General features: G+C 43.6%; 1 protein-coding gene across 1 annotated transcript; it reads right to left on the bottom strand.

Annotated features, from left to right (window-relative positions):
- Positions 1 to 105,164: 105,164 nt before the first annotated feature.
- Positions 105,165 to 765,327, bottom strand: LOC126412906 (uncharacterized). The gene is made up of 20 exons (XM_050082795.1): positions 765,052 to 765,327; positions 618,490 to 618,892; positions 600,229 to 600,447; positions 430,051 to 430,154; positions 303,285 to 303,476; positions 285,855 to 286,024; positions 277,140 to 277,161; positions 259,435 to 259,566; positions 248,080 to 248,247; positions 235,555 to 235,692; positions 228,006 to 228,109; positions 227,630 to 227,756; positions 211,142 to 211,420; positions 157,419 to 157,484; positions 152,254 to 152,439; positions 134,540 to 134,606; positions 128,632 to 128,856; positions 105,687 to 106,669; positions 105,480 to 105,626; positions 105,165 to 105,410 (listed from the first exon to the last, which is right to left on the bottom strand). The coding sequence occupies exons 1-20, from the start codon at positions 765,325 to 765,327 to the stop codon at positions 105,165 to 105,167; spliced, it is 4,254 nt and encodes a 1,417-aa protein (XP_049938752.1).
- Positions 765,328 to 1,074,778: the final 309,451 nt, after the last annotated feature.

The following is a 1,074,778-nucleotide window of genomic DNA, read 5'->3' as shown; positions in this document are numbered from 1 at the left end:
CATTCGCTGAGTGTTACACGCCCCTTGACCTGCATGGTATGCTGCAGTCTCCACTGTTTTTACAGTTTTGGTATACATTCATTGTTTTGGATCAGGACAGAAAATTGATGAGCTGAACATTCCACATTGTGAGTTGTCATAAGAGGCGGCCATCTACTCAATTCATCAATGTAGGCATTTTGAGAAGATTCTGAAAATAACTTGCTTGGCAGGAAGGTGCCATGTGCTCATTCCTGAACTGAAATCTACAGCTTGCTCCTGACTTCCAGTCTATATACTAGAAATATCTGATTAATTTTGGCCATCACTATATTCTGTCAATTCCAAAACTCCAACAGAGACCTGCACATGCAGGTTTTTGATTTACCCTCCCCCTCATACAATATAAGACCTACCAGCTTTTATCATAGTGAGAAACTTACTTTTTTCTGAAATCTAATGCAACTGACTTGTTAATTATTTATGGATAATGTATACACTGTTTTTTTCTTTTTCTTAGAAACAGATGCTTATTTTGCCAAATTGTATGGCCTAAATCCATTCAACATAAAGCGCATTACATACAAAACCTTTTCAAATATACTATCTTACCATTTACTTCTTTGTCCAAATTTTTATCAGAAACTATTGAGCTAATTTTACTGTCTGGTAGACGATTGCTATCTCTGCTAGCGATTCATTTACAGAATGTATGTGCAACACAACAGGGACCATAACAACATTTCAGTCACCCTTGTTCTGACCAAAGGTTACCATTTGTTCAATTGTTGGTTATGGAACACAAGCAAAGTATATTTGCTTCACACACTGTCTGCTATATGGAATATAATGGAGAAAATGCAGCTCCTAATAGACTACCTGCTACTTTTTTCACGGCTATAATGCATACCAATACTATCCAAGTATTATTTCTTTGTGTCTGAGACTTTGACTTGTAAATTGGCAGAAGTCACCAAATTTCAACAAAATATTATATGCTCTATCAAGCACCAACCATTGCTATTATACAATACTTTAGTACTGTTGCAACCATAATACCAAACTTTGTGTTCCAAAATTTGTATTTTTAAGAACTACTGTTTATACTGTAGACACAGACACAAAGACATAGGCAGAGAGGGGGAGAGAGAGAGAGAGAGAGAGAGAGAGAGAGAGAGAGAGAGAGAGTGGATACAGAAGGAGAAGTTGACAGTGGTAACAGCCAAATTCTATGCATTTTTATTCTGACCCCCTCATTTATACTTCATTTGTAAAGTTTTTATTTCTACTCACAGATTGTATTCAGATTTGTTTTTATCAGTTACGCCCTTTTACCAACTTCAACATACTATTTATTTTCCAACATTATGAGTTTGCACTGTTGCAATGTACTGTCAGCATTTCCCCACATTTTTCCAAGCAAAATGAGAGTCATGTTTTCCTCTAATGTTGCAATTTATTCCCTTTGAGAATGGACACTTTCAATAGTTTCAGTAAATGTTTTGAGCACTTTTCAATGTTTTTTAAGCTGCTTCAATATAAAACTATGAAGAAGATAACTACGTTATTCCACAGGGATAGCAGTCAAATGTAACTATTTTTTCATCAACACAGTATTCTTTCTGCAGAAATTTTTTCTAGAATGAGACTTTTTAGATGGCACTAACTACTTCTCTTTTTTTAAAAACATGTTCTTTGCATACAAAATGCATTATTAGGAGTAGGATTGTGCTTGGTTTTCTCCACATTTTTCTTGTCATGGAATGTATGATCATGTACATAACCTTGTACAGATTCTTTTTTGGTCACCAGTCTACTGACTGGTTTGATGCGGCCCGCCACGAATTCCTTTCCTGTGCTAACCTCTTCATCTCAGAGTAGCACTTGCAACCTACGTCCTCAATTATTTGCTTGACGTATTCCAATCTCTGTCTTCCTCTACAGTTTTTGCCCTCTACAGCTCCCTGTAGTACCATGGAAGTCATTCCCTCATGTCTTAGCAGATGTCCTATCATCCTGTCCCTTCTCCTTATCAGTGTTTTCCACATATTCCTTTCCTCTCCGATTCTGCGTGGAACCTCCTCATTCCTTACCTTATCAGTCCACCTAATTTTCAACATTCGTGTATAGCACCACATCTCAAATGCTTCGATTCTCTTCTGTTCCGGTTTTCCCACAGTCCATGTTTCACTACCATACAATGCTGTACTCCAGACGTACATCCTCAGAAATTTCTTCCTCAAATTAAGGCCGGTATTTGATATTAGTAGACTTCTCTTGGCCAGAAATGCCTTTTTTGCCATACCCAGTCTGCTTTTGATGTCCTCCTTGCTCCGTCCGTCATTGGTTATTTTACTGCCTAGGTAGCAGAATTCCTTAACTTCATTGACTTCGTGACCATCAATCCTGATGTTAAGTTTCTCGCTGTTCTCATTTCTACTGCTTCTCATTACCTTCGTCTTTCTCCGATTTACTCTCAAACCATACTGTGTACTCATCAGACTGTTCATTCCGTTCATCAGATCATTTAATTCTTCTTCACTTTCACTCAGGATAGCAATGTCATCAGCGAATCGTATCATTGATATCCTTTCACCTTGTATTTTAATTCCACTCCTGAACCTTTCTTTTATTTCCATCATTGCTTCCTCGATGTACAGATTGAAGAGTAGGGGCGAAAGGCTACAGCCTTGTCTTACACCCTTCTTAATACGAGCACTTCGTTCTTGATCGTCCACTCTTATTATTCCCTCTTGGTTGTTGTACATATTGTATATGACCCGTCTCTCCCTATAGCTTACCCCTACTTTTTTCAGAATCTCGAACAGCTTGCACCATTTTAGATTGTCGAACGCTTTTTCCAGGTCGACAAATCCTATGAAAGTGTCTTGATTTTTCTTTAGCCTTGCTTCCATTATTAGCCGCAACGTCAGAATTGCCTCTCTCGTCCCTTTACTTTTCGTAAAGCCAAACTGATCGTCACCTAGCACATTCTCAATTTTCTTTTCCATTCTTCTGTATATTATTCTTGTAAGCAGCTTCGATGCATGAGCTGTTAAGCTGATTGTGCGATAATTCTCGCACTTGTCAGCTCTTGCCGTCTTCGGAATTGTGTGGATGATGCTTTTCCAAAAGCCAGACTCATACATTCTACACACCAACGTGAATAGTCATTTTGTTGCCACTTCCCCCAATGATTTTAGAAATTCTGATGGAATGTTATCTATCCCTTCTGCCTTTTTTGACCGTAAGTCCTCCAAAGCTCTTTTAAATTCCGATTCTAATTCTGGATCCCCTATCTCTTCTAAATCGACTCCTGTTTCTTCTTCTATCACATCAGACAAATCTTCACCCTCATAGAGGCTTTCAATGTATTCTTTCCACCTATCTGCTCTCTCCTCTGCATTTAACAGTGGAATTCCCATTGCACTCGTAATGTTACCGCCGTTGCTTTTAATGTCACCAAAGGCTGTTTTGACTTTCCTGTATGCTGAGTCTGTCCTTCCGACAATCATATCTTTTTCGATGTCTTCACATTTTTCCTGCAGCCATTTCGTCTTAGCTTCCCTGCACTTCCTATTTATTTCATTCCTATTTCTGTATTCCTGATTTTCCAGGAACATGTTTATACTTCCTCCTTTCATCAATCAACTGAAGTATTTCTTCTGTTACCCATGGTTTCTTTGCAGCTACCTTCTTTGTACCTACGTTTTCCTTCGCAACTTCTGTGATGGCCCTTTTTAGAGATGTCCATTCCTCTTCAACTGTACTGCCTACTGCGCTATTCCTTATTGCTGTATCTATAGCATTAGAGAACTTCAAACTTATCTCGTCATTCCTTAGTACTTCCGTATCCCACTTCTGTGCGTATTGATTCTTCCTGACTAATGTCTTGAACTTCAGCCTACTCTTCATCACTACTATATTGTGATCTGAGTCTATATCTGCTCCCGGGTACGCCTTACAATCCAGTATCTGATTTCGGAATCTCTGTCTGACCATGATGTAATCTAATTGAAATCTTCCCGTATCTCCTGGCCTTTTCCAAGTGTACCTCCCCCACTTGTGATTCTTGAACAGGGTATTCGCTATTACTAGCTGAAACTTGTTACAGAACTCAATTAGTCTTTCTCCTCTTTCATTCCTTGTCCCAAGCCCATATTCTCCTGTAACCTTTTCTTCTACTCCTTCCCCTACAACTGCATTCCAGTCGCCCATGACTATTAGATTTTCGTCCCCCTTTACATACTGCATTACCCTTTCAATATCCTCATACAGTTTCTCTATCTGTTCATCTTCAGCTTGCGACGTCGGCATGTATACCTGAACTATCGTTGTCTGTGTTGGTCTGCTGTCGATTCTGATTAGAACAACCCGGTCACTGAACTGTTCACAGTAACACACCCTCTGCCCTACTGTCCTATTCATAACAAATCCTACACCTGTTATACCAATTTCTGCTGCTGTTGATATTACCCGATACTCATCTGACCAGAAATCCTTGTCTTCCTTCCACTTCACTTCACTGACCCCTACTATATCTAGATTGAGCCTTTGCATTTCCCTTTTCAGATTTTCTAGTTTCCCTACCACGTTCAAGCTTTTTACATTCCACGCCCCGACTCGTAGAACGTTATCCTTTCATAGATTATTCAATCTTTTTCACATGGTAACCTCCCCCTTGGCAGTCTCCTCCCGGAGATCCGAATGGGGGACTATTCCGGAATCTTTTGCCAATGGAGAGATCATCATGACACTTCTTCAATTACAGGCCACATGTCCTGTGGATACACGTTACGTGTCTTTAATGCAGTGGTTTCCATTGCCTTCTGCATCCTCATGTCATTGATCATTGCTGATTCTTCCGCCTTTAGGGGCAATTTCCCACCCCTAGGACAAGAGAGTGCCCTGAACCTCTATCCACTCCTCCGTCCTCTTTGACAAGGCCATTGGCAGAATGAGGCTGACTTCTTATGCCGGAAGTCTTCGGCCACCAATGCTGATTATTTATCAAAATTTAGGCAGTGGCGGGGATCGAACCTGGGACTGAAGACGTTTTGATTATGAATCAAAGACGCTACCCCCAGACCACGGGTTGCTTATTTAATCCATATTGTTGACCCCCTATGGAAAGGAAATGGGAATGATTAGAAATTTGTGAGAAAATTTTTTAACTTGTTCGACTGTTGTGAACTGATGTGTTGGTATCCTGTGATATGTTGACAATATAAATACATTATCATTAATTTGTGAAATTTTTAAAAAATGGGTGAAATTTTTGAAAAATGGGTGTACAATATGTAATGTAGTTTGTGTTTGATTAGAATACAGTGCTGTAAAAGAGTGACTATGCAAAGCTTAGATAAGGTATACATAAGATAAGGCTACTGCCTTAGAAATTGTTTGATGACTAAGAACATCTGGGACATAAAGATTGAAAGGTAATGTGAGGATAATAAAGAACTCCCCTGAAATCTACAAAATCTTAAAACATTTGTGACAAAACCTCTGCCCAGGCTATTTGCCTGACTGCAGGGAGAGTCCACTCTCTTTCTGGCACAGCTCTAGGAGGGAAGGGTCACCCATCACTCAGGCCACCTTTTACTCCCGAGAAAGACTCTGGTATTTGATAGCAGGGTGAATGGACAGGGGGGTCGTCCTAGAGGAAATGGAATGAGGAAAGGTCCTCAATCCTATCCAGGATTGAACCTAGTACTCTACCCATTAGATCGCAACAGCCACATACAAAATCTTATGCCAACTAAAATATTCGAAGTACTTACAGCAAATTTAAGAAATTAACAATATGAAAAAATAAACGTAAAAAATACAAAAATCATGGCATACCCTCTTGTTAAATAATTAGTGCAGAATTTCACATTCAACTTCGGATCACCACAAATCTGAAAGAGCTATCACAAACACACACACACACACACACACACACACACACACACACACACACCATAAAATATTAAAAAATCAATGTAATATCTCATTAGAAACACGTGAAAATAATAAATGAAACAATCGTTTCAGATTCACTCAGTTGAAAAGTAAGTGTCTACTGGAATGAGAATGAAAAGGGGGTAAAAAATTTTCTGGTAGATTTAACACATAAAAAAATTTAGATGATATATAATTGTATCTACATAAAAAATCTTACATGTGTTATTTTAATTTATGAAACACTTTAAACCTGAAGTTTAAGGAAATGAGAGAGTCTATTTTCTCTTCGTCAGCACTAACTTTTGATTTGGCACTATGTAAGTCTTATAGATTTTAAAACTGTATCATTTGTTGACACCTAATTTTTGTAAATAAATATGGTAATTATACCGTAATTTATTGGAAAATTTCTGAAAGGTGGATTATGCTTAACAATGACAATAAAAGCATCCTAGATGAAAAATACTGATAGTTAAGTAGTAAGATATAGTAATGTGCCAGTATATGTTTGGACAAAGTATTACCTGTTAGCTGAATCCTTTTGGGTCCCATCACAATTATCATAGTCTAATAGAATATAGAAATAAACGTAATCATGTAATATAATAGCGTTTCCCAAACAATATTCAACACTTTGCCCTTCTGTACATTAGAAATGTGTACCTATCAGTTTCTCTGAAAGTGCATAATACTTTTAAGTACTTGCACAGGTAAACAGAAATTAAAATTGTACACCTTCGCATTCAAAACAGTTTCCAGAGGCTTAGATGCTTCTTGACCTGAACAGCAGTTCCAAAACCCAAATGTCAAGTGCTTATATTGCTAAACACATCCATGGCTTAGAAACAAACTGTTAACACATTAATCTTCATCCTAAACACAGTACTGATATTATTTTCTGTGATGCGTCCTTTGTTGTTTAACTGTAGTATCAATATGACAGTACTAGATTTTAGTTTTTAAAACAAGGCACCATTTAACTAAATTCATATTCTTCCTTACAGTTTTGTCTTGTTGTTGATGGTGTATTCTAATTATCTGTTTATTATTTTATACTGAATGTTAAAGAGCTGAATACATTTAGTGGTTTTATGTGCTATCCCTATATGGTGTTGCTATACTGTTATTTGAGGAAATTCTGACTCTGCACCTGTATTCAAATAATGCAAATATGAGGGAAATTACTTTCTATTCTTTCATTCATAGCATGGAGCTTTTAGGCCATAGTTTCACTGTGCATATGTACCTCAAAACTCTGAGCAACTGGAAGAGAAATCTGAAATAGGTTTATGCATCCTTAAAAACAAATAATTAGGGATGTATACATGGAATTATGTTACTTTTATTTAATATCTTGTTTTACTTATTTTATCACTGGTTACAATGGCCTTTTAGGTAGAAATTCATACTTAGAGCACATACGATTTTCTGGCAATTTATGTTCTGAGAGGTTGTGCTGTGCTGTGTCTCTCTCTCTCTCTCTCTCTCTCTCTCTCTCTCTCTCGCTCTCTCTCTCTCTCTTTCTCTGCAATTATTTTACCAGTATATTCTTTCTTTTAGTTTGATGCAGTTATCTGTACTTGTTGATATGTAATAACTGCATACACATTTTTATAATGCCTACATGTGACAAACCTGGACTAGATGCTGTTTGCACGTTTTCTTGAAAAGTTTATGTTAAAAAAGTTAAGGTTTTGTGAAACATAAGCTGTATGAAAGTGTATGTGAGGTGCCACTGCACATTGTTTATCTAATCAAATTACTCTCTTTTTCTTCTTTCTCTTTCCACAAATTGGCTAAAGTATTCATTTAAACAATCACTGCCAGTGATCGTGTAATACCAAATCCATAAAGATATTTTTTTACTTTTCATTTGGCAGTACTTAACTTTGCCTTTTTTACTCAGGAAGAGGAACTGTTGAAGACCATGATTAACATAGTGAACTATTTCTTCACTCTACTAATTTCAAAAATAACATATTATGAAATATGCAACTATTCACTTGTTTCTGATAATAGAGTTCCTTTCCATTCCAGAGGCCTCAGATATTTAGAATCTCTATAATCCTCCCTAGTAACATTATATGTATAAAATGTCTTCTAATGTGTTAATCGCATAAATTGTATTTATTTACAAGAGCATCACTAATTAAGTGATGCTTTTATGCATCATTACATTCTCATTCCACAGAGATATGGCTGCTTCTTTTTTGGTCTCCACAGTGTCTTCATCTGGGAGAGATATGTCACTTAGAAGAAAGTGAGTTGGTTTCCAAATTATAGACAGTTGATATTTCAGGCATATTCTTGTGCCTGAGAATAATGTTAGGTGCATTTTGTTGTTAATAAAGCTCATGAACTTTGCCTTACTTATTTAGATTCATTATTATTTGTACATACATATTAAGGTAATGTGCACAATTCCATCTTCTGGCACAATTTTGTCTAGATCGCATATGGTTGCTTGACTCATGATAAAATTTTTTGAAGCATGAACAAACCAATGCAGGTTTCACAGACTGGAAATTTTGTTGACCTGTATCCCTCACATCTGAAAGTTTTCTTACAGTATAGGCACTTACTGACAGTGTGGGACTTTTGAGTAACATGACAGTCTTCAGAAGTCTGGAAGTGCCTCCCTAGGTAAGATGAACCCAAGTATCCATACACATGATATCTCTTTGTATGGCTTACGCAAATGAGTTCCCTTGTACTCTAATCAATTTCACACAATTTCAAATGTCACAGTAACACTTTCAATGGGCTTTAGTGTTACTTATCTTGTTTTGTGAACAAAAAGAGGCCACATATTTTCTCCCATTACCATGTCATCATCCCTCTCCCTTGTCCCCTTCCAGTATCCACACGCACACACACCCTCACACCACCCATTTCACCTGCCATGCGACTCTCTCTCTCTCTCTCTCTCTCTCTCTCCCCCCCTCCCTCTCTCTCTCTTCCCCCCTCCCTCTCTCTCTCTTCCCCCTCTCTCTCTCTTCCCCCTCTCTCTCTCCCATTAGCTTAGGGAACAGTGCACCAATATTAGAGCAAATAAGATGACAGTGTACCTGTGTATCTGATACTTGTATTACAAATGCTGCAGTGTTTCTGTGTATAGTCAATGTACAATTTTAATGTTTGTCTCAAATTTTATTCTAATTATTTCTCAGGACAAGGTCAAAAATCATGAAATATTACTTTTTTTCTGTTCTACGAGGAACAGTCAAATGAAAGCAGAACACCCACCGCAACAGCACCATGCAAAGGTTCCAATCAAAAGTAATCACCATACGTGTTAAGACATTTATCTCACTGGGATACGAGATGATCATTTCCTGTTTTGTAGAGCATAGTTAGCCACTGACAGATCCTCAGCCACACCCAGTCTTGCACTTCCTCATCTGACTGAAACCAACGCTCATGCATTTCTTTCTTCAGATTGCCATGGATATGAAAATCACACAGTGAAAAATCCAGGCTGCATGGAGAATGTTGTAGTGTTTCCCAACCAAATTAGCCAGTTGGCAGTATGGGGGCAGTTATTATAATGCAACAGGATGATTCCATCCGATAGCTTGAGGGACTGATGACCCTGTGGTTTTTACTCCCCAAACCAACCAACCATCTTACAGCATTCCTCAGCATTTCATCTTTATGGCATGTCACAGTTTCTGCAAAGTATCTTCACACCACTGCTCACTGATTGCAGTTCCACGCTCAAGGAACTCGACAAGCAGAGGGCACCAATAGTTGAAGAAGAAAGTCATTATGATTTTACCAGAAGTTGGGTGAACAGCTTTGGATTTCTTCGGCAGGGGAGATGTGGGGTATTTCCACTGTTGTCTTTGCCATCTGCCATTGTGCTGTTGGAATGCTGTTGGAGGGGAGCATCCTGTTGTATTATGATGCACACTGCCAGTAAGACGAAGGCTACACATCAGAAATTTGTTCGGGAAACAATGCAACATCCTCTGTACAGGCTGGCTCTTTCACTGTGTGATTTTCACATCTTTGGCAACCTGAAGAAAATCATGTGTGGAAGTCAGTTTCAGTCAGATGAGGAATTGTAAGAGGGGGTGCGGTAGTGGATCTGTCAGGAGCCAACCACATTCTACAAAACAGGAACTGATCATCTCGTCTCCCAATGGGATAAATGTCTGAAATCATGTGGTACTTTTGCATGGAACCGTTCCATGCTCCCATTGTGGCAGATGTTCGTTTTTCATTTCAGCGCCTCTTACATTTGAAACACACCACATAGGCTACAACTTTACCATTTTTTTCTGCCACACAAACTCAGTTGCATCCAATGCAACTGGACATGAATTAATAACAATTTATACTTGTCTGTTGTACCAACACATAGTTCTGACACCTTGTAAGTGTAATAAAAACTTGGTGCCTGAGTCACTGGCGATGTTACAAATTTGCTACCAGGAGAATGACAATAATAAAACAGTAACTCGTGTAATAAAAAGCTGTGTTGACTCCCTTCATTTGTAAACTACTGTAAGGAACTGAAACAACTGTACAAATATTTTCTTGCAAGCTAGAAATACTCTTTAGCTGTCTTAATAGTTAGAGTATCATTCTATTTTATGAACTTCCTTAAGTGTGTCAGTAGTGCCAAAGTATCATGGAAAGGCAGGGTAACACATAAGCATTTACTATTGTGACAATAATATTAAGAATTTATTCCTGCTAATGTGCAGCTGTTTGGAAGTCTTTCAATATTACGTTAAATGTTGTTACTTTCAACAGTATTATGATAATCAATGTAAAAGTACAAATAATAATAAAAATACAATTGCTGCAACTTTGTTTCATTATTTTAGTAGTAGCAAGAGTAGCAGTAGTAGAAGTAATAGTGTTTTACTCATCCGTAGAACACTTTACCACGGATATTGAAGATGTCTTGTGCTACAATTCAAAAACAACAAAAATAATTTGATTCATGTATACAGGCATTTTGGCCCTACATACTTCATTTGGAAAAGATGGGACAGATAATCAAGAAGAGTTTCATATCTGTTATATGCCTTGAGCCTAGAAATAACAAGTGATAAATGTATCAGTTTTTCTCATTGAATTTCACCTTGAAGAAGAATATACACACCTACAATACGGAATTCCAAATAAGATATCACACTGTATCATAGTAACTTTAAATTCCTTTTTCATACAATTCTCTATAATACTGCTGCATTGTGGGTCATTGTACTAATCATATCTTTTTCTAATTTTATTTTTCCATCTCATCCATCCTGCACACCAGTTGCCCCCCCCCCCCCCCTCCAAGCCACTAGTTACCCATCTCCAACCCCCCTCCTCCCACTTCCCACCTCCTTCTCCCCATACCCACCCCACAACCACTCACTCCATTCTGCCTGCCAAACTGAAATCCTAGTATCCTGTGTCCAGCTACCTCACAGGTGGTGTGTGTGTGTGTGTGTGTGTGTGTGTGTGTGTGTGTGTGTGTGTGTGTGTGTCTGCCTCCTTCACAGCATATAAGAACCATAATTTGCCAAGATCATTTCTCATAGTGCAGAATTATTTATTATATGGGCACTGTGATAAATGGGAAAATGAGTATCTGAAATATATCTTAATATAGTTTTTAAAGAAAAAGTGAAGAGGAATGGACATCTCTGAAAGGGCAGTCAAAGAAGCTGAACAGAGGAGTATTTGTACAAGGAATGTAACTGGGAAGAAAAATTGGGTAACAAAAGAGATACCATACTTCAGTTGATCAATGACAGAAAGAAAAGTACATAAATATTCAAGAAAGAACAGGAATACAACCATATAAGTCACTTAGGAATGAAATGTAGGGAAGTCAAGCCAAAATAGCAGCAGAAAAAAATGCAATGGAATCCAAAAAGAAACGATTTTTGGAAGGACTGGTTCAGCAAATAGAAACGCCATAATAACATTTGTGGAAATTAAAAGGAAGGATATGAACATGAAGAGTGCAAGAGCAATTCCTCTGTAAAACAAGGGTAGAGAGTGGACAGACGAAAAGAGTACCTTGCATAACTCTGCAAGGATTGTCTGATAGCTTTGAAAGACTTGTGTTCAAATAAGGCAGGAGGCATGGATAACATTCCTTCAGAATTTCTAAAATCACTGGAGGAAGTGACAACCAAATGAGTACCTATATTACTGTTAATCTGTAGAATCTATGAGTCTGCAGACAAACCAACAAATCTAACCCAAACGTTCCTTAAGGTAGGTAGGTTACATGAGTGTGATAACTATTGAACAATCAGTGTAACACCTCCTGCCTTCAAGTTACTAGCAAGGATAATATACAAAGAAATGAAAAGAAAACAGAGGATCTATAATAATGTACAGAAAGTTCTGGTTGAGAATAATGAACTATTTAGGAATAAAGGAGACTAGTCACCAAAAGGCAGAAGCATTGCATCATCAGCAGATACACAAACAAAAGGAACAGAGTTTTGCTTTGCTAGCTTTCAGAATGAAATTCCTTTCTCAGCTGTAGGAGAAATGTACTCTCTCTCTCTCTCTCTCTCTCTCTCTCTCTCTCTCTCTCTCCCCCCCCCCTCCCCCCCCCCTCCCCCCCCATCTCTCTCTGTCTCTCTCTCTCTCTCTCTCTCTCTCTCCCCCACCCCACCCCCTCTCTTACACACACACACACACACACACACACACACACACACACACACACACACACACACACACTATTGTATGCGGGGGGGGGGGGGGGGGGTGAGTTACCTTAGAATTAGGCTAGGGAGGTTATGGGTGTGAAGGATGTGCTGTAAGGATAGCTCCCTTCTGCACATCTCAGAAAAACTGGTGGTGCAGTGGGGAAGATCCAGATTGCACAAGTTGTGAAGCAGCCATTGAAATCTCACTTGTTGTGATCTGCTGCTTGCTGTGCCAGTGTATGGGCCACCTTGTTTTTGGAACCAGTTTGGTGGTGGCCGTTCATTTTGGTTGACTGCTTCTTTGACACCAACCCCTCCAATCAAAGCCAGTCCAATCTTATCATCGAACTCTGCCTGTTCCAATTTGTACCACCATCCAGCCGTGACCCTCCAACACTCCTACCTAACTGTCCCCTGGTTACCTTCCAAGAATTTCTAACTTTCAAACTGATATCACCATTCTTCCCTTGGTCTCTCCCTAAGAAGAACAACCACCTTTCAGCAGAAGAAATGACTGCCCTATACAACCTAAAAATAGATCCTAAAATGATCATCCTCATGGCAGACAAATGTTCCACCACTGTTGTGATGAACTGGAGTGAATATCTGGCAGAGGGCCTTCACTATCTGTCTGACATTTCCACCTACAAGCTCTGCTGGACTGACCCCATCCTAGAAGTCCAACATAACTTCCAACCCCTGCTGAAATCCTTAGGCCTTTCCCGGAACCTCTCCCCTGAATCCATCTCCCTGCTCACCCCAACAATAGCCTGCACACCCACCTTCTACAACGCTTCCCAAAATCTGTGAACCTAATCCCATTGTTGCTGGTTACAGTGCCCCCACTGAAAGAATCTCGGTTCTTGTTGACCAAAATGTGCTACCAATTGTCCAAAACATGACCTCCCCCATTAAAGATACCAACCACTTCCTGCACTGGCTCTCAGCCATCCCCACACCATTACCTCCCAGGTCTTTACTCATTACTGCAGTTGCAACCTCTTTATACACCAACATCCCCATCACCCAGCCTTGTCACAAGTGAACACTACTTCTCCCAATACCCTGCAGATTCCAAACCCACAATTTCATTCCTAGTGCACGTAAGTGACTACATTCTTACCCTAACTACTTCACCTTTGAAGGGAATGTATACAAACAAATTTATGGCACAGCCATGGGTACCTGCATGGCACCCTCCTATATCAACCTCTTCATGGTCCACCTAAAGGAAACATTGCTAGCTTCCCAAAATCCCAAACTCCTGGTCTGGTACAGGTTTATTGACGACATCTTTATAATCTGAAACCAAGACCAGGACACATTATCCTCATTCCTCCACAATCTCTTTATCTGCAATTCACTTCACCTAGTCTCGCTCTACCCTTCATGCCACCTTCTTAGATGTCGATCTCCTCCTCTCAGATGGCTCCATCCACACCTCAGTCCACATCATATCCACCAATCATCAACAGTACCCACACTCTGACAGCTACCACCCCTTCCACACCAAAAAATCACTCCAATATGGCCTGGTCGCCCGTGGCAGAGGCATCTGCAATAATGAGGACTCCCTCGCCCAGTATGCTGAAGGCCTAAAAAAGGCCTTCACAGACAGGTAATACCCCCCTCCCTCCTCCTTCTCCGACCTAATACACAAACGGATTTCCCACGCCATATCCTCACACACATCTGATGCTCACATCCATCCCAAGAAACAACCACAAAGAAGCACCCCCCTTGTTACCCAATACCACCCAGGACTGGAACGACTGAACCACGTCCTTCAGCAGGGCTTTGGTTATCTATCGTCATGCCCTGAAATGAGGGTCATCCTACCCATTATACTTCCAACCCCTCCCAAAGTGGTCTTCCACTGGCCACCCAACCTCTACAACATCATAGTCCACCCCTATGCCACTCTCATCCCCAATCACTTGCCACAGGGATCATACCCTTGTTGAAGACCCAGACACAAGACCGGTCCTATCCATGTCCCATGCCCAGTACCTCCTACTCCTGTCCCATTACAGGCTTATCCTACCCCATCAAAGACTGGGCCACCTGTGAAAGCAGCCATGTTATATACCAGCTGTGCTGCAACCACTGCACAGCGTTTTACATTGGTGTGACCACCAACCAGGTGTCAATCAGAATGAATGGCCACCACCAAACTGTTGCCAAAAACAAGGTGGTCCACCCAGTGGCACAACATGCAGTGAAGCACAACATGCGAGATTGCAATGACTGCTTCACAACCTGTGCCGTATGGATCGTCCCCACCACCACCAGCTTTCCTGAGCTGCCCAGATGGGAGCTATCCTTACAGTACATCCTTCACTCCAGTAACCTTCCTGGTCTAAAGCTCTGTGTGTGTGGGGGGGGGGGGGGGGGGGGGGGGGCGTGCGCATGCACATGTTTCTCCTGCAGCTTGAGAAAGGAATTTCACTCCAACAGCTAGCAAAGAAAAGCTCTGAATCTTTTGTTTGTGTATCTGTTGATGACACAGCACTTCTACCTTTCAGTGAGTCATCTTTATTCCTAAATGAAACAGGATCTGTTAGCTGATGACCAGTTTGGTTTTAGGGAAGGTAAAGACATCAGAGAAACATTTTCCATAATGCACTCAATAATGTAAGCACAACTGCAGAAATGTTAGCACACCTTCCTATGACCTGTTGATCCAGAAAACCATTCAACAATGTAAAATTAAGCAATATGTTCAAAATTCACCAGAAAATGGGTATAAGTCATAGGGAAAGGCAGATGATACATGATATGTACAATAGCAAGAGGTAAAAATAAGAATGGGAGACCACGAACAATGTGTTCAGATTAAAACTGGTGTAAGACAAAAATGCAGTCTTTCACTCCTTCTGTTCAGTCATACACTGAAGAAGAAATGATGAAATCAAAAGCAAGATTCAGGAGTGAGATAAAAATTCATGATGAAGGGATATCAATGATAAGATTTGCTGATGCCATTCCTAGATTCTCTGAAAATGAGGAAGCATTGTTAAAGGACTTGTTCAGTTGAATCAACATCCTAATGAGCACACACTATGGTCTGAGAGTAAACCAAAGAAAAATAAAAGTAAAGAAGATAAAAGATAAAATAGGATAAGTGATCAAGGTAACATAACAGCTGGGGGTGACAAAGTGATGGAATTCTTCTGCTTTGGAATCAAAATTGCATACAATAGATGAAACAAGGATGCTATAAGAAGCATTCCTTGCACAAATAGGTCCATTAGTAGGAAGACATTTCTGACAATATGTTTGAAGCACAGCATTGTATGAAGTGAATCATGTATTGTGAGAAAGCTTATAATGAGCCAATCAAAATCCAGGCAGTCACCCATCATCGTGACAGAAGCAGTGTGTTTCAACTTGGGCAGAAAGTAGTCAGAAACGTGGAATAATATTGCCCATGAGGAATATCACACACTCTAAGACCCAGCCCAAGAACAGCCAGCATTGAATTAGCCTACCACTACATGTCTGTAAAACAATTAATATGATCTATACAGACCATGGTATCTGTGCAGAAGGCGTCCACAGACGGGGAACGGCTTCATCTGCTCAATGGGGCTGTGGCACTGAACAGCACCCAAACAAAAACAACATAAGAAGCTGTAGCAGATGAGCTTACTCTGGAAATCTGGAATATTTCTTTGAAGTGACAGAGGCAGCCCTGAATGGACTTAAAAATTTAGATACTAATTTGTAGATTTAGTTGTTTAATTCTATTTATTTTGTAAAATTATGCAATTCATGAATGTTTGACACAATACAGCTTGTATTGCCATATATGGTACTAAATAAAATAAATGTGGAAAAACCAGAAACAAACGGGATTGAAACATTTGAGGTGTGGTGCTACAGAAGGACGTAGAAAATTAGGTGGAGTGATGAGATAAGAAAAGATCAGGTTCTCTACTGGATCCACAAGGAGAGGTCAATAAGGAAAACATTGACAAGACGATGGGGCAGAATGGCAGGACATGCGTTAAAAAATGAAGGAATAATGTCCATGGTGGGAGCTGTAGAGGGTAAAAACTGTAGAGGAAGACGAGATTGGGATATAGCTAACAAACAGTTGAGTGCAAGTGCCAGCTTGGAGATGATGAGGCTGGCACCAGTCATAAGGCAGATGCCAAAAAAACAAAACAAAATTAACTGGCGGAATTTAAAATGCTGTTAATCTGTTCGTTAAGGGGTATAATCATATGTTAAAAGTTTAACACGATATAACAAGTATTACAGTCAGTGTTAGTGATGAGGCAGCGTAATTGACGGCGCGCAGAATTCGAAAATGAGAGGGCTTCGTGACTTCCAACAAACTTTACACATAGTTTCAAACGTTTACGAAACTTTTTCTCTCTGATACTTCCTTAAAATGATGAAAGGAGAAAAATTATCGCTTACTACATTTTCGCTGTTCATGGATCAGGCATTGCGCTTTAATTTATTACTCCTTTATTATCAACTTTCTTTTCAACTCACTTCGCGCATCTACAACACACGCTATATCTTTCGAGGTAGACCCTACTGCAAGATTATATCGTTGTACGAAAAAAGTTCGGGAGATATGCCGTATAAACATTCAGATGCGTGAAATACTACGTTTTGCTTAAAATGAAGCGTAACTTACCCAGTTTATGTTTATCCAGCGCTTCATTATGAGAGCACTTAGCGGCTTCCAACGAACTTCGAGCATACTGTAATTTCAAACCTTTCCTAAACACTTTCTCGCTTTCACACTCAAAGGCATATTTAACACATTAACTCATTTGTAATATAATCAGACATAGGAATTCGATTCGGGGCTGGTAATTAATTAAAATGATAACTTTATAAGTTAAGGGTACCGTACACCATGATTGTTAGGCTACTTTTCAGAATCGCCTCATTGTTGAATTACTGCCGAAATTAGTTAAATTCACAATTTATGTGCTGCTTTTTACAATTTAGTAGTTACAAATGTTTAATTTTGGATCATTTTGGGGCTACAGAAATATCAACGTATCTATACTTACAAGATAACGCGTTTTATTATGAGAAAATACGTCGTAACATCATTTTCATCAAAGGTAAGAATAGCATTTAATTTTATGAAAATATCTGTAAATTTGTGCATTGCTAATCTTGAGATGCTTCAGTGCGGTATTTCACAGTTATGTAACTGGAAAGATATTTTAATTTACCTCGTTTGTGTAGAGGCTCTGAACAAATCATAACCACCATCTGTGGGTTATAAACTTACGCACGAGTCGTAAAATCATCGTAAATGAACACTTAAGATTAAACCAGTTGCCTTTACAAATCGTATAAATTTAGTCTTACGTAAATAATTCTAATTCTTTTCATAAATAAAGTTATGTTTCGTAAATAATTTTTCTCTTTTTTTTTTTCTTTTATAGCATAAGGAAGCATCATTACTGTTACAGAAAGTAGGCCTACTTAAAACATATTTTTAAACGACCGGTACCCACGTAATGCAAATGACGCCCATTTTAATTTTAAAACCGTTTTGCAAAAACCCTGATTTAGAAATTTTTGGGTATTGTTTTCATGTGCTCAAAGGTTTTTACCGATTGATGTCACGTTGCAAAAGTGAACTGCAGAATCATGAGGAACAACAATCAGTGGAGGGGAATGTCAAAGTTATTTTCATGTGCGATGATGATTCATTTATTTATTCATCCTTGGATAACTCTAGAGCGATACTGGATAAGTCAGTATAAATTAACAATTTCAGTTATAGTGCAAATTTCAATTTGAACACACATTATGTCAGTATACATTTATGATTCCAGCTACATAAAATAACAATTTGAGCACATATATTATTATTTTATTTATTTATTTTATTATTATACAATAGTCTTACACATACATTAAAATAATTAATGAAAGAATGTGCAAAACAAAGTTTTTTTATATCAATTTAATTTTCTACACATAGGCAATCAGTTTCAGTTTCTGCTGCAATGAATGAAACATAAGAAAAAATTTCATGTTTCTTTTTCATTTAACAGTTTATGTAGCACAGTTCTCAAGTTATCGCTTTAGTACTGTAAAATCTTTCAATTACTTTTGATCTGGAAAAAACAAGCTGTCTGTAAGTACCCTCTTAGTTTTGTTTTGAAAACTGGTAGTGCTTTTATATTTTTTTAAACTGCTTGTAAATCTGTTGTATAATAAACACCCTACTTTAGTAGGCTGTTGATTGGACAGTTTTAGTCAGCTACTCTTGTGCTGTAAATGTGTAGTTCTCTGCTTAGCATTGGTGTACTATTTTATTCAAGATACATGATAGTTTCGAATATACAGGATGGAGAAAAATTGTGTCACGAAATTGTAACCGTGGATAGTTGATGCCAGTAGGAACCAAATTACTAATGTTGTGTAGGTCAACAATGCACAATTTTTAAACTACAGAAACTTAGCGCCATATGCTCCGATTGGCCGCAGGATTGCTCTGTTGCTGGATGCTCTGGACAATGCATGACCACGAATGCTTTGCCTGCTGGAGATTGCAATGTATCCAAGGCGGCCTGCAGGCTCGGTGGTAGCTTGCCAGCCTTCACTCTGGGGGGCCTGGGGCGAATCCGCCAGGGTCCTGACACAGCCATTGTAGTTCCATGATAAGACATACCGGGAACAAACCCATCAACAGCTGTTAGTTCGTGTATAGAAAGTCTTTTACAAATTGTGTTGGCCCTGAAATGGGACTTTTTTGTAGCTAGGACATTGCTTACTTAAAGCAGCTACTTGAACTGGCGGCCCTCTGACGTGACACAAGCTTGGTAATATTGAACCGTGTCTTGTTGAACTCTTTCAAAGATTCCTGACATTTCCCTGATGTGATTGGCAACATGTTGAATGCAATCCATCAATTCCTCTTCATTCCTGCGTGGTTTGTGTCTGGGTGGGTGAACTAGAACCTTGAAGAATCCCCACAGGAAAAATACCCAGTGGTGTGAGGTTGGTGATCGCAGGGACCATATTGTACGGGCACCTTTGCCAATTACCCGGCCATCAAAGAGTTCGTTTAAATATCCACCCACAGCATGACTGTGATGTGTGGGCGATCCATCATGCTGCGACCACATGCATAGCTGTGTGTCCAGGGGAACATCATCCAGAAGGTTGCGTAGAGTTTCTTGCAAAAAGTGAAGGTAATTTGCACCAGTAAGTCGAGGGGGTAGACGGACCAGCCCAATCAGATAGTCACCCACAATGCCAGCCCAAATATTTAACGAAAGTTGTTCCTGGTGTCTGTGGACAAACGTCACATGAGGATTTCCCTTTGCTCAGTAATGAATGTTTCAAGTGTTGTTAAGGCCATCCCGGGTGCACTCGTCAGTAAACAACACAATGGTGGGGAAGTCAAGATCACGTGCAACACATCGCAGAAACCACTGGCAAAACCTTAGCCTGTGTTCGTAGTCCGCCACAAGATTTAGGTCTTGGAGAGGGTGGAAACTAAATGGATGCTGGCCGTCATCCCTCAAAATCTCCCAGACTAACCGATGAGTGACCCCCATGTTGTCTCCAATCGCTCGAGTACTCGTCGTAGGTGCTTCTTCGAAAAGCGCGAGGAGAGTCTCTTCAAATGCAACACCCTGTCTTGTTTGAAGTCTTCCACCATGATATCCCACTAACGAGCCTGTTTCGCCAAGTCACCGGTGAATTGTTGAAAACGTTTGCGGGTGTGGGTGGCGTCTTGCTCGGTACCATTCCTCCTACAACTGTTGAGCTTCACATGCATAACTGTCAGCTAGTCCACAAACAAAAACCATATCTCGTTGTTCTTCAAATGAATACTGTGCTGCTATGCTTACTGTATGACTAAATTGCAGATGATGTGTGTGCTCCGAAGCAAAGCTTACATGTGAATGCCTCTGATGTGAGTTGGAGACAAACAGCATGACTTATTTGACACGAGTGCGTATCACATTGGGGCAGTGACAGGGCGAGGGACACTTGTATGTGTGAACCGACAACCATAGCACTGCCTGTCAACCAATGAATGGCAACAGGGCAATCCCACGGCTAATCGGTGTAGTATGACATACACAGCCAAAGGCTTTTGAAGAGTAAGATATATGGCACAGACTTTCTTTTGTTCTTCCAAAGCTTTGATCATAGGTGTCATTAAACTTGCTACAACAGTTTTTGTAGAAACCATGCTGTGCTTTGCTTTTCTATGAAATAATAACTCTTTTTAATAGCTGTTTCTACAACTTTTGATACAGTGGATGTGATTGTTATAGCCCTGTAGTTTCCAGGATCCCTACTTTACTCTTGTGCCTACTTGGCACTACTTTACTCTTTTTCAGACACACCCTTCTCCATTGCCAAGTTTGGAGTCCCTTCTCCATTACCAAATTTACGGTAACAGGAATGTCGGAGGCTTAACTGTATATTGTGAGCAGTGTTTGATTACTTTTGCAGATATACCATTTACACTCTCTCGGTCTTTGCTTTTCAGCATTTTGTCTGTAATTTCTCTTTCATGTGTTGTAAATATAGGAATAGACATTCTGTTATTTCTGGTGGCTCTACACTCTTTTTAGTCATTGCTTCATTTTGTTTCATTAGTTTCTGCAGTATATTTACATAATACTGGTTTAAAGTGGAACATATTTCACATGGGTCAGTCAGTTCTTTCCCTTGTTCTATACATACTATGTTCCAATTTCTGTCTTATTTGTACTCATGTGTGACCAGACTGTCATAGAAATATTTGATGAAGTGTGTATTTAATGTTTATAATAGCTCAGTTTTGGTTGCCTTATCTTCTTGCCATATTCTCTCTTCGTTTGTCTGTACATTTCACAGTCTGTTTCACTCTTATATTTCCTGTATATCTCATATGAATACCTTAAATCTTCTTCTAGCATTCTTGATATCTCTGGTGATCCATTTCTTCCTATGTGTAACATTTATCTTTCTGTTGACCTTTGGACAAGCTATGTTTATGTGGGAACTTAAAATTGAAATGAAATTTTTCCTTTCTTCCATATCACTACTATAAACAGCCTTCCAGTAATCTGATCTGAGTAACATTTCTAATGTGTCGAGATTTTCAGCATTTTTCAACCTGCGCTCTGCAACTATGTTTGCAGTTTCAATTTTCTTATTCTGTAGCCAAGATAGACATGAAGCTCATGCCTACTACAGTAGTACAAGTTTATATGCCAATTAGCTCTGCAGATGACGAAGAAATTGAGAAATGTATGATGAAATAAAAGAAATTATTCAGATAGTTAAGGGAGATGAAAATTTAATAGTCATGGGTGACTGGAATTCGGTAGTAGGAAAATGGAGAGAAGGAAACGTAGTAGGTGAATATGTAATGGGGCTAAGGAATGAAAGAGGAAGCCGCTTGGTAGAATTTTGCGCAGAGCACAACTTAATCATAGCTAACACTTGGTTCAAGAATCATAAAAGAAGGTTGTATACATGGAAGAAGCCTGGAGATACTGACAGGTTTCAGATAGATTATATAATGGTAAGACAGAGGTTTAGGAACCAGGTTTTAAATTGTAAGACATTTCAAGGGGCAGATGTGGACTCTTGACCACAATCTGTTAGTTATGAACAGTAGATTAAAACTGAAGAAACTGCAAAAAGGCATGAATTTAAGGAGATGGGACCTGGATAAACTGAAAGAACCAGAGGTTGTACAGAGTTTCAGGGAGAGCATAAGGGAACAATTGACAGGAATGGGGGAAAGAAATACAGTAGAAGAAGAATGGGTAGCTCTGAGGGATGAAGTAGTGAAGGCAGCAGACGATCAAGTAGGTAAAAAGACAAGGGCTAATAGAAATCCTTGGGTAACAAAAGAAAAATTGAATTTAATTGATGAAAGGAGGAAATATGAAAATGCAGTAAATGAAGCAGGCAAAAAGGAATACAAACGTCTCAAAAATGAGATCGACAGGAAGTGCAAAATGGCTAAGCAGGGATGGCTAGAGGACAAATGTAAGGATGTAGTGGCTTATCTCACTAGGGGTAACATAGATACTGCCTACAGGAAAATTAAAGAGACCTTTGGAGAAAAGAGAACCAATTGTATGAATATCAAGAGCTCAGATGGAAACTCAGTTCTAAGCAAAGAAGGGAAGGCAGGAAGGTGGAAGGAGTATATAGAGGGTCTATACAAGGGCGATGTACTTGAGGACAATATTATGGAAATGGAAGAGGATGTAAATGAAGATGAAATGGGAGATACGATACTACGTGAAGAGTTTGACAGAGCACTGAAAGACCTGAGTCAAAATAAGGCCCCGGGAGTAGACAACATTCCATTAGAACTTCTGACGGCTTTGGGAGAGCCAGTCCTGACAAAACTCTACAATCTGGTGAGCAAGATGTATGAGACAGGCGAAATACCCGCAGACTTCAAGAAGAATATAATAATTCAAATCCCAAAGAAAGCTGGTGCTGACAGATGTGAAAATTACCGAACTATCAGTTTAATAAGCCACGGCTGCAAAATACTAACATGAATTCCTTACAGACGAATGGAAACACTGGTAGAAGCCGACCTCGGGGAAGATCATTTTGGATTCTGTAGAAATGTTGAGAGACGCGAGGCAATACTGACGCTATGACTTATCTTAGAAGCTAGATTAAGGAAAGGCAAACCTACATTTCTAGCATTTGTAGACTTAGAGAAAGCTTTTGACAATGTTGACTGGAATACCCTCTTTCATATTCTGAAGGTGGCAGGGGTATTTACAATTTGTACAGAAACCAGATGGCAGTTATAAGAGTCGAGGGGCATGAAAGGGAAGCAGTGGTTGGGAAGGGAGTGAGACAGGGTTGTAGTCTTTCCCTGATGTTATTCAATCTGTATATTGAGCAAGCAGTGAAGGAAACAAAAGAAACATTCATAGTAGGTATTAAAATCCATGGAGAAGAAATAAAAACTTTGAGGTTTGCCGATGACATTGTAATATTGTCAGAGACAGCAAAGAACTTAGAAGAGCAGTTGAACGGAATGGATAATGTCTTGAAAGGAGGATATAAGATGAACATCAACAAAAGCTAAACGAGGATAATGGAATGTAGTCGAATTAAGTCGGGTGATGCTGAGGGAATTAGATTAAGAAATGAGACACTTAAAGTAGTAAAGGAGTTTTGCTATTTGGGAAGCAAAATAACTGATGATGGTGGAAGTAGAGAGGATATAAAATGTAGACTGGCAATGGCAAGGAAAGCATTTCTGAAGAACAGAAATTTGTTAAAATCGAGTATAAATTTAAGTGCCAGGAAATCGTTTCTGAAGGTATTTGTATGGAGTGTAGCCATGTATGGAAGTGAAACATGGACGATAAATAGTTTGGACAAGAAGAGAATAGAAGCTTTTGAAATGTGGTACTACAGAAGATTAGATGGGTAGATCACGCAACTAACAATGAGGTATTGAATAGGATTGTGTTGAAGAGAAGTTTGTGGCACAACTTGACTAGAAGAAGGGATTGGATGGTAGGACATGTTCTGAGGCATCAAGGGATCACCAATTTGGTATTGAAGGGCAGTGTGGAGGGTAAAAATCGTAGAGAGAGACCAAGAGATGAATACACTAAGCAGATTCAGAAGGATTTAGATTGCAGTAGGTACTGGGAGATGAAGAAGCTTGCACAGGATAGAGTAGCATGGAGAGGTGCATGAAACCAGTCTCAGGACTGAAGACCACAACAACAACAACAACAACAACAACAGCTCAGTTAACTAACCATGGCAATCTTACATCTGTTACACTAAGCTTGGTAACCACAGGAATGGCAAAGGCTGCCAAAAGATTTCTGAAATTATAATAGAATCAGAACGTGAAGAGGAAATAGGCACTGAACCACCACCACCAACAACAAACACCTCTGCAGACACGGCAATGTCCACCCCAACCTCTGTGCCAAATCGAACTTCAACAAAACCAACAACACCAACAGCAGTAGCAATTGAAACTTCACCACTAGCTGAAACTTTACCAGAAACAAGGTCCCCCACATCAACATCACCTACAAGAATAAAAGTCACACCTACAACAGCAGTAACAACATCATCATCAACTACAACCACCCCAGCAACAGGAGGAAGTTCAACAATTCTAGTGAGAAGTTGTGTGAGGTGACCATGTCATCTGCAAGATTCTTTATTCCCAAAAGGCCTCAAGACCAAATTAGGATAAATAGTGCAATTATCAACACCACCTCCAGTAGGAAAAATAGAAATCACATCAGCATCAACCTCACAAGAGTAATGACCGAAGAGACAGAGCACTGCCCTTTTTCACCATCAGGATGTTTTCGTATGATAATGGAGAAAACCAACTCACATTTAAAGAAAAGAAGGAAGTTTTCCCAAATAATTTAAATTCAGGAATAAAGGTAAGTGGTCAACCAAGTACAATTGGAACAATCTTAAAATCTCATGAGGTCACTTTTCTTCATCAGAATGTACAGTAATTTAGCAAGATTTCCAGCTCTCTTACCTTATTCCTATCAAGTAAACTAAGATACATTAATATAATTTGCTTAACTGAACACTGGCTGAAAGAAAATAAATTAAAGATAGTGAAAATAATGGATTGTGTATTAGCAACACAAACATGTAGCAATCAGTTTACACATGGAGGGAACTGGATATACATAAAGAAAGATGTCAAATTCAATAACTTAGACAATGTTGAATCCTTAAACATTGAGAAAGATTTTGAAATATCAGGCATAGAAATTCCAGTATTCAAGTTTATTGTAATATGTTTGTATAGATCTCCAAATAGCCACTTAAAACGTTCAACACTTATATTGATACTTTGCTAAATGAAATAGTAACAAACAGGAAAACAGTTCTTGTGTGTGGAGACCCAAGTGTACACTTTAATAAGCCAAGCAACTCAAAATCTGAGTTGATGAACATATTAACAGCCAATAATATGGAGATTACAATCCACTCCCCAACATGTGAAATTAATCATTGTAGTACTACTATAGACCAAGTAATATTTAGCTCCAAAACAAAATATAAATCAGTAGTAATTAAAGCTGGACTGGCAGACCACCATGCACAGGCTATAAGCTTTTGTGCAAACATTAATTCATCTTATAATTCTATGAGGTAGACTGCACTCATGGGCAGAACTTTCAGTAATGCTGCAGTACAAACATTCCAGAATTATATCCAACAAGAATAATGTGAACTAATGTGTAGTACAGCAAATATTCATGAATATATTTAAATATTATTTTGATCTTGCTTTTCCATTGAAGGCCAAAACAACCCAAAGCATTAAATGCAACAAGTGATTACTAATGGTATAAGGAAATCTTGTGGTGGAAAACGGTACCTACACAATATTGCAAAACAACTCTGGACTTAGATTTATATTTTTTTGAAGTAACTATCAATCTTAAATAAAATAATAAAGGAAGCAAAGAAATGAGACAATGGCAAATAGATAGAAAATGCTTCAAACAGAACTGAAGAGATCTGGCAAGTTGTAGAGAAAGAAACCCACTCTGACAAAAATAGAGTTAATAATATTGTATTAAAGGCCAGCTTGGGAAACATTAATAACCCAGAGAAAAGAGCGAATATGTTGAACAACTATGTTATAAATGTAACAGTGAAACTACTACTACAGACCTCCAATAGAAAATAGCATACAGAAACAGGGAAAAAAGTCTCAAGCAAATCAATGTTCCTGTAGCCAATAAATGTAGAAGTAGTACAGCTTACAATAAAAAGTATCAAAACAAAACACTGCAGGACTAGATGATATACCTGCTTTTATTATAAAGAAGTGTGATGACCTGATTACTGAGCCCCTAACTTACCTATGTAACCTATCATTCGCTACAGGAACTTTTCCTTCACATTTGAGAGTAGCAAAAGTAGAGCCATTGTACAAGAAAGGAAACAAAGATGATTCTTTCCAATTACAGACCATTGGCACTTGTCTGTTTTCTCAAAAAAATTAGGAAGGCTCTTCAATAAGAGACTAACAGACTTCTTAGAGGATAATGGCATTCTGTCAGAATCTCAACATGGATTTAGAGCTAACCATTCAACTGAATCAGCAGCTCACACCTTTCTACTTGAGGCACTGTTAATATTAGACAACAGAAAACTTACTGTGAGCATATTTTTAGATTTGTCAAAGGCATTTGACGCTGTAAATAATGATAAATTGCTATTAATCATGATAAACCTTGGCATCAGAGGAACATCTTATAGGAATGTGATGGGTTACTAAGCTGATATTGAACACTTCATTTGCAGGTTGACGTTTATGTCAAACAGCCCACACCTCCCACAGCATGGAGAACTTGTCATTAGTCTTTGGGGGGGGGGGGGGGCAGTAGCATCTGCATCATATCCAAGGTATTCAAGGATGTCCTGAGGTCCAGAGCTGAATGATTGTTACCTCTATGTCACCCGGCGATGAAGTCGGTGGTGGAACACGAACTGGTAGGTCCATCACGAAATCTTGCAGATGGTGTGGTCAGGTGAGGTGACGGCCAGCTCAAGAGAAAGCTGGTGAGCCAAAGTGTGGAGAAGAACCAAAGTGTGGAGAGATGATCTGAACCTCGCCAAGTGGAGAAATGAAGGCACGTAGGAGGGAGGGTCGCAATTTTGAGGGAGGGCAAAACACTGTAGTACCTTGACTTAGAGGCGCTTGTCTCATAACGGAGGGTTCGAGTTCATCAGAAAGACGAGGATGTGGCTATTATCTGCTACAAGTGAGACGTCTTCCATGTGGTGTGGTGGAACTGAGGCATGAAACACGATCATAGCAGGGTTGACCTCAACATGGGTGGTGTGGATTAGAAAACCAGTGAACAGAGTGTCACTTGAACTGTCTGGAAAACTAGCAAAAGGGGAGTCACTAGGGCTGGACACTAGTGAAGGACCATGGACCTGAGTGCCTTGTGCTGCAACATTCAAGGAGTTTGAAATGTGCTGGGGACCTAGGTCTATAGCCATGCCGGGAGAGCCTGATGCCTGAGAATCAGAATCCACAAATGCAGGTTTGACCCGATGCGTGGAAACTCTGTGGGGTATCCTTGATAAGGATGTTGCATGTTGAATCCCCACATTGCAGAACCTTGAAGGGGCCCTGGTAAGGGGGGCTGTAACGGTTGGCATACGGTGTCATCCCCATAACATGCTGTGGGAACAGTCTCGAAGGAGACTGGTAGGGTGTGGCAAACCTGTGGATAGGGGCGTATGTGCTTGAAATGTGCATGAAAATGGCTAATGAAGTCTGAGAGGACAGGGAAAGCCTTCTGAGCCATGGGCTGGACTAGTTCACTTGGCAGGATGAGGTCCTCCCCAAAAACCACCTCTGAAATGGTGCCCTAGATGTCTGGTGTGTTCATTGATCTCAACCCTAAAAGTACCCAAGAGCTTCCAACCAAAGGCAGTTATGGCATCTGAGAACAGTCTTTAAAGTGCGGTGCCACCGTTCCACCAAACAGTTTCTCTGTGGGTGGAATGAGGTGGTCTAGGTTTTATGGATACTGCACATGAGACACAGCAAAGCAAACAGGGATGACTCGAATTGCCAGATGTGATCGGTTGTGATTCTGACTGGGCAACCAAACCTAGCTATCCAAGAGGAGATGAAGCCTTTGGCAACCGTCTCAGCTATAATGTTCTGCAAAGGTATGGCTTCTTCCATCCAGACAGGCGATCAATATAAGACAGGATGTATTCTGATGGTGGAAGGTGGCCGATGAGATTGATATGGACATCTCTAAAATGTCCTGGAGGAATGCGAAATTTACCCAGTGGGGGGACCGTATGGCAGCCAACTTTATTGCGCTGGCAAGGGATACAATTGCGAGCTCAGGTCTGGCAGTCTCTTTTGATATCTTTCCACATAAAGTGATTGGTAATGAGCCGGGTAGAGGCACAGATGTCCGTGTGTGCAAGGTTGTGTAAGGAATCAAAAACTTGATGGCGCAAGTGACCTGGTAACACCAGGCGTAAGGCCCCAGTTGAAGAACCGCACCAGACCTGGTTGGCAACGCCAGGGATGCCTTGGTGAACAAGAGCGAGGTGGTCAGGTCCATAAGGAGTGCTTAGGTGCCCTCATCTGTTGGGTGAAGAGTAGTTAGATTAGACAAATCGATAATGTTGGGCACTGCATTGGTGCATTAGAAAAAATTGGCAGCAATATTATCTGCACCCTTGATGAAGTGGAAGTCTGTCATAAACTGAGACACCATGTCGAAATGGCAGAAACGACGAGGGAGTGGGTCCTCTGAAGGGATTCAGAAGGCGTCCACAAGTGGTTTGTGGTCCGTCAGGATATAGAACATGCGTCCTTCAACGTCAGTGCGGAAATGTTTATCAACCTCGTAGATGGCCAGGAGCTCCCTGTTGAAGATGAAGCATTTCTCCCGTGTGGCAGATTGTTTTTTAGAGAAGAAGTGTAGGGGTGAGATGTCACCAGAGCGTTTTTGAAGGACAGCTTCCACTGCTATGTCACTAGTGTCCAAGGTAATGAATAGTTCTGCTGAGGGGTCCAGGTAGGCGAGTTTCACAGCACAGGCCAGGGAAACCTTTAGCACCTCAAAGGCTTCGAGCATGTTGTTGGTCCAACAGATGGGTCGGAATCCTGAGGTTTGCTTTCCTGACAGTGCATCTGTGAGAGGTGTTTGTACTGCAGCTGATGAGGACAAGTGATGGTGATAGTAGTTGGTGGTGCCAAGGAATCGGTGCAGTCCTTTGTAAGATGAAGGGGTTTGACATAGACGAGATGGCCTGCACAGGAGCTTTTGGAGGTTGTATATCATTGACAGATACTCTGTAGCCAAGAAAGGTTACAGACATCTGTCATAATTGTAACTTATCTTTGATGACTTCTACAACATTTGACTCTAAGGTCTTCAGTACCATGGATAAGTGATGCTCGTACTCCTCGGCTGTCTTACTGAAAACGAGTATGTCATCCAGGTACGTGAAACAAAACTCAAACTTTCGTTGGATGGAGTCAATAAATCATTGCCACGTCTGGGCAGCATTTTTAAGGCTGAACGGCATGTAATAGTACTGGAACAAACTTAGTGGTGTGATGATTGCAGTCTTGGGTACATCCTCTGGTGCAATGGGAATCTGGAGGTAGGCCTGTTTACAGTCAATTACACTGAAGATGGAAGTGCCTGATAACAGCTGAGTGAAGCTGTAGATGTTCAGCACTGGGTATTTGTTTATTATGTTCCTCATTTTTAAATGCCTGTAGTCCCCACACATGCGAAATGAGCCATCATGTTTGGTAGTGAGGTGAATAGGTGACAACCAATTACTGTCTGACAGCTGTAGTATACCTGCAAATCATTAATTTGCTGTCATGCCACACATAAATTAATAGGGTTGAAGCAACTGACTTTATGTAAGATAGAAGGTCTATCAGTAGTTATTATCTTATACACTGTCCCATCCATGATGGAGAATACTGAATGCTGCATGCAAGGGGGTTCCTGGTTAACGCCAGCCGCTGGTGGCCAAGCGGTTCTGGCGCTACAGTCTGGAACCGCGCGACCACTACGGTCGCAGGTTAGAATCCTGCCTCAGGCATGGATGTGTGTGTTGTCCTTAGGTTAGTTAAGTTTAAGTAGTTCTAAGTTCTAGGGGACTTATGACCTCAGCAGTTGAGTCCCATAGTGCTCAGAGCCATTTGAACCATTTCTTTTTTTCCTGGTTAACAAACATGTCCGTGATGTGGGGAGTATGCCCATGGATCGAAATATGACCATTGAAGTGAGTAAGGAATGGCAGTGTGAAAGTGACAAGTTGGGCTCGCATGCATGATGTGCACGAATGCTGGGAGACCAGCAGCGAGTGCAGAGAGTGACGAGCAAGAACACGTGGCAGATGTCGACTGTCACTATAGCGTAAGGAAGCCAGCACGGGTGCATGCAGCACTGGGTGAGCACGAGAAACAGAGGTGTCGGCTGAGTCATGTGGCTGGCGTAAGAGAGAAGGGGATTGTTTATCAATACATGGAGTATCAGTCTGCTTGGAGGAGGTGGGTGTGTCACATGTGTGATGGCAGGGTTGGCATTCTGATACACTGACCAGTACACGACATAGTGAGGGACAGGCATGGTGTGGGTGGTATGCCTGCTGCAGAAACCGGTTTGTCACACACAAAATGTGTGGCTAGGCCAGAGAAGTGGCTGGGCTGGAGCTGACAGAAGAAACTTGTCCTGTTTCTGGTGTCATGACTTGCAGGTTCTGCAGCTGAATGCGGGCAGAGGTGAGTTTACCGGAGCTGAGCGAATGTGGCGTTGGAGCTCGTTGTTGTCCTGATGGAATTTCATCACAAACTTGCACTCCGACAGTAAAATGTTCACACTCCTCAGAATGTCACCCACAAGGGCAGTATACTCACACATCAAACAATTTGGCGTGAGAACACTTGAGCGGGAAAGCGAAACGCGAGCGCACTGTATGTATGTGTTCGTAGGGTGGTACAGCACCATGCCCTGAACAAGATTCAGAGAAAGTTTGTGGTGTGACAAGAAATCCATACACAACATCGGCTCATCTATGTCAGCTATGTAAAAAGTCCAGGGCAAACACAAGGATTGTGATAGGTGAACTTTAACTTTGACTGTGCCCGAAATTTGTAGGGTAGAAGTGTTGATTGCTCGGTGGAGCAAAGTCGATGGAGAAGACGCATTCGGAGCCATTGATGTAGGGATTATAGATATGTCTGCACCTGTGTTGATCAAAAAAATTGAGTTTCGAAGAAATGTCTGTTATGTACAATCAGCCATTGGGGAGAATGTACAGAGTGCAGTGTAGGTGGATGCCTATCTGTTCCCCTGCAGGGTTCAGCATCTAATGTGACCTGTGGACGGCGTTTGGGTGCTGGCAAGTCGATCTACACTTCTGTGCTGCGTTGCTGACGACCTTGTGAAACCAGCAGTATGGGTGAACTGGATGTGGTGGAGATGGAGACTTAGCAAGAGGGGGTGGCTTGTCATCGTTGCTTGCTTCGGGTAGGTATACTGGCACATACAGGATGTACGTGATCCGTGAATGTTTGGAGAGTGGGAAGTGAGAGCGGAGGCCGCCAGGTGTCGTGGAGGACGAAGCGGTGGAGTGGGCCCTGCCCCTACCAACAAATGGGTGAATTTCTGGTGCAAGTGTACCAACCTGTGGCAGAGAACGCAGAGGCTGGTGCTGTTGCAAGAGAGAGTACAACTGATCAACGATCCATTAGCAGGATCCTATCAACTCGAAGGAATGTGGTAGTAGGTGTATCTGGAGATTGGTCAGTAGCTTAGCAGACCACACTGCCCAGAGCATTACATCTGGCATAGTTTGCTCGTTGACCAGCAACTGTAGGCGGCGCAAGAGTTGCGAAGGTGTCCGGTCCTCAAGGTGGTGTTCATATAAAAGTTTTAGGACGAATTCCTTGGGGGAACAGGCAAGGCACTTGATAATCATCTTCTTGGCGAAGTCATACTTTGGAGCCGGTGGCAGAGAGAGGGGCAGGTCACAGATCAGGTCCGAGTGGTTGTGAAGGTGTGTCATGAGACACAGGAACCTGGAGTTGTCAAGGGAAACATGGTGTATCTCGAAAATATGCTCTACCAAAGCGAACCATGACACCTACTGTGGTAGGCGTCCATACCTGTTGTATCACGGCAGGCACGGTCAGTACCATGGAAGGAACGGATGGAAGGGCAGCAGGAGCCGGGATCCTCAAAACTGATATGCTGGCCGGGGGCATCACATTGAAACCTCCAACTCTGGAGAAAAAGCGGAAGGCCGTCGCCACGGGCACAGCTGGTGCTGTGGAAATAGCAGGCAGGTTTATGGCAGGAACAGGAACCCTCTGTGTGTGCAAGGGTGGTAGAGAGGGGGCGAATTGTGAATGGGTACAACATGAATTATAAGTCCATGACATACAGTGGCAGTGAACTTTGTTGTGCAGTGATGTACAGTGCCGGATGTAGGTCGCGGTATGTGTCCATATGTTGCATGACACTAGCAGCAGCTGCTGGCTGGTAAACTGAACTCGCACTGTTGTGGTCAGCTGCCTGTGAAGAAGTCCTGGGGAACACCCGTGGTGCACTATTAGTGTTGATATGTCCTTGGCCAGTATTCACAGGAGTCATAAGAGGTGCGTAGGATGGCTAATTGGAACATGTTACATGTTGTGGTAATGGCGGCGTCGCACATACCACCACAGTAATGGCCATGGGAGCACACTGTGAATGAATGTATGTTCAGCTGCAGAGGCAACCTAACCTGTGCATTTGGATTACAATCACAAGAAACACTGTTCTGAATATCATCTGAGTTGAACTGCACATGGTGATGAACACAATCTGGCGATACAAAACCTGAGTCCATTGTTCTGGCCAGAGGTGTAGCAAACAGACATTGTGGCGAGATGAACATCTCATGTAATGTGGGTGTAGTCCATGGATTGTAGTCAGCAGCAGAAAATCCAGTCACAGGAAACATGATGAATACATCCGGAGAGTTGTTACACATGTATATACAAGAAGTCACATAAACAGACTGTATCATCTCAAACTTTTTATCCAAAGAACTCACGAGCGGAGAGTGAGTCCTCGTTTGCGGGTCGATTTTTATATTGATGCCACAAGCTAACAACTGGCTCAGCTCTTATCCTAAGAACAAGGAAAAGTATGTGGAAATAGATCAGGAAAGGGATAGTGTCATTAGGAAATATAATTCCAAGCTTCTGACTGTGCCACAAGGACCAGTAATGGGTCCTGTTCTGTTCTTACTCTATGTGAGTGACCTAAACATAAACAATGACAGCAGTAAAATATTTCAATTTGCTGATGATACAAGTGTTATAAATACAGGAAACTCAGAAGAAACCCTTATAAAAACATACAAGAAGCCACTGACATGCTAACATGTTACTTTGATAACAATGACTTAATGATAAACACTGGAAAAACTGTAGCTATGGATATACACACAGCATAAACAAAAAAATCTGATATCACCCAATCTAGAGTTGTATGCACAGAAAATTACCTAAACAGCCTGTACCAAATTTCTTGGACTTCATCTACAAGATAACTGAAATGGAAATAGCATATTGAGGAAATGAACAAAACATTCAGTGCTACTTGTTTTGTGTTCCAGACATTAAAAAAATTGTACCAGCTACAACACACTACAGAGTGTATATTTTGCAGTTGTGTAGTCTTACCTCCAATCCACATCAAATACTGAGGAACCGATTCCATAGACCGAACGTGAGGAGAGGGGCTAGTGTAATTGTTTAATACAAACCATACATAAATGCACGGAAGTATGTTTTTTAACACAAATCTACGTTTTTTAACACAAATCTACGTTTTTTTAAATGAAACCACGTTAGTTTTGTTAGCACATCTGAACATATAATTGAATACATAATCAGTGCCGTTTGTTGCATTGTAAAATGTTAATTACATCCGGAGATATTGTAACCTAAAGTTGACGCTTGACAGGATGTTCGACGGGTGTTTCATAGGTTGTGGAGGACGCATAAATTGGCCTGCCCATTCTCCTGATCTTACACCTCTGGACTACTTCCTGTGGGGTACGTTAAAGGAGAATGTGTACCGTGATGTGCCTACAACCCCAGAGGATATGAAACAACGTATTGTGGCAGCCTGCGGCAACATTACACCAGATGTACTGTGGCGTGTACGACATTCATTATGCCAGGCATTGCAATTGTGTGCAGCAAATGATGACCACCACATTGAACATCTATTGGCCTGACATGTCGGGACACACTCTATTCCACTCCGTTATTGAAAACGGAAACCACGTGTGTACGTGTACCTCACCCCTCATGGTAATGTACATGTGCGTCAGTGAAAAAGACCAATAAAAAGGTGTTAGCATGTGGACGTAATATGCTGTTCTAGTCTCTTCTGTACCTAAGGTCCATCACCGTTCCCTTTGGATCCCTACGTAATTCGGTGCTCTCCGATACACACGATCGAACAGCGGAGGAGTGGTACTCGAGCGTCAACTTTAGGTTACAATATCTCCTGATGTAATTAACATTTTACAGTGCAACAAATGGCACTGATTACGTATTTGTTTATGTGTTCATATGTGCTAACAAAACTAACAGGGTTCCATTTAAAAAAAACATAGGTTTGTGTTTAAAAACATACTTCTGTGCATTTTTTTATGGTTTGTATTAACCAATTACACTAGCCCTTCTCCTCACATTCGGTCTGTGGAATCGATTCGTCAGTATTTGATGTGGTTTACGAAATATATCCAGCGGTAATGTTAGGTGACTCACCCTGTATAGTGTAACAACATTTATTTAAGTATTCATCATTATTTGATTTATTAATGTGTGTTATTTTATGTACAAAGGTATAATTATATATAAAATTGTTAATATTAGCATAAAAATGCAAATATCTCTTGCACATTGTACAGCTGTAGATGAAATGGATCAACAAATCAAAATGACTGTGTTAATTATGTGTACTTTCAGTTTATTTAAAGATACATTTCTGAAAACATGATCTAATATTGTATCTGATGATTCAGAGCTCCTTGTTGGGCTATTTACTTGCAGCTTCATATTATAAGTATTTACAAAATCATGAAGACATTTTGTACAGCTGCTTTGTTTCAATGTGTTTATATTTAGGTCACCAGCTACTAAATTTAAGTATGGGAATTCCTTAATAGCTTTGTGGAATAGCACTGCAAGTTCTGTTAGGATATCTTTTATCCTAGAGCTTTGGAGAGTGATATATACCTAACACTTCTGAAAATTTGTTTGCATTGCTGCTGCTTCAAAACCCATTTGTCACATTTTTTCATTGGCCATGGAACACATTTATTTATGTTGCTATCCTCATACAATGCTATTCCGCACCTTTTATGTTTCATTCTGCCAAACTATGATACCACTATAACCCTGTAAGTTATACATTTTTATTTCAAACAGTGGAAAATCCAGGACGGAGTGTAACAATATTATGAGAAGGAAAGTTGTCACTCACCATATAGTGGAGATGCTGAGTCGCAAATAGGCACAACAAAGATTTTCACACTTAAAATGTTTGGCCAATGGCCTCTGTCAACAATAGACACACATACGCACACATGGACTCATGCAAACACAACTCACACACACAATTGCAGTCTCAGGCAATTGAAACCACACTGCAAGCAGTGGCACCAGTGCATGATGGGAGTGGTGACTGGGTGGGGGAAAGTAGCAGGTGACTGGGTGGGGGAAAGTAGTGGGGGGGGAAGGGGGAGTGATAGTATGGTGGGGATGGCGAATGATGAAGTGCTGCAGGTTGGGTGGCAGGCAGGGGAGAGGTAGGAAGGGGACGAGGAAGTAACAGAAAAGGAGAGAAATAGAAATACATAAAAAAATACATAAATAAATAAAAAAAGACTGGGTGTGGTGGTGGAATGATGGCTGTATGGTGCTGCAATGGGAGCAGGGAATCACCGGATGGGTGAGGACAGCGACTAGTGAAGGTTGAGACCAGGAGGGTTATGGGAACGTAGGATGTATTGCAGGGAAAGTCCTTCTCATAATAAATTTTTATTTCATTTACTGTCAGTCTGTGCTGTCATTATTAAGATATTTGGTACCTCTGTAGCAAGTAACACTTCTATCTCCTACTGAATGTTCTGATGAAATATTCTGAACTCAAAATTAGTTTCAGTTTCTCTTCTGTGTTCTGTTCTGTTTTCATTTTTACTTGTTGGCATCAGAATTCCTGCTCTATCAGTAACACATCTTATTTTCAACCCTTTAAACTTAAATGTTCTTGGTGCTTATTTGTCACAGGAAAGTCTATTTGACAGGAGTATTTGTCATAGTCTGGAATAAAAAAAAAAACCATTATCACAATATTTTGGGCCATGAAGAGAATAACGTAGAGTATAGTAATGATAATGCTATATTATATGACAATTGGGAAGAATCAGAAGGATAATTACAGTATACTGATAATTTTTACTTTATGGGCCGTCTGAATACAACTGAATGAAACACAATTTTTGTGCCATACACATTTTGCCTTTATTTTCTGCAAGGCATCTTCAGTGGCACATTGCATGGATGATTTTCTACGCAACCTCCGTAACACTTACATGTTGTTCAGACCTACTGGTAACAAATCTAGCAGTCCACCTCTGAATTGCTTCAATGTCCTCCATCAATCTGACCTGGTATAAATCCAAAAATTCAAGCAGTATTCAAGAATAGGTCACACCAGTGTCCTACATGCGTTCTCCTTTACAGATGAACCATACTTTACTAAAATTCTCCCAATAAACCAAAGTCAACCATTTGCCTTCCCTACCAAAGTCCTCACACGCTCTTTCCATTTCATATAGCTTTGCAACATTATGCCTAGATATTTAAATGACGTGACTGTGTCAAGCAGGACACTACTAATGCTGTATCTGAACATTACAGGTTTGGTTTTTCTACTCATCTGCCTTAACTTACATTTTACCATATTTAGAGCTAGCTGCTATTCAACAAACCAACTAGTAATTTTGCCTAAGTCATCTTGAATCTTCCTACTGTCACACATCTTTGATACCTTACCATACACCCAATTTGCTGTCTGTGACATTTACCATTGACAAATACCAACTTTGGGTGGGAGGGGGGAGGAATGCAGCAAGCCATGTGACAATGACTACAGGTAGGTGAGTTAAATGATGCTGGTAAAAATTCAGGCTACAGGTCCAAGCCAGCTGGCCACAAACATTGTGTAGCCATGCGGACAGGTGATAGAGGTAACACAACAGAGAGAGTATGATTTACCAGCATGTGGGGAAAGAATGGTGTGCACATACTTGTCTATCCACTGGTCCTGCCTGAGGTGGCCCTAAGCTGTGCCATGGCAAGGAGTAAGATGAGGAAGAGAAACAGCATGGTCACATCACTGTGACTGCAGTTTTCATAGTAGGGGGTACGGGGTGGAGGGAGTAAGGGCCACCAGATGCTGCTCACAGAATTGGTTGGACAGTGCAGGGAAAGAGAAACAGTGTGCATGTCAGGATGTGGCTGAGGTGGAAGTGGGGTCTAAAAAAGAACAACTCCAGTCGACAAACTGCCTCCCGTTTATTGAGAAAACATTTACTGATTGACCTAGCCAGGGTACATTATGTGAGTTTAGCAGCCCTAAGGTGCAAACAGATTGAGCCGGGGCTTGAAGAGTTTACGGAGGCAACCAGCCAATGTGTCTGATCTCATCGGGGGCCTGTCAGTAAAAGAAGGCGATCCACACGCCTCGTCCATGCAGCTCAGCACGGTGGGTGCTCACACGTGATCTCCTGGACCTTTCTGATTCGCTGCTGTAGGAGCTTTGCCTAGGCAAGTGATGCTTCCCTAAGTGTCACCCCGTCAGCAGAAAGGTTGTTTGTTCGTCGAGTACGTGAACAAGCCGTGGGATAGCGGCACATACTGGAAAAATCTGATGTGACGCCAACTCAGGGCCTGTGCACGGCTTTGTGGAGATCCATAGCTTACGCATTTAAAAAAAATTTCCCTTTTCTTTTATTGAAAATAAAGGACTCTTGTACTCAATCTGTCAGCACCTGTACATCTCCTTCCCCTTCCACAGGACCGAGGTTTTATGTTGAAAATTAGTTGTTGCTCGTTGATAAAAGAAAACAATTATCATACAGGAAGATTGTTCTGAGTTTGGTGACCAAAATTATAAAACATTTAGAGACATTGATCTTATCACACATACTTCAATACAATAATTTCCCATCATCATTACTGTATCAGAATGCAAATCTTAGCACAAAAAGTTAAAAGTATGTCAAAAGTTTCATAACATTGGAATGAAGTATTACAGATTCTGTTAATCATATATACTTGCAACGCTAAACTCGGTGTAGCAGAAGTGTAGATGCTGGCCGAACTGAATCAGCACTGATCTTTTGAAGGTTACAAGGGCCTCTAGAAATGTGTATTGTTTGTGTTGTTTGGCAAATGTTAAACTCGTTGCTACATAGTAAAATCAGTTTCAGAATATAAACTAAAATATGAAGGTAGTAATTGTAACAAATTAGTTAATTTCACAAAATAAAGGTATTCAATTGACAAACATAGTTAGCATAAACAGAATATGAAGATAGTAAATAATTAGATAAAACATTGAAATTCTGACTGAGAGGTAGTTTCTATGGTCAATAGCTTCAAAATAATAATTAAAGACTTATTGAAACACTAACAACATAAAAAAATTGCTTCACATACAGATAATAGAAAATTAAAACATGTTCATAATGTAACATAAAGGCATTTGCTTCTGTGTAGGGACACTGATTGCAGTTGGTTAAACACAATAGAGTTAAAGTTCTAACTGTTAATGGTATATCTTCCACATATAATATAGACAATCATTGAAAAATGAACAGAGTGAGAATCTTTGGGTCAGATGCGGCGCTGTGATGGGGTGGCCCATGTGCCACTGACAGAGAGCGAGGCAGCACATGGCGCCACACAGCGTTGGATACACTGTCGTTCCCTTGTAACACCGGAAATGCATATCCTCCTATTTCCACCTATTGTACTATAAATTTTTTTCCTTATTTTGTTATCTGAATATATGACATTTCTGTGTCTTTATATATTGTAATTGTTTTACTATTTGTATATATATATATTTATGCATTTATGTCGATGTATAATTGGTTTGTTTTGTAAATATTATTTGTATTTTTATGCTGGGTCTGGCGTAGGAAAAACTATGCTATCAAACGATTACATTGATAGGTCGTGTGGAAAACCAAAGTGTTTAGGGTCTCTGGTAGTGTTAACTCTGCAGCGTGGAGTGGGGGCAGAGCAGAGTCTGGCTGGAGGAGTGAGGTTGAGCAGGTGTGTTGTGTGACGCTCCTGCGAGTTGCCACGCTTTCGGGGTTTGGCAGCATGTAATTGGGCTCGACTTGCTATGATAGTTTCTGACACGGTGTCGCGGACGAGAAGCGTTAGCTGGCACACATCAAGAGCCTGTTTTGGCTGGAGACCGTGTCGAGAAGAAGGCGCGCCAACATCTAGCTTCTGCAACAGCAACGGCCGGCAATGAGTGACTGTCGCCACCTGCTCGATCGACGACTTCAAACTTTCAATCAGCCAACAAGGAAGACTGGTAGCACGTAAAGTTTTAGAACTGTATGGCAGACCTCAGCTTTTCAAATTGTTAAATTTTTCTCACTAAATTACAGCAACGTAGCATGAACCTTTGTTGCTCATTGTCCCAATTGCATTACCAAGCAGGGTCCCTTCTTTTTCTGGAATGAACCCGAGTGTCGTTGAAATTCAAACGCCAGCATTAAAGTAATATTATTCGATTTCACTGCTTTAATTTCAAAGTTCAGTTAAGGTATTCATAGCTGGCTACAATATTTAGATTACACAAGCACAAATTAAGAGTGCGAGTTTTGTTACCGTATTTTAGCTTACCTGTGACTGCAGCTCAGCTTGGTATGTACTAAATTTTACTATTGTTAATTGTTCAGAATCACTTAATTCAAGTTCAAAGTTAAATCTCTTATTTCTAAATTGCATAGATTCAAGTAGCTTTTGAAATGATTGTTGAGGTAACCCAAAACTAGCCGTATTTTACTGAATTTCGATGTACTTCAAAAACACAACTCACTATTAATTTCAGTCACTAAATTAACTTTCAGTTTTCTGGTTTTCTTGATTCTTTTGCTAAATTATGTCAGAGTGTAGCGAAATTTATTACTTCTGACAAACTTTCAGTTTTCGCACCACACCTGTCAACCTTCAGTGGCCATGCTTCTAGTGCTAATTATATGTGTAATAACCTTTCTTTTTCAGTTACTATAGTAATTGTCCATAGGACTGGCGACCGTAATTTCCCCCAAATCTCAAATATCTAATTACTGCTAGTTAATTGTTAATGTAACGGCCACACATTTACTTTCTTTATTAACTTTACCCCTTTCCAAAATTAATTACCACCAGTTTCATTTGCATTTTTCCTTTCATTTAGATGTAACCCTTTCCTCCCTCTTTACTGACAGATTAACTTCGGTGACGATTGCTTTTCCCAAATTTCCATTAGGTGCATGCGGTTTAATTTTTCACTGTCATTTAGGCCGATAAGTGAGGGGGAGGTTACACCCTCAGGTGGGCACGGCGGGAAGGAGGCACATGGTGGCAGCTGCTTATTGTGTAGGCAGGTGCTGAAACACTCCCCCAGGGATTGTATCAGTAAAGTTTGCAGGGGTGGGATTCAGTAGCAAATAAACTAAGGTTTCCTACATTCAGTGGTCATCTCTAGTATCTTTACCCAAAATATTAGACCTCAAAAGATAATTACACTACTCTCTGATAACAATGCTAGAACAGTAGCTATCTTTCCCAATAGTTTACATGATTAGATACATTGATACATGATAACAATGATAGTAAATGAACATTAGACAATACAAACTATATTTCAGTTAGAGGGTGTATTTCACTATGGTAGACCATGCCTGACATTACTCTTGTCAAAATTCACCCTCGGGCTGTGCCTCAGGGACAGTTGGTTGTGTTGACCTAATGCGTTTCAATATTCTTTCTTATACAGGCACCAGAGAACGGCTCCTGCGACAATCAGGGTTGGAACAGTCAGGGCACTAGGCAGAGTAAACGTATACAATTGTTTCTGTGTCTGCCAGGTAGCTATGTGAGCAACAGCTTGATCCAGGGCGATTTGGCCCTTTTCGTGAGCTAGTAATTCATCAATTGACTGAAGTAATAGAGCATCGGACTTGTTGGGTAGCCTGGGTACACCATCGGGTGATGGTAGTACCACGGGTACCTCAAGTAAATAAAGTAAAAGGGGTCCGAGGCTCACATTTTTCACTTGTGTTAGGTGTGCTGACAGTTTAGCAATTGTAGATGTATGAGGCACAAAATATAATAAACTATCCCCTACTGGTTTAAACCAAGGCTCACACAAGATTGATAACATACAAGGGGGGGGGGGGGGGGGTTCTTTCCTCTATAAACAAGGCCACCTCACAGTCCTTAGTTCCAGTATGAATGGATAAGTTTGAACATATATAGTAATTAGTGTGAAGGCGCTGATGGAGGTCAGTCAGCTGCATGACGGAATGTCTTTGGTGATCTTTGCTAATAGCTAAGATATCATTAGTTTGCCAAGTCACTTGCTTTCGTAGGGCAACCCAAGTAACTGGTAAGGTGTGTACTCGGTAGCATTCAAACTCGCAGTTGGGGCATGTGATGGGTAGAGAAATACGTGCGCACAGTCCTTGAGAAGTTCGCACAAGATGTACTGTAGCTGCCACATAATAATGGGGTAGCGAAGATTCCCATAGGGGGTAAAGCATTTGCAGTGGTGATGCCAGATGAAACGAAACATTAGCCAGAGTCTACAGGAACATTTCTGCGGGCATTAATGTAAGGTTAAGCTTATACTGTAGTCCTAGTAGAGTAATAGTATGGAAGGTGTTAATATGTAACTGAATGGCATGGGTGTTGTATAGTAAGATCTGTAGCGCTCTTGTTATCTCCAAAGTGTAGGTCACATTAGTTATGGTATGATGTAAAAACTCAAGGTCCTGTTGGATACCATTCCTGAATGTTTCATACCGGTGTACAAGGTCAGTTGCCATGACACGAATTTCCCTAGTAGCAGCTAATAAACTGTCTTCAATATGGTTGAGGCGTAATAGCTGGTGGACCAGTACGTCCCGATTTTGGTTAGTAGTAAAAGTTACTTGGCGAAGGGTTTGGTCCGAGCGGTTAGCATCAGCATTGTCGGGGCTACCAAAGATAGTTTTGAGTATCGAACCTCCGGCATTGAACCAGGCTCTCTTAACCCGAGTTAGGGGCACAATGTTGAAGATGCTTCGTAGTTGTTCTTGAGTGTTTAGCAGTGCTTGTTTTAAATCCCACAGAGTGGAAGTCTGCCCTGATTGTTCAAGTAAAGGTTCACAGGCCAATAGGCGATTGATAAGTTGTTGTAAAGCTAGCTCTTCTTCCTTAATGGAGGTTAGTTGTATATCGGCACATATTACCGCTTGATGGGGGGTATATAGCAAGTTGTTCAAACGTTCAGACATGATGCCTGACGATGACAGATGATTACTAAAGGGTGGGAGACTGACAACTCCAGTAAAAAGAATCAATAAAGCACAGCATCTCATGGTGTAATGTTTGGTCAATATTCTCCTGGTAGTTATTCAACAACTCCAATAGATTATGAGTGACACCGCCGAAGTGTCCAATGAAAGGACAGAGTGTAGTAGTGTCCTGCATTCAGAAGAGAGATAAGGCGTGAGAATATCTCTATATGACTGTATGTAGTAATGATGACAAAATATATCACAGCAGTGCATAATAGTGTTTGGTTAATATTTACCGTGCAACGGAGTTGGAGAGTAGTGTGTTCTGATGAGGCAGATGCAACTTCACTGTTAATACTGAACTGGCCAGTAAGTGAGCAGTCACGGGTCTTTATACAATAGCAAGTAGCCAAAAGAGGGTTTTCAACATGGCTGGCAAGTACCTATAGTAAGCGATCACATGTGGAAGACTGACATGACAATTTCACAATCTGACTGAGTGAATTAGTCAGCAGAATAAGCCCGCGGCTATGTAAGAAGTGTGACTGAAAGGGGATCAGCAGCGCCTAATGTTATTTGTGTGTGTTTTTGTTTTATATGTAGATATTTATGGGTCTCCACCCAGAATATTAGTGCCATATCAATGAGAGTCAATCTGTTGATGTGGAAGGTTTCTTAGCCACTAGATGCAGATAAACAGTTAAGCGTGTTGATGGAAGCACTTAACCATGCGATAAAGTACATGACTGCTTGTTTCCTTTACAGAGAAGGTTACACACAGGTAGAGAATGGTGGTAATTACATTTTGTAAGTGATAACAATTTTCAGAAAATTCCGTAGGCCCTTTATCTATGGAGTTTTTATTTCCGGGGTGACTGTTCAGATCACTGCAGCTACCCTAGACAATACATTGCGCACTATGTTGAAAAGCAGTTTCCTGCGCGAACTGTAACAGGTTTTCCCAGTGAGAAGTATTTAACTAATAATTCTCTCCAAATAAAGTGAGTAGATGCAAAAGCGATAACCAGATAGAGGGTTTAACCACCAGAAATGCAAACAGAACAAGTGCAGCTGAACACTTTTAATACATGTCATGTAGTTCATACACTATGTCTGACAATATGTGGCTATTCTTCGCTATGGGTTGCCAAAGCGAGATGGGACTTCATCATCATAGAAGCACCAGAGGTAATGAGAGGAAAAACCCATGATAGCGACCGTGAAAGAGATTCTGATGTACAAGGTTGCGATTGCCAGATGGGCTGAATAGTAACTAACTTGAAGGACGACTTGCTACTGCTGTTATTGAGTGGTTGAGATTCGTGGATTAAGCAAACCATTGCATATTTACAAGGATAACAAAATGTTTCCCGGCATCAGGTAAAAGTAAGGCAGAGCATGGCAGAAAAGGATGAAATAGCAAGCAAGTGTGGAGAAATGGTTACATGAGAAGCATTGGCAACAACCAAGGACCACACTCGTTATGATATCAAGGCATTAAGCAATTAACAGCATGACTGAAGTGGTTACTACACCCCGATTGCTTCAGGCAAATTGGGAACAGCAACTTAACGAGACAGATACTTTGGCTCTTTACTCCTATGAAAACTTGAGATTCGCTGACGTGACTGTTGAAGAAGAAATGTGCCAACACCTGGCATAATACTCGGGTTCCAAGAAGGCAGCGAAATATTGCAGTATGTAATGACTGTAATACAAGAAAAGGTGGATCAACATTGTAATAATGTATAGCATTTTAAAGCTCAGAGTGACTTACTGCCCATTCTGTGGATAAAGATTCTGAGAGGTGAAGCGTAGCTGAACAGTAAAGTTTACCGGTTACAATACGTACGCGCATGGCTGCGGAAAACCTCACCAGGCCCAGACACCAGAAGGATTGACATATTGATAGGTCTTTCTTGATTTGGTGGGTGGTGGTGCATGGTCGTTCTTAGCCTGCTAACTAGTTGCATGACATCCTTCGTGCTGTACTTTTCTTCTTAGAGGGACAGGCAGCTTCTAGCTGCACGAGATTGTGCAATAACAGGTCTGTGATGCCTTTAGATGTTCTGGGCCGCACGCGCGCTACACTGAAGGAATCAGCGTGTCTTCCTAGGCCGAAAGGTTGGGGTAACCCGCTGAACCTCCTTCGTGCTAGGGATTGGGGCTTGCAATTGTTGCCCATGAATGAGGAATCCCCAGTAAGCGCGAGTCATAAGCTCACGTTGATTACATCCCTGCCCTTTGCACACACTGCCCATCATTACCATGACGTAATGTGATACGCATGTCTGCTGATCAGGCAGCTCGTGCCCACATGCACACGTATGTTGCGCGCTGCACTGCTTCACAGTAGTACACGCGGGGAATAAAACTTCCCTCTTACACGACCGAGTATTGGCGTACTTAGTTTAGTGAGTTAATGCTGAGAGAGAGTTTATGTTGGCACCAAGAACTGTGTGGTGGTTCTTCCAAGTATGTATTGTATCGTTGCTATGACGCAAATTACGCGTCGCACTTGTGTTTAGTGTCACAAAAAGTCGCGAGAAGCAAGGAAAAGTGAAAATGCGAACACGATGATTGTATTTATGTACTTTAAGGGAGGGACAAAGCTCTCCTTAGGAACAACCAAGTAATGCCCATGGTTACGTCTTTAAAAATTTCCAATGCAGGTTTTCGCCTACTGTTGAAGGACACTGATTCTTCGCTTAGCTAGATAGCAGAGACACGATTCTCACTTCACAGCTGATCGTCGGAGAATAGCTTAAACATGGACACTGCAACAAGGGAGGAGCGATACCTCGATGAGAAAAATGGCTCGAAAGATGGATAGGACTGGTATTGTTGGGGTAATTTACAGTACCACTGCATACTCAGCAACAAAAGAAGAAAGACAGGATAGATAAGAGGGCTCGGCAGTAGAGTAAGTAATAAAAGGGAAGGGCTTCAAAAATTAACTGCAATCACAGGCAACTGCAGGTATCCACCGATTCGGCAGCATGTTGTGTTGTCAGTAGCATGAGAAAACCGAGCCAATGAAATAGTTGCCCCTCTTAATCGTTGTCCATTCTGAGTGCGAATCTGTCTCTCACTGAACTAGCCAGTTGTGATTCAGGCCAACTCAGCAGGCGTTCCTTTACCCTTGGCCAATTACTATGTAGTGCTTGGGCCCATTCCTGAGTAGTTTCCATAATTTACTGAGTCCAACCTATCAATCTGACACATCAGTGACTGTCAGATAGTCTTCCATCACTGCGGTGGCAGCGAAACATTCCCACAGACAAACAGGTGTATTAGTTTTTATCGCGGAGCCGCTCCTTGTTATGCAAGGTAACAGAATAACTGGCATGGCTTAGGTGCTATTTGATTCATAAAGTAAAGATAATAGTAAGTAACTATCCCTTAATACAGTGAGGGGAGGGGGAGGGTTGAGACATGGCCCCGTGTTCCCTGCTTATACAAACTGAAGGTATACAACATAAAATGACAAAAAATGTACACATACAACATAATAAACTGACATGAGGCATAATGCAATTAGCAGCACAATAAAATAATACAAAACAATAAAATTAAACACACAGCATAAATTAGCTTATGACCTAGACTAGTGAGCAAGCATTACAAAGCGACTGGAAGGCAGTATAGTCATCTCAGGACTAATAGATGTGCCATCTGCTATGAGTTGGCATTAAGACATTTAATTCTGGATGTATTACCTCACTTGAAAGGAGACTGTCATGATCCATGGCTATGAATACTAAGGACATCCATTACTGGGTGTGTGAAAACATTATTTGTAATGCAAGGTGGTGTGATCGGCGCAAAGTGCGTATATGATGGTAATAGCAAATAGGAGTGAGTGGGACTGTGGTGATGTGAGTCAAATGTAATTCATTGAGGTGTTAAATTGTAATAAAATCGTGGCAGTGAAATGATGAGATTCTCTCACTTGTTTTGTACCACCTATAACCCCTGCCACACTCTCTAATAAATGGTTCTTTCTTTAAATCCACTTACTCTGTTATGGTAAAGTCTGCATATTTTATCTATAGTTATGCTATTCCTTGCTGAATAACAATGGCTGTGAGTATATGTTAGGGTCTCGTCATTTAATTAGTGACACGCAAGAATGGATTGACGAGATCCTCGCTTCCTATCCACTATCTAGCGGGACCACTGCATAAAGGAACAGACTGGAAAATGTTAGTGAATAAAGAATACCCTATTGAGCTTGACTCGAAGTATAGACTTGCATGAGTAATTATGCAGACCAGCTGTCATTAACTCTGCCTCTATTTTGTCAGTAGGTGTGTGGCATGCCCTATCATCTTTCTACCATGTATCTCCCTAATCATGGAGACTTATCTGAGCACGTACTGCAGCACCATGGTGACATCTCGACGATCCATGACTTACCTGTGGCGTCTGCTCGGTGAGCCGCTGTTGCGATCAGTAAGACATAATTTTATAGGTGTGTCGTATGTAAACAGTGAATAATGTTACCAGTATAGATTTCATTACTGAAGATGGTATTTTATACTGAAAGGCTCCAGGTGGTAATAGAGTTGTAATTCCTAAGGAATTGCAGTCCAGAATAATAGCTCAATGTCATGATAGTTTGCAAGCATGCCATAATGGGCGAAGAGCAACAAATGCAAGGATAGCTGCACGGTATCGGTGGAAAAACAGAAAGAAAGATGTTCAAAAGTATATTCAAAATTGTTTACCTTGCACTCAAAGAGCACCCCCTCCTAGGACCAAAATACCTTTACAAAGCCTTCCAGAGGTGATGAGAACATTCCAGAATATTGCCCTGGATATCGTCAGTCCTTTTCCACAAAGCAATCAAAACAATAAATATATCCTGTTCATTATGGACCATTTTTCTCTATACCTTGTTTTGGTACCTCTCGCTGATATGACAGCAGAGACAGTTGATAGAGAATTTGTCAATCACTTAGTTTTGCCTTTTGGCAGCCCTGACACTGTTCTAACAGACCAAGGGGCAAACTTTGTGTCGGCTTTATTCGTTCAAGTGTGCAAGCTTCTAGGAATCAAAAAGTGGAGAACCACCCCCTTTCATCCAAAGGCAAATGGCCGCCTGGAATGGCCGCCTGGAATGTGTCCACAGGACAATTAAGAAAATGTTAAGTTACTATGTAAACAGAACGCATTCAGATTGGAACCGTTATATCAATATAGTCGCTTCAGCCTATAATAGCCGTGTCCATGAGTCAACGGGCTATAGTCCTTATGAGATAGTTTTTGGGAAACCTATGAACTCACATTTTGAATTGGACAAATTGCCCCCAGGTGTGGACATAACTGAAGTCAAGAGGTTAGCTCGCCGTTTCAAGTCAATTTGGAAACAAGTTCAAACCAATACTCCAAAGCCACCAAAAAACAATTACAGCAGAGTAATAAGAAAGCAGTAATGCCCCTTTACAAGCCTGGAGATTTAATCTTGTTGCATAACCCAACAGTAAGACGAGGAAGAACAAAGAAGTTTGCACCTCAATATGAGGGACCGTACCCTATCATTCAGTTAACCTCTCCAGTAAATGCTGAAATCCAGTTGCCAGATTGGTTAAGTGAAAGTACATTTTATCATCTGAAACCCTTTTATGGAAAAGCATCTTCCATTCTGACAGTTTTGCCTAATCCATTGCCATGTATCAACTATGCCAGGACCTACAGTGACTAAAGTAAAGAAAAAGAAGGTAAGACCTTTACCTGTCAGACCTAGATATTCCTTAAGGAACAAGCATCCTTATGCATTGAGGTCAAGAGACTAAGTTTGTATCTTGTTTTGTAGTGTATCAAATGTAGCTGTTAACTCATATTCGTTTGAAGTTTCATGTAATACTTGTTCAGTTGCATGCGTTGCTGCAGCCTTAAGTGTAACTTACTAATATGTAAGTGCAAAGTGTAGAGTAAGTAGCGAGCAAGCAAAGTGCTGAAAGTATGGGTTGGAACGATGGTATAATTATATTCGATGAGGAGATATCTGCTCAAATAGTACGATAAGTTGTCGCAAGAGCTCCTAACCACTTCCTGAATGGAAAAAGTAATTGACAAATAATACGAGACTATCATGATCCTACACTGACACACTCGCTTCCCGTGCCCAGGTTCCCGGGTTCGATTCCCGGCGGGGTCAGGGATTTTCTCTGCCTCATGATGACTGCGTGTTGTGCGCTGTCCTTAGGTTAGTTAGGTTTAAGTAGTTCTAGGGGACTGATGACCATAGATGTTAAGTCCCATAGTGCTCAGAGGCATTTTGAACCTACACTAACACGAGTTTAAAGCTCAATCCTGCGATATTAGATCAGTTATAGCCACTGTTTGTATCTTCCTTTTAATTAAATTCTCCAGAGCTTAAGATAATGGAATGATTACAGCTGTCCAGATTTTCTGCAGTTCCTGAGTATCACATTAGAGGATATCAGACCCAATGCTTGTAATAGCTGGGTCACTCTCATACTAGCTTCATCTGCCTCGTTGTAAATATCACACCACATCTCTCTCTTTGTTTCCCACCCTGAGAGTACAAATCCACGCTTGAACTATGGAGTTTACCCCAGAGTTTAATCTATGTATCAATAAGGCAACAGGATGAGAATAGTGAGGTTTTGGAATCATTTATTATCGAAAGAAATAATTACACAATACATACAAACCTAACATTCAGCCTGGAAGGACACAGCAATTTTAATGATATTTCTTTTCACCCATTGCACTGTCCATCTACACAGCATACCTATGCAAAGTACGTGTGACTATCAGTAACAAAATATACCTACTAGTGCCACTGTAATGAAAGAGAGCTGGTAGCTGCATCGAAGTTTTAGCGCGTCATATGCCTACACTGAAATGCTGGAGAGTATGACAAAGAACATTGAAAGATAAGTGTTCTGTGAAGAGGAGTGATCTGTGTTATAGTACCTGGTTATGGGAACTACACTTGTAGTATTTATGCCATTCATCCTCCATACGACAGTACTGGTAATTTCCGTTTTGAATATCACTGCAATAGCTATTAACCACAAATCATTTTGTCTAATGCTCAAATAAAGTACACCTTTTCATAACGATGTCTGCTGACGTACACAACACAAATTGCTATCTTTTAAGAGGAACTTTTATTGATTGCCTAGCAGAATCTAGTGAAAACTTTTCCCAGGTTACAAATGAAGTGAATATTCAATGTAATTTCTTCAATACCATGTGATGAAAAAGTAACTTTATTTAGTCAAAGCTCACATAGAAAGATCATTGTCTATGCGCTGACGTATACTGGCACTACTACGTAATTGGTAGAGGACAAAATCATTTATAATGTAATGCATCTCAGTTCGTATAGTGCCCAATAATATTTTTCCACTATCTTGTAAAACAGGGACTAAAAGTTTTTGTGTTCCACCGTTAAAGAGACTATTGGTATTTGCAGTTGCAAGTTAAAGGAAGTAGTGCCGCTCTTGGGCATCTTCAGGCGTACTCCTTCGCCATACACATTCAGGAATTGGCGGATATACATAACTTAGTGTAGCCGGCCTGGCTATGTACGGAAGGGAGCTGGGCTCAGAATCGTCCGATAGAGAGCACTACTTTAAGAAGAATAGAATCAGAATCATAGTTAGAGTTGAGGTATAGAGTATCGCAACTTCACTAGTTCGGCATATTCGAACACTAGTGTACTAAAGTCATTCACCCACATAGTGACAAATAACAGGCCACGCCATCGCAGACAAAAACAAAACATAGCTAAGCATACGAAGGAGCCCACAGCTGCCTGATAGAGCATCCTTGCTAGAGGCGCCAGAGCAGCGCATTCCGTTAGATACGCAATATGTCGAATGAATCACTGCACCACATTTTGTCATTTGTTACGTCATCTAATGAACCACACATGTCCTAGTTGATGAATTACACTGCTACACGAAGTATCTTATACCTAACCAAATGCAAATTACATAAAACACACTAGTAAACGAAATTATTCCTACCTTATCTACAGCCTTGCAACTAATTCACACTCTTATGCTGTCTGAAATGCAACCTATGGCGTTCAACAAGCACGTATGAGAATCACAGGATACACAACTGCCATGATACGCCATGAAACGGGTTCTGCACTTCTAGTGTAAATACGTCCCACATATACACATTTGCTGTCTTCTACAATGCAGATAATCATTTTCCTTAGCTAATGAAGAATAGAACACTATTAGCTTACATACAAGTGATTGTTATAGAATTGCCACGATGTTGGAGCTGCTGTTAGGAGTCATAGATGAGCTGAATCAGTGGGTCTACAGGATACATTTGGTGAAGTGCTTGCAGTGGACTAAGAGAGTCAGAACAGACAAGAAACCTTGTACATTGACATAGTGATGCAAACATCGGCCCTGAAACAGGGACATATTAGCCTAGTGATGCAGTGGGTGAAGTCTGAAGCTTGACAAGAATATGAACACAGAAACCAGTGTAGCAGTTGATCTGGTGTCAATGCTCAGCATGGTGGAGGCAAAGGGACATGAAAGTGGGTCCAGAAACTGTGACAGACAAGCTGCCAGTGAAATGGTAGGTGATGACTGTAGCTCAAATGGAAATCAGCTGATGACATGGCCCATTGGAGACAGAATCTCTACAGCCAACAGAGGCTGGGGCAGCATATTATAACCTTGTATGCAGCTGGATCACATGTGGGCTGCGTCATGATGTCATTATTATGCAGCATGGACATTTGAAATGGATGCAGCAGCTGATGTGTGTGTCATAGTACACCAGTGTCAAAGGTTGGGGTGCTTGGTGCAGCAGTTGTAAGCACATCCTTGGGTGCTACGCTGGCTGCCTGGGTGAGGTGGGGGAAGATGAGGCACATGTGGTGGTGCACTGACAGTAAGCAGCATCCACGTGACAGTGACTGGTGCAGACATGGTCATTGTTGGAGGGCTTTCTTGTCCAGTAGCAGGGGAAACATTGTCATGTAGCTTTATAACAAACTCTGCTACTTGACATGTTGCTAACCAAACTTTTCATTCTCTGAATTCAGAAAATTTGCCCAAGAATAGCTAATGAGATATGAAGTTTCTAGGTGATAGGGGTTCAAAAATCCTTCCTTTATGCTGCATGGAAGCTTTTTAATATCTTCCCATCAGTATACATAAATTCATTCTGAACCCCATACAAGGAAAAATCTAAGTCAGTGGCAATCAACCTGGTCCTTACCACCCACTAGTGGGCATTCCAGCTATCATTGTGGGTGGTAGGTATCAAAAGCTCACACACATCTGCATTAGGTTTTTATAAAATATAAAAAAAAAATAATAATAATTTGCTAAGTAATTATTATTTTTTTGCTTTAACTTGCTGCAACTCTGCTTGGTAAATTTTATAATGTAGAGTTACTTCTGTACAGTATAAATCACCATTACTGTGTAACTGGTGGATGGTTAGAAAATTTTACCTCTAATATACAAAAGTGGGTAGCAGGTAAAGAAGGTTGACTACTGCTGGTCTACATGAAAATTACTCTTGGGTTTTTTATGGTGGCTGTGTAGTTAAGTCCTTGATCCTTAAAAGAAAAGCTCACAGACTCATTGGCTCCTTCTTCTAGCTGAAGGGTTGAAGTGGAAGGAAGAGGAGTGAAGGAAAAGGACTGGAGAGGTTTAGAAAAGCCACTCAAAACCATGAGTCAGGAGACTTATCAGATGGGATGAGAGACCCTCAGTTCTGGATGACTTTTCCAAAATCCATCCCCATTCTTACTCCAGTCCTCTTCCTTCAGACCTCTTCCTTCCCCTTCAACTCTTCTCCCAGAAGAATGAGCCAGTTATCTCCAAAAGCTTGCATATGTATATACCATTCTTTTATGTGTGTGCTTTCCTGCTGCTGCTTGGTGAGTAGTTTCTTATCCATCCAATCACATTATATTGTCAAAAACTGATTATTTTCATTGTTAAAAAAGCTGAAGCTGATGCAATACATGTAGTTATCTGCTTTGCACAGCTTTCTTACTACTCACTTCTGGTGAGTAAACACTTTATTTAGGGTATTTTAAGTGTCCTGCTCCATATGATAATTATGTAAACAAGAGGATGTGAAAATATAGAATGTATGCCAACACTCTTCTCTCTGGATCAACCCACTGAGAGATGGTTGAATGGGCATAGCATATTGAACTGACCTTCTTGATTAGTTTATCCATGTGTTGATTCATTTTAACATCTTATCCAGGTGGAGTCCAATGAATTTTACACACTGTCTTTCATTTGGTGTTTGACCATTAACGTCTGCTTCTGGTGCTAACTTGTCATTATAACTTGTTTTAAAATCCATAATATGAATTTGTGTGAGATTATACTGTACATTAACCACCTTTTTGCACAAAGATAACTCAAGAGACTTACAGTTAGAGAAATGATGTTCATCAACACAGTGCTCACTGTAAAGTCTGTATAGAGAGCACAAGATATTGAATAACAGACTTGAAACAGCTAAGAACCTACACATGTACAAAACCAATACTTCTTATCATGACTATGACACAAGAACAAAACATGACTTTCAAGTTGACAGAAAAAACTTGAGTCTGATACAAAGGGGAGTATACTACTCAAGCATAAAGGTGTTTAATGCATGCCCATCTGACATAAAAAATCTTACCAGTTAAATGCCAAAATTTAAGAGTAAATTAAAGGAATATCTCCTGGAAAAAGCATTTTACTCTCTTAATCAATTCTTTAATGTAACATTGTAACTTAGATGTAATACTTTACTTGTAATATTTGCTATTGCCATTTTGTAACTTAATACATCTTACACTAGTATGAGAATTCATGTTCAGGCAATTGGCACTATCAAATTCCTGCTAATGTGTAGTTTGTAATATGGAAAATTGTAATTTATTATTTTATCATTTTATACCTCTATTTTACCGTAGAAAATGCTTAAGCCTGTAACTATTAACATACTTTGTTTTTTATACACCAATTGCAATTTACATTTGTTAGCATATACAAGTAGGCTACTGTGTTAATTTATATTGTGACTCATTCCATATCCATGCAATTCTTTTGTATATTGGATCTATGGAACACGGATAAATAAATAAATAAAACAGCTTCTCAACTGTAGTCCTAGAATTATGTAATGCACTATGTAGCAATACTGATCTGGTTCTCATTGTCTTTCCTCAGTGGCACCATTCTTGATCATTTTCCATTTGAAAGTCTAAATGAGTGTGGGTTGGTGTTTGCTCAAGATTTACACGACACCATCTTTTATACTGCATTACCACACACATTTATTCTTCACTCAATTCAGTTGTTAACAAGACTGCCCAGTTAATCAACTGCAAAAATATTTTAGTGCACAAACCAGAGCAGCACCTACAATATGTAACAGTAACATTAACAGTCCAGTGGTGAAGTTAATTACTTGAATGAGCCACAAAACAAAGTTCATATTTACCCAAAAATGTCAGAGTTTGCACTCAGCTCTGTCCTTTAGTAATTTATTACAGGGGATTAAACTTCATTGCATCATTTAATGCAGTCAATAATGAGCATCACAATTACTAGTTTTGAAGACAATAATATTCCACACTTCTTACAAATCATGACACCATTCAATTAAAATATTCCTTTATTGGAAGTACTGAAATCACTCACAAGTCTTTAAACATTAATATTATTGAATTACTTAGTTGTTGGTGTGTGTATTTTCACATATAAAATATGCATGACTACAAAATGGACTGACATTGAGAGTGTAATCAACAAGCATCTTACTCATAGGGTTTCTAATTGCAAACTGCCAATTTTGTGTGACACCTGACTATTTGTATAAGGGTGTAGGAATAAACTGTTATATTGAGAAGTACATAATACTTTGAAAACTGGCTAGACTGGATTTTACTGATTTTGATGTACTACAGGTACCAATAGAATTTTGGAGTACAGAAAATATTTCTGGCCAGAAATTTAAAAAATACCTGGACATTATTATTCTTACACATTTTGGATACCTCTGTTTACATGTATCAGCACCATACTGCAAATTAGAGTGAATTAATGAATTTATTAATTATTGAGTTAATTGATTAGTGTTGTATGTCATCTGTACAGAAAAATTATAGAAGATTAGTCAAAATTGATGACCAAATAGTAGTTATAATAAAATTTGCAATGGAAACTGATAGTGGCTCTGAACTATGAGCTGGATTATTTCACATGGTAATTAGTTTTAGTTAATTACAAATACATTACTGGAAAGTCAGAATGCTTAGATTATAAATGGTGTGGGTCATTATATGGAATTACATTGATTATATCACAAAGTTTTGCAGATACTGAATTACAGTGCTAACTTTAATCAATTGTAACTTTAAATTATTTTACTCTATTGCCAAACTAATGTTACTCCTGGAATCAGTCTAGCCAAAAGGAATATCCAAATAATAAATTTAACTGAGGCAAGCTTAATTATGCTTTTGAAATATGAATATAAACTCCACATATCATTTACCTTACAGTACTGAAAATATAGCAGAAAATTAGAGAAAGGAAAAAGAAATTAGTCGCTAGAAGGGGTCAAAAACATAACAGATGGGGCATAACCACTATCCTATGTAACATAACCTCCACACTGGGTTATACAAACAGAGATATTGCCAAATGGCTGACTATATAATATGACATATAGATAGTTAGCTACAAATATTTCGACATAAATTACAAATAAAAAATGCAAAATTTTGTTAAACCATGAATTCACAGTATTACATATGCAAATGAAATATATGCTAAATCTGGTCACCATCATAAATTATAAAATGTATACATTTTGTACATTGCTTGTATATTAGTTTATACACTAGATTCTTCAGGCAGGGAATAAAGTTTTACTGTCTTTACGAAAATGTACAACAATATTCTTTTAAAGTTTTGAATCACAAACATCCTTGTGAAAAATGGTTGAATTACAGTGACACACTTCTATTCACAGCCTAATGAGGCCAGGTGGTGAGTTCATTCCCAATGTCTGCAGTAATTTTTGTGCTCGGCAAACATTCACATAAAACTTACATAAGAAACAGACTGTATTTGAAAAAAATAGTGCATTTTGTTCCAAGCTTAGAGTAAAACACCTGAAAGAACATTTTATTCTGCATGTTATCACTTATTATTACTATATTACAATATATCACATTGTAATATAGGACAAACAATAGATCTGAGATAAAAGTCTTATAACAACCATATAGTCTGAGAATGCTTTCAATTGTTTTTTTGCCTTTGGGAGCAGGAAATTCTTCTGAATTCTTTACAATTTCTTCAGTTGTCAGAATGTTGAAAAACAATAAAAACAGTCTCAACTGCATTTCAGATTTTTTTATTTATTAGTGACCGCTTTTGGCTCTTTTCTCAGACTGCTGGAGGTGGCAGACCAAGCAAGATTCATAGAAGTATGGTTATCACTGCAGTGACTTGCATTTCTACAGATCTCACTCCCTCTGCCTCCATCAGCAAAGCAGTGGCAACCATACTTCTATGTATCTCACTCCATCTGTCACTACCAGCAGCCAAAATTTCTGTGAGAAGCCTAAAGATGGTCTGAGGAAAGGGCCAAAACTGATTGCTAACAAATAATAAACTGAAAATGGGCTCAAGACTGTTTTTATTGATTTTTAGCATTTTATACCATTTGCTGTGCTCCAATCAAGAATGCCTTCTAAAATTTTAAATTTTGTCAGAATGTTTCCTAGAAATTTTGCCTCTGTCCAATCATATTGTCATTTTTTTCTGTTTCAAAGTTATACCATCTTTTTACTCTGCTTGAAGTACTTGTTCAAATATTCTACAATGACCCTTCCAGTCATTGATTGCCACTAAAATACCATCCATATACACTGTAATTTTTGAGTTCCGCTTCCTCCCCAGAGCTGAAATCAATGCTGTAATGAAAACTGATACTGATATGTCTAACCCAAAAGAACCAACTTGATATTGATAACTTTTTCTTGCAAACAAACATGCAATATATTTGCATGACTCCTTAGGCAATGATATTTGACAGTATATATGGTTATAAATTTAACAAGATTAAACCCATGTATTACATCTTATATACTTTCTAGTTTATCATATTCCCCCTGCACTGTAGTGTTCAACTTCCTAGCATGTATTACTATCCATACTCCTCCATCCTTCTTACCTATAACAGTTGTTACGAGACTGTTATATTCATTGTTGCTCCATTCAGTAAAAACCCACACTTCCATATGAGCTAACCCTTTTGCCTTCTTTCTAGCTAAAGGTACTGGGTAAGGTCTTCCAACATTGTGGTATTTGGTTTTAAATGCAATTGACATTCAAAATTCTTCTTTCTCCCTGTTCCACCAGAAATTACTTCATCATTGTTAACTAATACATTACAAAACTCAACCCACTGACTTGTGCCAATATCTACAATTTTATCTGATTTCTCATTCAGTACCGCATTCTTTTAAGTATTTGGGTCTAGGGGTGAGAGAGGCCGAGCCTCACTAGAACTTTCATGATATAATTTTATTGTGTGCATGTTTTCAGTATTATGTGAAATATTGAAATGAGATCGACAGGAAGTGCAAAATGGCTAAGCAGGGATGACTAGAGGACAAATGTAAGGATGTAGAGGCTTATCTCACTAGGGGAGAGAACCACTTGTATGAATATCAAGAGCTCAGATGGAAACCCAGTTCTAAGCAAAGAAGGGAAAGCAGAAAGGTGGAAGGAGTATATAGAAGGTCTATACAAGGGTGATGTATTTGAGGACAATATTATGGAAATGGAAGAGGATGTAGATGAAGATGAAATGGGAGATACGATACTGCATGAAGAGTTTGACAGAGTGTGGGGCGGCGGATAGCATTAATGTTGTTAAATGTTCCTATTATTTAGAATGTTATTTATGCTGTCTTTCGCCGTTCTCAACACTGGCTCTCTAACTACAATATTGGCAACCAGAAAGTGATTAGTAAAACGTGAAGCCTGTAATTAGAATTCCTAGTGCCCACTTCATCTGAGAATTCACTTATAGTTACAGCTTATAGCTCTGAGGAATTAGGACATTGTTCGGGATTAATAATCAAAAACGATTTTCTAAAATAGTTGAGTATATTCTGAAAGTCACAGATGAAAAACAAAAGAATCCACACAATGTAACTAACAGAGCAGTTCAGAGTCTAATGCGCTGATGCAACTATAATTGTCCAAATTGAACATTTAAATGAATGCTCGCCATAATTTGATGATTAGGTTCATCAAACGCCACGCTAACTAATGGTAGAATGCTTGTCCCGCGGCGGCACGTGAAAATACGACAATACGCAAACTGAAGATCGATAATTAAAGTCAACCCAGAATTAACACTTCACTCGAAAATGATTTCATGGTTACGCGTATCTCGAGTAACTTAATACGGCATCCGAGGCTGTTTGTAGCAATGATACCGACGCGATGCGACTCCCGACACAGATGGCGTGCTATTCAGCGTCAGGAGAGAACTGGGGCCTTTTCTTCTTCGCGCAGAATTCTTATATATAAAGCCGCGGTGCAGACGGCTAAGGGAACGCCTGATCAAATCGGCTCTCCCGACTAGCCGCTGGGCTAGTAATGCACCACATTAAGTTACCGAACAAATCATAGCTTCTCTTGCTGATGGCCGATGAAGCTCTTAATTTAAATGTGCATTCAGCACGCAGGTAAGTATTGATAGTAAAATTTTGACGTGGCTAAGTTAAATATTTTGGGCGAGAGAATTAATTTAATTACACTGCACGCAGTAGACAAGCTCTGAACTGGCCCTTTGGAGATACGGTATCGCTATAGTTTTATAGGTATTCAAATGAAACTTCTCACATCTTCATAGCTATAGCGGATCTCCAACCTACTTAAATATAAACATCCTAGCCTTATTTATTAGCCTACTTAATCTATCTTGCTTCCTTAAGTTTTAAGACAAAAACCAGAAAATCATGAATTTCCACTAAAATCTTAAATTGTGGGATCCAGAAGACTGTTTTTATTAAATAATTATGAAAAATGAATCTAATTATCAATTTTTAATTCTCTAGCTCTTTTCTGTTGCGCCAATGATTTTTACAGAAAAACGTCAAACTTTCGAAAATGGTTAAAGTTATCGAACTGATATTCAACACATATTAATTTAGTATTACTCCTGACATGCTAGAAACATTTTAGATTATTTACTTGATTTTTAAAGTATTGCGCAACATTTATGACGCCAGAGCTAGTTACAGCAGACTGGCTGGCACACAATGAAAAGACTGCTGTGAATTTACTACGGCGTGAGTAGGCTGCTTCCCTACAAGAGCACTGAAAGACCTGAGTCGAAACAAGGCCCCAGGAGTAGACAACATTCCATTGGAACTATTGACAGCCTTGGGAGAGCCAGTCCTGACAAAACTCTACCATCTGATGAGCAAGATGTATGAGACAGGCGAAATACCCTCAGACTGCAAGAAGAATATAATAATCCCGATTCCAAGGAAAGCAGGTGCTCACAGATGTGAAAATTACCGAACTATCAGTTTAATAAGTCACAGCTGCAAAATACTAACGCGAATGCTTTACAGACGAATGGAAAAACTGGTAGAAGCCGACCTCGGCGAAGATCAGTTTGGATTCCGCAGAAATGTTGGAACACGTGAGGCAATACTGACCCTACGACTTATCTTAGAAAATAGATTAAGGAAAGGCAAACTTACATTCCTAGCATTTGTGAACTTAGAGAAAGCTTTTGACAATGTTGACTGGAATACTCTCTTTCAAATTCTAAAGGTGGCAGGGGTAAAATACAGGAAGCGACAGAGACAGCAAAGGACTTGGAAGAGCAGTTGAACAGAATGGACAGTGTCTTGAAAGGAGGATATAAGATGAACATCAACAAAAGCAAAACGATGATAATGGAATGTAGTCGAATTAAGTCGGGTGTTGCTGAGGGAATTAGATTAGGAAATGAGACACTTAAAGTAGTAAAGGAGTTTTGCTATTTGGGGAGCAAAATAACTGATGATGGTGGAAGTAGAGAGGATATAAAATGTAGACTGGCAATGGCAAGGAAAGCGTTTCTGAAGAAGAAAAATTTGTTAACATCGAGTATAGATTTAAGTGTCAGGAAGTCGTTTCTGAAAGTATTTGTATGGAGTGTAGCCATGTATGGAAGTGAAACATGCACGATAAATAGTTTGGACAAGAAGAGAATAGAAGCTTTTGAAATGTGGTGCTACAGAAGATTAGATGGGTAGATCACATAACTAATGATGAGGTATTGAATAGGATTGGGTAGAAGAGAAGTTTGTGGCACAACTTGACTAGAAGAAGGGATCGGATGGTAGGACATGTTCTGAGGCATCAAGGGAATCACAAATTTAGCATTGGAGGGCAGCATCGTGGGTAAAAATCATAGAGGGAGACCAAGAGATGAATGCACTAAGCAGATTCAGAAGGATGTAGATTGCAGTAAGTACTGGGAGATGAAGAAGCTTGCACAGGATAGAGTAGCATGGAGAGCTGCATCAAACCAGTCTCAGGACTGAAGACAACAACTACATCAACATGAAAAATTGAGACAGACATGATTCAAGTATGATACAAGTGACAGAAATCATGGCTAATCAGTCCCAGTTTCCACTGCTCCATTACAAAAGGAAACAATGTTATCCAGAGCTGCAGTAGCTGGGTCAGATCTTGCTGCTACTCCTCCCTCACCCTTCCCATCAGCACATCGTTCCACAGAAATGTATCTGTTTCTCCTTCCCTGCACTGTTCAACCAATTCTGTGAGCAGCATCAGGTGGCCCTTACTCCTTCCAACCCCACCCCCTGCTATGAAAACTGCAGTCACAGTGATGTGACCATGCTGTTTCTCTTCCTCACCTCACTCCTTGCCGTGACATAGCTTAGGATTGCATCAGGTGGGCTCAGTGGACAGACAAGTTCATGCACACCGTTCTTTCCTCACATTCTGGTAAACCCTAATCTCTCTCTCATGTTACCTCTTTCACCTGTCTGCATGCCTACACAATGTTTGCAGCCAGCTGGCTTGGACCTGTTGCCTGAATTTTCACCAGCACCACTTTACTCATCTACATTTAGTTGCTGTCACATGCTTTACTGCATTCCTGCCCCCGACCAATCACCTCCACCACCCAAAATTGATATTTGTCAATGGGAAATGTCACAAAGACCAAATGGGGCAATCTCTCAATAGTGTTCCATATTTCGGAGCTTTGTGATTTAATCTCAAGTCTCATTACAGTGACTGCAAAACAAATAAAGTAAACTGTTTTCTGAATATGACCTTTAATTTATTAATTACGGAAGGAAGCTGGAAATCAAGCTGTTAGGTACACATCAGTCAAAAAATTTCTTGTTACCTCAACTTGATGGAAAGAAGAACAGAGCATTCTACAATACATGGTTCTGCAAAAAGGCATGGTTAACTGTGAGTGAAGAGAAATAAAAGTTATTCTGTTTCTAATTTGAGTTTTTTGATTGTAAAAGATTTTGGACAGCAGTTGACTGCAAGGATGTAAAACATTTAAGAGACTGAATTAATAAAAATGAGGAAAGTGGACTGTAAATGCTTGTAAATACATGTCTGTCACCATTAACATTACTGGTCAGACAGATCCAGTATATAAAACAGGTGTGGGCAGCCTTTGGTGACCCATGAGCCTGATTTACATACTCATTTAATCTCATGAGCCACTTTGTCACATGACAAAACAGCAGAGCTACTTTGCATGAAGTCAAAACTACAGGGCCCATCATGATAATATTCATGGAATAATCCTCAGATATGTGTGGCACCCCTTTCTTGGGATGCCCTGCCAACCCAACAAATTATGTCTTGAAACTGGCATTTTTGTGAGTATATATACTTCAAGTGCACCCCATATTCAGATGTTTACCCTCATTTACATCAAGAACACTGCTTGTTTACTCATGACATTTTACAGCAGCTGTCTTAAAAAGGTGCAGGTGACTTCAGTAAACAAGAAAGGTAAAAGAACGGACACACAAAATTACAGATCAATATCCCTAACTTTGGTCTGCTGCAGAATCATTGAACATATTCTCAGTCTGAATATAACAAATTTTCTTGAGACTGTTAAGCTTATGTCCATGAATCAGCATGGTTTTAGAAAGCATCTCTCATGCAAAACTTAGCTTGCTTGTTGCTCACTTGATATACTGCAAACTATGGATGAAGGGAAAAGGACAGATTCCATATTTCTAGGTTTCTGGAAAGCATTTGACACAGTGCTCCATTGTAGGCTATTAGTGAAGGTAAGAGTATATTGAATAAGTTCACAGATATCTGAGTGACGGGAAGACTTCTTATGTAATAGAACCCAGTATATTGTCCTCAATGGCAAATGTTCATCAGAGGCAAGGGTATCATCAGGAGTGCCCCAAGGAAGTGTGATATACGTAAATGATTTGGTGGACAGGGTAGGCAGCAGTCTGTGGTTATTTGCTGATGATGCTGTGGTGTACGGTAAGGCGTCAAAGTTGTGTGACTGTAGAAAGATTCAAGATGACTTAGACAAAATTTCTAGTAGGTGTGTTGAATAGCAACTAGCTCTAAATATGGCAAAATGCAAGTTAATGCAGATGAGCAGAAAGAACAAACCTGTAATGTTCGGATACAGCATTAGCAGTGTACTGCTTGATACAGTCACGTCATTTAAATATGTGGGCATAATGTTGCAAAGCGATACAAAATGGAATGAGCATGTGAGGATTGTGGAAGGAAGGCAAATGGTTGACTTCAGTTTATTGGGAGAATTTTAGGAAAGTGTGGTTCATCTGTAAAGGAGACCACAGTAACACACTGGTGTGACCTACTCTTGAATACTGCTTGAATGTTAGGGATCCATACCAGGTTGGATTGAAGAAGGACATCAAAGCGATTCAGAGATGAACTGCTAGATTTGTTACCGGCAGGTTCAAACATGTAGATGTCACAGAGATGCTTAAGGAACTCAAAAGGGGATACCCGGAGGGAAGGTGATGTTCTTTTCGAGAACACTATTGAGAGCAAATGACTAGTAGTGGTACAGGAAACCTTTGAAGCACCATTTAGTGGCTTGCAGAGTATCTGTATAGATGTAGTAAATTTTTGAGTGTCTCCCTTCCCCTCCTCCCACCCCCACCCTCACCCCTTCTGTGGAATCAACCATCCTGAAACCAGCATCTCTACAATTTTCTTATTTTTTTTTTTTTTTTTTTTCAAGCGTTCCCGTAATAGTCTAACAATGTCATTATTTCTCTTCAAGTGTCCATGAAAACCCTTTCCTTTAAGCCATAAAAAGTGAAATGTGCATGTGGCATTACTGGCGGTGAGACCCCATCTGGGATGTTCGGCTGCCTGGTGTAAGTCTTTTTATGTTATGCCACTTCAGCAACTTGTGCATTGATGATGATGATGATGATGATGATGGTGATGATGAAAACAACACAAACACCCTGTTCCAAGAGAAGAAAATCTCCGACACAACTGGGAATCGAACCTGGGGGCCATGGTTAAGAGTCAGCAATGCTAACCACAAGACGACAGGATACTGACCCTTTAAGCCATAAATGTTAACCATTTTTACAGTCTTCCTGTTCTTATATAATTCTTCTTCATTTCTTTTCCTTAAGTAATCCTGTCCAATTGCTCCTGCTGTTCATATAACTGTTTAATCCCACATTGGTAATTACTCTTACCTGTAAACTATCTTTATCTTCTAGTTGGTTTGGTTCATCTCTTTCTTCCTACACCTGCACAGATTTTATACATTGAGAATCTTTTGTGCCCAATTGATCTATTCTCTTCATAGTGCAGGATGGCTGATCTCATTTTCCTTCTCATCATTAGTAAGTTGGACTCTTTGTCTAATGAAACAAATACTAACAAAGAGATAGAGGGGTTGGCCAGTACTTACCTCAGCTCAGTACAACCGATAGATACACAAAAAACAGAACCAAAATTTACGTTCCTAGCTTTCGGAACAAACGTTCCTTCATCAGGGAGGAGAGAGGGGAAAGAAAGGGAAGAAGGGAAAGTAGATTCTGTTACTCACAACCCAGGTTGTGAGTAACTGAATCTACTTTCCCTTCTTCCCTTTCTTTCCCCTCTCTCCTCCCTGATGAAGGAACGTTTGTTCCGAAAGCTAGGAACGTAAATTTTGGTTCTGTTTTTTGTGTATCTATCGGTTGTACTGAGCTGAGGTAAGTACTGGCCAGCCCCTCTATCTCTTTGTTAGTATTTGTTTCACATCTTTATATGAGATTTTCCATTAATCATTTAGATCTTTGTCTAATGACTACATTCTGTCCTTCATTTCCTTCACCAGTGCCAAAATAACCTCCTACTTCATTGTCCTCCTCACCTTCTTCTTCATCATCATCTTATGATTCTTCCCAATTGTCATATAATATCATCATTACTATACTCTACTTTATTCTCTTCATTTTCTTCAATATTATCCAGTACACAGCTTTCAAAGCTCCCTTATGCTACTTTTACCTTTTCTTTTCAATATTTCTTTGAGATCATCACTTGTGTTGATTTTTATTGATCTTCCATTTGGTCATATACCGTGATATAGGACTTTCCATATGTTGATACAAAAAAGCTTAAATAATAGTGTCCATACACAACTCATACATATAATTAAATATATAAACAGGAGCAAAGCATACAGATACAGATAGAAAGCATACAGGTAACCAAATACAAAAACTAAACAAATTCTAAGTTTACATTATATCCAGTATATCTAGTGAAATGTAGCTACACTTAAATTATGGATGTCCTCAAATTCATAAAATTCATGTACTCATCAACAATGCAAAAGCTTTCACTTGTAAGCATTTTCTTAAGTTCAATTTTAAAAACATGCAGCTTTTACATCTTTTTAATTCTTAAGGGAAGGGCACTGAAAAGAATTTTGAGATGATATAATACACTTTTATGATACTGGGCTTCCTTATGTACTTCCCTATGAAAGTCATTCATGTGTCTAGTTTCACAGTCATGGTAATCACAGTCCAGACAAGAGAACTGGAGATGGGATTTCAAAAAGCATATACTTTCATAGATGTACGTAGATGCAAGAGTCATAACTTTCAGTTCTTCTAATATTTACCTACAGGACTCCTTTTCGCAAGCCCTTTTATAATTCTTATTGGTCGTTTTTGAATAGTAAAGGAGTGTTATACTATACTTGAAATGTCTCAAAATAAGACATCATATCACAATAGACAATGCATGAATGCATAATAGGCACTTGTCACTGTTTCTTCATTGCAGGAATTTTGTAGTGTTCTAAATACCTAACAGCATTTACTTAATTTTTTATTGAGGCTTTCTGTATGTTTATCCTACTCAAGATTCTCATCTAGTATTTGAAGTTTGTAGTATTTTCTGGTCACCTAACTTCACCATTGTATTAGAGTTTACTTTAACTAATGTGTGCCTGAATTTTATCCATAACATCTTCTTCAAATTAATGATATGAATTAATAGAGGGAAACATTCCACATGGGAAAAATATACCTAAAAACAAAGATGATGTGACTTACCAAATGAAAGTGCTGGCACGTCAATAGACACACAAACAAACACAAACATACACACAAAATTCAAGCTTTCGCAAAAAACTGTTGCCTCATCAGGAAAGAGGGAAGGAGAGGGAAAGACGAAAGGATGTGGGTTTTAAGGGAGAGGGTAAGGAGTCAGTCCAATCCCGGGAGCGGAAAGGCTGACCTTAGGGGGAAAAAAGGACACACACTCATGTCCATCCGCACATACATAGACACAAGCAGACATTTGTAAAGATACAAATGTCTGCTTGTGTCTGTGTATGTGCGGATGGACATGAGTGTGTGTGCGAGTGTATACCTGTCCTTTTTTCCCCCTAAGGTAAGTCTTTCCGCTCCCGGGATTGGAATGACTCCTTACCCTCTCCCTTAAAACCCACATCCTTTCATCTTTCCCTCTCCTTCCCTCTTTCCTGATGAGGCAACAGTTTGTTGCGAAAGCTTGAATTTTGTGTGTATGTTTGTGTTTGTTTGTGTGTATATCGACGTGCCAGCGCTTTCGTTTGGTAAGTCACATCATCTTTGTTTTTACGTATATAACATCTTCTTCACATTAACAAACAGACTGTTATCTCTAAATCATTTAACTGCTTCTTAAGTCATTATTTCTATTTATTTATTTGTTTACATTAGTCACATTCTGAGATTTAACGAGAAGACCAGTACCATCAGCAAATAGTACAGCATTAGCTTATCTTAAATAAGCATTTATGAATATGAAGAACAACAGGTGTTCCAACAGTGACCCTTGGGGTACTCTGTGAGTGACTTTCTCATATCCAGAAAAGTAGGATATACCTTCATGAACTGTTTCTAATGTCTGGTACCTATCAGATAAGTATGGTTTAAACCACATATGAGCAGTGCCATGGACTCCATTGCAGTATAGTTATTCAAGCAATATTTTATGATCAGTACAGCAAATGCCATAGATAAATAAATAAAAACCCCCACAGTTTACTTTCTTATGATCAGTGGATTTTAGAACAAGTTGTAGGAAATTACATATAGCAGTTCAGTGAATCTATTTTTTACAAAGCTATTTAGTTCCTTGGCAAATATTCCACTTTTGTGCTGAAAAGCAGAAAGTCTTTTGTACCTCATAAGGATCACTGTTTTTATGTAATTGTTTTATTACTGATAGTTTAAGTTCTCTAGGAAAAGTACCAGTGCTGACAGATGCGTTAATTATATCATATTTGCTGTGTTTAACCTATTTATTGCTTACACACATTCATTACGCATCCTTTCATAAGAGGAAATGTTCGCACAGGTACTAAATGTGTTTGCACTACAGTCAGTATTTATTTAATCTAAACTGCATGTCATTAGATCTTATTCCATTTTCATCTTCCATTGTTGGACAATTTCTATGTTTATTACTGCACTGACATTACCATGAAACTTCTATTACTACATCAGTTCCAGTTGCCTTCTTTCACCACTTTTCTTAAAAAAGTTTCCAAATTATGATCCTCAACACTGGCATACTTCTCATGGCAACTTTGTATGTTAACAAATGTTCCTCAGAGCTGTCACATTAATATGCTCTAATTTTTTATATAGATTTTTCACAATATTTTTTCATCTTCCTATTATCCCCAAATCTGTATTGGGGTGCATTTAAAATTCATTATACAGCTCCATCTGTCTAGTTTGTGACTAATATTTTTCTAAAAAAATTCCAAAAGTTTTCCTAAGTTGTTAAATTCTACAACAGCTTTGATCATCCAACTTCACATATTTGCTTTAAGCCTCTGCTCTTCAGCTCTTATTTCATGTAATTCATGACAGGCTACAAGAATGGTCTTCCTTCATGAGTCCATGAAAATTACTGGAGGAAGGGTTCTCTGTGGATCAAATTTAAAGTATCAGTTCATATATTCCCATAACATGCCTCTCTGAATGGAAAAAAAAATATTGCTCATTTGATTACAGTTTTCTGACAGCCCTAGCTCCTCTGAAATTTTGGAATTAGTGGTTTTTAATTTTCTACCTCTTGGACCCTCGCATCAGAAAGATTCAGGCTGATGAAAGTCTCCAATGATTTGTTTCTTCCATAAACATTTGCTTTAGCTTTAGATTTAATTAACACATGTTATTAAATTCTGCACATTTTTGTTAGTATTAATTTACAGTAGCTCATGTTTTTTTTACTGAGTGAGCAGGTGATATGCAGCATTTGTTTTCATCCACTTTAAGTTGTTCATCTACAGCCTGTAGTTCCCAGTCACCTTGTCCACTAATGTTTGTATAATGTCCCCCTTAATTTTTATATTTTCATGTATTGTATCTATGTCCTCATGTAAAATCTATACCATTTTGCTTAAGAAAGATACTAAATTACTGTTTGGCAACTGAATTTCAGATCTCTGTGTTTCTGTCTTGCTGTTTGCTTCAGATCTCAATACTAACATTATTTACATCTGTTCACTGATTTCACTGTTTTGACACATTGCCAATCCTGTTTGTATATTAATTCCACACTTCCGATGCATTACTGAAAACTTTACTTACCCATGATCAAAATAGTTACTCTCTTGTTCATCTTTCTGGAAGCACTCTGACTTCATGATATGTCTTATTACAATTTTCTGTTTCATTAAAAACATCTGGTGAAATTTACAAAAAAAGTGGCATGACCCCACTTGTAATGATGATGTTACATCGCCACCCCCTCCAGTATGAGTGCACACATTGATACTGCTGGGAACATTGTCCTGAGGTCAGCTGGCCCACAACTGTGACTGGTCGTTGATATCCTGGATACTGGTGTTGGGACAGAGTTGATATCTGAGGTGGCCCCACACATTTTATCAGAGACAGCTCTAGGGTTCTTGCTGGCCATGGGAGTAACTCACCATGATACAGAGAGTGGATGAGCATTTTCATGTTGAAAAATGGCACCACAGTAGTGTTGCATAGAGGCGACACACAAAGGTGCAAGATGTCTGTGATGTGCTGTCCTGCTGTCAGACTTCTCTTAATCACTACCAGCCATGACCTGTAGCCATAACCAATGTCCCCACACACATGAAGCCAAGAGTAACACCACTGTGCCTCTCCAAACCATTGGAAGAATGTGACTTCTTCCCAGTGGGGTGAAGCAAGCTGGGATCTCTTTATTTTCTCTCTTGTTTTGCCATCTGCCTCCTTAGATTCATTTTATTTTCATTTTGTGCCTAATTATCATTAACATGCGTGAGTATAATCTGCATTTCTGTAAGAGAGAAAGGCTGGCTGTCAGTCTTAAGGAATAAAGCACCAAGTCTAACTTTGTGCTTAGTTTGAATATAATAGAGGGAAACATTCCATGTGGGAAAAGTATATATAAAAAACAAAGATGCTGTAACTTACCAAATGAGAAAGTGCTGGTATGTTGATCGACACAATAAAAAACACACAAACACACACACAAATATTCATGCTTTTGCAACCCAAGGTTGCTTCATCAGGAAAGAGGGAAGGAGAGGGAAACACGAAAGGATGTGGGTTTTAAGGGAGAGGGTAAGGAGTCATTCCAATCCTGGGAGCAGAAAGACTTACCTTAAGGGGAAAAAAGGACAGATATACACTCGCACACACACACATATCCATCCGCACATATACAGACACAGGCAGACATATGTAAATGCAAAGAGGTTGGGCAGAGATGTCAGTCGAGGCGGAAGTACAGAGGCAAAGATGTTGTTGAATGACAGGTGAGGTACGAGGGGCGGCAACTTGAAATTAGCAGAGGTTGAGGCCTGGTGGGTAACGGGAAGAGAGAATATATTGAAGGGCAAGTTCCCATCTCCGGAGTTCTGATAGGTTGGTGTCAGTGGGAAGTATCCAGATAACCCATATGGTGTAACACTCTGCCAAGATGTCCTTGCCGTGCACCAAGGCATGTTTAGCTACAGGGTGATCCTCATTACCAACAAACACTGTCTGCCTGTGTCCGTTCATGCGAATGGACAGTTTGTTGCTGGTCATTCCCACATAGAAGGCTTCACAATGTAGGCATGTCAGTTGGTAAATCACGTGGGTGCTTTCACACATGGCTCTGCCTTTGATTGTGTACACCTTCCAAGTTACAGGACTGGAGTAGGTGGTGGTGGGAGGGTGCATGGGACAGGTTTTACACCTCTGGCTCCAACCCTTGTAACTGCCACCGGTGTAAAACTGGTTGGGGGATTTCCCCAAACCACCTTCCCTACCCTCTGGCTCCTACCCTTGTAACCGCCCCAATTCCTTAAATAGATGTCTGTAAGATGATTGTGGGTGAGCACACATATTATTCTTGTAGCATGTTTTTGGGCAATGAAGACCTTCTCTCTTAAAGATGAGTTACCCCAGAACATTATTCCATATGACATTATTGAATGAAAGTAACCAAAATATGTCAATTTACTGATTTCTTTCTCTCCAGAATTTGCTATAATTCCAAGTGCAAATGTGGCTGAACTATATTGTTTTAGGAGTTCCAAAATGTGTTTTTTTACAATTTAAATTCTCATCAATATGGACATCTAAGAATTTTGACGTGTCCACTGTATGTATTATTTCATCACCATGTGTGAAACTTTCACTGGTGCAGTACCCCTAGAGGTGCAGAACTGAATGTTGTTGTTGTTGTCTTCAGTCCCGTAGACTGGTTTGATGCAGCTCTCCATGCTACTCTATCCTGTGCAAGCTTCTTCATCTCCCAGTACTTACTGCAACCTACATCCTTCTAAATCTGCTTAGTGTATTCATCTCTTGGTCTCCCTCTACGATTTTAACCAACTACGCTGCCCTCCAATGCTAAATTTGTGATCCCTTGATGCCTCAGAACATGTCCTACCAATCAGTCCCTTCTTCTTGTCAAGTTGTGCCACAAACTCCTCTTCTCCCCAATTCTATTCAATACCTCCTCATTAGTTATGTGATCTCTTCCCATCTAATCTTCAGCATTCTTCTGTAGCACCACATTTCGAAAGCTTCTATTCTCTTCTTGTCCAAACTGTTTATCGTCCATGTTTCACTTCCATATGTGGCTACACTCCATACAAATACTTTCAGAAACGACTTCCTGACACTTAAATCTATACTCGATGTTAACAAATTTCTCTTCTTCAGAAACGCTTTCCTTGCCATTGCCAGTCTACATTTTATATCCTCTCTACTTTGACCATCATCAGTTACTTTGCTTCCCAAATAGCAAAACTCCTTTACTACTTTAAGTGTCTCATTTCCTAATCTAATTCCCTCAGCATGATCCGACTTAATTTTACTACATTCCATTATCCTTATTTTGCTTTTGTTGATGTTCATCTTATATACTCCTTTCAAGACACTGTCCATTCTGTTCAACTGCTCTTCCAAGTCCTTTGCTGTCTCTGACAGAATTACAATGTCATCGGCGAACCTCAAAGTTTTTATTTCTTCTCCATGGATTTTAATACCCACTCTGAACTTTTCTTTTGTTTCCTTTACTGCTGGCTCAATATACAGATTGAATAACATCGGGGACAGGCTACAACCCTGTCTCAATCCCTTCCCAACTGCTGCTTCCCTTTCATGCTCCTCGACTCTTATAACTGCCATCTGGTTTCTGTACAAATTGTAAATAGCCTTTCGTTCCCTGTATTTTACCCCTGCCACTTTCAGAATTTGAAAGAGAGTATTCCAGTCAACATTGTCAAAAGCTTTCTCTAAGTCTACAAATGCTAGAAATGTAGGTTTGCCTTTCCTTAATCTATGTTCTAAGATAAGTCGTAGGGTCAGTACTGCCTCACGTGTTCCAACATTTCTACGGAATCCAATCTGATCTCCACCGAAGTCGGCTTCTACCAGTTTTTACATTCATCTGTAAAGAATACGCGTTAGTATTTTGCAGATGTGGCTTATTAAACTGATAGTTTGGTAATTTTCACATCTGTCAACACCTGCTTTCTTTGGGATTGGAATTATTATATTCTTCTTGAAGTCTGAGGGTATTTCGCCTGTCTCATACATCTTGCTCACCAGATGGTAGAGTTTTATCAGGACTGGCTCTCCCAAGGCCGTCAGTAGTTCCAATGGAATGTTGTCTACTCCCGGGGCCTTGTTTCGACTCAGGTCTTTCAGTGCTCTGTCAAACTCTTCATGCAGTATCGTATCTCCCATTTCATCTTCATCTACATCCTCTTCCATTTCCATAATATTGTCCTCAAGTACATCGCCCTTGTATAGACCCTCTATATACTCCTTCCACCTTTCTGCTTTCCCTTCTTTGCTTAGAACTGGGTGTCCATCTGTGCTCTTGATATTCACACAAGTGGCTCTCTTTTCTCCAAAGGTCTCTTTAATTTTCCTGTAGGCAGTATCTATCTTACCCCTAGTGAGATAAGCCTCTACATTCTTACATTTGTCCTTTAGCCATCCCTGCTTAGCCATTTTGCACTTCCTGTCGATCTCATTTTTGAGACGTTTGTATTCTCTTTTGCCTGCTTCATTTACTGCATTTTTATATTTTCTCCTTTCATCAATTAAATTCAGTATTTCTTCTGTGCAGAACTGAATATGGTGTGTCTTTTCAAAATTCAGGGTGAGACAATTCATGGAAAACCAATCAATGATACTTTTGAGAACTTTGTTCACCATTTCTTCCATTTCTGTATGTATAGTAGGAGTGATTACAATACTGGTGTCATCTGCAAAAAGAACTAATTCTGCTTGTTCTACATTAGACAGTAGATCATTTACATATATGGGAAACAGTAGTGGACCTAAGATTGAGCTTTGGGGAACCCCATAAGTGATTACTCCCCAGCCAGAATTATGTCCCTGGATTCTGTTGGTTGAATTACTGCTAAGTACAGCTTTCTTCTTTCTTTTGGTTAGATATGACATGATCCATTGGTTGGCTATACCATCAATCCCACAAAACTTCAATTTATCTAGGAGTATACCATGATTCACACAATCAAATGCCTTGGGTAGCTCACAGAAAATACCTTCTGGTGCTATTTTGTTATTTAATGCTTGTAATATCTGGTGTGCAAACATGTAAGTGGCATTCTCAGTAGAGCAACCCTTCTGAAATCCAAACTGTGATTTGCTGAGGATATTATTGTTGTCAAGGTGAGATACTACTCTAAAATACATCTTCTCAAAAATTTTGGAAAATGATGTCAGCAGTGAAATAGGTCAGCTGTTACTGATGTCTCTCTTATCACCTTTCTTAAAGAGGGGTTTAATAACAGCATATTTTAGTCTTTCTGGGAAAATGCCTTGAGTTAGTGATGCATTACGTATTTCAGACTATACCAGACTTATTATATGGGAACAAATCTTTAGTACTCTGTTGGAAACACCATCAAACCCAGAAGAGCTTTTATTCTTGAGAGAATGTGTGACCCGTTTAGTTTCAGAAGTAGAAGTTGGTGGTACATTCATATGCTGTAATTTTAAGAGAGTTACTTCTTCAAAATATTGCTCTGATCTTTCTCTTTGTCCCTATGCTTTCTATTATGTTTAAGAAATGATTGTTAAATACATTTGCTACCTGTGACTTGACCATTCAATTCAATTCAGTAGTAATGTCATCCTCTTCTGTGGTTGGTTGTCCTGTCTCTTGCTTAACTATATTCCATATCGCCTTAACTCTGTTGTCAGGCATAGTGATTTCTGACAATATGTGCATGTTTCTTAATTTTTTAATAACCTTTGTTAGTAATTTTGAGTAGTTTTTAAGTGCACAACTACTTCAGGGTCTCTACTTGTTCTTGCCAAAATATACATTTCCATTTTCCTTTCACAAGTTACTTTAATCCCCTTAGTGATCCATGATTTTTTTATATGGCTATTTAACGTCCCTTCTGATTAGCTTATGCAGAAAGCTATTTTCAAATATTGATATAAATTTACTGTGGAATAGATTAAATTTTATATTGGCATTTTGTTCTTTATAAATTTCATCTTGTAAACTACTCTTAAAAACATTTGCCCTGTTGTCATTAATGATTGTAACTCACTTCCAAGAGGTGTATCCACACTGTAAGGCACTATGTCATTTATCCTGACTAACTGTGCATCATGATCAGAGAAAATTACAACTTGCATCAGTCTTGCAGATGATGAATCGAGATGACAACCACAGCAGCAGCAGCAGGAGATGAGTGAATAAAACTAAGGTAATTCAAGCAAAAGACATTTTATATTAAGTGCTATATGATGAGTGGCCTTCATGAACAAGAAAGTGTGATTATGGAGAATAGACAACAGGGAAGTGATGTGACTGATAACAAAGCTGTAGAGGTTAAGTTTTTAAACAAACAGGAAGGCTTCATGGGGACTGATTTGGTAGACAATAGAGGTTGTAAAATGGACATGAATGTAACATTGGAAGATGGGGACGAAAGACCTATTGTAGATGAGATGATAAAAGCATCATCTACATTGTGTGGTGATGTGATTGAAATGGATGAAAACAGTACTGAGGTGGGTGAAATCATTAAGGCTGAGGAGGAAGAATCCAGTAGCGAATGTCAGCAAGGGCAGAAATTTATGACAGACGGAAAATTGGAAGCAATGTTAAGGCAAATTATGAGTAGTATGTGTATGAAAGAAGACATTAGTAATAATAAAACTGACATGATGTCTAGCTTAAAGGATGAACTGAAGAAAGAAATTAAAAAGGAAATTAAGTTAGTCACCTCTAATCATTCAGAATTAAATAAGACAGTTGAGGAAGAAGTGAAAGATTGTGATGAAAAGATAAAGAAAGTAGCACAGAATATGAATGAGAAATTAACATTAATGAGTAGTAAATGTGTAGAAGAGAGAAAGAAGCTTTGTGATGACTATATTAGGAGGGTGGAGGCTTCTGTGAAACAGTGTAAAGATGAAGTCAAAGCAGCCAGGAAATTTTGTGCTGAAAATAGGGTTAAACTTGAGAACCAAATTGATCAGATTAAAAATTATTTAGAAATGGAGGTAGAAACCAAGTGTGCAGTAGTGGCAGAGGAAAAACCGGTACAAGTAAATTGTTGTGCCGATGAAATTGACACCAACATCGGTATGCATTCATCTTTGGACTCTAAGCATATCTTTGGCTGTTCCACCATGTTCGGTTCAGTTCTTTGTGATCCTTGTATGTATGAACGTTAATAAATTAACTATTGCTAAATGGGTGTGATTATTGGTGCAACCTACCCAGTAATCCTCCTCACTGGTGAGCCCGAATTGTAAGGGCTTCCGTTTTCGCCATTTTACTGTGACTGCGACCGCCGCGTCGGTTATTTTCGCGTGTATTACATCGACACAGCATTCAAACAATGACTTCGGCCCAGCGCCTAACGCCGGATTTTGTGATCGATATGCATCATGTTGCAGGCAATGTACACCCACCAGGACTGCAACATGATGCCCCTCACTCAATGGTTCTGCCGATTTCGCCGGACGTTTTCGAGCCAGCAACAATAAGTGAGGTTAGGAGTGTGCATGACTCCGGCTATCAAACACCTTTGTTCCCGCCGCATGTGCCCTCCCACATCGACTGTGCAGTTACCTCTTACGGATCTCCGTGCAGTGTGGGCCCAATACCGATTTCTGCAAATGCTTCGTCGGACAACCTACTACCACCAGGACAATGATTTTCCACGCCGCCATCCATGCAGTACCATGTGGATACCTGCCACATGGCCAGAACTGCTTCGTTCACAGGTTTACCTCCTCAGCATCTGACCACGCTCACACCTGCCTCGGTTCAGCATCAGCACATGCCTTCCTACTTCGATACCTCGGCCTGCAACAGGAACAATAACTTGTTATCTGTGCCTGACCTCCACCTCCGTGCCACTGCTATGCCTCAGTGTTTTGTGCCACGACATTCACCTTATCCGCACACTGTTTTGAGTGGAGTGACTATGAACAGTGAACATTCACACATTCCATCCCACTTTTGACATCATTTCCCACACTGTGCTTCTGGACAGCCTACACCTCCGCAGCCTCCCTGCAACACAGGTGGCCCCAGCTCTGATCATACGTCAAGCTTTCCGTGGACCAACACGCGTACTCAAACTTTGAACTTTTTCTCATCTGTCGCCCCTGCGCCGTCTCCAGTCTAGCTTCCGCTACCATTCTCGGCATATCATCCATGTCGGTCTTCCGCAATGCGTCAATCCAAACACACGCACAATGTGTTGAGCTTTCGCAACCGCAATTGACACATTACGGTGTCTCACCCGCGTCGGCCTTCCGCATCGCGACGGAACGGGTTCAACCACAACGTGTCACCTTCATGCTGCCACCCGCACAGCCGTCGTTGTCACATCCCCTGGAGGCACACTCTCCTGGAATACTACAGCAATAACAGCTCGATTCAGGCAGTGCCCCGACGAACTCAACTCAACCTGTTCTTCCAAACATTCTACAATGCTTACCGATGCTGCCACCGTTTAATCTCATCAGAGCAACAACTTGGTTCAAAATTGTGGACTAAGTGTTTGACCATTACATACTCGACTAGTCAACCAGGATCTGTGCCTCATCACCCACCTGCACGACCAGGAGGACTTGATTGCTGACCTGGTCGACGCCCCGGACTCATCTACCTGGTACACTCTAGCCAGAAAGACAGTACTACGTCAGCTTGCACGCTCAGCTGAGGCAGCAATATGGCAAGTGCTCCATGTCGAGCAACTAGGCAATGACAAACCTTCCCAGCTCTGGAGACGGCTACGTGCCCTGGTCAGCGCTGATATATTCTCTGACACAGCTCTCCTTGCCATCTGGTCAGATAAACTATCTCCTCACATCTGCTATGCTTTGGCTCAAAGGTCTCCTGAACATGTCAAGCAAAGAATGACAATTGCTGACAAGCTACACGAAGCATCACTACTCTCTATTTCGCCAGTCACTGCCTACCTGACAAGTCTCAGGTTCAGGCTCATCGCCCTGCGGCCGGATGCAGCCGGGACCGTACGGTGCTGACCGTTCCGCTCGCTCCGGGAAGCAGTAAACAAGCAACTGGGACGTCACTTGCTCTGTCCACGGTCATGCCCCCTCCTGCAACCGAACCTGCTGTGACCACCAAACCTCGGCCACTGCCACTGGCAACGAACTTTCCACAGAAAATGCAACTGCACTACACGTACTGTTACTTCCACACATGGTTTGGTGAGGTGTCACGGAACTGCAGACCATCCTACTACTTCACAAACGCCAATCACAGGTAGGTCCGGGTGCCGCCTCCTGTGCACATGACAGGCACCCCCCAGTGCTCCATTCTGTCCGGGAACAACCGGATAATTGCGGATGACTTTACATTAAAGACATTTCGTCGGGATACCTTTTCCCAGTGGACACAGGCGCCGATGTTTTGCTGCTGCCTATGTGCTTAGCCTCGTCGAACATCCACCCTCATCATACTTCACTGCAAGCTGTGAATTCAACCAAACTACAATGCTCGGGTTCAACTTCCCATGTCGTCTCACTCGCCGCAAACTACAAAATTCCAGTGGACTTTTTTAGTGTGCGAAATTGACAAACCTATACTAGGCATTGACTTCTTGTGACACCACAAACTTTCACTGGACCTAGTGCGAAACACCGTGTTTCATCATCCGTCTAAGACTCACTTCCCCTGTGCTCTGTCGAGCAACCCCCCCCCCCCCTCCACCCTCCCCTCCCCTCCCGTGACACATCGGTCAGGGCTCATCTCATCCGTACACGCTCGTCTCTGTCAACGATGTTACAAGAAACCTCGCAAAAGTGCCTTGCTGAGCTTGAACACATCGCTCGCCTACGCAAGGAAAATTTCAAGCTCTCCCTCTGACTCCATGAAATGCACTCCAATGCAGCAAAGGAATTACAGACACTACAGCAAGGACAAAGCAAGGTCAGTACGTGCGCCAAATCTACTTGCAATCCCAGCAATCGAGCCTCCGTGTGTTTACCTCCTGCTACCCCTCACAACTATGCTATAAAGACTGCCATAACGTGTACTGCAAGTTCCGCAGGGCCACAGCCTCCTAACACGGCAGCGTTTGACACTCGGCCTGACACAAGTGCACATGCGCGATGAGCGTCACTTGTTCCCGAACTGATGGCTCACACCCCGCCCCTCGCGGACAGCACCTCAAACTATGCAACTTCGGCTCCTGTGCGCTGCCGTGCGACCGCCACTGACAACACAAACAGTGCACTCCCGCCAAGCGTTTCGCCCACGACTGTGCTGCCACAGGCCATGCCCTCAGACAATGGACTCACTAACGGCTCACGAACTCTACTGAGCTCACCCGACCATGGTGCCACAGCTTTGGGCCGGCGGCCATCTTGTCGCGTTGACTCCTGGGACACTTTGCCACCTCGGCTCCCGTCGGATCCACCGAGTGGCTCCGAACACCACGACTACGCCTCGCCTCCCCCACCTGCCACACATTGTAAACAAACCGCCTCCTCTGCCGCCGGCAACATTTCCATCGTCACCAATGGCACAGTTCACAAGCTTTGCCTCACGCCAGGTCCCCCGATCTCCAGTAAACCACGTCAACTTCGTCCCGGGCGCCTCTCCAACCTTAAAAATCAGATTTCTGAACTACTAAGCTCCGGCATCATTGAACCCTCTGCCAGTAGCTGGTTTACGCCCACACATATGACACCCAAGAAAGACGGGTTCTGGCGCATGTGCGGATACTACCGCCGACTAAACGCGTGACAATTATGGACACCTACCCCATACCCAACATTGCCGACTTTACCAGTTCCCTCACAGGTGCAACCACATTCTCTGTCATTGATTGCACATGGGCCTACCATCAGATCCCCATGGCACCTGAAGACATTGATAAGACAGCAATCATCACCCCGATCAGGTTATTTCAGTTTTGATTCATGCCATTCGGTCTGAAAAACGCAACCCAGACCAGGCAACACTTCATCAACGAAGTGCTATTCGACCTAAAATTCTACTTTGCGTATCTTGATGACATTCTTGTGTTCAGCTCCTCTGTTGAGGACAACATTCGACATGTGCAAACTGTTATGAACACTCTCGCGGCAGCAGGCATCGAGACCAACCAGGACAAATTACAGCTACATCAACCCGCTGTCACTTTTCTTGGTTTTTGGGTCTCTGCCGACGGCATTTCACCGCCTCCTGAGAAAGTACAAACAATACTAAACCTATCCAGACCTTCGTCATTCAAAGAGCTCCAGCGCTTTCTGGGGATGGTTGATTATTATCACCGACATCTACCTCGGGCTGCAGAGATTCAGGCTCCACTGGCAGAGGACTTGGCAGGCACCAACACTTCTGGATGTCAGCCTGTTCCATGGACCCGGGCTATGACTGACTCTTTCACTGCCCTCAAAAATCTTCTTGCCACACCTGCACTATTGCGCATCCTCATCCCAATGCACAGCTTTTCATCACCACAGACATGAGCGATACTGCCATCAGCACTGTCCTTAGCCAGATAATCGACGGCCAAACTTCGCCTCTGCAGTTCTTCTCGCGCAAGCTCACCAATGCACAACGGAAATATTCTGCGTTTGACAGGTAGTTGCTTGCAGCCTACGAAGCGATTAAGCATTTTAAGACTGACATTGAGGGACGCCTTTTCTATGTTTTAACGGACCACGAACCCCTGGCTGTGGCCATTACAAACCCTCCAGATGACCCGCCTCCTCGCTGCTTCAGATACATGGACTTCATATCTCAGTTCACCACCGATGTCAGACACGTAAAGGGTGCTGACAATATAGCTGCTGATTTCCTTTCATGAGTCGACGCCGTCCATTCACTGTTAGACCTCTCTGAACTGCCTAACCTCCAACCCACCAACTAGGAAACACAAAACCTGATTTCAGACTCTACTTCTTCACTACACTTCGTCTGCACCACCTACCCTGGCATTTCTGGTGAGATCTGGTGCAACGACAGTACGGGCACGTTACGCCCCCTCATCCCAACCATGCTCTGTCGAGCTGTCTTCAACGCATTTGATAATTTAACCCACCCTGGTGATCGTGCGTCTGCCCACCTCGTAGTGGAGTGCTTTGTGTGGAGAAATGTCAACAGGGACGGCCAGCAATGGGCACGCTCCTGCATCGCGTGCAAATGCTGCAAAGTACACAAGCACACTTCACCCCCCCCCCCCTCCCCCTCAGCGCCTTTACGATCCCTCCCGGGCGTTTCCAGCATATTCATTTTGACATTGTCGGCCCTCTCTCGCCCTCTAATGGCTTTCGTTACGTTCCCTTGTCTATCAACCAAACAACTCACTGGGTCAAGGCTGTCCCCCTCCCCAATATTACGGCAGAAACTATTGCTCGAGCTTTTGTCGAGTCATGGGATCGTGTTTCGGATGTCCAGCTATCATCACGACTGACCAGGGCAGACAATTTGAGTCGGTCCTGTTCAATGGGATTTGTAACATTTGCGGCATCTGGCGCATCCATACCACAGCATAACACCCGCAAAGTAATGGGCTAGTCAAGTGCTGGCACCTCACTTTCAAGGCGGCTCTTCGATGCCACGACTCTCTATGGAGAAGGCCCTTCCCCTTGTGCTACTCGGCATTCGTGTGATCTATAAGGAAGACCTCAAAGGCACAATAGCCGAGTTCGTATACGGCCAAAACATTGTTCTCCCTGCTTAACTTGTGAGCCCTTCCGCTTCTCTCCCTCAGTCTGACTTACCTTCCTTCATGGACTGCATCAGACTCCACTTCATCAACCTCCATACTCCTCCACCCACCAGCCATTCCCGTCCTAAGGTTCACGTCCTGAAATTTCTGGACAATTGCAAGTATGTCATGCTCCGAGATGACACTGTCCGTGCTCCCCTCCAACCTCCATATACTGGCCTGTACTGAGTTCTCCGGCACTCAGCCAACACCTATGACATCCAGATGAAAGATTCAGCTGTTACAGTCTCTCTCAACAGACTTAAGCCTGCTCATGTCGAGCCTTCTTCTACCCCCCCTTCAGGCCACAACCACGCCACTCACCGTCATGGCTCATGACGCTCTGACCACTCCCTCCACATTGGACTTACACACTCGATCGAGTGACTCCCAGCTCCAATCATCAAGCTCTCCTCCAACCTCGCCCTCTACGCTGGTCTCACGCACTCAGTCAAGTGACTTCCAGCTCCAATCGTCGAGCTCTCCTCCGACCTCGTCCTCTACTCCAGTCTCACGCACTCCGTCGAGTGACCGCATGCTCCCCACTTCGAGCTTACCTACAATCACGCCCTTGCTGCCGGCCCCTTCGCCGGTCCCTTCGACCTCTCCGCCATCGCCTGCCTCGCCCTGTCGAGGTTTCTCATGCCCCCCATCTTGAATGTGCCCTCGCTCGAGGTGTTTGTGCCTGTCCCCCTGGATATAATCCATGACATCTCAATAATACTGCACGATTATTCACTGTTTGTCATGTGTCTCTCTTCATCCAGTGCTCATGACACAACCTCGGCCATTCCCTGCCACCTGGTGAAATGTGTTCCCCTCCTGCCCGACGTCGACGTGGACATGCTTTGTGTGTTCACCACGCCCACCAGAGACATCATCGTCGTCACTCCGTTCCACCTGCAAACCGCCAGCCTTCCTGTCGCCGCACGACCAGCATGCCCTGTACGACGCCTGGCACGCTTCAACGACTTCCAGGTTCAGTGGTTGAACCTTCCTTCACGACATCTATCCACACAGCTCCCCGATGACGCTGTCGAGCTGACTGTGGTCCAGCTCCCACGGACCACCCTTGCCGATGCTATAGTCGCCCGCCCCCCCCCCCCCCCCCCCCTCGGCCTCTCGAGAATACTCCATACTGCACCAACATTGATATGCATTCATCTTTGTACTCTAAGCTTCATCTTTGGCTGTTTCGCCATGTTCAGTTCAATTCTTTGTGATCCTTGTATGTATTAAGGTTAATAAATGAACTATTGCTAAATGTGTGTGATTATTGGTGCAACCTACCCAGTAATCCTCCTCAAAATAAAAATGTAGATTCAAAATTGGCTGAAATGGAGAAAAAGGTGGAAAAGCCACAAAATCTAAAGCATAGAGTGTAGTCTCCCAAACAGTCCTTCATTTGTTAGTTGTAAAAAAATTTAATAATTTTGGACCATATGGGATGTGCATCCACTGGATTTCATTGGGGAATTTAATGATTTGCCTGAAACGTGGAATGACCAAGAGAAAATGTCATTTGTGAGAGATTTTTTGAAAGGGAATGCTTATGGATGGGCAGCTCAGGTAGCTGATAGTTGTACTTCATGGTATAGCTTGAAGAAAGCATTTTTAGATGAATATTGGTCCAGAGAGAAGCAGCAGAGAATTTTGAGTGAATTTTGGGGAGGGGAGAGATTTGACCCTAGGAAGGGTACTGTGAAAGATTTCTGTCAGTTCTGGATAAGCAAACTGAAATATTTGTACAGAGAGCTACATAGTGAATCAATAATTAATGGTTTAGAAACTAAATTGCCTCAGAAAGTTAGAGAATTGCTTCTACCTGCAACTAGTGGTAATATTAGTGTTTTTTTTTTAAATTATTTTGATAAGTGGAGAGGGTGAAGCCCTCAGTGGAAGATCATAGGGTGAATTTTGATGATAATAATGAATCTTGGAGAGCGTTTCATGGGAATGAGATGAACAGAACTAATTATAGTAGAAATTCAAGGAATGGTTGGGTGGAGGATACCCAAAATGGGCATGGAAATGGTAGGAGAAATTCAAGGAACAGAAATGGAGAAGATCATAATTCTGGATCAAACAATTTAAACTATATAATGTTCCAGTTTTGGCTCACACTAGAGCAGGCAGTGATGAAGAGCCACACGTATATAAATGTGCTGTAATCACAGTTAAGGGTAGTGTAAATGATAGTAGTAAATTGAGTGTAAATTCTAGTTCTAGTGAGATGTTGAATGATGGTGTGAGTAGCAATGTTTATCCTGTAAAAAGGGAGGAGGAAGTTACTATAATAAAATTAAGTAATGAAACAGAGTGTGTTGCTGTTGCTCAGGATGTCCAAAGTGTCAAAATGGATGATAAGTTTTTAAGAGAACGTAAGGAATTCAGGTGCTTTGCTTTGTGGTCTAACACTGGAAACAAGGATCAACTACGAAACTTCCTGGCAGATTAAAACTGTGTGCCCGACCGAGACTCGAACTCGGGACCTTTGCCTTTCGCGGGCAAGTGCTCTACCAACTGAGCTCCCGCACTTGCCTGCGAAAGGCAAAGGTCCCGAGTTCGAGTCTCGGTCGGGCACACAGTTTTAATCTGCCAGGAAGTTTCATATCAGCGCACACTCCGCTGCAGAGTGAAAATCTCGTTAAGGATCAACTAATTAGCCAAGTATTTGATTAGATTAGATTAGATTTACTTTCATTCCAATTGATCCGTAGTGAGGAGGTCCTCCAGGATGTGGAACATGTCAGAAAAACAACAATACATGACAAATATTTAAACTAAAACAAATAAGCTAATGTACCATTCCACAGGTCCCAAGTGGAATGATCGTCATTTTTTAATGAACACTAAGAGTCATTTTACAAATACTATTGCACTGAATTTAAAATAAAAAAGTTTTATATTTATTTATAAGGTAAGAAACATGTAATACAACTACTGTAATACTTATTTACAATGAACACATTACTGCACTGAAATGGTGCAGAAGTTAGATTATACTTACTTACACACACACACACACACACACACACACACACACACACACACACACACACACACACAAATTTTCAGTGAACACATTACTGCACTGAAATTGTGCAGAAGTTATGTTGTACTTATATACAAATCAGTTGGTTTTCCTCAGAAATTCATCAATGGAGTAGAAGGAGTTGGCCACCAATAAATCCTTTAGGCTTCTCTTAAACTGAATTTCATTGGTTGTTAAGCTTTTTATGGCTGCTGGCAAGTTATTGAAAATGTGTGTTCCTGAATAATGCACACCTTTTTGTACAAGACTAAGTGACTTTAAATCCTTGTGAAGATTATTCTTATTTCTAGTATTGATTCCATGAATTGAGCTGTTGGTTTGAAAAAGTGATATATTTTTAATGACAAATTTCATTAAGGAATAAATATATTGGGAAGCTGTAGTTAGTATCCCTAGTTCCCTAAACAGGCTTCTGCAGGATGTTCTTGAGTTCACACCACATAAAATTCTTACTGCACGTTTTTGTGCCCGGAAAACTTTAGCTTGGCTTGATGAATTACCCCAGAAAATAATCCCATATGACATTATGGAATGAAAGTAAGCATAGTATGCCAGCTTTTTCATTTTTATATCCCCTATGTCTGACAAAATTCGCATTGCAAACAGAGATTTGTTAAGACGCTTCAGCAGTTCTGTGGTGTGCTCCTCCCAGTTGAATTTATTATCAAGCTGTAATCCCAAGAATTTAACACCGTCCACTTCTTCTATCTTCTTGTCATCATATGTTAGACATATACTCTTGGGACACCCCTTACAAGTTCTGAACTGCATGTAGTGTGTTTTTTCAAAGTTTAGTGACAAAGAATTGGCTAGGAACCAGTGATTAATGTCTACAAATATTTTATTGGCTGATCTTTCTAAGACTACACTTGATTTGCTATTTATTGCAATGTTTGTATCATCAGCAAACAAAACAAACTTGGCATCTGGTAATGTTACTGATGAAAGGTCATTGATATACACAAGAAAAAGTAAGGGCCCCAAAATGGAACCTTGTGGGACCCCACATGTAATTAGTTCCCAGTTGGATGATGCCTGATAGCTTGATACATGTCTCTTTCCTAATAACACCCTTTGTTTCCTGCCAGAGATATAAGATTTGAACCATTTTGCAGCATTTCCTGTTACACTATAATATTCTAGTTTACTTAAAAGGATATTGTGATTTACACAGTCAAATGCCTTTGACAGATCACAAAATATACCAGTTGCCTGCAATTTTTTGTCTAATGAATTAAGTACATTTTCACTGTAAGTGTAGATAGCCTTCTCAATATCAGAACCTTTTAGAAATCCAAACTGTGACTTTGACAGTATGTTATTTGAGATAAGATGGTTATAAAGACGACTGTACATTACTTTTTCGAAAATTTTTGAGAATGCTGGCAACAGTGAAATCGGACGGAAATTTGATGCTATTTCTTTATCTCCCTTCTTAAACAGTGGCTTAACTTCAGCATATTTCAGCCATTCGGGAAATATTCCACTGATAAACGACTGGTTACACAGATAGCTTAATACACTCCTGGAAATGGAAAAAAGAACACATTGACACCGGTGTGTCAGACCCACCATACTTGCTCCGGACACTGCGAGAGGGCTGTACAAGCAATGATCACACGCACGGCACAGCGGACACACCAGGAACCGCGGTGTTGGCCGTCGAATGGCGCTAGCTGTGCAGCATTTGTGCACCGCCGCCTTCAGTGTCAGCCAGTTTGCCGTGGCATACGGAGCTCCATCGCAGTCTTTAACACTGGTAGCATGCCGCGACAGCGTGGACGTGAACCGTATGTGCAGTTGACGGACTTTGAGCGAGGGCGTATAGTGGGCATGCGTGAGGCCGGGTGGACGTACCGTCGAATTGCTCAACACGTGGGGCGTGAGGTCTCCACAGTACATCGATGTTGTCGCCAGTGGTCGGCGGAAGGTGCACGTGCCCGTCGACCTGGGACCGGACCGCAGCCACGCACGGATGCACGCCAAGACCGTAGGATCCTACGCAGTGCCGTAGGGGACCGCACCGCCACTTCCCAGCAAATTAGGAACACTGTTGCTCCTGGGGTATCGGCGAGGACCATTCGCAACCGTCTCCATGAAGCTGGGCGACGGTCCCGCACACCGTTAGGCCGTCTTCTGCTCACGCCCCAACATCGTGCAGCCCACCTCCAGTGGTGTCGCGACAGGCATGAATGGAGGGACGAATGGAGACGTGTCGTCTTCAGCGATGAGAGTCGCTTCTGCCTTGGTGCCAATGATGGTCGTATGCGTGTTTGGCGCCGTGCAGGTGAGCGCCACAATCAGGACTGCATACGACCGAGGCACACAGGGCCAACACCCGGCATCATGGTGTGGGGAGCGATCTCCTACACTGGCCGTACACCACTGGTGATCGTCGAGGGGACACTGAATAGTGCACGGTACATCCAAACCGTCATCGAACCCATCGTTCTACCATTCCTAGACCGGCAAGGGAACTTGCTGTTCCAACAGGACAATGCACGTCCGCATGTATCCCGTGCCACCCAACGTGCTCTAGAAGGTGTAAGTCAACTACCCTGGCCAGCAAGATCTCCGGATCTGTCCCCCATTGAGCATGTTTGGGACTGGATGAAGCGTCGTCTCACGCGGTCTGCACGTCCAGCACGAACGCTGGTCCAACTGAGGCGCCAGGTGGAAATGGCATGGCAAGCCGTTCCACAGGACTACATCCAGCATCTCTACGATCGTCTCCATGGGAGAATAGCAGCCTGCATTGCTGCGAAAGGTGGATATACACTGTACTAGTGCCGACATTGTGCATGCTCTGTTGCCTGTGTCTATGCGCCTGTGGTTCTGTCAGTGTGATCATGTGATGTATCTGACCCCAGGAATGTGTCAATAAAGTTTCCCCTTCCTGGGACAATGAATTCACGGCGTTCTTATTTCAATTTCCAGGAGTGTATGTTACTTAGCTCAGAATCACATTCTTTAATTAACTTTGTTGATATTTCATCATACCCACTAGATGTTTTTGATTTTAAAGATTTTATGATGGACATTATTTCTGTTGGGGTAGTGAGGGTCAAATTCATATTATGGAAGTTACTTGAAATGTCTGGTCTAAGGTAATCCATAGCAGCATCTACTGAACCTGACAACCCCATCTTTTCAGTAACAGTTATAAAATGTTTGTTAAAAAGTTCTGCAACACTATACACATCTGTCACCAATGCATCATTTACTCTTAATGCTATTTGTTCCTCTTCATGTCTGGTTCTACCGGTCTCCTCCTTCACTATATCCCATATTGTCTTTATTTTGTTATCTGATATGACTATCTTTTCCTTGTAATATATTTGCTTTGACATCCGTATTACAGTCTTTAATATTTTGCAGTATTTCTTATAATGTGCTATAGCATCAACATTGGAAATGTTTCGGATTGACAGATACAGTTTTCTTTTTGTTTTACAAGATACCCCTATTCCTCGAGTAATCCATGGCTTCTTTGTAGACTTTGCTCTAACCTTGGTAAGTTTTGGGGGAAAGCAGTGTTCAAATAAGGTAAGCACTTTATTAGCAAAAATGTTATATTTTTCATTCATGCCATGAGCACTGTAAACATCAGTCCAGTGAATGTCTCTGAGGAGTGTCCTAAAATAATCAATTTTTGGCTTACTGATTACCCTCTTGAGCTCAGATTTAACAGATTTTATATCCTGTTCAGTATTAACATTTAACAGAAGGAACTGCATGTCGTGGTCTGAGAGGCCATTGACTATTGGTTTTGTAATATAATTTTGTTCATTTGACTTTTCTATAAAGATATTATCAATGGCTGTTTGTGAGCAAGTGGTTATCCTAGTGGGGAACTTTACTGTGGGAATTAAGTTGAATGATAGTGTTACTAACTCAAATAGGTTCTTATTGGGAGAGTCTTTAAGGAAATCTACATTGAAATCACCAGCAACCACTATTTCTTTGTTTTTGGTTGTTAAATGGGCCAGTACAGCTTCAAGGTGGTTTACAAACAGATTAAAGTTACCTGCAGGTGCTCGATATACACTTAATATTATGAAAGATTTTTTGTGAAAATCTAATTCTGTTGCACATGCTTCCATATGCTGTTCTAGGCAAAATTTATGAATGTCTATGTTCTTAAATTTATGACAGTTCCTGATGAATGTGGCAACTCCTCCTTTCTCCATTTCTGATCTACAATAGTGAGATGCTAACCTAAACCCTGTAACACTTAAAAGTTCTATACCAGTGGTCACATGATGTTCAGAGAGGCAGATTATGTCAGCTGGGTTTGAAGACTCTAATTCATCTATGCAGATAGTTAATTCATTAATTTTATTTCTCAGTCCTCGAATATTTTGATGCAATAAAGATAGCTGACATTTCACATTGACTGACTTAAAATTGGATGGAGTTAAAATATCTGCTGACAGTTGAAAATTCTTAACCAATGGCTGTTTATGTTGATGTAATAAGCTGGAATTATGTTTTTTGATTTCTTTCTCAAACTGAAGGTTTGTCTCAGTTCTAACCTCTCTTAAAATTTGTTTTCTTTCTGTCCTCCCTACCCTAAAAAAGGGTCTTTTCTGAATCCTATAACCACTGGTATTTTACCACTCATGACAGTGCCTCCCCCCTTTAACTTTCCTGCTATTTCCCCAGCCAATTTACCCTTCCCCTTCCTGTTGAGGTGAAGGCCATGCCTAGTATAATCCCACCTACTGACAGAATCAACATGAACCACACCAATGTGTGACCCCGCACCCGACATGAGCAGCCGTTCCAGCTCCAAATTAACTCTCTTGACAGAAGAGTTCAAATGAGGTCGGTCATGGCGCCCAAGAACAGATACAAACTCAACACTGGTATGCCTCGATGCTGATGCAATCTTCGCCAGGTCACACTCTATGCTGTACCCAGGATCTCTGTCAATACTGTTACCTGCCCCACCCACTATAACCACGGTGTCTTCCTTAGTGAAATCTTTGCAAAGTGATCCTAAATCCTCTGTCACCTGCTCCAGACCAGCACTAGGTTTAAAAAAATTGGTGACCTGGTATTCTGATCCTAGTTCATCCTGCAAGAGTTGGCCAACACCTCTTCCATGGGAACTACCTAACAACAACACTTTCTTTCTCTTTACTGATTTCCCTACATTCTTACTTTTCAATTTGCTGCTGAAAGTTTGTTGTGCCCTGTCTACACCTGTAACTGCTTGAGGCTCACCAGCTTCTAACCGAAGCAACAGGTCAAATCTATTTTCCACATTCACCATAAAGCTGTCAGACAAAGTTCTAGGCCTGTTCCTCCTGTTGCCTGTTGCCACTTCCCACCTCTCTTTACCCTTCTCCCTCCTTAACCTGTCAAGATCTCCCCTGGCCTTGTCTAACTCAGCCTGAAGGGCAGCAATTTTCCCCTCCTGTTCCAGTATCTTCCTATCTCTACTACAAATCCTACAAAACCACTGATGAGTCTCATTTACTTCCCCTATTCCCACGCCACTACAGTCACCCACATGGAAAAAACTACAGCACCCATCACACCAAAGCCCCGACCTAACAATTCTACGGCAAGTCAAGCACTTTTCACTCATGATAAACGTAATAATTTATTAAGAATAAGTCAGTTAAATTACAGATAAACACGAAAATATGGTTACACAAATTTGGCCTATACGCAACTGTGTGTAAACAAAAACAAAAGTGCAAAGTTTCTGAAACAACAAGTTAAACTTTACGCTACTTTCCGGAAATGCTAGTTAAATAATGAAGAGGTACGCTAAGTTAAATTGCTGGAGAGAGCAAGGAACAACTAAACGAAATTCTATAGATTTGCTGCAGCAGAACGTAAACAGAAAATACGACTGTACGGTCTTTTCGCGTTTTCTGCTATATTACGTAATGAGAAATGAAACCTTTAATGGTACACTTAAACGGCACACTAATACACTTATTTACCACGTAATCAGTACTAATCTATGTGTTTTATAATCTAAAATAACTTATCTTTACGAGAACACCAAACCTCGCGCTAGTCGCTTGGCTGCAGGGCAATGAAAGTGATGGTGGGTTTTATTCTGACAGTAGTTGTAACAATGATAGCTGTGATGAATCCAGTAGTGATGAGGACAAGGTATTTGAATTTATCATTGATAATGATGGCAATGTGTTACATAAAGAAAGAATAAAGGAGGATAATATTAGGCCTAATGAAGAGTTAGAGTTTAATGAGAGTGATAATGAGGAAGAGGACCATGCTGTCTGTCATTTGACTGTGTCTGGTAATTGTTTTGGTAAGCAGGATGATAGTTTTTCCAGGGAAAGTATTAATGAGGATTTGTTGTATGAAGATCACTTGGTAAGTAAAAAGGAAGTGTGGCACCCTGTAATAACAGCAAATGTACAAGGTGTACATGTTAAGTGTTTACTGGACCTTGGAAGTGATTTGAATGACATTTCACAGGCATTTTCTGAACTATTAAGAACACAGAGGGCATAGAGTGATGCTTGTTTCTGGAATAAAAATTATTGGTGCTACTGGTAAGCTATTAAAGAGTGCAAGATGAGATCTACTGTGGAATTGGCAGGACAGCTGTTGGAGTACAATTTCTTGGTGATTCAAAATCTCAGCATTTATGTAATAGTTGGGACTAATTTCTTGTGCAAATAGAAATTAGGGGGTTCAACATTCTGTGTTGGATTCAGCTATGTGGCGATAATGCTTACCCCAACTGTCTGTCTCATTTTTCATATTTCCTTAGGCAGTCAAACTCTTCTTCTATCATGTCTGTAGTATATTAGTGCAACAGAAACATTCTATCTTCGACTTTTATGTGGTTTTGTACAGCAGGATGCTTTAGTTTAGTAATATTTTAGAAAATGTTTCTCCAGTGTTATCTATATGTATTATGCTGTGTTAGTGATAAGTAATGGAATTATAACAGGATGGAAGGAAAGGAAAAAGAAAAAAACTTCAGTGGTATTTGGTAAAAATCTATGAGACACTGTGTTTATTGTGGTTTTATGAAACATGATGAAAGTAAATTGTTATAGTTAAAGAATTTCTGTCAAACAGAGAGGTAAGGTAAACAGAAAATGAAAGGTGTCAGCATATGTGGAGGAGAAGATACAGATTATCTGAAAACTACGAGGGCAGTTCAATAAGTAATGCAACACATTTTTTTTCTCGGCCAATTTTGGTTGAAAAAACCGAAAATTTCTTGTGGAATATTTTCAAACATTCTCGCTTCATCTCGTATAGTTTCATTGACTTCCGACAGGTGGCAGCGCTGTACGGAGATGTTAAAATGGCGTCTGTAATGGATGTGCATTGCAAACAACGGGCAGTGATCGAGTTTCTTTTGGTGGAAAACCAGGGCATCTCAGATATTCATAGGACCTTGCAGAATGTCTACGGTGATCTGGCAGTGGACAAAAGCACGGTGAGTCATTGGGCAAAGCGTGTGTCATCATCGCCGCAAGGTCAAGCAAGACTGTCTGATCTCTCGCATGCGGGCCGGCCGTGCACAGCTGTGACTCCTGCAATGGCGGAGCGTGCGAACACACTCGTTCGAGATGATCGACGGATCACCATCAAACAACTCAGTGCTCAACTTGACATCTCTGTTGGTAGTGCTGTCACAATTGTTCACCAGTTGGGATATTCAAAGGTTTGTTCCCGCTGGGTCCCTCGTTGTCTAACCGAACACCATAAAGAGCAAAGGAGAACCATCTGTGCGGAATTGCTTGCTCGTCATGTGGCTGAGGGTGACAATTTCTTGTCAAAGATTGTTACAGGCGATGAAACATGGGTTCATCACTTCGAACCTGAAACAAAACGGCAATCAATGGAGTGGCGCCACACCCACTCCCCTACCAAGAAAAAGTTTAAAGCCATACCCTCAGCCGGTAAAGTCATGATTACAGTCTTCTGGGACGCTGAAGGGGTTATTCTGTTCGATGTCCTTCCCCATTGTCAAACGATCAACTCTGAAGTGTATTGTGCTACTCTTCAGAAATTGAAGAAATGACTTCAGCGTGTTCGTAGGCACAAAAATCTGAACGAACTTCTCCTTCTTCATGACAACGCATGACCTCACACAAGTCTTCACACCTGAGAGGAGCTCACAAAACTTCAGTGGACTGTTCTTCCTCATGCACCCTACAGCCCCAATCTCGCATCGTCGGATTTCCATATGTTTGGCCCAATGAAGGACGCAATCCGTGGGAGGCACTACGCGGATGATGAAGAAGTTATTGATGCAGTACGACGTTGGCTCCAACATCGACCAGTGGAATGGTACCGTGCAGGCATACAGGCCCTCATTTCAAGGTGGCGTAAGGCCGTAGCATTGAATGGAGATTACGTTGAAAAATAGTGTTGTGTAGCTAAAAGATTGGGGAATAACCTGGTGTATTTCAATGCTGAATAAAACAACCCCTGTTTCAGAAAAAAAATGTGTTGCATTACTTATTGAACTGCCCTCGTATAATTAACATCGGAAGTAATCAGCTCACGTGTGAAATTAGTATAATTTGGTGTAGCAGCAGAGGCAATATATAGTAAAAACCATCCTGAATACTAGGTCTTAATATTAATTGTGGTATAATAGAAGTGTTTGTGTTCAGTGCATACAGTATATGGAGATACACACTATCCCAGTGTCTCTGGCTACAGACTGTGTGATATGAGATGAACCTTGGCAGCAGCAAAGATTTTTTTCACTTGGGCATTGGGCATTTGTGTTGTTCCAAATTATTTAAGTCAGACTTCATCAAAAAGACGTACTAGTTGCTGAAGTGGCATCAAATAGAAAGACTTGCAACAGGATGCCAAACAGCTCCAGTTGCGCCTTGTGACAAGTAATGCTATATGATCATTTCCTTTTTTTCATTTCTTTTATGTCTTCATACATTTTTTTTTTCAATCTCTACATCACCTGTGGAGTTGTAACCCGTATAAACTTGTGCCATTGTAGTGGGTGTTGTCTTTGTGTCTGTCTAGGCTATAATAATGCTCTCACTATGATGTTGATAAAAATGTACCCACGTTTGTATCTTCTTGCTCATTACTAAACCAACATTTGTGTTACTTCTGTTTGACTTTGTGTTGAGAACTGCGGACTTACATGACCAAAACTCCTGTTCTCCATGTCACTGGTCACTGAACTTGACTATTTCCAACCATATTCAACTTCAATTTGTCTATTTCTTTAACTCTTCTTCCCACTTAATAGTGAAAACATTCCACACTCCATTCTGTAGAGTGCCAGCTTCGTTTTTCCTGAGTAGCTCCCATCCAGAAATTTGAATTTGGAACTATTTTATATCCAGAATATTTTTCCCAAAAGGAAGCCATCATTATTTAACCATACGTAGAGCTGCATGTTCCTGGGAAAAATAATGGCTCTTATTTCCCTTTACTTTCAACTGTTCACAGTACCATCAAGGCCATGTTGGCCAATGCTGCATACCAGATCAGTCAGTCATTCTGACTGTTGCCCCCTGCTACTACTGACAAGGCTGTTGTCCTTCTCCAGGAACCATTTGTAGTCTGATCTCCCCATAGATGCCTTCCCAAAGTGGTAGCACCTATGCCACAGAAGCCACATATGTGTGTTCAAATGGCTCTGAGCACTATGGGACTTAACATCTGTGGTCATCAGTCCCCTAGAACTTAGAACTACTTAAACCTAACTAACCTAAGGACATCACACACATCCATGCCCGAGGCAGGATTCGAACCTGCGACAATAGCCGTCACGCGGTTCCAGACTGAAGCGACTAGAGCCGCACGGCCACACCGGCCGGCCATATGTGTGTTTATTATATATTTTGTGTGATTAATATTTCTGCTGCTGTATCTCCGTTTTGACTGTTTCAGACCAGATAAGTACCCATCAAGCTGTTGAAATAAGCCTGGGCAATAAGAAAAATAATTATGCGGCTGAAGATTAATGTACAAAATAGTATGAGTTGAATGGTGTTTGTGTTGTAGACATGATGAGTGGAAGCATTAGAATATAAGGTACTCACTGAGTGTATGTGTATTGTGGCACACATTTGCTTCCATATGGTATTACCTCCAGTCTATAAGCTGGGATTATAAACCTCTTTGAAAAGTGATTCTTGTGCATCTTGTACAAAAGTATCTTTTTGAGATAGAGTATCTGCTGATATCACTATCCAGGTTGGTGAGGAACTGCTGCAAATCAAACAGTTAAGTGAACCTGAATGGTAAATAATCTTAATGTGATAGTGAATAGTAGGTGGGCATGGAATCTCCTGAAAAATCTTATGGTGAGCTAGCAAAATCTGGAAGCTTCACCACAGTAAAATCAGATCATCAACTCAGTCACTCATGAATCATAAGACTAAAGGTTTGAGTACACAGCAACAGCTAGAATGAATGCCAGGATGTGAGAACCATCTCCTCTGAGACCCTTTCTACTTAGGCAAATTGGAATCTGCCATCTCTACTCTGAAAGTGAATAAAGCTTCTGGCATTAATGACCTCAGAGTAGAACAGATGAAGAAACTTGACCTGATCACAATGCAATAACTACCTGAGCTGATGCAAGAGTGTGTAGCTAAGCTTTACATTCCCAGGATCTGGAGGAAAGCTTGAGTGGCTACATTGCTTAAGCCTGGTAAGGGGCTAAATGATGCTAAAAGTTTTCATTCGATATCATTTTTGTGTCACTGTGTCAAGATCTTCGAATATCTTATCCTTAACCAAATAAACAGCACAATTGAAGGAAAGCTCATTCCACAACAAGCTGGTTTTCAATCTGAAAAATAGTGCTGCAGTCAGAAATTGAACCTCACTCAACCACCAGGGTAAGATAACTGGAATTACCTTTGTTGACTTAACAGATGCCTATGACACTATGAACCACTGGAAGCTGCTGAAGAAAATTTATCAGCTCAATGGTGATTTCCATTGTAACTTGCTGGCAGATGAAAACTGTGTGCCCGACCGAGACTTGAACTCAGGACCTTTGCCTTTTGCGGGCAAGTGCTCTATCAACTGAGCTACCAAAGCACGACTCACGGCCGGTACTCACAGCTTTACTTCTGCCAGTACCTCATCTCCTACCTTCCAAACTTTACAGAAGCTCTCCTGCGAACCTTGCAGAACTAGCACTCCTGAAAGAAAGGATATTGCGGAGACATGGCTTAGCCACAGCCTGGAGGATTAGCTCCCTCCTGCCACTATTAAAAGTGATGTCACAGCTGAGAGGGCAAAGTAGCTCAATGATCGCTGTCATCCACTGCACGATCATTGAGATTAAGTTGTAGTCTGTCAATTGAAATCTAGAAAGAGGTTCATTGTTAGGATTGGAGGGAAAAGTCGAGGTGAACCACACCGTGATGTGGAAGAACAAGCTACTGCCAGATATTCCTGCAGTGGAAGAGCTAATCTCAGTTAATGATCTACCCTATCCTGTTTGCAGATCACTTAGTCATCTTAGAATGGGCATTTCCAATACATGCAAGAACGGGGTATCCTCCCACCTGCAGAATGCAGAACGGCATAAGATATAGGTGACTTGCTTCTATACCCTCTAACGGAATAACCACGCACAATACAGAATTTGAGTGAGGCAAATAACAAGGCCATTCAAGTCATTATGTTCTGGAAATGCTGACTGGACATGGAAATGAATGAGGATTATTTGGCAAATGACAGTGCACATTAGAAAGGAAAAAGGTTATGTAAATTAGCAGTGAATATACAACCTAAACATGCACTCTCATAATTTGTTGGATAAATTATATACTTTTTGAAACATTGTTCAAGAACAATTTACTAAAGTTCAGAAAACTTGTTTCTTGTATGCTCTTGAAGTATAAAATTCAGCAATGTTGTGAAAGGATAGCTAAACTTACATAGTAGGGTTCCACCATTTGTTGAAAGGCTACATGGACTTATCCAAATGTCTGCAGTAATAGAGTCACTATTTGCAACAAATTCATGCATCAATTCATCATGTTCTATAGAACCCATCATGAATGAGAAACTTAAGGCTCAATCAACAAGTTAATGTACATATTAGTAAAGTGGAGCAGTTGTTAGAAACAGTGTTGGTAATTATTTATTGTAAAACTGTTATAGACTATCTGTACTTACTCAAGCTAAGTTGAAAGTGACAAAATTAACAGGAAAGCTCTACTTTGAAAAATGGCTTTTGCTTCCTCAAACAATAAATATCCAGATGTTTCCAATTAAGCCTTCCTAAATGATTCTAAATTGCAAATGAAAATGAAAAAATCATCCTTATAGAAATGAGAATTGTTTATTACATTCAACAGCCTAACTAAAAAATGTCCAAAAGTATGATTAAGAGAAATCATACTCTGAACCAGCTTTGATGTCAGTTTTTCCCAAAAACATGTTAGTCTAAATTTAGAATTGATTCTTCAGAGATTGCTATGGTAAGTCTTTACCATATGTGTGCCAATACTTAGTGCTTTGTCTTTAATGACTTGACTGTTGTTAAGACATTTCACTGTAATTAAACGGAAATAAGAATTTTGTTTGTCACTGCTAACACACAATTAAAAAATAAATTAAAATGCTTGTTACTCAGAATTATTTTTTTTGTTTATGTTGTAAGGTATTACTCAGCTATATACACATATGATGTTGTTGTATCATAAACATCTAGGAACAAAAAGTAATTAGAAATGAGGAAAGGAGATCACTCACATTCCATTCATTCATTCATCGTGTTATTTAGATCTCATATTGAAGGAAAACCTACAAAGATGTGATATAAGTCAAGGTACAAATTTTTTTAAAGAAAGACAAGGAAATATTAGAAACTCAATGTCTATGCTTTAGAAACAATGAACTATCACCAAACTCCTTATCATATTCATGCTTATGCTAGCCAAGTTCAGTACTGTTATATGACTGACTTATACACAGCATGTAAAAATATGTAATAGCACAGAAGCGCTACTAGCTTTCAAGCTATCAATCTTTTGTGCTGTAACTATACAGGCTCACTGACACAATGACAGGGACTTTTTTGACTTAGAATTTCTGTGGTTTCCCTAAATTACTTCAGGCAAGGGCTAGGATGATCTTACTACAAGGCCATGGCCAACTAACTGTGTCATCCATGTCATCTTAGACCCATAAGTACATAAATGTCTGTATATGTGAATTGTTTTATTTTTGTTTCTCTTAAATTGTAATACCAATGAAATGTCCAATATTGTAGTAAAAGAGATCTACAGATGAATAAAACTACTACTGCAACTGTTTCCAAGTTTTCTCTGTGAAAACTGATGGGTACATTTGAGTCTGTGCAGTTACAGATGTTGGGGTGTTTACTGACATCTGACATAGAAAAATGTGGTATCTCAAAAGGTAGTAACATCGCTGTGGACTTACATATTATATAGACCACAGGTTGATCACCAACAGGTTAGTGGTTGTCATTCCTAAATTTCACTTATTCTTCCCATTCTGGAACTTGTATAATTGTTACAGCAGCAAAATTCTTCTTTTTATGTCAGCATGTATGTGTATGACTTTTAGAAAAGTTATGCATTATCCAAAGCACAGTTCAGTAATCTTAAGTGCTATCCACTCTCATATTCTTTGTACTGAGGTGTTGGCTACGCACATATGATAATGTATATAGCATGAGGATAAACCACTCATTTTATTAGCATGCCACAATGCAACTTTACATCACCTTTTTTAGAGAAATGGTAAAAAAGTAATGAATATTTGGTTATAAATATCTTCATCACATCATCCATACAAAAAGATGAAAGATTTCCTAAAGAAACCGTACAGAAATGTTTCATTAAAAAGTAATTGCCAACATGCGTTTATAACAATCTTTTTATTCCTGATACACATAAATACTGTAGTACTTAATATTAAAGTTATAATTAACAATGTAGGAAAAAATACATTGCTACTTACCATAAAGATAACATGCTAAGTTGCAGACAGATACTTACACATAAGCTTATGGCGACAGCCTTAATCAAAACAGAGAAACACACACCATTCATTCACACAAGCAAGCACACCTCACGCGGCTGCTGTGTTAACAGTCATGTGTGGCAGGTGTACTTGCTTATATGTATGTCTGGTGTGTTCCTCTTTTTCCAAGGCTGTGGCCAGAAGCTTATGTGTAAGCATCTTATAAATGTGCCGGTCTGCAACTTAGCATATTATCTTTATGGTAGTAGCAATCTATCTTTTCCTACATTCTTGATATTCCTACCTGGAAATTCTACTGTTTGCAGGCCAAATCTAACATAATATCGCACGCGAATTAAGAAAAAATTTTTGGTCTGTAAAATTAACTTGATTGTGTGGAAATGCTTGGAGAAATGTAGGTAGAAAATTAATTAAAAATCTTTGTTCTCTCATAAATTAAAATTCAAGTCAGATTATGCTGTTAGACAAACTGTACCTTGAATAATACACTTCCAAAGCAGCAGCTTCAATGAATCAGTTTCATTCTGTGAAGATATAATCCTCACTGTGAAAAAAATTGTGTAAAAGAAGCTGTTATGCTTATAAACAACAAAATACTGACATGATTCTAAGCTTTTGGGTTGATATGCAAAATATTAAAACCCATCTGCATTTCATATTTGATGACTGTTTAAAGATTTTTTTCCTGCCATTTTTGAATATGAAACTGAAAAAATGCAGAGTTGTCTTGCAGTATAGACACTGTTGTGGGTATGATAATATGTTCTTAATCTTTGTGGAGTGCAAATTTTCACATTTCATATGTGTTTCTGAAATAACACATTACACATTTGAAAATGCCTCATTGTTTGTTCACAATATGTGATCTGATATGTTGGGTAAGTCAGAGAGGACTGGCATAATGAAATAAAAATGTTAGCTCTGTTGAACAAGTTGCAAAGACTTCTGCTCTAAGCAATAAGGTGTTTTGATGAGTCTGAAGTAATGGCCCCACAGGTTCTTGTGAATGTCATAAGTTAGTATCCACTGCTCATGGAATGTATATAATTCATTAAGATACAAAATTATTGCCAAATGTTTTTAACTTTATGGAAATGTAAAGAAATATCCAAAAAGCAAACATCATAAGCCACCTATGGTACAGAACTTAATGGAGTCCTCCAATCAATGAAAAATATTGGTCACTGGCTCTATAAAATCTTTGCTTTCATATGTAATACGCATGTGGAACATCAGAAACACATGTACTATATAATGTAGGACTGGAATTTATTTCCCATGGCAGTAATACATTACAAGACAGTTGACTGTACAAGGTGGGTCATTCAGAAGAAACTGCAGCAAGCTAAAAGGTTTAAGGAATATAAAGTAGTCACATTTACAGAAAAGGAAGAAACTTATTGTCAAATATTTTATTTTTTATTGAACACAACATGTTATATCCACATTTTTAAGTTGTATGTTTTCCTTAGTTTTGTTTTTGTAATGAGTAAAACCCCATTAAGTTTCACTGAATATCATTCTGAAATTCATAATTAGACGTTAAATATCAAAAAGGTCTTGAATATTGAGTCAAGAGAGGCACAAAGTTTATTAGAGAAAATAATAGACTATGACAACAGAAAACAGGAGGCAATAAAACAGTGCATAATGTAGATATTCCTCTTTTTTTTAACAGTTACCATATTTCATATAACTCTTTATACTTTCTTAACATTTTACATACATTAGAAAATTCTGAACACTTCATCTGTATATATGAATTTATAATACGTCTGTAAATAGAACTGGATAACATTTAGTTTCATCCTGTGCCATGTGGAGGGTACATGCAACAGGAGCAACAAGCAGTAACAGCATGGCATGCAAACGCCTTAGGTTCATATATAGGTGGCCAGTTGGCACAAAGCCAGTAGGAACCATTGTTAAGCAAAAAGTGTAGGGAAACATTTTTCATGCTATGATAAATGAAACATTTTGCATGTCACATTTCACTTGCTTTGTAATTTACCCGTCATAAGCATAATATTTATGAAGTATTTGTATGCAATATATCATGGGAAAATCTGTGCTATGCAGGAATTCAAAGATGTCATAAAAGATTGATCTTTCAATGTAAAATAGAGTGAAAGCTTAAACGATACAGTCTGATTCCCCTTTAGTATAACAATAACTGAAGCTTAACAGGGAGGTACATTTTTTTACATTTTCTGGCCACCATATCTGAGATACTGGTACTGAAAGCTCATGAATGTCCAGTCAATGAGATTTAGACATTATACAATTTTAATACAGTTATTTTTATGCTTTACAATTATAAACAATAGTTTGCAAGCCTTAACTTTCCCTAAAATTAGTTACTGGTGGAATATATTTCAGAAAAAATGGTTTACTGCTGTCAGAGCACTGAATGTGAGTTTCAGTGAAATGTGATTAGGTATGTAAAAGCTTATTATGTGTGCTTACATTTCTATCAGTTAAATTGCTTAAAGGAAGGGTTTAATCCATCTTATAACAATTGATCTACATTAAAGGAATGTCATCTTAGTAATAAATTTAAGTTTGCAACAGAAACAGCAGCATATGCAACATTTCCTAGTTGACAGGTATTACACAATATTAACTAATGAATATGAGTAATCAAGTTGTAATTGTAAAGAAAGATAACATTTAACCTGCTCAATTGTTTTATAAGATTCAGCATGCTTTCCTTTCTATAGGCTGATATTGTATAAGTTGTGCCACATTAAGTGCAAGTTAAATAATGGCTTGTGGGGAAGGCAATGTCCGTGTCTAAATTAGAAATAATATTTTTTATAAAAGCTTTTAAGTGCATTGAAATATTGTCAACTCAAACTTAAAAAGGTTAATTTTATATTCAGTACCTCTCTCACTTTTAATTTACATTTTTCAGTATCTCTCATACATTTACTACCCATTTTCTGTTATACTTTCAAAATACATTGCTTTTCTCAGAAAAGCAAATAACATATTAACAACAATTTTTTCTTTTCTCACATTGTATCACTTCTCCATTTCAGCACCATTAGAAGAATCATGGTGCTTTATTCAGGAAATGATATCAATGAGGGCTATAAAAATGAGAAACCTGTTTGGGCATCTGACATTAGATTGCATTTCTATGCAGCACCATTAAACAATAAACATTAACACTGGTAAATGAGGAAATAGTTTCAGTTCATTGGTTTTTTTGGATATCTGCATAACATCACAGTAGATATCAGAAATACTTGAGTTATAATGAAACACTTGTGCTGTCGTCTCTAATACTTAAGTATATAGAACTAAATATAAATTTGACATAGTATTAAGTCCCATCACTGAAGAAGTTTAGTCAAAAATTACATACAAAAATATATCTCACTGTAAATTTTAAATGGCAGAAATGACAGGTTCAAGAAACATTGAACAATGCAAAACACTGCCACAGAAGAAAATACTCTTCAAACTGGTTCATTTACTATATAGTAATGGCAAATCATTTGATAGCATGTTGTAGGTTTATATTTACAATGAAGGTAAATCTAATTAGACAATACTGAGCCTTAGAAAAAGCTCATTTTTTCTGTACATGAATGGAAAATAAAAGTCTACCCTGGTTCGACAAAAGAAATAATTTGAATGTAGTCTACTGGTCATAAAATCTTTGCATATCAGAACGTCTTTTAAACATTATGTAATGTTTTCAAAAGGTTACACTAAGACAAGCTCAACACAAAATTAAAGCCCAGCAGTACCACTGCACAAAGTTGAAAAATATCACTAAGATATAAGTAGTGAAAATAGTGTTGTAAAATATGTAAATACATGAATGAAACATTGGTATACCAATATTTTTAACAGATCTTAATCAACAACTGATATATATGTATATATATGTATATGCTAAGATTACCTTCAAATTGTACTCTCTTCAGCACACTGCCATTGCTTCACAGACTCTTAAGCAAAAGCTTGAAAATGTCAAATTTTTAATTGGAGACAACTTCTGTTCACTTTCAATTGGACACTGTATCTTAGTACAAGTTTGCTATTTTTTTGCAACTATCTTAGTCTGCTCTCTTCCTGTCCTCATGAACAGTTTTTGTTCAGAAATGAAATGGAGGACCAATGGTGCAGTAAGTCTGATCTGCATGACATGGTTTTCAAACTCATTTCATCAACCAGTTTTACTGTTACCTTCCAAATTGAAATGATATAAAACAATATTACAGTTGCTTAAAGACAGACATATTTCATTTTATGTGAAAATGTTATTTTCACTGCTTCATCTATATCTGGGTAGTGTAACAATTAATCATTACTTCATATTATACGACACTCAGATTTTATATTATCGTAAATTATGGGTAGCAGTACTGTAGTCAGCATTGGGTATCAAATAGTGCCAGTTTCAGTGTAATCTGTATCTCATTTGAAGCCTGAATAATGCAAAACTACATTTCATTTCTTGTAACTTGACCTATACATCACTACATACACATCATTTTCCTGCTAATTGGAAAGATAGGAAACCTGTTTGTGGTTTTTATTCCCTGCAATCTAATGGCATTTTGGTATAATTTAATGTGGTATTTCTAGGTCCTGATTTTCATTAACAAGTCCAACATAGATTTGATATGTAACAAAGTGTATGGTACAAAATAAGTCACTCACTGGAAAGTTTACAACACTACAAGTTAGCTGCTGAGTGGCACCAGAATATAGTGTTAATCAGAACTGATACATAGACTAGGTCAAACAATTTAAAATTCAACCTGAGGTGCCCACACTAACATAGAGGTACTCATTAGTGTAGCCTTTTTATTCCTCTTTAATATTGCTTGACATTTAATTTGTGACTTTCATGTTAATATTTGTATTAGTACACTGCAAATTAATTTATCAATAATTTCTCTCTAGAGTCTGTGTTTCATATTGTGTTAATCATATGACCTTGAATATAACTGTATTGGAAGATAATTTCATGACTTAGCGAGTTTTCATTCTAATTATTGGAAATGTTAAACTATGAAGAGTGCTTTACAAATATTCCCAGGAAATATTTCTTGTAAGAAATGGTTTTAGGATGGAAGCCCTTCTTAAACCTGAGTTTCTCCTAAAAATATTTTAAATTATGATCACCTTACTGGCACTACATGTTTTTACTAGTAGCAACAATTTTCTTTTCCAGCTGAATTATGCTGTTTATTTCAGCTTTACCAAACATTTGTCTGTACAGTACTGTGATGTTTGGCTGGTCAAAATGAGCATAAATACTTCACAAAAATGAAAAAAATTTTAAAATAAAAAGAAAATAAGTTTTACATAAGATAATGTTCTCTGTATTACATATTTACAGTTATTTTATTTTTATGATATGAAAAATGAGAAACAAAGTGGCTTTGAAGACTCAAACTTATTCATGTTAGAGAACTAGAAATAACACACCATAACGTATGCCACAACAGCACACCATCAAACATTATTTTGAGTCAGTCACCTCAAAAAGGGTAAACAACACAGTCTGATGGGACAAAACTGTGAATTTATGGTTAACAAGATTTATATAAAATAAACAAACTATAATGTTATGTAATGTGTGAAGGTATTTCTGAAAGAAACCTCTGTAATTTCAGAAACGAGTAAGAATGTTGCTATTATTCACAAATGTAATTACATTCAAGAAACTGTAATGTTTTAATAAGTGTGTAATCATGTAACACTATTCTGTCAAATAGTTACAGATAAGTTAAAGCTGATATGGCTATAAACTCTGTTGAACATAAAGTGTAATATTTTGAACCTCATTACATGTGTTGCTTGCTTCTTAATAGGCAGTCACATAAGACACGCATAGTATATTCACAATTTATAGTGACATTTAACAAGGCATATAATTATTATCTTTAAGGTACAGAGTGTGAATATTTTCAGTGGCAGTGAAAATGGATTTTACACTCTCCTTTTAACATTCATGTTTGTATTAATTCATTTTCCATTAGTAGCTTGTAACAGAGCATTCTTCGCTTGCTTTTTATCAATGAACAATTTTCGACTTCTTTAAGTTATATTCTTCATTGACTTCATGTATCTTAATGGTAGAACACACAGATAAATAACTTTCATACTTGATGTCTTAAAATTTCTTCATTCTACATATTCAAATGGTTTTTCTCTGAGACATTTCTTTTCTGTTTGTCATCAGTTTCCTTTTTTCTCACAATTTAATAAATCACGGCTTTGTCCAGTTTTACTAATTTCAGCTCTTCTAGAATGTTGGCTAACAATACCTATATAATGCATTATCCCTCTTAAAGCTTATCATAATCAGCTGATAGTCGAAACTTATGAAATTAAAGTTATGTAAGCATTCAAATGAAAAAGGAAAAATGACAACAGTGAAGCAGTTTTTGGTGTCTCCTCTGTGTACACACTACAAATTCCTATCTTAATATATATTTCCAGAAAGGTTATTTTATTTTCATCATCTTTTGGTTTTACACTGTCATAGAAGAAGCAAAGAAATACATTAATATCAAAACCTGCTGGAGTGAAACCAGTTAGTATATTCAGTTGCATCTGGAAGGCAGAAAATTAGTAATTTGATCAGAACTATAAACCCATTGGACAGATTAAACAGTATTCCAAATGTGGTCTCAAAATCTGGATTTTTGCTTTTCACTGATGATACAAACGAACTCTATTAATAGGGTATTGTACATGAATGTCATATATCTACCTTATGAATTTGAGTCTGGGATACTCTTCTGATTCATCTGGTAGATCAATGTTAGCAAACATTTTTACAAAGAGCTGAGTTTTAATTTAAAACTTAGAAGCTGTGCCTTTTCTATGAATATGTATCTTTCGAAATTTCAATTTTAAATGATCAATGCTTGAGGCAAATATTTAATGTTATGTTCCGTAATGGAAGTGTGGGAATGTAATTTTAGTGTTCATGTCATATAAATTCAAGAGTGAGATAACTCTTGATGCCTTCAATCTGCCATAGTTATCAGATTCTGAATGCTGCAAAATAGTTGATGAGAGAATTACAGACGAAATTTCCAGACAGATTAAAACTGCATACCTGGGTTGTACACAAACTTGAAAGTTTGCCTTTCACAGGCAATACTCTTTTGAATGAGCAAGCCAGGTGCACTTCATGATCTGCCCTCACAGCTTCACTTCTGTAAACAATTTTCTCCTACTTTATACAACAGTACAAATATTTGAAAAATCGAAAATATTTCATAATAGCCATTACACAGTTAACAGCATTATTTTAGGACGATTAGGAAAGTTACTCCTGTGATGGACGACAGCCTTATATTCGTTTTTAAAATAGGAGTCGATATACATTTCACGTATCTGAGAATGTATGATGATCTCTCTCTTCAAAACAAGTCAGTGTAAATCAGAAGGCAGACACAAACTAAGGTGTGATGTGGGGAAATGTTCAAAAGGCACACGAGCTGCCATATAACCGTATTTACCTGAATGCGAGCATCCCAAATAACACTGTAGAATCTGAGACGAGGAAATTATCGGCTAGCAGTAGTTTCACGTGGTTTTCCAGCAGAAGTGCTGTTACATACAGTGAAGCACGAGACCTGGACAGGCCTACTTAAGTGCCTGTAGGAGATATAAAAAACAGGCTGAAAGTGAGATATGAGTATTGTGCACGTTGTAGATGGAAGGATACGATTCATTTTCAGAAGCAATTGGATTATTGGCTCGTGTTCTAAGAACTGTTAGCTTTCTCCCACGTTTGATCAGGAGGGCTAGTGACTGACGAAAGGCCGATTCAGGTTATACAGCAAGTTTATACCGAGATTATCTGACTGCTGCCAAATGAGATTCAGATCTGTAAGAATAGGCGAGGTCGGTAATATCTCTGACATATGTTCGTAATTGTACACGGTACTCGTTCACAGCTAGCACCTGCGAGAGGCCAAACGACTAGCGAAGGTCGCCGTCGCCCGCTCGAGCCGACGGAACGAGGAAGGCGACTGTGCAGAGCACCGACGTCTCGGCGATATCGATCCGTCTCCCTCCCCTGCAAAACGGACCCACTCAAGTCAGATAGTCCACACCTGGACCTTCTCCGCCACTACACACCAGTTGGCGTGGTCGTAATAGGACGAGATGATGTGCAAGTTTTCGACGTATCGCTCAATGAGCTGGTCCAGCTCGCCCTCGCGGAACACGTGGTAGTAGCGGTGGAAGGTGATGGCGCCCCCGCCGTCCGACGGCAGCGACTCCTGCGACGTCGAGCCGCTCAGCGACGAGGCGCACGACTCCGTCTTCGGGAGGTCTTCCGGGGGCTCGGCGGTTCGGTGGCGGCCGGTTCGTGGGGGCGGCTGCTGTGCGGCCGGCGGCGGAGGGGGCGGCACCGGCGGGGGCGGCAGCGCCTCCTCGGACGAAGACGCCCCCCCGACACGCCCTCTGCCCCCGCTGCCGTCACTGAGCGACGCGGTGCTCGCCGTGGGCAGCCCGTCACTCGCGTCGCTGCTCGACTCGAGAGAGAGGCCGGAGCGCAACTGCGGGGGCGGCGGCGGCGGCGGCGGAGGGGGTGGGTGCTGCGGGGGAGGCGGGGACACTTCCTCCTCCTCGTCCTCCAGCTCGTCCGTCAGGTCGGCGCTCGTCTGTCTCGAGTAGGACTCGAGCGCCACGTCCTCGGAGACGGGCCCGCCGTCACGGCGCCGGGTCTCCGGTTCCGGCGCGGCGCCCTCTCGCCGCCCGTCGGCCTCCGGGGTGCCCGCGAGTGTCGCGGAGCGGTGCCGCCTGCTCGCCTCCCAGCTGAAGTTCTTCAGATCTTCGAGGATCCTCCGGTCGGAGCTCTCGTTGAGGCTGGCGATGAAGGAGTTGCGCTCGTGTAACTCTTCGCTGAGCCGGCTGAGGTCGTGCAGCTCCTCACTGAGCCGCGACAGGTAGGGGTCGTCCCTGTAGGCGGCCGCGCCAGGGGGCAGGAACGCCTCCACCGGGGGCGGCGGTGGGGGCGGAGAGCCCGGACGCGGGGGTAGAGGCGGGGGTGGAGACGCGGGTCGGCTGCGTTCGGCGCGGTACTGGTCGATCTCCTCGAGCAGCTTCTCGCTCAGCTTCTCCGCAAAGTCCGCCAGGTGCTGCCGGCAGCTCTCGTCGCCGCCCTCCGCCGGCCAGCCGGTGGCGGCGGGGGCGGAAGGCGCCTCGCGTCGGGGGCTGACGCGGCGGCTGCCGGTGGCGCTGCTGCCGCCCCCGCTGCCGCCGGCGCCGGCGCCACCCCAGCCGTGGATCAGCGCCAGCGGGTCGTCGAGCTTGCGGCGGCGCGCGCGCGGGCTCGACTGGATGACGGCGTCGACCGCGTCTTCCAGCGAGCTGGCCACGTCCGCCGCAGCCTCCAGCAGGCTCAGCGACGACGGGGAGGCGGCTGCGGCCGCCACGGGGGCCGCCAGCTCGTCCTCTGCGGGGAGCGTAGGCGGCGGGGCTGGCGGTGGCTGGAGCGTGGGCGCCGGCGGGGGCGGCGACGGTGTCCGGGGGTGGGGATGCACGTCGGAGGTGGCTGGCGCACTGTCAGCGCTGCTGCGCACCGCCCCTGCTGCATCGTCTGTCGGCCCAAAGCAGACAATTAACTGTGGCCTAGCGCTGGGTCAATCAAGCTACCGATATCAGACACCTGCTATGACCTGAGACGTAAACATGTGGTGGCATGTATGTTCATAGGCATGGAAAGAAGGAAAGAAATATTCAGAGAGAGAGAACAATATCGATTGTAGTCTAAATCGACAAAAAAGGCAAATGTATTGCTGCATTGTTCTTTGAAAATGTTTGAACGTAAAGACAACACTAAATTGCAGCCTGATACACTATTACCTCAAAATGGTTCAAATGGCGCTGAGCACTATGGAACTTAACATCTGACGTCATCAGTCCCCTAGACTTAGAACTACTTAAACCTAACTAACCAAAGGACATCACACACATCCATTCCCGAGGCAGGATTCGAACCTGCGACCGTAGCGGTCGCGCGGTTCCAGACCGAAGCGCCTAGAACCGCTCGGCCACAAAGGCCGGCCATAATCATCTATTTGAAGAGTTCGCGGCGACATAGCGACTATTTATCGTCTCTCACCGTAAATATGGATACCGCTACCCTGAGCAGCATGCGACAGGAAATGTCTTTGACACTGATTTCATTTCGTTCTGTGTCTCTGACTTGAGTGATACGGTGTCTTGGCTGCTCAGTACTGGTGTATATTATTCCGTGTATGTACCTACTAATAGCTCACTTCATACAAATTAAGCACACTTTGCCACTCATTTCAGTGCTATGACATTGTTGTTGTTGTTGTGGTCTTCAGTCCTGAGACTGGTTTGAAGCAGCTCTCTATACTACTCTATCCTGTGCAAGCTTCTTCATCTCCCAGTACCTACTGCAGCCTACATCCTTCTGAATCTGCTTAGTGTATTCATCTCTTGGTCTCCCTCTACAATTTTTACTCTCCACGCTGCCCTCCAATACTAAATTGGCGATCCCTCGATGTCTCAGAACACGTCCTACCAACCGATCCCTTCTTCTAGTCAAGTTGTGCCACAAGCTTCTCTTCTCCCCAATTCTATTCAATACCTCCTCATTAGTTATGTGATCTAGCCGTCTAATCTTCAGCATTCTTCTGTAGCACCACATTTCGAAAGCTTCTATTCTCTTCTTGTCTAAACTATTTATCGTCTACGTTTCACTTCCATACATGGCTACACTCCATACAAATACTTTCAGAAACGACTTCCTGACACTTAAATCTATACTCGATGGTATTTTTTTTCTTCTTCAGAAACGCTTTCCTTGCCATTGCCAGTCTACATTTTATATCCTCTCTACTTCGACCATCACCAGTTATTTTGCTCCCCAAATAGCAAAACTCCTTTGCTACTTTAAGTGTCTCATTTCCTAATCTAATTCCCTCAGCACCACCCGACTTAATTCGACTACATTCCATTATCCTCGTTTTGCTTTTGTGACCTTACATGATTAAATGAGCCTCCTGTATCAATAACTGAGGGATTTATTCAATATATTTGTTTATTTATGTCTACGAGTCTTATTTACGAGGCGTTCTAATCTCGTGATTCTAATTTAATCTCCGTTAGTTGTTGGTTGGTTGGTTGTTTTGGGGAAGGAGTCCAGACAGCGTGGTCATCGGTCTCATCGGATTAGGGAAGGATGGGGAAGGAAGTCGGCCGTGCCCTTTCAGAGGAACCATCCCGGCATTTGCCTGGAGTGATTTAGGGAAATCACGGAAAACCTAAATCAGGATGGCCGGACGCGGGATTGAACCGTCGTCCTCCCGAATGCGAGTCCAGTGTCTAACCACTGCGCCATCTCGCTCGGTCCGTTAGTTGTTCATCATAATCAAAGTGACGAAGCGGGATGACAAGCTCAATTACGTTTGCAAGTAAGAGAGGAAGGTGGTGGCTACGCAAGTCAGACAGACCCCAGTAAAAGCGGACGCAGCTGGTGGGGATATGTTAGAATCTGACCTTGAATGCGCAGCTTGTGAACAAGCGTCCGAAGGTGCACGTAGAGGCGGTTGGCCAGCGCTAACGCTGTTTGGTACCCCGACCCTCGGTAAGTAATTCGACACGTAAATTTATATGTCGTTTTACATAGGTTCACAATACTTGCGAGAGAACTCGCAGTGCTAAACAAGAGGATTTCACATGAGGTGAGGACACACTGGATTTCGTTTGTGAGAAATTTTCAGTTCCCATCTGAAAGTGACGCTCACTCCCGTATCATACCCAGTTGGATGCCAAAGTCATGTGAAACTTGTTAATAATAACCGAAACATAGACTACACACTCACCCGTAATTAACTTGCTGAGCCTTATGCCACTCGTTGTCTTCGTAATAGTGCCATCTTGACAATGTGAAAATCTCATTTTCCTGTGACGTTTTAACTATTTTCCTGTGACGTTTTAAAAAATTCCAGCGAACGTTGCTTACTGACGTGCTTTGCTACCGGAGTGTAATTTAAGACAAGTGCTATTATGGTACTAAGCACTGGTGTAAGGCGATGGCTGCGATGTAAGTTTGCAAGTGGCCGTTTCCGCGTGAAACTTAACTGTAACTCCTGTGATAAAGCGAGAACAAATGGCTAGTCGAAATAACAATGAAGGAGACATAGTGGAGTGTACAGGCTCGTATGAGCAGTTGCCAGCGGGCTCGTGCGCATGCGCAGAGCTGAATTCGTGTATGAGCAGTGCCTTCCTCCCGCTTCTGGCTACCTGGAGCGTGGCTGTTTGGTGTATGAGCAGTAGCAGCAAGTAGCTAGAAGCTACCCGCAAAAATTTTCCTGGCGCGCCCAAGCTGCCAGATTCGCGCATGCGCAGAGAAAGCTGAGTTAAGGGGGGGGGGGGTCCTTCCCCACGTGACCCGTGGCCGTGTATATGTTTCGTGTCTTCGTTTACAGCTCCCACGTCAAATGAAAACAAAGCAGATTTCTGTTGCCGGGAGCCATCAAGTGAATTAATATACATTCTCATAACCATGAAAGACCAAAATAAGTTAGTAGTTTCAATTTTCTGATTTAATATTATTTCCACGTTATTAGCAATCAACCATTAATGTCTTAATGAAGCTATTTCTGTCTGTTTTATAGAGAAATTTGCTTCAGTTAATTTTTTTTTCCGCTGAGGCTGTTAGTTTATTTGAAACGAAGTATTTAATTCCGCGCTATTAGCTACTTTCAACCTCGTTCAGTTTAAAGTGCAAATTTTCATTTTCTGGGACGAATGACGTTATACCATAATACAGAACCAAACATGAGAATACAGTAATGGACCTCCAAGAAAATTGGTATCACGAGAACCACATGAAAAGCTATCAGGTACTTCAGAGTCCATCTGGACATAGAAATGTGCTATTAGAGCGGAATGAAGCATTTTAGTATGGTTTATGAAATTCCGGGCCGGCCGAAGTGGCCGTGCGGTTAAAGGCGCTGCAGTCTGGAACCGCAAGATCGCTACGGTCGCAGGTTCGAATCCTGCCTCGGGCATGGATGTTTGTGATGTCCTTAGGTTAGTTAGGTTTAACTAGTTCTAAGTTCTAGGGGACTAATGAACTCAGCAGTTGAGTCCCATAGTGCTCAGAGCCATTTGAACCATTTTTTTTTTATGAAATTCCGATGGTGCTGGAGCAGTCTCTGATGTCCTGTTCCTTTTATGACACTGTAAGGTCTCTTAATGCTATATATGTACGAACATACGTAAACATTGACTTGAAGCTAAGTAGGCAAATTTGGTCAGTACTTTTGAAGTAAATACTTTGTATCAAATATAATGACAGCTGTAACAGAATTTTATAGATCTGACTTCCGTGAAAGTGTTTTTCGATCACAAGGCACTTGTCTAGTACTTCCTCTGGGCCTGAAGTTATTTCTTAATTTGCGTTTAAGTCTTAAATTTATAGAATGCCTCTCTACTCTAAATTTTAGACTGGCAGCATACCATGTTTTATCGTTTTAACTCCCCACATGGCTTCATATTTATTCCTGGAGTAGAATATAAACTGTCAGTTGTACAGTTTCTTTGCCTCACAGACAACATGTTAATTTTTTCACATTTTGAAGTAGTCATGAAATTTATTGTCCTTTATTCCGGTGTAAGCTACACAAGAAACTGTCTCTTTTTTTGTTGCAAGTAATTTGTATTCCATCCTAGTAGCTTTTTGCAGTGCTGTGTAGATGTAAACCTGTTGGAAATGCTACATAACACTATTGCAGAGTGCGAATTAAAAAAAAAAAAAAATTCTGTCAAAGTCATGCCTTAGCAAAGTTTTATGGTACTTCGAGCTGTGGAGTCTAATTTTGAAATGGTATTTTGCCAAGAACTGCTTCCTTATTTGCATCCTTTATCTGTGTGGGATATGATAAAACAATTGCTCTAAGTACAACTCAGTATGTCCTCTCAACAACATGCCGCACGGGCGGCACGGCTACGCATGGTCACGTGATGCTCCACCAGAAATACGACGAAAAGCGTATGAGCAGAGCAAGCACCAAGCACGGGCTGCCTACGTCATCGTAGCTGCGCATGCGCAGTACAGCCTGTTGTCTGGCGCTTACTGGTAACTGCTCAAACGAACCTTACTAGAAACCACAACTCAATCCATCTGAATGTTTGTGGAATAATATAAAGCCCCAAGGAGTTGTCTCTGAGTACTGAAAGGACCACTACAGTATCACAGGCGTTCGCAGAAATTTTTCCGAGAGGGGGCAAAATTCAGAACTTTCGTTTCTGATGTAGCTAACTATAGTGCGTTTAAAATTAGTTGTGACTTTTGACAGCTCAGTGTTCAGCGCGTGGTGGGTAGTGTAGTTGCCACAGTGTGCTGGATGCGGAAGCTGTCAAGCTCGCTTGATTGCCTGAACAGCGAGCCTGCCTATGTGCGATCTTCCTCAATCTTCTATCTTTATTCGTGGGCTTCATGATGAACAGCCTATCATTTCGTTAATGGTCATATTTAATGTGATATTTGTATCTTAGGGAAACCACTGTGCGAAACTCTCAAGAGTTCGTAGTGAAAAATGTGGGTAGCCATAAATTTGCGTTTGGTGCGTCTTATATCACATGTAACTACTTATGAAATTTAGAGAACATATTGAAGTATTTTTTTAAACTTGGAAGGATATCGCTATCCGTCTCCAATGTCGAGAAAATTGAATGTATGTAAAGGACTCTGCCACGAACACAGGCGCCAGTGAAAAAGCCAGAATAAAATATTAATAAATTCCTCACCTCTCGGAAACGGCTGTGATACAGAAACAAGTTTTTGTCAAATGATACCTCGCAAAGAGGAGAGTATTTTGCCATATGAATGATATGCAAAACTGTCATATCTAACGCGATTCGCAAGCAACTACAGTTTTGTAGATGAGATAATGTAACATTTGAGGACCATCAATAGCTGGTGAAAAGAGATTTGCTGTGTGTTTTGCAACAATGTAAGTGCAGAAGTTACAAGTTTATTTTAGCGCTGAGCTTTCTCATATCTATTGACCTGTCTTGCCTTCAATTGTTAGTTTAATAACACACAGTTTTAGGATTTGTCACAATTTCAACTGTGTTAGAGTGGTAGTGAGATGGCTATTTGTAAAATCTGCTGTGTTCAGACGTGGGACGAGAAAAGTTACGCATTACTCAAAACTTGTCATAATCCTTGCTGCCGAAATTTTTACAAAGACGCAGACGGTGTTTAGAAAGGATAGATTGCATGCAACCGGTGGTGGTGTGTTTGTCGCTGTTAGTAGTGGTTTGTCCTGTAGTGAGGTAGAAGTGGATAGTTCCTGTGAATTATTATGGGTGGAGGTTACACTCAACAACCGAGCTAGGTTAATAATTGGCTCCTTTTACCGACCTCCCGACTCAGCAGCATTAGTGGCAGAACAACTGAGAGAAAATTTGGAATACATTTCACATAAATTTTCTCAGCATGTTTTAGTCTTAGGTGGAGATTTCAATTTACCAGATATAGACTGGGACACTCAGATGTTTAGGACGGGTGGTAGGGACAGAGCATCGAGTGACATTATACTGAGTGCACTATCCGAAAATTACCTCGAGCAATTAAACAGAGAACCGACTCGTGGAGATAACATCTTGGACCTACTGATAACAAACAGACCCGAACTTTACGACTCTGTAAGTGCAGAACAGGGAATCAGTGATCATAAGGCCGTTGCAGCATCCCTGAATATGGAAGTTAATAGGAATATAAGAAAAGGGAGGAATGTTTATCTGTTTAGCAAGAGTAATATAAGGCAGATTTCAGACTACCTAACAGATCAAAACAAATTTCTGTTCCGACAGTGACAATGTTGAGTGTTCAAGGCAATCGTAAAATGCGTTTTAGACAGGTACGTGCCGAGTAAAACTGTGAGGGACGGGAAAAACCCACCGTGGTTCAACAACAAAGTTAGGGAACTACTGCGAAAGCAAAGAGAGCTTCACTCCAAGTTTAAACGCAGCCAAAACCTCTCAGACAAACAGAATCTAAACGATGTCAAAGTTAGCGTGAGGATGCGTGAAGCGTTCAGTGCATTCGAAAGTAAAATTCTATGTACCGACTTGACAGAAAATCCTAGGAAGTTCTGGTTTTACGTTAAATCAGTAAGTGGCTCGAAGCAGCATATCCAGACACTCCGGGATGATGATGGCATTGAAACAGAGGATGACACGCGTAAAGCTGAAATACTAAACACCTTTGTCCAAAGCTGTTCCACAGAGGAAGACCGCACTGCAGTTCCTTCTCTAAATCCTCGCACAAAAGAAAAAATGGCTGACATCGAAATAAGTGTCCAAGGAATGGGAAAGCAACTGCAATCACTCAACATAGGAAAGTCCACTGGACCTGACGGGATACCAATTCGATTCTACACAGAGTACGCGAAAGAACTTGCCCCCATTGCCGTGTACCGCAAGTCTCTAGAGGAACGGAAGGTTCCAAATGATTGGAAAAGAGCACAAGTAGTCCCAGTCTTCAAGAAGGGTCGTCGCAGATGCGCAAAACTATAGACCTATATCTCTGACGTCGATCTGTTGTAGAATTTTAGAACATGTTTTTTGCTCGAGTATCATGTCGTTTTTGGAACCCCAGAATCTACTCTGTAGGAATCAACATGGATTCCGGAAACAGCGATGGTGTGAGACCCAACTCGCTTTATTTGTTCATACAGGCTCCCAGGTAGATGCTATTTTCCTTGACTTCCGGAAGGCGTTCGATACAGTTCTGCACTGTCGCCAGATAAACAAAGTAAGAGCCTACGGAATATCAGACCAGCAGTGTGGCTGGATTGAAGAGTTTTTAGCAAACAGAACACAACATGTTGTTATCAATGGGGAGACGTCTACAGACGTTAAAGTAACCTCTGGCGTGCCACAGGGGAGTGTTATGGGACCATTGCTTTTCACAATATATATAAATGGCCTAGTAGATAGTGTCGGAAGTTCCATGCGGCTTTTCGCGGATGATGCTGTAGTATACAGAGAAGTTGCAGCATTAGAAAATTGTAGCGAAATGCAGGAAGATCTGCAGCGGATAGGCACTTGGTGCAGGGAGTGGCAACTGACCCTTAACATAGACAAATGTAATGTATTGCGAATACATAGAAAGAAGGATCCTTTATTGTATGATTATATGATAGCGGAACAAACACTGGTAGCAGATACTTCTGTAAAATGTCTGGGAGTATGCGTGCGGAACGATTTGAAGTAGAATGATCATATAAAATTAATTGTTGTTAAGGCGGGTACCAGGTTGAGATTCATTGGGAGAGTCCTTAGAAAATGTAGTCCATCAACAAAGAAGGTGGCTTACAAAACACTCGTTCGACCTATACTTGAGTATTGCTCATCAGTGTGGGATCCGTACCAGATCGGGTTGACGGAGGAGATAGAGAAGATTCAAATAAGAGCGGCGCGTTTCGTCACAGGGTTATTTGGTAAGTGAGATAGCGTTACGGAGATGTTTAGCAAACTCAAGTGGCAGACTCTGCAAGAGAGGCGCTCTGCATCGCGGTATAGCTTACTCGCCAGTTTTCGAGAGGGTGCGTTTCTGGATGAGGTATCGAATATATTGCTTCCCCCTACTTATACCTCCCGAGGAGATCACGAATGTAAAATTAGAGAGATTCGAGCGCGCAGAGAGGCTTTCAGACAGTCGTTCTTCCCGCGAACCATTCGCGACTGGAACAGAAAAGGGAGTAATGACAGTGGCACGTAAAATGCCCTCCGCCACACACCGTTGGGTGGCTTGCGGGGTACAAATGTAGATGTAAATGTAGAATACATGACTCCTCAGCACAGTACTTATCACCTAGGCTCATACAATACTGGCCATTAAAATTGCTACACAAAGAAGATGACTTGTTACAGACGCGAAATTTTACCGACAGGAAGAAGATGCTGTGATGTGCAAATGATTAGCTTTTCAGAGCATTCACACAAGGTTGGCGTCGATGGCGACACCTACAACGAGCTGACATGAGGAAAGTTTCCAACCGATTTCTCATACACAAACAGCAGTTCACCGGCGTTGCCTGGTGAAACGTTGTTGTGATGCCTGGTCCAAGGAGAAGAAATGCGTACCATCACGTTTCCGACTATGATAAAGGTCGGATTGTAGCCTACCGCGATTGCGGTTTATCGTATCGCGACATTGCTGCTCGCGTTGGTCGAGATCCAATAACTGTTAGCAGAATATGGGATCGGTGGGTTCAGGTTCCCAACGGCCTCGTATTACTAGCAGTCGAGATGACAGGCATCTTATCCGCAAGGCCGTAACGGATCGTGCAGCCACGTCTCGATCCCTGAGGCAACAGATGGGGACGTTTGCAAGACAACAACCATCTGCACGAACAGTTCGACGACGTTTGTAGCAGCATGGACCATCAGCTCGCAGACGATGGCTGCGGTTACCCTTGAAGCTGCATCACAGACAGGAGCGCCTGCGATGGTGTACTCAACGATGAACCTGTGTGCACGAATGGCAAAACGACATTTTTTCGGATGAATCCAGGTTCTGTTTACAGCATCATGATGGTCGTACCTGTGTTTGGCGACATCGCGGTGAACGCACGTTGGAAGCGTGTATTCGTCATCGCCATACTGGCGTATCACCCGGCGTGATGGTATGGGGTGCCATTGGTTACACGTCTCGGTCACCTCTTGCTCGCATTGACGGCACTTTGAACAGTGGACGTTACATATCAGATGTGTTACGACCCGTGGCGCCACCCTTCATTCGATCCCAGCTAAACCCTACATTTCAGCAGGATAAAGCACGACAGCATGTTGCAGGCCCTTTACGGGCATTTCTGGATACAGAAAATTTTCTACTGCTGCCCTGGCCAGCACATTCTCCAGATCTCTCACCAATTGAAAACGTCTGGTCAATGGTGGCCGAGCAATTGGCTCGTCACAATGCGCCAGTCACTACTCTTGATGAACTGTGGTATCGTGTTGAAGCTGCATGGGCAACTGTACCTGTACACGCCATCCAAGCTCTGATTGACTCAATGCCAAGGCGTATCAAGGCCGTTATTACGTCCAGAGGTGGTTGTTCTGGGTACTGATTTCTCAGGATCTATGCACCCAAATTGCTTGAAAATGTAATCACATATCAGTTCCAGTATAATATATTTGTCCAATGAATACCGATTTATCATCTGCATTTCTTCTTGGTGTAGCAATTTTAATGGCCAGTAGTGTATATTCTCAATCAGATTTAAATGAACATGATGTAGAGGAAACCTGATTAAACTATTATGCCCTTTAGCATCAGCCAGTTCGTCGACCTGGCAGCGTGGAGTTTTTGACTTGTACGGAAGTTCCATTAACTTTCCCTTACACAACTCACAATCACTTTTATCCAACAATGTCCACCTTTACCCAACGGAACGTTTCTTTGTACCCAAAGCGAAATATTTGTTTTCCTCCATGCATTGTTGAAGCTTTTTCCATTACGTCAGAGTGGTTTGGCGGCGCATTTCCCGCAGCTACTGTCGAATTCGGAGGAATATTATGCAGCACAACATTATCTTCACACCAGGTGAACGTGTTCTTGGACGACCACTTTTATTACGAATCTCGTGTTCAGACGTGATGCACCGTTTTTATTAATGCGACGCCAACACAAAACTCTAGTTCAGGGGTGGGCATCGTGAGCCTCGAGGGCAACGCTGAGCAGCTGTGAGGGCACGGAGTGCGGGTAGCAGAAATGTGCGATGTGGCTGGCCGCTTCAACCGTGGCACTGTGTGAGTGCTTTGCGCGCGCCGATGAGTATGGACAAGCTAATGTACGTAGTTGCACGTGGAACATACATACGTCCGAGGTCGTTTCACTCGGCACAGGTACACTGTTACCGGGAGGCCAATCACCACAACATGCGTGTGTGTGAGGTAAGTGTAAAATGTGCTTAACCGAAGTTTGTGTATCCTATGCCACGCAACGGCTGACCATGTACGAGGGCAGTTCAATAAGTAATGCAACACATTTTTTTTTTCTCGGCCAATTTTGGTTGAAAAAACCGGAAATTTCTTGTGGAATATTTTCAAACATTCCAGCTTCGTCTCGTATAGTTTCATTGACTTCCGACAGGTGGCAGCGCTGTACGAAGCTGTTAAAATGGCGTCTGTAACGGACGTGCGTTGCAAACAACGGGCAGTGATCGAGTTTCTTTTGGCGGAAAACCAGGGCATCTCAGATATTCATAGGCGCTTGCAGAATGTCTACGGTGATCTGGCAGTGGACAAAAGCACGGTGAGTCGTTGGGCAAAGCGTGTGTCATCATCGCCGCAAGGTCAAGCAAGACTGTCTGATCTCCCGCGTGCGGGCCGGCCGTGCACAGCTGTGACTCCTGCAATGGCGGAGCGTGCGAACACACTCGTTCGAGATGATCGACGGATCACCATCAAACAACTCAATGTTCAACTTGACATCTCTGTTGGTAGTGCTGTCACAATTGTTCACCAGTTGGGATATTCAAAGGTTTGTTCCCGCTGGGTCCCTCGTTGTCTAACCGAGCACCATAAAGAGCAAAGGAGAACCATCTGTGCGGAATTGCTTGCTCATCATGTGGCTGAGGGTGACAATTTCTTGTCAAAGATTGTTACAGGCGATGAAACATGGGTTCATCACTTCGAACCTGAAACAAAACGGCAATCAATGGAGTGGCGCCACACCCACTCCCCTACCAAGAAAAAATTTAAAGCCATACCCTCAGGCGGTAAAGTCATGGTTACAGTCTTCTGGGACGCTGAAGGGGTTATTCTGTTCGATGTCCTTCCCCATGGTCAAACGATCAACTCTGAAGTGTATTGTGCTACTCTTCAGAAATTGAAGAAACGACTTCAGCGTGTTCGTAGGCACAAAAACCTGAACGAACTTCTCCTTCTTCATGACAACGCAAGACCTCACACAAGTCTTCGCACCCGAGAGGAGCTCACAAAACTTCAGTGGACTGTTCTTCCTCATGCACTCTACAGCCCCGATCTCGCACCGTCGGATTTCCATATGTTTGGCCCAATGAAGGACGCAATCCGTGGGAGGCACAACGCGGATGATGAAGAAGTTATTGATGCAGTACGACGTTGGCTCCGACATCGACCAGTGGAATGGTACCGTTCAGGCATACAGGCCCTCATTTCAAGGTGGCGTAAGGCCGTAGCATTGAATGGAGATTACGTTGAAAAATGGTGTTGTGTAGCTAAAAGATTGGGGAATAACCTGGTGTATTTCAATGCTGAATAAAACAATCCCTGTTTCAGAAAAAAAATGTGTTGCATTACTTATTGAACTGCCCTCGTACATATGAAACACAGTTTCGCAACATTGTAACACGTTCTACTTTCATGGCCACAAATAGGATACAGATGTGAAGCATTGAAAACCAACACATTTGCATTGTAAATGTTTCGTTATATTTACACAGACGTGTGTAATTCAAAGGAGGGGCAGTATATACGAATAGGACATAGGCATTAATTTACATAATCATGGATGTTTGTACAATGATTTTCAACTAGCATCTCGATATTTGGTGTGAAATTACTGGTCATTATGTGCACTGCACCACTCAGATGAACATCAGTAAGACTACTCCTAAGCTTCGATTTTGTTAGTTTCATTATGGAGGAAACACTGCCGCATAAGTATGTTGTTCCAAAAAGCTATACATATGAGCAGGTATTTTAAAAGATAACAATGGAAACTGTTTACGTGGGAAATATTTGTAGAAGCTCTTCAAGGTTTCTACAGTGCGAACTTCTCCTTCAGCACACTGAATTTCTGAAAGCACATTGTCAACGTTAACTGCAAAAGGTGTCGCAAAAAGGTTGACATCACATTCCAATCGATTTAAGTCCTCAAATCTACCATCAAAAATGTCTTCGAGAGACTGTAGCGCCGTCACAAACCCATCAAAATGTTCTTTGAGCCTCTCCTGTTCCAAAACGTTTTCACTAACAACTAGTGCAATGGTCGGGAAGTGTGCACACGACATTTCTGACAGTTGCTTTGTCCACAAAAGCAGTTTGCTCTTGAATGCCAAAATAGTGTCAAACACTCCGCTAATTACCTTATTTCTACCTTGCAAAGCTACATTCAAGCTATTCAGATGCTTGGTTACGTCAGTTAAAAACGCAAGGTCTAAAATCCACTGTGGGTCGTCCAATTCTTTCGCCGGTTTCCCTTTTGCATCCATGAATAACGCTATATCTTTACACAAATTAAAAAATCCTTCTGAAACAACAGCTTGACTCAACCAGCGTACTTTACAAAAATATGGAACATCGCCGTATTGACGCTCGAGATCTGCCAGTTACGATTTGAATTGTCTGTGTCCCAAACCGTGCGACCTGAGAATGTTAACTGTTTTTATAACCACGTCCATGACGCCAACTGGTTGGGCACATTTTGCTAGCAAATTAACACGGCGAAGAACGCAATGTATTGTTATAACGCCCAATCGTTACAGGACTCCCATCTGTTGCAATCGATGAAAATTTTTCCCAGCATAGCTCGTATTTCTCTATTATACAGGGTGATTCAAAAAGAATACCACAACTTTAGGAATTTAAAACTCTGCAACGACAAAAGGCAGTGCTAAGCACTATCTGTCGGCGAATTAAGGGAGCTATAAAGTTTCATTTAGTTGTACATTTGTTCGCTTGAGGCGCTGTTGACTAGGCGTCAGCGTCAGTTGATGCTAAGATGGCGACCGCTCAACAGAAAGCTTTTTGTGTTATTGAGTACGGCAGAAGTGAATCGACGACAGTTGTTCAGCGTGCATTTCGAACGAAGTATGGTGTTAAACCTCCTGATAGGTGGTGTATTAAACGTTGGTATAAACAGTTTACAGAGAATGGGTGTTTGTGCAAAGGGAAAAGTTCTGGACGGCCGAGAACGAGTGATGAAAATGTAGCACGCATCCAGCAAGCATTTGTTCGCAGCCCAGGAATTGGCTGTTCCCTCAGCTCGAACAAGAAGCACAACAATTCATATTTCAGCAGGATGGAGCGCCACCCATTGGCACTTATCTGTCCGTAACTACCTGAACGTCAACTACCCGAGGCGATGGATCGGCCGCCAGGCAGCACGTGACAGAGCACTTCAACACTGGCCTCCAAGAAGCCCTGATCTTACCCCCTGCGATTTTTTCTTATGGGGGTATGTTAAGGATATGGTGTTTCGGCCACCTCTCCCAGCCACCATTGATGATTTGAAACGAGAAATAACAGCAGCTATCCAAACTGTTACGCCTGATATGCTACAGAGAGTGTGGAACGAGTTGGAGTATCGGGTTGATATTGCTCGAGTGTCTGGAGGGGGCCATATTGAACATCTCTGAACTTGTTTTTGAGTAAAAAAAAACCTTTTTAAATACTCTGTAATGATGTATAACAGAAGGTTATATTATGTTTCTTTCATTAAATACACATTTTTAAAGTTGTGGTATTCTTTTTGAATCACCCTGTATATCCTACGCATGAAAATACGAGTGTTGGAACTTGAATAGTGGCAATTATTTATTCACAACCAATACAAAAGAGTACATGTTTGCACCTATTACTATCCTTCAAAGTAGTCACCGGCGTTGTGTAGAATCCGCTGCCAGCGATGTGGAAGGCGTAGTATACCGTTAGCAGAGCCCGTTCTGTTGATGGTGCGAATGGAGTGGTCTACTGCCTGTCGAGTGTCTGGAACTGTTCTGAAGCGAATGCCACGAAGTCGTTCCTTCATCTTCGGAATCAAATCAAAGTCACAAGGACTTAAGTCCGGGGACTACCTTGGGTGGTTCGGTACTTCCTGGTCCCATCGACTGAACAGAGCAGCCACAGCTTGCGCTGTATGCGTCTGCGCATTATCGTGCAAAATGATGGGTGGGTTGCGCAGAAAGTGTCGCCACTTCTTTCGCAAAGCTGGTCGCAGGTGATGCTCCAAAAACGAACAGTAATACGACTTGTGACTTTGATTTTATTCCGAAGATGAAGGAACCACATTGTGGCATTCGCTTCAGAACTGTTCCAGAGATTCGACAGGCAGCAGACCGCTCCATCCGCACCATCAACAGAACAGGCTGTGCTAACAGTATACTATGTCTTCCACATCGCTGGCAATGCGTTCTACACAACGCTGATGACTACTTTTAAGGACAGAATCAGTTGCAAACATGTAACTCTTTTGTATCGGTTGTGAATAAATAGTTGCCACAAGTTAAGTTCCAACCCTCGCATGTCGTCAGCCGTTGTTGTGTAATACATTGGCACTAAATCGAGCAGTTTCTCAGTCACATTAAACTGAGCATCAGCTCCTCACAAAAAGACTGCAAGTCGAGCAGCATCACATACATCAGCGCTTTCATTCAACGCTGATGGAAAGAAAACCGTATCTTTGATTCTGTTTCTCAACTGAGCTTCCATATTGTGTGCCATTTATTCAATGCGGCCGCAAACTGTTCTCCGTGAAAGAGGAACGGTTTCAAAAACAGGAAGACTTGCTGGCCACAAAATTGTTGTGGCAGCAAAAAAACATTCTTTCACAAATTCTCCATCGCTATTTTAAGAGCTACGTGATAGCTTACTGTCATCGCTGGTTCGTTGTGGATGATGAGGTTTCCGTCCCGTAAATACGAGGCCTGTTCAGAAAGTAAGCTCCGATTGATTGCCAAATTGAAACCACAGTGAACATCAGAAATGTTTTACTTGTAACAATTAGCTACACCTTTCAGCTACTTCTCTACGTAGTCGCCGTTCTGACTTAGACTTTTGTCATAGCGTTGTACCAACTTTTCAATAGCCTCATCATAGAAGGCAGCCGCCAGTGCTTTCCGCCAATTCTCCACGCTGGCCTACACCTCGTTGTCTGTGTCAAAATGTTGTCTTCAAATACATCGGTTCATGTGACCAGAGATGAAACTCAGGGGGAGACAGTTGCGGACTGTATTGTGGGTAATCTCACATTTCCATTTGAAAACGATGCAGGAGCATCTTCATTGCCCCTGCAGAATGCGGCTGAGAATTGTCTTGAAGAAGAAACAGCACGACAGTTATGTAATGTTAGCTGCATAGCTTCAGGCGAAATTTCTCACCAGGCCCTCGTACTTGGCGGCAGACACTATTTTCTAGACATCTTTACGCACTCACTGCGAGCTCAGAAATGAGAAGAGCGACGTGATGCTAACTGGGGTTATACTAGAGACACTACCCAACACATCTGTGCAAAGCTTTATCGGATTTTCATAGTCGTTTCCATTTCGCGACCGATCGGAGCTTACTTTCTGAACGCCCCTCGTATATACAGGAGGAGGTAACAGTGACGGAAAAGGCACATAACATATTGTTAATAACAGTAATAATGTTACTCAATGTCATAATTATCTGTATGTATTGTATGTACGTCCTTCTCCTTTTTCTGCTTCACTTCGATAAGTTTGGCTTTTCTTACTTCATTATTTAAACCGACTATATCCTTCTCATGAAGCAGTTGATAATGTCGCCTCACATTGTGCTTCTTCCGTGAAGACAATGTTACATTGCAAATTGAACGCTGAGGTCCGCTTTGCGTTCCAACAAAAAAGTACTCTTCTTCCCATGGTGGATTAACAAGTACAAGGCTATTACAAATGATTGAAGCGATTTCATAAATTCACTGTAGCTCCATTCATTGACATATGGTCACGACACACTACAGATACGTAGAAAAACTCATAAAGTTTTGTTCGGCTGAAGCCGCACTTCAGGTTTCTGCCGCCAGAGCGCTCGAGAGCGCAGTGAGACAAAATGGCGACAGGAGCCGAGAAAGCGTATATCGTGCTTGAAATGCACTCACATCAGTCAGTCATAACAGTGCAACGACACTTCAGGACGAAGTTCAACAAAGATCCACCAACTGCTAACTCCATTCGGCTATGGTATGCGCAGTTTAAGGCTTCTGGATGCCTCTGTAAGGGGAAATCAACGGGTTGGCCTGCAGTGAGCGAAGAAACGGTTGACCGCGTGCGGGCAAGTTTCACTCGTAGCCCGCGAAAGTCAACGAATAAAGCAAGCAGGGAGCTAAACGTACCACAGGATGGTGCTCCACCGCACTTCCATCATGATGTTCGGCATTTCTTAAACAGGAGATTGGAAAACCGATGGATTGGTCGTGGTGGAGATCATGATCAGCAATTCATGTCATGGCCTCCACGCTCTCCCGACTTATCCCCATGCAATTTCTTTCTGTGGGGTTATGTGAAAGATTCAGTGTTTAAACCTCCTCTACCAAGAAACGTGCCAGAACTGCGAGCTCGCATCAACGATGCTTTCGAACTCATTGATGGGGACATGCTGCGCCGAGTGTGGGAGGAACTTGGTTATCGGCTTGATGTCTGCCGAATCACTAAAGGGGCACATATCGAACATTTGTGAATGCCTAAAAAAACTTTTTGAGTTTTTGTAAGTGTATGCAAAGAATTGTGAAAATATCTCAAATAATAAAGTTATTGTAGAGCTGTGAAATCGCTTCAATCATTTGTAATAACCCTGTATGGTTCAAAGGACTTCTGTTTCAACGATTTTAACTCCTCCTCAGCTATTTTCCACCCACTAGTTCTGATTTATCACGAACACCGAACGCGATGTCTACACAGACAATAAAAACTATGGGAAGTAAACGGACCGAGTGTGTCTGCTCGGTGCAGTGACGTACGTGGCTAGGTGAGCAGTGGTGGTGGTACTACTGGCTGGTGGAGTGGGGGAGAACTGCGGGAATCAGGTGTTTGCCCAGCCCTGCTCTAGTCCAACATCTGATTACTGCAGAACACCTCAGCGCCAGAAAACATCACTTTACAACGAGAGCTAATGTACGTAAGTGCATCTAGTGCGCAGCACGACATGACAGTTTTCATCCACGGCATGGCAACAGGGATACTAAAACAAAGGTGGTAGGGGAAGCCGGCTCCCCATTGGCGCTACCTGGGCAACGGCCTCATGTGCCCTCCGGTGAGCTAAACGTCAAAAGTCGCAACTAATTTTAAACGCACTATAGCTGAGTACCCGAGCTGCCAGGAGATTTATTTATTGCAATCTTCTAGTAGTCCGTCTTCTCCTCCTCCTCTTTGCCCTTCTCTTCCTGCCTGTGTCTCTGTGCATCTCCTGCGCTTTCCTTTCTCTCTCCATCTCCTCACCTGTCTCTCGTATGTCCCTCTCCTTCCCCCCCCCCCCCCCCCCCCCCCCGTGTTTGTGCTCATGTCCTCCTCCTCCCTCCCTGTTTGTCCATCTCTCTCCACGTTATCACGCTCACCCCAATAGGACGCTGGTGGTTCTTTTTTCCACAGTATTTATTTCCAGATTTGTCTACCAGATTTGGTTGAGATCATTCCAGGGCTTTAGTATGAGCTTTTCAGCCGTGCTTTTACAGTGTACACACATGTCAAATGTTTTTAACATATTTAACACATATCTGTACACAAATTTAGGATGTATCTCTAGCGAATTTCGACCTGCAGTTTCGTTTTAACGCAGCTCAATTTTTATGATGTCCTGTCTCCTGAAGTATGTATTGTACAATAATATAGTTGTGCAGGTAGATTCAGTGATATATTTGGATACTGTATGCGAAATATATATAAATATGTCAGAATGGGAAAAAGAACTCAAAAAAGAAAAGTACTGGAAACCAATATCACTGGGAACCAAAAAAGATGACCTACAAATCCCCTACTTAGCCAACGCAGACGATCTTGCAGTAATGGCAGTTTCTAGTGAAATGGCAGTCAAACAGATAGAAACCTTAAAAGAGTGTGCAGGAAAAGTTGGCCTACAAATATCTTTTGAGAAAACGGTGTTTACAACAACAAATCTAGAAATTTCTAAGTTACAAACCAAATATGGAGAAATTAAGAGGGTACCATACTTTAAATATTTAGGAGAGATAGTTTCTGAAAAATACTCACAACAAGAAAGAATATTAAAAGCTCGTAGGGGTCTAGGCTGGTCCAAAACATTTACAATAAAAAATGTCTATTTATAAATACAAAAATTAAACATTATAAGTCGGTAATTAAACCAATAATGCTATATGCCAGCGAAACCTTGACACTTAAAGGGAAAACAGATATGGAAAACCTGAAGAAAGAGGAAAGGAAAATCATTAGGAAAATTCTGGGACCAAGATGGACCAAAGAGGGGTATAGATTACAGAAAAATTCTAAAATTGAAGAATATTCTAACATAGAGATAGACATGAGGAAGAGGCGTCTAAAATTCTATGGACACATAATGAGACTTCCCGATCACAGACTTACAAAAAAAAATAGTAAGATACGTAGCATCCCTTGTTAATGGAGGAGAATGGATCGAAAATGTAAAGAAAGATCTGGAATTAGCCAACATTACTACTGAAGACATGAACAAAAGAAACAATTTCAAACTTAAAGTTGACAAATGGGAAGTCAAACCAGAGACAAAAGCGCCGAGAACTGAACAAAATGGAGCGAAGAAAGAAAAGCTGAATTCTCGCAAAGAATGAAGACCTGGTGGGCAAACAAGAAGAATAAGAAGCCCCAGAAGTGAACCATCTTTACTTAGCGTCTTCCATGTTGGGAGCTTTACGACTAATAATAATAATAATAAATATGTCAGCTCATTTTAGGTTGACATGGCCTAATAGCCATAACATCTTCACTTGATACTGGCCTAAGGCCGAAATTGCAATCGTGAAATAAAGAAAGTGTTACAGTCACTGGCGTAAATATGATGTCTTTTATAAAGTTCTACATGACTGTGGATACCAGGTATAAAAAGTTAATTAAATGCTCCAGGAAACACTGCGTATAGCTATTGCTGATTACGTTAAGAAGACAGTGACGGGATGTGATCCCACAACAGTTCGTGAATTGCTCATAGCCAGCTAGGACAACAGTGCTTCGACGAAGGCAACAAAAGTAGTCGGCTAGGCACACAAGAGCGGCTTTTTTCCACCTTCTTTTGATCTGCGTATCAGCTACGTGCTCATTGTTATGGAAAATAGAGTGACTTACAAACGAATGGAGCCAGTGCCCCGTACTCGAGCAGTGGTTGGGAAGGGAATGAGACAGGGTTGTAGCCTATCCCCGGTGTTATTCAATCTGTATACTGAACAAGCAGTAAAGGAAACAAAAGAGCCGGCCGAGGTGGCCGAGCGGTTCTAGGCGCTACAGCCTGGAACCGCGCGACCGCTACGGTCGCAGGTTCGAATCCTGCCTCGGGCATGGATGTGTGTGATTTCCTTAGGTTAGTTAGGTTTAATTAGTTCTACGTTCTAGGGGACTGATGACCTTAGAAGTTAATTCCCATAGTGCTCAGAGCCATTTGAACTATTTTTTGTAAACACTATAATGTCCGCATTTAAAGGACTGACATGAAAAGAGGTGCTTAATTTCAAGAAATTTTTCGTAGTTTGCAAAAGTGTTATGCTACATCAGAACCAACTTTTACATTGTGAAAATTTAGTGTATGGCACACGAAGAGCCGTCCGTCTGAAACAATGGATTTATCTGTTAGATTTCGATTTGGCAGCACTTGGTCACAGTAGTCAAGTTTAAGTATTTTGTGTATGATAAATTTATTAAAAGTGCATAATTATCTTTCATTCTAATAGAGTATTAAATCTGTGAATATTACCAGTTCCAGTTTACTGTTATGTATTCACATATTTTGACAGTCTCCTGACAAATGATCAGGGAAATGAGTATTACGTTCAAATTGTCTATACTTTTTATGTTATACGGGAATCATCTCATTTTTGGGTCTATGGAACGAAAACTGAATCTAATCTAATCGAAACAAAGAGCGTAGAACTGTATCACGTAGTGTAGATGTACACCAACTGATGAAAAGTATCCGGACATCCCAGTGTAACGCGGGACTGAACACTAGTTGTCACGAAGGGCAGACCCTACAGCACAAGGGGGGAGAATAGTGTTGCCAGGGGAAAAGCAGTAACAACAGAATGCCTCTGTCAGGAAAACTCACTGACTTCGAACGTAGTGTGCTGAGCAATAAATCCATCAGGAACGCTTCAGCCCTTCTAAGGCTTGCCAAGCCGACTGTTAGTGGTATGATTGTGAAACGGAAATGCGAAGGAACACTGGCAACTAAACCATAACCAGTGAGACCTCAAACACTGACGGACAGGGATCGTCGGGCATTGTGGTTGTCAAAAATCGCATGAAATCAGCGGAAGTAGTCTCTCATTAGTTCCAAGAGTGCTGACAGCAGTCCAGACAGCATAATGACCGCACGTAGCGAATGAAAAAGAATTTGATACAATGGTCGAGCAACTCATAGTCGACACATTTCTGTAGTTAGCGTTATGCAAAGCTTGAAGTGGTATAAAGAGAGACGACACTGGACAATGGACGAATAGAAACGGTTTATTTGGAGTGATGAATCACGCTGTACGCTGCAGAAGTCCGTTGGAAGGGTTTGGGTTTCGCAGATGGCCGCTGAACGTTACCTGTCGTTATGTGTAGTGCCAACAGTAAAGTATGGAGGAGGTAGTGGTACAGTATGAGGGTGTATTTTGTCGTTAGGATATGTTCCCCTTTCTGTTCCTCAGGAAACGGTATATATGAAATGATATGAATACATTTTACAGATTGTGTCCTGTGTACAGTAGAGGAACAGACAGAAAATAATGACTGTATCAGTATAACAATGCACACTGTCATAGAACAGTACCTGTGAGGCAGTGGTTTGTGGGCAATAACATTTCTGGAATGGACTGACTTGCCCAGAGTCCCGACCTAAACCCAATGGAACACCTTTGGGATGAGGTTGAACGTCTCCTCCACTCGACCCCGACGACTTACATCAAAACCTTCCTGGTTTCGACTGTTGGGGAAGAATGGGCTGCCATTCCGCCACAGACATTCAGACACCACATTGAATGTGTCCCCAGCAGAGTTCAAGGGGAAGTGTGGACACTTCCAATAATAATGTCCACCAATAGACATCTGGATGCTTTTGGACCAACTTGCCCAGAGTCCCAATCTGAACCCAATGAAGAACCTTTCGGATGAGCTACAATGTCGAATTCGCTCCAGACTCCAACGACCTACATCACTATCTTCCTGGTTTGAGCTGTTGGGGAAGAATGGGTTGCTGTTCCTCCACAGACATCCACAATCCTCACTGAATGTGTCCCCAGCAGAGTTCAAGAAGAAGTGTGGACACTTCCAATAATAATGTTCACCTCTAGGCATCCGGATACTTTTGGACTGACTTGTCCAGAGTCTCAACCTGAACGCAATGGAAAATCTTTGGGATGAGCTACGGCATCGACTACGCTCCAGACCCCAATGTCCATCACTACCTTCCTGGTTTCGGCTGTTGGGGAAGAATGGGTTGCCATTCCTCTACAGACATTCAGACACCTCACTGAACGGGTCCCCAGCAGAGTTCAAGACGAAGTGTGGACACTTCCGATAATAATGTCCACCAGAAGATTTCCGGATACTTTTGACCAGATAGTGCGCATGTAGGCGTGCTCACCTGCCGGCTGGGCGGGTTCCTCGGTGAGGACGCTGATGACGGAGCTCACGGAGTCCGGGGAGGAGACGCCGCTGGAGTCGCTGTCCATGTCGTCCGTCTCTGGGTTGAAGAGCTCCAGCGAGAGTAGGCGAGGCAGCGGGCGCGCCAGCGGCTCCGGCCTGGCCCCAGTGCCCGCCGTCGACGATCGCCGCACCAGCGGGAACATGGGCCGCGACGAGCCCCCGCCTGCCACCAACGTAACACTAGGGACTGCTGCCTCACTGAACGCTTCGTCGCTCCCAGAGGAAGTTGTAAGTTTAAAAGTGCGAACTGCGGTACTACTGAGATTTTATGTCTAAGCGGCCAATAACGATCTTTCTGAAATTACAATGAAATGAACACCCTTAGCTGCTTACAGGCGTTGACATACGTCAACGGGGACAGATGAAAATGTGTGCCCCGACGGGAACTCGAACTCGCGATCTCCTACTTACACGGCAGACACTCTATCCATCCGAGCCACCGAGGATACAGAGGACAGCGCGACTGCAGGGATTTATCTCTGGCACGCCTCCCGCGAAACCCACATTCCCAACGTATTGTCCCGCACTACATTCGTAGTGCCCCCGCCCATTCGGACATGTCCGAAAGAACAGATACCATCTTAGTAAATATATAGTTAAGGCTCACCGGCCACTTTACCATCTTCTTCTTCTGTGCGAATGCACAAACAGTGCCCGAACTCTTACGGGAATCGGCAACGCGCCGCGAGTAATGAGTATAATGGGCGGGGGCACTACGAATGTACTGCGGGACAATACGTTGAGAATGTGGGTTTCGCGGGAGGCGTCCCAGAGATAAATCCCTGCAGTCGCGCTATCCTCTGTGTCCTTGGTGGCTCAGATGCTGTGCTTGGGTAGCTCAGTTGGTAGAGCACTTGCCCGCGAAAAGCAAAGGTACCGAGTTCGAGTCTCGGTCCGGCACACAGTTTTAATCTGCCAGGAGGTTTCATATCAGCACAGCGTGTTCGGTCAGAGGCTAGCTGCCCTCTGTAATAAAAATACTGAGTTAATGGATCAACAACGAACTGAAAAGGGTGTCTTACGACGTCCACCCCGAGCAGATGCATCGAACGAAACCGAACAAAATGAGATTAAACAAAAAAAATAAAATAAAATAAATAAAATAAAATAAAAAAAAATAAAAAAAATAAAAATAAAAAATAAAACGATGGATAGAGCGTCTGCCATGCAAGCAGGAGATCCCGAGTTCGAGTCCCGGTCGGGGCACACACTTTAATCTGTCCCCGTTGACGTATGTCAACGCCTATAAGCAGCTAAGGGTGTTCATTTCATTGTAATTTCATTCTAACGAGCTGCTTGGTCGCCGATGGTATCTGTTCATTCGGACATGTCCGAAAGAACCGATACTATCTTAGTAAATAAAAAAAAAACGATCATTCTGCCAAATATTTAGCTTCATTTTTAGAAGCATTGGTGGGAAAATGTATACACCACATTCATAATTTTGTGGATTTTATTCAGAAACATAGCAACCTCAGGCTAAATAGTATGTATGTTCTGGTTAGTTTTGACGTGATATCATTATGTACCAAGGTACCATTAAAGGATTCTTTGTCTCTTATCGGTCAACATTTTGACAAAAATATCACGGCCTTATTTGAAGATATACTCTTGGCGTCTTATTTCCAGTTTAATGGTGACTTTCATGAGCAGATTGATGGACTTATCTTCTGGAGTTACGTGGACGATACAGGGAAAGCATGAATTACATCGATTTATGGTGCGTCTGAATTATATTCACGCTAGTATTAAATTTACTATGGAAAGAGAAGAAGATGGATTCCTCCCTCTTTCATCGTAAAGTTGATAGCACATTAGGACATGCTGCATGTCGAAACCAACGCATACTCATCTATATTTACTTGTCCATAGCTGCTATCACCTTTCACAAACCGAAGGTGTCCTTAAGAGCTTACACGAAAACCTCCAGATGTCACCCAGATCGGTACCAAACGTTGTGTGAAGATAGAGTATCAATCAAAACCGACTGTGTGCTGTCGTCGAGTAGAACATGTGTAAGTGGTAATTAAAAGTAACGCCAAATGGTTCTGAGCACTATGGGACTTAACATCTATGGTCATCAGTCTCCTAGAACTTAGAACTACTTAAACCTAACTAACCTAAGGACAGCACACTACACCTAGTCATCACGAGGCAGAGAAAATCCCTCACCCCGCCGGGAATCGAACCCGGGAACCCGGGCGTGGGAAGCGAGAACGCTACCGCACGACCACGAGCTGCGGGCGAAAAGTAACGCCAGAACCACGGTGTATAGGAAAAGCGTATCTGCGACCTACGATCTGGAGATTAGAGGTAGGGGAGGTAGTTGCCGGCACGGAAGCTTAGCGTGTTCGGTGGGAGGAATAGCTGCCCTCTGTATTAACAAAACTGAGTGAATGGATCAACGATGAGCTTTAACAAGCGTCATGTCACGTCCGCCCCGAGCAAATATAACGACCAGTAACGAACAAAATGAGCTTTAAAAAAAGGTGTTAGAGCGTCAGCTCGTCAGTCTAAAGGTCCCGTGTTCGAAATTCACTACTGGCAGTTTTTTTAACGGTTTACGCGTGAGACTGTTATATGGGAGAACATTTTTCTGACATGTAAAACGACGTTTCGAAGTTTGTAGCAATGTTCTTTTGGCAGTCTGCTTTCTATTCGTCAACTGAAAGTAGCAAACCTATAGTTTGTCGTGATAATAAGTTATTTATCATTTGCAGTTAACAAAATACACATAGGTTAAATGGTAAACTAAAAAATCATTAATTTCAAACTTATAATTACAAATTAAAACATGAAACAAAAAAGTCAAGCCTAATATTTAGAATAGTAATGAACGTTTAGATATTTTGACTAGGTATGTTGGAAATACTACGACAGCATTTCCTGTACAGCATATTTCCAAAAAAGGCATTTTAGAAACCAGCTTCATTGCACATCGATCGATGTGACGTGAAAGTTTCTTTAATTTGTGTTGTAACAAAAGTTTTCTTTTTTCAAAATTAGTTAATGGTGGCAGGGTATTTTGCAAAGTTTCAAATTATTACAAAAGTTGATTGTACAAATTTCGTGGACGTTAGTTACATTTCAACTTTTCTTTAAAACACATTTTTTAATTTATCATGCTTTAGAACATATTCCTTCTAAACATAATACGCCAAACTACCTTTCGGCGTGTATTTCACTGGACAAAAACTAAAAAAATATATATTCTATTATTTTGACCCCTCTGCATACCCTGCAAGTTTCATAAAGATCGTTTATTTACACCTGGGCCGCAAGTCGCCGAATGGGCGTCAACTAAAAAGACTTGCAATACGTCGGCCGAACCCCGAAGGGGATATCCCGGTTAATAAATGCCATACGATCATTTCATTTCACACCTGGGATGTTCCCGTGTTAGTGGAAATAGTTTGTTGCATCTTGCTACAAGTACTTGCCAAACATCCTAGTTGCTGGAAATTTCTCTCAAACCCGAAGAAGTTTTGTGTGTTCAATGCCAGCACGAAAATATAAGTGTCGGGAACGAGAACGACGGAATAACAGATGGGCCGAAACAAATGTACCATTGTACTCTCTAAATATACGAGCATATAACTGGCCGCCACAGCGAACTAAGCGCTAAATGAATTTACCAATTCCTGTATTTCACCAGACGGGAGAGCAGAATAGCTGTACAGACGTCTTTAAATTTTAGCTAATTTATTTATAATTGCATAATTTCTAATAAATACTTTAAGCTGAAATGGAAGAGCAATTAAAATATCGTCTCTTGGTGACGTAGTTTGCCGCGTTTTTGGATCCTGTTCTCGAACACTTGATTGTACAATAGAAAAGACATGCTCAGGAGTAGTATACGACATTGATAGAAAGTTTGTTATTTGAGCGTAGTCTTTTGACTTTCTCACCCAAACATTTCTCTTCTTCTTGTTACCCTTGTTCTTCGTAAGGAGTTTTCTTCAATCATAATAATAATAACAATAATAATACAGAACGGTATCAACTGCTCTGTTTTTAAGTTCGCGACTGTAAAGTTTCACTTGCCTAGCATACGACGCGACTCTAGTGAATGGAAATGCCGTGTGGCTGAGGCCTCCCGTCGGGTACACTGTTCGCTTGGTGCAGGTCTTTCGAGTTGATGCCACTTCGGCTAATTGCGTGCCGATGGGGATGAAATGATAAGGACAACACAACACCCAGCCCCTGAGTGGAGAAAACCTCCGACCCAGCCGGGAACTGAACCCGGGCCGTTAGGTATGACATTTCGCCGCGCTGACCACTCAGCTACCAGGGGCGGACACGACTCTAGTGAAAACACTTCTGTAGGCACCTGCAGCAAGTTCCTGGAATTAACTTGCCGAAGCGACTTGCAGAAGTAAACTTGCACAAGTGTTTGTTCTAATGTAAACACCTCAGTAAGCGCTTGCCGAAGTTACTTGCTAGTGGACACACACCTTTATATTCCTTCTACTAGAAGTGCATCAGGTTTTCTCCCCCTTTTAGCATTTTTATCGAGTTCTGCTTTAGAATGAAATATGATTTTTTTTTGTGTACAGAGAGTTTTTCGGGGTGTTTCAGTGCGACGTTTCGGAAAGACTATTGTGTCTAGCCATCTTCTGGCAAATTTCAGTAGAAAATGGAAGAGAGAGAGAGAGAGAGAGAGAGAGAGAGAGAGAGAGAGAGAGAGAGAGAGAGCAGTTTTCCCGAAACGTCGCACTTATGCGGCAAGAAAGCCGTGACGACTATATTTCAGACTATTTTTTACTAGCGTAATTTTATGTGGACACGTCGTTTCTGGCGGAAGTAACATCGGACGGTGTAGTGTCCCTTTTGCACTATTCACCATTAGCGAGGTGAAACATAAATAAAAATGACTGTATGTGATCCAAAATGAACTGCAAACATCGATTTATCTGCGAAAGGTAATAACACTAACTGTAAAAATATACAATATAGATCGATAGATGCAGAAAAGACATTATTTTTATTGTATGAAATTATAATGTGTAAGTAATTAAAAGAAGTTATATTATCTTTTTAAGAGTATAAAACACAATGCAATGCTCATTTTTCTGTCTAGTGTGTTTTGTGCTGTTTGTTCTGGTGTTAGCTGGAATAAGGTACGCAAGCTATTGTGCTGCGCTAGCATTTGTTTCCGTCGTTACGTAATTGTAAATATTTCATGGTGTACACGGTGTCCTAGTAAGAATATATTAGTATAAAGTGATCTCCGTGTGTTATTTCAAGAACCTACGCCACATTTATCTTATGAAAAGAATATTTAACGAAAATTATTTAGCATGTTTCCAGATGCTGCGGAGCGAGTAACAGTGATCTCTGACTGTTAACAATTAGGCTCGATTACGCGGTACATTTAAAAATATTTTTTCACAGCAGAATGTCTGATAGCCGGAGCGGAAGAAATTATGTAAAAATATTCAGTGAGATTAATTGAAAGAATCCAGTGAAATAATTTTATTAAAACTTGTCTATTTTCTGTGATAGTAAAAATTTCAGATCAGTGAACTGGAGCTGAGTAATACTACGCTATTGCATTTACAGTAATTTGTAGGGAGCCTGGCGCTCGATAAAACCAGATATAATACGTCATTGGCAACTTACCAAATTCATTATTTTGCTTATTATATCCCTTTTGTATTTTTTTTGAAAGCTAAACGTAAAAACAGACATCACTAAAAATCAGTAACAGATCACGATAAATCAAAGGACAAACAAATTTACTAGGAGAGTGTGTCCTCTAAATAAATAGTTACATTATTATATCCTCTAAAAATAAATAGTTATACATTTTTTTAAGGGATATACTAACGGGATCCCCTTGTTACCTGATGATCGCGACGCCAGAGGCGTGATTCGCGTCCGGAGCATCTCCTGCACCTGCCGCAGGCGCTGCTTCTTGAGTTCCGCCTCCGCTTCGGCGTCAGCTTCGGCTTCCGGCGTGACGGCGGGGGCGGCAGGGGTGGCCGGGCTGGTGGAAGGCGCCGGGGCGGCGGGGGGCTCGGGGGCGACGGGGGCGGTGGCCGTCGAGGTGGCGCCTTCCGGGGGCGGCGGAGGCGGCGGTTCGTCCTCCGGAGGCTCCACGGATACAGAAACGGCGACCGGCGGCTGCGGGGGCGGCTGTGGCTGCGGGGGCGGCAGGCGCGGCGACGGCGGCGGCGTCAGCGGCGGCGCGAGGAACGACGGCGCCGGGGGCGGCGTCGACAGCGGCGGCGGAGACGGCTCCGGGCTGGGCGGCGACGCGGAGGCGGTCCGCAGCTTGGGGGAGGCGGGCTGTGGGGACTTGGGCGGCGACAGCTGCTGCTGCTGTTGCTGCAGGCTCAGCGGGGAAGTGCTGTGGCTCGACTCCTGCGCACACACGCACACATGCTCTCTGTAGGCAATAGGCAGTGTACTGTCTGAGGAGGGGGAGGCAGAATAAGGTAATGGACACTACCGGCAGGACATTATTGAGAAGTGCCAACTCGTTAAATGGCGGGTGGATACTGGCAAAGGGAATGGGAGTTCAACGATAAGGGCCGTAGGATATATCGGTTCTTCCCGTCCGAGACTTACAAGGGGAGCCCACGACGTTTGGAACGCGGATTTACTGTAAACTTCGTAGACTCGTAGTACCGTAGGTCTCTAGAAGAGCGTAGCGTTCCAAAGGATTGGAAAAGGGCACAGGTCATACCCGTTTTCAAGAAGGGACGTCGAACAAATGTGCAGAACTATAGACCTATATCTCTAACGTCGATCAGTTGTAGAATTTTGGAACACGTATTATGTTCGAGTATAATGACTCTTCTGGAGACTAGAAATCTACTCTGTAGGAATCAGCATGGGTTTCGAAAAAGACGGTCGTGTGAAACCCAGCTCGCGCTATTCGTCCACGATACTCAGAGGGCCATAGACACGGGTTCACAGGCAGATGCCGTGTTTCTTGACTTTCGCAAGGCGTTCGATACAGTTCCCCATAGTCGCTTAATGAACAAAGTAAGAGCATATGGACTATCAGACCAATTGTGTGATTGGATTGAAGAGTTCCTAGATAACAGAACGCAGCATGTCATTCTCAATGGAGAGAAGTCTTCCGAAGTAAGAGTGATTTCAGGTGTGCCGCAGGGGAGTGTCATAGGACCGTTGCTATTCACAATATACATAAATGACCTTGTGGATGACATCGGAAGTTCACTGAGGCTTTTTGCAGATGATGCTGTGGTGTATCGAGAGGTTGTAACAATGGAAAATTGTACTGAAATGCAGGAGGATCTGCAGCGAACTGACGCATGGTGCAGGGAATGGCAATTGAATCTCAATGTAGACAAGTGTAATGTGCTGCGAATACATAGAAAGATAGATCGCTTATCATTTAGATACAAAATAGCAGGTCAGCAACTGGAAGCAGTTAATTCCATAAATTATATGGGAGTACGCGTTAGGAGTGATTTAAAATGGAATGATCATATAAAGTTGATCGTCGGTATAGCAGGTGCCAGACTGAGATTCATTGGAAGAATCCTAAGGAAATGCAATCCGAAAACAAAGGAAGTAGGTTACAGTACGCTTGTTCGCCCACTGCTTGAATACTGCTCAGCAGTGTGGAATCCGTACCAGATAGGGATGATAGAAGAGATAGAGAAGATCCAACGGAGAGCAGCGCGCTTCGTTACAGGATCATTTAGTAATCGCGAAAGCGTTACGGAGATGATAGATGAACTCCAGTGGAAGACTCTGCAGGAGAGACGCTCAGTAGCTCGGTACGGGCTTTTGTTAAAGTTTCGAGAACATGCCTTCACCGAAGAGTCAAGCAGTATATTGCTCCCTCCTACATATATCTCGCGAAGAGACCACGTGGATAAAATCAGAGTCATTAGAGCCCACACAGAAGCATACCGACAATCCTTCTTTCCACGAACAATACGAGACTGGAATAGAAGGGAAAACCGATACTCAAGGTACCCTCCGCCACACACCGTCAGGTGGCTAGCAAAGTATGGATGTAAGTGTAGATGTACACAAGAAAATGAGGAAGCAGTAGCGCGTACTTCTCAAGCGTTATTGAGAAAATCGCAAGGTAATTTCGATCGTCGAATAGATATCTGTACGTGGCCATTTTAACCATGAAGCGGCCGCGGCCGAGTGGTGCCGGCACAGTAGCTCAGCGTGTTTGCCGGTGCGGTAGCTCAGCGTGCTCGGTCAGAAGGTTAGCTGCCCTCTGCAATAAAGAAAACTTAGTGAATGGATCAACGAAGAACTTAAACGGACGTCATAGGACGTCCGCCCCGAACAAATAGAACAAACTATAACCAACAAAATGAGATCTGAAAAAAAAGCGTGTCTGTAAGAGCGTTAGTTACCCTGAGCGAACGGGTGAACGACCGAACGTAACAGGTGTCATCGGACGTCCGCCCTGAACAAATTCAGCGAACAATACAGAACAAAATGTTTTTTTTAAAAAAAAAAGTTTTTGGCGTGCAAGCCATCGCTGAATCGAGTTCCGTTCGTCAGTTTTATTTTTTATTTTTAACACAGTCATTTTCTTTACTATTTGTATTACAATTGATATAACGGGAAAAATACGTGTAATCGGATGAACTTTTGTTAACTTTACAATGTTATTTGGCAGTCTACTAATTTTTATTATCACAAATAATGTAATATTCATAACTATCGACTAGTAAACGACCAAACGCATAAAGTGATACTGAAAATGTATGCTTGTCCGTGTCTTCAAAACTGTTCGTATTTAATCGAAAGAGAACGAGAAATTGCTTCTCGGAAGACGCTATTAAAATACACTCGATACTGCATAACCAATTATCAGCGCCGATTTTTAAGGAAATACTGCGTTATGCATGGTTTGCTTCCAAACTATCGTCTGAAAGAGAGGTTTTTGAAAATGTTAACGAAGTTTGTTTTTCCACGGAAATCGTCAAAAGACCTTGCGTATGCGGAAACATAGCATTTATCCAATGCAGCTGGTGCCGTTTAACTTTATGTTTTCCATGTTTTTACGAAAAATATATCCTGCAACTTTTACTCGAAATGTCGAAAACGACGATTAATTGTACGTCTTTCGAGAGCCGTCTGTGCCGGTCAAAACTTGGAGGTAACAAGTCGTTTCGGGCTCCTTCCAGGTATAAGGGATTTCTCAAATCGCGGACAAGCATACATTTTCAGTATAATTTTATGCGTTTGGTCGTTTACTATCGATAGTTATGAATATTACATTATTTATGATAATAAAAATTAGCAGACTGCCAAATAACATTGTAAATTTAATAAAAGTTCATCCGATTACACGTATTTTCGCCATTATATCAATTGTAATATAAATAATAAAGGAAATGACTGTGTTGGAAATAAAAAAAAACTGACGAACGGAACTCGATCCAGCGACTTGAACGCCAAACACTTAAAAAAAAAACATTTTGTTCTATATTGTTCGCTGAATTTGTTCACGGCGGACGTTCGATGCCTCCCGTACACTTCGTTCGTTCATCCGTTCGTTCAGTTTTTTTATTATAAAGGGTAGCTAACGCTCTGACCGAACACGCTTTCTTTTTTCATTTTGTTCAGTATAGTTCGTTGCGTTTGGCCTGTGCGGACGTCACATGGCGTCCGTTCAAGTTGATCGTTGATTCCTTTACTCAGTTTTTTTATTGCAGAGGACAACCTGCCCTCTGACCGAACACGCTTTTTTTTTTTGGTGTAGGAAAAAAAAGAATAATAATATTGATGTAAGTTAAGAGGTGTGAAGCAATATACAGTGGAGTGAGGGAAAAACTAGTGTTTTCTGGTGTAGTGCATAAAAGAAAGGAGGCGCGTGTCCATGCGCCTACTCCACTGTGGGTTACAATGTAGAAAGTAGCGTGGGGGGTCTCAGATGTCAGCAGGGGGGGGGGGGGGGGAGTGTTGTCGGTGTGTGGCACCATCCAACTGAGCGGGGGTGACGTAAAGATCGCATGTAGGTAATTGGCGAAGAAGGCGCGGTAGCGCGGTCGGTGTTCGACTTCACTGTGGGCGGTTTGTAAGTACTGCCAGAAATCAAGGCGAGATTTGTCGCCATCATTATACATGTAGGTGATCGTCCATCCCTTGACCCATACAATCGCATGATTTTTGGTGGCGGGGAAATAAGTATTCTGAGGATGGATAAAAGTCCATGGGTCAATCGAGTCCGGCGGAACGCGGAGGTAACAGGCAACGAACTGTCGGGCAAGTTTCCAGACGTCACTGGTGGCAGCACAAGTCAGTTGATGGACATAGTCATCCACGAGGTGGCAAATGGAACGAAGTGGAGAGTCCTTTAGTCCGATGGCGTGAAGACGATGATTTGTGGCCAATTTTTCATTTGCAACTTGGTACCATGTTGCCCGGACGCTGGAGGAACGAAAAGGCTCGTGGATGTGACGCCAAACCGTGGGCCACCGCGTGGACGGATGTCTCAGTTCGATATTGTTGCTGGATATGGAGCGAAGGAGTGGGGTGTAAAAATCTTTAGGTCGAGGAGAACGCGTGGTCGGTAAGTGTGTGTGAGCATAACTGAAGTCGACGATGAAATCAGAAATGTGCGACAGCTGGTGCGTGATGTGTCCGACTGGTACTGGTGGTCTTATGGTCGCGGGCACAAGAATTTCCAGCAAGCTGCGCGTAAGGGAGGTGCCCCCGTGCCACTGCTTGTGCATGGTGGACATGTACAAAGACGCCGCGCGGAGTCGCACGTTGACAAGGCCGAGGCCCCCCGCTCGCGGGGGAAGGATGAGCGTGTCGTAGCGGACCTTAAAGAGCGTACCGGCCGTAAGGAAGTATCCGAAGGCAGCCTGGAGGCTGCGTCCAATAGTTGATGGCAGCGGGAGGACCTGTGCAATGTGGTCCATTCTGGACGCCACATGTTGATTGAGGTATTGGACACGTTGTAAAGAATCGAGTCGTCGGAGAAGATTTTGTCGCACCGTCGTGCGGATAGTTTGGGGTGCACGCCGAAAATTGATGGCAGCGGAGCGGCGCACGGTGGAGGTGAAAATCATACCAAGGTATCGTAGTTTTTGTACACACGGGAGAGGTGCTAAGTCGTCGTGTGTGAGGCCGCGTCCAATGGGCATCGCCGCGGATTTAGCCACATTCATGTTACTGCCCGCTGCAGTGCCGTACGTTGATATCAAATCAAGTACCGTGTGCGCTCACTCCGTGAGCGGATCAAGAGGAGGAGGTCGTCCGCATATGCACGACATCGAAAACTGTGCTGTCGCAAAGTGAGACCAGAAAGGTGGCTCGTCAGACTCCCGATGAGTGGCAACAGGCTTATGGCATAGAGTAGGGTCGAAAGTGGGCAGCCTTGCCGTACGGAACGCCGGATCGCCACTGGTCCCGCCACACGGCCATTAACCCGAATCAGCGATTCGGCGGTGCCGTACAGGCGCCGGATCACGTCGATAAAGGCTGGTGGAAAACCCATACGGTTCATCACTGAGAACAAAAAAAGATGCCGCACTTTGTCGAATGCGCTGTCAAAATCAATGGCAACCACTGCGGCGCGGAGTCTGCACGCCGCTGCCAGTGCAATTAAATCGCGACATTCTCTTGTGGCCGTTTGTATATTAACTGAGCCGCCCGGAGTTGTCTGTTCCGGGGATAGAATGCTAGGCAGGACCTTGCGGCATCGCGTTGCCAGTAGGCGTGTAAAAATTTTACAGTCTGCGTTAATCAGAGTCAGGGGACGGTAATGTGCTGTCGTCACACCTGGTGTCGGTTTGTGGATGGGTATAATTCCCGTGACGAATGACGGCGGTACGGCGTCCCCCATCGTCAGCAGTTCATGAAACATCGTTGTCCACCGTGACGCCATTAGTGTGAAGAAAGCGCGATAAAATTCTATCGGCAATCCGTCGACACCAGGTGACTTATTCAGAGCACCTTTTTTGATTGCATCGTGGATTTCGTCACGCGTAATGGGCTCCATCAGCTCGTCCGCTTCGTCGCTGGTGAGGGTGCGAGTTACATGTGGTAACACAGACTCCTCTTCGTGGTTGTTGGTAGTCTCCTCCTGGTACATTCTGCGGTAGTGGTCGACAAAGGCACTGACGATTTCGGCCTGGCAAGTGACGTGCTGGCCGCGACAGGTGGTGATCTCGGTGATGAGTTGTTGTCGTCGATGTTTCCTATCGGAGGCGATATGATGCATGGACTGATGTTCTTGTTCCGCCGAATCTTGACATCGGGTTCGCACCATAGCCCCCTGCAGTCTACGGCGTGTCAAAGTTACAATTTGCGCCTTAATCCTGTTGCGTTCCCTCTGGGTGTCGGGGGTGGGCGGTTGGGCGTCCAGGTCGCGGAGAACGGCGTAGAAATAGTCGGTAGTGTGCCGGCGCCACATAGCAACTTCCTTTCCATACTGAATCAAAGTACGTCGAATGGCAGGTTTGGCACATTCCAGCCACCAGGTCAAGGTCGTGCAATATTTAGGTAAGCGACGTACACAGGTGGCCCATGTCTCGGTAACACGTTGAAGACATTCGGGATCATGAAGATGGGAGGTGTTTAGCTTCCACGGTGCACGACTACGCCAGACCACTTGCTTGGGAAAGAGAATGTTGCAGATGTAGGCACAGTGGTCCGAAAAGGCCAGGGGCCAAAGTTCTGCACCTTGGACTGCAGGTGTGAGTTCCCGAGAGACGTAAATTCTATCAAGGCGGCTCGCGGAGTGACTCGTCTGGTAAGTGTGTCCAGGCGCGTCGCCGTGCTGAACTTCCCAAGTGTCGCGGAGCAACAGATCTCGGACGACAAGACGCAGTTCTTGACAGGTGTTGTAGTGGGGCACTTGATCTTTGGGGTGCAAGACACAATTAAAATCACCCGCAAGCAGCGTCCAAGAAACAAAGGAGCGATTTGGTTGGTTCTGAGCACTATGGGACTTAACTACTGAGGGCATCAGTCCCCTAGAACTTAGAACTACTTAAACCTAACTAACCTATGGACATCATACACATCCATGCCCGAGGCAGGATTCGAACCTGCGACCGTAGCGGTCGCGCGGTTCCAGACTGTAGCGCCTAGAACCGCTCGGCCACTTCGGCCGGCAAAGGAGCGATTTCCTCTGAATAGAAGAGTGCCCTGTCGCGTCTACGGGTGGAGCCTGACGGAGCGTAAATGTTGACGATACGCGTCCCCATGACGGTGACGGCCATGCCTCTGGCAGATGGAAGGTATGTGATATCGGCCACTGGAATGCCTTCCCTGGCGTAGATGGCTACGCCGCGTCCCAGGTGGTCACCAGGAGAAGGATAAGTGTTATATCCCGCGACGTCCGGAAGTGTGGCCAAGTGTACTTCCTGTAGTAGTGCGATATCGACGTCCGACGCCCATATCATCTCTCGCAGCAGTTGAAGTTTCACGGGAGAGCTAATGGTGTTAGTGTTGATCGTCGCTATTCGGTAGGTTTGGAGCCGTGCCCCGCCGTGGAGGGGAACTCCACCGGCGGAGGATGAAGAGGGGCGAGGCAACGGAGAGTCGTCCCGTACGCCACCTGACGGCGTTATCAGCGGCGTAACGATGCTTCCGTCTGGGGTAACTGTGTCCCCAGCGTGTGGTCCGGGTCCTCATCGACGTCCTCACTCCACACCATTGAAGGCGTTGTCGTTGTGATGGTCGTACGTTTCACTTCGGTCGTAGGGGCGGCGGACGTCTCGGCGGCAGTCGCATCGGTGGATTCCACTGGTTCAGGAGCACCTGAGCGAGCCAGTAGAGTAGGTATCGACACATCCACAGTCGGCGTCATGTTGTCGTCATTCGTATCGTGTAGGTTCTCCGAGGCCTCGCCGGGTCGGACGGCCTCTGGAGCATCAGGGGGAGGTGATCCGTCCCGTTCCGAGACCGTACGGCGCTTCCTCTTGCGCCTCTTAGGTGAACGTTGTTTGCGGGTTCGTCCCTCCGTGTCGGAAGACGGAAGGGAGTCGCTCGGTCTGAGAGGAAGGCCGTCGCGGGAACGTCAAATGAAGGGGCGTCCATATGGTCGGACGGGTGGGGGTCGGAAGTCGTCGCTGTTGGTAGTGGCGCCGGAGGAGCGTCAGGATTTGAGCGCGACGTGTCGGCCCCGGCGGAATCCGTAGCAGCTGGAAGAGTCACCGGTACATGGTCCGACGGGCGGCGGCCGGTGGGAGGAGAAGAGAGCGCCGATGCGTAGGTGATCGGTAAAATCGTCGTCGGAGCCGGAGGTGTCACGGTAGCGGCTGGCAATTGGGTGATTCGTCGCTGAAGACACTCAGATCTGAGGTGGCCTTCTTTGCCGCACCCGGAACAGGTCTTGGGTTGGCCGTCGTATATGACAACCGCGTGGCACCCGCTAATTTGCAGGTATGATGGCACGTGGCGATGGAGGTCGATGGTGATCTGCCGTACACCTTTAAGAACGGGGTACGTTTGGAATTGCGCCCAGCGTTCGGCAGTGTGGCCATGTACAGTGCCATATGGGCGGAAAGCCACGATAACGTCTTCCGCCGGAAGCTCGAACGGGAGTTCGAAAACTCGTACGGTGCGCATTCCTAAGCCGGCATGGTCGACAGTGACCGCTCCGACATTGCCGTCGGCGTGGCAAAAGCGTAATCCATGGTTGGTGTCACGAAGTATTCTTTCACATACCGCGTCATTTACTGCTTAATATGGACAAATGGATGCCCAAGATGTCGGAAGCTGGGATCTTAGCAACGTCGCGTAGGAAGCGTTCCACTTCCAAGGCCTTTGGTCGTGCGTAGTCGTTGCAGAAGTTGAATCGTAAAGTTGATTTTCGAAAACGGTTGGCCATGGTTCTAGTGCACGTAAGTGACACGTAAGTGACGGCCGCTGAAATGTAAACAACAGCGAGCGCGCGCGCTCCGCAGGCGGAAACAACAACACGTCCGCACTGCACGGCGGCGAAAGCCGGACTGACATGCTGAGCTACCGTGCCGGCATTTTTTGTTCGCTTTAGTTCGTTGCATCTGCTCGGGGCGGACGTCGTAAGACATTCATTTAAGTTCGTTGTTGATCTGTTAACTCAGTTTTTTTTTATTACAGAGGGCACGTTACCCTCTGACCGAACACGCTGAGCTACCGTGCCGGCTAACACGCTGAGCTACCATGCCGGCACCACTCGGTCGCAGCCGCTTCATGGTTAAAATCGTCACGCACAGATATATATTCGACGATCGAAATTATCTTGCGATTTTCTCAATAACGCTTGAGAAGTACGCGCTACTGCTTACTCATTTTGTTGTCCTCGTGGTGTACTACGAGTGTACGAAGTTTGCAGTAAATCCGCTTTCGAAACGTCGTGGCCTCCCCTTGTTAGCCATATCAATCCCAGCCGGCGTATAGTTCACTTTCTGACAGGTCACGGCCCTTACGCTGCGCAGTCACACCGCCTAGGCCGCAGGCATAGTGCTACTGATACATGTGAGGAAATGGATCCGTAGAACATTGAGACTGAATAGCATCGGGGAGAGGCTACGATCCTGTCTCACTCCCTTCCCAACCACTACTTCCCCTTCATGTCCCTCGACTCTTATAACTGCCATCTGCTTTCTGTACAGATGATAAACAGTTTAGACAAAAAGGGAATAGAAGCTTTTCAAATGCGAAGCTACAGAACATTGATAAAGATTAGATTGGTAGGTCACGTAACTAATGAAGAGGTATTAAACAGAATGGGGGAGAAAAAATTATAGCATAACTTGACTAAAAGAAGGGATCGGTTGATGGGACACATTTTGAGACATGAAGAAATAACCAGTTTAGTACTGGAGTGAAGTGGGGAGAGGGTATAAAATTGCAGAGGAAGACCAAAAGACGAGTACAGTAACCAGCTTCAAATAGGTGTGGGTTGCAGTAGTCATTCGGAGATGAAGAGTCTTGCGCGGGGTACGGAGAGCTCATCAAACCAGTTTCGGACTGAAGACTGCAGCAACAACAAGTGTGAGTGGGAGACTGAGATACGTTTTTGAACAGGTTTTGAGGAGAGGAAGTTGATTACCGGATTACGATACCTTCTTTTTCCGTGATCCGATTTTGATGAAATAAAGCCTATGCGCCCGCAGCTCTTGGTCGTGTGGTAGCGTTCTCGCTTCCCGCGCCCGGGTTCCCGGGTTCGATTCCCGTCGGGGTCAGGGATTTTCTCTGGCTCGTGATGGCTGGGTGTTGTGTGATGTCCTTAGGTTAGTTAGGTTTAAGTAGTTCTAAGTTCTAGGGGACTGATGACCATAGATGTGAAGTCCCATAGTGCTCAGAGCCATTTGAACCATTTTTTGAAAGCCTATGCGTTCCCCCGAACAACGATCAAGTTACCTGTGACAAACCGCATGAAAATTCATCTGATAGGTTTGAAGATTAGCGTGTTCAAACAGACAGAAAAGGCGGTTCTAGAGTGTTATTAATGTAGGTTAAATATCATATTAATGGTTACTTCGCGAACTAGATACCTGTTTTCATGAAATAGTTCCGCTAAATCATCACAAATTTTCATTTTTATCTGCATTTAGTGTCTTGTAAAAGTCTTGTCTTTGTCATTTTCAGATTTACCTTAATTCCAGTTTCTTCGCATACAGTAAACCGCGTTTTCAGCTTCACTAGATAAAACCATGTCCTCAGCAAATATTATACACTTGATAATTGTTCCTTACACTGTGATATTACTCGTTTGTTGGAAGCAGCATTTAACTAAATCATCCCAACAAAAATAAGGCAGACTTTTCCATCTTTTTTCTGCGTGTCTTTATGCAGTTATTTGTAACACTCCAACTGAATCTGTTGTACCTTTGTCCCTTCTGAAGCCGAATTGTTCTTCATCCAGTTACGTCTCAATTTTAGATTGCAATCATCTATTCGTTACTCTTATTAGACTTTTTCTGAATGAGATACCAAACTTATTGTCTTATGTTCCGCATATTTCGTGGCATTTTTTTCTTCAGTGTTGGCATCGTCACTAATTCTGTGAATCATATTAATCCCAAATATTTACACGCAATAGGGGAAAGGTCGTCAGCGTTCTGCGACCGTAGCACGAGTTGTGTAGCTGCGGTCCTCACGTGCCCCATGTAAGCTGAAGTCAGGCCGGTGCTCTTGAAGAAACATTTAATCAGCAACACTAGCTACTGCTTGCTGTATCAGATTGTAGAACAAGAGGCAGGGGTTTCATGGTCGTAAAAGGACCGTTACGGTGTGATTGGGGGGCCACTGCCGCGCGAGAAGAAGCGAAGTAGCTGACAAGCTCACGAAGTAGCCAGCACGCAATGGGACGATGAAATACGACCATGTGCCCCACGCAGCCCTCTTACAGTATGTGTGACTGCAAAGTAGAGAGAACTGGAACGGCGGACTGCGTCACTCACACCGCTGTAAGGGACGGCACGCGGTGCAGAGACAGTTCCAGAAGTTCCTTGGCGTGACTCTGGCGTGTATCGGAAGCGGTTTTTCGTGACAATGTTCCGCCAGCGTACCAGTCACGGAGGTTTTAAACTGCACCTGCATCTGCAGCATTTGAGTGAATCACCTCCGTGCGAGTACATGGCGGAAGAGGATGCTAACCACGTCATCATCGGCAGCTGTTTACCATCACAAGGAACAAGTCGTTTGCTGTAGAACACGGACTTTTTACCCACAGGGCAAATAATGATGTAAGTTTTAAAGCTATTTTCTTTTTATGACCCTAGAATCATATAATTTGTGTGTGTGTGTGTGCGTGTGTGTGTGTGTGTGTGTGTGTGAGCGCGCGCGCATGTGTACGCAGATGTGAGTCTTGCACTAATTTTTATTTTTGTAATATGCTATTTCGGTTTTCGTGTACTAACACGAATTATTTACGGAATGGAAAAGATTGGTAGAAAGCGATCTAAGATCTGATCAATTTGGGTTCTTCAGATTCTAATTCTGATCCGAATAGCCATGGTCATCTGCCTCCTATTCAACCACCCCCCCCCCCCCCCCTTCAGGATAGAAGCGTAGCCAATCTGTCTGCGTATAAAGTAAATTCTGGTGCCAATGTTATAGATGTTTACGTAACATGTGACTAACGAGGAACATGGGTTACAATCCCGTATTCACCTACTGTGATGTGCGAGACCACCTGGAAACCACATCCAGGCTGGCCAGCAAGCTGATCTATCGTCGAAGAAGACCCAAACGAGGCATGCATGTTTAGCAAGAGGGCGTGCTGAAAAGTAATGCCTCCGAAATTTTAAAGTAAAAAGTCTTACACATTTTAAATAAAACAAACGTTATTAACATTCTAAATCTTTATTCTTCATGTCTTCACATTTGCAGACCTTTGCCACTAGAGGGCTCCGAATTGTAGTGTGTAACATGCCGGTGTACGTAACTATGTCGTTGCCTGAGAAACAGCGTGCTGTAATCCAGTGCCGAATTCGTAGAGTTCGTCCACACGTGGAGCACCCTCTAATTCACCATGACGGTGTCAGACCACACACGAGCGCTACGGCATCCGCAACGATCCGACACCATGGGTTCAAATGGCTTTAAGAACTACGGGACTTAACATCTGAGGTATCAGTCCCTTAGAACTACTTAAACCTACCATTCTACTGTGACGGTTGAGAGAGATGTGTTCGTTGCCAGGGTGACTATGTTGAGAAATAAATATACACATCAAAAAAAGTTCTGCATCACTTCGGTTCCGAGAGTTCCCGAACCTGTATTGAAAATTGGAATAGAGATCAACATAAATGTCATTTCCGCACTTTTTATTGCTCATGAAAACCACACACTGGATATTGTACCACTGTACAGCGAGACTTTCAGAGATGGTGGTCCAGATTACTATACACACCGGTACCTCTAATGCCCAGTAGTACGTCCTCTTTTACTGAAGCATGACTATATTCGTCGTGGCATACTATCCAAAACTTCATCAAGACACTGTTGGTCCAGATTCCCCCACTCCTCAACTGCGATTCGGCGTAGATTCCTCACAGTGGTTGGTGGGTCACGTCGTCGTCCATAAATAGCCCTTTTCAATTTATCCCAGGCATATTCGATAGGGTTCATGTCTGGAGAACATGCTGGCCACTCCAGTCGAGCGATGTAGTTTTCCTGAAATAAGTCATTCACAAAATGTGCACGATGGGGACGCGAATTGTCGTCCATGAAGACGAATTCCTCGCCAATATGCTGCCGATATGGTTGCACTATCGGTCGGAGAATGGCACTCACGTATCGTACAACCGTTACGGCGCCTTCCATCGCCACCAGCGGCGTACGTCGGCTCCACATAATGGTACCCAAAACGGCAGGGAATCTCCACCTTGTTGCACACGCTGGGCATTGTGTCTAAGGCTATCAGCCAGGCCGTGTTGGCTCCAAACACGTGTCCGACGATTGTCTGGTTGAAGGCATATGCGACACTCATCGCTGAACAGAATGTGATGCCAATCCTGAGCGGTCCATTTGGCATGTTGTTGGGCCCATCTGTACCGCGCTGCATGGTGTCGTGATTGCAAAGGTGGACCTCGCCATGGACGTTGGGAGTGAAGATGCACATCATGGAGCCTATTGCGCACAGTTTGAGTCGTAACACGACATCCTGTGTCTGCACGAAAAGCATTATTCAACATGGTGGCGCTGCTGTCAGGGCTCCAACGAGTCATAATCCGTAGGTAGCTGTCATCCACTGAAGGAGTAGCCCTTGGGAGGCCTGAGCGAGGCATGTCATCGACAGTACCTGTTTCTCTGTATCTCCTCCATGTCCGAACAACATCGCTTTGGTTCACTCCGAGTCGCCTGGACACTTCCCTTGTTGAGAGCCCTTCCTGGCACAAAGTAACAATGCGGACGCGGTCCAACCGCGGTATTGTCCGTCCAGGCATGGTTGAACTACAGACAACACGAGCCGCGTACCTCCTTCCTGGTGGAATGACTGGAACTGATCGGCTGTCGGACCTCGCCCGTCTAATAGGCGCTGCTCATGCATGGTTGTTTACATCTTTGGGCGGGTTTAGTGACATCTCTGAACAGTCAAAAGGGACTTTGTCTGTTATACAATACCCACAGTCAACGTCTATCTTCAGGAATTCTGAGAAAAGGGGTGGTGTAAAACTTTTCTTGATGTGTATATGTAAACAAGAAGAATAAAGGTGTGGAATGCTAATAAAGTTTGTTTTGTTTAAAAAGCTTTGAGAATTTTCACATGAAAAACTCGGAGGTATTAGTTTTCGTATCCCCTCGCAATACACCATATTCAGACTCATTACGGAAGGAGGGATGAATACAGTGCATATGTTGTCATGGTTGTACTCGTGAATTTTAACGTCCCAAAGCTGAGGAAGAAGGGAACAATTTCGTCTTCGATTTATGTCCTGTTTAACATGTGTCATTGTTTTTTATTAGGACCAGTTTTTGAGATTGTAAGTTGGGAGGATTTTGTCCCGTTGTCACTGAAGTTAAAATCTTCTTTGTTGTTAGGCCACGTCGTATTTCTTCAGACGGTCGACGTTTCGACCTCTGTTGTGGGATCTTCTTCACGATCTTGTGATATCGACTCTAGATTGGGCCCAATCTACCGTGGACACCACAAAATCCTGAAGAAGATCCCAGCACAGAGGCCGAAACGTCGATTGTTTGAAGAAATATGACTTGGCCTAAAAACCCAAAATATTTTAATTTCGGTTGTTCAGAGCTTTGCCTATATTAGCGTTATTATTTTCAAAGTTTGAAGTTCTTTGTCAAAAACCGCTTTTGGTACTTCAATAGATTCATAGCATCCCTTTCTTGTATTTTTTAAGATTTTATGTATGTTTCCATATTTTTTTAGTGTAATAAAACTTTTTGTTTTCCACCTAATGAGATTATTATTTTTTATGGTGAGATGGTTTATTTTAATCTCAAACTGGAGTGGTATCATGCTGCTGAGTGATTCAGCTGCTCCTGTCAATGTTTTTTGCCACCCACAGTACATCTGTATCAGGAACGGTACCAAGACAGGCGACAGCCACGTAAGCGATGTTTTTAAGTTCCCTCTCAGAGCTTTGGGCAACTGTTAGCAAAGGGAATGATATCGTAAAAAATACAAGTGGGGATTGGCCATGGGTTACAAGATATTTTTGGACCATGGTATAACTTACTTCTGCCGTACTTACCGAACTATCTTCAATGTTCCTTTATGTAATTAGCGGTGTAATCATACAGGTTTTTGATGTCCTTGTAAGTTTATTCCGTTTATAGTACTTAGTCTTCCTTACTTATGGCACATTTATCAAAGAATCTTCAATCTTTCTTTGTGTAATTAGCAGTGCCGTCATGTAGATTTTGGGTGTCTTTGTAAGTTTATTCTATTTGTAGCACGTCACCTTTCGTAAATGGTACAGAAACGTTTCTTGTAAAGTGTGTGTCACCATCAGAAACTACGAAATTAACAGTAGATATAAAAACAGGAAGTGTGGAAGTAAAAAATTTGAGGTAAATAACAAAATGAAAAGAATAATGTATGTCTTGCCGCATTAATGTGCTCATGCAGTTTTGTAAATAAAATTTTTACAATACATCTATGATGTCTTCGTATATTTTACAAGTTATCCTGAGACCTTTTGACGATGTGCTTCACATCTCCAGAGCGAACTGGCCAACAACACTGTTCTGTCACGTGGGGTTTCATAAAAGGACATTGGTAAGAGAAGCTGAATCGCCCTGTATAACAGATCTCAGTAACCTAGATTTGCAAACTTGTTGATAACTGAATATAATTTATGAATTAGGAGGTAGCTGGTTCTGGCCCACTTGCCCTATTACCACTGCTCACACGTCGGCTATAACCCATGTAGGACACTGTGGCCGATGTGCAGTGACCTATTTCCAACAAAGCGCTGGGCGAGTTCATTCGTTTGTTGGGAAGGGAAGGCCAACATTGCCTGCTTACAGCCAGTGAATGACTCACTGTGATGACAGAATCGAGGCGCACGCCCTGCAATCGTCCTCAAACGATTTTACGGAAACTATTTAGTAAAAAAATCATTTATGATTTCCTTATAACTTCATATGTGACGTTCATGATGATGTGCCCATCATTTCGTTAGTGGTCATATTTATTACGATATTTACATGGAAGTGAGACACTGCGCGAAATTCGAAAAAGTTTGCAATGAAAAATAGAGGTCGCTATGATTTTGCATCTGTTGCATATTACACAATATATTGCAGAGTATGGGCTTTAGCTAACTTGCGTGCAGGTCTATATCTGTCACCAATCTTGAGAAAATTGGTCTGATGTAGCACACTCATTTGTGATCGCGCCACACTGGTAGTAAAGGCAGAATGTTGTGGAACATTTTCTTCATATTTCATGAGCGGATTGAGATACTGAGATACTGGAATGAGCCGGCTGTAGTGGCCGTGTGGTTCTAGGCGCTTCAGTCTGGATCCGCAAGACCGCTACGGTCGCAGGTTCGAATCCTGCCTCGGGCATGGATGTGTGTGATGTCCTTAGGTTAATTAGGTTTAAGTAGTTCTAAGTTCTAGGGGACTGATGACCACAGATGTTAAGTCCCATAGTGCTCAGAGCCATTTGAACCATTTTTTTAGATACTGGAATGAGATTTTGGCTAATGATAGCATGCAAAGAGGAGAATATTTTGCCATATGGTTATTATGCAAAACTTCATTATCTATAGTTTTATTCCAATAACTACAGACTTTTTCGATGAAAGAATGCAATTTGTAAGGTGCATCGACAGATGGTGAAACGAGAAATGCTATGGGTTTTGGAGTTTTGGAACAACATAAGTGAAGACATTACAAAATGGTTCAAATGGCTCTGAGCACTATGGGACTCAACTGCTGAGGTCATTAGTCCCCTAGAACTTAGAACTAGTTAAACCTAACTAACCTAAAGACATCACAAACATCCATGCCCGAGGCAGGATTCGAACCTGCGACCGTAGCGGTCTTGTGGTTCCAGACTGCAGCGCCTTTAACCGCACGGCCACTTCGGCCGGCGAAGACATTACACATTTATTTTTTACAAAGAATGTGCTTTTTTATAAATTGCTGATTACTTTTCTCAATTCCTCAATAAACTGAATAAAACACTTTTTTAGAATTCTTTGCAACTGAGGCTCCACAACATGTTAGTGAGGCGAGACTGTGTAAATTCTGCTGCGTTTTGGCAAAAGAAGCAAAAATTTATGGCAATTAGAGAAATGTATAGGTGTTACCCAAAATTCGCCGCTCATGACGCTTCTCTGAAAGTTACAAGTGGTTAACAAGCCAGGCGAAAATAAATCGCTGATTCTGGGCGAAATTCTTTTTAAATATTAACCAAGCAGAGGTGACAGATCTTTTAGACTGATCAGCATACAGGAGTGAGCATGGAGGGGCTCCAGTTAATATTTACAAGAACTCGAGCGGAGGTTTCGGTTTGGAGTGGCACTTCCCCTCCAGCGCTTGGCATTTCCCCTACAGCGCCTGCCTGTAACCCCCACCACTACCGCTCTCCCCACGCGCGCCCTGCCGTCTGCGCATCTATCGGGCGCGGTATTCTGTGTGCACTGTAACTGGCGCACGTAAGCCGCCGCCCGTGGCTCACCGGCTGCTGCTGCTGGTCAGACTTGGGCACGTAGATGACGGACGCGAAGCTGTCCTCCGAGTCGACGCTGGTGTCGCTCTGCAGGCTGGAGTCTTTGGACGAGTCGGAGCCGTCCTCCCTGGAGTGCCGCCGCTCGCCCGGCCGGCTGGACGGCTCGCAGCAGTTGCTGTTGTTCACGCCGCCCATCTGTGGCACAAGCAGACATTTCTTGTAAATATGCCACACAGAAGTTTCAGGATGTTCGAAAGCTTTTGAGTAAACAGTGTAAAAGGAAGCAGTGTATAATGAAGCAATACACACAATTTGTTATCAGTCGCAATGCTTAGCTACAGGAAACGAGTGTCCATAGAAAACTCAACTTACCATTACGCTCTAGCAGGGCTGAACTACACAAGATGGCACAGTTAAAAGTAGCCCGCCTACCCTTTTGATGCGAATGAAAATTTTGACTTCTTAAATAGAGTAGACAGCTACAGCAATGGACGGCTTTATGTAGTAATCGACTGGTAGCGTTCTTCTGTCACCATTTCAGTTTATTTCATCAGTGAAGATAGACGTTTCTCTTTGCGTTCTGCGAAAGGACTTTCTCGATAGAAGAAAGAATTGAAACTGTGGAAGCATATCTGAAAACAGGTTCGATTAAGGAACTTGCGAAGTTTTTGGGGTCAAGTATCCGGATAGAGGTCTACCAACAAAGACAGTAATACGGAGTCTATGAAAAAATTGGCGCACCTACAGATCTGTGCAAAATGTAAAATCACAAAGGATTTCTTCAGTTTACACGTCAGAAGTTCTTGCAGACACTCGCTGAAGAATTCTTCGGAGCCCAAACAAGTCTAGGCGTAAACTGGCCCAACAGGCGCATGTAACTAGGGAAGTTGCCAGCGGAAATTGAAAAGCCTTAATTTGAAGCCATATCATGTGACTTGTGCAGCAATTACGGGGATGGCAACCAAAACGTGTAGATTACTGCACGCGGCTTTTGAACAACATCAGTGATGGTTTGTTAGACCATTTCCATTACATCATGAGTGATGAAGTATGGTTTCATCTTTCCAGTCATCTCAGTTCACAGAACACGAAGTGCTGGACAAAGAAGAACCATAACATTGTGTGTCACCAACCACTACACAGTGAAAAAATCAGCGTGTAGTGCAGTGTAACAGGAAAGCGCATCACTGACTGATACTTTTTGACACTAACTTCAACATGGTTGCATATATGTGAATTTTTGATACCTTTTGCGCTCAACTCACTGATTATGAGACACAACACTGCTTCTTTCAGCACGGTGGGGCAACATGTCACACGTCTAAGGTATCGCTGGAACAAGTCCATGATGTATTCATTGAGGAACGAACTGTCAGCAAACATTTATGGCCACCACATACGCCGGATTTAATAACATCTGATTTTTTGCTGCGGAGGCACTTGAACAGCAAAGTCTATGAGACAAATCCACGCATAACATAAGAACTGAAAGACAAGGTTACCCGTGAAGTTGCCTCCATCGATATTCGAACATTACGCCGGGTGTATCTGAATATGTTTAGAGGTGCACAATGTAGTAGTACATGTCGCTATAAAGCATAGCAAAACGTCTCACTTTCCTTTTACTAGAGTGATGAAAGATGTGTGTGTGTGAAAAAAATGGCTGTAATTAGTAGTAGCGTAAAGAGCACCTACTGTACCCGCGTTTATTGGAATTTATGTGCAGATATGAGCAAGAGAAGGAGCGGGCACAGCGCAGAAAGCGACGACGGTTGTGTAACTTGAACTGGCCAGTGAGCAGACACTTGCACTTTGCAGTCGTGCTTTGTGGGTGCTGTGGATTCCAAGGAAGAAAGGGACCTGAAGACGGTGGTCGAGCACTTAAGAAAAATGAACTTTGTTATATGGACTCTAGGTCAGGTTATCTGCGAACTTATGGTTTTGGTCACCTATGAACATATTGTCTGAAAACATGTTAATTATCAGTTGTTGTGAGTTGAGAATTTATTGGAATAAAGACGAGTAACGGAAACCGTGTTTGTGATTTCGTTTGAGTTGTTTAAGTGTAGCCCTCGCCCCTTTGCAATCGCAAAACAGGCCAGTGTTCCAATACGTGGCACCGTATAGCAGGACCACAAAATCAAGAGAAGACAAGACAGCGACCGGATAATTCTGAAAAGGAGATAACAGTTATTACAGGGAACGAGTAAAGACTTGGCACGTCGCAATAAATCGATCACTTAAGATCAACACACAACAGTAAAGATACCTCAAGTGGCATCTTAAATGACGGATGCAGACGAGACTAAGTAAAATAAGAGAGTTATAACAAGGAATTAAAATTAAAATTTTACGAAAAACGGGAAGATGTACGTCGTTGTCTAGGGCGACGGAAATAAACAAGCCATTAAGAACTGTATCGTAAGCATATACGCTTCACGGTACAAACAACAGCAACTTTATTCAAATCAGATGGTTCAAATGGCTCTGAGCACTATGGGACTTAACATCTGAGGTCATCAGTCCCCTAGAACATAGAACTACTTAAACCTAACTAACCTAAGGACGACACACACAGCCATGCCCTAGGCAGGATTCGAACCTGCGACCTTAGCGGTCGCGCGGTTCCAGACTGAAGCGCCTAGAACCGCTTGGCCACTCCGGCCGGCAACTTTATTCAAACTAAAGGCATTGTGACGTTAATTACACCCAAACAATTTAGACTGTAGCAATCTTTAACGAAAAGAGTATTAGTTGGGCATAGCAACCAGGTCAACGACGAATATTATTCACATGTTGGAGTACATTGTCGACATATAAATCACGAGAAGATATGCCAACGACAGAGAAGATTTTTGGCGAGCGGGCTCGACGACGACAGGAGCTATGACGGATTCCGACGGCAACACTCCGTTCCTTCGTAGTCGGTGGCAGTGCAGCTGACTACGGCAGCAGCTCCACAGAGATTGTCGGAGACTGCGCTACACACACGACGGCATCGCCAGGGTGCTACAGCAGCTGGTGCAGAAAGCGCCCGGCTGCTTTCCTTCTCCACCCTTCCCTAATCCGAGATTGTGCTCCGTCGCTAATGATCTCGTTGTCGATGGGACGATAACACTAATCTCCTCCTCCTCTAGTTATCAATAAATCCTTGCCATCTAGACTGATTAGTAATTTAATTACGTATTCTAAATGGTTTCTTAGACTTTTCAAATTGTATTATAAACCGTTTATATACACTACTGGCCATTAAAATTGCTACACCACGAAGATGACGTGCTACAGACGCGAAATTTAACCGACAGGAAGAAGATGCTGTGATATGCAAACGATTAGCTTTTCATTGCATTCACACAAGATTGGCGCCGGTGGCGACACCTACAACGTGCTGACATGAGGAAAGTTTCCAGCCGATTTCTCATACACAAACAGCAGTTGACCGGCGTTGCCTGGTGAAATGTTGTTGTGATGCCTTTTGTAACGAGGAGAAATGCGTACCATCACGTTTCCGACTTTGATAAAGGTCGGATTGTAGCCTATCGCGATTGCGGTTTATCGTATCGCGACATTGCTGCTCGCGTTGGTCGAGATCATTGAGTGTTAGCAGAATATGGAATCGGTGGGTTCAGGAGGGTAATACGGAACGCCGTGCTGGATTCCAACGGCCTCGTATCACTAGCAGTCGAGATGACAGGCATCTTATCCGCATGGCTGTAACGGATCGTGCAGCCACGTCTCGATCCCTGAGTCAGCAGATGGGGACGTTTGCAAGACAACAACCAACTGCACGAAGAGTTCGACGACGTTTGCAGCAGCATGGACTATTTGCTCGGAGACCATGGTTGCGGTTACCCTTGCCGCTGCATCATAGACAGGAGCGCCTGCGATGGTGTACTCAACGACGAACCTGGGTGCACGAATGGCAAAACGTCATATTTTCGGATGAATCCAGGTTCTGTTTACAGCATCATGATGGTCGCATCTGTGTTTGGCGACATAGCAGTGAACGCACATTGGAAGCGTTTATTCGTCATCGCCATACTGGGTATCACCCGGCGTGATGGTATGGGGTGCCATTGGTTACACGTCTCGGTCACCTCTTGTTCGCACTGACTGCACTTTGAACAGTGGACGTTACAGTTCCGATGTGTTACGACCCGTGGCTCTACCCTTCATTTGATCCCTGCGAAACCGTACATTTCAGCAGGATAATGCACGACGGCATGTTGTAGGTCCTCTACGGCCCTTTCTGGATACATTAAATGTTCGACTGCTGCCCTGGCCAGCACGTTCTCCAGATTTCTCACCAACTGAAAACGTCTCGTCAATGGTGGCCGAGCAACTGGCTCTTCACAGTACGCCAGTCGCTACTCTTGACGAACTGTGGTATCGTGTTGAATCTGCATGGGCAGCTGTACCTTTACACGCCATCCAAGCTCTGTTTGACTCAATGCCCAGGCGTATCAAGACCGTTATTACGTCCAGAGGTGGTTGTTCTTGGTACTGATTTCTCATGATCTATGCACCCAAATTGCGTGAAAATGTCGTCACATGTCAGTTCTAGTATAATATACTCCTCCAATGAATTTCCGTTTATCATCTGTTCTTGGTGTAGCAATTTTAATGGACAATAGTGTAGATTAAGAAAGTAGAGAGGCTGTAATATTCTCCTGGTGAACAGATGTAAACTCGGTTTCCAGTGGATGACCTCCCGACTGCTACTACAAACAGTGGCCTTTCTGACAGGAAATCACGAATCCAGTAGCGTAGCTGAGATGATAGTCCATATGTTCGTAATCTGATAAGAAACCGCTTGTGAGAACGGTGTCAAAATCTAGAAATATGGAATGAGAATAAAAAGCCAGTTGCGTTTTAGAAGAACGATATTAGCTGAATTAGTTACTGGAAACTACAAGTTTACACGCATCTGTACCAGGCCACCTTATCAAATGTGAAATACTGCTAGATGCCTTCCTATGCAGGTGGACGCCTACCTTCTTCGAGTCCGGGGGCGGCGTGCGAGGCGACAGCGCGTCGAAGGAGGAGCCGGAGGCGGGCGTGGGGGAGGGCGGTGGCTGCTGCTGCCGCTGTGCCGCCCCCGGCGCGCCGCCCGCCCCCGGTGCAGACGCCGCCCCCGGCGCGGCCCCCGCCGCCCCCGCCGCCGCCCCCGCGGCCGCTTCGCCGCCCTTCCAGCCTTGCAGGATCCGCACGAAGCCGTTCTTGAAGGACGACCCGGCCACCTGGAAAAGGCACACCTCAGGCTGGTTAGGCTGCGTCTCAGGACACGATTCTCTTAAAATACAGATGGAGTCATCATTTATGTTAAGGTTGTTGGACACTATAAGGCACAGGATATGTTCCATTCGATCCGACCTATAAAGAAATATTCAGCAAAATGCCTCTGGCTGTGTTAACAGGTTGTTTTATCCATATCTACACAACTGTACGAAGACAAGATGTTGTTTAATATGGTAACCATAAATCTCAAATTATTCTTCACCGATTTACTTCAGATTTTGGTACTATGCTCTAATAGACCGTTGGATGCACATACCGCTATATTTTTTAAAAATATCTATAATAATAAATATATGTATAATGTTAAACAGAGGAGTATTTTTAGCTAAAATCTCGAAAAAATCTATTTAATTCAGACTTTTGCATGATATTCAAATAAACACTCAAATGGCCATATATATATATATATATATATATATATATATATATATATATATATATATATGGGTAAATGTTAGTTGCAACAATCTCAGAAAGTTCTTGACTGTTCTTCAAATTTTTACACAATACTTACAGGCTTCACATCTGTTATTCAGGGTGTTAGAGTATAAGAGCAGATATTGTGATCATTGGTACCTTAGTATGTACTCACTTCAGTGTGTTAGTTGTCTTATCTCTGTTTATAAACAATCTTCCTGAAAACACGTCATATAACTTACTACTTGATATTATCTGCATGGTTGTAACTTCACCACTAAGTGGACTGTGCCTTTCAGTATAGACTAATTGCTCCATGTGCCCATACTTCAACACCTGACCTGCTGCCCAGGGGAAAATAAGCATTAAGGCCAGCTCTTGCTACATGGCGTTGGAGGCACTAACCAATCTAAAAACATACTACTACTAATAGCTACAGTTATTAGTCTGTAAATGAAGCAAACACTGGTGTAATGTTATTCAGTACACTGTCTCAGTCACCAATTAATATAATAAAAATATTTGCACTTATACCCCTAACAAACTGAGTGTACAAAACAGAGTTATGTGTGTATGTCTGAGGTATTCTCTCAAACCCCTGGATCGATTTCAACCAAATTTGACACAGAAACAACAGACTTCACCAGTACCAGCATTGCGAGGTTTATAACTTCCTAACTCCAATAGGAGTAGAGATATGCGAAAAAATGTGTTTTTTCCAGCCCCTGAGCTATGGACTGCTCTGTATGACATGCATGTTGTGTAGGAGCAGTATCAGCCTGCCAGATAAACCTACTTTGTCGGGTAACCTACATGATGAGGGCAAGAAACAGGTTTATGTGCCTCCACATGTAGGCTGCCCTGCATTACAGCTGTATTGTCTTGAAGTTATATTGGCCTGCTTTATCGACCTGATTTGCATGATGGCCAGTATGTGAGCAGCAAATAAATGATTTTCAAGCTCCTAATATGTAGCCTGTCCACTCTGACAGACATGTTGTGCGAATGTACTGGCCTGCTTCATTGAACTCTATTGCAGGAACTACACATGCCAATGAGCATGACTAGGGACAGGTTAAGATGGACAGAGGAGCAGATGGACAGAGCGGAATAAGGAGAAGTAGAGAGAGAGAGACAGAGAGAGAGAGAGAGAGGGGGGGGGAGGAAGGGATGATGTATGAGAGTGGTGGAAAATGTGGAAGGGTAGTGGACTGGTAGAAAAGGAAGAATGTTAGGCAGAAATGGGAAGATAAATGGGGAGGAAGATGTGGTTGGGGGGGGGGGGGGGAGGAGATGTGGTTAGAAAGAGGGGCAGGAGGAGATAAAGAGACTGAGAGAAAGGGAAGGAGGAGATAGGCAAATAGAAGTGGGAGGATGAGTTGGATAGACGTAAGGAGGAAGAGGCAAAGAAGGGAGGAGATATTTGGAGCAATATATGTGTCCACTGTATAAGTAAGAGAAGCCTCAGGAAAAAGGCTAGTGTTTCATATATTTAACAGTTTTGGATTCCCCAGTTTTAAGGTCTTAATATAAGCTTCTTTATTTTCCCTTCTGTAGCATCTAAAGATCGCCACTGTAGGTTGAAACTAATTGTGGTTGTGTAATAAAGAGTGATTCTGTAAAAATAAACAAAACTTTTTAATGAATCAATCAACGATCTTGTTAAACAGAATGTCATGTTTTTCAAAGACGTGGGTATGTTGGAAAGTTTCTGAGAAAATGCGGTGCATCTGTAAAGTAAACCACATACAAGATGATAACGCGACCAATTCTAGAATACTGTTCCAGTGTTTGGATTACTTATCAAATAAACATGACAACGAGGACTGAGCAAAACCTGGATATTTAAAAAACCAACCCAATGGGTATAACTGCATTTTTGTTGGTTTAATTGTATTTTTGTTTTTCGTATTGCTAGTGAAACAGTTCAATTTAAATTAGAATGATTAATTCACTCAAAACACTAACACGTTCTTACAACTAATTTGTCAATGGAAAAATGATGAATTAAACTGGCAAAAATTGATTAATTTTCTTATATTGCCAGCCAGAACCTTGCAGAATTGTCATAATCTTTTGTTTAAGCACATGGCTGTAAAAACTATGTAGATGTAACAATTCATGCTTAGTTCCAACGTTGGATCTGTATTTCAAACGTGAGATTACTTTAGTTATATGTTTTTTGGGATTCTTATTATTTTCCATAGCATGTAAATTGTACTGAACACGTGTGAAAGAAAATTAAAAATTCTTTGCATCCATTGAGAGAATCCTCTCCACCTACAGGCTTGTTAGGCCAAAATTAAGAAATAATTTAGGAGAGAAAAGAGCTAAGAAATTAATGAAGATCTATAAAGTTCAGCATGCTTTCTGAAATGACTATATTGTAATTTACAGTCATTCCGATTCTACATCAAGTTTAAGTTGTTTTTCTGGTAGTGTAACGGTATTTAATAATGTTTCTTATATTACAAGAGAATTTAAAACACAATATTAATAAAATAAATTATTGTGGATTTATTGTTTCTTAATTTTTTTAAATCCTTATTTTTTTGTCAGATTCAATTACAACAATCCTTACGACAGCAGACGTCGAACGAATTCAGAGACATGAAGCTCTAATCGTAATGGGTTGGTATAGCTCGTACGAAACTGGTTGGACGAAAGCTAAAGGATAGAAAAGAAAGCTATACGAAAGTGTAACAGAAATGTTCAGTAAACTTGAATGGAAATTCCTTTAAGAAAAATGCGGAGTTCTCACATAACCCTGCTCGATAAATTCGAAGAACCTTTATTCGAAGATGACTATGAGACCATCAAACTGCTGGCAATTATTTCTAAGGAAGGCATCGTGAGGAAAAGGTAGAGGAGGCATAAGACAGTCATTATCCCACGCTCAGTATGTGAATGGAACAGGGAAAAAAATTCATAATATTGGTACGATGTGCACTTCGCCGTGCGACGTACAGTGGCTTGCGGAGCACTAATGTAGATGTAAATGTAGATGTAGGTATACTGAAGATGACACCTGCAGAAGCCAACGTACGCATGATGCGGTATCTCTGAAACATCCGTCGAAATAAGCAGTGCGAACTTGACACTTACTGGCCCAGGCCCGATCTAACTAGCAGCACTGTCTCTCATGCCCCGCAGCACTGGTAGCAAAAGTCATCGATCTGAGTCACCCGTGACACCGGAACTTCTAGTAGTTTCCAGACTTGTCATTTTTTTTCGTGACACATTTGTGTGCACAACAGATCTACTTCACTACATAGATACACTCCTGGAAATGGAAAAAAGAACACATTGACACCGGTGTGTCAGACCCACCATACTTGCTCCGGACACTGCGAGAGGGCTGTACAAGCAATGATCACACGCACGGCACAGCGGACACACCAGGAACCGCGGTGTTGGCCGTCGAATGGCGCTAGCTGCGCAGCATTTGTGCACCGCCGCCGTCAGTGTTAGCCAGTTTGCCGTGGCATACGGAGCTCCATCGCAGTCTTTAACACTGGTAGCATGCCGCGACAGCGTGGACGTGAACCGTATGTGCAGTTGACGGACTTTGAGCGAGGGCGTATAGTGGGCATGCGGGAGGCCGGGTGGACGTACCGCCGAATTGCTCAACACGTGGGGGTGAGGTCTCCACAGTACATCGATGTTGTCGCCAGTGGTCGGCGGAAGGTGCACGTACCCGTCGACCTGGGACCGGACCGCAGCGACGCACGGATGCACGCCAAGACCGTAGGATCCTACGCAGTGCCGTAGGGGACCGCACCGCCACTTCCCAGCAAATTAGGGACACTGTTGCTCCTGGGGTATCGGCGAGGACCATTCGCAACCGTCTCCATGAAGCTGGGCTACGGTCCCGCACACCGTTAGGCCGTCTTCCGCTCACGCCCCAACATTGTGCAGCCCGCCTCCAGTGGTGTCGCGACAGGCGTGAATGGAGGGACGAATGGAGACGTGTCGTCTTCAGCGATGAGAGTCGCTTCTGCCTTGGTGCCAATGATGGTCGTATGCGTGTTTGGCGCCGTGCAGGTGAGCGCCACAATCAGGACTGCATACGACCGAGGCACACAGGGCCAACACCCGGCATCATGGTGTGGGGAGCGATCTCCTACACTGGCCGTACACCACTGGTGATCGTCGAGGGGACACTGAATAGTGCACGGTACATCCAAACCGTCATCGAACCCATCGTTCTACCATTCCTAGACCGGCAAGGGAACTTGCTGTTCCAACAGGACAATGCACGTCCGCATGTATCCCGTGCCACCCAACGTGCTCTAGAAGGTGTAAGTCAACTACCCTGGCCAGCAAGATCTCCGGATCTGTCCCCCATTGAGCATGTTTGGGACTGGATGAAGCGTCGTCTCACGCGGTCTGCACGTCCAGCACGAACGCTGGTCCAACTGAGGCGCCAGGTGGAAATGGCATGGCAAGCCGTTCCACAGGACTACATCCAGCATCTCTACGATCGTCTCCATGGGAGAATAGCAGCCTGCATTGCTGCGAAAGGTGGATATACACTGTACTAGTGCCGACATTGTGCATGCTCTGTTGCCTGTGTCTATGTGCCTGTGGTTCTGTCAGTGTGATCATGTGATGTATCTGACCCCAGGAATGTGTCAATAAAGTTTCCCCTTCCTGGGACAATGAATTCACGGTGTTCTTATTTCAATTTCCAGGAGTGTATTTCCGTGATTTCCCTATATCGCTCCAGACAAATACCGGGACGATTCCTTTGAAAACGGCAGGGCGATTTCCTTACCCATCCTTTTGTAATCCGAGCTTACGCCGCCTCTCTGATGACCGGGTTGTCGACAGGACATTAAACTCTAATCTGCCATCCTTGCTTCACATACGTCTTATTGGTGGTGTTAACACTGTCCTTGCTAGTTCCCATTTCCTTTGAAATGAAAGAAATGGACTGTCGTGGGTTGTATGCCAGAGACTATCGTTTGCCAATTCCAGTGGTTAAAGGAAGGAAGGAAGATTAGGGCTTACCGCCCCATCGATATCGAGGTCATTAGAGAGGGAGCACAAACTCGGATTGATTCAAGGACAGAGGAAAAAATTGGCCGTGCCCTTTCAAAGGAACCAGCCCGGCATTTGCCTGAAGCGATTTAGGGAAATGACGGAGAACCAAAATCAGAATGGCTTCAACCGCCGTCCTCCCGAATCCGAGTCCAGTGCGCTGACCACTGCGCCACCTCGCTCGGTCCTGGTTTAAGGATTGCACTGCTGCGTCTGTATTTTCAAGGAACACGAAGCGACTTTTGAGCCATACGGCCAGCCGCTGTGGCCGAGGAGTACTAGGCGCTTCAGTCCGGGACCGCGCTGCTGCTACGGTCGCAGGTTCGAATCCTGCCTCGGGCATGTATGTGTGTGATGTCCTTAGGTTAGCTAGGTTTAAGTAGTTCTAAGACTAGGGGACTGATGACCTAAGATGTTGAGTCCCATAGTGCTTAGAGCCATTTGAACCATTTTGAGCCATACTACGCCTGGAGATGATACATAATGGCGAAACACGGAAGTTGGTGAAGTGTTGAAGAGTGTTATGTCGTTCGGAAGTAATTTTTCCGTGGCACTGATGTGCTTATTCTGTAATGATGGGACGTTAATTGCCATTCAAGTAACGGACAGGTGTAACGAAACAACTCCCGATGGAAAACAGTTTTTTGGTTCATATTTGACATTTTAACCTACATTTCAACGTAATTTCGTATTATTAAGGCAAAAATGATCTCTATGGTCAAATTGTGTAAGCAATTAACTTTTACGTAACAGTAGATTCCGCAGTGCCCGTGTTATTCAGAAGTGCGATGCAATGCTACTTCGGACATGCATAGTGCACGGACGAAACGTTAATCGTTTGTGAAGAGCCTGGTAAACATTCCAGCGGAGATTTTCGCGGTTTGTGAATGAAATAAAAACTTCACGGATTTCTTGTCACCTCAATTAACAGTGTGTTCTGACATTTCGGATGGCATACCCGGCAGTTCAACAGATGGGAACGGAAGACTGTGTGCCTTCCGAAACGCAGTGGACACACTGTGGACTGGAGCCGCAAGAAACCTGACATTATTTAATTCCATGCCTTGTAAATGTGTATACAACTCGCCATTTAAATTGCAACACGATGAAGGATACCAATAACGACACTTTTCATATCGTACACTACTGGCCATTAAAATTGCTACACCAAGAAGAAATGCAGATGATAAACGGGTATTAATTGGACAAATGTATTATACTAGAACTGACATGTGACTACATTTTCACGCAGTTTGGGTGCATAGATCCTGAGAAATCAGTAACCAAGAAAAACCACCTGAATGATGAACCAGCTGCGTGATCTACCTTTACGCACACAATATTGTGCCGTCACTCTGACTACTTAATGCGGTTGCGCTGAAATGCTGAACATTTGCGTTCCCATTGTGTGAGTGTATTTCATGCCAGTTTGGCGGCTTTTGTATCCCGACTTCACAGTGATGCAATTTTAATGGCTGCATTGTATTTTGTGAACACACTGCTGATAGTACTCTTCGTTTTTTCACCTCCTTCCATCTTTTACGTTACTGGATTTAGTGACACGACAGATACACTGATAAGCCACAACATTATGACCACTGCGCACCGCGACGTTGAATGATGAACCAGCTGCGTGATCTACCTTTACGCACACAATATTGTGCCGTCACTCTGACTACTTAATGCGGTTGCGCTGAAATGCTGAACATTTGCGTTCCCATTGTGTGAGTGTATTTCATGCCAGTTTGGCGGCTTTTGTATCCCGACTTCACAGTGATGCAATTTTAATGGCTGCATTGTATTTTGTGAACACACTGCTGATAGTACTCTTCGTTTTTTCACCTCCTTCCATCTTTTACGTTACTGGATTTAGTGACACGACAGATACACTGATAAGCCACAACATTATGACCACTGCGCACCGCGACGTTGAATGCCGCCTGGTGGGGCTGCGGACAAGTGCGGGGTGACATAAGTATGTAAGCGGAGCAGACACGGACGGGGGATCACCCTTGCGAAGATATGAGCTGCAACTGGGGAAATCCAATGAGATAAGCGACTTTGACAAAGAGCAAATTACACTCCTGGAAATGGAAAAGAGAACACATTGACACCGGTGTGTCAGACCCACCATACTTGCTCCGGACACTGCGAGAGGGCTGTACAAGCAATGATCACACGCACGGCACAGCGGACACACCAGGAACCGCGGTGTTGGCCGTCGAATGGCGCTAGCTGCGCAGCATTTGTGCACCGCCGCCGTCAGTGTCAGCCAGTTTGCCGTGGCATACGGAGCTCCATCGCAGTCTTTAACACTGGTAGCATGCCGCGACAGCGTGGACGTGAACCTTATGTGCAGTTGACGGACTTTGAGCGAGGGCGTATAGTGGGCATGCGGGAGGCCGGGTGGACGTACCGCCGAATTGCTCAACACGTGGGGCGTGAGGTCTCCACAGTACATCGATGTTGTCGCCAGTGGTCGGCGGAAGGTGCACGGGCCCGTCGACCTGGGACCGGACCGCAGCGACGCACGGATGCACGCCAAGACCGTAGGATCCTACGCAGTGCCGTAGGGGACCGCACCGCCACTTCCCAGCAAATTAGGGACACTGTTGCTCCTGGGGTATCGGCGAGGACCATTCGCAACCGTATCCATGAAGCTGGGCTACGGTCCCGCACACCGTTAGGCCGTCTTCCGCTCACGCCCCAACATCGTGCAGCCCGCCTCCAGTGGTGTCGCGACAGGCGTGAATGGAGGGACGAATGGAGACTTGTCGTCTTCAGTGATGAGAGTCGCTTCTGCCTTGGTGCCAATGATGGTCGTATGCGTGTTTGGCGCCGTGCAGGTGGGGGAGCGATCTCCTACACTGGCCGTACACCACTGGTGATCGTCGAGGGGACACTGAATAGTGCACGGTACATCCAAACCGTCATCGAACCCATCGTTGTACCATTCCTAGACCGGCAAGGGAATTTGCTGTTCCAACAGGACAATGCACGTCCGCATGTATCCCGTGCCACCCAACGTGCTCTAGAAGGTGTAAGTCAACTACCCTGGCCAGCAAGATCTCCGGATCTGTCCCCCATTGAGCATGTTTGGGACTGGATGAAGCGTCGTCTCACGCGGTCTGCACGTCCAGCACGAACGCTGGTCCAACTGAGGCGCCAGGTGGAAATGGCATGGCAAGCCGTTCCACAGGACTACATCCAGCATCTCTACGATCGTCTCCATGGGAGAATAGCAGCCTGCATTGCTGCGAAAGGTGGATATACACTGTACTAGTGCCGACATTGTGCATGCTCTGTTGCCTGTGTCTATGTGCCTGTGGTTCTGTCAGTGTGATCATGTGATGAATCTGACCCCAGGAATGTGTCAATAATGTTTCCCCTTCCTGGGACAATGAATTCACGGTGTTCTTATTTCAATTTCCAGGAGTGTATTATTACGCAGGACCTGTAAACGGTATCTCGAAAGCGGTGAGGCTGGTCGAATGTTCACGTGCTACTGTCGTGATCATCTACGGAATGGGGCAGAAGGACAATGAAATTACCACTACGCGCTAAATGGTTGGATGTCCACTCCTCCTCACAGAACGTTGGGTTCGGAGGCTTGCCTGCTCTGTAAAGTAGTAGTGATCTGTGACATTTCTGCCGAAAGAGCACAACGCTGGTGCACGCACAAATGTTTCGGAGCACACCGTTCATCGTAAATAGTTAAATTTGGAGCTCTGCAGCAGACCACCCCTATGGGTTCACATGTTGACACCGACATCGTCAGTTACGATAGCAGCGGTCACGGGACCATCGGAATTCGACGTCGATCAACGCAAACGTATCGGCTCTTCGGGTGAATCACATTTTTCCTACACTAGGTCGATGGTCGTCTCTGCAAACGCCATCATCGAGGTGAACGCGTGCTCCAAACGTGCAGCGATCCAACGGACGCAGGTTGGTGGGAGCTGTATTATGCTATGGGAACATTGTCCTGCGCTTGCATGAGACCTGTGGTAGTAATCGAAGACACGCTGACAGCTGCTAACCACCTGTATCCCTTCATGCTTGATGTCTTCCTCGACGGCGATGTCATCTTTCAGCAGTATAATTGTCCGTGTCTCGGGGCCAGAACTGTGCTACAGTGGTTTGAGGAACATTGTAGTGAACTCACATTGATACCTCGGCGACCAAATTCTCCTGATTTAAATCCTATGGAACCCATCTGGGTCGTTATCTGGCGCTATCACCGCGTTCGCAAATCAGCGGCCTCTTAATTACCGAAATTACATGAACTGTGCGTAGACATCTAATGCCACATACCTCCACAAATCTACCAACAAACTGTCGGATCCGTGACACGCAGAATCAGTGATGTATTTTGTTCCAAAGACGGACAAACAAGCTATGAAGCACGTGGTCCTAATGTTTTAGCTCACCAGTGTGTATCGAATTGTGTTGTTTCGCAGTAAGACATGTAAAAATGCAACAATTTCGTTAATCCCCTCTGTTACGGAAGGACATATCAAGTTTACAACTACATTTTTGGCGATATACTCCATAAGATAAAAGATGAATTGGAAGACCTGCAAAACGATGGAAGGACCAGGTGTAGCTGCAACAGGCTGTGGGAAAGCATGACGGAAGAAGAAGAAGAAGAAGATTTCTTCCTTAAAGGAGCTGTACACAACTGCTCTTTCCGTTCATAACGACCCAACTGCTATTTTAGGGTATAATAATCGTAAATTATTAGAAATGATTGTACTTTTACATTTAGGTTCTGTAGCCTATTCTGCGGTTACTCTTTTGCCAGGATTATATGGTTTCGAAAGTACTTCCAACCACTTTTCCCATAGAACTTTTGCAGGTGCTAACTTGTCATCTACCCTCCGTGTTCTTCGATCAGACTTGTCATCGAAGCGTAATACACACGAGATGCAATAAAATCGTTTCTGTGATATTACGTCATGAATTTGGCTTTATCCGTTTCTGGATCCCATAGACTTTTTGTTGATTCATAATACCATGTATCTTTATTCTGTGACCTGGAGATAAATCTGCATGCACCAACCAATAATAACAAATCAATATAGGTTTCAAGCCCAAGTTGATCTAATTCTTCACAGCCGTCACTATTATTTGTTTACCCTCGATATTAACCATTTCTATCGCAATAATATGAATATTCTCGTCCATAAGAGCTTGGAAAGATGATTTTATATCACTTGCTCTGGATGTAGCATATGTTGTTGGACCAGCTCTGTTTTATAATGTTTTCACTGGATGTTTCTTCTAGTCTGTAGAATAGGTTCTAAGACCCATATGATATTTTTGTCTTTTGACTGAATCATTTGCACCTTTCCCTGTGAGGTATGTCTTCTGATTCAAATGTAGGATGAATACTCAGTCCTGTGATATTCTTCTTCAGAAATATTCTTCGCATTGTCAATACGTTTATTAATTCTACAAACTGTCAATCTGAAACAAATAATTTCGTCATGACAGCAGTATGAAACAGTTGAAACGTTATTGGAGCGCTAATGTTTTCATAATTTGAACTTAAAAAACCACACGGATTGTTGTGTAATTTCACACATTCCAGCAAGAAGCAAGCAAAGACCTGATTGTTATGAAAAGAACTATTGCGCGTGTATCTCAAGACACGTAGAAATGAAATTCCACTAAAGATTTCGTAGATGTGAATTTTGAAACACCCAGGTAACATAGACCCGATGGACACAATTGTAACAAATGGTTCAAATGGCTCTGACCACTATGCGACTTAACTTCTGAGGTCATCAGTCGCCTAGAACTTAGAACTGATTAAACCTAACTAACCTAAGGACATCACACACATCCATGCCCGAGGCAGGATTCGAACCTGCGACCGTAGCGGTCTCTCGGATCCAGACTGTAGCGCCTAGAACCGCACGGCCACTGCGGCCGGCACAAGTGTAACAAATTAAGCTGTAACAAGAGGGAGAAAACCTATTTTTTTTCGCTTGATTCATAAGCTATGGAGAATGCGTACAAAAACAGTCATTAAGTTTTAATCGCTAGCGTTTAAACTTAAGAACGTTATGGAAGAACAAACTGCTTTCCAGGTCAAATTGAACCGAAAATAGCTTCACAACATATCCATTATTGTTAACAACTTTATTCTCTTGTATACAGTGTTTTCTTTTTATGTCCTTTTTTGTAATAATAAAAAATCAATGTGACTTAAAGGTATATGTAAAACTATTATGTGAGGAAGACATCGCAGTAAAATATCGATAGCCGATTGTCTGACAATAGGCTCTGTGACCAGAGAATGTGCACAGAGCATAGACAGAGACATGGTTATTGTTAGTAGACTTAGCTTGGTGGTACGATACAAGTGACTTAAAAATTTGCTGTTTCCTGTATAATATTCTGCACCCTAGCGACTGAGGAAGCAGTAAAAGTGCAAGAGCGAGCAAAGTATGAGTTTCACGTGTTGGAAATGCTCTATTTTGCAAGTTCGAGCGTGAAGGTCTATTACAGTGTGTGCTTCCATCAAAAGGATGGAAACAAACGTAGAAATATTACAGTCGCCAAACCGATTACACTCACGTCAAAAGAAATGTTATGAATATACTTGAATATTTAGGGGCACATTACGCTGTCGAGTCTTCGCCTAGCTGCAGGTAAGGTTGGAAGACATCGTTCAACCCGCACAGCTAAGTGACTCTAAACTTCCAACTGTTAGATACCCTTCAGGCGGCAAAAAAAATCGCGAAAAGTTTCATTTTTTAAAATTTACTCCTGTTTTTAGCGCTTTATCGAATCAACATTTTGTAATAAATTTCTTTAACAGTAACTGAATTGCATATTCGCGTCCTGGTATTTGGTCCCAGAATCGACGTATTACATAGACTTACATTTCCGTTCCAGTCATTCTGCATGATTTTATTTCAAAATACAAAAATTTCTTGTACCTGCAATGATATATTTTGTTGTCTGAACTTTTACTTTGGTGCGAATGTACAAACATCCCATCTCTCGTGTTATTAGCAGCTACACACGCATGTTGTTTCCCATTTTGGGGGGGTCGCGCTCTTACGTGCGTGTGTGTGTGTGTGTGTGTGTGTGTGTGTGTGTGTGTGTGTATTTTAAAAATATTGTCAGTGGAAATAACGTACCGCTGCGATGCAGTTTATGAAATATGTGCTAGCTATAGTGTCCTCCAGTTAGAAGTTTCAGATCTTCCCAGTCATTTCTTATCGGTGAAATGCTGAAATAATGTGGGTAGTTTGAAAATAACAGGCGGTGGTGGAAACTTGTGTTTAATTTCTGAAACCTGGCGTACTGCAGCTTCCTAAAGTCATGGATGAATTTACTTGCTACGTAAGTTATTTCTGGACGTCATCTGTTAATGTCGCGTTAATATTTCCGGGTTGTTCGTATATTTTTCTCACACTCTGATAGTGACCGAGCTTTCCACAGCAACTGCGTCACAAAGATAAGTTTTTCCGTCTACAGAGAAGTTCAGGTTACTTTATTATGAATCAAAGACGGATATTATGGCTGCTTTGAAATTCAGTGACTTCATTGCATACAGTCTTGCACCTCCTGGATTTTGTAGGGAGGATCAATCGTCACGAAAATTAGGATATCAGCATTTCATTACAATTAACTTGTTTAGACTGGTTTAATTAGATATTTCCAGAAAAGTGTTGTTATCTTCGAGTGACTCAGATAATCGCTAAAGAAGAAAGGAAGGAATTATGATTAGGATTTCAATTCCCGACGACAACGAGGTAATTAGGCATTGAGCGAAAGCTCGGATTGAGGACGGATGGTGAAGGAAATCGACTGCGCACTTTTCAAAAGAATTATTCCAAAATTTATCTTATGCCTTAAAAGGAAGAATGTGCCTGATGGGCGACAGGCATGCATTTTATTTTGTTAGATTTACAATACTGTTTGCACTATTGGCGGGAATGCCTCTGTAGTTTCATAAAATTTCTTTGACAGTGTTGTGGTGTGAGTCATTGTTAATGCTGACAGTTACACGTGAAGTAATAGTTGTTTTCTCAAATATCAGAGTGTCTGTCAAGCAAGTACTGTAGCGCATCTATTAGACAGATACCACCATTTTTGTAATACATTACACTGGTGGAAAAATGGAACATGTTCTATCTACGCCACGAAAAAGAAAACGAATCGACATGCTGACAGGGAATGGTCACAATTTTGAAGACAGACTTACTGGGATGTGGTAGGAAGCACATGGAGAGGAAATTGGCGTAGAAGATTTATTTTCTGACGATTCCGAATGTCATCCTTCATTTTATGCTGAAAAAAGCAACCTCCAGGTTTTCCTCTGATGAACAAGACAGGCGTTAACTTTTCCTTTACCAGTGACCAAGCAAATAACGACATTACAGTTCTTTCTGTTTACATACGGAAAAATGCACTTTTTGGGAATCGAAAGAAGAACTAAAGTTGGATGGGTATCTCGTGATAACATAATCCGGAGAATACCGGGTCTAACAAGGGCAGTTAAAAATCTGGATGATATCCTACAACAGACGGTATTTGGTCTTTGGTGTCTGATGATGAAACGAAATGCTCGTGTGGCACTGATGGCCGGGAGTCCCCACTTGGGGAAGTCCGCCTGCGGAGTTGCAAGTCTTTTCAGTTGACGCCGCACCGGGCGACTTTCATGTCGATGATGACGAAATGTTGAGGGAGACAACACAACACCCAGCTGAGCATAGTGCTTTGCAACGCCTATGTAAGTAAGAGACGGAACCGACCAGATAGACAAAATGAGTGACGGTCAATGTACACTCCTGGAAATTGAAATAAGAACACCGTGAATTCATTGTCCCAGGAAGGGGAAACTTTGTTGACACATTCCTGGGGTCAGATACATCACATGATCACACTGACAGAACCACAGGCACATAGACACAGGCAACAGAGCATGCACAATGTCGGCACTAGTACAGTGTATATCCACCTTTCGCAGCAATGCAGGCTGCTATTCTCCCATGGAGACGATCGTAGAGATGCTGGATGTAGTCCTGTGGAACGGCTTGCCATGCCATTTCCACCTGGCGCCTCAGCTGGACCAGCGTTCGTGCTGGACGCGCAGACCGCGTGAGACGACGCTTCATCCAGTCCCAAACATGCTCAATGGGGGACAGATCCGGAGATCTTGCTGGCCAGGGTAGTTGACTTACACCTTCTAGAGCACGTTGGGTGGCACGGGATACATGCGGACGTGCATTGTCCTGTTGGAACAGCAAGTTCCCTTGCCGGTCTAGGAATGGTAGAACGATGGGTTCGATGACGGTTTGGATGTACCGTGCACTATTCAGTGTCCCCTCGACGATCACCAGTGGTGTACGGCCAGTGTAGGAGATCGCTCCCCACACCATGATGCCGGGTGTTGGCACTGTGTGCCTCGGTCGTATGCAGTCCTGATTGTGGCGCTCACCTGCACGGCGCCAAACACGCATACGACCATCATTGGCACCAAGGCAGAAGCGACTCTCATCACTGAAGACGACACGTCTCCATTCGTCCCTCCATTCACGCCTGTCGCGACACCACTGGAGGCGGGCTGCACGATGTTGGGGCGTGAGCGGAAGACGGCCTAACGGTGTGCGGGACCGTAGCCCAGCTTCATGGAGACGGTTGCGAATGGTCCTCGCCGATACCCCAGGAGCAACAGTGTCCCTAATTTGCTGGGAAGTGGCGGTGCGGTCCCCTACGGCACTGCGTAGGATCCTACGGTCTTGGCGTGCATCCGTGCGTCGCTGCGGTCCGGTCCCAGGTCGACGGGCCCGTGCACCTTCCGCCGACCACTGGCGACAACATCGATGTACTGTGGAGACCTCACGCCCCACGTGTTGAGCAATTCGGCGGTACGTCCACCCGGCCTCCCGCATGCCCACTATACGCCCTCGCTCAAAGTCCGTCAACTGCACATACGGTTCACGTCCACGCTGTCGCGGCATGCTACCTGTGTTAAAGACTGCGATGGAGATCCGTATGCCACGGCAAACTGGCTGACACTGACGGCGGCGGTGCACAAATGCTGCGCAGCTAGCGCCATTCGACGGCCAACACCGCGGTTCCTAGTGTGTCCGCTGTGCCGTGCGTGTGATCATTGCTTGTACAGCCCTCTCGCAGTGTCCGGAGCAAGTATGGTGGGTCTGACACACCGGTGTCAATGTGTTCTTTTTTCCATTTCCAGGAGTGTATGACAGATATGGTCGTAAGTTCCTATGGGAACAAACTACTGAGGTCATGGGTTCTTAGGCTTACACGCTACTTAATCTAACTTAAACTAACGTATGCCAAGGGAAACACACACACACACACACACACACACACACACACACACACACACATGCCCGAGGGAGAACCCGAACCTCCGACAGAGGGAGCCGCGGGAACCATGTAAGGCGCTCAAGGCCGCGCGGCTACAGAGCGCGACAATGACAGATACGCTCTGATTCAGTAGCTAGTTGCAAGTAGTGACGACTGTGGTCGAAAGGCATCAGCGTCTTACGGACTATGAGATTATCAAGTAGTTAAAACATATTTTGGAAACAAATCTGTAGTAATTGTGATTATTACGACTGTCATTAATTATTGCTAATTTCTTTAATTGTTAGTGTGAGTGATGGTGTGGAAGCGAAGTATTAAATAAATGAATATTGCTATGTCTGTTAACTGTGTGTACGTTAGTGTGAGAACTGTGTACTGAGAGAGTGAATCATACTCAGGGAAATCGTAAAGTGCAACTAGCCAGTTTCTGGGATGAGAAAAGACGATACATTTTACGATTTAACGATGGAGTTATTTTGATATTTGTGGGGTTTCTAAATTTGTTTATTTAGTATTATGCTTACAAAAGCTATTAAGTTCTGACTGGTCAGATCTAAAAGACGTGGGATGGCGCGGTATAATACTAATATCGGATTAGTTTTGATGAGGGCAGTACGCTATCGTGAATTTTGTGGGCTGAAGAACTGCTTTGTGAAGTCTAAAAGTGGACTTCGGATCTCAACCGTGATTATGTTGGGATGTGGATAAAAGGAACTCTGAATAGAAGTGAAAATTATACCGAATAATGATTAAAACTTGACCGTGAAGTGTTGCAAAGTGGACGAGAACGTGTGAAAAAGACGAGCACGTGAAATTCCGATTTTAATATGTAAATTGTGGACCCTTTCGAATATCGAAAATCCGGGTGTCGTATTACACAAATGAACATTCGTAGAGGTCAAATTGTGTAATATTTGAGAGAGACTTCTATCACAGATAATCCGTTTTGTAATTCTTTCTCGTATTAGGTTTGGTTCGATAATATAAGCTGACTGTTACGGGTGACCATGAGTGTTGAAACTAAACCTTAACATTAGCATGGTCTTGACAGTGTTTCTGTGTCAAACAGGTGTCAATACATCCAAGTTTTCACTCACAAGCTGCCTTTCAATTAATCGCTCAGTTAACCTGCTACTGAAAAAACATTCGGTGTACCCATTGGATTCGTATAATGCTACTGTTTCTACTGCAGGTATTCCAGTAGAAAACACGCATTGGTTGTGGACCGGACTGCAGAAGAAGAAATTCACCACAAAGTGCGTGGACACTTTCTGTAGGACCAGCAAAATTAACCCGCCATTACACAGCAACCGAGTATAGAAAGACCTCTGACCCGACTGGGATTCGAACCCGGGCAGTCAGAAGGGCTGACCACTTGTTTTCTTGTTGATCTCATTTTGTTCGTTGCATTTCATCAAGGCATACGTCCCATACCACCCGTCCAAATTCATCGTTGATCCATTCATTCAGTTCCTTTTAGCACAGAGGGCAGCTAACCCTCTTTATTCTGTAATTGATCATTTTGTTCGTTATCGTTCGTTGCATTTGCTCGGGGTGGACGCCACAAGACACCCATTCAAGTTCATCGTTTATCCTTTTTCACTCAGTTTTTTTGTTACAGAGGGCATCCAGCCCTCTGACCGAACACGCTGAGCTACTGTGCCGGCTTCCACTCAGCGAAGTGGGCGAACATGCTTGGTGACGAACTGGTAGAACTAACTATGAAACGGACAAACATTTAACCGCAACAGGATTGAAGTACACCAATGAAGCAACTACAGATCTACTGATCTTTGTGAAATAAGAGAGGAAGTGGTGGCTTTGGTCTTACTTGAACAACAAGAGAATTGCATGTAAGGACGTGAACTGTGATAGATCTATATAGCAGGAAAGTTCGAAAAATGTGCGTTCCATGTTTAACGGCTTCATTAACTAAAAATTTTCTTGAATTTGAAGCTAATGCCTGACATATCTTTACACAGTTCATGAATTTTTATAGAATTTCATTACTTGAGTATGTAATGCATATTGGAATTCTTACTTGATAGGGATGTTAGTGAATTATTGTTCAGTTTGCTCAGTGTACTAATGCAATAAGGTACCACGTTGTCAGAAAAGCAAAACATATTTATTTTTTTCTTACTGTGTCTGTCAGACCCATGTTTCCAGTTAAGTAACATAAATTATTCTTCCTATGAAGGGCGAAGCAATTAGGGAAAACCTCGGAAAACCTAAATGTGGGTGACCGGACAGGGATTTTTACTGCTGTCCACCCGAATGATACAGTAATTTCCGAAGTAATGCTAACATCTGTGTACTGTTATTGTTGTTGTGAGGTGTATATTGGGACTTACCATTCACATACCCCAAGAAGACTTTCGGCGTGTGACTAATGGGATTAGCCGAATCGTTAGAAGTCAAATTACATAGACGGGTTCTAATGACTTTCTGATTGCTGCCAACGTTATAGTAGCCATCGCTGTGTTTAGTATGTCATGAAAAGCCGAGCCAGATGTGGCTCGCGTAGTTAAAGGTCCCTGAAATGCCAGAGGCGATTTACCCATGCAGCAGAATTACTGACGAGCCAGAACATTATGACCTCTGACCACCGGGAGAGTGAATGCTGTCTGCTGGCACTACAGGCACGCGACGCGGTGAGGCAAGTATGTAAGCGGAGCAGAGGCGAATGGGGAATCACTCTAGCGATGATAAATGCTGAAAACGGGGAAATTCATTTATATGAGCGACTTTGATGAAGGGCAGGTTGCTGTGGCCAGTCGCCTTGGCAACGAGCATCTCGGGAACAGCGAAACTGGTCGGCTGTTTGCGTCCTATTGTCGTGAGCATCTATGGAAAGTGGTTGAAGGACTGTGGAAACACGAGTAGGCCACAAGTTCTGGTTTTAAACGAGTACTCTACGTCTACTTACTTACAAGGGAACCTCCCCATCGTACCCCCCTCAGATTTAGTTATAAGTTGGCACAGTGGACAGGCCTTGAAAAACTAAACACAGATCAATCGAGAAAACAGGAAGAAGTTGTGTGGAACTGTGAAAAAAAAGCAAAATATACAAACTGAGTAGTCCATGGTCTGGACAGGCAACATCAAGGTTAATGTGAGTTCAGGAGCGCCGTGGTCTCATGGTTAGCGTGAGCAACTGCGGAACGAGGGGTCCTTGGTTCAAGTCTTCCCTCTGGTGAAGAGTTTAATTTTTTATTTTCAGACCATTATTATCTGTCCGTTCGATGCGATCACTTTTTTTGGGAGTGATTATCACATCCACAAGAAAACCTAAATCAGGCAAGGTAGAAGAATCTTTTTACCCATTCGCCAAGTGTACAAGTTAGGTGGGTCGACAACATATTCCTGTCATGTGACGCACATGCCGTCACCAGTGTCGAATAGAATACATCACACGTGTTTTCCTGTGGAGGAATCGGTTGACCTATGAACTTGCGATCAAATGTTTTCGGTTCCCATTGGAGAAGCACGTCCTTTCGTCTACTAATCGCACGGTTTTGCGGTGCGGTCGCAAAACACAGACACTAAACTTATTACAGTGAACAGAGACGTCAATGAACGAACGGACAGATCATAACTTTGCGAAAATAAAAAAAGTGAAATTTTCAGTCGAGGGAATACTTGAACCAAGGACCTCTCATTCCGCAGCTGCTCACGCTAACCATGGGACCATGGCGTTCCTGAACTCGCACTTGCCTTGATGTTGCATATCTTGCACATGGGGTACTCAGTTTGTATATTTTGCTTATTTTTTTCATAGTTCCACACAACTTCTTCCTGTTTTCTCGATTGATCTGTGTTCAGGTTTTCAAGATCTATCCACTGTGCCAACTTATAACTAAATCTGAGGGGGGTGCAATGGGGAGGTTCCCTTGTTAGTGTGTATTTATTGTGAATCTCTCGACCAGCGCAAAGTGCCAAGCGACTGGAAAAAGAACAGGTGACTCCTGTATATAACAAGGGTAAAAGAACGGACGCGCAACACTACGTACCAGTTTGCTGCAGAATTCTAGGGCATATTCTGAGTTCGAATATAATAAATTTCCTAGTGACTGAAAAGCTCATGTCGACGAACCAGCATGACATTAGAATGTGTCACACGTGTGAAACCAGCTTGCTCTTTTCTCACATGATATGCTGCGAACTATGGATGAAGGGAAACAGACAGATTTCGTATTTCTAGATTTCCGAAAAGCATTCGACACGGTTCCCGACTGTAGCCTGTTCAGGAGGGTACGTGCATACGGAATAGTCTCCCAGATATGTGACAGGCTCGAAGACTTCTTATGTAATAGACCCCAGCATGTTGTCCTCGACGGCGAGTGTTCATCGGAGACGCGGGTAACATCAGGAGTACCCCAGGGAAGTGTGACAGAACCGTTGCTATTTTCTGTATACATAAATGATCTGGCAGACAAGGTGGATAGCAATCTGCGGTTGATCTCTGATGATACTGTGTTGTACAGGAAGATGTCGAAGTTGTTTGACTGTAGGTCGATACAAGATGATCAAGACAAAATTTATAGTTTGTGTGATGAACGGCAGCTGGCTCTAAATGTAGAAAAATATAAGTCAATGCGGACGAGTAGGAAAAATATACGTCTAATGTTCGGATACAGCATTAGTAGTATCCTGCTTGACACAGTCACGTCGGTTAAACATCCGGACGTAACGTTGCGAAACGATATGAAATGGAACGAGCACGAGAGGACTGTGGTTGTTGTTGTTGTGGTCTTCAGTCCTGAGACTGGTTTGATGCAGCTCTCCATGCCACTCTATCCTGTGCAAGCTTTTTCATCTCCCAGTACCTACTGCAACCTACATCCTTCTGAATCTGCTAAGTGTATTCATCTCTTGGTCTCCCTCTACGATTTTTACCCTGCACGCTGCCCTCCAATACTAAATTGGTGATCCCTTGATGCCTCAGAACATGTCCTACCAACCGATCCCTTCTTCTGGTCAAGTTGTGCCACAAACTTCTCTTCTCCCCAATCCTATTCAATACTTCCTCATTAGTTATGTGATCTACCCATCTAATCTTCAGCATTCTTCTGTAGCACCACATTTCGAAAGCTTCTATTCTCTTCTTGTCCAAACTATTTATCGTCCATGTTTCACTTCCATACATGGCTACACTCCATACGAATACTTTCAGAAACGACTTCCTGACACTTAAATCAATACTGGATGTTAACAAATTTCTCTTCTTCAGAAACGCTTTCCTTGCCATTGCCAGCCTACATTTTATATCCTCTCTACTTCGACCATCATCAGTTATTTTGCTCCAAAAATAGCAAAACTCCTTTACTACTTTAAGTGCCTCATTTCCTAATCTAATTCCCTCAGCATCACCCGACTTAATTAGACTACATTCCATTATCCTTGTTTTGCTTTTGTTGATGTTCATCTTATATCCTCCTTTCAAGGCACTGTCCATTCCATTCAACTGCTCTTCCAAGTCCTTTGCTGTCTCTGACAGAATTACAATGTCATCGGCGAACCTCAAAGTTTTTATTTCTTCTCCATGAATTTTAATACCTACCCCGTATTTTTCTTTTGTTTCCTTTACTGCTTGCTCAATATACAGATTGAACAACATCGGGGAGAGGCTACAACCCTGTCTTACTCCCTTCTCAACCACTGCTTCCCTTTCATGTCCCTGGACTCTTATAACTGCCATCTGGTTTCTGTACAAATTGTAAATAGCCTTTCGCTCCCTGTATTTTACCCCTGCCACCTTCAGAATTTGAAAGAGAGTATTCCAGTCAACATTGTCAAAAGCTTTCTCTAAGTCTACAAATGCTAGAAACGTGGGTTTGCCTTTCCTTAATCTTTCTTCTAAGATAAGTCGTAAGGACTGTGGTAGGGAAGGAGAATAGTCGACTTCAGTTTATTGGGAAAATTTTAGGAAAGTGTGGTTCACCTGTGAAAGACGGTGTATAGCATGCTAGTGCGACCTTTTCTTGAGTTTTGCTTGAGTGTTTGGGATCCACACGAGGTCGGTTTGCAGGAAGACATCTAAGCAGTTCAAAGGCAAACTGCTAGATTTGTTACCAGTTGGTTCGATCAGCATGCAAGTGTTACTGATATGCTTCGGGAGCTCAGGTGGGAATCCCTGGAGAGAACATATCCATTTCGAACACTTCTGAGAGAGTTTAGAGAACCGGCATTTGAAGCAGACTGCAGAACGATCGTATTGTCGCCAACATAAATTTCGAGTAGGGACCACGAAGATAAAGGAAATTAAGGCTCATGCAGAGGCGCATAGACAGTCGTTTTTCCCTCGCTCTCTCAGCGAGTGGAACAGGAAAGGAAACGACTAATTGTGGTACAGGATACCCTCCGCTACGCATCGTACGGTGGCTTGCAGAGTATGTAGGTAGATGCAGATGTAGATCAGATCTAGACGTCCACACGCAGTATCATAGAACGCCAAGGCTGGAGTCTTGTCCGCTTTGTAAAAAAAAGGCTGCGATGTGTGGCATATCTGTAGCCCTATTTTGTATGGTCCATATCGTTTGATTCCGTAGATTGGCCTTGGTAGTGATGGTATTTTCGGTTAGGTAGCTGAAGTTGGTATTCTGTACGCTGCTGAGGTATGTTAAAGATCGGTCCGCCTGCCTATTATTCGTCTACTGAATCGAGAGGTGGTGAGGTGCCAGTAAGACCGGTTGGTGGGTGTGCTTTGACTGCGGAGATAATGTTATTTAATAAGTATTGAGTGATTTTTAGTTTTGAATTAATCGATTAGGTTTTATTGAAGAATCACAGGATGCATCTGAGTAGAAAGTGAGTTCATAAATGTTATTATGCATGGATTTTAGTCGAAAATAGTGGAAGTGGACATGGTGTGTACGGTACTGTTAAGTGGAAGGCATGTGCGATGGAGGTGGTAAAGACTGTGCGAGGAAATGTTGTAATAAATTGATTATTCCTTGCTAGTGCAGTGTTATCTTGAAGCTGTGAGAAAGGAGGACAGGCGCTCCAAGGCGCGGAAGCAGAGACGATGCTGAGGACAGACGAAACTAGGAGAGATATTGTTACATGAAGTAAACCGTAGCTGTGGTGGGTTGCCACTGAAGAACTTTGTAACCAACAGGCACGTACTAGCGTATAAAGCCAGCTTGATACCAGCCCTGAGAACAGCAACGTCAGTAGGCTCACAAGAGTTAGAGCGAAAATGCCAAAAACTGTTCACCTAGCAGTCCCTACTCCGGGGAGCCCGAGAGGCGGGGCTAAATGACGTATAACAATAATGTTTCAAGCCTTATTTGGAAGAGCAGTTACGTTTAGCTTTCAGCTGAACAATGTTGATACCAAATACGGACTTAGTGCAACTTAGGAGCAGTAGAGGGGACCTAACTAAACCGTCATTGGCGGGCCCCTGCAAGAGACCTGCGGGATTGGCTGGGTGGCTTTAAGTGGGAAAAACAGTGTCCCACGCGACTCTTTAAAACCCCTAAATTCCGCGTTTTAGGGGAGTTCTCAGTCAGACGATCTGGGCGTCGAATCAGCGTCCGTCGGCTCCAGCCTCGGCCAGCTCCGCGTAAGTCTGCTCTCTCACTGGGAGTGTCTCAGTGAACAGTGTCACATTCAGTATGTTTTGTTTTGCAAATTGGTTGTTGCCTTAAGATGCTGCTAGTGCTTGCTACTGTGGTTAGTATCCATTCCTGGGACTTCTGCACTGGTTTCTGTTGTAAGAGTGTTATTCATGGTTTTTCTAAAAAATGGTTCAAATGGCTCTGAGCACTATGGGACTCAACTGCTGAGGTCATTAGTCCCCTAGAACTTAGAACTAGTTAAACCTAACTAACCTAAGGACATCACAAACATCCATGCCCGAGGCAGGATTCGAACCTGCGACCGTAGCGGTCTTGCGGTTCCAGACTGCAGCGCCTTTAACCGCACGGCCACTTCGGCCGGCCCTGGTTTTTCTAACCTTAGACTAGTCTCGCCCTCAGTGTATTAGTCCTGTCTGCAATAAACAACTATTTCAAAACCCTGTTTGGCCAAGAGTCTCGACAACGATTTCCCTACCAAGTCTCACCACCTGCATTTCTAGTAAATGCCTGTACCAGCGTCGGCTCATATAGAAGAAAACAATCAAATGCCATCACTGTGAATTGTCCTTCTGCCTTCTGCTTTGTACCGCTCGGGAGCGCCGACTGACCAGTATCCTCTTTTCTCCCTCTCCCACCTATGTCAGTACACGACAATGTGGCGCCATGCGACTTGGCAACGTAATCTGTGGGCCGTGTCAAACCACTCTGAAACATCTGAAAGCAATTTCGTGGTGAGGTACAGACTGGCCAGGAGGGTGGCCTGTAACTTTGTTGTGGAACTGTGACCACACACGAGAGCCCATCAAAGAGCTACAGCCATCCCTTTGCACATGAATGTACATTTGTTTAGCAAGTCTTGAAATGGCTAAATCAGAAGTTACATCAGTATAGCAAGTCCTGAAATGATTAAATCAGTTGAACAATTCTTATCAGTCATCAAATGCAGTGGTTATTTTTTTCTTCTGGACTTTGACAACTGTTCACTTCTTACAAGGGGAGGCCGCCAATTGTGAAATTCAGATTCGATTCATACTGCGCGTAATAAAAGCTCATGGCCAGAGGTGTAATGTGGCAAAGCACCAAGATGCACTTCTCAGCCGTTGTCGAGAAAATCGACAGTTAAAAGAAACCGTTGCGGTGAAATACTTTCTACGATTACTGATTTTCTACAGCGTCATAGCGCAGCGGTAAGTGCTGGGGTTCGTAATCCGAAGGTCGCCGGATCGAATCTCGCGCCATGCAATATTTTTTTATTATTACTTTTTTGCAATTCAAATATATATATATATATATATATATATATATATATATATATATATATAAACTATTAATGAATTGCTTATGCATGTTGGTGAATGCGGATCGCTCTCCAATTGTACCGCCTCCATTTTTCCGTTTGTTTAACAGGGTGTACCAAAGCTGTCCCGTCCGCACTGATTTTCGACGATGTTATAAGTTGCGCTAGGGACCGCATCTACCTTCTTTCGAAGTTAGCACGCAACTACGGTGTTATGGGGCGGTTCGTTTCGGCCCATTCAACATCTGCCCTTCAAGTGTAACGAGCGAGTAACGGAGTTTATATTTCATATCTGCCACCGCAAGTTTGTGTTCGTGGGGTCTCTATTCTAATTCGAACGTTTGACTTACGCTATACGTATTCGTTTCTACGTCTTCCGTTAACTATACGTGTTTAACATTATGAAGACAATTAATAACATTTGTGAAATACAACTTTGTTTGCGGAAAACATAATGATGTTCGAAGTCGCCAGTTTTTCCACGACAAACGACTTTCAACATATATGCATAATGGTTGCAACTGAATTACAAAAACAAATACTAAAAAAAAAAGTTGCATGGAGCGAGATTCGATCCGGCGACCTTCGGATTACGAACCCCAGCGCTTACCGCTGCACCACCACGCTGTAGAAAATTACTAATCGTAGAGAGTATTTCACCGCAACGGTTTCTTTTAACTGTCGATTTTCTCGACAACGGCTGAGCAGTGCATCTTGGTGCTTTGCCACATTACACCTCTGGCCATGAGCTTTTATTATGCGCAGTTTGAATCGAATCTGAATTTCACAATTGGCGGCCTCCCCTTGTTAGCACAAGGGTCTCAAAAAATGGGCTAAGCACTGAGAGTTCCATATCCATGGGTCAGCCAAGCGTCTCGAGGTGGACTGAGGAACTTGTGAGGACTCTCAGTGCTCCTGCAGTCAAAAACAATAGTGGGAATAGTGTGTGTGAGAGCTGTGTCGGCTGGCAGCTTCGGGTGTGGGGCGCTGAGTGCGCTGCGACGCACTGTGCCACGTGCGCAGTCGGTCGAGCATGCCCACTGCTGTGGTCACTTGTCTTTGATTGGGTGGCGAAAGGAAAGACGGCAACATGGCACGGGCACACCTCGGTTCCTCGGGAGACGCACCGATTCGCTGCCATTCGGCTTGCGGAACTGCACAGGGACTTGGATGTTGTAATCCTACCGCCCATGCGCGCGCCTACCGAACCGACTGAGGTGCAGACACATGTGTTTCGGAACACACCATTCAATCACATTATTCTGTATGTGGCTCTGCAGCAGACGCCGCCTACAAGTTGCCATCTTGACACAACGCCTTTGTCAATTACGATCGCAGTGGGCATGGGATCATAGAGATTAGACCGTGCATCAACCGAAACGTGTCGCCTAGTTAGATGAATCACGTTTCTTATTACGCTAGGCCGATGGTCAGAACTGGATAGGCCGTCATCCAGGGAGCTGTCCGTTTGACAATGTCAGAAACGTGGTGCAATGGTTTGAGAAGCACGATAGACAGTTCACATTGATGTCTCGGTCACCAAAATTGTCTGATCTCAATCTGATGCAACTCACCTGGTACGCTACTGGGCGCCAGTTGTGCGCCCACAGACCTCCGAGCCGTAGTTTACGATATTTGCGTGAGCTGTGCACAGATATCTGGCGCCACACGCTGCCGTAGACCTACTGAGGACTTCACGAATCCGTGCCACGCGGAAACGCTGCTGTGTTGTGATCCAAATGCGGATCAACATGCTATTAAGAGGTGGTTATCATGTTCTGGCTCGTCAGTGTGTAGTATTGTCAGCGGCCTCACAGCCATACAGTCCAATTTATTGGAGGAAAATTAACTGTTAACAGTTCTGAATTAAAAATGATACTAGAATTTCTTGGCAGATTAAAACTGTGTGCCAGACTGAGGCACGAACGTAGGGCCTTCGCCTCTACCAAGTGAGCTACCCAAGCATGACTCACGATCCGTCCTCACAGCTTTACTTCCACCCCTTCACAGAAATCCTCCTGTATAACTTGCTGGGCTAGCACTCCTGTAAAAAACAATATTGCGGAGACTTTACTTAGCTGTGAGCACAGATCGTCTGTCCTGCTCAGGTAGATCAGTTGTCAGTGGTCGGTTCGTAACCATTACACGAGGCAGATGTAGTGGTGATTGTTTGGGGGAAGAGACGAAACTGCGCGGTCATCGGTCTCATCGGATAAGGGAAGGACGGGGAGGGAACTCGGCCGTGCCCTTTCAAAGGAACCATCCCGACATTTGCCTGGAGTGATTTAGGGAAATCACGGAAAACCTAAATCAGGATGGCCGGACGCGGGATTGAACCGCTGTCCTCCCGAATGCGAGTCCAGTGTGCTAACCACTGCGCCACCTCGCGAGGCAGATGTGCTCGGCGCTCTGAGCAGTACTGTGAGGGGATGTTTTTGTTTACACGTCAAGTACTAAGTCGAAGTCATCTTTCAAGTTCTGACCTGCAGTGCGTTATCTTACCGCTGTGTGACTATAAAGATCACCTTTTGAGCGGAACATGCACGACCTCGAGCATCAGTTTACACGTGACGAACTTCACCTCGCACTTCAAGATGTTATAGGTATTCATTTCTTCATCACGAGCAGCATCATGTACATCAAACTGTGTAATGAAGAAATCTGTACTGATGCTGTGTGAAGCTCTACCCAGGAACTGAAATTCAAGCATCCTGAATGGCACGTCAGAGCTGTTTCGGTTGATCATGCAGGGTTTGGCCTCCGCACCCTGCGTGTTTTCGAACTTCCATTTGAAGTACCTCAAGAAGTGGTCATAAACATTAGAGACCTACCATGACTTAAATCACGTGCATCAGGTCAAACTTGAACTGACGAAGCATGTGCCTTCTTATTTGGTGATTGGCGGCGTGTAGGCGATCGTAATGTACGATGGTCGGACCTGAACTTGTGCAGGCTTTTGCCAGGAGGCTCTTGTTCAGTCGGAAACGTCCAGTGGAAACGACGCCCTCAGACGCATCTCACTAGCCGAGAAGCGATGTAAAGTTGCTATGGACGTCGACTCAGGCGTCGTAGCAACTTCTTTCCTTCCGGTTAGGGCGGCGTCGGAAGACGACCGATCCCACTCTGATACGGAAGAACTCGAAAACGACATCTGACGATTGTCCCCTCAGGATGGCCGCGCAGGATGGCGAAACGATCAGAAGACGCATCAGCCTCAGAACACCTGCTTTGCACATGCCTCTTTCCCCACTATCTCAGTAGCTTGTCCTCTGCAACCTGTGCTGCCTTCCTCTCTTCCACCTGCGTCCTCTACATCTACATCTACATCTACATGATTACTCTGCAATTCACATTTAAGTGCTTGGCAGAGGGTTCATCGAACCACAATCATACTACACTCCTGGAAATTGAAATAAGAACATCGTGAATTCATTGTCCCAGGAAGGGGAAACTTTATTGACACATTCCTGGGATCAGATACATCACATGATCACACTGACAGAACCACAGGCACATAGACACAGGCAACAGAGCATGCACAATGTCGGCACTAGTACAGTGTATATCCACCTTTCGCAGCAATGCAGGCTGCTATTCTCCCATGGAGACGATCGTAGAGATGCTGGATGTAGTCCTGTGGAACGGCTTGCCATGCCATTTCCACCTGGCGCCTCAGTTGGACCAGCGTTCGTGCTGGACGTGCAGACCGCGTGAGACGACGCTTCATCCAGTCCCAAACATGCTCAATGGGGGACAGATCCGGAGATCTTGCTGGCCAGGGTAGTTGACTTACACCTTCTAGAGCACGTTGGGTGGCACGGGATACATGCGGACGTGCATTGTCCTGTTGGAACAGCAAGTTCCCTTGCCGGTCTAGGAATGTTAGAACGATGGGTTCGATGACGGTTTGGATGTACCGTGCACTATTCAGTGTCCCCTCGACGATCACCAGTGGTGTACGGCCAGTGTAGGAGATCGCTCCCCACACCATGATGCCGGGTGTTGGCCCTGTGTGCCTCGGTCGTATGCAGTCCTGATTGTGGCGCTCACCTGCACGGCGCCAAACACGCATACGACCATCATTGGCACCAAGGCAGAAGCGACTCTCATCGCTGAAGACGACACGTCTCCATTCGTCCCTCCATTCACGCCTGTCGCGACACCACTGGAGGCGGGCTGCACGATGTTGGGGCGTGAGCGGAAGACGGCCTAACGCTGTGCGGGACCGTAGCCCAGCTTCATGGAGACGGTTGCGAATGGTCCTCGCCGATACCCCAGGAGCAACAGTGTCCCTAATTTGCTGGGAAGTGGCGGTGCGGTCCCCTACAGCACTGCGTAGGATCCTACGGTCTTGGCGTGCATCCGTGCGTCGCTGCGGTCCGGTCCCAGGTCGACGGGCACGTGCACCTTCCGCCGACCACTGGCGACAACATCGATATACTGTGGAGACCTCACGCCCCACGTGTTGAGCAATTCGGCGGTACGTCCACCCGGCCTCCCGCATGCCCACTATACGCCCTCGCTCAAAGTCCGTCAACTGCACATACGGTTCACGTCCACGCTGTCGCGGCATGCTACCAGTGTTAAAGACTGCGATGGAGCTCCGTATGCCACGGCAAACTGGCTGACACTGACGGCGGCGGTGCACAAATGCTGCGCAGCTAGCGCCATTCGACGGCCAAGACCGCGGTTCCTGGTGTGTCCGCTGTGCCGTGCGTGTGATCATTGCTTGTACAGCCCTCTCGCAGTGTCCGGAGCAAGTATGGTGGGTCTGACACACCGGTGTCAATGTGTTCTTTTTTCCATTTCCAGGAGTGTATCTCTCTACCATTCCACTCCTGAACAGCGTGCGGGAAAAACGAACACCTAAACCTTTCTGTTCGAGCTCTGATTTCTCTTATTTTATTTTGATGATCATTCCTACCTATTTAGGTTGGGCTCAAAAAAATATTTTCGCATTCGGAGGAGAAAGTTTGTGACTGAAATTTCGTAAATACATCTCGCCGCGACGAAAAACGTCTTTGCTTTAATGACTTCCATTCCAACTCGCGTATCATATCTGCCACACTCTCTCCCCTATTACGTGATAATACAAAACGAGCTGCCCTTTTTTGCACCCTTTCGATGTCCCGCCGTCAATCCCGCCTTGTAAGGATCCCACAGCGCGCAGCAATGTTCTAACAGAGGCCGAACGAGTGTAGTGTATGCTGTCTCTTTAGCGTACTTGTCCTGCCACTGAAACGCAACGTTTGGCTCGCCTTCCCCACAATATTATCTATGTTGTCTTTCCAACTGAAGTTGTCGTTATTTAGCGTCAACTGCCACCTGCCACACCATACAGTAATCTTTTCTGAATCGCTTTGCAACTGATACTGGTCTTCGGATGACCTTACTAGACAGTAAATTACAGAATCATCTGCGAACAACCTAAGAGAACTGCTCAGATTATCACCCAGGTCATTTATATAGATCAGGAACAGCAGAGGTCCCAGGACGCTTCCCTGGGGAACACCTGATATCACTTCAATTTTACTCGATTATTTGCCGTCTATTACTACGAACTGTGACCCTCCTGACAGGAAATCACGAATCCAATCGCACAACTGAGACGATACGCCATAGGCCCGCAGCTTGGTTAGAAGTCGCTTGTGAGGAACGGCGTCAAAAGCTTTCCGGAAATCTAGAAATACGGAATCAACTTGAGATCCCCTGTCGATAGCGGCCATTACTTCGTGCGAATAAAGAGCTAGCTGCGTTGCACAAGAACGATGTTTTCTGAAACCATGCTGATTACGTATCAATAGATCGTTCCCTTCGTGGTGATTCATAATGTTTGAATACAATATATGCTCCAAAGCTTGACAAATTGTCTCTGGAGAATTCTGGTGATTCTATCCGTGGACATCACACTGTTGCTGCTTCTGTTTCTTGGGCAGGTGACGTAGAGGTAAGCGTCTTCACAATCACACTCGACAGCCAGAGGGTGAGGCATGGAAGGGCTGTTTGGAAGCTGACTGGCCCTACTGGCGTCTCCCGACTGGCGGCAGCTTATCGAGGTGACTTGGGATTCATGTAGCTGCTGACACGGAGCTTACTCATCTAAATTGTTGTGCTGGCTGTCCTATGAAAACGTGCCCTATGCTGGGCCATAATGACATATGGCAGACACTCAGTAGCGTGGAGGAAGGAATCGTTGAACTCCTATTACCAAGTGTTGATGGACTACTCTGCGATATTCTCGCCTGAATGTTGTACAATAGTGCACTGTGCCAAAGCACAGATCATAGCTCTCTTGCACCACTACCTTGAAGGGACGGTTCTACGAGCCCACACTTGTGACCACATGGCACTGAAAACTCTGTTGATGTACCACCTGCTAGCAGCAAATTAATGATGGGGCTGTGCCCTGATTACAACCATCACTGATGATGCAGACAGGCAACATCGACACTAAATGCGGCATTGGACACGCCTTCAACGCCCATTATATTTTGTTGTGCTGTAACCTCCTCCACTCATTGGTTGTGATTGAAGAAATCTGCCGCTCACATTCGGCATGATACCAGAGGAAGCGGCATTGGCATTCGAGGCACCAGTAACAGAAGATGGATTCCTCGATGCCATTCAGGTGGGAGCTGTTAACACGTCATCTGGCCCTGACGGCATACCCCTCGAATTTTTTCGTACACTACCGGCCATTAAAAATGCTACACCACTAAGATGACGTGCTACAGACGCGAAATTTAACCGACGGGAAGAAGATGCTCTGATATGCAAATGATTAGCTTTTCAGAACATTCACACAAGGTTGGCGTCGGTGGCGACACCTACAACGTGCTGACATGAGGAAAGTTTCCAACCGATTTCTCATACACAAACAGCAGTTGACCGGCATTGCCTGGTGAAACGTTGTTGTGATGCCTCGTTTAAGGAGGAGAAATGCGTACCAATAAGTTTCCGACTTTGATAAAGGTCGGATTGTAGCCTATCGCGATTGCGGTTTATCGTATCGCGACATTGCTGCTCGTGTTGGTCGAGATCCAATGACTGTTAACAGAATATGTAATCGGTGGGTTCGGGAGGGTAATACGAAACGCTGTGATGGATACCAACGGCCTCGTATCACTAGCAGTCGAGAAGACAGGCATCTTATCCGCATGGCTGTAACGGATCGTGCAGCCACGTCTCGATCCCTGCGTCAACAGATGGGGACGTTTGCAAGACAACAACCATCTGCACGAACAGTTCGATGGCGTTTGCAGCAGCATGGAGTATCAGCTCGGAGACTATGGCTGCGGTTACCACTGACGCTGCATCACAGACAGGAGCGCCTGCGATGGTGTACTCAACGACGAACCTGGGAGCACGATTGGCAAAACGTCATTTTTTCGGATGAATCCAGGTTCTGTTTACAGCATCATGATGGTTGCATCCGTGTTTGGCACATCGCGGTGAACGCACGTTGGAAGCGTGTATTCGTCATCGCCATACTGGCGTATCACCTGGCGTGATGGTATGGGGTGCTATTGGTTACACGTCTCGGTCACCTCTTGTTCGCATTGACGGCACTTTGTACAGTGGACGTTACATTTCAGATGTGTTTCGACCCGTGGTTCTACCCTTCATTCGATCCCTGCAAAACCCTAAATTTCAGCAGGATATGCATGACCGCATGTTGCAGGTCCTGTACGGGCCTTTCTGGATACAGAAAATGTTCGACTGCTGCCCTAGCCAGCACATTCTCCAGATCTCTCTCCAACTGAGAACGTCTAGTCAGTGGTGGCCGAGCAACTGGCTCGTCACACTACGCCAGTCACTACTCTTGAACTGTGGTATCGTATTGAAGCTGCATGGGCAGCTGTGCCTGTACACGCCGTCCAAGCTCTGTTAGACTCAATGCCGAGGCGTATCAAGGCCGTTATTACGGCCAGAGGTGGTTGTTCTGGGTACTGATTTCTCAGGATCTATGCACCCAAATTGCGTGAAAATGTAATCACATGTCAGTTCTAGTACAATATATTTGTCCAGTGAATACCAGCTTATCATCTGCATTTCTTCTTGGTGTAGCAATTTTAATGGCCAGTAGTGTACTTTCCGACATCGTGTACTACCCACGTGGACTGTTATCTGTGGTAAACTGATGTTCCCCACTGTGAGGGTCGCTGATGGTTTTCTCGAGGGCCTTATTTTGCGTATTCACAAACTCCACGGGTGCCCATGCATCAGAGACTATCGCCCCATGACACTGCTAAATAGTGCAATGTCTAGACACGCATTTGGCAGTGCGATTTAAGAGGACGGTCCGTCACGTTGTGTCCTATGATCAGGCGTTACTAGTTGGAGCATACAACATTCGGACAGTACTCTGCTGCTGTGGGGAACTGATTCCCCTCGCTTGAGCTCAAAATTTATCCATAGCTTTGGCATTCTTAGACTTCAGCCAGACTTTTCATCGGGTTGATTGTTCTTTTCTTATGACTGTCCTCCGTCATATGGAATGCCCACAAACTATTGTCGAGGTGGTCATATGTCTCCTACATGGCGCACATCCCTGTGCTATATAGAGGTAGACTCAACGGATCCCGGTCAGATGTTCAGTGCCGCGACAGTGGTACCCTCTACTGGCGCTGCTGTACGCCTTTGCCCTAGAACCATTGTTATATTGACTGACTGGCATTTCACCTGGTGGATATCAGTTTTGCTGCACCACTTATGCCACTTTGGCCCCCTCCCTTTGAAGTGTCAGAGATACCTGAGAGGCGCTTGTGTTGGTGTCGACCTACTGCAATGTGTGTGGCAGCTCCCTCAGTGTACATAAATCACGAGCTATGTATATCGGTACAAGCCTGCCTCAAGGGAGTGTTGACCTGGTTGATGCGACTGCTAACCTAAGCTGCCCTGGTATGGATTTTAAGGCTCACCTGCGGCGCTCTGCAGTCCTCAACAGCAGACAGCTGCTGCAACAGATCAGGTCTGGACTCGTTGAACACCGTCTCCACCCCCTTCGTGATCCCTTGCAACGTACGTGCTGTGTCATCCCTACATAGCATAGTGGATCCCTCACGTGGCGCCAGCTCTTCTACTCCTTCACACCCTGGCTTGCCACATGTTAACTGCAGTGGGTTCCTTTGTTAACCAGGAGTTAATCCTCAGAACCCGCTATGAGTCCCTCACCCTTCCCCGGGCTCGAGGGGGTGTGGATCTTTTCCATGTTCTGGACAGAGTTCTGGCCCTCTTCGTCAGTTCACGACCTGCTATGTGGTAACATTGCCTGGTGTGCTTTATAAGCTTGCTGCCTGAGCCATATGCCCTGGCCTTGTTGGCGCATTTCTATCACATCAGCCTCTTTTTACTGGAGCACAGATCTCTTTCTGCCTCTTTGCTGCCTGTGTACTGAGATGCATCTGGCCATCGGCCACGCTGTGTTAGAACAGAAGTACCAGCACTAAAGATGGCGCGATATACGGCGGGCGGTGAGTGCTCCTTTCTTGATACGCTACACGCTCCGCCTGATATGTCACTGACAGTGGGAAAGAACAGAATCGTTCTCGTCTCCACGAAGTTCATCTCGCTGACTCCCCACTTTGCGTCACGTGCAGGGTGCGGGACACGTGCGATGATCGCTTTGCTTGTTGCCTGGCAATAGGCGTCTGCCGCGTGGTCCAGCTAATTCTGTCATTCCACATGTGCCCCTGCTGACCGAGTAACAATGCAAATTATGTTGTTCAGGGATGACGTGTACTACCCGCAAGAGAAGACTCACTATGAGCATTGGTTCCATGGCCTTGTAGTTCGATGCTTTTTCTTGTCACTGGAAAGAAGTATTCTCGATTTTTGGACTTAGGTCAATGAACGACATTTCACAATTGTCCATAATCCGAAATACATTCAGTACTTTTCCAACTACCTTTGGAGAGCTTTCTACGATCCGCTGTGCAGCTGTAATATCCCTACAATGAGCAGTGGATCTGATGTACTATTGTTGATTTTTTGATACTACGATGACTAACATTATTCTCCCTTATTTCGAGAAGATGTGCATGGATTTCTCAACGGCTATGGGTGGCTTTCATGGACTTCTCTCCACAGGTTCGGGGAAAAAATATATACACTCCTGGAAATTGAAATAAGAACACCGTGAATTCATTGTCCCAGGAAGGGGAAACTTTATTGACACATTCCTGGGGTCAGATACATCACATGATCACACTGACAGAACCACAGGCACATAGACACAGGCAACAGAGCATGCACAATGTCGGCACTAGTACAGTGTATATCCACCTTTCGCAGCAATGCAGGCTGCTATTCTCCCATGCAGACGATCGTAGAGATGCTGGATGTAGTCCTGTGGAACGGCTTGCCATGCCATTTCCACCTGGCGCCTCACTTGGACCAGCGTTCGTGCTGGACGTGCAGACCGCGTGAGACGACGCTTCATCCAGTCCCAAACATGCTCAATGGGGGACAGATCCGGAGATCTTGCTGGCCAGGGTAGTTGACTTACACCTTCTAGAGCACGTTGGGTGGCACGGGATACATGCGGACGTGCATTGTCCTGTTGGAACAGCAAGTTCCCTTGCCGGTCTAGGAATGGTAGAACGATGGGTTCGATGACGGTTTGGATGTACCGTGCACTATTCAGTGTCCCCTCGACGATCACCAGTGGTGTACGGCCAGTGTAGGAGATCGCTCCCCACACCATGATGCCGGGTGTTGGCCCTGTGTGCCTCGGTCGTATGCAGTCCTGATTGTGGCGCTCACCTGCACGGCGCCAAACACGCATACGACCACCATTGGCACCAAGGCAGAAGCGACTCTCATCGCTGAAGACGACACGTCTCCATTCGTCCCTCCATTCACGCCTGTCGCGACACCACTGGAGGCGGGCTGCACGATGTTGGGGCGTGAGCGGAAGACGGCCTAACGCTGTGCGGGACCGTAGCCCAGCTTCATGGAGACGGTTGCGAATGGTCCTCGCCGATACCCCAGGAGCAACAGTGTCCCTAATTTGCTGGGAAGTGGCGGTGCGGTCCCCTACGGCACTGCGTAGGATCCTACGGTCTTGGGGTGCATCCGTGCGTCGCTGCGGTCCGGTCCCAGGTCGACGGGCACGTGCACCTTCCGCCGACCATTGGCGACAACATCGATGTACTGTGGAGACCTCAGGCCCCACGTGTTGAGCAATTCGGCGGTACGTCCACCCGGTCTCCCGCATGCCCACTATACGCCCTCGCTCAAAGTCCGTCAACTGCACATACGGTTCACGTCCACGCTGTCGTGGCATGCTACCAGTGTTAAAGACTGCGATGGAGCTCCGTATGCCACGGCAAACTGGCTGACACTGACGGCGGCGGTGCACAAATGCTGCGCAGCTAGCGCCATTCGACGGCCAAGACCGCGGTTCCTGGTGTGTCCGCTGTGCCGTGCGTGTGATCATTGCTTGTACAGCCCTCTCGCAGTGTCCGGAGCAAGTATGGTGGGTCTGACACACCGGTGTCAATGTGTTCTTTTTTCCATTTCCAGGAGTGTATAAATAAGAAAATTAAAGAATTCTCTGTTACATACATTTGTTACCATCTCCTTTCTTTTCTTCTTCCTTTCTTAGTTTAGGTAGGACTGTTGGGATAGGTGTGTCAGGGGCTAACACCTGACGTGGTGCAGATATTTTTGTTTTTAGGATGAAACTGGCTGTGAGAAATAGACCAGTTTTTATGGGTCCCTTTATAATCAGGAAAAAAAAAAAAAGCGGCAAAGCGCAGGCCTGGAAACTAAGTTTCATAACAGTGCACACTCCGCTGCAGAGTGAAAATCTCATTCTGGAAATATGCCCCAGGCTGTGGCTAAGCCATGTCTCTGTAATATCCTTTCTTCCAGGAGTGCTAGTTCTGCAAGCTTTGTAGAACAGCTTCTGTGAAATTTGGAACGTAGGAGACGAGGTACTAGCAGAATTGAAGCGGTGAGGACTGGTCATGAGTCGTACTTGAGTAGCTCAGTTGGTAGGGCACTTGTCCGCCAAAGGCAAAGGTCTCGAGTTCGAGTCTAGATCTGGCACGCTGTTTTAATCTACCAGGAAGTTTCACGTAAATCTATATTTGAAGTCAAATCTCTCTTTTTCAGAAACACTTTTCTTGCCATTGCCAGTCTACATTTTATATCCTCTCTACTTCGCCCATCATCAGTTATCTTGCTGGCCAAGTAACAAAACTCATGTACTACTTTCTACATCAACATCAGTACTCGGCAAGCCTTCAGATGGTGTGTGCCGGAGGTTACTTTTGGTGGCACTGATTGATCCCCCCCTCCCTCCTCCCTCCCTGCCCCCTCTCCCCGTCCCCTGTTCCATTCGCGAGGGACGCGTGGAAAGAATGATTGTCGGTAAGCCTTTGTATTAGGGCTTATTTCATTTCGCTGGACGTTGTGGGAGGAATTCACATGTTGTCTGAATCTTCCCGGAAAACCCTCTCCCAAAATTTCAGCAGTAAATCTCTCCGTGATCAAGAATGCCTCTCCTGCAGCGTCTGCCACTGGAGTTGTTGAGACTCTGTGTAACCCTCTCGCGCCGACTAAACGATTCTGTGACGAAACGCAACTGCTCTTCGTTGGATATTCTCTATCTCCTGTATCAGTCATCTGGTAACAGGGTTCTTGTAATTTATCCTGACCCAAAGAATACTCAGGCGTCTTTTAAAAAAAAAATCCAACAGAAACGCAGTAAAACCCAGCTATATTTAATTATGAAAATTTAATTAAAATATAAAATATTGCATAGATAGCCTTAAAGCAATTAAAATGAGCCATCAATTTATTGAAAGCAACTGTTTACTTTCATAAAAACATATCTTATTAATGTTGTGTCTTAACTTTTCTCACAGTACAAGAGACACAGTTAAATAACATTTCACTTCAAGAAAAAACTTTAGGGTGATGTAGATTCGTAATTACTGTAAAGTACAATTTAGTCATTTTTGGAAACATGTAGAAATTTATAGATCTTTTCTCTCCTAAATCATTTATTAATTTTGACGAAAAACGCCCGAAGGTGGAGTATATTCTCTCAATGGATATCTCGCTGGCACTAATAAAGTAGTTGTAAGAATGGATTAGTGTTTTGAATGAATTGATCTAGTTCTCTCAGCAATGCGATATTTAATTCGACTAATTCTATTGCCCCTTAGAATCACGTTCACATAATGTTGTTGTTGTTGTGGTCTTCAGTCCTGAGACTGGTTTGATGCAGCTCTCCATGCTACTCTATCCTGTCCAAGCTTCTTCATCTCCCAGTACCTACTGCAGCCTACATCCTTCTGAATCTGGTTAGTGTATTCACCTCTTGGTCTCCCTCTACGATTTTTACCCCCCCACGCTGCCCTCCAATACTAAATTGGTGATCCCTCGATGTCTCAGAACATGTCCTACCAACCGATCCCTTCTTCTAGTCAAGTTGTGCCACAAGCTCCTCTTCTCCCCAATTCTATTCAGTACCTCCTCATTAGTTATGTGATCTACCCATCTAGCATTCTTCTGTAGCACCACATTTCGAAAGCTTCTATTCTCTTCTTGTCTAAACTATTTATCGTCCACGTTTCACTTCCATACATGGCTACACTCCATACAAATACTTTCAGAAATGACTTCCTGACATTTAAATCTATACTCGACGTTAACAAATTTTTCTTCTTCAGAAACGCTTTCTTTGCCATTGCCAGTCTACATTTTATATCCTCTTTACTTCGACCATCATCAGTTATTTTGCTCCCCAAATAGCAAAACTCCTTTACTACTTTAAGGGTCTCACTTCCTAATCTAATTCCCTCAGCATCACCCGACTTAATTCGGCTACATTCCATTATCCTTGTTTTGCTTTTGTTAATGTTCATCTTATACCCTCCTTTCAAGACACTGTCCATTCCGTTCAGCTGCTCTTCCATGTTCACATAATAGTGCAGTGTTTTTAAAGCACTGTGAATAATACTTCATTAACACGTGTCTGTTTGTAATCGTTTGAAAAATACAGTCGTCTCACTTTTTCTTTTTTAAATCATATTTTAGGTGTTACAAATTGGAACTCCAGTTTTATTTATAGTGTTGTATTGCAGTTTTGTGTGTTATACGATACCAGCTCCACTATATTGTTTACTCTGTTAACAACGCTCCGCTAAAAATGGTTTTTGATGTCCCGTCATTGACTCACACCAAACGGCGGCAACCAGTATACTCCGAAAAACTGGCAGCTATTTGCGTGAAGTAAAGTTAATGGCAAACTACTCCAGTTAGCGTTGTTTTTGCGACCCTGTTCTACGGTTTTTAGGCTAATTTTGATTTCAGCTACAAAATGCTATTAGAATATGTTTACCTACTCTGTTCCAACGCATTCTGTTAAGTTTTTATGCATGCTTTAATGTGTAACGCATTGAGATGCGAGAATGGGATCGTTGTCTCCTACCAATTAGTATAAGTTGTGGTATCCAGTTTTCACTACTAACAAAAAGAACAGCGTAGTTCAGGATTTTCTGACAGTTATCTTGCGACATTTTGCTACATGGACTAGTTCTGTGGATAATATTGCTTAAGTCTCTTAAGTAAAGAGAAGTCTAACCTTTATAATTTTACTAGCCAAACCGGCAGTGCTTCACAGTTACTAGATGTGTATGTGACGGATTTACGTCCTAATGTCCTCCTCCCCCTTTCTTTCCCCATCTCGTCTTCCTCCTTCCTCTCTCTGTCGTCATTGCCTCTCCCCCTCTCTAGTCCATCTCCCCCTCTCCCTCTGTCTATTCATCTACTTCCCCCTCTCTATGCCCACTTCCTCTCTCCCTTTCATTTCATCTTCGTCCTCGCCTCTCTCATCTTTGTTTATTGTTGTTGCAAATGCAGCCTTAACTGGGAGTCCAGGTCGCTTAAAATGAACGGGAAAATCGGCTGGAGTTATTGTTATACAGCAGGGTATGAGAGAGGCCTCTTCAGGTACTACACCTGTGATAACAGTAGCATAAATGACTGTGTTTCACATACCTTTAATCTGAGAACGAATAGAATTACAACGTTTAAGATGCCATAGTTAAATTCCATACTAGTATTCTAATCATAACCCGATACGCTTATCTTATTTCTGTTAACAATGACTTCGGGGAAGAAAACAAAACAATACATTGTTGTTTATAAAATTTTCATTGAAAATTGCATACAAGAAGAAGAATATGATGGTGTTAGGGGGGTAAGTGCAAGTATTTCAGTTGCTGAGTTAGGGCTGTGTACTGAACATTACATCAGTGTTTACTTTATTTGGAGACTAATAATTATAGCGATTGTGAGTAATAAATTTTCAGGTTGGTTAGTAGCTCCAAGTTGGATGGCACAGGCAAGCCGTCAATGTTTACAACGCCCTAGGCAGCAGCTGAGGTGTTGAAGTAATACACGCGTGCACCCGAAACGGATCGTCTACTTTCGGGTGTAGTCCAATTCGTGGGGCAGTTACGACCGTGCAGAAAACACCAAGTACTAAGTTAATTGATGTGTGTGCGGGAAGACTGTTAGAGGCAGAGAAAAAACAACCAACACACTGATGTAGGTGCGTATTAGGGTACAAATTATTACAACTTCTGTACCTGTACCCCTAAAACCATGTTTGTGGGAGAAAAAATTTCTGTAATTGTTTAAATGCCCCGCTATGATAGTCAAAACTGACTGTAAGAAAGAAACGAAGCCCCGCATTTTCACAACACAGCAAGTATATCTGTATGTATACATTGTCAAAGTCCATCTCAGTGTTTATTAGAGTACCATGTAAATATCTGAGGCGAATTGATCAGGAAGTTCTCGAAATTTTTCTAACAAGTTAAAAATATGTAGCCTACTCCCGTCTGAAAATTTATTGGAATATCTTGAAGTAAATTGGTCAAGAAATTTTCAATTATTTTGTTAAGGTTTTCGAAGTCAACCAGTCAAGAACTTTTCCGAGAATTTTTTACATACTGTCTCAAAATTTGATTATAAATTATCGCAGCTCACGTTAAAACGCAAAGTGTCGTTTTATATACACCACTATATAAAGATAAGACGCTGTTGTGTGTGTGTGTGTGTGTGTGTGTGTGTGTGTGTGTGTGTGTGTGTGTGAATATATTTCGGGATTTTTGATGACAGCGTTAAACAGCATCTTGTCTTTGTATAATGTTGTATATAATATGACACACTTTGCTTTTTAAGTGAGGTACGATGATTTATAATAAAATTTTGAGACAGTATGTGCAATTCAGCGCCTGAAACAAATAGTGAATTGTCAGTTCCGCTTGCCGATAATTTTTGGCGATGCTAAGAACGTGAAACAATTGTTACGTTACTCTGCCCACTTACATGTACTATGAAAAATAAGACTATTTTCTTGTCGTTAGGTATTAGGGCATACACCGCGCAGAGGGATCTGCATAATACGTGTCTCCTTAAATGAGAGAGGCACTTAAACTGATACGCTGTATTACACTATTTGAAGATCTTAGTTGCAATTTGTTTCCCTTTAACCCTTGTGTCCACATTGGGTTACCTGGATAACCTTTATGAACTATAACAGCCGATTTTCAGGTGTATTGAAACCAGTACACGCAAGCCTCAGATTATTCCTCATTTGCATCTTCATAAATGTCATAATAAAATCAGAATATAAATACATTCAAAGAAGAGCATTTAAGTGAGAAGGAACATAACTCACTCTCTAATCTATATTCGGGTTACCAAGGTAACCACATATCTCCGTTAGAACAGGTGTGAAGTTCACAAACGAAATACTTTATTTAACGTAATATATTAATAGTTTTATTATTTATTAGACAACCGAGTTATAATACTACAGATATAGTCATAAATATGTGCAGTATATGTCAATTTTTTAGTATAAGTGACGGAGTAACTTACATAATATTATATAGCTACCAAATTTTGCTGCTCGTTATCCTGGAAAGATAAATTTGGAATTATTATTTTTTCACAAAGTCCACTACTGTTGTTATAATGCAGTTTCCATCACATATTGGTTTTTAACATTCCTTGCAACTTTTTCTTGTTTTTCTCTTCCTTTTGTTTGATTGAAATTTTCCCACCATACAGTCACCAACGATTTTCAGCCGTCCAGAAGCGTTTCGTTTTGGCTGGGCCTCCACTTAGTGGTCCTCGTGTCATGCACTCGGTACCCGATTTAACGGAAGATTTTCTCAAGAAATTAGGATTTGATGACCTAGAGATAATGGAATGCATTTTCAAATGTTTTCCCAGCTCCAGTAGAAACAGTCTGCGTCTGAGTCACATTTTTTGTTTTAGGGTTGTTTTGTGTGTAAATAATGTATGCCGCTAAGCATGCAATATCCAGAATGTTGTAAAAAATGCTAGCGGCCATCTCTGTGTCCTCATTTTTACACTGTAATGAGAACACAACTTGTCCATATTATCAACGCCATCTTTTGTGCTGTTATGATAATGTATAACATCTGGATTTTGAAAGAGGCCCAGAAGTGTATGCATCATAATGCATTGTGGATGACATTAGAACTGCTTCGTCTTTTTTTGGAAAATGTGAACTCAGAGAAACATTATATTCATTGAATCCAAGTACAGATGACAGTTCTTGGCGTGAAGAGGAGGGTTGCATTTCTGGTGGTATATAGGGCTTGTTTCCTTTTACAGTGCCAACTATAGACAATTCCCAAGTCATCAAAAGCCTTGTTAGAGGTAAAGTGAAACAATTGTCGGTGACTATATTTCTGCCAGTACCTTTGGAATAGTAACGTAAATCTTTTACTACCATCTCCCCTTGATTAGCTTCGCTTCCGGAAGCAGATTTACCTCTATACATTTGGCCAGTTATTAGATAAGAAATTCGCGAATCACAAACCCACCAAACCTTCAAGCCACATTTGCTGGCTTTGAGGGCATGTATTGAATAAATCTTGTCTTTGCTTTGTATGGAGAAAGCTTATTACCAACAGTGAGTCAATAAGAAGGCACATAGCTTTTAAGAAGATTTGAATGTAGCATTTGAAATATGTCAGATATTGCATCAGCTTTGCCACTTTTCAAACGCTCACCATAGTGTTCACCAGTCAAACCTTACAAATTTGTTAATCTGCTAAGGGATAAGCTTGCACGATACAGTGGGAATGCATTTCTTTTCCACATTTCTTTTGCGTGTTCAGTGTTAGAGAATCTTACTCCAGCTGTAATCAGCATAACAAAATATGCAGCAAAATCTTCAGTTGTCAGTGGCTTCTACACTTTCGCTGCTCCTTTTGAACTCATGTTACAGTTTGTGTATACTTGATTTGCCTTCCTGTTAGTTTGACTTATTGTTATGTCACACATTTCTACTGCAACTATATTCTTGAAGGTGTGTTTTATAGAAAGAAGTTTTGTTGTACGTGTTGACCCACCCCATTCCCGCGAAATGTAATCTTTCAGCAATTTTCTTGTGCCAAAAGTTTCCTTACGCCATTTAGTTCCTCCTTTACCACGTAGAATACTTGCAGAAGACGCAATCGCTTCACTGTTTTCGTCAGATCTGTCCGCCACTACTATCACTTGTCTCTCTTTTAACTTCAGTATCACTACAAGCACCAATAGCACCTTCAATATCTGAAGCAGGAGCATCTTCCTTAGTCGGCACCCATTGGTCTGTAGAATCTTCGTCGCTGAAATCTGTAGTGTCATCCTCTTCTGTACCACCAGCAGGCAATAACTTTCTATCATACTCTTCTTTCGCTACGTAGCTTAATCTGCTGTATTCAGATTTAGAGAGTTCCAGTTTATCTTCCATGAGAATCCAGAGTTGTGGTTCACAGTAGCAAAGTTTATACAATAATAAACAGTTCATAGAATTACGCAAGAGTAACAACAGTTGCTAGCAACAATTAGAATGCCTCGTTGCAACGATTTCGTGTATACCAGTGATCTCCATACTAACATAGAGATCACTGGTGTATACCCACAGTTGAGTGTTGCCAACCGTGACTGTACGACAGCAGATTCACTGGTAACCTCGTTATAGAACAAAGTGTAATTTTTTGAGAGTGGACACAATGATATGACCGTTCCGCTATGAAAGTTTGCTTCATACCTCATATTCATGAACAACAGTCAGATTGCGTTGTTGTTAATTCATAAGTCAAATTTTATACAGAAAGCAATATTTTTGGGCAGTAATACCAGAGTCATAATCTGATATGCATTCATGGTAAATTATAACATGTATAGCAACTTTCAAGATCATCGTCAAATTTTCTAAAATGTGTCACTTCCTCCGGTAACTTTATTGGCCTTTAGATGACGAAATTAGTTTCGTGGAAACGCATGTAACTCAGTATACATAAGTCACCTGAGAGCTCAACAATGTAGGAAAAAGACAGATAGCTGCTTACCGTGAGCAAGACACGGGAAGTGGCAGATACTTACCATAAAGAAGACACGTCAAGTTGCAGACAGCCACAATTAAGGCACATAAAGCTTTCGGCCACAGCATTCATCAGTAAAAGAGACACACACATACATACACACCATTTACGCACACAACAAGCACATCTCACGTACACACGACAGCTAACTCCAGCATATCGGGCCTGATATTTGCATCAATCTACGAGTAGATTAGGTATGTGAGAACACAGACTGCCCTCTGATATTTCACGTTAGGAACCAGCAAGGGCTTGTCCTCCGCAGTTGGTCGGAATGCAGGTCTCGTGCCGAAGCTTTCGTAATTAAAATTCCAGAAGACGCTGATGCTTCCCGGAGGAACAGAATATATCGAGCGGAACTAACTTGAGACTTTAAGAAGGCAAAAAAGAAAGACTCAATAGATCAAGGAGAACCAACGTGTTGTATTACCGTTAACTCGTTTTTCCGATGCGGATGTTTGAGAAAAGAAAAATGTTTCAGACAGTTTCATTATCTGCCACCACCATTATCACTGGCCAGACAGTGCCACCCGCATCTGCAAATCCCTGCCATTAACATGCCAGCGGACACGTTAAATATGTTTCCCTGGCTGTACTTGCAGATTACAATGAAGAAAAATAGCTATAGCATGTTGTTCGCTGCTGAGGATATTTACAGGATAAATAGTGTTCAAAACTAATACATCTACTCCTACGTCTTTCTCTGACTGTTACAATACCCACCACCGTATTCGAAATCGCAACGTACGGTGGTAGCCAGTTCGAATCCTGTATGAGGAAGCAATTTTCTCAGCCAGTATTTGGCCTGCAATGGGAGGTGTAAAGTTCCTGATCACCAGTGTCTATTTCAACGTCCTGGATTAATTTATATACCTCTGCACAGTGTCTCACGTAGTGAGGGCGATGACATTGTTGATCGTAACTCGTCTGTGGAATGGCGGTTCTAAGCCAGTGATCCACTTTCTGCTATTCGAGAGGAGCACCCTCCTCCAACCGTCGTATGTGTATGGTGTCTGCTCTTTCAGATATGTTCTATAGAACAGACGTCACATATCGAGTAAAGTTGGGACAAATCGGGACGGAAGAGGACAGGAGCGAATGAACTGTGCAGTTTATGCAAATTAGGCAAATATCTCGAAGCGCCTTGCGCGGCTTGAGTGAGGTGAGGAAGCTTACTTCGTAGAAGGACGCCTTCCAGCACGACACTGACACCTCCCGCATAGGTCATACGCTATGTGGTGTCTGTTATATCGGACATGTTATTAAGATTTAAGTGAATTTGAACATAGTGTTATAGTCAGCGCACGAGCGATGGAACACAGCATCTCAGAGCTAGCGATGAAGTGGGAATTTTCCCGTACGATCATTTCACGAGTGTACCGTGAATATCAGGAACCCGGTAAAACATCAAATCTCCGACATCGCTGCTGCCGGAAAAAGATCCTCCAACTGGACGAACGACGACTGAAGAGAATCGTTCAACGTGACAGAAGTGCAACCCTTCCACAAACTGTTGCAGATTTCAATGTTGGGCCATCAACAAAGTCAGTGTGCCAACCGTTCAACGAAATATCGTCGATATGGGCTTTCGGAGCAGGAGGTCGACTTCCACTCGTGCACCCTTGAAGACTGCACGATACAAAGCTTTAGGGCGATGACGGCCAATGAACTCCTCAGTGTGGATGTGCAACAGGCTCAAAATCTTACGGGAATCAGCGAAATATCGCGAGGAATGTGGATAGTGGGAAAGGGGCACTACATTTATAGTGTGTGGATAACTTGAGAATTTGGGTCTGACAGGAGGCGTGCTGGGGTAGTCAGTGCAGTTGCGATGACCACCGTGTCCGGATAGCTCAGTGGGGATATCATCAGGAGACCCGAGCTCGAATCTTGGTTCGCCACAAGTTTTCAAGTTTCCCTGTTATTAAATCGGTGCCCACTTGGAGCCAATGTCTGTAATTCCTTTGCGCCAATCGACGTACAACACAAACATAATATCATACTACACTCGTACTTCTATAGTCACCAGATACCTCTGATATGCAACTCTCATTCTCCGCAAATTAAAGATGCCGTGGTGCACAGAGGAAGACGACCCTCCCGAATAGACGGCTGAACTTGCTCTTACGGATCAGCCAGCCAACATTGTCATACGACTCTTTCATTCACACTGTTGTAAAGATCAAGTATTAAAAGAAATTACGCTCGTTGCTAAACGGTCTAAATGATAGCACAGACGACCTCTGGGGGTGCGACTGCAGATTGAAAAATGCTGTGCATTCATCGCCGCCTGCGATCACGTTATCCAAAACGCCTTTGCACGTGGGCTGCTTGGATAAGCAGGCTGTTCAGTGATTGGAGGAGGGAAGCGGTCTGTTAGACCTCCCCAACGGGACATACCGGTGATGGGCTACAACATTATGATCACTGCTCACTTCGAGATACAATGCAAGCGCGTTAGGCGATAAAAGAAATCGCATGAGCGGAGCAACAACGGATGGGTAATCATTCTAGCGACGATGTGAGCCGCAGAAGGGGAAATCCATTGTTACGGCCCAATGCTCCGGAATGGAAAGTGGTTGAAAGACTGTGAAGCCGCGAGTGGGCGGCAATGTGTTGGGTCGGTCACGACATGGAGGTCGCACTCGCCTGCTATGTACGAGGTGCGGCTAGAAAAAAACCGGACTGATGCTGGAAAAAACATTTATTTACAATTATTTACAATTTCATGTTATCTCCTTCAATGTACTCTCCTCCTCGGTCTCTACACCGCTCCATACGAATTTTCCACTGTTCATAGCAATGCTGCAGATCATTTTCGGCAAGTCCATACATTACTTCCGTCGCTTTTTCTTTTACTGCTTCAACAGTCTCAAATCTAGTTCCTTTCAAAGCTGACTTGACTTTAGGGAAAAGAAAAAAGTCACAGAGGGCCAAATCAGGTGAGTAGGGTGGATGATCTAAGATGGGAATGTTGTGTTTTGCCAAAAACGTCTTCACTGACAACGCACTGTGAGCTGGGGCATTGTCTTGGTGAAGGATCCATGACTTTTTTCTCCACAAATCGTTCCGTTTTCTCCGTACTCGCTCACGTAGGGTAGCCAGGACGCTAATGTAGTAATGCTGATTCACTGTTTGTCCCTCTGGTACCCAATCAATGTGCACAATCCCTTTGATGTCAAGAAAACAATCATCATTAACTTGAATTTCGATTTTGACATTCGTGCTTTTCTTTGTCGTGGAGAACCAGGAGTTTTCCAATGCATCGACTGGCGTTTAGTTTCGGGATTGTAAGTAAAAAACCACGATTCATCGCAAGTAATAACATTTTGTAAGAAGGTGGGATCACTTTCAATGTTTTCCAGGATGTCAGAACAAATCATTCTTCGGCGTTCCTTCTGTTCAATTGTGAGACACTTTGGAACCATTTTTGAACACACTTTGTTCATGTTGAAACTTTCATGAAGAATCTGCCTAACACTTTCCTTGTCAACTCCTGTTAACTCAGACACTGCTCTGATTGTTAAACGGCCATCTTGTCGAACAAGTTTACCGATTTTTTCAATGGTCTGCCAGTGCGAGTGTCATCACTGGTGTCTTCGTGGCCATTTTTAAATCGTTTAAACCACTCAAACACTTGTGTTCGCGATAAACAATCATCGCCGTACACTTGTTGTAACATTACAAAAGTTTCACTTGCAGATTTTCCTAGTTTGAAACAAAATTTGATGTTAACACGCTGTTCTTTCTGTACACTCAACATTTTCCGACGCACAGACAAAACGTCATCTACTTAAAACAGACGCCACGGGCAGACTGAGTGCAGGAGGCAGATGAAACTCGAGCAGTAGGCGGAGCGAGAGTCACGTGACAGGCCACGCGACTTTCAGCCTTATTGTATTCGTTTTATTGTTTCACCAGTACTAGTCCGGTTTTTTTCTAGCCACACCTCGTAAAGCAGTATCTGACGACAAAGGACATAGCTGGTGCAGGCGAAGTGTTTTGAAACTTTGTTAAACATAGGGCTCCGCGTCAGACAATCCCTATGTGTTCTCATGTTGGCCAAACGGCATCGTCAGTTAAGATTGTAGTGGGCACTGTATCACCGAGGCAGACCGTCGATAAATGGAAACTTGTTGCCTGGTAGGCTGAATAACGTTTCTTGTTATACCAGGCCGATAGTCGTGTGCAGATACTCTGTGATCCAGGCTCGGAGCACGTATCGCGCCATAGATACATGCCAGTGGAGGACAGAATTATGTTGTTGGGGGCTTTCACCGATATTTTCTGAGTGTGCTGATATAAACCCAGAGATTTCCTATTTAGTCCGGAGACGACTTACATGAATTTAGAAGGAAGAAACGACGCCCTGAATTGTGGAAGAGAAATATGATTAAGCAAAATGTGGTCATCGGTTTGGAGTATATCAACTGGAAAGCAAACATTGTTCCTAAAAAGGAAACAGGCGCAGACTGCACGTAAATTGTCATACAGTGTTCGTTGTTTGAATTCTCTGTAGAATAGAAGAAGCAAGTTGTGTGGAAACATTATACCAATATGTGATTGTTTTGGGCTGTTATGCATTACTACATATTTGAGTACACTGTTCACTCAAAGTGAGTAGAGTGTTCAGTCAAAATGCGTCGTTTCACCCAGTAGCAGTGACTGGTGCAATATGCATTTCTGCTGGTTAAGCCTGTGATAGCCCTTCATTTTCATAGTGCACCAAGAGTACAAGTGCACGTCATTCCTCTGAAACATGAGAAATTACAGGTGGTTTCTTGCACGATTGACGTTATCCCTTTGTAGTTTCGTGAGTATTTTGATAATATTCCAAAGAAATTTGCGGTTAATACCGTGACTGACGGAGAGGAAGGCAATGAAACTGGAACTGAGATTTGTGACAGTGCTCAAGAGTGATAATTTTATGAACATATGTGCCTGTCAGAAGTAAACAGGGTTGTTCAATAAGTAACAAACGAGGAATTAATTTTCTGATGTTGCAAACCAATGCACTAATAATGATATTGTCTTCCAACATATTGTCTACTTTGATATGTATTGTTTAATTATGAATGTTTAAACAAATAATAGGAATGTGTATAACATGTTGAAACGACAAATAATATTTTGCTTGAAAATATAATATTTTGTATTGGATGATACTTATGATAAAATAAGTGTTGTTAAATCCAAAAGGCGATATGTCAGTCGTTTCGTATTACCATTTTCTTTTACTTGCCTGTATTCTATGATTACAGATTTTGGTATAAGATTGTGTTCTTGCTTATGAACATGTTTGAGTAACTACCAGGTTTGGGAACAATACTATTTAAGATTATACAGTTTTTTCAATATGTCTCGAAACTACTGTTGAGTGACATGTTCCTCTTTTGATCTAAACACCTCAATTACTTACAGAAATGTGTACTGCCGGTAGAATTAGAACAACAGGTGTGTGCGCATTTTGGGCACCTACATTACTTTGAGTTTGTAAGACTAGAAATAAAATGTGAAAGTGCGACAAATGGTGTCTCGTTAGTGTTACAACTTACAAAATAAGTAGCTTAAAACATCACTCTGTGGGTAAATGGCAATCTTCAGCATCCTTCTATTGCATCATACTTCAACAGCTTCTTTCCTCTTATCGTCCAGGAAAGACTTCCTAATCCTGACATTTATATATTACCTGAAAATTTCTCTTTTTCAGAAATTCTTTTCTTGCCATTGTCAGTCAATATTTCATGTCCTCTCTACGTCGGCCATAGTCAGCTGTTTTACCACTCAAATAGCAAAACAGACCTACAACTGCTACTGCCTCATTTCCTGTTATAATGTCCTCAGTGTCGCCCGATTAATTCGACTACGCTAGGTTACCAAAGTTTTGATGTTTGTCTTGTAACCTGTTTTGAAGACAATGTCGATTCCGTTCAAGTACTCTTCAAGGTCCTTTGTCGTCTCCGACCGAATTGTAATGTCATGGGGAAACCTCAAAATTTTAATTTCTTCTTCCTAAACTTCCCAAATTTCTCCTTGGTTTTCTTCAAAGCTCACGCAATCTAAGGATGGAATAAAATCTGTGATAGGCTAAAGCTCTTGTCTTACTCCATCCTTAACCACTGCTTCCGTTCTGTGTCCTTCGGCTCTTACAACTGCCAAATGGTTTCTGTACAAGTTCTAGATAATTTTTTGTTTCTTGTATTTCACACCTGTTTCCTTCAGACGACACTGTCAAAATTTTCTCCAAATATAAACATCCTATGAGCGTACGATTGTCTTTCTTGTAACATGCACGCTGTTGTGTCATATCAGTAAAGAGGTCTGTTTAGATGTAGCAGAGTCCCACGGTGCCTTAATATTGAGAAGGGAATCAAATAAATACAAGTTCCCCAGGGAAGCTTCAGTAACTGATAAAAAATGGAAAATTGTAATTTCTGGGACAGCCAAGAAGCTACATGGAACCTTTCACATGTCTGGGAAACAGAAGTTACATTAACATTAATTCACCCAATCCACAAAACTGACTCCAACAACTTTAGAGGAATTTGTCTCGTACCAGTGACTTACACAATTCTTTCAAAATCATCACAAAAAAGACTGGAGAGCCAATTGGATCAGCAATTAGAAGATTACTAAGGAGGGTTTAAAAAAGGTCGAACCTGTGTGGAATAAATTTTAAGGATGAAATTTATAATCAGATATAGATGAAAGGGATCTAAAAGTATTTATATAACATTTGTAAACTTAAAGACAACATCATTTGATTGACAGCATCTAAAAAGAGTTGCAATCATAAAAGACACAGAAATAAACACAAAACGCAAAATTAAATTTTTAGGTGAAACCTCCAGAGGTCTTGAGATCAAAACTGGTGCAAGACAGAATTGATTGTTTGTATTTCGCCAACGATCTTGCCATCTTAGCTTAATGTATAAAAGATGGAACAATGCAGAGAAATCTTCGGCAAGAGAAAGCTTCAAAAACAGACCCATACGTAAAGTTAAGGAGAAAACAGAGTGTATGGCATTTCCGAAGGTCGCTCCGAAACGCACAGAAACTGGATGTGGAGGAATAAAAACGCTAAAAATTTTTTGTAACGAGTTGAAATAATACATCTCAATGCTGAATGCTAACTTAGCAAGGGCAAGGAAAATGAAAGTGGCTTTTCAGTTAGCAAAAAAGTTGTATAGCAAGAAATCCTCATCCATAAATGCAAAAGTCCGGCATTGCAACACTTTTATTAAACCACAATGCCTTCATGCTTCACAATGTCTTTCTTAAAATACAGGCAAACGATCAGATGATAGAAAAAGAAGGAAACTAGAATAGTCAGAATAATTTTTGAAACAAAATATGACAATGGGAAATGGAAATTAAGAAGTAGTAAAAAAGTGTATGAAAGAACCGAACTAATATTAGGCACAGTGAGTTAAAGACGAGTTGTATTGTATGGACACCCAAAATAATAGATGAGAAAAGAATAACAAGAATTTCAACTTTTTTGACAGAAACTCAAAAACATCATTGATGTGGATGAAAGAAGTTAAAGCAGACCTGAAGGAAATGGAAATAATGGACAAAGAAAGAGGAAAGAGAAAGAAGTTCAGACCAAAAGTAAAAAGTTTCAGGGACTTCCAAGCGAAATGCAAGAAAAAGATAGACGCAATATGGATGGCAACAAGAAAGAACAAAGTACGGAAAGAATGAAAACCTACTGGACAGGAAGAAAGGCGGAAAGAAAGACGTTGCTACAAAAACGTGTAATAGGCATTCGTTAGCGTAACATGGCGCTAGGATTATAAACTTCAAATGGTGACAGAGTCACTTGCAATCTGTTACAGTGATCAGAACTCTGCGGTTCGTCATAACTATAAATTGTTTACTAATTTATCTCACAGAACAGGAACTAGCAACATAAACAAGCGAAAGATTATAACGATGTAAAAATGTGGTGTCTTTGCTCAGAGATAATTCATTACTAATTGCATTCTGGACCATAGGTACTTATAACAGTTACAAAGCCGTTTCAGCCTTACAACAACTCGTTAAAAGTATTGCTATTGCAAATACATGGCATTAAAGCCACAAATAAAAATTAAATAAAATAAAAATGGTCAGTCAGAAAACAGAATGTGGAAAGAGCTACAGTGCATCATCTGTTATACCTACGAAGCTCCTAAAGAGACTCACTGGCACTGTATTAGCCTTTTCATTTAGTGTGTTCTGTCCACGTTTTCTGTCATGAACGAAAATTTCTAGTTCTTCGTAAAGACTGACTTTGCGGCCTTTGTTTATTTTGTGAAGTATTATTATATTGTCCTGTATGTTATCACACGAATGTAAGAGTTGCTTTCTCCACCAAAAATAAAGTAGGTAATAGACTGCCGCACAGTACAGAAGCCAGTAAAGATAAATTCTGCAACTAATGTGTATATAAAGTAAAATGCAATCAATGCCTCATATAGTTTTTCGGTCATACCGGACGAAACTTCTGAACAGATTCAAAGAAAACGTTAATGCGTTTAGATATAACACAGCTAATAAATCTGCCTTACCTACACACGTTCAGTACACAACAAATTCCTTTGGTAGAATAGAGGACAATCTAATTATACTTCACAAAGTAAACAAAGGTCAGAAACTCAATCTTTGAGAAGAACCGGAGGTTTCAATTTGCAATAGAAAACATGAACAGAACACACTAAATGCAAAAGCTCAGACAGTGACAACGAGCCTCGCAGATACACTACTTGATGCACCATAATCCTTTCCACTTTCTACTTCATGAGTGACCTTCATAAAAGATAATTCCAGTAACACTGTACAGAAGCAGTAAGAATTAGGTAATGTTGATACTAAGTCAGCTAGTTTTATATTTTCTTTATTTGTGTCTTTAATGTCATGTATTTGCAAAATTAATAATTTTAATAATTTGTAAAGAACGAACCAATTTTATAATCGTTATATTTATCTATGGTCCACAATATAAATTAGTAATGAATGGTATCTGAGGCAAGTCACTATATTTTTGCACCGTTATAATCTCTGGTTTGTTATACTATTGGCTCCTGTTCTGTGAGACAGATTAAGTTAAGAATTAATATTTATGACGCACCGCAGGGTTCTGTGCACTGGAAAAGGTTATAAGTAACGCCGTCACCTTTTAAAATTTATAATATTAGTGCCATATTACGCAAAAAGTGCTTGTTATACGTTTTTGTAGCAAAATGAAACCACTACAAAGAACTGGCTAGATCCAACTAAAGAAAAATTAACGTAATATTTTTGTGTGTAAATTTTCGAAACGTGTCATGGGATGAAATAAAAAGAGTGACTGATGCAGTCTTTTGGTTCTGGTTGAACTTTAAGGTGACTGAAGTAATTTGATGTGGTCCTCTCAGTGGGTTAGAGAAGTAAAGAAAGAAAGAGAGACGGAGTAGAAGGCGGCTGGCGCTCGCGGCGCTCACCTTCTCGATGCCGGTGGTGGAGCTCTTGATCTTGCTGGTGAGCCCGTTCTTGAGCAGCTGGAAGCGCTTGGCGGTGGACGTGGAGAAGAAGGTGTCACGCAGCGAGTCGAGCGTGCGGTGGCGGCGGTAGATGAGCTCCTCGTTGAGCGACGCCTGCTTCTGGATGTTCTGCCGCACGCGCTCCTTCTCGCGCAGCCGCTCCGTCGACATCATCAGCTCCTCATTCATCGAGCTCTGCTTGAACACGTTCCCGCAGCGCCGCACCCCGCCCGCCGACACCTGGGACACAGCAGGGCGCTCTGTGACGCACCACTCCCAGCCGCGCCTGGACGCCAGGGCTGGTTTCCGATGTCCAGTGGATGGGGATTCTGTCCAGCCTGGAGAAGGTGACTCGGTCTTTCCATAGAGCATAGAAGTAAGTAACGGGGCCTTTCCTATGAAAACCACTTGGGTACCTACAGCGCCTAGTGCAGCACCCGTCGCGCCGTGTTTTCTGTGTTTGCTTGTTTACTCACTACATCATTAAACCTTTCTACGTTTACGTTTATACTCCGCAAGCCACCCAGCGGTGTGTGGCGGAGGCACTTTACGTGCCACTGTCATTACCTCCCTTTCCCGTTCCAGTCGCGTATGGTTCGCTCGTCCGCAGCTCGTGGTCTCGCGGACGCGTTCTCGCTTCCCGAGCACGGGGTCCCGGGTTCGATTCCCAGCGGAGTCAGGGATTTTACCTTGCCTCGAGATGACTGGGTGTTTGTGGTGTACTCATCATTTCATCATCATTCCGCAAAGTGGCGAGATTGGGCTGAGCAAAGGTTGGGAATCAGTACGGGCGCTGATAACCAAGCAGTTGAGCGCCCCACAAACCAAACATCATCACCTCGTATGGTTCGCGGGAGGAACGACTGCCGGAAAGCCTCCGTGCGCGCTAGAATCCCTCTAATTTTACATTCGTGATCTCCTCGGAAGGTATAAGTAGGGGGAAGCAATATATGCGATACCTCATCCAGAAACGCACCCTCTCGAAACCTGGACAGCAAGCTACACCGCGATGCAGAGCGCCTCTCTTGCAGAGTCTGCCACTTGAGTTTGCTGAACATCTCCGTAACGCTATCACGCTTACCAAATAACCCTGTGATGAAACGCGCCGCTCTTTGGATCTTCTCTATCTCCTCCGTCAACCCGATCTGGTACCGATCCCACGCTGATGAGCAATAAGTATAGGTCGAACGAGTATTTTGTAAGCCACCTCCTTTGTTGATGGACTACATTTTCTAAGGACTCTCCCAATGAATCTCAACCTTACCAACAATTAATTCCATATTATTATTCCACTTCAAATCGTTCCGTACGCATACTCCCATATATTTTACAGAAGTAACTGCTACCAGTGTTTGTTCCGCTATCATATAATCATACAATAAAGGATCCTTCTTTCTATGTATCTTTCTATGTTTTCTGTCGGGTTTGGCTTAGATTTGCTAGAAATCACGTTAACTACAACTTGTTCATTTTACATGGCCAAAGACAGAACTCCACAATACATGACTGATGCACGTGCCTCGCCATTGTACAGTCACGTTATAATCATAATGCGTTACTACTTCTTCATATTCTTATCGTCTGCTGAAATGCAAATATACGTGACCTAAGAGTAAGCTGTAATGGATAAGTGTTGACAAATAACGTAGTTCAGCTCTGTCGAGAAGAAAAACGGAAAGATTTAGCTTCCTTTTAAAAAATGTAAAAAAATAAGATATTTCTGGTTGAGAGGGAATTCATCGTAGAATAGTGTGCGCTCTTGAGAGAGAAAACGAGGCAGGTGTGAAGAAACCTACAACTGTGATCTGAACTCCAACTTTAGTCAATAGATCGTAAAACAACAGTTTTTTGATCGAACAGTCCACGACAGTTGGTCAGCGCGCCTGACGAAGGTGACATGTCTGATCTCCGAAATATTGTACCCGCTGGACGCTATGAACCGGCAGCACACCCATGGACTGTAAATACACCGGGAGAAACTGAAAATCACAACAGTTTTAATTTCGTACGTTCCTCTTTAGAAGAATGTATTAATAGCAATTGTATTAGACGTTTGTTCCAGTTATTAGACATTTTATTTATATTTTCATTTCCTACGTTTTCCCGTAGAATATATTAAAAGCGAAAGTACTGTTGACTCCTACAATCACAGCTGTATTGTTCGACCGTATAACAAGTTTTATTTTCCTATTGTTCAAAAAATGGCTCTGAGCATTATGGGACTTAACAGTGGAGGTCATCAGTTCCCTAGAACTTAGAACTACTTAAACCTAACTAACCTAAGCACATCAAACACACCCATACCCGAGGCAGGATTCGAACCTGCGACCGTAGCGGCCGCGTGGTTCCAGACTGAAGCGCCTAGAACCGCTCGGGCACTCCGGCCGGCTTTCCTATCGTTTTTCACTCCAGAGTTTTCAAAATATGTGCTGTTTTGTATTTTAAGTATCAACTAGCTATGGACAATAATGAAAAGAAAACAAGTTCATTATCAAGCTACAATATGTTGCTACAAGATGCGGAAAAATAATATTTTCTTGCCGAATAGTTTCCTCAAAGTCGAATGTGAAAGACTGCATAACGGAGAACACGCGCGAATCCCAAAGTAGTAGTTTTTATATTTTTCGCGATAACTAAAAGTTTTATTGAGAAAGTAGCTAAGAGGCGGATGTAGCTTTGCTTCATCTACGTGAAACGATTTTATTGACATGAAATTTCATTCCCTGTGCATTGTGTCGCACCTGTTGCTTGGAGCGACCAGCACTTCAGCGGTTATGGGGTACCCAAAGGGACAGGGAAGCTTGACACACCTCGCGCGACCCAAAGGCACCTTTGTTTACTTGTGTGCTCTGTGGGTATTTCGGTTATCCTTTTAATGGATTGTGGTCGCTGCTTACTCTGCGGGAGGGTTGAGTAGGAGCTGGTGTGGGTGGGGGAGGGGGAGATGGTGACAGGAAGGGCATGAGACAACCCTCGAGCACTTACATTGCCAAATCCATTTAACGTGCCGACCCCGAGAAGATGTGGGATAAAGGCCAGTAAAAAAGCCATGAGCCAGATGGAGTTGGGGTATAATGAGTTGAGAATGTCGTTTAGCATGCGATTTGTCGGACCTCGGAACCTCCACGAAAGTAATTAGATTTCTACAGGATATTTATTACTGGTGCTGTAGTAGTGACAATTTATTCCCGTGTCGCGGATCAAAGGGGAACTGGCCACTCTTATTTAAAGTGGTTTTAATACTGTAGTTGTGCTGAGAATTAAACGAGTGATACGAGAACTATCTTCTGACATGAAAATTTTCTGCTATTGAAGTAGAAAAATATTTACGCTGTAAGAAAAGTTGCTTTTTCCCGCTGCTTAATATTTATCTCTTCCTGTCTCCTAAACTATAACTGTGTAGTTACTTTCACTAGTACATGTCGACAACCTGTGCAGACCTTCTGGTCACTAGAGTCGGTAACAGTGAAGTAATAACTTAAAATTTCACGTATGAGGCAGAATTTTTAGCAAAAACAACATCCGAAATGTAGTAAGCGACAAAAATTTTTCCCTTTACACTTTATACGGGGGTCAAAGCGACAAGAAGTTTCGGACAGGTGCGAATTTATTTTTTCAGTTTGTTGGACGTCGGTGGGTGCTATGTACTGTATGGTTCATTGGCGTGACACGAGTTTGCAGCACGCTGCGAGGAATATTTTACTATTATAGGGATGAACATTTTCCTATTGTAGATGCGGTGCAGTGCGGGGCGACAATGATAGCGGAGGCAGCAAAGGCAAAACATGCAGCGCAGTGATCGATCTAAAAACCTGTTAATTTTGGCCCTCCGACAGTGTACGGGAGTTAGGCAAGTGGAGGAAGACTCTATATTATTGGAAGAGTACTCAGGAAGGGCAAAGCAGGCACACAAATGTTCTTACATCGTGAAGAAGCACGAGCGTATAACATTTTAGTAGCAAAATATTTGCTCGACGATGCGGAGGAATGCCAGTTCCCACTGCGTTACAATGCAGACGTATCAGAAAGTAACGAGCTGACCATGGACAACATGATACCCTTGGTAGGTGTAGGCGGTTACGCCAAAGCTGAGGGATTCACTGTGAGTAGCGGGCCGAACTTTAATCGTCGTTCACAGTATTGGTCACTGTAACAATAACATCCAACTCATTAGAACTGAGGTTAAAGGCTGAGTACAAACATACACTCCTGGAAATTGAAATAAGAACACCGTGAATTCATTGTCCCAGGAAGGGGAAACTTTATTGACACATTCCTGGGGTCAGATACATCACATGATCACACTGACAGAACCACAGGCACATAGACACAGGCAACAGAGCATGCACAATGTCGGCACTAGTACAGTGTATATCCACCTTTCGCAGCAATGCAGGCTGCTATTCTCCCATGGAGACGATCGTAGAGATGCTGGATGTAGTCCTGTGGAACGGCTTGCCATGCCATTTCCACCTGGCGCCTCAGTTGGACCAGCGTTCATGCTGGACGTGCAGACCGCGTGAGACGACGCTTCATCCAGTCCCAAACATGCTCAATGGGGGACAGATCCGGAGATCTTGCTGGCCAGGGTAGTTGACTTACACCTTCTAGAGCACGTTGGGTGGCACGGGATACATGCGGACGTGCATTGTCCTGTTGGAACAGCAAGTTCCCTTGCCGGTCTAGGAATGGTAGAACGATGGGTTCGATGACGATTTGGATGTACCGTGCACTATTCAGTGTCCCCTCGACGATCACCAGTGGTCTACGGCCAGTGTAGGAGATCGCTCCCCACACCATGATGCCGGGTGTTGGCCCTGTGTGCCTCGGTCGTATGCAGTCCTGATTGTGGCGCTCACCTGCACGGCGCCAAACACGCATACGACCATCATTGGCACCAAAGCAGAAGCGACTCTCATCGCTGAAGACGACACGTCTCCATTCGTCCCTCCATTCACGCCTGTCGCGACACCACTGGAGGCGGGCTGCACGATGTTGGGGCGTGAGCGGAAGACGGCCTAACGGTGTGCGGGACCGTAGCCCAGCTTCATGGAGACGGTTGCGAATGGTCCTTGCCGATACCCCAGGAGCAACAGTGTCCCTAATTTGCTGGGAAGTGGCGGTGCGGTCCCCTACAGCACTGCGTAGGATCCTACGGTCTTGGCGTGCATCCGTGCGTCGCTGCGGTCCGGTCCCAGGTCGACGGGCACGTGCACCTTCCGCCGACCACTGGCGACAACATCGATGTACTGTGGAGACCTCACGCCCCACGTGTTGAGCAATTCGGCGGTACGTCCACCCGACCTCCCGCATGCCCACTATACGCCCTCGCTCAAAGTCCGTCAACTGCACATACGGTTGACGTCCACGCTGTCGCGGCATGCTACCAGTGTTAAAGACTGCGATGGAGCTCCGTATGCCACGGCAAACTGGCTGACACTGACGGCGGCGGTGCACAAATGCTGCGCAGCTAGCGCCATTCGACGGCCAACACCGCGGTTCCTGGTGTGTCCGCTGTGCCGTGCGTGTGATCATTGCTTGTACAGCCCTCTCGCAGTGTCCGGAGCAAGTATGGTGGGTCTGACACACCGGTGTCAATGTGTTCTTTTTTCCATTTCCAGGAGTGTATTTGCAAATATGTTACACTGGACGTAGTCAAAGACAATTATTCTTACAGGTTTCATTATCCTTAGAGGTTTCATTCATTTTTCTTCTGTTTTCTGTCCAAATGAACTCCTTTTGCATTTAATTTCTCCACTCGGCGTCAGCCATGTTCCACAAAATATGCTGTTTTGGTACCAACTCGGTAAGCTGCTCATTCTCTGGGACAGAGAGTCGGTCAGCCGATAAGTCTGGTAAATGTTTCAATAAACAATTAGATCGGAATAATTATATTCTCAGACGCTGCTCACGCGCGCGAAAGAAACACTGCAGCTATCACCTAATCGCTGCTGCTCGCAAGGGAAACTCCCCATTGGAGCGCGTCCACCGCCCCCACCCGCAGATTTGATGGTAAGATGGCCCCATGTATAGCCCGTCAAAAACTGAACACAGATCAAGCAGAAAAACAAGAAGAAAATGCAATGAACAGCGAGGAAAGAAGCAAAATAGAACTAGTGACCAGACTAAGCTCAAGATGTGCAACATCCAGTGAATACTAATACGCACGGCACTAATGCGAAGTGCAATATCCGTGTTCAAATCTCCCTCGTGCCCCATATTTTATTTTTCACATAATTATGGTCTGTCCGCCCAGTCACTGCCGTATCTGTTCGCTGTATTCAAATTTATGTCTGTGTCGTGGTGTAACATCCGTTTGCAACAGCGAGGAGTAAGGAAGGGCCCTCCAGACGTTCGTACCTCCTATTTATTCCACATAAGTACCACACGTTACGACTTTTGCGTTCCGTTTTGGAAGTTTTGATTCTTGAATTTGTTGTAACATAGTTCTGGGGTAACGGGCGAGTTGTGGCGCCCTGTAAGTGTTTTAAGTTCAGAGTTGGCGGCCACCGCTCGGGCCTCTCGGCAAGGCGCTGCTCGTTAGCAAGCGCGTGATGCCGCACAGCGGCCGGACCACGTGGTTGGAGACGCTGTGTCGATGAAAGAGACTTGTACGCCGTGAGAGACAGCAGACATTTCACAGTTCGAATAGAAATTAATAGCAGCCAGATGAATCATTATACCTCAAGAAGAATAATGTACGTTACCATTATTTGCACGAGATTCTGATGGTGTAATCAGATTATCAATATCTTTACTACTTTAAAGTTTAGTATCTGGAAAGCTATTAGTGTAAACCTAAATTGGTATAAATTACAGGCACGTAACTTGAATAATACATGAGTTATTGGTGCTCAAAGTTGCCGATTACTATCGATTGCATCAGGCCATAAGTACTCCACAGCTACATGAAAAAACGGTAGCAGCATGCTTTTTATTCATCTATGTCTTTGTTTATATCCGATATATACTATTCATGAAGAAATTGGTTAAATGTTTACACCGGTTTAGAAAGCACAGAGACATTAGGCGACTGGCCTACGTTTTGTTGCTATTCCTTTAATATACACTCCTGGAAATGGAAAAAAGAACACATTGACACCGGTGTGTCAGACCCACCATACTTGCTCCGGACACTGCGAGAGGGCTGTACAAGCAATGATCACACGCACGGCACAGCGGACACACCAGGAACCGCGGTGTTGGCCGTCGAATGGCGCTAGCTGCGCAGCATTTGTGCACCGCCGCCGTCAGTGTCAGCCAGTTTGCCGTGGCATACGGAGCTCCATCGCAGTCTTTAACACTGGTAGCATGCCGCGACAGCGTGGACGTCAACCGTATGTGCAGTTGACGGACTTTGAGCGAGGGCGTATAGTGGGCATGCGGGAGGCCGGGTGGACGTACCGCCGAATTGCTCAACACGTGGGGCGTGAGGTCTCCACAGTACATCGATGTTGTCGCCAGTGGTCGGCGGAAGGTGCACGTGCCCGTCGACCTGGGACCGGACCGCAGCGACGCACGGATGCACGCCAAGACCGTAGGATCCTACGCAGTGCCGTAGGGGACCGCACCGCCACTTCCCAGGAAATTAGGGACACTGTTGCTCCTGGGGTATCGGCGAGGACCATTCGCAATCGTCTCCATGAAGCTGGGCTACGGTCCCGCACACCGTTAGGCCGTCTTCCGCTCACGCCCCAACATCGTGCAGCCCGCCTCCAGTGGTGTCGCAACAGGCGTGAATGGAGGGACGAATGGAGACGTGTCGTCTTCAGCGATGAGAGTCGCTTCTGCCTTGGTGCCAATGATGGTCGTATGCGTGTTTGGCGCCGTGCAGGTGAGCGCCACAATCAGGACTGCATACGACCGAGGCACACAGGGCCAACACCCGGCATCATGGTGTGGGGAGCGATCTCCTACACTGGCCGTACACCACTGGTGATCGTCGATGGGACACTGAATAGTGCACGGTACATCCAAACCGTCATCGAACCCATCGTTCTACCATTCCTAGACCGGCAAGGGAACTTGCTGTTCCAACAGGACAATGCACGTCCGCATGTATCCCGTGCCACCCAACGTGCTCTAGAAGGTGTAAGTCAACTACCCTGGCCAGCAAGATCTCCGGATCTGTCCCCCATTGAGCATGTTTAGGACTGGATGAAGCGTCGTCTCACGCGGTCTGCACGTCCAGCACGAACGCTGGTCCAACTGAGGCGCCAGGTGGAAATGGCATGGCAAGCCGTTCCACAGGATTACATCCAGCATCTCTACGATCGTCTCCATGGGAGAATAGCAGCCTGCATTGCTGCGAAAGGTGGATATACACTGTACTAGTGCCGACATTGTGCATGCTCTGTTGCCTGTGTCTATTGTGCCTGTGGTTCTGTCAGTGTGATCATGTGATGTATCTGACCCCAGGAATGCGTCAATAAAGTTTCCCCTTGCTGTGACAATGAATTCACGGTGTTCTTATTTCAATTTCCAGGAGTGTATGTTTATTTAATTTGTTTATGTGTTTAATAATGTGTGTTAGAGCGTGTTTATGGTGCAGCCGTAGGAATATTTGTTTAATTTCAAGTTATTTAAATGTAAATCCAATATTTCAAATGTGTTTCATTATGTTTGTGAATGTGCATTGGCTTGAAGATATGGCAGGAGCGCTCTAGCCAATCACAGCGCTCGTGAATGGGGAGATTGGATGAAAGTGGGAGGAGAGCATCGTTTCGAGAGAGGACAGGGGAGGACGACACAGGACACGAGGAGTGCTGGACCTGGAGCAGCGATGGTCGGTCGCAGGAACTATGTGGAGAGTGGAGCAGACAGATAGAAATACTGGGTGATCAAAAAGTCAGTATAAATTTGAAAACTTAATAAACCACGGAATAATGTAGATAGAGAGGTACAAATTGACACACATGCTTGGAATGACATGGGGTTTTATTATAACCAAAAAAAAAACAGAGTTCACAAAATGTCCGACAGATGGCGCTGGACAGCAAAACGTCAGTATATAAAGAGCTGTAATGAGAGAGAGAATCAGATGCGCCAGCAGTTGCAGTATGTTGATGTTACCTGAAAAGGCGCTTTTAGTGAAGCTATATTATTGGAATGGGGAATGTGCTAGTTCAGCGTTACGATCCTATCGCCATAGGAAGGGGATTCGAACGGGTAAAGGTCCGTTGACAAATGCAGCTGTGGCGAGAATGATTTCGAAGTTCGAAGCCACGGGTTGTTTAGACGATAGAACCCGTAGTGGCTGACCGAGAACAAGGCGTAATGCTGCTGAGACAGTTCAGGAAGAAATGGAGACTGTAGCGGGTTCGTCTATGCACGGGGAAGTCAGCGCTCGTGCAGTCGCTTGTCGCACCGGCATTCCATACATTACTGTTTGGTTGGCACTGAGGCGTACCCTGCGATGGTATCCGTACAAAATCCATCGGCATAATGAACCTGGCGATTTAGTGAAGGGGAGGGCATTTGCGGTGTGGGCGTTTCAAAAAATGGCGGAAGATGACGATTGGTTGAGTAACGTGTTGTGGACCGACGAAGCTCATTTCACGCTCCGAGGGTCTGTCAACTCCCACAACGGCAGAATTTGGGCTACCGAAAATCCTAGAACTGTCGTGGAAACTCCATTGCACGACGAGAGAGTCACGTTGTGGGTTGGATTTACCACATTTACCGTTATCGGGCCTTTTTTCTTCGAGGAAATGCGTGATTCTGGTTTTGTAACTGCTACCGTGACGGGTGAGAGGTGCACCGATATGTTACAGAATCGCATCATCCCCAGCCTGGCTGATCAACACCTGCTGGAACGTACGATGTTTATGCAGGATGGCGCTCCACCCCATATTGCTAGACGCGTGAAAGATCTCTTGCGCGCGTCGTTTGGTAATGATTGTGTGCTCAGTTGCCACTTTCGTCATGCTTGGCCTCCCAGGTCCCCAGACCTCAGTCCGTGCGATTTTTGGCTTTGGGGTTACCTGAAGTTTCAAGTGTATCGTGATCGACCGACATCTCTAGGGATGCTGAAAGACAACATCCGACGCCAATGCCTCACCATAGCTCCAGACATGCTTTACAGTGCTGTTCACAACATTATTCCTCGACTACAGCTTTTGTTGAGGAATGATGGTGGACATATTGAGCATTTCCTGTAAAGAACATCATCTTTGCTTTTTCTTACTTTGTTATGCTAATTATTGCTATTCCGATCAAATGAAGCGCCATCTGTCGGACATTTTTTGAACTTTTGTATTTTTTTGGTTATAATAAAACCCCATGTCATTCCAAGCATGTGTGTCAATTTGTACCTCTCTATATACATTATTCCGTGATTTTTTCAGTTTTCAAATTTATACTGACTTTTTGATCACCCGGTGATTCGGAGTGCCGACTTGTGAACTTGTGAGATTTCCGTCGCTTCTACAGTGAAGACGTAGTGTGCGTTTAGAAGTGAATATCTCACGAGCTATGTTGTCGTTCATAACTAGTTACGTGCAGTATGAATCTATTGTTTCCCTGTTACTCAACTTATATTTTATTTAATTGCTGGACTATCGACACCAATAAGTGTTTTGTAGAAATATACCGCATTCTCAAAAGAACTTCTGCTATCGTATTCATCATTTAAAGTAGTTAAAATAGTACCTGCAGTTTTAATTTATTTGCAATCTTTCAGTTATAAATTTGTATATTAATTCACAATTGCCGAGTGATAAGAAACTTCGATCATTCGATTCTACATCTACATATACATCTACATTTATACTCCACAAGCCACCAAACGGTGTGTGGCGGACGCGCTTTACGTGCCACTGTCATTACCTCCCTTTTCTGTTCCAGTCGCGTACGGTTCGCGGGAAGAACGACTGCCGGAAAGCCTCCGTGCGCGCTCGAATCTCTCTAATTTTACATTCGTGATCTCCTCGGGAGGTATAAGTAGGGGGAATCAATATATTCGATACCTCATCCAGAAACGCACCCTCTCGAAACCTGGACAGCAAGCTACACCGCGATGCAGAGCACCTCTCTTGCAGAGTCTGCCACTTGAGTTTGCTAAACATCTCCGTAAACGCCGCTCTTCTTTGGATCTTCTCTATCTCCTCCGTCAACCCGATCTGGTACGGATCCCACACTGATGAGCAATACTCAAATATAGGTCGAACGAGCGTTTTGTAAGCCACCTCCTTTGTTGATGGACTACATTTTCTAAGGACTCTCCCAATGAATCTCAACCTGGTACCCGCCTTACCGACAATTAATTTTATATGATCATTCCACTTCAAATCGTTCCGCACGCACTCTCCCAGATATGTTACAGAAGTAACTGCTACCAGTGTTTGTTCCGCTATCATATAATCATACAATAAAGGATCCTTCTTTCTATGTATTCGCAATACATTACATTTGTCTATGTTAAGGGTCAGTCGCCATTCCCTGCACCAAGTGCCTATCCGCTACAGATCTTCCTGCATTTCGCTACAATTTTCTAATGCTACAACTTCTCTGTATACTACAGCATCATCCGCGAAAAGCCGCATTCATGTGTGTATTCATATTGTATACTGTAGACTCAACAGTATTTGGCTTGTAATGTGGCAACTACGTATCCCAGCCCCTAGACAACGAAACCAGCCAAAACTTTTAATATTTCAACTCTGAGTCGGAGGGTACGTAGTTGAGGACCATCACACCTTTTATTTTTATTAGAAATCTCCCATAGTTCACACCTATTTATTTGCTGTTGCTCTGTGAGAGGTCTGTGCGGCATCTCGCCTGCTCTCACTATTCATCACGTTTACCTGCGACGATAAAATATTCGTGTCACATAAATCATGTTCTACAACCAATTTATAATATGATAATTGCCATGACACCAGAAGGAGAGCAGACATGTCAATGACCAAATGGATAATTCATAATTTTGTGAAAAAAGTGGAATGAAGAAGATCTGAACACGGATCTAGCGCTTTACAGTCCAACACCGTGACCAGGCAACCACGGCACAGTAGTCTTCCCAGTATGCTCCACGTTGTACATCTTCAGCTTGGACCGTTCACTGTTTTTAAGCTGCTTCTTTTTTCACAGTTCAGTACACCTTCTTCCTGTTTTCGTGGTTGATCTGTGTTCAGTTTTTTTACGGGCTATTCACTGCGCCATTTTATGGCTAAATCTGGTGGTGGTGGTAAGTTCCTATGAGACCAAACTGCCGAGGTCGTCGGTCCCTAGACTTACACACTACTTAATCCAACTTAAACTAACTTACGATAAGGACAACACGCACACACATGCCCGAGGGAGGATCCGAACCTCCGACGGGGGGCAGCCGCGCGAACCGTGGCAAGGCGCCCATAGACTGCGCAGCTACGCCGCGTGGCATCTCAGTGGTGGGAGGGGGGGGGGGGGGAGAGGAGGGGGTGCTATGGGGAGTTTCCCTTGTCAGTTGGACTTTCCCCACTAGTCCAACCAAGCAATCGCTGCGACGTGCAGGACAGACTCTTCCCGAAGCACGCAAACGTTTCTTGCAGGTGGTGCCCGCAGCGGCCCTGCGTTGCCCGCACCCTCGGAATACGGTCTGGCATGTTTGCATTGTGCGAGTGGGGACTGCGGTCTCACACGCGTTTTACGCAGCACGTTGCGGGAAATTCCCGCAGACAGGAAATCGTAGCTTCTGCATGACGCACCGAATCTCGCAGGATGGGCGAGAGAAGCGTTTCAACATTTCTCTGGAACTCAAGGGAAAGTGACCTCTGAGAGAGTCTCTTAACTCCGTATGAGAGAAACCGTCTCTGTTTACCTCGACGGCGACTGGACTTTAAACTTTGTTCTTCCTTTTTTATTGGAGAGGAAGTGGGGCCATCGTGACGAAACTCTTTGAAATCGTTTTCACGTCAACTTCCTTCTGAACAGAACCGACGGTGTGGCGATGGGCTTAAAGCTGTCACCAGTGGCAGCGAACATGTTTATTTATGTATTTATTTTTAATTTATCGGCTTTCTGAATGTGTCCATACACGCATCTCAACAAAGAAAATGTTGTATTACAGTTTGTTTCGAGAATTCGTAGTATACATTATTTTATGCCGTAGCCTGGTACAACGTAACACAGTATTAACTTAGGATTGGTTCGATATAAAACAAGATTTACAATGCAAGTGTACGAAAACGAGTAAACAAGACGAAAATGGAACACAAGGTACATAGAGAGCCCACATGTTAACGCACGCATTTGAAGAAGTCCTTGACTCAGCAGTCCGAAAACCCTCGAGTTCTTGTGGGTACGTTCAGGATCTGGTTACAGTGAAAACGCTCTTGCTTTTTCCTGTGCGTGGATGGGCTACAGCATTTGTAAGACTTTCTGCAACATCTGACCTAGCTGCACCAAAACATCAGTTTCATAATGGAAATCTAGTGAACTAACAACCACAGTTCCTGGTAAGGAGGAATGCAGGTGGCACACTAGGACACAGCATTTATCGTAAACCAAAGCATACAGATTTATTAGAATGAAATGTTCACTCTGCAGTGGAGCGTGAACTGATATGAAACTTCCTGGATGATTAAAATATGTGCCGCACAGGGACTCGAATGAGGGAACTTTGCCTATCACGGGCGGTGAGGACGGCTCGAAGGTCGCGCTTGGGTAGCTCTGTTGGTAGAGCACTCGTCCGCAAAAGCAAAGGTCGCGAGTTATAGTTTCGGTCCGGCTCATAGTTTTAATCTGCCATGAAGTTTCACACAGATTTATACACTTGCTCGCTTCCAGCTGTCACACCTAATCACAACAACAAGGCGTCGTCAGCACAGCAGTGCACAGATCTCGCGAAATCTCCGACAGTGAGTATTTAGCCGAAGAATTACAGCACCTACAGACGGTTTTTTGGAAAAGTGGTTACTACCAACGTCGGAGCAAGCGGGCCATAAAACCGAAGGAATCTAGGCCAAACTTTTGGAGAAAGAAGAGAAACCTGTTTCTATAGTGTTTATTCCGCATGTCGGTAACACACGTGCGAAAACTGAAGGAAAGCTCTGGAAGCATGACGTAAAATGTGTATTTCGCCCGCCACTCAGGACGAAACACAGATTGGGGTCTCTTAAAGACGAACAAGGATTCAGAAACCATGAATCGGCAGCATTCAGTATCAGTGCTGGAAAATGTGCCTAAGGCAGCCTATTCGGACGATACAGGAAATATGCGCGGACTACAAGCATCACACAGATAAGAAATAAACAAGTCAGCTGTGGCGGACCACTGCCTCTCCAATGGACATGCCACAAATTATAACCGAATCAGGCCGATGAAACAGGCCAACGTAGTCTGGAATTGTATTTTTCTGTGTCCACCAGAAGACGTGGGAGACAGTCATCAACAAAGAGGGTGCCGCACGGAAAGGCCAGCCTCCAGAGAAGTGCGTCTGTGGACATTTAGGTGCGTAATGAGCAGACAAATAAAGACAGTGGTTTCCAACTAAGGAAAATGGGATCCAGCCTTGAGCGTGCTCAAATCATAACGGTAATCTGTGGGAAGATCCAGCCACGGAACGCCAGCCGAACAGTTTAGATCACACCATCTAGATGTGGCTCCTCTGCATGAGCGACGTTTCGAACCCTGCGGTGGCGGCACAGAGACTTAGGACCGCGACTCGTATCCTGGCAGCGCACATCCACCTCCACCACGTCAGCAGAGGCGCCTATGGGTACTGCAGACCCGAGCTCCACAGTGAGATTGAGAACTGTAAAAGAGGGCTCCCAGCACGTGACGAATCAGGCCCCAGTTCAAGCCGACATCGACGCCGCCCCTAAGTGTTTGTCAGGCCTATTCTTGAGTGTCTTGCACTCTTTGGAAACGTCACCAAGAGTCATGTGAGTCGGCTCCTGAGGGTGAAGAATGAAGGTCTAGCGCTCTTTCAAGGGATTTCAGCACCGACAATCGCCTTCAGCTGACAGGCGTCCCTCAGCATCGGAATAGGTTCCTGATAGATGGCGAGCCTTTTGGTAAAAACGACGTTTCGCTTTAGGGCAACGATCCTGTTCTAGAAAAAGTCGTGGCAGAAGGCCAGCCCAACGGTTGCAGATCTGGGACCCCAGGCCCACCATAGGCCAACTACCATATGGCCAGACCTGCTGCAGGAGTGAACAATATGTGTAGGCAGAAACACAAGGAAAAGAAGTCACCCCTAGACCAAAAGTTATGTACGTAAAAGATGACCAGAAAAGCATCGAAGACCACAGGAGTTACAGGAAAATTGGAACTGCACTTTTACTGCGTGAAAACAAAACACGGGAGTTCCTTACAAGGACCGAGAGACTAGCAAGACAAATTAGGCATCAGCACTGCCTAAAGATGCTAACAAGCCGGCTTGCAGAAATAATGCACCATTTGTAGGATGTGACCCATCTGATTGACCGATAACATTTCAGAAGTAAAAGTAAGTCCATGGGAGTTGTGGATTTGAGAGGTTGACTTTCTGATTCATTCCAAAGGTGTTCCATTGGTTCAGGTCAAGACTATGGGCAGGCCAATCAATATCAGGAACGTTAATTTCCGCAAACCATTGCCTCTCAGGTATACTTTATTACAGGCTGAATTGTTGATATAGTGATCATTTCCAAGCTTTTCGGCTGCTGTACACAGAAGAGAATGATATAAAATGTGATTGTGCCCTTCTTTATTTAGTTTTTTAGTAAACCCAGTATGGAAAACACACCAGTCATCAAAAACACCATCTTACCGTAACACCACGTCTGTACTCCACATGAAATGGCAGGTAACATCGTACAGGCATTCACCAAATCCAAACACATCCATTGGATTACGACTAGGTAGAGCATGACACATCATTCAAAATATTACTGTCCAGGAGCGTCAGTGTTTACATCACCTTATGTGTTATTTGGCATAAAATGCAGAAAGATGCGCTTCATATGACGAGCTGCTTGATCATTTTACTGCACTCTTCTTAAGTTCTTCTGCACAGCTATGGTGTTAGATTGACTGCTGGTTGCACTTTGGAACTCACGAGTGATTCTTTCTGCCGATTTTACCAGATTTTTTACAACCACCCTCTGCAATGCTCAAGGATACCTGTCCATCAGTACGCAAAGTCTCCCTGATCTTCATTTAGCTGTTGTTCCTGTGCGTTCCCACCACCAATAGTCGACTTGCACGGCTTTAGAAGGGTTGAAATGTCCCTGATGGATTTGTTAGTTAGGTTGCACAGTGACTGGTCCACATTCGAAGTCACTGACTGACCCATTGTGCTGTTGCTGCTTGCCTACTGACAGCACAATGCTCCCCACCTTGTTCTATATTGGCGGGTCCTCCTCCACATTGCGTAGGTGTGCTAGAATAGTTTTGATTAGATAGTATATACAAATATAGGCAGGTGTCAGTGTATGAGGTGGGCACAGACAGGCGGCAGGTAGCAGGTAGAGGCTGGTGGCCCACCTTGAACTCGGGCAGCGCCTTGACGAGGTCGCGCAGGTCGCTGGGGTCCTCGCCCTCCTCGGCCTCCTCGCGCGCCTCGTCGTCGCACAGCGACTGCTTCTGCTTGACGAGACGCGGCTTGGCCAGGCTGAGGCTGGACGATCCGCCGCCCGACCCGGACCCCGACCCGCCGCAACCCGAACCCGGGTTGGAGCCCGACGAGGCGGCGGTAGTCGTCGCCGCGGACAGCGCGGACGCCGTGCCCGCGGAGGCGGCGCCGGAGGCGGAGGCGGGGGCGGAGCCGGAGGCGGACGTGGAGGCGGCGGCCGACGAGGGCGGACCCAGCGACGAGCAGGAGCCGAGCCGCGGGCTGCCGCTGCTGGCGCACTCGGGCGACGAGGCCCGCCCGCCGCCCGCGGGCAGCGACAGCGACAGCGCGCAGTCGCCCGCCGCCAGGCTGGGCACGCTCGACCGCGACCTGACGATGCCGCGCTGCCCCACCTGCCGAAACGCAACTCTCTGCTTACAGCGTATTGTGAGACGAGCCGAGGTGGAAGGAGCTCCACGTGCTAGAATGCCACTTCCAACGATCCCCACACATGGTCAAACAGCTTGTCAACCTTGACTATGCTTACTATATACACTAGTGGCCATTAAAATTGCTACACCAAGAAGAAATGCTGTTGATAAACGGGTATTCATTGGACAAATATATTATACTAGAACTGACATCTGATTACATTTCCACGCACTTTGAGTGCATAGATCCCGAGAAATCAGTACCCAGAACAACCACCTCTGGCCGTGATAACGGCCTTGATACGCCTGGGCATTGAGTAAAACGCCGCTTGGATGGCGTGTACAGGCACAGCTGCCCATGCAGCTTCAACACGATACCACAGTTCATCAAGAGTAGTGATTGGCGTATTGTGACGAGCCAGTTGTCGGCCACCATTGACCAGACGTTTTCAATTGGTGAGTGATCTGGAGAATGTGCTGGCCAGGGCAGCAGTCGAACATTTTCTGTATCCAGAAAGGCCCGTACTGGACCTGCAACATACGGTCGTGCATTATCCTGCTGAAATGTGGGGCCAGCTGGAGTGGCCTTGCGGTTCTAGGCGCTACAGTCTGGAACCGAGCGACCGCTATGGATGTGTGTGATGTCATTAGGTTAGTTAGGTTTAATTAGTTCTAAGATCTAGGCGACTGATGACCTCAGAAGTTAAGTCGCAGAGTGCTCAGAGCCACTTTTTTTTTTTGAAATGTAGGGTTTCGCAAGGATCGGATGTAGAGCCACGGGTCGTAACACATCTGAAATGTAACGTCCACTGTTCAAAGTGCCGTCAATGCGAACAAGAGGTGACCGAGACGTGTAACCAATGGCAGCCCATACCATCACACCGGGTGGTATGCCAGTATGGCGATAACGAATACACGATTTCAATGTGCGTTTACCGCGATGTCGCCAAACACGGATGCGACCGTCATGATGCTGTAAACAGAACCTGGATTCATCCGAAAAAATGACGTTTTGCCATTCGTGCACCCAGGTTCGTCGTTGAGTACACCATCGCAGGCGCTCTTGTCTGTGATGCAGCGTCAAGAGTAACCGCAGCCACGGTCTCCGAGCTGATAGCCCATGCTGCTGCAAACGTCGTCGAACTCTCCGTGCAGATGGTTGTGTCCTGCAAACGTCCGCATCTGTTGACTCAGGGATCGAGACGTGGCTGCACGATCCGTTACAGCCATGCGGGTAAGATGGCTGTCATCTCGACTGCTAGTGATACGAGGCCTTTGGGATCCAGCACGGCGTTCCGTATTACCTTCCTGAACCCACCGATTCCATATTCTCCTAACAGTCATTGGATCTCGACCAAAGCGAGCAGTAATGTGGCGATACGATAAATCGCAACCGCAATAGGCTACAATCCGGCCTTTATCAAAGTCGGAAACCTGATGTTACGCATTTCTCCTCCTTACATGAGGCATCACAAAAACGTTTCACTAGGTAACGCCGGTCAACTGCTGTTAGTGTATGTGAAATCGGTTGGAAACTTTCCTCGTGGCAGCACGTTCTAGGTGTCGCCACCGGCGCCAACCTTGTGTGAATGCTCTGAAAAGCTTGTCATTTGCATATCATAACATCTTCTTCTTGTCGGTTAAAATTCATGTCTGTAGCACGTCATCTTCGTGGTGTAGCAATTTAACCATGTATGGTGCCGATTGATGCGTTTGTCAAAGAAAGACCGTTTTAGAAGTGTTTGACACATATGTTGATTGATGTAAAATCCGACAAGGTGGCTGTCGTTGTTTGTGATGATGTTGAGCTAGAGTTTTGTTATGATTAGAGATCAAATGGTTCGAATGGCTCTAAGCACTACGGGACTTAACAGCTGAGGTAATCAGTCTCCTAAACTTAGAACTACTTAAACGTAACTAACCTAAGGACATCACACGCATCCATGCCCGAGGCAGTATTCGAACCTGCTACTGTGGCAACCCCGTGGTTCCAGACTGAAGCGCCTAGAACCACTCGACTACCGCGGCAAGCTTATGTTTATAGAGTTTTACTACAATTTGTCACACTGTATCATGAATGTGAAAAACTATAGAAACTACTAGAAAGGATAAATACGAAATTACCTAAATGATAGAGGTGTTGCGTTTTTCCCAGCTACACAGGGTGAGTCACCTAACATTACCACTGGAAACACCTCCCAAACCACAACAAACACTGAGTAACCAATTCAACAGAGCGAAAGTGAGGAGAGGGGCTGGTGGAACTGGTTAATACAAACCACTGAGAAATGCACGGAAGTATGATTTTCAACATATACTTACGTATTTTTATTTGGAGACCTGTTCTTATTTGTAACACAACTGAAAATAGATACAAATACTTAATCAATGCCGTTTGTTACATTGTAAAATGTTAAGTACATATGGAGTAATTTGTAATTAAAAGTTGACGTTTCAAACGTCAGACGTTCAGTCGCGTGTTGTAACAAGCCGGCCGAGCGGTTCTAGGCGCTTCAGTCTGTAACCGCGCGACCGCTACAGTCGCAGGTTCGAATCCTGCCTCGGGCATGTGTGTGTGACGTCCTTAGGTTAGTTAGGTTTAAGTAGTTCTAAGTTCTAGGGCACTGATGACCTCAGATGTTAAGTCCCATAGTGCTCAGAGCCATTTGAACTATTTTCTTGTTGTAACAAACAAGATCTGTATGGGTATGTTTACGAAGACTACGATGTTTACGAGTTTGGCTGTCTCAGTGTCTGCATGTAGTGCTTCCTGAATTAGTCCTTGTACCCACAATAACTATAGTACACTGTGGTACCGGACGTACACAAGTAAGAACTGAAATACGTATAGTAGGAACGTGAGAAGGTAGCAAGTACAACAGTGTGTACAGTGTTGTAACAACGGTGAAAATGGTTTATTCTAACTCTGAAAAGCCAGAATGATACTCATCTATGGCGAGTGTAGACAAAATGCAGCTGCAGCCTACAGATTGTATGCAGAAAGATACCCGGACAGAGATCATCCAACATGCCGCACATTTGAAAACATCTACAAACAATTGTATGCAACAGGTATGGTCGTAACACGCAAACGGGTCCGTAACAAACCCACCACAGGAGAAACAGGTGCAGTTGGTGTGTTAGCTGCTGTTGCCGTGAACCCACACGTGTGTTGACGTGACATCGCTAGAGGCAGTGCATTGAGTCAAAGTAGTGTAATGCGTATACTTCATCGTCACAAATTTCGCCCGTACCATGTGTCGCTGCATCTGCAGTTACATGGATATGATTTTAATAATCGAGTGAATTTCTGTCAATGAGCGTTAACAGAGAATGCGTTGCAATTCTGTTTACTGATGAAGCAGATTTCACAAACCACGGTGCAGCGAATTACGAAACATGTATTAATGGTCCGTGGACAATCCTCGCTGGCTTCGACAGGTAGAGCGACAGCTACCGTGGAACGTAAATGTGTGGTGTGGAGTAATTGGCGACCATCTCATTGGTCCTCATTTCATTGAAGGCGCCAAAACAGCTGAAAAATACATCGAGTTTCTACAAAATGATCTGCCAAAATTGCTAGAAAATGTCCCGCTGGAAATTCGTAGACGTATGTGGTATCAACATGATGTTGCTCCTGCACATTCTGCAATGAACACTAGACTCACCCTTGACAGAATGTTCGACGGCCGTTTCATAGGACGTGGCCGACGATAAACTGGTCAGCCCGTTCTCCTGACCTTTCACCTTTAGACTTCTTTCTGTGGGGTACGTTAAAGAAGAACGTGTACCATGATGTGCCTACAAACCCAGAGGATATGAAGCATCATATTGAGGCAACCTGTGGCAACATTACACCAGATGTTCTGAGTCGTGTAAGACATTCATTACGCGGTAGATTGCAAGTGTGTGCAGCAAATGATGGGCACCATTTTGAACATTTATTGGCCTGAAATGTCAGAGCACTCTCTTTTACATTCTGTAATTGAAAACAAAAAACGAATTTATAAGTTCAACTACATTCTCATGTTGCTGTACATTTTCTTCTAATAAATCAGTGCCGTATAGTATTCTTCAGAGAAAAAGACTATAAAAATGTTAGCATGTGGGCGTAACATGCTGTTCATGTCTCTTCTGTACCTATGTTACATCACTGTTATTTTTGTACCCCTAATTAATTCGGTTCTCTCCGATACAGACGGTTGAACAGCTGAGGAGCTACTCAAGCGTCAACTTTACGTTACAAATTACTCTGGATGTAATTAACATTTTACAATGTAGGAAACGGCATTGATTAAGTTTTTTTTTCAGTTGTGCAAAAAATAACAGGTTTCCATTTAAAACAACGTAAGTATGTGTCGAAAATAATACTTCTGTGCATTTCTCAGTGGTTTGTATTAACCAATTCCACCAGCCCCTCTCCTCACTTTCGGTCTGCGAAATTGGTTATTCAATGCTTGTTGTGGTTAGGGATATGTTTACAGTGGTAATGTTAAGAGACTCACCCTGTATATCAGGCAAGAACAGGTTAAGAAGAAGATCAATCCACATAACATACAAGCGGGAGGGCAATAAAATAAAAAAATCTAATTTCCCCGTTCTTCCATGGACAATATAGGCTTTGTGTTCTCACATTGCGGTATTTTAACGAACTGTCTTTAGAGGACCAGGCAGAGCAGACTGAATTTATACATATTTGTCTTATTTTTCAAAATGAGGTGCGAAATAACTTCTGACAACCTATTCAGAGTTTCACTGTTCATTCGGAGAAAGATGATGTAATCGTCAAGTTCTGAGTGCAACCTTTGCTTTAGTAGTATTTCATTGTAAATCTTTCCCTGGACCAGCTACTTGTTCTTCTTTTTCTTTAAAGACTGTGCCAGAGTCCGTGTCACAAATGCATTATCTGCATTTGTAGCCATTCCCACTAGCTCAAAAGTGAGTTTGACTGATAAATTTGTTGAATAGTCTACGGGCTCTTTTGTCAGATCCGTAGACAGATAAGAAGGAATTTGACAAATAAGCTTTAAATAAGGGGGCCTTGAAATGGATATTTTTTTCTTTTTTCTGTTCTCCATTCTATACGTAGCGGAAGGTGGTGTAAAGTTGCCGCCCTGAGGAAAACTGAATTTTCACCAAACTATGCTTATTGACCTTTCCTGTTACACTCTTTTAATCTGCTTATTATAAAGCGTCATACCAAATATTTGCAAAGAAAAAAAAATGTGTATGAGCTATATGCATAACGGCCATTTTCCCTACCTATGAGAGTAATGCCGTCAGTGCCATTACAAGAGCTTCCAGTATTTCTTGTTCTGATTTCTGGACATATTTTCAAGGCATCTTGTTACCCTAGTGTCTGAAATAATACCAAGGAGCTTCAGAAACCTGTTCTCAACCGGATTTTTGTCTTATGCCGAGTTTAACAGAACAGAAACGGTTTTAAATAGTATAAGTTAATTAGTTTAAAATTGTGACAAAGGAAGAAAATTCCGAATGACAGGTTTGCGTACAAAAGGGTTCTGGAGTCAATATGATCTGTAGTATCAGCATGAAATATGGAGGTAACTAACTCTTAATGGAGTAAACACCTTAGCCTCTTTTTTAGACGAGTAGAGTGGCCACTTTTCCTTATGCAACACCATACCGGCATTAGTACTTCACAGATGATACTATCTGACAGAAAGAAACCACAGGGACCTAAATTTGTAGGCGAAAGACATTGTTTTAACATTGATGTAGTAAAAAAGTACAAATCTAGGTACAGGTGAGGTACCAGGAATATAGTCTGATCACTTCAAGGCAGGCAGCATCACTGTTCAAGGCAAAAAATATCCAAAGGCCACTTTCACCATCTTGGTCAGTATGCCCTACCTTCCCCTAATACCACACAAAGAAGCATCACGAGATAAAATAGTAAACATTATTTTTGTGAAAGGAACCTTAAAGAAAAACGTAGCGCATCCAGATTTCGAGTGCCAAAGATTTCTAACCTCCTATTAGCCTCCTACTTCAACAAGAAGTAATAAACAACGTTGAAAGCTACAAATTCTTAGGTGTGCATATTGATGAAAACTTAATCTGAAAGAAAAGACATGTAGGAGAGTTGATAAAACGTTCTGGTTTGTCTACTTTTGTCAGAAGAATAACTGCCAACTTTGTGGATATAAAAATTAGCAACTTAACATACTTTTCATATTTTCTTCCGGGATAATATTCTTGGATAATTCCTCATCCAGGCGAAAACTACACATGGGACAAAAAAAGTAATTAGAATTATGTGTTGGATTCACATATGTACAACTTTGAGGCATTTCTTTAACTAACTGGGAATATTAACCACGTAATCACCGTACATTTATTGTTATGAAATTTGTTATTAACAAGCCAACTGAGTGTCAGAGTAACAGAGATATTCACTAGACGATACTGGAAGGAAAAATGATTTGCGTTACCTTCTACTGCACGCACTGAGCGTTGCGTGAAAGACGTGATAAACGTTATTTGTTCGGGTGACTCCAGTTACACTCTGCAAAAATAAAATTCCAAATATCTGCCGAAACATAGGAGGAAATACGCCAGACGACTCTTAGAAGGGACACCCAGTATATTAAAAAGCCTGAGCGATATCTACACCCTTGTGTGACCCACTCTTATTGAGTAAACGTTCTGCCACCTCTCCATTTATGTTTAATGTGATTGTTGTGTTTTGTGTAGGCTTCTTAAGGTGTTTATTAAATGCAGTGAGTAACCTTTTCTCTTCATTACGCTCCACAGTTTTTCTCTATTAATTTTATCAAAGGCTTTTTCTAGATCAACATATGCTCAGTGAGTCTCTGGATAAATTTTGTATTTTTCCAATGATCTCTTTGAATTTTTCGTTTTTTAAGGCCATCATGGCCCCCATCACCAGTTCAATGGATAAATCGTCCACAACTATACTTTTTATCGATATTATTATTTAAAGTCCAGGCATCTGTGGGTGCTAAAACTGGAGGTGCCATAAATTATGTTTTGGGAGCCATACAGAAATAGGTCCCTGTTACCAGTGCCATAAAGAAACTCAGGCTTTAGCCGTATGGGCACATAATGAGAATGAACAGCCAATGTCCTGCCAAAAGGTATTTCAACTTCAGCCTCGTAGGAAGGAGACCACGGGGAAGACCAAGAAAACGCTGGATAGCGACTGTAAGATCAGAAGTGGAGAAGAAAGGACACAAATGGGAAGCTGTCCCGGAACAGAAGATGTGTGAAGACAGGAGGTGGCGAGCGCTTGTACACCACACCTGGAAACTGGAGTTGGAAAACGATGATGATGATAGAAAGCAACTGTGACTTTCCTCGGAACAGAGCTCTGCGTCTGTGACTCACTGTGGCGTCGAGAGCCGAGGACGGAGGGAACCGCTTGGTGCCGGTACGGTACTTACGGTGAGGATGTCGCTGAGGCTCTTGGACTTGTAGTTGAGCTGCGGGGGCGGTGGCAGGTGGGCGAGGGCTCCGGACGCCGCGAGGTGGGGGCGGCGCGCGCAGGCCAGCGTCTGCCGCCGCTGGGGCGCCACCTCCGGCTGCAGGCCGTTCCCGCCTCCGCCCCCGCTGCCGCTGCCGCTGCCATCCTCCTCCAGGCGCCGCAACTCGATGGGCAGGTCCTGCCGGCACACCACACCGCACTCAATCCCAGCTCACAGAGCCTCGCAACACGCCGTCACCTACCACAAATTTCCCTTTGGAGGCCGACACTGTTTAACATATGTCAAACTTGCATCTCTGCGACATAAACTACTGGCCATTAAAATTGCTACACCAAGAAGAAATGCTGATGATAAACGGATATTCATTGGACAAATATATTATACTAAAACTGACATGTGACTACATTTTCACACAATTTGGGTGCATAGATCCTGAGAAATCAGTACCCAGAACAACCACCTCTGGCCGTAATAACGGCCTTGATACGCCTGGGCATTGAGTGAAACAGAGTTTGGATGGAGTGTACAGGTACAGCTGCCCATGCAGCTTCAACACGATACCACAGCTCATCAAGAGTAGTGACTGGCGTATTATGACAGCCAGTTGCTCGACCACCACTGACGAGACTTTTTCAATTGGTGAGAGATCTGGAGAATGTGCTGGCCAGGGCAGCAGTCGAACATTTTCTGTATCCAGAAAGGCCCGTACAGGACCTGCAACATGCGGTCGTGGATTATCATGCTAAAATGTAGGGTTTCGCAAGGATCGAATGAAGGGTGGCACCACGGGTCGTAACACATCTGAAATGTAACGTCCACTGTTCAAAGTGCCGTCAATGCGAACAAGAGGTGACCGAGACGTGTAACCAATGAGACCCCATACCATCACGCCGGGTGATACGCTAGTATGGCAATAACGAATACATGCTTCCAACGTGAGTTCACCGCGATGACACCAAACACGGATGCGACCGTCATGATGCTGTAAATAGAACCTGGATTCATCCGAAAAAATGACGTTTTGCCATTCGTGCACCCAGGTTCGTAGTTGAGTACACCATCGCAGGCGCTCCTGTTTGTGATGCTGCGTCAAGGGTAACCGCAGCCACGGTCTCCGAGCTGATAGTCCATGCTGCTGCAATCGTCGTCGAACTGTTCGTTCAGATGGTTGTTGTCTTGCAAGCGTCCCCATCTGTTGAGTCAGAGATCGAGACGTGGCTGCACGATCGGTTACAGCCATGCGGATAAGATGCCTGTCATCTCGACTGCTAGTGATACGAGGCCGTTGGGATCCAGCACGGAGTTCCGTATTACCCTCCAGAACCCACCGATTTCATATTCTCCTAACAGTCATTGGATCTCGACCAACGCGAGCAGCAATATCGCGATACGATGAACCGCAATCGCGAAGGCTACAGTCCGACCTTTGTAAAAGTCGGAAACCTGATGGTACACATTTCTCCTCCTTACACGAGGCATCACAACAACGTTTCACCGCGCAACGCCGGTCAACTGCTGCTTGTGTATGAGAAATCGGTTGGCAACTTTCCTCATGTCAGCACGTTGTAGGTGTCGTCACCGGTGCCAACTTTGTGTGAATGCTCTGAAAAGCTAATCATTTGTATATCAGAGCATCTTCTTCCTGTCGGTTAAATTTCGCGTCTGTAGCACGTCATATTTGTGGTGTAGCAATTTTAATCTCCAGTAGTGTAGATTCCTTTGCTGATGATAATGCAGTACACTGACAACAACTTACCGAACTTTCATAAAAAAACTCCAGCGGGCTCTACTACAGTGTGAAAAACGGCTTAAGACGTTCTGGGTCAAAATAAGTGGCAGAAGTCAAACTACTTTGTATACAAGAAAAAGAAGAGACTTACATACCCCACTCCTATTGTTCAGCGAAGCTATTCCTTGGACGGACTCCGCCAAATACCTGGGAGTTCACACCTCGATAAACGTCTTGCTTTTAAGAAACGTATAACGGACGTTGCGAACAAAGCACACATCGTGTTAGCTGCCTTACATTCTTTGTTCAAATGTGTGTTAATTCCTAAGGGACAAAACTGCTTAGGTCATCGGTCCCTAGACTTCACACACACACACACACACACACACACACACACACACACACATATATATATATATATATATATATATATATATATATATATATATATATATATGGTTATTACAAATGATTGAAGCGATTTCACAGCTCTACAGTAACTTTATTATTGGAGATATTTTCACAATGCTTTGCACGCACATACAAAAACTCAAAAAGTTTTTTTAGGCATTCACAAATGTTCGCTATGTGCCCCTTTAGTGATTCGGCGGACATCAAGCCGATAATCAAGTTCCTCCCACACTCGGCGCAGAATGTCCCCATAAATGAGTTCGAAAGCATCGTTGATGCGAGCTCGCAGTTCTGGCACGTTTCTTGGTAGAGGAGGTTTAAACACTGAATCTTTCACATAACCCCACAGAAAGAAATCGCATGGGGTTAAGTCGGGAGAGCGTGGAGGCCATGACATGAATTGCTGATCATGATCTCCACCACAACCGATCCATCGGTTTTCCAATCTCCTGTTTAAGAAATGCCGAACTGGCATTCTGCTTTAACCTTTTCCGTAAGATTTTCCAAACCGTCGGCTGTGGTAGGTTTAGCTCCCTGCTTGCTTTATTCGTCGACTTCCGCGGGCTACGCGTGAAACTTGCCCGCACGCGTTCAACCGTTTCTTCGCTCACTGCAGGCCGACCCGTTGATTTCCCCTTACAGAGGCATCCAGAAGCTTTAAACTGCGCATACCATCGCCGAATGGAGTTAGCAGTTGGTGGATCTTTGTTGAACTTCGTCCTGAAGTGTCTTTGCACTGTTATGACTGACTGATGTGAGTGCACTTCAAGCACGACATACGCTTTCTCGGCTCCTGTCGCCATTTTGTCTCACTGCGCTCGAGCGTTCTGGCAGCAGAAACCTGAAGTGCGGCTTCAGCCGAACAAAACTTTATGAGTTTTTCTACGTATCTGTAGTGTGTCGTGACCGTATGTCAATGAATGGAGCTACAGTGGATTTATGAAATCGCTTCAATCATTTGTAATAGCCCTATATATATATATATATATATATATATATATATATATATATATATATATATATCACGAAGTAAATACCGTCCGCACTGGTGGACTTGTACTTATACGTTTGTGACTATTATAGCGCCATCTATCACAAAGTGAAAAAAGTGGTCCAACTAAAACATTCATATTCCTTTACGCACTATACGAATATGTAATAAAATGAGGGTGCCTATTTAAAAAAAAAAGCAGTTGATATCCGTTTGACCTATGGCAGCGCCATCTAGCTGGCCAACCATAGAGCCATCTGGTTTCCCCCTTCAAGCTAGACAAATTTCGCTGTTTGTAGGTTTTTCGTTTGACTCTTATTTCGTGAGATATTTGGCCTGGTCACGATCAATGGACCACCCTGTATACATTCTTTAACAGAATAGCAACAGGAAAAACTTTCCCACTTTACAAGTCGGTAATATGACCAGTCACGTCGTACACCTGCCGCGTATGGTGACACGGGTCATCTACGCGTGTCAGCAAACTTCAGGTTCTTCAGAATAAAGTATTACGTATCATATTAACGGCTCCATCATTCATTAGGAACACAAAGATTCACAATCACTTACAAGTAAACGCTATTCCAGAGGAGATCTGACCCATATCTGAAAGCCTTTATGGCAGGCATGCTTCCTCAACCGACACAGTCATTCGTCATTATTCACATATAATCTCAATTGTTTAAAACGATTCAGAAGCCAAGATCACACAAAATATTTTATTATTCGAGACAATCGGTTTCAACAGTTTTAGCCGTCATCTTCAGGTCTTAACGATTTCTTTGTAATAAAGCGTCTTCGTTTTACGCTTACCTCACGGAAAAGATGTCGAGTGGATGAGGTCAGCGTAAAATTAACATGTTTTACTAAAAAAAAAAAAATACCTGAAGATGACAGCTAAAACTGTTGAAACCGGTTGTCTTGAACAATAAAATATTTTTGCGATGTTGGCTTTTGGATCGTGTTTTACGAATAAAACAGATTGCCCTTCAATACTCTCATAATGAGAAAATCCAGAGGTATAATCTCAATGACCTGCACAAACAATAATGTCTTAAACTGGTACTGTTATCGCGTCGGTAAACAACACTAAGACTGACATCCGACGTGCAATATCCTAACTATTGTTGCCATTGTTGTCACGTATTCATTTATTGAATTTTTTTCTCATGTTGAGGAATTAGAAGGAGCGATGTGTATTTCACGTGGTAAAAAGCTTTCAAGAGCCAAGATTCCATAAGTTCGTCGTTATTTTTAACAGATGTAACTGTCATATTTGAAGATCAGATGACGACAGTTACACCTGTTTAAACCAATTGCAAAAATAAAGACGAATTTCTGTGATATTGGCTACTGAATGTTCCTTCCCAATCCGGAAAGAGCGAGCATTAGACCGCACGGATAACCGGGCGTGCCTTGATTACAGTTTACTAATGACCTAGTCCACGTAACACAAAACTTGAATGCGTGTTCTATACTCATTTGTATTTTGTTATGTTGTGGGTTTTTATTGCGTCCATGACAAATGTTTTCCCTCACTATTGTCATGTTCTGCTAGTTATACGAAATGTTGTGTAGTTGGGTGTAAGTAATTTCGGGTCTCAGACTTACAAAATATATCAAAAAAATGGAAAAGAAAAGGAAAAAAAAACGCGACCACCTACCAGGGACTCATGGGGTGGACAAATTTCGCCTCGGGAATCAAATGTGTGTGAAATGTTATGGGAATTAACTGCTAAGGTCATCAGTCCCTACCTCCGGAATCCTTGTTGAAATGTACACTAAGAGAAGCAAGTAGTATTAGCCTCTGAGCAGCTAGGAGACAGGAATATAATCGTATCTAAAAAGTCCTCATTTTAGAAACCCAAAATTCAGAGGAAGTCGCAGTAATCGTAAAAAGACGACAGTGATATAAACTTTCTAAACGATTGTCATGTCTTAATAATAGTTGGGGACTGTGTTGTGAAGCTGATCACCCGTAAAGATGCACAAATTTCGCTTCAAAGCAACCGTAGGATTGTGGACGTAATGAGATCGACTTAGAGCGAAGATATTAACTGAATTGTTCAATTTTAAATGGTTTGGTCTGTGATATACGCGGAAGTAAAGTCAGGCGAGGAATACTGTACGTTTTTTGGTGTTATAATGGTGCCAGTTCCGTGTAACCTGTGACTGTTCGTCGATACTGAATTGTCTCCAGCACCGGACACAAGTATGTTTCACAGATCACAGAATTATGAGAAAGACACCGCACGGCAAGTGACGAAACATAGTGTAACGTTGCAGCGTCAGCAGGAATAGTTGACATGCACGTGAAATACAAGGGGCAGCCACATCGAAACGAGGTATATGAAAAAAAGTACACAAAAAGTTTATTAATTCAAAAGTAATCGCTACAGCTGTTAATACACTTGTCCCACTGTGAGACAAAATGATCGATGCCTTCATGAAAAAATGTTTGTGGTTGCCTACGGAACTACGATTGTACCTGGACGTTCACCTCTTCGTCGAAAGCAAATCCACGGCCACGAATGTTTTTCTTCAGGCCGCCAAAAAAGTATGGAAATCGCATGAGGAGAGATCGCTATAATTAACGCACAGTGGTAAGCGGATACTTTGCTAAAACTGAAACGCGCCATCAACTTCAAACGACCAGCACTGTTGAGGACGGCATCGTTCTCTTGCAGTATGACCGGCCACATGTTGCCAACGTTGTTCCAAGCACGGTGTAGAAGTTTCGCTGGGAAGCCTTTACACATATTCCATACAGCCAGGATCTCTCCCATGCTGTTTCCATATTTTTCGATCCATGAAGAAAGACGTCGTGGCCTACAATTTGTTGCGGACGAAGAGATGCGCGCCTGGGTACAATTATGTTTTCGTAGGCGATCGCAAACATTTTTCCATGAAGGCACTGATCGTCTTGTCTCACAGTGGGATAAATCTATTAAGTTACGGCCAGTACTTTCGAAATAATATACAGTTTGCTTAATTTTTTCCCATTTGCCTCGTTTTCGTTTGACTGGCCCATGTAATACTCTTCCATACGCCAGTCGACGGAGAAGAAGAAAATCAATGTCATCGATGGACAGTGTATTAACATAGTAGAATGTGCTATTAACTTTAGATATGCCATCCAATAAACATGGACAGCATAGTACCGGTAATTGTACAGCTTCTTAACTGAGCTGGACATAAACATGCAATGCTACTAAATTAAGCTTACCTTTATTTACTTCAAATGATAAAAATGACATCCGTCTGCATGAACAGCAGCCTGACCCCCTCCGAACACCTTGTCAAATGTCAAGTCGTCTGCGGTAATTCTTGATGTCACAAGCTGAATACTACACACATCAAAAAACGTTTGCAACACCCCGGTTCCCAGAACTCCTGAAGATAGCCGTTGAATGTGGATATTGTATCACAGACACAGTCCCTTTGACTGTTTAGAGATGTCACTAAACCCACCCAAAGATGTAAACAACCATGCATGAGCAGCGCCTATTAGACGGGCGAGGTCCGACAGCCGATCAGTTCCAGTCATTCCACCAGGAAGGAGGTACACGGCTCGTGTTGTCTGTAGTTCATGCCTAGAGTGTCAGTACCGCGGTTCGATCGCGGCCGAATTGTTACTTTGTGCCATGAAGGGCTCTCATGAAGGGAAGTGTCCACGTGTCTGGGAGTGAACAAAAGCGATACTGTTCGGACATGGAGGAGATATAGAGAGAGAGGAACTGTCGATGACATGCCTCACTTGGGCCGCCCGAGAGCTAGTACTGCAGTGGATGACCGCTATCTACGGATTATGGCTCGGAGGAACCCTGAAGGCAACGCCACCATGTCGAATAATGCTTTTCGTGCAGCCACAGTATGTCGTGTTACGACTCAAACTGTGTGCAATAGACTGCAAGGTGCGCAACTTCACTCCCGACGTCCAAGGCGAGGTCCATCTTTGCAACCACGACACCATTCCGCGCGGTACAGATGGGCCCAACAACATGCCAAATGGACCGCTCAGGATTGGCATCATGTTCTCTTCACCGATGAGCGTCGCATATGTCTTCAACCAGACGATCGCCGGAGACGTGTTTGGAGGCAACCTGGTCAGACTGAACGTCTTAGACACAGGGTCCAGCGAGTGCAACCAGGTGGAGCTTCCCTGATGCTTTGGAGTGGCATTATGTGGGGCGACGTACGCCGCTGGTAGTCATGGAAGGCGCCGTAACGGCTGTACGATACGTGAATGCCATCCTCCAGCCGATAGCGCAACCATATTGGCAGCTTATTCTCGAGGCATCCGTCTTAATGGACGACAATTCGCGTCCCCATCGTGCACATCTGGTGAATGGCTTCCTTCAGGATAACGACGTCGCTCGACTAGACTGGCCAGCATATTCTCCAGGCATGAACCCTATCGAACATGCCTGAGATAGATTGAAAAGGGCTTTTTATAGACGACGTGACCCATCAACCACTCTGGGATCTACGCCGAATCGCTGTTAAGGAGTGGGACAATCGTGACCAACAGTGCCTTGCTGAATTTGTGGATAGTGTGCCACGACGAATTTGTGGATAGTGTGCCACGACGAATACAGGCATGCATCAATGCAAGAGGTCGTGCTTCTGGGTGTTAGAGGTACTGGCGTGCTCAGCAATCTGGACCACCACCTCTTCTCGCTGTATGGTGGTACAACATGCAATTTGGTTTTCATGAACAACAAAAAGGGTGGAAATGATGCTTATTTGATCTCTATTCCAATTTTCTGTACAGGTTCCGGAACACTCGGAGCCGAGGTCATGCAAAACTTTTTTGATGTGTGTATATTATATCTCATTGAGTGTAAGGGTATCGTTTGTGTCCACCATGTCCTTTAAAATCCCCCAATGAAAAAAATAAGTCATAGAAATTTAGATGTTGGGAACAATGAGGGCAATCAATTATCCTATCAAGAAACACACATAAAGCTGTCATAGGAACATAGGAGATACGTGCTGCATCAAACAACTCTAGGTGGCTTTTTTAGTTGTTGGTACTTTCAAAACAGTTAGCGGTATGTTTTTCACTTACTAATCGGAAGTTACAGTTCAGTGGAGGAAGATTCGTCCAGTAATTCTTATTGCACCGCATGTACGCTGCACATCTGTTTTCATATCATACACAGGACCTTAATAGTCCTTGATATAATTAATGAGGATTTTCAGAACTCCAATATAAGTTACCTTACTAGTTCACGTATCTCAATAGACACAGAGATACTATTGTTATAGAATTCAACGCAATCTCTGGAGAATTACATATTTTCTACGGCAGCGTTGCCACGACTGCAACTGTGCACTTCAGCTGACTACACATCCCACTGTACTTCTGTGCTACCCTGATGTTACATGATCTCTTTGCTAACACCATAACTCCACAATATGACCGAAATTATCTTCACCATAGAGTTACTGACAGTGTCTAGGCAGCTTAAGCCGTCATTTGCAGGGCAGCACTGTCTTTGGGCGTAGTAAATGAGAACAAATATATGATAAAACGTTGCACTCACAAAGGCTTAACAGATGCAAATGACGTTCAAAAGGACTCTGTATCGTTGTTGTTACAAAAAAGTGTAAAACGAAGTCCAGTTCAAGTTTTGTTGGAGATTATAATTTCTCGAGACCAAGATAGTTGAGAGAAAAATAAGGTACAATTGTAGGAAGTAAGACAGATGAAATTCTGCCATAATTAATAAAGACTGACAAATAATCGCAAAAGAGAGACGCAGAGTATGGCCAGGAAATATTAAACAAGAACTGAGAGAGAAGAACCTAGTGGACGATAAACTAATGTCACGATCTGCTACCTCATAAGTTCCAAGCAACTATCTTTATCAAAAATCTGACGCATTATCGCTCATACTTGTATGAAATGAGTTCTACGTTCATGTACAGATATTTGTAACTTCCCGTTTTTTGATGGAGACCTAACACAGAAAACTGGGAAACTATACTCACTTAAGACAGGCTTCATTACTCAGTAGGAATTCCGAGGTAAACATCTTTCTATCTTGTTCTTCAGGTTCCTTTGGTTGTCTCCCGTACCCTTTGAATCATAGCTCAGTATCCATATTGGTCCTTGCAAACGGCGGTCTTCAGTTCGGGAACAGTTTCCTTCCTTTTCCACTACAGCGTGGTAGGGGCTTACACTTCACAGCAGTGCTGCTCTGCTGTTGTACTTTTGGTGTGCGCATGTTGCCTTACCTGGATGTCCTCTGTACCATTATTGCCAGCTCCCACGTTGTTAGTGCATCACCTGAAGTTCCTGCCCACCTTTGTTAGCAGCTATCACACTGTCCAGCTGGACTCACAGCAGTGCAAGTGTGTTGCAGAGTTTGCAGCGTCGAGGCATTGCTCACCTGGGTATCCTCCACACCGTCATTGCTGGCTCCTGCGTAGTCAGCTGGTCACACTCCTGACAACAGTGCCCCGGGTTCGATTCCCGGCGGGGTCAGGGATTTTCTCTGCCTCGTGATGGCTGGGTGTTGTGTGATGTCCTTAGGTTAGTTAGGTTTAAGTAGTTCTAAGTTCTAGGGGACTGATGACCTAAGATGTTAAGTCCCATAGTGCTCAGAGCCATTTTTTTGACAACAGTGCACGTGCATTGTAGCGCCCTCAGAATCCTGACGTTGCCTAATCTAAATATCCTCTGGGGCATCATTGCCAACTCCCACAAAGTCAAGCTGGCTATATTCCTCGTTGCAATTGCGGTGTGCTGTAGTGTTTTTAGCGTTCAGATTTTACCTCATCTGTATGTTCTCTAATCATACAATCAAGGCTTTCACGACCGGATGGTACTGTTGTTGATAATTCTTGCGGGTTATAAGGCCGTGGTCCATGGAATACTTCTATTCCTAACGTTTCGTCCAATACTACGAAGGACATCCTCAGAGGTATGGCTGGTCCTGTTGAGTCCTGCCGACTGACGAGTAGAACGTCGGAGAGCGGCCTAAATACAGAGGGAAGGGGGCGTGGTCTAGCTTGCACATAGTAGCAGAGAGAAAACTAGTCAAAGATAAAATGTAACCATCGATAATAGTCCGTCATAGACAAAAATCACTTATCGATTCTGTAACGCCACTGTCCATATCTCGCTTAATTTCAAGGCCTCTTCTTTTCTATTAAAATTATGTTCACGTTTATGAATTTCAACAGCCTCCCTATACAGTCGTGGATAATAGTTCGTGGTAGCACTCAAAACTGTAGTTTCAGAAAACTTAACTACATTGTCACCGGACTGAAGTGCATGTTCCGCAACGGCCGATTTATCTATTTTACCCAGTCGGCAAAGACTTTTATGCTCCTTTACTCTCGTGTTTGAACAATTAGCGTTGAATAAAGCAAATAAGAAACCATGTTGTTGGTATCGTTATGTAGACGACACATTCGTGGTTTGGACACACGGTGAAAAAGCCTTAGGCGAATTTTTTGATTATCTTAATAGCGTTAACCCTAAAATTCAGTTTACCATTGAAGTGGAAAAAGACCAGGCTATTTCGTTTCTCGATGTGTTAGTCATGAGACAGACCTATGGCAGTCTAAAACATGAAGTGTTTCGGAAGAGCACACATACTGATAGATACTTACATAAGAACTCCAATCATCACCCACAACAAAAAAGAGGTGTAATCAAAAGTTTAGTGGACAGGGCAAAACGGATTTGTACGCCGGAACATTTGGATACGGAACTGAATCATCTGAAACAGGCCTTCGAAAAGAATGGGTACTCAAACAAAGAAATTAATAGAGTTTTAAGACTTAATTACAGCAGGCCAAAGGACAAGGATGGTACACAACAATGGAAGAACTCGGTGTCTTTACCTTTCATTAGTAAGGTTACAGATGGAATCGGCAAAATTTTGCTGAAACATAAAGTGAAACCGGTATTCAAACCTACCAGAAAAATGGAAAAAGTACTTCGTTCTGTTACAGATAGAAGGCCACCATTATCATCTAGCGGTGTGTATAAAATGCCGTGTACCTGTGGCAAGGTCTATATTGGTACTACGAAAAGAAGTGTGAATACGAGGGTAAAGGAGCATAAAAGTCTTTGCCGACTGGGTAAAATAGATAAATCGGCCATTGCGGAACATGCACTTCAGTCCGGTCACCATATAGTTAAGTTTTCTGAAACTACAGTTTTAAATGCTACCGCGTACTATTATCCACGACTGTATAGGGAGGCTATTGAAATTTATAAACATGAAGATAATTTTAATAGAAAAGAAGAGGCCTTGAAATTAAGCGAGATATGGACAATGGCGTTACAGAATCGATAAGTGATTTTTATCTATGACGGACTATTATCGATAGTTACATTTCATCTTTTACTAGTTTTCTCTCTGCTAGTATGTGCAAGCTAGACCACGCCCCCTTCCCTCGGTATTTAGGCCGCTCTCCGACGCCCGACTCGTCAGCCGGCAGGACTCAACAGTACCAGCCATACCTCTGAAGATGTCCAACATAGTATTGGACGAAACGTTAGGAATAGAAGTATTCCATGGACCACGGTCAACAACTGTATGTTCTCTACAGTGTCATCGCCAGCCTGCATGCAGTCTGGTTGCTCACACCCCTCACAGCAGTACAAGTGTGCCACTGTGCTCTCAGCTTTCAGACGTTGCTACTTGGATGTCCTCTGCGGCGTCATTGTCAGCCTACACTCTATCTGGCCGGCCACCGTCCTCACAGCAGTAAAGCTTTCAAGGTCCAGACGTTGGCTCACCTGGATGCCCTCCACGGCGTCGTTGTCAGCCTACACTGTATCTGGACGGCCACCGTCCTCACAGCAGTAAAGCTTTCAAAGTCCAGACGTTGGCTCACCTGGATGTCCTCCGCGTCGTCGTCGTCAGCCTACACTCTATCTGGCCGGCCACCGTCCTCACAGCAGTAAAGCTTTCAAGGTCCAGACGTTGGCTCACCTGGATGTCCTCCGCGGCGTTGTTGTCAGCCTACACTGTATCTGGACGGCCACCGTCCTCACAGCAGTAAAGCTTTCAAGGTCCAGACGTTGGCTCACCTGGATGTCCTCCGCGGCGTCGTTGTCAGCCTACACTCTATCTGGCCGGCCACCGTCCTCACAGCAGTAAAGCTTTCAAGGTCCAGACGTTGGCTCACCTGGATGTCCTCCGCGGCGTCGTTGTCAGCCTACACTCTATCTGGCCGGCCACCGTCCTCACAGCAGTAAAGCTTTCAAGGTCCAGACGTTGGCTCACCTGGATGTCCTCCGTGGCGTCGTTGTCAGCCTACACTGTATCTGGATGGCCACCGTCCTCACAGCAGTAAAGCTTTCAAGGTCCAGACGTTGGCTCACCTGGATGTCCTCTGCGGCGTCGTTGTTCGCCCCCGCGCAGTCCGGCTGCCCACACTCCTCACAGCACCGCTGGCCCGTGCCCGCCGGCGACTCTTTGGTGCACGAACTCCACGAGTCCAGGAACCAGGGCCGGCTGCTCGAGCCGCTGCGCTTGCCGCCTGCCAGCTTCTGCAAACACACAAGCACACCACGACTGGCTGGCAGCTCATCTGACGGTGTACACCCACAGTGGCCAAACGCTTAAAGACGGATCTTGCACTGAACTCGACAGAGGGCGTAAGAGTTACATTGTTCACTAATTATAAAACTGTAAAATTGTCGTGCCTCTCTATTTTAACACGCTAATCTCCAAAGCGACCAGACGAATTTTGATGGGGTTTTCGCAAGTAACTGGAGCGTAGCTTGGGGCAATATATAAGGTTGTTGTTGTGGTCTTCAGTCCTGAGACTGGTTTGATGCTGCTCTCCATGCTACTCTATCCTGTGCAAGCTTCATCTCCCAGTACCTACTGCAGCCTACATCCTTCTGAATCTGCTTAGTGTATTCATCTCTTGGTCTCCCTCTACGATTTTTACCCTCCACGCCGCCTTCCAGTACTAAATTGGTGATCCCTTGATGCCTCAGAACACGTCCTACCAACCGATCCCTTCTTCTGGTCTAGTTGTGCCACAAACTCCTCTTCTCCCCAATTCTGTTCAATACCTCCTCATTAGTTGTGTTACCTACCCATCTAATCTTCAGCATTCTTCTGTAGACCCACATTTCGAAAGCTTCTATTCTCTTCTTGCCCAAAGTATTTGTCGTCCATGTTTCACTTCCATACGTGGCTACACCACATACAAATACTTTCAGAAACGACTTCCTGACACTTAAATCTACACTCGACGTTAACAAATTTCTCTTCTTCAGGAACTTCGACCGTCATCAGTTATTTTGCTTCCCAAATAGCAAAACTCCTTTACTACTCTAAGTGTCTCATTTCCTAATCTAATTCCCTCAACATCACCCGACTTAATTTGACTACATTGCATTATCCTCATTTTGCTTTTGTTGATGTTCATCTTATACCCTCCATTCAAGACACTGTCCATTCCGTTCAACTGCTATTCCAAGTCCTTTGCTGTCTCTGACAGAATTACAATGTCATCGGCGAACCTCAAAGTTTTTATTTCTTCTCCATGGATTTTAATACCTACTCCGAACTTTTCTTTTGTTTCGTTTACTGCTTGCTCAATATACAGATTGAATAACATCCGGGAGAGACTACAACCCTGTCTCACTCCCTTCCCAACCACGGCTTCCCTTTCATGTCCCTCGACTCTTATAACTGCCATCTGCTTTCTGTACAAATTGTAAATAGCCTTTCGCTCCCTGTATTTTACCCCTTCTACCTTGAGAATTTGAAAGAGAGTATTCCAGTCAACATTGTCAAAAGCTTTCTCTAAGTCTACAAATGCTAGAAACGTAGGTTTGCCTTTCCTTAACCTTTCTTCTAAGATAAGTCGTAGGGTCAGTATTGCCTCACTTGTTCCAACATATCTACGGAACCCAAACTGATTTTCCCCGCGGTCGGCTTCTACCAGTTTTTCCATTCGTCTGTAAAGAATTCGCGTTAGTATTTTGCAGTATATAAGGTTCGTTAATCAAAATCGGAACACAGAAAAAAAGATATTGTGATTTAAAGTTTTATCTAAAGCCACTATGTGCCTATTTGAACACACTAATCTCTAAAACTGTTAGATGAATTTTCAAGGGGACATCACAAGTAACTCGATCGTACCTTTGGGATCTCGGGAAAAAGATATCGTGGTTTAAAGTTCTACCCAAAACTGCCGTGTCTGCCTGTTTGTACATGCTGGTCTTCGAAACCACTAGGTGAATTTTCATGCGGTTTCCACAGGTAGCTTGAGTGTATTTGGGGCAACCTATAGGATTTATTCCATCAAAATCGTGTCACGAAGAAACGGATGTTCGGGCTCACATGCGGTTGCTCTTCGACGAAATGCCTTGGCTCAAACTCGTGTAAGTGTTGAACTGCATGTGTCGCATTACACCCCCTAAATTAGACACTTGTGACCTTTTGGTTAAATTGTCTGGCTGATGACAAATTTGCGAAACACAAACTTAGTATAACATATAATAACAGTAATAATAGTATCGAGAATTAAATTAACAACCCATAAATGATGTAGGCCACAAAGTTGCGATTTGGTTAGAATAATGTTTATTCAGAAAGCAAACTAGTAGCGACAGTGATCGTATTTAGAGTTACTGTTACACTCGAGTGCATATCCATCTGACACAGTTCGATCTACATCTACATCTACATCTACATCCATACTCCGCAAGCCACCTGACGGTGTGTGGCGGAGGGTACCTTGAGTACCTCTATCGGTTCTCCATTCTATTCCAGTCTCAAATTGTTCACGGAAAGAAGGATTGTTGGTATGCCTGTGTGGGATCTAATATCTCTGGTTTTATCCTCATGGTCTCTTCGCGAGATATACGTAGGAGGAAGCAATATACTGCTTGACTCCTCGGTGAAGGTATGTTCTCGGAACTTCAACAATAGCCCGTACCGAGCTACTGAGCGTCTCTCCTGCTGAGTCTTCCACTGGAGTTCATCTATCATCTCCGTAACGCTTTCGAGATTACTAAATGATCCTGTAACAAATCGCGCTGCTCTCCGTTGGATCTTCTCTCTCTCTTCTATCAACCCTATATGGTACCGATCCCACACTGCTGTGCAGTATTCAAGCAGTGGGCGAACCAGCGTACTGTAACCTACTTCCTTTGTTTTCGGATTGCATTTCCTTAGGATTCTTCCAATGAATCTCAATCTGGCATCTGCTTTACCGACGATCAACTTTATATGATCATTCCATTTTAAATCACTCCTAATGCGTACTCCCAGATAATTTATGGAATTAACTGCTTCCAGTTGCTGACCTGCTATATTGTAGCTAAATGATAAGGGATCTTTCTTTCTTTGTATTCGCAGCACATTACACTTGTCTACATTGAGATTCAATTGCCATTCCCTGCACCAAGCGTCAGTTCGCTGCAGATCCTCCTGCATTTCAGTACAATTTTCCATTGTTACAACCTCTCGATATACCACAGCATCATCCGCAAAAAGCCTCAGTGAACTTCCGATGTCATCCATAAGCTCATTTATGTATATTGTGAATAGCAACGGTCCTACGACACTCCCCTGCGGCACACCTGAAATCACTCTTACTTCGGAAGACTTCTCTCCATTGAGAATGACATGCTGCGTTTTGTTAACTGGGAACTCTTCAATCCAATCCAATCCAATCCGCTACATCCAATCCAATTGGTCTGATAGTGCATATGCTCTTACTTTGTTCATGAAACGACTGTGGGGAACTGTATCGAACGCCTTGCGGAAGTCAAGAAACACGGCATCTACCTGGGAACCCGTGTCTATGGCCTTCTGAGTCTCGTGGACGAATAGCGCGATCTGGGTTTCACACGGTCGTCTTTTTCGAAACCCATGCTGATTCCTACAGAGTATGTTTCTAGTCTCCAGAAAAGTCATTATACTCGAACATAATACGTGTTCCAAAATTCACAATCTCATCGCGAAACACAAGTCCGATAGTCCACACGAAAAGTTAGAGACAAAGTCCCGTGATACCACACAACGCGAAATTTTCTAAGTCGTTTCTCTTCCTAGATACCTAACGATCTACTGTCCGGTTTCGCGTCTCAATCCGAACTGTCCCCTTTGGTGTCCCCAGCCGAACTGTTTCCTTTGGTGTCTCGACCAGAACTGCCCTCAGCCAGTCTCCGACCGCGTTTCGCACGCGCTGAACATCTTCGCTCAACTGACTAGTGCAGTTCCCTTTCCTGAAGCCGTCCATATGATTGATTACAACTTATTCTACATTACTTTCCATGTTAACATATTTAAATAATCAAAGCTTGACCACTTTCACGTCCTAAATAAAGTAACAAAAACATCCATTACATAATGAAAGTTGAATTCTTTTACATAAAACCAATACAGTTTCCTTCTTAACTTTGAATGTCACGGTCAGTAGCCTTGCACCGATGTGCTTTCTGAAAAATAAATAAAGAACAAAAGTAACTATTATGCATTAAACTTTACAGTAACTATTCTATTGCCTAATGATTCAATACGGTGTCATGCTGTCATCGTTTAATGTGTTTTGTGTGGAGGAAATGATGATCTGATGTTTAACTGAAAATACTGATAATTTAAATTTACTATATCTTTTAAACAAATAAAGTTACGGAGTTGATACTTACACCGTTTGTCATTTTAACTATGCGCTTCTATATGAAATGTCGATCGTTAACCCTTATGCGGTCGCGCGGCTTTTCGTAACGTTAATAGTCGCTCGAGGTGTTGCTAACACCCCAAATAAAAGTGGCTGTAATGAAATTGTTGTGCAGCATGTCACTGATATGGTCACTTCACAAATGGCTATTTAGAATATCTCCCGGTACATTATCATTTTATGTAATATTACTTTAGTATTAAATTGGGTTATTTGAAACATATGCAATAATTCCCATTTTTTACAATATTTTGTTTACTTATTTCTGTTATTCATCGCCGGCCGCGGTGGCCGTGCGGTTCTGGCGCTGTAGTCCGGAGCCGCAAGGCTGCTACGGTCGCAGGTTCGAATCCTGCCTCGGGCATGGGTGTGTGTGATGTCCTTAGGTTAGTTAGGTTTAAGTAGTTCTAAGTTCTAGGGGACTTATGACCTAAGATGTTGAGTCCCATAGTGCTCAGAGCCATTCTGTTATTCTTCATACTGTATTACAGGTATAAGACAATATACACATAATTAAACATTTATTCAGTCAACTCATACAAACATTTTATGAAATCAGTCACTATGACTGGCTGCAAGGGATGCGTTATCGTAACACTTTTCACACACACTTCTCATGTGCTTTACACACATAACTTTCAAACATCGAGCACAGTGCGTTACTCCGGACACAAACTGTGCAGCACCTGGGCTTCAGTATTCTTTGTTCAGAAGGTGGTGCATTGTTGCTGTCTTCAATTCCCGCCATTTTAGCGGCTTTCTGTCTAACATGTTTAGGCAGGGAGTGAGTGGCTGCTATGTTGCACACTATGGGATTTAGTAATGACCTTCCGACATGACGTAAAAACATTCTTCGGGATATCCTCTCATTGTTATTATTTGCGTATATGATGAAGGCGTTAAATGTAAGCAATGTCAATCATTCGAAAAAAAAGGGCAAGTGGCAAGCGTCTAGTTATTCTTGAGGCTGAAGAACTAGCGCACATTTCATCTATTGTATCCACACCTGTTTTGGTCTTGTTATACATTGTTATAGTGTTTGGTTTCTTTTCCTCCACAATATTAGTGTCAATGGCACCGGCATGATGCAAAGATGAAAGGAGAATAACGTTTTTGCCGTTCTTTGGCACATATGAAACTGTGGTGATATCCTTTCTGAATCCAGAAAGGCTGCTTCTAAGTTCATGACCTCTCGTGTAAACAAAGTCTGGAGGGAGCTCCCTCTTATTCTTTCTAAGAGTTCCTACGACTGTAAGTTTCTTTTTCAGGATCTCTTCAGGCAGTGGTACGGAACAAAACCAGTTGTCTAGTGTCACATTACGTCCTGTACCTTCGGTAGGCCGTACAAGTCTATTTACCAACTCATTAGGCGAGTTTGACAGTGAAAAGGCACCCTCTGGCTGTTTCCCAACATAGATTTCCATCCCCAAAGTATACCATGCTCTTGCGTCACATAAGGTGAAATTTTCAAACCATATTTCACAGGCTTGCTTGGTATATACAGCCGGAACTGCATTTGCTTCTGAAGGCAACCAGTTGTTCATCCACTGTCATATTCAGACACAGTATAATTACTGACACAGTTTGACATGAATAATTCAAACGCTTCTCTGAACGCAGCTAGGCGATCAAGTTCTCTACGCTGTGGTCTGTCTCGAATATCATCGAATCTCAAACAACGCAACAAGAAACGAAAGCGCTGTAAACTCATTTTTGCAAGAAATATTGCAATCCCAAAACCATTTATGTCTCATAAGTCTTCCATATTTTGGTGTCCTGCCCTGTAAAGCCCAGCCAGTATCAACAGACACAGAAGAGATTTGATTTCTTCCTCATTTGTTGGTTTGGCATCACGGTCTCTTGTGATATTTGATGGCATGTGTTGTATGTAAATATTTGTACACGATGTAATCGTTCTAATTATTATATCATTTATAAATATCGAAAAACAGTCCACAGCAGTTTTCGCAGATTTTGCGATAGCTTTCACACCATGGAGGTGAATAATGTGGTCTACACTTCTAGTTCTTATGTTGCAAGCAGGACAACTTTTCATCCATTTTGTAACATTATCCCCCCCAATAAAAAAATCATGCTTGCTTTCATTATCCGATGCACTTACTAGCGGTTCCAGTTCCAGGTTGTCGTCATCCTCCGTTTTTCGTGTCACTGTGATGAGAGAGAACTTCACAACTGTTTCCTCCTCTTCCTCTTTTCCTCCTTCAAAAGTTTCGTTTAAGACCTCTTCCAGAAGGATCCGCACTCTTTGTTGTTCTGTTTCGTAACGATCCATAGCTTTTTTAAGTGTACAGAGCGACAAAATACACTCCTGGAAATTGAAATAAGAACACCGTGAATTCATCGTCCCAGGAAGGGGAAACTTTATTGACACATTCCTGGGGTCAGATACATCACATGATCACACTGACAGAACCACAGGCACATAGACACAGGCAACAGAGCATGCACAATGTCGGCACTAGTACAGTGTATATCCACCTTTCGCAGCAATGCAGGCTGCTATTCTCTCATGGAGACGATCGTAGAGATGCTGGATGTAGTCCTGTGGAACGGCTTGCCATGCCATTTCCACCTGGCGCCTCAGTTGGACCAGCGTTCGTGCTGGACGTGCAGACCGCGTGAGACGACGCTTCATCCAGTCCCAAACATGCTCAATGGGGGACAGATCCGGAGACCTTGCTGGCCAGGGTAGTTGACTTACACCTTCTAGAGCACGTTGGGTGTCACGGGATACATGCGGACGTGCATTGTCCTGTTGGAACAGCAAGTTCCCTTGCCGGTCTAGGAATGGTAGAACGATGGGTTCGATGACGGTTTAGATGTACCGTGCACTATTCAGTGTCCCCTCGACGATCACCAGTGGTGTACGGCCAGTGTAGGAGATCGCTCCCCACACCATGATGCCGGGTGTTGGCCCTGTGTGCCTCGGTCGTATGCAGTCCTGATTGTGGCGCTCACCTGCACGGCGCCAAACACGCATACGACCATCATTGGCACCAAGGCAGAAGCGACTCTCATCGCTGAAGACGACACGTCTCCATTCGTCCCTCCATTCACGCCTGTCGCGACACCACTGAAGGCGGGCTGCACGATGTTGGGGCGTGAGCGGAAGACGGCCTAACGGTGTGCGGGACCGTAGCCCAGCTTCATGGAGACGGTTGCGAATGGTCCTCGCCGATACCGCAGGAGCAACAGTGTCCCTAATTTGCTGGGAAGTGGCGGTGCGGTCCCCTACGGCACTGCGTAGGATCCTACGGTCTTGGCGTGCATCAGTGCGTCGCTGCGGTCCGGTCCCAGGTCGACGGGCATGTGCACCTTCCGCCGACCACTGGCGACAACATCGATGTACTGTGGAGACCTCACGCCCCACGTGTTGAGCAATTCGGCGGTACGTCCACCCGGCCTCCCGCATGCCCACTATACGCCCTCGCTCAAAGTCCGTCAACTGCACATACGGTTCACGTCCACGCTGTCGCGGCATGCTACCAGTGTTAAAGACTGCGATGGAGCTCCGTATGCCACGGCAAACTGGCTGACACTGACGGCGGCGGTGCACAAATGCTGCGCAGCTAGCGCCATTCGACGGCCAACACCGCGGTTCCTGGTGTGTCTGCTGTGCCGTGCGTGTGATCATTGCTTGTACAGCCCTCTCGCAGTGTCCGGAGCAAGTATGGTGGGTCTGACACACCGGTGTCAATGTGTTCTTTTTTCCATTTCCAGGAGTGTGTTTAAATGAGAGCGCAGTACTCGTTAACTTACAACCTCCATCCGCAATTGTGGACGGCCCCTGTCCGTCAGAATACGAAGTCTGCCCTCTCTTGGATAGCTGTGGTTGTGCCCTAGAGTTTGCACCTGACAGTCACGTCACCAACAATCGACTCGGATAGCTTTAGAAAGGTCGATATGCCCCTGATGGATTTATTACTCGGGTGGCAGCCAATGACTACTCAACGTTCGCAGTCAGAGAGCTCTCCTGAACGACCTATCCTGGTGTTACTGCTTTTTTACTCACAACACGTGCTCGCTTCCTCGTTTTAGAGTAGCTGGTTCGTCTCACGTAAAAGCTAGTGGTCAATTCCGCAACTACGCAGGAGTTCATGGGATGCGTTTGGCCAGATAGGGATCCTCCATTTACGGAAAGTCACGTGCCGATCCATTTCAGTCATGTTATGCACAGCATCGATGTTTCTCGGAACAACTGGCGATACCGGTTGGCCTTCACGCAATTCATCGCTGGAGAAAGCACGATTATGATCCAATTCTGAAAACCATTTGTAAAAAGTCACTTTCAGAAGGTGATTAGTGCTAGCGTAACGTAGTGATTAGAGGGACTGCTGTTTGAGTTAGATCGTTACGAAGATCATGAAAAATCTGCACTCGGAAACCTTCAAGTGGTCTATCGATTTCCACACATCTCTTCTTCTTCAAATGCTCATTGTAAACAAACTGTTCTGCCGATTTCAGACCTCCTACTCCTCCTACTGTTTTAATAAAAACGAATGACAAAGTTTAAACCAACAGCACAGTCTCTTTTCAGAAGCGACGAGTGCTGGTTGTTTATAGAAACTCCAAAACTCCAAAGGCGACCCTTGTATGTTTAACTCCGACATATATTTGTAGATAATTTCTGCCGCATTGGGCTGATTAGAAGCGGCGTTGATGTATTGTACCTCACTGTCTTAACTTATGAGAACATGTCACGTGATAGCACAGCTGTTCGAATATTCCGTACGCTCGTGTTTTGTTTATTAGGTTGCGACGTGGATCTATACCGAACGCCTTCTGGTAGTCAAAGAACACGGCATCTACCTGGGCGCCTGTATCTGTTGCTTTCTGGATCTCGTGGACGAACAGAGCGAGCTGGGCTTCAAGCTATCGTTTTTTGTTTTTGTTTTTGGAATTTATGTTCATTTCTACAGAGAAGATATTTAGGCTCCAGAAATGTCAAAATTTGTGTGCATAAAACATTTTTGAAAATTCTATGGTGTACTGATGTCAAATGCTTGTATATAGCTCTGTAGTTTTGTGAGTTTGTTAGATGATGCTTCTTGAAAACGGTCTTGACCTGCGCTTTTCTTCAATCATTAGGAACGCTTTACTCTTCCAGCGAACTGTGATACACTGCTATTAGAAGAGAAGCAATTTCTTTGGCGTAGTCTGTGTGGAATCGTATTGGCATCCTGTCAGGTTCAGCAACCTTTCCTCTATTGAGCGATTCCAGTTGGCTTTCTTTCCCATGGTTATTTCGTTATTTATCTTTTGATCAACGTTGAATCATATCTTATTGCAGTTTACGCCTATTGAATGGGACTGTGTCGATACCATAGCATTACACTACGTGATGGAAATGGAAATGTCGTGTGGCTAGGGCCTCCTGTCGGGTAGACCTGTCACCTGGTGCAAGTCTTTTTTGAGTCGACGCCACTTCGGCGACTTGCGTGTCGATGGGGATGAGACGATGATGATAGAGACAACAGAACACCCAGTCCCTGAGCGGAGAAAATCTCCGACCCAACTAGAAACCGAACCTGGGCCCCTTGGCATGACAGTCCGTCGCCCTGACCACTTAACTATCGGGGCGCACACACTACAGGATGACATAGTTCTTTCATAGAAGGTGCAGTTGGACGGTTGCTTGTGTACTCGTGTGGTAAGCATTAGCCCTGACATGACAACAAGAATTGAAACTGAACAATATGTCAATTCTGTGATTCAGACATACATATAGTAACACCACAGCAAAAGACGAGGCTGAAATATGCCTGTTTGGGTCTGAAAAAGGAGTGTGGGGAATAGATGGCGTCGATGAATTGACTTTGAGCCGAGTTCACTAGAAGGGTCACTAAAGTTTTAGTCTGTCTCACATACAGCTTCCTGCACATAGCTCTGTATCAGGTGTTATTTGGGCTGGGGATGTTTTCAGAATACTGAGACGTGCTAGGCGTCACAAGGCTGATCAAATGGCTCTCGTGTCGCATCCACCATCGCATCTCTGCTGCACTGTGTCCAAGCTGCAGGAATCGTTGTTGGGGTTTGAGGAGCTGGAGCTACTTGGAAACAGACCAAGTGAAACAGAGCAAGTGATGCAGAACGATTTGATGAGTTGCACCGGAAATGAGCGAGACAGTTTTGAGCAGTGGAGTGGCTCACCTGTAGCAGCTTATCGACCAGACTGTGGTAGGCATCTGGGGGATGGAGACGTTGGAGCAACTTAGGGGAAGCTGGATACCGAAGGGTAGGTAATGCTGTCTTTGGGTCGAGATAATCTGGAGACCATAGATACGTTGGATTGGACTGGATTGGTTCACCTGTAGCGCCTTTTGCACCTTTGACAATGGCCAGGTTGGAGCAACTTAGGATGAGACGGATTCAGTGGAACAGGTGATGCAGTGTTTGGTTTGAGACATGCTGCAGACCACGATGCACTGGTCTGAATTGGAGTGACTCTCCTGTACCACCTGCCGACCAAATTATGGTAGACGTTTTTGTGGATGGACATATTGGGGCAACTTAGGATGGGCAGATATCACAGGACATGTAATGCAGTCTTTGGATAGAGACATGTTGGAGACCGCAGAGACCAAGGGATTGGACTGGAGTGGTTCATCTTTAGCACCAGGCCAACGAAATTGTGGTAGACACCTTTGGGGATCGAAAGGGTAGAGCATCTTAGGATGGACCATATACTACAGTATGGGCCACAGCCTCTGGGCTGAGACATGCTGGAGACCACAGAGCCAACACATTTGGGGATGGAAAAGGTGGAACAACTTACAATGGACCAGATACTAAAGGATGGGCACACACTCTTTGGATTGAGACATGCTGGAGACCACAAAGATGATGGACTGGAGTGGTTCATCTTTTGCTCTATGACAACCAAATTGTGGTAGGCACGTTTGGGAATGGGAAGTTCGGAGGAAAGTAGGTTGGAGCAGATACTCGAGCCTTTGTGTCGAGACAGACTGGAGATTACCGAGGTGTTGGACTGGCTGGAGTGGCTCACCTGTAGCGCCCTGCGGACGAAGCTGTAGCAGGTCTCGTTGGGGCTGGAGAGGCTAGAGGAGCTGGGCGAGGAGCTGGGCGCCGCGGGGTCGATGGAGCGCCCCTTGTGCCGAGTCCTGCCGCGCCGCCGAGGCTGCCCCGACAGCGTGCCGACGCCGCCCCCGCCGCCCCCGCCGCCCCCGCCGCCGCCCACGCCTCCCGTCCGGCTGCAACACAGTCGGTCACCTGCACACAACAGTCACCTGCAAGCCTGCACACCACACTTCCAAGCAGTTGGTAACCTCCGAGAAAGTAAGGTTCCAGAAATGACTTGGAGCTCGTTGAATGACAGCAGCTAACAAGGGCTAGTAGTCACACTGCCTATGGCAAAATACACTACTGGCTATTAAAATTGCTACACCACGAAGATGACGTGCTATTGACGCGAAATTTAACCGACAGGAGGAAGATGCTGTGATATGCAAATGATTAGCTTTTCAGAGCATTCACACAAGTTGGCGTCGGTGGCGGCACCTACAACGTGCTGACATAAGGAAAGTTTCCAACCGATTTCTCATACACAAACAGCAGTTGCCCGGCGTTGCGCGGTGAAACGTTGTTGTGATGCCTCGTGTAAGGAAGAGAAATGGGTACCATCACGTTTCCGACTTTGACAAAGGTCGGATTGTAGCCTATCGCGATTGCGGTTTATCGTATTGCGACATTGCTGCTCGCGTTGGTGGAGATCCCATGACTGATAGCAGAATATGGAATCGGTGGGTTCAGGAGGGTAATACGGAACGCCGTGCTGGATCTCAACGGCCACGTATCACTAGCAGTCGTAATGACAGGCATCTTATCCGCATGGCTGTAACGGATCGTGCAGCCACGTCCCGATCCCTGAGTGAACAGATGGGGACGTTTGCAAGACGACAACCATCTGCACGAACAGTTCGACGACGTTTGCAGCAGCATGGACGATCAGCTCGGAGACCATGGCTGCGGTTACCATTGACGCTGTGTACTCAACGACGAACCTGGGGGCACGAATGGCAAAACGTAATTTTTTCGGATGAATCCAGGTTCTGTTTACAGCATCATGATGATCGCATCCGTGTTTGGCGATATCGCGGTGAACGCACATTGGAAGCGAGTATTCGTCATCGCCATACTAGCGTATCACCCGGCGTGATGGTATGGGGTGCCATAGGTTACACGTCTCGGTCACCTGTTGTTCGCATTGACGGCACTTTGAACAGTGGACGTTACATTTCAGATGTGTTACGACCCGTGACTCTACCATTCATTCGATCCCTGCGAAACCCTACATTTCAGCAGGATAATGCACAACCGCATGTCGCAGGTCCTGTACTGGCCTTTCTGGATAAAGAAAATGTTCGACTGCTGCCCTGGCCAGCATATTCTCCAGATCTCTCACCAACTGAAAACGTCTGGTCAATGGTGGCCGAGCAACTGGCTCGTCACAATACGCGTCACTACTCTTGATGAACTGTGGTATCGTGTTGAAGCTGCATGGGCAGCTGTACCTGTACACGCGATACAAGCTCTGTTTGGCTCAATGCCCAGGCCTATCAAGGCCGTTATTACGGCCAGAGGTGGTTGTTCTGGGTACTGATTTCTCAGGATCTATGCACCCAAATTGCGTGAAAATGTAATCACATGTCAGTTCTAGTATAACGTATTTGTCCAATGAATACCCGTTTGTCATCTGCATTTCTTCTTGGTGTACCTATTTTAATGACCAGTAGTGTATAAACCGACTAGCAATGAAGTTCTTTTTATTGCGTCTCTCAGCCGCGGCTCGCACAAGCAGAATATATGTGCGCATACACTGCCTAAAGAAAAAAGTGAACCACCCACAATACATGATCGGATTCCGATCTATCTTCGAACACATATATACCGGCAGCGGGTATGTAATTGATTACAGTGGCAGTTCTCTGGAACAGGTACCAACTAGGTTCCTTTGAGAGTATGATGATGTAATAGCTCCATACTTAACAGTCATATACAGAGAGGTCACAGTTCCTGGTAATCGACGGAACGTTATCGAGTGAAACAGAAGTGATTTCCGGAGTTCCCCGAGGTAATGTTATAGGCCATCTGTTGCTCCTTATCTTTATAAACGATTAGGAGACAATCTGAGCAGCTGTCTTAGGTAGTTTGTTGATGGCGCTGACATTTACGTCTAGTAGAGTCATCAGAAGATAAAAACCAGTTGCAAAGCAATTTAGATAAGACATTTTTTTGGCGCGAAAATTGGCAATTGACCCTAACGAATGAAAAGTCTGAGGTCATCCCCGTGATTTCTAAAGGGAACTTCTGTTACACGTTAAATCAATCAATTCTAAAGGCCGTAAATTCAACTAAGTATCTGGGAATTGCAATTACGAACAAATTAAACTGGAAAGAACAGATAGAAAATGTGATGGGAAAGGTGAACCAAAGACTGTGTTTTATTGGCAGAACTGTTATAAGACGCAACAGATCTGCGAAAGATGTGTCTACACTACACTTGTGCGTCCTCCTTTGGATACTGCTGCGCGGTATCGATTAATGGAGTGCATCGAGGAAGTTCAAAGAAGGGCAGCACCTTTTATACTGTCGAGAAACAGGGGAGAGTGTCACGGACATGATGTAGGATTTGTTGTGGACATCGATACAATAAAGGCGTTTCTCGTTGCGGAGGTATTTTGTCACGAAATTTCAATCCCCAACTTTCTCCATCAAAAAAGGGGGGAAATATTTTGTTGACGCCGACTTACACAGGGAGAAATGATTGTTACAATAAACACGGAAAGATGAAGGTGTTCTTTTTTTTCGCGCGCTGTTCGCGAATGGAATAATAGAGAATTATTGTGAAGGTGGTTCGACGGACCCCCTTCCTGGCACTTGAGTGTGATTTACAGAGTAGCTATGTAGATGTAGAACATCGGCCACCAGAGCGCATTTGTTTTGCTCATGTTTAGTGCCATTACCGGACCTGCCAGTGAACGGATTCAGACGTTGGGTGATTACTTTGATGGATACAGAAATGCTGTGTACTTGCATGAGACAGTGTTGCCAGCACCTGACAGAATTTGAAAGGAACGTCATTACAGGTCTGCATTTGACGATTTGACCTGCTGGTCTGACTGCGAAATATCCAAATTTGTGGAGCATTAAGATCTGACACTGGCCTAATGTTGGAGTGCATGGGAACGCGGACAGGCATACTCCGCTTCAAGGTTCCGGTCGACCGCCTCTGACCACCACAAAGGAGGATCGCTGCACCACCACAAAGGAGGATCGCTGCATTGTGCACTAAGCACAACATAACTTCTTCACAGCTGCATCTAACATCCGAGAACAAGTAATGGATTACCTGCAACATTCTGTCATTCAGCGCAAGTAGTCGGACACTACTAACAGCCTCTAAGGCGCTGCAGTCGTGGACTGTGCGGCTGATCCCGGCGGAGGTTCGAGTCCTCCCTCGGGCATGGGTGTGTGTGTTTATCCCTAGGATAATTTAGATTAAGTAGTGTGTAAGCTGAGGGATTGATGACCTTAGGAGTTACGTCCCATAAGATTTCACACACACACACACACACACACACTAACAGCCGCCGGGCTAGCGTATTACCACTTCAGTCGTAGACTGCCAGGAACACCACAACGCAAAGAGCTGAGTTTGGAGTTGTGTCGTGACCACTGTTGACGAACGGTGTGGGATTCTGTTAAGGGATGAATCGCGGCTCTGCACTACCCTCGATGAGCATCGTAGGCGAGTATGACGCCGCCCTGGCGAGAGGTCCCATCCTTCTAATGTTTGGAGGTGCCCAGCTGTGTTATTGCTAGAGTCATGATGTGGGGAGCCATCTGCTATGGCTTCAGGACATGGCCGAGAGTGACTGAGGATACTTTGACGGCACAACAGTACGTCACAGACGTTCTGCTTCCTTATATGTTACCCATCATGTGACAGTATGGTGGTGCAATTTTTGAACAGGACAGTGCACGTCCTCATATGACATGTGTCTCTATGTACTATCTGCGTGATGATGTAATCGAGTGCCCCATATGTACCCCAGATCTGTTCTCTATAGAACACGTGCGGCAGCAACTCAGAAGTCAGTTCTGCCCCAGTGCCATTATCCAGGATATCTCGGACCAGTTACTAGAGATATCGACAGCTTGCCCCAGGAGAGGATACAGCGGCTTGATGAAATCCAGGCCAGAGCGGGGTGCGACGTCACACTGGCATACTGCCAAGGTCCTTACAAATATGAAGAGATTTTGTGACAACTGAAATAAGATCATGTAACCTTTCAATCCGCGAAGTTTCAGCTAGTTTCATTCTCTTCTTCCGTATGCCTCTGATTTTGTGTAAAATGGTGTATGTCCACAATGTGGGTGCCTCACCAGGCTAGTATCGCTAGTACGTAATGTACGCATATTGTCTTACGATGACTTACTACAAAGTCGAAACCAGTCGTGATATTCATTGTATACATCGACATCTATACTCCGCAAACCATCGTGAGGTGAATGGCAGAGGGTTTCTTCCTGTTGCAGTCACGTATGGTGTCCGGGAAGAATGATCGTTAGAATGCTTCTGTATGTGTGCAGTAATTATTCTAATCTTATCCTCACGATATATGTGTGAGCGATACGTAGGGGGGGTTGCAGTATATTCCTAGAGTAATCATTTAAGGCCGATTCTTGAAATTTTGTTAGTAGATTTACTCAGGATAGTTTACGTCTACCATCAAGAGTCTTCCAGTTCAGTACCTTCAGTATCTGTGTGACACTCTCCCTTGAATTGAAGAAACCTGTGACCATTCGTGCTGTCGTTCTCCATATACGTTCAGTATCTTATGTCAGGCCTATTTGATGCGGGTCCCGCGCACTTAAGCAATATTGTGGGATGGGTCGGACTAGAGATTTCTAAGCAATCTCTTTTGTAGACTGATTGCACTTCCCCACTGTTCTACCAATAAACTGAAGGCTGCCACCTGCTTTACCCACTACTAAACCTATGTGATCCTTCCATTTCATATCCCTACAAAGTGTCACACCCTGGTATTTGTATGAGATGGCCGATTACAACAGTGACGCATTGATATTATGGTCATAGGGTATTATGTTTTTCCGTTTTGTGAAGTGCACAATTTTATATTTCCGAACATTTAGAAAAAATTACTCAAGTACCTTCCGCCACGGAAGTCGAACACGCGGCAGAACAAATGGACGTGGTCAGCCCCTAGAGGGCTCCGCCTCCGCCACGTGCAGACAGCGGTTAATAGCCGCTCCCCCTGGTTTCGTATATAGGGACCCGCTCTGCCCTAGTCCAGCCAGTCTGGTACTCGCTCTAGATTTCGTTTCTATCTCGGCGGTACTGCGTTCTGGTCGTTCCTCGATGTTGACATTTGCCTGGCTCTGGTTCCGAGTGGATTTCGTTTGGTGTTTGGTGTTGTGGTTTCCACAAGCCTCCGTTGTTTATCTCTTCCTTGTTGTGTCGCTCATAGTCGGTCGTGGTTGTCGTTGGTCTGTCGTCCGACTCGTCCTGTGTTTACCCGGTGGTGCGTGCTCCACCACCGGCGGCTTCCCGCCTGGCGGAACCGATCCGCAGCCCAAGGCGTTCCCGCTACTGGTTGTGATTACTACATTTGGCGACGAGGTAAACGGAACATAGAAGTATGGAAGAGAAATTACTCACTCTCTTAGAGCAGTAGCTCATGCGACAGCAGCAGGAGCAGTTGGAGGTCTTACAGACCTCACTGCAGTTGCTCTCGGACAGGGTCAGTAAGCGGGATTCCCTCCCGCCTCTTTTCCCAGGTGCCCCACTTTCAGACACGTTCCCACGTCTGCCGTCGTTCCCACCGTTCAACGACGCAAAAGAGGATTGGGAAACGTACCTGCATCGTCTGAAGCAACATTTCACGGCCTTTCAGGTGTCGGATGACTCTCTGCAGCGGTCGTTGTTCTTGTCTTGGGCCTCACCGGACACGTTTTTCTTGCTCCGCAAGTGGGCACCGTTGGCCGACCCCGTGGCTCTCTCCTTTCACGAGATCTGAGTGTTGATAACTAACTATTATTCCCAGCGATACCACGTGGTTGCGTCTCGCTTGGAATTCCATCAATACCACAAGCAGACGGGTCAGTCCCACCGTTCCTGGGTGACGGATTTGCAAGGCTTCAGCCGCAAATGCAACTTCACGTGCACCAATCAGCAGTGCAAGGCGTCATGTGCAGATTCGTTAATTCGGGATGTGGTCGTTCAACTGGCGCCCGATCCAGAGGTCCACACTGCGGCGTTAAAGTTGGACAACCCCTCGTTGGAAGACATTCTGCGTACTGACCATTCCTTCGAAATTGCTCAAGCGGCGAACGAACGTCTCATGGCGCGGCCCCAGGTGGCAGCGGTCGAGTCCATTTCCCGCTCCACTCCTTATCGCCGCCGACGGGGCGCAGTCTCCAGAGGGCATCGCCGTCGAGACGTCTCTATGGCATCCGAACCGCCGGTCGCCCCTCGACGTCGGCCACGTGGCCCCCTCCCGTCGTGCCCCCAGTGCTTCTCGGCCTACACTCGAGCTGACTGTCCCCATCTCTGGAAGACCTGTTCGATCTGTGAGAAAGAGGGCCACCTTCGATCTGTCTGTCGTAGCCGCTCGACCCGCCCCCGTCCCGCCCCTGCGGGCCAACAGGAGGCCGTCCACGCTTTACATGCAGTCGCCCCTCAGACCGACACATTGGCTCAAAAGTTATTCCTCACCCTACGCATCTTTAACGAGGACGTCCGTTTCCAGGTCGATATGGGGGCCACAGTTTCTTTGGTCAATCTGACGACGTATGCACGTCTCGGGTCTCCAGAATTGTCCCCACCCTCTCGGAGGTTGTTCGCCTATGGCGACGGTTCCATCCCTCTTCGTGGGCAGTTTTCTGCCATGGCCATCTACAAAAACGTTCGCCGGCCTCTTACCCTATTTGTGGTGGACCACCCGTCGGCTTCGGACATTTTTGGACTAGATGCGTTTACACGGTTTGGTTTTTCCATTCAAGACGAAGTGCAATTCGTTTCAACTACGGTTCCATTTCAGGACCTAGACGATCTGTGCGCGTCCTTTTCCTCCCTGTTTTCGGCAGACCTGGGCTTAGCTTCCGATTTCCAGGCACACATCACTTTACAGCCGAACGCCCGGCCTCGCTTTTGTTGGGCTCGGCCTATTCTGGTAGCTTTGCGTGCGGCCGTCAAGCAGGAACTCGATCGGCTCCAGGCTGCGGGGGTTATCGAGCCAGTACAATCGAGTACCTGGGCAACGCCCTTAGTGGTCATCAAGAAACCCAATGGATCGCTTCGTCTTTGCCGGCCGCGGTGGTCTCGCGGTTCTAGGCGCGCAGTCAGTAACCGTGCGACTGCTACGGTCGCAGGTTCGAATCCTGCCTCGGGCATGGATGTGTGTGATGTCCTCAGGTTAGTTAGGTTTAAGTAGTTCTAAGTTCTAGGGGACTGATGACCACAGCAGTTGAGTCCCATAGTGCTCAGAGCCATTTGAACCATTTTTTGCTTCGTCTTTGTGGGGATTTTTGGGCTACGGTCAACGCTCAGTCTTTGGTCAAAACTTATCCCATTCCTCGACAGGAAGACCTTCTCGCTAAACTGGCAGGTAGCGAGTACTTTTCTAAGATTAATCTGGCAGAAGCCTATCACCAATTGCCGTTGGATGAGGAATCGCAGGCCATCGTCGTCATCAACACGTCTTTCGGTTTCTATAAATACAAGCGTCTTCCGTTTGGCATTTCCTCTGCGCCTGCGATTTTCCAGCGGTATCTCGAGCAACTTACGCAACCAATACCGGCTTGTGTCAATTACCTCGATGATATCTTAGTCACGGGGCGCACGCGCCAGGAACATCTGGGCAACCTCCATACCTTATTACACGCTCTGCAGGTTGTGGGTTTACGTTGTCGACTGGAGAAGTGCAGTTTTTTTCAACCAGAAGTGGTGTACTTAGAACATTGGCTCAGTAAAGATGGCATTCGCCCTTCGGACCGCAATGTCGCAACCATCGATGCCTTTCGCTGTCCACAAAACTTATCCGAACTCCAGGTATTTTGGGGGGAAAGTCCCACGTCGCGCATCCCCTAAATCGCCTGCGTCGCAAAGGGGTGCCTTACACGTGGACTTCTGCCTGCGATCAGGCTTTCACCTGCCTGAAGACGATGCTGAAATCTGCCCCTTGCCTGACGCCTTTCTCTCCGGATCGTCCCTTGGTGGTGGCGGCCGATGCCTCAGCATACGGGATTGGGGCAGTCCTGGCACACAGGAATGAGGATGGGTCGGAACAACCTGTAGCATCTGCATCCAAGACGTTAACCCCTCAGCAAAGGAATTACTCTCAGATCGAAAATGAGGCTCTTGCCACTATTTTTGCAGTTCAGAAATTTCTCATTTACCTGTTTGGGACACAGTTCACCCTCATCACGGATCACAAGCCCTTAGTGTCGCTTTTCGGGCCCCATTCGCACCTCCCAGAACGAACGGCTCAGCGTCTTCAGCGCTGGGCGTTGTTCTTGCGTAATTACACTTACACCATCCGCTATAAGCCCACCAGTCAACACACTAATGCAGATGCCTTGTCACGTCTCCCGGCAGGACCCGATCCGGCGTTCGACCAGCAGGAAGTCCTGTGCTTCCACATCGACTCTGCCCGCCGGGAGACTCTCGGTGAATTTCGCCACGCAAATCGCCGCTTCCACGCGCAGGACCCCATTCTGCGGCAAGTCCTCCGCTATGTGACCCATGGTTGCCCTCCCTACCTTACCGAAGTTTGAAAACTGACTTCAGCCCGTGGCGTCACGTCTCACACAGACGTCCTCCTGTTGTCCACGGACTTGGACGCTCATCGGGTGATCATCCCTCCGGACTTACGCCACCGCGTCCTGCACTTATTACACCGCGGACACTGGGGGATGTCTCGCATGAAGGCGTTGGCTCGACGACATGTGTATTGGCCAGGGATCGATGGAGACATTGAGCACCTGGTCCGTGGTTGCACGGTGTGTGCGCGTCATCCGGCTAGTCCTCCACAATCTTTCGCGCCCTGGCCAACACCCAGCCAACCCTGGGACAGGATCCATCTCGATTTTGCAGGCCGCTTCTTAGGCACCATGTAGCTCCTCATCATTGATGCCTATTCCAAATACCCATATGTGGTTCGCATAGCGTCCACCACCACTGACGCCACCCTCACCGTCACCGCCTTGTCCCAGGTGTTGGCCATTGAAGGCCATCCTCAGATGTTGGTCACAGACAATGGGCCCCAATTCACGGCGTCCTCGTTCCAAACCTTCTGCTCCGCTAATGGTATCAAACACATTCGCTCTCCCCCCTTCCATCCTTCATCCAATGGGGCGGTGGAACGCCTGGTCCGCACTTTCAAACAGCAGCTAATGAAATCAGTGGAGCCGTCGGCCACCACCTCGGCCCTCACCTTGTTTCTAAGCACCTACTGCACTACACCGGCGGCCGGTCATAGTCCTGCAGAACTCCTTCACGGGCGACAACCTCGGACCCTCCTTCATTTGCTGACACCATCCCCTTCTGGGCCCCGCTCTCGCCCCTCCCAGCGCTACACCCCGGGCATGGCCGTGTGGGCCCACTCCTATGGCAGCACACCTGCGTGGACGCCCGCTACGGTGACAGCGGCTCATGGGCGGCGAGTGACAACCGTACAGACACACAGAGGGCTCGAGCGTCGCCACCATAACCAACTCCGCCATCGGGACCCTACCTTGATCCCCCCCCCCCCCCCCCACCGCCTTCCCTGCTTCTTGGTGCGGACACGTCCCTCGAGGTGGAGCCCTTCCCTTCAACCTCCATCTCCTCGCCGGCTCTGCAGACACCCCTTCCGCCTCGCCGGGGTATGGAGACGCCCACTGACCCCCTGCCCTCTGGTGACACCTTGATGGATGCCGCAGACAGTCTGCCGTCCCCTACCCCAGTGGTCCCTCCGGACGTCTCACTACCCGTGCCCTCGTTCCGCCCGCCTCGGCATCGTCTGGGGCATTTCCGCCCCTATGCACCAATTTCGGGGGGGAGGTATCTAGTACCTTCCGCCGCGGAAGTCGAACACGCAGCAGAACAAATGGACGTGGTCAGCCCATAGAGGGCTCCGCCTCCACGGCGGCTATTCCGCGCAGCGCCACCGCTAAGCCACGTGCAGACAGCGGCCAATAGCCGCTCCCTCCGGTTTCGTATATTGGGACCCACTCTGCCCTAGTCCAGCCAGTCTGGTACTCGCTCTGGATTTCGTTTCTATCTCGGCGGTACTGCGTTCTGGTCTTTGCTCATTGTTGACATTTGCCTGGCTCTGGTTCCGAGTGGATTGCGTTTGGTGTTTGGTGTTGTGGTTTCCACAAGCCTCCGTTGTCTACACTCTTCCTTGTTATGTAGCTCATAGTCGGTCGTGGTCGGTTGTTGTCAGTTGTCGTTGGTCTGTCGTCCGACTCGTCCTGTGTTTACCCGGTGGTGCGTGCCTCACCGCCGGCGGCTTCCCCGCCTGGCGGCTCCGATCCGCAGCCCAAGGCGTTCCCGCTGTTGGTTGTGGTTACTACAGTTACCAATCTCTGCAGCACGTTGAAATCGTACCAAGATCTGACTGAATATTTATGCAAATTCTTTCAGATAGTACTTCATTACAAGTAACTGCGTCATCTGCAAAAATCTTGCTTTTACAATGTTTGACTCGGTGCTCTGAAGTTCAATAAAAATGCGGCACTAGCTGACTTTTTTAACATTGAAAATGTTTGTAGGTAGCGTGTCAGGAATTGAAAGTTTCGCTGTGTACATACGTAACAAAAAGCCTAGTATTTTTAAGAACTCGTAAACTGTGATGTCTGGTCTGTAACGTATCTGATTATAGGACACAAAGCCTACCAACACTAATACGTAGGCCGGCCGCTGTGGCCGAGTGGTTCTATGCGCTTCAGTCTGGAACCGCGTGACTGCTACAGTCGCAGGTTCGAATCCTGCCTCGGGCATGGATGTGTGTGATGTCCTTAGGTTAGTTAGGTTTAAGTAGTTCTAAGTTCTAGGGGACTGATGACCTCAGATGTTAAGTCCTATAGTCCTCAGAGCCATTTTTGAACCACGTTTCACTATCATACAATGTTGTGCTCCAAATGTACGTCGTCAGAAATTTCTTCCTCAGATTAAGACGGTTTGCCGTGCGGTCTAAGGCACTGCTTTCCGGGCGCTCCGCTCCGGCACGAATCCGCCCGGCGGATTAGTGTCGAGGTTCGGTGTGCCGGCCAGTCTGCGGATGGATTTAAGACAGTTTTCCATTTGCCTCGCCGAATGCGGGCTGGTTCTCCTTATTCCGCCTCAGTTACACTGTGTCGACAATTGCTGCGCAAACACTTTCCCCACATACGCGTACACCATAATTACTCTACCACGCAAACATTGGGGTTACACTCGTCTGGAGTGAGACATTCCCGCCGGGTCCACTGGGGACCCAACCGCACAATAACCTTAGGTTCCGTCGAGGGTGGCGGTGGGGGAGTGGACTGCTGTAGTCTGTTGTGGGTTTGTGAACCACTGAGTGCTACGGCGGGGACGAAGCCTCTCAGTCGTTTCTAGGTCCCCAGTTCCATACAATGCAATACAAGACCTATGTCTGGTTGTAGTAAACTTCTCTAGCCAGGAATGCCCTTTTTTGTGCCAGTTCTAGTCTGCTTTTTATATTCTCCTTTCTCAGTCCGTCATAGCTTATTCTTCAACCTAGGTAGCAGAATTCCTTAACTTCATCTATTTCGCTATCACCAATCCTGACGTCAAGTTTCTCGCTGTTCTCATTTCTGCTACTTCTAGTTACTTTCGTCTTTCTTCGATGTACTCCCACTCCATAGTCTGTAATCATTAGACTTTTCATTCCATTCAATAGATCCTGTGATTCTTTTTGACTGTCACTGTGAGTAGGAATGCCATCAGCGAATCTTATTATTGGCAGCCTTTGAATTTTAATTCCACTCTTCAACCTTTCTTTTATTTCCGTCATTGCTTCTTCGATGTATAGATTGAACAATAGGGGCTAAAGACTACATTCCTTTCTGACAACTTTTCTAATCAGAACGCTTCGTTCTTAGTTTTCCCCTCTTATTGTTTACTCTTGACTCTTGTACATGTTGTGTATTACTCGTCTTTCCCTATAGTTTACCTCTCTTTTTCTCAGAATTTCGAACATGCTGCACCATTTGACATCGCGAATGCTTTCTCCAGTCAACAAATCCTATGAACATGTGTTGTTTTTTCTGCGGTTTTGCTTCCATTATCAAGCGAAACGTCAGAACTGACTCTCTGGTGCCTTCTCCTTTACTAAAGCAAAACTGGCCGTCATCTAACACATCTTCAGTTTTTTTCCATAATTCTGTATATTATTCTTGTCAGAAACTTGGATGATGACGTTTTGAGCTGATTGCGCGATAATTCTTTTACTTTCGGTTTGACGCCCATTCCTGGTTTTACTCTTCAACCAATTTCGATAGACGCTCACTGCAGTAGCCGTCCAGCTTCGCCTTTTTCGAGACTCTCGTTTCCAGGCACCGAGCCATAACACACTGTCATTTGCCAAAGTCACTTATGTCAATGGATTAACCAGTATGCGCCCCATAACGTTGTTACAGTGATTCCCCATTCGTCTCTGGGCCGCTTTCAAAATTTCATAACAGAGTCAAGTCCCCTCATATCCAGCAGCAGGCTTTGGGTCTCATTATGGGTGTTAGTCATTATCCTCTGGCTCATCAGTCTATGCAAAGGTTTTGAACATGGTGGTCTCTCAGCAACCGTATATAAGTTTCAACGGAGAAATACGACAGCCAACTGGCTGCAAATAATTTTTAATACACTGACTACGTTTTGACACCTGTTAAGGATGTCTTCATCAGAATAAAATTTTAACAACCCTGAAGTTACATTGCGAACAGGAAATAGTCAAAATCACGAGCAGATATGCTTGTAACACCATAGCTCTAATACTCTACTGATTTATTTTGCCTTTTGTTTTATTTAATGTTACTTCGTTGAGCTTCTGTAAATATGTTTGATTGAATCGATAACACGAAACTGTATTCTCCTTTCTTTGTAAAAAAACTTTGGATGTCATGGTTTGATTCTATGCAGTGTAGTATATCTGTCATTTAAATTCTTTGTCTCAAGTGGAGGGAGACAAAACTTACTGTATACATTTGGAATTTGGGTGAATACTTTTTTGTAGAAATACTAATATGTGCAAATGTTCTGTTTTATTTAAAATGTTTGCTGCTATGTAAACTGCTGACCTTCACTTAGGGTTCTTAGTTTGTAAGTAAAAGGTGTAGTGGTTCCCCTCGGGAACGGAACTGTGTAGTGCGCGCAAATTGTGGTTGGCCTAGGTAGAAAGGTGGAACAAGAGTCAGTCGGGGACGAGCTACCAAACTGTGCACTGCCATGTAAAAGTTGTAAATTGTGTTGGTTCCGAGAGAGGCATTTTCTGCCACTTTCCAATGCCTCGGATGGATGGATAAATAGCTGGAACGATTCTGGAATTGCTATCCATCATCGCCACCAAGAAGGGACAGAGTCCAGCAATTCTGCCTGCAAATCCACCTACCAACATGCAGTTGCCACCACACTGCGCAATCACTGTAACGGAATACTATAATAATGTACAGTGAAGGATCAGCCTATTGGATGTTTTAGTGTGTACGAATGTAAGGTAACTTATAAGTGAATTCATGTACCTACCTTGATCTTTTCCCTATCACAACACCTCTCAGGTTCCTCTCCATTTGAACTATGATTACCGAGTGTCCCAGTTTGTGGAAAAAATGAAAGCCTCCCAATGATGGAAACAGTCCAATTTAAAGTAGGAATTTCAAAGTCACCTATTTAATCATTTACTTGAAAGTAGAAGACTGGTAATAAAGACAATTTGCTGTTTCTTTTAAAGATTAAAATTTCTTAAAGCTGAGGCTTATAAAGTTGTGTTTAGTTAATGATCATAGTGCAGCCTGTAGTAAATTTTAAAAGGTGAGTCAGTTTCTTGTAAATTTGTCAACATTGTGTCTCACTGCAGTAAAAGTCGTGAATTTCAGTTGTGGGAAGTTGGATGCTTGCTAAGCACTTGTTTCTTTTGGGTATTGAAAGTACATATTAATAGTGTAATAAGATCCACAGGTTATCCTTACCACTATTTATGAAAACAATAATTTCTTTATTCAAACGACAGTGAGAAGTAACCTGTTAGTGAACTCCATTTAACTTTCATTGTAAATAGAATAGTATTTAGTTGAGAGATATTTAACCTGTGACCAGTTCTTAATTTTGCAGTGAATTACATTTATAATTTTATGTCAGCTAGGAAAATATTTGAACAATAATACTGAACCTATGTCCAATTAATGATTCTGCAGTGAATATTAATAGTAATGTTATAAAGACCATTCAGTTTGAATAAGCCCTGAAAGTAATAGCGTGTTTCGTTATCTGTTATAATTTTGCAAATAGTTTGTGCTGTTCTAGCTGTTAGTTCCAACCTTAACGTTAACATATGCAGGAGTCAGAGTTCATTGCACTCGCGTGTTGTAAAGTATAGATTGTGTTTATCCGTTAAAGTTACTAATAACTATTTTGTTGAACAAGAATGTTAATCATTCTTTGGCCTAATTAGGCTCGCGACCGTTTTCTTTATCCGTTAAACAGTGTAGATAGGCAAAAATATTGTTTTCACTGTTCGAATATTTACGTAATTCTGATTTTCATTTCCGATAAGCCACCCCGTTAGGTACAACACGGTCAACATAACAAAATTCCTTTCAAAGGGTAACACTACTCTGTTGCTTTATACCATAATTGCTTTAACTAGATAGTTTTATTTCACGACCTGCCTCCTACTTTAAGGTTATGGTATAGCAGTAGCATGCAGTAGTGTTATATGCTCAGTTCAAAAATGAAAAATGAAAACTGTTGGTATGTATATCTTGCAATAAACAACAACGCCGCATATAGGTTAATCCATTGACGTAAGCTACTTTGACAGATGGCAGATTGTTATGGGCCGGTGCTTGTAACAGGCGAAGCTGGATGGCTACTGTCGTGAGGTGTCTGTGCAAACAGGTTGCAGACGGTGGACCACGAGTAGGGGACAAACCGACAAGTGCGAGAATTATCGTGCAACCCGGTTAACAGCTCATTCATCCAAGTTGTTCATTACAAGGTATACGTACGAAGCGCTAAACATTTTTAATTTTTGAGTTGAACATGTCTGCTCGTAATTTTGACTACTGCCTGCTCTCAGTGTAGCTTTATTGTTGTTAAAATTTCATCCTGATGAAGACATCCTTAGAGGTGTCGAAACCTAGATCAATGCATTAAAAATTATTTGCAAACGCTAGGCTGTGAAATTTCTCCGTTATACAATGTTTGTTTATAAAACATACAAATGCTCACATGTAGGGAAGAGTTAACCAGTAATTTGTCCCTGTCGATAATACAACGTAAATATTATTGATTGGCGACTCCATGTTGTCTTGTGCACTACGACCAGATAACAGATATACTTGAAAAAAGAGACAGCATTGGTCGTATATTTTTTTTACTATTGCAAAATCGATTTTCTTTCACTGAGTGACCATCTTCAGTGCTATATTGTATAACTTAAATTGGGATGCACTGTTGTCACTAAGCTTACGGCAATCACATAGAGTGAGCTCAGTCTATGTGATTGCCGTAAGCTTAGTGACAACAGTGCATCCCAATTTAAGTTATACAATATAGCACTGAAGATGGTCACTCAGTGACAGAAAATCGATTTTGCAATAGTAATAAAAATATACGACCAATGCTGTCTCTTTTTTCAAGTACAACGTAAATAGTGAGATGCAGCAGCCTGTATGCGAAAGTGCGACGATTTTTCTCATAAGAAATTTCGGAGGCATTAGTTTTCAGCGTGCCATCGTATTTTATGATTTCTCAGTATTGCCAAAATTTACGGGAAACGTAAATACAGAATTAACTGTGTACCACAGAACAAAGAAAATCTTCGTTTAAATAGAAAACGAGAACATAATTCTAGTGAATGTAACATTTTTTTCAGTACAAATTTATAGCAAATTATTATATACTCCTCTTCCCAGAAGGCCTTAGTGTATTGGGTTATAGCTTCCCAGAGAATGAAATCCTGCTTGGTTTATCGAGCGTTTTTGTCTCGGAATACAGTTTTTCTGATCCCTGAAACATTCGTTGCTCCGATATGGCAGAGATAGCATTAATTCACTTCAGCTGCACTTTTAAACCCATTCGAGCGCCTCGTAATTGGTGTTTGCTGTGTGATTTTTTGCATGTTTTTCTTTGCTTCGGTAGAATCGCGTGTGTAAATGACATCTTCCCCCTTTTCAGTCCAATATTGTTTCTCTTTTTCACAGTTTGCGCCAATCAGCGACGAATTCGTAATCCATAAAGGTGAACTCCGTTCAGGCAGCGCCAATACGTTGATATCCTGACTCGGTCAGTAATTTGGTTATGAACACGGCGTCACCTGAAGAATCTAGAGCCGGTCTTTTGAAACTTAAGAGGCGCGTCCTCATATGCACATGCTTTGCAGCAGTGCTGCTCCGTACAATGTTCGTTTTTTTTTTTTTAAATTTGTAATGCATTTCGAGGCAACATATGAATGGCTCAGAGTTGAAGTGTTCAAAGTCCATTTCTTGCAATGTAACCAGCCGTTGTATTATAAAAATATTTTCCTTTTCAGAGTACTTTGACAAAGTCCGCAGTTAAATTTTCATCCACCAAACGGCATTAGACATATTTCCCTCAGAAGTGCAATCAGTTGTTTTCAGAGCCACAGAGGAACAAGTTCACAAAAGCCTTGTATTATAACACTTACAAATTCATGTTATCTCGTTTTGGCTTAAATGGCTGTAAATAGTTGCTTCAGTTTTAGTAGTTTGATGTGATCGAAGTGGACGAAAAGAACTGTCAACTGTATCTTGTATCAGAGGCATTAAGGAGAGAATATACCAAACTCCAAGTGTGTGGTGGACGAAATCGAAACTTCAGAATCGCCCGAACACTATTTCAGGCTCCTGGCCTTAAAACGTGATCTATAGATATGAAGTTCATAGTTGTTGTTGTTGTGCTCTTCAGTCCGGAGACTGGTTTGACGCAACTCCCCATGCTACTCTATCCTGTGCAAGCTTCTTCATCTCCCAGTACTTACTGCAACCTACATCCTTCTGAATCTGCTTACTGTATTCATCTCTTGGCCTCCTTCTACGATTTTTACCCTCCACACTGCCCTCCAATGCTAAATTTGTGATCCCTTGATGCCTCAGAACATGTCCTTCCAACCGGTCCCTTCTTCTTGTCAAGTTGTGCCACAAACCCCTCTTCCCCCCAATTCTATTTAATATCTCCTCATAAGTTATGTGATCTACCCATCTAATCTTCAGCATTCTTCTGTAGCACCACATTTCGAAAGCTGCTATTCTCTTCTTGTCTAAACTATTTATCGTCCATGTTTCACTTCCATACATGGCTACACTCCATACAAATACTTTCAGAAACGGCTTCCTGATACTTAAGTGTATACTCGATGTTAACAAACTTTTCTTCTTCAGAAACGCTTTCCTTGCCACTGGCAGTCTACATTTTATATCCTCTCTACTTCGACCATTTTGCTCCACAAATAGCAAAACTCCTTTACTACTTTAAGTGTCTCATTTCCTAATCTTATTCCCTCAGCATCACCCGACTTAATTCGACTACATTCCATTATCCTCGTTTTGCTTTTGTTGATGTATATCTTATATCCTCCTTTCAAGACACTGTCCATTCCGTTCAACTGCTCTTCCAAGTCATTTGCTGTCTCTGACAGAATTACAATGTCATCGGCGAACCTCAAAGTTTTTATTTCTTCTCCATGGATTTTAATACCTACTCCGAATTTTTCTTTTTTTTCCTTTACTGCTTGCTCAACATACAGATTGAATAACATCGGGGAGAGGCTTCAACTCTGTCTCACACCCTTCCCAACCGCTGCTTCACTTTCATGCCCCTCGACTCTTATAACTGCCATCTGGTTTCTGTACAAATTGTAAATAGCCTTTCGCTCCCTGTATTTTACCCCTTCCACCTTCAGAATTTGAAAGAGAGAATTCCAGTCAACATTGTCAAAAGCTTTCTCTAAGTCTACTAACGCTAGAAACGTAGGTTTGCCTTTCCTTAATCTATTTTTTAAGATAAGTCGCAGGGTCAGTATTGCCTCACGTGGTCCAACATTTCTACGGAATCCAAACTGATCTTCCCCAAGGTCGGCTTCTACCAGTTTTTCCATTCGTCTGTAAAGAATTCGCGTTAGTATTTTGCAGCTGTGAGTTATTAAATTGATAGTTCGGTAATTTTCACATCTGTCAACACCTGCTTTCTTTGGGATTGGAATTATTATTTTTTTCTTGAAGTCTGAGGGTATTTCGCCTGTTCATTGAGTCTCTGCATATTCATTCTTGCCTAACAGTGCTGACGTCGGTGTATTGTAATTAAAAATGTTTAGTAAAAAGAAATGATAGATGTGAATGCCCTAAGAATGTATCAAAATAATAAAATAGTCATAGAGGAATTTGCCCAAATTCTGAACAGTTTTTCTGTTTAGAAATGAACTTATAAGCACCAGAACTTTGGAAAATTCCTCTAGCAGCAGGAAAGTGAACACATTTGTGGTAGTTAATGTGTATGTGGAAGAATGTAGGTGGCTGATATTTGAAAGAAAAGCTTGCTGAATTGTAATCCTTAACTAAAAAGCAGTTACGGTTCGAAACTAAAGATAAAATGGTTCTGGCGCTACAGTCTGGAACCGCGCGACCGCTACGGTCGCAGGTTCGAATCCTGCCTCGGGCATGGATGTGTGTGTTGTCCTTAGGTTAGTTAGGTTTAAGTAGTTCTAAGTTCTAGGGGACTTATGACCTCAGCAGTTGAGTCCCATAGTGCTCAGAGAGCCACAACAAAGAATTTAGCTCGCACTATTACAAAATATAAGAGAACAGATCATTTATAAAAGTTGACGCATAGACTCTAAAACATAATTCCCGGAAATTATTGCCTTTAATAATTAAGTACAATGAGATCTTCAACGAACTACAAACCGCTGAAGATTGTAGAGAACGTGCATCGAGATTTATGTATCAGTCCAGAATATCAGAGAGAGTGCCCAAGAGAAAAATGATATGAAATCACTCTGGCACACCTGCCGCCAATACGCCGAACTTATTTCTTAAACATCGCAGTACAGTTGAAAACATGTTCCAGATATGTAAATTTGCTGATGGTGACATTGTATATGACTAGAATGTTAAGAATTAGTAATGCCGTGCTGCCGGAACAAGTGCAGTAATATTCCAAGCTTTATAAGCACCATTTCTAAGCAAACCGAAGACGTGAAACGTTTGTATTTCAATATAATAAGGAACAAAACTGTGTAATTTGTAATGTGAAACTAATATTAGGAATAAATCTTTTTTCAAATACTATCTAAAAGTTTTGGAGGGAAAGCGACTGAAGTGTTGCCAAGTTTTATTCTTCCAAGCAATAACTTTCATGAGTTAGTGAATATAACCTAGCAGAATTGTCTACTTAAACAGAAAATTTACATCAATCGTGATAACGATTTAGATCTGATGGATAATTAATTTAAGTGATTTACTTATTCAGCCCTTTCTCTCAATATAGTTTTGGTCCGCTTTAATTCTGAGCCCTCCATGTATTTTTCGTTGCGGCTAGATTGACTTTAACTCTCAAGATCATGACTTGTTGCTCACGGCCAGTTTTCTACATAAGTACAGTGCATTTGAACTAAATAATATTTGGAGGAGTCTTGGGAATAAGTTCTCTCGCTCGGATAAAACTGAAGTAGTTTTTCCTGCAGCGCCTCCACTGTGCTAGATCCATAGGACATCTTCAGCTGATAGTAAAAAAAGTACACTTGAAGCAGTATTTCGCTGGTTAACAATGACGTTGTTAAAATATTTAACGTTTATGAATATCTGCTTCTACGTATGCATACTCAGCACGGCACACGCTGTAGATGCTCTCAAATTAGGGAAAGAACCCTCAGATTCAAAGAATTTTCCCACTATCTCGCTTGTGTAAAGTCTTTGAGAGAATGATACTGATTAGGATTTCATCACATGAGGACGAAAAGATCATTTCAGAATAAACTGGCTTTGGACCAGGGAAGATGTGCGCTTAACATTGTACTATACATCGAAAACGGGCATGAGAAAAAACTAGTCACTGCTGCAGTTTTTATAGATCTCAGTACTGAAAATGACACGATGAGTAAAGGCTTATCCAGAAGCTACACGCGCATTCCGTGCTAGGCAATGGCATCGCTTGTATCGAAGAAAATCAGATGTGCTGCTCATTCGGAGACTCTGATAACGGTGACAACGGTTGTTTCTGCTTCATTTACTTCTAAAATCGTCAGTGTCCTTAGATGATGTGAAATATTAGATGTGTTCCAGAATGACGATTCCTGCCAATAGGAAATGACTATTGATGCCTTAGCGATTACGATTCCACTGTCAGAAATTACCTTTATGTGTTCTTGGAAGGACGATGGCGTAGTTTTTGCAAAACCCGGCAGGGTAAATTTAGAGACCTTTATTTGAGAACACTGTGAGATAAAGAAAATGGAAATGATCGTATGGCATCAGTGGCCGGGAGTTCCCAGGCGCGAAGTTCGGCCGCCAGGTGCAAAAGAGAATGGGCATGAAATGATGGTGAGGACAGCACAACATCCAGTCCCTGAGGGGAGAAAATCTCCCACCCCAGCCGGGAATCGAACCCGGGTCCACATGCGTGGCAGTCCAAGACGCTGACCGTTCAGCTAATGGGTAGGACACTGTGAGATAATTATGCCGCTACCAATGCCTGTCTAGCGTAAGGATCATGAGAATAAGAGAAAAGAGATTAGGGCTTATACAGAGGCATACAGTCATTTTCCCCTCACTCGATACGCGAATGGAGAATAAAATTGGTACGATGTACACTCCGCCATGCACTGTCTAGTGGCTAGAGGAGTACGTATTGAGATAAAAAGCAGCATAACTGAAGGTGAGTTTGCAGATTTTCCATCACCACCGGCTCTCTGCAGGTTATGCTGCCAGTTTCCAAGACTAACGTCGATAATAACGAAAGTGTTATCATATGTGCTATCAAACAAAATTTATGACTGGACTGAGGATATCTTGGTAGGGCGGATGTAATATATCTTGGATGGTGGTTCATAGACGAATGACCCGTTTAAAAATGTCTTGATGATGCTGAAGGGATTGAGCTGGTAGGCGCTTGAAGAAAGACGCTAACTATTCCGTGAAAACCTACTTCCTTCTGGACCCAACTTTAAGCGATGACCCTAGGAATGTACTACAATCCCCTGTGCACCGCTCCCATAAGGATCGTGATGACAAGATCAGATTAATTACAGCACGCACAGAGGAGCTCTAAATGGTTCAAATGGCTCTGAGCACTATGCGACTTAACTTCTGAGGTCATCAGTCGCCTAGAACTTAGAACTAATTAAACCTAACTAACCTAAGGACATCACACACATCCATGCCCGAGGCAGGATTCGAACCTGCGACCGTAGCGGTCGCTCGGTTCCAGACTGTAGCGCCTAGAACCGCACGGCCACTCCGGCCGGCTCGCACAGAGGAGCTTGAACAATATCTCTCCATACGTGAATAGAATGGGAAAAAGCCCAAGTAACTGGTAGAATGGCACGTATCTTTTGCCACGCTCTTCGCAGTAGTTTGCAAAGCATAGAATATGTAGATTTAGATATCGAAGTAATTTCAGTTGCGCACCACGGAAGTGTGTTGGGATCCTTGCTGTCTATTTTGTATATTAGTGACTGATAATATTTACGGTAACTTGTGATATTTTTGCTTATTAGCTGTTATCTTTAATGAAGTACTGTCTGAAAAAAGGACTGCGAACATTAAGTATCTTTATAAGATTCGGAAGTGATGAAATGACGGAGAGTTTGCTATGAATGTTCAGAAAAGTAATATTGTACGCTTCACAGAACATAAAAACACGATATCCTTCGGATTTTCTCTTTTCGTTTATTTATCATTAATAATGCACCTGGGGGGAGGCTGAGTTACGTTAGTGGGGTTAATAAGATTACACTGTTTTTAAGCACTGATTTCATTTCCTCTTTTTAACATTCTGTAATCTAACATGCTGCTGACTACATCAATCTGCTTTTATGGGCGAGCTTTGGAAGCGGGGAGTGTTATGAATATGGGGCGGATGACTTTTAGTGGGGCTTGGCGAAACGATCCCCGGAATTCGGAGGGTACGTGAGTTTTTGTGGAGCTATAAGGCAAGAGGGCGGCAGGTAGATCCACCTCGCCTTGTTGGGGAGAAAGTTGCTTCAGTGAGAAGTGTTGCACCGTAAACGCTACTGTGCTGTTTGTTGCATTGGTGAGCTAAAAGCATTCGTTCTGCAGTAGGGAACTCTGACAGAGCGACGCAGGCCCAGGTATCATATTAAGAGAAATAAATCAGCAGAGAAAGATTTCCCGGCTTTCCAAAACACATGGTACAGCATCTCTGACATACTAAAGCTCAGAAGTTGCAGCAGAGTTCTCTACTAGCCTTGCGGGCAATGTTTTTGCGTTTCTCAGGATCTGTAATCTGAGGGTAGCTTAGCTGGTGTTTGAGAGTGTGGCGACTGGTGTGATATCAATCAGGAGAGCCGCGCGGAGTGGCCGCGCGGTTTGAGGCGCCATGTCACGGACTGAGCGGCCCCTCCCGCCGGACGTTCGAGTCCTCCCTCGGGCATGAGTGTATGTGTTGTTCTTAGTTTAAGTTTAGGTAGTGTGTAAGTCTAGGGACCGATGATTTAAGCAGTTTGGTCCCTTAGGAATTCACACACATTTGAACATTTTGAACAATCAGGAGAACGTAACACTTAGCGGGATATTCTTAAGAGAAGAGGGGATGAAATTCAGTTCATTGGCTTGTTGTCATATCATCTTTTCTTCATGGGATATTTTGTTAAAGAAGCAGTTACGCGATTTTCGGGCTGCAGTAACTTTGGAGTGTATTGGTGGTCGGGTTTTATTGGTGGGAGGAAGGGAGCATGCAAATTTTTACGTCGTAGGGCATGGAGCTGAACAGATCGGAGCTATGCAGACGCAGCTGGAGAAGCTGACTGGGTCCAGTATTTGAGTTCTCAGCAGACCGATCGCAGCGTCGAACGCAGGGAGGCTCGTGTTATGGGGTGAGTGTCGCCTTCAGTTCCGTCATATTAGGACAAGGAAGAGTTTGTAGTCACATTAGTGATATGTTTCACTGTCCCATGTGTGTAAGTGCTATGTCAAATCTTTCGAATTCTTTCATTCTTGAGTCAGAAAAGCAGTGACTGTAATTGTCATACAGTCAGGCTGCAACACATTCCACAAGGGTAGATGCTGGATTATGAAGCAACTCTACGCCATCGACTAACTTTGCCACCTGACTGTATTAGTTATGCAGTTGCCGCTGGAAAGTAAGTCGTAGTGACTTAGATAATTGCATAATTGTTTTGAATGCTTTATAATTACAATACTTTTTTAATAATAAACCATAGAATACATTTGAATCTTACGTTTCTTACTACATTTAATTCTTTTCAATGACAAATATTATGTCCATTCATCACCTTGAGATTCACTGCTACTGCCAAAATAATTTATAGCGTTAGTAAATCCGTTGCGTGCGTTAATTTCAGCACTGAGTCTCAAGAACGCACCTGTTTCATGATTAATTCTAATTCCGTTAAGTTTACTTACACACACGGGGTTTTGCAATCATATGAATGAGTCACGATTGGGATCAGTCAGTTCGTACAAATACCCGAGTGTAACAATTTGAGGGATATCAAGCGTTAGGATCACATAGGGTCTGTCATATGTAAAGGAGGTGGCAGACTTCGGTTCATTGGTAGGGTATTGGTAAAATGCCGCGAGTAAGATTATATACAAAAGGCTCAGGCGATTTGTCGAGGAATACTGGGTGCGGCGCTTAAATCCGGACAAATTTCAATTTGACTATCCCGCCATGTCGTAGTTCCGCCGGAGGTAGCGATTGCCGTTCTTGAAAGCCATAAGCATCGACTAAACAGTCAGAACCTCAAAATGGTTGTGCTCCGGACAAGTGCGGAGCACAACCGAAAAGCCACGATCATCGAAATTCCTCGCTCTGGGCGTTCGTCCCCTGACAGATTGTTTACAATATTGTGGCCAAGAATAATACTTCGGAGAAGCCAACCCAGGGAGGAAACCTCATTCGAGGAAACGCGTGTCACGAACTGCGGCAATCATCGTAAAGTCACAGGCGCTGATTTTGGAGGATTCGGGGCAATCGATGAGGAATTTGGCGTCATTGTTGAATGTCAGCAAGCGAAAAATGCGTCGGATGGCAGAGGAAGACCTCATATGTGACATTTAGACCACAACTGGCTGTCGGATAACGTTGACATGTTATGGTGAAAGATGTTCTGGCCCAAGAATACCCCGGATTTGAACCCTCTCGTCTACTATGTTTGGAACGTAGTCGAAAGAGTTACCAATAAGACGAGGCACCCCAATGTCGCATCTCTACGCACCGCTATCGAAGCACCATTCGCAAATATGGACAGCGTTGTTTTAAAGAGTGGGTGCGATCGCTTCAGTACAAAATTGGAGGCGGTCATTGAGGCTGAAGTCGATTACATAGAGTAATATTACTCTTGATAGATACCACTTCTTACATGTAAAAGAATTTTCATTTTCATTTGTATTTTGTTTCAATAAATTTGCTTTTAAAAAAAGTTTCATTTGTCCGGATTTAAGCGCCGCACCATGTATTATTCAAGTATGGGACTAGCAAGGAACATTGAGGGTTAAATAGAAGGCAAAGCTTGTATGGCAACAGGTTTCATACCCCAGTGTCACTGAGATGCTGAAACATCTGCACGGCCAAAAGCATGAAATTAGTTGCCGGCTATCCTGCGAGAACCAGAATTAACTAAGGAATCTGTAAGGATCACTCAAATGAAAACGAGACACATGAAAGAAAGTAACTAAACTGTTTATTATTTCAAACGTAAACGCCGTAACTGTTAATACATTTATCCTTAATATGAGAGAAGATGGTCAGTGCCTTCATGCAAAAATGTTTGCTGTTATCTACGGAACCTTGATAGTACTAAGACGTGTATCTCTTCATCCGAAGCAAATTGACTGTCTTTCTTCAGGGCTCCAAGTGTATGAAATCATTTGGGGGAGATCGAGACTGAATGGAGGAGGCATAAGGGCTACGCAGTGAAACTTATGCAGCCTACTAGAAACAATCTTGACAAGAGGTGAGTCCTCACTTTGCTTACTTTTTTTCCATCTGTCTGTTTTTCATTTGACTGCCCCTTAAAATTCCGCTGTGTAATATCTATCTGGAATACCGCCACTGCCTGGTGTCTTGTTCTCTTTAAGTAAACTTAATACTTCTAAATACTCGGGGTGCTAATATTGATATCTCCCATCTGTGATTCTGTGCGACAGTAAAGCACTGGTATTGTAGTGTACTGTATGTTGACCGGGGACCTAGAAACGACGGAGAGCCTCCGTCCCCGCCACAGCCGCAGTGGTCCACAGCCCCACTTCACCCCTCCGCCGCCTCACACCGAACCCAGGGTTATTGTGCGGTTTGGCCGTCGGTGGACCCCCCAGGCAACGTCTCACACCAGACGAGTGTAACCCCTATGTTTGCGTGGTAGAGTAATGGTGGTGTACGCGTATGTGGAGAACTTGTTTGCACAGCAACCGCCGACATAGTGTAGCTGTGGCGTAATAAGGGGAACCAGCCTGCATTCGCCGAGGCAGATGGAAAACCGCCTAAAAGCCATCCACAGACTGGCCGGTTGACCAGACCACACAAATCCGCCGGGCGGATTCGTGCCGGGGACCAGGCGCTCCTTCCCGCCCGGAAAGCCGTGCGTTAGACCGCACGGCCAACCGGGTGGGCTAAAGCACTGGTACTCTAGTAGCCTCTAGCGTGAACACATTTTTGAATGCCGAACGTGAAATATATGAGTCTATCTGCAGATTTCATTTTGGGCGCCAGACGAACCCACGAGAGACTCAATAGAAGGTTTGGACCCATTCATTAACTTCATGTATGACCATAACTCCCGAGGATTTTCTGATTGATCTTTCAGCAGAATCTAACAGTGAAAACTGTTGTAGGCTGTACGTATTTCCACTCTTTCGGAAGCTCTAACTGCTAATAGGTTTTGTCTATCAGATTCCTTTTTTGCGGCGAGACTTGAGTGGTCTCTGCTCTGAGCAGTAAACGCCTTGAGGAGACTCTGTGCTCACCTGTGCGATCGGCAGGAGTCGCTGTCCGAGGTCTGAGTGTAGGCGTGGTAGGGCGGCGGACCCTCCTCCTCCTCGGACGTCGTCGTCGTCGTCGTCGACGTCAGCTCCAGCGAGGGCGTGCTCAGCTGCTGCGGCCGGTGCCACGGCACCAGCACGTCCTGGGACTCGAACTGCGGACCACGCAACACTTGGTCATCAAATGCCGCACTGCTAATTTACGTATGCAAATGTGCAGAGATACGTGTCAGTGTTTCAACACGACTCTGGAGGTCCTGGAGCAATTCCAACCCGGTGTATTAGATAAGTTACTACTTACTATTTAATATTTATTCATTTATTTGTCTGTTACTTTCTTAAGACCTACTATAAATATTTACATGATAGGTCGTTTTTTGAAATTGTTACTTATTTTAATTGATTACAAAGCTGCGTTTCGCTACAGTAACAACAAAAAACAACAATAACGATAATAATAATAATAATAATAATAATAATAATAATAATAATAATAATGACATCGACATAAAAAACCTACATTATGGACAGGTAGACAATTTAAAAAAATTCTTTATAGAACGCGCAGAAATTAGCAAAATACACAAAGAAATCACGCATATAAATACATCGGCTACACCATTGCAATTTCATAACCACTTCTACAACCCTTTAGATCACACAACATCAACAGATACAAAGAAAGTAAATTGGAAAAAGAAAACACTACATGGCAAGCACCCGTATCATCTAACACAGCCACACATCGATCAAGACGCAATATATACAGTGAGACGGAAGGATTCATGATTGCAATACAGGATCAAACAATAAACACCAGATATTACAGCAAGCATATTATTAAAGATCCCAATACCACAACAGATAAATGCAGACTTCGCAAACAACAAATAGAAACAGTAGATCACATCACAAGCGGATGTACAATAGTAGCAAATACAGAATACACCAGAAGACATGACAATGTAGCAAAAATAATACATCAACTACTTGCCATACAACATAAACTAATAAAACAACACGTTCCCACATACAAGTATGCACCACAAAATGTACTGGAAAATGATGAATACAAATTATACTGCAACAGAACCATTATAACAGATAAAACAACATCACATAACAAACCTGACATCATACTCACCAACAAAAGAAGAAATTAACACGTATAATCGAAATATCCATACCCAATACAGCAAATATACAGAAGAAAACAGGAGAAAAAATTGAAAAATACATGCAACTAGATGAGGAAGTCAACGACATGTGGCATCAGGATAAAGTTGACATTATACTAATTGCACTATCAACTACAGGAGTCATACCACACAATATCCACCAGTACATCAACGCAATACAGCTACATCCAAACGTATATATACAACTACAGAAATCTGTAATTATTGATACATGTTCAATTACCCGAAAGTTCCTAAATGCAATGTAACATATACCGTACAGTTAAAAGGAAGTCACGCTTGATCAAGGTCCGCGTCACTTTCCATTTTTAACCAGACATAACGTCTGAGAAAGGAAATAAATAATAATGATAGTATGGTCAGCGTTTGTTCACCAGGAGGTGCGGCTGTAAACATGCTCCAGGAACTAACAATCCCTAGTTCTACACTATTAGGAAAGCTAGACAATTGATGAAAAGGAAACATGACTCGTACAAGTAATGAAAAAATTACCCTAGGTGGACAAACCACCCACTCCAAAGTGGCAACCAAGCACTCGGATTCTGGGGAGGTTGGACTTATACGAGAGAGCAAGTCGGAGTGCTCTGGTGAACGTCCACGAAAAAGAAACAGGTATATGGGCCCTTTCAATATTCGGACTCTTATTCAAGCAGGAAAATTACACAGTCTCACAACAGAACTCACGAACCAGAAAATTCAAATTCTCGCCTTGCAAGAAACCCGAAATACAGGTTCATAAACGATAGACTACAATAATTACAGAATGGAACAAACAAGAAAACTGGCAAAGGAGGAGCACTATTTGGAATGGTCTTTATTGTTGGCAAAAAAGTGCTGGACTCAATAAAAGATGTGAAATCCGGCAACGATCGACTAATGATCCTAAGAATCAAACACACAAACAAAAACTACGCCTTTATTAATGTACATGCACTAACAAATGGTGATAATAAAGAAGAGCCCGAAGAAACAGAAAGATGGGCAAAATTCCAACAGATGATATGAAAATTCTACTCGGTGACTTCAATACACAATTTGGCAGAGAACACACATACAAAAAGATAATAGGGAACTATTCAGCATACATATTTACCAATAGAAATGACACACGACTCATTGAATTATGCCAACAAAACAACCTAAACATTATGTCAACCTTACTTCGAAAACATCCCAAAAAACAAAAAAACGTGGCGATCACCCATCATTTGGAAGAATTTCAGACTAATGATGTTGCAACATCGTATGGCTACAAAAACGATATTCACGATGTGCAGGTATGCAGAGGTGCAAATATCGTTTCGAATCATTATTTAACCAGAATAAAAATTAAATTCACATCGAAGAGGAAATTCAAAAGAAAAATACCGCTGATCCCCAAATTTGATCCACACAACATCAAAGACTCCAAAATCAATGAAAAATGGGAATAACAACATGAGGAATATTGGGAGAAATTTCAAACTAAAATCATCAAAACAGCAAAAGATCTGATCCCTCTTTATAAAAAAGCAAAACACCCTTTGTAGAATCAAGAATGTGAGAACGCACTAGAAGAAAGAAGGAAGGCATTTCAAAATTACAATTGTCACAAGTCAGAAGAAACACAGAAGAAATTTTTCGAAATGCGCAAACAGACTTCCAAGATTTTAAGAGAAATTGAACGAAAATATGTCAGTGAGCAACTGCAGTGAGTCGAAGAAAATTTCAAAAACTACAATACATACGATTTTTGTAAGAGCTTTGCAAACCAGATCAAAGGGTACTCACCACAAAACCTGTGCTTTCGAAAACAAGATGGTAAATTGGCCCTGACAAATAAAGAAAATTGCTAAGTACTAGCCCCAAATTTTTTACAGCTTTTAAATTGTCCACAATCCAAAGAGAGATTGCCGAAAGAGCAGCCAGAAATGTCACCACCAACACATGAAGAAATTTATGGGCACCTCAAGAAACTTAAAAGCAATAAAGCATTAGAGGGGACGGAATTGTAGCAGAAATCTTGAATTTAGGCCCAAATTCACTCAAAGAAATTACTCAAATAATCCAGAACCTCTGGCAAACCGAAAAATCCCGGATGAGTGGAAGATTGCTCAGATTCATCCACTACATAAAAAAGGTAATAAATCAGATGTAAAAAATTATAGGGGGCTCTCTCCATTACCAGTCACCTAAAATATTCTATCAGCTTGTCTCTTGAATAGAACACAGCAGCATTTAGAACCCAGAGTAGCAGAATATCAAGCAGGATTCAGTATGAACAGGTCGTGTCCTGAGCAAATTTTCAGCCTCAAAACCATACTCAACATGCGAGCTCTCAGACAAAAATTTGTAATATGCACATTTGCAGACGTCAGAAAAGCATAAGATTTAATGAAAAGGCCCTCACTATTCCAAATTTTAGAAGAGAGGGGATTAGCCTACAAAACACGAGAAATCATAAAACAAACATTAATTGGCACGAAATCTAAAGTGAAGTTCATGGGAGAGATCTCAGAACCCTTCGACATTCAAACAGGTGTGAGACAAGGTGATGGATTCTCTCCTATTCTGTTCAACGTAGTTCTAGAAAAAGTTATGGAATAATGGGAGAAAGAACTCAAGAAATGTGGAGTTTGGAAGCCAATCCGACTGGGCGTTGCCAAAAACAACCTCTACATACCATATTTTACATTTGCGGACGACCTGGAGATACTAACAGAGGATGAGCAGACTGCAGTGAAACAGCTGGAAGTAATCAAGGAACGTGCAGAAAAAGTACGTTTACAAATTTAATTTGAGAAAACCGAATTCTTTTGTTCAAAAACAGAAATTGCAAGCTTGAAAACAAAATATAGTAAAATTAACAGGGTCCCATACTTTAAATACCTTGGAGAATTCATCGAACCGGCATGTATTGAAAAAAATCGCACTGCAACATCAACTCCCAAAAATTAAAAAAGGATTAGGGTTAACGCAAAACCTCTTCAACACAAAAATCAATGTCAAGATGGGCAAAAATTCGACACTAACATACTGTCATAAAGCCAGCAATTCTCTACGGAAGTGAAACACTAACCCTTAACAGAAAACAACAACTTGTAGATATCAAAAAAGAAGAGAGAAAGATCATAAGGAAGATTCTAGGAGGAAGACTTACCCAAGACGGTTATAGACTACAATCAAAGCAACAGAAAAGTTCTCAAACATCGAAACTGATATTACGAAAAAGCGAATAACATTCTTTGGCCATCTCAACCGACGAAGAGAATAATAGATTATGTAACCTAACTTAAGAATTCCACACCTTGGCTAGATGAAATTCGAAAGGGCCTAAATAATGCAAACATAAGACCTGCCAACATCCTAGAAAGAGACACTTTCATACACGAAGTAGACAAATGGAAAGTTATATCAGAGCAACCAAAAGAAACACAGTGCAGACCAAAGTGGTCGGATGAGCGTAAACAAGCCTTTTCGGAAACAATGATGGCATGTTGGAAGAACAATAAGAAGCCAAAGAAAAATTGATAGAGTTATTTGCTTAACGTCTTCCATTTCTCGCGAGAATTCGCCAATATAATAATAATAATAATAATAATAATAATTGTAATAATGATTAACAGTAAAAATAGTTATGTGTTAGAAGTAATATTAATACGGAAAATATATCTACATGTACTAGTTAATAAGAGAAAATGAAAATTTAAAAATAATAATGAGTCCGAGATAGACGAGTTTTTTCAGTTTAGAGACATTTTACGCTTTCTTCAAAATAAGGGTGCTATGGGCACAGAGTAACAGTTAGAGAGATAATGGTATAAAAATATGAGATATGAGTGCATATATCCACGAGGGCGTACTGAATTTTTATGTGGAAACGCTCACGGATTTTTAAGTAAAACGAACGTTATTGACATTATACGTCTTTATTGTTCATGTATACATACGTATTTCCCAACATAATCACCCTGGCGACGAACACATTTCTCCCAAAGAGACATCAGTTTGTTGATACCATCACTGTAGAATGTTTCACCTTGTTGACGGAGCCACAAACTCACCTCTATTTGCCTCTCTTCATCACCATCAAAGTGAACTCCTCGAAGGTGTTCTTTAAGTTTTGAAAACAGATGAAAATCTGATGGGTCCACGTCGGGATTTTATGGAGAATGATCGATGACAGTGAAGCAAAGGCGTCGGATTGTTGCAGATGTCACTGAGCTCGTGTGTGGACGGACATTGTCATGCTGAAGGAGTGGGTGCTCTGGACGAACTCTTGGAATTCCGCACTGGATTACATGTTGTTTCTCATGCACCGACGTATTTAAGATACACACTTCCATGTTAAACGCTACAATTCGGAGCCTTCTCGCAGAGCACTGCAAATATGTGGACATGGAGAACAAAAATGTAGAATGTTAATCACGTTTGGTTCAATTAAAAAGCTTTAAGAGTTTTCATATAAAAAATTCTAATTCATTACTTTTCGGCACGTCGTCGTCTACGTGTTTATGCTTCTGCTTTCTATATCTAAAAAACAATAAAAACTGAAACAGTCGTAGAAAAGTATCTGGGCTGTTTACGGCACTGCATTATGCTCGATATGCACCTGCCTCCGACCTCCGACGCGCAGTTTCTCGTCACTGTTTATAACACCAATACTTTATATCACTGATGTTACAACACTAGCACTTCATACAACATAAAAATTAGCATATTATGGTTATTGTATGTTGTTATTTATATACAGGGTGTTACAAAAAGGTACGGCCAAACTTTCAGGAAACATTCCTCACACACAAAGAAAGAAAATATGTTATGTGGACATGTGTCCGGAAACGCTTACTTTCCATGTTAGAGCTCATTTTATTACTTCTCTTCAAATCACATTAATCATGCAATGGAAACACACAGCAACAGAACGTACCAGCGTGACTTCAAACACTTTGTTACAGTAAATGTTCAAAATGTCCTCCGTTATCGAGGATACATGCATCCACCCTCCGTCGCATGGAATCCCTGATGCGCTGATGCAGCCCTGGAGAATGGCGTATTGTATCACAGCCGTCCAAAATACGAGCACGAAGAGTCTCTACATTTGGTATCGGGGTTGCGTAGACAAGAGCTTTCAAATGCCTCCATAAATGAAAGTCAAGAAGGTTGAGGTCAGGAGAGCGTGGAAGCCATGGAATTGGTCCGCCTCTACCAATCCATTGGTCACCGAATCTGTTGTTGAGAAGCGTACGAACACTTGGACTGAAATGTGCAGGAGCTCCATCGTGCATGAACCACATGTTGTGTCGTACTTGTAAAGGCACATGTTCTAGCAGCACAGGTAGAGTATCCCGTATGAAATCATGATAACGTGCTCCATTGAGCGTAGGTGGAAGAACATGGGGCCAAATCAAGACATCACCAACAATGCCTGCCCAGACGTTCACAGAAATCTGTGTTGATGACATGATTGCACAATTGAGTGCGGATTCTCGTGAGCCCACACATGTTGATTGTGAAAATTTACAATTTGATCACGTTGGAATGAAGCCTCATCCGTAAAGAGAACATTTGCACTGAAATGAGGATTGACACATTGTTGGATGAACCATTCGCAGAAGTGTACCCGTGGAGGCCAATCAGCTACTGATAGTGCCTGCACACGCTGTACATGGTACGGAAACAACTGGTTCCCCCGTAGCACTCTCCATACAGTGACGTGGTCAACATTACCTTGTACAGCAGCAACTTCTCTGACGCTGACATTAGGGTTATCGTCAACTGCACGAAGAATTGCCTCGTCCATTGCAGGTGTCCTCGTCGTTCTAGGTCTTCCCCAGTCGCGAGTCATAGGCTGGAATGTTCCGTGCTCCCTAAGACGCCGATCAATTGCTTCGAACGTCTTCCTGTCGGGACACCTTCGTTCTGGATATCTGTCTCGATACAAACGTACCGCGCCACGGCTATTGCCCCGTGCTAATCCATACATCAAATGGGCATCTGCCAACTCCGCATTTGTAAACATTGCACTGACTGCAAAATGAAGTTCGTGATGAACACTAACCTGTTGATGCTACGTTCTGATGTGCTTGATGCTAGTACTGTAGAGCAATGAGTCGCATGTCAACACAAGCACCGAACTCAACATTACCTTCCTTCAATTGGGCCAACTGGCGGTGCATCGAGGAAGTACAGTACATACTGACGGAACTAAAATGAGCTCTAACATGGAAATTAAGCGTTTCCGGAGACATGTCCACATAACATCTTTTCTTTATTTGTGTGTGAGGAATGTTTCCTGAAAGTTTGGCCGTACCTTTTTGTATCACCCTGTATACATATTTCTCTTGTGGATGCTTATTACGAAATACATTTCTTTTTTGTGTCGAATGTAAGAAACAATTCTGTAACTGCGCTGGTTCATGGATAGGGAATCTTATAATCGTAATACGTAGAAAAATTGTACGGAAGTGCCACTCTGACAAGAAGGTGTAAACGGGCCAAAGTTAAAGATGGAACGGCGTGGAGTTTCCGCGCCATTGTAGTCAGTTTATCTGTGGTCAGGCAATTAAGTATCCACAACCCGTAGTGGCAATCGATGCTAAATTATCTGCTAGTTGCTTAACATAGCGCCAGCGCTGCTTCTTTCGCGTGGACTGGCCTGCAGAGATTGTTTGTTTTTATTTAAGATAATTTGTATGTTGTTCACTAACTGCAACGCCTTCTAAGCTTGTCACTCTAATTAAGGCCATATAAGAATGGTCTTTTCCGAGTGTACTTCTGACCAAATGCGATTCTGGTAGCTGGAGTCGAAAGTTTTGTTTATCATGCCTTCTGCGTTCTTGTGGAGATATTTCAATAGCAACTTTCATCCCCTAACAAATATTTCCATATATCTAACCGAGAAGTGAAACACCAATTTTCATAAATCTAGGTTTGAAATTTTTTTGGTGTAACGAAATGTTTTCTTAAAATTTTCATCCCATATTACACTCCCTTAGAGGTTGTATTTCCAGAAACACTGAAAGACGTATTTTTTTTTTGTTTCTAACCGAGAAGTCAAACACCAGTTGTCATAGATGCAGCGGTAAAATAGTTTATTAGTTCTTTAATAATGGTTAATTTTGAAGAAAACTTTCACCCACTATTTCACCCTCTTAGCGGTTAAATTTCCAAAAAAGCTGAAACGCGTATTTTCTATTTTCTGACTAAGAAAACAGATACCAGTTTTCGCAGTTCTAGCTTAAAAATTCGCGTAATAGCGACATACTTTCAAAAAGCCTTTCATCCCTTATTTCACCCCCTTAGGAGTGGAATTTCATACAATCCCGTTTTAAACAATGTCTAAAATATATGATCAACAGCCTCACCAAACTTCAACTTTCTATCCTTAGCGCTTTGAGCTGAGCGATGATGAATCAGTCAGTCAGTGGATCAGGACATTGCCTTTTATATGTAGAGATAAGTCTCGGATGGCAATTATATTTGCATACTGCAATGCAGCAAATTGTGGAATAGTCTAAAATGTTTGAAGCCGCAAAGCAGAATTGTATGAGAATTAGAAGAACCACAGTTACACAATACTGTTCAGCACCCCCGCCACGTAAGGTCATATAATAAAGATTTTCAGCTGTACAGATGCATGAATCAGTCGTTTAGCTGCAGTGGATCAATATATGTGTGAATTTTACTTCACTTGTGTTAGGGAAACGTTCTTAACCTCATTCATGTTCTTCCGTGCTAAGCTTCTGTTCCTGATGCTGAATATTTACGAGTGGCCATAAAATTCGGAGTATTTAATTAAAAAGCACACCATTTGCTAAAGTAATTACAAATTATTCACGGACTTCGCATTTGCTGACGTACGCTGCATTTGAGCCATACGAAAATTTGTCCTAGACCAGGACTCGAGCCGGGCATATTCATATGCCACATTTGGAAAGCACATCTGTATCCGTTGCTGCTGATGTCAAGAAATGCAAATTCAGCGAATGATCTGACTAATGTTTCATACTGCTGATCGTCAAATCAGGTCACTTGCACTAACAGTAATCTCCTTCAGTTTTCCAATAAAGTGCACGGAATTTCTAATGTGATAATCAGTTTTACCAATATGCGGTTCTAGCAACGATGATGATGATGTTTGGTTTGTGGGGCGCTCAACTGCGCGGTTAGCAGCTCCCGTACAAATTCCCAACCTTTGCTCAGTCCAATCTCGCCACTTTCATGAATGATGATGAAATGATGAGGACAACACAAACACCCAGTCATCTCGAGGCAGGTGAAAATTCCTGACCCCGCCGGTTGCAGCAACGAGGCGAGATGTCTAGCCAAATCTTGAGTAGGCCATCCAATAGCGCTCACAATCGGTCTCAATGGGACATTAGGCTTATGTATCCCCGGTAGCCCATATAATCTAGGAGGGTAAGCTTTCGTTTTTTATCCTCTGCATGAATGGGAGACATTTTTATTAATCGGTCCATAGCTCCTAACACTTTCGTTGTAGGATCCTTTAGAAGCTTTTTTGTGAGTGTTAGAATCCAAGAGGTCACTGATCTTCCTATGGTAGTCCTCAGGCTTCATCACGGCGGTAGCATTACCCTTATCAGCAGTAAGTACAATAAAAGTCCTGTCCGTATTGATCTCCCGTAGCGCGTGTTGACTAGGACATACCGATAAATTACAGGGTTATTACAAATGATTCAAGCGATTTCACAGCTCTACAATAACTTTATTATTTGAGATATTTTCGCAATACTTTGCACACACATACAAAAACTCAAAAAGTTTTTTTAGGCATTCACAAATGTTCGATATGTGCCCCTTTAGTGATTCGGCAGACATCAAGCCGATAATCAAGTTCCTCCCACACTCGGCGCAGCATGTCCCCATCAATGAGTTCGAAAGCATCGTTAATACGAGCTCGCAGTTCTGGCACGTTTCTTGGTAGAGGAGGTTTAAACACTGAATCTTTCACATAACCCCACAGAAAGAAATCGCATGGGGTTAAGTCGGGAGAGCGTGGAGGCCATGACATGAATTGCTGATCGTCATCTCCACCACGACCGATCCATCGGTTTTCCAATCTCCTGTTTAAGAAATGCCGAACATCATGATGGAAGTGCGGTGGAGCACCATCCCGTTGAAAGATGAAGTCGGCGCTGTCGGTCTCCAGTTGTGGCATGAGCCAATTTTCCAGCATGTCCAGATACACGTGTCCTGTACCGTTCTTTTCGCAGAAGAAAAATGGGCATAAACTTTAAACCGTGAGATTGCACAAAACACGTTAACTTTTGGTGAATTGCGAATTTGCTGCATGAATGCGTGAGGATTCTCTACCGCCCAGATTCGCACATTGTGTCTGTTCACTTCACCATTACGAAAAAAATGTTGCTTCATCACTGAAAACAAGTTTCGCACTGAACGCATCCTCTTCCATGAGCTGTTGAAACCGCGCCGAAAATTCAAAGCGTTTGACTTTGTTATCGGGTGTCAAGGTTTGTAGCAATTGTAAACGGTAATGCTTCTGCTTTAGCCTTTTCCGTAAGATTTTCCAAATCGTCGGCTGTGGTACGTTTAGCTCCCTGCTTGCTTTATTCGTCGACTTCCGCGGGCTACGCGTGAAACTTGCGACCCGTTGATTTCCCCTTACAGAGGCATCCAGAAGCTTTAAACTGCGCATACCATCGCCGAATGGAGTTGGCAGTTGGTGGATCTTTGTTGAACTTCGTCCTGAAGTGTCGTTGCACTGTTATGACTGACTGATGTGAGTGCATTTCAAGCACGACATACGCTTTCTCGGCTCCTGTCGCCATTTTGTCTCACTGCGCTCTCGAGCGTTCTGGCGGCAGGAACCTGAAGTACGGCTTCAGCCGAACAAAACTTTATGAGTTTTTCTACGTATCTGTAGTGTGTTGTGACCATATGTCAATGAATGGAGCTACAGTGAATTTATGAAATCGCTTCAATCATTTGTAATAGCCCTGTAGATGTAGGGGGACATGTTTTTAAAGACGGTGGTCATGAAATAAAATTTAGCGAGACGAGCGTGCTAGCCACGACATCGCGTTATTATGCACGTGTGCATAGGGAAGCTACAGAGATTCAGAAACACCACAGTAATTTTAATAGAGAAGAGGAAGTTAGACAAGATATGGCGGTTGACTTTGCACCAACGATGTGGCAATCGATTACCTTCAATCGAGAATACTGACGTTAGTCAAAGATAGATTTAGAGTTGGCCCCACGTGACGTATGGTGGTGCCCTCTAAGCGCTCTATATAAACAGGACCTCCACGGCCTGGCAGCGAGTCGTTGGCTCACCTCAGATGATGTTGCCCACAGTTAGCAACGAAACGTCAGGAAGAAGAAGTTTTACTGATCGACCATGGGCTCTCAGCCCAGAAGTTTTAACTGATGAACATGCCGTCCGTGAAAGCTTACACCTTATGATTAGACAGTGTACATGTTTATGACATAAAAATTCCTTATCATTTATTTTTTACTATTATTATATCACATTCATTTGCTTGTATGACCATTCCTTCCATATGCGATAGCCACTGAAAAGATATGCAGATGTTACTACACCTTTCACATTGTCTCAGCCCCAAGCTAGGTGACATGGACTTAGTCTCTAACAACTGGAGTCAGTGCATGTTGAACTGTGAAGGGATCGGATGAGGACGTGTAGATCTGGCACAGAGCCAGGTATCTCCATGTCCTGAGACTTCAGGGATAGTATTCCTGGTAATACCTTTCGGCAAATCTCCACAACCAGCGCTGGTCGGTAGCAAACGGCGCAGGGAAAGCACATTTCACCTGACGCTATTTGATGATAAATATCTGAACATCTATTAATTGACATTGATATGGAGAAGAAGTAAAAACTTTGAGGTTCGCCGACGACATTGTAATTCTGTCAGAGACAGCAAAGGACTTGGAAGAGCAGTTGAACGGAATGGACAGTGTCTTGAAAGGAGGATATAAGATGAACATCAACAAAAGCAAACCGAGGATAATGGAATGTAGTCAAATTAAGTCGGGTGATGCTGAGGGAATTAGATTAGGAAATGAGACACTTAAAGTAGTAAAGGAGTTTTGCTATTTGGGAAGTAAAATAACTGATGATGGTCGAAGTAGAGAAGATATAAAATGTAGACTGGCAATGGCAAGGAAATCGTTTCTGAAGAAGAGAAATTTGTTAACATCGAGTATAGATTTAAGTGTCAGGAAGTCGTTTCTGAAAGTATTTGTATGGAGTGTAGCCATGTATGGAAGTGAAACATGGACGATAACTAGTTTGGACAAGAAGAGAATAGATGCTTTCGAAATGTGGTGCTACAGAAGAATGCTGAAGATAAGGTGGGTAGATCACGTAACTAATGAGGAGGTATTGAATAGGATTGGGGAGAAGAGAAGTTTGCGGCACAACTTGACTAGAAGAAGGGATCGGTTGGTAGGACATGTTTTGAGGCATCAAGGGATCACAAATTTAGCATTGGAGGGCAGTGTGGAGGGTAAAAATCGTAGAGGGAGACCAAGAGATGAATATACTAAGCAGATTCAGAAGGAGGATGTAGGTTGCAGTAGGTACTGGGAGATGAAGAAGCTTGCACAGGATAGAGTAGCATGGAGAGCTGCATCAAACCAGTCTCAGGACTGAAGGCCACAACAACAACAAATGGAGTGTGTCCACTCTTCGCCTTTATGACGGCTTGGACTCTGCTGAGGACACTTTGAACGAGGAATCTGGATGTCTGTGGAGGAAAGGAGCTCATTCTTCCTTAAGAGCAGAAATCAGAGAAGTTAGTAGTCTTGGACGCTGGGGTCGGGGCGAGGTAGACGGTCTTGGGGCCGGGTAGCACTCTGAGCAGGACTCTCCACTTCAGTAATGTTACTGAAAACCGCTGGCTCACAGACGCTATGTTGTGACATAGTACACTGTGTAGACTGTCAGGCTGGTACAAACAGTCATCTTTTGCAAACAGTTCCTCTACTGTAGGCAGTAGACAATACTTTCAAATAACTTCCGGGAATTCAGCCAGGTAACACTTTCAGCGACCGCCGATGCAGATGATGGATCATTGGGACATGCAGTCTACAGGAAACGTACTCACACCGACTTGTACTTACAAGCTAATAGTTGTCACCATTCGGCTCAGCGTGAAGGGGTACTTCGTACCTTGGTACACAGGGCACATGTCGTTTCTGACGCTGAGACTTTGCCAGCTAAGCTGTCCCATCTTGAAGTTACATTTCGTCAAAATGGTTATAGTGATAGACAGATTGAACGTGCGTTGCGCTATCGACCAACTGTACATCGGGTGATTGATGATAATTCTGAGTCAACACCTAAGTCTACTGCCTTTTTACCTTACGTAGGAAACACGTCCAATAAGATCGGTCGTATTTTACGGAAATACGATGTGAAATGTGTTTTCCAACCTCCATATAAAATTCGAGCACTTTTGAGTTCCGTTAAGGATGATCTTGGACTGCGTAAGGCGGGTGTATATCGTATTCCGTGTAGCTGCGGCATGGCATATATTGGTCAAACTATCAGGACCGTGGAGGACAGATGTACTGAGCATAAACGGCACACACGATTACAGCAGCCAAATAGATCTGCTATTGCCGAACATTGCTTGGATACTGGTCACCCCATGTTATATAATAACACCGAGATATTGGCATGCACGTCCAGCTATTGGGACAGTTTTATTAGGGAGGCAGTTGAGATTAAATTAGCGAGCAACCTCGTTAACAGGGATGGAGGTTTCTGTTTAAACTCTGTTTGGAATCCGGCTCTCTCCCTTGTCAAAAAACAGAGGAACAGAGTCAATGCTGCCTCACCTGCGAATTCATAGTCTCACTATCGATAGCTCTGACTTTGGTCATCTTTGGTGGCACTAGTGTTCAGTGTGTGTGTGTTATCTTTCCTGCTTCTCTCCGAGAACCGAGGTATTAAATTTGCATGTACGCCGCCTGTCCGTTGCAGTTCGCCTTGAAAATGGCGGGGTGTTCTCCCGCCGAAATATCGGCGGTCGCTGAAAGTGTTACCTGGCTGAATTCCCGGAAGTTATTTGAAAGTTGTATACGCCAGGAGAAACTCAGGTCTCAGTAGACAATACTGTAAAACGTGTTCATATCCTTCTGCATTTGGTGTTTTATTGAGTCATCCTAACACGAATAGCACCCCTACACCGTACTACCGCCTCCTCTGTAGCCTCGCATCTGAGGCGCCTTGCCACAGTTCGGACGGCTCCCCCCGTCGGAGGTTCGAGTCCTCCCTCGGGCATGGATGTGTGTGTGTTGGTCCTTCGCGTAAGTTAGTTCAAGTAGTGTGTTAGCCAATGGACCGATAACCTCAGCAGTTTGATCCCATGGGAACTTACCACAAATTTCCAAAATTTTTCCTCCTCTGTACTTCACTTTTAGCAATACACACGGTGTCTGGTGAAGTTCTCGACGTATTCTCCAAATCCATCGGACTGCCACAGGACGTAGCGTGATCAATCACCCCAAAGCACTCGTTTCCTTACTAGGAGCTGCTCTACCGTTGTACCCCCGCCTTCTTTACTGCCTATGCACAGTCACTGCTGGCAGCACTTTGGAACTGACGAGTGGTTCCTTAGTGATTTCATACGATTTTTGTATAACCACCCTCTGCTATGCTCGGCTATACCTGACTGTCAGTTCACGAACTCTGGCTGGTCTTTGCGTTTCCACTTGTCAGTTTTACGTGGTCAGGATGGTATCAGGAGCTCAGAAGGGCATCCGGGAAGTTTTTCCTCGACATAAAATGAGAAATGCTAGGATTCAGAGAAAAGTGGGTTTCATTGCCAAGGGCTACCACTAACGGGAACAATATTCGCGGTAACTGGATACGCGCGCGGAGTGAACCGCACATGGTCCGTAAAGTGCATTTCGCCTTCAGTAGGAAGACTGGGGGACACGTCCAGAGGGTAAGGAAGCAGGCAGGCCAGAGAGCGACCGGTGCCTCTCCGACCCTCTTGCGTACCTCACGTGGCGGCAGCCGGTCCTCCTACTGGCAGGTTTGTGTCAGAAAGCTGGTGTCTCTCTCTCTCTCAGCAATACCATGGTCGCGTACCTAGCTCAGCATAATAGCGCGGGAGCCGGCCACAAGTGCTGTGGAGTGGCTTATGTAACTGCTCACGCCACTGCCTGAGGCTAAATCAAAATGGTGGAAGTAGAATATAAAAAAAATTTTACCATTATTACCCTTTAACTTGTACACAGTCGTCAACAGTTGACTTGGGCAGCTGTAGAAGCGTCCCTGATGGCTTTGTCATTCTGGTGACGTTCTACGACCAGTACACGTGAGAAGTGACTGAGCCCTCCTGCTGTTACTGCTCAGCCACTTTCAACACAATATTTCGCACCTCTTTTCATACTGGCGAGTATATGATCAAAAGTATCCGGACACCTCTATGTAATGCGGATTACATAGAGGTGTCCGGATACTTTTGATCATATAGCGTACAGGTATGTCTTAAGGCTCCAATTATATGGGATCTACATAGTCATAGACCACAAGCTGTGTTGCGCCCTTGCAGTGACAAGCACCCTGATTTCTTGTCGCCGTCACACATGTCTTCGGAGTATCATGTAGGCGCCTTGCTGTTGCGTTTGCCTGCAGCAGCTTTTGCGAATGGGTAAATAAAAGATGTGGCCAAGTCACACGTCATACACTACTGGCCATTAAAATTGCCACACTACGAAGATGTATTGAAGACGCGAATTTTAACCGACGGGAAGAAGATGCTGTGATATACAAATGATTAGCTTTTCAGAGCATTCACACAAGGTTGGCGCCGGTGGCGGCACCTACAACGTGCTGACATGAGGAAAGTTTCCAACCGATTTCTCATACACAAACAGCAGTTGACCGGCGTTGCCTGGTGAAACGTTGTTGTGCTGCCTCGTGTAAGGAGGAGAAATGCGTACCATCACGTCTCCGACTTGATACAGTCCGGATTGTAGCCTATCGCAATTGCGGTTTATCGTATCGCGACATTCCTGCCTTCGTTGGTCGAGATCCAATGACTGTTAGCAGAATATGGAATCGGTGGGTTCAGGAGGGTAATACGGAACGCCGTGCTGGATCCCAACGGCCTCGTATCACTAGCAGTCGAGATGACAGGCATCTTATCCGCATGGCTGTAACGGATCACGCAGCCACGTCTCGATCCCTGAGTCAACAAATGGGGACGTTTGCAAGACAACAACCACCTGCGTGAACAGTTCGATGACGTTTGCAGCAGCATGGACTATCATCTCGGAGACCACGGCTGCGGTCCCCCTTGACGCTGCATCACAGACAGGAGCGCCTGCGATGGTGTATTCAACGACGAACCTGGGTGCACGAATGGTTAAACGTCATTTTTTTCGGATGAATCCGTTCTGTTTACAGCATCATGATGGTCGCATCGGTGTTTGGCGACATCGCGGTGAACGCACATTGGAATCGTGTATTCGTCATCGCCATACTGGCGTATCACCCCGCGTGATGGTATGGGGTGCCATTGGTTACACGTCTCGGTCACCTCTTGTTCGCATTGACGGCAGTTTGAAGAGTGGACGTTACATTTCAGATGTAGACCCGTGGCTCTACCCTTCATTCGATCCCTGTGAAACCCTACATTTCAGCTGAATCATGCACGACCGCATGTTGCAGGTCCTGTACGGGCCTTTCTGGATACAGAAAATATTCGTCTGCTGTCCTGGTCAGCACATTCTCCAGATCTCTTACCAATTGAAAACGTCTGGTCAATGGTGGCCGAGCAACTGGCTCGTCACAATACACCAGTCACTACTCTTGATGAACTGTGGTATCGTGTTGAAGCTGCATGGGCAGCTGTACCTGTACACGCAATCCAAGCTGTGTTTGCGTCAATGCCCAGGCGTATCAAGGCCGTTATTACGGCCAGAGCTGGTTGTTCTGGGTACTGATTTCTCAGGATCTATGCACCCAAATTGCGTGAAAATGTAATCACATGTCAGTTCTAGTATAATATATTTGTCCAACGAATACCCGTTTATCATCTGCATTTCTTCTTCGTGGAGCAATTTTAACGGCCAGTAGTGCAGTATTTCGTCCGCGGACATTTCTCGTACAGAACATACGTAGCGCTCAGTGTGATGACGTGTGCTGGTAGAGTGAGGAACGACAGAGGTCAGCGGCAGATAGACAGACAGAGGCGATGGGCCGACAGACCTTGCGGTGGCGCTGCTCCATGGCCCAGACGGAGATGATGAGGCGGCCGCCGATGCGCAGCACGCGCGCCAGCTCTCGCAGCGCCCCCACGCGGCGCTCCGTGGTGGCGAAGTGGTGCACCACGGCCACCGACAGCACCGCGTCGAAGCTCTCGTCCCGGAACGGCAGCGACAGGTTGTCGCACATCAGCACCTGCCACACAAGCGCGGGCCGTCACTGAGGCTGTCGGAACTCGTGAGAGGCACAGGCTGACCATATGGGTCAATAGGGCCCTGCCGGTGACTGTATCTGTCTGGATGTGTTAAGGGGAGTAGGACGTGAAACGGACCGACTTGGAGCAAGGGAGGCACCACAAGACATTTTAATTTACACTGTCTATACTTTTACAAATAAATTCATAAAACTTTGTTAGCATGACCAGGCAGGATTCAGCATTTACACTCATAGCAGAGGAAGTTCGAAAACATAACAAAACATTTTTTTTTACATGTGAAATTTCATCATTTTTTCACTTTGTATTGGCTGCATTTGTTGCTGTAGGTACACTTTTCTTCATAAGTAAGACAGATTCTTCGATGAATTTTGCACAGCATACAAACCATACTTACAGGTGTACGAAACTCTAGAGTTTCCCAAATCTGTTAAAAACTGTGGTGAAAATTGAGATAATTAACTATAAAATTCTAGTTTTCTCTAAACACGAAGTTAAAAACGTAACAGCCCATTCATTTTTCCATAGAGTAAATAAATTCTAGGGTTTTGTACACCTCTAAGTATGGTTTGTAAGCTGTGCAAAATTCATCGAAGAATCTCTCTTACTTATGAAAAAAAGTGTACATATAGCAACAAATGCAGCCAACAGTAAGTGAAAAAATCATGAAATTTCACATTTAAAAAATATTATTTTTTTCGTGTTTTTGAACTTTCACTGCTATGAATGTGAATTCTGAATCTTTCCTGGTCATCCTGACAAAGTTTTATGAATTTATTTGTAAAAGTATAGACAGTGCAAATTAAAATGTCCTGTGGTGCCTCTCCTCCTCGAAGTCGGCCCGTTTGACGTCCTACCCCCCTTAAGAGGTGGAGGGCGAAAGAGAGAAACCATGAGCTGATAAAATTCCTCCCCACTCTCCTTTCCTCAGATTTCTCGAACATCTTTTTATAAACTCTTAAGAGAAAAAAAAAGAAAGACGCACCATGGAGGAATTATCCGAATGGGACAGAAATCGGTAGAAGTGATGTACATGTATTGACAAACAAATGATAGCAATTTTACAAAAATTGGATAATTTTTTATGAGAAAGAGCTTCACAAATTGGGCAAGTCAAGAAAGCGGTAGTCTAATGGCTCTGAGCACTATGGGTCTTAACTTCTGAGGTCATCAGTCCACTAGAACTTAGAACTACTTAAACCTAACTAACCTAAGGACATCACACACATTCATGCCCGAGGCAGGATTCGAACCTGGGACCGTAGTGGTCGCGCATTACTATATTTCGAGTTTATTCAGAATGAGATTTCCACTCTGCAGCGGAGTGTGCGCTGATATCAAACTTCCTGGCAGATTAAAACTGTGTGCCAGACCGAGACTCGAACTCGGGACCTTTGCCTTCCGCGGCAAGTGCTCTACCACCTGAGCTACCCAAGCACGACTCACGACCCCTCCTCACAGCTTTACTTCTGCCAGTACCTCGTCTCCTACCTTCCAAACTTTACAGAAGCTCTCCTGCGAACCTTGCAGAACTAGCACTCCTGAAAGGATTTGCGGAGACATGGGTTAGATTCGCAGGAGAGCTTCTGTAAAGTTTGGAAGATAGGAGACGAGGGGTACTGGCAGAAGTAAAGCTGTGAGGACGGACTGGGAGTCGTGCTTGGGTAGCTCAGACGGTAGAGCACTTGCCCGCGACAGGCAAAGGTCACGAGTTCGAGTCTCGGTCCGGCACACAGTTTTAATTTCGAATTTATTGTTGTTTTCCGGCCTATTATGGTATATAACGGAAATGAAAAGGGTAAGATAGTGAATGAACAGTGTGAGAAACGTGAAAATGTAGTAGGAGACACATTATCAGCACTTGACAGGCTTTGAAAGGGGCCCCATTGAGGGTCTCCGATTGGCCAGCTGGTCGAATCTCGGACTACATAGATTTAGGGGTATTTGGATTCCAAAGTGGCCCCAAGTTGGGCAGCTTGGCAACGCAAGAGCAGGTATACTCGTCACGTAGGTTCCGGTCGACAATGTCTGACCACCACAAGGGAGGATCGCCGTGCTGCACCCTTAGTACATTGTAACCCCTTCACATCTGCGCCCGCCATCCGAGAACAACTAAAGGACTGACTGCAGTATTCTGTGTCATCCCGCACCAATGGGGGATGGGTCGCGCAGTTCCAGACTGTAGCGCCTAGAACCGCTCGGCCACCCCGGCCGGCCGAAGCGGTAGTCTACATCTGGCCCTTATGCAAGCAGTAATTTGGCTTGGTATTGATTGAAAGATTTGTTGGGTGGTCTCCTGAGGGATATTGTGCCTAATTCTATCCATTTAGTGCGTTAGATCGTCAAAATCCGGAGATGGTTTGAGGGCCCTGCACATAATTCTCCAAACTTTCTCAGTAGTGGAGATATGCGGAGACCTTGCTGGACAAGGTAGGGTTTGCAAGCACGAATACAGAAAATAGAAACTCCTTCCGTGAGTGGGCGGGCATTGTCTTCCAGAAATGTAAGTCGAGGGTGGCTTAACATTAAGGGCAACTAACTTGTGGCGGGGTGGGGGGGGGGGGGGGGAGGGGAGGGTGAATTGAATACGGTCAACAAACAGCTGTGCTGTAAGGGTGCCGCGGATGACAACCAAAGAGGTCCTTCTATGAAATGAAATGAAATGGCACCCTAGGCAGCTACTACTGGTTGTCAGGCCGTATTGGGCGACGGTCAGGTTGGTATCCTACCGCTGTCTTAGATGTCTCCAGACATGTCTTCGGCCTGGAATCTCATTTACTGGAGTCGAACTGTGTTCCGTCATGAGTACTGCTTCTACCTGACACCCGGTGACCAATGAAGACGTGTCTAGAGACTCCCCAGACAGTGGTGGGACACCACCCCGACTGTCAGTCGCCATTTGGCGCGATTACCAGGAGAGACGGCCTGCTGGGCCACTTCTTTTCATAGCAAGACCCCTTTGTTTTTCATCCACGGCATACCTACAGCACAGCGGTATGTCGACGATATTCCATGCGGTTCAGCCATCCTGGATTTACATTTCAGCAAGATTACGCCATCCCACACACGGCAAGAGTTTCTAATGCTTGTCTTTGTCGTTGCCAAATCCTACTTTCGCCAGGAGGCTCACCAGATCTCTACCCAACTGAGAACGTCTGGAGAGTTCTTTACACCGTCCTCCAACCATTTCGCGATACTGACGATTTTACTGCTCAGTTCGACAGAATTTGGCACGATATCCCTCAGGTGGAAACCCAACAACTCTATCAATCAACGTCAAGGCGAATAACTGCTTGCATAAGGGACAGAAGACGACCAACACGTTATTAAATTGCTAAATTTGTGGAGCTCTCTCTTGAATAAATCATCCATTTTTTTCTAAAATTGCAATCGTTTGTTTGTCTGTACAAGAAAATCACATCTACCGATTTCCGTCTAATTCCGATAATTTGTTCTTGGTGTGTAGTTTTTTATCTTGCAGTGTATATGGCTGGAAAGTCTTTCGTTGCAAAGTCCTTGCACAAAAACTTCTCGGTAATCTTGGCGCGTCCAATTCAGATAAAATCCCAAGCTTTCCATGACTACTTCCATTTTAGCCGTCAGGGACTACGCCCGCCCGTCCTGTGCCGACGATGTTCCCACTTTCACTCTCAAAGGGCAGAATTTGATTGGCTGTATTACGCCTTAAAAATATTATTCTGGTGTAATTCCCCAGGATGTTCAGTAGATGCGGAAACATCCTTCTAAAACAATAACAGGTGGATAAACTGAAATTTAAAGTCAAGTAGAAGAGAAAGGAGGGGGTGGGGGTTAAACCTGTAAGTCTGTTACCAAAATAGCGGACATTTTGGTAGCCGGCATCTTGAATGCAGATAATAACTATTGAGTCATGAAAGCCATGTTCAAATGGGAGACATCATTGCTTCTCTCGCGTATATCTCTATCTGTTTGATATGTCACATCAATTTTCTCCACTTGAAAAGAACGACTGCATCCAAGATGGAGGATTTCTGCATGCTTGCTATATTGGTAACATAAATTCACATGTTTTTCCTCTCTCGCGTCAAATACTATTTGACTTGAAAATTTCTTTTTACCCATCGGTTTTGGTTTTATAAGAATGTTTCCAACCCTATGGCTGAAAATAAAATATCGGTTGCGAGCAGTTGATTTGCAGCCATTTGGGAGGAGGTCCGTTTGTTCATTACCTTCACGTAAGGATGGTATTACACTATCATATTTCTTTGTCAAAGTTCATATGTCAAATATCTATGTCAAAGAAATTTGACAGCGTAAAAGGGAACTTCGTCAAATGTGGCCTTTCGTCAAAGAAACATGATAAAGTCTAACGCCTCGCTGTAGATTTTATCATAAAAGTCGTTCATATTCTGTTTAATGTCAAATGCAACCGCTTGGAGCGCTGACATTGCTACAACTATTTGACGTCACTCTAGTTTGTTTGTAAACATGGATTCAAACTTTAGTTGGTGTGTTTCTTCCATTCTTTTTAATAACCTTGCCTAGACTGGAGTGGGGGGTGAGCAAGAGGCACAATGCATGCTGCTAATCGTGTGCTGATGGGCAAGTGGAATGTGCTGCAGGTGATTTCATATCCATAACCACAGCTACAACCATCACCCTGTACATTTAGAAACATCGGGCAGAGTTCCAGCAAACCCAGAATAGGGGAGGTGGTGACACTATACAACGAAACAAAAATTCTTAGCTTTCCATTCTACTTTGTCTATTTTTGAACTCTAGTTAACTGCCACAAGTTAAAGAGTACTTGATCTGTTTCGTACTTTTCATTAACTTTGTTGTTGGAACACTGATTCTTTTAATTAAATTATTCAAAAATATAAATAATGGTTATTGCCCATATAATGTACTAAACATTTATTTACCTTTAGATATTCCTCCTTCAGCGCTTTATAAATCGCTTCACACGTTTCTGGAATTATTTTGGTTAATGTGGACTGAGACATTCGATTGCTGTAGTATAAATTAGAATATCTCGCCCCTGCATGAAGAAATCGAGTGTAATGGTGAGTCAGTCGTTTCCACAAATCATTTTTCAAGTGAGTGTTCTGTTTTGTAATATGAATAACCACTTTACTGAGCAAATACTGAAATGCACTCTCATGCATTTGTAAATAATTTATATAAGACTTGACGTCCTCCACTTATAGCTCTCATAACAAGGCTTTTGCTATCTCGACGTAAAACTCAAAATTTTTGCCAAGTATCTTTCCCTTTTTCCGCCGCTTCTCTTCCAAATGCACAAGCACAATGCAATTGTAGAACAAGCAACTGTAGCGCAAAATAACAAGTTGTTGACCACCATCATGAACTTTGAAGAAAAATATGACGACAATCTAATACCCCTTTTTAGCTCCACGTCAAAGATCTTTTTCAAATAAATTTGACGAATATTATATTTCTTTGTCTTTTGAGGACCGCGAAGCAGACGAAGTTGAGGAATCCTGCAATCTTAAAAGCACAATAATACATGATGGACGAAACAAGGATGTCATAAAAGCACATAGGCACAGGGAAACTGGGTATTATCGGTCAAGAGAGGTCTACTAGTTACAAACATTCGCCTAAATCTCAGGAACGAATTTCTGAGAATGTAAGTTTGTAGCATAGCATTGTGTGGCAGCGAGTCAAGGATGTAAGAATAACCTTAAAAGAAGAGAATCGAATAATGTGAGATGTGGCACTACAGAAAGTTGTTGAAAATCAGGGGAACCGACAAAGAATGAGCAATTTCTACGCAGAATCGACGAAGAAAGGAATATGTGGAAAACGCTGATAAGGCGAAGGGACCTATAATAGGACTTAAGACATCAGGGAATAACTTCTATAGTACCAGAGGGAGTCGTAGGAGGTAAAAGCCGCAGAGGTAATCAGAGAGTGGAATACTGAGGACGTAGGGTACATGTGCTACTCTGAGAAGAGAGGTTTGTGCAAGAGAGGAATTCGTGGCGGATCACATCGAATCATCAGAAAACTGATGACTCAAAAAAAAGGAACGTATCATAAAAGAATTTCCGCTAATACATAAAATTTCCTTGAAATTATCCGTCTTTTTCGTGTCAATACTATTATTCAGATTTACTTTACAAGACCTCTTGAAGTGATTTAACCTTTCGTATTTAGTTCTCCTTTTCGAAAATTTCTCCTTCTTTATTAACATTTATTAGAAGTCAGACCGCCTCTTATTCACAATATCACGTAATAGGTTTTGTGAGGGATAATTTCCCGCAAAGCGTGTTATGAGATGACTGATTAACTTACTATTCAACACTATCTTTGGAAATGCATTCTGAAACAAATGAAATATACAGTCCAGATTTCTAATATATGAAATAAATTCAATCTTTTGATTTATATGTAATGCCTGACAAAAAAAAAAAAAAAAAAAAAAAATGGTGCAGCCAGAACACAGTATCGGAACTCCATACACGTACACGAGATCGGTGGGTACGTAACTGTTTAGAGTTTGCAATTCTCTGTGGCAGGTAGATCGGCCATTTGAGTGCGTAGGTGATGTTCGTGTTTAGCGTTGTTACCAAACCTAATATTGTATATACACGGAAGTGGAAAAAGTCTTGTGTAGCTATATGCACTTACACAGTGGGAGGTCGTATCACGTACACAAGATATAAGTACATTATGAGAGCTGTTATTTGTTGTCAGGTGATCCAAGCGAAAAGTTTTCCGACGTGTTTATGACCGCATGACGGAAATTAACCGACATTGAACGCGGAATGGTAGTTGGTGCCAGACGCAAGAGACGTTCCATTTAGGAAATCTTTGTTATGGAATTTAATAAAAGAGACCCCAGTGTTAAGAGAGTGCCGAGATCATCACATTTCAGGCATTATCTCTCATCACGGAGAACGTAGTGGCTGACGGCCTTCACTTAACGACCGAGAGCAGCAGCGTTTGCGTAGAGTTGTCAGTGCTAACAGACAAGCAACATTGCATGAAATAACTGCAGAAATCAACGTGGAACGTACGACGAGCGTATTCCTTAAGACAGTGCAGCGAAATTTGGCGTTAATGGGCTATGGCAACACGCGATAGACGCGAGTGCCTTTGCTAATAGCGGACATCGCCTGCAGCGCCTCTCCTGGGCTGTTGACCGTGTCGGTTGCACCTTTCTCTAGAGTCATCAGTCTTCTGACCGTTTTGATGCGGCCCACCATGTATTCCTCTCCTGTGCCAACCTCTTCATCTCAGAGTAGCATTTGCAACCAATGTCCCCAGTTACTTGGTGGATGTATTCCAATCTATGTCTTGCTCTACAGTTTTTATCCTCTACAAAGGAAGTTAATCCGTAACATCTTACCGTATGTACTATCATGCTGTCCCTTCGTCTTGTTAGTGTTTCCCTTATATTCCTTTCCTCGCCGATTCTACAGAGAACTTGCTCATTGCTTACCTTATCAGTCCACCTAATTTTCTACATTCTTCTGTAACACCTCTCGAATGTTTCGATTCTCTTCTGTTCTGGTTTTCCCAAAGTCCATGTTTCACTACCATATAATGCTGTGCTCCAAATGTACGTTCCCAGAAATTTCGTCCTTAAATTAAGGCTTATGTTTGATACTAGTAGACTTCTCTTGGCCAGAAATGCTAGTGTGCTTTTGATGTCCTCCTTGCTACATCAGTCATGGGCTATTTCGCTGCCTATATAGCAGAATTCTTCGTCTGCCTCGTGATCCCCAATTCTGATGTTAAGTTTGTCGCCGTTTCCATTTGCTTTCGTCATTTTTCGTTTTGCACTAAATTTATACGCTGTACTCATTAGGCTCTTCATTCCATTCAACAGGTCCTGTAATTCTCCTTCACTTCCACTAAAGATAGCTATGTTGTAAGCGAATCTTATCACTGATATCTTTTAACCTTTAACCACACCAGAAGAACCTTCCTTTTATTTCCGCCATTGCTTCTCCGCTGTGTAGACTGAACAGTGGGGCGACAGGCTACGTTCGTGTCTTACATACTTTTTAATCCTAGCACTTTGTTCTTGGTCTTCCAATCTTACTGTTCCCTCTCGATTCTTGTCCAAATTGAATATTACCCGTCTTTCCCTATAGCTTACCCACATTTTTCCTGGAATTGCGACCATCTTGTACCATTTTACATTATCGAACGCTCTTCTCAGGTCGACATAGCCTAGGAACGTGTCTTGATTTTTCTTCAGTCTTGCTTCCATTATCAAATGCACCGTCAGAATTACCTCTCTGGTGCCTTTACTTTTCCTAAAGCCAAACTGATCGTCATCTAATAGATCCTTAATTTCTTTTCAATTCTTCTGTATATTATCCTTGTGAGCAACTTGGATGCATGAGCTGTTAATCCGATTGTGCGATAATTCTCGCACTTGTTGGCTCTTGCAGTCTTGGGAGTTGTGTGAATGAGTTATTCCCGAAAGTCTGACGTTATATTACCGGTGTCATAAGCTCTACACACCATTGTGAATAATCGTTTTGTTGGCACTTACTCCTATGATGCTAGAAATTACTGGATGCTCTGTTTCTCCTGTTTTTTCTTCCCCTCATAGAGGCTTTGAGTGTACTCTTTCCATCTATCCGCTCTCTCCTCTGCATTTAGCAGCGAAATTCGCATGCCACTCTTAATGTTACCACCCTTACTTTTAGTTTCACCGAATTTTTTTTGACTTTACTCTGTGCTGAATCAATCTTTTTCAACAATCACTTCTTTTTTCAATTTCTTCATATTCTTCGTGTGCAGTTGTTTCTTCTTAGCTTTCCCCCGCTTCTTGTTTATTTCATTCGTATGCGACCTGTATTTCTGTATTCCTGAATTTCGCTGAGCGTTTTTGTACTTCCTTCTGTTATCGATCAACTGAAGTATTTCTTCTGTTACCCGTATATTCTTTTCAGTTAACTTCTTTGTACATATGTTTTTCCTTCCAGCTTTTGTGAATACCCTAGAGGAGTCCATTCCTCTTCAACAGAACTGCCTACCAAGGTACTCCATATCGCAGTATCTACAGCCTCTGAGACGTTCAAGCGTATTTCTTCTTTCCTTAGTATATCTGTATCCCACTTATTCGGGCATTGATTCTTCCAGATAGCCTTTTAAACATCAGCCTACTCTTCATAAATACTAAAATGTGATCTGAGTGTACATCTGCTCGTGGGTACGCCTTACAATCCAGTGTCTGATTTCGGAATCTCTGCCTGACCATGATGTGATCTAATTTAAATCGTTCTGTTCCTCCCGGCCTTTTGTAAGTATACCTCCTCCTCTTGTGATTCTTGAAAAGGTCATTGGCTATTACTCGCTGAAATTTATTGCAGAACTCATTTAGTCTTTCTTCTCTCTCATTCCTAGTATCAAGCCTATATTCTCCCGCAACCCTTTCTTCTACTCCTGTCCGTACAACAGCATTCCAGCCCCCCATGATTATCAGATTTTCATCTCTCTTCACGTACTGAATTACCCATTCTGTATCCTCATATACTTTCTCTATCTCTTCATCTTCAGCTTGCGACGTCAGCTTGTATCCCTGGAGCCTAGATGACTGTAAAACTGTAGCCTAGTCTGATGATTCAGTTGGTAAGGGCTGATGGCAGAGATCGAGTGTGGCGCAGGTCCCTCCAAGCCATGGACCCAAGTTGTCAACAAGATACTGTGCGAGCTCTTGGTGGCTACATAATGGTGTAGGCTGTGTTTACATGGAATGGGCTAGGTCCTGTGATCCAACTGAACCAATCATTGACTGGAAATAGTTATGCTCGGTTACTTGGAGACCATCTGCAGCCATTTATGGTCTTCATATTCCCAAAGAAAGATGTCGTGTCACCAGCCCACAATAGTCAGCGACAGGTTCGAAGAACATTCTAGACAATTCGAGTGAATGTTTGGCCACCCAAATCGTCTGACATGAATCCCATTTATTGGAGATAATCGAGAGGTTAGTTCGTGCACAACATCCTGCACTGACAACGCTATCACTGTTATGGATGACAATAGCGTTAGTAGGCGCCAGTATTTCTGCGGAGGACTTGTTACGACTTGTTGAGTCCATGCCACATCGAGTTGCAAGCAGTACGCCGGGCAAAAAGGAGATTCGACACTATATTAGGAGCTATCTTGTGACTTTTTTCGCCTCATTGTATAAGGCGTGAACAGTATCTGAGGACCGCTGTGAAGAATAGGGAGATACCACATACATGTTCCAGAGAGCGTTATCAGCACATGACAGAGTTTGAAAAGCCGGTTCGTTGTGTCATATGGTCGGCTGGTCGAATAGTGCAATATCCGGACATTCGGATATGACAGTGGCCCGATGTTGGACGGTGCGGCAATGTGAGGCAGGCACACTCGTCGTGAAGGCTCCAGTCGACCAAGTCTTATCACAGCAATGGTTGATCGCCGTTTTGTGCACCAAGCACATCTATTCCTGCCACCTGAGAACAATCCATGGACTTCTTGTAACATTCATGGTGATCCCACACTACTGGTCGGAGACTAGTAACAGCCGGACTAGGGAATTGCCGTCCAATGCGCACGTTGCCGTTAACAGCACAACACAAACGACTGAGTTTGGACTGTTGCCGTGAGATGGAGTCATGGGTCGCCGGTGAATTGTACCGAACTGTGTTCAGAAATTAATCTAAACTACAATAGATAACTACCATCGTCGAATGTGACGGCGATCTCGAGATAGATGCCGTCCTTCCAAGGTTTCAGAGAGGCACAGCAGTTTTACTCCTGGCTTCACGTCGTGGGGAGCCATCGGGTATTACTTCAGGTCGCGACTGGTAGTGATTGAGAAACTCTCTTCGCACTCTGGTACGTCCCGAGCATCCTTCACCCTCATGTGTTACGTCGCCTACGACAATATCGTGGTGCCATTTTTGAACAGGGCAGTACTCGACCACTCAAGGCATGTGTCTCAATGATCTGTCTACTTGATGTTGAGGTACTCTCGTAGCCAAGACGATCACGGATCTGTCTCCGATGCAAAATAAGTGTGACTACCTCGAATGTCTGTTGCGTCCCAGTGCTAGTATCCAGAATAATTTACAACAGTTGTGGGCCAGCTTTCCTCAGGAGAGGACACACCGGCGTAATGACACAATGCCCGCCTATTCAACGCGCATATCCAGGCCAGAGCGGGTGTAACGTCGTTCTTATAAACGAGCTCTTACTGGAAAAATTCCTTGTGAATCTGTCTGTATTCTGTTGTCACCGAAATAGCATCACATAACCTTTCATTTCGTTTCCTCCTACGCTCATGGTGCTTCAGGTTTTCTGGCACGCAGTGTATATTAGCTACCATCCGTTTGGTTATTATTTTTACCTTCTGCAGTGACTTTCGTTTTATTTTGTTTTTTGGCCCGTCAATGGCAATGCGACTCCTGTTCAACCAGTATGTTATAAACATGACTTACATGTCAACAGTATCGTAAATCTGTGACGGTTCCAGAATTATATTTTAATTCATTGAACCGCACTGAAATCTCGTTGCAGAGTGTACAGATGGTCATTTGCTCCATAAGACACTTCGTAATTCCGATAGGGATTGGCTGACGCTGTAAGACTGACGTTACAAGTCACCTTGGTAAAGCAAATCGCCTAAACTGAACCTGGGGCGAGTTCTGGGGAGTGTTCAGTGAGTTAGGACAGCTACTAGCGGAACAACAGGAGCGACAGTTTGAAAGGTTCTAATAAATAGTATGATAGCAATACTGATATGCGGAGCAATACATTTTTGTGCCCAGTTATAATAAATGTCATGCTACTTTTTTTCCTTTTTGTTCCGCACAAATTTAAAATAAACTCCAACCTCATACAAATCCTTGGACTTGCAACCTTGGACAAAGAAGCAAGCACGAGGTATAGATATCGACGAGGGTTCTCGATTTGATAAACTACCGATGACGACTCCTCTGTTGTGCCGAATAAAAATACATAGGTAGATCTCAACTTTGACAAATCCTAAATATCGCGGGAAGTCCAATATCAAAACCGCACTGTCTGCTCAACGATCTCCAGTCCTCCAATACTCTCCAGTCTCACCATCTGTCCATATTCCACCCTCCCAGCGAGCGAGATGCCACAGTGGTTAGCACACTTTACTTTCATTCGGGAAGATGACGGTTCAGATCCACGTCCAACCATACAGATTTATATTTTCCCTGGCTTCCCTAAACCGCGCCAAACAAATGCCAGAAGGATGCCTTTGTAACGGCACGGCCGATTTCCTTCCCGATCCTTGGAAAAATCCGAGCTTATGCTCCGTCTCTAATCATCTCGATGTCGACGGGACGTCAAACACTAATCTTCCTTCCTTTCTTCCTCCCATTCTTCTTCATCCTCCTTAACCTGTCCCAAATTTGTTTCAACAGGTCTCCTCCTTCTGACCCAGATTTCTGTCGTGACATCAACCCAACGCACACGATATCGACCTACCCCCATATTCTTTTTTTTGATCAGGACTCCAATAACTCTCCTAGCCTCTGTATCACACTTACGCCTTCCTATTAAAGTTTTCATTAGACATCCTACTTCACACGTTAAAAAATGAAGTTAGCAAACAAACGAAAATGAAATATTATGAAGTAATTGCTGTATGGCAGCGAAAGCTAGGTACCGATTCAAAAGCAACCGAGAAAAACATAATTGACAGAAATGGGGTATGTAAGGAGCGCTAAAGAATAAACAAGGATGGATAGGGTACGAAATGAAAATACTAAGAAGCAATTTAATATACAATCAGTACATAATAAAACATTGATAAGTAGACAGAATAGGATCGACCACTTACGACGGATGGAGAAAAGCGGACTTCCCAAGCTTCATGAAATACATGCCGAGAGGAACATCCAGGACATGCTGGAGACAACTGTAAATCTGGAACGGGTGAGAATGCCTAATCCACAAAGAGAATTAGTAGTAGTAGTAGTAGTAGTTGTAGTAGTAGTAGTAGTAGAAGAAGAAGAAGAAGACTTACCAGCCCAAGATCATCCCCCTAGTCTCAAACATAGCGACCCATTTAACTATATTGCCCTATACACTTCACCATTCTATCCATGTTTCGTTCCTACCCATACATCATTTATTGGAAGCCGACCTTGAGGATCTTGCAGTACGTGTCATTGTCATCATCTTCATCACCACCACACTATCTCTATCTGTGTTTCATAGTAATTCATCAAAGGAAATCATTTTTATTGTTGAAGTGACATGGTTTCCACCATCGACTGTAATCAGTGTTTATTTTCCACCCTTAAACGATTTCGGAAGGCATGATGCTTTCTAGTTGTAGCTCCAAAGAAGTCAGTAGAGACATATAATGTTGACAAAAATACAAGAACAGCCTTTTTACCAGTACACTTAATGAGAAAAACTATTTTGACTGGCATGAAGACAAGCCACCAAGCTGACTAACCACCATCATATTACGACTATTGATACTGGGTACAATTAGTTTTAGACAGTACGTAGACACCTCATTTAATGTTGCCCTTTTTGCCTTGCAGCTACTAAATGTTAAGTGGAAGGTCATTTGCATATGTAAGGATTACAATTGGACCAAAATTGAAGAGGGATTCCCGTCGTGATTTCTCACCAATCACTAAAATTTTATCTCATTCTGTTTGTGAAGTATGATTCAAACCAGTTGTTTGTAAAGCCACCATTCCACAAAAATTAAGTTTTTCAAAGAGTGGAACATGAATTATGCAATCAAGCGCCTTGTAAAGGTCACAGAAATACCAGATGCAGATATTTATTATTGAAGGTTTGTAATCTTTGGTGACTGACTGTATAAATAGCGTTCTTATGCTGATAAACCTTCTGGAATCCAAACTACGATATGATAGATACCATGTGTGTTCTTAAATGTGAGGTTATTGTAGCAGGGCTATGTACTATCTGGCACACTTTGTTTATGTTTGTTGTATCACATGATCCACGTCAATGACCTACCAATGACTCATTAAGCCAAACCCCTCCCCCTCCCTTTCACTTCCCCTCCTCCTCCCCCCCTTCTCCTCCTGCCTGGTTGAATTAGCCTAATTGTGCTACTGGAAAAATTAAGAAAAAGACAAGCTATGCCCTCTACCCCTACACTTCTGCTCCAGCTAATTAGAATGTGTGAAATGACACCAAGTTGCATTATTTCCGTGATCTTTATGTAAAATTTCACACACACAAACACACACACACACACACACACACACACACACACACACACTCTTCATACCGTACCAACTCCTCCCCTAATCTTCAGCAGCTATTAAAATGAAACAGCCAGTCACTATGTAGCTCCATCTTGGCTGTGGTCAAAAACATCCAAACACCCTGAATTATTTGTCCAAAAGTAATGTTTGCAGTATTTTCACATCAAAAATACGTCGTCAAACGAGAAACACATCAAAAACTTCCAAATTGTGTAAAATAACATAAAAAATATTCAGATGTGTGTGAAATCTTATGGGACTTAACTGCTAAGGTCATCAGTCCCTAAGCTCACACACTACTTAAATTATCCTAAGGACAAACACACACACACACACACACACCCATGCCCTAGGGAGGACTCGAACCTCCGCCAGGATCAGCCACACAGTCCAAAAATGACACAAGTTTAGGCTCATATTGTCAACTATATTTCCGTTACTTATTACAAAAAAGGGGTATGGACTAGCCCACCAGTCACATCTATGAATATCTTTGAAACCTATATACAGGGAGACTCAAAATTATGGGACATTTTTGAATGTGTTGACCCAACACTGCGAGGTCGTATAGAATGCTATTCGAACTGTCTTGCCATTTAGCAAACAGTAAACATGGAATAACGGAATGGTGCGTAGAGCGTCTTTGAGATAAAAGCCTATTACAAGAATGGAAATGTGGAGGTTGAGCATCGAGAATTTCGGCGTCAGTTCAACATTGGACGGCATGGTCGTGTTCGCTCGCTGCATGCAGTCAAGACGTGGGTCATCTGTTTTGAAGCAGCGGGTTCTGTGTTGGAGAAGGAATCCGCAGTGGGACCTCAAACCTCTCGTATGGGGGACAATATCGAGACTGAGCGAGCTGCTTTCGTAAGAAGCCCACAGAGCTCTGATCGATATCCCACAGTCTCTACAGCTGCATCATTCGATGGTTCAACGAATACTGAAAGTCATTTGAAAGTTGCATCTGCACTATACTCCATTCACCGAAACAAAAGACGAACTGTAAACACGGCAAGGCGCGGGACCACAGCGCTGCCATCGAGGGGTGTACAAGGCAGGGGCGTCAGAAATTAAGAAATGAAAGTCGCGTTTTTTATAACTTGGCACCTGAACATGATAAAGTGATCTGAGAACTACCTTTCGACAGCTTTTTTACATTACATTAAAATTTATTGTCACTGAAAAAGAGAAATATTTAAACTTTCAGGAAAAGTTATTTTTTCGTGTTACTCTATATTTATCACGCCATATCTCCTAAACTGTGTGTAGCACAGCAAAATAACTTTATAATTGCCTTCAGTACTATATGTTGATGACGTCTGCAAATCTTCTGCCTAATAGAGTCAGTAATAGTGAAGTAATAAATCAAAATCTCACGTCTGATGCAGAACTTTTACAAAATCATCATCCGAAATATAGTATGCTACAAACTTTTCCCTTTTAAATTTTTTTGTGGGGGTGTAAGCGAGAAAAGTTTCAGAAAGGTTTGAATGTAATTTTGTAGTTTGTTCGAATGCGATGGGTGCAACAGTTTGTGCTTTATGAGCGATGCATTGTGCGGTTCGCAGGCGCGGCGCTCCGTCAGTGTGGTCGTCTCAGTTGCAGGTGTGAGCTCGTTAGTGGGTGTTGTACAGCGGCCATTTCAGGATATCTTAAGTTCATCTGTAAAGTCCCTTGAAAGACTAATCGTTGATTATTAGAGTAAGTATATGTGTTTGTAGTCACGCTGAGCATTCACTGTTTATGTGCGCATCCAATAGCATCGCACAGTTTCTTATTTTATATATTCACTTACTTCATTAGCATCACATACGGCTATCCTCATTACACCACCCACGGATTCAGCGAGCGAGGTCGACGTGTCAGTTCTGAGTCCACCAATGAAGCGAGCAAAGAAGAAATCTTTAAGTTCTTCTGAGAAGCACATAGTGCTTAATTGTATAAAACGGAACTGTTACATCCAGAGCAGTCGATGAGTGACATTGTTTCGAAAACAGCTGCAGCTACAGGTGTTGGACGTTCTTCAGTGTATCGTGTGATAAGTGAGTACAAGGCCACACACTCTTTGAAGTCTCCCAAGAAAGGAAAATTACGACAGAAACTTTCTGAAAGTGTTGATGACTTCGATAGAAATGCGATACGAAGGAAAGTACACGGATTTTTTTTTGTAATGAATTGCCAACAATTGACAAAGTGCTGCCAGTTGTGAAGGAAGATGCAGATTTGGGCAATTGTCGGAGAACTACATTTTATAAGTTATTGAGAGAAATGAATTTCAAATATGTCCGGCGTGGGCTAATAGACAGGGATGACATCATTTTATGGAGGCGGCGTTATCTTCGAACCATTAAACGGTTGAGAGATGAAGGCAGACCCATTTACTATTTGGACGAGACGTGGGTGAACGCAGGACATACGCGAAGTTACGTCTGAGTAGATGACACTATAAATTCCTCAAAACAAGCGTTTCTGTCCGGATTATCCACCGGAAGCAAGGGCCCATCAGGTAAAGGGAAACGTCTGATTATCGCACACATTGGCAGCAAAGCAGGGTTCGTTGAAGGATGTTTGTGGACTTTCGAATCCAAGAAAAGTGGAGATTATCATGAGTAGATGTGCGCCGAAACCTTCGAGAAGTGGTTTCAAGATGTTCTTCCTCGGCTTCAGGAAAATGCAGTTATTGTTCTTGATCACGCGCCGTCGGAGAAAAGAAAAAGTTCCCAATGCGAATTCCAATCAGCACGAAATATCAGAGTGGCTAAAATCTAAAAACATCGATTTCGAAAACGGTATGTTGAAGGACGAACTTTTAGATTTAGTTAAAAATCACAGAACAGCGCACAACGAATACGCAACAGATGAAATGGCGAAGAATGCAGGGAAGATTGTTCTCAGAATTCCTCCGTACCACTGTGAATTAAACGCCATCGAGTTAGTGTGGGCCAGAATCAAAGGCTATGTTGCAGCGAAAAAGAAAACATACAAAATGCCGGAAGTTAAAGTACTGCTAGAAGAAGCAGTAAGAACAGTGACCACAGAGGATTGGAACTAGTGCGTCCTCCATGTCGTAGAAAAAGTGGAAATTCAGATGTGGAAATTAGGCTGCACTATAGAGGAGAGATAGGGGCGGTTTGTTATAAACCTCAATGAAAACAGTTCAAGTTCGACAGAGTGAACCTTGTTTCGTCCTTTATCATTATTATTACTGGTATTGTTATTAAAATTAACAATTAATTGTGTTTGAATGAAGCGTTTTATTACCAACCTGAATGAAAATAAATCTGATTCGACAGAATGAACTCAGTTTAACATTATTTTAATATTATTGTTAAATTTATTTCGTACATTGTTGCCCAGGTTTCTCACGGTCCGCTGTGACAGCTCGGCAGCCAGCCGAACGCCGCCAGCTACAAAACGTGTGCCAAGGATTTTCCACACCCCTACGTATCACGTGAACACCGAATGATTTCTCCGGAAACCAGCGTAGTCGCTCACATGACACTGTTTATGTTTCGTTCCAGCTTTCGGTGAATAGACTATAGCTGCAAATCGTTCAGCAACTTCAACCTAACAATCTGCTAATGGATAGACAATATGCTGAATGCGTGTTAGGAAAACTGCACGGCGGCGCCAGTTTTATTAAAAACCTGTGGGTTTTGGATGAAGCTCACTTCCACCTCAGTAGCTTTGTTAGCAGATAGAACTTTCGCTGTTGGTCTGTACAAAATCCAAGTCAGCTACACGAGCGTCCATTGCACAACAGCAAAGATAGTGTATGGTGCACCATGTCATCGAGTGGCATTATAGGCCCCTGCTTTTTGAACATGATTATGGCTGTGCAACCACTGTAACACCTGTTGGGCTTTTTGCCATGGTGGAAAGTTTTGTTGCACATCAGCTGCCCCATTTTCCTGCCAACAGTTGGTTTCAACATGAGGGAGCAATGGCAAATAGGGCACAGATATACAGGGCTATTACAAATGATTGAAGCGATTTCATAAATTCACTGTAGCTCCATTCATTGACATATGGTCACAACACACTACAGATACGTAGAAAAAATCATAAAGTTTTGTTCGGCTGAAGCCGCACTTCAGGTTCCTGCCGCCAGAACGCTCGAGAGCGCAGTGAGACAAAATGGCGACAGGAGCCAAGAAAGCGTATGTCGTGCTTGAAATGCACTCACATCAGTCAGTCATAACAGTGCAACGACACTTCAGGACGAAGTTCAACAAAGATCCACCAACTGCTAACTCCATTCGGCGATGGTATGCGCAGTTTAAAGCTTCTGGATGCCTCTATAAGGGGAAATCAACGGGTCGGCCTGCAGTGAGCGAAGAAACGGTTGAACGCATGCGGGCAAATTTCACGCGTAGCCCGCGGAAGTCGACGAATAAAGCAAGCAGGGAGCTAAACGTACCACAGCCGACGGTTTGGAAAATCTTACGGAAAAGGCTAAAGCACAAGCCTTACCGTTTACAATTGCTACAAGCCCTGACACCCGATGACAAAGTCAAACGCTTTTAATTTTCGGCGCGGTTGCAACAGCTCATGGAAGAGGATGCGTTCAGTGCGAAGCTTGTTTTCAGTGATGAAGCAACATTTTTTCTTAATGGTGAAGTGAACAGACACAATGTGCGAATCTGGGCGGTAGAGAATCCTCACGCATTCGTGCAGCAAATTCGCAATTCACCAAAAGTTAACGTGTTTGGTGCAATCTCACGGTTTAAAGTTAAAGGCCCATTTTTCTTCTGCGAAAAGAATGGTACAGGACACGTGTATCTGGACATGCTGGAAAATTGGCTCAACTGGAGACCGACAGCGCCGACTTCATCTTTCAACAGGATGGTGCTCCACCGCACTTCCATCATGATGTTCGGCATTTCTTAAACAGGAGATTGGAAAACCGATGGATCGGTCGTGGTGGAGATCACGAACAGCAGTTCATGTCATGGCCTCCACGCTCTCCCGACTTAACCCCATGCGATTTCTTTCTGTGGGGTTATGTGAAAGATTCAGTGTTTAAACCTCCTCTACCAAGAAACGTGCCAGAACTGCGAGCTCGCATCAACGATGCTTTCGAACTCATTGATGGGGACATGCTGCGCCGAGTGTGGGAGGAATTTGATTATCGGCTTGATGTCTGCCGAAGCACTAGAGGGGCATATATCGAACATTTGTGAATGCCTAAAGAAACTTTTTGAGTTTTTGTATGTGTGTGCAAAGCATTGTGAAAATATCTCGCCGGCCGAAGTGGCCGTGCGGTTAAAGGCGCTGCAGTCTGGAACCGCAAGACCGCTACGGTCGCAGGTTCGAATCCTGCCTGGGGCATGGATATTTGTGATGTCCTTAGGTTTAACTAGTTCTAAGTTCTAGGGGACTAATGACCTCAGCAGTTGAGTCCCATAGTGCTCAGAGCCATTTGAACCATTTTTTTTGAAAATATCTCAAATAATAAAGTTATTGTAGAGCTGTGAAATCGCTTCAATCATTTGTAATAACCCTGTAGATGAGAGCTGTATGACGATTGTTATGTAACCGTGTCATATTAGGGCATGGTTACTTTGTGTGGCACTCAAGATCACCGGACCTGACACTGTATGATTTTTTTCTTGTGGAGCAGCCTTCAGACTATGGATAACTGTACTCCACATGCTACCATCGAAGAACTTTAAGCAGTAATGGATTTCTGTTGAAGTGATAGGTCGAGCCACCCATAAAGTTAGTATCAGGGTGCAGGAATGTTTACACTGAGGGGGGAGCTCGATCATCAGGTGTGATGGAAATGAAAATCCTTATGACATACTCTGTACTACACGTTAATACAAATTAATCATTTACTGCAGGTATGACGCTCGTCAAATTTCCCAGTAGTCTAAAACATCTGCAAAATTGCACCAACTAGGCAAAAAAGTGCGTTCTTTACGTTGAGTATCACAATGTCAAGTATCATGCTGTAATTTTTCGCAGATTTTCGTTAAAATCGTGCTAAAAACGTCACTGTACACATTCAGATGAAGTGCCTCAATATTGTTTCATACCTTAAAAAAATGTAGACAGTTGACATTCCAAGTTAGACATAAAAGATCGAAACTGATCTGACCAGTATAAAATACTAGGCAAATACAAAGGTGAACGGACATTCTCAATGTAATTATTTAGACATGCTCTTGGTGCAACATCCTAGTCGAAACAAACTGCTGCAATCTGAGCTATGGCTTTCTAAAACTGTAATCAACTATACGAATATCTAATACAAATACCACACACACACACACACACACACACACACACACACACACACACACACACACACAAACACCATTTTAGGAAGGAAAGATATGTCACTTAAACAGGACAACTTCCCCTATGTTTACTCACACACAACACGTCCAAAAACGGTGGTGAAAGAAATGCTACATATTCAAAAACAATGACAGAGTCGATATCTCGAAAAAAATTCTTTAATAATATTATTTAGCATTTACTGAGTAACACATATGTAAAATGTGTATTGTAATGTGCAAGGATAATAACACATCTCTATGAAAATTCGAGCAAAAATAAAATTGTATTATTTCATAGAATATGTAAGATTTTGCTCACTTTGCAATCACAGCGACCCTCCGAATTGAATACTTCATCATTTAATTTTCTGTATTAGTTATTAAAATGTATACAGCTTACTAACACTTCTAATAAAACCTTTAATTAATCAGCTCTGATTAACGATAAAAGTTCAATAACTGTGTACTTGCAAACTTCATACACCCTCGTATTAAATATTTCCACATACAATATTGTCTTAATAATTTATTAAAATACAAGCAGCTCACTTATTGGTACTACTTAAATAAATTATAGGTTAGTAGACGATAGTAGTTCGATCTTTGTATCATGCATTAAATTCACCTAAATACATAGAGACTGATAGCAAAAACACACACGAGCAATACTGCAGATGTAACTTACAGCTTAAACTGCACCACAGATTACAAGTTTTACTCTCACGTCTAGAACTCGCCAATCGTTCGGCATTCCTACCACACTTTGCAAACACAAAGGGCCTTCAAATAAAATAATTTTACACACAGAATTTCTATGTAACTTATTAAAATATACGCAGTTCATTTATTAACAGCATTAAATTCATACAGTTCACTACGGGAGATCTGTCTTACAGGCTAAGGTACACTGAGAGTTAGCAAGGTATATAATTAAATCATGACAAAAAGTAATTCACTATACATCTTGGAATGCGTAGTAATATAATGAGGCCTCCTACCAGCACATGACAAAATGTTCCGCTCTTACACAGTGAAAAACTGTATCCTTCTATGAGATACATTATAATGTTGCTTACTCATTAAAGTAAGCACCGTAGCCTTTCATTCTCTCTGTGATGTATATTATAATTTTGTTACCTCGTTAAAGTAATTATTATAGAGGGATGAAGCTGGTACAGTAGATGAGCCACAGATTACAAGTTTTACTCTCACTTCTAGAACTCGCCAATCGTTCGGCATTCCTACCACACTTTGCAAACACAATGGGCCTTGAAATAAAATATTTTTACACACAGAATTTCTATGTAACTTATTAAAATATACGCAGTTCGTTTATTAATAGCATTAAATTCATACAGTTCACTACGGGAGATCTGTCTTACAGGCTAAGGTACACTGAGAGTTAGCAAGGTGTATAATTAAATCATGACAACAAGTAATTCAATATACATCTTGGAATGCGTAGTAATATAATGAGAAGGCCTCCTACCAGCACATGACAAAATGTTACGCTCTTACACAGTGCAAAACTGTATCCCTCTATGAGATACATTATAATGTTGCTTTTTCATTAAAGTAAGCACCGTGGCCTTTCATTCTCTCTGTGATGTATATTATAATTTTGTTACCTCGTTAAAGTAATTATTATAGAGGGATGAAGCTGGTACAGTAGATGAGCCAGATGTTGAAATATCTGACACCTTGATGCTACTGGGCGAAGAAAATGATGGTAGGTGGAGGGAATTATGGTCAGTGGAAAATTATAGTGAGTAGAGAAAGTGACTGTCAACCGCATCTACATCTACGTTTAGATCTACAGCTCAACGCAGAATTAGGGTCACTGAATAACTATGATCAACGCTGAGTGATGGTCTATGGAGAACAGTCAATTGCATAATTTAATCTGCCTGGAAAAGTTACCTGTGCCAGTGAAGGATTACATGTATCGCTAAAGACATTACTTGTTATATTACAACAAACGTTCAGAACACAGTCTGAAATTCCAGTAAGACCGTAATATATCATTCAATACTACCTCTGTTAGTTTGACCTACAGTAATTACAATGTCGTAGAAGGAAAGATCGTGCTCTAGCCGCTAGCTGCATTTTAAGAAATGTTACAGTATAATACAAAGATGTTCTTCGGTAATAAGACAATTTAACTGTGGTGGCACGATTTTGATTAGTTTTGTTAATACGAGAAGACGCTGCACTTAGCATATCTCGTGACTGAAACCACAGAAGAACGAGTAACAAATCTAAATGGCAGTCAGTAATCTAAATGGCAGTCAGTCAGTGATCACTCAATGATCTTCATGTTAACAAGTGTCGAATCTAAAAATTACAATTAACCACGAGCTATAATGGTGACGTACAATTGTGGTCCCTCTGCACGTGCCAAATACCACCTTTTAATATATACATGGGCAAAAAATGTTACAAAGGTGAGTGTGACGTGTGTAATACATTCCCTGACAAAAAGAGTGAAGCGCCCAGAACGGATGGAGGAAACGAAATGAAAATTTATGGGTTGATAGGATATGTGATATTATTTTAGTGATTACAAATTTGAGTCAGATTTCACAAAGAACTCGGCAGAGTGAGACCCCCTCCACAACTTGATCTACGCCTGTAAATGTAAATGGACCATAGGCATGTTCAGACTGGCTGACTGCTGCCTAAAAGACGTTTACGAGGAGCGTTCTGATCGTGTGACATGTGACCGGCATATTGCGAATCCCTCTAGCCGTTATTGCCAGTAGAAGAATGCTAATGATGCCAGTACTTCGTTATTAAAGGAACTCCTCATTTCGCCAAATACCACTCACTGATTAGCACTGATGCCTGTTCCACCTGGCTAACAGCTGTCTACAAAGCAATATGTGCAGCGATCTATGGTCGTGGGACATGTTATCAGCATATCACCTATCCTTCTAGCCGTACTGGCAGTACAGAACCCTGATGATACTTCTGTTCTTTATTCTAGCAGCTCCTCATTTGGGAAAATATCACTCGGGAATAGGGCCGTAGACATGTTCCACTTGGACAACTGCTGCCTACAAGGCATTATGAGGAGAGACCTCAAACCTTTTAGCTGTTTCTGGATGTTGATGAATCCTGGTGATGCCACTGCTTGTTTAATGAAGCAGCCCTGATGAATTCTACATCTACATCCATACTCCGCACGCCACCTGACGGTGTGTTGCGGAGGTTACTTTCAGTACCTCTATCGGTTCTCTTTTCTATTCCAGTCTCGTATTGTTCGTATTGTCGGTATGCCTGTGTGGGGTCTAATCTCTCTGATTTTATCCTCACGATCTCTTCGCGAGATATACGTAGGAGGGAGAAATATACTGCTTGACTCCTCAGTGAAGGTATGTTCTCGAAACTTCAACAAAAGCCCGTACCGAGCTACTGAGCGTCTCTCTTGCAGAGTATACCACTGGAGTCTATCTATCACCTCAGTAACGCTTTCGCGATTACTAAATGATCCTGTAACGAAGCACGCTGCTCTTCGTTGGATCTTCCCTATTTCTTCTATCAACCCTATCTGGTACGAATCCCACACCGGTAAGCAATATTCAAGCAGTGGGCGAACAAGTGTACTGTAACCTACTTCCTTTGTTTTCGGATTGCATTTCCTTAGGATTCTTCAGCTAGTAATAGCGAATCCCGTGTTCAAGAATCACAAGAGGAGGAGGTATACTTGGAAAAGGCCGGGAGATACGGGAAGATTTGAATTAGATTACATCATGGTCAGACAGAGATTCCGAAATCAGATACTGGATTGTAAGGCGTACCCAGGAGCAGATATAGACTCAGATCACTATATAGTAGTGATGAAGAGTAGGCTGAAGTTCAAGACATTAGTCAGAAAGAATCAATACGCAAAGAAGTGGGATACGGAAGTACTAAGGAATGACGTGATTCGTTTGAAGTTCTCTAACGCTATAGATACAGCAATAAGGACTAGCGCAGTAGGCAGTACAGTTGAAGAGGAATGGACATCTCTAAAAAGGGCCATCACAGAAATTGGGAAGGAAAACATAGGTACAAAGAAGGTAGCTGCCAAGAAACCATGGGTAACAGAAGAAGTACTTCATTTGATTGAGGAAAGGAGGAAGTACAAACATGTTCCGGGAAAATCAGGAATACAGAAATACAAGTCGCTGAGGAATGAAATAAATAGAAAGTGCAGGGAAGCTAAGACGAAATGGCTGCAGGAAAAATGTGAAGACATCGAAAAAGATACGATTGTCGGAAGGACAGACTCAGCATACAGGAAAGTCAAAACAACCTTTGGTGACAGTAAAAGCAACGGTGGTAACATTAAGAGTGCAACGGGAATTCCACTGTTAAATGCAGAGGAGAGAGAGCAGATAGGTGGAAAGAATACATTGAAAGCCTCTATAAGGGTGAAGATTTGTCTGATGTGATAGAAGAAGAAACAGGAGTCGATTTAGTAGAGATAGGGGATCCAGTATTAGAATCGGAATTTAAAAGAGCTTTGGAGGACTTACGGTCAAATAAGACAGAAGGAATAGATAACATTCCATCAGAATTTCTAAAATCATTGGGGTAAGTGGCAACAAAACGACTATTCACGTTGGTGTGTAGAATATATGAGTCTGGCGATATACCATCTGACTTTCGGAAAAGCATCATCCACACAATTCCGAAGACGGCAAGAGCTGACAAGTGCGAGAATTATCGCACAATCAGCTTAACAGCTCATGCATCGAAGCTGCTTACAAGAATAATATACAGAAGAATGGAAAAGAAAATTGAGAATGCGCTAGGTGACGATCAGTTTGGCTTTAGGAAAAGTAAAGGGACGAGAGAGGCAATTCTGACGTTACGGCTAATAATGGAAGCAAGGCTAAAGAAAAATCAAGACACTTTCATAGGATTTGTCGACCTGGAAAAAGCGTTCGACAATATAAAATGGTGCAAGCTGTTCGAGATTCTGAAAAAAGTAGGGGTAAGCTATAGGGAGAGACGGGTCATATACAATATGTACAACAACCAAGAGGGAATAATAAGAGTGGACGATCAAGAACGAAGTGCTCGTATTAAGAGGGGTGTAAGACAAGGCTGTAGCCTTTCGCCCCTACTCTTCAATCTGTACATCGAGGAAGCAATGATGGAAATAAAAGAAAGGTTCAGGAGTGGAATTAAAATACAAGGTGAAAGGATATCAATGATACGATTCGCTGATGACATTGCTATCCTGAGTGAAAGTGAAGAAGAATTAAATGATCTGCTGAACGGAATGAACAGTCTAATGAGTACACAGTATGGTTTGAGAGTAAATCGCAGAAAGACGAAGGTAATGAGAAGCAGTAGAAATGAGAACAGCGAGAAACTTAACATCGGGATTGATGGTCACGAAGTCAATGAAGTTAAGAAATTCTGCTACCTAGGCAGTAAAATAACCAATGACGGACGGAGCAAGGAGGACATCAAAAGCAGACTCGCTAAGGCAAAAAAGGCATTTCTGGCCAAGAGAAGTCTACTAATATCAAATACCGGCCTTAATTTGAGGAAGAAATTTCTGAGGATGTACGTCTGGAGTACAGCATTGTATGGTAGTGAAACATGGACTGTGGGAAAACCGGAACAGAAGAGAATCGAAGCATTTGAGATGTGGTGCTATAGACGAATGTTGAAAATTAGGTGGACTGATAAGGTAAGGAATGAGGAGGTTCTACGCAGAATCGGAGAGGAAAGGAATATGTGGAAAACACTGATAAGGAGAAGGGACAGGATGATAGGACATCTGCTAAGACATGAGGGAATGACTTCCATGGTACTAGAGGGAGCTGTAGAGGGCAAAAACTGTAGAGGAAGACAGAGATTGGAATACGTCAAGCAAATAATTGAGGACGTAGGTTGCAAGTGCTACTCTGAGATGAAGAGGTTAGCACAGGAAAGGAATTCGTGGCGGGCCGCATCAAACCAGTCAGTAGACTGATGCCCAAAAAAAAAAAAAAGGATTCTTCGAATGAATCGAAGTCTGGCATCTGCTTTACCGACGATCAACTTTATATGATCATTCCATTTTAAATCACTCCTAATGCCTACTCCCAGATAATTTATGGATTGAACTGCTTCCAGTTGCTGATCTGCTATATTGTAGCTAAATGATAAAGGATCTTTCTTTCTATGCATTCGCAGCACATTACACTTGTCTACATTGAGATTCAATTTGCCATTCCCTGCACCATGCGTCAATTCGATGTAGATCCTCCTGCATTTCAGTACAATTTCCCATTGTTACAACCTCTCGATATGCCACAGCATCATCCGCAAAAAGCCTCAGTGAACTTCCGATGTTATCCACAAAGTAATTTATGTATATTGTGAATAGCAACGGTCCTACGACACTCCCCTGCGGCACACCTGAAATCACTCTTACTTCGGAAGGCTTCTGTCCATTGAGAATGACATGCTACATTCTGTTATGTAGGAACTGTTCAATACAATCACGCAATTGGTCTGATAGCTCATATGCTCTTACTTTGTTCATTAAACGACTGTGGGGAACTGTGTCGAATGCCTTGCGGAAGTCAAGAAACACGGCATCTACCTGGGAACCCGTGTCTATGGCCCTCTGAGTCTCGCGGACGCATAGCGCGAGCTGGGTTTCACACGATCGTCTTTTTCGAAACCCATACTGGTTCCTAAAGAGTAGATTTCTAGTCTCCAGGAAAGTCATTATACTCGAACATAATACGTGTTGCAAAATTCTACAACTGATCGACGGTATAGATATAGGTCTATAGTTCTGCACATCTGTTCGACGTCCCTTCTTGACCTGTGCCCTTTTCCAATCCTTTGGAACGCTACGCTCTTCTAGAGACCTACGGTACACCGCTGCAAGAAGGGGGCATGTTCCTTCGCGTACTCTGTGTAAAATCGAACTGGTATCCCATCAGGTCCAGCGGCCTTTCCTCTTTTGAGCGATTTTAATGGTTTCTCTATCCCTGTCTAGGCCTGAAGCCTGATCTGACTGACCAACTGTTGCTTATAAGGTATTAGGAGGAATAGTCTATGATCATGGGACATACGATCGGCATATCACCTATGTATCTAGCCCCTATTAGGAGTAAAAGAATGGTGATGATGCCACTGCGTTTTATTCAGGTAGCTCCTCATCCGGCCAAACATTTGTCACATTAGGTCTTAAATATGTTCCAGCGGGACAACTGCTGCATACAAGGCGTTACGAGGGACTTGTGGTATCACCAGACTTTCTAGCCATTATTGGCAATATAAGAATCGTGATGATGCGGCTGCTTCTTTATTCGAGCAGCACCTTATTTGGTCTTGCGAGGTTGACTGGATCTGCGTATTTCAGAAACGTGTAAGAATGAACCGGGAATCGAACACGGATCCTCCCGCACTGAAGATAGCGATTATCCATTCTGGTGCGAAGGTGCCCTGCGCCTTATTCCGATAAAGCACTTGTGTTAGATTTTTGGCCTTTCCTTTGTCCGCGACACCAATTAGGGTGTGTACTTCGGCGGCCCAGGCAGCACGTGGTGAAATGGAGTGTTTACCTGCTGCGGTAGCGGTAGGAAGGGGTGTGTGCCACTGCGGGCGAGGGCAGGCGGGTTGCAGGGTGGCGGCTTTATGGGGCGCGGAACGAGCTGCCGGCCGGCCCGCCCTGTAAATACCGCCGGCTCATTAAAGCCGAGTCAACGCCGGGTTAGCCGCGAGTAACGGACGGCCTGCGCGCCGCTGTTTACGAGCGACGGGTCAGCAGATAAGGGCCTGCCCTCTCTCCCCACCCACTGAACATTGCACTCCACTTTCTCCCAGCTGGCTTTTTCTCCTTGCACAACGTTCTCTTTCATGTTCCGAACCTCAATTGGTAAAAACGGTGTCACTATGTCCCTTTCAAATTCTGAAGTTGGCACGGGTTAAATATAGAGAGCGAAAGGCTATTTACGATTTGTACAGAAACCAGATGGCAGTTATAAGAGTCGAGAGGCATGAAAAGGACGCAGTGGTTGGGTAGGGAGTGAGTCAGGGTTGTAGCCTATCCCCTTCGTCATTCAATCTGTATATTGAGCAAGCAGTAAAGGAAACAAAAGAAAAATTCGGAGTTGGAATTAAAATCCATGGAGAAGAAATACGATGACATTGTAATTCTGTCAGAGACAGCAAAGGACGTGGAAGAGCAACTGAACGGAATGGACAGTGGCTTGAAAGGATGATATAAGATGAACATCAACAAAAGCAAAACAAGGATAATGGAATGTAGTCGAATTAAGTCGGGTGATGCTGCGCGAATTAGATTAGGAAATGAGACACTGAAAGTAGTAAATGAGTTTTGCTATTTGGGGAGCAAAATAACTGATGATCGTCGAAGTAGAGAGGATATAAAATATAGACTGGCAATGGCAAGTAAAGCGTTTCTGAAGAAGAGAAGTTTGTTAACATCAAATATAGATTTAAGTGTCAGGAAGTCGTTTCTGAAAGTATTTGTATGGAGTGTGGCCATGTATGGAAGTGAAACGTGGACGATAAATAGTTCAGACAAGAAGAGAATAGAAGCTTTCGAAATGTGGTGCTACAGAGGAATGCTGTAGATTAGATGGGTAGATCACATAACTAATGAGGAGGTACTGAATAGAATTGGAGAGAAGAGAAATTTCTGGCACAAGTTGACTAGAAGAAGGGATCGGTTGGTAGTGCTCATTCTGAGGCATCAAGGGATCACCAGTTTAGTTTTGGAGGGCAGCGTGGAGGGCAAAATCGTGAGGGGGACTAAGAGATGACTACACTAAACAGATTCAGAAAGATGTTGGTTGCAAAATGGTTCAAATGGCTCTGAGCACTATGGGACTTAACATCTGTGGTCATCAGTCCCCTAGAACTTAGAACTACTTAAACCTAACTAACCTAAGGACATCACACACATCCATGCCCGAGGCAGGATTCGAACATGCGACCGTAGCAGTCGCGCGGTTCCGGACTGCGCGCCTAGAACCGCTAGACCACCGCGGCCGGCTGTTGGTTGCAGTAGGTACTGGGAGATGAATAGGCTTGCACAGGATAGAGTAGCATGGAGAGCTGCATCAAACCAGTCTCAGGACTGAAGACCACAACAACAACATGTTGCCCGTATATCTGTCTGTCTGACTGACTGTTGAGATCCTTTCCTCTCAGGAAGCGGTTGAGGTATCAAGTCGAAATTTAAGTCACATAGTAAGGTCTATGGTGTATTGGCGGTGCGAAAAATACAAGTTTGTAAATCAATGAAACCAAAAAATGTGGCCGTCTGTAAAGATCCCTTTTTCTAAGGAACAAGTAAACGTATCAATTTGAAAGTTACGTCAAATAGCAGTGTCTAAGGTTAGTTGCTGGTTTAAATAATTCAAGATTCTAAGACAATGCAGTCAAAAGATACGGCCCTAAATGTTACAGATTTTGATATCTCAGACTCATTACAGATGAACTGTCTATATACATGTCCGGCCTGGTGGTCTAGCAGTAAGGCGCGTACCGGGAAAACTGAGAGGTCGCGAGATCCAATCTTCGTCGGGTCATGGATTTTTCAGGCTTCTTTTCACCCAGCCTTTGCCTCTCAGCTATGTAAGAAGTCGTCAAAAACATCACGTGCGTCGAATTATGTAGGGCCGCTTTAACCCACTGGATAACTGGGGTAGGTTAGGGACACGCAAGACCCCGAAGTCGCCCAAAAGAAAGACTTGCACGAAGCCATTGAGCCACATGAAGTTATTACTGTTATTACCTACTTCCGGAAGGCGTTGGATACAGTTCCACACTGTCGCCTGATAAAGAGCCTACAGAACATCAGACCAGCTGTGTGGCTGGATTGAAGAGTTTTTAGCAAACAGAACACAGCATGTTGTTATCAATGGAGAGACGTCTACAGACGTTAAAGTAAGTTCCAAGCGCCTTCTCGCGGATGATGCTGTAGTATACAGAGAAGTTGCAGTATTAGAAAATTGCAGCGAATTGCAGGAAGATCTGCAGCGAATAGGCACTTGGTGCAGGGAGTGGCAATTGATCCTTAACACAGATAAATGTAATGTATTGCGAATACATAGTAAGAAGGATACATTATTGTTTGATTATATGATAGCGGAACAAACATTGGTAGCAGTTACTTCTGTAAAATATCTGGGAGTATGCGTATGGAACGATTTGAAGTGGAATGATCATATAAAATTAATTGTTGGTAAGGCGGGTGCCAGGTTGAGATTGATTGGGAGAGTCCTTAGAAAATGTAGTCCATCAACAAAGGAGGTGGCTTACAAAACACTCGTTCGACCTATACTTGAGAATTGGTAATCAGTGTGGGATCCGTACCAGGTCGGGTTGACAGAGGAGATAGAGACGACCCAAAGAAGAGCGGCGCGTTTCGTCACAGGATTATTTGGTAAGCGTGATAGCGTTACGGAGATGTTTAGCAAACTCAAGTGGCAGACTCTGCAAGAGAGGCGCTCTGCATCGCGGTGTAGCGTGCTGTCCAGGTTTCGAGAGGGTGCGTTTCTGGATGAGGTATCGAATATATTGCTTCCCCCTACTTATACCTCCCGAGGAGATCAAGAATGTAAAATTAGAGAGATTCGAGCGCGCACGGAGGCTTTCCGGCAGTCGTTCTTCCCGCGAACCATAAGCGACTGGTACAGGAGAGAGAGGTAATGACAGTGGCACGTAAAGTGCCCTCCGCCACACACCGTTGGGTGGCTTGCGGAGTATTAATGTAGATGTAGATTATCTATACAGAGTCATCCACACGTAAGCTTCGCTTAGAGCACACACACGTCACTTTCGATTTAGTCATACAGTAAGCATGGCGGCAAAGTATTCCTTTGAAGAACAACGAGATATGGTTTTTGTTTATGGACTAACCGACAGTAATGCGCATGAGGCTCGACGGTTGTATGAGGAACGGTACCCAGCAAGACGCCACCCACACCCGCAAACGTTTACAGCATTCACCTGCGACTTGGCGAAACAGGCTCGTTAACGGGATCTCCTGGTGATGCTGGAATACCTCGACAACGACGGGATGCTGCATTTGAAGAGACTGTTCTCGAGCGCTTCGAGGAAAAATCTACGACAAGTACTCGAGCGGTTGGCCACGGCATGGGTGTCACTCATCGGTTTGTCTAGGAGGTTTTGAGGGATGACGGACAGCATCCATTTAGTTTCCATCCTATCCAAGAGCTAAATCCTGTGGCGGACTACAAACACAGGCTAGGGTTTTGGCGGTGGTTTCTGCGGACATGTTGCACGAGATTCCGGCTTTCCCGACGGTTGCACCTTCCATTGGGATGGCCTTTACAACACTCGACACATTCATTACTGGGAAAGGGCAAATATTCACGTCACGTACATCCACGTACGTCCAGGAACGGTTTTTGCTCAACATTTGGGCAGGCATTGTAGGTGACCATCTGATTGGGCCGGTCCGTCTACTTCTCGACTTACCGGGGCAAATTACCTTCAGTTTTTGCAAGAAACTCTACCCGGCCTGCTGGAAGATGTTCCCCTGAACATGCGGCTACGCATGTGTTTGCAGCATGACGGGGCGCCCACACATAACAATCGTGCTGTGCGCGGATACTTAAATGAACTCTTCGACGGCCGGGTAATTGGCGGAGGTGCTCATAACACATGGCCCCCGCGATCACCAGAGCTCACGCCACCGGACTTTTTCCTGTGGGGCTTCTTCAAGGTTCTAGTTCACCCACCCGGACGCAAATCACCTAGAAACTAAGAGGAGTTATTGGATCGCATTCAACATGCCGCCAATCACATCAGGGAAATGCTAGGAATCTTTGAAAGAGTTCGGCGAAACACCTTTGGACGTTACCAAGCTTGTGTCGCGTCAGAGGGTCGCCAGTTAGAGCACCTGCTTTAAGTAAACAATGTCTTAGCTACAAAAAAAGGGCCCTTTTCAGGGCCGACGCCATTTGTAGAAGGCTTTCTGTACGCGAACTAACACTATTGACGGGTTTTTTCCCGGTACGTCCTATCATGAAACTATAGTGGATGTTTCGGGACCCTGGCGGATTCGCCCCCAGGCCCCCAGAGCTTGGGGGCCGCGTTGGATATATTGCGATCTCTGGCAGGCAAAGCATTCGCGGTCATGCACCAAGTTTCCGTATATTAAAAATTGTGCTTTGTCGACCTACACAACATCAGTAATTTTGGTTCCTACTGGCATCAGCTGCCCAGGGTTAAAATTTCGTGACACAATTTTTCTCCACCTTGTATATACATAATTAAGGTTACACGAAACCCCCAGAGAGGGAGTTCCACTCCACTAGTCTAGTTTTTTGTCGTCATAAGTTTTTGGGCTGATTTCGTCCTTCTTCTTTGGTTATGTATAAAAATCACAGTATTATGTATGTCCCACTGCATTAGTTTATTTAGTTAACCGGTTTTCTGCTTAAAAGAGCATCACCAGACTTGAATTGACTTTCACTGTCAAAGAAGGTGCAGTATTCGTGAACAACATTCAAAAGGAGATGTTACTCATCAAGAGTGATGCACAAATACCACGGACGTATAACAAGTCATATTAGATGCCCCAAAACGTTAGCTACTGGAATAAAAAAATGCCAGCTTGTTTCACGTGTGTACTAACTATTCATTTTTTAATCTAAACTTTAAAGGAATCACATTTCAGTCGTAAAGTGGAGCCGTTGAAATATTTTCTTTTATAGAGGGTGGTTCAGCTGACCCTGCATATGGGTTTTATCCAGCCCACAACGCCTTCAGTAACCACGCGCGAGATTTTCACACTATGTCCCCCTCTAAGCACAAATTATTAGTCCTACAGAAAATATTAACAGGACATTTTTGTAGGTAATTTCATATGGTTAAATTTGGCACCGAGATACTTTTTCACTGAAGGATACAGTTTTCAATTTATTAAAGAAAAACGCGTTGGAGGTCAATTTTATACGTTTATCTTGAATAATTCGAAAACTTCGCCCTCTGTCGAAAACGAATCCCAGTACAAAATTTAACTATACTAAATTTCCTACCAAAATATTCTGTTTATTTTCTCTGCAGGGCTAAGAGCTTGCGCGAAGAGAGAGAGAATATGAAGATATTGTGCGTTGTTTATGAAGGCGTTGCGGATTGCATGAAACCCATAGGCACCGGCAGCTGAATGAATTCTGGTTGATTATACTGTATTGTTTTATTTATGGCATTTGACTTTAGATTTCATATCAGTCTAACTCGGAAAGCTCTCTGGGTGAACGCTGTGAGAGGGAAAGATTGGAAACTGACCAAACATGGAAAAATATTTCTCAGTATTTTCGGAAAGAGAACGTGGACCGAACACGTTTTATCTGCCCTTATTAATGAAAATGCTGCTTTGCGAAAGCAGAATTTTCCCGTCACATACTTCTCGCTTTGGTTATTCTAAAGTGTAACTAAGTCAAAGTTATTGACTTAGTTGATCAAATATTTGTTTAAGACCAGAAACACGTCTGAATTTGCCTTTCTGACGCTGTGTTATGTACCATGTTCTGTTTGAAAGATTTTTGCGTGCAGACGACACAAATTAAGAAGCAGTCGTGAAAGGTAGTCTGCTAATGTTTTGGGTTATCTAACAGGGGAGCAACGTAGAGGATCTCCCATTATCATACCTCCACGACAAACACAGACTACATCCATATCTACATCTACATCTGTACTCTGCAAACTACTCTGCAGTGCACGGCAGAGGATATGCACCATTGCACCAGTTTTTAGGGGTTCTTCCCATTCCATTCACTTACGGAGCACAGGAAGAATCATTGTGTGTGCCGCAATGAAGCTAATCTTGTCCTCGCTATTCGTATGGGAACGATACGGTGGAGGTTGCAGTATATTCCTAGAGTCTTTATTTCAAAGTGTTTCTTGAAAATTGTCAGTAAGCTTTCTCAGGATGGTGTACGCCTATTTTCAAGAGTCTGCCAGTTCTGCTTATTGAAAATTTCCGTCGTGCTGCACTTCTCTGTGTAAGTTCAATAACGTAGAGGTTGTGTTTGACAGTACAGTAGCAAAGGAATTCAAGAACTAGAAGTTAATAGTAAACAAGTATAAAGGGAGCAAACCAGAAAATGTATTAACATGAAACTCGAGAAAGCCGTGTCCATATAATAATTTTAATTATATTAAGTATCTAAATGCAGTAAAATTAGTACTTGACAACAGTACTGGGGAATATCTGTACGAGGTATTACAGTCTGGGAAACGAGTCCTTAGCACTGACAGCTCGGTAGCGTCGTTTCGTTGCCAAGCGACCGCAGGAAGGCAGCCGGCGACGGGTTGCGCTTCAGCAGGAAGTGCGAGCCACGTTACTGCCCTGCAGAACTGACGCGTGGCAGTCGGGAAACGTACCAGCGAGTGTCTTACGCGTACTTTTCATCGTTTGTCTAACTAGCAGTCTAGTTCATTGTTTATTTCGTCTTGATGTTTTTAGTGTTCATTCGATTCGGTGTCACTTCAAATAACGAACATTGTGCTACACATCCAGGGCCTCGCATTCGTGTGTCCGCTAACGGCCTACCTTGTGAAAGAAAAGGAAAAAAGGCAAGCCTTTCTTTGCTGATGGCAGGTTCTTAAGTAGACTACAACTGCTTTGAAATTAAGCAATAACATTGATGTGAAGATACGGCAAGAATAGCACGTTATAGAGCGTGATGAGAATGACACGTTGAGGCTGCAGACACCAGGTAAAAAGGGTCCGAGGAAGAGATTTGGATGATTTACTGAAAGACGCTATTCATCGCCATATTCGAGGGTTGCTTAGAAAGTTATGCACCGCATTTTTTTCATTAATTCTGTATTAGATATAATGAGAATTACACACACACGAAAGAATCGTGTTTTATGTACACACCCTGTTTTTCCAGGTAATCTCCATCCCGTTCTATGGCCTTCCTTCAGCGCGAAACAAGGGCGTGTATGCCCTGTATGTTCCAATCCTTGTCCTGGTGCCGGAGCCTATTGTTTCACTATGTAAGTCACCCCATCGTTCTCAAAATGACTACATCCTTACATTTGTCCTCTAGCCATCCCTGCTTAGTCATTTTACAATTCCTGTCGATCACATTTTAGAGACGTTTGTATTTCTTTTTGCCTGCTTCATTTACTGCATTTTTACATTTTCTGCTTTCATCAATTGATTCAATATATTTTCTGTTACTCAAGGATTTCTACTAGCCCTCGTCTTTTTACCTACTTGATCCTCTGCTGCCTTGACTATTTCATCCCTCAAAGCTACCCATTCTTCTTCTACTGTATTTCTTTCCCCCATTCCTGGGATCGTTCCCTAATGCTCTCCCTGAAACTCTCTACAACCTATGGTTCTGTCAGTTTATCCAGGTCCCATCTCCTTAAATTCCCACCTTTTTTGCAGTTTCTTCAGTTTTAATCTACAGTTTTTAATCAATAGATTGTGATCAGAGTCCACATCTGCCCCTGGAAATGTCTTACCTGGTTCCTAAATCTCTGTCTTACCATTGTATAATCTATCTGAAACCTTTCAGTGTCTCCAGGCCTCTTCCATGTATACAACCTTCTTTCATGATTCTTGAACCAAGTGTTAGCTACGATTAAGTTATGCTCTGTGGAGAATTCTACCAGGTGGCTTCCTCTGTCATTCCTTACCCCCATTCCATATTCACCTACTTCTTTTCCTTCTCTTCTGTTTCCTACTATCGAATTCCAGTCACTCATGACTATTAAATTTTGGTATCCCTTCACTGTTTGAATCATTTCTTTTATCTCATCACACATTACATCGATGTCTTCCTCATCTGCGGAGCTAGTTGGCATATAAACTTGTACTACCGTGGTAGGCGTGGGCTTCGTGTGCTGTTCATAGTAGCTTACCCGCACTCCTATTTTTTTTATCCATTGTTAAACCTACTCCCTCATTAGCCCTATTTGATTTTGTATTTATAACCCTGTATTCACCTGACCAGAAGCCTTGTTCCTCCTGCCACCGAACTTCGGTAATTTGGTAGTATAGTCTCCAAAGTTTGGATTTTCTATTTTTTGACCTGATAATTCTATGTACAATTTCGTCCACCCCCCCCCCCCCCTCCGCCACCACCTATATGGCAGGTGCCTATGGCGGTACTGACTAATGAGGCATCTCTGTGTGGAGTGGCACTGGGTGTCGAAAATACTTGCCTCACGTCTGGGCTTCTCGTCTGCTCAGTGCATTACACTGGAAGTACCATCCAGCACACATTGCTAGAAATTTGCGTAGTGCAGGTGTACATGTGGAGTTTACTGACAGACAAGTGGGAGAGTAAGGACAGACTAGACAACGCTTGAGCACTGTCACGAAGCTGAATAAAGGGGTGCCGGAGTTCTGAGCTGTTGCCACAGCTGCTCAACTCGTCGCCTCCCGCCCCCACCCCCACCCTCACTTCACTAACACCTTCTGTCGCAGAGAGGACCACCTAGGGGGCGTCCAAGACGCCGCGGCGTGCCGCTGAGGCCTTATTGATCCCCCATCTGGCGCCATCCTAACACCCCTGGCCACTCCCCTGTCACGCCGCTCGGCGCTCCGCCAACAGAAGACTAGGTGAGGCGACGTGAGGTGAGGTGTGGAGAGCGGCCTCGTGCGCCGTCTGCACACATCGGGCGGCTGCTGCTGCTTTGCCGGAAGCGCGAGGCGCGGAGGCTTCAAAGCATGCCCGGGAAAACTGCCCCCAGACAGCGGCTGGTGGAACCGCCCATCTTGGGCGTAACAGAAACTGCAGGGGTTCCGCAAACGCGTTACTGATTTCAAAACCTCGAAATTTAAGATAGAGAGACGAGTGCAACAAATACAGAACTTTCGAAGTAGCAGGTGGTCAAACCGATTGTGTTCCGAGTGCTGTACCGCAGGCTGTATACATTGTAGGGTGCTGAAACATCGTAAATATTAAACTTCCTGGCAGATTAAAACTGTGTGCCGGACCGAGACTCGAACTCGGGACCTTTGCGAAAGGCAAAGGTCCCGAGTTCGAGTCTCGGCCCGGCACACAGTTTTAATCTGCCAGGAAGTTTCATATCAGCGCACACTCCGCTGCAGAGTGAAAGTATCATTCTGGAAACATCCCCCAGGCTGTGGCTAAGACATGTCTCCGCAATATCCATTCTTTCAGGAGTGCTAGTTCTGCAAGGTTCGCAGGAGAGCTTCTGTAAAGTTTGGAAGGTAGGAGACGAGGTACTGGCAGAAGTAAAGCTGTGAGGACGGGGCATGAGTCGTGCTTGGGTAGCTCAGTTGGTAGAGCGCTTGCCTGCGAAAGGCAAAGGTCCCGAGTTCTAGTCTCGGTCCAGCACACAGTTTTAATGTGCCAGGAAGTTTCATATCAGCGCACACTCCGCTGCAGAGTGAAAGTATCATTCAGGAAGCATCACCCAGGCTGTGGCTAAGCAATGTCTCCGCAATATCCTTTCTTTCAGGAGTGCTAGTTCTGCAAGGTCCGCAGGAGAGCTTCTGTAAAATTTGGAAGGTAGGAGACGAGGTACTGGCAGAAGTAAAGCTGTGAGGACGGGGCGTGAGTCGTGCTTGGGTAGCTCAGTTGGTAGAGCGCTTGCCTGCGAAAGGCAAAGGTCCCGAGTTCTAGTCTCGGTCCGACACACAGTTTTAATCTGCCAAGAAGTTTCACATCAGCGCACACTCTGCTGCAGAGTGAAAGTATCATTCTGGAAGCATCCCCCAGGCTGTGGCTAAGCAATGTCTCCGCAATAGCCTTTGTTTCGGGAGTGCTAGTTCTGCAAGGTTCGCAGGAGAGCTTCTGTAAAGTTTGGAAGGTAGGAGACGAGGTACTGGCAGAAGTAAAGCTGTGAGGACGGGGCGTGAGTCGTGCTTGGGTAGCTCAGTTGGTAGAGCGCTTGCCTCCGAAAGGCAAAGGTCCCGAGTTCTAGTCTCGGTCCGGCACACAGATTTAATCTGCCAGGAAGTTTCATATCAGCGCACACTCCGCTGCAGAGTGAAAGTATCATTCTGGAAGCATCCCCCAGGCTGTGGCTAAGCAATGTCTCCGCAATATCCTTTCTTTCAGGAGTGCTAGTTCTGCAAGGTTCGCAGGAGAGCTTCTGTAAAGTTTGGAAGGTAGGAGACGAGGTACTGGCAGAAGTAAAGCTGTGAGGACGGGGCGTGAGTCGTGCTTGGGTAGCTCAGTTGGTAGAGCGCTTGCCTCCGAAAGGCAAAGGTCCCGAGTTCTAGTCTCGGTCCGGCACACAGATTTAATCTGCCAGGAAGTCTCATATCAGCGCACACTCCGCTACAGAGTGAAAGTATCATTCAGGAAGCATCCCCCAGGCTGTGGCTAAGCAATGTATCCGCAATATCCTTTCTTTCAGCAGTGCTAGTTCTGCAAGGTTCGCAGGAGAGCTTCTGTAAAGTTTGGAAGGTAGGAGACGAGGTACTGGCAGAAGTAAAGCTGTGAGGACGGGGCGTGAGTCGTGCTTGGGTAGCTCAGTTGGTAGAGCGCTTGCCTGCGAAAGACAAAGGTCCCGAGTTGGTACGGCACACAGTTTTAATCCGCCAGGAAGTTTCATACCAGCGCACACTCTGCTGCTGAGTGAATGTATCATTCTGGAAACATCCCCCAGGCTGTGGCTAAGCCATTTCTCCGCAATAGCCTTTGTTTCGGGAGTGCTAGTTCTGCAAGGTTCGCAGGAGAGCTTCTGTAAAGTTTGGAAGGTAGGAGACGAGGTACTGGCAGAAGTAAAGCTGTGAGGACGGGGCGTGAGTCGTGCTTGGGTAGCTCAGTTGGTAGAGCGCTTGCCTCCGAAAGGCAAAGGTCCCGAGTTCTAGTCTCTGTCCGGCACACAGATTTAATCTGCCAGGAAGTTTCATATCAGCGCACACTCCGCTGCAGAGTGAAAGTATCATTCTGGAAGCATCCCCCAGGCTGTGGCTAAGCAATGTCTCCGCAATATCCTTTCTTTCAGGAGTGCTAGTTCTGCAAGGTTCGCAGGAGAGCTTCTGTAAAGTTTGGAAGGTAGGAGACGAGGTACTGGCAGAAGTAAAGCTGTGAGGACGGGGCGTGAGTCGTGGTTGGGTAGCTCAGTTGGTAGAGCGCTTGCCTGCGAAAGGCAAAGGTCCCGAGTTGGTGCGGCACACAGTTTTAATCCGCCAGGAAGTTTCATATCAGCGCACACTCTGCTGCTGAGTGAATGTATCGTTCTGGAAACATCCCCCAGGCTGTGGCTAAGCCATTTCTCCGCAATAGCCTTTGTTTCGGGAGTGCTAGTTCTGCAAGGTTCGCAGGAGAACTTCTGTAAAGTTTGGAAGGTAGGAGACGAGGTACTGGCAGAAGTAAAGCTGTGAGGACGGGGCGTGAGTCGTGCTTGGGTAGCTCAGTTGGTAGAGCGCTTGCCTCCGAAAGGCAAAGATCCCGAGTTCTTGTCTCGGTCCGGCACACAGATTTAATCTGCCAGGAAGTTTCATATCAGCGCACACTCCGCTGCAGAGTGAAAGTATCATTCTGGAAGCATCCCCCAGGCAGTGGCTAAGCAATGTCTCCGCAATATCCTTTCTTTCAGGAGTGCTAGTTCTGCAAGGTTCGCAGGAGAGCTTCTGTAAAGTTTGGAAGGTAGGAGACGAGGTACTGGCAGAAGTAAAGCTGTGAGGACGGGGCGTGAGTCGTGCTTGGGTAGCTCAGTTGGTAGAGCGCTTGCCTGCGAAAGGCAAAGGTCCCGAGTTGGTGCGGCACACAGTTTTAATCCGCCAGGAAGTTTCATATCAGCGCACACTCTGCTGCTGAGTGAATGTATCGTTCTGGAAACATCCCCCAGGCTGTGGCTAAGCCATTTCTCCGCAATAGCCTTTGTTTCGGGAGTGCTAGTTCTGCAAGGTTCGCAGGAGAACTTCTGTAAAGTTTGGAAGGTAGGAGACGAGGTACTGGCAGAAGTAAAGCTGTGAGGACGGAGCTTGAGTCGTGCTTGGGTAGCTCAGTTGGTAGAGCGCTTGCCTCCGAAAGGCAAAGGTCCCGAGTTCTAGTCTCGGTCCAGCACACAGATTTAATCTGCCAGGAAGTTTCTTATCAGCGCACACTCCGCTGCAGAGTGAATGTATCATTCAGGAAGCATCCCCCAGGCTGTGGCTAAGCAATGTATCCGCAATATCCTTTCTTTCAGGAGTGCTAGTTCTGCAAGGTTCGCAGGAGAGCTTCTGTAAAGTTTGGAAGGTAGGAGACGAGGTACTGGCAGAAATAAAGCTGTGAGGGCGGGGCGTGAGTCGTGCTTGGGTAGCTCAGTTGGTAGAGCGCTTGCCTCCGAAAGGCAAAGGTCCCGAGTTCTAGTCTCGGTCCGGCACACAGATTTAATCTGCCAGGAAATTTCATATCAGCGCACACTCCGCTGCAGAGTGAAAGTATCATTCAGGAAGCATCCCCCAGGCTGTGGCTAAGCAATGTATCCGCAATATCCTTTCTTTCAGGAGTGCTAGTTCTGCAAAGTTCGCAGGAGAGCTTCTGTAAAGTTTGGAAGGTAGGAGACGAGGTACTGGCAGAAGTAAATCTGTGAGGACGGGGCGTGAGTCGTGCTTGGGTAGCTCAGTTGGTAGAGCGCTTGCCTGCGAAAGGCAAAGGTCCCGAGTTGGTGCGGCACACAGTTTTAATCCGCCAGGAAGTTTCATATCAGCGCACACTCTGCTGCTGAGTGAATGTATCGTTCTGGAAACATCCCCCAGGCTGTGGCTAAGCCATTTCTCCGCAATAGCCTTTGTTTCGGGAGTGCTAGTTCTGCAAGGTTCGCAGGAGAACTTCTGTAAAGTTTGGAAGGTAGGAGACGAGGTACTGGCAGAAGTAAAGCTGTGAGGACGGAGCTTGAGTCGTGCTTGGGTAGCTCAGTTGGTAGAGCGCTTGCCTCCGAAAGGCAAAGGTCCCGAGTTCTAGTCTCGGTCCGGCACACAGATTTAATCTGCCAGGAAGTTTCTTATCAGCGCACACTCCGCTGCAGAGTGAATGTATCATTCAGGAAGCATCCCCCAGGCTGTGGCTAAGCAATGTATCCGCAATATCCTTTCTTTCAGGAGTGCTAGTTCTGCAAGGTTCGCAGGAGAGCTTCTGTAAAGTTTGGAAGGTAGGAGACGAGGTACTGGCAGAAATAAAGCTGTGAGGGCGGGGCGTGAGTCGTGCTTGGGTAGCTCAGTTGGTAGAGCGCTTGCCTCCGAAAGGCAAAGGTCCCGAGTTCTAGTCTCGGTCCGGCACACAGATTTAATCTGCCAGGAAATTTCATATCAGCGCACACTCCGCTGCAGAGTGAAAGTATCATTCAGGAAGCATCCCCCAGGCTGTGGCTAAGCAATGTATCCGCAATATCCTTTCTTTCAGGAGTGCTAGTTCTGCAAAGTTCGCAGGAGAGCTTCTGTAAAGTTTGGAAGGTAGGAGACGAGGTACTGGCAGAAGTAAAGCTGTGAGGACGGGGCGTGAGTCGTGCTTGGGTAGCTCAGTTGGTAGAGCGCTTGCCTGCGAAACGCAAAGGTCCCGAGTTGGTGCGGCACACAGTTTTAATCCGCCAGGAAGTTTCATATAAGCGCACACTCTTCTGCTGAGTGATTGTATCATTCTGGAAACATCCCCCAGGCTGTGGCTATGCCATTTCTCCGCAATAGCCTTTGTTTCGGGAGTGCTAGTTCTGCAAGGTTCGCAGGAGAGCTTCTGTAAAGTTTGGAAGGTAGGAGATGAGGTACTGGCAGAAGTAAAGCTGTGAGGACGGGGCGTGAGTCGTGCTTGGGTAGCTCAGTTGGTAGAGCGCTTCCCTCCGAAAGGCAAAGGTCCCGAGTTCTAGTCTCTGTCCGGCACACAGATTTAATCTGCCAGGAAGTTTCATATCAGCGCACACTCCGCTGCAGAGTGAAAGTATCATTCTGGAAGCATCCCCCAGGCTGTGGCTAAGCAATGTCTCCGCAATATCCTTTCTTTCAGGAGTGCTAGTCCTGCAAGGTTCGCAGGAGTGCTTCTGTAAAGTTTGGAAGGTAGGAGACGAGGTACTGGCAGAAGTAAAGCTGTGAGGACGGGGCGTGAGTCGTGCTTGGGTAGCTCAGTTGGTAGAGCGCGTGCCTGCGAAAGGCAAAGGTCCCGAGTTGGTGCGGCACACAGTTTTAATCCGCCAGGAAGTTTCATATCAGCGCACACTCTGCTGCTGAGTGAATGTTTCATTCTGGAAACATCCCCCAGGCTGTGGCTAAGCCATTTCTCCGCAATAGCCTTTGTTTCAGGAGTGCTAGTTCTGCAAGGTTCGCAGGAGAACTTCTGTAAAGTTTGGAAGGTAGGAGACGAGGTACTGGCAGAAGTAAAGCTGTGAGGACGGGGCGTGAGTCGTGCTTGGGTAGCTCAGTTGGTAGAGCGCTTGCCTCCGAAAGGCAAAGATCCCGAGTTCTTGTCTCGGTCCGGCACACAGATTTAATCTGCCAGGAAGTTTCATATCAGCGCACACTCCGCTGCAGAGTGAAAGTATCATTCAGGAAGCATCTCCCAGGCTGTGGCTAAGCAATGTCTCCGCAATATCCTTTCTTTCAGGAGTGCTAGTTCTGCAAGGTTCGCAGGAGAGCTTCTGTAAAGTTTGGAAGGTAGGAGACGAGGTACTGGCAGAAGTAAAGCTGTGAGGACGGGGCGTGAGTCGTGCTTGGGTAGCTCAGTTGGTAGAGCGCTTGCCTCCGAAAGGCAAAGGTCCCGAGTTCTAGTCTCGGTCCGGCACACAGATTTAATCTGCCAGGAAGTTTCATATCAGCGCACACTCCGCTGCAGAGTGAAAGTATCATTCTGGAAGCATCCCCCAGGCTGTGGCTAAGCAATGTCTCCGCAATATCCTTTGTTTCAGGAGTGCTAGTTCTGCAAGGTTCGCAGGAGAGCTTCTGTAAAGTTTGGAAGGTAGGAGACGAGGTACTGGCAGAAGTAAAGCTGTGAGGGCGGGGCGTGAGTCGTGCTTGGGTAGCTCAGTTGGTTGAGCGCTTGCCTCCGAAAGGCAAAGGTCCCGAGTTCTAGTCTCGGTCCGGCACACAGATTTAATCTGCCAGGAAGTTTCATATCAGCGCACACTCCGCTGCAGAGTGAAAGTATCATTCAGGAAGCATCCCCCAGGCTGTGGCTAAGCAATGTATCCGCAATATCCTTTGTTTCAGGAGTGCTAGTTCTGCAAGTTTCGCAGGAGAGCTTCTGTAAAGTTTGGAAGGTAGGAGACGAGGTACTGGCAGAAGTAAAGCTGTGAGGACGGGGCGTGAGTCGTGCTTGGGTATCTCAGTTGGTAGAGCGCTTGCCTGCGAAAGGCAAAGGTTCCCGAGTTCTAGTCTCGCTATGGCTTACAGTTCTTATCTGCCAGGAAGTTTCATATCAGCGCACACTACGCTGCAGAGTGAAAATATCATTCTGGATCGTAGATATTGTTGCATGCTAACTTTGTACAATGCACCAAAGGGTTAAAATTTTCTAATTCCCAAGGCGGAGATACCTCACTTGCATTGTGGCGTTGCCAACACGAGGCGTGCGCGAAGAATAACATTTCACCACCGAGAGTGGGTTAGGGGAAAACACAGCATCGGCGCTTCTGGCGAGGCAGACATTGGACCTCAGCAGAAATGCAGTAGGTACAGCAATTAGACACAATTGCGTAACCTTCGTTATGTGACAAAAGAAACGCTACTGCTAATGCAAAAACACGTGTCAAGAGCTTTTACGAACCAGTACTGTACTACATCAAAGCCGTTAAGCAAGCACAGCAGTGCGGGAATTGCTGATACCTTCGTAATAGTGAGACCTATGTGGTGTTGACAAGTGAGGTTGAGTAAACATCAGTCACTACTTTGCTCAATAAATACTCCAGCATTTTAGCTGGTAAGGCAGTCGGTCAGGCATATCGGTGTCACACATAATGTTCTAATTTAAGCCCCTGATTACTGTAAACTGATGACTGGCACAAATGAGTCGTGCGCACTACTGAGCAACGCAGCCGCTACTACAAGAGATGCTGCCTGGTTGTAATTCAACACCACAGTTGCGGATGGGTGCAGATAAGGTTCTTGCCTATAATCCTGGGTCAGGACACCAGCGTCCCCTATACTTAGGCGGATGAGCCAGGAAATACTTGAATTGCAGGCCAGCATCGTCGTACTACGCGGCTACACGACAACCGTCATCTGGTTTCGACGAATGAAGAAAAATGGTGAGTGGGAGGGACAGAGTAGCTTGCAAATCAATGTGCGGAAGTCCAGCACACGCGTCGCATTCACTCACAGCCGCTGCACTGTGGTACGGCCATCGCCGGAGGCACTGCGAACAGCAACCATCACAGCAGCAGCCAGCTACGAACGGCACATGAGACGCCAGCAACCTTCAGTGGACTGAAGGCCGCTTATAATGCGATTCCTCGAAGGGAACCATCGGCCCGATCACAACAACGAGTCAAGGCACTGGTTGTAACTTATGGAAATAAATAAAAAATTCTGAATTTTCTTTCACTGTGCCTACAGATGACAACAGTTCACCACTATTCTTTCAAGGAAAACTCCTGACACAGAACCTTCTCTACTTCCGTCTTCTCAGTTGTCGCCTCTTGTGGTATGATCATTCCTAGTGGAATATACTGCAAAATAATAGTTCCATTTTCTGCCACCAGGTGAAAATATGGCGCTGTTAGCAATCAGAATGTAGTATGGATGCGGAGAAAGGGGTAGAACGATGAAACATGTGATAACTGTAGTTCGACACGTTTATGAGGACAAGGTCACAAGCTACAAATGTGTTCAGAATGGTTCCTCGACACAACAATATGCTGCATTCATAACACGGCATGGTCGGCAGTAGCTAGCAGCATATCCAGTGTAATCAGAGCGATATGTCATTGCATTCTATTCTTCATATCAGGAAGAGTTCGGATACATCCCTGATATTTTACACATCCGCAAAACGTGAAGTCATATGTATTTAGATAGGAAGATGCGGAAGGCCACAGATCTTGAAAGTGCCTGGAGATGATGAGGTAGTTACGGAAGGTTTCTCAGGCCAAATCTCGCCTCTTGCCAGCGACAAGTGGTGTTGCTCCGTCTTGAACGAAATAGTGGTGTAGATACAGTTGCGTTCTTGCAAAGCTGGAATCACGTGTTGCACAAGGAGGGCGTTATAACGAGCAGATGTCACTGTACGCCTAACAGGAGGGTGAGCTGCCGTCTCTTCAGAGTGAAACGACACCACTTAATCGTTCTCCCACGGCTCCGTTTGCGAGTAGAAAAGGAAACGGAATGGCTAGCAGTGATATGAGATCTACTCCACTACGCATAGTGTGAATGCTTTTACAGTGTGTATGTATTTTTTAAAAGTGTGAACTTGTAGTGACACATCGTACGCCAAAGTCAGAGCACTTGATGAACTGATAATACGTCGAGTAACACAAGCAAAGCGAAATCGTTCATTCATAATCCCAGAAAGATACACTTACTCAACCACACCGAGAAAAACAGTAGATATCGGGTTATTTTCGGGAACACGCGAGCGAAACAGAAAAAAAAACTGCTCAGAATCATTTTTTATAATAAAATAATATCTGTCTGCAAACTGTCTAAAATGTGTATTATATACGTTTGGTATATGTAAAGATTGTAAATATATTCTCATTACAACAGTGGCCTACTTTCGAGATGGTTACTTGGCCTGTAGTCGTTCGTCACGTGACAGAAGTTTTAAATAGGCGGGCAGTGCATGTTTCGTGACATTTTGATGTTGGTGCTTGTTCTGTAAGGCTATTTGGCAAGATTTGAGTGGCTGGTGAGCTGCATGAACTTAAGTATTTGTCTTGAGATAGAATTATTTTTGTATGTTGCTGTTCGGGTGTTAGGAAATTTTTCTGTGTAACGGTTATGGACTTGGGAAATACATTCATTTTCAGAAAAAGCATAACACCTTGAACGGCTAGAGACAGGCCGTTTATATTCACAGGACATGTATGGTAGTATGTTCTGAAGAAGTAATTACCATTTGAACCGTGTCGGCCCGTGGGTTCAAGGTCAATATCGATACCGCGTTGCAACACCACCTATTTATAAAATGTGCCTGCACCTATCGTTGTGGCTATAAACCGAAGATAATGGATCAGTGTGACTAGAACAGACGTGCGGGATGCTTCCCAGACGCATGCACGAACCGCACCGTGAAATCTGTCAGTCTGAAAGAAGGCGCATTATTGGCATGAGAGAAAGTGATGCATCCATGCGGGAAGTTGCTGCTCGTTTGGGACGAAGTGTGTCGGCAGTGCAGTGGGTGTGTGGAGAATGGTTCATGGAAGGCTGTACGCGTTGCAGGATAGATCTTCGTCCTCCTCCGCTCTGGCACAACAGTCGAGCACGGTAACACATCGTACACTATCGAGGGTGACAGTCCGTCACCGTTTATTACCGCATGGGCTACGTACACGTCGTCGTCTTTACTTTTGACATTGTGCAGAAATATGATATACGGCAATGGTGTATGGAACTGCGTTACTGGAGACAAGAATGGTAATGGATAGTGTTCTCGAACGAATCCAGGCCCTGTTTGTTCGAAAATGATGGCCTCATTTTGGTTCGCCACAGACAGGAGGGAGCGGCATCATAGTGACTGCAGTCGTGCCAGCTCAAAGCCTTATGGAGTGCTACTGGGAACAACCACAAAGCAAAGTTTGTGCGTGTCCAGGGCACTGTGACCAGTGTCACTTGAATAAACCGATTGTGAGGTTTAATCTTGTTATTATCCTGGGAGATCATTCCCTTCTTATTTTCTTTATTTACTAATCCGTTTATTTACTTCTTTGTTTATAAAATTTTCACTGACTACCAGCTAAATAGGCCATACGAATAATCGATGCTTCCATAAAAGGTTAAGGAAACAGTGTGTAACCGAACTTCTAATTTGCAGACGTGCCATATACAATTTTTGGCCATGTACTCTCTGTCTAGTCGCTTGGTAGCAATACATCTTGACTGACGATTGATTTCAAAATATTTGTCAGTTACCAAAGTACCACAGTGAGGTTACTGTATGATAAATGTTCAAACGTGTGAATTTTTAAGGGACGAAACTGCTGAGGTCATCGGTCCCTGGACTTACTACGTAAAATAACTCAAACTAAGAACTACACACACACTCATTGCCGAGGGAGGACTCGAATCTCCGGTGGGAGGGACCGCGCAATTCGTGAGATGGCGCCTCAAACAGTATGACAGGAGGAAAGGATGGTCAAGAGTGCGATGTAGAAAGTCATTTGGAACTCATTGTCACAGAAGAATTAGGATATGCAAAGGTATTATAGATATTAATGGAGCTTAATAAACATGTTGGGCTGCACAGGATACAAGATGGAGAAGGTAATGACGTTTGGAAATGAGGAGAAGTGTGTGTCGTTTAAGAAAATGGAGGGAGTGTATAATATTTACAGGGCTATGAGTTTTGTTTTCGTTGGGTATCGGTATCGTGTTTTTTTTTCGTGACGCAGCGACAGTTAATTCGTTTTGTCGGTTTCGTGGCGTCTGGTTCAGTTTGATCATTTTAAATTCTGTTTGAAGAATGTACTTGCAAATAAGGCCTGTGCGTATGGTTATGTTACGCCCAAATTAGCCATATAAATTTTTATCACAACTTCAGATTAGAATGTTAGAACAAGTCATTTAATTTTTATTGATGTATGTCTCAATAGATGTAATAATCATACAAAAAATCAGAATTGTAAATGAATTATTTAAAAGTTGAAGTTTTACACAACTTTAGATTTATATCTTGGAAATGTATAACTTTAATTGTTACGTCGTCTTTGGCGCTTATATGTATGTTAGCACAGTTCAGATCTGGTGATAGTCGGGGTAGAAGTGTAGGAGAAAAATTCTGTGTTTTAAAGTATCATTTTGTAATCGAAAGAAAATTAACAATACATTCGTTGAAAACTTCAAAAGCAACTGAAGAATTAAGGTGTAAGAAAACCTAAAGCCACCAGTTCCCCTTTTGCATTCAGAAAGTGTGAAGAGCCCACGATTATAAAGGAAATTGCAAGTGATCTGCCTACAATGAACTTTCGTTGTGTCCAACGAAATAAACGATAAGTAAACACGCGTTGTGCTTAGTGTTATCAAATATTTCTTAATTATTGGAGTAAGATGCTATCAGATTCGAATTTAAAATGTTAGTAGAGAATAATTTAAAGGAGTTTCACCGTTCCACGATCCTCTGCCCCACTTTTCGCATGAAACTCGTTTTCACTCTCGCAGCAGAAGACAAGCTTCAGTTTCCATGCTCTGTCTATGCGCGTTGCGCGCTCCCATGCATATACACTCCTGGAAATGGAAAAAAGAACACATTGACACCGGTGTGTCAGACCCACCATACTCGCTCCGGACACTGCGAGAGGGCTGTACAAGCAATGATCACACGCACGGCACAGCGGACACACCAGGAACCGCGGTGTTGGCCGTCGAATGGCGCTAGCTGCGCAGCATTTGTGCACCGCCGCCGTCAGTGTCAGCCAGTTTGCCGTGGCATACGGAGCTCCATCGCAGTCTTTAACACTGGTAGCATGCCGCGACAGCGTGGACGTGAACCGTATGTGCAGTTGACGGACTTTGAGCGAGGGCGTATAGGGGGCATGCGGGAGGCCGGGTGGACGTACCGCCGAATTGCTCAACACGTGGGGCGTGAGGTCTCCACAGTACATCGATGTTGTCGCCAGTGGTCGGCGGAAGGTGCACGTGCCCGTCGACCTGGGACCGGACCGCAGCGACGCACGGATGCACGCCAAGACCGTAGGATCCTACGCAGTGCCGTAGGGGACCGCACCGCCACTTCCCAGCAAATTAGGGACACTGTTGCTCCTGGGGTATCGGCGAGGACCATTCGCAACCGTCTCCATGAAGCTGGACTACGGTCCCGCACACCGTTAGGCCGTCTTCCGCTCACGCCCTAACATCGTGCAGCCCGCCTCCAGTGGTGTCGCGACAGGCGTGAATGGAGGGACGAATGGAGACGTGTCGTCTTCAGCGATGAGAGTCGCTTCTGCCTTGGTGCCAATGATGGTCGTATGCGTGTTTGGCGCCGTGCAGGTGAGCGCCACAATCAGGACTGCATACGACCGAGGCACACAGGGCCAACACCCGGCATCATGGTGTGGGGAGCGATCTCCTACACTGGCCGTACACCACTGGTGATCGTCGAGGGGACACTGAATAGTGCACGGTACATCCAAACCGTCATCGAACCCATCGTTCTACCATTCCTAGACCGGCAAGGGAACTTGCTGTTCCAACAGGACAATGCACGTCCGCATGTATCCCGTGCCACCCAAAGTGGTCTAGAAGGTGTAAGTCAACTACCCTAGCCAGCAAGATCTCTGGATCTGTCCCCCATTGAGCATGTTTGGGACTGGATGAAGCGTCGTCTCACGCGGTCTGCACGTCCAGCACGAACGCTGGTCCAACTGAGGCGCCAGGTGGAAATGGCATGGCAAGCCGTTCCACAGGACTACATCCAGCATCTCTACGATCGTCTCCATGGGAGAATAGCAGCCTGCATTGCTGCGAAAGGTGGATATACACTGTACTAGTGCCGACATTGTGCATGCTCTGTTGCCTGTGTCTATGTGCCTGTGGTTCTGTCAGTGTGATCATGTGATGTATCTGACCCCAGGAATGTGTCAATAAAGTTTCCCCTTCCTGGGACAATGAATTCACGGTGTTCTTATTTCAATTTCCAGGAGTGTACATACGCTCGAGTTTCATATTTAGGTTCTTTTAGCGTATGTTGTAGATGCATTTCGTTCTTAAAGTATAACAAGGTTCTAAATGTTATTATTTTGGGAAAGTCACAGCCTGGGTGTCCACCACCTTTAACCATGTCCAGCTCTATGAACCTCTCACAAGAAAGCGAACATGCTCTTCGACTGCAGGGATTTATCTCTCCTTTTGTCATCCAGTCTGGGCGATTGGCACCGACAACGCGAAACTCGCTAAAAGTTGCATGAGGTGGCAGTCAACCAGCGCCGGACACCTGTCACAGAGAGCCGAGAATAGAATTATGGCTTTCATGTTTAATGGCGCCGCATGCATGTTTAGCGTAGGACTTCTTCTAGCAGATTACTTTAGTCCGTTCGGGAGTAGGAAGAAGGTAAGGGCGTACTGTCCTCAGTGGTACCGTGCCTTACTAAAGCATTGCGGTGTTCGAACCAACCTTCGAGCCAAGGACAGGTTTGCTTATCTTTTGTGCAAGTAGATCTAGAAATGCTAACTATTACACTTCCAGAAGAAGACTGTGTGGCAGTTGGTACTGTAACATTACAGGAGAGTTAAAGATAGAATTATGGTTAAAATAATTGTAAACTATGTATGCGGGTGAAAATAAACCTTGAATGTTCACGCAGGTTGTAAACTTACACCCTAGTTATAATCCTTAATATCAACCTATACAGATGTGGTGTCATTCCATACCCAAAACTGTTCACTGCTCCAAACTATGCAGACTATTGAATTGTCTTAAGCAATTTCGATGAAGGTACATTTACAACAGGATAAGCTGTCATTACCAGACAGGATACCACGAGCAAAAGTAGCTGGTTTGAGTTGTCTGGAAGAAGAGACCAAACAGCGAGGTCATCGGTCTCATCGGATTATGGAGGGACGGGGAAGGAAGACGGCCGTGCATCCCGGCATTTGCCTGGAGCGATTTAGGTAAATCACGGAAAACCTAAACCAGGATGGCCGGACGCGGGATTGAACCGTCGTCTTCCCGAATGCGAGTGCTAACCACTGCGCAGCCTCGCTCGATCTAGCTATCGTTAGTCTTTGCGCTAGCAGAGCGGAGCAAAGAAGTCCCTATGACAATTATTAGCTTCTGTAATAGTTTAGACCCACTACAAAATGGATATGTAGATAAGTAAAATGTATATAAACAAGTTGCATTCTAGTACCTTACATATAGATACTGTAATCCTACTGGAGGAACGACTACAACAACTCATGATGTTTTTACTGTACAATTTTTCGGAGCCTCGAAAGAACTGCCCAGTGTATAGGTGTGTTTCTAAAGATTTATGAGATGTAATGATGATGAGCAGCATGCTGCAGTGGTTAACCCTTCCGCTGCTATGGACATGTATGTACACTATGTGATCAAAAGTATCCGGACAGCCCCAAAAACACACGTTTTACATATTAGGTCTCTTGTGCTGCCATCTACTGTCAGGTACTCCATATCAGCGACCACAGCAATCACTAGACATCGCGAGAGAACAGAAGGGCCGGCCGGAGTGGCCGAGCGGTTCTAGGCGCTACAGTCTGGAACCGCGCGACCACTACGGTCGCAGGTTCGAATCCTGCCTCGGGCATGGATATATGTGATGTCCTTAGTGTAGTTAGTTTTAAGTAGTTCTAGGGGACTGATGACCTCAGAAGTTAAGTCCCATAGTGCTCAGAGCCATTTCTGAAGAACAGATGGGGTGCTCCGCGGAACTCACGGATTTCGAACGTGGTCGGCTGATTGCGTGTTGCTTGTGTCATACGTCTGTGCGGAAGATTTTCACACTCCTAAACATCCCTAGGTCCACTGTTTGCGGTTGGATAGAGAAGTGGAAACGTGAAGGGACACGTACAGCACAAAAGCGTACAGGCCGACCTCGACTGTTGACTGACAGAGACCGCCGACATTTGAAGAGGGTCGTGAAGAATGTGCTGGCATTCACCAAGAAACCTTCCAGCAACTGATTGGACGTATGCCTGCGAGAGTGGAAGCTGTCATCAAGGTAAGGGTGGGCCAACACCGTATTGAATTCGAGCATTACCGGTGGAGGGCGCCACGAACTTGTAAGTAATTTTCAGCCAGGTGTCCGGATACACATAGTGTACATTCTCCTAAGCCGTTTCACAGGTGTTGCTTGTGTTTTCCTACAGTTCTGTGGATTTCCGTATGCGTCCTGAGCCGCCAACCCCTCACTGCTGTGGATGAGGTATTTCCATATCTCGGTGAATAAAAAAGTTTCGAGTATTCTTGACACAACGTAGGTGTCTCATTGCATGCTATCATTGGACAAAAAAAACCTCTTTTCGTTGTGCTGAATCGTTTACAACATGTGTTATGATTACACCCAATTTTCACCAATTAAGTTATAAATGCAACTTTTACAGTTAAAAATAAAAATAGAACCCACTGACGATAGCACAAAAGTGCTGAAACATGTATGGGTGAAACAAAAAGAAAAAAAGTGTCTTGCATAAGGCGGAACTTCTCATCCCATTTTCTTAGCAAGCACGGAGAAACAACACGAAGTGCACCACAGGATGATTATGTGACGACTGTTATGACCATATGTCGAGTGAAGGTATCACACTTTAAGATGTGCAAAAGTCAAATTTTTCACTAACAGTTTTAAAAGTCGGATGAAAAGTATTTCCGCCCGGTGGGGTAGCCGTACGGTCTGGAGCGCCTTGTCACGGTTCGCGCGGCTCCCCTGTTGGAGGTTCGAGTCCTCCCTCGGGCATGGGTGTGTGTGTGTTGTCGTTAGTTTAAGTTAGTTTAATTAGTGTGTAAGCCTAGGGACCGATGACCTCAGAAGTTTGGTCCCATATAATCTTTCCACAAAAAAGTATCTGACATCGGCTGGAATTCCGCCTCTCAGCAAACGCACCAGTATCTGGTGAGGAGTACAGCCTCAACAAGAAATGCAGAGACCTCATCTGTAGCAGCGAAATGGTTTGACACAGAACACAGTCGGCAGGATGATAGTTCAGATCTACATCTGGATATGATTTAGATTTTCTGTCGATTCACTTAAGGTAAATACCGAGATGGCCCCTTTTGAAATGGGGTAGTCCATTTTCGTCCACATTTGAGCTAACACCTGATCTTGTCGTCCAAATGATGTCAGTCCACATCCTGTCTTTCGGAACTGGACCTACAATGGGGCTTCCAAAATGGTTCAAATGGCTCTGACCACTATGGGACTCAACTGCTGAGGTCATTAGTCCCCTAGAACTTAGAACTAGTTAAACCTAACTAACCTAAGGACATCACAAACATCCATGCCCGAGGCAGGATTCGAACCTGCGACCGTAGCGGTCTTGCGGTTCCAGACTGCAGCGCCTTTAACCGCACGGCCACTTCGGCCGGCAATGGGGCTTCCGCAATGGCATAATCACTGCCTGCTGTAATTCAGTAGACAATGTTTTCATTTATGTACTGCTTCAGAGCAGCGGAATGGCTTTGTCACAGTAGTGTAGTGCGAACGGTGGAGTGCCGAGCTGCTGGGTCCCAGCGACGGAATGGTGGCAGAGAGAAATATTTTGTTATACTTCAGTTGCACATCTCATGATTGTACACGCGTTTGTGCCCTCTGATGCTGACGTCGGGGTGTCAGCAACCCACAGAAGCCCGTGTGCCGTCAGTTGGCCATGGCCCTTACATCGGCGGCGTTCTCTTTACTGTGGTACGACGGTGTTCCGCTGTTGAATCGAGAGCCCAGGCGATTCAGGCCTGGCTCGTGGGCAGTGCGGTGACGAGGGAGAACTAATGCGCGAGGGACACTACCTACTGCCCCCTGGCAAGACCTGGCAGAGGCAGGTGCTGTGGTACCAAGTCCCACAGTGGGGAGTTTGTGCGAGAGCCTCGACCCAGTCTCGAAACTATGGCTGTAACTGGTAGCACTCAGATTTCTAGCACAGCCTTGGCATCATGAAATGCCGCTAAACTACGAATGAATCTGCCTCAAAATTTGCCGGTACTTATATGGCTCCAGGGCGCACTTGTTCCACTGGTACCTGGGCCGTAGTCACGTAGCTCATAACTTGGTTCTGGCCCAGGTACAGGTGAAGTGCCACAGTCCTGGCCACTCTGGCTATTACATCTCGATCTACATCTAGAAAGACACTCCGCAAGCCATCGTAAGGTGCGTGGCGGAGGGTACACTGTACCACTAGTAGTCATTTCCTTACCTGTTCGACTCGAAAATAGACCGAGGGAAAAACGACTATCTTTATGCCTCCGTATGAGCCCTAATTTCTCGTATCTTCTCTTCGTGTCCTTACGCGTATGTTGGCAGCGGTAGAATCGTTTGGAAGTTAGCTTTCAAATGCCAGATATCTACATTTTCTCAATAGCGTTTCTCGAAAAGAACGTCGCCAGGAATTCCCATTGGAGTTCCCAAAGCGTCTTCGAACCTACCGGTAACAAATCTAGCACCCCGCCTCTGAACCAAATCGCGAGCACCAGCGTTCTATATCCTGTCTTCTTTACAGGTCAACCACTCTTTCCTAAAATTCTTCCGATAAACTTAAGTTGACCATTTGCCATCCCTACCACAGTTTTCACATTCTCGTTCACCTCATATTGCTTTGCAACGTTACGCCCAGATATTTAAACGACTTGACAGTGTAAAGCAGGATACAGGTAATACTGTATCCGAACATTACAGGTTTGCTTTTCTACTAATCCGCATAAACTTACATTTTTCCACATTTAGAGCGTTGCCAGTCATCATAACAACTGGAAATTTTGTCTATGTCGCTTTCTGTCTTCCTTCAGCCACTCAACTTCGACACCACGTCATCATCAGCAAACTACCGCTCATCGCTGCCCAATCTGTCCGCCAAATCACGTACGTGTATACAGAAAGCAGCGGTCCAGTGACACTTCCCTGGGGCTGTCTTGACGATACCCTTGTCTCGCCATCGAGGACAACATTTTGGGTTCTATTACCCAAGAAATCTTCGAGCCACCGTGTGAAATGCTTTCCGGAAAAAGAAATATAGAATCTTCATCCATATTTCGCATTATGTCATGTGAGATCTAGGTGCAGATTTCGCCCAGCACGGCTAGCTCTTCTCATGAACCTTTTGCGTACGTGTTGCTGTAACCTGTATATCGCCACACTGCAGTTAATGACCAGCGCTACCTAACACAGCGCTCCATGGTGAATTTGTTACAAATTTCCACTAGCTCCACTTAAAACTAGGTGCTCTTACAAACAATAATTGATTTTGGAAGGAAGGGAGATTAATGTTTAACATTCTGTCGATAGTGCTGTCATTAGAGCTGGAGCACAAGTTTTGATTAGGAAAGGATGGGGAAGGAAATCAACACTGCTCTTTTCAATGAAATCATCCCGGCGTTTGTCTGGAGCGATTTATGGAAATTACGAAAAACATAAATCTGGATTGTCGGACAGGGATTTGAACCATCATCCTCTCGAATGGGAGTCCAGTGTGCTAATCAATGTGCCACCTCTCTAGGTAACTGATTTTGGACAGACCACATTCTTCCTGGACTTGGCTGCAGAGTTATTTACTTCCTTTCTTAGAGACAAGTCAGTATATTGTTGAGAGTACATCTCTGTTTTGTATGGATCCAAACTGGCAGTCAGCAGTTTGAAGACTTATGTAAAGGCCTGACACCACATAGATCGACAAATCAATAGACAAATCGAAACCAGCTGTATTTCGACCACCATCTTGTCCACTGCACTACAGAACTGTTTGTGATCGTGTTTCCAAGTTACTGCTACGTTAGTGACAATTTGTGAACAGTGACCAGGAGAGGCACAGTAATGGAGGCACCCCAGCGCATCACTACGAGATTGCCTCGCCAAAAAAAAAAAAAAGTGGGTGACCGTTACAAAACATTTTCGTGCAAACATCAGTACAGCTTACAAAGTTTCTCTTCTTCCACAGGATGACCCCAGCATGGCCTTATTTTAAAGTTGTTTTTGTAATGCCATTTAGCCTGAAGATGGGTTTACCTCGAAACATGTCGCTAAATAAATAAGTAATACAATAGTTGACAAAGTTTGTGACTGGTAGCGGTAATTTAAAAAACAAAAACCTTTACACATTTCTTGAGACAGTCACGGTCGAAAAATAGTCAAAATGGCTTCAAAAGTTTGAAGACTGGTTTCATGTAGCACGCGTGACTAGCCTATCTAGTGGAAATATTTTCAGTACTTCATGAATACTCCCACCAACATCCATACAAACCTGCTTAACGTACTAATACTCCCTTGATGTTTCAGGATGTGTCCTATCAATCCCTTCGTTTAGCAACGTTGTGCCATAAATTTCTTTTCACTCCAATTCGATTAAATATCTGTTCATTACTTTCTCAATCAGGCCATCCAATCTTCTTCTGTGGCACTACATTTGGAAACCTTCTACTCTCTTCTGTCTCAACTGCTTCTCGTCCACGTTTCACTTTCACATAAGCCTATAGTCCAAACAAATAGTTTTAGAAATTTCTTCGTAACACCGTATACTGACATATTTATTTTATTAAGAAAAACTTTTGTCGATGTCACCAGTCTACATCTATCTTCCCTATTTCTGCCATCGTCAGTTACTTTCCTGCTCAAGTTTCAAAATTCCTTTACTGCTTTTAATATCTTATTTCTTAACCTAATTTCATCTGCTTCACTTGACTTAATTCGACTGCACGGCAAAATTTGTTTCAGTTTTCTTGTTGTTCACTTGCAATTACTTTCTGATGCACTATTATTGCCGTTCAACTTGCCGTTGCAGCTCCTTTTCCGTTTCTCTCAGTACTAAAGAACTCATCGACATACCTTAAAGTCTTCATTCATTCATGCTGAGATTTAATTACTTTTCCAAATTTCTCATTGGTTTCCTTTGATATCAGGGGTGGATAACAATCTAGTTTTTCTGGAAATGTAATCATTTGTTTATCTGTACATGTACACCACATCTACCGATGTCCATTCCATTCGGATTTCCTTGGGGTGTATTATGTAGACGACACGATCTTTCTATGTGCATACTTGACTACCCAAGCTGCGAGTTTAGTGCTGCAACCTTTTGCAACTTGCTTACTTGGACATCTCGACAAGAGACATAAATAGTGTATGTGTGTGGTGTGCGTGTGTGTGTGTGTGTGTGTGTGTGAGAGAGAGAGAGAGAGAGAGAGAGAGAGAGAGAGAGAGAGACCAGCGTTTTAGAACAAGTGCCGAGAACTGAATGCCACCAGCTACTCAGCTACTCGGCTACATACACAGTACCTACTTTAAAAAATTTTAAGCGAAGAATGTATTTTGAAATAAATTTATGATTAAACTTTTAAATTACGAGGAATAACACAGGTATGGGTGCTACACATTGTGGATCATGCTGTGGTTTATTAATACATTCCCGAGAGCGCACTTTCCTACATGAGTTAAGCTATATGTTCCTCCCACCTATGTATATCTCGCGGAAAGATCACGAAGGTAACTACAGAGAGATTCGGGCTCACACGCAGTCTTACGAACAGCCGTTCTTCCTGCATATCATTCGCGACCGGCACAGGGAAGGGGACAAATGAAAGTTCGTTTGTTTTGTTTTAGGGCACAAGAACAACTACCATCATACGCGCAAAAATGACAGTGGTACGCTAACGAAACGTTTGCCGCACACCATTACGTGGATTGCGGAGTATAGATGTAGATCAGGCATGGCTTATGGTTTCCATACTCTGGTAAGCTGACACACGTATCTATCAGTACTAACCTAGACCTTGGACTACGCTACAAACCAATCACTAACCACAAGCAAAATTTCAGTGAGGGTGAGAGGGCAATGTCACACTCAAATCAAAAGTTTACATATTGTATCTTCTTTCCGTTTAGTAATCAGCTACTAAACAACACCAAAACCTAACTCCAGTATAAGATCTATACCTATTTATCGTCAGACATCACATTTATCGACAATTTATCACAACAAATCGTACTAAAGATATATTGTGGAGAGATATTTAATGCTGGGCGCGTTAGCTTCACTGAATGCTTAATGTTTTTCATGTTTTCAACTCTAACCTTGAGATCTTTAATGTTTAGTTCTCAATCTAAAGCGTTGATAAATTTGCCCGACGTAACTGTAACGTTTCTGTAACGTCACAGTTTTTGTACTCTTGATTGTGATTTCTTACGAGTAAATAAATACCGAATTCCGATTGAATCAGGCACTAACGTAGAAACAATCTCGAAATTTCTTGGTTCATATTCCCTGGTGTGCGCAAACCACAGAAGGAACTAACTCCTGAGAGAGAACCCTTATCTATACGTAGTACCTAATATTAAGGAACATACTTCTATTAAATTAATAAAAAAGTCGCAGAATATTTTAGAAAACTCTGATGTGAATAACAAAAATGGAGAAAGTAGGATGCGAACCAACGAAGTTTGACATCGTAAGACTGTGTCAACCTTCACCACACTGCCGGAGACTTGCACACATACTTGTCTAACGTTATGTAATCCCCTAAAGGCATTAATTGCCGGTGTGTCATAACTGACATTTAATTATAACGAACTGTATAAAGAACGACGCGGTTTTCATACATCTTCAATGCCGCAATGTCTTGAAATTGGCATAGTTTCATAGCTCACAAGTTATAGTACGAAAGCGACGAAATACAAGAATTCACGAACCCCGTGTATTCTCAAAAAAAGTCGTACCAATAAAGACACCTCTTGGAGAGATCCCCAGTGAGCTGGTGGTTTGAAACAGTATATATTCGTAAGGCATAAGTTATAATGTAAAGCCCACAAAGTATGAATTTCAACTAGTTAGGTCGAAATACAATATGGCATCTCTCAAGTTATGTTTGTGACGTCGACACGACGCAGAGAAAGGACTGTGCCGTCGTGGGTCCCATAAGAGCTGTCTTCTGTAGGATTCACGTCCCCAGCCCTATGCTACAAACCTGTAAAGCCAACCTTCATTTCAAGGCCCGGAGTTAAAACTAGCTACTACCTGTTCTAAGCACATCAAATGGTAACACCAGTACCACAAAAGTTGACAGTCATTACGATAATTCGTGTGAGAAATATTCGAAATTCGACTTGACAATGTAAATTATGTAATTCATTATTGAAAAATGTATTCATACACATTATAATAATGTATATATATATCTGTGTATTCTGTATGTATGTTCCACATCTTCTCCTAAACCAATGTACCGTTTCCAACCAAAATACGTACTTATACCCGTTACTGTCAGGCAATAATTTAAGTGGGATAAGAACCAACAACCTATACAGAAGATAAGACGTCATATGCAGTAAGATGTGTGAAAAAATGTCACGATATGCTTGAGGTTTAACATACACTACTGGCCATTAAAATTGCTACACCAAGAAGAAATGCAGATGATAAACGGGTATTCAGTGGAGAAATATACTAGAACTGACATGTGATTACATTTTCACGAAATTTGGGTGCATAGATCCTGAGAAATCAGTACCCAGAAGAACCATCTCTGGCCGCAATAACGATCTTGATACGCCAGGGTACTGAGTCAAACAGAGCTTGGATGGCGTGTACAGGTACAGCTGCCCATGCAGCTTCAACACGATACCACAGTTCATCAAGAGTAGTGACTGGCGTATTGTGACGAGCCAGTTGCTCGGCCACCATTGGCCAGACGTTTTCAATTGGTGAGAGATCTGGAGAATGTGCTGGCCAGAGCAGCAGTCGAACATTTTCTCTATCCAGAAAGGCCCGTAGAGGACCTGCAACATGGGGTCGTGCATTATCCTGCTGAAATGTAGGGTTTCGCAGGGATCGAATGTAGGATAGAGCCACGGGTCGTAACATATCTGAAATGTAATGTCCACTGTTCAAAGTGCCGTCAATGCTAACAAGAGGTGACCGAGACGTGTAACCAATGGCACCCCATACCATCTCGCCGGGTGCTACGCCAGTATGGCGATGACGAATACACGCTTCCAATGTGCGTTGGCCACGATGTCGCCAAACACGGATGCGACCATCATATGCTGTAAACAGAAACTGAATTCATCCGAAAAAACGACGATTTGCCATTCGTGTATCCAGGTTCGTCGTGAGTACACTATCGCAGGCGCTCCTGTCTGTGATGCAGCGACAAGAGTAACCGCAGCCATTGTCTCCGATCTGATAGTCCATGCTGCTGCAAACGTCGTCGAACTGTTCGTGCAGATGGTTGTTGTCTTGCAAACGTCCCCATCTGTTGACTCAGGGATCGGGACGTAGCTGCACGATCCGTTACAGCCATGCGGATAAGATGCCTGTCATTTCGACTGCTAGTGATACGTGGCCGTTGGGATCCAGCACGGCTTTCCGTTTTACCCTCCTGAATCCACCGATTCCATATTCTGCTAACATTCATTGGATCTCGATCAACGCGAGCAGCAATGTCGCGATACGATAAACCGCAATCGCGATGGGCTACAATCCGACCTTTATCAAAGCCGGAAAAGTGATGGTACGCATTTCTCCTCCTTACACGAGGCATCACAACAACGTTTCGCCAGGCAACGCCGGTCAACTGCTGTTTGTGTATGAGAAATCGATTGGAAACTTTCCTCATGTCAGCACGTTGTAGGTGTCACCACCGGCGCCAACCTTGTGTGAATGCTCCGTAAAGCTAATCATTTGCATATCACAGCATCTTCTTCCTGTCGGTTAAATTTCGCGTCTGTAGCACGTCATGTTCGTGGTGTAGCAACTTTAATGGCCAGTAGTGTACGTTTTATATATGAAATACAATAAGGCTTCGTCGTCGCCCCGTCGTGAGCAGAATAGTGAACAGAAAACCAGTGGCACAACTTAAAGATGAATCACAGGCGGCTGCACAACCGTCGTTTTTGGCAGTCAGCTCTAGATCGACACTTTTGTTGCTTGCCGCCGTTAAGGAGCCGGCACCAAAGGTAGCACCCAGCGGTGTCTCGCCACTGCGACCTTGCCTGGAGCGAGACACCGGGCACCGCCCGCCCGGAACAGGAAACGACGTCTGCGTGCTGATAACGAGTTGCCACTGTCCTCTCGGTACGACCCGGACCGCACCAGGCTGTCCAAACGAACTTGCAGCTACACTTGTACCGCTCACACCTGCCTCAGTTGCTCCTTCATTTCCTTCCTCGTCACGCTCCGGCCGGAGCTTCTGTTGATAACGGCGGCCACCACGTCCTGCACACCCAGCGGCCGACGTCTCCGATGGCCAGGAGAGCCAACCGCCATTCACGCTACGAGACACCGCCGCTGTACTGCTGCCCAACTAACTGCTGGACTGCGAAACAACACCAGCCGGTCCGTGTTCCTTGAATACGCTTGCATTGTGAGTAGATGACGGCTTCAGGAGCCAGCCGCTTCAGGACATCAACGAGACCGGCCAGCGCGCCCACAAGGGACTGGCACCGTACCTGTAGCACCGTCCTACATCATCTGCCCACAGTCACGGTGCTAGTTCCGAGATGAGCCGCTTAAATCGCTGGTCCAAGTCTTCTTTCCACTGTCACTCCTGGTCGTTCCTTGCCTCGCGGTGGGGTTGCTCTCTGATGCCTAGCTGTTTCAAGCGCAGCAGTCCTGGCACCAACTGACGAGCGAGGCAGGACTTAATCTGTGCCATGAGCGACTGTATCACGAAACACTGCTCAGTTACTATTCCCGTGCCCTCTCCCTCTCTCTCTGTCTCTCTCTCCAAATTTAGATTTTCCGTGAATTCCCTAAATAGCTCCTCCGGAAATGGCATAGCCGAGTTCCCTCCCCATCCTTGGAATAACCCGAGATTGTGCTCCGCTTCTAATGTCCTCGATTTCGACGGACTGTTAACCCTAATCTACCTTCCTTGTCTGTCTTTCCTTCCATCTCTCTGTCGTTCTGCACCTCTGTCCCTTTATTCTCCTCCCTGTGTCTTACTATGTTTCTCTCGCTGTCATTCTTTTCAAGTGCCTCTCTTCTACAAAAATCAGCCATCGACATACGTCTAAAATCAGAAGGGCTCCGATACATTTCTGAGCCGTGCTCTCTCCCAACTATGCGCTTTCGTCAACTTTGCTGTCTATCTGTGTTTGGTTTCCCGCCCTTGTCGCGGTTACGTCGTGGTTCTTCTTCCTTCTACAAGTGGCAGCAGTGATGTGTAACGATATTTGCGCCGTGTACCATCTTTGGTTTGATGCATATAGTTTCCGGCAAGGGGGTCTGGGGGGAGTCGGTCGGTTGTTGCGGACGAGGGAAGTTATCTCCGCGCGGTGCAGTCAAATGGGGCAGCTGGCAGCCCCTGCGCAGTCTGGAGCTGTCCGACCGTTACAATCGTCGTGGTTCACCGACCGAGGACCTCAAAGTTAAGTAGTGGTTTCAACTACCCAAGCCTCGTCTATTCATATTGTGGTGATTCGCTTCGGTGGTTTGCTGTTGGGGAGGTTTTCCGGTCGTCAACACCGACTGGTTCTACTGCTGAGATTTAGCCGCTGTGTGGTGGAATTAACTACTTTGGTCCACTACGATTTGAGGCACCAGTGGAATTTTATGCCTTGTGGCCGTTAGTGTTCTGGTTACCTGCCCTGAGCACTAACGTAAATTCAGGCAGTGTTCTTTTGAGCAAAGTTAACTGTTACCGTGTTTCAAGTTCAAGTGTAACAGCGGAATTTTCTGCCTAGTGGCCGTTAGTGTTCCGGTTACCTGCACTGGCCACTAACGTAATTTCGGGCAGCGTCCTTTCCCCACCTGTTCTCGCTGTCCAACATGGTGTGCAATTTTGACAGCTAATACATACTCCATTGCGGATTATCACGTTTGTAACATTGCCGGTTTGAGTTCTCATGTACTGATTGACGGGAAGCAAGTCGTCGTGTCGGTCGGTCCTTGGCTGTCCCCTGGTTGGGTTCCGACATATCAAGTATAGTTGGGCTCAACACCTGTCTCACCTAAGTGAACGAGAGTAGACCGACCTCCCTGGAGGTTTTCTGAGTGCCACCGGTGTTTAATTATCTGTTGTCAGCTACTTTAAATTTTACGCTTATGGGTATTTGTTTTGTTTTCTTAAAATTTTGCAAAATTAATTTTAAATTTATCTTTCAAGCTTAAACACTGCGGCCTTCTGTCTTTAAAGATTATGGTAACATACTTTAGAATATTGAAGTTTAATTGTGGTCCTCAGCCATTGGTATTGCACCTTGCGTATGTTGCTTCTTTAAATTATTTTATTGCTATCTTAATTGGATTTTTATCGTGTTGAGTTTAAGATTTATTGTTGTTAAACATGCTGGCCTCCTGCCTTTAAAGCTCTATGGTATATATTCTGAAGTTTTAAAATTTAATTGTGGCTCTCAGCCAATTGTTGCTTTTTTTGAGTTTTAAATTATTTTATTGTTATCTTAATTGGATTTTTATCTTGTTAAGATTTCTTGTTGGAGGCCTTCAGCCGTGAAAGGGTTGCATTTGGTAAAGATTCGTCGATGGGCCGCTTTGGCCTTTCCACAATCCTATTACCTGTTCTGCACAGCGGGTTTAGCGGGCGTTTCGACTGCTTCCTTCTGTGTACAGGGTGTTTCCATAAGAGAGTGCAAAAATGTAACAGAACATAGGGCGTGCTACTCTGAACAATATGAGGTAGGGAACCTGGGGTCGTAGAAGCCAGCTTAAGGAGATATGGAAGTCATTTGTCTATCGCTTTGTCTGCCATTACTGTTTTCCAGCTTATGTACAACTAACGTGCGTACAAGTATACACGTACTGTGCTGTTCGTTTACATATACATTATTTACTTACTGCAAGGAAACGAGGAGGACGAGCCTGATACTAGGAAGTATTTCCTAGTCAATTGATTGGAAGGGGAAGTCCTCTTCCATGGCCTGCGATGTCACCTGACCTGAGTCCCCTTGATTATTTCCTATGGGGATATGTAAAGTCGCTTGCGTGTGAGACCCCAGTGGATACGAAGATGGAATTAGCTGCCAGAATTGTAGCTGCCTGTGATGTCATTCGAAACACAACAGGGACATTTGTCAGAGTACGCCAGAATCTTGTTCGCCGATGTCATGCTTGCGTTGAGATTGATGGCCGTCAGTTTCAGAACATTTTGTAATGTAGAGTTCAAATGGTACGTTCATTGTGTCAGTGATCGTATTTGCAGCTAACTGTAACTAACGTAAATAAAAAAATACACAGTACTGTGATGTTATTCCTATTATCTCCTTAAGCTCGCTTCTCCTACCCCAGGTTCCCTACCTCAAATTGTTCAGTGAAGCATCCTATATGTCCTGTTAAATTTTTGACGCTCTTACGGAAAGACCCTGTATACATAAGCAAACGTCTGGTACGTATTTCTCCATAGTTAAATAAGAGACTGTTCATAATCCCGGTTATGGACTAGGACTCAGATGCTAGAAGACAAAACATCCTTCACAGTGTTCGCAATTGGAATACCCTGCGCCTAATATTTAGCTAAAAAGACCATGACTCTGAGCGCATCATTTCTTGAACAGCTAGTTCTACACAGAAAACAGGAAAAGTATACAGGATGAACCACAACTCCATCGACTAAATTTTGGAGGTTGTTCGTGGACATTTTCTGAGTCTTTTCGTACAAGTGATCTCGGATCTCCCGTGGCTCGTTACAGAGCAATGGTTCAAATGGTTCAAATGGCTCTGAGCACTATGGGACTTAACATCTGAGGTCATCAGGCCCCGTAGAACTTAGAACTACTTAAACCTAACTAACCTAAGGACATCACACACATCCATGCCCAAGGCAGGATTCGAACCTGCGACCGCAGCGGTCGCGCGGTTCCAGACTGAAGCGCCTAGAACCGCTCGGCCACACCGGCCGGCACAGAGCAATAATCTAATTATGATTTATTCGGTTGTGTTACCAGAATTATCTTTGTCTGTGAAAATACTTTCACAAGTACTAACACGAAAGGATCCGGTTATTCGTTGGCGACCGTCTACAGACGCAGAACTACTCTGAACTCCGAAGTGGTCGCAGTCGCTGAGGCAACAGGTGAGCGTAGCATCGCGTTCCCGCTTTCCATACCACTGAAGAACCCATACACGAGGTGCTTACCGATCAGCTCCTATTTCCATGGGTGTCCCAGCAGTTATCAGTAAGTATCGTCACGTAGCAGCAGTCACGACCGTCACAGTGATTTATCGATGGGAAAAACGAATGGTTTTAGCAACGGATTGGCCAGTCGATTGTTTTTTTTTGTTTTTTTTTTTGTTTTTTTGTTTTTCAGCCGAATTAAGTGACAGAATGAAGCCAGGACACTGTGGCCACGTCAGCTATATCAATATATTCACTCACTCTCCGGATTTGTGTGGTTTCAGTCGATGAGACACAATCGACTGACACAAGTCTCAGTTGTATGAGTGTTTCCAGTCAGTCTGTGGGTTTGAGTGATTTAATTTACATTATTTTTCAGCTTTTCAGTTACAAATTAACCACGAATAGAGTTGCCAATTTTTTTAGAGACAAATAACGTATGCCATTTCAAGGATACGCGTAGAAGAAGCAAACTTCTAAAAATGAAGTATTTTCAAAACTTATTTATTTACTTAAATGTGAATTTTTCGTACTTCTGGCATTAAGTATAGATTTTTCATTTGTTTTAGAAGCTCACGTTCAAAGACATGAATTATTACTTTATTGTTTAAATTTATTGAAGCTCTGACTCTCTCTTCCAGCTGGTTTGCACCCAGAACCGATGATTCTATTACAGTAAAAACTGAGGTGACGTTAACAGAAAGCGTGTAAGACGCAGTTTTTAAATTATTTGATGACTTAATGACTTTCTTTTTAAGCATGTACTGTCATTTGTAGGGATTATTTTGTTTCTCAACAAATATTTGTAGTCATTCATTAATTTTTTTAATCTTTTTAATTAATACGTTTTCATATGTGTATCATCGTTGCATATTATGACGTAGTGGGAGAGATGGGTGCAACAATATTCAAAAAACCACCATTTTTATCACCAGGACAAAAACATACATTTAAAACGAAAACCTAATTGACAGTGGAAACCTCAATTGCAATTTTGTTACCACCACGTATGATATCCGCAAGGTGTACAGTTATTGAAAACAATATAACATCACTTATATGGTTGGTCAGCATCTTTACAAAACTGTTAAAGAAAGTCGAACAGCAAGAACAGAATTAAAAGAAAATGCCTAGCGTGCACTGTCCATAAGAAGATCAGCATTAACAAAATACTCGCATGTGGTTTGGATTAAGAGCTAGCAGTTCCAGCATATTAGCAGTTCCACTAAATGGACTGGCAGTGGTTAGCACACTGGACTCGCATTCGGGAATACGACGATTCAAACACATGTCGGGCCATCCCGATTTATGTTTTCCATGATTTCCCTAAATCGCTTCAGACAAATGCTGGGATGGTTCCTTTGAGAGCACGGCCGAAATCCTCCCCTAATCCGATAGAATCGATGACCTCGCTGTTTGGTCCCCTCTCCCAAACCAACCAATCAACTTCAAACTGCTCCAACAAGAAGTGTGATAGAGCACTAATTTGAATGAGGGGGCCGAATAAAATACGCAGCCATCCAAACAAAATATGTGATATGTAAAGGGGAAGCCGTGCGGAGTGGCCGCGCGGTCTCAGGCGCCATGTTACGGATTGCGCGGCCCATCCCGCCGGAGGTTCGAGTCCTCCCTCGGGCATGGGTGTGTGTGCTGTTCTTAGCATAAGTTAGTTTAAGTAGTGTGTAAGTCTAGGGACCGATGACCTGAGCAGTTTGGTCCCTTAGGAATTCACACACATTTGAATATTTGTAAAGGGAAATCGTTAAAACGTTGTCAGCAAACAAGAAAGTTGTATTTATGGCGTATCGGCCTATGATTAGACTGTTAGTACAGAATCTGAATTTGCAATAACAATAAAGAAGGCTCAAGATCGGAGAGAGGGGGGGGGGGAAGAGGAGATGGACAGGAGGGGTGGGAAGAATTGAACATAGAACGTGGAAAGGAGGAGACGGACGGACAGAAAGGATGAGGAGGAGATGGAGAAAGAGTGGGATCGGAAGAAGGATGTAGAAAGGTGGAGGAGGTGGTGGAGAGAGATTGGGAGAAGATGATGCACAGAGGAAGGGAAAGGGGAAGGAGGTGATAGATGGCGGGACGAGCAGAGATTGGGGACAGTAGAAGATGGAGAGAGAGGGGATCCTTATGACCAAGGTGAGCCACAGCAACGCCTGACCGGAAACATCCAGTGTGCGATAATAATGAAGAGCAATCGTTTGAAGTAAACACATTCACCTTGTTAACTTGAGTAAACAAATTAATTCAAAGCTCCCAAATCAGTGAACATTGAAATACAACAGCTTTGTAGAGAGCCAAAAATTCAAAACACCCAAACACCACAAGATCAAAGCACGACTCGAAACAGTATACCGGGCGCATAAGCAATGATGGGCCCCACTTGTCACCTAGTCAAGACAAATATTAAACTGCGTCTGTACAGCGCAGGCTGTCGATGAGAGGTTTATTATTGTTCGCCGCTTTTTTTTGTGTGTGCGTGATGGTATTGAAGTCTTACCGCCGTCGGCGTTCTCTGCTTGTAGGATGGCCAGCAGAAGGAAATTTTCTCTTTATTTGAAAGTTTCAGACGGAGTAGGGCACTCAAGGGGGCCCGACCTCTGGACTCGTAAATGTAAAAGGGTTGAACACTGAACTGTACCAACGTTGAACGTAGATAAACGTCTTGAGAACCCAGCGAAGGGCAAATTCTTGTGTTAATGGTCCATCAGTTGTCGTGGGGACATTCTACTCAAGCTACGGACGTGATACGATGGTGCCTACGTGTTCCAGTCGCCGGATAATTTGTCGTAAGGCGTCTATCCGCAGGAAGATGGTAATCGCGTGTCTTTTCGCTAAGGTATTTATCGTGAAGTGTCCTATGAATCCTTCGTGTGCTCGTCCACCAAGGGTGACCTAAAGATCGCGTAAGGCATTTGTTCTGAGAGTCTGAAGTTCTTTAATATTAGAGCTGCAGGTTGTCCTCCACGCGGCACTGCCATATAGGAGGTTGGGCTGTTCCTTCGCCTTGAAGAGTATCCGTTTCGTTGCCGTGTCGAGATCTTCGCTCAGAAAGATTGGCATCAGGGTATGTAACAACTCTAGCGTCGTCTTTTTCTTCTGCTTAACAAATGTTTTGATAATGATGTTCAGTTTGTGGGGCGCTCAATTGCGCGGTCATCAGCGCCGTACGAAGTTCCACATTTTTCACAGTCCAATTTTTTTACACAGTCCAGTCGAGCCACTGTCACGAATGATGATTATGATGATGATGATGAGGATGATGATGATGATGAGGAGGAGGATGATGATGATGATGAAATGATGAGGACAACACAAACACCCAGACCCCGGGCAGAGAAAATCCCCAACCCGGCCGGGAATCGAAACCGGAACCCCGTGATCCAGAGGTAGCAATGCTAGCCGCTAGACCACTAGCTGCGGACAACTTTTTTGAAGACAAGTTCCTTGTCAAGACGAACAGCAAGGTACTTAGTGCGAGTCTTCCAGCATATCTTGTCTTTGTTGATCGTTAAGTCCACGTCCAGTATCGGCCGTTTCTTCGTAAATAAGACTGCTGCAGTTTTGGTTGCGGTAATGGCCACTTTTTTGTGAAGAGCCTATGTTTCAAGTCGATCCAAAATCTTCACGTAACAGTGCTGAATAGGCATATTGGTGAGATGCTTCTCCAGCAGCTTAAGGCGCCAAGCTTTATCATACGCTTTGTCCATGTCTATGAAGACGTCGAGGGTGTTGTTGTGGTCTTCAGTCCTGAGACTGGTTTGATGCAGCTCTCCATGCTACTCTATCCTGTGCAAGCTCCTTCATCTCCCAGTACCTACTGCAACCTACATCCTTCTTCTGAATCTGCTTAGTGTATTCATCTCTTGGTCTCCCTCTACGATTTTTACCCCCCACGCTGCCCTCCAATACTAAATTGGTGATCCCTTGATGCCTCAGAGCATGTCCTATCAACCGATCCCTTCTTCTGGTCAAGTTGTGTCACAAACTTCTCTTCTCCCCAATCCTATTCAATACTTCCTCATTAGTTATGTGTTCTACCCATCTAATCTTCAGCATTCTTCTGTAGCACCACATTTCGAAAGCTTCTATTCTCTTCTTGTCCAAACTATTTATCGTCCACGTTTCACTTCCATACATGGCTACACTCCATACAAATACTTTCAGAAACGACTTCCTGACACTTAAATCTATACTCGATGTTAACAAATTTCTCTTCTTCAGAAACGCTTTCCTTGCCATTGCCAGTCTATATTTTATATCCTCTCTACTTCGACCATCATCATTTATTTTGCTCCACAAATAGCAAAACTCCTTTACTACTTTAAATGTCTCATTTCCTAATCTAATTCCCTCAGCATCACTCGATTTAAATCGACTACATTCCATTATCCTCGTTTTGCTTTTGTTGATGTTCATCTTATATCCTCCTTTCAAGACACTGTCCATTCCGTTCAACTGCTCTTCCAAGTCTCTGGTGTCTCTGACAGAATTACAATGTCATCGGTGAACCTCAAAGTTTTTATTTCTTCTCCATGGATTTTAATACCTACTCCGAATTTTTCTTTTGTTTCCTTTACTGCTTGCTCAATATACAGATTGAATAACATCGGGGAGAGGCTACAACCCAGTCTTACTCCCTTCCCAACCACTGCTTCCCTTTCATGTCCCTCGACTCTCATAACTACCATCTGGTTTCTGTACAAATTGTAAATAGCCTTTCGCTCCCTGTATTTTACCCCTGCCACCTTTAGAATTTGAAAGAGAGTATTCCAGTCAATATTGTCAAAGTCTACAAATGCTAGAAACGTACATTTGCCTTTCCTTAATCTTTCTTCTAAGATAAGTCGTAAGGTCAGTATTGCCTCACGTGATCCAGTATTTCTACGGAATCCAAACTGACCTTCCCCGAGGTCGGCTTCTACTAGTTTTTCCATTCGTCTGTAAAGAATTCGTGCCGAGGGTACAGCTTGATATATTTATACTGGATAAATTCAATGACCCGGATGAGCTGAGTTCTGCGGACAACTTTGCCTGGAAACCAAACCGTTCTGGGTGGGGTATGATGCTGAGGTATTCCAATTGAGTGGTGATCCTGTTAAGTATCCTGTCAGGAAAGGGCGATCCTGAATCGGTCGCCTCTGGATGTCCGTGACTAGTTGCAGCAGTCTGTTCTTTTCTTGGTGAATCTGTTGCGCAAGCCTTGCTGGTGGTCGTGTTCGCCGCTCGGCAGGGAATAAGACCGCCCGATAAGACAACAGTGCCGAAGAGGTCACGGAGCAACCTCTTACCTATTGTGGCCGAGGTCCACACAGCTCTGGCAACGCGTGCTGGCCGTGACAGAGCCGTGGGGCGGCTACTCAGATTGGCTCGCGGATGTGACAGAATTTAACTGTCGCACAGACTGTGGTTCAAATGGCTCTGAGCACTATGGGACTCAACTGCTGAGGTCATTAGTCCCCTAGAACTTAGAACTAGTTAAACCTAACTAACCTAAGGACATCACAAACATCCATGCCCGAGGCAGGATTCGAACCTGCGACCGTAGCGGTCTTGCGGTTCCAGACTGCAGCGCCTTTAACCGCACTGCCACTTCGGCCGGCGCACAGACTGTGTATCACACTCAGTTTAACTTATCACTTTCTATACAATAATGTGATTTCTTCCATTCCCACACTATTTAGAGTTTCAGCATTCTGATCCAGAGACAAAGTTCAGTATTAAGAAAACGCCTGTTCATAAACATGGCCAAATAACTGAACTAATAGCTACTTATTGATACTCAATAAAATGCAAAATTGGAAACGGCAATAACAGTGATGACAGGTGATAGCTCAGTGCAGCCAATAATGATTACTTAACAATGCCTAAACAATCTAGTTCAAAAGGGTTCAAATGGCTCTGAGCACTATGGGACTTAACAGCTGTGGTCATCAGTCCCCTAGAACTTAGAACTACTTAAACCTAACTAACCTAAGGACATCACACACATCCATGCCCGAGGCAGGATTCGAACCTGCGACCGTAGCAGTCGCGCGGTTCCGGACTGCGCGCCTAGAACCGCGAGACCACCGCGGCCGGCTAAACAATCTAGTAACCGTGCTCAGAAATCAGTGTTCCGGACTGCATCGACTATTTTCATTCCGTTGCTTCCACATACTGGTTTCACTTAAAATCATGAGTGAACAATCCCGACATTGCGGTTGATAATGGAAGCAAGAGTAATGAAAAATCGAGACACGGAAATTTCGAAATTTGTGGCAAGGTCTTATGGGACCAAACTGCTGAGGTCATCGGTCCCTAAGCTTACTACTTAATCTAACTTAAACTAACACTCTAAGGACAACACACACACCCATGCCCGAGGGAGGACTCGAACCTCCAACGGAGGGAGCCGCGCGGACCGTGACAAGGCCCCTCAGACCGCGCTGCTACCCCGCGCGGCAAATCGAGATACTTTCATAGGATTTGCCGACCTGGAAAACGCGTACAGTGGAGCAATACGTTCGAAATTTTGAAAAGATAGGGGTAACCTACAGGGAAAGACGGGTAAAATATGTACGAGAGCCAAGAGGGTATCACACGAGTGGAAGACCAAAAATGAAATGCTCAGATTAAAAAGAGTGTAAGGTAGTTCAATCTGTACATCGAAGAAGCAGTGTCGGAAATGAAAGGAAGATTCAAGAGGGGAATTAAAATTCAAGGTGAAAGGATATCAATAATAAGATTCGCTGACGACGTTACTATACTTAGTGAAAGTGAAGAAGAATTACAAGATGTCTTGAATGAAATTAACAGTCTAATGAGTGCAGAATATGGACTGAGAGTAAGTAGAAGAAAGACGAAAGTAATGAGAACCAGCCAATATGAGAACAGCTAGAAACTTAACATCAGAAATGGTGATCACTAAGTAGATGAAGTTAAGGAATTCTGCTACCTAGGAAGCAAAATAACTCATGACGGGCGGAGCAAGGGCAAAAAGGGCATTTAGTAGTAACAAATGTAGACCTTAATTTCAGGAACAACTTTCTGAGAATCTACGTTTGGAGTACAGTATTGCATGGCAGTGAGACATGGATTGCAGGAAGAACAGAAAAGAAGAGAATCGAACTATTTGAGATGTGGTGGTACAGAAAAACGGTGAAAATTAGGTGGACTGATAAGGTACGGAATGAGGAGGTTCTCCGCAGAATCACTGAGGAAAGGAAAATGTGAAAAACACTGACAAGGAGAAGGGTCAGGATGACAGGAAATCTGTTAAGGCATCAGGGGATGACTTCCATGGTACTAGAGGGAGCTGTAGAGGGCAAAAACTGCAGCGGTGGACAGAGATTGGAATGCATTCAGAAAATAATTGAGGACGTACGTTGCAAGTGTTGCTGGTAAGTGTTAGTGAAGGGATATTGTATTTCTGCTCTTCTGTTTCACTTAAAACGGGAATAAAATATCCGGCAGTTTTGCTGCGATGCGCACCATGCTCGACGAGTGACAACTGGCGTGAAATGTATTCGCAGTTGTAAATATGGCAAACCATCAGCTGCATAATCGAATGACGACAGTGAAAATTTGTGCCGCACCGGAACTCGAACCAAGATTTGCCGCGTATGGCGAGCGGTGGCCTTACCATTAGACTATCCGAACGCGACTCACGTCCAGGCCCCAACTTCCACATGTCGTCAACTATTTGCCTGCGTCCTGCACTCGTACACATTTTGACTGAAAGCCTCTTGCCTGGCGTCGGCGGATAAATACGATATTGCGGTTCCTGTGTTTTCCAGAGTTGCGTTGCAATGCATGCGTCTCCGAAGGAACATTGCATCGTATTTCTGAGAAACACAGGCATTGCAATATCGTAAGTTTACAACTGTCTCATGATGAGTATTCATCCACGAAAGTATATTGTCTGAAAGTATATGCACGGAACTGACTGTCAATTCACCGCATTACCGCTAAGAGAGTGGGTTTAACGCTGGACTTTAACGGAGAAACATGCTTCTAACATTCACCAAGAGGGCTGACCGACTTTGATTGACGTCTATGTTCGCCATAGATAACGCCATCTGCCTTTTATTCTAATCTTCTTGGTGCAAATAATATTTTATACTACTAAAATTGCTCCCGTTGGTTGGCCACCACATCCCCTTTTACTCAGAGGGATCACCTGTTAATTTATTACGGAACTTCGATCCATCAACGTTTTGCAACAGCACTAAGCTGTGTGCTAGGAATACGCTGGGCGATCTAATTGAAGTAGCTCAGCTTGACAGCAAACGGAGGGAGTGAAACAGTTTACATTTCAGGAATACTGCTTAATCTCTGACGAATCTCCTCTTTAAATTCAAGAGACTGCAATTTCCAGTGACAATTTCGTTTTAGGTTACGATTAACCAGTCACAGGGGCAGTGGATTTGACATCACCAGGATCCTCCCACGGACAACTTTATGTCACTTGCTCAAGGATAGACTCACCGAAGAATTTATTCATCCTATCTCAAGGAGGTGAAACTAAAAATATTGTTTATAACGAGTTTTGAGGTCAGTCAATATTATAGCGAACTGTGTAATTTGTAGACTTCGTCTTTCGATTTGGGTATTGTACTACCCAATTTGCTTACAGTAGGATGTCACAGAAAAATGGGGTCTTTGAAACACGCAGTAAAAGTAGAAAAACCCAACATTTTTTTTTATTGGCAGCAGTTGAACCACTACAACTTCCCTTTTAAGAGACAGTAACCCAAATTATCGGTTTTTGAAAATTACGTCATGTTCTCCTTTACGTACGCGTTCTTCGAATGTGTTCTTGAGGTTGCTCCTTGAGTGCTGCAACATTTTAGTTGGAATACCACGACTTTCTTCTCGATTTCTTTGTTTCACTTCATTCAGTGTTCTTGGTCAAGTGAGATAGATCAGACTCTTCAGGAAACCCACAAGAAGAACTCACAGACGGACAGATCTGATGATCCTGGGGGCCAGGAAATTTCACCGAATTTTGAGATGGTACGGTAACCGAACAATTGTCGTACAACTGCCACTAATTGCGTTACCCTTTACGATGTCGCACCAGATTTTTGAAACCAGGTTTCTTGAAGTAGTGGAATAATGTTTACTGCAGGCGCAACAAAAGACTGCGATCCGACGTATCACTGTGAGCTGCTCTTCATTTTCGAAAAAGTAAGGTGCGATGACCTCGTGTCATGCAAGTGCATACCATATCGTCACATTGCTGGCATGTCAAGTGCGTCCATGACCTTCATTAGGGTTGGTGCGTGCGCATTAACGGTAGTTCTGCTAGTTTACTGAAACTGTGAGTTGAAAGTGAGCCGCATTTGACATCCACAGCTCGTCCTGAAATCCACTGTCCTCCTTACGTTCGCCACAATTTGCTGACAGAATTCTAGTCGCAACTGGCAGTCGTTTTTCCTCAGTTTTTACACGATCCGCATCTTGTACGGATGAAATTTTAAATCGGAATGGAGAACACTCTCTCGAGACAGTCTGCCCGTCGCTGCTTGCTTATAAACCGAAACGTCGTGGGCTCCGTAAGACTGAAACACGTACAGCTTCGACGCCTGTGGGGTACGAGCAGTTTTCGGTAATCTTGTCGGTTTCTTTTTTAGAGCAGATCCAGTGTCTTCAAAAACTTTAATCTAATTTTTTATTGCGTGTTTCTAGGGAGGCTGACCGTACAGCCCTAAGCTGAAAAACGTCGCAACTTACTCTGCGAACTCTACAAACTATCATTGTTTTTGTAAAAAATGTTAATGACAGAAGACCGCTGTCGACCGTTCCACCGATCCATGATTATTAAATGGCGAGATTGTTTACAGATGAAAATCCCTCTTTCGCAATGCTGCCAATTGTGTGTGGCTGCCACAACCCATTACAAAAGTCCTCTCGTTCTTCTGTGTGTCGATCTCTTTTTTGCGGCGTGCATCTCAGTCAGCCCAAACTAATACTGCTCATGACGTCGTTCGTCGGTCGCCCAGTACCGATGAATAGCGTAGGTTTATTTCCCTTTAGGAATAAAACGAATTTTAAAGCGGAATTTTATATATATAAGAAGACGAAAAATCCCCAAGATTAGCGATCTTTTACAGAAGCTCGAAATTTAGCGCGGACTTCAATGCGAGATGCTTATAACAGTTTCCACAACGCAACTTCGTCCCGCACCTGGCAGAAAATCCAAAGAGATTCCGGTCGCATGTGAAGTATGTTAGCGGCAAGAAACAATCAATGCCTTCTCTGCGCGATAGCGATGAAGATACTATCGAAGATAGTGCTGCCAAAGCACAATTACTAAACACAGCCTTCCGAAAAGCCTTCACAAAAGAAGACGAAGTAAATATTCCAGAATTCGAATCGAGAACGGCTGCCAACGTGAGTAACGTAGAAGTGAATATCATAGGAGTTGTGAAGCAACTTAAATCACTTAATAAAAGCAAGTCTTCCGGTCCAGACTGTATACCAGTTAGGTTCCTTGCGGAGTATGCTGATGCATTAGCACCATACTTAACAATCATATACAACCGTTCGCTCAACGAAAGATCCGTACCCAAAGACTGGAAAGTTGTACAGGTCACACCAATATTCAAGAAAAGTAGTAGGAGTATATTCCAGAATTCGAATCGAGAACAGCTGCGAACACGAGTAACGTAGAAGTAAATATCCTAGGAGTTGTGAAGCAACTTAAATCACTTAATAAAAGCAAGTCTTCCGGTCCAGACTGTATACCAGTTAGGTTCCTTTCGGAGTATGCTGATGCATTAGCACCATACTTAACAGCCGGCCGCGGTGGTCTAGCGGTTCTAGGCGCGCAGTCCGGAACCGCGTGACTGCTACGGTCGCAGGTTCGAATCCTGCCTCGGGCATGGATGTTTGTGACGTCCTTAGGTTAGTTAGGTTTAAGTAGTTCTAAGTTCTAGCGGACTGATGACCACTTATGTTAAGTCCCATAGTGCTCAGAGCCATTTGAACCATTTTGAACCATACTTAACAATCATATACAACCGTTCGCTCGACGAAAGATCCGTATCCAAAGACTGGAAAGTTGCACAGGTCACACCAATATTCAAGAAAAGTAGTAGGAGTAATCCACTAAATTACAGGCCTATATCGTTAACGTCGATATGTAGAAGGATTTTAGAACATATATTGTGTTCGAACATTATGAATTAGCTCGAAGAAAACTGTCTCTTGACGCACAGTCAACATGGGTTTAGAAAACATCGTTCCTGTGAAACACAACTAGCTCTTTACTCACATGAAGTGTTGAGCGCTATTGACAAGGGATTTCAGATCTATTCCGTATTTCTTGATTTCTGGAAGGCTTTTGACACTGTACCACCCAAGCGGATTGCAATGAAATTGCGTGCTTACAGAATATCGTCCAAGTTATGTGAATGGATTTGTTATTTCCTGTCACAGAGGTCACAGTTCGTAGTAACTGACGGAAAGTCATCGAGTAAAACAGAAGTGATTTATGGCGTTCCCCAAGGTAGTGTTATAGTCCCTTTGCTGTTCCTTATCTACATAAACGATTTAGGAGACAATCTGAGCAGCCGTCCTAGGTTGTTTGCAGAGGACTCTGTTGTTTATCGACTAACAAAATCATCAGAAGATCAAAACAAATTGCAAAACTATTTAGAAAATATATCTGAATGGTGCGAAAATTGACAGTCGACCCTGAGTAACGAATAGTGTGAGGTCATCCACATGAGCGGTAAAAGGAATTCGTTAAACTTCGGTTACACGATAAATCAGTCTAATCTAAACGCCGTAAATTCAACTAAATATCAAGGTATTACAATTATGAACAACTTAAATTGGAAGGAACACAATGTTGTGAGGAAGGCTAACCAAAGACTGCGTTTTATTGGGAGGACACTTAGAAAATGTAACAGATCTACTAAGTTCTAGGGAACTGATGACCTCTGATATTAAGTCCCATAGTGCTCGGAGCCATTTGAACCAGATCTTCTCAGGAGACTGTCTGCACTACTTTTGTCCGCCCTCTTTTAGAATACTGTTGCGCGGTGTGGGATCCTTACCAGATTGGACTGACGGAGTACATCGAAAAAGTTCAAAGAAGGGCAGCACGTTTTGTATTATCGCGAAATATGGGAGAGAGTGTCACAGAAATGATACATGATTTGGGCTGGACATCATTAAAAGGAAGGCGTTTTTGTTGCGACGGAATCTTCTAAATGGTTCAAATGGCTCTGAGCACTATGGGACTCAACATCTTAGGTCATAAGTCCCCTAGAACTTAGAACTACTTAAACCTAACTAACCTAAGGACATCACACACACCCATGCCCGAGGCAGGATTCGAACCTGCGACCGTAGCAGTCCCGCGGTTCCGGACTGCAGCGCCAGAACCGCTAGACCACCGCGGCCGGCACGGAATCTTCTCACGAGATTCCAATCAACAACTTTCTCCTTCGAATGTGAAAATATTTTGTTGACACCGATCTAGAAGGAAGAAACGATCACCACGATAAAATAAGGGAAATCAGAGCTCGTACGGAAACATAAAGGTGTTCGTTCTTTCCACGCGCTGTACGTGGTTGGAATGATAGAGAATCGTGAAGGTGGTTCGATGAACCCATTGCCACGACGTGTGTGTGCTCCTAAGCGAAGCTTACGTGTGGATGATTCTGTATATATAATCTACATCTACATTTATACTCCGCAAGCCACCCAACGGTGTGTGGTGGAGGGCACTTTACGTGCCACTGTCATCACCTCCCTTTTCTGTTCCAGTCGCGTATGGTTCGCGGAAAGAACGATTGCCGGAAAGCCTCCGTGCGCGCTCGAATCTCTCTAATTTTACATTCGTGATCTCTTCGGGAGGTATAAGTAGGGGGAAGCAATATATTCGATGCCTAATCCAGAAACGCACCCTATCGAAACCTGGACAGCAAGCTACACCGCGATGCAGAGCGCCTCTCTTGCAGAGTCTGCCACTTGAGTTTGCTAAACATCTCCGTCACGCTATCACGCTTACCAAATAACCCATTGACGAAACGCGCCGCTCTTCTTTGGATCTTCTCTATCTCCTCCGTCAACCCGATCTGATACGGATCCTACACTGATGAGCGATACTCAAGTATAGGTCGAACGAGTGTTTTGTAAGCCACCTCCTCTGTTGATGGACTACATTTTCTAAGGACTCTCCCAATGAATCTCAACCTGTTACCCGCTTACCAACAATTAATTTTATATGATCATTCCACTTCAAATCGTTCCGCACGTATACTCCCAGATATTTTACAGAAGTAACTGCTACCATTGTTTGTTCCGCTATCATATAATCATACAATAAAGGATCCTTCTTTCTGTGTATTCGCACTACATTACATTTGTCTATGTTAAGGGTAAGTTGCCATACCCTGCACCAATTTCCTATCCGCTGCAGATCTTCCTGCATTTCGCTACAATTTTCTAATGCTGCATCATCCGCGAAAAGCCGCATGGAACTTCCGACACTATCTACTAGATCATTTATATATATTGTGAAAAGAAATGATCTCATAACACTCCCCTGTGGCACGCCAGAGGCTACTTTAACGTCTGTAGACGTCTCTCCATTGAGAACAACATGCTGTGTTCTGTTTGCTAAATACTCTTCAATCCAGCCACAAAGCTGGTCTGATATTCCGTAGGCTGTTACTTTCTTTATCAGGTGATAGTGTGGAACTGTATCGAACGCCTTCCGGAAGTCAAGGAAAATAGCATCTACCTGGGAGCCTGTATCTAATATTTTCTGGGTCTCATCAACAAATAAAGCGAGTTGGGTCTCACACGATCGCTGTTTCCGGAATCCATGTTGATTCCTACAGAGTATATCCTGGGTTTCCAGAAACGACATGATACGCGAGCAAAAAACATGTTCTAAAATTCTACAACAGATCGACGTCAGAGATATATGGCTATAGTTTTGCGCATCTGCTCGACGACCCTTCTTAAAGACTGGGACTACCTGTGCTCTTTTCCAATCATTTGTAACCTTCCGTTCCTCTAGAGACTTGCGGTACATGGCTGTTAGAAGGGGGTGATTTGCAGAGTATCCATGTAGATGTAGATGTAGATCTAGATGTCCATTCGATAGAGTGGTGCCAAATTCGTCTCGTGTGGTGTTCGTTTTATCAGTATGAACTAACAGGAAAAGGGAGAGAGAGAGAGAAAGAGAAGAGGGAGAGAGAGAGAGAGAGAGAGAGAGAGAGAGAGAGAGAGAGAGAGAGAGACGGGGCGGTGAATAAGCCAATACTCCAACAGCTACTGGGCAGCGCTGCTGGATGAGTGGAAGTCAGAGTGGGCGAGGGCAGTGCTGTCACTGCTGCAGTTTTGCTGTCCCTGATAATTCATATCGGCAAGGGAGTGAGACAGGGTTGTAGCCTCCCCCGATGTTATTCAATCTGTATATTGAGCAAGCAGTAAAGGAAACAAAAGAAAAATTCGGAGTAGGAATTAAAATCCATGGAGAAGAAATAAAATCTTTGAGGTTCGCCGATGACACTGTAATTCTCTCAGAGACAGCAAAGGACTTGGAAGAGCAGTTGAACGGAATGGACAGTGTCTTGAAAGGAGGATGTAAGATGAACATCAACAAAAGCATAACGAGGATCATGGAATGTAGTCGAATTAAGCCGGGTGATGCTGCGGAAGGTAGATTAGGAAATGAGACACTTAAAGTAGTAAAGGAGTTTTGCTATTTTAGAAGCAAAATAACTGATGATGGTAGAAGTAGAGAGGATATAAAATGTAGACTGGCAATGGCAAGGAAAGCGTTTCTGAAGAAGAAAAATTTGTTAACATCGAGTGTAGATTTAAGTGTGAGGAAGTCGTTTCTGAGAGTATTTGTATGGAGTGTAGCCATGTATGGAAGTGAAACGTGTACGATAAATAGTTTGGACAAGAAGAGAAATGTGGTGCTACAGAATAATGCTGAAGATTAGGTGGGTAGATCACGTAACTAATGAGGAGGTATTGAATAGAATAGGGGAAAATAGGAGTTTGTGGCACAGCTTGACAAGAAGAAGGGACCGGTTGGTAGCGCATATTTTGAGGCATCAATGGATCACAAATTTAGCATTGTAGGGCAGCGTGGAGGCCTAAAAACCGTAGAGGGAGACCAAGAGATGAATACACTAAACAGATTCAGAAGGATGTAGGTTGCAGTAAGTACTGGGAGATGAAGAACCTTGCACAGGATAGAGTAGCATGGAGAGCTGCATCAAACCAGTCTCAGGACTGAAAACCACAACAACAACAAAAACTAATGTCAGAATACCCTAATATGGGGCCGCGTTGTCCAAAAGGCACGTAAATATAATTTTATTCGTACCAAGAGAAAAGCGACATTTTCACTCAAAACTGGGTGTCCTGTGAATGCCGTGATTAGCAGTATTTGTTTGGTCTATCTCGAGCTACGCACTGTAAAAACGAAACAGCATATATATGTCAAAACAGTAAAAAAATGGGTTTGGTGACTCTTATGGAAGACACCCTGTATTTATATATACGAGATATTTCCGGAAAGAAAGTACCATTTTGGAAAAAAACTCATAAAAACATTTTTTCATATCGAAATTTATATTTACAAGAAAGAGCTTTTCTTTAAGTATTTTGCTACATAATTGCCACCATCGTTCAGAAATGTTTCACAGCGGGAAACCAACTTTTCTATGCCCTGTTCATAGAAAGAAGCCAATGCCGAACACCGCTTTTGCGTAGTCATCGGTATCAACGTGCTACCCTCCAAAATCACGCTTCAAGTTCAGGAACAACGGCGGTTGATCGAACTGCTCCCAACCAAATTGCTGACTAAGTTTTCGATTCACACCAAGAGAATACAGTTGTCATGAAGCAACACCCCACGCTTTTTGTTTCGAATTGCGCGGCAAAGCGTTTTCAGTGTTTCACAGTATCGTACCACGTTGAACTCTCTCTCTCTCTCTCTCTCTCTCTCTCTCTCTCTCTCTCTCTCTCTCTCTCTCTATATATATATATATATATATATATATATATATATATATATATATATATATATATATTAAAGTGTGTATGCTGTTTTCATGAATACTTTGAAGGAAATTCCTTCAATATTGCATTAAAATTACAGTTCGTTTTTATCTTTCAAATAGAAGATGGGAATAAAAAATACTCGGGCAGCGCCAGGTTTTCAGCTAGTTGTAGATAACTATATCATCTGCAAAAAGTCTGAGGTCAGTACTGATAAAGTCTAGAAGGTCATTAATATAGAATGTAAGCAGCAAGGGTCCCAACACAGTTCCATGAATTATCTCTACATCTGTCAATGGCTCTGCACCCGAGATAACATACTACGTCCTCCTTACCAAACAAATTTCTATTTTCGGTGGTAAGCGTATCTATGGTAATACATCAAAGGCTTTTAGAAAGTGAAGAAATGTTGCATATCTACCTCATTGTCTTGGTTCACGGCTAAGTGATGTCATGGGACGAAAATATGTGTAGGGTATTGCACGGTTGATGTTTGTGGAATCCGAGCAAGTTCGAATGCAGATCAGACATATTTCGAGCGGTGTGGAAACCGAGGGGAGCGAACGGAAGAGATTTGCGGCGCGAGGTGGAGTGCAGAGGATTGTAAGAAGTGCGGACCGAGAGCTGTGCCGTGGGGAACTTGTTTCGGCGCAGCAGCGGTTGGCGGCCCTGGTCGATGCGTCCCGTGGGAGGCTCGCCAGCTGGCCGCGCTATCTGCAGAGCTACCAACTTGATTCTTCTTCTTCTTCTTCTTCTTCTTCCCCGCGGCGCCTCTCCACCCACAACCGCGCATGAAAAAGTTATCGCGGCTGGGTGCCGGCCGGCTCGCTGTATTCCCGTCTCGGCCCCACGGCGCATCGCCAAGGTCGACGCCAGATGCGGGCCGCCGGCGCCGATGAAATATGGAGACAGACGCGCCGCCGGCACCAGGTGGGCGTCGCGACGCCGGCCGTCTTTTATTAAGCGCCCCCTGCACTCTCACTGTTCTCCTACTGTCGGTGTTTTGGGGAGGAAAGGTACGTTGTTATTACCATTTCGTTTGCTGCTTGTGAAGCGCACAGTATGTAAACGATATCTACAGCGTACCACGGTACTGTATGGGACGTTGAGACGAAAAGTTTAATATAAGGCACTTGGGTCTGTCAAGTCCGGGAAGGGCCTATAATTGGCTTAAGAAACCACCAAGCTCCAGCGCATGCGTGCTGCGCGAGACTCAGGAATATCCTATCGTTCTTTCACGCCTCTGGCTTACGTTATAGCACACGAAAATTAACCCGAAAAACGTCGACGTTGCCCAGTTACCTGGAAAAAGTTTTAATCTACGACAAGCATTTCAGATAAGAGTTCTAAGAGTCTGCGACCGTTTCTGGTATGTGCTAAACTTCTGAGGGCCGAAAAACCACGAAAATTTTCTACTTTTTTTAGCTTCACACTTTTAACTCGATAACGATGCATCATGCACGAATTTCCAAAGTACCGAAATGAAAGAGCGTAAAATACCACGTATAATGAATGATCTGCTTAGAAGTTAAACTGGGTTCAGCAGTTTAGTCACAATAGTTTGTAAATTTTAACGAACTTGGTGCAAAAGTGAGTTATGCTCCTGTAACTCAAAAATGGCTACTCCATATTGAAACTGTTATGAATCAAAAATACAGAGCATCAAATTCTGATTAAAAAGAGTATCTAAATTTTAAAATTAACCACACGTGTGAAAATATACCAATAAAAACGTGAAAGTATTTACAATGTTAAATTCCTCCTAAGCCTTTCCACTAAATTTTTTTTGAAAACTTTTAGGAAATGCAGTTCCTGAGAAAGAACCGAGTAGCGCTCGAAAGAGTGATGAAGTGCACAGCCACGATGAATGGTGATCTAGTTGCTGACAGTCCTGGCACAATTTTCTGTCGAATCTCTTTCCATTGAATTCACTACAACAGCTCGAGTCGTATTTCGCCGTTGAGTTAGCCACGTATCCATTAACTCTTTGCCGGTCGTTGTGGCCGAGCGGTTCTAGGCGCTTCAGTCTGGAACCGCGCGACAACTATGGTCGCAGGTTCCAATCCTGCCTCGGGCATTGATGTGTGTGGTGTCCTTAGGTTAGTTAGGTTTGCGTAGTTCTAAGTCTAGGGGACTGATGACCTCAGAAGTTAAGTCCCATTGTGCTCAGAGCCATTTGAACAATTAACTCTTTCTGATGAAGACGTAACACTGCGCAAGACAAGAAAATTACACCTCTTTAAACTGTCTAATGCAGGCAGTATTAAAATCATAAGCTACGCTGACCTTGTCCTTATCGGAGGGTTCCTGTTTCGTCGACTTCTGTGGAATACCAACAAACTGTTTTCCTCCGTCCTTGAAAAGTACGCGAGGTACTTCGAAAACATTCTGGGTTCTGTTGCTCCGTAGGTTTTGATGGATACCCTGAGGAGGGAGCTGAGAAAAGTATAAAAGCTGGTGAACGTGTTATGTAAATTGAAGGTGGGAAGATGGAGTGACGGGAGGAGGGGAGGGGGGCGGGGGGAAGGAAAGGAAGTGATGATACCAGCTGCATCGGGAATCTATTCGGAAACAGCGGCGATGAATGAAAATGTGTGCCGGACTTTGGCTCGCACTCGGGTTCTCATGTTTATTGGCAGCTGCACTAACCACGGGGTCATCCGTACAGCAGGCCGGAGTGACCAAGCGGTTCTAGGCTCTACAGTCTGGAACCCCGCGACCATGCCTCGGGCATGGATGTGTGTGATGTCCTTAGGTTAGTTAGGTTTAAGTAGTTCTAAGTTATAGGGGACTGATGACCACAGCAGTTGAGTCCCATAGTGCTCAGAGCAATTTGAACAATTTTCAACCGTACACAGTGTTTATCGCAACTGCGCGGACTGTCTCGGCAACCTCGGCCGTACCACACCTCCAGCTAGCGCCACCTATCTGCAGTCCCCGTCCATGTCGTACATGCTTGCTAATTTTAGATTTCCGCTGGAAGTCGACCGTAAGTGTGCATCCGCACTGGATATTGTGGATTCATTTCTCATCGAGGCTAATCGATTGCATGAATGCGTAGTGTCTGTTCTTTCGGATATGTTCAAAAGAACAGACACCACACTCTCCTGCAATCTGCTGAAAGTGCCTGAAGAGCCCACACTGTGTCATCCGCACCTGATTTATTTGATGAGACAATGTCAGGAACTGTACCAAAAGAACGTTTCTTGTTAAATAAACTTAATAAGAAACGTCTTTGTCCCAATGTGCTGAGAGGCATCTCCTCTATAAAAATCAACTTGGATTCCGCAAACAGAGATGCTACAAAACTGAGCTCTCTCTGTTCCTCCATGAGATCCACAGCGCAGTGGGCAGCGGCGCTCAGGTCGATGCCGTGTTCCCTGATTTCAGTGAGGCATTTGACACCGTCCCGCATTGCCGTTTAAGGAGAAAAATACGAGCTTACGGAGTATAGGACCAGACTTACGATTGGATTGAAGACTTTCTTGCAGATAGAACTCAACACATCGCTCTTAACGGAACAAAATCGACAGATACAAAGGTAATACGCGGAGTACCACAGGGAAGTGTGATAGGACCGCTGCTGTTTACAATATACACTCCTGGAAATTGAAATAAGAACACCGTGAATTCATTGTCCCAGGAAGGGGAAACTTTATTGACACATTCCTGGGGTCAGATACATCACATGATCACACTGACAGAACCACAGGCACATAGACACAGGCAACAGAGCATGCACAATGTCGGCACTAGTACAGTGTATATCCACATTTCGCAGCAATGCAGGCTGCTATTCTCCCATGGAGACGATCGTAGAGATGCTGGATGTAGTCCTGTGGAACGGCTTGCCATGCCATTTCCACCTGGCGCCTCAGTTGGACCAGCGTTCGTGCTGGACGGGCAGACCGCGTGAGACGACGCTTCATCCAGTCCCAAACATGCTCAATGGGGGACAGATCCGGAGATCTTGCTGGCCAGGGTAGTTGACTTACACCTTCTAGAGCACGTTGGGTGGCACGGGATACATGCGGACGTGCATCGTCCTGTTGGAACAGCAAGTTCCCTTGCCGGTCTAGGAATGGTAGAATGATGGGTTCGATGACGGTTTGGATGTACCGTGCACTATTCAGTGTCCCCTCGACGATCACCAGTGGTGTTCGGCCAGTGTAGGAGATCGCTCCCCACACCATGATGCCGGGTGTTGGCCCTGTGTGCCTCGGTCGTATGCAGTCCTGATTGTGGCGCTCACCTGCACGGCGCCAAACACGCATACGACCATCATTGGCACCAACGACACGTCTCCATTCGTCCCTCCATTCACGCCTGTCGCGACACCACTGGAGGCGGGCTGCACGATGTTGGGGCGTGAGCGGAAGACGGCCTAACGGTGTGCGGGACCGTAGCCCAGCTTCATGGAGACGGTTGCGAATGGTCCTCGCCGATACCCCAGGAGCAACAGTGTCCCTAATTTGCTGGGAAGTGGCGGTGCGGTCCCCTACGGCACTGCGTAGGATCCTACGGTCTTGGCGTGCATCCGTGCGTCGCTGCGGTCCGGTCCCAGGTCGACGGGCACGTGCACCTTCCGCCGACCACTGGCGACAACATCGATGTACTGTGGAGACCTCACGCCCCACGTGTTGAGCAATTCGGCGGTACGTCCACCCGGCCTCCCGCATGCCCACTATACGCCCTCGCTCAAAGTCCGTCAACTGCACATAGGGTTCACGTCCACGCTGTCGCGGCATGCTACCAGTGTTAAAGACTGCGATGGAGCTCCGTATGCCACAGCAAACTGGCTGACACTGACGGCGGCGGTGCACAAATGCTGCGCAGCTAGCGCCATTCGACGGCCAACACCGCGGTTCCTGGTGTGTCCGCTGTGCCGTGCGTGTGATCATTGCTTGTACAGCCCTCTCGCAGTGTCCGGAGCAAGTATGGTGGGTCTGACACACCGGTGTCAATGTGTTCTTTTTTCCATTTCCAGGAGTGTAGATAAACGATCTAGTAAAAAGCGTGGGGTGATCGTTAAGTCTATTCGCAGATGTTGCAGTTTTCTATACCAAAGCAACCAAAGCAGAAACGCCAGAAGATAGTAAGAATTTGCAGAACGATCTGCAGAGAACTGATGATTGGTGCAGGCTCTGGCAGTTGGTCCTGAACGTAAATAAATGTAACATATTGCGCGTACATAGGAAAAGAAATCCACTACTGTACAGCTACACTATTGATAACAAACAGCTGGAGACAGCGTCTGCCGCAAAATGTCTAGGAGTAACTATCCAGAGCGACCTTAAGTGGAATAGATGGCGAGAAAAGCAGAAACCAGACTCAGATTCATCGTAAGAATCTTAAGGACATATAACTCATCCGTGAAAGAAGTGGCTTGTAAGGCGCTTGTTCGCACGATTATTGAGTATTGTTCATCTATCTGGGATCCGTATCCGGTAGGGCTGATAGAGACAGAGAAGATTCAACGAAGAGCGGCGAGTTTCGTGTCGGGATTGTTTAGCTGGCGAGAGAGCGTAACGGAGATTCTGAACAAACTCCACTGGCAAACGTTACACGGGAGAAGTTGTGCATCATGGACAGATTTACTATTGAAATTTCGGGACAGGACTTTTCGGGAGGAGTCGGACAACATATTACTTCCCCCCCCCCCCCCTCCCCCCACATACACCTTGCATATTGACCACGAGGAGAAAATTCGATAAATTAGACCCAATACAGAGGCTTAAAGACAATCATTCTTCCCACACAGTATTCGCGTATTCGCGTGTGGAACCTGGTTGGAGGGATCAGATAGTGGTAACGAAAGTACCCTCCGCCACACACCATTAGGTGGCTTGCGGAGTATGATGTAGATGTAGTTGTAGATCAGGTCAAGCAGAACAAAGAGGACGTGGACCCCTTGATTATTGGCACAACTGTGTAAAAGTCGAGGCAGAGAGGCAACGCCTTCATTGTCGAGGAAGATACAAGTTTGTTGGTCTTGCTGACTGACCGTATAGCTGTCAGTAATGAGCAGGGAGAACCCGTCATCAATATGCACCTTATGCAACCTGGAAAACGCAACCAAGACATATCCGTTTACAGCACCCCTTAGTTCTTAACTACCGAGCGAGGTGGCGCAGTGGTTAGACACTGGACTCGCATTCGGAAGGACGACGGTTCAATCCCGCGTCCGGCCACCCTGATTTAGGTTTTCCGTGATTTCCATAAATCACTCCAGGCAAATGCAGGGATGGTTCCTCTGAAAGGGCACGGCCGACTTCTTTCCCCATCCTTCCCTAATCCGATGAGACCGATGACCACGCTGTCTGGTCTCCTTCCCCAAACCAACCAACCAACCAGTTCTTAACTCTCAAAATAAATGGTTCAAATGGCTCTGAGCATTATGGCACTCAACTGCTGTGGTCATCAGTCCTCTAGAACTTAGAACTACTTAAACCTAACTAACCTAAGGACATCACACACATCCATGCCCGAGGCAGGATTCGAACCTGCGACCGTAGCTGTCGCGCGGTTCCAGACTGTAGCGCCTAGAACCGCATGGCCACCCCGGCCGGCTCTTAGCTCTCAGAAGAAGCCAAAAATCATTTGTTCTTTCTTCACGCCTTTATTGGCTGTCGCACCACCGCTACATTTTCTCGGGAACGCAAAATCAAATTCACAAACACGCAAATTTATAAGCACATCTCCCCTGTATTCGTTCATTCTTTCGCTACTCCCGATAAGGTCACCGAGGCAGGAGTCAAGTTCATTGCCTGTCTACAAACGGGTGGCAGCTCCGAAGCTTTGAATGGAATTCGTCTGCAGCTATTCCAGAGAGCTTTATCGAAAAATAATATTTGCTTCCCACCGAAGCCGTCGCTCGCCGAGCGCTCCCTCAGGGTCTACCTGCAGGTTCAGATATGGAGGAGCAATACCTTTGATCCACCGTAATGGGGATGGAAGACCACAAAAAACGGCGTGATCCCAGTTGCAATCAGCCAATCGTCATCGGCCCATGGAACTGCACAAAACAGTTTCCTGCAAGTACAAGAAGACGCGCCAAGCAGCTTGTTTCTGCAACAAAGCGCCCCTAGAGAGCTTCGCTATATGCAGCGATTGCAAGGGGCTTTCATGCCTTCACTCTCTAACAGAAGAGACGCAAATCAACGACAAAGTCGACATCGTCGAGGAAGAAGTCGATTTATGTCCAACACCACAAGAAGTCAGAGATCTGGACCATCTTCCCCGAAACGCAGAAAAACATCAAAAAATAAGTTTTATATGAATGTAAAATGGCATTCTACACATCGGAGCGTGGAATGTCAGTTCCCTTAGTCGGGCAGGTAGGTTAGAAAATTTAAAAAAGAAAATTTAAAAAGGGAAATGGATAGGTTAAATTAGATATAGTGGGAATTAGTCAAGTTCGGTAGCAGGAGGAACAAGACTTCTGGTCAGGTGAATACAGGGTTATAAATACAAAATCAAATAGGGGTAATGCAGGAGTAGGTTTAATAATGAATAAAAAAATAGGAGGGCGAGTAAGCTACTACAAACAGCATAGTGAACGTATTATAGTGGCCAAGATAGGCACGAATAGGTACAGTAGTACAAGTTTATATGCCAACTAGCTCTGCAGATGACGAAGAAATTGAAGAAATGTATGATGAGATAAAAGAAATTATTCAGGTAGTGAAAGGAGACGAAAATTTAATTGTCATGGGTGACTGGAATTCGACAGTAGGAAAACGGAGAGAAGGAAGCATAGTAGGTGAATATGGATTGGGGTAAGAAACGAAAGAGGAAGCCGTCTGGTAGAATTTTGCACAGAGCATAACTTAATCATAGCTAACACTTGGTTCAAGAATCATAAAAGAAGGTTGTATACATGGAAGAATCATGGAGATACTAAAAGGTATCAGATAGATTATATAATGGTAAGACAGAGATTTAGGAACCAGGTTTTAAATTGTAGGACATTTGCAGGGGCGGATGTGGACTCTGACCACAATCTATTGGTTATGAACTGTAGATTAAAACTAAATAAATTGCAAAAAGGTGGGAATTTAAGGAGATGGGACCTGGATAAACTGACTAAACCAGAGGTTGTACAGAGTTTCAGGGAGACCATAAGGGAACAATTAACAGGAATGGGGGAAAGAAATACGGTAGACGACGAATGGGTAACTGAGGGATGAAGTAGTGAAGGCAGCAGAGGATCAAGTAGGTAAAAAGACGAGGGCTAGTAGAAATCCTTGGGTAACAGAAGAAATATTGAATTTAGTTGATGAAAGGAGAAAATATAAAAATGCGGTAAATGATGCAGGCAAAAAGGAATACAAACGTCTCAAAAATGAGATCGACAGGAAGTGCAAAATGGCTAAGCAGGGATGGCTAGAGGACAAATGTAAGTATGTAGTGGCTTATCTCCCTAGGCGTAAGATACATACAGCCTACAGGAAAATTAAAGAGACCTTTGGAGAAAAGAGAGCCACTTGTATGCATATCAAGAGCTCAGATGGAAACCCAGTTCTAAGCAAAGAGGGGAAAGCAGAAAGGTGGAAGGAGTATATAGAGGGTCTATACAAGGGCGATGTACTTGAGGAAAATATTATGGAAATGGAAGAGGATGTAGATGAAGATGAAATGGGAGATACGATACTGCGTGAAGAGTTTGACAGAGCACTGAAAGACCTGAGTCGAAACAAGGCCCCAGGGGTAGACAACATTCCATTAGAACTACTGACGGCCTTGGGAGAGCCAGTCCTGACAAAACCCTACCTTCTGGTGAGCAAGATATACGAACAGGCTAAATACCAAGAAGAATATAATAATTCCAATCCCAAAGAAAGCAGGTGTTGACAGATGTGAAAATTACCGAACTATCAGTTTAATAAGCCACATCTGCAAAATACTAACGCGAATTATTTACAGACGAAAAGAAAAACTAGTAGAAGCCGACATCGGGGAAGATTAGTTTGGATTCCGTAGAAATGTTGGAACTCGTGAGGCAATACTGACCTTACGACTTATCTTAGAAGAAAGATTAAGGAAAGGCAAACCTACGTTTCTAGCATTTGTAGACTTGGAGAAAGCTTTCGACAATGTTGACTGGAATACTCTCTTTCAAATTCTGAAAGTGGCGGGGGTAAAATACAGGGAGCGAAAGGCTATTTACAATTTGTACAGAAACCAGGTGGCGGTTATAAGAGTCGAGGGGCATGAAAGGAAAGCGGTGGTTGGGAAGGGAGTGAAACAGGGTTGTAGCCTCTCCCCGATGTTATTCAATCTGTATATTGAGCAAGCAGTAAAGGAAACAAAAGAAAAATTTGGAGTAGGTACTACAATCCATGGAGAAGAAATAAAAACTTTGAGGTTCGCCGATGACATTGTAATTCTGTCAGAGACAGCAAAGGACTTGGAAGAGCAGTTGAACGGAATGGACAGTGTCTTGAAAGGAGGATATAAGATGAACATCAACAAAAGTAAAACGAGGATAATGGAATGTAGTCGAATTAAATCGGGTGATGCTGAGGGAATTAGATTAGGAAATGAGACACTTAAAGTAGTTAAGGAGTTTTGCTATTTTGGAGTAAAATAATTGATGAAGGTCGAAGTAGAGAGGATATAAAATGTAGACTGGCAATGGCAAGGAAAGCGTTTCTGAAGAAGAGAAATTTGTTAACATCGAGTATAGATTTAAGAGTCAGGAAGTCGTTTCTGAAAGTATCTGTATGGAGTGTAGCCATGTATGGAAGTGAAACATGGACAATAAATAGTTTGGACAGGAAGAGAATAGAAGCTTTCGAAATGTGGTGCTACAGAAGAATGTTGAAGATTAGGTGGGTAGATCACGTAACTAATGAGGAGGTATTGAATAGGATTGGGGAGAATAGAAGTTTGTGGCACAACTTGACTAGAAGAAGGGATCGGTTGGTAGGACATGCCCTGAGGCATCAAGGGATCACAAATTTAGCATTGTAGGGCAGCGTGGAGGGTAAAAATCGTAGAGGGAGACCAAGAGATGAATACACTAAGCAGATTCAGAAAAGGATGTAGGTTGTAGTAGGTACTGGGAGATGAAGGAGCTTGCACTGGATAGAGTAGCATGGAGAGCTGCATCAAACCAGTCTCAGGACTGAAGACCACAACAACAACAGCAACATGTATGTAAATACGAACGGTAATTGCTTAAACAATGTCTGTAAAGATATATCTCTTATCATTTTTATATTATACTTTGATTTTCGTTTTTAATGCCGATATTATCACTTTGCACTCGTATGGCGATTAGCTAATGTTAACACAGAGAGCTAACTACATGGGTTGGTAGGTACCTAACTAATCTGCCCTTAAATCTGGATAATTGGCCGAATGTGGATGAGGACAATTCAGGATTCAAAAGTAATTTGACTTCACAAAAAAGTCTTAGCAGGAATTTAGCGCCACGAGTACATCCATCTTTTTAATGGTAACTTTGCATATGAGCGAGCGAATTTTAAAATTTAGCTCTTTTTACGCAGAATTTGATGCTCTCCAACTTTCATAGAAGAAATTTTTCATTTGCAGTAGCAGTTTTTGAGTTACAGTCGTTGGATCATGAGCATACCAATGTTAGTTAAAATTAGATCCGGGTTATGTATATTTAATGGGCAGCAAAAGTCTAATTTGCCTACAGTATCAGCATGAGTAAGTCTACCAGTCCCGTTAAGGTAATGAGAAGAAAGGACTTTTGAACACGTTATGCAAGAACTAATAATGTTTCCAATGTGATCTAAAATTAACCCTTACACGTTCACTAATCTCGTAGTAAAAAGGCGAGAGAAACCAAAGGATTTAATTGTTAATTTTTCCCAGTTTACATTCACAGCTTTGAGGCAGTGTGTACACAAGTATCAATTTTTCAACTTTTAAAGGCACGAGGAAGCTGATGGCGTAAGAGGGCGACAGAAATTTCAAAACTTTGCATGCGTTGTGACGTAAGTGGCTTTCGTTGACGAATTTGAGGTTGTTTCCCGGCTTGATAATCTGCAAGTGCCGCATACAAAGTTCCTTGTTTCGACTTCCCCTGCAACACTGTCGTATGACAGTGAACAGTTATCGTTTACAGCAGTGATTCCCTAGGTCTGTATCGAGCCCCAGGTTTCGTCCCCAACCTGCCAGTAGTGTCCTTGTCAGCAAAAAAGAAAACGGGGGGAGGGGGGTGCATTAGATGTAAACGGGTGTCCACGAAAGTGGATCCCATTTAGGCAGATCACAGCTAAGATTCGGAATTGTTCCACGGAGCTGTAACTTGCTCCTGTGCTACGTCACTGTTAGTCTGCTGAACTGGGAGTGAGTGAAGCGCAGCTCCTTTGCTTGCGACGTTCAGTGACGTTATTATTTTTCTAGCTCCACTCCGCAAAGTACTACCTCTTGCTCTTTTTCGAAGAGTGGAAAGAGTATCTTGCGCTGCTCATTGTCGCCCAGTAACTTCGTCACTGAGAGAGAGAGAGATGTAAAAATTTACAACACAATAGTACACATCACGGCATGACGATCACTTTGCAACGACTACAGACACAACGCTGTATGTTACATCGTAGAGATTGAAAATGGCCGCACGCGAAACAAGAGTAGACTGGTTGTTTATCATATTTAATTAGATTGACTTGCAATTACAATGTGACTAAATTTTTAAAGAAGTCCATCATTTTAGCTTTGCTTGGATGAATTAAATTAGTGAAGCAAAATACTGGACGGCGCTAATTTCGCTAGTTTACCAGTTTGTCACAAAGTGCCGCAATGATAACGTTTCCACCTACCTTCAACATATATATTTCCTTCATACAGATTTTGAAACTAGGTTTGAGGATGTTTTGAGTATGGAAATGCCACAGTGGATTGTCAGTCCGTACAGTGATATTGAAGAAACGGGTGTTGAAAGGTTACAAGCCTCTTGTGGCCTCTCTTCTCTCATTTTTCTCAATTTTTTTCGAATTTGATATCGTTTTATTACTGTGCGACAGTGGGTGTGGGCAGATAAGGGGCAGTCCTGTAAATGAAGCCGGTAATGAAGACTGTATTTTTGTTCGTGATATTTCAACTGGGTTTGGGGGATTTCCTTGCTCCTCTGCTCTTCGTGTGTGGGTGAGCTAGAGCTGGACGAGGGCCACCTGCGTTGAGTGTGGCAGAAAAACGTGAGGTCGGGCCTGGTCGGCTTTTTTGTTTACGTGAAAGGAAGTGGGAAACAGTGTGTGCTGGCTCCTGACCGTGGCTGATCCGCCACACCTCTTGGCCATTGTACTAGGCACGAAGCGACGCCGAGCGAAATTTTCTGGAGCCACCGTTAAATCTTTTATTGGTGTTTGCCGTCTGGGCTTCACTTGGTCGACGTCAGGTAAGTATTGTTTTCAGTGATTCTCGGAATCTGAGATCTGAAGCAACAGAAGCTCGACACACCGGTGCTCATCTTCCGGTGTTCATTTTGGGCTGCGGTTTTCACGGCTGCTTTCGCGCGTCCGGCAAAATGCAGGGAGTTGATTGGCCAACTCAAGAAGAAATAATGTGACGTCAGAGAGCCCTACTGAAAATTTGCCGGCCACAACAACGATTGGTACAAAAATGTTGCTGTCCACCCTCGTGGGGTTTTGCAGAGTGCGTTGCATACAGATGACTGGTGCATTTTCCCACGGCCTCATATGACTGGAAACATTGAGTATGGTGGGGTCGCAAAGCGCTGGTTTTTGGTGTCGGTACTCTGTCCACAAGACGCAGGGAATCTCCCCTGGATCACCACGGAGAACAGGTGTATTGATAGTGTCTCCTCCTGGAGGCAGTCTTGCGCTGACTCAGGAGTAACAGTGTCCTGGTGATCCGGGCTGAGGTTAAGATTCTTTTCGAAATTTCTTCTTCAGAAGTACATAATTGTTACTTATTCTCTATTCTGGACTACAGTGAGAAAGTTTTTGATAACTTTTCCATCTTCATACCTCATGTAAAGTGGCTCAAATGGCTCTTAGTACAATGGGACTTAACTTCTGAGGTCATCAGTCCCCTAGAACTTAGAACTACTTAAACCTAACTAACCTAAAGACATCACACACATCCATGCCCGAGGCAGGATTCGAACCTGCGACCGTAGCGGTCGCTCGGTTCGAGACTGTAGCGCCTAGAACCGCTCGGCCATTTCGGCCGGCATGTAAAGTGGTTTCATTGAGGCTGATAACCTTTAAAAGAAATGGGAGGCATTGAAATTTACTGGCCGAGGAAGCCAAATGCAGAAATTTTGTTAATAAAGTATTAGGCTCATCCCTCCCACTAAAAGAATTTTTGTTTTACGAGACTTGTGTTTTATGTTGTTTAAAGTAATAAATGTATATGTTATCGGCCAAACCACATTTTAGGATGAACCATTCCTGAATCTGCAAGAAGATATCCCTACCGTCAGTTAAACATTTTGAGCTCGCTTCCTATGCAGCCTACATGTTAGGAGAAGAATGAGAATTTTATAGAGTGAGAGGGTTATAAGGGGAGCAACTTACAACTATAAGTGATGGTAGGGAGATATAATACAGGGTGAAAACCAGTTTTATCCAACAGACCAATCTTTTAAACGCAACCAGAAACATAACATGCGCCCACGTCGATGCAAAATACCGATCAATCCAAAGAACAGTGCGAGCGAAGAGCGGTTGAGAGGCGCGAGGGGTGAGCCATATATGATTCGGGGATTCCCTGTTCGTACAAGCAGCGACATGCGTTCCGACAAGGCAAAAATTAGTTCAGACTAGGACGCACCAGTTTATCCTAAAGCATGTAAATCCCAACAATGATAAACCGATTCGACCTAGGCTAAACAGTTTTATCCTATGGGTAACAGGCTGAACGAGTTTGACCTATGCAAAATTAGTTCATAGTAAAATCGTTTTTGGCCGGTAATATGTTTCTTAAAGGTTTTTCACTCTACATGTCTGCAGCTAAAGTTACCAAAGTGATCAGCACTTTATCACCTGTCAAACCCACATTTGAAGTTGAAGAATTTGTAAAAAAAAAAAAAAAAGTAGTAAACGGAAGCCAGGCCTTCTATCCAAAACAGAAAAAAATCTGTACTTGCTCTGTTGGATAAACCTGCTTTTCACCCTGTATTATATCTCCCTACCATCACTTACAGTTGTAAGTTGCTCCCCTTATAACCAGGTCTCGCTCTATAAAATTCTCATTGTTCTCCTAACGTGTAGGCTGCGTAGGAAGCGAGCTCACAATGTTTAGCTGGTGATAGGGACCTCTTCTTGCCGGTTCGTGAATGGTCTGTCATGGCTGCAGGTAAACGCAGCAGTCTTCAAATATTAAACAATCGTTTTATCGGTTTCTTCTCATTTCCGCAAAATATCCGTCTTGAAATTTTTTTGAAGACAACGTGCCCCTAACACACTGACACCCCTACACGTGATAACAAGTCTTACTAGGCAAGAAACGCGCCAGGGCCAGACCACGCCGGCCTGCTAGCAGGCGCAAACAACCTCCCACCCACGTGTCAACAAAGCGCGCCCTCTCTCGCATACTACATAATAAACAATGCTGCCAACTCTGCGAAGCGAAATAAGCCAGAAACAAGCTGAAATAAAACAAAGTGTATTTTTGTGCAGTTTTATTTTTGTAATAATTACACTATGTAACAGACTAGTGTGAATTTAAATTTAATTCTTAATTTGGAATCTGCTGCATATTACAGTAGCACAAACAACTAACTGCGAATCTATGACACAATCTGAATAACACATGCTTGATAATACAGAAGAGGTCGACTCTCTTATGTAGGACTGCATTGTTCCAATTTTTTTCACAGTGGAAAGTGGTAGAACGTAATTTTTACAGCACTTATTGTGGCGTGATGCCCTGTTCACGCTTTAAGAATAACATTTACCATCTCAGAACTCAGTTTATTGCGGAGTTTCATTTTAAATATATTCATTTGATACACACTTTTCCAGGTTCTCCATTAACGAGCATAGAAACCAACGTATTAGACGGGTTTGCTCCAGAAGCGTCTCTGTCCTTATGTACCTCACTCCAGAATGCAATACTGTTGGACGTATTGTTCCACTGCATTAGTGACAATTTATCCCGTTGGAGTTAATGGATTCTATGTGAGTTTTGGAGGACTTAACGGTCAAATAAGGCAGAAGGGATAGATAACATTCCATCAGAATTTCTAAAATCATTGGGGGAAGTGGCAACAAAACGACTATTCACGTTGGTGTGTAGAATGTGTGAGTCTGGCGATATACCATCTGACTTTCGGAAAAGCATCATCCACACAATTCCGAAGACGGCAAGAGCTGACAAGTGCGACAATTATTGCACGATCAGCTTAACAGCTCATGCATCGAAGCTGCCTACAAGAATAATACACAGAAGAATGGAAAAGAAAATTGAGAATGCGCTAGGTGACGATCAGTTTGGCTTTAGGAAAAGTAAAGGGACGAGAGAGGCAATTCTGACGTTACGGCTAATAATGGAAGCAAGGCTAAAGAAAAATCAAGACACTTTCATAGGATTTGTTGACCTGGAAAAAGCGTTCGACAATATAAAATGGTGCAAGCTGTTAGAGATTCTGAAAAAAGTAAGGGTAAGCTATAGGGAGAGACGGGTCATATACAATATGTACAACAACCAAGAGGGAATAATAAGAGTGGACGATCAAGAACGAAGTGCTCGTATTAAGAAGGGTGTAAGACAAGGCTGTAGCCTTTCGCCCCTACTCTTCAATCTGTACATCGAGGAAGCAATGATGGAAATAAAAGAAAGGTTCAGGAGTGGAATTAAAATACAAGGTGAAAGGATATAAATGATGAGATTCGCTGATGACATTGCTATCCTGAGTGAAAGTGAAGAAGAATTAAATGATCTGATGAACGGAATGAACAGTCTAATGAGTACAAAGTATGGTTTGAGAGTAAATCGGAGAAAGACGAAAGTAATGAGAAGTTGTAGAAATGAGAACAGCGAGAAACTTAACATCAGGATTGACGGTCACGAAGTCAATGAAGTTAAGGAATTCTGCTACCTAGGCAGTAAAATAACCAATGCCGGACGGAGCAAGGAGGACATCAAAAGCAGACCCGCTATGGCAAAAAAGGCATTTCTGGCCAAGAGAAGTCTACTAATATCAAATACCGGCCTTAATTTGAGGAAGAAATTTCTGAGGATGTACGTCTGGAGCACAGCATTGTATGGTAGTGAAACACGGACTGTGGGAAAACCGGAACAGAAGAGAATCGAAGCATTTGAGATGTGGTGCTATAGACGAATGTTGAAAATTAGGTGGACTGATAAGGTAAGGAATGAGGAGGTTCTACGCAGAATCTGAGAGGAAAAGAATATGTGGAAAACACTGATAAGGAGAAGGGACAGGATGATAGGACATGTGCTAAGACATGAGGGAATGACTTCCATGGTACTAGAGGGAGCTGTAGAGGGCAAAAACTGTAGAGGAAGACAGAGATTGGAATACGCCAAGCAAATAATTGAGGACGTAGGTTGCAAGTGCTACTCTGAGATGAAGAGGTGACCAAAAAAAAAAAAAAAAAAAAAAAAAAAAAATGTTAGTTGTTGGGACATCACTTTATTCCGACAATTGTATCAAAGGCTGTTTCAATCTGCCAATGTTAAGTTACAGACAGCAATCAAACCTTTCTCAGCACTTGCACATTTCCAGGTAGTCCCTGATGCAACTGTTGTATTGAACTGTTACAAAATTAACACAGCGCTCCTTCATCATTTTCTCGTTTTCTTGGTCGCACTTGCCACCTAGACGTAATTTTTCGAAGTTATAGTCTGAATATAGCTTTGGATTTAAATAATCCATCACATTATCTTTCAAACAATTAATCCTTCTTGTTGGAGTAATTACTTGTCTCCACAATGATTGAACAACAACTGCTAGGTCTCACAAAGGTTTGTGGCATCCAGGATCCAGGGTGGATTTTAAAAAGCAGGTCATTCTTGGAGTGATTCATTACAATTATTGCTATAATAAAATGTCACATAATGCATAGCGCTCTCTCAGGAGTGAGTTGTTATCGTTAGTAATTTACAAATTTAAACATGAAACACGCTTGTTTTATAATTTTCAATATTCCGTTTCAAGGTAACGGAACACTGAAAATTTATCACAACTTTGTCACCATTATCATTAAATGTCACTTAATAACGCATCAGCTATATAAGCCCTCAAGAGAGAACATGATAACCAAGACAGGAAACAAATATTAGGCAACCAAGTGCTAACGTAATAGATAACGTCGTGGTTTCTGGAGCTGAAAGATTCATGCAAATATTTTTTTCGTGGTGGCGTTGTTAACACGTTCTGGGACTTTCTTATGATTGTAATACGACTATGTTCTTTAATATTCGTTATTTACATTCCGTCTTATTTGAGAACAAAGGAAGAAATAAATGTTTAGCGATTTCCGAGCGTGTGGTTAGGCGGTAACCTGAGATGACAGCTTAAATTGCTGTTACTGAAATGAGCGACAATAAAATTCATACTCTTCCTTCTCACAAATATTTGGCTGTTTATTTCGGAATATGTGCCTCCTTTCGAGTTTATGGTCAGGCAGGAACCTAAAAGGACAATATAAATCGCTGAGAGTTAAACGAGGAGCATTGACATTTATTTTCATCCCTGTCACAAATACTTCACTGTTTATTTACGAATGTGTGGCGTTTTCCGAGTGTGTGGCTAGGCTGGGAACTAAGAGTAATTCATTGAGCCGTGGCGGCTCGTATCGATAGTGCCACTCTGGTGGTTTATCTTTCCTGCCACGGTCAGGGCGGTAAGCAGCGCCCTCTGGGGCCTAATCGAGGGTGGGGGGGGGGGGGGGGGCGTGCTCCGGGACGTGGTGGAAGACGGTTGTCGGGTAACGCAGCGAGTGTGGGACCGGACCTATGGAGATATACAAGTTGCCCCTGAACGGAAGGCGCCGTAGCAAGCAGCGGGAAGCGGGCGTCCTGTAATTTGTGTGAAGGAGTAACGATTTTGCATTGAATGTCCCAGTGGTTCCCGAGAGTTGCGGTGGCTGCTTTCGGAGAAGAGAACTGGTAAGAGCTTGTGTCTAAGCTCTTTTCCGTACGATGTTGCTGCCTGCCGTGATAAACGGGTGAAAATCAGGCGCTTGTATTGTCTATACGGGAACTGATGTACATTTGTGATTGAGTCTCACTTGTACTGTGACAATTTAGAGGCTAAAACTGTGGTGGTTTCATTAGGTCTGCTGTGCAACTAAGGGAGTCAGTTATTTGGGGTAACTGAGGGAGCACCATTATGTTGGTCTAAGTGATACATTCTTCACTTTTTGTCTATGACTTTGAGAATCGAAATCGTGGGGGAGTACACGTGTGAGTAATTTGCTATTGTATTGATGGTTATGTTGTAGAGACTGTTCTCTGGTGTGTTAAATCACTCGCTGATTTGTAGCCAGTCTAAGCAGAAGTTAACATTGCTACTTGCTTATGTGCTACTGTCCTTATGATTGGCGTTGTTTTTCTTTTGATTGTAGGTGTGCTCACGTTTAAAAAAAAATTACGGCTGCTATTCATAAGGGTTGTCTAGTAAGGAAATTGGTCTGTTTGCCTATCACACTGGCTTTCTATGCAGTATCTGAAGGAATGTGTATGGTGGTTCAAGATTGTAGGCTGACTAGTATTTGAACTGGTGTTGAGGTTAAGGGCGAGATCAGCATCCCGCAAACCCGCACGCTGCGCGTGGTTAAATGTTCCGCTATTGGGGAGTCGGCTCTCTGTTCATGGATTTTGTAAGGATACGTGATGAGTGCATCGCTGTAGTTTTTTGCGTGCTAAATTGCGGTGTGTCGGTGCCGCCCTAGGGCTAGACTTGTGATGTATGTTATGTTGCAAGGGAATTAACTGTACCTAACTTAAGAGAGCTTTTAGTTTGTTTTAGGTCTGTACATGGAATGATGTTATTTTGTCGATTGCGGCGATAACATCCTGTGTGGGGAGATCCTCTGAGGGACTTGTATTGTACTGTTGCAGTGCAGACCATCTGAAACGTACTGCTTAAAACTTGGGACTGCAGCTCTCTGATGTTATATATATTACTGTTTAATCTTAAATGTCTTGGATGTGATATGGTTGTTGAGGATTATGTAATTTTGATCGCTGGTTCCTTAAAGGAAGCATTTCGTTTTAAAATATGTGCTCGGTAATAGCGTATTTAAATATGATTTTAACTCATCATTCAAATTTTCTAGTCTTACTTTCTTAAAAGGCTTTCAGTTAAATGATTGCTATCTACCTGTTTAAATGTTTGAGTGACTTAAAGGAAAAGAAAATTATTTTGTTATTTGTACTGATTGTTCCTTTTGGGTAATACCTGACTTATGTGTTCAATAAATGTGTCTAGTCAATGGTGATGCACTGTCCTATTGCTAGCCTACCCCTTCCACTCCACAGCCTATTGAGTTGCTTTGTGTAGAAATTGTGTTCAGAACACCCCTCTGACCTGACACCTCTTCCATATTTTGCCTTTTCTCAAATATCTGGCTTTTTATTTCGGAATAGGTAGTGACTTCGGAGCGTGTGGAAGGCAGGAACGTAGGAGAACAGCCTAAATTGCTGCGAACGGTTCGACGAGCAATGAAACTCATATTCTTCTTTGTCACAGTCGACAGCCGATTATGCGGTCGTCAAAATAACGTCGCGGTTGCAGGAAGTGTTGTGAAAAGAGTGTTACCCACTGTCAACGAGACAACGGATCGTCGGCAGCAGAGATCTTGCAGCAGACCCCTTACGTAGGAAGCTGCAGAACGTACATCTCTGCGGCCGGCCGGAGTGGCCGTGCGGTTCTGGGCGCTAAAGTCTGGAGCCGAGCGACCGCAACGTCGCAGGTTCGAATCCTGCCTCGGGCATGGATGTGTGTGATGTCCTTAGGTTAGTTAGGTTTAATTAGTTCTAAGTTCTAGGCGACTGATCACCTTGGAAGTTAAGTCGCATAGTGCTCAGAGCCATTTGAACCGCACATCTCTGCAATCTCACTGACGACTATCAACCGATATTACATCAGAGCATCAGTGGAAACAAACACCTTAAAATATAATTAAAGTGTGTTACACGAGTTCAAGTCGGTTTTGAGTTTATCTTTCAACAGTTCTCTTCCAGTAGCACCTCAAATTCAAATTATATTTGTGCTGTTTAAGGCTATTTCGGAGTCATAACTTTACGTAATTGTCACATAACAAACTGTGTTGACGTAACAGCTATGTTGAGGAGACTATTTCACTATTACTTTGATAATTCTTGGTCAAATTAAGCCCATAACTTAACCAACGATATTTTGAGGACACTGGGGATAAAGACTACAATTTTGCCCTGTTGATACTGTGAACTCACGGTATTAAAGACCGTGATCGTTAAGCACTAGGGGCATTTATAATCTGTTAATAACAACTTGATGTGGAAACTGTTTCCAGCTGCGTCACTTCAAGCCAGTTTATAATTCATTCCTTGGCGCCAACATTAACTTCGTTTTAGTCGGGGATCATTGACTTGTTTGTTGATTGCACTGATTAATAATGAAAGTTTTGCACCAGCTACATCCTGAATACTAATATATCTAAGTTACTAACAGTAATAAGTCAATGCGCACCAAATTTACTAGCTTTGTGTAAGAATTTTTGATAAAACGAAGTTGCACTGTTTACCGAAATGTCGACCTTAATTAGCAGACTGTAACCCAAAGTTATTTATTGTTTCAACAGAACTTCCAAACTTAACACTTCTATTTTATCTGTCTATGTGTGTCACTTATATGTATGAATTTTGTATGTTACTGAAGTGTGCTCGTATGTCGTACCAGCGACCTCAGTCAGTGTTTCCTAGAAATATTTATTTATTTAACCTGATCAGATTAGGGCCATCAGGCCCTCTCTTACATCGGACCAGTGTTCCACACATGCAGCATTTCACACATCAGAGTTACATCATGAACATAGTTTAAATGAGAAAATTAGCTTACTCTAGTGACAATATGAATAAAGACTAGTGACTAAGACCCAATAAAGTAAATGCTGGCATTATTTTTACATCAGGTTCTATACATACAGATTATGGTGAAAGCAATAACAATAACAGTAAAAAAAATCAAATAATAATGACAAACATGAGAAAGATTGGCAATAGTAATGAAGGTTTGTGCAGATGTACATTAATATCTTGGTGTGTAAAGTAGATGTTTACTAGTATAGCGAGTTTTGGGTAAGGGAGATTTAAGGAGGGGGAAAGAGGGAAGTAATGATGTGAAGTGCACTCATGTACAGAGGAAGGCATTACTGTTGCTTAAGTAGATACGTCATTAACTGTTTTTTGAAGCCGGTCATGTTTTTAAGTTCTCTAACATAACGAGGGAGGTTATTCCAGAGTCGGGTTCCCGCTACGGTAAAGGACTTGGAGAAGGTGACTGAGCGATGCAGTGGAACGGAGAGGATTTTATTATAATGGGAACGTGTGTTTATGTCATGTTATTCCGACATGAGCGCTAGGGACGAGGAGAGATATGAGGGACAGTATACATTTATAAGGCAGTAGATGAGACAGAGTGTATGGAAATCTCTGCGTTTGTCTGCACGCAGCCCGGACAATTTTGCATATGCTGGTGAAATGTGATCAAAAAGTCGAGCGTCACAGATATATCGGACGCAGGCATTCGTGAGCAGTTCTAGACGTCGGGAATTTTCCTGAGAGAGGCCTTGTAGGATAATATAAGGAAATAGGTGCTGTCTACTACAAAATATCGGAACATATTAGCCCACGATCAAGACAGTGTGTGCTTAGGGTTGGACAGGTACGCAGCGCTTTAATCGTAACCTTTAAAGGTTATGTGCAGTAAGGAGATTTCAGATATTACAAGTTAAGTGACAAGATGGGGGACGATTTCAGTTGCGTATTTACTTGTAGGACACGGTGGAAATCATTATAGAAAACGTAGCCGACTGACAATCGCTTCAATTTTTCATAAAACAATCTTAAACGAACAGCATTGTTAAATCGGAGTCAGTCAAAGTAAAGAAGAGGAAGAAGTTGGGACCGTGTTAGTGTGTATTATGGTGAGCCTGGGACACACACCAACACAGCTTTAGTTTGCATTGTTGTGCTTTTTAATTCAGTGTAATAGCACATTTGCATTGGATTTTAAAACGTGTATTGAAATCTTAATTGAGTGGAAATAATTTTCGTTTAGTGAACTTAGATTTTACTGCTTTCCTGTAGTCAAGAAAAAGACCAGAAAAAAGCTATATGGTTGTGAAAAAAGTAGCCAGAGTTAACTCTGGAAAGCAACGGTGATCACAACAGTCGCATCACGCTAACACGTGGCAAACCAGACTTATTTTTGATACCAGACAAAAACTGCAACGTAATCTTAAAAGTTACATAACGGTATATATTTTAGAAGACAGGTCGAAATCCCACATACAAGGGTACTTCAAAAACTAAGTGGCACTTGTCGTCCCATGCTAAGGGCATTGCGCAAAACGAGTGGCACATTGTCAAGAGAAGGTGTTATGTTCTGAATTCGCCGGAGACACGGTTTTGCTGCGGTACGGATAACTGGTGAATCACAGGATGGGATTGATATGGAGCGGCAAGTGGCAATGCACTCCAGAGTTGAAGTAAGCAGGGGGTTGGGGGCGACGGGGGACGGGGAGGGGGGCTAAATTGCACACAGATTCAGAGCGAAATTCTGGCAATGTATGGACCAAACTCAATGCCACTTCCAAATGGTTCAAATGGCTCTGAACACTATGGGACTTAACATCTGAGGTCATCAGACCCCTAGAACTTAGAACTACTTAAACCTAACTAACCTAAGGACATCACACACATCCATGCCCGAGGCAGGATTCGAACCTGCGACCGTAGCGGTCCACCATAATTTCAATAGAACAATTTCAAATATTTACCAAAATTTCCAAAAAAATAAAAAATATTAGTATTCGCGATCGCCATTTCGATATCGATATATCGATAATCGCAGAAAAGAATATGGAAATATAAATAAATACATTTTTTGGAACAAATATCCATATATCAATATATCGATATTTTATCAACAACCCTAGTTCACACAGGAGTTCTCGAATGGCTAGGTGACGAAAGGGTGGATTTGCGTGCTCGAGGAATTGAATGATTGGAAGAATTCTAAAGAAATGCAATCCGAAAACAAGGGAAGTAGGTTAGAGTACGCTTGTTCGCCCACTGCTTGAATACTGCTCAGTAGTGTGGGATCCGTACCAGATAGGGTTGATAGACTAGATAGAGAAGATCCAACGGAGAGCAGCGCGCTTCGTTACGGGATCGTTTGGTAATGGCGAAGGCGTTACGGAGATGATAGGTAGACTCCAGTGGTATACTCTGCAGGAGAGACGCTCAGTAGCTCGGTACGGCCTTTTGTTGAAGTTTCGAGAACGTACCTTCACCGAGGAGTCAAGCAGTATATTGCTCCCTCCTACGTATATCTCGCGAAGAGACCATGAGGATAAAATCAGAGATTAGAGCCCACACAGAGGCATACCGACAATCTTTCTTTCCACGAACAATACGAAACTGGAATAGAAGGGAGAACTGATAGAGGTACTCAAGGTACCCTCCGCCACACACCATCAGGTGACTTGCGGAGTATGGATGTAAATGTAGATGTAGAACGTTCGGACTGTTGTTTACAGAGAGTTGGTCGCTCTGTTTGAAAATAGCGTCACGAATCCCTGTCACTTCAAAGTGTAGCGCAGCATTTAGTACGATAAATTTTGGAAATTTGTGGTAAGTTCCTATGGTACGAAATTCAGTAAGAGTTACTTGGCCTGCCATAATAGTGTGTAACTTCCCTTTTGTAATATAATTGCGTAGGCTTCCGCGGCCAGAATCGGTCGACATAAAAGACTTCTGGGTGTGGTACGGCGTCATAATGTGTAAAACTACTGCTGCCAGACCCAGACCCAGAAGGAGGCCGCTGCAGCCGTGGCCGAAACTTTGGTTTTTCTCCAGCAGCAGTACTTTTATTCCTTTCTGTAGTTTCCTCGTACATACGTACATTATCAAGTAAATGGCTTAAAATTTAAATTTTTCAGATGCACATACATTTTAGCAGGATATTCGGAAAGTAAGTACCAATCGGTCAAGAAATGGAAACCACTGTGAAAATCTAATAAAGCTTTAGTCATATGTGTTTGACAGTGTCTCTAGTATGCCTGTCGGTTGCATAATTTCGCTCTTTTCAGTTGTTAGCGCATGGTGAGCACATAAAGATGCGTAGAAAATAGTGTCTCCCGCTAAGTATGAGGTCCTGGTGAAAGATTTCGCCTGATGTTATGCAGCCCACATACAGAACTGTCATACGTTTCCTACTTCGTGACAATGCTCGGTCGGAATCTGCAGGGGCAATGAAAATGCTCCTGCAGAGTTTTCGATGGGAAGTGTTCGATCACCCGCACTACAGCCCGTAATTGGCTCCCTTTGAGTTTCATCTCTGTACACATTAACTTTTGGCTATGAAAACACCATTTTCGCACAGACAAGGCGCTATAGATGAGCGTAAAGAATTGGCGGGAAGCACAGGCGGCTGCCTTTTATGACGAGGGTATTGGAAAGTTGGTACAACGCTACGACAAATGTCTAAGTCAGAGTGGTGACTGTGTAGAGCAGTGGTTGGAAGATGTAGCTAACTGTTGCAGATAAAATATTTCTGATTATCACAGTGGTTTCCATTTCGCGGTCAATCGGAACTTACTTTCTGAATATCCCCAGTGTATCCTTATTGTGGAAAGTGCAGGCGTAAGGGGTGCTAAACGAAATTTGGTATGCAGGACAAAACAAGTCTCCTTTTAGCCGTGTTGTATGTACTGTCCATACCTGTCTCTGTAGTCTCTGACAGGCTGGCGGCTGTTTTGTGCGCCGGCATCTCCACATGGGACAGCGAGGTTGCACGAGGGGCGTTTAATAAATGATGCAAACACTTTTTTCAGGTCGTTTTTATTGTGGAATAATGTTAAGTATTGGAATATTATTATTCCACACCATATTGTTCCACAATATTTTGGCTAAAGCGCCCTCTTTTTTAACATGCAACGGACTTAGGCAACCTTACTGGGAGGCCCTGTATGCCCACATGGTACCACTCAACTGGTCAAAATCGGAGCCATCGTCTTGCTGCATCAATAACTACTCCATCATACAGGTACTGCTACCCGCGTGGTGTATCGTTCGTGGGGCAGACAGGTGGAAATCGGAAGGTACGAGATCTGGGCTTAAGGTTGGATGAGGAAGAGCAGTCCAGTTAAGTTTCGTGAACTCTTCTGGGGTGCTCAGACTTCTGTGAGCCCTTGCATTGTCGTGGAGGTCACACGTCGATCACCTCGAATGCGAACGTCCGCACATTCGATCATTGCAGGAGTCACAGCTGCTTGTGGCCGATCGGCACGCAGAAGATCGGACTAGTTTGCGCGACATTGTTACGATAAATGGAAATGTCGTGTGGCTAGGGCCTCCCGTCAGGTAGACCGTTCGCCTGGTGCAGGTCTTTCGATTTGACGCCACTTCGGCGACCTGCGCGTCGATGGGGATGAAATGATGATGATTAGGACAACACAACACCCAGTCCCTGAGCGGAGAAAATTTCCGAACCAGCCGGGAATCGAACCCGGGCCCTTAGGATTGACAGTCTGTCACGCTGACCACTCAGCTACCAGGGCGGACATTGTTACGATAATGACAGATGCCTCGCCCAACGACTCACAATGTTTCTTTCACCACAAGGTTTCCGTAGACATTCTGCAAGCGACCATGAATAACTGCGATGCTCTGGTTTTCCGCCGAAAGAAACACAGTGACAGGTCTCTACTTGGGACGCACCACCATTACAGACGCCTTTTCGAAGGCTACGTATGGCGCCATCATCTATCAGAATTTCATGACGCTATAGGGGCTGAAGACTACGCATTTTTTCGACCAAATTAGCAGATAAAAACATGTGTTGCATTGCTTATTGAAAGCTCTTCGGTTAAAGGGCCAGCGTGCGCTCCTTAGACAGAGGTATCTTGGTGGAAGTGGCTTGCTGTGCAACGAGGCACTACGGCTTGTGGTGGGCCGCGGTGAGCATTGTGGTTCCGCGTTACGGCTGGGGGATTGGTTCGCCGAGAGGGTTCGCTTGTGGACGTGTAGCGGACGTGCTTACCTCCGGCGTGGTCGCTGCTCCTCAGTAGCAGCCATTGCTAGCTGCTTGTTCTGGAGGGAGTGCGCGGTTGTCAAGCAGAGGCTCCAATTACTCTGCCAGCTCTAATGACTGAATTGCGACCGCTTGGCCTTGCGCTGTTTCTGCAAGGATTTATGTGTTTTATTTGGTGAGCTTCTGGCTTATCATTATCCTGTGCTAGTGAGGGTCTTTAACCCCTGTAGTATACGTTATGTTCCGTCATCCCGGTTCTCTGTAAATTGCACTGTGATTCAAACTCTTCACATTTTGCGTTAGCGTTCCGACTATGTTATGATCAAATTATGTGAAGGAGTTACTTCTTTCTTTCCCATGCTCGGTCTCGTCACGCAAGCAGGTTTGTTTGTGAACAAACTTTTGTTAAATCGTTATTTATGGATTAGTGCCTGAGTAAACTAACAACTCCGTAAATTATGTTCTGATTGCGACCAGTGCAAATGTAGCAATTTACCTTTTTTAAACTGGCGTTTAACTTGTTTAGCCGTAGAGGCGTTACATAATTATCCTGGTACTATTTTGTTGGCTGCCTCAAATGTTGGTCAAATTGATTGCAGTTTTCGAGGCTTCCAGAGATAAAATTAGCCCCCGTACTGATAAACTTAGTTCCATTTAATACATCTATTGCGTATTGCACTAGTATTTAAAGGTTGTGCTGTATTGCAGGCAGGTTCACTGCAGTGTACATTAGTTGAAATCGATGTTCATTTTCTATTTTCCAATAGTTTGGTATTCCTGAACTTAAGTTTTAAGAAAATTTTGTTAGTATTGTTTTATTTTTAATTTAACATTCAAGTTTCATTGGTTCTTAAAATTTTATGTTCTTAATTGTTCTTTCCCCCCATGAACCATGGACCTTGCCGTTGGTGGGAGGGCTTGCGTGCCTCAGCGATACAGATAGCCATACCGTAGGTACAACCACAACGGAGGGGTATCTGTTGAGAGGCCAGACAAACATGTGCCTCCTGAAGAGGGGCAGCAGCCTTTTCAGCAGTTGCAAGGGCAACAGTCTGGATGATTGACTGATCTGGCCTTGTAACAATAACCAAAACGGCCTTGCTGTGCTGGTACTGCGAACGGCTGAAAGCAAGGGGAAACTACGGCCGTAATTTTTCCCGAGGGCATGCAGCTTTACTGTACGATTGAATGATGATGGCGTCCTCTTGGGTAAAATAATCCGGAGGTAAAATAGTCCCCCATTCGGATCTCCGGGCGGGGACTACTCAAGAGGATGTCGTTATCAGGAGAAAGAAAACTGGCGTTCTACGGATCGGAGCGTGGAATGTCAGATTCCTTAATCGGGCAGGTAGGTTAGAAAATTTAAAAAGGGAAATGGATAGGTTAAAGTTAGATATAGTGGGAATTAGTGAAGTTCGGTGGCAGGAGGATCAAGACTTCTGGTCAGGTGACTACAGGGTTATAAACACAAAGTCAAATAGGGGTAATGCAGGAGTAGATTTAATAATGAATGGGAAAATAGGAATGCGGGTAAGCTACTACAAACAGCATAGTGAACGCATTATTGTGGCCAAGATAGATACGAAGCCCACACCTACTACTGTAGTACAAGTTTATATGCCAACTAGCTCTGCAGATGACGAAGAGATTGAAGAAATGTATGATGAAATAAAAGAAATTATTCAGACAGTGAAGGGAGACGAAAATTTAATAGTCATTCGTGACTGGAATTCGAGTGTAGGAAAAGGGAGAGAAGGAAACGTAGTAGGTGAATATGGATTGGGGCTAAGAAATGAAAGAGGAAGCCGTCTGGTAGAATTTTGCACAGAGCACAACTTAATCATAGCTAACACTTGGTTTAAGAATCATGATAGAAGGTTGTATACGTGGAAGAACCCTGGAGACACTAAAAGGTATCAGACTGATTATATAATGGTAAGACAGAGATTTAGGAACCAGGTATAAATTGTAAGACATTTCCAGGGGCAGAAGTGGACTCTGACCACAATCTATTGGTTATGACCTGTAGATTAAAACTGAAGAAACTGCAAAAAGTTGGGAACTTAAGGAGATGGGACCTGGATAAACTGAAAGAACCAGAGGTTGTACAGAGTTTCAGGGAGAGCATAAGGGAACAATTGACAGGAATGGGGGAAAGAAATACAGTAGAAGAAGAATGGGTAGCTTTGAGGGATGAAGTAGTGAAGGCAGCAGAGGATCAAGTGGGTAAAAAGACGAGGGCTAGTAGAAATCCTTGGGTAACAGAAGAAATATTGAATTTAATTGATGAAAGGAGAAAATATAAAAATGCAGTAAATGAAGCAGGCAAAAAGGAATACAAACGTCTCAAAAATGAGATCGACAGGAAGTGCAAAATGGCTAAGCAGGGATGGCTAGAGGACAAATGTAAGGATGTAGAGGCGTATCTCACTAGGGGTAAGATAGATACTGCCTACAGGAAAATTAAAGAAACTTTTGGAGATACGAGAACCACTTGTATGAACATCAAGAGCTCAGATGGAAACCCATTTCTAAGCAAAGAAGGGAAAGCAGAAAGGTGGAAGGCGTATATAGAGGGTCTATACAAGGGCGATGCACTTGAGGACAATATTATGGAAATGGAAGAGGATGTAGATGAAGATGAAATGGGAGATACGATACTGCGTGAAGAGTTTGACAGAGCGCTGAAAGCCCTGAGTCGAAACAAGGCAACCGGAGTAGACAACATTCCATTAGAACTACTGACGGCCTTGGGAGAGCCAGTCCTGACAAAACTCTACCATCTGGTGAGCAAGATGTATGAAACAGGCGAAATACCCTCAGACTTCAAGAAGAATATAATAATTCCAATCCCAAAGAAAGCAGGTGTTGACAGATGTGAAAATTACCGATCAATCAGTTTAATAAGCCACAGCTGCAAAATACTAACACGAATTCTTTACAGACGAATGGAAAAACTAGTAGAAGCCGACCTCGGGGAAGATCAGTTTGGATTTTGTAGAAATGCTGGAACACGTGAGGCAATACTGACCTTACGACTTATCATAGAAGAAAGATTAAGGAAAGGCAAACCTACCTTTCTAGCATTTGTAGACTTGGAGAAAGCTTTTGACAATGTTGACTGGAATACTCTCTTTCAAATTCTAAAGGTGGCAGGGGTAAAATACAGGGAGCAAAAGGCTATTTACAATTTGTACAGAAACCAGATGGCAGTTATAAGAGTCGAGGGACATGAAAGGGAAGCAGTGGTTGGGAAGGGAGTAAGACAGGGTTGTAGCCTCTCCCCAATGTTATTCAATCTGTATATTGAGCAAGCAATAAAGGAAACAAAAGAAAAATTCGGGGTAGGTATTAAAATCCATGGAGAAGAAATAAAAACTTTGAGGTTCGCCGATGACACTGTAATTCTGTCAGAGACAGCAAAGGACTTGGAAGAGCAGTTGAACGGAATGGATGGTGCCTTGAGGGGAGGATATAAGATGAACATCAACAAAAACAAAACGAGAATAATGGAATGTAGTCGAATTAAGTCGGGCGATGCTGAGGGAATTAGATTAGGAAATGAGACACTTAAAGTAGTAAAGGAGTTTTGCTATTTTTGGAGCAAAATAAATGATGATGGTCGAAGTAGAGAGGATATAAAATGTAGACTGGCAATGGCAAGGAAATCGTTTCTGAAGAAGAGAAATTTGTTAAAATCGAGTATAGATTTAAGTGTCAGGAAGTCATTTCTGAAAGTATTTGTATGGAGTGTAGCGATGTATGGAAGTGAAACATGGATGGTAAATAGTTTGGACAAGAAGAGAATAGAAGCTTTCGAAATGTGGTGCTACAGAAGAATGCTGAAGATTAGATGGGTAGATCACATAAGTAACGAGGAAGTATTGAATAGGATTGGGGAGAAGATAAGTTTTTGGCACAACTTGACCAGAAGAAGGGATCGGTTGGTAGGACATGTTCTGAGGCATCAAGGGATCACCAATTTAGTATTGGAGGGCAGCGTGGAGGGTAAAAATCGTAGGGGGAGACCAAGAGATGAATACACTAAGCAGATTCAGAAGGATGGAGGTTGCAGTAGGTACTGGGAGATGAAGAAGCTTGCACAGGATAGAGTAGCATGGAGAGCTGCATCAAACCAGTCTCAGGACTGAGGACCACAACAACAACAATTGTTCTTTGCGGAGGTTCAGTTAAAAGTTACTAAACGGGCTTCCATTTTACTGCATAGTTATTGTAAGTAAATTGACGTTGAAAGTATATTTATATTTAAATTATGTCCATCACCGTACCATTCCACCACTTAGCTCCATACCGTTACAACCTTGAATGACTTCGACAAATGTAAAAGAAATTTCCGGTGTAGCCCAGCGAAGTTATCGTACATGTTGTATGTCAGTCATCTTGTATACAACACTAATAATAACCTCAGTCTTTTCGCTGATGGCAATTGTCTATAACGAAGTAGTAACTGACAAAAGACTCAAATATTTAGTCAGATATTGATCAGACTACAAAGAGGTTCAAAGTGGTTTTCAGAAACGTAAAACTGTAGTAGCCTAAGATTATAATGATTATATTGTTTGCGAGGCAAAAATCGGACCAGTCTACGCATGCTCATACCTCGGTGTAACAACTTGAGGGAATATGAAAGGGAATGATCTCACAGGCTCAGTAGCAGGCGAAACACGACATAGACATCTGTTATTTGGTAGAGCCCAGGAAATCAGGGGTATCAAACGTAGAAGGGCAGAACGAATCGTAACAGGTTTTATTGACCCTTGGAATAGCGTCACTGAGATGCTGAAAAATTTGAACTAACAAACTCTTGAAGTTAGACTGTCATGCGTAAGCCAACTTAAAAAGTCGGCTTACACTTTTAAGAAATAGTATTAAGTGAGGAATCTGGGAATATACTATAACACCATACATATCTCTCTAGTAATTACAGTATGGACAGAGGTGTTTAGATAAGCGTTCTTCACGCGTTCCGTACGCGAATTAGAAGCATCCTGTGCCATGCATTTTACAGTACCTTGCAGACCGTAGATGTAGATGAAGCCCGTAGAATCACTAATTAACTTTAACCTGTTGATCTTCATACACACATAAAACTTCATTCTATCAAATATGACTCTGTCCTTTTTTTGTGTCCAGCACGTTTGATTTTTTTCTCTGCCTCGTGATGACTGGGTGTTGTGTGATGTCCTTAGGTTAGTTAGGTTTAAGTAGTTCTAAGTTCTAGGGGACCGATGATCATAGATGTTAAGTCCCATAGTGCTCAGAGCCATTTGAACCATTTGAACGTTTGATTTTCCGACTCGACCCTGCCAGCTTGTTGGATGTAAACTGATGCGAGTCGATCTTTTGTAGGCATGGATCTTTTGCAAGCAAGTAGCCCCTAACCTTGTCCGTGGGTAAAAAGTCACTTCCTTAAGATGCTTTTGCATGTCGGCTAGCCACCGAATTTTAGTTCTTCAGGTTCCGCTAACGATGTGGAAGACTTTTATGATTAATAGAGTCTTCCATTCGTGTTGTATGCCCGGAAAATTTTAGACCTCTTTTCCGTACAGTGGAAGTAAATATTTTGATCAGGAAATAACATTTTTCTGAACTTTTGCGCATAGATACCGTCTTGGATATAGGGTTCGAATACTCTGTGCAATATCTGTCGTTCCATTTTCTCCACAACATCAGTGATGATGTCTGAATAGTATAGTGTGTATTTGGAAAACTGCTATCCCATATTAGCGTAGTTTGGTTGAAAGTAATTCATTGTTTTAGATATTCCACGTGATTTTGTAGGTTTCACGGAATTCATTTGTTTCAGATTTATTCACTCTATTACATTGCCAGCGTTACCGATAATTTCATAGTTGAAGTGTTTAACTGGAGTGATGTTGCCATATCTCGTCGTGAAGGATTACAGGGTTGTACGTTTGGCGTAAATATACGTTGTTTACTCGTAAGATAACAATAACAGTCCAAAAGGGTAGCGAATCATTACTCAGAAGAAGAAGAAGAAGAAGAAGAAACGGTTCTGTAGAGGTCACACATGCACAGATGCAGCCTTTATCATAAAACAGCTGACAGACAAGTGCCGAGGAGTGTATCTCCAAGCGGGCATTGCATTCAATGATGACAGCGAGGCATTCGACGTGGTAAAAGGAAGTAGAATACTGGAAAGTTGCGGCTTTCCAGAACACCTCCTACAAGATTTTAAAAAAGCCAGTACATTTTCATTTTGTTAGGTTATTCCTATGACGGGAACTTAAGGCCTATGAAATTTCTAACATACAGAAGAATGACCTATTTAACGTCTTAGATTGGGGCACTCAAACAACTTCTCACAGTGGACCAGAGTTTTACACATCCATGTTTTCGCTTTGCACGTTAATCAAATAACGACGATAATGAAAACGTTAAAAGTAATTAACACAAGTGCAATAACATGTTTGCTTGTAAAGTAAAAAAGCTTTTCTCAAACCATTATTTTCAAGGTCGCAGGGTTTCACAAAGCACAATGCATCAAAACAGCCGGCCGGTGTGGCCGAGAGGTTCTAGGCGTTTGTCTGGAACCACGCGACCGCCTCGGGCATGAATTTGTGTGATGTCCTTCGGTTAGTTAGGTTTAAATAGTTCTAAGTTCTGGGTAACTGATGACCTCAGATGTTAAGTCCCATAGTGCTCAGAGCCATTTGAACCATTTTTGCATCAAAACAAAAGCAATAGACAAAACCTGGACAAGGAAAGCAACGCATGACGATATCAAAAGACTTTCATTTAAATAAGTGAGATGATATCACAGAGAAATTGCCAGAGAGTGGAAGATAGCGTTTAGACTCTACTAGAACACTTCAGAATCCAAACACCTATATAATCTACGCTGAATTCATATACTACGGTTTCGCAATAAAACCTCAGTGTTTTGAATGCAACAGATACAATGGCCAGAAAGGAAAAAGGGTAGTAACCTAATCAAAGACTGTCATTAACTAGCGTGTTGCTCTGAAATCCACTTTGTTTTACTGGGTATGATCCTATTAGCAGTGGCGAACACCTTCCTTCCTCCGACCTTGGAAACGACTAGCCCCTCCATTTAAGGAGCACCCATGGCTTAACGTTGACTTCAACTCACGGTGTAGCTTGGAATTTTTTCACAGTAATAAATCATAGCCGGAGATTCCCCATAAGGGACACAAAAAAATCACAGGACCGATGATTACAGAGAGTGTTAATACAGGAACCTCGTACTGAAAAGTATCCAACAAGCTGGTGATTTTTACTTGTTTCGGAGTGCACCTGAACTCTAAAGAGATTTGTTTCCAGAACGAATTTTCAGTCTGCTGCAGAATGTGCGCTGAATTGAAACTTCATGTTGGATTAAACATTTGCTTATCGCGGCCAAGTTTTCCATCGACTCTTCTATTCAAGCACGACTCACAAACCCCTCCCCCGACAGCTTTACTACAGTCTGTACCTCTTCTCCTACCTTCCAAACTTCACAGAAGTGCTCCCATAAACATTGTACGCTACAGGCAAAGGTCCCACGTTAAATTCCCAGTTCCACACACACTTGTAATCTGTTGGGAAGTTGAAAATCAGCCTACACTTCGCTGCACAAGAAAAATTCAGTCTGGAAACCATCCCTCAGGCTCCAGAGTATCCTTCCTTCCAGGAGTGCCAGTTCCGCAGGTCGGGGTGCTAGATTTGTTACCGGCAGATTGGCATCGGGAATTCAAGTGGGGATCAGTGGAGGGAACGCGACGTTCTTTTCGAGGCGAGGAGTACTATCGAAGAAATTTAGAGAACCGACATTGGAGGCTGACTGCAGAACGATTCTACTGCCATCAAAGTACATTTCGCGCAAGGCCCATAAAGATAAGATTAGAGAGGTTAGGTGCAAATGGCTCGGAAAACTATGGGACTTAACATCTGATGTCATCAGTCCCCTAGAACTTAAAACTACTTAAACCTAACCAACCTAAGGACCTCACATACATCCTTGCCCCAGGCAGGATTCGAACCTGCGACCGTAGCGGTCGCGCGCTTCCAGACTGAAGCGCCTAGAACCGCTCGGCCACACCAGCCGGTTAGAGAGGTTAGGGCTCTTACGGAGGCATATACGGGGTGTTTCTGTAAGAGCGTGGAAAAATTTAACAGGACATAGAGGATGCTCCTCTGAACAATTTGAGGCAAGGAACCTGGGGTCAGAGAAGCCAGCTTAGGAGATGAACACTTGATGGTGTGACTCTACTACAGAGTAAGGGTTTTCGTCATTTCACACGAGGTTATTCCTGTTTTACGAAATACCATCACGATCAAAGAGGCCTCCTCAGTAAGCAGGGCGATTTGGAGGAAATATGGTCGATTAATCCATTGTTGGAGCAACCGCTGACGCAATGCGACCCTTGGTGCAAAGCAGGTCACAAGCATTACATGGACTCGTTGTGGGTGATATGTATATAATTGTTATTCGTGGAGTACTTGCCACACGCTAGTATGTGTAGCGCCCCACGACAAGTATTGTTCAGTGCAACACGTTTCAGTACCTCCTGTTTGAAATCGGGTGAGCAAGCGGTCCACATGTTGCTAGGTCCCTCGTTTCTTCTTTCCAATCAACCAGTCTCCCATAATTGTCGATCGAGAGAAACCCCATATACGAGTTGCGAAACTGCACCGGTACTGCTTCATCTTACTGTACTGTACGTCTCTGAATAGCAGTAAGCAATGAATGGGTCTGTCGTTGATTCATATCTCGTTCTGTCATGGGACAATTTCCTTCCACTAAATGAAGAATATACATGTAAATAAATAGCACAGTAATCCTAGACAAATCGGTTGACAAGTTTACTTCCTTGCCTCCTTAAGGTGGCTTCTCCGACCCCAGGTTCCGTACCTCAGATTGTTCAGTGGAGCATTCTCTGTGTCGTGTTATACTTTTGCACGCTCTTATTCGGTTGGGATAGTAAAGGAAACGAGTTGTAGTGGTGTAGGGTATCCCTCGCCATAAACCGCACTGTGGCTTGCGGAGTATGTAGATGTAGTAGATCTATAAGATATGCTGAAGAACTTCTGTGGCGTTTGGAACGTAGGATATAAGGCAATGGCGGAAGTAAAGTTGTGACTGGCGGTTTGAGTCCTCCTTGAATAGGTCAGGCGGTAGAGAGTTTGGTTCCGAAAGGCAAAGATTCGAGGCATTTATCTGCCAGATAGTTTCGTAGAGATTCGTTGTTGGCAACATGCTACAGTCGGAAAGTGACAGCTGCAGTCATTATGTGAACGTAAGACCTGAAAACAATTTGTATCGTTAATCATTGTTTGGATAAGTTTGTGTAATTAGAGACAAACCTCATATTTTCACAACCATGTTGAATATTCTGACCCCAGTGAGCTGCATCTAGTCACTGCAGGAATAATTTCGGTTCATTTAATTGTAACTATTTATAAAATGAATGAAATTTAGAAAACACTATTTTTACAGTAGGGACTAGTGACTAGCGGATGATTCACCTCTCCTAGTTTGCACTTACATAACATTCCAATAGGATGCTCGGAGATGAGTCATGACAATGTATCCATTCTCTGTCCATTGGTTCTTAATCGTTATTTATTGATTTGGTCTTAGGCAGCTAACGGTGACAATATTAGTAATTTGAAAGGGATATGTAACTATAATTATTCATCCCGTTTTGGGGTTCAGTTTATTTCATTATTAGCCTCAGATGTAATTTCACGTTTGATGATCGACTGGCAGTGGTACTGTGGTCCTATGGAATAAAAATTAAAACAAGAATAGATTTGTTGTTAAATTGTAAACAAAGATGTTAGATGGTCTTACTTTGTACTTGTAAATATTTATAAATAAATTATGTCAGCAAATGCTCCGCTAAATTTATTACAGTTACGCCCTCCCCCCCCCCCCCCACCCCTCCTCACCCTGCCCAAAGATGTCTTTTGACCCGCAGTATTTCTTGGATAGGGCAGCTACACCAGTTAAAGCTACCATCTTGGTGAGGCACAGTCAGTTTAAAGGTATATTTCCTTGAGAGAGAATGCTTGTGGTTCGCAGATGTGATGGTTTATGTCACAGTACATCATTCATTTTGAGCATTTCGAGCATCTTATTGCAAGCTATATTAAAGTGAAAGTAGGCAGGGGTGCGACGTCCAAAAACAGAAAAATATTTAGCTGGACATTTTGCCCTAAAAACAAGGCTAACTATTATAAACAGAAAGAGAGTCAGTTTGGTATTTCAGGTCGTTTAATAACAGTCAGTTGCAGTCATTTTTTCTGAGGTCAACCTTAAACGTACTGAAACTAAAATATCAGTAAACAGCGTCATCATTTGGCAGTTATGATAGCAAGTATTTGACCAGTCCTAACCGCCGTCTGCTTCACGTCTGCTGTGCAACGAGCTACCTTAATTTAAGTATTAACTGTATTTTTCTTACTTGTCACTTCTTCTTCCGTGTGTTTTTGCTTTTAGGAAGCTTTATTTGTCGAGTGCTATTAATAGTGATCCATAGATTTCGTGTTTGTTTTGAATACAGTCAGAGAGAGTCCCTTTAGTCAGGCATAGTGCTAGTAGTGTCAGTGTCGTCCTAACCGCCGTCTGCTTCACGTCTGCTGTGTAGCGAGGTACCTTAATTTAAATATTAACTGTATTTTTCTTACTTGTCACTTTTTCTTCCGTGTGTTTTTGCTTTTAGGAAGCTTTATTTGTCGAGTGCTATTAATAGTGTTCCACAGATTTCGTGTTTCTTTTGAATACAGTCAGAGCGAGTCCCTTTAGTCAACCATAGTGCCAGTAGTGCTAGTGTTTGTTTTCAATACAGTCCAGAGACAGGTAGTGCTATTTTCTTTGTTTTCTACAAGAAGTGGCTAGCAATCACAGTTTAGTCAATAGTCAGCCGCCTTTAGTGAATTAGCAATCTAGTTAAAAGTTGATTAACCCTCTACAGTAAATTGATTTCTTAGGATGGATAGGATGTGTGACTGCTGTGTACGGACGCAGGAGGAGCTGGCCACTGTCCGCGAACAGCTGAACGTGTTGATGGCCGCGGTCAGCCGTCTTCAGGCTGCTGCCTCGGAGTGTAGCGGCAGTGGGGAGTCTGGTGCGTCGCAAGGTACACCCCAGGTTTTACATGCTTCACCCACTGTCCCTGCTGTCGAGACATCTTCGCGGGTACCGGGCGCGGTTGGGCCACCCTCTCCCCAAGGGGAGCGGCGGGTTCAGCGGCGTTCGCGGCGCACGAGGCGGAGGGTAAATGAGCAGGCTGGCCGTGTGACATCGCCCGCTCTGCCTGTGAGTGGACATGTGGCTGCTCCTTCAGCAAGTTATTGGGAGCTCCAACGTTAGGCGGGTGATGGAGCCCCTTAGGGAAATAGCGAAAAGGTCGGGGAAGAAGGCCAGTGTTCACTCTGTCTGCTTGTCGGGGGGTCTTATCCGAGATGTGGAGGAGGCCCTACCGGCGGCGATAGAGAGCACTAGGTGCACCCGACTGCAAATTGTTTCTCATGTCGGCACCAATGACTCCTGCCGTCTGGGTTCAGAGGTCATCCTCAGCTCGTACGGGCCGTTGGTGGAATTGGTGAAGGCGGAAAGCCTCGCTCGCGGGGTGGAATCAGAGCTAACTATTTGTAGTATCGTTCCCAGAACCGATCGCGGTCCTCTGGTTTGGAGCCGAGTGGAAGGCTTAAACCAGAGGCTCAGACGATTCTGCGGAGATCTGGGGTGCAAATTTCTCGACCTCCGCTATCGGGTGGAGAAATGTAGGGTCCCCCTGAATAGGTCAGGCGTGCACTACACGCCGGAAGCGGCTACAAGGGTAGCGGAGTACGTGTGGAGTGCACATGGGGTTTTTTTTAGATTAGAGAATTCCCTCCCTAGGCCCGACAAGACGCCTCCTGAGACGCGGCAAGGTAGGAGTAGGCAAAATGTAACAGGGAATAACAATATTAATGTGCTAATAGTAAACTGCAGGAGCGTCTATAGAAAGGTCCCAGAACTGCTCTCATTAATAAACGGTCACAACGCCCATATAGTACTAGGGACAGAAAGTTGGCTGAAACCAGACGTAAACAGTAACGAAATCCTAAACTCAGATTGGAATGTATACCGCAGAGACAGGCTGGACAGTGAAGGGGGAGGCGTGTTTATAGCGATAAGAAGTGCAATAGTATCGAAGGAAATTGACGGAGATCAGAAATGTGAAATCATTTTGGTGAAGGTCACGGTTAAAGCAGGCTCAGACATGGTAATTGGATTTCTTTATAGGCCCCCTGGCTCAGCAGCTGTTGTGGCTGAGCACCTGAAGGATAATTTGGAAAATATTTCGAGTAGATTTCCCCACCATGTTATAGTTCTGGGTGGAGATTTTAATTTGCCGGATATAGACTGGGAGACTCAAACGTTCATAACGGGTGGCAGGGGCAAAGAGTCCAGTGAATTTTTTTTAAGTGCTTTATCTGAAAACTACCTTGAGCAGTTAAACAGAGAACCGACTCGTGGCGATAACATACTAGACCTTCTGGTGACAAACAGATCTGAACTATTTGAAACAGTTAACGCAGAACAGGGAATCAGCGATCATAAAGCGCTTACTGCATCGATGATTTCAGCCGTAAATAGAAATATTAAAAAAGGTAGGAAGATTTTTCTGTTTAGCAAAAGTGACAAAAAGCAGATTACAGAGTACCTGACGGCTCAACACAAAAGTTTTGTCTCAAGTACAGATAGTGTTGAGGATCAGTGGAAAAAGTTCAAAACCATCGTACAATATGCATTAGATGAGTATGTGCCAAGCAAGATCGTAAGAGATGGAAAAGAGCCACCGTGGTACAGCAACCGAGTTAGAAAACTGCTGCGGAAGCAAAGAGAACTTCACAGCAAACATAAACATAGCCAAAGCCTTGCAGACAAACAAAAATTACGCGAAGCGAAATGTAATTTGAAGAGGGCCATGCGAGAGGCGTTCAGTGAATTCGAAAGTAAAGTTCTATGTGCTGACTTGGCAGAAAATACTAAGAAATTCTGGTCTTATGTAAAAGTGGTAGGTGGATCAAAACAAAATGTCCAGACACTCTGTGACCAAAATGGTACTGAAACAGAGGATGACAGACTAAAGGCCGAAATACTAAATGTCTTTTTCCAAAGCTGTTTCACAGAGGAAGACTGCACTGAAGTTCCTTCTCTAGATTGTCGAACAGATGACAAAATGGTAGATATAGAAATAGACGACAGAGGGATAGAGAAACAATTAAAATCACTCAAAAGAGGAAAGGCAGCTGGACCTGATGGGATACCAGTTCTATTTCACACAGAGTACGCGAAGGAACTTGCCCCCCTTCTTGCAGCGGTGTACCGTAGGTACACCGTAGGCGTAGAAGAGCGTAGCGTTCCAAAGGATTGGAAAAGGGCACAGGTCATCCCCGTTTTCAAGAAGGGACGTCGAACAGATGTGCAGAACTGTAGAATTTTGGAACACGTATTATGTTCGAGTATAATGACTTTCCTGGAGACTAGAAATCTACTCTGTAGGAATCAGCATGGGTTTCGAGAAAGACGGTCGTGTGAAACCCAACTCACGCTATTCGTCCACGAGACTCAGAGGGCCATAGACACGGGTTCCCAGGTAGATGCCGTGTTTCTTGACTTCCGAAAGGCGTTCGATACAGTTCCCCACAGTCGTTTAATGAACAAAGTAAGAGCATATGGACTATCAGACCAATTGTGTGATTGGATTAAGGAGTTCCTAGATAACGGAACGCCGCATGTCATTCTCAATGGATAGAAGTCTTCCGAAGTAACAGTGATTTCAGGTGTGCCACAGGGGAGTGTCATGGGACCGTTGCTGTTCACAATATACATAAATGACCTGGTGGATGACATCGGAAGTTCACTGAGGCATTTTGAAGATGATGCTGTGGTGTATCGAGAGGTTGTAACAATGGAAAATGGTACTGAAATGCAGGCGGATCTGCAGCGAATTGACGCATGGTGCAGGGAATGGCAACTGAATCTCAATGTAGACAAGCGTAATGTGCTGCGAATACATAGAAAGATAGATCCCTTATCATTTAGCTACAACATAGCAGGTCAGCAACTGGAAGCAGGTAATTCCATAAATTATCTGAGAGTACGCATTAGGATTGATTTAAAATGGAATGATCATATAAAGTTTATCGTCGGTAAAGCAGATGCCAGACTGAGATTCATTGGAAGAATCCTAAGGAAATGCAATCCGAAAACAAAGGAAGTAGGTTACAGTACGCTTGTTCGCCCACTGCTTGAATACTGTTCAGCGGTGTGGGATCCGTACCAGATAGGGTTGATAGAAGAGATAGAGAAGATCCAACGGAGAGCAGCGCGCTTCGTTACAGGATCATTTAGTAATCGCGAAAGCGCTACAGAGATGATAGATAAACTCCAGTGGAAGACTCTGCAGGAGAGACGCTCAGTAGCTCGGTATGGGCTTTTGTTGAAGTTTCGAGAACATATCTTCACCGAAGAGTCCAGCAGTATATTGCTCCCTCCTACGTATATCTCGCGAAGGGACCATGAGGATAAAATCAGAGAGATTAGAGCCCACACAGAAGCATACAGACAATCCTTCTTTCCACGAACAATACGAGACTGGAATAGAAGGGAGAACCGATAGAGGTACTCAGGGTACCCTCCGCCACACACCACCAGGTGGCTTGCGGAGTATGGATGTAGATGTAGATGTAGATGTAGAAATGGTCAGCCTTCTTCCTCAGGTAATCTTACGTCAAAATAAACTGAAAAGGCTTCATTAAAGAAAATAAACAGTTATCTACTCTTCTGCGATGGGAAAAGAAAAGATATTCAATAAGTTATTTGAATTAGACTTATAAACAAAAAACAATAATCTGTTACTGAGTATTAATATTTTCATTTAAATACACTTTAACAAAAAAGTTATTTTCTTTGGAAATTGTGGTACAGTCCAGAGATCACAGCTCTGCCACACAAGAGACGGCAACTTAGATCGATAACACAGACATTGGCGATGTTTCGCTGCAAGCCGCAACGGTGTATTGGAGTCGCTCCTGAGGACCACGCCACTAACTAAGCTCTTCAGTGCCCTGGCGCTGAGCTCAAAACGTTGCCGAACTTAAAAGAACCTAACCCCAGTGTGAGGCCTCACCTACTGTTGTCAGTATCATCGTCTAGGACCAACGAGCACAATATCGCTGGGTTCGGTGTGGGGCGGCGGTGGGGTGAGTGGACTGCTGTAGACTGTTATGGGGCTGCGTGCCACTGAGGGCTAAGACGGGGACGAAGCCTCTCCGTCGTTTCTAGGTCCCCAATTCAATAAATACATACATACATACACTACTGGCCATTAAAATTGCTATACCAAGAAGAAATGCAGATGATAAACGGGTATTCATTGGACAAATATATTATACTAGAACTGACATGTGATTACATTTTCAAGCAGTTTGGGTGCATGGATCCTGAGAAATCAGTACCCAGAACAACCACCTCTGGCCGTAATAACGGCTTTGATACGCCTGGGCATTGAGTCAAACAGAGCTTGGATGCGTGCACAGGTACAGCTGCCCATTCAGCTGCAACTCGATACCACAGTTCATCAAGAGCAGTGACTGGTGTATTGTGACTAGCCAGTTGCTCAGCCACCATTGACCAGACGTTTTCAGTTGATGAGAGATCTGGAGAGTGTGCTGGCCAAGGCAACATTCGCACATTTTCAGTATCCAGAAAGGCCCGTACAGGACCTGCAACATGCGGTCGTGCATTATTCTGCTGAAATGTAGGGTTTCACAGGGCTCGAATGAAGGGTAGAGCCACGGGTCGTAACACATCTGAAATGTAACGTCCACTGTTCAAAGTGCCGTCAATGCGAAAAAGAGGTGACCGAGACGTGTAACGAATGGCAGCCCCTTCCCATCACGCCGGGTGATACGCCAGTACGCCGATGATGAATACACGCTTCCAATGTGCGTTCACCGCGATGTCGCCAAACACGGATGCGACCATCATGATGCTGTAAACAGAACCTGGATTCATCCGAAAAAATGACGTTTTGCCATTCGTGCACCCAGGTTCGTCGTTGAGTACTCCATCGCAGGCGCTCCTGTCTGTGATGCAGCGTCAAGGGTAATGGCGGCCATGGTCTCCGAGCTGATACTCCATGCTGCTGTAGACGTCGTCGAACTGTTCGTGCAGATGGTTGGTGTCTTGCAAACGTCCCCATCTATTGACTCAGGGATCGGGACGTGGCTGCACGATCCGTTACAACCATGCGGATAAGATGCCTGTCATCTCGACTGCTAGTGATACGAGGCCGTTGAGATCCGGCACGGCGTTCCGTATTACCCTCCTGAGCCCACCGATTCCATATGCTGCTAACAGTCATTGGATGTCGGAAAACGCGAGCAGCAATTTTGCGATACGATAAATCGCAATCGCGATAGGCTACAATCCGACCTTTATCAAAGTCGGGTACGTGATGGTACGCATTTCTCCTCCTTACGCGAGGCATCACAACAACGTTTCACCAGGCAACGCCGGTCAACTGCTGTATGTGCATGAGAAATCGGTTGGAAACTTTCCTCATGTCAACACGTTGTAGGTGTAGCCTGCGGCGCCACCCTTATGTGAATGTTCTGAAAAGCTAATCATTTGCATATCACAACATCTCCTTTCTGTCGTTTAAATTTCGCGTCTGTAGCGCGTCATCTTCGTGGTGTAGCGATTTTAATGGCCAGTAGTGAATATTTTTTCTCCTCCTAGTAACAGGCTCCTATGCCCTGACACAGAAGGAGCTGTATGACAAAAATAAAAATTTGTAGGCGTGTTTCTCATCTGATACATGATCTCTTTCAAATTTCACGCCTTCTGCCGGAGCAGTCAAAGAACCCACATTTGTGTCCGGACGAAAATAGTTTCACCTGGTCACAACATAAATCATTTCGTGGAAATCTTGACAGGATAGTTAATAATTACACTACAACAACAGCATTTTTGTGACTGTGTCAGTTTATAATTTGTTGTGTTCTTTTATCCATTGGGTGTTTATGAAAGAGAACACCCTTTCGATGTAAACACTAGGGGCAAAAGCTTAAGCGATTAGCATAGAACTTGCCTTAGGTGTACTTTCTCTACATCTTCGCTAAAAGCCTGGCTTGTATATATTTAACCGGCCACGACTGTAAAAAAGCCGCACACCTGGCCGTCCTTGACTTTGGTGGTAAAGTCATAGTGGGGCACCTGCGGGTCTGCAGGTATAAGACGGCAAGAGATTCCCACAGGCGCACGTGCACAGGCGCCATGTGTAGCGGTAGGTGGCACGGCAGTGGCGCGTAGTGGAGTGGGGAGTACTTTTAGAGCATGTAAAGAGACGGCAGAATGTGTTAGAAATTTGGTGCGAAAATGGTATGGTTTAGCAACGAGAATTAATCAGAATACGCAGACGAAATCCCAGCATGCTGGGATAGCTTGGGTCACGAATTTCTGTTCATCATTGGAACGAAAAACCAGTCCACGCTGTAAATTTTTACTTTTTATTCATTCGGTTATAAGTTTCGGGCCGAGACCCATTTTCCAATCATCATAACATAATCAAAACTGGCATTTCTGGAGATGTCAAAAATGTAGAATCAACATTTATAGTGCATACATAGTGCATAAATAGGCATAGGCCACAGATGTGGCTCGAGGGAAAAATCTCCTTATACATTTCCTGTATTAAATCGGTTTTTAATTAACTAAAAGTGAAAGATTCATAACACAATTTTCCGGTGGCAGTCGAGACGGAAATAGCCCAAAACGTCACGAAAGATGTCGAAAAGCTAATGATGAAATATAGAGTGCAGGGAAGTTAGTCTCAGTTCGTCTTTGGTCACATAACGATTCCCTAATCATCAACTTTTGGTTATTATTTTATTTCGTGTGGTGCCAGGTTGGTCGGTACTTGCGAAAGAAAACAGGACTTCTGAAATATTACAAGTACACAGTAAATTTTGAGTAATATACGTAGCGTGTGAGACGATAAATATAGGAGAAAGAATGAGACTTTAGTACACGCTTTGTCAGTTCTGTAGAAGAACAAAATTGTATACCTCAAATAAATATTAATTAATGGAACCGCTTTTTTATTATTCACGATGATTGTACCGTAAACTCCCAATTAGTAAATATATCAAAGCCGATATGAAACTTCCTGGCAGATTAAAACTGTGTGCCGGACCGAGACTCGAACTCGGGACCTTTGCCTTTCGCGGGCAAGTGCTCTACCAACTGAGCTCCCCAAGCACGACTCACGCCCGGTACTCACAGCTTTACTTCTGCCAGTACCTCGTCTCCTACCTTCCAAACTTCACAGAAGCTCTCCTGCGAACCTTGCAGAACTAGCAGTCCTGGAAGAAAGGATATTGTGGAAAGCTGGTTTAGCCACAGCCTTGGAGATGTTTCTAGAATGAAATTTTCACTCTACAGTGGAGTGTGCGCTGATATGAAACTTCCTGGCAGATTAAAACTGTGTGCCGGACCGAGACTCGAACTCTGGACCTCTGCCTTTCTCGGGCAAGTGCTCGTGAAAGGCAAAGGTTCCGAGTTCGAGTCTCGGTCCGGCACACAGTTTTAATCTGTCAGGAAGTTTTATATCAGCGCACACTCCGCTGTAGAACGAAAATTTCATTCTATATCAAAGACAGTAAGCACAGCAGCTGTTAGAGACAAGGCGTAACTATACCGCTAATAGCAGACGAAGTTTAGTACCGGTAAATACTTTATCCACACAGCAGCTGTCTGTGCGATGTGTCATCCACATTGATTCTACGATGGCGTCAGCGCAGCCTGCAGGTAATGTGGTAGGGCGGACCGGCAGCGATGACCGGCCACGGAGGTACCTAGCACAGCGACTTTTCGCCACGCTTCCGTTCTGGTAGCTACAGACCGTCGTTTCCGCACCTCGCTACCAAATTTTGAGCGAACCTGGGCAGGAGCGAGCACTCACCTCGTGGTCCTTCTCCCGCGCCACTTCGGCCAGACTGCAGCACCGGTCGACCCCCACCTTGAACACCAGGGGGTTGACCCCCAGGTACTTCCCGTTTCCACAACCTGCAACAGCAAGCGGGAGCGCAGAGTTAGACGGACACATCACACTAACTAGTTATTTGCTGTGTTTGGCACAACATTTGTCATGGAAATTCAAAAAATGTGCAAACGTAACGGCGGCTGAACCGTCTGAACTGCCAGATGACGTTCAGATGGTCTTCACCACAGATAAATGCTGCGCGTACTGTACAGGGTGCGGAACGTAAGACTGACCACCAATAACGAGTAACTCGATGGAGGTGTACTTTCCGCTAAGTTATCGAAGCAGTTTGGCGTATTTACTAGCGTACGCAACTAACTTTTAACCTTTAGTCCTACTTAATTATGACATTATTTGTGTTTTATTTTTAATAAAAACTACATATTTTTTCCTGTGGAACTGCGAAAAACTTCCGACGGAGACTTCAGCGATATAACATGTATGGAACGTAATCAAGATATCAAGATCACAACTGCAAACAACTGTCCCGCTATCAGAACAAGTGGTACCAAAGACACCTGCTCACTGTATTGAATGGCAAAGTTAATAAATATATTTTGAGGATTCCGTGTTCGGGCAAAACACAGTTCCTTGTTTTCCATTATTCGGGCATGCAGAATGCAACACTATCATCAATGAGTTTCTCTACATCTCGCCACGAAACAAAGCCTTGGAGGATATGGAATGAATCAAACGATACACTAACACGCAGAAGCACTCACTGTAGGCTATACCCGTAAAGTACACTGACAGAGAATTATGATGAGTCCTAGTACACTGACACTACATGGTGTCTCTCCTAAGAACCGTCAGTCACATTTCCTCTGGAATTCGATTTTGTTTTAGCAACATGTAGTTAGAGACAGTCCAAACAAATATTGCTCATCGCATCTTTCACACGACGTTCAGTGTCGACAGATAGCGTAGGTTAGTTTCCAGTTACAAAGTATCCTTTCGGCAGAGCGCTTCCTCATTAGTGTCGAACCAGCGTTTGAAGCCGAACACTCAGCCTCAGATATCCAAAGAACAAGCAGGTTTTATTGCTGGAAAAGGATTTCGCGAACAGACCCTCAATATATGATGCATAACTCACAAATTGCAAGAACTCTTTGTTCCGGTTTTTCTCTGATTTCTTGACTGTAGGGAAGCCTTTCACTGGGACAAATTATGGCAGGTGCTCGCAGAGTTCGGTGTCCTACCACTGTTGACAGCACTGCTCAGAAGCTGAATCACCTAGCAGCTGTGAAGACAAATGCTGGCACGTGTGATTTCTTCAGTTCATCAAATGGTGTTCAGACAGGATTCTGTCCTATCCCCCTTTAATATACTTTGTGTGGGATCTACAATTTATAAATCTCTCTCACACCGGCCTGATTTAGCTTCACTGATCAGGATAGTAAAAACATCCTTATGTTAAGGGAATTTTCATTCACAAAGCAGGCTTATCACATTCACACAGTTCAATACTGTTCTATCCTGATTAAATTGAGCTTAACTTAAAGTCCATAAGGCAGTGAAGCCATTTTGAAGTCTCGGTGCGACGAAAATTGTCAGTCGATCTCCTGAAAACATTTGTAATAATTATTAACTTTCGGTGATCACATGGGGAAGACCGGAGATCTGCTGGTAAGACCGTGTTAGCCTATTTACTTGAAGTAACTGGATATCTTGAGCATACAAAACGGCAGGTTCGTCCAGTGTAAATCAGACGTTCCCCACTGATCCCGTGCAACACAGCGTAGTAAGCAGACACTGTCAATAATAATCAGTTAAATAATACGCGAACACACTTACTTTAGTTTAGTTCATGTATTAAATTCCTTCTCATACAGAATCTCATCAAGATGGCGACTAGCTCAACAATACATACATATACATCCTTCTTTCACGACTAATCGGCAAGAAGACCTCCATTCTTTTCCCAAGAGAAAACATAGATAGCAGAGAAGCTATTCCATGGAGTAAATGGACGCTCCAACGAATAATTGGGCTTGAATCTACTTTGCATTGATAATCGGTAAGATGAGAAGAGATATTTCGAGATATGTACTGAGTTATATAATTTATAAAATTTCTGAAAATATCGCGGAGAGACCGCTGCAAGAGACATTACATCGCCCCTCGCAGCGAGCAAAGTTGATATGTATCCACTTTGTGAGCTAACTATTGGCTTAGCTAACTCGTTAGAATTTGTGGAACATACGTTCCTATAAATTTTAAGAAGTTAGTAAGAATTTTTTGATTAAAAGAACTGAAAGAGATTTGGTATCTTCGTTACCTAGATACCTAGTTGTTGCTTTCACGTGTACTGGGGCATACCCGCATCCCACGTACACAACCAGGGAAGATGGACTTATATACTTGTTAATCAGGTCTACCTATTCAGGAACTGGCCTTCACAGGGAAACCCCGGAAAACCTGGAGGCTTAGACCCCAACTAGGTATCACAGATGATAGGAAAGACAGAATAATTTAGAAATTTGAGAGTTATCTAGAATTCATAGGGAAGATAAAATCTGCCTCATAGCCAGAAAAAAAACTTTACACATGCAAATTTTTTTTACAATCTTCTGAAAAATTTTCTTCATCGATGTCTTGCTGAACTGCGGTGAAACTGATCGAACAGTAACATGGGACACGGCACGGAGGACAGGCGTCGCATTGGCGTACCGGACAGGAGACTTAACGGATTTGAGAGACCAGAAGGAACCTCAGCAACAGGTACTCAGGATTGTGGCATGAAACAATCGAAATTCGTCTAAGGAATGGTCAACTATTAAAGATTCCCGGAAGAGAATGGTTAGTTGAATTCCTCTAGATTCATTTTGAACTCAAATGTGGACCTGATCCATCCAATCTTCCATCTGAGGAATGGGAAAAATCCATTCGTCTTATACTTTCCACACTTAGGTGTCTTAATCGATACTGTAGTTGCACAATATCACAACTCCAGATCGGAAAACAATTTCGAAAACATGGATAATTTCATCCATCTTCTTGAGTAAGCCAAAAGGTTCTTATCCTGGTTTTATTTATTTATTTATTTATTTTTCGTTGGCTTTTCCAGGTGGAAGTAGATCTGCATCTTTCCTAATTTGGTTTCAAGTACGAATGTGGATAGCATGTCAGAATGTTAAAAACTTTATTATTTGAGATAATTTCCAAAAAAAAATTATATCTTACTCATAAATGATTAAAATGAAATTTTGCTGAAAGAGAACGTTTAATTAAGTCTTGCTGCATGACCTCTCCAGCTGAAATTAATTTTTCTCTTTTATACTCCAAATGCCGCATTTTCTCATGAACATATATGAATGCAATATAACAATAAACAAATCCAACTGGAAAATGACACATTATTATAAATTCAATGAAGAACTTTCTTATTAACTCTAATTTTATAAACACACACTAAGATGGTTAATTAAATTCTCTTGAATAGAATTTAGCTCGCGCCAAAAAAAAAAAAAAAAAAAAAAAAAAAAAAAACCAGCGACTCTTTATATCTGTGGACAGTAGCAATCGATTCTAATTTCCTAACGCGGTTCATTTGTTCTCCTGTGAACTGTCAGTTTACAAACACTAACTTCACACGCAAGCGCCGTATTCGATCATATAGTTTCAGTAAACTTATTCTCACTGGAGATTAACACTCCCTGAATGTATATTATTTCACACGCATAAGCTTCTTTGGTGATCATCGTGTAGACAGATAATCCGTAAGTCTTCACAGCAGCAATAGCTACAGTTCCACTTACTTTTCTAAATATTCCTATACTATCACAGAAGCAATCGCTTACTGTTCATTAAACTATCACAGATGCTTGGCATGCTGTCATTTAACCTATCACAGTAGCTGAGGCATACTGTCCTTCGCACTTCAATTATTATTATTTTTTTTTTTTTTACACTCAAATACTTCATACAGACTTTTCATTTAATTTGAAACACTTTCCTTAAAAGTACCTCTTTAGGTCTACATGGGGAAATAATCCTTTTATTCTTCCAGAATCCGGATATGCTAATAAATACGCACCAGGATTCGGTATATCAACTATTATATATGGACCTGTATAAATTAGATTCCATTTTCTGATGGTCTTCTTCAACCTTGATGATTTGATGTGTCTTCTTAAAAGAATTTTCTGCCCGATATTGAAAGTCTGAATCCGTTTGATGTTTCTGTCATGGATTTCCTTTCGCTGTCTTCCTTTCTCCGTAATATTAATGAGAGCATTGCGAAATTTTTCTTCCCATGACATTTTGGTGTCCTCGAGTTTAGGCAAGTTATCTACCCAAAAGTTTCTTTCGTTATCTCTGAACATCAGTTCATTCGGGGTAAAGTTTGTAGAACTGTGAGGTAAATTATTAAATCTGCTCAAACTCGGTCAAATAGTTTATCCAGGCAGTTTGTTTATCATGACAGTACGTTCTCATGAATCTGTTTAGTTCTCGAAAAACCCGTTCAATTAAATTCCCTTGTGGATGATAGCAAGATGTAAATATCTGTTTTCTTCCTAGTTGTGATACTAATTTTCTCCATGAATATCCAGTAAATATCTTCGCATTGTCGGAGATTATAGATTTTGGAATCCCTGCATGAGGAATGTAGTCATTTACAAACTTTACTGCGGAAGCTCTTGCAGTTGCTGATTTTATAGGATATAGTTTAACATATTTTGTAAACACATCACAGAATCCAATAATGTACTTAACACCACCTCTGGCTCTAGGAAGTGGCCCACAAATATCACATGATATAAGTGATCTTGGTGCTTCAGGTATTATTGAGTGAAGCGCAATTTTATTTCCTTTGTTGTCCGGCTTAGCCTTTCGACAGGGAATACATTTCTGTATGACTTTGTGCACTTTTCGCCTTATATTTGGGAAGTAACAATAATATCTAATCTTATTAGCACACTTTACAACACCAACATGCCCCCAGGTCAAATGTGTAAACCAAATTAATCGTTCTTCATATTCTTCGGGTATGCAGACACACCACTTTGGGTTCTCAGCCTTCCAAGATTTAAAAAATAAAATATTATTCACAAGTCGGTAGTATTCCAAATTGACCATAGGATTTTGTTGATTGAATTGTCGTATTATAACATTCCATCGTCGATCCTTCTTCTGAAGCTGAGCCATTGTCTTACACAAATGAATATAATATAACTTGTAATTATTTTCTTGAAGAAGAAGCACTGGAAATTCTGCCTTATTATTTACATCCAGTTCAGGTGTTATTCCTTCTGGAGATCTTGACAAAGCGCCAGCTATAATATTTTCTTTTCCGGCTACATGAATAATTTGAAACTGATATTCTTGCAGCGCCAGTGTCCACCTTGACAAGCGAGGATGCAGCAACTTACAAGTTTGTAAAAAGGCAAGTGATTGGTGGTCACAATAAACGGCTATCCTTGAGCCATATACATAATAAGTAAACCTTTTCAAAGACCAAATAACTGCTAAAGCTTCCAATTCCGTAGTGGTATATGCTCTTTCACAGGTGGATAAAACTCTGCTAGCAAATGCAATTGGACAAAAGGTTTTTACACCATCGATGTACCTAATTTGAAATAAACAAGATCCTAATTCCACATCTGATGAATCAGTGGCTAAACAGAATCCGACATTCATATCAGGGTGGTATAATAACGGAGCATTTATCGGTTGATCCTTAATTTCACAAAAAGCCTTTTCACAATCATTAGACCATTGCCATGGTACATCTTTCCTCAGGAGCCGGTTTAGTGCTTCAGAGTTCATTGCTTGAGTTTTAATAAATCGACTGTACAACATTTAAACAGAATATGCTGTAAGAAGTTGATGGTTAGACTAAAGGCATCTCAAGTGGTGGTAGAACATTTAACAACCGGAGAATTTCTGGTGGCGCAGTTCTTTCAGCCACCAGCGAAGATGATCTTTCTGAGCTACTAACAAACCTGAAGGACATTATCGTAGGGATGACACAGTAGTATCAGCAAGTTCAAACCGATAACAACTGATTGAGGAGCACAGGTCCAACTCCAAGGTCGATTAAAGGAAATGGAAGACGCGCGTTCTTTCATCAATCTTGGGCCAACTATCTGCGACGCAGGGAGCTGTGAACGTGAGAGATCACACTGTTAGAGTGGATACGAAGAAGATGACCAAGATCTTGCAGGACCGGGAGAACGAACATCACAAATGTCCGGATTATCAAAAACACTCGTGTTTGTCTCTTCTTTTACGGTTCTGAAAGGTGGATCCAAAAGGCCAGATCCGAGCAGTTTACTGATACATTTGAATTCTGGCCCTGACACGGGCTGATGCACTTAAAATTGATCTAAAAAAGAACTAATGCGTCCATGATTGAGCAACATGAGATCTCCAGGTGCCTTTCTTCTCGTATACACCAAAATATTCTCAAATTCTCTAGCAATATTGTGAGAAGAGATGAAGAAAATGTGTAGAAAAGCGTCATGGTAGCAACGATCGAGGGCAAGAGACCAAGGGGAAAAGTAGCAAACGGATAGATACATCAGATCAGGAAGATCTCCGGTCTACTTCTTTAGCAGGCTATAAGAGAAGCTGGCAGCCGTCTTGGATGGAGACGCTTGATAACCCCTCCCATAATGATCACCAGCGATCGCGACATCTGTTTTTGAACCATGCGACTGGCTCACCCGTTAGGACTGCGGCGGGCGAGCCTGTGGTCGTGGAGCTATAAAGGAAAACGAACTATAAATGAACCGACACGGCACTTTGCCTGAAGATGACGCGTAGGATACTCGTCGAAACGTTGAGACAATACTTCTTCACGACTCGGACGATGATCCGAAAAGGTTTCATCAATGTAATGCGACGAAAAAGCCTATGTTCCCATATATCTTCCAAACCACTGTATCAATCTAGTAGACATGACGTCGCTATCTTCCGGTCTCGGTCACCTACATCTCTGCATCTGACACGTATGAATTTCTTTAGACAGGTTTATAGGAAGAGTTTTTAAGTGTGCCTCGTTTGCCGCATTCCTAATGTACTGACGTCGATATTTTCATGTGTGCTGTAGTATGTATGACGTGAATTGGATTACGTTTTATAAGAGGTTTGTGAGAAAAGTAATGACACTGATTTTTTTATTTATTTTTGTTTTACGCGTGTAGTTCCGTAAGCCCAAATTGAGGAGCAGATTTCCAAGGTCATAAAATTACAACGTAAAAGTGATAACAGATAAAAGTAAAATGCTTATGAACCCAAAAAAAGGCAATCCATAAGCGTATGTAAAAGCAATAAACAATATAGCACAGGAATCAGCTTAATTTTTTAAAGAACTCCTCGACATAATAGGAGTGACCCATGAGGAAACTCTTTAGTTTCGATTTGAAAGCACGTGGATTACTGCTAAGATTTTTGAATTCTTGTCGTAGCTTATTGAAAATAGATGCAGTAGTGAACTGCACACCTTTCTGCACAAAAAAGTGCGATCAAAATGCAGATTGGATATCTGCCTAGTGTTGAGTGAAAGCTGCTAATTCTTGGAAATAAGCTGAAACTGTTATGAAGAAACGTCAGTATAGAATATATATATGTGTATTGAGAGGCCAATGTCAGAATATCCAGATAGTGAACAGGGGTCGACAAGAGGTTCGCAAACTTACCTTACTTATTGCCCGAACAGACCGTTTCTGAGCCAAATATGTCCTTTGAGAATGGGAAGAGTTACCCCAAAATATAATACCATACGTCATAAGCGAAAAAATGGTTCAAATGGCTCTGAGCACTGTGGGACTTAACTTCTGAGGTCATCAGTCCCCTAGAACATAGAACTACTTAAACCTAACTAACCCAAGGACATCACACACATCCATGCCCGAGGCAAGATTCGAACCTGCGACCGTAGCGGTCGCGCGGTTCCAGACTGTAGCGCCTAGAACCGCTAGGCCACTCCGGCCGGCCATAAGCGTAAGAAAATAAGTAAAGTAGACTGATTATCGTGTCAAACGATAACTTGCTTCAGATACCGTTCGAATAGTAAAAATGGCAGCTTTAAGTCTTTGATCAAGATCCTGAACGTGGACTTTCCACGACAGTTTACTATCCATCTGAACACCTAGAAATTTGAACTTCAGTTTCACCAATCATATGCCCATTTTGTGAATTTAAAACGTAGAGTTTTGTTGAATTGTGTTAGAAACCATAAAAACTGAGTTTTAATGCGATTTAGCGTAATTTATTTTCTACAAGCCATGAACTTACGTCATGAAGTACACCATTTGGAACAGTGCCAGTCTTGCACACAACATCCTTTACTACCAAGCTAGTGTCACTAGCAAACAGAATTATTTGAGAATCACTTGTGATACAAGAGAGCATATCATTTACACAAATAAGGAACAGGAGTGGCCCCAGCACTGATCCCTGAGGCAGCCCCAATTTGACCATGCCCCAACCAGACCCCACATCATAGTCATTCTCAACACTGTAGATAACGATCTTTTGCTATCAGTTGTTAAAGGAAGAGGTCAACAAATAGTGAGCTTCTCCCCGTATTCCATAATGGTCCAACTTCTGGAGCAATATTTTGTGAATAACACAATCTAACACCTTAGTTAAATAAAAAAAAAAAGATTTCTAGCGTTCTAAACCTTGTGTTTAAACCACCCAATACCTCACATAGAAAAGAGAATATAGCATTTTCAGTTGTTAAACCATTCTAGAACTGAACAGTACGTTTGATAGCAAATTATGTGAAATAAAATGTTTAATTATCCTTACATACACAGCCTTTTCGATAAATTTAGCAACAACTGATGGCATAGAAATAGGTCTAAAATTGTCCACATTATCCTTTTCTCCCTTTTTATAAAGCGCTTTTACTGCTGAGTACTTTAATCGTTCAGGAAACTGACCATTCTTAAAGGAAAAATTGCAAATATGGCTAAGTACAGGGCTAATATGTGCAGTAAAGTTCTTTATTATTCTGCTAGATCCTCCATCATATCCACGAGAATCCCTAGTCTTCAGTGATTTAATTGTTGACTCAATATCCCCCTTGTCAGTATCACAGAGGAGTATTTCAGAAATCTACCAAGTTTCTACTTTTGTGGAAAAACAACTTTGTCCCCATCAAAGCAGTTCCCTTCTGCAGTTATTTCACCGGCGGAGTCGCTATTCCTATTCTTGGGAGCAGCGCTGAAAATATTCACCTGGTAGGGCCTTTAACGAGTCTGTCATATTCTATTGAATGTTCCCCAGAGTCCAAAATGGTTTTATTTTAAGACATTTTTCAATTTAGGAAAAAGAAAAAGTCACAGGGTCTCATATCAGGTTAATAGGGTGCCGTGGAACAACAGGAATGCCTTTTGACGTAGACAATTCCGTGATGGAAGCGGCCGGGTTTGCATGGGACCTTGTCATCATACATCGAGCTTTTTTCGGCCGAAGAGATGTCTCGGTGTGGCACTCCTAATTTTGCCGCTTTGTCTCAGGGTCGTACTGAAAAATCAAGGATTCATCGCCTGTGATCGCACGACTGAACAATTCGTAATCTTTGGAAATTATCCAAAGAAGATCAACGCACGCCTTTCTTTGATCGTCCTTTTGCTCAATTGTGAAGTTTTCGGGCACCGTTTTGGCACAAACCTTTCGCACGTGCAAAACTTCTGTCAAAATTTGACAGTGTGTAACAGATCAGCCACCGCCCTTATTGTTAAACGTCGGTCTGATATCACAAGAACACGCACAAGTTCTACGTCTTCTTGTGTTTTTTGAAGTTGAAGGTCTCTCTGAGCAATGTTCGTCATCAACGCGTTTTCGGCCTTCCAAGAATGATTTGTGCCAGCGAAAAACTTGTGCTCTTGATGAGGAATGTTCCCCATCGGCATGTATCAACTTTTAAAAGTCACGCTCAAGGATTCCTTAAGTTCAACACAGAACTTGATGGCGTAATTTTGGTCTAAATTGCCCTGTTACGTTTTCGTAACGCACAACAAAAACAAAACTTGACCGATGGCGCTCTCAAAAATCACGTGATGGCCTTAGAGAGCGGAACGTAGGACTGAGCATCTGGGAGGGATGAACACACCGGTCTACACAAGTAGAGCAACACAGCGTTGCCAGATCGCTCGTAGTGTTGTCAGTCTCATTACTTTTCTCACACACCTCGTATGTTGTCCGTGTGAGCAAGAGGAGTCAAAGAACAGCTACAAAATATGTAAAAAGCCTGGAACTTTCTTTTACATTTTCTGTAACTGTTATTGACGTATCGCCATGCGTTAAATAGATATGGCGATTTGTAATGGCTATATTTAATATGAATTGCCATTTATTTTTATATTTCCATGGAACAGGGACGAGAGTAGGCTTTTAGATGGAGAAAAAATCTTATGATGAATGGCGGAGTTAATGGAAGTGTTCTAGATGACGGATTCCACAAATTTCTTATGAAAGGTACTGGAAGTTTACACATCTATTAGGACTTTAGATGGCACTACACAAAGAAAATATCTCAAGGCTTTCGCCAAGCATGTCCACCTCCTCACAATGTTTCAAAACGTTCACGCTGGCGCTGAAAATCGTGTTTCTCGCTATGGGACGGCAATAGTGTTCCTCTTTGAGCTCTATGATGACAAGTGCCACTTTTTCTTACACTGCTTCAGCGGACTGAAGTCTAGATCCTTTTAATGCTTATTTGACCTTAGGGAATAGATAAATGTCACATGGTGCTAGGTCGCACGAATAAGATGGGTGGTCTAATACTGGGATGTTGCACTTCAATAGAGACCTCCTAACAGACAATGAGATATTAGTCAGTGCATTGTCTTAATGCGGAACCCATGACTTGTCCTTCCACAATTCGGGTCTTTTTTCTTTCTCACAAAGTTGAACAAGAACTGCAAGGTACTAATGTTGATTAATAGTTTGACCTTCAGGAACCAACTGAAGATACACATTTCCGTGAATATCGAAGAAAAAAATCATCGTCTCTTTGAATCTTGATTTGCTCAATCGACCATTTTTGACTCTTAGTGAAGTTGGGCGCTTCCAAATCAAGGATTGGCGGTTATTTTCTGGATCATAAGTGAAAAATCAAGATTCGTCACATGTTATCACTCCTTCCAAGAAATCAGTATTATCTTCAGTGATATTATAACTGTCAGTTTAAACATTTCCACGAGCTTGTATTTGTTCGATCGTGAAAATTTTCGCGCACAATTTTCTCATGCTAAACTGGTTTCGTAAAATTTACCTTGCTCATCGTTTCTCAATTCTTACAGTATCAGCGATCGATCAAACACTAAACTGACGGCCAGATCGAATCAGATTAACTGCTTTTTCAACATTTTCATCCGTTTTTGATGTTGAAGGGCGTCCCGGGCGTGAGTCATCTTCAACGTCTTCTCGGCCATATTGAAAACGTTTGAACCACTGAAAAACTCGCGTACATGGTAAACAGTTTCGCCATATACTTCTGTCAGTAAAAGATGGGTTTCGGTAGCAGCTTTTTCAAAGTGTCATGCCAAACTCCAAAAGACAATTCGTTACACTTTTCATTTTTCGGTAATAAAAAAAGGAGCCTTTACACAAACGACGGCCTGGACTGTCATTGGAGTGGAATTATCTTCAGTGATGAATCCAACTGCGAACTGAGCCCCGACGACCAGCGAACACTTGTCTGTAACAGCCCCGAACAGCGGTAGAATGCCAACATATCACCCGCCATACAATCCGACAACCCGGAGTGAAGGTCTGGGGTGTCATTTCTTTTCATAGCAGGACCCCTTCGATTGTCATCCGCGGCGCCCTTACAGCACAGCAAAACGTCGACCATATTCTACGCCCCATTTTGTTGCCCATCATGGCAGGCCATCCTATGCTTACATTTCAGCAAGATAACACCCGCCCGCACACACTGACTGTTTCTACAGCTCCTCTTCGTGATGCCAAAAACTACACTGGCCAGCAAAGGCGCCGGATCTCCCCCAGTTGAGAACATGTGGAGCATTATGGGTATGGTCCTCCAACGAGCTCGGGATTTTGACGAAATAATGCGCCAATTGGACAGAATGTGACACGATATCTGTCAGGAGAACATACAACAATTCTTTCAATCAATTCCAAGCCAAATAACTGCTTGCAATTGGACAGAGGCTCAGTTTGTGAAGATCTTTCTGCTGATTCACTCATCATATTTTCTCAACTTGTCTGTACACGTACATCACATCTACCGATTGCAGTCCCATTCGGATAGGTCCTTCGTGTTGCGTCGTTTTATTGTCTTAGATTGTATTTACATAAGGACTCTAACCATCGTCCTCACCAAAAAAGGATGTGTCATCAATATCCTTGCCGACAGAGCCAATTTTCACGCCAGAATACAGACATGTAGAATTACCTCTTCCGAAGCAAGCCTCCCAGCAAAAATGGCTGCCCAGGAAAAGAAGTAAATAAAGTTCTCCGACTAAACAACTGTAGGAAGAAAGGCGAGGATGAAACACAAGGATGCAAGAACACAGTTTCACTCTTTTCTTAAAAACGTTACTGATCAGTTGGATAAGATTTACGGAAACATGTTAGACTGGGTTTTATACCGACAAAGAAAATATGTCAGACATTCAGATATGTAAAGATTAACCGCCCTCATGAGTCGGTATGCGGGGTATATAGGATACTTTGAACTTGTAGTAACATATACATGGAACCTGAAGGGTGAATACATGCGTAAAGGAGCTCAAAATCTTTGTCGACTAGTAAAAGTACGAAAATCAGCGGCACCAATCAGTTAGGAAACCGTAAAGTTATCTAAAAACAAAGTTTTATTTACAGCGACGAATTATATATGCGTGGCTACAGAACTCACAGAAATATGTAAACATTAGGACAATTTTAACCAAAAATAATAAACCTTGGGCAGCAGCTCTACAGAATCGAGAGATAAGTTTTATTTTTGAAAGACAACAGTTCGATCTTACACTATGATTATTTCTACCAACAACGCCCCCTTTCCACGGTGTTTATGTACCTCTCCTGACAAGACTCAATGGAACCAGGAATACTGATGAGGACCTCCAATACAGCCCTGGATGAAACATTAGGAACAAAAAGGTTTCATGGATCTCGGCCTTATATCACAGAAGATCCTCTAGCATTTAAGACAACAGTTGCAGCAGATCAGGATATTTCAGATTACGATAAAGTTTGAAAACTGTGATTATGTATTCGTGTGCATGTGGACTAATGGTTTCAGGAGAGATGTCACAGCATAATTTTAATCCACCAAGAACAGTAAACTGCCTAAATTGAGCTGAAGTGAAGCAACATGACTTGAACTCTTGAAGTTCTTCTTTTTGTACTTGTGAGATAGCTATTTCATTAAAGTTTCTAATCCTCACAGCCTAGTCAGATCTGTCAGACACGTGAAGCAAATCAGTCGTGGGCAGAGAAATGTGCTCGAGGTAGCGGAGACGCTACGGTGAAGTCTTCTCATTAATCTGTTTCAGCGCAAAACTTAATGGGGCCTTACCTGTGAAGTCAGACCATGTTCTCCCTTCGAGCAGATACCTGCTATTTTTGATAAACACTGAGAAGTACCCTGTCGTAAATCGAGTGGTTATTCTGAGCAAGCGGAAACCTATTTGAAAATAAACTAATGGGCTTCCAACTTCCATTCTGTTTCTACTGTAGGACAGTTTTTGTGGGGAAGTTTGATGCTTCCACAAACAACGTAAGTTCCTACCGCATACTTGCGAATATTTTTTCAGTTTCCATTTTTACACACTCTTCTGTTGATTTAGCGTCTAGTCTCTTCTGTTTGCTTATGTTTTGTCAGTAATATTAATTCCCTTGTGATATTTAAATGTGCTAGGCATTGTGAAGGATACCTTAATTGACGAAGATAGAATTGGGCGGACCGAGAAATGGTCCCAATTTATGCACTATCTCTGGACGAGGTGTCCTTACATCTACTGATACTCTCTCCAAGGGGTTTGCTGTCGGGTGACGTCATAAGTTATTTGAACATTCAATTCGCCGGGAAAAGTTAAGGTCTCATATTGTTCACCTCTACGGGGAGAAAATGTATCGTTGCTTGCGGAGGTTGGATAAACTTCGCAGCAGTAGAGTAAGGTTGGAATGTGCATTATCGTTTTTATTGAAGTGTCGAAATCATAGTGTGGTTCCAACGATGGCTAAGGCTGTGCATCATATTAATTCTCCTGCCGCCAATCGCATCAAGCAAATGCTGGTTTAGCTCTTGTTCGTGAAAGGATCCACTATACACGCCGTCAATTAGATTTTGTTTCTAAGGAATTATTTCGGCTTCATTTAATGATGGCGTCTAATGTTTCTGAATTTTCTTGGGATTGGGTGGACGGTGCCTCTTGGTCGCAGTCTGACTGGGAATTTCAATCTGTAACTGCTCGTCATTCGGCGAAGTTTGAGCGTTTCCTTGGCTCAGTGTCTAATTCTAATTTGAATTCTCACGTTCTGTGATCAATCTCACGGAGAAAACGTTTGACGACGCAGCTTTGTCTGTGATGGGGAAAGTTCTGAATTTGGCACCTACGCCTAAGAGTTTGCCAGTCGTTGATTTTATTAGTTCTATTGAACAGGCTGTTTATAAACTACCTTCCGAGGCTGCGGAAGAGGTTAGGGGGGAAGCTTGTTGTGTGTGGGGCCCGTCCACCCAAGTGTAACATTACAGCAGCTGAGGCGGCTGCTTTACGTTCACTCAGAATGGATCCTGATATTGTTATTTTACCTGCGGACAAGGGAAATGCCACGGGTTTGTTGAACAAGCACGATTACATTCAAAAGGTAAGGTGTCTGCTTTCTGATTCGGCGTATCGCAATATCGGTGCTGACCCTACTGAGAGTGTTGAAAGAAGACTAATAACCTCCTGATGAAAAGTTCTTTGTCACAGGAGACTTTCAAGAGTCTTAATTCTTACTGTGCTGTACCACCTAGATTATATGGCCTCCCTAAGGTCCATAAAGAGGCTGTCCCGTTGACGGCTATTGTTTCTAATATTGGTGCTCCGACATATCGTGTAGCTAATCATCTTGCTAGTTTGTTGAGACCACTAGTAGGTGTGAACACCACATTAAAAACTATGCGGATTTCTTACGTCTATTGCAGGGATTTTGTTTGAATGACTCTGATATTTTAGTCAGTTTTGATGTGGTTTCTCTTTTCACTCTCGTTCCTCTCTCTGATTCGTTGCAGCTAATTGAGGTTAAGTCTGGTGTCGAGTTAACAAATTTGTTTCAACAAGTGCTGACTTCCACTTTTTATTCAATGGTCGGTACTACGAACAGACTGATGGAGCTGCAATGGGAAGCCCGTTGTCACCTATTGTGGCCAATTTGCTTATGGAGGACTTTGAGGAACGTGCATTGGAGTCAGCGACCTTGAAACCTGCGTGTTTATTCAGACATGTAGACGATAGTTTTGTTGTTTGGCCTCATGATAGTGAGAATTTAAACCGGTTTTTGGAACACCTGAATTCAATGCGCCCGAATATTCAGTTCACTATGGAGATGGAAAGGAATGGATGCCTTCCCGTCCTTGATGTTTTGGTCAGAAGGAAGACTGATGGTACGATGGGACATTCTGTTTATAGGAAGCCTGCTCACACTAACTTGTATTTGCGAGCTGATAGTTGTCACCACCCAGCTCAGCGTGAAGGAGTACTTGGTTCACGGGGCCCACGTTATCTCAGACCCTGAAAGTTTGGCGACATATCGAAGTCACCTTTCGTCAGAATGGTGATAGTGAGAGGCAGATCAAACGTGCTTTGCGGTATCAGCTTTCTGTGCAACGGGTGAGTGTCGATAGCAACGAAGTGGCACCTGAGTCTACGGCCTTTTTGCCTTACGCAGGAAGCATTTCCAACAGGATTGGCCGTATTTTGCGGAAATATGATGTGAACTGTGCTTTTCGACCACCTTCTAAGGTTAAGGCCCTGTTGGCGTCCGTATCTTTGATCTTGGTTTACGTATTCCTTGCAGTTGTGGCATGTCATATGTTGGTCAGACAATCAGGACTGTGAAAGACCGGTGTATTGAACATAAGTGTCACACACGCTTACAACAGCCGAGCAAATCCGCTATTGAAGAACATTACCTTGACACCGGTCATCCTATGGAATACAACAACACGGAGATTCTGGCATGCACGTCCAGTTATTGGGATAGTGTTATTAAGGAAGCTGTTGAAATCAAACTATCAAGCAACCTTATAAACAGAGATGGTCGATTTTGTTTAAATGCTGCTTAGAATCCGGCTCTGTCTCTCATCAAAAAACAGAGGGACAGAATTAGTATTACCTCACCTATTGATTAATAGTCACTATCGATATTTATGATGTTGGTTATCTTTGGTTGTGTGTTGACTTTGCGGTTACTTGTACTGCGTGTGGTATTTTCCTTGTTTCTCCTCTGTGAACCGAGGTATTAAATTCCCTTGCACATCGCTTCCTCCTTGCAGTTATACCTTGAGAATGGCAGGGTGTGCTCCTGTCGAAATATCGGCGGTGGTCGACGACGTCACCCGGCAGCAAACCTGTAAGTTATTTTAACAAACGAACATTCAATTTTATATAAATAAAACAGTAAACGTTCGTTTGTTCATTCAAAATAGTAAACCTGCGAAAGTTATTCACCGATTGCTTTCTATGAAACGTTGTTACCAGATATCTCAGTAGTACTCGACTGATTTATTTCAAATTTTTATACGTTACTGTAATAAGCATATGGACACAAATAGGTCAGTGAATCGTTGTTAGGAGACAGGAAAGTTATGTTAATGGCTTGTCCGCTTGTGAGTAGAGTACTACTACAGAATTTGAATTTGCAATAACAACAAACATGGCACAAGGTCAGAGAAAGGGGGAAGAGGTACGGGACAGAGCGGTAGGAGAAATTAGAAAGCAGAAAGGAGGAGATGGACAGAGAGAGGGGGGTGGAGGTGATGGATAGAGAGATGGGGAGTGACGGGGCGGAAGGAGATGGGGAGAGAGGGGGAGAGGAAGATGGACAGACAAAGGGGATGAGTCAATCGACGGAGTAAGGGCACAGGAGCAAATGGAGAGGGGGGGTGGAGAAGATGGACAGAGAGAGGGGGAGGAGGTGATGGAGATGGGGAAGGAGGACAAAATGGACAAAGAAAAGTGGAGGAAAAGATGGACAGAGACGGGGGAGAAGGAGTAGTGTTTCAAAGTCTTTGCATTAAACAATTAGGGATGGTAGACCACATGGGGAACAACTGTTGTTAGAGGCAAAATGATCGCTGGGACTTGTTGGAGAAATTAGGCGCCCCTTAGAATTCGACGGACCTAGGACAACGAGATGTGGAACGACGAGATTTCACCGCACTACCAGGGTCTACTAAAAGGGTGTGCTGCGTACAACCTCCCCCAGTAAATTGAGAGAACGATTTTCAACAAGAAAACCTTAAAATAGAGTGTCCTCAGATTAAGAAAGTTATTTTATAAGTGGTTCATGAACTTTAATTGGCTCGGCCAATCTCCCGTCACATGGAGCAAATACCCAAATTATAGGCTAACACACTTTGCCTACCCACTTCACAGAATGCCAAGGCCGTGCTGCTCTGACCAACATGACCGGTACAGAATGCGCAAAAGGGTGCGTAACGTCGCTGTGAAGAGCGACAAAGAACATTTCGCCTCGAACGAATGTTAGCAGTGATGATGTGTCAGAGCTAGACGTTCGATGCAAAGACAAACACCCTGTAGTTAGTCCTCCTTTAACCACGTGCAGTCCGTTCTCATTTGCTTTCATAAAGCATGCATCCTTTTTTTTTGTCTTGGGAAAGGGAATGTTGTGTGCCAGTTTTGTACCAAGTTGCATTCTAAATTATTGTGCGAACAAGGAACATGCAAGTCAAATAGAACCATCTCAGAATGACGTAACTCTAGTGTTCTACGTAGGAGGTTTAGTGTCGCATTCCTTATTAAAATTGGCAAGTGATTACGTAATACACTTGTGACCAGTGGTGACGGATTCACAATAAGTAGGATAAACAGTGACACTAGCTCATATTTACTCAGTCTGAGTGTTGGAAGGATACCAACTGTTTCAAAAACGGATATCAGATGATTCTGAAAGTTGGTTCATAAGCCTTTAAAACCATAAAGAAGTGTTTAAAGTGCTTTTGGAAATGACAACTGACACTACTCCATTTGATAAGACCTACTTTTGATACAGATTTGAACGAAATCACTACAAAGACATTTTGGGGTATATTTTATCAGGCAATTATAAAGAAGAAGTTACCGTATTGTAAATAACAGCCGGCCGCGGTGGCCGAGCGGTTCTACGCGCTTCAGTCCGGAACCACGCGACTGCAACGGTCGCAGGGTCGAATCCTGCCTCGGGCATGGATGTGTGTGGTGTCCTTAGGTTAGTTAGGTTTAAGTAGTTCTAAGTTCTAGGGGACTGATGACCTAAGATGTTAAGTCCCATAGTTCTCAGAGCCATTTGAACCATTTGTAAATAACATTTTCAAACTAAATGCAGATTTCTGTGGTGGTCCGACTTTTTCTTAGAAGCTCCCTCTAGTGAATAATAGTGTTTTCGTACCATGAGACCTAACATTGTATTTTTGGTATTAGATTAATCCTCTTAATACCAAGCTATTTTCAGCAACGTGAGTTACCAAGGGGGATTACTTTATGCCCACCATAAAAAAATTAAAAAAGTAAATAAAATTCATTAACTATTCTTGAATTACATTAATAACATACTTTTGAAAGATCTGTAGTTGCTTAATCAGGATCCAGAACCTGAATATTTCTTTTAAAAATGTTTTCAAAAATGCGTTTTTTATCTTTCACTTACTTCGTCATTTAAGTTTAATAAGTCTAATTATCTTGGAAAAAGTAATAGTAAAAGTTGTTATAGTACTATTGAAGTAAACTTTACTATAATTAAAAACTATTACAAATACTTGAGGTAATAATACAAATAACTTAACTACATCACATAGTTTTGTGAGAAGAATTATTCACCACATTCTTCGGAGTCTACTTCACACTTGGCCCATACAACAGTGTTTTTGCTGTGTTTACCACATGCGTATCTCTTAAAATTGTTGTAGATTATTGTTGATTTGTTCGCTTTGTTGTGCTTTTCTGCTTTTGAACGGCTATCACTAACACACAAAAGACATCACCTTTACTTCCATGAGCTCCCTTTGCACCAAACTTCTGCTTGATTTTCCTTCAAAGAATACCCTCCATACTTGAAACTACAGGCTTTGGCAGTCCTGCAGTATTTGTAGCCCTTCTTTCAATGTATGTTTTCGTGAGCTGTAATCCCTGTTCCTGAAGAAAAAGTCGTCGCTCTTTAGGCTTTTTCTTATTCCAATCCGGGATGTTCAACAAAATTAGTGTATAACTATTTACAGCTGCTATTTCCACGAGAGTCTAGAAAACAGACAGCGGCCACCTTTTTGTAGCCCTCTTAGTTGAATATTTCACCATTTGATCTGTCATGTCAGCGCCACCTTTAGTCTCATTATAATATAACTTTATAACAGTTTTCTTCTTAGTGTCAGTAGGTGAACCAATTGCGTCATAATGTCGAGATGATAGAAACAGCAGATTTCTGTTGGGTTTTTCACGGGGGATATAAGAAACAATTGTGATTTGAATATTTTCAGTAATAGCATCACTGAAAGCAAATTTACTACAATATAATTCACGCCTTCAGATATCTTTCAATTCTTGAGGTTTATGTTTCCTATTAGCTTGTAAAGTTCCTACGAGTGTGATGATGATGATGTTTGGTTGGTTGGGCGCTCAACTGCGTGGTTATCAGCGCCCGTACAATTATCCAATCTTTGCTCAGTCCAATTTCGCCACTTTCCTGGATGATGATGAAATGATGAGGACAACACAAACACCCAGTCATCTCGAGGCAGGTGAAAATCCCTGACCCCGCCGGGAATCGAACCCGGGACCCCGTGCTCGGGAAGCGAGAACGCTACCGCGAGACCACGAGCGGCGGACTCCTACGAGTGTGTGTGTGTGTTGGGGTTTATGGGCGCTCAACATCGAGGTCATCAGCGCCCAAGTTCCTACGAGAGTTGGCTTGTGATTCCTTCACAGGCCTTCGGTCACCTTCCCAGAAACTTAAATTTTCCGATTAAGCTTAAACGAAAAATGTAAAACAATAATAGAATATGGAACATGACTTCATTAAAGACAATAAATGTATTCTAAAAAATTTTAAAAATTAAATTACCTGAGTAGATTTCAATAATTTCAAAAGTTGGGCATATAGTATTCCCTCTCCCCCACCTTGGTACTGCGAGGGTTAAGGCCTAAGGCAGCATTTTTCACTGAAGCTCGAAAATAAAGACAGAAATCGTCTTGAAGCTAAATTCTAAATCGTAACTTTCAATGCCAACATGTCACAATTAATAAAATGTTCAGGCCTATTATGCTGTAGTCGAATGGACTTCACATTTTAACCAAACGTTTCGTCCCCATCTGCGGAGGACATTTTCAAGGGGGATCGTAGCTTCTTAGAGTATCCAATTAACACCCGGGTTTGATACTGCCTGCTGCAAAATTCCGTTTACGTGTGCTTCCGCGCAGTGGCGTGAAGTCACATGTTTTGAATATCCAAGCGCAAATGACCATTGTCAACTGCCGTCGTCCGCTTTTGCTATCACCCCATGATATTCACTATCTGAGTGATATCAAAATGAATGATGTCTCCTGGGTACAAAGCATGTCCGGCAACAGCTGATCTGTCAACCTTCTCCCTTCTACAATTGCCTTCATGCGCTTCTAGTCGTTTTTTGACCGTTCTTAGTGTAGTACTCATGTATGCTTCCCCACAACTACAGGGAAACCTATAAATTCCTGCTTTTCCAGCGGTTTGTGAACGTCCTTGGCCAAATTTAGGTGATAATGTATCTTCTTGGTGGGTTTGCAGATTACCGCGATGTTCCGTTTATTCAAGATGCGGTCAATAACGTCCTTCATAAAAGACAGGAATACTTGCGATTTCACAGACGCTTGTGGATTGCTACGATTTTTGCGGGCCGGTCTTACCACTCTTTTTTCACCTCGGCAGACGAATAACAATTCCTAAAACAATACATTGGTGACGTGTTTTAATTCCGCGTCAAGCATCTCTGCTTCGCAGAAGTGCCTTAGCTCAGTTCGTCATCGTTATTATGATGCCTCACTTTTGTTGTAGGTAGTGGTTCGAATCCGGGTGTAGTTAACGATCTGTGTGCATGGGTTTTCGGCAAACTGTGTGTTCTAAGCACTCCTTTCTTGAAAACTAGGAATATCAGGAAAATTTAATCTTCCACCTGCCTCCTTCTTCATTACAAACTGACTCTTCGGATTAATCCCATTTAGATGCTTGTGAAAACGACCTAGTTCGTCTGTGCCATGATTCCGCAAAACAAACGTACAATCCAAGCAACGGAACCAATTATTTCGTTTCTTGTTGGCAATTTCCAATGCCTGCTGCTCGAATTTTTCCGTAAATGGAACACTGCGATAACCTACAAACGCTAAGTGGTGTGGAAATGGAAGAAATCACACGACTGGATTAAAAATCATCCTCAAGACAAATTAATTACGGTAATAAATATCTGCATAGATAATTCATATTATGAAAGTATATTAATTAAAAAAATTCAAAGACATTTGGGAATGATAAGAAACATTTCTCGTAAAAAAAATAAATCCAAGAGACATATGATTGTAAAGCAAGTGGTAAAGTCACAAAAAAGTAAAAAAATATATTTTTTTCTTTTTGTTCACGTTATCTCAGCTTTCACATAATAGAATTATCATGGATAGGTGAAAAGCAGAACGAAGCAAAAATTTGTGTTTGTTACCAGACGTACGAAAAATCGTGTTCGATGTAAATAAATACATAAATTTTGAAAATACGTCATTTGAAATATAGATCTTGTTTACCTCTCATTGAAATGGGATACGTTATTTGTTTCTAACAAAATTGTAAACCCTAGTCATGATTCATGTTTTCATACAATCGTCAAGTGGTTCTCAGAAAATGAACCCTTCCTAAATTTCTAAGAAAACACACTATATTCTTTTCTGTACAACAAATAGACCCATACGAACAACTGATGTAAGACATGAGCAGGAGTCAGAAAATAGGGTAGAATGCTGCGTATTTTTGAGTTACATACTGACGAAAACTTGAACTGGATGTTCTGAAACAGTTAACTTCACCTACTTTTGCTCTTCGTATAATTGCTAATCAACCTCCTGGCATATTTCCACAGAATACTGTCTTACGAAATAATTTTCTAGGATAACTCGTCAATTAGAAAGAAATTATTGAAAGCAAGCAGTAAAAATAATATGTGGTGTTCACCTGCGGTCGTCCTGTAGGTACCTACTCAAGGAGCTAGGCATTTTAAGTGGACCGTAACCATACTCGCTAGTAAAATCCATCATAAATAATCTATTACAATTTGAGAAAAACTGCGAGTACAGAAATCCTTCTTCTTAAGTGTAGGTGCACAAGTAGATTATAAAAATAATATGTTCATCAATGTTAATACTAACACTGTACACGTATCCCGTAAACTCAACCGTTTCACAACATTTCGATAAAAGAATCGTTCTAATAATCTGTGGTACATGTTACTAACTAACTAACCGAAATGGATGAAGAAGTATGTGAACCACTTCCCGATCGGGAAGTGTGACAATCCCCAGCACGAATCCGCCTGGCGGATTAGTGTCGAGGTCTGGTGTGTCGGCCAGTCTGTGGATGGTTTTTAAGGCGATTTTCCATCTACCTCGATGAATGCGGGCTGGTTCCCCTTATTCCGCCTCAGTTACTCTAGCTTGGCGATTGCTGCGCAGACACTGTCTCCACGTACGCGTACACCCTAATTACTCCACCACGCAAAGGTCTGGTGTACACTCGTTTGGTATGAGAGGTTCCCCGGAAGGGGGGGAGGGGGAGAGGGGGAGGGGCAGGGGTCTACTGGGGGCCGAACCATGCAATAACCCTGGGTTCCGTGTGGGGCGGGGTGGGGGGTGGTGGGGGGGTGGACTGCTGTGGCCTGTTGTGGGGTTGTGAACCACTAAGAGCTAAGGGCTACGGCGGGACGAAGGCTCTCCGTCGTTTCTAGGTCCACAGCTTGATACACACATATATGTAAACCACTCAAAGCGGGATATAAATATTCATACAGCTGTAGAAATCGACAGGGGCTCGTTTCACGTGGTTGTGTGACAATGTGTCAAACCACTCAAACGCGGAAATTAGGTTAAAAACATTCATATAGCCGACGTGGCTGTTGACACTAATTTAATTTGGTTTTTTCATTTGACTGAAAAAAGAGACTGAGGAATCGGTTGTTAAGTCCAGCCTGTTGTCCCATCACTAGCCTGAGGCGTCGCCCACGTAGGCCTTGGGAGAGAGCTGAGGAGGGCAGGTGGTCCACAGCTCGTGGTCGTGCGGTAGCGTTCTCGCTTCCCACGCCCGGGTTCCCGGGTTCGATTCCCGGCGGGGTCAGGGATTTTCTCTGCCTCTTGATGACTGGTTGTTGTGTGATGTCCTTAGGTTAGTTAGGTGTAAGTAGTTCTAAGTCCCATAGTGCTCAGAGCCATTTGAACCATTTTTTTGAGGGCAGGCGAGCAACTGGACTGATTCGTCGTCCTGAGGATGTCTCAGTCGGCTACGTAGTGACCTCCCTCCCACTGCGTACAATTTGAGCTGCCGCGCCCGGTGCGACAACCTCGGCGAGGCCGGCGTGGCGGCGCAGTGAACCAACGCCGATCGGCCTTGGGACCGGCGCCACCCCGGCGTCAAGCGATGAATGGCGGCCACGGCCGCCGCCGTTGCGCCGGATGCGTCATCGATCGAGGCAGGCGCGGCCAGCCGCCGGAACGCGTTCTCGTGCGCTTGGCCCAGGTGGGCGGGGGTGGGGGTGGGAACGGCGCCGTCTCCAGACTCCGCAGCCTCCTCGCCGCTGCTCTGTTCTACCCCACTGTCTCCAGAGCCCCAGGCGCGGTCTCGAGGCTGACGTCTCTTTGAGGGTCGGATGCTCTGCTAGCGTCGTAGCGAAGTAGTTAGTCACTTACTTACACTACTGGCGATTAAAATTACTACACCAAGAAGAAATGCAGATGATAAACGGGTATTCATTGGACAGATGTATCATACTAGAACTGACATATGATTACATTTTCACGCAGTTTGGGTCCATAGATCCTGAGAAATCAGTACCCAGAACAACCACCTGTGGCCGTAATAACGGCCTTGATACGCCTGGCCATTGAGTCAAACAGAGCTTGGATGGCGTGTAGAGGTGCAGCTGCCCATGCAGATTCGACAAGGTACCGTACTTCATCAAGAGTAGCGACTGGCATATTGAGACGAGCCAGTTGCTCGGCCACCATTGACCAGACTTTTTCAGTTGGTGAGAGATCTGGAGAATGTGCTGGCCATGGCAGCAGTCGAACATTTTGTGTATCCAGAAAGGCCCGTACAGCACCTGCAACATGCGGTCGTGCATTATCCTGCTGAAATGTAGTGTTTCGCAGGGATCGAATGAAGGGTAGAGCCACGGGTCGTAACACAACTGTGTGTAGTAGTGCGTTCACTGCGATGACGCCCAACACGGATGCGACCATCATGATGCTGTACACAGAACCCGGATTCATCCGAAAAAATGACGTTTTGCCATTCGTCCACCCAGGTTCGTGGTTGAGTATACCATTGCAGGTGCTGCTGTCTGTGATGCAGCGTCAAGGGTAACCGCAGCTGTGGTCTCCGAGCTGATAGTTCATGCTGTTGCAAACGTCGTCGAACTGTTCGTGCAGATGGTTGTTGTCTTGCAAACGTCCCCATCTGTTGACTCAGGGATCGAGACGCTGCTGCACGATGCGTTACAGCCATACGGATAAGATGCCTGTCATCTCGACTGCTAGTGATACGAGGCCGTTGGGATCCAGCACGGCGTTCCGTATTACCCTCCTGAACCCACAGATTCCATATTCTGCTAACTGTCATTGGATATCGAACAACGCGAGGAACAATGTCGCGATACAATAAACCGCAGTCGCGATAGGCTACAATTCAACCTTTATCAAAGTCGGAAAAGTGATGGTACGCATTTCTCCTCCTTACACGAGGCATCACAACAACGTTTCACCAGGCAACACCGGTCAACTGGTGTTTGTGTATGAGAAATCGGCTGGAAACTTTCCTCATGTGAGCACGTTGTAGGTGTCGCCACCGGCGCCAACCTAGTGTGAATGCTCTGAAAAGATAATCATTTGGATATCAGAGCATCTTCTTCCTGTCGGTTAAATTTCGCGTCTGTAGCACGTCATCTTCGTGGTGTAGCAATTTCAATGTCGCATACATCATTTCAACTATTATTTTATCAACACGAGGTGGAACGAGTATGTTTACGTAATATATATACACCGAGGCGACAAAATCCACGGGATAGCTATGTGCACATTTACAGATGGCGGTAGTATCGCGTACACAAGGTATGAAAGGGAAATGTGGTGTCACCGCCAGACACAACACTTGCTAGGTGGTAGCCTTTAAATTGGCCGCGGTCCGTTAGTATACGTCGGACCCGCGTGTCGCCACTGTCAGTGATTGCAGACCGATCGCCACCACACGGCAGGTCTAGAGAGACTTACTAGCACTCGCCCCAATTGTACAGCAGACTTTGCTAGCGATGCTACACTGACAAATACGCTCTCATTTGCCGAGACGATAGTTAGCATAGCCTTCAGCTACGTCATTTGCTACGACCTAGCAAGGCGCCATTACCAGTTTATAGTGAGGTTATAACAGACCTCACGCCAATCTGCGTGAGCTTAAAAGCGTGCATTTCGGCCTCCTCTAGCAACACGGTGTTGGCTCTTCTGCCAACACTTCAGGAATGACACTGGGGGAGCTGTCATTCAGGCAAAAAGGTTACCAACGTGATTGTGGTCCCACGATGGGAAGCAACGGACTTTGAACGCGGCCTAATAGTTGGAGCTAGCCGCATGGAACATTACAGTTTGAAAACCGCTATGGATTTCAATATCCCTAGTTCTATAATGTCATGTGTGTGCCGAGAATGCCAGATTTCAGGCATTACCTCTCAGCACGGACATCACAGTGGCCGACGACCTTCACTTAGCGACCGAGAACAGCGGCTAACAGACGAGCAACACTTCGTGAAATAACCACAGACATCGATGTGGGTAGCACGACGAACGTGTCCAATAGGACAGTGCGGGGAACTTTGCCGATAATGGTCTATGGCAGCAGACGACCGACGCGAGTGCGTTTGCTAACAGCGCGACATCGCCTGCAGTATCTCTCCTGGGCTCGTGACCATATTGGTTGTACCCTAGACGACTGTAAAATCGTAGCCTTGTTAGATGAGTTCTGATTACACCTAATGCCGGCCGCTGTGGCCGAGTGGTTCTAGGCGCTACAGTCTGGAACCGCGCGACCGCTACAGTCTGGAACCGCGCGACCGCTACGGCCTCGGGCATGGATGTGTGTGATGTCCTTAGGTTAGTTAGGTTTAAGTAGTTCTTAGTTCTAGGGGACTGATGACCGCAGATGTTAAGTCCCATAGTGCTCAGAGCAATTTGAACCATTTTTGATGATAGGGTTCGAGTGTGTCACATACCCTATGAAGCCCAAGTTGTCAACAACTCACTGTGCAAGCTGGTGGTGACTCCATAATGGTACGTGCTGTGTTTACATGGAATCGACTAGGTCCTCTGGTCCAACTGAACCGATGAATCATTTGCAATTGTTGTGTTCGGCTAGTTGGAGACCATTCGTTCCCAAAGAGCGTTGGATTTTTTGTAGATGACGATACATCTTGTCACCGGGTCACAATTGTTCGTGATTGGTTTGAAGAACATTCTAAACATTCGAGCGAATGATTTGGCCACAGAGATCACCCGGCGTGCATCACATGGAACATTTATGGGACATCACCGAGAGGTCAGTTTGTGCATAAAATTCTGCACTGGCAACAGTTTCGCAATTATGGACAGCTACAGAGGCAGCACGTCCTTGTATGTCAGCAGGGGAGTTCCAACGACTTGTTGAGTCCATGCCACGCCGAGATCAGATAGGATATTATGATGATCACATTAGTGTACATGTATAGTGTTAACATTGAGGAAGACATGTGTTTAGTCCCACTCATGTAACTACACTTATGTATTAATTAATTTCTTCATTTTCTACTAGCTAAAAGTTTTTAAATAGAAATTAGTTAATGGAATATTGAAGGAATTGACGAGGGGAAATGGTTTCAAGTTAGATTTAAAACTCGCTTTGGAAACGGCTTTGCGCACAATGGATACAGCGGTTCCCGTCAGATCACCGAAGTTACACGCTGTCGGGCGTGGCCGGCACTTGGATGGTTGACCATCCGGGCCGTTATGCGCTGTTGCGTTTTTCGGGGTGCACTCTGCCTCGTGATGCCAATTGAAGAGCTAGTCGACCGAATAGTAGCGGCTCCGGTCAAAGAAAACCATCATAACGACTGGGAGAATGGTGTGCTGACCACACGACCCTCCTATCCGCATCCTCACCTCAGGATGACAGGGCGGTCGGATGGTCCCGATGGGCCACTTGTGTACTGAAGACTGCTTTTAAAACTTGCTTTGGTACCAATCAGACATTTTATGTTATTGGGCAAATGAACAAAAAATTTTGTCGCTGCTTATTGAACTCCGCGGCGCGGGGTAGTCGCTCGGCCTTAGGCGTCTTGTCACGGTCCGCGCGGCTCCCTCCGTCGGAGGTTTGAGTCCTCCCTCGGGCATGGGTGTGTGTGTGTGTTGGTCTTAGCGTAAGATAGTTTAAGTCTTTCCACAAATTCCCAAATTCACTGAACTCCTCTCTAACGCACTTGTTTTAACAATCGGTAATGATGGCCATCTTTCCCTCTAGTGTCGTAGGTTCGTAGAGCAGTGTTCTCCTCAAATTGTGATGCATTATTTGTGAAGAATTTCACGAGTCTCGAGCAAATACAGGGTTATTGCAAATGATTGAAGCGATTTCACAGCTCTACAATAACTTTATTATTTGAGATATTTTCACAATGCTTTGCACACACAAAAACTCAAAAAGTTTTTTTAGGCATTCACAAATGTTCGATATGTGCCCCTTTAGTGATTCGGCAGACATCAAGCCGATAATGAAGTTCCTCCCACACTCGGCGCAGCATGTCCCCATCAATGAGTTCGAAAGCATCGTTGATGCGAGCTCTCAGTTCTGGCACGTTTCTTGGTAGAGGAGATTTAAACACTGAATCTTTCACATAACCCCACAGAAAGAAATCGCATGGGGTTAAGTCGGGAGAGCGTGGAGGCCATGACATGAATTGCTGATCATGATCTCCACCACGACCGATGCATCGGTTTTCCAATCTCCTGTTTAAGAAATGCTTCTGCTTTAGCCTTTTCCGTAAGATTTTCCAAACCGTCGGCTGTGGTACGTTTAGCTCCCTGCTTGCTTTATTCGTCGACTTCCGCGGGCTACGCGTGAAACTTGCCCGCACGCGTTCAACCGTTTCTTCTCTCACTGCAGGCCGACCCGTTGATTTCCCCTTACAGAGGCATCCAGAAGCTTTAAACTGCACATACCATTGCCGAATGGAGTTAGCAGTTGGTGGATCTTTGTTGAACTTCGTCCTGAAGTGTCGTTGCACTGTTAAGACTGACTGATGTGAGTGCATTTCAAGCACGACATACGCTTTCTCGGCTCCTGTCGCCATTTTGTCTCACGGCGCTCTCGAGCGCTCTGGCGGCACAAACCTGAAGTGCGGCTTCAGCCGAACAAAAATTTGAGTTTTCTACGTATCTGTAGTGTGTCGTGACCATATGTCAATGAATGGAGCTACAGTGAATTTATGAAATCGCTTCAATCATTTGTAATAGCCCTGTATATGTACCATGACGGAGCGCTTAAATTTCCTTGCTGTTTGAAGAGATCCCTACAATAAGTCCGTGGGTGAACACCACATATTATTCTTATTGACCACTTTTGTGCAATCAGTACTTTCTTTCTAGCCGCGCGGTCTGGGGCGCCTTGTCACGGAGGTTCGAGTCCTCCCTCGGCATGGGTGTATGTATGTTGTCCTTTGCGTAACTTAGTTTAAGTTAGATTAAGTAGTGCTTAAGCTTAGGGACCGATAACCTCAGAAATTTGGTCCCATAAGGCCTTACCACAAATTAAAAAAAAAAAAAACTTTCTTTGTAACTGATTAGTTAACCCAGAATATTATTCTGTAGGACATTGTTGAATGGAAATACGTAAAATTCGTCAGGAGGGTAATTCGTTCGTCTCCAAGGTTAGCAATTATACGAAGAGCAATAGCAGCTGAACTTACATGTTTCAGAAGCTCAGTAACATGCTTTTCAAGGTTTTATTAATATGTATTATCAAAAATTTGGAAGAGTCTACTCTGTTTAACGACTCATGCTCATGTGCTGTTCCTTTGTTACTCGTACTCACTATCATTACGTCTTAAGGACATGTTCTCATCTCTTATTTACTAAATATGACTTACCACTACGATTATTTGTTCAAATGACTCTGAGCACTATGCGACTTAACGTCTCAGGTCATCAGTCACCTAGAACTTAGAACTAATTAAACCTAACTAACCTAAAGACATCACACACATCCATGCCCGAGGCAGGATTCGAACCTGCGACCGTAGCGGTCGCTCGGTTTCAGACTGAAGCGCCTAGAACCGCACGGCCACTCCGGCCGGCTACGATTATTTACTGATGCGTTACAAGATGGTGATTCTACGACTGGAATTGTGAAACACAACTAACCCTTTACACCCACGAAGTGTTAAGTTTATTGACAAGGGATTTCAAATGGATTCCGTATTTATAGATTTCCAAAAGGCTTTTGATACTGTACAACACAAGCGGCTTTTAGTGATATTGCGTGCTTATGGAATATCGTCTCAGTTGTGTGACTGGATTTGTGATTTCCTGACAGAGATGTCGCAGTTCGTTGTAACTGGCGAAATGTCATCGAGTAAAACAGAAGTGATTTCTGGCGTTCCCGAAGGTGGCATTATAGGTCCTTTGCTATTCGTTACCTGTATGAACGATCTGGGACACAACCCGAGCAGCCGCAGATGACGCTGTCGTTTAAGACTAGCAAAGTCATCAGAAGATCAAAAGAAACTGCAAAACGATTTAGAAAAGATTTCTGTATGGTGCGAAAATTGGAAGTTGATCCGAAATAACGAAAAGTGTGAGGTCATCAACATAAGTGCTAAAAGGAATCCGTTAAACTTCGGTTATACGATAAATCAATCAAATCTAAAGGCGTAAATTCAACTAAATACTTAGGAATTACAATTACGAGCAACTTCAATTGGAAAGAACACACAGAAAATATTGTGGGGAAGGCAAACCAAAGGCTGTGTTTTATTGGCAGGACAATTAGAAAATGTAATACATCTACTAAAGAGAATGTCCGTTCTCTTTTAGAATACTGCTGCGCGCTGTATGACCCTTACCTGATAGCACTGACGTAGTACATCAGGAAACTTCAAAGAAGGGCAGCACATTTTGTATTGTCAAGAAATACGGAAGAAAGTGTAGCTGAAATGATACAGCATTGGGCGTGGACATCATTAAAACGAAGGCGTTTTTACTTGCGGCGGAATTTTCTCACAAAATTTCAGTTACCAACTTCCTCACCGGCCGAAGTGGCCTTGCGGTTCTAGGCGCTACAGTCTGGAACCGGGCGACCGCTACGGTTGCAGGTTCGAATCCTGCCTCGGGCATGGATGTGTGTGATGTCCTTAGGTTAGTTAGGTTTAATTAGTTCTAAGTTCTAGGCGACTGATGACCTCAGAAGTTAAGTCGCATAGTGCTCAGAGCCATTTTGAACCAACTTCCTCCTCCGAATGCGAAAATATTTTTTTGACTACATAGGGAGAAATGATCATCATAATAAAATAAGGGAAATCAGAGATCGCTAGGAAAGATATAAGTGTACGAAGTTGGAACAGTAGAGAATTATTGTGAATGTGGTTCGATGAACTCTCTGCCAGACACTTAAATGTGATTTGCAGTGTATACATGTAGATGCAGATGTAGAGATTTTGCTATTTTCGAGCAAAATATCTGATGAAGGTCAAAGCAGAGAGGATAACAACTGAGACTGACATTGCAAGAAAAGCCTTTCTGAAAAAGAGGAGTTCGTAGAGGAATTTGTTAACACATAATATAAACCTAAGTGTAAGATGCCTTTGATGAAGGTTGCTTCTGGAGTGTCGCCTTATAGTAAGTAAAACTCTTTTATAAGTTGTTACAAGAAGAGAACTGTGGTGATATAGAAGAATGCTCAAGTTTAGACGGGTAGATCAAAAAGGAATAGTTAAACTGGTGATGAAGGGAAGTGTGTGGGTAGTGTCGGTGTGGGTGGAGGGTTAGGGAAGCAGAAATTGTAGAAGGAGATCTAAGCATGAATACAATAAGCAGGTTCGAATGGATTTAGGTTCAAATGGTTCAAATGGCTCTGAGCACTATGGGACTCAACTGCTGAGGTCATAAGTCCCCTAGAACTTAGAACTACTTAAACCTAACTAACCTAAGGACAACACACACATCCATGCCCGAGGCAGGATTGGAACCTGCGACCATAGCGGTCGCGCGGTTCCAGACTGTAGCGCCAGAGCCGCTCGGCCACCAGCGGCCGGCAATGGATTTAGGTTGCATTAGTTATTCATAGAAATAAATGGCATGATTAAAACTGGCATGAGGAAATAAAAAACAAGAAAAGAAGAGAAGCAGATTAAGACAGTTATACAGTGTGGTCAGAAACAGCCCAAAAAGCTTGTAAGGGTGTTTCAGGTGAGGTTGTGCTGAGAAATAATTCATGATAGAAAATTTCGACGCTATTTAGCATTGAAATTCGCAAATAACGTTGTCACTCGCGCAGATTCAAGCAGCCAACCAGAGGCGGTACCGCCAAACATGATTTTCGTTCAAACAAACGTAGCTTTTGCTCATCTAGCTTATACTTATCGCTTCTGGATAAAGCACATTTCAACTTGTAATGAGCATTGCAACAAGTGGTAACGATTGAAACCCTAAACGTCTGTGTATTAGCGCATTTTGCGTGCGCGCAACCATCTGATTCGCTAAATTCGATTCTAAAGAACTCGGAAACGGTGCAACGTATCGAATTTTTTCTTAAAATTATTTCTCATCTCTCTACCCTCAAACACTTTTACAAGCTTTTCAGACTGCTTCTGACCACCCTGTATTAAAAAAAAAATGATTTCGTGCTCATGGCTGGACTGTAACAGCCATTTCATTAGAAGAATTACAAAGAACTATAACGGGCATTCAAAAAGAAATGAGCTAGAGCCTGGAATACGCAAACCGGTGACAGGAGAGTAATACCGTGGCGTGTGTAATGAGGTGTGGTTCCGAGCCGGCCTCTGTAGCCGAGCGGTTCTAGGCGCTTCAGTCTGGAACTACGCGGCTGCTACGGTCGCAGGTTCGAATCCTGCCTCGGACATGGACGTGCGTGATGTCCTTAAGTTAGTTAGGTCTACGTAGTTCTAAGTCTATGGAACTGATAACCTCAGATGTTTAGTCCCATAGTGCTTAGAGCCTTCTGAACCATTTTTTTTTGTGGTTCCGACCAGGGCGAGGAAGTTCACAGCGTGTCGCTAGAGGACACGCGTGCACGTCACGTGACTATACTATCTAGCAGCAGCATGCCTCAATCATCAACGATGTAAGTCGCATTGCAAACAGTGACATGGAGGCGTCAAAATAAGAGCAAAGATGTATAGTTCGTTTTCTGACGGCGGAAGGAGGAGGAGGAACGGACATTCATCGACGAATGTCACAAGTGTACGGCGAACACTGCACGTCCCTTGCAAGAGTCAAGGCGTATCGCAAGCGCTTCAGGGAAGGACGGGTGTCGTTAGCTGATGATGCACGGTCTGGAGCACCACACTGCGTTACCTATGACATCCTCAAGGTGGCGGATGCACTCATTACCCAGGACCGCCCAGTGACAGTGAAAGCCATAGCCGCCGTGGTCGGATTGAGCATCGGAACTGTTCACACCATCATGAAGGAACGACTGCACCTACGCAAAGTGTGTGTCCAGTGGTTGCCCCACAGTGTTTAACCACACCAGGAGGCATGTCGAATGGCCCACGGTCTTGCTCATCTGCAGCGCTATGCTCGGGGAGGGAATGCTTTCCTGGCACGAGTGGTGGCTGGATATGAGTCATGGTGTTATCACTTCGAACCAAAATGAAAACGACAGAGTCTCCAGTGGAAGCATCCAGGGTCACCACCACCAAAAAAAGCCAAGGCCATCCACACGAGTACAGGAAAGGTTATGCTGACGTTTCTTTGACCAAGATGGTCTCCTCCTGATTCACTTCTTTCAGCACGGGACAACAGTGAATGCCCAGCGTTACTCGCAAACCTCGACGACCGTTCGCAAAGTGATGAAATCAAAACGACCTCAATCTCACCCGTGAGGTCATTCTGTTCCACGACAATGCAAAGTCTCATACGGCCAACACAAACGCGGCACTCCTGCAGAACTTCAAATGGGAGGTTCTCGGCCACCCTCCATACAGTACGGACCTCTCTCCCTGTGATTACGCCATTTTTTATCCTCCAGTCGACATCGAAGTCATTCGAGACAGAGAAGCATTTTTTTACATTCCTTATATCTACTGAAGCACTGTCATTATGGTCAGTGCCAGTATATTAATTTAAAATTAAGGTAATAATAATAATAATAATAATAATAATAATAATGTTGTTTTATCTTAACGCGCAAAATCTCGGAAGAACTGTATTCATTTACTGAGCGGTACACCTCACTTGTACGGAAAAGACGTATGAAATTCTGAGGTCCTGTAGCACCAAGGGACGACTCTCGACCTTCCACGCTATCAACGGAATCCAACAATACAAATACACTGACTAATAGACACCTTTTTAAAAGGTTCAGAGGGGCAAACGAGTCACCTCGGACGACGACGTCCAGCTATACGTGCGGAACTGACTAACATCGCAGCCCCGGGAATTTTATGAGACAGACATTCACCACCTTGTGTCACAGTGGGACAAGTGTGGCAAAGCCAGAGTCAACACTTCTAACATACAGGTACTGCACTCCCCCCTGCGGGTCCGGGGATTAGAATAGGCCCGAGGTATTCCTGCCTGTCGTAAGAGGCGACTAAAAGGAGTCCCACCCCCTCAAGGGGGTCGTGAGCGCCTGCGTCCGGAGACGGACGGTTCCACGACCTCTATTTGCGGTCATTTTGCTTTTTCCCTTCTCGTTTCTTCCTTCCTTTGGTTGGTTCCTTTCTTTGCTCTTTTCCACCTCACTGTCTTCCTTACTGTTTCCTTGCCTTCTTCTCTTTGCCTTCTTCTCCTTGCCTTCTCATTGCCTTCTTCTCCTTGCCTTCTCTGGTCTCTGCCTCGGCGTTTGAGACAGTCTGTCCTCTCTCTTCTTTTTCCTCTTCTTCCTTCCTCCCTGTGCGCGCCTGAAGGCCGACCCACGCGTTCGCACGCGTAGCCGGTGACGGGGTAACGCGTAATTCCCCGCCCTGGGTAGACATGTAAGGCACGCGCGTACCCCCTGGTAAAGGCCAGGCCCGGGGTGGGGTGATTGCCTGAGCTGATACCTTCTGACCATGCCGATTGGTCCCTCCGTCTGGTTCTCGGGAGGTGTGACCTGAGGTGTAAACATTCACCTAAGGCGGGAGTGCCCTCTGAGAGGGTCCCCACAAGGAAGGAGCGCGCCATCGGAGACGCTGGCAATCATGGGGGATTCCTCCGCAATGGATTTCACTCCATCTGTCTCGACTTCTGCCCAAAAACGGAAACGTGACCAGCCATCAGTGACAAAAGTACTACCGCCTACCCCACAGTTCCTCGTCGTTTCTCGATCTGAGGACGGAAAGGATTTTTCCTCTGTCAACCCTTTCGTTATCCAGAAGGGTGTAGATGCCATAGCCGGATCTGTCAAATCTTGTACCAGGTTGCGTAACGGTACCTTATTACTAGAAACTGAGAGCGCCTTTCAGGCACAAAAACTGCTTCGGGCCACACTCCTGTACACGTTCCCTGTGCGGGTGGAGGCTCACCGCACTTTGAATTCGTCTCGTGGTGTGGTCTATACTAACTCCCTCGACGGACTGACTGACGAGGAGATTCAATCTTTCCTCGCTGAGCAGGGCGTGACGGCTGTCCATAGGGTCATGAAAAAGGTCAACAGTGACCTTGTACCGACCCAGACACTTTTCTTGACCTTCGATAGTGTTAAGCTGCCATCGCGCGTCAAGGCGGGCTATGAGGTTATTTCTGTTCGCCCCTATGTCCGGACACCTACGCGCTGTTACCAGTGTCAGCGTTTCAATCACACTCGACAGTCTTGTTCCAATGTGGCTAAATGTGTCACTTGTGGCAGGGATGCCCATGAGGGTGACTGTCCACCTCCGTCTCCTCGTTGTGTGAACTGTCAGGGTGACCATGCCGCATCCTCCCGCGACTGTCCTGTCTATAAGGAAGAACGCTGTATCCAAGAAATTCGGGTCAAAGAGAAAGTGTCCACCTCGGCTGCTCGCAAGCTATTTGCTAGTAGGAAGCCCACGCTGCTCCCAGCGGGGAAATACAGTACTGTTCTCGCCTCTCCTCGGACTACCAGGGAGGTGGCAACCCAGACATGCGATCTGACCTTCAGCACCACGGTCGTCCGTTCGGCCAGTGCTAAGATCGCCCGGTCGACGTCTCCTCTTCCTCCCGTCACCCCTCAGACACAAGCACCTTCATCAGCTTCTGCCAAGACGAAGACCCAGAAGTCAGATGCACGGGCCTTTAAGAAGGAACCGTCCCGGGCAGACTTCCTACGTACCTCGACCTCCCAGCCTTCGACCGGTACTTCCAACAAACGTACTTCCAAGAAGGCTCCTAGGAAGCACAGTTCTCCTTCTCCGCCACGGCGCATTTCTTCTCCTGCGCCACCCAGCGGTTGCTGCCCCAGGCCGTCATCCGTTTCGCCTGGCCGCACCGCTGGTAGCGGAACATCTGGCCGTTCACCGGCGGAGGAAGCTCCCCCTCCCGGCCATCTTCCCAAGATGGCCGATGAACCTATAGACCCAATGGACGAAGACTGTCCGCCTACTGATAGCGGCGGCAGTGCTCGCTCGAAGCCAGGCCCTCCGCGGCCTTCGAGGTGACCCCTTCTTTTATCTTCCCTTTCTTACGATGGCACTTATTCACTGGAATATTCGCAGCATTCGCTCCAATCGAGAGGACTTGAAGTTGCTGCTCCGCTTGCACCGTCCGCTCGTCGTAGCCCTCCAGGAAACGAAGCTACGCCCATGCGATCAAATTGCCTTGGCACACTACACCTCTGTGCGTTTTGACCTACCCCCTGTGGTACGAATCCCGGCTCATGGAGGGGTTATGTTGCTGGTCCGGGATGATATTTACTATGATCCCATCACGTTGCACACCGGCCTGTAGGCAGTTGCCATCCGCATTACTCTCCCCACTTTTACATTTTCCATTTGTACCGTTTACACTCCATCGTCATCTGCCGTTACCAGGGCAGACATGATGCAACTTATTGCTCAGCTACCTGCACCATTTTTGTTAACTGGAGACTTCAATGCCCACCATCCCCTTTGGGGCTCTCCAGCATCCTGCCCGAGGGGCTCCCTGTTAGCAGACCTTTTCAACCAGCTCAACCTTGTCTGCCTCAATACTGGCGCCCCTACTTTTCTTTCGGACACATCTCACACCTATTCCCATTTAGACCTCTCTATATGTACTCCCCAACTTGCACGCCGGTTTGAGTGGTATGTACTTTCTGATACATATTCGAGCGACCACTTCCCTTGTGTTATCCATCTCCTGCAGCATACCCCCTCTCCATGCTCCTCTAGTTGGACCATCTCCAAGGCAGACTGGGGGCTCTTCTCTTCCAGGGCGACCTTTCAGGATCAAACCTTCACAAGCTGCGATCGTCAGGTCGCACACCTCACGGAAGTCATTCTCGCTGCTGCTGAATATTCCATCCCTCACCCTACTTCTTCTCCACGTCGCGTACCGGTCCCCTGGTGGACTGCAGCATGTAGAGACGCTTTACGTGCTCGTCGACGTGCTTTACGCACCTTTAAACGCCACCCTACAGTGGCGAATTGTATCAATTATAAACGATTACGTGCTCAGTGTCGTCGTGTTATTAAAGAAAGCAAGAAAGCCAGCTGGGCTGCTTTCACAAGCACCTTCAACAGTTTTACTCCTCCTTCTGTTGTCTGGGGTGGCCTGCGCCGGCTATCTGGCACTAAGGTCCACTCACCAGTTTCTGGCTTGACGGTCGCGAATGACGTCCTTGTGGCCCCTGAGGATGTCTCCAATGCCTTCGGCCGCTTTTTCGCCGAGGTTTCGAGCTCCGCTCATTACCACCCTGCCTTCCTCCCCCGCAAACAGGCAGAGGAGGCTAGGCCACCTAACTTCCGCTCCTCGAATCGTGAAAGTTATAATGCCCCATTCACCATGCGGGAACTCGAAAACGCACTTGGCCGATCACGGTCCTCCGCTCCAGGGCCTGATTCTATTCATATTCAGATGCTGAAGAACCTTTCTCCTGCGGGTATTCTTCTTCGTACTTACAATCGCATCTGGATTGAGGGACATGTTCCCGCATGCTGGCGCGAGTCTATTGTTGTCCCGATTCCTAAGCCGGGGAAGGACAAGCACTTGCCTTCCAGTTATCGACCCATCTCGCTTACCAGCTGTGTCTGTAAAGTGATGGAGCGAATGGTTAACTCTCGATTGGTTTGGCTGCTCGAGTCTCGACGCCTACTTACCAATGTACAATGTGGATTTCGTAGGCGCCGCTCAGCTGTTGACCATCTGGTTACCTTGTCGACCTTCATTATGAATAACTTCCTGCGGAAGCGCCCGACCGCGGCTGTGTTCTTTGATTTGGAGAAGGCTTACGACACCTGTTGGAGGGCGGGCATTCTCTGCACCATGCATACATGGGGCCTTCGCGGTCGCCTCCCTCTTTTTATTCGTTCTTTTTTAATGGATCGACGGTTCAGGGTATGTGTGGGTTCTGTCCTGTCAGACACCTTTCGCCAGGAGAATGGGGTGCCACAGGGCTCAGTTTTGAGCGTCGCTCTCTTCGCCATCGCGATCAATCCAATAATGGATTGCCTCCCAGCTGATGTATCAGGCTCCCTCTTCGTGGACGATTTTACCATCTATTGCAGCGCGCAGTGTACACGTGTCCTGGAGCGCTGTCTTCAGCGTTCTCTTGACTGTCTTTACTCCTGGAGTGTAGCCAATGGCTTCCGTTTTTCTGCCGAGAAGACGGTCTGTATTAACTTCTGGCGCTACAAAGAGTTTCTCCCACCGTCCTTACGACTCGGTCCCGTTGCTCTCCCAATCGTGGAGACAACAAAATTTTTAGGTCTTACATTTGACAGGAAACTTAGCTGGTCTCCACATGTGTCATATTTGGCTGCCCGTTGTACCCGTTCTTTAAATGTCCTCCGTGTTCTCAGTGGTATGTCGTGGGGAGCAGATCGAACCGTCCTGCTTCGTCTATATCGGTCGATCGTCCGCTCCAAGCTGGATTATGGGAGCTTCGTATACTCCTCTGCACGGCCATCCATCTTACGCCGCCTCAACTCCATACAACATCGGGGTTTACGACTTGCGATTGGAGCATTTTATACTAGTCCCGTAGAGAGTCTTCACGCTGACGCTGGCGAATTGCCACTCACCTACCGGCGCGATATACTGCTTTGTCGGTATGCCTGCCGGCTACTGTCAATGCCCGACCACCCGTCTTATCGCTCCTTTTTTGACGACTCTCTCGACCGTCAATACGGGTTGTATGTCTCTGCCCTGCTACCCCCTGCAGTTCGCTTTCGTCGCCTCCTTCACCACCTTAATTTTTCACTCCCTGCAACCTTTCGAGTGGGCGAGAGTCACACGCCACCTTGGCTCCAGGCTCAGGTCCGCTTTCACCTTGACCTCAGCTCGCTCCCAAAAGAGGTTACCCCCAGTTCAGTCTACCACTCCCGTTTTGTTGAACTTCGTTCAAAGTTCATCAATAGGACCTTCATTTATACAGATGGCTCAAAGACCAATGACGGGGTCGGGTGTTCCTTTATTGTCGGGGCACGAAGTTTCAAATACCGGCTCCATGGCCATTGTTCGGTCTTCACAGCTGAGCTCTTTGCCCTCTACCAGGCTGTTCTTTACATCTGCCGCCACCGACATTCTGCTTATGTCATCTGCTCCGATTCCCTGAGCGCCATCCAGAGCCTCAGTGATCCGTATCCGGTTCACCCTTTCGTGCACCGGATCCTACGCTCTCTTCAGCAGCTGGTGGACGTCGGTTCTCCGGTTAGCTTTATGTGGGTCCCTGGCCATGTCGGTATCCCTGGGAACGAAGCTGCAGATGCCGCGGCCACGGCTGCGGTCCTCCAACCTCGGACAGCTTCTTGTTGTGTCCCTTCGTCGGATTGTAGCAGGGTAATTTGTCGGCGCATTTTATCGGTGTGGCATGCTGATTGGGCTGCACTTAGAGACAACAAGCTTCGGGCCTTGAAACCTCTTCCCACGGCTTGGACGTCCTCCTCCCGCCCTTCTCGGCGGGAGGAGGTCGTTTTGGCCCGGTTAGGCATCGGACACTGCCGGTTCAGCCATCGCCATCTGCTGACGGCTGCGCCGGCGCCGTTCTGCCCATGTGGGCAATTGCTGACGGTCCGCCACATTTTAATTTCCTGTACAGATTTCAACACACTGCGTCTCGATCTTAACCTGCCATGTACTTTGGAAGCTATTTTAGCCGATGACCCACGAGCAGCTGCTCGTGTCCTTCGTTTTATCAATTTGACACACCTCTCTAAGGACATTTGATTATGCTGTTTTTTAATCCTCTGCCTATCAGTCTGCCTTTTATCGTGTTTTCCCTTTTAGTTGTTGTTTTAAACTTGTGCCTCGCGGTGCATTCTTAACGTAGTACGGGCGCTAATGACCATTGAAGTTGTGCGCCCTAAAACCACAAAAAAAAAAAAAAAATTACAGGTACTGGTTTCTGTAATTATGCCTTCGGCTCATTTATTTTTGAACGGCCCTTACATATTTATACTAAACCAGTCAAAATTACAATTTCGAAATATTTATAGAAATTTATAGAAATTCCGAGAACGATAACAAGTGTGCTCAAAATCAGTGGTAAAAAACAAAATCCTCGACCAGGTAGGCCTTTTTAACTATCTGGACTACAACATTTCTTTTCATTAACAATAAAAATCAAGATTTTTAGGATGTCTGTGGAACAATAAAAACAACAAGAAATAAAAAGACAAATAAAGAAAAGTAATTGAAATTCTGTAATACAAGGAAGACATAAATGGAATAGTGACGTCAGAAATGAAGTTCCTCAGATCAGTTAAAGGGTGTAAACTAGAATAGAGAACAAGAAACGAATAAGACAGATATCCTAAAGAAGGTGTGTATTATTCAGACTCGCTATGGCAAAAATGGCATTTCTGGCCAAGAGAAGTCTACTAATATCAAATACCGGCCTTAATTTGAGGAAGAAATTTCTGAGGATGTACGTCTGGAGTACAGCATTGTATGGTAGTGAAACATGGATTGTGGGAAAACCGGAACAGAAGAGAATCGAAGCATTTGAGATGTGGTGCTATAGACGAATGTTGAGAATTAGGTGGACTGATAAGGTAAGGAATGAGGAGGTTCTACGCAGAATCGGAGAGGAAAGGAATATGTGGAAAACACTGATAAGGAGAAGGGACAGGATGATAGGACATCTGCTATGACATGAGGGAATGACTTCTATGGTACTAGAGCGAGCTGTAGAGGGCAAAAACTGTAGAGGAAGACAGAGATTGGAATACGTCAAGCAAATAATTGAGGACGTAGGTTGCAAGTGCTACTCTGAGATGAAGAGGTTAGCACAGGAAAGGAATTCGTGGCGGGCCGCATCAAACCAGTCAGTAGACTGATGACCAAACACAAAAAAATTATACAGCCAAAAGGTAGGAGACGTAGGTCGATTCAAGAAGCGATGGATCTAAGAAGCTAAAGCTGACACTGGTTCCTCGAACTTAATACATAAATGTAGATAATTATTATAGTAATTCAGAGATGAAGAGACTTGTACAGGACATACTAGCATGGAAAGTTGCATCAATTCAGTCTTGGGACTGAAGATCACAACGATATATATAGGGTGAACATCAATAAAACCGACAAACTGCGGTGACCGTCTCCTGACTGGAAAAGAAAAGGTCCTAAAACATATGTCCGGAAATGCATCGCTGTGATGGTAAATGGCGCTGACGAATGAAAGTTCCCCTGACCACGTGCCTTGTTTTCCTTGTCCGTTGAAGTCTCTGTGATTGACGCAGCGAAGTGTAAGCATCAGAATGATCTGTTATTCATGTCGGGAACAATCCGAGATGGTGTCTGCGTACGGCCAAGCAGATGGAAACGGTCAGAGGCATCACGGCTGTGTCAAAACAAATACCCTCACAGGCACCAGCCACATCAGACAACATGTAACGTCCTTTTTGGGCGCTTGTGTGATCATGGTTCCTTTCACACAGACGAACGTGCAGTGCAGGGAGGCGGGGGAATGTGAGTACACTGGACTTGGAGGACTGGATTCTACAGGATATTGAGAGGAACCCTAGTACAAGCACCACGCAAGTGACCCGCCAACACGGCGTAAGCCAAACGACGATTATGTGTGTCCTGAATGACAGTGCATCCCATCGAGGGATATTGTGACGTGGATGCTGTGCAGCTCTGTACTGTGTTCCAGGACGGTTTGCTGTCGTTGTCCGCACACAGTCCATTTCCTGATACATGTTCATAGTACCTTTCTTCTTGCATTTCACGTCAGGAATCGTTCCTGCTGTTTGTTGGTTTTATTAATGTTCACCCTGTATATATAACTGGTAGAAACCGACCTCGGGGAAGATCAGTTTGGATTCCGTAGAAATGTTGGAACACGTGAGGCAATACTGACCCTACGACTTATCTTAGAAAATAGATTAAGGAAAGGCAAACTTACATTCCTAGCATTTGTGGACTTAGAGAAAGCTTTTGACAATGTTGACTGGAATACTCTCTTTCAAATTCTAAAGGTGGCAGGGATAAAATACAGGGAGCGAAAGGCTATTTACAATTTGTACAGAAACGAGATGGCAGTTACAAGAGTCGAGTGGCATGAAAGGGAAGCAGTGGTGGAGAAGGGAGTGAGACAGGGCTGTAGCCTCTCCCCGATGTTATTCAATCTGTATATTGAGCAAGCAGTAAAGGAAACAAAAGAAAAATTCGGAGTAGGTATTAAAATCCACGGAGAGGAAATAAAAACTTTGAAGTTCGCTGACGACATTGTAATTCTGTCAGAGACAGCAAAGGACTTGGAAGAGCAGTTGAACGGAATGGATACAAGATGAACATCAACAAAAACAAAACGAGGATAATGGAATGTAGTCGAATTAAGTCGGGTGATGCTGAGGGAATTAGATTAGGAAATGAGACACTTAAAGTCGTAAAGGAGTTTTGCTATTTGGGGAGCAAAGTAACTGATGATGGTCGAAGTAGAGAGGATATAAAATGTAGACTGGCAATGGGAAGGAAAGTGTTTCTGAAGAAGAGGAATTTGTTAACATCGAGTATAGATTTAAGTGTCAGGAAGTCATTTCTGAAAGTATTTGTATGGAGTGTAGCCATGTGTGGAAGTGAAACATGGACGATAAATAGTTTGGACAAGAAGAGAATAGAAGCTTTCGAAATGTGGTGCTACAGAAGAATGCTGAAGATTAGATGGGTATATCACGTAACTAATGAGGAGGTATTGAACAGAACAGGGGAGAAGAGGAGCTTGTGGCACAACTTGACAAGAGGAAGGGACCGGTTGCTAGGGCATGATCTGAGGCATCAAGGGATCACAAATTTAGCTTTGGAGGGCAGCGTGGAGGGTAAAAATCGTAGAGGGAGACCAAGAGATGAATACACTAAGCAGATTCAGAAGGATGTAGGTTGCAGTAAGTACTGGGAGATGAAGAAGCATGCACAGGATAGAGTAGCATGGTGAGCTGCATCAAACCAGTCTCAGGACTGAAGACAACAACAACAACTGTATATATACAGAGTGGACGAAAAGTGTGTCATGAAATTTTAATCCTGGGTAGCCGATGCCAGTAGGAACCAAAATTACTGATATTGTGTAGGTCGACAACGCATCATTTTTAAACTTCAGAAACTTGGTGCTACGCGCTCGATTGGCCGTGGTATTGCCCTGTTGCCGTTCGTCGGTTGACGGGAAGAGCTACGGTTATCGGTTCACATATACAAACGTCCCTCGCTCCGTCACTGCTCCAACGTGATACGCACACGTGTCGAATAGGACACGTAACCTTCGCTTTGGAGCACACGCACGTCACCTGCGATTTATTCATACAGTAAGCATGGCCGCACAGTATTCGTTTGAAGAACAGCGAGGTAAGGTTTTTGTTTATGGACTAGCCGACTGTAAAGTACATCAATCTCTACGGTTGTATGAGGAACGGTACCCAGCAAGACGCCACCCACACCCGCAAACTTCGACAATTCACCGGTGACTTAGCGAAACAGGCTCGTTAGTGGGTTATCATGGTGATGCTCGAAGACCTCGAACACGATGGGATGCTGCTTTTGAAGAAATTGCTCTCGAGGGCTTCGAGGAAGCACCTACGACAAGTACTCGAGCGGTTGGACACGACATGGGCGTCACTCATCGGTTAGTCTGGCAGGTTTTGAAGGATGGTGACCGGCATCTATTTAGTATCCACCCTGTCCAAGACACAAATCCTGTGGCGGACTATGAATACGGTGTTCCATTAAGTTTCGGGTGTGCAGCCGCAAGAAATCTCCTTCTTCTAATATTTCGGCTGTATAACGTTCAGCCATCTTCAGAGTGAGCCGCATGACTGCCGCTCCAGTGCTCGCTTCGTCCCTTTATACTGTTGTACCGCGCGACTGCGCATGCGGCCACAGATGCAAATGCGCCAGAGACGTTGGTCGGCGGCAGAGACATGCACAATGCGCGAGTTGTATCTATGACTCTGCAGTTGATCTGTGTTGGGATATCGATATATTACTGCGAGCTGCACTGTGACGTCTATGTGAGTTTTTTACAGCAAGTGCCGGATTCCATGATTTATCAAGATTGAAACCACTATCTCTATTAATAAAATTCGTCGTCAAGCGAATTTCAATCGCCTCCTTCACTATCGAGTCCCAAAAGGATGATGTAGTTGCCAAAATTTCGACGTTGTCATACAACACACTGTGACCATTATCAATACAGTGCTCTGCCACTGCCGACTTATTTGGTTGTAAGCAGAGCACTGTATTGATAATGGTCACAGTATGTTGTATGACAACGTCGAAATTTTGGCAACTACATCATCCTTTTGGAACTCAATAGTGAAGGAGGCGATTGAAATTCGCTTGACGACGAATTTTATTAACAGAGATAGTGGTTTCAATCTTGATAAATCATGGAATCCGGCACTTGCTGTAAAAAACTCACAAAGACGTCGTCACAGTGCAGCTCGCAGTGATATATCGATATGCCAACACAGATCAACTGCAGAGTCATAGATACAACTCGCGCATTATGCACGTCTCTGCCGCCGGCCAACGTCTCTGGCGCATTTGCATCTGTGGCCGCATGCGCAGTCGCGCGGTACAACAGCATAAAGGGACGAAGCGAGCACTGGAGCGGCAGTCATGCGGCTCACTCTGAAGATGGCTGAACGTTATACAGCCGAAATATTAGAAGAAGGAGATTTCTTGCGGCTGCACACCCGAAACTTAATGGAACAGTCTTTGCGCCGCCAAAACCTGTAGATGCATATGAATACGGTGGTTTCTGCGACGTGTTGCACAAGATCCCGACTTCCCCGCCATTGTGTTGTTTACCAACGAGTGCATCTTCAAACGGGATGGCCTTTACAACCATTGAAACGTTCATTACTGGGCAAGGGGAAATCCTCACGTCGCGTACGTCCACCGACACCAGGAACGGTTTTCGCTCAACATTTGGGCAGGTATTGTGGGTGACCTTCTGATTGGGCAAGTCCGTGTACCTCCTCGACTTACCAGAGAAAAAAATCCCTGACTTTTTGCAAGAAACTCTACCCGGCCTGCTGGAAGATGTTTCCCTATACATACGGCTATGCATGTGGTTGCAGCTTCGTGGTGCGCCCACACATAACAGTCGTGCTGCGCAAGGATATTTAAATGAACTATTCGACGGCCGGGTAATTGGCAGATGTGCTCGGAGGACATGGACCCCGCGATCACCAGACCTCACGCCACCGGACTTTTTCCTGTGGGGGTTCTTTAAGGTTTTAGTTCACCCACCCGGACGCGAACCACCTAGAAACGAAGAGGAATTAATGGATCGCATTCAACAAGCCGACAATCACATCAGGGCAGTTCCTGGAACCTTTGAAAGCGTTCGGCAAAACAGCGTTCGACGTTACCAAGCTTGTGTCGCGTCAGAGGGACGCCATTTCGAGCACCTACTTTAAGTAAACAATGCCCTGGCTACAAAATATGTCCTTTTCAGAGCCGAAACAATTTGTACCCTAACTAGCGGCTGTTGACGCGTTTGTTCCTGGTATGTATTATGAAACTACAATGGATATGTCGGGACGCCGGTGGATTCGTCCCCAGGCCCCTCGAGTGGAAGGCTGGCGCATTACCGCCGAGCGTACGGGATGCCTTGGATACATCGCGATCTCCGGCAGCAAAAGCATTCGCGGCTATACGTTATCCAGAGCATCCGGTAACAGGCCAATCACGCGACCAATCGGAGCGCGTGGTGCCAAGTTCAAAATGGCTCTGAGCACTATGGGACTTAACATCTGTGGTCATCAGTCCCCTAGAACTTAGAACTACTTAAACCTAACTAACCTAAGGACATCACACACATCCATGACCGAGGCAGGATTCGAACCTGCGACCGTAGCAGTCGCGCGGCTCCGGACTGAGCGCCTAGAACCGCGAGACCACCGTGGCCGTGGTGCCAAGTTTTTGTAGTTTAAACATGGTGCGTTGTCGACCTACACAACATTAGTAATTTTGGTGTCTACTGGCATCAGCTATCCAGGGTTAAAATTTCGTGACACAATTTTTCTCCACCCTATATATATATATATATATATATATATATATATATATATATATATATATATATATATATATCTGTGTGTGTGTGTGTGTGTGTGTGTGTGTGCGTGTTCACTCTAATTAGGAACATTAGTGCAGATTTGTAGTGATTGGTGCCTTAATATGTACCCAGTCAATCGTGTTAGTCGTTTCGCCTCTGCATTTAACAGTCTGCCTCTTGCCACACGTACAACATGCTATTCCGGATAGCTACACTCCTGGAAATGGAAAAAAGAACACATTGACACCGGTGTGTCAGACCCACCATACTTGCTCCGGACACTGCGAGAGGGCTGTACAAGCAATGATCACACGCACGGCACAGCGGACACACCAGGAACCGCGGTGTTGGCCGTCGAATGGCGCTAGCTGCGCAGCATTTGTGCACCGCCGCCGTCAGTGTCAGCCAGTTTGCCGTGGCATACGGAGCTCCATCGCAGTCTTTAACACTGGTAGCATGCCGCGACAGCGTGGACGTGAACCGTATGTGCAGTTGACGGACTTTGAGCGAGGGCGTATAGTGGGCATGCGGGAGGCCGGGTGGACGTACCGCCGAATTGCTCAACACGTGGGGCGTGAGGTCTCCACAGTACATCGATGTTGTCGCCAGTGGTCGGCGGAAGGTGCACTTGCCCGTCGACCTGGGACCGGACCGCAGCGACGCACGGATGCACGCCAAGACCGTAGGATCCTACGCAGTGCCGTAGGGGACCGCACCGCCACTTCCCAGCAAATTAGGGACACTGTTGCTCCTGGGGTATCGGCGAGGACCATTCGCAACCGTCTACATGAAGCTGGGCTACGGTCCCGCACACCGTTAGGCCGTCTTCCGCTCACGCCCCAACATCGTGCAGCCCGCCTCCAGTGGTGTCGTGACAGGCGTGAATGGAGGGACGAATGGAGACGTGTCGTCTTCAGCCATGAGAGTCGCTTCTGCCTTGGTGCCAATGATGGTCGTATGCGTGTTTGGCGTCGTGCAGGTGAGCGCCACAATCAGGACTGCATACGACCGAGGCACACAGGGCCAACACCCGGCATCATGGTGTGGGGAGCGATCTCCTACACTGGCCGTACACCACTGGTGATCGTCGAGGGGACACTGAATAGTGCACGGTACATCCAAACCGTCATCGAACCCATCGTTCTACCATTCCTAGACCGGCAAGGGAACTTGCTGTTCCAACAGGACAATGCACGTCCGCATGTATCCCGTGCCACCCAACGTGCTCTAGAAGGTGTAAGTCAACTACCCTGGCCAGCAAGATCTCCGGATCTGTCCCCCATTGAGCATGTTTGGGACTGGATGATGCGTCGTCTCACGCGGTCTGCACGTCCAGCACGAACGCTGGTCTAACTGAGGCGCCAGGTGGAAATGGCATGGCAAGCCGTTCCACAGGACTACATCCAGCATCTCTACGATCGTCTCCATGGGAGAACAGCAGTCTGCATTGCTGCGAAAGGTGGATATACACTGTACTAGTGCCGACATTGTGCATGCTCTGTTGCCTGTGTCTATGTGCCTGTGGTTCTGTCAGTGTGATCATGTGATGTATCTGACCCCAGGAATGTGTCAATAAAGTTTCCCCTTCCTGGGACAATGAATTCACGGTGTTCTTATTTCAATTTCCAGGAGTGTATAATTATTAGTCTGTCAATGAAGTAAATACTGATGTAATGTTGTTCAGTGCACTGTTTTCATTCACCAATAAAAATACCTGCACTTATAACCCTAATACCTTATATAGTTTCACCCCAGAGGGGTGCACTGGCTTATTTGTTCTTATCTTCCCAAAACTTGCTCATCATTTAACATTGAGCCTTTTTTCTTTCTTACCTCCAGGGGTTTTTAAGTTCCAAGTTTCTTCCTGTTCGAATCGTGGCAATGAAATGTGTATTGATTTCATTCCTATATCTAATCCGGTAGTGGGTCAATGCCGATTCCGGTGTGGTCACTATGGGCGTCTACCAATCAATGTATTTTGTATTGTCGGATTCCGTTGATGGCGTGGAAGGTCAAGTGAGAGTCGTCCATTGATGCTACAGGACCTCAGAATTTCATACGTCTTTTCCGTACAAGTGAGGTGAACCGCTCAGTAAGTGAATACAGTTCTTCCGAGTATTTGCGCGTCAAGATAAAACAACATTACTATTATTATTATTATTACCTTAATTTTAAATTAATACACTGGCACATTCCATAATGGCAGTGTTTCAGTAGATATAAGGAATGTAAAAATGCTTCTCTGTCTCGAATGACTTCGATGTCGACTGGACGTTACGCCTTCGCCGTCTCTTCTTTTTTAACATTTTGTTTAATACAGACGAATCATCCTGCAGCAATGGCAGCGGAGCTTTATATCGATAACTAGTTGGGGCCATGACGTTCCGCCATTTTGCATCTGTTCCATGCCATGCTTGCGGAGGAGGTGACGAGGTGACAGATTCAGAAGTGTCGAACTTGAACGGCTGATGCTCAAGTAATTGTTGGACGACGAGGAAGGCCGGAACAGTAGTAATGGCCTTTATCTCGTGTTATTACCCGGGACATTGTCTCCAGGCACAATGGGAAGAGATGAGTCTTTAGTTTTCGGTTGTCACCGTGAATAGGAATAGCAGACACAGTCACCGAAAACGCAACGGTTACATATTTTCTTCTCCGAACACTTCTGAGCTGTAACCATTGTTCTAACACCCTTGTTCAACGGTCGAGTAATTGCTGAAATGTGCCTCAGGCTCCCGAACAAAAGTTCTACTTCGTTGTGGCAGCCCTTGCCAACATTATTCGGACCAGTTTTTATTTGAAGCGCTGTATCAGATGACTGATAACAAAGATACAATAATATCGAGTATCCTAACAAATTTGTTGACTTGCTCGAAAGAATTTTTATCAATAAGATCAAGTACTTTTTATTGGACGGAAAATGTTCTAGAACAGATAAACTAACATCCGAAGGAAGCATTATAAGAAGCGAGGAAAAACATTATGAACAAATTAGTAGCGAGCTGGTCTATCTTAGAGAGCGCACTAAACCGGAGATTCTGCGTGGTATTGATTAGACAAGCTACTGGTGCATTTTTCGATTGAGTGGCACCACATACCTACAAAAAGATCACGAAATTTTCTCAAACTACATGCCGGCGGTTTAAAGCGCGGAACTGCCATTCGATATCGTACCAGATGTGTTACATCGGGTCCAGATCAAGCGAATTTGATGGCTAAGACATCAACGTGAGTTTACGATCGTGCTTCTCAAACCAATGCAGTATGATTCTGTTCTAGGACAATTACGCTGCTGAAAGATGCCATCATCTTTATGGCAGATATCAAGCTTGAAGGAATGGACGTGGTACGCAACAATGTTCATAAAGTCCGAAGCTGCCATGGGGCCTACTGCGGTGGCGGTGCGGAGAGTGAACGCCGTTCCAGCGCGGCGCAGGTATATGTGCGCAGAGCGACGCAATTACCTCATCTTCATGTTCTCTGATTGAGTAACCTTCCAGGTTTGAAAGTATGAACCCTATTTCTTAACCCATTCGATTTTTATAACTTCAAAATATGGGCACTGTAATAAGAAAAAGATCCTGTAAAATGTGAAGTGCGAGTAGTAATAAGATTTATTTCGGCGTAAAGCGTTTCAGCAGCAGACATTCATCGTTAATTTGTGTTGTGTTATGGTTGAAGGTGTTATGTAGAAATGGGTTCGATTTCTTAAAATGGTATAATAGCCATTCGTGACAAAGGGAGGAGGGATAGGCCGTTTGTTGTGGTTGCTCTTGTCAAGAAAATTGACGAAACAGTTCGTGAAAATTCTGGATTCATCATCTCTGAACTTTATGAACAATTGCCGCAAACATCTCTTACGGTTTTTTTACGAGGTTGTCACCGATAACTTAGGCTGCCAAAAGTTCTGGGCTCAGTGAGTTTCTAAATTGCTCACAGAGACCCACAAAACCAAATGAATGGGTTGTGCCTTCCTTTCACGCTACGACACGAAAGGAGATTTTTTTGAGAGAATTGCTAATCAATCGGTAGAAACAGTCAGGATCGCAGAATATCTCATCTGTTAACATGACCGGTTTTAGCACTATAATGAGATAATTTGCTATCTTTACTGTTTTTACTAACTGATCATCAAGAACAGATCGCTGATGGCACCTTACCATATTGGTTATAATTGAGAATTATGACTGGTGATGAAACTTGGGTGGTGTACGCAAAAGCCTAAAAGTGGCTTGCTTCGCAGCACTTCGACGATGACGACGACGAATCTCAAAATGCCTTGAAAGAGTGGCTACGCACCTCAGCGGCAGAATTATAAGAACGAATTTGCAAGTTTGTGAAATGCTATGACAAATGCTTTTACGTATTGAAATGGTGACTATGTTCAAAAATACCTTAAAGCTGTAGTTTCAATATGTACACAATAAATTTTTTTCTGTGTAGCCTATGTCTTTTTTTCTATGTCAATTTTTTCTTTACAATAGAACGGAGATTACTTTCTGACCTGTCGTCGTATTGCTAGACTAGGTCCTCTGGATGCCCAGGTGAATGTATCCCATAGCGGAATACTGCCTACATCCGTAGCGTTATGTTTCGAATTGCCCTTTACTTGCAAAACACTGGTGATTTCTCAAACTGGGGAACAATCAAGAAAGGGGTGCCGCAAGGTTCAGTCTTGTGTCCTCTGCTGTTCTTAATATATATTAATGACTTACCATTCTATATTAAGGAAGATGCAAAGCTGGTAATTTTTGCCGATGATACAAGTATAGCTATCACACCCAACAGACAAGAATTAACTGGTGAAATGGTAAATGATGTTTTTCAGAAAATCATTAACTGGTTCTCTGCAAATGGGCTCTCATTAAACTTTGACAAAACACAGTATATACAGTTCCACACAGTAAATGGAATGACACCATTAATAAATATAGACTTCGATCAGAAATCGGTAGCTAAGGTAGAATATTAAGAATTTCTAGGTGTATGCATTGATGAGGGGTTGAAGTGGAAAAAACACACTGAGGATCTTCTGAAACGTTTGAGTTAGCTAGTTATGCTATTAGGGTCATCGAAAATCTTGGCGATATACATCTGAGTAAATTGGCTTACCACGCCTATTTTCATTCTCTGCTTTCGTATGGCATCATATTCTGGGGTAACTCATCATTGAGTAAAAGAGTGTTCATTGCACAAAAGCGTGTAATCAGAATAATTGCTGGAGCTCATCCAAGATCATCCCGCATACACTTATTTAAAGAGCTAGAGATCTTCACTGTAGCCTCACAATATATATATTCACTTATGAAATTTGTTATTAACAATCCGAACGAATTCAAAAGTAATAGCAGTGTACATGGCTACAACACTAGGAGAAAGGATGATCTTCACTACTCAAGGTAAAATCTAACTTTGGCTCAGAAGGGGGTAAATTATGCTGCCACAAAAGTCTTTGGTCACATACCTAATAGCATCAAAAGTCTGACAGATAGCCATATAGCATTTAAAAGGAAATTAAAAGAATTTCTTAATGGCAACTTAGATGAATTTTTGGATATAGTAAGTGAGTAATGCCCCAACACCCACAAAAAATTAAATATTAAGTATCGTGTAATATTTTGTGTAATGTAATATCTTGTATAGACACCTTTTATTAACATGACACGTTCCACATCATTACGAAGTGTCTTATTCATGATCTATGGAACAAGTACTAATCCAATCTAATCTTGGGTGGCAGCTTGTCGTGAGGGGCCCATCTACCAGGTGTAATGGTAACATGACATTTTCGACCGGGCGACCCGTATCCATCGATCCACGGGCCAAACTCGAAAATCCAGTGCTCACTGCAATCCCAACTGATGATGTTGTTGGGCCAATGCTGCAGAGCCACATGTCCAACAACGCCCGCTGACACTTTGTTGCAGAACACCTGTGCCTGCACTAGTATTGTACTCTGTTGTGAAATGTGCTACTGGCTGCCGTCTATCGTGCTATACCGAGCATGCAAACTTCCGAATTCCACGTTCTGAGACATGGGCCTCAAACACCTACGCTCGTTCCCATGCGCCAGGCCATAACAACCCACGATTTGTGAAAGTCACTTACGACAGTGGATTTCTCCGTTTGCGGTCCGTATCGTTGCTAGGACGAGTCCCGATTTGTCTCCGTTCCTCTTATGTACACTGCTTGACAGCTGCTAAGGGACAACTGATACTTGCTAAGTAGCAACTGACAGTCGCTGCCGAACAAATGCTATGGGACACCCGACCTATGATAGTAAAAGTAAATGTAGAAGACGGGAGGTGTTAACCGCAGCGAAGTCTGTGCACGAACGCTCTGTATACATTAAACATTCATGTAGTACAGTATTTGACAAAGGTTGTGGTTGAACCGATTACTGTAACATTCCGTGTGGGACCGCAACTTGTCTGCAAGACATCATTCTAGTGCTTACGATCGTGGACAAGCAGTTGAAAGGTTCGAAACCTGTCAAAGTGTCACTAGTGTTACCAAGTAATGGGTGTGTCCAGAAGCACCATCGCAAGGTCGATAAAGGCCGTTGTAATTGGAAACCCAATGCGAAAGCATGACTGAGGTTGTAGACGGTCTACGACACCGCAAGAGGGTCTATACGTAGCCCTCGTAGACAAAAGAAGCAGACATCTTGTAGCACTGTAAATACAGGTAAAATACCATCTGCAGCAACCAAAAATTTCGCCGTTTAATATCCGTTGATAACTTGTGTACTTCTGATTCTCAATCTGTACGTTTTGTTACAGAAACTATATTTAATACGCAATTGATGAAATAATGCATTTATTTCTGACTATAACTGATTATAACTACATTGTCATTATAATGAAAATATTGCAAATTGCCGGTCAATAGCCAAGGGAACTTTATGACATGTATCGATGTTGTTGTTGTTGTGGTCTTCAGTCCTGAGACTGGTTTGATGCAGCTCTCCATGCTACTCTATCCTGTGCAAGCTTCTTCATCTCCCAGTACCTACTGCAGCCTACATCCTTCTGAATGTGCTTAGTGTATTCATCTCTTGGTCTCCCTCTACGATTTTTACCTTCCAAGCTGCCCTCCAATAATAAATTGGTGATCCCTCGATGTCTCAGAACGTGTCCTACCAACCGATCCCTTCATCTAGTCAAGTTGTGCCACAAGCTCCTCTTCTCCCTAATTCTATTCAATACTTCCTCATTAGTTATGTGATCTACCCATCTAATGTTCAGCATTCTTCTGTAGCACCACATTTCGAAAGCTTCTGTTCTCTTCTTGTCTAAACTACTTATTGTCCACGCTTCACTTCCATACATGGCTACACTCCATACAAATACTTTCAGAAACGACTTCCTGACATTTAAATCTATACTTGGTGTTAACAAATTTCTCTTCCTCAGAAACGCTTTCCTTGCCATTGCCAGTCTACATTTTATATCCTCTCTACTTCGACCATCATCAGTTATTTTCTCCCCAAATAGCAAAACTCCTTTACTACTTTAAGTGTCTCATTTCTTAATCTAATTCCCTCAGCATCACCCGACTTAATTCGACCACATTCCATTATCCTCGTTTTGCTTTTGTTGATGTTCATCTTATACCCTCCTTTCCAGACACTGTGCATTCCGTTCAACTGCTCTTCCAAGTCCTTTGCTGTCTCTGACAAAATTACAATGTCATCGGTGAACCTCAAAGTTTTTATTTCTTCTCCATGGATTTTAATACCTACTCCGAACTTTTGTTTTGTTTCCTTTATTGCTTGCTCAATATACAGATTGAATAGCATCGTTGAGAGGCTACAATTCTGTCTCACTCCTTTCCCAACCACTGCTTCCCTTTCATACCCCTCGACTATTATAACTGCCATCTGGTTTCTGTACAAATTGTAAATAGCCTTCCGCTCCCTGTATTTTACCCCTGCCACCTTCAGAATTTTGAAAGAGAGTATTCCAGTGAACATTGTCAAAAGCAATTGTCGATAGCAACGACGAAATAGTAGTTGCTGTGTCGTTGCTTATCTTAGTGTGTGGGGAGTCTCTGTCATGTAGCGAGTAGAGAGGAAGCAGAGCAGCTTGAGTCATGAAAGAGTGCGGAAGTGTTTGATGGGCGCTCCTGCAGTCGCGGGTTCAGCTATGATCGCGCCAGTATAGGTGCGGCTAATTCGTTACCCCGCGAGTATCGAGAGCACGGCAGGAGGGGACAGGCAGAGGAAGCTGTAGTTCCAACTATCGCCTGTCCCATAATTATCCGTGGCTCTGGAGACGACTCGGGGTTCTCATCCAGCAGCAGCTCCAGCGGCAGCTCAGCACTGTCATCGGCTGCATTCTTCGTCGTCCTCACACTTACAACATTGTAAGACTCTTAAGCGAAAAATTATGAACTTACATAGTAATTACCCTGTGACATTTCTTTCAAAAAGTATGACTAACTTGAATAAAATCCGTAATAGTTACAACCTGTAGGGCAACTGTGTTGTCATTGTCATCAGACACTATTACCACGCAGGGTCGCTTTCCTTTCCATGCAATCACCGAGTGTATAAGAATATGAAAATTGATTAACTATTTACTGCCAGTTTTGTGTGTTTGCTAACGACTAGTTTCAGTATAAATTTTCTGCTTTAGTAACTGTTCATTCTTGTATTGCAGACATTTAAATAATTTGCAATTTCGGCTAGTAACTTTATTCACTGAAATTAACGTAAAATTTCGATGGCAAATCTGATAACTAAAGATACAGCACAAATCAAGAGTGCGCAATTTCATTTACTCAGTGTTTAGCTTAGCGACTGACTTCCGCTATCTTGGTATGTATCTTATTGTTGTTATTTTGAAAGTAAAATCAGTTGCTCATTGCAGTTGCAGTTGCAGAAAATTCACTTTAGTCTTTCACAAATCAAAAGGAAATTGCTTGCCTTTTTTACATAACGAAGTTTAAGTTACATTTATTTAAACAGTAACTCTATTTAACTTTACTTTCAAAATTTAGTATTTCAGAATAAGTAACTGCAAACTCAGTGCTTTATGATTCATTTATTTTCTCGTGAACTGTTGTGCTGTGGAAAAGCGTGACAACCTTCTGTTGCAATGCCAGTGATCATTTGCTTAAATTTCTTTGCCATCAACTTTCTCAAGATTGTGGAGATTCATTGACCTAGCGGGCTGGCCGGTCATTTAATTATCCCTTTTTTAGCTAACCAATGTTTTCTTTGTATTATCAGTAATTTTTGTAGTAAATATTACGTGGTACTCTTTCCCCCACCCTATGTGATTAGTGAGCGATATTCCACCCATTTCTAAATTGTCATCAGCATTTAGCTTAAGCTTAAAATAGATTCTTCCTTCAGAACACTCTCTTGTACACTCTCCTCCAACTAACCAGTGTTATTTTCTTTCGGTAACGATAGTCTTACTCACCATAAAATTTCATTAGGCATGTTATATCGCAATTCAGAAACTTGATTAGGAAGGAGGAGGTTACAACCTCACTTCTAACCGCTGCAGCCCTTACGACAGCTTTCCGTTCCTCTTGTAGCCTTTCTTTCTTTGATAGCTTCACTTTGTTACACATTTTTAGCCACCTGTATTCATTTTTATATCTGCTTCATTTGCTGATTTTTTATATTTAGGCTTTCATTTTTTAATATTTAATACATCGTGGGTTATGCATGGGTATCTAATTTGTGTTTGTGTCTAGTTGTTCCTCTGACTTCTCCACCACCTTATCTCTCGAAGTTACTCCTTCCTACTCTCTCCTTTTGTCATTGCTTAAGGCTAAGTTTGAAACTCCGAGCAATTTTTGGTTGCTTCAGTTTATCCATGTCCTATCTGCTTGATCTCTTACATTTCTACGATTTATTCAATTTTTGTATAGATTTCGTAATTAATAAATTACAGTCAGAAACATCATCTGTCTGTGGAAATGTCATGTAGTTTACAGAATGGTTTATAAATTTTTGTCTTATTATGTATTCTGTCTAGAACTTTCAAATCTCCAGATCTCCTCCACGTATACAATCTACTTTCATGATTCACAAACGAAGTGTTAGCGATGATAAAATTTCGCTCTGTGCAAAATTCCCTCAGCCCATATTCCCCTATTACTTTTCCTTTTCTTCCTTTTTCTGCTAAGCAGTTTCAGTCCGTAATTGCAATTCAGTTTATAATTCCCTAGCTATCTGAATAAGTTAGTTTCAATCTATCAGCTGCGGAGCTCGTAGGCTTTTAGTGGACTTGTAGTAATGTGCAGGGTGTTGACTCCGTGTCTACCTTTGTCACTGTAAAGCTTTCATTAGCCTGTTTGTAGTAGTTTATCCACATTTCAGTTTTCATATTCATTATTAGACCTGGTCCTGCATTACTCCTATTTCATTTTGTATTTATAATTCTGTACTCACCTGAGAAAATATTTTGTTATCCTTCCATCGCAATTCACTAATGCCCCCTATTTGCAAATTCAACTACTGCATTTCTGTCTTTAAATGCATTATTCCTGCTACACCATTAAGGGATCTAATATCCCACGCCCTGGTTGTAAAATACCAGAGTTATTTTTGTGATGACAGCATCCTCATGAGTACTTCCTGCCCAGACATCCGAATGGGTGGGGGGGGGGGGGGGGGTTATGTTATCTCCAGAATATTTTACCCTGAAGGATGCCATCAATATTCAACAATATAGTAGAGCTGCATGTTCTCCAGTAATATAATGGATGTAGATCCTGTGCTTTTAGAATTTCTGCAGTATCAATACATAGTGGTGATGTTGGGTAGTGATACAGGTCCTGATTAGTCAGTTATCCATAAAATGGTTCAGATGGCTCTAAGCACTATGGGACATAAAGTTACCCTTACGGTTGTCTCTGTAACTAGTGAGAAGGCTATCCGTCTTCAGCGAGTATACGTTAGTCTGGCATCCCTAAGGATACCCCTCTGATATGGTTGCAGCTACAGTATCAGTATTGCTGAGGCAGAAACTGCATTCTACCACACTAGGTCACCCTCGAATTTAAGTGAAATGTGGACGGTAAACATTTCAAACAAGAAGAAGATTGAAACATTTCAGATGTGGCGTTAACTAAGAATGCTGAGGTATGAATGGGTAAGTAATGAAGATGTATGTATCAGATTGAGGATAAAATAGCTTTATGGCTAAAGTTGAGTAAAAAAGGAGATACGTTAGTAGGATGCCTCGTTACACAACAAAAATTACGTGATGTGATAATAGAGGGACGTGTGGGGGACTGAAAACTGAAGGGTGAAACCAAGATTTGCATACAATGAGCAGATTCAAATGGATTTGGGTGGCTGCAGTTATGAGGAGATGGAGAAATTTCAGTGGTTAATCATCAGTTGTCTTACCAGACATGGGTCAACAACTGTTTTTAGTATCTAATATATGAACATACGATCCAGCTCATTTACTCAACTAATCGACCATCAACTCTGCTACACACATTTCGTTATCATTCGCATCATCAATCAATAGACGTTCACCACCCACACGTTCACCACCCACATGCTTACGAATAGATAGTCCACGATGTCGGCTCGTTACTGTGTCCTATAATCAGAAGTATAAAACAGTGACTATAGTTTTATTAGCGCATTTAGCCGTCACTTGCTAGCCCATTGTAGTTACGACATTGAAAGGTCGCCGGCCGGGGTGGCCGAGCGGTTCTAGGCGCTACAGTCTGGAACCCCGCGACCGCTACGATCGCAGGTTCAAATCGTGCCTCGGGCATGGACGTGTGTGATGTCCTTAGGTTAGTCAGGTTTAATTAGTTCTAAGTTCTAGGGGACTGATGACCTCAGAAGTTAAGTCCAATAGTGCTCATAGCCATTGAAAGGTCACATTTTACTGCGCGCCACGCTACTGCTGCCGACGCCTGTTTAGCAGGTAAGCTAGACGGAAGGCGGTGTAACTCCCTGTGCTCTCAGGAGCAGTAACTACGGGCAACGTTTGCCCCTTGGCGCGTCACAAGTAGCGTAATTCCACGTGATGAACAATGTAGTAAAGACATTTCATTCATTGTACAGAATGTAATATATCCATTAGTTCACGAATAAATTCTTCTGAAAATTAAAAATTCTTCCATTTACTGCACGTGTCATGGAAGAGCTGAAGTACAGAATTATCGAGGCTATCGCAGCCATCAACAATGGAGGGTGAACCTTCTACAACGCCAGCCACTCAGACTGGTGAAACGTTAAAATAATCATAAAATATTCCGAGACAATAGCCAACAGATAATACAGCAAGAACTTAACTATTTACAATGATAATTTTAAGCACATGTGATGGTTATAGAAGAGTAAAGACTCAGAGTTTGCCGCTTCTGCCCTTCGAGGGACCATGTTTCTTTTTTAGACTGAAGTCGCATAATACACAACATATCCAGTTTGTCACACGTAATTCTGGTTCTGCTGACATTCAACTTTCCTTCAGTGGTGGCGTAATTAGCGAATCATGCTAACACTAGATTTCTGGGAGTGAGGGCATTTGAGGTGCCGTCGGGGAAGGTGCATACTTATTACCTCTTCCAGAAGCTGAATTTAGACTGCTTCTACTACTTTGAGATTTTTTCCCACGGTCAGGATGCGATGGAAACACGAATCAGGGCACATTTTTAGCTCTGATGTGAACCATCAAGACCGCACATCTTGTTAATTCACAAGGTTGATGTGTCTCTATATGTAACAAGTTGGGGATCCTACTCCAGCGCCACAGCAAATGTCGTCAGTTGTGAAATTTGTAGTGGCATTACATTCACAGAACAAAAGATCGTAATCAGGCAAAGAAAAACTTTAGAAGTGGATGTAGAAACTGACTATTTGGAATTCGTGAACATAATTTTATAACCTAATAACGATCACTTTTTATTACTTTGTCTCGCCTCTTGAATCTGTGCTCATCAGATACAGGGGTACAGTCAGGAGTGCACCAGGGAAGCGTGATAGGACCGCTGTTATTTTCTACATACATAAATGAGCTGGTGGACACAGTAAACAGTGGTCTGCGGCCGTCTGCTGATGATGCTGTGGAATATGGGAAGATGTCGTCGTTGAGTAACTGCAGGAGGATACAAAATTTCTAGTTGGTGTGATGATGAATGGCGGCTAACTCTAAATGTAGGACGATGTAAGTTAATGCGGATGTCTAGGAAAAATAAGGCCATAGCTTCGAATACAGTAGGTAGTGCTGTGTGACACAGTCACGTCGGTAAATTATCCAGGTGTAACATTGCAAAGTAGTGTGAAGTGGAGTGAGTATGTAAGGACTATAGTAGCGAAAGCGAATGGTCGAGTTCGGTTTTATGGAAGAATTTTAGGACACCTCATATAGGACGCTAAACTAAACGAAATTCCGTCCGAACAGGACTTGAAAGCCCAACGGCACCGACCGACCGGCCTGTCCTCTCGGCAGACCAGACGGTCACCCATCCAGGTGCTAGCTCAGCCCGACAGCGCTTAACTTCGGTGATCTGATGGGAACCGGTGTTACCACTACGATAAGGCCGTTCTCCTATGTAGGCCACTAGTGCGACCCATTCTTGAATACCGTTCGAGTGTTTGGAATCCGCACCAAATTGGATTACAGTAGGATACCGAAGCAATGCGGAGGCGGACTGCTAGATTTGTTATTGTTACGTTCGAACGACACACAAGTATTACGGAGATGCGTCGGCAGCTCAAATGGGAAACACTGGAGGGAAGGCGACGTTCTTTTCGAGGATCACTAGGGAGAACATTTACAGAACGGCATTGGAAACTGACTGCATAGCGATTCTACTGCCGCCATCGTATGTTTCGCATAACCACAATGAAGATAAGATTACAGATTAGGGCTATTACGAAGGCTCTGCCGGGCGGGATTAGCCGAGCGGTCTAGGGTGCTGCAGTCATGGACTGTGCGGCTGGTCCCGGCGGAGGTTCGAGTCTGTAACGCCGGAAATGCATATCCTCCTGTTTCCATCTACTGTACTATAAATTTTTTTCCTTATTTTGTTACCTAAAGATATGACATTTCAATATATGTATATATATATATATATATATATATATATATATATATGCATTTTGTCGACGTATAATTGGTTTGTTTCGTAAATATTATTTGTATTTTTACGCTGGGTCTGGCCTAGGGAAAACTATGCTATCGAACGATTACATCGATAGGTCGTACGGAGAACCAAAGTGTTTAATATCTTTGGTAGTGTTAACTCTGCCGCATGGAGTGTGGGCAAAGAGTGTCTGGCTGGAGTAGGGCGGTGGAGCGGGTGTGTTGTGTGACGCTTCAGCGAGTTGCCGCGCTTTCGGGGTTTGGCAGCATGTACGAGTAATTGCGCTCGACTTGCTATGATAGTTTCTGACACGGTGTCGCGGACGCGAAGCATTAGCTGGCGCACATCAAGAGCCCGTTTCGTCTGGTGACCATGTCGAGAAGAAGGCGCGCTAACATCCAGCTTTTGCAACAGCGACGGCCGACAATAAGTGACTGTCCCCACCTCCCCGATCGACGACTGCAAACCTTTAATCAACCAACAAGGAAGACTAAAAGCACGTAAAGTTTTAGAACTGCATGGCAGACAGCAGCTTTTCAAACTGTTAAATTTTCCTCACTAAATTACAGCAACGTAGCATGAACCTTTGTAGCTCATTGCCCCAATTGCATTACCAAGCAGGGTCCGTTCCTTTTCCGGAATGAACCCGAGTGTCGTTGAAATTCAAACGCCAGCATTAAAGTAATATCATTCCATTTCACTGCTTTAATTTCAAAGTTCAGTTAAAGTATTCATAGCTGGCTACAATATTTAGATTCCACAAGCACAAATTAAGAGTGCGAGTTTTGTTACCATATTTTAGCTTACCTGTGACTGCAGCTCGGCTTAGTACGTACTAAATTTTACTATTGTTAATTGTTCAGAATCATTTACTTCAAGTTCAAAGTTAAATCTCTTATTTCTCAATTGCGTAGATTCAAGTAGCTTTTGAAATGATTGTTGAGGTAGCCCAAGACTAACCTTATATTATTGAATTTCGTAGTGCTTCAGAAAGAAAGTTCACTATTAATTTCAGTCACTAAATTAACTTTCAATTTTCCGGTTTTATTAATTCTTTTGCTAAATTAAGTCAGAGTGTAGCGAAATTTATTACTTCTGACAAACATTCAGTTTTCACACAACACGTGTCAACCTTCAGATGCCACGCTTTTAGTGCTAACTATTTGTGCATTAATCTTTCATTTTCAGTTATTATAGTAGTTGTTCATGGGACTGGCGACCGTAATTTTCCCCAAATCTCAAATATATAATTAACGCCAATTAATTGTTAACATAACGACCGCACATTTACTTTCTTTATTAACTTTACCCCTTTTCAAAATTAATTTCCACCAATTTCATTTGCATTTTTCCTTTCATTTAGATGTAACCCTTTCCTCCCTCTTTACCGACAGATTAACTTCGGTGACGATTGCTTTTCCCAAATTTCCATTAGGTACACGCGGTTTAATTTTTCACTGTCATTAAGGTCGATAAGTGAGGGGGAGGTTGCAAGTCCACCCTCGGGCATGGGTGTATGTGTTTGTCCATAGGATAATTTAGGTTAAGTAGTGTGTCAGCTAAGGTACTGATGACCTTAGCAGTTAAGTCCCATAAGATTTCACACCTATTTAACATTTTTTAACGAAGGCTCTATTTGCGAGTGGTACAGAAAAAGGAAATGGCTAATAGAAGTACAGGATACCCTTCGCCACTCACCGTACGGTGGCTTGCGAAGTATGTATGTAGATGTAGATGTAGAATCAACTTAGACAAACAAGGCCATGATTATGCCTATATTAGTAGATTGGAGAACGTTTGTGATATAGCTGCAGTTTATCTTGGACTTCCCTCAAAACTCCAATTCTGTCAATACACAGTACTTACTTTCCAAATTTCGCAATTTTTCACAGTCGTGCCTGGACAGTTCAATTGGCAAGAGAATTTCTGACGGCCCTGGCCTGCCACAAAATTTTAAAATATTCGGAGCATCGTCTTCTCCGAAAATTTTAGTGAGTGAAAAATGCAAATTGTATATTACTCAAATAATTTACTCTGCTTGACAAAAAAAGTGAACCACCCAGAAGATGGGAAGAAAACGAAATAAAATTTGAGAGGATATTTGATGTTATTACTGTGATTGCAAAACAGAGTAAAATTTTCAGAAAACTGGGCAGTATGAGGCCACTTAACAGCATGACATTGCATCACCACTGCCCTGGATGGAAGCAGTAATTCGTTTGGTGACCCAATGCCGTTGTATCCTCTCCCTGAGGCAAGGTGGCCCACAACTGCTGTGTGCTTAACATCCCACACACAGGCCACCGGGAAGGAGTTGACGGCGGCCTCTGTGGCCGAACGGTTCTAGGCGTTTCAGTCCGAAGCCAGGCGGCTGCTACGGCCGCAGGTTGGAATCCTGCCTCGGGCATGCATGTGTGTGATGTCCTTAAGTTAGTGAGGTTTAATTACACTACTGGCCATTAAAATTGCTACACCGAGAAGAAATGCAGATGATAAACGGATATTCATTGGACAAATATATTATACTAGAACTGACATGTCATTACATTTTCACGCAATTTGGGTGCATAGATCCTGAGAAATCAGTAACCAGAACAATCACCTATGGCCGTAATAACGGCCTTGATACACTTGGGCATTGAGTCAAACAGAGCTTGGATGGCGTGTACAGTTACAGCTGCCCATGCAGCTTCAACACGATACCACAGTTCATCAAGAGTAGTGACGCGTATTTTGAGGAGCCGGTTGCTCGGCCACCATTGACCAGACGTTTTCAATTGGTGAGACATCTGGAGAATGTGCTGGCCAGGGCAGCAGGCGAAAATTTTCTGTATACAGAAAGACCCGAACAGGACCTGCAACATGCGGTCGTGCATTATCCTGTTGAAATGTAGGGTTTCGCAGGGATCGAATGAAGGATCGTAACACATCTGAAATGTAACGTCCACTGTTCAAAGTGCAAAGAACAAGACGTGACCGAGGCGTGTAACCAATGGTACCCCATACCATCACGCCGGGTGATACGCTAAGTATGGCGATACGGATACACGCTTCCAATGTGCGTTCACCGCGATGTCGCCAAACACGGATGCGACCATCATGATGCTGTAAACAGAACCTGGATTCATTCGAAAAAATTACGTTTTGCCATTCGTGCACCCAGGTTCGTCGCTGAGTACACCATCGCGGGCGCTCCTGTCTGTGATACAGCGTCAAGGGTAACCGCAGGTCTCCGAGCTGATACTCCATTCTGCTACAAACGTCGTCGAACTGTTCGATCAGACGGTTGTTGTCTCCATCTGTCGACTCAGGGATCGAGACGTGGTTGCACGAGCCGTTACAGCAATGCGGCGAGAGGACCCTCCAATTTGTGGTGCTTGCGGCGTCCAGGTCACTGTGCGCCACGTTTTATTGGATTGCGTTTTATTTTCTGATCAGCGGGTCGCGGCTGACTTGCCAGCGGACCTGCCATCTCTTTTAGGCAACACTCGGACGAATGTGGTTAAAGTTTTAAAGTTCTGTGCCCTGTCAAATGTTTTTACAAAGATTTTAGGGAGAGGATTTTAATTTGCTCACTGTGTGACAAGCTCGCCCATATTTTATGTAAGTGGCCAGCCAATAACAATTTCCTGTGCGACATTCTTGTTGCTATGTTTCCCTTTTCCGTAGGTTTTACTTTCTTAGGTAGCATTTTCCTTCTTTTCCTGCTTTGTTTGAGTGTGTGCTTTAGTTTTCTTAGGTCTGTCCACATTCGTTCCTTTTAATATGTGTCAGGGCGCTGATGACCTCGATGTTGAGCGCCCATAAGCCCCAACACACCACCACCACCACCACAGCAATGCGGATAAGATGCCTGTCATCTCGACTGCTAGTGATACGAGGCCGTTGGGATCTTGAAACCACCGACTCCATATTCTGCTGAACAGTCACTGGATCTCGACCAACGCGAGCAGCAATGTCGCGATACGATTAACCGGAATCGCGATAGGCTTCAATCCGACCTTTATCAAAGTCGGAAACGTGATGGTACGTATTTCTCCTCCTTACACGAGGCATCACAATAACGTTTCACCAGGCAACGCCGGTCAACTGCTGTTTGTGTATGAGAAATCGGTTGGAAACTTCCCTCATGTCAGCATGTTGTAGGTGTCGCCACCGGCGCCAACCTTGTGTGAATGCTCTGAAAAGCTACTCCTTTGCATATCACAGCATCTTCTTTCTGTCGGTTAAATTTCGCGAATTCAGCACGTCATCTTCATGGTGTAGCAATTTTAAAGGCCAGTAGTGTAGTTCTAAGTCCAAGGGACCCACAGTGCTTAGAGCCATTTGAACCATGTGAAAGAGTTGACGTCCTGTTCCATTTGGAACAGATATGGGGATCTTGCTGACCATCTCGCAGACAGGTCATCGAGACACGTGCCGTGCGTGAACGAGCATTGTCCTGTTGAAAAATGTTATCTCAGTACTGCCACTTGGATTGTATTCAGACGCAGGATGTCCGTGACGGACCATTGTGCCATCAGGTTCCCTCAGCCACTACCAGCCGCAACCTGTAGCCGTATCCGCTGGTTCTTCCTGCCATCAAGCCAGGAGTAACACTGCCTTGGCTAAAACTTTGGGAGGATGGGACCGCTAACTGGGTCGGCCATGTTTGCCGAGGACGGTCATCATGGATCTGCGATTCATTGCTGAACATAATGCGATGCCATTCATCAAGACTCCACTCTTCCGGGTCATGGCACCATTTTAAACTCAGCCGTTGTGGTGTTGATAGCAGGCTATGCGTGGGACCTTAATTCCCTAGCCGGCTGTTGCTTGTCTACTGAAAATGGTGCACAATGACAGAATGTTGCCGGGAGTCTATTACTTGCTCTCCGACGGCAGGCGGATATGTGAACGGGTTACGACGTGCTTGGTGCACAAGACGGCCATTCTCCTTGTTGTGATCAGACGTTATCGAACAGAATCTTGTTGACCAGTATCCCTGCCCTTAAATTCCAATGCAGTCCAATATCGGTCTACTGTCACACCCAAGTGCCCCAAAAAACTGGATATGTCACGGTTCTACTAGCTGGCCAAATGGAGATCAAGACCGAGGCACCTTTCAAACTCTGTTAAAGCGCTGATAGGACTGTCTCACACAAATACGCGGCATCTCCGTGTCCTCCACAGTGACCACTCAACATCTGACTCTGTTCACGCACATTATGTGCTCTAACATGAAACGTAACATCACGAAACACGAACAACACAAATGCACTGTGGTGATAGTTCTGCCTGTCACAGAGAACTGCTGCTCTAATCATTCGGATATCCTACGATGGTGTGTGCGTGTACCAAGTTACATTCACATCTGACTACGTAATCTTGTTGCATTGCTTTTCTCTCAGGTAGTGTATAATAATAATAATAATAATAATAATAATAATAATAATAATAATAATAATAATATGAGTGTTGATAGTGATGACGATAGTAGTATGTAAGCAGATCCCATGGAGCTACGGAAGTGAAGTGACGCTGTGCTTTTCTACTGCTATTCCAAATATTCCGAAGCAGTTTATCTAAGATCGTGATCTGCTAATTTAACAGTCGAATCGAGTTGCAAGTTTGTGCCTAAATGTTTGTCATATCAGGAAGACATACATTCAGACTTAAAAAAAGTTCTGTTGTCATCTTGGATGATAAGAATGTCCACAGCATTCATGAAGTAACAGAAGAGCAACACTTGGCCACTGACAACGTTGGAATAAACATCATGGTTGAGGTTCTTGTTAGTCTGACTATGTGGGCCAACTTACGTTATGAAAATCACACACAGAACATCTTAACATCTTATAACAACGTCATAACTGAAAAATTGTACTGTCTGCCATCGGGTTCCCCTAAATGGCAGGCAGCACCACATAACAACCACGCTACGAGGGAAACAAACCAACAGCCAAACAGGCGAAGACATCAGGTAAACACGCCGAAGATTCCAGTCGATTAATAGGAATCTTTCCTTGCAGAGATCGCCGCGACATATGCGGCCACGGATTCCTACGCCGGGTCGGTCGAAGACAGACCAGTCTTCGTCTGCTGCTCGTCTGCTCGTCGGAGGTCAGTTAAAAGCCTGCTCTCGCCAACCTACTTCAACACTATAGAGGCAGTAACGCGACTAATCGGAGCACACTACTTCATCAGTCCAAAAGCGTTCGAGACTGAATCATAAACCACGCCCCCCTCCTCCGCACCCATCACTTGTCACTGGACTTTCTTGAGTACGATGCACAGAATGTTTATACAACCGTCTGAAACTGCCAGGAAAGATCTTCTTTGGGATATTGTTCACCTCTCGCTTTATACCCACACTTTCTTCGGTCTTGGCGAAGCATCAGATACCCGTTCTGTACCCTGTCATTTTCTGGTAGGTTCGCACGCTCTAGGTCCCTTCACCTGTGATGATTTTTTCCAGAGAGGAACAGTCCGCGTTTTTCGTTTCAGTCAAGTCGCAGCAGGCGTCCACGCGTCGTCGTTTTCGTCTGGAAGTCAATGCGTGTGGGACGAAACCAACGCTCTCATTTTTATTCGTCCAAAGATTCTGTTGAATGTATTGGGACTTGATGTAGAGATGTCGCTTCATTGCTTTTTGTGACATAACAGCTTTGACAATTACGGAGGCATGTCCACTTCGTCACACTGCCTACTCACAACTGACTCGTCGAATACACATCTGCTGTTACCACTTATTAGTACAAGATGTAGTTACTGCACTAACGTAGCTAATACGCTGGGAATAAAATCAGTATTGGTACTTTTTTGGAAGGACGGTGTATTGGGGAATTGAGAAAGAAGCGAGCCACATGGTACAAAATATAAAACTCTGAAAGGATCATTCCCTGCGGGAGAAAGCATGAGTGACGCGGGAGTACACCAGCGTGACAAGAGAGCGAGGGTATACACGCCCCGACCGGCTACTGCGCTCAGTCGTGAATGAAGTGAAAGCTGAGCAAAAGGGTGTAGTGCGTTTCCTGACAGCAGAAGGATTGCGGGGGATGGAAATTCATTGAAAAATAGCGCAAGTGTTCGAAGATTATTGCATATCCGTTGCAATTCCGACTCTCTATACGACCTTTATGTCAATGGCTGCTACAGTAATTGGTAATGCGGTAAGTCGTTCCGTGTATCGTGGGACAACGACATCTGTCGTCCTCTGAATCGCTTGTGCCACACCTTATCGCCTGCAACCCATAATCAATTTAGCGTAGTGCTCTCCGTACACTTGTGCCATAAATTTCCGTTTCCCGCATTGCTCCCGCTGCCCGAGAACGCACTACATCCCTTTGCTCATCATTTCTTCTGGTTCCAGCGCTGCTGAGTGCAGTGGACGCTTGCACGTCTTCGCTCTGTTGATACGTCGCAGTGCGTCTGTGTTCCTCTAGCGGTGAGTTTTGGGCGTCAGTGCATTTGTAGAGACCACACGTTCTGTAGCCGATGGCATTACGATCCCTTCAGCGATTTTCATTTCACAAACTCCGAAGCGTTTAACTTTTAAATGGTCCTTACTATTCCATGAAGCTGTTGCATAGAATCTGTGTCGTTTCGCCTGTTGAAGACTTACAGCATCATACACTGAGGTGACAAAAGTCAATGCGTACCTCCTAATATCGTGTCGTAGCTCCTTCTGCCCGGCTTAGTGCAGCATCTCGACGTGGCGTGGACTCGTTGGAAGGCCACTGCATAAGTATTGAGCCATTCTGTCTCTATAGCCGTCCATAACTGCGAAAGTGTTGCCGGTGGAGCATTTTGTGCACGACCTGACCTCTCAATTATGTCCGATAAATTTCCGATGGCATTCATGTCGGGCAATCTGCGTGGTGAAACCATTCACTCGAAATGTCCAGAATGTTGTTCAAACTTTTGCGAACAGTTGAGGCTCGGTGACTTGGCTGAGTGTCATCTATTGTACTGTCTGCCATCGGGTTCCCCTAAATGGCAGGCAGCACCGCATAGCAGCCACGCTACGAGGGAAACAAACCAACAGCCAAACAGGCGAAGACATCAGGTAAACACGCTGAAGATTCCAGTCGATTAATAGGAACCTTTCCTTGCAGAGGTCGCCGCGACATATCCGGCCACGGATTCCTACGCCGGGTTTCTATTGGCTCCAGCTCACTATATAGGCCCGGCCGGTCGAAGGCAGACCAGTCTTCGTCCGCTGCTAATAGTAACCGCTATGGCAGAGTTTCCGAAGCCGCTGTACTGCACCACCGATCGAAGTATCAGCCGACCGAGAGGAACCACATCTCCGGCTAGATCGACGGACGTCTACATCTACTGTACAGCCAGCTATTGTATTGTAGAAGAACTTAAGTTCAATAAGCTGTTGGAGAATACAAAATCTATAAAAATTCCATCGCTGAGCGGCTACAAATGGTCTCCAAATAGTCGTACATAACCATTTACACTCATCGAGCGGTTCAGTTGGGCCAGAGGACGCAGTCCATTCAAAGTAAACACAGCCTACTTCACTATGGAGACACCACCAGCTTGTACAGTGCCTTGTCAGCAACTTGGGTCCACAGCTTCATGGGATCTGCGCCTCACTGAAACCCAACCACCAGGCCTTATCAGCTGAAAAGGGTCACAGTTTTCCAGCCGTATAGGGTCAAACCGAATGGTGACAAGCCCAGGAGAAAAGCTGCAGGCGATGTCGTGCCGAGCAAAGGCACTCACGTCGGTCGCTTTACTCTCCTGACACATAGGTTCGTCGTAAATCCCACTTCTGCGGTTATTTCACACAGTGCTGCAGGTCTGTTAGCACTGTCAACTCTACGCAAACGCCGCTGCTCTCGGTCGTTAAGTGAAGGCCTTCGCTCACTTCATTGTCCGTTATCAGAAGTGGCGTCTGAAATTTGACGTTCTCGGCGTGCTATTGACACTGTGGAACTCGAAATACTAAATTCACCAACGATTTCCGGGGTGAAATGTCCCATGTATGTAGCTCCAACTACCATTCTGCATTCAAAATCTGTTAATTCCCATTGTGCGGCCATAATCACGCCCGATAACTTTTCACGTGAATGCCCTGAGTACAAATGACAGTCCGCCATGCACCACCCTTTCACACCTTTTCTACGCGCTGCTACTGCCATCTGTATATTTGCATATGGTTATCCCATGACTTTTGTCATCTCAGTGTAGACACAGGTTGCAAAATGGTTAATCCCTCTGCGAGCGGTGTGCTTTCTATAGCACGAAACAGGCCGCGCGGTGTTCGCCAGTGCTGCGGAGCAGTACGGGCAGAGATCTCCCAGCTGCTGATACGAGAAGCGCGGCCACCGTGGTCCGCCGGGGCGTCGCCCCTGCCGGCGTCCGGGTGACGCTGCTGCGGGCGTGGCACCCATTGAGCGGCGTCGCCATGAATGGGCGCTGCCGCCGCCCTCCACCCCCGCCGCCCCCGCCTGAGCCGCCGCCCCTATTGACCGCCACCGCCGCCTACGTCACACAGTCCCTACAGCCCTCGCCCGCTACGGCCAGCCTCACTGCAGATGCGTCACCCGATGGACCTACTGCATCAGCGTACAGTACGGTACTGTTTCTCTCGTAGTGCACTCGAGCGATTTAGAAGCTGCTCGAGAAGTGTGCTGTATTTCTGCAAACGAGTGCTGTAGGGCTCAGTATTAGATCCATTATTAATCAGACTTCAGGAACAATATAATAATTCCAATCTCAAAGAAAGCAGGCGTTGACAGATGTGAAAATTACCGAACTATCAGTTTAATAAGTCATGGCGGCAAAATACTAACGCGAATTCTTTACAGACGAATGAAAAAAACTGGTAGAAGCCGACCTCGGGGAAGATCAGTTTGGATTCCATAGAAATATTGGAACACGTGAGGCAATACTGTCCTTACGACTTACCTTAGAAGAAAGATTTAGGAAAGGCAAACCTACGTTTCTAGCATTTGTAGACTTAGAGAAAGCTTTTGACAATGTTGACTGGAATATTCTCTTTCAAATTCTAAAGGTGGCAGGGATAAAATACAGGGAGCGAAAAGCTATTTACAGTTTGTACAGAAACCAGATGGCAGTTATATGAGTCGAGGGGCATGAAAAGGAAGCAGTGGTTGGGAAGAGAGTGAGATAGGGTTGTAGCCTCTGCCCGATGTTATTCAATCTGTATATTGAGCAAGCAGTAAAGGAAACAAAAGGAAAATTCGGAGTAGGTATTAAAATCCAGGGAGAAGAAATAAAAACTTTGAGGTTCGCCGATGACGTTGTAATTCTGTCAGAGACAGCAAAGGACTTGCAAGAGCAGTTGAACGGAATGGACAGTGTCCTGAAAGGAGGATATAAGATGAACATCAACAAAAGCAAGCGGGATAATGGAATGTAGTCGAATTAAGTCGGGTGATGCTGTGGGAATTAGATTAGGAAAAGAGACACATAAAGTAGTAAAGGAGTTTTGCAATTTGGGGAGCAAAATAACTGATGGTGGACGAAGTAGAGAGGATATAAAATGTAGACTGGCAATGGCAAGAAAAGCGTTTCTGAAGACGACAAATTTGTTAACATCGTGTATAGATTTAAGAGTCAGGAAGTCGTTTCCAAAAGTATTTGTATGGAGTGTAGCCATGTATGGAAGTGAAACGTGGATGAGAAATAGTTTGGACAAGAAGAGAATAGAAGCTTTCGAAATGTGGTGCTACAGAAGAATGCTGAACATTAGATGGGTAGATCACGTAACTAATGAGGAGGTATTGAACAGAATTGGGGAGAAGAGGAGTTTGTGGCACAACTTCACTAAAAGAAGGGACCGGTTGGTAGGACATGTTGTGAGGCATCAAGGGATCACCAATTTAGTATTGGAGGGCAGCGTGGAGGGTAAAAATCGTAGAGGGAGACCAAGAGATGAATACAATAAACAGATTCATAAAGATGTAGGTTGCAGTAGGTACTGGGAGATGAAGCAGCTTGCATAGGATAGAGTAGCATGGAGAGCTGCATCAAACCAGTCTCAGGACTGAAGACCAGCACAATACACACAACATTAATATTTCATAATGGTGGAGCACAGCGACCAGTCGTCCTTTCCTTTCACGTTTTGTTAAGCACATCTACATTTAGGCTGGCGCCCCTCATCATCAAAGCACTATTTCATAGTATCAGTGCATGTCCTATTACGCCGGTCCCCTGTTGTTCGGGCCTATGTCACAGTTCGTTCAAAGTAAGAGTAGTAGTCGTGAACGAATTGTGACAGAGACCTGAACAGTGGATTGACGTACTATGACATGCATTAGTACTATGGAATAGTGCGTTAATGATGGCTAGGTACTAGCCGAAATCTAGATCTGCGTAATAAAACCTGAAAGGAAAGGACGACTGACTGCAGTGCTCCATCATTTTGAAAGTCAGATCGCAGTCGTTGAGTGCATCCACATTACCAATGGACGGTAGCTTGATAACTATTAATCTTCCCTTACGTCAGTGACATACGGAATAACATATAGAAGAATGGAAAAGAAAGCTGAGGATGTGTTACATAGCGATCAGTTTCTCTTTAGGAAAGGTATAGACATAAGAGAGGCAGTTGTGACGTTGCGGCAGATAATGAAGTAAAGACCGAAAAAAAAATCAAACACTTTCATAGGATTTGTCGACCCGGTAAGACCATTCGACAATTTTGAATGGTGCAAGATGTTCAATGTTTTGAGAAAATAGGGGTAAGCTGTAGGGAAAGACTCGTAATATACAATATGTACAAGAGCCAGTAATAAGAGTGGAAGATCAAGAACGAAGTGTACGGATTAAAAAGTGGGTGAGACAGTTTTTAGTCTTTCCCGTATTGTTCACTCTATCATTGAAGAAGCGTTGGAGGTAATACAAGAAAGGTTCAAGAGTGGAATTAAAATTCAAGGTGATAAAATTCGCCGACGAAATTGCTCTCCTCGGTGAAAGAGAAGAAAAATTACAGGACCGGCTGACTCAGATTCATTGGAAGAATCTTAAGGAAATGTAACTCATTCACGAAAGAAGTGGCTTGTAAGGTGCTTGTTCGCCCGATTCTTGAGTATTGTTCATCTATCTGGGATCCCTATCAGGTAGGACTGATAGAGGAGATAGAGAAGATCCAACAAAGAGCGGCGCGTTTCGTCACGGGATCGTTTAGCTGTCGAGAGAGCGTTACGGAGATTCTAAACAAACTCCACTGGCAGACGTTACAAGAGAGGCTTTGTGCATCACGGAGAGATTTACTATTGAAATTTCTGGACAGCACTTTTCAGGAGGACTCAGACAACATATTACTTTCCCCCTACAAATATCTTGCGTATTGATCACGAGGAGAAAATTCGAGATATTAGATCCAATCCAGAGGCTTACCGACAATCATTCTTTCCACGCACTATTCGCGAGTGGAGGAGAGTTGGAGGGATCAGATAGTGGTACCGAAAGTACCCTCCGCCACACACCATTAGGTGGATTGCAGAGTATGATGTAGATGTAGATGTAACATCTAATGAGTACAGAATATGGGTTTAGAGTAAATCGAGAAAGACAAAATGAGAAGTAGCGTAAATGAGGACACCAAGAAACTTAGCATGAGTTTTCGTGATCACGAACTAAATGAAGTTAAGCAATTCTTCTCCTAGGCAGCAAAATAATCCATGGCGGATGGAGCAAGAAGGACATAAAAACAGACTAGTACTGGCTAAAAGGGCATTCCCGGCAAAAAAGGGACCTACTAGTATGAAACATAGGACTTAATTTGAGGAACAAATTTCTGAGAATGTACGTTTGCACCACAGCATTGTATGATAGTGAAACGTGGACTGTGGAAAAACTGGAAAAGAAGAGAATCTAAACAATGTTCAAACCTGTGTGAAATCTTATGGGACTTAACTGCTAAGGTCATCAGTCCCTAAGCTTACACACTACTTAACCTAAATTATCCTAAGGACAAACACAAACTGTCAGTGCGTGCACCCAGTGTTAGTGAAAATGCTACAAAAATGCTCATCATATCTCTCTGAAAGGAAATGAAGGGTATAGGAAAGACTCCTGTATCAAACTGTCGGTCGTCATGCAACAGGAAAGTAATTATGTATGGCGTCTCGCTTGTATTAATACTTTTTGTCAGTAACATTACTGGGTGTCACGATTTACTTTGTCACTTTGTCTACTGATGACACAAACACTGCAACAAATGGAAAATCAAGTATAGGTTAAGGAAAATGGGTTTATGAAATTTTTATGGACATTAACAAATGATTCTTAGCCAAATTTTGCCACTAAGCTCGGAAAACACACCGTATATCAAGTTCATATCTTGAAAGAAATTTTCGCCAAGTATGTATCTATAATCCTATATCATGACAAGTTGGCGTTTAATGTTGTTACCAAAAGTATCGCAAAACTCTTGATCGATTTACTTCACATTTTTACACGATGCTGCAATAAACGTCCAGAGGGGAAAAGGTGAAACGTTGTTCAAAAGTCTTACACGATAGTCTAATAAACATTCGAAGGGACATAGGCTACATATTGTTTAAATATTTATAAAAAAATGGTTCAAATGGCTCTGAGCACTATGGGACTCAACTGCTGTGGTCATAAGTCCCCTAGAACTTAGAACTACTTAAACCTAACTAACCTAAGGACAGCACACAACACCCAGCCATCACGAGGCAGAGAAAATCCCTGACCCCGCCGGGAAATATTTATAACATGTAAATAAAATCTATACTAGCATATAAAAATCAGCCATTGTTTATGATTGACCGATTTACTTCACATTTTTACACGGTACTTAAGTGAACTTTCAATAGGATATAGGCTACATATGTTTAAGATATACGGTAACTAAACGAATATATAATACATAAAGGCGAAATTTTGTAGGCAAAAATCTCGAAAAATTCGTGACCTATTTACTTCAAATTTATAAATGATATTGTAATAAATAGTTTGACTGAAATACGCTACATATTTTCTAATATACATGCTATATAAACATACATATATATGCTACATAAAGGATAAATGTTGCTAGCGCAAGCCTCGAAAAATTCTTGACCGATTTACTTCAAATTTGCACATGATAATCTAATAAACATACAGGCAGACAAAAGATACACATTTTTCAAACAATATTTTACAGATTTTCTGTTGCAGCTGACTGTCTGAAAGAAAATAATGAGCTGTGAGAATGTGTGGTTTCGTTTTCTTCCTCTCTGTCAGTTTTAACTACGTTAGCAGGCATTTAAACCATTATACACTGAAGAGCCAAAGAAACTGGTACACTTGCCAATATCGTTTAGGGAACCTCCGAGCACGCTGAAGTGCCGCGACACGAAGTGGCATGGACTCGACTAATGTCTGAAGTACTGCTGCAGGTAACTGAAACCATGAATCCTGCACGGCTGACAATAAATCCGTAAGAGTACTAGGGGCTGGAGATCTCCTCTGAACAGCACGTTGCAAGGCATCCCGGATATGCTCAATAACGTTCATGTCTGGGGATTTTTGGGGGCCAGCGGAAGTGTTTAAACTCGGAAGAGTGTTCATGGAGCCACTCTGTAGCAATTCTAGACGTGTGGGGTGTCGTATTGTCCTGCTTGAATTGACCAAGTCCGTCGGAATGCATAATGGACATGAATGGATACAGGTGATCAGACAGGATGCTTACGTACGTGTCATTTGTCAGAGGTGTCTAGACGTATCAGGGGCCCAATATTACTCCAACTTCACACCCCCACACACTTACAGAGCCTCCACCAGCTTTAACAGTCCCCTGTTGACATGCAGGGTCCATGGATTCATGAGGTTGTCCTTATACCTGTAATCGTCGATCCACTCGATACAATTTGAAACGAGACTCGTCCGACCAGGCAACATGTTTCCAGTCATTAACAGTCCAATGCCGGTGTTGACGGTCCCAGGCGAGGCGTAAAGCTTTGTGTCGCGCAGTCATCAACGGTACACAAGTGGGCCCTCGGCTCCGAAACCCCACATCGATGTTGTTTCGTTGAATGGTTCGCACACTGACACTTGTTGATGCGCAGTAACGACATCTGCTGAATTTTGTGGAAGGGTTGCCCTTCTGTCACGTTGAAAGATTCTCTTCAGTCATCGTTGATCTCGTTCTTACAGGATCTTTTTCCGGCCACAGCCATGTCGGGGACTTGATGTTTTACCAGATTCCTCATATTTACAGTAGACTCGTGAAATGGTCGTACCGGAATATCCTCACTTTATCTCTACCTCGGGGATGCTGTGTTTCATCGCTCGAGCGCCGACTATAACACCATGTTCAGACTGACTTAAATCTTGATAACCTGCCATTGTACCAACAGTAACCGTTCCAACAACGGCGCCAGAGACTTACAGCTATATAGGCGTTGCCGACCGCAGCGCCGTGTTCTGCCTGTTTACATACATCTGTATTGGAATAAGCATGTCTATACCAGTTTATTTGGCGCTTCAGGGTAGACATCGTTGCTGATATATAGTTCTTTTAGTCCTTACGGTCGGTTTTAACAGAGAACAGCGAAGTTTTGTTTATGGCTTTTGATGAGAACACTACTACGAAACCTGAATCGCCAGAAACTTTGTATCCCTACCCATTTGCAGATTAAAACTATGCTAAATACTATTGCTGAAGTTTCTATCCTGTCAGATCCAGCTGCAGGACAGGTCTGCCGTACCCCGTCCCTACACCAACGATTGCCCCCGATTTACTCATACTTTTCAAGAATTCGTTCGCAATAGCACTAAACAAGGCTCAAGGTCAGAGCGAGAAGGGGAGAGTAGATGGACAGAGAGGAGGAGGGCAAATTGATATTGAGCGGGCGGAAGGGGGAGATGGACATAGAAGGGAGGGATGAGGTGATGATCAGAGAGAAGAGAAAGAAGGACATGAGGATATACATCCAATACTCGTATGTATTTTAATTACGAAGCATTAACGGGTTCACTAGTCTAACATATAACGCCAAGTAGATAGAACAGGTTGACAGTGTCTATTTCGTGGAGCTACAGTTTGATAGTAAATTCCGTTGGGAGGAGCAACCACATAAATATTGAAGCGCATAAACAAATCTTTATTGGCAGTATGAATATGTCAGGCCTAGGTGATTTGGAAATAAAAGCGTTAGCATATTTCATTTACTTCCATTCCACAATGTCATACGGAATAATGTTTTGTGGTAACTCATCGACGCCGGGTAAAGTTTCCGAGTCCAAAAGCGTGGAATACGAATCATCTGTGGTGTGAACTCAAGAATGTATTGCAGAGGCTTATTAATGGACTCGGGATAGTAACTACTGCTTCCCAGTATACACAGACGGAAAAAAATCGCCTCAGCAAAAAATAATCATTGTAGAATAATCAAATTTTGGGAATACATTTGCCTAGGTAACATATTTTAAGTGATTAACATTGCAATACTGCAGGTTAATGCAAGAGCGAAAAAAGACATTGCAAATATGAAATGTTGGTACACTCATAACCCGTGTAACCGCCAGAGTGTTGAATGCAAACATGCAGATGTGCATTCTGTTGTACAAGTACTGAATGTCAGTTTGTGGTGTTCCACGTCTGTTGCACTTGATCGGTCAATGCGGTTTATTGATGACACTATAATTGTCGCCCGATGATGTCCCATATGCGCTCAACTGCAGACAGATATGGTGATCTAGCAGGCCAAGCCAACATGTCGACACTCTGTACAGCAGGCGAGCGTTATCCTGTTGGAAAACACCCTCTTGAAAGCCGTTCATGAAAGGTGGGTCAACAGATCGAGTCACAGGTACAGATTTGCAGTCAGGGTGGGTGGGTTAACAAAGAGTGTGCTCCTGATATCATACGAAGTCGCACATCAGGCCATTACTCCTGTTGCAGGTCCAATGTGTAGAGCACGCAGACAGGTTTCAGGTTCTCAGCTGGCCTCCTTATAATCAAGACAGGGCTGTCACTGTCGCCTAGGCAGAAACAGCTATGATCTAAAACACAATATATTTCCACCCAGCCCTTCGCTGAGTTCTCGCATGATCGAAGTCGCAAATGGCGGTGGAATGCACGCTACAGGGAGTCTGGCTCGCAGCTGTTCTCGAAGTAACCCGTTTGTAACAGTTCGTTGAGTCACTGCGGTGCCAACTGCTGCTCAAATTGGTGCTGCAGATGCAGTACGATGTCCCAGAGCCATACGCAGTACACAATGATCTTCCCTTTTTGTATTGCCACGTAGCGGTCAGAAGCCCGGTCTTCTTGCGGCCGTACGTTCTAGTGGCCAGCGATGTCATCATGCGTGTACAGTGGCTAAATTCCTGCGAAGTCTTTCTGCAGTATCACAGAAGGAATATCGAACTTCTGGTAGCCCTATTACACGACCTCGTTTAAAATCAGTGAGGTGTGGATAGTGGTGTCTTTGTCGCCTTAATGGCATTCTTGACTATCACAAGTCATCGTCTCCAATCTCATATGTAACTAATGCTCACGACCATTACAGAATGTATTCAAAACAAACCTTAAAAGACATAGTCGCCGTTGACTGTATAAATATTTATTGTTACCATGGCAATTTCGGCCTTATGGCCATTTTAAAATAACACTGCAAAGTTACATTCTATCAGATAGTTTTATATTCTGACAGAATATAACTTTGCAGTGTTACTTGAAAATGGCCATAAGGGGTATGGGGGTATGGAGTGCCATTGGTTACACGTCTCGGTCACCTCTTGTTGGCATTGACGGCACTTTGAACAGCGGACGTTACATTTCAGATGTGTTACGACCCGTGGATCTACCCTTCATTCGATCCATGTGAAACCCTACATTTTAGCAGGATAATGCACGACCGCATGTTGCAGGTCCTGTACGGTCCTTTCTGGATACAGAAAATGTTCGACTGCTGCCCTGGCCAGCACATTCTCCAGATCTCTCACCAATTGAAAACGTCTGGTCAATGGTGGCCGAGCAACTGGCTCGTCACAATACGCCAGTCACTACTCTTGATGAACTGTGGTATCGTGTTGAAGCTGCATGGGCAGTTATACCTGTACACGCCATCCAAACTCTGTTTGACTCAATACCCAGGCGTATGAAGGCCGTTATTACGGCCAGAGGTGGTTGTTCTGGGTACTGATTTCTCAGGATCTATGCACCCAAATTGCGTGAAAATGTAATCACATGTCACTTCTAGTATAATATATTTGTCCAATGAATACCCGTTTATCATCTGCATTTCTTCTTGGTGTAGCGATTTTAATGGCCAGTAGTGTACTTCAGTATGATGTGACTTAATTTGACTACTTTGAATTAAACTTGTTTCCCATTTGTCGATGTTCGCCTTTTAACTTATTTTAAAGACAATACCCAACAGGCCTAATTGTTCTTCCAAGTCCCGTAAGGTCCATGACACTATTCAGAAGACCATTGGATTATGCTCCATGCGAACGCGAATTAAGGGAATTCGATTTTATTCTATAGCAAACTAAATTTGTGGCTGCATTGAGGGTCTGTTGGAAGGGAGGATGCAGCATGTTACCTTGGGTGGAAAGTCATCGACAGATGTAGATGTAACTTCGGGCGTGTCCAAAGAATAGTGTAAGCATACTTCCTGTTTTTTTTGTATAATATTTACTGTAGTAACCAATATCAATGGTAAATTCAGATGTTTTGTGTGTAAGACCGTTTCAAAAATTTGGCTGAAAGCTATTGAGAAATTTAGTCCATCTTTGATAAGATTAAAAATGAATACAAAAGTTTTATACATTCTGTTTCATTACAACGTAGATTTTACACACTACACTCTGCATGCTTACAACGGCATTTTCGCATCTTTCGAAGGTCAATTTATGTATCAGCTAACCTTTGGAGGTTTGGAAGCCACGAGATGTTACACGTTTGAATGTGCATTCACCTCTTTGGTACCATTTTGCGTTGAGTTCAGTTCTATTTAAATTAGCAGATGTTCTGGCTTTGTTTGGTTAGTGCGACTTGCATAATTGTTTCTACAATGATGAATAAATCGTGTGACATTATTTCAGTTATTAATGTTCAATGAGTGGTTAGGCTATTTCGGAGGCATATTCTAAATTTCTGGAAAGTTTAATTAGCACCTATCTCACGCTCAGGCGTGCGGCAAAATTCTTCCACTTGGGGAAATAGGTTCTCACAGGTTGCATATTTTTTATTAAGTGGAAGCAGATTATAGGGACGAATGTTTACTCTCCAGTGTGTCATGCTGCAGACTCAAAGTTATCATCCTCACTTGAATTATGAAAAGAGTCGTTGCCTAGTTTGAAGTTTTGCATTGAGAGCGTATTCTTCTGATTACGCTTTGAGAGATTCAGTTTTGTATGTACTGCTCTGAGAACTCATGGGATTTGTGAATTAACTGAGTTCTTTTGGTAACTATATACAAGGTGCTCTAAAATTCCCCTTATAAAGATCTAGAACCTGTAGAGGGGACCGAGTATACAATATTTTGAACGTACCGTTTTCGTACTATTTGAAAAGTCTTTAGGAGGTGACATGGATGTAGTTGTTGATCATGTAGAACATACCCGCCAGTGGAGGGAGCAACATCCGTTGCACGCGCGATGGCTGGTGTACTCTTTGACGGGTTCTCTTCAACGTGATGGAGTAAGCCCTCTTCCAGTTCGGGTGTTTGGCGTCGCATTGGAGCACCATAGTCACGCCTGCTGACGAAGGAGGTACTCCATCCTCGAAACCACTGCGTAATTAATTCGAAAAGGGTATACGATGGAGTCGGATGTTCTGGAGAACGATCCCGATAAAGGCGACAAACAGCTCTTCCATTACCATGAGCTTCGCCACAAAGAAGGATCCCGTTGGCGTATTCTGCAAACGTGTAGTCAACCATGTTGCTCCAACACCCTCAGACACATGAATGAGGCTCGAGATATGCCAGAGAAGTAGGACAGACGTCAAATGACATCAGCCGATCCGACGTAAGCATCCCACTCCATGACTACCCTGTGGCATACCTACCTGGTAAACATGTTCTCAAGCGGCTGTAGCAAGGAAATGATACGTTTCATGACATGGCTTCCTATTCAAAATATTGTCTGCACAGTCCCATACTACAAGTCCTAGAAGTTTGTAAGTGGACTTTCAGAGCATCCGCATTTCTAGCTACGAGTCTCCTTCTCTTTGCGATATTATGAAGATATAGATCATTATTGCTGGATAAGGAAACGTCATCTACTCATAGCCTACCGGTAGCATTATCTCAAATTACCTCCAACGTTTTATGAAGTTTATCCGTATTAGGAACAACAGTAGTAACGAAAGTACGAGGGAAACCTGCGACTACCATACGTAAACCTCTAACTGCTTTTCCTCATGCTTTGCCTGGTAACATATTGGGAACACACATATATAAAAAGTGTAACATCAGTCACAGGTCAATTCTACATCTTTTCCTGAGAATCTGAATCTACAACAAAATATAAAAGGGTAATTTAAGATTTGAAAGTTGCTCACGGCCAATTTTTTCGTGTCATTCTCTTTTCCACTAGATTCTAAACATTTTATGACTGATCCAATGCTCAGTTTTCAAGATATTTTACTATCTTCAGTAAAATGGGCCATCTAAACATTTTATGACTCACTTTCTTTTATCCAATGCTTAGGGGAGGAGGGGGAGTAAATGAGAAAATTCTTTCGCGTCATTCTCTTTTCCACTATGATTATAAACATTTTATGACTCACTTTATATGACCCAATGTTAAGTTGTCAAGGTATTTTATTATCTTCAGTAAAATGGACCGCACTGTATATCATGTAATAAGAGAAATTCCAATGACGTCATAAACATTTATGCTCAAGAGTGCCCAAGTGGCACCCGCCAGAGTATGAATTCTTTCATGTATAACTATCATCTAGAAAAGGAAAAGAACTTTATACCGAATGTTATGGTGTCACTAATTTTTATATTGTTCACTGCTTGAATATAAGATTTATCACTCAGTGTAAATGACACTGGTCAACACAAACACAAAATTCCCTCCATGACAGCCAGTAATGAATTAAAATTCCAATGCCAGTCGACGGTGAGATCCAAAAGGGCACTGTTCGGCACATGTTTCGTACCAAAATAATTTTCTTCTGGAATCGTCCTGGAATAACGACTTCATAGCCGTCGGTGTCGTGTGCCATGTTAATGCAATCGGGCTCACTTCCTTCGTAATGCGCTTCCCAAAGTTAACAATAGCGCCGAGACTGTCTGAAACGCATGAGAAGAAAGGCTCCGACGGCCGCGGTGGCCGAGCGGTTCTAGTCGCTTCAGTCTAGAACCGTGCGACAGCTACGGTCGCAGGTTCGAATCCTGCCTCGGGCATGGACGTGTGTGAAGTCCTTAGGTTAGTCAGGTTTAATTAGTTCTAAGTTCTAGGAGACTGATGACCTCAGATGTTAAGTCCCATAGTGATCAGAGCCATTTGAGCCAAGAAAGGCTCCCAAGTATAAGACACAACAGGGAGCGATACAACCATGTACCTCGTCTGACCCACGAACAGAAACACTGTCTGCACTTCCTCCAGCATACGACTGCCCAACCGTACTGCTTAAGTGGGCACACGCCACTTGTCCCCTATGAGTATACTTCATACATTTTTGCAGTCTCCCACTGGAATTATGTAAGGTATATGACAATTCACCTACTAAAAATGGGGAATACATTGCCAGGAGGTATGAAAATTCTTCTAAGAAAAGGAGTACACGTGTGTCGATACCAACCTGGCTTCTGGAATTCTGTACCCCTTGACCAGTTTGGTGAACGGTCTTAAACCCACAATGGGAAAGCGAAAGGGGGTCCTGTAGTGATGACGCTGTCTCATCAGCAAATAGCTGGATGGGTATTTTCTAAGCGCACTTGTAACTAAGTATCTATGTCAGTGGACCTATGTTTGAAATACCACGAGGAACAGCAACCACTTCTCGTAAAGAGACGGGAAGCCGTAAACAAATATTAGATACCCCCAACAACAAGGAAGTACAATTCGCTCTTTCACAACATATGCATCCTTTGTTAGTTGAATAAGATACTACAGTCAGAATTGTCATTAGCCAGAAAGTCGATAGAAGAGTAAATGTTCGTGATGCTTTAGCTACTGGTGACAGAACAGCCACTGCTTTCAAGAGCAATTAACTTGCCGGCTTTTACGACACGATTCGTAAAGAAATAACGGCAATGGCTATAATTGAAGAAAAGCATTACAGTTGGAAGAAAAGAAGAAATTTATCATTCGGGAACGGTATATGCTCGCTTATTAGTTATCTCTCAATAAAGGAAGATGTATTTGTCAGACGTCCTTAAATATTAAATCTCGGCAGTTTTGTTGTCATTGAAATTTTTGAAAACATAGTCAGCGATCTTAAAAGTAGTTAAAATTAAAATTTAAAACAGCTTTGATCGCAATCTTGTTAAAATATTTTTTATTGGATGATTGACCGGTTTCGATTCTATGAAAGGGTCATCTTCAGACTCCGGAGTGGTGGATGAACTCCGTCGATCCTCGACCCTCGTGTAACTGCTCCACCGTTCACTGTAAGACACTCTTTGCCCTGCCTTTCTATTCCTAACGAATCCTGTTCCCGTTATGACATTTTCTGCTGCTGTTGATATTACCCTATACTCATCTGACCAGAAATCCTTATCTTCTTTTCATTTCACTTCACTGACAGCTACCATATCTAGATTGAGCCTTTGGATTTCCCTTTTTAGGTTTTCTAGCTTCCCTATTACGTTCAAGTTTCTGATATTCCACGCCCCAATTCGAATAACGTTATCCTTTCGTTGGTTATCCAATCTTTTTCCAATGGTCACCTCTCTCTTGGCAATCCTCTAATGGACATCCCGATGGGGGACTATTCTGGCATCTTTTGCCAATCGAGAGATCATCATGACACTTTTTCAACTACAGGCAACATGTGCTGTGGATAAACGTTATGTGTCTTTACTGCAGTGGTTTCCGTTGCCTTCTGCACCCTCATGCCGTCGACCACTGCTGATTCTTCCGCCTTTAGGGGCAGTTTCGTACCCCAAGCACAAGAGAGTGCCCTGAATCTCTGTACGCTCCTCCGCCATATTTGAAAAAGGCCGTTGGCAGAATGAGGGTGACTTCTTATGTCAGAAGTCTTCGGCTCCCAATGCTGATTATTCACCAAAATTTAAGCGGTGGTGGGATTTGAATCCAGGACTAAGGACGATCTGATTACTAATCAAAGATGCTACCTTTTTTTTTATCATTGTGTTTGGTCGTTGCGGACGTCACATGACGTCCGTTAAAGTTCGTTTGTTGATCCTTCCACTCAGTTTTTGTTTATTACAGAGGCACCCCTAGACCACGGGTAAGACAGGTAAAACGCTTTTCTCATTACGTGAATTAAGTTCAATATCTCTTCTGCTACCCAAGGTTTTCTAAAGGTCCTCGTACCTCTGCTGCCTCCACTATTCTATCTCTCAAAGCTACACGTTCTTCTTCTAATTTATTCCTTTTCCCTGCTCTTGTCTATCGTTCCCTAATGCTCTCCCACCAACTTCTGGTTCTTTCAGTTCATCCAGGTCTCATCTCCTTAAATTTCTATCTTTTGGCAATTTCCTCAGTTTTAATATACAGTTCATTACAAATTAATTGTGGTCAGGGTCCATATCCGCCCCATGAAATGTCTTACAATTTAAAATTTGGTTCCTAAGTCTCTGTCTAACCATTATATAATCAATCTGAAACCTTCCAGTGTCTCTAGGTCTCTTGTATGTATATAATCTCCTTTCATCATTTCTAAAGCAAGTGCTAGCGATGATTAAATTAGACTCTGTGCAAAATTCATCCAAACGGCTTCCTCTTTCGTTCCTTTCCCCCCCAAATACATATGCATCTACTACTTTTTTATTCCCTTTCTCTTTGTACTATCAAAATCCAGTTACTAAATACTTTAAATTTACGTCTCCCTTAACCATTTCGATAATTCTTTTTATCCCACCATCTCTTCACTATCTCTTCATTATCTCTCCATTATCTGATGAGCTAGTTGGCATATAAACTTGTACTACTGTGGTGAGTGTGCACTCAGTGTCTGTCTTGGCTACAATAAATCATTCACTAAGCTGTTCATAGTAACTTATCCACATTCCTGTTTTCTTATTCATTATTAAACCAACTCCTGCATTGCCCTTTGTTACCTGACCAGAAGTCCTGTTCCTCCTGCCACCGAACTCCAATAACTGCCACTGTATCTAACTTCAACTTATCCATTTCCCTTTTTAAATTTTCTTGCCTACGTTCCCGGTTAAGAGATGCAACAGTCCACGCTCCAAACCGTAGAACGCCAGTTTTGTTTCGTCTGATAACGGCGCCCTCCTGAGTAGTCCCCGCCCAGAAATCGATATGGAGGACTATTTTACGTCAGGAATATCTTATCCAAGTAGATGCCATCATCATTTAGACATACGGTAGAGTTGCGTGTGCTCGGGAAAAATTATTGCTGTAGTTTACCCTTTCTTTGAGCCATTCTCAGTACAAGAAAGACCGTTTTGGTTGATGCCCAAGGTCAGATCAGTCAACGATCCAGACTGTTGCCCCAGCAGCACTGGAAAGCTACTGCCCCTCTTCAGGAATCACACGTTTGTCTGGCCTCCCAACAGATACCCCTCCATTGTGGTTCCAGCCATGTTACGACTATCTGTATCGCTGAGGCACGCAAGCTTCCCCATCAACGGCAAGGTCCATGGTAAAGTTTATAATCTTTTTGTTAAAGGGTAATTAATTATTGGTTTGCATTCCTTGGCACAGCATAAAATCCTGAATAAAAGTTCCACAGTGGCACCCATCAAATTTAGCATCCCTGACGAAACCTTTTATCATATTAAAAAGAGAAAAAACTTCATACCAAATGTTACGGTTCGGGTCTGAAACCGTCGGATTATTATTGATATTCCTCTGAGTGGCCTGATGACGGTTCTGTATTGCGTTTTGTTAGTATTAATGAATATCTGAGCTGTGGAATCCGTGTAATATACAGTAGCTACCATTAATTGTTTTTAAGTTGTGTTGATTTTGGGAGTGCCAAAGCAGAATAAGTTGACAGCAGTCAACCATAACAATCTTTGTGTGTTACCTTCTGTAATTTTAAATGTTTCAATTATTTTAGTCGAATAAGTTTGTACACGTTCCGTGTCCAGATTTGACTTCCGTTTAATTTGGCATTTTCTACTATCTAAGTAATGTTTTTGATACTATTGCTTTCTATCTGTTATACTAATTTGTTATTTGTTCGTCGATTCATTTGATATTACCAATCCAAAGCTCCAGTCAGCTGGTTATACCAACGCCTGTGAAGAGGTATACTTCATTTATTGTTTTGAAACAAGAGCGATACTTCAATACAACTAGCTGCAGTTTTTATTATTTTTATTGTTCAATAATCTCAGTGGTATTTGACATAAGATTTATTAATCAATTCAGGTAGGTGAACGTTGTACTTGTTGGTTCAAGGTATTTCTGTCACTTTAAATTGAGTATATCCTCTTTTATACTCTTTTATATGAAATGTGAAAATATGTTTGCAAATAAATTTTACATTTGTAATTTATTAGAAGAATAAGTTGATAAAAACTTCGTGCTAGTTCCTGCCGAAAATTATCCCTGGCAGGTTACCACTTTCCAATCCCCGACCCCACCCTAATCAATATTAATCAGATTTTTTTCTGAACTATTTCTGTCCAAGCCAAGTCATTTTTTCGTTAGTTGTATGTGGTGCAGTGGCAAGCTGCCCCGCAGCCATGTGGCTATTACATGTTGATTCCAATCATGATACGCGAATATTCACATGAATTAGTGGTAACTCACTGAATTAAGTTTGAAATTTCAAATCTGTGGGAATAAGTACTGTCTCTTTACGTGAAATCAGTTTTCGGATGAAGGAAAGTAAGTCAACGGCTGTTGTTACGGACGAGCTCTACTTTCAAAATACGATGGAGTGATCTGGCACTTTACTAAGGTATTGGGTGGAAACTATAGCGATAACTTGTATGCTGATCTTAGAGACTGAATTATTCCTTCATCCTTGGATTCAATGATTCCATATTTGATGGGCAGCCCCGTCTGCACATCTGGAAGGTATAAGGCGAAAGCAAACACGTTGTTCAGTTCTTGGTTATTTTCTAGATTTCCGGAAAGCTTTTGACACCGTTCCTCACAAGCGACTTCTAATAAAGCTGCTGGCCTATGGGGTATCGTCTCAGTTGTGCGACTGGATTCGTGATTTCCTGTCAGGAAGGTCACAGTTCGTAGTAATAGACGGCAAATCATCGAGTAAAACTGAAGTGATATCGAGTGTTCCCCAGGGAAGCGTCCTGGGACCTCTGCTGTTCCTGATCTATATAAACGACCTGGGTGACAATCTGAACAGTTCTCATAGGGTGTTCGCAGATGATGCTGTAATTTACCGTCTAGTGAGGTCATCCGAAGACCAGCATCAGTTGCAAAGCGATTTAGAAAAGATTACTGTATGGTGTGGCAGGTGGCAGTTGACGCTAAATAACGAAAAGTGTGAGGTGATCCACATGAGTTCCAAAAGAAATCCGTTGGAATTCGGTTACTCGATAAATAGTACAATTCTCAAGGCTGTCAATTCATCTAAGTACCTGGGTGTTAAAATTACGAACAACTTCAGTTGGAAAGGCCACATAGATAATATTGTGGGGAAGGCGAGCCAAAGGTTGCGTTTCATTAGCAGAACACTTAGAAGATGCAACAAGTCCACTAAAGAGACAGCTTACACTACACTCGTTCGTTCTCTGTTAGAATATTGCTGCTCGGTGTGGGATCCTTACCAGGTGGGATTGACGGAGGACATCGAAAGGGTGCAAAAACGGGAGCTCGTTTTGTATTATCACGTAATAGGGGAGAGAGTGTGGCAGATATGATACGCGAGTTGGGATGGAAGTCATTAAAGCAAAGACGTTTTTCGTCGCGGCGAGATCTATTTACGAAATTTCAGTCACCAACTTTCTCTTCCGAATGCGAAAATATTTTGTTGAGCCCAACCTACACAGGTAGGAATGACTATCAAAATAAAATAAGAGAAATCAGAGCTCGAACAGAAAGGTTTAGGTGTTCGTTTTTCCCGCGCGCTGTTCGGGATTGGAATGGTAGAGAGATAGTATGATTGTGGTTCGATGAACCCTCTGCCAAGCACTTAAATGTGAATTGCAGAGTAGTCATGTAGATGTAGATATCGATTACCATTTAAAATTTCAACAGAAACTTTGGGAAACAGTTACAATGTCTTTTGAGATGGATCCTTGGATAAAAGTTCCGGACAAATTTGCGTCGTCAAATTCTGATAGAATCCCAAATTTTCGACAACTACCTCGATCGTTGTCGCTGGGGTCGTGACTGATTGTCGTGAAACTGGAAAGATTTCCACTATTACGCCCAAATGATGGCGTCTGATTGGCCGCTTTACGTCACGGTGACATCACTGAAATGGCACGTATTAAGGTGACGCCCTCTACGTCCACAGATTATTTTTGCGCTCTTTATCTAGCATCGCTTGCTGCATCACCACTCGCATCGGGCGGAAAGCTACAAGAAGTCTTCCTCTGTGCTCTTTCCTTATGAAGTTCTCGCATCCATCCATTGCTAAGTATATAACCGGTGTCTCCATCGAAATTATTATCAGAGTGTCTAATTTTCACTGCTTGGGCCAGAATTCTCGTATGTCGAAAGATAATGTGGTGTGTGTAAAATCCAGTTACGTTACGCTTAGATTAGGTAAGCGTGTTTGTGTCTGTGTTTACTCTGTTAAACATACGATAACATATGGCGCCTCCACGTTGTCTGTCGGTGGTACGAAGACTGCTTCTACACTTTCTAGTCACATTAATGTGACCACCCGTCAAAAGCCTGAGTAACGAACTTTTGCAACGCGATGCGTGCAGAGAGAGGGTGAATGAGGTTCTGGAAGGTACTGTAACACCGAAAATGCAGGATGCATAGCACCTGCTACCGATATATAATTTCTTTGCTGAAGTATGTGTAAATATTTGTAATTTAAATGCTTTCTTTTAATAAGTAAGGACATTTCCTTCGCTGTATATGTAAATTTGGGTAGAAATCTGTTGACATTTCATTGTATTTATCTGTCTTACTGTGAAACTTATAAGCTCTGTGAATAAGCCAAAGGAATTGTTATTTGCATCGCCTAGCAACGATAGTAACAAGCTTGTGCGTTGTAAGATCTTTGGGTAGGGAGTTGTGCGGAGCGTGCCGAGAGAGAGAGAGAGAGACGGGTTCTAGCAGTTGCAGTGTGGGGAAGTGTGGTGTTAACGCTCTCGCAGTAGAGAGTACCATTTTCGGCGGCATCATGCACCCGCGGCGGCCAGATGTCTAGTAGCAGAAGTACGGGCAGTGGACGGGCAGAAGAGGCTGTATCAATTACGATTGCCCATTCCTGTAATTAGCCGTGGCTACCGTCTTCAACAACAGCAGCAGTTCCAGCAACACAGTTTCGTCGTCGGCTCCGAGCTTCGTCGTATGCACAGTAATGAAGTAAGACTGTTCATTGGCAGAAAGTATTAACAGCTAACCCAGCAGCACAACTGAATGTAATTTGATTGATAAGATTTATTTAAATAATAATCAGTTAAACTCAGGGCGATTGTGTCCTCATTGCCCCCAGACATTGTTAACAAGCAGGATTTTTGTTCCTTTTTTTCCAAATATAGGAACTGAGTGTCACAAGAAACAAATTGAATACTTACAGCCAGTTTATTAATGAATAATTTCTCTTTTAAGAATTTTAGCCCCAGTCTATTTTCAATTAACTGTTGTACAACAGAGGCTTCAATATATGACTAAAGTAAAGCAATTTCGTTTTTCAAGTTTGAGAATCAGTCACTGGGAAAAATACAAATCTAAATAAATGCACAAATTAAGAGTGCAGAAGTTTTATTTGTTTTACATATAGCTTGGAGCACATGGCTTTTTGGTTTGGTACGTATTCTAGTATTTGATTCTGTTCAGGTCAGTGAAAAAGCCTCAGTTGTTCAGACAATAATATGAAATCCAATTTGCAAAATAAGTAACGGTAAAGTAAAAAGTGTTTGGTTTCTTTTTCTAAATTTCTTTGATGACGTTATGTTGAGGTCACTGATAGTCATGGTTCACATAAAGAAGTTCAATACTAATATACAGTTTAAGTGAATATTTTCAAATCATTACTCGATTGCCTTTTTCAAAATTTAATGCCAAACATAACGTTAGAGTGATTTCTCAGTTTTCTTTATCATTAGCATACTCACTTAAAATTAGTGTCAAAAAAACGTGACAACCTTCAGTTGCCACGTCAGTGTTTAATAATACCGGTACATGTTTTTTCTTTCCCATCATCTTGTACAGGAATTTGGATGTAAATTGCCCTAGTGGGCTGGCAACTGTTAATTATTTCCTTTTCATTCATTAGTGTAACTTTTGGATTCATGACCATGGTACCCCTTTTCTGTCGTATTGTTCTTGAGTGAATGCACAAAATAATTTTCATTTTTTCCAAATTAATTCCTTTTTATTTTTTATTTTTTTTAAGTAGACTGCTCCATTAGAAGGGTCGGTTGTACTCTTTCTTCCTACTTATCCGTATTACTTCTTCGGGAGAAATAGCGTTATCCAATTAGTAAAAATCCATTAGGCATACAAGCGATCCACGCTCATATATCACAAGCAGGATAGGCCGATTAGTAAGGGGGAGGTCACAGTACCTAGCGGAATGTGGAGCCATGCTTACTCCAGTGCCGTGGACAGCTCCGCTATATGTCTCTGCCGAGGATCCATGGCACAAACAGCCCAAAGGAAGTGGTCCCACAGATTCTCGATTAGATATAAAACTGTGGATTTTGGTTGTCTCATCCCGGTCGTCTTCCAGCCACTCACTTACACAATGAATTGTGTGACATATTGCAGTGTCCTGCCATCGTGCTGAGAATGAACATTCTGCATCTAGGAATGGACATCGTCCCCGAGTATAGGTGCGTGCTTGTGTTGATCCTTTGTGCCTTCCAGGATGACAGGATCACCCAGGGACTGCGATGACATAGTTACCGAGACCATAACACTCCCTCTTGCATCCTAGGACGTACAAGACAATGGCCATATGTCCGATGGACCATAAAACGTGATTCATCTGAAAAGTTCACCCATCGCCACTCAGTGGACGTACAGTCGTGGTATCGGCGCGTAATTCAGCTTTCGTCGCCGATGCAGTCAGCATGGGTGCATCAACCAGGCACCTGCTGCGGAGGTCCATATGCAGCACCGTTCACTGAACGGTCATTGAGAAGTCACTGTTGGTAACCCCTGTGTTCATCTGGGCGGCTAAGTGCTCCACAACTGCACGTCTATTCTACACATCTCGGTAGGCGTCGTTCGTCCCTGTCATCTATGGTCCATGATGCCCCACAGCTGCCTCAGCACGAGGTTTGGAGAGCAGCATTTTTCCATGCACAGTATACTTTAATTACGGCGACATGCGAACAGCTTACAAACTTACACGGAGACGGCACGACCGTGGGGTCGGGGATTTGTCCGAAAGGGGACCCCTAACACCTCACATGGCTAAAGTATTAGGACGCACTACTCGGAAAATCCCGAGAAAAATCGATCCAAAGTTTCTTAGGTGCCGTATGAGGATAAAATGTTAGTCCGTTGCCGAGCCGCCGTTTGGCCTACATGGTTAACGCTTGGACCATTACGCCAGAGGTTGGGTTCGATTCCTCCTCCAGCACTTTTTTTAAAAAATTCTGTTGCTTGCTACATTGTAGCGCATTGTTACAGGAGAATCGTGAAATTAATTCCCGGGAAGATTGTATAAAGATTTATTTTATAATTCACCATCAATTATCGTCACCAATATTCCGAGACTTGCTTCAATATTCCCGGTTTGCCTCAAAATTATCAGAAACTCAAAACATTTTCGTAAATGTTAATGGAGTATGTTTTTGTACAGATTTATTGCAAACCCCCTGTGATCGTAAAAAATCCGCTTTTATATGTTGCGCAAGATGTCGCAAAAATTATTGCTTTGTTTGTTTTTACGATAATTACCACTGCAGTTCTTGTTTATAATTATTATATTTATAAAAATTGAATGTTTCCCAATCGACTTTGTTATTCTGATTAAAGACCCAATGTTTCTCCTCGTATACTTAGAATGAAAACTGGAACACCCACCGTCATGAATTGTGTTGTTGGACAAAAAGAAAATAATTTTTATTCAATAAAGTAACTAATTTGTTAAAGATAATGTAAGTTTTGGAAACTTTCTAAATAATTGGTGGAATAACAAAAGAAAATGAAACAGAAGAAGAAAAAAAGTGCTGGAGGAGGAATCGAACCCGAGACCTCTGGCGTAAGAGTCCGAGCCCTAAACATCTAAGACAGAAGGCGGCTAGGCAATGCACTAACATTTTCTACTCATACGGCACCTAAGAAACTTTGGATCGATTTTTCCCAGGATTTTCCAGGTAGTGCATCCTAATATTTTAACAACGTCAGGTGTTAGGGGTCCTCTTTCACCACACAAAATGCCGGACAAATCCGCAACCCCACGGTCGTGCCGTCTCCTTGTTAGACGTTTTGGAAGTGCTACCACTGTTTTCTCGAAAGTCCATGATGATGTAGTTTTCGACGTCAGATAAATCGCTCCATTTATGCATTACGGATAACGACTGCACTGTTTTCCTCATCCCCCCGACACACTTCGTATGTCCCCTGCTAATACTGCCACCTGGCGTCTCTGGGTGGTTATTGCACGTTGAGGTCGACTATACGCGGTCGTCACATTAATGCGAGAGCACATTGTATCTGCACAGCTTGAACGTTCAAGGCTTTACTTTTGCTACTCGTAGGAATAGTTCAGTTTTCTATTACAAACACACGCACACATACACACGCGTACCCACACACCTTACGACGCAAGTTAGTCTTAATACAAGCAGCACGTTTCCTACCTCTCGTGCATCAACCGCAGTGGAGTGGCAGAGACGCTGCCTTCCAGCGCTGCGCTGTCCAGCGCTGCTGCTGCTGCAGCCCCCCCCCCCCCCCCCCCACCCGGCGTACCCCTCCCGCAACCCCTGGCCCATTACTGCAGAACAATGGCGGCAGCGACAACGCAATTAGGCTCCCCCTGCCAGGCGCTGGCTCTTCATTAGCGCTCGCACCTCTAGCCACTCCCTGCTGCATACGCTACTCCTACCGCTGCTGCGTCCCTGCAGAGCACGCAACCCGCGAAGCGCACTCTCCGTCGCTGCATCCTTAATGGGGAGCTGCGCCGGATCTCTCAGACTGAGGCTGCGTTCACGGTGCCAACGGCAACGGTTGCCAGACGCTGTCGCCAGAGGTCGCACGATAAGATCGGCCGACGCCGTGGTCACAATACGTCCCAATTCCTTCGGCAGTTTTTGGCAGGGTCAAGAAGGTTCCATCAGAGAATCTGTTCTACGAAATAGATTAGATTTCAATTCTCCTGAGCGGGATCTACATCTACATGTACAGTCGTGGACAAAACGAGCGAGACCCCTCGCCTTTTCGTTATGGTGATCCGCACAGCTTTAAAGTCTGCTACACAGCATAACAGGCAAGGCTACGAAGTGCTACCAACATACTACGAACAGGCGTGAATTTGACAGACTATCCGACCTTTGTCAGACTGTTTTCAATCATGTGTAAGACTATATTAATCTGATTAGTGTGTTAAACACAACACGTAAATATAAGATATAAATGAAAGAAGAAACGCTATTTAGTATGAACTGTACTTATAAAAATGAATTTCAGCTTCTCGAGATAACGGAACTGTACTAGTGAGACAAAGTACCCTAGATCGTTACGAATTAGCAAATATTATGCGCATTTGGCCGCGAAACGGTTTGTGTCAACTTTCAGACAAGTCATAGTGGATTACCGTTGTTGACCTACCATGAAAGTGTGCAAATTTAGCAATGCGTGAAGTTTCATTACGAAATTCAGTTAAAAATCATTCAGTGCCACATGTAAGTCAATTCAATTATTGACAGAAGCGGAGAATGAGTTTCATATTGACATGCACAGGGCGCCAGTACGGAACAAATGTAGCAATTAAACGTATTGCGCGCGCGAGAATTTCTTAAAATTGCTTTACTGATAGTCTATCTGCCTCCATCGAGATTAGAACGGAAAACAAACCAGACCTCCCTTGCAGCAGCAAACACCTTTCACTACGCTAGCAGACAACCCAGGCAAACAGCCCTCTATTATTATCCCAGAGATGAATAAGCCGGCAATTTTGCAATGAAAATGGCAAAATGATCTGCAGTTTCTGTTGCATAGAGCTTTCTGGACTATAAAACATGAATTTTCTACCTTTATGTCACCGCTTATGTGACAATCATTCGGGATGTTTATCGAAATGACAAAATACTGTTATTAGCGAGTAACGGCAACGGGTTCTACACAACGCTGGTGACTACTTTGAAGGACAGTAACAGGTGCAAACATGTAACTCTTTTGTGTAGGTTGTGAATAAATAGTTGCCACTATTTAAGTTCCAACCCTCGTATAGTCTTACATATGATTGAAAACAGTCTGACAAAGTTTCGATAGTTCGTCAATTTCACGCCTGTGCATAGTATGTTGATAGCACTTCGTCGCGTTGCCTGTTATACTGTGTAGCAGACTATAAAGCTGTGCGGATCAGCATAACGAAAAGGCGAGGGTCTCGCTCGTTTTGTACACGACTGTACATCTACATAGATACTCTGCAAGCCACCCTACGGTGCATGGCGGAGGGTACCCTTACCACTACTTGTCATTTCCTTTCCTGTTCCAATCGCATATATATAGAGAGAAAAAAACTATCCATATGGCTCTGTAAGAGCCCTAATTTCTAGTATCTTATCTTTCTCCTCACGCGCCATGTATGTTGGCGGCAGTAGACTCTTCCGGCAGTCAGCTCCAAATGTCGGTTCTCTAAATTTTCTCAGTAGTGTAAGGAGGGTGTAAGATGAACATCAACAAAAGCAAAACGAGGATAATGGAATGTAGTCGAATTAAATCGGGTGATGCTGAGGGAATTAGATTAGGAAATGAGACACTTAAAGTAGTAAAAAAGTTTTGCTATTTGGGGAGCAAAATAACTGATGATGATCGAAGTAGAGAGGATATAAAATGTAGACCGGGAATGGCAAGGAAAGTGTTTCCTAACAAAAGCAATTTTTTAACATCAAGTATAGATTTAAGTGTCAGGAAGTCGTTTCTGAAAGTATTTGTATGGAGTGTAGCCATGTATGGAAGTGAAACGTGGACGATAAATAGCTTAGACAAGAAGAGAATTGAAGTCTTCGAAATGTGGTGCTACAGAAGTGTGCTGAAGATTAGATAGGTAGATCACATAACTAATGAGGTATTGAATAGAATTTGGGAGTGGAGGAGTTTGTGGCACAACTTGACTAGAAGGAGGGATCGGTTGGTAGGACATGTACTGAGGCATCAAGGGATCACCAATTTAGTATTGGAGGGCAGCGTGGAGGGTAAAAATCGTAGAGGGAGACCAAGAGATGAATAAACTAAGCAGATTCAGAAGGATGTAGGCTGCAGTAGGTACTGGGAGATGAAAAGCTTGCACACGATAGGGTGGCATGGAGAGCTGCATCAAACCAGTCTCAGGACTGAAGACCACAACAACAGTTTTCCTCGGAAATAACGTTCCTCGAAGGATTCCCTCTGTAACATTTATGTGTTTTCGAACTTACCGATAAGTCCGCCTCTCAATTGCTTCCATGTCCTCCTTCAACATGACGTGTTATGGATCCTAAACACTGGAGCAGTACTCAACAATAAGTCACACCTACGTCTTACATGCGTTCCCCTTTACTCTTTCTTATAATTCTCCTAATAAACGGAAGTAGACCACTCGCCTTCCCTGCCACCGTTATCAGATGCTCGTTCCACCTCATATAGCTTTGCAACTTTACGCCCAGATATTTAAACAACCCGTGTCAAGCACGACACAAATAATGCTGTATCCTAAAGTTACGGGTTTGTTTCTCCTACTCATTCGCATTAACTTACATTTTCATCAGGTTACCTTCCATTCAGAAGGCTGTTGCACGCAGCGATTGTTATATTGACGTGTAAATAATAGATTTTAGCTATCAGTCGTCCTTTTGAAATTTTATTGGCAGATCTAGATTTCGGCTAGAAACTAGCCATTCTCAATGCACTATTATTTTTGATCACTGCAGCTAATGCCTGTTGGTCGGGCTTCATCCACGGTTCATTGAATACTCATGTATTGTTATGTGTTAAGCATGACTGGCATTTAACAGGCTGCCAATATGTGAAAAAGAAGAAGATCTTGCTAGTGGTGATGTGAAAAGAAGGGAATAGCACATTGAAGAAATGAAACACATCAGGAACGAGAAGCGTGTTTAGCTTCACAAACTGAGGAAATAAATAAATTGGGAGACAATAGATCAACAACGAGATGGCATTACAGAAAAGGATCGAGTGAGGCAGTCAGCTGGTATACAGAAACTGCACGAAGAAACAAGATCACGAAACAAATGAAACAGAATTAAAATGAATGAAGTTTGTGAAAGACAACGATCGCAGGTACAGCAACAGAACAGATGAGAAATGAAAAACCGAGGAAATGGAGATTACAGTTTGTCAGTTCTGAGAATTACTTAAAAGAGTACAACAAACACCAATATGTTGTCATTGGTAAAATGGATCAAGTGTGTTCGTTCTGTGGCACCAAGGAATTCATCACAGAAACCGTAGGAATGTGTGCATGAGTGGAAAAATTCGATTAGCGCCACTGGACGTGCTCTACCGTATCTTCCTTCATCATCGGCGTTGTCGTTGTTGCCGTGAGGCCCGTAATACCAAGTGGAAAGGTGCGTCGATCTTATAGGATGAGATATGGTAACCTTAAGTCATTGACAACACACAACGGTCACGGTAGCACCTGATTCCAGAATAGCTGCAGTAATTAGGATCTACGAACTACCCCCTCTTGACCAGGTCCCTAAAACTTAACTCGTAACGAGATCCCTTCGAAGCAAATTGTCATAACGATCGTCTATAAAGGCTTCTTACAACGAGAAGAAATGTTGCAGTTGATGGAATAATAACAGATACGACCAAACTGTCTTGTTTCTTCTGTTTTATTTAACGTAACTTTGTTCACAGTTTTATTTCGCATTCACCACTCATTCACACTCTGATGTGGAGTATAAGCGAGTGCCTGAACCTTAACTCCCAAGTTCCATCGAAACCCTTTGATGAACAGTTTTGGTTGCTCGACACCAACAGTCAATGATAATGATACAGTTTTTCTCATTTTCATAAATTGGAGCCCGCTCTCCGCGATATAATTAAAAAAGAAAAAGAAACGGTCTCAATACCGCGTCCCTAGTGAGATGCGTATAGATTTATCCCGGAATTGACCGCCCAGTAGGTGTACTCAATTTCATGACCACACTTCGCTGTCCGCGATTTTGTGTAACTAAATGTCCTTTTGTTACTCGGAATGTATACCGTTGTTATTTAAAATTCGCCCCTATATTTTTTCACTACGCACAATTAGCACTTCTTTACTTGTTTATTTCTAAGAGTAAACGAGAAAATGACGCCGTATCATCGGCTTCGTCGATATAAAGCAAAACACCTCAATATGCCCAATTTTACCTCTTCTTATAGGATCGGCTACCTTACTCATTAATTTACTACATATTATGTCCAATAACACTAAGCAGGTATCGCCGTTGTATTTTAATTATATTCAAAAGCATGTTATTATTATTATGACCGACCAAATGGTAATAAATCGCGCGTCGTGCGTTTTTAACGATAGCTTTACACTCTCCCACCCTTTATTCAAGCAATATTATATATAAGTATACAGACAGGACCGGAAGATCGATCTCTCTACCGTAACCAATAGAGGGAAATACGCTATTCAAGTACCGTTACATCTATCTTGACTCGTATTGTTACAGTGCCCCTACCAGAATTAAAACATGACTGGAAAAACTCTACCAGATATGAGGCCATACCATGTTTGCTTTGAAATGGCATCATTTGGTGCCTCTTCCATGAGCAGTGAAGAACATTAATCCAGTCTTGTGTTTTCGATTAAAGGAGAAGTCTTTCATCGAACAGGATGGTAGCATTGTCAAACGAATCGTTTAAATTTTTGCAAGTGTATTTCATTGGCGACAAGAAACTGTATTTCCGGCGTTTTCTTTAACATTTTCAAATATTGTTTTTGAATGTTTTGCGATGTTGTCGAATGTAGTAGTATGTTCTCGAATGTTTTGGGATGTTCTCGTTATTCAATAAAAAATAAATATGCTTGAGAGAATATTTTATTTCAATTTAGGTTATTGTTGAAGAAAATAAGTGGATTTAAAATTACTTAAAAATATTTTTGAGCATTCGAGTGTATTTTTGGGCTCGAAAAATTGACATTTGTGTGATTTTTTGAATGTTTATTTTTACGATTTTCTCTGATGTTTTCGTGTAGTCTGGAGTGTTTTTAGAAAATAAATGAAAATAAAGACCAAGCGGAACCGATCTTTCTCAGATTGTTCGATGTAAATACGAATTATGTTAATGTTCTGCAAACTGACGGGTTCCATGTCATTACATTATACCACGCAAAGTTACCCGCCTAACACGTAGCCAACTAACTAGCATGGAGAACTGCGACAATTATCTCCAGAATGAAGAGCACATGGAGATTTATCATATTTTTGTGCACATTCCCCACGCAGTAAATAAATACACTGCCTGACAAAAATTACCCAGAATGGGAATAGGAAACGAAATGACACATCACTGTTTCAGAGGACATGTGATGTTACGTCAGTGATTTCAAACTCGAAGCAAACTTACAATGAATCTGTGAGAATAATCCCACTTATGCGTGTGACGTAACATCCGCTTTGGCCTAAATTCGTGCACTGGTCGGTTGGAAATTGTGTAATAATGCCGTTGTATCCTTTTCTGCCGCAAGCTCGCCCACATCTGTTGTAACTGGTCCTTGATATCCGGGATTCTGTCACTGGGTCGGAGATACGTACGAGCTGGCCCAACATTTTTACTATTGGCCATTGATCTGGACATGTTAAGGAGCCACGAGAGTACCACGTCGCATACACAGTTCATAGAGACACGTGCGAGGTGTCGACGAACGTTGTTGTGTTGAAAAATGTCATCACGATACCGGGAGGTGTAAGACGTGAGAACGCAGAACGTGCGAGACGTACCATTGTGGGAAAAGGGGAAAAGAGTTCACTAAATCACAACCAGCCGTGGCCTGAAGGCATTACCGATGGCTCCCCAAATCTTCACGCCAGGAGTAACACCGCTGCGCCTCTTCAGAACATTGGGAATCGGGCCCTCTCCCCATGTTGCCGCCACTCGAGCACGTACGTGATGGTTATCCGGTGTAATTCCAAATCGCAATTGATTGTTGAACACAACGCACCGCCATTTACCAGTGGTCCATGCTTCCCGCTCTCGGCGCCACTCCAAAGACAGCCGTTTCCATTGTGGTATTAACGTATGGGATGGTAATTCCCTAGCGAGCCTGCTGATAGTCACTGATCAATGGTGCGGGATGACACAGAATTTTGTATTTGTGGGGATTCACTGTCTCCAGATGCTTAATCAACGTACAGCCTACTACGGACCATGTTTACGCTACAGAATGTTGCAGGGGGTCCATTACTTGTTCTCGGATGGTGCAGATGTGTGAGGTTACGATGTGTTCGTGCTCAATAAGGTGACACTCGACTGTGGTGGTCATAAGTGGTCAAATCTTAACGACGGGTATGCGTGCCCTCTCGTTTCCATGCAGTCGATCATCGGGATGCTGTATGACGGTACAGCCCCCAAGAAGGCATCTAGTAAGCTTTAGGGTCGGGCGCGGAGTTTGTTACGCTCTGTGTGACAGTTGTCGGCACGCGAGCCCACGTTTGACAGAAAACAGGCGGTGGCAGCAAGCCACGTAGTGGGTGAGCCGGCCGCCCACACCGGCAACAGGTTTGCCGTTCGACCGCTAGATGTCGGCGCACTTTGAGCTCTCCTATTGGAGCGGACACAATGTATGAGAAATTCTGATGGTAGCAGACGAGTGACTCACTCTGACAGCACGTGGCCGATACTTGCGGTGCTCGAAATCCGTTGGGGAGAAAATGGTGGAAAGAGCTGCTGTCAGAGACTTAAGGCATCATGTTAAGGGCTGGAAGATTGGATATGTTGTAATAAAATATCAATCCAGTAAGATACTAGAAAGGCAGTACCACAGAAATAAAGGGAAAATTATGGCGAATCCGAGGATATAAGCGAACCATCTAATCGATAAATAATTTATGAGTTATTCTGTATTAAACAATTTATGAACCGTATGAACTTCAAACGCTACCGATTTTCGCAAACGAAGTGTCAATGCATAGACCTCATAGAGAACTATCAGAGAATTAAACCGAAATGGTGACAAACATTAAAAATGTGTATTCAGTGCTGAAAAATCGGCAAATTTAACTACAAAATTAATTTATATCGTAAAAATAGCGACAGCATTAAAGAATAACAATAGTTAGTAAACTAGAAATACGTTCATAATTAATTGTTTATATTTGTTAACAATAATATCACCAAAAAGAATTATTTTTCACGTTAAAAGTGTAATTTATGCTAATATGGGTACCTGTACTAAAAATATAATTTCAGCTCTGAACACCTGATAAAAATTTCGAAGTGCTTTCATAAATAATACTTGTATATATTAACAGTCTTATATTTTTACAAGGTTAGGGAGCCTCATGTGACCTACGCGAGAGTATAAATACCTGGCCGCCATCTTATCTCAGGCGGGCTTGTTTGGGCAATATTCGTGAGCAGTCTCTGTGAAAGTTGAATGGGTGGTGAGGGGGTCGACTCGTGAAAGTACTGAGATTTTTCTAAGTGGACATAGAAAATTTCCCGATTTGTCGCCACTGAACATTTAGCCCTAATTTCTAGACGTGGACGTAGAACACTTTTTCCTCTGGGGATGATTCCGAACTCTGAAATTTTTACCCGATGTAGAGCGTGGATTCGGACTTGTAACTTTTGCCATTTAGCGTATGACAACTTTAGCTTGAATCTGATACAAGCTGAACTTAGAACTTTTCGAAGCTTTGGAGTAAGTGGGGACCTAAGCCCAACCGGCTAGCCGCGCGGTCTAACGCACTGCTTCCCGGTGGATTAGTGTCGAGGTCTGGTGTGCCTGCCACTCTGTGGATGGTTTTCAAGGTGGTTTTCCATCTGCCCCGCGGAATGTGGACTGGTTTCCCTTATTCCGCCTCAGTTAACTATGTCGGCGATTGCTGCGCAAACACTGTTTGCACATTTGCGTACACCGTAATTACTCTACCATTCAAACATTTGGGGTTACCGGTAGCGGGGGGCTCCACTGGAACTGCACAATAACCCTGGTTCCGGTGTGGGGCGGTGATGGGGTGAGTGGACTGCTGTGGCCTGTGTGGGGTTGTGAACCACTGAGGGCTACGGCAGGGCGAAGCCTCTCCGTCGTTTCTAGGTCCCCAGTTTAATACACAATACACAAGTGAGGACCTAGCTGAGATAGTGTCCGGTAATTTACATTCTCGGATAGGATAAACATTCATGGCAGTTAATTAAATTTGTTGCTGCGGGTCATAGGAAAATAAATTTAACAAATTCGTGAAACTCAAAACTTGTGAGTTTTGAGCTCTACTCCAATCGCTGCCTGTATTCTGTGACATGCGTCACCCTTTATATGGACACCAGCCTGCTGACCAACGGCTTTTTTCGAGGAAGAGTTTCCTGTCACGTACCCGAGCCCTGGAAGGGTCGGCTGCAGAGAATCGTTTGAAAAGGTGGGAAATCGACCTGAGACACCCCCATAAAGATGTAAAAGAAGACCTGGCGCCTGGTGGAGACCTATCATACACAGTCTGGAGAACCCTAAACCGTATGAGGGTAGAAGTGCCAAAGTGCAAGACAAACCTGCAGCAATGGGGTTTCCTAAAAAAGTATGAGAACACTCTCTGTCTGTGTGGTTCTGTCCAGGATCCTCAACACCTGTTTATCTGTCCATATTTAGACCACCCTGCACAATGAATGACTTATGGGGGGCAAACGACAAGGCCATATTGGCTGCTGATTTTTGGAAGTCTGAAGTCCAGTTCCGGACACGGAAAGTAAATAAGTGAGTAATAATAAATTGGGCAAATGCGACGAATGATTAGTTGGTCCCTTGAAGTTAATGCAGCCAGACTTCAGAAAAATCTAGCACTTCACTATTACTCGTAATGGTGTGCTACTAACTAAAACTTTAATAAATAGATAATTTGCACAGTAGTCCTGGGGGCTCAGAAGGTTTCAGTGACCTGTTGTAAATTGACTTTCAAGTGACGTTTGTTCATCTCAGTGCTTCAGTGTTACGTCTACATTTTCAAGTTAACCAGCGCATATAGGAATTAATGTAAAGTGCAGCACAGTTGCAACTGTCACATACGAATGTTCGACAAATCTGGATATTGCATGACTCGAGCAACTGGCCAAATGGAGACCCACACTGGGGTCCTTTTCAAACTCTGAAGGTGCTGATAACGAGTACGTGGCATTTCATTGTCCTCCCCAGTGATCACTGAACATCTGACGCTGTTCACGTCCCATATATGCCCTACCAGAACTGATAACAGCTCTAATCAGAAACAACAGTAATGTACTGTATCAAACATTATGAATCACCTCGAAGGGAACGATCTATTGATACGTAAGCAGCATGGTTTTAGAAAACATCGTTCTTGTACAACGCAGCTAGCTCTTTATTCGCGCGAAGTAATGGCCGCTATCGACAGGGGATCTCACGTTGATTTCGTATTTCTAGATTTCCGGAAAGCGTTTGAGACCGTTCCTCACAAGCGACTTCTAATCAAGCTGCGGGCCTATGGGGTATCGTCTGCGACTGGATTCGTGATTGCCTGTCAGGAAGGTCGCAGTTCGTAGTAATAGACGGCAAATCATCGAGTTAAACTGAAGTGATATCAGGTGTTCCCCAGGGTAGCGTCCTGGGACCTCTGCTGTTCCTGATCTATATAAATGACCTGGGTGACAATCTGAGCAGTTCTCTCAGGTTGTTCGCAGATGATGCTGTAATTTACCGTCTAGTAAGGTCATCCGAAGACCAATATCAGTTGCAAAGCGATTTAGAAAAGATTGCTGTATAGTGTGGCAGGTGGCAGTTGACGCTAAATAACGAAAAGTGTGAGGTGATCCACATGAGTTCCGAAAGAAATCCGTTGGAATTCGATTACTCGATAAATAGTGCAATTCTCAAGGCTGTCAATCCAACTAAGTACCTGGGTGTTAAAATTACGTACAACTTAAGTTGGAAAGACCACATAGATGATATTGTGGGGAAGGCGAGCCAAAGGTTGCGTTTCATTGGCAGGATACTTAGAAAATGCAACAAGTCCACTAAAAAGAAAGCTTACACTACACTCGTTCGTTCCCTGTTAGAATATTGCTGCGCGGTGTGGGATCCTTATCAGGTGGGATTGACGGAGGACATCGAAAGGGTGCAAAAAGGGCAGCTCGTTATGTATTATCACGTAATAGGGGAGAGAGTGTGGCAGATATGATACGCGAGTTGGGATGAAAGTCATTAAAGCAAAGACGTTTTTCGTCGCGGCGAGATCTATTTACGAAATTTCAGTCACCATCTTTCTCTTCCGAATGCGAAAATGTTTTGTTGAGCCTAACCTACATAGGTAGGAATGATCATCAAAATAAAATAAGAGAAATCAGAGCTCGAACAGAAAGGTTTAGGTGTTCGTTTTTCCCGCGCGCTGTTCGGGAGTGGAATAGTAGAGAGATAATATGATTGTGGTGCGATGAACCCTCTGCTAAGCACTTAAATGTGAATTGCAGAGTAGTCATGTAGATGTACACTATTGGCCATTTACCTGTCAACGAGAACTGCAACTCTAATCAATTGCATACTCGCCAACGGCATGTACGTTACTGTATTTTGGTATCAATGCCAGTGCATTTATCAGTAATGACAGTGAAATGGGGATGAAGCAGGCAAGCAAGTTATTACAGGTCGGTGAACACAGGCAACGGTCATCCTTTCTTCTAAACCTGCCTGTCGCTATTGGGCACTCGTAAATCATATCTTCTGAGTACTTCTGTTTTTTTTTTCTGACAGTGTAAATAGCAAAGCCGAGAAAAGACATTGTTATAGTACAGAAGAAACTATATTTAGCGCAATGTTGCAAGATAGCACGATAAAACTGGATCCCCACCAGCGGCGGAGTTGGGACGGAGCTCGGACCGCAGGTGGTGGGGTGGCGGATTTGCGGCCAGATGCCCCCCGAACCCTCCCCCCCCCCCCACTTCCCCCCACGGCTGGAGCAGAATGGGCGCCCACGTGATGGATACGGAAATCGTGGGCTCCACGCTAGATCTACGCTTATGCGGGCACCACGGATTCTGGTCACGTGCACAATGTAATTCCGCACCTCCACCTCTCACCATCCACCGCCCGCCAGCGCGTATGGATCACCAGCTGGGTGGAAGCCACTACCGGGAAGCCACTGCAGTACTGCTGGTAGCAATGTCGTCAACGTCTGCACCATTAGTAGCTGTCGTCGAGGGAGCTGTAAGCGACTTTGCCGCAGGCACAAAATATGGCAGAGAAGGTTTGCATGTGATGTAAACTGACGGAAAAAATCTCAACACCAAGAAGGCGTAGTGTGAGATGAACGAAAGTTAGTATGCGTGTTCCTGCATGTGAAAGATTACGCCTATTCTACTAGCGCCAGTCATATATGAGCGGCACTAGTAGCGGCTTTATGAGGATCTAAATCAGGTTTGCTTTAAACGTGCTTTGTAGCTGTCACGAGCGTTAGTTTAGTTTGACATTGGATGAAGTAATTGATGTTGGTCAAGAATGTCTTTAAGACGATGAAGGCGCCAGGATGAACAGCTCATTAAGTTTGAAAGACGTCATGTATTAGGGCTACGAGAAGCTGGATGTTTCTTCTGCGATATCGCAGAAAGGCTTAGTAGAAATGGAGTCACTGTACATGATTGCTGGCAGAGGTGATTATGATAATGCGAGATCGCAAGAAGACCTGTATCAAGACGGCCATGTTGCACTAACGAGAGTGGAAATCATCGTGTTTGGTGTATGGCTATGGCGCATCGTAATGCATCTGTTGTAGCAGTTGGTACCACAGTGACACAACTAACTGTTACTAATCCGTTACGTCAAGGCAAGCCAGAAGCCGTGTAGCGTGCATTTCACTTACCCCAAGCCATCGCCACCTTCGACTTCAGCGATGTCAAGCGACAGCTCATTGGAAGGCAGGATGGAGGTCTGTTGTGTTTTCTGATGAAAGCTGGTTCTGCCTCGGAGCCAGTGATGACCGTGTGTTGGTTAGAAGGAGGACAGTTGAGGGCATGCAGGCATGCTGCCTGCGGCCTAGACACACTGGACCTACAGCTGGAGTTACGGTCTGGGTGCAATTTCGTGTAGCAGCAGACTCACTCCCGTTCACCCTGTCTACAAATCTGTAAGTCAGTCTGGCGATTTGATTTGTTATGCTGCCATGCACGAACAGCATTCCAGTAGCTGTTTTCCAACAGGATAACGCTCGCCCACATACCACTGTTGTAGCTCAACACCCTTTACAGGATGAAGACAAGCGACCTTGGCCTGGGATTAAACCAAATCTGTCTCCTTCGGGTACATATGGGATATCAACTCCATCGTCATCCACAATCAGCAATAACGAGCGACCAAATGCAACAGGTTAGCAATTACATCTAGAAACACACATCTGGCAGCTGTACCACAAAATGCATGCACGATGCATGCTTGGATTCAACATTCTGGCGGTTAAACTGGTTATTAATATACCAGCATTTCCAATTTACAATGGCTGTTTCTTGCATTTACATTGCTCTGTTGTCTTGCAACAGTATTCACTTAAATATGGTACTTAGATAAGTGTAATCCCGAAATTTGCCTGCTCTACGTTAATTATTTCTTGGTGTTGGGATTTTTTCCGTCAGTGTGTGTTGTAGAGAAACAATAAAGAAATGAATAAAAATTACATGAAGAAGTGGAATTAAAATTCAGGCAAAAGGATGTCAATGATAACATTACCCGATAATATTATTATCATCTGTGACAGGGAAGGGGTATTACACGACCTACTGAAAGTAACGAACAAATTAATGAGCACGTAGTGTGATGGATTCATAGTAAACCAAGGGAAGGAGAATGTACTGAAGCGCATAAGAAATGACATGCCGCCGGCCGGAGTGGCCGTGCGGTTCTAGGCGCTACAATCTGGAGCCGAACGACCGCTCCAGTCGCAGGTTAGAATCCTGCCTCGGGCATGGATGTGTGTGCTGTCCTTAGGTTAGTTGGGTTTAATTAGTTCTAAGTTGTAGGCGACTGATGATCTCAGAAGTTAAGTCGCATAGTGCTCAGAGCCATTTGAAATGACATGCCAAAATTCTGGACTACCCGGTAGCCGAAGTATAGGAGTTCTGTTACACTAAAGGGAATAAGGATTGGATGACGTATTGAACAAGTGAATGTATGATTTCGATCCGCCAACTGACTTTACATAAGACCAAAGCATCTTAAGATTCTTAGTCGGATCATTTGGAAAAAGTTTTATTTTAAATCTGCTGAATGTGCTGTTTGAGATTCGGGCTGTTATAGAGCGTTGGTTCTTTTCTGCTAAATAACACGCGAGCCGGTTGTGGGTGCAGAAGGGAAAAAATAGGAGGGCAACATAATATCCGGTGTTCGCCTCATAGACAAGGGAAACCTCCCGTAAATCTTGGTGTGAACTGGGAATGGAATCTGTTTACATGCCTGGAGCACTGTAGTTACTGTCCCAACAAAAACAAAATATCTGTTTGTATGTGTGTGTGTGTGTGTGTGTGTGTGTGTGTGTGTGTGTGTTGCGAGAGAGACAGAAAGCGATGGGCGGTGAGGGGGGGGGGGGGGGGGGAGGGTGCGTGGTGTATACGGGATGGACAAAAATATGTAAGCATCGTTTGAACAAAAATGCAGATGCTAGCTGAGCCTGCAGGTTGCGTTGCTGTAATTTACAATGAACTGCACCTGTGCAATATGATCAATACCTGTCAGCCCCAAAGCAACACGTAAGAAGCCCCAGAAGCAGGGGATTACAGGGTGAGGTGAAATTCCAAAGCAACACACTAGTGATCAAAATGTCTATAACAGGAAAGCCACGAAATTTGGACTGTGGAGCGATGGAAGAAAGTAATTTCGGCGGATGAGTCTTGCTTCACACTGTTTCCAACTCCTGACCGAATTTACGTCCCACAAGTGAAAGCTTGCGGGAGTTCGATGATGACCTGGGCAGCTAACCCATGGTATTACATTGGCCCCATGGTTAATGTTCAAGCCCGCGTTATTGCCAAGCATTGTGTGATTATTTTGGCTGATATGTCGGCCCGACGGTACAGTCTTACATCAACGACGGTGGTGCTGTGATTCAAGAGTACAGGGCCCATGTTCACACAGATAGTGTCGTCCGGGACTGGTTTTGTGAGTACGAGGACCAACAGTCGCGTCTCCTATGACCATCACAGTCAGCAACCGCGATATTACAGATCCTATGTGGTCTACTTTGGAGATTGCTATCCACCTCAATCATAATTACCTGAACGTGCCACTATTTCGCAGGGCTAATGGTATAAGATTTCCTTGAAAACCATACAGAACCCGTATTTACCCATTCCGAGACGACTTGAAGCTGTTTTGAAACTCAATGACTTTTTTACTACGTATTAGGCGTCGGACTGAGTTGCGTTTTTGGTGTTTCCATATTTTTGTACAACTCTGTATACAGGATGAGTCACTAACTATTGGCACTAAGAATAACTCCGAAAGTATAACAAGACCTGAAAAGTTATGACGTTGGTTTTTTGTTGCTAGGTGGGGTCGCCTCAGAGATATTACGGTCATCTTTGATTTTTAAATAGGGTGCTATAGTTTGGTACTTTTTTTCTGATAGCGGCTATCGAGACGAATCCAATGATGTGTGACAGTAAGGTCTTAGAAGGTTAGCGAAGGTAAAAAAGGAGGCATGAACGTCCATTTACAGAAGGTGTTCAAACTGATGACCATTGGTATCAATGCATTGTTGCAATCTTGTTATCATGAATTGAGTGGTATTCCTTATCACTTCGGCGCTAATCGAAGCACATGCTCTGGCATGGTCTTCAGATCTTCAGGTGTAGTTGGAACGTCTTTATAAACAATTTATTTTACGAATCCCCACAAGAAAAAATCCAGAGGCGTCAAGTCCGGCAAACGAGCCGGCCAAGATACATCTCCTCCGCGTCGAATCCAACGATTTGGGAATTGTCTCTGCAACTTATTTTTAGCCATCAGCGAAAATTATGCCGGACACCCATCGTGTTGATACTACATTCTGTTCCATGTTCCTAAAGGTATTTCTTTCAATAACAAACCTAATGTTTCTTGAAGGAATGTGGTGTACTTCCTATCATTAAGATTGCCTTCGATGAAATAGGGGCCTATAATTCTGTCCTCCAGAGTCCCACATCATGCATTCACCGACCACGGTTTTGGTGTGTAACTTGACGCAGCCAAAATGTATTTTCAGTAGCCCAATAATACACGTTAAGCAAATAAACATTTCCATGGTTCGTGAAAGTAGCTTCGTCAGTAAACGAAATCAAATTAATAAATGCGTCATCCCTCTGAATCTAAAGTTGAGCCCATCGGCAGAATTCAGTGCGACGCATACAAAACTGTGGAGACTGATATGATAAGGATGATATATATGGCGATGCAGAACACGAACAACACTACTATGACTCATGCCAGAGCCCATTGCGAGTTGACGCGAACTAACACAAGGATCTCGAACCACAGTGGCAAGAGTACCAATTTCCATTTCCTCGTTAGTAACTTTCCTTTGCCGGATACGTTTCCGATGCGTTAAAGATCCAGTTGTTCTCAATTTATCATACACATATTTAAATGTACGACGTGTAGGGTGAGTACGTTGAGGATAACTTTCAGCCTTTAAGTCTCTAGCTCTCACTGAACTTTGTTGGCATCCTCCATAAATGAGAGGCATATCGACTTGTTCTTTGAAGGAATACATCATTCACATTTGCTTGATTCGACGATACTACTCTTACCGTTCTTATTAGTGATGTATTGCGAATCCGTCGAATGTTGTTCACATGTCAATGGCACGTTAGATGGATACGCCGTATTCGATGAATATTTACGATTTGCACTATATACGAGAGAGAATTGTCAGAGCATGTGCTTCGACAAGTGCTGTAGTCATAAGGAATACCACTCAATCCATGATTGCAGCACTGCGTTGATACCAATGGTCATCAGTTCGAACACCGTCTGTAAATGGACGTTCATGCCGCCTTTTTTATCTTCGTTGACCTTCAAAGACCTTACTGTTACACATCATTGGATTCATCTCGATAGCCGCTATCAGAAAATAAGTACCAAACTATAGTACCCCATTTAAAAGAAAACAAAGTTGACCTTCGTATCTCTGACGCGACCCCACGTAGCAACAAAAAACCAACGTCATATTATGGCCCCCGTTGTCCCATGCAACATTTGTTCAAATGTTCAAATGTGTGTGAATTTCTAACGGACCAAACTGCTGAGGTCATCAGTACCTAGACGCACACACTACTTAAACTAACTTACGCTAAGGACAACACACACACCCATTCCCGAGGGAGGACTCGAACCTCAGGCGTGGGGACTGCGCAGTCCATGATATGGCGCCTCAAACCGCACGGCCATTCCGCGCGGCGCAACATTTGTCCCAGAAAATTAATTTGCATAACGTGTATTATTGGGCAACTGAAAATACATGTTGGCTGCGTCAAGTTGCACACCAAAAACCGTGGTCGGTGAATGTATGGTGTGCGATTCTGGAGGACAGAATTATAGGCTTCTATTTCATCGAAGGAAATCTTAATGGTAGGAAGTACACCACATTCCTACAAGAAACATTAGGTCTGTTATTGAAAGAAATACCTGTAGAAACAAGGAACAGAATGTGGTATCAACACGATGGGTGCCCGGCACATTTTTCGCTGATGGCTAAAAATGGTTTGTAGAGACAATTCCCTAATCGTTGGATTGGACGCGGAGGAGATGTGTCGTGACCGGCTCGTTCGCCAGACTTGATGCCTCTGGATTTTTTCTTGTGGGTATTCGTAAAAGACATTGTTCATAAAGACTTTCCAACTACACCTGAAGATATGCGAGAGAGAATTGCCAGAGAATGTGCTTCGATAAGTACCAAAGTGATAAGGAATACCACTCAATCCATAATTGCAGCAATGAATTGATACCTATGGTGATCACTTCGAACACGTTCAGTAAACTGACCTTTTTGACCTTCGCTAAACTTCGAAGACCTTACTGTTACACATCATTTGATTCATCTCGATAGCCGCACTATAGCATCCCATTTTAAAAAACAAAGATGACCTTCACATCTCTGAGGCGACCCCACCTAGCAACAAAAGAACGTCATAACGTTCCAGCTGGTGTTATACTTTCGGAGTTATTCTAGGTGGCAATAGTTAGTGACTCACCCCGTATATTAGTGTGTACTGTGTGCAGCTGTGATGAATGGGTAAGTCGTCATAGGGGAGGAAACTATTAACCGGAATGCGGTTAATTTTCTGCGCTATTCCACCAGTGACAGAGCTTTCTACACTCCTGGAAATTGAAATAAGAACACCGTGAATTCATTGTCCCAGGAAGGGGAAACTTTATTGACACATTCCTGGGGTGAGATACATCACATGATCACACTGACAGACCCACAGGCGAATAGACATAGGCAACAGAGCATGCACAATGTCGGCACTAGTACAGTGTATATCCACCTTTCGCAGCAATGCAGGTTGCTATTCTCCCATGGAGACGATCGTAGAGATGCTGGATGTAGTCCTGTGGAACGGCTTGCCATGCCATTTCCACCTGGCGCCTCAGTTGGACCAGCGTTCGTGCTGGACGTGCAGACCGCGTGAGACGACGCTTCATCCAGTCCCAAACATGCTCAATGGAGGACAGATCCGGAGATCTTGCTGGCCAGGGTAGTTGACTTACACCTTCTAGAGCACGTTGGGTGGCACGGGATACATGCGGACGTGCATTGTCCTGTTGGAACAGCAAGTTCCCTTGCCGGTCTAGGAATGGTAGAACGATGGGTTCGATGACGGTTTGGATGTACCGTGCACTATTCAGTGTCCCCTCGACGATCACCAGTGGTGTACGGCCAGTGTAGGAGATCGCTCCCCACACCATGATGCCGGGTGTTGGCCCTGTGTGCCTCGGTCGTATGCAGTCCTGATTGTGGCGCTCACCTGCACGGCGCCAAACACGCATACGACCATCATTGGCACCAAGGCAGAAGCGACTCTCATCGCTGAAGACGACACGTCTCCATTCGTCCCTCCATTCACGCCTGTCGCGACACCACTGGAGGCGGGCTGCACGATGTTGGGGCGTGAGCGGAAGACGGCCTAACGGTGTGCGGGACCGTAGCCCAGCTTCATGGAGACGGTTGCAAATGGTCCTCGCCGATACCCCAGGAGCAACAGTGTCCCTAATTTGCTGGGAAGTGGCGGTGCGGTCCCCTACGGCACTGCGTAGGATCCTACGGTCTTGGCGTGCATCCGTGCGTCGCTGCGGTCCGGTCCCAGGTCGACGGGCACGTGCACCCTCCACCGACCACTGGCGACAACATCGATGTACTGTGGAGACCTCACGCCCCTACGTGTTGAGCAATTCGGCGGTACGTCCACCCGGCCTCCCTCATGCCAACTATACGCCCTCGCTCAAAGTCCGTCAACTGCACATACGGTTCACGTCCACGCTGTAGCGGCATGCTACCAGTGTTAAAGACTGCGATGGAGCTCCGTATGCCACGGCAAACTGGCTGACACTGACGGCGGCGGTGCACAAATGCTGCGCAGCTAGCGCCATTCGACGGCCAACACCGCAGTTCCTGGTGTGTCCACTGTGCCGTGCGTGTGATCATTGCTTGTACAGCCCTCTCGCAGTGTCCGGAGCAAGTATGGTGGGTCTGACACACCGGTGTCAATGTGTTCTTTTTTCCATTTCCAGGAGTGTATATTATATAGCATTTATAGCGGTCGTAAGTAAGAAAAATCTGTTATCAAAGTTGACTGCAATGTACTCTCTGACAATTAATAGTTGTCAGGGCTAAAGTGCAGGAATTAAAGGTAATCTGCAACTTATGGAGCCCGCATACTGCAGTTGTAAGAGTGGTACGACTTAAAGGGAAGCTTCAGTCGAGGAGTGGGACTGAGTTGTAAATATATTCCCCGTGTGTACATTGATGAACAAGCAAAAGACATCGAGGAGGAATTTGAAAGAGAATTGGAGTTAATGGTGACGAAATAAAAAGTTTGTCAGTGACATTGAAAGTCTGTCAGTGATGTTGAAGTCTTGCAAAATCAGTAGAACGCAATGGATAAGGTCTTGAAAAGATGTTGTAAGACGAACTTCAACTAATGTGAAAAAAATTGGAATGAAGAGCAGTCAAATTAAATCAACTGATACTGAGGAAATAGTTTAGGAAAAGTGACGCTAAAGAGCAGGCAGTTCAAATTATATTAGGAAACGTGACACTAAAATTAGAGGTAGAAGTATACTATTTGGGTAGCAAAACATCGGAAGACAGCAGACGAAAATGCTGTACAGAGTACAGCCGGGCAATAAACTAAAAGAAATGTCCACATCGAATATAAATTAATATATCAGGAAGTCAGCTCTAGTGTCGTATTAAATGGAAATGAAACGTGGACGATAAACATTACAGACAATTAAAGATAGAACATTTTAAAATGTCGTGTTACGAAAGAACACTGAACATTGTATGGATAGATAAGGAAACTGTAATTAGGCACTGATTTGTATGAATGCATAGTCTCGTAGCGGTATGAATAATAAAATATTTCCAGGCTTGAAGCCACTATAAATGTTGGATTGAATGGGGAATACTACAACACTATGGCTCAACTGGACTAAAAACAGGAATTTATTGATATACATTCTGAAGCATCTGCAACTTGTTAATTTTGGTAATGGTGGGAGGTATCGTAGAGAGGGGAGGGAGAAGCTGCAGATGGAGACCAAGGCTGGTGAACATTTTCAAGTGGATTTAAGTAAAATAGTTGTGTCGCTGTGGTCTAGGTGTAGCATCTTTGACTAGTAACAGAACACCTTGGGTCTCAGGTTCGCATCTAGCCACGTTGTAAATTCTGAATAAAAATCGTCAGAAATGGCGGCCGAAGACTCCAGCTATATAGGAGTCACCCTCTTTCTGCCAACGGACTTGTGAAAGAGGGCGGAGGAGCGGGCAGAGTTTCAGGGCAAGCTGTTGCCCTTAATATGAGAAACTGCCCTAAATAGAAGCATGCATAAGGTAATGGAAACCATTGCCTTAAAGACGCACTATGTTTATGGATAGGACATGTGGACTGTAATTGAAAAACGTGTCACGATGTTCTGTGTATTAATAAAAGATTCAGGATTAGGTGCCAAATCGGATCTTCTAACAGAACCAGTCCTTGCAAACGACCTTCGTATAAGCTACAATCACCTTTGAAGACGATCCTCGCAGGAAAGGACTAAACCTTGAGTTTCTAGTAGAAATTCATCCGACAACGGCATAAAAGGCCGCAACACTCCAACTATGACTGTATAGACTGTACTTAAGTGTGAATCGCACAACAAATGTTGAGACAAACGAAGATTGTGCGGGAATGCAGTGACCTCTGCCTATGTGAAGCCTTGTGAGTACTATGTTTATATGTATCTAACGTTGTCAAACCTTGTCCGTTTTGGTTCGCTTAGTCCGAGTCTCGGCGTGATGAGATTGTCTACTCGTTGCCGCCTCATACGTCTATCGCTGATGCGCGTTTGCCGGAAGCACTGTCTACCTACCGCTTGGAGGGCGCTAACCTGACCGCTTGTCCTGTAAAAGTGCAAACGCACTTGTTCGAGCCTGTTATGTCATCCCATTGCCAGAGCGCACCTACCGGACGTTGCAATGCCCCCGCCTCCATCTGTACATCAAACATGGACGCGTCGCAGTGTTTCACCGATTAATTTGAAACAGGGAGTTTGTTATTTGCATGTCTGGAATTTGTACGGTAGGAAGTTAAGGACATGGGACCTGGATAAACTGACTAAATCAGAGGTTGTACAGAGTTTCAGGCAGAGCATAAGGGAACAATTTACAGGAATGGGGGAGAGAAATACAGTAGAAGAAGAATGGGTAGCTTTGAGGGATGAAGTAGGGAAGGTAGCAGAGGATAAAGTAGGTAAAAAGACGAGGGCTAGTAGAAATTCTTGGGTAACAGAAGAAATATTGAATTTAATTGATGAAAGGAGAAAATATAAAAATACAGTAAATGAAGCAGGCAAAAAGGAATACAAACGTCTGAAAAATGAGATCGACAAGAAGTGCAAAATGGCTAAGCAGGAATGGCTAGAGGACCAATGTAAGGATGTAGAGGCTTATCTCGCTAGGAGTAAGATAGATACTGCCTACAAGAAAATTAAAGAGACATTTGGAGAAAAGAGAACCACTTGTACGAATATCAGTTCTAAGCAAAGAAGGGAAAACAGAAAGGTGGAAGGAGTATATAGAGGGCCTATACAACGGCGATGCTCTTGAGGACAATTTTATGGAAATGGAAGAGGATGTAGATGAAGATGAAATGGGAGGTAAGATACTGCGTAAAGAGTTTGACACAACACTGAAAGACCTAAGTCGAAACAAGGCCCCGGGATTAGACAACATTTCATTACAACTACTGACAGCCTTGTGAGAGCCACTCCTGACAAAACTCTACAATCTGGTGAGTAACATATATGAGACAGGCGAAATACCCTCAGACATCAAGAAGAATATAATAATTCCAATCCCAAAGAAAGCAGGTGTTGACAGATGCGAAAATTACCGAACTATCAATTTAATAAGACACGGCTGCAAAATACTAACGTGAATTCTTTACAGACGAGTGGAAAAACTAGTAGAAGCCGACCTTGTGGAAGATCAGTTTGGATTCCGTAGAATTATTGGAACACTTGAAGCAATACTGACCCTACGACTTAACTTAGAAGCTAGATTACGAAAAGGCAATCCTACGTTTCTAGCATTTGTAGACTTAGAGAAAGCTTTCGACAATGTTGACTGGAATACTCTCTTAAGAATTCTGAAGGTGGCAGTGGTAAAATACAGAGAGCGAAAGGCTATTTACAATTTGTACAGAAACCAGATGGCAGTTATAAGAGTCGAGGTGCATGAAAGGGAAGCAGTGGTTGGAGAGGGAGTGAGACAGGGTTGTAGCCTCTCCCCGATGTTATTCAATCTGTATATTGAGCAAGCAGTAAAGGAAACAAAAGAAAAATTCGGAGTAGGTATTAAAATCCATGGAGAAGAAATAAAAACATTGAGGTTCGCCGATGACAATGTAATTCTGTCAGAGACAGCAAAGGACTTGGAAGAGCAGTTGAACGGAATGGACAGTGTCTTGAAAGGAGGATATAAGATGAACATCAACAAAAGCAAAACGAGGATAATGGAATGTAGTCTAATTAAGTCGGGTGATGCTGACGAAATTAGATTAGGAAATGAGATACTTAATGAAGTAAAGGAGTTTTGCTATTTGGGGAGCAAAATAACTGATGATGGAAAAAGTAGAGAGGATATAAAATGTAGACCGGCAGTGACAAGGAAAGCGTTTCTGAAGAAGAGAAATTTGTTAACATCGAGTATAGATTTAAGTGTCAGGAAGTCGTTTCTGAAAGTATTTGTATGGAGTGTAGCTATGTATGGAAGTGAAACATGGACGATAAATAGTTTGGACAAGAAGAGAATAGAAGCTTTCGAAATGTGGTGCTACAGAAGAAAGCTGAAGATTAGATGGGTAGATGACATAACATATGAGGAGGTATTGAATAGGATTGGGGAGAAGTTTGTGGCACAACTTGACTAAAAGAAGGGATCGGTTGGTAGAAGACGTTCTGAGGCGTCAAGGGATCAGCAATTTAGCTTTGGAGGGCAGCGTGGAGGGTAAAAATCGTAGAGGGAGACCAAGAGATGAATTCACTAAGCATATTCAGAAGGATGTAGGTTGCAGTAGGTACTGGAAGATGAAGAAGCTTGCACAGTATAGAGTAGCATGGAGAGCTGCATCAAACCAGTCTCAGGACTGAAGACCACAACAAAAACAACAACAATGGATGTTTGAGTCACTAAGCGACAATTTTGATTCGCTTATTATTCGCGTGCAGTCTTCGGTCACAGTAGCTGTATCGCTGGAAGATGTGTTCGTTTTTGAATGAAGAGAATATTTTTATTTATTGGTATTGCAGCAGCGTGTAACTAGGATCTATTGTTGAATAGGATATTCATATCATGGAAATTTAGATTTTCATTAAAAATTGAGTAATTTTAACTGTAAGGTACTTTTCATATTTATTAATGATTTATCTAACTTTTGTGAGAGTAAGAGCTTGCTGTCAATGTTGCCTTTTGTCAATGTTAATGAATGTTGCAACACGAATTCCATACAAGTGATGATACACCAGATAATTTAAAAACAATTTGTTGAAGAAATATTTCACCTAACAGCATTTTCTACATCCTCGATACAAGACAATTTTATTTAAAGAAGTGTGGCACTCAATGACATGTATAAAATAGTTTCCTTCTTTCTGGAGCATTGCACTAAGCCCTTAGCAACTTCAGTTCGAAATTTGCAGCTGGCGCACAGTTAGCGGCAAGCATCGCATTGCCAGGCAATTACATTACGAGGTAAGGTATTTTCATTTCAGAATCAGTTTTCTACGAAAATGATCAACGCACAGGGACCATTTAATGAAAAGCATTATCAGACAGATCATTAACGCACGGGGACCACTTTGTTTAATTAAAGAGATTAATAGTTAAGTTCAGGATTTAATCAGTTTGCATATTTTTTTTAAAGAGAATGTAAAACAGGACCAAATCCACGTTGTATTCTAGCACGCAGATATATTTGGTTTCTCTCGCATTTGCACTATGTCACCCAAAGCTAAACAAAAGCGAAGTTACAACCAAACAATTCAGTACGAAATCTGAAATCAAAAGAAAAGTAATTTTAAAGGAAACTTTCAAATTGTTGCGTGTACTTCAGGCCTTCTTACCCTTAACAATCTCTGACCATGTGAAATTTCAGTGCAAAACAAGTTGTGGGTCACTAACAGCAAAGCTCAGCGTGATTAGTGTTTTTTCGGTGCTTTGAACGAGTGCCACACAAAAAATGTAATATGCAAAATATTTTATATGTTTTTAGTACTTTTGGTGTTTCTTTTCTTATTGCATTATTGTCTTCAAATATACGATAATTTTGGGATGCACATGTTAATGTTGTTTAAATGATACATTGTTTTTGTATGTTTAGAAAAGTTTGCAAATTCTATATAACTATTTTCAGTTTTCATACATTTAATCTGGTCAAGGATACTAGTCAATTTCTGTCTTCGCAATTATTTACAAATACACCTATGATTAAGTTCCTCGATAGACTATTAGGTAATGTTTACTATCTTTTCTGGGACAATCGTCATAGAGTACCTAGCTTAAACAGGTAATTTTCCGTAGGATGTAGCCAAGTTCAAATTTCAAATTTTCCTTACCATTGATAGGAAGCTTCTGTACGTTACTGACAAATGTTGAAGCTAAGTTGCGGCAGTACTTTTCATTTATATTTTAATGTACATAGCTTTATAATTTTACTGTTCAATTATCATTATGATTTACGTTGTTATTACTGTTTATTTCTAAGTTTTTACATAAGATTTAATAGTCCATATGCCGTAGCTGAAATTTTGTGATTACTGGATACATTCAGATATACACAGTGGATGGTTACGCCCATATAGATGACGAAAATTCTGCGGCCCAATTGCTGCTAATATTAGACACATTCACCTATGCACTAAACATGACATTGAGGAAAACGACTTAGACAGAAGAGGTAGATTTCTCTACAATCCGCCACAAAAGAAATATTACCATTCTGTGAGCGTCTCAGTTTATATTATGTTTATTTGTGGTATAATCATGAAAGCAGTTGATTAATTTGAGGAGCACAGAAAATGTCACCAATATTAAACTTCGTCAACTTGTTTACTGCAATCTGATGTATTTAGGGGTGTTAAACCATCATAAAATTAAGAACTATTGCTGGAGAACGGAACCAGCCAGAAATATTTTTGAAGTAGTTTTATTTTAATGCTACGACTTTTTTCCGGCTGTCATTCCCTTCTGCAGATGGCTGAGCATCTTTTGCTGCAGTATTACAGTGACAAATGTCATGGAACTTCTCCTAATACTGTGTTGGACCTCCTTTTAGCCGGCGCAGCATAACAACTCATGGTGAGGTGGTCAACAGGTCGTTGAAAGTCCGCTGCAGAAATACTGAGACCTGCTTCATCTACAGCCGTCCATAACTGCAGAGGTATTGCCGATGCACGATTTTGTGCACGATCTGATCTCTCTATTACTTCCCATAAATGTTCGATGTGTTTCATGTCGAGCGATCTGGGTGGCCAAATCATTCTCTCAAACTGTCAAGAATGTTCTTCAAACCAATCGGGAACTACTGTGACTCGTTGACATGGAGCATTGTCCTCCATAAAAATTCCTTAGTTGTTTGGGAACATGATGTACATGAATGGCTGCAAATGGTCTCCAAGTAGCCGAACATAGCCAGAGGACCCAGTCCATTCCATGTAAACACAGCCCACACTATTATGGAGACACCAACAGCTTGCACAGTGCCTTGTTGATAACTTGAGGCCATAGCTAAATGCTGTATGCGTCACACTCTAACCGTACCATCATTTTTTACCAACTGAAATCGGGAGTCATGTGACCAGACCACGGTTTTCTTGTCGTCTAGAGCCCAACCGATATAGACACGTGATCAGGAGACGCGCTGCAAGCGATGTCGTGCTTTTAACAAAGGCACTCGCGTCGGTTGTGTGCTGCCATAGCCCAACGCCAAATTTCGGTACACTGTTCTAATATATACGTTCATCGTACTTCCCATGGTGATTTCAGCTGTTATTTCTCGCAGGGTTGCTTGTCTGTTAGCACTGACAAATCTACGCAAACACCGTTGCTCTTGGTCGTTCAGTGAAGACTGTGTGCCGCTGCGTTGTGTGTGGGGAGACGTAATGCCCGAAATTGATACTCTCGTCACATTCTTGATACTGTAGAACTCGAAATTTTGAATTCCCTGTCGATTTCCGAAATTGAATGTCCCATGCGTTTAACTTCAGCTACGAGTTCGCGTTCGAACCGTGTGGTCGTAATCACTTCGCAAACCTTTCCACGAGAATTACTTGCGTACAGATGACACCTCCACCAATGCACTGCCCCTTTGTATCTTGTGTAAGCGATGCTACCACATTCTGTATATGTTCATATATCTATCCCACGACTTTCGTCACCTGTGTGTGTATTTGTTCGCTTCAGCAATGCATAAGGGTATCTGCGTAGTTTAGCGTCACGGTACATGGTGAGTGGACCACTTCAATAACGCAGAAAAATCTGTTAATGTGTTGCAGCTGGTAAAATATATAGTGAATCTTTTTTAAAAATATCTTTGGTGGGTTAAGTTTTCCATCAACAGTCCTTAACTCAGTAGTAACCACGGAGCCCAGCAAGCTCTAGGATGAATAAATGGCATTGTCATAAAGTGTCTTGAAAGGCGGTGGACTCAAAGATCTCGTGGAATGCAGATCGCGTAGTTTGATTCCGGCATTAACACTGTCGTCTGTGGTCTAAGTCGAAGTATTTCCTTCGCGATCAGCATCATCCACGCCCGTGCAGCCTGGGTCAAATTGTTTGGCACCATTTCACTTCGGCTGGATGCGACATTGCATTTGGTCCATACATCGCCTGGACTGATGAACCTACGAAAAATGTAGACGTTTTTCTCCCAAGAATCGTACTTAAACTTTGGCTGGCTCTGAGCACTATGGGACTCAACTGCTGAGGTCATTAGTCCCCTAGAACTTAGAACTAGTTAAACCTAACTAACCTAAGGACATCACAAACATCCATGCCCGAGGCAGGATTCGAACCTGCGACAGGAGCGGTCTTGCGGTTCCAGACTGGAGCGCCTTTAACCGCACGGCCACTTCGGCCGGCTACTTAAACTTTGGAGTACATTTTCAGTTGCCTCTCATTTCACCCCCACACTGTGATATAACTGTCATCCGCACCGTAGCTGAACTGTATCTGCAGGAAATCCGGAACGTGTACTCTCTTCTGAGATAGCACCACTCTTGTTGTACTGGTCTGAACGTGAAACTACATGTGTAACTTGCTTTTTGACTTACCCTCGTACAAAGGTCTTAAATCACGTCAAGTTAAAGAAAGTGTAACATATAGTGTCTCTCTTAACATTTCAGAATTCAATATAATTAGCTTATAACATCATTAAGGACTGATGTTTAGAATCCAGTTTTTCTGGGGATCATCATCATCATCATGTACTCATTGCAGAACGTGGTGAGCCGAAGAGCCAAGCCTATCCTTCCCAGACGGTTACGAGCTTTCCTTAGAGTCTGCTGAAGAGGCAGACCAGATATCTTCTTCATTTGTTGTATGCAACAGTCTCTGCTCTTCCTCTTGGTCTCTTTCCCTCGATCGTCCCTTATACGATTATTTTTCCTAGACTTTCTCTGTATCTTCTTTCAACACGACTAAAGAACCTGAGATTTTTCCCGCCACGCGGGTAGCCGCGTAGTCAGGCGCCTTGCTACGGTTCGGAGGATCGAGTCCTCCCTCGGGCTTGGGTGTGTGTGTTGTCCTTAGCGTAGGTTAGTTGCAGTTAGATTAAGTAGTGTGTAAGCCTAGGGACCGATGACATCAGCAGTTTGGTACCATAGGGACTTCCCACAAATTTCTATTTTCCCTGAAATTTTTTTTGGTTGGCACGAGAAGAAAGATGCCTGCAGATATTACGCCGCTTAATAATGAACACACCAGTTCTTATTTCGGTCCATTTTATGCACAGATCCGGCGGCGGTACCAAAGCTCAAATGAATTAATACGCTCTTTGTCTTTGGCCTTGAGGGTCCATGATTCGCAACTGTAGAAGAAGATGGAAAACGCGATATTTCACCAAACCAGATCTTTCTTGCCGCTCTGTTCTGGCAGATCTTGCTGAGTTCCTTCATAACCTGTCATCCTAGCGTGATCCGTATTTCATCTGCAAAACTTCCGTGTGGCGGATGGCTGACCGAAGATATATGAAACAATGCACTACATCCTGTTCCTTTAATTCACCTTTGAGTTGGGCCTGTACTACTCGATTAATTATCATGAGTTTCACCTGCCGAAACTGATGTCTTACCCATACAACAGACTAAAGTCCTTTCCTTTTGTTAGTAGCTCAACAAGTACATCTTCGCTGCTGGCTAAAAACACTGTATCAGCTAATCGGAGGTTGTTGGTAGTTATTCCAAGAGCTTCGATGCCTTTAATCTAACCATCTGCTTTCCTAATGACATGCGAAACACAAAGAAACCAGTTGGTGGAACGATAGAGTAAAAGACGCAATTAAAAAACGTGATATGGGAAAGAGAAACATGGAGTTTGAAAAAAGAAATCAGAACTAGGGGCTGGTGACAAAAGATGAAAACAAGGTGACAACACTGGAGAAGGAATACCGACAAAAGAAAGCGGGCCGGTGTGGCCGAGCGGTTCTAGGCGTTTCAGTCTGGAACCGCGCGACCGCTACGATAGCAGGCTCAAATCCTACCTCGGGAATGGATGTGTGTGACGTTCTTAGGTTAGTTAGGTTTAAGTAGTTCTAAGTTCTAGGGTACTGATGACCTCAGATGTTAAGTCCCACAGTGCTCAGAGCCATTTGAAATATTTTGACAAAAGATACTCCAAGTAAAGAGAACTGTGAAAGACGAAAAGGAGAAGAAATGACAAACATTCACCCAGAATATAGAGCAGGACGGCAAAGGGAACCAAAAGCTGCTTTATGGGTTATTGAAAATTAAAAGATCTGATACAGAAGACATTAAAGCGATTGAAACAGAGGATGGGGATTTTATCAGGATGAGGAATTATTTTGAAATATTACTGAATGAGGAAGGCGCACAAGAAAATGACACCGAAGTCATTGAATTAGAGGAGGAGCAGGATCTAATCTCTTGGTTAGAAACTGAGAATTCCCTGAAACAGATGAAAAGTGGAATGGCGGCTGGAGTAGATGAGCTTACAGCGGATGTGATTAAAGCCACAGGAATCCATGGAATACAATGGTTACACCGGATGCAGGGGGTGATAAGGAAAGAAAACAGTGTCGGATGAATGGAAAACAGGAATTATAATACCATTGCTCAAGAAAGGTCATAGAAAGAAATGCACCAACTACCAGGGATTCACACTGTTATCACACTGCCTCAAGATAATGGAAAAGGTCATAGAAAAAAGATTGCGGAAAATTCTAGAACACCAATTAGAGGAACAACAGCCTGGGTTCAGAAGTAATAGGGGAACAATAGATCTCACTTTCTCTCTCCGTCAGGTAATGCAGAAGTATTGGGAAAAAGTAAAGGACTTGATAGTAGTATACGTGTATTTGGGAAAAGCATATGATATTGCATCAAGGGATAAAATATGGAAATGCTTGAGAAAACATAATTTCTCTGATTCATTAATTAAAAAAGTTCAGATGCTGTACGATGGTTGTGAGAGCAGTGTACAAGTAGGAGGTGGAAGATAAAAATGGTTTAATAAAAAGATTTTAAACATGGCTGCGACAGCAACTGTTGAAATTCTTCAAAATGGTTCAAATGGCTCTGAGCACTATGGGACTCAACATCTTAGGTCATAAGTCCCCTAGAACTTAGAACTACTTAAACCTAACTAACCTAAGGACATCACACACACCCATGCCCGAGGCAGGATTCGAACCTGCGACCGTAGCAGTCCCGCGGTTCCGGACTGCAGCGCCAGAACCACTAGACCACCGCGGCCGGCTGAAATTCTTCACGGTAAATGATGACAGCCAAAACAGTTGCAGGATAAAGATTTTTTAAAATTCTTAATAAATCTTCTTTTTTCATGTATGAAAGTGAAACGTGGACGATTAATAGTTCGGACAAGAAGTGAATAGAAGCTTTCGAAATGTGGTGCTACAGAAGAATGCTGAAGATTAGATGGGTAGATCACATAAGTAATAAGGAGATATTGAATAGAATTGGGGAGAAGAGGAGTTTGTGGCACAACTTGACTAGAAGAAGGGATTAGTTGGTAGGACATGTTCTGAGGCATCAGGTGATCACAAATTTGGTATTGGAGGGCAGCGTGGGGGGTAAAAATCATAGAGGGAGACCAAGAGATGAATACCGAAGCAGATTCGGAAGGATGGGAAGGATATAGGTTGCAGTAAGTACTGGGAGATGAAGAAACTTGCACAGGATAGAGTAGCATGGAGAACTGCATCAAACCAGCCTCCGACTGAAGACCACAACAACAACAACAACAATAAATCTTTATCGTGCAACTGTTTTGGCTGTCATTATTTACCGTGATTAATAAAAAGAGAGGTGTTCGGCAAGGCAGTTCGCATTCGCTCTCCCCTTTACTCTTCATTACACTTATGAACACAATCATGAAAGAAATCAAGGAAGAACAAAATGAAGATGTCAATGCTTTTGTTTTTGCTAATGACATCGCCATTTGGGGAGAGACGGAAATGGAGGATCAGAGGAGACTAGATTACTGGAACATAAAATTTAAAAAATTCAAGTTAACAGTGAATAGGAACAAGACGGTGCCAATGAAGATGAGCAGGACACCAACACCTTGTAACATCATACTGGAGGGGGAGAAGGTTGAACGCGTGAAAACCTTCAATTATCTGGGTATCATCATATCACCAGATGGAGGTTCCAAACTAGAAGTCTTAAACAGAATAACGAAAGGATCTAACTTCGTTGGTTGTTCTGGGGAAGGAGACCAGACAGCGAGGTCATCGGTCACATCGGATTAGGGAAGGACGGGGAAGGAAGTCGGCCGTGCTCTTTGAAAGGAACCATCCCGGCATTTCCCTGGAGCGATTTAGGGAAACCACGGAAAACCTAAATCAGGATGGCCGGACGCGGGACTGAACCGTCGTCCTCCCGAATACGAGTCCAGTGTCTAACCACTGCGCCACCTCGCTCGGTATCTAACTTCGTCCACGAAATCCAATCTGGGACAGGGAAGCCCCTCCAAGAGCCAAACAAACCATGTATAAAACGTATCTCCTGCCAAACATGATGTATAGTCTAGAGGCCTGTGTCATAAATAAGAAAGAAGAGAGTCAAATACAAGCATTCGATATGAAGTTCCTTTGGTCAGCTCTACAAAAAACTAGGAGAGACGGAGTCAGGCATGATTATCTAAGGAGAGACCTGCAGGTGACATTGACTACAGGGGAGAGGATGAGTGCATTGAGGTTGATGCGAATGCACTCAACCCCACGCCAATATTTGGAGATGGAGCTACCAGGAAGAAGACCAATTGTGCGGCCTAGGAAGAGATGGACAGACCAGATTAAGGAAGATCTCAAGAGGAGAGGAGTAACATGGAATGCAGTGGAAAGGGAAAATCTATACCAGGACAGAAATCAATGAAGTCATATCGTTCACCAAGTTCCTACCCCGCTCGCTGGAGGGAAATCCTGATGATGATGACATGCGGCATAGGTGTTGTACATAGGGAGTGGTGGGGGATTCTACACAACCCTGTCTGACGCCTTCCGAGAGATGGAAGAAATCGGACGTGCTAGCACTTGTCTTCAAAGCTGCGAGGTGTTTATGGTACAGACTCCCACCAGTGCCATCAAGTGTGGCGAGACTCTGAACTCTGCAACCACGTGCCAAAACTTCTCTCGGGCAACACAGTCAAATCTGAGCATGTTATTTTAAATTGTAGGCAGCCGCAGCCAAACTTACAAATTTTGAAAGAAATAATCCTCACTGAGTGTAGAATACTTTTTATTAAAAGTCACGACCTGTTTCGCGGTCTCTAAGCTTACGCACTACTTAATCAAACGGTAACTAACTTACGCTAAGTATAACACACTCACTCATGCCCGAAGGAGGACTCGAACGTATGACGGGGGACAGCCTCACGAACCGTAGCAAGGCCCCGGAGACCGCTCGACTACCCCTCGCGGCAGATCATCGTCGAAAGGTAACTTCCTTACAGCTGTTTCACATCATTCGAATCATGTTCTAAACAAATAGCGCGCTAAAGGCTGTAGTCCCTATTTAAATCTCTGAACCGAGCCAGAAGCAGGAAGATGGTTGAGCGGCAGTAGGCAAGGCAATACTGACCTATTAAAAAGAATCTTTATCATCTGAGGATCCGTCTTCTAGTGTCCCGAAACCTTTCGAGACTTTCAATAAAAATCACTCTACAGCCAGTGCGGATTGTTTCTTTCCAAACACAGAAAAAGACTTTCCTAGAGTCAAGGAACCAGATGAAACAGGAACAAAGAAAACTCGCAATATCTCAGTTATTTGTCGTATGTCAAGTATCTGCCCACGAGTTCCCTTTCCTTCAACAAAACCTGCCTCTTCTGTGGGTATAGGAGGCTGAATGTCAAGCTTGGAATGATGGTTCAAAATGTAGAGCAAAATTTTGCTTATGTGGGATATGGAAGCAACGGTTCGGTGATTCGAGCAAAAGAATGGCTATGTATAAATGGCTCTAAATGCAGGTGGAGTACAGCGCTTACTGGAGAAGCCAAACTTGTTAACGGACTGTAACTGTCCAACAGTACCAAAACTCGTTTCGTCGCATTAGTAGGAGAACCCGCTTTGATTAAGTCCCTATATTGCGTACTAACCTTTTAATCTCGGGAATTCCAATGTACCCTACCTGGAAAAACATTTAGAAAGAGTAAGTACTGCTTACAGTTGGGTTGCAAAGAGAGGGGGCACAATATCCCTACCAAATTGTGCGTTACGTAAATAAACAGCGGAAGGAGTGGGGGGGGGGGGGGGCGGCGGCGGCTGCAGGGGATCGCCACTGCGTGTGACACAGAGCAGGCCGCAGCACGCCCGTTTGACGTCACGACTCGACTGACGATATTTTATTGAAGCCACTCGTGACGCAACACAGGTACCACCGATACAGACAGCCTCTCCACAGCGAAACTCAGCGGTGTCGCCTGAAATCGAAGGCACGACCTCCACGTGGACAGGAAACTTGCGCTGCCGCGAAAGCTCATGATTGGTAGATGAAAAACTTCATCTAAATCTGTACTACGCAAATCACCTCACGGTGTATGGCGGAGGGTGCTTTGTGGGTACCAGTCTTATTTCCCTCCTTTCCTGGTCGCGATTGGGCCGCAGGAAGAACGGTTGTCTTTACGCCAGCGTTTCAGCGCGAATCTCTCTCCCTGTCTAATTTTATCTTCATGGACTTTTGTCAAAATATATGTAGAAGAAAGCACTATGTTGATTGACTCCTCTAGAAACGTTCGCTGCAGGCCGGTGTGGCCGAGCGGTTCTAGGCGCTTCAGTCTGGTACCGCGCGACCACTACGGTCGCAGGTTCGAATCCTGCTTCGGGCATGAATGTGTGTGATGTCCATAGGTTAGTTGGGTTTAAGTAATTCTAAGTTCTAGGGGACTGATGACCTCAGATGTTAAGTCTCATAGTGCTCAGAGCCATTTGAACCAAACGTTCGCTCTTACATAAACAACAGTGATACGCAACTTTCTCATTATAATGCCTGCCACTGAATTGGGATGAGCTTGTACATGACACTTTCGAGCTTTCCAAATGAACCTCTTACGAAAACCACTTTCTCTCTGTGGCTCTTACTTATTTCTTTTGTCGGTCTCAGTTGCCTGGGGTCTCAGACTGATGACTAATATTCAGGTACTGGTCGAAAGAAATTTTTTTATATATGTTTTTTATGAGGTATCTCCTTAAGAAAGGTTGACTATGATTTCTGAGGATTCTTCCAATGAGTCTGTTTGGTGACCGCCTTACAACAATTTGTTTTATGTGCCATTTCTTCCTTCTTTCTTTCTTTCATTTCCGTACCGTTAAGACCGTCTCGTACGCGTTCCGCTTTCTTAAGATTTCAGGTGAGTCCGCTGATATGAACCTTCCTGGCAGATTAAACCTGTGTGACGGACCAAAAAATGGTTCAAATGGCTCTGAGCACTATGGGATTTAACATCTGAGGTCATCAGTCCCTTAGACTCAGAACTACTTAAACCTAACTAACCTAAGGACATCACACACATCCATTCCCGAGGCAGGATTCGAACTTGCGACCGTAGCTGTCGCGCGGTTCCAGACTGAAGCTTCCAGAACCACTCGGCCACACCGACCGGCTGTGACGGACCGAGAAGACTCGAACTCGGGACTTTTGCTTTTGGCGCGCAAGTGCTGTACCAACTGAGCTACCCAAGCACGACTCCTTATCTGTCCCTACAGCTTTACTTCTGCCAGTATCTTATCTCCTACCTTCCAAACTTCATAGTCCCTTGCGGGCTAGCACTCCAGGAAGAAAGGATATTGCGGAGACATGGCTTAGCCACAGCCTGGGGATGTATACAGAATGCATTTTTGACTCTGTAGCGGAGTGTGCGCTGATATGAAACTTTCAAGCAGACTCAGACTGTGAGCTAGAACGAGACTCGAACTCGGGACCTTTGCGTTTCGCTGGCAAGTCCTCAACCACTAAGCCACCAGAGCACGACTCACGACCCATAGAGCACTTGCATGCGAATGGCAAAAGTCCGGAATTCGAGTCTTGATCTGGCATACAGATTTAAAATGCCAGAAACTTTTTTCCTCGGAATTTTATTATTTTGTGGCCGAATGCTCTTACAGACCTCATAATTGTCAAAGCAACCTAACAATGGGAAGTTATATGCCCCACCTGTCTATCAATCGTGTTAACTTAGGTCTGTGTGCTATCGTATTTTAATTGTTTGTGTATCGTATTCCATAAGACAAAGTGTGACATAGCCCACAATTTTCCTCAATGAGCGTGGAAAACCGCCTAAAAGCCACGCTCACACTGGTCGGTTTACCAGTCCACGGTAGTTTATATTTAGCGCGGATTTCATCCGAGTCTGGCTGATGTGACGGATCATGGAATGAATTGATATCATCACGGTGGTTTCCTCGTCTTAAATTATTGACGCAGCAGCGGGACTTACGAAGACATGTGTTGAGTATTCTTCGTCGATTATTTTAAATACTTGCATAAATGTGGTTGTTTGCGATGTGTTGTAAAGTACCAATGCAGAAGCAATGATCTGCATCTATAGAAAAGACTGCGGCAAAGATCATTCCAGAATCGGTGGCCAACAACAATGACAGTTCAAGCGGCAAAGATCATATACACCATGTGATCAAAAGTATCCGGACACCTGACTGAAAATGACTAGTTCGTGGCGCCCTCCATGGGTAATGCTGGAATTCAACATTGTCTTGGCCCACCCTTAGCCTTGATGACAGCTTCCACTCTCGCAGGCATACGTTCAATCAGATGTTGGAAGGTTTCGTGGGGAATGGCAGCCCATTTTTCACTGAGTGCTGCACTGAGGAGAGGTATCGATGTCGGTCGGTGAGGCCTTGCACGAAGTCGGTTTTCCAACACATCTCAAAGGTGTTCTATAGGATTCAGGTCAGGACTCGGTGCAGGCCAGTCCATTACAATGATGTTATTGTCGTGTAGCCGCTCCGCCAAAGGCCGTGCATTATGAACAGGTGCTCGATCGTGTTGAAAAATGCAATGGTCATCACCGAATTTCTCTGCTATAGTGGGAAGCAAGAACGTGCTTAAAACATCAATGTAGGCCTGTGCTGTGATAGTGCTACGCAAAACAACAAGGAGTGCAAGTCTCCTCCATGAAAACCACGACCACACCATAATACCAGTCCCTCTGAATTTTACTATTGGCACTACACGCGTTGGCAGATAACGTTCACCGGGCATTCGACATACCCAAACCCGGCCATAGGATCGCCACATTGTGTACCGTGATTCGTCACTCCACAGAACGTTTTTCCACTGTTCAGTCGTCCAATGTTTACTCTCCTTACCCCAAGTGAGCCATCGTTTGGCATTTACCGGATCGATGTGTGGCTTGCGAGCATTAAATCCAAGTTTTCACACCTCCCACCTATTGTTTTGTATTGTATGGAACTGGGGACCTAGAAACGACGGAGAGGCTTCGTCCCCCCCCCCCCCCCCCCCGTAGCTGTTCCAAACTCCATAACAGGCTGCAGCAGTCAGTTCACTCACCCCACCGTCGCCCCACACCGAACCCAAGGTTATCGTGCGGTTCGGCCCCAGTTGACCCCCCACCCCCCACCCCGGCGGGAACGTCTCACACCAGACGAGTGTAACCCCAAATGTTTGCGTGGTAGAGTAAAATATGGTGTATGCGTACGTGGAGACAGTATTTGCGCAGCAATCGCCGACATAGCGTAACTGAGGAGGAATAAGGGGACCAGCTCGCATTCGCCGAGGCAGATGGAAAACCGCCTTAAAAACAATCCATAGGCTGGCCCGCACACCGGATTTCGACACTAATCCGCCGGGCGGATTCGTGCCGGGGACCGGCACGCCTTCCCGCCCGGAAAGCAGTGCGTTAGTGCGCGCGGCTAACCTGGCGGGCACCTCCCGCATAACTATCATAATACTTGCAGTGGCTCCTGATGCAGTTTGGAATTCCTGAGTAATGGTCTGGATAGATGTCGGCCTATTACACTTTACGACACTCTTCAACTGTCGGCGGTCTCTGTCAGTCAACAGACGAGGTCGGCCCATACGCTATTCTGCTGCACATGTCCCTTTACGATTCCCCTTTGCTGTAACATCGGAAACCGTGGACCTAGGGATGTTTAGGAGTATGGAAATTTCACGTACAGACGTATGACACAAGTGACACCCAATCACCTGACCACGTTCGAAGTCCGTGAGTTGCGAGGAGCGCCCTATTCTGCTCTCTCACGATGACTAAGGACTACTGAGGTCTCCGATATAGAGTACCTGCCAGTAGGTGGCAGCACAATGCACCTAATATGAAAAAGTATGTTTTTGGCGGTGTCCGGATACTTTTGATCACATAGTGTAGCAACGAAAGGTGGCCACGAGAAGAAGATACGACGGCCATCTTAAACAATGATTTAATCGTTAAAAGTAATTGTAGTACTGTACTTTCTAAGTGGATGCAAAATGTTTTAACATGGGTCTTATGGTCATTTATAGTGTAAGAGTAGTGCTGGACCCTCAAGTTCACGGTGGGGAGTTCTGAGCGGAGACAGCGTTCTGAGAGTTACAGTTAACCGTTGGACGAGTAGTCGCAGTGGAATGATGGAAACTGCAGTAATAATAGAGTTTGAGTACTTACGATCAGAGTGGTTATTGGTGCGACGTAAACTAAGGCGGAAAAAGTAGTGGCATACCTCCTAATACCATGTCGAACCTCCTTTTGCTCGGCGCAATGCAACAACTTGACGTGACATGGGCGCGACAAGTCGTTGGAAGTCTCCTACAGAAATGTTGTGCCGTGTTGCCTCTACAGCCGCCCATAGTTGCGACAGCGTTGCTGGTGCAGGATTTTGTTCACGTACTGACCTCTCCATTACGTCCCGTAAGTGTTCGATGGAGTTCACGTCGGGCGACCTGGGCGATGAAATCATTCAGTCGAATTGTCCAGAATGTTCTTCAAACCAATAGTGAACGATTGGGGCCCAGTGACATGGTGCTTTGCTATCCATACAGATTCCATAGTTGTTGGGAACATGGAGTCCATGAATGGCTACCAGTGGTCTCCAAATAACCCAACATAAGCAGTTTTAGTCAATGAGCGGTTCCGCTGGACGAGAGGATACATCAGTCCCATTTAAACACAGCCACATCATCTTGGAGTCACCGCGAGCTTGCAAAATGCTTTGTTGTCAACTTGGGTCCGTGACTTCGTGGGGTCTGCATCACACTCGAAGTCTACCATCAGAAATCGGGAATCATCTGACTAGGCCACGGTTTTCCGGTCGTCTAGTGTCCAACTGATCTGGTGACGAGGCGCTGCAAGCGATGTCGTGCTGTTAGCAAAGAAACTCGCGTCGTTCGTCTCCTGCTATAGCTCATTAACGCCAAATTTCACAGTGTCCTGACGGATACGTTTTTCGTACGTCACACTTTGATTTCTCCGCCTTTCTCACACAGTGTTGCTTGTCTGTTAGCACTGACAACTCTACTCAAACGCCGCTGCTCTTGGTCGTTAAGAGAATGCCATCGCTCACTGCATTGTCGGTGGTGTGAGGTAATACCTGAAATTTGGCATTCTCGTCACACTCTTGACGCTGTGGAACTCGGAATATTGAATTCTCTAACAATTTCCCGAGCGAAATTTGCCATGCCTCTAGCTCCAACTACCGTTACACGTTCAAAATCTGTTAATCCCCATCTTGCGACCATAATGATATCGGAAACCTTTTCACATGAATCAATTAAGTAAATATGACGGCTCCATCAATGCACTGCCTTTTTATACCTCGTGTACGCGGTAGTTCCGCCGTATAGACAGGGTGTTACAAAAAGGTACGGCCAAACTTTCAGGAAACATTCCTCACGCACAACGAAAGAAAATGTTATGTGGACATGTGTCGGAAACGCTTACTTTCCATGTTAGAGCTCATTTTATTACTTCTCTTCAAATCACATTAATCATGGAATGACTACCAGCGTGACTTCAAACACTTTGTTACAGGAAATGTTCAAAATGTCCTCCGTTAGCAAGGAGACATGAACCCACCATCCGCCGCATAGAATCCCTGATGCGCTGATGCAGCCCTGGAGAATGTCGTATTGTATCACAGCCGTCCACACGAGCACGAAGAGTCTCTACATTTGGTACCGGGGTTGCGTAGACAAGAGCTTTCAAATGCCCCCATAAATGAAAGTCAAGAGGTTTGAGGTCAGGAGAGCGTGGAGGCCATGGAATTGGTCCGCCTCTACCAATCCATCGGTCACCGAATCTGTTGTTGAAAAGCGTACGAACACTTCGACTGTTCGACTGAAATGTGCAGGAGCTCCATCGTGCATGAACCACATGTTGTGTCGTACTTGTAAAGGCACATGTTCTAGCAGCACAGGTAGAGTATCCCGTATGAAATCATGATAACGTGCTCCATTGAGCGTAGGTGGAAGAACATGGGGCCCAATCAAGACATCACCAACAATGCCTGCCCAAACGTTCACAGAAAATCTGTGTTGATGACGTGACTGCACAATTGCATGCGTATTCTCGTCAGCCCACACATGTTGATTGTGAAAATTTACAATTTGGTCACGTTGGAATGAAGCCTCATCCGTAAAGAGAACATTTGCACCGAAATGAGGATTGACACATCGTTGGATGAACCATTCGCAGAAGCGTACCCGTGGTGGCCAATCAGCTGCTGATAGTGCCTGCACACGCTGTACATGGTACGGAAACAACTGTTTCTCCCTTGGCACTCTCCATACAGTGACGTGGTCAACGTTACCTTGTACAGCAGCAACTTCTGTGACGCTGACATTAGGGTTATCATCAACTGTACGAAGAATTGCCTCGTCCATTGCAGGTGTCCTCGTCGTTCTAGGTCTTCCCCAGTCGCGAGTCATAGGCTGGAATGTTCCGTGCTCCCTAAGACGCCGATCAATTGCTTCGAACGTCTTCCTGTCGGGACACCTTCGTTCTGGAAATTTGTCACGATACAAACATACCGCGCCACGGCTATTGCCCCGTGCTAATCCATACATCAAATGGGCATCTGCCAACTCCGCATTTGTAAACATTGCACTGACTGCAAAACCATGTTCGTGATGAACACTAACCTGTTGATGCTACGTACTGGTGTGTTTGATGCTAGTACTGTAGAGCAATGAGTGGCATGTCAACACAAGCACCGAAGTGAACATTACCTTCCTTAAATTGGGCCAACTGGCGGTGAATCGAGGAAGTACAGTACATACTGACGAAACTAAAATGAGCTCTAAAATGGAAATTAAGCGTTTCCTGACACATGTCCACATAACATCTTTCCTTTATTTGTGTGTGAGAAATGTTTCCTGAAAGTTTGGCCGTACCTTTTTGTAACACCCGGTATATGTAAATATCGGTATCCCATTACTCTTGTCACTTCAGTGTGATTGATTTGTTTGGTTTTGCGAGTTTCTACCCGCGAATTACTGTCTAATGATTCCCATTGTTAATCACTGCATTTCTAGTGAGGGAGATTTTGCTAAGTAATGGTGTACAGACCGACATTAAATAATTCGTTGAATTATAGAAACGTTCAATGGCGGGACGGTGATGAGGCCAAACATTTATCATAGACACGTGAGCTAAGTTTCGGTCAAATACTGATCGCAATTGTTCCGTACGTTTTCGTTTATCAGACTCTGATGATTCAAATGGCTCTGAGCACTATGGGACTTAACATCTATGGTCATCAGTCCCCTAGAACTTAGAACTACTTAAACCTAACTAACCTAAGGACAGCACACAACACCCAGTCATCACGAGGCAGAGATAATCCCTGACCCCGCTGGGAATCGAACCCGGGAACCCGGGAACCCGGGAACCCGGGCGTGGGAAGAGAGAACGCTACCGCGCGACCACGAGCTGCGGACTCAGACTCTGAGGTAACTGAGTTTTTGTGTATGCACGAATCTGAGAGGGTCGAACGTTTTCAATGTTTATTTGTAAGATTTGCACGTACTTTGAGGCTAGTGTGGTTTGTTGGTCCTGTAGAGGAATGATTGGTGGTTTGCGGTGAGTGATAGTAACTCAGTTTGCAACTTATTTGATTAGATACGTGAATTTCGGAAGAAAACAGTGTTCTGGTCGTACGGTGTCGATTGGACCATAAAGCGTCAAGCTTTTTCCAGTAACGGTACATAACAACCCTTTGGAACGATTTATGCAAGCAAGTCACATCATTACGAAGTGTCGTATTCATGATCTATGGAGCAAGTACTAATCTAATCTAATCTAATCTCTAATCTAATCTTTGTCATTGCTTCCCGCGTTAAAGTGTCGAGTGACCATTAACTTAGGAAACGATGGTGGGACGCGATCTGCCAATACCTTAAGAGGTTTAATTTTATTCGGATTCTATAATTTCAGAGGCCAAAATGGTGGTGGCAGTGGGGCTCACATTTCCTTTAGTTTTTATTGGGATTTTTAATCGTTGAATTTGGGGACATGAAATTGCTGGTATTCGTCCACTGTCGGCAAATTTCGATGTAAACGTAGAAAGTAATTAAAGCTTTTCTACTTAAAGAAAAAGAAAATTAGCTACGTGCGTGTAGGACTTGCGCTCTGAGGTTCCGTACAAACTTAATTATATATAAAAACAGTTCGTCCATCACGGTAATCGAGAATCTCGAAGATTTTTGACTATTACCGACATTGATACTGACAAGATATCGGCCTCGGGAAATTCAAGAGTTTTTGGAATGTTTTAATTTAAAGTTTCATGTCGGATAACAAATGACAAATGAGATATTTCCTCGTGACGTAATTACAAATTAACAATTTTCTGATATTTGTTCTTGTACCACAAGACCTACCTTCTCGCCAAATCTCATGATTCTAGATCAATAGGAGGTACCCTTTAAGTTTTGGTGAGTTTGTGAGCATCAAAATATGTGACATGATAGGCCGTATCTTTTGATTTCATTAACTTAGAAGCTTAAAGTTTTTATACCAGTAAGGGACTGTAGACTCAATATGTGTCATAAATGTCATTTTCATATGTCTACCTGTTCCGGTGAGAGAGGGTTTTCAACAGTAGACAGACGCACAGGTAAACAGACAAGGGTTGCGTTTTACCTATTCACGTACGGAACCCTAAAAGAAGAGTTCCCAGAACTCATTTAAAAGATAAAGAAGTTATCCCCCGAAAAATTGCACTCCATTAAAGAAAGAGATAATGAAATTAAGTCGAAAAAAAGAAACTTTATTTTTAATGTTCGGAAAAGAAATATGTAGATGCAAAGATGCTATTTAGTTTGTTGTTAGTTATTTGACAGAAAGGAACAAAGTTCAGATATTCAGTTTGTTAGTAATGTCTGGTCTGACGATATTATTCGGATGCAATTTGTCGAATTACGAATGAATAGAAAGGAACAAAGTTCAGATATTCAGTTTGTTAGTAATGTCCAGCCGGACGATATTATTCGGATGGAATTTGTCGAATTAAGAGTGAATAGAAAAGGAAAAATATTATCGTTATACGTTCTTGAGACCACAGAACTATTTCGTAGCAAATTTTTGGAAAATAATCATTTTTAGTTGACTTTTAATTAAATTAAATTGCTTTTATTGTTAAGTCAACATGAAAGCTATACCTAAGAAACCAAGTGTGGGCGACACTAACAACTAATACGTTGCAGATGTACCGCCCAGTCTCTTATTAAGAAATACTCGTATACTTATTGCTTAGCAATACGTGGTACCTTAGACATAAAACAGTAGCGAATGTTATTACGAGTTATTTAAAAGTCCAACATAGTATTCGCAACTACATAACGATGTCTGTTACTAAGGATGTATCGAAGCAGTTCAGATGCGGTCTTGTGCACAGTAGCTTGTACCTATTAAAAATTAAAAGAAAAATTGTTGTGCTGTTTTGGGAACAAGGCACATATGTATTTCCTCACACACATATACAAGTGTTAAGCATTATATCCCGATTCAGTTTATGCAGTATTAGAGTTATCTAAGTTTACACAGGCTCGAGGCTTCAACCGCAGTTAGGATGTATTTTAGCAACCAGTGCATGAGGTATTATCCACAGCCATGGATACCTTTCAGATAAAATTACATGGGTATTATTCTTCCACAGTGCACTACTCACCTCCCTGTCTCGTAAGCTAGCACGCTGTGCGTTACTCTATTCGAGCAGGTCAATTTGTTATTCGTGGGCGTACTCCCAAGATATTATATGGATGTGAATACCTGCAGTGATGGTTCTGCCATCGTGTAATCACACAATCCTGGGCGTTTCTGTTGATGTATTCGCAGTTCGTCACATTTGTTTAAGTTCAGTTTTAACTGCCAGTCCCTGACGAAACGTCGATCCTCTGCAGGTCTTCCAACATTACTGTTAATTTTTTTACCATTGAGACTTCTCTGTACTACCATTGTCATGACGAAACGCCGACCATTAGGGAGGGTGGTTGCAAAAAATCACACGACATCAGTGGAAGGTGTCACTCGTGATGCCTCCAGTCCAATGACTGTGCGTAGGGAGTTAAACAGTATGGGGTACAACTGTAGGGCAACTCGTTGTAAGCCACACATTTATGTAATCAGCGTTAAGCGACGCTTGAGGTGGAGTACAGAGCGACGCCACTGGATACTGGATGACTGAAAACGAGTGATTTGAAGTGACGATTCACGCTACACCCAGTGGTATAGGAACGACTTGGGTTTGTCGAATGCCTGGAGAACCTCCGCTGCTGTCATGTGCAATACCAAACGTGAAGTACGGAGGAGGATGTGTTACGGTTTCTTTTCTTTTCTTTTTTTTTGCGGTGAGGGGGAGGAGGTCATCATTCTTCTGATTGGTCTGATGCGGTGCTTACCTCTCCATCTCAGAGTAGCATTTGCAACCTACGTCCTCTATTATTTGCTGTACGTATTTCAATCTCTGTGCTCCTCTGCAGTTTTTGCCCTTTACAGCTCCCTCTAGTACGATGGAAGTCATTCTCTGATGTCTTAACATATGTCTTGTCATCCTGTCCGTTCTTCTTGTCAGTGTTTTGCACATATCACCTTCCTCTCCGATTCTGCGCACGAACCTCCTCATTCCTTACCCTATCAGTCCACCTAATTTTCAACATTTGTCTGTAGCACCATGTCTCAAATGTTTCGATTCTTTTCTGTTCCAGTTTTCCCATAGTCCATGTTTCACTACTATACAATGCTGTGCTCCAAATGTACATTCTAAGAAATTGTTTCCACAAATTAAGTCCTACGTTTGATACTAGCATATTTCTCTTGGTCAGGAATGCCATTTATGACAATTCTAGTCTGATTTTTATGTCCTCCTTGGTCCATTCGTCATGGCTTATTTTGCTACCTACGTAGCAGAATTCCTTAACTTCGTCTATTTCGTGATCCCCAAGTCTGATGTTAAGTTTCCTCGCTGTTCTCATTTCTGCTGGTTCTCATTACTTTCGTCATTCTTCGTCTCGCCCTCATTCCATACGCTGTACTCATTAGGCTGGTCATTCTATTCGGCAGTCCCTGTAGTTCTTTTTAACTTCCACTGCGGATACCAATGTCATCGGAGAATCTTAACATTCGTGTCCTTTCACCTTGGATTTTAATTCTACTCCAGAACCTTTTTCATTTGTGTCATTGCTTGGCCGATCGGTTCTAGGCGCTTCAGTCCGGAATCGCGCTTCTGCTACGGTCGCAGATTCGAATCCTGCCACGGGCATTGATGTGTGTGATGTCCTTACGATAGTTAAGTTTAAGTAGTTCTAAGTCTAGGGGACTGATGACCTCAGATGTTAAGTCCCATAGTGCTTAGAGCCACTCGAACCATTTGTGTCATTGCTTCCTCGATATACAGATTGAACAGTAGGACCGAAAGTCTATAGCCCTGCTTTACGCCCTTTTTAATCAAAGCACTTCATTCTTGGTTGTCCATTCCTATTATTCCCTCTTGGGTCTTGTGCGAGTTATATATTACCCGCCTCTCCCTATAGCTTACTCCTACTTTTCTCAGAATTTCGAACATCTTACTCCATTTGACATTGCCGAACGCTTTTTCCAGGTCGATAAATCCTATGAAAGTGTCTTAATTTTTCTTTAGTCTTGCCTCCATTATCAACCGCAACGTCAGAATTGCCTCTTTGGTGCCACTATCTTTCCTAAAGCCAAACTGATCGTCATCTAACACATCCTCAATTTTCTCTTCCATTCTTCTGTATATTATTCTTGTCGTAAGCTTTGATGCATAAGCTGTTAAGCTGATTCTGCAGTAGTCCTCCCACTTGTCAGCTCTTGCATTTTTCGGAATTGTGTGGGTGATATTTTTCCGAAAATCAGATGGTATGTTGCCAGACACATACATTCTACACATCAACGTGAATAGTCATTTTGTTGCCACTTCCCTAACGATTTTAGAAATTCCGGTGGAATGTTATCCATCCCTTCTCTCTTATTTGATCTTAACTTCTCCAAAGCTCTCTTAAATTCTGATTCAGATACTGTATCACCTATCTCTTCTAAATCGACTCCTGTTTCTTCTTCTATCACATCAGACATATCTTCTCCCTCATAGAGGCCTTCAATATATTCTTTCCACCTATCCGCTCTCTTCTCTGCGTTTAACAGTGGAATTCCAGTTGCACTGTGAATGTTATCACCCTGGCTTTTACTGTCACCGAAGGTTGTTTTGAATTTCCTGTATGCTGAGTCAATCTTTCCGACAGTCATTTCTTTTTCTATTTTTTCACACTTTTCATGCAGCCATTTCGTCTTATAGACTTGTATTTCTGTATTCGTGAATTTCCCTTAACATTTTTGTACATCCTTCTTTCTTCGATCAACCGAAGTATGTGGGTATTTTTCTTGGTTAGGGAATGGTTCAGTTACTTATCTACACCATGCCCTACTGGTCGGATGGCGGACGGAAGGTTAGGGTACCTTATTACCTTCTTGTTTTTCGAATTGTGACCAGTAATATCGACACTGCAAAAGTAACAGTCGTCAGAATGATTTCTTGGCTCCCTCCATATCACAGGAACAGCAAATCTAAAGGATTTTTTCTCCTTTTTGGACCATTTTCTCAGATCTTCAACACAAACATAACATACCTTATGCGGCGCCCAAGATTTATCTTGATCACCAAGTTTAGATCCAAAGTATGATAGATAAACCTTTTTCACAAAGTCTGTAATGTTTCTTTGATGTTTTGTAATCACAAATTCACCATAAATGTAACAAAAACTGTCAGCAGAATTTTTACAACCACGATTAGACATTGTACTGAGCATATGTACAGGAAACGGGGAAAGTGAGGTTAAGTTGACAGTAAACAAAACACCATCTGTTAACACAAAAGTAGAGTCGTCTTTTTTTGCAAGCAAATGTTTTTGACCAGTGTTACCAACGTCACCTTCATTCATTACACCTCCTTTCAAAGTTATTTTAACTACACAAAAACTGTTAAATTCTTTAAAAAATCGTTTAATTTAATAAATTTAACTCTAAAATGTGAAGAAATGGTAGGTGATACAAAGTATCGTATTTGGATTTCCCACCCTAAAAAACATAAGAATAAAGTACTTTCAGCAAAAAAGTTTTCCATCGTTGGCCTGTGTTATTATTATTATTATTGATCTATAGGCCTATTTCAGCTATACAACCATCATCAGGATGTCTGTAATAGAACATATTGTAAATTTTGGTACATTTGTTGTACCACACGTTAACTTACTTACGAATAATTGATTTTACATATGTTTCCAAGTCACGACTTCTATGCAATATCGTTGTTTTGATGCTGTCTGTTGGTTCCCGATTATATTTTACGTTAATGTAGCAATAATAACCAGTTTTGTAGGATGTTTTGACTGTTATTTTAGTAGTGGTCAGAAACAAATCTTAATCTGTAGCTGACATTTAGCGATAGCATCTGTGACAGATGATCAGCGATTTTCTTATTTCTGTTGCTGTCTATTCGTTTAGTGATTATATTCTTTCGTTCTTATTCTAGTACTGATCAATTGTATTCTGATATTTCATTAATACTGGTCAGAAACAAACTTAATTTCCAGTTGAAATTACTTGACAGTATCGATGTCAGATGATCAGCGATATTGTATGATTACATCTGCTTGTTGACAGTTCTATCAGGAATGTTACTGGGTTGTACTAAACGGATATCTGAAGTGTTGTTTTATTTAAGTTAAATTTTGTCTCTAGTTGTACTGAGGTTCATCCAGGAACTTGGTGGATAATATCAATAAAGCTTTTGATAAAGTGTTTATATGTTAGGTCAATTTGTACGTTGAGGATTAAATGTGGATAATTTCTTGTGTGTGAATATATCTCATTTTCCCAAGTATTTTCACTATCGGTCCTTTTCGTGTTATGAGTAAAATATCGACAGTATTTTCCAGTCGGTCTGTTGTGTGTAGTTCATCTTTAATGTGGTTCAAAAAGATTGTGGGTTGTTATCACTTGTTCTCAATATCTATTGGCGAAGTTTTTGCCTGTCTGTCCTATGTAGAATTTTTCACAGTTTTCGCATTGAGTTTTATGTATACCTGGGTTTGAGTACCTATATTGGTGGCTCCCAGTTGTTTGAGTGAACTTTTATTTTTTTATAATGTCATGTTCGGTAAGCGAAATGTATATTGATGTTTTCAGTAATACATTAATTCGGTTTGATATAAGGAAAGTAGGAGTATATCAGACCCCAGCGTCCAACATCACTATCTTCCATGGTTTTGGCACATGAAGGTTAATGGGCTGCCATTTCTCCACAGACATTCAAACGCCTCATTGAAAGTGCCCCTAGCAGAGATGAAGCCGTCCACTAAAAGGTGTCCGGAAACTTTTGCTCAGATAGTGACTTATTACTTTCGAATAGGATCATAAGTGTAGTTAAATGATTATAAATTATGTTCCATTATACGAAGAAGGACGTAGATATTAAGGGATGAGAATTTACTGTTACTTTAATTTTATTTTTTGTGTATTTCTGTTAAACGAATAGTACGTGTGGTATCTTCATAGGACGCCTAGGCACGATAAGTGTCTCTACTTGCCGAGTGTGGCGCCCTTAGGTTTAGCCCGCTGTGGACGAAGGTGGCCGAGCCATGTGAGCGCGTGTGGGCCTTAGTTTCGGCTGCTATCTCTGGCATTCGGTCTCAGTTCACTGCCCCCGAGTTAGACGTTGCTCGTCAGTTTCTGATGGTAGAGTCCACCAGGTCATTAATACACAATGAGGTGAAAAAAGTCATGGAATAACGACATGTACAGTCGTGTACAAAACGAGCGAGACCCCTTGCCTTTTCATTATGCTGATCCGCACAGCTTTAAAGTCTGCTACACAGCATAACAGGCAAGGTGACGAAGTGCTACCAGCATACTATGCACAGGCGTGAAATCGAAAAACTATCCGAACTTTGCCAGACTACTTTCAAACATGTCTAAGTTTATATTCATGCTGATTAGTGTGTTAAACACAACATGTAAATATAAAATATAAATGAAAGAAGAGACGCTAATTAGTATGAACTGTACTAATCAAAATAAATTCAGCTTATCGAAATAACGTGTTTTAGTAAGGCAAAGTACCCCAGATCGTTACGAATTAGCAAAATATTATGCGCATTCGGCCGAGAAACGGTCTGTGTCAACGTTCAGACCAGTCATACTGGATTACTGTTGCGTAAATTTTCTTTACATAAAGAGCCGTATCTTCAGATTGCGTTCACATAGAAGCTCACTTTTTTACACCACCAAGGGACCGTATACTGCAGGAAGTGCGCTTATTATGTCTAACCGTACTAGGGATAAACGGATTTTAAGGGTCGGGTAGACAGATAGACGGTCAAGAAAGTGAGACTAGTAGGGTTCCATTTTTACCGATTTACGTGACTAAATCCTAACAACGAAAATGGCTACGACAGTTACTGCAGAAGAGGACCGCATAAATAATTCCCTCTACTCTTTATTCGAAACGTTCTAGATGCAGTCGATACATCAGCATATTAATTGTAGCTACCCTTTCGATCCAAATCACGTTTACAGGAAAGCAAATAAAATCCATTTGCCTATACACGCGGTAATTCAGATTGTAGTATTAATGCCACTGCGTTTTAGAAATGCAAGCGTTCCCATAGCTTAAGAAACACGTCGGCTAATGAACGTTTCCTGGCTATGGCGAGTCTAATGGAGAATTCGAACAACATTTTGCAGCTATGTCGCCGTTTATTTCCTGCGGTGGTGCAGAATTATCCTACTAAATTTACTCGCTAATGACAGTATTTGGTATTTCGATAAACATCCCGAATGATTATCACATAAGCGGTGACATTAAGGTAGAAAATTCAGGTTTTTGAGTCCAGAAAGCTCGCCGCAACAGAAACAGCAGATCATTTTGCCATTTTCATTGCGAAATTGCCGGTTTATTCATGTCTGTTGTCAACACGTCACTGTGCAAGCTGGTGGTGGTTCCATAATGATGTGGGCTGTGTTTACTTAGAATGTACTGGATCCTGATTATGTTCGGCTACTGGGAGACCATTTTCAACCATTCGTCGACTTCATATTCCCAAACAACGATGGAATTTTTAGGGGTGACAATGCGCCATGTCATCAGGACACAGTTGTTCGCGAATGGTTTGAAGAACATTCTTGACAATTCCAGCGTATGGTTTGGCCACCCATATAGCCCGACATGAACCCCATCGAACATTTATGGGGCATAATCGTGAGGTCAGCTCTTGCAAAAATTCTTTACGGCTAACACTTTCACGATATGAACGGCTATAGACGCATTATTGCTCAATATTTCTCAGGGGACTTGCAACGACTTGTTGAGTCCATGCCACGTTAAGTTGCTGCACTAGCTGAGCAAAAGGACATCCGACATGATATTGAGAGGTAGCTTATTAATTTTGTCACCTCATTGTACAACTTGAACAGTGGTGGATCAGATGCCTCTAAACACAATGGGACTTAACATCTGAGGTCATCAGTCCCCTAGACTTAGAACTACTTATGCCTAACTAACCTAACCGCATCACACACATCCATGCCCGAGGCAGGATTCGAACCTGCGACCGCAGCAGCAGGACTGAAACGCCTAGAACCGCTCGGCCACAGCGGCCGGCTAACAGTGGTGGTCCCAACACACTTTTCTGGCTCACATCTGATGTTACTTCCACATATTTCTGTGAATCTCTTACCAAGATAACATGCGGCGTGCACCCTATCAAGAAATCCTCAGTCCAACCAGAAATTTCGTTTAACATCTCATCACATCGTTTTTTCGTTAACGGGAGTTGTTACGGTACTGAGTGATTCGGAAGCTAAGAAAAATTAAATCTCTGTCATTGCCATGATCCACAGCTTTCACGATGCCATGTGAGAAAAGTACGAGTTGGCTTTCCCATGAGCGATGTTTCCGAAATTCAAGTTGATTTGTGTAAGGAACTTCATTATATTCGTTTGAGCTCAGGGTACGTTCCAAGATACTAATCTGGAGGGATGTCAAAGATGAGATAAATAACTTTTAGCACGAGAAACATCAGCGATCCAGAAGCTTCAGGAGTACTATAACACGCCTCGCGTTCAACCACGGGGGCTACAGGTAATGACAAAGTCGGATTCATTTGCTGGCATCCCAGTTGTGCGACTGTCTAAAGAAGGTGATGCCTACCACATATACAAGTACATTAGCTGTCCAATGAGACACTGTAGAAAAAGTCAAATACTGTAACACCAAATAAACTTGGTTTCGTATGTGTTAACGTACACAGCTGTGCTCCTACGTTCAAAATATCTTACGGCATAGAGGCTATTATAGTGTATTTTTACTTTCCGTGCTCACTTTTATATGCGATGAATAAAAACTAACAGAAGACTGGCCAGGATGGAATAATAACAATACGAAAAGGATAGATAGCTAGAATTGCAGACAGGCACAATGGAAAAGACTGCGAAGGTATTAAAGATTTCACACAAGTTCTTCTACTGCTGTAGAAATCGCACACACATTAACACAAGTGACAAACACATGACCACTCTCTCAGGGCGCTAGAGCCCGATTTATCATTCTGAGGCATGGACATGTAGTCGAGGGCTGTGCTTTTGTGAATGTGAATGTGAATGTGTCTGTGTGCGTGCGGGCGTGTGTGTGTGTGTGTGTGTGTGTGTGTGTGTGTGTGTGTGTGTCAAACAGGTGGTATAACACAGTTGTAAATTGTTCACTTACATTATGGTTTACGTTGATGTACCTCGATGGCTGTATGAGGCCTTATCGAAATGCTATAGAAAAACTTTTTAAGAGAAGTCGTTTCTGACTTCAGCGTAGAAAGGACGCAAAACTAGCCCTATGACATTAAATACAAAATGTCACAGACGGCTGCAATCCTTGTGTCAAATTTACTTTGTTTGTAGTAGCAGAGCTACAGAGCTTGAGGTGCAGTATATGACGTCAAACATGTGGGTTTTGACAGCGCACTGGCGGGTTATGACGTCATATGCGCGGTTTTCCTACGTGCAGGTGTGAGGGCAATGACGTCACAATCCAAGACCGTAGTGGCTGTAAATTCAAAAATTCAAACTGGCGTAACTAGCTCAATTAAGATTTGCAACACTCAGATGTTATAGCTCAAAAAGCAACCAAACGATCTGAATAGTGCAAATTGCTGTCATGTTCAAAAGTATCTAAACAAACAGAACTGCATAATTTGGATGCATGTATAAATAAATCTGAGCGACCTAAGTTGCATAAACTGGCGCCATGTTCAAAAGTATTTCAGCCTCCTGAATTGCATAAATTAGCGCCATGTTCAGACGTATTTCAGTGACGTGAGACGTAAACTGGCATCATGTTTAAAAGTATGCTAACGACATGAAAATCATAAACTGGTGCCATGTTGAAAAGTATATGTTAGCGAAACTGTGCTAATTTCGTCATTTAGAAATTTTTATTTGCCACAGTGCCATCTTGGATTCTGCCATCCTGGATTGTGACATCATTGCTCTGACCCCTTCATACAGGCACCTTAAACATAGCCCACATGTGTGTCGTCATATAGTGGTAGAGGAGCTACAGGGTTTCTAGGGTACTTTATGACGTCACACTCGTAGGTTACGACATCATACTGAAAACCATGTAGCTATAGTATTATTAGTATGACATATATAACGACTACTGTGCTGGATATTGCACTTTTCAGCAGGAATCCATTATCGCAGCAAATGTTTCGGTGATGATGAGAAAGAGACGATGAATGAGTAATGATCAAATATCCGATTAAGTTATTTATTTTCTGCTTCGTATTTCATATAGAATCTCATCCTTTTTCAATAAAATTTCAATTATTGACAGAAATAATACAGAGTAAAAACATGTGTTTAAATGACATTCTGGCTCACATTCCCCAGTCTCAATTGAATGAGGTGTGATAAACATACCGATATACTCATCTGAGCGACTGATTTAGACACAGCTGTTGTGTTAGCGAGAGAGAGAGAGAGAGACAGAGAGAGAGAGAGAGAGAGAGAGAACTGTTGTCGCCACGACGGGAATTCATCAGACTCCGCTAGTCGTCAACCTGACGGACCGTAGAATAGGGGGCAAAACGTGCAACACCAGTGTGTTTGTCCGTGCCCACATCATAGCTGCCGCCACTACATAGAAGATGTGTGTGTATTCGCGCGCGCGCGCGTCATATAGTGGTAGAGGAGCTACAGGGTTTCTAGGGTACTTTATGACGTCACACTCGTAGGTTACGACATCATACTGAAAACCACGTAGCTATAGTATTATTAGTATGACATATATAACGACTACTGTGCTGGATATTGCACTTTTCAGCAGGAATCCATTATCGCAGCAAATGTTTCGGTGATGTGTGTGTGTGTGTGTGTGTGTGTGTGTGTGTGTGTGTGTGTGTGTGTGTGTGTGTGCGTGTGGTATATTGCTAGCCGCTCTATCGATAGTGATGTCTATGGCTGACGTCTCTTGTGGTTACTTTAGCCAGTGATGTGCTTGAACTGCATATTATTGAACTGTGAGGTCACGGTTTCCAGCAAACACAGAGAGTGCCGCAGTCAAAAATTTGTTCAAATGGCTCTGAGCAGTATGTGACTTAAAATATGAGGTCATCAGGATACATTCCATGTGCGAGGCAGAATTCGAACCTGCGACCGTAGCAGCAACGCGGTTCCGGACTGAAGCGCCTAGAACCGCTCGGCCACAACGGCTAGCAGAGTTCCACAGTCTTCGTCAGGTAGAGACTTTCCTGCGACACACCAGCAAGGAGACGTGTGTGTTATGAACAGTTAACTTGGGCCGCACTCAGCTACATTACTCCTGTACCGTCTACATCCGTACAACGAAGTAAGAAAGATGTGAGCCTAAGGTCCCATCCAGAACGATAACATTAGTGACAGAACATAAATACTGTATCTGAGACTGGACTCTGAATAGTTTCCTCTTCAGAATACAACTTAACGTGGCTCATTTTGAATGACTTTAGTATTAACTCGTGTTTCTAGATGTTCACTTTTTTGTTTTGCTGATTTTTCTAGGGGTGCATGTGCATGCAATGTTTCTTGCATGTAATTTGGAAGAATTTTCAATGTTGGTTTCCCATGTTAAATATTTTCCGCTTCCAACTTGTATTTTGTTTTGCTTCTGGAGACAGGATTATGTGTGATTGATACATACTTGGACTACGCCATATAGCGACAAAATGTTCTCTTCTCTGCCGTAAAGTACAAGGATATTTCAAAACGTAAGTTACACAGTGTGATGCCACAGATGCGCGTCACTATTCAACATAGTGATCACTCTATAAACGACGGCCGGGACCATCACTCCTTCAGTTCCACGACGATATATATCCTGCCCATGGTCGGGCAGAAGTTCAGGAATCGCTGTCTGAACGTCTTCATCGCTCGAAAATCTGTGGGTGCTGAAAATCAGTTCCTCGATTACCTGGACATTGTCGTCTGTAATGAATGTCGCTGGCCTTCTTTCAGGACCACCACCACCCAGCTCTGTGCGACTTTGGTCAAACTGTTAGCTTACCACGGTTCTCCTCAGTGCAGCTTCGTAAAGTCATGTGACTTCTATTGTTCGCATGAGGCTGGGACACGGGTGTTACTCGCGCACCTATATCGATTGAAGATTATCACGTCTGGAAACTGCTATAAGGACACAACGGCACTAGCGGATCTTAACCACACGTTAATGGCGTGTTACAAGTTCACGACTGGACATTCAGACTTGTATAAGAAATTGGTTCCGAGAGGTTATCGCTCTCCACCAGTATTCCTGTTTTACTCCACCGTTTTGACAAATATAAATTGCACACAGTCTATTTCAAAGCCACCGCTACCAAATTTAATTTATGGGTAGCCGAGATCTTCATTTTCACATAAAATCAGCCCACTTCATAATCGGGTGCATAATTTTGTGTTTTAATTTGCGTACACACCTTTATTTGTACATTAAATTTTTATAATTGCTCTCTTGTGCGTTTCATATAACTGTTCTACTGGCTCCGTTGCTTGCATTGTGTTTCTCATTTTGGGTTTTTCTTTTAAGTACGTCTGTCTGTACGCTAAACTTTTCACATTGTTCTATGATGTTCAAAACATTTTCAAGTGGCTCTGAGCACTATGAGACTTAACATCTGAGGTCATCAGTCCCCTAGAACTTAGAACTACTTAAACCTAACTAACTGAAGGACATCATGCACATCCATGCCCGAGGCAGGATTCGAACCTGCTACCGTAGCGGTCGCGCGGTTCTAGAGTGAAGCGTCTAGAACCGCTCGGCCACAGCTGCTGGCTCGATGATGTTATTTGCAGTTTTGTTCTTCAGCTATTTCTTATTTATTGTGTGATGTATGGTGTTCTGCCTTTCCTGTTCTGTCTTCCACTATAAGAGCAAGTGCATGTTTGCCATAATGGTGCTGTATAGTGCTGTTTGTAATTTTGCTCCAGTGTCATTGTCGTCATTGCCGCCGGCTGCCTAGTGTTTGTCTAATTTCGCTTTTATTTTACCTTAAGAGTATTTTGAATGTTAACTTCGTAATTTAGTGCTATTCTGCTTTCTGCGATTTTTTATGCACTTTATAATCGATGATGGCTTTCTGGTCATTGTAACCCAAAGCCAAAATAAGGAAGTAAACAAAAGACCCTTGACTGCATTTCATTAAGGCTGGGTGCGACTTTACATTTGCTCCATATAGCGCCAGAATTTCACGGCGAATATGTGTGCAGTTTAGACCTTTTGCACGCAAGACTCGTATCGAACGGCGTACTTACACTTTGGAGTACGTTACTAGCTGCCGCACCATTTTACTCTCTCTTTGTAATGAATCTGTTGTCCATACTGCAGCTAAATTGCGTGTGCAGGAAAATCGAAACTTGAGCAATCTTCTGACAATTCGTCTTATTAAGTCCTCGCGTACATTAAAATATATCTCTCAGTAAGTTACTGATCACGTTATTAGCTAATTGGAGTATTCAGCTCTTTCTTTTGAACATCAGGCACACTGATGTCAGTCCCTGTACTTTTGGCACTTAAAGCCAGAAGGGCAATAATGTTCATGGTTCATAACAAATGAAAACAAGAAAAAGATTATGAAAAGGAAGTACGTATTCACAGAAATTCCCCTCTCATTTCTGAATTTCATTGTTTCCCTCATAACACAATGATTACGAACGGACTAAGGAAGTCGTCATTAATTATAAACTAATGTTAAAACTAGCAAGGCCGCGTAGTTCTCAGTATAAAGTGAAAAGTATAATATATGTATGACATCAAATGTCGACTTTTCAGAAAGATTATATACCAACCCAAGAGATATTTCTGGCAAGTATATTTTGTTATTAAATGATGCTATTCCGAAAGAGCTGCACCTTGTCGTTTGTCGATTAATCTCTGCTTGCAAACTGATACTAGAAAATTCTTTCCTGAAAAAGAATTAAATTGCATTTTCTGATATTCTGATCGTCTCTCACGGATATGCAATTTTTGGGTTTACAGTCGAATGAAATCATTTCAAAAATCGAAATTATTTTCAAAACATCCCGGTTTAAAGTACGTGTCCTATTATTACATTAGAAATTGGCAAATATTTAACATATGCTTTTTGGCTATGTGAATAATGAGAATATATTCCCGAATATATGTAACAATTACAGTGTTGTTCCACTCACCCCATCAGGCAGCAATTTTTCAGGAACGAGAACATTCTCCTTAATATACTGTAGAAGAGCACTTATTAACTTTAAGTGCCTTTCGTTTAGTTTCCTTCCACTCACAAATGTCTGTACATTTCCTCCATTTACTGCAGAGCTTTTGCTCTGCGCTCGTTATCACAACTTACCGTGCATCACCCGTGCCACCTTCACTAACAACGTCGTTCGCCACAACATAGAATTTTGTGCTTCGTCAATGGTAGCGAAAGTGTGAGGCGGAAACTAATAGACCAGAAAATCCAGGATTCCGTATACAACAGTGTTCCAACTCTGACTAACAAAGTTGTCCGTTACAACGTTGCTCGGGAGAACGATTCATGTGTAGGAACAAAGGGACACGGAAGGCTATAACATCTGTAAGAAATTATTCTGCTTATAGGAGTGACGTTAACGAAATATCGCAATATTGTGATATTTTGGTAGTTATCTGCTTCAGACACTGTAACAGTCACAACTAATTAATCCTTGGCATTGTAAGCTTACTGGGAAGTGACGTCAAAGTGACGTGTCTATTGTAACAGCCGATGCGACCACGAAACTCGATAGCATTCGACAGATGAGGAACTCTGGAGACGCAAAACTGAATTTCGTCGTTTTTACTTACGACCTATAAATATATTAATTTTAAAGTAACAACAGCCCAGTTGCAATGTTTACTTGATTTACCTAGGTTTCAGTTGGGATAACCCAACCTTCTTCAGAATAAAAGGAACTACGATTTGTGCATAATGGACAACGTCAAACTTTCTGAATTTCATCTACGATTTCATTTATACTTTCATCTTAGGATGTCTGAAGGCTTTTACTAGCGATGTGTCATTAACTGACAAATCTACATCTACATCTATATCTACATCTAAATCTGCATGGATACTCTGCAAATCACATTTAAGTGCCTGGCAGGGGGTTTATCGAAACACCTTCACAATTCTCTATTATTCCAATTTCGTATAGCGCGTGGAAAGAATGAACACCTATATCTTTCCGTACGAGCTCTGATTTCCCTTATTTTATATTGGTGATCGTTCCTCCCTATGTAGGTCGGTGTCAACAAAATATTTTCGCATTCGTAGGAGAAGGATGGTGATAAGGATCTTGTCAGACGATTCCGTCACAACGAAAAACGCCTTTCTTTTAATGATGTCCAGCCCAAAACATGTCTCATTTTTGTGACACTCTCTCCCATATTTCGCGATAATAGAAAACGTGCTGCCTTTCTTTGAACTTTTTCGATGTACTCCGTCAGTCCTGTCTAGTAAGGATCCCACACCACGCAGCAGCATTCTAAAAGAGGACGGACAAGCGTAGTGAAGGCAGTCTCCTTAGTAGACCTGTTACATTTTCTAAGTGTTCTCCCAATAAAACGCAGTCTTTGGTTAGCCTTCCCCACAACATTTTCTATGTGTTCCTTCCAATTTAAGTTGTTCGTAATTGTAATACCTAGGTATTTAGTTGAATTTACGGCTTTTAGATTAGACTGATTTATCGTGCAACAGAAGTTTGAGTTCCTTTTAGCACTAGTGTGGTTGACTTCACACTTTTCGTTATTTAGGATCAACTGCCACTTTTCGCACCATTCAGATATCTTTTCTAAATCGTTTGCAGTTAGTTTGGTCTTCTGATGACTTTATTAGTCGATAAACAACAGCATCATCTGCAAGCAACCGACGGCGGCTGCTCAGATTGTCTCCAAAATCGTTAATATAGATAAGGAACAGTAAAGGGCCTATAACACTACCTTGGGGAACGCCAGAAATCACTTCTGTTTTACTCGATGACTTTCCATTAATTACTACGAACTGTGACCTCTCTGACAGGAAATCACAAATCCAGTCACATAACTGAGGCGATGTTCCATAAGCACGCGATTTCACTTCGAGCCGCTTATGTAGTACAATGTCAAAAGCCTTCCGGAAATCCAGAAATACCGAATCGATCTGAAATCCCTTGTCAATAGTACTCAACACTTCATGTGAATAAAGAGCTAGTTGTGTTTCACAGGAACGATGTTTTCTAAGCCCATGTTGACTGTGTGTCAATAGACTGTTTTCTTTGAGATAATTCATTATGTTAGAACACAATGTATGTTCTAAAATCCTGCTGCATATCGACGTTAACGATATGGGCCTGTAATTTAGTGGATTACTCCTACTACCTTTCTTGAATATTGGTGTGACCAGCGCAACGTTCCAGTCTTTGGATACGGATCTTTCGTCTAGCGAACGGTTGTATATGATTATTAAGTATGGAGCTAATGCATCAGCATATTCAGAAGGGAAACTAATTGGTATACAGTCTGGACAAGAAGACCTGCTTTTATTAAGTGATTTAAGTTGCTTCACTACTCCGAGGATATTTACTTCTACGTTACTCATGCTGGCAACTGTTCTCGATTCGAATTATGGAAGATTTACTTCTTCTTCTTTTGTGAAGGCATTTCGAAAGGCTGTGTTTAGTAACTCTGCTTTGACAGCACTGCCTTCGATAGTATCTCCATCGATATCGTGCAGAGAAGGCATTGATTGTTTCTTGCCGCTAACATACTTCACATACGACCAGAATCTCTTTGGATTTTCTGCCAGGTTTCGAGACAAAGTTTCCTTGTGGAAACTGTTATAGTCATCTCAAATTGAAGTCCGCCCTAAATTTCGAGCGTCTGCAGAAGATCGCCATTCTTGGGGATTTTGCGTCTGTTTAAATTTGGTATGTTTGTAACCCGTTTTGTGTACCAAGGAGGATCAGCTCCGTCGTTTATTAATTTATTTGGTATAAATCTCTCAATTGCTGCCGATGCTATTTCTCTGAATTTAAGCCACATCAGGTCTACACTTATATTATTAACTTGGAATGAGTGGAGATTGTCTCTCAGGAAGGCATCAAGTGAATTTTTATCTGCCTTTTCTGAATAGGTATATTTTTCGCTTTTTTTTTTTTTTTTTGGAGGATTTGGGGATTGAAAAATTCAATCTCGCTACGACAACCCTGTGTTCACTAATCCCTGTATCGGTTTTGATGCTCGTTATTAACTCAGGATTATTTGTTGCTAGGTCACGTGTTTTTTCACAGCCGGTTACTATTCGCATGGGCTCATGAACTAACTACTCGAAATAATTTTCATAGAATATGTTTTGCACAATTTCGGATGATAATTTATGCGTACCTCCGGAATTAAACATGTATTTTCGCCAACATACCGAGGGTAAATTAAAGTCACTACCAACTATTATCGTATGAGTCGGGTACGTATTTGAAATCAAACTTAAGTTTTCTTTGAAACTTTCAGCAACTGTATCATCTGAATTGGGAGGTCGGTAAGAGAATACAATTATTATTTTATTCCGGTTGCCAACAATGACCTGTGCCCATACTAACTCACAGGAAGTATCTACTTCAATTTCAGGACAAGTTAAACTACTTCTGACACGCCACCGCCAACCGTGTTTAGCCTGACCTTTCGGAACACCGTTAGGTTCTTCGCAAAAATTTCAGCTGAGCTTGTATCCGGCTTTAGCCAGCTTTCAGTGCCTATAACGATTTGTGCATTAGTGCTTTCTATTAGCGCTTGGAGTTCTGGTACTTTCCCAACACAGCTACGACAATTTACATCTGTTATACCAATGGTTCCTGTATCTACGTTTTTCCTGTGTTCAGCTTGCACCCTTTGTGACTGAAGCCCTTCTTGTGGTTTCCCGAGACCCTCTAACCTAAAAAAATCGTAGTTCCTTTTATTGTGAAGAAGGTTGGGTTATCCCAACTGAAACCTAAATAAATCTAGGTAAACACAGGAACTGAGGCTGTTGTTAATTTAAAATTAATATTTATACAGTTGCTGACAGAGCCGCGAAATGTTGAAAATATTACTATAAATATATGCTGCGACAGACACGTCACCCTTGGTACGATTTACTATATTTAAATATCAGTTAATGACATCGCTGGTAAAAGCCTTTAGGACATCCTAAGATGAGAGTATAAATGAAATCCTAGATGAAATTCAGAAGTTTGATGAATTCCCCATTGTGTAGTCGACAGGGGCATGCAGTAACGTAATAGAAAGAAGTAGGTTCATCTACTACGTTCGATGTTATACAGAGTGCAAACAAGAACCCTCTCTCTCTAGACCAAGTTTGTTCGATTTTGTGAAGATGCCAGGGAACGAATTGCAAGAACTGTCGTCTCACATCTACATCAACTGCGAAATTTTGGAGATACCTTGACAATGAATGTTATAAGTGATGTACTGATAGAAGTATTTCATATATTGACTAATAAGGATAGATAAAATTCTATAGTTGTGTGACAACATTCGTTTTTAATCTGACTGACGAGTACGCTTTGCAGCAAACTGCCTCTTTTCTTTCTCTGCCAAAGCAATTGCACGCGGTTTTGGATTCTACGTGCACTGTTTCTGGAGCATTTGTACTGATACACCATTTAATTACTCAGGTACAGAGTTCATGTAATAATCCGTAAATTTAACTGGAAGACATTTAAAGATGGACATTGTACCACGATTAATCAAGAGACACAGTATAATTAATTCTAATACGAAGACCTTATGATTTATCCACGTATTAGCCACATATTTTCATTTCTCAATTGTCCTCAAAACGAAACGCGTGAAGTCATACAACTCCTGACAGAAGTCTTTCATCTTAGCATATCCCGAAGGTTTTTGCCGCCGATATGACATTAAATGACATTTAATTTTAAGCCTCAAGTGACCCTGACTTCTGCCTTACAAAAATGTTTCCTATTTGGCGGCCTTGTAGCAACACGATCACAGTGCCTTTATGATTAGAAGGGAGATCTTGTCAGTAGCGAGACAGTTTCAAGTCTCTCCCCCCGGCGTCTCAAACAACCCAAATTTCGCCTGTCTTACTCTTTTCTTTCATAAAAGTCTCGCCAAACTTGCTAGCATTCGACAAATGTGGTAGTCAAGTACAGGTCAGTTTGATGTGACTTTACAGTAAGATTTGAGTGTTAGCAACTACCCCCTGATGCCACCAGGTATCTGCAGGTAGGGGAACGATGGTTTGTATGGGTCGGCGGATTCTACAGGCCACTCAGTACTTCTGTGGTTTTCTGCAAAACAGCGGACACACTGAGTGCTTGGACTAAAGCGCAGACGTCACTCCGCCATTTGCTAGAACTTGAGTGATGAAGCTGTTGACTTTGTCTCACAAGCAAATTTTATTTATTTTCGGGTGTTAAAGCTAGTGAACGATGTAATTTACAGCACTGGATTTTACTTTTCAAATAAGAAGTAATATTATCGAACTAGAATTAATATTTAATTAGTCTAATGTAGACTCTGCTGGAATAATGCAATTGCGTTCACTCAAACTGGTTTTCGTTTCTGTCATGTTTTAATGTGCGATAGTGCTAGGGTACTACGCGCCTAACCAAAGTCGAGTACTATAGACTTCATACGCATACCTTCTTTTGTTTTTGGGAACGATGTCGACACTGAAGAAGAATCGTGCCGGTGAGGGTCGAGGGTAGTGCAGTGAAGCAAGCAGTTTCCAGTGTTTTGTAAGGAGAAATGACCGAAAGGAGATTAAAATCAGAAGTAGGGAACCAGCTGACATTTATGACCCCTCAAATGGAGTTTTTTAAATCAATATATGAAGCAAATTGCAAAGAAGTGCATGTAGCACGCAAACGAGATTTAGATTTCAAGTTAATGCCGATAGCTGGCTAATTGAATTTCGAAAGCTGGCTTACAATTTGGCAGAATATTTAAAACTGCCTCGCAGATGCAACAAAGAAGTAAAATTGGCAGATAAAAATTTCTACCAGAACTTTACACAAGAGGCCCCAGCATGGTCTTAAGGAAACCTCAATCCAGAACTGTAATGCGTTACGTCAGTTTTTTTACCTCCATGTTTTTTTCTTACCTAGTACTTTTGATATATAAACTCTCTAATTTGTCTGTGAATTACGCAACGCATTTTGCTATTTACAAACATAAATTTTGTATTGGCGATTTATTTGTGTATAAGTATGCAACTTGTAACTTTTTTAGATTTTTGTCACAATTATTTGTACCACTCTCTAGTTTTCGAGCCACTGCAGGCCCATCACAAGATGGATATGTTATGGGATCATCATTCCCTGCTTCAATTGTAGCTACGTGCTTTGATGATGGTGCTGGTGAAAATTACGGAAGTTTATTAATCGTTAACGGAACGTTAATGAAACGGAAAAACCGTTGTTTTTTGGGTACTGGCAGTGATATGCACAGCAGATCCGTCCCCATTACGCACATTACCAAGTAACACACACAAATATACATAGTATTTAGCTGAAATTGGTTTTCCATTTGTTCACAAAAGGATACTGGATACAATTGTAAGGGATATGAATGTGGATACGTTCTTGCTCCTACATACGACATGCAGGGAGAAATTTTGCAATCCTCAACAAAGAACATGTGGATGACCCTCGGTGACGTGAATGGCGTCTTTCTGTGCTGCACGTTGAAGACAAAGGGTTACAAACTGACGTACTTGAACGACTGAAGATTCATATTTATAAGCTAAAATCAGCTCGAAAACTCCTTAAAGAACATACTGAATCACTGGAGAAGTTTTTTTCCAGAATTTCCAAGAAATCCTGGTACAAAACCACTAAAAACTATAATAAGACATATTGATCCACTTACATACGTTATATCATGTGAGTCATGCTACAACTATGACATTACCTAACTCTTTCATGCTTTAATTATGTAGCAAATATTTCACTCTCTAAGTCATGTTGCAAATACGGCACTCTGCAACTCATTCACACTTTAACTACACAGTTAATATTCTACTCTATTTGTTTCCCTTTTGTGTAGCTTTTTGATGCATATTACATGTCTATTGCCAATATAAGAATACACCTGTAGCTACCAAGATTTATTTAAATTTATAATCTGTATTTGTAAACATTTATTCTGTAATGTAATGCATCTAATGCCAAAGACTATGATGTAGCAAAGTGTGATATCTGCCATACTCATATTCTTTGAAAGTGCATCCAGGGTTTATCTTCTGTGAGTTAGTGTAAAAGCAAGTCCAGCTAAATTCTGTATGTGTCTGGTTGTATTACGTGACAAAGTACATCGTGGGAACAGGTCTTCTGTGGATATCACTATGAAGAGAACTGTATGCACCCAAAACGTAACGACTTTCCCGTTTCAAAAACTTTTCGTAAAAGATTACTAAATTTCCGTTATTTTCACCAGCACCATCAACACAGCGTCTATCTGCACTTCCAATATCAGCTCCATCTGATGATGAGCTCGCAGTGGCTCGGAACTTAGTTAACGGTAGAATAAACTGTATTAAAAATCCAAAAAAGGCTACTGATTACATATTCATACCCACGTAAATCGCCAGTTAAGGCTACAGTTGCAGTTCGTCAGCCACAGTAGATACGCTGAAAATAAATTTTCTAGTGTAGACCATATTACCCGACACCTTTCTTAACATCTCGAATCGTAAGTCTTAGAAAATCTTTCATTGCTACGTTCAGTTGGTTTACTTATCTTTTTTTCCAGCCGGCTGGAGTGGCCGTGCGGTTCTAGACGCTACAGTCTGGGGCCGAACGACCGCTACGGTCGCAGGTTCGAATTCTGCCTCGGGCATGGATGTGTGTGATGTCCTTAGGTTAGTTAGGTTTAATTAGTCCTAAGTTCTAGGCGACTGATGACCTCAGAAGTTAGGTCGCATAGTGCTCAGAGCCATTTGAACCATTCTTTTTTTCCACCAGCTTTATCAAAATAAAAGTGTAAGTAAAAGATTGATGTGGTTCTACCTTCGTTTCAAAACAAACACGGATGTTATAACAATTTTGGCTTAATGCTGCGAATACCATGGTTTCTGCCTGAAACCACCATTTTATTAGTTTTTGTTTTTGAAGTACCAGTGCCATTCATATGGAACTACCGATTCAATCACAGGACAGATACATCTACTGGTGCACTGAGGTACTTCTACGAACGTAATACGTTGTACTAGTCACTTACAGCATTCAAAGCAACAGTCAGCTCGGAGATTGTGCTTCGTGATTGTAGGAGATCCTTGCATGTGCTTTTCTTTGTAGTGATCATATAGAGGAGATGACTGCAGTGAAAGTAAGTATATATTAAGTTGTTGTAAGGTAGATTTGAGCTTGTACTACTGCTATAAGAGATAGTTTCGAAATGAAACCACAGAGCAGTATGCAATTTTGATATAAATGTATTAAATTGTAGACCTATTTTTGCTTATTATTTTGTACTATCTATAATCTGTTTCATGCATTATGAGTTCGGCGAAGTTTCCAGATATGACCATTTCCGTAGGAACTTTCCTTCGTAATTTGAAATAACGCAGGCATTGCAAAATGGTACACTACTGGCCATTAAAATTGCTACACCACGAAGATGACGTGCTACTGACGCGAAATTTAACCGACAGGAGGAAGATGCGGTGATGTGCAAATGATTAGCTTTTCAGAACATTCTCACAAGGTTGGCGCCGGTGGCGACACTTAGAACGTGCTGACATGAGGAAAGTTTCCAACCGATTTCCCATACACAAATAGCAGTTGACCGGCGTTGCCTGGTAAAACGTTGTTGTGATGCCTCGTTTAAGGAGGAGAAATGCGTACCATCACGTTGCCGACTTTCATGAAGGTCGGATTGTAGCCTATGGCGATTGCGGTTTATCGTATCGTGACATTGCTGCTCTCGGTGGTCGATATCCAATGACTGTTAGCAGAATATGGAATCGGTGGGTTCAGGAGAGTAATACGGAACGCCGTGCTGGATCCCAACGGCCTCGTATCACTAGCAGTCGAGATGACAGGCATCTTATCCGCTTGGCTGTAACGGATCGTGCAGCCACGTCTCGATCCCTGAGTCAACAGATGGGGACATTTGCAAGACAGCACGAACAGTTCGAGGACGTTTGCAACAGCATGGACTCTCAGCTCGGAGAGAATGGCTTCGTTTAGCCTTTTCGCTGCATCACACACAGGAGTGCCTGCGATGGTGTACTCAACGACGAACCTGGGTGCACGAATGGCAAAACGTCATTTTTTCGGATGAATCCAGGTTCTGTTTACAGCATCATGATGGCCGCATCCGTGTTTGGCGACATGGCAGTGTACGCACATTGGTAGCGTGTATTCGTCATCGCCATACTGGCGTATCACCCGGCGTGATGGTATGGGGTGCCATTGGTTACACGTCTCGGTCACCTCTTGTTCGCATTGACGGCACTTTGGACGTTACATTTCAGATGTGTTACGAACTGTGGCTCTACCCTTCATTCGATCCCTGCGAAAACATACATTTCAGCAGGATAATGCGCGACCGCATGTTGCAGGTGCTGTACAGGCCTTTCTGGATACAGAAAATGTTCGACTGCTGCCCTGACAAGCACATTCTCCAGATCTCTCACCAATTGAAAACGTCTGGTCAATGGTGATCGAACAACTGGCTCGTCACAATACGCCAGTCACTACTCTTGATGAACTGTGGTATCGTGTTGAAGCTGCATGGGGAGCTGTACCTGTACACGCCATCCAAGCTCTGTTTGACTCAATGCCCAGGCGTTTCAAGGGCGTTATTTCGGCTAGAGGTGATTGTTCTGAGCTGATTTCTCAGTACCTATGCACCTAAATTGCGTGAAAGTGTAATCACATGTAAGTTTTAGTTTAATACATTTGTCCAATGAATACCCGTTTATCATCTGCATTTCTTCTCGGTGTAGCAATTTTAATGGCCAATTGTGTATTTATCCGCCGACACTACGCAAGCGACTTTGAAGTAAAAATGTCCCCCATGTACGGGAATATACATTGAATGTAAGAGTACAGATTGTAGACACATGGTTGACGACATATGGAGTGAGCTTTAGTAGCGCAGGGATAGCTTAACATTGCCGGCACGGAACCTCAGCGTGTTCGGTCACAGAGCTGGCTGTCCTCTGCAATACAGAAAGAAATGAGTGAAAGGATCAACAAGGAAGTTCAACGCATGTCATCTGACGTCCGCTACGACCGAATACAACGAACAAAATGCAAAATAAAATAAATAAAAATAACTTTTCACGTATATGTGTTAGTGGTTTCAAAGTGAAACGACAACTTTAAAACCATTAATTGTTTACTTTTTGCCAATTTCGTCTTGTATTGTTTGTGTACTATAATAGTAAAGTGACGAATTATAAAATTAATTTTTTTGGGGGTGAAAGTGTTAACTGGCTGACAGTATCACGAGTAGGCTAGATTCCTCCACCCAGGTATCACAGAGACGCTGGCTAACCTCGGAGACTAGCGCCGCAGACCTTCCGCCAGGTGACTTCCGTGACTCGCCGGCAGCAGACCGCTGTCGGGGATACTAATTCGCGCGCGCAGCTTCACGAGGCCCTGTCCAGAGCTCCCGCGGCCCCGTAATGTTGCGGAGACACGCTCCGGCATCCGGTCGCGTGCCCGGGCGACGCGTCGCGGAGCTCGGCTAAGCCCCCGCACAAAAGGGGCGGAAACTTTGAAGCCGGTCCGAGCCAAAGTAAAAGTAAAGTTCCGCGTGATTTATGAGCGCCGCGTCGCGACGGGCATATCATTACGAAGTCCCGCAAATGCCGCAGTGAACAAGTCCGAGGCGGCGCAAACTCTCGACTCCCCTGACTGTTACGAAAGACCGCTGTTTCGTGGCGCTCCGTATTATCACGAGTGGCGAAGCAGAAATCCTTGTTACTCGCTCTGCACGGACATCGTTTCGTCACCGCAGTTTCTGTCCCGCACCCCTGCCGAAATACACTGTTGTTGTCGTTGTTGTGGTCTTGAGCCCCGAGACTGGTTGGATGCAGCTCTCCATGCTACTCTATCCTGTACTAGCTTCTTCATCTCCCAGTACCTACTGCAGCCTACATCCTTCTGAATCTGCTTAGTGTATTCCTCTCTTGGTCTCCCTCTACGATTTTTACCCTCCACGCTGCCTTCCAGAACTAAATTGGTGATCCCTTGATGCCTCAGAACACGTCCTACCAACCGATCTCTTTTTCTTGTCAAGTTGTGCCACAAACTCCTCTTGTCCCCAATTCTATTCAATACCTCCTCATTAGTTATGTGATCTACCCATCTAATCTTCAGCATTCTTCTGTAGCACCACATTTCGAAAGCTTCTATTATCTTCTTGTCTAAATTATTTATCGTCCATCTTCCAATTCCATACATGGCTACACTCCATACAAATACTTTCAGAAACGACTTCCTGACACTTAAATCTATACTCGATGTTAACAAATTTCTCTTCTTCAGAAACGCTTTTCTTGCCATTGCCAGTCTACATTTTATATCCTCTCTACTTCGACCATCATCAGTTATTTTGCTCCCCAAATAGCAACACTCCTTTACTACTTTAAGTGTCTCATTTCCTAATCTAATTCCCACAGCATCACCCGACTTAATTCGACTACATTCCATTATCCTCGTTTTGCTTTCGTTGATGTTCATCTTATACCCTCCTTTCAAGGCACTGTCGGTTCCGTTCAACTGCTGTTCCAAGTCCTTTGCTGTCTCTGACAGAATTACAATGTCATCGGCCAACCTCAAAGTTTTTATTGCTTTTAATACCTACTCCTAACTTTTCTTTTGTTTCCTTTACTGCTTGCTCCCTGTATTTTACCCCTGCCACCTTTAGAATTTGAAAGAGAGTATTCCAGTCAACATTGTCGAAAGCTTTCTCTAAGTCTACAAATGCTAGAAATTTAGGTTTGTCTTTCCTTAATCTTTGTTCTAGGATAAGTCGTAGGGTCAGTATTGCCTCACGTGTTCAAATATTTCTACAGAATCCAAACTGATCTTCCCCGAGATCGGCTTCTACCAGTTTTTCCTTTCATCTGTAAAGAATTCGCGTTAGTATTTTGCAGCTGTGACTTATTAAACTGATAGTTGGGTAATTTTCACATCTGTCAACACCTGCTTTCTTTGGGATTGGAATTATTATATTCTACTTGAAGTCTGAGGGAATTTCGCCTATCTCATACATCTTGCTCACCAGATGGTAGAGTTTAGTCAGGAATTTCTCTCGCAAGGCTGTCAATAGTTCTAATGGAATGTTGTCTATTCCCGGGGCCTTGTTTTGACTTAGGTCTTTCAGTGCTGTGTCAAACTCTTCACGCAGTATCGTATTTCCCATTTCATCTTCATCTACATCCTCTTCCATTTCCATAATATTGTCCTCAAGAACATCGCCCCTGTATAGACCCTCTATATACTCCTTCCATCTTTCTGCTTTCCCTTCTTTGCTTAGAACTGGGTTTCCATCTGAGCTCTTGATATTCATGCAAGTGGTTCTCTTTTCTCCAAAGCTCTCTTTAATTACACTGTTCGACTAAAAAAGCAAGACAATCAGAAGGCAATGCCGGATGTCAATGTAACTGCGTACGTGTTCACAGTGTCGGCGGGTATGTAAGTGATTAGAGCTGCAATTGTCTGTGACACGTAGAACGCCACCTCGTTGCGTTAGTGTTGTTCATATTTAGTGTGTAAGCTTTCGATAAAATTTGTCTGTATATGAGAAAACTGAATATCGTGATTTCAAAACCTTTCTCCTCGTGTAACGTTTACTTCAAATAACGTATTCGGTTGCTGAGCAAAACTGACTCTTGGTTGGCCCTGTGTTGCGCATGTGAATAGTGTCGCTGAATAAAAGTTTAAACTTAAGAAAATGCCAAATTGGAAATAAAGAAATGAATCTAATTAAATGCCAAAAGATAGTAACTGTGTGCTCAATGAAAATTATGTAACTAAAATCCAGTGGTGAAGTGCGTTATGACCGTTACGTGATACCAAGTGTAATATTGACTCGGAATACCCACAAAGATAAAATACTACTCTGCGCGGAAGAAACTGCTTGAAATTATCAGTACTGTCCTCGGAAAATTAATCTGCTTGCTAACACGACGGCTGGCAACACACTGTTTGGCCAAGAATGCAAGGTGAATGGCTCTGACCACTATGGGACTTAACTGCTGAAGTCATCAGTCCCCTGGAACTTAGAACTACTTAAACCTAACTAAACTAAGGACATCACACACATCCATGCCCGAGGCAGGATTCGAACCTGCGACCGTAGAGGTCGAGCGGTTCCGGACTGTAGCGCCTAGAACTGCTCGGCCACTGTGGCCGGCAATGCAAGGTGAGATCTGCCCTGAAATAATCGTGACTCACCTCTTGCACAGCATGCTTATTTTTGTGTGATGTACTGACATTTTCGAAAGCAAATACAAATCAGCAGATACAACAGCTAAAGGTAAGTAATCTACTCTAAATTTTTTGGCTTCTCAGAAACAAACTATTGCCGCGTGGGGAGTAAGGTGCAATGCACATAAGACAGAATATTTGAAACTCTACTATGGATCCTGGAGGTGGATTTCACTTTAAAAAAATCGGTTTTTGAGGACCCAAACTTCACAAAATAAGAGGACTTAAAGTTACAAAATACTCTCATTACAAAGAAACTTCTAACATACTTTTAAAATTCTTCCAAAACCTCCTCCATCAATATAAAGAAGAAGAAAGTATGTAACTCACTACTGGCATCTTACTATTCATTGAGTGGCAGCCTATGGACGGTTACTTACTGTCACTAGCAGGAGCTTCTTTTGATTAGTATTTCTTTTGTTCCAGCCTACTATGATGTCATATTCTGTCCACATTCGCTCTTATTTTTCTTTGACGACGTAATCTTCTCTCAATAGTTTTTCCCGTTATTTGAAATAGATTTAGGCCCATCTAAATTTTAGGAACAATTCCTTCGCTGATTGAATTTATTAATGTCGCAACGGATAGCGCTATGGTAATCTATGGGGCAGTCAGAGAAAGCTACGTACCGTTAGCTAAACTTGAGCCAACCACTTTGGATTTTAGGAGAGTGATCATCAATACTACAAATGTGGCACTATTTTCAGATGTATTTAAAATAAATTAACGATCACGGAAATAGCTTCAAATGATAAAATATTTATCTTTGACTAATATTTCGGATGTTAACAGTAATCTTTTTGTATTTAATAGATGAACAAACATTCCTGGTACATTTATATACGTCCCTATGCCTCTCTCATACGAGAATAACAAGCCAGGTTGGCCTTAATCTGTAGAGTGCTGTGAGACTGGAAATTCTGGGGAGTACGTGGTCACTCCTCAAATCTGAAACACAGACATTCACATGCACTAATTCACACGGTAAACAAAGTGTCAGCAACATTTATTAGTGGGAAGGATTGTATGCATCTCGTGGCTGGCATCGAGCAGGATTTTGGTGGCTGCATATCTTTGCGTGAAGCGCTTGGGATCAAATCGATTCATCTTGCCGATTATACGCTCGATACAGTCTTATAGATAGTTTAAAATGTCCTGCACAAATAAAATAATATGGCAAGCAGTAACCTTTAAGGCTTGGGCTGCGCTTTGAATCTATAGACCGCGTGGTCGTGCCTAGCGGAAATCACACTATTATGACCCTGATTAACTGAACCAAAAATTGTAACCAGGACCTAAATGGTAATTCAAAAAATGGCTAGGAAAAGAAATTATTGAGATTAACACATTATTAATAACAGATCCAAACAGCTTTTGTCCCTTGTGCGACACAGACGTTCTGAGGGAACGTCTGGTAGCTTACCTGTCTTCAGAACAACTCAACTTGTAACCGTCGCGCAGAGCTCTCTCCCAACCGCCCGAGATGGTTGGGGAGGCCCATGACCAACCTCTGCTAGAAAAACGTTTTGCTTTACTCATCTTTGGCCAAGCCCTCCTGTTCCTGCTCTCTGCCTTCCACCGACACCGTTTAGGATGGTACAAGATTAAGAAACCCAAAACTTCTCTGGTTCGTCTGCTACTGCATTAAAATCATTCACACTTGACCACACACTTTTAGAAAGGGCGAAAAATGGAAATCAGGACACAGGACGTGCACATAAGAATGAAAAAGAAATGTGTAGATCCATTTTGCTTCTATAGGCATGCGGTTGTTCGGGCTGAGATTAATTAGTTGCGTCACTCATTTTTTTAATCATGTAACGATCCCTATTGTGATGTTACAAGTATTATAAAATGGGTTTTCATCTCGGTAATAAAGTATTTCAGATAGCGTCTCCCAGATTCACAAATAACACATCTCATTCTCTGAAAAACTCGGCAGCTCGCATCAAATGAGAATGACCCAGTGCGACACAACTGACCGACACAATCACGGGTAAAACTAAACACAGACTCAAGGATCTTATTCACTACTCATACAGTATAGTAAAGGTAAATTAGTTACTATAGCAGAACACATATGAGTACATTACAACTGCTGTTACCGAGTCTGTTGGCGTCAAATGTGGAGCCATCACCGTGCAGAAGACGGAGACATCACGTACTCCTTTGAGACAGCGTTATAAGTACCGGCCAAAGTTTGAATGGGGCCTCAGTGTGGGTCTCAATTTGGCCGGCTGGTCGATTCGTGCAACGTCCACTTCTCTGAGGTATTCTATTGGCCCGACGTTGGACTGCGTGGGAACGTGAGAGCAGGCACACTCCTCGTCAGGGTTCTGATCGATCGTGTTTGATCAACACAAGAGACGAGCACCATATTTTGCACGAAGCACATGTTTTTCTTTCACATCTGTGCCTGCCACCTGAGAATAAGTAATGGCCTCTCCTCAACATACTGTATTGTTACCCTGCACCATTCGTCAGAGACTAGGACAAGCTGGACCAGGGAATTACCGATGCGTATATACTGAATGTAGCGATGAATGAAAATTTGTATCAATGGTGGGATTCGAATACGCACCTCCTGCTCACTAGGCAGATTCACTATACACTATGCCAAACCGGCAAGGTGGCCTAGCACAACTGCATTGGCCACCCAAGTATGCATTCCTCCTCCTATTCTACCTCAGCCCACCTGGTAAGCAGGAGAAGCGGATTCGATACACGGCCTTCGTACAAATTCTCATTCGGAACGTCAGTCTACACATTACACTACTGGCCGTTAAAATTGCCACACCAAGAAGATGACGTGCTACAGACGCGAAATGTAACCGACAGGAAGAGGATGCAAATGATTAGCTTTTCAGAGCATTCACACAAGGTTGGCGCCGGTAGCGACACCTACAACGTGCTGAGATGAGGAAAGTTTCCAACCGATTTCTCATACACAAACAGCAGTTGACCGGCGTTGCCTGATGAAACGTTGATGTGATGCCTCGTGTAAGGAGGAGAAATGCGTACCATCACGTTTCGGACTTTGATAAAGGTCGGATTGTAGCCTATCGCGATTGCGGTTTATCGTATCGCGACATTGCTGCTCGCGTTGGTCGAGATCCAATGACTGTTAGCAGAATATGGAATCGGTGGTTTCAGTAGGGTAATACGGAACGCCGTGCTGGATCCCAACGGCCTCGTATCACTAGCAGTCGAGATGACAGGCATCTTATCCGCATGGCTGTAACGGATCGTGCAGCCACGTATCGATCCCTTAGTCAACAGATGGGGACGTTTGCAAGACAACAATCATCTGCACGAACAATTCGACGACGTTTGCAGCAGCATGGACTATCAGCTCGGAGACCATGGCTGTGGTTACCCTTGACGCTGCGTCACAGACAGGAGCGCCTGCGATGATGTACTCAACGACGAACCTGGGCGCACGGATGGCAAAACGTCATTTTTTCGCATGAATCGAGGTTCTGTTTACAGTATCATGATGCCCGCATCCGTGTTTGGTGACATCGCGGTGAACGCACATTGGAAGCGTGTATTCGTCATCGCCATGCTGGCGTATCACCCGGCGTCATGGTATGGGGTGCCATTGGTTACACGTCTCGGTCACCTCTTGTTCGCGTTGACGGCACTTTGGACAGTGGATGTTACATTTCAAATGTGTTACGACCCGTGAATCTACTCTTCATTCGATCCCTGCGAAACCCTACATTTCAGCAGGATAATTCACGACCGCATGTTGCAGGTCCTGTACGGGCCTTTCTGGATACAGAAAATGCTCGACTGCGGCCCTGGCCAGCGCATTCTCCAGATCTCTCACCAACTGAAAACGTCTTGTCAATGGTGAGCGAGCAACTGGCTCGTCACAATATGCCAGTCACTACTCTTGATGAACTGTGGTACCGTGTTGAAGCTGCATGGGCAGCTGTACCTGTACACGCCATCCACGTTCTGTTTGACTCACTGCCCATGCGTATCAAGACCGTTATTACGGCCAGAAGTGGTTGTTCTGGGTACTGATTTCTCCGGATCTATACAACCAAATTGCGTGAAAATGTAATCACATGTCAGTTCTAGTATAATACATTTGTCGAATGAATACTCGTTTATCATCTGCAATTCTTCTTGGTGTAGCAATTTTAATGGCCAGTAGTGTACATCGTAGATATATGAGACATGAAAAGGTCTCTGGAACCATGTAGTTTCTTTTAATTTGGGAATTACCATCGCAAGCACAGGCTCTCTGCAAACGAACGTCTAAGTTTGTATGGTGCCATGACCAGTAAGCACGGAATTCTGATGAATGGCGTCACTTTGTGTCCAGCAGTGAATCGTGGTTCGGTACCACGCCGTACGAGCATCATCGGCGAGTGCAGTGGTGACCTGGGGAGAGGTCCCATTATTCCAACGTTTTGGAAAGGAGCAGCGCTATTACTCATGACGTCATGATGTTATCCCTGTACATGGAATAGTATTTAAATGATACCTATTTTGTCACCAGTAATCACTGATTACTGACTATCATCAGTAATTATTAGTTTGCATACTAATTAAAACAAAAATAACGTTATAAACTTATATTAGGCCTACTTAAAAATCAGTGTGTTTAAGATCCGTTTCTTTCTCTACGTATTCCCGACAAACTCTATTTGTCGTGATGACTGTTAAATAGCTTTTTTCGATTTAGTTGACAAATTGCAAATCTTCCAGAGCTTTTCGTGCTAATTAAGGCCATAGAATTGTGACCCCTACTGAAAGTACTTGTGAACAAAAAGCGAGTCTGCTTTAATAACGAAATATTTTCTAAAAATGTTTCATGCCCTATTTCACCCCTTAGGGGTTAAATTTCCAAAACCACTGAAAAAAATATTTTTTATTTCTATCCGAGAAGCCAAATACCATATTCATTCATTTAAGTTTAAAAATCCGTTCACAATGGAATATTTCATAAAATTTTTCGTCTCATATTTCACCTCATTAGTGGCTGGGTAACCAAAAACATTGAAATTCATATTTTCTTATGTGCAACCGAGAAGTCAAATTCCAATTTTCATAGATATAGCTTTAAAAATGTTATAGTAGTTCTGCAATAACGATTTATTAAAAAAAACTTTCATTCTGTATTTCAGCCCCTTTGGGATTGAATTACAAAAAATATTGAAACACGTACATTTTTAGTTTCTGACCAAAAAACCAAATACTAGTTTGCATGCTTTTCATTCCAAAGTTGTCTTAATACCGACATACTTTCACAACACTTTTCATCACATTTTTCTTCCCTGTAAGAGTGGAATTTCGAAAAATCGCTTTTTAAACGATGCCTAAAGTATAAAATCCACATCCTCGCCAGATTCAAGTTTCTATCCTCAACAGTTCGGGCTGGGCGATGATGAGTCAGTGAATCCCTCAGGACAGCTCTTTTTGTAGAGCATTTCCATAAATAAAGTTACAGTTTGAAAGAGAACCACTGCTCATAATGATGTCAAATTTTAATAGTATATTATTGACTCAGGAGGAAATGTCATGGAAAAGAAATCACGAAAATTTGATACAGCTGTAAGTTTCAGAATACGCAATACGCACACCAACAGGCGAGCGGTACACGGCTTTTCCTAATTTGCCTCCGAGACCCCAAGCACGACTGTTTGCATGAACGACAGTGCACTGGTTGGAAATCTCTTTTACAAAAACCGTGAATTGCGCCAGTAGCCTTGTAGAATTCCGGAAACTTAATGGTATGAAACAATGCATTCGTCCGATGTCTGCTAAGGGTCTGAAGAAAATTATTAAAAACTTCGCAAAGACAGGTTCTTGCCAAGTGCAACTTGGCAGAGGGCGGGGGGTGGGGGGGGGGGGGGGTGGGGGTGGGACGCAATTGATCCGACGTCTGTAGAAGATATGGTCACAGTATTGCAGAAGGGTTCGAGCGTTGATGAACTTAATTCCTTTATTTATTACCAATAAACAAATACCAAACTCAAGTGCAATTATCTTGTAACTTCTGAAACTTTTCCGGTGTATTTCTTCTTCTAATAATTTTCGGGTGTGCAGCCGGATCCCGTCGACATTCTGCCACGATATTTCGGCACAGAGATATCCGGAAGTCTTCAGGTGAGTAAACAAGTACTGAGGAGCCAAGATGCATTCACGGCATTTATGCTGAACCTCTCGCATGCGAAATGTGCTGCTGTCTTTCGACGCATGTGCCAGGTCATGACATGTGCGGGGCAGCCGAGCTTTGTGTGCTGCCTTCGGTGATGGATGTGGCAGATGGTATAATCAGCCAGTATCGAATGGCCATGTCGGTTCCGCTATGGATCGATAATTTTAATCATAGGATTCCAATTTTTATCCAGTTGAAAGTCATTGTTACGATTTCTAACGTTATCAGAAAGACGTATCTCCACTGATTCTTTGATTACTGAATCCAGAAAACTGGAAGATCAATCAGTAACAGTGATTGATCGATTTTGTAAGTGTAGATCACCTAACAAGATATTCCCAACTTTGTTACATATTATGTATTCTAGTAATCTGGATAACTGCTGGCATTCACTTCTCATAGCAATACCTTTATCACTGAACATGTTATGGAGAGGATCGACATCTAAAACTGACACAGGACTCAATACTAGTGGCATATAAGGGTCCATGTTCTTAGGATGTAATCCAAGATGGAACTTTTACTAGATGTTTTTCCACTGAGCTGCACCATAATCAGGAAGCCAGCACAAGACCAGCAAGGAACTTCTTCCCTCGCCATAACATGAAAGCTGAGCAGAGATGAAAATTTAACTAGATACGTGTCTAAGGATGTAGGCTGAATAAGCCATACTACAGCTCACACAGCTTCATTTTCGTCCAGCCTAAGATTTGAGGAGAGTGGAACGTCTGTTGACCTGTGTGATGATTCAGCTAATCTTGACCTTACCAAGAAATTGAGTGGACATGGACTAAGCCCTAAAGCTGCCAAGAAATGAACCTTTAAGCAGATTCACGATAAATAATGTACGCCATAAGCAGGGGAGCCCATCTGTGATCTGTGAGGAAATGCATCACCATGGGCGTGAATACAAATCAGTATTTAGCCTATTATATGTCTGCTGACCCATATTGCAGATGATGATCTTGATGGGTAACTGCATGATGTTAGGCTGAGTTCTAGAACTGAGCAGAGCTCAACATTTAATCAGGCATGTAGATAAGGAGACAGGATTGATCTTACTAGAGAACTGCTTAATTTTGGACACAAACTTAAGGCCCAGCAAAGTGAACCTTTGGCAACGTACATGTCTACACGACTATGGCTCCAGATGATGCAGCTTTGAGCTTACCATGGAAAAGCTTCATCTAGGGGCCGATCATAATGCCAAGTATAAGCTCTCACCAGACGGTGTCTACAACCTACGTCACAAAAGAGGGAGCCAGGCTCGAGTTCGGCCAGTTACTGCTTGAACTTTGGCTGGCCTCTATCGTTGCGCAGCAGTGAAACTCTGGCAAGACAGCTGTATACTGATCTACATTGCAGACGAAGGAGCCAGGCTCAACTCAGGAGGAAGTACTTGACTGTTGGCAGGAGCCTAATGTTGAGCAAATGTGAATCCCTGACTACTGAATTACGTCACAATGACGGAACCAGGCCTGAGCTCGGAGAAGAACTGCCTGACCTTGGCTGGACTCTACCGCTGAATAGCAGTGAAGTTCTGACCAGCCAGTGCCTACAGACCTACATCGTAGATGAGGGAGCCACGCTCGAGTTTTTTCGAGGAACTGCTCGATCTTTGGCTGGACTGCAATGCTGAGTAACAGTGAAACTCTGACCAGACAGTGTTTACTGACCTACATCACAGATGAAGCAGCCAGCCTCGAGATCAGCAAGGAACTGTTTGAGCCTTGGCTGAACAATAAAACTGAGTGGCAGTGAAGCCCTGATCCGACAGTGTGTACTGACTTACATCACAGGTGAGTGAGCCAGGTTCGAGTTCAGCGAGGAACTGCTTGACCTTGTCTGGAAACCATAGGTGAGTAGTAGTGGAGCTCTGACCAGGCAGTGTGTACTGACCTACGTCACAGACGAGGGAGCCAGGCTCATTTCAGCGAGGAACTGCTTGACCTTGGCTGGAAACCAAAGGTGAGTAGTAGTGGAGCTCTGACCAGACAGTGTGTACTGACCTACGTCGCAGACGAGGGAGCCAGGCTCGAGCTCAGCAAGGAACTGCTTGACCTTGGGCCAGGCCCGGCCGCGCGGCGCCTCCCCTGGGAGGTGGGTGGCGGCCGAGATCTGCTCGTACACGTCGTGCACGTACGCCCTCTCCAGCGCGACCGAGCGGGCCTGGCGCTCGTCCGAGCCCGACATGCTCAGCCGCGGCCGCGCATGACGATGTCGTCCTCCTGCAACACCGAAACAACGCCACATATCACTTATCAATCGCGATCGTGTTGCAGTTGGAGCAACAACGATTACAAAACTACACTAAGGAGACAAAGAAAATGGTACACCTGTCTAACATCGTGTAGAGGCACCACATGACCGCAAGACGACATGGCATGGACTTGGCTAATGTGTGAAGTAGTGCTGGAGGGAATTGACACCATGAATCCTGCAGGGATCTCCATAAATCTGTAAGACTACGAGGTGGAGGAGATCACTTCTGAATAGCACATTGCAAGGCATCCCAAATATGCTCAGTAATATTCATGTGTGGGGAATTTGATGGCCAGTGGAAGTGATAAAATTCGGAAGGTGTTCCTCGAGCCACTCTGTAGCAATTCTGGCAGTGTGAGGTGTCGCATTGTCTCGCTGGAAATGCCCAAGTACATCAGAATGCACAACGGACATGAATGGATATAGGTAATCAAACAGGATTCTTACGTACGTGTCACCTGTCAGAGTCGTATCTAGACATATCAGGGTTCCCATATCAGTCCGACTACACGTGCCCCGCAGCATAACAGAGCCTCAACCGACTTGAAAAGTCCCCTACTGTAATGGGGGTCCATGAATACATGAGATTGTCTCCTTAGCCATACATGTCTATCAGTTCTCTAGAATTTGAATCGAGGCTCGTCCGATCAGGGAACATGTTTCCAGTCATCAACAGTCCAACGTCGGTGTTGACGGGGCCAGAAGAGGCGTAACGCTTTGTGTCGTGCAAAAAATGGTTCAATTGGCTCTGAGCACTATGGGACTTAACTTCGGAGGTCATCAGTCCCCTAGAACTTAGAACTACTTAAACCTAACTAACCTAAGGACATCACACACATCCATGCCTGAGGCAGGACTCGAACCTGCGACGTAGAGGTCGCGCGGTTCCAGACTGTAGCGCCTAGAACCGCTCGGCCACTCCGGCCGGCTGTGTCGTGCAGTCATCAAGGTTACACGTGTGGGCCTACGGCTCCGAAAGCCCATAGCAATGATATTTCGTTGATTGGTTCGCACGCTGACACTTGTCGATGACCCAGCATTAAAGTCTGCAGCAATTTGCGGAAGAATTGCACTTCTGTCACGTTGAATGATTCTCTTCAGCCATCGTTGGTCCCGTTCTTGCATTATCTTTTTCCGACCGCAGCGACGTCGGAGATTTGATGTTTTAATCAGATTGCTGATATTCGCGATACACTCGTGAAATGGTCGTACGGGAAAATCTCCACTTCATCGCTACCTGGGAGCTGCTGTGTCCCATCGCTCGTGCACCGATTACAGCACCACTTTCAAACTCACTTATATCTTGATAACCTGCCATTGTAGCAGCAGTAACAGATCTGACCACTGTGCCACACCCTTTTTGTCTTATATAGGCGTTGCCGACCACAGCACCGTATTCTGCATGTTTACATTTCTCCGTATTTGAATACGCATGCCTATACCAGTTTCTTTGGCCTTTCACTGTATAAAGGAAAAGTTAAAAAATGGAAACCTGATAAACAGAAAGTAGCGTTATTTCAAAGAGTAAGTTGTAACTTTGGGGAGTAGCATATAGAGGTTCTGTGGCTCAGGTTTAGAACAAAATTTAACGAAAGACTGAATCGAAAACAGTACATGGTAGGAGGAAGCAATAATAGTTCACATTGTCTTTTTAAGTGCTCGCCTTTTATATGCTGATTGGCAAACATGTGTGATCCTTAACAGTAAAGCAATGTGTAGTCGCTGATCTTGTAGGGTCTGATCACACACACTTATATTTATCGATCTTCTTACCAGATGCCTGTAGTGTGCAAATTAATGTTTATGGAATCCATCCAACAAATAATAGCCCACAACGTATATGAGCATGTGTCACATGGGTGTTAGCTTTACTAACAAATGTAATTCATTTATTAACTGTACATTTCTAAAGAATTTGCCAAGTAATTTTCACTAATTACACCCAGCTGCAAGTCCTCAAGTAGCAGATTGTTCGCATTATGCCAAGTTCCAGTTACACAAAGCGTTCTGAAGTACCTAGTGACCATAATCCCGAATCAAGTTTCTACTGCTACCACAGGCCAGAGATTAATACACAGTATCGTAGGAACCTAAAGTACAGCTTTCGTTCTCTGTCTGCGGATGTGACTAACTCGTAAGTACTCCGTCAGTAAACAAATCTGCAAACTACGTTAGTGTCTGTTGCCTATATAAAACACATCCCTCTCCAAAATCACAGAGTACAGCAGTCACGTGCGATTTTCTGTAGCCGGCCGGGGTGGCCAAGCGGTTAAAGGCGCTACTGTCTGGAACCGCGCGACCGCTACGGTCGCAGGTTCGAATCCTGCCTTGGGCATGGATGTTTGTGATGTCCTTAGGTTAGTTAGGTTTAAGTAGTTCTAAGTTCTAGGGGACTGATGACCTTAGAAGTTAAGTCCCATAGTGCTCAGAGCCATTTTTGATTTTCTGTATCTATTCTTCTGTACAGAAATTCAATAAATGTACTGATTAAATGATTGTGTAGATTATTTAAGGAGTTTATATCTAACATTGCCTCTCGCAACAATTTCCTAGTTTAGCTACGTAAAAAATCCACTGGCTGTCTGACACTGCAAATGTAGTAAGTCTCGAGGATGAACCTGTGCTGCCACCGACACGTTGGGTCCTCCTCCAAGCGCGAAAACTTTTAAGACCACAGGGCAAGGGACACACCTCCTTAAATAGGTTCATATCCTCCCTATTACCGAGTTACTTCGACCATCAACAGAAAATTTAGAAAACAGCCATCTATTTAATTTAGACAACAATTAAATTCACTGTACTACAACAGTTACTTTTTGGTTTTCCCATGCCAGTCACAGATCCACATCAGTTGGTTCTCTTTCAATCAGAAAAATTGTCAGTCAACGAGTAAATCTAAATTACTCGCCTTCTAGAAAAAGCAAAACACCTAGAAGACAAGGTCAGACGTCAACTTAACTTCGTACCTATATAACCTTTGGCAGGTATGCGAATGACTAGAGTTGCAGTTCTTCGTAATGGGTAGAAAAGCTCCTACAGTCCATTGGCGTTGATCGTGTTTAGCGTTGTTACCAGGGATGGTACGGTATATAAGATTCATGAACAGACTCAGATGTTGAATGAAGTCTGTGGAGGACACAGAGACGCCATGTACATGTGTGAGAGATCGTTATCAGCATCCGACACAGTTCAAAATGGCTGCATTCCACATCTCCATTTGGTCAGTTGATAGAATCATAAAATATCCTCATTTATGGAAGTTTATCATGTGAAAGCGCCCCAGAGTTGGATGCATGTGAACATGAGAGCAGGTTTATTAGTTGTCAAGGTGCTGATCGAGCACTTCTGACTCTCGACAATATAGGATCGATGCATTGTGCACCGGGAACATCTTAACACTAGCAATGTGTCCCTGACATACGAGAAGAAGTAATGGACTCCCTGCAATATTCTGTGCCACCCCAAACCATTGGTCAGAGACTAGCCACGCTAGAGAATTACCGTCCCAAACGTAGGCTGCCGTTAACACCACAACACAAACGACTGCATTTGGGGTGCTGCTGTGACCAGGAAGTACGGACTGCTGATGGATGGCATTGCATTGTGTTCTACATCTACATTTATACTCCGCAAGCCACCCAACGGTGTGTGGCGGAGGGCACTTTACGTGCCACTGTCATTACCTCCCTTTCCTGTTCCAGTCGCGTATGGTTCGCGGGAAGAACAACTGTCTGAAAGCCTCCGTGCGCGCTCTAATCTCTCTAATTTTACATTCGTGATCTCCTCGGGAGGTATAAGTAGGGGGAAGCAATATATTCGATACCTCATCCAGAAACGCGCCCTCTCGAAACCTGGCGAGCAAGCTACACCGCGATGCAGAGCGCCTCTCTTGCAGAGTCTGCCACTTGAGTTTATTAAACATCTCCGTAACGCTGTCACGGTTACCAAATAACCCAGTGACGAAACGCGCCGCTCTTCTTTGGATCTTCTCTATCTCCTCCGTCAGACCGATCTGGTATGACTCGCAGTTCTGCAATACCCAGAATGACCATCGTCGCCAAGCATTGTGGTGAACTGGGGAAAGCTCGTATGTTTCCAATATTTTGGAGAGGCGGAATGGTTTTACTCATGACGTCATGATGTCGGGAACCATTGGGTAGAAATTCAGGTCACGGCTGGTAGTCATAGAGGGAATTCCGCCAACACAACAGTACGTCACAGACTTAGTGCATCCTCATATGCTACGGCTCATGCGGCGCCATTTTTCAACAGGACAGTGCTCATCCACACGTGGTACGTATCTCTGAGTAATCTGTGTAGCACTGAGTTACACCTGCGGCCACCAAGATCCCCAGATATGGCCCTGGCAGAACATGTGTAGGACCAGATCGAACGCCAACTCCATCCGATTGTCAGTGTCCAGGATATCAAGGACTGGTTACAACAGTTGGAGCCCAGGTTTCCTCAGGAGAGGGTACAACAGCTGTATCATTCCCTTTCTCGCCAAATCAGTGTATGCCTCCAAGCGACAACCGGTGCAACATCGTACTGGTAAGAGGGCGCATAGTGGCAAGTTCTTCGTAAATTTGACTCAATTTCGTAAATACACTCCTTCAACCCGTCAAGTGCCATTTCGTTTGCTCTTCCCCTCCAGGATGCTTCACTTTCATTGTCAGACGGTATACATAACACAAATTAAATATGTCTAAATACTATTCTAATGATTAATACAGTATGCCATTCCCAAGTGGCCTCCTATGCGCTATTAAAATTAGATATTTCACGTGAACAGTGACTTACAGTCAGCCCTATGAATCGCTATTTCAGTTAAATGCTAATTTTATCTAAAAATGTTCAAATGTATGTGAATTCCTAAGGGACCAAACTGCTGAGGTCATCGATCCCTAGACTTACACACTACTTAAACTAACTTAAACTAACTTATGCTAAGAACAGCACATACACACCCATACTCGTGCCCGAGGGATGACTCGAATCTTCGGCGAGAGAGGCCTCTACAAACTAACCTTATACCTATGAATTTTGCGCAATGTATGGCTGATTCTATCTGCAATCCTAAGAATATATGGCATAGTGTACAGACCTTCTACAAACCTATCAAGAAGAGCAATGAATATTTCGGATATCTACAGGACGAAAGGCGCTCAGCTGAACTGTGGGGATTATACCGCATATCATGTAAACGTAGTAAAGTCTATGTTGGAATTACTAGTCGATCCATCAATATCAGGATCGCCGAACATAAACGGTGTTGTCCGAAAGAATAGACACCATATGCACATAAGTAAACGGTGTTGGGGCAAATGAAGAAATCGGCTGCGGCGGAACAAAAGCTTTGTCAGACCGTCCGTGTCATAAAATTCTCCAACAGGCAGGAAGAACAACCATGCCTGTCACTTCATGAGAGCCATTGAACTTAATGAACATGGCAGTGGTTTTAACAGTAGAGAAGAAAGCCTCAAGATCAACGGACACTGGATTCCCGTGCTGCAGCGAACGACTTTTGCGGGTAATAAGGGTGGAACTATCGTAATAACGTCCAAGGAGACGTTCTCAGACGTAGACGCGACAGATACATAGATTCTCTGGCCGCGGGCTTTACTCCATTCGACACCTTCCGCAGCGCCGTTATCTGCCTGTTCACATATCTCTGTATTTAAATAGGTATGCCTGTACCAGCTTCTTTGCCACTTGAGTGTGGTATCAATGTTTACAGAGTGAATTTTCATTCTGAAGCGTAGTGTACGCTGATATAGAAGTTCCTAGCAGATTAAAACTGAGTGCTTGAGCAGGACTCGGACTTGGGAGCTTTGCGTTTCGCGAGCATGTAGTCTACCAAATGAAATGCAAGTTTGGATCCTGCTCATGCACACGGTTTTAATCAGCCAGGAAGTTTCAATACCAGCATTGTTAAGTATACATGAGCCCAGTACCCTACACAGTCGGTCGAAACACTCTTATCCGCCCAAGCGATTCGGCTTATATTGTAAATAAACCAGCTCCAAGCACGTGTACACCTTTTGTCAAATTGGAATTCTTTGCGAGTCGCGGTTTCCGGGCAATCAGAACAAAGCATATTTTGGTTGGCGCGTATTTCGTATAATGGTGGGTTGCAGAAACTTTCATTTCAGATAAAAGCGTATTTACTATGTGAGACATCAGTATTTACAAATTATGGTTATGTACTGAATGATCGATAGCGTGTGTGACTATGATTTTACTGAGTAGTAGAAAATTTTTAGGTAGCAATGTGGAGCAAACACCAGATTTACCTGTTGGTAATGTTACACCGGCGATGTTTTCGGAGATCGACAAGCACGATATTACATATGAAAAACAAAAATATTTTGCAAACAGGACAGGTACTGTGACGGAGAGTTTTTCGAATGCTATTGAACACTGGTTTTTAGTTATAAGCATGGTGCGTAATGTTGTTTTAGTGTAATATGTATCTTACTGAGATTTTTTGTTGTTGATGTTTATGTTGGGCTTAGCCACGTTTAGCCGCGCTGAGTGGCCGCCCGGTTTGAGGCGCCATGTCAGGGATTGCGTGGCGCCTCCCGGCGGAGGTTCGAGTCCTCTCTCGGGCATGTGTGTGTGTGTGTGTGTGTGTGTGTGTGTGTGTGTGTGTGTGTGTGTGTGTGTGTGTCTGTGTGTCTGTGTGTTGTTATTATCATAAATTAGATTAAGTAGTGTTTAAGTCTAGGGACCGATGACCTCAGGCCGGACAGTGTGACCAAGCGGTTCTAGGCGCTACAGTCTGGAACCGCGCGATCGCTACGGTCGCAGGTTCGAATCCTGCCTCGGGCATGAATGTGTGTGATGTTCTTAGGTTAGTTAGGTTTAAGTAATTCTAAGTTCTAGGGGACTGATGACCTCAGATGTTAAGTCCCATAGTGCTCAGAGCCATTTTCGATGACCTCAGCGGTTTGGTCCCTTAGAAATTCGCACACATTTGAACAGATTAGTCACGTGTATATTTAGCGAAAGCATTTGTTTATTAGTGATTCATCTTAGCTAAACAGGTACGAGTGTGAAGTTGAGGCTAGTCACAGTGACAGCTAACAGTCCATCGGGCTCTCTCCTTCAGAGCAGTGTTAGTGAGACAGCAGTATTCAAGCAAACTCCAGTGATATTCAGGCGCGGTTAAGTAATTTTCTAGTGTTATTTAGGCAGGAAGTCAGTCATACTCATTTCCGTACCCTTTTCGTACTATGATACTTTTGAAATTGACAGCCCGAGCGGATTTCGCAGTCCTTATCGAAAGTATCTATGATGGCTGCGCCTCACCGAATCTCTGGATGCCGAGGTAGTGTGATGGCCATGAAGCATGGTGCCGTATTTGGCGATTCTGTGTTAAAAACAGAGTCTTCCAATCCGTTATACACCTGTTGCAGGTAGTGATATGATTCCGGTACCACTGCAGCTGTCATCGTGAGCTTGATGTTGTGGGGTGGCGATTCCAGAGTGTGTACAATTCTAAATATGCGGCACTGACGTATTTAGCAAGTATATTCGTCTATACATTTTCCTACTCCGTAGCACAGCGAAACAGTTTCATTTCAATAACGAATAGAACACAATTCAAGGGTTATTCACATCGAAGCACAGACTTAAAAATTTGCGAACATGATTCTTACACACGCGTTGTTTCATCAGTGACCCACTGATTTGTGTCCATCGCACAAGCGAATTGTCTTAGCTCATCAGTGAATAAAAGGAAAGCACACTGTTCACTGTGTAGACGATATTAACTAATGTATTTATACAGTTCACACGATACGGGGCGCATATTGACTAAATCAATTAAACTTTTGTGTTCTTATAGTCTTTGAATGTATTGTCAATTATTGCTAAACATAATCGAAAAAACTACCGAAATAAAAAAAAAATTATAGAGACTCCTCAAAGCATGGTGGTCACAAAAAGCACGAAAAGATTCAGCAGTTGTAACACTACAACACAGTACCTTATAATTAACACACGATTTTTTTGTATTTTCTATGTTAGTTCCAGATTATAAATGTACATATTCTTTATTTTCTTGTCAGTATTAATTAATTGAAGTATTGTGAAGTAAACTTTTTGCAAACTATTTAAAAGTCACTATTGGAAGTAATTAGTAGATACGTAGATGCGGAGAGCCTTTGCAGTATATAATAATCAGTGATCTCTATATTTTCTGAATGTAGATCTCTGATCTCAGAGCATGGGATTTGGACGTGCTTTCAGAGTCTTTCCATTTGCGTAGCCCGCCATATTATAGTCAGGCAAAAACAATTCATCTGGTCTGTATATGATAGGAAGTCTTCAATTATTTATGGCTCTGACATTTACATTCATGTGCGATGTAATAGGCTGATGCGAGAGGCCAAACGAGAAATATTTACATTTTTTGTTCAAATGATATTTCGTGGCAGCCACGTTGCAGTTAGGCAAAAAACGTTCAGATAGCTGAGCTTGATATCCAGATAGTGCAGAGATCACTGATAATAACAATCTACAACCAAAGATATTGTCATTCCACTAACATCGCTGATACCAACGATGATGGCACATGTACTATAGAAAAAAAAGGAGTAACGGTTAACATGCATGTATGTGGGAACTTCGTGGTGGTAAAACGTTATACAAGGCATTCTGAAAATAACAGTGAACGGAATGGGCCGCGGTACAATATTTATTTCGAAGAGTTCCAAGAGATCTGTACGGCCAATTATATTATATTTTGGTCGTATACGGAAGAGCAGCCGTTGCCTAACAACTGTTGTCATCGAATCATTACGTCTCGCCAATTGCAGCTCCACCTCAAGGTAAGACGGTGCCATTTCAGAAACTTAGAAATGCAAAATACATGTCAGTGTAGTAGAATCAGATACTGAAGTTTTTAATTCTTGCCCAGTGTTAATAATTTTACTACATCATTACTACCAACAGTAGGATCCTCTACCTCCCATTATAACAAACGGGTGTCACGTAAAAACAGAGATAATGTACATCATGAAAGTATTCATTATGCCAGAAAGTAAATTTAATTTTTTTCTATTTCGGCGAAAAGAGAAACTTTACTATTTAACTGAAAGTATTATTTCAGTTTTACAAATTTAACTATATTCGCCATTCTTGAAAGAAACTTAGTTCTTACGATATATAGTTTCTTCTGTAAAAGTACCAGTGCATAATATAATTCAACAGTATTAACAATTTTTTCGAACTATCAGTTTAATAACTCACAGCTGCAAAATACTAACACGAATTCTTTACAGACGAATGGAAAAACTAGTAGAAGCCAACCTCGGGGAAGATCAGTTTGGATTCCGTAGAAACACTGGAACACGTGAGGCAATACTGACCTTACGACTTGTCATAGAAGAAAGATTAAGGAAAGGCAAACCTACGTTTCTAGCATTTGTAGACTTAGAGAAAGCTTTTGACAATGTTGACTGGAATACTCTCTTTCAAATTCTAAAGGTGGCAGGGGTAAAATACAGGGAGCGAAAGGGTATTTACAATTTGTACAGAAACCAGATGGCAGTTATAAGAGTCGAGGGGTATGAAAGGGAAGCAGTGGTTGGGAAGGGAGTAAGACAGGGATGTAGCCTCTCCCCGATGTTGTTCAATCTGTATATTGAGCAAGCAGTAAAGGAAACAAAAGAAAAATTCGGAGTAGGTATTAAAATCTATGGAGAAGAAATACGATGACATTGTAATTCTGTCAGAGACAGCAAAGGACGTGGAAGAGCAGTTGAATGGAATGGACAGTGTCTTGAAAGGAGGATATAAGATGAACATCAACAAAAGCAAAACGAAGATAATGGAATGTATTCGAATTAAGTCGGGTGATGCTGAGGGAATTAGATTAGGAAATGAGACACTTAAAGTAGTAAAGGAGTTCTGCTATTTGGGGAGCAAAATAACTGACGATGGTCGAAGTAAAGAAGATATAAAATGTAGATTGGCAATGGAAAGGAAAACGTTTCTGAAGAAGAGAAATTTGTTTACATCGAGTATAGATTTAGGTGTCAGGAAGTCGTTTCTGAAAGTATTTGTATGGAGTGTAGCCATGTATGGAAGTGAATCATGTACGATAAATAGTTTGGACAAGAAGAGAATAGAAGCTTTCGAAATGTGGTGCTACAGAAGAATGCTGAAGATTAGATGTGTAGATCACATAACTAATGAGGAGGTATTGAATAGAATTGGGGAGAAGAGGAGTTTGTGGCACAACTTGACAAGACGAAGGGACCGGTTGGTAGGATATGTTCTGAGGCATCAAGGGATCAAAAATTTAGCATTGGAGGGCTGCATGGAGGGTAAAAATCGTAGAGGGAGACCAAGAGATGAATACACTAAGCAGATTCAGAAGGATGTAGGCTGCAGTAGGTACTGGGAGATGAAGAAGCTTGCACAAGATAGGGTAGCATGGAGAGCTGAATCAAACCAGTCTCAGGACTGAAGATCACAACAACAACACAGTCCCAAACAGTTGTCCTGAAACGGAATGTTGACCGTATTATTTGATGAACAACTACAGTTTTGCTATATTTAAGTTAATAATTAATAAAATTTCCATTAATTAACTAAAAGCCAACAACACAGTTGACATTTTTTTTTCGTTTTCCATTGTTATTTAGCAAAACTCTTTCCTTGGCATTACAGTTTTCAGTTGTACATTTATCAACATTGTGTCGGTACTCATTCTCCAGAAGTGATACCTTTTCTGAAAATAACAGAAAATTAGGTACACTTATCGTTAATTACTGCAGAATGTGGATAGGTTAGTCAGTGAACCGAGCAAAAGAGGTTCGTAATTTAGGAAACACTCCACTTCCTCCGAGCTTGGGTTTGCGGTACTGCTGCGTAGACGTTGTCGAGAGAATATGGCTTTCCTTTTAGGTACGTTTGCGCGTCGTTCTGTAGGAAGACAGTGTGATAAGCACGACAGGCTGTGATGGCTTATAGGGAACTCATCTGGTACTCACTTGCATTGTCAAAACGAGCTACCAAGTCTTACAAGAGGCTCCTGGTTACGACTATATAAAATTTCCGAACTTCGTTCCTGTAAACCGAAAACTTTGGCGTTAATTACTCACTAAACCGCTAGAAAAAGAAAAAAATGTAAGAAGAATTTTCTTATGTAATTTGTCTTTAGTTTCTGCAGAGGTGGTTTCGGTATGTATCGAAAAGTCACCCTTTATTTGCGTTTACAACTGTACGCCGCAAGCAACCTTATGGTGCGTGGACGAGGGTACTTTGTGAACCACCGCCACCTCCCTAGTCTCCTGTTTCAGTTGTGAATGGTTAATGTAAGTGACGATGGTTGGTAAGCCTCCATATGATATCGAATCCGGAGGAAACAATGTACTGGTCGCTCTTCTACAAATGCATGCTTTCCGAATTTTAACAGTAACTGCGATAGGCGGCTGGCTGCTGAGGCTAACTACGCGAAGGGAACTATAACCCCAGGATGCATCAGATAATATTTCTCAATATCACAACAGCAGTAAGGCTTGAACAAGTTATTTACATCTCAAAGGGACATCTAAATATTTATTAACGTCTACGACAAACGTAAGAAATGGACATGCTCGTACATTGGTGATTAGGCCGCAAGGAAAACTAGCAAGACAGAACGAAAAATATCATTTGGAATGATTTTGACGAAAACTGTCTGAGGCAACGGGACGAAAACAATTGCTTTATTATATTGTATTATAGAAATGATAGGAGACACTGTAGACAAGCGCTTGGTTCATCTGGATGATGCTCAACAGTTGCGCGTCTATTCGCCCGTTCACATCCCCGCAGCCATTTTTCACCATTGTCATCTATAGGTCGTAGTGGATCACAGTGGCTTAGGCGCATCAATTTTCCATGCACGGTATACATTAATCACGATGGCACACGAATGGTTTACAGACTTAATCGTTTCCGAAATGATTCCAATATTTGCCCGAAAGTCACTTCAAAAGTGGCTCTGAGCAATATGGGACTTAACTGCTGAGGTCATCAGTCCTCTAGAACTTAGAACTACTTAAACCTAACTAACCTAAGGACATCACACACATCCATGCCCGAGGCAGGATTCCAACCTGCGACCGTAGCGGTCTCGCAGTTCCAGACTGTAGCGCCTAGAACCGCTCGGCCACTTCGGCCGGCGAAAGTCACTTATCATGCCCTTTCGGACGGCAGATAAATCGCTCAGTTTCCGCATTAATACAACTACTGCATTGTTACCCACATCCCCCCCCCCCTCTCCCTCAGCCACGCTTTATACAGGGTGTTTCAAAAATGACCGGTATATTTGAAACGGCAATAAAAACTAAACGAGCAGCGATAGAAATACACCGTTTGTTGCGATATGCTTGGGACAAAAGTACATTTTCAAGTAGACAAACTTTCGAAATTTCAGTAGTTACAATTTTCAACAACAGATGGCGCTGCAAGTGATGTGAAAGATATAGAAGACAACGCAGTCTGTGGGTGCGCCATTCTGTACGTCGTCTTTCTGCTGTAAGCGTGTGCTGTTCACAACGTGCAAGTGTGCTGTAGACAACATGGTTTATTCCTTAGAACAGAGGATTTTTCTGGTGTTGGAATTCCACCGCCTAGAACACAGTGTTGTTGCAACAAGACGAAGTTTTCAACGTAGGTTTAATGTAACCAAAGGACCGAAAAGCGATACAATAAAGGATCTGTTTGAAAAATTTCAATGGACTGGGAACGTGACGGATGAACATGCTGGAAAGGTAGGGCGACCGCGTACGGCAACCACAGAGGGCAACGCGCAGCTAGTGCAGCAGGTGATCCAACAGCGGCGTTGGGTTTTCCGTTCGCCATGTTGCAGCTGCGGTCCAAATGACGCCAACGTCCACGTATCGTCTCATGCGCCAGAGTTTACACCTCTATCCATACAAAATTCAAATGCGGCAACCCCTCAGCGCCGCTACCATTGCTGCACGAGAGACATTCGCTAACGATATAGTGCACAGGATTGATGACGGCGATATGCACATGGGCAGCATTTGGTTTACTGACGAAGCTTATTTTTACCTGGATGGCTTCGTCAATAAACAGAACTGGCGCATATGGGGAACCGAAAAGCCCCATGTTGCAGTCCCACCGTCCCTGCATCCTCAAAAAGTACTGGTCTGGGCCGCCATTTCTTCCAAAGGAATCATTGGCCCATTTTTCAGATCCGAAACGATTACTGCATCACGCTATCTGGACATTCTTCGTGAATTTGTGGCGGTACAAACTGCCTTAGACGACACTGCGAACACCTCGTGGTTTATGCAAGATGGTGCCCGGCCACATCGCACGGCCGACGTCTTTAATTTCCTGAATGAATATTTCGATGATCGTGTGATTGCTTTGGGCTATCTGAAACATACAGGAGGCGGCGTGGATTGGCCTCCCTATTCGCCAGACATGAACCCCTGTGACTTCTTTCTGTGGGGACACTTGAAAGACCAGGTGTACCGCCAGAATCCAGAAACAATTGAACAGCTGAAGCAGTACATCTCATCTGCATGTGAAGCCATTCCGCCAGACACGTTGTCAAAGGTTTCGGGTAATTTCATTCAGAGACTACGCCATATTATTGCTACGCATGGTGGATATGTGGAAAATATCGTACTATAGAGTTTCCCAGACCGCAGCGCCATCTGTTGTTGAAAATTGTAACTACTGTAATTTCGAAAGTTTGTCTGCCTGAAAATGTACTGTTGTCCCAAGCATATTGCAACAAACGGTGTATTTCTATCGCTGCTCGTTTAGTTTTTATTGCCGTTTCAAATATACCGGTCATTTTTGAAACACCCTGTATATACTCCACTCCTACTTACTGCCACTTACCGCCTGTGACTGATTACACTGTTCTACAAAAAAAAAGTTTTTTTCTATTTCTGATAAAAAATATTGTGATCCTAGTTGTATTTTGAGTGCTGAATTGAAAAATGTTTTTGGTTTTTTTCTGTCAGGGATAGTTTATGAGTAATTGCAATTTTATTTCTCTTTTCAGTTTCTGATATAGTACAGCAAACGTGAGGTGAAATTCGACAAACAAATGCACATCTTTATGATGTTATAAGTTCATCACATTAATGGAGGGTGGGATCTAACATATAACACAGTAACCTTTGTGTATACACTTTGAAGCATTTATTTGACATGAGAAATTACAGAAAATTGACAAACAATGAGCCACTGCCTTGTAATGCACATCACTTTTTTCTCTTGCATTGTGAATCTTTCTTCTCTCGAATGATATTCCAGCAATAATCTGCTAACATAGAAGGTACCCACTTCCCTTCATAGCGCCTTTCTATGGTAGAATGTCTTCATGGCATCTTTCCCCATGGTCATCCGATACGTCACTACAACTCTCTGTGAAGTAGTCCAGATGAGAGTCCATCATATGTACCTTCAAAGACATATTGCACCCCAAATCCTGATATGCTTTGATCATATCGTTCACCATTGCTTTGTAGTTAGTAGCTCTTCTTCTTCCGAGGAAGTTTTCCGACACCATCTTGAAACAGTCCCATGCAGTTTTTTCTTTATCAGTTAAACATGCTTCAAAATCTGCATCTTTCTGCAGCTCCCTGATTTGTGGGCCCACAAATACACCTTCCTTTATTTTTTGCAGCTGAAAGACGGGGGAATTTGGTAGCTAGATACGCAAACCCACAGCCTGTTGGATCCATGGCCTTCACGAATTGTTTCATCAGGTCAAGTTTGATGTGAAGCGCTGGAAGTAGTATATATTCAGGAGCTACCAGACTTTCACGTTGTACATTCTTTTCGCCAACTTTCCATCTTCGCCTAGGCCATTTATTTTTCACGTAGTGAGAATTTCGGTGTCGACTATCCCACTCGCAAAGAAAACAGGCATACTTTGTGTAGCCTTGTTGCATTCCCAGTACCATAGCAATTACCTTGAAATCTGCATATATTTTCCATTTGTGTTCAATGTATTTTTATGAATTTAGCATCATTTGTACGAATTCGTAATTCTCTTTTGTCAAACTAGCGTAAGCTACTGGAACAGAGGGTATTTTATTTCCGTTATGGAGCAAAACACCCTTGAGACTTGTTTTCGATGCATCTATGAAAAGTCTCCACTCCTGTGAAATGTAAGCGAAATTTCAGCACTTTCATCATGCCAGCAACGTCATTGCAAAATGTCAGTGCTTCGTCAGTTGAAAAATAAGAAATAAAGGCATGTTCATTTTGCCTGAACACACTGATTTTAGTACTTTGGTGCAGTGGATTATACTCTTGTAATCTTGAACCAAGCAGCTGCGCCTTTTGTTTACTTAGTCCTAGATCACGTACTAAATCACTTAAATCTGCCTGTGTTAACAAATGTGGCGATGACTCACTTGTGCAGTGATATAAAGAATCATCATCTGTGATTTCTTCAGTACTACTTATTTCACTGTCACTCGGAATTTGACCTCGAGCTCTTGAAGGTACTGGAAGGTTGTCCGAATGCTGCACTGACATTCTCGCTGAAGGCAGATCTGGGTAAACAATGTGCCTCTTCGACTTCTTGTTTGTAAAACCCTGAATTTTTGTTAGACAGAAATAACAATCAGTAACATGGTCCTTAGGCTCCCTCCACACCATGGGAACAGCAAACAACGCCACATTCTCTTTACCTTTCCGCCACTGAATTAGTTTGCAGTAGCACGTAGCACAACAGAAATGTGGTACCCATTCTTTATCTTGGTCTCCTACCTTTACTCCAAAGTAATGTTTGTATGCTTTCTTCATGACTGAAGAAATTTTCTTTCTGTTTCTGGCAAAAGAGAACTTCCCACAGATGTAGCAGAAGTTGTCCGGCTTATATCGACATCCACGACGAAGTGGCATTTCTGCAAATTTAAAAATACCACTTTGGTAATACACCTGTATTAAATTAATAGTAGGGAAATAGAGGAACGCTGATGTGTAAAAACAAGCAGTCGTTTTACCTTCAGCACCAGGCTCAATCAGTTTACACACAGGAACTAAAAATTTCAATCGTGCTCGGAAATATGACAGACAGTTACTTGTCAGCCAAAACACCCACTCGTTAAGACTGACACAAATTGCGGCTAACACCACTGTTGTAAACTCGATGCACCTGCCCCTAGGAAGCTTTACTGCCGAGGCAGCGACCGGCTGTCGCCGTTCGAGTTAATGAGGTGTTTCATGTGGTCTTAATGACATAGGTGTGGCGGGGGATAACCTAATGATGTCTGATTCTTCCCACCTGCTGTTGCACAAGAAATTGTCACGTTCTATCGCTACTGGTTGCGGCAGCATACCCGTATTTCTCTATAACGTCTCTGTGTTTGCCATGAATTGTGAATATACATATATACACATACTACATAAAAAGTATCCCTGACAACGATATTTTGTTTACATATTTGAATTTCCCACGGTAAAATGGTCTAGAAGCACATACTTTAATATCAGAAATAGAACCCATGTCGAACAGTGTTATTGAACGTTGACACCGAACATAGGCGGTGGTCACAGTAATGTGACTGGACCGTGTAGAATCCACGCGTGAGAAACTATGGACCCTTATGAACGATTACAGCCGCTCAACCATTGCGGCATACAGACGTGTCTAAAGCACACGGAAATGGGATATTGTAAGGAGTTATTCTACATCTACATCCATACTCCGCAAGCCACCTGACTATGTGTGGCGGAGGGTACTTTGTGTACCTCTATCGGTTCTCCCTTCTATTCCAGTCTCGTATTGTTCGTGGAAAGAAGGATTGTCGGTATGCCTCTGTGTGGGCTCTAATCTCTCTGATTTTATCCTCATGGTCTCTTCGCGAGATATACGTAGGAAGGAGCAATATACTGCTTGACTCCTCGGTGAAGGTATGTTCTCGAAACTTCAACAAAAGCCCGCACCGAGCTACTGAGCGTCTCTTCTGCAAAGTCTTCCACTGGAATTTATCTATCATCTCCGTAACGCTTTCACGATTACTAAATGATCCTGTAACGAAGCGCGCTGCTCTCAGTTGGATCTCCTCTATCTCTTCTATCAACCCTATCTGGTACGGATCTCACACTGCTGAGCAATATTCAAGCAGTGGGCGAACAAGTGCACTGTAACCTACTTTCTCCGTTTTCGGGTTGCATTTTCTTAGGATACTGCCAATGAATCTCAGTCTGGCATCTGCTTTACCGACGATCAACTTTATACAATCATTCCATTTTAAATCACTCCTAATGCCTACTCCCAGACAATTTATGGAATTACCTGCTTCCAGTTGCTGACCTGCTATATTGTAGCTAAATGATAAAGGATCTTTCTTTCTGTGTATTCGCAGCACATTACACTTGTCTACATTGATATTCAATTGCCATTCCCTGCACCATGCGTCAATTCGTTGCAGATCCTCCTGCGTTTCAGTACAATTTGCCACTATTACAACCTCTCGATATACTACAGCATCATCCGCAAGAAGCCTCAGTGAACTTCCGATGTCATCCACAAGGTCATTTATATATATTGTGAGTAGCAACGGTCTACGACACTCCCCTGCGGCACACCTGAAATCACTCTTACTTCGGAAGACTTCTCTCCATTGAGAATGACACGCTGCGTTCTGTTATCTAGGAACTCTTCAATCCAATCACACAATTGGTCTGATAGTGCATATGCTCTTACTTTGTTCATCGATCCCATGCAATTGTTTCTGTCATGTAAGGATGGCAGGAATTAGAATGTCATAAAATAAGTCAGTATCTGCGACCACACCCTGAAGCACAACGTTATCTTTTGTAGCGTCTGCCACTGAAGCTGCGTGAACATCTCAGTGATCCTTACCTGATAACTAAAAGAACCTTTTGCCAGTGTCTTTTCCGTAATCATGAAACCATAAAATTTTTTTTTTATGTTCTATATCCCATCGACACCCAGTTGTAAAACACCGCTGAAACAATGATTAACAAGTGCCTGCTTTATTCACTGAGAAATCTATCTGCTTCTAGCGCTGCCACTGTTCCGTTGCCGGAGCGAAGTATTCGCACCTCTTGACAGGCGAGTTTCGCGACGGACCTGTCGCCTGGCATCGCCGCCGTGTTCTTCCGCTTGTTTATTGTCGCCTCTTTCCACTCGCCCTTCTTCTGCACCGGCTCCTCGCTCCTGAGGCAGCCCCGTAAATTTCCGCCCGGCCCGTAATTACGGGCGCCCGCGTCTAAATCACCGAGCGTCGCCCTCGCCTGGAGGGAGCCTTTGGCTGCGCCTTTGCCTGCAGCGGCGCTCCACACCCCCTGCAGACGGTCACGCCACGTCTGCACGTGTCGCTGCAGGCCTCTCTCCAAGGACACGGCTTGGGTGCCCGGCACACAACGGAATAATTCACTATAGGCCTGAAAACATTGAATGTCAACGAAACGTAACGGGAAGCATAAGGGAACGAAGTTTTCCGCGACGGCGCTTATGTATAAAACATTCTCGGTATTCTTGCCGCGTCACTTCTACATAAAATCTCGAGCTTTCGACGATTACCTCCATTGTCATCGTCAGGAGCTGACTGCCTCCACTGCTGCTATGGTAGCCTCTACAGGGTGTTACAAAAACGTACGGCCAAACTTTCAGGAAACATTCCTCACACACAAATAAAGAAAAGATGTTATGTGGACATGTGTCCGGAAACGCTTAATTTCCATGTTAGAGCTCATTTTAGTTTCGTCAGTATGTACTGTACTTCCTCGATTCACCGCCAGTTGGCCCAATTTAAGGAAGGTAATGTTGACTTCGGTGCTTGTGGTGACATGCGACTCATTGCTCTACAGTACTAGCATCAAACACATCAGTACGTAGCATCAACAGGTTAGTGTTCATCACGAGCGTGGTTTTGCAGTCATTGCAATGTTTACAAATGCGGAGTTGGCAGATGCCCATTTGATGTATGGATTAGCACGTGTCAATAGCCGTGGGGCGCTACGTGTCCCGACAGGAAGACGTTCGAAACAATTGATGGGCGTCTTAGAGAGCACGGAACATTCCAGCCTATGACTCGCGACTAGGGAAGACCTAGAACGACGAGGACACCTGCAATGGACGAGGCAATTCTTCGTGCAGTTGACGATAACCCTAATGTCAGCGTCAGAGAAGTTGCTGCTGTACAAGGTAATGTTGACCACGTCACTGTATGGAGAGTGCTACGGGGGAACCAGTTGTTTCCGTACCACGTACAGCGTGTGCAGGCACTATCAGCAGCTGATTGGCCTCCACGGGTACACTTCTGCGAATGGTTCATCCAACAATGTGTCAATCCTCATTTCAGTGCAGATGTTCTCTTTACGGATGAGGCTTCATTTCAACGTGATCAAATTGTAAATTTTCACAATCAAAATGTGTGGGCTGACGAGAATCTGCACGCAATTGTGCAAACACGTCATCAACACAGATTTTCTGTGAACATTTGGGCAGGCATTGTTGGTGATGTCTTGATTGGGCCCCATGTTCTTCCACCTACGCTCAATGGAGCACGTTATCATGATTTCATACGGGATACTCTACCTGTGCTGCTAGAACATGTGTCTTTACAAGTACGACACAACATGTGGTTTACGCACGATGGAGCTCCAGCACGTTTCAGTCGAAGTGTTCGTACGCTTCTCAACAACAGATTCGGTGACCGATGCATTGGTAGAGGCGGACCAATTCCATGGCCTCCACGCTCTCCTGACCTCAACCATTTTGACTTTCATTTATGGGGGCATTTGAAAGCTCTTGTCTACGCAACCCCGGTACCAAATGTTGAGACTCTTCGTGCTAGTATTGTGGACGGCTGTGAAACAATACGCCATTCTTCAGGGCTGCATCAGCGCATCAGGGATTCCATGCGACGGAAGGTGGATGCATGTATCCTCGCTAACGGAGGACATTTTGAACATTTCCTGTAACAAAGTGTTTGAAGTCACGCTGGTACGTTCTGTTGCTGTGTGTTTCCATTGCATGATTAATGTTATTTGAAGAGAAGTAATAAAATGAGCTCTAACATGGAAAGTAAGCGTTTCCGGACACATGTCCACATAACATATTTTCTTTGTTTGTGTGTGAGGAATGTTTCCTTAAAGTTTGGCCGTACCCTTTTGTAACACCCTGTATATTGCCCGAAGATGGCTTCTGCTTGGTCGGCTTATGATCGGTCGGCGATTACGTGCTGCTGTCTCAGACGGTGTCACTGTGTGCTCCGGTGGCGCCACCGCTTCCGTTTGAACGTAAACCTTGGAAGGAACGTCTCTGCCTCTTCTCTGCATCAAGCGCTCGTTTCCACGCATAGCTCAGATGGTATCAGCTATCGCGGTTAAAGTTATTTTGGCTCATTCCTATTTCAACAGCCAAAAGAACTTTAACTGCGATAGCGGATACCATCTGAACTGTGCGTGGAAACGAGCGCTTGATGCAGAGAAGCGGCAGAGACGTTCCTTCCAAGGTTTACGTTCAAACGGAAGCGGTGGCGCCACCGGCGCACACAGTGACACCGTCTGAGACAGCAGCACGTAATCGCCGACCAATCAGAAGCCATCTTCGGGCTATATAAAGGCTACCATAGCAGCAGTGGAGAAAGTCAGCTCCTGACGAAGACGATGGAGGTAATCGTCGAAAGCTCGAGATTTTATCTAGAACTGACGCGGCAAGAATACCGAGAACGTTTTATACGTAACGGGAAGCACTGGAACCTGCTACGACAACATTAATCAGTAACAACAGGAATTAGCCAACTCATGCACTGTCCAGTAACTTAATATGACCACCGCCTATAATCGACGTCTTTAAGAAGCAATGATTGAGCAACAATAATCGTTCATAAAGTAAATTGTTTCTTTCCCTCTTGTTACGAGGGTAATCCCAAAAGTAAGGTCTCCTATTTTTTTATAAGTACATAGACCCGTTAATTTCTACAATGGTTTACATCAGTTTACAGCTTGACCATTTAGCTATTTTTTGACATTATCACCATTTCTGTAGATGCATTTTTGTAGACGCTGTGACAGTATTTGTATGCCCGTGTCATACCAGCTCGCCGCCATGCAGTTCAGAAAGTTATGAACCTCTTCTTTCACCTCATCGTCGGAGCTGAATCACTGGGACCACAATTAACGCTGACAGGCTGGCCGGAGTGGCCGAGTGGTTCTAGGCGCTTCAGTCTGGAACCACGCGACCGCTACGGTCGCAGGTTCGAATCCTGCCTCGGGCATGGATGTGTGTGATGTCCTTAGGTTGGTTAGGTTTAAGTAGTTCTAAGTTCTAGGGGACTGATGACCTTAGATGTTAAGTCCATAGTGCTCAGAGCCATTTTGAACCATTTCCGAAACGATTTAGTTTTTGAACTTTCCGCGTACCACCACTGTTAAAGTATTCCCTTCATGGCAAAATGATGATATCGAAAACTGGCTCCGAGGTAACTGCGGTGCAAGACTGGCCATAATCGACAGCGGTTAATGACGGCTGCGGAGACGTGTATGTGCGAGTAGGATCTACTAACATTGTCTCCTCAACGACTGTTCATCGAACGTTGCCTCCACAGCAGGCGCCTGGTTCGCGTACCCTTGCTGACTCCTGTTCGTCGGCCACGAAGGCTGGAATTCGCACGCCAGTACCGCTACTGAGTGACGACAAGTGGCCAGATGAATCACGTTTGATGCTCCATCGGACAGAAGGCCTTTGGCGTGTATGGCTCTGCAACAATTGTCGGAAGGGTCCAGGCCAGAGGAGGGAACTTTATGGATTGGAAAATATTTTCGTGGGATTTCCTTGGTGATCTCGACATTATGGAAGGCGCAATGGATCAACACAAGTGTATATCCTCGGGTACCATGTCCACAGCTACATGCAATTTCTTCTTCCTCAGAGCAATGACATCTACCAGCACGACAATATAACGTGTCACTGAGTTCGCAGTGCATATACGCGGACAATGAGGGACATGATGTCGTCATGTGTTGGCCCCTGCGTATAAGCAACCCAACAGTCAAAGGTCAACTTTCGTCCAGAGTGGCTGTTGCTCTCATCCCGTGATCCAGAGCGTACTTGACACTTCTACTGTAGAGATTATTAAAAGCCAAACAAAAATTCGTGAATGATGTTCTAGACAGTTTGTCTCGTGAATTTTCCACACTTCTGAGAAGTAAATGAAAAGAAAAACCGTTTTCGAAACATCTGAAACAATCAACAGTTATTTGCTCTACAAAATGTAATTGTATACCATGCTTATTTTCCTTTCTTAGTACCATATCACATAAAAGAATTTTTTGCTCGCTCAATTAAGTCGTCATGCTCATGTCGACAAAACGGTGACAGCAAAACTTAGGTACATTAAATACATTAACACGAAAACGTCTATAACAAAAACTCTGCTCACTATTTCTTCTGCAAGGGTTTTGCATTAATATATCGTCAGTGATTTCTGGTACATCACAGACCTTACAAAATCGTTTAGAAGCCATGTGGTTCTAATACGCTTATTACCTATATCTGGATCACCGAAAAAAAAATTTCGTGAAGCATTTTTCAGGTTTGTCATCACTGTCCTCCACCTGAAGACTGTCGCGTGTGCTTTCTTATATCGCACCACGGAGAATTTTATTTTCTGTTCCGACTGTTCCTGACACTCTCTTGAACTGCGTAGTTTGTAAGCGTACCGAATCTACTAGGCCGAGATCGTCGGAATCCACACGGTCGATCGTCGGGCGTAGTGATGTCGATAGACTTTTACATTTCACTCGAGGGTACGTCAGTTTTTAAAGTGAGCATGTGTCGTTTAATATGGGTGGAGTTAGTCATTTAGAAGTGATAATTGATATGAAATTTGCGACTAAAATAAATGCTGAGTGAACCAACCTAAAACAAGCTGAAAGGAAATGAAATTATTTAATCATGTTCGTGAAAAGATTATGGTAGAGAGTTATTGAAGGTGGAATTATTCTGATTACTAGTGACTCAAATAATTGATGGTAACAATAGCCAGTGGATAATAACTAAAGATACTTTCTCATAAATTATATTTCAAATTAATTCCTAGTTTTTGGAAAAACCATTGAAAACAATGCAAAATGGCAAATCTCACAGTGAAAGTTGTGATAATACCTACAAGTGCGAGCGTGAACTGTTAACCCTTTCATGGTTGTTGGCAAACTTCACTTTCCACTAAAGTAATACATTGTACTTAACGTTTTGACAGCTGCGTCCAATGTCTATTTGCTGCTGCTATCTAGCAAAAAGTTTTCAGAATTTTGAGAAGAATACTATTGACCACCCCCCCATGAACCATGGACCTTGCCGTTGGTGGGGAGGCTTGCGTGCCTCAGCGATACAGATGGCCGTACTGTAGGTGCAACCACAACGGAGGGGTATCTGTTGAGAGGCCAGACAAACATGTGGTTCCTGAAGAGGGGCAGCAGCCTTTTCAGTAGTTGCAGGGGCAACAGTCTGGATGATTGACTGATGTGGCCTTGTAACATTAACCAAAACGGCCTTGCTGTGCTGGTACTGCGAACGGCTGAAAGCAAGGGGAAACTACAGCCGTAATTTCTCCCGAGGGCATGCAGCTTTACTGTATGATTAAACGATGATGGCGTCCTCTTGGGTAAAATATTCCGGAGGTAAAATAGTCCCCCATTCGGATCTCCGGGCGGGGACTACTCAAGAGGACGTCGTTATCAGGAGAAAGAAAACTGGCATTCTACGGATCGGAGCGTGGAATGTCAGATCCCTTAATCGGGCAGGTAGGTTAGAAAATTTAAAAAGGGAAATGGATAGGTTAAAGTTAGATATAGTGGGAATTAGTGAAGTCCGGTGGCAGGAGGAACAAGACTTTTAGTCAGGTGATTACAGGGTTATAAATACAAAATCAAATAGGGGTAATGCAGGAGTAGGTTTAATAATGAATAAAAAAATTGGAGTGCGGGTTACCTACTACAAACAGCATAGTGAACGCATTATTGTGGCCAAGATAGACACAAAGCCCATGCCTACTACAGTAGTACAAGTTTATATGCCAACTAGCTCTGCAGATGATGAAGAAATTGACGAAATGTATGACGAGATAAAAGAAATTATTCAGGTAGTGAAGGGAGACGAAAATTTAATAGTCATGGGTGACTGGAATTCGTCAGTTGGAAAAAGGAGAGAATGAAACATAGTAGGTGAATATGAATTGGGGGGAAGAAATGAAAGAGGAAGCCGCCTTGCAGAATTTTGCACAGAGCATAACTTAATCATAGCTAACGCTTGGTTCAAGAATCATGAAAGAAGGTTGTATACCCGGAAGAATCCTGGAGATACTAAAAGGTATCAGATAGACTCCATAATGATAATACAGAGATTTAGGAACCAGGTTTTAAATTGTAAGACATTTCCAAGGGCAGATGTGGATTCTGACCACAATCTACTGGTTATGAACTGCAGATTGAAACTGAAGAAACTGCAAAAAGGCGGGAATTTAAGGAGATGGGACCTGGATAAACTGAAAGAACCAGAGGTTGTACAGAGTTTCAGGGAGAGCATAAGGGAACAATTGACAGGAATGGGGGAAAGAAATACAGTAGAAGAAGAATGGGTAGCTCAGAGGGATGAAGTAGTGAAGGCAGCAGAGGATCAAGTAAGTAAAAAGACGAGGGCTAATAGAAATCCTTGGGTAACAGAAGAAATATTGAATTTAATTGATGAAAGGAGAAAATATAAAAATGCAGTAAATGAAACAGGCAAAAAGGAATACAAACGTCTCAAAATGAGATCGACAGGAAGTGCAAAATGGCTAAGCAGGGATGGCTAGAGGATAAATGTAAGGATGTAGAGGCTTGTCTCACTAGGGGTAAGATAGATACTGCCTACAGGAAAATTAAAGAGACCTTTGGAAAGAAGAGAACCACTTGTATGAATATCAAGAGCTCAGATGGCAACCCAGTTCTAAGCAAAGAAGGAAAGGCAGAAAGGTGGAAGGAGTATATAGAGGGTTTATACAAGGGCGATGTACTTGAGGACAATATTATGGAAATGGAAGAGGATGTAGATGAAGATGAAATGGGAGATAAGATACTGCGTGAAGAGTTTGACAGGGCACTGAAAGACCTGAGTCGAAACAAGGCCCCGGGAGTAGACAACATTCCATTAGAACTACTGATGGCCTTGGGAGAGCCAGTCATGACAAAACTCTACCATCTGGTGAGCAAGATGTATGAAACAGGCGAAATACCCACAGACTTCAAGAAGAATATAATAATTCCAATTCCAAAGAAAGCAGGTGTTGACAGATGTGAAAATTACCGAACTATCAGTTTAATAAGTCACAGCTGCAAAATACTAACGCGAATTCTTTACAGACGAATGAAAAAACTGGTAGAAGCGGACCTCGGGGAAGATCAGTTTGGATTCCGTAGAAATGTTGGAACACGTGAGGCAATACTAACCTTACGACTTATCTTAGAAGAAAGATTAAGAAAAGGCAAACCTACGTTTCTAGCATTTGTAGACTTAGAGAAAGCTTTTGACAACGTTAACTGGAATACTCTCTTTCAAATTCTGAAGGTGGCAGGGGTAAAATACAGGGAGCGAAAGGCTATTTACAATTTGTACAGAAACCAGATGGCAGTTATAAGAGTCGAGGGGCATGAAAGGGAAGCAGTGGTTGGGAAAGGAGTGAGACAGGGTTGTAGCCTCTCCCCGATGTTATTCAATCTGTATATTCAGCAAGCAGTAAAGGAAACAAAAGAAAAATTCGGAGTAGGTATTAAAATTCATGGAGAAGAAGTAAAAACTTTGAGGTTCGCCGATGACATTGTAATTCTGTCAGTGACAGCAAAGGACTTGGAAGAGCAGTTGAACGGAATGGACAGTGTCTTGAAAGGAGGATATAAGATGAACATCAACAAAAGCAGAACGAGGATAATGGAATGTAGTCAAATTAAATCGGGTGATGCTGAGGGGATTAGATTAGGAAATGAGACACTTAAAGTAGTAAAGGAGTTTTGCTATGTAGGGAGTAAAATAACTGATGATGGTCGAAGTAGAGAGGATATAAAATGTAGACTGGCAATGGCAAGGAAATCGTTTCTGAAGAAGAGAAATTTGTTATCATCGAGTATTGATTTAAGTGTCAGGAAGTCGTTTCTGAAAGTATTTGTATGGAGTGTAGCCATGTATGGAAGTGAAACATGGACGATAACCAGTTTGGACAAGAAGAGAATAGAAGCTTTCGAAATGTGGTGCTACAGAGGAATGCTGAAGATAAGGTGGGTAGATCACGTAACTAATGGGGAGGTATTGAATAGGATTGGGGAGAAGAGAAGTTTGTGGCACAACTTGACTAGAAGAAGGGATCGGTTGGTAGGACATGTTTTGAGGCATCAAGGGATCACAAATTTAACATTGGAGGGCAGCGTGGAGGGTAAAAATCGTAGAGGGAGACCAAGAGATGAATACACTAAGCAGATTCAGAAGGATGTAGGTTGCAGTAGGTACTGGGAGATGAAGAAGCTTGCACAGGATAGAGTAGCATGGAGAGCTGCATCAAACCAGTCTCAGGACTGAAGACCACAACAACAAACTATTGACCAAGGGATGGATTTATACAAACATGAAAAAACGTTTAGCATCACCTCGGTTCCGAGAGTTCCGGAACCTGTACAGAAAATTGGAACAGAAATCAACATAAACATCATTTCCGCACTTCTCATTGCTTATGAAAACCACACTTCGCCTGTTGTCCCATCATACAGCGAGACCTTCAGAGGTGGTGGTCCAGATTGCTGCACACACCTGTACCTCTAATACCCAGTAACACGTCCTCTTGCATTGATGCATGCCTGTATTCGTCGTGGCGTACTATCCACAAGTTCATTTAGCACTGTTGGTCCAGATTGCCCCACTCCTCAACGGCGATTCGGCGTAGATCCCTCAGAGTGGTTGGTGGGTCACGTCGTCCATAAACAGCCCTTTTCAATCCATCCCAGGCATTTGCGATAGGGTTCATGTCTGGTGAACATGATGGCCACTCTAGTCGAGCGATGTTATTATCCTGAAGAAAGTAATTCACAAGATGTGCACGATGGGGGCGCGAATTGCCGTCCATGAAGACGAATCCCTCGCCAATATGCTGCCGATATGGTTGCACTATCGGTCGGAGGATGGCATTCACGTATCGCACAGCCGTTACGGCGCCTCTCATGACCACCAGCGGTGTACGTCGGGCCCAAAAACAGTATGGAACCTAAGGCGTTCAGCCTGACCGGGTGGCCTCCAAACACGTCTCCGACGATTTTCTGGCTGTAGGCATATGCGACACTCATCGGCGAAGAGAACGTGATGTCAATCCTGAGCGGTCCATTTGGCATGTCGTTGGGCCCATCTGTACTGCGCCACATGGTGTCGTGGTTGCAAAGATGGATCTAGCCATGGACGTCGGAACTGAAGTTGCGCATCATGCAGCCTATTACGCACAGTTTGAGTAGTAACACGACGTCCTGTGGCTGCACGAAAAGCATTACTCAACATGGTGGAGTTGGTATAATAGTTCCTCCGAGCCATAATCCGTAGTTAGCGGTCATCCACTGCAGTAGTAGCCCTTGGGCTTCCTGAGCGAGCCACGTCATCGACTGTTCCTGTCTCTCTGTATTTCCTCCACGTCCGAACAACAACGCTTTGGTTCACTCCGAGACGCCTGGACACTTCCCTTGTTGAGAGCCCTTCCTAACACAAAGTAACAATGCGGACGCGATTGAAACACGATATTGACCGTCTAGGCACGGTTGAAATACAGACAACACTAGCCGTGTACCTCCTTCCTGGTGGAATGACAAACTGATCGGCTTTATGACTCCCTCCGTCTAATTGGCGCTGCTCATGCATGGTTGTTTACATCTTTGGACGGGTTTAGTGACCTCTCTGAACTGTCAAAGGGACTGTATCTGTGATACAATATCCACGGTTAACGTCTCTCTTCAGGTGTTCTGAGAACCGGAGTGATGCAAATTTTTTTTGTATCTGTGTAGAGGGCTGCGAGTAATCAGAGGGAGCGATGTGTTTTTATAGAGGGATCGGTGTGTGTTTTATGAAAATCATGTCAGATCACCATTTTCTCTGTTCTAAGTACCTATGATTCAAGTTAGTAACTGCGTTTGTTTAAACATTATATACATTGATGGGTTCAAATGGTTCAAATGGCTCTGAGCACTATGGGACTTAACATCAATGGTCATCAGTCCCCTAGAACTTGGAACTACTTAAACCTAACTAACCTAAGGACATCACACAACACCCAGCCATCACGAGGCAGAGAAAATCCCTGACCCCGCCGGGAATCGAACCCGGGAACCCGGGCGTGGGAAGCGAGAACGCTACCGCACGACCACGAGATGCGGGCTACATTGATGGGAAATATTGCTACACTCCTCCGTAAATCTGCTGGTTAGTACAGCATCTGTCGCTAGTGTGCCGTACACATACCAGCAAACTTCATAGGATACAGAAAGCGACTGTATTTGATACGTTAAAGCCATCTTGAAGCCTGTTGTTGAAAATTTGTATGCGATTTTTCATGTTTTTCATGATCATAAGAATAAATGAGCTAATGTAATGATTTTTTATAGTTGTGGGGAATTTAATGCTGAGAATTAGGCGCTGTAACGCTCACGTGCTATTGTATCGAGATTAAACCACTGTATTAGCGTAAATATCAGACACCAAAAAAGCAAGTGAGCTTAAGCCTGGTACAATTAATGGACTAAATAAACTACTTAAACAAAGATATAAAACGCATATCTTGTTCCTTAGTCTCTGATATCAGATGAAACATCAACCTTTACGGGTCATTATTCTCACAGAGTTTCGGCAGACCCACGTCTAGTGGAGTGCACGGTTGTAATGCCAGGTGGAGGCTGTGGTACTATTATTCGCGTAGGTACTCAGTGAGGTAGATCAGGGTCCGTAGGACCCCACTGTAGCAAGAGCTGAGCCCGCGGTCAGAGTCATCTCGAAACGAAGATGATGGTGCAGTGCGCCCTCCCACTGAGGAGAAGAATTGAGTTGAAATCCACTGGGTGGCGTATCGGCGGTAGATGCGAGATTCTTTTGTCTGAAAGCTAGCCCTACATCGCTCTCTTCATCCTGATGCAGCCACTCCAGCTTCAGCCACTGAACGAAAACTGTCGAAGGCTTGCTGTTAGTTAATATTCTGAAACTGTGATCGTCAAGCTGTACGCTTTATCAGGTCTGGAGTATGACTGTTGTAATGCTGCTTGTACAGTGTCGTCACGCAGCATGACGTTCCAATGGTCTTTCAGTGTCTTGTAGAAAAATACTTGGTGCACATTGTATGCTTGATGATGGGGTGCACAGACGTGGGCGATATATTGTTTCACTCTCGTTACTAATGCTGGTAAATCACTGTCTGTCTGTAGCAAAAACGTAACCAGAAAATCATCACACAGAACCAGGTAATCGCCATACAAAATTTCCTTCCAAGACGACTGCAAAAAAATGGTTCAAATGGCTCTGAGCACTATGGGACTTAACATCTGAGGTCATCAGTCCCCTATAACTTAGAACTAGTTAAAACTAACTAACCTAAGGACATCACACACATCCATGCCCGAGGCAGGATTCAAACCTGCGACCGTAGCGGACGCGCGATTCCAGACTGAAGCACCTAGAACCGCTCGGCCATCCCGGCCGGCAGACGACTGCAAATCTTTTTTGTAAGCAGTAGTACCCACGGCAGGGCCTCAAGAGTGTAGTGTCAACATTAGATATGGCTGTTACCTTGAGGGAGGCAGGCTATGGTTTGAAACTGTTGGACAACACACAGTTTGCATAACTCCACTAACAGGTAGGACTAGAATTGTCGATCCTGGTCCACAAGTGGTACTGCTTCCAGCCAGCGTGTTACTCTACCTTCAGCTGATGATCTATAGTGGAAACAATTTGATTCTTGCATTGGTCCCACTATGTAGTATAGGTGGAGGGGATGTTGTCTTCCTTTAGGAATGCCGTATTTTCCGCGTTGCAGAAAGGAATGGTGGACAATTTTGCTGAGCTGGCAACTGATGAAAGTTTGGGCCTACTTCTTCTAGTTGAATTTAACGATGGGCTACACGAAATGCTCCAGAACTAACTTGGTGGAAGGACGCACGAGGGAGTGTGGCAAGATATGCAGGTTGTCGTACAGTGCTCCGTGGAACTTACGTACGACAAGTGTATATGCTCTTCATTGTGAAGTATTGCACCATACGTGCAAGACTGTGCCAGGAATCAATAATCGTTCCACAGTTAATGTGGTGTTACTCAGTGTCAAGAATACCATTATTTATTGATCCTTATTTAGTCCCTTTGCCGTTCCACTAAAGTATATTGCAACACTCAGCAAGTTAATTCGAGAAGAAAAGCCGACAACCACATTGCTGACACCATTGACGTGGCAAATGTCCATAGTAAAACTCTCACTGTAATCTAGGTGACGGAGGTAGCAGTGCAGTTGTTACTGGGGTTGTGTACCAGTGGTCATCGGTCAGTGAATGTAGTGAGTAGGTGTGCCTCAATGTCTTCATGGAAGCGTCTAACGGCTTTGTATAGGACAAAACCTTCCAGGTGTAAACCGGCCGCCCTTCTTGTGACTCAATGAGTTTCTGGGACGAGAACTTGAGCGGTTGTGGTTGGCCTTCTTCTGTTTATTGCAGTAGAGCCCCTGTTGTCGTTTTGCTGGCGCCAAGGATTGTGGACAATTACGCTGGGAGTGAAGGGTGTGCCAAAGTAACGTCACTATGAAGGCAGTCTTTGAAAGTGTCGGATGCATGTTACATCTCCGAGGTTAACTGAAGAGGCTATTTACCCGGAGTATTTTTACCTTTCAAGGCATTAGTTACAGCGTTTGAATCTTCGCAGCTTGAGGAATGTGATGCCTAAAAGAAATTATCATTTCAACGAATGTCCGAAGTTTATGAAATATTGCTGGGAATAGTCTCTGTATGATGAGCTCTGTATGTTCTTGGGTGGGTGTAATTCCATCTCACACCACCGAGTGCTCCAAGAATTTACCATTCTGCTTGGCTATCTGGCATTTGTCCTTTTTTATTATCATTCTGAAATTCCCCAGTACGCTGAAGATAAAGCCCAATTGCTCTTCATCCATTTCAGGAGAAGAGGAAAATATCAGTATGCCTTCCAAAACGAGTAATTGTGGTGGATTTGGAAATGTCCTCTGACGCCATAACTTATCCCAGTTAGCAATATGAAATATGGAAGCATGAGCCAACGAATGGGCAAAATCTTAAGTACTAGGGATTGGATATCTGTTGGGTACCGTTTGGGCCAAGTGCCCAGTGGTCATTGCACATTCTGTGTATTGGGCACCAACTGGATGGGTGACGCCTACATACTGTATGACTGATTGCATAATATCAGAATATAACAGTTATTCAACAGCTGCTTCAGCGAAACGTAACTTTGCTGGTGTTAGATGCTGGGGCAAATGAAGGACAGTGGTTCCTGGTGAAGTGTTTATTCTCTGGATGGTATTGTACCTCATGCCATGTTGCTTAGCAAAATGAGAAATAGAAAAGAAAGTGCTTGTTGCACTGGGTGGTAGTGGTGATTCTCTGACGTCACTGTCACTGACGCGTAATTCCTCAATAATTACCTCCAGAAATAGGTGCTTTGGGTGATTAGGTACGCTCACTGAAAATTCCAACCGGTCAGTAACTTTGTGAATGTTTGGAACTGTATCTTTATGTAACTGATTCACGTCCTCTCTAGCCCCTGTGTCCATAGTCCGCCTGCTTAGCCGTCTGGTAATGTAATCGCCTCCGAAGCAAGCCGGCCCGGGTTCGATTCCCGGCCGGCTTCGAGATTTTATCCAGTCGGGGACTGGGTGTTGTGCTGTCCTCATCATTATTTCATCCTTATCACCGGCGCGTAGGTCGCCCAATTTGGCGATGAGTGAAATAAGATTTGCACATGGCAGCCGAACTCCCCCGAATGAGGCCTCCCGTCCAACGATGCCAATCGCGCACTTCATTTCCTGTGTACATTTCATCCAACTCCAACATGGTCCGAATTCGTTGCTGTTGTAGAAAAATAAATTCATTACCTTCCGTGGAAGAGCTGCTAAATGTCTTTGTCTTACTGTTTAGTTTGTCCATGCCTTGTAGAACAGCTTTGGTTTGGCAGTTTGATGAGGGAGGTCGTTTTGTGTTGGAAATAGTGCTAATCCTTAATTGTGACGGCTGATATCTGACCTTACCAGTCATACTGTTTTTGACCCTCAAAGTTTTATGTAAAATCAAGGTAAATGAAGTCCTATGATTCTTGACAGAGTGTAGGGGAACGATGCGGGAGACCCGCACCGCCGTTCTAGGCAATGTCCTAATGTAGATCGTTTGCCATTGCCTTCCTCCGACCGTAATGAGGATGAATGATGATTAAGAAGACGACACAACAACACCCAGTCATCTCGGGGCAGGTGAAAATCCCTGACCCCGCCGTGAATCGGACCCGGAACCCCGTGCCCGGGAAGCGAGAACGCTACCGCGAGACCACGAGCTGCGTACAAAATCAAGTTAATTCAGTAATTCTGAAAGCCAGACCTTGATGTAGGCGTATATCTGTTCCACCCTAGCCATCTGTTTCTTTAGTGTACAGTACGAGTCCAGAAGCTAATCACAGATACATACGAAGTGAGGTACAAAATCCGCTCCCAACAATGGTACGTTGACATCTCCTATCGTGAATGTGCATGTAAACAAGGTGCTCTGACCTAAAGCGACTGTGCAATTCATAGTACCATAGAGCCTAATAGGTGTGTCTGTCGCGAAAGCTGTTGGAGGTAACGGGAGGTATGAGACAGAGAAGCTGCCTTCAGGATTTTGCTTTCTTCACGGAGCCCGAGCCGACGAGCTAATGCTGATCTGTATTTCTGTCAATCTGTGTAATCTCTCACTGCGCTGGAAAAACTGAGGCAAACTGGTTTGCTCAAACGATTAAGCTGTAGGTGTCATTCATATAATCGCGACCCTTGACGCCTACTTGCGATCGGAGTTTGGGTGCAAGCGTGGTGTAACGTACTTCGGAACATGTTCTCTAAAGCGCGAATGAAACCAAATGCAGCTTACCAACTTCTGGTTGTGGTTGGAAGCTTGAGAGACGTCATCCTGTTGCGTGCAGCTGACCGTGAGGAATCCTGAGAGACGGCTGTTGTTTTCGTTTGGCAGGCACATTTTTTTCCTCCGGGCGCGTTCGTCCGACTTTGCTGCCGGTCGCTGTGGCGAGGTGCATAATGGCCGCCTCTGCTGTAGGTCATTGTTGGCTCCTGCATGGTAATGGTTGTTGACCCGGGAGTGCAAAAATCTGGTCGACAATCCCTAATTTGTTCTACACGTGTCACCCTCATTTGAAACTGTGATCTGAGGAGGTAATATGCTTGTCCATATCGCCCATAATGCGTCGTCAGCCATAAGATTAGTCCACCAATTCTCGCAGATGTTGCCTGAACTGGGAAGGTATACTGCCGTTTAGCTTTTCTTGTGTAAATTGCCTGATGGACTTTTTGCTCATGCGATTTCGACAGGGTTGTCTTTGCTGTTTCAAACTTACGAATGATGGGAAATGATTAGATGATGTTACTAGTGTTTGACGCGTAGTCACCAATGTTGCATAATAAATCAGAAAATTTTGATGTGTCGTCACGAGACGGTAGGAAGGCAGAACAGTCTCTGTGATGGCTGACTAAGATGTCGATGTTCAGGTTGAAATAACGGCAGTTTAGGTAACGAATGCCGTGGTGTAGCAACATCACCGAAACTCTGTCCATATGGCACTAGGTTATGTGATCCGGCGGTGTCGTCGTACAGAAATTGTTGTGTTGCGAGTCAGCAGACATTGTATTCCGAGGAGCCAAATAGTATGTTCTCGCTGCTAATTATAAATGGGTGGAAGGTGGTCAAAGGGATGTGTCACCGTAGGAATCTGGAGCAATGCAAGCAAAAGATTAGTTGACGCTTTAAATGAGTATGTTGTACTGAGCTTGAACCCACAAGGTTAGCCGAGAGCGGTAATGCGCTGCTTCCTGGAGTTGTTTTTAGGCGGTTTTCCACACCCCACTAGGTCAATACCGGGCTGGCAGCCCACGTCCCACCTCAGTTATACGACTCGCAGACATTTGCAACGCGTTCGCACTATTTCATGATTTACACTAGATGCAGACAGTTGGGGTACACTGGCTCCACCCTGGGGGTGGGGGGGTTACAGGGTGGCGGCAAGAAGGGCATCCGGCGGCCCCTTAAAATTAACCTTGCGAAATCCGATTGTAACCACGCCGATCCTGCCAACTGTGGAATAAAGGTGCAAGAAAAAGAAAGAAAGAAAATATTGTACTGAGCTTGAGCGAAACAACTGCTACACTGTTGACAACTTGTGGCAGACGCGAAGAGGCCCGACGTTTGTCGGCAGAGCCATCTGTCAGCAACATGGTGTAACATTCGGCACCAACCAGCAACAGGAAGTAATCTCGACTAAAAGACGGTTGCCGAGGTGGCCGCCGCTTATAACACCGTCCTGGTGGTCTTCATTGGTCGGCGGCCTGGAGGTTCTTCATTGGTGGCGATGTTCAAAACACCTCTCGAGGAGCCTGCAGATATCTCTGAGCCACCGAACCCCGTAGATCATACGAAGTGAGGGAGATAAACCGTAATTCTTCTCGTGTGACACGGTCGACCGGGTTTCACATCAGTGAAGAAACGGCTGCGTCTGCTCAATTTCCAGCACGGAAGCACAATAGAACGCGTACGGGGCGTAGTCTTGGTGGTGAAAATTCGCACGTTTTGTGCCGAGGCAGTTTGATACGTCTCAGTAAGATCAAAGGGTTGTACCACACTAATTCGTAGCAAGCGGTAGGAGAAACATGATCATCCTCACTTTTAACCTCGCAACTTAATCTGCCCTATATCACTCGTCACACTCATATTCCAGTTAAAAACAGCGTCCGCCTCGGTAGCTGTAGAGTCAGCGTGTCGGAATGCCAGCCAAAGGGACCCGGGTTCGATTCGCCGCCGGGTCAGACATTTTCCCCGCTTGGAAAGTGGGTATTGTGTTATCTTCATCATCACATCATCACTGCCACCAAACGCGCCTAAATAGCTTCACATAAAAAGACTTGCACCCGATGGCGAGTCGCCACTTGACAGAAGGAGAGGGAGAGACTAGAAATAGTGTTTGTTTGGATGAAACGTCCCAGTAACAGCTGTCTACGTTCACTATTCATTGTTTGGCGGGAACAAAGTGTTACGCGTTACCGACGTACTAATAATTCAGTATGTTTGTCACAGGTCATCAGTATGGGAAACTGCGTGCGGACACGTACGCGCAGTAACACTCGTGTCCTGTTGTAACGAAATTAAACTGCTTTCTTAGCATAAATGTCAGACACCGAATAACGGATGTGAGCTTAAGCCAGATCCCGTGAACAGGCCGAACATAGAACAAAGATATAAAAGCACAGATTTTGTTCCTTAGTCTCTTGATTTCAGATGCAGCATCGACCATTGTAGGACGTTCTCCCAATAAACCTTTTCCATATTTACCGTCTTCATGAAGCCTCTCCATAAAAAAGTATCAATTCAGAAAATGCTAGGTTCCAGTGAAAATATGAAACTAGTTAATCTCATGGGACACATGTGTCCCACCATACCGACTTTCAGAATCAATTAAGTTAAAAAAAATTCTTAGTTGAAGTGTGATGTTGATTAAGAAGAAAGACAATTTTCGACTTTCTTTTTCGAAATATGTATAAAAAGAATTTGAACTACGACAGGGTTTAGGTTGAAAACCATGCTTGATAAATAAACTACAGAATATAGGTAGTTCTCCTATAATTGTTGACTTAATTAAGTGACTAATAATCAAATTCGATTTAAATCCAAACAAAGACATGGTAGAAATGTTAAGCAGCTTTAAATTTCCCCTGTGTAATGCTGCATTTACTATTTTCAAGTTTACATTCACCAGCATGTAATGTTCTCGTGTTGATTATTCTCGAAGATTAGATTTTATCTCGAGCAGTGAATGCTAAATATTATTCTGCTTACACTCATCTGATCGCGGACGTATCAATTATGAATAAGACGACACTGCTCATGAAGATACATGCAAAGTATTCTTCAAGAGTAATACAATAATTCCTCACGGAAAACAGTTGGTTCTACGATAATACTGATATCCTCACTCAGAAAGTTAACTTGAATGTCAACTTGACATTTCAAAATGGTTTGTTCAAATGGCTCTGAGCACTATGGGACTCAACTGCTGAGGTCATTAGTCCCCTAGAACTTAGAACTAGTTAAACCTAACTAACCTAAGGACATCACAAACATCCATGCCCGAGGCAGGATTCGAACCTGCGAGCGTAGCGGTCTTGCGGTTCCAGACTGCAGCGCCTTTAACCGCACGGCCACTTCGGCCGGCATTTCAAAATGTGGGCGATTGTGTACACTTAGAGTATTGCCGGGCCAGATCGATGCAGCTCATCTGGCCAGGAACAAAAGCCAGAGCCGAACAATGATGGTATCGACTTTGGAAGACATATGAAGACTGCAGTATTATTTCGAGTCGTTATGTGGCCTCCAATGTCGTTTCTCAAAAATTTCCCAATAGCGTCTCGGGAAACCAACGTCGTCTTCCCTCCAGGAATTCCCATTTGAGTCTTCGAAGCATCTCAGTAATACCTGCGTGTTGATCAGACCTACCAGTAACAAACGTTGCAGCACACCTTTGAATTAATTCGATGTCTTGCCTTTAATTCGACCTGTGGAGGTGAGGGGGGGACCCACACACTCGAACATTAGTCAAAAATGGGTCGCAGAAGTGTTCCGTATGCTGTTTTCTTTGTAGATGAGCTGTTGTTGGTGTTGTTGTTGTCTTCAGTCCTGAGACTGGTTTGATGCAGCTCTCCATGCTACCCTATCCTGTGCAAGCCTCTTCATCTCCCAGTACCTACCGCAGAATTACAATGTCATCGGCGAACCTCAAAGTTTTTATTTCTTTTCCATGGATTTTAATACCTACTCCGAATTTTTCTTTTGTTTCCTTCACCGCTTGCTCAATATACAGATTGAATAACATCGCGGATAGGCTACAGCCCTGTCTCACTCCCTTCCCAACCACTGCTTCCCTCTCATACCCCTCGATTCTTATAATTGCCATCTGGTTTCTGTACAAATTGTAAATAGCCTTTCGCTCCCTGTATTTTACCCCTGCCACCTTAAGAATTTGAAAGAGAGTATTCCAGTCAACATTGTCAAAAGCTTTCTCTAAGTCTACAAATGCTAGAAACGTAGGTTTGCCCTTCCTTAATCTACCTTCTAAGGCGTTAGTATTTTGGAGCTGTGACTTATTAAACTGATAGTTCGGTAATTTTCACATCTGTCAACACCTGCTTTCTTTGGGATTGGAATTATTATATTCTTCTTGAAGTCTGAGGGAATCTCGCCTGTTTCATACATCTTGCTCACCAAATGGTAGAGTTTTGTCAGGACTGGCTCTCTCAAAGCTGTCAGTAGTTCCAATGGAATGTTGTGTACTCCCGGGGCCTTGATTCGACTTAGGTCTTTCAGTGCTCTGTCAAACTCTTCACACAGTATCGTATCTCCCATTTCATCTTCATTTACACCCTCTTCCATTTCCATAATATTGTCCTCAAGTACATCGCCCTTGTGTAGACCTTCTATATACTCCTTCCATCTTTCTGCTTTCCCTTCTTTGCTTAGAACTGGGTTTCCATCTGAGCTCTTGATGTTCATACAAGTGGTTCTCCTTTCTCCAAAGGTCTCTTTTATTTTCCTGTAGGCAGTATCTGTCTTACCCCTAGTGAGATAAGCCTCTACATCCTTACATTTGTCCTCTAGCCATCCCTGCTTAGCCATTTTGCACTTCCTGTCGATCTCGTTTTTGAGACGTTTGTATTCCTTTTTGCCTGCTTCATTTACTCCATTTTTATGTTTTCTCCTTTCACCAATTAAATTCAATATATCTTCTGTTACCCAAGGATTTCTACTAGCCCTCGTTTTTTTACCTACTTGATCCTCTGCTGCCTTCACCACTTCATCCCTCAAAGTTACCCATTCTTCTTCTACTGTATTTCTTTCCCCCATTTCTGTCAATTGTTCGCTTATGCTCTCCCTGAAACTCTGTACAACCTCTGGTTCTTTCACTTTATCCAGGTCCCATCTCCTTTAATTCCCACCTTTTTGCAGTTTCTTCAGTTTTAATCTACAGGTCATAACCAATTGATTGTGGTCAGAGTCCACATCTGCCCCTGGAAATGTCTTACAATTTAAAACCTGGTTCCTAAATCTCTGTCTTATCATTAGATAATCTATCTGAAACCTGTCAGTATCTCCAGGCTTCTTCCATGTATACAGCCTTCTTTTATGATTCTTGAACCAAGTGTTAGCTATGATTAAGTTGTACTCTTTGCAAAATTCTACCAGACGGCTTCCTCTTTCATTTCTTAGCCCCAATCCATATTGACCTACTACGTTTCCTTCTCTCCCCTTTCCTACTACCGAATTCCAGTCACCCATGACTATTAAATTTTCGTCACCCTTCACAATCTGAATAATTTCTTTTATTTCATCATACATTTCTTCGATTTCTTCATCTGCAGAGCTAGTTGGCATATAAACTTGTACTACTGTAGTAGACGTGGGCTTCGTATCTATCTTGGCCACAATAATGCGTTCACTATGCTGTTTGTAGTAGCTTACCATCATTCCTATTTTCCTATTCATTATTAAATCTACTCCTGCATTACCCCTATTTGATTTTGGGTTTATAACCCTGTAGTCACCTGACCAGAAGTCTTGTTCCTCCTGCCACTGAACTTCACTAATTCCCACTATATCTAACTTTAACCTATCCATTTCCCTTTTTAAATTTTCTAACCTACCTGCCCGATTAAGGGATCTGACATTCCACGCTCCGATCCGTAGAACGCCAGTTTTCTTTCTCCTGATAACGACGTCCTCTTGAGTAGTCCCCGCCAGGAGATCCGAATGGGGATACTATTTTACCTCCGGAATATTTTACCCTAGAGGACGCCATTATCATTTAACCACACAGTAAAGCAGCATGCCCTCGGGAAAAATTACGGCCGTAGTTTCCCCTTGCTTTCAGCCGTTAGCAGTACCAGCACAGCAAGGCCGTTATGGTTAGTGTTACAAGGCCAGATCAGTCAATCATCCAGACTGTTGCCCTTGCAACTACTGAAAAGGCTGCTGCCCCTCTTCAGGAACCACACGTTTGTCTGGCCTCTCAACAGATACCACTCCGTTGTGGTTGCACCTACGGTACGGCTATCTGTATCGCTGAGGCACGCAAGCCTCCCCACCAACGGCAAGGTCGATGGTTCGTGGGGAGGGGAGATGAGCTATAATTTCCTAAAATTCCACCCCCCCTCCCCCATGAGTTATGGACATTGCCGTTCGTGAGGAGGGTTGCGTGCCTCAGCGATGCATAAAGCAGTACCGTAAGTGCAACCACAACGGAGGGGTATCTCGTGAGAGGACAGACAAACGTTTGGTTGCTGAAGAGGGGCAGCAGCCTTTTCAGTAGTTGCAGGGGCAACAGTCTGGATGATTGACTGATCTGTCCTTGTAACATTGACCAAATCGATCTTGCTGTCCTGGTACTGCGAACCGCTGAAAGAAAGGGGAAGCTACAGTTGTACTTTTTCCTGAGCGCATGCATCTTTACTGTATGGTTAAATGATCATGGCGCACTTATGGGTAAAATATTACGGAGGTAAAATACACTACTGGCCATTAAAATTGCTACACCAAGAAGAAATGCAGATGACGAACGGGTATTCATTGGTCAAATATATTATACTAGAACTGAGATGTGATTACATTTTCACGCAATTTGGGTGCATAGATCCTGAGAAATCAGTACCCAGACAACCACTTCTGGCCCTAATAACGGCCTTGATACGCCTGGGCATTGAATCAAACAGAGCTTGGATGGCGCGTACAGGTAGAGCTGCCCAAGCAGCTTCAACACGATACCACAGTTCATCAAGAGTAGTGACTGGGATATTGTGACGAGCCAGTTGTTCGGTCACCATTGACCAGACGTTTTCAATTGGTGAGAGATCTGGAGAATGTGCTGGCCAGGGCAGCGGTCGAACATTTTCTGTATCCAGAAAGGCCGGTTCAGGACCTGCAACATGCGGTTGTGCATTATCCTGCTGAAATGTAGGGTTTCGCAGGGATCGAATGAATGGTAGAGCCACGGGTCGTAACACATCTGAAATGTAACGTCCACTGTTCAAAGTGCCGTCAGTGCGAACAAGAGGTGACCGAGACGTGTAACCAATGGCACCTCATACCATCACGCCGGGTGATACGCCAGTATGGCGATGACGAATACACGCTTCCAATGTGCGTTCTCCGCGAAGTTGCCAAACACGGATGCGACCATCTTGATGCTGTAAACAGAACCTGGATTCAGCCAGAAAACTTACGTTTTGCCATTCGTGCACCCAGGTTAGTCGTTGAGTACACCATTGCAGGCGCTCCTGTTTGTGATGCAGTGTCAAGGGTAACCGCAGCCGTGGTCTCCACGGTGATAGTCCATGCTGCTGCAAACATCGTCGAACTGTTCGTGCAGATGGTTGTTGTCTTGCAAACGTCCCCATCTGTTGACTCAGGGATCGACACGTGGCTGCACGATCCGTTACGGCCATGCGGATAAGATACCTGTCATTTCGACTGCTAGTGATCCGAGGCCGTTGGGATCCAGCGCGGCGTTCCGTATCACCCTCATAAACCCACCGATTACATATTCTGCTAACAGTCATTGGATCTCGACCAACACGAGCAGCAATGTCGCGATACGATAAACCGCAATCGCAATAGGCTACAATCTGACCTTTATCAATGTCGGAAACGTGATGGTACGCATTTCTCCTCCATACACGAGGCATCAGAACCGTATCACCAGGCAACGGCAGTCAACTGCTGTTTGTGTATGAGAAATTGGTTGGAAACTTTCCTCATGTCAGCGCGTTGTAGGTATTCCCACCGGCGCTAACCTTGTGTGAATGCTCTTAAAAGCTAATCATTTGCATATCATAGCATCTTCTTCCTGTCGGTTAAATTTCGCTTTTGTAGCACATTATCTTCGTGTTGTAGCAGTTTTAATGGCCAGTACTCGTTAGGGAGTATAATTGGTCATGAAAGGAAACGTAGAACTACACATCATTTTTCCAGAGTGATACGTAACATCACTGTTTTTTGCCAGTGTACAGACACCTTTTTGTGGACGGCAGCCATAGTTCAGAGTCACTGTGAATAACAATAATAACACTCAACACTCAATAGCCATTCAGATTATCATGAGAACTATAACTATTAAAAAGTCAGGAAGTATGAGGAGTTTCCAGAAAACGCATAGCTGTATGATGTGCTTTATTCGCAACTACCGATTTCACGTCGGTAAAGACACACCTTCAGGTCTGTCTGTTAAGAATACAAATAAAATAACTGTATTTTTATAATGTAGATGCACAATTATGGAGTCCCAGCTTTCGGGGATTTACCCAGTTTAGGAGTCAAACGGAAGTGGTGGGTTGTCATAATAAAATTAGGTACACCCAAATGAGTGTATCGATACCCTCCATGGGCTGCTTACACCACATCGGCGCGTTAGCAATACGGTAGAAGTATGTACATGAATGGGCTTCTACGGTTTACTTCATTGGTTTTATACAGCTGGTGTCTGCAGGATCCTATAATATATCCTGCTGGATGTTGTGCAACTTGGCTCATTCAGCAGTCATGCTTTGTACATTTTGACAAGCATTATTTGATAATCTGAATGATTATTGAGTTACTATTGTTGTTTACCTGTGTGTCAGGTCTATCCCCCAGATGCATTAAGCCCCATAACCTTTATTTAAAACAGAGCAAGCTGGCAGAGTGGTTAGCAGCTGGACTCGAATTCGTGAGGGCGACGATTCAAACCCGCGTCCGTGATTTCCCTAAATCGCTACAGGCAAATACCGGGAGGGTTCCTTGGAAAGGACACGCCCAACGTCCTTCCCCATCGTTCCCTAATCCGATGGGACCGATGACCTCGCTGGGTCCCCTCCCCCAAAGCAACCAACCTATCTTTAATTAAATACGCGGCCGATAAGATTCTTGAAATGTTGTACGTGTGGGAAGATAGAGTTTGGGGACGGTGGATTTGGAAGCTCACAAGTTTCTTCAGCCACTCTCCTTACACGTCTAATGTCGGCGAGCTTCCGCTGCTGTCGGAAAAACCCTGGAGCGTGCAATCGATAGAAGTCGGGCGATGACCCATCCACAATAAACTGACTTAATGTAGTTCGCCAGAAATAGACGTCACTGCCTCCCCACGGTCTAAATCGGTGTTCCAGGTCACGGAAGAGGGCAGCAGATTAACGTCCTGTGGCGAATGTTATTTGCAACAGCTGGGGCCAGGTATAGCGCTCTTACATCGCAATAAATGGAACGTTTACAAAGCTAAGACGTCTTCTCGTGCTGTTCAGAAAAAATTACATTTTTAATTATAACGAAAACTGACGCTTCCGATTTCATCTTTTCTCATATTGTGCCCACAATGGCATATTCTGAACCGGAATAACGCGCTGTGTATTCCTAAATTTTGAAAGTGTACAAACCCACCATGATAAAGAACATCGCGATAAGAATACGTCCGTATGCTGGCTTATTCTGCACGCATCGTTGAGTTTGAAAGAATGTACTATCTCTATGTTTATGGAACACTTTCTCAGGCTGCTCAATCTGAGATGCTATTTCAAGGTGATTATAAGCCGCAACGTTCTGTTCAAGTGAGGACTACAACAATAAGTGAACAAATCTGTTGCGGCAGTTCTACATGAGAGGAGCTACAGTTGTCAGTGAAAAGTTACTGACTAACGCCGTCCTAGCAATGTGAGGCCTTTACACACGCTGCTGTCTGGTGCTACCTGAAGCACAAATGTTGCTTCACAGAACAAAACATTAATCTGAAATTACATAAGATTGTCTCAGTGATACTGTCAGGAATCTCTAGACATCTCTTGCTATGTTCCATACGCCACATTAATAGTGACAACTATTTGTAATCGAAACTGTAGATTCGGTGGGCCATGGAGACACATCATCTCTTTAGCTGAGTGTCGAAAACTTTACAGTCCGGAAAAGAACAATGTTTCAGTGTGACACATCCAGTGAAACATTGAATTATAGAGGATGTTTCCTTCCTATAATTTTCTTATCGAAATTTGGTGTGCCAGACATAGCGTAGCAGCGGTAGCTTTGCTAGGATGTGTGATAACAACACCAAGATGCATAAATGTGACTGAAACGAACTGTTGTAGGAACGTGACAGTACATGCAAGGTTAATCACAAGGTCCATGATATCGTTCGCGGACCAAGCTGCTCTATTTAGGAAAGTGGCAGGACACACTAAAAGTGTAGCGAAACGGAGAAAGACAACGATAAGATCGAAGAGACTGCAAGTTGAATTTCGACGCAAAGGAATGAAACGCACTACCCATTAATAGGTGAAAATACGAGTTTCTGAACGATTACACTATTGCAGAACAAATAGAAGCAATGCGATCCATGAAATACATGAGAGTGTGCGTGCGGAGCGATTTAAAGTGAAGCAACCACATTACGTTAATAGTAGGAGAGGCACATGACTGCGGTTCATTGGAAGTGTTTTCAAGGAGTGCAATACGCTCATGGATGAGGTAGCTTACAAAAACCTCGTTCGACTGATAGCTGAGTAGTGTTCTTCAGATAAGATTGATAGAAGAACTAGAAAAAACCAAAAGAATAGCAGCGCGTTTCTTTACAGGTTCGTCTACTTCACGCGAAGGCATCGCGTGAACGTTCATCTAACTCCAGTGGCAGACTCTGCAACACGGACGTTAAGCATGACTGTGTGGTTAACTCTTAACATTCGAAAGCGCCCTACCATTAGTTCATAAGCTTCTGCTATCCCCAGTGCTCCATATCTTAGTATGCTGTTCCTTGATATGCGATATGACGTTTCCTTGGCGTGTTTCTCAGGTGTTCGGTCGGATGACATGCTAATAATTGAACGATATTTAGTGATGGTTGAAATCCGAAGACAAGTGAAGACGGCAACGAGTCTTTTTGGTGAAATATTCTGGAACAATTAAGACGTCAACAGGACGGACACCCGAGAATTCTACAAATGTTGCTTCTTACACTATTGACCATTAAAATTGCTACACCAAGAAGAAACGCAGTTGATAAACGAGTATTCATTGGACAAATATATAATACTAGAACTGACATGTGATTACATTTTCACGCAATCTGGATGCATAGATGCTGAGAAATCAGTACCCAGAACAACCACCTCTGGCCATAATAACAGCCTTGATACGCCTGGGCATTCAGTCAAACAGAGCTTGGATGGCGTGTACAGGTACAGCTGCCCATGCAGCTTCAACACGATACCTCAGTTCATCAAGAGTAGTGGCTGGCGTATTGTGACGAGCCAGTAGATCGGCCACCATTGACCAGACGTTTTCAATTGGTGAGAGATCTGGAGAATGTGCTGGCCAGGTCAGCAGTCGAACATTTTGTGTATCCAGAAAGCCCGCACATTATCCTGCTGAAATGTAGGGTTTCGCAGGGATCGAATGAAGAGTAGAGCCACGGGTCGTAAAACATCTGAAATGTAACGTCTACTGTTCAATGTACCGTCAATGCGAACAAGAGGTGACCGAGACGTGTAATCAATGGCACCCCATACAATCACGCCGGGTGATACGCCAGTATGGCGGTGACGAATACACGCTTCCAATGTGCGCTCACCGCGATGTCGCCAAACACGGATGCGACCATCATGATGCCGTAAACAGAACCTGGATTCATCCGAAAAAATGACGCTTTGCCATTCGTGCACCCAGGTTCGTCGTTGAGTACACTATCGCAGGCGCCCCTGTCTGTGATGCAGCGTCAATGGTAACCGCAGCCATGATCTCCGAGCTGATAGTCCATGCTGCTGCAAACGTCGTTGAACTGTTCGTGCAGATGCTTGTTGTCTTGCAAACGTCTCCATCTGTTGACGTGGATAAGATGCCTGTCATCTCGACTGCTAGTGATACGAGGCCGTCGGGATCGAGCACGGCGTTCCGTATTACCCTCCTGAACCCACCGCTTCCATATTCTGCTACCAGTCATTGGATCTCGACCAACTCGAGCAGCAACGTCGCGAGATGCGATAAACCGCAATCGCGATAGGCTACAATCCAACCTTTATCAAAGTCGGAAACGTGATGGTACGCATTTCTCCTCCTCACACGAGGCATCACAACAACGTTTCACCAGGCATCGCCGGTCAACTGCTGTTTGTGTATGAGAAATCGGTTGGAAGCTTTCCTCATGTCAGCACTTTGTAAGTGTCTCCACCGGCGCCAACCTTGTGTGAATGCTCTGGAAAGCTAATCATTTGCATACGATAGAATCTTCTTCCTGTCGGTTAAATTTCGCGTCTGTAGTACGGCATCTTTGTGGTGTAGCAATTTTATATGGTAAGAAAACTAGTTCGTTGAAAACATATAGTAACTGTTACGGCTTTAAGTCAGCGCCGACACGCCTGTTGGGAACGACAGAAAAGAGAAGGCTGTGAGAAGAGGTCAGCCAATAGCACTCTGACCGGACCTCCCTCCAGGACGACAATGCGACAGCAGTTGCACCTAGGTGAAGACGACATAAGCGCCGCGCCCGACTGGTGGCAGCCCACTTCTATAGCAGTTTCAACGTCAGCCACTTCGTTAGCCGACGCAGCGTAACCTCTTCATTAGAATCTGTTCATAGCAGAGCTAGGGAATAGCAGGCACTGCAGTTAAGTTGATTTCGTATGCAGCCCCTTGCTTCCGACACAGCTGTACAAGTATTTGTATAAATTTGTAATAAAACTTAATACTAGTTGTTTGATTGTTTGTCTAGCGAACCTACTATGCAGGATTTCTAGACACAATAACAGTACCTATTAGTAGGCACAGCTACCTGCAGTTATATTCATTTAATAAGCATTCACTTGTTCTGCATCACCCATAGTGAGTAAACATAATTTAAGTTATAACTGCTCTTAACTTCAAAGTTGCGCTATTTCCTAGTGACTTTTGCAACAACGATAGAGTTCTCCTGGCTCTAGCGTCTTGTTCTTCCAACGTTTCACTATCATCACATTTTGCAAAATCTGTGTGTACATCAAGTCTGTTCTTTCCATTTCTTTTTACCGTCCTGTTGTAAATGTAAGACGATTTCTTACTTCCGCTGTTACTTAGACTGAATAATCTGATTTTGATCATCTTTTCCTTCCGACTCGACTTAATTTATCGTTGTGTATTACTGTTTTCTGCTTAAGTGAGAATCATATAATATATGGGGGATGACAGCGAAAGCTGCTGCCAGTTTCACCACTCCCGCCACCAGACGTGCCACTTCTTGGTTTACAGCCAGAAGACAGTCGCATCAGCAATGGGAAATTACGTGCCCGTCATGTAAAGGAGCGATGTGATTCATACAGCGTATTGGAAGGCAGCATGGACACTCAGCAGTCGAGACGGCAGAATGTGCGTGTTTTGGCACTAAATAAGTAAGATACAGAACACCAGCTAGGTGAGCGTGGTACCCCAGATAGGTGAGCGTGGTACCCTTCTCGCAGAGAGTATCGAAGTTGACTTTTTAGTTACAAATACCACAGAAAGAACTTTTTCTGTGAAGTTACGACAAATAGGCCTGCAGATAACAAAAGAGAATAACGTTCTCAGAAAACTATTTGTTACATCTTGAAATGCGTCAGGAATACACACAGACCAATCCTGCGTAAATTTTGAATCAATAATTTCTATTCCACTTGTCCAAGAGGTAAATGGAGAAACTTGCATATTGCGTTTGTTTCGTGTCGGAACTGCACGTAGCACAGTACGTCGTGTTGTACACTGAAGAGCCAACGAAACTGGTACATCCGCCTAATATCGTTTAGGACCTCCACGATCGCGAGGAAGTGCGGCAACACGACGTAGAATGGACTCCACTAATGTCTGAAGTAGTGCTGGAGGGAACTGACACAATGAATCCTCCACGGCTGGCCATAAATCCGTAAGAGTACGAGGGGGTGGAGATCTCTTCTGAGCAGCACGTTGCAAGGCATCCCAGATATGCTCATCAATGTTCATGTCTGGGGAGTTTGGTGGCCAGCGGAAGTGTTTAAACTCAGTAGAGTGTAGCTAGAGTTACTCTGCAGCAACTGTGGACGTGTCTTCTTCTTCTTTCTTGGCTCTACAGCTCATGATGAGCCATGGCCTCTTCTACAGTTTCCTTCCATCTCTCTCGGTCCTTTGCCAATTCTCTCCAGTTTCTATACCCCATCTTCCTAAGATCTTGGATTACTTCATCTTCCCATTTGGCTCTTAGTCGACCACGTCCTCTCTGCCCTCCTGGCTTTCCTTGTAATATTCTTTTTTGGTACTTCTGTATCATTCATGCGAGCCACATGTCGCACCGACCTCAGTCTGGATGATTTCACTATCCTTCTGATGGGTTGGTCTTTGTATATGGTATACAACTCATGGTTATATCTCCTCCTCCATCTTCCTCTTTCACAGACTTGGTCGATAATTCGTCTAAGTACCTTTCTTTCAAATGCATCCAGTGTTTCAAAATCTTTAGTTGTTAATGTCCAGGCTTCAGAGGCATATGCAAGCACTGGTCGTATATGTGATTTATACATAGTTAATTTCGTGGTACGAGTCAGGAGCCTTGAGGATAGAAATCTTGTTAGGGCAAAATAGGCTCTGTTGGCCAGTATTAACCTCTGCTTAATTTCAAAGCAGGTATCATATAGATGTGTAACTGTCGAGCCCAGATACTTTAAATGTTCAACTCTCTCAAATGTATAATTGCCCATTGTTATTGCATTTGGCATATTTTCTCTATGTGCTTTTCCAGCTGCCATATATTTTGTTTTTTGTTCATTAATAATTAACCCCATGTTCCTACTGGCCTTCTCAAGAGCTATAAATGTCTCTTCCATTGCTTTTTGGGTTCTTGCTATTATATCTATGTCATCTGCTTAGGCCAGTATCTGCACGGATTTATAGAAGATCGTTCCTCTGTTCAGAAGGTTTGCGTTTCTCATCACCTTCTCCAGGGAAGCATTAAAGAAAAGGCATGCCAATGCATCCCCTTGTCGCACTCCATTTTTAATACTCAATGTGTTGGACATCATTCCTCCTATTCTTACACTACCTTGTGTTTCGCTCATTGTCATTCTCACCAGCCTTACCAACGTTCTAGAGATTCCCAGTTCATCTAGAGCTTGATATAACTGCTCTCTATTTATGCTATCATAAGCTGCTTTGAAATCTATAAAGAGGTGATGCGTGCCAACTCCGTATTCGTTTGTTTTTTCCAGGATTTGTCTTAAGGTAAATATTTGATCTATGGTTGACTTTCCAGGAAGGAATCCGCATTGGTACGGCCCCGTCTCCCTGTGTATGATTGGGAGTATTCTGTCGAATAGTATATTAGAGAGTATTTTATATCCCAAATTGAGTATTGTGATCCCTCTGTAATTGCCACACTCCATCTTATCTCCTTTCTGATATATGGGACATATGATACCCTCTTTCAATTGTTGAGGAATTTTCTCCTCTTCCCATATTCTGGTTTCGTTTAGTTTAGTATCGTATATGAGATGTCCTAAAATTCTTCCATAAAACCGAAGACCATTCGCTTTCGTTACTATAGTCCTTACATACTCACTCCACTTCACACTGCTCTGCAACGTTACACCTGGATAATTTACCGACGTGACTGTGCCACACAGCACTACCTACTGTATTCGAAGCTATGGCCTTATTTTTCCTACACATCCGCATTAACTTACATCGTCCTACATTTAGAGTCAGCCGCCATTCATCATCACACGAACTAGAAATTTTGTATCCTCCTGCAGTTACTCAACGACGACATCTTCCCATATTCCACAGCATCATCAGCAGACGGCCGCAGACCATTGTTTACTGTATCCACCAGCTCATTTATGTATGCAGAAAATAACAGCGGTCCTATCACGCTTCCCTGGTGCACTCCTGACTGTACCCCTGTCTCTGATGAGCACAGATTCAAGAGGCGAGACAAAGTAATAAAAAGTGATCGTTATTAGGTTACAAAATTATGTTCACGAATTCCAAATAGTCAGTTTCTACATCCACTTCTAAAGTTTTGCTTTGCCTGATTACGATCTTCTGTTCTGTGAATGTTATCCCACTACAAATCTCACAACTGACGACATTTGCTGTGGCGCTGGAATACGATCCCCAACTTGTTACATATAGAGACACATCAACCTTGTGAATTAACAAGATGTGCGGCTTTGATGGTTCATATCAGAGCTAAAAATGTGCCCTGATTCGTGTTTCCATCTCATCCTGACTGTGGGAAAAAATCTCAAAGTAGTAGAAGCAGTCTAAATTCATCTTCTGGAAGAGGTAATAAGTATGCACCTTCCCCGACTGCACCTAAAATGCCCTTTCCCCCAGAAATCTAGTGTTAGCGTGATTCGCTAATTACGCCACCGCTGGAGGAAAGTTGAATGTCAGCAGAACCAGAATTACGTGAGACAAATTGGATATGTTGTGTATTATGCGACTTCAGTCTAAAAAAGAAACAAGGTCACTCGAAGGGCAGAAGCGGCAAACACTGAGTCTTTACTCTTCTATAACCATCATATGTGATTGGAATTATCATTCTAAAGAGTTAAGCTCTTGCTGTATTGTCTGTTGTCTATTGTCTCGGAATCTTATGATTTTTTTTATGTTATCTTGCGAACCATGGATGAAGGATATCAGACGGATGCCATATTCCTTGACTTCCGGAAAGCGTTTGACTCGGTGCCCCACTGCAGACTCCTAACTAAGGTACGAGCATATGTGATTGGTTCCCAAGTATGTGAGTGGCTCGATGGTGAGTGTTCATCGGAGGTGAGGGTATCATCTGGAGTGCCCCAGGGAAGTGTGGTAGGTCCGCTGTTGTTTTCTATCTACATAAATGATCTTTTGGATAGGGTGGATAGCAATGTGCGCCTGTTTGCTGATGATGCTGTGGTGTACGGGAAGGTGTTGTCGTTGAGTGACTGTAGGAGGATACAAGATGACTTGGACAGGATTTGTGATTGGTGTAAATTAATGCAGATGAATAGGAAAAAGAATCCCGTAATGTTTGAATACTCCATTAGTAGTGTAGCGCTTGACACAGTCACGTCGATTAAAAATTTCGGCGTAACATTGCAGAGCGATATGAAGTGGGACAAGCATGTAATGGAAGTTGTGGGGAAGCCGGATAGCCGTCTTCGGTTCATTGGTAGAATTTTGGGAAGATGTGGTTCATCTGTAAAGGAGACCACTTATAAAACACTAATACGACCTATTCTTGAGTACTGCTCGAGCGTTTGGGATCCCTATCAGGTCGGATTGAGGGAGGACATAGAAGCAATTCAGAGGCGGGCTGCTATATTTGTTACTGGTAGGTTTGATCATCACACGAGTGTTACGGAAATGCTTCAGGAACTCGGGTGGGAGTCTCTAGAGGATAGGAGGCGTTCTTTTCGTGAATCACTACTGAGGAAATTTAGAGAACCAGCATTTGAGGCTGACTGCAGTACAACTTTACTGCCGCCAACTTACATTTCGCGGGAAGACCACAAAGATAAAATAAGAGAAATTAGGGCTCGTAAAGAGGCATATAGGCAGTCATTTTTCCCTGGTTGTGTTTGGGTGTGGAACAGGGAGAGAAGATGCTAGTTGTGGTACGAGGTACCCTCCGCCACGCACCGTATGGTGGATTGCGGAGTATGTATGTAGATATGTAGATGTAGATACTAACGCATGTTTGAAATATTTTCCCATGGTTTGCTCCTTTACCAAGTCTAAGGACATACAACAGAGACCGAGAACACAACAGCACTGCAATCGCGTTTTGTGAAAAAATGGTACGAGGTGCATTCAAGTTCTAAGGCCTCCGATTTTTTTTAAATTAACTACTCACCCGAAATGGATGAAACTGGCGTTGCTTCTCGACGTAATCGCCCTGCAGACGTACACAATTTTTACAACGCTGACGCCATGATTCCACGGCAGCGGCGATGGCTTCTTTAGGAGTCTGTTTTGACCACTGGAAAATCGCTGAGGCAATAGCAGCACGGCTGGTGAATGTGCGGCCACGGAGAGTGTCTTTCGTTGTTGGAAAATGCCAAAAGTCACTAGGAGCCAGGTCAGGTGAGTAGGGAGCATGAGGAATCACTTCAAAGTTGTTATCACGAAGAAACTGTTCCGCAACGTTAGCTCGATGTGCGGGTGCGTTGTCTTGGTGAAACAGCACACGCGCAGTACTTCCCGGACGTTTTTGTTGCAGTGCAGGAAGGAATTTGTTATTCAAAACATTTTCGTAGGATGCACCTGTTACCGTAGTGCCGTTTGGAACGCAATGGGTAAGGATTACGCCCTCGCTGTCCCAGAACATGGACACCATCATTTTTTCAGCACTGGCAGTTACCCGAAATTTTTTTGGTGGCAGTGAATCTGTGTGCTTCCATTGAGCTGACTGGCGCTTTGTTTCTGGATTGAAAAATGGCATCCACGTCTCATCCATTGTCAGAACCGACGAAAAGAAAGTCCCATTCATGCTGTCGTTGCGCGTCAACATTGCTTGGCAACATGCAACACGGGCAGCCATGTGGTCGTCCGTCAGCATTCGTGGCACCCACTTGGATGACACTTTTCGCATTTTCAGGTCGTCATGCAGGATTGTGTGCACAGAACCCACAGAAATGCCAACTCTGGAGGTGATCTGTTCAACAATCATTCGGCGATCCCCCAAAACAATTCTCTCCACTTTCTCGATCATGTCGTCAGATCGGCTTGTGCGAGCCCGAGGTTGTTTCGGTTTGTTGTCACACGATGTTCTGCCTTCATTAAACTGTCGCACCCACGAACGCACTTTCGACACATCCGTAACTCCATCACCACATATCTCCTTCAACTGTCGATAAATTTCAATTGGTTTCACACCACGCAAATTCAGAAAACGAATGATTGCACGCTGTTCAAGTAAGGAAAACGTCGCCATTTTAAGTATTTAAAACAGTTCTCATTCTCGCCGCTGGTGGTAAAATTACATCTGCCGTACGGTGCTGCCATCTCTGGGACGTATTGGCAATGAAAGCGGCCTCATTTTAAAACAATACGCATGTTTCTATCTCTTTCCAGTCCGGAGAAAAAAAGTCGTTGGCCTTAGAAGTTGAATGCACCTCGTACTTGGAGCTCATTCCATTTTTGCTCTTCAAGAATAAATTTCACCGTGTTCGAAAAACAGATAATTATCGTACAAACAACAGCAATTATAATGTACCTTCATTACATTGCTATACTTTGTGCACCTGGTCCTGTTGTTATTACTATACACAAACGCTGCATTCAAGTGCATTTCGGTAGTTAGGTTATTTGATTGTTATTTACCTCAGTTAGAGTACTGTTTGTTCATAACAAATTGAATTAACGGACCGTCATGGAAATTAGTTCCAGGGTTTGGATCCTCGATGGAAACCACTCCAGAAGCTGGTGCTACGGCGCCTGAGGAGTTCGCCACTCTGACGCCGATCAATGGTTACGTGTAAAGGCTGACGGGGAGGGACAATGCGGCTGGAGTGCGTGCTCGCGCCCTTGCAGGGAGGGCCCCGCCCTGCGGTCCTCAGCAACAGTGACGGGCAGCGTGACAGCCCACCAGGTCCCCGTTACGTCAATAACTCTGCATCTTGCAGTGCTGAATGTCGCCACCACACAGCACGCCAACGGCTTTACAGGTGCACTTACGGCGATGCAATACGCAGTTCAGTCTTAAAGGCAGTTTTGTACCTCTGTTGATGCTGTGGGAGAGTGGCTGTCTCCCACGCTACGCAATGCGCCATCCGTGGTGCCGCAGTGTGCTACCGTGTACCGAGAAACTATACATACGCCAGACAGTGCTTCCCCTTTTACCCGCTTCCGTCAAACACTATTAATGAAGCTTATAGATTTATACACTGAGGTGAGAGAAGTCATGGTATAGCGGCTATGTATATACACTACTGGCAATTAAAATTGCTACACCACGAAGATGAGGTGCTACAGACGCAAATTTAACCGACAGGAAGAAGATGCTGTTATATGCAAATGATTAGCTTTTCAGAGCATTCACACAAGGTTGGCACCGGTGGCGACACCTACAACGTGCTGACATGACGAAAGTTTCCAACCGATTTCTCATACACAAACAGCAGTTGACCGGCTTTGCCTGGTGAAACGTTGCTGTGATGCCTCGTGTAAGGAGGAGAAATGCGTACCATCACATTTCCGCCTTTGATAAAGGTCGGATTCTGGCCTATCGCGATTTCGGTTGATCATATCGCGACGCTGCTGCTCGCGTTGGTCGAGATCCAATGACTGTTAGCAGAATATGGACTCAGAATATGAAATAGGTGGGTTCAGGAGGGTAATACGGAACGCTGTGCTGGATTCCAACGGGCTCGTATCACTAGCAGTAGAGATGATAGGCATCTTATCCGCATGGCTGTAACGGATCGTGCAGCCACGTCCCGATCCCTGAGTCAACAGATGGGGACGTTTGCAAGACAACGACCATCTGCACGAAGAGTTCGACGACGTTTGCAGCAGCATGGACTATCAGCTCGGACACCGTGGCTGCGGTTACCTTTGACGCTGCATCACAGACAGGAGCGCCTGCGATGGTGTACTCAACGACGAACCTGGGTGCACGAATGGTAAAGCGTCATTTTTTCGGATGAATTCAAGTTCTGTTTACAGCATCATGATGGTCGCATCCGAGTTTAGCGACATTGCGGTGAACGCACATTAGAACCGTGTTTTCGTCATCGCCATACTGGCGTATCACCCGGCGTGATGGTATGGGGTGCCATTGGTTACACGTCTCGGTCACCTCTTGTTCGCATTGACGGCACTTTGAACAGTGGACGCTACATTTCAGATGTGTTACGACCCGTGGCTCTACCCTTCATTCGATCCCTGCGAAACCCTACATAATCAGCAGGATAGTGCACGACCGCATGTTGCAGGTCCTGTACGGGCATTTCTGGATACAGAAAATGTTCGACTGCTGCCCTGGCCAGCACATTCTCCAGATTTCTCACCAATTGAAGACGTGTGGTCAGTGGTGGCCGAGCAACTGGCTCGTCACAATACGCCAGTCACTACTCTTGTTGAACTGTGGTATCGTGTTGAAGCTGCATGGGCAGCTGTGTCTTACACGCCATCCAAGCTCTGTTTGACTCAATGTCCAAGCGTATCAAGGCAGTTATTACGGCCAGAGGTGGTTGTTCTGGGTACTGATTTCTCAGAATCTATGCACCCAAATTCCGTGAAAATGTAATTACGTCAGTTCTAGTATAATATATTTTTCCAATGAAGACCCGTTTATCATCTGCATTTCTCTTGGTGTTGCAATTGTAATGGACAGTAGTGTATAAAAATTGCGGTAGTAGAGCGTACGCAATGTACACTGTGATCAAAAGTATTCGGACACCCCCAAAAACATAATTTTCATATTAGGTGCATTGTGCTGCCACCTACTGCCAGGTGCTTCATATCAGCTACCTCAGAAATAATTAGACTGTGTAAGAGAGCAGAATGGGGCGCTCTGAGGAACTCACGGACTTGGAAGGTCGTCAGGTGGCTGGGTGTCATTTGTGTCATACGTCTGTACGCGAAATTTCCACACTCGTAAACATCCCTAGGTCCACTGTTTCCTATGTGATAGTGAAGGTGGAAGAGTGAAGGGACACGTACAGCACAAAAGCGTACAGACCGAAGTCGTATGTTGACTGACAGAGACCGTGAACATCAACTGCCAGCGTGTGTGTAATGCCAACAGTAAAATTCGGAGGCGGTGGTGTTATGGTGTGTTCGTGTTTTCCATGGAGGAGGCTTGCACCCTTTGTTGTTTTGCGTGGCACTATCACAACACAGTCCTACATTGATGTTTTAAGCACCTTCTTGCTTCCCACTGTTGAGATCACTTCGGGGATGGCGATTGTATCTTTCAACACGATCGAGCACCTGTTCATAATTCACGCCTCTGAAGGAGTGGTTACACGACAACAACATACCTGTAATGGACTGGCGTGCAAGAAGACTTTTGGGATGTTTTGGAACGCCGACTTCGTGCCAGCTTCACCGACCGACATCGATACCTCTCCTCAGTGCAGCACTCCGTGAAGAATGGGCTGCCATTCCCCAAGAAACCTCCCAGCACCTGATTGAACGTATGCCAGCGAGAGTGGAAGGTGTCATCAAGGCTAAGGGTGGCCCAACACCATATTGAATGCGAGCATTACCAATTGAGGGCGCCACGAACTTGTAAGTAATTTTCAGCCAGGTGTCCGGATACTTTTGATCACAAAGTGTATAAACACGGTATCTGTTGTGCATGACGCAATAGGTACGTTTCGCGCCCATAGAAATATGAATGTAAGTAAAAACGGTTCCTGTACCAGCCGGCGAGAATGGAATGGAATAAATTTTAATTGCAGTTTTGCTGATATTTTGTTTATGGGCCTAAGGCCGTGGTCCACTGCTTTGGACTACAGAGACATTAACTAGTCTGAAATATATTAGATACTCAAAAGAAGCTCAGGAAGCTGTAGTGTCTATATTTTTATATTTTTCCGCGTGACGTCACCACACTGCTTCATAGCGCCGAGCGCTCTCTGGAACTGTTTTTGTCCGACTAGTTGGACAGCCGTATGCAACCGCACGCGGCCAACCCCAAGACACACCGTGACAATGGCATTCGTCCACAGCATACGACCAAGTCGGCCGCTTACGACTGTACACGGCCGATTGACGGACGTATCCCAGTGAAACGAGACTGGCCGGAAGTAGTCGGTGCAAACAAGCGCCTGTTGTTTCTTGTGTCTGGACGTGTTTCGCACTCAAATTTCCAAATATGAACGCTGAGAAGCTTGCAAGACTCGTCAGTAAGAACAGATCACTGTAGAATGTGTAGGAGTGGAGATGTCCCCAATGTAACTACAGAGGAAAATATAATTAAAAATCATAGAGGACGTGGGTGTGGAAGCGCTAATCATAACGTAGCGTAAAACATACAGCTGTATGATTAGGTTTGTTGAATATATGATATGTGATGTACAATGTACATTCAGTAAGACTGTTTAAAACATTTTAGAACTTTTATTCAGACATAAAATTGAGAAGTACCTAAAGGCGGTCGATAATGCTGTCTTACTTACGTTTATCAAATTGTCTTAGTGTGGTGTGATGACAGAGATAGTACAGATCTTGGAAAAAGTACATTTTGTGGTATTTTTCTATTGAATTGTTTGCTCTTTTTGTACATGAAAGACAGATTGCAAGCACTCTATTCAATAAAACTGTTTAAAAAACTCAAGAACTCTAGAAATTGTATTCAAAATCAAAATTCAGGAGGATATCTTGAGCCACCCTATGCAACTAGTATTCTCTAAAGTACTTAAAACGCTTTCATATGTGCACTTCCCTTGAGCAAAAGAACGTCAGATTTATTTCGGATGGAATACTCTGCACTTACACCGCGGTTGTTCGCGACAGAAGCGTATCTTTTTGTCAACGGTGTTAGCTGGCAGCTAAACTTAGCTGCAGGCTCTACTCCCTCCTTGTCAGTTATGATGTTGTGCAACCATCATACATACTTGAGTATAATGTCAACATTATCAGGCTAATCAATTTCAATATTTTTTGCAATAATCTCCATTTACTATTCAGTACTTCAAACGCACATTAAATCACTTGTCGAGTCATAGAAAGACACCTCTTGAAAGACGTTTAAATTGTTCCCAGCTTTAACAATGGGAATGGCAGACAAGTCTCGCGACTGACTGCTCTGGTCACTAAGCCATCGTGACCAAGTCGTCATCGCAACTGCACGAATTACCCTACCACTCCTCTTGTCAGACCCAAATTGCCAACTTATCCACAAACCTCTTGCCCATTATTCTCAATACTCGCGGCATTTTGAAAATTCCCGTAAGAGTTAAAGCCTGACGTGAGTCTTTGGCCTCTCGCCTTAATTATAGATAAGTGTGTCTCCTCTTCCGGACGTGCCCAAAAGAACAGAGACTACATATACAGAGTGAACGTTAAAAAAACCGACAAATTGCAACGATGGATTCCTTAATGGAAAGAAAGGGACATGTGTCCGTAAATGCATCGTTGCCACGGTAGATGGCGCTGACGAATGATAGTTCCTCGGACCACGTGCCATGTGTTCGTGTTGCTGGCTGTGTGATCGATGCAGCGTACTGTAAGCAGAAGAATGGCCCGTTATTCATGTCTTGAACAAGCCGAGATGGTGTTTATGTAAGGCCAAGCTTGTGGAAACGGTTGAGAGGCAGTACGGCTACACCAGAACAGGTACTCTCACAGACACCAACCGCATCACACAACATTTCAAGCCCATTTTGGGCGTTTGTGTGGTCGTGTGTCCTTTCAGGCAGTCGAACGTCCGGGGAGGCGGCTTGCAAAGTTGTGTGATGTCGTAGGTGTCTGTAACACCATTTGTTTTAGTATAGCCATGCAGCCTCTAGACCGTTTCAATGTGCTTGGCTGTACATACCATTTCAGCTTGTTCCCGACATGAATACCGAGCCATTCTTTAACTTAAGTACGCTGCGTCTATCACGCAGCTTGTAACAAACAAGCAACACACGGCACGTGGTTAGAGGAACTTTCATTCGTCATCACCATCAACCGTGGCAACGACGCGTTTCATGACACATGTTTATAAGACCTTTCATTCCCCATGTTCAGTCTGGAATACGTCCCTGCAGTTTCTCGGTTTTTGTAATGTTCACCCTCTAGAAAAGACCGCGGAGTCGGACCGACGTATACTATGGAGGTTGTAGAGGGAAGAGTTGGCGATGATTATTTTGTTTATCACTTGGGTCCATAGCTAGTCTAATTTCTGTCCTTCCTCTTTTCTGTTGAAATTGTGCTTTTGATTTCTGTGGCTCCATACTAGCGTAGTAACCATATGGGTCAACTAGAGAAAAAGCTTTCACGCTTCCAGGGCAGTCTTATTTAAGCTACGTCATTTACGTTGGATCAATATAGGCGCTTATTTTTTGTTTCTTTGTTTTGGTTCTTGCTATATATTCCTCAGATCAAAAGAAATGTGGCCTAACTTTGAGTTTTTGCTGAGCTCAGACCAGTACATGCGTATGTTTAGCTGTAATTTATATTGATGTTTTTCTCATGCTCCGTTGCAAATAGCACACATCATTTTAAAAGTTGCGCCACCAGTAACTACGTGTCAACTGGTCTTTGGAAACTAGCAGTAAACACTCTTTGTGAGCATCCAAAGTTAGACATGGTGACCTTTCTATATGTACGAAAAATCGAATGATACTGGAGGCTAAAGAAAAGTTATGTCGGATTTCTAACGCTAATCAATGTTTATGGAGCTACCTATACTTTTGTGTAGCTGGCAAACAACGATTTCGAAGATCATAAAAGTAATTAATACGTAACATGAACACATCTTAAGAAGGTTTCATGGTGCTGCTATGTCTAAACGAAGCACGTTGTCACCAAATGCTCGGCACGTTTCAACAACGAACCAAGAAAAGAGGACTGCCACTTTCGAAACTTCGCAGTACTCGCTCGACCGTTACTGGTACTTCGGGAATATTGTTGAGCGAATGTGGCATACTTTTCCTGGTACATAAGCGTTCAGTATTGTGAAACCTGCATGTCTTCCGTGGGATTACTAGATGAGAAACCTCCACGTGGACAAATATCCCGGCCATGGGCGGTTTTTCGAAGGTGTTTCTCTAAAGAAAAAAACTTTGACGACACTTATTGACTATAGTTGGATAAGTTTAAGAATGGAAGAAGAATTTTCTTCTACAAATTAGCTCAACTTTCCGTACTTATCAGTACAGTCAATATTTAGTCTTTCGAAAAGCGAGCAATTGGTTCCCCCTTTCCTACAGGAAACCTATACAGCTGATGCCCGTCTGATCAAGGTTTACAAAACACAGAATATGTTTGCATGACACGTACGTTTCGTATATCAAATGTTGAGGTTGTCTAGCTTATTCGTGAGCTCCATCAGCCTGCACAGAGCTAACCTAAGTTCGAAAACGCGTTTTTTGGGTGTTAGTAGAAGGCATAGAATACTGTACCACACTGCCGCCAAATAAACATAATTCAAGTTTGTGGAAAATCGGTTTAGCTTTGAGACTGAAGTGAAAACATCTAGGCAGACACAGTTCAAAAAATGGTTCAAATGACTCTGAGCATTATGGTATTTAACATCCGAGGTCATCAGTCCCCTAGAACATAGAACTACTTAAACCTAACTATCCTAAGGACATCACACTTATCCATGCCTGAGGCAGGATTCGAACCTGCAACCGTAGCAGTCGCGCGGCTCCGGACTGAAGCGCCTAGAACCGCTCGACCACCGCGGCTGGCAGACACAGTTCAACACATTATTCTCAACGTAAATATTTCGCCAGAAATGGATTTAATCTCCTGAAAGTTACACGTGAATTTAACATGACTGATACTTTCCAACATACCTACCTGTGACGGTAGCTTGTACAAGCGTTTGTATGAATGTAATGTATGTGATATATTAAAGATACAACTAATTATTGTCTGAAGTAATTAAACACTGGATTACTAAGGATGTGTAATTGTAATGTCCTGTGGCTACTACTTCTTCACCGATAAAAATTAATCTCATAACTAAGTGAAATTATTCTCGTTAATTTTGTGCCGAGGTCTAATGGTTCTGTATTATATTGTCAAAGTTTCTCAGAACACAAGATTTAATCGTTATGTCTTAGCCGAAACTGAGTAATGCAATGTTCTGAAATAAAACTGTAACCCGTGAATAGTAGTAAAACTGCAGTTACCGAAACTCGTCGATCCCGTAATGCAGAAGCAGCCGTGTATGATCTCCGGTCAACTGTGAACTTAGTGTTCATAAATAGGCACTTATATAGAATCCTTGGATAATTATTCGGTGCTATTCAGTTCGAATTTAGTTATACGATGCGTAGCTGCAAAGCAGGTTTCTCTTAATGGTAGAAAAATGCTCCCCATATTTCCTTAACCGTGCTTTTCAGATTCACCAGCAAACATCACTAACCAAATGTCCGAAGCTCCTATTTAGAAGCTTAGCAAAAATCCACTTTCCACAAATTAAACATCTAGAAATAATTGAGACTGGTAGAATTACCTTTTAACATAAAAATATGTTCTTGCTGAAATATACACGAATGGTTTCTTTACCTCTTCCTGTAGTGGTCAAATAATTCAGTTCCAATCTACTGTAGAAGTGGAGTCTAATAAAAGACAGTTATTTGTGTCAGAATCATATACATATTAACGTTAGCGTCTCTCGTAACACAGTTCCCGTTGATTGCTAATTTTCCCCCTAAGCGATCCGCTTAACATGGAGCACGTATATGTCACGGAGTAAACGCATTTCTCCGGCATGCAAAGATTCAGTGTCTGGAGACATTATTCGGATGAGAGAGTGAGGAAGAGAGAGAGAGAGAGAGAGAGAGAGAGAGAGAGAGAGAGAGAGAGAGAGAGAGAGAGAGAGCACTAATGGAGTTCCACAAGGCCCAGTCTTCGGCCCACTACTGCCCCCTCCCCCCCAACCATGTAAAAGACCAGATCTTCCATCTAATGAAGAACAAACAGAATTAGTTTTTCCTGCAGGTGACACTTATCTTGTAATGAGTCCAAGAATACACACAGAAACATAAGAAATGATAAAAAATGTCCTTAAAAGTATCGTTGACTCATTTTGTGCAAATGGTCTCAATGTCAGTTTTAAAAAGCCACAGCATATCCAGTTCTGCACATCTAGAGGTACTGCAGCGACGATAAATGTAACATATGGTGAGGAAATAATAAATAGGGTGGAAACTTCAAAATTCTTAGGCGTCTATATTGATGAGAATTTGAATCAATAAGCATAGTTTGGAACTCCTAGAACAACATAGGTCTGCTAGATTTGCACTTAGAATCATTGCAATTCTTGGGGAGAGACAAATCAGTATGTTGAGATATTTTGTATGTTTTCATTGAGTAATGTCGTATGGAATAATGTTCTTTAGGAAAGAAAGTCTTCATTGCTCAAAAACTTGCTGAGAGAATAATACATGGTGCTCACCTATGGTCATCTTGCTGACATGTGTTTAAGGAGTTGGGCATTCTGATTATTGCTTCACAGTATATTTACTCTCTCATGAAGACTGTAGTAAACAGTCCTCTGTAGTTCAAAAGAAACGATGTACATAATTACGATATCAGAAGGAACAATAGCTCTCATTACTTCACGTAAAGGTTGACATTAGCACAAAAAGCGGTGCGCAATGCTGTATCTAAAATTTTGGATAACTTTCCCAATGATATAAAAATCTGATAGATATCAAAGTAAAATTTGAAAGTAAACTGCAAAAGTTTCTCCTTGACAACTCCTAGGAGAACTATTGTAATGTGTAACAGTTGCTGAGTAGGAATTACTAACTGAAATCCATATAATTAAAAAGAAGAAAATAAAACTTACATGTGTTCAGCATGTAGACATAGTTACAAATTAATTTGTGATGTGAATGTAAAATGAGTCCTTCAACACCATTACGATTTATCGTACAAATGAGGCATTGCGTATGAAACTAACTAAGTAACTAACTCTGAAAATGCCTGCCATGCATGGGTTTCATCACCATAGAAAAAAGGTGAAGTTAGTAGGTAATGTGTCAAGAGATTAAGGGAAAAATGGGGGTGGGTGGATATATGTGTAGGCAAGAGAAAAGGCATTTGTGAATGTGTGCTGTGCAGAGTGAACTGGGGCGTTGCCATGGAGTAGAAACACTCGCTCTGACAGCTTCCCGCGAGGCTTCGTCTTCACAGCTTTCCGTAATCAAGTCATTATATTTCGTTAGCATGCACCAGTCACGATTCACTTCTGATGAGCGTCAGCTGTTAGCACCACACCATGGCAGCACAAAAACAAAGCACCTCGTATGAAGGACGGGAATAAGGTGAAAGCGCTGCTTCCTTTGGTACTTTGTCTCGCGGTCGTTGTGACACCCCCAGCACTCGTCAATGGTGACAAGGCGACTAAAACAGACATCTGTGTTGGCCTGTATTGACGAAGATGTAACATCTCCGAGCGCTCCCTCATTTTGGGGGGCTATTTGAATGTGTGTCAGCAGTCGCGGAACCCAGCGAGATATTATATTTGAAATGTCGTCCAAGACGTTGAAAGCTGATCCTAGACTGATTTCTAATATCGCCTCGATTGCGAGGTTCCGATCTTCGCACTTCAGGCGCTCTCGATTCCCGCTACTTCACATAGAGATGGTCTGTCACTTCGTACTCCGCAATTCTGACTTGTCTGGCCACAGTGGAATCATCTACACCATCTAACCACTGTGTCATAAGAAGTTTCATTGTTGTCGTACACTTCCTCACCAACTCAGCATGAACTGTTGCAGCGTTGTCCCGCATCCAGTGCGGAAAGCGAATTTTCTTAGCCTTCTCAATTGTACCAATGAGTTGCGCCACTTTGATTTAGCTCGTCTAGTGGAATGCCACAGTAATGTGCCGTTGGGATTTAAAGGTGTACCAACAGTGTAAGCACCTACCGGCAAACAAATAAATTGATTGCGGAACTCAAGTGGAATGTAGCTACTGCTTCTCTTCGTGGTCCATCACATACTACTGAGTCGTCCGTCACATGAAAATTTATTGGATCGTTTTAATCCTTCTCGAAGTGTGTTCCTGACAGTGCAGTCTTCTATAAAATACGACATGCTAGTTTCCCAACCTGTTTAATTTTTGTGCCCTTTTTGGCTAGAAATCTTCCTCCAGTGCTTTTCACTAGCAAAAACCAATTGGAGAGTGTGACAATATTATTGTGGTCTCCTACTGTTTGATATATTCATTCTCGTTTCTGAAGAGTCTGTAGTGCCTCATCCCCTGTACTGTCTGCATAAATGCTCCGTCGGCTATTATTTGTTGACTACATCCCCTCTTCATAAGGTTGGATTCTGTGAATAAGAACGCTGGGGGTGTCTCGTGTGCTAATCCATGTGACACTATTTATCACCTGAAGATGATAAACCGGTCTTGTGAATTAATAATTAATTAACAGTTGTTGAGACTTTGTTCAAGTTCTGTTTATCATGTTAGCAGTAACTGGTTCTAACCATATTTAAGAAAAATGGAGCACAATGTTGCATCCAAGAACGTATGGAATGTACACAATGAAACAACATCTTCAGCATCGTGAATAAATTCTACAGGCGCGGAACAGAGAACGATGTAGTGTCTACTCTTGTTCTTGTTATTTATAAATGATCTTCCTTGATATTTCTAGGAACCAAAAATATATCTCATTGCTTCATGGAGTTACTGCAACACTTGAAAATGTAAATATTTTGGTGAAACGTAATAATTGTTTAGCTACAGAAGGACTATAACTGAATTTAGATAGAACACAATGTAATTATCTACGACATGCCATACCGTAAGAAATAACGCATGAGGGTAAATCGGAGTATGAGTCAGCATATTCTAAATTCTTTTGGGTTGATATTAGCACCCGAAACAGAAGCCAACGTTTTGCAGATCTTCTTAGATAACTAATCGCTGCAGTCTTGGTGTTACGAATAGAATCAGCCTTTGAAGACGAAAATGTCAAAAAGTCACTTGCTTTTTCTGGTTTCATTCACTGATGTCTTACAGCAATTTTGGAGGAATTTGTCACTAAGGAAGAAAATTTTTTGTTTCAAAGAAGTGAGTAATAAGGCAAATGTATGAGGTCCACTCTAGAAGCTCTTATAGACAGCACTTTAAACAGTTGTGCATACTGACAACACCTTCACAGTACATTTATTTCCTTATAGAGTTTGTTCTGAGCAGTAAAGTACAGTTTGAAAGCCGGCCGCGGTGGCCGAGCGGTTCTAGGCGCTTCAGTCCGGAACCGCGCGACTGCTACGGTCGCAGGTTCGAATCCTGCCTGGGGCACGGACGTTTGTGATGTCGTTAGGTTTAATTAGTTCTAAGTTCTAGGGGACTGATGAGCTCAGATGTTAAGTCCCATAGTGCTCAGAGCCATTTGAACAGTTTGAAAACAACGCTACCATTTGTACATACAACTCTGTAGTTGAGACAGCGTAAGTCTATCTCTGACATTTGTAGTGGGCTGGGCACGGCGTCTTTGCGTACTTCCGGAATAACGTAACGCGATTTTGTAAACGTTTCTATGGCAAAGGCTCAGTGTTGTCATAGCTCTGCAGATGGCTGCTGTTTTCGAATGCAGCCATTTGCGCTTCGCAGTTGAAAGTTGGCAACTGCACTGTGAGGTGTCAGGGATCTTCTTTATTCATCACGCAGCCTTGCTTTGTCGCAGACCAGCTTCAAATGCCAATTGAGGTCATATCTGCTTGCAAATTCCTTCTATTCCATAGACAAATTACTGAATTTGGAGGAGTATGATTTTATAAGCAGGGCGTAACAGGTGAAAGTGCGGTCATTATAATTGGTGACTAAGGACAGTGCACTGAGTAACATTACATCAGTAGTTACTTCATTTGAAGACTAATAATTATAGCTATTAGGAGTCATGTGTTTTTAGGTTGCTTAGTACCTCCAAGTAAATGTGGCAATTAATGCTTATTTTCCCCTGGGCAGCAGGTCAAGTGATGAAGTGTGGATGAATTGATGCAAGAGGGTTAGTCTATACTGACACATGTAGTTAACTTATTGGTGCATTTACGACAGTGGAGGAAACATCAGGTAGTAAACTACATTATGTGTTTGAAGAAAGACTGGTCAGTGCAAGGAAAAGACGACCAACATACTGATCTACATACCTATTAAGGAACCACCCATAAAAATATCTGCCCTTATAGCCATTACACTCTGTATTAGGGCGTGTTTCAAAAGCTTTTATAACCTAGTCGTCGAGTACCCCTAACGCACAAACAACCACAGACACATAGAAGATGCATCAAACGCCTAGGAGCGACAGATTACATCATGCGGACACTTCATGGGGATGCAAGTCATCTTCCTGTTGAATGCATTGGCCCTGGGGGTCTGCTGACTGTGCTGCATCTGCAAACTACCGGTCCCAGTAAATCATACAATGATTTTCAACGAGAACGCCTGTCCGCCCCCGGTAGATGAGTGATCAGAGTGACAGAATGTCAATCCTGAGGGCCCGGGTTCGATTCCCGGCTGGGTCGGAGATTTTCTCCGGTCAGGGACTAGGTGTTGTGTTGTCTTAATCATCATCATTTCATCCCCACCGACGCGCAACACGCCGAAGTGGTGTCAAATCAAAAGATTTGCACCCGGCGAATGGTCTACCCGACGGGATGGCCTAGTCACACGACATTTACATAGATTTAACTAGCTCCTTCAGAATGAGAAAGATGTTTTAGGAGCTCTGTCTACTCCCTTTCGTGTGGAACAGATGGCTAGATTATAGGCAACACACATTGCATTACCATGCAGCAGAGTGGCTACACCCTGGTGCCTGTCACGGAATAACCACCTATAAAAGACAATAGAAGACACATAGCGTCGCTGAGAAACAAGTTGTTCCCGATGACGTGATCCGTCACTTCTAGACGTTTGATGAACTTTTAAACACTCTTTGTATAGGGTGAGTCCTATAACATATAACATTCCTTTTATTTCGTGAACGGTTCCAGATATTGGAACGAGGTTTTCGACAAGAGGTATGTACTCTGGTGTGTGATAAAGTGTCTTAACTCTTCTATCCATCGAGATATTGAAGCAAGTGTGTTTTTTTTAATAGAATAATATATATTTCTGTAATAGCATCCATAAGTGCTTGAAAGGACAAGTACAGTGATTTAATGCTTGTTAATGTTGAGGTTGAAACTCTTGGTAGAAGAAACCGAAAAATATTCTAAAATTCAATGGCACTTCGGTCAGAATCGGCTGTTACGCTGTGAACACGCTAATGACAGGCAACAGTATTGTATCAAGCCTTTAGATCAGGTGCAGGCCAAGATTTTGGCGCGCGCGGGCATGGGTGCCAAAGCGCTCAGGCTCGCTTCACATTTACCTCCCCGCCACGCTACGCTGAGTGAGAATGAGGAGGGGGAAAGCGGAAAATTGCGAATGCGCTGCACTTAAGTGGAAGTGCGGGCTACTTAGTTTTATATTTCACTTTTCTTAATAGCAAAGATCACATACAAAACAAATATTCAGTGGCGCGCTGAAGTCGTAATATAATTTTTATCTGGCACAAGCTGTCAGCATACGGACAGACACAGACAATTTCACAGAGTTTCACACTCAAGCTGCCACACGGTATTTTTCGTTTTGGTTTAAAGTTTAATTATTCTCGATTGTCTTATTTTCATAACTGAAAAAGATGTTTCACCCCAAATATTTCAATTGAAATATTGTAGCACTTCTGCAGCCTCATTTATGGAGACTTGCAAACCTTACCTGAGGAAAACAATGTAGATGTCCTGGAGAGTTTTAAAGTAGAAATATTTGTCATTAAAGCTGGAAATGCCGTGTGGGACAATGAATTAAATGTGGACATGCATGCGGCACTTTCAACTGAAACAGCAAAAGATTTCGAAAACAGCTCGGAAAGAGATGTAAGATTGATAGTGTTCTCCTACTCTTTATAAAGCTATCTTTGCAATTCTTTGAAGGGCACAATGAATTCTTCAAACCTTGCGAATTTTTCAACGCCAGTGAGCTTAGGGAACTGGTTCTCTTTGTCAGTATGTGTCCATTAAAAAATGTGGTTTTGTTTTTAAGTATATCTCCATCTGTGGGCAGTGTGCAGTCAAGTCCACTTAAAATGCGAAATCTGCAATCCATTATGGATATTCTAATATCCGTTCCTGCATTCTTTTTTTCCTCCATAATTTCAACAACAGTGAGTTTTAAATCGAAAAATCGTTCGGACATGCCTCTTGACTTAACCGACGTAGTACGCAATTATATGTGAAATTTCCATACTGTTCGTTGGGTTCCATTTAAAACTATTGCAATTAACAGTGATCTAATGCGTGCAACTTCAGAAATTTTACTATTCGTATCACCAGTTTCACATAATCCAGGTCTGAAAATGTAGCACAAAGCGCTTTTTGATGTGTAGAAAAATGACCCCCTTCTGTCGAACGTTGTAATTTTTTCCTCTTTCGCTGTCAACTACATATTTAAATTCTTTGTGCATGGTACTGTTATGTCATAGCATGGCACATATGCAGTACCTGTCGCTTACACGAATTGAGAATTTTCAGCCCTCTATTCCCACAGTGTACTTCATTATGAAGGTTTGCGACGATAGGTTGCTACACTGCCTCTTTTTGTGAAACAGCCACTGGACCTGTGAATGTCGTACATACCACGAACAAATAGCGAAGTTTAAACAGCGCTCACAGTACGATTCTGTCGAACTCATAGAGTTGTGCCGACCGTAAAATGCCACACTGCGATGCTAAATTAAATGTTGCGTTATTCCTGTACTTCCGAGAAAGAGCGAGTAAAGCCGAGTGAGAGGTGGGGTCCTGGTTCACACGCGGCTCGCACACGCTACGTGCGTGAACTTTGGCACGTCGTGACTGGCCGTGCTTTAGACTGTTTTTCTCGTCTGTATTGCAGAACTAGCAGTAACTGTGTCGTCTGTCGGTAGGTCATTCCTCTTTCAACATTCCTTGCACGCAGATACGTACCCCAATGGAAAGCCAGACATACTATTTTCATACGGAGTGTGTCAAACAAATGCTGTCGAAACTGTGTCTATCTTGATCGTCGCTGTCTGTCATGCCAGGCAGTTGCCCGAATTACTAGGTCACTTGTGCGAACAGGCAGCTTCGAAGTCAAACACAGGACGAGGACGAAGACTGAAGCTGACAAGCACAGGAAGAATCAGTCGCACGGTTACACGAGACTTATTGCCAAGGAATGTGGGATCCGGTTGAAGAGTGTCAGTCACATCTTTTTTCGTTACAAATTACACCTTTGTCATCTCTCACTGCATCAGGCATTCGGAGGACGTGATTCCGAAAGCCGTATAAAACTTTGTTGGTTTGCCCATGCGTCGCTTGGGAGACAACACTACGTTTTCCCACCGTGTTCTCTTTACCAACGAAGCAACGTTTACAAATCACGGTTTTGTAAATTTACGTAACATGCACTACTGCGCAGCTGAAAATCCATGCTGGCTTCGGCAGGTGCAACAACAACTTCAGTGAAGCGCGAACCTTTGATGCTGCAACATAGGAACTGCCAATGTGAAACCTTACTTCACCCCATGAATGTTAAATGGAAGTAGGTATGCACACTTTCTTACTAACATTCTATTTCTTCTTCTAGAAGAGGTAGCACTGGATAAGAGACAGTGTATATGGTTCGAACACGAAAGTTACCCAGCTCAATCTTCGCGTTTTGCAACGGAAGTACTGAATGAAAAATTTGCTGGGATTTGGATAGGACGGACTGCTACAATATATTGGCTGGTCAGGTCTATTGATTTGATTCCTTTTGATTTATTTCTTTGGGAAACACGGAAAGATGCCGCCAGCATGAAGCCCCAACTACGCCAGACGACATGCGTCGCTACAGCATGCAACGACACATCATTGAATGTACTTTCACCTTTTTGTCTATCCCTCGAACGGCGGTTATAAACGTGCCTTGTAGTCGATGCTAAACCATTTGAGTACTTACTTAAGTTAACTGTAAAACTACGTTTCAATACGAGAAGCGTGTGTTTTGCGGGTGAAATGGCGTCAGTCATTCTGAATAAACTATTTAGCTTATCTAAAGTGTATTCCGACTAATTACAATTTAGAGAAATATTTATAGATACATTTTTCCGATAGCAGGTGGGTTAATTTAAGAAGCATTCAGGCATCTCCAGGAAAAGACAGGTCAGGTATTTTTTTCCCAGATCTAAAGAAGCTAACATGGTAGTTCCTTTTTCCCTTGTTAAGTGGAGGAGATGAGATTCGAACTAATGAAGATGAATAAGTGCTCATAGCTCCTGAGGTATGCATTTTAGTGTTCATGTTTACTGGTCAGTTTTTTCTTGTTTAGGTCCACACTGACACTTCTAAAAATTTCCTAGCTTACAGTCTTAGCAACAGCAGTAGGAGTATATATATATTCCACTGTCAGAAGGTCCGCAGGCGTGGATGGTAAAGAGTCCCGTTCATTTCGGTGTCTTTCCCTTTAAACCTTAACGACACCGATGCTACATTTTTGACTTCATGCGCTGGGACTACTGCTGTTACGTCATGTAACGACGTGGCCTGCGATCTGAAGTAGGCCAAGTATTTGAATCGGGCTTGTGGGTCAGCAAAGTATGTCCATGACTGCTGTAAACAATGGTCATTCAATCCCTCGACGAGATATCTCCACTAATTGCTCACGGAGCTATTCGCGAATCGCTGTGTGAACGTCCCAACCGTTGTTAATTCCCGCACCCCCTCTCCCCCCTCTCAGATGTTCTTTCAGCGTGACAGAAATGTGGTGGAACACGCGTGGTGCGAGATCTGGACTTCCCAATCGGCAAGACACACATCTATGCGGCCGTAATCAAATTGCTGGCATAATTTCATTACGTTGCGCCCGAAATTTCAATTTGTCTATATAAACTAAACTAAATTCTGCCAGAACAGGCCATGAAGGCCCAACAGTACCGACCGGCCACCGTGTCATCCTCAGCCCAGAGACGTCACTGCTTGCGGATATGGAGCGACATGTGGTCAGCACACCGCTCTTCCTGCCGTGGGTACGTCAGTTTACGAGACCGGAGCCGCTACCTCTCAGTCATGTAGCTCCTCAGTTTCCCCTCAAAAGAGCTGAGTGCATCCCGCTTGCCAACAGCGCTCGGCAGACCGGGTGGTCACCCATCCTACTTCTAGCCCAGTCCGACGGCGCTTCTGTGATCTGACGGGAACTGTTTTTATCACTGCGGCAAGGCCGTTGGCATTTTGTCATTGTACCACAAGAATTTCACGGAGAAACTATGGGCAATTTAGATGTTTTGTCCACAAAAATCGTACTATCTCGCGCACCCCAACTTTTAGAGTATCTCTCCAGTTGCCACGCCATACCGCTAGCATGCTGTGACGAGACTGTAAACTATACCACAGCAGGACTGTGTCAGCAGAAAGTCCGGAACACGCACTCTGTTCTGACGCTGTGGCAATCTTGTTGTGTAATGGCATCAGCGTGTGACGACGTTTGTAACTTACATTCAGAAGGCCCTACGTAGTACTTTCGCTCTCCAGAGACCGTTACGCCGACCGGAGCATTCCCCTTTATGTGGACGCCGGCTTACGTCGCCATTATAGGCAGGCGTGTCTTAGGCCGTGGCAGACATAGCCGTCGGCTCTCAGCCAGCCAAACCGAGAGCGGTATTTTCCAAGTGCCTGTTTGGCGGTCGTGTACTTCTGCGTAATGGAACTGCTGGCCCGACTTAAGAGCAATACTCGCTGTGCAACGGTTGCCACGTCCCTTACACGCACCAGGAAACTGACCTTTCATCACTCTAAATTAACAAATTTCATTTGACCGCTTCTCTGAAGTACCAGGACCATCTCAGCGCGTAATTTTTTTACCCTGTGTTAGCGGCGGTACAGTAGCTGCTGCTGGCAAAAATCCCAAGTAATACGGACACAGGTAACGCAGTGGTTAGCACACTGGACTCGCATTCGGTAGGAGGACAGTTCAAACCTGCGTCCCGACTGATTTAGGTTTTCCGTGACTTCCCTAAATATCTTCGGGCCAATGCAGTGATGGTTCCTTTCAGAGGGCACGGCCGATATCCTTCCCCCTGCTTCCCTAATCCGATGGGACCGATGACCTCGCTGTTTGGTCCCCTCCCCTAAATCGACCAACCAACCAAGCAGTGCAGTACCAAAGAACGGTGGTCCTCAAGTTTGTGAGTAGTACTTAACAGCCAGTTATAAACATCATCACTGCATAACACTGGCACGAATTACCCATAACAATTTTTAACGATTGGCGGAAGTCTGCTCTTTAATGTAACACTGGAACATGTGATAAGGGAAGCTAACCTACACTGCTGGCCACCGTAAATGCAACACCAAGAAAGACAAGAGGTAGCACAACAAAATTTATTTTGTAGATAACATGTTGACCAAGTATCAAATGATTACGTTTACAGACGTCTGTGACATGTGGTTCCTGCCAGAATCAGTAGCCAGAGTAGCCGCCATTGTTGGAGATCACCGCTGCCACACGTCTCGGCATTGAGTCAAAGAGACGTTGGATGTGTTCCTGGGGTACAGCAGCCCAAGCAGCTTCCACACGTTGCCAAAGATCATCTGGTGTGGCAGCTGGGGATGTAATCTGGGTCACTCGTTGAGCAACCATGGACCACATGTTTTCTATCGGCGAAAGATCCGGAGAGCGAGCCGACCAGGGAAGCAATTCAATCTGTTTATTGACGAAGAACCTTTGGACAATGCGTGCCACGTGTGGTCGCGCATTATCCTGTTGAAATATGGATGTGGCCGAGCCCTGAAGGTAAAGAAGGACAACTGGCTCCAGCACCTCGGATATGTAGCGCCGGCTATTTAAAGTACCGGCAATGCGTACTAGAGGCGTGCGAGAGTAATATCCAATACCGCCCCATACCATAATACCCGGTGCAAGACCAGTGTGGCGGTGCGTAATGCAGCTGTCCAGCATCCTCTCTCCACGGTGTCTCCACACTCGAATCCGACCATCGTGGTGCTGCAGACAGAAGCGTGCCTCGTCAGTAAAGACAACGTCATTCCATTCTGCCGTCCACATCCGTCTGTCATCACACCATTGGCGACAGAGACGTCTGTGGTTCTGCGTCAATGGTAGACGAAGCAATGGGCGTCTTGCGGATAGACCACTCTGCTGTAAACGGCGTCGAATGGTACGCGCAGACACTGGATGATGCGTTACAGACGCAATGTGCTGTGCTATAGTTCGGGATGTCACTGAGCGATCCGTCACTACCATGCGCACAATTTGCCTATCAGCACGTGCAGTGGTGCACCGAGGTGAATGCGATCGACCACGTCGGTCCGTCGTACCCTCCTGCATCCAACGGTCACATATCCGCATTACAGTTGTTTGGTTTCGTCCAAAAAAAAAAAAAAAAATGGCTCTGAGCACTATGTGACTCAACTGCTGAGGTCATTAGTCCACTAGAACTTAGAACTAGTTAAACCTAACTAACCTAAGGACATCACACACATCCATGCCCGAGGCAGGATTCGAACCTGCGACCATAGCGGTCTTGCGGTTTCAGACTGCAGCGCCTTTAACCGCACGGCCACTTCGGCCGGCGGTTTCGTCCAACACGACTAGCGATTTCTCTGTATGATAATCCACAATCTCGGTAAGCCACTATGCTTCCTCTGTCGAACTCGGATACTTGATCAAAATATGTTCGCTGTTGTCTACGAGGCATAACTGATCGTCTTGTGAAACAACCACAAGGTAAACACACGTGCCGAACGTACACTCGTCGAAATCGCCAAGCCTTAAATGGCGCTATGAGGTGGCGCCACAGGCGCGCGTGATGTGCGTCTGCGCTGAAATTCTAATCAGTTGCATATCGCATCGCTGCAAACTCATGGTGTAAATTTCACTTGATTCGGAAGCTTCCTTCAGGGTGTTGCATTTACAGTGGCCAGCAGTGTACTACCCAGATTGACGATCTTCCACAAATCGGCCCACACATTGCCGACCATGTAGACGTAGTTGCAAAATGTCAGAGGACAATTGAGGAGTCTTGTTACAGTAGAACAGGCTACTGAGGACACGAGACTGGCAATCAGTGACGCTAAGATTAAATATGCGGCTTGCGGAAGACCACATGGGAAATCCACTTCTACGTGGGTTCAAAAATGGTTCTGAGCACTATGGGACTTAACATCTATGGTCATCAATCCCCTAGAACTTAGAACTACTTAAACCTAACTAACCTAAGGACATCACACACATCCATGCCCGAGGCAGGATTCGAACCTGCGACCGTAGCAGTCGCGCGGCTCCGGACTGAGCGCATAGAACCGCTAGACTTATACGTGGGTTGTCCAGAAAGTAGTGCACTGCATTTTTTTTTCTTAGCCGAAAACAAGGCTACGTGTGCGAAACGTATGTATTATTAGAATTCTTCTGAGTGAACACGCCAATCTTTCGTCACTTCCGATAGATAGCATAGCTGCAATACAGTTTCAAAATGATGTCTGAACGTGATGCCTCTGCCAGGCACTTAATTGTGAATAGCATAGTAATCACGTAGATGTGGATGTAAGTTACAGGCAACGTGCCGTCATTGAATTTCTCACTGCAGAGAAAGAAACTGCGGGTAATATTCAGAAAAACTTGTCCAAAGTCTATGGAGCATTTGCTGTTTACAGAAGTACAGTTAGTCGCTGGGCACGGAGGCGGTTCGGCGGAGCTCCACGATTTGCAGCGGTTAGGGAGACCATCCACGGTTCTCACAACTGACATGTTGCAGCGAGCTGATGTCATTCGCGAGGACAGATGCATCCGTGGAGGATATTTTGAGAACCATGATGAGGTGATTCACACAGTGAAGCACTGGCTCTGCCATCAGGACAAGGATTGGTACCACCAGGGCATACACGCCCTCGTTTCGCGCTGGAGGAAGGCCATATAACGGGATCGTGACTAAGGGGAAAAATAAGTTGTGTAGATAAATCACCACTCTTTCGTGTATGTACTTCTATTTAAGTTCAATAAAGAATTCTTGAAGGAAAAAAAATACTGTTAAGCCCTCGTATATATACATGTCTACTCTGCAGTTCACATTCACGTCCCTGGCAGAGGGTTCACTGGACCACCTTCCGGCTATTTCTCTACCATTTTCCTTTCTTGGAAAAGACAAATGCTAAAATCTTTCCGAGCCAGGTCCAATTTTTCTTATTTTATTACGTTTATCATTTCTTGTATGCAGATGGGCATCAATAAAATATTTTCGCGTTCAGAGGATATGGTGATTGAAATTCTGAGATCTCGCTGCAACGAAAACAACCTTTGTTTTAATGATTGCCATCCCAACTCGCATATCGTATCTGTGACCGTCTCTCGATATTTCGCGATAATGGAAAAGGAGCGAATCCTATCTGATGGGGATCCCACACCGCGAAGTAATACTCCAGAGGATGTCGGAAAAGCGTGGTGTACGCAGTCTCTTAGTAGACCTGTTGCATTTTCTAAGTGTTCTGCCAATAAACTGCAGTCTTTGATTTGCTATTTTCGTCGCTTCTCGGTTTTCTGACCCGTTTTGTGTGCCATGGTGACTCAGTACCATCTCTCATTAATTTATTCGGTATAAATCTCTCAGTTTCCTCAGAAAGTGTTTCTTTGAATTTAAGCCACATCTCATATACACTTACTTAGTTAGCTGGAAAGGAGTGGAGAGTATCTCTTAGGAAGGCATCAAGTAAATTTTCATCTTTTTTTTTTAATAGATATACGAGGGCAGTTCAATAAGTAATGCAACACATTTTTTTTCTCGGCCAATTTTGGTTGAAAAAACCGGAAATTTCTTGTGGAATATTTTCAAACATTCCCGCTTCGTCTCGTATAGTTTCATTGACTTCCGACAGGTGGCAGCGCTGTACGGAGCTGTTAAAATGGCGTCTGTAACGGATGTGTGTTGCAAACAACGGGCAGTGATCGAGTTTCTTTTGGCGGAAAACCAGGGCATCTCAGATATTCATAGGCGCTTGCAGAATGTCTACGGTGATCTGGCAGTGGACAAAAGCACGGTGAGTCGTTGGGCAAAGCGTGTGTCATCATCGCCGCAAGGTCAAGCAAGACTGTTTGATCTCCCGCGTGCGGGCCGGCCGTGCACAGCTGTGACTCCTGCAATGGCGGAGCGTGCGAACACACTCGTTCGAGATGATCGACGGATCACCATCAAACAACTCAGTGCTGAACTTGACATCTCTGTTGGTAGTGCTGTCACAATTGTTCACCAGTTGGGATATTCAAAGGTTTGTTCCCGCTGGGTCCCTCGTTGTCTAACCGAACACCATAAAGAGCAAAGGAGAACCATCTGTGCGGAATTGCTTGCTTGTCATGTGGCTGAGGGTGACAATTTCTTGTCAAAGATTGTTACAGGCGATGAAACATGGGTTCATCACTTCGAACCTGAAACAAACAGCAATCAATGGAGTGGCGCCACACCCACTCCCCTACCAAGAAAAAGTTTAAAGCCATACCCTCAGCCGGTAAAGTCATGGTTACAGTCTTCTGGGACGCTGAAGGGGTTATTCTGTTCGATGTCCTTCCCCATGGTCAAACGATCAACTCTGGAGTGTATTGTGCTACTCTTCAGAAATTGAAGAAACGACTTCAGCGTGTTCGTAGGCACAAAAATCTGAACGAACTTCTCCTTCTTCATGACAACGCAAGACCTCACACAAGGCTTCGCACCCGAGAGGAGCTCACAAAACTTCAGTGGACTGTTCTTCCTCATGCGCCCTACAGCCCCGATCTCGCACCGTCGGATTTCCGTATGTTTGGCCCAATGAAGGACGCAATCCGTGGGAGGCACTACGCGGATGATGAAGAAGTTATTGATGCAGTACGACGTTGGCTCCGACATCGACCAGTGGAATGGTACCGTGCAGGCATACAGGCCCTCATTTCAAGGTGGCGTAAGGCCGTAGCATTGAATGGAGATTACGTTGAAAAATAGTGTTGTGTAGCTAAAAGATTGGGGAATAACCTGGTGTATTTCAATGCTGAATAAAACAACCCCTGTTTCAGAAAAAAAATGTGTTGCATTACTTATTGAACTGCCCTCGTATTTTGCGTTTCCTTTTGGTGAATTCAGATGCTGCAGTGGTTAGTCTCGCTGCAACCACCTTGTGTTCACTAATTCCTGTGTACATCATGATGCTCCCTATTTTTTTGAGGATTATCTGCTGCAAAGAGGTCAAGTATGTTTTCACCGCCACCCTGTGGCGCAAATCAAGAAACGTGTGGTCTACACGATCGGAGAATCGTTTGAGCCTGACACCTTCCACTCTACTCTGTACCAAAGGTCCGCATTCGATCCTGTCGATGTTGCTACAGATGATGAGCTCTACCTTCATCTCTCATGCATGAGTGACTGTCTTTACCTCTTCAAGCAGCTGTCCGAAACAAGAGAAAAACACTTTCGATCCAAAGCGATACACATAATTAGTCCCAATGTGAACCACTCCAGCAGTTCAATGTTCCTGGCTGTTCATGGCAACCGGAACGACACATTCAACATTTGAGGTGAGTCCAACTGGTATGCTCACCGAATGCACACTAGATTTCTCTCCCTCATTAGAAGCCACATCCCTAAGGCGGTCCGATTACGTGTCTAACATTGGAGCTTCAAACCATCAGTAATCTAATGGATCTTGCAGGCTGAGAGGCTTTTCCTGAAACAGGGCAAGCGGCTGCATCTGGATCAGGATTTTTGTTACAGACAGGTAGCACCTGAAACCTGTTTTTCAGACGAACAGAGCAGGACTTTCGATCGGCTCCCCTCGAAAATCGTTCGCTACCTGCCACATCTTCAAACGATCTCTCAGTTGATAACATGTGAGGGGTCACCCTTAGTGTAGGCAGTAACTGGACCGGTTGCAGTAGTGGACCAATCAGGAGACATATGGGACGCGCTGGACGTGCCTTGGAGGCCACGTCTGGCCCACCACAGAGGCGCCCATTGGCAAAAGCTGTCAAACTGCGTGACAGAATCCATCACCGCCTGGAGCTGTGAGCGGAGGGTCACCAACTCAGCTCGCATCCGAATACAGCAACCACATTCCCTGTCCACAGTAAAGGAACTATACGGTACACAGTTACTAAAGCACAGAACTGTGTCTAGTAAACAAACTAACATGAAAGAAATTTAACGATTTAATCTATAAAACACAAAGGTCAATAAAAAATAAGTCGCTCCTAGATAGAAACTCTTAAGAACAATTCACAAACGGAACGCTTGGACTACTACGCTCCTGCGTCACTCAAGAGCCGAAATCTGTCGCCTAACCGACTGTTAAAACAACAACAAACGCCCGTCGTGATAGAGACAACGCAACTATGCATTCCACAGTTATTAAAACACCCAAGAAACATGAGGAAGTAGCTGTATCTGTTGGTGAACTTGAGGAGCTCAAGATGTTTAAGTGCCTGGAATCGACCGCGACGTTCCACAACGAAACTTCGTGTGAAATTGTACAATGGGTGGTGGTAGCCAATATAATTTACTTTGACCTAAGATGATATGTCTGCGTAAGCAGAAGAAACTAACGATCAAAGTCCGAAAACAATTTATTGGACTGTTCAATTAACCAAAACAAATTCTCCAAATACAACACCTACACAAAACAGTGATCCGTCTTCGAATCACAACTACGTACAAGAATAAGATAGAAAACAACTGAAATAATTTCGTACTAGTCTCCACCAGAGACTTCTCCGATGTACCAATCCTAATCCAGAGATCAGCGAGAAGATCCAAGCCGGGCTGCCGGGGCGGCAGCTGTCCAAGTCTGCTGGCGGTCGATGAACTGCCGATGTGCGGCCGAGCGCCTGCCTTTATAGCGCTTCGGCGGATGAGTACCTCGGAACTATTTTCCATCACGTGGTTTGACGTGTGAAAATAGTTCCGTGATCTACAGCGACCTCTTCCTTATGTTTATGTGGGCCGGTAGTGGCCCCAAGAAGTGAAGACCATGGACATATAAACAGCAAGTAAACTACAAGCCGTGTTTTTTAAGTAAGTACCGTTTTGAAATTTAAAAAAAAAGGACGTGCTAAGATATCGCAATAACTTTATTTTTACATGAAAGCCTGTACCTTAATCTCCTTTTCTACATAATTTCCGTCAATATTGAGGCGCTTGCCATAATGTTGTACCAGTTTTTGAATACCCTCCTCATAGAAGTCTGCCGCCTGACTTGTTAACCACTGCATCACCACTGTTTTGACTTCGTCATCGTCTTGAAGACGCTGACCGCCCAGGAGTTTCTTCGAGTGCAGGAACAGATGGTAGTCACTGGGCGCAAGATCGGGGCTGTACGGAGGATGATCTAGAGTTTCCCATCGGAAAGATGTGATAAGATCTTTGGTCTGATTCGCCACATGCTGACGGGCATTGTCTTGCAGCAAAACGATGCCCTTGCTCAACTTCCATGGACTGTTGCTTTGATTCTGGCGTGACGTAGGCCACCCGTGTTTCATCGCCCGTAACAATTTGGCTTAAGAAATCATCACCGTCGTTGTGGTACCGCTCAAAGAAAGTCAATGAACTGTCTAAACGTTTGGTCTTGTGCACATCCGTCAACATTTTCGGTACCCAACGTGCGCACAATTTTCGGTGATTCAAGTGCTCGGTCACAATGCTATACAAAGCACTACGAGAAACATTAGGACAGTCATTCCGCAAGGAGGAAATTAAAGCGTCTGTTTTCTATCACCTTATTGTTCACTTTCTGCACCAAACTTTCATTAACGGCCGAAGGGCGCCCTCTCCGTTGTTCATGATCCACATTTGTGCGGCCATCTTTAAATGCTCTCACCCACTTTCTAACCATTCCATCACTCATAATGTTTTCTCCGTAAACTGCACAGATCTCACGATGAATATCGATCACCTTTAGGCCTTTAGCACTAAGAAATCTTATAACAGCCCGTACTTCACAGTCTGTCGGACTCAAGATTATCGGAGGCATCTTAAACACAACGTAAACAAGGAAGAATCAGAATGAGATTTTCACTCTGCAGCGGAGTGTGCGCTGATATGAAAGTTCCTGGCAGATTAAAACTGTGTGCCCGACCGAGACTCGAACTCGGGACCTTTGCCTTTCGCGGGCAAGTGCTCTACCAACTGAGCTACCGAAGCACGACTCACGCCCGGTAGTCACAGCTTTACTTCTGCCAGTACCTCGTCTCCTACCTTCCAAACTTTACAGAAGCTCTCTGCAAGGTTCGCAGGAGAGCTTCTGTAAAGTTTGGAAGGTAGGAGACGAGGTACTGGCAGAAGTAATGCTGTGAGTACCGGGCGTGAGTCGTGCTTCGGTAGCTCAGTTGGTAGAGCACTTGCCCGCGAAAGGCAAAGGTCCCGAGTTCGAGTCTTGGTCGGGCACACAGTTTTAATCTGCCAGGAAGTTTCAAGGAAGAATCAGACTGTGATGGCGTCAGTGCGTAGATTAAGGTAGAGGCTCTCATGTAAAAATAAAATTGAGATATCTTAGCACGTCTTTTTTTAATTTCAAAACGGTACTTACTTAAATAACACGCCTCGTACAAGGCACAAATGGATGTTGTCTACGCCAGACCCACTGGAAAACAACTTCCAGCTAGCCTCATGCTGGTTGCTGTTGGGAGGCAACGTGTTTAAAATATATTCGACACATTGGAGGCATTAATATTGTGAGCGTGAGACGTAAGTGCCGAACACTTTTAATTAACTGCATAAGAAAGGAAGTAAGAAATCAAAATTAAAGTCTAATGGAAGGCTAGCATTCAAATATAAGCCGAGAAGTACCATGCCACCGGTAAACCTAACTGAAATTATCATTTTGTATCAGCGTATGAATTCAGTCATATTAACAACGCCGGCCGAAGTGGCCGTGCGGTTAAAGGCGCTGCAGTCTGGAACCGCAAGACAGCTACGGTCGCAGGTTCGAATCCTGCCTCGGGCATGGATGTTTGTGATGTCCTTAGGTTAGTTAGGTTTAACTAGTTCTAAGTTCTAGGGGACTAATGGCCTCAGCAGTTGAGTCCCATAGTGCTCAGAGCCATTTGAACCATTTGAATATCAACAACAAAGTTTATAAACAGAAGTTTCTTGCCGAAGAGACATATACAATATCCTGACTGCAACATTACACTGTAAACGAATCGAAGAAACTATCCTGGACCGAAGTAGATCATCATCTGGAGGAACGTACACTTCGTTCACCTCATGTTGGGCGCGGTGCATAAATGGTAGATGGTCGTAAATGATAAATTCCCTACCAGTGATGAACTCTACGAAAGACGTCAGTCTGACCAACTACTGCATTGTATGTAGAAATGTCGACACGTTAATCCACAGATCTGCTTGTGCAGACGCAGATCATATGTGGAATCTGCTCCATCAGAAAGTGACAGTTATCGACAGAACAACCACTGCATATGTGGATATAGCAGAATTAATGTGACCGAAAAGACTCAGATACCCGAGAACAAAGAACAATGCTGCAGTTTAGATGCTAGGGCATATTGCAACATATACAGGGTGATCGAAAAGTCAGTATAAATTTGAAAACTTAATAAACCACGGAATAATGTAGATAGAGAGGTAAAAATTGACACGCGTGCTTGGAATGACATGGGGTTTTATTAGAACAAAGAAAAAAACAAAGTTCACAGGATGTCCGACAGATGGCGCGTGAAAGATCTCTTGCGCGCGTCGTTTGGTGATGATCGTGTGCTCAGTCGCCACTTTCGTCATGCTTGGCCTCCCAGGTCCCCAGACCCCAGTCCGTGCGATTATTGGCTTTGCGGCTACCTGAAATCGCAATTGTATCTTGATCGACCGACATCTCGAGGGATGCTGAAAGACAACATCCGACGCCAATGCCTCACCATTACTCCGGACATGCTTTACAGTGCTGTTCACAACAATATTCCTCGACTACAGCTATTGTCGAGGAATGATGGTGGACACATTGAGCATTTCCTGTAAAGAACATCATCTTTGCTTTGCCTTACTTTGTTATGCTAATTATTGCTATTCTGATCAGATGAAGCGCCATCTGTCGGACATTTTTTGAACTTTTGTATTTTTCGGTTCTAATAAAACCCCATGTCATTCCAAGCATATGTGTCAATTTGTACCTCTCTGTCTGCATTATTCCTTGATTTATTCAGTTTTCAAATTTATACTGACTTTTTGATCACCCGGTATAACGTATCACTAAACAGCCACGTACTACGACTATCATACATTTCAAACGAAAACTGGAAAATCTTGACATATGCCAAATAAGACGAAAGCCTTGGCAACATGCTAAAACTAATGATATCACCGTAAATAAACGAAGAAGAGGAATAAGAAGATGAAGATAAAACTGCTGGTAATGACGGTGTTGTAGAAATGCTAAATACAGTAATAAAAAAAACTGATTTTCTTAATGTGGCGAATAACAAAGACTTATTTTACGTTCTGTTTTATGTGAATATGTCTGTATTGTGTTAAAAAATTGTACAGTCTCTCTTAATAATATTTTATAAAGAAAAAGGCCAAGTCGAGGTAAGTACGCCAGATTAATAGACTCTGGCTGCGAAGGTGGGAGGTGAAGAAGACGCTATAACAAAGAGATTTACGTAATACGTAACGAATCACCTATCACAAGAAAAAGAAAAGTCAGGAAAACTGAGGTCGGAAGGGCAAGTGACACGGTTGGGTGACACAGATGTCCCGAAGAAGATCCTAACTGGAAATCCCGAAGGGCAAAGAGGGAGCAAGCAACCTAAAACCAGGTAGACTGACGGCGTTGTAGAAGACCTACGGACAATGCAATACAGGAACTGAAAAGCACTAATATGAAATAGGGACATCTGGTGGAAAAGAAGTGATGGTCCCCAATGAATCATTGAGCCTCAGAACAAGAAGAAGAAGAAGAAGAAGAAGAGGAAACGGCACCTAGTTTACGTTTTTAAGTAATGTAAGAACACATGAAGTAGAACTGAACCTACGGCTCATCTTGGAACATAGCTTGAAGGAAGGCAAATCCTTATTTATACCGTATGTATGTTTAGCGTAAGTTTTGACGATGAGCACTTGAATACGCTGTCTGATATTTTGAAGTATCGGTAAAATGCAGGAGGCGTGAACAGAACCACGTTGCAGTTCTAAGGATACGAAGTAATGAAAGGGAGACAATAACTGAGAAGGCAGTGAGTCAGAGTTGTAGCCTATCCGACATGTAATACGACCTGTTAATAGAGTAGAAGTAAAGCAAACCAAGATATATTTTGCAAAAGGAATTAAATTCAGGGAACGGTAACAATTTTTAAGATTCGTAGACGACGTAATACTGTACAAACGGTAAAAGACTTGGAAAATAATTGAAACGGAATTGAGGTTATGAGAAAACACATCAAGAACAATAAAACAAAGATAAGAAATTTGTCAAATTAAATCAAGCGGTACTGAGGTAATTAGATTAGGAAACGAGACACTAAAAGCAGTAGATGAGGTTTGTTATTTGGCCAGCAAAATACTGAGAATTGCTTTATTAGAGTCGGTATAAAATGCAGACAGGAAATAGCAGGAGAAGCGTTTCTAAAATAGGAGGGACGGAAGTTAAGCGTTTAATGTCGCTTCGACATCGAGGTCATTAGAGACGGAACACAAGTTCGGAATGTTTAAGGGATAGGGAAGGAATTCGGCTGTACCCTTTAAAGTAACCATCCCGGCATTTGCCTGGAGCAACTTAGGAAAATCACAGAAAACAAAAATCTGATGCCCGACCGCGGCTTTGAACAGTCGTCCTTCCGAATGCGAGTCCAGTGTATATAACCACTGTGCCACCTCTTTCGGTTTGTAAAAAAAGAGGAATATGTTAAAATCGAATATAAACTGAAGCGGTTGAAGGTTTTATTTTTGAACATATTTGTTCCGAGAGTGAAACACGGAGGACAAGTAGTAAAGGAAAGAAGAAAATAGAACTTTTTGAAATGAGGTACTACAGAACAATCCTGCAAATTAGAATAGTAAATAAGAATAGATTTGTTCAGACGCACTTTTCGTTCCAATCGATCAATAGTGAGGATGCAGAAAATGTCAGGAAACATGATAACACAATAAATATTTTCAAAGAAGAACAGATATGTTAATGTATCTTCCACAGATACCAAGTGAAATTATCCTTACGGATATGGAATAAATCAAAAAAGTCAAAAACATATTTTCCTTTGAAAGATAATAGCAAACTTGCAATCACAAAACGTGTGTATGTTCAATACAGTGAGATGCGTATGTTTCTACTTAGGCTATTGTAGCCACGCCTCATCAAATAGAAAAATCATCTTACAAAACTTACTTACAATAATCAGATCATTGCACTGGATCTGTACAGAGATCAGACTGTAGCAGTACTTACATTAGTTGATATTATAAGTAACATGGAAATATCAGTTGGTTCTACTAACAAATTCATCAGAATAGTAGAAGGAGTTGACCAACACTAAATCGTTTAGGCTCCTGAAAAACTCAACTTTATTGACAGGTATACTTTTTTTCGCTGCTGGCAAGTTGCTGAAAATATGTGTTCCTAAATAAAGGACACCTTTCTGGACCAAAGTAAGTGACTTGAAATCATTGTCAAGATTATTTATATTCCTAGTACAGATTCCGTGAACTCTGCTGTTGATCTGAGTAGGTATACTCGTATATATTTTAATGACAAATTGCGTTAAGGAATAAATATAATGGGACGCAGTAGTTGGTAACCCTAGTTCCCTGAACCGGACTCGGCAGGATGTTGTGGAGTTCACACCACAAATAATTTTATTACACGTTTTTTGACTCCAGAAACTTTAGCTTGGCTTTATGAGTTACCCCAAAAATAATTCTGCATGACGACTGTTCCGTCGGTTCCTTATAGAATGTTTTATACACTATGCCAGAGGTTGAAAATACCGCAGTTTACATTATGAAAGATAGGTAAATTTTTAATTAGTGAGGGCACAGATAATGCCACAGTACTATAACGCGCCATAGTCATAGGATAACATGAGAAACATGTGTCTTTCATGATGTAGAATACGTCTCAGATCTTATCTCAAGTAAGCCTCGATTAGTAGTCAACTGTTGGTTAGCAGATTTTAAAATGACCCCACTTTTAATGTGTCATTTTAGTGCTATTGCTACTTGCTATTAAATGGCATGTTACTTTCGGGCAATATAGACAGTACTGTTTCACTACTTTCCCTGTTGATCAGTAACGAGAGCTTGTAAATAGGAGTGGCACATGTGTACGTTTTTTTAACTGATAACTTTGGCGAGTTGTTCCACGTTGCCATTTATATATCCCACTATATTTAAAACTTGTTTGCCACTCATGTAAAAGGAAAGTTTGATTGCACTTTACGGTTCATATAATAATTTTATATTGCAGCTTCCACTCAGTTTTACCACAGTTCTGTACCGATCTGTTCAATACGCTCCTTTACTACGCATAATGCACTTTTAACTTACTTCGTGTAGTTTTTATGTATTTTTTGTTTTTTCTTCATTTTAAATGTAAACCGCTAATTCAAATTGTGAACGGCCGGGCTAGTGGCCTCGCGTTCTCCTCTCTGTCAATAGATGGCAGCACTTTTGCTACTCTGGTTTACCAATTTGCTTCCTCTGCACTTTTAACTTACTTCGTGTAGTTTTTATGTATTTTTTGTTTTTTCTTCATTTTAAATGTAAACCGCTAATTCAAATTGTGAACGGCCGGGCTAGTGGCCTCGCGTTCTCCTCTCTGTCAATAGATGGCAGCACTTTTGCTACTCTGGTTTACCAATTTGCTTCCTCATTGGCATCCGCTAAACCCTGTTGTGCGCTCATTGGTAGCACACGTCCACGGCGGAGCTCGGAGGCCACAGCGCAGTGTAAGTGTCCTGGCATTATTTGTATATCTCCCTACCCAGGCAGTCGTCCGCAGTACTTTCTGGTGTCACTTTCGCAATGACATAGGTTTCACAGCACCTAGCGCGACCGGCAGTTTCGAAAGGATTTTTTAAAACTTTATAATGAAATTTTTTGTTCTGTATGTGTGTTGCGACGTGTTAAAATTATCTCCCGTCTCTTGCTATGAGAGCCCGAAACCGGCCGTGTGATAATAAAAGAAATTAACAAATGAAGCGGTATTTGCAACCTCTGGTATAATGCTCAGTTGCGGATGTTCTTCCAACAGGATTGTTTGTTATTCACTAGAAATGGAAACACACACGACACTGGTGTAATAATCTACAACACTTATTTAGAACACTACGGAATATTTTATATCACCTGTGTCTGGCGAATTCGCGTTGCAAATAGAGAGATTTGTTTAGATCCCGCAGCAGTTCTGTGTTACGCTCATTGAAGCTGAATTTATTATCAAGCTGTAATCCCAAGAATTTAAATTTATCAACCTCTTCTATCTGACTGACGCCATATTTTAGATGTAGGGGGTATATACAGGCGGAAAACAAGTTCTAAATTGCATACAGAGGGGGACCAAGGTTTAAGTACAGTAATCTGTTTGTAGCTGTTATAGGTCGTGGTATTTATGCAGAGAGAAGAGACTTATACACGACAGATTAGCGTGGAGAGCTGGATCAAACCAGTCTTTGGATGAACACCAGATCAGAAACTGACTACACTCTGGTCAACGCCGTACGATCTAATCGCGCTCTAATGAAAATCCCCGCACTGTCAGATCTAAAATGCCAAACGTATGTCGTCTTTGGTTACCAAAGAACTTGGACTCGCTAGATGCGGGATGTTTACACCTGCTGCATATGCAGTATTGGAACTCATACAACTGCTATGGCAGTTCCTTCTCCAGTTTTCCAAGTAGCTCGGAGGTTCCATTGGGTTCAGGTCGGTGCTCTGGGCAAGCCAGTCCATTTCCACGAACCATCGCCTCACAGATGCTGCTTCATGATGGGTACTTTGGGATACTGTTACAAACAATTATCGTCTCCGAACTGATCCTATTGTGTACATATAAGTTCTCTATCTCATCTTCTGCTTGCGACGTCGGCGTGTATAGCTGAAGTATTGTTGTTGGCGTTTGTTTACTATCGATTTTGACGGTAACAATCCTGTCACTCAACCATTCGAAGTAAGTCATTCTGAGCCCTAGCTTCCTATTTTTAATGGATCCTGCTTCTGTTAAAGCATTTTCCGCTACCCTTTACTTGTCTGACCAGAAATCCGAACAAACTTTTCTTTTCATTTCAGTACGGTCCCTAATGCGTTCAAACGTCTGACATTCCACACTGAAGAGATCATCATGACACTTCTATCCAATAAAAGGCCACATGTCCTATGGATACACATTATCTGTCTTTAATGCAGTGGTTTCTGTTGGCTTCTGCGTCATCATGCCGCTGATCCTTGTCGATTATTCCGTCTTTTAGGAGAAATTTGCCAACTCTAGACAAGAGGGTACCCTCAACCCCTGTCCGTTCTTCCGCCTTCCTTGAGAAAGCCGTTTGACAGGGCGAGAGTGACTCCTTACACCGGAAGTCTTGGACCACGAACGTTTTGGCTGAAATGGTTCAAATGGCTCAAAGCACTATGGGACTTAACATCTGAGGTCATCGGTCCTCTAGATTTAGAACTACTGAAACCTAAGTAACCGAAGGACATCACACACACCCATGCCCGAGACAGGATTCGAACCTGCGACCGTAGCAGCAGCTCGTTTAAAGACTGAAGCGCCTAGAACCACTCGACCATAGCGGCCGGAGAACGTTTTGTCGCTACTCATGTGCTGTTGATGTAGATTAACAACAAGTACCTGATCAGGACGTTGGGTGCCTCACAAGATAAAGCCATTCGGGAGACCGTTGGAAAAAAAACCTTTGTCCTACGATTCCACTGTGTTTCAGAATGTGACAATGTTTACAATGAATAAGGGCAAAGATTGAGATTTCTCTTGCAGGGTACCCTTTTTGCAAAGTGAGAGTTAGTTGGGAGTAGAACATTTCAAGTTAATCAAAAGCAAACACCAAACTGGCAATCAAAATGCCGCACCTGGTCTGTGTCAACGATAGAAATAAGTGAATAGTGGAGGCATGAAATGACTCAGTTCCTGAAGCTACATTGCAAATATCAACACTGGTTGTTATTTTGCGATTTTCAGTGTGGCACATAAGGAATAAATGGTCGGATTTTTCCCCCTACTGCTCCGGCATGCCGCTGTTGTGCCCTTGACGTCGTCATTGTATTTTCCGATTAATTATGCATCCGTATTTCTATCGCTTTCTCTTCTCTTCAAACTGGAATATCCCTCATTAAGCAGCTAGTTAAGTTCGTTTAGTTGCCTTTACTTTGGAGCCCGCTGCTCACTCCATTTCGCTCCACGCTTTCATCGGGAAAAATAAGCCAATATGTCCGATAAATGAGGTGTATGATCGCATGAGGCAGAGATTCGCTCCTGTAATTATACACGCGAAATGAAATTTCCGTTCTTTAATCGCGTTATTGGATGAAACAGTGGCGTACATGCCTTCCTGTCTCACCTGCTTCGAGTTTAAAACAGCGCGTGACGTGTGCAATTAACTGTCGTTGCCTAAAAAGTTGAAGAGCAGTTTTTTTTAAACAACTGCAAATGTTACAAAAAAGCCGTTGTGGCCGTATTTTAATCAAACGAATGGAATGACCTGCGGTGTCTGCAAAACCGATCGAGTATACTTAGGGCTTGTAGAAACATGTAGTGCTTTGTCACAAAAATTCTCTTCACACACTGGATGAAGTCAGCATGGTTGCCACAGAAGAACGGGATAAGCTTGAGCATCGAAGCAATGGCCGCCTTATGGACAGCGTGTCACGAAGGATTCGAGCATGTTACAATGTACGGGGCGGACCAACGCAGAATAAAATGCTAGCCAACAGCAGATTTTTGTGTGGTAGGAATGCAAACGTGTGCACTTTCAAAGAGAATGCCTTTGTTTTGGATATTGTTTTGTTTTTATTTCACGATGCACTTACTTTTTAGGACCATGAGACTTATTATTTCCATTTCTGTGCCCCTCGAATCTAAGCCCACACTTACTCACAGATATCCAGGTAGTTCTGACCCTTTTCCAGGCAGCTTATTTTTCTTTCTTCTTTGTTCTTCCTGATGTAGAACGTCATAAATTTTATTAAGGCAGAGTGCAGCCGTTGGCAGGGACCTTTGGCTTTATATAACATCACTACGGAAAGATGCGCTCTGTTCCGGAAAGTTTTGTTGGTTGCAATATGTAGAGAGTGGTAACCTAACGCACTTTGAAGTTTTCTGGAAAACGCGATGCCTGACACGGGCAGTAGTCATTTAATTTACTACCGCTAGGCAAAAAAGGATTTCCAACGTTTGTGCTGAGCTTCCGGTCGGCAACGAAGATATTTAATAAACTCTCTAAGTTACTTCATCCTAGTTCTTTTGGACTGTCTTTAACAGCCATCGTCTTTGCATTTTCTTTCAACCTCTCAGTATGGACCAACATGTTGCATTATTCCTGTAAACGCGAGTTCGACTATCTAGTCAGAGACAACTGAGTGCGAGGTCGCAAGTTTACTCTTCAGTATGCCTCACTTGAAACTATTAAGAATTATGACAGGAAAAGTATTAGCTGCTAATGGCGCACTATGCGTATCAGGAGGGCGACAGAAAATGAGTGTCCAGGAGGTGCAGAGATCAACCTTCCATGCGATGTATTTACTGTATTACACTTCATAAAATAGATTTAGTCGACATTCAAGAAATGTTCCAACCAAACCATTAACTTGCACCATGAACACCGAATGAAAAATGGCTAGCCACAGTGATCACAAAGGTTCGCACCATGATGATCGAAGGTGAATTCTTTGGGAGTTACAAACCATGCACGACTCTCACCTAGGCAGCCACTCGTGAAGTGTTGTAACGGCGACTGGAACGGTCGCGGGGTTGAAGGGACGGAAAGGGCGGCGGGACCCGCTGAGCGGCCCGCGAACAACAGCACAATGGGAGAGGACGGACACGACCAACGAAGCACAGAATGAACAACAAAAAGATCGAAACAATGGAGTCACAAGAAAACTTAACAACCACGTCCACTCTTACACAGAACAAGAAACTAAATAAGCTGTCTAAGGCGAGGCGATGTGTCCAGAGACGTACACAAGGTTAGAATGGCTGGCTGAGATTTTATTTTCTTTATTGTTATTTTACACCTTACATAAGGCAGGCCAGCAGCGGCACAGTACGCCGCTCTTCAGCCACAGGTATTACAAGAGAAAAACAATGGAGACACAGAATGAACATAACATAATGGGGGACAAAAAAACAGTAGACACAGTAACGAAAAAACACGAAGCCGTTCATACGCGAAGAAAACCAAAGAAACTGTTAGCACTGAACATGGACACTGACGATGGAGATGACACGTGAACGATGTAGCGTGGGCTGCGAAAAACACTGAAGCGCAAACACGACGGCACACACGCAAAACTGATGGCGATGATCTCCAGTGCATGAATGTCCACTTAACATGTGCGAGTCCGGGGACCTGCCAAGAGGGGAAAAAGGTGGGGGGGGGGAGGGAGAGGGGAAAGCGGAGATTCCAGTGGCAGAGGAGATGGGGCGAGGAATGAAGGTAAGGAGGGTAGGGGAAGCCCGGGGGAGGAGGGTGGAAGAAGGGAGGAGGGAGAGAGGGTGCCCTGAGGAAAAAACACAGGAATTGGGAGAGAAGGATCATAGTTGATAGGAAGGGTAGATGGAGGGGAGGAGGAGGGCATCGTCAGGGAGGGGGAGCTGGCGGAAGCTACCTTGGGAGAGGGTAAGGAGAGTGGAGAGATGGAGAGCAGGTGGGATGTGGAAATACAGGCGCAGCAGTTGGCGGGGGTGGGAGAGGATGTTAGAGACAAGTGGGTGAGGGGATCTAGTTTACGGGAGGTGTAGAGGATCCGTATCTGTTCGAGGAAAACGAGGAGGTGGGGTAACGGAATAAGGTCATACAGGATCCGTGTGGGGGAGGGGAGACAGATGCAATAGACTAGGTGGAGTGCATGGCGTTTGAGGATTTGAAGGGATTTGTAAAATGGAGGAGGGGTGGAGATCCAGGCAGGGTGGGCGTAGTAGAGGATAGGGCAGATGAGGGATTTATAGGTGTGGAGGATGGTGGAGGCTGGCTGAGCGAGAGGCAGGCGCTTAAGTACTCTATCAAGCGCGCTGCTATTGGCCGCTGGAACCACATGTTCCACTGCGGCGCCCTCACACTAAATGCGGGCCAGGAGGCACGCGAATCCACAGCTTACGGCACAATGGTGCAGAGACCTATAGGGGTCTTCGATGTCCATGACGTCTGGGGGGGATTCAAATTCCGCGGCGCGGGGTATCAGATAAGGAATGCATATAAAATCATATTGGTGTATCTGAGTGATGAGAACTGATGGAATTTGATGCCATGCAAAAGAATACGAAATAGTCTGTCGTGAACTTTATCGAGAAATTAGCTCTCCCTTAAGGTGCAGCTGCAGATAGTGCGATGATACGTTTTATAGGCACTGAAGAAAGCAAAGACCCAGAGGCTAAATTTGTCCAGTAGTTCCAAGTGGTATGAACTGCAATCTCTCACATTTTTCAGGAGGGATATTTTGCTCCAAAGGAGTATGATTTTTATGCACAAATGAGGAATGAAGCAAAAGCAAGTTTTTTTGCCCAGCTAATGGCCAAAAACAGTGCTCATACCATGGTTCTCGTTCTCTTGCGCCCATTTTCCCGCTGTTGCTTTCTGTGACGTAAATATTCCCCAATGCCCTTGAATCAACACATAAGCGAGACAGACACTGATGTTAGTTAATCCTGACACAACTCTATTGGTACCTCTAATTTCCAGGGTTCCTTCACATACATTTCCTCTTAAAATCTCGATTGGTCGGAGTTGAAAATAAATCCCTTACTGAACCATGGGATAAATTTCTTTTATCTCATGTACAAATTTTCCTGCCGATTACACAGTTTGCTGTGCATCGTCACGTGTTGACGCTTTGTTTGAAATTTCGTTATCTTACGTCTTCTAATTCTGTAGCACTGTTTGAAGTTATGCAACCATCCCCTGCTTTCCTTGAAATCACTGTAATCTATGTCACATGCAGTTTGATGAGCATAATGTAGTAGGGCACTATCAAGTGTATCCTGCAAATTATATCGAGCATCCTTGAAACGCACAAACACCAGTTTTCATAACAAGTACGCCTTCTCCTCCCTTGAATATCCGTAGTTTTTCTTATACGGTCATATTGTTGCGGGCTTATTCGAAATTTGTTCATTTTTTATTTTTTATTTATTTTATTATTATTATTACTATTATTATTATTATTATTTTACTGAGAGGTAACTATAGGCCTTAAAGGAACATTTGGAGATAGTTGGAGCGCTCTTTCGGAAAATACAAGATGACCTGCACTCTGGTCGCACTTAACACATGTACTGTCTCCTGACAGCACACCGCTCTTGTTGCCCAATGGACGTAGCGTGGGACGACAAGTGTAGCTTCCTTTATGAATTCCTCTCGAACATAGAAGTAACTATAGATTTTTGCAATGGAATAGTATAATATTTAAGGGTCATTTGTAGTAGATGAAAGGGGAAAGCGTATGTTCTTGTGGGAACCTAAACGAAAAAATTAAATTTTGTATACTGTCAGTGAGCTGTTTATAGGCATTGACCTGACTTTTTCTCAGTTCTTCGTTTAATACTACACTATGATCACGATCAAGTCGCAATTGCTATAGCATTAACATGTTACTGAAGCAAAATTTAGTAGACTTTCGTATGTCTTGGCAAAATAAAGCAAATTTTACATGGCATCAACATTAATTTAGACTCTACTCAGAACTCGCCACTGATGCAGCCTCTGTGAAAAAGATTTGAACGTCTGTTGCTCTTTCGATGCAGTCCTGTAATTTAGTGTGTTTTTAATTTTAAAAAAAATAGTTGGAATAGAAACTCAGGAAAGGATTTTCTCGCAACACTTCGGTGATCTTAGAAATATGAAAGAGTTCACAGTAAATGATGTACCACCTCTCCCTATGGCCTGTTTGCTGGCATATGGAACATAAGGGGCATCAAAGGGATTGCTTCCCCTCAGGCATTAGAGCAGCAGCAGAGAGCCACTTAGTTGAAAGGGTGTCGAATCCTCTGTACAGGTAGATTATTAATGTAGTCAACAAAGACGCGCAGTTTGGAACAAGGGTGTTGCCGAACTGCTGGTGGTGGTGGGGGAGGGGGGAGGGAATGGATCTTAGAGGGATCCTTTGGCTTCCAACCCTCCACGCCCTCCTTCCCTAACGACCACACCTCTCCGCGCCCCCCCCCCCCCCTGCCTCCACCCCACCGTGATCACGCCACAGACCTTCGCGAAACAGTAAGTTCGCGCTCCAGTTTCATCGAATGGGACTGAATGGGACAGAACAAAAATTGCGATCGTACTACACTCTAAAACACTGCGTTAGATAGGGGTTGCAGTCCCACGATTTCCTTAGAGAACGGCTGAATCGTTTGAGGGGCGTCAGCAGTGTTGGAAGTAGTCAAGAACGTCGTCCTGCTGCTCATCACTCTGCCAGCTGTCATTTTCAACTGCGACATGCGTAGGAATAAACACCCGAAGCGAAGGTATGGTTCCACTGACGCTCTTTGTATCACCTTCAGAGGCCTGTTCGTGTCGACTGAGCGCACCGATGTGCCTCAAATGTGGTGAAATTTGGTCTCAATGTTACACCATTAACTCACTTTACACATCACATGAAATTCTGAGTTCTGACCTTCCTTTCCTCATGTGTAGCCAACTTCCTGTTTGAAGCGTCACTCAGTCAGAGGGTGACGTCGGAGGGAACCAAGCGTTTGCCCCATTACAGAAGAGGTTGTAGGCACCTTTGAGCCAAATTTCAAACTTTCATACATATACGTCGTAAAGGCAGATAATTATGCGGTTTCAAGAATTGATCCTTTAATTGTGTTGGGCACTATATTTATAGCTCAAAAAATAATAAGCAAAATATTTTCCAAACCTTATTAGCCATACACGTATGGGCCTAGTATCAATCTCTATTACAGTTGTGAACACACAGATGACTTGCAGAACCCAACTGACTGCTCGTCAAAATGAAAATGGATTAGCAGTATCTTTGACGAAGTATAAGCTATTTGAAGTGAAAAAATTGAATCATTCACTCTCCAGAGGCATTCGGATATAAATGGTACACTATGCACTGTGATTTTTTTTTTATTTTCACAGATCATTGAGGTGTCTTATTTTCACCTCACTAGTAAATATTCCTTCTTGCTTCAAAGAGATGTTGTTACTGGAAATTTGTTGCAACACTTACGTGAAACCGTCGGCGCTGCAACGTTGGATCTCTGTCCCTTCGCGGTTTCCAATTTGCTTGTTACATCACAGCTTATGAAATTAATTCTGGAATTCTTTTACTACCGTCAGTGAAACTTCCTATATCTTTTTTGTGTATTTTTGTTCAGTTTTGTTTCTACACGATAATTTTCATCACTTGAGTAGGCACTCGAGTGGCTGTGCGTTTGTCTCTGTTTTAAATAGTAGCATCACAGAACTGACAGTAGTTCTAACGACACTGTAAGTGTTTGTGTTGTACTGCATGTGACGAATTACTAAGCGTAACAATGCGTTAAGGGTATGTTGTGTGTCACTTTTATTTTTACACAGTAAATATTGCAAGTAAGTAGGATTTTTTACGAACAATATTTTTTCTGTCTGTTTTAGATCTGAAGATGACTGCTAGAGCAATCAACACTAGTCATCACTTTATTAATGTGTAATCAAGTCAAATAAGTTTTATGCTTGAATGTCTCTTGTTGCCAAATTAAATTTTGCTTCGTTTGCCAAAACATAACGGAGGTAACTCTACTAACTGCTAATGCAGTTTCAATTGCAATAGAATTCTAAATCGTTGTCCATTATTAAAAAAGCAACTTGTCTTGTATGTGACACACACACACACACACACACACACACACACACACACACACACACACACACGTATGGTGGGTGATCAAAAAGTCAGTATAAATTTGAAAACTTAATAAACCACGGAATAATGTAGATAGAGAGGTGAAAATTGACACACATGCTTGGAATGACATGGGGTTTTATTAGAACAAAAAAAAAAAAAAAACCAAGTTCACAAAATGTCCGACAGATGGCGCTGGACAGCAAAACGTCAGTGACTGCGCATGACAATCGTGAATAAAAGTAAAAGAAGCTGTAATGAGAGAGAGAATCAGATGCGCCAGCAGCCGCAGCATTTTGACGTTACCTGAAAAGGCGCTTTTAGTGAAGCTGACTTATCAGAATGGGGAATGGGCTAGTTCAGCGTTACGATCCTATCGCCATGGAAAGGGGAATCGAACGGGTAAAGGTCCGTTGACAAATGCAGCTGTGGCGAGAATGATTTCGAAGTTCAAAGCCCCGGGTTGTTTAGACGATAGACCCCGTAGTGGCCCACCGAGCACAAGGCGTAATGCTGCTGATACAGTTCAGGAAGAAATGGAGACTGTAGCGGGTTAGTCTAATCATGGGGAAGTCAGCGCTCGTGCAGTTGCACGTCGCATCGGCATTCCATACACTACTGTTTGGTTGGCACTTAGGCGTACCCTCCGGTGCTATCTGTACAAAATCCATCGGCATCATGAACTGTTACCTGGCGATTTAGTTAAGCGGAGGACATTTGCGGTGTGGGCGTTTCGCCGGCCGGAGTGGCCGAGTGGTTCTAGGCGCTTCAGTCTGGAACAGCGCGACCGCTACGGTCGCAGGTTCGAATCCTGCCTCGGGCATGGATGTGTGTGATGTCCTTAGGTTAGTTAGGTTTAAGTAGCTCTAAGTTCTAGGGGACTGATGACCTCAGATTTTAAGTCCCATAGTGCTCAGAACCATTTGAACCATTTTTGTGGGCGTTTCAAAAGACGGCGGAAGATGACGATTGGTTGAGTAACGTGTTATGGACCGACAAAGCTCATTTCACGCTCCGAGAGTCTGCCAACGCCCACAACTGCAGAATTTTGGCTACGGAAAATCCTAGGACTGTCGTGGAAACTCCATTGCACAACGAGAAAGTCACGGTATGGGTTGGATTTACCACATCTACCGTTATCGGGCCTTTGCTCTTCGAGGAAATGCGTGATTCTGGTTTTGTAACTGCTACCGTGACTGGTGAGAGGTACGCCGATATGTTACAGAATCGCATCATCCCCAGCCTGGCTGATTAACACCTGCTGGAACGTACGATGTTTATGCAAGATGGCGCTCCAGCCCATGTTGCTAGACAGCACAACATTATTCCTCGACTACAGCTATTGTTGAGGAATGATGGTGGAAATATTGAGCATTTCCTGTAAAGAACATCATCTTTGTTTTGTTTTAATTTTCTTATGCTAATTATTGCTATTCTGATCAGATGAAGCGCCATCTGTCGACCATTTTTTGAACTTTTGTATTTTTTCGGTTCTAATAAAACCCCATGCCATTCCAAGAATGTGTGTCAATTTGGACCTCTCTATCTACATTATTCCGTGATTTATTCAGTTTTCAAATTTATACTGACTTTTTGATCACCCGGTATATCCATTGACTTGTCTTGTATGTGGGGAGAAGTAAGTATGCTGCATATAATCCATTCTTTCGTGATTGGAGATAGATATATTACTACTCTCAATCACATTGACTGTTGCGAGATCACCAGTGGATGCAGCAGAGGTTCATACCTGAAACAGTGTGCCCATTGGCGGCCACATGTTCCACTATGGTTTAGAGCAGTATAGGAGAATACTGTAGACAGTGCATTAATTTGTATTTATTGACAGGGTTGCCACCCCTGTTTAAGAATTAGAGTACAACATCCTGTTAATCGTTTTGAACTTTGTGTTTTGCAATTCTACACACCATTGTACGATCAAAGTCTTAAAGAAAACATCAGAATGTTAGCTGCTTTTCATACAAAGCGATGTATGATCTAACATGCATCAAACGTAAATTCCTAGCGACTCTTATTTTTCATTCTAAACTATTCGAATTTCATGTGCTAACGTATGTAATTACGAAATATCACATTAACTGTGACGATTAACGAAAAGGTAGGTAGTTCATCATGAAGCCGATACGTGAGGCTATAAGTAACGAAAGAATCAGAATTTCGCACCAAATACTTTCTGTAAAATCGTTTGAGAAAGACTGCGGAGTAACAGTGTGCGCACACTTTTGTTTTGTCACTGTAGCGCTTCGGCCACCTGCCGCACGAAGGCTGGCAAAGAATGTTTTGCTCATTGTTGCTAGGCGAGTGGAGAGGGCCTGCTGTGCTGTATTCCCCTACCCGGCTGCCACTGTGTCCTGCCCCAGCAGGTGCCATGGGGATATTCTCCACGTTGGTTCAAGAGGGCCTCAACTAAGAGGATAACCTACATTTTTTTTTGTGTGTGTGGGGATTCTTAGACTGAACAATATATTGCTACGACATATACTGAAGAGAGGGTTTTGATTGTTCGGAGTACAAAGCGAGAATAATACTGAGCATAGTTTGTCAAGGAGACTGTGGCACGCTCTAACAAGGAACCCCTTGAGTGAGAGGTCTCAAAAGGTCAATGATGTTTACGGCATTCGACGCCACACATATTGTCTACCATGCTACCACAATTTGGCCTGCTAATGGCAACAGGGGGGTGGGACTGGAGGTATCCAATGGTGAGCGCAGAATGAGGCTACGGAACGTAGTTGAACTGTTTAGTCGACGAATAACTCACAACAGCGCTACAGTGTTAGTGGTGTTGATACAAAGCAGACCGATGGCAACGACAAACGAAGCGAACTTACATTAATCAAACAATAGAAAATCCAGGGTGGATTGCACAATGTTAGAGAAGGAAAGTTGCCACTCACCCTATAGGGAAGATGTTGAGTCGCGATAGGCACAACAAAAAGATTCACATAATTACAGTTTTCTGCCATTAAGGCCTTTGTCAGCAATAGATGCACATACACACACTCACACAAACGCATCTTGCATACGCGTCTGCAGTGTCAGACAACTGAAACCACACTGCAGCGGGACGAAATTAGCTAACAGCGCAAAATCAAGAATAAATACTTATAGTTGTTTAAGAGTCCCGTTAATAACAAAAGATCGCCGGCCGCTGTGGCCGTGCGGTTAAAGGCGCTTCAGTCTGGAACCGCGTGACCGCTACGGTCGCAGGTTCGAACCCTGCCTCGGGCATGGATGTGTGTGATGTCCTTAGGTTAGTTAGGTTTAAGTAGTTCTAAGTTCTAGGGGACTGATGACCACAGCAGTTAAGTTCAAAATGGTGCAAATGGCTCTGAGCACTATGGGACTTAACATCTGAGGTCATCAGTCCCCTAGAACTTAGAACTACTTAAACCTAACTAACCTAAGGACATCACACACATCCATGCCCGAGGCAGGATTCGAACCTGCGACCGTAGCAGTCGCGCGGTTCCGGACTGAGCGCCTTAACCGCGAGACCACCGCGGCCGGCCAGCAGTTAAGTCCCATAGTGCTCAGAGCCATTTGAATAACAAAAGACCAATGATTCGACTAGTCAAAAGCCCGCGTTACACGTTCACGAGTTTATCCAGCGTGGATTATCAACTGATCAGTAGGGCATAATGCGAAAACTGGTTTTAATTGTAACGCATTTTGAAGAATATTACCATGAAGCTGTTCAGGGAGTGAAATATGGAGATGACATACATTGGAATGTTGCACAAATAACACCGCTTTGGCTGATGTATTCTAGCTGCCTCGTACTGAAAAGTGGATTGTTTGTTATTTCTGTCAAAATGTTTGTTGCATTTCTGCCTTCAGTTCTACAGCTGCTGTTCTTTTTCGTTGGCGTATCTTATTACTCAAACTTCGAGTTTCTTGCCCTACCTTTCTCTCACGAACCATACCTGACTTTCGCTTTTGCTAGCAGTTTCTTACGATTTTCGTGCGTCTCGAATATAGGATCAGGTGTTTTTCCATCCAAGGCGAATAGCGGAAGAGGTAGGGATATCAAATATGTTTTCGACTACCCAATTCCAGCTGCGGAAATGGGCAGGGAACTTAGAAATTTGGTCACCGTCCCGTCATCTGACCACAAATAAAATACCGGCGATGAAAACGCCCTGTAGGTCACGTGCAGTTCAGATCTCCAAGGGAGCAGTGGGAACGCTCTTCAGATACGCTACGCCTAAACACATTGGCAGAACGGCCCGGATGATCGAGTATGCTGCTTCTACCAACAGACTGTCGTCCCACGCGGAAACTAGAATCCTAGCGGCGTAAAAAACCGTCTTCTGATTCAACCTGCGAAGGGGAAGATAGATAGCGGCATGTAATATCTTACCACTGCATAATGTTTCATTAGTCTCGGTTAATTTCGCACATTTCCATAGTGTCATACACAGTGAGGGCATGGCCCCATGATGACCCCTCCGTCGCATGGAGACGTTAAACACAGCCGCATCTTTACATGCCTAGAGAAATATAAGAAATATGCCAGCAGTGGATTTCCTCATTTAGACTGCCTTGTGTCTGTTACTTAAAGTACAGATATGTTAAAGGATTGGAGATATTAATATAAACGCCCAGACAGACTCGACAAAGAAACTACATCGCGCACAACAGCGTAAAATGACCATCAGTGTCTAAGCTAATGGTAAAATCAAAAAATACGCCCAACAAGGCAGAATTTGGATGCGCGGAAGATTATAATAAGTGTATTTCTTGATGGGAACATTTAGTTCCATAGCATGGAAGATACGGCTGAAATTTTACGGGAGTGGGAGCAAGGGATGACGAATCACGATAAATCAGGAAAATCTTCATATTCTGTAAGGTATCCGAAAAACGAAAGCACGATGGCTAGCCGACAGTGAAAAGGACCTCACTGAGATCTTTCTTGTTGACATAATGCCAACCACAAGGACTGCGTACAATCGTATGCAGTACAAGATCGTCTCTCAAAGCTCACACCTGAACAATCAATAGCTCGACGCACGACAACTTAGCGACATTCGAAAGGTTACAGAGCCACTGTAATGACGGGATGAAGAGCTCGAGGGAAGATAAGAAGAGCAAAAAAGTTTTTAAATTGCTCCACAGATAGAGGAAGAAGGTAAAAGAGCTGAAACTATTTTCCGCGTACAGCTTGCATCCACTTGATGATTGTGTAACGTGTTGATATTTCAGACCGTGGAAGAGACGTAATATTTTTCTCATAATGATAACTTGAAAATTTTCAGCTGTTTGAATCACAGAAAACAAATGGCGTAAAGTAAATGCTACAATCTGAGACAGCGAGTTTACTTTATTCCCTAAGCTAGAAGAAAAGTTGCATGAGCATATATGCTACACAAGGATTAAGGTGGTTATATGGCCATCCCTGGTCTAGGTTTACACATAAAAGACCTGACAACCAACGCTGAATTTTCCATAGGAAAGTTCATGGATGATGCCTTGATAGTGAAAAATGCATGAATGTCTCCAGAGGAACGACGTATTTGCATGGACTGGAATTTGTCCATCAATGTGAACAAGTGAGCGATTTTCCCCCTAAAAGTGAAAAAAGCATTGTTTGATTCAAAATCTGACAGTGGCCACTGGTACAATTATATAAGGCCTAGTTTGTCACCGTAGCGAACAATCAGGTTCCAGTGGTGCCTCGTATCACAACCTGGCGCCGAACACATACACCGTAGTTCGTCATGCTTCGCCACCCCAGTTCAGGTGCATTCATCACTGGTAAAAAAAAAATAAAAAAAAAGTTGCTTTAAAAAAGAGAGGTTTCCGAACTGGGAGAAATGACACATTAATATCAAGTAACTTGCGCTGGGCCGACCAGTCCAATTACAGGTCGACACAGGTACATCTGTGTCACTGATGAGTTGGCAAACATGTATCGCCTTACGAACTTAAAGTTAGCATCTTATGGGCAACTCTCATATGGAGGAAGTTGGTTCTACAGACTGTGTGTGTTGCCGCCGACAACAGTGGGGTTTCCATGTGGTATGGACGGACATCCCCAAGAGAGGAGTGCCCCTCCGTATCTAAGCGTCTCATTCCTGGCGCCCAAAGTCTTTTCGAAACCGTAATCATCTCTGTACTGGGAGATAAACCTCGTCACCTGACACCAGACGCAGCAGTTGCGCGTACCTCAGTATAATGTCTGCCAATTTTCCCCAAATGTCCGCGCTCATTAGAGTTGCAGTGTTGTGGCAGCCTCAGATACGTACAGTGCCGATAAATACAGGCTCATCGAGCTCCACCAGTCACCACGCTGCCATGGCCACCTGCCTTCTGCGTTGATTATAAACTTTGGGTACATCAGCGCCTCCGCCAAAACTACAAAGTGCTACAAAGGATCAAAGGAGGGCATAAATTCAAAATCGTATCTCTCTGTCGACCACCAGATCTAACAGAAAACTTTAGAGAAACTCGGAAGTTCACTAGTATGTAAGATACTCATTTATACTGTTATAATACGAGAGGACATTAATCATCCCACAGTCAGTTTCGTGAGTGGTGAGCTGACAAGACATGTTGAAGAACACTAATAAGTGCCTTCTCTAAGCATTAACTAGAACAGATTCTTCAGAGCCCACACACGATGAAAATATATTGCGTCTAACAGCAACAAATAGACCTGAACTCTTTGACGATGTCCACATTAAAACCGGTATCACGCACTATGAGATAGTTGTACGAACAACGGTTACCAAAGTAAAAAGGGCGGGTAAAGCAACTAGAAAACTTTATATTTTCAGTAGACTAGATAAATAGGCAGTAACGTTGTATCTCACAAAGGAACAGGAAACATTTAGCTCTGGAGAGGGGTATGTAGAAGAACAGTGGCTCAGATTTTGAACAGTTGACCTTGCCCTTGATAGATACGTAATCTTGGGTACTAAGAATCCTCTTCAGTTGTATTTAGTTCTTTATTCCTAGAACATCACCGATTCTGCGTACCAGGGATCCGACAGTTTGTTGGTAGGTTTGCGGAGGTGTGTTGCATTAGATGTCTACGCACAGGTCATGTAATTCGCGTAAGTAACGGGCAGCCGATATCTATACAGATGAGTTCCATAGTATGTACATCAGGCGAATATGGTCGCCGATACATCAACATGATTTCGCTATATAGCTCCTCAAACCACTGTAGCACGGATCTGACTCCGAGACATGGACAATTGTACTGCTGAAAGATGACATCGCCGTCGGGGAAGATATCAAATATGAAGAGATGTAGGTGCTTTGCAGCTGTCAGTGTGTCTTCGATTACTACCATAGGTCCCATGCAACACCGCACGTTTCGCTCCCATAGGGATGGTCAGAACAAGATTAGATTAATTACAACCCACAGAGAGGTGTTTAAACAGTTCAATGCTCAATAAGTGAATGTAAGGGGAAGAAACCTAACAACTGTTGCAATGAGATGTACCCTCTGCTACGCACTTGACAGTGTGTGTGTGTGTGTGTGTGTGTGTGTGTGTGTGTGTGTGTGTGTGTGTGTGTGTGTGTGTGTTGTTGGTTTGCAGCTTATGGGCTCTGAACAACAAGGTTACTAGTGCCGATATGAAAATTAGTATAAACGAATGTGGTTAAAATAGTTAGAAAGGTCCTGAAATAATGAGGAGTAAACCTACAGAAATACGTTCGCTCAGTTCCAACCTCGATTACAACCATTCGTACAACGAATATTGCTACGGAATACCTGACATTGATTCTGATTGTGTTTGTTCATGTATTATATGTTAGAAAATACTAGTCTACCCTGACGAAGAAAAATCGCAACACCAAAAATAAATTAATGTACAGTAAGGAGATGGTACCTGGATAAACTGACTAAACCGGAGGTTGTACAGAGTTTCAGGGAGACCATAAGGGAACAAGTGACAGGAATGAGGGAAAGAAATACAGTAGAGTAAGAATGGGTAGCTCTGAGGGATGAAGTAGTGAAGGCAGCAGAGAATCAATTACGTAAAAAGACGAGGGCTAGTAGAAATTCATGGGTAACAGAAGTAGTACTGAATTTGATTGATGAAAGGAGAAAATATAAAAACTCAGTAAATGAAGCAGGCAAAAAGGAATACAAACGTCTTAAAAATGAGATCGACAGGAAGTGTAAAATGGCTAAGCAGGGATGGTTAGAGGACAAATGTAAGGATGTAGAGGCTTATCTCACCAGGCGTATGATAGATACTGCCTACAGGAAAATTAAAGAGACCTTTGGAGAAAAGAGAGCCACTTGTATGAATATCAAGAGCTCAGTTGGAAACCCAGTTATAAGCAGAGAAGGGAAAGCAGAAAGGTGGAAGGAGTATATAGAGGGTCTATACAAGGGCGATGTACTTGAGGACAATATTATGGAAATGGAAGAGGATGTAGATGAAGATGAAATGGGATATATGATACTGCGTGAAGAGTTTGACAGAGCACTGAAAGACCTGAGTCGAAATAAGGCCCCGTGAGTAGACAACATTCCATTGGAACTACTGACGGCCTTGGGAGAGCCAGTTCTGACAAAACTCTACCATCTGGTGAGCAAGATGTATGAGACAGGCGAAATACCCTCAGACTTCAAGAAGAATATAATAATTCCAATCCCAAAGAAAGCAGGTGTTGACAGATGTGAAAATTACCGAACTATCAGTTTAATAAGTTACGGCTGCAAAATACTAACGCGAATTCTTTACAGACGAATGGAAAAACTAGTAGAAGCCGACCTTGGGGAAGATCAGTTTGGATTCCGTAGAAATATTGGAACACTTGAGGCATTACTGACCCTACGACTTATCTTAGAAGCTAGATCAAGGAAAGGAAAACTTTCTAGCATTTGTAGACTTAGAGAAAGCTTTTGACAATGTTGATTGGAATACTCTCTTCCAAATTCTGAAGGTGGCGGGGGTAAAATACAGGGAGCGAAAGGCTATTTACAATTTGTACAGAAACCAAATGGCAGTTATAAGAGTCGAGGGACATGAAAGGGAAGCAGCGGTTGGGAAGGGAGTGAGACAGGGTTGTAGCCTGTAGTGGGACGAAATTGTAGCGTCAACCATCCACCAGTGTCAGCCCAGTTTGCAGATGAATATAAGTTTAATTTAGTTTTGTTTATGTGTTTTAGTAATATTGGTAATGGTTGTGAAGTGTCTAAAGTTTTGTATTTATTTTAAGTTTCATGTACGGAGAGGGCGGCGCAACGAACGGAGACAGCATCTTCGTTGCCGGGACCGGAGAGAAAATTGCTGGCCACTATACGTCGCGGGTCGACAGCCAAAGAGCGACAGAAGATTCTGAAACCGATTTGTTGCATCGTGCTTCTAAAAATTGAAAATGAATGATTTGTAATGTTTTGTACGACAATGACGTCGTAGAGAAACTTCCTGGCAGATTAAAACTGTGTGCCCGACACACAGTTTTAATCTGCCAGGAAGTTTCATATCAGCGCACACTCCGCTGCAGAGTGAAAATATCTCATTCTGGAAACGTCGTAGAGAGTTTAATCTTATTGATACTGTTAGTTTTGTCTTGTCAAGGCTCAGGTTCACGTCTGTATGTAGGAAGATAATAAACTAGTGGATGCTACTAAAGTTGAAATACGTGTTCCGAGGATTTATTTATGAAGAATTATGTGAATGAATTAATAATATATTTGACAAGATTATTGGATTTTGACAGCGTTCATCGCGACTTTGAATCTCAAAAAGTTTATTCAATGTGGTTCTATTATCGATTAAATCTGATAACGTGTATCAATAAAAATTCTGAGGAGAAACAAACGACGTCTAAAATTGAAAAAGTTTACGCAAACCAATTGGCCCGAGTGACGTAATTCTGTACATACGACTCAAATGATGTTTTACAGTTTCGTTCAAGAACCATTCTGAGACATTTTAAAAGGGATATAAATAATTTTGAAGTGGGTTGTAACTGACGTAGGTGACGAAGTCTGCACATGGTCATATGTTAAATGAAAATCATTTAAACAAATCTATACGTCGTTACACTGCACCGTGGCGACCTTGGAAACAGGACCTGTGTGCAACTAAGGCACACAGGTACGAAACAATTAAAACATCAAGAGTCCTTCGGAAGTCAACGAGAGTCTTCGAGGAGCCTTTACCAGCCAGCGGCGACTTCGCCGGTGTGGGCAGCTGACGGAGCGCAGCCAAGCAGTACGGTCACGCAGTTATTCCACGAGAAGACGCATCTGTTGGGCAGCAGCTGAACGCTGCAAACCCCGACACCCTTTTTCTCCCTAAACTAACAGGTCCAGTACGTCAGCTGCGGGGTGTTCCTCCGGCTGGTATTAGAGGTGTTTCTGAGGACTTCGCCTGTCTACGGTGGTGCCGGGCGTGGTTGCAGCGAGTGACGTCTCCAGTGTTCGACTCAGCGTCCTACCGGTTGCGGAAGCGGGGTCGCAGCATCTCAGCGGCTGCATCGACGGCTGTTACTTCTGCAGCCCATAGCAGCATACTGAACACCGAGAACTACAAACTACAATATTAGTGTCCGGTGAGTTTGTTTCAAGTTGGAAGTGGAGTGTCTTACATACGGAGTGTGCTTTTACAGGATTGTTGATTACAAGTCTGCGTGTGTAGCTAGTTAATATCCTATAATAATGTCGGGAAGTGAAATGTCAGACGAAGAGCAGTCTATGTCCGATATGAGCATGAGATCGCTTTTTAGGGCGATCGCTAAATTAAAAAAATCTAACGGGGATTTTCTAGCTGAATTAAAACAGTCTAACGAAGAATCTACGGCTAGATTAAAAGAGGAACTTAAAGGGGAGCTGACAAAATCGACAGACAGGTTACAGGAACATCTTAATGAAACCAGTCGAGAATTAAGTGATAAAATAGAGGCTTCTAAAGCTGAAATGCAGGAAAAACTAGTAGGACTTAGTAATAAGATTGCAGATAATTGTAAAAGGTTAGAAGAACATATCCAGGAAGCGCGTGAGGAAAAAGCTCGCATGCGAAATGATATTATTGACTTAACCGAGAGACTAGATAATGTCAATATCTTAGTTGTAAATGAAAAATAACGATAAGAGATGAATTTTCTATGCAAACAGAAACTGTTCGTAGAGAATTATTAGAATCTATTAAAGAGGTCTCTACCAAACCTGTAGAAATTTCTTCAATAGATAATGTAGAATTAGAGACATTAACTCATCAAGTAGAAAAAGATCATACTGAAATAGAAAACATGAAATTTTTAATTAATGAATATGCAGTAACCTTGAGACCTCCAAAGATAATAACATTGACGAAGGTACAGAGCGTTCACATCGTGAACACAGTGAAGAATCGATATTAGTTAACCGCGTATCCAATACAGAAATGAGAATACAGGAAATTACTAAGCTGTTATCGGAATTAGATAATAATGAAAACATTTCAAGTAGCAGAAGTAATAACGTAATCAGAGACAACAGTCACATCGTGTTTGCTAGCTCGGATGACAACAATACAAATAAAGAAATCGTGGCAAGCAAATCCGACGCAACTCCGTCTGTGCAATCTAAACAAAATCCAACTATGTCTCTCGCAGAATGTTTGGATGATATAACGACAAATTCAAATGTAGCAAGTCGATTTCCTGTATTCAAACCAGGAGGTGAACTTCACCCTATAATCTTTATAAAAGCTTTTGAAACTTCATTATCTCCTAAATGGAGTAATGAAAAACGGATTCAATTTGTAATAGGACATTTAGAAGCAGAAGCTGCGGAATGGGCAGTACTGCATCGAACTGAATTTAGGGACTGGGATGATTTCGTTAAGCAGTTTAAACAAAATTATTGGTCAAAAGGAAAACAACAACACTTAACTTTAGAGTTGTTAGACCCTCCTCCATATTCTAAACGGTGGGGAGGTTATAGGAATTATTTCGAATGGCATTTAAACCGTGCTAAATTAATTGAAGAACCAATTATTGAAAGTCACCTAATACGAGTCCTAATTAGTAGGTTACCGTATTATGTAAAGGAAAGAATGGTAGAAAGAGAATGGTCACAACCTTGCGAATTATTAGGATATTTAGAACAGTTAGATATACTTAACAGAGAAAGGGAAGACGAGAAATTTAGATTTGGTAGAAATGACAATCCTCGAAATAATAATAATTCAGAACCACGAAAATTTAACAACAATCATAGCCGGTTTTGTTGTATAAAACGTCAATCTAAAGATAAAGAGAGCCAACAAAATCATGGTAATAACTCTAAAATGCGGAAATTACGCAATAACGATAATGAGATAAATCATCCTCAAGTAATTAATGAAGGTCAAGTTGTAGGTGACGTTATCATAGAAAGTTCGGAAAACTAGTAAAGTCCTTTAGTACGGGTCAACTAAAGGGAACTGTTAGTCGAGATTATACAAGACCCAATTGCAATCTATCATTAAACTGCCAAATGGAAGGTAATTGGCAACAAGATTTACTTCAGGAAGACAATCAGATGAGGGAGAATATAACTTACAAACCCGTTATTAAAGGTTATATTAAAGATACCGAAGTAAATATTATAATCGATTCGGGTAGCGAAGTAAGTATTTTATCTAAAGAATTATTTCAGCTTAAAAGAAAATATTGGAATTTACCAACCTTACCTGTAACTGGGGTGAAAATTATAGGAGTTACTGGTAAGAGAAGTCAAAATATTACTGAGGAAGTTTATTTAACTGTTGAAATTGCTAAACAATTAATTGCTCACTCTGTTCTTGTCGTAGCCAACTTAAATGTGGCCATAATTTTAGGTACGGATTGGCTATGTAAATATAAAGCTATATTAGATTTTAAAGACTCTTCCTTAACCATCCATAAGGAGGCATGTGCTTTTAAAGTGAGGTTTTCTGATAATCGAGTACTTGAAAATCGCTACGAATCCTTACAGATTAAGTACGACTTTGAATCTCAAAAAGTTTATTCAATGTGGTTCTATTATCGATTAAATCTGATAACGTGTATCAATATAAATTCTGAGGAGAAACAAACGACGTCTAAAATTGAAAAAGTTTACGCAAACCAATTGGCCCGAGTGACGTAATTCTGTGCATACGACTCAAATGATGTTTTACAGTTTCGTTCAAGAACCATTCTGAGACAATTTAAAAGGGATATAAATAATTTTGAAGTGGGTTGTAACTGACGTAGGTGACGAAGTCTGCACATGGTCATATGTTAAATGAAAATCATTTAAACAAATCTATACGTCGTTACACTGCAAGCCTCTCCATGATGTTATTCAATCTGCATATTGAGCAAGCACTAAAGGAAACAAAAGAAAAATTCGGAGTAGGAATTAAAATCCATGGAGAAGAAATAAAAACTTTGAGGTTCGCCGATGACATTGTAATTCATTCAGAGACAGCAAAGGACTTGGAAGAGCAGTTGAACGGAATGGACAGTGTCTTGAAAGGAGGTTATAAATTGAACATCAACAAAAGCAAAACGAGGATAATGGAATGAAGTCGAATTAAGTCGAGTGATGCTGAGGGAATTGGATTAGGAAATGAGACACTTAAAGTAGTAAAGGAGTTCTGCTATATGGGGAGCAAAATAACTGACGATCGTCGAAGTAAAGAAGATATAAAATGTAGATAAGCAATGGCAAGGAAAGCGTTTCTGAAGAAGAGAAATTTATTTACATCGAGTATAGATTTAGGTGTCAGGAAGTCGTTTCTGAAAGTATTTGTATGGAGTGTAGCCATGTATGGAAGTGAAACATGTACGATAAATAGTTTGGACAAGAAGAGAATAGAAGCTTTCGAAATGTGGTGCTACAGAAGAATGCTGAAGATTAGATGGGTAGATCACATAATTAATGAGGAGGTATTGAATAGAATTGGGGAGAACAAGAGTTTGTGGCACAACTTGACAAGGAGAAGGGACAGGTTGGTAGGAGATGTTCTGAGGCATCAAGTGATCACAAATTTAGCATTGGAGGGCAACGTGGAGGGTAAAAATCGTAGAGGGAGACCAAGAGATGAATACACTAAGCAGATTCAGAAGGATGTAGGTTGCAGTAAGTACTGGAGGATGAAGAAGCTTGCACAGGATAGAGTAGCATGGAGAGCTGCATCAAACCAGTCTCAGGACTGAAGACCACAACAACAACAGCGAAATTTGGGGAATGCGTTTGGCTAGGTAATATATTCAAATGATTAACATTGCAAGATCATAGGTTTAATGTAAGCGTGAGAAAAGCCGTAGAAAATGTGATATTCTGGTACATTAATAACAGGTGTACTCGCCAGAATGTTGATTGCAAGCATGCAAACGTGCATGCATTGTGTTTTACAGGTACTGTGATTGCTGTGTTCGGATGAGGGCTGAGTTGGCAACCCTTCGCTCACAGCTGCAAGCGGCGCTGACTTCGGTCGCGCAGCTTGAGGCTGTGGCCAATGGGCACCACTGTGGGGGGCCGGACTTGGGTATCACGGGGATGTTAACCTCGTCCCGTCTGTCCCCAGATCGGTCTGCCGCTGTGGTTGCCCCGGTTGCTGCCCGCAGTGGGGCTGAGCCCTCGCCTGTGGTTGATTGGGAGGTCGTTCCAAGGCGTGGCAGGCAGCGAAAGACGTCCCCGGAGGCTGATCAAAAAGCCTCCCCGGTGCGTCTGACAAACAGGTTTCGGGCACTGTCTCTGGCTGAGCCAGATGCAGCTGCCTGCCCTGTTTCAGAGGATGATTCTCAGTCTTCAAGGTCTGGGCAATCACAGAGGGTGGGCTTATTGGTAGTTGGGAGCTCCAATGTTAGGCGCGTAATGGGGCCCCTTAGGGATATGGCGGCTAAGGAGGGAAAGAAATCCAGTGTGCACTCCGTGTGCATTCCGGGTGGAGTCATTCCTGATGTGGAAAGGGTCCTTCCGGATGCCATGAAGAGCACAGGGTGCAGCCAGCTGCAGGTGGTGGCACATGTCGGCACTAATGACGTGTGTCGCTTTGGATCTGAGGAAATTCTCTCTGGATTCCAGCGGCTATCTGATTTGGTGAAGGCTGGCGGTCTTGCTTACTAGATGAAGGCAGATCTCACCATCTGCAGCATCGTTGACAGAACCGACTGCGGACCTTTGGTGCAGAGCCGGGTGGAGGGACTGAATCAGAGGCTCAGACGGTTTTGCGACCGTGATAGCTGCAGATTCCTTGACTTGCGCCATAGGGTGGTGGGGTTTCGGGTTCCGCTGAATAGGTCAGGAGTTCACTACACTCAGCTGGCGGCTACACGGGTGGCGGAGGCTGTGTGGCGTGGACTGGGCGGTTTTTTAGGTTAGAAGGCCTCGGGAAAGTACGGGGTGGGCTGCAATCTCAAAGGGCGCATGACAAATACAGGACGTGCTTGGATCAAGGAACAGTCGGAATTGTAGCTGTAAATTGTTGTAGTTGTGCTGGGAAAGTCCATGAGCTTCAAGCACTAATAGAAAGCACAGAAGCCGAAATCGTTATAGGTACAGAAAGCTGGCTAAAACCTGAAATAAGTTCTGCAGAAATTTTTACGAAGTCTTAGACGGTGTTCAGGAAAGATAGATTAGGCAGAATTGGTGGTGGAGTGTTTGTGTCTGTCAGTAGTGGTTTATCTTGTAGTGAATTCGAAGTAGATACTCCGTGCGAATTGGTATGGGTGGAGGTTACACTTAACAGCCGAACTAAGTTAATAATTGGCTCCTTCTACCGAACCCCAGACTCCGATGATATAGTTGCGGAACAGTTCAGAGAACATTTGAGTCTCATAACAAATAAATACCCCACTCATACGGTTATAGTTGGTGGGGACTTCAACCTTCCCTCGATATGTTGGCAAAAATACTTGTTCAAAACCGGTGGTAGGCAGAAAACATCTTCCGAGATTGTCCTAAATGGTTTCTCCGAAAATTATTTCGAGCAGTTAGTCCACGAACCCACGCGAATTGTAAATGGTTGCGAAAACACACTTGACCTCTTAGCCACAAACAATCCAGAGCTGATAGAGAGCATCATGACTGATACAAGGATTAGTGATCACAAGGTCGTTGTAGCTAGGCTCAATACCGTTTCTTCCAAATCCACCAGAAACAAACGCAAAATAATTTTATTTAAAAAAAGCGGATAAAGTGTCACTAGAAGCCTTCCTAAGAGACAATCTCCATTCCTTCCGAACTGACTATGCAAATGTAGACGAGATGTGGCTCAAATTCAAAGATATAGTAGCAACAGCAATTGAGAGATCCATACCTCATAAATTGGTAAGAGGTGGAACTGATCCCCCGTGGTACACAAAACAGGTCCGAACTCTGTTGCAGAGGCAACGGAAAAATCATGCGAAGTTCAGAAGAACGCGAAATCCCGAAGATTGGCTAAAATTTACAGACGCGCGAAATTTGGCACGGACTTCAATGCGAGATGCCTTTAATAGGTTCCACAACGAAACATTGTCTCGAAATTTGGTAGAAAATCCGAAGAAATTCTGGTCGTATGTAAAGTACACAAGCGGCAAGGCGCAGTCAATACCTTCGCTGCGCAGTGCCGATGGTACTGTTACCGACGACTGTGCCCCTAAAGCGGAGTTATTGAACGCAGTTTTCCGAAATTCCTTCACCAGGGAAGATGAATGGAATATTCCAGAATTTGAAACACGAACAGCTGCTAGCATGAGTTTCTTAGAAGTAGATACCTTAGGGGTTGCGAAGCAACTCAAATCGCTTGATACGGGCAAGTCTTCAGGTCCAGATTGTATACCGATTAGGTTCCTTTCAGATTACGCTGATACAATAGCTCCCTACTTAGCACTCATATACAACCGCTCGCTCACCGATAGATCTGTACCTACAGATTGGAAAATTACGCAGGTCGCACCAGTGTTTAAGAAGGGTAGTAGTAGTAATCCATCTAACTACAGACCTCTAGCTCTTTATTCGTACGAAGTAATGGCCGCTATCGACAGGGGATCTCAAGTTGATTCCGTATTTCTAGATTTCCGGAAAGCTTTTGACACCGTTCCTCACAAGCGACTTCTAATCAAGCTGCGGGCGTATGGGGTATCGTCTCAATTGTGCTACTGGATTCGTGATTTCCTGTCAGGAAAGTCGCAGTTCGTAGTAATAGACGGCAAATCATCGAGTAAAACTGAAGTGATGTCAGGTGTTCCCCAGGGAAGCGTCCTGGTACCTCTGCTGCTCCTGATCTATATAAATGAACTGGGTGACAATCTGAGCAGTTCTCTTAGGTTGTTCGCAGATGATGCTGTAATTTACCGTCTAGTAAGGTCATCCGAAGACCAGTATCAGTTGCAAAGCGATTTAGAAAAGATTGCTGTATGGTGTGGCAGGTAGCAGTGACGCTAAATAACGAAAAGTGTGAGGTGATCCACATGAGTTCCAAAAGAAATCCGTTGGAATTCGATTACTCGATAAATAGTACAATTCTCAAGGCGGTCAGTTCAACTAAGTACCTGGGTGTTAAAATCACGAACAACTTCAGTTGGAAAGACCACATAGATAATATTGTGGGGAAGGCGAGCCAAAGGTTGCGTTTCATTGGCAGGACACTTAGAAGATGCAACAAGTCCACTAAAGAGACAGCTTACACTACACTCGTTCGTCCTCTGTTAGAATATTGCTGCGCGGTGTGGGATCCTTACCAGGTGGGATTGACGGAGGACATCGAAAGGGTGCAAAAAAGGGCAGCTCGTTTTGTATTATCACGTAATAGGGGAGAGAGTGTGGCAGATATGATACGCGAATTGGGATGGAAGTCATTACAGCAAAGACGTTTTTCGTCGCGGCGAGATCTATTTACGAAATTTCAGTCTCAACTTTCTCTTCCGAATGCGAAAATATTTTTTTGAGCCCAAGCTACATAGGTAGGAATGATCATCAAAATAAAATAAGAGAAATCAGAGCTCGAACAGAAAGGTTTAGGTGTTCGTTTTTCCCGCGCACTGTTCGGGAGTGGAATGGTAGAGAGATAGTATGATTGTGGTTCGACGAACCCTCTGCCAAGCACTTAAATGTGAATTGCAGAGTAGTCATGTAGATGTAGATGTACTGAATGTCGGTTTGCGGGATGGAGTTCCATGCCTGTTAAAATTGGTACGACTGTTAATGCTCGTTGTGGATGGCGCTAGATGATGTTCCATAATACTCGACTGGGGACAAATCTGGTGATCGAGCAGGCCAAGTCAAAATGTCGGCAGTCTCTAGAATGCGTTGGGTTACAACAGCGGTATGTGGGCAAGCGTTATCCTGTTGGAAAATACGACATACAATGCTGTAGATGAATGGCAGCACAACAGATTGAATCACCGGAGTGACGTACAAATTTGGAAGCAAGGTCCGTTGGATAACCACGGGAGTGCTGCTGCCGTCATACGAAATGGCTTCCCAGAAGATCACTCCAGGTGTAGGTCCAAGCATGCAGACAGGTTGGCCTTAGACCCTCAACTGACCTCCTTCTAACCAACACAGTGCCAACACTAGCACTGAGGCAGAACCATTTTTCATCAGAAAAATACAATAGACCTCCACCCTGCCCTCCACTGAGCTCTCACTTTGACGCAACTATAGTCGCGAATGACGGTGATTTGGGGTCAGTGGAGTGCACGCAATAGGACGTCTGTCTCGAAGCTGTCCTCGAAGTAACCGATTTGTGACAGTTCGTTGTTTCACTGTGGTGTCAATTGCTGCTCAAATAGCTGATGCAGGTGAAATGCGATGCGCAGGAGTCACTCGATGGTCTTCCCTCTCGATATTGCCACATGCCCGTCTTCTTGCGACCGTGCATTCTCGACGCCACTGCGTCTAACAGTCAAGTACAGTGGCCAAATTCCTGTCAAACTGTGTGCAGTATCGCGGAAGGAACATCCAGTTTCTCGTAGCCCTATTACACGACTTCGCTCAAAGATAGTGGGCTGTTGATACCGGCGTCTTTGCCGCCTTAAAAGCATTCTTGACCAACGTCCACTCACGAACTGAAATCGCAAAGGTAATTAGCGCTCACAACCGTTGCAGCGTGTATTTAAAGCAAACCTTATTTGTATCCTTAATGTGGGCGCTAATGCGACTGGGACGAAATTTGAAGAGACGTGATCTTTCAGATGTAGAAACAGTCCTTCTCGGTGTTGCGATTTTCTTCCGTCAGTGTAAATTGATACAGCAAGAAAAATTAATTAATTTATTTCTCCTGACAAGATGAAGGCTATCAGGCTCTTTCCCACAAGCAAATGGAGTTCTTCATATATTATTTACATTCATTACGTCACGGAGGTCAAAGCAGTTTTACTTATAATACGGACTCCATCACTTAGAAATGATTACGGGAAACAGTGGTAAAACTAATTATTGTAGCAGTAAAACATATTTTATATTCGTTGTTGAAAAATAGAGTAACAAAAACACATTACTGGTAACTAGATTTAAACTTTGGGCACTGGCAGCAGATATGGTGAAGTAGGGATGGCAGAGGGAGAAAAGGAGGAAAGCGACATACGACAATGATTAAGAGAAGGGAAAAGATGACGGCGTGACAGACGGGCAGACGAAAAGAGATAGAAGGGTAACTGTGAGAAAATGGGAGCAATTGCTTATATGTTTGACAGAGAGAAATCTGGTCGTACGTAGCATATCCTTAGGAATGTTAAGAGACTGGCGAGGAGAACTGTTTCAGCTTTTTTTTTCTTTTAAAGCGCTGCATTGTGTGGATTGGCACAGCTAGGATAGTAGATAAGTGAGATCTTGTTCAAATGGCTCTAAGCACTATGGGACTTAACATCTGAGGTCATCAGTCCCCTAGAACTTAGAACTGCTTAAACCTAGCTAACCTAAGGACATCACACACATCCATACCCGAGGCAGGATTCGAACCTGCGACCGTATCAGCAGTGCAGTTCCAGACTGAAGCGCGTAGAACCGCTCGGCTACAGGGGCCGGCCTGAGATATTGTGTTGAGGTTTCTATTCAATGAGAGGTATTTGGTTTGTGATGTGAGGTACTTGCATGCATGCGGCCTGGGCGGTCCATGAAGAATACATAGCCCAAGGTAGTGAACTTAGCTTGTTAGGCTGCAACCGTCCTAACCGTCCATATAAGGCACTGGCGTAATCATACAGATCAATGTTCGACAGACCTTTTTGCTTAAGAGGCTATATTGACTTTGTTGAGCGACACCTGGGAGCCCATAGAAAATGTCAGCCCCACTGACAACAATGGCGATGTAAGGGTGGTTATAATTAAACTTCCGCTACTTGAGAGGGCAACCACGAAAAACAAGTGATCATAGAAACATTTGTAAAGATATTCGGAAGAGAAATAACGAATAAATCACTGAGAAAAAAAACACAGAAAACACATTTTCATTTCCACGTGTGAGGATAACATTTTTTAACTACATACCATATTTACATTCCAAGTTACAAATGTTGCTCACTGTGACGACCATTTTCATCCATGACAGCCTGGAACCGCACTAGAGACTGCTGTACTCCTGGCCGAAACATCTCAGGTGGGATGTTGTCTACCTCCCTCGCTGTCCTCTTCTTCATCCTCCCTTTCATAGAACCTGAATTTCAGATAACACCGTTGCCAGAAATCACACGGCTTCAAATCTGGTGGCCTTGATGGCCACGCAGTTTGGAACGAACGGCGAATGATTCGGTTTTCTCCATTTTCTCCACCAGCCTCGGGCATGGTAACAATAACTTCAACAATTTGTGGCGCAATTGGCCGTCATCCTCTCCCAGCCAACCGCCAGTTAATTCGAACTTGCGAATCATGTTCCTCAACCCCGGCGCAGAAAGAGGACCTCTCCGTACTTTTTTAATGCGTCGGTACACTCAAAGAGTAGCAGCACTAATGCTGTTACTTTTATGGAACAGCTCCACGAGTAGAGCCCAGCTTACCATATCCAGACCCATGTTGACTGTCAGCAACTGGGCTGCATATTGATGCTTGTGTTTAAATTCTACGTCGCCGTACCAGTACCGGCATCTAACGGCAAGTGATGACACTAACGCTACTAACATAGTAAATCCTACAGCGCATAGTCTGAACATATCTCCTATAAAATTGGTTTGCCATACCGTGAATAGTTTTCTGTCTACACGGCTCAAGAAGAGAAAAATCAATTATAGCCACCCAGGGTATTTGAACTAGTGTGACAACTTCTGGGCATGCAGTAGCACTGTTCAGGACAAAAAATATACAAAGGACGCTTTTTGCGCCGTGACCGCCTTACCACACCTTGCCCTACCGATTGTACTACTAACTGGTAATTATGTGAATCAGAATGCTATGTTAATTAATGACACTATTGTAAGATACAACCACAGATGTTTACTAGGTGATTTGAGTGTCATTTTTCTTTCACCCGTTGCATTGTATTACAACAATCTTACTTTGCTTTCATAGTAATTGCTATAAACATGTACTACATTTGAGGATGACTGATTCTTTAATGCACAGTCACGTTACTTCCGTTTGACATTTATACCATAGCAGCTGATTATACAGCGAGGAGCCAAAGAAACTGGTACACCTGCCCAATATCGTGTAGGGCGCCTGCGAGCACGCAGAAGCGCCGCAACACGACGTGGCATGGACTCGACTAATGTCTGAAGTAGTGCTGGAGGGAACTGACACCATGAATCCTGCAGGGCTGCCCATAAATCTGTAAGAGTAAGACGGGGTGCAGATCTCTTCTGAACAGCACGTTGCAAGCTATCTCAGATATGCTCAATAATGTTCATGTCTCGGGAGTCTGGTGGCCAGTAGAAGTGTTTAAACTCAGAACACTGTCCCTGCAGCCGGTCTGTAGCAATTCTGGACGTGGGGTGTCGCACTGTCCTCCTGGAATTGCCCAAGTCCGTCGGAATCCACAGTGGACATGAATGGATGCAGGTGATCAGACATTATGCTTAAGTACGTGGCACCTGACAGAATCGTTTCTAGACGTATCAAGGATCCCATATCACTCCAACTACTCACGCCCCACGCCATTACAGAGCCTCCGCCAGCTTCAAAAGTCCACTGCTGACATGCAGGGTCTATAGATTCGTGAGGTTGTCTCCATATGCGTACACGTCCATCCACTCGATAAAATTTGAAACGAGACTCGTCCGAGCAGGCAACATGTTTCCAGTGATCAACAGTCCAATGTTGGTTATGACGGTCCCATGGGAGGCGTAAAGCTTTGTGTCTTGCAATCAACAGGAGTGCAAGAGTGGACCTTCGGCCCAGAAAACCCATCTCGAGGATGTTTCTTTGAATGCTTTGCACGCACACACTTGTTGACGGTCCAGCATAGAAATCTCCAGCAGTTTGCCGAAGGGCTGCACTTCTGTCATGTCATGTCTTTTCAGTCGTCGTCGTTGGTCCCGTTCTTCCAGGATCTTTTTCCAGCAGCAGCGATGTCGGAGATCTGATGTTTTACCGGATTCCTGACATTCACGGAACACTCGTGAAATGATCCGCACTTCACCTCGGAAATACTGTGTCCCATCGCTCGTGCACCGACTATAGCACCCCGTTCAAACCGACTTAAGTCTTGATAACTTGCCATTGTAGCAGCAGTAACCGGCCTAACGACTGCGCCAAACACTTGTTGCCTTACATAGGCGTTGCCGACCGCAGCGCCGTATTCTGCCTGTTTACATATCTCTGTATTTGAATACGCATGCGTATACTAGTTGCTTTGGTGCTTCAGTGTATCCGCGCACGGTCGCGAGTTGTTAGCATTGAAAGACAAACAGTAAAATATTCCTCCGCTCACTTCTGTTAGCCGGCCGGAGTGGCCGTGCGGTTCTAGGCGCTACAGTCTGGAGCCGAGCGAGTGCTACGATCGCAGGTTCTAATCTTGTCTCGGGCATGGATGTGTGTGATGTCCTTAGGTTAGTTAGGTTTAATTAGTTCTAAGTTCTAGGCGACTGATGACCTCAGCAGTTAAGTCTCATAAAACTCAGTGCCATTTGAACCATTTGAACCACTTCTGTTAACCCCTCAGTGGCCGGGCTACATATCACTCTACCCCTGACGTAAGACAAAACTGTACTTAGCTCGCCAACATTAATTAAAATTAAGCAAGTCTTAAAATATTGTTGTCTTTGTAAGTAGTTTTGTTTGTTACTGAGGAAAGAAAAAATACTATCTTATGAAGCTCTTGAAGTCATGTGACGCCATGTGGCCCGCTGGCCGAAATTTGACGACCACTGGTATGCATGGATGTCGGAGATTTAAAAGAGTTTTCACAGTGTAGTGCAAGTTCCCCAGAGCGTGTAATGGCACAAGTGTACTTTTTACAATTTGGGGAGATATGTTCTCAAACTTCTGGGGAACGCAGAGGCAAGGGAAATCTCCCTGCACGAGGTAACAGATTTTATATACCCAGTTGAGAAGCTAATCGAAAATTACACCCAAGTTGTTCATCGTTTGCTAATAGGCTATTGGGAAACCGACGTCAAGAATGGGTGGCAGTTAGTCCGAGGAATTCAAAACCAAAAATTTTCTCACGGGATACCAAAAAACGTACCACATCTATACATACAGGATGTCGCAGGAGGAATGGCCAATATTCAGGAATCCGACAGGAACGATTATTCGAAGCAAAAGAGTCTAATATATATATGGGCTCTAAAACGCATACCTTAAGAATGGCGAGCACTTGTTCATCTTCGCTGATGTGAAACACACATCTTCTATTGAAGAAGTGCTCATAACTCTATCCATTTTGGATCCCACGTTTAATGGATTTTTACTTTTTTTGTTCATACTACCTCTTCCCAAAATCTGGAAAGCAAAGAGCTTGCAGTAGAAAGATTTGTTTTACCAAACTGTTTGGATTCTAGCAGCGTGTTTCTGAATTTTTTTCACGTATGTTGTCACGCCTGTTTGGTAAGGACGCCAAATACTGGAATAATACTCTAGAATTGGTCGCACTAGGATCTTGTGTATAATTAGCTGTGGTGCAGCTCTACTGAAGTTTTCCAAAATCCATCCAACGAATCTAAGACTTTGATTCGCCTTCGCTAATTCTGACTATACATGCTTTCTCTATTAAATATTGCTTCATAGTCGTCGTCGTCGTCCTCATCGTTATCTTCGTTTCCCCTTCATCCAACATCTGGTTAGCGTGGGACATTTGTAGTACCTCTCCATATTCCTCTGTCTTTTCATCTTTCTTCTTCTATACCTGTTTCTTTTACAGTACAGATGTCTTCTTTTCAAACTCGTCTTTTGTGCCAATCTAACTTGCTCTAGGTCTCCCTCTTGCCCCTTAACGCTCAAACTTGGCCTGTATCATTCGTCTTGGTATTCTTCTATCTACCATTTTCCATTTTCTTTACGTATCCAAACCAATATTCTTCTTAATTCTCTAATTTAGGTTTCTATTCCAGTTTCATTCCTAACATCTTCATTTCTCACTCCTTTTCTGTTTGTTTTCCCTAATAACGTCTCAAGACTTTAATTTCACTCACTTGGATTCTATTCTTTTCTCTTCTTCTCATTGTCCAGGACGCCGATGTATGTGTCAGCATGGTTGTAAAGTACGTTCCTCTGTGGTACCCTTTTGCTAACTTCTGCTCCCCCCCGTCTTCCATTTTCCTCTATGACGCTTTATAATGTGTCGACTGTGATCTGACGGTGAACTAATAATCTTAATCTGCGTTTCTGGGTGGGAATAGGCGTATATGTGACTGTAATATCTTAATTACTGATTCATATTGTTCTTTTACACATCCACTACTAGTGGTGTCATGCGCCCTAGTGCAACGGCCACCCAGTGGTTAATTAAAGTGGGAGGAATTTCTTTTTTGAAAACAGGTAAAACCATTTCTTTAACCTACTGCAACGGAAACAAGGTGCATAGTATGACGTTACTGAGACAAACACAATGTTTAGACATATCTCATATTCTTCTACCTCTATTGCCTGACGCATCTGAAAACGGTAAGGGGGAGGGAGGTTTCGAAGTAAAAGATTGAATTTTAATCTTTGGATTTATTAACAGTTACTTTTACATGAAGGAAATTTGAATTGCGTAACAAGCAAAGTTCTTAATGTTACCGTTCCTTACGAAATGAAGCAAATAAATGATTAGGGTGGGGTGTGTCTTCTATGAGAAAAAGGGAATGATTTTATAAGCTTATGCGTGATCCAACATGCTGAAACAGAGATAAGCTTTGCTAATGGCAAAGAACAAGAGAGAAAGTTGCTATAATTCATTCACAGATATTCACGGTGGTAATAAACTTACAATTTCGTTTACCATTTAGCACGGGACAAGAGCGAAACAGAAATTGATGTTAGTTACAGTTATTGAAGCAAAAGAACGAACACACCGCTCAACCTGAAGAAGTATGGTGTAAAGAATGTAGCTTACGACACACTTGGGAAAGAGTTCAGCAATTCGGGAAGATTTTGGTACAAATAACTGTGACTAGGATAGGAACATAACTATCAGTACGCCATAAAGCAGTGGATTGCGTCTCACCGATATTGCCTCCTGGTGGCAGAGCTGCTCAGCGTGTTACCGTAGGCCCACAGGATCTCCAACACGTCCAGACTGTAGCTCACCCGCTCTCTTCAACAGCTCACCGCTCGCTCCTTAACAGCCCAGAGAGGACGCACTTTTTGGTGCACACTCTGGGCAATTATGAGCCTAGCTTCCGGGTGCAACACAACGGCTCAGTCGGCTCGTGTCAAAAAGCGCGCCATACGGATCACTTGTTCACCCGTTTTATCTACAGGTTTACTAGAAAGAATTCGAAGCTTCTACCGCGAACTTACCACAACTAAGGAAAATTTCGCCCACGAATTTGGTGGGAAAGATCGTCCTACCTAGACGCTCCAAGTCACGTACGCTAAGACAGAAACGACTGCGATCCTCCGGCACCATTTCTCCCCTTGTTCCTGTTCTTCAATTTGCCATCCTCCTCCCCCCTCGTGCTACTGTCCTGTGTATTCCAACGGTTCTTTTCTCTAACCTCGGAGGGAGCAGAAAACTCGCCTTAGCCCACAGCCAAACTAATCGAATGGATTTCACGCAACACAGGGGTGTTCACGCAATAGAGGCTGCTGATGATAATGAGAAAGTTAGGATTAAATAAAACACATGTCGCACAGAGTACTTTCTGTAAGCATTGGTCCAGGTACAATATGATAAGGTCGACATTTAAAAATGATAAAAGACCGTACCTAATTGATTTGATAAACTCCAACGAAAGATATACTGAAATAAACTTGTCTTTCAAGTTCCTAGACATTTAAAATTACCCACAAGTTCAATATCATATCCTTTAAAGTTAATGTGTCCCTTTCCTTCTCTTTCTCCTCTGGTTACCAACGTAGTCTTGATTTTCTCTTCCTGCATTCCATTCCATAACTCTCGATACTTGTTCTTGTACCTCCTTATTCGTGGTTTCCCACACCAGAATATCAATGGCAAATAGAACTTCATCTCCCTTCTACTATGAGCTTCTTTATGTCGCTTTCACAATTTCGTCCATTATGACACCACACTTCTTGTCTCAAACCTGTAACATTCCTAAACCAGTCAGTTCTCTCATCTTGTCTCTGGACACAGCTGAAGTTTTTTAGCATTGCCCCCAAACACTTATACGATGTGCTGTGCTCACGTAATCGTGCATATCAAGTTCCTTACCTTTTTATAGACAATATCTTACGTTTAGCCACAAAGAAAGTAACAGGTGACATTCATTAGAACAAGTAGAAAATTTGTCGAATGGTTTCTGCATTTTCTTACAATCATCCAATGACGGTACTTCTTTTTGACAACAGCACCGTCAGCAAAAGATCTTACGCTGATGATGATGCTGTCCTTATTTAGGACATCATCGTGTTTGAATTCCTCGGTTTTGGACACGTTTGGACAAAAAAGACAAACTCCTTCATCTTGACGATGGTAGTATCAGTAACTTCCGATCTGGCGTTTGTCGGCATAGAAAAGATGTTTAATGGAGGGTAGATGCGATAAGTTGTCGTTGACATACAAGGAGAATAGTAATGGGACCAAGAGTGGTCCATTCGGTACTCCTGAGAGATCGTGCTTGCAGGACGAATTTCCATTGCCACAGACGACACGCTGCTGTACGCTTATCAAAAAGCTTGAAATTTTGTCTGCCAAGTTCTTGTGCCATGCCAACGTTCGTTCACTTTTACCGGTCCCGGCGGAGGTTCGCGTCCTCCCTCGGGCATGGGTGTGTGTGTTTGTTCTAAGATAATTTAGGTTAAGTAGTGTGTAAGCTTAGGGACTGATAACCTTAGCAGTTAAGTCCCATAAGATTTCACACACATTTGAACGTTTTTTTCTGATTCAAATAATAAAACACTCCACTGGTAATGTTTCATGCGCAAGACGACGTGTTTCAGAAATTTACCTATGTTACAAGTGCTGTAGGAGTACAATAAAAACAAAGGAAAGGAGCACCAAAGGAATCAAAAATAATGATAAACAAATGCATTGTATTCGATTTGCTGTAGCAGTCTTAGCGGGTACTGACAGCAATATGATATCCATGTCAAAAACATAGTGTTTCCTTTGGATAGTAACAAAATTGAAAATAAACAACAAGACGAAAATAATGACAGACAAATCGGACAGACATCTAAAGCCAAACATTAAGATATAAATTACATTCTATAGCTAGTACATTAATTTTGCTACCTAAGAAATACAATAACGGTTTGAAACTGAAGTACAGTGGATATTAAAAGTAGTACCGTACTGGAATTAATTCATCAACTAACAATCAACTTAATATAGAAACAACACAGAAATGAATACAAATAGTTATTCGTAGCATTTTAAGCTATGGTTGTGAAGGGTGGACTCTGGTTAAACAAGAAAAAAACTCACAAAAATGTCCTGGACTGAAAGGGAACACTAAAAGAAAGGGAACATTAAAGAAAGGAAACACTAAAAGAAATTAAAGAGAAAAGAAAATTGTTTAACGTGGTACAGAGAAGAAAAATTAAATTAATTGAACAGCTGCAAGGTGGCACAATAAAAGTAGCCCGTGTAAGGACAAAGGAAATGTAGTGAAATTACAGAAACGAAGAGCAGAAAAGGACTTACCTTTATTTACAATGAAAAATACAGTGTAAAATACATTTGTAGAAGATGTTGAAAGTGAAGTCCTGCAACATAAGTACCCATCTGTGCACGTCTAACCGTATTCAGATACACCTGCCGTAAAATTCGGATATCGATGGTGGCAACTTCCCGGCTAACGTTGTCTTTCAGTTCCTGTACTGTGTGTGGATTTGTTTCATAGACGTTCTTTTCAAGCGTCCCCACAGGAAAAAGATTACATGTTGTTAGATCCGGTGAACGTGGTGGCATAAATGTTTGCTGACAGTCCGTTCCTCAAATGAAGACGTCATGTACTGGTTCCAGGCATACCATAAACTTGGGGCATGTTGCCCCATCTTGCTGGAAGAAGCAGTATTGTCTTCCATATTCAGTGAGATGAGCACAAAATGTATCAAAAATTTCCGTACATGCAACTGTGCTCATGTTAGTGTCAAAAAATATCCACCGCGCGGTGTAGCCGCGCGGTTTGAAGTGCCATGGCACAGATTGCGCAGCTCCTCCCTTCGGATGTTCGAGTCTTCCCTCGGGCATGGGTGTGTGTGTTGATCTTAGCATAAGTTAGTTTAAGTTAATTTAAGTAGTGTGTAAGTGTAGGGACCGATGAAGCAAGCAGTTTGGTCCCTTAGGAACTCACACCCATCTGAAAAAATATCCGTCCAGCGACGAGCGTTCCTGTTACACCGCACCGAACGCCGATTTTTTCATCATGGAGCAGTTGCTGACAGTCTTCGACGCCCAGTACCTCGTGTTCTGTGGATTCACATGACCAGAAAGATGAAACAATGCTTCATCACTCATGAAGTAACGGAAAGGGTCTAACAAACCATCGTTGATGTTATCCAGAAGCCACGTGCAGTGATATACACGTTTCTTACTGCCATCCTGCCGTAATGGCTGTGCAACCGACACACGATATGGCTTCGAATTAAAGCTTTTCAATATCCTCTAGCAACTCCTCCTACTTACATGCGCCTTTTGGGACAGTTTACGTTTAGACGTTTTTGGGCTCTGAATAATTCTTTGCCGAATGTCTGCTATAACTTCTGGTGTGCGAACTGAAGGAATCTTTGTCTTTTACATCCAGCAAAGATCTGTAGGTGTGGCAATTTTTATACAGACGCAGCCCTCTATGCGGATGCTTGGCCCCGAAAATTTCGCGAGGTTCCTTAATCGAACATGTTTTCACTTATGCTTTCACAATTTTAGTTTTTTCTTCTATTGAGAAAGTCATTTGGCCGACCGCAAAGATAAACTTCACTGATTAGATAAACTGAAATGCTGACAGAAGGATGCTAACAATCTATTCTTGCATAATGTTGTCCATTGTTATAGCTGTTTACTTCAGAAGTCGAAACATTGCATTCGCATTGAACGGGGAGGCGGGCACATTAAGCTTCCTCATCCTATAATTCGATATAACAGCTCCATAAAATGCCTATTGTAAGGAAAAGTCTTAGGGGCAAAATCAAGAGACAGAACCAGAACACGCATATTGCAAAGCGTTGTCAGTGGCATGAACTGCAACTTCAAGAACTACAACAAAATGGTAATTGTCTACGTCTACGTGATTACTCTGCTATTCACAATAAAGTGCCTGGCAGAGGGTTCAATGAAACACCTTCAATTCAAGCTGTCTCTCTACCGTTTCACTCTCGTACGGTGCGCGGGAAAAACGAGCATTTAAATTTTCCTGTGCGAGCCCTAATTTGTCTTATTTCTCGTGATGATCAATTCTTCCTATGTACGTGGATGTCAAAAGAATGTTTTCGCAATCGAAGGAGAATATTGGTGATTGAAATTTCATGAGAAGATCCCGTCGCGACGAGAAACGACTTTGTTTTAATGATTGCCACTTCACGTATCATGTTTGTTGCACTATCTTCCCTACTTTGCGATAATACAAAACGAGCTGCCCTTCTTTGTAATTTCTCGATATCATCCGTCAGTACCATCTGATGGGATCCCACGCTGCACAGCAATACTCCAGAATAGGGTGGACAAGCGTGGTGTAAGTAGTCTCTTTAGTAGACCTGTTGCACTTTCTAAGTGTTCTGCGAATGAATCGCAGTCTTTGGTTTGCTCTACCCACAACATTATCTATGTGATCGTTCCAATTTAGGGTATTTGTAATTGTAATCCCTAAGTATTTAGTTGAATTTACAGCCTTCAGATTTGTGTGACGTATCGCGTAATCGAAATTTATCGGATTTCTTTTAATACTCATGTGAATAACTTTACACTTTTCTTTATTCAAGGTCAATTGCCACTTTTCGCACCATACAAATATCTTACCTAAATCATTTTGCAAATCGTTTTGGTCATCCGATGACTTTAAAAGACGGTAAATGACAGCATCATCTACAAACAATCTGAGACAGCTGCCGGGATTGTCTCCTATGTCGTTAATATAGGTCACGAACAATAGAGGGCCTATAACACTTCTTTGTGGAACGACGGATACTTTTTCTGTTTTACTCGATGATTTTCCGTCTGTTACTACGAACTGTGATCTTTCTGACAGTAAATGACGAGTCCAGTCGCACAACTGAGGCGATATTCCATAGGCACGCAATTTGGTTAGAAGACGCTTGTGAGGAACGGAGTCGAAAGCATTCTGCAAATCTAAAAATATGGAATCAATTTGACATCCCCTGTCGACAGCACTCCCTTCCTCATGAGTTTAACTCAGCAGATGACATTCTCTGGCTTCGTTTTTTAGTTATGATTTGTAAGAAGATGTCAGTGTCGGTAAAACTTTGGTCGGTGACGAGTGAAGGGCTTCCTAAGCTTAACGCAGAGACAAAATAGAGGTCAGTGGTTCAGGGTCACACCGCCTCTCCCATCCAACCGAAAGAAATGCGTCAGTCACAAAGATCAAGCCTAACTTTTTTCGGATGCTAAAGGAGCCTTGTTTGCAGATTTTGTGGTAGGTGAAAGGATAGTCAATTCTGAAACATTAAGAAAATAAGAAGCGGCATTCAGCGCTAGTGACGTGGTGTCCTGTCTACCGACATTGCTCACCCCCATTCTGCGCAGAAAACATGTTCTATTGATACCTCAAGTCTACAAAGTCTAACATTGGCCGTTGCAGCTTTTCATTACAACTTTGCGACAGATGTACCACAAATGGTCAAGTTAGTCATGAAAGCAAAGAAATTTGCAATAGCAGGCACCAGCCCATTTATCACGCAGTGCTGAAGTTTGTGTGAAAAGCGATTTGTAAAACAAACGTATAGCCCTCAATCACAATATCACCGAAATATGTAGGTAGCTGTACTACAAACAACAAATCTAACCATTATTTTTTGGCAGGTTACATTGCAAACTTTGACAATAGAATGGTGGCATTATTGTTGTTGTGATGGTCGTCTGTCCGAAGACTGGTTTAATGCAACTCTGCATAATACTCTATCCTGCGCAAGGCTCTAGATCTCCGAATAACTACTGCAGCCTACATCCTTCTGAATCTGCTTACTTTATTCATCTCTTTAGTTTCGCTATAAGATTTCTACCTCCCACACTTCCTTCCAGTAGTCCCAGTGGTCCCTTGATGTCTCAGAATATGTCCTATCAACCGATCATTTCTTTTAGTCAGTTGTGCCACAAATACCTTGGCTCCCCAAACTTATTCAGTACCTCTTCATTAGTTACGTGATTCATCCATCTAATCTTCAACATTCTTCTGTAGCACCATAGTCCAAAAGCTCCTATTCACCTCTTAACTGTTTATCGTCCATGTTTCACTTCCATACATAACTACACTCCATACAAATACCTCTAGAAAATAATTCCTAACACCTAAATTCATATTCGATGTTAAAAAATTTCTTCCTCAGAAACGTTTTTCTTGCCACTGCCGATCTCCATTTTATATCCTCCTTACTTCAGTCCTCGTGAATTATTTTCCTGCCAAAATAACCAAACTCATCTTCTACTGTAACTCTTTCGTTTCCTGATCTAATTCCCTCAGCATCACCTGATTTAATTCGAGTACATTCCATTATCCTCGTTTTGCTTTTGTTGAGATTCATCTTATTCCTCTTTTCAAGACACTGTCCGTTCCCTTCAACTGCTCCTCCAAGTCATTTTCTGCCTCTGATAGTATTGCAACGTTATTTGTCAAACTCAAAGATTTTATTTATTCACCTTGAACTTTAATTCATACTCCAAATTATCTTTTGGTTTCCTTTACTGCTTGTTCAATGTACATCTTGAATAACGTCGGTGATAGGCTACAAATATATCTCGGTCCCCTCTCAACCACTGCTTCCCTTTCATGCCCCTCGACTCTTACGTATAACTGCCGTAGGGTATCTATACATATTTGCAAATAGCCTTTCGCTCCATGTATTTAGCCCTGATACCTTCGGAATTTCGAAGAAGGTATTGAATTTAACATTGTCAGAAGCGTTCTCTAAGTTTCCAAATGCTATAAACGTAAGTTTGTCTTTCCTTAGTGTATCTTCTAAGACAAGTCGTAATGTCAGTATTGCCTCGCGTGTTACTATTTTTTACTGGATCCTAACTGATCTTCCTTGAGGTCGGCTTCTACCTGTTTTTCCACTCTTCTGTAACGTATTCATGTTAGCATTTTGCAACCATGACTTATTAAACTGATATGTAGGTAATACATCTGTCAGTACCTGCTTTCTTTGCAATTGGAATTTTTAAGTTCTTCTTGAAGTCTGAGGGTGTTTCACCTGACTCATACATCTTGCATACCAGATTAATGAGATTTCTCATGGCTGGCTCTCCCAAGGCTTTCAGTAGTTCTCACGGAATCTCGTCTAGTCCTGGGGCCTTTTCTCGAATTAGATCTTTCAGTGTTCTGTCAAATTCTTCCCACAGTATCAAATCTCTTGTCTCATCTTCACCTATGTCTTGAGCTCTTTCTATAATATTGCTACTAGTTCATCTTCACTGTCTAACTCCTCTATATACTTCTTCCACCTTTCAGCTTTTCTTCTTTGCTTAGTACTCGTTTTCCATCTGAGCTCTCTGTATATTTATAAAGCTGCTTCCTTTCCTCCAAAGGCCTCTGCAATTTCCCTGTAGGTGGTATTTACATCCAAATTCTTACAGTTGTCCTGTAGCCATTCTTAGTTATCCATTCTGCACTTCTTGTCAATCTCATTTCTTAGACGTCTCAATTCCCTTTCGCCTGCTTCATTTGCTGCGTTTTTAAATTTTTTCCTTTCATCAGTTACATTCAATATTTTAAGCATTATCCAAGGATTTTTATTAGGCCTTGTCTTTTTACCTATTTGATCGTTTGCTACCTTTTGGCGGCAGGAACGGCATCCCGCCACCCTGTGCAACTAACACTGCCAAATCTGTCATAGCGTGGCCGACTCCAAGAAAGGAAGGAGAAGAATCCTTCGCTGCCTTCACTATTTCATCTCTTAAAGCTACCTATTCGTCTTCTAGTGTGTTCCTTTCCCCTGTTCTAGTCATCCGTTGCATAACGCTCTCTCTGAAACTTTCAACAGTTTCTGGTTCTTTCAAATTATCCAGGTCCCATCTCCTTAATTTCCTACTTTTTACAATTTTTCACCTTTAATCTATAGCTCATATCCAATACATTGTGGTCAAAATCCACATCTGCCCCTGGAAATGTCTTACAATTTAAAATGTGTATCATTATATAATCAATTTCAAACCTTCCGGTATCTGGAGGTCTCCTCCACGTACACATCGAGATTCTTAAAGCAAGTGTTAGCGATGATTAAATTATACTCTGTGCAAAATTCTACCCGGCTGTTTCTTCTTTAAGTGAAACAACAATTTTACTGTTACCAGTCACAGTTTGTAGCCTTGATTACCTGATTGGGCAGACTAACTTTAAATGCGAACATTTTAGATTAGTCTTTACCATGACTGTTATTGACATTAAATGAAACAACAAGTTTACTAATCAAAATATCCACGGGTGTACTGCCGGTCTACAGTGTCCAACGGGCACAATATTTCGGCGATCATACATGTCACCATCATGAGCTGAACTGACGGACTGAGCTCCTGTGAACGTGCCGGTACGGAGATCCGTACGCTATGGCTGCTCAGGGGGGAACTGGGTTCGGTCGCGGCAGCGGGCGATTTAAATACCCTCCGCCCGCGGAGCACTCTCTCCTCCGTCCGCGCCCCACGCCACGGTCACGCGGTGGAACAGATTGCAACGGCGTCTGAGGTGACGTCGGTGTGATGGCTCTGTCTGCCGTGGTCGTCACAACTATACGTTTGCTCGATTTACTCTTGATTAACCCAATCTCTGGTTCCCAAGCCTTGCTAAGATTATAGCCACAGTCACGGTTTATGAGGTCGCCATTGGTGCGAATTTCGATGGCCTCTCTAACAGCGCTGTCCCAGTATCTCGACGTCTGTACCAGAATCCTCGTGCGTTCATACTCCATAGCGTGATTTTCCGACAAACAATGTTCAGCGACCGCCGACTTGCTCGAATACATCAGTCGAGTGTTCCTCTGGTGTTCACGGCATCGATCCTCGACGGTACGCATCGTCTGACCAATATACGACTTGCCACATTGACACGGAATCTGGTACACGCCGGCCTTCCTCAAACCGGAGTCATCTTTGGCGCTCCCCACCTGTGCACGAGTTTTATTCGGAGGACAAAACACAGTTCCGGCCCGGTTTCTCTTCAAAATGCGGGCGATCTTCCCCGAGAGTGCGCCTGTATATGGAATAAACGAAGTGCCTACCTCCTCCCTCGTGATTTCTTCCATCTCCACAGGTTGTGCTGTAGTGGTTGGGCGGCGAGCGCGTTAAATCTGCCACTCTGAGTACCCATTTTTTTCGAAATACAGTTCTCAGATGTTCCAATTCCTGGGTTATACTCCCTGCGTCAGAGATAGTGCGCGCCCTATGTACTAGAGTTTTGATTACCCAGTTCCCCCTGAGCAGCCATAGCTTACGGATCTCCGTACCGGCACGTTCACAGGAGCTCAGTCCGTCAGTTCACCCGATGATGGCGACATGTATGATCGCCAAAATATTGTGCCCGTTGGACACTGTAGACTCGACACCAAACTTAACCTCAATTAGCTGTTAAGTTTGGTGTCGAGTTAACAAATTTGTTTCGACATGTGCTGACTTCCACTTACTTTTTATTCAATGGTCAGTACTACGAACAGACTGATGGAGTTGCAATGGGAAGCCCGTTGACACCTATTGTTGCCAATTTGTTTATGGAGGACTTTGAGGAACGTGCATTGGAGTCAGCGACCTTGAAACCTGCGTGTTTTTTTCAGATATGTAGACGATACTTTTGTTGTTTGGCCTCTTGGTAGTGAGAATTTAAACCGGTTTTTGAACATCTGAATTCAATCCACCCGAATATTCAGTTCACTATGGAGGTGGAAAAGAATGCATGTCTTCCCTTCCTTGATGTGTTGGTCAAAAGGAAGACTGATGGTACGTTGGGACATTCTGTTTATAGGAAGCCCACCCACGCTGACTTGTATCTGCGAGCTGATAGTTGTCACCATCCAGCTCAGCGTAAAGGAGTACTTCGCACAGGGCCCACGTTATCTCAGACCCTGAAAGTTTGGCAGCTGAGCTAGCACATGTCGAAGTCACCTTTCGTGAGAATGGTTATAGTGAGAGGCAGATCAAACGTGCGTTGCGCCATCAGCCATCTGTGCAACGGGTGAGTGACGATAGCAACGAAGTGGCACCTAAGTCCACTGCCTTTTTGCCTTACGCAGGAAGCATTTCCAACAGGTTTGGACGTATTTTGCGGAAATATGATGTGAATTGTGTTTTTCGACCACCTTCTAAGATTAAGGCCCTGTTGGCGTCCGTAAAAGATGATCTTGGTTTGCGTAAGGCTGGGGTCTATCGTATTCCTTGCAGTTGTGGCATGTCATATATTGGTCAGACAATCAGGACTGTGGAAGACCGGTGTATTGAGCATAAGCGTCACACACGCTTACAACAGCCGAGCAAATCCGCTATTGCGGAACATTGCCTTGACTCCGGTCATCCTATGGAATACAAAAACACGGAGATTCTGGCTTGCACGTCCAGCTATTGGGATAGTGTTATTAAGGAAGCTGTTGAAATCAGACTATCAAGCAACCTTATAAACAGAGATGGTGGATTTTGCTGCTTGGAATCCGGCTCTGTCTCTCATCAAAAAACAGAGGGACAGATTTAGTGCTACCTCACCTGTTGATTAATAGTAACTATCGATATTTCTGAGATTGGTTATCTTTGGTTGTGTTGACACTTGTTCTCTGTGCGGTGTCTTCCTTGTTTCTCCTCTGTGAACCGAGGTTTTAAATTTGCTTGCACATTTTTTCTTCCTTGCATTTGTGCCTTGAGAATGGCAGGGTGTGCTCCTGTCGAAATATCAGCGGTGTTCGACGACGTCACCCGGCATCAAACCCGTAAGTTATTTGAACTTATCAAAACCTGTTAATGTCACTAAAGGATGGCAACAAGGTTGCACTATGTCACCCATATTGTTCAGTTTATATGTAGAAGTTGCTCTACGAAACTAGAAGAACAGCTGTAGAGGAATGGGAATCACTGTCAGTGACGTACAGATATTTTCATTAAGTTTTGTTGACGATCAAGCTATTATAGCACAAGATGATTACGACCTTGGGTTCATGATACGACGATTATATCAGGAATACAACAGATGGGGACTACAAATGAGTCTAACAAAAATGGAGTATCTGGTGGTGAATAGTGATGCTAAATTTGAAGAACACATCAATGACAAAGCTGTTATGAGACAGGTAGAGTAATTTAAATATCTCGGGCCACATATTGATAAAAATGGATTGGGCCATACAGTAGTAAATTATAGAATACAGCAAAGCAGGAAAGTGTTAGGGCGTAAGAATTCTTTTTGGTGGGATAAGAATATTTCCAACAGCAATAAGAACAAAAGTAAGATAATGAGTGAATCAGTGCTATGCTATGGATCAGAACTATCGATCTTAAATGCGGATCTCGAAAGAAGACTAATAGCTGTGGAAATGAACTATTTGCGTAGGAGTGCCAGAATATCAAGAATCGAAAAGAAAACTAGTGATGAAATAAGAGCTAGAATGAAGGCAAATGATAGAGTGATAGATGGAATTGAAAGAAAAACATTAAAATCGTACGGACATATGATGAGAATGCCAGATCATCGGTGGCCAAACAAGGTTTATTAATGGAAACCAGGCGGCAGATGTAAGCGCGGAAACCACGACGTTCTCTGACAGACCGCATAAATGGAGTAATGGGACATCGCAGCATCGACAAGGAAGATACGATGGATACAGAAGCTTGGCGGAGGATAACAGGAATACAACAGGATTTTGTTATTAATTAATCTTTGTATTTATTAATCCTGTAATAATAATTATTATTATTATTTACGGAGAATTTCGCTAGCGAATACTTATGTATTTCGATGATGCAGCTAAAATCGCGAACTCCTTTATGAGTTACGTTACCTGCAAGACGAATGCCGCTGATGGCCACCTATTGTTCTTGCTGCCCGCTTTTGTGCAGTCAGTACTGTCTAAGTGAAGGGCTGCACCAGAAATCTGTTCTCTAAAACATTATTGAATCGAAATATGTCAAACATGGTAGAAAGTTAATTGTTTTATTTCCAAAATTACCGGTTACTGTAGAGCAAAAGTGGCTTGATTGCTTGAGCAGTCCAGTAATATTCTTCTTCCACTTCATGTTTTCTTCAATATGTACATCCAGTTTGCTTACAACTGTCCATGCGTTATATCAAACGCTTGTATGACTGTGTTGTACGGAACTGAATTTGTACGGAAGTGAATTTCTCAAAATGTAGGTGACTCCGTTTCAGGAGAACACTTTTTAATTCTCTGAAAATCATCATTTACAGGTTCTTCTGTTGCTTTCTATCTAATAGGATTTGCTATAACACTAGTATCATCTGGAAAAGGAACTAATTCTGCGTGATGAATATTAAGTGGAAAGTCGTCACGTAGACAAAGAATAGCAGTGCCCACGAAATTGGATCACATTATATGGGGCATTTTTGGACATCCTCCCTACTGATTAGACTTGATTTCCTTATCTTGACGCAGATGTGGCTTCGTCCCAACTGTTTGACACCGAGGAAGAAAGTAAGAATGCTGTTATGGACTGACTGTAACGTCAGATGACAGAACGTTATGTACGGGAAGCTTTTCAACTCGATACGAGATTTGATAATTAATTCTGTCTGAATGTTGATTATCTATAGAAATAATACAAAGTTGCAGCTAAAAGAATCTAATATACGTGTTAAACTATTGCAGTATTGCGTTTATAGCCTGAGTTTGGTTATTGTACAGCCCTCGTGTTTCTATATCATCAATGCAAGATTGGCCTTGCGCGTAGACAGTGGGCAGCGACCCTGCAGTAGACAACTTGATGACTACCCAGCCCGTCAGCGGTTGCGGTTAGTGGGGTGGCGCTCCCCATCTGGGCATGAACCGCCAATCACCGGCACCGCATCCGCCTCCACGGCTGTGGTCTTGTATGCCACCGCACTGGCAATATACTAGAAGGTAGCGAGTCCGATACCTGTCTGTGCGAGAAATATTCATGAGCAGAGAGCAGATTTCAGCCTTTTGTTTGTGACCAACAAACCTTGCATCGGTGTCATGAGTCTACTCCCAAATCCCTCTACAGTACTTTGCGGGGTGGAAGCTATTGTCGTGATTGTCCGCATAACACTGTTTTCTGAACTATATGCACAATACACTTGAAGCAGAGTCCATGACTGCAGCGCCTAAGACCGCTCGGCTAACCCGACGCCGCCATTTGAATCAGACTTCCGGAGAATATCATTTTCGTTGAATGAAATTAAGAATAATAGTTGTCGCTGAGCGTCTGAATTAACGTAAGCAGAGACTGTTGCAACTAAAATCCAGTGTGAACATACCCCTTTCGTTGCCACAAATGAATGCATTATTCTTCTTTATTACTCAACAAATATCGTAGTAGCTCCTTAATCCATCAACAGTGTTCCCACAGAAACACGGCGGAGTTCCGGCGCCAGATTGCGCTTGGGAGGTTTTACTTGTGAAGTGGGGGAACCCATACGGCTGCCGCTGCGGCTGCCACTGCGTCGCAAAGTTGCCATTGTTGGTCGCACAGTGGAACAAAAGCTGTAATTAGCGTCAGCAGGGAGAGGGAAGAGAGGGCGCGCGCGCGCATACTAGCAGGCGGCCTCGCTAGACCCACCTGCGGTTGTTTGCTTCGGTGCGGGAGGGCCTGCAGCTGTCTGGCGTCAAATCATACCCGTGTTCCTAGAAATGTCCTGGTCTGCTAACGTAATGCAGTGTCAGAAAAACAGTGAACTGGCAACAGACGAGAGAGGCAATTAACATACGAGGGGCGTACAATAAGTAATGCAACGCATTTTGTTTCTCGGTCAATTTCGGTTGAAAAAATATGGAAATTGTTGTGGGACATTATGGAATATTCCCTTCAGCCACTATAGTTTTAGGAAGTTCTTATAGGTGGCGGCGCTATACGTATCCTGCAAACGAGTGCATCGCAGATATTCATATGCGCTTGCACAATCTCTACGGAGACCTGGCAGTGAATATGTGGTGTGCGTACTGTAAGACCTTAAGTACACACACCATCAGATTATTTGACTTGTCACTCTAACGAAGTAGGCGAGTGTCAGCAATATGTCTCGTGGTCTTATCGTGGCGTGTTTATCTTCTGCCGTTAGGGCAGACGATAGAAATGCCACTTGCACGCTTAGAGTAGCAGATTGACGGTGACCAACTTTAAACAGAACTTGATTAATTTTCACACACATTTATTAAAATAATAACAAACGTAAAATTTACCATCTGAAGTTCCTTTGTTATGGGTACGTTAATCTTATTCTCACATATATCTCTGATACTTGACAAAAGTGTCTACACATTTATCTTCATGGCTATGTGCAGCAATATGGTAATCTTATTAGGTGCAGACTGAAACTTGACTATAGACTGGTACTGACGGGTGCAGACTAATGCAGACTGGTACAGACTGGTGCAGACAAATGCAGACTGACTAATCGGAGGTCTGTACACTTGTTATAATACCTCGCGCGGTCATGTATCACTGCGCGAGTGTGATCCGCGAGGAGAAAATGTTCTACGTTAGCAGCAATCTCATTGGCTGTGTTACATATTAATACGCGGGTCGGCGGAAGCAGAATTTGGTCCGTCTCTATGGCAGCGCCATCTCATAGAGTGGAGGCGCACAAGCGCTGCGCCTGTGCTGTTGTGCTTAGCGGGGCGCGCTCTAGTCAGAAAGTTGTGTACGCGCTGACTACGCGGAACTATGTACACAACAGAATAAAAGCACGGTGAGTCGTTGGGCGAGCTGTCTGTCATCATCGCAACAAAGTTGCACAAACCTGCTCAACCTCTCACGTGGCGGCCGGCCGCGCACAGCTGTCACTTCTACAATGCTGGAACGTGGAGATACTCTCATTCGAGGTGATATCGACGGACCACAATCAGACTCCTGGCTACATTACTGAACGTCTCTGTTGGTAGGGCTGACACACTCGTGCACCAGTTGGGGTACTCAAAGGTGTGTGCCCATTGCGCTCCTAGCCGCCTAACAGGAGATAAACGTCAACGGCGAACCATGTGTGCGGAATTGTGTGCGCATTACGAGGCTGATATGACAATTTTTTGTCACAGGTGATGAAACATGGGTTTATCACGTTGAGTTGTAGAATTTTGGAAGACGTATTATGTTCGAGTATAATGACTAGAAATCTACTCTGTAGGAATCAGCATTGGTTTCGAAAAAGACGATAGTGTGAAACCCAGCTGGCGCTATTCGTCCACGAGACTCAGAGGGCCATAGACACGGGTTCCCACGTAGATGCCGTGTTTCTTGACTTCCGCAAGGCGTTTGATACAGTTCCCCACAGTTGTTTAATGAACAAAAAAAATGGTTCAAATGGCTCTGAGCACTATGCGACTTAACTTCTGAGGTCATCAGTCGCCTAGAGCTTAGAACTACTTAAACCTAACTAAACTATGGACATCACACACATCAATGCCCGAGGCAGGATTCGAACCTGCGACCGTAGCGGTCGCTCGGTTCCAGACTGCAGCGCCTAGAACCGCACGGCCATTCCGGCCGGCTTGATGAACAAAGCAAGAGCATATGGACTATCAGACCAATTGCGTGACTGGACTGAAGAGTTCCTAGATAAGAGAACGCAGTATGTCATTCTAAATGGAGAGAAGTCTTCCGAAGTGATTTTAGGTGTGTGGCAGGGGAGTGTCGTAGGACCGTTGCTGTTCACGATATATATGAATGACCTTGTGGATAACATCGGAAGTTCACTGAGGCTTTTTGTGGATGATACTGTAGTATATCGAGAGGTTGTAACAGTGGAAAATTGTACTGAAATGCAGGAGGATCTGTAACGAATTGCGGCATGGTGCAGGGAATGGCAATTGAACCACAATGTACACAACAGTAACGTACTGCGAATACACAGAAAGAAGGATCCTTTATCATTTTGCTACAATATAGCAGGTCAGCAACTGGAAGCAGTTAATTCCGTAAATTATCTGGGAGTAGGCATTAGCAGTGATCTAAAATGGAATGACCATATAAAATTAATCGTCGGTAAAGCAGATGCCAGACTGAGATTCATTGGAAGAAATCTAAGTAAATGCAGTCCGAAAACAAAGAAAGTAGGTTACAGTACACTTGTTCGCCCACTGCTTGAATACTGCTCACCGATGTGGGATCCGTACCAGATAGGGTTGATAGAAGAGATAGAGAAGATCCAACGGAGTGCAGCGTGCTTCATTACAGGATCATCATTAAAAGCGTTACGGAGATGACAGATAAACTCCAGTGAAAGACTCTGTAAGAGAGACGTTCAGTAGCTCGGTACGGGCTTTTCTTGAAGTTTCGAGAACATACCTTCACCGACGAATCAAGCAGTGTATGCTCCCTCCTACGTATATCTCGCGAAGAGACCATGAGGATAAAATCAGAGAGATTAGAGCCCACACAGAGGCATACCGACAATCTTTCTTTCCACGAACAATAAGCGACTGGAATAGAAGGGAGAACCGATAGAGGTACTCAAGGTACCCACCGCCACACACCGTCAGGTGGCTTGCGGAGTATGGATGTAGATGTAGATTTAGATGTAGAACCAGAAGAAGATAGCAATCGAGCCACATCTCCTCCGAAGAAACAGTTGAAAGCCGCGCCCTCAGCCGCTAAAGTCAGGGCGACGGTCTTCTGGAACTCTGAAGGGGTTATTCTGTTTGATATCCTCTCTCATGGTGCAACGATCAACCCAGAAGTGTATCGTGCAAACCACAGGAAATACAAGTAACAATTTCAACGTGTTCTTCGCCACAAAAATGTTAACGAAATTCTCCTGCTCCATGAGAATGTAAGGTTTCACGCAAGTCTGCGCACCCGAGAGGAGCTCACAAAACTTGATTCGACTGTTCTTCCTCATTCACCCTAGAGCCCGGATCTTGCACCTCCCGGCTTTGATCTGTTTGGCCCAACGAAGGATGCACTCCGCGGGAAGAAGTACTTGGATGAGGGGACGTTATTGATGCAGAGTGGTACCATACCGGCATACAGCACTCCTAGTAACGTGGCCTAAGGCCGTCGCGCAGAACGGATATTGTCCTGAAAATTAAGAGTGGGGTATAATAGAATCTACTTTCAAAAAAACAAGTCTTGCAATACATATCGAACGCCCCTCGTAATTGAGCGTCGACATTTTGCTCCTTGTATAGCAAAGATGTACTTGAACGTCCGGTAACGTTACGGAGAAAGTAACATTACGAAACTGATAATTCACGAAGATAATATCTTGTAAATTAGCTAATTCGTTATCTGACGTTTCCTGACATTTGCCTAGTCCTTACCTAAACAGAAAGCAAAGCTCCGGTGTGTACGGATTACTTGACGTTCACTTGCATTAATTTCCGTACGAAGATTTCTCTACGTCAGGAATGAAGTCCTTCGTCTATTTAACAGGAAATAAAAAAGCGTTGATTCAAACATTTGAAAATTGTTTCTTGAGAAAGGAAAATAATGCCTTGTGATAGTGTCTTGAAAAGAGGTCAAAAGATAAACATCAACAAAAGTAAAAAGTGGGTACTTGAATGCTGTTGTTTAAATCAGATGACTCTGGAGGAATTAAGAGCAGGAAATGAGACACTAAAAGTAAGGGGTGACCCAAAAGTCCGTAACATTTCAAAATGGACTGATTCACGCAATAACGTAGATAAACTGGTAAAACGTGCCGGAAATGCCATGGAGTTTTATTGCAAAATAAATGAGTGCAAAAACTGACCAACAGGTGGCGCTAGGCAGCAACACGTCAGTAACATCTGTCTGACAGAACACACACTACTCGTATATATATATATATATATATATATATATATATATATATATATATATATATGTTTGTGTTATAGCATGACGGCTCCATGACATTTCCTTTAGTACGGATGCTCCAATATCTTCCGAACTCGTACGGGAATCGGGTTAGTGGACAACAGACGCTGTATTGCACTATGTGATAAGTCGGAAATTTGGGTCGGTCAGGGCCCGTGTCCAGAAGGCCGAAGGGATTAAGGCAGTCGTTTATGAGAACCGGTAATTCCGGGTTCAGTCATGGTCCGGCATAAATTTTCAGCTTTGTTCATTGTACTTCCACAACGCCCTGTGCGGCTGGAGGCCACTAGTTCCCCTCCCACCCTTTTCCTTTCTCTCCCATTCCTTTATTTCATACACAACCTGCTGGAAGGTACGTCTTTTACGCAGGATGCCGCTCAACCCCATACTGCTACAAGTGTGAAAGATCTCTTTATGCACATCGTTTGTTCAGGATCACGTGCTGAGCCGCCACTTCCGTCACGCTTGTCCTCCCAGGTCCCCAGACATCAGACCGTGTGATTATTGGATCTGGGGTTAACTGGAGTCGCAATTTCACCGCGATCATCCGACCTCATCAGGGATGCTATAAGACAACATCCATTCCGGCGTAATATCAAGGAAACAGCAGAGAAATCTGTGAGACGACCCAGCTAATAGAACGCTCACTAGGACGACACCACGACAGGAGCGGCACCTATAGGAAGAGAATATAAGCGCCGCTCCAGGTAGCCTCGGCCGCACTAGAAGACGAGCCGTCATCCTAACTCTTTAGTCGTCACTTATGTTGTGCCTGAATGGAAATTGTATCTATCGAAGGACATTGATTAAATGCCTGTCGCCGTTTGCTTCCGACACATCATTGTAACTCCGCTAAGTCAAGTATTGTCCTTTCAAGTTACTGTACCAAACCGCATTAATAAGATTTGCTTCTATATCGTCTAGCTATCCGAGGAAACAACTTCCACGGCACCCTATATTACACGAATGGGCAGGATCGCACAACATCCATACCTACTGATACGCTGTTCAAAACATTGTCCCTCGACTACAGGTATTGTTGATGAATCAAGGCCGACATGATGAGCATTTGTTACGAACAACACTGTCTTCGCAAAAATAAATTGTTATGCTAATTATGGCTTTTGTATCACATGAAGCGCCATCTGTTGTAATTTTGTGCATTTTCTTGGTTTTAGTAAAACTCGACGTTGTTTAAAACATGTGTGTAAATTTTTACCTTTCTACTTACATTACTCCTTGAAGTACTGAATTTTCAACTGTCAACGGACTTTTGGTTCAAATGGCTCTGAGCACAATGGGACTTAACATCTAAGGTCATCACTCCCCTAGACGTAGAACTACTTAAACCTAACTAACCTAAGGACATCACACACATCCACGCCTGAGGCAGGATTCGAACCTGCAACCGTAGCGGTCGCGCGGTTCCAGACTGAAGCGCCTAGAACCGCTCGGCCACGCCGTCCGGCTAAACCATTATTAACACACCTATTGTCACTGAGGTGGCGTATGTTGTCATAGGACCAAAATCGTCGTCGCCTTTCCAGGTACGCTAACTTTTTTTCCGGCAGTGTTTTTATATGTGTGGTACCTCTTCCTTCGAAAATGTTGACGCGAGCGCTGGTGACAAGCAGGAAATCCCAGTTTCAGCCGGCATGAACTTTCGGGTCACCGTCCAGTTCATGAGTTTTGTTATTTCAGTAGCATAATAACTGACGATGGCCGAATTATAGAGGATACGAAAGCAGACTGGCAACAATAGGCAAAGCTTTCCTGAATAGAAGAAATTATTAACGCTGAATATAAATTTATGTGTTACGAAGTGCCGGCCGGTGTGGCCGAGCGGCTCTAGGCGCTTCAGTCTGGAACCGCGCGATCGCTACGGTCGCAGGTTCAAATCCTGCCTCGGGCATGGATGTGTGTGACGTCCTTAGGTTACTTAGGTTTAAGTAGTTCTAAGTTCTAGGGGACTGATGACCTCAGATGTTAAGTCCCATAGTGCTCAGAGCCATTTGAACCATTTGTTACGAAGTCATTTCTGATGGTATGTATCTCGAAAAAAACAAAATAAATGATCAAATGTTTGTGAAATCTTATGGGACTTAACTGCTAACGTCATCAGTCCCTAAGCTTACACACTACTCAACCTAAATTATCCTAAGGACAAAAACACACACCCATGCCCGAGGGAGGACTTGAAACTCCGCCGGGACCAGCCGCACAGCCCATGACTGCAGCGCACTAGACCGCTCGGCTAATCCCGCGCGGCTATATGTCTCGACTCTGGCATTTTACGGAAGTAAGACGAGGACGGTAACAGTTCAGACAAGACTAAAACAAAAGTTTTTGAAATACAGTAGAATGCTTACGATTATACGCGCAGAGCGAATTTGCTTGTTGACAATTCTACCAGCGGTGATATTGGTTTATATTGAATAGATATCTGTGGTGTTGTGTTATTTAAGTTAAATTTTGTCTCTGGTTCTATGGTGGATATCCTGTGTCTTGGTGGATAATTTTAAAATGTTTTCGATAAATTGTTTATATTTTAGGTCAGTTTTCTCGTTGAGGACTAAATATGGATCACTTCATGAGTTTAAATATATCTCAATTTCTTTTCGTACATTCATTATCGATTACCCTTCGTGTTATATGTAAAATATCGACAGCATTGAAATTATCGGCCGGCCGAAGTGGCCGTGCGGTTAAAGGCGCTGCAGTCTGGAACCGCAAGTCCGCTACGGTCGCAGGTTCGAATCCTGCCTCGGGCATGGATGTTTGTGATGTCCTTAGGTTAGTTAGGTTTAACTAGTTCTCAGTTCTAGGGGACTAATGACCTCAGCAGTTGAGTCCCATAGTGCTCAGAGCCATTTGAACCATTTTTTGAAATTATCTACCAAGACCAAGGACAAACCGTAATACAACCACAGACAAAATTTAACGTAAATAACACAACACCACAGATATCCATTCAATATTGTAACCTCCCCACAAAGAATGATGTCAATGAAAATGTGTGAGCCATGAGTAACCTTCCCACAAAATATAATAACTTATAATTAAATGAATTTTTAAATATTGTAACCTCTGAACAAAATCGATTTTAATGTAACCTCTGAACAAAATTGGCTTCCATTTATAGTCTATGTGCAAAGAATGCATTCACACTTAATATTCCCACGAAATTCTTTTCTCATTTAATGTCAAGTTCGAAATAGAAAAATTCCTAAACACCAAATAATAAAAGAGTTTTCTAACCTGATGAATTTTATGAGGACAGCGGCGCTGACCTTCGGCACTGTATTCTGAATAAAAAAGCAAAAATTCTTACCTCAATAAAACTGCAACTATATCTGCTCTTAAATTAGTCATTTTTCGACACAGCTTCGTGCAATGCTGGCGTATATTTTTTTTTATTATTGGAAGCAATGATAATGCATTGGAAAATTTTTAAATTGAAATGAATGCTTTCCTTTAAAAGAGTTGCTTTATATTATAAAAATTATTATTGGGGCATTTTTGCAACAAATTAAATTACAATTAACATACATTATTAAATATGCGCAAGGCTGCTTCTTTATCTTCTACAACAATACTCATCCTCCAGAGTCCTGACCAGAGTCGCGAGCAGAGCACACAGCCTACGCATGCCGACTCCCGCCGACTAGCACGGACTAGCACGGACTGACGACTACTGTCGACTGACAACTACTACTGTCGACTCGCGCGGTCAAGCGCAGGCTAGCAACAGCTAACGATAAACTACTCTCTGGTCAGAGATTCTGTCATGCTTCGCCCATCGCTGGCAATGTATACATCTTACAATATAATGCAATAGCATAGCTGGTAGAATTGTCAACAAGCAGATGTAACCATACAATGTCGCTGATCGTCTGACATAATTACTGTTACGAACTTTCAACTGCAAATTAAATTTCTGACCATTGATAAAGAAATGTCAGAACAGAACACGAAATTGATTACTACTAGGGTACTAACAAATAATATACTCAGTAAACAAATAGACAGGAATAGAAATAACAAAATCGCTGATCACTTGTCACAACCGTTGTCAGCTAACACTAAGACTCTGACCACTACTAAAAGTAAGTCAGAACATACTACGAAACTGAGTATTACTGCTACAACAACGTAAAATATAATCAGCAACAAATAGAAAGCAACGGAGATAACGATATTGCATGGAAGTCAATACTGGAAGGCACACGTGAAATCGTATTAATTGTAAGTAGCTACTTGTATGAGTAATAGAGCGAAAGTACGAAAATGTATACGATGTTCTATTAAGACAATCTGATTATGGCTGTATAGCCGAAATAGGCCTATAGTTGAACTAAAAATAATATTCATAGCAGCGCAACTGCTAGTGTAAATATGTTATGCTCTCAGTAGATGTAGTTATGCGCGGGTGAATCGGCTTGCACAGGACTGACCATCGTGGAGAGTTGCATCAAACCAGTTTTCGGACTGAAGGCTATAAAGCTAGAATGACGACGACAACAGCCTAACACTTAAATCTATATTCGATGTTAAAAAGTTTCTCTTCCTCATAAACGCTTTTCTTGCCATTGGTAGTCTACATTTTATATCCTCTCTGCTTCGGTCGTCATCAGTTGTTTTATTGCCCTAATAACAGAAGCTATCTACTACGTTAAACGTCTTTTTCCTAATCTAATTTCTTCAGGATCACCCTATTTAATTCGATTACATTCCATTATCCTTGTTTTACTTTTGTTTGTGTTTCTATACAAGTTGTAAATAGCCTTTTTCTCCATGTATATCACATTACCTCAATACATCTATCTACAATTGAGATTAATACTTCCGTAAGTTAAATAAAACGTCGCCAGAAACTAAGGTAGAACGTCATATAGTGTGTCAAGAAAATATAATATGACCGTTAAAGTATGTGAACGGTATCTGTTTACAACGTACGACAGTTGTGGAAGGACATTCGAGGCGAACAACTTTATGTAGGATACTTGCAGTCTGTCAAGCCGGGAAATCGCCTCTAATTGCCCATAAAAACCACCTAAGCTGCAGTGCATGCCCGCAGCACGAGGTTTTCAGTATCTAGTCTCTTTCTTGCACCATCAGCTTAGTCGGCTACTTCGTAAACGTTATTAATTTAAACTTTCCCGGGAGGATAATGAAATAAAAAGGCATTCCTAAGACCAATTTAGGGCGTTCTTTCCGGCTTAGTAGGACATAAATGCGCATTATCGATTTGTTTGTCTCAACTACACCTGAAACTCTGTGGTACTTGCTAAGGCTGCTGAGTCAAAATTAACTCAGTTCTGTACACAGATGACACGACGTTAGAAAGCTTTAAGGAGACGGGCACAAGGTCGGCGCTTCCAAAGCCTGAAAGATAAACAAACCTAGATGGAGAGCCCTTGCATCGCTCCAGTAGATAATCGACAACCAGTCAAACTATCAACTACTTAGGAGTCTTCACTGAAGCGGTTCAGGAGCTACTGATCAAATTAATCTAGCCGTCGAGATGGTAGGTTCGAGACTGAAACTTATCAGAATAATCTTAAGGACGAGTAAGTTCGTCATGAAGGAGTTCATCTACATTTACATCTACATATATACTCCTCAAGCCACCGTGCGGTGCGTGGCGGAGGGTACCCTGTATCACTACTAGTCATTCCCTTTCCTGTTCCACTCGCAAATAGAGTGACGGATAAATAACTGTCTGTGTCCTTTCGTACGAGCCCTAATCTTTCTACTCTTATCTTCGTGGTCCTTAAGGGGCTCCGGAAAGGCTCAAAATCATGAAAAGTTCAATTTTTACTTTTTTGCGTTTTCTGAATCTGCAGACTATTACCTTTTAATAGATATATAATTTATTCAATTACGAAGACAACAACTATTTTTAATTTTTTTTTGAAATGTGTTCTACATGGGCGTGACCCACTGTGGCGCTGTTAAACTGCTGTCAAATGGTGTTATTATTAACGTCCGCGTTCATCAGGTACATTTTAGTGATGTGAGATAAAGTATGTGTTGTGGCTAACCTGTGATGGTTCAATATATATCGTTGGTGTGATTGTCGATTGTTTCATATTTATTCACTCTGTCGTTATCTAGAAAATATTCGTAATTAATTCTGTTTCTTGAGTCTCTGTTTTGTTGAAGTATAATAATGAGTAAAAGTAAAGTTATTAGAAATCCTCTGAAGGCTTTTTAGAAAAGGAGAAATTTTGGAAAGCCAAAGGTATGTGTTATTACTGTAAACAATAAAGCCGATAACCAAGTGAGTGAACCTAACCTCACAAGTACACCTGCCCATAGCAGTCAAAGTGGGAAAGAAAATATTTCACGGAAGAAGCTTGGTTCAATGAGTGAAAACTATGAATGTTTTATGGGCGAATCGGATGTGAATGAAATATTTGATATATCGGTTCTCAAAGGAATTTTTTCAAACTGTGTAAGATGTATTCATTGTAGTGAAGTTGGTCTGGAACTCTCCATAATAAAGCACGTAGGACTTGCTAGTGAAATACAACTGAAATGTGATAAGTGTTCATACATGACCACCTTTTGGAACAGTGTTGCAGTAACTGCAACTGAAGAAAATGGTAGCAAAATCTACGAACACAAGAACGAGCGATGCTTGCTTTAGACAAGGAACTCCTTCGGGCTGCAGACAGGGCTGTAAAGAGTCTAGAAATACAAGCAAGAGTAAACAGGAGGAGGAACAAGAGGAAGCTGGAGGAGGAGTTTGCAGAGGATGAGGATAATCCATCCTATGGACCTGGAATGCACTAAAAAGTTAATCCAATCTTTGTCGCTCGATTCCCAGAACTTTTATTTTCTCATACTAATTACATGTTTTCTAAGGATCTTCCAAACATATTTGTTTCAAACTTTCAGTAAATGTTACACAGTACCTCCTGCATAATTTAACACAGCCTTTTTCCAAAAAACTGTATATTTTTGAATATATAAATAAAAAACTGCAAAAAAAATATTGTAAATTTTCATTACAATTGAAAAAAAAACATCTTTAATAACTGAACTAAAATTTTGTAAAATCTCTGTGTTAAGTTGTAGCCCATATTCCAATAAATAATGTGTAAAAAGTTCAACTTCCTACCTCAAATACTTAGTGAGGAAAGATCTAATTTATAAGCGTTATTTTAACATTGCAAGTATAGGGCGTTCCGGAGTCCCTTAAGCGAAATGTGCGTTGGCAGCCGTACTCCTCGAAAACAAGGTCGCCTACCCTCCAATGATTTCCTTTTGAATTCCCGAGGCATCCGTAGTACTTGGTCGTTGTTCTAACCTACCGTTAACAAACCTAGCAGTCCGCCTGTGAATTGTATCGATGTCTTCCTTAAATCCGACCTGGTGCAGGTCCCAACACTGTAACAGTACTCAACAACAGGTCGCACTAGTGTCTCATACGTAGTCTCCTTTACAGATGAATCACACTTTCCTAGAATTCTCCCAATAACTGGAAGTCGACTGTTCGCTTTCCATATTATAGTCCGTACATACTCATTACACTTCATATTGCTCTTTAACGTTACGGCCAGATATCGACGTGACGGTGAGCAGCAGCACACTGCTAATTCCGTATTCCAACATTATGGGTTTGTTTTTCCTACTCACCCTCATTAACTTACATTTAGAGCTAGCTGCCATTCATCACACCAACTACAAATTTAGTCTACGTCATCTTGTATCCCCCTACTGTCACTCGACAACGACAGCTTCCTATGCACCACAGGATCATCAGCAAACAGTCGCAGTCTGCTGCGTTCTCTGTACGCCAGATCATTTACGTGTATAGAAAATAACAGCGTTCCTGTCACACTTCCCTGAGGCACTTCTTGCGATACCATAGTCTCCGATTAGCATTCGCCGTCGAGGACAACATACTGCAGTCTGTCACTTAAGAAGTCTTCGAACCACTCACATATCAGAGAACCTATCACGTATGCTTGCACCTTCGTTAATAGTCGTCGGTGTGGCACCGTGTGAAATGCTTTACGGAAATCTAGAAATATGGAATCCGCCTGTTACCCTTCATCCATCGTCTCAGGATATCATGTGAGAAGAGGTCAAACTGACATTCGCACGAGGGATTATTTCTAAACGGTGCTGATTTGCAGATAGAAGCTTTCCAGCCACTTGGGGCTCTGCGCTGGATGAGAGATTCACGACAAATGCAAAATAAGTAAGAGACCAAGGCTGCAGAATACTGTTTCTAATGCCGAACTGAGATTCCAACATGACCTGGAGACCTATTTCCTTTCAACTCTTTCAGTTATTTCTGTCCGCCAGGCCAGCTAGAATTCTCGAGCAGAACCTTCGTTTGAACAACGTGTAAGATTTATTCGACAGTTTGAGGTCTGTAACAAGTCAGAAATGTCGAAATTCAAAGAAAATCTACGTGCGTTGTCAAAGTTTGGTTTAGTCGACGCTTTAGCGTTACAGAAATTCTTAAGAACATTCACTTCCAGACCTTACAAGACGGTCGTTAAGTATCATACAGTGCGTTACTCTGAAAAACACGGGATTCTATATAACAATGTTGTCGTCTTTCTAGTTGTTTTTAGTCCGAAGACTGGTTTCATGCAGCTATCCCTGCCAGTAGTTTACCTTGCGCAAGTCTCTTCGTCTCTGCATAACAACCGCAACCCACTGCCATTTATAACTGCTTACTGTATTTAAGCTTTGGTCTCTGTCTGCAAATAATGTCGTGTGACTACGGCCTCCCGTCGGGTAGAGCGGTCGCCTGGTGCAAGTCTTTCCATTTGACGCCATTTCGGCGACTTGCGCGTCGATGGGGATGAAATGATGATGATTTGGACAACACAACACCCAGTCCCTGAGCGGAGAAAATCTCCGACCCAGCCGGGAATCGAACCCGGGCCCTTAGTATTGATATTCTGTCACGCTGACCACTCAGCTACCGGGGGTGGACTCTGTCTCTGGAATTTTTTACCCCATACCTTCTACCATAACCAAATTAATAATTACTTGATGGCTCAGGACATGTCCTATCAAATAATTGCTTGGTGTAATGAAGCTGTGCAACAAATTTCTTTATACTTTAACTCAGTACAGAACCTCTTCGCTAGTTATTCGTATCTACCCATAGAATCTTCAGTATTCTCCTGTAGCGCAACATTTCAAAAGTTGCTGTTCCTTTCTTGTCTGAAATGCCTATCGCACATGTTTCAGTCTCTTACAGAGCTACACTCAGCCCAATACCATCGGTAAAAAATTCATATCATTTTCATTGGACGATAAGAAACCCCTCTTCTTTATATACGCTTTTTTGCTATTGCCTGCCTATATTTTATATTCTCTTTGATTTGTTTATTATCAGTTGTTTTGGTGTCCGAAGAGTTAAACTCAATAGTCTAGTATTAGTGTCTCATTTCCTCAGAATCGGCTGATTTACACATAGGTGACAAAATTCATGGATTACCTCCTTATATCGTGTCGGACCTTTTTTTCCCCCGCGTAGTGCAGCAACACGAAGTGGCATGGACTCAACAAGTAACGGAAGTCCCCTACAGAAATATTGAGCTATGCTGCCTCTACAGCCGTCAATAATTGCTGATGTGTTACCGATGCAGCTAAATGTTCAACGGGTTTCATGTAGGGCGATCTGGGTGGCCAAATCGTTCGCCTGAATTGTGCACTATGTTCTTCATGCCAATCGCAAGGTGGCATGGCCCATTGCCATCCGTGAAAATTCCATAGTTGTTTGAGAACAGGAAGTTCATGAATGGCTGCAAATGGTATCCATTTAGCCGAACATAAATATTTACACTCAGTGATCGATTCAGTTCGACAATAGGACACAATACATTCGCTGCAAACACAGACCCCACCATTATGGTGCCACAGTCAGCTTGCGCAGTGCCTTGTTGACATGTTTGATCCATTACTTTGTGGGATCAGCGTCACACTCGAACCCTGCGATCGAATCTTACCAGCTGAAATCGACACTCATCTGACCAGGAAAAGGTTCTCCAGTCTTCTAAGGTCCAATAGATATCGTCAGTGCCCCTGGAGTGGCGCTGCAGGCGATATTGTGCTGTTAGCTAAGGCACTCGCGTCGGTCGTCTGCTGTCATAACCCATTAACATCAGATTTCGCCGCACTATCCAAACGGATATTTTCATCGTACATTTCCTAATGATTTTCGACATGGAATGTCCCATGCGTCTAGCTCCAACTACCATTACGGTTCACGGTCCGTAATTTGCCGTCTTGCGGCCATAATCACGCCGGAAAATATTTCCATATGACTCACCTGAGAACACATGACAGCTCCGGCAATGTGTTGTTCTTATATACGTTGCTTATGCGCCACTGCCGCCATCTCTATGTGAGCATATCACTATCCTTTGAGCTTTATCACCTCAGTGTATTTCCACCAGATTCCATTACCCTTGTTTCTTTTTGTTGATGCTTATCTCATAACCTCTTTTCATCAGGCTGTCAATTCGTTTCCACTAGTGTTCCTAGACCTTTGCGGTCTCTGACGGAATTACAGCGTTGTCAGCAAACTTATAGTGTTTTATTTTTGTCTCTGTACATTAATTCTCTCCCCAAATCCCTACTTGCTTGTTTTTCTGCTTGTTGCTTGATCAGTGGGCAGATTGCGTAATGTTGGTGATAGGCTGTCTGACACCATTCTGAAACACCAATTCTCCTTCGTCTTCTTCGGCTCTTATGACGGAAACTTGGTTTCTGTGTAAGTTGTAAGTAACCTCATCCTCCCTGCATTTTATCCCTGCTACCTTCAGAATCTCAAATTCGTATCCTAGCCAACACTGTTAAAACCATTTTATAATGCTACAAATACTATACACGTAGATGACCTATCTTACATCTGTCTTCTGCGATAAATCGTTCAAGTATTAAATTCATGTTAGTGCCTCCACGACACATATTTTATGATGACTAAGGTGTTAAAATACAAGAATTGTCTTTTAGTTACAATATTCCGTACACCTGTCATTTTCACGTGTGGAAAAATTAGAAAATAAATGATTCTTGGCACTTATGTGCAATGTAGCTGCTGATGTAACTTGTAAAATATTGGAGTGGTGTTCCTGAATACGGAACCTGTGTGCAATGCCACCGGTACTAACGTTGTCTCTTTAAGCTTCTATGATGAGATTTAGGAAGAAATTAGAGCCAATGGCAGAAGAGGGGATAAGTGTACCACACATACTCTTTCGTGACTCGCTGCTCTATTTCTGTCCGTCCTGGAACAGGACGAAGAAGAAAAAAACGCGAGCTACGGTTATTTTTTAACATTATATCAGGACATAACACAAGTCAGTTACTCCGGTACTGCCTCACAGCTGGCGGGTCAAGGCTTCCCTGAATGTAGGCCACGCGTGACGCAAGTAAGCTTCGTGGGTTGCCTGCCGCCAGGGGCAGCATTGGCTCGGGTCATGCACCGAGTGCCGAAGCACGCACTGTAGAAATAGACTTAAGGAGTCCGCAGCACACTTGAGTGGAGGACTGCCTTACAGATTACAGGCAGCCTGGAGGAAAAACATGAAAAGAAGAGGAAACTAACGAGCGCGCGGGCGCAAATAAAAAGAGAGGAAAAAGATACGGGGTCTGGTGTGAGAGCTACGCGCCGGTCTAGCGTATCAGAATCAGAAAAAATCCGCAACTGCTTTCAAAGCAGACGCAGTACAAAAGGAGGAATACAATATTAGGACTCCGCCTTGCTGGCCGCAGATTATTTTCAACAATAGCGTGTCATTACTCTTTCGTAAAAAGCCGTCGAGATTATTTTCTCTCCCCTTTTATCTCTGCCGTTCTTTCCGCGAAAAGGAGAGGTTTCTCTATTAGCAACAACTCTTCAGTAGCGGCGGCCGAAGGATGAGTACTGGAGAACCAGTTCAGTGTACGTCCGACAGGCTTCATCAGCACAGAATGTTTTTTCACTTTTCAGAGGACTCTATGCTGATTTGAAACTTCCTGGGAGATTAAAACTGTGTGTCGGACCTGGTCTCGAATCTGGGAGATCTGACTTTGGAATGTAGGAGGCATACATTGACAGATGTGAATCTGTAACGGTGTACCGGGAGACGTGCTTGTATAGCTAGTCGGTGAAGTATTTGCCCGCGAAAGTCAAAGGTTGGAAGTTCGAGTCCTGGTCCACCATATAGTTTAATTATGCCAAGAAGTTGCATCGACATCAACCAGAAGTTACGATTTGTCGATGAAATTTCTATCTACCTTCTATCCCGTCGTCTGATTCCTCACTATCCCAGCTACATCTTCAGGTCCTGGACGAGGTGCTCCGTGGATGTACTCCCATTCTATTTTACTCCCTATTACGCAACATGTTTTCTTTTACGCAGAGTAACAGACAGATGGAGAAGCAACTTCAGGTGCGCCCCAAGGAAATGTTTTAGCACCGCTGTTGTTCATGTTGTATACTTGGTGAAGCCAAACTCCACCTACAAATCTTCCGAGGTTATTCGACATATTGCTTGGTTAATTTCGTATAAGAGGCGCGTGGGCTCCGGTGCCTTACTACAGATTAACTGCATTTTTTTTTTTGTCATAATCCCATTTACCTTTGTATGAGTAGTGCACTGAAAATATCTGCAGAATAATGCAAATTTAGACGGCATGCGCCTTGTCTTGTTTAGAAACAAACTTGCTACAATCACTCACTGAAGTTTTTGGCGACAAGAACAATGCCTGCTTTACTCTTCGGATTCTAGCTTGTATTCGGCAATGCTCCGTTTTGTCTCGGATTTTTTGTTCCAGCGTTGTCAGTTGTACCTTAACAGTAATACATAGCAGCATTTATAGTTTTACAGACGAAGAGTTGCCCAATATGAACCTCTCCTATGAAGTCACCGAATCTAATAGAAGGGCTGTTCCCGCAGCCTCAGCAGCCACATCAGAGAATTTTGGTACCTTCTCTGAGTTCTTGAATCAGTCTGTGTTCAGAATTGAACGTTTTGGTGATTGCATATCAAAGGCTGCTCCACTGTCGAGAAACGAGGGTAACTGACGAAATAAATTAAATTTTATTTAATTACATTACTGCCTTGCGACGAGCCGCTTGAGACCACGGATCCCTAATAATACTCCGAGAATCCGTGAACAACATTCGAAATTTTGTCGGTGGACTTTGTGTTCATGTTGTGTTAATGACCCGGAAGACAGTATTGATACATTGCCCAAAAGGAGTATGGGAACATGACGTTGAATGTCTTCCATACTCCATTGATCAATAATTGCGAACTAGCCGTTATCAAATTACACCTTTATCTTTCACAAATTAAGCACTCAACAAAATATTATTACATCCTCGATCCTTTACACAAAAGAAGTGCAGACACAGGTGTCGAAAATAAAATGAAAACAATCATTCTTCCCTTAATCCTTGGTGCTTTTCACTAGGCTCTGAGAACCTCAATAACGTATATGCCCTCCGTGAGGGTTTATTACTGCCCGACACCTACATGGCATGCTCCGGGTAAGTCTACGGAGGTCACCGTGTAGTATTCGTTTCCATTCTTCAATGAGAGCCCATGAGAGTTCTTAGAGAGACCATGGTGGAACAGAACGACCGCGAACACGTCATTCAAGCATGTTCCACACTTACTCGATGGCGTTTAGGTCGGGAGTCATCGCCGGGTATTCCATTACTTGAATGTCCAGGCTTCACAAAACATTCCTGGTGACACCCGCCATATGGGCCCTGGCAGTAGAAGGAATTCACGGTCACCAAAGTATGCAGCAGTCACCACTTGGTGAAACAAGATTTGTTTGATGTTTGCCTAGCTGTAAGGCGACCGTGGACAACGACAAGATCGGTATGGCTGTCAACACTGAAGCCTCCTCATGAAATTACAATATCTTGGAAATCTGTCGATTTCTTGGACAAGAAAAAAATGGTTCAAATGGCTCTAAGCACTATGGGACTTAATATCTGAGGTCATCAGTCCCCTAGACTTAGAACTAGCTAAACCTTAATAACCTAAGGACATCACACACATCCATGCCCGAGGCAGGATTCGAACCTGCGACCGTAGCAGCAGTGCGGTTGCGGACTGAAGCGCCTAGAACCACTCGGCCATAGCGGCCGGCTCTTGGAAAACATTTGGCAGGTACCGCTCACCGCGAGTCCATGCACACGAACACGGCCATCACCTTGCGTCAGAGGATTCCTGGAGTCGTCTGTGAATAACACGTTTCGCTAATGACTAGGTTGCCAGTTGGCACAGTAACGGTAGAACTCAAGGTAAGCTGCAAGATATTGTCATGCCAAGCGGAGTACACGAACATGACATGTGAGACATAAGATCCTTTCCCGTAACTGTTCATTACAGTCTGATCGGACACGGTGGCTACATGGCCCTTCTGAGACCGTCTTGTAGTGCTCTGGCGGTATCCGTACGACGCCGCAACGCAGAGATAACCAAATATCGGTCTTCATGTGGAGTTGTAATGCGTCTGTGACCTTGTCCAACTGGCGTTGTGTAATGACCTGTCTCCATTTAGTGCGCCCACAAGCTATGGATGGCACGTGGAGAGCCTTTGGCATCTGCAGCAACACGACCGAAAGACCATCCTTTTTGGATCACACCGCTCTTACAACTTGCACAGCATTAAGATGTCGCATTCCATGTGCTTGGCTGCTTGGCTGAGACAACGCCCACAAGTGACGACCTCCATCTGGGTACCTCGTTAGAAAACACTAGGACACCGGTACTCACTTTACCATAAGGGGCAGGGTGTCACCCGACACTGTAATGCATAACACAGCCAATAGGTGGAGAAAGGTTTTAGTTGCTGCCTATACTGAATGTGAAGATGTCGAGCCATGCAGCAAGCCTACAGGTACCGACTGTATCAAAATAGACTGAACATACATGACGTTGATTCACGTGTTCCCATAATTCTTTTGAACAGTGTAGTAACCTCAGACTTAGTGTAGAATGTCTAGAACGATTAATAATAGAAAAATGCTCCGCAAATAACCAGTCAGATCTTGGAAACATATAAACTGGTGCAAGGATTAGAAACTTACTTTAACTTTTGAGAAAAGTAAAATTCAGCACTTCAAAAAACTTAAGAATCGGTTATCTTGTGACTCAAATATAAATGAGTCATAAATAAAATCAGACAACTTAAACTGCGAAGGTGTACTGAAAAGTAATGCTCCGTATTTTTTATGCAAAAGCTATTAACACTCTACATCTCTATTCTTCATGTTCTTATATTTATTTCTGAACATAGTCAACATGGCGACGAACACGTTTCTGCCAACCACGGACCACTGTGTTGATACCTTCACCGTAGAATGTTTGACTTAGTTGACGGAGACACAGTCTCACCTCTGCTTACACCACTTCATCACAATCAAAGCGAAGTCCTCGAAGGTGTTCCTTAAGTTTTGGAAACAGATGAAAAAGAGAGAGGAACAAGTAGGGACTGTAAGGAGTTTGACCGATGACAGTGAAACCAAGGCGTCGGATTGTTGACATGCCGCATCACTCGGGTGTAGTCTGACATTGTCATGATGAAAGAGAGTGTGCTCCATGTGTGGATGAACTCTTTTGGGTTTAGAAACTCGATTGCAACACGCTGTTTCTCAAGCTTCAACCATGTTACATGCAACAGTTCGGGGTTTCCTAACAGTAGGGGGTTGCAGTTTGCGTCAGTGAAACGGGAGTAATACGCATGACGTGTAGTACCTCAACCGGTATCGATAACAAAATAGAATATTCGGAGGAATTACTTTTCAACTCGCTCTAGTTCCTGTGGTAAAGCGTCAGTTGTATGAAATATGGTTCAAATGGCTCTGAGCACTGTGGGACATAACTTCTGTGGTCATCAGTCCCCTAGAACTTAGAACTACTTAAGCCTAACTAACCTAAGGACATCACAGACATCCATGCCCGAGGCATGATTCGAACCTGAGACCATAGCGATCGCGCGGTTCCAGACTGTAGCGCCTAGAACCGATCGGCCACTCCGGCCGGCTATATGAAATACCTTAAGGCGTTTTACTTAGGGCACTAGAGTGTTGATTTGTTCAAAGATATTTTAGTTCTTCGAAAGAAGAGTTTCAAATTTTTCGACGAAGAATTTTGTATTTTCCGAAGAAGTGCTTTATATTTTTCCAACAATTTTAGTTTTTTCACGAAAAAGCCTTGTATATGGCCTACACCTGAATGGGAGGAGGAAGGACAGATTTGCTGAGCATCTTGCAGAAGGCGTATTGAGGGTCACATACGCACAAGTCAAAATCAGTGTGATTAATGGAGCCAGAAAGGTTCATCTTTTAAATTAGATTAAGGTTACATACCGAAGGTAGTGAAAGACATTAGAGCAGAACAGGACCATAATAATAAAATAAAATTAATTTATTCCATCAGAATGTTAGGGAGTTAAAAGAAAAGACAGCTGACCTTCTCGTATGTCTAGAAAACGTGGAAAATCTTCAAGTTATATTGCTCTGTACCTATCTGAACACCATGGGGTAACACTCAATATATGTAATAGTTGGTCACAAAAAAAAACCTGAGATAAATAGACTTTGTGTAGATCAGAATGTAGAGGTAAGTGATTCCGTATTGTTACCGAAGAATACTTGTCTAGGCAATCGTAAAGGTCTACAAATCTCCTCTAGGGAACTTTCAGCCATTTACGAGAAATCTAGATGCATTTCTCAGCAAACTGTCAGACAAGAGGGAGCGGTAATTTTGGAGATTTCAATGTAGGGTTCTTAAACGGTATGGAAAAGAAATATGAAATGGAATCATTATTTTGGTGTTTAAATATAATTTCGGTAGTCAGTTTTCCAGCTCGTTCGCAGCAAGATAGTTGGATATGGAATGATAACATTTTTATGGACATTGCTCAGGTTGAAACACTTTGTGTGTACGCAGCTGTTAATGTACTATCTGATCATGGTGAACAATTGATAAAAACCTGAGGCAGGTTCATACCAAGCAATGAGGCTTGCTGAGTCAGATGAGGTGGTATGGAATGAGGTGTATATATATATTATTCCGTAGTAAATTTGTGTCAATATTTAAGAGTTACTTACCTAAAAAGTTATCCACAAATTTCACCTAAAGGAAAGTAAGCTGTGGATAACTAAGGGAATTAATATCTTGTGGAAGAGGAAAATTTATATAAAGGTCACAGTAAGTTAAGATCCGACATCACCTGCATATTGCAAAAGAGAATGTAATATTTTAAGTCATTAAAATGTCATGAAGTGTGTACATCCAGACAAAAATTAATAATGGAGATAATAAGATTGAAACTATATGGATATTGTACAAGGAGAGATATGACAGTCCATCAGTGTACTAGATACCATAACAGTTAAACTAAATGACGGCATTGTGACTGATAATTCACAAGTTATGATTAATTTCAACAGTGACTTTATAGATGTCGCAACAAAAATAGGATTAAATGGTTCATTTGAAGAAGCAAGAGACTATATTAAAAATTCCATTCCGGAAAATGTAAGCCACTGGAAATAGCACCAACATCCTTCACCGAAATTAATAGAATTACAAAAATTCCAAAACACCAAAGCTCATATCATGTTGGTGGAATTTCAAGCAGAATTATGAAACGTTTATATCAATCATGCGCTTCCGCGTGTTGAGCAGAGTTTTTGTTTCCATTTTGAGAACAGTATTTCTCCATGCTCTTTTAGGCACATTCCGACGTGAGCTATTGTTATGTTCGACGAAAAATATTATGCACGAACCGATGTCGTGGCACTCCTACTCCTGGAACATTTGCAAGGAAATGTACTAGAATATGGCAAATCCGCCAAGTCGGTTTGTGTCGATACGTGGAAGATACATACACGTATGTGGTGTGGGCACATGGAAGGATAAAACTAGAATAGTTGTTGAAAGAGTTATATCGTTCCTAACGTAAAACACACGATGGAATTAGAAAAACAGGGCGAGCTACCTTTCCTCGATGTGGTAATTAATGTAAAACCGACGAATCCCAGCGTCACACAGTATTCAGAAAGTTCCGAGACTGAATTTAATCCCGGCGTATAAGCGACGTCAGCGCAGCAGCTACAGTGGAAACTTGAACTGGCAGCTGCAAACAACACATCTGCAACCGAGCAGTAACTGTGAACATGCAGTGTTGAGTAGTTGTCCTGCGGCTTTAACCTGTCTGCATTGTTGTCCCGCGAATCACAGTGGAGCAATACCTCTAAATCGTGTGCTGAAGACAGTCTTTGGAACGTTTTTAAGAAGAGAAAAGTGTCTGAAAATTTGTCTTGAACACCTTCACCCACGAACAAAGACAACGAAAATGGAGGTCCCTCTCGGCTTCATTGAAATGCAAGCCAAGGAAAATTCTTTTTTGAAAAAATCGTCACGGGTGACGCGGCTTGGTGTCATCAGTTTCGAACCTACCATCAAAGGGCAAAGTGCAGCAATTCACACGAAGAAGGGGCAACGCTTAGACAATATAAGCGACGTTGAAGCAACTGTGATGCACGAATTGAAAATATCCCAAGGAAAGACTTCTCTGACAGTTTAAAGTGGTTGTGGGAGAGTTCTGTGCTTGGTGCTCAGGAGGGTGGGTCTATGTAGAGCCACGAAGCGCGAAAGCCACCATCTTCAGTTTTCTCTTTTCTTTTTTATTACATTTTCTAAACTTTGTGGACTGAAGTGGTGTACAGGATGGTTTTGCTAAATGGGGACGAAGTGCAGAAAACGGTCTCCCAGAGGACACGGAGCGTGTCGCCATATGGCTGAAAATGCGGTGCGAGGGAGGTACACCCACGTGGAACGCAACATAAAATGTCGTTGATCAGCATGGGATAAGGCAGATGAGCGTATGGAACACACTATACGACATAGAAGTTAGTTGGCCGGATCGTCAGCCAAATGCTGTGAAACGTGGAAAAACAGAAATTGACAATTATAAGAATAGGAACGGCACCAAAAATGGGTCACAAACGTAAAATGTAGAAAATCGTCCACGCAACCTGCAAGTAGAATTTAAAATGTTACTACCTTATAACATAAACCAACCACCAGAACTGTTTTAACCTACAGGTACAGTACCCCAAAACGTAAACTAAATAGTAAAAATATGTACATATTCCAGGCCACTGAAGATGCCTTGAAGGGAATGATGGCGAAACGCTTGTGGCAGCAAAATTGAGTTTCATTCAGTAGTAGTCAGACGGTCCAAAAAGTAAAAATTATCAATATACACAGCCAAACTTTTGCACGTTGAATAAGAACCGCAGCAACTGTTGTATATCCTTTATTAAAGGCACGACATGGCGAATTTCGTCCATACAAATTCCATCGTCATTTGGGAACATGAAGTTCGTGAACGTCTGAAAATGGTCTCCAAGTAGCCGAACTTAACCCTTTCCAGTCAGAGGACCCAGTCCATTCCATGTGAACACAGCCCGCACCATTATGGAGCCCCCACCAGCTTTCACAGTACTTTGTTGACGACGTGGGTCCACGGCTTTGTGGAGCCTGCGCCTCACCCAAGCCCTACCTCTAGGTCTTAACAACTGAAACGGCGACTCATCTGACCAACCATGGCTTTCCACTCGCCTAGGGTCCAACCGAATGCTCACAAGCCCAGCAGAGGCGCTGCAGGCGATGTCGTGTTGTTAGCAAAGGCACTCGCGTCGGTCGTCTGCTGCGTAGTCCATTAATGCCAAATTTCGCCGCACTGTCCTAACGGATACGTTTGTCATAAGTTCTAGATTGATTTCTTCGGTTATTTCATGCAGAGCTGCTTGTCTGTAAGCAGCGGCAGTTCTACGCGAACGCCGCTGCTCTCAGTCGTTAAGTGAAGGCCGTCGGCGACTGCGTTGTCCGTGGTGAGAGGAAATGCGTGAAACTTGATATTCTCGGCACACTCTTGACACTGTGGATCTCGGGATACTGAATTCCCTAACAATTTCCGAAGCGGAATGTCCAATGCGTCTAGCCCCGACTGCCATTCTGCGCTCAAAGTGTGTTAATTGCTGCCGTGCGGCTATATTCATGTAGGAAACCTCTTCACCTGAATAGCATGAGTACAAATGACAGCCCCGCCAAATCACTGTCCTTTTATACCTTGTCTACTCGATACTACCACCATCTGTATATCTGCATATCGCTATCCCATGAGTTTTGTCCCTCAGTCTATTTGCTGCTGTGTTACCGTAAGACCTTCTTTGCTCTTTATCCTCTTAGGGGTCGTTTTGTGCAGGTTCTCCTCTTTTAGCAATATCGCCTTGCATAGAAAACTCAAGCACAATCACATCCATGTCCAAGCCTCGATCCATTACCAACTGTCACAAAGAAATTCGAACACTTTCAGACAACGACATCTACGTAAAGGACTTGTAGCACTTATCAGGAATGGGGACTCTGGCAGTCGGTTCGAAAGAGCACTGCAATTGAAATCGAGAAGGACTGAGAGAGTGATCCATGCGTGCGTTAATATCGCTGCATGCCACTCATCAAACTTCTCTGATGTTCGTATCATAGTAACGGACTAACCGCTGTACCACCAGAAGTAGCGGACCTAGTTGCCGATGTGATTTAGCCACACGCTTGAAAGTTTGCTTGCTATTCCGCTATTCCACACGATAACCAGGATTGATGACCAAGGACTGCCGTCCGGTTCATCGTGTTACGGATGACTGTAGACAATGTGCCTACCATGTTTGAAGAATCACTGCTTCCCTCCAGCTCACGGGTTTGAGACTTCAGAAACGACGTATTTCTTATTTCTACTGCCTTGGTTTGTGGATGTCGAGCTGTCAGTATTTACTGTGCCACCAAGGACTGGAGAAGAAACAGCAGCGATGAGCAACTTCTGTTATGTGTGGCTAAACTTCTGATTGTGATTCGTGAGAACTAGTCTTGCTTGGGTGAGGCTTGTTTTAAAGTTTCTAGCCTGTAATGCAGTCTAGCTTTGAGTAGCGACCGTTATTTTGGTCTTAGTCCCCGATGCGGATCGTTTATTGTGTGTTACCAGTACATGCTGGAGTCATTTTAAGGTTACTTTTACCAGGCAAATAGAATTTAGATTTTAATCTGATTGTCTTTACGGAAATCTTATTTGCGTACTTATTTATAAACAAGAAAGAAGAGATGTCCAGTATAAGACATAATACTGGATCTGACATTGAAACCTATAGGACCTCCTTTGTCAGTCACTAAAACTTTCTCCTTTCAACATCGCGTGAATTATTGAGCACATTTTGTCTTCTGTTTGTTATGTATGACTCAAACAATTTGCGTGTAAAGTCATCGGTTCCATAAAACTTAAGTTTTTCTAAGAGAGTATATTTGCGTAGTGTAAAGAAAAGCTTATCGAGCGAAACTTTCTGCGCGTAACATGGAAATTGTAAAGGGATATTTCACGTCGACAGATATCGAGACGGACGAAGTTGCTGCGGACTCGTAGAGATTGGACGTTGCGTGGGAGGGGGATGTGTTAGGAGGTATCGACCGGACGCGGTGTTTGTGCAAGTGTCGCGTGGCGCGATAAGCGACTGGCGGGCGATACACCTCGTCTGCCGACCGCGTCTGGCACACCACACACTTCCTCCACCCAGTGACCATCTAGATAACTAACCAGTCTGCGCTTCACGCTTTGTGGCGGGAAGCAGCGCGCACGCGCCGCCTCAGCGCGGAACACGTTGCTCGTATCACAGGGAGCGGTGCGAACACACTGGCGGCTGCAGCCGAAATTCTGGTGTTTCCGGAGTACGGTTCGCAGTGTCATCCATCTGATCGACTGAAGTAGCTGAAATTAAATAACTGGTTTAGGGGGATACCGTAATATCAAATTTTATTACGGAAATGACTGTGTCAGGTACTGCGTCGTGTTTGGAGAACAAACACGTTGAGCCGGACAGGGTGGCCGAGCGGTTCTAGGCGCTACAGTCTGGAACCGCGCGACCGCTACGCCGTAGGTTCGAATCCTGCCTCGGGCATGGATGTGTGTGATGTCCTTAGGTTAGTTAGATTTAAGTAGTTCTAAGTTCTAGGGTATTGCTGACCTCAGAAGTTAAATCCCATAGTGCTCAGAGCCATTTGAACCATTTTTGAAACACGTTGATCCTTGCGTAAGAAAAGCGAAGAGCTGGTCGGAGTGGCCGAGCAGTTGTAGGCGCTTCAGTCTGGAACCGCGCGACCGCTACGGTCGTAGGTTCGAATCCTGCCTCGGGCATGGGTGTGTGTGTTGTCCTTAGGTTAGTCAGGTTTAAATAGTTCTAAGTTCGAGGGGACTGATGACCTCAGATGTTAAGTCCCATAGTGCTCAGAGCCAAAAGCGAACATTGTCACTGCATTATCTCTGATTTTTATTATCTCTGTTGTTGAATATAATTTTAATGACTCCGATTTTGTTCTTGCTCTAATAATGATGAAGGGAACTTATAATAGTGAATATTACTTATTAAAACTGGGTAGTAAGACTAAAAGTTGTATTCAAGGAAGAAATAAAGGATTTCTCACCTCCGATAAGTGATTAGGTGTGACTCGAACGTAATTATTACTCCTTCTAGTCATTCTAATTGCTGTAGAAAGTTTGAGCTACATTACGTCGTTGTAGAGTGGAAGAGATGCTGGAAAGATTGGCAAACGAACCAGCAAATAAACACAACTGGCTCTGTGTGCCGAAGTATTGCTCATAGCTCTCTTCTGAGTTGGACGGTAAAAGCTTTGTATGCGTCTGTTTTGTGTACACAGAAGAGCCAATTCGTCCACCCCACTGCTGGTCGACCAACACATCAAGAAAGGTAACTTCCCGTCCTTCTCCACCTCCACTGTAAATCTCATGTTGGAATGTATACCATTCAAATAATCAGTGAATTGCTGCGGCACCTTACTGCCATGCCGCAAAATTCCCTTTGTAAAAGAGGGGACCTTTCCGGTTCTCGAGAGTCAATTTTAGTTCCTGACGAATATGATGGAGTATATCATCGAAAGCTTGGAATTTTATCCGAATTTGACGCGGCAAGGGAACCGAGAGAGAAAGTTACAATTTAGATAAAACAAAGATTGCTGGGTATTACCCCATAAAATGGAGTAACGCTCGGCAGTGTGTATCTTTACCCCATTTTAGATAAACATGGATGAAAATGAATAACTGCATTATAAAATCACTTGAAATCATCCTTTGTAAGATTGTTGTATTATAGCCAAGTACCCAACACAATACTGAATTGAACTGTCGCGTACATCTGAAGATAATCCTTAAAAATACTTGTACAGAAATAATACTTTCTTCTCCACGAAATGAGGATTAGTAGGGTAGCATGAAAGAGTTCAGTTACTGAGGGTAAGCTGCCTAGATACCTACTGAATAGTGTGCTTCGTAAGATCCTCTAACTCTTCCTTGAAGTCGCAGCATCTCGTACTTTTTCTCTAGGTGCTTCTCGACAAACACTGAGTCAATGTCTGAGCTACTGCGCTGCTGCCATAGTGTTAGAGGTCTGAATTTGACTCTGAAGATTAATCAGCTGGCGGTTTGACATGTTTTCTTCCTTTTCCGGCTTTGATGTAATGAAATCTTGCTTACGTCGTTTTGTTTCCATACCACGACCTTTGCTTCCTTTGGCACGTCTTTCCCTCTCAGCAGAAACTTTTCTTTCCCCTTGAAACGTCCCCTTAGAAAAATTAATGAATCACTGCACCCGTTTCTGTTGGTCATAGTATATGCACAATATGTGAGAAGTTGGGACTGTTAGTGTTTGCGCGTGTGTTAATAATTCAGCAAGGGACTGGTTAACAGCATTGCTTGTTCTAAGGACATTTAAAAAAAAAATTGTGAGTGCACAAGTGGCGGTTCATGGACTTGCTATATTGTCCGCAAGACTCTTCGATGGTGATTGTGTACCTGCACAGTCGCAACAGATGGCTGCTGGCTGTCTCTACAAGGACTGCAGTGGGTCTGCACCTTCGATGGCTCACCAATACCATTATCTCTACAAGCTCTATAGTGGATTCTCATCTTTGATGGCCCTCCAGTACCACACTCTCTACCACAACAGTGGGTCTGCTCTGTGATGACCTACCTACCAATATTCTTCAACTTCGACTGACTCTGCTGTGGGTTTGCTCTGTTGTGGACCATTACCTGTCTGCATGTGAAGAGTCAGCATTGTCTTTCCGTTGGAAGGACAACACTACTTCTTCAAGACTGCATGGAAATCCACTACTTCCGTGTGCATTTTCTTTTACTAATGAGACTGTGTGAAAAAAACTGTAATTACTATTGTGATGAATGATCAGGACTGTCTTTATGAGAACAATTTTTGCTTTTGACGAACAGTGTATCAATAAGTGTGTGCTTTAGATATCTTTGTTCTTGTAATTATGAATTTTTTTTTCAAATCTGTATTGGCCACTGCCCAAAACAATTTATAAAATTTTTTGTGGGGAGCATGGGGTCTATGTAAGTAGGCTGTTTAGGTTTTATATTGGTAAGGTCACGTGGCGCTCTGTATGAAAATCACTGGCTGTGCTGTGTGCATCTGTGGCTGATTATCATTGTTGTAATATTCGCTATTGTTGTGTTGGACAGTTGGCTGTTAACAGCGCGTAGCGTTGCGCAGTTGGAGGTGAGCTGCCAGCAGTGGTGGATGTGGGAAGAGAAATGGCGGTGTTTCGAGAGCGGATGATCTGGACGTGTGTCCATCACAGACAGTAAATTTGTAAGACTGGATGTCATGAACTGCTATATATGACTTTTGAACACTATTAAGGTAAATACATTGTTTGTTCTCTATCAAAATCTTTCATTTGCTAACTATGCCTATCAGTAGTTAGTGCCTTCAGTAGTTTGAATCTTTTATTTAGCTGGCAGTAGTGGCGCTCGCTGTATTGCAGTAGTTCGAGTAACGAAGATTTTTGTGAGGTAAGTAATATGTGAAAGGTATAGGATAATGTTAGTCAGGGCCATTCTTTTGTAGGGATTATTGAAAGTCAGATTGCGTTTCGCTAAAAGTATTGTGTGTCAGTTTAGTGTTGATCAGAATAGGTAAAGAGCGAAATGTCTGAGTACGTTCAGTTCTGCTCAGCTGTTTGAAAATCAAATAATGTAAGAGGTTTATCAGCACAGTAATTCATTAATTTTTCTAAGGGGACGTTTCACCCTGTCTTGTTCTTCGATTCGTTCTTTCTTGGCTACCGACGTTATGAAAATAGAAGACAGTTTTAGTTCCTGACGAAGACGATGGAAGATATCATCGAGAGCTTGTAATTTTATCCGAAGTGAACTGCGAAATTTTTGTGCAAGTACTCCGTCCCGACGAACTTCGTAGCCACAATAACCGTGCGGAACTATAATTTGGGTGGGTTATAGGTAACAACCCAATATCCATTTCGATCTGAAATCGCGGGAAAATCTATCCCCCACTGATGAGTGTATTAGAAAAACTGAACATTGCGGGGCTTTACCGTTAACTACCTGAGTCGAAACAAGGTCCTGGGAGTAGACAACATTCCATTAGAACTACTGATGGCCTTGGGAGAGTCAGTCCTGACAAAACTATACTATCTGGTGAGCAAGATGTATGAGACAGGCGAAATACCCTCAGACTTCAAGAAGAATATAATAATTCCAATCCCAAAGAAAGCAGGTGTTAACAGATGTGAAAATTATCGAACTATCAGTTTAATAAGTCACAGCTGCAAAATACTAACGCGAATTCTTTACAGACGAATGGAAAAACTGGTAGAAGCGGACCTCGGGGAAGATCAGTTTGGATTCCGTAGAAATATTGGAACACGTGAGGCAATACTAACCTTACGACTTATCTTAGAAGAAAGATTAAGAAAAGGCAAACCTACGTTTCTAGCATTTGTAGACTTAGAGAAAGCTTTTGACAACGTTAACTGGAATACTCTCTTTCAAATTCTGATGGTGGCAAGGGTAAAATACAGGGAGCGAAAAGCTATTTACAATTTGTACAGAAACCAGATGGCAGTTATAAGAGTCGAGGGGCATGAAAGGGAAGCAGTGGTTGGGAAAGGAGTGAGACAGGGTTGTAGCCTCTCCCCGATGTTATTCAATCTGTATATTAAGCAAGCAGTAAAATAAACAAAAGAAAAATTCGGAGTAGGTATTAAAATTCATGGAGAAGAAATAAAAACTTTGAGGTTCGCCGATGACATTGTAATTCTGTCAGAGACAGCAAAGGACTTGGAAGAGCAGTTGAACGGAATGGACAGTGTCTTGAAAGGAGGATATAAGATGAACATCAACAAAAGCAAAACGAGGATAATGGAATGTAGTCAAATGAAATCGGGTGATGCTGAGGGGATTAGATTAGGAAATGAGACACTTAAAGTGGTAAAGGAGTTTTGCTATTTAGGGAGTAAAATAACTGATGATGGTCGAAGTAGAGAGGATATAAAATGTAGACTGGCAATGGCAAGGAAATCGTTTCTGAAGAAGAGAAATTTGTTAACATCGAGTATAGATTTAAGTGTCAGGAAGTCGTTTCTGAAAGTATTTGTATGGAGTGTAGCCATGTATGGAAGTGAAACATGGACGATAACCAGTTTGGACAAGAAGAGAATAGAAGCTTTCGAAATGTGGTGCTACAGAAGAATGCTGAAGATAAGGTGGGTAGATCACGTAACTAATGAGGAGGTATTGAATGGGGTTGGGGAGAAGAGAAGTTTGTGGCACAACTTGACTAGAAGAAGGGATCGGTTGGTAGGACATGTTTTGAGGCATCAAGGGATCACAAATTTAGCATTGGAGGGCAGCGTGGAGGGTAAAAATCGTAGAGGGAGAACAAGAGATCAATACACTACGCAAATTCAGAAGGATGTAGGTTGCAGTAGGTACTGGGAGATGAAGAAGCTTGCACAGGATAGAGTAGCATGGAGAGCTGCATCAAACCAGTCTAGGACTGAAGACCACAACAACAACAACCTTATTTCCTCCTGATCGTGACACACCTGCCTATGACGAGTAAGTATGGGATTCTTGACACGGTGCTTTTTCGTCTGACGCTCATCCTCTGTCCCAGTGTCGCCAGAGCGCCTCTGTTCGGCCCGTCCCTGCAGCCGTGCAGTGCAGCGTGGTGCAGTGCGGTGCACGGCGACTCCTTGCGACGCCGTGTGTCCGGCCGCAGTGCGATGTGACTGCTGTCCGTGCCCGCCATCAATCTCAGAGTTCTGCATTGCGCGCTCTTGTCGCCTCGGGTTGCCCATTGTGAGATTCATCCGCAGCATTGCGAATCTCGACCGAGTAGTGGAAACAAAAGGCTCAGCTGTGGGACGTAAGAGCGCACTGGGCTGGCACTTCGATAGTGGGTGCGATGGTTGGATCGGTGGGAGGGGTGGGGGGGGGGGGATGTGAGGGGTGGAAGGGAGATGGGGCGCTGACAGCAAACACTTTAATAAACGTGGTTCATAGTAGGCTGTAATGCGATGTTTATTTAATCGCGAAATTAGCTAATTTCGACTACTTGTCATTGTAAAGCACCTGTAAAACCAACGTGGAACAGCACTATATTGTCTGCATACATCGCCACCTATAAATAACACTTTGCACGTGTTTTATCTTAGTGTGAGATGTACAAAGTGTTATTTATAGGTGGCGATGTATGCAGACAGTGTAGTGCTTGACAATGACAAGCAGTTGAAATTAGTTAATCGCACTATTAAGTAAAAGTCACATTACAGCTTGTTTACGTTTGTTAAACGTCTGGAGGCTGTGGATCTACACAAATACAAAATTTTAAGCAAACACTTTACTGCTCTTGGGGCAAATAGTAATAAAAATTATAATTCTGGTTTTCCTACAGTTGAAAATATTAAATCAATGGCACTAAAATACAATAAAAATGACTGTGTATGGACAGGGCAATTACTTAATTGTGGATTTTGGGCTATTACGTCCATATTCAGACCGTTACACATGATTTCGTAAAGTGTTGCATTCGTCACATGCAGCACGTCTGCTACTGAACCGTACAGGAATGTTTGTGTAGTTAGCGCCAGTACATAGTCTGAGCAGATGACTTGAACAAACAGAAGAATGTGTTAATGTTCTACAAAGTATAAAGTAAATAAGCTATGTGCACTTACAATGGTTCCAGTGAACGTTCTTTCGTCTCGTTTTCCTCCTTATGTTTAAATCAAATGTTCATATGTGTGTGAAATCTTACGGGACTTAACTGCTAAGGTTATCAGTCCCTAAGCTTACACACTATTTTACCTAAACTATCCTAAGGACAAACACACACACACCCATGCCCGAGGGAGGACTCGAACCTCCGCCGGGATTAGCCGCACAGTCCATGACTGCAGCGCCCCAAACCGCTCGGCTAATCCCGCGCAGCTCCTCCTTATGTATAAGAAGGAAAACTATACGAAATGACGTAGATTGCACATAGATTGCACATCCATGCGTTTCGTAAATATCGTGACAGACGTTGGCGTTTTAACAACTGTCTTTTCGCTGGCCGAAGAGGCGTAGCCAGGTAGCTGCCAATTCGCCCCAATATGGAGAACGTAAATAAATTTTAAATAAAACAGGTGTATTCGCAGTTACGTTTTGTAGAAGGGGATGAAACGTTTTCGTTAAAAACAATAGCTGCGGTTCAGACAGAAAAGAGACATAAAGAAGAACTAGAGGTATCGCACAAGTACGGTAACCAAGACTATACGTTATGGCTAATTAAAGTTTTGCTTGATGACACAAGCATTGAAAACTTGGTATGTTTCAGGCTACCGATTGACGTTCCGTCTTAAGAGAAGTGCAGCATATGAAGAAATTTATAGCATGGTGAGTGCCACGTTAAACGACTGTGGGACGTAAATGCTGGAGGAGGAATATCTCAATATTGTATGCAGGCAAAAGTTGGACCAATTCGAAGTAACTCTGGCAACTTTATATGACAATACTTGGTTCCACCGATACACCTCAGGGCCACAATGCTTACACTACATCAGTATAATCGCTGAGTACTTTCAACCATTAATCTCTCAGATAGTTTGAAGAAATGGCACATGAGAGATATAGCCCCATGAGAAACTTGAGCTTCTTCCTACGTATTGAATGTTCAAACAACTTACACGAATGCAGCTGCGTAACGCTGTCCACAACCGAAGATATTTTGAAAAATGGACACGGTGTCATTTTCAAGGCACGAATGAGACAAGAGGTCGTCGGGGATCTAACTCCTGTTCCCAATCCGACACAACGTCCGAGAACCTTTCAGGCAGTTATTACATCGGCATAGCCCCGAACAGCACGACTGACATACTGTTTACTCAAATCTGTTGGAGCGTGGATATACGTCACTACCTTAAGTCAGGAAACTACCTTATGTCAGTAAATGATTTTGTTTCTACGAAGAAAACTGTGTACACGGCAAACGCGACAACGAGCATATACAAGGTGAGGCAGACCGCCCAAAATACACTGATCAGCCTAAACAATATCATCATTGACGTTGGATACGAGCTAGTAGCGTTGCGGGAAAGTGAAGCGGTAACAAAAGTGTGTAAGTGCAGCAGGCACCCTAGTGAAGATACTGGCTGCAAATAGGGAAATCCACTGAGATAAACGATTTTTACAAAGGGGAGATTACTAGTATGCAGGGTCTGATACGAATATCTTAAAAATACTCACGTGCTGCTATGGTGTGCATCTACGGAAACAGGTACGACAATAAAACTACTACTAGGCGCTAAATGGTTGGACATCCACGACTCTCGTCAAAACGTGGGGTTCGAGGCCTGTCTGCTCTGTAAAGTATGCTAGATGGTGATCTGTGGCACCTCTGACGAAACGGCACAATGCTGGTGCATGCACAAGTGTTGCGGAGGACACCCTTCATCGTACGTTGGTGAACATGGAGTGTCGCAGCAGACCACCCCTACGTGTTCACATGTTGACCGATCGACATCGTCAATTACGATTGCAGTGGGAACGGGACCATCGAGATTGGACCGTCGATCAATGGAAACTAGTCGGCTGTTCGGGTCAACCACATTTTTGCTTCACTAAGTCGATGGTCGTCTCCATAAACGCCGTCATCGAAGTGAACGGCGGCTCGAAACGTACCGCGCGCTACGGACGCAGGCTGGTCAGAGCAGTATTATACTATGAGAGACATTCTCCTGCACTTGCGTGGGACCTGCGGTGCGAACCACCTGCATCCTTTCAAGGCTGATGGTCTTTCTGGTCTCGGGGCCAGAACCTTGCTACAGTGGTCTGAGGAGCGTTGTAGTGAAACTGTTCTGAGTCGCTATCGGGTACCATCACTGCGTACGCAAATCATCAGCCCGTTATATACGCGAATTTGACTATGCGTAGAGATCTAGGACCACATACCTCCAAAAACCTACCGTCAAAATGTCGAGTTCTTGATACGCATGTGTTTCGTTCCAGAGACAGGAAAAGAATCTATTAAGCAGGTGGTCATAATGTTTTGGCTCATGGGTGTATATCCAGAATGAATAAATATAGTGAGGTGTGGGTTTGCTAAGCTATAGTGGACAATATTGCGAATTTTCTGACGTTCGCAAGTAATTTTTATCGTTGATAGTCGCCGAACAACGACACCACCTTTGTTTCTTCTTTTGAAATTGAGCTATATAGATTTTTATAGCATTTGAAACAATCTTCTAAGGCACTTTAACGACGTAACATTTATGCTACTTGATCAAACAGTGTCGAGATAAAAAAAACTCTCCCGCCGTCAAGAGAAGAGGTTCCACATACGTCTGTCGTATTACACCAAACGCAATGAAACACCTAACTGAGGTACTGTTCGTGTGTCTGTTACCTGACTGTCATACCAGGCGTTCAGAATGTTGACCTTGAACATTGCTGTACGCCACAAAGTGACGAATTTTATCTTGAGTTAACGACAGCGTAGGCTAGTGTTAAAAGGCGTTTCAACCCTTCCAGAGTCATATTTGTTGCTTAATGGACCTCTTCTTTCAGTTTTCCACAGGCTAAAGTATAGAAGTGTTAAGTTTGGTGAGCGTACAGAGAATTTTGCGTTTCCTGAATGATTGTTCAAAATGCTCTGCAAATATTCTCTGTCCAGTACACGTGCGGATAGGGGGGAATGTCGTGGCGACGTCTGTTTAAATATTCTTTGTATCATGAAATAAACTTAAACACGCAGTACGTTAGTAATAAAGGGTGAACAAAGATTAACTAAAAAAGAGTATTCGAGAAACTGGATTTTACCTTATGTAATTTGCTTTCAGATAAAATGCCGCTTACATAAAATTTCCTTAAAAATGGTTATCGATAGTACACATTGCATGCCTTAACGTAACACAGGCCTAACACTTGACGCTATATTATGCACTTCGACTGGGTACACCACACGATCACCTCTTGTTCGAATATATATATATATATATATATATATATATATATATATATATATATATATATATATATATATATATAGTTGTGTCATATATCGGCCGCAGACTCCGAGGTCACTGTGACATTATGTTTCAAATAAAATAACGCGATACCGCGTGTAACCCTAGCTATCCTCACCTGGCTCACATTCTGCAGTTTTCACACAGTCTTTCGAAATTCCTTCACCAAAGAAGACTTAAATATTTCAGAACTCGAATCAAGAACAGCTGGCTACCTGTGTAACTTAGGAGCAGATATCCTCGGAGTAGTGACGCAATCTAAATCACTTAATAAAAGCAAGTCTTCCAGTCCAGATTCTATACCAATTAGGTTCCTTTCGTAGTATGCTGATGCAGTAGTTCCGTATTTAACAATCGTATGTAACCGCCAACTCGACGAAAGGTACATAGACGAAAACTGGAAAGTTGCACAGGACACACTAATATTCAAGGAAGGCAATCCACTAATTAGAAGCCCATATCATTTAACGTCGATACCCTCCAGGGTAGGCGAGAGCGCTAATGCGCTGCTTCCTGGACTCGCGTAGGCACGCTGGCCCCGGATCGAATCCGCTCGGCGGATTAACGACGTGGGTAGGTATGGCTGGCCAGCCTAGATATGGTTTTTAGGCGGTTTTCCACATCCCGCTAGGTGAATACCATGCTGGTCCCCACGTTCCGCCTCAGTTACACGACTCACAGACATTTGAACACGATCGCCCTATTTCATGGCTTACACTAGACGCAGACAGCTGGGATACACTACCTACGTCCTGGGGAGGGGGGGGGGGGGTTCAGGGTGGTGGCAGGAAGGGCAACCGGCCACCCCATGCAGCTAACACTGCCAAATCTGTAATAACACGGCCAACCCTGCGTTGGCGTGGGACAAGGCCCAAAGAAAGAAAGAAAATCATTTAACGTCGATATGGAGCAGGATTTTGGAACATATATGGTGTTCAAACGTTATGAATTAGCTGGAAGAGAGTGGTCTACTGACACATTGTGAACACTTATTTAGGAAACGACGTACTGTGAAATACTAATAGCTCTTTACTCACTCAAGGAATTAGATTCTGTATGTTTAGATCTCCAGAAGGCTTTTGACATTGTACTTCAGAAGCGGCTTGTAATCAAACTGCGTGCTTCGGAATATCATCTCAATTACGGCACTGGATTCGTGATTTTCTGACAGAGAGGTCACAGTTCGGTGCAACTGACGGAAATTCGTCGAGTAAAACAAGTAATTTCTGGCGTTGCCCAAGGTAGTGTTACAAGTGCAGTGCTGTTCCTTATCTACATAAACGATTTAGAGATAATCTGAGCAGCCGTCTGAGGTTGTTTGCAGATGACGCTGTCGTTTATCGTCTAGTAAGCTCATCAGAAGATTAGAAGAAGTTGCAAAACGATTTAGAAAAGAAATCTCAGTGTCCGAATATTGGCAACTGGTCCGTCCTCTTTTGGAGTGGGATTCTTATCAGATAGGATTAACGGAGTACATCGGAAAAGTTCAAAGAAGAACAACACGGTTTGTATTGTCGAGAAATGGGGGAGAGAGTGTCACGGACATGATACAGAATTGAAACTTCCTGGCAGATTAAAACTGTGTGCCGGACCGAGACTCGAACTGGGGACCTTTGCCTTTCGCGGGCAAGTGCTCTACCAACTGAGCTACCCGAACACTACTCACGCCCCGTCCTCACAGATTCAGTTCCGCCAATACATCGTCTCCTGAAGCTGTGAGGATGGCGCGTCAGTCGTGCTTGGGTAGCTCAGTTAGTAGAGCACTTTCCCGCGAAAGGCAAAGGTCCCGAGTTCGAGTCTCGGTCCGGCACACAGTTTTAATCTGCCAGGAAGTTTCATATCAGCGCATACTCCGCTGTACAGTGAAAATTTCATTCTGTGATACACAATTGTTTATGGGAATTATTATTAGAAAGACGTTTGTCGTTGCGGCCGGGTCTTCTCATAAAATTTCAATCACCAACTTTCTCCTCCGAATGCAAAAGTATTTTGCTGACGCCGACCTACACAGGGAGAAAAGATCATCATAATAATATGAGGGAAATCAGAGATCGTAGGGAAAGGTATGAGCGTTCGTTTTTTCCGCGCGCCGTCTGAGAGTGGAATAATAGAGAATTGTTGTGAAGGTCGTTCGATGAACCATCCTCGAGGCATTTTAAGTGTCATTCGCACAGTAAGCATGTAGATGTACTCAAAATATGTGCTCATAACTGATGACCTTCGTCGGAGAAGTGAAATAGCATGGGATATGTACACGTATCCCTCAACCAAACGTAGTTATTCGATGCGTTAGAGCAGTAGCTACTTCCAGAAGCGTCGACTCTGACTGAACTAGATTTCACACCCTGCATGCACGTAAAAGATCTCAACCCGCCAGGTTAGCCGAGCGCGCTAACGCGCTGCTTCATGGACTTGGGTAGGCGCGCCGGTTTGCCGGCCAGCCTGGATGTGGTTTTTAGGCGGTTTTCCACATCCCCCTAGGTGAATACCTGGCTGTTCCCACGTCCGGCCTCAGTTACACGGCTCGCGGACATCTGAACACTTTTGCACTATTCCACACATTTCGCTAGTCGCAGACAGTTGGGGTACACTAATTCCTTCCCGGGGGGTACGGGGTGTCGGCAGGAAGGGCATCCGGCCACCCCTTCAACTAACATTGCCACATCCGATTAACCATGCCGACCCTGCGTATCCGCGGGAAAACCGGCACAAGACAGAAAGAAAGATGCACGTAAAAGATCTACAGGTCTTGTCCTGTATTCTTCCTGCAATACTACATATGCACAGGAAGTAGAACTTCGTTACTGTCCTTCTTTAATGGTGTTGCAGCGTTACCAGCTAGCAGCGCAGTTCGGCACCCACGCTATTCCTCAGATTAGGGTTGGAGTGTCGACGTGAATGCGTCCGCAGACCGTCACTGAGCCGTTCCCGGCGTGTCGCAGCCTCCTGGCGGATTCGGGTTAACGCTACCGAGCGCCGTCGCCAGGTGGACACGGGTTCGCACTCGGCCGCAAAGTGCTTCTGCTGCGGCCCGCGCGGGCGCCGGGGGCCCGCCGCCTTTCACGCCGCGACACGTCGGTCTGGACTACCCCTGCCGGCCGGCACCGGGAAGCGTGCTCCATCACGGTCTGAGGGCCGGAGTTTCCCGTCTGACCTACACGGATAGCCAGGCACCCACCTCATCCCACATCCACTATCGAACCGGGGTGGACTGGCAGCGCTCTCGACAGTGAGTCCCGCCGGTTTACACTGGTCAGCCAAAACATTATGAATACTTCCCACCGCGAAATTAGATGCCGTCTGGGGGTGTTGCGGGTACGTGACGCGGTAACAAAAGTACATAAGCGGAGCAGACACGGAAGGGGCATCACCCTAGCGAAGGTACGGCCTGTAAATTGGGAAATACATTGAGATAAGCGACTTTGACAAAGGGCAGATGGAAATGCCGTGTGGGTATGGCCTCCCGTCGGGTAGACCGTTAGCCTGATGCAAGTCTTTCGAGTTGACGCCACTTCGGTGACTTACGTGTCGATGGGGATGAAATAATGATGATAAGGACAACACAGTACCCAGTCCTTGAGCGACCCAGCCGGGAATCGAACTCGGGCCGTTAGGTACGACATTCCGTCGTGAAGACCACTCAGCCACCAGGGGCGAACAAAGGGCAGATTATTATTGAGCAGAGTCTGTTCAAAAAAATATTCAAATGTGTGTGAAATCTTATGGGACTTAACTGCTAAGGTCATCAGTCCGTAAGCTTACACACTACTTAACCTAAATTATTCTAAGGACAAACACGCACACCCATGCCCGAGGAAGGACTCGAACCTCCGCCGGGACCAGCCGCACAGTCCATGAATGCAGCGCTTTAGACCGTACGGCTAATCCCGCGTGGCACGCAGAGCCTGTCTACGAATATCTCCAAAACGGCGAAGAGGTAGAACGACGCTAAATGGTTGGACGTTCACGCCTCTTCATAGAACGTGGGGCTCGAAGGCTTGTCTGCTCTGTAAACTAAGATAGATGTTGATCTGTGGCATCTCTACCGGAAGAGCACAGTGCTGGAGCACACACAAGTGTTTCGGAGCACACTGTTCATCGTACTAGTTGCTCATGGGCTCCGCAGCAGACCGTTTACGTATTCACATTCTGACCCAACGACATCGTCAATTACGATTGCATTGGGCACGGGACCATCATGATTCGAGCGTCGAGCAATGGAAACGTGACGGCTCTTCGGGTGAATCACACTAGCTCAATGGTCGTTTCCACAAACGCCAAAATCAAGTCGCATGCAGTGCGACTACACTGCCATTTGAAGGCGCCACGTTTGCTATTTTCCTCTCTTCCCCCTCCTTACGGTCAAATTGTGTGGCGTGGCTGCGGGGGAAATGTGAAGTGAGACTGAGCACTTTGTACGCGAACCCAGGCAACCAGCGATCCGAAATCTGGCCACCCCTCTGGTAGAATTTTTTGTTTTAATTTTAGCCACAGATAAAAGTATAACCGTGTTAAATTTGGTGAGTGTGCAGACCATTTTGCATTTCCTGAATGTCCGTTACGGTTATCTTCAAATTTTCTCTTGAGAACGTCTGTTATTACATGTGCGGAAAGGCAGAAAGATCCGTCAAGTTGGTACCACATTGGTTGCCTTATGTCCAGTGGGATATTCTGCAATAACTACGGAACACAATGTCTCAGAAGCTCGAGATACTTCACTGTATGTAGGTCACCATCTATAAAAGTGGGACGAATCATGTCGCTGTTGAAAAAAAGACACACCTAACGGTGACGGACAAGAGCCTTATCCGCTTCTTTGAGAGAGCATGAGTTTTCAGGTGACGATTAGTACATATTCCGAACATTGACATGCTTATGCTTAGTAAACGATGATTCTTCCTTTAAAAAGAAATTGCGTTCATATGCCACACTATTTTGAACTTTCCGTAGATAATATTCGAAGAAATGTAACCAATTTTGTAAGTCACTGCCTTGAAGCTGTAGTTGCAGCAAAATGTGAAGTTGCCGAAACGCGATTCGAGGCAGTGCCTGCAGAACACTCGTGTAGTTGATCCCCCTCGAACTTCCCAGACGCCTTTAAGTGACATGTGCATCGTGTATCACTGCTGCAAAAAATGTTAGTTTCATTTCTTTCATCACTTGCTTTTCTTTTTCTGTGGTATATTTTATTCAGCACACTTCCATTTTACAGAAGCTTTTCTTATAACGTCTGCAAAGACAGGTAGACAGTGATCAGCATACAGCAGCACCTCTGCTCTAATAGCTTAGTGACATGCGTCATAAACGGTATTAATTGTAACTGAGTTTCATGTACATTGCGAATGTCTCAGTAGCTTTACGACCAAGTTATCTGATTTATCACTAGCAAATACAGACTGATGGGCTTCTAGCAGACAGGTGAACACAAGACCCGTAATTCAGTTCCGTGTTTGCTTGCATTTTGTATAACACTTCAGACTTTTGTAGTACCCCTTCTCCTTACCACCGTACAGTGGTTTTGGCTGCAGTATTATCTTGATACGATTTGATCAAGTCCCATACATGTTAATTACTTCAAATTCTCTTAGAAAATTCTTTCAAATGCCACAGAAAAAGGTATATAGCTCCACTAGGGGAAAAAAATCTGGTGTCTTATTTCGGCGACTTATAGCGTATCAAGATAGTATCAGAGACAGCAGCGCCCCAAACCACTAAGCGGCCGTTACTTGCGAACGTCAGGGAATTCGCCATGTTGTCCCCTATAACTAAGCAATCTGTTTTATTCATTTTGGGTACGTTTGGGTGGGTCTTTCTTACTGACACATCCTTTATGAAGGTAGAATTTTGTTCTTGCGTGAGTGTTGCAGAGTATGACTGATGAAACCGACGGCAGGAACGAAGTATCTGGAAAAATGCCAAAGTTACTAGTGTGGAAATCAAGCTTCTTCCCGAATCGCTTTCCCGCGTCCTCCCCTTGCTGCCAGCCCTATGACGTAAATCTGTTGGGCACGATCTCAGAATCTCGCAGTCCACAACATGTTATACAGAGGTGGCGAAGGGCTGCCCACGCAGAAAGGAAGGGATGCCCCTACTTCTATATCAGCACACAGGGCGCAATATTGCCCTGTAAATATTACGCTCGTATCGAGGAGGCTGCGTGGCTGCATCCAGTGCCAAGAATTTAATCTCAGTCGCTGAATTCTGCCATGCGGAACAGGTCACACCGGAATTTCGATACCTTGGAGTGAATCTGGCGCTGTCAGAAAACAGTGGAGGGAAACGGCGGTAAAATGTGTGTCTACTGATTGTCTGGTAGTTATTTGTATAGAGAGTCGGAGAATTGATCATATTTGCGCAATCATTTTTAAGAGTGTGGTAAATATTCGTACTGTTCGGCTTCCGTCGGCTTTTGATCGTATAATACTTGACGGCTCTAGGAGAGAGAGCAACGGAACTGCCACAGTTAGGGGTCGGTGTCTCACTTGTGACGCAGTCGCTGTGTCGGGCACTGCCCGGTAACAAGTATTTGGTGTGTGTATGTGGGGGGGGGGGGGGGGGGGGGATGTGGACTCTCTCGCAGCATACGCTCCGGCCCGTTTTTCGAGCTGTCGGAGTGTCGAATTGGTTTTTGAGATAGGAGCGACCTTCGAGGGAAAATCTGAGAAAATCGTTAGCTGTTTAGCATCTCAGGCTGATGTATCAGAAGAAAACCATCCACCCAGAAAGCTGTTCACACGCTCGAACTGAAAAGTTATGAAGTAACGGTGTAAGGTATCGAAACTGCAACTATTTGCAAGGTAACTCCAATCTCGAGCTGTTCTTTGAGTAGAAGAAGCAGGTTTTAACATTTGGGATGGGAAGATACATTTCTGGTCAGAGACTGCCGCATCCCTAAGCTGCCACATTACAGCTACGGTGAGATTTCTTTTTCTTTTTATTTCGCTTGAAGGAGCCATTACATAACGGGCTTTACTTTCACCCCACCAATCGTCGAGAGGAGGGATAGGGATATTTTCAATGGAGAGAGCAACCGTGTGAAAACAAGTACCACGCGAATCAGCGAGTCTTAACTCACCAATTATTAACACAATGAGGGATTTGTTTTAACAAGAAGGTCAAGAAAAGGACTCCTATTACAGGGAGGTGTTCTTAGGGATCTTAATAGATACGTACAGGTTGAAAATTATTTGAACCGACAATTTCTGGGAGATTGCACGGGACATCGATACAGACATTTTTCTCTAGCGTCATATTTTCCTGTGAAGATTTTGTAAACTGGTACAAAGAGTTTTCTCTGGACGGGAACTGATTAAACCGACAAACCATGGTAGTCTGTATGGTACACTGAAAACACTATTTCTAATGTGTCTTCCTGCTACGAACCATTTTACGAGGACATCAAATCTTAATTACTGTAGACAAAAAGTAACACAAGTAATTTTTAATTCTTTATTACCAAGAGACAACAACATTAACACAATTACATCAATTACTATAGAGGTTCAAAAATGCTTACATTGACTTATAAACGAAAGTTACACCTGCATGACATGTACCGTCCAACACTGTTAAACACTGCAGTACTGTCCGTAATTTCTCGTACTGCTACTACTATCTGGGAAGATCCTCTTTTGATTCAACAGCAGTTTTGTAAACAAGCTTGCACATCGCTCCCCACACCAAAATAGTCCATAGCAGACTACAGTACAGGACCATCTCCACCAGTGCAGTTTTCTGAAAACTGTTGGCTCAAAAATCGACGTACAGGACGACTGAAATGTTCCGCAACCCCGTCATGCTGGGACCGCATGCCCTGCCTTGTAGCGAGTGGCACGTCATCGACCAATTCTCGCAATGCTCTGTCGAGAAAACCATAATAATGACTGCCATTTAAGGGCCCAGGTAGGAAATATGGCCCACTTAAGTCACCGAAAACACCTGCCCACACTTTCAGGTGGAACCGCACTTGATGAGCGCGAGAAAATGTGGCAGTTGGAATAAACTCGTTCCAAACATATGAATATTGTGGATGTAGAAGGCCCCACCACTGTGTAGTAAGCACCAACTACATGTATTCACTCCAGGTGTATCGCTCCATTCGTAAACATGTATTGTGCCGGGTCAGGACGAACAACTAAATGTGAATGGAAGAATCCTAAGGAAATGAAAATCCGAAAACAAATAAAGTAGGTTACAGTACACTTGCTCGCCCACTGCTTGAATATTGCTCACCAGTGTGGAATCCGTACCAGATAGCGTTGATAGAAGAGATAGAGAAGATCCAACAGAGAGCAGCGCGCTTCGTTACAGGATCATTTAGCGATCGCGAAAGCGTTACGGAGATGATAGATGAACTCCAGTGGAAGACTGCAAGAGAGACGCTCAGTTGCTCGGTACGGGCTTGTGTTGAAGTTTCGAGAACATACCTTCACCGAGGAGTCAAGCAGTATATTGCTCCCTCCTACGTATGTCTCGCGAAGAGACCATGAGGATAAAATCAGAGAGGTTAGAGCCCACACAGAGGCATACCGACAATCTTTCATTCCACGAGCAATACGAGACTGGAATAGAAGGGAGAACCGATAGAGGTACTCTAAGTACCCTCCGCCATACACCGTCAGGTGGCTTGCGGAGAATGGATGTAGATGTAGTGTAGAATTTAAAACAGCTACTAAACTGAAGAATGAAGTATACCTCTACCGGTGTAACAGGAAAAGTTAAGACAGCAAATTAGTCATTACAAATGAAGATTGATGCCCTCTAGCGGATTAAATAATTAGAGGAAAATATTTCTTCTCGAGCCCCGTGCACGCTTCCAGAGTCTGTCAATTTAAGTAACTTGCACTCCGTGTGTATCTAATATTTTGAAACAATAATAATTTTCCTCCAAGACTGAATTTTCACTCTACAGGATACTGTGTGCTGATTTAAAACCTCCTGCCACATTAAAACTATGTGCCGATCCGGGCCTCCAGTGGTTCAGTAACTATCTGCTCAAAGTAATTTTCCTACAAGACATCCAGAACAATGTCACACGAATCCATGTCTCTGGCACCAGATTTGATAGCATGACACTCCCAATCTATACCTAGCAAGTTGAAGTCACCCTCTATTATAACACCATGATCAGGAAAATTATCAACAATAGTCCGGAAGTTCTGTGTGAAGCGCTTTACCGATAGAGCTCCTGAGCCAGGCGGTCTATAAAAGCATACCATTACCATTTTTGACCGATATTTGCTACTTAACTTCACCCAGATTAATCCACAATCGGAATACGTGATAAGCTCGCTAGGTTTCTTTACTGCAATGAACACGTCGCCACCATTGGCCACTAACCTATCCTTACATTAAATATTCTTAATTTTCAGTTCGCTAAAGACAAGAAAAAATGTTAATTAGTGTATCATAAATATTTTTAACGAGTCAAATGTTGTTCGACGCGAAAAAGTTGTGCACCTCACCCTGTACCTAGGGTCGCGGACAGAAGACAGTGCGCAGCTTGATATGACACGTTAGTGTTCCGCTACGACGTACGAGCACACAATACCGGAAGAAGAAGAAGAAGAAAACCTGTCGTAGCAGAGACAGGAGGACGTCAGTATCTTGGAAGAGAGCGTTGTCACCTGCAGTGGCGTACCTCGCGCGCCGTGTGAGATTCACCCCGCGCAGTAGCCGACCCGCACTTGAAATTGACTGCTTCTAATGCCACGGCGCTGAGCTTCTGCTGCCGTCAATACAACAGACACACAGTCGCACCCAACCTCTGGCATTTGCCCTGTGTTTGCTGTCTCGTAACGCAGCAACTGTCCGATGACGCAATCTATTTACTCTCCGGGTGGACAACATCGACACCGGAAAGAAATTCTCGAACTAACGACAGTTTTTGTTCCTCTTATGGCGAACTGTTCAGTTCTAGTCTAAAGACGTGTCCTTAGAGACTTTTCTTTGAAAGCTGCCTCCAGTAGAATACTGACTCGTTTCTCACAGCACTACTTGTCCACTGCCTATCACTTTGGCTTTCATAAATGATTCGCTCCAGAGGAAGTGGTCCATGCTCTCACAAATGAAATGCTGGCAGAGGTAAGCAACTAAACTATCTACGTCTCCATACATATCTACACGCTGATGTACAGTGTGTAACGCCAGAAATGCATGTCCTCCTATTTCCATCTATTGTACTATAAATTTTTTCCCTTATTTTGTTACCTGAAGATATGACATTTCTGTGTATTTATATATTGTAATTGTTTTACTATATATATATATATATATATATATATATATATATATATATATATATATCAGCATTTATGTCGATGTATAATTGGTTTGTTTTGTAAATACTAATTGTATTTTTACGCTGGGTCTTGCCTAGGGAGAACTATGCTATCGAACGATTACATCGATAGGTCGTGTGAAGAACCAAAGTGTTTAGGATCTTTTGTAGTGTTAACTCTGCCGCGTGGAGCGCGGGCAGAGCGAGTCTGGCTGGAGGAGGGTGGTGGAGCAGGTCTGTTGTGTGACGCTCCCGCGAGTTGCCGCGCTTTCGGGGTTTGGCAGCGTGTAATTGCGCTCGACTTGCTATGATAGTTTCTGACACGGTGTCGCGGACGGAAAGCATTAGCTGGCGCACATCAAGAGCCCGTTTCGCCTGGTGACCGTGTCGAGAAGAAGGCGCGCCAACATTCAGCTTCTGCAGAAGCGACGGTCGACAATGAGTGACTGTCGCCACCTCCCCGATCGACGACTGCAAACCTTCAATCAACCAACAAGGAAGACTAAAAGCACGTAAAGTTTTAGAACTGTATGGCAGACCTTAGCTTTTCAAACTGTTGCCTCACAAAATACAACAACTTAGTGTGAAACTTTGTTGCTCATTGTCTCAATTGCATTACCAAGCAGGGTCCCTTCCTTTTCTGGAATAAACCCGAGTGTCGTCGAAATTCATACGCTAGCATTAAAATAATATCATTCCATTTCACTGCTTTAATTTCAAAGTTCATTTAAAGTATTCATAGCTGGCTACAATATTTAGATTACACAAGCACAAATTAAGAGTGCGAGTTTTGTTACCATATTTTAGCTTACCTGTGACTGCAGCTCAGCTTGCTACGTACTAAATTTTACTATTGTTAATTGTTCAGAATCATTTAATTCAAGTTCAAAGTTAAATCTCTTATATCTAAATTGCGTAGATTCAAGTAGCTTTTGAAATGATTGTTGAGGTAGCCCAAGACTAACCTTATTTTATTGAATTTCGTAGTGCTTCAGAAACAAAGTTCACTATTAATTTCAGTCACTAAATTAACTTTCAATTTTCCGGTTTTATTAATTCTTTTGCTAAATTAAGTCAGAGTGTAGCGAAATTTATTACTTCTGACAAACATTCAGTTTTCATACAACACATGTCAACCATCAGTTGCCACGCTTTTAGTGCTAATTATATGTGCATTAATCTTTCATTTTCAGTTATTATAGTAGTTGTCCATAGGACTGGCGCCCGTAATTTTCCCCAACTCTCAAATATCTAATTAACGCCAGTTAATTGTCAACTTAACGACCGCACATTTACTTTCTTTATTAACTTTACCCCTTTTGAAAATTAATTTCCACCAGTTTAATCTGCATTTTTCCTTTCGATTTAGATGTAATCCTTTCCTCCCTCTTTACCGACAAATTAACTTCGGTGACGATTGCTTTTCCCAAATTTCCATTAGGTACACGCGGTTTAATTTTTCACTGTCATTAAGGTCTATAAGTGAGGGGGAGATTACACGTGCGCCGGCCGAAGTGGCCGTGCGGTTAGAGGCGCTGCAGTCTGAAACCGCAAGACCGCTACGGTTGCAGGTTCGAATCCTGCCTCGGGCATGGATGTTTGTGATGTCTTTAGGTTAGTTAGGTTTAACTAGTTCTAAGTTCTAGGGGACTAATGACCTCAGCAGTTGAGTCCCATAGTGCTCAGAGCCATTTGATTACACGTGCATGGCCTAGGGTAGTTGGATCGCTAGTCACTTCCAACCCCGTTTCACTCGCATAAGAAACGAGGTAAATATTATTGCCAGCATCCTTCCCCACGATACGTAGTCTACCGGAGTCACTGCAGTCCTTACGAGACGTGAACGCTGGAGACACGTGAATCGTACTCCAGTCTGTCGTAAATCGCGCAAGCCTAAACGTACTCGACAATGTTTCGCGAAAATGCCGTCTTCCTCCACGCAAGGACTGCTATCTAAGCTCACTTCCGTAACGCACGGCGCAGAACGAACCGGCTGGTGCTCTAGCTACACGCCTCTCAATCATTTCACTGTCTTCCTTTAATTTGAACTTGTGGCGAACCCAAACACTTGAGCAGCACTCAGGAGTGTGTCGCACAAACGATCTGTACGTCACCTTCTTTCAACATCTACACCTACATACAGATTCCGCAAGCCAGCCGGCCGCGGTGGCCGTGCGGTTCTGGCACTGCAGTCCGGAACCGCGGGACTGCTACGGTCGCAGGTTCGAATCCTGCCTCGGGCATGGGTGTGTGTGATGTCCTTAGGTTAGTTAGGTTTAAGTAGTTCTAAGTTCTAGGGGACTTATGACCTAAGATGTTGAGTCCCATAGTGCTCAGAGCCATATATTCCATTTGAACCATTTGAACCGCAAGCCACCATACGGTGCCTGGTGGAGTGCACCTTGTACCACTACTTGCACTACTTGTAATTCCTTTTCCCGTTCTCTGACAATTGAAGCGAGCGCAAAACGACTGCATACGAGTCCTAATATCTCTTCGTTTTGTCTTATCTTTGCTGTCTTCACTGGAAATGTACTTTCGCGGTATTAGAATCGTTCTGCAGTCAGTCACAAAATTCCGGTTCTCTAAATTTTTTATATAGTGGTTCGGAAAAATAAAGTCGTCTTTCCTCCAGAGATTGCCATATGGTTTCACGAAGCATCTCGGTTGATCGAACTTACCGGTAATTAATGTAGCAGCATGCTTGGATGTCTTCCTGGTGGGATCCCAAACACTAGTGCAGTACTCAAGGCTGGATCACACTAATGTTGTATACGCGGAGTCCTTTACAGATGAACCACACTTTCCCAAAACTCTCCCAACAAACCGAAGTCGACCACTCGCCTTCCCTACTACAGTCCTTACATGCTCGTCCCATTTCATATCGGTTTCTAACATTACGCCCGAATATTTAATAGACGTGACCGTGTCAAGCAGTAGTAGTGGAGACGAGTACTGTATTAGTATTCATTACAGCGTTGTTTTCCTACTCATCCATGTTAAATTACATATTCCTGCATTTAGATCAAGCTGCCGATCACTACATCAAATATAAATTCTGTCGAAATCACTTTGTACCCTCCTACAGTCACTCAACGACGAAACTATCCCGTACACTATGGCGTCATTAGCAAAGTCACAGATTGATGCTCACCTTATGCGTCAAATAGTTTGTGTATCATACATACTGTGTCTCCAGTCAAGATTCCTTTTTCTCAACACATATTAATAGCCAGGGGCCAATCTTTTTTATGATTTCTAAGATTGCATACCGATTTTGCATTAATGTTACTATTCGTGGAAATTCTTAACATAAGAGCCTTTTCACTGTCATGCGCAAAAGTGTATCATAGATTCCCAGCTTTTTACATAAATTTTATGATGCTAACCTATTAATCACGAATAAAAGACTCTCTTTTCATATTATTTTATTAGAAATACCATTTTATTTGTTTTTAGGTACGTATTGATTCGATAATTTGAATACAGCATTGTCGTAGATAGTAACCGTGACCACTGCGGTAGTCCAGCATCTCTGCCCGCCACAAAAGTTGACTTTTCTAAACGCATATACTTTCAGAAACGGCAAACATATTTGTCATTGTCACCAACTACCCTTATCCCTACGACTACTCTTATTCCAAATACTGTCGTTATTTACAGCTATAAAAGTGCGAGAGTTTCGGACGGGTCCACTGTTTATAATTAATTCCCAACTGATTGGCACCAGGAAACCAACGATGAAACTAAAACCATCTTTTCCAAGGATGACTTTCAAATTGACAAGAAGTCAGTCCCACTTAAAATTCCGTTTGCGATCCCCATAAAGATGTCGCAGGGACAATTGTTTCAAAGAAGAGGGTGTATTTACCAAACTCCATCTTTACTGATGGGCAGTTGGATGTAGCCTCAAAAAATATACTTGTATCCCTCAAGGAAATTGAAAAACAAGAAGTATACGAAGATTACATTCTTGCAACAAATATAGTTTACAGCGGAATATTGTAATACTCTAAAGAATATTAATCAAAATTTTGTGTATGGAAATGTATACAAAAGATGTATAATAAATTCTTGTTTATTATTTCACGCTGTTCGGTTCATTTTTAAAGACGCGTTTTCTTCTTTCCTACAACTACCCATATCCCAATGACTACATTTATTCCAAATACTGTCGTTGTTTAAAACAATAAAAGTGCGAAAGTTTCGCACGGGTTCCCTGGTATAGACATTAAACGGTCCTATCACATCTCCCTGGGGCGGTTCTGATGATACCTTTGACTCTGACGGACAATCGCCGTCCAGGACGACAAAATAATGTACTCCGTTACTTAAGAAGTCTTCGAGCCACTCACGTATCTGAGCACCCGTTCGGAATGCTCACTTCTTCATTAGCAATCTGCAGCGAGAAACTGTGTCCAACGCTTTCCGGAAACCTAGGAATGGGGAATCTACCTGATGCCCTTTGAAGATGCAGTTGTCTAATTAGAAGGTAGCAATGGGAGAAGAGTGTAGCAGATTACTAAAAGACGTGCAGACGAACAATGGTCGTTGCAGGGGCTTGCAACTGATCCTGTATGTGAATAAATGGACATATTACGGATAAATTGGTGAGGCATTCCACTGCCATCCGTGTACGCTATTGGCTAAACCACTCGAAACAACAACAAATTATACGAAAAGTAGGTGCAAAACTGAAATTAAACAGAAGAACTTAAACACTAGAACAGCAGAAGTGGTCAAAACGACCACAGACATACTTTTTCCCTTCATTGTCATATCCATTTCATTTACCTCGTTAATGAAATCATAAGGATTCTCCTAATTTTTATACTCTTTACGAACACTTATTAGGATTTACAAAATTTGTATTTTCTTCGACATTTCATTCGGTATACCTAGAACGGCGGAAGGGGTCAATTTGACTCCACTGTAATTTCCATTGCTGCTCATTGTTGCAACTTGGCACGTATAAATTTCAATCTACCGCAGTTTATATTGTATCGTTCAGCCGTAGTCTTTGTTCGCGACACACGTTTTCGGACATGTATGATGAGCGTGGATGTTCTGATGAAGAATTGTTGCCGGCCGCGGTGGCCGAGCGGTTGTAGGCGCTTCAGTCTGGAACCCCGCGACTGCTACGGTCGCAGGTTCGAATCCTGCTTCGGGCATGGATGTGTGTGATGTCCTTAGGTTAGTTAGGTTTAAGTAGTTCTAAGTTCTAGGGGACTGATGACCTCCGATGTTAAGTCCCATAGTGCTCAGAGCCATTTTTTTTAAAGAATTGTTGTATCTCTTAGGGAATTCCGAAACTGACTTCACTGATGAAGATGATTATTATGTACCCAAGACAAGTGAAGATGAGACATTGTGAACGAGGAGCGATTAGTGGAAGGGGCTTCATACGCTGATTTACCCCAATCATGACAACAGGCACAGTTGGAAGTATCTATAAAGATGGTTGCAAGGGATGGAACCCTGTAGGTGACTGAAAATTATTTATCTTCTGGAAGAAGGTCAGCTGTGATCGAACAGCGGAGGAGTGGTACTCAAGCGTCAACTTTAGGTTACAATATCTCCGGATGTAATTAACATTTTACAATGAAACAAACGGCACTGATTACGTATTTGTTTATATGTTCAAATGTGCTAACAAAACTAACGTGGTTCCATTAAAAAAACGTAGGTTTGTGTTAAAAAACATACTTCCGTGCATTTTTTTATGGTTTGTATTAAACAATTACACTAGCCCCTCTCCTCACGTTCGGTCTGTGGAATCGATTCGTCAGTATTTGATGTGGTTTACGAAATATATCCAGCAGTAACGTTAGGTGACTCACTCTGTATAATCCTTCTTAGAAAACTAAACACTATAGCCATCTTTATGGATCCTTCCGTTACTGCTTCGCAGAAGATTTCATATTTAGGCCATCACCAGGAAATAACCGCGTGTAGAAAAACAAAAATTAGAAACAAACTCCGATTTTACTGTTATCCCACCGTGCGGAGTACTGGCCATTTTTAATTTGAGCCATTATCGATGGAGCTGGTCATTGTCGCCATGGACACTAGTATATCGAAAACCGTGAGAGAAACCGGACACCGTCCTATCGTAATGTAAATCGCTTTCTGCGGACTCCAGTATTGTTTCTACTAATGTTCCTCTGCAACGTTGTTTCTGTATTATTAAGAATCGGACGAAAGTATTTTGTAGAGTTTATTTTGCAAATGCTAAGCTGTGTTCCAAAAAGCGTTTGACACGATGCCCCATTGTTAGCCGTTAACGACGGTAAGAGCATATGGAACCAGGTTCATAGATATGTGAGTAGCTCCAAGACTTTTTAAGTTACAGACTGCAGTATGTTGTCCTCGACGACGAGTGTTCATCAGAGACCCTCGAGGGTATCGTCAGGAGTGCCCCAGGGAAGTGTAATAGAGCCGTTGTTGTTCTCTATTTACGTAAACGTTTGGCAGACAGGGTGGGCAGCAGTGTGCGGTTGTTTGTTCAAGATGCTATGGTGTACGGTAAGGTGTCCAAGTTGAGCGGCCGGCTGGAGTGGCCGAGCGGTTCTAGGCGCTACAGTCTGGAACCGCACGACAGCTACGGTCGCAGGTTCGAATCCTGCCTCGGGCATGGATGTGTGTGATGTCCTTGTGTTTGTTAGGTTTAAGTAGTTCTAAGTTCTAGTGGACTGATGACCTTAGAGGTTGAGCCCCATAGTGCTCAGAGCCATTTGAACCATTTTGAAGTTGAGCGACTGTAGGAGGATACGACTTAGACAAAATTTCTAGTTGGTGTGCTGAATGGCAGCTACCACTGATTGTAGAAAAATGAAAGTTAATGCGGGTAACGTTGTTGTTGTTGTTGTGGTCTTCAGTCCTGAGACTGGTTTGATGCAGCTCTCCATGCTACTCTATCCTGTGCAAGCTTTTTCATCTCCCAGTACCTACTGCAACCTACATCCTTCTGAATCTGCTTAGTGTATTCATCTCTTGGTCTCCCTCTACGATTTTTACCCTCCACGCTGCCCTCCAATACTAAATTGGTGATCCCTTGATGCCTCAGAACATGTCCTACCAACCAATCCCTTCTTCTGGTCAAGTTGTGCCACAAACTTCTCTCCTCCCCAATCCTATTCAATACCTCCTCATTAGTTATGTGATCTACCCATCTAATCTTCAGCATTCTTCTGTAGCACCACATTTCGAAAGCTTCTATTCTCTTCTTTCCAAACTATTTATCGTCCATGTTTCACTTCCATACATGGCTACACTCCATACGAATACTTTCAGAAATGACTTCCTGACACTTAAATCAATACTGGATGTTAACAAATTTCTCTTCTTCAGAAACGCTTTCCTTGCCATTGCCAGCCTACATTTTATATCCTCTCTACTTCGACCATCATCAGTTATTTTGCTCCCCAAATAGCAAAACTCCTTTACTACTTTAAGTGCCTCATTTCCTAATCTAATTCCCTCAGCATCACCGGACTTAATTAGACTACATTCCATTATCCTTGTTTTGCTTTTGTTGATGTTCATCTTATATCCTCCTTTCAAGACACTGTCCATTCCATTCAACTGCTCTTCCAAGTCCTTTGCTGTCTCTGACAGAATTACAATGTCATCGGCGAACCTCAAAGTTTTTATTTCTTCTCCATGAATTTTAATACCTACTCCGAATTTTTCTTTCGTTTCCTTTACTGCTTGATGAATATACAGATTGAACAACATCGGAGACAGGCTACAACCCTGTCTTACTCCCTTCCCAACCACTGCTTCCCTTTCATGTCCCTCGACTCTTATAACTGCCATCTGGTTTCTGTACAAATTGTAAATAGCCTTTCGCTCCCTGTATTTTACCCCTGCCACCTTTAGAATTTGAAAGAGAGTATTCCAGTCAACATTGTCAAAAGCTTTCTCTAAGTCTACAAATGCTAGAAACGTAGGTTTGCCTTTCCTTAATCTTTCTTCTAAGATAAGTCGTAAGGTCAGTATTGCCTCACGTGTTCCAGTGTTTCTACGGAATCCAAACTGATCTTCCCCTAGGTTGGCTTCTACTAGTTTTTCCATTCGTCTGTAAAGAATTCGTGTTAGTATTTTGCAGCTGTGACTTATTAAGCTGATAGTTCGGTAATTTTCACATCTGTCAACACCTGCTTTCTTTGGGATTGGAATTATTATATTCTTCTTGAAGTCTGAGGGTATTTCGGCTGTTTCATACATCTTGCTCACCAGATGGTAGAGTTTTGTCAGGACTGGCTCTCCCACGGCCGTCAGTAGTTCCAATGGAATATTGTCTACTCCAGGGGCCTTGTTTCGACTCAGGTCTTTCAGTGCTCTGTCAAACTCTTCACGCAGTATCGTATCTTCCATTTCATCTTCATCTACATCCTCCTCCATTTCCATAATATTGTCCTCAAATACATCGCCCTTGTATAGACCCTCTATATACTCCTTCCACCTTTCTGCTTTCCCTTGTTTGCTTAGAACTGGGTTTCCGTCTGAGCTCTTGATATTCATACAAGTGGTTCTCTTATCTCCAAAGGTCTCTTTAATTTTCCTGTAGGCGGTATCTATCTTACCCCTAGTGAGACAGGCCTCTACATCCTTACATTTGTCCTCTAGCCATCCCTGCTTAGTCATTTTGCACTTCCTGTCGATCTCATTTTTGAGACGTTTGTATTCCTTTTTGCCTGTTTCACCTACTGCATTTTTATATTTTCTCCTTTCATCAATTAAATTCAATATTTCTTCTGTTACCCAAGGATTTCTACCAGCCCTCGTCTTTTTACCTACTTGATCCTCTGCTGCCTTCACTACTTCATCCCTCAAAGCTACCCATTCTTCTTCTACTGTATTTCTTTCCCCCATTCCTGTCAATTGCTCCCTTATGCTCTCCCTGAATCTCTGTACAACCTCTGGTTCTTTTAGTTTATCCAGGTCCCATCTCCTTAAATTCCCACCTTTTTGCAGCTTCTTCAGTTTTAATCTACAGGTCATAACCAATAGATTGTGGTCAGAGTCCACATCTACCCCTGGAAATGTCTTACAATTTAAAACCTGGTTCCTAAATCTCTGTCTTACCATTATATAATCTATCTGATACCATTTAGTATCTCCAGGGTTCTTCCATGTATACAACCTTCTTTCATGATTCTTAAACCAAGTGTTAGTTATGATTATGTTGTGCTCTGTGCAAAATTCTACCAGGCGGCTTCCTCTTTCATTTCTGTCCCCCAATCCATATTCACCTACTATGTTTCCTTCTCTCCCTTTTCCTACACTCGAATTCCAGTCACCCATGACTATAAAATTTTCGTCTCCCTTCACAATCTGAATAATTTCTTTTATTTCATCATACATTTCTTCGATTTCTTCGTCATCTGCAGAGCTAGTTGGCATATAAACTTGTACTACTGTAGTAGGTGTGGGCTTCGTGTCTATCTTGGCCACAATAATGCGTTCACTATGCTGTTTGTAGTAGCTTACCCGCATTCCTATTTTCCTATTCATTATTAAACCTACTCCTGCATTACCCCTATTTGATTTTGTGTTTATAACCCTGTAGTCACCTGACCAGAAGTCTTGTTCCTCCTGCCACCGAACTTCACTAATTCCCACTATATCTAACTACAACCTATCCATTTCCCTTTTTAAATTTTCTAACCTACCTGCCCGACTAAGGGATCTGACATTCCACGCTCCGATCCGTAGTACGCCAGTTTTCTTTCTCAATGCGGGTAACAAACCCTTAATATTCGGATGCAGTACTGGTAATGTCCTGCTTGACACAGTCACGTTGTTTAAATATCTGGACGTAACATTGCAAAGTAATACGAAATAGAACTAGCGTGTGAGAACTGGGGTAGGGAAGGTGAATGACCGAGTTCGGTATATTGAGAGAATTCGAAGGAAGGAGACCGCATATAGGATACTGGTGATACCAGTTCTTGAGTACTGCTCGAGTGTTTGGGATCCGTACCAGGTCGGACTGAGTGAAGGCAACGAACCAATTCAGACGCGTGCTGCTAGATTCGTTACCCGTAGGTTCGAACAACACGCAAGTGTTACAGACATGCTTCTGGAGCTCAAATGGAAAACCCTGGAGGGAAGATGACGTTCTTTTTCGGGAACACTATTGAGAAAATTTAGAGAAGCGTCATTTTAAGCTGACTGCCGAAAGATTCTACCGCCGTCAACATACATTGCGCGTAAGGGCCACGAAGATAACATACGGGAAATTAGGGTTCGTACGAGTGGAACAGACAAGGAAATGACAAGTAGTGGTACAGGGTACACCGCCACGCGCCTTACGGTGGCTTGCGGAAAGCCTATGTACACTGCTGGCCACCATAAATGCAACACCCTGAAGGAAGCATCCGAATCAAGTGAAATTTACACCATGGGTTTGCAGCGATGAGATATGCAACTGATTAGAATTTCAGCGCAGACGCACATCACGCACGCCTGTGGCGCCACCTCATAGCGCCATTTAACGCTTGGCGATTTCGACGAGTGTACGTTCGGCACGTGTGTTTACCTTGTGGTTGTTTTACAAGACGATCAGTTATGCCTCGTAGACAACAGCGAATATCTTTTGATCAAGTATCCGAGTTCGACAGAGGAAGGATAGTGGCTTACTGAGATTGTGGATTATCATACAGAGAAATCGCTAGTCGTGTTGGACGAAACCAAACAACTGTAATGCGGATATGTGATCGTTGGATGCAGGAGGGTACGACGGACCGACGTGGTCGATCGCATTCACCTCGGTGCATTACTGCACGTGCTGATAGGCAAATTGTGCGCATGGCAGTGACGGATCGCTCAGTGACATCCCGAACCATAGCACAGCACATTGCGTCTGTAACGCATCATCCACTGTCTGCGCGTACCATTCGACGCCGTTTACAGCAGAGTGGTCTGTCCGCAAGACGTCCATTGCTTCGTCTACCATTGACGCGGAACCACAGACATCTCCGTTGCCAATGGTGTGATGACAGACAGATGTGGACGGCAGAATGGAATGACGTTGTCTTTACTGACGAGGCACGCGTCTGTCTGCAGCACCACGATGGTCGGATTCGAGTGTGGAGACACCGTGGAGAGAGGATGCTGGACAGCTGCATTATGCACCGCCACACTGGTCTTGCACCGGGTATTATGGTATGAGGCGGTATTGGATATTACTCTCGCACGCCTCTAGTACGCATTGCCGGTACTTTAAATAGCCGGCGCTACATATCCGAGGTGTTGGAGCCAGTTGTCCATCCTTACCTTCAGGGCTCGGCCACAGCCATTTTTCAACAGGATAATGCGCGACCACACGTGGCACGCATTGTCCAAAGGTTCTTCGTCAATAACCAGATTGAATTGCTTCCCTGGCCGGCTCGCTCTCCGGATCTTTCGCCGATAGAAAACATGTGGTCCATGGTTGCTCAACGAGTGACCCAGATTACATCCCCAGCTGCCACACCAGGTGATCTTTGGCAACGTGTGGAAGCTGCTTGGGCTTCTGTACCCCAGGAACACATCCAACGTCTCTTTGACTCAATGCCGAGACGTGTGGCAGTGGTGATCTCCAACAATGGCGGCTACTCTGGCTACTGATTCTGGCAGGAACCACATGTCACAGACGTCTGTAAACGTAATCATTTGACACTTGGTCAACATGTTATCTACAAAATAAATTTTGTTGTGCTACATCTTGTCTTTCTTGGTGTTGCATTTACGGTGGCCAGCAGTGTAGATATAGATGTAGATATGCCCAAACCGAAACACGATGATACTCTGAAATCGCCTGACGAGATTAAGGCAGGCTATCAACACGGAACGGTGTGCGTAGCTGTCCAAAGGGTTTCTAGAACGAAATTTTCACTCTACAGCCCAGTGTGCGCTGATATGAAACTTCCTGGCAGATCAAAACTGTGTTCCGGGCCCAGACTCGAACTTGGGACCTTTACCTTTCGCGGGCAAGTGCTCTACCAACTGAGCTACCCAAGCACGACTCACGCCCCGTCCTCACAGCTTTAATTCCACCGGTACCTCGTCTGCTACCTTCGAAACTTCACAGAAGCTCTCCTGCGAACCTTGCAGAACTAACACTCCTGGAAGAAAGGATATTGCGGAGACATGGCTTAGCCACAGCCTGGGGGATGTTTCTAGAATGAAATTTTCACTTTACAGCGGAGTGTGCGCTGATATGAATCTTCCTGGCAGATTAAAACGGTGTGCCGGACCGAGACTCGAACTCGGGACCTTTGCCTTTGCGGGCAAGTGCTCTACCAACTGAGCTACCCAAGCACGACTCACGCCCCGTCCTCACAGCTTCAATTCCGCCAGTACCTCGTCTCCTACCTTCCAAACTTCGCAGAAGCTCTCCTGCGAACCTTGCAGAACTAACACTCCTGGAAGAAAGGATATTGCGGAGATATGGCTTAGGCACAGCCTGGGGGATGTTTCTAGAATGAAATTTTCACTCTACAGCGGAGTGTGCGCTGATATGAATTTCCTGGCAGATTAAAACGGTGTGCCGGACCGAGACTCGAACTCGGGACCTTTGCTTTTCGCGGGAAAGTGCTCTACCAACTGAGCTACCCAAGCACGACTCACGCCCCGTCCTCACATCTTTAATTCCGCTAGTACCCTGTCTCCTACCTTCCAAACTTCGCAGAAGCTCTCCTGCGAACCTTGCAGAACAAACACTCCTGGAAAAAAGGATATTGCGGAGATATGGCTTAGCCACAGCCTGGGGGATGTTTCTAGAATGAAATTTTCACTCTACAGCGGAGTGTGCGCTGATATGAATTTCCTGGCAGATTAAAACGGTGTGCCGGACCGAGACTCGAACTCGGGATCTTTGCCTTTCGCGGGAAGGTGCTCTACCAACTGAGCTACCCAAGCACGACTCACGCCCCGTCCTCACAGCTTTAATTCCGCTAGTACCTCGTCTCCTACCTTCCAAACTTCACAGAATTTCTTCTGAGAACCTTCTTCTGTGAAATTTGGAAGGTAGGAGACGAGGTACTGGCGGAATTAAAGCTGTGAGGACGGGGCGTGAGTTGTGCTTGGGTAGCTCAGTTGGTAGAGCACTTTCCCGCGAAAGGCAAAGGTCCCGAGTTCGAGTCTCGGTCCGGCACACCGTTTTAATCTGCCAGAAAGTTTCGTCCAAAGGGTTGTTTCTGCTGCATCGCAAGGCCGCAGCTGATTCCACAGAGGGCATCATCACTCACGGCGCTTCTTCTGACTGTCAGATTTGGTCTCAACACATCACATTCTGCGGACATTGCACTCAATGACTTCTCTCTCTCGGGAAGACTAAGCTTCTGTCGGAAGCGTTCTCGGAATGACGGCGAGGTGCTTTCCGAGGTGGTCACAAGTCGCTAGGGGAAAATGTGCTCCATTGAAGCGTGAATATGTAGAAATGTACTGCGAACAAGACTAGCACGATTTTTTCGCGAGAGCTTTACACAGCCATTCACAGAGAACAGACCGGATAGGGGAGTGGTGGTGATGCGTCCGCGGGGTCCCCGGCGGCGCGGTGATGCGACACGAGCACGGGACAGGGGCCATCAGGCGTCGGGCCGGTGAATAAGTGAAAGCGCCGGCCGGCTGCGGTTGACGGGCAGCGCGCCGCGGGGCAGATCGGTCTGTCCCGTCTGGTCTGCTCTGGGCGTATCGCCGCAGTCGGCGCGGCTGCGCCCACGCGGCTAGGCGCGGAGGCGGCGGCGGCGACGGCGGCGATCAATACGCAGCCGCGGCAAGCGCCGGGTCACAGCGCCCGGCCGCCCGACGGCGTTTCAGCCGACTTACCCATCGTCAGCACCGCTACACCCGAAAACACGGCGCACCGCCCGGTCCACAGGGGAAGAGTGAGGGGAGAGTGTTATAGGCCCTTTGTTGTTCCTCATCTACTTGAACGATTTAGGATACAATCTGAGCAGCCGTCTAGGGTTGTTTTCAGATGATGCACTGGTATGTCGTATAGTAAAGTCGTCAGAAGATTAAAACAATTTACGAAACGATTTAGGTATCTGTAGGGTGCGAAAATTGGCAGTTGACCCTAAATAATGAAAAGTGTGAGGTCATCAAAATGAGTGCTAAAAGGAATCCGTTGGACGTCAGTTACACAATAAATCACTCAAATACAGGGTGTTACAAAAAGGTACGGGCAAACTTTCAGGAAACATTCCTCACACACAAATAAAGAAAAAATGTTATGTGGACACGTGTCCGGAAACGCTTAATTTCCATGTTAGAGCTCATTTTAGTTTCTTCCACCTACGCTCAATGGAGCACGTTATCATGATTTCATACGGGATATTCTACCTGTGCTGCTAGAAGATGTGCCTTTACAAGTACGACACAACATGTGGTTCATGCACGATGGAGCTGCTGCACATTTCAGTCGAAGTGTTCGTACGCTTCTCAACAACAGATTCGGTGACCGTTGGATTGGTAGAGGAGGACCAATTCCATGGCCTCCACGCTCTCCTGACCTCAACCCTCTTGACTTTCATTTATGGGGGCATTTGAAAGCTCTTGTCTGCGCAACCGCGGTTCCAAATGTAGAGACTCTTCGTGCTCGTATTGTGGACGGCTGTGATACAATACGCCATTCTCCAGGGCTGCATCAGCGCATCAGGGATTCCATGCGACGGAGGGTGGATGCATGTATCCTCGCTAACGGATGACATCTTGAACATTTCCTGTAACAGAGTGTTTGAAGTCACGCTGGTACGTTCTGTTGCTGATTCCATGATTAATGTGATTTGAAGAGAAGTAATAAAATGAGCTCTAACATGGAAAGTAAGCGTTTCCGGACACATGTCCACATAACATATTTTCTTTCTTTGTGTGTGAGGAATGTTTTCTGGAAGTGACCGTACCTTTTTGTAACACCCTGTATAAACGCCGTAAATTCAACTAAATATCTCGGAATTACTATTACGAACAACTTAATTTGAAAATTACACATAGAAAATGTTGTGAGGAAGGCGAACCAAAGACTGCCTTTTGTTGACAGAACACTTAGTAGATGCAACAGATCTACTAAAGAGACTGGCTACATCCTTTTTATTGACAGAGCGAGGTGGTACAGTTGTTAGCACACAGTCGCATTCGGGAGTACGACTATTCCACTCGCGTTCGGTCATCTTGATTTAGGTTTTCCGTGATTCCCCTAAACCGCTCCAGGGAAATGCCGGGATGGTTCATTTCAAAGGGCACGGCTGATTTCCTTCCCCATCCTTGACACCATCCAAGCTTATACTCCGTCTCTCATTACCTCCATGTCGACGGGATGTTAGATTCGATCTTCCTTCCTTTCTTCCTTCATTTTCGAGAAAGAAAGGTAGCACGTTTTGTATTATCGAAAAATAGAGGAGAGAGGGTCGTGAATATGATACAGGATTTGGGATGGACGTAATTAAAACAAAGGCGACTATCGTTGCGGTAGGATCTACTCACTAAATTTCAGACTTTGTCCTCCGACTGCGAAAATATTCTGTTGCCGACCTACTTAGCGAGAAACAATCACACGATAAAATAAGAGAAATCAGAGCTCGTACGGAAATACGTAGGTGTCCATTTTTTCTACTCGTTTTTCCAGAGTTCAGTAATAGAGAACTATTATGAAGGTGGTTCGATGAATCCTGCCAGGTACTTAAGTGTGATTCCTACAGCGGCCATGTAAATGTAGGTATAGAAATAGAAGAGAGGTGGGAAGAAAGATGGAAGATGGAGAGGCAGGGTTTGGAGAAAAGCAGAGGTGAGAGGGGCACGGTCATTCATTTCAGTATTCTAGAAATAATGGTCTGTAATTCGGCAATAACGAAGATTTGACGCTGCCAAAAGCGAAAGGAAATCCTCCGAATTTGGAAGTTGCTACGCAATTTGAATTTACTTGGTGGTCTCGTGTCTGACGGGAAAATATGGCGTTTCCTTGGCCCAGCTTAGTTTCGACGCTGGGCTGTGGTCGAGGAGAATGTGAATGTTTGCAGGATACTTCCGAAACAGAGTCTAGAAACTTTACCCTGTCGCTTGCCCCTAAAGAGTTGGTTGAGCTGTACTCCAGACACTCATAAAAGTTTAAGTTTTGTTGTAGTTTGCACTCCCAGTACTGGCTTCCTACAGCCCTTCATGGTAATCTATCCTTTACAATACTCTTCATCTCCGAGTAACTATACGAGCTTACATCCATCGAAATCCACTTATTGTATTCCAGCCTTCATCTTCCTTTGCAATTTTTACCGATCACATTTCCTTCGGTTACCGAACTCACGACTGCTTGATGCTCAAGATGTGTCCAATAAACTGATCCCTTCTCTTAGTCAAGTTTTGCCGCATATTTCCCTTTCCCAATTCGATTCAATACTAATTATTTATCTCATGTGCCCATCTACATTTGAACTTTTTTCAGTATCACATTTCAACAACTTTTACTTTATTCTTACATGAAATGCCTATGATTCACGTTTCATTTCCGTGCATGGCTAAATCAGTATCTTCAGATGATTTTTCTAAAACTCACATTTACATGTGGCGTTAACAAACTTCTCTTTTCCGCTTTTTTCTTCTATTATTAGTCCGCATTTTATTTTCTTTCTACTTCAGCCATCATCAGTTATTTGACTGGTCTGATTACATCTCAGTTCCTAATCAAAGCTTCTCCACATCGCCTGATTTAATTAAATTACATTATATTACTCTCGTACTACTTTTGTTAATTTTCACCTTTGCGAGATTCTTCAAGGACACTATCAATTCCACTCAAGTATTCTAGCAAGTCTTGTGTTTCTGACAGAATTATAATGTCATCGGTACATTGCAATGTTTTAATTTTTCTCCTTGCACTTTAATCCACTGTGCAAATTTCGCCTTGGTTTCATTTGCCGGTTGTTGAATCAACGTACTAAACAATTACAGTCTGATTTCTGTGCCAGTTGTAAATGACTTTTCGCTCCCTATACTTTCCTCCTGCTTCCCTCAGAATCTGACAGTGTATTCCAGTATTCCATTGTCATAAGCTTCCTCCTACTCTACAAAAGGCATGAAAGGTTTACCTTCCTTGAGTCCGTCTTCTAAGGTAAGTCCTAGGGGCAGTGTGGACATCAGTGTACTTTCATTATTCCGGAAACGAAACTGGTCTTCTTCGATTAGGGCTTCTATTAGTTTTTACTGTGTTCTGTAAATGAAGCGTGTGAGTTTTTTGCAGCCATGACTTAATTATTACATAGAACAATGAACTTCATCTCATGTTACGTTTGGAATCCTCATCAACAGTAGGTGTAAGCTATAACGTAAGACGGGAAAAATACATCATGTAGTCCTCCCTCCATGAACCATGGACCTTGCCGTTGGTGGGGAGGCTTGCGTGGCTCAACGATACAGATAGCCGTACCGTAGGTGCAACCACAGCGAAGGGGTATCTGTTGAGAGGCCAGACAAACGTGTGGTTCCTAAAGAGGGGCAGCAGCCTTTTCAGTAGTTGCAGGGGCAACGGTCTGGATGAGTGACTGATTTGGCCTTGTAACACTAACCAAAACGGTCTTGCTGTTGTGGTACTCCGAATGGCTGAAAGCAAGGGGAAACTACAGCCGTAATTTTTCCCGAGGGTATGCAGCTTTACTGTATGGTTAAATGATGATGGCGTCCTCTTGGGTAAAATATTCCGGAAGTAAAATAGTTCCCCATTCGGATCTCCGGGCGGGGACTACTCAAGAGGACGTCGTTATCAGGAGAAAGAAAGAAACTTGTAGAAGCCGACCTCGGGGAAGATCAGTTTGGATTCCGCAGAAATGTTGGAACACGTGAGGCAATACTGACCCTACGACGTATCTTAGAAGAAAGATTAAGGAAAGGCAAACCTACGTATCTAGCATTTGTAGACTTAGAGAAAGCTTTTGACAATGTTGACTGGAATACTCACTTTCAAATTCTAAAGGTGGCAGTGGTAAAATACAGGGAGCGAAAGGCTATTTACAATTTGTACAGAAACCAGATGGCAGTTACAAGAATCGAGGGGCATGAGAGGGAAGCAGTGGTTGGGAGGGAAGTGAGACAGGGTTGTAGCCTCTCCCCGATGTTATTCAATCTGTATATTGAGCAAGCAGTAAAGGAAACAAAAGAAAATTTTGGAGTAGGTATTAAAATCCAGGGAGAAAAATAAAAACTTTGAGGTTTGCCGATGACATTGTAATTCTGTCAGAAACAGCAAAAGACTTGGAAGAGCAGTTGAACGGAATGGACAGTGTCTTGAAAGGAGGGTATAAGATGAACATCAACAAAAGCAAAACGAGGATAATGGAATGAGTCGAATTAAGTCGGGTGATGCTGAGGGAATTAGATTAGGAAATGAGACACTTAAAGTAGCAAAGGAGTTTTGCTATTTGGGGAGCAAAACAACAGATGATGGTCGAAGTAGAGAGGATATAAAATGTAGCCTGACAATGGCAAGGAAAGCGTTTCTGAAGAAGAGAAATTTATTAACATCGAATATAGATTTAAGTGGCAGGAAGTCTTTTCTGAAAGTATTTGTATGGAGTGTAGCCATGTATGGAGGTGAAAATGGACAATAAGTAATTTGGACAAGAAGAGAATAGAAGCTTTCGAAGTGTGGTGCTACAGAAGAATGTTGAATATTAGGTGGGTAGATCACCTATCTAATGAGGAGGTATTGAATAGGATTGGGGAGAAGAGAAGTTTGTGGCACAACTTGACTAGAAGAAGGGGTCGGTTGGTAGGACATGTCCTGAGGCATCAAGGGATCACAAATTTAGCATTGGAGGACAGCGTGGAGAGTAAAAATCGTAGAGGGAGACCAAGAGATGAATACACTAAGCAGATTCAGAAGGATGTAGGTTGCAGTAGGTACTGGGAGATGAAGGAGCTTGCACAGGATAGATTAGCATGGAGAGCTGCATCAAACCAGTCTTAGGACTGAAGACCACAACAACAACAACAACAAGAATCAGTAGAGATCAATAAGCGTTGAAGAGCGAGACAGAACGTATTGGGTTTAGACAAAGGCTAAAGGCAGAGAAGCAATCTGTCTTCCCCACAGTTCATTGTTAATACTGGAAAAAAACTGATGCACATAAGAGGAACGTCGACGAGAGCGATTGTAATTCAGAGTGAAAGTACGAGGCAGTGCTGAAAACCGATACCTCTGAATTTTTTATTCGGTTCTCAATATCGGTTGAGATGTTATTTGCGATGAGTATTACTCTTGCGGTATATGGATAATTTGTACTTTTTGGAACGTCTGACTAAAACTGAATGAAAGACAATTTTCGTGCTATGTGCGTCTCGCCTTTATTCTCTGCAAGGCACCTTCAGAGGCCTGAAATATGTACATATTTTTACTATTTAGTTTACATTTTGGGACAATGTGCCTATAGGTTATAAACAGTTTTGGAGGCTGGTTTTTGCTATGATGTAGTAATATTTTAAATTCTGCATACATAGACTGTGTGGACGATTTTCTACATATTATGTTTTTGTTCCATTTTTGGTACCGTCCCTCTTCTTATAATTGACACTTGGCCTTTGTCCACATTTCACAGCATTAGGGACTGAACACTTGTTTTGATGCAATGTTTTGGTTTGTATTGCCAACTGTCAGATGTTCTTGTCAAAGATCGAATGTTATTGGCAACTTTCATCCCCACAACCAGAAGCTTGCAGCACTAAGACGTATGTTACATAGATCAAACAGGATCCCACTCGACAAGAGAAACTATGAAAAAGAAATGAGTACAATCATACAAATAGCTAGAAACAATGGGCATGACACACGTGTAGTACACAGACTCAATCAGAAAATAAAACTACAAAACAAACACAACACCTCCAGAAAAGCTGCAAACTCACCAACACACTCAAAGAACACATACAATGACAACATCACACAGAAAAGAACCAGATGGTACAATATGATTTAGACACATGAATTAACACACAGAATTGTCAACTTACTAAAGAGACAGGGCTTCCACGTAGCACATAAGACTGGGCACATCCCCCAATAACACCGAAGACAACCAAATACCAAGAGGGATAAATTCCAGGGATCAGGAAAATATAAACTTGAATGTCAAAGTTGTGATGCAGTATACATAGGCATGACATGCAGGAACTTTAAAACACAGTACAAAAAACATATCAGATGTTGGAAGTACGAAACAAACCACTCCACATTTGCAGTACATAAAACACCATAACCACCATCCTAAAAACATGGAACAAGAAATTAAAATAATGAGAATAAACAACCATGACAAATACCTTATACAAATGCAAGAAAACTTCACCATTCAGAAGACCATCACTAATAAATGAGCAAACACATGTCAGTACAGGCTCCTTACTGCACTTAATAAAATAAATAACGATATAAAAATCGTCCTTCTTACAGAAGCAGCCACAAAAAAAGCACACCAAAATAAATATTATTTCACACCAAAACACCCACACACATACACACACATCCATACACATACAGTTCAAAGATACTTCAATAATTACTCTCGAAAGTAGGCAATAAGATTCGATCTTTGGCAAGAACATCCGACAGCCGGCAACAAAAACCAAAACATTGCGTCAAAACAAGTGTTCAGTTCCTAGTGCTGTGAAATGTGGAAGAGAAAACCAAGTAGCAGTTGAATCAGTTATTTATGAAATGTCTCATGTCCCTTTTTTTTAAAAAAAAAATAAGAGTTTATCGCGAAAATGGATTGTGCCAACATCCACGCATCGTTTACTTATCAAAGGTCTCTTCTCGCACCAATACTTCTCAAGATACAGCCATTGCTAATCTGTATCTAGCTCTTTTATAATGAAGTATATCAATAACATACCAGAAAATGTTGATGAATTGTACCTGTACAGTGATAACTGTACAAGTCAAAACAAAAATCACACAGTGATTAGGTTCCTACTTTCTCTTACAATGACAAGAGCCCTTTCTTAAATAAAGCATGGTTGCCAGCACTGATCTGGTAACCACCTGTTTCTGTTCACTAGTCTGTGTAGTTTACAGTTCGAGTCCTTTCTCATCATTGTGATTGTTATTGTTGTAGGTCAGTTTCAAGTGATATCTTTAACATAAAATTAATTTGAGAGTTGTTAAGAAGATTTCGTGTGTCCCTAAAAAAATGTCAGGGAGTGATAATGACATCGTGAAAGGTAATAAACGTAAAAGAGGCGTTCGTAGAGATCGAGAACTACAAAGTAAATCGTATAAAAAAGCAAGAATCCGTGGTGATGGGTATATTAATTACAAAGGGAATGTTTCCCCAACACGAAAAACAGGGACACCATGCTCGTAAGTTGATTTATTTATTCTGAAATACCTTCGATCTAGACAGTTCCGTAGGCTTGTGTTGTAGGTTATGCTTCAATTTATTGCGTTTTCTTGTTCTACGTGAGCCCTAACTTAGTCAAATCACCAAGTCTTACGTTTTTCAACTGATTTGAAAAGAAATGGGGCTAACTTATTCTGCATTTTGTATGTGCAGAATGAAATGCTTGAACTAGTTTTCTGAGGAGGACCAAATTGACATTCTCAGCAGAGGTGGAAGCTTTCCAAGCGAAGATGAACAAGACTTATTTCATCAATCATTAACAGAAGCCCATCCAGTGAAAAGTTGGAGATCTAGGTTGAACCCTAACGCCACAGATGACAAAGAACTTTACTAAGCCTACCCATTGTGTTGAACATGTGAACTCACTTACGGTTCATGTTATGGCTGATGAAAAGCGAGTTAAGGTTTGCAAAAAAGCGTTTCTGAGTTTGTATGTCATAGGGGATAAAAAAGTTAGAAGATTGAAAAGAGCTAATTTTAAAAGGTGAGTCGCCTAGAGATTTGAGGGGACGACAGAAGAGCCGTAAGACTTTCCCACAAGATTATACTGGCCAAATCAAAGACCACATTAAGTCATTCCCCCTAAAGAGAGAATACTATATTTGGACGCAAGGCTTAACACAAAGAAAATGTGCAACATATTTTTAGAAAAATATCATGATCGTGAAATAAAATACAGTTTTTATTATAAAGTATTCAACGAACATTTTAACTACCGGTTTGGAGAGCACCAAATTGACACTTGCTGTGAGTGTGAGAAGCTTAATACGCGAACCGAAAACCCTCAGCTTAATGATACAGAAAAACGAGACGCTGTTGCACAGTTACTCGTGCACAAATGGCGGGGTAACAAATTTTATACTTCGTTACTTGAAACAAAACGGTACTTTTCAGAACATGATAATTCTGTGCTTTTGTGTTCTGGCTACATGGCAAAATTTATTTGCCCAGAATACCAGTTCAGGATGTCTATTACCTTAGGCAGCTGTCAGTCTATCCATTTTGTATTCGCAACAGTAGTGCTGACACAGAGTCCTTTTACTTGTACCACTAAGGGGTTGGAGGAAAGGGCAGCAATAAAGTTTGCTCTTTTATAATGAAGTATATCAATAATATACTAGAAAATGTTGCTGAATTGTACCTGTACAGTGATACCTGTACAGGTCAAAACAAAAATCACACAATGATGATGTTCCTACTTTCTCCTACAGACAGTGAAAGATTCAAAAAGACTGTGTACAGACTGCACATAAGGGGCGACTCTTATCTGCCCTGTGAAAGAGTTTGGCCTTGTTAAAAGAAAAGTAAGGAAATATGGCCGATATTACACAATAAAAGAAGTATGTGAAATGGTATTATCTTGTACAGTACAGGGAAAGTTTTGGATTTTCAGAAAAGGTGGCCTCAGTTCTATAAAATATTTACTGTTTCAGAAGAAACCAAATCTGAGAAGAAGGGGAAGAGATAACATTTTACTATTTCTAACTACCATGAGTTCTCTTTTCAGCAATCAAGTAAAGGAACAGTAACAGTATAAGCTATTATTAGTGAAATCCTCTACAACACATTCAAGCTGGCTATCCCGACACAATCATGCATTTCTCTACCCATACACAAAGCATACACTAAAAGGATACCTATTCCTAAAAAGAAAATGGGTGATATAACGAAGCTTGTTCAGTTCGTCCCTGAGGAACATGGTTTCTTTTATGACGTGTCCTACAGTTGCAAAAGAACTGTGAAACTTAATGATATGAGACTTTCATGTTAATTTGTGTTAGTTAAAAACCCATTCTCATGTATCTGTTATAGCAAATCTCAGTTGTGTATACAATGTTTAATGTAAAATGAATAGCCTTCGTAAAGTCTCAATCAATCACTGGGTTTTTACTTTTGTCTCCATGAATGAACTATTGTCAGCCCTTCGGTTATGAAAGGACTGTTGTCAGACAACGTTGATAGGAACTATCATGCAACAGAAGCAACATAATTGCTTTTAATCATTGTTATTATTAGCGGTTAGTAGAATCGAAATAACTAAAATAAAAAATCTGTCGTATTTACTGATATTAGGAAAATAAATAGTTTTTTTAAAATTTCCCAACAGTTTACTTTTCGTGGCAAGAGTCTTTTCATAAATAACCGATTCAGTTATAAGAAGAGAAACGGCACCAAAAAAGGAACAAAAACAAAATATGTAGAAAATCGTCCACGCAACCTGTAAGTAGAATTTAACATATTACTACATCATAGCAAAAACCAGCCACCGTAACTGCTTATAACCTATAGGTACATTGCCCAAAGAGTAAACTAAATAGTAAAAATATGTAAATATTCCAGGCCATTGAAGATGCCTTGCAGAGAATAAAGGCGAAACGCGTGTAGCACGACAATTGTGTCTCATTCAGTGGTAATCAGACAGTCCAAAAATTAAAAATTATCAACATACTGTAATATTACACTCAACTGTGGAAGACAGGACTATAAAAGTTGAAGCATGTTACTCTGTCTGCTTTCCCGCTTCGATGAATCAAGTTGCAACCCCCTGCCGCTAGAGGGCTCTGAATTGTAGTGTGCAACATGGCGGTGTGTAACGTTAACTATGTCGGTGCGTCAGAAACAGCGAGCTGTAATTAAGTCTCTATACACAGAAAACGTGCTTTCAATTCAAATCCGTAGAACAATGAAAGCTGTGTTTGGTGATGACTGTCAGCTCGCAGTGGACTTTCATCTGTTTCCAACACTTAAAGAACGCCTTCAAGGCGGTGAGCTTCTGGCTCCGGCAACAAAGTCAAACATTCTATTGTGACTGTATACTACCGACAGTACGGCCTGCAAGTTTCTTGCTTTATGGGCTTAATTTCTCTTCTTGGCGCCGGCCGGAGTGGCCGTGCGGTTCTAGACGCTACAGTCTCGAGCCGAGCGACCGCTACGGTCGCAGGTTCGAATCCTGCCTCGGGCATGGATGTGTGTGACGTCTTTAGGTTAGTTAGGTTTAATTAGTTCTGAGTTCTAGGCGACTGATGACCTCAGAAGTTAAGTCGCATAGTGCTTAGAGCCATTTGAACCATTTCTCTTCTTGGCGTCGTTCAATTTTACATACACTAGCCCAAAAACTCGCAGCTATGCCATAAGACGTTTGCAGTCTTTATCCGTACCATTTTTGTGCAAATATGCAGGCAAAGCTTCTCCTGCTCCCTAAGGGTGTTGCCTCAATCACTGCTGCCTACAGTCTGTGTGACTTACTTCCCGCGCTTGCTGTAGGTAGCGCGCCAATTCGCCCTTGCCACCTTCTCCACTCCCCAGAGCCAGTTTCGTTTCAAACAAAAGCAGACTGGCTTTTATATAACACCTATGTCTTACATTGTTCCTAAGCGTGATCATTTCTTACAATTGTCAAATTCACATAATCATGAACTGGTTATACAGACCAATATTTTTAAATATGAAACATCATCAGAAAATTATTTAAAGTAATAAACAATTTACATAGTATTTTACATAATTATATTACTCACATATAATGTAAAGAACTTCAGCTCTAGTATAGCACACTTCACTTTACATCCATAAAAAATATAGTCCAATATGCGAAAATTTTAAAGCAAAAAATTTTAAAAATTTTAGATGAACCATAAACAAACAGTTTTACACATCGACGTGAGGTCGCTGTCTCGCTACACAAATCTCTACAGACGACTATGGCCTTGGCACACTGAGATTTATCCTGATGGTAGACGCTATCGCAGGACGAAAACATCAACCGTGAAGGGTTGGTGGTGGTCCGCTCTGTCTCGCAAGTAGTCCCCATGTGTCGTGGTGCCTTTGGTTACTACTGCAGGTCAGGTGAACGTCTCCCAAGACAGCAACACGTCAACAGCGGACCAGCTGAACTGCGTACGGGACGCCTGTTCCCAGGTACCGGGCCACAACTATCCGCCGCTTGCCAAAGTCGCTTATGTCAGTGGGTTTCCACATCTGCGACCCTTGTAGTGGCTAGAATGCAAGCTGTGCCACGCTCGGTATCTCGCGTCACGCTCTCATAACCGTCGTTATCTTTGGCCAGAGAAGAGGGCACTAGCGTGGCGGGGGCGAGTCGAGAGAGTAAGAGCGACTTGGCCGTGGGCCTTTTCTACAGTTCCGTGGGTACATCGCCTGGTGTTGGCCCGAGTACGTGGGGCGTGCTTCGTTGGCGGTTAGGGAAGGAAACATAAAGGGACCGAGTTGTGGCCGTTCGGTCAATGGGAAGACATTCGACGTTAGTCTGCGGAATTCTTCCGTGGGACATCGTTTTGGAAAGCAGTTTAATCCCGAGCAAATGGGAGCACGTTTGGCCTCTCAAGTGTCACGTCGGGTGAGCTACTTCCAGAACGATTTTCCTTATAAATGATCATGTTCGTTGTTAAGCCGTCTGACACGGTATCGTTGTACGCGTGTGTGTGTGTGTGTGTATTCCTTCGCAAGTGGTCGTTTGCAGTACCATCACCAGGGACCATCTTCCGTTTACTGTTGAAATTGTTGATCCCTTGTTACCTAGAGTTTGAGAGTAACAACGTTAACGGTCGAATTGCAATCACTGCTCAGTCTTTCTAACTTGAAGTTGTATTGATGAACATATTTACAGAGTGTTACTGTAGTTTTAGAGCTCCCTTGTGCCGTCTTGTTGGCTTTCCAGCACTAATGTCGCCATCTAAGACTATAAACTTTGACAAGGATTAATAATGGCTGCTAGCCTGTAGCGCAAATCTCAGCTATTAAAATTATGAAACGGACTGCTCTAGGTTTAACTTAAATATTAATGCTGTGATCTCAACTCTTTGAATGCATGTGCCGCAGATCTTTCAGCTGCCCTTTGTTTAATGCTTTATTATATTTTGAAATAGTTATTACTCTATTTTGCCTTTGTCATGTGCGAGCGTAATGTTAATTCTGTCATTCCGGGGTCCCTTTGTGTTTAGGATCGAAGCCTTGTCGTTGCAAATGTCTTTGACGCATTTAATTAAGAAGGAAATAATCATTTTTTCAGGTCTGGAAATTAATAAAACTTGCCGACCTTTGGGCTTTCATTGCTTGTTGTCACTTAAAGCTAACTGGAGCACGGTACGGGACCTGCAATGGCTGTAAATGTTGATGTATGCTATCTGTTGGAATTTATGTTTTAGAGAGGCGGAGCCTGGTTACTAAGAGTGACAGTTTGTAAGACGTCATGTTATTACCCACAAAGTGGCTTGTTAGTAAGCAGAGTTTATGTACATATTTTTCCTCTTCTTGCTCTGTGCTTTGCTAAGTTGTTTCGCTCACTAACGTTTTCAGTGACTTTTCTTAAGAAAATGTCAAGAACACTAGTTGCTCACGCAAGTGTTAACCTTTTCAACAGTTTTTCTTTAATAATTGTTCCGAATCAAAGCATTACTTTTGTAATCTGATGTCAAACACACTTCCATTAGTCTGTATTTGACATCCGTATTGTGTCCATACTTACATTCATTGCGGAGGAAAGCCTAGTCTTTTACCGATTTGATCGATGTATGTTCAGTAAATGTATTTTAAAACCTGTTGGTGCCACGAGTGATGATCAGTACCGCTTTGGTCCAGACCTTCCGATCCCAAGGCAACCAGGCATGGGGACGCGTGCATCAGAATAATTCTGAATTGCTCTGTGCTCTGCTTACACACCTTCCTTATCGCGTCACGAGCCTGAAACGCCACCAGGTAACATTCAACCTCGAGGTCGGGAGTGGTCATAATATTTTGACCCTCAGTGACTACATCTAACAGACGATGCAGACATGTACGGTATTTCATGCTGCAGAATTGTATCTTATTCTTTTTATTTGCATATCCTTCCGGATGGCAAAAATCTTAGAAAACACTTTTATCTAAAATCATTTCCATAAACTTGTATACTTCTAGAATGAGATATTCACTCTGCAGCGGAGTGTGCGCTGATATGAAACTTTCTGGCAGATTAAAACTGTGTGCCTGACCGAGACTCGAACTCGGGACCTTTGCCTTTCGCGGGCAAGTGCTCTACCAACTGAGCTACCTAAGCACGACTCACGCCCGGTACTCACAGCCTTACTTCTGCCAGTACCTCGTCTCCTACCTTCCAAACTTTACAGAAGCTCTCCTGCGAACCTTGCAGAACTAGTACTCCTGAACGAAAGGATATTGCGGAGGCATGGCTTAGCCACAGCCTGGGGGATGTTTCCAGAATGAGATTTTCACTCTGCAGCGGAGTGTGCGCTGATATGAAACTTCCTGGCAGATTAAAACTGTGTGCCCGACCGAGACTCGAACTCGGGACCTTTGCCTTTCGCGGGCAAGTGCTCTACCAACTGAGCTACCTAAGCACGACTCACGCCCGGTACTCACAGCCTTACTTCTGCCAGTACCTCGTCTCCTACCTTCCAAACTTTACAGAAGCTCTCCTGCGAACCTTGCAGAACTAGCACTCCTGAAAGAAAGGATATTGCGGAGAAACATCCCCCAGGCTGTGGCTAAGCCATGTCTCCGCAATATCCTTTCTTTCAGGAGTGCTAGTTCTGCAAGGTTCGCAGGAGAGCTTCTGTAAAGTTTGGAAGGTAGGAGACGAGGTACTGGCAGAAGTAAGGCTGTGAGTACCGGGCGTGAGTCGTGCTTCGGTAGCTCAGTTGGTAGAGGACTTGCCCGCGAAAGGCAAAGGTCCCGAGTTCGAGTCTCGGTCGGGCACACAGTTTTAATCTGCCAGAAAGTTTTTGTATACTTCTTTCTGTGTCCAAATGAGCCACATATACACTGCCCAATCACAATGTGACCACGTGTCAAAGGTCTGAATAAGAACCTTTTGCAGTGCGGAGGCTCTGGAAGATACTGACAGGGATGTGGAGCCATGCCGTCTCCAGTGTGGTGGCCCAACGAGTCAGATTACTCGGATGACGGTCCACGGTGCGAACACGCTACACGAGGTACTCCCACATGTTTCATCTCGGGTGGTCACAACAGTAATTCGTAGACTGGGGAGCAAGAGGCAGACCCGGGTTGCTGGGCACACTGCAGTGTATCAATAGAAGGTGCTATAATAGAATACTCAAACATACACTCCTGGAAATTGAAATAAGAACATCGTGAATTCATTGTCCCAGGAAGGGGAAACTTTATTGACACATTCCTGGGGTCAGATACATCACATGATCACACTAACAGAACCACAGGCACATAGACACAGGCAACAGAGCATGCACAATGTCGGCACTAGTACAGTGTATATCCACCTTTCGCAGCGATGCAGGCTGCTATTCTCCCATGGAGACGATCGTAGAGATGCTGGATGTAGTCCTGTGGAACGGCTTGCCATGCCATTTCCACCTGGCGCCTCAGTTGGACCAGCGTTCGTGCTGGACGTGCAGACCGCGTGAGACGACGCTTCATCCAGTCCCAAACATGCTCAATGGGGGACAGATCCGGAGATCTTGCTGGCCAGGGTAGTTGACTTACACCTTCTAGAGCACGTTGGGTGGCACGGGATACATGCGGACGTGCATTGTCCTGTTGGAACAGCAAGTTCCCTTGCCGGTCTAGGAATGGTAGAACGATGGGTTCGATGACGGTTTGGATGTACCGTGCACTATTCAGTGTCCCCTCGACGATCACCAGTGGTGTACGGCCAGTGTAGGAGATCGCTCCCCACACCATGATGCCGGGTGTTGGCCCTGTGTGCCTCGGTCGTATGCAGTCCTGATTGTGGCGCTCACCTGCACGGCGCCAAACACGCATACGACCATCATTGGCACCAAGGCAGAAGCGACTCTCATCGCTGAAGACGACACGTCTCCATTCGTCCCTCCATTCACGCCTGTCGCGACACCACTCGAGGCGCGCTGCACGATGTTGGGGCGTGAGCGGAAGACTGGCTAACGGTGTGCGGGACCGTTGCCCAGCTTCATGGAGACGGTTGCGAATGGTCCTCGCCGATACCTCAGGAGCAACAGTGTCCCTAATTTGCTGGGAAGTGGCGGTGCGGTCCCCTACGGCACAGCGTAGGATCCTACGGTCTTGGCGTGCATCCGTGCGTCGCTGCGGTCCGGTCCCAGGTCGACGGGCACGTGCACCTTCCGCCGACCACTGGCGACAACATCGATGTACTGTGGAGACCTCACGCCCCACGTGTTGAGCAATTCGGCGGTACGTCCACCCGGCCTCCCGCATGCCCACTATACGCCCTCGCTCAAAGTCCGTCAACTGCACATACGGTTCGCGTCCACGCTGTCGCGGCATGCTACCAGTGTTAAAGACTGCGATGGAGCTCCGTATGCCACGGCAAACTGGCTGACACTGACGGCGGCGGTGCACAAATGCTGCGCAGCTAATGATGGGTCTGACACACCGGTGTCAATGTGTTCTTTTTTCCATTTCCAGGAGTGTATTTACTTATCTTTTGAGAAGCAGTCATGTAGGACATAATCCTTTCCTATCTCAGAAAAAAATCTTTAGTCAACTCAATAGTAAACCATCTTTGTACCTACGCTGGTTCTCGGAGACCTAAATAACTATGACGTCAGCAGCTGCTGTCCCGTGGACTTGAGCTGTCGGGCTGAGGAGATGATCTGCGCTGTCGTCGGCGTCCTTCATGACAGCGCCGGAGAGGTGTAGTCACCTCAGAGGGGGTAGGGGAGGGGGAGGGGGCTGCGGTGCCTGATTTGCGTATACTACCACGCTGGCCCCACCCCTTGGGCCCGCAGATACTGACGTCCGCACTGGCGGGCTTTTGATGACACCACACCAAAGATTCTCGACTGGGTTTTAATCCGGTGAGTTTGGTAGCCAGGAGAGTATCGAAAACTTATCCTTCTGCTGTTGCAACCAAGCACGTACATTACGAGCTTTGTGACCCATTGCATTTTGCTGCAGGTAGATACCATCGTGTCGAGAGAAAGCAAACTGGATGCAGAAATGGACATGGTCCCCAAGGATAGGTGCAGAGTTTCTTGATCCATTGTGCCTTCCAGAATGACGAAACCACACAGGGTATGCCATGAAAACTTTTCCAAGTACACGCACTCCTTCGGCCTGGACCCTTCCGGCGACTGGTCTTACTCGCCAATGGCCATATGTCCGATGGAGTACAAAACGTGATTCACCTGAAAAGGCTACCTGTCGTCATTCAGTGGGCGTCCAGTTGCGGTAGTGGCGTGCAAATTCCTGTCTTCGTCACCGATGGACAGCATTCCACATGAGTGGATGAACGAGGCATCTGCTGCAGAGGCCGTGTATTATCCAGAAGCGCAGATGTTCCTCTGAAAAGCTGGATATTCCCATTGAGTGAAATGCATTGTCCTATTTGCAGTACGTGTCTCTATGGCGCTGAGTGGCAACATAAATGCTGAAAGACAATGCATCATGCCTGATATCAAGTATGTGATTCGCTTTAGACTGAGAGAAAAACCTGACTTGGCATTTCCTAGTTTGACGTCAGTGTATAGTTAATGAAAAAGGCTTACTATATTTGTAATTTTTATCGTAGGTGTGACATGTCTGAGGAAGCAATGAAACTTTTTCCAAGAGATTAACTTCTTATGTTTCGGATTGAGACTCATGTGGAATTTTTGTAAAGGACATTATATTCGCCGTTGTCTGTAGAGACTATTTATATCAGAATTGCAGTTTCGGCCCTGTGGCCGTTATGAAGCGGTACTGCAAAAGATTGTGTTTCAACACATGTGAAACATTAAAATCCTCCGGAATGTATATTTGTGGGCATCAGAACTGAGCCTTTTCACTGTAAAAACACAGCAGCGTTCAAAGCGCTCGAAGTTCCGTACGTTGTGAAACGATTTAAATTACATGGACTACTGCAAATGATAAAATCCTTAACAGAAATCGAAATAAACTAATTTTCTTAAGCAGTGTTTACATGTAAACTAAGGCGGTTAGCACTAAAACACATTCAAAAGGCATATTTCCTTCCTCTTGTTTCAAGAGGCGCATGGGTTATTTGCGTCATTTGATTTCACGAATTACATATACTTAAAGGTTTCGATAAGACAGAGTGATTCAAAAGTCATGGCCCATAGGGCAAACAGTGAGGACCAATACTCCACCGACAAACTTTTACAGATGGTATTGTGCACCAGAACGAAAGGGCAAGTGTCTAGTAAACATGGGCTGTAAAATGTATACTTTAGGAGTTTTTCGCACTTGTTTACCTTCACTGCTGCGGTACACATGTCATCTACTGAACAATTGGTCATATTTCTTAAGGTGCCCACTTTAGAGTCCTTCATTACTGGTCTCTTATTCTTGATTTGCTCCATACTGCCACGTCTGAAAGTTTGTTGGTGAAGTTCTGGTTCACCCTATTTGTTCTTTGGGACATGACTTTTGAGTAACTCTGTATAATACCTAATATATCCATTTCTGTGACACACGATGGTGTTGTTTTGCACGACCTCGGAATGCATTAGTGAAGCTTACATGGAATGAAGATAAATCAGTTTTGTGAGCAGTGTATTACTCTACAGATCACACGTGAAATTGGAAATGGCACGGCGGAACTGTCACCATGTTTTGCACTGGTTTTGAAGCAGTTCACCTTGTTTTCCTCCAAAGACCAGTTCCGCGACGAATCACGTAACCTACTGCGAGAGTGGTACAGTTTTGTGGGATTCTTGAACAACGAGGTTGATCTTAGAACTTCAATTCGTACTCTTTATTTGTTGTCTCCTAAGTTTCTTATATTCGTCGATCTTTTTCCCAAGCTTTTAAAAGTTACAGGCTTCTATGAGCTGTAGAGCGGACTTAGTTGATAAAATTTTGATAAGGAACTCATAGGTGGAAGAGTAGCATTTGAATATAAAATAAGTTCAAGGAACAGATCACTTTCAAATCGCCAGCTTCACGGTTCGCACACAGACAGAGAAGAGGGCCCAGTCGTCAGTCGCTATTGTAATTACCATTTTCGTCCTACTGCAACAACACGTGGCCTGGAGGTAGAGTCTTTGAGTAGTAAGTCTAACATCATGGGTCGAATTCAATTTTGAACAAAAATAATCAACAATGGCGGTCGAAGACTTCCGGCATAAGAAGTCGCCCTCATTCTGTCAACGTCCTTGTCAGAGAAGGTGGGAACGAGCCGAAGTTTTGGGCACTCTCTTGCCCTTGGAGTGGGAAACTGCCCCTAAAAAGCGGAAAAATCAGCAATGATCAACGGCATCTAGATGCAGAAGACAATGGAAACCACTTCATGAAAGACACACAATGTGTATCCACAGAATATCTGGCGTAAGTCATGACGATTTCTCCAGTGGAGAAACATTCCGGACTATCCGCCATTCGCATACCTGGGAGTGGATTGCTAATGTGAAGGCGTCATGAGAGAAAGATTTAATAACCAACGAAAGGGCAATGTTCTTCTAACTCGGGAGCAGAATGTCATAAGTTTCAATGTGGCAGGAAAGCTATAAAATCTGAAAAGGGACATGCTGAGACTCGGTCTAGATATAGTGGGGCTCAGTGAAATGAAATGGAAGGAAGACAAGCATTTCTGGCCAGATGAGTATAGGGTAATATTAACAGCAGTAGGAAATGGTAGAACGGGAGCAGGACTCATAATGGATAGAAAGTTAGCTCATAGATCATGTTACTGTGAACAGTTCATTGATGGTGTTATTCTCATCAGAATAGTCAGCAAACCGACACAACAATAATAATTCTGTTACACATGACGACGTCGCAAGAAGTAGATGAAGAGAAACAGAAAGTATATGAGGTTATTGAAAGGGTAATTCAGTACGTAAAGGGAGATGAATATCTAATAGTCGTGGCGGATTGGAATGCGATTGTAGGGGAAGGAGGAGAAGAAAGGGTTCCGTTAGAATATAGTAGGAGTGAGAGAGGAGAAAGGCTAACTGAATTCTGCTATAAATTCCAGTAGGTAATAGCGAATACTCTGTCCAAGAATCACAAAAGGAAGAGATATTCTTGCAAAAGGTCGGATGATACGGGAAGAATCCAGTTAAACTGCATCATAGTTAGGCAGAAATTGTCAAATCTGATGTTCGATTGCACCCAGAAGCATATATATACACAGATAAGAAAATTTATTAATGGTGAAGAGTAGGCTGAAATTTACGAGACTAGTTCGGAGAAATTCAGGAATACAGAAATACAAGTACTTATGAATGAGATAAATAGGAAGTGTAGGGAAAATACTACAAAATGGGTGCAAGAAAAATGCGAAGAAATCGAAAGGAAATTATTGTCAGGAGGACTGACTCAGAAAGCAAAGGAGTCAAAACAACCTTTGGTGAAGTTAAAAGCAACGGTGGTAAGATTAAAAGTGCAGTAGAAATTCAAGCGTTAAGAAGAGAGCGGACAGGTGAAAAGAGTACATTGAAGGCCTCTTTGGGTTAAGTACTTGTCTGGTGACGTGATAGAAAAGGAAACAGGAGTCTCAGGGAAGACACAGGGGATCCAGTGTTAGAATAAGAATTTACAAGAACTTTGGAAGACTTAAGACCAAACAAAGTAGAAGGAACAGATAACATTCCATCGGAATTTCAAAAATCATTGGGGAAAGTGGCAACAGAACGCCTATTCACATTGGTGTGCAGAATGTGTGAGGCGGTAATATACCCTCAGAATTTCGGAAAAAAAGTCCACACAATGCCGAGGATAAGGCGAGTCGACTCGTGCCAGAATTATCGAACAATCAGCTTAACAACTCATGCATTCATATTGCTGACAAGGATAATACACTGCAAAGTGGACAAGAAGACTGAGGATCCGTTACATGACGACCAGTTTGGCTTTAGGAAAGGTAAAGGTACCAGAGAGGCAATTCAGACCATGCACTTTATAATGGAAGCAAGACTGTATAAGATTACGAGAAGTTCGTAGGACTTGTCTACTTGGAAAAAGCGCTAGACAGTTTCACATGGTGCAAGATATTCGAAATTCTGAAAAAAATGGGGTAAACTATAGGGAATGAAGGGCAATATACAACATGTACTAGAACCAAGAACGAAGTGCTCGGTTTAAAAAGGCTGTAAGACAGGGATGTAAGACAGGGATGTAGTCATTAGCCGCTGCTGTTTAGTCCATTATTGGAAGAAGGAACAACGGAAATAAAACAGTTTCAAGAGTGGGATTAAAATTCATGGTGAAAGGATGTCAACGATAAAACTCGCTGATTGCATAGCTATTCTCAGTGAATGTGAAGATGAAATGCTGGATCCACTGAATGGAATGAATAATCTAAAGAGGACAGAATATGGATTGAGAGTAAATCAAAGAAAGACGAAAGTAATGACAAGTAACGGAAATGAGAACAGCAACATAGTTAACATCAGAAATTGGTATCACTAACTAGACGAAGTAAAGGAATTCTGCTACTAAGGCAGCAAAAAAACCAGTGACGGACGGGGAAAGGAGGAGATAAAAAGCAGACTCCGGAAAAAAAAGCATTCGTACCCAAAAGAAGTCTACTACAGTATCAAACAAAGGCCTTAATTAGTGGAAGAAATTTCTGAAAATGTGCGTTTGGAGCGCAGTATTGAGTGGTAGTGAAACACGGACGGCGTGAAAACCGGAACAGAGAGGAATCGAGGGACCAATGGTTCCAATGCCTCTGAGCACTATGGGACTCAACTGCTGAGGTCATTAGTCCCCTATAACTTAGAACTAGTTAAACCTAACTAACCTAAGGACATCACAAACATCCACGCCCGAGGCAGGATTCGAACCTGCGACCGTAGCGGTCTTGTGGTTCCAGACTGCAGCGCCTTTAACCGCACGGCCACTTCGGCCGGCAATCGAGGGACCTGAGATGTTGTGGTACAGAAGAATGTTGAAAATTAGGACCGATAAGGGATGAGGAGGTTCTTAGCGGAATCCACGAGGAAACTAATCTATGGAAAACACTGAAAAGGAGGAGGCGTACGTTGATAACACATCTGTTAAGACATCAGGGAATAACTCCTATGGTACTAGAGGGAGCTGTAGAGGGGTAAAATAGTAGAGGAAGATATTGTGATACATCCAGCACAAAAGAAAGAGGAACGGCTACGAGAAACTGGTACGTGAGGAATTACGAGGATTGGTTACTGCGCTCCACGGACGCGCCGCACTCTCGACTTTAAAGAGGACGTTCTGTCGTCACGTAGATGGGAATATGAGAAGTAGCACTCGGAACATTGCCCATACCTGGGCTCCTGTAGAGCACCAAGGTCAGAGCGCATTTTTCTTTGCTGTGTGCGTACCGCATAGCTCGCTATTTGAAACTTATTTTAGATCAAATCGATATATTTCATGACATGGGTTCCTTATCAACATTTTGTCTGCAAGAAACATTAGGTGTGTTGTTGGAAGAAATACATTGAGAAGCAAGGAAAAGAATGTGGTATCAGCACGATGGGTGTTCGCTGATGAGTAGAAAAGAGTTGCAGAGCAATTCCCAAATCGCTGGGCCGGCCGCGGTGGTCTAGCGGTTCTAGGCGTTCAGTCCGGAACCGCGCGACTGCTACGGTCGCAGGTTCGAATCCTGCCTCGGGCATGGATGTGTGTGATGTCCTTAGGTTAGTTAGGTTTCAGTAGTTCTAAGTTCTAGGGGACTGATGACCACAGATGTTAAGTCCCATAGTGCTCAGAACCATTTGAGCCATTTTGAACCAAATCGTTGGATTGGACGAGGAGGAGATGTATCGTGGCTCGTTCGCCAGACTTGACGCCTCTGGATTTTTTCTTGTGGGGATACGTAAAACACATTGCTTGTAAAAACGTTCCGACTACACGTGAAGATATGCGAGAGACAATTGTCAGAGCATGTGCTTCGATAAGTGCCAATGTGATAGGGAGTACCACTCAATCCACGATAAGAAGATTGCAACACTGCATTCATCACTTCGAACACCATCTGTAAATTCCACCTTTTTTACTTTCGGTGACCAAAGACCTTACTGTTACTCATCACCTGTACAACACTTAGAAGCCTGTAACATATACTGTAAAACACCTTGTATGGATGACATACTTATGAAACCAACAAGCAGAGCACAAACAGCCGTTCTGGAACAGCACAGATGGCTAGAGCATCACTGAAACATAGCATCGTGCTGCATGTACCAATATGTTGAAACATTTTTTCAAAAAATATTATAGGTGTTGTAACACTTACGAAAGTTTTTCAGTGATGTTAGTATTTCGCTCGTGAAGACAGATGTGGCATAGTAGTCTAGCACTGTCGCATTTCGGGAGAAAATTTAACTGCGTAGTCAGCATAATGTGTCGTTACCTGTGGACAGAAAATTGTTATTACTCTTAGGAATCGACGAATTCAGCATAGAGGGTATCCCAGGAGAAATGGTAGGTATTGAGGGAACGTATATGATACGACCATTAGAATCTAAAAGTCTAGTAAACGTGTGCTCTATAATGCATACCTTCAGATCTGAGTATTTGTTGAGTAGAAGTAATGTTTTACACAGTAGAAAAATGAACAAGTGCTCGTAGCTCCTAAAGTATGCACTTTATAGCCCATGTTTGCCGGACATTTTTTCCTTGTTTTGATCTATAGTACCACCTCTCAAAATATCGAAAGAAAGAGCTTGCACTAGTAGGCATTTGTTTACAGTTCGAACATGAAGTGCTAACAGCTCTTAAGGTAGGCATTTTATAGCCCATGGCTGCTGGACTTCTTAAATGATTGTCCTTATACAGGGTGAGTCACTAACTATTGCCACCAATAATAACTCCGGAAGTATGATAGGAGCTGAAACGTTTGTGGGACAAACGTTGCAAGGGACATGGGGGGGACATAATATGACGTTAGTTTTTTGTTGTTCAGAGATATGAACGTCAACTTCGATTTTTTTTAAATGAGACGCTATAGTTTGGTACTTATTTTCTGATAGCAGCTATCGAGACGAATCAAACGATGTGTAACAGTAAGGTCTTTGAAGGTCAATGAAGGTCAAGAAGGTGGCATGAACGTCCATTTACAGAAAGTGTTCGAAGTGATGACCATTGGTATTAATGCAGTGCTGCAATTTTCTTATCGTGGATAGAGTGGTATTCCTTACCACGTAGGCACTAGCGCTCACCGACTTTCGTTGGCATTCTCAGCAAATGAGATGCATATCGACTTATTCTTCGAAGAAATACATCATTCACACTCGCTTGATTCGACGATACTAGTCTTACCGTTCCTATTAGCGTTGTATTACGAAACCGTCGAATGGTGTTTACATGTCAATGGCACGTTAGGTGGATACGCCATATTCGGCGCATATTTATATCTGCACAATATACGAGAGAGAATCGTCAGAGCACGTGCTTCGACGAGTACCAGAGTGATAAGGAATATCACCAAATCCATGATAAGAAAATTGGAGCACTGCATTGATACCAATGGTCATCACTTCGAACCCACTTTGTAAATGGACGTTCATGCCACCTTTTTGACCTTCGTTGACCTTCAAAGATCTTACTGTTACACATCATTTGATTCGTCTTGACAGCAGCTATCAGAAAGTAAGCACAAAATTATAGCATCCCATTTAAAAAACAAAGTTGACCATATCTCCGACGCGATCCCACCTAGCAACAAAAAACCAACGTCATATTGTGGTCCACGTTGTCCCATGCAACATTTGTCCCACAAACTTTTCAGCTACTATCATACCTTCGGAGATGTTCTAGGCGGAAATGGTTAGTGATTCACCCTGTATATACCTGAATATTGACCATTTCTCCTGGGACACATGGCATACACATTGTTGATAACAGTATGCATCAGCTATTTTCATAATACAAATATTATGGAACATATTAAAATTCTCTATGTAAATATCGGCGTACACATCCAAAGCTTCATTGCTCACTCCTCATTCCATCCTGACATTTCATCTGTTACCTATCGCAGCTGGCACCTCTGGAAAAAGATTGGTATTTGTAATTTATGGAATATATTTGTATATATCAATACATAAATTTAGGTTAAAAAGTAGATTGCCCAGTAGGTTTCTAGGTAAGTCACTTCAAAGGTCGGAGAACGGAAGCACACCACCTCCAACAAAACAATGCCTAGTAACCCTCCTTGGAGTTCAAATTAATATCCGGGTTCATATAACTTCTAGTTTATCATTAAACAAGTACTAATTTACAGATTTGCCTGAGAGTAGGCTAAATTGTTGTCTTCAGCATGCGTTGCAACGCTTTGATTAGTTCACCTGTGCTTCCACTGGTACCGTTATTGTGTAACTTCTCAATTAAAGAAGTTAAAACACTCTTAGTTGGTGTTGCAGGCTCTTGGATACTTGAGTCGCTTGGGTGTTCTGGAATTAGTCCTGAGCTGACAAAACCCCAGACGTCGGTGTCATGGGGAAGGCTTTATTTTTTCTAAATACGTTTCCAAGTGTTATGACTACTGATCTTCTCTTACTGTTAATGGATAATGGCTCGTTTATCTATGTGTAACTTTTATCCGATATAAATTATGGCAGTAGCCAGTCAAATTTTTACAAAATATCAGCGTGGTGAAAAGACCGACAACTAGCTCTTGGTAAAAGGGCATTTAGTTGTGGCTTTTCAGAAACTTAAAAATATCGTAGGAGTATCTGAAAGTAACGGGATGTGATATTATGACAGCCCAGCAGGTGTTAAGTAAACGGCCACGAAAGAAATTGATTGTCGGACGCTTGTGTTGCAAATATCGGGACACAGCTCGTGTGTGTGTGTGTGTGTGTGTGTGTGTGTGTGTGTGTGTGTGTGTGTGTGTGTGCATGATGTGTTGACATAAAATCTGTAAGAAATGGTACTGTTGCAGTAGTGTCCAAAGGTGCGAATAGACCAACACTCTGAAAAGGATGGTAAATGACTCCCAAAAATGTTCTTTAAAACTCTTAATGCATGAAGGTTGTGTATATAAAATTAGACTAATTTCAGAACAAAGAAAGTATGCTTAAATGAGAAACACACTCATTTGGCTGGGTATGACTGTTTTTGATCAGATGGGTACTTAATTTCTCAAAATAGTGAAAAACTTCTCAAATGGAACGTGCCAATGACGAAACATCTATAGTTGAAGTTCCAGATTGTTGTTGCCGATATAAAACTTCCAACCGACATGAATCGTACACCCCCAGGGGGTCCACAACTCTTTTGTGGATACGTACGTGGCAAGCACGGGACCCCAATCTAGTGCAGTTCTCTTTCCTTTCTGGGCTGAATACCTTCCTTTTCCACATCCATCCGCAACCCTGATCCTACCGGCCGCGGTGGTCTCGCGGTTCTAGGCGCGCAGTCAGGAACCGTGCGACTGCTACGGTCGCAGGTTCGAATCCTGCCTCGGGCATGGATGTGTGTGATGTCCTTAGGTTAGTTAGGTTTAAGTAGTTCTAAGTTCTAGGGGACTGATGACCACAGCAGTTGAGTCCCATAGTGCTCAGAGCCATTTGAACCCTGATCCTTCCCCGCCCCCTCCCCCGCCTCTTCCTATTCCCTGATACCTCTTTGGGAGTAGGTTTAGTGCCTACGTCCGGAGACGGACGCTTGTGACTGTGAAACGTATCTCTCCTCTTTGGCCTCTATGCTGGAAAGTCTCTGTACTCCCTTCGTCCTTCTCTTTTCCTTGTCTCTTCTCTTTACCCTCTTCTCCGCTGCGGCGTCTCAGACCTCTCTTCTTTCCTTTTCTTTGTTCCTCCCTTTATCTTTCTTTCCTCCCTGTGCGTATCTGAAGGCCGACCCATGGGTTACAACGCGTAGCCGGTGACGGGGTAACGCGTAATCCCCCGGCCTGGGTAGACACGTCGGACATGTAAGTACCCCCTGGTAAAGGCCAGGCCCAGGGAGGGGTGATCTGGTACCTTCCGAACGTGCCGATTGGTCCCTCGATCTGTTTCTCAGGAGGTGTGACCTGAGGTGTTGACAATCACCTAAGATGGGAGTGCGCTCAGAGAGAGCCCCAACGAGGAAGAAGTGCGCCATCCGAGACGCCGGTAATCACGGGAGATACTTTCGCAATGGTTTCCTCTACTTCTACAACTTCTGCCCACAAGAGAAAGCTAGATGAGTCTCAGCCACGGACACTTCTTCCATCAGTGCCAAAGTTCCTCGTTGTTTCTCGGTCTGACGAAGGTCAACACTTCTCTACCTACAGTCAACCATTTCATTATTCATTAAGATGTCGACGCAATTGCAGGTCCTGTAAAGTCCTGTTCCCGATTGCGAAATGGCACCTTTTTGTTAGAAACAGGCAGTGCCCTCCAGGCACCAAAATTGCTGTCAACTACCCTGCTACACACATTCCCTGTCCGAGTGGAAGCGCACCATACTTTTAAAATTACCTGTGTGATCAGGGCGTAATTGCCGTACATCGCGACATGAAACGGATTGAAAAATAATTGGTACCAACCTGTACTCTCTTCTTAATGTTTGACAGAGTTCAACTTACATTGAACATTAAAGCGGGATGAGAGATCATTTCGGTTCGCCCTTACATCTCCAACCCTACGCGTTCCAATCGGTGTCAGCGGTTTAATCATACCAGCCACTCGTGTTCCAATATGGCCAAATGTATTACATGTGGCAGGGATGCCCATGAGGGTGATTGTCCACCTCCATCCCCTCGCTGCATCAACTGTATGGTCTACCACGCTGCTTCCTCTACAGATTGCCCTATTTTCAAAGATGAATTATTCAGGTAATCCAAGTGAAGGAAAAAGGTGTCTCCATTTGCTGCTCATAAGTTATTCTCCAGTAGAAAGCCCACTGTGCTCCAAGTGGGTAAGTATAGCACTGTCCTTGCAACTCCTCAGCCTACTAAGGAAGTAGCCACACAGACTTGCAATGTCACCTTTAACGCCACAGTCGTCAGATCGGCCAGCCCAAAGATCGCCTGTTCAACCTCCCTACTCTAAGGTTCAGCCTTCATTGGCTCCTACTAAATCACGGGCCCCAAAACCCGACGACCGAACTTCCAAAAACGAGCCTACTCCCGAAGATTTTCTACGTAGCCCGACCACCAAACCATCGATTGGACCTCTCAACGTCGTGCTTCCAAAAAGGCTATAAAGAAATAAAGTCCCTCTCCTCTGCCATGGTGTGTCTCATCTACAGTGCCACCTAGCGGTAACCGTCCTCAGCCATCTTCAGTGTCACCGAAATGCACCACTGGCGGCCGATCAACCAGCCAATCACTGGCGGCAGGAGCTGCCCCAGAGCACCCTAAGGATCACAATCTTCTGTCTTTGGCTGAATGCCATTCCACGCCATCGGTCGCCGGCTCCAGCGGTCGTAGAGTTGACGGCAACTGTGGTGAGATTTCTCTTTTCTGTCCGCCCTATGTCAGTTATCCATTGGAATATCTGCGGAATTCGCTCCAATCGGGATGAATTGTCGATCCTTTACGATCCTACTCCCCAGTCGTCTTCAGGAAACAAAGCTACATCCCCATGATCGCTTTGTCTTCCCTTATTTCCAACTGGTCCAATTTGATCTCCCCTCTGCTGATGGCACTCCGGCACATGGGGGACTTACGATTCTTCTCCATGATACTGTACATTATCACCCAATCCCCTTTAACAGTTCCTTCCAAGTTCTCACTGTATGTCTTTCCATTTCTGGATACACCTTCTCTCTTTGTACTGTATACATTCCATCGTCCACACCAATGGCAAGAGCTGATCTCATTCATCTCCTTGGTCAGCTCCCGCCCCCCCCCCCCCCCCTATTTCCTGGTTAGGGACTTCAATGCCCACCACCCGTTTTGGGAATCTCCGCGTCCTTGTCCGCGAGGCTCCCTATTGATTCACCTCTTCCAACAAGTGGATCTTGTTTGCCTCGACACTGGGGAACCTACATTTTTGTCTGCTTCCAAGTCAAACCTCTCCCATTTGGACCTTTCGGTCGGTACTGTTCAGTTAGTCCGGCGCTTCGAATGGTCCGCTCTTGCTGATACGCACTAGAGTAACCTTTCTCCATGTGTCCTTAGATTACAGCCACAACTGCTATCTATGCGCCCCAGACGCTGGAAGTTTTCCCAAGTCGATTGGACACTTGTCTCCTCTCTGACGACATTCGATGACCGTCAATTTCCTATCATCGACGATCAGGTCACTCATGTTACGGAAGTTATTCTTACAGTCGCCGAACTTTCAATACTTAGTACCTCCCCTTTGCCACGCGCCCCCATTTCCTTGATGGAACGAGACGTGCCGTGACGCAATACGCGAGCAGAGACGTGCTCTTCGCATTTCCCGCCACCATCCTACGTTGGCGAACTGTATCCGCTATAAGCAATTACGTGCGCGATGCCGTCGCATCATCCACGATAGAAAGAAGGCAAGCTGGGATTTCTTTACCAGCTCCTTTAACACCTTCATTCCCTCATCTGTAGTTTGGAGTAGAATTCGACGGTTATCTGGCATGTCTAGCTTTTCCCGATCTCTGGGCTCTCTGTCGCGCATGATACCTTAGTGGAGCCAGTCGCAATTTCTGACTCACTGGGTCTACACTTTGCTGAGATTTCGAGTTCTTCAAATTACCCGCCAGTCTTTCTCCTGAAGAAACGAGCAGCGGAAGAGTGACCTTTTGCTTTCTCCTCCCGCAATCGCGAAAGCTATAATACTGTTTTCTCTATGCGGTAACTCAAACACGCACTCTCTTCCTCTCGCTTTTCCGCCCCAGGAGCGGTTGGCATCCACTTCCAAATGCTGTTGCATTTATCATCTCTTAGTCTGTGTTACCTCTTTTGCCTTTATAATCGAATTTTGACCGGCAGTACCTTTCCCAAAAGGTGGCGGGAAGCTGTCGTCATTCCTGTTCCGAAACCTGGAAAGGACAAACATCTCCCCTCTAGCTATCGCCCCTTATCTCTCACGAGTAATGTGCGTAAGGTTTTGGGGCGTATGGTGAATTGCCGTTTTGGGCCGGTGGCTGGAGTCCAGAAACCTTTTAACACCTACCCAATGAGGTTCCCGAAAGCATCGTTCTGCAGTTGACCATCCTGTTGCTCTCTCCACGTATATTATGAACAATTTTCTCATGACACGACAAACGGAGGCAATATTCTTTTATCTTTAGAGAGAATACGATACCTGTTGGAGGACAGGCATCCTCCTCACACTGTTCTATTGGGGCTTTCGAGGTCGGCTACCCCTTTTATCCGTGAATTTGACAGAGCGCACATTTAACGTGTGGGTACTTTCTCCCGAGGAAACGGGGTGCCCCAGGGCTCCGTACTAAGTATTGTACTGGTTGCCATCGCCATAAATCCAATTATGGATAGTATCCTTCACGATGTCTCGGGCTCCCTCTTTGTCCATGGTTTTACTATCTACTGCAGCTCTCAACGGACCAGCCTTCTTGAACGATGTCTTCAAGGATGTCTCGCTCACCTCCACTCATGGAGGATCGAAACCGGCTTCCGCTTTTCTCCCAGTAATACCGTCTGTGTAAAGTTTTGGCGTCTTATGGAGTTTCCTCCGCCTTCCCTCCATCTGGGCCCTGTCGATCTTCCGTTCGCAGACGTCGCCAAATTCTTGGGACTTATGTTTGACAGAAAACTGTGCTGATCTTGGCAAGTTTCATATCTTTTGGCTCGCTGTCTGCGATCTCTCAACACCCTCCGTGTTCTGAGTGGTACCTCCTGGGGAGCGGACCGACTGGTCCTCCACCTATATCGCGCCTTAGTGGGCTCGAAAATTGACTATGGAAGCATAGTTTACTCCTCTGCATGGCCGTCTATTCTTCGGCGTCTCGACTCTGTCCACCAACGTGGATTGCATTTAGTGAGTGCAGCTTTTTACACCTCCTACGTGGAGAGTCTTAACGCTGAGACTGCTGAACCTCCGCTGTCCAATCTGCGAGCTGTCCTACTGAGTCGTTACGCTACTCATCTGTCTTCTATGGCTGCCCATCCGACCCATGCCCTTTTTTTTTTTTTTGACGCCTCTTTGGATTTGGGGTAATCAGACCGCTCTTCCTCTCTACTACCACCGGGAGTCCGCTTCCGTTAACTGCTACGTTCTCTTTCCTTCCACTTTCCTAAGACTTTCTTGACAAACGGGGGTATGGCGCGCCACCTTAGCTCCGTCCCCGGAGCTGAGTCCGCCTCTCCCCCCCCCCCCCCCTTATAGTTTATCGTCGGGCATTTGCTGCTCTATGCGCACAAATGGAGGATGTCACATTTATTTACACTGACGGCTGAAAGACCACATTTGGTGTTGGGTGTGCCTATACTTTTAGCGACACCCCTAATAGATTTCGGCTTTCCTACTAGTGTTCTGTTTTTACTGCGGAGCGTTTTCTGTTCTCCAGGCTGCTCAATACATCCGTCGTCATAAGCGGCTACAGTATATTATATGCTCGGATTCGCTCAGCTCTTTCCTAAAACTCCAAGTTCTTTATCCCGTCCACCCTCTGGTCACCGAATTCAGGACAGCGTCCACTTGCTCCACTTGGGGGAGAGGGGGGGGGGCGTCTTTGTGGCATTCCTCTGGATCCCTGGGCACGTTGGTATCCGGGCCACGGCTGCAGTCTCTATTCCTCGGGCCGCTGTTCGCATGGTTCGCTTTGCTGATCTACGGAGGGTTTTATGTCGTCGTGTTGCTCTTTTACGGCACACACATTGATGTATACTTCCCGATAATAAATTATTGGACGTAAAACCTCTTCCCTGTGCTTGGACCTGTTCACCCCGGCCTCGTCATCGAGAGGAAGTAATTTTAACTAGATTCCGAATAGGGCACTGTCTTTTTAGCAATCGAAATCCTTTAAGTAGCGATCCTACCCCGCTTTGTCCCCACTGCTCTCAACCGTGGAAGGTGAAACGCCTTTTACTTCAGTCCCCGCTACCCGCCCGTTTAGAGTTGTCGCCTGATATATCTTCCTTTTTAGAAGATGACACGCACACAGCCGATCGCGTCATTGAGTTTATCAGTGTCAGTGAGATGACATCGGTCATTTGAAGCTCTTCTTTGAGGAATGAAATCCCCCCTTCAGTAGTAGTTTTCTAAGATTTCCTTCCGTTTTTAGTTTCACTCCTTCTTGAGTTTCGTACCCATTGCTGCTGATTTAACATTCGCGTTTTGCGCCTTCCCTACGCCACAGAATGGGCGCTTATGACCGTAGCAGTTTTGCGCCCTCAATCCATAGCAAAAAAAGAGTCGTTCAGCCCTCGTGAAAACAAAATGTTGATACCACAGAGTTCTCAAATAGCCATTCGAGTCAAAAATTTTGAATTATTCGATGAGTGCCGCATAAACTATGTCGTCACTGATGTGGAAACGCTATTTTACTTTGTTCGAATCTATCGTGTTTTTCCTCTGCTGTGGCTAGAATCTTTTGCATTCGCAGAGATCACTCTCAGATATATCTGTAACTTTGTGAATCGATTGTTCAAGTGGCATTGAAAAGTAATTTGCGCACCAATAGTTTTGAAGTTAATAATAGGTAGTCGTTCAAAAGGAACTGCGAGACAGACCCATTCACATCTCGACAGAACAACCATTTGCATTTCGATAATACATATGTAACTGTAGTACAGGGTGAACTATGTCATCAGCAGACGCAATTTTCAACCGGCTTCCTGAACCGAAAAATTTTATAGGTGAAGGTCAAATTTTCAGATTAGTTTTCTGAGTTCGCCTTACTTTAAATCGCTACGTATTCATAATTCCAGACATTTAGTGGATGTGAATGCTTCGAGTGGCCGTTCTGTAATCGTGCAATCCTATAATAATGTGTCGTTGTGTCTGTTAATGAGCAATAACCTACATTTGTTTATGTTGAGATCTACTGCCAGTCCATACACGAAGCTTCTATCGTCTACAGGGCTTCCTGCATGTTACTACAGTTCTCTAGTGCTGCATTTCCTCTGTATATAACAGCATTTTTAACGAAGAACCGTGAAGGTCGACTACGTTATTTACATACATATATAATGAAAAGCGATGGGTCTATAACACTTCTTCGTAGTACTTTTAAGTCAGAAGATATCTCGCCGCTAAAATTGAGTTTCTCGCAATGGGTACAAGCTTCCGCTCTAATATGTTATTCATTCGTGTTGTCCTCGTCACTCTGCAGTCAGGTTTGCAGCTCTCCACGATATTCCATGATGTGAAACCCTCTCCACCTCTGCATAGTTACCGCAGCATACATCCATTTCAATAGTCTCATCAATACATTTATTTTTCCTTCAGTTCGATTCAGTATATCCTCAGTAACTATCCCGCCTCCCCTCTTATCTTCAGCATTCCTTTCTAGCAACACATTTCAAAAGCTTCACTCTGTTCCAGTCAGGTAGTAGTAGCCGACCTAGACAGGCGCAGCAACAGAGAAGTAACACCTTTTGTGACATTTAAGAGTTCCTAACCAGGAGCAAATTTTATTATATCATCTGTGTGGTTTAATGGTTTAGTTTCTTGAGTTTTTGCGTGAAAATCTAATACCTAATAGCCACAGTTCACGCGTTTTCGTTTGCGTTGAAAGTAAACCGATTTTGGTGACATATTACAAGTTAGTATTGAGGGGCGAATTATTTAGTTTCACCAGAACGCTTCATTAGTTAGGTTTTTGAATATCTGCGTATTATTGGACACAGATCCTGCGTCGCCGGCCGGTGTGGCTGTGCGGTTCTAGGCGCTTCAGTCTGGAACCGCGTGACCGCTGCGGTCGCAGGTTCGAATCCTGCCTCGGGCATGGATGTGTGTGATGTCCTTAGGTTAGTTAGGTTTAAGTAGTTCTAAGTTCTAGGGGACTGATGACCTCAGAAGTTAAGTCCCATAGTACTCAGAGTCATTTGGTCCATTTTGAACAGATCCTGCGCTTTCGTCAGGGTGTACAGTAGAGTTGCACAGCATGTGCCGATAGTCCACTTATCTGAATAGTTTAGTATTCCACGGTCTTTAGTATGGACAGGGACTGCGATTGTTGTGTGCGGATGCGAGCCGAGTTGGGGACACTTCGCTCTCAGCTTCAGGCTGTGATGGCTTCGGTTACACAGCGTGAGGCTGCAGTGGGTGGGCACCACTGTTGTGGGCCGGCCGTGGGGATCCAACGGACGTCCAGCACATCCGAGTCCTCCGATCGGTCCTCACCGGTGGCCAACCCAGTTACTGCTCGCACTGAGGCTGACCCCTCACCTGTGGTCGAGTGGGAGGTCGCCCCAGAGCGAAGCAGGCGGCGAAAGACTTCCCAGGCAGCTGCATGTAAGGCCTCCCTGTTTTGTCCGACAAACAGGTTCCAGGAACTGTCTGTGACTGACACTGTCACTGAGCCAGGTGCTGTCGCCTGTCCTATTTCGGAGGGAACCACTCAGCCTGCAAGATCCGGGCAATCGTAGAGAGTGGGATTATTTGTAGTTGGGAGCTTCAACGTTAGGCGCGTTGTGGGGCCCCTTAAGGAACTTGTCTGACAAGAAGGGAAAGGAAACCAATATGAACTCCATGTGCATACCAGGTGCAGTAATTCCTCATGTAGAAAGGGTCCTCCAGGATGCCATGAAGAGCACAAGGTGCAGCCTACTAAAGGTGGTGGCTCACGACAGTACCATTGATATGTGTCGCTTTGAATCTGAAGAGATTCTCTCTGGTTTCGACCGGCTAACAGGAGTGGTAAACGCTGCCAGTCTTGCTTGTGAGATGAAAGCAGAACTGACCATTTGCAACATGGACCTCTGGTACAGAGCCGAGTGGAGGGTCTGAATCAGAGGCTAAGACGGTTCCGCGATCGTGTAGGCTGCAGATTCCTCGACTTGCGCCAAAGGGTGGTTGGGTTTCGGGTTCCTCTGAATAGGTCAAGTGTCCACTATACGCAGGAGGCGGCTACTCGGGTAGCAGGGGCTGTGTGGCGTGGACTGGGTGGTTTTATAGGTTAGAGGGCCTCGGGAAAACACAAGAATGGCTTCAATCATGAATGGTGCAGGCTGAACACAGGAAGAACGTAGATACAGGAACCACTGGTGTAACAGTTGTAACTTGTCGTAGCTGTGTTGGGAAAATACCAGAGCTCCAAGCACTAATAGAAAGCACTGATGCTCAAATCGCTATAGGCACTGGAAGCCGGATATAAGCTCAGCTGAAATTTTTGACAAGAACCTAACGGTGTTCCGAAAGGATAGGCTAAACACGTTTGGCGGTGGCATGTTTGTTGCTTTTAGAAATAGTTTAACTTGTCGCGAAACAGAAGTAGATACTTCCTGTGAGGTAATATGGGCAGAGATCATTGTTGCCAACAAGAATAAAATAATAATAGGATCCTTTTACCGACCTCCCAATTCAGATGATACAGTTGCTGGAAGGTTCAAAGAAAACTTGAGTTTGATTTCAAACACGTACCCGACTCATACGATAACAGTTGCTGGTGACCTTAATTTACCCTCAATATTTTGGCGAAACTACATGTTTAATTCCGGAAGTACGCATAAAATATCATCCGAAATTGTGCTAAACGCACTCTCTGAAAATTATTTCAAGCAGTTAGTTCATGAGTCCACACGAATAGTAACCAGTTTTGAAAACACACTTGACCTCTTAGCAACAAATAATCCTGAATTAATAACGAGCATCAACACCGATACAGGGATTAGTAGCGAGATTGAATACTATAATCCCCAAATCCTCCAAAAATAAGCGAAAAATATACCTATTCAAGAAAGCGGATAAAAATTCACTTGACGCCTTCCTGAGAGACAATCTCCACTCATTCCAAATTAATAATATAAGTGTAGACCAGATGTGGCTTGAATTCAAAGAAATAGTACCGGCAGCGAAGACTTCCTTTCTTAATTTCTCCTTCATTTCCGTTATTGGTTGCTCAACTTACAAGATGATTAACACGAAGTGACAGATTGCAACGCTTCCCCGCTCCCCTCTCAACTACTGCCTCACTATCACGTTCTGTCCCATATGATTGCAGTCTGGTCTGTGTACAGGTTGTGAATCACCTTTCACTCAATGTGTTTTATGGCTGATACCATTAGAATTTCAAAGATTGTATTACAGTCAAGAATTTGAGAAGCGTTTCTTAGATTATACAAGTTATAAACGTAGGTCTGGGTGCATATTAACGTAAATATTTGATTTGATATCTTTTTTTATGCTTTCATTTATTTCTGAAGTTTTATGTTTTATCATCATTCTGTAAAATAACACGTAACTTGTGACTATGGGTTACATGGCATCACTTGAAACTGAGAAAATAGATAGAGAAATTGATAGTATGAACTTTTCTAGCCGGCCGGAGTGGCCATGCGGTTCTAGGCGCTTCAGTCTGGAACTGCATGACCGCTACGGCCCCAGGTTCGAATCCTGCCTCGGGCATGGATGTGTGTGATGTCCTTAGGTTAGTTAGGTTTAAGTAGTTCTAAGTTCTAGGGGACTGATGACCTCAGCTGTTAAGTCCCATAGTGCTCAGAGCCATTTGAACCATTTTTTTTTTTTTTTTTGGAACTTTTCTAGTTAGAAATTGGGCCGTGAGAATCGTTCCCAGCCGACGCAGTTACTTCTTATCTAGTTTAGAATAAACGCCCAGTCTGTACGTTCCGCAACTGCTCAAAACTATTCCGGGATTTGCGAGATGGTTTCTGTGATAGCTAAACGTCGTATCTCGAACAGCTGCAACAAAAATGGATCAAATGGCTCTGAGCACTATGGGACTTAACTTCTGAGGGTATCAGTTCCCTAGAACTTAGAACTACTTAAAGCTAACTAACCTAAGGACATCACAAACATCCATGCCCGAGGCAGGATTCGAACCTGCGACCGTAGCGATCGCGCGGTTCCAGACTGTAGTGCCTAGAACCGCTCGGCCACTCCGGCTGGCAACAGCTGCAACCCGAGTCTCTGCGTGTGTATGCTTTAGTATCAGTCTGTGTTCTTGAGAAGCCTCAGATAGGGTACAGGGATCGTTTTATGCCTCAGTCTTCCAGGGTCTAACACGTAACACGACTATACAGGAACTGGAGACACTCGAACAATCCTTTCAGCCTTACTCTAGGAAACTACGATCACAACCATAGGTGGAAGCATAAGCGGCCAAAGACACTACTGGCTGGGGCATAACCACCTATGAAAAACTAACATACACCAACAAGCGACAAACGTCGGCAAGCCCCTGCATTTCAGCAACGTTGACTGGACATACCAGCTGCTATTAAAGCCGACGAACAGGTTACAGCAGGGAAACGGAAGAGCTCGCCCACTGACGCACAAACAAATCGCCGACATCAACCTGCACTGTGCATCTGATATATGACACAAAACAATGATGAACCTAACTCTTACAGGTATGCTGGCGCTCACCGAGAGATCAACACCGGCACCCAGCGGCAGCCGCCGAGTTACAGCACCGCTCGGCGTCAAAGGTATTGACATGCGTGATACCCCTGCGAGGCTCCATCTCAGGTTATCTTGCTACCATCTGTGAAGCGATTTGTCCCTCTCCTAACACGGTGGACAACGACGCGCACGTCCCAATACGTACGCTGAAGTCTGTAGTGAATTTCAGCAACCTCTTTAACAAGGAATTTATAAAGGCACACTGTCCAAACGAAACATCGGTACCGCCATAGTACCACTCAGCGTAATCTGCAAACCCTTGTAAAGAGTCACTCTCAACAGGTTTAGCCGTAAAACTTTGGAATCAATTCCGCATGTACAAGCGGGCTTCCGTTAAAACAGAAGCTCCTCAGACCAGGTTCGCTCATTAACTACTTTTATTGAAAATATATTTGAAAAGTAACTGAGACCCTCTTTGGTATGTTTAGATTTAACAGCAGCATGTGAAACCGTATAGAGCAAAGGACATATATCAAAAGAACGTCTCAAGTTATTACTGGGTATACATGGAGTAAGCATATGAAAATGAATAGTGGCCTTCCTTAAGGGTCCGTCTTAGTGTTTTGTTCTTAACGTGTATATTGCTGATATACTTGCAACAACACGTCCAAAATTTGGATACGCTGATAACTGATTCCAATTTTCTTGACCTTGCAATATCTAATGTAAACAACAAACACGCCTTTCAGATTTACAGAAAACCTATCACTAGTGATATTGTCATTAACAACTCCTCATGTCATACAGTCCAACACAAATTGGCATTCTTCAGATCTACACTTAACCGTATACATAAAATCCCACTCAGTCCCCATGATGAACAAAAAGAAATTAACAGTACCAAAGAAATTGCCCGTAGAAATTGATACAACCTAGACGTAATTGATACACTTAACAACAAAATAAAAAAACAGTGCAAACCTCATAAATCAGATTTACAAGAATGAAAGAACACATTTGCTCACATACAATTTATAGGTAAAATTTCATACCAAATTGCCAATGTCTTTCGGAAAACGTATCAAAATTCTTTCAGCACTAACAACAAGCTACAACAGCACACCATCCACAACAGCAAGACAAATAATGAGTGCCACCACAAATCTGGTATTTACAAACTTTTATGTGACAATTGCCCACAGTTCTACATAGGATAAACTAGGGGTTTCACTACAAGACACAGTGAGCATATGGATGCCTTCCTGCTAAATAACTTTGGCAAATACACCTTAGCAATGCATCTAAAAGACCATTGTCACTCAGCCACAGCCATTACAGACAACCAACAAATACTAAGACTGTCAACAAAGGAAGGAAAATCAATCTGCACGAAGAGATAGAAATTTACATCCACAGCTCTAACTCACCACACCTTACTCTCAACGAACAAGTGGAGCTTGCAAACAAATGCTATCTCCACATATTCAAAAACAAAAACTGATATAATAACAAAGTAATAAGGTATGGAAATCCGATGTATCAATCATACAAGAATTCAAGCGTCATTATAGAAATCTGTAAAAGTTGCAAACACTAGCTTTAACAGTCAATTTGTAATTTATAATAGCTTTAAAAATTTCGTGTGTATAACATCATTGTACTTCTAGATCTATGTTCGCTGTAATAGCTTTCAGTAATTCGATATGACATCATTTTACTACATAGATCAAAGTTCTCTGACAAAAATGTGGATAAAAAATTTCATGATATGGAAAAAAAAATTCGCAATTTACAATAGGTTTTTAGTTTCTATGTGTGCAACATCCTTGCACTTCCTACGTCTAAGTTCTTTGACCATAGCCTACATGATTATATGTATGCACTGTGTAAATCATGAGTGTACGACACAGTAGTGAAACATGCACCTAAATTAAAAAAAAGTGAAACATGGACGTGAAAATGATAACAAATGTGCAGCTGAGTGGAAAAACTGTCACCACAGCATAATTATAACAAGGATGCTTCATCTTTATGTGAGTACAGATATATTTTCGACAAGTGCTGCCCTACCACTTACAGTTGTTCTACTTGTATCTGTGTAATCAAAAGTAAATAATTTTCTTTGTATTTAAACAGTCATCTCCAGCAATATAAACATGTAAATGAATGTACAAATACCTGAGGATGGGCACACGCCCGATACTGGTCGTGTGACGAATAAATAACCTTTTTATTGTGACTGGTAGCGGAAATTATTCTATTCCCTGTGGCTCAATATTTCTGTCGCGGACTTCCAACGACTTCTTGAGTCCACGACACGTCGAGCTGCTGCACTCAGGGGGGCAAAAGGAGGTCCGACACGATATTAGAAGGTATCTCATGGTTTTCGTCACCTCAGTACGGAATGAATTTTCATTATGGAGATTCTATTTCGTAATTTGGTGTCTGTCACTGTATAGAGACTTTATAGAGTCCATTATCCTTCTTGCATACATTTTATATTGACGGAAGAAATGTACATCCAAAGTGTACGTATTTGCTGTTTTTGTCGCAAACGAATCTTTTGCTATTGTTGTGTCCTTGGGAGCATTGCAATAATCACAAGGTTGTATACACTTTTGACTATTTGCGACATTGTCATTAACAACATTCAGGAAAAAGGATTTTGAATGGGTTTTTGACATTTTCTCACTTGTGCTAGCCTCCAGATGTATGTTTGGTGAAAGACTGTCTTCAATGGGCTTTTTAAATTTCTAGCAGAATGTTTTTTTTTTTCCTGAAGACAAATATACAGCTTTTTGGTAGCTGGCCACTCATTGAAGGTACAATATCGGTGTATAACAATGAGTTGTAGTCAACGGCCTTGCCGTAGTGGTAACTCCGGTTCTCGTCAGATCATCGAAGTTAAGCGCTATCGGGCTGGGCTAGCACTTGGATGGGTGACCATCCTGTCTGCCGAACGCTGTTGGCAAGCGGGGTGCACTGAGCCCTTCTAAGGCAAACTATGGAGCTGCTCGATTGAATGGTAGCGGCTTCGGTCTCTGTAAACTAACATACGATCGGGAGAGCGGTGTGCTGACCACATGACCCTCCACATCCGCATCCAGTGACGCCTGTGGGCTGAGGATGACACAACCCATGACCTCAGCAGTTTGCTGCCTTAGGAATTCACACACATTTGATCATTTTGCGTTAGGAGCAGTTGAGATACCTGTAAGATTCTACAAAGATTATGCGAAAGAATCTGCTCCTCTTCTAGTACTAATGTATCGTAGATCGCTTGAGCAACGACAGATGTCAAGCGACTGGAATAAAGCGCAGGTCATTCCCCTTTTTAATAAGCGTCGAGGGACGGATGCACGTAATTATAGACCTATATCGTTGACGTCAATCTGTTGTACAATTACAGCACATGTTTTATGCTAAGAATTAAGATTTTTTCAGAGAATGAAAATCTTGTCTGTATAAAGCAACATGGATTCCCTGAACAGAGATCCTGCGAAGCTCAGCTCGCTCTGTTCCCCCACAAGGTCCACAGTGCCGCATACAATTGCGCTTACGTTGATGCCCTCTTCCTTGACTTTGGGAAGGCATTTCACACCGTCTCGCACTACCGTTTAGTGAAAAAAATAAGAGCTTATCGAGTATCGGAGCTGATTTTCGACTGGAGTAAAGACTTCCTTGCAGATAGAACTCAACAAGTCGCTCTTAACCGAACAAAGTCGACAGATCTAAAGGTCACTTCCGGAGTACCCCAAGGAAGCGTGATAGGACCGTTACTATTTACAATGTACGTAAATTATCTATTAGAAAGCGTCGGATGCTTTAAAGGATATTCGTAGATGATGCTGTTGGCTATAACAAAGTAACAACGCCAGAAGATAGTAACGATTTGCAGAATGACCTGCAGAGAATTCATGAATGGTGCAGGCTCTCGCAGTTGACGGCGAACGTAAATAAATGTAACATATTGCGCATACATAGGAAAAGAAAACCACTACTGTGCATTTACACTATTGCTGAAAACCCGCTGGTGGCAGTATCTACCGCAGAATGTCTTGGAGTAATTATACAGAGTGACCTTAATTGGAATGACCACATAAAACATAGTGGGAAAAGCAGACATCAGACCGAAATTCCTAGAAAAAATCTTAAGGAAATGTTACTCATCCTCAAAGGAAGTGGCTTATAAGTTAGTTGTTTGACCGATTTTTGAGTATTGTCCATCTATCTGTGATCTCTGCCAGGTAGGACTGATAGAAGAGATAGAGAAGATCCAACGAAGAGCGGCGCGTTGCGTCGCGGGATCATTTAGCCGACGCGAATGTTACGGAAGTGCTCAACAAACTCCGTTGGCAGACTCTACAAGAGGGGCGTTGTGTATCACGGAGAGATTTACTGCTGAAATTTCCATAAAGCACTAAAGCATTACTTCCCACCACACATGTCTTACCTAATGACTACGAGGAGAAAAGTCGAGAAATTAGAGCCAAAACAGAGGCTTGCCGACAATCATTCTTCCTGCCCGCTGTTCGCGATTGGAACAGGGTTGGAGGACTCAGATAATGATACAAGAAGTATCTCCCGCCACACACCATTAGGTGACTTGCAGAGTATGATGTACATGTACGGATATTTAACACTTTGTGGCGCTGACCACTTCTGTCTGTAAAAATTGATTGTTTATCGACCTGTATAAGGATTTCTTATCGTGTGTATTGATAATACAGTGGTTATTACCGCAATTGTGGAGCCGCAGTGGTAAAAGTTTTGCTGACTCAATGTCGTTTGACAGTCAGCTATCTGCATCTGCCTCTATACTCTGTAAACCACTTTGAAGTGTATGGCAGAGGCTACGTTCCACAGTACCAGTTATTAGCGTTTTCTTCCCTTCCATTCTTGTAAGGATCAGGAGAAGAGCGATTGTTTAAATGCCTCCGTACATTCTACAAATGCCGGCCGCCCGGCCGAGACGTTCTAGGCGCTTCAGCCCGGAACCGCGCGACCGCTACGGTCGCAGGTTTGAATCCTGCCTAGGGCATGGATGTGTGTGATGTCCTTAGATTAGTTAGGTTTGCGTAGTTCTAAGTTTTAGAGGACTGATGACCTCGGATGTTAAGTCCCATAGTGCTCAGAGCCATTTGAACCATTCTACAATTAATCAATCTTTTTCTTAGGATCCCTACGGGAGCGTAACGTAGGGGGTTATAGTATACCCTTTGAGTCATCACTAAAAGCTGCTTGTTGACACTTTGTATGTATGCTTTTACGGGACAGTATCCAGCTGCCCTCAAGAGTCTGCCATTTCAGTTCTTCCAACATCCCCGTGACACACAATCTCCCTCGGATCAAACAGACCTGTGGTTCTTCATTCTCTCCTTCTCTGTATACATTAAATATCTCTTATTAATCTTTTTTTGTATGGGTCTCACACACTTCAGTAGTATGCTATGATGGGTCGCACAAGTGACGAGTAAGCTACCTCCTTTATAAACTGATTGCATTTCCCTGGTATGTTACCAGTAAACCAAAGTCCAGCACCTCCTTCACTGACGCCTGACCCTATTGCGAACTGCAGTTTGTTTCTCTACAAAGTATTACACCCACGTATTTAAGTGGTTAACAGGTTCCACCGTTGACTCACTGATATTATAGTCGTAGGATACTGGTTTTTTTCGTTTTGTGAAGTGCACAATTTTACATTTCTTAAAGATAACTGCATCATCTGCAGAAAATCTGAAGTTACTATTAATACCGTCCACAAGGTCATTAATATACAATGTGGACAACAAATGTCGCAACACGTTTCCGTGTGGCACACACCAAGTTATGAGTACTTTTACATGTGTTGATGATTTTTCCATTCAAGATAACGTGCTGCGTCCTCCCTGCCAAAGAAATTCTCAAGCCAGTTGCAGATTTCGCTTTATAGCCTACAGGATAACACTCTGGATAATAACTGTAGGTGAGGTATTGAGCCAAATACTTTTTGGAAATGGAGAAATACTGCTTATATCTGACTGCCGCATTCCAAAGATATTATTATGTCACGTGGGAAAAGTACGAGTTGAAGTTCCCGTGATCGATGTTCATCGAATCTATGCTAACTGTCATGGAGGATGACATTATGTTCCAGATATCTCATTAGGTTTGAATTAAGAATACATTCTACGGTTATACAACAAATCGATGTGAAAAATATTAAACGGTAGTTTTGCGAAACCCTGCTACTACTCTTCTTGTAGATGGGCGTGACAGTGTTTCTTCCAGTAACTTATAAAGGATTTTGTTCGAATGAACCACGATAGACCATAGTTAAAAGAGGGAATGATTCAGCCGCCATTTCAGTAAAGAATCTGATAGGGACTCCGTAGGCTCCTGGAATTTCATGCAACTTGAACGATTTCAGGTGTTTCTCTATGCCACTGACACCAACACTTACATCACTTATCTTCCCAGAGGGACGAGAATAAAATTGGGGAAATTCTCTTGGGTTTTCTTTTGTAAAGGAGCTTTTGAAAATGGTGTTAAGATGTTCTGATTTTGTTTTACCTCGCTCAATTTCAGTTCCTGTTTCATGCGCAAGTCACTGAGAAACACCACTATGTTTTTTCCTGTCTTGAGCTGCGTAAATGTTTGGTCAAACGGAGAACAGCACGTTTCCAATGTTCGAGGAATTCGCATAAAGACACTCTGTCGATTTGTTACTTCACATAACTTTTCTTGCTTGTAATTTTCGGACGAAATGTCTACGTAAGTGCATTTTGTATAAGGAACATTTTATCGGATACATGTATAGTATCTTTCTGTTTCAGTACCATAACATCCTAACTAAATGTTGATTGTTTGTTGTTTTTAGTAGCTCATCTAGTGGATAAGACGGTGAATTTTTTATGAGAAGAATTAGCCGCTATTGTCTCCCTTTCGTTGAGAAAATTATCGTTTATGTTTATTACATAGAACCTGCATCTTTCATCCTAACAAAGTCCAATCTGTCAGCAAGATTAGAGACTGATAGGCTTATAAATTTGAAAACCACGGGCAGAAAATTTTCAAACAAGCCACTTAATTCTAAACGAAATATTATTCAAGAATAATAATATTATTATTATTGAAACCTTAGTACAGTTTTCTCTCTCATCGATTAACTTTTGTTTTTATGTGATCTGAAACCATGATTCCCTATTGAATCAGTACGACCACGGATATTGTTGTAGCTAAAAGCCTTTTCGTTATTTCTTCTTGAATCAGTGACTTTACACTGGACACTGACCTTGGTGCCATTAACAGCCTTTACAAACAGCCAGGACTTCTTTAGGTTTTGTGAAATATCATTCGACAATATTCTGCCTCAATATCTGAGGGCTTTACGTGTTGCTCTCTTGATAGACAAATGCGTTTCGTTCAGCATCTTTCTGCCTATAGCCCTATACTTTGTTCCACATCTATTATGCAGCAGTCTCATGTTTCTTTAGGAGTTTCTTTATTGTGACACTATACCACGGAGGATCTTTTCGATCATAAACTGTTCTACTGGATACACATTTATCCAGTGCATGGACAACTATTCTTCTAAACTTAAGTATAATTCCTCCATTTCCCCCTATCCTGAGGTAAAAGTTACAAGTTCCTGATTGAGATATCACACTACTGACTGCCCTTTGTATTTTGGTATTCATGGTCACTAATTTCAACAAAGACATTCACAAAGAGGGCAGATCTGTATGTTGCCATTACATCAATTACACGTTAACTTCACTGCTTTTTAGAAGTGTTTCAAACACTTTCATTTGATTGCGAGTGCTTTGGCAACTACTACCAGGATTTTAATATTCTCGCCTATGAGGGGGGGGGGGCATTCCTTTGGAACTTACTCTGATACCTCCACATCTTCTATAGCTGTCATTATCTGGGCTGGGCGGAGAATTGCATAATGTAAAAAAAAAAAAAAAAAACACTTTTGTGCACATCTCACACACAGTCAGCTAACTTGGTAGCAACTTCTGAAGAGCAGTGCAGACCTGACCCATTTAGAGGGACCCCACAGTTCTCAACTCTGTGTCACATGTCTAGAAAGTCACAGCCTGCCTCGTCAAGGAACCTTCTCAGTCGTTAGTTCGAGCGTCTCTTGGAAGTGACAAGTTGAAGATCTTGTGCAGAAACTGAAAGCTGCTAACTTCATTGTAAAAATCTCCACTGTCCCTGGCGCTGACACGCTAAAGCTTCTTTATTTTTCTTACTTTCGCTCTATTATCTCGCATGCTGTTACATTGTGATGAAACTCTATGAAGTTCCCAAGAATAATCGTAGCAAAAAAAACGGGATGTCAGACTGATCAGCGGTGTCGTGTAGGTCGTTTTTCAGGTGTCTTGGAATTCTGGCTGTACAACCCTGTACGTCTGTTGTCGACAGTGTTGACTAATTCAGAACATATTGCAACATTCACTGAGTGAAGCCTAGACAAAAATTTTGTGAAGTGCTCAGAACCGGCTTTCAGTTTGTAGCATGTATGCATGCTCCTGACATCTGTTGATCTTGAGGAGAACAAGTTTTATCTACCGTATATATGTAGCCCCATACTGTATATACGAACATTCAGTAAGAGCTATCTCACCTATTTTGCAGATATGCATTTCGATAAGAGTCCAAAGCACAAAGAACAATTTGGTCACTCGGTGCTGCTTAATCATCTAGGGTTGTCCGTTCCGATATCTGAGTGGTCATCAAGACGGATTGCCGTCCTATGGGCCCGGGTTCGATTCCCGGCTGGGTCGGGGATTTTCTCCGCTCAGAGACTGGGTGTTGTGGTGTCTTCATCATCATTTCATCCCCATCCAACGCGCAAGTCTCCCAATATGGCGTCGAATGTAATAAGACCTGCACCAAGGCGGCCGGACCTGCCCCGCAAGTGGCCTCCCGGTCAATGACGCCAAACGCTCATTTCGATCTAGGGTTGACAACGTAATTTAGTGTCAACAAATGTACGTAACAGTAATACTTCAAAATCGGATGGGTATCGGTCGTTTTCTCTGAAGCTCAATCCCAAAGGTGTGCTTAATGAAAAATGTGATAACTAGGACCATGAAGAGTTGGCATAGGTCATATATGTGTTTGTGGTTCTGTTTTTATCTGTCCTTTAGACTGTGATTCTAGTTTTACATGAATTACAAACTTTGCAACTGTCAAAGGCACTATTGACATTAGCCTACATATAGAAATTTGATGGATTAAAATTAATAATAAATACAGGTAGTTCGTAAATTCCCGTTACAAACTTCTAGGACTTGTACTGGAGACTCAGTAGACAACATGTAGAATTGAAAACCTTGCCCGGAAACGTACCATTTTCGTGCTACAACCATTTGAAAACACCTTGGTAACGCGACCTCTTTTGCAGGTAATTAATTAGCCATAACCCAGTACATCATTTGTTACACAATTCCACTCTTTAATAACCAACGAAAGAAAAAGGAAACGTGATGCAGTATGGCCTCTTCCAATTAGGGCGTGCCGCCTCTCCTTGGAGCACCATTCACGCCTGCTGACGCTGGAAGTACCCCTTTCTCGAAGCTGTTGCGGATTGTGGCGAAACAGGTATGCGATGGAGTCTAACGTTGTGGATAACGATCTTGACCAGTAGCTCTTCCATTACAGTGAGCTTCGCCATACGGAAGGATCATTTCGGTGTTATCTGCAAAGGTGTGCTCAACTACACCGCTCTAACACTCATATACCATATCAAAAGGTTAGGGCTGATGTCGAATGACATTAGTCGACCCGACGTAAAACCCCCCTAGGACGACTACCCTGTTGCATTCCGATCCAGCAAAAGGCTGTAGCACGGAAAAGGTACGTTTCTGGATATTATCTACTCAGTCCACTCTAGAAGTCCTAGAACTTTGTAACGCGAATTTCCGAACACACTGTATAATCTTAAATATTAGTAGGCACTTCATAACATGAAGTGCGTACATTATTTTGTTGTAAATAGAATGTCGAGACTTGGTTAAAACACAATTCAGACTTATGAGAGTTGTGGTTTATGTACGAATTTTATTTTCACAAACATCTATTTTTCGCAGGATTTTGTTTCTGTGCTTCGGAGCCTAACGGTTCTCAGTGCCTCATACGCACTAGGATTACACTTCTTTAAGCATTTCACTGTTTCAACAGAGCGTAGTGACAACGGATGTCGGCTTCGTCCCGTGACGCATGGCTGTTGTCGAGTTCGACGTCATACGCGCACAAAAGGGAAGAGAAAAGAACAATGACAAAATGTTTTGCGCCTACATTATTTTTTGGAATGTAGGTTGTGGTGACAGACAGATCTGTAGCGCAGCCTGCGGTCTACGTTGGGTTGAAAGTTGATTTGTAGTGATTTGTTGCAACGGTATCGAAGTCTTCCGTTAATGTGATAATCAGTATTTGGGAATTTTCATTTTTATTGGGCTTCCAGTGGATCCGAAAAAATGGGTATTAACCCCAGTGTGTAAATCAAACCCGAATCGTTTCCCTGTGGTACACTCCTTCTATTCTTCACAGGAGTTCCTCGCAGTAATTCAGAAACGTTTGTTTATTCCGTATACCATGTCACAATTGTTGCGGTAGTCGCATTTTGTGACCTGTGTACTGGATTGTTCCCTGACCAAGTAGGTTTGAGTTGCATGGTCTAACCTGATAACTTCTCCGTGCTTGATGGAACTCATATGTGCCATTGCGGCAAAGTTGATACTGTTTTTCCATAATAAAGTAACAGGCACATTAGTCGTCAATAACATATGCTTTTCGCTATTTGCAACAGCGCAAGGGCTAGTAGAAGTCCTTGGGTGACAGAAGAAATATTGAATTTAATTGATGAAAGGAGAAAATATAAAAATGCAGTAAATGAAGCAGGCATAAAGGAATACAAACGTCTCAAAAATGAGATCGACAGGAAGTGCAAAATGGCTAAGCCGGCATGGCTAGAGGACAAATGTAAGGATGTAGAGGCTTATCTCACGAGGGGTAAGATAGATACTGCCTACAGGAAAATTAAAGAGACCTTTGGAGAAAAGAGAACTACTTGTATGAATATCAAGGGCTCAGATGGAAACTGAGTTCTAAGCAAAGAAGGGAAAGCAGAAAGGTGGAAGGAGTATATAGAGGGTCTATACAAGGGCGATGTACTTGAGGACAATATTATGGAAATGGAAGAGGATGTAGATGAAGATGAAATGGGAGATATCATACTGCGTGAAGAGTTTGATAGAGCAGTGAAAGACCTAAGTCGAAACAAGGCCCCAGGAGTAGACAACATTCCATTAGAACTACTGACAGCCTTAGGAGAGCCAGTTCTGACAAAATTCTACCATCTGGTGAGAAAAATGTATGAGACAGGCGAAATACCCTCAGACTTCAAGAAGAATATAATAATTCCAATCCCAAAGAAAGCAGGTGTTGATAGATGTGAAAATTACCGAACTATCAGTTTAATAAGTCACGGCTGCAAAATACTACCGCGAATTCTTTACAGACGAATGGAAAAACTGGTAGAAGCCGACCTCGGGGAAGGTCAGTTTGGATTCCGTAGAAATATGGGAACATGTGAGGCAATACTGACCCTACGACTTATTTTAGAAGCTAGATTAAGAAAAGGCAAACCTACGTTTCTAGCATTTGTAGACATAGAGAAAGCTTTTGACAATGTTGACTGGAATACTCTCTTTCAAATTCTAAAGGTGGCAAGTGTAAAATACAGGGAGCGAAAGGCTGTTTACAATTTGTACAGAAACCAGATGGCAGTTATAAGAGTCGAGGGACATGAAAGGGACGCAGTGGTTGGGAAGGGAGTGAGACAGGGTTGTAGCCTCTCCCCGATGTTGTTCAATCTGTATATTGAGCAAGTAGTAAAGGATACAAAAGAAAAATTCGGAGTAAGTATTAAAGTCCATGGAGAAGAAATAAAAACTTTAAAGTTCGCCGATGACATTGTAATTCTGTCAGAGACAGCAAAGGACTTGGAAGAGCAGTTGAACGGAATGGACAGTGTCTTGAAAGGAGGATATTAGATGAACATCAACAAAAGCAAAACGAGGATAATGGAATGTAGTCGAATTAATTCGTGTGATGTGAGGGAATTAGATTGGGAAATGAGACACTTAAATTAATAAAGGAGTCTTGCTATTTGGGGAGCAAAATAACTGATGATGGTCGAAGTAGAGAGGATATAAAATGTAGACTGGCAAAGGCAAGGAAAGAGTTTCTGAAGAAGAGGAATTTGTTAACATCGAGTATAGATTTAAGTGTCAGGAAGTCGTTTCTGAAAGTATTTGTATGGAGTGTAGCCATGTACGGAAGTGAAACATGGATATATGAGGTCGTCCATGATCTGTTCTCCGGTTGCAGGTGCAGATGAGAAAGGACTAGGGCGTGATTCGTGCACAGTGTACCGATCTCCTCTTGTTGTGGTTACGCGTGGTCGACCAGAAGACTGACGATGTGTATGCCTGGCTTCATGTTGCGATGCAGCCCATCATCGGGTCACTGTCACGTTTGGACTCCCCACTAATCTGGATACTGCACGTATCGACCAGCCATTTAAATGGAGAGCCCCAATGAGGCCCTTTTCAAGGCATGTCAGGTGGCGATAACACCCCCTTACCAGAGTGCGAGACACCTCTGTGGCCTTAGCGGTGACGACTCAGCATCGGAAATCGTTCACGCCCCTCATATGTGCTAGTAGTCCTCATAACAACACTACACACGAACAACACTAACGCACATGGTGGCCATTAGAGCTGTCACAGAGAGTTGGAACGCTAATCATTTACATACCCGCCGATGGTGTGTGCGTGAATGGAGTTTTACTGGCATCCGACCACTTTTTTTGGGTACATCACTCTTTCGTCAGTCAATATAACTATGTTTCCCTATACATTGTACAACGTTGCTTTGTAACATTACTGTACTCCGCAATATTTCTGCTGGTTTGTACATAATTTTTATTGAGGTGAAGGTCTGTGTACCAGTAAATTACACTGCTGGCCATTAAAATTGCTACATCACGAAGATGACGTGCTACAGACGCGAAATTTAACCGACAGGAAGAAGATGCTGTGAAACAATGTGCTGACACGAGGAACGTTTCCAACCGATTTCTCATACACAAACAGCAGTTGACCGGCTTTGCCTGGTCAAACGTTGTTGTGATGCCTCGTGTAAGGAGGAGAAATGCGTACCATCACGTTTCCGACTTTGATAAACGTCGGATTGTAGCCTATCGTGATTGCGGTTTATCGTATCGTGACATTGCTGCTCACGTTGGTCGAGATCAATGACTGTTATCAGAAAATGGAATCGGTAGGTTCAGGAGGGTAATACGGAACGCCGCGCTGGATCCCAACGGCCTCCAATCACTAGCAGTCGAGATGACAGGCATCTTATCCGTATGGCTGTAACCGATCGTGCAGCCACGTCTCGATCTCCGAGTCAACAGATGGGGACATTTGCAAGACAACAACCATTTGCACGAACAGTTTGGCGACAGCAGCATGGACTATCAGCTCGGAGACCATGGCTGCGGTTACCCATGACGCTGCATCGCAGACAGGAGCGCCTGCGATGGTGTACTCGACGACGAACCTGGGTGCACAAATGGCAAAACGTCATTTTTTCGGATAAATCCAGATTCTGTTTACAGCATCATGATGGTCCCATCCGTGTTTGGCAACATTGCGGTGAACACACATTGGAAGCGAGTATTTGTCATCGCCATACTGGCTATCACCCAGCGTGATGGTATGGGGTGCCATTAGTTACACGTCTCGGTCGCCTCTTGTTCGCATTGATGGCACTCTGAATAGTGGACACAGATGTGTTACAACCAGTGGCTCTACCCTTCATTAGATCCCTGCGTAAGCCTACATTTCAGCAGGATAATCCGCGACCGCATGTTGCAGGTCCTGTACGGGCCTTTCTGGATAAAGAAAATGTTAGACTGCTGCCCCGGCCAGCACATTCTCCAGATCTCTCACCAATTGAAAACGTCAGGTCAATGGTGGCCGAGCAACTGGCTCGTCACAATACGCCAGTCACTACTCATGATGAACTGTGGTATCGTGTTGAAGCTGCATGGGCAGCTGTACCTGTACACGCCATCCAAGCCCTGTTTGACTCAATGCCCAGGAGTATCAAGGCCGTTATTACGGCCAGAGGTGGTTGTTATGGGTACTGATTTCTCAGGATCTATGGACCCAAATTGCTTGAAAATGTAATCACTTGTCAGTTCTAGTATAATATATTTGTCCAATGAATACCCGTTTATCATCTGCATTTCTTCTTGGTGTAGCAATTTTAATGGCATTGAAAAACACTGACATGTGATGCTCTAAAGTCATATTCAGATTTTATGTTGTAAATTTTTGAGCGGTATTTCATGCTTTTTTTTATTGTGACGAAGATGCATGTGTTTGGTACCGATTTTTTATACTTTCTCCGTATTTAACGTACTGATACTGTCGCTTTATGAAACTTTTGAAAAGAAATTTAATTCCGAAAATATTGGATTCAAATGAAAATACGGACCTAGATGTCACATATTTTGCGATGTGGATCCAGGTTGTCAGACTGCTCCTGCGCTCTACAGGAAGCTCGCTGGTGGCTGTCGGGTGCTGACCCAGGTGTCGTAGGCTGACAGTCGCCTGGTGGGGCTTCCTTCTCAGATCATCCGCTCCTCAGGAGTCTTCCTCCCACTCATCGCCTCGAGTGCCGCTACGGTTGTCGATAGCGGACGTGCAAAACAAAAACGCTACGAACTTAACCACCAGCCCAATGAATAAAAAGTGAAAGTCCTTTATTTATCTCTGGTAATTCCTGTCTTCACACCTTCACACATTTTAAGACGTTTAAGTGTTAGCTTAGCCTCAGTAACATCCTTAGGAACTCCGATATCGTTCTGGAAGATAGTTACCGTAACAGAGATTGACGTGTCCTTTATTCATCTACTAATCAGACTTCCTCCTTCCCACCCGTAAATGAACTAAAGTGCGTTCCCTTCGGAACTTCATTTTTCGCTTCGAACATTGCGTCTCTACGCTTTCCATCGCGTCAGGTAGAGCCTCCTCATTCGCGGTGAAAGACTTTACTGGTTGGGGAGTCCTACCGGGTGGATTCGGCCGCTAGTAGGAAAAGGTATCCTTCCTCCCCACACGTTGCCCACTATCCTTGCGGATATCTCAGAGTTGTGTTGTGTGTTGTGCGTTGGTGAGTGCATTGAAGGTGTATACAGTACAGTGTTGTGTTTTTGTTGTATGAAGGGGATGAGAAAAGTGTGAGGATGAAATCCGGTGCTGACAATTAGGCCACTTCTCTCGGAAAGCACCAAAGGGGCGCCGAGCTGACAGACCAGGACCAACAATACGAAACACACCCTCACTTTGTTACACATTGAGGAGTGATTTGGAATTTAAGCTAGGGCCTATGCGCAAAGACTGGTGATCAGGAACTTTACGCCACCACTCTTCCCCACAGGTGAACTTAACGATAAAGCCGCCATCTGGAAACGATAGATATTGCTTCACAAAAGTAAAGCAAAACTTTGCAGCTTATAATGCACGTTCTTCTGGCGATCGCAAATAGCCTTGCAGTTTCCCTGAGCAGCTGCAGTTCCTCAACTACTCCAGGTACCGCATCGGCTTCAGCAAACTGTGCCTTGGTCAGGTTTACCATGCTGTGCTCGACGATCCCTGGTATCTTATACCTGAGTACGTGGGTAAAGCTGCTTTCCGGCTACAACTACGTCCACATCTACACTGATCAGCCAGAACATTATAACCACCGATTCACTATCGATATAAATCCGTCCAGGTGATAGCATCGTCACCTGGAGAGGAATCATTGCTGGTCAAACACACGCACGGTCCATGTAGCATCAGTAACGTACTGTTCGTGTCTAGAATGGGGAAAGCGCGCGATTTTGACCGATGTCAGATTCTCGAGCATTTCGGAAATTTCTCGGCTTGTCACGAGTGCGAGGAGTGCTGTGGTGAGTGTCTTCAATACGTTTCTAAATCAGGGTGAAACCACGTCCAGATGTTGGGTTGGGCTGCCACCCAACATTAGAGATGTCAGACGTTGTGGGCTGAGAAGACTGGTAAAACAGAACAGGTGGCGGACTATGGTGGAACTATATCAGCCTTTAACTGTGGACGGAGTACAAGCGTGTCTGAACACACAGTACACTGAACATTCCTAACGATGTCCCTCAGCACTCGACGACTCATGTACGTGCCTACGTTAGCACCACGACATGGGTAACTGAGACTGAAATGGGCACGTGATCATCGGTACTGGACGTTCACACAGTCGTAGAGCGTTGCACGATCTGATGATACCTAATACCCGATGGCAGGGTAACAGGTCCTTGAGACCTTACCTGCGTGTTGGAGACGAGCCGGCGGTGGCGCCACTACACTCTGGGAAACATTCACATGGGCATCCATGGGTCTTGTGGAGCTCGTGTAAGACACCGCGACGGGTGGATGTAGACCACGTACGCCTCATCATGACGGTCATACTTCCCGAGAGCAGTGACTATTTTAACAAGAGAATGTGCCATTTCACAAGGCCAGGTATGTGATGGAGTGGTTCGAGATACACAGTGACGAGTCAAAATTGATGTGCTGGTCCCCCCAACTCCTCAGATCTGAACCAATCGAACACATCTAAACGTGGCGTCAGAGCACATCGCTCCCCTCCCCGGAATACGGAAACTAGGTAACTTGTGTGTGCAGATGTAGTGCGAAGTCCCTCCAGCGACCTACCAATGCCTCAGTGCTTCCATGCCAGCAAACGTCGCCGCTGTTATCCGTGCCAAAGGCTATTAGGCTATTAGGTAGATGGTCATAATGCTCTGGCTGTTCTACAAATCACTGTGAAGTGCGTGGTAAAAGGTACGTAGCAGTATACCAGTTATTAGGGCATTTCCCCGTTCCATTCACGTATGGAAAGCAGGAGCAATGACTGTTTAAATGCCTCTGCGTGTGCTGTAATTAATCTTCTCTTCACGATCTCTATTGGAGCGATATGAAGGGTTTGTAGTATATTCCTACAGTCCTCATTAAAAAACCGGTTTTTCATGTTAATAGACTTCCTCGGGATAATCTGTCTTTCTTCAAGAGTCTGCCGTTTCCGTTCTTCCAACATCTCTGTGACACTCTCCCGCCGCTCAGACCGACCTGTGACCATTCCCGCTGCCCTTCTCTGTATATGTTAAATATCCCCTGCTAGTCCTATTTGGTACTGGTCCCACACACTGGGGCAATGTTGCAGGGTGCGTCGAGCAAGTGATTTGTAAGCAATATCCCTTGTAGACGGATTGCACTCCCGTAGTATTCTACAAATAAACCGAAAGCTGCTCCCGGTTTTCCCATGACGGAGCCTGTGTGATAGTTCCATTCATGTCCTTGCTAAGTGTTACACCTAGGTCTCTGTACGAGTGTACTGGTGTATGTTTATAGGATATTATTATGTATTTTGTCTTGTGAAGTGCACCTTTTCGAGCATTTTAACAAGTTCCCAGTCTTTGCAACACTCTGAAATCTTGTCAAGACCTGACTCAATATTTATGAAACTGCTTTCAGACAGTACTTAATTATAGATAACTGCATTTGCAAGAAGTCTGAGATTACTATTGGTACTGTCCGCAAGATCATTAATATACAACAATGACAACAAGAGCCTAAAGCACTTTCATGGGGTACTTTCGAAGTTACTTCTTCATCTGTGGAGGCTACAGACAACATGGTGAGTCCTCCCGCCAAGAAATCCGCAATCCTGTCAGAAATTTCGTCTGATAACCCATACGATCGTACTTTTGATAATTAGCGAAGATGTGATACTGAGTCAAAAGCGTTTTGGAAATCGAGAAATACCACATCTATCTGACTGTCTCGATCAATGGCTTTCATGATGTGACGTGAAAAAAGTTAGATATGGGTCTCACACGATCTACGTTTCCGAAATCCATTCTGGTTGTCATGGAGGTAGTCGTTCTGTTCGAGATAGCTAATTTGAAAAATATTAATTTACCGCCTTGAGTAGCTGGAAAAATACCTTATTTACCCAACCAGTTTTAGTTGTCTGACCATCATTAGGTTTATAAAACTATTCACAGCATGATGTTAGGTGACATACAACAAAGAGGCGATTTTATATTTCACCTAACATGATCCGAGAATACTTTTATGAACCTGATGATTGGCAGACGACTGAAACTGATCGTATAAATAAAGTATTTTTCCAGCAGCTCAAGGAGATAATATAACGTTTTTCAAATATTTAAGAGCTGTGGGGTACCACTTCCTGAAAATATATACCTCGTTATGTTTGAGCTTAGACTAGGTTCTAATATTCTAAAAAAAATCGATGTCAAGTATATTGGACGGTAATTTTGTGTATCATTTCTGTTACAATTCTTGTAGGTAGGGAAGATCGGTTTGGATTCCGTAGAAATGTTGGAACACACGAGGCAATACTGACTCTACGACTTATCTTAGGAGATAGACTAAGGGAAGGCAAACCTACATTCCTGGCATTTGTAGACTTAGGGAAAGCTTTTGACACCGTTGACTGGAATACTCTCTTTCAAATTCTGAAGTTGTCGGTGATAAAATAAAGGGAGCGAAAGGCTGTTTACAATTTGTACAGAAACCAGATGACAGTTATAAGAAACAATTGGCACGAAAGGAAAGCAGTGGTTGAGAAGGGAGTGAGACAGGTTTGTAGCCTATCCCCAATGTTATTCAGTCTGTATATTGAGCAAGTAGTAAAGAAAACAAAAGAAAAATTTGGAGCCGGCCGAAGTGGCCGTGCGGTTAAAGGCGCTGCAGTCTGGAACCGCAAGACCGCTATGGTCGCAGGTTCGAATCCTGCCTCGGGCGTGGATGTTTGTGGTGTCCTTAGGTTAGTTAGGTTTAACTAGTTCTAAGTTCTAGGGGACTAATAACCTCTGCAGTTGAATCCCATAGTGCTCAGAGCTGTTTTTGAAAAATTTGGAGTAGGAATTAAAGTCCAGGGGAAGAAATAAAAACTTTGAAGTTTGCCGATGATACTGTAATTCTGTCAGAGACAGCAAAGGACTTGGAAGAGAACTTGAACGGAATGGACAGTATCTTGAAAGGAGGATGTAAGATGAACATCAACAAAAGCAAAACGAAGATAATGGAACGTAGTTATGCTGAGGGAATTAGATTAGAAATGAGATACTTAAAGCTATTTGGAAAGCAAAATAACTGATGACAGTCGAAGTAGGGAGCATATAAAATGTAGACTGGCAATGGCCAGAAAAGCATTTCTTAAGAAGAGAAATTTGTTAACATCGAGTACTGATATAAGTATCAGGAAGTCCTCTCTGAAAGTATTTGTGTGGAGTGTAGCCATGTATGGTACTGAAAAATGGACGATAAACAGTGTAGACAAGAAGAGAATATAAGCTTTTGAAATGTGGTGCTAGAGACGAACGCTGAAGGTTAGATGTGTAAATCTCGTAACTAATGAGCAGGTACTGAATGGAATTGGGGAGAAGAGGAAAGTGTGGCACAACTTGACTAGAAGAAGAGATCGGTTGGTATCACACGTTCTGAGGCATCAAGTTAACACCAGTTTAGTTTTGGAGGGCAGCGTGGAGGGTAAAATCGTAGAGGGAGGCGAAGAGATGAATACACTAAGCAGATTCAGAAGGATGTAGGTTGTAGTAGTTACTTGGAGATAAGAGGCTTGCATAGGATACAGTAGCATGGAGCGCTGGATCAAACCAGTCTCTGGACTGAAGACCAGAACAAAAAGTGTAACCTGTGCTTTCCTCCAGCTACTGGACACGATTTTAACTACGACAGATTTTAGCTAACAGATGGGATAACTCAGTCGCAAAATAATTGTGGAATCTAATATGGATTCCTTCGGGCCCTGGGGATTTATTCAGTTTTAGTGATTTCAGTTGTTTCTCAACGCAACTTACACCATTATGTATTTCACTCAACTTTTCAGTGGTACAAGAATTAAACTGAGGTAATACTCCACTGTTTTTCTATTGTAATGGAAGATTTGATAATAGAGTTACACTTTTCTATTTTTGCTTTACTACGCTCAATTTCAGTTCCTGATTTGTCCATGCATGACAGGACGCTAACTTCTGTGCCACTAACATCTTTTACATAGGCCGGCCGGAGTGGCCGAGCGGGTCTAGGCGCTACAGTCTGGAACCGCGCGACCGCTACGGTCGCAGGTTCGAATCCTGCCTCGGGCATGGATGTGTGTGATGTCCTTAGGTTAGTTAGGTTTAACTAGTTCTAAGTTATAGGGGACTGATGACCTCAGAAGTTAAGTCCCATAGTGCTCAGAGCCATTTGAACCATCTTTTACATACGACCAGAATTTCTCTGGATTTTATGAAAAATGTTTTGAGAATATTCTGCTACGGCAGCTTTACGCCTTGCTCTCCTGACAGAATACATGTGACATAGTCTCTTGACTGCTAAACGCGTTTCATTCGGTGTCTATCTACACTCCTGGAAATGGAAAAAAGAACACATTGACACCGGTGTGTCAGACCCACCATACTTGCTCCGGACACTGCGAGAGGGCTGTACAAGCAATGATCACACGCACGGCACAGCGGACACACCAGGAACCGCGGTGATGGCCGTCGAATGGCGCTAGCTGCGCAGCATTTGTGCACCGCCGCCGTCAGTGTCAGCCAGTTTGCCGTGGCATACGGAGCTCCATCGCAGTCTTTAACACTGGTAGCATGCCGCGACAGCGTGGACGTGAACCGTATGTGCAGTTGACGGACTATGAGCGAGGGCGTATAGTGGGCATGCGGGAGGCCGGGTGGACGTACCGCCGAATTGCTCAACACGTGGGGCGTGAGGTCTCCACAGTACATCGATGTTGTCGCCAGTGGTCGGCGGAAGATGCACGTGCCCGTCGACCTGGGACCGGACCGCAGCGACGCATGGATGCACGCCAAGACCGTAGGATCCTACGCAGTGCCGTAGGGGACCGCACCGCCACTTCCCAGCAAATTAGGGACACTGTTGCTCCTGGGGTATCGGCGAGGACCATTCGCAACCGTCTCCATGAAGCTGGGCTACGGTCCCGCACACCGTTAGGCCGTCTTCCGCTCACGCGCCAACACCGTGCAGCCCGCCTCCAGTGGTGTCGCGACAGGCGTGAATGGAGGGACGAATGGAGACGTGTCGTCTTCAGCGATGAGAGTCGCTTCTGCCTTGGTGCCAATGATGGTCGTATGCGTGTTTGGCGCCGTGCAGGTGAGCGCCACAATCAGGACTGCATACGACCGAGGCACACAAGGCCAACACCCGGCATCATGGTGTGGGGAGCGATCTCCTACACTGGCCGTACACCACTGGTGATCGTCGAGGGGACACTGAATAGTGCACAGTACATCCAAACCGTCATCGAACCCATCGTTCTACCATTCCTAGACCGGCAAGGGAACTTGCTGTTCCAACAGGACAATGCACGTCCGCATGTATCCCGTGCCACCCAACGTGCTCTAGAAGGTGTAGGTCAACTACCCTGGCCAGCAAGATCTCCGGATCTGTCCCCCATTGAGCATGTTTGGGACTGGATGAAGCGTCGTCTCACGCGGTCTGCACGTCCAGCACGAACGCTGGTCCAACTGAGGCGCCAGGTGGAAATGGCATGGCAAGCCGTTCCACAGGACTACATCCAGCATCTCTACGATCGTCTCCATGGGAGAATAGCAGCCTGCATTGCTGCGAAAGGTGGATATACACTGTACTAGTGCCGACATTGTGCATGCTCTGTTGCCTGTGTCTATGTGCCTGTGGTTCTGTCAGTGTGATCATGTGATGTATCTGACCCCAGGAATGTGTCAATAAAGTTTCCCCTTCCTGGGACAATGAATTCACGGTGTTCTTATTTCAATTTCCAGGAGTGTATCTACAGCCCCATCCTTTGTTTTATACTTATGAGCGTGGTTTGGTAACTCCTGTAACTTTCCGTGAAAGAATGGAACATTTCTATATTAAAAATGAAGAAATTCCTCCACCTGTCTTTAAGGTGTCGATTTTATTTTGGCAACTAGTTTCAACGTTGGAACAACGCCATCTTCCGGCCCAACACTTGTTGACGCCAACTGCGTGCGGCTGATACTAGAAGTCAGTGGTGAGATATGGACGTGCTCCGTGTGGAAGGTGGGTGGTAACTAGTTACTACCCTCCTTCCACACGGAGCACGTCCATATCTCACTACTGACTTCTAACTAGTTACAACCTACCTTCCACACGAAGCACGTCCATGTCTTACCACTGACTTCTAGTATCAGCCGCACGCAGTTGGCGTCAACAAGTGTTGGGCCTGAAGATGGCGTTGTTACAACGTTGAAACTAGTTGCCAAAATAAAATAGACACCTTAAATACAGCTAGAGGAATTTATTCATTTTTAATATAATTTTATACCAGCTGACGTCCCACTGTCTCCATTTCAACTATGGATGTACGCAGATGGAACATTTTTGTTGCTCCTTCATGGTTGGTAAGATTCACAATTTCAAGGATGGCATAAAGATTTTGGACAATATACAGCGTACAGTTCACTATTGATTGTCTGAAGCTGTGTTTGGAAACGGAGAAAACTGAGTTTCGTGCTGTTATTAAACATTTCCATTTGTCGGATTGGACAGCCGTACAAATAAAACAAGGAAATGGATGAAGTTCACGTGGACTCTGCACCATCATTGAAGGCCATTTGCTTTTGAATTAATGAATTTAAACACGATCCAATAAGCACCGCAGAAGAAGCACGCTGTGGCCGTCCAGTTGAGTCCACCACCAAGGAAACCATTGACAAAATTCACGATATTGCAGTGGAATGACGATGAAGTCCCATACTCCTTGACACAGCGTAGGGTAATGGGAGACCCGCTCCGCCATAAGAGGCAAGGTCCTGGTGGAGGTGGTTTGCCATTGCCTTCCTCCGACCATAATGGGGATATATGATGATGATGATGATGATGATGATCATGAGGCAGGTGAAAATCCCTGACCCAACCGGGAATCGAACGCGGGACCCTGTGCTCAAGAAGCGAGAACGCTACCGCGAGACCACGAGTTGCGGACATATTGCAATGGAAGACCGCCGAATAAAAATTTGTGAGATTGCTGAGTGAGATTGTAGGCATCTCAACTGGGCGAGTGCATAATGTCCTCCACAGAGAATTGGCTATGTGAGAAGTGAATGCCGCGAATGCTCACAGTTTACCAAAAGAGCATGTGGCACAACGTTTCAGCACAATTTCTGCCAATGATTAATCGCAATCCACAAGACTTTTTGCGCCGACTTGTGGCTGCTGATGAAACTTGGATTCATCATTACACACCAAACTGGCAGTCAGACCGCCAGGCAAAAGCCATTTTGTCTGCTGGTTAGGTGATAGCCCCTGGTTTTTGGGATTCCCAAGGAATGATCCTCACATTGCTTGGAAAAAGCCAGAACCACAACTGGACCCTTTTTTGCTTCATTGTTGGATCATTTCAAACTTCCGTTGGCTGAAAAATCACCAATATTGGCACGTAAAAAATTGCTCTCTCACCAGGGTAATACACCATCCCAAGCACCAACGATAACAACAGCGAAAGTGCATGGATTGAGCTATAAATCGGTTCTTCATCAACCCCATTCACCAGGCTTAGCCCCAAGTGACTTCTTTCTGTTCCCTAAGCTGAGTCTTTGGCGTGCTGGTAAGAAATTTACATCAAATGAGGAAGTGATAGCTGCAGTCAACGAGATTTTCGCAGGGTCTGACAGAGTCTGTTTTTCCGATGGGATGAAATCACTGGAGGTTCGCTGGACCAGGCGTATATACCTGAAACGAGACTATGTCGAGGAGTACGAAAGAAACATTTTTTCTTGGTTTTTTAATAGCGTTTCAAACCACAATCTCGTTATGCTGTAGTCTCTATGTCTTTGGAAGTTTCCATACAATGACTACAGGGTATTACAAAGAGGTACGGCCAAACTTTCAGGAAACATTCCTCACACACAAATAAAGAAAAGATGTTATGTGGACATGTGTCCGGAAACGCTTAATTTCCATGTTAGAGCTCGTTTTAGTTTCGTCAGTATGTACTGTACTTCCTTGATTCACCGCCAGTTGGCCCAATTGAAGGAAGGTAATGTTGACTTCGGTGCTTGTGTTGACATGCGACTCATTGCTCTACAGTACTAGCATCAAGCACATCAGTACGTAGCATCAACAGGTTAGTGTTCATCACGAACGTGGTGCAATGTTTACAAATGCAGAGTTGGCAGATGCCCATTTGATGTATGGATTAGCACTGAAATGAGGATTGACACATTGTTGGATGAACCATTCGCAGAAGTGTACCCGTGGAGACCAATCAGCTGCTGATAGTGCCTGCACACGCTGTACATAGGCAATAGCCGTGGAGCGGTACGTTTGTATCTAGACAGATTTCCAGAACGAAGGTGTCCCGACAGGAAGACGTTGGAAGCAATTGATCGGCGTCTTATGGAGCACGGAACATTCCAGCCTGTGACTCGCGACTGGGGAAGACCTAGAACGACGAGGACACCTGCAATGGACGAGGCAATTCTTCGTGCAGTTGACGATAACCCTAATGTCAGCGTCAGAGAAGTTGCTGCTGTACAAGGCAACGTTGACCGCGTCACTGTATGGAGAGTGCTACGGGAGAACCAGTTGTTTCCGTACCATGTACACCGTGTTCAGGCACTATCAGCAGCTAATTGGCCTCCACTGGTACACTTCTGCGAATGGTTCATCCAACAATGTGTCAATCCTCTTTTCGGTGCAAATGTTCTCTTTACGGATGAGGCTTCATTCCGATGTGATCAAATTGTAAATTTTCACAATCAACATGTGTGGGCTGACGAGAATCCGCACGCAATTGTGCAATCACGTCATCAACACAGATTTTCTGTGAACGTTTGGGCAGGCATTGTTGGTGATGTCTCGATTGGGCCCCATGTTCTTCCACCTACGCTCAATGGAGAACGTTGTCATGATTTCGTACGGGATACTCTACCTGTGCTGCTAGAAAATGTGCCTTTACAAGTACGACACAACATGTGGTTCATGCACGATGGAGCTCCTGCACATTTCAGTCGAAGTGTTCGTACGCTTCTCAACAACAGATTCGGTGACCGATGGATTGGTAGAGGCGGACCAATTCCATGGCCTCCACGCTCTCCTGACCTCAACCCTCTTGACTTTCATTTATGGGGGCATTTGAAAGGTCTTGTCTAAGCAACCCCGGTACCAAATGTAGAGACTCTTCGAGCTCGTATTGTGGCCGGTTGTGATACAGTACGCCATTCTCCAGGGCTGCATCAGCGCATCAGGGATTCCATGCGACGGAGGGTCGATGCATGTATCCTCGCTAACGGATGACATTTTGAACATTTCCTGTAACAAAGTGTTTGAAGTCACGCTGGTACGTTCTGTTGCTGTGTGTTTCAATTGCATGATTAATGTGATTTGAAGAGAAGTAATAAAATTAGCTCTGACATGGAAAGTAAGCGTTTCCGACACATGTCCACATTACATATTTTCTTTCTTTGTGTGTGGGGAATGTCTCCTGAAATTTTGGCCGTACCTTTTTGTAACACCCTGTATACTATGGAGGATCAGCCAGCTTCGGCATGTCGCTGCACAATACGCACCTCTTTCGCCGGAGGGCATTAGCGAGGGAGATTCCATTTTCCCTGCGACCGGGGTGTGGGAGCCGTCCTTAGTAGCTTTACCCCTCGGCCTTTAACCCAAGCAGGAAACATAGTAAGTTGAACATATCGATTAAGGTTCCCCGAGTGAACCTTCACAAGTCGTCTCGTCATGGTGTTTGGCGTGGCATAACTGCCGATGTACCGCGGCGGTTGACGGCGGCCCTTGACATCGTCCGCCGTAACGGCCCTCCAGGCCGTCGTTACCGGGGCAGTAAACGGCGGCGACTCCCCTCCCTCCACCCTCCGCCCACCACCCTCCAACCGATAATATCGCGCACAACCGCTAGCCGCCTTCCGCAGCAGTAGCAGCGCCAGCGGCCGGAGTACCAGTCAACTGGCCGCGTGTGCAGCCGCAGGAGCTGCCGGTGGGCACAAGGTACAGTTGTCCCCTTGTCATGTAAATACACTGCCTGACAAAATACACGAAGCACCCAGGAAGGGAGGAGGAAACGAAATGAAACTTCACGGGTTGAGAGGGTATGTGATGTAATTTCAGTGATTACCATATAGAGTCACATTTACAAATATCTTGGTAGTATGAGCCCACATATCGGTATCACGTTATGGCTTCGATACACGAGCTGATTGGGTCAGTAAGGGTATCATAAAGTGCTTGTATAGCCTACAGAGGAAAACTGGACCGTAACTAGAATGAAATTATCACTCTACAGCGGAGTGTGCGCTGATATGAAACTTCCTGGCAGATTAAAACTGTGTGCCGGACCGAGACTCGAACTCGGGACCTTTTCCTTTCATGGGCAAGTGCTCTACCAACTGAGCTACCCACGCACGACTCACGCCCCGTCCTCACAGCTTCATTTCTGCCAGTACCTCGTCTCCCACCTTCCGCTGCAGAGTGAAAATTTCATTCTAGAAACGTGCCCCAGGCTGTGGCTAAGCCATGTCTTCGCAATATCCTTTCTTTCAGGAGTGCTAGTTCTGCAAGGTTCCAGGAGAGCTTCTGTAAAGTTTGGAAGGTGGGAGACGAGGTACTGGCAGAAGTGAAGCTGTGAGGACGGGGCGTGAGTCGTGCTTTTGTAGCTCAGTTGGTAGAGCACTTGTCCGTGAAAGGCAAAGGTCCCAAGTTCGAGTCTCGGTCCGGCACACTGTTTTGGACCGTAACTGTTCCTACAGGTCTTTGATATCGTGCATACTGGCACTTCGACAGAGCGACAGACTTGGATCTGATCTCACTCATGTCCTATGAGGGATAGATATGTAGATTTTGTTGGCAACAGGAGTGTCTCAAAGGGACGCAGGGAATTTATAGAGGCGTATGCTATGTTTGAACAAGCATTGTCCTGCTGAAAAATTGCACCACCCACTGTCACATGAGAGGTAACACGTGAAGTGTGGTGTCATCACACTTGCTAGATGGTAGCCTTTAAATCGGTCGCGGTCCATTAGTATACGTCGGACCCGCGTGTCGCCACTATCAGTGATTGCAGACAGAGCGCCGCCACACGGCAGGTCTAGTCTAGAGAGACTCACTAGCACTCGCCCCAGTTGCACAGTCGACTTTGCTAGCGATGGTTCACTGTCTACATACGCTCTCATTTGCAGAGACGACAGTTTAGCATAGCTTCAGCTACATCATTTGCTACGACCTAGCAAGGCGCCATATTGAGTTACTATGAATGTATTCTGAACAGTTAATATTGTGAATCACGTACCGTCAAGAGCGACGTTCATCATTAATGGATTAAAGTTAAGTATCAAACTAATTACGTCCGCTTTCTGAATTATCATTGCTTGTCATGTTCCGGACCTCACGTCAGTATAGTCCTTCCCTCTTCACGCCAGCCTGCGTGCGCTAAAACGCGTGCATTTCGGCCTCCAGCCGTAACACGGTGTTGGCTCTTCTGCTAACACAAAATGAACAATCAGAATGCTCGTGACGCACCATTACGCTGTCCGAGTTCTCTCTGTCATTATCTCCTGTGTGACCTGAAGTCACACGACTGCTCCCTCCACCGTAATCCCAGGGGTAAGACCACCATGCCCCCCAAAAAATTGGAAGAATGCAACCTCTAACCAGGTCACTGCCACACTGATGCACAGAGGTCATCTGGCCTAAATCATAACTGCTATCCATCGGTGAATAAAGGGTAACGCCACTCATCAGCAGTGCAAGCTACTTGGCCATAGCATCAGTCCAGAGTCGTTTGTGTTGTGGTGTTAACAGAAGCCTCCACATGGGGCAGTAATTCCCCAGTGCGGGTAGGCTGCTGCTAGTCTCTTACTAATGATGCAAAGTAACGCAAAATGTTGCAGTGAGTCTACTGCTTCTTCCCGGATAGCAGGTGCAGATATGAAAAGGTTATAACGTGCTTCGTGTACAGTATGGCTACTCTCGTTTGTGATGGTCAAACTTGGTCAGGCAGAACTATGATGACGAGAAAACCTGCCGGTACATTACCATGTATTCCCACATCGGACCGCTGTCACTTCCAAATGCTCTATAAATCTCACTATTGCACAAAGCGACCATCCAGTCAAACAGAGACCCATTATGACGCCCCTTCCAAATTCTGTAAGTTGCTGATAACGCTGCCTCACACGACTGCACGAAATTCCCGTGTCCTTCGAAGTGTCCACTGAACAACTTCACGCCCTTATGGGCTCTATCAGCCCTCATAACTAAACACGAGCAACACTAGTGCACTGTGGTAGCCCTTGCACCAGACACAGAAAACTGCAGCTCTAATCATTCAAATGCCTTCTGATCGTATGTATTTTAAGGAGTTACAGTTAGAACCAGTCATATCTTCTGGGTGCTTCATTTTTTGTCAAGATGGTTACTTCTCACACCATTCCGAAGCCCAACTACCCCAACCCCTGAACCAGGATCATCTTTGGGCAGTAAGACCTTTCATGAGATGGAGGAATATAAAATTTATTTGTCAGCGATCAGAGAAGGCGCCGTCTCGAATACAGGACTGTCCCCCGTAATAGAAGCTGATATTGAATATCTTGAGTAAGTGCATCCAGAACGTGAAACGTTGGCTATTTTGCCAGAAATATTGTCTGAGTTGTCGAGCTACGACTTCCTCAAGGGATTCATCAGTTATCCGAGTTCTTGTGATATGATATAAACATCGCTAGACTATGCGGCGAGTTCTCGAAAAGATGCCTTCTACCACATAATTCCTATTGCCATTTTTAGGGTAATATTCGTACTGGTCAGATTAATGAGTGCGGTAGAGACTCGAGTATGGGGACTTGGCGATAACTCGTCATACTCAGCTGGTTCATTATTAGGAAACTAGTCAACACTACTAGTCACGTCACTCTATGGAGTGGGAAGGACCATTGTCTGGGTACCTTTGTGGTCACGACGGAGGTTCTTGGCAGACTGCACGGTGTTTATTCGTAAAGCTGTCACAAACTTATCCTAAGAACTAGGGCAACAGGCATTCGCTATGAGAATGAAATTTACGCTAGAGATAATTATAAAGCATCCTCTAAGCTTCTCGTTCAATACGGTAAAAGTAATCTTTCTAATGGGCCAAACATGGTAGCAGCTTCAGCAAGTGAAAGTGTTTCTTTACCAGGGCAAACCCGCGTCCAGCCATCCAGATGTCTGTTTCCCATGATTTCGCTAAATCGGTCCAGGAAAATGCCAGAATGATTCTTTTGAAAGGGCACGGCCAATTTCCTTCGCCATCCTTGAAACAATTCGCACTTGTGCTCCGTCTCTAATGACCTCGATGTCGACGGGACGCTAAACTATAATCTTCCTTCCTTCCTTCTCCTTTACCCGGGTACGTGCACTATGTGCTCCTACAAGATAGTCAAAGTCAGTTTTATGTTATCTTTACAATAATGTCATGTTTAAGTGAATGCAACATTCTGGTAAGTTTTCAACTGGTAAGGAAATGGATCACCGAATAAAAAGTACAGGATGCTAATTAAAAAAAGTGAACTGCCGATCGTAACAAACGAGGGTACAAGAAAGGCTGTTGCGCTGGGTAAGTCCCGTTGGTAGCTAAACAACATTTGGTTCTGGCTAGAAACTTATTTGAAGCGCTCAGAATAACCGGCAGATAAAAGAACTGCAACACCAAGTAGTTGTGTGAGGTAAACGAAGGTTGGTAGGCGTGTCTCTACATCTGAAAGATGTTGTCCATTCAAATTTCTCGCGTCGCGTAACAGTGGCGCTAGCAGCGCTGCACGGTCGTGAGAGTTAGTTACCTTTGATACTGGACGTGATGAGTTGATATTTGTCAAGAATGCGTTTAAGGCGACAAGAACGGCATTATCAACACCTCACTCAGTTTGGACGAGGTCGTGTAATAGTGTTCCGAGAAGCTGGATGTTTCTTCTGCGATATTGCAGAGAGACTTGGCAGGAATGTAACCACTGTACATTATTGCTGTCAGCGGTAGTCACGGGAATGTACGGTCGTAAGAAGGCCGCGCTCTAGACAACCGCTTGGCACTACCGAGAGGGAAGACCACCGTGTTTAGTGTACGGCTCTGCCGCATCACGCCGCATCTGTAGCATCAATTTGAGCTGCAGCTGACATCACAGGAACACTACAACCTGTTGCTTCAAGGACAGCTCGGAGCCAGTCTCCCTGTAGCGTGCACTCCACTGACCCCAAACGACAGTCGTTTTTGACTTCAGTGGTGTCAAGCGAGAACTTACTGGACGGCACGGTGGAGGTCTTTTGTGTTTCCTGATGAAATCTGGTTCTGCCTTGGTACTAGTGACAGCCGTGTGTTGGTTAGGAGGAGGCCAGTTGAGGACCCACAGCCAGCCTGTCTGCGTGCTGGACACACTGGACCTACAATTGGAACTATGGTCGGATTTCGTATGACAGCAGGAGCACACTCGTGGTACGTCAATGTGGTGATTCGATCTGTTGTGCTCCCATTCACGGACAGCATTCCAGTGGGTGCTTTCCAACAGGATAACGCTCGTCCACATATTTCTGTTGTAACCCAACATGCTCTACAGAATATTGACAATACAGACATGTTGCATTGGCCTGCTCGATCACCAGACCTGTATCCTTATATGAAGCTGGTATCTGTACGGATACCATCGGTGCTCTTGCAGCTCTCGAAGAATGAAATTATAATGAAATCCAGACCCCGTTGATATTTATCAACGCCTGTAAGCAGCTAAAAGGTCTGAATTTCACTATAATTTCAGACGTGTTTCCAGTGGATCATATATGGGACACCGGACGGCAACTCCAGCATCACCCCAAACAGCATTAACCAGCTCTGTATTGACCGGTCAGGAGCAAGAGGTATGGAACTCCATCGCACAAACTGACATCCGGCACCTGTACATCACAATGCATACACGTTTGTATACTTGCATTCAGCATTATATTGGTTACACCGAATATTAATGTACCAACATTTGATATGTGCCAAGTCGTCTCCCGCACTTACATTAACCTGTGATCCTGCAATGTCAATCACTTAAATATGTTGTCTACAGAAATGTATTCCCAAAATTTCATTTCTATATCAATTATTTCTTGACGTTGCGATTTGTTTTCTGTCAGCGTAAATGTGACACCCTGTACAGGAAATATCAACCCTTGAACGAAGCGGTTTACACACCCCGAGGAGCACTGCTGCATAAAAAGTCGAAACGTCTGTTTCATAGTGTTCCACAATGTCTCGAATTAGTACCCAAAAGGATTTCATTGTTCAGTGTGTTTGCAACCGCTTCAGCGCTGCTGCTGAGCGCGGTGCGTGGCCAGAGCCGGTAGGCAGTCATTGCTGCGTGCGAAGCGCGGCCGGCGGACGCAGACTCTGCTGGGGTATCGAGCGTGCGGCACGCGTGGCCCGCCGGCCCGCCGGGTCACAAGGGCACCAGGCCGCCGGCCACGTCGCCCGCCGCCGCCCAACCGTGGCCTTGACCCGCGCGGCCTGACTCGCCGAGATTCCTGCACCCCGAGGATATGGGCTCTTACCAGGTGTAGTTGCAGGTGAAGTGCGGTCTGCCTGTGTGTTGTGACGCCACAAGAACTCTCGTATAGGTCACGTAGTTCGAATTAGCTCTTTCTTATACAGTGAAACGACAAAACTCATTGCATACCTCCTAATATCGTGTCGGATCTCCGTTACCTATAGTAGTGCAGCAACTCGACGGGGCATCGACTCAACAAGCCCTTTGAGGTCCTCGGCAGAGATATAGAGCCATGCTTTCTCCTTAGACGTCCACAGTTGCGAAAGCGTTGCCGGTGCACGATTTTGTACACGAACTGACCTCTCGATTAAATCCAATAAATGTCCGATAGCATTCATGTCCGGCGTTCTGGATGGCCAGATCATTCGCTCGAATTGTCCAGTATGCTCTGATATGGCACACGGTCATCCATAAAAATTCCATCGTTGTTTGCGAACGTGAGACCCATGATGGCTGTAAATGGTCTTCAGCCGGCTGGAGTGACCGAGCGGTTCTAGGCGCTTTAGTCTGGAACCGCGCGACTGCTACGGTCGCAGGTTCGAATCCTGCCTCGGGCATGGATGTGTGTGATGTCCTTAGGTTCGTTAGGTTTAAGTAGTTCTAAGTTCTAGGGGACTGATGACCTCAGATGTTAAGTCCCATAGTGCTCAGAGCCATTTGTACGATTTGGTCTCCAAATAGCCAAACATAACCATTTCCAGTCATTGATCGGTTCTGTTGGTCCCACACCATCATGGACCCACCACCAGCTAGTACAGTACCTTGTTCACAATTTGGGTCCATGGCCTAATGGGGTCTACGCTACACTCAAACCCTATCATCAGCACTTAACAACTGAAATCGAGACTCATCTGACTAGGCCACGTTTTTTTCCAGCCGTCTAGGGTTCAACCAATGTGGGCACGAGCCCAAAAGGGTGCTGTTAGCAAAGGCAGTCGCATCGCTCGCAAATTAACGCCAAATTTCGGCGCATTGTCCTAATGGAAATGGCTCTGAGCACTATGCGACTCAACTTCTGAGGTCATCAGTCGCCTAGAACTTAGAACTAATTAAACCTAACTAACCTAAGGACATCACACACATCCATGCCCGAGGCAGGATTCGAACCTGCGACCGTAGCGGTCACGCGGCTCCAGACTGAAGCACCTTTAACCGCACGGCCACAACGGCCGGCCGCATTGTCCTAATGGATACCTTCATCGTATGTCCAACATTGATTTCTACAGTTATTTCATACAGTGTTGGTTCTCTGTTAGCACAGAGAACGTTACCCAAACGCCGCTGCTCTAGGCCGTTACGTGAAGGCCGCTAGCCACTGTGTTGTCTGTGGTGAGAGTTAATGCCTGAAATTTGGTATCGTCGACACATTCGTGACGCTTTGGATCTAGTAGCACTGAATTCCCAAATGATTTCCGAAATGAAATGCCCCATGCCTGTACCTCCAACTACCATTCCACGTTCAATGTCTGTTAATTCCCGTCGTGCAGCCATAATCATGTCGGAAACCTTTTCACATGAATCACCTTAGTGCAAAGGACAGCTCCGCCAATGCAATGCCCATTTACACCTTGTGTACACAATACTACCGCCATCTGTATGTGTCCACATCGCTGTCAGATGACTTTTGTCACCTCTGTGTACAGACTGTAAGAAAAGCTTATGACCTTAATTTCTTGAAAGATTCCTCGCACATAGAGGAATAGTGCTCTATTATGATGCTCAGAAAGGCCAAATAGTGGAAGGTTTTGTAAGAGCTTTTTGACGAGCTTTCTATATGTTTTCGAGGATGCTGAATCTGAGTTTTTAGTCTCACCAGAATTTAGAATCCAAAATGGGTAAAAAAGTAAAAAAAATGAACAGGAAAAATGTAACTTTTTGGGGTTTTCGCTTGTAACTCGGAAACGACGCACATTATGGCAAAGCTGACTATTCATGGAAGTAAGGAGGATAAAATTTTCCACAACATCGGGCCTATTGACTTTTTTCGTCATTCAAAACGTATGACGTGTAGTACGTGTTGAAGTTAGCCCAATTTCCAAGATGAGAATGTGGGCCATCTAAAGACTTATCCTCCGTCGCCCTTACTGTGTTGTACGCCTGATGGCAAGCTATTGGATCTGCGAAATACACTCAGTCTTCAGAAAGAATATCGTGATTCCAATGGATAGCCTCTTGAAGTTGATTATAAGATTTACCTTAACCAAAGTAAAACAAAGGTAATGGAATGCAGGTACATTAAATCATGCGACAATGGGGGAATTAGATTAGTCAATGAGACACTAAAAGTAGTAGATGAGCTTCACTGATTGAGCAGTAAAATAACCGACGGTGGCCGAAGCAGAGAGATGTGAAAACCAGATTGGCAACAGTAAGAAAAGGAATTTGTGAAAAGGATGGATATGTTCATATCTGATATCAATTTAAGTGTTCTTTTCATGACGGTGTTTGTATAGAGTGGAGACTTGTATGTGTATGAAACGTGGACAATAAACAGTTCACACTGGCAGAGAATAAAAGCTTTTGAAATGAGGTGCTATAGATGAATGCTGAATATTAGATGGGAGATTGAATAGCAAATGAGGATGTACTGAATCTAACTGGAGAGAAAAGAAAATCATGGTACAAATTGAGTAAAGATACGTATCGGTTACATGGACTCATCCTAAGTTTGTTGTTGGAGGGAAGAGTGGAGGTTAAACATTGTAGATGGGTCCTATCGCTTGAATAGTGCAAGCAGGTACAAATGGGTGTAGTGTGCAGTAATTATACAGAGAAGAAGAGACTTGCACCTGGCAGAGTAGCGTGCAGAGCTGCATAAAACCAGTCTTCAGACAGGAGACAACAACAACAAACAACAAACAACCACAATTCTTGATTCCACAGGATGTGCCCTCCCTTTAGTCAAGCTGTGCCATAAATTCCCTTTGCCCCTGTTGTATACTACTTCGTACACGACAGTAAGGAGTGGTGCAGCAGCTGTTGTTATTCAGAGGATGAAAAGGAACAGAAATAATTAGCAAACACGCAAACATAGTAAACAAAATTTTTACTTATTGTTGTGTTGTTGTGGTCTTCAGTCCTGAGACTGGTTTGATGCAGCTCTCCATGCTACTCTATCCTGTGCAAGCTTCTTCATCTCCCAGTACCTACTGCAGCCTACATCCTTCTGAATCTGCTTAGTGTATTCATCTCTTGGTCTCCCTCTACGATTTTTACCCTCCACGCTGCCCTCCAATACTAAATTGGTGATCCCTCGATGTCTCAGAACATGTCCTACCAACCGATCCCTTCTTTTAGTCAAGTCGTGCCACAAGCTCCTCTTCTCCCCAATTCTATTCAATACCTCCTCATTAGTTATGTGATCTACCCATCTAATCTTCAGAATTCTTCTGTAGCACCACATTTAGAAAGCTTCTATTCTCTTCTTGTCTAAACTATATATCGTCCATGTTTCAGTTTCATACATGGCTACACTCCAAACAAATACTTTCAGAAATGACTTCCTGACACTTAAATCTATACTCGATGTTAACAATTTTCTCTTCTTCAGAAACGCTTTCTTTGCCATTGCCAGTCTACATTTTATATCCTCTCTACTTCGACCATCATCAGTTATTTTGCTCCCCAAATAGCAAAACTCGTTTACTACTTTAAGTGTCTCGTCTCCTAATCTAATTCCCTCAGCATCACCCAACTTAATTCGACTACATTCCATTATCCTCGTTTTGCTTTTGTTGATGTTCATCTTATACCCTCCTTTCAGGACACTGTCCATTCCGTTCAGCTGCTCTTCCAAGTCCTTTGCTGTCTCTGACAGAATTACAATTTTACTTGTCTGTTCCACAATTTTACTTATAGCTGTCTCCAAATGTTGTGAAGACTTTACAGAAGAACCAACAGCAATAAAGTCCACCTGTTAATAGAAGTAGAAAAAAGCATTGTGCACTGTGAGGCTAGCACTACTAATGCACGATCGAACTTTCAAAGGCTGACTCAGGCTGAAGGCTGTTGAAGACCGCTATTGAGACTGGGGCCCGTAGCTATCGCCGCCGTCCTATATCATGGCAGCAGAGAGCGCTCGTAGTCGCAGCCACTGCGCAGCGGGCGGGCACCATTGGGTCCGCCTGGTCCCAGCATGACCACTATCTGCGTCTGTCGGGGACGTGCGTGCGTTGTCATTGCCAACTGTGAGACAGCAGTGATGGTGGTATTGATCTTTCATACCACGCTGCCCATTTCGATCCATACTTCCTCAATATTAGTCGATCTGTCCATTTAATTTTCAGATTCCTACTACAGCAATATACTTGTGAATGTTTCATTATCTTCTTATCTTAAACTATCGTCCATGTTTCGCTTTCGCAAAAGGCTACACTCACACAAATACCTTCTGAAAAGACGTCCCGACACTACATTTTATACTCGATTCTTCTCTTCAAATGTGCTTTTTTTTTTTTTTTTGCAGTTGCCATTCAGCATTTTATTTATATTCTCATTCGTCGAGCATCGTGTTCTTTTCCTGCCGAGATAGCGAAACTTATTTACTACCTCTAGTGACTCATTTCCTAATCTATTTTCGTTATCATCACCTGATTTAATTAGACCACATTCCATTAACACTCCTTTAATTTTGTTGATGTTCATCAATACCTCTTTCCAACACACTGTCCATTCCTTTCAAGTGTTCTTCCAAGGCACCGGAAACCACGGGTCTCTTATACCAGAGCAGTCGGAAAATGTTCCCGAACAACCTCCTACAATTTGTTGGTAGCGTTCTGGCGCACGCTGTAGCTGTAGGTGGGATCGGCGGTATTACGGGCAGACGATAAAGGAATAAAACAGTTCCGTTTCAAGGGTTGTATACTTGCTCTTGCGTCTGCGTTCATATTAAAATCATAAATCAGTCCCTAATTTTGGGCTCGAAAGCGCAATCCTTTGGTCGCCCCCCTCTCGTTCTTGGTGTTGAAGGCAGACAGCGAGGGACTACTTCGCTTTTTTATGCCGACGACCGGGAAATTTCTTTCCTCGAGGCGGTCTCAGAAGCGCGACGTTACCGTGCTACACTGGACGTTCGTCTGGGCCACCCTCCTGGGCCTAGTTACGTCGGCGGCCGCCGTGGCGTCAGTGGTTCCCAAAGGCGGTAATCAGCCGCGGCTCTCACATCAAAGGCACTCCGCGCAACGCAGTTCTGCCCTCAAAGGCCGCCGGCCGACCGAGGCGTAGATTACAACGCGGCAGTCCGGGGCAGCAAGTCTGCAAAACGCCACCGACGTGCTGAATAGCAACGTCCCAGTTTTCGCTTTAGAAGTGTCAACTGCTCGACAGGGCTGTCTTAAGGGGCGATAAGGGTACCGACTGCTTCGTTTTGTAGCATCACTTCTAGTATCAATCTCTGATCCCCTTTGTCTGTTGCATTCGCGGATGGGGCATGTGAAGGATAGTGTCGGTAGACCGCGTTTTAGTACTACTTTCTCGAATTTTCTCGTTGAAATCATTTCGTGAGGCATGTGTGGTAGGAAGTAAAGAGTTCAAAAATGGTTCAAATGGCTCTGAGCACTATGGGACTTAACTTCTGAGGTCAGCAGTCCCCTAGAACTTAGAACTACGTAAACCTAACTAACCTAAGGACATCACACACATCCATGCCCGAGGCAGGATTCGAACCTGCGACCGTAGCGGTCGCGCGGCTCCAAATCGGAGAGGGAAGTAATATGTAGAAAACACTGATAAGGAGAAGGGACAGCATGCTAGGACATCTGTTAAGAGACCAGGGAATGACTTCCATGGTACTAGAGGGAGCTGTGGAGGGCAAAACCTTAGAGGAAGACAGAGATTGGAACACATCCAGCAAATAATTGAGGAGTAGGTTGCAAGTGTACTCTAAGATGAAGAGGTTAGCACTGGGGAGGAATTCGTGACAGGTCGCATCAAACCAGTCAGAAGACTGATGACAAAAAAAAGGCCGCTTTCTGTTGACAATTTTCGCTTTTCCTTTACGACACATGGGATAGGAAGGGTGGTGGCGTAAAGTTCCTGATCATTTGTCTTTGTGCCAATGAACTGGATTAAATCCTAAGCCTCTCTGCAGTGCCTCATAAAGAGAGGGCATGCGAAACTCTTGATGGAGATCCATCGGTTGGATGGGGACGTTAAAGCTGCGTGTCTCCCTTGGTGCTCTTCGAGAGGAGTAGGCACTGTGCCGGCATCGGGTTTCACCTTCTCTATTCTCTCATTATCTCCAACATGAATATGGCACTACAGTGAGATACTCTTACATACACAGCCCTCATACTTCGCGAAGGAAAGGTGCCTGTGGGTGCGAAGTTTATGAAAAACCTTTCCAATTAGGAGGCTGAACCTGCCCTTCGGGGTCTCCCATCTATTCGTACTATACGACTTTACTCCTTTCTCCAATCCTCTTACGCGCTTCCTTATCGAGGTCATGCCACCTAAAGTTACCTTACCAGACAAAGATACCTTTTCAGGTGAGTTTAACAATCTGCAGAACATAAGCGTGTTACATCAGTAAGTTTCTGAAGACACGCAAAAGAATGTCGGGTGAGAGAAACTCCTTTCCTCCACGGTCCTGGGACGTGTCAAGACATTCGTACTAGCCATGAATACTGTTTTCTTCGGACTAGGACTGAAGGCGAAGTGGTCTAAGTGTCCACTTATGTCATCCGCATAGAGCAAATAAAGGTGTGCTATCACCTGTTTAGTAAATATGCCAATAGCTTTAACACTGATTATGCACTCGTCGCAATCGTCCCCCATTTAAATGTACTAAACGCATCAAAGAAGAATCTAAAAGACAATGGGAGGAATGTCCTTCAGTAACGCTGCCGATCATTTCAGCTATATCGAAGACGTCTTAGTTATTGCGTAGTAGAATTAACCGTTCGCATCTCGGAGATACTTAAAAACTTGTATCGTATTGTGTGGAACCGGGGACCTAGAAACGACGGAGAGGCTTCGTTCGTGCCGTAGCCTTCACAACCCCACAACAGGCTACAGCAGTCCAGTCACCCCTCCGCCGCCCCACACCGGACGCAGGGTTATTGTGCGGTTCGGCCTCCAGTGGACCCCCCCCCCCCCTTCCCTCCAACGGGAACGTCTTCCACCAGACGAATGTAACTCCAGTATTTGCGTGATAGAGTAATTAGAGTATTTATGGTGTACGTGTATGTGGAGAAAGTGTCTGCGTAACAACCGCCGACATAGGGTAACTGTGGCGGAATAAAGGGAACCAGCCCGCATTCGCCGAGGCACATGGAAAACCGTCGTGAAAACCATCCACAGACTGGCCGGCACACCGGACCTCGACACTAGTCCCTCCGGGTGGATTCGTGCTGCGGACCGGCCCGCCTTCCCGATTGGAAAGCGGTGCGTTAGACCAAATGGCTCTGAGCACTATGGGACTTAACTGCTGAGGTCATCAGTCCCCTAGAACTTAAAACTGCCTTAAACCTAACTAACCTAAGGACATCACAAACATCCATGCCCAAGGCAGGATTTGAACCTGCGACCGCAGCGGTCGCGCTGTTCCAAACTGTAGCGCCTAGAACCGCTCGGCCACTCAAGCCGGCGTGCGTTAGACCGCACGGCTAACCGGGCAGGTTCTCAAAAACTTACTGAGCTAAAACACAGCAGTATCCAATGATTAAAACAGAGTGCTATTACCTTGTGACGTGGAATACTTATGCCAGCTTTAAGTGCCATGAGACGTGTACTCCATTTTTAAAGGTCATGTTCCTTAACGAATGTACTATTTGCTTACCTAACGTGCGTAATGCATGACAGATGTCCAATAACGTCTCACGCTACAGTTAATTGTGATACTTGGTACTTTTCACCAATCTTATGTAATGTCATTGGTACTTACGTATTTATTACATCTACTTTATTTCGTAATAATGTAAAATCATGGCAATTCAGTAAAAAAAAATTGCAAAGAAAAGAAAACTACGGCTGCAGTTTCGAGCTAGCAGTTTTAAAGAGTGAGAAACTTCCACTATGTTGTGCAATTCTCTGCATAGGGAAATATTAATTACGGAAACAAATGTTCATTTACTTACGAGGTCGTGAGTTTGTTTTGGGCCAGTTACACTGAAAAATTATAGAGTCTTACATCTAATGCAGCACTATTATTTCCAAAAGACAAGAAGTATTTCAGGACGTAATTACTTCGGATACGTAAATCTGCCCTTATTGCGGAAGCGCTGTTGTTTTTCCTTGGTGCTCAGGGCGCTGGAAGTAGCTCTTGCGAGAAATTTCTCCTTAATTGCCGACGTCAGGCAGTTGTCAGGCGCATTTTTTAAGCTCCAGTGAGCGGCTACGCTAAGACAGCTTTCCATGTAATGAAGTTAGTCGTCTTCCGACGCTATAAATAGACGGACGGCAGCCAGTGCTCAAGACGCAGACTGCTGGCTACCTGTTGGAACCTCTCCGACAATTGTTCTTCGAGCTGGCTGTGACGTCTTTTTAAATTAATTTGTCCGGAAGTGCACTATTCAATGAGAAGAAGAGCAGTGTTGAAACTGCTGACTGAGCCTTTAGATATAGACAGTTGGTTAAATCTGTGGTGCTCATTACTGATTTCCGATGCTTATTTCCACATTTGTCTACAATGTATTTCCCTTTTTTTATAGTTTTTCATTTCCCCTTGCACTACAACAGTTATGAGAGTAACGGTGGGAAAGGCATTTCTAAGACCGATGCTGTCGTCTTCTGTGATCTATTTTGCTGATATGTGCACTCGCTGCCTGAACTCCAGACAGAATGTCGGTGTCGCCTGCTACACTGTTTGATGCTCATTTGTTGCTCGTTTGTCGTACCCATGAAACATTCACTCTCCCGGCGTTGTCCAACACTTATAGATGAGATGGACTGTGAGTTTTCATAAATTTTGTGTCGGATCCCAAGCATAGCTAAAATTCAACCTTCGGTCCCGGTTTATTAGGTTTTAGACTTCTTTACTCCGATAGTCATTAACTACGCTGTCAAGGAGACTATGGTTTTCCATCATGACACTAGTCCCATAGTAATCGTCCACGATTATACTTACGTCATTGCTCGATGATACCTGATCTGCTAGGTTTTCAAGCGAGGGTTTCGCGTGATACTGTTTATAAGTATATTGACAACATAACAATTACTACGCAGGATCAATGGGGATCCCAACCTGTTCTTCAGGCGCTGTCTGTTTTTGATGAAGGAGTTCGATAAGAGCCACGACTGTACGTTGCGCTAACGCTAAGGAAAAGCTGGGCCTTGAATCTTTCAACGGTCGTTTCAGACAGCGGGAGTTTTTGATAGGCACATGGGAACATCATACTACAGTTCTAGTGTGCCTCTAGTTGTAAGGACTCACAATGTTAGTAAGGCTAATGGGAGTGAGTCTACTTTTGTATGGTCTAAAGATGATGGTTCGCGCGCAAAAGTAAAAACTGATGCTGATTTAGCAATGTACACTCCTGGAAATGGAAAAAAGAACACATTGACACCGGTGTGTCAGACCCACCATACTTGCTCCGGACACTGCGAGAGGGCTGTACAAGCAATGATCACACGCACGGCACAGCGGACACACCAGGAACCGCGGTGTTGGCCGTCGAATGGCGCTAGCTGCGCAGCATTTGTGCACCGCCGCCGTCAGTGTCAGCCAGTTTGCCGTGGCATACGGAGCTCCATCGCAGTCTTTAACACTGGTAGCATGCCGCGACAGCGTGGACGTGAACCGTATGTGCAGTTGACGGACTTTGAGCGAGGGCGTATAGTGGGCATGCGGGAGGCCGGGTGGACGTACCGCCGAATTGCTCAACACGTGGGGCGTGAGGTCTCCACAGTACATCGATGTTGTCGCCAGTGGTCGGCGGAAGGTGCACGTGCCCGTCGACCTGGGACCGGACCGCAGCGACGCACGGATGCACGCCAAGACCGTAGGATCCTACGCAGTGCCGTAGGGGACCGCACCGCCACTTCCCAGCAAATTAGGGACACTGTTGCTCCTGGGGTATCGGCGAGGACCATTCGCAACCGTCTCCATGAAGCTGGGCTACGGTCCCGCACACCGTTAGGCCGTCTTCCGCTCACGCCCCAACATCGTGCAGCCCGCCTCCAGTGGTGTCGCGACAGGCGTGAATGGAGGGACGAATGGAGACGTGTCGTCTTCAGCGATGAGAGTCGCTTCTGCCTTGGTGCCAATGATGGTCGTATGCGTGTTTGGCGCCGTGCAGGTGAGCGCCACAATCAGGACTGCATACGACCGAGGCACACAGGGCCAACACCCGGCATCATGGTGTGGGGAGCGATCTCCTACACTGGCCGTACACCACTGGTGATCGTCGAGGGGACACTGAATAGTGCACGATACATCCAAACCGTCATCGAACCCATCGTTCTACCATTCCTAGACCGGCAAGGGAACTTGCTGTTCCAACAGGACAATGCACGTCCGCATGTGTCCCGTGCCACCCAACGTGCTCTAGAAGGTGTAAGTCAACTACCCTGGCCAGCAAGATCTCCGGATCTGTCCCCCATTGAGCATGTTTGGGACTGGATGAAGCGTCGTCTCACGCGGTCTGCACGTCCAGCACGAACGCTGGTCCAACTGAGGCGCCAGGTGGAAATGGCATGGCAAGCCGTTCCACAGGACTACATCCAGCATCTCTACGATCGTCTCCATGGGAGAATAGCAGCCTGCATTGCTGCGAAAGGTGGATATACACGGTACTAGTGCCGACATTGTGCATGCTCTGTTGCCTGTGTCTATGTGCCTGTGGTTCTGTCAGTGTGATCATGTGATGTATCTGACCCCAGGAATGTGTCAATAAAGTTTCCCCTTCCTGGGACAATGAATTCACGGTGTTCTTATTTCAATTTCCAGGAGTGTATTATAAGAATTAATAAAGTTCTATCTCGTGAGATAACAGTGTAAATATATGTAAAAAAAGTACTCATTGATCTTGCCAAAAGCCGAGAAGCGATTCTTCATGGTTTTGTAGCTCTTGCGCAACGGCCTTGTCGCAGTGGATACACCGCTTCACGTGAGATCGCCGAAGTTCAGCGCTGTCGGGCGTGGTCGTTACTTGGATGGGTGACCATCCAGGCCACCATGCGCTGTCGCCATTTTTCTGCGTGCACTCAGCATCGTGATGCCAATTGCGGAGCCACTCGACCGAATAGTAGCGGCTTCGGTCAAGAATACTAACGGGACCGGGAGAGCGGTGTGCTAACCCCACGCCCCTCCTATCCGCATCCTCCACTGAGGATGACACGGCGGTCGGATGGTCCCGGTAGGCCACTCGTGGCCTGAAGACGGAGTGCTAAATATAAAAAATAAATTAAATAATAATTGTAGCTCTTAGGGGCACCCTGGGATGCTCTTTGCACCTCCTTAAACCTCTCGCTGTATATTCTAACACGCGATCCAGTCACATTAATGTGGCCACTGCCTATGTTCAAAGTCACCGTGCAATAACTACTCACAGACGGTAGGTGACCAATCTAGGAGTGAAGGGTATGTGAAAATTATCGGAGGGACGTGGAATACAGTGCAGTTGTTGTCGTAATGCGGAAACGGAGCTCTTTAAGTGACGTCCAAAAAGACATCATCATTGGCTTTCTGGGAAAGTCTGAGCGATCTACGCCGGATCGCCGTTAAGGAGTGGGACAATCTGCACCAACAATGCCTTACTGAACTTGTAGATAGTATGCCAAGACTTATACAGGCATGCATCAATGCAAGAGGACGTGCTGCTGGGTATTAGAAGTACCGGTGTGTACAGCGAACTGGACAACCGCCTCTGAAGGTCTCGCTGTATGGTGGTACAACATGCAATGTGTGGTTTTCATGAGCAATAAAAAGGGCGGAAATGATATTTATGTTGATCTCTATCTAATTTTCTGTACAGGTTCCGGAAGCCTCGGAACCGATGTGATGCAATACTTTTTTGATGTGTGTATATGTCATTATTGTTATTATTTTGTACTCAAAAGAACAGTCTTCTTCATGATTATAGGCAAGAGTTTCCTGTTATTATTCACAAATGCAAAAGGTATTTAAGAATAACGGAAACTTGTTTTACTTGAGTTCGACGAAGTATGGAAGCGATTTTTGATGTATTGTTGATCTGATATTTTTTTCATTTTATCCTTTTATATGTTGAGGAAATGGCGTTTTGTAGCGCTTTATGATAAATCTGTATTTTTTTCATTATTTTTCTTACAACATCCCACTGTTTCACATTACAAATCAACAATTTTCGAATAAAACCTGAATTAAACGTTGACATTTTCAGTTTTGCTATATATACTATTTATTCTTAAGTAACAAACAGCAGGGTAACTGTAGAGGGGAAAGAGATTAGTGTTTAACGGCCCGTCGACGATGAGATCATTAGTGACAGACACGAGCTCGGATTAGGGAAGGATGGAGAAGGAAGTCAGCTGTGTATTTTCAAAGGAACAATCCCAGAATTTGCCTTAGCGATTTAGGGAAAACGCAGAAAACACAAGCCTGGATGGCTGGATATAGGTTTGAACCGTTGTCCTCTCGACTGCGAATCCAATGTGCTAACCACTAAATTATCTCACTCGGTGAAGATAATTGTGTAGAACAAAAGTGTTCCACAGGTTACCGGCTCTTTATATATCCTCGCTCGGTTTCTAGGCATTTCACCCCTTCTCGCTTTTAGGCGATCCTAGTAAGACACCCATCACGATACGTAAAGAAAGTGATCGCTATGTGGTATCGCCCATTTGTTAAGCAACTCACCAAGCATAAAGATAACGCAGGTATGATCTTAACTGACCAAAGCTACTAGGAAAATTTATACCGTAGTCTACTCAAACTAATGATATTCTGGCCATTAAAATTGCTACAGCAAGAAGAAGTACAGATGATAAACGAAAATTCATTGGACAAATATATTATACTAGAACTGACATGTGATTACTTTTTCACGCAATTTGGATGCATCGATACTGAGAAACCAGTTCCCAGAACAACAACCGCTGGCCTTAATAACGGCACTGATACGCCTGGGCATTGAGTCAAACAGAGCTTGGATGGCGTGTACAGGTACAGTTGCCCATGCAGCTTCAACACGATACCACAGTTCATCAGGGGTAGTGGCTGACGTATTGTGACGAGCCAGTTGCTCGGCCACCATTGACCAGACGTTTTCAATTGGTGACAGAACTGGAAATTGTGCTGGCCAGGGCAGCAGTCGAACATTTTCTGTATCCAGAAAGGCCCGTACAGGACCTACAACATGTGGTCGTGCATTATCCTGCTGAAATGTAGGGTTTCGCAGGGATCAAATGAAGGGTAGAGCCACGGGTCGTAACACATATGAAATGTAACGTCCACTGTTCAAAGTGCCGTCAACGCGAACAAGAGGTGACCGAAACGTGTAACCAATGGCACCCCATACCATCACACCGGGTGATACGCCAGTATGGCGATGACGAATACACGCTTCCAATGTGCGTTCACCGCGATGTCGCCAAACACGGATGCGACCCTCATGATTCTGTAAACAGTACCTGGATTCATCCGAAGAAAATGACCTTTTTGCCATTCGTGCACCAAGGTTCGTGTTTGAGTACACCATCGCAGACGCTCATGTCTGTGATGCAGCGTCAAGGGTAACCGCAGCCATGGTCTCCGAGCTGATAGTCCATGCTGCTGCTGCAATCGTCGTCGAACTGTTCGTGCAAATGGTTGTTGTCTTGCAAACGTCCCCATCTGTTGACTCAGAGATCGAGACGTGGCTGCACGCTCCGTTACAGTCATGCGGATAAGATGCCTGTCATCTCGACTGCTAGTGATACGAGGCCGTTGGGATCCAGCACGGTGTTGCGTATTACCCTCCTGAACCCACCGATTCCATATCCTGCAAACAGTCATTGGATCTCGACCAACGCGATCAGCAATGTCGCGATACGATAAACCGCAATCGCGATAGGCTACACTCCGACCTTTATCAAAGTCAGAAACGTGATGGTACGCATTTCTCCTCCTTGCACGAGGCATCACAACAACGTTTCACCAGGTAACGCCGGTCAACTGCTATCTACTATTTGTGTATGAGAAATCGATTGGAAACTTTCCTCATGTCAGGACGTTGTACGTGTCGCCACCGGCGCCAACCTTGTGTGAATGCTCTGAAAAGCTAATAATTTGCATATCAGAGCATCTTATTCCTGTCGGTTAAATTTTGCGTCTGTAACACGTCATCTTCGTGGTGTAGCAGTTTTAATGGCTAGTAGTGCAGTTCACAGGGGCCTATGGTAGTTTCACAATTCTACTAATATCTAATGCTATTCACGCCCTTTATATACCATAGCAGGACTGGTAAGAGTATTAAACACGAACTGTACTAATGCATTCTGGTGGCTATTCTGTCTGTCAGAGAGAATTGTACTGTAAAAAATTTGCGAACCCGCTGATATTGTGTACGTGTAGTAAGTTACTTTAATGTTCGACCACGTCTTCTGGGAGCTTAAGTCTTTTGTGAGGTAATGTCTTTTAATATACCTTTTACGGCGCCTCGGCCTAAAAGCGTTTAATTAGAAGCCGCAACCGGTCACTGTGAACGAAGGGCCTACCTTCTCAAACAGTCGATCAGGTATCGATCGAGTGTATCGAGTGCTCGCAATCGTAAAGAGCAGAGAAATCGATAGCGTTGTTCCAGTACTCGTAGTGTAGGTGAGGCGCGGTGCTGTGCCATGGCTCGGCCAGCCGCGAGTAAAATTAGCCCCACAGCGGCGGCCGCGCAGTGGGGCCGGCGCTACGGCGCCCACAATCGATACTCGGCCGCCATGCTGGCCCGCCGCGCCGCAGCTGTTCCGTCGCCCCTACACTCGGGCCTCGCGGCGGCGCCGAAACCCCGCAGGCATTACCTGTTTATTTACTAGCAAACTATCCGGCGTTGCCTGGGAATGTAACTATTCCAGTCTTCTATTAGACGACCTCCTCCGTGCCGCTGTCCATCCCCTCTCCCTCGAAGGCCATCCCTTCCCCTCTCTGTCCGTTTCCTCTTTTCTCCTTCCTTTGTCCATCTTCTCCCTCGTCTCTCTCTGACCATTTTGCCCCCCCCCCCCTACATCCATCTGCTCCTCCCCGTCTGTCCTGCTCTGTCTTCCTTCTCTGCTCTAAGTCCATTTCCTCCTGCCCCCGCTATCTTCTCCTCACCCACATATACATTACTGGCCATTAAAATTGCTACACCAAGAAGATGACATGGTACAGACACGAAATTTAACCGACAGGAAGAAGATGCTGTGATATGCAAATGATTAGCTTTTCAGAGCATTCACACAAGGTTGGCGCCGGTGGCGACACCTACAACGTGCTGATATAAGGAAAGTTTCCAACCGATTTCTCATTCACAAACAGCAGTTGACCGGCGTTGCCTGGTGAAACGCTGTTGTGATGCCTCGTGTAAGGAGGAGAAATGCCTAGCATCACGTTTCCAACTTTGATAAAGTTCGGATTGTAGCCTATCGCGATTGCGGTTTATCGTATCGCGACATTGCTGCTCGCGTTGATCGAGATCCAATGACTGTTAGCAGAATATGGAATCGGTGGGTTCAGGAGGGTAATACGGAACACCGTGCTGGATCCCAGCGGCCTCGTATCAGTAGCAGTCGATATGACAGGCATCTTATCCTCATGGCTGTACCGGATCGTGCAGCCACCCACGTCTTGCGTTTGCAGCACCATGGACTATCAGCTCGGAGACCGTGGCTGCGGTTACCCTTGACGCTGCATCACAGACAGGAGCGTCTGCGATGGTGTACTCAAACACGAACCTGGGTGCACGAATGGCAAAACGTCATTTTTTCGGATGAATCCAGTTTCTGTTTACAGCATCATGATAATGGCATCCGTGTTTGGCGACATCGCGGTGAACGCACATTGGAAGCGTGTATTCGTCATCGCCATACTGGCGTGTCATCCGGCGTAATGGTATGGGGTGCCATTGGTTACACGTCTCGGTCACCTCTTGTTCGCATTGACGGTACTTTGAACAGTGGACGTTACATTTCATAAGTGTTACGACCCATGGCTCTACCTTCATTCGATCCCTGCGAAACCCTACATTTCAGCAGGATAATGCACGACCGCATGTTGCAGGTCCTGTACGGGCCTTTCTGGATACAGAAAATGTTCGACTATCCCTGGCCAGCACATTCTCCAGATCTTGCACCAATTGAAAACGTCTGGTCAATGGTGGCCGAGCAACTGGCTCGTCACAATACGCCAGTCACTACTCTTCATGAACTGTGGTATCGTGTTGAAGCTAGATGGGTAGCTGTACCTGTACACGCCATCCAAGCTCTGTTTGACTCAATGCCCAGGCGTATCAAGGCCTTTATTACGGCCAGAGGTGGTTGTTCTGGGTACTGATTTCTCAGGATCTGTGCACCCAAATTGCGTGAAAATGTAATTACATGTCAGCCCTAGTATATTATATGTGTCCTATGGGTACCCGTTTATCGTCTGCATTTCTTCTTGGTGTAGCAATTTTAATGGCCAGTAGTGTATTCTTCTCCCCCTCTCACTTGCCATCTCCTTCTCCCTCCCTCTCTCAGTCCATCTCATCCTCCCCTCTGTCTTTCTCCATCCTCCTCCTACCTATGGCCATCTCTTCCGGCCTCTGTCTGGTTAACCTCATCTACCCTTCCCTATTTCTCCCCTTTTATTACCATATTATCACATCCACCCTAACAGGTGGTTGGTGGCCTTTACCCCCCCCCCCCCCCCACAGTATTTGTTTCCGAATAATAGGTAACATGTGCCCCAAGGTCGATTCATGGGTGTCTGAGGAGCTTTCGACCTTTGACTTTGTCCATGAACACACATGTATTTCACGTATGTTTAACCCATTTTACAATATTTGTACACATATTTCACCTGTACCTCTAGCGAATTTCATCTTGCAATTTAGTTATCACGTTGCTCAATGTTTATGATGTCGTATCTCCTGAAATAATTGGTACAATGATATACTTTTTCTGGTTCATCCAGTGACATACGCTGGAAAAAAATCGTAACCCCAAAACTAATTAACACAGAGTAATGAAAATTCGGGAATACGTTTGTCTAGGCAACATAAGAGGCGTATTGGGAAAGTAAGGTTCGTGCAGATGTGCTGGGGAGTGTCTTTATTGTGCCTGTCGATCGCTTCACGTCGCTCTTTTCAGTTCAGAGCGCAAAGTGATCACGTAGAAATGCCTAATACAACAGTGTCTCCCGCCAAGTATGAGGATCTGGTGAGAGATTTCGCCTGAAGCTATGCATCCCACATAACATAAATGTCATGCGTTTCTTTCTTCAAGACAATTTTCAGCCGCATTCCGCATGGGCAATGAAGACTGTCCCGCAGCGTTTTCGACGGGAAGTGTTTGATCACCCGCAATACAGCTCTTAATTGGCTCCCTCCGTTGCTCACCTCTGCTCGCATCAACCGCTAGCTACGAAGACAACGTTGCAGCGCAAACAATGAAAGGCAGACCAGCGTAGAGAATTGGCAGAAAGCACAGGCGGCTGATTTCTGTGACGAGGGTACTGGAAAGTTTGTACAAAGCCACGACAAATGTCTAAGTCCGAGCGGCGACTATTTAGAGAGGTAGCTGGAACGTGTCGCTAAATGTTGTGAATAAAAAATTTTTGATTTTCACTGTGGTTTTCATTTCACGACCGATGGGACCTTACTTTCCGAATAGCCCTCGTATTTAAGCTTTTAACATTGCAAGATCTCAAGTTAACAATTCCAGGGGGAGCACTATCAGTATTAATGGAGCATTGTCCTCTCGACATAAAGATCAGGGTACAGGCGGCGTGGTATTGGGTTAAAAAGGGAAACAAGGACTAAATAATTGAATCATTGGGGATTTACGTGAGGAACAAACTAGAAATCAGACGTAGGGGGGGAGGAGCTCTGGCAGGAACAGTGGGATAATGAAGAGACAGGTCGCAGAACATACGAATTACTGCCCAACATCAGGGAGCGATTACAGTTAAAACACTTCAAGCCATCAAGAGGACTGTTGCACTTCCTGACGGGACATGGACACTACCCGGCATACCTATGCCGGTTTGGTAAACGGGCTACACCAACGTGTGACTGTGGGGCCGCAACAGGCACCCCAGACCATGTGGTGTATCAGTGCCACCTCTTCGACGACGTGGCGGCACAGTTACGACAACAGTTGCCAAATCATGACAAATATCACCTGCTCAGGCTTGAGGACCACTTCCAAATGCTGAACAAACTTGCTAATGAAATATCACGCAAAATCATAAAGGAATTTTTACGGAACAATCACTAATAGATCATAGCTGATCACCTGACTAGACTCCGTGCACCTGTCCTGTTCTGTCGAGGCGTGGACTTGGCGAGCCGCTTCACGGCTGTGATTCGCCACGTCTGGGATGAGGTGGAGGGTGCACATTTCACTCGATTCTGACACTCACCGGACTTGACATAGGACTTAGTATTAGGTTAGATGTAGGATAAGCTAGGATAGCAAGTAGTACTGCAGCGATTAACTACACTGGGCCAGCCTGGTGCCAGGGGCATGCTCACCGGAATTAGCTCGGTGAGCACGGCCAACCAGTGTAGGTTCATATACGCTGGCACACCTGTAACGCTACAGATAGAGTAGACTAGCATAAGTAGTAGACATAGCTAAATATTGGTAACCTTAGGACATAGCAGTAGTGCCCATAGTGGAAGAGTAATAGCACTAACATTCATAGAACAAAAGCTGCAGTAGTAATAATTGTATTAGTATCAAGAAGGACCCACTAATGTATTAGGTGGTGGGTTGCTTATGTATTATGTATTGAAGAATAAAGTTTTTTTTTTTTAAGCCATTGCAAATGTGAAATACTGGTACATTAATAACAGACGCAACCGCCAGAAGGTGGAATGCATGGATGCAAATGTGCATCAGTTGTTTTGGACAGGTACCGGTTGTCAGTTTGTGGGATGCAATTCCATGCCAGTAGCACTTGTTCGGTCAATATATAGCTACAGTTAATTGTGGATGACCCTGGAGTTCTCGCCCGACGATGTCCCACATGTGATCGACTGGAGACAGATCTGGTGATCGAGCACATCAAGGCAAATTCTGCAGAGTATGTTGGTTTACAACAGTGGGCGAGGGTTATCCTGTTGGAAAACACCCACCTTAATTGCTGTTCATAATGCAGTACAACAGGTCGAATCTACAGACTGATATACAATTTTGCAGTCATGGGACAACACCGAGAGTCAGCAGACTGGCGTACAAATTTCAGTCAAGGTGCGTGGGATGACTATGAGAGTGCTGCTGCTGTCATATGAAATCACACCCCAGACCATTACTGCAGGTGTAGATCCAGAGTGTCTACAACGAAGACAGGTTTATTTGAGGCCCTCAACTGACCTCCTAAACAACATAGGCCAGCACTGGCACAGAAACAGAACTAGCTTTCATCACAAAACACAACAGACCTTCACCGTGCCCTCCAGTGAACTCTTTCTTGACACCACTGAAGTCGCAACCGACGATAGTTTAGGATCAGAGGAATACACGCTACAGGGCGTGCGGGTCGGAGCTGTCCTTGAAGTAATCGAGATCTAACAGTTTGCTGTGTCACTGTAGTGACCAGTACAGCCCAAATTGGTTCTTCAGATGCAGTACGATGCGCCAGACTCATATAACGTACACGACGATACACATCATCTTTGAGATGAAGAAATTTTTATGTTGCGGAAGTCCTTGGTGTTCTGATATTTTTCCGGCAGTGTATATTTAACTGATTTAATACATGTGTATGACGTCCTTATGTTAGTTAGGTTTAAGTAATTCTAAGTTCTAGGGGACTGATGACCTCAGATGTTAAGTCCCATAGTGCTCAGAGCCATTTGAACCATTTTTTTTAAATACATATTTGTACGCATATTTCACCCTGAAATTTCGTTTTCACGCGGCTCAGTGTCAATGACGACATATCTCATGAGCTGTGTGTCGTACAGTGGTATAATTTGGAGGTATATCCAGTGATACATGAGCCTTTTTTTATCAGATTGCGATACTTAAATCAACACTGCTCATTTCCCTCTGATTTATCTATTCAGTGATTCTAAAAGTCACACTAATAGCCGACACTATTTTTCAACATAATGATAAAGTCTTTGTAAACGAATCTCGGAATGGTGTGCCAATCGTCAGTTCCTCAGCGACAGAAATCCACTCCTTGGTTATGGAGTCATTCGAAAACCCGCATGGTACGCCTCATATTCAGAAAATCTTAGCTTCTTCCGAATCAGCTCCTCGATTGCCTGGACACTGTCGTCGGTGGTCAGTGCCCATAGCCAGGATCACCCATGTCTCTGCGCCCTCGGTCAAATTGTTGGCACGATTTCACTACAGTTGGGCGCAAAATTGCATTTGATCCATGTACCGCTAGAATTTCACGCATTTAGACGTTTAGCCCGCAACAATTTTACCGGGTTGCTTATTTCAAATTTGGAGTATGTTTCCAGTTGTGGCGCCATTTCACTTCCACACGACGATGTTCCTGTTATCCGTGCCGCATCAGAATCGTGTCTGCAGGAAACCCAGAACATGTACTCTCTTCTGACAATGCACCACACGTGTTGCGCAATGGTCTTAGCGTGGGTCATGTGTAACTAGGGCCCTTTCTGGAAAGTGGGAACGGCGTTTGCTCTTTTTGTAATCGCCAGGTACCCATCGTTGCTCCAGTGCGATTAACTGTCCAATGGAACTGCGGTCATTTTTAAACGAAGGGTGTAAATTCTCGATTCCATTTAAATGTTTTCAGAATACCCTCGGGTGTATTTGTGATCTTGTGATGGGTTCTTCGGAACCTGTCCAATTGTGTACTTTCAGCTATGGTCCATTGCATTACGGACAGTGATGACAGCCTGTGTACGAACGAAACGAGAGCGACAGACATAACCTGTATGTTGTGCTACGGTGAGGTGTTAACGAACGTACAACAACCTCACCCACTATCAATTCGTAATGCAGTATATGGATATGTGAAACAGATGAATATTCGAACAGGATAGCATACATATTACCACATATGCTTACAACTAGAGGGCACGAACTAATATGATCTGTAGCTATAAACAATCACAGTTTCATCAACTTTGTTAACTGTGTGTTTGATACATACTACACCAAGTTTCCTGTTGCTTCGCGTCGAGTAACACGTCCGTTACTCCAGTTTTCTTTGCGACTATACTGCAGTACGATAACACACTCTTCGCAAATAAAATTTCCAGCCAGTCTAAATTTTGGTTTCAAAATTCTCTTTTCATATGTCGAGCCATTTTTGAATCCACTAATCATATTACACAACATTTAAATTACAAATATTACCACAAGGTTTTCTTTGACATTATGCAGTTCATACTAATCTCTGAGAGACACTAAAAATTATGATATTAATGATCTTTCTGGCACCTACTTTCTTTTTCAACCAAGTTAAAGAAGGCAGAGTGCATCGTTGAGCGCTCTGTGAGTATTACAGGGAATTAGTGTCTTCAGAACTGAAAAATTAATCCTGGGGTACCACAGCGTTTGATGTAGTGACCACTCATGTTCTTGTGATATATGTGTGGTTGTCATCACAAAGCCAAGAAACTGTACAGCTTCTTTTACGAACTATTCAAATGATATCTAATAAAACCTGAGGGTGCACTTCCAGTCCATGATAGCTAAATAATTTTTTTAAATGCTATTAACTAAACGGAGGCAAATGGACCATGATTTAAAGTGGGATACGTCTGTTTATTTCTTTTTTTTTTTTTTTGAGAAAATGGAAAAGAGTGAAGTATTGTCATTATGACGAGCCTCATCACACAAAAATGGGAATGAAGACAGCTGATAAATCAAGAACATTGTGTGTAATGATGGAGACAGTAAAAGCAGAGAATTTCGAGCTCACATACAGGCTTATCGATAGCATTTTCCCAGCATGCTGCCATCCGAGAATGCAACAGCATGGGGGCGGGAGAGGGCGAGTGGTGGGTGAGACAGCTGGTGCAATGCCTACTCTACGCCATACACAATACGGAGACATAATGAGTGGCTGTGGGCCCCGTCCTTTTGTCTTGTAGTAGCCGACGTATTCATGGAAGTAGTCGAGCGGGCAGGGTAAAATTCCGTGCCGCGGCGCCCAAGTTGTTGGCTGAGATTCGTTGACGATACGTTCGCCATTTCGCAGCAAGGGAAAGTGCAGAACTACGCATATCTCATCAGCACCTCAACAGACTATATAAAAACATACAGTTTGCACTCGTAATAGAAAATAACTGAGCGATTCATTTTTTCGATGTAGAAGTGTACAGAACGCCTAGCAGTCAACTAGGGCATAACTAATGGACACTAACATATATACTGGCGAGCCAAAACATTATGACCAACTGCTTAATAGTTTGTTTCCCGTCTTTACAGTGAACTACATCACTGATTCTGCTTATCAGGGATCAACAGTTTGTTGGTAGGTTTGTGGTGGTATGAGGTATTAGATGTCTACGCACAGATCACGTAGTTCACGTAAATAACGGACCCCTAATTTCCATACTCGGTGGTGGCACCCGATAGCAACCCAGATGGGTTCGATAGGATTTACATCAGACGAATTTCGTCCCCTAGACGTCAGCGTGAGTTCACTATAATGCTGCTCAAAACGCTGTAGCACGAGACACGGACAATTATGCGGCTGAAAGAAGACATCGCTGTCGGGGAAGACAGCAAGCATGAAGGGATGTAGGTGGTTCGCAGACGTGACCGTGTCTTCGGTTATTACCACAGGTCCCATGCAAGGGCAGGAGAATGCCTCCACTAGCATAATAGTGTTCCCACAAGCCTGCGTCCGTGGTGCGCTGCACGTTTCGAGCTTTCGAGCTGCCGTTCACCTCGATGACGACGTTTGAAGAGACGACCATCGACCTAGTGTAGCAAAGATGTGGTTCAAACGAAGAGCCGGCACGTTTCCACTGATGGACGGTCGAATGCCGATCGTCCCGTGCCACTACAATCGTAACTGACAATGTCGTTGACACAACATGTGAAAACGTAGGGGTGGTTCGCTGCCGTGCTTGTTGTTCAACAATGTACGATGAGAGATGTGCGCCAGCATTCTGCCCTGTCAACAGAGATGCCGCACATCACCGCCTATCCTACTTTACAGAGCACACAAGCCTCCGAACCCCAGGTTCAGTGAAGAGTCGTGGATGTCCAACCATTTAGCACCTAGTGGCATTTACACTGTCCTACGTCGTTCTGTAGATGATCACGACAGTAGCACGTGAACATTTGACAGTCCTCAGCGTTTTTGAGATACTCGTTCACATGCTCTGCATAATAATAATCTGCCCTTTGTCAAAGTGGCTCATCGAAATGGGTTGCCCCATTTAGAGCCCATATCTTCGCTAGCGTGGTCCCCCGTCCGTGTCTTTTGTCACCGCGTCACGTGCCCGCAACGCCACCAGGCTGCATCAAACGTCGTGGTGGGCAGTGGTCATAATGTTTTGGCTCCAGGTGGAGTCGCAGCACCGTGCAGCACAAAGGAAACCTGTACTACGTACACTAATCCGAGCTTACTGGAATAGCGAGACTGCCAAATTCCAACATCAACTGAACGGGCCCTAGACAAAATTTCTTGCTAATGGGTATAGCAGCTAGAACGTACAGCCAGCTGTGAGGTACACTGAAGATAAGACAGACAAAGGAACGAAAGAGCCCCTGTCAGGAAGGTCGCAGTTCGTAGTAATAGACGGCAAATCATCGAGTAAAACTGAAGTGATATCAGGTGTTCCCCAGGGAAGCGTCCTGGTTCAAAAAATGGTTCAAATGGCTTTGAGCACTATGGGACTCAACATCTGAGGTCATCAGTCCCCTAGAACTTAGAACTACTTAAATCTAACTAACCTAATGACATCACACACATCCATGCCCGAGGCAGGATTCGAACCTGCGACCGTAGCGGTCACGCGGTTCCAAACTGAAGCGCCTAGAACCGCACGGCCACATCGGCCGGCTGAAGCGTCCTGGGACCTCTGCTATTCCTGATCTATATAAATGACCTGGGTGACAATCTGAGCAGTTCTCTTAGGTTGTTCGCAGATGATGCTGTAATTTACCGTCTAGTAAGGTCATCCGAGGACCGCTATCAGTTGCAAAGTGATTTAGAAGAGATTGCTGAATGTGTGGCAGGTGACAGTTGACGCTAAATAACGAAAAGTGTGAGGTGATCCACATGAGTTCCAAAAGAAATCCGTTAGAATTCGGTTACTCGACAAATAGTACAATTCTCAAGGCTGTCAATTCAACTAAGTACCTGGGTGTTAAAATTACGAATAACTTCAGTTGGAAACACCACATAGATAATATTGTGGGGAAGGCGAGCCAAAGGTTGCGTTTCATTGGCAGGACACTTAGAAGATCCAACAAGTCCACTAAAGAGACAGCTTACACTACACTCGTTCGTTCTCTGTTTGAATATTGCTGCGCGGTGTGGGATCCTTATCAGGTGGGATTGACGGAGGACATCGAAAGGGTGCAAAAAAGGGCAGCTTGTTTTGTATTATCACGTAATAGAGGAGAGAGTTTGGCAGATATGATACGCGAGTTGGGATGGAAGTCATTAAAGCAAAGACGTTTTTCGTCGCGGCGAGATCTATTTACGAAATTTCAGTCACCAAGTTTCTCTTCCGAATGCGAAAATATTTTGTTGAACCCAACCTACACAGGTAGGAATGATCATCAAAATAAAATAAGAGAAATCAGAGCTCGAACAGAAAGGTTTAGGTGTTCGTTTTTCCTGCGCGCTGTTCGGGAGTGGAATGGTAGAGAGATAGTATGATTGTGGTTCGATGAACCTCTGCCAAGCACTTAAATGTGAATTGCAGAGTAATCATGTAGATGTAGATGTATTTCTCGCTTACCTTAGGTGAGAGGCTTCAGTGAACGTGTAGGCAAGGAGCTGCGCCACGAAGGGATTAAAACTATATTCCATATTGGTTCCAAGATCCGATACCTGATGAGGCCCACGAATGATCCCGTATAGATGCCCTCCACACTGCAGGCGCTCATGAATTTCGGTGTGAATGCAGTGAAGTCTACGAAGATGAAACCGGAGACCGATTAGCAGTCGCCGGGCGGTTCTAGGCGCTACAGTCTGGAACCGCGCGACCGCTAAGGTCGCAGGTTCGAATCCTGCCTCGGGCATGGTTGTGTGTGATGTCATTAGGTTAGTTAGGTTTAAGTAGTTCTACGTTCTAGGGGACTGATGACCTCAGAAGTTAAGTCCCATAGTGCTCAGAGCCATTTGAACCATTTGATTAGCAGTAGCGTGTCAGAGCACGAACGCTACGTAGAACTGTGCAAAACACAGCAAATCAGCTGTAGCTGAACACCACAAGGGCTGTGACCGATCCTTTCATTTTCAGAACATCGTGAGCTTTCTCGGCACCTGTAGCGAAAAATAAGAGAGGCTACAGGAGTAATTAAACGCCTTAACAGCATGAAGTGGGATGGTGGCTACAAGTTACCGATGGCTTATCAGCCAGCGATACCAGTCCATCGGGCTGAGTGTGTTCTCCAGTCAGAAACTCCCCAAGAACCGAATGTAGCAACATTAACAAGCTGCTACAAGAGAACTGCTTTGCGTTCTGGATACAAACTGCCGATACAAAACACATGCCACAGTGCAGGCAATAGCCTGCTGTAGAGCCATCCATTCACATCAACCGTTAGTTCGATTTGTCCAGTCATGTCCTAAAACTTTAAGTCGGTAGCAACCTGACAACCGAAATAAGAGAATATACAGATTGTGTGGAAATTCCTGTCACAAACTTCTATGCCTTGTAGAGTGGAGTGAGTACATAATACTTTGAATAAGAACCCTTGGCCGGAAACGTACAGTTTCCGTTCTATGACTTTTATTTCAGATGGGTAACGCGTCCACGTCTGCCGAAGGAGAGAAAAGTCTCAAAGTTGCTTGAGATGGTACGCAACAGAGGAGACAGATGTCCATCAGGGAATGTGGTTTCACCATGATGGTGCACCACCTCACTTGTCACGTGCGTTTCGGAGACAGCTCAACAGACGACGTGGTGAAAGAGGGATAGGCCGAGATGGTCGAAGAGCTTGGCCGCCGCGATCGCTGGATTTAGCTGCTATGGACTACTTCTTATGGGGTCGCATGCAAAGTTTAACTAACGGGACTCCTGTAGAGACTAGAGATGGGGGATCCGCTCCTGAACTGATTCATAGAGTTGAATCTTTCAAAGGAGTGAACAATCAGCGATTCAGAAAAAAAGAACGGTAGCTCCAAACGTTTCCCACAGCAGAGAGAGAGAGAGAGAGAGAGAGAGAGAGAGAGAGACAGTCGGAGCAGACCAGTGGGGCCTCTGCTGGTCAGAGCACACTGCACGCCACACAACACAGCCAGCGCCGGCCTCTGCCCTGCTTCTGCCTTGGCTGCCTACATTGTGTTTCACATATGCCGTGCCCTCTCTGTGCTTCCTCTGCCGCGTACAGTGTCTGGCGCAGCTTAACTTAGCATAGCACTCTGTCGGCGATCGTTTCAGTCGCACGTCCTGCCCTCTGGGCGGTTGATGCGAGCAACAGGACAGAGAGCCTCCTAGCGGAGAACATAAGGACTACTTGCAACAACCTGCTCGCAAGAGAACGGACGATTTGCCTCAGAGCGGGTGAGTGGTGGCCGTTCACCGCTCCCCCCACCCTCGGAACTCGCCCGCTCAACGCTCACCCCACCGTTCTCGACTGTAGCCAGAGCGTTGAGCAAAGCAGCTCAGGTGTCACTCTGGTCTCTGCGGTCTTAGCTCACGCAGCAATACAGCTCGCGGCTCGACCAGCTTGACTCAGCGCCTCTGCATCGGAGTTCATCTCTACTGGATATTGTTCTTCGTAGTAATACCGCTATGTATATTACATTATTATGTTATGTATACATCATTTGTTTTTATTTTATTTTTATTTGTTTAAACTGATCAGATTAGGTTCCTGACGACTCCTCTTACTATAGGATTTTTTATTATGGACACTCGAATTTACACTTTAATTACAAGCGAACCAATAAACGTATCGCAAAATGTGATACACCAATGTTTTCCTTGTTTTATTCTGCGTAAGGCTATATGCAGCACTTTGGTCTTACAGTCAAATTTATATTTTTTTTCTAATTGTAGTACGGATTTTGCGATTTTGGGCGTCTTCAGAAGAAAACGTTCACTTTAAAAATATATGGCTTGGGATGTATTTGTACGAGATAAATGAAATTTTAATACATTATAGCCAAATACATTGTTAATGTAAATCTCAAGTTACAACATTTTCGAATCACCCAAAAAACCACGATAGTGCAAAATAAATCGATAGTCAAAAACTTTGTCATATCGTGGAAATTTCAATAAACAATACAAAATTCTTACTCATTATCTGTGCTACTTCAAAATAGGATCAAATAAGATCAAAATACAGGTATAGTACTGGAATAAACCAAGTTTAAAGGGCAATGTGCCTTCCATTTATTTTCTATTGTGAATGAGTGGTGAGTCATGAAAAAGACCTAGTTCATTTCAGGGAGTGAACAGTTCTGATCCAATCTCTGAAAAGAACAGTTTTGCCCATCTCTAGTAGAGACACAGGTATATCGGCTGGCATGAGTTCTGGCCGCTGCACGAGACATGGATGGAAAGTGAGTTACAGAACATGCTTCGTAGGTACAATGTCTGTAACAACGTTGGTGGTCACCACATCGACTCGCTGTTGTAATGGGTCACCAACGCTCCGTATGTATAGTAAGCTGGGTTCTTTTTTGCTTTGGAATAATACAGACACGTGATGTCTAATGTTGTGGCTTGGCAAGACAGCCAAGCCACTAGGAGGAAGCCGAAAGGCACGCGTATAAGCTCACGCAGGCTGGCGTGAGGTCTGGATCAGTTAAAGGAGTTGAGTCTAGTAAAAAAAGTACGTAGCTGCTGGAATACTTAACTTTAATCCATAATTGGTGAACATCGCTCGTGACGGTACATGTTTTACAGCATCAATAGTGACTGGTAATGGCGCCTTGCTAGGTCGTAGCAAATGACGTAGCTGAAGTCTATGCTAACTATCGTCTCGGCAAATGAGAGCGTAATTTGTCAGTGAACCATCGCTAGCAAAGTCGGCTGTACAACTGGGCGAGTGCTAGGAAGACTCTCTAGACCTGCCGTGTGGCGGCGCTCGGTCTGCAATCACTGATAGTGGCGACACGCGGGCCCGACGTATACTAACGGACCGCGGCCGATTTAAAGGCTACCACCTAGCAAGTGTGGTGTCTGGCGGTGACACCACATTTAAGAGTTAATACAAATAAATCTGCTTAAGTCATAAAGGGATGTTTCATTATGTTGCTTTTTGAATAGTTACCTAATAATTGCTGTAAAGTCGTTCAAAACGTCGGCCTTTTTTCTGCAGTATTGTTCAGAATGACGGGGGCTAATACACAAAATTCAAAATAAACAATATTTTGTATATTTGCTGATTGTATGCGTACATACAAAACTGCTTGAACTTGATATCACTTCTTCTAGTTGTTTAACTTTCTTTTTTCGTTGATGTAATTTAACCCAGGTGAATAGAGACTGGAATAATGATGCAACTGTAATCCACAATATGGGAATAGATAAGACGTGAAGAACAACAAGCCCTTTAATTCTTTGACAATGCTGTACGAGATATTCCCAAACATGGAAAACTTGGACCTTTAACCTGGGTAAATGACAAACTGGCTTTAGAAGAGGACGTACCACATTGGACTATTTACATGGTATCAAGGAAGCTGTAGAATGAAGCGGCTGGTATTGGTAATCACTTTGCAATGGGTCTGTAGACTCTGAAGAAGCGTTTGACTCTTATCACCGTCAAATCTTGCTGTCGTCAATTTGCAACCAAGGAATATAAGCTACATTCATCAGTTTGATAAAGGGTATTTAGAGAAAATCTATAGATGTCTTTCGATTTTTTATCTCTTACACGAAGTGTCAACTTTTTCTTTTTTGGGTAGACACCTTGCATTTCATATATTGAATTTTTGGAAATTAAACTTCAGATGTCTTTTGACAGATGATACACTGCTGCTCTCTTTGTTAGATTTAACTGAAGAAGTGTAGAGTGAAGCCTCAAAAAATATTATGTTTTATACCTTTATTGATCTAAGACACATAAACGTAAATATAGTAAAATTAATGTGTAAATACTGGTAATGGGAGAGGTGAGCCTAATGCTTTACTAGAAAATTTTCAGTATGCAGCTTAAGTTTAGTTCCGTTTGATCTTAAATCTCATCGCTCAGGGATATCCTACCTGATTCTTTTTTTCTTGGGAGAATGTTGGCAATAACGGTGAAACGCTTCGTATAAGGTATAACGTGGAAAATATTCTTCTTGCAGTATGGCATCCATTTCTTTAACATCACAGTATGGATTAATAATCCAGTATTTCCTCAACCTCATATTCGAATACTGCGTGAAGGACATTTAAATATTGAACGTAGCTTGAAACGTCATCGTCTTAGTAGTTTGTCTAAACTTGAAAAATTCGCACCGCCCAATGTTTTGCTTCATTAGTTTAATTCTGGGAAGAAACGTTGAAAAGGTGTAATTACACAGCATCAGATTTAGACTGTCACTGCCTAACTGCACGTTAAACTCGTTAAATTTTGTAAAAAGGTGTTAAATAAGCAATTTATGGATTCCAAATGATTACATTTTGCTTCAAAATTTGGCCCTTAACGGCGAAAATCTCTCAAACAGTCTTAAAAAGTGAGAAAAATCTCGTCAAACATAAGGTTATTGACAATCAGCATATTTCAGTGTGATTGTTTAAGATATCAAAGTTCTCGTCATGGTTTTCTTCATAGAACTGTGCGAATAACAGAAAATCCAATGCGTTGTTTGGAATTTTGTTTACTGCGTTAATGATCAGCTGTAGAGATTGATGTAGTCTGCTACTCATATTTTCAGTAACTAAATGTTGTCGGTGTATTGCAAACAGCCTGGAAACATTTGGTTTGAAAAGGGTTATCAACCCGCAATAGCACCAAAACATGACAAATGCTCGATGACATAGCTCTCACAACATTAAAGATTAATTCAACTTTAGTAGGCCTCCATACACCAATAAAGTGTTTCATCACCTCTATTCAAAGCTTCCTGAACACTGACGGTGAAATGTAGATTACATCAACAACACAGTCACTTAGATTGTTCATTGACATCACTCATCCCGCATAAAGATGTAAACAACCATACATGCCCAGTGCATATGCGACGGAGTGGGTAAGACAGCCGGTCAATTCCAGTCATAGCAGCAGGAAGAAAGTATACTACTTGTCTGCAGTTCCGCCATGCCTAGAAGGCCAGTTCCGAAGTTGATCGTATCCACGTTATTACGTTGGTTCGGGAAGGAATCTCGTCAAGGGAAGTTTCCCGGCGTCTCAGAATGAACTAAAGTGATGCTGTTCGGAGATGGAGGGGGTACGGAGGTTCAGGAACCATCGATGAATTGCATCGCTCAGGCCGCCCAGAGGCTACCACTGCAGCTGATGACGGCTGCTTCACGGATTTCAGCTCGGAGGAACCCTGGGATGAATGCCACAATGCTGAATAATGATTTTCGTGCAGCCACAGGGTGTCGTGTTGCGACTCAAACTGTACGAAATAGGATGCATGATGTGTAACTTCACTCCCGATGCCCATGACGAGTTCCAACTTTGACACCTAGACACCATGCAGCGCAGTACAGATGGCCCCAACAACATACTGAATGGACTCGTCAGAACTGGCATTAAGTTCTCTTCACAGACAATCGTCAGACACGTTTTGGAAGCAGTCTGGTCAGTCTGAACGCCTTAGATACACTGACCATCGAATGCAACAACGTGGTGATTCCCTGATACTTTGGGGGGTGGCATTATGTAGGGCTAGCGTACGCCACTGGTGATCATCGAACGCAATCGGACGGCTATACAGAGCAATGATGACATCCTCTGATATATAGCACAATCATACAGGGTGTTTAAAAAATGACCGGTATATTTGAAACGGCAATACAAACTAAACGAGCAGCGATAGAAATACACCGTTTGTTGCAATATGCTTGGGACAACAGTACATTTTCAGGCAGACAAACTTTCGAAATTACAGTAGTTACAATTGTCAACAACAGATGGCGCTGCGGTCTGGGAAACTCTATAGTACGATATTTTCCACATATCCACCATGCGTAGCAATAATATGGCGTAGTCTCTGAATGAAATTACCCGAAACCTTTGACAACGTGTCTGGCGGAATGGCTTCACATGCAGATGAGATGTACTGCTTCAGCTGTTCAATTGTTTCTGGATTCTGGCGGTACACCTGGTCTTTCACGTGTCCCCACAGAAAGAAGTCACAGGGGTTCATGTCTGGCGAATAGGGAGGCCAATCCACGCTGCCTCCTGTATGTTTCGGATAGCCCAAAGCAATCACACGATCATCGAAATATTCATTCACGAAATTAAAGACGTCGACCGTGCGATGTGGCCGGGCACCATCTTGCATAATCCACGAGGTGTTCGCAGTGTCGTCTAAGGCAGTTTGTACCGCCACAAATTCACGAAGAATGTCCAGATAGCGAAATGCAGTAATCGTTTCGGATCTGAAAAATGGGCCAATGATTCCTTTGGAAGAAATGACGGCCCAGACCAGTACTTTTTGAGGATGCAGGGACGATGGGACTGCAACATGGGGCTTTTCGGTTCCCCATATGCGCCAGTTCTGTTTATTGACGAAGCCGTCCAGGTAAAAATAAGCTTTGTCAGTAAACCAAATGCTGCCCACATGCATATCGCCGTCATCAATCCTGTGCACTATATCGTTAGCGAATGTCTCTCGTGCAGCAATGGTACCGGCGCTGAGGGATTTCCGCGTTTGAATTTTGTATGGATAGAGGTGTAAACTCTGGCGCATGAGACGACACGTGGACGTTGGCGTCATTTGGACCGCAGCTGCAACACGGCGAATGGAAACCCGAGGCCGCTGTTGGATCACCTGCTGCACTAGCTGCGCGTTGCCCTCTGTGGTTGCCGTACGCGGTCGCCCTACCTTTCCAGCACGTTCATCCGTCACGTTCCCAGTCCGTTGAAATTTTTCAAACAGATCCTTTATTGTATTGCTTTTCGGTCCTTTGGTTACATTAAACCTCCGTTGAAAACTTCGTCTTGTTGCAACAACACTGTGTTCTAGGCGGTGGAATTCCAACACCAGAAAAATCCTCTGTTCTAAGGAATAAACCATGTTGTCCACAGCACGCTTGCACGTTGTGAACAGCACACGCTTACAGCAGAAAGACGACGTACAGAATGGCGCACCCACAGACTGCATTGTCTTCTATATCTTTCACATCACTTGCAGCGCCATCTGTTGTTGAAAATTGTAACTACTATAATTTCGAAAGTTTATCCGCCTGAAAATGTACTGTTGTCCCAAGCATATTGCAACAAAAGGTGTATTTCTATCGCTGCTCGTTTAGTTTTTATTGCCGTTTCAAATATACTGGTCATTTTTGAAACACCCTGTATCAGCAGCATTCCTTAGAGGGATCGGGTTAACGGACGTTAGTTCTCGGGCTCATCGTGCAGATGTGAATACGTTGCTTCATGATAACGAAATCACTACATTACAATGGCCAGCATGTTATCTAGACATGAACCCTATCGAACATGCCTGGGATACACTGAAAAGGGCTGTCTTTGGATGAGATGATCCACCAGCCAAACTGAAAGATCCACGCCGAATCGTCGTTGAGGAGTGGAACCGTCTGGACCAACAGCGCCTTGATAATCTAGTGGAAAGAACGCTACGATGAATAAAGGCATGCAGCAATGCAAGAGGACCTGTTACCCGGTATTAGAGGTACTGGGGTGATCTGCAATCTGCAACACAAATTTAGAAAGTGTAGATTATTATAGAACAATTTGCAATTTTTAGTTTTCATGAGCGTTAAAGAGAGCAGATTTTTTTTTTTTTTTTTTTTATATCTCTATTCCATTTTTATGTAAAGGGTCAGGAACTCCTAAAACCGCAGTGATTCAACACTTTCTTTGATGTGTGTATTTATTGTCGCAATTCTTGTGAAGAATGGCTTTTCGTGCATTTCTTGGTCCATAACAAAACAAAATTATGCCAATAATAATGTTTCATGATGAAGTTGACTCGTACAGTTGTGTGGACAAATGGGTCGTTTACTGCAATTACACATGTAGCTTTCAGTATCATAGCTCATTTCAATAGTACTTCTTTGAATTGTGTCGTTGATCAGAAGAATTCTTTTGAGTATATCGTAAGCATATTTGTGCAAAACAGCATTTAAAACCTCTTCATTTCCTGGGAAAATTAACTGTTCCCCGTTAGTATGTAGTTTTTCAGATGTTGCTATAAGTAGTATGGTATTGTAAGACACCCACATACTGTCATCATCTCTTTGTGACGTCGAAGAGAACATACAACCCACCGTGCGTCTCTTTTGAAGACTTTAAGTATTCGAAAGTACTTCAAATCGTTACCTGTTTTGTCAGGATGACATCAACTCGGACGATCCTCAACCCTGGATGGTTTCATGGAGTCAATACTTAACACTTTGTTGCATTAAAGGTGTATGGGTAATCGTTTGTCCAACAACACTGGTATAAAGACTCAATTCGCTAGAACGGATCTTACGTGAGCTACCATCGATTTTCAAATTCAAGTGGCTCAAATGGATCTGAGCACTGTGGGACTTAACTTCTGAGGTCATCAGTCCCCTAGAACTTAGACCTACTTAAACCTAACTAACCTAAGGACATCACACACATCCATGCCCGAGGCAGGATTCGAACCTGCGACCGTAGGGGTCGCGCTGTTCCAGACTGTAGCGCCTAGAACCACGCGGCCACTCCGACAGTCATCGATTTTCAGATGACGTTATTTTGTTCACATCGGTTCCAATTACTCATTAATTAAGGATGTAGGAAATTAACCCTCCCACTCTCGAACAACACGTGCGAGCTCTGATTTCCCATATTTTATTACGACGGTCGTTTCTCCCCGTCTACCAAGAGCCAATAAAATATTTTCATATTTTGAGGGGAAAGTTGGTGATCGAAAACATTTCACTGCAACGGGAAACGCCTTTTCTTTAATGATTGCCACCTCAACTCGCGTACTATATCTGTGACACTCTCTCCAATGTTTCGTGACATTACGAACCAAGCTGCACTTCTGTGAACTTTTAAGGTGTCCTCCGTAAATCGTATCTGGTAAGAACCCATATCGAGCAGCAATACTCCAGAAATAGACATTGTAAGCAATCTACAGTGATTTTTTTCGTAATATAAATATTCTGCCAATATTGTGAGGCACAGTCAAATGAGGGGTGCCCCAGGGATCAGTGCTGGGACCTCTGCTGTTCGTTATTTGTAGAAATGATATGCCCTCTACTATTACAGCTGATTCTAAAATATTTCTGTTTGATGATGACACTATCTTCGTAGAAAAGAATGTTGTGAGCAACATTGGCATTGTTTCAAATAGTTCATGACGTAAGTTCATGACTAGTAGAAAATAAATTAATGCTAAATCACAGTAAGACTCAGTTTTTACACTTTATAATGCACAATTCAAGAAAACCGGCATTATAATGTCACGGAACGGCCAGGTGATTAATGAAATTGAACAGTTCAAATTTGTTGGTGTTCAGATAGATAGTAAACTGTCGTGGAAAGCCCACGTTTAGGATATTATTCAAGGACTTAATGCTGCCATTTTTACTATTCGAAAGGCATATTAAGTAAGTGATGGTTCGACACAAAAAGTAGTACACTTTGTTTATCTTCATTCGCTTATAACGTATGGTATTATATTTTAGGGTAACTCTTCCCATTCTCAAAGGATATTTTTGGCTGATAAACGAGTGGGTGGGGCAATAAGTGGTGTAAGTTTACATACGTCTTGTCGGCTCCTGTTGACTAGTGGGTATTCTGACATTGGCCTCTCAATATTTCTTTACTGTCCTTTCATGTTAACAATATAAGGTTATGCCCAAGAATTAGCTGCTTTCATTCAGTAAATACTAGACAGAAATCGAATCTGTGTGTGGACCACACTTCCTCGAATCTTGTGAATAAAGGTGTGCAGTAAACTGCTGCATCCATTTTCAACAAGCTACCACAAGAATTCAGAAATCTTAACAGCAGTCCACACGGTTTCATATCGAAGCTGAAGCGTTTCCTCATGGATCACTCCTGCTATTCTGTCTTAAGCTAATTCCTGTGTTGTTGACTGCGTTTACTTAAACTTATGGCTTGACTTTTATGGGTTCATAAACGCTTCATTTCGTCTGCTATTACTTGTAAGTTATATTTTCATATACTGACACGTCCTACGATCTTGGAGATTTGCTCCTCAATTTGGTCCTACGGAACTAGATGTGTAAAATAAAAATAACACAGTCTTAGGTTCGCTTTCCCCACAGCATTTTCTTCGTGATGAGTCAATATTTAAGTTGTTCGTAATAATAATGAAAAGGTATTTCGTTTAATCGACAACCCTTAAAGTAGAGTGGTTTATGGTGTAATCGAAAGTTAAAGAATTTGTTTTAGTACTCATGAGGAGGAGCCCATACGTTTTATTATTTTGGGTCAACTTCAACTTTTCGTGATGACTGGGTGTTGTGTGTCGTCCTTAGGTTAGTTAGGTGTAAGTGGTTGTAAGTTCTAGGGGACTGATGACCCAAAGTGCTCAGAGCCAATTGAAACTTTTTTTTTTCAACTTTTAACACTATACAGAGTGTCGTATAACTCATTTTGCAATTGGTTTGCTTCTGCTGGTGACTTTACTAGCTGGTAAACCACAGAATCATCTGTAAAAATCTAAGATGGCTGGTCAGATTGTCTCCTAAATCTTTCATATAGATATTAGGAATCGCAGATGTCCTATAAGACGTTCTTAAGGATCAACTGATATGACTACTGTTGCATTCGACGACTACCCTCCAATTACCATGAACTGCGACCTGTCTGACAGAAAATTCCGAATCCAGTCGTACAACTGAGACGATACTCCATAGTCATGCCACTTTATTAGAAGCCTCTTGTAGGGAACGGTATCAAAACCCTTCGGGAAACAATGAAATATGGAATCCAACCGAGATCCCTTATCGACAGCACTCGTTAGTTCGTGTGAATAAAGGAGCCAGCAGCGTTTCATAAGAACGATACTTTCTGAATCTGTGCTGGTTGTGTACCAATATATCTTTTTTCACGCCGTGTATAATAATTTCTAACACAGTACATGTTCCAAATTGTATTGCAAATCGATGCTAATCGATGAAGATTAATTACAGTAATACCAAAATAACGTACAATTGGTTGGATCATGAGAAAAAGGTAAATATTAACAATGGAATTACAGAAACTTAAAGTGAAGGAAACAACAAATGAATGGACAAATAACGAAGTAAATAGGAGGATAAAAATTGTTTCGAGGTCATTTGCTTCTTAGAAAGGCTATAACCAACGTGTAATGCCAGTACTGTCTTATGCAACTGAAATATGGGCGTAAACTCCCGAAAAATGCAAAGTTGCCCAACGAGTAAAGGTGAGTTGCCTGTTCGACATAACAAGAAGAAACATTAAAGCAAACAAATTGGTAAGAAGAACATAAATGTTGCATGTTGCGACCAGACGAAATTACTTTCATCCGGCTAGAAATGTGAGTTCTTTGATTGCTTTGTAGGTGGTACATAGGAACTGCAACTTATGAAATATTAGTTCATTTTTTTGCATTAATGAATAAAACATTTACTTAGATTTGGGACAGGACAAATGTGACTGACTAGCAGACCGTCACTTGATGCCTTATATAAACTGCTCTCTTGAGGTACAACGTCCAACATCTGCTGAAGTACAAGCTCATCAGGAACGTTAACAAATCGTTGCTGCTAGACTATAATGTTGACGCCTACAGATGAGGTCAGGAATTGGAGAGATTGTTTGCATGATCGACACTATATTGACCTCAGCGTGAGGGCGCTGCTACGCTAAGAGTATGGCGCGGTGTTCTGCAGTGTCTCCCATTGATTGTTGCGGATTGCAGCGAACCCCCGCTAATGTCTATGGTATTGACTCGCGTTGCCGACTCTGGTGTGGCATCGCGATCTCTGAACGGTACGACGTTTGTGACGTCATAGTGACTGATAGGAAACTGAACTGGAGTTGGGCTAGACATACAGCAAGACAAAGCTATGAGAAATGGATGAAGGACTTTCTTAGTGGATACCGTCGCAGGTTCCATGAGACGTTTCGCGGATGATGCTGTTTTCTACAGAGAAGTCGCAACGCCGTAAAATTGTATCGAAATGCAGGAAGACCTGCAGAGGCTCAACGCTTGGTTGCATGAACTGACAGTTGACCCTCAACATAAAGAAATCTGTATCTACATCTACATCGATACTGCGGAAGCCACTGAACGGTGAGTGGTGGAGGGTACTTTGTACCACTACTACTCATTTCCCTTCCTGTTCCACTCGCAAATAGAGCGTTGGGAAAACGACTGTCTAAATGTCTCCGTATAAGTCCTAATTCCTAGTATCTTATCTTAGTGGTCCTTACGCCCAATTTATGTTGGCGGCAGTCGAATCGTTCAGCAGTCATTTTCAAATGCCGGTTCTCTAAATTTTCTCAATAGCTTTTTTAAAAAAAGAACGCCGTCTTCCCTCCAGCGGTTCCCATTTGTGTCCCGAAGCATCTCTGTAACACTTACGTCTTGTTCGAACCTACCAGTAACAAGTCTAGAGCCCGCTATTGAATGCTTCGATATCTTCCTGCAATCCGACCTGCTTCGTATCCCAAACTCTCGATCAGCACTCAAGAATAGCGTCCTAAATGCGGTCTCCTTTACAGGTGAACCACTCTTTCCTACAATTCTCCCAGTAAACCGAAGTCGACCATTCATCTTCCCCACCACAGTTCCCAACGCTTGTTCCGCCTCATACTGCTTTGCAACGTTACGTCCAGATACACTCCTGGAAATTGAAATAAGAACACCGTGAATTCATTGTCCCAGGAAGGGGAAACTTTATTGACACATTCCTGGGGTCAGATACATCACATGATCACACTGACAGAACCACAGGCACATAGACACAGGCAACAGAGCATGCACAATGTCGGCACTAGTACAGTGTATATCCACCTTTCGCAGCAATGCAGGCTGCTATTCTCCCATGGAGACGATCGTAGAGATGCTGGATGTAGTCCTGTGGAACGGCTTGCCATGCCATTTCCACCTGGCGCCTCAGTTGGACCAGCGTTCGTGCTGGACGTGCAGACCGCGTGAGACGACGCTTCATCCAGTCCCAAACATGCTCAATGGGGGACAGATCCGGAGATCTTGCTGGCCAGGGTAGTTGACTTACACCTTCTAGAGCACGTTGGGTGGCACGGGATACATGCGGACGTGCATCGTCCTGTTGGAACAGCAAGTTCCCTTGCCGGTCTAGGAATGGTAGAACGATGGGTTCGATGACGGTTTGGATGTACCGTGCACTATTCAGTGTCCCCTCGACGATCACCAGTGGTGTACGGCCAGTGTAGGAGATCGCTCCCCACACCATGATGCCGGGTGTTGGCCCTGTGTGCCTCGGTCGTATGCAGTCCTGATTGTGGCCCTCACCTGCACGGCGCCAAACACGCATACGACCATCATTGGCACCGAGGCAGAAGCGACTCTCATCGCTGAAGACGACACGTCTCCATTCATCCCTCCATTCACGCCTGTCGCGACACCACTGGAGGCGGGCTGCACGATGTTGGGGCGTCAGCGGAAGACGGCCTAACGGTGTGCGGGACCGTAGCCCAGCTTCATGGAGACGCTTGCGAATGGTCCTCGCCGATACCCCAGGAGCAACAGTGTCCCTAATTTGCTGGGAAGTGGCGGTGCGGTCCCCTACGGCACTGCGTAGGATCCTACGGTCTTGGCGTGCATCCGTGCGTCGCTGCGGTCCGGTCCCAGGTCGACGGGCACGTGCACCTTCCGCCGACCACTGGCGACAACATCGATGTACTGTGGAGACCTCACGCCCCACGTGTTGAGCAATTCGGCGGTACGTCCACCCGGCCTCCCGCATGCCCACTATACGCCCTCGCTCAAAGTCCGTCAACTGCACATACGGTTCACGTCCACGCTGTCGCGGCATGCTACCAGTGTTAAAGACTGCGATGGAGCTCCGTATGCCACGGCAAACTGGCTGACACTGACGGCGGCGGTGCACAAATGCTGCGCAGCTAGCGCCATTCGACGGCCAACACCGGGGTTCCTGGTGTGTCCGCTGTGCCGTGCGTGTGATCATTGCTTGTACAGCCCTCTCGCAGCGTCCGGAGCAAGTATGGTGGGTCTGACACACCGGTGTCAATGTGTTCTTTTTTCCATTTCCAGGAGTGTATTTAAACGACTTCACTGTGTGAAGTAGGGCACTAGTAATGCTGCATCCGAACATTACAGGTTTGTTCTTCCTACTCATCCGTATTGACTTACATTTTTCCACATTTAGAACTAGCTGCCATTCATCACATCAACTAGAAATTTTGTGTAAGTCGTCTTGTATCTTCCTACAATCACTCAACTTTACGCCACAGAATCATCAGCAAACAACTGCAGATTGCTACCTACACTGTCCGCCAAATTATTTGTGTACATAGAGAACAGCAGCGATCCTATCTGGCATCCCTGTAGTACTCCTGACGATACGCTTGCGTCTGATGAACACACGCCGTGGAGGAGAACATACAGGGTTCTGTTACTTAACAAGTTTTCGAGCCACTCACATATCTCTGAACTTCTTCCATATGCTCCTACCTTCGTTAACAGCTTGCAGTAGGGAACCGTGTCAAACGCCTTCTGGAAATCTAGAAATATGGAATCTGCTTGTTGCCCTTTATCCGTAGTTCGCAGTATGTGACGTCAAAAAGGGCAAGCCGAGTTTTGCACCAGCTGTGCTTTTCTCAAGAAAGTTTATTGCTTTCAAACTGAGAATATGTTCAAGGATTCTGTAACAAACCGAAGCTAGGGATATTGGTGTGTAATTTTGCGGCTTCGTTCTTTTACCCTTGTTATATACTGGAGTCACCACGTTTTTGCCAGTCGCTTGAGACTTTGATCTGGACGGAAGATTCGCGATAAATGCAGGCTAGTTAAGGGTCTAATAGTAGATACAGTACTGACCATTAAAATTGCTACACCATTAAGATGACGTGCTACAGACGCGACATTTAACAGATAGGAAGAAGATGCTGTGATATGCAAATGGTTAGCTTTTCAGAGCAAATGGTTCAAATGCCTCTGAGCACTATGGGACTCAACTGCTGGAGGTCATTAGTCCCCTAGAACTTAGAACTAGTTAAACCTAACTAACCTAAGGACATCACAAACATCCATGCCCGAGGCAGGATTCGAACCTGCGACCGTAGAGGTCTTGCGGTTCCAGACTGCAGCGCCTTTAACCGCACGGCCACTTCGGCCGGCTTTTCAGAGCATTCACACAAGGTTGGCCCCGGTGGCGACACCTGCAACGCGCTGAAATGAGGAAAGTTTCCAACCGATTTCTCATACACAAACAGCAGTTGACCGCCGTTGCCTGGTGAAACGTTGTTGTGATGCCTCGTGTAAGGAGGAGAAATGCGTACCATCACGTTTCCGACTTTGATAAAGGTCGGATTGTAGCCTGTCGCGATTGCGGTTTATCGTATCGCGACATTGCTGCTCGCGTTGGTCGAGATCCAATGACTGTTAGCCGAATATGGAATCGGTGGGTTCAGGAGGGTAATACGGAACCCTTCCTGTCGGTTAAATTTCTCGTCTGCAGCACGTCAGCTTCGTCGTGTAGCAATTTTAATGGCCAGTAGTGTATTTAACCGACGTGGCTGTGTCAAACTGCACGCCACTAATGCTGTATTCGAACATTACGGTATTCTTTTTCCTACTCGTCTGTCCTTTTTTTTTTTTTTGTGAGTAAGCTGCCATTCATCACACCGAATTCTGAGTAAGTCATCTTGTATCCTATAGTCACTTAGCGGCTAATGGCGTTAACTTCCGGTGCACCACAGCACATCAACAAACAGTGCAGAATGCTGCTCACCGTATCCGTTAGGCCGTTTATGTATACAGAGAGTAAGAGCGATCCTATCACACTTCCCTGGGGCACCACAGTCAAGACAAGGCGCAGTGGAAAGCTGTCCAACTGAGTATTGTTTATTCACAATAGCACCACTAGCCGAGGCCTTCGTGAAAGGAGGCCAGCGGTTGCTTCTAGTGATGTCACTGCCAGACGGCTACACAAAGGCGTAGACGTGCGGTGCTAGTAGTTATTGAAGCGATTTCCAGAGGGAAGTTTTGGCGCAGACTTATAAACTGTCAGATATTGCGCATTTCACGCAGATTGCATATCGCTGTAGTGGAACTGTGAAGAGGTGGGTAAGGGGCGGGAAGGGAGGGATTAGAGCTATGTACATTCTTCAGTGACATTACGTTAAGCGCAGCTTGCACGCAGAGTGATTACTTTCGAGCTTGCGTGAAATATGCAGCGTTTGAGCCCAATTTAGTAACAAAAATTCAGGTTTTATAACACGTGGAGCAGAGAAACAGGGAAAGTAGTAAGGAAAAGAAACATCATCACATATAAATCTACAGATATTTTCAAGACGTAAGTAATGTCCGTCTACGGTTGTTTACAAGGTATTCATTCGGCGTTTTCAAATAATTGGTATGTTTCAACGAAGATTTGAAATATTGAATCAGTAGGTCGCTTTAAGGCACATCTAAACAAGTTAAGTAAATATGAGTTATTATCTGTATCCCAATTTCAGTGAACTCATCACTACTGCCATCAACACCTTTATATTTATTATAAACATTTATGACTTTTTATAAACAAGGCAGTATTTATCCTTTTATGTACAACAGTACACTCGCGTTATTCTCAGAGGTCTGCATTTTCACTGCAAAGTCAAGAACGTGCTCTAAGTGAACAACAGACTCTTCGTACAGAGTGATTAAGCCAGTTTACCGGCAGCTTTCTACTTCGGAGACACACAAATCTAGAAACAAAACCAACTATAACAAATCTCAAACGCACCCGGTGGTCCTCGCGCAGAAGATAAACTCCTACTGGAAGTATGGTGCCTGAAACGGTAGCGTATGCAATTAGAATTCGGCAGTGACAACCTACATTATTCCCGCATTCTCCTGAAATGGCACCCACTGACTACTTCCTCCTTTCTCGGATGAAGAAGCCTGTCATTTCCAGAATGAGATGAAACTGATTTTGGAAGTGCAACGATTTCTGAGGGGTCAAAAGGCAGACTTTTGCTAACCGCAGTCTGCGCCTCATCAGTCGTGGGGAAAAAAGTGTTGCACTGAAAGATCAAAGCTTTACGGGAAATGAAGCGACACGAACATCAGACCTGAAGTCGTTGGCTGACTATCTCAAACATAAATCTCTGCTACCGCATCTTCAAACGACCGTTCTGTCAACTTTCCATTCACGGAATAAATTAGCAACCTGCAAACCTAACATCACATTTACAGATCAGACTCTCCAGTACTGCAACATTCCAAAATACCTAGGGAGGTCACTGACATAAAAAAATCTCACTTCGGAATGTGACGACTAAGAGCAAAACTCGGAGCAATATACAAAAACCATCTAGGGTAGCTCTTTAACAGTCCTGAGATGATCAGCTCTAGTTTTTTCATATTCTGTCGCAGAATACTGTTGTACCACCTGGCTGAACAGTGCTCACACTAAAATAATTGACACACAACTCAATCAAGCACTGCGCGCCGTCGCAGAATTTATTCGTCCCGCATACATGCACTGGCTTGGCTACCGGATCTCAGTAATATTCCACACCATCCACAACAAAATCACAGTCATTGTTGAACGTGTGGACAAGAATAAATAAGGTGCTAGAATTACCTATTCATTCACAAATTTCATTATCAGAACCCCAGCGGATGAGATCTACAAAACCATCGTGGCGCACTGCCATCAGCCTGAAGGAAGCATTTATTTTTTATGTAAGGCTTCGAGGAAAAAGCATGTTTCTGGAGACATGTGGACGACACTTTTGTAGTTTGGCCACAAGGAGCAGCAACGCTTCCTGCATTTCCGGAACACCTTAACTCCCTCCACCCCAGCATTTGCTTTACCATGCAAATGGAGAAGAATAGAGACCTCCCGCTTCTTTATGTCTTGGTCCGCAAAAAAGAAGATGGTTCCTTGGGTCACAGAGTGTTTAGCAAACCGACTCACACTGACCTGTATCTTCGAGCAACGAGCTGCTATCACCAATCTCAACGCAGTGGCATGTTGGAGACTCTTGCTCATAGGGCTAGAATTATCTCAAAGGCAGGGAGCTTATCAGCAGAGCTTATTCATGTTCGCTCTGTGTTTGTACAAAACGGATACTCTGATAAACAGATCCGTAAAGCATTTAAACCTGCACGCACTCAAGCTCAAGAACAGCCAGAAGAAACAGAGAACTCCACGAAGATGGTTTCTTCACCGTATATGCTTTACGACTGGCGGGCTGTTCAAAAAACGTAAAATACAATGTGTCTTGCGTCTTCCAGCGCGAGTGCAAACTAGGCTGTGTTCTGTTAAAGACGACCTTGGTCTAAGGAGAGCAGGGATACATAAAATCCAGTGCCAGTGCGGGAAATCATACATTCGCCAGAGGTGTCGCGCTGTTAAGGATAGATGTGCAGAACATAGACGTCACACCAGACTGGGTCAGCCAGAAAAGTCTGCTGCGGCTGAACACTGTCTTGTCACGGGACACAACACGAACGACGCAGAGACGAAGATCCTTTTGACCGCTTCCACGTACTGGGACTCCATCATTAAAGAAGCAGTCGAAATTGGTATAAGTAACTACCTGATCGATGGAGACACGTGAATTCAGCTCACCAAGGCCTGGGAACGAGCACTGGCAGTACTGAGCCCTCGTCGGCGGCAGTCGAATGAATCCGAGTCAACACAGACGGAGAATCAAAGTCCGCACACTTAAACTGGGCGCCAACACCCTGCCCGCGCTTTTCCCGCCTCGCGAACGAGAAGCCCGCGGTCCGTTTGTACGGCAGGGGGCACTGGATGTCACCGTGCTCTATAGTTCGTCTACGATGACGTTATACCATCAACCCGTGGCGCCTGCGCTCTTGTAGCGAGTCAGCGTTTATATTGGCGAGCCATTGCACCAACATGCCCTCGGCAGGTCACACCTGGCAGTTTTATTCTTCATCGTGTGTGCTCCAAGTGGGTTTAAAGTGTTCTGGAGTGTTTTTAATACTGTGGCCGACTTTTAACCTGTGCGTGTACCTTCAGTGTCTTCTTCGTGAGCGAGCGAGGTGGCGCAGTGGTTAGCACACTGGACTCGCATTCGGGAGGACGACGGTTCAATCCCGTCTCCGGCCATCCTGATTTTGGTTTTCCGTGATTTCCCTAAATCGTTTCAGGCAAATGCCGGGATGGTTCCTTTGAAAGGGCACGGCCGATTTCCTTCCCCATCCTTCCCTCACCCGAGCTTGCGCTCCGTCTCTAATGACCTCGTTGTCGACGGGACGTTAAACACTAATATCCTCCTCCTCCTCTTCTTCGTGTTTTAAGAATCGATAACTGTGTTTTTTAATTTTATGTGGACTTTTTTAATTGTCCCCCCCCCCCCATGAACGTCTCGATGTTAGTGTATCTTTACCTCCATTATCTCCCCTTACTCTTTTTTATGCCCCCTTTTTTTATCGCCTTATATGTAACATTTTATTCTTGTATTAGTTCTCATGTCACTCGGCTGATGAACGGCGGATTTTGCCCTCCTCTGCCCATATGGGGCAGGGGAATGAAATCACAATAACGGAAAAAAAGAACCAGCAACACGTCAGTAAGCACCTGAAGATGACGAGCAGCTGTCTCGTCGAAATATTGTGCAACTTCCACAACATTATCCGACGCGACGCCCGTGAACCGTTGAAGCCCTGTACGGTAATGTTTATAACTGACGCAAATAACTCGCAACACCAAGAAGACGTTTTGTGACATAAATGGAAGTTTGAAAGACGACGTCTATTAACATTTTGCGCTAGTCGCATAAGAGTGAGGCTAGTACCGTCGCTATGAGGATCCAAATCCGGTTTGCTTTAAATACACGCTGTAACCGCCGTGAGCTGTAGTTACCTTGGAGACTGGACGTGGTGGGTTGAGATTAGTCAAGAATGCCTTTAAGACGGCAAAGTCCCTCACTGAATATGAACGAGGTCTCGTAACAGTGCTACGAGAAGCTGAATGTCCCTTCTGCGATACTGCAGGAAGACTTGGCAGAAACGTAGCCACTGTTCATGATTGCTGGTAGAGGTGGTCACGAGAATGTACTGTGGCAAGCAGACAGGGCTCCGGGCGGACACATGGCACTGCCGAGAGGGACTACCGTCGTGATCTGTGTATGGCTCTGGCGCATCGGACTGCATCTGCAGCAGCAGTCTGAAAAGTAGTTGGCACAATAGTGACACAACGAACTGGTACAAGTCGACTATATGAATGCGTTGTGTCAGTTCTTTCGGAGATTCATGTAGTTCGACGCCTCGATGGGCAATGAATCAGATGAACAACACCATTCGACGTCCGGCGGGAATCTGAAGGTAGCGAGCATGGAGAACATGGACGGGGACCGTGGGTAGGAGGCTCTTTATTGTATGATTATATGATAGCGGAACAAACACTGGTAGCAGTTACTTCTGTAAAATATCTGGGAGCATGCGTGCGGAACGATTTGAAGTGGAATGATCACATAAAATTAATTGTTGGTAAGGCGGGTGCCAGGTTGAGATTCATTGGGAGAGTCCTTAGAAAATGTAGTCCATCAACAAAGGAGGTAGCTTACAAAACACGTTCAACCTATACTTGAGTATTGCTCATCAGTGTGGGGTCCGTACCAGGTCGGGTAGACAGAGGAGATAGAGAAGATCCAAAGAAGAGCGGCGCGTTTCGTCACAGGGTTATTTGGCAATCGTGATAGCGTTACGGAGATGTTTAGCAAGCCCAAGTGGCAGACTCTGCAAGAGAGGCGCTCTGCATCGCGTTGTTGCTTGCTGTCCAGGTTTCGAAATGGTGCGTTTTTGGGTGACGTATCGAATATATTGCTTCCCCCTACTTGTACCTCCAGAGGAGATCACGAATGTAAAATTAGAGGGATTCGAGTGCGCACGGAGGCTTTCCGGCAGTCGTTCTTCTCGCGAACCATACGCGCCTGGAACAGGAAAGGGAGGTAATGACAGTGGCACGTAAAGTGGCCTCCGCCACACACCGTTGGGTGGCTTGCGGAGTATAAATGTAGATGTAGATGAATGTGGGTCGGTTCGGGAGCGAACAGAGATAGTCCGCGCATGTGCGAAAAACACTCTGTCCCGATGGCGCAGTGTTTATCGCAACTGCCCAGTAAGCAGGAGGTCCCGTTTCGAGTCTCAGTCCAGCACAAATTTTCACTCGTCGCCGCCAATTCAGCATGCACTTCCTATCGTTTCCTTTCCCTTCCTTTCCTTTCCTTTCCTTTCCCTTCTCCGCACTCCATGTTCAATATACATGATATGTTTCAGATCGGTTAATTCAACGACAGCTTCGAGCAGTATCCCCTGTATTGTACATTGCACTGAGCGCCATTTGCAACTTCAGTGATGTCAAGCGAGAGCCCACTGGAGGGCAGGGTGGAGGTATGTTGTGTTTCCTGATGAAAGCTGTTTATGCCTCCGTGCCAGTGATGACCGTGTCTTGCTTAGGAGGAGGCCATTTGGCTGCCTGCAACCAACCTGTCTCCGTGTTAGACACGCTGGACCTACATCTGCAGCTATGGTCTCAGGGTGCGATTTCGTATGACAGCAGGGGCACTCTCGTGGCTATCTGATGCACCTTGACTGGTGATTAAACCTATTATGGGGCTACTCATGCAAATCATTCCAGGGGGTATTTTCCAACAGGATATTGGCTCACCCACTTACCACTGTTGTAACCTAACATCCTCTACAGAGCGTCGACATATTGCCTTGGTCTACTAGATCATGAGATCAAACAAAGGTTCAAATGGCTCTGAGCACTATGGGACTTAACATCTGAGGTCATCAGTCCCCTAGAACTTAGAACTACTTAAACCTAACTAACCTAAGGACATCACACACATCCATGCCCGAGGCAGGATTCGAACCGGCGACCGTAGCGGTCGCGCGGTTCCAGACTGAAGAGCCTAGAAACGCTCGGCCACGAGATCTGTCTCCAGTCGAGCACATATGAGACATCATCAGACGACAACTCTAGCGTCATCAAAAAGCATCATCAACCTCATCCGTATTGACCGACCGAATGCAACAGGGATGCAACTCCATCCCTCAAACTGACATCCGACTCCTGTACAACACAGCCCATGCAGGCTTGCTTGCTGGCGTCCAACACTGGCGGTTACGCCGGTTATTAAAGTACTAGAATTTCACACATGCAATGGCTCATCTCTGGGTAACGGCCTTGCCGCAGTGGATACACCGGTTCCTGTGAGATCACCGAAGTTAAGCGCTGTCGGGCGTGGTCGTTACTTGGATGGGTGACCATCCAGGCCGCCATGCGCTGTCGCCATTTTTCTGCGTGCACTCAGCCTCGTGATGCCAATTGAGGAGCTACTCGACCGAATAGTAGCGGCTTCGGTCAAGAATACCATCACAACGCCAGGAGAACGGTGTGCTGGCCCCACGCCTTTCCTATCCGCATCCTCCGCTGAGGATGACACGGCGATCGGATGGTCCCCGTAGGCCACTCGTGGCCTGAGGACGGAGTGCTAATGGCTCATCTCGCGTTTGCATGAACTTGTCATCTTGCAATGTCTGTTGTTGTTGTTGTGGTCCTCAGTCCTGAGACTGGTTTGATGCAGCTCTCCGTGCTACTCTATCCTGTGCAAGCCTCTTCATCTCCCAGTACCTACTGCAGCCTACATCCATCTGAATCTGCTTAGTGTATTCATCTCTTGGTCTCCCTCTACGATGTTTACCCTTCATGCTGCCCTCCAGTACCAAATTGGTGATCCCTTGATGCCTCAGAACATGTCCTAGCAACCGGTCCCTTCTTCTCGTCAAGTTGTGCCACAAACTCCTCCCCAATTCTGTTCAATACCTCCTCATTAGTTATGTGATCTACCCATCCAATCTTCAGCATTCTTCTGTAGCACCAAATTTCGAAAGCTTCTATTCTCTTCTTGTCCAAACTATTTATCGTCCATGTTTCACTTCCATACATGGCTACACTCCATACAAATACTTTCAGAAACGACTTCCTGACACTTAAATCAATACTCGATGTTAACAAATTTCTCTTCTTGAGAGACGCTTTCCTTGCCATTGCCAGTCTACATTTTATATCCTCTCTACTTCGACCATCATCAGTTATTTTGCTTTCCAAATAGCAAAACTCGTTTACTACTTTAAGTGCCTCATTTCCTAATCTAATTCCCTCAGCATCACCCGACTTAATTCGACTACATTCCATTATCCTCGTTTTGCTCTTGTTGATGTTCATCTTATATCCTCCTTTCAAGACACTGCCCATTCCGTTTAACAGCTCTTCCAAGCTCTTTGCTGTCCCTGACAGAATTACAATGTCATCGGCAGACCTCAAAGTTTTTATTTCTTCTCCATGGATTTTAATACCTACTCCGAACTTTTCTTTCGTTTCCTTTACTGCTTGGTCAATATAGAGATTGAATAGCATCGGATAAAGGTTACAACCCTGTCACACTCCCTTCCAAACCACTGCTTCCCTTTCATGTCCCTCGACTCTTATAACTGCCATCTGGTTTCTGTACAAATTGTAAATAGCCTTTCGCTCCCTGTATTTTACCCCTGGCACCTTCAGAATTTGAAAGAGAGTATTGCAGTCAACATTGTCAAAAGCTTACTCTTAGTCTACAAATGCTAGAAACGTAGGTTTGCCTTTTCTTAATCTTTCTTCTAAGATAAGTCGTAGGGTCAGTATTGCCTCACGTGTTCCAACATTTCTACGGAATCCAAACTGATCTTCCCTGAGGTCGCTTTTACCAGTTTTTCCATTCGTCTGTAAAGAATTCGCGTTAGTATTTTGCAGCTGTGCCTCATTAAACTGATAGTTCGGCAATTTTCATATCTGTCAACACCTGCTTCCTTTGGGATTGGAATTATTATATTCTTCTTGAAGTCTGAGAGAATTTCGCCTGTCTGCTCACCAGTTTTGTCAGGACTGGCTCTCCCAAGGCTATCACATAAATATGTCACCTAGATGAACGTACTTCCGAAATGTCATTATTCTACGTTAATTATCATTGTTTGGTGTTGCGATTTTTTCCCATCAGCGTAAACAGCTGTCTATATTTTTCTGTCAAGTATGATAAATAAAAATTAAACTGAATAAATAGATTTAAGGGTGAACGAGTAGAGTAGGACTGACACCATCACCAGATTTCGCACAAAGATTTTCAAGCTTATAAATTGTAACTGTGCGAGGACTCCTCGTTCCGTAGGGTCCGGAGCGCCCCTCCTCGAGTGAGGTGCATGCGCGACGGGACGGCGGAGGGTTCGAGCGTGCCAAGGCCGAGGTCGGTGACCAGGGTACGGCTTCTGGGCCGGGGGCCGCGCCGGGGCAAGGCCGCATCGACCGCCGGACTCCATCGGCCGCTATGCCAGTACTCACTGTACACCAAAAGTGTGCTGGCAGGCCGGGCACCCAGACAGTAGCTCTCTGCCGCTGCCGTGGCAGTCGGCGCCGACGCGGTCACGTGGTCACAGCGTCCGTGGAGACGTCTTGCAGTCCACGTCCAACAAGACGGTTCCTTTCTGAATGAATGTTAGACCACGTCACTTTGTTGTGATCTTCAGTCCGAATACCACACTACTGGTCATTAAAATTGCTACACCAAGAAGAAATGCAGATGATATACGGGTAAATGACGTTTTGCCATTCATGCACCCAGGTTCGTCGTTGACTACACCATCGCAGGCGCTCCTGTCTGTCATGCAGCCTCAAGGGTAACCGCAGCCGTGGTCTCCGAGCTGATAGTCCATGCTGCTGCATATGTCGTCGAACTGTTCGTGAAGATGGTTGTTGTCTTGCAAACGTCCCCATCTTTTGACTCAGGGATCAAGACGTGGCTGCACGATCCGTTGCAGCCATGCGGATAAGATGCCTGTCATCTCGATTGCTAGTGGGTTCCAGCACGGCGTTCCGTATTACCCTCCTGAACCCACCGATTCCGTATTCTGCTAACAGTCATTGGATCTCGACCAACGCGAACAGCAATGTCGCGATACGATAAACCCCAATCACGATAGGCTACAATCCGACCTTTATCAAAGTCGGAAACGTGATGGTACGCATTTGTCCTCCTTAGACGAGGCATCACAACAACGTTTCACCAGGCAACGGCGGTCAACTGCTGTTTGTGTATGAGAAATCGGTTGGAAACTTTCCTCATGTCAGCACGTTGTACGTATCGCCACCGGCGCCAACCATGTGTGAATGCTCTGAAAAGCTAATCATTTGCATATCACAGCATCTTCTTTCTGTCGGTTAAATTTCGCGTCTGTAGCACGTCATCTTCGTTGCGTAGCAATTTTAATGGCCAGTAGTGTAGTTTGATGCAGTTCTCCATCACACTGTGTTCTGTGCAAACTTCTTCGTCTCCGAATAACTACTACAACTTACATCCTTCTGAATCTGCTTACTGTATTCATCCCTTGGTATTCTTCTACAATTCGTTCTCCCCACTCTTCCCTTCAAAATTCAACTGATGAATCCTTGATATCTCAGAATGTGTCCTATAAACCCACCCAATGTTTTACTCAAATTGTGCCACAAATTTCTTGTCTTCCCAATTCTATTCAGTACCTCCTCATTAGTTAGATGATCTATCAATCTAATCTTCAGCAGTCCTCGCATTCTTCTATACCATTCCAAAAGCCTCTATTCTCTTCTTGTCTAAATTGTTTATCGTTCATGTTTCACTTCCATTCATGGCTGTATTCAATACCAACACTTTAGGAAAAGACTCCCTAACACTTAAATCTGTATTCGATGTTAATAAATTTCTCTTCTTCAGGGACACTTTTCTTGCTATGGTCAGTACACATTTTATATCCTGTCTACCTTGGCTGGCATCAGGTACTTTGCTGTCCAAATAGCGAAACTCATCTACTTCTTTCAGTGTCTCGTTTCATAACCTAATTCCCTCAGCTCTACCTGATTTAATTCGACTACGTTCCATTATCCTTGAAAGGTGGCAAGTCACTCTCTCACTTTAACTACGCTGTCGGGCACCTTAATATTCGTATTTTACGTCATGAGTTACGTTTTCCCCAATACTAGATGTGGTATGTGTGGCTTATGACTTTTTTACACGGGGTAATTGTGAGCAGAATGTTCTTATAACTGCACGTGTAGCCTGTAGAGAACTTGTACTCGCCGTGCATAGTGGAGGCGATGGAGAACAGGGAGAAGCCCAAAACAATTTGTAAATTTTTTGTGGGGAGCATGGGGGCTATGTAAGTAGGCTGTTTAGGTTTTTATGTTGGTAACGTCACGTTGCGCTATGTATGAATATCACTGGCTGTGCTGTGTGCAGTCTGTGACTGGTGGGCATTGTTGGAATATTCGCTATTGTAGTGTTGGGCAGTTGGATGTGAACAGCGCGTAGCGTTGTGCAGTTGGAGGTGAGCCGCCAGCAGTGGTGGATGTGGGGATGTTTTACTGGGATGATACGATCAGAGCAGCTGCTGCACGTGTTTAGTGCAGGACTATAGCTCCCCTGACCCCAGATTATTTTACAGATATTTCATAAGCACGACTATCTGGGAAGCTTAACAGCCCTTTTTCAGAAACTGCAAATGGCTGGCCTAGAAAGATTAGATCTCTTCGTAAATGAGGGGCTGTGGTCCCGTCTAGGTAGACATTTCTTGCCGAAACATGGACACGCTTACCGTGAGAACGACCCCTTCCTAGTCTAAAATCTTCTTTTTTCAGAGAAGAGAGAGTTTAAGATTGGCTCCCCTCAGAATATGCAAAGCGGAGGCTTGCTCCCCAAGCGTGTGAATCACGGTGCTGTGCGCAGATTGGCTACCAGGCCAGCAGAACAGTCAAGAGGGGTGATTCAATGAGTGGAGGACGGTTAGTTTGATTTGTACAACGTGGAGGCGGGTTTCTTCTGCTAATTCGGCTCCTGTACGAGGCTTGGTCGAAAGTCACTGTGATCCTTTGCCATCTTCAGGTCCTCCCCTGGTGAAGAACTTCAGGTCGTTCCCTAGTGGGTGAGACTCGTGGTCTATGACTTGTGGTGGACTTAGAGCCACTCATTGTTTCCAACAGTACCAACACTGGAATTGCATATGATCTCGGACATATCCTGTATTACGAGGATGGACTTATTCGTCCTGAGTCGGCCGTCTGACGTTTGACAGTTGCATCAAGCACAGGTATGCCGGTGCGGCTGATCCCGGCGGAGGTTCAAGTCCTCCCTCAGGCATCGGTTTGTGTGTTTGTCCTTAGGATAATTTAGGTTAAGTAGTGTGTAAGCTTAGGGACTGATGACCTTAGCAGTTACGTCCCATTAGATTTCACACACATTTGAACATTTTTGAACAGTTATGCCTGTGAGTCAAATTGGTCTCACCAGAACACAAAACGGGTGCACCTCCCACTGAAACCTGCCGGGATTTCAGGGATATGATAGGGAGGTTTCCCGTGTTGTAATAATCAGAACGCCAGACAGCATAGTTCGCAAGGTTTCGTGGACGCGACAGAACTTTTCAGCTACCGGCGCGCGCCGCTCATCGCTCACGTTTTCTGATGGAGTCTGAATCAAGGTGAAAGAGTAAAGTACTGCGGTATTGGCTTGGGGTTGTTAAATAATGTTCACAGCTCCCTGTTCTCTGTGAAGCATAGTTTGGTCGAAGTTGGTTCCCTTTGAATAGAGTTGAGTCTCACAGTGGATACATGTAAACAAAGTCTGCGCTGTAAAAGGGATTAATTCAGGGGAGAAATTGAATAGTTTCCACGACAATGAATGTTTTGCCAATGAAGCTCCATTCCTTTCCTGATTTATGTTTGTCATTTTTTTGGTAAGATTTATCAGCTCGGTTGTAGTTATAAAAGCCGGCCGGTGTGGCTGTGCGGTTCTAAGCGCGTCAGTTTGGAACCGGGTGACCGCTACGGTCGCAGGTTCGAATCCTGCCTCGGGCATGGATGTGTGTGATGTCCTTAGGTTAGTTAGGTTTAAGTAGTTCTAAGTTCTAGGAGACTGATGACCTCAGTAGCTAAGTCCCATAGTGCTCAGAGCCATTTGAACCATTTTTGTAGTTATAAAAGGATGAACAAAAACATGTTATTATTTTTGTAAGCTTAAATACGACTCTTTTCTAATTCATACTCCCCTAGCCATTCACAGTTTTTTATTTTATTGTGGTGGTACATGGATACACCAGCAATTCAGAATGCAATTGTACTAATTTAGTTAATTAAGTAACGGGAGACACGTCGACAGCTGCGAGTAACCTGCACCCCTTCACAATTGATGTCTTGCCCGACGGCAACGTCATTTTTCAGCAGTATGATTGTCCGTGTCTCGGAGCCAGAACCGTGCTACTAACGTTGATATCTGGGAGACCAAATTCGCCTGATGTAAATCCCATGGAACCCATCTAGGCGGCCATGGGGTGCCATCACCACGTACGCAAGTCAGCTGCCCGTTATTTATGCGAATTACGTGACCTGTGTACAGACATCTGATTCCACACACCTCCACAAACTTACCAACAAGCCATCGGATCCCTGATACGCAGAATCAGTGAAGTATTTTGTTCCAAAGTCGGATGAACAAGCGATTAAGCAGGTGGTCATAATGTTTTGGCTCGCCAGTACAAAACATGCACTTAAAAATACAATATGTAGAATTTTAAAACTGTACATACTGTCCTTTGTCAGCCATGGTAGGTGAGTGGTGGGTGAGGTAACGGCCATGCGCAGGGCCTGGATCTGACTCCTAGTACTGCCAGGAATTTCCCTTGGTGGGAGGACTAGTACGGGGTGCACCCAGCCTCGTAGGAGCAACTGCGGAGCTACTGGACCGATTAGTATCGGTTCGAAGGTCGAGAAATCCGACAACGACCGGGAGAGCGGTGTGCTGACCATACAGCATCCAGTGCCGCAATTGGCAGAGGATGACGTGGAGGTTTCTTGGGCCCGATTGGCCCGTTTAGGCCCATAACGACTGACTTTACCTTACAAACTCTCCTCTGGCCATCTAGCACACAGATTTGTGTCCATCTGCGATTCAGAAGGCAAATGCTACTAGCCTATTGTACTACAGTCACAGAGTTGTTGATAAAATATCCACATATCGATATATCTATATTTTTCCGTAAAAATGTCACAAATGTCGGAGATACATTTTACTTCGATATTTCGTTATATCGATATCGAAATTGCGATATCGAGTGCTGATATTTTTATTTCATATCATATTATTTTTTCTCAGTTCTCGGTAAATATTTGAAGTTGTTCTGTTGAAATAGTAGTAGAAAATAATTTTACTTTCACTGTGTGAAGGAGTTTCACTAGTTTCCGAGTTTTCATCACATCTAGCTTTTGTCTTTGACTGTGTGAAGCGATTATAGACAGCACAAAAGAAGAACCCCAACTGCATTGCTGACTGGTGGTGTGAATGGAATTACAAGATTTCCGATCTGAAGAAATAGCACACTCGTTGTGTTAAAAAAAGAAAAACACAGAAAAATCACAATTTTTATAACAATTAATGTGCTATTTCTTCACATCGGCATTCTTCGAAAACAGTTGCGGTATCAACATAAACTGCAACGTTTAACTTCACTAGGCAATTTTGAAACTAAATCTGCGAGGTCGCTGGCGTCTGCAGGAACGAAGAAACTGAGAAGTTGACATGAAGCGCTCCGGACAAATCTGATATGTGACCAAACGATGGACCTATCGAACGTCTCTCATTCTGCCACTTACATGCAGTTACCATTGTTAGCAAAGTGGTTATCGCCAAGCGTGAACGTGCATCGTTTTCCTTTCAGTTCTTCTTCTAAGGAGGATAGGCAGTCTGCTAGCTCGTTGATGCACGGAATATCTAATAATAGATCAACACGTAATTATACAGCTCCAAAATTGGCAGTGTGTTTACAGCGTGCAGCCTATATTTTTATAGGCCGGTACGTTGATATTTTACCCTCAGTTTATCGATATATCATTACTTTAAGTCGTTATGTCGAGGGCCGATAATGATATTTATTTTAAATATCGATATATTGGATTACCGATACTCTTAAAAATATCAAGTGTCATAACTACAATACAGTGCTACATCGCAAATTTTGTAGCTTATAATGGTAGATCACGCTGCACTAGACAACACCACTTGTGTACTTGGTATCAGAACCTCACTGTCTCTGTAACGTTGCTACACCAATATGCTCTGTCGTGGTGCATCTGGTTGTCGTGATGTATGGCCTTCTCTTGGTTGTCGCTTGGCCATGTAGTCCTGCAGCTCGTGAGCCGATATTTTGGCTAGCACTGACTTCAGCTTGTGCCAATGCTCCTCATTCCTTATTATTTTTAGTGGGGTGTATTGCCAAAGACGTTCCTATCGTTGTCTATAACATCTTGCCGATTGCTCCACATTCATAGATATCTGCAGTGCGTTGGCGTATTTTCAGCAAGTAAGTAAGTATGGGACGACAGCGTTGCCGCAGTTTCCGTTTCCCTCAGATAACTGCAGTTAAGCGCTGTCTAAAAAAAAATGGTTCAAATGGCTCTGAGCACTATGGGACTCAACTGCTGAGGTCATTAGTCCCCTAGAACTTAGAATTAGTTAAACCTAACTAACCTAAGGACATCACAAACATCCATGCCCGAGGCAGGATTCGAACCTGCGACCGTAGCAGTCTTGCGGTTCCAGACTGCAGCGCCTTTAACCGCACGGCCACTTCGGCCGGCTAAGCGCTGTCTGGCTTCGCTAGCATTTGGGTGATAGAGACTGCCAAGCGCTGTTGGCAAACCTGATGCACTCAAGCCTTTGTGAAGCTAACTGAGGAGCCATTTGATTGGTAAGTACCGGGTCCGGTCACATTAGCTGACAACGGCCGTGTGAGCGGCCGTGTATCCGCCTCCTGTGACACCCATAGGCTGAACAACTACTTCCGACAGCACGAGCGGACGCCGACCACAGAACGCCACAAGAGCTCACTCGCTGGCCGCTTGCTCTAGGCGCAAGGCTGTCTTTCTCGGCTCACAGTGGACCCCGGCCAGTCCGTAATTATATGGTGTCAAGATGACCGGCGAAGTGTTATTCTAAAGTAGGGCTTAACAACTCTGATTTTGAGGGTGAGCACGAGCACGCTCTCAGGCTCTAGCTAGCCTCTAGAGCAGTTGCGCCGTGTTGGGGAGTGAGGAAATGCGCACATCATGTGGTCGCGAGAACACGGGAGAAACATCAGTTGTGAAAGCGGACAAAAGCAATTCTGGTGGCGACGTCATCTAACAGCAACACTAGCGAGTCAGCATCATGTAACATCTTGCAAGATCAAGAACGAAGCGCTCGGATTAAAAAGGGTGCAAGACAGGGATTTAATGTTTCGCCCCCTACTGTTCAATCTGTACATCGAAGAAGCAATGATGGAACTAAAAGAAAGATTCAAGAGTGGAAATAAAATTCAACGTGAAGGGATATCAATGATAAGATTTACTGATGCTATTGCTATCCTCAGTGAAAACGAAGAAGAATTAAAACATCTACTCAATAGAGTGAAAAGTCCACTGGGAAACACTATGGATTGAGAGTAAATAGAAGAGAGACGAAAGTAATCAGATGTAACGGAGATGAGAGCAGCGATAAACATAACATTAGGGTTAATGGTCAGGAAGGCGATGAAGTTAAAGAGTTCTGTTACCTACGCAGTAAAATAACCAATGACGGACGGAGTAAGGAGGACATCAAAAGCAGACCAGTAATGGCAAAAATGGCATTCATGGGCAAGAGAAGTCTACTTGTATTAAACATAGGTCTTAATTTGAGGAAGAATGGTGTGGAAGTGAAACATGGACTTTGAGAAATATTCGACGTGTGGTGCTACAGACTAACATTGAAAATTTGGTGGGCTGATAATGTAAGAAATGAGGAGGTTCTGCGCAGAATCGGAGAGGAAAGAAATATACGGAAATACTGACATTAGGAGGTCCAGAATGGTAGGACATCTGTTGAAACATCACGGAATAACTTTCATGCGACTAGAGGGATGGGCCGGCCGGTGTGGCCGTGCGGTTCTAGGCGCTTCAGTATGGAACCGCGTGACCGCTACTGTCGCAGGTTCGAATCCTGCCTTGGACATGGATGTGTGTGGTGTCCTTAGGTTAGTTAGGTTTAAGTAGTTCTAAGTTCTAGTGGACTGATGACCACAGTTGTTAAGTCCCACAGTGCTCAGAGCTATTTGAGCCATTTTTGAACTAGAGGGATGTGTAGAGGGTAGAAACTGCAGAGGAAGTTAGAGATTGTAATAATTCTGGAAAATAAGTGTCCTCCTCGATAGCTGAGTGGTCAGCGCGACGGAATACCATGCTAAGGGGCCCGGGTTAGATTCCCGGCTGGGTCGGAAATTTTCTCCGCTCAGGGACTGGCCGTCGTGTTGTCTTCTTCATCATCATCTCATCCCCATCGATGGCGTCAATTAAAAAGATTTGCACTAGGTGACCGGTCTACCCGACGGGAGGCCCTCGCCACACGACGTTTCAGCAAAGAACTGAGGACGTGACTGCGAGTGGTACTCTGAAATGAAGAGGTGGTGGTGGTGGTGGTGGTTAGTGTTTAACGTCCCGTCGACAACGAGGTCATTAGAGACGGAGCGCAAGCTCGGGTTAGGGAAGGATTGGGAAGGAAATCGGCCGTGCCCTTTCAAAGGAACCATCCCGGCATTTGCCTGAAACGATTTAGGGAAATCACGGAAAACCTAAATCAGGATGGCCGGAGACGGGATTGAACCGTCGTCCTCCCGTATGCAATGAAGAGGCTGGTGGTGGGCCGCGTGAAACCAATCACAAGACTGATGATTCAAAAAGCAAAGTCTTCGCGTTTCAGTGTGCAGTACGAGGAATCCTATTGTTGTACGCCAAAATATAGTTTCGTAAAATGTTTAATGAATCATAAGAGATTGAATACTTTCAGAAAGTTGAATTTACAAAGGCACTAAATGTCCTACATCGTCCAAGAACACGGAAACGGAAAATGCAATATGTGTACGACCTGGAAGCGTACAAGAGATTTTAAAACTTACGAAGCTCTCTCAAGTGAAGGATGGAAAGGGGGAACATTAAGTGAGTCTATCATTTTGGTGAGTTACAAAATTGCACTACTTTACTAAAAGTCTTTGCACCCTTTCATAGATGGTGATTTACAAAAGAGTATTCGGCAGTTGCAGCTGAGCATTTATGTCCACTCCAGCTGGAAATTTCTCGTGGTGACATATCGAACATGACAATCATGTGTCCCACACAGGTTATGACAGATGACTGCTTTATAAACGGGTAGGTAACACAGGCACATAGCCGGATGTGATATTCCTATCAGCTATGAAAAAAGCGTAGACAGTATAGGTTTGTCAAGGAATTTATTAGTCTACGGACCGAGCACCGGTCATGTCGGCAAACAGATCAGCACTCGTATCGCAGCTGAATTGGAGACTAAAAAAAAACCTTTGACTACCCAATTCGTGCTGATGTGCAGCTTCAAGTATCTGCAGTGCGACAGGCGACATAAAGCGCTTCTAGATTTCTCTCTGCATTTGCGTCAGGATCGATTTCCTTGTTTACACAAGTCTATCCTACTCCCTGTGACTTTGGAGGGTGTTCGGTCCTCGCTTCCAGCAGAATTTCACGCACCGTTTGCTCGCTCTGTCGTAAGCCGTAGTTGGGACTCAGTTAGTGAAAGTTACTTGCTCGGTGTTCGCGTAGTTCCCCTCCTCACGCACCCAATGCCCTCATTTTCTGGTAACAAGCACGTAGCGTTCTCAACCGAGGACAGTTCCTATATACATATCTAACATAATTTTAAAAAAATAACTTTTCAAATGAGTTACAATATAGGTTGTCCATAAAGTCACTATATCATTTAAAAAAAAAAAATCGTAACTTAGAATCTATTACACATACAGAATCGTTGTTTCTTGTAGAACCTTCAGCTGCTTCGACACCTTTTTCCAGTGTGCTTTGTCTCGGAATTGATTTGGAGTGCATAAAACTGGCGTCAGACAAGGAGAAGGGACAATGCGCTATCTGGCATGCAGAATCCAAATCTGTGACAAGGGTACTGAGGGACCGTCGGCGAAAACGAGCGTAATGTGTTGGTTTAAAGAACTTCAAAGATACAGGCAGTGTCTAAGACTTCCCTCGAAGTCGACGTCGTCCTGTTTCTAAATCACGGGTTCACGGTGCATTTCAACGAAGCCCCCATAAGCCAATAAGCCGTACATAACGCGAATCGTAGGAGGTGAGATCAACTGTCGCAAAAATGCTACGTACATTGTTGGTCTTTTTACAGTAAAAGTGAAAATGGTGCAAGTGTTGCAGCCAAATAATCGTTCTCTGCCGTATTCATCGCATGTTCCGTGCTGGTGTCCATATATACTGACAATGGCGGCCTCAAGAGTGCCTATTTGCAGATGAAGCAATATTCCACATTTCTGGGCATGCGAATCGTCTCAATGTTAGGCTCTGCGGCTCCGAGAACCCCAAGACTCATGTGAACACATTCGTGATAGACCGAAGCTTAAAGTTTGGTGTGCCCTAATGAAAAATAATGTGATAGGTCAATTTTTCTGCGCAGAGAAATCAGTAACGAAAAATGTTTACCTGGACATACTCAAACAGTTCCTGCAACCACAGATCGAAGATGCATCCATACATTGGCGTTTGAACGTACGGGATGTGCTGAGTGACCCTTATCTCGAAAGGTGGATGGCTTATGATGATCCCATTGCAAGGCCACCACTCTCTCTCTCTCTCTCTCTCTCTCTCTCTCTCTCTCTCTCTATACATATATATATAATCACACGCTTGGACTTTTTTCGTGAGCTTACATCAAGGATGACGTGTACAAAACATCATTCAATAACATTTGCTATCCTTAGAGCACAAATCAAAGAAACAATCACAAGTGTTGATTTTGCAGTACTCGGCAGAACTCTAATATTGCCTTGATGTTTTACGAGGGACGAGTGGTGCGTACATTATAATTATGGCATAACAGAAAAAAACCTAAGATCTCCAAAACGTTTCACAACAAATCTCAGTGTTCTGATTCTTATAGTTTCCATGTTCCCTTTTTTTGAAACGATAGAAGGGCTATAGACACGCTGTATAAATACTGAAACACTGATGATAACGGTAATTTATGATGTAATGGTTAAGCTACGGGAGCGAGTGAAATGGAAGGATGGTGTGAAGTAGAGCGTTGTGATTATGGCTGAAAAAAAAAAGAATATATCTCTGGATGGGTTTCATCGTTGGGTAGCAAGAGCTAGTTGAAGCTTCGGCGTCAGAGAATGGACAAGATACGGAATGACATGTGAAGGTGGTATAATTACAGATGTAGATTGTAGGGTGGTTTATTAATTAACCAATAGGATAGTAGGCGCTAGGACATGGTTTCGAGGCTAATTTATTGGATTCGAAGGTGTTCCAAGAAGAGAATAAGGTGTGGGAAGTGGTTAAGCTGGTTTGAGATGCGAGCTGGGGAAAGTAGGTATGTGTGAAAGACGAGGAGGAGTACACGTCTTACCAGAATTTTAAAGGATTTGTAGAATTTAGAGCAGCCAGAGGTCCAGACAAAGTTGGCGTATGTTAGGACGTAGTGCAAGAGTGATTTACAGCTGAGGCTAATGGTAGACGTTTGCAGACCCCAGGTGCGACGTGTTAGTAATTTTAATCGGTTTCTGGCTATTTGTTGGATTGTATGCATTCAGCGTTAATTTTCTGTAGAAGGTTAGCCAGAGGGACGATTGGGTTGTAGATGGAGAGGTGGAAATTTGGATGACGGAAACGCCGAGCGGTGGGACCACAGATGTTATCTTGGTTTTTTTCTGTGGTTTTACTAGAAGTTTACTCGTCTTACACCATTCGACCAGGAGATTCATGTGGCGTTGGCGCGTGGGGTGGGTTGCAATGTTTGTCGTGTCGTCAGCATATTGCAGGTGGGAGGTGGTGGTTTTGGAATCTCTGCGGTGTAAAGGAAGCGGGAAAGGACATAGCTTTGAGCCACTTCTGCAGTGGAGTGAAAAATATGGGAGCTGGTGTGGACCATTGCAAGGCATATACGACGGTCTACAGTCTCGCCAGGGTCTCCCCTAAGCATACCGTCTTATTTCGGTGTTCAGGTTACTATCGATGTCAGTTCTGGTATGTCATTGAGCACCTCGAAGTAAGGATGTTTATGGAGCAATGACTGTACGGCAGGTTATCGCTTTTACTACCCTGACAGGTGATTGGTAGGCAACAATATACCGGCGCCTTTTACCCACGAGTAGAAGTGACACAAAAGCCCGCTCAGTAAAGAGCAGCAATGATCGAACACAGAAAATAATTCGTGCAGTAGCACATTTTTGTGGAATGGTAGGGGGGAGACCCATGAGTAACACTCAAATTCGTGCAGAAATGTAACGCTTCTGAGTTTTTTTATGAGAAAACTCTTAAAGCTTTTTCTATAAAACAAAGGTTAGTAACACCCTGCGCCTTTATTCTTCACGTCTACGTATTTTCAGCTCTGTGCCTGTAAAGGGCACTGTACAGCGTGCAAGATGGCGGTGTGTAACTTAACTATATCGGTGCTTGAGAAACAGCGTGCTGTAATCGAATTTCGAATTCTGAGTTCGTCCGCACATGGAGCACCCTCTACTTCAGTATGACAATGCCAGACCCCACAGACATCTGCAACAACCCTACGCATTGCCTTCACTTTCATGGATCATCCTCCACACAGTGCCGACTTGGTCCCATCCGATTTTCACCTGTTTCCGAAACTTAGAGAACCCTTTCGAGGGCCGCGCGGAGTAGCCGCGCGGTCTAGGGCGCCTTGTCACGGTCCCCCCGGCTGCCCCTGCGGGAGTTTCGAGTCCTCCCTCGGGCATGGATTTGTGGGTCGTCCTTAGTGTAAGTTAGTTTAAGTTAGATTAAATAGTGCGTAAGCTTAGGGACCTATGACCTCAGCAGTTTGGTCCTATAAGACCTTACCATAAATTTCCAAATTTTCCCTTTCAAAAAATGGTTCAAATGGCTCTGAGCACTATGGGACTTAACACCTCAGGTCATCAAACTGAAGCGCCTAGAACTGCTCGGCCATCAGCGGCCGGCTTTTCCCTTTCGAGGACTTCACTTTGATAATAATAAAGCTGTGCAAGCAGAGGTGTGGCTGCGGCTACGTCAACAAAATCAAACATTCTGCAATGATGGTAGTCTCTGGTCTCCCGTTCTGAGACCAGGGTGATTACGCTGAGAAATAAATACGTACACATGAATAATAGAGATGCAGAATGTTAATAAAGTTTGTTCCATTTAAAAAAAACTTTAAGAGGTTTCACGTAAAAATATGGAAGGATTACTTTTCACCACTCCCTCGTACTAAAAACCCTGCCTGTCGCGCAATAAGCATAGGGGTGAGGGTGCGTTTGAAAGTCACTTTGCCGGCCGGTGTGGCCGAGCGGTTCTAGGGGCTACATTCTGGAACCGCGCGACCGCTACGGTCGCAGGTTCAGATCTTGCCTCGGGCATGGATGTGTGTGATGTCCTTCGGTTAGTTAGGTTTTAGTAGTTCTACGGGACTAATGACCTCAGAATTTAAGTCCCATAGTGCTCAGAGCCATTTGAACCATTATTTTTTAAAGTCACTTTTGTACGTTTTCCTTGAATGACTCGAAACTCACTGGCTTCAGCGGATGAATATCCCAGTACAAAATCAAACTACGTTAAATTTTATACAAAAATATGCCATATTCATATTTTCGACAGGATTACTAGTTTGAACGATGAGGAATGTTGAAAACTCGCACGACACGCTTGGGCGGGCAGTATCTTGTGTGTTTTCCGTAGGCCAATCTGAGGTGGTTTCGCGACTTGATAGACCACAAAGGTCGTACATCAAATTGTTCGTCTCGACATTCTGCACACCATTGTGGTGCGTTATGAATAGTTTTCCCTTACACCGTGTACAGTTGAGGTATATTGGTCTATATTCCTACAGAAGAAGTTTTGGATGGGGAGAATTAAATGCTGACACAACAGTACAAGGATCTGGAAATCAGTCCCACGCAATTCTTGGTGCACGTGTAGATGATAACAATGGAACTAGTGATATGTTGGAACGACATATAAACTACCTTATTTTTAGGAATGGTAACCCTCTGTTCGCGATGTCATATGTTTACATGCGGGTTCATTGCAACGGGAGAGAGAATTGTAACACCGGCGTTTCCGTCAGTGGGAGTTCTACGACGATTGCGTTGCTGTGGGTAGAAGCCCCCGGTTCATGAAGTGTCAGAACACGATAAAGTATCCTCCGGGAAGATGGTTTCTTACCAAGTCTGCTCTCTGTGGAGTTTCTGTTACTATGTAGCATTACTCCTAAATTCAATCACAATTCAAGAAAAGTAATGAGTATCTAGTTTTTAGCCAAAAGATGCCTTTATTGTACGCAGGATTGAGTTTAAAAGTAGTGCAGTTCTGTACTACAAGCACCCACATTGTAAATAACAATATATTACTGCATTTGTTATTCTGAAAAAATGAGTAGCATTTCTACCTTCTCTTCGACGGTGTAAACTGTACGAAGACAGATGACTAAACGTCGGTTTCACATTTTACTTGTTTTTCCATTTGCTTATTCTCAATTCCAGCAAGTGGACGGATTACGTCACATGCACAGTGTACAGGGTCGTTAGTGTCAGTTTTGTTTTACGTTTTTAATAACGTCATGTATACGTGAATAATACGCTGTGATACATTTCTAGACAGGACGAGGAAAGGAAGTAGACTGCTGAAGAAAATATCGTGTGGTATTCAAAGAGCACTTAGAGAAAGCTTTTGACAACGTTAACTGGAATACTCTCTTTCAAATTCTGAAGGTGGCAGTGGTGAAATACAGGGAGCGAAAGGCTACTTACAATTTGTACAGAAACCAGATGTCAGTTATAAGAGTCGAGGGGCATGAAAGGGAAGCAGTGGTTGGGAAAGGAGTGAGACAGGGTTGTAGCCTCTCCCCGATGTTATTCAATCTGTATATTGAGCAAGCAGTAAAGGAAACAAAAGAAAAGTTCGGAGTAGGTATTAAAGTGCATGGAGAAGAAATAAAAACTTTGAGGTTCGCTGATGACATTGTAATTCTGCCAGAGACAGCAAAGGACTTGGAAGAGCAGTTGAACGGAATGGACAGTGCCTTGAAAGGAGGATATAAGATGAACATCAACAAAAGCAAAACGAGGATAATGGAATGTAGTCAAATTAAATCGGGTGATGCTGAGGGGATTAGATTAGGAAATGAGACACTTAAAGTAGTAAAGGAGTTTTGCTATTTAGGGAGTAAAATAACTGATGATGGTCGAATTAGAGAGGATATAAAATGTAGACTGGCAATGGCAAGGAAAGCGTTTCTGAAGAAAAGAAATTTGTTAACATCGAGTATAGATTTAAGTGTCAGGAAATCGTTTCTGAAAGTATTTGTATGGAGTGTAGCCATGTATGGAAGTGAAACATGGACGATAACCAGTTTGGACAAGAAGAGAATAGAAGCTTTCGAAATGTGGTGCTACAGAAGAATGCTGAAGATAAGGTGGGTAGATCACGTAACTAATGAGGAGGTATTGAATAGGATTGGGGAGAAGAGAAGTTTGTGGCACAACTTGACTAGAAGAAGGGATCGGTTGGTAGGACATGTTTTGAGGCATCAAGGGATCACAAATTTAGCAGTGGAGGGCAGCGTGGAGGGTAAAAATCGTAGAGGGAGACCAAGAGATGAATACACTAAGCAGATTCAGAAGGATGTAGGTTGCAGCAGGTACTGGGAGATGAAGAAGCTTGCACAGGATAGAGTAGCATGGAGAGCTGCATCAAACCAGTCTCAGGACTGAAGACCACAACAACAACAACATTCAAAGAGCAGGTGCTATTGTTCATATCTTCGCAAAGTAGTTACAAGAAAGGCACTCATGCTTATTAGTGCCCCTTCGTTGCTAAACAACATTAGCCTGATACTTTTCTGTTTGCTTCTGCACAGAAAGCTACCCGTTGTGGTCAAGATAAATCGAACAACCTGTATAAGGTACACTGTCCAATCAGATTAATGTATCCACTTGCCAGGGTCCTGAAGAATAATTTTTTGCAGCGCAGACCGCTGCGAGTCGTGCGGGAAGAGTGTCAGTGATGATCTGGAAGGTATCGATAGGAATGTGGAGCCATGCAGACTTCAGTGCCGTGGCCAGCTGCGCTGGGTTTCTGGGTTAAGGATCCATGGCGAGAACAGCCCGAACGATTTAGTCCCACAGATTCTCGATTTTGTTTCAATCTGGAGAGTTTGATGGCTAGTGGAGTAGGGTAAAATAATGCTGGTGCTCTTCGAACCACACACGTACAATGTAAGCCGTGTGTCGCGTTGCGTCGTTCTGCTGGTGGATGCCAGTGTGCTGAGAAAAAACGAACTAATTTTAGAGGTGGACATTGTCCCCAAGGTGATCCGTGTGCAGCTAGCGTTCATGCAGTTTGTTCTTTGGCGTTTTGTCACATCGAGTGGTGTCTTGTTTCTTCCTTACTTACTGAAGTTGCTGGCTTGCATCCTTGTGTTGCAGCAGCAGCGCTTATCGATCTAGTACTGTCTTTGATGTAACCGCGAGTGTTTCCAGGTGGTGGTGGTGTGTGTGGTCGTCTGTCGGTTGGGATGGAGCAGCGAGGAACTCTCCTAGTCGCGCGACCAGGCTGGGACCGCTGGCGGCATGCACGCGCTGTCGGATCGTGAGGCGCTAGCAGCGAGAGCGACAAAGTTCGTTGTCCACCGAACCTGGACGCTGAAGTTGACTGATCAGTTAACCTGTTATGAAGGCTCAACTATTGTGACATCTCTTCATTCATTTGCGGGTTGTTGCTCCCTGGGCCGTTCGGGCTAGCAGCAACGTATGATGTGTTGGGGTCACCTAAATCTTGCAGCCATCTTCCTATATTGTGATTAATTATTAAATTGACTGTTACCAGTGAAGTGTACCAGCGGTATTTTCTGCCCTGTGGCCGTTAACGCCCCAGTTACCTCCCTGGTCGTTAGCGTACTTTTCCGGCAGTGTGCCTTTCCTAGTCGCATTGATGCTGTCCTGCACGGCGTGTAGTTCGACAGCCTTTTAAGTAGGTTGGTTCATATTTGCTTAGAGTGGTTATTGTTCCCTTGGCTGTTTTTAAACGCCAATTTCTGAAGACATAGTGCTGTTCGTATCCTCGTCCTCGGCCGATATTTTCCATCGTTGTGAGGTTGGTTGGATGGAAGGGAACTGGTTAAATTGTTGGTCTGTCCTTGGGCCGTCCCTAGTTTGGGTTGCCATCCAATTATTTAACTTCAACTCTTGGCTACGTGTCTCACCTCACCTTACGATTGAGTAACCTTCTCAGGCCGACCCTTGGAACACTTCTGAGCAACACTTGTCCTGTTTGTTTTAGATTTTGATTTTCATTTTAGTTTGAACTATTCTGCGAGGCCTTTTCCCGTGTGTTAATTCAGTTCCTTTTATATTTTACATAAAGGCCTTCAGCCGTGTTAAATTAAAATTTTGAAGATTGATTTTATTTTAAGAAAAAAATTTCTTTTCCTTAAAATTGGTTCTATCTGAAATTGTTTGTAATCCAGGCCCTAAGCCGTTAGTTGTTCAGTGTGTTGTGTGGCCTGCAGCTGAAGATTTACGTGATGCGCTTTTAATAAGGCATTCAGCCATGTGTATTCTTTAAAGGAAAATCTTTAATAAGAAAGAAGGGGTTTATTTTAAATTGTTTGTCTGACTTGTTATTCAGGCCTTCAGTCGTTGTTTCAAATTTGTTTGTGGCCTTCAGCCGTGTTGTTGTTGTGGTCTTCAGTCCTGAGACTGGTTTGATGCAGCTTTCCATGCTACTCTATCCTGTGCAAGCTTCTTCATCTCCCAGTACCTACTGCAACCTACATCCTTCTGAATCTGCTTAGTGTATTCATCCCTTGGTCTCCCTCTACGATTTTTACCCTCCACGGTGCCCTCCAATGCTAAATTTGTGATCCCTTGATGCCTCAAAACATGTCCTACCAACCGATCCCTTCTTCTAGTCAAGTTGTGCCACAAACTTCTATTCTCCCCAATCTTACTCAATACCTCCTCATTAGTTACGTTATCTACCCACCTTATCTTCAGCATTCTTCTGTAGCACCACATTTCGAAAGCTTCTATTCTCTTCTTGTCCAAACTAGTTATCGTCCATGTTTCACGTCCATACATGGCTACACTCCATACTAATACTTTCAGAAACGAATTCCTGACACTTAAATCTATACTCGATGTTAACAAATTTCTCTTCTTGAGAAACGCCTTCCTTGCCATTGCCAGTCTACATTTTATATCCTCTCTACTTCGACCATCATCAGTTATTTTACTCCCTAAATAGCAAAACTCCTTTACTACTTTAAGTGTCTCATTTCCTAATCTAATTCCCTCAGCATTACCCGACTTAATTTGACTACATTCCATTATCCTCGTTTTGCTTTTGTTGATGTTCATCTTATATCCTCCTTTCAAGACACTGTCCATTCCATTCAACTGCTCTTCCAAGTCCTTTGCTGTCTCTGACAGAATTACAATGTCATCAGCGAACCTCAAAGTTTTTACTTCTTCTCCATGAATTTTAATACCTACTCCGAATTTTTCTTTTGTTTCCTTTACTGCTTGCTCAATATACAGATTGAATAACATCGGGGAGAGGCTACAACCCTGTCTCACTCCTTTCCCAATCACTGCTTCCCTTTCATGCCCCTCGACTCTTATAACTGCCATCTGGATTCTGTGCAAATAGTAAATAGTCTTTCGCTCCCTGTATTTTACCCCTGCCACCTTCAGAATTTGAAATAGAGTATTCCAGTTAACATTGTCAAAAGCTTTCTCTAAGTCTACAAATGCTAGAAACGTAGGTTTGCCTTTTCTTAATCTTTCTTCTAAGATAAGTCGTAAGGTTAGTATTGCCTCACGTGTTCTAACATTTCTACGGAATCCAAACTGATCTTTCCCGAGGTCCGCTTCTACCAGTTTTTCCATTCGTCTGTAAAGAATTCGCGTTAGTATTTTGCAGCTGTGACTTATTAAACTGATAGTTCGGTAATTTTCACATCTGTCAACACCTGCTTTCTTTGGGATTGGAATTATTATATTCTTCTTGAAGTCTGAGGGTATTTCGCCTGTCTCATACATCGTGCTCACCAGATGGTAGAGTTTTGTCATGACTGGCTCTCCCAAGGCCATCAGTAGTTCTAATGGAATGTTGTCTATTCCCGGGGCCTTGTTTCGACTCAGGTCTTTCAGAGCTCTGTCAAACTCTTCACGCAGTATCTTATCTCCCATTTCGTCTTCATCTACATCCTCTTCCATTTCCATAATATTGTCCTCAGGTACATCGCCCTTGTATAAACCCTCTATATACTCCTTCCACCTTTCTGCCTTCCCTTCTTTGCTTAGAACTGGGTTGCCATCTGAGCTCTTGATATTCATAAAAGTGGTTCTCTTCTCTTCAAAGGTCTCTTTAATTTTCCTGTAGGCAGTATCTATCTTACCCCTAGTGAGACAAGCCTCTACATCCTTACATTTGTCCTCTAGCCATCCCTGCTTAGCCATTTTGCACTTCCTGTCGATATCATTTTTGAGACGTTTGTATTTCTTTTTGCCTACTTCATTTACTGAATTTTTATACTTTCCCCTTTCATCAATTAAATTCAATATTTCTTCTGTTACCCAAGGATTTCTATTAGCCCTCGTCTTTTTACCTACTTGATCGTCTGCTGCCTTCACTACTTCAACCCTCAGAGCTACCCATTCTTCTTCTACTGTATTTCTTTCCCCCATTCCTGTCAATTGTTCCCTTATGCTCTCCCTGAAACTCTCTACAACCTCTGGTTCTTTCAGTTTATCCAGGTCCCATCTCCTTAAATTCTCACCTTTTTGCAGTTTGTTCAGTTCCAATCTGCAGTTCATCCTCTTCCATTTCCATAATATTGTCCTCAGATACATCGCCCTTGCATAAACCCTCTATATACTCCTTCCACCTTTCTGCCTTCCCTTCTTTGCTTAGAACTGGGTTGCCATCTGAGCTCTTGATATTCATGGTCAGAATCCACATCTGCCCCCGGAAATGTCTTACAATTTAAAACCTGGTTCCTAAATCTCTGTCTTACCATTATATAATCTATCTGATACCTTTTAGTATATCCAGGATTCTTCCAGGTCTACACCCTTCTTTTATGATTCTTGAACCAAGTGTTAGCTATGATTAAGTTATGCTCTGTGCAAAATTCTACAAGGCGGCTTCCTCTTTCATTCCTTCCCCCCAATCCATATTCACCTACTATGTTTCCTTCTCTCCGTTTTCCTACTGACGAATTCCAGTCACCCATGACTATTAAATTTTCGTCTCCCTTCACTACCTGAATAATTTCTTTTATCTCGTCATACATTTCATCTATTTCTTCATCATCTGCAGAGCTAGTTGGCATATAAACTTGTACTACTGTAGTGGGCATGGGCTTTGTGTCTATCTTGGCCACAATAATACGTTCACTATGCTGTTTGTAGTAGCTAACCCGCACTCCTATTTTTTTATTCATTATTAAACCTACTCCTGCATTACCCCTATTTGATTTTGTATTTATAACCCTGTAATCACCTGACCAAAAGTCTTGTTCCTCCTGCCACCGAACTTCACTAATTCCCACTATATCTAACTTTAACCTATCCATTTCCCTTTTTAAATTTTCTAACCTACCTGCCCGATTAAGGGATCTGACATTCCACGCTCCGATCCGTAGAACACCAGTTTTCTTTCTCCTGATAACGACGTCCTCCTGAGTAGTCCCCGCCCGGAGATCCGAATGGGGGACTATTTTACCTCCGGAATATTTTACCCAAGAGGACGCCATCATCATTTAATCATACAGTAAAGCAGCATTCCTCGGGAAAAATTACGGCTGTAGTTTCCCCTTGCTTTCAGCCGTTCGCAGTACCAGCACAGCAAGGCCGTTTTGGTTAATGTTACAAGGCCAGATCAGTCAATCATCCAGACTGTTGCCCCTGCAACTACTGAAAAGGCTGCTGCCCCTCTTCAGGAACCACATGTTTGTCTGGCTTCTCAACAGATACTCCTCCGTTGTGGTTGCACCTACGGTACGGCCATCTGTATCGCTGAGGCACGCAAGCCTCCCCACCAACGGCAAGGTCCATGGTTCATGGGGGGCCTTCAGCCGTGCAGTAAGTTAATATTTCTTTAATTAGGCTTTCGGGCGTTCTGTTGTAAATTTCTCGGTTGGAAAAATTGTTTATTAATGTGTTTTAATTATAGTTGTGCGAATTCCTGCCTTCGTCGTCGACGGACAGCAGTCGGCATGGGTGCTGGAATCAGGCGCCTGCCGCAGAGGCCCACACAAACCAATGATCGCTGAACGGTCCTCGAGGAGACGCCGTTGGTAGCCCTTTGATTCGTCTGAGCGGTCACTCGCTCAACAGTTGCACGTCTGTTCGCCCTTACACATCCCCGCAGCCGTCGATCATCCCTCTCCACGGCTTGTAATGCACCACACGTGCCTCGGCGCCGTTTTGGATAGCGCCATTTTGTCATACACGGTATACTTTAACCACGAATGGACGCCAACAGTTTACGAACTTAGCCGTTTAGAATACACTTCCACCCTTGGCCCCCAGGTGCCACTGCCTTTTTGAATGTCAGATACATCGCTCCGTTTCCCTATAACGACAAAGAGCGCAGTGTTACCGTGTCAACCCCATGCGCTTCAAACAGGGTGAACATTACTTAGACCGATAAACTCTGGGAGGTCGCAATTGACACCGAAACAAAAAGTTTTCTCTAACGTCACATTTCCCTGTGAGAACTATTTAAAACGGCAGAGGCAGATTTCTCTGGATGAAAATTAATTAATCTAAAATAATCGACTGGGGGAGGGGGTTGCATGGGACAACCTGTGAGGACGAAAAGTAAAAGAAAAAATTTTTAAATTTCCGTTACCAAGAGACAACAATATTAAGACAACACAATTATTTAATTTTCAGTTAAGGTTCAAAAATGCCTCCATTGGCTTGTAAACAGAGGTTACACCGGTGGGGCATGTTCTGTCTAACACGGTCAGAGACTGCAGCAGGATACTTAATTCCTGCTGCTGCTGCTGCTATCTGGGTAAACAGATCGTCTTCTGATTCTACAGGGGTTTTGTAAATAAAATTGCACATCTCTCGTCGCGCATAAAGTCCAGAAGGGCCCAATCAGGGATTCCAGTAGGCCATGCTACAGGACCATCATTGCCAATCCACTATACTGTAGATTTAAGAGTGGACGTACAGAACGACTGAAATGTGCCAGCGACCCGTCGTGTTGGAATCACATGCTCTGTCTTGTAGTTAGTGGCACGTCATCCAGCGTCTATTGTAATGCTCTGGCGAGGAAATTGTAATAATTGTGGTGGTGGTGGTAAGTCCCTACGGGGCCAAACTGCTGAGGTAATCGGTCTCTAGGCTTACACACTACTTAAGCTATCTCAAACTAACTACACACACACACACACACACACACACACACACACACACCTTCGACGAGGGTGGTGGTGGGTAGTGTTTAACGTCCCATCGACAACGAGGTCATTAGAGACGGAGCGCAAGCTCGAGTTAGGGAAGGATTGGGAAGGAAATCGGCCGTGCCCTTTCAAAGGAACCATCCCGGCATTTTCCTGAAACGATTTAGGGAAATCACGGAAAACCTAAATCAGGATGGCTGGAGACGGGATTGAACCGTCGTCCTCCCGAATGCGAGTCCAGTGTGCTAACCACTGCGCCACCCCGCTCGGTTTCGACGAGGGGTGCCGCGCAATCCGTGCAAGGCACCTTAGCCCGATTGTAATAATGCGTCATTTTATGGTCTATGTAGGAGATATGGACCAAACCAACCGTCACCAACAGCATCTGCCCACACATTCACGTAGAATAGTAGTTGATGAGCGCTACTAAATGTAGCAGTTGTATTCACCTTACACAAAATATGCGATTTATGGTGTTCAACGTTCCTTCACGCCCGAACATTGCTTCATCTGTAGGCAGCACACAGGACAGAGCCGTAGGCCGCATTTGACGCTGTTTAAGGTGCCACTGCGAAAACTGGGCTCTGAGTGGACAATCATCAGGTTCCAGGTTGTGGACGAGCTGTGAGTGAAATGGATTAACAATTGCTCTTGTAGGACGTTTCTTACGTTTGTCGGATTGGTCCCCAAGTTACGCGCAATTGCACGAATGCTGAGAGCTATTACTCCATCTATCGGATTATTAAAAATGCTCACAGGTAACTATGACATTAGATAATATGTTTGTCTTGTTGTCCCGTGCAAAATCCCAGAGTTTTACGATTTAAATGATTTCCACGCAGTGTGCCCTCCGCTGCTAGTGCTGCCACTTTGTCGTCTGCGTGTGTTACTGCACATTGACGATGGAATAGGTGGCAGTCACATTTATGCGATTGAACCGTGTATTATGCTATGTGAGACGTACAACTAGGCTTTGTTGTGGTCTGTGGTAGTAATCGAAGGCAACAAGAGCGCTGTCAACAACTTAACCGCTCTTGAGGATCACCTGCATCGTGTCGTGCCCGACGTCTCCACCGACGTCATCGGTACTGTCCAGCAGTAAACTGTCTGCGTCCCAGGGTCGGAATGGTGCAGCAGTGGCTTGAAGAGCTTGATAGTGAACTCAGATGATCTTGGTCACGAAATTCGCCTGAAATGAACCCGACAGAAGAGGTTTTCAACGCTATCTGGCAGCAACTCCCCGCCTACAAACCACCTTACAGTAATTTTCGGGAATTGCGTGACCTGTGCGGAGACATCTCCAGAATCCTCCGGAGTCCAGCGACGACTTTACGGATGCGTGCCATCCTGCTGCGTTCCAAACGACAATCAATACGATATTAAGCAGATGGTGTAAATGATTTAGTTCGTCATTGTACGTATGTATGTATGTATAGGGGCTGAACATTAATAACACCGAAAAACTACTGGGACGGATTCATGACTGGAAATGGAAGAAAAAAGGTGTTATGAAAATGTGTCCGGAAATGGACGGTGTGCGTGCAACGACAACAAATCATGTCGGAATATAGTACAGAGCTGCATTCCATCCACGTCACAACAGATGTTCAAAAGTGGCCTCTATGGGATTCAGTGCACTCTTCCACAGGCGCACTTTGCGCACGTTCCGACCTCTCTCCTCATAACGTCATAAGCATCGTGAAGACGCTGTTGAAGGATCTCCAGGAATCAGTGCAGCATACATAGGACTTTTAAGATGCCCTGAGAGGTAAATATCTAGGAGGTTTAAGACCGGTGATCTAGCAAACGATGCTACAGGGCCTACGCGTCCAATGACTGGGGAAGATGTTGAGGTATCGGTGAACTCTTATGGGGTAGTGGGGTGGGGCTCCGTGATACAGAAACCACATAACCCGTCGTATTGCCAAAGGGACATTGTCAAGTAGCCAAGGCATACTATTCCGTTGGAAGTCCAGGTTCGTTCCTCTGTCGCGGCGTTGTGTGCTAATAACCGGTCCATGTACGTCGCGGCCAAGAATCCGTGCCCACACGTTGATGCTGAACGGATGGTGACGAGACGCCTCAACGATTCCCCGAGGATTGTCTGCAGCACATAGAGGACGAATATGCAAATTGATGATGAGAGTTCTGCTGAAGGTTGCTTCTTCGGCAAAGAGGACTGATGACAGAAATACTACAACTGTGATCGTCTGGTGCAAAAACCATCGACAAAGTCCTTCGCCTAGAGGGAATTCCGCTGCTGATAATCTTTGCACTCGTTGTATGTGATACAGATAGTAGCAGTTGTAATGCTGGCTACACATAATAGTACATTGTCTTACACTATGTTTGCAGGCCACTTGCCTGGAACTTGTACTGGGGTCCTTCTCAACACCCGCAGAACCCGGTCCTCCAAATCTGGTGTTTGCTGAGTCCGCCGCCTCCCTGCACGTTCTACATCTACATCTACATCCATGCTCTACAAGCCACCTGACGGTGTGTGGTGGAGGGTACCTTGAGTACCTCTAACGGTTCTCCCTTCTATTCCATTCTCGTATTGTTCGTGGAAAGAAGGATTGTCGGTATGCCTCTGTGTGGGCTCCAATCTCCCTGATTTTATCCTCATGGTCTCTTCGCGAGATATACGTAGGAGGGAGCAATATACTGCTTGACTCCTCGGTGAAGGTATGTTCTCGAAACTTCAACAAAAGCCCGTACCGAGCTACTGGGCGTCTCTTCTGCAGAGTCTTCCACTGGAGTTTATCTGTCATCTCCGCAGCGCTTTCGCGACTACTAAATTATCCTGTAACATAGCGCGCTGCTCTCCGTTGGATCTCCTCTATCTCTTGTATCAACCCTATCTGGTACGGATCCCACAATGCTGAGCGGTATTCAAGCAGTGGGCGAACAAGCGTACTGTAACCTACTTCCTTTGTTTTCGTCACCATGCGTCAATTCGCTGCAGATCCTCCTGCATTTTATTACAATTTTCCATTGTTACAACCTCTCGATATTCCACAGCATCATCTGCAAAAAGCCTCAGTGAACTTCCGAGGTCATCCACCAGGTCATTTATGTATATTGTGAACAGCAACGGTCCCATGACACTCCCCTGTGGCACACCTGAAATCACACTTACTTCGGAAGACTTCTCTCCATTGAGAATGACATGCTGCGTTCTGTTATCTAGGAACTCCTCAATCCAATCACACAAATGGTCTGATAGTCCAAATGCTCTTACTTTATTCATTAAACGACTGTGGGGAACTATATCGAACGCCTTGCGGAAGTGAAGAAACACGGCATATACCTGGGAACCCGTGTCTATGGTCCTCTGAGTCTCGTGGACTTATAGCGCGAGCTGGGTTTCACACGATCGTCTTTTCCGAAACCCATGCTGATTCCTACAGAGTAGATTTCTAGTCTCCAGAAAAGTCATTATACTCGAACTTAATATGTGTTCCAAAATTCTACAACCGATAGACGTTAGAGATATAGGTCTATAGTTCTGCACATCTGTTCGACGTCCGTTCTTGAAAACGGGGATGACCTGTGCCCTTTTCCAATCCATTGGAACGCTACGCTCTTCTAGAGACCTACGGTACACCGCTGCAAGAAGGGGGGCAAGTTCCTTCGCGTACTCTGTGTAAAACCGAACTGGTATCCCATCAGGTCCAGTGGCCTTTTCTCTTTTGAGCGATTTTAATTGTTTCTCTATCCCCATGTCGTCTATTTCGATATCTACCATTTTGTCATCTGTGCGACAACCTAGAGAAGGAACTACAGTGCAGTCTTCCTGTTTGAAACAGCTTTGGAAAAAGACATTTAGTATTTCGGCTTTTAGTATGTCATCCTCTGTTTCAGTACCATTTTGGTCACAGAGTGTCTGGACATTTTGTTTTGATCCACCTACCGCTTTGACACAAGACCAAAATTTCTGAGGATTTTCTACCAAGTCAGTATATAGAACTTTACTTTGGAGTTCATTGAACGCCTCTCGCTGTCTCAGAGGACACATGACTACACAAACGCCCAAAAAAGGTCTTGAAATGTTGTGTGATGTAGTTGGTGTCTGTGGGAGTATTTGTTTCGGTATAGCCGTGCTGCCAGTCGACCGTTTCCAACTGCTTGTCCGCACATAAACACCACGTCGGTTTGTTCCCGACACGGATATCCGATCACCCTACTGCCTACAGTACGCTGCGTCAATCACACAGCCTACTACACACAAGGAACACACAGCACATGCTCAAAGGGATCGTCATTCGTCAGACCACATACGGTGGCAATGACGCTTTCCGGACACATGTTCATACGACCTTTTTTCTCCATTTTTCCTCCATTTCCAGTGAGGAATCCGTCCCATATATATAATGTGTATGTGTGTGTGTGTGTGTGTGTGGGAGGGTGGGTGGGTGGGTGGGTGGGTCTGAGTGTCTTTGTTTTGTGCGCGTAAGCGCGCTATTAGGTTAGAGAGTAGAGAGAGCGATAGAGACAGAGAGCAGGAGATGCGGCAGGCCGTGTTCTGCGGCGGCGGGCAGTTGGCGCCTACACGCAGCCTCCGCCTCCGCCTCCGCCTCCGCCCCCGCCTCCTGCCGCCCGCCTCCGCAGCACTGCGGGTTTCTGCTCCGCAGTACGCAGCGCGCCAGCAACCGGCGGTCCGCCCCTGCCCTCCTCACCTTTCCTCACGCAACGCGCCCCCAGCAGACTGCCAACCGACTGCCGAGGCTGGCTGAGTTGTGGGCCCCCTCCTCTTTCCTCCCCACACCTTCACTGCGGCACTCACTAACTGTAAAACAACAAACAGCAGCCAGTCGCTCCTCAGCCACTGCTGCCTCCGTTCCATTCCAGCGCTATTACTCTCTCCATGCGGCGGCACCATTTAACAGGTAATCCACTCCAAAACAGAAACAACCCCGCACGGCAAAGGAACTACCCAGATGGCATGGAAATGGGTAGTTGTGATTGTACAGAGAAACAAATCATTGCAGTTTCAGAATGAATGGGTTGACCTATTCAAGTGAAAGAACTTCACAAATTGAGCTTGTCAGTAACGCATTGGTCCTCCTCTGGCCCTCAGGCAAGCAGTTATTCGGCTATATAGAGTTGTTGGATGTTCACTGAATTCCGAAATCCGATCTTCCCCGAGGATGTAGAGCATATATTATTACCACCAACATTCAAATCGGGCAATGATCAACATTCAAAGATAAGAGAAGTAAGAGCTAGTTCTGAGGCGTTCAGACAGCCGTTTTCCCTCGCGCGATCCGCGAGTGGAAAAGGGGGGGGGAATTGACTTTGGCGCGAATTGTGCCCTCCGCCACACACCGCTTGGTGGCTAGCGGAGTATATATTTAGATGTGGATGTAGATGAGGGATACCATGCCAAATTCTATGCAACAGCCACGTTAGATCGTCAAAATTCCGAGATGGTTGGAGGGACCTGCCCATAATGCTCCTAACGTTCTCAGTTGGGGAGAAATTCTGCGAAATTGCTCGCCAAGGAAGGTTTGGCAAGCGCGAAACCAAGCAGAAGAAATTCCCACCGTGTGCGGCGGGTCATTATCTTGCTGAAATGTAAGCTCAGTATGGCTTGCCATAAAAGACAGCGAAACAGGGCGTTGAATACGGTCGGCGTACCGCTGTGCTGTAAGGTTACCGCGGATGACAACCGAAGGGTTCCTGCTATGAAACTCCTGGTTGTCGAGATGTACTCAGGGCGACAGTCAGGTTGTTATCCCACGACGGTCCGGTGCGCCTCCACACACGTTTCCTCTGGTCATCGTGGAGCAGTTCGAAGAGGGACTAATCACTGAAGATAATTCTACGCCATTGTCCGAGGCTCGTGGTCTTGCGGTAGCGTTCTCGCTTCCCGCGCACGGGGTCCCGGGTTCGATTCCCGAGATGAGTGGGTGGTGTGTGTCTTTCATCGTCATTTCATCCTCATTCACTCGCACGTCACCGTAGTGGCGTTAAAGAACTTGTGGAGCGGCAGCCGAACCACCCCGCGAGGGGTCTCCCGGCCACCAATGCCATACGCTCATTATTATTCTACTCCATTCAATGATATCTGAGGCCGATAAAGCGTCTGGATACGTCCCGGACACGGAGAGGATACCAAACTTACTGTCACCCTTCACATCACCTGACAACCAGGAGTAATGGTCTCGGATGCCATTTATGCCATTTAAGCAAGATAATGCCATCCGCACACGGTGAGAGTTTCTACTGTTTGTCTTCGTGCTTGCCAAATCCTGACTTGTCCAGCGAGGTCAGCAGATCTCTCCGCAACTGAAAACATTTGGAGCATTATAGGCAGAGCCCTCCAACCATCTTGACATCTTGGGAACATAATGCGCCTGTTGGACAGAATTTGGCACGGTATATCTCAGGAGGACTTTCCAAACTTTATCCGTCAATGCCAAGCCGAATAACTCCTTGCACAAGTGCGTGAGGCGGACCAAAGTATTACTGACTTCCTCAATTTGTGAAGGCCTTGAATAAATCACCCATTTTTCTGAAATTGTAATCATCTGCTTTTATGCACTTATACACCACATCTAACAATTTCTGCCCTATTCGGATAATTAGTTCTTGATGCGCCGATTTTTCATTTTTTATTTTATTTTATTTAGTGTATCACTAAAAAAGTTAGCGACGTTCACAGTTCGTAGTGGTAGACTGACATTTGTTTTCCTTTTGAACATACCCCCCGCATTAAACTTAAACACATGTCCCACATGGTGATTTTAGCTGTAATGTACACTAGGCCACGTTTCTGTGGGTGACATTTCGCCTGCGAACGCAGAAGACGTACTCAATCTCCCTACGTTAGTTACTTTTCGAAAAAATTCAGCATGTCGAAATGTTTATAAGCAACCGCACAACGGTAGAGTTGAACGTCTTCAGACTACTGCCAAACAACGGGATGGACCGTTATGTCACTGCCTACAGGAGATAGTGTCGTCTCTGTAAGAGTGCACAGGAGCCAAAGTCGCCACTAGAGTGACACGGGCGCATAACCACATGGCGGAAAGGTCTTCGAAAGAACAACAGAGCCGTATAGTGCGCTTCTTTACAGCCGAAGGAGTGCAGGGAACGAAAATTCATCGAAGAACAGTACAAGTGTATGGTGAGCACTGCATATCCGTTTCAATTCAGACACTCAATCCGACCTCTGACTGTCACAGTAACTCACTAGTCTTCAATAATGAAGGCATCCACCTGCTGGACAATGGTGTCAGTAATGCGGTGTGGCGTTCCAGACCGTGCGTTGTCAGTTAACGACATACCTCTTCCTTCAATCGCTTGTGACACAGCTTCACACTTGCAATATATATGTTATGTTCTTCTATTTTGGCCCTTTTTTGACGAATTGCACTTCCCCACGTTCCTTCGGCTACCAAGAAACGCACTACACCCGTTTGCTCTTATCCTGAAGCCTCCATTTTGCCGTTGTCCAGCACGACTGACAAAGGAATGGTACACTCCAGCATCTCGAAACCCGTCCTGAACCTTTTTATACAGGAAGAATACACCGAAAGAAACACAATGACAGAATTTTAGCTGATAAGACATACTGGAAGTATTTTTTTTTTTTTTTTATATGTTGGAAATTGCTAGATTCGTAGTTCACCTGGCGGCTGTAAGAATGTGCACCCTCCCGTAGCAATAGCAAACAGCAATTGGGCAACACGGCAGGGCATAGCCTTACTTGACGGTGCATCGGTAAGCAGGTAACGTGGCTCGACGCGATCGTAATTTGTAAAGCGAAGCCGGCCGCGGTGGTCTAGCGGTTGTAGGCGCTCAGTCCGGCCCCGCGCGACTGCTACGGTCGCAGGTTCGAATCCTGCCTCGGGCATGGATGTGTGTGATGTCCTTAAGTTAGTTAGGTTTAAGTAGTTCTAAGTTCTAGGGGACTGATGACCATAGATGTTAAGTCCCATAGTGCTCAGAGCCATTTGAACCATTTTTTTGTAAAGCGAATTTCAGTTTCCGTTCATTCTTTTCCTCGCACAATTATTAACAGTTACAACTTGCTCGAATTTGAAACTCATTTACTAGATAGTAAGCGGTTTCCTATGAGATATTGCTAGATGTTGACAATGGAGATCAAACTAAATTAATTTTCTTTGTGTTTTCTTGATACATGCTTGTCAATAGCATATTTCTTTGTGCAGTTCTCTGAGTTTCACAATAATGTGGAATCCAGTCAACGTTTTCAACCATGCAAAGATGAAATGTGAAGGACATAATCATCGTTACGTTCCTCCTATACTAGCAGGTCCTTTGCGTCTCCATTTCATGCGATCCACTACTTCCTGCATAATGCCGGCGTACGTGCTGCCGTCCATCACGCCACCCATGATCTGAAATCTCTTCCTCCGTGGCCTCCTTTTTCCTTCACGCACTCTTCTAAGACAGTTTTTATAAGCTCCCCTTCCATTCCTAATATATGTCCAATCCAGTTTCGTTTCCTTTTTTTAACTACACCCAGTAATTGTTTTTGCTCTCCCTATCTTCTCAGCAAATCTTGATTTTTCACTCTATCCATCCAACTTACTCTTTCCACAGTGCCCATGTTTCAGAATCATACAAGAGGACACACTTTTTTTTTCAGTCTTCTGTCTTCAGTCTTCTGACTGTTGGATGCGGCCCGCCACGAATTACTCTCCTGTGCGATCTCAGAGTGGCACTTGCAACATTTGTCCTCAATTATTTGTTGGATGTATTCCAATCTCTGCCTTCTTCTACTACAGCTTTAGTGTCGTCTAAGTCATTCCCTGACGTCTTAACAGATGTGCTATCATACTGTCCCTTCTCCTTGTCGTTGTTTTCCACATATTCCTTTCCTCTTCGATTCTACTTTCTCAGACATTTCTTCCCCAAATTACGACACATGTCTGACCTTGGTAGACTTCTGCTGGAGAGGAATGCGCTTTTGGACAGTGCTAATCTGCTTTTTATGTCCTCCTTGCTCCGTTCGTCATGATTATTTTTCTGTCTAGGCAGCACTGTTCCTTAACTTCATCTATTTTATGATCATCAATTCCGATAAGTTTCTCGCTGTTCTCATTTTTGATACTTCTCATTGATTTCATCTTTCTCCGATTTACTCTCAGTCCATATTCTGCACTCAATATTTTGTTCGTGCCATTCAGCACATCCGGTATTCTTCTTCACTTTTACTGAGGATTGCAATGTCATCATCGAATTTCATAATTGATAACGTTCTACTTTCAATCTTAACTGACTTCTCAACATATTTCTGTCACTGCTTTTTCGGTGTACAGATCGAAAAGCAGGGGCGAAAGACTTCCACTTTTATTGCTCAATCCTGGTTCTTGTACATTATGGTTTACCCCCATTTTTCTAAGAATTTCGAAAATCTTGGACCATTTTACGTTGTCGAACGCCTTTTCCAGGGCGACAGATGCTATGAACATGCCTTTATTTTTCTTCAGTCTTGCTTCTTTTATCAATTGTAGCGTCAGGTCTGTCTTTCTGGCGCCTCTAACTTCCCTGAAGCCGAACTGATCGTCATATAACAGTTTCTCAGTTTTCTATTCTTTACTCTTGTCAGGAATTTGGATGCAGCAACTGTTAAGTTGATAGTCCGATAACTGTCGCAGTTGTCGGCTGTTACTACCTTCGGAACTTTGTGGATGATGTTCCTCCGAAAGTCTCATGGCATATCACCAGTCTCATAAGTTCTATACACCAACGCTAGTGGACGTTTCGTGGCCACTTCCCGCAATAACTTTAGAAATTCCGACGGAATGTTACTTCTGCGTTATTTGATCTTAAGTCTTCCGAAGCTCTTACGTTACAGACAAGAAAACACCATATCTGTCCTTTCGGGCACTATTCACCTAAGGTGGCTGAGATCCTGCATGGCGTTGAGTACGTAATATGGGCCTTCTAAACTGATCGATTCCATATTCGCATGGCAATCGTGGTATCCAAAGCAACTAGAGTAACAATAGCGCGCTGAGATAAATCACATTTTCGATCGGCCGTGGTCCTACCGGAGTCGAATCCGACACCTGTTGGAAGGCGTTTCTCCTCAGACTAGAAGCCCAATTATTTCACAGACAATCAACCTTCAAATGTGATTTATGGATAAGAATCCTGCTTGGCAATCCTTCCTCATATACTTTCGTTACACGTACCATCTTTACGAAGTTGCACTTCAGTGCCAGTCACTTCTGTATGACCACACATCAACGGATATATGTAATTTTTTTTATATTTACGGTATTTGAAGTTCAGAACTCAAATACTAATAACCACAAGCAATTCCATGCAATTCTCAAAAGTTCTTGAGTAAATCGCCTCTGAAATTTTTCCGGGTAGGTCGACGTTTCCACAGACTGTATGGCTCTGTGGTAGAATGTTTGCATGCCATACAGCTGACCCCAGCTCTATTCCTAGCCAATGCAATTTTTAAACAAAGGTCCATGTTCTACGAGCATTTCCGTGAAGCGTAAAATACATAAAGATGTGAAAAAAAAACAAGTGGTGCTCGAGACCGGGAATCGCTGGTTGGAGTCTTGTTTCGGTCATTACTTTTTCGTTTTTCCCCTTCTGTTCGAATACCTACATCATTCATATATGAAATTCATCAATTTTTTAATTAACACATTTCTAATGATCATTTTTATGAGAAATGCACCGAAATCGAGCGGCTTCACAGTCCAGATCTGCAACTCAGTGAATGATAAGAATACCTTACGTGTCGTCACTGAACAATATACGAGGGCAAGCTGAAAAATAGTGGCTACGAATCCTTTTATTTGAAAACTCATAACTTTTTAAATAAAACAATATATATGGCGCTGAAAATCCAGTTTTAATTGTAAATGCAAATTGACTGTCAATCTTTCATAGAAGATAATTGATATAGATTGTTTAAATTATGTTTAAATTTAAAAAATACCAGTTAAAGATGTTTTTCAGGGTTACATATTTTACGCTTCGCTGAAATGCTCGTGGAGCATGCACTTTTGTTTGAAAACTTGCCACAGCCAGAAATTGAACTTGGGTTGCCTACGTGACAAAGTGAACACTCCAACATATAGCCACGCTGACCGTAGAAAAGTCAGCATTACTTCACGGTATTAAGGACGCCCAGCCGGCCACAGTGGCCGAGCGGTTCTAGGCGCTTCAGGCCGGAACCGCGGGACTGCTACGGTCGCAGGTTCGAATCCTGTCTCGGGCGTGATGTGTGTGATGTCCTTAGGTTAGTTAGGTTTAAGTAGTTCTATGTTCTAGGGGTCTGATGACCCCCGATGTTAAGTTCCATAGTGCTCAGAGCTTTTTGAACCATTTTTTATTAAGGACGCCCGGAAAACGTCAAAGACGATTTTCTCCAGAATTTTTTAGAGTTGCATCGTACTGTTTTAATGGACCGATATGTGAGTGCTCAGCTCCAAGTACTATGAGTATTAAAAATTACAAAAACCGGATTGCGGTGTGATTTCCCTGTAAGCAAGTGGTACACTTCTGCCCATTTGACATTTGTTGCGTCCAACCTTCATCCGTTCGCAATTTAAATGGCGAGTAATGTGGATGGTATTTTCAACGGACCAATTAATGCCGCTACTACACACGCGCGAACTAATTGGTATTGACCCTCGCTTTTTACACGTGGACACCAGGGGCTCCAAATTCAATCACCCTCTTTGAAAAAAAGCCCGACACCGGAATCGAGCGGCTTCACAGTCCAGATCTGCAACTCAGTGAATGATAAGAATACCTTACGTGTTGGCACTGGAAAATATACGAGGGCAAGCCGTAAAATAATGCCTCCGAATTCTTTTATTTGAAAACTCTTATAACTTCTTTAAGTAAAACAAACTTTATGATCATATTACATCCTAATATTCATTTGTTCGTATTTATTTCTCAACATAACCCAACGATAATGAACACATTTCTCCCAACGACACACCAGTTTTTTTTTTTGGTACCATCACTTTAGAGTATTCGACTTTTTTGACGGAGTCACAAGCTCACCTTTGCTTGCACCGATTTATCACTGTCAAAGTGAAGTCCTCGAAGGTGTTCTTTAACTTCTGGAAACAAGTGAAAATCAGAGAAGAACAAGTCGGGACTGTATGGCGGTTGATCGATGACAGTGAAACCAAGGCGTCTGATTGCTGCAGATGTCTCATCGTTCGTGTGGTCCGGCATTGTCATGCTGAAAGAGAGTGTGCTCCATGTGTGGATGAACTCTGTTTCTCCACTGACACAGTTACGTTAACTTCATACGTGTTACACGCTACAGTTCGGAGTTCTCTAACGACAGAGGGTTGCAGTTTGCGTCAACGAAGCCGGAATAATATGGATGGCATGTGATGCTTCAACCGATATTCAGAACAGAATAGTCGGAGGCATCACTTTTCAGCACACCCTCGTACATTTGGAAATGCATCAGTTATATGAAATACTTGAAAGCATTTATTCATGAGGCGCTAGAGTACTGATTTATTCAAAAATACTTCACTTCTTCAAAATAAAAGTTTCAAATTTTTCGAGGAAAAAATGCTTCATATTTTTCAAACAAAGATATTTTTTGTTTAAAAAAAAAGTCAGGAACAGGTCTTGTACATGGCCTACACCCAAATGGGAGTCTGAAGGACAGATTTTCTGAGGATACTGCAGAAAGTTTAATGGGGACCACATGCACACAAGTCAAAATCACTGTGATTATACGAGTCAGAGAGGTTCAACTTTTAAGATAGGTTAAGGTTACATACCGATTGTATTGAAAGAAATTAAAGCACAACAGGACAAAAATACATGTAACAGTTTCCAGAAAAATAAAATTAATTTGTTTCATCAGAATGTTAGGTAGTTAAGAGAAAAGACGGATGAGCTTGTTGTATACCTAGAAAATGTGGAAAATCCTCAAGTTACATTGCGTGACTGTAGGAAGATGCAAGACGACTTAACAAAATTTCTAGGTGTTGTGATGAATGGCAGATAGCTCTTTTGTGGAAAAATGAAAATTAATTCGGATGAGTGGGATGAACAAAACTGTAAAACTGTAATGTTCGGTTGCAGTATTACTAGTGTCCTGATTGATACAGTCAAGTCATTTAAACATCTGGGCGTACTGTTGCAAAGTGATATGCAATGCAACGAGCGTGTGAGAACTGAGCTATGGAAGGCAGATGGTCTACTTCGATGTACAGGGAGAATTTTAGGAAAGAGTGATTCACCTGTAAAGGAGACGGCATATAGGACGCTGTTGCGACATATTCTTGAGTACTGCTCGCGTGTTTGGGATCTGCACCAGGCAGGCTGCAAGATTTGTTGCCGGTACGTTCGGACAACATGTAAGAGTTACGGAGAAGCTTTTGTAACTCAAATGGGAATCCCTGGAGAGAAGGCGACGTTCTTTTCGAGAAACACTATCGAGGATATTTAGAGAACCGGCATTTGATGCTGACTGCAGAATGATCCTACTGCCATTCACATACATTGCGCGTAGGGACAACGAAGATAAGATTCGAGAAATTAGGGCTTATACGGAGGAATAAAGACAGTCTTTTTTCCCTCGCTCTATTTGCGAGTGGAACAGCGAAGGAAATGGTCAGTAGTGATACAGGGTATCCTCCGCCACACACCGTATGGTGGCTTGCGGAGTATCTATGTAGATGTATAAATGTAGATGTAGATGCTCTGTACCTATCTGAACACCACGATATCGCACCCGGATGGAAATGCTGAATATCTGGGATTTTTGGAACAGCATCGTTTTCGTGTAGAGTTATCAAGGAAAAAGGAGGAGTTGTTGCATATGTAAAATGTGGTAACTGTAACGGTCTACAGATCTCCTCTATGGAAGAAATCTAGATGCATTTTTCAGTTACCTGTCAGACAAGAGGAAACGGTCGTTTGTGGAGATTTCAGTGTGGATTTCTTAAATGATATGGAAATAAAAAATGAAATGGAATCATTAATTAGGTGTTTAATTTCGATAGTCAATTTTCCAGCTCTTTTGCAGCAAGACAGCAGGAGACTTATTGATAACATTTTTATAGGCACTGCTCAGGATGAAACAACTAATATGTACGCAGCTGTTAATACATTATCAGGCCATGGTGAACAATTTATAAAAACCTGAGGTAGGTTCATACTAAGCAGGATACAATGTTTTAAGAGTAAATTAAAGGAGGTGGTATATATAGAAAGAGATGACTAATGTCAAATGCAGTTTATTTCATGGTAAATCTGTGTTAATACTTACGAGATACTTTCGTAAAAAGTTATACACAAAATCCATTAAAACAACAAATAAGCTGTGAATAACTAAGAGAGTTAAAATATTGTGAAGAGGAAGAGGAAAATTAATAGAAAGGGAAGAGCAAGTTAAGATCCAACATCACTTGCATACTACAAAAATACTGTAATATTTTAAGGTAAGTAATAAAAATGTCATGAGGTATGTACATCCAGACAGAAATTAATAATGGACATAATGAGATTGAAACTATGTGGGACACTGTCAAATGGGAGACAGGACAGCCAATCAGCGTACAAGATACCATAACAGTTAAACTAAATGACGGTATTGCGACTGATAATTCACAAGTTGTGATTATTTTTAATAATGGCTTTCTAGATGTTGGAACAAGAATAGGATTAAATGGTTCACTTGAGGAAGCAGGGGAATATGTATTAGAAGTTCCATTCCACCAAATTTAAGCAACTGGTACTAATACCAGCATCCTTCACTGAAATTAAAAGAATTCTAAAAATTCCAAAAACCCAAAGCTCATACAGTTTTGATGGAATCTGAAACATAGTTATGAAAAGTTGTTGTTACTTAATAAGTAATGTACTTAGTGATATATGCAGTGTATCATAGTCACAGGGAATTTTTCCGTACAGATATAAAATATGCAGTTGTCAAACCTCTTCATATAAAATATAACAATAAACATTTAAGTAATCATCTTCGTATTTTGATAGTGACATCTATTTCCAAAATGTCTAAAGAAGCGATGTGTTCAAGTGTAGTCTCATATTTAAGCAGAGTATATCACAGCTTGGATTCCAGAGGAGTTGCTTGACCAAGACTGCAATTTATCAAATATTATCAGTATTAAATAATGAAATTCCATTACTTTTTTTTACCTTTCGAAGGTGTTCAACTGTGTATATCATGTCACATTCTTAGAAAGCTCAAGTTTTATGGAACTACTGGATTTCCACACAACTGGTTTGAATCATATCTAACACACAGAGTCAAAAATATTGTGCTGAATAATTCTATTTTGAAAGAGTGGAAAGTTTCAGTGACTGGAGAGAAGCCACAAAGGGAGCCCCACGGGGTTTAGTCTTAGATTCACTCTTATTCAGTATACATGAGAATTACCTTCCAGTTCACATTCAGTACGCAAAATTGCTCCTTTTTGCAGAAGGTACTGCTGTTGTAATAAATTCCATTGAAGATAAAGCCACAGAAACGATTTTTAATGATGATTTTCAGTGAATTATTAAGTGGTCTTCAGTTTATGCAGGACTATTTATGTATGTAGCCCATGGTCTACTTCGACAATTAAGTTCAACTTCTTTTGCTCTTAGTTTAATTGCTAGCCTTGGATACAAACGAATCAAACTCCTGACATGCTTCCCATATTTCCACCCATTACTTAGTAAGAAAGTACTGAGTGCACGAAGCAAGCAGTAGGAATAATACGTGTGTTCACCCACAGTTGTCATATATATAACACGTCAAGGATTTACATATTTCAACTTCACTGTTATAACTGCATATATTTGTCATAAATGGTCCATCACGTTTTGCGAAGAACAGTAATGTCTATACCTACATCAAAAGAGGAAAAGTGCTCTTTTCGCCCATTATTAAATCTGTCAGTTGGTTAGGAAGGAGTTCAATTTGCAGCACCAAAACTTTTTTGTATTTGATCAACAATATAAAATGTTTGAAAAAGTAACTTTTACTTTGAACCTAAAACCATTTATTCTGGACAACTCCTATTTCATGCACGAATTTGTTGTTCATAACTGCTAGCCTGTAAAAAAATCTTGGTTTACGTGTAGATGCATGATTAGGACTGAAACATAATGTGTTAATTAGTGTGAATACTAATCAGGTATACATATCGTATAAAGTGACTCTTTCCACATCATTTCGGTAAAAGAATAGTTAAAGTTATGTGTGGAACGTGTAACTGACGCTGCGTTTTCCGGAGAAAAGTTATTAAGTTTTTTTGAAATAGATTCTCTGTTTCTCAGAGTTGTTGAAAATTTTCTATTTTTTCGAACTAGAGTTACTACTTTTTCATACAAATATTTTTCAGCAATTGGAAGAAGATTTTTTTAATTATCAAGAGAAATTCTTATAGGTAAACTCATGAATGGAAATCGTCGACCTGTCTTCATGCATGGGAGAAGGTGTTAGAGACCGAGAGGACAGGTCAGAGAACCAGGGCTGTAAAGGCCAATGTGGTGAATACAAGACAGGGACAGTGGGAGGATGAAAAGAAAACAAAGACAGCCAAGTGGTAAAACTGATGATTAGCTGTCCAAGCCAATGAAAGTCGTCAGATGCAGCGGCCGATGGATTCCACTGTAAGGAATCTCAATTTTTTTTTTTTTTTTTTTTTTTGTCAGAAAGAGGGGAGAGATGATGTTCAGGACTCATTCCTGCAGTTGGAACTGAAATTATCCACAACTTTACAGAATTTGATTTTAATATTTTTATTTTCCTAGGTTAGAATCTGAAGCTAACTAGTGGAAACTGAAAGCAGTTCTGACCGTTGTAATTTTATGTGGTTGTGTAAGTAATAAGAATAAATGTATTACCGAGCTTTGTTTGTAAGGTAAATTGTTTTATGATTTTTCTTTTTCTAGTTGCATTAGAGGTTGAAGAACTTTTGAGAACTTAAGTCCAGGATTAAACAGAAAATCAAACAATTTCCGTATTTTGTCACAACTTGTTGTCAAAATATTTTATCCTCACGTATTTTCATGTTCTTTTTAACTAACTAAACAGTTCTTAGCAAAATACTATGGGATAATGTTAATGCAAATAAACGGTGGCGCAGCTAAAATAAGACATCTCCCCTTTCAATGTGAATGCAGTATTTAGACCTCTGAAACAGAGTAAACAGCTACAAATGTGGCAGTTTTATGCAATAAGCGTTTTCAACATTCTTCCGTCAGCATTTCATTTTAGATGTTTCTCTTTGCATTCTGCAGATGACTTTCTCGACAGAAGAAAGAACTGAAACTGTGGAATCATATGTGAAAACAGGTTAGATTAAGAAAACCCGCGAAATTTTCGGGGTCAATATCCGGATAGAGGACTACCAGCAAAGAGAGCAATCAAGAGTCTGTATACAAACTGGCGCACCTACGGATCTGCGGAAAATGTAAAACGTCAAAGAATTCCCTCAGTTCATGCACCACAAGATACTACAGACATTCGCTGAAGAATTGTTCAGAGCCCAAACAAATTTACACTCTCACCATGTAGGAGGATTCGCCAGCGGATATTGAAAAGTATTAAATCGAAACCATATCATGTGACTTGTGCTTCAATTACGGGAGGATGACAGTCAAAAAAAATATATATTACTGCATGTGGCTTTTGAATAATATCAGCTATGGTTTGTTAGACCCCTTCCACTACATCGTGAGTGATGAAGCAAGATTTCACCTTTTGGGTTCATGCGATTTCACAGAACATCAGGTACTGGGCAACGGAATACCTTAAAACTGTGTGTCAGCAACCATTCCATGATTTGGTGCGGTGTAACAGGAAAGTGCATCACTAGACCGATATTTTTTGACATCATCCGCAATGTCGTTACACATATGGAAAAGTTTTGTTACATCTTGTGCTCAACTCTCTGAATATGAAAGACAATACTGCTTCTTGCAGCAAGATGGGGCAACATGCCACACGTCTAAGGTAACCCTGGAACGAGTCCATGTCCTCTTCGCTGAGGGACGAACTGTCAGCAAACATTTATGACCACCACGTTCGCCAGATCTAACATTTGATTTTTTTTTCCTGTGGAGACACTTGAAGAGCAATATACACACAATACAGGAACAGTAAGACATCAGCCGCGAAGTTGCAGCCATAAATATCCGAACTTTATGCCGGGTATATGTGAATATGCATACATATACACAGCTGTCTACTAATGTAGCAGAAGATCACTTTCAACATCCTCTGTAAATGTATTTTTCATGGTATTTTTCATTGTAAATAAAGTAAAGTCTTTTTCTGCTCTTCGTTTCTGTAATTTCACTGCATTTCCTTTGTACTTACAGGGGTTGCTTTTATCGGCGTCACCCTGTGTAGTAATAATAATTTCGTCCAGCTCGGTGCCTTTTAGTTGGACGCCACTTCGATGACCTGCTGTCCGTTACCTACCCCAAAGGTAAAAAAGATTTTCAGGTTAAGGAGGAATCCTAACCACGTCGAGTTTGGCCACTCATATCATCGGTGAGAGATGTAGGCTACCTTATAGGCAAACTGATAATCTCCGTGGTCCGATGTGGATTCGATTCCATGACCTTTCTGTTTCCAGATGTGCGCTTTACCACTACATCACCAGGCCCGACACAGCAGCTATGAAGTGTGCATGGTGTGATAATAAAAGAAATCTTTCAGTGAAGTGTTCCTTTTCATATAGCTGATTAACAAGCAATTGCAAGAGACAGTTGGCTGCGAACGAAACTGAATACACTTCCGAAAATCGAAAACGTTTGGAAGAGCAGCCAGTAACGGGTCTCGTTTTGGTTTCGAGTGTTGACTATACGAACTGATCTGCAATGAGAAACAGGAGACCGCGTTGTCGCATGTGACATTCGAATTCCCGACGCCAGTGTTCGAGAACAACAAGAACACGCTGGAATCTAGAGCATATCAGTTATCTGTTCCCGGACGACTCAGCACTAAGCTAAACGTTCATTGGTTGTCTGTGCTTGCTTCACGGCACCCTTACCTCCATTGACGGCTGTCATGTAAGAGCACAATGGCACGTAAACATTTCTGACACCTTGCGGATTTATTAGTTATTTTTCTTTGAATGATGTCAAACGTAATGTGGGTACAGTAATATGAAATACGCTGCACTAAATCTAGCGCGCTATGCTACATTGCAACTCTTCTAGACACCGTGAAGCTTTGTATCACGGTCGTGGGCTCACCCTCCGTTGTGCACGTTTTCAGGAGCTTCTGCGCATGCGCAACTTGCGCGACGTAATTACCTTATGAGTCACATACACACCGATTGGATTCGATACAGAACGTGTACGGTTCGCGGTGTGTACTGTTATCCATTACCCATTCAGCTACAAGTTTACTTCAGTGCCACCAGGTGGAAGCACACTGCAGCAGACTTTCATGCCAATTCGCTTGGCATAAATCCTGCTAGACGGTAGCACACTTCTTAAATATGCCAATTCACTCACTATACAGTAAGATTTGATCAGAAATCAGTATATTTTATACTTATACTAATAGAAAAACCTATTTTGTGGGATTCTGAATGAGATATAGTATATTGAGGTTTGGATTTTATCACGCAGAAATGACTTTGAGGCCCTGAGAACCATGAAGCACATCATCGTCAATTGTGTCCGCCGCCTTAGCTGAGTGGACACCATGCCGGCTTGTCATGCGGGGGGGCGGGTTCGATTCCCGGATGGGTGGGAGATTTTCTCCGCTCAGGGATTAGGTGTTTGTGTCGTCTTCATCATCATCCTTTCATCCGCATCGACGCGCAAGTCGCCGAAGTGGCGTCACCTCAAAAGATTTGCACCAGCCGATCAGCTCTACCCGCCGGCAGGCACTCGCCACACGACGCGATCGTCGATTGTGAGACTATAGCATTTCTTCATGCTTCTGACAACTGTTAACAGTTCTGGGGTGTCAGGTTTGTCTGTGCTGTAGGGCCACGTTGTACATATGAACATTCCCGAAAAGATGTCTCGCTGGTTTCTCTGATATACACTTAAAAGTGGGATCGATGACGGTGTGCTTTTGAAAAAAGAAAATTTGGAAATTTGTGGTATGGTCTTATGGAACCAAACTGCTGAGGTCATCGGTCACTAAACTTACACACTACTAAATCTAACTTAAACTAATTTACGCTAAGGACGACACACACACCCATGTCCGAGGGAAGACTCCAACCTCCGACGGGGGAAGCCGCGCGGACCGTGACAAGACGCATGAGACCGTATGGCTACACCGCACGGCACGCGCTTTTGGCCCTTATACAGGGTGTTACAAAAAGGTACGGCCAAACTTTCAGGAAACATTCCTCACACACAAATAAAGAAAAATATGTGGACATGTGTCCGGAAACGCTTAATTTCCATGTTAGAGCTCATTTTAGTTTCGTCAGTATGTACTGTACTTCCTCGATTCACCGCCAGTTGGCCCAATTGAAGGAAGGTAATGTTGACTTCGGTGCTTGTGTTCACATGCGACTCATTGCTCTACAGTACTAGCATCAAGCACATCAGTACGTAGCCTCAACAGGTTAGTGTTCATCACGAACGTGGTTTTGCAGTCAGTGCAATGTTTACAAATGCGGAGTTGGCAAATGCGCATTTGATGTATGGATTAGCGCGGGGCAATAGCCGTGACGCGGTACGTATGTATCGAGACAAATTTCCAGAACGAAGGTGTCCCGACAGGAAGACGTTCGAAGCAATTGATCGGCGTCTTAGAGAGCACGGAGCATTCCAGCCTACGGCTCGCGACTGGGGAAGACCTAGAACGACGAGGACACCTGCAATGGACGAGGCAATTCTTCGTGCAGTTGACGATAACCCTAATGCCAGCGTCAGAGAAGTTGCTGCTGTACAAGGTAACGTTGACCACGTCACTGTATGGGGAGAGCTACGGGAGAACCAGTTGTTTCCGTACCATGTACAGCGTGTGCAGGCACTATCAGCAGCTGATTGGCCTCCACGGGCACACTTCTGCGAATGGTTCATCCAACAATGTGTCAATCCTCATTTCAGTGCAAATGTTCTCTTTACGGATGAGGCTTCATTCCAACGTGATCAAATTGTAAATTTTCACAATCAACATGTGTGGGCTGACGAGAATCCGCACGCAATTGTGCAATCACGTCGAGACTCATATTGTGGACGGCTGTGATACAATACGCCACTCTCCAGGGCTGCATCAGCGCATCAGGCATTCCATGCGACGGAGGGTGGTTGCATGTATCCTCGCTAACGGATGACATTTTGAACATTTTCTGTAACAAAGTGTTTGAAGTCACGCTGGTACGTTCAGTTGCTGTGTGTTTCCATTCCATGATTAATGTTATTTGAAGAGAAGTAATAAAATGAGCTCTAACATGGAAAGTAAGCATTTGCGGACACATGTCCATGTAACATATTTTCTTTCTTTGTTTGTGTGGAATGTTTCCTGAAAGTTTGGTCGTACCTTTCTGTAACACCCTGTATTTCCCAGCGCCTCATTTGTATCCTAATCAGGTGACTAGTGGTAAACAGTGCTACTTGGATGTCATCATTCCTACAAACGGCAGTTCTTGTTTGGAGCTGGTTTTTTATTGTGCAGAAGTCGGCCTTCGTGTACAGTATAAAAATGAACTCTGTTGAATGTGTTTTAAGAGCTAAGAGAAAAGAAAATTACCAGGAAGAGTTAGCAGCAGAGGAACTAGTGCCTCTCAGACCAGAACCATTGACTGAAAAAGTGACGAAATCAATTAAACGTGACTACATATAACAAAGAAGTAGATAACAAGCGTACGTTGTTGTGTGGGTGCAACGCAAGAAGGTCTGATTTTGAGCCCAGAAGTTAATTTCTTAAACATGCGCTAGTGATCTTGTATATTTGTCTGAAGAAAGAACAGAAAAGCACGAAAACTCCCACTTGCACAAAAATGCGAAACGGCGAGTAAAGAAAGCTTAAAAATTATTTCGTTCTCACCATAAACTATACTTAATTACGTACAAAACAACAAAATTCCAACAAAACAATTCTTTCTTTGTTCTGATAAGGTACGCACATTATTATTATTATTATGTGTATACTAAGATGGTATCTGTTCTTTCGGACATGTCCGTAAGAACAGATACCATCTTAGTATATATACAGTTAAGGCTCACCGGCCACTTGACCATCTTCTTCTTCTGTGCGAATGCACAAACAGAGCCCGAACTCTTACGGGAATCAGCAACGCGCCGCGAGTAATGAGTATAATGGGCGGGGGCACTACGAATGTAGTGCGGGACAATACGTTGAGAATGTGGGTTTCGCGGGAGGCGTTCCAGACATAAATCCCTGCAGTTACACTATCATCTGTGTCCTCGGTGGCTCAGATGGACCGCCAGCAAGGCAGCTCAGCGTGTTTCGTCAGAGGGTTAGCTGCCCTCTGTAAAAAAAAAAAAAAACAACTGAGTGAATGGATCAATAATGAACTTCAACGGGCATCAGGGGACGTCCACCACGAACAATTGCAACGAACAAAAAGACATTTAAAAAAAAAGATGGATATAGCGTCTGCCATGTAAGCAGGAGATCCCGGGTTCGCGTCACGGTCGGGGCACACATTTTCATCTGCCCCCCTTGACGTATGTCAACGCCTGTAAGCAGCTAAGGGTTTTCATTTCATTGTAATTTCATATTACCTTTGTTATTACTGTTATTATTTTTATTGGCATATTTGTTGATAAGCGTAACCATTATGCAGCAGATGCTATTAATTTCACACTTGCATATTTACCTGAATCTAAAAATTTGTGAACTCATGAGCCACCATTGCTTACCTCATATGCCTCGGCTCGCGAATCGCACCAAGTGTTTGCTTGGTTGCAGGCGTAACGCTGTCCGTCTGTCCGAGGATTATTTACACTTGGCCAGCCTCCCCTCGCAGGAGCTGTCGTTGCCGTCTTACTGACGGCCTGTTGGTCTGACTCGACCGCACTGCGGCGTTGTGCAGCGAGTCAGCCACCTAATTGAGCCTGGCACGGTCGCCAGCGACACACTGCTCAGCCATGGAAGAGCAACTGCAGGCCCGCGACACGAAATGGCGCTGTCGTCCCGGGGATACGGAGGCGTGGAGGTGTGGGAGTGTGGGGTGGGCTTTTTATAGCGACGCCGGCAGGCGGTGCAGTAGGGGTGGGGGGCGGGGCGACGCCCCCGCGGGTCGCCATCTAGACGCCGCCGTCTCGTCACCGCCCACGCCCCGTCCGGGAGATCCGGGTGTTCCCGGGTCTTCCCTGACAGCACTCGCCGTTTAGGACTGTCGAGTGATTCACTCCGCTGTCAACAAAGCAGGCAGCAAGGACCTATCCTTAAAAGTATAACTCTTTCTGAGTGCCCTATTGTGAAATAGTCGAAGATGAAGCCAAAAATACCGTCTGATCCAGAACTAAAACAGTTGTTTGGCGACCGCCTTCCAGTATTTCCGAACATGGCAGTTAGAATACCGAACTTCCTCTGGGTCGTCCCTTTGTATGACGGGAGATAATGCCATATTGAAAGCAATGCGATGTACTTCACGTCTAAATGGACGAAACAATATTACCAGATGCTAGAAGTGTATTCCTCGATATGACCCCTACGCAGTGCACCTTCCAGTCAGTGAATAGTGTATTCCTGTGGGGAACCAAGAACTTCTGGACATAAATTTCTACATTACACGCTACGCATGGAGGCCCGACACAAAACTTTCACGCCGTGACGACAACTACGAACCCATAAGAAACCCAGAGAAATGGAAAGACTTGAATACAGCCGTTGACAATACATCATATGTACTATATACCGAATACATAGAAACGATACTGTACAGACAAACAAGAGAAAATCAACCTGACTCATGGGAACTATCCTACACAGAACAGAACGAAAACAGTGACTCGGACAGTGACAATTTATAATTAATCAGCGGTGTAGGCAAGGTTAAATGAGGCACACAACACCACATTAATAACTAACAGACGGTCGGCTAAGAGCTTCCAAATCAGGAGACACTAAGAAGTAATATGTGCAGACTACAACTAGCTATGACCGTGCCAGGATGTTCCTTAAGCAGGCTCGTTAAACCGGTAATACCTATAGTGTAGAAGTAGTACCCCTATATCACTACATCTGGAATGAATGAAATGTACTAACATGCTCATAAAACGATACAACTAGCTATGACCGTGCCAGGATGTTCCTTAAGCAGGCTCAAAAAATGGCTCTGAGCACTATGGGACTCAACTGCTGAGGTCATTAGTCCCCTAGAACTTAGAACTAGTTAAACCTAACTAACCTAAGGACACCACAAACATCCATGCCCGAGGTAGGATTCGAACCTGCGGTTCCAGACTGCAGCGCCTTTAACCGCACGGCCACTTCGGCCGGCCCTTAAGCAGGCTCGTTAAACCGGTAATACCTATAGTGTAGAAGTAGTACCCCTATATCACTACATCTGGAATGAATGAAATGTACTAACATGCTCATAAAACGATACAAGGACTTCCTAAAACTAGAACAGAATAGTAATTAGAGTAGAACAGCGTAGGACACAGACGTAAGACAGACACTCCACGTTCATTAGGAGATGGTTCTCTACAGCCAGTCAATCATTAGGATTAGAAATCAGTACGTCACCCAGAGGCGAATGGCTCGAAGTGTGCTACCGAGGTTCTCGCGCTTGGAACAGCACTTGAGGTAGGATTTTATCCTATCTTCTTCTTTATTCCCTTCCAAATCACATATTCTGAAGTCAAGCTAGTCTAATTTCTCAATCTAACGTTATTTCTTATATTTTTATTTATTTGTTAAGATCTTAAGTACATAGTGGGATGCAATAAATATGTCTTTTGTGCTACTTGTACGAAAAATGCAGTACAAAAAACGGACCACTTAGAATCTAGGTGATCGACCATAACTAAAAATAAGTGTAAATGTAAATGCAGGTAAATATGTATAATGCACTCGGATCTGCTGAACAGCAAATTTGATCAAAATATACCAATAATTGCCCGTCGGATGTGCGGTATCCAACATAGAGCTCTTTCTGTAATAACTCACGCCTACCCTAGTTGCGACGTAAAACATTACGTTTTGTTTCGTAGCTTCGCTGTAGCGTTTACTTCATTGTTTTATAGAGCATCCCTCTTTTGAAAGCGATTACACGCTCTCTTGAGCAAAATAATACACCTATGATAGCGACTCCTTTCGTGTGTCACCGAAAGAAGGAAAAAAACGAAAACAAAATGCTATTCGACCTTCTTGCCCTGATAGCAGTCGTAGTGAGTGTACGCATGCAGGAAACGCGCTTCTATTTTGTATCAGATTTTGTTGAATGTAGTTAAGAGTGACCAAAGCAATTTGAAATATGACCTAAAGCTTTTTGAGAGTTATGTTACGAGCTTATCCTTAGAGCCGGAATGAAATGTGCAGGACAGATGTCATATTTGGAAAGAGAGGAGATTCGAGATTGTGAGAAAACAGGGAAGGATTCTTTTGTTCTATTACGTCCCGGAGAAATAAATATATTTTTCTCGACTAGATGAAGCCACTTGTAGAAATCAACTACTATGAAATAATGGGTAGTTTGTGAAGGGCGCTCTCTGCATCTTCCAGGATTCATAATAGGGTAACTGGTTACAGGTCTTTAACAGTACGTACAGGTAAATCATAAAAAGGACCTGAACGGTTCATTGGGAGAGGTTAAATAAAACCAAAGGTCTATATTACTTCTTAATCAAATCACACATTTCGCTCCGGTCCCCGTCTTACAAAATTACAGCACGTCGACAAACACTCACGCCAATCCCCACAACATTATCTATGCGGTCGTTCCAATTTAAATTTTTCGTAACTGGATTCCAGAAGTCTCTAATTTAATTTTCAGCTTTTAAATTTGTGTTATTTGTGGTGTATCTGAATTTTAAAGAATTTATTTTCGTGCTGATGTGGATGACTGTACACTTCTTATTATTTAGTGCCAATTGCCACTCATATTTGTCTACATAATTTTGCAGTTGGTTTTGATACTCATATGGCGTTACAAGACGGTAAATGACAACATAATCTGCAGACAATATAAGAGGGCTGCCCAAACTGTGTTTTAAATCCATAAATATTTAAAAACAAGAATTATGTATGTATGTGTGTGCGTATTTTCCAAATCTCCTCCTAAACCACTACCGAGCGAGGTGGCGCAGTGGCAAGCACACTGGAGTCCCATTCGGGATGACGACGGTTCAAAACCGTCTCCGGCCATCATGATTTAGGTTTCCCGTGATTTCCCTAAATCATTTCAGAAAAATGCCGGGATGGTTCTTTTGAAAGGGCACGGCCGGTTTCCTTCCCCATTCTTCCTTAATCCGAGCTTGTGCTGCGTCTCTAATGACCTCGTTGTCGACGGGACTTTAAACACTAATCTCCTTCTCCTAAAACACTTAAATGATTTAATCAAAACGCAGTACACACATTCTCTATTGTGTTGTAACAATGGCTGTGGAGATAAGAAAAAAATGGTTCAAATGGCTCTGAGCACTATGCGACTTAACTTCTGAGGTCCGCTTAAGGAAATCCGTAATACCTGGACGCGCTTTCGATAGCTTTCAACGGGTTTAGGCGAAAACGATAGCCGTCAATAGAGCTCTGAAGTGGCGCTGCCATAGAGACGTTTAAAAAATCGCGTTGTAGACACACTATGCATATGCACCCATCGTACGGAAAGTGCACTGGATCATGTTTCTTCATTTGGGTACTGTGCTTGTACATTTGTACATTATACAAATTTCTTCTTACTGCTGTATCATAGTATCAAAGGCGTTTCACGAATACACGGAAATAAATTGTTTTTGATACCTCACTAATTAGGAAATGAGACGCTTAAAGCAGTAATTGAATTTTGCTATTTAGGGAGCAAAATAACTGATGATGGTCGAAGTATAGAGGATATAAAATGTAGAGAAATTTGTTAACATCGAGTATAGATTTGAGTGTCAGGAAGGCGTTTCTGAAAGTATTTGTATGGAGTGTAGCCATGTATGGAAGTGAAACGTGGACGATAAATAGTTCAGTCAAGAAGAGAACAGAAGCTTTCGAAATGTAGTGCTACAGAAGAATGCTGAAGATTAGATGGGTAGATCACATAACTAATGAGGAGGTATTGAATAGAATTGGAGAGAAGAGAAATTAGTGGCACAACTTGACTAGAAGAAGGGATCGGTTGCTAGGGCATATTCTGAGGCATCAAGAGATCACCAGTTTAGTATTGGAGGGCAGCGTGGAGGGTAAAAATCGTAGAGGGAGACCAAGAGATGAATACACTAAGCAGATTCAGAAGGATGTAGGTTGCAGTAGGTACTGGCAGATGAAGAACCTTGCACAGGATAGAGTAGCATGGAGAGCTGCATCAAACCAGTCTCTGGACTGAAGGTCACAACAACAACAACCTCATATAAAATGGTTCAAATGGCTCAGAGCACTATGGGACTTAACATCTCAGGTCATGAGTCCCCTAGACTTAGAACTACTTAAACCTAACTAACCTAAGGACATCACACACATCCATGCCCGAGGCAGGATTCGAACCTGTGACCGTAGCGGTAGCGCGGTTCCAGACTGAAGCGCCTAGAACCGCTCGGCCACAAATCACTAATATCACAGTTCATTTTTAGTTTCTGTTTCTAACAGAAAATTGCCAAAATGAATAACCGGGCAATGACGGTTTTTAAGGCAGTCGTTTATACAAATCAGGAAAAGCAGAGGGCCTATAACACTTCCATGGGGAACGCCAGGTATCAGTTTTGTTTTACTCGATGGCTTTCGTCAATTATCACGAACTGCTACTTTTGTGATAGGAAATTATGAATCCAGTGGCACAACTGGACACGTAAATTGATTAGAAGTCTCTTGGGAGAAATTTCATTTACGCTGAGTGGTTTCACCACATCATTGTATTTCCACATGATAAATCCGTCTGACCTTGAACCGTTTACCGTAACAACACTTCTGAAATGCCTGTAATAGTTTCAGTTCTGCATTTCCTATCGTACATCTTTCACACCCTACCATTTCATAAGTCGTCGATGTACCCGAAAAGTTATCGTCCGATTACTAAAAGTTCAGTGCAAGCTTACTTCTGTCAAGTACCGAGTAAAGTCGACCAACCGCCAAAATCGGTTAAGCGCTCCTAATGTTATCCTGCTCTAAATGATGATGATGATGTAGATGATAACGACCATGTGTTACAAAGCCACAGAAGATACATACTGGCCGCTGAACTTTCACCAATAATGATGTCTGCTGTCATCATTAGTAATCAAAGCAGTACTGACGTCCCACTAAGCAAGGGATTTCAGCACACACCGACCTGCCGCTCCATCAGACGTCAGCTGTTTGTCTCGGCCATAGCGACTCGTGTGTCGAGGCCCGGCTGAGGAGCACATATGTCTTGCTCAACGCGCTACACTCGACCACCGCCTCTGACGGATGGTCGCAGAGGATGCGCTGTGGAATGTATTCGCTCTCTGCCGCCAGCAGAAAATTCTCGTTTGTGCAGATAATTGTACTGAAATACAGCTTACTAACGTTCCCGAAAACCAGAAAGATCGCTGTGAATGGCAGGTTAATCCCTCAGTGGACCGGGCTACGTCATTCAGAAAGAAAAGACAGTGCATGTAGAATGACCACACACACACACACACACACACACACACACACACACACACACACACTGTACACAACTAACGCCACCACACAGCCAAAGATAACCAATGCCAGACGTCAAAGATATTTTTCAGCTCAGTCCACACTGCAGTTACTACAGCTTTGGCTACAATGAGTATAGTGAGAGACAAATCAGACGTATCGACCAATTGTGAATTGAGTGATAGATGAGAATAATAATGCGGCTTGTAAGTTAACAGCTTTCACACTTTACCAGGGCAGTATTTCTAGCAGAATTCGTCACGTGAATAGTAATTTTCGATTACCATTTAAGATCAATGACCTTTCAGAATCTGTGGAGGATGATCTAAGTTTGCGTAAGGCGGGTGTCTACCGATCAATAATGTCATACATTGGCCAGCACTGCCTTGAAGACCGATGTAAGCAGCCTGAGCGACGCAAACGTTTACAACAGCTGACTTATTCTGCACCGGCAGAACATTGTCTTGGTGCCACTCATTCCATAGAGTATAGCAACGCAAAGATTTTGGAGTGCTCTTCCGGACACTGGAGTACTGTTATTAAGGAAGATTTTTAGATTAAATCAGTAGTTGATCTCATAAACAGAGACGCAAGTTTTTCCTTAAGCTTTGCCTGGAATCCTGCTCTCTCTTTGGTCATGGAACAGAGAAACAGAGTTAGTGCTACTTGCTCATCCCTTATTATTATTATTTATTTATGGTACAGCATACATTCTCCGCCCCGGTAGCTGAGTAGTCAGCGCGACAGAATGTCAATCCTAAGGGCCCTGGTTCGATTCTCGGCTGGGTCGGAGATTGTCTCCGCTCAGGGACTGGGTGTTGTGTTGTTCTAATCATCATCATTTCATCCCCATCGACGCGCAAGTCTCCGAAGTGGCGTCAAATCGAAAGACTTACACCCGGCGAACGGTCTACCAGATTGGACGCCCTAGTCACACGAATTTGTAGCATACATTAAGAGTTTTTGAATCGCAAGAAATGCTATGCATGTACAAAGATACTAAAATACTACATATTAACATTTCAACAGAGCTCTTCAGCGTAGTACTTATAACGCAAATCACACTAGATATGGTCTATGTGTTGCCTGTACTTTTGGACATATCCGAAGGAACAGACACCATTTTTGATCCTGCAGGCGTTATGGATCAAGACACAAAGGAATCAGTGATATTTAGCTGCTAGTGGTCATCGATTTACATCAACGACGAAAGCTGAAATTTTATGCCGGAGCAGGATTCGAACCCGTGCCTCTTGCTAACTACGCAGTTGCTCTGACCGCTGAGCCATATGCACACACCATGTCAGTAGTGTGAGGATAAGTTGAGAATTTGGGTCTGACGGGAGGCGTGCTAGGGTAGCCGTGCAGCTGCGATATCCACTGTGGCCGCATGGATCAGTGGTCAGAGTAACTTCCTAGGGACCATGAGGCCTGTGTTCGAATCCTGGCACACATTTTCAGTATTCCCCATCTATATAAATCAATGACCACTAGCAGCTAAATGTCGTTAATTCCTTTCTGTTTTGACAGATGAAAATAGCTGTAAGAGAATATCAAGGACTGTTATATAGTTTATCACTCCAATTGTCGCTGTCAAAAAATCTCTGATTGGAAATTTGCAGCCATTTGGGGAAAATTCTGATAAAAAATGAGCAATTATCTGTCTTTCAGCATCATAGTCACAAGACGGTGATGATTTGCCGACTTGTGGAGAACGTCTGCACATTTTGCATGGCCTCTTCGGATGAAATTCAGAGTAGTCCTAATTTAATATATTGAAGAATCAGCCACAGTTGCGAGAGTTTTCTGGTCTTGACTGGTTGGCAACGGTCAGTGCCTACGTAGTAGCCACTGCCAACCGGCCGCATGGTGAAGTGATACCGCGGCTGGACTTCAGGTAAGTGGTTTTAATTCGACATGGTACCACGGTACTACAGGTTTTAATTTTTGATGTTGACTGTGCCTTACTCTGGCATGTTATAGTAATTTTATGCTTATGAAGAAGGCTGGATTATTCTAGCCGAAACATGGGTCAAGACCAGAAAATTCTCGCAGCTGAGGCGGATTCTTCATTATATTAGTCTATCACAGTTGCTGACGGGGCTGCAATATGCTAATTCTTAGTCCTAATTTCCTAGTCAAATCGGGGTCGAGTGGGGGCGGGGAGGGGGGGGGGGGAGGTTGAGGGGGGGCTTCTCTTGGATGCGGGATGGTTTCAGGCATTGTGAAGGACAGTTCCGTTGCCTGCAGCATTTCCATTCGTCGATGCTACCGAATTCATTTTCAGCAAGAATCTTGGGTGTGATAAGAGTGGGAAGTCTTGGCCTTAATTCTTCGCTCCAGAGGGAATACATTATTCAGTACTGGAAGGTCGAGGTATCAACAGTCTTCTGGTACTCACGTATTAGTGCATTCTAGTATGTGATATCAGGAGGTGGAATGTGACTATGTGACTCATGACAGGTAACTGGTAGGTGGGGGTAGACCGTACTAAGCCTCCGAACGCCAATTGAGGAACTATTTTATCGAGTAGTAGCGTCTCCAGGTTACGAAGACTGACAGCACAGGCGAGTGCGGACCACACGACCTCTCCATATCGAATCCAATGACGTCATTGGCGGAGGAACACTTAAATCTATACTCGATGTTAACAAATTTCTCTTCTTCAGAAACGCTTTCCTTGCCATTGCCAGTCTACATTTTATATCCTCTCTACTTCGACCATCATCAGTTATTTTGCTCCCAAAATAGCAAAACACCCTTACTACTTTAAGTGTCTCATTTCCTAATCTAATTCCATCAGCATCGCCCGACTTAATTCGACTGCATTCCATTATCCTCGTTTTGCTTTTGTTGATGTTCGTCTTATATCCTTCTTTCAAGACATTGTCCATTCCATCCAACTGCTCTTCCATGTCCTTTGCTGCTTCTGACAGAATTAAAATGTCATCGGCGAACCTCAAAGTTTTTATTTCTTCTCCTTGGATTTTAATCCCTACTCCGAATTTTTCTTTTGTTTCCTTTACTGCTTGCTCAATATACAGATTAAACAACATCGTGGATAGGCTACAACCCTGTCTCTCCCCCTTCCCAACCAATGCTTCCCCTTCATGCCCCTCGACTCTTATAACTGCCATCTGGTTTCTGTACAAATTGTAAATAACCTTCCGCTCCCTGTATTTTACCCCTGCCACCTTCAGAATTTGAAAGAGAGTATTCCAGTCAACATTGTCAAAAGCTTTCTCTAAGCCTACAAATGCTTGAAACGTAGGTTTGCCTTTCCTTAATCTATCTTCTAAGATAAGTCTTAGGGTCAGTATTGCCTCACGTGTTCCAATATTTTTACGATTTGTACATATGGCGAATGCTGTCCTCGGACATTTTGTGCCACTCCCGATGGACCTGTTGAAGTAGTTCTGTAAGAGTTGTTGGTTGACATGTGACATGAGTCATTCCTTGTCCCATCATATCCCACACGTCCTCGACTGGAGAAAATCGCTCTGAGCACTATGGGACTTAACTTCTGAGGTCATCAGTCAACTAAAAGTTAGAACTATTTTAACCTAACTGACCTAAGGACATCACACACATCCATGCCCGAGGCAGGATTCGAACCTGCGACCGTAGCGGTCGCGGGGTTCCAGACTGAAGCGCCTAGAACCGCTCGGCCACGCTGTTTGGCGCTCGACTGGAGACATGTCTGGAAATCATGCTGTCCGTGTAAGTTACTGCACGTCGTGCAGCGTACGTTGAGTTTCACGGGCAGCGTGTGAGCGTGCATTTGCCTGTTGGAACAACGCGTCACCTTCCTGTTGAAAAAACGGCAAAATAACAGATCTTACAACATTCCGTGCATACCGAGAGCTAATTAACGTCACCTCCAGAAATAACAAAGGTGAAAGAGGGTCGTCGCTTATTGGACCTCAGACCAAACGCCCGGGATGGGGCCAGTGTGTATGGACGAATGCACTCTGCGAGACTGCGCTCATCGTGTCTGCGACGTACGTGCAAACGACCATCATCTGTGTACACTCAGATTGTGCTCTCATCGCTAAACACCACGGTGCGCCATTCCATCTTGCAAGTGATACTCTGACGGCATCAGTCGAGGCGTGCACGTCGATGCTGTGGCGTGAGTGGGACGGGTTAGAAGCATGCGTGCGTCTGGGCCCATTTTTTATGTTCGGTTCGGAACAGTTCGTGTTGACACGCCTGGGCTCACAAGCCGTCTTATCCGTGCCGCGGTAGCTGTACTATCTGCTACTGCTGCCCTTATAATACGACTATCCTCATGGGCATCTGCTCTGCGTGGACGTCCAAAACCTCGTCTACAGGTGTGAGAATGTTCAAGTGACCACTGATACCAGAACCGTTGCACAACTGACTCAGTTCGCTGAATTTGTGTGGAAATTCCCCATAATTACCATCCCGTAACTTGAAATGGTAATTATGGGGAATTTCCACACAAATTCAGCCAACTGAGTCAGTACCATCCCGTAACTTGAAAGGATGGAATGGACAGTGTCTTGAAAGGAGGATATAAGATGAACATCAACAAAAGCAAAACAAGGATAATGGAATGTAGTCGAATTAAGTCGGGTGATGCTGAGGGAATTAGATTAGGAAATGAGACACTTAAAGTAGTAAAGGAGTTTTGCTATTTGGGGAGCAAAATAACTGATGATGGTCGAAGTAGAGAGAATATAAAATGTAGACTGGCAATGGCAAGGAAAGCGTTTCTGAAGAAGAGAAATTTGTTAACATCGAGTATAGATTTAAGTGTCAGGAAGTCATTTCTGAAAGTATTTGTATGGAGAGTAGCCATGTATGGAAGTGAAACATGGACGATAAATAGTTTGGACAAGAAGAGAATAGAAGCTTTCGAAATGTGGTGCTACAGAACAATGCTGAAGATTAGATGGGTAGATCACATAACTAATGAGGAAGTATTGAATAGGATTGGGGAGAAGAGAAGTTTGTGGCACAACTTGACCAGAAGAAGGGATCGGTTGGTAGGACATGTTCTGAGGCATCAAGGGATCACCAATTTAGTATTTGAGGGCAGCGTGGAGGGTAAAAATCGTAGAGGGAGACCATGAGATGAATACACTAAGCAGATTCAGAAAGATGTAGGTTGCAGTAGGTACTGGGAGACGAAGCAGCTTGCACAGGATAGAGTAGCATGGAGAGCTGCAGCAAACCAGTCTCAGGACTGAAGACCACAACAACAACAACTTGAAATGCCACAACTTGACTACTTTCAGACTCTCCCAGTTGGCTGTAGGAAGCATCAGTGGGTCTCTGTGGCACGATTGCCTTCTTGCTTCACTCGTTTTGTTCCAATTGAGCCTTCTGGTTGTGAGAATTGCCTATTAAGGAGCAGACACATACGGCGTTCTGGCAGATATGCCTCTACGCTAGCTGTTGGCAGGCGATGGTTAAACCATTATTAATACACCTATTATCTCTGAGGTGGCGTGTGTTGCCATAGGCCCAAAATCGTCGTCGTCTTTCCGGGTATGCTAACTTTTTTTTTTTCGGCAGTGGTTTTGATGTGTCGACAGAAGTGCCGACACAGTGTGGTTTGAGGAGACCGAAATGCACGCTATAAGCTCACGCAGAATGGCGTGAGGTCTGAAACAGGATACGTAATGAATGCTATAAAGAAAAGTACGTAGCTTCTGGAATACTTAACTTTAATCCATCATTTGTATACATCGTTCTTGATGAGACATGCTTCATACGATAACTATCAATTGCTATGGCGCCTTGCTAGGTCGTAGCCATTGACTTAGCTGAAGGCTATTCTAACTATCTTCTCTACAAATAAACGAGGCTTCGTCCGTTGCATCGCTAGCTAAGTCGTCCGTACAACTGGGGCGAGCGCTAGTAAGTCTCTCGAGGCCTGCCGTGTGGTGGCGCTCGGTCTGCGATCACTGACAGTGGCGACACGCGGGTCCGACATGTACTAATGGACCGCGGCCGATTTAAAGCTACCACCTAGCAAGTGTGGTGTCTGGCGGTGACACCACAATTTTTATATGTGTGGTAACTGTTCCTTCGAACATGTTAAGGCGAGCACTGGGGACAAGAGGGAAATCCCAGTTTCAGTCTCTGTGGGGCACAAGATTCACCATTTAATTTATTTGAATGTCCAGTTTCATCTGATATCGAAACAGTAGTCATTGGTAGCAATTAACCGTAATTTTTCTCGTATACGCAACTCGACAATGCGTTTAGAGAGACAGTGCTTCTGTCATTAGGTTGCTAAACCTAGCTCGTGTAAGACGAGGACACAGAGTCGAATGTGTTTGTATTCCACTTTATTTTGTGAACGCCGCAGTTGTGGTGGTAGACTTTTTAGCGTTTCAACCTCATGAGTTACGTTTTAAAACCTGATGCTAAGAATATTGTCTCCCGAAAAGCATTGTTGAGTTGAAACTTCTTGGCAGATTAAAACTGTGTGCCGGACAGTGCCGCAAAGTGAAAATTTCATTCTAACACTGTTGAGTTGTGTGTGTACGGAAAAAAATTACTGTTGAATGCTGCCGATTGCATTGTAGACACAGAAGAATCTCCATCTTACGTTCGTAATGGCTAACATTAAAGTGATGTCGGAAGTCTTATATCGTCACATTTAGTGCATGATTTATAGATTCATCCCATTTTACTGATAACATAATTATGAATCATACGCTAATAAACTTCAAAAAGAAAAAAGAAATGTTCAAATGTGTGTAAATTCCTAAGGGACCGAACTGCTGAGGTCATCGGTCCCTAGACTTACACACTACTTAAATTAAACTAACGGACGCTAAGGACAACACACACACACACACACACACACACACACACTCACATGTTTGAGGGAGGACTCGAACCTCTGGTGGGAGGGGCCGCACAATTCGTGACATGGCAACTCTAACCGCGCAGCCATTCCCCGCGGCAAATCTCAAATCCTGCTTTACACTCTTTTAATTCGAAGATTTCTCCGTAAAGATGTTGCCTGTAGTTACCATCTCCCCTGGCAGAGCCTGCTACACACATTCTGCCTCGGGGCCTGCAGGTCCTAAACACAGGCCTGTCAGTTATTGTTTGCAACCGCACATACTTGTTCGATAAGTGCGTTGTTAGCTGAAACAGCTTCCTGACTCGCCGGGTAATGCAGCAACACTGCTGTAAACGTATCTCGATAGGATTCCGGATAACGGCGTTTGCGCTCACGCACGGAATTCTAGCGCTGCAAGGAATCTTGCAGTAGCGTTGTGTGGGCAGCGAGAGTATGCAGGCAACCAAGCCTCGGTACGAGCGTCTGGTAAAGCAGAAAGCCGCAGGAAAGCTGTGGGAAATCAGTACCGCCAGAAAAAAACACACGGTATGAAGCATCAAATTGCACAATACACCTGTATGAACAATATACGATTACAAACATTTCATACTCAACAGCATACATTAAGGAAGAGAATAATTTTCTCATAATTGTTTAGTTAACTCTTAGTTACTACGTGTACTTAATTAAAACTCTGTCTGTGTAATAGAAGAAGCTGTCCCGATGTCCCGAAGATTTGACGTCTGCCTTGGTAATCTCAGTGATATTTTCTAAAGAGAAACGGTAAAAGATTTTTGTGGCCCCATTTTAAGTTCCTCTCAGGGTCAATGTCAGCTTTATCAAGCAATTATATAGATCTTTCTTTCTGACGTTTCAGAGGCAGACATCTTTATTCTCCATAACTTTTGGTAGGTAATTTATGACGAATTTGACTAGCGAATATACACAAGCCCCTCGTAAGAGACTTTTACAACAACATAGCATGGTTGTAGGTGAACAACATGTGTTACTGACATTGCTCGCATTTGTCTGATGAATACTTTCTTCTTACGTGATGAATTTCTCCCAGAAAATTATGCCATAAGACATTGCGGAGTACAAATGCAGACGCGTTACAGTGTGTTTCACAATTCGTGTTACACATTTCTAGGCGTTGTGGAGGGGACCTAACAGATCAGATTTTTCGTAGGAACCAATGTCCAGAAATGTCATGTACATACAGGGTGATTCCGTGACGATGTTAGAAACTTCCAGAGATGATGGAGACGGAGAAAGGTATAAATTTGAGGTAAGGATCCCTGCTTCAGAAACGAACGAGTGGAAAGTTACAGGCGGAAATCGTTTTGATAATTGTGATGGTGGAATACATGTACCGGTACTGTAGTTACTCTCTGTGTAATAGAAGAAGCTGTTCCGATGTCCCGAAGATTTGACGTCTGCCTTCGTAATCTTAGTGTTATTTTCTAAAGAAAAACGGCAAAAGATTTTTGTGGCCCCATTTTGAAGTTCCTCTCTTGGATGAATCAAGACAATAAAAAAGTCTAGTAAACGTGGGCACTAAAACGCATGCTTGGGAAGGTGTGAGGACTTTCTCATCGTCGCTAATGTCAAACAGATCTCTTCTATTGAACAAGTGCACATAGTTCTTACGGTTTCTAATTCAGAGCCCACATTTCCTAGACATTTTTTGTTTTTTTTTTTTTTTGGTCCATACTACCACCTCTTGAAGTTGCCTACCCTAAATCTGAGCAACAGCAGTACAAATACACATATTCCACTATCAGAGGTATCAGAACGGTTTTCGCTGATAACTTTCGACTCGTTCGATTCCAGCACGGGGACCCTTACCTCAAATTAATGCATTTAACCTTCTCCATCATCCTCGAAAGTTTGTAACATCATATTGGAATCTCACTGTACATACATACATTAACATGCATCGCGACTTTGACTATGACGCTCTGTAATGTCGCTGCATGGCGTTTCCAGACATAGGTTCCTATGTAAAACTTGATCTACTAAGTCCCCTTTACAACCTCTAGAAGAGTGTAACATGAATTGTGAAACATCCTATATACACGGTGGGTCAGGAGGAAAGGTACACGCATTGAGATGCGATAGTATTAGTGATTCTAAGGTAAAACTTCGTATTGACATATGCCTTATTGCGAATAGTATCCGAGATAGAACACGTTTAAGATCAATTTTGTACGTTTGTCTTTAATAACTCGAAAACCAAACACCCCAAAGAAAACGTGTCTCAGTACACAATTAAACTAAATTACATTTGCTACAGTAAAGATCCTATTTATTTTTTGTCTACGACTAACAGTTGGCGCGAAGCGGTCGCGAGATTATTGAAAATCTCGCGCGACGTGGTATCACCCGTCATAAAACGGATCTTTCCTCCTGACTGACCCTGTGTATATAGTTTTCCAGAACATCCAGAGAAGCAAAGATTATTAAACAAATAAATTTGTTTACTTTCCATTAAGAATATAGAAACGTTTTCATTGTTAACCGTTAGTGAGTTGTTTCAGTCGTTTCCTAACCTTGGAACGAGTTTTTGTGTGTATGGAGATGGATGAAAGACGTAGATTATGAGGAAAAGGCTATACACGTGAGGCATTACTTGCCCGCATTATGAATGCAATAGACTAAGTTTAGAACAACCCTGTGAAACTGAAACGAGCAACAAAATCTGTTCATACACGTGCAGCTAAAGGCACTGAGCTTGGTGGAGACATTTTTGAACATTTATTGTGGTTGTATTGTGAAATTGTATGTACACTACTGCAGATACATGTCTGAGACACGTTTTATTAGATTCATCAGACCAATAACAACAAAATAAATGGAAATCGTGCTTTACTTTAACCTCATACAGTTTTGCGATGGCTTCATATTAGCCAAATTGCTACATTTCCGGCAAAGTCTTATTAGCCGTAACGGCGTACCTAAACATTTCTACATCTACATCTACGTACATACTCCCCAGATCACCATACGGTGCGTGACAGAGGGTACCTCGTACCACAACTAGCATCTTCTCTCCCTGTTCCACTCCCAAACAGAACTAGGGAAAAAATGACTGCCTATATGCGTCTGTACGAGCCCTAATCTCTCTTATCTTATCTTTGTGGCCTTTCCGCGAAATATAAGTTGGCGGCAGTAAAATTGTGCTGCAGTCACCCTCAAATGCTGGTTTTCTAAATTTCCTCAGTAGCGATTTACGAAAAGAACGCCTCCTTTCCTCCAGAGACACCCACCCGAGTTCCTGAAGCATTTCCGAAACACTCGCGTAATGAACAAACCTACCACTAACAAATCTAGCAGCCCACCTCTGAATTGCTTCTATGTCCTCCCTCAATCCGTCCTGATAGGGATCCCAAACGTTCGAGCAGTACTCAAGAATAGGTCGTATTAGTGTTTTATAAGCGGTCTCCTTTACAGATGAACCACATCTTCCCAAAATTCTACCAATGAACTGAAGACGACTATCCGTCTTCCCACAACTGCCATTACATGCTTGTCCTACTTCATATCGCTCTGAAATGTTACGCTCAAATATTTAATCTAAGTGACTGTGTCAAGCGCTACACTACTAATGGAGTATTCAAACATTACGGGATTATTTTTCCTATTCCCCTCATTCATTTACATTTATCTATATTTAAAGGTAGCTGCCATTCTTTACACCAATCACAAATCCTGTCCAAGTCATCTTGTATCCTCCTGTAGTCACTCAACGACGACACTTTCCAGTTCACCACAGCATCATCAGCAAACAGCCGCACATTGCTGTGTTCAAAAGATCATTGATGTAGATAGAAAACAACAGCGGACCTACCACACTTCCCTGGGAGGTTCTGAATGTGCAGAGGACGCGATGTGTCGTGGCCGGTGTCACCGGGCGACGAGTTTCCTCGATGCGCTGTTAGACTGCCGATTGTCGCCGCCCACGGCCGTATAAGCGACAGGTCGAACCACACAAACAAAGGGGTTCGGTGTGTCGCGTTTCACTGACGTCGGATGAAGGTGGCGTACACGCACTAATATACGTTGACATGTCGCTTATGCTCGGCGAGTGCCGACACGATGCCACTGATGCAGCCATGGGGTTTTCTATGAGATATCCTAGGAGAAGAGCTCCGGCAGCCATTGCGCTCTTGCGTGCTGAACAACGACTTCGGGAAACAGGCAGCTTGGAAAGGCACAGCAGTAACAAATGACGACTTGCAAGAAATAAAGAGACTGACGCGTATTTTTAGCTACAGTACATCACGATCCCCATGTCAACTTACGATGCGTTGCTGCAGTGGCTGATATCAGCGTTACATCTTTGTGGCGAATACAACAGGGTCAGTTTCACCCGTACTGCCTGTCGGTCACCCAGGAGCTGCACGGGAATGATTTCAATCATAAAGTCACTTTCTGTGAGTGGTCCATGCGTAATTTCAGTCTGGACTCTTTACAAAGTGTTCTCTGATGAGTCCACGTTCACAAATTATAGTGCAGTGAACCGTCATAATATGCATTACTGGGTCGCAGACAATATTCTGGGGGAACGATCTGCCATACATAAACGTCGGCGGTCTATTGGTTCAAAATGGTTCAAATGGCTCTGAGCACTATGGGACTTAACATCTGAGGTCATCAGTCCCCTAGAACTTAGAACTACTTAAAACTAACTAACCTAAGGACATGACACACATCCGTGCTCGAGGCAGGATTCGAACCTGCGACCATAGCAGTAACGTGGCTCCGGACTGAAGCGCCTAGAAACGCTCGGCCACAGCGGACGAGTGGCGATCTATTAATGTATGGTGGTGGAATGATTGGAGATGAAATCATCGATCCACACTACTTCACAGGTACGCTGTCAGGTGAGATGTACCAGGCTTTTATAGTCGACAGTCTGCGTGCTGTCACTGAACATGTGTGCCTAGACATCAGAGTCCATACGTGGAAAGAGCACGATCGTCAGCAAGCCCATTCTGCGCATGTTTTTTTTTTTTTTTTTTTGATACTCCGCAAGCCACCCAACGGTGTGTGGCGGAGGGCACTTTACGTGCCACTGTCATTACCTCCCTTTCCTGTTCCAGTCGCGTATGGTTCGCGTGAAGAACGACTGTCTGAAAGCCTCCGTGCGCGCTCTAATCTCTCTAATTTTACATTCGTGATCTCCTCGGGAGGTATAAGTAGGGGGAAGCAATATATTCGATACCTCATCCAGAAACGCACCCTCTCGAAACCTGGCGAGCAAGCTGCACCGCGATGCAGAGCGCCTCTCTTGCAGAGTCTGCCACTTGAGTTTATTAAACATCTCCGTAACGCTATCACGGTTACCAAATAACCCGGTGACGAAACGCGCCGCTCTTCTTTGGATCTTCTCTATCTCCTCCGTCAACCCGACCTGGTACGGATCCCACACTGATGAGCAATACTCAAGTATAGGTCGAACGAGTGTTTTGTAAGCCAACTCCTTTGTTGATGGACTACATTTTCTAAGCACTCTCCCAATGAATCTCAACCTGGTACCCGCCTTACCAACAATTAATTTTATATGATCATTCCACTTCAAATCGTTCCGTACGCACACTCCCAGATATTTTACAGAAGTAACTGCTACCAGTGTTTGTCCCGCTATCATATAATCATACAATAAAGGATCCTTCTTTCTATGTATTCTATGTATTGTGGAAGAACTGAACAACACAGTCCATGCAAGACGGTTGTGGCGCCGTGGTCCTCATTAATGGTCCGCCCGGTCACCTGCTTTCACACCAGTTCATTTCTTTTTCTGGCGGTGTCTAAAGAATCGTGTTTATGTCTCTCAGCCCACAAACCCAGATGACCTAAAACGGCGCATCGACGAAGCATTTCGCTCCGTTGTTGTTGGTTTCCGCAGCACCTTTAGAAGGCGCTTTGTGTTATGTACAGCGTGTGGAATCCATCCCTGAAACATTGAGCGGTTGTATCGCCCAAACTAAACGCGATACGAATGTGATTTGAACTGATTTTTACACAGCTGATTTAAATGATTCCAGTGCATGATATAAACAACTACTGTTCCATTTAAAAATTGTATATCTTTGCTGTAACTCTTTGGAAAATAACACAATAAACTATGTTTGTGGCTTCGTATAAAGTGTAACTTTTCTATGTTGAACTATTTCAATAAATTTTTCCCATCACCTATTACTTTGTAAGCTACAGAGGCAAAAACTTTTTCTGAAACACCCTATGTATATATAATTTCTTACGAAAATCTAAAAATGCTGTGTGTGAAGAAAAACAAGAAATATTTGTACTTTAGATGACTACAAATGAGGAGAGACTCTAATAAAAAAAGGAGTGTTATGATTAAGACACATCTACTGGCAGTAACGGCTCGAGGGATCGACAACGTGCCGATCACACATCGCACAATCACAAATCCCTGCTCCTACCATGGCGTAGCAGTCACACAGTCGGAACAAGCCTAAGACCTAATACGTGAGTGGTGCTTGCGTTTATTTAATTATTCTTTGAGAAACGTTGCTGACAACACCTTCTGTCGTTCTTCTCTAACCGGAATAGCTGCAACACAAGTGTGCCGTGCTAACAACACTTATTCTGCTGGATGTACGTCAAGTTGATCACTCTCGCGTATAAGGAGTAGCTCCGCAAGTGAACCCTGTGATGATTTATTCTCCCACATAGTCTAAAATTTTCTCTCTGTCAGTATTGTGTCAGTTATTATGTACAACTTCGTAATTCTTCCTATAATACACGATTTGAATCTGATGTTTATGCAACCATTGAAACTCCCGCTAAACCCGCTGGGCAGAACAGGTAATAGGATTTTGGAAAGTGCCAAGGGTTGCAGTCAGTTTCTGCTTCTAATTGTCATTTATTGTAATTTAGCAACGCTTTCATGGCTGAAGGCCTCCAACAAGAAATCTTAACAAGATAAAAATCCAATTAAGATAGCAATAAAATAATTCAAAAAAACAACATACGCAAAGTGCAACGCAAATGGTTGAGGGCCACAATTAAATTTCGAAACTTCAGAATATATTACCATAGACCTTTAAAGGCAGAAGGCCAGCATGTTTAACAAAAAGAAATCTTAAAAATCAACAAGATAAAAATTCAATTAAGATAGCAATAAAATAATTTAAGGGAACAACATATTCAAGTGCAATACCAATAGCTGAGGGCCACAGTCAAACTTCAAAATTTCTAATATATTACCATAATCTTTAAAGGCGGAAGGCCACAGTGTTTAAGCTTGAAAGATAAATTTAAAAATTAATTTGCAAAATTTTAAGAATCAAACAATATCCATGAGCCTAAAATTTAAAATAGCTGACAACAGATAATTAAACATGGGTGGCACTCATAAGGCCTCCATGGAGGTCGGTCTGCCCACGTTCACTTGGGTGAGACAGGTGGTGAGCCAAAATACAGGGTGATTCAAAAAGAATACCACAACTTTAAAAATGTGTATTTAATGAAAGAAACATAATATAACCTTCTGTTATACATCATTACAAAGAGTATTTAAAAAGGTTTTTTTCACACAAAAACAAGTTCAGAGATGTTCAATATGGCCCCCTCCAGACACTCGAGCAATATCAACCCGATACTCCAACTCGTTCCACACTCTCTGTAGCATATCAGGCGTAACAGTTTGGATAGCTGCTGTTATTTCTCGTTTCAAATCATCAATGATGGCTGGGAGAGCTGGCCGAAACACATCCTTAACATACCCCCATAAGAAAAAATCGCAGGGGGTAAGATCAGGTCTTCTTGGAGGCCAGTGATGAAGTGCTCTGTCACGGGCTGCCTGGCGGCCGATCCATCGCCTCGGGTAGTTGACGTTCAGGTAGTTACGGACAGATAAGTGCCAATGTGGTGGCGCTCCACCCTGCTGAAATATGAATTGTTGTGCTTCTTGTTCGAGCTGAGGGAACAGCCAATTCTCTAACATCTCCAGATACTGTAGTCCAGTTACAGTACCACCTTCGAAGAAAAAGGGACCAAAAATTTTATTGGCTGAAATGGCACAGAAAATGTTCACCTTAGGCGAGTCACGTTCATACTGAGTTGTTTCCCGCGGATTCTCAGTGCCCCATATACAGACATTGTGACAGTTGACTTTCCCGTTAGTGTGGAAAGTTGCTTCATCACTAAACACAATCTTTTAAACGAAAGATTCATCTGTTTCCATTTGAGCAAGGATAAAATCACAGAAATCGATTCTTTTAATCTTATAAGCTGCAGACAGTGCTTGAACCAATTTCAGACGATAAGGTTTCATAACTAACCTTTTTCGTAGGACTCTCCATACAGTTGATTGCGGAATTTGCAGCTCTCTGCTAGCTCTGCGAGTCGATTTTCCTGGGCTGCGAACAAATGCTTACTGGATGCGTGCTACATTTTCATCACTCGTTCTCGGCCGTCCAGAACTTTTCCCTTTACACAAACACCCATTCTCTGTAAACTGTTTATACCAACGTTTAATACACCACCTATCAGGAGGTTTAACACCATACTTCGTTCGAAATGCACGCTGAACAACTGTCGTCGATTCACTTCTGCCGTACTCAATAACACAAAAAGCTTTCTGTTGAGCGGTCGCCATCTTAGCATCAACTGACGCTGACGCCTAGTCAACAGCGCCTCAAGCGAACAAATGTACAACTAAATGAAACTTTATAGCTCCCTTAATTCGCCGACAGATAGTGCTTAGCTCTGCCTTTTGTCGTTGCAGAGTTTTAAATTCCTAAAGTTGTGGTATTCTTTTTGAATCACCCTGTATACTTGATCCCTCGGAACCCAACCAGGGGGCAGCCACGGACCGACCGACACAACTTGCTTCCCGTCAATCAGTACGTGAGAACCCCCAACCGGCAACGTTACACATGTGATAATCCAGAATGGAGTATGTATTAGCTGTCAAAATTACATACCATGTTGAACAGCGACAACAGGTGAGGAAAGGACGCTGCCTGAAATTACGTTAGTGGCCAGTGGCGGTAACAAGAACACTAATGGCCACGAGACAGGAAATTCCACTGGTGCACTCAAATCGCAGTCGACCAAAGTAGTTAATTGCACCGAATGGCGGCTAAATCTCAGCAGTAGAACCGCTCGGTGTTGCTCATTGGAAAACCTCCCCAATAGCAAACCACCGAAGCGAACCACCACCACCACCACATGAATAGACGTGGCTTGGGTAGTTGAAACCATAACTTAACTTTTAGGCACTGAGTCGGCGAACCACGAAGCTCGTAGCGATCTGACAGCTCCACACACTCTCCGACACTGCGCAGGGACTGCCAGCGGCCCCAGCCGCCTGCACCGCGTGGTGATAACTTCCTTCGTCCGCAACAACCGACCGACTCACTCCACACCCCCTTACTGGAAACTATATGCACCAAACCAAAGATGGTACACGGCGCAAATACCGATACACATCACTGCTGCCACACATAGAAGGAAGAAGAACCACGACGCAACCGCGACAAGGGCCGGAAACCAAACACAGATAGACAGCGAAGTTCACGAAAGCGCATAGTTGGGAGAGAGCACGGCTTAACCACCAGTTCCATAAAATAATCTGTTCTGAGAGTGTATCATGACTCATACAAACAACGTGAACAGAGCACAAAAATACACTCCAACACAAAAAGGAAACGAACGACGCACCACGAAGGCATTATCCGAAAGAGACGTAAAACAGTGGATATGACGTGCGTGTACATACAAACAAATGATTACAGCTTCAGAACTATTGAGTGATTTAATCAAGAGAAAGAGCTACACAAACTGAGCACGTCGGTAACGTGTTGGTACACCTCTGGCCTTTATACAAGTAATTATTCAGCACGATGCTGACTGATAGAGTTGTCGGATTTCCTCCTGACGGATATCGTGCCAAAAGCTGTCTAAGTAGCACGTCAGATCGTCAAAATCTCGAAATAGTTGGAGAGTCTTGCCCATAATACCGCAAACTGTATCAATTGAGGAGAGGTCCGGTGAAGCTGCTGGCCTCGGTAGGGTTTGGAAAACACAAACAGAGCATTATAAACTCTCACCGTGTTTGGTGAGGCACTATCTCGCCGAAATGTAAGGCCTGGATGACTTATCATAAAGCCACGATCAAACTAACTTCTCCGTTAGATCACGAACGACCGAAGGCGTATGAACCTGATCGTTTTATACGGGATTAAAAGCATATCCCGTCATAAGACGCTCTCGGAATACATTTGCCGATCCTCAGTGCCACTGTGTACATAAAGCTGGCGAATGACGAGGTGTACGCCGGCGTTGTGTGGCGCCACGCTAACGGTCTCAAGTTCCGATACTCTGACGCACATACAGAGACTGTAGTGGTTGATCACGCTGGCTTTGACCTCCGAACGTTGCGCGTTACGAACTCCCGTTTGAAGTACCGTCGGACACTGTGGTGGCCGCTTTTAAACCTTACGGCAACGTCGCCAGTCACGTGGCTGAAACGTGGAAGTATGTTCGCAACGTACCATGTCCTCAGTGATGTCCGTCAGATAAATATTGAACTACCGAAACACGTGCCTTTCTACTTGGTTATTGCCTGCTGCAGGGCTGTCGTAATGTGCGATGGCCAGCCCCGCACCTGGTTCACGTTGTGGCCAGGAATGCCATGTCCGTTCTGAGTGTCTCTGGCGTAGACTGGTTCAGACACCGATCGCTCCTCCTCCAGCGGCGCCCACTGTGTTACCTCTGTCTTACACGTCTGCGGCGGTGCTGCCTGCTACGCCCCCTCTGAATCAGTCGGTACCAGTGTCGGCTCCTCTCGACGACGCGAGGGACGTTTCGCCTGTCTATCCTACACTCCTGCCGGAGGCAATACAAAAGGACGACGACTGTCAGCAGCTACAAGCTGTCTGTCACGATCCCACGGTTGTTGATACTGGAGCTATACCTGCCTTCCTCCGCCTTTCTGCCATCTGGCCACATGTCGGACGATAGCCGCCAGTCATCCGACATGGAACAGCATGTTAGGAAGCAACGGTCGCCGAGGGAACGCCGTACCCCTTGTGATGACAGCGTCAATCGGAAGTCTGCACAGGATGACAACCCTAATGGTGCACTGTCCTCTGACGCCCCGAAAATTGACGACGCGACGTCCTTCCCTGCCTGAATCTTCAGTCAGCGTCCACCTCAAGACACCGACCTTCCCCTGCCTGTGTCGGATACGGTTGACTCCCTTTCTGTGTCTGACCCTGTCTGTGGACCCACCTCTGATAATGTTCCACTGAACTGGCCCGGTGACACGTCTTTCTCCTGGGTGGACGACGTCGATGCTGAGGATTTCTGGAGGTGTACAGAACGATAGACCTCCTTAGACGGCCCCCCACTGGAGTTTTATCGGACATTTCGTCCCCTTCTGACGCCAGTGTGGACGGAAATTTGTCAAGACCTTATGTCACCTTTCGTGCCGATTCCAGACGGTTTCCTCGATAGTTTCCTCATTCCTATCCACAAGCCTCGGGGTACCTCACGGATATGTGATTACCGCCCCTTGACATTACTTCACCCGGTGTTGGCAATGCGGCATAAACGGACAGCTCGGTACGTGATTTCCCCCAGTCAAATATCTTTGGGAGGTACCAATAACATCTGCACTAGAATTTCATTATAGAAAAAACCCCCAGGCTGTGGCTAAGCCATGTCTCCGCAATATCCTTTCTTCCATGAGTGCTAGTTCTTCAAGGTTCGCAGGAGAGCATCTGTGAAGTTTGGAAAGTAGGAGAAGAGGTACTGGCGGAATTAAAGCTGTGAGGACGGGCGTGAGTCGTGCTTGGGTAGCTGAGTTGGTAGAGCACGTGCCCGCGAAGGGCAAAGGTCCCAAGTTCGAATCTCGGTCCGGCACACAGTTTTAATCTGCCAAGAAGTTTCACATCTGCACTGCCCTCTGCCGCTATCGGGACATAATCGCTCTTGCTCACGCTCGTCGTATGGCTGGACTTTCGGCAACTCTTCAGCCAGGCATTCGATCGCGTCGATCATTGCTTCCTAGAAGCAGTGCTCCGCAATATAGGCTACCCTGATACTACTGTCGACGTCGTAATGCGTCTCCTTCGTGGAGCTACGTCTCGTGTGCTCTACAATGGCCGTCTTACTCCTCCCATCTCTATCCGTCGATCAGTGCATCAAGGCTGCCTGCTCTCTGCACTGTTGTATGCATTCGCCATGCAACCGTTGCTATGCGGCCTCCGTCAACATCTCTCGGTGACCATGAATTCAGCTGCACTGCATATGCAGACGACCTCGTCATCGTTCTTCGTAGTGGTGCTGAGGTCAGTGAGTCACTGGCACTGGTTGCCACCTGCAGCGCAGCGCAGCTGCCCTAACGTCCGCAAATCGAGCGCCGGGACTTCCTGTAGACACTGTTGGTCCTTTGCGTGTAGCTGATACTCTCCGTTGCTTAGAACTCGTTTTCGCAAGTGATCTGCGGCGGACAATTGCCCTCAACTGCCGACGACTACTTTCACAACTGCGAGTTAGGCTCATAGATCACCGTTTACGAGTACTCCATATTCTGCAACGCTCACAATACATAAATATATGTTTGGCGTCACGTATTCCCCACGCGGCTCAGACACTTCCTATTCCACCATCAATTTCGCGCCGCGTGCTAACGGGTGCTGGGTTCGTTTGTTTGCCGCGGCTTGCTGTTCGAGATAAGGTACGAAATACTTACCCTCCCGCTGTGCACGTGCGGCTTAGGTCTGTATCATGTGCCTGACAGAGCCGTAGCCCTTTTCACTGGAACATGACGTTGTGGCACCGTAGTCCTAGGTGCCTTACTAGCCCTTCCACCACACTCTTTTTCAGCACCTATCCAACTTTGCCGGCCGAAGTGGCCGTGCGGTTAAAGGCGCTGCAGTCTGGAACCGCAAGACCGCTACGGTCGCAGGTTCGAATCCTGCCTCGGGCATGGATGTTTGTGATGTCCTTCGGTTAGTTAGGTTTAACTAGTTCTAAGTTCTAGGGGACTAATGACCTCAGCAGTTGAGTCCCATAGTGCTCAGAGCCATTTGAACCATTTTTTATCCAACTTTCAGAAGCCCCACCGTCCTCCTTTTATTTCCGCCACTCTTTCCTTGTACTCAGCTATATCCATCCGGCGCAATTCACGAAGGCGATCTATGGTTACCTTCAGCAGCACAGGTGACCGAATGTGGCTAAGGGGAAGCTTCCCCACGTCGACTGGCGTGCCGTTTGGCGATCGGTGTGCGCTTCCTATCTTGACTCTGACGTCCAGTCTGCATGGTACCTTACTATCAATGGGAAGCAAGTATGCCGGTCACGCTTTCACAGAATTCAACTCGCAGACACTCCGTTGTGTGTCGACTGTGACGTTATGGACACAGGCGAGCACCGTCTGGTGTGCAGATCGGTGACAGTTTTCTCGTTGTTGTTGCGACAGATGTTGTCCCTAATTACCCGTACGACTCACCAAATACCTGCTCAATTGTTCCTCTTTCCGGACACGGGATACTTCCCGCAAGTGAAGACAAACTCTGTGAGGTGGATTTGTGGACACGCAGCACACTACTTGTTTGGTGATGGTGAGAAAAGTATCGTTGACTTTTGGCATTTCCTTAATATACGCCATTGTGCAGTTGTCCGCAATTCAAAAAACAGACAATTTTTCTCCAATTTCTTCGGCAGTGTCTTCCTTAACACGCCCCAGAGCTGGGGTGTTCCTGTCATGAAGAGTTGATCCCTGCCTTTTCCACACTTAGAAACGATATATTCAATGGTAATCGGGAAGTTCTCGGAAGAAGTTTACGTTGATAGTCTCAATTAGTCTGACGTCATGCTGCACCATCCTTCTCCTGTGACGCCGGTTTCTCGGTGGTATTAATGACAAAATGAACAAATAGCAGTAGAATAGTATGACCCCTGCCTACTTTGCCCTCACCCTTCCTTTTGCGCACCGGGAAGGTTCCTTTGAAAAGAAAAAAAAAGATAAAGTGCGATCCGAGAAGAAAAAAGTAGGCAAGGAGACGTGGGATGAAGTTCCAGCCGCGACGCATATTTTAAATCATTTATTCAGCTTCCATCATCATCGTAGATAAATATGAGATTTAAATGTCTCGAGGAAAATTTAATTATAAGACCTTATTGATTCCGTTCGTGAAGCCCTATCTCTAGAATAAATTATCAATTTTTTTAAAAAATGTAACCATTTGTTCGTCTGTCGTGTACATCACATCTTCCAAGTTCCGTCCCATCTGGATGAAACCTTTGTGCCTGTTACGGGCTTGGAACAAATGATGTACCCTCTCTGGTATACGCGCTGTCTTAGTGGTAAAGCTGATCGAAAACGTGAGCCACAATTTTAATTGTTCTGTGTTAACGTTCGAAAAGATGTCGTTTCTCGGTCGCCATCGCCCGATAGGTGAGGCTGGCGTGCCTCTCCGAGAGCTTACGCAACCTGCAGCAGCCGTCCAGGGGACACGGGGCAGAGGTCTGGAGACGCAAAGTCCTCCAGCTGTCGGACGCAGCTGGCAGAGGGCGTTACGCAACCACGGAGACCCCACTCGCACCGTGGAAATAATGTGATGCACCCACGTGACCGTCCCTGCTTCTGTCACGTTTCCTTCCTCGTTTTATTCCCTCCTGCACCCTACAGACATAAACTTCTATCTGATGCTGATCCAAAGTAAGGTATTTTCTGGGGGATTTCGTTTTTCTATGGTGTCTTTTGTCTTAATACCGATTTGCTTTCATAATAGCTGCTTGTAGTCCGGTTTGGCTTCTTGTTCTACATTATGCTGTCTTAACACTGTTTTGCCACCAAAGCTGATGGCGGATGAAAACCCAGGTACAGTAGTTTTGCGAGATCAACATAGACAATTAACAGTACACAGGATGTCCCATAACACACAGACAAACATTATGGATACGTTCATTACATCTTATCTAGTGTCAAACACAACTTTTTTATTGAACGAGTGCTCATAGCTCTTAAGGTATGCATTCAAAACCCATGTTTACTAGACATTCTTTTTTTGTTTTGGCCCATACTACCTTCTCCCAAAATAAGAAAAGCAAAGAGCTTACAGTAGAAGAGATGTGTTCCATAATATTGGAGATGAAAAAGTGGTCATATCTGTTAAGGTTGCGCTTTGGTGCCCTTGTTCACTAGACATTTTTTTCCGTGTTTTGCTGTAAGGAACCTGTCCGTACAACTTGTCCGTGTTTCTTTATGACACCCTGCATATGACGGTATGTATAACTGGCCGATCTTCAGACTGTTCTTGCAAGAGCATCTGTCGATGTTATTGGAGAAAGTTTCCGTCCGTGTGAGAGGGAAGATATGGTTCCAGCATGATGGAGGCTCAGCACACATTTCAGAACCATTATGTAGACTATTATTCCTTAACTTTGGCTTTCACGTGATTGGCTGGGAGAGAAGCTGTACAGTAGCCTGCAAATTCCCCAGAAATCAGACATTTCCTCTCGTGCTACAGGGAAATGTAAGTGTATTTACACCTGTGGACTCAGAGGAGCTATGTCTGGACATATAGACCACCAACATGACAGTACAGCATTACGAGTTGCCTATACACAAGGGTGCAGGGGCCACGACAGCGAGAGCGCAAACAATGCCTTCCGCACGACGTCAAAAATAACACCAGGCATATTTACTGAGGCGAGTTCTTGACACTCCCACTGGGACACAGGGTACTCAACCTCGACGGCAGGAAGCAGCGGCATCGCCCTTATGAGTTGCGGTGACATCACATGGCCGAAAATAGTCCGCAACCAGTTCATTCGCCATCCGGTTCTTAAGCCATTCTGCGGCCCGTGTCTGCAGATAAGGCCAGTTCGCCAATCGCGGAACGCCGCAGTCATAGCTACATTGAGCTGACAGGAGTCTAGGTCCTCGCTGCGCTGTGATTTTGCCTCCTGACACACTTCCTCCTGCAATTTGGTATCTCAGCAAGTTAATGCGATTGTGCTCTCAGACAGCCGCCTCTCTTTGTGGTTGATCCTTAAGACACAGTCTTTATCACATAAGTCAGTGAACTAGCCACTCTAGGCTAAGCCATTGATTATTATATCGGAAGTGTATCACTCATTTAATCGGCAGCTGAACTATTATGTGTTCTTGCCCGTGACAGAGAACAGTGAATTTGTCACGGCTGGTCACGGCGTGCCACACTGCACGCAAAGCAGGTGGTCGGGCCTTGTGCGGGCCGATGCACGACCTGTCTCGCCCTAGCTCGGCCCTTCTCGGAAGTACTCGGTCCAGCGCGACGATTCAGTTAGCATTTCATTTAGTGTTTGTCTGTCAGCACAACCCTGTTCAGTTAGGCAGAAACGTCGTGTCAGGGCAGAATATCCTTCACTATATGTTCGGGATATGAAGGATGTTCACAGGTTCAGTGCCCGCTTGCATTAAAATACCTCGCCTAGCCATCTACACTACTGGCCATTAAAATTGCTACACCAAGAAGAAATGCAGATGATAAACGGGTATTCATTGGACAAATATATTATACTAGAACTTGCATGTGATTACATTTTCACGCAGTTTGGGTGCGCAGATCCTGAGAAATCAGTACCCAGAACAACCTCCTCTGGCCGTAATGACGGCCTTGATACGCCTGGGTATTGAGTGAAACAGAGTTTGGGTGGCGTGTACAGGTTCAGATGCCCATGCAGCTTCAACACGATACCACAGTTCATCAAGAGTAGTGACTGGCGTATTGTGACGAGCCAGTTGCTCGGTCACCATTGACCAGACGTTTTCAATTGGTCAGAGATCTGGAGAATGTGCTGGCCAGGACAGCAGTCGAACATTTTTTGTGTCCAGAAAGGCCCGTGCAGCACCTGCAACATGCTGTCGTGCATTATCCTGCTGAAATGTAGGGTTTCACAGGAATCGAATGAAAGTTAGAGCCACGGGTCATAACACATCTGAAATGTTACGTCCACTGTTCAAAGTGCCGTCAGTGCGAACAGGGGGTGAGCGAGACGTGGAACCAATGATACCCCATACCATCACGCCGGGTGATACGCCAGTATGGCGATGACGAATACACGCTTCCGATGTGCGTTCACCGCTATGTCGCCAAACACGGATGCGCCCATCATGATGCTGTAAACAGAACCTAGATTCATCCGAAAAAATGACGGTTTGCCATTTGTGCACCCAGGTTCGTCGTTGAGTACAATATCGCAGACGCTCCTGTCTGTGATGCAGCGTCTAGGATAACCGCAGCCATGGTCTCCAAGCTGATAGTCCATGCTGCTGCAAACGTCGTCGAACTGTTCGTGCAGATGGTTGTTGTCTTGCAAATGTCCCCATCTGTTGACTAAGGGATCGCGACGTGGCTGCACGATCCGTTACAGCCATGCGGATAAAATGCCTGTCATCTCGACTGATAGTGATGCGAGGCCTTTGGGATCTAGCACGGCGTTCCGTATTACCCTCCTGAACCCACCGATTCCATATTTTGCTAACAGTCATTGGATCTCGACCAACGGGTGCAGCAATGTCGCGATACGATAAACCGCAATCGCGATAGGCTACAATCCGACCTTTATCAAAGTCTGAAACGTGATGGTACGCATTTCTCCTCCTCACACGAGCCATCACAATAACGTTTCACCAGGTAACGCCGGTCAACTGCTGTTTGTGTATGAGAAATCGGTTGGAAACTTCCCTCATGTCAGCACGTTGTAGGTGTCGCCACCGGCGCCAACTTTGTGTGAATTCTCTGAAAAGCTAATAATTTGCATATCACAGCATCTTCTTCCTGTCGGTTAAATTTCGCGTCTGTAGCACGTCATCTTCGTGTGTAGCAGTTTTAATGGCCAGTAGTGTATTATCGCAAGCCTTTAACAATGAACTGGAATGGCAAAATAGATGGATGAGAATTTTCAGTATCACTCCAGGCAAATGTCGGGATGGTTCCTCTGAAAGGGCACGGCTGACTTCCTTCCCCATCCTTCCCTAATCCGATGAAACCGATGACCACGCTGTCTGGTCTCCTTCCCCAACAACCAACCAACCAATTTTCAGTATCTATTATGTAGTCGCATAACGGACAGGTACCGCAAATTTGCTACGAAACGACATTCCAACACCGCGGTGGAAGAACTTAAAAATTTATTTAATACTGAAGGGCAAAAAAATTACAATGATTTGCAGACGGGATTCATTTCTCTGTACATCAAGAAGCGCTTTCTGCTAAATGTGCAGGCAGGGCTGACGTGAAGAATAGCTACATTTCTGATTCACTCCACATTCCAGAGGTTTCGATGGAACTGTACAAGTAGCATAGAGGTGTTATATATTACTGTAAAGTACGGTGGTTCAGTCAGTGGGTTCGCCTATAATAGTTTCTCGATTTGAAACACACTATTGTTGAATTGATGACGACAAAAGAAGTGCAAGAACGACAATTAGAACATCCGGAATAGATTGCTGACCTCGCATTTTATGTGGACTTACTGTCCACAATAAAACATCGGCAGGCGAGAAACATCTTATTTCTGATGTCATGAAAATGCATTTAAAGCTAAAATCGCAGTGTAGAAGGCATAAGTTCTGATGAACACAGTCCAGTGCCCTAGGCTCGTTAAAGAAAGCGCGAGATTTTGAGAAATCTTAGTGGCCTTGAAAAAATTATAAGCACAGTTTTCTAAACGTTTTTTTATGACACTGCCAACCTTACATCCAGTTGTTTTCGAGCTGTTTCAGTAAAACGTCTGTCTGCATGTGCAGATGTAGCTCATTGATGTGCATTGTAATCCTCGTTTTAAAGACAAATCCCTTTGTGTTAAAACTATCCAGGACACCTACTTTGTTTTTCTCGGGTAGAGTTCCACATCACCATAACGAGGTTGCAAAAGTGCTAAAATATCTTGAGCAACATATGGGTGTGGAATACCTTTTTTCGGTTACTAAGGTAAATAAGTCACGATTATGTGGGACCTTGACTACAGACATCCGTGTCTGTCCATATGCCAACAGACAAAAAGTATATTATATCTTCATGGCCCGTATAATAATTAAATAATACTGAAAATTTGTCCGCAGCTCGTGGTCGTGCGGTAGCGTTCTCGCTTCCCGCGCCCGTGTTCCCGGGTTCGATTCCCGGCTGGGTGTCCGCAGCTCGTGGTCGTGCGGTAGCGTTCTCGCTTCACACGCCCGGGTTCCCGGGTTCGATTACCGGCGGGCTCAGGTATTTTCTCTGCCTCGAGATGACTGGGTGTTGTGTAATGTCCTTAGGTTAGTTAGGTTTTCGTAGTTTTAAGTTCTAGGGGACTGATGACCGTAGATGTTAAGTCCCATAGTGCTCAGAGCCATTTGAACCAGCCACTGAAAATTTGTTCCTTTTGTAATCTGTGTTGTTGAGAAATACGAAATATGAAACCAAGTCACGCGCAGTGCGACTGCACCGACATCTTAATGCTGAGCGTTTCGCCCTCCTCCCACTCAGACAGCGCGGTGTGGTGGTGGGGGAAGTGGGCAGCCAACCTGTTTGCTATGGCATACCAGTCAGGGCAGGGTTTTTCAGGAGAATTCTTGGCTGCCCCTGATTTACGCTGTTATTAATAAACTTACTGTTTATTGTCTAACTGAGTTCAATTCCTTCCTCATCATGCACCGGAATTAGTTGCAAGAATTCTTATCGTAGGCTCACATGTACAGAGCATGCCACGTATTCTGCAATAAACAACAGACGAGCAACTGCATGAACATCGGCTCTTCGCTGAAGTTAGTTGTGCTCATTCTGAGCATTTATTGTAATACTGAATAGTAACACATTTCGCAATCTCCTTTTCTCAATGCCACCCACACGTACTCAGTACTGAAGCAAAATGCATTTCTGACACCTGGTTCGTGAATGATATGGATTTGTTGTTGTCTGACATCATATATGTCAGTTGGGGCAGTGAATTTTTGAAGACTTTGAAATACACATTGACGAAGTAAAAAAGCAGTTGAAAACGGGGTGGACAGTTTTTATTATTAAGTTTGCAATACTGTTGTGTTAGGAAGAAGTCGCTTTGATATTACCACACAAAATACTAGTAAAAAGAAGAAACTAAATCATCCCGACTACTATGCGATATACCACTTGCTGGAGGAGGGGAAAAGGAGGGGTGGAATGATTTTAAAGGAAAAAAAATCGAATGCTGAATGCATTTTCTTGCATACTTGTTGTTTACAGAACCACCTGTAGGTTTTTCAACATTGTGGTGAAATGAGTTGTATCAGCAGCTGCTATTAATTACAGGGGAATTTCATTCCTCCAAATAACTTGCAAATTTCTTTCTGGTGCAATACTAACAAGACAAGAAAAACAAGTCGATAAGCATTCAGGGGAATTTCAGGGTGATTTCTGCAAAGCAAGGTCATGCGTAAACAAATCTTCAACCTCAGTTCGGTAATATGGCACAACATGAAGACGAGGCAAAATTATGGTTCAAATGGGTCTGAGCACTATGGTACTTAACATTTGAGGTCGTCAGTCCCATAGAACCTAGAACTACTTAAACCTAACTAACCTAAAGACATCACACACATCCATGCCTGAGGCAGGATTCGAACCTGCGACCGTAGCGGTCGCGCAGTTCCAGACTGTAGCGCCTAGAACCGCTCTGCCACAACGGCCGGCGGCAAAATTATGCCATCACTTTTGTGGAGTTTAAAAAACATTATGATTCTATCGATAGACCAACCCTGTTCCCTACACTACAAAAATTTCTGGCAGACAATAAACTACTTAGTTTTATTGAACAATCCTTCATGAAAATTAAATGAATAGCTAAATTCAAAAGGAATATCTCTGAACCATTTGAAATCAGAAGCCAACGAGAGAATGGACTCTCCCTCCTGTCTTTAATCGGGTTCTGGAAAAAAATGATTAGAAAATTTGAAAGTGGACCACAAAATGCTGGAAGAAAAGAACGAATAAAAGTAGAAACGAACCAGAAAAGAATCATAATCAGCTTTCTGGCCTTTGCGAACGACTTTGTAATTTTTGTTAAATCTACAGAATTAGCTGTAACCCTAACAGACTCACTCGGGAGAACATCAGAGAGAGCACGCTTACAAATCTCGATATCCAAAACAGGTTACTAATGGAAAAAACGGAACACTAAAACCTAATTTATGTAGCGTAATGACATTTCGGAAATACGTTTGTCTACGCAACGTATTTAAGCGCGAGATACGCCACTGCAAATGTTATATGCTGGTACATTAATCACCGGTGTAACGCCAGACTGTTGAACAAAACGTGGATGAATTGTACAGGAGCCGGATGTCAGTTTGTGATACAGAGTTCCATGATTGTTGCACTTGATCAGGCAATGCAGGGACGGTTAATGCTCTTTTTGGATGACGCTGAAGCTGTCGTCCGAAGATGCACCATATGAGCTGGATTGGAGACAGATCTGGTGATCAAGCAGACGAAGATAACGTGTCGGGTTACAACAGCGGCTTGTGGGCGAGCGTTATCCTGTCGGAAAGCACGCCATGCTCGGCTGTCCATGAATGGTAGAACAACAAATCGACCACTTTCTTTCTGCCGTACATTCTCATGACCACCGTTGCCGGTAGTCATCTACAGTTGCTACGTTAAAACCTAAACTATATTGTATATTTTTGGGACTAATGCTTTTATAACGTAAATTACCAAAATTTGTACCTTTATTCTTGAACAGGAGCATTTGAGATTGATGCTTCGACCCCTAAATTATTCACAAAGGACGTCTACTTATTAGAAAAACGATGAGTCCAATACGAGCAACAGATGGTTGGAAAATGAGAAGTAATGAGATTTAGGAAAACACACAGAAAGTATCAGAAGTAAGGGCAAAACAAATGGGCACCTCTGGTAAATGAATGAGAGTAGGCTAATGAAACAAATATTCCTGTATAACTGAAAAACGTAGTCGACAATAGCACAGATTAAGGAAATGAAAAACAGAATTAAAAAACAGCGAAGAATTGAAATTAATCGACTAGTATTAGAACAGAAATAAACTTTTGTAAGAATAAAATATTTTATAAGGTTTTCTAGGCAGAATAAATAAGAAATCAGGAACATGAAGAGAAACAAGTTAATAGAGAAGGCTAGGAAAATTACGTTAAACTCCCAGCTGCTGTATATTTATGGAACCATGTCGACCATTTTTACTAGCCTTCGTCGCTTTTGTGCCATAACCTTATCATACACAGTAGAGTCTCGATTATCCCTTTTTTTCTTTTTTTCTGCTGAAAATCTTTATTTTACCCGAGCGTGGTCGCCGGTGAACGATAATGTCACGTTGCAACACTAGTGTAATAAACAACGTACTACACAAACTCAGAGGAGATCGATACTGGGTCGGACTGTGAAATAGTCTGGATCAAGCTGTGAATCAGACAAGGATTCACCATTGTATTGGTATACCACCAGCATCCGCAACAAACGTCTCACAGCGTTTCAGGGAAAGTCTTGAGTACATAGGAGATAAATATCCAAATTATCCATTAGTTATAGTTGGAGACTTTAATATGGCATCCATTGACTGTGAAAATTACACGTTTATCACATGGAGCAGAAGCAAAGATTCGTGTGAAGTTAATCTAGGAGCGCTCTCAACATACAACCTTGAGCAACTGGTTAGAAAAACAACTGGAGATAGGAACATATTGGATATCTCAAAAAAAAAAAAAAAAAAAAAAAAGAAATAGCATACAGATTTCTTGTTTGGGAAAGCAAATAAAAGTGTCATTAATGAATATCTTCATAGTCAGCTCCAAACATTCACCGCGTGACACAAAGATATTGAGCATCATTGGTCGGAATTTAAAGGTATTGTCCACCATTTGCTAGAGAAGTATGTGCCTAGCAAAAATATAGGGGTGGGAAAGGATCCACCGTGGTACAACAAACATATTAGGAAGTTGATGAGAAAGTAGAGAATTTTGCACAGTCGTTTTAAACGTAGTCACTACCCAGCTGGCAAACAGAACTTATGCGAAATGAAAGCAGCTGTCAGAAGGACAATGCGAGATTCTTTTAATGAATTTGAAAGCATTATTTTATCTACAGATTCTAAAAATAACCCCCAAAAATTTTGGTCGTACGTAAAATCTGTGAACGTTACAAATAATTCAATGCCTTCACCTGCTGACAGTGCGGGTAATGTATCTGATGATGATAAACAGAAGGCCAAAATTCTAAACCCAGATTTCAAACACTCGTTAACGGTAGAGGACTGCAGCACCATTCCCCCTTTCAACTACGGAACAAACGCAAGGATGGTTGACATAGTGTTTAGTGTATCTGAGATTTAAAACAATTAAGATCCTTAGACGCCAGGAAGGTATCTGGCCCAGACGGTATCCCCGTAAGATTATATGTTGACCATGCTACAAAAATAGCACCACTCTTATCCATAATCTATCAGAGATCATTGGAACAGCGGAAAGTTCCACAGGCTGGAAGAAGGCCCATGTCGTAGCAATCTATAAAAAAGGTAAACAACCGGATGCACATAGTTACCGGCCAATTTCACTGACATCAATTTGTTGTAGAATCATGGAACATATTTTGTGTTCAGACATAATGACCTTACTAGACTCTGAGAAGTTAATCTGCAGAAATCAGCACGGTTTTAGGAAACAGCGGTAATGCGAGACACAGCTGGCCCTCTTTGTGCATGATATACAACAGGCTCTAGATACCGGCTCCCAGGTTGATGCCATATTCATCGACATTCGAAAAGCGTTCGACTCAGTTCCGCACTGTCGCTTGCTACAAAAAGTGCACGCTTACGGTCTATCCGATGACATAAGCGGTTGGATAGAAAGTTTTCTAACACACAGGGAGCACTATGTCGTCCTGAACGGGGTGACTTCAACAGAAACAAGCGCAACTTTAGGTCTGCCCCAGGGCAGCGTAATAGGTCCGCTGCTTTTTACGATTTACATAAACGATCTGGTTGACTGTTTGCCGATGATGCTGTAGTCTACAGGAAAGTAGTATCACACGAAACTTGTGACCAAATCAATGAGGATTTGCAAAAAATAAATGCGTGGTGTAATGACTGGCAGTTATCTCTCAATATTAGTAAGTGTAACCTACTGCTATAACAAGACGAAAATCCCAATTAATGTACGAATACAAAATAACGTCCGTCAAGTATCTGGGTGTGACTATTCGAAATGATCTCAAATGGAATGATCAGATTAAGCAAGTAACGTGTAAGGCAAACTCGGGATTGCGGTTTATTGGTAGAATCCTGAAGCGATGCAGTCCTTCAACAAAGAAAATAGCTTACAATACGTTAGTTCGTCCAGTCTTTGCGTATTGTTCGTCTGTATTGGACCCTTACCGGTTGGGTCTCATTCAAGAGATTGAGAAGGTCCAAAGAAGAGCGGCGAGATTCGTGACTGGTAGATTTAGCCATCGCGAGAGCGTTACAAATCTCATAGAAAGTTTGAAGAGGACACACTTGCAGATAGACGGCGTGCTAAACGGAAGGGGCTGCTCACTAAAACTCCGGAATCCGATCTTCACCGAGTATGCAGAGTATATATTATTATCGCCAACTTTCAAATCGTGCAATGATCACCATTCAAAGATAGGGGAAATTAGAGCTCGTACTGAGGCGTTCATACAGTCGTTTTTCCCTCGCGTGATCCGCGAGTGGAACAGAGAAATATGACATTGCCTCTAATTGTGCCCTCCGCCACACACCACTTGGTGGCTAGCGGAGTATATACAGGGTGTTTCAAAAATGACCGGTATATTTGAAACGGCAATACAAACTAAACGAGCAGCGATAGAAATACACCGTTTGTTGCAATATGCTTGGGACAACAGTACATTTTCAGGCAGACAAACTTTCGAAATTACAGTAGTTACAATTGTCAACAACAGATGGCGCTGCGGTCTGGGAAACTCTATAGTACGATATTTTCCACATATCCACCATGCGTAGCAATAATATGGCGTAGTCTCTGAATGAAATTACCCGAAACCTTTGACAACGTGTCTGGCGGAATGGCTTCACATGCAGATGAGATGTACTGCTTCAGCTGTTCAATTGTTTCTGGATTCTGGCGGTACACCTGGTCTTTCACGTGTCCCCACAGAAAGAAGTCACAGGGGTTCATGTCTGGCGAATAGGGAGGCAAATCCACGCCGCCTCCTGTATGTTTCGGATAGCCCAAAGCAATCACACGATCATCGAAATATTCATTCAGGAAATTAAAGACGTCGGCCGTGCGATGTTGTCGGGCACCATCTTGCATAAACAACGAGGTGTTCGCAATGTCGTCTAAGACAGTTTGTACCGCCACAAATTCACGAAGAATGTCCAGATAGCGAGATGCAGTAATCGTTTCGGATCTGAAAAATGGGCCAATGATTCCTTTGGAAGAAATGGCGGCCCAGACCAGTACTTTTTGAGGATGCAGGGACGATGGGACTGCAACATGGGGCTTTTCGGTTCCCCATATGCGCCAGTTCTGTTTATTGACGAAGCCGTCCAGGTAAAAATAAGCTTCGTCAGTAAACCAAATGCTGCCCACATGCATATCGCCGTCATCAATCCTGTGCACTATATCGTTAGCGAATGTCTTTCGTGCAGCAATGGTAGCGGCGCTGAGGGGTTGCCGCGTTTGAATTTTGTATGGATAGAGGTGTAAACTCTGGCGCATGAGACGATACGTGGACGTTGGCGTCATTTGGACAGCAGCTGCAACACAGCGAATGGAAACCCGAGGCCGCTGTTGGATCACCTGCTGCACTAGCTGCGGGTTGCCCTCTGTGGTTGCCGTACGCGGTCGCCCTACCTTTCCAGCACGTTCATCCGTCACGTTCCCAGTCCGTTGAAATTTTTCACACAGTTCCTTTATTGTATCGCTTTTCGGCCCTTTGGTTACATTAAACCTCCGTTGAAAACTTCGTCTTGTTGCAACAACACTGTGTTCTAGGCGGTGGAATTCCAACACCAGAAAAATCCTCTGTTCTAAGGAATTAACCATGTTGTCCACAGCACACTTGCACGTTGTGAACAGCACACGCTTACAGCAGAAAGACGACGTACAGAATGGCGCACCCACAGACTGCGTTGTCTTCTATATCTTTCACATCACTTGCAGCGCCATCTGTTGTTGAAAATTGTAACTACTGTAATTTCGAAAGTTTGTCCGCCTGAAAATGTACTGTTGTCCCAAGCATATTGCAACAAACGGTGTATTTCTATCGCTGCTCGTTTAGTTTTTATTGCCGTTTCAAATATACCGGTCATTTTTGAAACACCCTGTATGTAGAAGAAGGCAGTACTGCTACGCGGAATCTGGCAGTGATTTCAGCGTGGGTGAACCTACGATTCATGATATTCAGAAAAAAAAAGACAAAATAATTTCATATTTATAGCAGTTCTGACTCGTCTAATGGTTTCTCAAAGCTGAAGGCTATGAAAACGTCTACATACGCAAAACTGGTTAAAGCCATGCTGGAATTGTTTCAGCAGAAAAGAGCAGAGGGCACACATTCGCCAAACAGGCCCAGTTCTTCTTCAGAACCTTGGAGATTGGAGACTTTACTACATCTTCCTGCGGGATAACAAAATTTAAACAGCGTCACGGTATCGGGAAATAGTCGTCCAAGGAGAAATGTTAAGTGCAGATAAAAAGAGTATTTCTGAATTTTGTAACGCTTACTGCACGAGAAAATTTAAAGCTGGGGCAAATATACAACGCGGAAGTGTCTACCAACAAAGAATTTAGCTTTCGAGACAGAGCGTAGTGTTCCTGGTTGTAGATCAAGTAAGGGAAGCATAACTGTTTGTGTTGTGCTGATGGTTCGGGATCACATAAAGTTAAGATTGGTATAATAGGTAAAGCTAATAAACCGCGCCGTTTCAAAGGAACAGCGAGGCACAGTTTACCTGTCCATTATTTTCAGCAGAAACGGGCCTGGATGTACTGCACAGTATTTCAAACGTGGTTCCATAATTGGTTTGTACCACAGGCGCGAGGGCATTTAACGTTGAAGGGTCTACATGCAAGGTCGCAAGAATGTTACCGGACAATGCACCACCACATCCGAATGAACTTGTTCTGCCTGGATGATATTTGTAAAATATTTATTCCCAAATGTGACAGCCTTAATTCAGTCAGTGGATCAGTATGTCATTGCTGCCACGAAGAAAATTTGTAGAGGAAATCTGCTACAGAAACTTATTGCTGAGGGCAGCAATATTCAAACATTTTGGAAACAGCTGTCTGCGCTAGGCGCAATTTGCGAAGTGTCGAAGGCTTGGTGTCGGGTAAAACAATCAACCATAGTCAAGTCATGGAAAAACATTTATCCTAAAATTGATAAAATCAGTGATTCCGATGACGAAGAAGACTGCTCATCAGCAGTGTTGGCTTCTGTTCTGAAAAGTACGCCAGGGTGTGAAACTGCTGACAGAGAAAATATTTCTAAATGGCTTGGCGTTGACCTAACAGGGGCAGATCATGAGGTACTGAGTGACAGTGCTATTGTTCAGCGAGAACAAATGAAATTCACGGAGGTGAATGAGTGAAGAAGATTACAACATTTCTCTAAGTCCAGAAACGGTAATCAGTCATGCACTGCAGTTGGCTGGAGGGATTGAGACTACCTGGAACAGCAAGAAAACGCTTCTCTTTCTGACAAGCTGTGTTGCGTAAAATTTGTAGTGCGATGTGAAGGGCTTATTTCAATAGTGGTACAAGTCCATTTTTGTTCATTGTGAGATACAGAGTCCTAAAGTTAAATGAGGTCTGAATAATCTGCAGTTGAGATACCAGAAATATTCAAGCATATGGCTTCTTGCTAGAGATGAACCTTTCTTTCTGTTTGTTTCGATCATTAATTTCAGAAGCATTATAGGCAAAAAAGTGGAGGTAATGGTCTTGTACCACTATTGAAATAAGCCCTTCATGTATAACAGACAAGCTACCTCATTGAGATAGTAATCAATTCGACTATTTTGTTTGTAGTGCAGTGTAATGTGAAACCGACTCACACTCTATTCTTTGTTAGTATAGTATTCTCAAACATTATGCGATGAATGAAGTAGAATTTAATATAAACATTAGTTACGTGATTTTAATTATGATACTGTAATTAATTTTTGTTTTTAAAGATGTCTAATGTGTTAGCGTTTTATCCGCAGAATTCGATTATCGGTCGAGTCCAAAGTCCCCAATTAGCGCAGATAATCGAAAGTACACTATAAAACAACATGTGCTTCTTAGGGCGGATAATCGAGATAGTGAAAACAGCATGTGCTTCCAAGCTGAATTATCCGTTATTGTACGCCGGCGTTGGAGCTTCGACACATATGACCTAGTTTCGTTTAGCTGATTTGAGAGCGATGGTTGCGATGAGATGGCGCAACATCTCCATGCGTCACACCGTATCACCAGTGCGGCCAGCGCCGCAGACTGTGGGATTAATGGCTGAGCGGGAGGAAGGGGGGGGGGGGGGGGGAGGCGACGGACGCGGTTCCGCAGACAGCGCCGCATGACGTCACGACTGACTGAGTGTGGCGGTGTGCGGCGGAGGGTACTCTGACGTGAGCGCTCGCCGGCAAACGAGCGCGGTCGTTTGCTATGCACTTCGCAGCCGTTTTGATGAGTATTTAAAGCCAAGTACGGAGTTAGAAAACTGCTTTTCTGGACATCGGCCATATACTGCATTACCGGTAGGCGACAACGACTAGCTGTTGAGTACGGCGAAAAGGGGAGGATCTCACACTTTGACAGTCCAAATCTGCTGTCCGACACGGTGTCAGAAAAGGTTCTACGGTCCTTCGACCCAGTAACGGAGGAGCGAATGGAAGTAGGCATTATCGTACGCGAGAAAAGTCGGTAGTGCTCATTGTAAATATAAACGATGCGTTCTGATCCGTAACCGCAGAGTGTGGGGGCAGCAAGATATTGGTGGAACTGACAGCACGGAAGTTTAAGGACTGAGCTGTGTAGAAAAAGGAGACAGAATTGACGGGAAGAGATTTATCGCTCTGAGATTTGGGGATGACGTTGAGCTTTTGGCAAATGATTTTCAAAAATGACAGACGTTTGTATCGGATCTCGTCTCGAAATATAGGGCGATGGGACTGAATATAAGCCTTTCCAAGACAAAAGTAGTATCTACTAAATGGAGCACAGTAGAAAATGTGCAACAAAAAGAAGACACCCTAATAGACACAATGACGTGATAAAAAAGACAAAAAAAGTCTTCACTGAGGGCCAACAACACGAACACTACCAAAAATAATCGTAGCTGGAGTTCAGTATTAGTATTATCACTAATATAATCAGTTTTTAAACTGATTGTTGCTGTAATATAATTACAGTGGAGTCGTGGTAGTAATGGTTCAAATGGCTCTGAGCACTATGGGACTTAACATCTGAGGTCATCAGTCCGCTAGAACTTAGAACTACTTAAACCTAACTAACCTAATGACATCCCACACATCCATGCCCGAGGCAGGATTCGAACCTGCGACCGTAGCGATCGCGCGGTTCCAGACTGAAGCGCGTAGAACCGCTCGGCTACACCGGCCGGCGGTAGTAATGGTGATGTGGCAATAGTAGTAGTGGTAGTAGTAGTAATAGCGCTATAGTAGTAGTTCTCACTGTTATTGTATTTGTAATATTAGCTGCTGTTGTATTATGCGGACACTATGTCGTGGTAGTTTTAGTTGAGGACTGTTTTGAACTATGGTTGCGTAAGATACGGCTAGAGGTCACCCTTGAACTACCACTCCCAATCCGACCAAACAATTGCGCTGTATCCACTACCAAATGCCGTGCGTACTTATATTTGCTTTGTGTTGTGGATTGCTTGTTGCTTTCTCTCATTCTGGAATGAGTGAAGAGACTTATCCTGGTGTATAAATGGGTTAGAATGCGAGTCTCACCGCAATAAAAGGAATCAGCGATCCCTATGACCATTACGTCAGTTCTGTTTTCGTGGAAGCACGGAAGACACACACAGGATGACAGCCCTTCAAGAAAGAGGACAGGATTATTTCCCACACCACCACTCGTCTCCTCCCGGAGAGTCTAAGTTCTCATTTGTTTACGGTCGTGGCAGACTGCCACCATATACTGTCCGCATAACACAAGTGTGTGCTGAAAAGTAGTGACTACGGGCTTTCTTATGTGAAAGCTCCTGAAGATTTTAAAATAAAACAGATGTTATTACCATTCTGCATCATTATTCCTCCTACATATTTGCAGCCTTCTGGAGCTAGAGGACTTGGAATTGTAGCATGTAACATGGCGGTGTATAATGCAACTACGTCGCCGCTTGAAACTGTCGGCGCTTAAGATACGGCGTGCTGTAATCGAGTTTATAAGCGCAGAAAACGTTCGTCCACGCATAGCGCACTCTCTCCTTCAGCTTGAAAATGCCAAACAACACATGTGCGCTGCAACATCTGCAGCAATCCGGTGCCTTGGGTTCGCTATCGTCGATCATCCGCCATAAAACCCAGCCTTGGTCCCAACCGATTTTTATCTCAACTCACTTTGGGAGAAATGCATTCGTCGCCAGTGTTACGATGTAGAGAAATAAATATGTAAACAGGGAGAATAAAGAATAACGTCAATAGCATTTTAACACTCTTTTATTCCTGCTGGTAGTGTTAATAAAACATCCTCTTTACTTCTGTTGTAGTTAGTTGCTTTGCTACCCAAATGACAATAGTCATGTGCTACTTTTTGTCTCATTGCCTAACCTATTTCCCTAAGTAGTTGCTAATATAATCCAACTACCCTCCATTACCGTTTTTCTACTGTTGTTATTACTAATCTTATAAAATAACTAGGAATAATAGGAGAGATGAAAAAAAATGCAACGGAGCAGCGCGTTTTGTCATGGAATCGTTTAGTTGGTGCGAGGGCGTTACGGAGATGGGTGAAGAGGCGGGCAATATCTCTCACAAAGTCAAAAAAAAAACTCTTGTCATAAGTAAAGGCTGTTAGTGGCACCAAAGTTAGTGTCCAGACATTCGCGGATAACACGGCAACTGAAATTCAGTAGTATTACCCCTCTTTAATTCTCACACCACTGCAAAAAATGGTGATACAAGAATGAATGTCAATGACGTTGAACGACAGCTGTAATCGCTGAAACTAAATATATCTCCACGGCCTGTTGCAGTCCGTATCAGATACTATATATGTTTTACAGCTGACGTAGCTCCTGTTTTGATCACTATCTGTCGTAAGCCCTCGGACAGAAAACTGTGTCCATTAGTTGGAAGGAACCACAGATTACACCCATCTACAAAAATGTTGGCAGAAGTGATCCACGAAACCAATGTCTCATAACCTTGACATCCTTTCGTCGTACAATCTTGGAACATATTCTCAGCTCAAACGCAGTGAATACCCCGAGCAGAATAACCTCCTTGCCAACCGCCTCGTATTCCGAAAACAATGGGTGTACCAAACCCATTTCGCACCTTTGTCACATGTCATCCTGGAAGTCATGGATGGAGACAGTCAGGCAGATGAGTTATTTTTTGACTTTCGAAGAGCATGGAAGTTAGAGCTCACACGGAAGTTTACCGACAGTTATTCTTCCCCCGCACTAGTCATGGGTGCAACAAAAAAGTGGAAGAAAAGATGGTACCACAAGTATCCTTCTTCATAGACTGCAAGGTGGCTTGCGGAGTATGCATGTGGATGTAGAAGTAGGTACTCCTTTCCAAGATATCCATTACGTTCAAGTATTCATTCAAATCCTTTGTACGACTCAGAAAGAATTACAGCATCTACAAAAACAACTTTTTTATTTATTCTCTATGAACTTGAATTCTTTTCCAGAATTTCTTCGTAATTTGGTTTGGTCTTGCTCAATATGCTGATTCATGTCATTGGAGATAGTCTGAAGCTTTGTCTCACTTCTTTCTCATTGCTTTCCTCTGATATCCTCCAACTTTTGTAACTGCAATCTGGTTTCTATATACGCTGTTGATATTCTTTATCTCTATGATGACTTAAGAATTACAAACAGTGTGTCCTAGTCCACATTTAACTAAAGTCGATTAATGTGGAGGAAATAAAATAATCTTAATGTAAAAGAAAGTATTTCGCAACACAGGACCTGTATTTTATAAAAAATAGTTCAAATGGCTCTGAGCACTATGCGACTTAGCTTCTGAGGTCATCAGTCGCCTAGAACTTAGAACTAATTAAAACTAACTAACCTAAGGACATCACACACATCCATGCCCGAGGCAGGATTCGAACCTGCGACCGTAGCGGTCGCACGGTTCCAGACTGTAGCGCCTAGAACCGCACGGCCACTCCGGCCGGCTTTTATAAAAACCTGCTTTCGCTGTTTCTTTGTGAAGTTTCTCCCTGAAATTCCGCCCTCTTTCGCAAATGCGAATCTGTACATTAAACTGGTGCATGACGCCATTGTTCTTGTGCATTAGTTCGTTGAGACGATAGGCGCATGCTAAATAGTAAATCAAAGAAACGTTAGACTAGTATTTAAGTCTGTTTTGCTAACGCAGTTATTTGGTACCACTGAAGTTGCCTTTCGGGTGAGATTTATATAGAATGACGTTCATCGAATGTCACTACTTCTAAAGCCTCAGTTAAATCAGCCACAAGGATTTTATTTCTTTCAGAAATACGTGCAGGTTCAATTTAAATAAAATGGAAAAGTTGACAGAGTGTTCCTGATAAAAACTACGTCAGTTGTGTAAAGAATGTTTGACTGTTAACGAAAGTGAAAGAACGGCTACTTTTCAAAAAAAATAATAATAATTTAGTGTTACAACGTTGTCTCGTTCACCGCAACTGCACAGCGTGATCGCCAAAGAAAGTATTTAATTCTTGAGAAAGAGGATAATTTGGGATTAAGGTGAACTGTGAAACAGAACATTACACATGTTTCGCCGATGATTTTACAGATTTCAATTGTTTGTTACAGACTAGCTATAAAAGATAGAAACACATTGCGTATGTCACTGAATAGAGGAGTTTTTAAAGTTTTGGCACAGGTGCGTTGTTGTTTGCATCTAGCAACATGGCGCATGCACCATAACAGAAGTCATTTTGTGTGTTGAAATTTGCGGGTAGTCAATCCATTGTTCAACTGCAACGTGCGTTCCGCTGTCGATTCAGCAAGAAGCCGCCGCTGCACAAACTGATTTATGACTGGCATACAAAATTCTTGGAAGCTGGTTGCATATGCAAAGAGAACAGCAGTGAGCGGCCACTCATGTATGATGAAAATGTCGAGCGTATCCGAGATGCGTTGACACGGAGCCCTCGGAATTCCACAAGTTGCGCAGGCCGGGAGCTTCAGTTTCCTCAAACAACAGCGTGGCACGTCCTGAAACGAAGCCTGCATATGAAACCTTACAAGCTCCAGTTTCTCCAGGATATGGCAGAGGACACTTTTTCCAAATGACACATCTTTTCGGACGAATCGACGTTCCACATATCAGATAAAGGAAACCAGCATAACGAAAGAATTTGGAAGTCACAGAATCCTGGCGCCATCGTGGAACGTGAAACAGACTCACCGAAAGCAAATCTGTTCTGCGCCGTTTCTGTTCATAATGTTTATGGCTCATTCTTTTTTGTGAAGGTAATTGTTACAGGAATTTCATACCTGGGCATGCTGCAAAACTGCTTGTTTCCTTAACTTCATTAAGATTCTAATGATTTAATTTTTATGCATGACTCCGCCGTGCCTCACTTTCGCTTTGAGGTACGGCGTTATCTTAAAAACGCAATACCTCAACGTTGGGTTGTAAGACGTCGATAACAAGATCTTATTCATTGCTTTTGGTCTCCCAGGTCACCACAACTCATACTTTGAGACTTTTTCTGTGGGAGTACGTAAGACAGAATCTGTCCCTCCTATGGCAGCTGCTTTCCAATAGCTGAAAAATCGAATTATCAGAGCAGTTGATTCAATAAACAGGGATCTGAAATGAACTTTCGTTTCGATGTTTCTCGAACGCATGGTGCTCGTGTTGAGTGTATGGTGTAGTGTACGTGCGAACATAAAACTTTCAACCTTCTTATACCCAGTGACAAACACAATGCGTTTATATCTTTCACAGTTTTTCTGTAATGAACAACTCAAATTTGTTTCTTCGTATTGAATAATCCCGTATATCCCACTCATGAGACACTGCCTTAACAAAACAGTACCCATGCGGATAGGGTGTTTGTTTGTCCCAATGAAGTGATGGGCTATAACGGCAGTAGTGTAATTGCCAGTAGGGTCTCCAATGCCAAGCAGGTGTTTACAGAGGATGCAGACAAACTGTGTCTCACAGCGTCCTGTCTAGTATCCTGGCCTATCCTTTCCCTCTCTTTGATTGTGTAGCAGCAGATATAGCCTCCTAATGTGTGCAGCGGAAGATTATTGGTAACCAGGCCTATGGATTATAGATAGAGTTCTGTAGTCGAGGTGTAGACAAGCTGTCTAAGGAGTAAGGAATAAAATCTTGGCAGGTGTCCAGGGCATGAGGCTGTAGACCGACCAGGACACTTGGAGCAAGTGACCTTATAGCCATCACTAAAAAAAATTAAAAAAAACAGCAATTGAAAGAACAAGTAGCAGGCTGGCGTATGACTTTTGGCCTGGTAAGAAAAAATCGTAATGGATTTTGGAATGTAAGAACATTAAGAGAGGTGTGAAGGTCAAGACAAGTCGAAAATAGATGGAGAACTATCCACTGGATACACTGGGACTAAGTGAATCACAAAACGGTGGAGTGCTGCTATATGTAGGAGAGACGGTTGCAGATGCAATGCATAGGAATTGTATGGGGCTCTTAATATCTAAAAGCTGCAAAAGGAGCTTACTGGAGTGAAAACCAGTCTCAAAAAGGATAATAATTGCATGGCTGAAATATGTGCGAAATATGACTGCGATTCAATACTATGCACTGACTAGTGTGGCTGAAGGAGAATTAAAATAAGCATTTTGTTCAGAGCTCAATGGATTTGTAGACCAACTAATTGTAGAGACACTGGCTCAGAAAATGAATACCTTGAATTCGTCATGGATGTAAATGCTGAACTGCTATCAGATGTGTGCACTGAGCATCTATTAGTCATTGGAGGCACACCGTTTCCACATCGGAACTAGCATAAGGTAACGTGTGTCCCATCAACTCATATTACTGTAAATCAAATAGATCACATAGCTTTCAGCCGTACGTTTCCACGCTCTCTGCTAAATACCAGAGATAAGACAGGAGCAGTCATTGGAAGTGACCACCGCCTAGTTGTTAGCGGAGTGCAGACTGAAGACAGAGACAAATAGAATTACGTGCAATCACAGGGGCATAAATGAATGTGGTAAGGTTAAAAGATCAAGAGATCGACGTAAGATTTTCCCTTCAAGTACAAAACAGATTCCAGGGCTTCTCTGATGAAAATATTATGTAAGAAGGAATTAAAAGAGGTTAGCGAAAACTTAGAAACAGCCCAGCACAAAGCCCTGAGGAAGGCCATTTGCAACAGTGGCCGAAACGTCTGACACTTTTATACATCGACAATGCGATCAACAGCCCATAAGAACTTTATTGACAGTGACAATGACCGCAGAAGCCAATGTGTACAGCTCTTTAGATGTTGGAAAGAACAACTCAGGATTTAGGACACATCAAGGAAGAAATGTGTTTCTGATGACAGACTGCATGACATGAAAGAAAGAACTAAAACAAAAGTGAAATCATTTGTAAGACAAGAGAGCAGAAGATCGAAGGGCACAAAGAAAACATTGAGACAAACAAAAGACTAAAAATAGGGATAAGGCGAGATAAAAGGAAATGGATATATGATCAGGAAAAGTTAGGAGAAGAAGAGCAAGAGAGAGGAATGTAAAGGACTCGTGAAATATGACCAAACGTCTCTGAATGAAGAATTTTACTCGTGAAGGACGAGTTAAGAATAAGGCTGGTGTGATGATTACGATCCAACAGTTACAGTTACAGAGATGGGAGGGGCATTTAAAAGAACTGTTGAATCATGAAGACAACCCACTGGAACAGGCAAGAGATGATCCAGAAGAAGTCTAAGTGGATCAAGAGATAAATATGAAGTGTCCCAAAGTGGACGAAATTAGGAGTGCTTTGAGAATCCTAAAAAATTCAAACGCCCAGGCCTAAGCAGCATAGCACGGAACCTCTTAAAAGTTGATACCGAAGTAGTTAATATTATATACCCCTTGTTCAAGTATATATTTTAGCTGGAAGAGAAACCCCCAAAAGAGTGGAAATACTGATTGGTGGTAAAGCCCCCCAAAAATGCAACAGTTGTAACAACTGGCTTGGTGTTACAGTGCTGTCAGTGACCGGTAAGGTCTCACCAGAGTTATTTTAAATAGGATTTAAGATTCAGTTGAAAATGACTATGTAAATAACAAGCTGGTTTTCGGGCACAACACAGTTGTGTTGATCTTGTTAATACCCTGAAGATCATCTTAAAGCAAAGTAAATCATTCCAGGCAACCATGTACTGGCATTCGTTGATTTGGAGAAGGCCTTCGATTCTGGGAAACATAAAGTGCAGTTGCAGGTGTTACAGTAGTGTGGTATTCCACAAAATATTCTAAACGTCAGCAAAATTTTGTATGATGGCTACAGATGTTGTATGCTCCACAAGGGGAACCTCACAGAGCGAATAGAGGTAACAACAGGAGACCTTGACTCAGCTATGAGAAGAGTAGTAGCAGGCAGGAGGCGAGGAATACAATGGGGAACCCATGAACGTCTGCAGGATCTGGATTTCACTGACAAGATTGTCTTATTTGGTTAAAGACTGACAGACATCAAAGCTATATTAAACTCGCTTCAAAAAGAAGCAGTTCAAAAATGGTTCAAATGGCTCTGAGCACTATGGGACTTAACTTCTAAGGTCATCAGTCCCCTAGAACTTAGAACTACTAAAACCTAACTACCCAAGGACATCACACACATCCATGCCCGAGGCAGGATTCGAACCTGCGACCGTTGCGGTCGCGCGGTTCCAGACTGTAGCGCCTAGAACCGCTCGGTCACCCCGGCCGGCAAAGAAGTAGTAACTGCCGGGCTCAACATAAACATACGTAAAACAAAGGAATCATCATCATCATCATCATTTAAGACTGATTATGCCTTTCAGCGTTCAGTCTGGAGCATAGCCCCCCTTATAAAATTCCTCCATGATCCCCTATTCAGTGCTAACATTGGTGCCTCTTCTGATGTTAAACCTATTACTTCAAAATCATTCTTAACCGAATCCAGGTACCTTCTCCTTGGTCTGCCCCGACTCCTCCTACCCTCTACTGCTGAACCCATGAGTCTCTTGGGTAACCTTGCTTCTCCCATGCGTGTAACATGACCCCACCATCTAAGCCTGTTCGCCCTGACTGCTACATCTATAGAGTTCATTCCCAGTTTTTCTTTGATTTCCTCATTGTGGACACCCTCCTGCCATTGTTCCCATCTACTAGTACCTGCAATCATCCTAGCTACTTTCATATCCGTAACCTCAGCCTTATTGATAAGGTAACCTGAATCCACCCAGCTTTCGCTCCCATACAACAAAGTTGGTCGAAAGATTGAACGGTGCACAGATATCTTAGTCTTGGTACTGACTTCCTTCTTGCAGAAGAGAGTAGATCGTAGCTGAGCGCTCACTGCATTAGCTTTGCTACACCTCGCTTCCAGTTCTTTCACTATGTTGCCATCCTGTGAGAATATGCATCCTAAGTACTTGAAACCGTCCACCTGTTCTAACTTTGTTCCTCCTATTTGGCACTCAATCCGTTTATATTTCTTTCCCACCGACATTACTTTTGTTTTGGAGATGCTAATCTTCATACCATAGTCCTTACATTTCTGATCTAGCTCTGAAATATTACTCTGCAAACTTTCAATCGAATCTGCCATCACAACTAAGTCATCCGCATATGCAAGACTGCTTATTTTGTGTTCACATATCTTAATCTCACCCAGCCAGTCTATTGTTTTCAACATATGATCCATAAATAATATGAACAACAGTGGAGACAGGTTGCAGCCTTGTCTTACCCCTGAAACTACTCTGAACCATGAACTCAGTTTACCGTCAACTCTAACTGCTGCCTGACTATCCATGTAAAGACCTTTAATTGCTTGCAAAAGTTTGCCTCCTATTCCATAATCTCGTAGAACAGACAATAACTTCCTCCTAGGAACCCGGTCATATGCCTTTTCTAGATCTATAAAGCATAGATACAATTCCCTGTTCCACTCATAACACTTCTCCATTATTTGTCGTAAGCTAAAGATCTGGTCCTGAGAACCTCTAAGAGGCCTAAACCCACACTGATTTTCATCTAATTGCTCCTCAACTAATACTCGCACTTTCCTTTCAACAATACCTGAGAAGATTTTACCCACAACGCTTATTAAAGAGATACCTCTGTAGTTGTTACAATCTTTTCTGTTTCCATGTTTAAAGATTGGTGTGATTACTGCTTTTGTCCAGTCTGATGGAACCTGTCCCGACTCCCAGGCCATTTCAGTTATCCTGTGTAGCCATTAAGACCTGATATTCCACTGTACTTGATGAGTTCCGACTTAATTTCATCCACCCCAGCTGCTTTATTGCACTGCAATCTATTGACCATTTTCTCCACTTTCTCAAACGTGATCCTATTTCCATCATCATTCCTATCCCATTCTACCTCGAAATCTGAAACATTACTGATCGTATTTTCACCTACATTGAGCAACTCTTCAAAATATTCCCTCCATCTGCCAAAGGCATCCACTGGATTCACCAGCAGTTTTCCTGACCTGTCCAAAATACTTGTCATTTCCTTCTTACCTCCCTTTCGAAGACTGCTAATTACACTCCAGAATGGTTTTCCAGCAGCTTGACCCAATGTCTCCAACCTGTTTCCAAAGTCTTCCCAAGATTTCTTCTTGGATGCTGCAGTTATCTGTTTGGCTTTGTTTCTTTCTTCAACATAACTTTTTCTGTCTACCTGAGTTCTAGTATGTAGCTATTTTTGATACGCCTTCTTTTTCCTTTTACAGGCTGCCTTGACTGTGTCATTCCGCCAAGCTGTTTGCTTCATCTTACCTTTACACACTACTGTTCCAAGACATTCTTTAGCCACTTCTAGTACTGTGTCCCTGTACCTTGTCCATTCCTTTTCCAATGACTGTAATTGACTACATTCAACTAACTGGTACCTTTCTGAGATCGCTGTTATGTACTTGTGCCTGATTTCCTTTTCCTGAAGTTTCTCCACTCTTATCCTCCTACATATGGACCTGACCTCCTGCACTTTCGGCCTCGCAATCCCAATTTCACTGCAGATTAAATAATGATCAGTGTCATCAAAGAATCCCCTGAATACACGTGTGTCCCTCACAGCCTTCCTGAATTCCTGATCTGTTATTATATAGTCAATGACAGATCTGGTTCCCCTGCTTTCCCAAGTATACCGGTGAATGTTCTTATGTTCAAAATGGCGTTTGTGATTACTAAGCCCATACTGGCACAGAAATCCAAGAGTTGCTGCCCGTTCCTGTTGGCCTCCATATCCTCTCCAAATTTACCCATAACCTTTTCATACCCTTCTGTTCGATTTCCAATCCTGGCGTTAAAATCACCCAAGAGCAGAACACTGTCCTTGTCCTTTACTCTAACAACTACATCACTGAGTGCCTCATAAAAACTATCCATCTTATCTTGATCAGTCCCTTCACAATGCGAATATACTGACACAATCCTAATTTTCTTGCTAGACACTGTCAAATCTATCCACATCAGTCGTTCGTTTACATACCTTATTGCAACTACGCTGGGTTCCATTTCTTTCCTGATGTAAAGCCCTACACCCCATTGTGCTATTCCTGCTTTGACTCCTGACAAGTAGACCTTGTATTCTCCCACTTCTTCTTCTTTCTCACCCCTTACCCGAATGTCACTAACAGCTAAAACGTCCAGCCCCATCTTACTTGCAGCCTCTGCCAGCTCTACCTTCTTCCAAGAGTAGCCCCCATTGATATTAATAGCTCCCCACCCCATTACCATTTGTTTGCCAAGTCGTATCTTAGGAGTCCCTGGTTTGTCAGTTAGAGGTGGGACTCCGTCACCTCCAAAGGTCCGAGGCACTTTGCTCTGATTGTTGCCAGCATCATATTTAAAGTACCAGGGAAGCAGGTTGCTAGCCTTACTTGCCCCAAGTCCCATTGGGTTTTACCCCTAACGGCTGAGGGACTAACCGGTGGATTTGGTAGTCTTTGCCGTATGACCACGGCTCAGAATATGTCCGAGATGCCCAGTCTTATTCCAAAGTAACTGGTATCCCGACTGTCGGGACCACTTACTTGGCCACTCATACGTTGCCCGTGGTTCATGAACTAGGACATGACTACAGGAACCCACACCATGAACCACAAAAACAAAGGAAATGAGAGTAAATTCTGGAAACATGGAGGGGCCGCCTTTTACAAGATAGCAGCAGATGAACACCGTCAACTCGTTCTGGTATCTGGATAATGTTGCGACAGATGATGGTGGAGCTGGAAAAAATGTAAAGAACCGCAAAATGAAGGAAAGTTCTGCATTCATACAATTGTATACAAAATGACTAAACAGAACACCACATGCAACACTAAAATTCGTGTTTTTAATAAAAATGTGTAAACTGTTCTGTACGCCACTGAAAGATGGGAAGTAGACAAGAAGCCAATATCACAGTTAGAGAACCCGGTATACAGATGATATAGTGGATAACGCGGGAAGCTTCATTGGGCTTTTCATGAAGAATGGATGGTAGCAAACCCAGAAAACTGTAGCTAAATGCAGCAGGATGACCTGGAGGCAATCGACGATTGTTGCTGAGAGTGGCAGTTGACCCTGAACGTAAATAGGTGTAGCACACTGCGAATAGACCAATTACTGTTGGGTTACGCTTTTGGCGAAAAATCACAGAAACAGTAGAAACTATGGAATACGTAGGAGCAACTGTGGGGAGCTACCTACAGTTGAACAGGGGAATGTACAAAAACAGACTTTAGCCAAAGTGGATGCCAGGCTGAGATTTCATGGAATCGGAACTGTAATTAATTCACGAAAGAAGTGGATTGTTTAACGAGTTCTTCAGTCTGGGATCCTTATCAGGTAGGACTGGCAGAAGAGATAGGGAAGATTCAACGAAATGAGGCACGTTTCGCCACGGGCTCGTTCAGTGAGCGCGACAGCGTTAATGAAATGCTGAACGAATTTCAGTGGCAGACACTAGAACAGAGGTGAAATTATATGAAGTTTATAGACAGTTCCCGTTTCATGTATCATTAGTGAATGGTACAAGGGTAGGTACCCTCCGCCCTGCAACGCAAGATGGCTTGTGGAGTATAGATGTGGACACTCGAACTCTCAAGTGATGATAAGTTCAGCGGGAGAAAGAAGAAAACGACAAAAATGACAGTATGAAACTACAACATTATATGAGACTTGAGCACGGCTGCAGTTTCACAGCAACTGTATACAACGTGTTTCCGTAAGAGCGCGCAAAAATGTAAGAGGACATACATAATGCTGCACAGAACAATTTGTAACAGGGAACCGGAGGTCGGAGTAGCCAGTTTAAGGAGATCCGCTTGTCTACAGCTTTGTGTATCATTCCTGTTTTGCGGCTTATTTGTAAATAACATCGCACCATTTTACATGTACTGTACTGCTTATTTACATGTATATTCTTTATTTCCTGCAAGGAACTTACTTGCTCATAAGATAGCTCTGTTGTATAGTATTTACATTGTTCGCTGACAGAACGTGCTATGAATGAACGTCAAACCCATTCATTACTCAGTGCTGTTCAGAGACGTACAGTACAATACGATGGAGCAGTATAGGTACAGTTTCACGGAAATCACTGACTTGCACCTCGTGTGAGGGGAAGTTCGTTGCAATGCTCTCGCTGCTGGAAGGCTGTACAGGGAACAATTTCCTGACAGGAATCATCCATCACGACGAATGTTTATTTCCTTCGATCGACGAATGCGAGAGACTGGTTCATTGGAAAGAAAAAAACGAAGGACCTAGCTACATTAGGACCACTCGCACATCCGATTCTGAAGAGGAGGTGGTGGAACGTGTTGCAGGGGACCGCTCTACGCCCGCGAAATGCGCGGTGCACATACTAACGTATGGCGAGTACTCCACGAGCAATAATTACACCCATATCAGCCACAACGAGTCCATGCAACGCTTGTGACTGACTTTGCACCTAGGGTCGCAATGTATCAGTGGTTGCTCCAACAAAGGATTAACCGATCAGACTTCCTCGAAACCATATTGTTTACTGATGAGGCTTCATTTGATCGTGATGGTGTTTCGAACAGCAGGAGTAGCCATGTGTAGGATGAGGAAAACCCTCACGCGGCACGCTGTAGTAGAGTCACACCATCAAGTATGCTTTGCTGTGAATATCTGACCCGACATTGTAGGTGACAATCTCATTGGGGCATATCTTCTAACTGGCCGTCCGAATGACCACATGCACTTGAGGTTCACGTAAAGAGTTCTGCCTAAGTTGTTGGAGAACGTACCCTTGGCTGTTCGTGAGAGGATGTGGATACAACATGACGGTACACCATTCAGTGTGGATTCGCAACCATCTCAGTACTGTATTTCCTGGTCTTTGGATTGGAAGAGGGGGTCCTACTCCACGGCCTGCGAGGTTAAATGGTTCAAATGGCTCTGAGCACTATGGGACTTAACATTTGAGGTCATCAGTCCCCTAGAACTTAGAACTACTTAAAGCTAACTAACCTAAGGATATCACACACATCCGTGCCCAAGGCAGGATTCGAACCTGCGACCGTAGCGGTCGCGCGGTTCCACACTGAAGCGCCTAGAACCGCTCGGCCACTCCGGCCGGCCCTGCGCGGTTATCTGACCTCAGTCTCCTTGATTATTTCGTAGGGGGATATCTAAACTCACTTGTGTATGAGACCCCAGTGGATATGGAGATGGAATTAGTCTCCATAATCGTAGTTCCCTGTGATGTGATTCGAAACACACCAGGGATATTTCTCAGGGTGCGTCAGAATCTTCTTCGCTTGCGTTAAGGTTGATGGCCGTCAGAAGCAGCACATTTAGGAAGATACAGTATAAATGGTACGTTAATTGTGTCAATGATGATATTTGCAATTAACTGTAACTAATGTAACTATAAAAGTACATAGCAATGTGACTTTATTCCTATTAATTCCTTAAGCTGGCTTCTCCGACTCCAGGTTCCGTACCTCAAATCGTTCAGCTGAGAACCCTCTATGCCCTGTTATATTTTTGTACGCTGTTACTGAAACACCCTGTATTTCCATCAGTGGTAGCTCCTCCTTGGTGACAGATCCCGTAACCCCCATACAACTTATTTCCGCGATTTTTGATAATTGTCGCATTTACATCGTTATCGTTTCTCAGTCACTGCATTTTGTACAACTTTCACTCTTTCACTAATCGCTCCAAAGCAGGAGAAGAACGCAAAATACTCCACCATAGGGTGCTATTCTACTGGCTAGAATATCCACATCCACATTCTGCAGGTCGCCACAATAGCTGCTTTCCGCAGCAGCTTCCGACGTATTCACAATCCCTACAAACTAATATTCTCGATTACACTTGTCATATCACAACAGTAACGCAGCTCTTTCTTCCTTTGTTTGGCTATATGTCAAAAATAAAATTTACGATATTGGCATAATTTAATAAAAAATAAAATGAAGGCATTTCATTAAATGCAAATACTAATCTTTCTATATGAAAAATTATATGTTTATGATTCTTCTCATTCCTATAAAATCTTCTCACATTTCTTGGTTGAGACACTGTTATAATTTCTGCTAAAAATTTCCTAAAAATGGTTTACAAAAATCTTTAGTAATTACTAGTGCCAAATATGTTTCATTTAGCATTGTCATCGACCAACTGATTAAACATATTATATGCTAATTCAGTTCAACATCGGTAGTTATGCAGCAAGTCTGATGAAAGTTACTGGATAAAGCAGAAAATATTTTATCAATAAACTAAATATAGAGCCTGATTGATATGTGTATAGAGTAACAAAAGCGGGAACGAAATATTTCATTTGGTTTGATATAATTTGTATGTTCGAAAGTTTTAACACAGTTTAGTCCTTGATAATTGCAATACCGAGTTATCAAAACTTTTTAAAATATCTGAACTGGCCTCTGGCACTACCTACATGCGTTATGATGGACACCCATTGTATTCTCGTCGAATGGTTTTAATGAATAACGATCAAATTATAGGAGACGATCTTGTGATCTCCTTCACCTTCATCAAACAGACTACCAACTTTAAATATACAGTGTAACACAGTTTTAGATATGAATAGCGCATTGACATGAGTGATCATCTTTTACTCACAACATTCTCGGTGACTGAACAGTGCATTGCCGGGTAACTGTCCACAGATTGTGCCTGACTGTATGTTTTAGTATGAAATTGAATTTATACATGGGGCACCCATGTGCTTCCTGGAAATGTTCTAATTTCAGACTGTATAAACTCCAGCGCTTTCTCAAGAGGAATGAATGAAACAGTTGACTTCCATAGAGTACACATTTGTTGTTCAACAACTTCTCTTTTCGATAGGTGTGACAGCTGCCCATTACATACAGTAAAATGGGTAGGGAGTGTATTCGCCATTGAGATCCTAAGCTACCTTCGCAGCTCACCCTACGATGTTGACAAACGAATACCTTTCCCAAAAGCCTCTACTGACAAGCTGTCCGCAATATGCGACGCTGATACTTCATAATCTTTTCACTGCGTCGTATTCTCGTATTCCACGAAAAATCAAAAGAAATAATCTGTTAGTGAACTACTGAACTAGATAGGACTCAGAACAGGGAAAAGCTTTTACTAGATGAGTTCACGATAATGTTGAAAGTCACATCCAGACCCCTACTTAGTTTCCTCCTCCCAAGACGTGATACTGCTGCTCTGTGATCGTTGTTGGCTTTCGCAACGTCCGCTCCAAGATTCTCCGTTGCATGTCAGTTATCGGCGAAGTGGAAGACTGAAAAGTAGAAAGTCTTGTCCGTGAAATGAGAGAGAATTTTGTTCGCTATTAACTTCTTAAATTTGATTGATTTTTAGAGGGAATTTGCGCTTTATTACATTTTATAACACTCGCTTGAAGAGGTTACGGTATAATATAGGAATATTGTAAAATTCAAAGTGGTATTAAATTACAGCATCACATTACTGTGTCGCGGCACACAAATATCTCATAAAAACTGATACATTTTTTTCAGAGCAGATCTCGAACTAACAATCCAGTATCTCCTTAGATTGATTACTTTTCAATCTCGTTTGCAGCACAACGCTTCCCGAAATCACCAATGTTACTAATTTGTTCGTTGAAAGTGTGATTCAAAGCTTTGTTCCGAGAAATTATGCGAAAAAGTGGTACCGTTTCGGACATACGTTGTTACTGGCCCAGTACAAAATCCTGTCAGTGGTTAAGCACGTTGCTTTGCTTCCATAAAATTCGGAGATACTAGTGAAAAATACTTGTCTGTTACTAGGTGCAACGCATCGGCAAAAATATATGCAAATAGAAAAACGTGTTCTTCTTGAATTTCGTGTATTTATGTATTTCTTTACAATACATAGGAGACGTCACTGAGGTATTCATAAGAGAATCGAAAGGAAAATGATTGTATGAAGTGCACGTTGAGTTCTCACTCTGTGTTTCGGTTTAATTGCAAGCAGTTTTATCCATGCTAGTCAACAATATTTTTCATAGGCGCTGGACGTTGTCTGTATCTTATCGCTAACTTTGAACGATCGAAGACGTACAACATGGCTGTATCATCCAGTTTGATGTCCACTATACGTAGATTTTTCCCTGATTCGCCATCACAGATATAGAGGAGGCAGAAAGAGGAAAACAGGTAGCTGTCGGAGTTTAGCCAAAAAATCGCCATTGGTGGCTTACCTGGTTCATTCCGCCTGCTAACACACGTGGCGACCAAGCAGAGAAGAGCCAGTCGTAGATCGTAGCACAACATTCACATAGCTGGTCAGCCTGCTCAGCATCTTGCGCTGGAATCCATACTGGGCGCACGCGAAGCACCACCACCGCCACAAGAAACTGCTTCCACCACCAACAGCACCAAACGCCACCAGGAAACCACACACCCGCATCAATCGCGTTCACCGCTCATGACCGAACACGGAAAACTCGAGCTCATCGGATATGCATTCCACTTTATTAATTTTCTTTTTTTACCTTTCCCTCACTCTCTCGCATTCGATATTTACACTTTTAACAGACACCGTTCGAACGGCGATCGCTCGGCACGGAATCGGCGAGGCAGGCCCCTGCCCGTGCGACAACCCGCGGCATTCTGCTGGCGGGGCTGCCTAACCTACGTCTCCCTCTGTCCTGGCCACACAGCCCGGCCGGTCCGCCATTGCGGTCACCGACGTAGTTCCGCGTCACGCCGCCGGGCGCCGCCAGGATACGCCGCCATTCAACAAATGAAGCGCTGTCGCCGCGGTTGTGGGCGCAGCCGCGCAGAGGAAGATAGAATAGGGCAGCAGGGAAGCGGATGTGAGACAGAGAGAGAGAGAGAGAGAGAGAGAGAGAGAGAGAGCCAGAAGCTCACGGCCGTATATTCTGCATCCGTTTACCGATAGCAATGCGGTTTCTATTCTCTGGTTGTGGGGGATCTCAGTGAATGCATCGGAAAGCGATTCAGATATGCCACTCGATGTAAACAAACGTACATTTAATGCAGTTTTTCTTAGCCACCGCTAAATAGACAAACAATTGGATACACTATCTGCAGTCACATTTAAAAAAACTGTTGGGTCATTACAATTATAATAAAGTGGTGTATAGCTGAATAGCGAGATTAACATCCTTGCAAATGCTGATGACATCCCACAAATGATTTAAAAGTTCCGACCTTGAAGTGGTCTCCTTCAAAACCTGAGGTCAAATTACGCTGCTTTCCAGCTTCAAAAGACAGCCCATCTCCTACGCCACTAGCTATCCCTTCCAAATATGTACTTGGTTTACAGCTGAATCTACTTAAATACACACCACCATTATCAGACGTTTCCCTCCCTCTTCTCTATACAAACAGCCTGCTTTCATAAACAGATATTATCTCTGTCTTCTCCTGTGTTGTTATCCTGTATGTTCAAAATAGTTCAAATGTCTCTGAGCACTATGAGACTTAACATCTGAGGTCATCAGTCCCCTAGAACTTAGAACTACTTAAACCTAACTAACCTAAGGACATCACACACATCCATGCCCGAGGCAGGATTCGAACCTGCGACCGGAACGGTCGCGCGGTTCTAGACTGAAGCTATAGGATAGCCGGCCACACTGGGCGGCCTCACTGGCCGGCTATCCTATATTTTCTTGTTGATATTAATCATGGATTCAAATGCCCTAATCTAATAAACAGAGTATTAATTTTATTCTTAACGTTTGCTATTATTATTATTACATTATTATTATTACTTTTGTTATTGTCACTTATCACATGTGGCCCTTCTTGGATCATGTAGTTTTTTTTTATTCTTTCTCTGGTCTTCCACATGGCTGTCATTCTCTCACTGTGGAATATTTTTCTTGTGGTGTCACCGCCAGACACCACACTTGCTAGGTGGTAGCCTTTAAATCGGCCGCGGTCCGTTAGTATACGTCGGACCCGCGTGTCGCCACTGTCAGTGATTGCAGACCGAGCGCCACCACACGGCAGGTCTAGAGAGACTTACTAGCACTCGCCCCAGTTGTGCAGCAGACTTTGCTAGCGAAGCTACACTGACAAATAGGCTCTCATTTGCCGAGACGATAGTTAGCATAGCCTTCAGCTACGTCATTTGCTACGACCTAGCAAGGCGCCATAGCATTTGATATTTATCTTGAAGCATGTACAATCAAGAGCGATGTTCTACAATTATGGATTAAAGTTAAGTATTACAGCAACTGCGTCCGTTTTTCTAAGTTCTCATTTCCTTGTAATGTTCCAGACCTCACGCCAGCCTGCGTGAGTTAAAAGCGTGCATTTCGGCCTCCTCTATCAACACGGTGTTGGCTCTTCTGCCAACACTTCATTTCTTTCATAAGTTCATTTGGTTTCTGTTATCTCATTCTCTGGCTGTACTCCAATTTTAACTGAACTGATTGCCGTCAGCTGCTTCCGCATCTTCGATCTGGGCATTCTCTAAATCCTTTTCAACTTTCTGAACCCATGGTACACTGTTTACTTTTTCGATGTATATCACAATCATATGTGTAAGCCTCGTTTTAGCGAATCACGATACATGTCCGTAAAATTTCATTCTTCGTTTTCTATTGTCTGCTGCGAGGTTTCATAATTTCTCTTTCGCTTTACGGGATTTTAGCATGTATCCGTCCTCCTTTTTTTTCCTGGGCCAATCCTTCATTCTTCCCGCAGGGTGTTTTCCAAATCGACTTTTCTGTTGACAAAATTTTCGCTCGCGCACAGAACTACAAGTGTTGCAATGTCTAAACTTAGTGTGTGCGGAAATGCAATTTTTGTTGTAATTGACATGCATTCTCCAGAATGCCCTCTTGGTTTCTGCTCTCTCTGTTTTCGTTTTTAGTCCATTTTTTCTAGCGACGTTATCAAGATGCTTGAAAAGTTGACCATTTTGATTCGGTAGTAGTTGGTGTTTAATGCATTAATAAAAAATTTAGTGCTGATTTTGTTCAAAAAGGATTTGATGGCCAGCTTTTTCAGTAATTACTATTACTATTATTTCTATTACTATTACTATTATTATTATTACTATTATTTCGAACTGCAACAGACTGCAATACTAATGACAGGAAAATACTACATAATGTTGATGTTTATGATTTAAACAAACAACCAAATAGAGATACGAAAAAGTTGCATGGATAGTGCACGCCATCACATTGCCACTAAACACAACTGGGAGAGATGAGGATGGTTCTAGGGTAGGACAAACTTTATTGTCTGTAATATAACGTACAGTCTCCATTAATTTTAATTTTACAATTTCCATTACCAACTTTAGCCCATATGAATAGGTACTCATCGGCGTTCAATTTCTTCTTCCTTCGAGTACTCAACACAAAAGGCATACTAGGAACAAGGGTACCATATGGCACTTTGGCTAAGAGTCCAGTTGTCTCAGCTATACTCCATGTTTTCCATGCGAGAATGTTATTATCTGGAAAGGCTTCAAGGCCACCATAGTCTGCATGACTGCCCCACACAACAGCAAGTGTAAGCCATGTACTACCTCCAAACAGAGCTTGTACATCACATGTAAAGTTCAGGCGGAGTCCTCGAAACACATTTGGACCTCCAATCAGTTGTTGTTTATTGAACTGACCAGCCAAGTCAATATCAATTGCCTTCAAAGATCTATACACACGAACGCTGCGCCGCCAGCGACGACGCCATGCGCGTCGCAAAGGCATTGCTGTGGCACGTTAACTAAATGATAGAAGAGCTTTCCACTGAAGTATGGTGTATGGGATGGAAAATTACTCACTAGGACAGAGGATAGCGGGTAGTATTGCTCATCCTACATGGAAGAGCCACTATGACGTGTAATTCCGTAATCACTGGTCAGTACTACAACGAAAGAGAAAAAATATGAAAATTTTGAATGGCATATAAGACGACAGGTTGAAATGGCTCTGAGCACTATGGGACTTAACTGCTGTGGTCATCAGTCCCCTATAACTCAGAACTACTTAAACCTAACTAACCTAAGGACATCACACACATCCATGCCCGAGGCAGGATTCGAACCTGCGACCGTAGCGGTCACGCGGTTCCAGACTGTAGCGCCTAGAACCGCGCGGCCACTCCGGCCCTGCCAGACGACAGGGCCGGTTGTTAGTTGTATAGCAATCGGAGACGAGAAAGTTTGCCTTATCGTGGGATGACAATTGATTATCGATGAATAGGAAGTTACTTAGACAAGCGAACCATTTGACAAGTCTTTAAAGGCGGAGACGAATTGCTTACTTTTCGTATTAGAAACGGAGCTACGCAACGGAGGTTCGTGCGAAATCTGAGGAACTGGATTCGGAAGAAACAGGGTTCAATTCCCTCCTGGCATTTGCGATTAGTATTTGCTGTAACCGGGAAGATTTCTTTCTATATGCCACGTATAGCGTTATCAATTCTTTCTGATAGAATAGTTCGAAGGAATATGGACACGTAAAGTCGAGGTTGTAATATATCGGAGTAGACCACATCAAATGTGAGAAAGAGGGAATTTAGTTGAGAATTGTTCATTGAAACGTTTCTTTTTTTGTTTTTGGCAAGAAAACGTGTTGGGTGAACTGGCAGGACCGGAATATGACACAGATCGTATAACAATCTATATCTACATCTATACTCTGCAAACAACTGTGAAGTGCATGGTAGAGGATACATCCCACTGTACCGATTGTTAGGGCGTTTTCCCGTTCCTTTCAGGTACGGAACTCAGGAAGAATGATGGTTCGAATGCCTCTGTGTGTAACGTAATTAAATCTAATCTTATCATCACGATCCTTCAGAAAGATATGTACGGGGTTGTAGTATATTCATAAAGTCATCATACCAATCCGGTTCTTGAAACTTTGTTAGTAGACCTCCTCGGGATAGTATCCCTCTATTTTCAAGGGTCTGCCAGTTCAGTTCTTTCAACACCTCTCTGACACTGTCCCGGGGGTCTGAATAATCTGTGACCATTCGTGTTGCCTTTCTCTCCATATTTTCAATATCCCCTACTAATCCTATTAGACGCAGACCCGACACGCTTGAGCAGTATAACAGGATGGGTCGCACGAATGATTTGTAAGCAATCTCTTTGTAGACTGATTGTATTTCTGCAGTATTCTGCTCTACCCAAGTATGAGTCTATCTGAGCGTTCCATTTCATATCCCCACTAAAAGTTACACCAAGATATTTGTATGAATTTGTAGATTCCAACTGTGATTCACTGATACTATATAAGATAACATGTTGTTTCCTTTCATTTTGTGAAGCGCATTATTTTTCATTTCTGAACATTTAAAACAAGCTGCCAATCTTTACACCATTCTGAAATCTTATCAGAACCTCACTGTATATCTGTACAGGTTGGTTCAGACAGCACTTCGTAGTAGGTAATTGCATCATCCACGAAAAATCAATGGATCATTAATATACAACATGAACAGGAAGGGACCCAATACACTTCTCTGGGGTACACCGAAAGTTACTTCAGCATCTTTCGATGACTCTCCATCCAAGATAACATTCTCCGTTCTCCCTATCAGGAAATCCTCAACTTGTTCCGTCGTACCGCACGTGAGATTATCGTTTGACAGAGGAATGAAGGGTGAGCCAATCTATGTAAAGGCTACCCTCTGGCACGGACTCTAGTGCATTATTTGTATTACCGTAGGTGAAGTCGCTGTTACGTTGTGGCTAGTTACGAAATTAACAACTTTTGTACAAATGCCGCTTGTCGCGAATGGAAAGGGGTGTTTGAGTTGCACAAAACGTCATCTGATCAACAAGATCTCACCTTGACGAAACAGTCTCCTCATTCGTACCATGCCTACTTTTCACTGATCGATAATTAATTCTCGTACATCCTCATCCTTCCCTAATGCGATGGGACCAACAACCTCGCTATTTGGTCCCTTCCTCCGGATCAACAGTTCCGAACAGTCCCAGATATTTTCCATGGTGTTGGGATAGGATGATTTAGCGGGCCAGTCGAGATGTAATCGGGTGCCCGAATATTCATCGCATCAATAATGTGTTTCTGCACCTCTACAAACACGGCTGTTGCCATCTTGAACGACAGAATTCTCCACAGGAATGATGATGGTATCATAGGAATGACAACACTTGCTCACTGAGGTTCATGAGATAAAAGTTCCTTATTCATGGAGCGTAGCTCAACTGAGTGGACCAGCTTTAGTCTAGGAATGCAAGAACATTCAACAACTCTCTACATAGCGATAGCGAGAACAACGTTTGACAAGTAACAGCTCAGATTCGTTTAAGCATTCGTTCTTCCCGCGTTCCACATGACGATGGAATGGGAAAACGCCCTAATTAGTGACTTAGTGGGAAGTACCCTCTGCCATGCACTTCGCAAGGGCTTGGAGAGTATAGATGCGAGTGCAAAATGAAACCTGTAACGTTGTTGCATATATCCTTCAACAACTCTTCACATTTGCAGTTCAGTGCACCTAAGTCTGAGTTTCAGATCTACATGCCTCTCATAACCTGACTGACTCCGTTAAACGTGTTACCGCCAGTGATATCCCTAAAGGCGAAGGCGTGTGCTAGTAGCGCATGCATGGTGCAATGCCTGATATATCGGAACGTACACGTATATTTATGCGGCGCTGTGGCGGAAAAAGTGTGCGCGTGAACAAGGGACGAAGCCACTCGTCCGCAGGAATTGTTTGCGGGGGATCGCAATTAATGGGGAAGCGACTCATCAATCATTGAGTCGCCGCAGGATGGGAATCGATTTGGCCGAGGCGGGCACCGTGAATGTGTGTGTGTGTGTGAGCGCGAGAGCGCAGCAGCCTCTCGTGCGTGGGCGCCGTGACGTCAGCACCTCCGCCGGCCAATGGGAGCGGCGCGACGCCCTGACGATGGCGCCAAAAGCGCGTGCCGACGTCACGGCGCGCCGGGGATGCGCCAATGGCGGGCGCGCGCCGCTTTGACGTCACGGCTGCAGGGCGCGGGGTCGCCGCCGGGCCGGGCAGCGAGCGCTCGATCGCGGTTGCTAGGCGACGGCCGCGGAGGCTGCCGCTTGGCGCGCTGCGGCCTGGCCGCGTGGCGCCGCCGATAGTAGTGGCTGACGGACGCCGCGGACTGCCGTCTGCGCCCGCGCCTTCTGGCACGGGGCTGCAGCCACGATACGTGACTAATTGATGCTGCAGTTTTTATTTACTACCTGAATATCGGTTTTGCGCGGTTATTTGTTTATTTACTCTTCCACATGAGTTCTCACAACATGTCCGTCTACCTTCTGCCTCCTCCCAAAATGTCGCTTTTTCACCTACCTCCGCCTTTCACCTCCCACGCCACACGCTCTATAGCTTTCACTTGCCTTCTCACAGCCGTTTACTTTCACACCTGCCGACTACCCCTCCTCCACTTCCTCAGGCCTACAACACCAACATTTCCTCCCATCTCTCTCTGTCTACCTCGTTCTCTCCTCTTTCCCTGACGACTACCTCTCGCTGTTGAGTTGCTCTTCCCCGTATTTCTCCGTATTTCCTTCTCCTTCCACCTCTGTCCATCTCGTCCTCTCCCTCTTTCAGTGTATTTCCATCTCCTCTCTTTCTCTCTCTCTCTAACCATCTCATCCTGCCCTATCTGTCCATTTACTCCTCCCACTCTCTCTGTCCATCGCTTCCTCCTCCTCACCTTGTCCATTCCTCTTCCCCCTCTCTGTCTCCATCTTCTCCTCCCCCTCACTCGGTTCATCTCCAGTTTGTGCTCTCCCGGTCGATCTGAGAGTAAGAATAGGCCCAAGGTATTCCTGCCTGTCATAAGAGGAGACTAAAAGGAGCTTCGGCCCCTGTAGGGTTTGACCTCCATTCTTCAAAATTTTTCTGAAGAGTGAGCCAATTGGGGAAGGGCAGTTTACATGGTGCATTGAGATCTCTAGCCCACTTTCTCGTCGTTGCTCTTCAATCCCACTCATTCTCCATCTCTTGGGAGAGGACACCTTTCTAGGTGCGTTTTCCACCATGCACTATGCAGTGTCCTTTCTGCATCGATGATGACCATGGACTTCATTGCACCTGATACCCGGCACAGTAGCCAGTCCGTTATGGTGGGGCTGCTATGTACACTGTTGGTTGTAGCCCCCTGACCACACAAGGTTTGCATTGCTGATGCTGCGCCATTAACTCCCCACGAATGCCAAGGGGTTGATGCCCATCCCCCTGAGGCATTGGGACTCCTGGCAATGGCCATCCTACCAGGTGGCCTTCGCTGCACCTGGTTGGCGCCCGTGGGGAGGGCTCCTGGCCATAGTGGGTGTCATCAGGGTGGATGACACATGATGAAGCATAGTCCATGTCCTCTTGCTGGTGGTGAAACACCAGCAGTCTCCACGAGCTCAATTCAACACACAGAAATATGACCCCAAATCGTTCCCCTCCTTGGCCACACCATGGGAAGAACGCCAGGCTAAGCATGGCAGCAGATCTTACTCGCCCCGATACCTTGTATGTTTGGGAGCTAATGGGGAATCTATATGACGATGAAGCCTCACTTTTTTGTTGAGCATTTAGAGGACAAGTTTGGGGAGGTGGAGGGCTTGTCCAAAATGAGATCTCTGTCAGTCTTGATCAAAACAGCATCCTTTGCCCAGTCACGCGCGTTACTCGCTTGCGAAAATCTGGGGGATGTTTCTGTAACCATCATGCCCCATAAGAGCTCAAACATGGTCCAGGGTATCATATTTCACAGGGACCTCCTTTTGCACTCTGACGATGAGCTGCGCGCCAATTTAGAGTGGTGAGGTGTACATTTCGTCTGGCGTGTCCACTGTGGTCCGAGGGCTAATTGGGCTGCCACTGGTGCCTTCATCTTGGCCTTCGAAGGTAATACTTTGACCAAGAAGGTCAAGGTGATGGTCTATTGCTGGGACGTAAAGCACTATATCCCTCCCCCGATGCGGTGCTTTCAGTGGTGGAAGTTCGGCCATATGTCTTCCCACTGTACTTCCAGCGTCACATGTCGAGATTGCGGACGCCCATCACATCCCAATACTCCATGTGTCCCGCCTCTCATCTGTGTCAACTGCAGAGAGCACCATTCGCCTTGCTTGCCAGACTGCAACATTCTCCAGAAAGGAAGGATCTTCCGCCGCTGCTACAACAGGTCTGGCACCATCAGCTCTGCTAACCCCAGTCACCTCTCAAAGGACAACACCTGCCCCTTGATGGTGTGGGGGCATTTCCCTCCCTGTTGCTCCTGCACCACCTACTTTGGACGTCTGTCTCCACTTCTAAACCAGAGAATAAATCTTCTTCGGCTTCTCTCTCTAGAAATGTGTCCCTTGGGTCACTCTCTTCCCATGTTTTTGCTAGTGGGAAAGATGACATCTGCCAGTAGATGAAGAGCCCAAAAGCAGCTGGTCGTAGGGCTTCACGCTCATCCTCAGTCCTGGAGACTGAGCCAGTGAAGTCCTCCCAGCTAGTGAATCCCAAGGAGCAGCTAGAGAAATCCAAAAAAAGAGACCTCTAAGATCAACAAAATTGCAGTGGCACTCACACCATCGCTACCTACAAGCTCTGCGGTTGAGGGTGGGGTGGAGATATTGGTGTCTGCTGAAGACCTAGATATCGCCAGACCCTTGAGGCAATAAATCGGGCCGGCCGGAGTGGCCGAGCGGCTAAAGGCGCTACAGTCTGGAACCGCACGACCGCTACGGTCGCAGGTTCGAATCCTGCCTCGCGCATGGATGTGTGTGATGTCCTTAGGTTAGTTAGGTTTAAGTAGTTCTAAGTTCTAGGGGACTTATGACCACAGCAGTTGAGTCCCATAGTGCACAGAGCCATTTGAACCATTTGAACCAATAAATCGGTGGCAGCATGTGACTCTGAGGCGTAAACTGCCTCATTGAATGTTCTATGCCTCCCAGTCTCACGACGACGTCATCCTCCAGTGGAATTGCGGTGGTTTTTTCCACCACCTGGCTGAGCTACAGCAACTGTTAAGATTTACACCTGCTATCTGCACTGCCCTCCAGAAAACCTGGTTCCCGGTAATGCAGACTCCCTGCCCTCTGCGGCTATATGGGATATTACAGGAACCATAGCGACTATAATCGAGTGTCAGGTGGAGTTTGCGTTTATGTCCTAAACTCTGTCTGTGCCCCTTCAAACCCCTCTTGAAGCTGTGGCTGTCAGAATAAGGACAATGCAGGAAATAACTGTGTACAATGTGTATCTTCCTCTAGATGGTGCAGTACCCCTGAATGTATTAGCTGCTCTGACTGATCAACTCCCTAATCCTATTCTACATTTGGGAGATTTTAATGCCCATAACCCCTTGTGGTGTGGCACCATGTTTACTGGACGAGGCAGAGATGTCGAAACTTTACTGTCTCACTTTAAAGTCAGTACCGCCCTTAGACTGTTTTTTATTTGCAGTGTTACATTTACACGATCATGATTTCGACTTTACAGCGCCATTATCAAGTGTTTTAATGTTATACAGTGCCTGAGATGGCATACTGTCGTATTTAAAATACGCTATTAGACACATTGTCTAAGGTCAATATTTCTGGTAAAAGCCTACTGCTTTGTTTTATCACTGAGTATACCATGTTGACAATGCCAATGCTCGACCCATTGCACCATTGCGGAGTTCGACTAGCGACAGGAGCTTTTAGGACGAGAACGGTGACAAGCGTACTGGTGGAGGCTGGAGTCCCTCCATTGAAGATCAGACGTGCACAACTGCTCGACAGTTACGTTGCACACATTCACAGCTCTCCTGAACATCATAATGACCGTATTTTTTCCCCAACCACGGTGGTTCACCTCCCACATAGGCGGCCCAGGTCAGGGCTAACGATTGCGGCTCGCATGCGATCGCTTCTGTCCGAACTGGCGTCCTTCCCTTCACCACCTCTCCTCGAGGTCCATTCACATACACCTCCGTGGTGTAGCTGCAGGCCGAAGTTCCGCTTGGACCTTTCGCGTGACCCTGAGAACTCCGTTAACCATGCGACTCTCTTCTGTCACTCTCTCGATTCTTGAAGTGTTCCGGGGCTCTGAAGTGGTTTACAACGACAGCTCGATGGATGATGGTAATGTTGGCTTCGCCTTTGTCCACAGAGCACATATTGAACAGTTGCTTGCCGGCTGGCTGCAGTGTATTCATTACAGAACTGGTGGCCATATCTCATGCACTTCAGTATATCCGTTCATGCCCCGAGGAATCTTTTCTTCTGGGTACTGACTCCTTGAGCAGCTTGCAAGCTATCGACCAGTGCTACACTCACCATCCTTTGGTAGCGTCCATTCGGGAGTCCATCTATGCCCTGGACCGGTTCTGTCGTTCAGTTTTGTTTGTGTGGACACCAGGACACGTCCGCATCCCGGGCAACGAACTTGCCGACAGGCTGACCAAACATGCTATGTGGAAACCGCTTCTGCAGATGGGCGTCTCTGAACCTGACTTGCGGTCTGACTTACGGAGCAGGGTTTTTAGGCTTTGGGAGATGGAATAGCATAACAGAACCCACAACAAAGTGCATGTCATCAAGGAGATGACGAATGTGTGGAAGTCTTCCATGCGGGCTTCTCACAGGGAATCAGTTGTCCTTTGCTGACTCCGCATTGGCCACGCTTGGGCGACCCACGGTTACCTCTTGCGCAGTGAAGACCCACCTCCGTGTCGGTGCTTTGCCCGGTTTACAGTGGCTCATATTCTGGTGCGCTGTCCCACTTTGACTGCCCAGTGACGAAATCTTGCGTTACCGGTCTCGCTGTTGCTCATTTTATCTGACAACGACTCATTGGATGAATGAGTTTTACGTTTTATTCGTGAGGGTGTGTTGTATCATTTGATCTAATTTTTGGCGTATGTCCTTTGTCCCTCTGCGTCCTCCACCCTAGTGCTTTTAGGGTGGAGGTTTGAATGTGTTGCAGAGTGGCTGGCTTTTCCTTTTTATTCTCGTGGTCGGCCAGGCACTGTACTCTGCTTTCTTGTTTTACTCTATTCTGCTTCTAGCGTCTCTCTGTTGTTTTCAGGTCCTCTTTTATTCCTTTTATTGTTCGTTGCCTTGCCTTAGTTCTTGTGGTTTTTCCTTTCTTTTTGTGTTATATATCTCGTCTGTTTTATTCTCACACTTGTGGCATTGTTTCATTAGGAACAAGGGACCGAAGACCTCGTAGTTTGGTCCATTCCCCCAGTATTTTAAACCAACCTACCAACCAATCCTGTTTGTTCCTCTCTCTGTCCGTCTCTTCTTCCCTTTCCTTTTGAGCCCATCTTCTCCTCACTATGTCTATGTCTTCCTTCACCCTAACAATGTTCGTCTCTTCCCCCTCTCCTTACTTTCCATCTACTCCTCCCCCTCTCTCTGTCCACCTTCATCTTCTCAGTGCCTCTCCCCCTTTCTCTATCTCTTAACTCCTTGCTCCTCTATCTGTGTAACCCATTCCCCACTCCTTTCTGTCTATCTCATCCTTCCCCTCTCTCTGTTCATCTCGTCCCACGCTCTGTCTTTCTACCTGGTATTTCAGCACCACCTCAATTCTTGTTCTTATTCATGCAGTACTTATTTCCACACAAAAACGGTGTTATGTTTGCCAAGTGTGGTTAAAACCGATCTGGGGGCTTAGGAGGAGATGTGGAACATTCATATATTGAAACATTCACTGGAGGAATATGGGAGCATGTTCTTAACTGTTTGACTCAGTGAAACTAGTCATATACTTTAAATTTGGGGGGAGGGGGGTGACAGAAGACAGAATGAATTGCTTGAACTTAAAAGTAGCACTACATTTAATTGTATGGAGGAACCTAGGTAGCTTGCTCAGCAATGACAGAGGAATAGTTTGCGAAAATTTCTATTTTAGGTGTGGGCACAGCTAGAGTACCTAGGTAAACGAGATCTTGTGTTTCGATTATTACGACATGATATATAGCTGGTATCTGATAGATAGTGGTTTGGTGCACGTGCACTTAAGAGGTGATGAAATAGACATAGCATGTGGAGCACACTTAACTTCTCTGGCCATAACCAAGTTAACAAGGCGTAAGAAACACTAGCATCGTGGAATAGGATGTAACATAGTCAAGTTTGACGGATGTTTCTAAGCGTCTACAGTTCTCTCTGCTTGAGCTGTGCTGGATTTCATTGTAACAATGTATGTTCAGTACAGCGAGATTTCTGAGTGTTCAAATGCTATGGAAGTGTCCTTACATATGATGACAGCATATGTAATTGCTTATAGAAAAATCAAACGCTGGAACACTTTAACGAAAAGCAAAAGGAGATGTGGAGGATCGAGGATTGGTGCAGGGATTTCCATTTAACCGACAGAATAGAGAAATTTAAGGTACTGAGCATACACACAGAGAATCACACATTGTTGTGCGATTACACAATTGAAAAACGAGCACTGGATGCAATTTCGTCATTATCTGGGAATATGAAAACGGATTGGTCTAAAATCGGAAGACCTCTTGAAATTAATCGCAGAGAAAGAATATGCCTCTCTGAGATTCATTGGAAGAATCCATAGGAAGTGTAGTCTGTCCATGAAAGAGTTTACAAAACCATCGCTGCAGCGGTCTTCGACCTTTGCTCGTAAGGCTAGGACAATGACTAGAAAGAATAATCATCGATAAAAGAAACAAAAAAAATCCAAAGGAGAGCAACATGTTACGTCACCAGTTTGTTTAGTATGGGCGGGAAAGCCACGAAGATGCTTGTCCAACTCCACCAGACACTAAAGGAGAGTTGGCGTCACCTTGTGGTTTACTGTTAAAACTCCAAGGGAATGAGAACGTAGAAGATTCGTGCGTTCACTATTTGATCAAAAATATCCAGACACCGCTATGGAATGCGGAACTGAACACTAAATGTCACCAGAGGCGGACCTACCACTATAAAAGGAGGCGGGGAGTGTTCTGTTGTCAGTGGGGAAGCGGTGACAGCAGAATGGGTCGTTCTGCAGAGCTCATTGACTTCGGATGTGGACTTGTCATTGGACGTCACCTAAGTCACAAATCCATCCGGCACATTTCACATCTTCTAAAGCTACCCAAGTCATGTGTCGATGATTTTTTGTTTGAAGAATAAACTGCCATTTGTATATTACTGTATTTTTCTGCTGTAGTATCTATATTTCGGCCTTTTGCCACTATCGGGTACAATGATAATCATTTTTAAAGCATTAACACTTTTCTGGTGGTATTAGCCCTGGGGAGGTATATTAGACTAGCAGATACCTTTCAGATGTAGCTATTCAATAATAAATAGTTGCATCATAAAGGCATGTGCTAGTCTTATTTATCTACTTTGGACGGACTTTACCAAACATCGTCTGTTAAAGGTCTTAGAACTTTCAGCGTTGTACTTGATAATGGCACAAAAGTCAAAATCTAGATAGTACAGAAGGAAAATACAGTAGTATAGAGTGAAATAGGATTTATTCTTTGGAAAACGATACTGCACGACTGTTGTTCACCACTTTCGAAAACTTTTGTTGGTGATGTGACTGTCAAGTGGAAGCGGGAAGGAACAACTACAACTAAACGAAGACTATGCAGGACTCACGTACTGACTGGCCAAACATTGTAGAACATTACGGATGGTGACTATTTTTAAGCGTAAGAAATTTTTGATTCCGTAGATTCCGTAGAAATGTTGGAACACGTGAGGCAATTCTAACCTTATGACTTATCATAGAAGAAAGATTAAGAAAAGGCAAACCTACGTTTCTAGCATTTGTAGACTTAGAGAAAGCTTTTGACAATGTTAACTGGAATACTCTCTTTCAAATTCTGAAGGTGGCAGGGGTAAAATACAGGGAGCGAAAGGCTATTTACAATTTGTACAGAAACCAGATGGCAGTTATAAGAGTCGAGGGGCATGAAAGGGAAGCAGTGGTTGGGAAAGGAGTGAGACAGGGTTGTAGCCTGTCCCCGATGTTATTAAATCTGTATATTGAGCAAGCAGTAAGGGAAACAAAAGAAAAATTTGGAGTAGGTATTAAAATTCATGGAGAAGAAGTAAAAACTTTGAGGTTCGCCGATGACATTGTAATTCTGTCAGAGACAGCAAAGGACTTGGAAGAGGAGTTGAACGGAATGAACAGTGTATTGAAAGGAGGATATAATATGAACATCAACAAAAGCAAAACAAGGATAATGGAATGTAGTCAAATTAAATCGGGTGATGCTGAGGGAATTAGATTAGGAAATGAGACACTTAAAGTAGTAAAGGAGTTTTGCTATTTAGGGAGTAAAATAACTGATGATGGTCGAAGTAGAGAGGATATAAAATGTAGACTGGCAATGGCAAGGAAATCGTTTCTGAAGAAGAGAAATTTGTTAACATCGAGTATAGATGTAAGTGTCAGGAAGTCGTTTCTGAAAGTATTTGTATGGAGTGTAGCCATGTATGGAAGTGAAACATGGACGATAACTAGGTTGGACAAGAAGAGAATAGAAGCTTTCGAAATGTGGTGCTACAGAAGAATGCTGTGGATAAGGTGGGTAGATCACGTAACTAATGAGGGGGTATTGAATAGGATTGGGGAGAAGAGAAGTTTGTGGCACAACTTGACTAGAAGAAGGGATCGGTTGGTAGGACATGTTTTGAGGCATCAAGGGATCACAAATTTAGCATTGGAGGGCAGCGTGGAGGGTAAAAATCGTAGAGGGAGACCAAGAGATGAATACACTAAGCAGATTCAGAAGGATGTAGGTTGCAGTAGGTACTGGGAGATGAAGAAGCTTGCACAGGATAGAGTAGCATGGAGAGCTGCATCAAACCAGTCTCAGGACTGAAGACCACAACAACAACAACAACAAGAAATCAAAGGAAGGAATCACTCGAGGATTCCAGAATGCTACCAGCAGTCTATCTAGCGCACTGTGTGTAGCGGGCAGAAAAGAATGAGATACAGTGCTCGAGCTTCTCCTCATAAGCCACACGTTTCTGCAGTCTGTGCTAACTGACGCCTCAGGCGGCGTAAAGAGCGACGCCATTGGACAGTGAACGACTCGAAACGAATCTTTTGCAGTGAAGCATCAAATTACACTCATGCTCATAAATTAAGGATAATTGCAGAATGTGGTGCCACACATCGTGGCACTACAGAAAACTGGCGCTAATAACATAGGCACGCAGGGAACTCACACGACACAGATCTGTAAGTAAACGGTATTGGCGATAAGTTGAGAAAACCGTCCCGAAACACATGTGCCACAAAACGCCACTGCTTCCTGAGCATGTACCCCGATATCAGTATGGGATATGATCACCATGCACACGTACACAGGCTGCACAACGGTTTGGCATACTCTGGATCAGGTGGTCGAGCATCTGCTGTGGTATAGACTCCCATTCTTGCACCAGTGCCTGTCGGAGCTCTGGAGTGTCCTAGGGGTTTGAAGACGTGCAGTGAGATGTCGACCGAAAGCATCCAAAACGTGCTCGATGGCGTTTAGGTCTGGAGAACAGGCAGGCCACTCCATTCGCCTGATATTTTCTGTTTCAGGGTATTCGTCCACGATGGCAGCTCGGTGCGGCCGTGCGTTATCATCCATCAGGAGGAAGGTGGGACCCTCTCCACCCCTGAAAAGGCTGACATACTGGTGCAAAATGATGTCCCGATACACCTGACCTGTTATAGTGCTTCTGTCAAAGACATCAAGGGTGTACGTGCACCAATCATAATCCCATCCCAGCCCACACCATGAAACCACGACCTCCATACAGGTCCCTTTCAAGGACATTAAGGGCTTGGTATCTGGTTCCTGGTTCACGCCAGATTAAAACCCGGCGAGAATCACTGTTCAGTCTATACCTGGAGCCGTCCGAATACATAACCTGGGACCACTGTTTCAATGACCATGAACTGTGTTCTTGACACCAGGCCTTACGGGCTCTCCTGTGACCAGGGGTCAGTGGAATGTACCTTGCAGGTCTCCGGGTGAATAAACCATGTCTGTTCAGTCGTCTGTAGACTGTGTGTATGGAGACAACTGTTCCAGTGCCTGCGGTAATGTCCCGACGAAGGCTGCCTCTGTGGCCGTCTGCGGGCACTGATGGTGAGATATCGGTCTTCTTGTGGTACTGTAACATTGTGGACATCCCGTACGGTAGCGCCTGGAAACGTTTCCTGTCTGCTGGAATCGTTGCCATAATCTTGAGATCACACTTTCTGACGCACGGAGGGCCCTTGCGACGATCTGCTGCGTTTGACCAGCCTCGAGTCGCCCTAGTATTCTACCCCTCATAACGTCATCAATACGTGTTCTTTGAGTCATTTTCAACACACAGTCACCATTACCACGTCTGAAAACGTCTGCACACTTACTCACTGCACCGTACTCTATCACGCACCGAAACACCTCTGCGTATGTGGACTGCTGCCAGCGCCACCGTGCGACGACCGCAGGTCAAATGCACCGCATGGTCATACCTCGAGGTGATTTAAACTCGAAAATCGCCCACCAGAGCGTTGTTTCGCCATGTATCCGCATTATCCTTAATTTATGAGTATGAGTGTACACTCCGCGGCAATCCGATGGAAAATTTTGGGTTTTGTGAATGCCTGGACAGTGTTAACTGCCGTCGTGCCAACAGCAAAGCACAGGCGAGGCGATTGTATGATAGCAAGGTGTTTATCGTTCTTTGTCTGTAGGTCCCTTACTGTGCTTAACTAAGCGCTAAATGTGGGAAGAATATGAACACACTGCACTAGTCCTCTGGGAACGAGAAGTACTTATTTACGATTGACATGACATGTTTAAATGAACTGTTATTCTGCGTGCAAAAGAATACGACAAAAAAGAACAGTAATTCTGTCACTGTGATGTATGTGAAAAGCAGAGTCGATATTGCAGGACAATCCGTGGTTTTAGAACAACAAAACAATAGAAAGAGATTTTCATAATTGTCTTACTTTTGCTCGAATCTTCACATGGGAAAGACTTTGATGGAGACGTATGTATCTTGTAACGCACTTTTGGTAAGTATATGGTGTTATTTATAATCAAGCCACATATTTCAGTAGCGGTAGCACCCCTACATTCGAGGAAATTTAATTGTACTTTTCTTTCGGAGGTTAATAACGTGCGGTACAGCGCGAGTTCTGATTTCTATTGTTCACAACCATTTGTTAGACGGTAGATTCTTGTTCAGATTAATTCAATATTAAGTTCCTTAAAGAAAAATGGAGACGGCTTGCAAGTATTCTTGAGTAAACATACTAAAGTAAAGTTAATTCCCTTCATTTTGCAAAGAGTCGTATCGATATTAAACATCCTTGTAGTTGCTCCTTCATGGCTACCTTTTGTTCAAGCGAGGGGATTTTCACGGTTAAGAAAGTAATCAACTTTGAATTAATAATAAGTGTACCATGTAAGAGGTGTTTCTCCACGACAACCCATGAAAGTGTAAGTTATTATTCGAATGAAAACATATTTAATTACTAAAACTAAACTAAATTAAAATCCGTCCAACGGTACCGACCGGCCGCCGTGTCATCCTCAGCTCACAGGCATCACTGGATGCGGATATGGAGGGGCATGTGGTCAGCACACCACTCTCCCGGCCGTATGTCAGTTTACGAGACCTGAGCCGCTACTTTTCAATCAAGTAGCTCCTCAGTTTGCCTCACAAGGGCTGAGTGCACCCCGCTTGCCAACAGCGCTCAGTACACCGGATGGTCACCCATCCAAGTGCTAGCCCAGTCCGACAGCTCTTAACTTCGGTGATCTGACGGTAACCGGTAATACCACTGCGGCATGGCCGTTCGCATATTTAATTACAGCCCTGACATATTTCTAAATGTAAAAGATTAAGGTGCTTCACACCGATCTGTCCCTGATTTAGTTTACGTATACGCTGACATTCCAGTGTGGTTTATTAATCGGGCACTTCAATTTAAAAAGACTTAACAATACTCGCCCGTGATAAGACGTTGTAGTGAATATATTATGTGTAGTGTTATGTGATCTTATCATGTATTATTAACAGCACAAGTACACACAAGGTCACATACAATACACAAATACCCAATATACGAAAAAATCACTACAACACCTTTGAGCATTCTGTAGCGTGTTCAGTAAAGGAACAGTTCGGAGACGGCAGTTTGCCGCGTGCTGTAGCCGCGCGGTCTAAGCGTCTTGTCACGGTCCGCGCGGCTCGCCCCGTCGGAGGTTCGAGTCCTCCCTCGAGCATGGGTGTGTGTGTGTCGTCCTTAGCGTAAGTTAGTTTAAGTTAGATTAAGTAGTGTGTAAGCTTAGGGATCGATGACCTCAGCAGCTTGGTCCCATAAGACCTTACCACAAACTTCCAACTTCCAAAGACTGCTGTTTGTATGAGCACGGCACTGTCATAAAGCAGCAACTGTGAGGCAGTATTCTGTGCACAGCAACGTCCCTGAAATGGAAAGGCCTCCCCAGATTACCGACCTGAACCCAACGGATGACTCAAAACGTCGACTTCGCTCCAGGTCGAATCGTCCAACAGTACTAGCTTCTCTGCTTTCGGCTCTTGGCGGAAAACGGGCTACCATTCCTGCTCATACATTGATATACCTCACTGATATTGTCTCCAGAAGAGCCGAAGCGTCATGAAGGCTAAGTGTGGATACCCCCGTATTAAAGCCAATTAATAGGTGTCCGGATACTTTTGGTTTGATAGTGTATAGGCTCTGATTTCATCGATTTTTCTGACACAGTCATTTCGCGGAATGCATGTGGGTCGAAGGAATATCTTCGTTTAGCCCTCTTTGAACATTTAGCGAGCTGGTGCAGTGGTTCACACACTGAACTAGTATTCGCGAAGGCGATGGCGCACATCTCCACCCGGCGGTCCAGATTCGGGTTTTCCGCGGCTTCCCTAATTCGTTTCACGCAACTGCTCAGATGGTTCCTCTGAAAAGAAGTCGGCCCACTTCGTTTCTCACAGTCCGTCACTCTGAGGCGTGTCCCGACTGCTGTGCCGCGCGCCCTCCGTAAGGCGCCGACTGCCGACCGTTTGAGAAAAATGGTTCAAATGGCTCTGAGCACTATGGGACTTAACATCTATGGTCATCAGTCTCCTAGAACTTAGAACTACTCAAACCTAACTAACCTAAGGACATCACACAACACCCAGTCATCACGAGGCAGAGAAAATCCCTGACCCCGCCGGGAATCGAACCCGGGAACCCGGGCGTGGGAAGCGAGAACGCTACCGCACGACCACGAGCTGCGGACACCGTTTGAGAACCGCTGCATTTAAACTCCCGCGACTGCAAACTACAGCATCCGACCTTGGTACCACAAGAGGTTAGCCGTCGGGCCACCAGCTGTCGACGTAAGCTCCAGTCAGCGGCGCGCGCCGATCGGGCTACGCTATGCGACCACCAACAAGAGAATCAGCCAACGAGAAGCTTGTAATCATCCGCGCATCCAGGATATAAGAAGGCGCTCTTCCCACAACCGACAATTCGTCCACCGGTTTCAGGCTGATGTTCATCTCCGAAGTCGCCGTCGCTGCTGCCTTCCTGTCCACGCTCACCGCCGTCGAGTCCTGTTCAACACCAAACTTTGAGACTTGGACCTTTCCAGTGGTGACTATTGCGCTTACAGGGTGAGGCCACGACGTTGGTTCAAAATGGCTCTGAGCACTATGGGACTCAACTGCTGTGGTCATAAGTCCCCTAGAACTTAGAACTACTTAAACCTAACTAACCTATGGACATCACACACATCCATGCCCGAGGCAGGATTCGAACCTGCGACCGTAGCGGTCGTGCGGTCCCAGACTGTAGCGCCTTTAACCGCTCGGCCACTCCGGCCGCCACGACGTTGGGATCACAAATTAAACTTCAACCTTTGTGCACCTTTAGTAGGCCATTAGAACAACATAATATGCAAGTAATAAGGTGGACTACTTTGGCAATTCCGAGAAGTTCGCAAGAGAATTTTTACGGGTTTATTACGTGGCGGATATATCCAATCGTAGGGTGATGTGGTCAAGTGGTTAGTGGATCCTACGAACTTGAGTAAGGCGACGGTTCGACACCCGCTTACCCTTAATTTTTAATCTACATTTTTCTTTCATCACTGGTCATATTATTTAATTTATATCACATTTGAAAGGTAATATAAATAAAACAACCAATTGTATGTGCATGAAGTTTTAGCGAATTTCATGTTATTTGAATACGTACTATTTTTAATAAAATTTAATTATTACAACAAGCGTGTTTATAAGTATCGACAAGTAAATGAAGAAACGCATAGAGTTTTCCTGAAAATGTATGCCTGTCGTGATTTGCGAAATTATTATGTATGCAATCTGGTAAGATACCCAGAACTACTTTGCAACTCGACGCTTCGAGTTGCAGACTCAGAAGCAGGCTCCATTTGGCAGTTAACCTGCATACCGGTAAGAGGTTGCAAATTTAGCAAGAACGAATAGGGTAGGTGAAAATTTTCTGAATATCGCAGAATTTTCACTTGTGGTACAAAAATGAAGGTTTGAGCGGGAGTCGAACTATCGCCTCATACACGTGAGTCTTACGAAGCTCAACGCTAACCACTTTTTTCTTGTTGATCTCATTTTGTTCGTTGTACTAGTTCGGTGAGGACGCCCCGCGACGTCCGTTCCAAGTTCATCCTTGATTCATTAACTCTTTTTTTGTGACAGAGGGCAGCTAACCCTCTGACCGAACGCGCTGAGCTATCGTGCCGGTGACCACTTAACCATCATGAACTGTAACGTCCAGCACTCACTTGCACGGATACATCAGTCACATAAAAGACGCTTAAAACTTCTCTTGCTATTTTCTCGAAATTGCCAGAGTAGTGCATCGTACTACTGGCACATTATGTTGTTTTAATGGCCGACTAAAGGCGTACAAAATCTGAAGTAAATCTGTGATCCCAGCGTCTTGGCCTCCCTTTGTTACATATATCTCCATATTCAGTCCGGTACAAAGACTTCAGAACCAAGGCGGAACATATTATGCGTCAGGGAAGTGACGCTGCCCGTCTTTTGTTCCAAGTGTTGTTTGATTTTCCTGCTAGGAACTGACAAATTTCGTTCTTTGGACCTGGACACTTCAAGATGAAGTTAAGCTTTTGCTGAATCTGTGGAATAATTTCCTTTCTTTTTTCATTCAAGTATCACAACAATTTTGTTCAAAGTCCCTTCAAACTGTTTGTAAATAAACGTGTTTAGTGACTGTGCTTCCTATTCTGAATTTTTGGGAGAATTTTCACTGCCCCTAATGAATTCATTGCTGATCGTACGTTGAATTGTAATCTACCTTCCACTTCCTTTTATCCTTCCTTGAAAGCAAGCTCTGTAAATGTCAACTCTGAACTTCTTCGTGATGCACAACACCTCTCTTATACTGCCTGTCACTGGACTCTGTTGAACATCTCGCTAACGCTCTCGCGTCCACAAAATGATTCCGTGGCGAAACCTACCACTTTTTTGGATTCTCCGTGTCTGCTCTATTAACCAAACATGGTAAGTGTGCCATACTCATGAGCAATACTCAATAATCTGTCGAACAAGAGCTTCGTACGCTACATCTTCCGTGGTTGGATCACTGTTCCCCGCGTATCATACAATGAACTGTAGTCCAGTTCTACCTTTTTACAGCTACTTTTACGATTCTTGGAATGAACGGCAGCCTGGTTCTGCCTTTCTTAACAATACTTTTATATATTTTTATTTATTTGCTTAACCTGATCTTATTAGGGCCATCAGGTCCTCACATTAGACGAGGGTTTGACAAATTCAGTATCTGTTGCATCATAGTTACCTAAGAAATAACAACTTCAATATGACAACTAGTATTAGAATGACCTGAAAATGGCTCTGAGCACTATGGGACTTAACATCTTAGGTCATAGTCCCCAAGAACTTAGAACTACTTAAACCTAACTATCCTAAGGACATCACACACACCCATGCCCGAGGCAGGATTCAAACATGCGACGTAGCGGTCACGCGGTTCCAGACTGTAGCGCCTAGAACCGCTCGGCCACACTGACGGGCAATGACCTGAGTGTGTGAAGTGGCTGTGTGAGTAAGTTATACTGACTATGAACTGATAACGCTAATACTGGCACAATTTGTACTAGTGCATCTGCTACCTCTAACAATAATAATGACAACAGCATAGATAATGGTAATGATAATGATGATGATGAGGATTGTCACCTTAATAACTACAATGAGAGTGGTAGGATATAAGAAGAATTTATTTAGGTCTACAAAATATATGTTTTTTGACACACCGAGTTCTGCGATAAGGAAATTTAAAGGAACTACATCGACAAAGAATACTGGAAAATGGGGAAGATGAGGTTGGAAAGAGGGATCTACAAGGATAACGGGTGCCTACAGGGACAATGTTAATCTTATTGTTGCCTTAGTAGATATGTCATTACCTGTGTTCTGAAGTTGGAGATGTTATGTAGTTCACTAATATAATGCGAGAAGTTGTTCGAGAGTCGGGTTTCTGTTACTGACAAAGGCTTCGAGAAGATGGTTGAACGATGGAGTGGGACAAAAAAGGTTTTGCCCTGATGGGGTGGGTGTTTCTGCAGTGTTGTTCAGACAAGAACGTTAATGTCAGGGAGAGATATAAGGGTCAGTGTTGATTGATGAGACAATATTGAAGACAGAGGACGTGGAAATAACTGCGCTTGTCTGCACGCAGCCAGGACTGCTGCGCATACGATGGTGGAATGTAATCTAATTTCTCACAAATTTCTTCCTCATATTAAGCCCAATGTTTTTAATACTAGTAGACTACTTTTGGCCATGAATGCCCTTTTTGACAGTGCTGATCTGTTTCTAGGGTTCTGTGCCTTCATCGGTAAGAACGAAACCCTTGCAGGACTATGTAAAGTTTAAAAAAAAAAAATTACCGCTACCAGTCACAAACTTTGTCAACTATTGTATTACTTATTTATTTAGCGACATCTTTCGAGGGAATACCTCATGTTCAGACTAAATGGCATTACACAAACAACTTTAAAATAATGTCATATTGCTGTTACATAGTCTTTTCGTAAATGATGTGGTCATCCTGTGGAAGAAGAGAAAACTTAGTAAGAGGCGATGTCACTTTGGAAGCTGGACTGATGTTTGCACGAAAATGTTTTGTAATGGTCACTCACTTTGTTCTTCTGGAGTGGCAGTCTCGTTGTGATGCGCTGAGGTGTTTCCATTTCCTTGGCTCTCTTAGTCACAGTTCACAAATTGTCACTAACATAGCAGTAGCTTGGAAACACGATCACAAACAGTTCTGTAGTGCAGTGGACAAGATGGCGGTCGAAATACAGCTTGTTTCGATTTGACTATCGATTTGTCGGTCTATGTGGTGTCAGATGTTTACATGTATTACAGATGGAGGTTGACGAAATACATTACAAACTCAGCACCTGTTACAATATTATTAAACACATCACGACATAAACAATTTATTTCACATATTTCTAAGCTATTGCTGGGGCGAGAGTCAAACGATTGTCATCTTATGTATCTTTTATTCTAAGAATACTGTAGTGAAATTGGAAAAGAAGTGTGAATTTTTGAAGTCTGTCATTTCATTCAGAATCTCGTCATTCCCCACGTGGCCATGGATGAACATTTCCATTTCTTCCAAGATGTCCATTTTCCAGCTCTTTTCTAAATTATGTAGTACTTTGAGATCGTTGTCTATTGTAGCACTGGGTCCTCTTACATTTTTATGTGTCGCTATAGCTCATTTATTCGGTTTGCCAAGTCTGAAACAGTTAATGTGTTCTTTAAAGTGGGTTTTAAAATTTCTTCCCGTTTACATATTTCTTGAGACAGTCACGGTCGAAAAATAGTCAAAATGGCTTCAAATTCCCTAACAGAACTACTTTGATGTCTTTCTGTGTGTCTGCCTGTGTGTCTGTCTGACTGTTAAAAACACTTTCTCTCAGTAACAAACAGACGTGTCAAGTTTAATTTTATGCCACATACTGAGGCCCTTGACGATGTAAAAAACTGAAGAATATTGAAGCTTCTAAGTCAGTGCAATCAAAAGATACGGCGACTTGTGTCACATATGTTGATACTCGAAAAGTCACTCATCAAAACGTATAGTTTACTTCCCACTGACCTAGAACCATCAAATTTGGCAAGAAGCGGGATTTCACAAGTCAACTAAAGGAGAAAAATTTGAAAATATTTAATTTGTAATTCAATCAGACGAAAAACATTTTTGTCATTTGTTACCTGGCTTCTGTCTGCTTGCCCATCTGTTGAAACCCATTTTCCTCAGGATCTGGATATATATCAAGTTAACATTCATGTTACATACTAAAATATACAGTCCCTTGGTGTTGTAGTAAATTTAAGCTACTCACTCCATGTAATCAAAAAGTATGTCAATTTGATACTCGCAAAGCTAAAGAGTACTTTACGTTGGCCTGGGATAATGAAATGGGCCGAGAAGAAAGGTTTCACAGTACAAATAGAGGAAAAAATAGAAAACTGTAAACTTGTAACTGTATCATACGAAAAAAAATTCTCATTCGTTATCTGGCTGCCTGTCTGTGCCTCCATCTATGAAGACCCCTTTTCGTCAATAACCAGTAGACATATCAAGTTGATCACATACTAAGGTCTATAGTCCCTCGTCACCGCAATTAAGCTTCTAAGGCAATGCGATGAAACGATATGGCCATTTCAGTCACATATTTTGTTACTCGCAAACTCATTTCATCTGTATGTCTAGCGAGTTTCGTCCTGCAGTTTAATTTTCACGCAGATCAATATTTATGGCGTCTAATTTCCTGGACTATGTGTCTTCCTTGCCAATGGCGTAGAATTACGAAAGTTGGTAGGAAGCAAGGTATCATAGTACCTTGACATCCGTACATTTTGGATGGATGATGGTGGAGCATATTTGGTTCAGAGTCTGGGATGTCATTTGTTGCTGAAAAGTCCCATTCGAAAGTGGTAGTCTCTACTGTACTTTGGGCACTTTTCGTCTTGTCCTCTTTCTAAATTGTTCTTGTGTGTATTCGTCCTTTGCAAGCTTCACTCCATTTCACACCCTTAGTCGCCACATAGCACGGTCATCAGTAGTACTTCCTCGAAGAGAAGGTGCCGTCTTCCCAGTGGCCTCACACCCTCCTGAAGTTCTCGGTACAGCAGTTTCTTCGGTACTCGTTCAGGATCCATGCGCACCTTAGACGTCTGTGGCTCAGGATAACATGATTGCCGGTTATGCTTTCGAGTTGTAGATATCTGAAGGATCTTCCGGAGACAGCGGAGACGAAAGTTGTTCAGTTAGATTCGTGCTTAGCAAGAGTTATCCTTGTGGTGGTGGTGGTTAGTGTTTAACGTCTCGTCGACAACGAGGTCATTAGAGACGGAGCGCAAGCTCGGGTTAGGGAAGGAATGGGAAGGAAATCGGCAGTGCCCTTTCAAAGGAACCATCCCGGCATTTGCCTGAAACGATTTAGGGAAATCACGGAAAACCTAAATCAGGATGGTTGGAGACGGGATTGAACCGTCGTCCTCCCGAATGCGAGTCCAGTGTGCTAACTACTGCGCCACCTCGCTCGGTAGTTATCCTTGTCTCACAGCTATAGATAAGGGTGCAGACCTGATAACGAAGGTGCTGAAAACTTGTAGTTTACGTTCTCCTATAATAACATTATTTGTTTATGGTTCATTTTAAGTTTTATTTGATTTGATTGATTGATTTATTTATTGCTTTAAAATTTTTGCATATTGGTACTATATTTTCGTAGATGTAAAGTAAAGTGTGCTATACTGGAGTTCGAAGTTCTTTGCATTGTATGTGAGTAATGTACGTAAAATACTATGTAGATTGTTCATTACGTTAAGTAATTTTCTGATGCCATTTTGTACTTAAAAATATTTGTGTGTATAAATTGTTCATGTTGATGAAAATTTGACAATTTAAGAAATGGTCACGCTTAGGAACAATGGAAGAAATAGGTGTTATGTAAAAGCCAGTGTGCTTTTGTTTGAAACGAAAGTGGCTCTGTGGAGTGGAAAAGGTGGCAAGGGCGAACTGGCGCGCTACCAAGAGCAAACACGGGAAGTAAGTCACACAGTCTGTAGACAGCAAACACCTTTGTCAAGCAGGAGAAGCTTTGCCTGCAGATCTGCACAAAAATGCCTCGGATAAAAACTGCAAACGGCTTACGGCATACCTGCGAGTTGTTGGGCTACTGTACGTAAAACTTAACAACTTGCAGGCCGTACTGTGGGTAGTGTAGCCACTATAATTGTTCACCACACCCTATCCTACAGCCACCAGATACGATTTTTTGTAATTTTACTTTCGTACAGCGTGTACCATTAATTTAAACTGTGTTTTAATAATCATTCTTGGACTTTACAGGAACTGGTACATCCTGTTATTTCATCCTAATCATACAATTATATGGGGGTCTTCCTGGTGTTTCATTAATCCGAGTATCCTGTTTTGCAGACTTATGAAGTGCCAAGTTAACATAAAGAGGCACAATTTAAATTGTTTTTGTGTTTTCGTACCTATTACGAAGTGCTACAGTAAAAGTTTGCTTACGTAAAATTCAATCAGAGTGTAGCCAAGTTACTAGAATCTGTTAAATGACTATACAGAGTTAGTTCAAAGAATAATAGCTTTTGAAAGTAAATTCCAGTAAGAAAGAGGTTTTCGTAAAGTGAAATGTTCGATATAAAAGTGTGTGCTTTAGTATCTAACAATTTTAGTATTTAATTTCGCGACTATGGACTACGGAAAGTGCTTTTCTGAAGGACCCCTGGTCCAGATTCTTTTAGCTCCCCTGAAGTTATCTACTGGACTTTTTCTCTTTTAAAAATGTAATGTATAAGGGTGTAGTTCGACATTGTTCAAGTGAAGAAATACTTATTTGAAGAACCAAATTAAAAAGTAGCAAAAAAGTAGGCAAAATTCATACTTCTGCTTTTCCAATACTTCATTGCTTCATTGCCTGGATAGGCTGACGACTATTAGTACATGTTTTAAACCACTACATGGAACTGAGTCCTCCTAGCTTCATTGTACGTAATATTATTCATACTGCGTTTCTATCTAACCGCTGGGTAACTTCTTAGGAAAAGAAGTGAATCGCCTGATTTACTTATCCAAGTAAATCGGGCTATTCCGGTTAGCCGTGTGGTCTAACGCACGGTTTTCCGGACGTGGAAGGGGCGCCTGGTCCCCGGCACGAATCCGCCCGGCGGACTTGTGTAGAGCTCCGGTGAGCTGGCCAGTTTTTGGATGGTTTTTAGGCGGTTTTCCATGTGCCTCGGCGAATGCAGGCTGGTTCCCCTTATTCCGCCTCAGCTACATTATGTCGGCAATTGCTGTGCAAACAAGTTCTCCACGTACGCGTACGCCACCATTACTCTACCACGCAAACAAAGGGGTTACACTCGTCTGGTGTGAGACGTTCCTTGGGGGGGGGGGGGGGTCCATCGGGGGCCGAACCGCACAATAACCCTGAAAGAGTGGTTCGGTGTGGGGCGGCGGATGGCTGAAGTGGACTGCGGTAGCCGTCGTGGGGCTGTGGACCACTGCGGCTGCGACAGTCTTTTCCTATGATTTTACCCAGCGGTTAGACGCAACTCACGGTCAGATCCTGTAAAAAGGGTAACTCTATTGATTAGCTTTTCCTATAAACTTGGGCTGTATACAGTCGAGCCGCCAGCAGCATACCGATACTCCAGCTCCGCCACCACCTGGCGTATAAGCTGCAGCATGCAGCACTGTGATCAGTGAGCACGATTTTACGTCCGCACAGTCACGTGATCAAGTGGTACAGTGCGGTGTCCTGCTGCAGGCAGCTATATTGGACTGCACTTTGCCAAGAAGAGGCCAGACACATCCTGGACTCTGACAGATCGAGGACCACTTCTACTCTCCTTAACTGACGTCGCAAGCCATGACTGCTACTGCTGCTCCCACTGCCCTTTGACTTGTCATGCCATCATCGTTGTGAGCCACATGTGCCTCTGTGCTTTCAACAGTTGCTCACAAGGCATCATTTCATCATGTTTACCAGAAGGTGCCTACGATCTCATCACCTCATAGCGCTGTGCTGTACGCTCTACTTTGCTCCTTGTGAAGATATCTTCTCTCGGAAGTGTACTTTGTTTAGTTCCTGTGATAAACGGTTCTGTAAAAAAAGTGTGTTTTATCACTCCTCAGCAGAGGATAGAACACAAATGGCGAGACATTCTAGCACATATTATTGACAGGTATAATCAGACTACTTATCATACAATTAACATAAGAGCTTTTGATATCCATGATAATGGACTTCTAAATATAGCATACATTCGTATTAATATGGAGGATCCATGCAAGTGGAAATTCAGTGTTGATAACTTGGTATGCATTACAAAATACAAAACTGAGTCTGAGAAGCCTTACTTACTGAACTGGTCAATAGAGTTTCCGCAGTGTACTGCACAAACTTGTCTTAAACGATGGCGATGGTGAAGAAACTACAGGGAGTTTTTACATAGAGAAATTAAAGAACAGCTCTGAATCAGATATGCTCCCTGTACAGTGGGTCATAAGACATCGAGGGAGCAAGGCATTAGACAAATGGCTTGACTTCCCATAAAAGCACAACGCTCATGATTTTCTATATAGCAGGACACATCAACTGCAGACCACAAAGTAGCAGGACTTGTTAGAAAATGCATCAGCGGAGGTGTGGATGATATTTCCAGTAATCTACCAGTCGACTTCACATCTCTGGATACAATTTCTGGCCGGCCGGAGTGGCCGAGCGGTTAAAGGCGCTACAGTCTGGAACCGCACGACCGCTACGGTCGCAGGTTCGAATCCTGCCTCGGGCATGGATGTGTGTGATGTCCTTAGGTTAGTTAGGTTTAAGTAGTTCTAAGTTCTAGGGGACTTATGACCACAGCAGTTGAGTCCCATAGTGCTCAGAGCCATTTGAACCATTTTTGATACAATTTCTGTGGACCATCAGCGGAGGTGTGGGTGGTATTCCCAGTAACCTACCAGTCTACTTCATATCTCTGGATACAATTTCTGTGGACCTGGAATGAAGCTGAGGAAGCCTCTAGCTCGTGGCAGTAATGGAATTCATAACAACACCGGGGATGCAAGGAGAATGATATTGCTGATATCACAAATACAGATTATCGCAGTCCAAACTAAATATTAGCCGATATAGCCATACAGATGTGTCGAAGAAAAGGACGTTGGTATAGTACAACATACTGCATCCTTAGTGCCCGGTAAGGCAATGTGTGCCAAACTTAAATTGGGTGCTGGAATAAGTTTCAGGAAAACTATGAATGCAGGTTTTATTGTATACTAAAGGAGAAGAAAACACTCACAGGATCTTTAAGAAATAGCATTCAGTCAGTGTTGGCATTGGCCAAAGCTGCTTGAAGCAGAAAGGAGGAAGAAAAAGACGTTTAAAATGCCGATTGTTCTGACAATACCTAAGACATATGGTGGAATACTTACGTTTCCAATCCCTGCATCTGCCAGGCTGTCTCATTAGCAGGAGAAGCCGTTGACATAACTCAAGCAGTAAAGAATGGGCGAATGCAGAGAAGGAACTACAGTAGGCTAGAAGACATAACGTGCAAAGGAAGCCATCGCTATCAGTAATGAATTAGATTTAAAACAGTAGAGGAAAAGACTTAGGCTGTTCAAAACAAAACAAAAAAATATTTTGAAGCAATCCTATTGAACAGACCGCTCACAAACGTAGATCTACTTAAACTCATGAATAAACTCAAAATTCCAAGATTTCTTAGTGTGCTTATGCGGGATAAACTGCCAAAGACGATTCGAAAATCCAAAGAATGTAGGACTGTCAGTTTAGATGTTGTGGAATGATGTTGGACTCACGGGGGTGCGTATTTTGAAATAAACCATAGTACCATTTATTACTTTGATTCAGCGATTTGAGGCCACCAGATGAACTGTCTCGTTGCTTCACAACAAGAATCAGGTTTTCTACAATTTTCGGCGCTACTAGTACTTCAATTCATATCTCTGCAGTCATTTATGACTAATGCTTCTCCTGGCAATTGCTTAAAAACAAGCAGTATGCTCTTCACTGCATTAGTTGAAGTTTAGACGTGATGTCGTACACGCTAAATTCGGCTATATTAGAACTGAACCACTTTCCTCCAATAGAACGAAGCAAGAGGGACCGGACTGTTGCTTTGATTTGTCTGGAAATATGCAGTATCATAGTTAATGTTACTACTAAATCAATAAACGCCATCTAGGAAGTTGCAAAGTTGTGGTAATATCTCCTGGCACCCACAACACTGACGATTTAATTGCACATATAAAATGATTTGCAGAAGGATTTGAGGTGCATGCAAACGTTAATACGTTTAAAACAGAGATAAAAACAACAGAAGCGACAGTGGACTGTAGCCAAAGAGGTTCAACAGGATTACTACAACATCTTTCGAGGATTCAAGTGATGGAGCATTATATGGTAAAATTTACGAGTCTAATCAACAAGTGTATGTACCGTCAGTAAGGTTAATGTTGAGTGTAATATCATGCCAGATTCGTACCTTAATGATGGATTAATCCATACTATTTATGGATTCCTTCCTACAGTGAATCCACGCTAAAACATTGCGAAGATTCCCAGGAATCCAATATACATCCCAGTGATTGTTCAGACATTACACCATCTGAAGCTGAATACCATAGAAATGGTTCAAATGGCTCTGAGCACTATGGGACTTAACATCTATGGTCATCAGTCCCCTAGAACTTAGAACTACTTAAACCTAACTAACCTAAGGACATCACACAACACCCAGCCATCACGAGGCAGAGAAAATTCCTGACAGCGCCGGGAATCGAACCCGGGAACCCGGGCGTGGGAAGCGAGAACGCTACCACACGACCACGAGCTGCGGGCAATACCATAGATCAGTACCTGAATCTAATTTTTCGCGGTGAGGGAATTATGGAACATCTTCATCTGACGGAGCATCATGGCTGTAAAGTATTATTTAAATACAGCGCACACAGCTAGCAGGGGATCACTTTGCAATGAAAGCATAATGTGATAAAATGCGAGAATTACGAGATTCTTAAACCAATAGGGCTAAACCCTCAAAATGACATCACTTGATATAACAAATCTAGTTCAATATGACGAACATATCATTAGACAGTAGTATTTTTCCTGCAAACTAGCTGCTTCACCAACTTTCAGTAATAGGATACAAATTCCTATTCACTATCAGACTGTTTTAACAATCCCCAGCAAGAGCTTCCGATATGTGGAAGGGGATTTACGTCTAAACATCCCCCACCAGCAACAGTAATATTGCACCCTACAGGTAATGCATTTACGTTTATCTTTCAAGAAATAAGAAGCAAACTTAATGGCGTTGAGGTCGACCACACCAGGAACATATGAATCATATTGACTCTCATAATATACATATCTGCATCAACACTGGATCTGAATGTCCTACAAGACATTGGGTGATTCATAGATGGACGGATAGGTTACAGAAGTCCTTAAACATGTGTATTCTGCGCAAAATGTTCATGGGTTTCTTTGAAGTTAAAACTCATGTTATTATGAAAGCTAAACATCAGGTAATTCTAGTTCGAAGTGCTACTGACAGGAACTTGCACATTCTAGCAGATTGAAAAGAAGAGCACAAAATAGTAATCTATAAATTGATGTGGAATGTACTACATATTTTTCTGTCAAACGAAGAGAATATGAAACTTTTACATCTAGTGAATTCTCGTATTCAGCTGCGATGACTTTCTTTCATGGAAGCTGTTTGAATATTCAATCCTTCCCCAGTCGTCTTGCCAAGCCTGGTCAATTAAGACCTCTGTTCAGGTAGAAATGCTTCGATTTCTCATTCTAGCACTGCAAACAGGCAGGAAGGGGAATATGAAAATGGACTGGAGCACATTTGACAACTGTAAACTAGCCATTACTATAGTTTGCTTAAACTCCTAGTTTCTCCTGTAAGATAACTTACAGTGTGACTTTGACAAAAATGTAGATGGATACTGTAGGACATGTACGCAAGATTTTACCCATCTTAATATGAGATAGTTGATGGCTTCAGTTGCACACTCAGTATACAGAAGTGGTGATAGATTGTTCAAAGCTGTGTGAGGCGGTGAAGACTGGAAATATGGATGTACGTGTTGAATTCGAATCATTGCAAATCTTCCCTGCAGGCACTGCATAACACACTTATTGCTACAAGAAAGATTGTCTTTTAAGCTACTTGCTGCCAACACCAGTTGTATGATGTGAGTGTAAATTCACGGTATTACACAACATGTGAATAATTTACAATTATGCCTGAAAGTGTGAAAAATCATCACACACACACAAGAGTTGTGAATGACTTTGGACATTTTAAGTTTGAAGATATTGTGTTAAATGCATTTTCCGATGCCAGACAAGTATTAAGATATTCATCAATCGTAGCTTCACCCAAACCGTTTAGCTCTGTTTGGTGTGCTAAAACTTGACCAAAAAAAAAAGCAGTGTGGCTGACATGGTTCTAATGGCTCTGTGCACTATGGGACGCAACTTCTGAGGTCATCAGTCCCCTAGAACTTAGAACTACTTAAACTTAACTAACCTAAGGACGTCACACACATGCATGCCCGAGGCAGGATTCGAACCTGCGACCGTAGCGGTCGCGCCGTTCCAGACTGTAGCGCCTAGAACCGGTGTGGCTGACATGATTTGACCACACAAAATGCTAGGATGATATGGTATCATTTCCCTGAACTTTTGATCATGGAGACAGTATAGTTTAAGTCACAGTTCGTAAATTAATAAAAATATCATATACTCAGAATCTTCAAAACACAGTTACTGAACAGTTCAGGAAATGTACAATCACTATTCAATCCTTTTACCAATAAATAAATTGTTTCTTTAAAAATTACATTTTTTATTCACTTCATATTTTCATCCTCCTCACTTACATCTTTTAGTTAAGTATTTAACATACTGTGGTCTGCATGAAGAAGAGGTGAAATAAATTTGGAGACTTTATCTAAACAAGGATGGAAGCGCCAGTAGTCGACTGCTGCTTGCATCTAGGGGTCCTTGCGAGAGTTTGTGTACGGTAAAATGACAATTGTCCAATATGTGAACTGATGTACACACAACGTCCGAAAAACGAACTCTCTTTCTAGCATCGATGTGTCTTGCAGACATGGTGTGGCTGTTCTTGGAACAGCCTTGACTGATAACCAGAAAAACCATTCCAACTTATCCATTCTCAGTTTGAGCCAACAAGTCGTAGTCAGCATTCTGCTACATCACAAGAAGAGACTTCCTGACTCCTCTGTTCTCAAGTTCTGCTGCAGCCTTGCTCCTCACTTTTCCCTTAGATTGTGTTGCTGTTCCACAGCGGTTCAGGTTCCACTGAATGTGGTCACTTGGTTCACAAGAGTTGCAGAAAAATTTATGATTTCATTTCTTTTACGAATCATGGTCGACAGAATGAGTGATAGCTCCTGGTCGTACCAGGATCACCGACACATATACAGAAAGAAACACTGAAAAGTGATTTTCCATTGAAGCGACAGCTTGCCTGATGATAATGATAAAATAACTTCTCTTGCTACACACGTACCCACAAAAGGATTCGCGAACATCCTGTACGATATCTTTATATAATCAGTGGTGAACGGCTCCTGGTTTTTCCAGTCTGCTCAGCATGAGCCATGAACCGATCTGTGCATGCTAAATATAAATGTCGTTTGACTAGGGCCTTCCGTCGGGTAGACCGTTCGCTGGGTGCAAGTCTTTCGATTTGACGCCACGTCGGCGACTTGCATGTCGATGGGGGTGAAATGATGATGATTAGGACAACACAACACACAGTCGCTGAGAGGAGAAAATCTCCGACCCAACCAGGAATCGAACCCGGGCCCTTAGGATTGACAGTCTGTCGCGCTGACCACTCAACTACCGGGGGCGTACTCCATGCATGCTAATGGTGGAGTGAGTCAGCACCCACGATCACTCCTTCTCGATGATGCATTATATGCAGATTTAATGAAAGATTAGGGTGTTACACTGACTACCACTTATTTATGTGTGACTATGTCAATTTATTATTTTTGACACTTATCGACTGTTTTGTTACTATTAGGTTTCGTTGATGATTTTTCGAAAAGTGAGGAACCAAATGTAACTGATCCTAATGTACAAAATTTCTCTATACACGCGAGAGTGCCTGTATTTGTTATCTACCTCCATAGCCGGCGATTTTCTTTCTTTAGAATTTATCATTCACACTTCACGACCACCATTCAGAGAAACAGTTGGACGGTGTGTGGATATATGTCCATATATTGGTATGTTAGCCATACAATCCCAGATATCTACCAATGACGATGAACGAATGTAGTGTTCAGGAGTGTAATGAGTGTAAGTGCAGAGTTTTGCACGCCCACCAGATGGGATTAATGGAGAAGATAGAGAAGATCCAACGGGATCGTTTAGTCTGTGGGAGGGCGTTACCGAAATGCTCGACAAACTACAGTGTGAAATGCTACAAGAGAGGCGTTGTGCTTCACGGAGAGGTTTACTATTGAAATTTCGAGAGTGTACGATACAAGAAGACAACATATTGCTTTCTCCTACATACGTGTCAGGAAATTAGAGCTCATACGGATGCGTACCAATAATTTTCTTCCCAGACGCCATTCTCGAATGGAACAGGTTACGAACGAAATGTTAACAGCACCATTGGTAACCGACCATCACATATCGTAACATGGCAAGAGTAATATATATGTAGATGTGGGAATATTTTGCAGCATATTGGCACCTTTTACGAGGGACTGTAAATAAGTTCAAAAAATGGTTCAAATGGCTCTGAGCACTATGGGACTCAACTGCTGAGGTCATTAGTCCCCTAGAGCTTAGAACTAGTTAAACCGAACTAACCTAAAGACATCGCAAACATCCATGCCCGAGGCAGGATTCGAACCTGCGACCGTAGCGGTCTTGCGGTTCCAGACTGCAGCGCCTTTAACCGCACGGCTGTAAATAAGTAATTTAACACTTTTTTCTCGGCCAATTTTGGTTGAAATAATGTGGAATTGTTGTGGGCCATAGAAATACTTTCCTGCTACGGTCCCTGTAGTTTTTATGAGGTTCCGATAGCTGGCGGCAGTGTAAGCACCCTTCAAAATGGCGCCTTTCCAAGCAGAGACCTGTCGTAAAGTTTTCTTGGCACAAAGAGCATCACAGATATTCATAGACGCTTGCACATTGTCTACGGAGACCTGGTAGTGAACAAGAGCACAGTGAGTCGTTGAGTGAGGCGTTTGTCATCCTCGTAACAAGGTCACGCAAACCTATACGATTCCCTGCTTGACGGTCGGGTGCATACAGCTGCGACTCCCGCAAGTTTGGAACGTAAGGACTCTCTCGTTCTAGGTGGTCGACGGTTCACAAGCAGTACGCAGCTCGGCTGCACGTCTCTGCTGATAGTACTGACACTCTCAGGCACCAGTTGGGGTATTCAAAGATGTGTCCCACTGGGTTACCCGCCGCCTATGACAAGACCATAAAGAGCAATGAAGAACCATCTGTGCGGAACTGCTTCCGCGTTACGAGGCTGATCGTGACAAGTTTTTGTCGAGCATCGTCACAGGCGCTGAAACATTGGTTCATTACTTCTAATCGGAAATAAAATGGCAATCCATGGAGCAGCGCCGCACCACCTCCCTCAGAGGAAAAAGTTCAAAGCCGCATCGCCTGCCGGTAAACTCATCGCGACGGTCTTCTTTGGATGTGAAGTGGTTATTCTGTTTGATTCCCTCATTTATAGTGCAACGATCGACTCTGAAGTGTGTGCTGCTACTATCAGGAAGCCGAAGAAACTAGCCAGTGTATTCGTCGCCAGAAAAATGCGAACGAGCTTAATGTTAGAAAGAATTCCGCTAACAGCTGGCAAAATAGTTGTTTAATAAAACAACCGGTTTTACGCCCTAAAGCCGCATCATTAGGTGCATCTTACACAGTAAAAAGCAAAGTACAGTGTTACCATATTTTGTGGATATTAAAATTAATAAATGAATGTCTAAAATGCGCTGCAAACGTTAAAAAGTCATAGACAGACATACCGCTTCTAGTAAAAATTTACTATTCAGTCAATATTGTTAGTACCATGGCGAACTAAAAGTAACGAAGACTTGCTCCATTCATTTAGAGGAAAATGTTGATCGGTGAAACTTGCGGTTAGAGAATCGTCTTTTAAAATGTTTCCTCATGTAAAAGGAAAAGAAAAAAGAAAAATATAGTGAGAGGACGCTAAAAGTTGTTGAAAGGAGCTGGTTCAAATGGCTCTAAGCACTATGGGACTTAACTTCTGAGGGCATCAGTCCCCTAGAACGTAGAATTACTTAAACCTAACTAACCTAAGGACATCACACACACCCATGCCTGAGGCGGGATTCGAGCCTGCGACTGTAGCGGTCGCGCGGTTCCACACTGTAGCGCCTAGAACCGCTCGGCCACCCCAGCCGGCAAAGGAGCCGGATTGGCCATAAAAATTTCTCTGCTAACATGATTAGTCGCACCACTATACATATTACTATGTCAAATGTGTGAGGTGGCTGTCTCTTACCGGTGTGACGGCAAACAACCCGGCGCTGGGCAAAGTAAAAGCGGCCCACAGTAACGACTAAGAGAGACTAGCTGGCTGGTGGAATGGAAGCTATCCACGTGGGCAGTGTGACGCTCAAGGTCGCCACCTATACAAGCGAGAACAACACAGAATTTTATTACATACTAGTACCTAACCGTATAAACAATCAAAATTAGCCAGAAGGCTGTGGTGCTGTAATTCTAATTGGTTATAGAACATGAACTGTGCATTTCCTTTGTCATATCTAAAAATTTCTACTACCTCTAATATATTCAAAATACGACTTTTTCTTTTTATAAGCAATTTTAAATTTTCTGAAAGGCTTGTGATGCTGTGCCCTTCTTCGCGTAAGTCCGCTGTTAATGCAGATCGGGGATTATTTAATCTATGGTGTTTCTGAAATCTTATTCGAAATGAGTTACCTCGTTATATACTTCTTAGGGCAATCATTGCATGTAATGCAGTGTACATCCATTTCCTTATATTTATTTACTACAGCTTTCTCCTCCCGCCTGAGTTTTCTCCCAAGGTCCGAAAAAGTAAAAGAAACTGGAATAATTTCCTTATGTGTCATACATATGCAATTTTTTTCGGATGCTGCAGCCAGACATGGTGTTCTACTAAAAACAGAGGGTTCCTTTGTCTGTACGCTTGGTCTAAGCATTATAAAATTTGCCTTTCATCCGCTTTGGGAAGGAAAATTTTTTTTTTCAACATACTTCTATTAACTGGGTTAATAAATTCTGGATCGTAGGCGTTTTGATACGCTATATGCAGTGTAACCTCATATTCGGCCATTTGAGCTTCACTAGTAAGTGGCACTTAATATCTGCGGTTTAACATGTCTCGGAATGCCGGGGATTTATTTTTCACTGGGTTACATGACTGGCCGTTTGTACTAAGATCTGTCGTAGTTGGCTTTCGGTAAATGTCGAAGCCTATACTTCCAATGTTTTCGATCATTTGGAGGTATAAAAACGGTAAAATGTCGTTCGCAGCGCACTGCCCAGTGAACCGTATCCGTTGGTTCAAACTATTTAGATCTCGGAGAAATTGGTCGCTTTCAACATTATTATCATCATATAATATGAAAACGTCGTCAACATATCGATTCCATAAAATTAATCTTCTAACATGTTGGGGGATTTAGTCATAAATTCTCGCTCACCATATCACTGACAATATTCACTGGAAAGTAAATTTTGACCAAGCATTTTGGGTATGCCTGTACTCTTTTAACGTTGTGAGTGTATTTTAGACATTCCCTTATTAATTTTAACATCCACGAAATGTGGTGACACTGTACTTTGCTTTTTACCATGTGGGTTGCACCTGATGGTGTGGCTTTAGGCTATGAAAGCGGTTGTGTTCTAATAACCAAAAATTTTATCAGCTGTTTGTGGAATTCTCCCTAACATCATGTTTTTCAACAGCGGCGAAGGCTCAGAATATAAAGTAGTTTGCGAACAAACTTCTCCTCTTCCATGACAAGGGAAGTCCTCACTCAAATCTGCGCACCCAAGAGGAGCTCATAAATCTTCGTTGGATTCGTCTTCGTCTTCCACCTCAAAGCCCGGATCTCGTACCATCCAACCCCCATATGTTTGTCCCAATGAATGCAGTAAGCAGTACGTGAATGATGGGGAGGATATTGATGCAGTAAGACGTTGGCTGCCCTGTCGATCAATGGAGTGGTACTATGCTGACATACAGGCCCTCCCAGTACCATGGCGAAAGGCTGTCGCAGTGAACGGAAATTATGTTGAAAGATAGGGTTTTGTAGCCAAAAGAGTGTGGAATAATAAGGTGTACTGAAATCCTGAATAAAGCCAACCTGCTTTCAGAAAAAAAAGTATTGCGTTACTTACTGAACGTTCCTCGTACTGTAGCGACACTCTATTGCTGGTTAAACAACCAAACTTTCATTTCTGCGGACCTTGTGTGAGTTAATAGGCCATTTTGGCATTATTTTGAGGTGCTACAACGAGTAGTCTCATCTTCATGGTATCATTCAGTATTCTTTGTGTTTCTACAGTGATCGTGTTTATTCTGTGCAGTGCGCGTTTTTTGGAACAGTACAGTATGATGCAGCAGAAATGGCGCAATGCCTCTGCGACAGTCACTGAACCCTCCAGTAGTGCGGTCGCGGAAAAGTTTCTGCAGAGATGATTTGCTACTGCCTTCCTGCGATGCTGCAGCCCATTTGGAGCGCGTCCAGAGCGCAGACGAGTCTGTATCGCCTAATGTTCCAAGCTTGCCGGACCCCATTCACGGACACCAAGGGCCAAGAGCGACCACGTATCTGTCAACCGTCAGTACGTACTTGGCGGCAGCGCTCAAACAATCGCCGCCAGAGTATCAGGTTCAAAATGCTCCTTATTGACATACAAAAATTGTGAGAATGTGTTATACTGCAAATCAACTGCGCATGCGTGCACGGAAGATGACAGTGGAATAAGGAACATCAGTTGTTCTACGGTCTAAAATCACTGCACTACCAGGATCACTGACTCCAACGATCGCCGATTCCCGTCAAGACTCTTGCTTTGCCCAGTAGCATGAACAGTCGCCTCTGATGACGTGGGAACATTACAAGGTTTCAGGTTGATTATAAGTTGGCAAGATGGAGATATCGAAGTCAAATTTTAAACTACAGCACATTTCCAGCAGAAGATTTGGCCTCTGACTGTGAATGGTTGGTTATTAACTGCGTATTGACGCTGAAGGAATTGCAAAAAGGGCTGGAATTTAAGGACGTGGGGTTTCGATAACTTGAAAGAAACAGAGGTTATAGAGAGTTTCAAAGGCTGTATAAGGCAACGATGGACTGAAATAGGGGCAAGGAATATAAATGAAAGAAAAAGCTTTGAGAGATGAAATAGTGAAGCCAGCAGAGGATCACATGGTTAAAAAGACATTGCGTGGTAATAATTCGTTGATAATACAGAAGCTATTGAATTTATGTCCTGGGAAAACATAAAAATAGGGCAAAGCAAAGAGATACACAGAATATCCAAAATGGCTAAGCAAGAATGGGAAGAAAACAAAAACAAGGCTGTAGAAACGTACATGGTGAGGGGAAAAATAGACGACGCAAATAACAAAATTAAAGCGGCAATAGTCCTACGATTTATTGATTGCTCAAGGTTTGGAAGGGTTTGACCCGAATGAAGATTAAGCACTAATCGTAAAATAAATAAGTTAATTTATTTAAAACTACATAACAGGACTAAAATACTGTCTACAGAGAGTATTTAAAACAATTTTAGTAGTGATAACAATATTCTGATTAATACCGACAAGAGCCTACACTCTTCGCTCGAGCTTTGAAACAGCAACTGAATAATTATTCCGAAGTGCTGATGGCAAACCAATGTCCAAACTGAATGTAATTTAACAAGGATTATGGAACAGATTTTAGACTTTACGGGAATGATAATTAACTTTGCTAATCAGAAACCTAAAACTATACAGATCATCTGCTCCAAGAGCTGTACCAAAGTTAAAATAAAATTTTACGAACAAGAACAGTTACAGAATAACAGCGCTATCACAAATACAGCAACATCTGAATTAGTGCAAACTGCCTTAGCCGCCCAGGCAGGAGTATACTGTCGCAACTGGAGCCAACTGGCAAACCGACCCGCCGCACAGACTTTCAGGCTAAGCACGGGAGCAGAACATGTCTGTAACACACAAAATACTTTTTTCGAAATACACGAACAATACAATACCAATTCCAGGTTCCGATAGTAATAACGGGAATGAGTTTTCAGCCTATGACAAATCGACGAAATCAAATCTTCAGGTGAGCGAGCTAAGAACGCAATTTGTAATTAGAGTCAAGGTGTTGTCTGCCTCTCCTTTCCGTAGAATAGTGGTTCGTGAGGAGCTCTAGAGAGAAGTCAGGCTAGAGTAATGACAATACTGAAAATGGGAGAAGAGGGCTCACAAAAGTGGTAGGAAGTGGCAGGAAATTTAAGTAGGGTAGGCTCGCTCACACTGCTTTTAAAATTGGATAAGCACACCCCAGGACAAATGTGATACTATTCTACCAGTTAATTTGCACTTTAATTTCCAGAGAAAAAGAAGCACGATATACAACAGATTGTCCCCAAGCAAGTAGACCCGCTCGCTTTCACAGTTAAGATGCACAAATACAACAGTAAAACCAATATCCACAGCACTAATGCCATACATAGAGAGTAATCAGCAACGTTAATACGACAGGGACCTATAGGTTAACGGCCGGATAGGCACAGGCCCTGAAAATCCATCATACGTAGAATACGTCAGAGTTGACAAAAGTACCGCTAATCCAGGAGCACTTACAATAAAGGGAAGCCCTGCAGAACCAAACTTCGTGATATATCGGCTACCGACAGTACAACTAGCGACCATCATATTTCTGGTGGTAACCGTTACTGCGCAGTCATGACTTAGCCGTCGAATTAACGTGCATCGACCACCACTTAAATGCAGCACAGAAACGGAAACATAGTTTGAATAATTCTACACGGAACATGTCCTCACCGTATTCATAGTTGGCGTTGGAGACAGCTGATCTGGGTGGCGGCGGCAGGCAGGTATGTCAGCGGACACAATTCCAAAAGGTCACATCTCCAACAGCCGATCCTACTGCAAACAGGCCAGAAACTTCGGACCACTCCGCTCTTTTCCAACCAGACATCCCAATCAGCGTCACACTCTCCACACCTCGCGCCTTGTGTGAGCACGCCGTCTTCTATCGGACCCAGCGATGTGTCGACGATATTCTACATCCCGTTCTGTTGCCCTTCGTGGCAAACCATCCTGTGCTTATATTTCAGCAAGATAATGACCTGGTAGAGTTACTACTGACTGTCTTGGTACCTGGCAAACTCTGCCATGGCGAGGAAGGTCGCCTGATTTCTCGCCAATAAAGGACGTTCGGATCATTAAGGGTAGGTTTCTCCAACCAGCCCTGAATTTTGCTGATCTAACGCGCCAGTTGGACAAAATATGGCACGATATCCATCTGGAGGACATCCAACAACTCTTTTAATCTGTACCAAGTCGAATAACTGCTTGTATAAAGGCCACAGGTGGAGAAATGTGTTATTGCTCAATTTGTGACTCTCTTTCTTCTGAAAAATTATCCAACTTTTCTGATATTGCAGCCATTTGTTTGTCTGATCATATACATCACATTCGGATAATTCCTTTTTCTCTCTCTCTCTCTCTCTCTCTCTCTCTCTCTCTCTCTCTCTCTCTGTCATTTTTTTTTTTTTTTTTTTGAGTGTGTTTACCGAAGGAGGAACAGATTGGGGTACCCGATATCGGGGAAGATCAGTCTAGGTCCCAAAGAAACAGGTTATTAGCTGATATGTGGGAATCTCTGGAGAATGTACAGAAAACTTAAAAATAAGTAAGTTTTTTTCTTAACTACAGACACTTTTTATTGTTACAGTTTTGGTCCGTTTCTGACTTTGTGTTTGCCGGCCGGTATAGCCGAGCGGTTCTAGACGCTACAATCTGGAACCGCGCGACTGCTACGGTCGCAGGTTCGAATCCTGCCTCGGGCATGGATGTATGTGATGTCCTTAGGTTAGTTAGGTTTAAGTAGTTCTAAGTTCTAGGGGACTGATGACCTCAGAAGTTAAGTCCCATAGTGCTCAGAGCTATTTGAACCATTTCTTTTCTTTTCCTTTTTTTTTCAGGTTTCAAGCTTGATTCTGAAGATATTTTCTCAACTGTTGTTTTAATAAGTGTTAAGTTAAAGCCTTCTTTTGTTTATCTTATTTCGCATGCTACGAGTAAACAAACAAATCCTTTTAGTACGGACACCACAATCAGTGGTGAAGAGTTACTCTACAGTTCTCATTGGATTAGCGTACTGAATATTCTTCTTCCATCAGAAATCGAATAAGCTATTTCTGAAGAAGAAAGCAGAATCGTAAGGAAGAAAGTAGAATGGTAGATACCGCGATCTCTGGTGGCGCATGGGAGGCTGCCTAGTGGGCGTCGATGAGATGTACCGTACCCCGGGGGCAAGCAAAGGTAACCCCTTCTCGGTCCGGAGCCCGCTTTACAGGTCCGTTCTGCGGGTGGTCCGAGTTCTAGGCGTTCGGCGTAGAGACATTATCTCTACTCTACCGTTTTACTCTCTCATGGCTCCTCTGCAATTCACTCATGGTTGTGTCGCATCGGGTTCGTCGAACCACCTTCAGACTATTTCTCTACTGTGCGACTCCCTAACTTAAAATGTTTCTTACGAGCTCTCATTTCTTTTGTTTTATTACGATAATTACTTGTCCCTACGTAGTTTGGCAGCAGTAAACTAATTCCACATTCAGAGGAGATTGATTGTTAGTGATTGAAATTTCGTGAAAAAATATCATTGCTCCGAAAATGCCTTTGTTTTAATGATGTCACCCCAAGTCGCTTATCATATCCGTGACGCTCTCTGCCCTTCTTTGAACTCGATGTCATCCGTCAATCCTATGCGATAAGTATCCCATACCGCACACCAGTACTCAAGCAGAGAACGGACAAACGTACTGTAGGCAATCTCTTTAGAGGACCTGTTGCATCTTCTAAGTGTTCCGCCAGTAAAACACAATCTTTGGTTTGCCTTCCCCCAACATTATCTATGTTAGTTTTCTAATTAACGTTGTGTGTAATTGTAATTCCTAGGTATGTACTTGAATTGATAGCGTTTAAATTTGGGTGATTTATCTAGTAGCCGAAATTTAACGGATATCTTTATGTACTCTTGTGGATGAACTCGTACTTTTCATTGCTAATTAGAGGCACTTGCCACTCTTCACACCATACAGATATCGCGTCTACGCCATTTTGTTTTGATCTTCTGATGACTTTACTAGATGTTAAATGACAGCATCATCTCGAAAAAACCAAAGAAGGCTGCTCAGATTTCCCCCAAATCCTTTGTATAGGTTAGGCACAGTAGATGGCCTACAACACTTCCTTGGGGAAGACCAGATATTACTTCTGTTTCATTCGATGTCATTCTATCAATTACTAAGAACTGTGACCTTTCAGACATGAAATCGTTAATCCAGTAACACAACAGCTGCGATACTATATAGGCATGCAAGCTGATTACATGTCTCTTGTGAGGAATGGTGTCAGAAGCCTTCTGGATATCTAGAAAAAGGGTATCAATTTGAGATTCCCTTCACAACAGCATTCATTACTTCGTGTAAACTATATTTTCCGTATCAATGTTGACTGTACGTCAGTAGATTGATACCTTCGAAGTAATTCATAATGTGCGAACACTTTATATGTTCCAAAATAGTACTCCAAATCGATGTCAATTCATCGCATTGGTCCTGTTTCCTTCTTGAGTATTCGTAACCTGTGCTACATTCTAATCTTTAGGTAGGGATCTTTCGTCGAACAAGTGGTTGTATCTATTATATTTGTGTGCTCTCAAAGGAATCTGATTGGTAAACAATCTGGATGAGAGGACTTCCCTTTATTAAGTGGTTTAAGCTGCTTTGGTTCACCGAGGATTTCCACTTCTAAGTAACTCATGTTGGCAGCTGTTCTTGACTCGAATTCTGGAATATTTACTTCGTCTTCTTTAGTGAAGCAATTCCGGAAAACTGTCTTCAATAATTCCTTTTTAGTGGTGATGTCATCGGTAATATTACCATTTATATCGTGCAGTGAAGTTATTGACGTGTCTTGCCGCTGTTGCATCTTATCTGAATCTCTTTGGATTTTCTATCAGATATTGGGACAGAATTTCGTCGTGGAAGCTATTAAAATCATCTCGCATTTAAGTTGCCGCTAAGTTTCGAACTTCCGTAAATCATCGCCAATCTTGGAGATTGCGCCCTCTTTTAAATTTGGCATGCTTTTCAGATTGCTCCTGCAACGGTGTTCTGATCTGTTTCGTTTCCTTTGGTGGAATCAGTATCATCATTTATTAATTTATTCGGTGCACATCTGTAAATTGCCGCCGACACTATTTCTTTGACTCTAAGCCACATCTGATCTACTCTTACGTAGCTAGTTGTGAAGCAGCGGAGACTGACTCTTAAAAAGGCAGAAAGCGAATTTTTATGCATTTTTTCCGTAGATATTTTTCCCATTTATTTTTGGTGGATTTGGATGTTTCGGTAGTCAGTTTCACTACAGCAACCTTGTGGTCAGTAATCCCCGTAACCCTCAAGATACTCCCTACTTGCTCTGAATTATTTGTTGCTACGAGGTCAACTTGTTTTCGCAACCATTTACACTTCGAGTGGCCTCCAGAACCAACTGCTCAAAATTCTCGCAGATAGCAAAAAGTGTTCAAATGTGTGTGAATTTCTAAGGGACCAAACTGCTGAGGTCATCGGTCCCTAGACTTACACACGAATTAAACTAACTTATACTTATGCTAAACACACACACCCATGCCCATGGGAGGACTCGAACCGCCGGCGGGAGCGGTCGCGCACGGCCACTCCACGAGGCTCGGAGAAAGCATTTAGTACAATTTCTAACGATGGTGTGTACTTACCACAGGCTCTGAAGACGTATTTTTGTCAACATATCGAGGGTAGATTGAAGTCAGCACCAAGTTTAATTGTATGAATGGAGTAACTTCTTGGGGGTGAACTCAAGTTTTCTTTGAACTGTTCCACAACTGAATCATCAGAGTCGGGAAGTTGGTAAAAGGAAGCAATTATTAATTTTTACTGGTTATCGGGTAAAACCTGTGGCCACATAGGTCACAGGAAGTATCTACTTCAATTTCGCTACAAGATAAACTATTTCTAACAGCAACAAACACGCCGACACTAATTGTATTTAATCTACCCTTCCTGAACACCGTTTGGTACTTTGTAAACATTTAAGCTCAACTTATCTTTGGGTTCAGCCAGCTTTAGCTACCTATATTGTTTTGAACTTCCGTTAACGCGTGGAGCTCTAGTTCTATCCCTACACCGTTACGAGAATTTCCACCTACAATACTGCTTCTTGCTATGTCTACCCTTTTCCTTTGTTTGACCTGCACTCTTAGAGACTGAAGCTCTTCCTGCACTTTTTGGAGAACCTCTAACCTCGAAAACCACGGAGTCTATTCCAAACAGCTCCCACTATCCGTGTAGCCGCTTCTATTCAATATTGAGAGCAATAATGGCAGTACTACCAGATAAATAGCAGAAACTGAGGGTACGAGTCATGTGATAGTACATAAACTACTACGTGAGCACCGAGCGAGGTGGCGCAGTGGTTAGCACACTGGACTCGCATTCGGAAGGACGGCGGTTCAATCCCGCGTCCGGCCATCCTGATTTAGGTTTTCCGTGATTTCCCTATATCACTTCAGGCAAATGCCGGGATGGTTCCTTTGAAAGGGCACGGCCGATTTCCTTCCCCATCCTTCCCTAACCCGAGCTTGTGCTCCGTCTCTAATGACCTCATTGTCGATGGGACGTTAAAACACTAATCTCCTCCTCCTCCTCCACTACGTGAGCAATTATTATATCCGTACTATCTTCAAAGGGTACGAGGTCTTATTGAAATCGATTTTCAATCCCGGTAACAATTTTGTAATTGGTTACTGACGACGTAAGCACAGGACCAAACCCATCCTGTCTACCACGCTATCCATTGCTGAAGTAAATTTTACCAGGAATGGAGTGCAAAATTTCACAAGACTCATCTACGGGCGGATGAAACTACATTTTCAGTTTTGGGTACAACACATCAACAATAGTTTAGTATTAATGTCTGAAATGAAATGAAATGATCGTATGGCGTTTTTGACCGTTAGGTCCCATTCGGGTTCGGACTCCAAGTGCAAGTCTTACTTCAGTCTACGCCACATTGGGCGACTTGCGTGACGATGATGATGATGAAACAATGATGTGGTCAATACAACGCCCAGTCTACGAGTGGAGAAAATCTACAACCCGGCCTGGAATTGAACCCGGGCTCAGTGGATGGGAGGCAAGCACGTTACCGCTCAGATAAGCAGGCGGACATTAATGTCTGACATAACTGGAGACAGACTAATTGAATCTTTCTTTTTCCTTGGAACACTGACTGGAGTACGATACAGTGACTGTTTAATGTAAGATTTAAGTGTTTTGCTGGAGGACGTTCCACTTCACTTACCTCAGAACATGCGGTTCATGCAGGATGGGACACCACCTCATTACGCTCGCAAGTAAGAACTGTTTTAAAACAGCGTTTCGCTAATGAATGGACAGTTCATGGAACAGGAACGTTTTGGCCCGCTCTGTATCCTGATCTCAATGTAGTGGATTTTTATATTGAGGGGCATTTAAGGGCATAGTGTACTCAAGGTCTATTACGAATGTTGAAATTCTTCGCCAGCATTTTCAAACAGGATTTCAGCTGTTACAGCAGACACCTGAAAAATGGGAACGAAAAAAACAATACATGTTACGCCATTTAGAGGTTTGTATAAAAGCTACTGGTAGAAATTTTGGACATTGCATTTAGCTGTCAGAAGGCAACATGTGAAAAGGATAACTGCCTGTAGAAAAAATCTGGAAAATTGATAACAAAAAGATAGAAACGTAGTATATGAACATGTGGGGCAATACCTACCCTACGATGTATCTTACAAGGTAGAAAAGGTACGGCAAACCAACTTTTTTAGAAGTATTAGTTTTACAGGCAGCTTTTCACAATGTTGAATGGAAAAAACCATGGGAAATCAACAGGTACTCGTCTGCTTACAACATCGATACAGAAAGCGTAATGTCTCACAGTATTATTCAAACAACTCACTAATACCTTAGAACCACATCTTCTTTGGGCCATGACCGTGACGCCTCGCGTGTACGCAACCTCATTTACTGCTGGATTTGCTAGGTTGCCTAACATTCAGGGAGCAACTGGGGCAGGAGTAATGCTGCTTTACACGAATAGGTAATAGATACGTCTTTTAGAATATCAGTGGGTGTGAAGCTGACCGTCAGTCAGTTAAATGGAAGGTAGAATTCACTAACCTAGTAATTGGATTAATGAGTAAGCCACGAGTACGAGAATAATATTTATTATTTTCTTCGTTTTATTTCGCTCCGCACAGTCCTTCAGGTAGGCGGTACACAACAACCGCCTCCCCTCACCGAAGCCAAGATTATTGTGCGGTTCGGCCCCCAGTGGACTCCCCGGGAACGTCTCATACCAGACGAGCGTAACCACAGACGTTTGCGTGGTAGAATAATTATGGTGTGCGCGTACGTGGAGACAGTGTTTGCGCAGCAATCGCCGACGTAGCGTAACTGAGGCGGAGTAAGGGGAACCAGCCAGCATTCACCCAGGCAGATGGAAAACCGCCTTAGAAACCATTCGCAGGCTGCCGGCACACCGAGCCTCGACACTTATCCGCCGGGCGGATTCGTTCCGGGGACCGTCGCGGGGAAGCAGCCCCTTAGACCGCGCGGCTAGCCGGGCGGGCTTGAACACGGTACTCTCCCTGCTCAACGATATTATGACACTGTGTTCCTTGCTCATTAGCGTCTTTTCTGCCGTGCATTTGGCCCTGAGTTCATTTGTAAGGACGACAATGCGCGGTCACGGTGGAGGAGCTGCTGGAACAAGAGGACATTCGGCGAATGGACTGATCTGCCCCATTCCACTGACTTAAATCCCATAGGTCACTTGTGGGTTGCGCTGAGGAGACATATTGCAACAGTTCCACATGCAGAAACGAGCAGCCAGGTGCTATGCGCAAGGCTACTCCTTCACATTATAATGAACTACAACTACTGTACGAGAAATGACTGCAAAATAACTATATAAGTACTTGAATCTCACGAATGAAATAACTAACACGTCGCCTATTAATCACCATGACAAAGTAACTGGATCTCACCCAGATTTCATAAGTCATCAGATCTCCGAACCACCTCAGACCGACTCCAGAATACAAAACAGAATCCAATAAAATACCTATTGGAATCCCCACACCCGCTTTGCCTATTCGACTCACAGGCGCGCTTCGTCAGCTACGAGGCAAGAAGCTTACCGAAGATGCAAGGTCCAAACACCGTTCAGTGTTGTCACGGAGAGATAACTTCGACTAATCGAAGTTGAACATTGGATATCTATACAAAATGTTGCAAAGGTAAGTTCGCGATTTTAGACAGTAAAAGTTGTGGGCAAGGTGAAAGTGCAATTTAGGAAGCATCTTTCACAATAACCCGTGAGTGTGATTAGACAGACTGAACTATGGCCGCCCTTACTGAAAAACATTTAACAGACAATTTTCAACATATACTTGCTGTTCTACGAGGAGGTGACACAGTCTTACAAAATATCTGAAATGACAAGAATTCAGCCGTCGACTGAAATTACTCTATATTTCCCACCATTAACCAGTTAAGACAGTTGGGAAATTTGTCAAGCAGTAGTTGTGCACGAGGACAGGACACCGTGCTACCACTTAACAGGTCAGTAGTGGAAAACACACCATAATTACAGTCGCTGTCTGAATTGTTGTCATTTCAGAGATATTGTAAACATTAATAAATCACGTCCTATAGAAAACATAAAATTTAATTACCCTGACAACACTCTTAATATACAGGGTGTAACGGGTAGAAGTGCAGATATATTTATATCTGGTTGGTTCAAATGGTTCAAATGGCTCTGAGTACTATGGGACATAACATCTGTGGTCATCAGGCCCATAGAACTTAGAACTACTTAAACCTAACTAACCTAAGGACATCACACACATCCATGCCCGAGGCAGGATTCGAACCTGCGACCGTAGCAGTCTCGCGGTTCCGGACTGAGCGCCTAGAACCGCTAGACCACCGCGGCCGGCTATATCTGGTACTTTGATATGTACACACATCATTGTGTTGGTTGTATTTTCTGTGCAGCAAATTCAAATGGTTCAAATGGCTCTGAGCACTATGGGACTTAACTGCTGTGGTCATCAGTCCCCTAGAACTTAGAACTACTTAAACCTAACTGACCTAAGGACATCAAATACATCCATGCCCGAGGCAGGATTGGAACCTGCGACCGTAGCGGTCACACGGTTCCAGACTGTAGCGCCCAGAAACGCACGGCCACTCCGGCCGGCTGCAGCAAATGGTCATCCCACAAATACGCCACAAACTTCATGACCTGATATTTTCTGCACTATGTCCATACTTCAACTTCTGACTTGCTGCCCAGGGAAAATAAACACTAGTGTGTTGCTCTTGATACATTTACTTGTAAGTACTAGCCAACCTAAAAACATGCTACTCCTAATAACAATAATCATAAGTCTCTAAATGGAGTAAATACTGATGTAATGTTGTTCAGTGTACTGTCCTCAGCCACTGCCAAAAATATTTGTAGTTATACCAATTACACCCTGTTTATATTCAACAGGTATTTTTTAACTTGAAACAACTAAATATCTCTAAAACCACGCATCCTACAAAAAAGTCGATCTAGGTGAAAAGTTGGTATTAGTAAAGGGGATATTTCTCGGTGGTAGAACTGGCCACCGCCTACCAACCTCTCCTGCGTGGTCGAGGTCAACTTTTTAAAATGGGAAACCGCTGATTACACGTAAAAAAAAAAAACGCACGGGTTACTCAAGCCATTCCTTCCCGTTCATGGTAGATGGCGCTGAACTTGACAAATATGAAGTGTGGGTCATAATAAGCATACGGCGCTAGGCGTCGCACGACGCCAAGAGGGTAGGCACATAAGATACCATCCAAGTCGCCATGGTAGCAGGACCGCAGGGCAACGTTTTCAATGTACCTGTGACATCGCGGTAAAAGAGTCGTCGGGTTGAAGTTTTTTAACTTTTATTTGCAAACTCTTTAGTCAACATAGAAGGGGATATTCCAGGCGGGACAACACCATGTGTTTTCCGCCTCTTACTGGGACATGAACGCTTTCCTTTGGCTGTGCAAATGCTGTTTGATAGGTGTTGCATAGAGGGCAGCACCACTGTGTGTACACGACGAAGTATGGTTCGCCCTGCGTCAGTTTATTATCAAACGGGGACACTCTTTTGTTTGTTGCTGTGTGGAGAGGATAGGAAATGGAGCGCGGCTCTTGGGAGGAAAGGGCAGACACGTACTGTGCTTACGGGACGGCGGACAGAAATGCTCAAGCTGTCCTGTGTTTGTACGTTCGGCAGTTTCTGAATCGCTGAGTGCCAGATCCATGCACATTTACTGCCATCCAAGACAGACAGGTTCACTCTTGAGACGTGTTTTCCACTGCCACATTCTCGTAACGGCACATGTGCATTTAAGACCTACTTCTAAACCCGGTGCATTCATTTTGCATTACAGGTGACTTCAACGCACAGAGCGTGCACCAGGGTTTGTAGAGGAGGCGTTCGAACTGCTCGAAAATATACCCTCAACAAGCTGGCGGCGTGTTGCACGGGAAATGGGTGGAAACCATTCCACAACATGGCGTGTGTGACATGAAGATGATTTGCACACACCTCCTTCAGAAGGTTCACTCCCTTAACAAACGTGATTTTCCTAGTCGAACTGAATTCTGTCAGTTGCTTTTTGCAAAGGCTGGAATTCAAGCGGACTTGCCAAATCGTGCACTTTTTACGGATGGGTCATCTTTTACACGGAAGGTTATGTTCAACTGTCACAAACAACACGGGAAAATTCGCACGCCGCCTTTATTCGTGGTCACCAAGATCGCTTCGCTGTCAATGTTTGCGCCGGCCTGGTAGGTGAAAATATAGTCCGTACACATATGTTCCTCTGGTGACCGCACGCAAACAGATACGTAACGTTTTTGTGAGAAACTTTGCCAGAATTGCTGGAACTTGATCCACTCAACGTGCGACTGCGAATGTGGCACCAACGCCATGATGCGCAGATATAGTGCAAATGCATTTGGACGAAACCTTTGGTGAGAAATGGACAGGGTGCAGTGGGCTGGTTCGGCTAGTGGCAAGGCCTGCACGATCCCCGACTTGACGGCCATTGATTTTTTCTTCTGGGTCCGCCTGAAATCTGTTGTCTATGTGACACCCATTGAGACTGACGAAGAGCTGATGGCGTGCATTATGGTAGCCTCCGTTGCAATTTCCACCTTGCAGCAGTGTTTGAAAGAGTGCGACAGTCACTTCAGCGTCGTTTCACGGCGTGCATTCAGACAGGAGGGCGTCATTTCGAGCAGATTTTGTGACTGTTTTCAAATGAAGGTTAAAATACTTCACCCCAACTTCTTATTTACTTTGATGCCATATATACATTGAAAACGTTGCCTTGCAAACCTGCTACCATGACGGCTCGGACGGCATGTTATGCGTCTACCCTATTGGCGGAGCACGATGCTGTTCAACAACGCCCTGTGCCGCACGCTAAGGGATGCGGACATAGGTTGGTATGTTTGCTATGACCCACTCTGCCAGCTCTCTCATTTTCCCACACACACACAATATGTATGGTCCAACGGAACAATCCCACTGTTCAGTTGGAGTATTGTTGGCAGCTATTTACGCCTGTTCAAGAGTGTGTTCTGTGTGTGTGTATGTATGTTGCGCTGTTTCCACGTCCCCACCAAATGGCTTAGTGTGGTAGGTAAATCAGTGGAATGACCATTCACGTGCATAGTGGTGGTAAGGAATAAAGACAAATACAATTAATTGAGTTATCCAATAAAACTATATGGGTCCAGAAACCGTTCCAAGTCTCAAGCATTTGTGAAATATATATGCAGACAGGGCCTGGTACAAATTTTCATTCGCCACTTTGCTCTGCGTACATATATCATTCTCGTAACTGTAATATACTTATATGGTCAATCAAAGTGCCACTTCACAATTCACCCCCGGACACCCCCAACCTGTGAACCTGATGGCACTTTTTTTTTTGCTCATCAGTCTTCTGACTTGTTTGATACGACGCGCCACAAATTCCTCTCCTGTCCCAGCCTCTTCATCTCAACGTGGCACTTGCAACCTACGTCCTCAATTATATAAATTAGTTCCTGAATGTACGAGTATTTCAGACACTGTCTTCCTTTATAGCTTTTGCAACCTACAGCTCCATCCAGTAACATGTATGCCATTCCCTTATGCCTTAATAGATCTCCTATCATTCAGTCGCTTCTCATTGTCACTGTTTTCCACATATTCCTTCCCTCCCCGATTCTGCGCAGAACCTCCGCATTCCTAACCTTATCAGTCAACCTAATTTTCAACATTCGCCCATAGCACCACGTTTCAAATGCTTCGATTCTGTTCTGTTCCTGTTTTCCTACAGTCCATGTTTCACTACAATACAAGCCTGTGCTCCAAAAGCAGAATATCAGAAATTTCTTCCTCAAATTAAGGCCTATGTTTGATACAAGTAGACTTTTCTAGGCCAAGAATGCCCTTTTTGCCGGTGCCAGTCTGCTTTTTTTTGTGTCCTCCTTGCTACCTCCGTCATTGCTTATTTTGCTGCTTAGATAGCAGAATTCCTTAACTTCATCTACTTCGTGACCATCAATCCAGATGTTAAGTTTTTCGGTGTTGTCATTTCTGCTACTTCTCATTACTTTCGCCTTTCTTCGATTTACTGTCAATACATATTATGTACTCATTAGACTGTTCATTCCATTCAGCAGATCGTGTAATTCTTCTTTACTTTCACTCAGGATAGCGATGTCATCAGCAAATCGTATGATTGATACCCTTTCACCTTGAATTTTAATTCAACTTTTGAACCTTTCTTTTATTAAAAAAAGAACAGAATGAGATTTTCACTCTGCACGGAGTGTGCGCTGATATGAAACTTTCTGGGAGATTAAAACTGTGTACCGGACCGAGACTTGAACTCGGGACCTTTGCCTTTCGCGGGCAAGAGCATCTATGTAGAGATTGAATAGTATAGGTGAAAGATTACCACTCTGTCTTACACCATTTTAATCCGAGCACTTCGTTCTTTGTCATCCATTCTTATTATCCCCTCTTGGCTCTTGTACATATTGCATATTACCCGTCTCTCTCTACAGTTTACCCCTATTTTTCCCAGAATTTCGAATATTTAGCACCATTTTACACTGTCGAGCGCTATTTCCTAGGTCGACAAATCCTATGAATGTGTCGTGAATTTTGTTTGATCTCGCTTCCATTATCAACCGCAAGCCAGAATTGCCTCTCTGGAGCCTTTACCTTTCCTAAAGCCAAACTGATCGTCATTTAACACATCCTGAATTTTCATTTCCATTTTGGTGTATATTAGTCTAACCAGCAAATTGTATGCATGAGCTGTTAAGTTAATTGTGAGGCAATACACTTGTCAGCTCCTGCAGTCTTCGGAATTGTGTGGATAGTAATTTTCCGAAAGTGAGACAGTATGTCGCCAGACTCATACATTCTACACACCAATGTGAACAGTCGTTTTGTTGCCAGTTTCCCAAACGATTTTAGAAATTCTGATGGAATGTTATTTATTTCTTCTGCCTTATTTGATCTTAGACCCTCTAAAGCTCTCTTAAATTCTGATTCTAATACTGGATTCTCTATCTCTTCTAAATCGACTTCTGTTCTTTCTTCTAACACATCAGACAAATCTTCCGCTTCATTGTGCAATTTCCACCAATCCGCTCTGTCCTCTGCATTTAACAGTGGAATTCCCGTTGTATTCTTAATGTTACCTCCCTTGCTTTTAATTTCACTGAATGTTGTTTTGACTTTCTATATGCCGAGTCAGTCCTTCCGACAATCATTTCTTTTCGATTTCTTCACATTTTTTATGCAGCCATTTCGTCTTACCTTCCCTGCACTTCCTATTTATGTCAGTCTTCAGCGACTTCTATTTCTGTATTCCTGAAATCCCCTGAACATTTTGTACTGCCTTCTTTCATCGATTTACTGAATGAGACCCCTTAACATGTTTGAATGTTATTCCCCAACTAAATATCGATATAACGTTTACGCTTATATAAATAATCTTCTGAGCAACCTGACAAACCTGAATATATTCGTACCTTTAAACAGTGTACAGTAATGGCCTGGTAGACGCTGTAGCACATTTGCGCACTAGCGTTTCGTACAAATTCTTAAAAGTTCCGTTTTATTCACTCCCGGGTTGCGGCACTAATGAATGACTACCACTGATCCAGACGTTTGTTGTGGTGGGCACGATGACTGCGGGAGATGCGTTCACCTACACTCCAAATGGGTCAAAACTCCCACTACCTAGTTGCAAGCTACCAACTCTACGAAACTCCAGATTTATGAATTTAAGTGGCAATTCTCGGCTTAGGAAAAGCCACCAACAGTTTTTGGAGCCACCACAACAGTAGCTGTGAAGGACGATCCGACCGGAAAGTGAACTCAGTCGCTTCGGTACATTTAGAAGTGGCAACAACATGTGTGGTGGTCTTTTCTGCACTGTGAATGCATTGAATTGATAGCTCACACGTAATTAACAGGAAGCAAATATAAAGTTCTAGATATATTGTAAACGTTGAACTCCATTCCTAGCACTGAATTTTCTCTTTTTGGGAATACAGAAATAGCGATGTGTTTTATTTGCTAAATCCATTCTATAGCTAAAATCGCATGAATATTTCTTTGTTTAAAACAGACTTTGCCGTAATCTCCAGGTCTTAAAAAATAGTTTTGTTATGAAACCTGTTCATTTTAAGTTGGACCTAAAGCCAAGTTGTAATATTGTATGTTTAGCTTATGTAAACAGATGGGCTATTGTGTACTGTGTTTTGTGACGTAATAATCATCTGCAAGTGGTATATAAACTGACATGGCCATTTGTACAAGGTGCTTTACGCTTTCAAATATTTCAGTTATTATAAACCTTTTACAATGTGCTGTTTTTTTATCCACATGACAACTTGAGGTGAGGTCCAACTTAAAATGAACACGTTTCAAAAGAAAAAGATTTTTTAAGGCCGAATGATGACAGCATAGTCTGTCGAAAGCGATTGTTTTAAATAAATAAATATTTACGCAATCTTGGCTTTAGAACGTTTTTAGCATTCGTAGTACTGTTGTATAAGTATATGGTCTCTTCCTTTGTTTCCCCAAACATACTGTTCAAGCGTTTCGTGTGTTAACCGCTCATAAACGTCTCATGAAATTGAATTTCTTTAGCCTAACAAACTCAGAAGAGGGCACATGAGTGGGAGAAACAATCGTGTAACGTAGTTGTGTGTTGCTTGGCACAGTCACGATGATTGTTTGTCCAATCGTAACGATGCAAAGCGAAGTGATATGGAACTAACACGTAAGGTCAGCTGTAGGGAAGGCAACTGGCCATCTCCGGTTAATTTGAAGAGTTCTAGGAAAGTGTAGCGCACCTATGAAGGAGACTACCTGCAAAACATATTTGTGATCCATTCTTGAGCATTGGTCGAGTGTTTGGGATCCAAAACAAGTCGGATTAAAAGAAAGGTTTCAGGGGCGTGCTGCTAGATTTGTTACCGGTAGGTTCGGTCAGCACGCGAGTACTACGGAAATGCGAGTGGAGCAGAAAGGGAAATAACTACTAGTGGTATGATATCCCCCCTCACCATGCGCCGTATGGTGGCTTGCGAACTATGTATGTAGATGTAGTGAAGTTGTTTCAGCTCTTTACACGTATTGAGAGGTTGGCTGCGCTTATTTGTGGTACATTAGATCCTTTGAACAACGTGTATCTCGACGTCTTAAGTTTTGTTGTTCACGTCGAGCATTTGATGTTATGTAAAGTAGGGTGGATACTGTGGTGGAAAAACTTCTTCCGCTTACTGATGTTTTATAACAATCGAAACTACACTGGTCTCCAAAGTTAAAGAACATACGGAAGTTTTGCAAGGCTTTGTTTATCTTGTGACAAAATGACATAAACAGGTGACAGTAAAGTAGATACGGAACGTAAACAACTGCAACAAGCGTAACGGTAGACAAAAATGTTCCTCGATTTTTTTTTTCAAATTAACAGATTTGCACACACTTTCCGACTACTGGTTAATGTGCTCAGTATGGGGTGTGACCACCTCTGGCAGCAAAATAGAGTTAACAACGACGGGGCGTGCTATAAATGATGTCATCAATCTTATGTTGAGGCCGTTCTTCTTCCGGAATTGCTCGCAAGTACTGGAGAATGGTTGGCGGATTCTGACATGATGCAAGCCGTCACACTAGTGCTTTCCAGACATGCTCTATGGGATTCAAATCATGAGAGCGAGCAGGCCACGTCACGCGTACAGTATCTTCTGTTTCCAAAAAAACATCAACCACCCGTGCTCTATAAGGTCGAACATTATCGTGCATCAGTATGTAGTCTGGGCCCAATTATCAACTGCATATGAGGTGCCAATATATCGTCACTATAATTGACATCGGTTAAACCTTGCCTATTACTGGTACAGTTTCATGAAGAGATGATCGAGAGGTCAACATAATCCTTGCATACACCATTATGGATTCTCGTTGATATGGGTATCTTTAGACAGTTTTTGGGTTCCGAAATCGTGTTCCACGTTCCTACCAGATGCCAATCCGTCAAGAATCCCTCTCCAGAACAATTCGGGACTCATCTGTGAAAATAACATTGACCGGCTGTTCGACCGTCTAGATGGCATGTTGACGACTCCACTCTAGACGTTCGCTACTGCGAAGACGCGTCAGAGGTACACATACAGCAGGTGCCCGGAAATAAAGACCACTCTGCCGAAGCCTTCTGCACACCGCTTGTCCCGATAAAAAACGTCTTCTGGATGCTTCCAGGTCAGACGCCAGTCGCCTTGCACTACTAAGGAGGTACCTTCGGCCCCTTACTGCCAAATAGCGGTCCTCTCTCTGATGACACACATTGTCGGCCATGTCCTGGTCTTAAGGATACAGTTTCGCTCTCTATAAATGTCGCCACATCTGAGAAACAACAGACTGATTCACATTATGCCCTCAGACCACACCAGTTTGCGATTGTCCTGCTTCCATTCTTCAAATGGTTCAAATGGCTCTGAGCACTATGGGACTTATCGTCTGAGGTCATCAGTCCCCTAGAACTTAGAACCTAACTAACCTAAGGACATCACACACATCCATGCCCGAGGCAGGATTCAAACCTGCGATCGTATCGATCGCACGGTTCCAGACTGTAGCGCCTAGAACTGCTCGGCCACCCTGGCCGGCTACCCCGTTTGATAGCTGCCCTGACGTCATGGTTGGCGTGGTTTCCGGTTGACTTGAGTACCATCTTCCGTGCAGAAAACGATCGTACGGAGATCTGTTGACAGTCCTTACGATTACATCGTTAATTAAACACGGGGGGGAGGGGGGGGGGGAGAATACAGTGGTTTCTTTCTTTAATTTTGCACACAAGTGTAGATGGGGTAAATAAAGTTTTTACAGGAACTCACAGTGAGAGTAAATGATTTTGGATAAACACATGTAAGCTGTAAGGCACCAAGCTCCGAGGCGAGATAACGTGAGACACGGCTGGAGTATCGGCTGTACCGGTCGCCCCCACGATGACACGGGCCTGCGGCTGTGGCATTGTGTGGCACGCGAGATCGATGTCCGGCCACACGGAGACAAAGGCCGCCATTGTGCCGGCG

The sequence above is a fragment of the Schistocerca serialis genome, chromosome 7 (assembly GCF_023864345.2).
Source record: "Schistocerca serialis cubense isolate TAMUIC-IGC-003099 chromosome 7, iqSchSeri2.2, whole genome shotgun sequence".
NCBI classification, from domain to species: domain Eukaryota; kingdom Metazoa; phylum Arthropoda; class Insecta; order Orthoptera; family Acrididae; genus Schistocerca; species Schistocerca serialis.
Note: the sequence above shows the minus strand (reverse complement) of the source record. Positions and strands in the feature narration are given on the sequence as shown.

What these genes read in the sequence shown, in the direction of transcription:
- LOC126412906 (XM_050082795.1), bottom strand. Translation starts at nt 765,327, where the DNA reads ATGCTGCGGATGAATCTCACAATGGGCAACCCGAGGCGACAAGAGCGC. An exon ending in CTCCCTCGTCTGCGACGTAG is followed by an intron (nt 430,155 to 600,228) that starts GTCAGTACACAC and finishes TTGCTGTTGCAG; the next exon opens with GTTGTGGAAACGGGAAGTAC. An exon ending in GCGGGCGGCGGGCGGGCCTC is followed by an intron (nt 227,757 to 228,005) that starts GTCGCCCGAGTG and finishes GTCCAGCCTCAG; the next exon opens with CCTGGCCAAGCCGCGTCTCG.